At 38.9% G+C, this 1,153,433-nt stretch overlaps 2 protein-coding genes across 2 annotated transcripts; one reads left to right on the plus strand and one right to left on the minus strand.

Annotated features, from left to right (window-relative positions):
• Nucleotides 1–294,426: 294,426 nt before the first annotated feature.
• On the plus strand, nt 294,427–321,684 carry CD180 (CD180 molecule; the record flags this gene model as incomplete). Its single annotated transcript, XM_084234215.1, has 3 exons — nt 294,427–294,516; nt 302,968–303,134; nt 319,956–321,684. 3 exons carry the CDS (start codon nt 294,427–294,429, stop codon nt 321,682–321,684), a joined length of 1,986 nt encoding a protein of 661 aa, XP_084090341.1.
• A 12,069-nt stretch (nt 321,685–333,753) lies between these two features.
• On the minus strand, nt 333,754–883,814 carry MAST4 (microtubule associated serine/threonine kinase family member 4; the record flags this gene model as incomplete). The annotated part of the gene is given in 33 exon segments (XM_084233151.1): nt 333,754–337,616; nt 337,991–338,172; nt 340,340–340,476; nt 349,218–349,340; nt 349,871–350,100; nt 352,348–352,548; nt 356,336–356,571; nt 356,904–357,031; nt 359,135–359,247; nt 359,432–359,554; nt 366,241–366,342; nt 368,148–368,313; nt 369,156–369,288; nt 370,577–370,715; nt 371,944–372,152; nt 378,091–378,176; nt 380,407–380,474; nt 384,559–384,691; nt 387,306–387,407; nt 392,771–392,980; nt 394,855–394,930; nt 396,849–397,006; nt 403,136–403,214; nt 408,496–408,568; nt 408,571–408,634; nt 435,885–435,891; nt 435,893–435,935; nt 441,731–441,819; nt 569,436–569,471; nt 583,047–583,078; nt 695,587–695,711; nt 724,487–724,643; nt 883,464–883,814. Coding segments are annotated over 33 exon segments (7,974 nt in total).
• Nucleotides 883,815–1,153,433: the final 269,619 nt, after the last annotated feature.

Genomic DNA, 1,153,433 nt, shown 5'->3' on the forward strand with positions numbered 1-1,153,433 from the left:
GGTTTAGTTCAATCTATTAATCATTCTAATACAGCCCCAGTATAGCCATGTTGGGTTAAATTTTCTATCTACACACAGCCAATCTGCTGAAGAATGGATTATAAACCAATATTTGAGAAGCAGGGAATGAGTTATTCCACTGATCTCTATATCCTCTGCCTTCCCCTTACACAGTGATGTCCACCAAGGCCAATGGGGCTGTAAGAAAGCGTGTCGCCTCCTTGCTGCTGAGCACACATGTGCTGGGACCCACTTACTTTAAATTTTTCATTATTGTATGTGTGCTGGCAACATATGCAGCTCATCTCCAGGATATAATCCAAACAGAAAAACTATAGAGTTTTCAGACTGGCTCCACATGGAGAGTCTACAAAGGCCTATAGTGCACCTTGGATGACTTTCAAGTTTTTTCAAAGCCATCTGGAGTCTTTTAAAGTTGTCATTGTTTAAAGAACCTGCAGAGAGGGGAAGGGCATTTTAGTCTCAAGAGAAAAAGAAGAAATAAGATTTAAGGTAGCCAACAGATGTTAGAGAAAATCCAGGAACTGTCATCTCCCAGGGCTTTGGCTATTACCTGCCTTTCTTGCACTGACTCAGCTGCCCTCTCCTAGGTGGTTCTTCTTTCAAGAAAACCACCTGCCTTGATGTGGAGCAAAGTGGCAGTCTGCTTTGCCTTGTCTCTAAAAGACTTGGGGTCTTCTCATTCCCTAGAATTTTATCTTGACATTTAAATCTACTCAACAGCTGTTTCTTCTTTATTTTCTTCCTACTGTCATGGGCATAAATTGTCAAACCTAGTCCTAAATTGCAACCAGATAATGTTTGCTCTTCTAAGTCGCTTTTACCAAATCCTGGTACATTAATGGTAACTTTTCCACTTCTCATTTATGACAACTGTGATTTTGATCCCTTCTATGTAAGATCTCTATCTGTACCATATCCTCCATTTTCCATTTCTACACTTTGCAGCATGCACCTCCCATTTTTAATATTTCTCATTCTCTGCATCTTATCTGCTTCAATCATAATGGCAATTTCTGCTTTAACAATATAGGTTATGACTTCTTGTTTTTTCTCTTTTTAGCTTTAACTAATTTTATTCTTTACCTTATTCTTGATATTTGCATGTATTTCAAAAATCCACATTAACAAAATGAAATTTTGGAGATACAAGATTTTATTTTAACTGAGTTGTCCTTGAAAAGTACAAAATGAAAGTATTTCCTCAAATAAAATTCGGAGAAAAATTGACCCAACATGACCCAACAATGTTCCTTGGTAAATTTAGGCACCTGTTCGAGAATATACCCTGACAGTAGCCTGGAAACCCAAGATGTATTGCTCAGGAGTAAAAGGTACACTCAATTCAAATTCATTCCTAGTTAGAAAACATGTTCTTAATCAGCAGATTAAGCAGAGTTAAAAATAGAGATTCCTAGTTCCTGGAAAGGATTGACTCCAATTCTCTTTCTAAGGAATTGGAAATGAAAAGTCAAAGGGTATTTGCCTCCTGGGAATATAAAAAAAATTAAAAACATATTTCCTCTACCCATATTTTCCAAACATAAGAAGGTTAACAAGCACATTTAGGATTTGAAAAGCTTTTCCTATTCAATGTATAACCCAGGGAAGTACACAGTTTCTGCTACAGAATTACTATATTTATGAACATTGAACTCTTACAGAAAAAGTCAGAGTCTGAAGTCAATGAAACACAATCTTCAAAAATGTATAGTTTGAGATGTTAAGAGATGTTACTAGAAGTGTTTAGGTTCTATCTTTCTTTCTATTTGCTCACATGTCCTCATTGACAATGGGTTTTGGGTATTATTTGGATGATTAATCTAGCTACTAGGTCCTAAACTAATGGTCCCAAACACGGTCACCTGCATGAGTAAATCAGTAGCAACAATTTGTAATGTTCTCTTCCTTAGTCTTCAATTGATTTCAATTATCACATATCTGTGATTCTTTGCAGTTTTGTGATAATACAAAAATGAATGTTCTGAATATGCTAGAGTGATGTGAAGAGGTGAATTCAGAATAGTGTTGAAAGTCACTTTAGGTTATTGGCACAATGCTGCCCAAAGATTAAGAAAGCTCACTGAACACTGACTATGCCTTTTCCTTCCTACCCCAGGCCTGAATGAGTCAGACTGACTACCAACAAGGTCTTGTTTTTATTTAACTATTGTAACCATGTACAACTTGAACAGAATTTTTCAGAATACTCAGAGTTGTAAATGAGTGCTATAAAACCAAAACAAATGCTATAAGTCATTCTTCCTTTCTCTACACAATATCCTAATGAAGAAGAATGCATCTTTCTATTATCAAAGCTTAAAAACAATCAATACCTATGATCACAAGGTTCATTAGATTTCCATGAGAATGGGGAGAGGTAGTTTATATTTTTCTATATTGAGTTCTGGGAATCACTTCTGCAAAGTAAATTGAGTCATGAGAAAAATTGATTTAAATCTTCCAGGCTACTCAGGACTAGATTATTGTTAAATTGTCTCTTTTAGGAAATCAATTTATACTTTTCTGTCAATTAACAGCATTTGTTCATTAACTCAAAATACAAATTGAATTTTAAATCAATCTCTGGATATCATAGGGAAAGTATTAGACAAATGAATTATGTTCACCTGTAAGAAAAAAGACTAATAAGGAGATGCTATTTACTATACTATTCATAAAAGACTCATGGAGAGTAAAATATGAAAGCACAGAGAATCATACCTCACCTGTCTTCTCTGCTTTCCTAAGTGGGAGACTATATAATTTGAACAGCTAAAAGCAAGGTGATATCTTTGGCTGGGTTTTTCAAGGACAGAATCACAATACTACAGTGTTAAATATGCAAGCACTTTTCCTATTATACATTGGTACAAATGTCAACATTTTCAAATTATTAACTCAGTATTCATCAGATGAAAAATCATTTCCAACTCAATATTTTTGGCAATTAAAAAAAGTCTTCATAAAATTCTGGATCCTTTTATGTAAAGTTATTTCTTTGGAGTCTTCTACATAATCTCAATATTTATTTTATGAACTATATTTATTGCATTATCATGCAACAAATGTGTTGGTACTTAATATTCACAATGAATATAACATTCTGAAGCTTAAAACTCTTTGGTTATTATCACAGTACTCATTACCCTGAATCACAGGAATCTGTACCAAACTTTTACTGTTACTTTATATTTGCCTTATCTCTTTTCTATGAATTATTTTATTACGAACCTTAACCAAACTGATTTAGAAACTATTTTAGTCATCTTACACCCATTTAAAAAAATATGCAAGTCAAGCATGCCAAGTATTCTTGCTTGGGCATAATTTTGAATACATAAGTGTAAATTATGTCAAATCTTAAAATTTCTATAAAAAATGGGACATAACAAAATCAGCCAAGTACTGAGGTGATTGCTGAAACCATTCCCTCATTTCCATGCTGCTTTCACAACCTTTAAATATTTGATTTTAAAATGTTTCTTTTCTCCCCTTCACATTTAAGTTTTTGTAGAGTCATTGCTTAGTTTATTTTACATGTTTTTTGTATGCAGACATTACACTTTAAAGTTTATTCATTTTTACATTTTCCATATAGCATGAAGCAAATGTTCAATTAATATTATGATCAAAACTCATTTCTAGTACTGCTTATGATTGGTTGCCAGAGATACTTTTTCTAAAATACTCAATCTTAAGAAGGATACTTGGTATGATTCTTTGACTAGAGCCAAAAATGAAATTAAACTTAAATCCCACAGATTGCAAAATGAAGAAACAGATCAGTACTATTTACTTGCTAACTGGTTCCTTCTTTCTTGATCACGTTTAAAAGAATTGTTTTGACCACTTTTAAAAGAATAGCAACATTAACTACTTGTAAATCGAACAGTATCTAATACTGCCTGCCAATCTGCAGTGTTGTGGTCAAGCTAATTCTGTATTATAGAAACAAGTTTGAGGATTCAAATTATTTAAATATTGTGCCTCTTCTAGTTGAGTAAATTTGGTCATATCACCCAATTTTCTGAACTTTGGTTCCTTAATTTCTCAATTATAAGACAAAAATAGCATCTTAAAGACAGTTATTGAATTAACTGAAATAATGAGACATACTTGTTTATTATAAACAGATTAAAGCATACTATATATTATTAAGAGAGGCTGTATGGCACTGTAAAGATAGATCCAATCAGATTTGTATTCAAATCCCCACTTTAACACATTATCAGTGCTATGAACCTGAACAAAACACTTAAACTCTCTGATCCTCATTCTCAAGTCTATAAAACAGAGGAAACACTGGAAAACCTAATATCTGTTGTGAGAAATCAGAATCACTTTTTAATATTTAGTAATACTGAATATGTAGAAGCTGTTCAATAAATATATGTTAACTACATTACTGCTGATTTAACTGGAAATACCCAAGTTTTTTGAGTGAAAAAAACCATTTTCATAAGAAAATATTTTTATCTACAAGCTAGCCAAAGAATGAGATGAATAAAAAGAAAGAAGCGGCAATAGAGAGACAGTGAGCATCCAATAATGTCCTTGTTTACTTTCTAAAACATTTCATTTAATTCAGCTTTCCTAAGTTTTTCCGTAGACTCTTCACTGCTCTTTGGAAGGCAGAAGGTTGTTGTTTAACAAAGATAGAAGCTGTCAAGCATCTTATAAATGCCAAGGATTTCAAAGACACTTTTCTTCACTTGATATTATCTGGTTTTAAGCAAATCATGGAAGATCACGGACTTAAAATGTATACTGACGTCATCTGTTATTTTGCTTTAGCAATTTTCTTGTTCTCAAGTGAGATGCATTAAAATACCCAGAGCGAAACCATTTTGTAGTCATATTATATTCCCAGAAGTCACTCTTCTTTACTGATATGTGACTTGGTATATCTAGGAGACCTAGATTGGTTTTAGAAAAGGAAGGTAGAAGTTCCAGCCCAGAGGGGAGCAGCACCCACCGCTGGGGCAGACGGGGCATGCTGGGGAGCGCGTCCCCGGCACCGGCATTTTGCAGCAGGGACCTTTCATGCTGGAGACTGTGTGAACCCAGCAGAAGTTCTCACCGAGGAGACAGAGCAGGGACCTTTCTTTGCTGGAGACTTGTGAACCCAGCAGAAATTCCCCAGAGGCGCCAGTGGTGAGCTGGGAAGGTCGCCCAAGATGCCGGCCAGTACCAGCAACACAGTGTCACAAGGAATACAGCAAATTAGAAAACAGGCAGTAGGGAGTAGAAAAACCACATGCAACCCAGCAACTCCTCAGCAAAAAAGCACACCGCAAAAAGAAAACCATCTACCAGATTGCAACAACAGTAACTTGGAACAACTTCTGAGCCTTCCAGATAGAGAATTTAAAATTGCTGTGAGTAAAAAACTGACAGAAGTCATAAAGGAAAACAATGATAAGGGGAAAATAATTAATGACCAGAAGAATGAAATTGAGTCCCTAAAGAGGGAAGTAAAAGAAATGCAGGAGATCAAAGAATTAATGGAGACGGTAAAGAACTCTGGGAAAAGCAATGAAAGCAGAATAGATGAAATGGAAGAACGAATAAGTAGTCTTGAAGACACAGAAATAAAAAGAACTAAAACAGAAAAGGAAGGAGAAGTACGAAGGAAAAAGACCGAAGAAAGACTTCGGGAACTATCTGACTCCATGAGGAAAGGAAATATAAGAGTTATAGGAATCCCAGAAGGGGAGGAGAGAGATGTAGGAACAGAGAAAATATTCATGGATATAATTGAAGAGAACTTCCCAAACGCGAAGAAGGAGCTGAAAATTGATATACAAGAAACAAGAAGAACAAACTTCCATGACCAAAGGAAAAATACAGCAAGACACATAATAGTAAAGCTCCCAAGAATCCAAGACAAGGAAAAAATAATGAAACTAACAAGAGGGAAGAAACAGATAACATTCAAAGGGAAACCAATGAGACTGACATCAGACTTCTCTGAAGAAACACTACGGGCAAGGAGAGAGTGCAGGGACATAGTCAACAGACACCAAGAAAACAGATGCCAAACAAGAATACTCTATCCCGCAAAGCTCTCCTTCTGCTTTGAAGAAAGAATAAGGACCTTCCCAGACAAACAGAAACTCTGGAATTTTATTACGACTAAACCCCCACTCCAAAAAATACTACAAGGAGTCCTAAAGCCAGAACCTCAGAGGGATGAATAACAACAAAAGAAGGCCAAAGAAAGTTAATAAAAGAATAAATAAATAAAATCAAAGGAAAGACAAACACAATGGCAAATACAGATGCTAACATATCAATACTAACTCTAAATGTAAATGGACTAAACTCTTCAATAAAAAGACACAGAGTTGCAGGCTGGATTAAGAAACAAAACCCAACCTTTTGCTGTCTCCAGGAAACACATTTAGCTGCAAAAGATAATAATAGACTCAAAGTTAAAGGATGGAAAACAATTCTACAAGCAAATAGACCAAAAAAGAAGGCAGGAACAGCTATACTCATATCAGATAAAACAGATTTCAAACTTAAAATGATAAAAAGAGACCCCAGGGTCATTACATTATGATCAAGGGGACAATACTTCAAGAAGAAATAACACTCATTAACATATATTCACCAAACGAAGGAGCACCAAAATATATCAGACAACTATTGGCATCTCTGGAAACAGACATCAGAGAAAACACATACGTAGTGGGAGACTTCAACACACCACTATCAACAATGGATAGATCAACAAGACGAAAAATAAGTAAAGACACTAAAGCTCTAAATAAGGATCTAGAGTGCTTGGGCTTAACAGACATATATAGAACACTAAACCCAAAAAAAATCTGAGTATACATTTTTCTCAAGCGCACACGGATCATTCTCTAGGATCGATCATATACTGGGGCACAAGACAAACATCAACAGATACACCAAGATTGAAATCATACCAACCATCTTTTCTGACCATGAAGGCATCAAACTAGAAATAAACCATAAAAAGAAGGCAAGGTCCTCTCCTACCTCGTGGAGATTGAAACCCACACTACTGGAAGTCTACTGGACTAACAAGGAGATAAAAGAAGAAATTAAAAAATTCTTTGAATTGAATGACAAGGAGGACACCAATTTCCTAAATGTATGGGATGCAGCAAAAGCAGTAATAAGAGGAAAATATATAGCAATAGATGCTCACATCAAGAAACAAGAAAGAACTCAAAGAAACAACCTAATCTCGAAGCTCAAAGATCTAGAAAAAGAACAACAAAAAACCCCAAAACCAGCAGAAGAAAAGAAATAATAAAAACCAAAGCAGAAATAAATGAAATCGAAACTAAAGAAACAATCCAAAAGATCAATGAAACCAAGAGCTGGTTCTTTGAAAAAATAAATAAAATAGATAAACCCCTAGCCAGGCTCACAAGGGCAAAAAGGGAGAAAGCACAAATAAATAGGATAATAAATGAAAGAGGAGAAATCACAACGGACACAGCAGAAATCAAAAGAATAATTAATAACTACTATGAACAGTTATATGGAAACAAGTTCAACAATCTAGAGGAGATGGACAAATTCCTACAACTCTACAATCACCCAAAGCTAGATAAAGAAGAAATAGAACACCTAAACAGACCAATTACAATTAACGAAATTGAAATGGTAATCAAAAACCTCCCCAAAAACAAAAGCCCAGGACCTGATGGATTTACAAATGAATTCTACGAAACATTCAGAGATGAATTGGTGCCTATCTTTCACAAACTCTTCCAAAAAATTGAGAAGGAAGGTATAATACCTAACACGCTCTATGAAGCCAACATTACACTAATACCAAAACCGAACAAGGACAACACAAAAAAAGAAAACTATAGGCCAATCTCCCTAATGAACACTGATGCAAAAATCCTCAATAAAATTTTAGCTATTAGAATCCAACAGTGTATCCATAAGGTAATTCACCACAACCAAGTAGGATTCATTCCAGGGACACAAAGATGGTTCAACATCCGAAAATCAATCAACGTTATCCAACACATCAACAAAAAGAAATATAAAAACCATATGATAATATCAATAGATGCCGAGAAAGCTTTCGACAAAGTGCAACACCCATTCATGATAAAAGCCCTTGAAATTCTTGGGATACAAGGAACATAACTCAACATCATAAAAGCCATATATGACAAGCCAACAACCAGTATCATTCTTAATGGTGAAAAGCTGAAAGTACTTCCATTAAGATCTGGAACAATACAAGGATGTCCACTCTCACCACTGCTTTTCAATATAATACTGGAAGTCCTAGCCAGAGCAATAAGACAAGAGAAAGACATCCAAGGAATCCAAATAGGAAAAGAAGAAGTCAAACTATCACTATTTGCAGATGATATGATAATATATATAGAGAACCCCAAAAAATCCATAGAAAAACTAACTGAACTCATCAATCAGTTCAGCAAAGTGGCAGGATACAAAATCAACATGCAAAAGTCAGAAGCCTTCCTATACACTAACAATAAATCTGAAGTAGAAAAATGTAAAAAAACATCCCCTTTATTATCGAAACAAAAAAAATCAAATACTTGGGAATAAATCTAACAAAAGAGGTAAAGGACCTTTACAAAGAAAACTATAAAACACTGTTAAAAGAAATAGAAGAAGATACAAAGAAATGGAAAGACATCCCCTGCTCATGGATTGGAAGAATAAACATTATTAAAATGGTCATCCTACCAAAAGCAATATACCGATTCAATGCTATTCCAATAAAAATTTCAATGTTATTCTGCAAAGAAATAGAACAATTATTGATGAAATTCATATGGAATCACCAAAAACCCCGAATAGCCAAAGCGCTACTGAAAAAAAAAGAAGGGAATGGAGGCATCACACTCCCAGATTTCAGGCTATACTACAAAGCCATAATCATCAAAACTGCATGGTATTGGAACAAGAACAGACACACAGACCAATGGAATCGAATGGAAAATCCAGAAATAAACCCACATATTTATGGTCAACTAATCTTTGACAAAGGAGCAAAGAATATGCATTGGAGCAAAGAAAGTCTGTTCAATAAATGGTGCTGAGAAAACTGGGCCGCTACATGCAAAAGAATGAAGCTTGACTACTACCTCACACCATACACAAAAACCAACTCAAAATGGATTAAAGAACTAGACATAAAACCTGAAACCATAAAATACATAGAAGGAAATATAGGCGAAACACTACGTGATTTGCACATCAAAGACATCTTTACAGACACATCACCCAAAGCAGTGATAGTGAAGGCAAAGATAAACAGCTGGGACTACATCAAATTAAAGAGCTTCTGCACAGCAAAAGAGACAATAACAAAAACAAAGAGAAACTCCACCAACTGGGAGAACATTTTTGCACACAACACTAATGATAAAGGACTGATCACAAAAATCTGCAAAGAGCTGATGAGACTCAACAACAACAAAGAAAATAATCCAGTCAAAAAATGGGCAGAAGAGCTAAAAAGAAACTTCTCTGAAGAGGAAATGCAAATGGCCAACAGGCATATGAAAAAATGTTCAACATCACTTGTCATCAGGGAAATGCAAATCAAAACTACCATGAGATACCATCTTACACCAGTGAGAATGGCACATATTAAAAAAGCTAGCAACAACAAATGTTGGCGAGGGTGTGGAGAAAAAGGAACTCTTCTGCACTGTTGGTGGGAGTGCAAACTGGTCCAACCACTATGGAGAGCTGTGTGGAGATTTCTGGACCTACTAAACATAGAGCTTCCATATGATCCAGCAATTCCACTCCTAGGTATTTACCCAAAGGACACAGAAACATCAATTCCAAAGAGCACCTGCACCCCTATGTTTATAGCAGCACTGTTTACAATAGCTAAGCTTTGGAAACAGCCCAGATGTCCAAAAATAGATGACTGGATCATGAAGATGTGGTACATATACACTATGGAATACTACTCATCATTCAAAAAAGATAAACACATGCAATTTGCAGCAACATGGATGGTGCTGGAAAGGATCATGCTCAGCGAAATAAGCCAGAAAGAAAAAGAAAAATACCGGATGGTCTCACTCATAGCAGGAATCTAGAAAACTTAAATAAGGGACCAGGAAAATGAATAACTATAAGAAAGTGAAAATCAAAATCAACAAATATCTATGAACCAGAGACACTTTTGGGGGGGGGGTGGAGGGAGGGGAGGGATTGGGGTCAAAATGGGGGTGTTGAAATTGTATGGGGAATATAAAAATAAAATTTATTATTAAAAAATGAAAAGGAATGTAGAAATAGTAGGTGTTTGGGGTTTGGAATGAATAGTACATGTCAACAAAATAGCCATGGAAAGTGTATTTGCATCCAGTGTGATTAAAAGACATCCCTAATTTCAACCCAGAGCATCTGTTTTATCAGCATCCCAAGTCAAAACCCTTCTCAACCTCCTTGCAAACAACATATCTCGAAAATCCATGAAATAAATTAAATCATCTCTCTTCATAATTCTAAAATTATAATCATATGTTTGATTCTACATGCTGTCCTGTATCTTTCATTCCAAATTAAATTAATTCACAAAAGCAAATCTAAATCAGAGATAGCCATATGCTCTCATCTCTAATAGGTATGCAAAGTTATTTCTAGGATGTTATTTTATTATGTAATCATCAGTGATTCCATTTTTAGGGTTTTCTCTTATACTATACTGACTGCAGAAAAATCTAGGTTAGTAAGCATGACATCATATATAAATCCTGTGCAAATTATATCAGCAACACCTGCAGGTCATATATAAAAACACCAGGACAGAAGCCAGAAAGGGGTCTTGGAGAACAGCCAAGCTCCAGTCTCAGAGGCCACATCTAGCACAAATGAAGCAGCACTGAACTGAGTTTGTCTGTAACAGATGGACCCCGTAAGGCATTGCCACATCATCCATCTTCAACATCGATATTTGGAGGTGTCTCCTGGCATGACAATGGGGGTGAAAGCGAAAGGAGAAACTCCCAAGCTACTGGTCAGCTATTAGTAGCCCTGCTTGTTAAACTAGTGTAATTTCTCCTTTTTAACGCTAAACCATGCACCCCAAATATCACAACTGCTTCTGTAGAGATGTGAGAAAAACTTCTGTCAAGTAGAGGGAAGAAACATAAAGGAGTTCTTTATGATAAGGCAAAATATAAATAGACAGCCAACACTAAGAAGGCAAACCATACTGCCAGGAAGACAAGCAGGACTCAGAGGAGATGTATCGATAACTATTTGGAAAATAAATAGGAGAACCCGTGAGGTGATTACCTGACTGGATTCTAACAAGAATTCCATTCTCAGAGAAGCCAGACCAGTATTTTATCAGACACAATTTTCTAAGCAGTTGTTTTCTGGAAGGATATGACTAGTCTCATTGCCAGAAAAATTAACTTAAAAAAAAAAATAGCTAGGTGTGTACCTTGACTTCCATACCCTTTTAAAACATGTGTAGAGTTGTAGAAAACTCTAATGGATTCTCAGAGGCAACTGTAGCAGATGGGGATGTATTTTCACTGTCTATACTACATTCTCAATTGGAAAGTGAATCTGTCCTACGGAGGAGGGATTTTTAATTCTTTAGCTGATGTTGGGTTGGAAAATTAATGTGGAGCACCTCATTCTAATGATGATTCTACAGAAATAAAAAGAATGTGTAAGTACAAAGTGCTTTCCATTTATCATTATCAGAAAGTATTAAGAAATACAGGTCTGATTCTTAGTAGAATAATCTTAGGATTTTTCATCTCCCAGTGTGCTATATTTATTTTACTTGGACTCTTTTCCACTACAAATCTAAAAAGACATAGGGTAACTTCTTAGCAAATTATTGGTCAGACACCTATAATCAGAAGGGTAAGGAGAATGTCAAAGTCTCAAAAGCTGCTTTCATCCATAAAGCAAGCATCTGAAAGCTGCTTCCACTTGGACCAGACAGAGTTTAAAGGTCTCGCTCTTCCAAGAGTAGGGAGACTTGTAAAAGAACTTCTTTCTATGGAAACAGGGCCCTAAGAACCAATGTTTCCTCAGGTTTAGCATAAATACATAGAGTTGACTCATTAACCATAAGTATTTCTCCCCCCCAAAAAAAAATCCTATAACTACATGTTTTCATTAAAGAATGATATCAATGCTATTCAAGGGAAAAAAAATTCCAATCTTACCCAAATTCTACTAAAGAATGACATAACCTTACTAACAAAACCAAAAATCTAATAAAGGATAGTTTTTCTATCATGATAGAAAAAAGTTGGCTATTAGTCAATCTCTCTCATGAGCACAGATGCATAAAATAAAAAAAATACATAAAAATATAAAGACATAAATGATCAAGCAAAATCTAAAGAGAATAATACATCAGTTCTAAGCTGGTTCTTTTTACAAAACATGGTAAGGCAGAATTTGTTTAATACTCAAAAATCAAAAAATACAAATCACCACTAAATAGAATGAAGAGGGAAATAATTTCATCTCAATAAATGCAGATAAAGTTTGATAAAGTTCAAAATCTGTAATAAAAACTTTCACCAAACTTGAATCCGGTGGCCTATCAGAGTGTTCTGTCACTGTAATCATGCTGTGTAACAGAAAGCTGTGCACCTTGGTGACCAACAGTGATATTTACAACTCATTGAGTAGGTTATGGTGATAGCTACAACAGGCTCAGCTATTGTGGGGTGGACTTAATGGAGGCTGAGTGTTGTATGGAGGTCTGCTCAATGTGTTTTCTCATTCTACTTGAACAAGCAGCTATGCAGGGCATATTTTTCCAGCAGCATATGGTAGAAAATTAAGAGGCTAAGCAAACCATTCAAACAATCACATTTTCTCATATCACATTCATTAACATCATGCAATCATACAAACTAAAAAGCAACATGGTCACATTGCCAAGTTCAACATTAAGGAGTAGAGAAATACAGTTCACCAATATTGAGAAGAACTGAGCATTTCCATGGCAGAAGGTGCAAATGTATGATTCTAACACAGAGTGGAAGCAAAAAATTAGAAACTGTGATCCAACATATCACAGGAGGAAATTTACTTAATCTAATAAAGATAGTTTTAGATATTCTACAGCTAACATCGCGTATAATGGTGAAAAAGCTCAAGTTCTCTTTTTGGTATTAGGAATATATCAAGAATTTCTTCTTATCATCACTTCTATACAGCATTGATCCAGTCCAATGAATTAAGAAATCTTAAAAGGATACATAAATTTGAAAGAAAATAAACTGTAACTATTTGCAGATAAGACTATATAGGAAGTCCAAAAGCATCTACATATAAACCTTAAAATAAATAGGACAATAGCGTGGTGACTGGACACAAATTCAATATGAAAAACTCAATTGCTTTTCTACATCAGGAACAGAAGGCAATATTTTTTTAAAATAATTCATTCATCACAGTGTTGAAAATATCAAGAATCAAGAAGTAAATCTTACCAAAAGTATGTAAGACCTCCAGATGAAAACATACAAAATTTTTTGGGAATTATTAAAACCTAAATGAGATTTGTCATGTTCATATTTGGAAGATTTTGAAAAGATGTTGATTATCCCTAAATTAATTTGCATATTCAATGCAATACTAATAAAATATGAATATGCTTGTGTGTGAATGTTTGCTTTTAACTTGATAAGTTACTTTCAAGCTTTGTTTAGAAATGTATATAATTTGGAAACACAAAGAATAACAATGATACTCTTGAAGGAAAAGAAAAGTGATAGTGGAGGACCTGCTTTACTGAATATCAAAAAAATATTATATAGCTATAATAATAAACTCAGTATATTACTGGGAGAAATAGGCAAATAGAATGAAACAAGAGAGTCTAGAAAAAGACTCAGGAAATATAGGTATGCTTGACTTACAAGAGAAAAGTTAACAAGGGTCAGGATTAGGGGAAATGAACTTCATAATAAATGGTTCCAAGACAAATATCTGTATGAAAGGTATTTAAATAGAATGCTTACCTTATATCATATACAAAGATCAATTTCAGCTGGATAAAGAACTAATTATGAAAGGAAAAGTCTATAAAATTTTAGATGAAACTAAGAGAAATTGCCTTTCAACCTTGGGTTTCATAAATACTTTTATATATAACATTTTTATTAAGATATAAATAATTGGCCTTGCTGTTCTCACAAGGGGTTAATTTGCAGCACTATGAAGCTCTCTGCAGCCACTGCGGCACAAGTTTGATCCATCCAGGAAGTTAACCCACATGGCACAGCAGACCTCTTCTGTCTCAGCTGCTGCTCCCCTCAGCAGTATATTTCAGTCACTCTGCCTGTTCTGTTCCCCATTCTGTCTCTGGTGAATCCTCTCACCCCACGCACCTCTGGCCTGTACCATAGTTCTTGTGTGCATAAATAAATAAATCTTTTTTAAAAAGATATAAATAATATACCATACAAATAATTATTTTTATGTGAGTCAATTATAGTATATTCAAGAGTTGTGCAACCATCATCATTAACCAGTTTTAGAATACTTTCATCTCCCCCCCATTCAAAGAATTCCACTTACCAATTAGCCTTCCCTCCTATTCTCTCCTCCTATCAATCCCAGACCTCCTGTCTCTCTGGATACAAGATTTGATTTTTTATAAATGCCTTCTTTCACTTAGCATGTTTTCTAGGCTGATCCACACTGTAGTATGTATCAGTAATTCATTCTTGCTGTGGTTAACCAATACTCCATTGTCTGTCTATACTACATTTTGTTTATGTATCAGCGGATAGAGATTTGGGTTGTTTACACTTTGAGTTAGAGTTATTATGAATAACACTGCTATGAACATAAAGTTATAATGTTTTGTGTGTGGACACATTTTCACTTCTCTTGTGTCTTCATTACCTAGGAGTAGAATTGTGTCCCATAATGTAGCTATTTTAACATTTGGAAGAACTGCAAACTATTCCACCAGCAGTATATGAGAGTTTCACTTTCTCTACAGATCTGTCAACACCTGTTTTTTCTCTATTTTAACTTCAACCATCTTGGTGATTGTGAGTAGTATCCCATTGTGGTTTTGATTACCATTTTTCTAATGAATAATGATGCCGAGCATCTGTTCATGTACTTACTAGCCAATGAGTATCTTCTTGGGACAAATATCTTAATCAAATTCTTTGCCCATATTTTTAATTGGGTTATTTTTTTCTATATATCTGGATATAAGTTGCTCATGAAACATATTTTGCGAATATATTTTTGTAAATTCTGTGGACTGTCCTTCCACCTTCATAGTGGTTTCCTTTAATGTACAAATGTGTTTTTTTGTTGTTTTTTGGTGCAGTCTAATTTATCCATTTTTTTCTTTTGTCACTTCTGCTTTTGGTGTTACATCTAAAAAGTCACTGCCTAACCTAAGGTCAAAAAGATTCACTGTCCTGCTTTCTTCTGAGAGTATATGATTTTAGCTCTTATACTTAGAACTGTGATCTATTTTGAGTTCACTCATATAGGGTGTGAGGCAGGAATTCAGTTTTATTCTTTTCAATGTTGCTACCCAACATCTTTTGTTAAAAAATTGTTCTTAAGTAATCAGTCCTGACACTGTTGTAAATCAATTGATCATAGATGTAAGGGCTTATTTCTGCACTCATAATTCTATCCCAGTGATCTACATTATCTGTTCTCACAGTACCACACTGTCTCATTACTGTAGTTTTTAGTAGTGAGTTTTGACATTGGGAAGCCTGAGGACTACAAATATCTTCTTCTGTTTCAAGATTGTTGTGCTCTTCTGACTTCCTTGCAAATTTGTAGAAATTTTAGAATAAACTTGTAAATACTGCTAAAAATGCATTTCAGGTTTTGATAGAGATTGCACTGAATATATACGTGGATCATTTTGAAAACTTTTGTTATCTTTTATCAAGGAACATGAAATGTCTGTTCATTTATTTGTCTTATTTAATTTCCTTTAATAAATTGTTTTAGTTATATAACATATCCTTTTGTTAAATCTATTCCTAAGAATTTTATTTATGTATTTTTTCCTTTTGTCTGCTATTGCAAGTAGAATTGTTTTCTTAAGTTCATGTTCAGAATGCCTACCGATAGTGTTAAACAAAAATTGTTTTTAGAGATTGACCTTGCATCCTGCAACATTGCTAAACAAAGTTATTAGTTTTACTAGTATATTCCTTAGGATTTTTTTAGATATAAGATTGTATCATTTATGAATAGAAATCATTTTACTTCTTTACTTCCACTCTGGATGATTTTTACTTATTTTTCTTGCCTAATTTTCCTACCTAGAAGTTTCAGTATAATATTGAATAGGGTAGCAAAAAACACACATCATTATTTTGTCGCTAGTCTTAGGGGGAAAACATTCAGTATTTCACCATTATGTATGAATACTACTATGGATTTTTATAGATGCCTTGTATCAGTTTAAAGAATTTTCCTTTTTTTCCTATTTTGTTGAAGATCTACATAAGATTCGTAAAGTAGACATATCATTTAGTAGGGTAGAATATTGATCAAATTGACGACATTAAAATTAAAACTTTTGTTCATTGACAGACATCATATAAAAGAGAGAAAAGAATAAAGGCATGAGAAATATTTCTAACATATAGTAACTAAAGTATTTTTAGGATATATAAGGAACACCTAGAATTCAACTAGAAATGGGTAAACAACTCAATAGAAAACTGAACAAAATGGCTTGAACAAAAGTAATCCAAGTAACCATAATCCAAAAAAAAGGTGCTAAACATTTGGAAAATGCAGCCTAAAGTCAAGATAAAATGTATCACTACTCATCCATCAGTTAGGAAAAGAAAAAAGTCCGACAATACGTAGTGCAGGCAATGATATAAGCACCAGGAACTATTACACTAGTAGGAATGTGAATTGTCATAGCAATTTTAAAAAACTGTTTGTCATCAACTGGTAAAATGAAATGTATGCAAATACTATATTCCAGAAATTCCACTCTTTCATTTATGCCTCAGAGATATGTTTTTATGTATGCCAAGATTCATCCTTAAAAATGCTCATAGCAACATTAAATTACCTAAATTTAAATTACCAGCTTTTTAAAAGAACCCACATGTCCTCCATTAGAGAATGGATATATAAATGTTTTATGTTTTTACAATGGGATACTACATTGAGATATATTTGAATGAATTACAGTTATGTATATAAACTTACAAATATGTGTCTAGGAAAAAGCAAGACAGAAAACAGATATACATCTTTATTCTATTTACATGTAGCTCAAAAATAGGTAGAACTAATATGTTTTTTAAGGATACATAGACAGATGGTATATATATATTTATATATTATATATATTATATAGTGAAGAATATGTATATATTATACAATACATAATATATATATAGTATGAAGAAAAAAGAAGTATTAGAAAAGCCAGGGTCATAGTTACTTTGAGATGTCATGAATGACTAGTTTATGATGACATAATGAAGACTGAGTGATAAAGGACACAAGGGAAATTGCAAGGTTCCAACAATGTCCTGTTCCCTGACTTGATAGAGTAATATGGGTATTGCTTCACAGACAAATGTTAATATGTGCTTACAACCTTATGCAATTTTCTACCTATCACACATTAATATATTAAAAATATAGAAACCAATAAACATATTGTTTACCCTTGATTAGATTACACCCACCTATGAATTATTAACCTTGTCTCTTATCAGATATAAATGTTTACAAAAATTAAAGGTTTTTGAAATGGGTATCTTATACTGAAACTCAACATGAAAAACCGATACAACCTAACTGCTCAGTGTGAAGTGGGCGATGGGAGACCTGGGTCATGGTTCACTCATTATGCTCCCTTGGAAATCCCTTCCCCCAACACTTCATCGCCTTCATGAAATCCTAGCTCTCTAGGGTATGAAGAGTTTGGAAACCACTGTTAAATATTGTTGGGGCAGGAAAAACCTTTGGATTTCATTTAACTTAAGTTTCTCATTTTATAGAGACTTTATGACATGTCCAAAGTCATCCAGCTAGTTAATAGTGGAGTTGGCTTAAAAGTCAGATCTGATTTTCAGTACTGTATTTATTTTCAAGGCTGATTTTTCGATGAATGTTGCACTGAGAATCACTCATCTGTAGTTTCCCAAATGTCTACCAGAATTTTTCTTATGGTAACTAGTTTTATTAGCAATGCATTAGCAATAAACCAAAGCAGAATGTATACTTCTATGGGGATATATGTATATGCGTTACTAAATATATATCTATACTATATGCAATACATACATCAATAAATATGTATTATTATGTGTGCATGTGTATATATCTTTAAATAAAAGCCCACTCTATAATGTTAAAATCAGTTGGGACAAGAAACATTTATTACAGGGTGGGTGAAAATCAGTTGTTTCTTCTCCACTAAATCAAGTCAAGATGAAATAGATTGAGCAGATCAGGGTGAGAGATTGAAAACATCAGATGAATTTCCTTATATTATGAATATTAAATGTAGAAGGAAAATGGATTCTTAAAGAAAATATTTTAAAACTCTTTTATCTGAAGCTTTGTAAAATGAGATAGGTTTCTATGAGACACATAGCAATTTGGAAGACTGAACTCTTCAGTGATATTTTATGCATAACAATATAAGATTCAGGTTGTTGTGAGGATGTGTCAACAGGGCCAACTTCCCCCTATTCCTAGTTCTGTGTGACAGGTAGCCAGAGAGGTATGCTCTCCTTATCTCCTTTCAAGACAGAACTTGTCAGCCCATTGTGATAGCGTGCTTGAGCTGAGGTCATGCTCTTCCTGAGCAGCCTTTAGCCAATGACTCAGCCAAGAGAGTTACCAGGGCCCCATTCCCAACCCCTCTGTGAGCCATGTCTGTGCCTCAGTGCCCTCTGGGCTGGCCAAGAGTGTCTAGAGCTTTACTGCAGTGTGAAGCCCTTAATGTCTAATCCTCTCTCCCTCTGCTTTCATCAGCAGCAGACCTAAATCATGATCAGGTTTTTATTGCTTATTCTTGCTCCTTCTTCCTTTTATCTTTCACAGGCATTACTCTCCAGTAAACCTCTAGCATTTTGAATTCTATTTTGGTGTCCCAAAGGACCCAAGTGATACCTAGGGTCAGGGAAGAAAGTAAGCTCTGATTACTTCAGTCTGTGCTTCTAAAATACTAGTCTATGAAAACTTACCATGCCCACAAAATATTTTCTTCCCAGAAAAATTAAAAAAGGGCTCCTTTTCATTGCAACTCAGTCATACCTTCCCTCTTCATAAAAGAAATAAAAGTAATAAGAGGGTTAGGAACCAGAAGAATTTCTATGTCCCCCCTCCCCCCATCATATGTTGAGAAGAGGAAACCATGGTCATGGAATGACTTTTGGGAGGTGTTGGAAGACCTCCTTGGGATTTGTTCCTACTGATTTGGCTCTGGCTGCTCCATTGTATCTAGCTGTCACTATTTGTTAATTCCAACATATCCTTGAGAAGTGGCAGACAAGTCCCATTGCTGAAATCATCAAGATTCACTAATGTGCTTTTATTCTTCCTGAGGGAAAGGACCCTATTTATTTTCATCCTACGTGCTATGCTTGATGGTGAATACATTTGAGTTAGACTCACAATACCTCAAGTATGCTTGTCTTCTGGTCTACTATTTTAGTAGCTTTAACATATAGCATGCTGCCTGCGTTGGCATGATAGGCAGACTCTGAGATTAGATTTTGACAAATGAATAGTCATTTACTTCAGTGCATCTGCCTATAAGTCATCAGGATAGGATGAGTGTGGACAAGTCATCTCAATCAACACAATCCAATTCAGACCCTCTATTTTCCTTTGAATAATCCAACTCTGCCTCCACTAATCCAACTCTGGCTCTCACTCTACCTAGAATATGAACAATCTGGGGTTGGCCTCACTCTTTTGCTTCTCTCAACTTTGGTGAGTAAGTGCTTCTCACTTACTTCTATGCATGGGAAACATTTGAAAGTTAAGAAATATTATCCTAGGAGCTGTGATCTTGTGTGTTTATGGTCTACTCACCCATAGTTACTCTAGTTCTACTGGCAGACATCCTAAACTCAGAATTAGCCCCAATTATGGCTCTTCCTCTACTACCATCAAATTTGGGGGAAAAAAAAGAGTCCATGGACAAAATCAATAAATGCAGTAAAAATGTTATTTGGCTTAGGGAAAACACATACAGAATTCTCTAATTATATGAACCTCTGGAATTCCCTAGACTCCTGTGCCCAAAACACATCACACTCACACATACAAGTATGCATATACTCAATCTCACGAACTTGCACACACAAAAAACTTGGGCAACCTTCCCTCCCTCCAAAGTGCCCCATATCCATACCTGAAAGACTCTGTTTTACTGTCTTTTCCTTCATCTTATGTGAATTATAACTGCTTTAAGGGTGGTTATTTTGGTCCTGTTTTCTAACATCTTTTACCCAGTCATTAACTTCAACAGCAGAAACATGGCAGCCATGAAATAACTAAAGGAGAAAGGACAAAAGGGAGAAAGTATAAGCTAGGGTCTATTTAAGTTTAGTATATAACTAGACAAGTAAAAATGGACAAGTAATTTAATGTTTCTAAATCTCGGTATTCTTGTCTGTAAAAGGTGACTATAAAGATGCCTTTAGAATATTTCTTTTCTAGTGTATACAACTCTACATAAAATCTAAAATTATAATTAATCTTAAATCAGAAATAATTTTGTTCAAATTTTCATAAATTTTAAAAGTAAATATTAAATTTATATATATATAAACAGCAATTTATTTAGTCTTAAAAGTTTATGCTGTAAGATTAATGTTCTACCGTGAATTTCATTTAATTCTCACTCTAGTCCTGCAAGTACCTTTTCTCAGATGCAAATCATCATTTACATAATAAATGTTTTCTCTTATGTTTACTATGACAGCTTGAGTTTTCTCATCTATTTGCTCAGGTTGAATTAAAATACATCCCAATATTTTGTGGATGAAGCAATTATACTGCCATTACAAAGGAAGATCTTCCAGAATGAAATTGTTTAGACTTGTATATATGACCTATTGGTTGAAGAATAATTTCTTCTGCCTATAGATTAAATCGAAAATATACTGCCAACACACAGACATGCTGAGCACCATCCAGTAGGTTGACTCACTTGAATTTATAGTTATGATAAAGTCATTTGAAAAACAAACTCAAGCTGTTAACCAGTGAGTACTACGCCCAGATTCAAAATCCAGTTCATGAATGGGGTTGCGACCACTGTGGACGTGAACATTCTATAATGTAAATGTTCCCCTGAAGGCTCTGGGTGACATGCCTGATGGAAAGCAAGGCGGGAGAGTTGGCCTACAATGCTTCTCACCAAATGTAGCAACTAAAGAGAACAAGCAATGCCGTCTGGGACCCAGTGTCTTTGGCAGCTCTCAGGGCAGCTTCTGCCTTTGGTGGCAAAACAAAGTTTGGGTTTTTTTCCCTCATTGTTTTTTGAAAGGGGATGAGTGTAATCATTTTTTAATATTGGCTTCTTTGTGTTACAGTCTGTTAGCACACATTTTCAGATTCACTTTAAAAAAGAAACAAAATACAAGTGTGGATGCATGTTAATTACCCAAAAACATGGTGCTCCAGATGGCCACCAAGGTCTGCTTCTTTCTAGTAGGTAAATAATGCCTTCCAATCTCTTTGTCCCCTCTGAAAACCAAATTTTGAATGACTTTATCATCATTAATAACTATAAATGAAGGAAATAATCAAGGGCTACAGGAAAGTCATATTTATGGGTGGATCACAGGGGAAAAGGCAGACATGTTTGTCTCTTCTTGATAAATTCTACAGAATTAGTGGGTCCAAATGAAATTTTTTAAAATTTCAAAAAATGCCAAAAATCACAGAGCAGGTCTTCAATCAAAGCACAAACACTGGAGAAAATGAGTCTGTTTTCCCAAAGATGTGTTAACATTCAAGGTCTTATATGCCACTTTGACATAGGTGCAACAATTCTGATTTTAAGGTTCTCCTTACTAAGCCGTGTAGTGAGTCCTCTTATGTTACTTATGGAAGATTTTAAAACTCACTCACTAAGTCATATACAGTTATGGTGCATTCTAAGAAAAACAAAATTTGCCATCTTAAAATGCCTTTCTGCTGAGTTGGGTACATATAATAAATTCTGCATGACATTTCATTTATTACATATCACCTCAGTGTGCAGTCTGGTTGAAAGCATTAACTTCTAAAACATGTCTATAAACTTGATGGACAGAGCAGTACATTTGAGATACTGGCCTTCCTTCTCTCATAGTTCTCTATCTCCATCCATCACTAAGTAGGTTAGTGATTTACACTTATCGCTACAAATGAGGAGATATTGGAAGCAAGTGGGAGAGCAAAAATTACCTACAAGTTATTATTAAAATATAAAAACCAAAGGTTATAGGGAACTTAGAGGCTTGGGATATGGGCCAAATAATTAGGAGAAAATGGGAAGAAAGCATAGATCCCAACCCTAGGGGAGGAATTCCCATGTCCTAGCACACCTACAATTAGGGAATATACCAGACATGATATTTTGCATCAGAACTGTGACCTTCTGGTGGGACTAGTAATGATAGGATGATGGATGATCAGAAGCATGCCAGAACATAGACATCACTACTACCATTCCTTTCACATTTAAGGACAAATATCCTTCCTTCCAAGTTTTGGCATCATGTATACTTTACACATTTATTTATTATGACAGAGAAAGAAGTATGGAGAGTGTAGAGAGAGAGAGATCTCCCAATTGATTGAGAGTGTTTCTACCTTCCCTGGCATAGAATAGGGTCTCAAAATATAAATCTGGTTGAATTTGAGGAAAATAAAAAATCATTTTGCATAATTGAGTTTGCTGATTGAGGGACATCCCTCTAATGTTTGTAAAGATAGTATTGAAATTTTGAAGATGATTGGGGAGAACAGAAAGACATTTCCTAAATTAACTTGGGACATTTGAAAATAAATATATATATATATATATATATTTTCTTATATGCCAAGAACTTTGCCTGTATTTAATTATCCACTCCTAATAGCCTTATTAACTTATGAGGATTGCAGGACTGTTATCTATAATTCACAGATTAGGATGATGATGTTTATAGAAGTAAATAATCTGCCTGAGATTCAACAGATCTGGTAGGGGATTAAAGGTCCAGAATGTGGGACATTATCCCCAGGTCTCTTCTGCACCCTGAATGAACAGAAATAATATGGGTAGAAGGGTTTATGTAAAGCTTCCTCCTCTTGCTCCCTCACCCACCTTGGCTCAGAATTCAAGCAGATTCTGAAGCTCAGATTCTTGACTTCAGAACACTATCTAACACTACAAATTCATCATAACACATTTACTTACTCCATTTTCCAGTCCCTCCATGGTGTGTTACATTAGGTTAATTATTTTATTTTCCTATAAAATTAGCATTTTTTAAAACCTTAGTGTGAATGTTAGGTAACTGAATACCATGGCTTAAAATTCAACCCATCTATCCCTTTGGAAAGTTGCCACCTAACTGAAAGAAAGTGTTTGTCATATATATGTGTGTGTGCGTGTGTGTGTGTATAGTATAAAAAAAAACTGATCTGTTTTTTGTGAGATCAGGCAATCATCACTTATTTTATAATATAAGGGAAAAAGAATGTCACTTTTTCTATTTAAAAAATAAGAGAAAATTAGGCAGAGGGTAGTTGTGAAATTATAATACAAAAAAAAAATACTTCTGTTGAAATTATTTTAGTTGGCCAGAACTATGAGTGAACAGAACAAAATTTCCCTTGCATGTTTTTTTTTCTTCACTGATATCAGTAATTATTTTTCCAGTTTATATAGATTGACACAATTTTAAGTAACACCTTTCTATAGATAGAGAATAAGCTCATAAGAAACTTCCACTCATTGGTTCAGTTTTCAGGACAAGCCAAGATTTGATTGAAAATAAAGGAACCAGATAGTTTAGACCTAACTTGTTGCCTCTGTGTCCAAAGGACCTGCTCAAGTCTCCAGCTCAGTTTGTCCAAAGCACACTCAGTAGTTTTCTACTGATGAGAGCCCACAACACCATGCCATATCATTCTTTCAAATATAAACTCCCCTCATCCACTCCAGCAGTTTCCCTCCTGCCTTGCTGGTTGCCCCTTTGAAGCCTCCTTTGCCGATTCATTCTCTTCTCCTTGATCTTTAGTCATTGGAATTCCTCCCAGTTCAACCCTTGACCGTTTTTAATCTAACATTCTCCCTTCAGTTGATCTCAACTCCCCAGTTTTTGTTACCGTCAGAGAGGCAAGGCACACCTCTCAATCAGAACTCTCTCTGAGTTCCAGATCTCTGTCTATTAACAGCTAACATTTATTTATTAGGCATGCACACTTCTCAATTTAATCTTTTATATATTTTCCTACTTCATTCTTTTTTTTTCTAAGTATACATGTACAACATAAACATTCTTAGAAACACTTAAGTGATAAAGATGAAGCGTCATCTCAGTCCTCCTACTGTTCCCTTTCCTACACCGTCTCATCTCATATCCATCCCAAGTATCTACTATTAGTTTGGTGTGTGTCCTTACTTAATTATCACAGCAACTCAGTGGATGTACTGTTACTGTTATTTCCCATATTTTACAATTGGGGAGACTGATGTATAGGACGATTCAAAAACTTACCCAAATTCTTATGGATCATAAGAGGCAGAATGGGAATTACATGTTCAGTTTTATCTCACTTTTTCACTTCCACTGTTCTGTTCTTAATTTACTACTTGACCAGCACTTTTCTCAGAAGCACCTCAAATTCAATGGCCCAAATTTGAACCCACAGTTTTCGGGCTGTAAACCTCCAAATCAACCTACACACCAATGCTGATTTAGATCTTTTAAAAATGTTCATGTTGTAGCATGTCACTCCCCTAATTTAAAACCACTGGTTTTCACATTGCTCTGAGAATGATTTACTAGAATGATTTACAATCTCTCTTCAGTCCAATCCCTACCCATTCCCATGGCCTCCATCCTAGGTATCTGTACTCCCGTCACACTGGTCATCTCTCACTTCCTCAAGTCACAGAACCTTCGCACATGCTGTTCCCTCTACTTTGATCTTTTTCCCTCCTTATGCTACATAGCTGCTGAGTATGCAAGCCTTATGTGGCCCGGAAGAGCCTTTGCTGATCTTCTCATCTATATGTAGTTCTACTCTTACATACCCTCATATCACTCTTTATATTTATCACACTAATCACATAATATTTTTGCCTCCTTGTCACCTGTTAGGGTACCTGTTATGCTTCCACAGCAGTAGGTGCAAAAAGAGAGCAGGGTGGAGAAATCCCCCTGACTTCAATAATGTAAACGATGGGCAACCTTCACTTTTACACTTTTCTCCTCTATCCAGGCTTCTTGAGCGATAGTTAACATCAAAGGTTGTTTGCTTTGTATTTGATTTCCCCATCACCATCCTTTAACTCCCCTTGGCCAATTCCTTCCCTGCTTCCTCTTAGCCTCAGAGCCCTCTTGGTGTATATTGATGTCCACTAATTTTTTTTTAAGTATTTTACTTTATCAAATCATCTGTTACGCAAATGTCCAGTATTTGCTTTTTTCATTCTGACTTGCTTATGGCACATAATTCTCTTAAATGCCTTCCATTTTACTGAACATGGCTAGATTTCAACTTTCCTTATTGCTGAAAAGTATTCCTCAGTGTGGATATGCCACTATATAATAATCGCTATATAACTAATTCATTAATTTAATATGTTTCCTTTACTAGATGGTAGTCCCAGAGGGGCAAGAACTGTGTCTTTGTCATTCTGTTACTGGAACAGTTCCAGGTAGATTCTCTATAAGTTTTTTGATAAGCGTTTTCACCACATAACTAACGAACCAAAAGGCAATTTTGTTATAAAAGATAAAATAACTGGGTGACACAGAAATCACCATTTTTATATTATGTAAATATTAGCCCGCATAATGGTCCATACAGTGACAAGTAGACATAGGGGGGGTCTCAAAATAGTGATTGGCAGCCTATTTATAAATCTTTTGGTAAACTCATATCATTCCTTCCATGTGTTAAAACCAGAAGCTGACCAAGCCAAGACACATATAAAAGAGACAGCTAGTAATTCACAACTGTTATATCATTGTCAATTTTTTTAGCTACTTTAAATACAGCAACTGTTTCTCTAATACCACCTTTGCCAAATTAATCAGGCAATGTTAGAAGTTGGAGGCAAATGAAGAATCAAGCTTCTTCTTTGACCCTCCAAATGGTTACATGATTCCTGAGGAGTGTAAGTATTTAAAAAGGTGATGACTTTTTGCTATTTGATAGTGAAGAACATTATGTACACAGAATTTTTGGAATTTGGCACAGAATGTGGCTTAGATGATTAGGTGAAACACAAGACCTGGGCACCTTGTGGAACATTTTAATGCAGCCCAGCTATGTGCCACTATGAGTTTTATACTTTACATACAATGATAAGAAATAGCAGCATCCCTCATCTGTTTTACTTCCAGGGTAATCTGAAGAGACAAGTGTCTTTTTTTCTTTTATATTATAAAGAACTTAAAGAACTGACATTAAATCCTGGATTCTTAATGATTGATTCTCTTTATTTTTCATGATTTTTTCTATTTTTATGGCAAAATTACCTTATGGCTTGAAAATTATACGGTGAAAATACACTTGTCAAAGAACTTCACAGCAATTCCACCTGGCATGGCCTGAACATAGCAAACTCATAATAACTTATGAAATGAAATTCAGTATAACTCCCGGTAAGCAGTCTACTTAATTGACTCTTGAATTTCTATTCCTGTAAACCAGGGGTGGCAAACTTAGCTTAGAGTCACATTACCTCTTTCAGGCAAATTGGATCCATGCCCAGCAGGCTTGGCTTCTGGTAAGTGTATTTATAGACAGTTTAACTAGTTCAAAGAGTTAAGGACAGGCTCCAGTGGATGTCCCAAGGGAATAGAAATGGGGCACTTGAAATTCTGGTCTTCTTTCCCTCTCCTCTTCAACTTAAGAGTCATCAGAGAAAGTCTAAATATTACAAAGCAAAATTACTGGAAAATCTTTTGCAAATTTGCTCCTTTGCATATTTCCAAACAGTACTACTTTAATTGATTCAAGTTTTCAGAATTGGATTCTAATTTCAAGACAACTCCTCAAACAATTCACCACAGAAGAGAACATTAGAATTATAGTAGGTATAATTAAAATGCCCTTGCATTCTAATATTGTCTCTTCCTCCATTGCTCCCACCCACAACTGGTTTTCTGTACCAACAAAGAAACAGCTGTATGATCAGCAGGCTTCTATATGTAAGTTCCCATCTGTGGTTTCTTTTGCACTTGCACCAAGCAACTCTGCAAAAGCAAAATTCATTCTATTCTTGATCTTATTCTTTTCCATTATTTAATGTGTGGAAAACATTAGCTGAAACATTTTGGGGGGACCTTCCCTACAATTAGTGCTTCTAATAAATTCAGGGTAATGGATGATATGTCTCAGGTCTCCTAATTAATGCTATTGTCAAGATTTCAGAAGCAGCTGAGGAGGAGGTAAGGGACAAGAGCAGCACAATTCTTATCACACACTGTTTGGGGATGAACTGCAAATATTCAGAGTAATGGCATTATTATGACTGTGCCTCATACAGCATAGAGAATGGAATGTGAGAAAATGGAATGTGAGAGAATGGAATATGAGAAAATGAGAGAAACCTAGAACCCCAGAACAGTAGTTTTCAAATTTCATTCCCAATACTTCTTCCCCATCATCAAACTCCCACCAAATATTCGTAAATCAAGTTCATTTCTTGTTACCTTAGCAGACTTCCAAGTCTAGGGTATAGGAAATATCCAGAAAGATGTAGTATTCCAACTGATCACTTGGCTACTCATTTTATCAGCTTCTTGATATTTGTTCTTTGTAGCAACTTTTTTTAGGCCCCTGCTGCCGAAATCTTTATTTTATAATATGCTTTTAAGGAATCGACAGGCAAACTATTATCTATCCTTCAATACTCAGTTCAAGCCTCACCTCTTCAAAAAAGTCTTCCCTAATTTCCTTTTTTTTAATTTATTTCCTTTTTTTAAAGATTTATTTATTTGTTTGTTTGTTTATATAAGCACTTGGTAAGGACAGAAGCACAGGAGGGTGAGAGAATTCACCAGAGACAGAGCAGGGAACAGAGCAGGCAGACCGACAAAATACACTGCTGAGGGAAGCAGCGGGGCAGCAGGAGAGGTCTGCGCGCCATGTGGGACCCTAGCCTGGTGGCCGGGGGATCAAACCGGAGCTGCAGAGGCTGCAGGCAGCTTCGCAACCCAGCACTCAACCATTGCACCACCGGGGAGACCCTTCCTTAATTTCTTCAGGAAAAATTAAGTGCTTGAGTGGTCATTTTAATTTTTTCTTTTTGCTGTATATTTATATCCTTTATATCTCTGATTATAGCGCCATAACTTTCATTTACATGACAGTTCCTTAAGTGACTGATTCAAACTTTTCCTAGTCTTCTTATATCTATAGATTCTAAAAAATGAGTAAGTAATTGAATAAATGAAATTAGCGTCTTGATTTTTTTTATTTCTCAGTGGTACAGCAAAATGTACCAAGCAAGCTAAAACTCCATGAAGTACAGTAGGACAGCCATTGTCCTGAATACTCTCTATAATCCCTGGACAGGTAGAAATTTTGTGGGAGAAGTCAACTACAAAGATAAATTCAAATATAGCCCATTATTTCCATTTTCTGTATGGGTCATATTTTTGCCATTTTTAAATATAAAGATTAAAAAACCAGCTCTAACGTTGTAACTGTGACAATTTACCTTAACCAAACTTAACTAAGTCTTGTAGGGTTAGTGTGAGAATTTCATGGGGTAACATATAGTGCATAAGCAGCACTTTATATTATAGAGTCTAACAGATAGACTAGGGAATAGTACTTAACTGCCATTTTTACTAACAGAACTTAAACATCTCATTTTTATTCATCCCTGCTCTTCCTCTATCCCTGCTCTTAGAAACCTGTTAGTTATAAAGAAATGATTAAAAGACAGGAAATAAGAAGGAAAATGTAAAATAAAAATGACCTAAAACCCCAAAATCTAATAGAGTAATAGTAATAGTATGAAGAGTAATAGTATGTTTTATGTACATCAGCTCCACATGTACTTTTTCTAAAGGAATCTTCATTACCCATATGTCACTTATTCTTTGATAACTAATGGTTTGACATGTGTTTTGGTTCAGAAGACTAATCATCCATATCATGCAAGGGATATGCTTATTGGGTCCACCTGCCAAAAAAGCAGCTCTGCAGATGAACTCTAACTAGCTGCTTTATGACATTAGCACATATATCAAAGGCGTTACAGCATTGATTTCATAATTATAGTAATGTAGTAAAAAATAACACACAAAAGACTAGAATATATCAAAGAATAGCTGCATTTATATTCTGCTTTCCTATCAGTGACTCCAAATGGACCTCTTTGTCTGCTTTATAGTAAAAAAATAATAATAAATATACCGGATAGTAATGTAAGGTCAAATTTTGAACTTAAAATACAAATTTATTCCTAAGATTTTCATCATGCCTACAGGATCTCTCATTTGGTGCTGGGGGTGCCACCCAAGTAGGCATAATCCAATAATCTATCAATAAATACAAATTAAGGTCCTGTGAAAAGCGAGGGTCCTGCTCTTCACTGAGGTTTCTTTCAAGAAAGTTATGCTCCAGTATATAAAATAGGCTATAAGTTATAATTCTCATACTTGTAACAAGTATTATTATGTGGCACTTGTGGAGCCCAGAGTAGATTTCCTGTAAGAAGTGATATAGGCTTAATTTTATAGTGTAAACAGGAGACACTGGTCATAGAAAAAGAAGAGGGGCGAACAGCAGAGGGACTCTGCGTGTGCAATAAAGCCATGGTGGCCAATGGTACAGCCAGTCCAGTGAGCTGCAAAAGGATCACAGTGCTCCTGACTGGGGGAATTTGGGGGCAGTGATATCAAAGGCTCTACTGTATAAACTCTTTCATGAAAGTTATAATAAAGAGCCATTTAAAAAAACAAAAAGCAACAGGGCCTCCCCTGGTGGTGCAGCAGTTGAGCACTGGGCTGCCCGCAGCCTGCAGCCTCTGCAGCTCCAGTTTGATCCTCGGCCACCAGCGAGGGTCCCACATGGTGCACAGACCTTTCCTGCAGCCCGCTGCTCCCCTCTGCAGTGTATTTCATCAGTCTGCCTGTTCTGTTCCCTGCTCTGGCTCTGGTGAATTCTCTCACACTCCCTCACTTCTGACTGTACCCAGTGCTTGCATAAATAAATAAACAAACAAACAAAAAGCAACAAACAGGTTTGCATCACAGGTCCAACCAGTGGGCTTATAGAGAATGCACCCAGTGTGGAGATGGAGCAAACTCTGCCACCCACAGAAGACGCAATTACACAACAGCCTAGCAGTACACACTTAATCACAGAAGGCTAGTTCACAAATCAGCGTTGACTTCCACTGCATGTGATATACTGCTATTCTCTACTCTCTTTCATTATTTGAAATTCTGGTCTGGACCTACTAATTGATTTCACAACCCTCTAATGGGTAGTGACCCAGGGTCTGAAAAATGCTTGATAGGAAGAAACAGTCTGGAGTCAGGAAGATCAGATAGGAGGTTGCTGTAGTAATTCAAGCAATAAGAGATGGTGATCTCAACTAAGGCAATGTAATAAAAAGGGTCTGCTAACTTTGCTTTATTATTAAGACTCTATTCCACTTGCTATAACCTAGTTAAGTAAACTTGGCAGCATTAGTGCACTTCTGAGATAATCATCATCCGAGTGCCTGCCATGTTCACACTGTGCAAAGAGCTGTGGACAAGTAATTCTAACTCTGATTTCAACACTTCAGGGTAGATATTGTTATCTCCATTTTACAGCTAGAAACACCAAAAGCTCAGGGAAATGAGGTAGATTTGCCAAGTGCACATAAATAGAAATTAGCAGATAGATGCACAGCCAATCTATTTAATACTTGTTAATTCACAGTAACTGCTATATTGAATGAATGCATTGCAATACCCCTTGATGATTATCTTGCTTGGTTCCAGCTTTTACCGATTATAAACAATGCTACCATACACATTTTGATGTCTGTTTTTGAGAATTGCTTTCAAGTAGAATTCCTGGATCAAAAGGCATGACTATGTTAGAGCTATATTTTATCCTTATTAAGGAAGATCTAGCAGTTCCATTTTACTGAATGTTTTGAATATTGGTAGTTGGTTTTTTTCCCTCTAGGCCTTTCATATTTCTGTGAAAAAAAGCACATGGCTTTGTAAGATATCTCTATTAGTATCATGGATTTCTAATTTTTTTCTAATATTTATTAATCTATCTCTGCATTACTGGAAGAAATTCCACTTGTTAAAACTAATGAACATACTAATTTAAATTTATTTAAAAAACTGCATCGGTATTTAGAAGATTAATTTTTGTTTCTTTTCTGTGTTAGCACTTGGAATCCATGTAATACCTATTTCATAAAAAAGAAATTGAAATTTTTTTCTTCCTTTGTACATTCTGGAAAAATTTAAATAGCATTATAATAATGATATCATTAAAGGTTTGATTGAATTCTCTCAGGAAACTATTAGGAGATGGTGCTCTTTTGTGGGGCTATCTTTATATACTTTCTCTATTTTTTTTAAGGTAATTATCCTCGGGGGCCAATATCAGTTATTGACTATTATTTCTAAAAACATATCTATTTAATTTAGGCTTTCAAAGGCCTTTCCATAGAGTTGTATAGTCTCTTGAAATTAATTTAAATTTTTGTTTCTCATGGTCAGGTCTATATATTTTTTGAAAAACACAACTGGTTTTATAGCATATTTGTTTTATACTTTATTAACTTATGCTTTTATTCTAATTGATTCCTTTGTTCTGTGTATTTTGACTTATCTTGTTTCAAATTTTTGAGTTGGGATTTTGAATTCTTTATTTTCCATTTTTTTATGATATAGGATTTAATGGCATAAATTTCCAGGTGTTAGAATATTTTATGGATTTATTTGTCATTGATTTTGAGCTTTATTGCACTATGGTAAGTAAATGTCACTGTACTATATATAGTCAGTCCCTGGAATTTATGGAGTTTTTTATAGCTTAAATTAAGGTCAATTTTTGTGAATGTTCTTCATACACTAGAAAAAGTATCTGTTATGTATACTTAGGTAACTATGTATAATCCATTTGATTACTTAGGGAGATATATAGATACATAGTCTATTTGGTGATGCTATTTAGTTTTTTAATGCTGGGATTAGTTGCAAATAACAGTTTGTGCCCCAGCATGTTTTTGTAAATAAATGAATAAAGCTACTTATTTACATATTAGCTCTGGTTGCTTTTTTTTTAAATAATTTTTTAAAAGATTTATTTATTTATTTATACATGCACTGGGTACTGTCAGAAGCGCAGGAGGGTGAGATAATTCACCAGAGCCAGAGCGGGGAACAGAACAGGCAGAATGATGAAGCACACTGCTGAAGGGAGCAGCCGGTGGCAGGAGAGGTCTGCACGCCATGTGGGACCCTCGCCCGGCAGCCGGGGATCAAACCGGTGCTGCAGAGGCTGTGGGCAGCTTCACCATCCAGCGCTCAACCACTGCGCCACCGGGGAGGCCCTCTGGTTGCTTTTGCACTACATCGTCAGAGTTGAGTACTTGCAACAGGAACAGTATGGCCCACAAAATCGAAAATATATACTATCTAACCCTTTACAGAAAATATTTGCTGGCCTTCTTTATTATCAGTAACTTTTAGTCTAATTCATCTGTTTTAGATCTTGAATGTGTATTAAATGTTTTCTAATATTATTAAACTTTTGGTTTTTTTCTGACTCAGTCTCCTGTATTATGAAAGATTCTTTAATGAGTGTGTAAATATAATTAATTCTTAGATTTGCAGGGTGAATTTTAGCCTTTAAACTTTATAAAGTATCTTTATTTCTTTTATTATTTTTTAGTTCAATGTCTACATTATCAGATATCAATATTTTTATCATTGCTTTATTTGCATTTATTTGATATATCTTTAACTCTTTTTTTTTAAGATTTATTTATTTATTTATACAAGCACTGGGTACAGTCAGAAGCGCGGGAGGGTGAGAGAATTCACCAGAGCCAGAGCGCGGAACAGAACAGGCAGACTGACGAAATACACTGCTGAGGGGAGCAGCGGGCGAGACAGGAGAGGTCTGTTGTGCCATGTGTGACCTTCTCCAGCGGCCGGGAATTGAACCGGCGCTGCAGAGGCTGTGGGCAGCTTAGCAGTCCAACGCTCAAATGCTGTGCCACTGGGGAGGGCCATATCTTTAACTCTTTAATAATTATTTTATTCTCAATCATTCTGCATCTCCTCCCATTGAGTGTGTCTCAAATATAATGAGTTGTTCGATACAGTTTTGCTTGCCAATCAGAAAAAAAATTAACAGGTCCATTAACTCAGTTTTATTATAGGATCAATATTTTTACTTCAACTTGTCCATATGGACCTATGTTATCTATTTAGCGCCCTCCCCCTTTCTTGGTTATTTCCTATTTGTCCCTAGTATGAACAGTATCACAATAACCTCTTTTCCCTGAATCGCTCCAGCATCTGGTTTGAAAATAATAATTTCTCCCAAATAATAAGTAATATGAAGTAATCAGTAAGCTTTCTCTTTTCCTTATTCTCCCCTAATGTGTTGGTGTAGTATGTTAACATTTTTAGAGTGTGTAGCCATTACATACACACTATTTCTCTTGGATAACCACCTTTTGGTTCTACATATAAGTACATATTTAGTACTTATCATCAGTACTTATATCATGTTTCTGTCATTATTGTTGCCTGAAGCAAGGACAGATTAACACAACAATTAATTATTATCCCTCCTGGCTAAATAAACATTGTATTATGTGAATTACCCTTTGTGAACTTCTGTGCTAAAATTTAGAAGTTGGCTTTTTAATTTTAAAAGAAAACATAAGCCTACAATTTTGATGAAAATGCGGTTTTCATTGTTTCTCTTTGATATTAAAATAATCTCAAACTTTGGGACTTTCTTTTTATCTTGAATTGATAGCAGATTTAGAAAAATGGTGAGAGAAAGGGGAGAGGAATGATTTCCTTTTGTATCAAGTCTACAGATGTGCAATCCAAACTTGTGTCTGTAAGACGATTTCCAACAATACTGTATTGCTTAGCTTACGCTTCTCTTTTTTCTCCCACTTCTTATAGATAGAACAAAACTAGGTGTAACTCACTGACAGCCAATTAAGAGAATTCCATGCAATATGTTCTCAGAAGAGCCAAAGAAAAAGTGGGGGAGAGGCTTGTAATATATATCTTTTAATGTAGTTTCAGAGGGTAGTGGCAATTCACTTAAAAAGCTAGACATAATTTGAAAACCTTACTCATACACCATTCTTGATATATTTTTTCTTATATTGATAATTCAGTATTCCAGTTCATGCAAATCTCTCTGATGATTCTAATTTAAACATTAAAAAATAATTTATAAAGAAATGACATATATCATATCCATTTTTGTTCAAGAGGAACTATACAGAAACAACCCCAATGGGAGGAATGTAAATATCCTACATTAACAGGTAATGCAGTAAAGAAAATGTGGGTATTTGGATTTTTCAACATCTTCTTTCTACAAGTCACCTCTAATTTTCCCAATTAAGCATTTCATGGAAAAGTGGCTGCTAATTGCTTCACTAAAATAACTTCATTAAATTTTCCCATGCCATTCCTTTAATACAAAATCTATACATTATATGAAGGATTCTAATTATACATTCTTATTGGCAGTAGGATAAAGGGCAAGTCTATAATGGTTTCATAGAGAATATAATTAAATTAACTAAACAAGGGGAAAAATCATAAAGACCAAAGCAGCATCAGAAATAGAAAAAAAAGAGAGGATGTGAAAAAAAAAATAATGAGGCTTCTGAAAATCTATCATGTGAGTTTTTCAGTTGTTGCTTCCCAAAGTGGGTAAAACACATCCATTCTGATCAGGAATAGCCAATTATGTAAATCTGTACTCTTAACATAGAATCCTAACTGAGGCTGTGAGAAAGAATGAGCAGATGGAGAGACCCTAGGGAGAGCTGGTGTAAATAAAAGCTCCTGAGGCAGAAAGGATCCTTTCACTCCAGGGAAAAATCTAAGCATTTCCCGGAAACAATTTTCTCTTTGTGCACTCAGCTTTTTAATAACGGGTGTGCTACAAGTGTGCAATAAGGAGTGGTTTCCAATATTCAACCTTCCAATACGATGTCTAGTTCTGCTATTAGTAAGTTAGTAGGGTTGATCACTTTGCAGAAAACAAGGCTCCCCTTTAGAGGGACATTTTTTACCAACTACATTCATCTCTGAATTAAGAGCTTACTTATTTCAAAGCTAGTAAACCAGAGAGCTCTGCCACTTTCTTGTGGGACTCACCAACCACAGTAGTTGGCAGTAGCATCATGATGCTCTTCTGGACATGATGGTGTCCACTGTCCTCTATGGAGTGGCAGGAAGAAAAGGAGATGTGATTTTAATTTACATGTTGTTTGTTTTTATTTTTTTGGACAGCTTTCATCTTGCAGTGTTTATTCCCCCTTTGCCTTCTCTCTGCCCTTTCCATTTCTACCCTGTAAAACCTCTCTAATACATCCTCATCTTATTTCTCATGAGCAACCACCTGGTAGGTATTCATCCCTACATTTCTCCCTAGTTATTGAGACTACTGGAATGAAATGAAATGAAATAGAAACTTTCTATAAAGATACTGTTAACAAAAGACTATTTTCTTGGCCTGGGAATAGACAAGTAAGTTAGTGGAATTAAAGAGCGTGAAGAGAAATAAATCTTAGTATAACTAGAGTCTAATATATGACTAAGGTGATATTTCAATCAGTGAGAAGAGGTGGTTATAAATGGAGCTTGAACATGTGGAAGAAAATTAACTAAAACCCTTAATTCACACCCAATGCAAAAATAAATTCCAGATGGATTAAAGACTTATGTGTAAAAATTAAAATAATAAAAATCTTTCAAAATGATAAATGTAGAATCCTAAAGGAAGAAGACACTGTTTTAACAATTCCAGGAATCCAAGTACACACAAAAAGAAAGTATTGATATATTTAAATACTTAAAATGAAAACTTTTTTGAAGCAGGGATCACATTGGAAAAATATTTGCAGAATGTATGACAGGTAAATGGTTAACGTCTTTGGTATGCAGATGGCTCATAAATTAACAACAAAAAGGCAAACAACACAATAGGTATTGGGGTAATGGATATAGTCAATTGAAAGCAAAATAACAAAAAGCATTCAACCCTGCTGAAACAACACTGGAGATAATTTATATCCTTCAGATTGTCAAAAATGGAGTTATAATGCCTATTTCTGGCAGGGATTCAGGAAAAACTCTCCTGTATTGATTGTGAAATGTGAGTTGTTAGAGTGCTTTGGAAAATCAATTTGCAATATTTATTAAATTGAAAATTCATATACTGTAATCCACAGTTCCACTCCTATGAATTTATTCTACGGAAATGATAGTACTAATATGTAAAAGGACATATTGACAAAGCATTTAAAGAATTATCTTAGTAAAAAACAGAATTAAAGTGACTTTATCAAATGAGGAACTCTTGAATAAATGTCATTACAACATGTCTATAAAATATATTATTTAGAAGTCTTAAAAAGAGTGCATTAGAGATATATGTCAGTTATCTTGGAAGGATTTCTCCAATGTATGGTTCAGTAAAGCAATCAAGATTCAGAAAAATTTATGTGATGTCTGGTTTTTTTAATGAGAAAAAATGATACTCTGTGTGAATGATTACATCTTTTTTTTCTTTTTGAAAATAGCATCGTTATTGATATAAGTCTCCATTTAGTATACAATTTAGCATGTCATTTATTTTTATATTCATTTTCAACTATCGTGGAAAACTACCTCAGGAATCTTGGACACAAGAAGACTGTCTATTCAAGCAGAAATTACAGAAGCACCAGGGGCTTATCCTAGGAGTACAGGCACAGCTAAAAGATGAAACATTAAACATCTGGGGTAGTCTGCTTGGGGTAGAAGGTCAGAGAATACGGTGTTCAAAATACATTTCAACTGGATCTGCTTGCTGCTTAGTTTGAATAAAGTTCTCCTGAATATTCCCTCATTCCAGGATCAAATTAAATTTTGAAGGCTATGGCTAAGAATTTGATTGACAATTAATTTCAGAAGATTTTCTACCTCCTGGCATCTTCCCTTTTACCTACAGCCCTACTTAGTTGAAGTCATGCCTTCAGAGGCAAGAACAGTTGACAGTGACATGGAGCACAATTCCAGGGAGCACCGACCTCATCACAGGTAGTGTGCAGAGCCCAGCAGTCCCCCATGTAGCAGTCCCAGTCACATGAGGTTTAATACTGAAAACAGTGAAGAAAATATTAAACTAATGGTTTTTATGTTTTCCTCAAATTTCCATCTTATGATAATTTTTCATCATATAAACTAAGCCACAAGAAATGTCGCCCTATGACAGGAGAGGATCAGAATATCACTCAAAGAAAAACTGAGGATTGAAAGAAACAGGATTTGTAAAAAGAGAGGCTTTGCTAAATGCTTTTAGCATGTTAAGAGCAATCCTAGTCAACTTTTTAAAAATAAATTGTTATTTTACTTTTGCATTTATGTATTTATTATCGTGGTAATTCTTAGAACACTCTATACGATTTAGGGGAATAGGTTCACAGCTCAACTGTTATAGTCTAGAGATAGTATAACAAGGACTCATGTTTAAATTTTAACTAGAGCATATAGGAAGCATGAGGCATAGGAAAATCCTGTTCTTTCATCTCTTTCCTGAGGGATGAAAGGAAGACTAGGGGTGACAGACTAGCAATTGGTCATGTGTTTCCTGACTGCACTTCCCTGGGCTTTGTACCCAAGGATGAGAGACATGAAAGACAACATAGAAGTCAAGGGGCAGTCTCTCAGGCTACAAGACACCCACCTGAGCTGATCCCAATGAGACAGGGCATCAAGGTGAGTTCACAGAGAACCTGGAGCTTTGCTCTCAAGTTGATCTCAGCCCTCAGCTGACTCGCAGGCTGAGCTGGAAAAGCAGGCATGCTAGAGACCTCAACAGAATAAGGTTAGGTGACCTTGTGAAGACAGGAGATGGTCAAGGCGGGGGGGGGAGGTGTGTCACAGCCAGTAAGAGCTATTGGTGGGCATGTCCACAAGAAGATGACTGTCACTCAGTAAAAGCCAAAAGGAGTCCCATACTTGCCAGCTGCAGAGTATGAAGTAAGGTCAGCAGCACCAAGGGTGCAAGGGACAGCACCTACGATCAGCAGATGAGGGCTCGGCAGAGGCCAGGGGCGTCCTTCCTCCAAATGACTCGCCAACCCAGAGGTCACTGAAAGGAGAGAGAGGGAGGAAGAGACTCTCTACAGACTAAGCATTTTTATTTGAAAGAGACTTTATTCTACCTGAAGGGGGTGATTAAATGATTGGAGTAGAATGATACCATTAAACTGTGTTGGCCATTAGTTAAATTTTGTTTGTCTGCTAATATCCAGTGACAGCACAGGGAAATGCCAGCTAAATCACAGTAGATTTTTGCCACAAAACCAAGTGGTGTGCAAGCACAGTGCTCCCCATGGCACACCACTGGACCATTTGCTTTCTCTTATGCAACTGGCAGATCTGACCCCAGGGACCACAGGAAACCACTGCCTGAGAAGCCTGCTGACCATTCGCCATCCAGTTTCTGAACTGTCAGGGGCACAAGCAGCTCCAAGGCTTTCAAGACTTCCCCAACTGGGGAAGTTCTTATTAAAGAACTAGTAAAGAACTAGGCAGCTTAAAACAGCATGTAAATAAAAAAACTCTCCTCCAAGCCATTTCACCCTTTTCACTTTGCTGTTTCCAGTCTGTTGGGCACTTCTTAGTTAAGCATTGGGTCTTGGCTAAATCAAAAGGTTCTCTTTGGGTTTTTTTTTCTTTTTCTTTTTTCTTTTCAAACCACAGTAACTCACACAGGAGCCAAGTGCCTTAACTAAAGAATATTTTATGACAGAGCAACTAGCGTTTTGAATAAGATCATTTTGGGAAGGGGGAAATGCCAGGCGGTTTGAAGTTAATTCCCAAGTACAGTACCAGTCACTGGCCTGCTGGGGTTATCATGTTACACAGAGGGCCTGTGCCCAAGCCGGGAACAAAGCTGCCCGACCCTATTCAGCCCTCCATGGTCTCAGCAGAGTCTAAAGAGCAGCAAGGTTCTACTCTGAGTCACTGGTCCTGCTGAGGAACTTATTTTTCACTAGGGGGAGAGTAACTGAAACATACAGGGTTGCCTCCATGAAGACAGGCCATGTTGCTTGGGTAAGTGATCTTAAGCACATTATATGGTTCAGTTAAAGGCTACGTGTCTCAAACCCCATGCAAAAACCTGGACACAACTCCCCTCACATGTTACCTTGTCAGCTAGTCAGACTCAAGGCCAAGGTGTCTGACCCAGATGTAATCACTCCGAGGTGGTAGGCAACCTCTGACAGTAGGCCACAAGGCCATCTGAGAAGAACTGGTGGGTGGGTTTTCCAGATCAACAATATGAGGAGGGTGTCCCTGGAAGCAAAAAGATTCAGCCAGGACTGAAAAACTGTTCCTCCTTTTTCTTTTACAGGGGGAGTTGAAGATGGTTTTTAGAAAATGGCACAATTAAGTAAAGGTTCCCTGGGAGATTGCCAGTTAGTATAGAAATAGCATCTGGGAACAGGCTGGAAGGTGATTAGTTTGGACATCTTCCCACAGAGTGAACTTCTGCTCTGATGTAGAACCCATCTCCTAGGGAGGACCCTCCTCCTCCTGCCTCTTCAGGGTTGCTGACTAGAGAAAGCTGACCGTGCCGGCATGCACAGAGTCACTCACTGGCATGTTCTCCAGAGCATCGTGCTGACAGTCTCCAGAATCCTGTGAGTCGATGGTAAACCTGGATCTGTGCGCTTACAGCCTGGCTACCATCTACAGACAGGCCTCTGTGGGAATTATCCCAGCTGGCAAGAGCGAACAGGCCTGTGAAAACTTGTATGGTGTGGTGAACTGTGGCTCCTTGGCATGGTATGCTGTATGTGATTCAACTATATTAGTGTCACCCCAATCAACTGAACAAATACTTCTGGCAGAACTTCCCAAATGCTTTATTAACACCGTATATTTTGCATTTCAAGAGCCAGCTTTTTCTTGGAAGACTATGAGGTATACCAGTGATCACATACAATTCCCCATATCACATATGCTTTTTATTATGGTTATAACTATATAAGAGCTAATCGCTTTTTCCTAGTTAAAGAAAATTAATTTAATCTACTGATGTTCCATTTACTATCTTCCATTTCAGTGGGGAAATTACAGCAAATGTAGAAAAGAATTTTTTTAAAGAGAATTAATATAGCTATGAAAGTATGTCCTTCTAGACCAGTAATGATAGGCCCCTGTCTGGCTTCAACAGCAGATACTATTTCAAACATTATAGCATTTTGCTGATGAACATGCCCCACTGAATTTCTAACCATTAATTTTCTAAATTGTACTTCTTAAAACCTGACAGGACTTGTTTGGTTACTGGTTCTATCCTCTTCTGAATTTCTTCCTTCTTTTTGGTTTGGGGGTTTTTTAGCCTTAAAGGGATAAAACCTTGTTTTGTACAACTTTTTTAAAAAGTCAAATGTTTTTTCCATTTACTTCACATCCCCTGGATTCCCAATAATCATACCTTACTGATGGCTGGTAAAGGCCAATTTCATAGTCAGAGGGGTAGCCTGTACAATGTACTAGGGAAGGAAAGCCACTGCAATGTCAGACCAGGCTCTGAACTTTGCTCTGGGACCTTATTTTTCTTAAAAAGGGCCAGATCAGATACAAACCCAAGGATCACATAATCATCTTTCTAACAATTGATGGCTTGTACTCGGCAGTCAGGGAAGACCTAAAGATACCAGACTCATGGATACAATTTCTTGTTGGTCTGTATAGGAACATAAGTACAGAGTTACCAACTCCTATACAGAAACTATCTCTCAGGACCAGGAAGAGAAAGTAATTTTGTTTTGGTTTTGTTGGTTTGTTTGTTTTTAATATAGAACTGTATTGCCAACATTTACTGGGATATATGTTATTTTTATTGTCATATTCCAGATGACCACAAATCCCAAAATGTGTTCTGTACTGAGATTTTGGCAGCTATGAAAAATACCACAAATTTGGAAGGGAAAAGTCTCCTTTCATAAAAGTAGGAGAGAGCAACAAGGTAAAGAATGATAATATGCACTAGAGGCCAACAATATATCTATTTATACCAATCTTATTAATATTTAAACTGATCTTTAATATTGAACTTATATTTTTTACCTATGTCTTATATGAAATTTTATTTGATAAATAAAACTATCACTTAACAGAATTGTTGGCTTCTTTATAGTCCATTGTCTTTGCTGAAAACTCTCTCAACTTTCATTAATCCTCAGTCACATTATTCTCCCAGGATTCTTAATCTGGGGTTCACTTGGATAGGAAAAACCAATAGTAATGGTATCTCTGACTTTGCCAACAGCATAAATTAAGATATTGTTATTCTGGGCCTCCATGGTGTTGCAAGGGGTTAAGCACAGCACTGTGTAGCTCTGAAGCATGAGTTTGAGCCCAGGCAGGCCAGGGAGCTACACACATGGTGCAGCAGACCTCTCCTGTCTCACCCTCTGCTCCCCTCAGCAGTGTTTTTCAGTCCGTCTGCCTGTTCTGTTCCTCGCTCTGTCTCTGGTGAATCCTCTCAGTCCCTGCACCTCTGGCCTGTACCCCAGTTCTTGTGTGCATAAATAAATCTTAAAAAATATTGCTATACCATGCTATAACTGTACATAAAGATGAATTATTTTTGTTCATCACTGTTGACATTAATTTTTATAAAACCACACTAATAGATATTGTTTCTAATATATTTACAAAAAGTAGATGTATTACTAAACTAATGATTTTTAAAAACTAATTTGGTAGTTACATGACAAAATCATCCTATTATATCACCAATGCATTTAAGTTTTTCTGAAAAATATAATTTTTAGAAAGAATCCACAGGTATTGCCAGGGCTCGCATACTAAGGAATGGCATACCAAGTCGACATCATTGGTGGTGAGCTCAAGTATGACATGGAGAAGATTACAAAGAACAAGAGAAAAGCGCTGTCCTTGTTATCAATGTCAGCTGTGCATGAGGAGAAGCACAGGCACAAGCACCATGTTTGCTATTACCGCCTCTAACACCTTTATGTTGTTACCAACTCCTATACCTTAGATACATTTACATATTTGGGGGGGGGCAGGAAATTGTGAGATGCAGCATGAGTTAGTCATCCTAAGAAAATACAGATTCCTTTTGAATCCACTAACGACTGTCAAACATTCTATAGGCAACGGTCATGAAGCTAATTATATTGTAAGGATGGTCTTAAAACTCAACGGTGTCAAAGAACAACAATCTGAAACGATTTCTTTCCTTCCATAGAAGTGTTAATTTTTTTGTGAAAAAACTATAATCTAAGGCTTTATATTGAGACTGCCTTACTTTTGGAGGAGCTACTTTCAATCTTGTCACATATTTTTGCAGTTTTGTGCTGGAAAAGGGTGTGGAGATTCTTCAGAAAACTAAAAATGGAAATAACATATGATCTAACAATACCATTTCTAGGTATTTACCCAAAGAACATGAAAACACTAATATGAAAAGATTTATATTCTTCTATATGTTCGCTGTAGCATTATTCACAGTAGACAAGATATGGAACCAACTTAAATGCCCACTGACAGATGACTGAAAAAGAAATTGTGGTAAATATACTCAAATGAATACTATTCTGCTATTTAAAAAGATGAAACGGTGCCTTTTGGGATGAAATAGATGGAGCTTGAGGTGATTATGCTAAGTGAAATAAGTCAGAAGGTGAAAGACAATTACCAGAAATGTAAGGATATCAAATTGAAACATAAATTAAATTAAGATTATAACTGGTCTAGAGGAATGTTATGGGTAAGTCAATTTTTTTTCACTTTCAACTTATTTGAATTTTTTTAATTTATTTAAAAACTCTGATACAACCTTGATCTCTTTTTTCAAATTTATAAATATATTTAAATAGCATATATATCTGAAACATGACTATGAAGAAAACTATCATATTTACTGTGAAACTTTGAAATATTAATATTTTCTTCAATATTTTCTATAATGATCACATATTTATTTTACAATAAAAAGAACAATTTATTAAGAAAGTAAGGAATTTAGTCAAGTACCTTCAAAAGCATATATTCATAACATGCCTGATTTTCATTAAGCAAAGCAAGAGATTCAACAAAAAAATAGTAGTCTAAAATTATTCAATAATGAAGTAGTTAAGTTAGAAAGAAATAACTAAGGTAAGGAAAAGATAAGAAAAGTCCATGGAAAATCCAGGAACAGAATGGCCTCAATGGCTTCAGTGTTGCTGACCTACAGCCTTGCTGACTGGACTGTTTCTTTGAATAATTCAATTAGATTCAGTTAGTTAAAAATATTTAGAAGACTGAAAGAAAATCTTCAGGGTGGCAGACCTGTTTCCATGATTTTTTCATAATTTTCCTGAGGACACTGATGCTTTCATGAGACTCAGATGTCCAAAGCATCTACATCAGAACTAGTTTAGTTTTGCACTCCCAGAAATAATCTAATTTTATCTACTGCATCTTTTATTACTGAAATACTTGAGACAGAATTCTGGCTATTTTATAACCAAGTGGGCAAAAGGAACAAAATTATCCAGTGGTGCAATGGTAAGAAATGTCTGCAATAACTTTCTCATGACACATCCTCAGTTTTTGTACACATTTAGACCTTGATGACATTCAGACTGAAAGAACCAATTTGTTTCTTCTCTAACTTTTTACCCAATATGTGATGAAATGTGGCTAAGAGAAATGGCTTATCTAACCCCTGCATGAATGAAAACTATTTTGTCATGTGGTAATTTGAAAGCTGTTTTAAATTTAGAATACATTTTAGAGAGGGGTAGTTAGAAAAAGCTCTACACACACAATAGACCTTTATCTCATTTCTCTAGATTGGTAGTTTTCAAAATACGGTTTCTGGAGCAGCAGCACTCCTAGTTTTGCAAATTCTTAAGCTCTACTCTACTAGAGAATGAGAAACTCTAGGGTTAGGGGTACTGCAATTGGTTAATAAGTCCTCTAGATGATTTCAATGAATACAAAGTTTGAGAATTAGTTCTGTAAGAGTTGGTCCTTTGATGCAGATTTGTAAAGATCTACTTGGAGAGTAGAATAATATGATGGCTAACATCTATAGAAAAGTTTTTCTCTCGAAGAAATTATGGAAATTTTACACCTTTGTTACCATATATTATCTGTAAAGGCTGAAAACTGAAATTTATTAGACTTCTTATGATGAATAAACAACATGGTGATATTTCAGAAGCAAAAGTATATGTCAATATATTTCCATTTTATATGGAACATGGTAAAACATTGGTCTTGTTTATCTCCCATTTCATGTGGTCATGTACTATCCCTATATACTCTATATATGTTCATTAAGTTAGACCCTTGCTGGGCCTCCCTGGTGGCACTGGGGCTAAAGACACAGCACTATCAAGCTATTTCCAGTCACTGCAACATGAGGTCAATTCCCGGCCAGGAAGATAACCCACATGGCGCAGCAGACCTCTCCTGTCTCACCCACTGCTCCCCTCAGCAGTATATTTCAGTACATCTGTCTGTTCTGCCCCCCACTCTGTCTCTGGTGAATCCTCTCCCCCTCTAAACCTCTGGCCTACACCCAGGTTCTTATATACATAAACAAATAGATCTTTAAAAAAAAAAGTTGGACTCATGCTCATGCCAAGACCTGAAATCTTCACAGCTACTAGCAGTTATATAATAAGGATATTCTCCAATCATTACCAAAAAGCTCAAGATTAGAATTTAAGATGATCTCACTTAGAAACTCAAAAATAATTTAGGGCATAGAAGTGAAGAATTTGGTGGCACACAAAAGCTTTCCAGAAAAGAGAATTAGAGTATATACTTTAGTGGAAAGGAGTGAAATTTGACAAAAGACTCATAAATTTTTAATTATACAGGAAGAATCTATTACCAGAGATGGTAAAAAAAGTTTTTTTTTATTATTTAAATTTTATTTTTATATTCCCCATACAATTACAACCCCCTTATTTTACCCCATCCCTCCTTTCCCCGCCCTCCAACCCCATAGAGTGTCTCTGGTTCATAGTTGTTTGTTTATTTTGATATTTTCTTTATTATAGTTATTCTTTTTCCTGGTCCCTTATTTAAGTTTTCTTGATTCCTGCTATGAGTGAGACCATCCGGTATTTTTCTTTGTCTTTCTGGCTTATTTCGCTGAGCATGATCCCTTCCAGCGCCATCCATGTTGCTGCAAATTGCATGTGTTTATCTTTTTTGAATGTTGAGTAATATTCCATGGTGTATATGTACCACATCTTCTTGATCCAGTCATCTATTTTTGGGCATTTGGGCTGTTTCCAAAGCTTAGCTATTGTAAACAGTGCTGCTATAAACATAGGGGTACAGGTGCTCTTTGGAATTGATGTTTCTGTGTCCTTTGGGTAAATACCTAGGAGTGGAATTGCTGGATCATATGGAAGTTCTATATTTAGTAGGTCAAGAAATCTCCACACAGCTCTCCATTGTGGTTGGACCAGTTTAAAAGTTTTTTTGTTGTTTTTTTTTTAATAGAGGCATGCTTTATTTATTTATTTATTTATTTGTTTGTTTTGTTTATACATGCACTGGGTACAGTCAGAAGTGCGGGAGGGTGAGAGAATTCACCAGAGCCAGAGCGGGGAGCAGAGCAGGCAGAAGGACCGAAGTACACTGCTGAGGGGAGCAGCGGGCGGCAGGAGAGGTCTGCGCGCCATGTGGGACCCTCCTCCAGTGGCTGGGGAGCAGCCAGGGATCGAACCGGCGCCGCAGAGGCTGCGGGCAGCTTCGCAACCCAGTGCTCAACCGCTGCGCCACCGGGGAGGCCCTGTTTTTTTTTTTTTTTTTTTTTTCCGTAGAGTAATCTCTGGGATGTTCAGAAAATATTTCTTTAATCATTAAAGCAGAGATTAAAGTTTTATGTTCTCTATTTGACAATTGCATGTTTGCAATTTGGATAAATCTCTGTGAGGCTAGTTCATCTCTGCCTGTCAAGGCATCAGCTATGATGCCTTGAAACCTGAAGGTTAGAGTTAGTCAAAACTCATTTATTCACATATCTGACCATTGAGCCTAATTGTTGGTTAAGGTTTTAGGTGGGATTGTTAACCAAACACTTATCTGTGTCCTTATGCACCCTGAGCTTCTGAGGGTGAGTGTTGTTAGAGGGATTCAGGTAAAAGCTGCATTACCTTTTGCAGCCCTGTCACCAAGACAAGACTGGCAAGACTTCTCCCACACTCTACTAGTCAAAGTAGACACCATTCTTCCCATGATCAAGGGCAGAGAATGTATCTCCATTATTGATGACCGAGTGCCAAAGTTCTGGAAGAACATGTAGGGCCAGAAACAGAGCGATGGCCTCTTTTGCAGAATATAATATGCCACAGTCCTCTGGCCACAACAACCCATATTCTCTCTCTAGACTCAAGGGTGAGCCAGACTTCAGATGATTTCAACCTTTAACCTTGGAGCTGACCCATGGTACCAAGCTGACCCTTGGTACCATTTGCCAAGCTGCAGATACACAGGCAAGATAAACATTGGTTTGTTTTAAGTCATTATGTTTTGGTTTAGTTTGCTGCACAGGAATAGTTAAGTGGAACATATGTTCTCAGCTTTTTCCCCTGGCTAAACACAGGTAAGAGACACAATGGCACAGAAGAGATTATTCAGCTCAACCAGATTTTTTAAATGGTAGGCTGATCCTCAAGCTTTAACTCATTCTGTTTTTAGAAAGCATTTTGGAATACAAACAAGTAATAGTCGTATCATTATAGTCATAACCCTGGATTCACCTGAATTTATACAAAAATAACATGTTAAAATTTTGGTACCTTACCAATTATAAACACACTTCACAACTAATCACACTCTGACTGTCCTGGATACTCTTGGGGTAAATGGTGCTTCAAAAACTTTAATAATGACCCCAAAATTAACAAATGAATGGCAAAACTTGAATTTAGTTATTTCTGTCTTTCAAGAAGGTTCACCTACAGTAGCTTGCTACTGGAAGGACAAGAGAATGTACAAAAGGAATGGCAAATGGAAATATCAATAAGCAACTTTTCCTGTTCACACTGAGAGGTGATAGAGGAGTCATCAGTCACTCACTTTATCATCAGACACCTAGTCCATTGGGCAAGTTTTTCATAAGTAAAATGACCATATTTCTAATTGGGCCTAGCAGAGTCTCAGGAATTCACATTCTTCCTAAACAAAATATTGAATAATAATGTATGTGTTCATAATATTTGTAAGTAAAGTGTTCTGAAAATATTTTATGGATTTTGGGATGTCTTTTGATGTCCCTGTTCAAATCTCTGGAACAGTTCCTAAGAGAATGGATCTGGATAATGTACTTTACATCCCAACGGATAGTCCCAATCTGGAATAAAGTCATGGGAATCATGTTTGCCCTGAATTCATCATATTACACTCTGTTAACTGTCCTCCTCTTAACAATCTGACTCCCTGCCAGTTATAACACTACATCTGTTGGTTACAACTGGGCAGTAAGTAGAATTTTCACTAAAAGCACTCCATATAGTTTCCCAATGATCTCCACTGCCACTTTTAAATTTGGCTTCTAAGTGCCTTGTAAAATTAATTTGCCTGCTTGAGATTTCATACTTCATTTATTACAGGATGCTGTAGGAAGAAAGTTTTTGCCCAAGTTTCTTTTGTCTGAGGAATACTGCCTTCTCTTTAGCCCAGTCATCTTGCAAAAGAGCCCAAACTATACCACTTCCATTAAAATACCTTACCTAATTGCTTATCAGTCCATCCCCATAATCAAAATATTTTGCTATGCTTTCTAACAGGAACTTAGGTTCTGGTAACTAAGTCATGAGATTTGAAGCTTTTGTTCCATTCATTATAATTTTTCTTGGTCAAGAAACAAACCCTCAAATAGGTTATAATTATGATAAAATGGAAAATCTGAAGTAAGTGGACTAGCATATGTTGTTCTCAAAATGAAACCAAGGTCTTAATTTGAACCTGCAAAAATCTTATAGTTTACACATATGTGAAGGCAGTGGTCCTCACTGCTCTGGAGTAGGTCATAAAGAAAGGATATATCACATGACAGATACAAGCAGAGCCTGATTTCCCTCTGCACCCTGAAAATCCAAAAGCTTAGAAGGTTAATTCTTGTCTCTGAGGTCCAAAACCATCAATTATAAAATGTTTCTCACTTAAGGATGACTTTTATTATCATGAGGCTCCATATACTTGGAAGCACTAAAAATCCATGTTCATAAGATATATGACTCTGACCTGCTCACAGATAGAACAGACTTGCATGTGTGTATGTGTGTATGCATACATGTTTGATAATAATGCTTAACACAATTTCTCAATTTTATGAAACAAAAGCAAGCCATCATTTGCATTCATAAAGAAGTCCTTCTCTCTTTTTCACCAAAACAGGGCTTTTTAGACAAAAGGTACAGCATTCCTCTGTGGCTGACCCCTGCTAGAGAACAGTCATCATTTTAAGAGTGCTGCCAACTAAGGGAGGTGAGTCTAGTTGCCCAAATCAAAAGGACTATATCCCAGAGAACTGCTTTACTGTAACCGGCCTCTTGCACATTACCTAATATTAGTGAAGAGATATAAATTTGGAGTATGTAAGTGACTAAAATGGAAGTAAACTGAATAATTTGGGGTTTAACCACAGATATTGAATAAGCCTGCCAGCTGGTGTGGCCTGCCTGCCTTGTGTTGCCAGGAGCCTATACCTGTTGCAGGTAGATTCACACCTGAACTCTCCCTGCTGTGAACTCTCCCAGTAGGCTACCCGATTGATTCAACACAAAGATGCCTAGGATTCTGTGCCTTTTCCCCTGGCACTACAGCTCTTACCAGCACAGCACATGGTGCCAAGCAGGCAAGAGCCATGAGTATGAGAAAAGTCACAGTGTAGAGGATCTTCCCATGTATCTCGCCAAGAAATCTCACTCCCAGCATTCAAGTATAGGTAGCTTTGAGATGAAATACAAGAATTAAAAATGAAAGAATTTTAACTGGTTTATTTAATTTCCAACTAAAAAGTGAAAGCTGTTGAAAAAAACGAGTATCATGTAGCTAGGCAGAAAGCAAATGAGACATAATTAATGATTTCTTATGTCTCTGACCAATGAGATATCAACTTGACTATGGATAAACACATCTAATTCCTGAGTTTACACAGTGGCTATTCCCCAAAGGTTTAGAACTTCTGCAGTGGGCCTCCTTGGGGACAGAAACCATATAAATTCAATGTTACATCTCTAGAGTTATGCGTATAGTACCTAGCAAAGGTGCTCAGTAAATATCAAAAGAATAAAACACTATAATTTCAGATCAGTGTGTAAACATGCTTTAAGGTCATCCTAATGTTACAAACCTGTTCCTTAACTTTATGTGTATGATTCCCTGAAGTTCATTCAAGTGATAATTATTGAACCAATATTGTTTATTATCATCTGTAAGGAAACAATTAAATGGTCTTCAGACTCCTCCCCCTTTGCCCCCTTCTCAGATCTTTACTGCTTAACTTGTCATTCTTGGTACAACGGTAGAGTTAAAAGTATAGGAAGGGCCTCCCCGGTGGCGCAGTGGTTGAGCGCTGGGTTGCAAAGCTGCCCACGGCCTCTGCAGCGCCGGTTCGATCCCTGGCTGCTCCCAGGCCACTTGAGGAGGGTCCCACATGGCGCGCAGACCTCTCCTGCCTCCTGCTGCTCCCCTCAGCAGTGTACTTCGGTCCTTCTGCCTGCTCTGCTCCCCGCTCTGGCTCTGGTGAATTCTCTCACCCTCCCGTACTTCTGACTGTACCCAGTGCTCGTATAAATAAATAAAAATAAATCTTTAAAAAAAAAGTATAGGAAAATACTTTTCTCTGGGTAGTAAAATTAAAATATAAGTTGTAGTTCTTGTCCAGCGGCTGTGTGGATAAAAGAATGATGTTTAAAGTGAAATAGGACAAACACATTGTTAGAGAGAGCTATTTTTTCCTAGAGCTCATCCTTTTTAGAAGCATTTTACTACAATCCTTCCTTTTTCAAATCACAGTGACAAATAAGTGTCAGTTCCTAGAGGGCAATAAATATTTTAGAATGTAGAAAACTATCCATTATGTAACATGCAATACAGTCTATGCCACTATCTACAATGTGGCTGATGCTAACAAAGAAATCGTCAAAAGGAAGAAGAAGAACACAGCCAATGAGGGTGTCACATCTTGGAGGAGACCTGGGACTTTCTTAAGTGGGACCCAAGAAGCCAGAGCAAAAGCATGGTCAAGGGTAACAAACCGCTAGGGCAGCTTTAGAAGAAAGTACTGGTTAGCAAAGCACAGAAAGGTTAACCCAGCATTGATCACAAAGGATAACATCTATCTTATAGAAACATATATATTTTTCAAACTATCCAAAATAGTGCACACCATTATACAAACATAACAGATGTAAAAAAGGAAAAAGAAGGATATGAAGTGTAATCTAAACAAGAGTAGCTCTAGTAGCTAAGATCGAAAGCATTGACAGGGAAAGCTCCAGCCACTTTAGAGAAGAGACATTAATATTACAAGAAAGTCAGCCCAGTGAGCACTAGATGAAGAAGGATGTCCCAGACCAGGACCAGCACCAAGACAAAGCTGCTCATGACCTGTGGGTTGAGAATTTTACCAATTAATGGAGAGAAATCCAAATTGAAAGGGAATAAATCTTCCTAATATGCCTGTATATGTGCCCATTCATGTATAATCAATATGTATTATTAAAAAAAAAACAAAATCACAAAATGAATATGTGTGTGTGTGTGTGTGTGTATACATGTGCATGCAAGAGCTTTTGCTTCAGGAATACTTAAAAGAAAGAAGTTTATCAATTTGAACTAGTCCCTCAAACACATTCCTCTTCACATGGCAAATCTAGTCACCTTAGTGACAAACCATGATATAACAAGCTCAAGAAATACCCATGGTCTCAGCCATGTCACAAGTTTCACAAGTTCTATTGTCCACTGCCTTTGAAATTGTATAGTACTATTACATATACTGTACTATTCTCAACACCCAGGGGCTTCTCAGATCCATTTATCCACTCTGTTAGGTTTGAGCACAAATGGCAGATAGCTCAGGAGTGATTTAAGAAACACTTTCAATGTATTCAAATCAAATACATTTTATTTAATCAGAAACCTCTATCCATTTCATAGGAAGGTTGGGAATACCCGCTTTCCAGTCTTAAAATACCACTTAATCTACTTACTCCATGCAGGAATTAGTTTTACGTGAAAAGAATGATTTCTGTCAACAATCTCCAGGGTTTTAAATTTCACAATACTGTAAAATTAGAAAAAAGTAATCAGGAAAGCTACATAACTTACTTATTTTGCTAAATAAGCATATTAAACTTTTCTCAATTATTTTCCCTATCTTATTATTTTTCAAAATATGTTAATCCCCCCCAAAGTTAAAGGATATAACCAAATTTACAAACAAGATTAATTTGGAATTATAAAATCTTGCCACATTTTCCCAGTTTTACTTAATTTGATATGTAAGTACATTTAAACCATATGGAGACTCACTGCTTTAAACTGCAATGAGGTTTCCTTCATTGGCGTTGTACAAAAGCACACAGCTAGGAAAGTATGGGTATGGGTAAAGTATTTAATTTCCCTGAAGATTTTGATGAAAAAGATATTAGAATGAGAAACAAACATCAACCAGTCCAGACAATTGAAAGACATGACACAGCTGTGCTTTTTCTGCTGCTTTGTTTACTGACATTTGCATTGGTTTTCAAAACAGCACACAGCATCTATCTTAACCTGCATGTACTAATTTGACCCTGAACTACTTACACAAATATGTACACAAGATAATATTGGAAACCTAACTCCCCCCTACTTTCATTTCCACATTTAAAAAGAGACTCATACTTAATAAATAAACTTTTCAGCTCATTAACAGTTAGCCCTGTTACATTACACAGAGGAGAACATTGTCACATCAGACAGGAGAACATTGTGTTCCTCACAAGACAGTGTCAGTTAAGCACGCAGTGGGATAGAGTTATCACACTGACTTGATTTACTTCTGCTGTCCTGCAGCAATCAAGCCAGATGGGTATAATTAGAAGAAGAAGCCCTTCTCAAGTATTACAAGTGTAATCATGGCTAACCAAATCAAGAAAAAGTGTTTCCTATGTTTGGACAGTTTCTATCAAAGGGGCATCGGAGTAAATACCCCAAGCCCCAAAGCATTAAGTGGAACTTTCAGAGAGATCACTAAGACTTACCTTCAATATTTCCTGAGAAAAAGTGTAAAAGGTATAGACTCCTAAAATAATCTCAAATAGTATTCCAAATTCAGTTACTCATGGTTATAAACTGTTGTCTCTACTGGCGCATTTGCTTACTTCAAGTAAGCTAAAATTCTGTTTCTTTCCAGTTTTTATTATTCTTGATTTCTGAAACAATTTTTTTTTTCTTTTGGTGACATGTGCATGTACAACTAGGGTTTTCCTTTGTTCTTCCCTAGTAGGGAAGAAAATGCAGAAAACTACAATCTGTTAGTCACATTTACAAATCAAGCCCCCTGGATTCTCAGGAACATCCTGGCTCCACCAACAGGGCCTACTAACCTAGTGCCATGAAGGGTAGCCTGATCAACTATTCCATAAGAATACCTGGTCCCCGATGTTCAGGGGATCAGTGACATGAAAGTCAGAACTCTGACATTCACTTTCAGCTCCACCTCCATCCAAAACCTAGCAGAGGAAATTTAGCCAAGATGGAGCAGAAAATTAGCTCTCTGGTACAAACCTTCTGCTCCTGACACATAACAAAAATAGGGAGCTATACATCACCCTCTAAAAAAAAAAAAGATACAGGAAGATTAAAATATAGCTATGTTCTGTTTATGCAAGCATTCAGAAATACTGAATACAAAAATGTGGAAAAGTTCTACTAGACAAATAGCCATTACAGCAAAATAATGGGAAACAAAGCAGAATTCAAGGAAACATCATTTATAAAGATAAGAAGGAATACTTTGTAATAATGAAAGAGTTCTAACAAATGTGAGCTTACTAGCTACTATATAAGTAGAATAAAAATGATATGGCCTCCATGGTGGCACAAGGGGTTAAGCACAGCACTATGAAGCAATCCACAGCCTCTGCAGCATGAGTTCGATCCCCAACCAGCCAGGGAGCAACCCACATGGCGCAGCAGACCTCTCCTGTCTCGCCCGCTGCTCCCCTCAGCTGTTCCCCACTCTGTCTCTGGTGAATTCTCTCACCCCCCGCATCTCGTACCCCAGTTCTTGTATGCATAAATAAATAAATCTTTAAAAGAAATGATAGACTAATAAATTAGAAATTAACCAATCAATGATCTCAAAGTAGGATATTTTAAATAATCCTTATCAGACCAAGAAAAAACTTGGATTATGTAAGATTTAAGTTAAAAAATCAATAATACATAATTATATTCAGAACAATATACTCAAAAAACACATTACCTATTTTCCAATTTGATTGGAAATTTTATAAAAATTGACCACATACTTGACTACAAAGCAAGTCTCCAAAATGTCAAATAGCCTATATAATGAAGACTAAACTTGACAATGCAATTTAGATAAACATCAATAATTAAGAGATAATTTAAAAATATATCCAAAAACCCAAAAAAGCACTCCCAAATAAACCGTTGGCTAAAAGAGGAAATTAAAGCGGAAAAGAATGACAATAAACACTCCAATCAAAACTGCAAGTGAAGTGGTGTGTAGAAGAAATTACTGACCAGATTGTCTTGAGATAAAATTAAATGAAGAACCACAAAATCCATAGATGCTAGACTGAAAATGACAATTTTTTAACCCTTACATTACGCCTGATATCCTACCAGATGTCATTACATCCACTTCGTGGTGTTTCATTACACATTTCTGTGTTTCACTGTAGACAACGAAAGACTTCATGTTAATGAGGTTTACACTTGAAGATTCAGATCAAGAGGAGCCAGAAGGCCTGAGTTTGAATTTCTGCTCTTTCAGCACAATGACTAAGGGTAAGTTATTAACTTTAAAGCCTCAAATTCCTCCTCAAAACAATTTACATATTAATAACCTCTAACATGCAAACTACTTATGATATTAAATGATTTGTGACATTTGAAAGATAGTGTAATACCTAACAATAAGTAAGAGTTCAAAAACTGTGAACAGTATTTTTATGTGAAAATACAACCCTCACTTGGTTACCTATTCTATCATTCCTACATGACTGTATGCTTTTTCAAGAGAGAAATAATACTCTGTTCATCTTTGAATAATAAATAGCACATGCTAATGCCAAATATATAGTTAATGCCAAATAAATTTGTTGTGTTAGTGAATAAAGTTAGTTAAACATACTCAGGCTCCTTTAGTATTATATATCAAAATGATTGTGCTAGAACAACAAAGAAAATTGTTAGTAATTTGTAATTATATTTATGTGTGATGTTACCACTCATTGAAGGCTGACACCTAAAATAGTCAAATCAATTTTGTTCCATCAAGTCTGACATTATCAAATAATCATTAAGAATTAAAACTAGCCAATATTACAATATTAATAATGGGTGAGGTTGGGGTTGGGCCCTGGATTGGTATTCTAATTTTAGGCATATGACATCATGGGAAAACACCACTCACAGATAAGGAATACAAAGAAAGACAAGGAGATAACTGAAGGACATCAAATGGTAAAATATGTTGTTAGAAAAAAATACATTGATGCAGTAATATTCTTTGTATTTTGACAGAAAAAATAAATATTCTACATTTTCCAAAATTGAATGTTTCTATAAAAATTGATGAAGTTAAAATGCCACTTTTTACCCAGATGGAGGCACATTTATTTTCCTTGAATTCATCATTTATACCTAGTTATGCTCTGTGGGTTGGTTTGTTTGGGGGAATATCTGTATACTTTAACTTTTATTATATTTCAGAGAATCTTAATGCGGATGTGCTTGGCTGAGTCCAATAAAAGCAGTACCAGATAAATGAGAATTAATTTACTTTGTTGCTGGTGTGAACACCTCCTGAGCTCTTTTAATATGCTAATGTTGGGGCAGAATGAGCATTTTTTGTTTGTTTGTTTTCTTTTACTGAACCAGTCTTTACCCACTGGAATGGATTACTCAGGAATGAATTTTTTTTCTGGAGATTTTAAAGACAATACAAGAAAAGAGAAATAGGAGAGTGAAGGCAGGAAGATTATTTCAGAATAGTCATGCTGTCCTGACCTACCTGGAGTCAGGACAAGAAGGTGAATGTCATGGGGATGGTCTGTCTTTCCAATCCCTGGACTTAATTTTTTCAAATTATTGAGGCTTGAATTCGAAACAAAAGTCATGCAAACACATATATATACACACATGCAAACACAAAGATGACCTTAAATGACAAACTATAAATATAGCATTAGTTTCCATGACAGCACATCCCAAAAATGGAAATTCATTTTAGCTCAGTATGGAATACAAACATGTCCACGAATTTCATATGCATTTGCTTTAACTCTCGCAAGTATTCTTTCTACTGTCCTGATTCCTCAGTTCTTAAATGTAATAACATCAGTGTCATTTCTGGTAAGTATTTTTAATTTAATTCTCAATGACATGGTTGTGGACTCATTTTCTCCCTTACAAATAACCTACTTTTCCACTTCATAGCTTCTTTTTTTTTTTTTTTTTTTTACTATGTAAGAGTAAAATAACAAAACATTTCTGGTTAGAGCATAGAACCTGCACAATATTCTATGCAAACACCTCTAAAACAAGTGAATTAACTAGTGAGTGTTTTGAAGAGGGGGAGAGGAAAGCATATATTCTTACTTAGGAGATACACCCAACAGTTGTATTTTCAACTGTCCTTGACAGTGACACCTCTCAGAAAAACTTCTTTCACCTACAAAATGGTCCCAAGATTTTAATAGTGTGTATGTGTGGAAGGAAAAAATGAAATCTAACTCTTATCAAGAAAATTTTCAAAAGACATAAATGCTTCTTTTCTAAAATACTGCTGAACCACTAGTAAGTTTAGCAAGGTTGCAGAACATGAAGTCAACACACGAAAATCAATTATATGATTATATATATAATGAGCTGTTGCTACATGTTTATTAGTAATGCTAAAACACATATACTCATAATACCAAGTGCTGACAAGGTTCAGGTCAATTGAAATGCTCACACTGCTCTTGCATTTTGGTATACCCACTCTAAAAGAGTTTAGTGGTTAAACATACACTTCGTATATATAACACAGTAATTCCTCTCATGTATAAAAAAAATGAGAACTCTTGTCACACAAACACCTGTACATGAATGTTCATAGATGCTCTATATGTAATACCCAAAAACTGAAAACAACTCAAATGTCCTTCAGCCAGAGAATGATCCATGAAATAAAACAGTTGACTCTCAAAGATGTTATGCTGGAAAAAAAATTAAAAAACTAGCTTCAATATATTTTATACTGTTTGATTTTATGTATAAAACTACAGTATGAAGATTAGTGGTTTTCAGAGGTTATGGGTGGAGAGGGCATGATGACAAAGGGAAGTTTTATGGGGGGGGAAATGGAACTTTTCAGTATCCTCATTATCATTTTGACAATATAAATCCATACACATGTTAAAAGTAGCCAAAATTTTGCACCAAAATAGCAATTAAGTTGTATGATAATTTTAAAAAATATTTTTTCCCCTATATTTGGCCTTGTAAATTTAGAAAATGTCCCAGTCATTCCTGGAGTTTACAAAGCTACCCTACTATTAATTTTTTTTTAATGATTTACTTATTTATTTATTCATACAAACACTGGGTACAGTCAGAAGCGCGGGAGGGTGAGAGAATTCACCAGAGCCAGAGCAGGGAACAGAACAGGCAGACTGATGAAATACACTGCTGAGAGGAGCAGCGGGTGGCAGGAGAGGTCTGCACGCCATTTGGGGCCCTCCTCCGGTGGCCGGGGAGCAGCCGGGGATCGAACCCGCGTCACGGAGGCTGAGGGCAGCTTCGCAACCCAGCGCTCAACCGCTGTGCCACCGGGGAGGCACTCCCCTACTATTTAAAACCTAGATTGTAAATCTGTAATCCAGGACGGAGGCAGCTCAACTCTACACACTGAGAAAAGGGACCTTTTTTAAGCACCTTGCTTCTTGCAGTTAGCAGTTACCATAGCTGCAGCTACTGCGCAAAGGAGTTTGGGGGCAGTCCTTGTATCAAAAGCCAGACTGGCTACACCAGGAATAACAGAAATGAGGACTGTTATTATTGCCAATGTCAAGAAGATGGATGAGGGCCTCCCCGATGGCACAGCGGTTGAGTGCTGGGCTGCGAAGTTGCCTTCAGCCTCTGCAGCGCAGGTTAGCTCTCCGGCTGCTGGCGAGGTCCCACATGGCGCGCAGACCTCTCCTGCCGCCCGCTGCTCCCCTCAGCAGTGTCCTCCATCGGTCTGCCTGTTCTGCTCCCCGCTCTGGCTCTGGTGAATTCTCTCGCCCTCCCGCACTTCTGACTGCACCCAGTGCTTGCATAAATAAATAAATAAATAAATAAATAAATAAATAAATAAATTTTTTTTTTTTTTTTAAAGATGGATGAAGAGAAACAGTATCATTTGATGAACCAAGAAAATACTCCATAACGCAAAAGTTTGGGGAGGGTTGCCTTAGTCGTAAGGTAGTTTAAAATAAAAGAAAAGAAAAAAGCAGGGCCTTCCTTTGCTCACCTTGGCTCTCAATTCTTCACAAAAGTTTATCTCAATTTTTCCAGATGTTTCTAATATTTCAACATTATCTTTACTCCTTTACCTAATTTTTAAAAACATATTCTATATTCTACTTCTGTGAAAAGAAGACAAGTGATAAACTAATGTCAGATATTTTAAAATAGCTCCTAGGGAGAAGTCCTAGGTTCAGCACAGGTTTGCCTAGGTCCACTTCCCACAACCTCTGCATAATCACTCCTGGGTTTACGTTTTACATTTTACTTTGGAAATTCCTGAAGCCACTCCAGATTCAAATCAGATTAAATCATTTCTGGGATAGCTTTATTGCTAAGAATATTGCATTAAATTCAAATTCATATATGAAAATGCTTAGTTAATCAGAATATTCATTCAACTAAAAGTCAGTCCCACTGGAAATAAATAACCTTTTACAAAATGAGAAAAATCGACTATACTAAACCATAAAGAATATACAATGAAGTCGTCATTACTTTGTCAGTCACATAATTGGGCAAAAAATTTAATGGGCATTTATGAACCACAAAGCAGAAGACTGATGGTTACAATTCTTAATCTTAAGGTCTGATTCTTGCATTCCTCAAAGGACATTTTAAAACACCTCCTAGTTAAAAGACTCAAATGGCTACTACTCCCAACGACCGAGTTACCATTTAATACCCTTTCCTTAAAGATTCTGCATAATGAATGACCTTTATATTTTATCTTCCTATAAATAATTTCTTGATCCTTTAAAGACTTATTTAAAAAATCTGATTTTTTGCTGCAGTTTGTATGCAGAAAGCTATTATTATCACTGAATGAATTAATAAAGGAATGAGTGTAATAATGAGTTACAATGAAGGAAAGCAGGAAAACAATTCCACTTTGCTATGCCCACGGGGATATGAATCACAGACAGCAGGCCACCATGGTATGGTTGGTACAGACCCCACCCTTTCTATACCTATCCTCTGGGATGAAGAGATGAGTTTATGATCTTTAAGCCCACTCCAAAATTCTTATCTTACACTATACCTCTACTCTTTTCCTAATTTAAAGCATTCCTTCTGAAAGGCATCACTCAGTTAAAGAGCTTCAAACCAGATGTGTGGCATGCAGAACATTCTGCCCTGAGCAAACTGCAGTCTTCATCTGGTGACATAAGCACTGGCCTTGGATGTACCCAATTTAGACATCAGAAACTTGTCCATTTGTACTATGCTATTTACCCATTATACTCATTCAATTTTCTCACATACCTTTCCCAATTATCTACCAATTTAATCCATTTAATCTATCTCTACTACAGTAAATATGTTCCCCTTTAGCATTTACTAGCACTTGGGCTCAGACTTTCAAGGGCCTCTAACAGGCTTTGTGATTCATTTATTTTTTCCTCTTCCTGTTCAATTTTGTACTTATGACTCATCACAAAAGTGGATGCTGCTGCTGTAGACAAACTCATTGGCAAGAACCTAACTATACAATTGGTCATTTAGTTCTGAAACTAGATGAAACAGAATAATGGCTGCAAAATTGATCTGGGCCACAAGGTAGAAGCCATACTTACACTTCACTCAACAGAGCATCTGCCACAGAGTTGGGCAGTGAAAAATCGTATCATGATGAGATGCCCCAGGTCTGGGTGCCATTACTGTCCTTTCCATTATTGTTGATAATAGCAGTGCTTTCTAATGGAACAATATTCCTACTGCTGCAGATCAAAAGGATTTAGAAAAATATCTATCATCTTGTCTGAGAGACAATAAAGTAATAATTCAATTTTCTTAGTGTTGCTGGCACCCTGACAACTAAAATTAATTATTATTTTTAGCCATCGGGCACCAGTGAAACTAGTACTTCCAAATTAAATTAAAGTGCATTCGTCTATTTTTGTTTTGTAAGAGAATTAGCACATTCTGATTTTTGGGAAGTCTGGCTCTTCCGACTCATAGACACTTCCCTTGGGTCTTTCAAAGCATACCCAACTTTCTCCTTCAACATCAACAATTTGGCAAAAAGATCCTAAAGACAGATGTTTACTAAGTTTACTTTTGCATCACCCATAATATTTCCCATGCCACCTCTTTATTAGACAGGCTTCTCTGTTTTTGTTTCTTTGCATTTCAAGAAACTATTTCTCTTATGAATTAAGAAAAGTATCTCAGCACTACAAAAGAGACGTATACATGGAATTTCCAGAATTTCAGTATTTGCCATTATGAAAAGGATTATTCTGTCCTGTGGAAAGAGGATCAATTGGTATAACCAAAATGCTGATCAGAGGATTATCAAATACATAAGATCTTTATAAGAAGACAAATCCTTGGGTAATTATGTAATTATGTGTCATCGTCACTAAAACTAGGTCCTTCTTTGATGCGGTCAGTTTGGGAGGTCAAGAGATTTCTGTCCCTAATGGTTAAATGATCAATTTCTCCCACACAACTGTGAAAAAAGGAAAAACAAAACCATCCAGTTGGCAATAGCCACATTAGCCTTCACAAGTCTGAGAAATTCTAAACTATGGATCCTGGCAGTGAATAATGATCACCTCACATGCATCTCCCCCATCCAGATTCCTAAGGGAATCTGATTGTATTCAGGGAGGCAATATACCCAGCTAACATGTTATAATTATTTGGTTTTTCTGTTCAGGGAATTCTGCTAAGTCTACCTCTGACTTACAAATTGATCGAGTAGTGATCTAAGTTGATTAAGCAGATACATACTTTTAATACTGGGTTAGGTGCTCACATTAATATAGGAAAGTTCAAAAAGTCCCTGATAACTTGTTTCTGAAACTTAGGGAAATGAAGCTGGCACTGAATACAATGAAGAGTTAGCACTTCCATCATGAATACACATGAATTCACTTAACACTCAATACTTGTGATGATGCCATTTTCTGTTTCCTCCTTCTTAATAAGACTGAGTGCTTCTGGAAAGGGAAGCTGTGTCTAATCCATAAATTGAATAATCAATAAAAGCATTACAATGTTGATATAATGATGATAATGATAGGTGAGTTTCCCTGGTATTCAACACACCTTGTATGACTAGAGTTGAATGCAGCTTGGTCTACTTGTGTCATGCCCACAACTCACATTCAAGAAGCTCCTGCTTAATGACTTTAGTGCATGAAGTCTGTTAAATGAATTAAACAGAGAGGCCATTAAACTGAGGTGATCTAGTGCTGTGGTGGCCTATGTAAGTGAAGAAAAATATAAGCTTCTAATTCATCTGTTTACAAAATTGAAATCTAAGGACAACCAACCACAAATAGCCAGCAAGGCAGGAAGCTTGGCCAGTCAGTGATTTCCTTACTTACTTGTCTTACTCTGTCCCAGTAAGTCTCTCCTAAGCTCCTGTTTGTAAAATACTTTGCCCACTTTCAGTTTGGGGCTGCCCAATTCAAGTTGATTTTGGCTCAAATAGACTCTTAACATTCTAGATTATTCTTAGCTTATCTTTTTTACTAAGAAAGTTTTTAGTTAGAAGTAAATGAAATGGATCCATATAACCAGCAAAGATCTTCAATATAAAATTTTTAAGTGAAAGAGAGATGAAAATGGGAATCTATTGTCGCAAACCATCAGAGCTAAAGAGTGTAATTTATTTGACTAGATATTAGTATTATATATATTAGTGTCATTTATAAAGTTAAACTTCATATGAATAAAGTCTACAATTTATAATTTAGCAGGCAACACAATGATGTGGGACACAAATATATTTCCACATGTATTTATATATAAATATATATTCCACTATTGTCATTTTTAAAATGACAATATATATATATTCAACTTGAGAAGTCTAATGGCTTTAATTTAGATGAAAAATGAAAATAAACTGTTGACAAGGCTTTCAGGTATACTGTTAGGAAAGAAAATGGGGGAAAATACCCAAAGCTTATTAGAACAGAAATTTAAAATAAGAAAATTCAAATTTAGTAAAGCAGTTTGACTTCAAAGAATTAACTTACAAAACTTATTTGGAGATTGAAAAACTGCTTCTTAGTCATTATTTATCATGATACTTTGATGTACAGAAAATAATTACCAAATAACTGTTTCATTAAACTGGATGTATAGTAAAATCTTTCTTGAGAAAGATGAAAAGAAGAGGGGGAAAAGATGATGCATTTTGGAGAAAACAGGAATAAAATTTAGAGACAGTTAGATTTAAACTAAATCCTAAAAAAAGTTACAGGATTGTGATAATCTTACAAAAGCAAGCACAGACTTGTGAAGGAAACCTCCAAAACTTCCAGCTGCTTCCAATAGAAAAAATACCAAGACTTAAATAAAAAGGTGTTTGAGTCGGCCTGGTATCCACTGCCTCCTTACTAAGCATTACATATCCACCTACTTTATGAGATAGTTAAAGTCCTTCTAAAACAATAATATACTTTGCAAATAGTTACTGATATCATTGCTAATCCATACATACTAATTGTGTATGGAGATCGGGAACCATCCCTTTCCAAATACATAATAACTGTTATCACAACATCTCTGCTATTGAAATAAGTAGAATCCATCCTATAAAGGCACTTAGTATCACATGTTTCAAACATAACCTTTACCCAATTAAACTTGCCTGACCAACCCAAGGGTGAAAGCAAATGATACTACTTTATACTTAGATCTGCTATTTTAATAAGACAACAACAGGTTCAGCAGATGTTGCAATGAGTGAGTAAATATGTTCCAGGCAATAAATCTGCAAACAGACATTCAGGATAGCACTAAAAAAAATGTGCATCACTCTTTCCAATGTAATCACAACAAGTAATAGTTTATGACCAATTACAGATGCATACAAATATTCATGTGTCTCCATGTGGTATGACTTTCAAAGTCCTTACACATCTCATGCATTATTATATAATTAAGAAAACATTTTGACATTGTGTATATGTTGCATTTCATATATCAGACAGTTATGTGAGTTGGTGAAAAAAATATCCCTACCTATTCTGGTGACTGCTGGGTCACAAACTGAATATACCAGCCTGAGAATGTCATTAAGATCTCTCTATGCTGAGTTTCTCCATTTCTAAATTGAATTATATATCTACGCTACCAAACAACTTGATGAAATGAGAGAACAGAGAGTTGGTCTGATGAAGCAAATTTTCTATGTGCATTTCAAGAAAAATAATTTTTACAATACAGTATGGAATTACAGCTACACGAATTTCCCCCAAAGACACTGGAATGAAAATTTAAAGCTGAAGACAAAAACAAAGGCAAAAGCATACACTACATTGAACTCACTTTTAAAGATAAATATTACTCATCTGTCATTCTCACCTTTATCTTCTATTGTGGAAAAATAAAAATCCTTGGGGTCTCCCTGGTGGCACAAGGGGTTAAGCATCGCACTGTGAAGCCATCCGCAGCCTCTGAAGCCATCCGCAGCCTCTGTAGCACGAGTTCGATCCCCAGCCGGCCAGGGAGCAACCCACATGGCGAAGCAGATCTCTCCTGCCTGGCCTGCTGCTCTCCTCAGCAGTGTGTTTCAGTCAGTCTGTCTGTTCTGTTCCCCACTCTGTCTCTGATGAATCCTTTCAGCCCCCACATCTCTGGCCTGTACCCCAGTTCTTGTATGCATAAATACATAAATTAAAAAAAATCATATGATAGGATTGTAACTTATAAGATAGCAATAAAAAAGCAGACATAATTGAGTCGAATATTAAAGATCAGGATTATAAAAATACATGACTAAAGAAAAGTATTTGCTCTAAAACAAAAAAAAAAAATCATTCTGTATACCATGAAAATATTCAAACAAAAGCTATCCACATTTTACTTCACCAAATACCTGTATCTGGATTTAATTCTTCACAGTGATCAAATCAATCCTTTCAATGAGATTATTTGCCTTATAATTGTAAGGTAAAACAATAATTAATTGCATATGGATAGAAAAAGTATATCTTACATAATATTTTAAGTTAATAAATGGAAACAGATTATTCATTTTGAGCACCATTGTTTCCCTAGACCCTAAATCAGTGGTGGCAGATCCTCAATAAATAGTGGTTGAATAAGCAAGAGCACGGGAGTAGGGGGTCCTAACAAGATTAGTTATTAAAAAGTAAACTAATGTGTAGCTTACATTGGCAAACATGCAGCTTATTTTAAAAAGTTAAGTTATTTGCAGGTACCCTAATATAGCGGTATAGTAATGCAGTAATTTTCTTTGTTCCTAACCACCAAAAAACAAGAGAAAAATAAGGTTCACATTCCTGAGCTCAATTTTAACCCGAGAATGGATCCACAAAAGAAACAATTTGTTCACAAAGGGTAAGGGCCCCAACACCATTTTTCTGTGGTTCTACAGGTAATTATACATCTTCCTACACTTCATACACTAGCAATATTGGGCAAAGTTATTATGTGAATTAAGCTGCTTCTCCTTGTGTATTCTACTTTCCTAATATCCAGCCCTGAGTGCTAGTTTTCTCAGGGCTAGCCCATTTTGATTAAGCTTTAAGATAGTTCCACAAATATAAGAACTTAAAACAGTATATTTTTAAGAAATACCTTAAATAATATTTTATAACAATATGTTTAAATAATGTCAAGTCAATATTAGAAAAGAGCATTCTCAGATCATATACAGAAGGTATTCACAGATGCCAAATGGAGCCATGAAGCACTGGGCTTGTGTAATTATGGGCTGGCATCTATCAGAGGAGAGGTTAGGGCAGCTACCCAGCCACTTAGCTGAGTGCACTGAAGTACTCATTACCACAAACCAGCCAATTCTCTTTGTGTTATAGTCTCCATGGTGGCAGGATAGAATCAATAATAATGAGTTCAGTGTAAGAATTATTCACAGTAAAGGAAAAAATAGTGTACCAAGTGTTTTGAGCTCCGGGGAAACTATGTAAATACAGTTTATCATTTGTATTCTGAGACCTTGTCTTGCTGGAATCATCTGGCCCCCAGCACCATGTTGCCTGTGCATTCTTTCCACACGGACAGCATTTTCTGTTTGATGTTTGGTCATGCCAGTCCAAGGTTTCACAATTTCCAGCCAAAAATTTTTTTTTGGCTTAAGACAAAAATTTCCTATACTCATAACCATGCATTTTTCCTTCTCTGTAAAAAAGTGAGGTGGTTGGTTGTCATTTCAATAGCAAATGTTAATGTGGAAGTCAAGAGACAAGTTCCAGATACTGTGTGATCTTTAGATGGCTTTGAATCATTGCTCAGGGTTCAGTTTCCATTACCATCAAAACAAGGATTGCAGACTACACAATTCTGGGATATATTTCTCCAAATGTTCAAGAACATCTGCATCAGAAACATTTGGTGAGAAGGGAGTAGGTATGACCCCAAACCTCACCAAACAGAAATATTTAGCTTGACGAATTTTTAAGGAGCACCCAGCCATAATTATCCATGATCCTCACTCCAAGATCAGCCAATGATGACCTCCTGGCTACAGGGGCTTCTGAGAAGAGATTCAAACTCAGTCATACCTCTTAACTTAATATAGTTAATTATAGAGGACAGAACAACTTGCTTTACTTTTCAGGAGTCTATAAAGCATTTCTGATGCAAACACAACACAAAGATTTTTATTAAAATCTTTCTTTAGAGAATGTCTGATTTTTAACTTTGAATCTTTAGGTAAAGAATGTCCCAAAACATGTCTTTTCCTTATGTCCTGAAAGAATGCACCTTTAAGACTCTCTTCAACCTATCCAAGATTTACAATGAGAAGGGTGGAACATTAGGATATGGTCAAAGTCTTTGTTCAATAGGACCAGACAGAGCAGGTTTTACTATATTTGACAAAGTGACAGGCATAATTTTACTCAATTACAAACCTGTCACCTGTACCTGTAAAGAGTGGGGCTTTCTTTATGCCTCTTCAAAAGTTTCCCAGATATAGTGCAACAATATAAGAATTTGGACTATATCACATGCCAGAGTTTCATCTCCATTTTTTACAATATCAATTAAAGACAAAATAATTCTTATAGTTTTCTCTAGAAACAAAAGGGATAAAGAACAAAAAACGGAAAAGGCCCATGTGGTAAATTCAGTCATATAAAAAGCTAATGGAGGATAATGCAGAGGAATAGTAGGAAAAGGTACCTTTGTAGAAAATATTGAATCTTGGTTGTTGGTTACATGAATTTATATGTGGGATAAAAAAACTGATAAAATTTGAGTAAGAGCTATAGTCAAATGAATTGTATTATGTCAACTGTAATTAGGCCAATATTAATGTCCTGGTTTTGATAATGAAGTCTAGTTATATATTACCATAGGGTTAGGGAGGCAGGTAGTTTGGTAAAGAGCACATAGGAGATCTATTATTTTTTGTAAACTTGGTGAATTTAAAACCAGTTTAATTTTTTTTTCATATGCTTGTTGGCCATTTTCATTTCCTCTTTGGAAAAATGTCTTTTGAGTTCTTCTGCCCATTTCTTGACTGGATTTTTTTTTTTTTTTTTTGAGCCGTGTGAGTTCTTTGTATATCTTTGTGATCAGTCCCTTACCAGTTGGATGGAGTGCAAAGATTTTTTTCCCAATCAGTGGGGTGTCTCTCTTTTGGTTAATGCCTCTTTGGCTGTACAGAAGCTTTTCAGTTTGATGTAATCCCAGGTGTTTATCTTTGCCTTCACTATCACTGCTTTGGGTGATGAGTCTTAAAGATGTTATTGCGATGTGTATCTTGTAGTGTTTTACCTATATTTTCTTCTATATATTTTATGGTTTCAGGTCTTAAGTCCAGTTCTTTTATCCATTTTGAGTTGATTTTTGTGTATGGTGAGAGCTAGTGGTCTAGTTTCATTTTCTCACATATGGAGGCCGTTTTCCCAACACCATTTATTGAACAAACTATCTATGTTCCATTGCATATTCTTTGCTTCTTTGTCAAAGATTAGTTGTTCATATAAGTGTGGCTTTATTTCTGGGCTCTCTATTCGGTTCCATTGGTCTGTGTGTCTGTTTTTGTTCCGATACCAAACTGTTTTAATTATTATGGCTTTGTAGCATCCCTTATCATCGGAAATGCAAAACAAAACCACACACCGAGATACCAACTTACACCAGTAAGAATGGCACATATCAAAAAACAAGCAACAACAAATGTTGGTGAGGATATGGTGAAAAAGGAACACTCCTACTTTGCTGGTGGGAGTGCAAAATGGTCCTACCACTATGGAAAGCTTTCTGGAGGTTCCTCAGTCTACTAAAAATGGAGCTACCATACAACCCGGCAATTCCACTACTAGGGATCTACCCAAAGGACACAAAAACATTGATTCAAAAGAACACCTGTATGCCTATGTTTATTGCAGCACTATTTACAATAGGTAAAACCTGGAAACAACCCAAATGCCCAAAAATAGATGACTGGATCAAGAAGATGTGGTATATATACACAATGGAATATTATTTAGCAGTCAAAAAAGATAAACTCATGTCATTTGCCGCAACATGGATGGAGATAGAAGGAATTTACACTCAGTGAAATAAGCCAGAAGGAAAAAGAAAAATACTGGATGGTTTCACTCATAGCAGGAATATAGGGGAACCAAATAAGACATCAGTGTAAAAAAAAATAGTAACAGTACAAAACACAACAAAGCAAAAACAGACAATTACAAATCAGAGACATCCTGCAGGGGAGGGGGAGGGAGAGGGATCAGAGGGAGGGAGGAGAACAGGAGACTGTGGTGATGGTTCACGGTGCCTTGGGGAAGGAAATTCTATGGTGACTCAACCTGAAGGGGTGGGTGGGGGGGAAATGTTGTTTAAAAAAAACATGAAAAAAATAAAATAAAATACTGTGAAGATAGTAAAAAATAAAGAAATAAAGAAATAAAACCAGTTTAAAATAGAAAGTAAGGTTAAGAGTTCATCCCATTGTTTATTCCTCTTCAAATAAGCTGCCAGTCAATGCTTTATTAGTGCACATATTATCTGTGCAAAATACAATTCACTTCATTTGAAAAATTCATTGGGGATCAGGGTCAGCTTCACTAATCACTCATCACCCTTTAAAATTCAAACTACATTCCTCAGAATGGAAGTAACCCAAAAGTGAAACCTGAGCAAGTGTTTTAGTAGACTGATAAACACAGATTTCTCAGACTTTGAAAAACTGTCAAGGGATTTATTGCCCAGATTTGGGCTACTTGGTCACTTGAAGAAGTTGCCTTTCTTTTAACCCTTCTTGTGCCTACTTGCTTTTCACCTTTACATCTTCCTAGCAACTCTCACCCCTTTACTTGCTAAAATTACAATCAAACTCTTCTTGGAAGCTACTAGATTTTTCTCTAGAAACTGGATCTCAGGCAGTCTTCATCAAACATTCTAAATAGTCTTAAGGATTTAAGATGCACTTTCTTGCAAGTTTCTCCATATATGCTCTGGAGAGCTTGAGAAGCACATGACTTTCTGTTCACTTTCTTCTGAAATGATTGCAAAGAGTATGATTTGAGTTTTCAACTCTTCATTACAATTGGAGGACATTTCAAAAACCCAAATTTTACATTTAATCAGCTACTGACAATGAACCCTGAACAAAAGCAAGATTAGTAACATGGAAGTGTATTTGAGAGCAAGGGTGAAGGCAGGAGAATGCCTGTTTAAACTAATTAGAGATGAGTGGGGAAGGGGGAAACATATATTAAGAGAAGAAACTAGGGTCTCCCCTGGTGGCGCAGCGGTTGAGTGCTGGGCTGCAAGGCTGCCCCCAGCCACCGGTGAGGGTCCCACAAAAAAAAAAAAAAAAGAGAGAGAGAGAGAGAAGAAACTATTGTCATTCTTGGCCTCAGTTTCTTTTTCATACATAAAATGAGAGTTTTGGCTATAAAGGCCAATACAACCCTAATAGAATGTTATTTGGACCACTCTAATAAATTTATCAGACAATCCAAAAGGCAGATAAAACCACTTCTCCAAATGCTGCTTACTCTGTAGATCAAACCCATACATACAGGGAGCAAAGAGATCTCAGAAATAACTTTCCTCCTGATTCCATTCATAATGAAACTATAGCCATCAGAACATACAAGGTTCTATTCCTGTCTTCAATCTCCAGTTTCCTAGAGCATTTTCTGAGTAGAATTGGACAGAACACAGAGAAATAATCTGCTTCTCTTGATCCTCCTTATGCACAACCTGCACCAGGAATTGAAAAAGTTTCATAAACTAAACTGCAGATTCCGGTGCTGCCTTGTCCATTCTACTAGGGAAAGAATGTTTTCCTATCTCGGGATTTATTGCCTGTGGAGGCCTCTGAATCACCCCAGTTCATATAAACAGGAAACACAATTCCAAGTAAAGAAGAAAAGGAAAGAGAAGGCTGGAACAAACTAAGCACTATAGGTACAATGTAAAATGAAAAATTAGCATATTGCCAAATTTCTTTCTCTCAAGATTATGTGATTCTGGCCTTCCAAAGAGCCTGAGATTGTACAGAGTTGATGCAAATCAGGTGCTGCAAAGGAGTCCCAGACCGGAAGTTCATAAGTCCAAAGTTCATTGGGCTGGGGGTGCCCTGCTGCAGACACTGGAAATAAGATTTCAATCTGCTTGGGTCATATCCTCTCATGATAGGTAGGCCCTGTGAATTCTGAAGTGCTAGGGAAATGGAAGTCATCATCTAACATAAGCCAAAATGAACTTAGGTATCTCATTGTAGTTTTGATTTACATTTCCCTGATTGCAAGTGACGTTGAACATTTTTTCATATGCCTGGTGGCCATTTGTATTTCCTCTTCGGAGAAGTTTCCTTTTAGCTCTTCTGCCCATTTTTTGACTGGATTATTTTCTTTGTTTTTGTTGAGTCTCATCAGCCCTTTGTAGATATTTATGATCAGTCCTTTATCGTTAGTGTTGGGTGCAAAAATTTTCTCCCAGTCAGTGGGGTTTCTCTTTGTTTTTGTTATTGTCTCTTTTGCTGTGCAGAAGCTCTTTAATTTGATGTAGTCCCAGCTGTTAATCTTTGCCTTCACAAAATGCAAATCAAAACTACAATGAGATACCATCTCACACCAGTTAGAATGGCACATATTAAAAAAAAACTAGCAACAACAAATGTTGGCGAGAATGTGGAGAGAAAGGAACACTCCTGAACTGTTGGTGGGAGTGTAAACTGGTCCAAACACTATGGAGAGCTGTGTGGAGATTTCTGGACCTACTAAACATAGAGCTTCTATATGATCCAGCATTCCACTCCTAGGTATTTACCCAAAGGACACAGAAACATCAATCCCAAAGAGCACCTGCACCCCTATGTTTATAGCAGCACAATTTACAATAGCTAAGCTTTGGATACAACCCAAATGCCCAAAAATAGATGACTGGATCAAGAAGATGTGGGACATATACACCATGGAATATTACTCAGCATTCAAAAAGGATAAACACATTCAATTTGCAGCAACATGGATGGAGCTAGAAGGGACCATGCTCAGCAAAATAAGTCAGAAAGAAAAAGAAAAATACCGGATGGTCTCACTCATAACAAGAATCTAGAAAAACTAAATATTGACCAGGAAAAAGAATAACTACAAGAAAGAAAAAAAATCAAAATCAATAAACAACTATGAACCAGAGACACCCTTTGCGGGGGGAATGAGGGTTTGGGGTCAAAATCGGTGTTGCAATTGTATGGAGAATATAAAAATAAAAATTAAAAAAAATGAACTTAGGAAGTGAGAAGTTGAATAGAATTTAATAATACAGTACATTGTGCTACTGCTAACGGTTGTACAGCCATGAAATGAAAAGTTGAGCTTAAGCTACCATAGAGAACAATTTCCAAAATAATGAAAACATGTGGTTCAAGTATGACATTATATTTCTATGTATCTATATTGTTTTATTTTATATATATAATGCATAATTGAAAATTTTAATTTACATACTTTCATCATTTCCAAGCTCCAATTTCCTTATATGCTGCTACAATAGATACATCAAGAAGTTATATATCACACCCATATTCTAAAAATACATTAGTGCTAAAATCTACAGAGATGTGACCCTTCAAACTGCTGGGTCTGCCTGTGTACATTTATGTGTTAGTAGCAGTGACAAGATAGTGCTTTCAGATTATGCTTTTACTGGATAAGATTAGAGCTGGTTTCTAGAATCTATATATGGGTAGAAAATGCTATTTATGAAAACTCTGATAAGTGGCTATTGTAGATAGGGCAGGCACAGAGATACTAATGAGTAAGAGAGAAAAAAATCCTTTTAGAGCTGTCCACAGTTTTATAGTGGACAGAAAAATCGGATCTGAAGGTGGTATGGGGGCCTGACATGTTCTGGAAAGTTTAGGACAGGTTTTCCAGAAAAGGGTGATCACAGTCAAAGAGAGAAATGGCAACACAGTAGGTCAGGAAGAAGGAGCAGATTTTACCACTGGAGAGCATGGGACGCAGTGAGGGGAGATAAGGGTATGAAATCACATGGTTGAGTGATAATGCCACAAAGTGCAGAGTGGTCACATCAATATGGGTCTGTGTGCCCTAGTAAGAATTTTGAACTTGAAACTGAAAGTTATAGGACACATGCAAGGGTTTTAAGCAAAGAAGCAATGTGTTCAAATTTGCTTTTTAGACAATCACTGTGCCAGTTACATAATATGAGCAATGTATCACATTGGTTCAGAAACTATCTCAGGGACTCAGATTTAAAAAAGGTAAAATGATAAGGGTCTATACTCAGACAATCACAACAGATTTGAAAGGCAAAGCATGGAATTGGCAGATAATCAGGAGGCAGAATCAAGATATGGGAAAAGAGAGCATTGGTGAGAGAATTAGAGTAAGATACTAATGAAACTGGGAGGTATTTAAATAGAAGAGGCACAGTCTTTAAAGTACTGACAAACCTGTACACAACAGAACATTTGAAAAACTGGAGGCCTCAGTGAACTTGAAGGGAAGGTTTAGGGGGACAAAGAAATAAGATTGATAAACAAATAGATCTATTTCTAGGCATGAGATAACACCTACAATTCCATAAAATAAATTCTCCTAGAATGTTGTCATGAGAGTAAGTTGCTAAAACACAGGCAAAGGTGAATAGGGGTTTAAGAAATCTAGAGGCACAGGTACTAGGAGTGTTTCCATATGGTCACCGGAATGATGAGCAAGACTGTAATTCATGTGCAAAAGTTGAGTTAAGAAATGGATGACAGGGAACTTAAAGGTAAGCACTGTACAGAGGAATGAGTATACGTGGACCTGGAAGTGGGAAAAGGAAAGAAGGAAACTGGTCCAATGGCACGCCTCCTGTGAAAGAGAGCAATTCATCACAGAAGAAAATTGAAGTAAGTGGTATTTTCAGAGTCCAGCCAGGTTTGCATTGTGGCAATAAACTGGAGGAAAGATTCAGGAAAGAAGATACTGGAGAGATGGATCTTGGTGACGGGGAGCACTGGGATGGAAGGCAGTAGATAAAAAGAGAAAGAAAACACCAGATTACAAGATAAGAGTAATAGAAAGGATTTCTGGAGAAGCTGGTATTTTAGATGTCCAATATCAGGTCAGATAACCTTTAATGCAAATAAAACTGTTAACTTCAGTGATGGGAAGGGCTTCCATAGGGAAGTTATCTATCTAATCTGGTGCATTTAGTGATCTGATGGAAAAACAACAATGTAAGGAAATATCGTGAGAACAGTTTGTGGAACAAATTGAGGGGAATTGCCACATTTGGGCTGCCCCACGTAGGACACAAGGTGAGATGGCACTTCCTAAGCCCCCCTGTGTTTCTACGGCACTAGTGCCCCTAACATTCTTGTTTCTTCTCTTTGGATGTTGTGACTCCTGTAGTGATGATGTTTCTTTTCACTGACTCTCAGAAAGCTCAAAAACAAACTTGTTCTTGCTGCTACAAGACTTTAAAGCACACATCTGAGGTAACAACTATGCCCTGTGCTGCACCTTACTAAATGCATCCGTTCCTTTTGCTGATTTTTTCTTCTCATTTTTTTCTTGTTGGTCTTGTGTTTATACGACATATCTGCTCTGTTTAAAATGAGAATGGATATAATTAAAACCTTTTAGTTAGTTTGTGATTCAGTCTTTGAACAAAGGACACAATTAAATACTCAGATATTAGACACTTGAGAAAGCATTTGGTACTGTAGATCTTTCAAGAACATTAATGATCCAGCAAGTCTTCTCTGTAGCCAGGTTTATATCTTGTGTATCTACTATCATGTTGGTATTGACTTTAACATTGCACAGGAAGTGCTCAGGGTCTAAAATCTGACACCTCATTATTAGATTGACCACAAAATAATTAAAATAAGCCCACACACTTTTTAGAGCCATAAGAAGCTCTGCTTATAACTATGCCAGGACAATAAGGATATACTGAGACATGGTCAGCCTCCACATAGACCAATTTTGAAACATGGGCTTAAGTTCTAAATTACCTTCATCCTTTAAGAAAGGTCCTCACCTGTGTTGTATTACTCTTAGCAGTTTTGAAAGGAAAACTATTTCATTCAAAAGTTTGTTCAGTTCTAGAGTTATTTAGAATGTCCACAGGACTCTGCTGACTTTTTTTAATAAATTTTATTTTTATATTCCCCATACAATTACAACCCCCTTATTTTGACCCCAATCCCTCCCCTCCCCGCCCCCTACTCCCCATAGAGTGTCTCTGGTTCATAGTTGTTTGTTGATTTTGATTTTCACTTTCTTACAGTTATTCTTTTTCCTGGTCCCTTATTTAAATTTTCTAGATTCCTGCTATGAGTGAGACCATCCAGTATTTTTCTTTTTCTTTCTGGCTTATTTCGCTGAGCATGATCCCTTCCAGTGCCATCCATGTTGCTGCAAATTGCATGTGTTTATCTTTTTTGAATGCTGAGTAATATTCCATGGTATATATGTACCACATCTTCTTGATCCAGTCATCTATTTTTGGGCATTTGGGTTGTTTCCAAAGCTTAGCTATTGTAAACAGTGCTGCTATAAACGTAGGGGTGCAGGTGCTCTTTGGAATTGATGTTTCTGTGTCCTTTGGGTAAATACCTAGGAGTGGAATTCCTGGATCATATGGAAGCTCTATGTTTAGAAGGTCCAGAAATCTCCACACAGCTCTCCATAGTGGTTGGACCGGTTTGCACTCCCACCAACAGTGCAGGAGAGTTCCTTTTTCTCCACAACCTCACCAACATTTGTTGTTGCTAGTTTTTTTAGTATGTGCCATTCTCACTGGTGTAAGATGATATCTCATGGTAGTTTTGATTTACATTTCCCTGATTACAAGTGATGTTGAACATTTTTTCATATGCCTGTTGGCCATTTGCATTTCCTCTTCAGAGAAGTTTCTTTTTAGCTATTTTGCCCATTTTTGGACTGGATTATTTTCTTTGTTGTTGTTAAGTCTCATCAGATCTTTGCAGATTTTTGTGATCAGTCCTTGTTGTGTGCAAAAATGTTCTCCCAGTTGGTAGGGTTTCTCTTTGTTTTGGTTATTGTCTCTTTTGCTGTGCAGAAGCTCTTTAATTTGATGTAGTCCCAGCTGTTGATCTTTGCCTTCACTATCACTGCTTTGGGTGATGTGTGTCTGTAAAGATGTCTTTGATGTGCATATCATGTAGTGTTTTGCCTATATTTCCTTCTATGTATTTTATGGTTTCAGGTCTTATGTCTAGTTCTTTAATCCATTTTGAGTTGGTTTTTGTGCATGGTGTTAGGTAGTAGTCAAGCTTCATTATTTTGCATGTAGCGACCCAGTTTTCCCAGCACCATTTATTGAACAAACTTTCTTTGCTCCATAGTCTTTGCTCCTTTGTCAAAGATTAGTTGACCATAAATCTGTGGGTTTATTTCTAGATTTTCTATTCAATTCCATTGGTCTGTGTGTCTGTTCTTGTTCCAATACCATGCAGTTTTGATGATTATGGCTTTGTAGTATAGTTTGAAGTCTGGGAGTGTGATGCCTCCATTCCCTTCTCTTTTTTTTCAGGAGAGCTTTGGCTATTTGGGGTTTTTGGTGATTCCATATGAATTTCATCAATAATTGTTCTATTTCTTTGAAGAATGCCATTGAGATTTTGATTGGAATAGCATTGAATCTGTATATTGCTTTTGGTAGGATGGCCATTTTAATAATGGTTATTCTTCCAATCCATGAGCAGGGGATGTCTTTCCATTTCTTTGTGTCTTCTTCTATTTCTTTTAACAGTGTTTTATAGTTTTCTTTGTATAGGTCCTTTACCTCTTTTGTTAGATTTATTCCCAAGTGTTTGATTTTTTTTTGTTTCGATAATAAAAGGGATGGTTTTTTTTATTTCTTCTTCTTCAGCAGATTTATCTGCTGACTTTTGACAAAGAATTATAAAGCTATTAGTCATGATGTTTAGGACTTCTCCTGCCAATCAATCAAGCAACTGGTGAGCTGTTTATGGTGAAAATGCCCAGATGGAAGGATGGAAATGAAGGAGAGTGATTGGATTTAGACAGCTGTTCTGTTACCTTCTCTGCACCACTGAAATTTGTTTCACTTGATTACACCTATTCAACATGAAAATAAGCCCCATGCATTTGAAATACACAGTGTAAAATATCACATGTACCCTGTGGAGCAAATATGAATTGAAATAATTTGTGTTGGATTATGGCTCTATGTGAGGTGTCAGAAAATGATATTCATGATCATTTTGGCAGACAGTTTTTAAGTCTTAAAAGGAACTCTGTTCCTTTAAAAAAAAAAACAAAACACTGGACAGCCGTAAACTCAAGACCACATCTCAGATGGCCCTTTGGTCTCATGCCTGAAATGTTACAGAGAAAAAATGCAGGACATATTTCCAACCAGATGAGAATGAAGAACTGAGGAAATTTCTGATAGAAATATGGACTGACAAATTTTCCATCCCCAAGTGCAGTCCCCAAGACCACCCATGTAGCAGGGTGTGTTGACTCTGAAAAAAAGACCCACCCTGAATCTGAGCATTTATATTAAGTATCTAAAAATAGCATGTGGAGACTGAGTTATTTAAGCTTCCTACTCTAATACATCCGTTTTCCAGATCATTATGAAGCAATGTATCCTTTTGGAAGAGATGGTTCCAGAGGCTCTGTGAATGGTAGGCCTGATTCTGACCATAATTCTGATCTCCCATCTTCTGCTCATGCAGAAACCTCAGGGTTGCAATGATATTTTTACTCCAGTTACAAGTTTATAAAACCCAAAGTGATCCCAAGGATAAACTTGAGGGTAAAGTACAAACCCCAGCTAAAACCTGGAGCTAAAATAAAGAGAGGGATATCAAGAAGTACTATGGCAAAGCAAAGCTTGTGGTAGTTGCCTAGAGAGATTCCTGGAAGGCGAGGCATGCAGACAGGTGCCTTTTATCTGCCCTCTTCTCCTCTTTGGCCATTGGTTCACTTTGGAATTAAGTCAAAATCTGAGATCTTTTTGTATTAACATTTGATGCCCCATGTGGTTGAGACTATATTCATTTGGCTTTTCTTCCCTCTGTATGAAAATTAAAGACTACAAAGAGTGGTCTAATTTTCTGTATATATCTGAAATATGACATACTTTATGTCACTATTTATATAATTAAAATTAAACTTGCAAGATAATTTATTAATGCTGATGAGACCGTGATTAAAGATGTACTAGCTTTTTTTCAAAAGTAAAACATTTCTACATATGAGCAATTTGTTAAACAACTTCAGTGTATTTGCTTGGTAATCTCCACAACTATCCAGCAAGGGAAATTCTGCTATTAAGTCTATTATAAAGATAAACAAAACTGAAAACATAAAGGGAAAAGATAAATAGTTCAGCAATCCACCTAAAGACACATGCATAGTTAGTGACAATGTTACTATTTAAACCAGGTCCTCCTGACTTCAAAACCTTAAACTTTCTAAATTTATTCATGCAATCTCCAAGAGGAATCAATACAAAGAAACTTGTAATTCTATACTGAGTGTGGGACAGATTAGTAATACAGAAGCTCCAACTGAATTTCTTTCCACCTTCTTTCTATCTTCCCAAAGACACTCCAGTAAGCATGTGGTTAATGTTAAGGACCCGGATATTTTGGCATGACATTTACCAGAAAGAAAACTTTTAATATTTTAACACAACTTGTGGTTGTGTTAATGCTGTCAACTATTCTTCAAAGAAATAAAATAGGTTTCGACTGTTCCTATATTAAGGATCATACAGTACATTGAAAGAATGCAAAGTAATACAGTGTTTTTTACACACACAGATAATGTAACAAAGCACCAGTGTTTTTTATTCCAGTTTTGCTTGTTCAAAAATTATGTAAGTGACCAAAATTTTTGCAAGTAAAAACTCTTTGTCATCAAGTAAGTATTCTCAGATGTTATTTACTGAGGATAGAATGAAACATTGATCAAAAAAGAATTTAACCAGAAAAAAAAAACTCTCCTAAGGTGACTTTTTTTGTTGCTGTTATGATCAACAAATGGATCTGGTGCTCTAAACTTAATCAGTCTGAAACTGTTCATGCATCTGGCCTAAATACTTCTCTCTGTTTCTTTCCCCTTGAAAGAGCCCGTTCCTCTCCTCCCTCACCACCAGACTATCCTAGCAGTCCTATAAAACTCCATATGGGAATCAAACATAATCTTCAAAGTTTTATAGACCAAAAATCTGGCATTTCAAAATTATTACATTACAGACTGCAGCTACTCCAGTAAGAACATAAGTAGAGTACCCAACCAAAATCTTGGCTCTCCTTAAATTCCAAGTGTTGAAATAAACAGAATGTTGAAACAGCACTGTTGTTTCACCATCCTACATTTATATCATCGCTTTTGTTTCTCTCTCTCTCTCTCTTTCTCTCATGCTAACTGCTATCCCAAGCTGGAGACTTCTGCCTAGCTCTTATTTTCACCCTTAACTAGAGGAGAAACTTGATTGCATATAAAACAATTTAATTATTTAAGATGCTTTATGATAAAAGGGGAGTGTGGTAAATTACAGTTTGTTCTAGAAAAGGAGATGTCCTTAAGATAGGTTTGAAAAGGACATTGTGTCCCTCCCTAAAAGAGCCAGGTGAAGAGTTTTGACAAGAAAGGACACCAGAAAAGAAATTCATCTCCTCAGATAAACATGGCACCCACTCACAGAAGCTCTCAGTTTCCTCAAAGGTGAATTTCCCTCCTGGTTCCTGATATCCTTGAGGGCAGGATCTGTAGGCTGACAGAGATGTACTCAAATTCTACCTCCATCTATTGTGAACTTAAGCAAGTAACCTAATCTCTCTAAACAGAGACCCAGATATGGAAAATAGGGATAATAAAAATACTGACTACACTGAAGTATCCTGAGAATAAAGTAGGTGACTTGTGTACGTGTTTAACAAAGTGCCTAGCAGGCAGTAAGCACTTCCAAAAGCATTATTTTTGTTACTGTGTTCCACTTGAAAGCTTAGTACTAAGAAATGTTTGTAAAACCTAGTACATTGGGAAAGTTTATTGCAAAACTAATGGTAAGGCCATTTCAAGGTACTCAAAACAAATGTACTGACACTTTATTTAACGATAGGATTTTATTATTTCTACCCGCCACATCTTCTCTGGTTCTGCCTCTTTGATTTTATAAATTTTCTTCTTTGAAGTAAAATTATGCATCCATCCAATTCCATCTGAGCAAAATAATGACGTTCTATAAAACATCTTTGCAAAGGTTTTTGCATAAATAAAACATTTTAAATCCTACCATTTAGCCTAGGTATTATCAGTAAAGGTACCTTTTCCATTTGTTAAAAAGTGAACCCAAAAGAAATTAATGAATTTGAATAAAAGATCCCATGCATTGTCACTGCCATGGATATTACCAAAGTCCCACAGAAAATGTGACAGAAATCAACATGTGGCAATATCAAAACAGTTAGGAGATTTCTGATAGTTCAGGCTGCAGCTATAGTGGGTCAAGAATCACTTAAATTTATCGGAAGAGTTATGTCAAAAACAACATTTCATTCCTTATAGCCATACACACTGTATTGATTCCCCGTTAATGATTTGTACTTGCAAAGTTCAAATACGCAGCCGTTTTTCATTTATGATGTGCCAGATTTTAAAGGTTGTAAACACTTGAGAGAAAGAAATTATTCGGGGTGGTCTTGGTAAGGGGGAAGAGGACATAATTAGAAATGACATAGCAAAGGGAAAGAAAAGCAGACTTTAATCTGAGAACAGAAAGCAATTTTTTTAACTATAGCAAGAGCTAATATGATATTTGCTCAAAGGAAAGTTAAGGAAACCAATGACACAAAATAATCTGATGAGGCCAAATGAAGAATTTTAATTCCACAAAATCTGATATTTAGTTGAAAGCAAGAGCATTGTAAAATAACAACACTTACATATTTATTTTAAACGTGAAAGCAACAGAACAAATAGGAGGGAACATTTCTATTTCAGATGAGGACTTTCACAACAGACTTGAAAAACTCAGCAAACGTGACAGTTCGTAAGCAAACCAGAGCAAGAGCCAGCAAGAATCTGAGAATTTCTCCTGTACCATTCTCTGGCATAGGATAGGGGACACCTTAGCCAAATGAGACCAGGAAACTAGAGAGACCTTTTTCTAGAATTAATATTTTAGATGCAGAGATCATGAATCATTGCAAAACTGGCAGCAGAAGTGTGAAGAATTTGGAAAGGCACAAGGAAAGCTGTGCAGCCAGTGCTGAAGCCTCAAAGACAAGGGAGCAGAGAGGCTGAAGGGCTGCCAAAGGACAGAGGAGAGCAAGGGGAGGGGGAGCCAGTTACTCTGGGAGGAAAGTGCAAGGCAGGATGGAAAAGGGTGCACTGGAAGAGACCAAATACAGGCAGCCAATCCTTGTTTAAAAGATAAAGTTCCTCTATCCTAAAAAGTTGTCAGGTTCATCCTTTCCTTTCAATCTCTTTCCACTTCTCCACGTATAGCTTATTTGGTGCTGGGGGGAAAGATGGTAGGTTTAGAGTTACTGACCTCAATTCTGCTTTGGATATTAAAATTCAACAAATGAGGAAGAGGAGGGAAAGATTGGGAGACAGGGACAGGAGAATATGGGGAAAATCACGGAGTAAGAGGAGGAGAGTAGTTGGGAGTCCACAGGAAATGTAAGGAGAAAACTGGGATGAGAGTGAACTTCAAGGGTATAAGCAAATCACAAGATGACCTACTGGGCTTGTAGATCTTGGGACATTTCCAGACACAAAACATATGGATAAGGAAATAAACTATACCAATTCATATGGCTAAAATGAAAAAGAGTTCTCCATTTCCTGTGGAAAATTGGAGCCCGCTTACAACATTGGTGGTGATTATGTTTGGTTTTCTTTGCAAATGTTCTACTCTAAAATGCAAATCTAATCTTGAAGTTTTAATTGCAGGCTCAGTTAAGATGCAGAAAAACTTCCCCTGTTTCAACTTTAGAATTTTAAATTCTCAGAGTTGTGGCCACAGAAGTCAACTAGGCCAGCTCTTATCTGATCCATGGAAACCATCTCTCTTGATAAGCCAAACACCTCCCATGGGATTCAGTTAAGCAATGTGGACTAAATCCTATGTATTCCCAGTGGGGTGATAACTGGCATGACTGCCTGTGGCCTGGCATTGAGAAATGCAGATTTCACATCCCAGATTTCTGAGTACTTTAATGAGCAATCACATGAAATCTTGGAACTCTCCTGACACTAATAATGATCCTTGCATTCAGATAGCATTTGAGAGTTTGCCAAAGACATTTACATCAATGTTCTCATCTAATTCTCACCATTAACATAAGAGGGTTTATATATGCTACTTTTCAGGTTAGAATATTAGAATTTACAGAATTTATGTCTTTATGTGTGATTTGCCTGATTTCACACAGTTAATGAGGTCTTCCAACAGCAGTCTACTGCAAATGAAAAAAAATTTAATGGAGAACTTTATTTTAAATCATTTGCTTACAGGGCCTCCTCTGGTGGTGCAGCGGTTGAGCACTGGGTTGCTAGGTTGCCCGCAGCCTCTGCAGCACCAGTTCGATCCCCGGCCACTGGCGAGGGTCCCACAAAAAAAAAAAAAAAAAAAAAAAAAAAAAAATCACTTACTTACATAATATTTAAAAAAAAATCATTTACTTGCATAATATTTAAGAATTTTTTTTAAAGATTTATTTATTTATTTATACAAGCACTGGGTACAGTCAGAAGCACGGGAGGGTGAGAGAATTCACCAGAACCAGAGGGGAGAGCAGAAGGCAAATTGACGAAGTACACTGCTGAGGGGAGCAGCGGGCAGCAGGAGAGGTCTATGCGCCACATGGGACAATCGCCCCGGTTGCCAGGGATCAAACCAGTGCTGCAGAGGCTGTGGGAAGCTTTGCAACCCAGCGCTCAACCCCTGCGCCACTGGGGAGGCCCAGTATTTTAGAAAATTTTAAGAAAATATACAATTAAGAGAATACTAACAGAGAATTAAAGTTACTAATTTTAATTTGCAATGCTTTTGGATATATATAATCAAACATCAGTAAATGAGGAAGAGGAGGTGGAATTGGAAAATGTTGTAATTACCAAATTGAATATATTTTGCTCTTCTCAATTGCCATACATAAAAAAACCTATGTATAAATATTTGAAAATCTGCATACAATGTGAATCTACTGCATTTATTACCATATAAGAATTATGCCATTCAAGAGAGCCCAGAAATAAAGCCACACTTATATGGACAACCGATCTTTGACAAAGGATCAAAGAATATGCAATGGAACATGAACAATTTGTTCAATAAATGGTGCTGGGAAAGTTGGACCACCACATGCAAAAAAATGAAACTAGACCACTACTTCTCACTGTGCGCAAAATCAACTCAAAATGGATAAGAGAACTGGACATAAGACCTGAAACCATAGAATATATAGAGAAAATATAGGTAAAACACTACAAGACATACATCACAATAACATCTTTAAAGACTCATCACCCAAAGCAAAGAGAGTCAAGGAAAAGATAAACACCTGGGATTACATCAAACTGAAAAGCTTCTGCACAGCAAGAGACATTAACCAAAACAGAGAGACACCCCACTAATTGGGATAAAATCTTTGCACTCCAGTCAACTGATAAGAGACTGATCACAAAGATATACAAAGAAGTCACAGGACTCAACAAAAACAAAATAAACAATCCAGTCAAGAAATGGCCAGAACTTAAAACACATTTTTCCAAAGAGGAAATGCAAATGGTCAACAGACAGATGAAAAATGTTCAACATCCCTTATCATCAGTGAAATGCAAATCAAAACCACACTGAGATACCACCTTACACCAGTAAGAATGGCACATATCAAAAAAACAAGCAACAACAAATGTTGGTAAGGATGTGGTGAAAAAGGTACTCTCCTACATTGCTGGTTGGAGTGCAAACTGGTCCAACCATTATGGAAGCTGTCTGGTGGCTCCTCAGTCTACTAAAAATGGAGCTACCATATGACCTGGCAATTCCACCACTAGGGATCTACCCAAAGGACACAAAAAATTTGATTCAAAAGAATACCTGTACGCCTATGTTTATTGCAGCACTAGTTACAATAGGTAAAACCTGGAAACAACTCAAATGCGCAAAAAATAGATAACTGGATCAAGGAGATGTGGTATATATACACAATGGAATATTATTCAGCAATCAAAAAAAATAATCTCATGCCATTCGCAGCAATGTGGATGGAGCTAGAAGGAATTATGCTCAGTGAAATAAGCCAGAAGGACAAAGAAAAATATTGGATGATTTCACTTATAGCAGGAATATAGGGGAGCCCAATAAGACATTAGTGTAAAAAAAATAATAAGAGTACAAAACACAACAGAGCAAAAATGACAATTATAAATCAGAGACATCCTGCAGGGGAGGAGGCAGGAGAAGGATCAGAGGGAGGGAGGGAGGAGCACAGGGGACTGAGGTGATAGTGCAGGAGTGCACTGGTGAGGGAAACTCTGTGGGGACTACACCTGAGGGGGTCGGGGCAAGCAAATATTGTTTATAAATGAACAATGATGTAAAAAAATTTTAAAAAATTAATAAAAAAATGCTATTCATAAGCCACTATTTTAGGAAAGAAGTTAATACAGGATTCAAGGTATCCTGAGTGTGAGAAATGCACATATGTTTCATAAATCCAAATCAAAGCCTTGGATTCCTTAATAGAAAAGAACCTTCCTCATAAGAGAAAAACTGGTGTGATGGTTAAGCACATAGACTCTGGAGCCAGTTAGTTTGTTCTTTAACTTAAGACTTTTCCAGTGAGAATGAATTGGACATTTAGTGGAAAATGGCGAAGTAAAATCAAATAACTCTTACTAAAGAGATTGCTTAAATAACATTTTTTGGGAGTGTCTAAACATTACATATTTATAACTAAACACATTGCATATTTACATCAAAACAAGTATGTTAATTGCCAGTAACAAAGGAAATAAAAAATCATCTTTACTATGTTGACTAGTAAATATAAGTTACTACTGATCATGAAAAAAAATGTGATCATGTTCCATCCTGTCTCAATAAAAAAAAAACAGTAACACTAAAATGTATGTATATATTGTACTTTTCAAGGTTACTATACCCCCCCAAAAAAAAAACTTTGAGATTTATCAATGTAGAATCCATATTTTAATATTTATCCAGCAATGGGATAATAAAGCCTAACCCTGTTTCAGGGGCTTCCCTGAATTTGAATGTGACAAAATTTTTAAAGTACCCCATCCAAATTGCTATTCAGCATATAAAAGTTACTATTTTTGGTTCATTTGAGAACTATAAATTAAGTAATCTGGAGAAAGAATTTTGCATTACTGATTTGAGTTGGATGATGGAATGAAACAATTTCATTGGAATATTTCAGAGCTGCAGCTCTAAATAGAAAGTGAAAATAAAATAAGATGCCATGGTATTTATTGCTTCTCCAAGAACTTAAGACAAGTCAGATTTTATACCCTCTGGGGGAATTATGTCCGATTTGGAGCTCATTCCAACATCTTCTAAGAACAAAGTGTGCCCAGGACTAACTTCAAAGGAAATCACATAAGCAAAGCTTCTAAAGCTTTATACCGCAAACATTTCAAATCAGTAGGTATCTTAAACCAATTATGCTGCTATCATGAGCTAAGCAACAAAAGCAAAAACAATCCAGTATTTTCAGGTTCATTATTCCTCCTTTCACAAACTGGAAAAATTAAATCATTATCTGGGATTTTAACTATTGAGATAGGAACCCTTAGAAGTTTTTGGTAAGATTTAAATCATTATTCTTTCATATGGGCCAAAATGGGAGCTGTGGGTAGAAAGGTTCTCTCGAACTGATTCAGTTTAAGTTACTCTCTTTAGAATTTAATTAATGACCTTGTGACATGTTTTGAAAACAGCAATGTGTCTAAGTCCCTTAGCAATGTCAAATCCAGGACTTCCTCCTCACTATAGCCAACATTGCACTTATACCCCAGTAGGAAACAAGCTTTCTGTTACAGTGGCTAGACAATGAATAGTTACCCCAGAAACTAGCTGTGTTGTGATAAAAAAAAAAATATGTAGGTAGAGTGGCATAAGAACTAAATAACAGCAGATTTTTTGAAACCACCCTTATAATGGTCCTTAAATGCCTCATTATGAAAGCTCAGGAATAACAAAACTTAAAAGACAAGACCTTGCAATGGTACATTAACAATGCTAAGAAAAACAGAAAAAAATGGGAAAAGCTCTGCTGGTAAAAAAAAATAATAATTATACAATACATCCACTTTTCTGTTCTATGAAGAATTCTAACATCATTTTCTCAAAAGCATGTCTAATCCATATCCATTTTTAACTTAAAAGAATATACTTTACATCAGACAAATATAAAGTCCGTGCTAAATTACAAACATTCTTTGGGAACATCAGCTTTTAACTTCCAGCTGCATAATTTCACCCTCCTTCCATTCACCATGTTGGCTTGAGTCAAGGCTGCTACTCTGCTTCTATTTTTTTAATTAAATATCTCTGTTTGCAAAACAAGTGTGTGTGTGTGTGTATGTGTATATATATGTATGTGTATATATACACATACATATATATACACACACTCTCCATAATTATTGTCCTTTTCTTTACTTGCTCTTATCTAATTGCTTCAGCAAAATCTCATCTTCTTTTGGTTATATATACAAAACAAAATATTCTTACTGTTTTGGAGTCCCTGAAATATAAAAACATTACACTAGCACAACTACATCAAATCAAAGAAAGTCTTTAAGTTCCAAGTGAAATTAGATATAATAAGCATCTATCTTCAAAGTTCTTAATGGTAGTTAAAAATCTATACTCTATTTTAAAGTTTCTATTTTCTCATCTTCCTTTCCCTAAAGTACAATCACCTAAGAGTTAAGTATAAGAACATTTGCTTTCTTTTTTTCTAATATTGTGATAGTATTATTTTTTCTTTTATTTTATTGCAAATGAGCATATTTAACTATCCCATGGTTTAAACAAACTACGGATTTGTCTGGAAATTTAACTACTCTTTATGACATTATTCCTCCTAAGAAATATGTTGGTATTCCACATACCTGAACTTCAAAATAATTACCAAACAGAATTCATTCAAAACATGCAAAATAGTAACTTTTTAAAACTCTGAATGCACTATCCATTAAGAGCAAACAAAATTGGGAAGCCTCAAGTGGGCTTACTCGCCCATTCATTGTCATCAAGAACTGCACTGAAAGTCAGGTTTTAGAGCTCAACGGACATGGTCAGACTTTAACTCTGCCACATACTAGCTGGGGAATCTTGAAACAAGTCACTTACTCATTAGTGCCTATATTTCTTCATCCCTAGAATAGGTATAATTATAGTGCCTGTGTCACAGAGATGCTATGAAATTTAATTGTTTCCTATAAAGTTCATAGAGCAATCCTTAGTAGATAGTAAGTCTTCAGTAAATGTTTGGGATGATGATGATGATGATATCAGAAACAGAAACTCAAATGGTGCTTAGAAATCTATACTCTATTTTAAAGTTTCTATTTTCTCATCTTCCTTTCCCTTAAAGTACAATCACTTAAGAGTTAAGTATAAAAATGTTTGCTTTCCCGTTTTCTAAAATTGGGATAGAATTATTTTTATGGCATAATGACAACAATATGACAAACTCTTACCAACATTCACATGGAGAAGAGAGCCCAATAGACTATGGTAGAGGACTATGGGTGCCTTGGTGGTGGGTGTGGTATGGTAACTTACATCTGAGGAGGTGTGATCTTAGATCTCGCAATCACATGCAGTGTTATAAATTACTGTCACCTCAATAAAAACTAAAACTAAATTTTAAAAATTCACAAGGAGTAGGTATACCTGGAGTTCAAAAAAGACTTGATGACTGATATGTGACATGTTTGATAAAAACCAAGTAAGTTGGGAGTCAAACAAGGGCAGCAAGATGACTAGCACTATCATCCAGAGCTAACAAGGACTTGAATGAACCCAGTTACTTACACAGAGAATAAACATGGAGATATGACAAACTCTAAAGATCAGAAAGTGAATGTTAGTTACCCCCTTCCCAACACTCCAACAAACACTCCTGAAATAGCACACAAGCTAATCAGTTACGGAAAGAACAAACATTGTTAAGCGATCATCTCTGCTATAGTCCAGGCACTCTGCCTAATTTCTAGAAGCCTCAGGACTCAGTTGTCAAAAGAAGGTGGAATACGTGGTCCGTTACAGTTGTTAGGTAAGGTTAATTATGATCTCAATATCACTGAAGTATTTTCCTTAAAAAAAATCAAGATACCAGTCATGAGATGGGGCAAGGCACTGAGAGTCTCTAGAATATTTTATTTCTTCACAAATGAGAACAATGTGGAAGAGAGTAAAATATTAACTGTGATTAAAAAATTATAGGCAGGAATATGGGTATACTTTTAATAGTTTTAATATTGGATAATTAAATTAACAACTAAAAATATGCAAAACCAATCCAGAATGCCCAGAATCTAGCATGTAGTAAAGACTATAAATATAAATATACTGATATGTCTATAAAATTTCCTATTGTATTTTCTAGTTATTTACCTGCACTTGAGGGTATTTGGATTTAGATAGAAAGGATGAGAAATAAGGCCAGGTAAGGTGGGGTTGTGTGAGGCAAGGGAGGCAGTTTCTATCACTGTCCAAGGAATGGAATCCTGGCTAGAAGTAAAATGAACTGCTCACCAAGTGGTTTTAATTTCTTCCAAAATAAATCTCTTCAAGGTCAGGTTCCAAAAGGCTCCAAGAGTTGGATCAAATAAGGACTCAGTCGTCCATGTCACCTGAGAACCCTTCCCTGACTCCCAGGCCTAGTTAGCAGTCTCCCCTCAGAGCTAAGCATGCCACAACTGCATGACCGCCACACAGGAGGGTACTAAGAAGTTTCAGTCACATGATATTGGGAATCCTTGCTGAAGCAAGGGGTATAAAATAAATCTGCCCCAGATCCTTGGTATTTTCTTTTTCCTCCAGTATTAGGCTGTGAAAGCATTCCATCACCTTATATAATGAACATAAATAAATATGCAGTGATAGTTCATAGTCATTTGGCAATAAACTATTTTATTTTCTCTATGAGATTCTAAGTCCTCAATGTTGGGATGAATGTCAGAATTATTTAGGATAAAAAAACATTAATGTAGAGTTCTAAAATGCCACATCTGACTCACTAGATCAGTCTCCTCTCCTGGGAATCAGCTATCTGTTGTTGAACTAGAAATTGGATCTAGTTTTCCCCAACACCATGATACATCCTAAGTAATTTCATCAAATATCCCTCTGGAAGCTGCAGTAAATGTGTAATGTTGCTGCTTCCATTTATGGAAAATAATTTTGTAGGTGGACTGAAAAAAACAGATTACTCTGAAAGCATACCACTGAACTTTAAAATACCTTTGGTTCCTAGGGTTGGAAAACAGAACTAGAATGGTGTTATATGCATGGGCAGAAATATAGCCGTATCATAGACTCATAAATGTCACAAAAACTCACTCTCACATGTAATGTTGCTTATGTTAAAAAAAAAAAATTATCACATTCTTCTAAAATCCCTGGAGGCTACAGAATGTTGGGCCAATGTCACCAATTTCTCTTTGAGAAGAGAAAGGCAGGATGGTACAAAGTCTTAGAAGCAGAGGAAATATTACCATCGTATTTTCGATAGAACAGACCAGAAGATATTAAGTTGACCCAAGCTTCTCAGTGGCACATGTGGGCAAACTAAACCAGGAGGAATAATCTGTGTCACCCAAGGTCACCCATATGAGCAGGGACACATGTAGGAAGGCAATTTCAATGGCCTATTTCTAGTTTAAAACTGTTTTTACAGTGCTTAGTGGTGCTGCTTTATACTAGAAGGTAAAGTTATTTTCTATAAAGTATTTAAATCAAATGTATATCTTTTTCAAGTGAAAGTAGCTAACTAAATCAGAAGAATCAAGGAATGTTGCTTATAGGCTCCCTTTATAATTTATATTGCCTTTCTTTTTTGTAATGAAGGAAATGAAAATCAAAACCACAATATTTCACTTCCTATAAGTTAGAACAGCCATTATGAAAAAGTTAAGAAATAATAAGTGTTGATAAGGATGGAAGAAAAAAAGAAACCTAATGTACTGTTGATAGGAATGTAAATTTCTACAGCTACTATGTAAAACAATCTATATGTTTCTTAAAAAAATTAAAAATAAAACTACCATAAAATCCAGTAATCTCACTTCTGGGTACTTATTAAGGAAAACAAAAACACTAATTGAAAAAGCTATATATACATCTGCATTCATTGCAGCGCTAGTTTCAATAGCCAAAATATAGAATCAATGCAAGCGCCTGATAAAGATGGATGAATGGATTAAGAAATATGATAAATATATATATAATGGAATATATATAATGGAATACTACTCATTCATAGAAAGTTGAAATCCTACCATTTACAACAACATTGATGGATCTTGTGACAACTAAACTGAAAAAAAATCTGAAGAAGACAGACAAATGTCAGAAAATTTCACTTATTTGTAGGATAAAAAGAAAATAAGCAATGGAACAAGGTAAACCAAAGCAAAAACAAGCCCTTAGATTCTGACAATACACAGTGGTAACCCAAAGGGAAGGAAGGGGGAGGGAGTAGGTACAGGGGCTAATTGATTGGTGGTGGATGATGACTCGACATTAAGTAGTGGAAGTTGTGTGACAAGTACAGTTACTGATGTGTGATACTACACCTGAACTTAGAGTGTTGTTGACTAACATTACCTTTGATTAAAACAAAAAAAGAATTGCAACTATGTTTTTATATATCTTAAATTGATCTCTTTGAAAATGAAAAAAAAAGAAATAGATTGACTAGAATTATCAATCATAGCCAAATATGTCTGGCTGAAGACTCCATATATATGGCTGAAGACTCCATATATTTGAAGCACCAGACTGAAAACCAAATTGTACTGTCACCAGGCTGCACAGATGCATTTCCTCATATATGAAATGGGAAAACAGCATAAAACCTTGGCTAAATAAGTACTTAAAAGAAAAAATATGAATAAATATGCAGATATTTCTTTTACACAAATAAACTGTGTTAAAAACCCAAAATGTTCCCTTTTGCTTTGGTCTCCTAGTTCTCAGATTTAAAAAGCTTTCTTTCTTTCTTAGAAAGAAAAAGAAAAATAAGAGGAGGAAAAAAGAAAAGAGCATTGACCCAGCCTCCCTTGTTTCACTTTACTCTTCTGAAGCTTTTGGCTTGTAGAAACTCTCAGCTTTTCAAAGACTCTTCTTCTCATCTCAAGTGATTTTTGGCTGTTAGAAATAAGTTTTGAAGTATAGTAAGGACAAGGAATGGTTATAACCAATGTTGAAAAGAAAATGAAATAAAATCTTGTTAGAAGTTATGAGAGTGAGAAAACTTTCAGAGCAGGGAAGATAAAATGCGTATTTGAAGACTGTCATAATTCCTTTCCATAATATGTGCCCAGGGAGAAACAGCAGCACAAGTCCAGAATTTGCCTCAGGCTCATTATCAACACAACAGGCAAAACTGTCAGAAACCTGGAGGAAAGACTCCTTTTTCTTTGCAATCTTTCATCAAGAACAGAAATATCAAGGTCTTATAGATCTCCCAATTTTCCTAGTTTTGCCAGCTGTGTCCAAAAGTCTGTTTTCTCTTGGGTTTCCCATTTCCTATTATGGATTAGCTCTAGATTAAGGAGCTCCCTGCCTCTGATGCCCACCTTCCTCAGGGCTGTAGGCAATTGGCTTCAGTATGATTCTCAGCACTTAATAAATTAAATGACTTTACTCTGCTGCAATTGAATCTTTAGAAATATAGTAAAGTTGAAATAAGAAATATTGGCAAAATGCAATTCAAACATATTTTAAGGAGAAAAATGAATACTAAACTACAACAGTAGATATTAACTTTAGGGTATTGCAATTGTGGTAGGTAGTGTTTCATTCCACAAAATTGATCTGTGGATAAAATGCAGCTTCATTTTTTTTCTAATGACATTATTTCTGAGTTGAGCCCTCATTTGTCTGGGAAGTGAAAATAAATGCCAATCATTTCCTGCCATCTTATTCCCCCATTATTCCTTAAGTTGCATTTAAGTTCTAGATCATGTGCAATGGTGTGTCTGTGCAGATATTTAGGAGAGGGGGAGCATTCAGCATTGACAAGACTTGATTAGGACCTTAGGACGTGATCAGCATTTAAGATTTTTTTTCCCTTCTGTTTGCAGGGTTATTTTGACTGACCTTAAGTCAGAGAGCTAAGTCAATAAAGCCTCCCTTGGAAACCGCCTATGTTTCCAACATGGCTCCCTTCAGCTCCATATCCACCCGTCAGGGCAGGGGAGCCTGGGTGGGCTGTGGAAGGGCAGGGACCTTCCTCCTCAGCAGCATGGAGCTTGCATTCCTGCTTGCAAGAGGCAACCAAGTAGGAGGGTCTTTGGGCCCAGGTCCGTGTGCTCTCCCTTTCCTACCAGTTTTCATCCCTCCAAAACTTTTTAAAAGTGGTCTTTCAGATAAATTATATATTATTATGTTATGCTTCCAATGTTTAGATTACTTTAAAAAGAGGTTATTTAGGAATAAGCAGTTTCTTGCTGCCAGGGAGTAGCTGTGCTGGGTCAAATGCTGGTGCTTGATTGGGAACTCTCAAGAACAGATGCTTGAGAGCTTCCTTTAATCTAACATGCTTCAGAGGCATTCTGGGTCTAGGTCAGTGAACCTTCTTCAACTTTCATTCCACTTTGGAAAGAAGGTTTGGTGTAAGTGTTTAGAAAAATATTGTTTTGTCATGTCTTTATTATCTGCTACTTAAGCCATTTCCATATACGAAAATGGGACTACATTGGGATATTTGTTTCTTTTTGGAAATGTGAGAATTGCGGGTAAGCATCAAAAAGGGAAAACATCCATAGAGATAAGAAAGCTTCTAATTTTTTATTTATTTTTAATTTTTATTTGTTTATTTATTTTTTTAATAAGCGGAGGAAAAAAGAAAAGAAGCCTGGTGCGAGACCTTCAAGTTTTCTTCAACTTTATAAAATGTTCACCTTGCACACTGTAAGATTCTATTTTTATAACAGCTATGAAAGAATGAGTTTTTAAGCAGATTAATGGTTGCAGAGCTCTGTGGGGGGAGCACAGAAGGAAGGTGACTGTGACGGAAGAAGGACCTGAGGGATCCTGTGGTGCTGGTTGGAATTGCTAAGGTCTGGACGGAGGTGGTAAACAGACTGACTTACACAGAAAACATCGTTCCCTAAACGTGTTTTAAAGTTTTTTGTGCGTTTAAAGTAGGATTGGAGGGCCTCCCCAGTGGCACGGCGGTTGAGCGCTAGGTGCGAAGCTGCCTGCAGCCTCTGCAGCGCCAGTTCGATCCCCGGCCCACCGGGCGAGGGTCCCACATGGTGCAACAGACCTTTCCTGGCGCGCCTGCTGCTCCCCTCAGCAGTGTATTTCTTCATCAGTCTGCCTGTTCTGTTCCCCGCTCTGAATCTGGTGAATTCTCTCACCTTCCCTCGCTTCTGATTGTACCCAGTGCTTGTATAAATAAATAAATCTTTTAAAAAATAAATAAATAAAATAGGATTGGATATTTGTGGTCAGTTTTGAGATTGTTTAGACTCTGCTTTTTATCACAGAGTTAACTGAGTTTTACTACTTGAAAACTGAAATAGATGCTTGTTAAGAAACATAAATTAAAAATACATGTAAAGACACATCTCAGTTTATGTTTTACCTAATCTTTTATTTTGGAAAAATATTTTAAAAGCAATGATATTGCCCACTATGCAGAAACTTTAATGGAATATTAAGCAACTCCAATTTTGAGACAGTTTTTTTTTTTTTAATTTCATGGAAATACTACTATTTTAAAACCATATACATGAACTTACGGATGAGTTTTTAAGAAAAAAGGTAATAATGGAATGCTCAACTACAAGCAAAACAACAGATAAGATGAAAATAACTATAGGGGCATTCTTAGAGATTGTAGTGATTATATCAATTATATACACAGAGAAATTACTCATTCAGATTAGCAGTCTGTCTCTTTCTGAATTATCTGTCCAGTGAAGATTTACCTTGATGGTTTCATCAACTACTGCTTCTTACATTCAATTAATAACTCAGAATATTACTGTACTTTAGTTTGCCTCCTAGTTTTCCTCTATAACTTTTCTCCTGCATTTCTAATTGTTCTTCTTCTTTTCTCTTTATCTTTATTAGCAGATGAATGCATACATTCATCACTAAAAGCTCCTAGGTTTGTAATAATGAAAGTATATGCTATCAGTATATGCTACCTTAAGGCAGTCTCCATGAAGCTATATGATTTGATCTAGTGATATGGTACATTTATTCCCCTCCCAACTGACCAGAGATTTATTCAACATTTATGTGTAAAGTCATTTCTTATTATCCATGATAATAAAACTTAGAAATAATCTAATTAATCAATCAATAGTAAATGATTGCTAAGTAAATTACAAACAGCACATATACCACATTAAAAATTATTTTTATATGTTCACATATATAAATGCAATTGCATGGAAAAATGATCTATAATGATACATGCAATATATACATTTATTACCTCAGAAGATGGCATATACTGGAGGATTTAATTACCTGAGAATTTTTAAACCCAAATGCCCAAAAATAGATGACTGGATCAAGAAGATGTGGTACATATACACAATGGAATATTACTCAGCAATCAAAAAAGATAAACACATGCAATTTGCAGCAACATGTGTGGAGCTGGAAGGGATCATGCTCAGCGAAATAAGTCAGAAAGAAAAAGAAAAATCCTGGTTGGTCTCACTCATAGCAGGAATCTAGAAAACCTAAATAAGGGGCCAGGAAAAAGAATAACTATAAGAAAGAAAAAATCAAAATCAACAAACAACTATGAACCAGAGACCCACTATGGGAGGGGTGGGGAAAGGAGGGAATGGGGTTAAAATAAGGGGGTTGCAATTGTATAGGGAATATAAAAATAAAATTTAAAAAAAAGAAAATGCATTGGTGCATTACTTGATTTCATTTTAAAAATACTTAAAAACTATTGTTAATGTTCTACAACCCTTACAAAAATAAACAGATCAAGGAAAAATAACACTGAGCAAAAGTACACCCATAAGATGAAGTATCATATACCTATTAAAACTGATGTTTTGAATAAATTTTACTGGTATGGGAAACTACTCCTTATATATTTCTAAGCAGAGAAAGGGGAAGGATAAAATGTTTTGTGTATGTTCATATTTGCAAATATCTGTGTATACCCATAAATGTAAAAATGGGTGAAACACATCAAATTATTAATAGTTGTTATATCTGAGTTGTGAAATGTTCGTGATGTGTTTTCTTTCTACCTTTATTCACTTTCCAGATTTTCCAGATTTTTTTATAATCAAATAAAAATTAGTTTAAAGCCAAGCCACAAATAACTCTCTCCCATTTACTGCACAGTCCATTGCCATCAGTTCCCAGGGGACATAGTATTTCTGTTCTGGATCTTCATCACAGAGACTGTGCATGGTAGATGATACACAGTGATCCCTTAACTAGAAAATAGCAATGGCCAGACACAGGCTAGAAGGTTCTGTCAGTCTTACCAAAAAAAAAAAAAAAAAAAGAAAGGGAAAGAAGACTAGAGAGATTCAAATGGGTTATGAATAACAATCAGTGAAACTAGCAGTGACTACACCTCTTCTTAGCCTTAATAAGCAGGTACCTTAAGAATGCAACTCACATACCATTGTTTTACACCCTGGAGGTTGTGGGTTAGGTAGAAGGAAAATTCTAGTAAAGTGAGGAGAGCTCATCTCAGGAATAGCTCCTTGCCTGTTAGTGACCATTGTTTTGTGGCCTGCAGAAGGCAAGCGGTTGAGCTAAACTGCTCAGATTATTTTCTGCTCTATCAGTAAAGACAGGAAAAAAAATAGCAAAATACTCTGAAACCAAAATGACATATTTTGTAAGTTGGATTTTATGGGCAGTTTTTACCAAAAAGTGACCTGAGGCAGGGACTTTCACTACTGATATTTTAGAAGTTCAAGGTTCTCAAATGATCTCAATGGATGTCATAGAAAACTCTCAAACCAAAATTATTTTTAACTCACTTTAACTTTTTAAAATGCCAAGTAATATACATGCCGTACAGATCTCGTAGGAGACTGTGTATGTGCATATGTGCAGGCAGACTATTCAGTGTGCTCAAATGCACATGCATACTCACATGTGTACACATGCAGGGGTTGTTGAATATTGTAGTGGGCATTTCATCACCATCTGAATCAGATTCTCTATGAATCTAGTAACATTTAAGCATCTAGAAATTTCATTTATGCAGACCACTTCCAAGGCCCTGAGTGACCTCTAGTATTTTATTTAGTTGACCAGGTTTTGATAAAATTTATAAAAGAAACCACTATAAGTTTCTACATAAAGAGATGATGGTATTGTATATGTTTTTGGTTCACAAGCCTGGATCTATCACTGCATAGTTTTAATAAGGCCAATATATGACTGCAAGGAGAAGAGGTGAGAAGAGGGAATGATATAAATATTTACCAAGTGTTAAATACATGTTAGGCGCAAAAAAAGGCATTTTGTACAAACTAATGTTTCAACAAAATCCCAGAGTTTCCATTTTCAGTTTTGACATCTACCCCTTACTTCCTGGTTCAATGTGAACCCAGTTCAACTGAATGATGGGACCCACAAAGGAGGCTGATTCACAACTACTTCTACGGGGGTGAAAGAGAAGGGATATTTATCCCTGCTGCCTTTCTCCCTGTCTTCCACTTCCCTTCCTCCCCTGTTTGATGGTACTGCATTTTATATATCATGCACTCTTTGGTTTTAAAATGTTTTTTTAATATATTTCGTCTGCTCTTACGACCAACCTAGACGACAGACAGTTATTATTAAAGCCACTTTACAGTGAAGAGAACTAAGATATAGAGATGCTGGATGGTACCATATGGGTCAAAAGACAAATAATAGAATGGTTCCTAGAACCCAGACTCTGATTTCTCACCCAATTACCCCCCCCTTTTACTCCATCTCTTGAAGCAGTATAAAGAGGCAAGAGATAAACAGATCTCCTTCAACACTATAATACCAGTCCTGAAAACAATGGCTTTGCACCCATCCCAGGCTAAATCAAAGCCACACACAGCTGCAGGAAATCAGAAGAAGCAAAACCTGACTTACATTGTGAAAGCGCCAACAAACAAGCCAATCCATCTAACCCACAGCCAACACCAAGCACCAAGCCCTGAATCTCTGCCTCTAAAATAAATGCATTGGCCTCAGTCTCTACTGTCACATCCTCCAAATCTTAGTCTTGTCAACTTTCTTCACAAACTTCATCCTCTCCATGCTCTCCCCACTGTCACTTTGGTATTTCTTATAAAGTGCTCTTTTAGGAAATCAGATCTCATTTCATAGCATGTGGAAACCACAAAAGCAGTTCTAATGTCAAAACAGAACCACTCATCATCATCCATTATTATTAAAATGGAGAAAGAAATTGACTGTGAAGATGGCCAAAGAAGGTGACATTGCCAATGAAGTCCCAATTTTCCAGCTACAGGAGATTCTTTTCCTTCCCGATTCAAATGAAAAATCTCTACGACTCAAGTGGAACCAAAAGAATGAAAAAGTAAAGGTAAGAGACATGCAAGATGATTTCCAGAGAACACGGTCAAATTTGTAGAATAAACTGGTTATCATCATTACTTCCATTTCTTCATCACTTGTTTTAGTATAACTGAGCTCTTTGCAATTGGCTTCACTGCTTAGCATTCTACTGAAATGGCACACTATTTTTTTTTGTAGTTAATTAACTTGCTTTGTAGTTAATTAACTTGTTTTTTGTAATTTTTATATACTTTTTACATCATTGTTCATATTTAAACGTTTGCTTCCCCCCCCCCTCAGGTGTAGTCCCCATGGAATTTCCTTTACCAATGCACCTGTGCACCATCACCTCAGTCCCCTGTGCTCCTCCCTCCCTCCCTCTGATTACTCTCCCTCCTCCTCCCCTGCAGGATGTCTCTGATTTATAATTGTTTTTGTTTTTTTTATTTTGTATTGTTATTATTTTTCCCCTGTTATCTTATTTGGTTCCCCTTTATTCCTCCTGTAAGTGAAACCATTTGATATTTTTCTTTTTCCTTCTGGCTTATTTCACTGAACATATTCCTTCTAACTCCATCCATTGCTACAAATGGCATGAGTTTATCTTTTTTGACTGCTGAATAATATTCCATTGGGTATATATTCCACATCTTCTTGATCCAGTCATCTATTTTTGGGCATTTGGGTTGTTTCCAGGTTTTACCTATTGTAAATAGTGCTGCAATAAACATAGGGGTACAGGTGTTCTTTTGAATCAGTGTTTTTGTGCCCTTTGGGTAGATCCCTAGGAGTGGAAATGCTGGGTCATATGGTAGCTCCATTTTTAATAGACTGAGGAACCTCCAGACAGCTTTCCATAATGGTTGGACAAGTTGCACTCTCACTGAAATGGCACATTTTAAAGTCTTTGCTCTCCCCTTCCTGACAAGTCAGATTGATTCTTCTCATTTTCTGTTCTCTGTCTTCTCTAGGAGACCTTTCCTTGTTGACTTCCACTTCTTGAAAATCTTGATGTCATTGGTCTTTATGACATATAAGGGTTTGATTTCGTTCCTGTTTTCTGCACTTGCTACTTTTCTCTTTAATTATCTAGTTCTAGTCATAGGACATTCTTCTAATTGCTGCCCCTCATTCTGGTTTGCTGTTATTTACATTCCCATTTCTACAAAACAACAACAAATTCAAAACTTATGTGTCACTCCTTCTCAATCCATCTGAAAGCTAGGTTAGTTGTTCCTACTTGAATATATAAGGTGTTTTCAGAATTTAACTCAGAAATGATTCTGGAGGAAGGCATGGGATAGGGTGAGTTTTCCTTGGCTTGAGACATATGAAATCTCAAGCTGAATGATGGTTTCCAAAGAATCAGGGGACATTCACAGACCTCTCTGCCAAAGTCTTCCCCAAGGTAGGAGCAAATGGTGCATCTTTTACTTCCATTGTTATAGAGATGCCAAGGACTCAAGGTCCATAGCACAAGGACCACTCATTTAATTTGATTCTCTAATAACCAGAATCTTGTTGCTGATCAATCAAAATCTAAACTGATATGTAATTAAAAGCATCTTTTGCTTGTCAGCATTCTGTGAGAATCAGCACATTTGGCTGACAGGAGGATGATATAATTAAAGATGTTCTGAATAATAGAATTAAGAACTCACAGAGGGATGTGCTTGTCCATAGTGTGTTCTACTAAAACAAGCATCCTGCCACATGCCCAGGAAGAAAAGCAGTGGTCAATGACTAAAAGCTTGATTGATTTGATATGAATGAGATAACATTGTTTGCATTCCCAAAAAACTATCATTAACAAGCAACCTATTTGACTGTTGAATATGAACAGGCACTGTAAGCAATGTAAATGTAAATTAGAAGTATATCCTATGGACAAGAAATTGACAATCTAGTAATATAATTAAGTATGGATTTAAACGGCTGTAAGTGGAAAGTAAGGGATGTCCAGATAAAATACTACAAGTTTAGCTTTTTAAATGTCGGAATAGTGAAATTATTATTAAGTAACATTTGGTTTACAATGCATATCCCAGTTCATTCCTTCATTCAGTAATTACTTACCACTTGCTTACAAAGTTCATGGATGTAGGACATACAAAGTGACAAAAAACACAGTGACCAGGTTCCCATGCCTCTTATAGTCTCCTTGGTAAAGCTCATATAATATATGCAATTGTCAGAGCACTGAGAATCACCAAAAACATGTGCTGGGTCTTGGAATTTGACAATATCCAGGAGGTGTTGCCTCCTTCCCCCATTCTCAAGAAGACATCTTTATGCATCCTATCTCCTAGCTGGGGAAGCCCTGGAATGTGGCTATAGGGATGAAAATATCTACTCATGATACAAAATATCTATTTATGAATCACATGCAATATTGTTTTATCTTCCAAGAACCCCAACTCTTTTGAGAATTAAAATCACTGCAGGTGCTTAGCTGTCCTAAATAGAGCATAGGACTAAATACTAGATAAATTTCCTCAATTTGACATAATCCTATTCACAAAAGTCAGATAAAGCATATTATATCTTAATGCCAAAGCCCTTCAGCTTGGTAGTGAAAATGGCCTTATACTAGACAGTTGAGTCATAGACCCAAGACTAATTATTAATAGCCATGATTGGTAATTCATTCTTTCCTGATATAAAAACAAACTCAACTCATTAATAAATTTATTCTATGGCCTATATAAAATGGAGGCTCCCTTATAAAATATTTATGGTACATTTTATTTTTTAATGAAATTTTATTGATTTTCTGTAGGTTTAAAATGCTATATAAATTTCAGGAGTAATACTTCACACCTCCATATATGTACATTTTTCACTGCACCTACCACCAAAGTTCTAGTGTCATTCCTGTATCAAACTGACCCCTTTACTCTTTTCTCCCACCCCTCTCCTAACTACCATATTTTCAAACATTCTATGAGATGCTTTCATTGTATTTTGTTCATTTGCTTTATTTATATTCCATATGAAAGAATCCACCCAATAGATGTCTTTCACTTTCTGACTTGTTTAGCTTAATCAGTGTTACATTTTCTTTCAAAAAAAAAAAGTCTTGTTCTGAAAGTCTAAATGAACTTTAAGAATTAACAAACTTTATTCAATGATTGATTATTTCTTTTGGTCATATATTCAGAGCACACTCAACATAGTGAACTAGAAACTACACTTGGGAGTTAAAGATGAGTAAAGCATAGTTCCTGCCCTCAAGGTGTCCAAAGAAGAGGGAATACTCAACCCCCAGTGCTAACCACGACTCCAACTGAGATGAATCTTAGAGGAAGACAACAGACATTCCTGGACCCAAAAGGTGGTCATGGGGATGTCAGCCCAAGATAACAGAGGGGAAGAGAAAAGCCTGGAGGTTTATGCAAGAATGATGATGAAATTTTCATGTATATGACTTTCTTACCTGCTAGTTTAACAGGACTTTCTACCCTGAGAGAGTCTTAGAAGAGTCTAATAATAAACACACAGACTACAGGTTTCAAGTTTTTCTCTAAATAAAACTCTCCTAGAATTACCATCTTCAACTTGAGCTTCATCGCTTATTAAAAATTACTGCCTATTAAAAGTTTGTCTTCTCCAGAAAGGTAAACTCTAAATCCTAAAAAGAAATGTTTCATTCCTATATCCCAATATCCTTGACAAGAATCATCTGATGGAATTGATATTATTCCTCAGCTGAAGTCTACTGAGTTTAAGAATATGAGGCAAATATATAAACTCATGATAGCAGAGATGGTGCTGTGTTTAAGGCCAGTGCTCAATCTACCACTCTACTTCCATTCTAGTTTTGAACAACATTTTCAAAAATGAGCTATAAATCAAAAAGGAAATAAACTCTGAGTCACCTCATAACGGATCCAAAGCAACTCAATTCAATGCCCCCACACCCTCTGATTTAGAGTGACCCAGGACCTGGAAATCTCATGGATCCTATATCTTTCATGTTGAAACAGTGGATTTCTGCTTAGGGATGCTGAGAATTCTTCCCCATTTTCCCTATACTTCAAAAGTAGGAAGTACCTTTTCCATCTGCTATATTCTTCGCGGGAGAGAGAAGACTCTTCTTTTACAGACATTAGTTTTTGTCTTTTATCAGCTCACATTGATTTGTTTTTATTGTTAACTATACAGTTTGATGAATTTGACACATTGTATAATTCAGTATAACCACTACCAATGTCAAGAAATAGGATATTTTCATCCTCTGGGAACTTTCCTTAGTGCCACTCCCCAGGCAATTCTTGCAAACAGAGGCAACAGCACTGATTTTTATCTCCATAGACTAGTTTTCCTATAATAGAATTTCATAAAAATGGAGTCATACAATGCGTACATTTTTGTGTGTCTGGCTTCTTTCACTCAGCATGTTTTTGAGATTTATCATTAAGTATATCAGTACTTCGTTCCTTTTATTGTCAAGTAGCAGTATACTGCATGAATATAGCACAATTGTTTATCCATTATTCTGTTGATGGACATTGGGTTGCTTTCAGTTATAGGCTATTCAGAATAAAGCTGCTATAAGTATACCCAAAGAAATCTTGTTTGAGAAAATTACTTTCATTTATCTTGAATAAAAACCAAGAATGATTATGGAGCAGATGCGTTTTAACTTTGTGAAAAAATGTTTTTAATTTGCAAAATCTTTCTCTTTGAAGGTCGCAACATTATACTCTCTCAGCAGCAATGCACTGTTGTCCCACATCTTCAAGAAAAGTTGCTGTGATCAGTCTTTTTACTTTTAGCCAATTAGTAGGTAACAGTGATAATACATTGCAGCTTTCTCTGCATCATCCTGATGACTAATTGCATTGATGATTTTTTTCATATTTATATAGGTCACTCATCTATTTTCCTTTGTGAAATTTCTATTCAAATCTTTTGCCCAATTTTTAATTGGACTATTTTTCTTTTCATTATTAAGTCATAGAAATTACTTATACATTCTTGATACAAGAATTTGCCAGATATGTTTTATTAATATTTTCTGTTTAAGATATTATATAGAGAGGTAGGTTTTCCATGCACAATTTGTTCTAGCACAATTTGATGAAAGCTTTTCATTATGAATTGCTTTGCAACATCTGCCAAAAATCATTTGTACAACTCTGAATCTATTTCAAGACTATTTTATTCCATTGACCTAGTTGACAGTACCAGTCTGTTTTACTATAACTTTACAGTCTACATTGAGATCAGGTAATGTAAGTTCTCTAGCTGTGTTCTTTGTTCTATTATAGGTGCTTTACTTTCCACATAAACACTAATATTTCAGCAAAAACAAAAAACACCTTTGGAATTTTTATTGAGATTGTATTGAACCTATTCATCAATTTACACTTTAAAAATGAGTGCTTATAGCCTGTGTGTTTGCCAAATTCACTTATTCTATTGGTCATTTTAGTTTCCATAGAATTTCCTAAGTACAAATTTCATTCATCTGTTAAGAAAGATTTTTGCAATTTCTTCTTTTCCCATTCACATGATCTTATTCTTCCCTGATGGCGTGTGCTGGTTAGGAACTCCAGCACAATTTTGAAAACAAGTAGTGCGACATTCTTCCCTTGCTCCTGAATTGAAAGGGAAAACATCTAACCTTTCTTTATTAAGTCTGATAATGTAAGTTTTTATGGCTACATTTTATCAGATTGCAGAAGTTTGCTTCAATTACTAGATTTATAAGAGATTTTATGGTGACTAGATAATTTGTCAAATGCTTCAATCTATTGAGATAATTATGTTTTCCCTTTATTAAGTTAGCATGATAAAATACATTGATTTTCCAATAATAAACCAATATACATATATATCTTTTATATATTTATATACTTAATATTTTTGTTTTCTAAAATAATGATTTATGTCAATTAATTTTACTGTAATCACTTGTCCATTTGCATCCCATGCAACTTTTTTTGTTTTGGTTTCTATTATTCAATTTGAAATATTCAAAAATTTCCTTTATGAGTCCTTCTTTGACTAATTTAGAAATGTGCTATTTAATTTCCAAATATTTGGAGAAGTTCGAAATACCACCTAGCTATTGATTTCCAATATAAATCTGTTGTAGTCAGCAACATTTTAATCTTTTGGAAGTCAGCAGTAATTATTTTATGATTCCATATATGATTTGTCTTGATGAATGGTCTTTATTCTATAAGAATATTTATTATGAAACTATTAAGGTATGCATTGTATAAATATTAGTTTGTTTAGGTTGGTTAGTAGTTTTGTCTAAATCATACAAACACTTATATTGTTGGGCAATTATATATTTTACTTATAAAAATTTTGTAAGTGTCATATTTGTTAATATTTTTATTTTGTCAGTTATCTTTAAGAGAAGTTAGAAAGTGAGAAAGAAGTAGTTACATTTACCACACTGTTCTCTCTTTTTGGCATTTTTTTTAGCATTTTACAAGGAATGGTTTAAGAGAGACACCCCACTGATTGGGAAAAAATCTTCTTCGCACTCCAGTCAACTGATAAGGGACTGATCACAAAGATATACAAAGAACTCTCACAACTCAACAAAAACAAAATAAACAAGCCAGTCAAGAAATGGGCAGAAGAACTTAAAAGACATTTCTCCAAAGAGGAAATGCAAATGGCCAACAGGAATATGAAAAAATGCTCAACATCCCTTATAACCAGGGAAATGCAAATCAAAACCACATTGAGATACCACCTTACACCAGTAAGAATGGCACATATCAAAAAAAACAAGCAACAACTAATGCTGGCGAGGATGTGGTGAAAAAGAAACTCTCCTACTTTGCTGGTAGGAGTGCAAACTGGTCCAACCATTATGGAAAGCTGTCCAGAGGTTCCTCAGTCTACTAAAAATGGAGCTCCCATATGACCTGGCAATTCCACTACTAAGGATCTACCCAAAGGACACAAAAACATTTGATTCAAAAGAACACCTGTACCCCTATGTTTATAGCAGCACAATTTACAATAGCTAAGCTTTGGAAACAACCCAAATGCCCAAAAATAGATGACTGGATCAAGAAGATGTGGTATATACACACAATGGAATATTATTCAGCAATCAAAAAAGATAATCTCATGCCATTCGCAGCAACGTGGATGGAGCTAGAAGGAATTACACTCAGTGAAATAAGCCAGAAAGACAAGGAAAAATATTGGATGGTTTCACTTATTGCAGGAATACAGGGGAACCCAATAAGACATCAGTGTAAAAAAAAAAGTACAAAACACAACAAAGCAAAAAACAGACAATTATAAATCAGAGATATACTGCAGGGGAGGAGGAAGGAGAGGAATCAGTGGAAGAGCACAGGGGACTGAGGTGATGGTGCACAGATGCATTGGTGAAGGAAACTCTATGGGGACTACACTTAAGGGGGTGGGGGGAAGCAAATATTGTTTAAAAATGAACAATGATGTAATAAATAAATAAATAAATAAACAAATAAAAATAAAAGGAATGGTTTATTAGGAAAAGAAGAAAGGAAAAGAGAAACACTTGCATAGACACTGGTAGGAAGAGATTCTGCTGCTGCATTACAAAGGGAAAAGGTGTGAGAGAAAAAATGCCTGCATGTCACAGGCAGGAGGGAGAGGCTGCTCTTTTCTGGCATCCTGTATACTTGATGCTAATCTCTGTTTCACCTGATATCACTTACCTTAGGCCTGAAGAACAACCTTTAACATTTTGGGTTAAATGATTGGCTTTGTTTGTTTTTCTTTTCTTTCTTTTTTTTTTTTTTTAAGATTTATTTGTTTATTTATTTATTTATACAAGCACTGGGTACAGTCAGAAGCGTGGGAGGGTGAGAGAATTCACCAGAGCGGGGAGCAGAGCAGGCAGAAGGACCGAAGTACACTGCTGAGAGGAGCAGCGGGCTGCAGGAGAGGTCTGCGCGCACCATGTGGGACCCTCCTCTGGTGGCTGGGGAACAGTTGGGGATCGAACTGGCACCGCAGAGGCCGCGGGCAGCTTCGCAACCCAGCGCTCAACCGCTGCGCCACCGGGGAGGCCCGGTTTTGTTTGTTTTTCAAGTGGCTATTTAACCTTAACTTCTGATGGATATTGTCATTAAATAAAACTTCTAGGCTTTTTTCTTTTAATACTTTAACTATGTCTTCAGGTTTCCACTGTTTTCATGAAAATCAACATTGTTAACACTATTCTCCTTATCCAATGTGTCCTCCTCTTTGGCTTTGAGAACTTGGTTATGTATTATCTTCATGGAATTTCCTTATGTTTATCCTACTTTGGGTTTATAGATATTCACAGATCTGCTGCTTGATGTTTTTCCTCAAATGTGAAATATTTTGCTGATATTTTTAAATATTTTTGATGTCCCAACTACATATAGCTATATTGTTTAATATTGTTCCATAAATAGCTGAGGCTAAGTTCATTTTTTAAGTTTTTTCTTCTTCTTTTTTTTTTTTTTTTTTTTTTTGTGGGACCCTCGCAGGCGGCCAGGGAACGAACCGGCGCTGCAGAGGCTGCAGGCAGCCTCACAGCCCAGTACTCAACCGCTGCGCCACCAGGGGAGGCCCTAAGTTTTTTCTTCTTTATGCTTGTGTGTAGCTCATTTCTAGTGGCTTGTCATAACATTCAATGAATTTTATCCTGCAGTCTCCAATCTTATAATAATGGAGGGAGTAAGTTGGAAATGTAAGCAGCTGGGACCAAGGCAGTCCTCACCCTTGATAACACCCAGAAAACAGGAATTCCACAGGTTGCCGCCCCCAAAATAAACACCTGTATTGACCAAGATTAGCACCACTGGCCTGTAAAGAGCCAGACATCATCCAGCCAAGGAGACCCCAGGCCCAAGTGACAATGAGTAGCCAAAACCAACCAGAGATGAACTGGTCGTGGAGCCCTGCCAATCAAAAAGACAGCCCAGAGCCAGCCCTTCCCTCATTATTGAATAACATATAATCTGTTTCCTACTCCTCAGTGGCTACCCACTCAGGGCCTCTCTCTGTTTAGAAAGCTTTTCCTTTCCTTCTCTTCATCAGTTAATAAACACTTTGATTTTCTGCCTAACTCTAGTGTCAACACTGAATTCTTTGTCACCAAGACAAGGACAGAGGACCAAGCTTTTGGGATCCGGGAGCTGGACCCCAGCTCAATTCAATGATTTCTCAGTCATGGATGGAACTATAAGACCTTTAAAGAGGTACTAAAACTCCTCATGCCCCAAAAAGAGGGAAAAATACACACACACACACACACTCACACACACACTCTTCAATAACTACCTTTCAACAGAAACTCTTAAACATCCAAGACTTTCAAAACCTTATGCTGCTATTACTGATAATGATTAAATTACCTCCCTCTAACCCCCATGCATTTTCTGGTGACAACACTTCTTGCTATATTTGAGAAAGATGTAAAGAAGAAAATAAAACAAACTCTACCTAGAAATGTGGCTTCACATAGCTTGAGATGACAGAAGCTTAACTACCTGGATTGCTGAACTAGTCTAAATTCATTTGTATGCATGATTATCATCTCAGAAATATGAATCTCTGATGACCTTTAAAGTACATTTAGACCAGCATTTAGTCAAATTACAGCTTCTTTGTGAGATCAGAATCTCTTATGGCTAGGATGACCATATAAGTTATTATTCAAACTGGGAAATTTTGACAGTTTTTATAAGTCTACAAGTGTTTGATAATAGTCATACAATGACTGGGATAGAGTCAAAAATGGTCACCTGCATCGAGCTGTGGAAATGAAAAAGGTGGTTCTAATAATTTTTTAAACTGACTACACACACTATATTATAGGAAAGTGTTATTTACTATTTTCCCTTTGAAGAAACAGAAATCTTAGGAGCTTTATAGATTCACTAATTTCAAGTGGTCACGTCTCACTTTCCTTTCCTTTAGTATGCTGCCTGTAGTGTTTTGAAAGAAAACTTTATTCTAAATGCAAAAATTATCATTCTGTGTATGCTGTGCATGTGTATGGGGATAGGAAGAGGGAGCAGGAGAAGAGAGTGAGGAATGTGTTTGCCATTTTTCTTGATAGGCACATTAGTAGCTTTCATCTTTTCTATCAAAAGTTGGAAAATGGAGCTGAAGTCTTATTAAGCTAAATCACATCATTTCTTGTATTGTTTTCATTAAGTACTCTTGTGTGCTGCATCTAAGTAACAATCTTTCTCTATTAAATGCTATTTACCTCATTGTGATTAGTGGGAATACTAATCAGCTGAACAAGGAAACCTCTTGCAAGGACTAAAATAGTTTGTTAAATGGTACAATTTTATCCTCATGCTAGAAAAATATTCTCTCTCTATCTTTTTTAAAAGGCTTGCAGCTTAAAGCATCTCTAATCCTCCTCTCTTGAGTCCCATGATTCTATTTAATAGCAGTTCCAGAACCTTTTACAGGCATTCAACTTGGTTTCCATTGATTTCTTTAACTGTGCTCAGAAAATGTGATCACAAAATGTTCTCATGCCATTCAGGAATCAAGAAGAGAGTATAATAATGTTTTTTTTTTTTTTTTTCAAAAATGAAAGGACTATTTGTCCTATAATCATGGCCAGATAGGAAACATTTTTAAAAGAAAAATGAACAAGTATCTTCTCTATTCTTTCTGCTTAATTAGATGGATTAGATGGATAAGAAATAGGTAATACTGGTATGAGTAATAAATCAAAGATGATGAATAATTGCAGGATTTCTCAGAGTGGCTTGATTGGTCTTATTTCATCCATGCTTAAGAGGGCAAGAGATTCTTAAATAGAACAAAATCCAATGCCAATTGTGTCAGGGGTAGCATTTAATACAGGAACAGTGATGTGTCACAGTAATAAGAACAGGCACTGCTAACATTTCCAGAATACAATGCAGACATTGGTGGCAGTGCAGATATTAAAGAGAGGCCTCCCTAAATTCTAATACTGTGTGGATTTCTGAATACTAATCAGAACATAAATCATATTTGTTAAGAGTTTGTGAAGATTCTGAACTTTAAAGTTTAACTTTCAGAAATTGAAAGGAGTAATATTAAAAAAAAAAAACCCTTCCTATTTACTACTAAGACTAATACAGGAAAGTTATTCATTTGACCTAACTTACCCACAAAATAAGATAAGGTGGAGGGCTCCTCAGAACCAAAAATGAAAGAGGAAAGAAATTTAGCATTAATAATTCCCTTAGACATTGCTAGATAAACTTTTCACATTGTTGAGGAAAAGTGATGTAAAGTACCAGTTATTACTGCAATTAATGGCAATTTCATTCTTGTAGATGCCTAGGCCAAAAACTTTGGAGTCATCATTGACTCTTACATCACATATCTAATCCACCTTGAAATCCTGATGGCCACTTTCAGATATATTTAGAATATGATCAATTTGTACTACTAACACTACCCCTACTCTACCCAAGCAATCATCATCTTTCAACTAGATTACTATATGAGCTTTCTGTTTCCAACCCTTTCTTCCATACAACCTACCTTCAGTATAAGAGCCAGGGGAATCATTTTACAACTAAGCTAGATTTTGTTATTTATACACACAAAACTCTGTAATGACTACTTCTTTCATTGAAACAAACAAAAGTAAAACCAAGAAAACCACTAAAGTTATCATAATGGTATATATGTTCTACATATATAGGTGCAGAGCCACAGGGTAAGTCAATCAAAGATTCAACCCTGCCCTATGGCCGAGGGACCAGGTCCATATTTATGCATGACATAGAATATTACACTTTCAATGTCTAAATGATTTAAATTTATGGAAACAGAAAGTCTCCCTCACTTAAAACCCCTCTTCTTGCTTGTGGTTAACAGAAATTTAAGCAAGGGAATCTTTTTCCTGACCTTTATTCCTGACTTTGATCTTTGTTGAATGACAAATGTATCTTCATAAGGCAAAATCTATGTCTTAGAAATTATATCTATTTAAGGGTGTATGAATTTCTTATACCTGTGGGGTAGTAAATTTTTATAGAAAAACAATGTGGCTGCTATGGTAAAAAGAAAAGGAAATCAAATCAAATTGTACAGAATAAGAAGGCAGAAGATACAGAGCACAATCGTCAGCTCTATTATAATTTTACCAAAAGTAAAAGTGATTCATATTGAAATGTTAATGGCTTAAAAAAATTCACTATTAAAAGTAATAGTACATTCTTATTGTAACATTCATTGCACACAAAAATATTTAAAGAAAAAAATTTTCACCTCCACTTTTAATTCTGTACTCAACACCATCAAGAGACACATTATAACATTTTAGTATATATCTTTCCACTAGACACATTTAAAGTATTCCACTAATGCTAACAGAGCCAAAACTTTTATCATCAGTTTATAACCCATTTCCTTGGTTTAAGATACTTTTCGAAAAAATTATCTCTGCTTCTCATAGACTATTAGGAGGTAATGATTTTATTTTGTTTAAAAAAAAAAAAGAAGAAAGGATTAAAATATAAAAGATCTTTCAGCACAGCTCTAAGTCTGGAAAAACAGTTCATTAAGAAATCTTTTGTCAAGGTTGTGCATCCTTTCAGAAAAAGGAAATAGGACGCAATTTTTTTCCAGCAGAAAATTTATAAAACTATTTCCTTTTTACATTCAAAATACAGTACTATGAATTAATGATAATTATTATGATTATTTGAATCCTTACTCATTGACAGGCAATGAATGCTATGTTCAACAAGCACTCTTCATGACTTAATCTCCTATAAATTCTCAGAACAAGCAAAGAGGTTTATTCTGATTTTACCAATTATAGTTACAAAGTAGAAATTACTCAAGAAATTTCCAAAATCCAAAAAGAGAATATGTTCAGGCTAAGGTTTCTCTAATTTATAGGGAAGTGCCTACATCAGGCAACTTTCAGATTCAATTTCTTTTTCCAGTCTGGTTTTCAAACTTACAAAAATTGTGTTTTAGACTAAAAACATTCCCTTTTTTTCCAAAAACAAAAGGGAAATACTTTTTTGATATGAGAAAATAGAAGAATAAATAAAGTAACTAGTTACTGTATTTAGCATAATTTTTTTATACCCAAGCCCCAGTAAGCCATATCTTTGGTTTCTTGGAATCATTCTGGAATACAATAAAAGAAAGAGAAATCAAAAGAGAACATGGCTAGAACCTGAACTAAAGCACAGTCAGAAGGCAAAACATCAGACTGAGAGAGGTGGCAACTAAATAGACAGAAACAGCAGAGCCATATTTAGAACTGAAAAAAAATTTCATCTCATTTATTCCTTTAAAAACATTAAATCCTGGTTGAAAGGACAAATACGTTTTTATCTCACATATGAATTCCATCTGATTAATAATAGCTGCCTGGGATACTGTGCTGAAAGGACTCAGCTGGAAAGTATTATGAAGATTTTGATAAGCATAATTTGGGCATAAAATAGGAAATGACAACATATATGTTATGTACCTCCCATCTCTTAATTAGGAGACACAGGAGAAGGGAACTGGCCACCACTAAGTACTTGTTTTGTATAAGTGTATATACACATTTTCTTATTACATTTTCATGGACCTAATGAGCTAAACAAATAATCAACATTTTTCACATGAGAATATTCATTTTCTGAGTGAAATATGAAGAAATAGGGAAAGAAACAATGAATTTGCTATAGAGGGAAGAGAAGGGAAGGCAGTACATAAACGACCAGACCTACACAGTAAAAGTCTGTGAGTTGACTACTGTCATTCCAAAAGACCAGGTACACTAACATCTTCCTATCTGATTGTCACCAACACTTCCAACATTTTTTTACTTAAGTATCCCAAATAATCAGCCATCTAAATTGCCTCATTCTTCAAGATGTGCCATTATGCTAATTTCAACTGCTTTATAAATGTTGAATACTTTTTCCTTTTGAAATTATTTTAGAGTTTGAAAGAAACTTTATTCAGACTCTGATAACTACTCCTAAAGCACAAAGAGAATATTTTAGAGCAATCAAAAGGAAAACATGCTAACCCAGGAGTATGAAACTCACCAGCAGTCTTGGCTGCCAAGGAACTCAGCTGCTAATAACTTGATCTGCATCTTGGATTAGTCACTCTCTCCCTCCGGGCCTTAGTTTTCCCAACAGGGTTTGGACCATTTCCTCTAAAGTCTATGGTGACTTCCAAATGTTGTGGTTTCTATGAATTAAAATGCAACTCTTACTAGAATAAGAAAATCTTTAGCATGAATAATAAATGTCAATTATAAATAAAGAGCAAATATTGTCTTAATATATTTTTCAAATCATGTAAAACATTTTTAAGATATATTAGGCATCTACTAGCTTGAAAACATTTTCTAGGCTCAGAGACCCAAGGAGAGTCATTTATTCATTCAATGCCTGTGTGGTGATGACTGGCTCTAAGTAAGGCAATGCAGATGCAAGGGAAATATAAAGTTGTATCAAGCATACATTTGCTCTGAAATTTGTTCTAAAATAATTATAAATAATAAAGATATTAAGCAACTAAAACATATAGTAGAAGGAGTCGTAAGAGTTATACAGGTACGTTGCTGTGAAAGGTAAGAGGAAGGGCATATTACCTCCTGTGGGCCTATGGAAGTAGTAAAAGAAATCTCCATAGATAAAGTTTTCTGAGTAGGACTTCAAAATAAGGAATATTTGGTCACATAGAAAAGAGTATGAAGAGGAAGGCAATCCAGGCAAATGGTCTACAATAAGGAAAAACAAGGTGTTAGGCAGAGCATTAATGGAGGTTAAAATGTTTATTTGGGGGGGGCCTCCCTGGTGGCGCAGGCAGTTGTACGCCACGCAGTGAAGCTGTCCTCAGCCTCTGCAGCACAGGTTCGATCCCCGCTGGCCGGTGAGAATCCCACATGGTGAAGCAGACCTCTCCTGTCTCGCCCGCTGCTCCCCTCAGCAGTGTCTTCGGTCAGTTTGCCTATTCTGTTCCCCGCTTTGTCTCTGGTGAATCCTCTCACCCTCCTGCGTATCTGGCCTGTACCCCGCTTCTTGTATAAAAATGAATAAATATTTTTTAAAAAGTTTATTTTGGGGCCCTCGCTGTGAAGCTGTCTGCAGCCTCTGCAGCCTGGGTTCGATCTGGCTGGCCGGCGAGAATCCCACATGGTGCAGTAGACCTGTCTCGTCCACTGGTTCCCTCAGCAATGTATTTCTGTCAGTCTGCCTGTTCTGTTTCCCACTCTGTCTCTGGTGAATCTCTCACCCTTCTGCGCATCTGGCCTGTACCCTGGTTCTTGTATGCATCAATAAATAAATCTTTTCTAAAAAATTTTTTTAAAAAAGTTTGTCAGGGCTGAAAGGTCTCTGAAAGGGAGTAGTTATAAAAGACAGTAGAAACTAGTATAGAATTTTCAGTGCCAAACAAAAAAGCTAAAGACTTTGTTTTCTAAATTAAATCTTTCTGAGCAGGAGAGTAAAATCTCTGCCATCTGTCAGATTAGTCTGGTAGCAAAAACCAAGGAGAAATAGACTAAGGAGATCCTAGGGATGAGGATTACAACTAACTACTTCAAAGTCTAACCAAGAACTAATAGGTGCCTGGATGAGCACTCAGAGAGGGAGAAAAGAAAAAGGAGAGTGTTAGTACTGTGTACCCTGCGCTGCTCTGAGAATAATTAAATAACTCATTTAATCCTCTCAGCAGTGTTATGAGGTAAATTCCATTATTTCAAATTTACAGATGCAGTGATTGAGGTACAGAAAGGTTAAAAACTGACCTAGTTGAACCATTTTAACCATGAAACCTCTGATTTCAGACCCCTTTTTTCAAATGATTTTGGTACACTACTTTCCTACAGAAATAAGACTGAAATGCCAGGGCCACTGATTGATGATAAGAGGCAATGAAGAAGGAAGATCAAAGTTGATGCTGAGATTCCATGCCTGATTTCCCAGAAGTGGGAGAAGCAATTATCAGAAGATGGAAGAAGAAAGAGATAGGACAAGTTTGAAAGAAAGATTATGAATTTTGGGGATATTACTTTGAAATGGAAGAAGGTAAATATCAATAGCAAATGGACACCAGGAATGAGAGGGAAAAGGTGGGCGCCAGTGAAACAGACTCATGAAAATGAAAGTTGATACCATGACATTCCCCATGCAGAAAGTGTGGTAGGAGGATCTTAAGGTCAGGTTTTGGTGGAATGTTTAAATGGAAAAGAAGAGAAATTGAGCAAGAAAAGGTTTTAAAAACCAAGACAGCCCACAGACAGAGAATAAGCACGGAATACACATGTTATGGAGGATACTAAAGAAAAAGTAGCTCCAAAAGGGAATAAATGAAGATGTCAGTAGAATTAGAAGAGAGAGCAATGTGTGAAGAATTAGAATTAGAAGAGAGAGCAATGTGTGAAGTCATCTAGGAAGACTCTTTCCAGTGAGTTTGATATTTCATAATGACCCCAAGGAAGCAATGCCCTACCTACAGGGCCATAACCTATGACCAAGGATAGGGAGAAACTATGATCTATCATTGTATTAAATCCATGCTAAAGAAACTGAAATGAATAAGCCAATATCTAGATTCTCACTCTTTCAGGAAGCTACTCTTTGTATGTTTAAAAAATAAAAAGGTAGGTAAATACAATATGTAATAAGTAAAATAAATATTCCAAACTTATCTACAACATTTGCTTAAGACAACACTAAATGAGCAAATAAATCAACCAAATGGTAATTTCATGACCATGTTAACTAGATAAAGCACATAGTGAATGTCTCAGCACCACCTGCATTGCAGGCACTGTTGCTCCCCAGATAAAATATGGGAGAAATTCATTCTTGGATTTAGTAAGGGGAAAAAGTTCCCACCCTTGTCCTATTGTGTGATGGCTAGTTTTGTCATGGGAAGGTGTGTGGCTTTATGCCAGGTAAGCCAAGGATATGTACTCAATTGCTGTCTGCTCCCAAGTTTCCCTGACCATTCAAGCTGACTCAGCCCTAGTCCTCTCAGCTTTCGGCCACAAGACCCGACTTAAGTTGAACCAGTGATTAGAAATGATGTGTCCTCAGAAAAGGACACATTACAAGATTCTATTTTAAAGGAATGTAGAACCACATCTGCAATTCCAATTTTCCCTAATTCTCAGAGGTAACCCTGATATTTGCAAGAATATGCAGCAACTACCCCATAACAATCTGTCTGTAGTCCATATTTATGTTGCTACCATAGCATTTTCCTTTTTGTTTGTTTTATGGCTTTTTGTTTGTTTGGCTGTCAATAACAATGGGTAGGAAACAATGACATAAGTGACATGAAATGCTGGAAGTAAGGAGTAATGTCAGTGTTTAAAGATTCATATTTAGAAACTGAAATAAACACCAGTTACATGAGTTCAAAGTATCGGCCCTTGCTTTGGCACAGCCCACCTCAGATGCAGTGCCTCTGCTGCCCTGAAGCCCTTTGTCTGTCTTCAGTGCAAGGAAGAGCATAGTTGCCATTTAATAAATTACATTTAATTCCCATCAGGGAAAATTAGCTGTCTTCACAATACTGCTTTTTATGTAAATATATTGTATATTTAATTTCAAACCACCCACTAATTTGCTTTAAATTGACCCAATAATAATTAATGCTTAAAATTATGGCATGTAATAGCTTCTGCTATCTGAAAAAAGCTCATTTTGACAGCAGGTGCTTTTTATGCCACAGTAATTTTTCCTATAAAGATCATTACCACTTAATTGTAAATGACAGCTGCTTTGAGGGTATTTTGGTTCATGATGATGATTTGATTGATTATTGGAGTTCCAATTCCACTATGCTAAAGAATCTAGTCTACTGGGATTTCCATAAGGCATTATCAAATACTTAATATCAACTCACATTAATTCATTCTGTCACAAACTGTCAGCCAAGAGGTAATTTTTTTTTTATAAAACACAAAGACAATATTTTTTTTCCTTTTTGAGTAAGAAATTTAAAAAGTAAATAAAGCATTTCTGTGTGACTTCAAATAATATGTTTCCTCAGCTTCTTGCTCAACCAGATACGCTTTGAAGAAAACTAATTTAGACAAACTGTTTTTGCTTGAAAGATACTATTATATTTAAAGAGGAACAGAAGTTCTCTAAGTTTTGAGGGGAAAAGATGACAATGGCAATATACCCAAGACTTTTCATGTAGTAAAAAGTAATACCTATTATCTTAGAAACCCAGAGTTTTTATTTCCCCCAGATTATGTGATAAACACAAAAGTGAATAGATATGGTTACTTATCCTTAAAATTTATGCAATCTTTAAGTTAAAGACTCTCTGGGAACATGTTAGTCTACATTTGTTTCCCATCAGGGAGAAAGGTGTTGAATAGCTGAATCTCAGAGACATTTCTTGTCTTGTGGGAACCTACCCCAACAGTAGGAGAACATACATAATTGTCTCTGTCCCAGTTCTACTCCTTTTATAACTGCTTGACAACAAGCAACAGCACAATTTCTGACAAGTCCTTTAATTTCTCTATGCTGTGACTGCCTCACCTACAAAATAGCACTGACACTATGACCTAATTTTATGCAAACCAAAGGATATAACCTATGTTAAATTTTTAGAAGAGTTATTGTCACATGTTAAGCATTCCATTTTATATTCCTTATGAAAGAACTGCAATTTTTTTATTGAACTTCTCAAAATCAGGAACTCTAGTGAGTAAAAGAACGAAATATAACTTCTCTCCCTCTAAGGCCAATCTCAATAAACTGCCTTCAGTGGTAGCATGTTTTTGCTTGACCCCTAAGCTAGGAATCAACTGAAAATTTCAAGGAGTTGCAAAGAAAAAAAAGGAATATATGCAACAGATATTTGTATGGTACTCAAAGTCTAAAATATTTACTATCTCTTTAAAGAACAAATTTGCCAAATCCTGCCCTGGAAAGTCTCTGAATCTAGTGAAGGAAACTCAGGGGTAATATGGTGAGAGCTCCATAAGGGACAGAAATGTCCTGTAAGGGAAGACTAGGCCATTAATCTTGTTGGAGACAGTAGAAAAAAACAGCAGAGAAGGCTTTGCAAATTTCAACTAAGCCTTGTAGATAAGCAGAGGTAATATCTCAACAGCCTAAGAAGGGGAAGGGGTATGCACAAAGAAAAAACATGATTAAAACATGAGGTTGGTTTATTCTAAGTATTGTGGTTAATCTGGTGTGGCTTGATTATAGGGTTCCTATATGTGTAGGAGGTGGGATGGAGAATGGAAAATTAATAGCCTAAAATGAAGTGAAAAGAGCCATAATGTAAAGGATCTTAGATGTTCTACTAAGGCTATAACTTTGACTTATAGGTAAAAAGTTATCACTTAAGATTTGTAAGTGGGGGCCTCCCCTGGTGGCGCGGCAGTTGGGCGGTGGGGCTGCGAGGCTGACTGCAGCCTCTGCAGCACCAGTTCAATCCCCGGCCACCAGCAAGGGCACCACATGGTGCATAGACCTCTTCTGCAGCCCGCTGCTCCCCTCAGCAGTGTACTTTGTAGGTCTGCCTGTTCTGTTCCCTGCTCTGGCTCTGGTGAGTTATCTCACGCTCCCACGCTTCTGACTGTACCCAGTACTTGTATGGATAAATGAATAAATCTTTAAAAAAAAAATGTGTAAGTGGGAAAAATTTAAAAATTGACATAATTACATCGGAGATTCAATACCTAAGATAATAGTATAAAAAGAATTTATGAGAAAACTTTGGCTTTGAAATAATAAGAACCAGATTAATCCTCTTCCTGAAACAATGTTTAAAAACTAGACAAAATATATGAATGTTTTCAGACATTGCAAACAGGCTGTACAAACAAACACTCTTAAGGAGGGGGGGAATTAACTGAGTTCTGATTGCACAGATTCTAGCCTTTAATATAAGAAGGGGAAGACAGCCCAGAAAGAGAAGAAAAATCAACCAACAGAGAGGAAATGGAAAGTATCACATAATTGTTAGACAAGTACATTGAAAGTTATAACCATATTTCAAATGTCAAAGAAGTAGGATAATGTTTGAGCATGTTAAGTGGAGATTTAAAAAACACTTTTTATGCAATGTGTATTGAGAAAAAAGTGTCAATGAATCTAAAAGTACAGTAATAGAAACTGCAAAATGACACAAAGAGAGGAAAACTAAATGGTTCCCAAAACTGAAATGAATATTAGGAAGAACGTCCATGTATTGAGTCCCTGAAGGAATAAAAAAGAGGTTAGGCAAAATGGTCCAAAAAGAAATAAATCAAAATATTTCCAAACTGAATATTTACTATAAACCCAGAGTCAAGGATCCCAATGAATGCCAAGCACAGAAACATGCATGTGATAACACCAAGGTTCATAACATTCTAATTGCTTAAAAATGAGTGATAAATACTAATATAAGCTGGGATGGGATAGGAAATTGGGGGGCAGGATATATAACAGAAGAACAAAGACAAGAACCATAATAGGTTCTTTTCTTGGAAATAATTTAAGAAAGAAATTGAGCAACATCTTTAAAGACTAAAAAGAAGATCAGCAGTCAACTTAGAATTTTATGTCCAGGAAAAATACCCTCACAAGGTCAATATTAAATAAAAAAATTTTCCATAACATACAAAAGCTGAATAATTCATCACCAGCAGATGTGTATTACAAGAAATATTAAAAGGAGGACCTTCAGGCAGAAGGAAAGTGATACCATGTGGAAATTTGGATCTACCAAAAGATTAAAGAGCAATGGAAAGGATTTTGGTTTTAATTTTTAAAAATTATTTAAAATATAATTGACTAAGAGGAAAACAATAACAATGTATTCCAGTGTTCATTTATAGTATATATAGAAGTACAATGTATGAAAACAATAGCAAATTAGAAATAGAAAGCTAGTTCTTCAAACTGGTAAAAGATATTTATGAAAACCCTAAAGTTACATTATATTTAATATTAAAAAACTGATATCAAAAGCAAAACAAAGATGTCCTTTTTCAACTCTTCTGTCCACTATACTGGAGTTTCTAGCAAAAGCAATAAACCAAGATAAAGAAACAAAAGGAATCCTAATTGGAAAGGAAAAAAAATAATTATGGAGAGTGAGAGAAGTCAGAAGATGAAAGAACAGTTCATTTATATAAATTCTGGAAAATGTAGATTGATCAATAGTAACAAAAAGCAGATTGATGACTGCATGGGAATGGAGGTATGTAGGAGAGTGAGGAGGAGAGTACAAAAGTACATGTGATCTTTTGAGGATGAAGGGTGTGCACATCATTTCACTGGTGATGATGGGTTTCAAAACTCCTCCAGTTTAATGCTTTAAATATGTGCAGTTTATTGTCTGACAGTTATGTCTCCATAAATTGGGGGAAAATTATGATGCTGAGGGTTCAGATGTAGAGGCAGGGATTCATTGAAGAGATAATGGCAATAAGTGAGTGAAAAAAATAATTAGGACCAGAACTAAAGAGGTAACACTGGAAATGAAGAAAATAAATGGTTATCAGGTATTCTCCTGAGGTTGAACGGACATTTGGGACATAGGGTGTTGAGTGTAATTATCAACAGCATTAAGGAATAAAAGAGGAACTTATGATTGAAGGGGACAGGTAAGGATTTGAGTTCTAAACATGGCTTATGGCGCATCTAGTCACACATTGAAGAACAACTCCATATACAGTGTTTGATTTCAGAAGAATGATCTTGACTAGTGATACAGATTTTTTAATCATATGTTAGAAACTTGAGGAATTGGGAGAGGGTGAGAATGCCAAGGGAAAGTTCTTAAATGAGAAAATGGAGACTTGGGAATACCAAAGTGATGAACAGCAGGTTTTTAGCCTCAAGGGTCTCAGACTTATTATTATTAACTTACAGTCTAATCTTTATTTTCCAATCAGGTCAAATAAAAATGAACCAGCACGTTCAGTAACCAGATTCATCTCCCTTTAGGAACTGACAAGATGTGTGCTTACAATATCAATATTGGGTGAAAACAAGGATTTTTTTTTCAACGGGTTCTCAAGTGCCATACAAAACACATAGTATTTTAGGGTACACACTATACCTAAATTTTTCTATTCTTAGAGAGACAGCCAAGAACCTGGACATGTAAGAATGGAAAGACGAGAGTATCTTAGAAGACAGGCTTCTTCATCATGACAAATGTATCTCTAGCGCCCATCACAGTGCACATAAATGAGATTTTGATCAATATGAAAATTTTCTATTATACATAACTCTCCTGAAAATAATAGAAGAAATCCATTCTAAATTCCCCTGTGCTTACAAAGGAGGTGGAATTGAATACTCTTCCTTACTGACCAAGCAGATAGAAGTTTTCTTCCTTCAGGTAAACACAACCCCTGGGCTATTACCAAACTTCCTTCCTACCCAAGAAACACTAAATATTGGATGAAAACAAGAATTTTTTCCATCCCTCCCCAGCCCCAGATGGTGTATATACTTAGGAAAAAACAAAACTATCACTAATAGCAAACATTTATATTTTGATTTCTAAGAAAAAGTTCCAAAGAACCAAAGCCTCTTTATTGTTTGCTCGGCTTAAGTAATTCAAACCTTTCATCCCTGGAGGCATCATCTTATTTTGAAAGACAAAATAAGAAGTTATAGCTAAAGGATTCTCTCTAAAATCTCCCATCAAGCAAGGGGACAGCTATACAGCATTTTGACTGTGGAGAGAAATAAGATTGTAGCAGACAAGGCTGCCTCTTGTCCCCTGACATTTAAGTTTATCCTTTATTTTTCACTACCTTTCATATGTAAACCAAATTCAAAATGACTAAACACAGTCATCAAACTCCCATACAGATCTGAAAGTGGTATCTAGTATTAGATAATATTTGAAGTTTTGTTTTTGCTTTATTATTCACACTTTGGACGGCGGACTATTCTTTCTAACTGGTCAATTCAGAATTCTAAGTGTTTCTAGGGTGGGCACAAGCAGAGACAACAATAAAGTTTTAGCTGGAATAGAAAAAAAGTAATTCTAATCTTACCACACAAGAATGTAGAGAGGATTACCACAGCGTCTTCCTTCCTTCAGAAGATAAACTAATGTCTCTCAAGAAATTCTTATGATTGTTGCTGCTGGTTTTATAATAACTGTTGACTGAATTTTCAGGTCTGACAGAAGACACAGGATGATAAAATCATCATCCTCATGAAGGATGTGATACTGGCTAGCTAAGTATGATAAAGTGGATGTTGGCATCATTTGTTTAAATCATCTAAGACACATGGGTATCTAAGAAAAACACTGTATCTAAATTTAACTGAATATATGAGGGCAAAAGTAGATGGAAAAGCAGAACAAGGGCAGTCAGGGTAAAGGGTCCAACTCAAGTGCATGGGGGTGAGTAAGTTAACCCCAAGTCTCTTAAAAACTTGTTGGTCCTAAGCGAGAATGTTCATCAGACCTTTTATCCAAGCAGGATTTTTTGAGTTTTAAAAGTTTTAATAACTCTCACGGTCTCTAGCATTTTTTTTTCTTTCCTATGTATCCTCTTCTTTACTTCTAGCTTTCACCTACTTCAAAAGAATTAACAGTACTTAGACCTCCTACACAAGGATCCTCGAAGAGATTCTGTACTCAGCTTAGTTAAAATTACAATACGAAAGGGAGAGAAATGGAAGTCTAGAATAACTGCTATTTTAAAAATAACAACATGTAATCCAAAAGAATGGAATCACTCAAAAGAGGCAGCCCCCTGAGGAAATATATGACAATAACCCATAAAAAGTAATTAAAACATTCCTGGTATACTCCAAAGTGGCCAGAAGAATTTAATTACAAACTTCATAGTTACATTATGAAGATTTACACCAAGGCTTGAAGCAAGAAATGACCAAGCCAGGAAGGACTTAATCACAGAGCATCTTAATTATGTCTTTCTCAGGGAATCACTGGTCTCTCTTCTCACAGAAGCATTTTTTTCACTATTTCTTAATAATATATACTTTCTTTAATTTTTTATATATTTTTACATCATTTTTTCATTTTTGCACAATGTATGCATTTTCATCTTGGTTTTAGTCCCCATACAATTACCACCACCCTTGTTTTGATCCTACTCCTTTCTCCTCCCACCCCATGTGTATTTCTTTCACTATTTCTGAATAACAGACACTTTTTAAAATATCCTGGGTAAAGCTCACGAATGAAACTGATACTTAATGGCATAGACGTAGTATTCAGATATTACATGAGAAAAATAGAAGTATCCACATCTAGAATGGTCAGCAGTCTTCAAAACACCAAGCAGTGTACATCCAGCAAAATACACCAAGCAGTGTACATCCAGCAAAATACGCCCTGTCTGGTTCCATGAGCAAAGTTGGAAAATCTGAACATAATGACCTCATTTGCCCTAGAATAACTAACCTCCTCTTAATTTAAGAATTCTGCTTACCTCTATAACCAATGCTAAGGTTTGAGTCATTAGAAACAAGAGCAGATTAAACAAGCATGATGGTATTGTTTTCAAAAGGTTTCTCTTGCCTTACAAACAGTACTTAGGAACAAAGGAAATGGGTCTTATCCTATATGAAAAGTCGACATCTGTGAGTCATTATAAACTGAAGCTAGGGAGCCATTATAGAGAAATTGCATTACCATTTGAATTGGGCCAAAGACCTTTGGACTGAGTAAAAACAATTGTTTTCAGACACCATCAGGCAAGCAACTGTTTGGAAACTGTTGATAAGGATAGAATAGAGGATAGAATCCATCACTTCCCTTTTCATCCATTCCAGAGTCAGTAACAAGTTATATATAACTAAAAATACTTTAACCTTGTTAATATTTACAACTCTATCCTTTAACCACTAACCTCACCTTCCTCTTTACTTCCCATTACAAAATTCCTGATTTTGTCCCTCCTTGATGTATATAAGGTTGTCTAATGAATTTGTGTCTGCAAATAGTAATTGTTTGACTCCAAATATGTATACCTTTTTAATGGCCTCCTAAAGGTTTTGGTTAACATCCACTATCCAAGATCATAGTTCTGAAGATGCTATTGACTACAAGAAACAAAGAAACACACATGCAACTGCTTAATCAATTAGAAGATGCATGATCTCACATATAAAGTAATACAAACATAGGCGAGTTTCAGAGATACACTGTGGTATAATAAATGTATTTGGTCTTTGCCCTTTGTTCCTAGCACAGAATTCTTAAAACCTTTAGAATTCCCTGAGTGTGATCGGAGGTGTCTTTTATTATTCATAAAGAATCCCTTTCTACCACATATGAGTTTATGTGAATGGGGTAACTTAGGGGACAGAACACCTAAATAGCCTAATGAAGAGTCTAGTCATCACAAAGTAGAAGTGACTAAATGGTTGAAACTTTTCCTTCTCCCTACCAACCTCCAGAGCAGGATGGGGATCTGGAAATCAAGCTCTACAGAAACTCTTAAATAATGAGATTTGATGAGTTTTTGGAGTGGTGAATACATTAAGAGGCAAGGGCCTCCCTGTGGCGCAGCAGTTGAGCGCTAGGCTGCAAAGTTGCCCGCAGCCTCTGCAGCGCTGGTTCAATCCCTGGCCACTGGGCAAGGGTCCCACATGGCGCGCAGAACTCTCCTGCTATCCGCTGCTCCCCTCAGCAGTGTACTTCGGTGGTCCTTCTGCCTGTTCTGCTCTCTACTCTGGCTCTGGTGAATTCTCTCACCCTCCCGTGCTTCTGACTATACCCAGTGCTTGCATAAATAAATAAATAAATAAATAAATAAATAAATAAATAAATAAATAAATCTTAAAAAAAAAAAAAGAAGAAGCAAGAAGGTGGCACTCCATGAAGAGGAAGGAAGCTCTATGTATTCCAGCTGCCTTACCTTGTTCTGTGCCTCTCTTCTCTTTGGCTGTTCCTGAGTTGTATCCTCTATAATAAACTGGTTATAATAAGTAAAGCAATGCCGTGAATCCCCTGATTTATAACAAGTCAGTCAGAAGTATGGGTGGCCTGGGGCTTAGAACTGACCTCTAATGCGGAGGCAGTCATGTGGGGCTGCATCCTTCACCTGTAACATCTACACTAGTTCCAGGTATTTTAGTGTCAGAATTGAACTGAATCACAGAGCATTCACGTGGAGAGCTGGAGGACTGATAAATTGATTATCAGTCATGTGTGAGGGAAAACAAACCTACACATTTGGTGTCGGAAGTGTTGTGAGTACAAAAAGATCATAATGCATACCAAGCAAGGTTATGGTTCAGGGCTTGGCAACTGCAACATGTAAGTCAAATCTAGCCTAGCTTTTCAATTTCTTTTGGTAAATAAATTTTTATTGGAATACAGCCACAGTAACTCATATACGCATTACCTATGATTGCTTTTGTAGTGCAACAGTAGTGAATAGTTGTGACATAGGTCATATGACCACAAAGACTAAAATATTTTTCATCTATCCCTTTACACAAAACAAGTTTCTGAATCCTGCTCCACTTCTATCTTCTTCAATTCTCTGGGCGATGTTCTTTTTCATGAATTGCTATATGATCAGACTCTGCCTACCCAAAGTCAAAAGGTCGAATGCTCTACCCAAGTATAACAGCATTCCCAGAGAGGAAAAAAAAAAGCCATTTTTTTTGTAAGAACAAAGAGGCTTTTCCTAGAAGCCCACAGAATACTTTGATTCATGAAGCATCAACCTAAAAATCTCACAAGCGAATGACTGACAAGTAAAGGGGATTGCTGGTCATTGACTCTGGCCAATCAGAATCCACTCTCTTGTCCCAGATTAGGCCAGTTTTCACTGAAGCAGATAGATACTCATGAGAATGGGGTGGGTATACAAACCAAGTCTGGACTCTCTTAGGATAGAGGATGATAAAGAGAATGAACATTCTTCTACTAAAGGAATGAGTTACAGGAAATGTCATGGATCTGAGCCTGACCTGATACCCACAAGAGAAAATATTAAAAAATATTCTGAAGAGCATAAAGAGCTTTCCAAAGGGAAACCAGTGAGGGAACACATGCCACCTGTTTTAAAGTTTTCTATTAGTCCTGCCAGTGTGCAAAACAACATATACCACAATAAACATAGACCTTACTATAAAAAATAAAAGTTATTGTCTCACTTGAAACATGGCAAGGAGAGAAGAACCAAGAATACAGTTCTCCTGGAGAAAATACTCTGGTGTAATACTCTAACCATGACACATATATTTGATGTAAGTCATCAATGCAGACCTAAATAATTTCTAAAAATTAGGAAAAGGCTCATAGATATATTTTTCAACTACCTCTACTCACTAAAGAATTGTGATATGCAATATGTTAATATATAAACTGGTAATAGCTTAAATTAGCAGATGCATATGTTTTTACCTCCACAGTAATACTTTTCATATGTTCAATATAGAAAAATAGTTTTCAACATTTCCCTTCTCTGACACTTGAGAGTACATGGCAAATGGTTTCAGTAGAGGCAAGTCTGGGCAGACTACACTATCTTCTTTCAGTTAAATAATTTTACAGGTCTGACCTTCAATGACATGTACATTTGATGCCACCCATTTAGCACTTAGATACTGTTATACCTTATTAATAGTTTCAGTGACTTACAAGTTATTTGGCAAGTTGTATGCTCTGCCCCGGGCAGATATTTTTTTTTTCCTCCTGATATACCTTATTAAAAATAGGTATTCATCATATATTATAAAGAACTATATATATATTTTTTTTTAGCAACCCACCATCCAAAAATTTTGTGTTCCAATATTTTACTTGTAAACTTGAACTCAAAATTAGGTAAAATTCATCCTTTGTAACAAAGACAATAGTTCGGTGGCTAGAGTAGTTATCAAAAGATTCTTTAACAAATTATGTAGCTCATATGGTTTATAACAAGGAGCATAGAAAACACTACTAACAGAAGACTGCAATAATGGCTAGAAACATTTGTGGTTTCAATTCACAAAATGTGCCCTTGAAAAGTAAAAAGCATCCTGAAGTTCTCAAGGCATCAACACACCTTAAATACAGCTGAAGGGGTGTTACTTCCTCCCTAAATTACATGAAGGGTTGTAAACCAATTAACCTCCATTAAATAAATAGGTCACATATTAATGTAAAAAATAAATCTTATAAAATGGGCACACAGCAAGAAAAAATAAAAGCTTTGCAACCAGAGTACACAGATCCTCTTCCAAAATGCCACCCTATTTCACAATCACTAGCATCCAAAAAATCTCTATCAGGCTTTTTGTATGTCAACATGTGCTGAAAAATCACAGCACATTGCTAGCAGTTTTCATCTAAAGAACAGTGACACTAATTCAAATTTATATTTTCATTTTGCTCGATTCATTTGCCAAGAAAAATTTCATATGCTGGTTATACTGGAGACAAGGAAAGATAGCACAAGGAAGAAATGGAACAAAATGAGGATGCTGTCCATTTAAAGTATTGATATACCACTTAAAATTTATCAGTATAAGTACTTGAGTTTTCACTGGTTTTAGGTCTTATTTCTACATATTTGCATTAAAAGGAGTCCATATTAAACATAGAACCATGTCCGATAACCAACCAACGACGAATTTTTCTTTCCTCTGCATAAATACCTCTTATGAGTATAGAAATGACTATAATAGTTCATCCTTTGCGTCTGTCTAGAAACTTTAAACTAATTCTTAGAGTAAAATTCAAGTCATCATCTTCCCTTGCTCCCTACAGCTTATTTTATAATTAGCATAATTAGTCAAAGGTTTCTAAATGAGGAAATCATATCATTTGCTTCCCAGGAACATGCCATGGGATGCCTCACCAGTGTTTTTCCTGAAGGGAGAGAGCAGAGGTTGTGTAAACCTTGCTCCTCAGTTGAACTCAAAGCAGAGAGTTCATTTCCAATATAAAGCATAAGTATAATTACTTATACTTTAAAAGTAGCTCAGCCTGTTAGTCTGTGGCTTTTATACTTTAAAGACAAATTGGCCTGATACTCAAATTTTAGCTCATACTTATTTTCCTTAAACTCTTTAGATAATGTTCAACTGTTTCAGATTGCTTATTGTTGTTCTAGAGAAGGTATTAGGAGTTGGGCACTTAAAATGCATGAATGTCTTACAATTTAAAAACAGAAGACTAACATCCTGAATGTTACCAGGGATCACCAACAGGATCTTATTTGTTAAGTTAATGAGACCTTAAGAATAAGCAATATTTTTTTTACAGGCCTGTCTTCACCAAGTTATTCTTTCAATTGTACAAAAGTATTTATTAAGTAACATCTGTGCTATGCTTGTGTTACAGGTGATGACAGCCTGGCTATTTCAAAGTTATTCCCTTACTTTTAAAATAAAGAGCAGCTCCTTAAGCCATAGGGGTGCACACCAACAAACAGGAACCAGCCCCCGTCACTAGCAACACTGCTGGGGCAACCTGTGGTTAGCCCTTTCAGTCATGCACGTGCAACCTCCCTGTCCAATTCCCATCACTAACTTCCATGCTGTGTAAAAACCTAGGTAAGACACTACAGCCACAGGAATGCATGCTGACAGCTAGGGTCTTTGCAGCTAGTGGTGTGCCTGCCAATGTCCCTAATGAATATAGATGCAATAACTGTCAACACAATAGCAGAAAACAAATTCAACAGCACAATAAAAGGCTTATATGCCAGTATCAAGTGGTATTTATCCCTGAGACTCAAGCATGACTCAATACATACAAATGAAAGATATATCACATTAATAGGAAAGACAAAAATTATAATACTACCTCAATACAAGAAAAATATTTGACTAAATTCCATATCCTTTCATGATAAAAATAAAAAACTCAACAAAGTGAGCATAGAAGGAACATATCTAAACATAATAAAGCCCGTATTTGACAAACCCAGAGAAAACATTATACTCACTCACAGGTGTTAGGAAAAAGACAAGGGGCTCACTCTCACCGCTTCTTTTCAACATAGTGCTAGAAATCCTAGCCAGGCAAGAAAAAGAAACAAAAGGTATTTAAATTAGAAACACAGTAAAAATGTCTGCATTGATATTATTATCTTATATGTAGAAAATACTAACGACTCCATCAAAAACTCTTGAGAACCAACAAATGAATTCAGTGACCATTCAGGATATAGATCAGCATACAAAAATCAGCTGCATTTCTACATATTATCCATGAAATATCTAAAATGAAATAAAATACTAATATTATTTTACAACAGCATTAAACAATAAAATACTCCAGGATAAATTTAATAAAGGAAATGAGTGATTTATATACTGAAAACTATAAAACATTTATGAAAGAAATTGAAGATGACATAAATAGAAAGATAATCCATGTTCATGAATCAAAAGAATTAATATTATTAAAATGTCCACATTACCCCAAACCATATATAGATTCAGTGCTATATCTATTAAAATTTGAAAAGCATTTTTCATAGAAGTAGGAAAGAAATCCTAAAATTTGAATGGAACCACAGCAGATCTTGAAAGCCAAAGGAACTTAAGCAAGAACAAAGCTGAGCCACTACATTTACTGGTTTCAAAGTATATGACAAAGCGAAAGCAAGCAAAATACCATGGTGCTGGCATACAAACAGTCACACAGACCAGTGGAACAGAATTGAGAATCCAGAATCAAACCTACATGTATAATGTCAACAAACATTTGACAAGGGAACCAAGAATGCTCAATAGGAAAAGAGAGTATCTTCAATAAATGGTAATGGGAAAACTGAAAATTCATATACAAAAGAAATGAAATTGGGCTGCTCTCTATTATCACTCACAAAAAAAAAAAATAGCTCAAATAGATTAGGGATTAATTTAAATGAACTATAAAACTCCTTGAAGAAAATATATGGAAAAGCTCCTTGACATACATCTTAAAAATGATTTTTGAATATGATGCCAAAGTACATGCAACATAAACAAAAATTAAAACATGGGACTACATCAAACTGAAGGGTTTTGCAACAACAAATGAAATAATCAACAAAATGGGAAGGTAACCTAGGAAACAGGAGAATATATTTATAAACCATGTATCTGAAAAGTATATATATAAGGATCTCATACAACTCAACAACAAAATTAAAATCACCTATCAGATCTGAATAGACATTTTTCAAAAAAACACAGGGATGACCAAGCACATACATGAAAATCATTCAACATCACTAATCATCAGAGAAATGCAAATCAAAACCAAAATGATATATCATTTCACCCCTGCTAGAATGACTATTAACAAAAACATAAGATATATGATAATTACCATTACTTGCTGTTAAATAAAATTATCTCTTATTAGTTAAAAATCTTGATGAGGGTGTGGAGAAAAAGAAATGCTGATACGTTATGTGTGGGAATGTAAATGAGTACTGTCGCTGTGGACAACAGTATGGAGGTACAACAAATGATTAAAAAAGGAAATGAAATCACTATCTCCAAGAAATATCTATGCTCCCACTATTCATCATAACCATGATATGGAAACAACCCAAGTATTCATAGAAAGAAGAATGGATTAAAAAAATGCAATACATATAACACGCCCACAATGGAATACTTTGCTATACCTGCCTTTTACATATACAGAATGGGATATATACGATGGAATATTATTTGGCAATTCCTACCATTTACATCAACATGTGTGGATGTTATGCTAGGTAAATTAAGTCAGGCAGCATGACAAATACTGTATGATCTTACTTACGTTACAACATCAAATTCATAGAAACAAAGAAATTAGATTGATAATCACCAGGGACTAAGGGATGAGGAATATAGGGACATGTGTGTCATAAGGTATAAACTTTTAGCTCTAAGCAGAATAAATCCCAGGAATCTAATATGTAGCATGGCAACTGTAGTTAACAATATTGTATTATATACCTGAAAGTTGCTGTGAAAGACCGTAAGTGTTCTCACAGCTAATCACGTTATGTGAAGGATGTGTTTACTAACCTTATTTTGGTAAACATTTCACAATACATACACTTATCAAATCATACCTTTGTATACCTTAAACTTACACAATACTATGTGCCAATTATATCTCAATTAAATTGGTGAGATAAATTTAATGGGGGGGAAGGGAGAATAAAAGTTTGGAGGGCAGGGGTGAAGGGAAGGGGGCGAAGAGGGGAAGGAAAGAAGTACCTACTCTGAGCAAAGAAGAAAGCCCAACATGAGCCTAAAGAAGCAGGCAGGGATCAAAATTCCAGTGTCTAGTGCTCCAGCCATGTTAAAAGAGTTTGTGTTTCATCCTAAATGCAATAAGACACTGTTGAAAACTTCCATAAGAAAGCAAAATGCAATCTGAAGTGTAAAAAAGATTACTCTAATGCAATATGGAAAACAGGTTGTAAGAGAACAAAATTCTGGGGTTGGAAGAGCTATCAAGCATGAGGAGCAGTCAGGAACCTCCAGGCAGGGAGCTATGAAAGCACTTCCAGGGGAAAGAAGACTGTTGATTCAAGGTGCAGAGGCAAAGAAAAGAGTAACTTAGGGCCTCCCCTGGTGACGCAGGCGGTTGAGCGCTTCGCTGTGAAACTGTCCACAGTCTCTGTAGCGCGAGTTCCATCCTGGCCAGCTGGTGAGGGTCCCACAAGGTGCAGCAGACTTCTCCTGTCTCGTCCGCTGCTCCCCTCAGCAGTGTTTCGTCAGTCTGCCTGTTCTGTTCCCCGCTCTGTCACTGGTGAATCCCTCTCACCCTCCCACACATTTGGTCCGTACCCTAGATCTTCTATAAGTAAATAAATAAATCTTAAAAAAAAAAAAGAGTAACATAGATTTGAAAGAGAGTCAACAGGATAGGGAGAGCGAAGGAGAGGCAGAACTTAAAGATAATTTGCAATTTCTGAATTGTACAAAAGTGGGTTGGTAGATGTCATTTAGCAAGAAAATGGGAAAAAGATCTCTGGGAAAAAGATTATGCTTGACACGGTATGTCAAAGTAAGTTTTAGAATATCCTTTTGAATATGTGGTTCTGGTGTTCATGTAAGTTTGACATAGAAATTTGGAATATATATAAATAGCATTTAAACCATGGTATAATATAGATTAAAATGTCTAGAGAGTTTAGCATAGGATCAAAAAAGAGCCCAGGACAGAGCCCAGTTGCTCCAACAATTATTGGCCGATAAAAGGAGACACCATCAAAGGAGAATGAGCAATGAAGGAATCAAAAGAATGTGGTATTCCTGTGATTCCACCACACAATTCTCCTGCTTTTGAATGTATATTCAGACCACTAAGATAGCCTGGATTTCTTGAGGATTTGTTTGGTTTGATGGCACAAGGGCTATGAATGATATATACTACAAATATGTGGGGAATAACCTTCTTGGAGCAAGCCATAGTCACATGAGATGGACACATCCCACAGAGAAGGGATGTGGGAATTAATATTCCCACAGAGAACAAAAATAAAACATGAATCATTGATGAAGACATATCTAATAGCTTTCTCCAGGCTCCTTTGACAATAGATGAGTGTGCATATGAGTTAATTGAAGAAAAGTTGGTTGGCAAATTAGAGAGCCTTGACTTTCTCTTTTTTATATAAATTTTATTTTTTTTAAGATTTATTTATTCATGCATACAAGAACTGGGGTACAGGCCAGATGCGCGGGAGGGTGGGAGGATTCACCAGAGACAGAGCAGGGAACAGAACAGACAGACAAACTGAAATGCACTGCTGAGGGGAGCAGCGGGCGAGACAGGAGAGGTCTGCCGCGCCATGTGGGATTCTGACCGGCCGGCCGGGATTGAACCCTCGCTGCAGAGGCTGCGGACAGCCCCACAGTGCTGCGCTCAACCACCTGTGCAATGAGGGGAGGCCCGAGCCTTAACTTTCTTTTCAGTCAAGAAATACTAGAAATCACTGGATCTAAATCAGTGTAAGAAGTACACAGGGTTTTTTGGTTGTGGGATCTGGGGTGGTGATGATAAGGTTTGTTATTACTGTCATTATTTAATATGAAATAAAATGATCTTTTAAAACTAAGTCCAGGTGTAATTGGCATAGCAAAAATGTAGTTACTATTTTCTTTTCAGTGCAGATAAAACTGCTTAAATCTCATTGCACTATTAAAAAGCAGCTGCAAACAGATTCTACTAGTGGAACTCTAAAAATGAAGGATCTAATAACAATGTAAACTAATGTTACCTCAATAAAAAATACATATAAAATAAAAAATTACCAGCCATAAGGAAATATGAAATGTTATTTTCAGCAAAATGGAGGCAGTTTGAAGGAATTAAATAAAGTCAATATGTTGAACCTTTTAAAAATAATTTAAAGGGTAGGATCAAAATGAAAATAAATGCAAAACAAGAGGACCTAATTACAAAATGAAATCTGAAAATAGTGTAAGGGTAAATGTATTTTCTTAAAAAAACAAAACAAGTAGAAGGTTTTGAAATTGGTGGGTAAAATAGGAATTTATTTAAGAGTTTTCAATATCTTGTTTTCTATTATCCACTACACAATTTGTTGAACCCTAATATAAGAGATTCTCTATGCTGACCACTTCCCTTTCTAGAAATGTTAGTTTTCCCATTAAGCAAACACTTATGTGAGTCTAAAATTCTTTCCATATTTCAAAAAGGCTTACTAAGTGGTGTGGTTTAGGGTGTGTGTACATGTGTGTAAAGTGCTTTAACCCCTTGAGATGGTTAGACCTGCAGCAGGTAAGACTGAGAGTCTTTCATGGGATAATTTTCCATGTAGCTCACAGAGGGAGAAGTGGTAATGATGGAAGCCACAAGTTCTTCCATTTCTTTCACTATCCTAAATGAGGTTTACTTTATCCTCAAGACTTTTATCTACAATTTAAAGAAATAAAATTGAATAACTATATATTTTTTGAGGAATGGCAAGTCCTTTTTCCTTTTGCAAAGACAGGAAATCTCATTGTAAACCATTACCAAAAGGATATATTAAAGTAAAATGTTTACTACACTAAGATGGGGTATCAAAAACTAAAATGAGTTTATATCATTTAACTATAGCCAGATTACTTTTTCAAGGAGGTAGGTTATATGCTCATGATGCCAGATCAAATTTACATGCTATTTCTCTCCCAACACCTTCTCAAACTGAAAAAAAAAAAAAATGTATGTAGGGCCATCTGGAGCAGGCAAGTCCAGGGAGCTGGACAAAAAGAAGCGCTGGAGAAAAATCAGCATTGTTTACAAGGAAGAAGGCAGAAATAAGAATACTTCTGACGTAGCTGAAATTTTTTTCAGCCAGTGTCCGCTGGCTGAGCCATGGTATATATGCTCAACACCCATCTCCAGCATGGTCCAGTCCTGGCTGCCTGCCAGGGCTGCTGAGTCATAGATCTGCAGGCCCAGAGATACTCCTTGTCAGTCATTCATCCTGGTTCACTCACACTCACAAGGTACTGTGGGGGTCACTTATCTCTCTAGAGAGCAAAGGTTGTATCTCTAACAATCTACATATTGAGCTTGTCAATGTGCAAATGCCATGCCCTCAGAGAGGTCTTCCCTGAGATCCCATTTAACACTTCAGTCTTCACTTCTCTTCTCTACCTTTACTCTCCTCCTCGTCTCTTTATTCTCTCTCTCATTTATATGATACCTACACATATATGTAAGTCCACATATACATATTTATTATATGTCTGTCTTTTCTCTACTTAAATGTGAGTTCTGTGAGTATGGTCAATTTTTTCCATGTAGTTCACTGCTACATCCCCAAAGCCTACAATTGTGCCTGGCATATAAAGGATCTAGTGTTACAAGGCAGGATGAGGGGCAGCCCATGACCCCCAAACCTGCCTGCTCGAAATAGGTTCTGCCATTCACTGCATAAAGACAAAACATATGTCAATGGAAAAGAACATTAGTACAATCAGTGTGCAATGAAGAGAAGAGAGAGAAAGTAGTTTCCAAATGAAGCACCCAGAATTACCCATCCCCTGCTGGGTAAATGCCCAGCCAACAAGGGTTCCAAAGCAGGGCTACAGAAGCCCAAAAGCTTTCCACAAGATTAAGGTACCTTCTGGGAGGAACCATAGAGAAATGGCAGAAGGGGCCAGGTAAGTCTGGCAGGAAAAGAGCAAAATCAAAATACATGTCAAGATATAGGGTGCCATCAGCAGCCTCCCCATGGGCTTCTCACCCATGTCTCTGTCAAGTGTCTCTTTCCATGACTCCCGGGTACAGGCCCAAGGTCAAGAAGCAAAGGCAGTTTCCTCACATGTCTCTCACTGCTCCAGGTACCTCCTCTTGCTCTCCTCTTAAACTTCCTCTTCCTTCCTTCCCATCTCCTCCCACTTCTATTTGCTGCTCAGCTCCATCCTTCCTGGGCCAGGGAACCTAGAACTTCCCTTTCCTATGGATATCACACTCTTACACTAGTAGTTGCTAAATGAATGTATGAATTATGCTAATATATACTTGGTGCCATCAGAACTGTTTCTTTCATATAACTAAGTGTGCATATGTAGATTGATAATCCTAAACTAATATTCTATGAGGTGAGAGAGCCATGGTCTATTTTCTTAGCAATGACAATTTATTACTTTGAACATATGTATTTTCTTACTAAGTAACTAACTGTCAAACACACAATTATGTCAGAGCCCAAAATGTGAAACTATAGATATTGGGGAGGATTTTGGACAGTATGATTATGCCAGTAAGTTTAGGAGGCATTTGTTTCTAAGTTATCTGCAGATGAATGAATGACATAATTTACAAAATAGTCTCTCAATCAACACTATACAAATTGTTAGCTTTGATAAACTTCTGATAGACTCTACTTCTACATTTAAAGAAGTGACCCACCTTTAAATGTACATCTTATCTCAGTGAGAATCACAACCACAATTGGTAGTCACTAACATTTATGGGGTAATGTGTATGTACTGTGTCTTATTTACCCTTCCCCAGCTACAGCTCTATGAAGTTTCAATTGGAATAATAAATGAAGTAATCCATGTATAGTACTTAGGTTATACCTAGTACTTGCTCTTAAAGCATTTGATGATATTTAGTATTTAAAGATAAGGACATGCAGCTAAGTAGCTCACCCCAGATCACAGAGATGATAAGTGGTAGAACCGGGATCTGAATATGAATCTAGAACTGAATCTCAGCCCAGAGCAGACCTTGTGTACAGTTATGCTTTCCTTGGAGTCTGTAACTCCACCCTTAATCTCATTCCTCCACATGCTAAAGCCCTAAATCTGAATACTAGAACAGGAAGGCATGGTCATTCAAAATTATGTACTCAAAATTCAAGTAACTGAATTCACTGATCTTGTAAGGTTAGCATTAATTTGCAAATGCTTACACAGTGACACTTAACTGTTCATACTCCCTGTCACAGCTCACAGACCTGACTGCAGTTTGAATAAAATCAACACTAAATCATCTCAACTACTTGGAAATATGAAAAATCCATCCCTTCTGTGTTGGGAAACAAGCTATATTTTAATTACATGTGGTAACATGAAGTACCCTCAACCTAATCCTATAAACACAATTCTGAAAATTTGCTTTCAATTTCTATTACAGAAGTTCTTATTTCTATTGGATTTCATATAAATTACATTGTGTCTTCCACTGAGAAAAAATTGGGATCCTAAATGAAATAGTCATGTTTGAGAAAAATGGACATTGTGAAATCACATGAGATTAATATTTTTTAAAGCTACCCATTTGAAATGACAATGGACAAAACATTACTAGTAAATCCATATTCCAAATAAGTCACGAACTTATCACACCATCAGTCATGCTTGCCGTACAACATCCAAAGATGCAGGCAGTCTGCCAGAGTTTGTCTAATCTGCTTTGAGAGGAATTTGAATTGAACAGTATTTCTGTCCTTTTCTATTTCCCTTATGGAATCTTCAAATAATAGCACAAAGATAAAATAAGTAATTCACTTATTTATACATTTCCTACCAAGTATTTTTCTCCCTAATCTACTTTAATGAACAGCTCTTCTAGAAAAAAGAAAGCTGACCATCTGGCAGACACAACACAAATACTTATTTTAGTCAGAGTAATTGAATATGAGGATGTGATGAGGAGAATGAGATTTTGCTGAACAGAGCTGATCTTCATCAACAATTTCTAGCTAATCAGTAGATAATCCCACTTCGGTTGCATGAAGCCCAAGCTAGGAAGAACTCTAAGCTTCTTTTAAGTATCTAAGAGTCACCTTCTAGAAATAATGACTTCATCTAAAAGGCAACCTATGCTTTTTACACCATCCAAACCTCTGGGTCTATAATCTGTGGGTCCAAATGTGGCCTTCTGCTTGGGGGACCCCAGCCATCTTTCCACACCTTTGTATTTGTCTTATGTATCTTCTGCTGCCCTGACTCCTACTTTCCTGCAAACAATACTGCTTTCCACAGAACACATATTTTTTTAAGCTTATTTATACAACAAGTACATAAATTCTTCAAGGACATAGGCTTCATCTAATTCTTCTAAAGCAAATTCTCTTACAGTAAATGCATGCTTGATTGATTTTAAATACAATTGTTTATGTGGGTACTTACTCTGTGCTTATTAAGGCATTTCTATAGTCTGGTTTGAAGTATTTTAAATTTAATCTAAACTTTTGAAAAAGTGCTAGAATCCTCTCTCTTTTTCTCTCTCAATGATAAGGAGCTAAAAAACTACAGTACAATACCATCTTGTTTTTCATGATGAGGACCAAATCCTGTTATCTACTTTCGGTCTTAATTTCTTGCCATAGAAAGTGTGGCACATGGACTGGTTTTTGGCATTGGTACGACTTCGGGTCTTGTTAGACCTGCAGCCACAGAGGCTCCACACCGAAGCTAGTGAATCACAAAGTTCATTTTACCAAGATTTATAGGTGAATTGGATGTACAACAGATCTTAAGAAGAACTGATATGCATCATACTTTTTTAATAACATTTTGTCTTTTGTTTCACTTTATTGGACTTTTTAAAGCACTGTGTCATATTTGATGTAAGAAATCAAACCATATAAAATCGTTAAGTGTAGGAACTTAGTAAGTCACCTATGATATTGATATTAAAAAGTTGGCTTCTAGATCTTTCGTTGAGTTCATCTATACTTTCAAAAAAAATACATAAGCATATAACTGATAGGTCCTGAGTGATGGAACAACAATCTTATTTTCAATCAGCTCCAGACTGTGAACACTGATACAAAGAGGCTGTTAGCCCAAATCAGCATAAGCTGCCTACATCTGCCCAAGCCATTTCTCAGATTCCCTAGGTGCTAATGGGCATTTTCACAGCAATCTGTGCACAAATGCCAACCTCCAAGCAGAAAAGAAAAGATGAATAAAGTGGACAGAAGGAATAAATCCTCAGGTTTCAAAAGCTTAAGCCTTTGTATATATTTCACATGATGGTATGCACTTGGTATGGATAGAACCAAATGTTTATGTAATCAAATCAGTACACTTCTTTCTCCATTTACAGTTGGGCAGCATTGACAGTGATGAAAATTATATGGCTTGATTCAGAGGACAAAGGACACTGAAAGCACTATTTGCGCCTCAGGTCAAATGGTAACAGTACCAAGCCAGAAAATGACTATTATATATTCACAAGTTGTCTCTCCACAACCAACACACATAAATTGTTTAGGCATTTAGGGAAGAAATTATAAACAAAATGAATGAATAGCTATTTTGCCAAAAAAAAAAAAAAAGTGTTACAGCCTATCTTAGGAAAACAGGTAGCTGGACTCATCAAAATAAGGTAGAGCTAAAAGAATAAACAATAATGTTAACAATAATAAAAAAAGGTTTTATATATACCAAATTACTAACTCAACAATTCTTCTGATAAATGACTTCCTTAGTGTAGGATAAGTTTATTTCTTGAGCCACTAACATGCACATGAGATACTCAGATTAGCACATGGCAGTATTTGTAAGTGACCTGAAAACTGGCTGTACTTTTGCTGCTGCAGGTTCTAAATCCTGTATGTTTTTCATAGATAGAAATTTTATGTGTCGATCTGGAATTCCTTCAAGACACAGGTCAGGGCCTCCCTGGTGGCGCAGCGTGTTGAGCACCACTCTATGAAGTTGTCCACAGTCTCTGCAGTGCAGGTTCGATTCCCGGCCAGCCAGGGAAAAACCCAACATAGCGCAGCAGACCTCTCCTGTCTCGCCCACTGCTCCCCTCAGCAGTGCTTTTGGTCATTCTGCCTGTTCTGCTCCCTGCTCTGTCTCTGGTGAATTCTCTTGCCCTTTTGCGCCTCTGGCCTATACCCCAGTTCTTGTATAAACAGATAAATAAATCTTTTTAAAAAAATAAGACACAGGTCACTGAAGAGACTTCCTAGAGGAGTAGTTCCCTCTAATACCTTTCAACACACACACACACACCCCCAATAAGACACAGAGTCTCTCATCAAAATTGGAATCAGTCCTTTTATTTTTTTAATTTTATTTTTATATTCCCCATACAATTGCAACCCCCTTATTTTGACCCCAATCCCGCCTTTCCCCGCCATCCCTCCCTATCATAGAGTGTCTCTGGTTCATAGTTGTTTGTTGATTTTGATTTTTTTCTTTCTTATAGTTATTCTTTTTCCTGGTCCCTTATTTAGGTTTTCTAGATTCCTGCTATGAGTGAGACCATCCGGTACTTTTCTTTTTCTTTCTGGCTTATTTCGCTGAGCATGATCCCTTCCAGCTCCATCCATGTTGCTGCAAATTAAATTACATGTGTTTATCTTTTTTGAATGCTGAGTAATATTCCATGGTGTGTATGCACCACATCTTCTTGATCCAGTCATCTATTTTTGGGTATTTGTGTTGTTTCCAAAGCTTAGCTATTATAAATAGTGCTGCTATATACATAGGGGTGCAGGTACTCAGTCCTTTTAAATCTTGCTTGAGATCTCATCCAAGAGCTTAGCTCTCCAAATATCCAAATCCTAATAGTACAGGGTTTTCAACTTTGACTCAAGTTTTCTGTTCTTGTCTAGACTGGTCTATAGAAACTGGAACAAAACAAAGCCTTAAATAGATGAACAATGACTAGGTGAGCCCTAATGGTATGTAACAGAAGGACAAGTTACTTCAGTTAGTGGATATGTATCCAACCATCCCAGAAACAACTTTATTCCTCCATTCCTGTGAAACCTAGAGTGTGATAATAGAATTCCATCATAAGACGGGAGGCGAGAAAACAACACTGGGGAGGTTTTAGACACATTTCAGGAACAGCGTTGTTTTTAAAAATGATTCCTCATAGGTTACTCTGCCAAGAATATCCAATAGCCAGAATTAAAGCAGGAAACCAAGAAAAGGAGCTAGACATCAATATTACTAAAAGAAGCTAACAATGTACTAGGCACCATGCTAAAATATTTTACCTACATTATCTCATGCAATCATTAAAATGACGCAGTGTGTTAGAAAGTATCATGATCTTACAGAAAAGGAAAGAGAAGCTCAAAAGGTGAAATGGCTGACAGTAGCCACACAACTACAGTGACAGCACAGAGGCTTTTTGCTTGAGGATTTCTCTGCCTCCAGAGCTCACAGTCATTTATGCTTTTCTATGGAGGCTCCAGAGTAAAACATTAATCTACAGGTGGGGAGACGTGAGGGGAAGGGATACAGCTCTAGATTTAGAGTCACAAAATGTGAGTCTAAATGTTGGCTCAGCCACTGGCCATAGACAAGTTCTGTAAGATCTCCGAGTGGCAGAGTCCTCAATTTAACATAAGATGTTCTAAGAATTAAATAGGGTTACATAGAAAATAAAGTGTCTGATATGCAGGAAAACTTTACAAATATTTTGTTCCCCAAAGACATCTTTAACCCCAGCCACTCAGAAGAATTCAAAGTCTTCTCCTTGAGATATATTTTTAGGCCTCATTGAATATTAGACAACGGACAAACAAATGCCATGAAGCACTTAGGTTTCATGTTGGCAGAAAGATAACATCATCCTTAGGTACAATAAAAAACAAGGTTAGAGAGAATGTCCATGGTATTTCACTTTTCCCATTAATGTATAACTTGAAGCATACATTGATATGGATTTTTGTCCTCATAATACCAACCCAATTAATTCAAACAGAATTTGAAATTAACAAAGATTTCAATTCAGGAACATTATTACTTTTTAATTAGTGGTGCATTTCTAGGTTAATATTTATGAAAGACTACTAATCTCATTTAGTAAAAAAAGTCTGCTTCTAAGCTGGGTAATGTGCAGGGCTCTCTAAATCTCATCAGCACAAAAGCCTAAAAAGGTTAATCCCGATTTAGCTGCCTAGACATTAAAAGCTGATCAGCTGTTTGTCTTTTTGTTCTATCCCACCTGCACAAATCCTCAAGGCTCCAACTAACTGCTCCCATGTGCTGGGTGTTAGGAGGGCCCCAGGCTGGTGACATGAAGGAACTTTGCTGGGAATATTCCATCACCACTCCTCTCCCGCACACACATGCCACTGCCAGAGAGCTCAAGCATGGTGTCTGAAACTCAGAGGAGGAAATCTTTCTTCTGTCCCAGCTTTGTATTACGTAGTTCTTACAAGATTTTTTATACTCTCATGATTTTTGCTTAAAAACAAAAAGGAAGAGAAAAGGCAATCAGATTTTTGCAGTGTCAGCGGTTATGGGTTCAGGCTGGTACTTCTGCAAACTGAGAATGTCCACGCGCTATCGTGCTCTGGGTGCCTAAGCCAAGAAGGGCCAAGAGTAGACAAGGCAAGAATGAGAGAGCCCCATAGAGCCCTGCAACCCAGTGGGTCTCTTGCTATTGTCACACAAACAAGCAAGAGAACAAGATAACAAACAGGATGTCATTTGGCACAACATGTGCATTTTTGCTAACTGAAAAAAAAAAATACAGAATGGGGAGAGAGGCGTTGAAGTTTCTTAAAAAAGGGGGGGGGCAGACTTTCCTTTGACCCAATCTCCTCTAATTACTATCTCTTTTCTCTCTTCCTCATAGTGTCTAAGTTCAAATCCCACTACTGTGTGTTTTATTTTACTATCTGTGGCTTCATCACAAGTTGTTCATCCTGTACTATTTCCTCATGTAAGAAGAGGATAATAAGAGTCTATATCTCATGGGAATTGCAAGGATTAACTGAACACCTGGAAAGAGCGTGAGCACTGTGAGACTGTGAGACCCCACAGTTACTCTGTGTCCGCACGTCTGCAGGACACGGTGGCTGCGGCACTTTGTGAATGCCTCGCAGCCACTCAAGGTTCACTGTGAAGCAGAGTTCTAGAGCAGGCACTTAAGGTAAGGGAAACATTTAATCTAGAAGAGGATTTATACACTGTCACTCAAAGTTTTCAAAAATAAAAATCTGAGCAGGCAGGGTAGAAAATATGGAGGAATGAAAGGAACTTTGGCAAGTGTCCACTCCATGGGGAAGAAACACTGGGCTGAGAGAACTGAGAAATGTTTGAAGGGGATGGGGGTAGATACAGGCCAGGAAGTAGCTCACACCCCATAGCAGAGCCAAGAGACTCTGAGAAGCTTGGCAATGTCACTGTGTCAGCTCAGGACCTCTGAGAAGCGGCAACCAAGAGAGGATCAGATATGTGGGAAATTTAGTGGAGAAAACGCCCATGACACAGAGGGCAGGAAGTCCAAGAAGGTAGGGAGACTGTGATGCAGGCCTGAGGCCTGTGAATGACAGAAGGAAGGAAGGTACCAGACCACAGTGCAGTTCGAAGAAAGCCTTGGCCAGGCCAATGGTAAGTCCTCAAGCCAAAGCTACCCCTCAGAGGAGTCCTGCATCTTACAAGGGAAGAGCTTGTATTCATTCCCCACCATGCTCAGCCACTGCCGTGAGAAGCCTGTGGGAGACGTGGCTCCATGGAGGCAGGCCCAGAAGCAGAGAATGTGGGGTAATAAGTGAGTTATGCTCCTATAGCGGGAGAACTGAGAGTTCATTTTCATGGCCACCATGTTTTACCAAGCTGTGCAGATTTATTCTGGACACAGATTTGGGAGCCCTTCTACATGGTTCCTGGTTGACCTTTCTAACCAAAGGAGGTTTGTGAGCTTCACAACCATGGCTGTCCCTCCTCTACTACCCATTCTAAGTTCTTTCCCTTCTACTGTCACTTTCCCTTCTACTGTCCCTTCTACTGTCACCATATCTTGGAGGCTTATCTGGAAATGGGACCCAAATTTTTATTTCTTCTTCTGGAAAATCACACTCTTTTATGCCCAAGTTTGCTGCATGGATCTTTTCACAGTTCCAAAGGGGTAAGGAAGTGTCAGCAGATGCCAAAGTAGATCAAAGTTCCCAGGCACTTACTCCTTACCCCCACTGTAGAGAGGTGGCCATGCTCCCCTACTGGTCAGAATCAGTTACTCCTGCTAGGATGTTACTTCTTGCCTGTTCTTCAATACCTGGACACAAGTTATCCAAAGTGCTTTGGAGCAGAGGCATGTTGGACTTTAACAGGACCTGACTGTGTACTCTGGCAGAAGGTTATCCTCTTCAACCCTGACAGCCCAGAGTTTCAGAGACAAGAAACACAAAATCTCTAGTGGGTCACTAGAGTGACGGAAAGCAGAACCATTCCTGCATCCAACCCTTATTTCCCAGACTCATATTTTTCCTACTGGGGTCATAGTGCCATAGAGATATCTGATTTAGTGTTTATGCTAATCTTGGAGGATGGCACTCCATTCGTTAATAGGGTTGTCCTCATGCTAGCTCCTCAGCCATGCCTTCAGATGGCCAGCCCATGGCTTTTGGAGGTCAGCTCCTTCTGCATGGTGGGCAGTGCAGTATGTGATAAGATTAGTGGATACTATGCTGATGATTCCCATTCTTCCTTTACTGTGAAACTGAATCCCTGGTCACATCCGGTTCAGGCATTCTGTTAGCCCCCTGATAGTGGTGTTGGCTGGGATTCTGCAGATAGGAAAGGAAAACACATGTCCAGAATAGGTATCTCTCCTTGTGATGCTGAAACACTGGCCTTTGCACTAGTCAGCAAGTGCACAGTTAGACTCTTCAAGGAATTTTCTTCCCAAAGTCTTAAAAACCAAATTTAGAATTTATAGGTCTCAAAACTAACAGATTCTTCTGCTTAAAATAGTTAAATAGGGCCTCCCCGGTGGTGCAGTGGTTGCGCGCTGGGCTGCGAGGCTGCCCGCAGCCTCTGCAGTGCTGGTTCACTCCCCGGCCACAGGCATGGGTCCCACATGGCGCACAGACCTCTCATGCCGCCCGCTGCTCCCCTCAGCAGTGTAATTCGTCAGTCTGACTGTTCTGTTCCCCGCTCTGGCTCTGGTGAATTCTCTCACCTTCCCACGCTTCTGACTATACCCAGTGCTTGTATAAATAAATAAATAAATATTTTTTAAAAAAAATAGTTAACCCTTTGCACTCCGCTGTCCCCTCTCAGGGGACATTGGAATTCTAGCATATCACTCGGATGTCCCCTCTCAAGGGACATTGCAATTTATTAGTGATTACGGGGAATTGAGTTAATTCAACACAACTTTTTGAGACATGCATGTTTCCCTGAAGTTTTATCTTGAAATGGCACAAGAAATTAAATCAAAATATTGTAAAATTACTAAGATATATACAAGAAATGTCAGCGGGTTTTGTGTCCGACGAGAACGTGAGATGCGTGCTCACGACAGTCCGAGCACTTTGCAACGCCACTTGAAAAGAGCAATAAGGGGAGTTTGTAGAAGAAAGGTCGGTTTTCAAACATAGCACGCACTGTATAGTGAGATATATAATTACAAATAAACAAGTCTACATCTGGAGGAAAAGATTTTCAAAGCTGAGCTCATTTTGGTTTGAAGCTTCGAGCAGTGCACATAGATCTAACGAGGAGAAAATCAGAAAAGTGATTTCTTTTCTTAGTGAATAAATTGTTTGGTGAAAGCTATTTTGGTAAATATCATCTTGTCAGTTAGTAATAACAATTAGAAATGTTCAACCCATGCATTTATTCATATTTTTTATTAGAACAATGGCAAAGCGTCCAACCACGAATAAGTCTCATGACACAAGTAGTAGTGAAGATGAGCTCCAGACAGACCTCTATACAGACATGTCAAACATGCACTAATCAGTCTGCAATGCATATTGGTGAGTGTTACAAAACTTATCATACTGTACAAAATTATAAACAATAAAATATTGGTTTTTTTGCAAATATACATTCCTCGATGTCACCCAATTCATATAAGTCCAATATCATTATAATACATTACTTGGTTCCAAAATTATACTAAATAATACGAGGGTCTGTAAATGCACATTTCCGCCACAAAGTAGCGTCGAGTACCTGGTAGCCAATGTCCAGAATGGTTCGGAGTGCAAAGGGTTAAATAGCCAAAATAATTTGACTATATTTCAATGAAGAGTAACACATGTCAATCTAGTGCCTTTAATTTAAAAATATCTCTTGTAATCTAAACTTCCAAGGATTTTATATGAAGTTCTTTATTTTCAAACTTTTCTGGATATGAAAGGGAAGAAAATAAGGCTTCTGAACGTTGAAAACTAAACTTCACTAAATTCTAGAGTGTTTAATCAGCGAGTCTTTCTTTGAAAAATTCCATCAGTCCATAACTAATAGCACACAGAGAAGTCAAAATTAGTATAAGGTGTGGCCTCCCTGGTGGCACAAGGGGTTAAGACGCAGCACTACGAACCTATCCTCAGTGACTGTAGCACAAGTTTGATCCCGGGCCAGGCAGGTGACTCACATGGCACAAAGACCTCTCCTGACTCGCCCGTTGCTCCCCTCAGCAGTGTATTTCAGTCAATCCACCTGTTGTTCCCTACTCTGTCTGTGATTAATCCTCTCACCCCCCATACCTCTGAGCTGTACCCCAGCTCTTGTATGCATAAATAAATAAATCTTTAAAAAAATAATATAAAATCAGTTTCTTTCATCAATGTTCCCATGTCTATTTAGTCTTTATGACTTTTCTGAGAGTAAAGATCACTTTCTACAATGACTCAGAAAATGCAAACAGGAAATCAATACCATGTTCACAAATACAAGAGTCACTTTGGGTAAAAATAGTCATTCTTCAAATATTATTGCCTTAATCTTCTTTGGGAATTACTCTTATGTCCTAGAGTTATAGGAAACATGGAATTTCAGTAAGTCTAATGCTAAAATGGCCTTCTTCATAATCTATTCCATATGCTAATTGCTTCACAAACTAATTCATTTCTATAACCATGTGGGTTAAAATCTTTTTGGTCTAGTGTTGATGAAAAGCATATCCCATATGGTATGAATTACATAAATGGCATCGACACAATAGACAGGTATGTTGTTTTCCTTTTGAGAACTCCCTACCTTCCTTTAGAGAACGAACGACTGGCTACAGTCCAAAGCTGGTAATTTTATGTGCTCCATCAATTCCTACCAGATTATTCCTAAACTGGATCTCAGGTTATATGCAATCTTAGTCTGCTATTCTACAAAACCACAAGTTTCTTCTTCATGAACCTCAGTGTCACCTTCCATTATCTTTTGCATCTTTGTACATTTCCTTAGTATTTTTCAGTAAATAAAAGAATAATACTTTGAGCTATATCTGTTATGTTTTACATTTGAATCTGTCTCATACTCTCATCCAATAACAACAACTAGGTCCCAACAAATGTCTACTAGCCCACAACCAGAGTTAAGTGAATATTCCACTGATGAATCCCCCTTCAATTATTGGTTTTGGTCTTAATTATAATAGTATTTTCTCATATAAATATGTGGTTCATTTGGATTATAAAAGTTTGGCTAGTTCAAAATCTGATGGGGGAAATAGAGCAGACTATAGACTCAGTTGAGCTCAAGTGCAAACATAGTCTGCTATAGAACCAGAAAGAACAGATGTTGTGATGAAATGTAAAAACAGTCTGCTGGAGAAATAACTTTCGTTCAGGAAAGGTCACTGCTTTGTTCCATTCAAACCTTCAAATGATTGGATAGGGCAAACCCACAGTAGGGAGAGCAATTTGGTTTATTCAAAGACCACCAATTTAGACATAAATCTCAATTAAAAACATCCTCATAGAAAAACCCACCCAGATAATGCTTGACCAAATATCTGGGCACTGAGGTCCAGATAAGATGATACATAAAATTAATCACCATAAGGTACACAATACCAGGGGTTGAGATTTGTGTCAGGGGTAATAATCCTATAATTCTCTGATTATCTTATTATTACCTTTAGAACTTTAGTACTATCTCTAAACTATATAACCTCTAACATATAATTCTCAAATTTAATAAGCAAGCACACTTATTGACTATTTTTAAGGATTATTGGATTTATCATACTTCTTCCACACCTCCAAGCTTTTAAAAAGATATATTCACAAGTTAAAACTCTATTTTCTTAAGTCAATGTCAATTAAACTGCCTTCCAAGTACCCCCAAGGGAATCTTAAAGAATTTTCATTTGCTTGTAAAATGAGCTTATACATTTGCAAGCCTGAGAACACTGCTTTTCAAAAGTAATATCTAGCTAGTTTAACAAGCTAGATATTATTGTTTGGTGGATAATAAAGTGGAAAATGTATGACCTACACAGATCGTCAAAGTTTTCTGGGTATCTACATGTGCATTTTAATAATGAAATTTCTCAACGTAGATTCTGGAGGAGGATATTCAAATGCCAATACAAGCAAATACTACTGATGTCTACACAGTTTCACGAAGCACTGCCTTCTAGAGTACTACTCTATATCAGGGTATATAATAATCTGAAAACTCTTACAAAAAGATTCTATTGCAAGTCAAAAACTAGGGCAACAATCTCCCAAATTCTTCACTGGCCCAGGAGATAGTCTGCATGAAACATTGTTACACATAAGTTAACCATTACTCCGGGCCTAGAGGTGCATTCATTTTACTTAGCATGCCATTTAATATGAATGGGCAGTAGTGAGTAAATATTATGTACATGTACCCACATAAAGGTCCTTCAGCATCACAGCTGCGGATAGGTTCATAGTGCTTCATAAAGGTCCTGCTTTGTGGAAGAAGCTCACCTTATGTCTGTTGAGTTCATTCTCCACAATCACTACCCCCACCCACCCTTACTTTTTTGGACCATGAATAATATTAGGTCAATGTTTCTTCCTCACTCTTGATGTCCCAGGTGGAGGATCTCCACTGGTGTCACAAACCTGTCTATCTTCCTCCTTTATCTCATTCTACCCCAGGGAAATAAGGGAGTAATGGGAAAAATACACTGTTTCTTTTCTTTTCATGCAAAGACTAAGTCACCACTACACTTGGGCTGGGGAATGTGCTTAGTCTGGGTTCATTTTCAATACATGGAGCAGCAGGTCTAAAACACCAGGTGTAACAGCAAGTGCATTGAGTTCTACTTGGAAATACACATTGAATGAACAAAAATAATTTCCTCAATCAGATTTTTTTTTTTTCATAGAACAATATGGAGCTTACCACTCTTTGGGCGCCAGTCCTCAAAAAACTTAGTTTTGTCCAAATTGTCATACTGCGTGTTTCCTCTTCTCTTTAGCACAAAGCTTTTATTACCTGTTTATCATAACATTTTATGGGCTTCTCAAATTTTCTGTGGAATTTTGTTCATGTGTGTATGTTCTTTTCTTCCAAAATGCCAAAAGATTCAGTTTGGTCTCTTGAAAGACTGAATAAATTCTTAAATTAAGTCAGTCAAATCACACTGCCAGTTCCCAATGTTGGCCAGAGCATCAGAACACACATTTGTGCTTGTGGAAAGTGTCCTGTGGTTATTGGTGAGACCTGCTTAAGATGTTGGCTTAGTTCCTCACAAAGCATCTTAGGAAAGGTTCATATTTTTTCAGAGGGGAAAATTCTGCTCAGAACCATTTATTCTTGAAAAAAGTTATGAATTTTCATTATATTCTGAAAATGACTGATTGCCCTACCTGTTGTAATCCAATTGTAATGAAAGTACACCATAAAGTTGAAACATTTGTCCATCCAAATCTTTTTGAACTTCTGTGTTCAGTGATGAGGATCAACTGACAAAATGGGTGTCTCTGCTCTCTCTCAAGTGTTAAAATCTACTGTAAGAAGACCGATAGATGAAAAGAGAATGAGCATACTTTATAGTAAGTGCTATAATGATACGGGAATACAGCGATGTGAAACCCAAAGGAAGGGAGGGTTTTGAGTTTGTGTGTATATGCTGTTTCTCCTCTATTACTGGCATCTCTTGCAATAAGCCTCATGAGAAGGAGGCAAAACAAAGAAGTTCTGAATCTGCATCTGGAAGTATCACAAAGGGATGAGGGCTTTCCTGTATTGGGATTGAATAAGGTGCTGATTATATAAGTACCATTACCTGCCTGTGTTGAGCTTTGACTATTTCTAGCACATTGCTAAGTACGGAGGCTTCTCAGTGGTGATGCCAAGGAAACTGTTGGAGGTTGCCAGTCATTTTAGAGAAATGCCACAGAACACTGCATGCCAGATGGCTACTGATGAAAGTGATGAAGGTTCACGCTTAGAAATGAAGTCCAATTCCATATTTGGTCCTTCTCTCCTTCTTTCTCTTTTGAATGCAGAAGAGAGTACAAACCCAGCTTTATTCTACTCTTGCCCTACAAAATCCCCATTATCCTTCATCCTTTTAGTAAGGTCCTGGAGAGATGGAGTCAAGTTAAATCTGCTTTATTCCCAAAGGCTCAGAGGCTCCACAGTCCTGTGTCTTGCTGAGCCAGGTCTTTTTCTCTTTTACCTTTTCTTATTCATGACTGCCAGAAAGGACTGTCAATGGGACCCACTCAGGGTCAGCCTGCCAGGGACTAAGTTTCTGTGAGGTACGTTTTTTCCCATCTCAACACCTCATGGAAGGGGAAAAAAGAAATGCCCCCAATGTTTCAGAAAGGTCCTGCTTTGTGGAAAGAGCTCACCTTATGTTTGTTGAGTTCATTCCCCACAATCACTACACCACCCACTCTTACTTTTTTGGACCATGGTCAATGTTTCTTCCCTACTCTTGATGTCCCAGGTGGAGAATCTCCACTGGTGTCACAAACCTGTATATCTTCCTCCTTTATCTCATTTTACCCCAAGGAAGTAAGGGGGAATGGGAAAAATACACTAAGTGTTTCCTTTCTTTTCATGCAAAGACTAAGTCACCACTGCACTTGGGCTGGGGAATGTGCTTAATCTGGGTTCATTTTCAGGAGGTCATATTGCTTAAAGTCAAACAACCATCATCCAGATGAGAGCTTTACCATGATAAGGTGGCATTTTAGTTGTCTCTCTGTTGTTGGGCCCAGTCAAAGACTCCTGGCAGATGAGAAGTAGTGATACGAACTCAAAACTCAAAAATAAGAAAAAAAAAAAAAAAAAACAGCCTTCACTCTTTCTGTGTTGATTCTTCTTGGACAGAGAGCATTACATCACTTTCTGTTTTTAGTCTGTGAGTATAGGACACATCACTCATAGAAAGGGAAATGGTAGCATATATTTCATAATCCATCTTTAGGGCTACATGAAAGTCTTAAGGTAGGCTAGAGCAAGTTAGAAAAACTCTTACATTTTGATGACTTTAACTTGATTTTTATCTTTGTTAGGAAAAAGAAAAGATTCTGACATTTGAATATTCTGGGTACATAACTGCCTTGGATTACCCACTTCCTTCTACCTACCATGCCCTCCATGTCCAAAAATCCTTCCTAAAGGTTTCCAAAAAGTGTTCCCTGGTCTCTGACAGAGTGATGTCTCCCTCCTCTGGTTTCTCACTATATTTGTTCTAAGGCCATCTGAATGAATGATAAAAGAAATGGAATGTCTGTCCCTGGCTTGCCCAGAGACATGGAAACTTCCCTGATCTTAGAGCTACTTTTCCTCTGCCACTTAGAGCCACAATGAAATGTTTCAGGGACTAAAGTTGCCAGAAGCTCTTCATCAAATATAAAGAAATATGAAGAACAAAGTGCCTCAGAACTTTGATTTTCATCACACTGGATTTGCTTTGCATTGTGTAGGACTTTGAGGTCAGCATAAGGCCAGTGACATTTAAAGCTTAGAGTTTTTTCACCTGGTACAGATAGCCAGACTGCCCAGCCTGAGATCTTGTCGCCACCGACACAGGGTGGTGAGGTGGAGGGCAGTGTTCCAGTCAATTTGGAAGAACAGAGAATGAGCTTGGCTAGAAATACCTGAGAAAAGCAATTTTGATGCCTGGATAATCGTCCCCGTTGCTTACAAAGCATGCCAGTGGAAACCTGTCCCAGGGGTTCCAAGCTTAGAAAGTAAAGTGATTGAAGCTCAAACCAGAATGAGGGTAGTAAAGCAATTAAGCAGGGGAACAAGTAGGGCCTTTGCCTGGAGCAATTTCTGTTCCATCAATTGAGAGAATTTACTTGCCCTCAAAGGAAGGTTATTTTAGCACCTGGCACCAGAATTCTCAATATATGAATTTTTCAATCTCCTTTGATCTGCACTCAACTAGTTCCCAAATTATCAGGTAGTAACTAAGGGAAGAATATGTTCTCTAAGTGCAGTTGGCCTGTGTATATAACCAGCTCCAAGGATTGCTGCCGCCACATAGCTAGTCTACTTCATGTGTAGGTTTACTCATCAGAACACCCCGCCAAAAACCCAGATAAATGGAATTTAGTTGCCCTAAGGTCTAAGACTTTATGTTTATCTGTGCTGTGGGTTACTTTCAGCTTCTCACATCTTTCATCTCCTAGACCTTCAACAATGTCCCAGTGATATGGTGCAACCCAAAGAAACTTATGATATTATTTTTCTTTAGAGGGAAAAGGACTTCATGTTCAGCCAGTCCCTGATTTAAACCTCAGTTGTATGATTCAGAAGAGTAAATCTACTTCTCAATTTCATTTAAAAAAAAAAAGGAAATAACAAGATACAATCTCATAGACTTGTAATGAGGACCAAATGAAATATTTTAAGTGAAGGATCAAAGTGGGGAATGGCAAATGTAAATATAAAATAAGTGATCATTCCCTTCCTCAGCATTCTCCCCCAAGCAGGTCCTGTGTGTTCTTCTAGATCAGTGATCTCTTCTGGTTTTGTGTTAGTGAGAGTCAATTGTTACTCTTTCAGGAATGTTGTTAATCAGTTGAAGTAATGCTGGGAGCTTGAAATGGGCCATGTTAAAGTAGTCACATCACAGAAATCAGCAGTTAATCAGGGCTTCCAGCCATCTTCTCAGAAATCAGGTTATTAGCAAACCTCCAGTGGTTATCAAGGTGTGATCACAGGGACACCAGCAACAGTATAGCCTAGGAACCTTTTAGAAATGCAAATTAAATAATCACACCTCAACCCTGGTGAATCACAAACTCTGGAAGGGGGCTCCAGAAATCTTCTGTTTAAACAAACTTTCTTAGTGAAAGTTGTGCCTGATAAATTCAATGACTTGCAGGGAAGTTACCGGGACTGGAGAGAAGTGCATCCCATGATGAAGGAGGAGAATATGGGGGGGGGGGGGGAAGGAAAGTTTAAATCCACCATAAGGATTTTTTTTAAAGATTTATTTATTTATGCATACAAGAACTGGGGTATAGGCTAGAGGTGCGGGGGGTGAGAGGATTCACCAGAGACAAAGCGGGGACCAGAACAGGCAGATTGACTGAAATACACTGCTGAGGGGAGCAGCAGGGGAGACAGGAGAGGTCTGCTTCGCCATGTGGGTCACCTCCCTGGCTGGGGATCAAACTCATGCTGCAGTGGCTGCGGAGAGCTTCATAGGTTGTGTCTTAACCCCTTGCGCCACCAGGGAGGCCCCACTGTAAGGATTTTGATGTGTATTCTGAGTGATAAGGAAACCAGTGTAGGACTTTGAGAAGATTCTATCTTTTACAACTCATTTAAATGGATATCTCTTTTGAATTCATTATTTTTGTGCTCTAATTTGAAAGGAAACCTGCACTCCTATGTTTATAGCAGCATTATTTACAATAGCCAAAGATATGGAAACAACCTAAATGCCAAAACAGATGACTGGACAAGAAGATGTGAAATATATACACACACACACACACACACACAATGGAATACTATTCAGCAATCAAAAAGGATAAACTCATGCCATTTGCAGCAACATGGGTAGAAGTGAAAGAGATTATTCTAAATGAAGTGACTCAGAAGGAGAAAGATATATACTGGATGGTTCCACCTGTACGTGGAATCTAGAGAAACAAAAAAATCAGATGAAGACAAATTGTAAGGATGACCATTGAAAGCAAACCATGGATCTAAGGCACTCAGGAGGGAAGGGAAAAAGGAAGGGAGAGTGGGAGACTAGAGAATGGGTTGGGGGAGAATACTGTGGAGTGTGGTAGATAACTATAGGCACTGTGGTGGTGGGAAAATTATAGTGACTGTCCCTGAAGGAAGAAAACCTGTAATGTGAAAAAACAAACAAGGATGTTTAAAATGTGTGTGTGTGTGTGTGAGTGTGTGTATTTCACAACTGAAATTAACAAATAGCTCTTACTGCTGTTTTGAGACTAGCTCATAGGGGAAAGTGACTTGGGCAAGTGTGATAGAGATATATATGAAAAGGAATAGTTGACTCCCAGATATATTTCTGAGAAAGAGCCAGTAGAGTATGTTGATGATGGTATAGATGTAAAGAATAAGAGAGAGGATCAAGGATAAATGAAAAATCTTTCAGTCTGACCAAATTTAAAAACAGATTTTTCCTAAGATAAAGAAAGGATGAGCTGATAGAAAGTAGAATATTGGTGACTAGGAGATCTGTTCATTTTGGACATAAAGAGTTTAGGACATTTATTAGATATCAAGAAGAAATGCCAAGGAGACCATTAGAAATGAATCTGGAGTTTGGGGAAGAGTTTGGGCTGAAGATCTGACTTCAGAAGCCATCAGCTTCCAGATGGGTCTTGGTGAATTAGAATAGGATAGTCCAGTAAATGAACACACAGAATGAAGTGGGTCCTGGTCCTGGGAAGCACAGGGGTCTGGAACATGGAGAGGAGCGAGCAAAGGATACAGAGAAAGAGCAAACAATGACTATTAGTTCAATACAAATTATGGAAGACTGAGAGAGTGGAAATAATTCATTTTTGTCAGTAGCTATACTTGTTGTGTCCCAGGGCCTCCTACATATCCTTTTAGAACAACTGAGCCATCAGTACATAACACAGTCCTCACTCATGACCATCTAAGTTAAGGGACTGGATTATTAAGGTAGTATTGGGTCACTGTGAAAGGTGACCCATTGAGTCAGTCTGCTTTTCTTCACCCACTAAGATGCTACAGGACTCACCTCTACCTAGAAGAGTACTTGCCACAAGCTTACCATAGCCACACCAGCTCAGAAGACCATGTCTGTGTCTGTGAGTGTTTTTTGCTTTATCAAAAAGAACATATAATTATCTTAAATATATAATTCTCCATTTTTAAATTAAGTTGGAACAGTCATACCTCCTTAAGCCTAGAATATTTTTATAAGGACAGTTTATTCAATTACCTTTTCTAAGCTTTTAAAAGTCTGACTCACTTGAGCAAGTGGAGAAAAAGAAAAACAAAACATTAGTATCTCACTGGAAAAATATTGTGGTTATTGGCATGAAACAAAAATAATGCTATGATAAAGGCATTGTATTCTCCTAATCAAGTGTACTCTCGTTTTTTTTTTTTTTTTTAAGTCTGGTGTCTTGCTATTAATTTATTTTTTTATATTTTATTTTATATAATTCTTACATCATTTTTCATTTTTGCACAATGTATGCATTTTCATCTTGGTTATATTCCCCATACAATTGCACCCCCCCTTATTTTGACCCTAATTCTTCTTCTACCCGCCCCCCCCCCGCCCTCTGGTGTGGCTTATAGTTACTTGTTGATTTTGATTTTCACTTTGTATTAATTAGTCTTTTTCCTGGTCCCTTATTTAGGTTTTCTAAATTCTTGCTATGTGTGAGGCCATCCAGCATTTTTCTTTTTCTTTCTGACACCTACACCGGTATGTTTACAGCAGCACTATTTACAATACCTAAGCTATGGAAACAACCCAAATGCCCAAAAATAGATGACTGGATCAAGAAGATGTGGTACATATACACAGTGGAATATTACTCAGCAATCAAAAAAGATAAACACATGCAGTTTTCAGCAACATGGATGGAACTAGACGGGATCATGCTCTACGAAATAAATCTCACCCATTTCTTAATAAATCTTCCTGTATTGGGGATTTCATGAGTCATGGTTGGTTGAAACCAACACAATAAGACCTTGGACAAGTTCATCTCTCTGATGATTAGTTCCCATCTGGGTGAAATGAAAACAATAATGATGACACAATAATATGTGTGTGGGAAGCACCCAACACAATGTCTGATATTCAGTAACTCCCTTACCAGTGTCCATAAAACAATCATGGACACAAGTAGCTGCAACAACCATTTTATACTTGAAACAACTGCCATTATTGTGTGCTGTCCCTTCCCTACTTCACGGTCCTTTCCAATCTGTAAGGTAATATAACATGTACTTGTGATAATTTTTGCCAAAATAAAACATTTTAAATGGGTTGTTTATTTGCTAAGGATATTAGGAAAGAACCTCATCAAAAAAGTTCTGTACAAAATGTAAAAGGCCATTTTTTAATTAGAAAGTAACTCGCGGATCATGAAAGTGGAAACACGGAAGGGGCGGAGCAACATGGCGGCGAGGAGACGCTGCGAGTAAGATCTCCCATTAAAAAAAGTTAATAGGGAGGAAAAGCGGCAGGTCCCAGTGAGAACTGGGACACAGAAGATAAACGGACGACTCCAGCAAACTGTCCGAAGAAGAAAGTTGCCATAAAAGAGGACCAGAAGGGAGGGAAGCTCAGAACCCTGCTCCCCTCCCCCGCCCACAAAGTCGGCACTCTCCGAAAGGCAGAGAGGAGGGAAACAACAAACCAAAACGGCCAACAAGAAAAACGGACGCAGCAAGTGGGACTGTGAGTGGAAAGGAACTATTTCAGCCACGACACCCCGTGAACGGGAGCTGTGGAGAATCCTGCAGGATCCACCGCGGAGGTGAGCTCCAGGCGCCATTAAAGAGAGCCCCGCCCCCCAGGAGGAGACCAGCACCAGCACACAGCCCCGGCCGCCCGGTAAGCTTGCGCAGAAAGCGGCGCGCTGATCCAGATCGGATCACAGCTGCCCAGGTCCCCGCGCCTGCGACCTAGACTTGCGGGGAGACCGCAGAGGCCCTCCCTGAGTGAGCAGGAACAAGGCGCCCAGGCAGGGAAGTGGGATTCAAAAGGTGCCATTCCCGCGCCACTGATCTGGGCTACAGCCCACGTCCTGGAACTGAGGGCTTTGGAACGGAGACCCGGGGCACGAAAATAGGGGCGTGGGTTCCCCACGACGGTGGGGCACAAGGCAGACACAGCACCCCAAAGCTGTTGAGGTGTACCCTACCATCCCCGCTCTGCTCCCTGTCCCCCGGGGTGGAAAATCAGCTCCCCAAGGGCTCTAGGAGAGATCTCTGGCGCCACCTAGCGTCTTGAAGCCAGCAGAGGCTCCTGAAGGAGCTAGTGGCCAGCTGGGGAGTTAGCCCACACCGGGCCCCTTCCGAACAAGTAGTCTGAGCCCACAGGGAGAGCGAGCACCCACAGCCGGGGCAGACCAAGCGCGCAGAAGAGTGTGCCTGAGACCAGAGGCGCAGGGAGTGTGTCCCACATCACCATTTTAGAACAGGGACATTTCTTCAGTAAAGACTACCTGCAGAAGGCTTCCTCAGGAGCCAGAGGTGAGGGGGGTAAGTTCACCCACGCCAGACCCCCTCTGGCCTGCAGTCCAAGCCCAGAGGGGGAGCAGGAACCCACCGCAGGGGCAGACCAGGCGCACAGGGGAGTGTGTCCCCACATCGGCATTTTAGAACAGGGACCTTTCTCCAGTAAAGACTGCTTGAAACTGACAGATGACTCCTGGAGGAACCAGAGGGTAGCAGAGAAGCCCACCCAAGATGCCGGCCAGTCCCAACAACACAGTGTCCCAACGCATACGGCAAATTAGAAAACAGACAGTAGGGAGGAGAAGAACCACACGCAACCTAGCAACTCTCCAGAGAAAAAGCACACCACAAAAAGAAAACCAGCCCCCAGATTGCAACGACAATAACTTGGAAGAATTTCTGAGCCTTCCAGAAAGAGAATTTAAAATTGCCGTGATTAAAAAACTGACAGAAGTCATAAAGGAAAACAATGATAAGGGAAAAATAATCAACGATCAGAAGAATGCAATTGAGTCCCTAGAGAGGGAAAACAATGGTCAGAAGAAAGAAATTGAGTCCCTAAAGAGGGAAGTAAAAGAAATGCAGGATATCAAAGAATTAATGGAAGAACTAAACAATTCTGGGAAAAGCAATGAAAGCAGAATAGATGAAATGGAAGAACGAATAAGTAATCTTGAAGACACAGAAATAAAAAGAACAAAAACAGAAAAGGAAAGAGAAGTACGAAGGAAAAAGAACGAGGAAAGACTTCGGGAACTATCTGACTCCATGAGGAAAGGAAATATAAGAGTTATAGGAATACCAGAAGGAGAGGAGAGAGATGTAGGAACAGAGAAAATATTCAAAGAGATAATTGAAGAGAACTTCCCAAATGTGAAGAAGGAGCTGAAAATTGATATACAAGAAGCAAGAAGAACACCAAACTTCCACGATGAAAGGAAAAACACAGCAAGACACATAATAGTAAAGCTCCCAAGAATCCAGGACAAGGAAAAAATAATGAAGCTGGCAAGAGGGAAGAAACAGATAACATTCAAAGGAAAACCAATCAGGCTGACATCAGACTTCTCCGAAGAAACACTATGGGCAAGGAGAGAGTGGAGGGACATAGTCAACAGACTCCAAGAAAACAGATGCCAACCAAGAATACTCTATCCCGCAAAGCTCTCCTTCCTCTTTGAAGAAAGAATATGGACCTTCCCAGACAAACAGAAACTCCGGAATTTCATTGCAACTAAACCCCCACTCCAAAAAATACTACAAGGAATCCTAAAGCCAGAACCTCAGAGGGACGAATAACAATGAAAGAAGGCCAAAAATAAAAAAAGGTTATTAAAAGAATAAATAAATAAAATCAAAGGAAAGACAAACACAATGGCAAATACAGATGTTAACATATCAATATTAACTCTAAATGTAAATGGACTAAACTCTTCAATAAAAAGACACAGAGTTGCAGCCTGGATTAAGAAACAAAACCCAACCTTTTGCTGTCTCCAGGAAACACATTTAGCTACAAAAGATAAAAATAGGCTCAAAGTTAAAGGATGGAAAACAATCCTACAAGAAATGGACCAAAAAAGAAAGCAGGAACAGCTATACTTATATCAGATAAAACAGATTTCAAACTCAAAAAGATAAAAAGAGACCCCAATGGTCAGTACATTATGATCAAGGGGACAATACTTCAAGAAGAAATAACACTCATTAACATATACTCACTAAACGAAGGAGCACCAAAATATATCAGACAACTGTTGTCCTCTCTGAAAACAGACATCAGAGAAAACACATACGTAGTGGGAGACTTCAACACACCACTATCAACAATGGATAGATCAACAAGACAAAAAATAAGTAAACCAAAGCTCTAAATAAGGACCTAGAGCACTTGGGCTTAACAGACATCTATAGAACACTAAACCCCAAAAAAACGGAGTACACATTTTTCTCAAGCGCACACGGATCATTCTCCAGGATCGATCACATACTGGGGCACAAAACAAACATCAACAGATACACCAAGATTGAAATCATATCAACCATCTTTTCTGACCATGAAGGCATCAAACTAGAAATAAACCATAAAAAGAAGGCAAGGAACTTTCCTACCTCATGGAGATTAAAAACCACACTACTGGAAGACCATTGGACTAATGAGGAGATCAAAGAAGAAATTAAAAAATTTTTTGAATTGAACGACAAGGAGGACACCAATATCCTAAATGTATGGGATGCAGCAAAAGCAGTAATAAGAGGAAAATATATAGCAATAGAAGCTCACATCAAGAAACAAGAAAGAACGCAAAGAAACAACCTAATCTCGAAGCTCAAAGATCTAGAAAAAGAACAACAAAAAAACCCCAAAACCAGTAGAAGAAAAGAAATAATAAAAACCAAAGCAGAAATAAATGAAATTGAAACTAAAAAAACAATTCAAAAGATCAATGAAACCAAGAGCTGGTTCTTTGAAAAAATCAATAAAATAGACAAACCCCTAGCCAGGTTCACAAAGGAAAAAAGGGAGAAAGCACAAATAAACAGGATCATCAATGAAAGAGGAGAAATCACAACGGACACAGCAGAAATCAAAAGAATAATCAGTAACTACTATGAACAGTTATATGGAAACAAGTTTAACAATCTAGAGGAGATGGACAAATTCCTACAACTCTACAATCACCCAAAGCTAGATAAAGAAGAAATAGAACACCTAAACAGACCAATTACAATTAGCGAAATTGAAATGGTAATCAAAAACCTCCCCAAAAACAAAAGCCCAGGACCTGATGGATTTACAAATGAATTCTACCAAACATTCAGAGACGAATTAGTGCCTATCCTTCACAAACTCTTCCAAAAAATTGAGAAGGAAGGGACAATACCAAACATGTTTTATGAAGCCAACATTACACTAATACCAAAACCGAACAAGGACAACACAAAAAAGGAAAACTACAGGCCAATCTCCCTAATGAACACTGATGCAAAAATCCTCACTAAAATTTTAGCTATCAGAATCCAACAATGTATCCATAAGATAATTCACCACGACCAAGTAGGATTCATTCCAGGGACACAAGGATGGTTTAACATCCGAAAATCAATCAACGTTATCCAACACATCAACAAAAAGAAATATAAAAACCATATGATAATATCAATAGATGCTGAGAAAGCTTCTGACAAAGTGCAACACCCATTCATGATAAAAGCCCTTGAAATTTTTGGGATACAAGGAACATACCTCAACATCATAAAGGCCATCTATGACAAGCCAACAGCCAGTATAATTCTCAATGGTGAAAAGCTGAAAGCAATTCCATTAAGATCTGGAACAAGACAAGGATGTCCACTCTCACCACTGCTTTTCAATATAATACTGGAAGTCTTAGCCAGGGCAATAAGACAAGAGAAAGACATCCAAGGAATGCAAATAGGAAAAGAAGAAGTCAAACTATCACTATTTGTAGACGATATGATATTATACATAGAGAACCCCAAAAACTCCACAGAAAAGCTAATTCAACTCATCAATCAGTTCAGTAAAGTGGCAGGATACAAAATCAACACGCAAAAGTCAGTAGCCTTCCTATACACAAACAATAAATCTGAAGAAGAAGAAATCAAAAAAACCATCCTTTTTGTTATTGAAACAAAAAAAATCAAATATTTGGGAATAAATCTAACAAAAGAGGTAAAGGACCTATACAAAGAAAACTATAAAACACTGTTAAAAGAAATAGAAGAAGACACAAAGAAATGGAGAGACATCCCCTGCTCATGGATTGGAAGAATAAACATTATTAAAATGGCCATCCTTCCAAAAGCAATATACAGATTCAATGCTATTCCAATCAAAATTTCAATGTCATTCTTCAAAGAAATAGAACAATTATTGATGAAATTCATATGGAATCACAAAAAACCCCGAATAGCCAAAGCTCTCCTGAAAAAAAAAGAAGGGAATGGAGGCATCACACTCCCAGACTTCAAACTATACTACAAAGCCATAATCATCAAAACTGCATGGTATTGGAACAAGAACAGACATACAGACCAATGGAATCGAATAGAAAATCCAGAAATAAACCCACAGATTTATGGTCAACTAATCTTTGACAAAGGAGCAAAGAATATGCATTGGAGCAAAGAAAGTTTGTTCAATAAATGGTGCTGGGAAAACTGGGTCGCTACATGCAAAAGAATGAAGCTTGACCACTACCTCACACCATACACAAAAATCAACTCAAAATGGATTAAAGAACTAGACATAAGACCTGAAACCATAAAATATATAGAAGGAAATATAGGCAAAACACTACGTGATTTGCACATCAATGACATCTTTACAGACACATCACCCAAAGCAGTGATAGTGAAGGCAAAGATAAACAGCTGGGACTACATCAAATTAAAGAGCTTTTGCACAGCAAAAGAGACAATAACAAAAACAAAGAGAAACCCCACCGACTGGGAGAACATTTTTGCACCCAACACTAATGATAAAGGACTGATCACAAAAATCTGCAAAGAGCTGATGAGACTCAACAACAACAAAGAAAATAATCCAGTCAAAAATGGGCAGAAGAGCTAAAAAGAAACTTCTCTGAAGAGGAAATGCAAATGGCCAACAGGCATATGAAAAAATGTTCAACATCACTTGTCATCAGGGAAATGCAAATCAAAACTACCATGAGATACCATCTTACACCAGTGAGAATGGCACATATTAAAAAAGCTAGCAACAACAAATGTTGGCGAGGGTGTGGAGAAAAAGGAACTCTCCTGCACTGTTGGTGGGAGTGCAAACTGGTCCAACCACTGTGGAAAGCTGTGTGGAGATTTCTGGACCTACTAAACATAGAGCTTCCATATGATCCAGCAATTCCACTCCTAGGTATTTACCCAAAGGACACAGAAACATCAATTCCAAAGAACACCTGCACCCCTATGTTTATAGCAGCACTGTTTACAATAGCTAAGCTTTGGAAACAACCCAAATGCCAAAAAATAGATGACTGGATCAAGAAGATGTGGTACATATATGCCATGGAATATTACTCAGCATTCAAAAAAGATAAACACATGCAATTTGCAGCAACATGGATGGCGCTGGAAGGGATCATGCTCAGCGAAATAAGCCAAAAAGAAAAAGAAAAATACCGGATGGTCTCACTCATAGCAGGAATCTAGAAAACTTAAATAAGGGACCAGGAAAATGAATATAAGAAAGTGAAAATCAAAATCAACAAAAAACTATGAACCAGAGACACTTTTAGGGGGGCGGGGGCGGGAGGGGAGGGATTGGGGTCAGAATGGGGGGGCTGCAATTGTATGGGGAATATAACAATAAAATTTATAAAAAAAAAGGGGGGGGAGGTGCAATTGTATGGGGAATATAACCAAAATGAAAATGCATACATTGTGCAAAGATGAAAAAAGATGTAAGAATTATATAAAATAAAATATTTAAATTAAAAAAGAAAAAAAATTAAAAAAAAAAAAAGAAAGTAACTCGCAATGCAGTTATCACTATATTATCTTCTACATGCAAATCTGCTTTTCATTCTGTTCTCTACAGTTTTGGGGGACCACCATCTACCTGTTATTCAAGCAGTAACCAAGTCTCAATCTCTCCCACTCCCATTCTCAAAATCTAATCAGAAAGCTTTCTTTAATTAAATAATGAGGTAACATTGATTTACAACACTGTATATGAGTCAGAGGCACAGAGTCATACAACCTCAGATACATGTCACCATACTACACCAAAGCACCCAGAGTCCTCCACCATAGTCCACTGTACCCCTCCTCACCAAATAGGAAATCTTACTAATTCTGGATTCCAAATATTTTGTGGCCCCATCACACCTAAATCAGAGAATCAAGGATTCCAGGGACTGCCCTAATCTGGCCCCAGCCTAGTCCAAATGATTAAATCCACAAAAACTGATGATGGTGTCCTACAAGGAGAGATCAAGAAACCTACCACCTTCTGGTCATAAATAATTTCTCCTTCCAGGAGTAAGTTTTCAGCCCTGTAGTGAATATTGAAAATTTTTAATTTCCCTTGACATTTTATATACTTGTCACCTTCTTGGATTCTTTTTGGGCAGGTAATTAACTCTTGAGAATTCTAGGATTCAGGTATTTTTTTAGGCCAATACCATCATCATCTATTACCTGTGGTGAAGCGTCCATTTTGAGACAGAATGACATTGCAGCCTCATGACTATGACAAGTATATAGGCAGAGATTTCCAGCACAAGGGGCAGATATGGCCTTGGGCCCTGTGAGCCTTGGGAGGACACTGTCACAAAAGGGATGTGTATATAAACCAGGGCAAGCACTTTGGAAAAATGTTATTAGGCATTTCCTAATTCTATTAAGGACCCAGAAGTCTAGTTCCTATTTGAATCACTTGAAGAAATAAAAAGATACCAAACTGAGGGATAAAGAAGAATTGAGAGAAAAGGACACAACATATGTGTATCTCCATCCCAACCAACAACAACAAAGACAATAACAAAAAAAAAAAAAAAAAAGGAAAGGACTGTCAATTCTCTGGAGTTACAGCATGATTTTAGTTTTGAACTGCTCTATAAAATGTAAGAATCTGCTCTAGCTAGGAGTAGAGTGAGGTGAAAACTAGATACAAACACTTACAAAGCAATATTATTAGATCTATTTTCAAAACATACTCCAACCAAGACTAGCACAGACCAAGAGTCAAAGGCTAGAAAGAAAATCCTTACAAACAAATGACAATTTATAAAAAATTAGGAATAGTTCTAACTAAATCATATGAAATATACTTCTAATTAAAAAAGATAAGAGATAATAATGGACATTAAATTATAACTAAGGGTCTAATAAAACAAGAAAAATATAATACATATAGATGTATACACACACACACAAATGATGGAGCACCAAAACATAAAGTAATTATAGAACTGAATTGAAACATTGACAACACCACCACAATATTCCAGGGGATTTTAATACTCTGCTTCAAATTATGGATAGATCAATAAGAGATAATAAGGAAATAATAACTTTAAATGAGAAGCAAGACCAACAGGCCTAAGACAGTTGCAGAACATATAGAACACTCCACCCAAAACCACTATATATATGTATATATATATATATATATATATATATATGTATATGGCTGTATTTTTTTTCCAAGTGCATGTGAAACACTTTCAAGAATATACCACATATTGGAACACAAGTCAATTGTCAATGAAATTATAAAGATTAAAATCATACCAAGTACTCTTTCTATCATAATGCCATTAAGCATGAAATCAACTGAAGAAAAAAAAAAAAAACAGGAAAACTTATCAATATATGGAGACTAAACAATATGCTGTTTAAAGAGAAACCCTATAAACTATAGTGAATGTGATAGGGAATAGTTGGAAGGGGGTTACAAGTAGACATGTGAAATGGACAGAGAACCAGATCTGAAATTAGGTAAATGAGGAATATATTGCCCGAGAAAATGATAACCAACTTGAGACCAGAAGGTGCCTAAGAGTCAGGTTGCAGCAAGAGGAATGTGGATGTGGGTAAAAAGGTTCTGGAAGAAGGAAAAAGAATGAGGAAGACCCAGAGATAAGATGTAACCTGATTCATTTAGATCTCAAAAGAAGTCAGTTCTACTTGTATAGAATTTGGACACAAAGCAAAAAGGAGACCAGAAAGATGTACAAGATGTGGGTTTGTACACTCTTATTAGACTTATGAAAAATGAAGAATTTGATATGCTTTGTGTCTTAGAAATATAACTCGATATGGTAAGGAGGATGGATTATAACAGAACACTGGAAGATTTTGTTGTTGTTTAATTAAAAAGCTATTGCTATAATTTAGATGAGAAATTATTGTGATTTATGTTAGAGGAATAATGATGGCAGCACAAATAAGTGGTGTGCTCAAAAAATATTTAGGAGTTGGAATCAATAAGAATTGATTACATCTGAAAGTTGAGGATAAAGGATTAAGGATGATACTAAGTATCTGATGTCAACAACTATTGTGGGGAATAGCATCTGCTATGGCAGGAAACCAGGGAGAAAAAACAGGTTTGGGGATAGGAATAAATAAAGATAATAAACTAAGTTTCTGATGTGTTAAATTCTACACTTTTGCACTATATTCAAATGGGAGTACATAGTAGTTAATTAAGTATGGAGATGTGAAAGATCCAGACAGGAAATAAAGGTTAGAATCAACAGCAAATTATAGTGAATGTGAGTAGATGAAATCTCCCATGGAGAAAAGTGAGAGCTGAGACTCTTAAAACTTGAGAACATAGGCCCAGAATTTGTTCTTGCCAAAGAGACTGAAAAGATGCCCATGGAGGGAAAGGGAGCACCACTGTGTTCAGAAAGGATCTTTTCGGGAGGGTGGTCACAATAACATGCTGCAAGTATCAAAGATGGAGTCCACATGTGCTCTTATGTGAAGATGTTCAAAATAAATTACTTGAAAAGAGTAGGTTGAAGAAATATATGTGATATGATCTATTGTGATTTTATCATACTGAATCTGAATAGAACATTTCTAAAAGGACACACAAGAGACTGTCAAACAGAGGTCCTTAAGGAAGCTAGGCTGGAGAATCAGAGACAGAAGGAAGAAAACATGAATTGCCACCTAACAACATCCACTGTTGATGCAGTATTTTACTCTGAATGTGCATTCTATTTGTGTGTGGGTGTGGGTGTGATTTTAAGCTAATTTAAAAGGGTGGGAGTGATCAAAAGTATGAATGGTGTGGAGAAATAAAGTCAAAATGAAAAATATTCATTAGCTTTGCAAAAAGGAGATCATTAGTAAGTTCATGGAAGTCTTGTCAATGGAGTGATAAGGCTTCCTTTGTAGGTGATTAAAATGAAATTGGAGGGCCTCCCCCGTGGCACAGCGGTTGAGCACTGGGTTGCAAAGCTGCCCGCAGCCTCTGCAGCGCCAGTTCAATCCCCAGCTGCTCGCCGGCCAGGGGAGGAGGGTTCCACATGGCGCCCAGACCTCTCCTGCCGCCCGCTGCTCCCCTCAGCAGTGTACTTCGGTCCTTCTGCCTGCTCTGCTCCCTGCTCTGGCTCTGGTGAATTCTCTCACCCTCCCACGCTTCTGACTGTACCCAGTGCTTGTATAAATAAACAAATAAATAAATAAATAAATCTTTAAAAAAAATGAAATTGGAGAATAAGTGATAATCCACATAGATAACTCATTCTTAAAGACTGATTATAAAGAGAATAGATCTAGAGCAGTTACTAGGTGAGGTGTGGGGTTAAAGAAAGGGATTTTTTTTTACTTTAGAGAGTTTAGAGCATACTGATCTCTTGATGTAGTTCACCTCACTAAAAAGTGAGATTTTGTAGTAGGAAGGAAAGGGACTTTCCAAAAGGGCAGGAAGGGGTAGAATTCATAGAAAAGGTATAGGAATTAACCTTTGACAGGAGAAAAGACTCATGCAAAAAAAGAATGTGAAAAGGAGAGTCAAGTAAGGTCTCTGGGTTACTAGCAATAGCACTTACATTATCTTAGGTTTTTCAAATTTTTCTCAATGCAATAAAACTACAAGAAAATCCTATGCTGCAGAGTAATTTAAAGTTGAATATTGTAATTCAGAAGTTGAATATTGATGCCGGTAATAAAGAATATTCTCTCTTTAATATCTTTATTAAGCAAAGCAAGCACATGTGATAGTAAATATCTTATGTACACAGTGCTTTTAAAGAAGTTATTTATATATAGGATAAACGATAAACTCTATGAAACAAGTGGTTTCCCCCTTCTTTATTTATACCCAACAAGTCATATAATATGGTGATATTATGTTGTTTTATAAACAGGGCTTTGAGTTTCTTGAAAGCAGGGTCTATCTTTTCTTTGTTTGCATGTACAGGTACTCAATACAGGCATGCAGAGTTACTACCAATTTAATATTTAACGGATAAATGAATGTCATTCTGGGAAAAAAAGCTGATGCTTTAATCTAATACACGTCACCCAAAAATCTTCAATGTATGTATGTACATACATAAATCACTATACAGACTTTATCCTTTAGATAAAGGATAAAGAAAATTCTGAGAGAAGCTAGTGCAATGGTGCTTTCCGAAACAGGGAAGAAAGAAGTGCCAAAAGGTCTTAACAACGAAGATTCACCCATGTGTATTTATCACATACTGCTCACTTTAGGGTTAGTCAAGACTGTAACATAACAGCACAGTTAAAGCATTTTCATACCTCAAAGGAAGGTTACACCTTCATGCCAACCTGCTGTGTATAATTACATGAAAGAAACCACAGGGACTAACCACATGCTAACAAGCTTCCCCCAGAACATCAGAGGATTCTGATCAATACATGCAACTCACCATTGCTGCCCAGTGCAAATTCAATCAGACCTTTGCTGTCGAAATTATGCATCCCGATGGCAGTCTCTTCTAACAGACCAGATTGCTCCAAGGAATTGAAGGAAGTGAAGTTCTGTACATCTAAATAACTGGCTTCATTATTTTTTTTTTCTCCTCCTTGGCTACAATTACAATTCATTGCCATCTGAGGGCTATTTACCAGTCTGTATAAAAGGAGTTAAATATTGAGCTAACAGATTGGAAATCTGTCCATGTAATATGATTTGCTCTCCCCAGTGGCTCTTATAAGGGCAGACGAGAAAAGGGACCAAGAATGTAAAAAACATCACATCTACTTAGCACATCCCTGGGTTGGCCTAGTTCTGATGAGGTTAAGGCAGACTGACCAGAAAAAGTCACTATCCATCTGTACTCGCTGATTTTACTCAGTTGATAGAAGACCCTTCAGAAGTACTAAATTTATTTTTAAAGTAAATTGGAAGGCTGGCCTTCTGCATAGACAACTCCTTGTATAAATTATACAAATTGCCTTATGATAGCCACACACTAAGATGGGCACTGTTTTGTTAAAGCAACCCTTCTGAAATGCCTCGTGCTTCTTTCTCCTCTCTGTCTCACCACACAAGCTAGTACTTTGATACGGTAACCTCCAGAAAAATTTCTTACCTTTACTAGTCCTTTTTTTTTAAAGATTTATTTATTTATGCATACAAGAGCTGGGGTACAGGCCAGAGATGTGGGCGCGGGAGATGAGAGGACTCACCAGAGACAGAGTGGGGACCAGAACAGGCAGACTGACCAAAACTGCTGAGGGGAGCAGCAGGCGAGACAGGAGAGGTCTGCTGCACCATGTGGGTTGCTCCCTGGGTGGCCGGGGATGGAACTCATGCTGCAGAGGTTGCAGATTGCTTCATAGTGAGGTGCTTAACCCCTTGCATCACCAGGGAGGCCCCACTTTTAATAGTCTTAAGAGATTTGAAAGGCAAAAAAGACAAAGAAGAAAGGGTAACGTGATCACGTAAAATTAGAAGCCATCAAAACAAGGTAGAGGTCCCTATGTGGGTATATGTGACATCTTTCTTCTGGGGAATTTGAGAAAAAATCATGCAAACTCACCTTAACTACTAATTATATTCAAGTTTCATCACCTTATAAAAGCAAAGAAATAACACGTTAATAAATTGCCCCAACTTCTAAGTTTTAACTTCCTCACCTACAAAATAAGAGTAGTGCATATATCCTGGGAAGGCATGAGGATGAACTGAAATCACACAGTGATTTGCTTTAACATGGTACCCAGTCCTAGGAAAACAGTCAAACCATCAGGAACATAATGGTAGGAATCTGACTGTTAGACTGCAAGATAAACTACCAAGTCATCTTGATCTATGAGGTACATGACCACAGAGCACTATCAACATCCATTTCAAGAAAAATAAGAGCCTTGGACATTGATTCATAGCATTTACCAAAGGGATCTGGTTACTATTAAGCAGTGTGAATGACTGGTCTATCCTCAAATGCACAGAGGTGCAGCATAGCTGCAAAATACAACCGCATGGGAGGTTCTAGATAGTTTCACTCTACGTTCTTTGCCACAGGCAAGTTTTCCATATAACTACTTCATTGTGAGAACATTTTTCTATAAAAGAGAAAACAACTGGTTAATAGTTTTGGTTCAAGCTTGGTTTCAACACAGTACTATCATTTTTTTTTTTTATATAAATCTTAGTCCTCAAAATGGTCTAAACAATGGCTAGTAACTGTGGTCATCTTAAAATGGTCGATAACAACTATGTAACATATATGAAATTGATAGAAAATGTGACAAAATTTACTGAAGGTGAGAAATAAGAGTATAAAACCAAATTGCATATGATACTAGAAAATAACAGCCTACCAGTTTGCAAATACTTCAGTGAGCCCAGTCATCTCTCCTACCCAGGAAATCAAAAGTTTACTAAGCTGTGACAAATACAAAAGAGGTGGCTAGTAATTCACAAGATAAAACACCTGTTCTCTAAAGCGGTCTTTACCAACTTTTATCATGCAATGTTATAAATTAGAGGGAAAAGAAGAATCAAGTTCTACTTACCCCTCCCTGCCAAAAAAAAAAAGAAATGGTTACATGATTCCTGAAGGGTATAATTTTCTTAGGTGATTTGAAATAGAAGGGCTGGGCATACAGTTGAACATTTCAATGCAGTCCAGATTTGCACTACCAGTAAAATGCATTACATATAGTGATAAGAAGTAGCATCATCCTACATTAGATCCTGAATCCTTAATGACTGACATTGAGAAAGTATTGTCATTTTCAGACATACTGATTTACTAAGTCCTCACTTAACATTATTAATAGGCTTTGAGAAACTGATTGGGTCTTTTTAAATTATCATTATAATGAAACAATGTTGCAAAAAACCTTAAGAATCTATTGTACCTAAATACAAACAAACTGTCAACCTGTTATTTTATCATTTATTGCAAAATTGCCTTATGGTCTATCAGTTAAGTGGCAAAAAATGTTTGCAGTGAAATACTTGTAGCAAAAACTTAGATCAATGGGACACAAGCATGGGTATCATCCATCCCCTTCACAGGCACCATTCTCAGATCACAGGTGGAAATTCTGCCCCCTGAATCAGGACGCGCACCTTAAAAATGGTCCCCTCAAGCACTAAGCAACCCAGGGATTTCCAACTGCATGCACCTATGGCTTTTTGCTTCAAGGCTTTTCCTGGTCCACTGAGCCAGAAAGTGGAACAGGAAGAAGTACTAGGGACTTAATATCCCCTAGAGTAGAGCAGACCTCAACTAATAACCAGTGGCAGTTGGTAGATCACTAGTTCCTTGAGTGGGATAACCTGAGACATTTCTTCACTGTGCCCTAGAATGCCCCTAGAGCACTGAGCTCTGGCTGCATGCTGCAGTAACTGGCTCAGTGATGCTCCCATCTACTTCTATCAATCTACTCTCCCACCCCACCTTTACATTGTTATACCTAGCTCCACTGAAGGCCTACCAGGTGCAGAATGCTGTGGGCTGCTATGGTGTCTTCTCGGTGGACCCAGTCATGAGCACCTCCTGCTACCACTGAGTTGGATCCCGGCCCAGTGATTGCCAGTGTGCCACAAATTCGAAGCCCTCCTTAATGGGACAGTGTCATCTCACATGAGCGGCCTTTTGTTTGGGACTTCTGACACTATGGATACTATCTGGGGTGAGATAGCTGGCCATTTGTGGCCTTAGAATCTGTTTCCCTATTTGTTAAATAAATCCCATTGTTGTTTTCTGAGCCTGAGAGGTCTTACAATTGTGCATGCAGGTAAAGAACCCACAGACAGTGACTGTTCTCCACTGTGGAACTGTCTATGACCCGCTATTGTACTGCTATAGCAAATCCAGGTCCCAGGAAGGTAAATCATCAAACCTAACAGCAATTGAAAGGGAGAGTTGAATTTAAATACATGATGGGGCCTTCCTGGTGGTGCAAGGGGTGAAGATACAACCTATGAGGCTGTCTGCAGCCTCTGCAGCATGAGTTCAATCCCCAGCCAGCCAGGGAGCTACCCACATGGCACAGCAGACCTCTCCTGTCTCCCCCGCTGCTCCCCTCAGCAGTGTATTTCAGTCAGTCTGCCTGTTCTGTTCCCCACTCTGTCTCTGGTGAATCCTCTCACCCACCCCCACCCCCGCATCTCTGGCCTGTACCCTAGCCCTTGTATGCATAAATAAATACATCTTTAAAAATAAATAAATAAATGCATGATGGATTGGCATTAATGTTCATAGAGTTTAATTCCTCATGCTCCTCAGAAAGCCTGCTGAGTTATATTTTATTTGTTTGCTTGTTTTAAAATTTTCAGAAACACAAAGGCAGAGGAGGAAATCAAAACCAGAGAAGGAAGGAAAACAATGAGATTCTCTTTTATCCTACCTCTTGGGAGGTTGTGGGTGGCAGGAGACAGAAGGGGAAAGGCCTCCCCAGCTGAAATCAGAGCCCATAAAAAGTTCAAGCTCAGTCTTCCAGGGAGCAGCAGGTGTTACTGACTCCAAAGTAGAAGAATTCTTGAGATTTAACTAGGTGTTCACAGAGGCCTTTGCACAAGCAAGAACCTCAGTCAATTCTCCTCTTCCCTCAGCCTGGATCACAGCAAACCTCCTCTCATTAAGGGGAGGTGCAGGTCAGCCACTCTAGGAGCCATGCTTCCATTTTACCAAAAGTTCTAAGTGCAAATGTGCTAACTTTCATTCCCCTCCACCCCCACCACAACTGCACACATACTTTGAAAGATTCATTTCCAGAGTTAACAGGACATTGTCGGTTATTTACATGATTACAAACATAGCCATTTTAAGTTTAAAATGTAACGATTGCCCTTTCATGCAACAACCTACCACAGCCAGTACTTGACCAATGAATCAAGATACAGACTTCCCCCACTGTCTGAAAAGAGCGTTCCTAAGAAATCTTTCCTAAGTCAAAATGGTAAAGTAAAGAGGTCCACCAGAAAAGCTTCCCCTTTGCCCTTGATCATTGGCTGACCCTCTGCTCAACATCCCTCAGTGATGCAAGTCTGACCTCAAGAAAGATGTCTTTTATATCATCACAACTCCTTAGTATCCTGAACCTGATTTTTATCTTTCCTAAACCAATTTGAGAACTTGTGTAGTCTTGCTTAGACCTGTAACTGAACAGAAATAGCCAAAAGCTTAGAAAAAGCAACTTTTTCCTGCCCTCTACCCTTTATTCAGATCAAAGTTTCAGAAGTACTGGGGTCAATAAGACCTGAATTAAAACATTGGAGAGCACTGAGAACATTATAGTGCCTCCAGTCCATATGAAGTTCAAAATTAGAGTATTCTCGAACTCTAATATACAAGTATAAAGAGATCCAATTGAGTTCTAATTTTCTGATGATCATGATTCTTTTTTCCAATTTTTCAACTCTAATTTCTCAAAATGTTCATTTTCTTTGGACTCTTCCTTGCTTGTACTCCCGGCCCACTCAGCTTCCTGGGACGCCCAGGACTAGGTCCCATGTCAGAGTCCCACCTACACCTGAGGAGCTTCGTCCCAGAGTCCTGCTAAGATCACAGTTGCCCCTGCATAGACATCCACCAATCTTCCCACAGTAAAATATCATATCTTCTGGGGGTCTCCCTGGTGGTGCAGAGGTTAAATTCTCAGTGCTATCAAGCTATCACCAGCCACTGTGGCTTGAGTTCGATCCCCGGCCAGGGAGCTGACCCACATGGCATAGCAGACCTCTCCTGACTAGCCCTCTGCTCCCCTCAGCAGTGTATTTCAGTCAGTCTGCCTGTTCTGTTTCCCACTCTGTCTCTGGTGAATCTTCTTACCTCCCGCACCTCTGGCCCACACCTTAGTTCTTGTGGACATAAATAAATAAAAATAAATCTTTAAAAAAAAAAAACAGTATCTTCTCCCCAATGTCTTCCCACTGGAGTATTCCTCTGAACAACGGGACTTTTGTACTCAGTAGACAAGGACGAGCTGTCTCCCTCCACTCCTGCCTCCCAATTATTAGAATCAAAGGTAACCCTTCTCTTTAGTTCTGGCCTCTATGTTCTGTACTTTCTCTGGAGCTTAAACCAGCAAATCTGACATGACTCATTTACTCAACTGTTGAACGCCTGTCCTGATTTGAAGAGTGTCCTTCCCGTCCTCCCAATGCACATCCACCTAGAACCTCAGAATATGACCTTATTTGGAAATAGGGTATTTGCAGATAATATTACGATAATATCTTTGCTAATAATATCTTTGCAGCTATTATTAAGATGGGGCCACATGAGGAGTGGGTGGCCCCCAAATGCAACGGCTGATGACCTCACAGGAAGGGGCAGAGTTGCATCTGGGGAAGAAGTCCGTGTGGTGATGGAGGCAGAAACCACATTGAAACAGCTACAAACAAGCCAAGACCCGACTCTAAGGATTTCCAGTAACCACACAGCTAGAAGAGAGGCACAGAAGTGTGCCTTTGAGGCTCCAGAAGAAACCAACACAGCTAACACCTTTCCTTCCGACTTCTGGCTTCCTGAACTATAAGAGGGTAACTTTCTGTTGTTTTATGTTGCTTAGTTTGTGGTAATCGGTGACGTGAGTCACAGGAAGCCAACACCGCTCCTGATATTTTCTAGTTACAGTACCAAGCAGTGAAGGATAGCCACCAGCAAGACAAGTAAGGCCCCTGTTCTCAAGGAGCTGAAATTTTAGTGGAGAAAACAAATAAGCCTGTAACTGAAAAGGAGGATGGCCCCCAAATGCCATTAATTTTATTTTTTATAAAATAAGGAAACAGTTCTATGACAGTGACCGAGATGACAGGTGGGCATGATTGCCTTCGAGGGTGGGATGTTTCCGGGACATTCATAGAGAATTGAGACTATCCACAACTCTCTGCACTGTGGCCAGGCCTCTCCAGGGACCGTGTGCCCTTCCACTTCTGTGTGTTCTCATTCCCACCACAGAATGCTGGCTTCTCTCTCTTCCCAAACTCAGTGCCCTGATGCTCCAAGGGCAGCACTGCTTCTGACACAGCACTCTGTTTTGACCCGCAGAAGTTTTTCTTTCTTCACATGGTCTGCAGCCTGAACATGTATCAAAACTGACAATAATTGCTTGCGCTCCCCCGCCACATCCAGCTTGTACATAATGGATGTCAGTATATTTCCTCACCAGACTAAGAGAACAGATCCAATTTGACTTAATCACCGGCGGAGCTCTGTAAACAGCCGCTAGTTACTGCCGAGCCTTGTGGTTTATGAAGAGAACACCACAAATGACAGGAAGCTGCAGGGGGAAAAATAGTCTGAGCTCCCTTTGGCATGTTCACTTTTGAGTACAGATACTTCCATTCATCAATGGGGGCATTTATGAAATCTGGGCTGTCAAGATGATATTCTAGAAAGGAGCAACAGGAATCCAAACTGTTGTAATTATGAGGCCATCTCTGAGCAGAAGTCTTGACTAGAATGCAAAATGTTCCAGAGAAACCAGAACCAGGCAGACACAGACAACCCACCCAAGTGTAAATCTCAGGGCAGCCCCTACCTCCTCCCCCAACCCCCTCCACTTACCATGGCATGCAGGGGTGAGGGCAGACCCTGAAGCAATTCCTTTAACAAGAATTTCACAAGAGCAAAGTTTCTAGCCAACAAGTGTGTGGTTTTACGAGATGAGAGATGATACACCCCCATCTGATAGACTGAAAACTGCACCGAGAGGCAAGCAAGTAGAGAAGACACTCCTAAACAGGCACACCTGAGCTCTGAGTGGAGTACCCCACAGTTCACCTTGAGCAAAGGTGGCAACATGGGAGGCTCTGTATTTTAAACACTGCTTCTCCAATGTGCGAGTAGGGATCTTATTAAAATGCAGATTGAGTAGGCCTGAGGTAGGGGTCTAGAACTCTATCTGGAACAAGCTCCTGGTGAAGAGGACAGGCTGCCTAGAACCTGGAGAACTGGTACCATGTGAAGATGAACTGGGGTAGTGAGTCCTCTTAGTTCTTGCAAGTGCAATGAGGCCAGGTAACATGCAATGCCCACCTGCTCCTCACAGAATCTCAAAATTGGGGCAATGATATATTTTGTTACCTAATATAGTTTATCACTGTAGGGTAAGGTAAAAATATCAGGCTTTTCTGCCCTCCCGCTATTAGGATAGATGACAGAACCCTGTGGTCCCGAATGCTTGTCTGATGGCGGGCACCTGGAATAGGGTGTGGACATATGTAGATGGGATTCACCTGGGTTGACTGGGCTTTTAAGGGCGGCGTCATGGGGATGCCAGCAGAAAGAAGCAGCAGAAGCCAAGAGAAGAGGAAGCAGAGAAGCAGAAGCAGAGCAGCAGAATGGAGCAGAACCACAAGAGAAGCAGAGAGAAACACCAGAGAACACCAGAGAGCCCAGATAGAGTGAAGACTTGCTGGGGGCTGGGAGGCCTGCTAGCCTCCTGGCCCTCCCGGCAGTCCTGCCTGCTGTGTACCTGGTAAATCCCAATAAAAGCCTGCAAAAGCCACTGAGGGCTCCAGGACTGTCTTCTTACCTCATCTGCTGGAATCTTAGGAAACCTGCTCAGTGCCCCATCCTGCCATTACAATCACCAACAAAAATCATTTATTAATAATTTTGTTGCATGTTATGTGCAATAAAACCTGCAAGACAGGTTCAAAGATACACATAAGGAGTTTTTTCAAGATGACAAAGCAGTACATCCCAAATCAGTCTACACGTGATAATCATCTGGGGAGTCGCTAAACATATCAATGCCTGAGCCCCAACCCTCAGCATGCCAGTCAGGCTCTCTTGGCCCAGTGTGTATACAGCAATCAGGGAGAGGCAAACATCTCTAAAGGGAGAGGAGGAGAGGAGAAAAATTAAAGAAAGAGGAACTGGAGAGAAAAACTAAATCCACACATTTCTCATGTTTGGAGTCACTTTCCAGTTCCACTTCCTCCTCTAGACGCCACTTTCCTTCTCCCCAGTTTTCTTCTAATCAAAATGCATTCCATGGATCAGCTGCATTGGCATCACCTGGGAGCTTATTAAAACAGACCTACTGAATCAAAATCTGCATTTTAACAAGACTCCCAGGTAATCTGGATGCACAGTAAAACCTAAAAGCACTGCTCTGCGTGGACTTGAGCCCAAGCTTTTCTGAACAGACACACGCTAGGTACAAAGGCAATCATTAAGCAGCTCTCAGGCAATGCAAACTGGGATCAGCTGCTGCTTAAACCCAGGCCAGGCAACTGGAGGAGAGGGTGCTGCGAACATGTAATTGATTTACAACATCATCTGGCCGTAACCCAGTGAAAGCCAAGTAGGCCCTTTCTCTGTATTGATATAATTACTGACATGAGGGGAAGCAGGTTCTTTCTTCAGATCAAGTAACCTTGTTATTTATCAGTCTGTGCTAGCGCCACTCTGATTAGCAATTTATTCTGGGTGCTTATTGACTGACCCCACTTGGCTCTCATTATTCATTCTATTACCACCAGCAACAATAATTTAGCTCCTGGAATGATGGAAACATAGATGCAATTATACATATTTGTGCATTCTGTACATTTTCTTCTCTTTTGAGCCGGCCTCTATAGACAGAACATTACTAACGTATCATGATTGCTTTTTTCACTCCTCACAATACCTACTAAAGCAACACATACCAAAAAATGCCAGGGATGCTGCCAGGTGAGGCCAGAAAGCATTCTTTACACTGTTCATCGCGATTCTCCATCACATGACCTAGAAACAAATTTGTCTTAAAGTCACATTGGCCTGCCCTCAGTTCAACATAACTTACTGCCTGACCCTGTGTAGCAATTCAAGGTTGTAAGGCAATCCTAAAAGTACAGGCTGTCACCAATTGAGAAGTTATTTCTTAAGATTTCATTTCATAGTCATTGAAATTTTGAGCATATTATCCCAAAAGAATCTCTTCAATTGCCTCAGTTTTCAGGCTAGACCCCAAGAGTGGGGAGCCACACTCTGACAATACTACTAATCAACTGCAACAATGGTCAATTAAATCCAAATGGGCTTCCATTCAAATTGATGCTGGTGCTTAAAGAGTTTAACTCAGAACACTATTAAGAGGTAGGAAAGGATGTTACAGAGTGTCTTTTCTTTTTAAATGTGTAAGAGTTTTTAAAATGGATACCATTAATTCTTCAGGGGGATTTTTTTTTAATTCAAACTGATTTTCCATTTACTTGTAGAACATATAGGTGTACCTTGATTTTCACTTTTATTTTCTATAAGTATCATCATTTTGTGATTTATAGATGACCTAAGAAGAGGGAGAAGAATGAAAAAGAACTTTTAAAAAGATAAAGAAAAATGAAATTGATTGTAAGTCTAGTAAATCTAGTGTAATAGAAGGGATTAAAAGGTTGGGTATATACAGTAAGTCCTTATTTGACATTACAGGTAGACTTTTGGAAAATGAAACTCTAAGTGAAAAGATATAAATAAACCAATCTGATCGTAAGCTAATAAATGTAACAAGAGTTATGTTCTTGTGACATAACATCACAAAAACATGACCAAACCTCTAAATAAAGACTAAACACTTCTAATATTAATCAATCATTTGTATTCATCCATCCACCCATTTATTCATTTTTCTAATCCCTTATTACATTTAGGGTCTCAAGTCGGGGGAGCCTACCTTGGCAGCTCAAGGCTCAAGCTGAGAAGCAGCCTGACAGCTTGGCACTTGCTGGGGCTAAGGGAAAGGGGAGGACTTTGGATGATGGCCAAGGGGTGCAAGACTTTGTTACAGGGCAGAGAGCATCCTGTTAGTTTCTTTTGGTGGTGATGAAAATGTTCTAAATTGATTGTGGCGATGAATGAACAAATCTATGAATATACTAAAAGGGAGTAGGATCAAAAGGGGTGGTGGGAATTTTACGGGAATGATAACCAAGATGAAAATGCATACATTGTACAAAAATAAAAAATGATATAAAAATATATAAAATAAAAATTTAAAAAAATAAACATGGCAATGACATTCTGGACTGAGAGATTTTTTAAAAAAGCCTTCGAGTTATAGAGAATTGGATTGTAAGTGCATTATTTTCAATAAAGTTGTCATAGAGGGGGCGGAGCAACATGGCAGCGAGGAGAAGCTGCGAGTAAGATCTCCCATTAAAAAAAGTTAATAGGGAGGAAAAGCGGCAGGTCCCAGTGAGAACTGGGACACGGAAGATAAACGGGTGACTCCAGCAAACTACCCGAAGAAGAAAGTGGCCATAAAAGAGGACTAGAAGGGAGGGAAGCGCAGAACCCTGCTCCCCTCCCCCGCCCACAGAGGCGGCACTCTCCAACCGGCAGAGAGGAGGAAAACAACAAACCAAAACGGCCAACTAGAACAAACGACGCAGCAAGCGGGACTGTGAGTGGAAAGGAACTATTGCAGCCACCACACCCCGTGAACGGGAGCTGAGGCGAACCCTGCAGGATTCGCCGCAGCGGTGAGCGAACGGCTCCGGGCGCCATTAGAGAAGAACAAAGACCCCAGGAGATGCGCACACAGCCCGGGCTGCCGGTAAGCTTGCGCGGAAAAGCAGCGCGCTTGGCGCGCTTGAAAAGCAAGTGCAGACCTGGATCGCGGCTGCCCAGGTCCCCGCGCCTACGACCTAGGCTTGCGGGGAGACGCGCGGAGGTCCTCACTGAGGTGAAGGTCCCTCCCTGAGTAAGCAGGAACCAGGCGCCCAGGCACGGGAGCAGTGCAAAAGGCGCCATTCCCGCGCCACTGAACTGGGCTACAGCCCGCGTCCTGGAACTGAGGGCTTTGAACTGAGACCCGGGGCACGAAAATTCGGGGCGTGGGTTCTCCACGACTTTGGGGCACAAGGCAGACACAGCACCCCAAAGCTGTTGAGGTGTACCCTACCATTCCCGCTCTGTTCCCTGTCCCACGGGGTGGGGGGAGGCGAGAAACAGCCCCCCAAGGACAATAGGAGAGATCTCTGGCGCCACCTAGCGACCAGGAAAAAAAAAGTCACTAACACCCCATAGAACAGGAAATTTCTTAAGACTGCTTGAAAAGGGCAGAAGGTTTCTGGAGGACCCAGTGGCCAGCCGGGAAGTTAGCCCACGCCAGGCCCCTTCCGACCAGCAGTCTGAGCCCACAGAGGGAGCAGGCACCCACGTCCGGGGCAGACCGGGTGCGCAGAAGAGTGTGCCTGAAACCGGAGGCGCAGGGACTGCATCCCGCTTCGCCATTTTAGATCAGGGACATTTCTTCAGTAAAAACTGCCTAAAACCAGCAGAAAGCTCCCCCAGAAGACAGAGATGGCTCCTGGAAGAGCCAGAGGGGAGCGGAGAAGTTCACCCAAGATGCCAGTCAGTCCGAGCAACACAGTGTCCCAACGCATACGACAAATTAGAAAACAGACAGTAGGGAGTAGAAGAACCACACGCAACCTAACAACTCCTCAGGAAAGAAGAACACCACAAAAAGAAAACCACTCCGCAGATTGCAACGACAGCAACTTGGAAGAACTTCTGAGCCTTCCAGAAAGAGAATTTAAAATTGCCATGATTAAAAAAGTGATAGATCAGAAGAAGGAAATTGAGTCCCTAAAGAGGGAAGTGAAAGAAACGCAGGGGATCAAAGAATTAATGGAGGAACTAAAGAACTCTGGGAAAAGCAATGAAAGCAGAATAGGTGAAATGGAAGAGCGAATAAGTACTCTTGAAGACACAGAAATAAAAAGAACCAAAACAGAAAAGAAAAGAGAAGTACGAAGGAAAAAGAATGAAGAAAGACTTCGGGAACTATCTGACTCCATGAGGAAAGGAAATATAAGAGTTATAGGAATTCCAGAAGGAGAGGAGAGAGATGTAGGAACAGAGAAAATATTCATGGATATAATTGAAGAGAACTTCCCAAATGTGAAGAAGGAGCTGAAAATTGATATACAAGAAGCAAGAAGAACACCAAACTTCCACGACGAAAGGAAAAACACAGCAAGACACATAATAGTAAAGCTCCCAAGAATCCAGGACAAGGAAAAAATAATGAAGCTGACAAGAGGGAAGAAACAGGTAACATTCAAAGGAAAACCAATCAGGCTGACATCAGACTTCTCTGAAGAAACACTACGGGTAAGGAGAGAGTGGAGGGACATAGTCAACAGACTCCAAGAAAACAGATGCCAACCAAGAATACTCTATCCCACAAAGCTCTCTTTCCTCCATGAAGAAAGAATATGGACCTTCCCAGACAAAGAGAAACTCCGGAATTTCATTAAGACTAAACCCCCACTCCAAGAAATACTACAAGGAATCCTAAAGCCAGAACCTCAGAGGGACGAATAACAACGAAAGAAGACCAAAAAAAAAAAAAAAGTTATTAAAAGAATAAATAAATAAAATCAAAGGAAAGACAAACATAATGGCAAATACAGATGCTAACATATCAATATTAACTCTAAATGTAAATGGACTAAACTCTTCAATAAAAAGACACAGAGTTGCAGGCTGGATTAAGAAACAAAACCCAACCTTTTGCTGTCTCCAGGAAACACATTTAGCTACAAAAGATAAAAATAGGCTCAAAGTCAAAGGATGGAAAACAATCCTACAAGCAAATGGGCCAAAAAAGAAAGCAGGAACAGCTATACTTATATCAGATAAAACAGACTTCAAACTCAAAAAGATAAAAAGAGACCCCAATGGTCACTACATTATGATTAAGGGGACAATACTTCAAGAAGAAATAACACTCATTAACATACACTCACCAAACGAAAGAGCACCAAAATATATCAGACAACTGTTGTCCTCTCTGAAAACAGACATCAGAGAAAACACATACGTAGTGGGAGACTTCAACACACCACTATCAACAATGGATAGATCAACAAGACAAAAAATAAGTAAAGAAACTAAAGCTCTAAATAAGGACCTAGAGCATTTGGGCTTAACAGACATCTATTGAACACTAAACCCAAAAAAAACGGAGTACACATTTTTCTCAAGCGCACACGGATCATTCTCCAAGATCGATCACATACTGGGGCACAAGACAAACATCAACAGATACACCAAGATTGAAATCATACCAACCATCTTTTCTGCCTGCTCTGCTCCCTTCTCTGGCTCTGGTGAATTCTCTCACCCTCCCGCGCTTCTGACTGCACCCAGTGCATGTATAAACAAAACAAACAAACAAATAAATAAAACATGCCTCTATAAAAAAATTTAAAAAAAAATTAAACAAAAAACAGAGAGACACTATAAGAAAGCGGTGAGCTGAGACCCCACACTGGCTGGAAAAGAAAAAGTACTATTAAGAGGAAGGGAGAGCATCTCTCCTGCACCTGTGTCTATGCAGGTGCCTCTCTTTTTCTTTCTCCTTTTCCTAGCAATCCTGTCCTTTTAAAGGGTTAAAATAAGAGGGGGAAAATTCTTTATGGTGAACAAAAAAGAAAAAGGATGTAAAATAATGGTAGTTCAATAAAAATTACATTTTAAAACAAGAATCCCAAGTCTCTCTGATTAGACTCTACTACAGGGTTTTGGCACCTTCAGGTTACTTGAAATCTGAAAGGTCCCCTCCTCTACCCCAAAAAGGGTTTTGAATCAGATGCGATTACAGATAAAGTACAGAAAAATTTCTAATAAACCCAATCAAAAAACATTATTTGATTAACAAACAATGATGATGAATGACCGTCTATTTGTACTGATTCTCAGGCATTTCAACCTGGCTCTAATATAGATTTTATTTAAATAGATTTTAAAATAGAGTATTTATACTTAGCATAGTTGAGTGTAAAACCATGCTATGCTCTTAATTAACTGTGTCTTGGGAGAACCTAGTCACAATTTAGTCACCTAGTAGTATCAAATCAGAACCACATTCAAAGATTCCAGAAGAAAAGGGCAGTGACTGGTGACCTGTGGAAACTTTCAGGTATAAATGAATAACAATACCAGTTTTCTAAAGGGATTGGTAGAATCAAGGAAAACGTCATAGAAAAAAGTGTCATTTCAGATAATGGAGGATTGAACAGATGAAGAGGAGTGAGAATGGGATTTAGGTGAATAAAAGAGATTCTCAGTAGACAAAGCAAAGGCCAACCCCCTACTATGACAGAAAAGACACTCTACTCATTGCCTTTAAAAGAATTTGAAAGAAATGTGTGCCCCAGAGGCTGTGTCTTGAAAGGAGAGCATTTCAGAGTGCTGGTGCTGGGGACAAGTACATTATGGACAACAGCTCTGACATTTCTCCATTTAACTTTATACATAAGCAGAAGCGCTGTGAATATTTTCAGAGCCTAGGGCACAAGAATAAATGGAGTCTACTAATGGAATTATAAATCAAGCAAGCAAACTATTAAATACCTTCTATTCTCTTAACAGAACTATCCTCTCAACAACTTTCATGGCCAGATTCCAAGATAGAATTCTCAGAATTTATATCAGAACATGACATCAGAGTGTGGCATTGGAGAGCCAACCGTATAGTGTTTGACCAGGGACTGTTCCTTTGTCTTCCCAAATCCAGCATTTTCCCACACCTCCATTCACAAATATGTGGACACCCTGGATGCACATCCACACTCAGTCCATGCAGTATCTGACCACCCCGTAGGCCTGGAAGTTTGCATTATCAGTGGCCCAGCCTGCCTCCTGGAGACAGACCTGTAGAGGAGGAGCATGGAGGTCCTGGAAAAGGGTTAAGGGTCATTTGGGCAGAGGATTCCAGATTCCTGGGTAACTGTAGCATCATGAAGGGGTGGCACAGGTTCTAAGTGGGCAAATGGGTAAATACGTTGGAGAAAGGGAAAAGAGGATCTAAAATATAAGACCCTTTTGCCTGGTTGATGTAGAAATTATTATGCCATGGGCATTTCTCTATTTTTGTGTGTTCATTATTTCTACCAACGTAACATTGGTTTATAACAGTGATTATGAATTAGGGGTATGAAATCACACCTACTCAGATGTATGTTACCACACCATGTCTACCACCAAAGCCACCATATACTTTACCATAGTCCATTTGGCCCCCTCTGGTAGGCTCAGTTCTGCAATCAGATGTCTAGGGTTTGTTTTGTTTTAGTTTTATCTGTTTCTTTGTTTCTTTATATTCCACATATAAGTGAAAACACCCAGTATTTGTCTTTCTCCTTCTGACTTTCTCTACTTAGTATAATCCCCTCCAGTTACATGAATTCATGTTTTTGCAAATGGCAAGATTTCACCTATTGGATATTTTGGTTGCTTCTACACATTGACTACTATACTACATAGGAGTGCACTGATTCCTGCGAATTAGTGTTTTTGCATTCTCCAGGTATATACCTAGTAGTGGAATTGCTGGAGTATATAGGACATCTATTTTTAATATTTTGAGAATCCTCCATACTCTTTTCCATAGGGGATGGAGCAGTCCACATTCCCACCAACAGTGTAAGAGGGTTCCTTTTTCTCCACATTCTCACCAACACTTGTTGTTTCTACTCTTTTTGAGCTGGGCCATTCTCACAGGTGTGAAATGTTTATCTCATTGTGGTTTTGATTTGCATTTCCCTGATTATAAGTAAAGGTGAGCATTTTTTAATATGCTGGTTGGCCATCTGTATGTTTCTTTGGAGACATATCTAGTTCTTCTGCCCATTTTTTGATTTGATTTTTGTTATTATTGTGGTTAAGTTGTGTGAGTTCTTTGTAGATCTTGAGTATTAGGCCCTTGTTAGGTGTATGATATGCAAGTATCTTCTCCCATTGGTAGAGTGCCTTTTCATTTTAAAAATTATTCATTTCACTGTGTGGAAGCTTTTTAGTATGATGTAGTCCCATTCATTTATTTTTACTGTTGTTTCCCTTGCTATTGCTATTGTTAAGTCCCCAAAATCATCACTCGGTCAATATTGTTTTGACAATTTATTTTATGCATTTTATAGTTTCAGATCTTACACCCAAGTCTTTAGCCTAATTTGAGTTAATTTTTTGATATGGGATGAGGCAGTGATCTAGCTTTATTTTTTTGTATGTGACTATCCAATTTTCCCAACATCACTTTTTTTTTAAAGATTTATATATTTATTTATACAAGCACTGGGTACAGTCAGAAGCGAAGGAGGGTGAGAGAATTCACCAGAGCCAGAGGGGAGAGCAGAGCAGGCAGAATGGTGAAGTACACTGCTGAGGGGAGCAGCAGGCGGCAGGAGAGGTCTGCATGCCATGTGGGACCCTCGCCCGGCAGCTGGGGATCCAACCAGCGCTGCAAAAGCTGTACACAGCTTCGCAACCCAGAGCTCAACCGCTGCGCCACCGGGGAGGCCCCCAACATCATTTTTTGAAGAAACATTCTTTTCCCCATTGTATATTACACCTGGTTCTTTTGTTACAGATTAAATATCCTCGTAAGCATAGATTTTTTTTCTTAATGGGGTCTCAATTCTATTCCACTGGTCACTATGTCTATTTTTATTCCCTACCATACTTTTTTTATTACTATCATTTTATAGTATGGTTTGAAGTATGGAAGGATGTTACCTCTGTGATTCTTTTTTTGGCCAGAATTACTTTGGCTATTCAGGGGCTTTTGTGATTCCATTTAAATTTCAGTAATATTTGCTTTATTTCTTTGAAAAATGGCACTAAAACTTTAATAGGGATTGTGTTGAATCTTTAAATTCTTTTTATTTAAACAATTCTTTTTTTTAAAGATTTATTTATTTATGCATACAAGAACCTCAGTTCTTGTTACCCAGTAGACAGGCCAGAAGTATGGAGGGTGAGAGGATTCAACAGAGACAAAGTGGGGAACAGAACAGGCAGATTGACTGAAATACACTGCTGAAGAGAGCAGTGGGCGAGAAGAGGTCTGTTGTGCCATGTGGGTCTCCTCCCTGGGGATCGAACTCCTGCTGCAGTGGCTGCTGATAGCTTCATAGGTTGTGTCTTAACCCCTTGTGCCACCAGGGAAGCCCCCTATTTAAACAATTCTTTCTGTACATGAAGAGGAAATATTTTTCTTTGTGTCTTCTATTTCTTTTAGCAATGTCTTACAGTTTTTGGTGTACAGGTTTTTCACGTTTGTTAAGTTTACTCCTAGGTATTTAAAAATGATGCAATTGCAAATGGGAGTTTTTTTTTTTATTTCCTTACTTTCTAGTTTATTGTTTGGGAATAGGGCACAGTAGATTTTTTTAATATTTTATTTTATATAATACTTACATCATTTTTCATCTTTGTACAATGTATGCATTTTCATTTTGGTTATATTCCCCATATAATTGCACCCCCACCTTATTTTTACTCTAGTCCTTCCTCTCCCCACCCCTCCCTAATCCCACCCCCCCAACCCACCCCCCCGTAGTGTGTCTCTGGTTTATAGTTGCTTGTTGATTTTGATTATTACTTTGCATTGATTAGTCTTTTTCCTGGTCTCTTATTTAGGTTTTCTAAATTCCTGCTATGAGTGAGACCATCCGGTATTTTTTCTTTTTCTTTCTGACTTATTTCACTGAGCATGATCCTTTCTAGCTCCATCCATGTTGCTGCAAACTGCATGTGTTTATCTTTTTTGATTGCTGAGTAATATTCCATTGTGTATATGTACCACATCTTCTTGATCCAGTCATCTATTTTTGGGCATTTGGGTTGTTTCCATATCTTAGCTACTGTAAATAGTGCTGCTATAAACATAGGTGTGCAGGAGGGCACAGTAGATTTTTATATATGGATTTTGTAGTCTGACACTTTTCTGTATTCATTTATTATTTCTAAAAGCTTTTAGTGCAGTATTTTGGATTTTTTAATGCATATTACCATATCTTCTGCAAATAGTGATGTTTTATTCTTCCTTTCCCAATGTGGAATCTTTTTATATCTTTCTCTTACCTAATCACACTAGGTAGGACTTAATACTATGTTGAACAGTAATGGTGAAACTGGACAACCATATTTTGCACTTGATCTTAAAGGAAAAGCTTTCAGTTTCTGACCTTTGAATATGATGTTAGCTGTGGGCCTGTCATACATGGCCTTTATTATGTTGAGGTATGTTCCTCCTATCACCACTCTTTGAGAGACTTTATAATGTTAAGCCTTGTTAAATGCTTTCTGTGCAACTACTGATATGATAATATGATCCTTATAACCCAAATATTTTCTCATGCCTCTTAATGTTCCCAAGGAAACAAGTGGGGGAATCAAAGTTTATACTTTTCCCAAACAAACAACATTAGACCTCCTATTGGTTTAGAAGATTTCTATTACATGAACATCTAAAAAAAAAATTACTGAAGGAAGAGGGAATAAATCTTTCTTATAGAATAATTCCAACAACTCCATTCACATATTCTCTAAATGGGGAGTTTAAAACCTCGCCACCTTGAACTTGAGATAAACTCAGCAATTTATATCTAAAGAACAGAATATGGAAAAGGAAAAATAATAACCTTTCATTAAAGAAATCTGGCAAACACCACCTTAACCAAATAATCAAGGTTAACTTTTCATCAGTACGATACTACATTGATATCATGTACCCCTAATAACATGTAGCGGTGATGAGGAGGGAACCTCTCATAGGTATTCTTCCCACAAACCCATAACCTCAGTCTAGCCATGAGAAAAACATCAGAGTCATCCAAAATGAGAAACATCTTCAAAATACCTGGCTGGAACTCCTCAAAACTGTCAGTGTCCTAAAAACCAAACAGTGCCTAGGAGACTGTCACAGAACAGAGATTAAGGAAACATGAAAACTAAATGCATTGTGGTACCCTGGATTGAATCCTGACACACACAAAGGACATTAATGTGGAAACTTGTGAAATACAAATAAAATCTGGAGTTTACTTAATAGTGCTATAACAATATTGGTTTGTTAGTTTTGACAAATGTACTAAGCCGTTAACTGGGAAAACTGGATGACGAGTGTATGGAAACTCTGTTAATTATCTTGGCAACTTTTCTATAAATCTCACATTATTCAAAATAAAAATTTATTCTAAAAAAATGTTCTGCCACAACATCAAAGAATCACAGTATATCTATTATTCTGTCTCCTCATGGTCACATTCACTCCATGGAGCAAGGGGATGGCTTTCCCAATCTGGGATGCTGATTTGGAGTCCTTTCTCTTGAAATCTCAAAGACACCAATTCTTATAGTCAAAGTCAGTGCTCCCAGAGGATCCCTGAGGGCACAAAAGTGACAGCTCTGTCTGTAAGAATTCCACAGAAAATAAAGTTTGGAAGAAGGGAAAAAAGGGAAATTACTTGTGGCATGTTTACAATTTGGAACAGTATAAAACAGAAAACAAATGACATATATAAAGCTCCGGTAATAAATTTGAGGAGGAATCCTAAAACAGACCACAGAGACGGTAGTGTTTGAGTAAACATTCAGCAGTAAAACCTCCCTCCAACAAACACACAGTAGGCATTCTACAAAATTGACTCAAAATAAAATAGTCAACTTTAACATCTGAGTCTACTGTTAAAGATAGTTTGCATTACTGTTGGGAGTTTGCATTAAACTTGCTAATCAATTCATTGTAAGAAAAATATTTGATTTATCATAGGAAAGTAGCACAAGACCTAGATGTTGCCATGTACCAGGTTTCATTCACTCAAAGATTTAGAAAAATACATGTTGAATCCCATACATACAAAAACATACAGGATTTTATAGAGAATAAAACATATGATATTCAAGTATTTTTTGTAGTAAACCTGCTCCTGGCAACAAGTAGCAATGTCTTTAATAGTAATTTGTGTGTCCTTCAGTCAGCACTGCTGTTTTAGGGGAGCAAAATCATGTAAATGCAACATCACTGTTCCAACTGAAAAGAGAGTGTCAAAAAATTCACCAGTCCCTCTTTCAAAAGCCATATTTGACTCTCTTCCTTGGAATTCTTACAGTTGAGAAGTTGTTTTGAAAGTGATTAATTAATTATATGAAACTGCAGGCCTTACAAAATTTGGCAGCAATTTGGAAACACCATTTACATAGGATTAGCTACTTTTGAATAGATGTTTCAACATCCACTCAGGACTTAATCATTAAACTTTCCTTTGTCAATCCACCAAAGCAAGAGAAAGGGAGAACATTTACATTTAGGGAGCATAGTCTAGCTACTGTGAAATAAGTGTGCTTATTTTATTCATTCCTCTCTCCCCCCATTCAGATGAGGCAGGTATTACTCATCTTATGCATGCAAGGAAACCCAGTCTGTGAGAAGTGGAAGTTCTAGATATGGCCACAGTGCTGGGAGTGCTAGAAAAGTGCAGCATTTCCTATCAAAGAGTAAGATTATGCTACAAGCTCATATTGCCCCTAGATACTTCAGGAAGTAGAAGGAGACTAGGTGTGGGTGAGAGACAGAGAGAGACAAAGATAGATTGAGGGAGTGAGAGGTATGGACAAATTCTGATAAACTAAGAATTAAGTTTCAGTTTTTCTGAGCACTTGCTTTGCCCTCCTCTTTCCCTTCCCACATCCAAACTTCCCTGTCTTGGAAACCATCCCTCCAGGTTTACAGTCACTTAATTTGCAATGAACAGAAACTCAAAGTTCAAAGTGGCATAAATAACAGGAAACTTTTAAAAATAATTAGTGTCAATATAGTCCTCTGTCCTGAGTTCAAACAAAAGGCCAGACCCTGTATAGTCTCTAGTTTCTTTTGCCCACATTCTCAGTGTTGCTTCCATTCTCTGAGTGACCTTTCCCAGTGTAGCTCCCACAGGCAAATGCTTCCTGATGAGCATCGACTAAAGCCAGAGGGGTGTGGAAGCCAGACCCCAAATCAGAAAAGATGTAATCATTATGGGAAAGACATAGTAATCAAGTGAATATATGAATAATATCAGGCATATAAGGAGTAAGAATATTAAAGCAGGGTGTTATAAATGTTTGTTTCTTCCCCCCAAAAAATGTCTATGTTGAAGCCCTAATTCTCAGTGTGATGGTATTTGGCATGGGGCCTTTGGGAAATAATTAGATTAGATGAGATCATGAGGCTGGGAACCTCGTGATGGGATTAGTGCCTTTATAAACAGAAAAAGACCACAGAGAGATACTGCATGTATGTGAGTGTGCGCTCTTTCCCCCTCCCCCACTTCCCCATCCCCCAAACCTATGCACAAATTTTCCTGTGAGCACACAGTGAAATGGGAGACATCTGCAAGCCAGAAACAAAGTCCTCACCAGGAATTGAATCTAACAGCATCTTGGAATTGGACTTACAAGAAGTCTCCAGAACTGTAAGAAATAAATGTTTAAACCTCCTGATTTAGGGTATTTTGTTGTAGCAGCCCAAACTAATATAGAGGGTAAGAGACAAAGGGGCAGGGGATCTACAGGTCTTTGGCATTTTCCCCCAATCTTTTATGCTTCTGAACTGGAATCTATTAAGCATGTTGTCTGAAAAGAGACCTGGCAAATTCAAGCAAAATAGGACAATGTTTCTAATATGTGCCATTTCTCAATTAGTAATGGCTCACAGAACAAAGAGATTGAGGGGAGTAGAAGGCCACAGGAAGTTCAGCAGAAAATGGGGGAGTGGATTCAGAAAATCAGTCTTTCTCCAGGTATATAACACTCAGGCTATACTTGGCAAGTTACTTTAATAGTAGGTTACTTCTTTGCCAAAGAGAAGAATCTTAAAAATTAAGATAAAATAGATGTATAATCAGGATAATTCAGGAAAGTCCACACTCTGCCAGGGCCCAGTTAACACTGTGCCTGTTCCTCATCACCACCACCCCCACCCCCATTGGAACTGGAATATGAGACTTCACTTTACCACTTACCAGATGCACATCCCCCACAAAGCAAAGTCCTTGTTGTAGGCTTCAGACTTCAGTTGGGAGCTTCCCCGCTGCCACCAAGTTAAATATAATGAGAACTCCCAAAACTTAAATGTTTCTGTGAAAAGAGGAAAAAGATCCCACCTTTCTGGCAACATAGTGATAGAAAAGGAAGAGAAAAACAGATTCAGAGTCAACTTCTTCTTCTAAACATTATTTACATGGTGGCAGCTACAGAGAACACCATGCCCACATGTGGGACTTGTCTCACTGGCCCTATCAGTGCTCTTAAATCTCTTAAAACCACATCAGTGTTACTCCTCTTGGAAAGCAGTTGGCATTGCTTCCAAAGCCAGGAAATTGTTTCTTCGTAGAAGAAGAGCTCTAGCTTCTTAGGTGGGATGAGTGATACTGCTAGGATAGGAATGGTAATGTGAGCACTGGTTGAGACACTGCTTTGCATCACCATTCCGGAAAAATGTGACCTGAAGTGGGAGACAACCATACTCGATTTAATGAAGCCCATATGAATCTGCAATACAGAATTTATTGAAAAACATTTGTGAGTCTGGGTTTCAACTCAAGTTATTCTGTGCCTAGAAACTACCACCTTTTGGGTGACTCTAAGCAAATCACTTCCTTCACTCTATTTTAGTGTTCTCATTTATACATAGGACAAGGTGGGGTTGGCTGACCCAAAGGTTTTTTTCCAGAGGTCCCAAGTTTTGAAAAGGATGGGCACTTACATATAAACGCATGTTCCAGTATTGTTTGTTAAGAAGAAACACTTATTCATTTACTATCTTTTTCAGCTCAACAAAGAAGACATTGTGCTTTAAAATGATATATATCACCCTGTGTTCAAAAGATCCTGGGTAAATATTTAGTGACAGTATTAATGGGGACACAGTCACTCTCACACAGGGTCCAGTAAAGAAAAAAGATTTTGGTTATTAACTCAGGTATATCCTAAACTAGTGTGAATTAAGAAAAACAGTACAAAAATTAATGTATTTGAATCTACACAAAATTCTAATTATAATCCCTGTCCAACTTAGCTTTTGACTTACCACATAGGTAAAAATGTTCCTTCTTATTCGTTTTATCTTTCTTCAAAGAGTATATTACTCTTTTGCCCACCCCACAGCATAAGTTATGTATTAAATATACTTTTGGCCTGTAGTGATTTTTCCTCTGTTTTTAGTATTTTTTTTAATATATAAAGACACAGTGTTGTAAAATAAGCATGAGCTCAAAAGAACTTGGTTCAGGACCCAGTTCTTCCACATAGTCATTGTGCGAGGTAGACAAGTGACTTCTCTGACATAAAATAATGAGAATATCTAATACATAAGGAGGATGATCACATTTACCTTACAGGAATATTGTGAAAATTATCTTTTACACCTTATGTGCTTTCAAAAAGGAGTCAAGACAGCTGTCATATGTATAAAAGAACATAATATGACATAAGAGTTAGGACTAAGAAGACACAGATAAAAACAAGATTTGGGATATAAACTGAAGTTGGGAATAAAGCTAAAATAGTTCATCTCACAAAGACCTAACTATTTGTTCCAGGTAAGCCTCCAAGCAGACAGCTGTGGACAGTAAGTGACACACCAGACGGAGCTCTGCCTGGGGGCATCAAGCACAGCGTGATTGCTATTTGTTTTTGTGGGGAAAACTTGGGCTTTGAAATCACGCCAATCTCAGTATGACTACTTGCTCTGGGTTTTACTTTCACAGCCTCTCAGAAACTTGAATTTTCATCGCAACAAGAAGAATAAATCCTACTCTGCAGGGCCTGGGGACTAGGAAGTGCCTTGCATGTGGTTGGCTTCAGCAAATGTTAGCTTCCTGTCCCACCTTGAACCCACCCTTGCCTTCAATATCTCCTTTTCACTTACTCACTACTGTGAGAAATGTATTTTGTAGCTCACTAAATTGACCTGTTTATTATTTTATTTATAACAATCATTGACAGCAATATAATATCCAGATCATTCTCATACATCTGTATTTACTAGAAAACTATTTCCTCTCAAGGGGTCAACAATGATCACAAAACAGAAAAATACCTTTACAAACTTGCCCTGAAACCTACAGAGCCATTAATGTCGCATGCAATACAGCAGACTTGATTTCTTGACAGAAGGTTAATTAGTTCTCTCCCATAGGATGGCATTGCCATAATTAAACCAATAACAACAAGGAAAAATACCACCCCTGGGCAATTGAAGACATTCTGACAATAATGAGAAGTGGCAACAGGCACTGTATATCGAGGCTGTTTTCTAGTTATTGTTGTGTAATCATTATTGGCACAAAAGCAAGTCCTCCTGTGCAGAGAATGTCTGTTCCTGAGAAAGCCCAGTTTCAAACAAAAGGCAGGTATTTTGGCTTTATAGGGGGCCTTCCTTTATAATCTTTTGGTAAGTGAAAGCTCCACATGTGGATAACGAATTGTGCTTGTGTTTATGCAGCACCGTATAGCATTTCCCCTAGAGTGAAATGATTAATAGCATCTGTTCTGTGACCTAATTATACCCAAATTCATGCATATTCATGACAGAGAGGGGACAAGAGGGGCCTGTACATATTAGGAGCTATCTGCATGGGTGGGCAGGGTCCCCTAAGGAGAGTACTGTTCTGAGTGCTCACCCACACCGGATGAAATGACTAGAGGGTACATTTTTCTTTCCTTCTTGCAGGTATGGTAGAAGTACAGTTTCCCGAAGGATACTACTTAAAATCCAGAAGGTTCCAGGGAAGTAGTACAAGGCAGCTTAGACTCACTGCACTATCCTTCAAAAAGGTTTTGCAGGTTCAGAATTCAGAGAAAAGCAGTACCATGTGGTCACAGACACCTTACAACACAGCTCCCTAATAGTTGGATATTTGGGGGGATAATAAAGTCTCCCACCCCTGAATTCAAAATTCCATCAGGCTTCAAGGGGGCCATGAGTTTCTTATCTGATCTTGATTCAAACTACCACCTTCGAGGCTCAGTAAAATAATCTGGAGGCTTATGACTTGAAGCAACCAGGAAAAATAGAACCGAACAAATGTGGTGGCTCAGATTTTGTAAAAAACAGCTGAAAAAGTCTTCAGTAAAAATTTCAGAGCACTATCTCTCTGCTGAGCCTTGCCTTTTGGTAAGACTGTAGACGACCACAGGTGTTAACAGCCGCTAGGACCTTTATTCTGGTCCTCCAACCAGAAATTTGGATGCTGACTGTTCAGGATCAAATGAGGACTAGTGGTTCTCAGTTGAAAACTTGGCTTCATGAGAACTTGGATCCCTGTTTTTCTTTCCAGAAGTACTTCTAAACCCTGTCAGTTTCCTGGGCTCAGCCTAGTTTTTCAAGGTAGTTCATGAATCAATGTTTGCCAAGCAAATAAAGGAGTCTGCTGAGAGGAAGCAGGTATGCAGGTGGTAATGACTCCTTCAAAGATGCAGGACATCTGCAGACACAATCAGTAGCATTGTAATCAGAGACTCACAGAAGGTATCTTTAGTTCGACTGAGAAGTAGTAAGAGGAAGCTACTCCCAGATGGTTCTTCACACATGACATTCAAAAAAGTTCACCTGCTTGGAAATAATTTATGAGAATCTTTATTGGGGTGTGATTCAAGGCAAGTTGTCAGAATATTTCTAAGGGTGTCATTAAAACAGATAGAAGCTAATTTACTAGAAATTTCAGTTTTTATGACATTGAGACACAAGAATTATTAAATTTAAAATCCTAAAAGGGATATAACAGAAATTAAGATACGGTTACTGACCTCCAGAAGCTTAAAAACTGGTGGAAAAATGAGTGCTGTAAAATGACTCTAAATATATGAATGTAAAATGATATGAATATATGAATGTGAAATGATGTAAAACGAATAGCCTTCATATGTGATAAATGCCATGGGGTAAGAAAAGGGTGTCAAACAAACAAAACCTAGAAACCTGTTATTCATTCCAAACAATATTAAACTCCTTCTACACACAAAAAAAACCCCATAAATTTTCCTATTCTTCACCTACTGGGTCCTAAACAATACCCATTTCAAATCAATTATTCATTTTGTGGCTAATAGCTAATACTATTTGCTTCTCAAGTAGCCACAGCTATAAATTCACCGTGACAACTAAGCCACTTAAACAGATTGTGTATGAGATGTTCTGGTGACCTCATAAACCCAGAAGACAAATCAAGTCCTCCAGGTGGAAAGTGTTTGATATATTAGAATTTAATCTTGCTATTGTATATTCAACTGATGGAGCTCATGGGAGAAATGCCAGAATCTTAAATGGAAAGTTCATTGATTGACTCTAACCTCAACATTTAAAAATACATAGGATCAACATAAACCCTCAAGTCTGGGCTTAAACCAAAGACCACATAAAACTCAATTAATTAGTAAATATTTATGGGGAACTGAATGAGAGAACAATTTCCTGCCACATCATTTGATATTTTATCATTCATGTTAAATATCACTCCCCAAAATAGTATAGCTCACACAAACGAAGACATTACATATGGGAAGGATGCAGATGCCAGTGTTCTTGACTTAGGTGTATTCCAAGTGCTGCTAAAAGCTGAACACTGGGAATGCATATGTCTTAATACATGGGCTGAGCACTCCCAACTTATCACACCACTTGTGCCATCACAGTTGTAACCAAGTTCAATAAAATCACTACTCTAGAACACTGAAATAGTGCATCCCCTTTCCTTGATTCTGCCACTCTTGGGTTCCCATTTTTGATCTCTGATAATGAAATTCATGGATTTTATCAAGCTGTGTGGATGATTACAGATCTTGTGTAGTTCACTGCCAACTAAGTTGAGATACAAAAATCATATAAAATCATCGGTTATCTTTAAATGTTACAAATGACTTCAATCTCCCTTATACTATGACAAGTCCAGGACCCCAAGAAAAGTGGACTCAGTCCTGGTGATCACATAATGGAAAGAAAAACACAAAGTCAATTTTGACATCCTCCATGATTGCCATTTTTTCTGCTGCTGCCATTGCTGGAATTGTTGCTTGGTGTTGAAAATAAAGTGATCTAGCAGGTCAGCAAGATCCCTCCCTGTCAACCACTGGAACAAGGCAGTGAACTAGGCATGTCCCTCCCTCCCACTGAGATGAGGCATCCCAACAGCTTGATGCAGAATGAAGGAGCTGTGGTTATCTAAGCAGTGCCCACCCGCACCCAACTAAGTCTGCACTGCTCAGGCCTGGGGCCTCAGACATATGCTCTGTACCCCAGTTCCTAGCCAGATGCCCTAGCAATGGTTCAGGATGTTACCCAAATTGGAACAACTGCTGCTGCTGCGGCTGCTGCTGCGGCTGGTACTTTCACCACCACCACAACCAGTGGCCCCCATGCCACAACTAACAACTACACTGGCTGGCTGGAGCAACAGAGGCCCTGACTTCCCCAACTATTTCCCAGAATGGCCAGTTATACACAGAGAAGTGGCGGGGGAGGAGGTTTTGGCTTCTAAAAGATGTCCTCCACCCACAACTGAGGGTCCTTCCAGTTGCACTTGATGTGAAGCTGTGGTCTGCTCAGCAACACCTCCCCTTGTATTTTCTCTTTATTCTCAGACTCACATCTTTTTCTCCTCTTGCTTCCCTGGAATGATGCTTCCTCCATAAAACACAAAAAAGCATATGAGCTTTTCCCTCAGGCTGTTTTCTAGGAAATCTGAGCTAAGATGCTACCTCTGCTGATTAAACTAAAATATCTCAAGTTTGCACTAAATGGAGAAAAATCTCTCTCCGTATATATTACATGCAGTTCTCTTTATTTCACTTCACTGTAGCTTGTACTGCCATTGCTACTACAGTCAGTCACAGTGTAATTTTAGTTCACACATATACACACAGATTCACATCACCACTAAGAAACTATCAAACCTCCACCCCATTGTGAGTAGCTTGGACAGAGGAGTTTCCATCCTTAATCATACTGTGTTCAGAAACCCACACCCCAACTCACCTCATGACACAGCTGTCACCTTGAGAGTACAAGAGAAAGATATCTCCCTCTTTTAGTCTCAAAAGCCATCTATTACCTGCCTTAAAAGAGCTGTAGTTTTGTTTTTTTATTTAGGGAAAATCTCAGCTTATTATGTGAGGTTATGAGGAAATCAGGACTATTCAGAAATCTGTCTCAGCTAAAGTCCTTGGATGATGCTCTACTACCCTGTAGGTCACAGCAGGGCACCACAAGGTGGGACATAAGGAGACATCATCTTCCCTGCATTATCATTTAGCCAGGTCAAGGCCAACTGCGTGGAAGTTATTCAGGTGTCTTCACCACATAATTTGAATGGCAAATAAAGGACTTTCATGCCAAAAGCATTCAATTTCTGACTTCCTAGCATTGCATTCATTTCTTAAGAACCCTGTGCATATAGGAAATGAGACTTGGATAAACCATTTCTGTGGAGAAGAGAGGGTAGAGGATGGTTATATATTAGTCAGTTAGGCTGGTCTACCATCATTGGCAGAAAGCCTAGTCCTATTGTAATTTGATGTCGTTCAACAAGTTTCAGCCACAGTACACTGAGCACTTACTATGTCCAGGCACTGTTCCATGAGTGAGACAGAAACAAGCAAAAATCCCCCTTTCTATGCTGGAGATACACACTAAAAAAATTGTTGGGGCTTGTTTTGTTAGCTTTCTTATCTTTAATTTCAATGTAAAATGTCATGTTTTATAATAAATAAAAAGTGAAACATATAGTATTGTCCATCACTTAGAAAGCATTCTGGAAAGGCATATGGATATATACATGCTGTTTTACAGTCATAATCAATATTTATGAAGTATTTTTTCAGTAAATATTATGTCACACTTATCATACCCTTGCATGAGCCTAAATGTTAGCATTTCAATAACTGTATGCAACAGCAATTTTTACCCTTTCTGTGACAACCTTCTACCAGTGACAATAGTTTTGCTAGAGCAGTGGTTGAGTAACCCCCTCTCCCATGCCCTGGTCTGAGTTTCATTAATATAAAGCATCCTCAGTGATGAGGAACCAGAGTTAACTTAAACATTACTCATCATTTGGGTGACTATATTGGTTGCTACAATCACTGCTATAGAAATTTGTTTGTTGAAAAATACATTTAGCTCAGGCCTCCCCGGTAGCGCAGCGGTTGAACGCTGGGTTGCGAAGCTGCCCGCAGCCTCTGCAGCACCGGTTCGATCCCCGGCTGCTCCCCGGCCACCGGAGGAGGGTCCACATGGCGCGCAGACCTCTCCTGCCGCCCGCTGCTCCCCTCAGCAGTGTACTTCGGTCCTTCTGCCTGCTCTGCTCCCCGCTCTGGCTCTGGTGAATTCTCTCACCCTCCCGTGCTTCTGACTGTACCCAGTGCTTGCACAAATAAATAAATAAATCTTTAAAAAATAATAAAAAAAATACATTTACCTCTTTTTTAATTGTAAATATTTATTGAAGTAAAATTAAACATTTTATTTATTATATAGGGTTCAGCTGTACAACATTATTTAACAACTGTATATAGCACATTAAGAATACCATCAAGGGCCTCCCCAGTGGTGCAGCGGTTAAGTGCTGGGTTGTGAAGTTGCCCGCAGCTTCTGCAACACTGGTTCGATCCCCAGCCGCCAGCGAGGGCCCCACAGGGAACGCAGACCTCTCCTGCCGCCCGCTGCTCCCCTCAGCAGTGTACTTCGTCACTCTGCCTGTTCTACTCTCCGCTCTGGCTCTGGTGAATTCTCTCACCCTACTGTGCTTCTGACTGTACCCAGTGCTTGTGTAAATAAATAAATAAATCTTAAAAAAAAAAGAATACCATCAAAAGACTAGTTTTCATTCTCCACCATACAATTGATCTCCTTCATCCCAATTCCTTCTTATTCACCTTCCTTCCTTTTCCCCTTCTGGTAACCACCATTTTATTTTCAGAATCTGTCTGGTTTTGTTTTTTTTGTTTCTTCCTTTGTTTTGTTTCTTTATCTTCCACAGATGGACTGAATGACATGGTATTTGTCTTTCTTCATCTGATTGATTCACTTAGCATACCATACCCTTCAGATCCATCCATGTTGTCACAAATGGCAACATTTCATATTTTTTATAGCTAAGTAATATCCTACAGTATATATACACTGATTTTTCTTTACTGATCCAACAACGGGCGCTTAGATTCAATCTTGGCTATTGACAATAATGCTGGAATGAACATATAGATATATAAATCTTTGAATTAGAGTTTTCATATTCATGTAAATACCTGTAAGTGGAATAGCTAGATCATATGTTACTTCTATTCTTAACTTGTTGAGGACTCTCCACATTGTTTGCCATAGTAGATGCCCTAGTTTACATTCTCATCAGGGATCCTGTTTCTCCAGGTCTTCAACAGAACTTGCCTGTTTTCTTTTGAAAACAGCAATTCTAACCAACATGAAGTAATTTACATTTCCTTATTTGTAATTTTGATTTGTTTTTCCTTAAAGCTAGGTGATGGAAAATATCTTTTTCATGTTCCTGTTGATCATCTATGTGCCTTCTTTAGAGAAGTATCTATTCAGAACTTCTATCCATTTCTTAACTTGATGGTTTGCTTTTTGTAGAGTTGTATGAGTTCTTCATATACTTTGGACATTAACCCTTTGTTAAATGTATACTTTGCAAATATCTTTTTCTATCCAGTGAAGTATTTTTTCATTTTGATGATAGTTTCTTTTGCTATGCAGAAGCTTTTTAGTTTGAGGTAATAACATTTATTTATTTTTGCTTTTGTCTCCCTTGCCATTAGAGATGAATCAACATTACTAAGGCCTGTCTCAAAGAGCTTATGACCCATGTTTTCACATCTGTGTGTGCGTGTGTGAGTGTGTGTACTAAGTTTTTAATCCATTTTGAGTTCATTTTTGTGTATGATGGGAGATAGGGATCTAGCTTCATTCTTTTGCATGTGGTATCCAGTTTTCCCAACACTGCTTATTAAAAAGACTTTCCTTTCTCCATTTAACTGACTCCTTTGCCATAAGTTGCTATGTGTGTATGTATGGGTTTATGTGTATGGACACTTTTTAGTAAATCATCCTTTATTTCTTCTTGGAGTATATTGTTCAAGAAGTATGTAACTTATTTTACCAGATCACTCCACAAAAACACTAGAACAATAGTCACTAACAAAGAAACTAGTGTGTGTCCCCATAACCTAGTAGATTTAACAAGTTATTTTTTTCTAACTCAAGTTGTTTTTAATTTTATTTCCTCAATTATTTTTAAAGTTATGTATTTAACTAGCTGATGTTTTGCCTACAATCTTTATGTATACCGTCTGTTAAATTCTTTGACACCCAGAAGTGAGTTTTTCTGAGAAACAGGAGGAGGTACAGAGAAAATTAGAACATGGTAAGTCTTAGGGGTTCTAACTAGGGTCCGAAGCATGGGGTCCAGGTCCAAAAAGAAAGTGGACAGGATCAGAGAAATTCTATGTGGGGCCAGCCCTACCTTCTGCAACAGTCATAGACCCGCATCCAAAGAAGGACCTTCCTCAAACTTTGTGCCAGTTCCCAAACGATATAGCAGTCATTCTACGTGAGTTGGCATTTTCAAAGTTCTTTTTAAACATGCCTCACAGCTCCTGAATTAATCTGACCAAGTCTTTGCACCCAATTTGCAAAGAAAGAAGCTGAGTCACAGTGGGTTTGGCTGACTGACTTGGAGGATCAGGGCTTGTTAGTGGGAGAGCTGAAGGCAGGAGGCAAAGCTTCTGAATTCTTGTCCTGGGCACAGGGTAAGGAGGCCACCCTGTCTCTTTATTGTATCCATCAAGAAACAGACAACCAATTGTGACTTCCCCAACTCCCACAAAAGAGCAATTTGCTGCTTTGCCAACAGTGGGACCTTGAAAAAACTGGCCCTTGTGCTGAGAGTGTGCTGAGCCCAATTCTCTGCACCAGGACAAGGGCAGCCCCAGCATGACCGCCAGCCATATCACATGCAGACCCAATGCCTCAGCTGATGGGCAGCCTTCGTGCAGCTATAGATAGCTTGGGTATGAAAGGGAGAGCCAGTAGTTTGACTAGTCCCTCCGATGTTCATGAAGAAAATGAAAATTGCATAAAAGTCAGAATTTTATAAAAGATAAATTAATCATAATTTCTGAATTGACATTCAGATTCATTCACTCTGCAGAAATTTAAGGGCAATATCAAAACACCTGGTAAGTTTAATTGATCCCTGAGCTGTTTAGCCAGCTTTTTGTCTAACATTTGTACAGGCTATAGGATTTCAGTATTTGTACCCAACAGACCAAATGTTTGGCAATGAACAAGTATTTTGTAAAAATGTCAGGGACCCTAAAAACCATTAAATTCTTCACTATACTGATTTTCATATTTCATATCACTGACAAGAAAAGGCAGAACACTCTGCATCTAAATTGACTTTTTACAACACCCTGAGAGGCAACTTGATGCAACTTAAAAAGCCAATCTACTCTCCCATATAAATCCAAATGAAATTCTGTTATCAGAATTTTACTTCCCTTTCTGGCTATTACTGAATAGGCCTATGTTTGTTTAAAGGAAAAAAATAAAAAAAGAGGGTAGTGGCTCATGAAAAGAAGACCAAAGTTTTATGAAACCAACATTCATACACACCCTTGGAAATTCATTACCAAGTATATACAGTAGATATCTTAGGAATGGAGACATCTCTTTAAAAGCCCTCCCTTCAAAGTGCTGTTATCCTAAGCAAATAAATAAAGCAGCATTCACGTTCAGCCACGTTCACAGCCAGCGGCAAGGAATCACAAAGACTGCCAATGCTCCTGGGGTCCCAGGCCAGCTTTTTCTGTCTCCCATTTTCTGCCTGGCTCCCCACTGGCAAACAGATCACACATCTGTTGCTGGCACACACCCAAGCTTTACCTTGACAGGAATGCATTCTATGAGTTTCATTCTCCAGTTGTAGGAACCACCAGGGGAAATGCTTCTGTGTTTTATTAGGGTCCCAACAAAACAGCTCCTGTATCTCGGAAGGGCACGCACAGGCAGTGGCTTGCTTACTGCGAGGCCCAGGGCTGCTCATGCATGGTTCAGCTTCTGTTCTTTGAGCTTCCCCAGCCTTTAGCCCAAGAGGCAATAATTCAGCCAGAATTACTGAGGGCCTACAAGTGCCAGGCTGAGCATTCAGCAATGAATGAAATGACAAGGTTCTTGCCTCACTGCATTTATTTTCTAGAATGGGAAACAGCCAATGAACAATAAAATAACAAATAGAAGTGACCTCTACCAGCATTTTAGGGGCTTGGTGACAATGAAATTCAGTGACTTGAGAGTGAGTGACTGGTGTTACACTGGGTTTCAAGGGCATCCTCTCTGGGGACATGACAATTGAGCTTCTTGCAACTGAATCCATTAAGGCAGAAGGAATAAAACATGCAGAAATGGTCTGAAATAGAAGCATTTGTGGCATTACAGGAAGATCCATGAACTCTGCCAGGCCCACTTCAGGCTGTCAGTCTTACCAGAATAGGTGCCTTGGAAACCAATTCATTACTGAGACACAGCAGAGAGCCAACTGTGGCACTGGGGTCATCACATCCAAAGCTTATTTTAAAGTTAAAGAGCAAAGGTTCAAAAAGCCAAAGGGTGATTTGCCCTTAGTCACATGGCTTCAGATAAGTATGGCAAACTCAGGGGCAGGGAATGGACTAAGAGGAGGTGGTGGTACTCTGAGGTAGAGTATCTTTGTAGAAACTCTAAAATAATAACAGGAAAAGTAGAATCTGAATTCTCATAATAGGTAACTATCTGAAAGGGTCAACTAACTCTAAAATCCTATTGACTAAGCAATGCAGGTTGCCTATATTGGGTCTGCATAAAGGGTCTATTTGTCATAGTTGAGTCTTCATCTTGTGTGTTCCCCAGAGGGAAGGGAGAACACCGGAAGGTCCCACAAGGAGATATTACAGTCCAGAGGTGGGGCTTAGCACCTACTCACAAATCATTAGCCAGACCATCTCAAATGGCTCCTTCCAACCACAAGAATGCTTGCCTATGCAGTTTATACATGTAGCCAGGAAAGAGCAGGACTAGATTTACTTGAAAAAACTGCACTCAGGACTCTGTTGTGTCCTGTACTCCATGCTGCAGCAGCAAATGGAAAAACCTTCCACAGAACCAAACAATAGGTCTTTTATTCCCATCCTAGAAAAGCTGATGCACTACCAGGAATAAAGTATCAGAGAACTGATGAGAAGAGAAACACCAAGAGGCTACCACAAATTGTGGCTGTTAACAGTACAAAGGAGGGGAAAAGAGTGTTTGGCTGAAGAGGAAGAAGGCCACACAAAAAGCTAGTAGTTCCCATGGCTGAGGCTTTGGATCCTGGCTCTAAGAAGTCTTTGTATGCAAAAATAACACACATACATAAAAGGAATAGGAACAGGAAGCCTAAAATGCATCTTCTTATATATAAGTGGAAAGTCTTAATATTATCCTAGAAGACAATTTTAATGGTAAACTGCAGAAAAAAGAACTTATTCTCACACAGAATCTACTCACATCAAATCTTCTAGAGCTATTTTCCTGTCAGGTAAGACTTATTTCAACAGGTATACACAGTCCTACATATCTCCTAAGACTATAAATACCAAAATAAGCCCCACCCACATGTACACACCAACTAGACCCTGCTTTAGAAATAGACCCATAGATTTGCTGTCTGTCTAAATACTCAGGCACCTGTGACCCACCTAATGTTTTTATCTACGGCCTCCTCTGTCCTTAGTGATGTTGTGCAACCTGGCAATCATTGCACTATTGTCATATCTGGTGTGAGACACAGAAAACACCACATGCACGCAACTTCTCAAGTGAGGGCATGATCACCCTTCTCTAGTTCAAAAACTGTGAATATTGAGGAGCAGAAATGTCTTTTGTTCTCCAATGCTCCCACCTAACTGTCTATGAGAGAAATTTAGTACTCTATTCCCAAAGGCCAAAGTGAGATGAGTTTAAATATTCAGCCCAAGGACACATCACTTCAAAGACACTGCACAACAGAATTCTACATGAACCCCAGGAACATGTCAGTTATTTTTAAATTTTCAAAATCTGCCCAGTTTTTCCACAAACATCACTCTCTTAGAACACTCTTTACCAAAGCACCACAGCCACCAGCACCACCACCACCCTCACACACACACACACACACACACACACACACACAAAGTAGAAGCATTTTCAAATCACATAGACTTAATGGCTACAGAATTCTTCACCACTTTTCCATGGAAATTGTGCAAAAAAGCTGGTTTTACAGCAGAATGTGAAAGTGGCCTCAGCCTGGCGGCCTCTCCGTATGAGACACTGGAATCCTTCTTAAGGAAATTCCACCCAACGACCTTTTTCAGCACATAATTAGAGTGTGAGGTTTTCTTAAGCCCTGTGCTAAGATGTTTCTGGTATAAAACCATTGGCAATCTGAAATCTCCTGTGATTACTGGAGATTGCTGTGCCACTTTTCAGAGTTCAAAAGCCAAGCAGGCAAATACCACTGGGCTTTGGGGACACACAGCACTGATGTGTTTGCCAAACTAAAATGCTTTCTCATTAGAACTACACAAAATCTGCAATTACTGGTCTTCTGAGGCTTTTGAGTGAATTTGTATACATTTCTTCACCTCACAAAACATCTGCAGGAGTTCACAGACCACCCCCACCCCCGCCCCTGTTTGGCTCAACTTTGTCAAGGCTTGTTTCAATCGTATTAAAATGTCACATCTGGGGGATAAACTTTTTCATGGGGCCGCACATATGGCCTTTACGAGGGACTTTTAATGCTGATTCATGAGCTGTCTCCTGTTCTGAGTTGAGGTTCTGGTTTGGCTTCTAGCCGACGGCTATCTGCCCCACCACCCCTGCCCTTCTTTTTCCCCTCTACCTCACCCCTTACCACCTTTTCACCATTGGCACTTGTCTACGGTTTCACCGGTCCCACAGCTGAGAAGGAAATTCTCCATCATCCACCGTGCAGCTCACTTCCTCCACTGAGTCACCCAAGAGTACTGTTTTCAACAGCTAAGAAGCTGTTGTTCAAGCATGGCACACTCTTCTCCTCCCGGCAGCCCACCAAAGCTGTCTCTGTAAAAGCTCAACCCCGACCAAAGTGTCCCTATTTGGTGTCACCTTCCCAGGTCAATATGAGAAATGAACCCTCATTAATGTGAAAATCCTTAGTTATGGGTGACTGGTATTGCCTATGACATCACTATCACCATCGTGATGACAGCCAAAGTTTTTGAGGCCTTACTCTCTACGTCAGGCACAAGTCTATTCTCTTCCTGTAACTGCTGATTCAATCCTAAAAAAAAGGCATGAGGGACAAACTATTATCCCCACCTTATGATGAGGGCACTGAGGCTCAGGAAGAATAAGTAACTTGCCCAAGGCATGGGGGCAGCTGGTGATAAAGGCAGGACGAAAGCTCAGACATCTGACCTGGAACTCATTCCTTAAGAGCAGTCTTTCTACACATTCCACAGGAAAACACAAAATGTATTTCCCCAGATAAAGAGGCTTTCTTGACCTGTGACCTACCCATTTTCTGCACTCTTCTTTCCTCCTAAAGAGGAAAGAACTCATTCACCTGGCAAAATGGTGGGGATCTTGGTAAAGAAGAAGACGGTCCAGCCTCGAAACCAGCGCAGACCTGACATCGACCCAGAGTCTGATTTGTTATCAGACTTCTGCCCCGAGTCTGTGTAGAGACCAGACAGCCACAACCCAGCTTTCACAGTCTTGGGCTCCTCTGGGACCCATCAGGGTCTCCAGTTAGCAGCTTTATCACCAGCAATAAAGAACAGCCACCTGTTCCTGTTATATCGATATGAAAAACCAAAGTTCCCTCTCAGAGGCCAGCTCTGCCTCAGTTTTGAAATGGTCTTTAAATAGCGCCAGGACTGAATCCTTGACTGATAGTCAAGAAGTGCGATCCTGGGTAAGTAGCCCAACCATACACTGATGCAGTTACAAGGTGATCAGACAGCCTGAATGGGCCTGCCCTCAGTCTGTGGGTGGAGAGCACAGTGCCCTACACCCAGGCTCATATGTTCGTTTTTTCTCTGGAGATAGGTAAGGTCTTCATATCCCACAGGCTCCTCAGCTCATAACTTATCCTGATTTTGTGACCTTTGACATTCTCTCTGGTTCCACTTTTATTTGTAACCTCACCCCTGCCCTCCACTTCACCTCTCTCGTTCCCAGCACCACATCCACCTTTCTTGATCAAGCCTTGCCTCACAGCCCATGAGTCCACCACAGTTGTACAGGGTGCCTCTAAGGCACCAGGTAAGGCTTACAATGTGTTGGAGCAGCAAACACACGAAGGGTCCCAGGAAAAAGTACTAGGCAGGTGATCTATTTCAGCACACCCACCAAAGTGCCCAGCCCATCTCCTGGCTTGTCTCCTGGACAAATGCTGCCTTCATTCTATACTCAGAGCTTTTGAGCAATATTTTATGGTTCACAGAATTGAGCACAATTCTTGTAGAGCAACACTCCAAACCGCCCTTTTCTCTGCCCAATGATTGGCCTTAATCTTACTACATCTCTCCACTAAAGCCTTGCAACAGCCAAGCAGAAACACTGTCGACCCCTGTGCAGCCACTGACCTTGAGCAAGTCCCTTCATCTTGCAGGAATTCAGTTTCATCTGCATGTTGCAGAAGATCGTGAAAGACCTTCTCTAAAATACTCAATTCTCAGACTTAAGAACAAAGGGGCTTATTTGATAGCAACAGGACTAGACAGTCACAGCACTGTTTAAAAATCTTCATGGGAGTTAATTTTGAGTTCCCATTACCATGAAAAAACTCCCACTTCATTTTGTCTAGTCACCTTCACTTCTCCTTCAGAATGACTTCTAACCCTGGTCCCTGAGTAACTCCTACTCTATGGACAGTTCACTGCGGAATAACAAATATATCCTCTCATTCCTCCCAACTATGCCAAAGACTCATCAGGGTTTGGAATGACCCATTAATAAAAACCTACTAAAACTAAAGTTTGTTACGGTGAGGAAACATTCATGAATGAGATTTTTTGCACTGCACTAACATCAGGAAGTGAATCATTCAACCTCCCACCCACCAGAAATTCCTCCCTTTAAATCTGCAGGATTCACCATCCAACAGTTCTTATATCCAGCGACAGAACAGGAAGGCGGGTCCCCCTATGGTGGGTGTTAAAATAAACAGGCTCTGGGCCTCCCCTGGTGGCGCAGCGGTTGAGCGCTGGGCTGCAAGGCTGCCCGCAGCCTCTGCAGCGCCGGTTCGTTCCCTGGCTGCCGGGAAGGGTCCCACAAAAAAAAAATAAATAAATAATAATAAAAAAAAATAAACAGGCTCTGGCTGCATGAAGAACCTCTTGATCCTATAAGACGAAGCTGAGACAGAGAAAGAAGTGCGTGGACATAATATGCAGGTTTTTAATACACTGCCCTAGTGTGCAAGTGAAACTTAATTTACAGATAACATGAACAATAATATCCACTTCTATATAATGCCACAACCTCCTTTTTGTTGTACAAGAGTTTATGCTGCAATTCTTAACAGGCAAGAAGACAGGAATTGAGAAAAACCAAACATCCTTAAAGTTATAGAGGCTGCACAAACTTCCCAAGTCTGTTTTTATAAGTTACACATATCCTTTGCTCAGAGACAAACAGGTCCTGGCCCTCGCTTAGCCACTTCCAGGAATTACTCTCTTCTTGTTTTATTCTTCATTCCTGGAGGTAGAGCTAAAGGGCACATGAAACCCTTAAAAGAGTATCCGCATTCCTGAATTTATGTCTATAAGTGCATTCTTTTAGGGGAAAAAAACTTGTAAATTTTATCAAACACCAAAATGATTCAGAGACCCAACAAAGATCAGGATTCACCATTCCAATAGTTCTTTGCCCATCTTTTAGGGCAAGGAAGTAGTTGAAATGGATCCCACGTGGGTATCTCTAGATTCCACGGGTTATTTACACCAGGATGGACTCCAAACAGATGTCTGCAATTTGTATGTTCAATGCTCAATCAGGACCCTATGTTATATTCAAATTATCTGGTTTCAATTAAAAAATATTTATTGGACACCTGCTTTTGCCAGGATTGTGCTAAGCATTAGCGATACAATTGGCATATGCCAGTACAGCTGTATGGGCTGTTGAAATACTGAAATTCTTCCATATCGCTTCAACCAAGGCCTCCTCCCTCTAGAAAGCCTGAAATTCCCCCAAATTCCTCAACTAAAAGGTTAACACTGAAATACAAAGGGCTTCCAGGAGCCTACTCAGCATTGCATTCAGTATCTATGTGAATTGATCCCTTCCAGTCTCTGGCATGTGTTAACATTCTGACTGTTACCTTGGATGTAATCATGAGCAGAACTGGACTGGACTGGTCCTTGCTCTCTTGTTACTTATAGGCTCCATTAATCAAAATAATTAATAGAAGCTGCTCTGAGAAAAAACCCAAGTCTAGTCATTTAATACATATAGGTTTATTTCCCCTAGCCCTGTGCAGACTGGCAGTACACATGTCAGGAGGAAGGCTCTGGTGTAGATTACCTCACTCACATGATATCAGATGGGCCAGAATCCAGTCATATGCCAATCTAAGTGCTAGACAGGCTAGAAAATATAGTCTTCCTGTGTGCCCAGAAAATATGAACAAGAAGCATCCAGCCATTACTGGCACCTAGTCTACATTTATAGCCTTATGTGGCACATATATTTATCACATTAGTAAGATCGAATCTAACCTGTGACAAGCTTCTCCCTCCCTCTGTTATTCAGGGGTCACCTGTGTGGTTGGTTCCGTATGCCTCAGAATATATTTCTCAAAGACAGGTGCTTTCAAAACCTGGGAAGTTTGTCAAATCTGGGTTGCCCGATTCCATCCCAGCATTTCTACTGTAATTCAGAAGGTCAGAGGAAGTCCTGAGTGTGTGCTTTCTAAGAAGTGCCCACATGATGCTGATACTCAGACCACATTTGAGTTCTCCTAGATTATTGGACAAGTAATTTTCTCCTTTCCATTGCTTGGCATTTCTGAAGTCCTTCTCTTCTCCATCTGCTTTCATCCACCCCACCCTGGTACCACCTCAAGGAATTTTGCAGATAGCAGGCATCGCTATCTTTCTGACCGAGGGGAGGAGATTCTGAGGTTCTTCAAAGCTAATTACACCCTGTAAATAGCTGCTACTAATATTCTCTCTTTCTTTCTCTCTCTCTCTCTCTCTCCTCCCACCCCTCCCCACCCCGGCGCCCCTCGCCCAACACACACACTCCTGCCCTTGCCTAAAATCAGCTCTCTTCAAAGATAAACAGGACTATGGTGGAGGCCACCATTGGGAGATCTTTTTCAACCACCTTCTACCCTTTCCATATTCCTTCTTTTCCCACTCACAACAAAACCCTTTTTGCAACAACCCTCGCTTTCTTTTAGGTGTTGAGAAACACCTGCCCATTTTTCCTGCTATCTGAAAGTAAGTGTTCCTATGAACACTAAATGGCACAAAACTAAATGGCATAAAAAACAAAACAAAACAAAAAAACACTTACCATTAATTTACATGGAAAATAATTTAGGATTTGTGACCAAAAAATAACATACCAAATTATAACAAGTAACCCTAAAACCTAAAATAACAATAACACAGTAAAAGCAGGACAGACAGATATATATTGGATACATGTATGAAAAGTAGGTCCGGGAAAGGAGCTTGGTGGGTGCTGGCAGTCTCAGTGTTGCTACCTCTAGAATGCTGCTGCAAAACAAACATTGACCACTCATTTTGATTTTCACCTTTTACCATAAAAATGACAATCCTTAGGATTTCTTTTGGTTAGCAAAAGCAGATACTAAAATAGGTCTTTCATAAAAGCAAGGTATTCTAATGCAATTTTCAAAAAGAAGTACATCTGTACTAATAATTGTATTGTAACCAGAAGTTAGCAAATCACATTTCAACTGAAATGTTGACTCTGTGGTTTCTCTTAGACTATTGCATCCCCAGATATCAATGAATACCCTGCCTGCTCTATCTGTTTCGTGTACAGAGATCTTTGCTTTCATATATTCCAGTCAATATAGTGGAGTCAGGTAGATTTGACTGCAAACTTATCTTTGCCAGCTATGTAATGCAGAATCTCAATTCCCTCATTTGTGAAATGGGGATAGCAGAGTTGACCTCAGAAAGCTCTTATGGTGGTGAAATGAATCCTGTGAAAACCCCAGGAATAGATAAGGCTGGACCCCAGTCTGCATCCTGCAGTATATATTTCAGATATCTCATACAAAGAGATTATTAGTCACTCAAGATGCACAACATCAAGTGCTGGCAGCACTGAGCAATGAGTGAGCATACGTGTCTCTAGTGGCACACCATGACCCAACTCTAGCTGTGAGAACACAGACAATTCACTTAACATCACTGTGTGCTAGGTCCATTGCCACCTGTAAGAAGGGAAACCTAGTTACTATTTTTTTTCTCCTCAAGGCATTATGCAAATAAATAAGAAAGATTAAATTCTTCAAGCTCTTTGTACAGCAGGATTCTATAAATTCAAATCTATGACTTTATTAATTCTACAAAATCAAAATACACACTAACTTGACTATTTGATGAAAACTGCTTTTTCTAGCTGAAAGATTTTTCTCCCAAGAAGGAATTATCTACAAATAATACTCACTGTAATTTTTAAGTAGGAGGTTAGGTTTTCACTTGTTTTATCTGTTGTTTTCTGTTTGTATTATTGTAGCTGATTAATACCCAAGTGAGTCTGAACATGGAAGTTATAACCTGAGATCCAATCCCTAAATATTTAGACGTTCTTCTATAGCAACCAGCATATTAAATATCAATACATCATTCAGGAGAAAGCAGACGTCACCCCCGTAACCCAGAGCTGAATTACGTGATGTCCTCTTACTCCCACGACTTTGCGTAGAGCCCCTGGAATACTTAGCATGTGCTCTGATAGTTTCTAGAACCTAGAAATACCCAAAAGCAGCACTGCTGCTGAAAGGAAATTAGGAGGGTTGATGCCATCCATCAGGAAATTGAGTGTTTAGCATAATGTGCTTTTCCAGCTTAAAGAACTCTGTGAATGACATATTTTTCACTGTTAATGACAGGAAATGAATCATTCCCGGCTTCACTTGGTCAGTGAAATTCTATTTTTCCAATCTTAAGGAGTCAGCCTGTAGCAAGATTTTTCTTTTCCTGAGCATAGGACTGGACAGGCCTCCCAACTCTCAGAAATTCAGGACGGGTCTGAATCAGATATGCACATTGGTTTAATTCAGTGTATAAGTAGCACATGTCCCCTGGGTTGGGAATGAAAAACATGGCATCCCTACCCCTTCATGTGCCATAAACTGTAAATAATCAGGGATGTGTTTGTATTGTATGTGTGGTTTGCTCCTTGTTCCTCTGCGCTTGCCACAAACAGAGAAAATAGGACAAGTATCCCAGTATCAATCATGATGCATAATAAAATGAAAAGCAGCCATCATAGAATCTAGCAAATAATATTACATCAAATGATTTTAATGAGATTGAGTCCACATATTTGTAATCTAACTCCCACTCTCCACCACTCCAAGGCTTTCCTTCCACAAGGGAAATCTAAGCAAGTCTTAAGTGTGTGTGGAGGAAAACAAGTTAGGAAGTGATGGAAAGAATGGTTAAGATCACTAGTTAATATCTACATATGCCAAACCCTCTTCCAAGTGCTCATGTGATCTGAACAAATCAGGCCAAGGGCTAATTGCTCCCTACAAACTAATAACTTCTTCCATTCTAGTGCCTTATACTTCCAAGGAGCAGCCTTCATAGAGTGTCACTGAGTTTAGAGAGAAAAATACATACCCATAACACAAAGAAGGATGTGGTCTACCTACACAGTACCAGGAGCCATGGAAGACTGTGCACAAAGACAGAAATTCCCCATCCACAGAGGAAGGCTGTACCTCAGCCCTAGTTAGCACACATTTCATACTAAACACTGTTTCCTAAAATGGTACTATGAAGAATAAACAAGCAGATGGCAAGATGAGGGGCAGGCCTTCTAGGTTTAAAAGACCTGGTAATGCAAGCTTGCAAAATGATTCTAGAACAAATGCAAAGGAACAACGGACTGACTGTTCAACAGCACTGAGAGTAAAGAACTGTTGAGAGATTGCATATAAAAAGAGGGAAGGAGGGGAGGCAGGAGGATAAGAGATAAAAGAGGAGACAAGTGAAGGGGAGTTGAGATAAGTGCAAGAATAAGATCTATAGTAGATGCTATATTTGAAAGGACAAGACCTTTTTTTATTTTTTCCAAACTGAAGGCAGAATAATGGCTAACCCTGATGTTGAAAGTGGATTTGTTATTTTTCTTCCATGATACAGCCCCTTATACCCACACACAAAGCATACAGTTTAGTGGTTTTTAGTCAGAGGTTTGAAATGCCTGGATTCCCTGGAACTACAGGTTCAAATTCTAGCAGAATAATTATAACCCTCCTCCGTTAATGGCTGCTGACTGGGGGTGGAGAAGGGAGATACTCAGTTTACTTTCTTCCTCATGGTCCAAGTGATTTTCCTGTCTCTATCAAGATTGTCTATTATTTATCAGGATAGGACAAAAATGGGTGTATTATTACAAGGGTAAAAGAGAAAATGATGTATACTACATAATGGGAAATCCAATTTGGTGAATTAATGACTCATATCTCTTGTTATTCATCTTCCTGAAGAGTAATCATTTGGTAACTTAAGTGAGTGTGATGAAATATCTTGATTCCAAGCATCAATGAAAGAATGTGTTGATCAGAACTGAGTCTCAGCTAGAATATGCCAGAAGTAGGAAAATCAAACATACTCATATTTGTTCCTGGCCACTAATGATTTTAATTGATATGGAACATCTTCTGTAAAAACAAATGATTAACTGTGACTGCAAGACAAAAACAAGACCACTGTTAGTGGCTCAGCATCTTAGTGGTCAAGATTATTGGCTCAGGAATAAGACAGCCTGGGTTCTCTCACTGCACCATCATTTACAGAGTGGTGTGATTATCTTGGGAAGGTAATCACTTCATCTCTCTCCTTCAGTCTCCTCATTGATAAGTTGGAGAAACAGTAATTCTGTTATAGATATATCTGCACTAAAGGCAAAGAAACATTGAGTCAGTACCATTTTCCACACCCTCACTTACATGCAATCACCTTGGATTATAAACTCCAGCATGCCATGAACCAGATTTCCTGAATGCAGCTAGGAAGGAGTGAAGCAGATATATAAAGAGAGAGAGAGCACAAGGGAGAGGAGGAGACATATCTAGACACTTAGAAATGGGAATGAGATACATGGGAAGGCTGTTCCTGGTCCTTGCAGCCGTTTTTCTTAATCTCATGGTGGCTTATAGGGTACATTTTGAATTTCGGTCTCTTCCTGTGTCTCAATTCTCTGGTATCTGCCTAACTCCTTTCTTATGAAGTGATGCGACTGTGTCTATGTTTCAGGAAGATACCTTTAGCAGCAGCCTGGAGGATGGGTTCAAATGAGTTAGAAGTATGGGGCCTCCCTGGTGGTGCAGCGTTTGAGCGCTGGGCTGCGAAGCTGCCCGCAGCCTCTGCAGCACCAGTTCTATCCCTGGCCACCCGCGAGGGTCCCACATGGCACGCAGACCTCTCCTGCTGTGCCCACTGCTCCCCTCAGCAGTGTACTTCAGTCCTTCTGCCTGTTCTGTTCCCGGCTCTGGCTCTGGTGAATTCTCTCACCCTCCAGCACTTTTGACTGTACCCAGCGCTTGTATAAATAAATAAATAAATCTTTAGGGAAAAAATGAGTTAGAAGTCAGGAGTCAGAATGACCCTAAGACACCATCTTGCAATACCAGCTAGATTCTGGTGGTGCCCATTTTGAAAGATAATGGATTAGAAATAAATGTTCCTATTTTGGTTTTGGTGGGGGTGGGGGGAGATACAAATTTATTTGAACATACTGAGCTTTAGGAATCTGTAAGGTGACCATATGAAGATGTCCATTGGTATTTGGGAAAACAAAGTCTGGAGTTTAGGTAAAAGGAAGAGTCTGAAACACAGACTTAAACATCATTACTGTTCAGGCTATCTCTGAAGATACATCAAGGAGAGTACATGAAATGAAGGAAGGTCAAGGATTGACTCCATGAGCACACAAAGGGAGTGCAGCTGAGGGAGTATCCAGAGAGACAGGAATAAGGTCAGAGCACCTGGTCACACAAAAACTCAGAGTCTAACTTTAGGGTGTCAAGCAAAAACTTTGACTCCTCGAGAGTGGAGGGACATAGTCAACAGACTTCAAGACAACAGATGTCAACCAAGAATACTCTATCCTGCAAAGCTTTCCCTCCTCTATGAAGACAGAATAAGGACCTTCCCAAACACAAACTCTGGAATTTCATTACGACTAAACCCACACTCCTAAGCCAGAACCTCAGAGGGACAAATAGCAATGAAAGAAGGCCCAAAAAAGTTATTAAAAGAATAAATAAAATCAAAGGAAAGACAAACACAATGGCAAATACAGATGCTAACATATCAATATTAACTCTAAATGTAAATGGACTAAACTCTTCAATAAAAAGACACAGAGTCGCAGGCTGGGTTAAGAAACAAAACCCAAACTTTTGCTGTCTCCAGGAAAAACATTTAGCTACAAAAGATAAAAATAGACTCAAAGTTAAATGACAGAAAACAATCCTACAAACAAATGGACCAAAAAAGAAAGCAGGAACAGCTATACTTATATCAGATAAAACAGACTTCAAACTCAAAAAAATAAAAAGAGACCCCAGTGGTCACTACATTATGATCAAGGGGACAATACTTCAAGAAGAAATAACACTCATTAACATATACTCACCTAACGAAGGAGCACCAAAATATATCAGACAACTATTGTCATCTTTGAAAACAGACATCAGAGAAAACACATACATAGTAGGAGACTTCAACACAACACTATCAACAATGGATAGATCAAAGAGACAAAAAATAAGTAAAGACACTAAAGCTCTAAATAAGGATCTAGAGCACTTGGGCTTAACAGACATCTATAGAACACTTAACCCCCAAAAATCTGAGTACACATTTTTCTCAAGCACACACGGATCATTTTCCAGGATCGATCACATACTGGGACCCAAGACAAACATCAACAGATACACCAAGATTGAAATCATACCAAGCATCTTTTCTGACCATGAAGGCATCAAACTAGAAATAAACCATAAAAAGAAGGCAAGGAACTCTCCTACCTCATGGAGATTGAAAACCACTCTACTGGAAGACGACTGGACTAATGAGGAGATCAAAGAAAAATTTAAAAAATTCTTTGAATTGAATGACAAGGAGGACACCAATTTCCTAAATGTATGGGATGCAGCAAAAGCAGTAATAAGAGGAAAATATATAGCAATAGAAGCTCACAACAAGAAACAAGAAAGAATTCAAAGAAACAACCTAATCTCAAAGCTCAAAGATCTAGAAAAAGAACAACAAAAAAAAAAAACCCAAAACCAGTAAAAGAAAAGAAATAATAAAAACAAAAGCAGAAATAAATGAAATTGAAACTAAGAAAACACTCCAAAAGATCAATGAAACCAAGAGCTGGTTCTTTGAAAAAATAAATAAAATAGACAAACCCCTAGCCAGGATCACAAAGGAAAAAAGGGAGAAAGTACAAATAAACAGGATCACGAATGAAAGAGGAGAAATCACAACAGACACAGCAGAAATCAAAAGAATAATCAGTAACTACTATGAACAGTTATATGGAAAGAAGTTCAACAATCTAGAGGAGATGGACAAAATCCTACAACTCTACAATCACCCAAAGCTAGATAAAGAAGAAATAGAACACTTAAACAGACCAATTACAAGCAGCGAAATTGAAATAGTAATCAAAAACCTCCCCAAAAACAAAAGCCCAGGACCTGATGGATTTGCAAATGAATTCTACCAAATGTTTAGAAAGGAATTAGTGCCTACCCTTCACAAACTCTTCCAAAAAATTGAGAAGGAAGGGATAATACCAAACACGTTCTAAGAAGCCATCAATACACTAATACCAAAACCGAACAAGGACAACACAAAAAAAGAAAACTACAGGCCAATCTCGCTAATGAACACTGATGCAAAAATCCTCAATAAAATTTTAGCTATCAGAATCCAACAATGTATCCATAAGATAATTCACCACAAACAAGTAGGATTCATTCCAGGGATACAAGGATGGTTCAACATCTGACAATCAATCAATGTTATCCAACACATCAACAAAAAGAAATATAAAAAACATATGATAATATAAATAGATGCCGAGAAAGCTTTCTACACAGTGCAACACCCATTCCTGATAAGAGCCCTTGAAATTCTTGGGATACAAGGAACATACTTCAACATCATAAAGGCCATCTATGACAAGCCAACAACCAGTATCATTCTCAATGGTGAAAAGCTGAAAGCATTTCCATTAAGATCTGGAACAAGACAAGGATGTCCATTCTCACCACTGCTTTTCAATATAATACTGGAAGTCCTAGCCAGAGCAATAAGACAAGAAAAAGACATACAAGGAATCCAAATAGGAAGAAGATGTCAAATTATCACTATTTGCAGATGATATGATAATATACATAGAGAACCCCAAAAACTCCACAGAAAAACTAATTCAACTAATCAATCAGTTCAGTAAAGTGGCAGGATACAAAATCAACATGTAAAAATCAGTAGCCTTCCTATACACAAACAATAAATCTGAAGAAGAAGAAATTAAAAAAAATCCCTTTTAATATCGAAACAAAAAAATTAAATACTTGGGAATAAATCTAACAAAAGAGGTAAAGGACCTATACAAAGAAAACTATAAAACACTGTTAAAAGAAATAGAAGAAGACACAAAGAAATGGAAAGACATCCCCTGCTCCTGGATCGTAAGAATAAACATTATTAAAATGGCCATCCTGGGCCTCCCCAGTGGCGCAGGGGTTGAGCGCTAGGTTGCGAAGCTGCCCGCAGCCTCTACAGTGCCAGTTCGATCCCCGGTTGCTCCCCGGCAACCAAAGGAGGGTCCCACATGGTGCACAGACCTCTCCTGCCGCCCGCTGCTCCCCTCAGCAGTGTGCTTCGGTCCTTCTGCCTGCTCTGCTCCCTGCTCTGGCTCTGGTGAATTCTCTCACCCTCCCATGCTTCTGACTGTACCCAGTGCTTGTATAAATAAATAAATAAATAAATAAATAAATAAATAAATAAATAAATAAATAAATAAATATCTTAAAAAAAAATAAAATAAAATGGCCATCCTACCAAAAGCAATATACAGATTCAATGCTATTCCAATAAAAATTTCAATGTCATTCTTCAAGGAAATAGAACAATTATTGATGAAATTCATATGGAATCACAAAAAACCCTGAATAGCCAAAGTTCTCCTGAAAAGAAAAGAAGGGAATGGAGGCATCACACTCCCAGACTTCAAACTATACTACAAAGCCATAATCATCAAAACTGCATGGTATTGGAACAAGAACAGACACACAGACCAATGGAATCAAATAGAAAATCCAGAAATAAACCCACAGATTTATGGTCAACCAATCTTTGACAAAGGAGCAAAGAATATGCATTGGAGCAAAGAAAGATTGTTCAATAAACGGTGCTGGGAAAACTGGGTCGCTACATGCAAAATAATGAAGCTTGACTACTACCTAACAACATGCACAAAAACCAACTCAAAATGGATTAAAGAACTAGACATAAGACCTGAAACCATAAAATACATAGAAGGAAATATAGGCAAAACACTACATGATATGCACATCAAAGAAATCTTTACAGACATATCACCCAAAGCAGTTATAGTGAAGGCAAAGACAGACAGCTGGGACTACATCAAATTAAAGAGCTTCTGCACAGCAAAAGAGATAATAACCAAAACAAAGAGAAACCCCACTGACTGGGAGAACATTTTTGCACACAACACTAATGATAAAGGACTGATCACAAAAATCTACAAAGAGCTGATGAGACTCAACAAAAACAAAGAAAATAATCCAGTCAAAAAATGGGCAGAAGAGGGCCTCCCCAGTGACGCAGTGGTTGAGCATTGGGTTGCAAAGCTGCCCGCAGCCTCAGCAGTGCTGGTTCGATCCCCGGCTGCTCCCAGGCCACCGGAGGAGGGTCCCACATGGTGCACAGACCTCTCCTGCCACCCGCTGCTCCCCTCAGCAATGTACTTCAGTCCTTCTGCCTGCTCTGCTCCCCGCTCTGGCTCTGGTGAATTCTCTCACCCTCCCGCACTTCTGATTATACCCAGTGCATGTATAAACAAACAAAACAAACAAACAAACAAATAAATAAATAATACATGCCTCTTAAAAAAAATGGGCAGAAGCGCTAAAAAGAAACTTCTCTGAAGAGGAAATGCAAATGGCCACCAGGCACATGAAAAAAATGTTCAACATCACTTGTAATCAGGGAAATGCAAAAAATGTTCAACATCACTTGTAATCAGGGAAATGCAAATCAAAACTACCATGAGATACCATCCTACACCAGTGAGAATGGCACATATTAAAAAAACTAGCAACAACAAATGTTGGCGAGGTTGTGGGGAAAAAGGAACTCTCCTGCACTGTTGGTGGGAGTGCAAACTGGTCCAACCATTATGGAGAGCTGTGCGGAGATTTCTGGACCCACTAAACATAGAGCTTCCATATGATCCAGCAATTCCACTCCTAGGTATTTACCCAAAGGACACAGAAACATCAATTCCAAAGAGCACCTGCACCCCTATGTTTATAGCAGCACTATTTACAATAGCTAAGCTTTGGAAACAACCCTAATGCCCAAAAAATAGATGACTGGATCAAGAAGATGTGGTACATATACACCATGGAATATTACTCAGCATTCAAAAAAGATAAACACATGCAATTTGCAGCAACATGGATGGCGCTGGAAGGGATCATGCTCAGCGAAATAAGCCAGAAAGACAAAGAAAAATACCGGATGGTCTCACTCATAACAGGAATCTAGAAAACTTAAATAAGGGATCAGGAAAAAGAATAACTATAACAAAGAAAATATCAAAATCAACAAACAACTATGAACCAGAGACACTCTATGGGGGTTGGGGGGGGCGGGGAAAGGAGGGCTTAGGATCAAAATAAGGGGGTTGTGATTGTATGGGGAATATAAAAATAAAATTTAAATAATAAAATAAAATAATGTAAAAAAAAATAAAAAAACTTTGACTTCTCAAGATGAGAAGAGTGCTCACCTCTGCTTAGCTCATGAACAGCTAAGTGAACATCTGTGAAGAATACCGAGCCTGGAAGACAGCCCTGGAAAAGTCACTGATGTGTGACGGGGACACTTTCTATCTTGCTCTTCTTTCGACAGTTTGGTCTCTGGCATGAGACTGCACATGTTCTTTGTACCACCTGTCACTGTTGAAGGATTAGCCTTTTCACCTCCACTTTTCTCCAGAGGCGCCACCCCACTGCTGACTCTGTGCCAGATCACACTGGCTACAAACAGCATTCTTTGCATTCCACATTGCTAAGTGTTAGGCTTTAGTTGGTCCATAAGCTTCTATACTCTACTAAAAGAATCTTGCTTCAACTGCACGTTCATGGTCTGAATGTTTGCAAAAAGCAGAGGACAACTGTCTATTTATCTGTTTTAGAGATATGTGATCATCAAGGTCAGATGAAGCATGGATTGTAATTTTGTCTTGCTTGTTCTTTGCTAGCCACAGGCCATCAGACACTGGCTTTTCGATTGCCAGTTTCCTCATCTGAAAAACAGAGATGATCTTATAATGTGGATGCTATTGTGTGCCAACCCTGCATCCATTCTTCCTTCTTAACAAGACCCAGTGTAGCCAATTATCTGTGCCCCCTCATGCAGACATGAGCCTCAGGGTAGTTAATGCCACCCTTAGCTTCAGGAGTGCATCTAATTGATCTAAGAGTAATTATATTTGTTTTTTCAATGATTGGTTTGAAAACGAACAAGATTCTGAACAATAAAATGTAAAGGAAAATCTGTACAGATATTTGGGAAAATTTCTCACTTCTTAGAAAGAGTCACATGAAGAGATGATCTCACTCTGGACTTTGCTGTGTTTGGCTGTGATGTCTGGAAGTACTGCCACCGCCACCATCTTGCTTTGAGCTTAAGAGTTAAGCCAATGTAGGGGATGACAGATGAGAGAGCGTGAAGCAGGGCTGTACTTGACATTTTGGATTGCTGAATCAACCCGTTCTGCAGACTGCTCTAATTCTGGACTTCCTGTTGTGAGAGAGAAAGAATTTCCTTATCGTTTAAGCCAGGCTTGCTTTTGGGATTTCAAATATTCTAACTGACAAAGTGGTGTTATCCACTCCATGGGCTTGCATGGGAAATTAAATGAAACCCTGTGAAGTGCTTGGAAGGCAGAAGGTACTCAAGTAGCTGCCATTATAGTGCTCTATTCTTTCCACTTCAACTCATTCTCTCTGTCATTTCTTCACAGGGAAGTTCCATCTTGAATGGTTAACTTTGGGAAAATGTCACTCAAATACCGCCTAATTAGTCCATTCTCCAGTCTTGCAGCTGGAGAAGCATGCTGGATATTCATAAATTGAGAACTGTACATATCATGTGCACTGTGCTGAGCACATTTCCTCAGTTATTGAATCCTTACAATCAGCTTGGGTCAAGTGTTCTTTCCACACCCCATTTTGCAGATGATAAAACTGTAGCTAAAGAAATGAAGCTGAACCTAAGCTTACACCTCCAAGCCCAGTATTACACTGTTTTTCTTGTGAATGCTAAAATGATGCATTTCATAGACACTCGTGAAGGAAGGTGTCTCCTGCAGTGCCTCCAGGTGAAAAAAAACACTGGTAAAATGGGGACTCCTGTCTGTGAAGTTCTAGCTGGGGCCTGCTGAGGTACAAAGAAAGAAAGCTATATAGATGAAACTGAAGGGTCACAAAAGCATCCTGAAAGGCGAGCAAGAATGCAAGTGATCCTGAGCTGAGCAGATCAAATTGAACGATGAGTTCATTGGAAAGGAGTGTTGACTCTGGAAATATTGGAAAAATCAGAGGACACTGAGTAAGTTTCTTGAGTTGAGCAAAAAAAAAAAATCCACATATATTCTACTTTTGCCTAAATAATTAATAATAGGCAGGCCTGGGGTTAAGTCTCAGCACCATCACCTCTATGGCCTGAGTTCAATCCCTGGTCAGGGAGCTGACTTACATATGGCACAGCAGACCTCTCCTGTCTCACCCACTGTTCCCCTCAGCAATGTGTTTTAGCCTATTCTACTCCCCACTCTGTCTCTGGTGAATCCTCTCACCCTTGGCATACCTCTGGCCAACATCCCAGTTCTCCTATGCAAAAAAAAAAAAAAAAAAAAAAAAAAAACTACTAATAATAGGAAGGCATAGGGTCCTTTCTAGTCTAAAGTATATGTTATATATACATATGTGTAGTCACAGAAAGGCAACTCAGAAGGCACATAGCAATATCTTCAAAAAGCTTACTCTGCAGAAATTATGAATGTTCTTATCTCCTTTGAGTTTTTTCGTATTTTCCAATTTTCCTAACCAAAAGTATTTCATATGTATGAATTACATAATTAGAAAAATTACGCACATGCATACACACAAATACATTTTATATCACCCCTACATTTGCTGGGTGGGTCAGTCCAGCTTTAGTCAGTTTCTTTGTTCTGCTCTCCTCTCCTGGAACTATTTGCTACCTTTTGGCTTTTTCCCCACTTCTCTTCCCTGGGGAGTGAGTGCCTACTTTGAGGGCAGGGACGCAGTCCAGGGAAGTATGCTGAGCCCCAACCAGTTGTCCAGCTCCAGCAGCCACAGAGCCAGAAGTAGAGATGGACCCTGGGTGAGGGAACTCAAGCATTCTCTACCCAGGGGACACACTGCTCTCAGATACTGGCTCCCCAGACACTGGCTCCCCAGATACTGGCTCCCTAGATACTGGCTGCCCAGGGGCTCCATGTTCCATCTATGTGGGATCTGGGAGGTCAACACTATCAAAAGGTCATTGGGAAAAAAAGAAAGGTTCTCTGAATATTCACTAGCAGTGAACAGGGCAAAATAACATTTCAAGACACCTATTTTTCATGACATTTGAAAACACCTGACCAGTTAATTCAGCACTTATGTTTCTGAACAGGAAGGGAGGGAGAGAGGGAAGAAGGGGAGAGAAGAGGAGAAAAGGAGGACTAACCGCAGCAGCAAAAGGCTTCCCTTCCCTGAAATCAGTGTCAGAGTTTTGTATTGGTTTTGGTTTTTTTTTAAGGATAACATTCAGTTCTAGGATTCTCTTTATGACACTGCCTCTGTGAAAACACCTTAATAAGGTAGAGTGTGAGGCTCTGAGGATAGGAGTTAGCAGGAGACAGGGCAATTATAGTTAGGACAGGAACAGCATGAACTTTTAAGAAAAAGTAAACCAACATTGGACTGGAATGATGTGTGTGCTTTTCAGAAAAGAGAACATGGAAATTCTCTTGTGATTTCCTCAAACCCTCAGTAAAACCTACTAAGCACACACACACACTCAGAGGCCTGCAGAAATAGCAGGAGTTTTATGGAAAACCAAACAGACAGGGTTTTGTCATCATTGGCTTGGGGATGGGACCCAGGCCCCCAAGGATGAGATCCTCTATAAACTGAGGTGACTTGCCAGAAGTGGGAGCCTGGGTCCAGAAATACATGCACCACAGTGACCACGAGGGCTGAGCCCCCAGCGCTGCCATGTCCTATCTCCACATTACAGAGAAGCAAACAAGCTGATCACATGCTCCAAGCACATGCTTTTCTTCACTAAGCTGAACTACTTCTCCTGCAAAGATCAGTCCCCAGAAACTCACCAAATGCTACCAGACTTTCCCTCACACTTGAGGATGGGAATGAGCTTCAAGGCAAGCTGATTCATAGCTGAAGGGGCAGGAGGGACCCCTGATACTTGGATTTAAGTGAGACAACACAGTAATGATGTGTAGTCAGGCAAACACTGGCTTTCTAACTTCTATCTCGGTGACCTTGTAAGTGTTATTTATCTTCTCTAATCCTTGGTCTTCTCATCAATAAAGTAGTAGGTTAGTAAAAAAGACCTACCTCATTAGATCATGTAAGCAATAAATCAGCTAATGAACCTCAAATCCACAGCAGAGGGGCAGGTTATAAGTGTCTGGTAAATGAAATCTTATTTGTTCTCTGCAGTTAAAATATACACTAATACTGAGGGTGCACGCAAACAGCTGGCCCCAGCAGACCTGCTCAGGCTTTGACTGTTAGGTGCATCTTCTGGAAATGGAAAACATCTGGTTTACTTCATATTAGCCACCGGGGTTTTAGTAAAATAAGATAAAACAGGCCTAAAGAAAATTTCAGGAAAATATGTACTCAAAAGGTCACTTCAATGCATGATTGTGTGAACTGAATATTAAAATGGAAAAGAAAATGTTCCTGCTACCATCTGAATATATTATGATTAGTTGCAATCTGGAATTTACATAATAACACTTTTCCAAGGATTAAGGTTTTTTTATTCCAAGTTCAACATTTATGTTAAAAATTTGCTTTCTTTCTCCCACCAGGATTTTTGTAAAGGAGACTGAATTAAGATTTAAACAAATGTATAACAAACGCCTATCACATTTTAGCTAAGAATAAAAAAGCAAGCTGGGATCAGTCCATCCACCTCTGTACGTCCAGCTGGGCTGTAAATGTCAGCTGTTCTGCTTAACCAGAAACAGAGGGCCTGTCTCGTGTCTCTATGGGAGCCAAGTGAGATGAGAAACTGGAGAAAAGAAACCATTGTTTTAAAAACTGCAAGGCTGGGTGTACTTGGAGTTCTCAAAAAGCAGTAATTGCTGAACACCAAATTTTTAGCTATCAAAGGGCCACTGTTAAAGAGTTAAACCTCATCCCACAAGAGGGCTTTGATAACATCTGATGGGAATAGAGATGTTTCTATACATTTTCTTTCTTAAAATATTCTAGAGAAAATATGAAAGCTGGCAAAGAAAGAGAACACTAAGTGAAAGGGAAAAGATTAACTTTTGAAAATGCATCCTGCATAGTGACCTGAACTGCAGGGTCACAGTCATCAAGTTGATATGCACCCGAAACATTCAGGATAAAAAGTTGACATCAAATTAACGAATCTATATCCATAAAATTATCTCTTTTCAAAAAAAAAAAAAAAAACCCTGTCTATTTGATATATCTTTGAGAAGAAATTTTCTTTTTTAAAAAACACAATGTATTCCATGATTTTCAGGATTCCAAATGACTTAAATTGAATTTTTTCTCCTTTGCAAACAAAATTAGAGCTTTCACACGAGCACAAAGGATCGCCTCACTATTGCACCACCCTACTCATGTTTTAGCAACTTTTTCAAAGCAATTCAGGCTAACCTTTAACAGCAGTGCCCTATCAACTTCTCCTCACTTTGCCCTGTGCCTTAGAACTGGATAATCCTAGATGCCATTTCAATGTATTCCATGATTTTCAGGATTCCAAATTGACTTAAATTGAATTTTTCTCCTTTGCAAACAAAATTAGAACTTTCACATGAACAAAAAGGATGGTCTCACTATTGCACCACCCTACTCATGTTTTAGCAACTTTTTCAAAGCGATTCAGGCTAACCTTTAACAGCAGTACCCTATCAAAGTCTCCTCACATTGCCCTGTGCCTTAGAATTGGATAATCCTAGATGCCATTTCAGGGAAACAGTTTCCCATGATTCCAAAGAAAGCTATTAATGGTGTCTAATGAACAGAGAGCTTAGAAATATATGCAGAACAATCTTGGAGGCCAACGGTCTGACAGTCCCACGTCCCTACTCCTATTAAAAGCCCATCTCTGTCCCTGAGTCATGGCATTGCACTGAGAAGGTCACACTCAGGGCAGAAGACACAGTCCTCAGAATATTCAGTAATCCCCTGCTGGGTGGGGCAAAATCCTTGGAACAAGAAATCTAAAGAAACAAAAATCATGTTGAAAGGGTTTTGAAACAGTGAATTTTGTGTTTGTCAAACAGAGAATCACTTGATTTCATTTCATTTGTTTTAAATGCTTGTGGGCAGAATGGTCTGATGGGCTAGTCTGTGGGTGTTTCCCACCAAGGGCACCCAGTATGAAAATCTACCCCAGGAACTCTCCCCTTCTAAAAGAACACATCTCTTCAATGCCAGCTCCTTCTTTATATGCATAGACTAATTATTTAGCAGTAAATGTTCCTTTATTACAGGCAGACAGCATGCTGGCGGTACTAAAATGTTCATCTTCCAACCACAGTCAATTTTAGCTTTTTAACCACAGTCAATTTTTTGAAGAAGAGCGTGTGGAATGGAAGGCATATTTCAATGGGAGTCTTGAGTGAGGGTGAAAGGTATTCATAAGCAAAGGCTCAAGAGCAGAAACCTGCTTTGGACTTCCCAATGGACATGCTGCTGTCCCTCCCGCACCCCAGAGAGGGCTGAAGAGGTACAGTTGGGAATTAGGGAGACTGGAAGGTCTAAAGACTCAATGCTTCTTCTGTACTTCCCCCAAGACAGTCTAGCTGAGACCAGGAACCAAGAGTGGACCACAGCACATATCCCCAACTTCTCAAGAGGTAATGAAAACATGATATAGGGAAAACAACAGCACAGCTCCCATCTCCGAATAAACCGGAATATCCTGAGAATCACAGAGGGCGATGGAAACGCCAAAAGTAATTTTTTTAATAAATTCATTTTTATTTATTGTCTCTCTGCAAGTTTAAATCCTTGAGAGGTACCACATCATGGGTTTGGTGTCCTATGGCCTTAGGAAAAGGTACCTTTAGAATTTGGGGAGCACCATACCACTGTTTCCGCAGACTCACATTGCTTTTATCCTCATGACTTTGGTTTTATTAGGTTTGCCACTGGGAGTGACTGTGCTGTTCTTTGCTCTGGATACAGAAACACATTTTTCCCCTAGGTAGATTCAGTTCATCTAGAGCATAAATGCCTTCAATTTTAAGGACTGTCTGGTCTTCCTGTTTTCAGAGGCCCTGATCATAGCCAGCAAAATAGCCCTTGGTCCATGGCCTTCTAGCCACATCTTAGAAGTCCTATTCCCAGCAGGCCTTAGTTATTTGCACCCAAATTTCAGCAATAGGAGTGTCAGTCCCCATAGATAATTAAGATATTGAGGGGCCTCCCCTGGTGGCGCAGCGGTTGAGTGCTGGGCTGCAAAGCTGCCTGCAGCCTCTGCAGCTCCATTTCAATCCCCGGCCGCCAAGGGTCCCACATGGTATGCAGACCTCTCCCAGCATGCCTGCTGCTCCCCTCACCAGTGTATTTCATCAGTCTGCCTGTTCTGTTCCCCGCTCTGGCTCTGGTGAATTCTCTCACCCTCCTGAGCTTCTGACTGTACCCAGTGCTTGTATAAATAAATAAATAAATCTTTAAAAAAAAATTAAGATATTGAGGGACCCAGTTCAGAAGTTTTCAATATTTGAGGAACCATGGACAACTTTAGGAAACATGATAAAAGCAACAGAACCTCTCTCCAGAAAAATACCCAATGCACAAAGACATAATGCATTATAAACGCTTTTGTAAGGTTCACAAAATCTCTGAAAGTCCTCTGTATTATGAACAAAAGATACATAACCTAGCTATCTCCCACCCACTCCTACCCCATGATAAAATGAGAAAGCAGAGAGTACAATGGGTAAAATAATAACTCTATTATTAATAGTCAAAGTTACAGCAGAGCCAAACCTAGTTCCAATTCCCTCAATTCCTAAAGCAAAATTCTTTTCACTGCTTTGTGAATCATTAAATGAAATTTCTAACTGTTATGTTGATATCTCATCCCAAAGACAACTTGCATAAAAAATTGACATCCTCTGCTGCCACTCAATGGGGCAAAATGTAAGAGATTTAAGCAATTAAATAAGAGCAGCCTTGTTTTTATAGAGTCACTTTTTTTTTTTTTTAATCTGGAAAAATAATGTTGTGATGAGAGCTACCTGGACAACCTTACAGTGAGCTCAGTCTGCTCCTGGATGTGATCGTGATCAAATGTCCACCACAGCACAAGTGTACTCATCTGCTGCTGGCGGGACATCTTCTGGAAGCAGTTTCATCTTATTTTCATTAGTATTCAGCTGAGAATTCTGTCCCCTTTTCCCTCTCTCTATTCAGAACACGGGCTGCCATTCTTTCCAAATCAACCGCGAACCTTCCAAGCTGTCCTGGGGCCAAACCCCCTCCTCCCACCACCTCACACCACTGACTAATGAATCCTCTTGAAATCTAGGCCTGAAATGTAAGCTAGCTTATTGTGAAGGGGCTCTTCAAGCCAAGAATCAGGGTTTTGGGTGGCCTCTTGTATGTAATGTATCTTTATTACTTGGCTGGGGGTGCTAATTGAAAGTTCCTGAGGACCAATACATTTTGGATTCTCTTCTTCCTTCACATCGCAAGAGCAAGAACTAGTCCTCAGAGAGGCAACGATTCTAGGAAAAAGTAGAACATAAGTTGCATAAATTTTTTTTCAACCAAGTATGTAGAATCCTAATCTTTCCAAGATTGGTCATAATCTGAGGTGCTGTTGCCATTGCCTAATGGGAGAGGCAGCGCAGAATAAGAACACAGTCCCTAGGGCACTGGCTGGGCCTGTCCCAAGGAGGGGATGTACTGGTGCCAGGTCAGATCATTCCAGGCCACCAACGGTGACCATCCTGAGCCTTTGCTGTGACTTCTAAACCTTTGACCATTTCATCTGCCCTCTCACCCAAAGAGTTTGCACAGACTGAGGGTCTGAACAGCACAGTTACGCTTTGGGGACCTCCTTGCAGTTAGGTGTTAAACTCCAGAGTCTAATTTGGCTCCAAGGGTCAGTTGAATGAAGGAAGCTATGGTAACTGTGCCCATTCTAGCATCCCAGAGCAGCTGTAAGTCAGAATGGCTGGGCTCATCCCCATTTCTTACATGGGAGAACAAGCACACCATCCTGGTGCTGGGCCATCACTAAGCAAGGGCTAGTGCCATCCTTGGCAAGGTTCCCCAGCAGCAGAGAAAAGAGGTAGTGCAGCTCCTTTGCACACTTGGTGGTGAGCGTTCACATGGCTCCTGGGTGCCCTGGTTCTGTTTAGCTTGCTGGACTTCCCTCTAAGCTGGCAATGACTTCACCAAGGAATACTTCAAGGTCTAATCCTATACTTGTCAACAGTGTGAGCTTCTTCCAAATCAAGCCCTCCCTTCTCACTTCCTCCTCCCTGCCTAGGTGAACACCTCTATCGGCCCCAATTGGTACAGAGTCCTGGATATGTTGATAGAGTAGAAACTGTGGGACCTACTCTCCTCAGGACTTTCCTTTTTTATTTTTAGTTCTGTAGATGAGAGAGAGAGAGAGAGAGAGAGAGAGAGAGAGAGAGAGAGAGAGAGAGATCCATCGATCCCCAAAAGAACTGAAAGCAGGAGTCGACCAGAGTGCGCCCATATTCACTGCACAGCATTATGCACAATAGCCTAAAGGTAAGAAGTAACCCAAATGTCCATGGACAGGTGAACAGATAAGCCAAATGTGATATATACATACCATGGAATAAACACTCAGTCACAAAAAGGAATGGCGTTCTGACAGATGCCCCAACATGGATGAAACTTGAAGCCATTATCCTATGTGAAAAAAGCCCATCATAAAAGGACAAATACTATCTGATTCCACATAGATGAGCTACCTAAAGTCATCAAATTTATAGGCAGAAAGCACAATGGAAGTTGGAAGGTGCTGGTGGGAGGGGATGTGAGGTTATTATATGATGGGTACAAAGTATCGGTTTGGAATGAAAAAAAGACTTGGAGATTGATGGTGCCAATGGGTGTACAGCACTGAGAATGCACTTAATATCACTGAAATATACATTTAAAAATCTTTAAAATGGTGACTTTTGTATGTACATTTTACCACAATTTTTTTTTTAAATTTCAGCCTATTTGAGGCAGCAAACAAATCTAACAAAAATATGCGGTCACTTTTTCAGGGTATATGGCTGAATACACAACTGCAAATGAAGACAGAAGTCACTTCTAAGGCTTCATGTCACTGTTCACTTCCCTGTTGTGTTTTAACAGCTTCCCTCAAGTTGCTGGTGGCTCCAGGAGGCCAGGGACGCAATGACATGTCTCTGGGGGGATGAGCATTCCTGCAGACACAGAAAAATGTCATCATTCCCACGTGTTTCTGCTGAGAAGATAAGTACTCACAGTGTGACATTCTGAGAAAAAATTACATAAAAGCAATTTTCCTCAGAACTATTTCTGGACTTGGTATGAGTCACTCACTGCCTTCTGAAGTGCTTGCATTGCTAATGAGAGCTTTCAATGCACAATACAGCAAGAATCCTTTAAAATTCTATTGGGATGAAGAAGAAAGAAATTGCTGTTTCATTCTTAAGTTTATCCTGATGGAAGAATCAACCAGTTGGCTGTGGTGTCCTATCTACAAAGCTAGTCCCCTGAGAAGTTTTAGCTCCCTGCACCTACAACATCCCCTGCCTCCACCAGGTCAAACAGTTCATTAGAGACACACATAGTTAGTGGCTTATCTTTTTTTTTTTTTCTTCAACACTCTATGCCTTATCTCTAACTGGTATGTAATAATCATTCAATCAATATTTGCTCTAACAAACAAATGCTCTTTGTATCTTACATGGAAACAATCATTCTATTTCTTGTTAAGAGTTGGGTTAGATAGTGAAATACAAACCACCTTTATTAGTATTCACTTGGTCAGCAAATGAGAGGAACAGGTGACTGGGGCTAAAGGTTCTGAGGTTGACTTTAATCTCTGTAGTTCTGAAAGTTACAATTCCTGTCACCTGCACATCTAGGTGTAGTCACATGTGTAGTTCATAGATGGCTCTTGGTCTTGCATGGGTGCCCATATACAACTGTGTGTGGTGTGTATGTGCATGCATATGTGTGTGTGCATGTGTTGGGGAGAGATGAGACAGAGGCAAAACACAATGACTAACTCTTTTCAGGTACGGACAACAGGTGTGAGGGAGAATAAAGGTATGCACAAAGGGCTGAATTCCTATGCCATCAAGTGGCTGGAGGCATCATGTCACACTGCAGATGAAATGAAACTGAAGAAGAGTGAATGCTTGGTTGCTGCTATAAAATTCTGAACCTTATCAATACTCCTTCCCTCTGAGCTAGGAAAAACTGGGCTGCACTTGAGGCTGCCTCTACCTCCCTGAGAGGAGGCTGAGCACAGAACAGGCACCTCCCTTGTGTTGAGAATCACACGGAACAGCAAACAGTCATTAAAAGCTAGAATAACTCAGGGCTGGACTCTCTTTGGGGCCTCAGACTGCTCCCTGGACCAAGGGCGACTGGCTCAACTCAGTCCTGGACTCTGCTGTGTTTCTGAGCAGGGCAGGCTAAAGGATAAGGCTTTGCTTGTCTGCTGAAGTTTTTGCATGTAGCTAATAAGGCTTCTGAGCATTTTCAGAGATCACATGCCATCTGACTGAAAGTGACAGTATGATTTTCAATCTAATTACTGGAAACTGTAACCTATCCAAACCTAAGGGACAAAACTATTTCCTCTCTCTTTCCTTGACAAAGGAAATCAGGGAAGGGTGAGTCCTATTCTCTGCCAAAAGGATGACAAAAGGTTGTGAGCGTCCCTCTCAGCTCCTTTGTAAAAGACAGAATCATTGCAGACAAAGGCAAGGGGGGCTGTTTGTGACCCACTCTCATTTTTTCTTATCCCTATATATTGGTCTTTTATTTGAAGTTGTGGGACCTGAGCTACTCTGAGGCAAGGTAACCAAATCAAAAGCCTTTAAAGGCTGTTCAGGCTTAAAGAAAACAGAAATTACAAACTGTGGTTAAATTCTAACGCAGAATGTTATCCAAAGAACTCATTGTATTTTCAAGTATAGAACTATGTCTGACACATAGATGTTCAAAAGTATTTCTTTCATTTAAAACTTCACAGAGGTAATATATCACAGTAAAAATGAAAGACATCTGAGAAAAGGTTCTCTTCTATGCAGAGAGACAAGAGCAGAGAAATGAACAAGACAAAGCTTTTAAGTGGGCTCTGCCAGGCACACAGTCTGGCTGAAAGCACCAACAGAACCTCAAATGGCCCCACTGGCATGTTGATATTCAGTGTCTTTTCACACTTCAAAATCTAAGTGACAAGCTTATCTCATTGAAACCTCTACAATCCTCAAAACCAACAATACTCTCAGTAATGATGACTAAGAAGGAAGGAGATGTTTTACAACCACACTGAACACGAAAAGGGGGAAGTCAAATGAAAAAAAAGATTGAGCTTGAATTCAAGGTTCTCTGAGGAGTTTGCAACCATTAGTTCATGCCTACATCAGGCTGCTAGGCAAACAAAGGTGACTCCAGAGAGCAGATTAGAAAACTAAGGCCAGGTCTAGAGCTTCTGATCAGATGTCAGACCCCTGTGGCAAGAAGGAGCTCCAAAGCTACTGCCACTTCCAAATTATAAGTGGCATCCTAAGTTGCCAAAGGCCAATGCCATATAGCCCATATGTGAAATCCAGCCTGTTGCCTGTTTTAATATGGCCTACAAGCTGAAAACAGTTTCTACATTTTCAATCAAAAGAAGAATATTTTATCACACGTAAAAATGACATGAAATTCAAATATTTGTGTCCATAAGTAAGGTTTTATTGGAACATGGCCCCATTTATTCATTTACATGTTGTCTGTGCCTGAGTTTTATGCTACAATGGCAGAGTTGTAAACAAAATCTATGCTATTTACTATCTGGTTCTTTACAGAAAAGTTGCTCATCTCTCTCCAAGATGACAAGAAGGTAAGAATAAAGAACAGAAAGCTTTCTAGGTGCCTTGTCCCAGGACCATGAGGAAAGAGTTTTGTTTCCCCACTACAGATATCTTCATCAAGGCAGAGAACCCAGAGGCCGTGTCACTCTTGGATTCTGAGGCTGAGATCAAGTATTCTGTCATGGGATTCTGACCCCTCTGTTCATTTCCAACATTGTACAGTCATTAAAGTAAATGATCTGTGCATTTCTAGCTCCTGTACTCAGTTGTTTGGCCCCCTTATTATCTCATGGTAAATAATAGACTGTAATTACACAAATGTGTAATTACATCAGCTAAACACTGAGGAGGGAAAAAAAGGCAAATGCTCTCCCAGTTTGTGGCAATGGGCTGAGTAATCTGTCAGACATTCCACACCCTTGTGGGGGCAGACTTCTGGATGCCTTGTTGATACAAGGACCTCTCCAAGATGATTACTTGGATTGAAGATTTTAAGCTACCCTGTTTTTAGAATGTTCAGATCAAGTGTCAAGCAAGTCTGGATCTTGGGGTAGTTGGCATTTATCTACTGACTATCCCACATGGCTTTGCACCCAAGCATTTGGTGCTTTGCAAAGCTTGAATAATGCTGCCCCATTTGTGGGGAGAGAGGGAAGACAATGTGGGATTGTTTGCCAACAAGAAGTTTGATTCATCTCTTTGTTAAAATGAATCTGAAAAACTGCTGCATCTGTGTGTGAAGTCAGCACAATTGGCATTGTTTAAAGCCTTATTTGTTGTGGCTGTCCCATGTGCATGGATTTGTAGAGAAGAGAGATTTCCATATTAAAGTGATTCTTCTGAGTGCTTGGTGGCTGGCATCTCCAATTACATAAATCTTTGCCCACCATGCTCTTAAACTTGAAAGTCCAGCCTGGAATGATTCTTGGATAGAGGTAGCTTATAGAGCAGCCTGTGTCATGAGTCTGAGGTTGAACAATCCCCTTGAGATGGAGAGAAAGCAGAAGGAGCACTCCACACAGGACACACATGCTGATAAAGTTCTAGCTTACAGAATGGATTTTTCCAATAAGATGCAAGCATTCTGAAAATCCAATCTGTGCCTTGGAAATGCTGGAATTCTAAATCTCAAAAAAATAAGTTTGGAACTATTAGGAAGGAAGGCAAGAAGCAGACAGGCAGAGAAAGGAAGGAAAAAACAGAAGGACGGGAGAGAGGGAGGGTGTGTTATCTTTTTGATGTGTGAGACAGATTAGACTAAACTACCAGGACACAGGGAGCAAGCAGCCATTTAGCAGCATACACTCACCTTCTACCCACTATTCAAACACTAATGTAGGCACTGCAGTACACCTAGGGATGTGATACTTTTCCGTCAAAAATATGACTCACTAGGACTCACTAGGACCTAATGATTTTGCTATACTCTTCCCACAACTCATCTTAGAATCCCTGTTGTGGGGGCTTCCGTGGGACAGCCAGAGGCACTTGGTCTCACTACTTATCCTGATATTATGTTCACCCAAAGCTATAATCAGATGTAACAATGCCAAGACCTGGCAATGATGGAATGGTCACCAGATCTGGGTTCAACACAAGCATTTCTCTGTTCTCCCCTTTTCCAATATCTGAACATGATAATTAGATATAACCAGGGTATTGTTTTTCAGATTGCATACTCCTTGGTTTACCTACTAGATAAATGATCTGTTGAAAACCCTTTTTCTGTATTTAGTAATCTGGGTACCACCACTCCCACCTGGTCTTGGTACAGTGACAAAGAAGGATATAAATTTGCACGGTGATGGACAAGAGCATCTAATCTTTAACAGCAACTTATTCTGGGATCTCCCAGTTTCCTAGAGATGGATATAGAGGGCCTTTCTGTGGTAGAAGAGAAGTAGGGTTTCTTTAAAGGGGTGTTGAGATAAATAGGAAAGGATGAGAAAAAATATGATTTTTTTTAGCTTCCCCATACAATTATCAGAATCCCCCCTCTGAGGGACGCCTCAGAACCCAGGTGAGCTCCATAAAGCTAGGAACTCCTATGTCTGAATTTGTAAGTTTACATCAGGTACATACATAAAGCAGATCAACAAACTTAGAACACAATTGAGGATGCTTCCCCTTGTTGTTTACTTCAGAAAAGGCCAGGAAGAAGTTGACACATAAGTATGCTTTTAATGATACATACATTTAAAGCCTATGTCAGAGAAGACACACTGTATACAATCCCTATCAAAATCAATTAATCCTGGTTTTCTGTATCAAAGAAAGCACAAGATTGATGCTGATACAATAATCACAGAGAATAATGTTTGTTACTCCTATAGTATCCCCATTTGTTTGGGCATCAATGGGCTAAACCTGAACCCTATTTGTAAGTAAAGCAAGATTTACTTTATGAAAATGATTTCTTTTGTAGAATTATTATCTTTAGCAAAAACTCTTGAGATTAGACTATACAAAAATGTCAATGAAACAAACTTTTGGCTAAGAGTAAAGATTCTCACTTGGATGACAGGTTTCTGGAAAGCAAAGGAAAAAAAGAGAGAGAGAGAGAAGCAAACATTTGAGACAAGGAACTCATTTTGTATTTAACTGAGAAAAGCACCATTATATCAAAGGAGAGAAAAAGAATCCAATCATGTGAATATTATTCCCAAAGTGCAAGAGCATTCTTACCAATTAAAAATACACATGTAAATGAGATTTTCCACAAAATAGAACAAACCATTTCAAAATGTGTATGGAACTACAAAAGATTCCAAATAACCACAGGAATCTTAAAAAAGAATAAAAAATGGAAACATCATGCTCCCTGATTTGAAACTATTATTACAAAGCTACAGTAATCAAACCAGACTGATCTTGCATAAAAACAACCACCTAGCTCTGTGAATAGAGTCCAGAAATAAACCTGCATATGGTCAATTAATTTATAACAAAGGAACCAAGTATATACAACAGGGAAAGGACAGTCTCTTTGATAAATGGTGCTGGGAAACTGAACAGCCACATTCAAAAGAATGAAACTGTACCACATTACACCACATGCAAAAATTCACTCTAAATGGGATTAAAGACTTGAACATAAGACCTGAAATAAAAACCATAAAACTCCTAGAAGAAAACAGAAGTTCCTTGACATCAGTTTTGACAATGATTTTTTATATCTGATTCCAAAGGAAAGGCAAAATATAAATAAACAAACAAATAAGCAAGTGAAACTACATCAAAAAAGCTTCTGCATAGGAAAGGAAATCAACAAAAGGAAAAGGCAACCTATGAAGTGGGAGAAAATAACTACGAATTATACATGTGATAAGGGATTAATATCTAAAATAAATTTAAAATTCATATAACTCAGTATAAAAAACAAGCAAATTCTAAAACAGGCATAGCTGAACAATTTTCAAAGAAAACATAGAAATAGTCAACAAGTACATGAAAAGAAGTACACATCAAAATGACATTGAGATATCTCATACCTATTAAGATGATATTATCAAAAACACAAGAAATAGTAAATGTTGATGAGGATATGGAGAAAGGGGTACCCTTGCACACTGTACTACAATGGGAGTGCATATTGATGCCACCACTATGGAAATTTTAAAAAAAAATTGCAATTGGAACTACCATACAGCCAGCAATTCCATTCTGTTTATTTACCCAAAGAAAATGAAAATACTAATTCCAAAGGTTATAGGCAACCTTATATTCACTGCAGCATTATTTCTAATAGCCAAGATATATAAACAATCTAAGAGTCCACTGATGGATGAAAGTGTAAAATAGTTGTGGTATACACATAATAAAACATCATTCATTCATAAAAAAGTGAAATATTTCTATTTGCAACAACATGGAGGGACTTTGAGGGTACTATGCTAAATAATGTAAGTCAGAGAAAAACAAAATTCATCATTTCACTTAGATGTGAAATTTCAAAAATAAGAAAGCTCAGAGATACAGAGAACAGATTGGTAGTTGCCAAAAGAAAGGGGTAGGGTGGGGACAAAATGGGTAAAGGAAGTTAAAAGGTAGAAACCACCACTCATAAAATAATAGGTCAGGAGTCTGTAATGTATAGCATGGTGGCTACAGTTCATAACACTGTAATGCATATTTTAGAGCTGCTGAGAGTAGATCTTAAAAGTTCTCACCACGAGCAAAAAAAAAAAAAAATACATTTGTAACTATGCATAGTGATAGATATTATCTAGACTGATTATGATAATCTTTTCATAATATGTACAAATTTGACTTATTGTGTTATGGAAACACCATATTTATATGTACACACCCTATGTTTTAGGCTCACCAAAAGAAAAAGTAACATATTCACACAACCAAGTTTTTGAATCTTTGAAGAGTAACAAAACAATATTATTATAGAAATAACCCCTAAGTCTATTAACCTCCATGAGGTTTATGAGCATGCATATAAAACATACATTATATGTATGATTAATATATTTCTGAACCAAAGATTGAGACACAAATGCTGACGCAAAGAATTTGCAAGGGAAGAGAGGACAGTTTCAGGAAATCCTGGACACATGGTTACTTAGTGATACCACATGTAGAACAGCACTAGTTTTTAAAGTTCTTTAGTTCTTCCATATATTCCTTACATTCCACCTCCCTCAGGGACCTAGAAGACTGTAGGCCATGAGGTAGGGCTAACAATGTATGGATGATACATTAAGGTTTATAAAATAATTTTACATGTATTTCATTTATTCATCAAATGTACCTTAGAGTAAATACAAAGAAGCTATTATGATCACACATACTTTATTGGAAGTACTATTAATTTATCCATTTTGTTATTATAGGAAAGGGGATCGATGCCAAAGTTCATATAAATAGCAAGTCACAGAACTGAGACTCATAAGCACTCAGTGACTGATTAATGAATTGATTCAAATGATTGCTCTTTATTACCTCTGTAATTGGAAAGATGAGGACAGAGCCAAACACTTTGTATATAACTTATACCTCAATAAACTTTAATAATGTGGCCAAAAAAAACCAGACTTACAATAAACAAAAATGGACCCAAAATTACAAAGCCCTAATGGTTGGTGTCAGTTTAACACTAGTTTATGTCAATAACAAATAAGAAAAGATAAATATCTGGTTCTTTGTATGATTTTCATCAAACTTACATGTTTCCTTATATTTGGAAGAAAAGCAACTAAATTTACCTATCAAGAAGAAAAAAAAAAAACGTGTATTTATGCCAGATGAGGCAATTTAGGATACAAATTTTTCCCATCAGTCACAGTTGAATGGTAGTCACCAAAAGAGATATGCCCACATCCTAAACCTTGGAACCTCTGAATATGACTTTACACAGCAAAAGAGAAATTAAGCATGGATTTCGAGAGCAGGTGCTTATGCTGGATTATCTGGGTCTGTCCTAAACTCAATTACATGTATCTTTATGTGGGAGGGACATACGGAGGAGAAAGTGATGTAAAGACAGTGGCAGAGATTGGGGAAACACAACCAACTGCCTGAGACTTTGGAATCCACTAGAAGCTCGAAGAAGCAAGGAAAGGATTCTCCTCTAGAGTCCTGATAAGGAGCACAGCCCTGTCAACACCTTAATTTCAGCTCAGTGAAAATGATTTCGGATCTCCCGCCTTAGGAATAGTGAGAGAAACAAATTCTGTTGCCTTAAGCTGCCAAGTTTGAGAGAATTTGCTAATGGCTGCCATAGGAATTCATACATGACATAATAATGGGATGGTAATGAAGGATATGGGCTTACAGGCCTAATATATTAGTCCTGTGTCAACTACACTTGGATTGCTCTGACCAAGGTAGCCTGTTGGTTGGATTTTCCAGTGGTGGGCCTGCCAGAGTCAGAAGTAAAAGGACAATAGAGCTTGCCACCTGCCCACCTATAGCCATTCTCCTTCTTAGTAAAAAACACCTATAGAAGTTATACACTGCAATGCACTCAGCTGAAAACCACATCTCCAAACCTCACTTATAAATACAGGTGGCCAGCAAGACTGATGCAGAAATTATTGAGGAATGATTTAGGAAAAGGTCTTCAAAAGAAATTGATTCAACTGGGATGAAGGTTCCCATACCCATCTCCTTTCCTTCTTCCTGATGTCTGCAAAGCAAAAGTGATGGATGTCTGCAAGGCAGCCATCTCTTGACAGTGACATGACCTTGAACATAGAAGGCAGGCACTAAGAACTGAGAAGCCATAAAGATAAAAAGGAGTCTGGGTTCCCGATGACTATGGAGCTGCTCCACTGCTTCTGGAAAACTTGCTTCTGTTTTACATGAATGGTAAGAAGGGAAAAGACTCATTTTGTTAATGCCACTGTTATGTTGAGTCTCTATTTGTGACAGTCAAAAGCGATCCCTAACCAATTCAAGGATCTAATTATCTTTATAAAATCACACTGAAAATTAGAAAGTCAAAAATGAAAAGTTGATGATAACTTGATTTCCCCCCTGGTTTAGCTTTCAGAGAATAAATTTGCTGTTTTCATAAAAGATTTCTATTATTTCAGATGAGCTTTGCTCTTTTCTTTTTCAGTTAAACTGAAAATTAAGCAAAACACAGCTCTAAGATGCACTATTCTATGTCCCCAGAACCACATGAAAAGAGCACCCAACCCTGTTACTTGTTCCAAGTCATGAAAAACTTACCTTAGGAGCCAAAGTACTAACTTCCGCCATCCTCTTATATTAATACTCAGTGTACTAAAAGATTATCAAAACACTTCCTGACTAAACGATGTAAGTCTGTGTTTTGTAGAGGTTGACTTATTTAGTCTCTCAAAAATTTAGACAATTTTCTCCTGATCACTGAAAACATAGTGAATTATACCAAGCAGGTATCGAGGTGCAAGTTCTAAAAGATTAGAAAAAGAGCAAGAAAGAGAAGTCCCACATGAGGGCAAATAACAGGGAGAATTATTGATAGAAGTGAGTTAAAATAGATTTACAAAGGAATAGCTAGAAGAAAGTATAAAAATTATACTAAGAGAGCCACTTCAGGTTATAAACTGGAAGAGGACCAGCAGCCGGTGTCATTGATTACCCGGCAAACCAAACCTCCTAGGCCTCATTGCTATTTACAAGAGTCCCATTCACACTGCCTCACAGATGCTCCATTCACATCACCTCACAGACTGTCCTGGGGGAGCAATTTGGGGAATGCAAGGACTATAAACTGAGGACATAATAAACAAGATCTCAAGTGCTGCCAGGTACAGGACGTATGGCAGAACAGTTCATCTACACTGACTCCTAATCTAATTTTACCCTCATTTGAGTTTCCTTAAAGTTCCCCATAATGTTTCCTAAAAGGAGGAGTTAAGTCAGTACAGGGGAAATCAAAACTGAAAAGCTTTTGTTGTGTGCTCTTCCAGTTGAAAGGAATCCACTGCACACTCATGAAGGATGAGGCTGCAGGATCCCTGCCTAGAGAACCTCACCCAGGCACATGTCTCAAACTATTGTAAAAATCAATGTGTCTGTTCTGTTATGCCACTGAGCAACAAAATTGAGAGGAACAGGAAATGACTTCAATTTGCAATTTAATTTCTGTTTAGGACTATTCCCTGAGGAAAGTGAAAGATCACTCACATCATGAAGAGAACTAATCTTGGCTTGGTAGGGTAGAAATAACAGAGATTTAGGCATCTTAGTCCTGCGTGTGGACCTGCCACTCTTTTATTACATGACTTTAAGGTAGTTACTTTGTCTCCTTGAGCTCTAGTTCCCTCATTGGGAAAATTAAGTTGTTAATACATGTATCCAAGGATTAAGTGAAAGATAAGGGCCCACTGGTGCCCAGTAACTGCTGATTCATTTCCCCCGTTCTTTAATATATCCCCAATAACCTTAAAGAGGCAGTCTATTGACTAAGTTGACTTATAGATGCTTTTGCTGCAAAATATGTGTGTGTGTTTGTTATAAAGAGTCACAGTTGAAGATTTTTCTAAAACTGCTATGTCAGTGTATCTTGAAAAATAGCACTTGGTCTGTATTGCTCCGTGGCCACATGGCTGATGGAGTGAATTGTTTGGACAGGATGCACGCTATCCAGCTCATCAGCTTCCTAGCCCAGCCACGTTCATTCCCTGGAGTTAACTGTCTGACAATATAGACATTTGAATCTGCCAGCAATCACACAGAGTTATACTCAAACCACCATCTCTGCTTTCCTTTCATTCCTTTATCCAGTACTGAAGCTAAGCATTCATCTCTATTCCTTTTGTGACGTCAGGGAAATGAGTTTGTGGGGATAAACAAAGTATAAATCATGACTTTAATTCTGCAAGCATTAATTAAAGTTTAACTGTATTTCTTTGTTCTAAGATAATTTGAGCCAGCTTACACATGCAATAAACTATTAATTTATTATCCAATAAATAGATAACAGGAAAATAAAACCGTTAGGAAACCACAAAAACACAGGTGCTCTCATAATACATGTGAGAGTACAAAGTGGCACAAACCCTATGAAGGGGAATTTGGAAATAGCTAGTAAAATTCTCACTGCTCAAGTGAGAAATAGAATATGTATAAGAGTATTAGTTAACTATTGCTGCATTACAAACATGGTGACCAACCATCACATTTTGTCAAGTACTATGGAATTTACTGAAGGGCAAAATTTTCAGTTAACACAGGAAACCAGGACAGTTGGTCATTTTAATAACAAATTGCCCTAAAGTTTGGCAGCTTTAAATAATATCCTTTTTTTTTTATTTCGGTTTCCATGAATCAGGAATCCAGGCACAGTTCCCCTCTTTTATAAGAATGTAAAGCATCAGAGCTGGGGTCCCTTCTGAAGGTGCAACTAGGGAAGTCTCTGTTTCCTAGCTCACTCACCGCTGTCAGAGGGATTCAGTTCCTCTGGGGCTGACAGAGGGCTTCGGTTACTTTCTGGCCGTGGGCTGGCAGCCATCCTTCTTGCCTCCCCAACATCACAACTTGCTTCCCCAAAGCCAACAAAAAGGAGAATTTTCTAGCAGACAGACCTCACAGTGGTTTTTTGCAACATAATTACAGAAGTGGCATCACCTCAATATTCCACATTCTATAAGTTAGAAGCAAGCTACACGAGGGGTAATTTTTAACATCAGCACTATTACCTGGGAACACAGCATGCATTCCACCTTTAAGAGACTGCCAGAGTAACAGAGCTGCTGGCAACAGTGGCCATTTTCTCCTACTAAAAGAAAAGGTTTGTGTACTCTCTATCTACCTACCCTAACATAAAAGAGTCTTCAGATTCCTCTTTTTTAAGAAGGAGTTACTATAGCTGAGGGAGTATTCTAATGTCTTGGGGCAAAGGAGGTGCTGCACAGAAAAATATGGATAGAAGAAGTCCAGAACCAGGCTTCATCTTCTGCCTTTGTTTTTCCAAATCAAGCCCTACTTGAAGAGGGAAGCTGATAAGCTTTTCAGTTTGTTTCTTTGTTTGTTTGTTTGTTTGTTTGTTTCTGTGGCAACAACCCAGCTAAATGGTAGGTTTTCCTCTGAGAGCCAGAAACTCAAGTGCTTGGGAGTACTAGGCAGACTGTAAATGGCAGGCACTTTCCACCCTGCCCTTCAGATCAGAGAGTGGGACAGTCTGGCCCAGGGACCTGAAAGTCACCTGTCAAGCCACCTTAGGCTCACCCTGTAGGGGAAATAAGGAAGCATTCTCCTGAACCCCTGGGAACTCCCCTACCCCCCAAGCTGTGCCTGCATGCCTACAACACAGGTCCAGGGTCAACAGGGACCTGTTACCTATAACTGTTCTTCTTCCCCTGAGCCCATAACATCTGATAATTTTCGGCTTCCTCCATGTGCACCCTCTTTTCTTCTCCTAGACCTTCTCACTTGGCTCTATTTCATGTTCCCTGGCCTGGATCTGGAGAAAGCGTAGGGTCTGTATAGACGAAGGGTAGTGTGAAGGTCATGCATTTCTCTAAACTACATCATTTTCCTAGCGAGAGTGTCTCAGTAAAAGTCTCCTGCTCTGATTTGCTCAAAGGATCTCTGACTCTTTCCTCTCCCTTTGAGTTGCATTAAGAAAAATCCTCTTCTGTCCTCTTAGCTTGATGGGTTCCATACGCCAGGGATGGGGGAAGGGCAGGCAAGGAGCTCATCCTGCACATAAATACTTCCAATTCTGCCTTATTTATGCCAAGAAACTGAATATCCATGGAAGTAGGTTCACCCTAAAAGGAAGACCTCTCCTTCTCCCAAGTATGTACGACAGGCAAACTCTCTGTGTCCTATATCAGCGCTCTGCCTTGTCCTCCTCATGGCGAAATCTCCCTTTGTAGCTTGTGGACTTGCACCAGCCCAACAGAGGGAACTTGGTTCTTTTCTGCCTCAGCAAGTCTAATAGGCTTCTTTAATGATTCCAGTGGTGCTTTGGTCCATGGTCCAGAGAGCCAAGAATAGGCTTTGTGGGGGGAGTACAGATGAGCTGGCATCTGGGGCCAAGAAGAGTTGTGCAGTGATTCCTTAATGAATTTGAATTTATTTAAAGGGGAGGATGAAATATAGGGCAAAGTCCGAGGAGACAGGGGGGCGCTGGGGAAAAGAGAGCAGATGTTGTAAAAGATACTCTTTCATGTTTCCTGTGTGCTAGAAATCTGCAGATGTATGTTGGCAGGGCTACAGTCAGAGAACAGAGGGAGGCTGGAGTTTACACATCTGGAAGTCATTTGGCAGGGGCAGAGTTCAAACGCTTTCTGCTTCAGCTGCATTCAGACATACCTTGCTGTGCAGAACTTTGCAGAGTGAGGGGCAACCATTCTCAGGGTCTCTCTGGCCTCACCCTGTGCAAGGCCTACCTAAGCTGGCAGGGTGTCCTCTGTATCAGTTCAGTGACATGGAAAAGTTGAAATGATTATAAAAAGAGAGAAGGGGATGGGGAAAGGAGGGGAGCGAAGAGGAGAATCCACCACAACTGAGTGAAGCCTGGCTGGAAATCAAGAAACAAAATGTACTTGGACCAAATCCAGTGCATGAGTTAACTGGAGAGCAAAGAACACCATTCAGGGGAGAAGGAAAAAAAGAAAAAGGAAAAAAAAGTCTCAGCGCTGCATAGTAACACCCAGGGATCATGCTCATACCACATTTACTTTTCTCAGAAATCCCTGTACATTTTGCCTTCACTGATTTCAGGAATGTAGCAGGCTCTCTGCATCCCAAGGGAATTACTCGCTTTGGAAGGATTTATGGGATTCTACAGGGAGAGAGAGGGAAAGCAGGGTCTCTAAAGGCATGGTCATCACCCCACCGACCCACAGACCCCCACCGCCCTGCGAGACATGATCCTCCCTCCTGCAAGGGGACAAGGTCATCTTGGGTATTTAGCTTCCCTCAGAGGAGAAACACATCTTTGGGATGAAACTGCGCCCTGGCTCAAAGTTCCTGCCATGCTCAACTGTGCAGACCATATTGGTTGCAGCTGTTGGGAGACTCAGCTTGGGGCAGCATGTAGCTGTGTGTGGCAAGGTGAACTTGCAAAGAGTGGAAATCAGTTAAAGACACGGGAACATACCCAGGTTGATTAATATGGTCCACAACCACAGAACACTCAGAGTCCACATGGAGAGAGAACAAAGCACACAAAAAGTAACAAAATAAAAAACAAATATAGTAAATGTCAAGTATGAGAAAAAACACAGACAGATCTCCACATAATCCCCGCCCCCCAAACCTGCATAACTTCCTGTCCCTACTACTTTGAAGGGTGTCTCTGCCAGCCCCACAGTTACCCAGCCAGAAATGCTCGTTTCTTCCCTTTCATCACCCTGTGTGTGTCAATTTGGCCACCGGTCTTGCTGATTCTATGTGCTTCACATCTCGTAAACATGTCCACCCCTGAGTCCCACCACCCACAGTATCTCTAGCCTGGATCACTGTGGTTGCCTCTGATTCGGTCTCCCTGCTGCAAATCTTGTCTGAATCATTTTCTGACTTATCTTTCTGAAGTAAATCTGAGCATTTCATTAGTCTGTATCATTCAGTGGTTCTCCATGGTTTTCAGGAGAGAGTTTAGTCTCCTGAACATGACATACAAAACCTTCATGATCTGGCTCTTGTCCACTTTACTAACCTCATCTTTGACAGTGTACAGGTGAGTGTTCCATGATCACACACACTATGTGTTAACCCTTAGGAACAAGGAACTTCTTCCAACTTCCTGGTCACCTCATGATCTCTCCCTCAACCCTCACATGGGTCTTTTCCTATCTTCTTCTGTCTGCCCAGAAAGACCTATACCTACTCATCTTCAAGACCTTGCTCCTCTAAGAACTAGCACCACAGTCAGCACAGTGAACTGTAAATGGCTACCAAATTGCTTCATTGTAATTGTGTGCTGCAGGAGCCTAGTCTAGGGGGCATCATTGAGAATAGACACTATTTTAATCTTTGTATCCACATTCTTACACACATCCTAGCAAAGGTAGTTTTCAGTAATTGCTGACTTAAAGAACACAAGCAGTGTAATTTTTTATTTACTACTTATACTCTACCCTCGTTAAAAAAAATAAAATAAACTACCTTGCACACAAGTGCTGTAGTGTGAATAAGGCTAAAGACCTTACACAGATATTGGACAGAAATCAGAGTAACCAGAGAAGACTAGAGTTGCCAGATGTAGAAAATTAAAAACAGGATGCCCAGTTAAATTTGAATTTAGATAAACAATGAATAATCTTTTAGTATAACTATGTCCCATGCAATACTTGAGATACACTTTTAGTAAGAAAGTATTATTTATCTAAAATCATCCTTAACTGGGAGTCCTCTATTTTATCTGGCAAGTCTATCTTTCAGGGGCTGCATCTGAGCAGGAACTTGATGGATGAGTCAGATTTGGAGAGGGCAAAGGCAAGGGGACTGGTTCTTTTCACTGAAGGCTGCTGGGAGGGGCAACACATGCTCAGAGAATGGAAACCTGCAAGAAATTTTCAGATCAGTCTGAGAGCTGTGTGCAGAGGATAAGAGGCTGAAAAGGAGAGCACTGAAACTGAGCTGACCAGCGAGAATACCATTGCATTGTTCAATTATTCGAGTTTATAAGTCTTAAATGGGCCCAGAGATGAGTGGAAGAATGGGCAGATTCAAAGAATGTGGGAGATGGGGGAGGGTGTAGAGTCAGTTCCGAAGAGGCAGGCAGAATAGGATGAGCTTCATTCAGACAAAATGACTTTGATGTGAAAGCAGGACACAAGGAGAATTGCACATCTGAGTTGGAGTAGGGGTGCCAGAGACCAGGCCTGCCAGAGATTGTGAAGGGCCCCAAATATACGTGATTGTGATGGTTTGTAATGACTCTCTGCCTCTGACATGCACTAAACATGAGAGGAGAATGGGGTTATCCTTACAAATATCCCAGGCAACAAAACAGAACACTAACATGTTGATGTGTTCAATGACTCCTTCTCATTTCAGGGTCCACCAGGCCACTGGGGAGATGTCTCGCTATTTCAATTCTTGAGGGAATGCTTGACACAGTTATTCATCAGATAGAAAAGAGTTAACTTAGTTGTCTAAATGTTTTATAAAGACCAAATTTAATGTTATCCAAATCTGTGCTTGAACTGAGCAAATTACTTATCTACATGACATTGAGAGGCATAGTCTGCAGAAACAGATATGAAAGCATTCTTAAAATGATACACTACACAATCTAAGAATAATATTATTGACATAAACTGAGTATCTACAAGATAGCCAACATCCAGAATTATGTATGTGTACTGCCAGATAGTGGAAAATTTCAAGACAATTGTCTTGATACTTCCTACCCCCACACCCATTTTTTAAATTGTTTTCTTTTTTAATTGAAGTAACATTGGTTTCTAACTCTCTTTATGATTTAGAGGTACAGAGTACACCTCTTCAGATGTATGTTACCAATCACACCCACCACCAAATCACCCACAGAGCTCCAGCACAATCCACTGGGTTCCCCTCTTTTGTAACCCCACAGCACATACTACTCTCGTAAGCCTCAAACCTACAGTCATATTACTAGGGTTTGTTTTTCATTTATTTCTGACTGTACCTTTGTTTTACTTTTTATTGCACCTATCAATGAAATTATCCAGTATTTGTTTTTAACCTCTTCAACATTTTGCTTAGCATAATCCCTTCCAAATGGCAAAAATAGACTTCATCTATTTTTATTGTTAAGTGGTATTCCATTCTGCATCTATACCATATTTTCTTAGTCACTGGGCACTTTGGATATTTCCATAAATTGGCTATAGTTAATAGTGCTGCAATGAAAATAAAAGTGCATATATCCCTTCCAATCAGTACTTTTTGTATTTTGGGGGTAGATACCTATAAGCAGAATTGCTGGGTCATACAATAAATACATTTTTAATATTTTGAGAAAGCTCTATACCATTTTTCCATAGGGACTAGACCAGACTACAGTGTATGAGGGTTCCTTTTTTCCACACCCTCACCAAAACTAGTTTTTGCTGATCTTGTTAATATGGGTCATTCTCATAAGTGTGAGCTGGCATCTCATTGTGGTTTTGATTTGCAGTTCCCTGATGGTAAGTGATGATGAACACTTTTTCAGATGTGTGTTAGCCATCTGTACATCTTCTTTGGATAAAAAAAGTCTATTTATTTTGCCCACTTTTTAATTACCTTTTTTGTTTTCTTATTGTTGAGTTATATGAGTTCTTTGTAGATCTTGGATATTAGCCACTTGTCAGATGTATAATATGCAAATATCTTCTCCCGTTCAGTGGGGTGCCTATTTGTTTTAATGAGTTTCCTTCACTATGTAGAAGCATTTTAGTTTGATGTAGTCCCATCTGTTTATTTTTACTATTTCCCTTGCCATTAAAGTCAAGTCCCCAGAGACATCACTGAGGCCAATATCATGGAGTGTTTTGCTCAAGTTTTCTTCTATGTATTTTTTGGTTGAAGGTCTTATATTCAAGTTTTTAGTCCATTTTGTGTTAATGTTTGCATAGGGAATAAGATAGTGGTCTAAGTCATAATTTTTCATTTAAGTGTCTAGTTTTCCCACCATCATTCGTCAAAGAGACTTTCTTTTCTCCATTGTTTACTCTTGGCTCCTTTCTTGTAGGTAAACAGACCAATGAAATAGATTTGAGAGCCCACAAATACACCTTTTGTTTTTCTTTTACACAGCATCTACCACCACCTATCATACTTTGTAAGTAACACTTGTGTATTTTTGTGTTTCCTCAACTACTTGAAGAATGTATGAGCCTTGGGCCTCCCCGGTGGCACAGCAGTTGAGCGCTGGGTTGCGAAGCTGCCTGCAGCCTCTGCAGCGCCGGTTCAATCCCCAGCTGCCCCCCAGCCACCAGAGGAGGGTCCCACGTGGCGCGCAGACCTCTCCTGCTGCCTGCTGCTCCCCTTAGCAGTGTACTTTGGTCCTTCTGCCTGTTCTGCTCCCCGCTCTGGCTCTGGTGAATTCTCTCACCTTCCCGCACTTTTGACTATACCCAGTGTTTGTATAAATAAATAAATAAATAAATAAATAAATATAAATCTAAAAAAAAATTAAAAAAAAAAGAATTTATGAGCCTTGAAGGCAAGAATTTATATCTGTTGTGTATACAATACCTCTAATTCCTAATTAATGCTTATTTTAATTGAGTAATTTAACATTAGTTTCAAAGGGATGATTGAACTTGATAAATCTTGATAGCTAGAATGTATTCTGAAAGACAAATATGAAAGAATTTTTTAAAACTATCCATTGTCCTATAACTGGGCATCAGAATATCATGCAAACCTATTAGGAAACAGCATGATTGTCCTTATAATAAGGCATTTGTAGGCCAATGCCTAAGTTTTTCCTAGCAGAGGACACTATAGACATCTCAGGTGATCTGTGAGAATTAATTCCTCTCCCTTAATATGGACCTTGCTATGCTCGGCTGTTTGATATTTCCTCTCATACCATAGACGGCTCAGAGCCTCACATCACCCCTGCCAAGCACTGACTCAACAAAGGCACCAGGTGAACTATGATTTTCCCATCCTCCTGGGATATTGTGTTTGTTACAAATGCCAGAAAAGGGCCACATTTGAATTCAGAATCCAGAGCTCAGCATATCTATTAGAGCCTATGGTTCTTTTTGCACAGTTCATTTCCCTCTTCATGTAGCAATCCTAACTGCCTTAGAGCGTTGACTGGACACCGCCTTGCACATGTTGTTCTGCAGAGCAAATACAAGAGAAAGGATTCCTGCTCAGTCTCCCAGCATGAACTGGCATCCCTAATGTAGACAAAAAATGCGCTGCAGCTGAAGCTCAGATGAGCCTTGAAAGGCATCCAGCTGCACTCTTAAACCCAGCTGGTATGTGTCCTGGTTAAATAATGGAACAGACTGGCAAATCTTGAAGAACCCAGTGCTGAAGTCCAAGAGGCTGTCATGTCTGAGTATTTCTGGCCTCCCTGGGAGAGAGGAAGGTGGTGGAAAAAAAGACTCAGTAGCAGGATATTAAAGAAGATGGAGGATCCTAACTAAGGACACTACTAAATAACTGAACCCTTTTTGGAGTCAAGTTTCAAGGCAATCAATAGAAACTAGCAGTGACACATGGGCTACAAGGCTCACAAGGAGCAACCTCAAGAACCTGAAGAAGTCATGGTAGTAACTCCTGATTTCCAACATATCACTGTGATAGAAAACCTCGAGCTTCTCCCAATACCACCCCCTCCATCAACTATCGTACTTTGTATCCTCTCTTCTATATGCCTGTCATCTCTCAACTGCTGAGCGGCCAAAAAGGAATCTCCCCCTCCCCCACCTTGCTCTAACAGAGAGCTGCCTTCTGCAAGCCCTTCCCTTCTCTGTAAGACTATACAGCTCCTTTGGGTAAATACCTAGGAGTGGAATTGCTGGATCATATGGAAGCTCTATGTTTAGTAGGTCCAGAAATCTCCACACAGCTCTCCACAGTGGTTGGACCAGTTTGCACTCCCACCAACAGTGCAGAAGAGTTCCTTTTTCTCCACACCCTCACCAGCATTTGTTGTTGCTAGTTTTTTTAATATGTGCCATTCTCACTGGTGTAAGATGGTATCTCATGGTAGTTTTGATTTGGACACAGAAACATCAATTCCAAAGAACACCTGCACCCCTATGTTTATAGCAGCACTGTTTACAATAGCTAAGCTTTGGAAACAACCCAAATGCCCAAAAATAGATGACTGGATCAAGAAGATGTGGTACATATATACCATGGAATATTACTCAGCATTCAAAAAAGATAAACACATGCAATTTGCAGCAACATGGATGGCGCTGGAAGGGATCATGCTCAGCGAAATAAGCCAAAAAGAAAAAGAAAAATACCGGATGGTCTCACTCATAGCAGGAATCTAGAAAACTTAAATAAGGGACCAGGAAAATGAATAACTATAAGAAAGTGAAAATCAAAATCAACAAAAAACTATGAACCAGAGACACTTTTAGGGGCGCGGGGGCGGTAGGGGAGGGATTGGGGTCAGAATGGGGGGGCTGCAATTGTATGGGGAATATAACAATAAAATTTATAAAAAAAAAAAAAAAGACTATACAGCTCCACAGAGCCTATCAACTCTTTCTCCTTTCCATTCCAGTCTTCAGTTGATGCATCAAAGTATTCCTGTGGCCTCCTAATTACTGCCAGACATGAAGCTGATGGGCTTAGGTTTATAGACACTATAACTGCCAGATCCTCTTCCCTTCATTGTCTGGAAGTCTGTCTCCATTTAAGTCCTAATCCTTTTTGCCATTTTTGACCTAGTTCCCATTATTTTATATTTTTCCATATTAAGTTAAATAAGCCACTTGTCAGGCAGCACATATCTTATTGGATCCAGCTCTTCTATTATAACACAAATGAATGCCTGATGGAAAATATTCCCTGGCCAATTCCAAGGACTTGTCCACTTTCTTTACATAAAGGACTAGACAGAAAACCCTTCAAAAAAATTCTGGTAATATTCCTTAACTAGGCAAGAAGACACTGTATGTAAGTCATTACCATCCTAATTCCTGCAGTCTTCAGATGGAAGAACATGTTCAAATACATACAAAATTTGAAACAAGGGTGGATAAAGCAGTCCTTACAACTGTTAAATATGCCCAACTCCAGGCTAAAAAACTGTAACAGTTGATGAATGTGTTTGGCAGATAAGAAGGAAAGAGAAGAAATTGAGCAAGAGAAGAAAAGGAATGAGGAATCAAAAGTTGAACAATGCTAATGAGACACTCATCTAAAGCACAATTAATCCTCCCTACTTAACTTAAGCCCCAGATAACTGTTTGTGTGACTGAACAAATGCTTAAGACCACTTTGGAAAATGCTATTTCTTGAAACATGCAAGGCACAACCATATGTCTGAAGACACCTTTGGTGATAAGCAACCTTAAACTGGTCCATCCCCCTTTGGGGGCAAAATTCAGAAGAGCAGTCACGTGAGATGTGTTTACACCACAAACCCTTTTAAGCAGACAAAGTTTTAAAGGCTCTCATTGTAGGTTTTTTTGTTTTTTGTTTTGTGGGACCCTCGCTGGCGACCGGGGAACAAACCAGCCTCGCAGCCCAGCGATCAACCGCTGCGCCACCAGGGGAAGCCCTTTCACTGTAGTTTTAATAGGCTCTAACTTGCTTATTCATCATTTAGGGAAACTTTCGGAGTACTTTGAGGGGAGGTGGCCTCTGGCCTCTTAGCAAATTGATGGCCTCCAAAATCAAGTCTTTTTATAGCTGATCAGTTGACACTGTGGGGTCCATGGAACTTGCAGAGATTACATCCAGAAACAGGAAGATGGAGGTAGTTTTACAATCCCAGCAAAGAGCAGCAACTGCCTTGTCAGAGCTGGTGGCAACATGCATTGTGTAATCCAAAGACAATGTCTGGGACAGGTGAGAAATAAGAAATAAAATCTACTGGTTTTGATGCTCTGAGAGGAGGAACTGATGCTTATTTTTCCCATCCTCACTGAAATGTAGAGTCAATCCATTCTATTTTAAGGGAATATTTTATATCATTGATAAAATTTCCACAATGAAAAATAAATTAAATTAAATGACAAAAATATGCTATATATGTTTTTATGCATTATGTTAACACAATCTTCTATGTGTAGGTGTTATTATGATGCACATTTTATAGGCAGAAATCTGAGATTTCAATAGCTAACCAGTGCCTACCAACCTAAGTTTGTCAGACATTCCCAAGTACATCTGAACCCATAGTTTATGTTTCTAGCTACAGGGCTTGAAAAAATGTTCACAATAGAAATTAGAGACAACTTTGCAAAACTTCTTCTACAAACACACATTGTACCTACACCCACAATTTAATAGCAGAAAAGGGGGGATAGGGACCATGCTTAAGAGACTATTGTATAAACTGTATTTTCGTTTAAAATACACTGAGGGGCCTCCCCTGGTGGCACAGTGGTTGAGCGCTGGGTTGCGGGTAGCGCCAGTTCGATCCCTGGCCACCAGCGATGGTCCCACAAAAAAAAAAAAAATACTCTGTGGAGGTCTTTTTATAAATTCACTGCTACCACACCAAACAGAATGATTGTTAAGTAGCCACAGTTTTCCCTACTCCATAATTAATGTAATAGAACTTTTTTGTGTTTATTTTGGTTATTATGCATAGTGCTCTGATAAATATCCTGACAGCTGAATTCTTATAGATAACTTTATTTCTTTAAGATACATTTCTAGAAACAAGATATATATTTTTCACATGTTGCCAAATTGCCGTGGATAGTGTGCATGAATTTTCATTCCGTTAGTAAAGTGTTAAAGCATCCTCTTCTTCACACCATTACCAACACTGGGTGTTAGCATTTTATCATCTCTGCCAATTTGAAAGGAGAAACAATGAGATCTCACTGTAGTTTTATTTGCTTTTAATTAGTATTGGGGTGGAACATTTTTTAGATGTGTTTTGGTATTTGTATCAGTTCTTTTATAAAATCTCTGCTCACATCCTTAGCTCGCTTTTCCCTTGGGGATCATTATATAGTAGTCGTTTGCCAAAATAATGTGTCAAATATGTTTCTACCAACTTTTTCATTTGTTTTTAATTGTTAAGATTTTTAATGCCCAGAACTTCAAGTTTTCTCCTGCCTTTTATAGTATCTGTCATTGACATCATGTTTAAAAAAGAATCTCTTCTAGTTTTAGGTTATAAAAATTCCTAAATTTTCTTCTTGCATGTCCAAAGTATTTTTTTACATCTGTAGATTAAATTTATCTTGCATTTCTTGGTGTAAAAAATACATTATTTCTTCAATTTATTAATCCAAATACCCCAACACTATTTACTAAATAATTCATACATTCATAACTCATCTTTACTTAAATACAAAACTTATACTGATGTTCATTTCCAGAAGTACTGCTCTATTCCATTTTTATGCCACTGTTACCAATTTAGTTAATATAACTTTGTAAGCTATGTTAATGTCTCAGGGAAATTTTTTCCCTTTAATATTATAAATCACTCATTCATTCATATGTTTAAGGATTATTCTGTCAATTCCTCACCACAAGGAAAGAAGGAAGGAAGAAAGGAAAAAAGAAAGAAAGAAGTGGTATTGTGGTTAGGATTATGTTAGAACATTAAAATAATTTGGAAACAATTTATTGCATTACAATTTAACTGTTCCTTTCAGTAACAAGTCAGGTGTGTCTATTCACATTTTCTTTACTTTCTCTCAATAATGCATTCACTTTCTTCATATATGAATGGAATCCTCTCCTGGTTTACAATTGTGAAATTTAGACTAATAAAATGGAATCCAAATTGTCCTCATGTTTAAGAAGGGTAAAGTTGATGCCCAAAGATAATAATTGTCATTTGAAAGTCACCCAAATCATTTGTCACACTTTTGTATATAGAGGTACCAGCCAGTCCTGAGTACTCTGTGTCAAGGACACCTCCCTGAACAATCCACCTCTCCTCATTGCACCAATACCAGCCTGGTCACAGTACAAGCAACTTTTGCCTAGACTATTAATATTACATCTTCCCAATGGTTCTCCTGATTCCGTATTTCCTTTTTAATCCATTCATTGAATTTCAATAATGAGTAAACCAGGGCCTCCCCTGGTGGCACAGGTGGTTGAGCGCCACTCTGTGAAGCTGTCCACAGCCTTGGCAGCACAGGTTCCATCGCAGCCAGCCAGCAAGGGTCCCACATGGTGTGGCAGACCTCTCCTGTCTCTCCCGCTGCTCCCCTCAGCAGTGTATTTTATCAGTCTGTTCCCCACTCTGTCTCTGGTGAATCCTCTCACCCTCCCACGCATCTGCCCTGTATCCTGATTCTTGTATAAATAAAGAAATCTTAAAAATAATAATAATAATAATAATAATAAATGAGTAAACCAAATCCCTCCCCAGCTTAACGCCTCCCAGGAGCTTCTTAAATGCAGATGTCTCTCTCTGGCCAACAAAGTTCCACATGACCTGGGCACCATGTATCTTTCCAACTACAACTCCTATTCTTTGTTCAGTTCATTCTATCACACCTGCCTGCTTGAGTTCTGCATGTGATCACTTCTTCCTTGAGCCCTTTTTGCAAGCTGATCCTCTGCCTGGGAGCTCTTCTGCCAGATGGTTACTCCTCCTGACTATTCAAAGGTCCCCCGGATGTCACCTACTCAAAAAGATCTTCTCTGACCATCCAATTTAAAGCAGACCCTGTCACTCCTAATCACATCTTCCTGTTTTGTTTTGATAAAAGCATTGCACGGAATTACAATTTATTTTAATTTATTATATATTCCCTCAACCCACCACCCTGTCTCCATCTTGAAGGCAAGGTTTCAGGAAAGTCATAATTTTTGTCTTGAGCACTTACTGAATCACCACAAGTACCTGGCACCCAGCAGATATTCAATAAAAATTTGTGGAATGAATGAATAAATGAACAAACTCAGGTCTTCTGGATCATGGTGAGCACTGGTTAGTGAAAGCATCGCACATTTTATGAACAAGCACACCAGTCTTTGCATCTCAGTCCAATATATAATTTTAGTCTTTGGGGAAAATACTCAAAGTCTTGAGTATGAAAGTTTACTTTTTGTTTCTATGTTGCAACAGGAGAGCTATGGAATTTAGTCCTCAAAGACTCAATATAAGGTTAAATGAGACTTTCACATTAATAACAAAATAGAAAGTTGCTACTATCTGAAATGGGTCTTTGTTCCACTTTGTGTCTGAAGGAATAGGAAATTTAGCATATTATTCCCTACCCTAAATTGGAACATAGGAAGAACAGTCAACAAATCAACAAGAAAAAACACTCACCTTGCTGTAAATCAACACAATTTAAGTAGCTAATCTTAATTCCACACTAAGGGAAAATATTCATTGCTCAGATGCCATGCAGCACATTGGAATTAAAGGGACCTTAAACATATTCCCCTGTGGAGGATCCAAAATTCAAGTTAATTGATAATTATGGTTTCAGAAAGCAATTTCACTCAGTTTCCATGAGACTTCAACATTAGGGGAGAACATAAATTATATAATGTTATAAAATCTGACATAGTAAAAGTGGTTCATTCTGAAAAAGGAAATGGATTCTTTAACCCTGACCAGCATAACACCACCACTGATTTTTTACACTTTCCTTCGGAGTTTACATATGAGAAGTCATTTCATTTTGTTTCCTTTTTATCTATAATTGTGAGGATTAAACCCATGGACACAAATCTTGAGCCTTAGAAACTGCAGTCTGGTCATTGAAAGGGTGATCCCAGTTTGCAACATGTTCCTAATCATGAGTGACCCCACTTTAGATCAGAGTTCATTTAACTTGAAATACTACCGAGAAAGTAATGAGGACAAAATTACATGACACTCACTGTTCTGAAGAGGTTGTCTGAGTCTGAGTCTGATTTTTGATTTTTTGCTTTTGTTGTTTTGTTGGTTTTTTTTGTTTTTGTTTTTTTGTTTGTTTGTTTTTTCTTAACAAGCATATACCATGTGGTTTTCAAGGAGCAGGAGAGAAGAAACCAGGCAGGAAAAGTACCAGCCAAGAACAGGGCCTGAGAAAGGACTCTGTAGCATAGCATTGGTTTTCATCTCAGTTCCACATCTTACTAGTTGTACAGCCTTAGGCAAGTTATCTTACCCTTCTGTGTCTCAGTCTTCTTTTCTATAAAATGAGAATGATAATAAGAGTGTATCTTATAGGGCTGTGATGAGCTCATATTTCTAAACAGTACAGCTTATTAAAGATTTTATTTAACTTAATTATATCTCAAGGGAGTTTTTTGTTGTTGTTCTTTTAATTTGCATCCTCAATGGTAAGGGATAGGATCAACCCCAACCCCAACCTAGTGGAGTGATGGACAAGGACTCATTTCACCTTATCACACAGGTGGAAAAGGTAAAATGAGTCACACAATCACTTTTGTCAGTGAAAATACTGATATTATCTGTGAAATGAATAAAAAATTCAATCAAGCTCTCCTTAAAAATTAAAAGGGAATATAGTAATTGCACCTTGGTTCGTGGGCTCTCAGGTCTCTGTGTGGTCCCTTTATGCAGCTGTTACTACAAATTGTGACCTGTACTCAGGGCACAGATCCTGTAGTTTGGTTCCCACTGCTCAGCAAAATACAGGATATCAAAGTTTCCACCTCAGAGGGCCCCTGCAGAGTCAGAAGTAAAATAATACATCATTCTAAATTACGGTATAGAATGCCTTGGCATGGAGAATTACCTTTCCAACTCTCCAGTGTGTCCATTGGACTGTGTCTGGCTCCGGAACACTCATTGCTTTGCCCACAGGGGCCTGGGAAACCTCTTTGAAATCTGAAAATAATACTTAGCATATTCCATGAGAACAACCCATCTGCTGAGAAGAAATTTAAATGAAACTTCTGAATATTCTCTCTTAATCTCTAGAAAGGGGTGATTTCAAAACTAAGATTTGGGAAGGTGAAGAGAAAGTATGGTTTGTGAATCCAGCCAAGGGTGCCTACCAAACAGGACTGTTCACGAATTTGGGATCAGTCCAGATGAGCTATGGATCTCCCAGCACTTAGGACAGATTCTCTCAATTAGAGAATAATTCTAGAAAGTGAGAACAAACATGGCATCAGCCCATTCATCATCACTGTAATAATGAATAGCCATAATGACAAGGGCAGAAGAAAGCAGAGAAAATAAAATGCTACAAGATGGGGCCTCCCTGGTGGCACAAGGGGTTAAGCACTGCTCTATGAAGCAATCTGTAGCCTCTGCAGTACGAGCTCGATCCCCAGGCCGGCCAGGGAGAAACCCACATGGCTCAGCAGACCTCTCCTGTCTTGCCCGCTGCTCCCCTCAGCAGTGTATTTCAGTCAGTCTGCCTGTTCTGCTCCCCACTGTCCCTGGTAAATCCTCTCGCCCCCCACACCTCTGGCCTGTACCCCCGCTCTTGTATGCATAAATAAATAAATCTTTTTTAAAAATGCTACAAGATGGAGAGGCAATTAAGAAAATGACATACTGATCACTTTCCTTCAAGATACACCATTGAGAAAATTAAGTCTTTAACTTCTGATGGCCTTCTGCGGCTATGCCACAGAAATCTGTGAGATTCAGATCCACGGCAATCTAGTGTCTGGTCTGGCTGAAGAATCATGCTATTATAAGCCTTTGACTTGATTACTACAGGAAACAAAGAATTGTTGCTACAGAGTCATTATACTCATGGTATGCCCAAATGATGCTTTTCTAATCTTAATTTACAAGTCTTCCTCCCCCTTATCTCCAGCAAACAGATGAAGGAGAAACCTCAGGGGATGCTGCTGCATTTTGTTTGATTCTGAGGGTCTTCCCAATGCATTTTGTATTTCTCATGTAGAAAGAAAAATGCAAAATTGAGTGTCTGTGTAATAGACAAGATATATCTGGGATAGCATTATAATATACTGGAATTACAATACTTTTTCTTTAATTGAGGTTACATTGGTTTAGAGCACCGCATGTGATTCAGAGGCACCGGAGCATACCTCGTCGGGTGCATGTCACCAACCATACCCACTACCAAGGCACCCACAGTCCTCTCTTAGGAGGGGGACCCACTGCTCCCCCTCCCTACTTTGTTCCCCCCCACTTCCCTTCACTATCTTGTATCCTCAATTCCACAGTCAGATTTTAGGGTTTGTTATTGATTAAGGGTTTGGCATTCTGGCCCTTTATTTTGTTTCTCTGTATTTCACATATAAGTGAAACCATCCAGTATTTGTCTTTCTCCTTCTGGTTTAATTTGCTTAACATTATCCCTTCCAATTCCATCTATTTTGTCACAAATGGCAAGAGTTCATATTTTTTATAGCTGAGTAATATTTCATTACAACACACCTTATTTAATCACTAGAGTCAGTAAAGATGCTGGAACCACAATTGCTTCTCACAATTATATACCTGTTGCTCTTTATACATGTCCATTGCATATTCTCAGACAGTACTAACGTAGCTTTCCATTTGTTCCTAAAAGCTATCTATTTCACAAAGTAAACCTAGGCCAAGGGTTGGGATCTCAGTGTAGTTTTGTGCTTTTTTCATTCTCCTGCTAGTGGCTGGTGTAAACAACAGGACAAAGCTAGAGGGCTTTCAGAGGATAAAGAGGTAACTAAGATGTAGTCTCAAATTTCCCTTCCTGGTCTCCATTGGAGTAACTTTACTCAGTATTTCTTTAAACCTCCTCCTCTCCTTTATCAGTAAAATATCCACATCAAATATCTCCTCTTCTGGTGACCTTCCCCACCAATCCCAGAACAGAAAAAAAAAATGTTTTCCCCTTCTCCAACCCAAACAACTTCCTTCATACTGAGTTTTTCTCACATTCATCACTTTCAATTACAATGATCTCTGAAACTTTGCCTCCCCCATTTTGCAACTGAAATGCTAGCACAAAGAACCTGGATCTCAGGAAATGTTCTTTGAATAAATGAATGAATGAACAAATTAATCAAAAATATATAATAAGTAAATGGTCTAAAAGTCTCAGGAACATGGATATCTGCTAGGAGTATGATTATCTAAGCAGGTATGCATTTGAGTCTGTAGTTGCAAACAGAGGACTTCCAAAACAACTTGGTGAGTTTTGCTGGACCAAAAGTACCTGTGTTGTTTACATTAGTAAAAGTGAGGCCAATTTGTCCTCAGATCACAGATGATACAAAACCTATCTTTCTTTTTAAGGCTTTTTTCATGGATGCAGCAAAGTTTGACATTTTTCTGCAGGTGATATAACTAGGGTATGCACAGAAGCAACAGACCTTAAGTTGAACCTCAAGTCAGCCAGAACTGAAAACAGAGAACCAAAAAAAGACAGAAGAGGAATATCTGGGCTACATTTAAAAGCAAAAGGTCCATCAGTAAGAATCTGGTTTTGGGAAAAATAATGTCTCCATATATGGACTATGTATTGGATCATGACAAACCAACCAAATTCTGCCAAGTGCATAACTTCCTCATTCACAGCCTTGTTTTTTCTTTCTCCACTTCTATGAAACCAATCTTACACCCTGGGGGAGAGAGATTTCAACATTACCTCCTCTTTACTCACAGATCTCACAATAAAGCTCTTTTCTCAGGAGCCAGCATCACGGTATTGGCAGCCTATGTGTGTGCGTCAGGCCATGAGTCCTTGCTCAGTAACCCTACCTGAGTCTTCTTTTGCATGCATTTTACATGTCCTGCGAGGGTAAAATTTAATAGCCAATATATTTCTAAAATCTATCTGAGAGCACTGTTCAATTCAAGAAAATAATGATGATGATGATAATGGTAACAGAATAACATTAAGGAGCAAAACAGGTGAAAATACCAAAAATGTCAAGTATGAGTTATTTTTCTTGATGTCCTGGTTTGAAAGCTGGGCCACGGGTTGTATGTGTTCATTCTACTACTAAAATTTTTGATCCACATGTATCTTGAACCAAAGATCATGATCAATGATTGATGGAGTTCTGTGCAGCCAGGAGTTAAAAGTAAACCAAAGACACAAATCATCCTATAATGCATAATTGTCGATCTATTATTATAATTGTCTATCTTTGTATAGCACTTCAACTTCATTAAATAGCACTCAGTGTTCTAGTTCCCCTAATGATTTAAAATTTTTTCTCAAGGTTAATAAAACCATTTGTTAATATATACAGTAGTTGGTGGACAACACTCAATATCCATAAGCAAGCTGAATGTGATACTGGGCTTTGATTTATAAGCACATGTTCTGTTTTAGGGGACATTATGGACTTTGGACCTATTTGACTCTGTAGTAAACATTAAAAAAAACAGGGTTCTACTATATTCAGGCACAATGCTTAAAAACTTGTAAAACCAATGCAATCATTATCTTTTCTCATTCATGAGCAATGGCCTTACTTGTCAAAAACTAATACTGGTGAAAGTTCAATTTAGAAAACAGAATTGAATTAACCAATGTTCCAACTAAAATAACAACAATGAAAATAATAATAATAGTGATGACCTAATACTTGCATAATTGCATGAGGCTTTACTGTTTTCATGATTTTAGAACCCATATTTGTTACCAGTGCTAGGATTCACTCAGCATGTAGCCAGCAGAGCCAAGTACCTAGCCTGGGCTGGATAAACAATCATTAGTGACAGTGATTGTTTCAGGAGACATCCACAGTGTTTTGCACCATTCACTCAGGAGTCAGTAGATTATCTGACCATAAATACTTTATTTTATGGCCTACTTAGTACTTACCTACAGAGAACTACACAATTAACAGTAATGAGATTAGAATTTAAGTAGTGGGAGCATTTTACCCTGTGAAGTTATAATGGTATCTTAGAAGAGTCAATTAGCTCCAGGTTGAAGAAAATGACATTCTGTTACATGTTATTTGAGGTATCTCTGGGTCACAATTTAAACCTGGCCTATGAAAGTGTAACTCAGCTGCTTTTGGAGCAATTGCACTTAAGGTGGGTCTCATGGATTGCCAACTTACACAGAGACCTTTTAGGAAACTTCAAAATCTCAGCAAATAGGTTAAGGAAAGTGCTTTATTTTTAGTAGAGGGTTGTATAGCTAGACTTAGCAAGAGTAAAGGAGGCCAAGTCAACCCCTGCCCCCATGGAGAGGTGGCCAGAGAACCCTATTGAACAATAATGGGCACCTAAGCCCTTTTTCCCTATACCTTTTTTAAAGACATGTAGGTAAAAAGTGGCTTTGTTAGAGGAAGTAAAGACAGACTCCTGCTGCTAAATGAGCTGGGTTTAGATACTCTCTGTTTTTCAGAGTTATCCATGAAAATCATTCATCCAGCATCCAGAGATCATGTGACATTGCAGTATCACAGGCCTCCCTGCAAGGGAAAAAAACTACCCATCTTTTGAGAAGTTGAGCTTGGGAATAGCATTCCCCCCTGGCAACAAGAAGCCTGTAGGATCAGCTGAATAATTGTCAAAGCAAGCCAGAGAGGACACGACAGGTCATTTGCAGACACCTGTTTCTTGCATCATAACATGACCCATGAAAGCTTGCAAAAGACTGTGAAATAAAATCATGCTAACCTGAATTGTTTGCTTCCCTGTGTCTTAATTTGGTCCTATTAGAACAATCTTGTTAAAGCTAATATCAAACAAGGCGATCTGTATCTTCTTGTAGGAAGAGGGCATCACTTGCCAGGTTACCTGTTTTTCTTAGAACTAAGTGTACATATTTCTCTACAAAGCAATTATAAATCCTTGGCTTCCTTTTATTTCGTAATCCTAGTACACTAAGAACAATTTGGAGAACAAAAACCAAACTATGGTGTAAATAAGACTTGCCATTGTCAGGGTTCTGCACCTCCACACTGTTGTCTTCTGGTTTTTGGGTAGCTCACCTGGGTCTCAGCATCAGGGTACTAAGCTTCCACTCTGACCCCCTTCCAACCAACAACACATACATGCCTTATCTCTCAATAAATGATGACTTTATATATAGATAAATGAACAATATTCAATTGGCTCACTATCCAGTGTATAGTGAAATGAGTGACTAAGGAGTGATGAAAATTCTAAGCATCAGAGGGAAGGCTTCCGTATTCCTTACTGCTCTCTATGGTACTTTCACACTTGAATTCAACATGGTCTGCAGTCAGAGAGGAGGTTGGACTGTGGTAGCTCATGAGCCCTCATGAAACCATGTAATCGACTTGAAGTCCCTTGGTTAAGTTGGTATCAGCCTTTTATCCTGACCTATTTCTTCCAGGTTCTCAACAGTCTGTTATAACATCCCTTCAGTGTATGTATTTCTGATGCAGACCACTTTGTTTCCATTATGGAATGATGGTTTGTGTAAATAAATGAGTAATAAATGCACTTTTGGGAGTTGGTGCCAACAGTTGCTTTTTGGTTTATGTGAATCTCAAAACTGAAACCATAGTCTCTAGTTCTTGTTGACAAGCTATTAAACACCTGGTCAGCTAATGATAAGTTATTAAGTATTTGGTCAGTCAAAATGGTATACCAGAATTAAAAGCCAAAAATAAAAGTTTAATTCTTGGCCTTGTAGTTTTTTATTTTCCCTAAATTTTCCTTTTTCCTCTGTTATTTCTCCATACTAGGGAAAGATGGGGCCTCATAACAAAAAGTAATGCAAAAGGCATCTTCCACAGGAAATCACCAAGGACTCTGCTATATTCTTGGCAACCCTTCACTCTCAGGGGAAAACTTTCATTTTTAAGAAAAAATGAAATATCATATTGAAATAATTTATTAACTGATTTAATACCAAGATAAGGTATGACTCAAATCTCACTAAAATAAACCAACTGCTAACCAACCCTCCAAACCTCTTTTATGAGACTTTTTAATATTCTAAAACTAAGACCCTTAAAGGTCTCAATTAGATTGCTTGACCTGGAGCCCAAATCCACAACATTCTCCCAAGTATACCCTTCCCCTGCCCCCACACACACAGTAGCCTTCCACCGAGGGCTGGTCAGAGGATGTGGGTGTGACTGGAAGCTCAGAGTGTGCTGTACCACACACAGAGGAATGTCTTCAGCCTTGGAGGATCAAGCAGGTACCTGTCTGTGTTCCCTGTGGTCTCCACCAGCTGGGAACGAGACCAAGTCACACCATGTTTCAACTGCAGCAAATCATTAGCAAAACAGGCAAATGGCAACAGTGCAGTTGCAATAACAAGCAGGTGGCACTTTTTCGACACCAATGATGTTGTCCTAAAAACAGAACTAATGGGTTAGAATATAAACAGCACAACTTTCTCATCAACAAAGAAGTCTTGCAGCTGTCAGTTCATGCAAGCCTTGTGATTCTCTCTCTACAGCAGGCATTTGAGACCACTTCTCAATATATAGAGTGAGTAAGTGAGGAAAGGAATAAATAAATGGTCCTCCTGCCAATGCTTCAGAACTACTAGAGGACATAATTAGAAACTTCAACATAAACCCCAGGTCTTCTGCTTCTGTCAAAATGCTTCTTAGTCGCTCTACTTCTACATTAAAAGTCTTCAGCTGGTTTAAGACTTGTCATCATAAAATGAGATTCTTTCCCTTTTTTAATCCCCAATTAGGGGCTCAACATCTTTGTGATGCATCTCTCTGAGACCAGCAATATTTTTTTTTATTCTCAAATATTCGATTAAATTCTGCTAACGAAAGGACACAGGTGAACTATTCTTAGATTTTTTTAATCATCAAAATATGTGAAGATTTTAAATATGACTATATGATGAACTATCCTAACAGTATTTGATGTTAAAATTCAATATTCTACATGTACAAAAGTACTGTAGATGTCAAAAATAGTCCAGCTACTCCAGAACAACCTAGGCCAACCCCACTTCTTCCATTATGCTCCCTCCACATACACCATCACCCCCCAACACAAATTCTCCTGCCACATAACTTCCCAGATGGACACAGATGCACCACTGTAAAAATAATAAGTCAAAAACTACTTCCCTAAATATAATTCTTTTAGAAATTATAATAAATACACAGTTCTTCCAAATGCTTCAAAATAAAAGTTTTTTTTATATTGCAATAGACTTAGTATCTTAAGTTATTAAGTCTATATCACTATCCTTGGAATTACCCATTCTCATTAACATAACATTTCCCTAAGTAAGAACCTGTTGATTTCGAGACCATGAATTTTATTTTGAGCTGGGTCAATGTCTCTATAGTATGAATTACCTAGGAGCTATTACAACTACAATTTTCATGATTGACTTACACAGCTTTTCGCTACTTATAGCAAAGATTCAGCAGTTTTCCCATGAGTCCTGCTTGATGGATGGTGGAAAATGTTATAGTTATGATGAAACAGTAGTTAATGAAAACTACATTAAAAATGTAAAAATAAATATATACGTGTATGTGTTACTGTCTATATATACCTCATCTGGTTGTGGGAGAAACAAGCATTAGAACAGAGCACGGCTCTTTCCTTTTTCTTTCAAGAAGATTCACATTATCTTACCAGGTTTTATCTAAAATACAAATTGCAAGACAATCTAGCCCTTACTATTTTCACTTCCCAGCATTTTTCTCGCAAACAATTTCTGGGCTCAACTTCTGATTCTACCACAGTTGACAGGTTACTTAACTTCTCAGAGCCTCTCCTTGAGAATGGAGATGAATATTGTGGGATTCAGCGAGTTGCTATGGCGATGAAATAAGGGAGCATCAACCTAAAGTTCTGGGCACTTCTACTCACTCAACATTAGATCACTATCCTCTCCTGGCCTTTCTTCAAGCATAAGATTATCAACACCCCACCATCAATGTACAAACTTGCAAAGTCTCAGCTTTTTAATCTCCTTGCCCTTCAGTAAACGTTATACCCTATGCACATACAAAATACACCAAAATGAAAACGTTCACTTTTAATGACAATGGTACTGACATTGAGGGAATTACATAACAGACAATATGTTTTAAAGTAAGGAATTAGTTTCCAAGTATTAATTTACCAACTTTCCACATGCCAAGTTCCCAAAGCAGTCAAGAAAATCTGAGACCCTGAAGGCTTCATGTTTCTGTTAATGGGGCATTAATTGTTTTCAAATAAATGCACCTTGTGTGCAAGCTCTCTTTGTAGACTGAAAGTGGATTAAGGAATTGTAAACTTAACCCATTATTCCAATGTTTACGATGCCACACTTCAGAAAATTTCAGAAAAGATCTGACTATGAGTAAATATATTGAATTCCAATAAAAAATACTTAGTATTTCAATTATATGGGTATCCACAGCCCTCAAAAAGCAAATGAACAAATAACAATTCTATCACTGTTCTTCAAAACATTTACTTTCCCTCAATTACATCTTCCACACACACATACACACACACACACACACGCTCACGTACTCTATTCTTTTGACACAAAGTATTTTCTATGTGAAAGGTTCTTTAATTTTGTGATTTCAGTTTTTATTTGGGGCTTTTTTTTTTTTAAACGTTAGGGTGTTTTAACAGCACCACCTTGTGGTAATGAGCCATTTCAAATTCATCCACCCACCCATCCCTTCTCTTCCCCCACCTTTTCTTGCTTGTTTTGTGAGCTATTTTTTCAGTTCTATTCATTAATCATTCCTCAACATTAGTGTTACCGAGAAAGATAAGGATTTCAACAAAACAAAATAGGCCATTAAAAACAGCAAAAAAAAAGCAATAATATGAGCCACACAGTACAGTCTGTACACTTAAGACTGCTGTTCTTCACAGGAAAGAGAAGAGGCTGAAGATCAACCTACAGTGTACGGTGTATTAAAAAGAAACAAAAAAGAGGGGACAGAATCCCAACATGGCTTTAAAGGGATAGTTAACTTGATATAAGACATTTTGGCTAGAGTTTTCCTCTTACAGCCACCACATCCCTGCCCTGCCTGAGAGGCAGGCAGCTCGGAACAGCAAATGCTTTCCAGCCACAAACAACAGAATATTAGAGCCATTGATATTCTTCTCACAGCCACAGGAACCATAACCAGGTGCAAAAGGAATTGGATGCTTATGAAGAAATAATCAAATATTCCATCCTTCCTTCCTCCTCCTTTCTGCTGCCTCTTACATAACTACCAGAATCTTTTCCCAGGGGCCAGAATGCTACCTGAGGAAAATAATATTAACAATGTATTATCTTTTTTTCCTAAATCACCTCAACTCTAAGAACTTAGACATTCATTAGAAACTTATGCCCAGCAGCAGGTCTGACCAATTGGGCATCAAAACAGGTAATACATTACTTCCTTCAAGGATTAGATGATTATGGAAAATTTCATTCAGTTTTGAAAGTCCTGACTTTTTCAGCTTTGAAAAAGACCATGAGGTAGATTCACATGGTGAAGAGTAAGAGGGAAAGAGTGCAGAGATTTAAGAATGAGGCTAGAAAATATCAATTCATGAGTTTAACCAGGAGCATCTAAGCGACTGAAGGTCTTTCCCTGAATATAAAGATCCAAAGGGAAGGTGACCTCCTGTATAAGGTCACGTTTATACACACACACACAGAGATAAGCACACAGAGAACACACATGCAAACATGTACACATGAAAACACACCAGAACAATCACCTAGTGCACTGGTCTATTCAATATACACAGGGTTTCATCCAAGCTCCTTACGCTGATCATCTATGGGAAGATATTTATCTTCCAGAAAAGACCTTTGACCTTCTATGGAAGACCATGTCTCTATGGCTTCACACCTGACCTTCTGTGTAGGACATTTGTATTCTAAGGCTTATGTCCCAGAGATGGGGGGGGGGCACTCAAAAATTAAGTTTTGTCAAGTTTTGTGACAGATGAGATTGAGAGAAGAAAATCTTTATCTAAAGGAGATTTTGGTTAATAGCAACAAAAGCTTTGCATGGGCAGATGACAAACATGGGTGAAAGAGGGGGAATTCTATACCTATTTGTGAAGAGGACAAAATAACTGGAATGCCAAAGGAAGTTTTGAGTGGGCCACATAAATCACCAAATCCTAGTACCCTACCCCGTGACCTTTCCATGTCTTGGGGACCCACAGCCAGACTGAAGCCTGTTACTTAGGAGTGAATTCCTGTTCCTTCCCGGTGACCCTGTATTACTTTCCAGTAAGTTCTCCTGTGGTACAATTGTTCCTTTATCTGCACAGGAAGGGAATTTGTGATTCCTTCTGGAAACCAGAGCGTCGTAGGTGCCAAGCTCACACTTCCTGGCTGCTGGCTCAGAGTCTGACCATACACAAACATAGACGGAAGTCCAATCATATATGGGCCATGAAGTACATCCCATTTGTTCACAAGCTGGGGGATAGCTTCCACTCTCTCGTGCTCAGTAGCTTTTTGGTGACAACCAAGCAGAAATTGCCATGACTTCAATGCTATAAAACAGAGGTCAGCAAACTATTTTGAAACACAGCCACTTTTACCCATTTGAGTATCTTTTATGACAGTTTTCACATGACGATGGCAAAGATGAGCAACTGCAATAACAACTGCTGGCCTTCAAAACCTAAATTATTCACTATCTCCTTACTATCTGGACCTTTGCATAAAAAGTTTATCAAACCCTGGCTGAAAAGACAGACTAAGAAAAGGCAGTGTGTTGTACTGCAAAACCCTGAGGAGACTCTAAAGGTCTGGGGAACAGGTCTGGCTCTGTTAGAAACCACCCACTTCCCCAGCTCTGAGTGACCATCAATGTATCTTCTGACTGCAAAAGATACAAAAATTCTGAAAATGCATAGGGTTTCAGGTACCAATTTTACTGCCCAATACTGCCCATTTCATATAAATGTCATCTTTCTATTTGTAATACAGAGTATTATACTTAAAATTAGATTAGAATCCAGACTTTGTGCTTAAAAAGAAACACACACACACACACACACACACATATACACAGAGAGAGAACAGAGCAAGTCATTCAGCCCACTCATATAAGATAAGGTTTAACACCCAAGCTCCTTGCAATGACCTTCTATGGGAAAGGCATGTGTCTTCTAGGGCTTCACCACTTGCTCAGAAAAAGCTGCTGTGTCTAGGCCCTCACCATCTGCAGAGCTGTGATCAAAACATCACTATTCAGTTACCACCTAAGACACAGCTGTAGAATTATGGGGAAGTGTTTCCACAAACCTAAGCAATTGTCTGAGTCTGTCTTCTGACTGAAGGAAAAAGAATGCATAATTCACAAAATATTCCATACTTTGTAACACATGCATACAACGCAATAGATGCAATCCTATTTTCTTGTACTCCATACCATCTTTATTTAGTGCCTACTTCATGAGACTTGCAAATAGTTTCCAAACATCTCTCAGTCTAAAAAAAAAAATAACATAGGGAAGCTGATTGAATTACAGCTTCTGTCTTGGTGTGGGGTTTCTCCAAAATCAGAGCTTAGGATCATTTCTTTTGAAAAGTGATTCCAAGGAGGAGTAGAGAACTACAGTGATTGAAAAGAGAAGTCAATCCATTTACTGAGTGAGTCACAGGTCTGGGTAATTGTGGCTGTTTCCCTAGGGCACAGTGAACTACTTTAGAATGAGTTCTTGATGTGTGTTCTTGAAGAATACAGTGAGAAGGTATTTATTCACCAACTCCTAACATTGCTCCATAGATTTAGTTCATTCCCGCTTCCAGGGTTGCAGGGAGCAGAATGGCCGACCCAGACTCTGCAAGCAACAGCTTCAGAGAAGCCCCAAGTCAGAAAGCAAGAGTTGTGTAGTACAGCTGAAACCAGGAGCCAATAAATTTTCACTGCATATAGTGTCACAAGGATGGCTAGAATCAACAGGCAAACTAAGGACATTAGGAGGAACGCAAAAAGTGAGCTACATAACGTGCAATGCTTAAAGGTCACCACTCCATCCTCCCAGTGTATTATAAATTAGGTTATCGTGATCATTATATCCCTTCATCCAACATCAGAAGCACACTTATCATATGTCAGGTACCTGGAAGAAACATATGGACAGACACTGTTTTCCTCAGAAAATGTCATTTTAAAGGAAAGTATGACTCTGTAATAAGACATTTTAATCCATGCAGATCAACAGAACAGTTAATATGTGAATGTGGACAGATGTTCTTGACTGATGGAGAGCAATAAATGGAAGTCAAAATAAAGGAGGGTCTTCAAAAAAAGGATGACACCTAGAAGATTCAAAGGACCAACGGTTTTCCAGAAAGTAAGCAAGATGGGAGAATAAATCACCTATGAAGTTATGGAAGCTGGAGAAGTAAGAATGTAGGCAGGAAAACAGAAGACTTGAGAATGAGACAAAGATATTGTGTGAGGAAATAGTTAGCTACAAAGAGGTTGCAGGAACCAGACAATAAAACCCTTAATCCTATCCTAAGCACCTTGAAATTCGTTCTATGGACAATAGCAAAATATGGAAAGATTATTAAAAGTAAAACAAGTTAGTTTACTGTTAAGATAACTTTGATAACATCATAGAAGAGACTTTATGTCATCTCAAAGGAATTTCAGAGGTAAATTAAAATCTGTGTATCTGATGATGCCAAGATTAAAATAATCCAGCTCAGAGAAATATTTCAATTCATGGAGCATGCATTAATCTGTTTTTCTGTAAATGTACAGAATATGAGGGCTAAATTTAACACAAGACTAAATGAAATCCATTGCAGGCCTTCATCAAAGCAGAGACTTTTTGAGAGTGCATGTCTGTTATTTAGTGTTCATAGTATTTTACAATGCAGGCCTAAAAATAATTTAAACCACTGGTCATTTCCCTGGCACTTCACTTCTGTGAAGCAATAGGATAATTCAGGACATTTACTGAAGGACTTAGTAAGAAATACAGATTTTTCCCCACCCCTGTTAAGGAAAAAAATCATTCACTTAGGATTTTGTTGAGACTGTGAGCAATGGGGATCCAATGAACAAAATTGACTTTCTCAAATTAAATTTGTTTAAAAAGGCAATTCCAAAGCATCCTTAATTACTTTGTGTGCCAATACAAGAGGCAGAGTTATATCAATGAAAGGTAAAGATTTTGAAAATATGGCACGAGGGAGTGGACACAGAGACAGGAGAAAGACATAAAGGAAGAAAGAAGTTGCCGAGCCTCAATTTCCCCATCACCTAGAATAAACAAATACCCCAATTCTCCCCTTGCCAACTTTTTACATGAGGTTGGTGTTGGGTGGCTAGAAATATGACCCACTTCTAAAGAGGTAATGCAGAGATCACCAGTTTTGTTCAATTCCCCCCTCCCCAACCTTTTTCATTCCCTCCTTTGGTCAAGGCCTTTATCTATTGTGGCACCATGGCCCAATTTGATAGCTTGGTGAGACATGGGAATAAGCAACACCTTTCCTATTTCTGTTTTCCAAAGAAAATCTACTTAAAGGCATAGAATAAAATTATGCTAAATCAGAGCTACCAAAAATATTAAAAACAAATTTTGTGATATACTAATGCAAGTGCTTCTGTATCGGTGCATTGAATAGAAATGTCTCATTGTGACTCTGAAAACTAGCATAATTTCAGTGTTGTGGTGAGCAAGAATGACATTTTGAATATCTGTAAGACTATGCGGTAATATGAAAGTATCAGTAATTTCTATTGGTGACAAACTTACATGAGCTATTAATACTGCTATAGTTGATTGCCTACTAATAATTGATGTATTACAGTTCAGTAAGAGGCTGGTAAAATAAAGCTGTAACTAAGGAATCTCCCTGTAAATCCTTATTGTCACACTTCTGAAGGTGTGGCCTCCATGTTTTAAACCATTTCCTGCAAAAAAAAAAGTAATGCCCATCTCAAAGAAGTCCTCAGATTTCCATTTGATTAGAAGTTATAATTTTTCAATCATTTGATTAAAAATATATATAATAATAAAAAGTTCCATGAGTTTAGAGATACTTAGAAATATTTGAGTTTTATAAATCACCCCTCATCTGCACATATTAGACTAAGAGCAGTGCCCATAGATCCATACATGCAAAATTATATTTATTCAGAGCATTGACAATTCACTAAACATGTGAGAATTTGGAAAGCTGTTTTTTTTTAATAACTGACATCTGTTTTGAAAAGGAATATAAGTCATAGACCTTAATTTCTTTGTGTGACCTTGAACATATTAACTCCATTTTTCCTTCTATAAATGGATATTAAAATTACACTGATTTCAAAAAATTACTGTGAAAACTGAAATGAGCTAAAGAAGTGTTTTTCTAAACAATGGGCTATAAACCACTTATCTGGATACTAAATTCCTCAGCCTCTTTTAAATGAAATAGAATAAAATGGAAAGTAAAGATAAGTACTGATTTGCAAAACTTTTATTGAAATATATATATAAATATATAAAAATATATATATAAAAACTTAGTACTGTCTGGCAACATTATTTTGTTTAAGTATGGTTCATATTTTTTTAATGCTGAAATAATACTTGTGAAGTATATAGAAGACATGGCTCATGCTAGTTACAATTAGTGATTAACAATAAATCATTGGTGTCCCAAGTGCACAGTCACTCCTCTAAAGAGGTTACTTAGAGATCTAGCTGGCTAGGAGTGCATAAGACCAGCATTTTCAATGTATTTTAATCCTGCAGAGAAACAAAAAAAATCTTACCATCGAGAAAGGAGAAAATAAAAATATGACCAGAAAAACAAGATAGTGTTTTATTCACCTTACCTCAAGAGACAGAATATCATCTCTGTTAATTTGCTCATAGAACCGCCTAGAAGGTGGTTTAATTTCTCAGAACCTCAGCGATCTAAAAATGAAGACAATAATAGGAGCAACCTCACAGGATTGTCATGAAGACTAAATTAAACATGAAAAGTGCTTACTATTGAGTAAGCACTCAATAAATGGGAACTTCTGTAGCAGTTGTTGCTACTATTATGACTATACTGAACAGACACACCTACAAGTACTCACCATACTGCTTCCTGGTTAGTTTCAAATGACTTTTATTCTTTTATTGCTACTCCCAAAGCAAAACAAAAGACTTTCTTCAAGCAAATAAAATGATGCAAATAACTTTATCTTTAGGAAATCCTTTATATATGTCCACCTACATTCTGTTTTTCTATGAATTCAAACTTATTTTTCCATGGTTTATTTTTTCTTAATTTCTCTGTCTCATGTGGCTGGCAGATATAAAATTCACATCCTAACCATATGCTGAAATTTCATCAGGAGATTCAAAGGTGCTAAATCCAGTGTTCTGGATTCACTATTTGTTGCTTCCATGTGTAAACTACCGTATGGAATTGATGTGACCCATGCAAAGGGCAATTGAGCTTTTCTATTATTCATAGACATCTTGGCCCCTGGATTAAATTTGGGATTTAATACACCAGAGTCCAATCCCCTGACCATGCCTGCTAAACGCCTGACTGGAAATAGACTTTCTGGATGACTGCTGAGTCTCTAAATCACATTACCCTTTTGTCAAGTCACGCAGCAGGTAAACAGTGGAATAATTTAGAACCTTGACATCAGGGAGAAGCACGCACTCCAGAGAGGAATTAGCCTTTCCAAGGCTGCTTTTCTTCTTTGCCCTCCCCTTGCCCTAGAAGTGTCTTTTTAAAATTGTGAGGCGTCCAACATCCTTTGACTCACACTCCTGTCTATTAGGGTGCACCAGCCAAAAAGGGTTTGGATACCACCCATCTATATCCCTATACTCTGTGTCTCCTTTAAGTCTCCAAATGCAAAACATTTAGATCCAAAGTAAATAGATGGCCTAGGGAGCCAGGCAGACTCTCATGCAAATAAATAACGACCCAAGCCAGAGCCAAAATAAACGGACTGTAGCATAGGGTTTTTCCCAACTTCATAAAATGAAAATTCCTAAGACAAAAGTTGGTAGACTAGTATAACCAGTATCTATATACCAGCCCCCTAGATGTGACATGTGTTTATAGTTTAGCATTTTCTTTGTATGTATGTATCCATTTGATTGTGCTTGTGTGTGTGTATTTGTGCTGGATGAATCATTTGAAAAGATGCAAATATCTTGATATTCCTAAATATTCCAGCATGCGTCTTCTCAGAATAAGGACATTCTCCTACATAATCTTAAAGAAATGATCACCCTAAGCAACATAAGCATAATTAATACAATCTAATATTAGTCCACAATCCAATTCCCCTGCTTATCCCAAGAACAAAGGCATTAGACATGATTGCTGTAACTCTTCAGGCCCTTTTGATATACAGCAATCCTACCAGCACTTATTTCAATGACACTGACTTTTGCTTGTGTCTGGGCCAATTGTCTCCAGAATGTTTCATCCTTAGCACCAGTCAGCTGTGGCTGAAAAGGAGAAAGGTGCACAGCATGGGGTCCATTTCACTCAGCCTGCAGGACAAAGGCTGCTCACCCCTACTCACCACCCCCTCACCCCACATCTTCCCCCTCACATACTTCCATGCAGCTGGCCTCCTTGCTGCTTCCCAATATGCTAACATACCCAGTTCCATGGCTTGGCTCTGATTCTCAGCCTCTCCCACATATCCAAATCAGTGCCCCCCAATTCCTGCAGGTCTTTTCTCACTCAGTGAGACCTTCCTTGAACATTCTACTTAAAATCGCAAACTACCCTTCCCACCTTATTTTTTTTCTTTTCAGTGTATTTTGCCATCTATCTTCTAAGCATTGGAGGGGACGGGAGGGGCTGATGATATCTGTCACCAGCTGAAATATATACTCCTCCAGAACAGCGATTCTGTGTAATGTGTTCACTGCCACATCCCCAGCTCCTATATCAGTACTAGGCTCAAATCAACAACAAATGTTTATTAAGACCCACTCTGTGCTCCAGATACCAGCAGAGCAGCAGGGCAACCCTCAAGGCTGAAGCAACCTGGCTCTCCAGCCCCTGAGGCCCGAGACCAGTGGGACAGCCGCCATCGAAATGGAGATGGCTCCCAGAAACTAGGTCAGTGCCTGGTGCTGCCTACAACTGGTCAACAAGACTGGCATTTGCTTAAGTTAGGGCCAATCAAGCATCTCACTCTGCTGTCCCACTGTCCCCCTAGAGAATCCCACAGTGGCCTGTGAAGGTCTCTAGCAATCCACTTTGGCCTAACTACACATCACTTCTCACGGTGATCCAGTCTGAGTGCCCCTTGCCAACTTGTCCTTCTCTTTCCCCACAAGCCAACTTCGCCACCTCCCACCACCTACCCTCTAACCTGTCCTCCTCAAAATCATTGCACTGATCTTTCCAAGAAGTAGACATGGCCAACTGATTCTCTAAATTCAAAATATTTTGCTGGCACCCCTGCCCTCACAGGATAAAGCATAAGCACCTAGCCAGAAACAGCACGAGACCCTTCTCAATTTGACTACTACTTTCCCACCGCATCTTCTGCCACTCCTAACATCACCTGTGGCAACAGTAACTTGTTTTATTAGTTTCTGGAACATCCATGCACCTCATGCCTTGTACTTGCTCCTCTTGCCTAGGACAAACCTCTGCTCCTACCCCTTCACCTCCAGTTCATGGTCTCTGCAAATCTCATCTCTCCCTTCACGTTTCAACTCAACACCCACCTCCTCTGAAAACCTTTTCTGACTCCTTGGGTGAGCTTGGACACTCCCTTCTGCTATACTCACACAGGCAATTTGGTTAAAAAATACTTTAGCAATGACACCTCACCATTATTAGCTTCTCTGCTTGCCAGTCAGACCTCAGGTGGGTTCTGGAAGGCATATCTTTGAAGGGCCTTGGTTTTCGTATCCTCCTAGGCACAGTCTTTGACAAAATCCCTAAGTATTTAATGAATTTGGACAACTTGGTCTACGGAGCTACCTTGCCCTGGGCAGAGCTATTTGTTAAGGCCTTAGGATCAGAACTAGTGACCCTGATCTTCCCTATCCTGATTTTATGGCTCAGGCCTAGAGTTAATAGCAAATGTCCTCATTGTTTCGGTTTGCTCAAACATTATGTAAACCCAACATCAGGCGACTGTTTGACTGGCGACAAACAATTCTGCATTCCAGAGCATGCTGACCCCGTGGCCAGTTTGTTTTGTTTGCTTTTCACTAACAAAGAGGCTCACATTTAATGCTATGAAAGTCAAACTGCATTCTATATTCTATCTTGCCCTCCCTCATACAAATGAGAGTGTGTGTGTGAGTGTGTGTGTACATGTGTACGTGTGCACGCATGCATGTGCATATGAGAAAGGAAGACAAGAGAAGCCACAGAATTAGCCTGGCTGCTGTGCTTCCAGCTAACACTCACTGTCCCCACCCAAACAGAGGACTGTACTACGCACAAGGGAGATTACACACCAGGTCCACAGAGCCAAGGTGGGCTGGTGCTAGTATTTGCACACCATCTGTTTCAAAATATTAACAAACATGGACAACCATATATTGTTGCCTGAACAGCAAGGAGAGACCATTGTCCTTGCCAATTGTCCACTTCATTTTATTTACCTTCTAGAGAAATTATCTTCTTCACTCATCTCAGTCCATACAGTTAGATGTGCTTAACCATTTTGTCATGGTGGGCACTGAATAAATGGCATCATTATAATCTCTCTAAGCAGCTTAGGCTAATTTTCTACAATCTAAGAATGTTCTATATATTAAAATATGCTTCTGTGATTTCTGCCTGTAATCTGTGGCATGTCCACATGGCTCTATCAAGACTTATAACCATTATTCTCCCCCATGGAAGACCCTGCATTCATACTTTTGTGAACAAGAGAATCCAGAAGGACTCTTAGGCTGTGAGCACACTCATGCTAACAGTTTGCAGAATTTGAGCTGAAGGTGAGTAAGCATTTTTCACAGGGTCTTAAGGCTCCTTCCCCTAGCTGTTAGCATTGTTTTAATTTGCCTGGTTTGAACCAAAGCCAGTTGAATCTCCTCCAAGTTCCAGTTTTGGTCAGATCTCAGGAGACAGCCTGTCTGGTTATTCAAAAAACAAATATCTGCCTGAATACCACCCCAACCTGGAGTCATAGCAAATCACTGATGTCTTGTGACCCCACCATGTCACGCATGGTAGAGGGAAGGGGTAATGACATTAGTGCTGTAATCTCCACATCTGAGGTTGCTGAAACCTAAATAAGAAGTCCTGCAAGCAGACAGTAAGGCTACACAGCCTATTTCTCTCTTATATAATCAGTCTCTCCCACCAGGCATCCATGTCCTCTTCGTTTTTCTCTCTAGTTACTCATGGATGTCGCCTCTCATGGCCGCAAGTCGCTTTTGATTGTCTGCAACTATTTAGACAGCTTGTAACTGGCCTGACCCTGATCAGTTCCCTGAATAACTAAGACAGAACTAGAAGAGGGGCCGCCATCCACAAGGACTTTGTAATCCAGAAGTGAGACAAAAAAATATAACATGAAAAAAGGCACAGAGATGTGTAGTTGTTATACTATACACACACATTAGGGATCTTTTACTCACTAGGATTTTTTCTACAAATGGGTGAATCATCTTGAGAGTTTCATTTAAGATTTGTTCATGAAGGGGGTAGAAGTGGATTGGGATTTGACTCAGGGCTTTTAGTTATCTACTTTTAAAACATTTAGAAACTGAGTGACTGACTTAAAATGTTTTCCATTTATTACTGTCTGACTTTTCAATTTAGTGAAAAGTTCCTTATCAAATTTACCATTTTCAATATATGTTGAAATGTATAAGAATATGTATATTTTATTATCATAGATATTTCTCTTTTTGTCTTTTCTATAAAAACACTCAGAGAAAATTTTAATGCTAGTTCTCATCCCTCAACACTAGTATAATAGAAGCATTTGGTAATTAGTAGTGGAAACAACTAGTAAAAAGTTGGGTGGGCATGGTAGAAAAACTTGAGCATTGGAGAAAGGTGGTATATATTCAAATGTACTACTTTCTCACTGTGTGAACTTGGAAAAGAGTCATAGTTCTTATCTTGTGTTTTTTTTTTTTTTAAATGGGGAAAAGGATTAATGTACACAAAATATCTAGCATGGTGCTACATTTTTTTACACTGCCTGGAATGCTTTGGGGAATTCAGTATAAATCACTAAAGACCATGGTAACTTAATTCTCTGTTTTTAACTTAATAAATATTTGTTAATTATTATAGTATCTTTAAAGTAAAAATTATGCTATCTGGCTTCATATGGAGACTTGTGATAATGAGAGCACCTGTAATGGCACAGCCTCATCAATGTCAGATACGTCCAGCTAGTAATAGGAGTTGTGTGTCTCATGGAGGCTTGGCTTAGGAAGGATATCTTTTGAGAGAGGGAATGAAGAGGACATTCTATAAGAGAAATTCATGAGTGACACTGGAAGGACACAGAAACTATAGAGACAAAAGAAATCAAATCCATTAACTCAAACAGAAACTTTCGCACTCAGAGACAGCATGGTAGAGTGGAATGCTCACAGGCTCAGCAGTCAACCCGGGTCCAGATTCCTAATCAGCCATAGTAGCTGTATGACCCTGGCAAAGCATGTGACCTTTCCAAACCTTCTCTTTATCATGGCAACACAGGGATATCTAATAAGCAGTTTGTCTAACAAACAGTTATCATTAGCTACTGTAATCCCCTAATGCGGAGTGTTATCCATTAGATAACAAACAAATGAATCATCCAACTAAAATAAGAGCAAATACTGATGAGCTAGGAAAAAAACACAGAAAATAAACAATGCAGTGATTTTAAATATTAATAAAATTGGAAAATCTGTAGTAAGATTAATCCAAAATAATTATAAAACACAAGGTATCAATAGAGAATGCAAGAGGGACTATTAGAAGTTATTACAACTATTATTAAAAGGATGTTAGTGGAGCATTATGGGAAAACATGCAAACAAATAAAATTGCCAGTAAAATAGACAAATTTCTGAAAAATACAAACTAGAAAATACAGAAACAAAAAGAAAGTCTAAATGCATCTATTACATTTATTTATTGAATATTTTAATGCATTAATTACCAACTTTATTGAAGAAATAAATTTTTCAACTAAAAAAAATTATCACTAAGAAAGGTGCATGGAAAGTTAACTATTAAAAATTAATTCTATCAAGAGCTACAGGTCTCCTGATATCACACTGAGCCTAAATGCCAATGTAGGGATGTCCTAAAGGAGTTAGTGTATGATAAAAAGTTTGAGTTCATATTTTACTGTCAAGTTCTATGAATATCTCCTGTGCACTTGAAAGTATATTTCTTGCTATCTTTGCTGGGCATAAATTTATATAAAAGAAAAGGCATCCTACCCTATTACTAAAATATATTTGCTTATTTCTTTGTTAGTATTCAATTCTCAGAGGAATATGCTCAAGTCGGCACTACATTTGTTGATTTATTTACTCGACCGTAGTTCTTCAGGTTTTTGTTTTATTTATGTTAAGACTATATTGTTTGGGGAATATAAAAATAAAATTTATTATAAAAAAAGACTATATTGTTGACTGCAAATACGTTCACAACTATGGTATGCCTCTCTATTTATACATATTTTGACTGTGAATTCTATTTTGTCTGAAATTAAATTTACAAACTCTGTTAAAAAAAATTACATCCAAAAATAAAGAAACCGATCTTATGCAACTTCTTCAGAAAATCTGAAATCAGTCTAATTCTAAAATCCTACAGATACCACAATTTACAAAATAATATCATTTATAAGCATAGGCACAAGCCTTTGAATAACAGAAAATAAAAATCAGCCATATATAAATGAGATAATACTTTATGAACAACTAGATGTCATTGTAGGAATGCAAGGTTAATTCAAAGTTTGAAAATCATTCACTGTGATTTCCACATTAACCAAAAAAAAAATTCATATAATCATCTTTTGAAATGCTACAATCCTCTGACAAAATTCCACATCCAGTCATTATAAAAGCTCTCAACAAACCAGGTATAGAAAGGAGATGCCTCATTTGTAAAATATATATATATGCATATATATACATATATATATATGAAAACCTACAGCTAACTTGTTGAAATATTAAACATGTCCCCTCACCCCAAGATCAGAAATCCAGCAAGGATGTTCCCTTGTACCACTTCCAATCAATATTTTTTTCCAGCCAGTACTTTATAACAAGGCTAATTTTAGAAATCACCTCATTCAAGAACTAATGCCTTGACTTCTTGGTCAGTCCAACCTAACTGAAAATGGCGAAAACATCTGAAATTGGGTGACAAATGAAGCCCTGAATGGTCAAGAGGATAGCGATAATAATAAAAATAAATTTAAAATTTCCTTCATGGAAAGATACCCTTATTGTGAGATTTTTTTTTTAATGGCAGGCATCATTTTCCCAGTTAGTTAGACTCATAACTGAGAATCAGAGGGCAAACTAGCTCATTTACGTTCATATAATGACTAGGAAAACAGGAAATCAAACCCAGCTCCCCCCGGCACCATGGTGATGTGCCCTCCATGTCCTTAGCCTCCTGTCTATATTCCAAGAAGCCAATTATACTTAAGGAGTCAAAACTTAGTGGAAAGACTAGAGCCCTCACAATGATGTCAGAAAGTAAAACAGATGTGCCACTTAAGGTTTATTATAATAAATCACTCAAAGTAATGCTATAGAAATTTAACAACAGGATTATCAACAATTCTGTGAGTACTGAAAGACAGGGATAATAATCCTGCTTTCCTGGTGACATTGAAGTTTGTCATATACTTGCCCTGTATTTGTCCAAGAGACCCTGCCTGGGCAGAGAAGTAAGTCATTCTTTTGTCTTGGATCTGGTTGGAAGTCTCATAGAAACAATGTGGGACTGTCACGCCAGTCACATACATGACTAATAAAGCAATATATTAAAATAGAGTACAATGGTTTTTAAACTATATCTTCAATATAGAAATTCAGTAAAATTACAAAAAAGTCTTTTCATAAACCTGTATTTCAGAACTCCCCTCTCACTCTCCTCTATTCTCCCTACCTCCCTCCCTTGCTCAGACATATATATGCACACACACACTCATCCTGTTGTTTTTCTGCTACTCAGAGTCCACAGTAGCTTAAAACATAAAATTTTTAAGCATCAGGCACCAGGAACTACCCAGGGTATATAAGCCCAGACCCACAGAATTAGAGAAAGAATCCTGTCCAATTTCTAGCCCTCATTCCTGAAGCAGAAGGAAGGCAGGAAGGATTTCTTCATTCTGGACCAGAAGCCAGTAGTCCATGATGGTAATGAAGCAGTCGACTAAATGACAACATATTACACTACTGGATTCAGATGATGTGTCCACAGGGAATGAAAGGGGCAATCATTGCTAAATATCAGGAAACCAGAGTTCACTGGCTACTCTATGAGCTTCAGTAAGCACAAGCAGAGCTGTCCAGGTGGAACCAGGCAGAAAAAAAGCTGGGCTACCCCACTAAAATTGTAAACATCACATCAAGATATTCATTAAGTACCTGATGGAATGATACCCTTTCACTGGAAAAGATCAATATAATGGTTTGGGAGGTGGGGTTTTGGTTAGTGGAAGGGGGTATCCAAGTGGAATTAGTCAGGTTTTCTTTCTCCCAGAGTTCCATAATGGCTCACACTAAAATCAAGAACAGGAATTAAGGACTGACTCCTCCAAAAAGACAAGGAAATAAGGAAAACCACAACTGGGATTCACAGCACTCGTTAAGTGTTTTCCTGCAAGAGTTTCACTTCCTGCAGGAGCTGAAGGGTGAGGTCATTTCAGAACGGATATACCCCATTCATGGGCCAGAGATACCAAATCTTGGACAGCAGCACCATCCCACAACACACAGCAAAACAAAGAAGCAAAAACTATAAGCTCCAGAATCATTTCAAGTAGTAACACCATGTCCTAAATTCTACAGAGTATCAATAAATATACCGTTGCACTGATTATACAAGGTCTCCCTGTGCTCTCTAAACAGCTCTATTGTATTTTAAAATGTATATTCTAGCTATGAGAGTTTTAAACATGTATTTGGCTATAATTGTCTTCTTGGAATTCTTAAGAGTTTCCGAGGTAATGCTACAAATAGTCCTAGCTCTCCTAATAAAACCAAACAAATACAAACTCCAACTGGAGAAGTTTGCGCTACTTCCTTCTTACTCTTGCCATATTTGTTAAATTAATTAAAACAGGGAGGCGATTAGACCGAGGTGCTTTAGCAGCTTATATAAGCAAATCTAACCTTGTCTGTAAATACCTCAAAGTTAAGAAATCTAAACCTTGCTTTCCAAAATAAGCAGGCACTAAGGTACTGCCAACTGAATCATTTCATTTCTTTCCTTCCTAGTATAACCCCTACCTCCTATCTACCTCTGGCTTGTTTCTGCCCAATTAGAATCCACGTTTGTTCAAATAAATTTGTAAACATTTTACTATGCCTCAGTTTATCTTTTAGCACTCTCAAACTTTATCATACTAGTATGATTAATACCATAATAGTATGGTATTTATTAGAGAACACATACATGTTTCCTAATATTTGAAAGGAAAAGGTGTTTAGGAAAACATCTGGCCCACCATATCCCAACTCTTACCCCACCACCATTTAAAATAAGGGAACTAAGACACAAAGATGTTGAGGGTTGGCCTCGATCATATTTATGATCATGAATCTATCATTTAGACCTCAGTGAATGCTGACCAAATAATTTTAATAGTACTTAACTATAGTCACATAGGTTACCACTCTTCAGCTTGTGAGTGACCAGTGCTACTCAGCTATGATTGACAGAAAAATTAAAACAAAAACTAAAGTTCCATGTCATGTTTAGTCACATAAGAAATTTATTCTTTTGAAGGTTGCCACAAATGCACTATAATTTGGATATTCATATCAGACCAAATACAATGTAGAAACAAAGAAGTGTTCTTAGTTACATGAAAGTTACAATGACAGCCTTCCAAGTAATTCACATATATAGAGAAACCTTTTTTTAACTAACATTTTATAGGACCGTATTTTTATAACTACTTTAAAAATGTCTCACTAAAATGAATACATCACTAAATTGGCTAACTGTCTGAAATCTGATTACAGCTTCCTGTACTTCTCCTCCCCACTCCAAGTCATCAGTCCACAATGGATTCTGGCCCCACTGCCTGGCAAGAGAGACAAGATCCATCATTTCAATGATGCTCACCTTACTGCCCTCTTCAGAAAATCATTCTGGTCTCTCCCTTTGTCTGTCCGGCACAAATCTGCAGTTCCCTCTTTGGGGTGTAGAGGTCCTTTTGTTTCCCTTGAACACATCTTTCATATCCTCTATAACAACAGCAATTTGATTCCAGATTGTAGGCTCAGCCCTACCCAAATCCACATGAAGAAGTGCACCATCCTTCTACACTGCTACCCACTACAGGTACCAATCTATGAGGAATCTGCATTAAACCAACATTGTTTATTGCCAGTGGACAGAGCATTCCATAGGAAACTTCCCATAACTGGCCAGATGAAAGCCCACTCCTGGCTTCCACCAATATGTATATTTAAAAGCATCCTGTGTGGTAATGCCTTTTCCCCGTGGTTCACTCAGTGAGTTCCATGGCCCAGAGACTGATAAGTCACGGATCTTGGGATCAGCTGACAGCACAGCCAAGGTCAGCAAGGGAGCCAACAAAATGCAGAACCACAGGTCGCAGGGTGTAGCCTTATTTACCAGTAAAAAAGAATTTGTATTATTAACTCAATTTTAAGCACTTATCTATCACTTCTATAAAGTTTTCTGCTTCAGAAAAAAATTTTAAAAAGAATTAGGCACAGCAGTCCTCTCCTGTCTCACCACTGTTCCCCTCGGCAATTTATTTCAGTCAATCCACCTGTTCTGCTCCCCACTTTGTCTCTGGTGAATCTACTCACTGCCTCCTCTTCCCCCACCCCAGCACCTCTGGCCTGCACCCTAGCTCTTGTATGCATAAATAAATAAGAATACTTTTTTTAAAAGAGGAAACTAAGGAAAAATGGGAAATATTTCACTGTTATAAAAAAATCCTTTAAATGCATGTTGAACAAAAATTGACCATACCTGTAGTTTTTCCTCGTCTTAGTAAGTGGGAGTACCCTCCACTACCAAAATCATCTGAGTTGAAAGACAATTTCAATTAAGTCTTGATAAGCTACACTTGTTACGTATAATAAACCTTAATTTTTAAATATAAGCATAGGTATGAAATTTTTTAAGAGAAAGGCAACTTCTTTTACCATCACAAAAGAAAATCCACTTGAAGGAAGCCAAATTATTGCCCTAATCCAATATCCCCCAGGTATATTGACCCCACCCTGACCTCAGCCCCACTTTACTGGCATTTCCACACGAAACATCAGTTCCAGCTCTTCTCATATATCCTGTCCTTTCCATCACAAAATTGCCCCCCACCCTTGCAATTTCCGCTGATGCTTCCCTACTGCAAGAGCAGAAGGTTCCTTTCCTTCCCAAACTGGCTCGCTCCGCAGCTCCCACAAGAGATCTTGGTTTTATCAATCGTTTCCCACTGGCTTCTCCCTCTCCTGGTCTCCACTTAACTCCTCGCCACTGTGTAACACCAAAATGGCGTTGGCGTCTCCGGACCTTAACACACCCATTTCCTTTTCACTCACACCTCGAATGGCAGGACACGAGGGGCAGCTGTGGCAAACTTGGGGAGCAACCCCGCCCGACCCCCCGCAGCCCGGCTAGCGGGACTCCAGGTGACAGGCAGTCCCAGAGAGGCCAGCGCCCTGGGAAGCCAGATTACCGGGGCTTGGAATGTGGAATCGTTACGCGAAATTTAAGATTTAAAAATTAACTGACAGTTCACTTGATTCGTTAAATACTGGAGAACAACAAATACCTCTGCTGGTGGGTCTCAGCCCACGGCGCCTTGTCTGGTGCACTGGCTGTGAGTTCTTTGCCGTAAGTCTTTTCGCCTCGCCAGGTAAGTCACTGCCGTAAGGCAGTATTGTCTTAAACTGTCGTAAATAGTTGGCAGCGTTTGACAGCTTGGTTTCAGCAGACGCAGTCCCCCTATTTGCATATTTTATAAATCTTAGTCCTCTAAAGGTCTGTACGGTGATGAGTAGGGTGGTGGTCTTCAGGTTGTGCATAGTAACAGCTATGTGAATCGACTTGATAGAAAATGCAGCGATAAAAGTTACCAAAAGTTGGAAATAGGAGAATAAAACACCAGATTGCACACTACACTAGAATATAACTATCAGTTGGCAAGTCGTGAGCACGGTCATCTCTACCCCCATCAAAATCAAAGGTTTACCAAATTAGGCAAATATAAAAGAGACAACTAGTAATTCACAACAGTCTTCCAGAGCGTTGTCAATTCTTTAGCTAATTTAGCTACAGAAGCTTTTTTGCTAATGCTGCCTTTACCAAATTTATCATACCGTTGTTAGAAATTGAATACAAAAGAAGAATTTAGTTACTTCTGTTCCCCCAAAACATTACTCATGATGAGTAAAAGTTTCCAAATAAGAGGATGCATTTTGTAACTAACCTTTGTTTTGCTCTGTGAAAGCCTTCTTAAGCTTTGTTTGCTGCAGGCATATTGTCCTGTGTCAGGTGATAGAGCCTTCTAAATTCTATGAAAAGTGTGGGAAAACTCTGTCTTCAATGCCCTAGATCTGTTTCTTCTCCAGTCTAGTTAGTGTGTTTCAAAATAGGAAACCAGCTCTTTGGGCAAATCTGTCAGCTCCTGAAAGCCATCAATTATAATGTTACAATCTGGAAGAAACTTGCAACCAAATTTGAAACCACACTGTCAGCCGCTTACTTTATCTTTTGAAGGTTGCACCTGCTAGATTGAAGCCAGTATTATAAAAAAGCAGGCCTGCTTGTCCTTCAGGCTGCAGAAACCTTGGAATGTAAATGATAAATTCACAGTGGGCGAGTTACAGGTGCTTGCTTTTCTTACTTTCACTTGACATTGGTTCATGTCAGGTGAATTTTAACTGCTATTTCCATTTCTCCTTCCAATTTGAGATGAGAACTATTGCTAGTCAAGAGGACAGCAAGCTCCTTTGTTTCAAGTTAGTTCCCCTCAAAGATGTCTCCTCCTACTCCCACTTCTCCATTCCCTGTGATACCTTGGGCTTGTTCCACTCCAGGACTCAGCACACAGCATGTGATCCACAGAGTTGCCTCAGCCTGTGAACTTTTCATTTTGTTCTCCTCCTCCCTTGGTCAAAAACAATTTAAAGAGAACAAGTGTGGGCCTCCCCGGTGGCGCAGCGGTTGAGCGCTGGGTTGCGAAGCTGCCCGCAGCCTCTGCGGCACCGGTTCGATCCCCAGCTGCTCCCCGGCCACCAGAGGAGGGTCTCACATGGCGCGCAGACCTCTCCTGCCACCCGCTGCTCCCCTCAGCAGTGTGCTCCGGTCCTTCTGCCTGTTCTGCTCCCCGCTCTGGCTCTGGTGAATTCTCTCACCCTCCCGCGCTTCTGACTGTACCCAGTGCTTAAATAAATAAATAAATAAATAAATCTTAAAAAATTAAAAAATAAATAAAAAATAAAAAGAACAAGTGTATTGAATGAAAAATCTCCCTTCCACACCATAGTCCCTCAGTTAAAGACCCCTCAGTCTCCTAGAAGACAACCTATACCATCTTCATGGGTGCCCTCTCAAAAGTTTTCTCTCACAAATATACATATTATTAATACTTTTTATAGAAATAAAAGAATACAATGCACACTCTTATCCTCCTTGGATTTTGTTAACAATATTCAGTAACTTGTAAATCTAAATTGATATATGCCAAGCCGTTATAACAGTGTCTAACTCATAGTAAATGCTGAACAAATGTCCCCTCACAGAAAAATGCACGAGCATAGAAGAGTTTTACCAATTAGACACCAGGAAAACACTATGATTCTCTGGGGCCAGAGCTTAAAGGTGTTTTCTCAAACTTACATTCCCAGAGAAAGACTGGCTGCAGACATGGCTGTCTCCTCACACCCTGGTGTGCCCCAAGTCCACGCTCTTCTAAGTGAAGTCCCCCATGTCTCCTCTGAATCTAAATGACACACAGAAGAGGAAAGCCTTCATATTGGGGTTTACTATGCCCATTTTTGGAAAACTGAGAAAGAAATGCTTTATTGCACTTTAGTTTTTAATTACATTGTTGTAAAAATAGAGTTTCCCAGATATCATAAGCAGTATTGAATCAACACCCCAAACAACTTCACCCAAGCTGGCTCCATTCTGCACTAGGTCACCAGGTGTTTCTAGAAGGTAGTGTGGAGACTTCCTTGCCTTGGCTCCTGTCCCAGCCACTCTGAGGGGGTTCTCTGAGAAGTAACAGGAGATGTAATTAAAAAGTTAATCAGGGCGAGGACAAGGTTGTGTGCCAGTGCCTTTGAGAGGTGACTGGAGAGGTCTCTACTCCTCACAAGCAGTTTTCAGTTAGAAAACACTGACTGCAAGCTCTGAAGAACATGTAGCCTGCTTTCACAATTTTCAGTTCCCTAACCAGGGAGGTGGGCAGAACTCCCTGCCCACCTGTTTTGTTTGCACAACCTGATAAGCATTTCATTTGGGGGACTTAAATTTGCTGCTTATGGCCAACTTACCCAGAATCACCTTGTCAGGCCAGGCAATAATTGGGGGCAGGGTGGGAGGGAGACAGGATGAGAGTTCCTTGAATATTGAGTTCTTTGGGTATCTATGAAATTTGGGGAGCTTGTGACTGCATTTAGGAGGTAAACGGGTCACTTAATATTGACCTTTCTGAACAAATAGTTGAAAGTCTGTTTCAATTCATTCCCCCTAGAAGATTTTTCTTTGCAAATGCACATGGGTTCATGGACTTGAGTGCACGTGCAAACACACACACACACACACAGAGCCAGCTACTGAAAATTGGGAGAAACACTATCACAATGGCATTCCTGATTCTCCTGGAGGCAGAAACATGAGATCCTTGACCCTTTCATGTTACTCTCTGAGAGGCTCATGTGGGGTGAGAGACTGGGTCAAAACAGGGCCTACATAGACAACTGTTCTTCCACTGACTCTCCAAAACATTTCCCAAAGCCCTGCAACAGCCGATGCACATCCACATAACTATATATGAGCCACCTCTCCTAACAGCTGCAGCTTCTTACCCAGTCTGTCACATAGACTAGCACAGAGACCCTGCCAATGAGACAATCCAAGAAGAGGTGAGTGAACAGGGCATGGTTTACCTAAAGGGGCACTTGGCCAAGCCACCTGGGCCAACAGAGATCCAAGGGTCACTGAATGACCTCACTGTTCTGAACCTAAAACAACAGGAAACCTTGGTGAGCAAAACAATAAGCAGACCAGCCTCCTAGAGTCCTAGGTGTGAATGCAAAGCTGAGGATCAGAACAACACCCCCAAATAGTGTGGCAAGGCTCAGAATGAAGTGGAAAGGAAGGTCAAGGACGCTCTGTGTGTCACAGATGGAGTGTGGGCTGTGGGCTGAGCATTGTGCTGAAGGCAAATTGATCAAGTCCCCATGCAGATGTGGAGAGGATGGGGCATGCATTTCGGGAAGGGATCAGACACTCTCCAGGGAAGGATGGATGACAACTCTGTGCAGCTGTCTGGAAAATTCAGGCCTGTTGAATTGTTCCAGTGACTTTAGGGAATTAAGATGTTTGGGTAAGAGTTACAGACAAACCCCTGAAATTAGTCTAGTTTCCAGTTGCTCAGGCTAAAAATCTTGATATCATTCTTGATAGCTCTCTCTCTCTCTCTCTCTCTCTCTCTCTCTCTCTCTCTCTCTCCCCCTCCTTCTCCTCATCCTCCTCCCCCCCCCCACACACACACAATCACACAATCAATAGGAAATCCTGTCGAGGCTATTTTGAAAATCTATTACAAGTCTGTGTATTTCTCACTCTTCTGCCACCACCCTAGTCTAAACCACCAATATCTTTTGTCTGTTACTGAAATAACTTCTCAGGATTTTGTTTCCACCTTTGCTCCCTTACAGCCCACACGACAGTCAGAGAGGTGCTTTAAAATGTAATTCAGACAGTGTCCCTTCTCTGCTGGAAGCATTCTGGTATCTCCCATCTTACTTAAAGGAGATGCCAGCTCTTTCTACTGCTTTACAAAGCCCTATAGTCTGGCCCAGCGTTACTTGGCCCTCCTCTCCCACTGTTCTCGGTCCCACTCACTGGCTCCAGCCACACTGGCCTTCTCATCCTCCTTGAACTGACCAGGCCCACTCCTACCACAGGAACCTCTTCAAATGCAGATCCCCTCACTGGGGAGCTCTTTCCCAGATATGGTCCTGACTCATTCCCTCAGCTCTTTCAAGCATTCTTCAGATATCAACTTCTCAGAAGACTCTACCCCATCTTCAATTGTTGATATGCAAATCCCCTTTGATTTGCCACATTTTTAAAATCAGTTGTCACATTCCAGGGGATTGAGGTTGTACAGGGGGACTGAGACAGTACAGGTCACTGAGTAGTATAGAAAGATTGGTATAGTAGAAAGGACTAGGGTAGTAAAGAAATCCTAGGCAGGAAACAGTTACTCTCCCTGAAGGGTTAATTTGCATAGTCCTTTTTGAGCAAGGGACTATGTATCTATTTTTTTAATTGCGATAACATTGATTTACTACTTTGATAGAAGTCATCTTTCCCTTCACAGTACTGGGCACACGGTATGCTCTTGAGATATGTATTTTGGACGCCAAGCACCTTCTTGCTGTGGGGAAATTATAACTCAGCTCTTATTCTCCAGGCATGATTACCACAGAACAAACATACCAGCAACATAATGCCACATGGAAACTTCAAGCAGGAGGAGGTCTCGGAGCTATCGCGAAAATAGGCAACTAGATTTCAACACTGGAGTGTCCATGTGACATACAAAAATTGGTCACTAGGTGGCAGGATGACATTTGCAAACTAACAACCAGTAGCTGGATACTGTGTAGGAACTAAACTGACACCAGGTGCCAAAATTCCAGACTTCCTGACAGATATAAGAGATTCTTGTGCCAAAGTGACCATCAAGGAGAAGAATAATAAATAAGTGTTTCCTTTGGTTTAATGTGAACTCACTCATCTATGGCTGTTTAGTTTGTTTTTCTCTTGCTTCCAGAATTATGCTGGAACTGTCACCTTCCTTTCCCTATTTTATCTCTGGTGCCAGACTCCCTAGGTCCTTGCTCTATCTCAGCCACATACTTTAAGCAACTTGCTTAGCTTTCTTGTATTTCTTTACCCAGAAATGACTGCTCAGAGTTTATCCATAAAGATTAAATAATGTCTATAAATACTTAATACTGAGAAATAATAAATACTATATGCTAGATATTGTTTTTTTCTCAAGAAAAAAAAAAAGACTTTTTTGTCCAGCCTCTTAAGAAGATGTTAAATAGTTGGCATTCTAAGTCATATTTTTTAAGTGTCCAATCCCAATTTTACATTACAAAGGAATGTCCAATCCCAATTTTACATTATATGCTTTATAAGCATATAAAGACACCCCACAAAAGGAGTGTATTTTTTGGAACTATGAGCAAGGGTCAGGCTATTTTCCTGTAGAATTCTGGAAAGAAGGTGGGCCACATGCTACCCCAGGGAAAATCCAATACTCCAGGTCCCCAGCTCCCTACTCCATCCCCTGGAGGGAAACAGAATGTGAGACCTGGGGGCATAAGACCAGAACAACCTGTCATGGGTCTTGACTGTAGTGACCAGTCAGTCATTCCCCATGTCAGCACACCATATTGCAATCACAGCTGACTTCTCCAAACACCACAGAACTACCTTGTCTTGGGCTGTACATTTTTTTTTTTTTATCAAAAGACACAGCCAGGGATAGTTCAATGTCAATCCCAACAGTGGTTCTGACACTGACTCACCTAAAGCAAACTTTTGTTTTTTTTGTCATTTGTTAGGTTTTCTATTGGTTCTTAGATATTTGATGTAACATTTGTTTCAAAGCTGTAAGTCAGCTTCACTTTACACAGTAGATACATATAGTTAAATTTTTTAAAAATCCTGTCATCAAAAAATGCTGATTTGGTTACAATTTAAAGGAATTCTAGGGCCTCCCCTGGTGGCGCAGCGGTTGAGCACTGGGCTGTGAAGCTGCCTGCAGCCTCTGCAGCGCCAGTTCGATCCCCGGCCAGCACCAGGAAGGGTCCCACATGGCGCAACAGACCTCTCCTGCCACGCCCGCTGCTCTCCTCAGCAGTGTATTTCGTCAGTCTGCCTGTTCCTGTTCCGTCTCACTCTCCCGCACTTCTGACTGTACCAGTGCTAGTATAAATAAATAAATAAATAAATGATTTTTTTTGAAAAAATAAAATAAATAAATAAATAAAAGGAATTCTATGATGGGGTAGTCACAAATAAACTGGGTCCTTTCATAAAATAAGTTGTATAAATCATTTATATAAATGAATAACATAAATAAATTATGTAAATAATTTATATAAATTTTTATATTTATATCAATTACATAAACTTTTTTTTTTTTTTTTTTGGTGGGGCCCTCGCTGGCGGCCGGGGAACAAACCAGCGCTGCAGAGGCTGCAGGCAACCTCGTAGCCCAGCACTCAACTGCTGCGCCACCAGGGGAGGCCCCATAAACTTAAATTTTAATGGCAGATTTCTTTAAAGCAAATTAAACTGTATTTAGAAAGAGAAAGGGGAGTTTTAGAATTTCTTCTTTCTCCTTCTCCTTTACCTTCTCCTTTTTCTTCTTCTGTTTGTTTACTAATAATAAATTACAACAGGAACTATGTTCCAATGAAGAAGACTGTGCTAGAATTAAAGTTACAATTGTAACAATTTCCTCATACTTAGTTATGGTTGCTTTACTCTCTGTGTAAATATTTTTTTTCTCTTACCTTTATATCTATTTATGGCTTGTCTGGCTGCAAGTCACCCCTAATCACAAAATAAGGTATTCCAGCGAAACCTTCCATAAGACAAAGGGCCTGAAATAAAGAAGCAATTACCACTAATTTTTATGTAAATTTTTGAGCATTCCCAGGCCCAAAAAATAACCTACCAAATAACACATGAAATCTAAAATAACACTAACATACTATAAAAGCAGGAATGATAGGAGATGTGCTATCCATATACACATATATATGTAGCCTGTAGAAAGCAGCTGCTAGGAAGGGCTTGGGGGGCCACTCCTGCTGTTCAGGGTAAGAACACGTCCTTTCCTGTGCCAAATTCACAGGAAATCATTTCTGTTTTCTAAACACTCAAAGGTCTGAGTCCCTGATTGCACCTCTGTGTCATAATCTGAGACTTCTACAGAAGATGTCTTGTACAGAACTTGCTGAATTCTCCCAGTCAGTGACTCACTCTCCATGGCCTCTATTGAGGTGGCTGCAAAACAGACACTGAACACAGTTTTGCTTTTTGACTTTTGTTGTAAGAGCAAAAATCCTGTCCAAATTTCTTTCAGTTTATTGAAAACAAATACAAATGTAAGTCTTTTTTTAAAGTGAAGTAGCTTTTGGAAAGCAGGAGATACCTGTCTGTTTATTCAACAACACAAAATGGGGCCTCCCCGGTGGCACAGCGGTTGAGTGCTGGGTTGCGAAGCTGCCCCGGTTCGATCCCCGGCTGCTCCCCGGCCACCAGAGGAGGGTCCCACATGGCGTGCAGACCTCTCCTGCCGCCCGCCGCTCCCCTCAGCAGTGTGCTCCGGTCCTTCTGCCTGCTCCGCTCCCCGCTCTGGCTCTGGTGAATTCTCTCACCCTCCCGCGCTTCTGACTGTACCCAGTGCATGTATAAAAAAAAAAAAACCAAATAAATAAATAAATAAATAAATAAAACATGCCTCTATAAAAAAAAAAAACACAAAATGTATTTTCTCTTCCTCATTGAAAAATCCCAAGACCCACAAATTCATAGCTTCCTATTTTCTTCTCCACAGGCCCCAGATACTAGCATCTCCTTTCAAAAAGAAAACGCCAAAAGCTAAATGTATACCATCTCAGAGGTGAGCTGTCTGTGCTGTTGGTCACCCTTAGGGCTGTGAGCACCCATGTGCCCACTCACTGACTTACTCACTGCAATCCCACTGACCAGGCTCAACTTGGACCCAAAATCAGAGTCAGCTTTCCTCTCTGACCACCAGTTGCTGACCCCTCAGTCATCTGGTAACCCCACAGAGTCTCAGAAAAATGGGCATCTATGAAACAAAAGTTCTAAGAAGAGGAAATGAATGGTGTTGTCTGGACCTTCCAGACACTAAGAAATGTGATGATCTCTTCTACAGAAAAGAAGTTCTGGGGACTCCTTGGTGGCAAAGGCGGTTGAGTGCAGCGCTGTGGAGCTGTCTGCAGCCTCTGCAGCATGGGTTCGATCCCGGCCGGCCAGTGAGGGTCCCATATGGTGAAGCAGACCTTTCCTGTCATGCCCGCTGCTCCCCTCAGCAGTGTATTTCATCAGTCTGCCTGTTCTGTTCCCCGCTCTGTCTCTGGTGAATCCTCTCATCCTCCTGCGCATCTGGCCTATACCCCAGTTCTTGTATAAATAAATAAATCTTTAAAAAAAAATAAAGTCACTGAATTTGGCAGTGCTGGAACCAAACTTCTCCCCCTTTACTTCCCTTTCCCACAGAGATGCACTTGTTTGCCCAAAGCAGAAGTCCTGGTTCTCATAAATGATATTAATAAAGCCTATTTCAAATAGTTGATATTTTTTCTTCTGTGAGGTTGGAACATATTGAAGATTTGGGGGTTTAGGAGAAAGATTTAAAGCTCTGCTTTAAAATGGGCAGAAGTTGGGGCCTCCCTGGCGATGCAGGTGTTAAAGTCTCAATGATATCAAGCTATCACCAGCCACTATGGCATGAGTTCGATTGACCCACATGGCACAGCAGACCTCTCCTGTCTTTCCCGCTGCTCCCCTCAGCAGTGTGTTTCAGTAGATCTGCCTGTTCTGCTTCCCACTTTATCTCTGGTGAATCCTCTCACCCCCCGGTACCTCTGGCCTACACCCTGGTTCTTAGATGCATAAATAAAAATAAGTCTCATAAAATGGGCAGAAGCTGGTCTATGAGAGTCAAATCATCTCTAGAAATACGTTTAGAAAACAAGAGCAAGGATTCAGATTTTACCAAAATAAAAGTCTTTTCTACAGAGCTGCCTCCTTTTACTTTCACCTCCTCAGCTCTTCCCCCAAATCCCTTCGTCTTCCACCCAGGGCACCCATACACATCTGGCTGCTCAAAACTTACATGATTAGAGAGAGCCACCTCACGGGAGGAAGCAGCAGCAAGCATTGATTGGGTATGCAAACCTGGCAAGCCACCTTAATTAGCTTCTTTGTATGTACAAATATTTCCTCTCAGCCTACTTAACAATCAGCAGTCATGGTGTGCCCTAATTACAATGAGAAATTGGACCTGGGGCAGCCCCCTCCTGCTCCATCATTACAGAAGACTATTCACACTGGCCTTTGCAGTGAATCCATCTCCTTAGCCCTGGAAAGTCACTACAGCTCACGGTGGTCACTGGTTGTGAGCAGGGAAGCCCGTGGTGGTCCACAGCTCAGGCACGCAATGGCCCCAGCAGCAGCTCAGAGCTGTAGATCCTGCACAATTATGAAAATACATTCATGTGAAATGAAGATCAGCCCACAGGCCTGGGGACCAAGTCAGCATGTCCTTGGCATTTACTAGGTCCAGATGTCTTTATCTTCTAGGCAGGAAGTCAAAGTCTGTCCAGATGGCATCTTGATTGCTTTGGGCCCGGCTGATTAAATTTCTAAGGCTGACATCTCTTCCAAATACCCACTTTAGCCTATGAAAATGTGGTTGTCAAGTAAGTGCCAGGAAAAATCCTACAGCCCATTGCTAACTGGGAAAGGCCAAAAGCTGCAAACTGGGAAGCTAAGTGCTGAGATGTTCACGCCATGCAAACTGCCTTTCACATGGTTGGAGTTCCAGGAGACTCTGCTACAAGCAAGGGAATTTCCGGAGAGGCAGTGTGGCCAGGGCCAGATCATGGCTCCAGGATCGGACATCACTGTAAAGAACCCCGGCCACTCTGCTTTCTGACCTGTGACCTTTGGCTACCCCAAACCACTCTGGCCTAAATTTACTTACCTTCAAATTTCGAATAGCAATAGCACTGATTTCAACAAATTAACCCTAAAATTCTAAGAGTTAATGCACTTTGAGTGCTTCCAATAGTGACCAGCAGCTCATGAAGATTCCCTGCTTTACATTGTGTAAGCAGTCAGTTATTTTTACCCCAAACTTGACTTTGTCTTCTGAGAAGCTGCTCCTCAAAAATCCATCTGAAGAGGGATGATCCTGTACCTCTGAATACATAGTGATGTAAAACTGCATGTTTTGCAAATAAAATCTAATAAATAAATGAGTTGTACAAAGGCGAGGCAGCAGCTGCTCGCTCCCACAACCTTTACACCAGAAATAATAGATAATTCTTCACAGCCCTTGATGGGTACCCTTCTTTCATAAGCAGTCTTGAAAAGTTAGCAAGGAAATGGTATTTATCTTTAATAGATGTTGAGAGTCTGAGAGGCTCATGACTCGTCCAAGGTTACGTATGTAGCTGGATCTGAAGATGGTGTCCCATAAAGGCTGCTGAACTCCCATTTGCTCTTAATGCTGCTCACATGAAGATGTGAGGACTGCACATGGAGCAGAGGAAGGAATAAAAGCTGCCCTCATATGACCACCATTCTGCCCACAACATATTCTCCAGTTGGACCAATGGGGTGGTCGGATGTTCACTGAAATGAAGAAGGGACACCACGTTGCCATTTATGACATTGACTTCTACCTCTTCACTAGCTCGAGAAATGTTCCCTTCCATTCTCCTCTATAAAGGGATCTAGGAATTCAATCTAATGCTATGCTCAGAGTAAAAGGCCTGACAAGAGACAGAAAGTGAAATATGTTCCAGAAGGGCTAAAAACAATAGTTAAATAATAATATGTTAACCTCAACTCTTACAAATGTCAGGTTTATGTTGTTCTTTTACATTTGTAAAGAAAAAAAAATGGTAGGGTTGTAGTGAATTGTTTTAAAATGTATTTTTAGCTTTAAAATTTCAGATTTTAATGTAGTTCTATTAGGACCACTTTATTTCAGACTTGAGAGTTTATCTCAGAATCCCAATTCCCAGTCCCACACTCTAGTCCCCATACCCTTCTGTCTGTTAATGTCATATTCACTTAAAGCTTGTAAGAAAAACCCTAAGGATACTTTCAACATTACTGCCTTTATAAAATACGCCAGAAAATAGAAGTTAGTGGGTAGCACTGAGCTTAGGGTCATTTAGAAGTTAACTTGACACATATTCTAAAAATGTTACACATATTTCCAGAACCACTTATGTATAACCCAGTGACCACAGATAATAGAGAAATCCAGATTTGAAGAAATATTCCAATGTCAGTTTTTTAAGTCATTATAATACAGACTCACAGGGAGTAGATATTTCTAATATCCATCATCTTGGGAAGAGGTAGAAACTGGGCTGGAAATGCAAACTGACCCTGGATCTAGAAAGGAAAATCTCCCCCTTTCCCTGAGTATAGAAGCCATGAAGGCTTGGACTCTGAGGTGTGAAAAAGCCTGACATATTTTTTGTGATGGAGGGAAGTTGGCGATGTCATGCACTGGGTCTGATTTGAGGGTGGTGGTGTTGGCAGTTGTGCCATCAATAATAAGGGGAAAATTGCATTCTGGAGCAGCAGGATCAAGGATGGTATGTGGGGCCAATAAAACAGCTGAGCTCAAAATCAAGCAGGACATGAGGACAGGGATGTCCCCCGTCCAGGTGGGAGAAGGCCATCAGCTTCACTTGCTGTTCTATCTGGTGACTCCATAAGCACCATCAGTTACAAAGGCAGCAGTGAAGCAACTTGACAAGAATGCCCAGGGCTCTGTTCCAAAGTGCCTACAGGGCATCCCACCCTCAGAGATAGGGGAGGGCCTGAAGAGGAACTTCACTTCTTATTTTTATGGCTCTGAACTTTGTTTGGTAATAATTTGGTAAAATAAATAAATATGGAGAAATATAATGATGAGGAGTAAAACTGACATTAACTATATTAGAATATTCAATTTGAAGTTGAATTTCTTATGCAAGTGGATGTAACCTAATGGGGTGGAGAGGAAGGCAAGCATGACCCAAAAGCAGAACAGAAACTACACATAGAGAAGGGGGGGAAAAGGTGGCCTAACTATGAACTATAACGGAAATTAAACATCTAGTTCTTTACTAAAGTTGGACAAAAGCATGGTTTGTACACTCTGTGAAGAAAGTTAGTTAGCCTCTGGGTTACTGAAAGAAAGAGCTTGAAGAGTCACGCTGGTATCTGAGCACCCAGCGCCACTGCGCAACTGTAATATTTTAATATATAATAATTCCCTGTGGAAACAAAGGGAAATGAGAGCTCTCAGATATGATGAGGACAGTTCTATGGGGTCAACCATGGGGGTCAGCTGCCCTAAGAGATAAAATATTTGGAAACCTGGTGGAATAAAAGACAGAACACAACCAAGAATGGTTAGGATTTTTATGTAAATATCTAATAGGAGAATTTATGAAAATTTCTGGAGTCCACAAATCTGTTATTTCCCCATTAACATGGCAGCTGGTCAGTAAAAATAAATGAGTTTCAGGTGACTTTTCTCATCTTCTTCATCTCTTGCTGTCTGTATCTCTGCAAGGACTAGTTCTTAGAATGAATGGGGCCAGTCCCACCTATTATCAACATTGTAAATGAGTTGGGATTGCAGTGATCATGATGCCTATTGCTTCCAGCAACCCTCTCTATTTATGCTTGCCAACAAGGGGTAAGATCACCTCGAGCAGGAAAGAAAGAGCAATTGCCAACTAAAAGCAAATATAACTCCATGTTATTGTTTCAGGTCAATGGCCATTATATGTGAAATGGAAATCATTGTTTTCAAATAGAGTAATAGGATTTTACATGATGTACTTATAGATAAGGTAGTCAACTCCTCCATTTTACAGATGAGGAAGCTGAGACATAGAAAGTCTGTCCCAGTGACACACAACTAATTAATGGCAAGGTCAGGACTAGTATTCAAGACAGTACTTTTCCTGGGAGATGTGGAAAGTACACAGTTAAAGATTATAATCAACTTGTCACTAAATTGGAGGATTTTCAACCTAGATAGGAAATGATTCAGGAACACAGTAACTATTTTCAAAAGTTATTTGAAAAGGGCTTTAACTTGTTTTATTGGTCCAAGAAAATGAGGGTCATTCTGTGGAAATTGGAAGAAAGATTATTAGTGTTCTAGTACAAGACAAAATCTTGAACAGTCCAAATTTTCCAAAACAACTTGTTGGGGGATAGTAAGTTTCCTGCCACCTGAGACATTTCCAAACAGTCTGGAAGATAATGTATATTTTTGTCTACCGAAAGTGGTGGCCTCAGCGGTATGGAAGAGAGAAGTCAGGCATGAAAATCATGTGAATGGAATGACCTTTAAGAGTATGAGATTCTTTACAACCTGGGACCAAATAAGGGTTCCATTCTTGCCTTCAAACTCTAAAAACTATCTTCCCATCTGTTTGCAATAGTTTAAATTTTAATCTATTTCATATTTCAGGGTATTATGCCCTGAATATTTGATTTGAATGCTGTGGCAGAAGGTCACTCATATTCATTTATTTTCTTTTACTCTTATACACTTACAGTGAGTCTTTTGAATCCATTATGCAAATATATGCAAATCACATGCAAATACCATGGTCTCAGAAAATGACAAAATCTCATGGCCTTAACTGAGCCATCAAACCTTTCTTTAAGAAGGAAAGTAATACACATTTTCAAAGTCTCTAGGGCAGTAGACAATTTCTGAGAGTGGTATTTACATGACATTGGAATTGGTTAGTCAGTGGAGTCTTTGCCACACATTCTTCATATCATGTAGAAATTAAGGTTAAGAAAACATTTTCCTGTATATGATCCTATTTGATCCTCATAATTACCCTTTGAAGTAGGTAAAACAGAAATTGGGATTCTTGTCCTATTTCTCAGATGAGGAAATAGACTCAGAGAAGTGAAATGACTTATCCATGTTCATTCAGTTGACAAAGGGTGGATCTGAGACAGAACAAGACCCTTCCAGTTCAGAATTCTTCCCCTTATACCTTTGGTGCATGCCTTTAAAAAAGATGGTGTGTCATTGGTTTGGGTTTGTTTGTGTTTTGCCAAAAGCATCTTCAGATAGCATTTTAAGGGTGACCAGAAAAGTCTAAATATGTGTAGAGTTCTCGCATAGTGGCAAGTACATAGTTTATTGCTTTTTAGCATCTGCTCTGAAATCTCTAGAGGAAGAACTCTCTTCATCCTACCTACTCTCTTCCTCCTTCTGGAGGTAAAAGTCATTCATAAGCAATGGGGAATAATAGCACAGTCTTTACAGTGAAGAGTGTGGATCTGAAGTCTAATCCACCACTTTTAATTATGTGGCCTTGGAAAGGTCATTTAGGTTGTCTAAGCATCAGCTTCCACATCTGTAAAGACAGGGAAATGATAGCATTTTTTGATAAAATATGTGTTTATATATATGTGTGTGTATATAATATATATATATATATGGCATGGCCCATTATCTGAAATATAGTAAGTGCTCACTAAATGACAGCTGCCAGAATCATTGTTCTAGCAGTGGTAATACAGCATTCTTAATAGTGGTAGTATCTTAAGTCATTGTGAACTCATATACTAAGAAGTATCCCCCATATGCTAAAGGGTTGGGAACAGTCAATGTCTGAGTAGCTGAATTCAGCCTATTAAGAAAAGCTTGAGCTTTATCTTTCTTTAATCAATGCCTCATCTTGCACCATAATGAGTAATTGCTGTCCTTCCTCCAAATTGTTTCTAAGAAAAATGAGGGTTGGCGTCCCTAACTCTGCTCTTTTAGCCAGATTGTTCTGCATATAGCAGCATCACTTGCTTCCAGGGCAGGCTAGAAGGAACCAGAAGGGGATTCCACCCCAGCTGCTTTAGCAGGCCTGGACCACCAGGTCAAGGGATGATTTATGGCCCTCCTGTACCTTGCACTGGTGCCTGGAGCAGCTGAGTTTCCCTTCTAGAGGTGCCACTGTAGGGTTTGGTCCTTCTTTCTGCCCTCTACAGAGTTCTCTGCCCTTCCAACATGCCTCAGCACCTCTCCTGGTCACTCACAACAACTAACCACATGGCCTCCTCTGTGAGGACAGTTTTCTGCTTCCACAGCCTCTCTTGTGAAAAGGGCCTGGAAGCTGTTTTGTTGGCTGAGCGCTTAACACTGGCCTAAAGTCAATGAGAACTGTCACACTGAACGTTTGTGTGACCAAGTCCAAGAGGGCTGCAAACTGATTCATGTTTGCCAGGAAACACACTAGACCATTCTGGGGCTGGGTCCTCTGCTATTTTTGGCAGGGATGGGTGGTATGCAAAAATGGACTTCCCCTTTTTGAAGTGCAGAGGCAACAAAAGCTGAGCAATTCTAACAGAATTTCTTGTTCTGAGGTTACCCCTCTGAGCACCTCTGGCTGCAGAATTGCCAAGACCACCACAGCTCTATTTGAGGACAGCTCCAGGCATCAGATGGGCACACCAGCCTGGGGTGGCAGCTGTCTTGTGATGGCTTCCCATGTCAGTTGCTTCCTTTTGGCACTGCTGTTTTTTGCCAGCTGTAGCATCATCACATCTTTGAATCAGATGTGCACTGAGGTAAGTCCAAACTGTTTGTCTTTATCCAGATTAAACTGCCCAGAAATTTTGAGATTCAGCATGTTAGTCCCATCTGAGCCTAAGCATCTAAATACTCACTTTCCTTGAGAGGACAAAAGGGTGTGTAGAAATTAATTTTGGTTTTGTTATTATTATTGCAGAAAAGGAACAAAAGAGCTCAGTCAGGGAATAATTGTATAGATTCATACAGAAAAAGGTGAGAATTTTTCTCCTTGTCTAACAAATTCCTCCCCCTTCAATCCTAATTTGGACATAAGAAATCCACAGTCTCGGTGCAAAGAATAGACCCCGAACCTGCTTCCTAGTATGGGTGTCCCATACCCCAGTTCATGGCCACTCTCCCAAACAGTCCTTCCATTTCTTGGATTAATTGGAAAATCCTATGCCAGGTTTTAGAGACCAGAAAGATCCCTCTCAATGATTCTGGCTTTCCTCTCAAGTTGGACAGTCCTCCATCTGTTTTACTATCTCATAGGAGTATTATCTGAGAATATAGCCAAATTTCCCTGTTTTCTTTGGACTTTAACAATCTATCTCAGCCTATGGGAAGTTCTTGGAGGGAGTAATGAGAAAGGAGAAGGGCCTCAGTGTCTTGTGATCTCCTACCATGCTTCAACCTTCCCCCACTGAAGTGTGCAGCACCACACTGCCTGCCAGATGAGGGCTGAGCTGAGGAGAACCATCAGTCTTGGTGGCGGGACAGTCTGCTTTCCTGTATTAGAAGAAGAAGGAACAGGAGTAGCAAATGAAGAGATGTAGCTCTTGGGGGCCACAGTGAAGAGCAGGGCAAAGACTTGTCTTGTCTGACAAGGGCAAGAATCACAGCTGGAACTAGAAAAATGCCTAGGAGCAGAAAGGAGCAGAATCTTGCTAGTCTGGTATAAGATGGAATCAAGATGCACAGAGGAGGCCTGGCAGAGGTTAAGGTTGGGCAGGTGCAGTTGTCTCAGGCTGCCATAGCAAAGTACCAGAGGCTTGGGGCTTCAACCACAGAAAATCATTTTCTCACACTTCTGGTGATTCCAAGTCCAAGTTCAAGGTGCCAGCAGAGTTTCTTCTGAGATCTCTCTCATCAACTTACTGTACCTCTCCCCTCTCTGTCTCATATTGTTTATCCTGACTGTGTTAATGTCCAAATTTATACTTCTTGTAAAGACACTAGTCATGTTGGATAAGAACCCCCTCTAATGAATTCAGTTTAATTTAATTACCTCTCTGAAGATCCAGTCTTCAAAGAAACTTGTAATAGGGCAATGGAGTTAATATTATGAATTTGAAGGGGGACACAATTCAGCTCACAACAGAGAGGGGTGAATGAATAACAGGTTTTTACCTGCCCCCAGAAGATTATCCAATTTAACCATAGTAGTTGGAAGGTCACTTCACACAGCCATGTACGTGGCATGATAAGAGGATAGGAGTGGGGCACCTCTTTGGTGACCAGGTAGGTATGCCATCCATCTCCTGGAAACAGCCTCAGATGGGATAATATTTCCATTTAAATTCCAGTTCATTCGGAAGAAGGCTCTATTCAACACCCTGCCTCTTCACTCTCCCAAATCAACTCCTAAACCCCCACATCAGTGCAAAGCCCTTGGCTCTTCTGAAGCCCACAATGGCCATGATACTTTGGGAAGCCCATGAGAATACTGGACCACTCTAACTTCCTACTGAGGACACCAGGTCCCAGCAATGCTGGTTCCATATTGCAAACGTCGTCTGTTTTGGCAAAAAGTAATGGCGAGAGGCGGGGAGAGTGCCCTAGTCCTTTTGCTGCCTGTTTCAGGGCCTCCCATGCTTCTCAGGTCACAGGAGCACTCCTGAGTTTTCCAGCATACTCAGGCCTGGCTCTATGCTGTAATGAGAGCTTTCCTTTTTGGATAAGTCAGGTGAGATGAAACTTTTTAATACAGTACCTCCCCGAAGCCCTTCCCCTGGAAGAACTCTGATTTTAAAAGGTCTTGGGACCTATTAAGTTAACATTGGTTCTAGATTTCCCATTACCTCTTCTTTCATGTATTTCTAGACACCAAGTTTGTAAGGCTATTTACTGAGTCTTGATTTATCTGTGAATACTGGGGAGCAATCCAATGAATACAGCTTGTTCCTGGAAGTAAGGAACTTTTAGGCAGCAAATGAGTGGGATAAAAGTGGGAGTGGCAGGAGACAAAGATTTTGGTTAGGGTTTAGCACCTCTTCAAATGCAAAGCATCACAGTTCACCTCCCCTCCCCTTGCTCTCCTTTCCTCTTTTGTTCTTTCCCTGGAGTTTAAGCACAATCAACTACATACCATATATATGTTCAGGCAACCACAATTCGCTTACTAAGCCTGATCCTGAAAACAAGGTTTCATTCCATTCTGAGCTCAGAAACCTTTTATTGAAGCGAAACACGAATATAGAGAAGTTCACCCATCCTAAGTGTCCTGTTCACTTAAGTCAAAACAATGAGTCTCACCATTTCCATGCCCATGTGACCAGCACACAGATCAAGGAAGCCAGCATTCTCAGCACCTGCACTCCTGTCTCTTCCCAGTCAATCACCCCCAAAAGAATGAGTGCTCTAACTCTCTTCCCGTAGATTGATTTTGCCTACTTTTAAATTATATATATATATATATATATATGGGACCTCTTTTCATGTCTGGCTTCTTTCATTCAACATTCAACATGCAAGATTTACTGATGGTATTGTATGCAGCTCTCATTCATTTGTGCCACTGCTGAATGGTATTCTGTCATATCAGTGACCGCCCTTCACTTATCCATTCTGCGCTTGTGAACATTTGCATTGTTTCCAAATTTTGGGCTATTATGCATGCTGTTACTTTGGACATGCTTATCTATGTCTTTAGTAAACAAAGGAACATATTTTTATCAGGGGTATTCCAGGTAATGGATGTATTTGGTCACAGGGTATACATGTGTTTAACTTTAGTTGATATTGCCAAATATCCTTCCGAAATGTTACTACAAATTTTACTCATCAGCAATGTGTGTGAGTTCTGATTGCTCCTCAACCTCACTACCATTTGCTAGTGTCCTTAAAATGTTATTATCTTTGAATGAACAGAAGTCCTATTTCAGAAATCTTTTACTACCCCAAGGTCATCACAATATAATCCTGTATTATCTTCTAGGAATATTATTCTGTATTTTATCAATTTCTAGGATTCGTGTTTAGATATACAGTTCATCTGGAATTGATTTTTGCATATGGTATAATGTAGCAGTCAAATTTTTATTAAGACTTTTTGTTTGAAAAAAAATTCCAAATATAGATATAAGTTGTAGAAGTATTGCAGTAAATATCCATAAACATTCCACATGGAATCTTCCATTTTGAAATGCTGTATGTTCTCTCTCTCTCTGTCTCTCTCTCTTAACAAATTTGGAACCATGACCAAATCTTTGGAGGTTGTCAAGGCACAGTGGAATTCAGTAATCTGTGATTTGAAATGGAAACATTTTGGATTCACTATCAAATAATTGCTTGGGATTATAGTCATATTTCCACCTTTCAAATGGGCTTATCTTGACTAAAAACCATTGAGAGAAAGAGTCCTAGGAATGAGAACACCAAGTTCATGGATACAGGGCTTCCTGGTACCTCTAGACAATGGCATGATATAATAATGACCCATTTAAATGATACCTCTTCTTGTTCAGTGCTTGACATACATTATTTCACTCCTTCTCAGAGCTGGCCTGCAAAGAAGGTTATTATCCTCAACCTATAATTGAGGAAAAGGAGGTCCAGAGACCACAATTTGGTGCTTGAGAGCTGGGAGGTAAACCCAAACAGTCTGGCTCAAGACCAACAGAAACCAAATCACATATAATTGGAACGGCCTTTGCTTGGAGGAGTCAGATGGACAACAAAGTTTTAGGGCTGTGCCCTTTGGGAGTGGTTTATTTTTCTTCCAGAGCGTAATTGTCACTCTGGGCTTTGGCTTAGTCAAACAGCTAGCTATGGACAGAGCAGTGATGAACAAGAGAGGGTTGGGGTTCAGCGTCTCAGACTCTGAAGGGTACATGGGAAGGGTGCTGCTGCATACGCAGGTCCAGATGAAACATCTGAAAAAATGGGGATCAGCACTTGAGTGAAGCCCAAAGGTCCTAAATAAGAAAGGAGAAAAATATAGTGGGATAGCAGGGAGTTGGAGATACAGCAGAAATGAAGCAAAATAAGATCCTGATAGAAAATATGCAAATGAATACCTGGAGGAAGAGGAATGCAAACACATATGTAGACATGGGAGTTCTGTCTATAAAAGCCACAGCTCTGAGGCAGAGTTGGAGCAAAGTGTTTGGCACAGGTCTCAGGAAGCAGTGAGCACTGAGCAAACATCCTTGAGCTGGGGTAGAGGTGGCCCTGAGGCAGTTGACCTGAATACCATGTGCCTGGCACAGGCCTGCTGGATGCATGGCTTCACATCAAGAAGGGTCCTGTCTGTTATGGGACGGGTCAAAGCAGAAAAGAGAGAAAGTGACTTTAAAAATAAACCTCATAGTGAGTGAGGTCTAGAAAGCTAAGGCTGGATTTCTAGGAAGTGGTCACATGGAGTGCAAAGGAACTCTCAAGTGTGCAGAAGTGGAGACAGATGTCTGCCTGGAAAGGCCACTGAGCACGTGGCTCTGGGAGCAGGCCCAGCCCGGGGCAAACTTGCAGTGGCCAGGCTGTGGGGACCCAGCATTCCTTTCTAGCATCCTGTCCTCTCCTCCTCCCATGCATTCTCACTCTGTGGTCCTGAAGCTGAGCTATGCTTTCAGAAATCCCTCTCAAGAAGTTTTGATATGAAACCTGGCCAGAAGAAAGACACTACCTCATGTTAAAATATTTCTACCAAAAAATGTATAACTGAAATCAAATCCTGAGGATACATACAAACCCCAAATGAGGGACATGCTGCTAAATGTGAGCCTGCATTTTTTTCAAACAAACAAAAGTAAAAATCAATGCCATGTTAGACAATGAAAGGCTGAGGAATTATCTCGGATTATAGGAGACTAAATAGACATGAAGTTCAATGCAATGAGTCACCTGCATTGGAAAGACAAAAATTACTAAAAAGCAACACTGGGACAATTGGCAAATTTTGAATATAGATTATATATTGAATAATAATGTTGTGTCAATATTAAATATCCCAAATTTTATGATGACATTGTGCTTCTTAAGAAATGAAGGAGTAAAGGGTCATGATATCAGCAATTTACTCTCAACAAAGAGAATATGATTGATTGTGTGTGTGTGTATACTTTCTGCTTAGAAAAATACAATAGATTAAAAGGAAGTTAATGTTGATTAGATGATTCCAGAGCATGTGGTGTTTTGGAGTCACCATATGTAATGGTCATTTTGATTATATGGGAGTATGATTACAAAAGCCAATGGGAAGAGCCCAGGACATCTCTAAAATGTCTTTGGTTTTATTAATTCTCCTCTTTGCTACAATTCTCATCATTTGCTTCTTTCTCCTAGGAACTGAGGGCAGCGAGTTCATTGCAGTTTCTACCCTACTGGAGATTAGTTAGTGTTATGGTGATGGTGGTCCTCCCAATACTCCTTGGTAGTGTTAGCCTGGTGCTCAGTTTTCCCTGGGTTGAAAAAGAGCTATTTCATTTCCCTGCCTTATTTCATTTCCCTCAGGCCACTGGCTTAGCTGAGCTCCTCCTTGATTCTCAGCTTTCTGAATCACATTACTGCACACACGAGGATAATGCAGATGTCACATGTACTTATATATTCAGGAGAAGGAGGCCATGATCAGTGTTAAGCCTTTTTCTTTTGGGTCAGAATAGAGCAAGACAGGGCCTCCCCTGGTGGTGCAGGTTGTGAGCGCAGCATTGTGAGGTTGTCCATAGCCTCTGCAGCGCCAGTTCGATCCCGGCCGGCCAGCGAGGGGTCCCACATGGTGGGGCAGACCTCTTCTGTCGCACCCGCTTCTCCCCTCATCAGTGTGTTTCGTCAGTCTGCCTGTTCTGTTCCCCACTCTGGCTCTGGTGAATCCTCTCACCCTCCCGCGCATCTGGCCTGTACCCCGGTTCTTGTATAAATAAATAAACAAATCTTTAAAAAAAAAAAAGACTAGAGCAAGACAAAGGCCCCCTTTCTCCAAGTGCACGTGACATCAGTTATGCCAAAGTAGGCCAGAAAAGAAAGTCTCCTCACAGCTAATCCAAAACTTGTCAGCTAAGGAGCAGCAGCTACAAATCCATCTCTCTGGGTCTTTCATGTTCACTGGCACCAAAGAGAAGTCTAGCAACATATGAGTTTCCCACAGTCAGCTAAATCTAAGTTTTAAAAGTAAAGTGTGCATTTCTGTTTCATTACACAGATTTGTGACAGTGCCTGGCGCACATCAGGTCTACAAAATGAAGAATGAATTACAAGAAAATATAATTATGGCATTTTCATCAGTGACATTCTTAATATTGTTAAAATATGGGGAAAAAAACCTGGCAATTTCCTGTAAATAAGCATGCTCACTGCAGTTATAAAAAGTGGCCCACTAAGCAGAAGTTGGAGGAAAGGGAAATGCAGTTAAAATGGTGATTCTAAAACCTCACACTCCAGAATGAAGGCAGATGTGTGCAACCTTCTGTTTCTAACAAACAGACCTGCTTGCCACTCAGTGTGAGGAAAGCTCCTGATCTAGAATTTGAAGGGGCTTGTCTTGCCCAGACTAGAGTAGTATCAGAGGGTGTCTGGTGAGACTACTATGTGGCCCGGGAGAAGGCAGGGCCTGAAAGGTTGTCTGAGATGAGATGATCTGAGAGCTGGCCCCCAACTATTCCTTGAAGATCATTTTCCTTTCCTGGAAGCCTCCCCATGCAAAATAGCAAACACACCCCACTAACCTTCATCATAAGACAATATTTAGATAAATTATGACCCAAAATGCCATACATTTCTAACCAACTCCTTCGCATTTTTATCTAGGTAGTCTAAGATGCAAAACTTGACTTAGGGCATTTAGCAAGCAGTGACTGGCAGAATTCTAAATACTTGTCTTTCCTGGGTCTAGAGTAAGGAGGTCCTCTGGCCCCACCTGCAGGTCTGTGCCTAATGCTAGCGTCAGCTATTAGTAGCCAGCAGATATTCAAAATTGATTCGGTCGTCAATACTCCAAGTCCACATAACATAAGGTCTGTTCCACACTACTAGGTTTTTAAAAAATATATATTAGGAAAATTTCTAAACAGAGACAAAAATAACTAGTTCCATGGAACCTCCATTATCAATCACTCAGCATTCTACAACCATCAACATCTTGCCTCTTTTACTGTATTTTAAAGCAAAACGCAAACATCAAGTCATATTTACCCTAAATACTTCTTATGCATCTCAAAAAAATTTCTCCTACCTTTGACAAAATTTTCAATTCCTTAATATCCTGTCCTCAAAGTTCCCTGACCATCTATAAAATATCTTCTCTCAAATGCTTGATTTCAATCAGAACTTAAACAAGGGCTACTCTTTATTGGTTGGTTATGTCTTTTCCATCCCTTTTTCTCTTTTAACAAGAACAGTCTCTGTCCTGGCCACATTTCCCTTTTCACTTCCCCCATCACTCACATGTTGATGAAATTAAGTCAGTTCTGTACAATGCCTTGCCCTCTGCATTTGGCTGATTGTGCTGCTGTTGAATTTATCATATCACATGTAGCCTGAAAGTGAAGTTTTAAGATCTTGATTAGATTCAAGTTTAATTTTTTGTTGCTGGGGAAGGGATGGGTAGCCAATAATAGCTCATAGGAGGTACTGTGTACTTCACATTACATCACATCACAAAGTCTTATTGATTATCTCAGTTTGCTGATGCTTATCTAGAGTTGATTCATTTTCAAATGGTAACAAAACATTTCCATGCATCCAAATTCAAGATTATAAGACAAAGTAAATTCAGAAATGTCTCTTTCCATCCCTGTTCCTCTATTTGTTTTTTTCACTTCCCTTAAAAACAGTTTTTGTTTTTTCCCCATTTTTTGAGTTTGTTTACAAATATTAGAAAATATATACCTTTCTTATACAAAAATTAGCATATTATATGCTATATATGTTATATATACACCATGCACCTTGTTTATTAACCTTGCGATATACCTAGTTATCACCCCACCTCAGGGTATGGAGAGCTTACTCATTCCATTTTCAGACACAGAAGTTCCCATTCCAAGAATGTATGCTTTGTCATCTTGTCATATATTGATGGATAATCTGCTAATTGCCAATCTTTTGCTATCACCAAGAGAAAATACTAAAATGAATACTTTAGTGTAAGTTATTTTGGGGTTTTGCAAGTATGTATTTGGTACAGACTCCTAGAAGTGAGATTGCTGTTCAAAGGATAAAACATATAATTTTGCTTAATAGTCACCCAAATTGCAAAGTCTGACATTAATTTACATTGTTTTTCTCATCAGAAAGAAGCCAACATGACATATAACTGTGAAAATCTAGGTCTCAGAGAAATTCCTGACAATCTACCAAACACAACAGAATTTTTGGAATTTGGTTTTAATTTCTTGCCTACAATTCAAAATGCAACTTTCATCAGACTCATAGATCTTGTCTTTTTGGATTTAACCAGGTACGTGTCTGAGTTCCTTATGTGCTTCATGTTTTACTTAAATAAACAATCTAGTGAGTTTGAATTGTTTCCATGACCTTCTTTTGGGGCACAGGAACAATCTGCTTATCCTATCTGTTTACCCTTTCCCCTGAAATATCTGTACACAGATGAAATGTAATTTAATTAAACACCAATCAATGGAGAGGAAAATGGGTTGTTACCCCAATCAATGGAGAGGAAAGTGGATTGTTCTCCAAATAGATTGCGTCAGCAGTGCTGTTCAAGAAGTTCTAAGGAATATTGATAGCAAAACTGGGAACTAGACTGGCACTAAATCAGATGTCATATTCTATTACATTTGGGCATAGCTTTTATTGGTTAATGACATTTTGAGAGAATTTTGCAGGAGGAACACACACACACAAGCTATTAATTTTTTCCCCTACAAACTAGAAAAAGCTTTCCATTCTCTGGTTTTAGAGGAGGAATCAGGAATTTAAAAACTTAACCAGTGTGCTTGAAACAGTGGGCAAAACTATCACAAGAAAATAAAGGAAGAAAACAAAAGGGAATCACAGTGTGTGTGGGGGGGGTAGATAAAAAGGATGATATCTGCATCCCTCACAGTAGCTCCATCTCCTCCCAGTTTAGGCATCTGTAAAATGGGAGCACAGTTACCCCCTACAGTAATTTATAACCACCCTGTGAGGTAGGCATGGCAGATACACCACCCAAACCGCATCTGATGAGGAAGCAGAGGTCCCTGAAGATTTTGTTAGTTTGCTTACAGTCACAGGGAAAGGAGGCCTGGACTCAGCTTTCCTGATTCACAATCCAGTGTCCCTCCAATGACCTCAGGCCATGCTCCAGCCAAGACAACATGTGCTATGATTAGAAACCTTACCTGAGAGAAAACCTTGCCCTTTCAAAGAGAGACAGAAATCCTTCTGCTACCTAGCTATTATGTCCCAAAGAAATTTACTTTCCGCTCCTTTCCTGTGTCTCATTCGCAGGTGGAATGAGTCTGACCACATTCATTTTTAAATAGTGCTTGGGACAGGCTAGTTCTTCTAGTTGGACCACTCTGTTTCTTTGGCCCCTAATTTCACCAAGTGATAAAAATATGACCTCAAACCTTCTAAAATCCTCCCCTCCTCAACTCCTTATATGTTATCTGGTCATGAATTACACACTGCTTTTATTCCTTTATTCAGTATTGCTTCTTTAGCTTTACCAACAGGGTTTCTGTTCTCTTTGCTCATTTTTCCATCTTGCTTTTCATCTTCCTTTCTGGAATAACTTTTCTTTTTTCCAAAGTATGCCTTGAGAAATTTGTTTGATGAGTGAGAATCTGTTAACAGTAAACTCTCTCAGTTTTTGTTTTTCTGAGAGTCTTTACTTAATGCTCATTCTTGAAACACAGTATTTTCTGACATAAGATTCTAGATTAAGAGTTACTTTTTCTTAGCCCTTTTATGCTTTCACTCTAGTCTTCATTGTTGCTGTTAGGCAATGTCCTGTCTAATTGTTCACATCTAAGTAATCCACCCCCTTTTTGTGTGTTTTTATTTATTTTTTTTCAAGTATACTCGTTTATTGAGAATTAGCTAAGAAGATATGATACATGTGAAAGTCATAAAATTTCTATTCTGGCAAGACAGACATCACTTAGAGACTCATTCTTATGAGTAAATTATTCTTATATTTTTAATTAATAATAAATTTTATTTTTATATTCCCCATACAATTTCACCCCCCCATTCTGACCCCAGTCCCTCCCCTCTTGCCCCCCACCGCCCAAAAAGTGTCTCTGGTTCATAGTTTTTTGTTGATTTTGATTTTCACTTTCTTACAGTTATTCATTTTCCTGGTCCCTTATTTAAGTTTTCTAGATTCCTGCTATGAGTGAGACCATCCGGTATTTTTCTTTTTCTTTCTGGCTTATTTCGTTGAGCATGATCCCTTTCAGCACCATCCATGTTGCTGCAAATTGCATGTGTTTATCTTTTTTATTTTTATTTTTATTTTTTTTTTTTAAATAGAACTACTTATTTTTATTTTTTTTTTATTTTTTTTTTAATTTTATTGTTATATTCCCCATACAATTGCAGCCCCCCATTCTGACCCCAATCCCTCCCCTCCCGCCCCCGCCCCCCTAAAAGTGTCTCTGGTTCATAGTTTTTTGTTGATTTTGATTTTCACTTTCTTATAGTTATTCATTTTCCTGGTCCCTTATTTAAGTTTTCTAGATTCCTGCTATGAGTGAGACTATCCGGTATTTTTCTTTTTCTTTTTGGCTTATTTCGCTGAGCATGATCCCTTCCAGCGCCATCCATGTTGCAGCAAATTGCATGTGTTTATCTTTTTTGAATGCTGAGTAATATTCCATGGTATATATGTACCACATCTTCTTGATCCAGTCATCTATTTTTGGACATTTGGGTTGTTTCCAAAGCTTAGCTATTGTAAACAGTGCTGCTATAAACATAGGGGTGCAGGTGTTCTTTGGAATTGATGTTTCTGTGTCCTTTGGGTAAATACCTAGGAGTGGAATTGCTGGGTCATATGGAAGCTCTATGTTTAGTAGGTCCAGAAATCTCCACACAGCTTTCCACAGTGGTTGGACCAGTTTGCACTCCCACCAACAGTGCAGAAGAGTTCCTTTTTCTCCACACCCTCGCCAACATTTGTTGTTGCTAGTTTTTTTAATATGTGCCATTCTCACTGGTGTAAGATGGTATCTCATGGTAGTTTTGATTTGCATTTCCCTGATGACAAGTGATGTTGAACATTTTTTCATATGCCTGTTGGCCATTTGCATTTCCTCTTCAGAGAAGTTTCTTTTAAGCTCTTCTGCCCATTTTTTGACTGGATTATTTTCTTTGTTGTTGTTGAGTCTCATCAGCTCTTTGCAGATTTTTGTGATCAGTCCTTTATCATTAGTGTTGGGTGCAAAAATGTTCTCCCAGTTGGTGGGGTTTCTCTTTGTTTTTGTTATTGTCTCTTTTGCTGTGCAAAAGCTCTTTAATTTGATATAGTCCCAGCTGTTTATCTTTGCCTTCACTATCACTGCTTTGGGTGATGTGTCTGTAAAGATGTCTTTGATGTGCAAATCACGTAGTGTTTCGCCTATATTTCCTTCTATATATTTTATGGTTTCAGGTCTTATGTCTAGTTCTTTAATCCATTTTGAGTTGATTTTTGTGTATGGTGTGAGGTGGTGGTCAAGCTTCATTCTTTTGCATGTAGCGACCCAGTTTTCCCAGCACCATTTATTGAACAAACTTTCTTTGCTCCAATGCATATTCTTTGCTCCTTTGTCAAAGATTAGTTGACCATAAATCTGTGGGTTTATTTCTGGATTTTCTATTCGATTCCATTGGTCTGTATGTCTGTTCTTGTTCCAATACCATGCAGTTTTGATGATTATGGCTTTGTAGTATAGTTTGAAGTCTGGAAGTCTGATGCCTCCATTCCCTTCTTTTTTTTTCAGGAGAGCTTTGGCTATTCGGGGTTTTTTGTGATTCCATATGAATTTCATCAATAATTGTTCTATTTCTTTGAAGAATGACATTGAAATTTTGATTGGAATAGCATTGAATCTGTATATTGCTTTTGGAAGGATGGCCATTTTAATAATGTTTATTCTTCCAATCCATGAGCAGGGGATGTCTCTCCATTTCTTTGTGTCTTCTTCTATTTCTTTTAACAGTGTTTTATAGTTTTCTTTGTATAGGTCCTTTACCTCTTTTGTTAGATTTATTCCCAAATATTTGATTTTTTTTGTTTCAATAACAAAAGGGATGGTCTTTTTGATTTCTTCTTCTTCAGATTTATTGTTTGTGTATAGGAAGGCTACTGACTTTTGCGTGTTGATTTTGTATCCTGCCACTTTACTGAACTGATTGATGAGTTGAATTAGCTTTTCTGTGGAGTTTTTGGGGTTCTCTATGTATAATATCATATCGTCTGCAAATAGTGATAGTTTGACTTCTTCTTTTCCTATTTGGATTCCTTGGATGTCTTTCTCTTGTCTTATTGCCCTGGCTAGGACTTCCAGTATTATATTGAAAAGCAATGGTGAGAGTGGACATCCTTGTCTTGTTCCAGATCTTAATGGAATTGCTTTCAGCTTTTCACCATTGAGAATGATACTGGCTGTTGGCTTGTCATAGATGGCCTTTATGATGTTGAGGTATGTTCCTTGTATCCCAAGAATTTCAAGGGCTTTTATCATGAATGGGTGTTGCACTTTGTCGAAAGCTTTCTCAGCATCTATTGATATTATCATATGGTTTTTATATTTCTTTTTGTTGATGTGTTGGATAACGTTGATTGATTTTCGGATGTTAAACCATCCTTGTGCCCCTGGAATGAATCCAACTTGGTCGTGGTGAATTATCTTATGGATACATTGTTGGATTCTGATAGCTAAAATTTTATTGAGGATTTTTGCATCAGTGTTCATTAGGGAGATTGGCCTGTAGTTTTCCTTTTTTGTGTTGTCCTTGTTCGGTTTTGGTATTAGTGTAATGTTGGCTTCATAGAACGTGTTTGGTATTGTCCCTTCCTTCTCAATTTTTTGGAAGAGTTTGTGAAGGATAGGCACTAATTCGTCTCTGAATGTTTGGTAGAATTCATTTGTAAATCCATCAGGTCCTGGGCTTTTGTTTTTGGGGAGGTTTTTGATTACCATTTCAATTTCGCTAATTGTAATTGGTCTGTTTAGGTGTTCTATTTCTTCTTTATCTAGCTTTGGGTGATTGTAGAGCTGTAGGAATTTGTCCATCTCCTCTAGATTGTTAAACTTGTTTCCATATAACTGTTCATAGTAGTTACTGATTATTCTTTTGATTTCTGCTGTGTCCGTTGTGATTTCTCCTCTTTCATTGATGATCCTGTTTATTTGTGCTTTCTCCCTTTTTTCCTTTGTGAGCCTGGCTAGGGGTTTGTCTATTTTATTGATTTTTTCAAAGAACCAGCTCTTGGTTTCATTGATCTTTTGGATTGTTTTTTTAGTTTCAATTTCATTTATTTCTGCTTTGGTTTTTATTATTTCTTTTCTTCTACTGGTTTTGGGGTTTTTTTGTTGTTCTTTTTCTAGATCTTTGAGCTTCGAGATTAGGTTGTTTCTTTGCGTTCTTTCTTGTTTCTTGATGTGAGCTTCTATTGCTATATATTTTCCTCTTATTACTGCTTTTGCTGCATCCCATACATTTAGGATATTGGTGTCCTCCTTGTCGTTCAATTCAAAAAATTTTTTAATTTCTTCTTTGATCTCCTCATTAGTCCAATGGTCTTCCAGTAGTGTGGTTTTTAATCTCCATGAGGTAGGAAAGTTCCTTGCCTTCTTTTTATGGTTTATTTCTAGTTTGATGCCTTCATGGTCAGAAAAGATGGTTGCTATGATTTCAATCTTGGTGTATCTGTTGATGTTTGTCTTGTGCCCCAGTATGTGATCGATCCTGGAGAATGATCCGTGTGCGCTTGAGAAAAATGTGTACTCCGTTTTTTTGGGGTTTAGTGTTCTATAGATGTCTGTTAAGCCCAATTGCTCTAGGTCTTTATTTAGAGCTTTGGTTTCTTTACTTATTTTTTGTCTTGTTGATCTATCCATTGTTGATAGTGGTGTGTTGAAGTCTCCCACTACGTATGTGTTTTCTCTGATGTCTGTTTTCAGAGAGGACAACAGTTGTCTGATATATTTTGGTGCTCCTTCGTTTGGTGAGTATATGTTAATGAGTGTTATTTCTTCTTGAAGTATTGTCCCCTTGATCATAATGTAGTGACCATTGGGGTCTCTTTTTATCTTTTTGAGTTTGAAATCTGTTTTATCTGATATAAGTATAGCTGTTCCTGCTTTCTTTTTTGGTCCATTTGCTTGGAGGATTGTTTTCCATCCTTTAACTTTGAGCCTATTTTTATCTTTTGTAGCTAAATGTGTTTCCTGGAGACAGCAAAAGGTTGGGTTTTGTTTCTTAATCCAGGCTGCAACTCTGTGTCTTTTTATTGAAGAGTTTAGTCCATTTACATTTAGAGTTAATATTGATATGTTAACATCTGTATTTGCCATTGTGTTTGTCTTTCCTTTGATTTTATTTATTTATTCTTTTAATAACTTTTTTTTTTTTTTGGCCTTCTTTCATTGTTATTCGTCGCTCTGAGGTTCTGGCTTTAGGACTCCTTGTAGTATTTTTTGGAGTGGGGGTTTAGTTGCAATGAAATTCTGGAGTTTCTGTTTGTCTGGGAAGGTCCATATTCTTTCTTCAAAGAGGAAGGAGAGCTTTGCGGGATAGAGTATTCTTGGTTGGCATCTGTTTTCTTGGAGTCTGTTGACTATGTCCCTCCACTCTCTCCTTGCCCGTAGTGTTTCTTCGGAGAAGTCTGATGTCAGCCTGATTGGTTTTCCTTTGAATGTTATCTGTTTCTTCCCTCTTGCCAGCTTCATTATTTTTTCCTTGTCCTGGATTCTTGGGAGCTTTACTATTATGTGTCTTGCTGTATTTTTCCTTTCGTCGTGGAAGTTTGGTGTTCTTCTTGCTTCTTGTATATCAATTTTCAGCTCCTTCTTCACATTTGGGAAGTTCTCTTCAATTATCTCTTTGAATATTTTCTCTGTTCCTACATCTCTCTCCTCTCCTTCTGGTATTCCTATAACTCTTATATTTCCTTTCCTCATGGAGTCAGATAGTTCCCGAAGTCTTTCTTCGTTCTTTTTCCTTCGTACTTCTCTTTCCTTTTCTGTTTTGGTTCTTTTTATTTCTGTGTCTTCAAGATTACTTATTCGTTCTTCCATTTCATCTATTCTGCTTTCATTGCTTTTCCCAGAATTCTTTAGTTCTTCCATTAATTCTTTGATCTCCTGCATTTCTTTTACTTCCCTCTTTAGGGACTCAATTTCTTTCTTCTGACCATTGTTTTCCCTCTCTAGGGACTCAATTGCATTCTTCTGATCGTTGATTATTTTTCCCTTATCATTGTTTTCCTTTATGACTTCTGTCAGTTTTTTAATCACGGCAATTTTAAATTCTCTTTCTGGAAGGCTCAGAAATTCTTCCAAGTTATTGTCGTTGCAATCTGGGGGCTGGCTTTCTTTTTGTGGTGTGCTTTTTCTCTGGAGAGTTGCTAGGTTGCGTGTGGTTCTTCTCCTCCCTACTGTCTGTTTTCTAATTTGCCGTATGCGTTGGGACACTGTGTTGTTGGGACTGGCCGGCATCTTGGGTGGGCTTCTCTGTTCCCCTCTGGTTCTTCCAGGAGTCATCTGTCAGTTTCAAGCAGCCTTTACTGGAGAAAGGTCCCTGTTCTAAAATGCCGATGTGGGGACACACTCCCCTGTGCGCCTGGTCTGCCCCGGCGGTGGGTTCCTGCTCCCCTCTGGGCTTGGACTGCAGGCCAGAGGGGGTCTGGCGTGGGCGAACTTCCCCCGCTCACCTCTGGCTCCTGAGGAAGCCTTCTGCAGGTAGTCTTTATTGAAGAAATGTCCCTTTTCTAAAATGGTGATGTGGGACACACTCCCTGCGCTTCTGGTCTCAGGCACACTCTTCTGCGTGCCTGGTCTGCCCCGGCTGTGGGTGCTCGCTCTCCCTGTGGGCTCAGACTACTTGTTCGGAAGGGGCCCGGTGTGGGCTAACTCCCCAGCTGGCCACTAGCTCCTTCAGTAGCCTGTGCTGGGGTCAAGTCGCTAGGTGGCGCCAGAGATTTCTCCTAGAGCCCTTGGGGAGCTGATTTTCCACCCCGTGGGACAGGGAGCAGAGCGGGGATGGTAGGGTACACCTCAACGGCTTTGGGGTGCTGTGTCTGCCTTGTGCCCCACCGTCGTGGGGAACCCACGCCCCTAATTTCGTGCCCCGGTCTCAGTTCCAAAGCCCTCAGTTCCAGGACGCGGGCTGTAGCCCAGATCAGTGGCGCGGGAATGGCGCCTTTTGAATCCCGCTCCCCTGCCTGGGCGCCTTGTTCCTGCTCACTCAGGGAGGGCCTCCGCCCGGGTCTCAGTTCCAAAGTGCTCAGTTCCAGGACGCGGGCTGTAGCCCAGATCAGTGGCGCGGGAATGGCGCCTTTTGAATCCCGCTCCCCTGCCTGGGCGCCTTGTTCCTGCTCACTCAGGGAGGGCCTCCGCCCGGGTCTCAGTTCCAAAGCCCTCAGTTCCAGGACGCTGTAGCCCAGATCAGTGGCGCGGGAATGGCGCCTTTTGAATCCCGCTCCCCTGCCTGGGCACCTTGTTCCTGCTCACTCAGGGAGGGCCTCCGCCGTCTCCCCGCAAGCCTAGGTCGCAGGCGCAGGGCCCTGGGCAGCTGCAATCCGAGCGCAGCTTTCGCGCAAGCTTACCGGGCGGCCGGGGCTGTGTGCTGGTGCTGGTCTCCTCCTGGGGGGCGGGGCTCTCTCTTTAATGGCGCCTGGAGCTCACCTCTGCGGCGGATCCTGCAGGGTTCGTCTCAGCTCCCGTTCACGGGGTGTGGTGGCTGCAATAGTTCCTTTCCACTCACAGTCCCACTTGCTGCGTCCGTTTTTCTTGTTGGCCGTTTTCGTTTGTTGTTTCCCTCGTCTCGCCGGTCGGAGAGTGCCGCCTCTGTGGGCGGGGGAGGGGAGCAGGGTTCTGCGCTTCCCTCCCTTCTCGTCCTCTTTTATGGCAACTTTCTTCTTCGGGCAGTTTGCTGGAGTCGTCCGTTTATCTTCCGTGTCCCATTTCTCACTGGGACCTGCCGCTTTTCCTCCCTATTAACTTTTTTTAATGGGAGATCTTACTCGCAGCGTCTCCTCGCCGCCATGTTGCTCCGCCCCTCTCCGTGTTTATCTTTTTTAAATGCTGAGTAATATTCCATGGTATATATGTACCACATCTTCTTGATCCAGTCATCTACTTTTGGGCATCTGGGCTGTTTCCAAAGCTTAGCTATTGTAAATAGTGCTGCTATAAACATAGGGGTGCAGGTGCTCTTTGGAATTGATGTTTCTGTGTCCTTTGGGTAAATACCTAGGAGTGGAATTGCTGGATCATATGGAAGCTCTATGTTTAGTAGGTCAAGAAATGTCCACACAGCTCTCCATAGTGGTTGGACCAGTTTGCACTCCCACCAACAGTGCAGAAGAGTTCCTTTTTCTCCACACCCTCGCCAGCATTTGTTGTTGCTAGTTTTTTTAATATGTGCCATTCTCACTGGTGTAAGATGGTATCTCATGGTAGTTTTGATTTGCATTTCCCTGATTACAAGTGATGTTGAACATTTTTTCATATGCCTGTTGGCCATTTGCATTTCCTCTTCAGAGAAGTTTCTTTTTAGCTCTTCTGCCCATTTTTTGACTGGATTATTTTCTTTGCGGTTGTTGAGTCTCATCAGCTCTTTGCAGATTTTTGTGATCAGTCCTTTATCATTAGTGTTGTGTGCAAAAATGTTTTCCCAGTTGGTGGGGTTTCTCTTTGTTTTTGTTATTGTCTCTTTTGCTGTGCAGAAGCTCTTTAATTTGATGTAGTCCCAGCTGTTTATCTTTGCCTTCACTATCACTGCTTTGGGTGATGTGTCTGTAAAGATGTCTTTGATGTGCAAATCACGTAGTGTTTCTCCTATATTTCCTTCTATGTATTTTATGGTTTCAGGCCTTATGTCTAGTTCTTTAATCCATTTTGAGTTGATTTTTGTGTATGGTGTGAGGTAGTGGTCAAGCTTCATTCTTTTGCATGTAGCGACCCAGTTTTCCCAGCACCATTTATTGAACAACTTTCTTTGCTCCAATGCATATTCTTTGCTCCTTTGTCAAAGATTAGTTGATCATAAATCTGTGGGTTTATTTCTGGATTTTCTATTTGATTAAATTGGTCTGTATGTCTGTTCTTGTTCCAATACCATGCAGTTTTGATAATTATGGCTTTGTAGTATAGTTTGAAGTCTGGAAGTGTGATGCCTCCATTCCCTTCTTTTTGTTTCAGGAGAGCTTTGGCTATTCGGGGTTTTTTGTGATTCCATATGAATTTCATCAATAATTGTTCTATTTCTTTGAAGAATGATATTGAAATTTTGATTGTAATAGCATTGAATCTGTATATTGCTTTTGGTAGGATGGCCATTTTAATAATGTTTATTCTTCCAATCCATGAACAGGGGATGTCTTTCCATTTCTTTGTGTCTTCTTCTATTTCTTTTAACAGTGTTTTATAGTTTTCTTTGTATAGGTAATTTACCTCTTTTGTTAGATTTATGCCCAAATATTGGATTTTTTTTGTTTTGATAATAAAAGGGATGGTTTTTTTTTTTATTTCTTCTTCTTCTTCAGATTTATTGTTTGTGTATAGGAAGGCTACTGACTTTTGCGTGTTGATTTTGTATCCTGCCACTTTACTGAACTGATTGATGAGTTGAATTAGTTTTTCTGTGGAGTTTTTGGGGTTCTCTATGTATATTATCATATCATCTGCAAATAGTGATAGTTTGACTTCTTCTTTTCCTATTTGGATTCCTTGGAAGTCTTTCTCTTGTCTTATTGCTCTGGCTAGGACTTCCAGTATTATATTGAAAAGCAGTGGTGAGAGTGGACATCCTTGTCTTGTTCCAGATCTTAATGGAATTGCTTTCATCTTTTCACCATTGAGAATGATACTGGCTGTTGGCTTGTCATAGTTGGCCTTTATGATGTTGAGGTATGTTCTTTGTATCCCAAGAATTTCAAGGGCTTTTATCATGAATGGGTGTTGCACTTTGTCGAAAGCTTTCTCAGCATCTACTGATATTATCATATGGTTTTTATATTTCTTTTTGTTGATGTGTTGGATAACATTGATTGATTTTCAGATGTTAAACTATCCTTGTGTCCCTGGAATGAATCCTACTTGGTCGTGGTGAATTATCTTATGGATACATTGTTGGTTTCTGATAGCTAAAATTTTGTTGAGGATTTTTGCATCAGTGTTCATTAGGGAGATTGGCCTGTATTTTTCCTTTTTTGTGTTGTCCTTGTTTGGTTTTGGTATTAGTGTAATGTTGGCTTCATAGAATGTGTTTGGTATTGTCTCTTCCTTCTCAATTTTTTGGAAGAGTTTGTGAAGGATAGGCACTAATTCATCTCTGAATGTTTGGTAGAATTCATTTGTAAATCCATCAGGTCCTGGGCTTTTGTTTTTGGGGAGGTTTTTGATTACCATTTCAATTTCGCTGCTTGTAATTGGTCTGTTTAGGTGTTCTATTTCTTCTTTATCTAGCTTTGGGTGATTGTAGAGTTGTAGGAATTTGTCCATCTCCTCTAGATTGTTGAACTTGTTTCCATATAACTCTTCGTAGTAGTTACTGATTATTCTTTTGATTTCTGCTGTGTCCGTTGTGATTTCTCCTCTTTCATTTCTGATCCTGTTTATTTGTGTTTTTTCCCTTTTTTCCTTTGTGAGCCTGGCTAGGGGTTTGTCTATTTTATTGATTTTTTCGAAGAAACAGCTCTTGGTTTCATTAATCTTTTGGATTGTTTTTTTAGTTTCAATTTCATTTATTTCTGCTTTGGTTTTTATTATTTCTTTTCTTCTACTGGTTTTGGGGTTTTTTTGTTGTTCTTTTTCTAGATCTTTGAGCTTCGAGATTAGGTTGTTTCTTTGAGTTCTTTCTTGTTTCTTGATGTGAGCTTCTATTGCTATATATTTTCCTCTTATTACTGCTTTTGTTGCGTCCCATACATTAGGATATTGGTGTCCTCCTTGTCATTCAATTCAAAGAATTTTTTAATTTCCTCTTGGATCTCCTAATTAGTCCAGTGGTCTTCCAGTAGTGTGGTCTTTAGTCTCCATGAGGTAGGAAAGTTCCTTGCCTTCTTTTTATGGTTTATTTCTAGCTTGATGCCTTCATGGTCAGAAAAGATGCTTGGTATGATTTCAATCTTGGTGTATCTGTTGATGTTTGTCTTGTGCCCCAGTATGTGATCAATCCTGGAGAATGATCCGTGTGCGCTTGAGAAAAATGTGTACTCCGTTTTTTGGGGGTTTAGTGTTCTATAGATGTCTGTTAAGCCCAAATGCTCTAGGTCCTTATTTAGAGCTTTAGTTTCTTTACTTATTTTTTGTCTTGTTGATCTATCCATTGTTGATAGTGGTGTGTTGAAGTCTCCCACTACGTATGTGTTTTCTCTGATGTCTGTTTTCAGGGAGGACAACAGTTGTCTGATATATTTTGGTGCTCCTTCGTTAGGTGAGTATATGTTAATGAGTGTTATTTCTTCTTGAAGTATTGTCCCCTTGATCATAATGTAGTGACCATTGGGGTCTTTTTTTATTTTTTTGAGTTTGAAGTCTGTTTTATCTGATATAAGTATAGCTGTTCCTGCTTTCTTTTTTGGTCCATTTGCTTGTAGGATTGTTTTCCATCCTTTAACTTTGAGTCTATTTTTATCTTTTGTAGCTAAATGTGTTTCCTGGAGACAGCAAAAGGTTGGGTTTTGTTTCTTAATCGAGGCTGCAACTCTGTGTCTTTTTATTGAAGAGTTTAGTCCATTTACATTTAGGGTTAATATTGATATGTTAGCATCTGTATTTGCCATTGTGTTTTTTCTTTCCTTTGATTTTATTTATTCTTTTAATAACTTTTTTTTTCTTGCCTTCTTTCGTTGTTATTCGTCCCTCTGAGGTTCTGGCTTTAGGACTCCTTGTAGTATTTTTTGGAGTGGGGGTTTAGTCGTAATGAAATTCCGGAGTTTCTGTTTGTCTGGGAAGGTCCTTATTCTTTCTTCATAGAGGAAGGAGTGCTTTGCGGGATAGAGTATTCTTGGTTGACATCTGTTTTCTTGGAGTCTGTTGACTATGTCCCTCCACTCTCTTCTTGCCCGTAGTGTTTCTTCAGAGAAGTCTGATGTCAGCCTGATTGGTTTTCCTTTGAATGTTATCTGTTTCTTCCCTCTTGTCAGCTTCATTATTTTTTCCTTGTCCTGGATTCTTGGGAGCTTCACTATTATGTGTCTTGCTGTATTTTTCCTTTCGTCATGGAAGTTTGGTGTGCTTCTTGCTTCTTGTATATCAATTTTCAGTTCCTTCTTCGCATTTGGGAAGTTCTCTTCAATTATCTCCTGGAATATTTTCTCTGTTCCTACATCTCTCTCCTCTCCTTCTGGTATTCCTATAACTCTTATATTTCCTTTCCTCATGGAGTCAGATAGTTCCCGAAGTCTTTCTTCGTTCTTTTTCCTTCGTACTTCTCTTTCCTTTTCTGTTTTGGTTCTTTTTATTTCTGTGTCTTCAAGAGTACTTATTCGTTCTTCCATTTCATCTATTCTGCTTTCATTGCTTTTCCCAGAGTTCTTTAATTCCTCCATTAATTCTTTGATCCCCTGCGTTTCTTTCACTTCCCTCTTTAAGGACTCAATTTCTTTCTTCTGAGCATTGTTTTCCCTCTTTAGGGACTCAATTTCCTTCATGAGTTCTGTCATTTTTTTAATCATGGCAAATTTAAATTCTCTTTCTGGAAGGCTCAGAAGTTCTTCCAAGTTACTGTCGTTACAATCTGGGATGTGGTTTTCTTTCTGTGGTGTGCTTTTTTCCTGAGGGGTTGTTAGGTTGCGTGTGGTTCTTCTACTCTCTACTGTCTGTTTTCTAATTTGTCGTATGTATTGGGATACTGTTTTGCTGGGACTGGCTGGCATCTTGGGTGAGCTTCTCTGCTCCCCTCTGGCTTCTCTAGGAGCCATCTGTCGGTTTCAAGCAGTCTTTACTGAAGAAGGGTCCCTGTTCTAAAATGCCGATGTGGGGACACACTCCTCTGTGTGCTTGGTCTGCCCCGGCGGTGGGTTCCCGTTCCCCCTCTGGGTTTGGACTGCAGGCCAGACGGGGCCTGGCGTGGGCGAGCTTCCCCGCTCACCTTTGCCTCCTGAGGGAGCCTTCTGCAGTCTTTACTGAAGAAATGTCCCTGTTCTAAAATGGTGATGCGGGACGCACTCCCTGCGCGTCCGGTCTCAGGCATACTCTTCTGCGCGCCCGGTGTTCCCTGGCCGTGGGTGCCTGCTCCCCCTGTGGGCTCAGACTGCTGGTCTGAAGGGGCCTGGGGTGGGCTAACTTCCCAGCTGGCCATGGGCTCCGCCTTCTACCTGTCAAGTGGTCTTTTCTGAAGAAAGGTGTTAGTGACTTTTTTTCTGGTCGCTAGGTGGCGCCAGAGATCTCACCTAGTGCGCTTGGGGAGCTGTGTTTTTCACCCCGTGTGGCAGGGAACAGAGTGGGAATGGTAAGGAAAACCTCAACGGCTTTGGGGTGCTGTGTCTGCCTTGTGCCCCACCATCATGGAGAGCCCACGCCCCGAATTTCGTGCCCCGGGTCTCAGTTCCAAAGCCCTCAGGTCCAGGACGCGGGCTGTAGCCCAGTTCAGTGGCCGCAGCAATGGCAACTTTTGCACCCCGCTCCCGTGTCTGGGCGCCTGGTTTCTGATTACTCAGTGAGGGACTTTCACTTCACTTCAGTGAGGGACCCCACGCGTCTCCCCGCAAGCCTAGGTCTCAGGCGCGGGGACCTGGGCAGCAGCGATCCCGTTCCGCATTTGCTTTTCCAGCGCACCGCTTTTCCGCGCAAGCTTACCGGCTGGCCTGGGCTGTGTGCGGGTCTCCCGCCGTCTCTGCTGTTCTCTAATGGCGCCTAGAGCTCACCGCTGTGCGAATCCTGCAGGGTTCTCCACAGCTCCCGTTCACGGGGTGTGGTGGCTGCAATAGTTACTTTCCACTCCCAGTCCCGCTTGCTGCGTAGTTTGTTCTTGTTGGTCATTTTAGTTTGTTTTTTTCCTCCTCTCTGTTGGTTGGAGAGCGCTGACTCTGTGGGTGGGGGAGGGGAGCAGGGTTCTGCGCTTTCCTCCCTTCTAGTGCTCTTTTATGGCCACTTTCTTCTTCAGGTAGTTTGCTGGAGTCACCCGTTTATCTTCCGTGTCCCAGTTCTCACTGGGACCTGCCGCTTTTCCTCCCTATTAACTTTTTTTAATGGGAGATCTTACTCGCAGTGTCTCCTCGCCGCCATGTTGCTCTTTGTGTGTTTTTAATAGCTTCTATTTGGCTTCGGCATTCTGTAATATCACACTGCTACATTGTGTAGATTGTTGGGATCTCTGAAATTTTCAACTCTAAGATCCTCTAATAACTATCTGAACTTGTCTTGCCCTTTTACTCCTTTACTCCTTCTGGATCTCTGTTTAGCTTAGACTGCATCTTCTCATCAATCCTTCAAGCATTTTCGTATCTTTGTTGTTTTCCATCTTTGCTGTTTTTTAGACTGTATTCTAGGTAATTTTCTCCTCTCTACTTCTAGTCTATTAATATTTTTTTCAGCTGAGTCTGAAAAAACTTAAACTTTCTTCTATCATTTGTTACTTTTCCTATTTCAAAAAGTTTTACTGATTTTCATTTTTTAAATATATTTCTATTTTAATATATTTATACATAGTATCCTTTTGGTTCTTAATATTTCCTTTAAACATATCAAACATGTCTGATGAAAACATATTTATGGTATATTCTGATAATACATGCTACATATATGATATATTAGTTGTATCATATATTTTTTACATATTATATGAGAGATATCTGATAATTCTTGTATCTGCTTTCTTTTTCAATCTGATCCTCTAGGACATTTTGTTGTTGTTGTTGCTAACTGGCTAATGTGTTTCACTGGGTACATACTGAAATATGTATAGGGTATCTAGAATTTGCTTAAATTCAGGAGATAGATGTACATGTAGATAAAGCAAAGAAGCATTTATAGGAAAATCTTGAGGATTATTGTGTCTGTGAGATATGACAGTTCATTGTACTATTCTCTTTACTTTTATGCAAATTCAGATGTTTTTCTTTCAAAAACATAATTAAGTATATTTTTATTTGTTCCTACCTGTTACCTAAAGTTACTACTATCTTGGAACCAATTTAAATTTTCCACTTGAATTTTTTGGAAAGTTGGCAAGACAGCATAAATGTAGGCCACAGTCCTCATGAGTGGCAGCTGATGGTTAGGGAATCTCAGTGGATTTTTACTGTGTTTGTTTTTGTTCTCATTGCACCTAGAACCAAGCCAAACACATAGCCCCAAGGCCTCCCTCTGTGAGCTAGCTTTCTTTTTTTAAGTCACCCATTGAAAGGATTATTAATATTAATATTAAACAGGATAGGTAGTTCTCTCAAAAATCTATAATCAACTAACCAGTGCCTCCTGCCACTGTTACCTGGGGCTTGTTAAACCCCAGGCTATATGGACTCAAGCTCCCTTTTCACAATCCATTTGTAAGAAATTATTCTATTGATCTCCAGGGAAGGGGTATGTGTGTGTTTAGGGAAGGGGTTTTAGTCACTATTTTGGGGTGCAATTCAGAATGTTTTTCTCTGAACTTCCAGAGTTCCACATTGCTATGCAGTATTCTCATATATTTCATTTGATTCACAACCATTCTACAAAGTACTCATTATTTCTATAGGTTATAGATGAAAAACCAGGTTATATGTAGATGATTATAGATGAGAGATTATAGACGAACTATCTTTCAACCAGAGATTGATATTCAACTGTGACTTGCCCAGGATGATACAGATTCATGTGCTAATTATCATGTTATTTATTATATATGACCCATTCTATATTACTTAAAATATTATAGTTTGATTTTGTAGTTTCCAAACACAAACCTCTTAGAATTTGACATAAAGGGACAAAGATATCTGGAAAAAATTTTAAGTCAGAGGCTAGTCATTCAGTACAATAGCCCATCTGTGAGTACCAAAGAAAGAATGTTTATCTTTGAATAACATACACTGTTTTTACTGTATACAAAAGATGACACTATTAATATCAATCACTGTGACAGTTTTGTTTCCTAATTAATTATTGCTAAGTACTGTTATACTTTTAAGGTGCCAGATTAATTGGATACATGAAGACACTTTTCAAAGACATCATCAATTGAACACTCTTGTGTTGACTGGAAACCCCCTCATCTTCATGGCAGAAACATCACTTAATGGACCCATGTCACTGAAGCATCTTTTCTTAACCCAAACAGGAATAACTAATCTTGAGTTTATTCCAGTGCACAATCTGGAAAACTTAGAAAGTTTGCACCTAGGAGGCAACCATCTTTCCTCCATTAAGTTCCCTGAAAATTTCCCAACACAGAATCTGAAAGTACTGGATTTTCAGAATAATGCTATACACTACATTTCCAGTGAGGACATGGGTCCTCTGAAGCAGGCCACCAACCTGAGCCTTAACTTCAATGGCAATGACATTAAGGGCATTGAGCCTGGGGCTTTCCATTCCAAAATTTTCCAAAGCCTGAAATTTGGAGGGTCTCTTAACTTGTCTGTTATATTAACTGGTCTGAAGAACTCTACTGCCCAATCTCTCTGGCTAGGGACATTTGAGGACATTATTAATGAAGATATTACTTCAGCCATGTTTGAGGGACTTTGTGACATGTCTGTTGAGAGTATCAACCTGCAGAAGCACCATTTCTCTGACTTCTCACCTGCCACATTTCGGTGCTTCAATCGGCTTCAGGAATTGGATCTGACACAAACTCACTTGAAAAAGTTACCCTCTGGGATTAAGGGTATGAACTCTCTCAAGAAATTAGTTCTCAATGTAAATGATTTTGACGAATTGTGTCAAATCAGTGCTGCCAGTTTCCCTTCCCTTACTGACCTCTACATCAAAGGCAACTCGAAGAAACTTGACCTTGGTGTTAGTTGTTTAGAAAAACTAGAAGATCTGCAGAAACTTGACTTAAGTCACAGTAACATAGAGGCTTCTGATTGCTGCCATCTGCAGCTCAAAAACCTGCTCCACCTGCAATACCTAAACCTGAGCTATAACGAGCCAGTTGGTCTCCAGAGTAAGGCGTTCAAAGAGTGTCCTCGCCTAGAAGTCCTGGATTTGGCATTTACTCACTTGCATGTTAATGCTCCACAAAGTCCTTTCCAAAACCTTGACCATCTGCACGTTCTGAATCTCTCTCACTGCCTCCTTGATACTAGTAATCAGCACCTGCTAGCAGGCCTGCGGGATCTCCGCCATCTAAACTTCCAGGGCAATCGCTTTCCAGATGGGAGCATCCCAAACACCAATATATTTCAGACAGTGGGCACCTTGGAGATTCTCATTTTATCCTTCTGTGATCTCCTCTCCATAGACCAGCAAGCATTCCAGAGCCTTCAAAAAATAAGCCATTTAGACTTAAGCCACAACAGCCTGACAGGCATGAGCATCGAGGCGCTCAGCCCCTTGAAGGGGATCTACCTCAATCTGGGTGCCAACAGCTTGAGCATCGTCCCTTCCCATCTCCTCCACATCTTGTCGCAGCAAAGCACCATCAATTTAAGTCACAATCCCTTGGATTGCACTTGCTTAAATATTCATTTCATAACATGGTATAAAGAAAACCTGCAAAAACTGGAGGGCTCTGAGGAGACCGTGTGTGCAAACCCCCCATCTTTAAGGGGAACTAAGCTGTCTGATGTAGAACTGTCCTGTGCCATTACACCCACGGGCATTTTCTTTCTTGTGATGTTTTTATTCTTGTTCATATTTCTTCTCACTTGCTCAATTAAAATCCTCCTCAGGAAGAGATACCATCACATTTAGAGCTAAAGGTTTGTAGAGATGGAAAATAAATGTGTTTAGCAAAATTGCCCTGAGAAACTGTCATCTGTTAGTGATCAGACTTTTCAGATTGGTTGCTGGAGCTGGGTGGGGATTCACTGTGCCTGTCTGAGTCCAGCAGACCTCCCTGGCAGGTAAAATGATGAGGGCCAGACTCTCCCACAGCTCAGGTGTCTTACTTGAGACTGAGCTCTCAAAATGTAGCCACGTGGGAAACTTATAGGCAACAAAGTTTCTATGCTTATTTTAAATGAAAAATCAATGAATTTAAAAGAAAAGACTGGGCAAATAATCTTGCCATGAAATCAACTTCAGTAATATCTTTCATTCTTAGATCTCTTTAAAGCACCTAGGGTGTACCACATTGAGAAGATGTGGGACATATACATAATGGAATATTACTCAGCAATCAAAAAAGATAAACACATGCAGTGTGCAGCAACATGGATGGAGCTAGAAGGGATCATGCTCAGCGAAATAAATCAGAAAGAAAAAGAAAAATACCAGATGGTCTCACTCATAGCAGGAATTTAGAAAACCTAAATAAGGGACCAGGAAAAAGACTAATTAATACAAAGTAAAAATCAAAATCAGCAAGCAACTATAAACCAGAGACACACTACAGGGGGGCGGGATGGGGAGAGGAAGGATTAGGGTGAAAATAAGGGGGGGGGTGCAATTGTATGGGGAATATAACCAAAATGAAAATGCATACATTGTGCAAAAATGAAAAATGCTATAAGAATTATATAAAATAAAATATTAAAAAAATAAAGCTCCTAGGGTGTAAATAATTACAAATAAATAAATAACCAATCAACCTACCCCATTGCACACTCCTCCCTCCCCCCCAAGGCTTAGGACTTTTCTCCTACATTGGCCACCTTCCATCTTTGGGCCTATCTGACTGCTGGTGGTCTCACTCTTACATTTTGGATCCTCACTTACAGTTGGGCTGTGGCCCAAATGCTCTTCTCATTTGGGTGTCTGGTCCTTCGAAGCTTCTTTCCCACAGAAACCATGAGATAATGGTCGATTGGTTCCCAGGCCAGCTCTCAAAAGCCTATTCATGTGGGACAGAAATTGAGATGGCACATTTGCAATGAAAATGAGTAGGATGAATCATCTCTATATGCTTGCTCTCAGGAACACAATAAGCTGATTTAGTGAGTAGTAGTTTCTGTGGCACTAGGTGTGTCAGCAAAGGTTTTAACAGACTGACAGGGGATGGGCCATCGAATGCAGATAAAGAATGTGGACAGGAAATCTGGTTGTGTGATGATTTAGCCTTCACCAGACCCAAAGACTCATGCTGGGCTCACCTGAGGTCTGCTTTGCTGGAAAAGAGAGCACATGCTCTCAAACACAGGTCTGCATTTATAAAACCTCGGTAAGTAGTATAAATAAATTTAGGCTAGGGATGGTAATTATAGTTATGAAACTCTGATTTGATTTCAAAGTAAACATTGATTAGTTTTATTTTTTTATTTATTTTTATTTATTTATTTGTTTGTTTGTTTGTTTATACAAGCACTGGGTATAGTCAGAAGCGCGGGAGGGTGAGAGAATTCACCAGAGCCAGAGCGGGGAGCAGAGCAGGCAGAAGGACCGAAGCACACTGCTGAGGGGAGCAGCGGGCGCCAGGAGAGGTCTGCGCGCCATGTGGGACCCTCCTCTGGTGGCCGGGGAGCAGCCGGGGATCGAACCGGCACAGCAGAGGCCGCGGGCAGCTTTGCAACCCAGCGCTCAACCACTGCGCCACTGGGGAAGCCCAACATTGATTAGTTTTAATATTCAATCAGAATGTATTACCTCTTAGACTGAGGGCATAAATGTGGCACATAATAATAAAGTGGAACCTTGGGGACCACTCACCTTTACCTTTGTAAACCCAGGACAAGTAAGACAACAAATAGTGAAGTGAATCCACAAACCTTCACTGCAAATGCCATACTAGTCTCAGGGAATTTTTGTGTGGTGCCAGATGGGAAGCCAAGTATTCCCAGATGAACTCATGAAGGATGCAAGATGGAGACTAGAATAGGAGACAGGGGCACTCAGTTTGAGCCAAAAATTTAAGGGAGAACCAAAACAGTCAGTCCTCAGGATAATGAAACACATTGTAAACACTTAAAATTCATTCCCAAAAAATTCAGGCTAAATGTAAAAGAAGTCCAGCCACGACAGGATCCATAGCAGTGCTGTACTGAACCATATGAGAGCCTGAGGCAAAAGGAAAAATCTGCCTTTGTTGAACAGTTTGATATTTTGTTCATCATGGATATTTTGCATTAGTTTGTATTTTTAAAATATTTATTTTCATTACTGAGTTTTTTGGCACCCCTTAGGTTTAGCATGCAAAATGGGCTCCTTGCTTAATCACCCTGAAGACTGATGAGAAGAGGGGATTTCTAGCTAACTCCCAGGTTTACTGAGGGTCTCTTAGCAGGTACATTATCTCAGTTTTACTCAAAAGTAAAAAAAAAAATAGTTCTCATCTGCTTCCCCTGGAATTTCTGGAAGCAGAGAGAAGTGTTCAAGATCTTAAACACTCTTGTTCCCCCATCAGCTAGCTCCTGACTCCTGAGTTAAAAGGCATCCTCCCTTCAAAGCCCAGAGGGATGACCCAGACAAATGGGCACTGAAACCCTCTGTACCAGCCTGGGCGTGGCTAGATGGGGGAAGCAGAAAACCACTCTAAGGAAATGAGACCTTACACAATCAATGGCTTTGATTAACATGAATGCCAGCAACACGCCTGAGCAGGGAGCTGTCCTGGTGGAACACCCCAGAGAAGCATGGAAGGGCAATGTTAAAGGAGAAAGCAAGTGCCTGGAGATCTTAGGACACTGGGACACAGGCACACCCTCAGCGTTGATTCCTACCAGGGCTGAGAAGGGTGGGGCATCATTCTGTAGAGGCCGAGCCTGGCCACTAAAGGGTTGGTAATGGCTGTGAGTCTAGCAGTGACTAAAGCCTCTTACTCATTTTGGGGTCAGATGGGACCTATGGCAGGAGTAGGCATGGTGGTCTTGGCCATGCTCGCTACGTGGGCAGAGCAGAATCCTCTCCAGGCAGCTTCCCAACTGTAGCCGCAGGAAACCCCTCCCCTTTTTTAGGGACCTGAAGCTCACTTTGGCTTGGAAGGGTCAGGCCAACCCTCCCGAGTTAGAAAAAGCCCTTCATCCCAACACCTTCCACCTCGATGCCCCTGCCCCTCCTGCCAAGGACCATTCACCTTTGTGACAACTGCCTGCTGCCTGGCCGGAATGCAACAGGACTCAAAGCTCTCTCTTTGTTAATTTTGCTCATTTGTTCATAGCAAATTAGATGATTGCTCTGGAAACTGAGAAATCTTCCTAACGGGGACTGTAAAGATGTCCATGTGTGCTCACTGGTCCCTCCCTCCCTCTGCCTTTTCGTTTCCTGGCTGCTTCTTCCCTTTCTTCTCTCCTCCCCTTCTCCCACTCTGCTTTCCTCCTTTGTTACCTCTTTTTTCCCTTCCTTCTTTTAAATAACACACAGCGTGCACCCACTGCCAGGCACTGAGCCAGTGGAAGGACATGCAGGACCCAGACCTACGATGACATGGGGTTCTCCTGCCTCCAGGATTTGAAGCACTGCTCTGAGGCAGGTAGGCCATCACACGAGGCTTGGGGAGCTGAGGAAGAGTGGCTCCCACCCCACCAGCACCCTGAAATCAGTCTAGCTCCCCAGTCTCACCACCTTTCCCATCTGTCCTCATCTTTCTGTTCTCAGCCTCAGGGTCAATTCTTCCCACAGGAGTCAAAGTGATTTTTTTTCCCCCAAAACACATTCATGCCTAAAAGCCTTCAGTGATTTCCTACCACAGGGAAATCCAAGCCCCCTCACCCCATGTCTAAAGTGGGTCCTATCAAGCCGCCAGTCTGGAGCCAGAGGGTTTCTCTGTCTCTCAACACACTGCAGGCACATGCCCTTTCTTCTCTTCCTTGGATATCAGTAAAAACAAGTAAACTTTGATTTTCAATCATAATGTGCAAGCCCTTAGGTTGAGGGATTTATTTGAGGTACTTAATATTAGAGTAGAAGATTGGAGGCCAATCCTTATTACCTCTGTACCCCAGGAAAGGCCCATTTCCACCACCAAATGGCTGTTTCCCACAGACCCCTGAGATCTCAGCATTTATGTCTTCTCTGAAGGAAGCTCTTCCCTGACCCACCCAACCCACAGGAACAAGGATGCCACACCCAGTTTTCTCTCTCTGCACTCTGTTTCATTGTCAGTTTAGAATTATTTTGTATTTTAATTTATTATCTCCTCCCATGAGATAAGCTCCATGAGAGAGAACTCTTTTTCCAGTGGTATCCCAAAACAAGCTTGGAACTGATTTATTTTTGTTTAAAAACTGCTGATGTTTTCTGATTGCTAATCAAGTCCTAATTATGCCCCCACACCCATTCTCACTGCCTTTAGACTTAACCCACTGTATTTTGAGTTTTCGCCATGCTTATCACCAGAGTCACCCAAGAGACCTTTAATAAATGGATTTCTGGACTCTTCTCCCCAAATACTGGCATTCTGTTGTATTGGGGTCAGTCCTGGATTCTCAGCCAAACAATTCCATATAAAGCTCTTCCCTCTTTTTAATAATTTTTTTCTTCTTCAAATTTTCATCAGAAATGATCACTTAATATGATTTGGAAATTCACACCCTATGAATCTAATACAGTGCCAACCCACGGAACTCCCTGTGTATTCTAGCAAGTTCAAGCTCTACTTTGCTTTAAGGTTTCAAGCTGAAGATAGGAAATCCTAATTGCTGACTTACCACCCCATACCCATAACTGTCTTCCATTACATTTAATGTGTAGCTGGAAAGACAAAATAATTCAGTAGAATATCTCATCACACTAAAAACAGCAGGGTCCCAAGCCCGAGCCCATCTTGCCTTCATTTCTCAGGCATGCATGTGCATCTTCTATGCAAGACAACCTGCTACCCCATAACTGCACACTGATCTAAGGCTTTGTGACAGCTCCTCTGTTTCAAGCAACAGTAAATTCACCCTACAAAGTCAGAAAGGGAGCTTTTTGATGGCTGCTGTCAATTTTATTGCTTTATCCTGGATACTAGGATAGAATCTGTAGACATGGTGTGTTTATTGGTTTTATGTATCTCTTGTTGTTGCTGCTCTGACAAGCTATTCCTATAAAAATGCGTTATTATTGCACGTTGTAGCTCAGTGAGCTGACCCTGCATTTCAAAGTGAACTGGAGCAAACAGCATTGAAGTCCATAAAAGCTGACTGGCCTCCATTACAGAGGACTCTCTGCATAAGTTGCAACTCCCACAACCTGGCACAAATTATACCTTTCTCTGGTGCTGGCAGACATCACTGTTAACTGAACACAGCATGGACTCAAATGCAGGGGTATCTGGAAAAATGTAAGACAGAGAGTTGTCATATCATTCCTAATTATCCAATTCCCCAAGAAGTGTCTTTAGCAAGTTTTGAAGTTTATGAAAGTATGAAATAAATGGATTTTTAAAGGGTTTCATATATCAGTCTAGGATGCAAGAGAATTGGCTGATGTTATTTTCCATCTGTCCCAAGTATTAAAGAGAAAATAAATTTGAATTATAGCTAGGGAGGATGTGGTTATTCCCAAGCAAGTCACAACTGGGTCCTGAGTGTTGTCTAGATTCAAATGCCTGATATCTAAGAGTTAGAATGTCTGACATCATGGCCCTCCCCGGTGGCACAGCGGTTGAGCCCTGGGCTGTGAAGCTGCCGACAGCCTCTGCAGTGCCTGTTTGATCCCCGGCCACCGGGTGAGGGTCCCACGTGGCGCGCAGACCTCTCCTGCCGCCCGCTGCTCCCCTCAGCAGTGTACTTCGGTCCTTCTGCCTGCTCTGCTCCCCGCTCTGGCTCTGGTGATTGTATAAATAAATAAAAAAATAAATAAATCTTTAAAAAAAAAAGAATGTCTGACATCGGGGGAGTTGGCATTAAGGCTGCAGAGGAATGCATCATCCCAATATGATGCCCAGAGCCCCCAGGATGTTGGTTTTTCAACAGACTTATGTGGGGGCAACTACAAAACAGATTCCTAAGTGCCACCCATAGTTTGAGTGGATTTAGTCCTAGAATCTCAAATGATTTCATGTAAAGTCCTACCTTAATCTTTTTTAAATCAAACAATAGCAGAAAAGTGAGTCGAGTGAATTGAAGTACCGTTCCATATCCTCAAAGGGAATTTCCAAGAAAAATGGGACAAAAGGAATAAGATGTCCTCACATCAAAGGGTAAGAACTATTGGTAGGCAGCTTGTTAGTGTCTTATGCCATCACTACAGGTCACAATGCTGCTCCTAAACTACTATCCTATCCTCCCACTTAAGCCTACCCACTCCCACGCCATTCTAACTGTTCACAATTGGAGATCATTTACTGACTACTGTGGGTCTTGAAAAAAGGAATCTACAGACGATTTTTTTTATGTTTTTTGTTTTTTTTTAAAGATTTAATTTATTTATTTATACAAGCACTGGGTACAGTCAGAAGCGCGGGAGGGTGAGAGAATTCACCAGAGCCAGAGCGGGGAGCAGAACAGGCAGAAGGACCGAAGCACACTGCTGAGGGGAGCAGCGGGCGCCAGGAGAGGTCTGCGCGCCATGTGGGACCCTCCTCTGGTGGCCGGGGAGCAGCCGGGGATCGAACCGGCGCTGCAGAGGCTGCGGGCAGCTTCGCAACACAGCGCTCAACCGCTGCGCCACCAGGGAGGCCCTACGGATGATTTCTAAAAGTTATTATTGCTAATGAAAGATTAAGCAGTGAACTTCATTGAACAACTTCCTCTTTTCTTGCCAGTTGAAGATAATAATCTCTAAGCATTTTACCTGTTTAAGATATGAAAGATGATCCTGTAAAGGTAAGCAGAGGACAGGTGGTCACCAGGGCATCCACCCATCTCCTCCCCTCCTATTGGCTTAAGGGTTGTCTAAATACCTTGGGTCTCCCTCTTTCTCTTTATGCTGTTCTCAGAAACAAACTAAACACCCAACAATAGGCAAATTATTAAACTAGCAGGTGATCTGAGTAAGTGGGGAGACATTCCATGTCCTTAGGTGGGATAGCAACATTATAGATATTTTGACTCTACTAGCAATCAGTGAGATACAAGTTAAAATAAGATCATTTATTAATCTGCCAAAAAAGGGAACCAGAAAAATGGTATAGGTGGGATTATAGGAGCTCCATGTGTTACTTATGGAAGTAAGGACAGGGGCAACTATTCTGGGGTCTTATGGCAATAATCATTGATCCACAAATTCTGTTCTCATATGTATCCCAAAAAATCTTGCAATATTTACCTATAACATTACTTATGGAGTGGGGGAATGCTAGGGAAATGGATGCAATGTGTAAGGCACTCACCAGGCCATACTAAATAATAGTTAGCAGCAATAGCTTAGATACAGCTATAGGAATGTAGTTGAGTCTAAAACATACAAACGTATGGGTTGCTCTTTCCTTTTCCTTGAGGACTGAAGGGCCTGGGTTGCTCCAAGCATCCCTACTTGAACCGGGTAGTAAATGGAGACACATGGGCTGCTCTAACCACAGAGTGGCTCTGCATCAACAGATGTGGGTTGGGTGTCCACAGAAAGTGCCTCCTGTCCTCAAAGTGGACAGGTCTCCAGTCTGGAAGGTTACTTCAGCAAGCACTGTTCAACACATGGTATGTATTCTAAAGTGCCAGAACTTTCAGACAAAGGAATTTTATATAGGCAGGTTAGAGCTGGAGGATATGGTGATGCCAGCCTGACAGATGAAGACTTGGTTGCTGCAACATCCTTGCTTCAGGCCTTACAAACATCTTCATTCTTCATCTCCTGACTGCTGACAGCCATTTCCTGGCTGTGCTTGGTGAAACAGCAAGTGAATATTGGTTAGAGGCTTTCAACTTTACAATATTAACAGATTTTTGGGTGAAGCCGTGGATAACGGCTAGTAACCATATGCATGAGATTGTTCTTTTTCCCACACCTGAACAGACTGGGCTGGCATGCCACAGAGAGTATAGGGGACTTCAGTCTTGGGAGCAGATTCCTGTTTTGAAGTGCTTACCTGCATCCAGTATTGGGATCGATAGTCCCACCGACAGCCTGTGATCTTGTAAGATGTGACAATTTTTTTTTGAGAGTGAACAATCCCCCAAACCAGTGAGAAGCTGTTGCATGTTGTTTTTTTTTTTTTTTTCTTTTTAATGAGGACTGATCCTAGTGATTTCACTTTGGGGGTCTGAGCCACCTGACCTGCCAGTCAGACCTTGAGCCTGGGCCAGAATGGTTAATTTTTAATATGCAAAAGGTACTGAACAACATTCAACAAAGCTGTGGTCTCTTCTAGCTTACAGTAGCAAAGAGAATCAAGCCAGGACTCCGGCCCTTTTTATCTTATAACCTAGAGCATAGTAGCAGAGGAGGCAGGAGGCAACTCTAGTCTGATTGGTTGAGGGTCAAGATGTAGTTTCTTCAGTCAGATTGCTTGTGTTCAAGCCTCAGTCTGCCAATCACCAGAGTAAATCACTTCATTGCCTTCTGAGTCTTGGTTTCATAATTCATAAGATGAGGCAAGACATGGTTCAAGGGGTATGGCGATCACATGGGAAAATGTACATAAAGTATACAGTGTTGTGCTTGGATCCTGGTAAACATGCCACGTATAGTAACCACTACTAACATTTCCTTGCTTGTTCAATTCAGTTCAGCAAATATATAATGATATCTCCAATGTACTTGCTTCTGGAAGTAAAAACACACAAAAGACACTGAGGGAATTTGGATCTAATAAAGATACACACATAGAAACACATGATTGTAAAATAATAAAGTAAGTCCCACAAGGGAATGCAGAGGATGGGCCCATGGGCCAGTCCAGGTCTTCACAAAAGGCTCCCTCCACATGCAGCAAGAAGGCTGAGCTGGAGATGGCTGGGCCAGCAAGGGTGAGCTGGCCTTTATCCTAAAGTATGTGGGAGCTATTTAAAGATTTAAAGCAATAGTAACAGGGATTGATTTGCATTTGAGAAACATCTCTCTGGGGTCATTGTGAAGAACAGAGCAGAAAGGGTAAGAGTGGAGAAAGGGAAACTAATTATAAGGCTATTGAAGTCATCTGGGAAAGAGACTGATTGAGAGTAAATGAACTGGCTGGTAGTGAACTAGCAAGGAGGGATGGAGGGCACTTAAGAGTATTTTGTGAAATCAATGGAACTTGATTATTCAGATGTGAAGGGAAAAATAGGAGTTTAGATAGAGGGATAGAATCGAAAGGTGGGAAAGAAAGTGTGGGTTGAGGGAGAGAGGCACAGGAAGAAACTGAGTAGAGGGAAAAGCCAACAAACTGAGAATAAAGTCTGGGAAACACCAGTATTTGAGGGGACAAATACAATGAGCGATCCGTGCCATTTAAAGAACCAGTAGCCACAAAACCCATACTTTCCATTTGAGTTATATTCAATAACATTTTGGAGGATGCATGTATGTGGGAATAAAACTTATTACTCATTATCTTTTCATGCTAAATTTTTATTTCAATGTTATGCAACTGCATAAGTATAAATATTTGTTCAATATACAACAATTATGACATCCATAGGGAATTTCTTAGAGAAAATAAGACTGCAAACACTTTATTGCACAGATCCTAACAAACTTTTAAGCTGGTAAATCTACAGCTGGGAGTACTACCGAGGAGCACATCTTACAATCACAGGAGACCGACCAAATAGAACACAGGAGACTTTCTACCAGCTGATTGGAGAGGTTTACAACAACAAACAGGTACTACATGAATGCAACCTTAAGCACTCTTTACTCAACCAGAATGCAAAAACATATTTGGCAAAAATGATAATACACTATACAAAATATACATAAAAATATCATTTGTAAACAAGCAGCTAGTTGTGCTTTAAAGGAAACTGGACAGTTAAAAAGCAAAGGCTGTAAACCATGAACTACCTCCCTGTAGACCAGTCTGGAGGTCTGAGTGCACACAGACTGGGCTATGACAACTGCCAGACACAGATATTAATTATAAATGTTGAGACCGTTTTTGAAACTCATTTAAGTTTTTGTTAAGTATTTTTTTCTCCTACACTTTCACAACATAATGATAGGGAATGGCTGAAACCACATGGGAAAAAAATTAGGGGCAAGGAGGAGACTTTTTTGTCATTGCCAACTCATTTTACAATGAAGGACAACCAAGCAGTTAAGTTACGCCTTTGTTTTTGAAGCGGAGTTTACAGCTTCGCTAAATGATTTACAATCCACAGGGCTGTTAAGATGATGCTGTGCTTGGATGAATAATTTTATAGCTTGAAGATATTTAACCATCCCTGAGGGGGTTGGGTGCTGGATTAGTATTTATTGGTAATTTTTTTCTCTTACAAAACAGAACAAAAATTCTGCTATGGATCCCAAGCATCTTATAAATACTTATCTGTGTATTTTCTCTTAGTGCCTTAGTACTTATGTCAGCAAGTGCCATCTTACAGTACACCAGTAAAACTGGAACAAAAAAAAACAAACAAACAGAAACCCCTCAGCACTAAAATGATTTGACAAATTCTACATATTCATGGTATACAAAATTTAAATAAGGCTTCGCAAAAGTAAAAAGGACAGTCACATTCAAGCACCAAATAGCTCCAACAAGTCGTTGTGTTACAAAAATGTTCCTCTTTATTAATATAGTAATTTTTGCATATAAATAAAGAGGACATATTATGAAATGTGTGGAGCTACTCAATGCATCAGAAATGAATGTGAAAACCAAGAGCTTGCTAAAAACAGCAAGCTTCATCTACAACATAAGGCCCCAGCTATGTATTAAAATGTATCTGATGTCCTGATTATTCCTTAATATATATGCTATGATGCCAAAATCCACCCCCCCCTTCTTGTCCTCAAAAAAGCAAATTTAAAACCTCTTCCAATGCCTGATGCTCATTACTCAACCTAAGTACTAGCAGATTCGTGTGTGTCCAGCAATTTTCCTTTTATGTCAGAAGCAGGGCTGGTTCAGGACTACTAGGAAATGTGTGCTTCTTGGACAAGCCACTCACAGCATAAAGGCCTGAGTTTAAGAGCAGGAAAAGAAGGAAAAGCAAGAGAACAGAAATAAAGGTGACGTGTGTTCACAGCCCCCGCTCTACCTATGGTGAAGACTGACATACACACCCACAGACAAGGACAACTGGCCTGACAGACAGTTGGACCCAGGATCACAATGTCCATTAAGATGACTGTGAAATGAAATGGCTAACTCCATCTGTTCTGGCCATTTCTAATGGAGGAGGATTCCAAAAGCAGTGATTAGAGGAGTTCTTGCTTTAATCTGGAAATATAGGTAGCCAGATACAGTACTATCAAAATTTCTGCTTAAAAATACACATAAAAACTCACAATCTACTGTATTTAGGGCTTGCTTTCTTCTTTAACTCTATGTAGAATGTTTGAACTTGTAAAAACGCAGCCTTGAAATATTCTCTTCAATCACAGACATCAAAACGTGTGTGGATGTGTATATACACAAATGGGGGTGCATCTATACTTTTACACACACCCAGTTTTAACCATTTCTCTTCATTACTACATTATGGTGAGTGGTAAAGCAAAAAATCTAATTGAAAAAAACCCAAACAAAGCTGAAGTAAACAATGCGATCAGCAGCAAGGTGTAGACTCTACATCCAAAACCAAACACATCGCTAGATATTTACAGAGAAAATCTTTCTCCTCAACAACCCTCAACTGTAAAGGTAGTGATTTTTTGTACAAACACTATCTGGTAACAGTTTTACCGGTTACAACTGGGAAGGCATTTGGAAGAAGGTCCTTTCTCGCTTTCCAAATTCTCTTTCTCTTTCTCCTTCTTCAGTGAGGCTCCCGGCTCTGCCTGGCGGACATTCCCACACAGTGCTGGTTTCAAAGGTAGTCAAGACACAGTAACACATTCAGGTTGGGTGACCCCAGTCCTGCCCTGGGGCCAGCCCCATCACGAGGCCTTTTTGTGAGGACTGCTACGCAAACTCTCTTTCCCCCGCCTCTGCCGTACCACAAAGTCCTTCTCAGAAGAAAGGGAGATGGGGCGGTCAGCGCTTGGTGCTGGGGACGGCTTGGTTACTTCTCTGCCCACATTCTGTTTCCTAGTCTGAGGAGGCTGGGCAGGGGCAGGTTCTTTCCCTTTGGTTTCTCCTACGGGGGCAGTGACTGAGAGCGCTCTGTCCCGGTGGCCAGCTCCCCCAGCCACACTTGAGTTGGGGTGGTGTGACTCCAGAGTGACAGTAGAGCTCCGAAAGGATGGCATAGAGTCGCTCTTTGTCATTTGGGTTCTGCCATCCCCCGCGGGCAGGGACTTCCTTTGGTCCCTGTTAATGGAGGCCGTGGCCTCAGTCCCATAGGCCTTGACAGAAGAGGGGTTGTTGCTGGCTGTGGAGGCATCTCGAACTCCTGACCTGGTGTCAGGAAAGCTGGAGGAGCAGCTAAGAGACTTCTCTGGGAGGGTAGCTGATCGAAAAGAACTCTGCCCAGTGGCCGAGGGTGAGCGTTTCATGCCACTGGGCTTGCCTGCTTCAGTCAATGGCTTCTGGGGACTGAGGCCTTTTCCCTTAGCCTCTGTGAATCCCTTCCCCGCTGCTGCTGCTGCAGGCTTCTCAGCTTTTAGCCTCGAATCACTGTGTGTCAGGGAAAGGCTGGCCTCCAGCTTTCCGCTGTCTGCTGGAACATAAAGTGCTTCTGTGCATTTCTTCCCTTCAGACTTCCGGTCTATGGTGGTGGCCAGAAGGCTGGGGCTCTTGTCTGTCTGTTTGCACAGAGAGGGGAAATCTTTCACAGTGGATGGTTTTGGGTGCTTTGGAGACAGGTTCTGCTTTTCACTGACAATGGGAACATTCTGATCTACCAACTCACTAACCCCTGGGTGTCCTTGCCTTGGCAGATGCACAGGCTTCTCCAGAATCTCCAGGGGATGCCCACCACTGGCAGGTTTCAGCTTGGGGTCTAGAGGCCCCTTTTCAGTGTGTAGTGGGACCAAGGGCCCACTTCCTCCCTGGAAAATTGTATCACTGGCTGCTTTCTGGGAACTTGGGGTGTCAGGGAAGGAGTCCAGCACACTTTTACTGCTTTCCTTTCCTTCTTGACTAGGGCCACCAAGAGGCAGAGCGCCAGACTCTCTGCCCACTGCAGCCCCCACGCTCAGCTTCTGGGAGGAGAGGAGCCTGTCTAGATGCTTCAACTTTGCAGGGCCTGCATCAGGGCCAGGCCTCAGCTTGTGGCTGCTACTTTCACTGTGCACAGCAGTGGACTTGGGAGGGTCCTGGAGGCCTGGGCTGGGATCAGTAGCATAGGGCTTATTTCCTGGCTCTTTGCCTGAAGAGTGGCTGGGTGACCCGCAATGCTGGCGAACAGCATTGCTGGGTGGCTCTTTGGTGATGGGTGGGGGCTGAGAGCTACTGCTGAAATGCTTTTGAAGAGGCTGTTCTTTCCTTTCCAGTTCCTTGGGGACATCTTTCTGCAAAGATGGAAAACCAGGGAGCTTCTCACTCTTCCCACCCTCAGGTGTGGGTGTCTGCAGAGACCTCTTGGCAGGGAGGGCTTCTGGGTTAGGTTCCAGGCTACTTTTTCCCTTGCCCAGCTCTCTTTCAGGAGTCACCCCTGAAAACAAAGAGGAGTCCTCTCTGGGCAGGGACCTCACCTCATCGTGACCATCTTTATGGTTTGTTTTCCCAGAAGGCCCCCATACTTTCTCCAAGGTCTGGATCTGTGTGTAGGAATCTGGGTGGGTCCTTCCCGCAGAGGGGAGATTTTTGGCTTTGTCACTGGTTTTAGCACTTTCTGGAGGACAGAGCTCCACAGAATGGTCCCTGAGGACCCTGGCCTTTGTAGCAGTCCACTCACTCCTGGCTGTGGAAGGGCCCCTTTGGGATGATTCCTTCAGACCCGGCTTCTCCCTCAAGGGAGTAGCTTCAGGTGGTAGTGGCCCCCGTGGCCTGGCTGTGTCGGCACCCTGGAGGTTCGGCCCCAGGAAAGGATGGACCTTAGGGTCAAGGCTGTTGTCTAGGTGTTTGCTGGCACCGCCCTCTCTCCGTTGCGGGTCGCTTTCCACGACAGTCCCGGCATTTCTGGAAGCATGGGAAACCTTCCTGTCTCGCTTTAGCACCGGGTCAGGCAGGACTGCTACAGCTGAATTCTGCATACCCCGGCCAGGTGGTGGGAACCGAGGCTCCAGCAGGTAGGATTTATTCACCTTGAAGCTGGCAGAGGAAGACTCCCTCTGACCCACAGTTTCACCCTTTTTCCCCCCGCTGCTGAGGAGGGGGAGTGAAGGTGCCACATCACTGCCTGGGCTGGGGCTCTGGGTGGGCTCTGGTGAAGGCAGCTCTGCTTTGGAAGCTTGAGGTCCAGAAAGGAGAGCGATGTCCAAAGTGCCCTCAATTGGCTTCAGGCATGACACAGACCTACCTTCCAGCTTATACTCAGAAGGGCTTTTCCGGACAGGTGACTCGGGAGCAACCAAGCTTGTCTTCTCTGCTCCACTGTCCACCCGGCCAGTCAAGGCCTTCAGAGGAACAAAAGAGACAGCGCTAATCTGGGCACTATTGATGAACGCTCGACTCTCAGAGGCAGGGGGAGCCTCCTGCAGCCCACCCAGGGCCCTGGCTGGGCTCCCGGGCAGGCATTCATGGGCACCAGATGTCATTTTGGGCTTCAGCACTGGACAGAAACTGTCGTCTTTGTCTTCAAGTGACATCTTCTTTCGGAGGTAATCAATGTTGGCCATCTTGCTGTCTAACTTCTCACAGCGGAGATACTCCTTGGACTGGGGAGTCTTCTCTGTGTTTTCACCCTTCCTGAAAGTGGTCCTGTCGGTGGAAGTGCAGAGACCGTCTTGCAGAGTGCTGGGTGCAGAGGACCGTTTAAAGTCACAGGTACCCTGGCCATGCTCTACGGGCACTGCCCCCTCCGAGACCACCCCTTCACTGGCCCGTGCACTGGCCTGCTTGTGAAGAGCATCTTTCAATAAGCTGCCCAGGGACTGGGCTTCTTGCAGGGACGCTTTATTTTCAAAATGGCTTGACCTTTCTAGAGCCTTCGGATATATTTTCTTCTCTCTCTCCTCTAGCCTAAAGGAAGGGAGGTTTTCCAAATCACTACCAAGTCCATGGGATTTCTGGTGGGACTCCTGTTTTTCTGGGAAGCCCTCTGGTTTCTTCACGACCACCTTGGCCTTCAGCTTATCTCGGTCCAGGTCATCCACGGATTCCTGCCTCCCTAGCTTGCGGGAGACTGGGCGCTTCAGGCAGCCCTGTTCCACTGGCCTGGCCCGGCTCAGGGAAGGCGCATCACACATGTTCTCCTCCAGGCTCTGCAAGGTCACCTCCCGCTGGGGCTGCTCCCGCTGCACCTCCTCCTGTGTCACCTCCAGGCTGTGCTTGCGGGAACACAGGTGCTTCTTGTCACTGCCGTAGGAGGGAGAGAGCTTTTCCTCTGACTGCACACGCTTGAGCAGCGGGGAACGCGGGGGCTCTGCGCTCTTAGGCCTCACAATGTGTCTGACGATGGTGGGAGGGGAGTGCATTTTGTTGGGAAAGGCTTGAGCGATCTTGGAATTGCCAAGTGAATGTCCCAGGAGAGGTGATGGTGACCGCTGTGGGGAGGTGGGCTGTGGAGTTGGAGAGGGTGTCCTGGCCAAGGGGGAGAGCGGGATACTCCCAGCTGACTTCCGCCTTCCAGAGCGGTACCGCTGCCCACTCAGTTTGGGGGCCAGACCGTGCAGAGTACTGGGCCGGATGTGTCCTGACCCTGCTGGAGAATTGGGGGCACTAGAACTGGGTGAGCTGCTTTGGGAGGAGTTGGTACCTGTGGGTGGAAACAGAATGTGATGAGCATCTATGGCCATGTCCCATTTTCTGCCCACTCTCCCAGCCCCAACTATTTTAGGTCAGGTCAGGTAAAGGTCAGGAAACTGTCTCAGCATCTAACTCCAATGAGTGGATGCTTTTCAGATAAACCTCCCATACACCCGCAGATCACCCAACACTCTCTGTCTTATTTTAGTGGTCCAAATAACTGTATCTTATGGCCCTCTTCTAAATCTTATTCTCTTTCTTGTATAGAATCAAAACATCCTTAATCTTTTCTCCTTCAGAGGAAATAAGCTTTACGTCTTTCAGAATCTCAGATGGTGACTCTGACCTCTCAGGTCTCCCTTGATCTCCAGGCCATTCACTCACCAGATGGGAAGTCGGGGGTGGAGCGATAGCTGGGCGTAGGAGACCGGGGAGATAAGCTGTGAGTGGGGGACCCTGGAAGGCTTTCCCCTGATGACAGGGATCTGTTTAAGCAGGAGAAACTTCGGCTGGTATGGAGTAAAGGAGAAGGCTGCTTGGCTAGTTTTTTGAAAAGGGATCTCCTCCTAGAGTGAAAACAGGAGAAAAACGGTCAGAGTCAATGTCCTCCCCACAATACCAGTGTATTTAGCTCACACTTGGTGCCAGAGACAGTGATGTGATGGCTGATTCTGCAAAGCAGCAGGATCCCACTTTATGTTAGAAAGCTTTTTATGACTTCAAAAGGCACCGTCTTTAATAGCACACAGTGGAGGTTTTCTTCTTTTCTAAACACTTTAAAAGGAGCTGGGAAAATAGGAAACATTTAACATATTTAAATATATATCCATTTATTTACTTGTCAGGGTGTTTTTTTTGCCTGAAAGCTTCTGAATACATATCCCCAGAAAAACTGACACAATTTAATTAAGAGATAATACAAAGTAAATCTCTGGAAGAAAAAGCAGCATTTGGTAAATCGGCACCATTCCTTCACAGTGAAAAACAGGGCAGAGGCTTTTCTGTGAGGGGCTAGTTGCTGTGCATATTCCATTGTGAGCTCTTGATTTTTCTTTTTTCTTTTTCTAAATTCTTTTATTTATTTTTTTAATTTAAACTTTATTTTTATATTCCCCATACAATTATAACCCCCTTATTTTGACCCCAATCCCTCCTTTCCAATGTAGGCTGTACATTTTCTAAGAAAACTTGGGAAAGGTGAATTGAAGCTTATCATAGCAGCAGGGCAGCAGATTCTGTGCAACCACGGAAGCAAATGTGTATTTAGAGTTCAATGAACAATTCTTAAAGCAAAGGGCACAGCTGCAGATGGTTGTAAGTGCAGGTGGCTCTATGAAGTTCTCTTACTGTGCTGCGAGCCTGACTCACTCCTGGTGAGCACGAAAACTAAGGTTTAAATGCCGGTCCCCCTTGAAACAGTGCATTCTGTATGATTTAAAGCTCAGTCAAAAAACATAAAGCCCAACCTAACAACAATCTCAGAATATGTGTGTGTGTGTGCGTGCGCGCATGCACATGTGTGTTTAGTTTTAATCTAAGTAGCAAGTGTACTTGGGTTGAAAAGTCAAGTAGTTTCATAAACATTCAATAAAAAATAGCAACTTCCCTATTCTGCTTTTTGCTCACTGTGCAGAGAAACCAAGTTCCACTGTTTTACCCATTTCTTCTCCCAGTTGTCTATAGTGCTAAATCATGTTGCATACACTGCTGTTTTTCAGTTTCAGGTATTATCTGCTGATTTCCTGCCATAGAAGGTGAGAATTAAGCTCTTATCAACCCCCTTCCACCTTCTGACCAAAATGCACTTCCCCTTTTCTATTTCCCACAGTAGAGCTAAACCAAACTACTTTATTAGAAAAAAAAGCTGCCATTTCATTCACTTTACATTATAAATGTTGTTCATAGTTGGGCCATAAAAAGGATAATTTTATTTCCCTTCTTATATAACTATCTTTTCTGGTGTTAATAAAAATTCTGTTTCACTTGCTTGTGTTTCTGTATTCCTGTCATCATAAATCCTCTTATTACGTTTAGAGCCAAGTGGGTATGGCAGGAGTGTGGTAGAAGGTGCAGGGAGCACCTTTAGACAGTTCCCTGGCGAGAAATGTTCCTACACAAAACACACCCACACATGCACACATGCGCACACACACATGTGCATGCAACACACAACTTGCCAGGGTCTGCTGACAGCACAAAAAGCTGCCCATGGTGTTTCTCAGACTGCAAAGGTGGCTGAATAACCTAGTTAAATTTTCAGTTAGTATAACAAAGCCCTGTCACTTGCAGGCATATTGGGATGCTTAAAAGACATAATTATTTTAGAATATCTGTCATTAAAAAAAAAACACCAGCGATTTGTTCTTAGATAAAGGACATTAAATGTAGATTTTAACTTAAAAGCTATCTGAAGGCCTAGTTCCTTAAATGCAATTCCACTGGAATGTAGCGAGGCTCAGATAGCAGGAAGGGGCTTTCATGGTGCTCATGCATGGAGAAAAGCAGACTGTCTTATCACAATGTGTGTAAATCCTGCCACTGTGAGAAATAGGGTTAGTAGGGATATGAGCTTTAATGTGTAATGCATAATGAGGAATATACATGAACCACAGCATAACATTTCTCACAGAGAAATGAAACTTTCTTACATGTAACCATTTCCATTAAGTAAGGAGTAACTTTCCTGCAACATGAGTACACTCCAAACTCACAAAGAAGACTGCTTTAACCAACCTTTCTAGACTTTCTTTCTTCTTAGATTTCTTGCTCCGCCTCACCATCCGGCTCTTGTAGCTGTTTCTCCTGGCTGGTCCTGTTTTGATTGATGTGTTTTCAAACGGGGTGGTAGTGATTGACACCTTATTTCCACTCTATAAAAAAAAGTGAGTGGAATTAGAGGGAAAAAGCTATGATAAAGCAAGATCAGAACAGACACAGGAGATAAAAAGACAAAGATGCCTAAAAACATACATACAAAAGATCTTCATTTCATAAACCTTCAAGTGGTGATGTCCTGACAGAATACAAACCAGTGGACAGAAATTGTGAAGTTCCCTTAAGATGGTGGCCTCTGGACTCCACAGACCTGAGTTCAAATCTGGGCTCTGTGACCTTGGGAGGTTGCTCCACCTCCCTCTTACTCAATTTCTTATACATGGAAGTTGACAACAGAATCACACCTATCTCGTCAAGGCTCATCTGAGGATTAAATGGGATAGAGTTTGTAAAGCCTTTAGTGCCGGGTGTGACATAGGGAAAGGCTTCTATAAATAACAGCTATCTTCATCCATATTCATTAAGCATAAATGTGCCCAGGGACTGTCTGCTCTTAGTTGATTTATTTTTCTTTTTTCCTCCTTTTTTTGTGTTTTTCTTTTGACCTAGAAATCATGGAGTAGCAAAACTGAATGAGACTTTTATTTTTAATTATTGTAAAAGGTTACTTTTCTATCACCATAAAACCTGTCAGCTTGCAGAGTTGGAAGTTTACGCCAGCAAGTATGAAACGGTCTCTTTAACCCAGGTCACGAATGCTAAGTAAATGGTTGGTGTCTGTTGCCCTTTCACTCAATCCTGGGGTATGGGGCTGGCTGGGCAGGCCCTAGGGCTGATTTGAAAACAGTTTCCAGGCAGGTTGTGGGGCATCTGGGACAGGCGGGTAGGACTAATCTCCCTCACTCTCGCATCAATTACCTCTGCTTGAATTTCTGAACAACCAGGGGAGAAACATGTCCTTTCACAGTCACAGATGGCCCTGCATGCCTTGAAAAAGCCAGACAGACAAGGAGAAGGTATTTTTAAAAGGTTCATATCTAGAAGACACTTAGTGACTACAAAGTGATGGGGAGTTAAGTCTGAGGGGGACTGAACCAACAAGGAATGAGTGCTATAATGTGAACATCTACTCCCTCACTCCCCAATTTTGGAAGTAATTTATGCCATTATAAAAAGAAAACGGTAAAGTAGAAATAAAAAAGTAAAAATCACTGAGAAGCCTATCACCCAGCTTGCACTGGTAATGTTTCAGTATACTTCCTGCTGGTCTTTTTTTAGCCACATATAAATGTGCACATATGTTGATATGTAAATAGCTTTAATCTTACAACATTTATAGTTTTATGTATTTTTTAAACTTCACATTATGTAACATCGACAGACTTGTCTTTTATTATTAAAAAGTCTTTAAGAACACAATTTTTATTGGCTCTACAATACAGTCCATCAAGCAGATAAATCAAAACTTACTTAACTATTTCCCTACTACTATTATTTGCTTTTTAAAATTATTATAAAATTTAAAGTAAATATACTTTATACTATGCCATTTTTCTTAGATTTTTGTAATTAGATTCACTATACTGAATCAAGGATGTACCTGAGCTTCTTAAAGACACTAGGTCTAGATTGCTATACTCTATTCCCAAAAGTGTGCATTTATACTTTTGACAGCACTGCAGGAGTACCTACCTTACCCAGGCTTGTCAGAACTGAATATGAACATTAAACACATTATAATTTTATAGGAACACATACATATCAACTTTCAATCTTCATGTTTTAACAGCTCAGAGTCTGGACATTATATAATTTATTTTGGCCAGCTGTATTATCTTCAGGGAAAGATTTGTTAATGTCTTTATATATCCAATTTACTATCAGGATTTAGTATTTTATTATTGTATTTAAAGTTCTTCAAATATTTAAGAACATAGAATCCCATACCTGTCATAACTGTAAAGAAAATAATTTTAGGAGAATGGAATTGGAACTTGAATGAGAGAAAAAAAAATCATTCTCAAGTAATAAGTGACATGTTCTATATGTAAGTGTCAAAACTTTAAAAATAAATCTCTGTCTAATAGTAGAGACTGATAGAAAATTCAACTTTTAAGAAAAATCTCCCAAAGAAGGTTATTTGGAATGGTGTCTTTGCTTTACAAATAGAGTAAAGCCAGGTGAAAATTTTAGTTTCTCCTATATGCCTTAGCTTAGGTGAAGGAAAGAGGCACAAAGGAGGTTAGGGTTCACCTTTCATTAAATTTCTTTCAATCATTTTTCACATTCAAACTGAGTGGAAACAGAGAGAGTGTGTGTGCATGTATGAGATCTTTGTGGCTGTTCTATCACATGGGCCGAGGGAGTCTAAACGCACTTCTACCCATTTCTGACATGGGCATTGGCCTTTATAGCTTTAGCTATAAAAGGGCAACATGCCATCTGGCATCTTAAAAGCACATTTTGAATATTAAAGCATTTTCCACATATAGTCTCTTTATCTCTCACAACCAAATCATAAGGTTTTTGGTTTTCCTTTTTCTCCCTATGAGTAGGAAGGGATTATTACCCTGGCAACATAGATAAGAAAAATAAATTCAGAGACACTGCGATTCTTCTCTCTCAAGGTCACAGAGCCAGGGCTCTCTGTCCACATCCTCACCAGTGCCCACTCCTTGTGGGCAGACCATGCCTGATGCCCTCTGTGTCTGCTGTGCCCAAAACAGCACTTGGCTGGTACTTGATAAATGGTCATGCGGGAACGAGGCAGTAAATAGACAGGGGAAACAATCCAAGCATCAGAATGTCAAGAATGTAGAGATATACAAATCTCATAAACACTGTATAAAATAAATACAAAAGAAATCCAGAGATAAATTCTGGACAGATCTCATCAGAAAAGTTGTAAGCATGGCTTTCCAAATCAGAGCACATCACTAAGTTCTAAACAAATGTTCTCTTCTACAAGCTAACCCCAGTGTTTACCCCTTCTTATTTCTACACATGGCAGTTCCAGGGACAGATCACCTGACTTATGGAAATACACCAAGAGATAATGCCCAAAGAGGAAATACAGACACAGAAGATGAGAGGTGCAAATACTTGGTTGGAAACATTACTGATTATAAAAATGGTAAATGACTGGAAAAATAACCTTACAGAGACTAGGTGAGAACTGTGAAGCCTGCCACCTAGTGGATCCATTAGTTACAGCAAATGTTGCCTGGTTTAGTGGGTCCCTTTATCTTCAATACATTCTTTTGAAGACTGGAGACCTCTAATCAAAGAAATTCTGTGGCACTTGTTTAAAAATAGCAACAGACGGGACCAGCAGACTGTTAAATGTTCAGTTAGTTCACTTTTACTTTAAGTTACTTGTGTAATCAGTGCACGGTGGGAGGGAAATTATTTAAGCTGGCTGAACTGAACACACTAAAGCAGGAGTCAGGCTGGTTTGATGTCTTCTCTCAGTCTGGCTCCCAGTGAGCCTATCAGTTAGCCTCGGGGACTCACTGAACTACATGTTTTACATTTCTTTCTCTGCAAAATCACATGTGAGGAATGGTGGAGCTCTTCCTTCACACTTGGGTCCCTGCCCTGACTCACTGCCTCCAGGATCCAGTCCCAACCACCTTGCACACATCTGTGCACCAACCAGCCCAGTTCTGCGGGTTCATTCCTGCACTTCCAACACTTTGAGCTCTCCTGCCCTTTTGCTTTTTTGCACATTGTTTTGGTAAGAGCACCCACCTCCCCTTTCCAGGCACGAAAGCCCCAAGCATCGTTACAGACCTGCACAGATACCCCAACTCTTCATCCCCGTCCATGTTGGTGGAGAGCCATCTCCCCTTCAGAACTTTGTTCACGTTTAGTCTGTTCCATATATATATATAGTATTTGATTGTATCTTGGTATTGCCACTGCCTTCTCCTGTGAACCCTGGACTCTGAGTTATTGGCCATCAGAGAACCTCCAGTGTGGCACTCATTCTGTGGTGTCCTAGCAGGAAGCATGGGCTCTGGAGTCTGAGGTGCAAATCCTATTCTGCTCCTTTCTACAGAGAAGCTTAGGCTGTGTTGCTAACTTTCTCTGCTTTAATTTCTTCATCCTGTAAGTGGGGACATTTATAACAGCTACCTCACAGGGATGAGGATGACTTGAGTTTCTTAGGTGATGCACTCTCTATTACCTGTCATTTTTATCTGCCTTTTGTCATGTGGCCCATTGGTAGCTAGAATAAAGCTCCACACATTGTGGGGACTCAGCAGACATGTGAGATGGTAATAAAGATGCTATCTGATATCCCCAATTTTAGTAACTATGACAGAGCATACCACGGCTTCTAAGGGCATAAAAGGTACTGCATTATGGGATGTTCATGCAACTTCAGACACACATTGACTAGGTCTTAGAATGAGGACACTTCAGAACCAGGTAAGGGCAAAATTTAGTATCACCATTTTTTTTTCCCCAGAGTTCAAGGAAAGGAAAATTTTAAATCAGAGGCTGATGAAGTTGGAGGGCTTTTCTTTTTGCATTAGCGATTTAAAATAATACTGTCCTGAAAAAACAAAAACAGAAACAAAAACAAAGTGGTTGAAGAGAAGTTAAGCTGGGCAGGTTATCACATAAGCAGGGCAAATCTCAGAGCCAATGTGGCTTTACCACCACTGTAGAGCACGAAGAAAGATACCTCAGTCCTTCCACTAAGCTCTTCTAGAAAGATTGATGCTGGCTGAAAGCTGAATAGAGGTATTTAGCCCCTTATGGCAGGAGAGTTTTGAGGCAAAGCTAAAGGAGCATTTTTTAAGGGATTCACACAGTCAATGGGAGTTGAGCTGGAAAACAGTAAACTTCTGTCACTCCATGGACCTCGGACACTGAATGACTCTGGACAGGTTTTCCTGTGCAGGCAAGTTAGTGCTTCCATGGCAAGTTCCCTTTGAAGTTGTGAGGGTACAAATAAGACAAAATGTGAAGCCATGGGATGGAAGATGCTCTCTGTGTTCACAAAACAAAAGATGAAAAGTGCAACACATTTCAAAACACCTGCACACAGCCTGGGACAGCTCTGCTACCTAAGGTGCTCATGAGAGTTTACAAGTAGCTTGCAAGTTGAAACCCATGTATAAAGCACATCCGAGAACACCAAAAGACAGCTGCTACCCTGACATTGCCCCAGCAGTTGCATATACCGGCCCAGTGCCGGTACCAGTCACTTCTGCTTTGTTCAAAACCACTAGTTAGCTTTGGAAGCTGTGTGATTATTACACAGCTCACTAGAAAGATAATTAAGTCCCTCATATCCTCTTTGTTTCATTACACTGGTTACTCCCCTTGAGTGCTTCCTTTATGAAGCAGTGGCAGGATCCTCTGCTGGGATCTGTGACAGAGCACACCATGGCTTCTACATGTGCCAAAGACGCTGCATTACTGCATGTTCACACAACTTCAGACATACATTGACTAGGTCGTGCAATGAGGACACTTTGGAACCAGAAGAGGGCAACATGTAATAGTGGGATTATTTGATTCTACCAGGAAGCCTTGCCAGACACCTTCAGGAGAAATATACAATATGCATTCACATTTCACAGAAGAGAGGATTCAAAATGCAGAAGCAAATTAAAGGACTTTATAAAATAAATCATAAAGGAGGTCAATTATGTCTTGGCAAAATAAACAAATGCATGTTTTCTAAAGATGTATGTTTCAGTTTATTGTTTCTTCTAATTTTATGAGCAGACATATGAAATGAAGCAAAAGATATGCTGTGATATAGGTTGTGTATACCACAACACTATTACCAAAAATTGTACATGTCTGAACATATGTTGTCATTTAAAATCCCTTGTCCTTCTATTAATTGCTGATGCCAAGATTTAGAAAAGCTTGAGTAGAATGAATAACGACCATGAGAAGCTCACCAACAAATCACACACTTGAAACCAAAGGTCAAGATGAGCTCTTAGACAGGCTCAAGGAGCATTTTACAGATAGATAGCACCTCAGCCTGGCTACCCTGTGGTCCCTAATCAACTGGAAAGGTTATATGCTGGATGTGAGAGACAGAGGAAAAAGCAAAACCTGAAACAATTTCCCTGGCCCCTTACTCACAAAGGATAGATCCGTGAGGCAGTAACAGGGCATCCTTGGATCAATGATCAGTACAGTAAGAAAAGCAGCTAGTTAGCCTCACCAGTCTTTGTATGTCTTCCTGAATTTTGCTTGAGAAGTCTGAGGTAATTTCAGGTGATTTTCACAGGTAAGGGATCACAGTCAAAAATCCTGCTCTACTTCCCACTTATTGGACACACTCTGAGAGAGTTATTCCATGTCACTTAGACAAAGACCATCATTGCAGATAGATGGTGAGTGAAATTAAAGTGCTCAGGTCTTATGCAAGCAATTGTCAGGAGCAGCTACTTAGTAGCCTGTTACAAAGTGCAGATTAGCAGTTTGTGTCCTTTGAGACTGCCGGCTTGTGTTTATGAAGGTGTAGCTCTTTCCTTTTTTTCCTTTCCTCAATAAACTTACCATGTGCTGGAAAACAAACAAGCCAACCAAAAACAAAGTACAGGTTAACTGTGGTCATCTGAGGAGCTTTACCACCAACTGAATGGCATATATGTTAAGATACGAGTGAAACACATCAGAAGTCATTGGGTGGTGCTTGGTTCTTCACAAGGTAACTTTCAGATAGGACACAAAGGAGAACCCATTGATACACTAAGTTTCACAAACATGTATCTAATACCCATTATACCAAGCCCTGGGTATATGCTCAGAGTATGTGGGCAGCTTGCACAGTAATTCCAGCTCTCTCCTATAGGCTGTGGTCAGCATGACCACACCTGATATCCAACAAAGCCCATAGCTCTGTAATCTCTGTGTTCAGTTTGACCCTCCAGGGAGCACCAGCAGGAATCTGTGAGAAAGTTGGCTGAAGAGTTAGGGAAATATCCTCTGTATATGGATGACAACAAAGCCAACCCGGGACCCCACAGGAACTGAACCCAAGAGTCAAATCTCATTAATACTGTGAATTAATCAACAGGAGTAACTATTCTACAACCTGCTACTACATACCGGACCTTGCATTCTCTTACTACTTCCAGAATCTAGACCAGACCCTGGATCTTTTACAGAATACAATTATGAATGCCAGTTGAATGACAGAAAAGGAAAAAGTCATTTAACTACATTTATTTTTGAAAGGTTTTGTACCTTCCAAATTCCTAAATTCTTTCAGGTTCCAGTTCAATGTCACTTGTCCATGATGTCTCACCCCACTCACAGAATGTTCTCTCCAAAAGCATGACGTTTCTTCCTCCACTATAGTATTACATTCCATTCTATTTGATTATACATCTCCTTTATTTTCTATCTTTCTGGAGGGCAAGGGCCCTCTATCTTAATTACCATATTGCCAACATCTATTGTGGTAGCTGCCTCAGAGCAGCGCTCTCGAAACAGTCTGAATGCACATTCCATAAGTGACCTGTACACGTTCATGCTGCTAAGTATTTATGCTTCGTCTCCCTAAACAGATTGTAGGTTCTTAGAAGTGATGACTTACATTTCTTTCTGGTAGGTCTTTCCATTGCCCATGAAGAGAGAAGTGAGCCAAAAATCTATTGATTTGTAACATATTCCTACAACTAGAGTCTGTGTTTCTGACCACGGATGAATCAATCTTCTTTTGTTGAAAAATTTAAAGTCAAACTCAAATTTATCCTATTTGCTTTAACCAGATCTATATTTGGAGCTGTAACTTTATATTCTAGAGACAGCAGGGGAGAAAGAAATAAAAGAACTGAAATGATCAGGGCACATTCACACTCTCTGCTCTCATATTCATGCTTTCTGTGATCTTCTTATTCCATAGCTTTATTCAGCTTATATTTTAAATAGCAATTGATCTCCATTCAAATTCACCTGTGTGATGGGAAGGCGGTCTTGTGATTGTTAGATCCCCTTTTTCATCACCATGTATTTCTATAATTCATAGTGCGTGTGTATATATAGAAATATATATATACACACACACAATACACACACATATGTCTGTGTGTATATATATATGTATATATACATTTTATTTTTCATGAAATCCAACTCTTAGGCTAAGCTTTTAGGTCAGACCCCACAGCTAAATATCATGTTGTCTTCTGTTGTACTAAAATAAAACCTCCTGACTGTTGTCAGATTTCAGATAGGTGGTTTCCAAACAGACTTTACTATGTGTGATACAATAAAACAAAGACAACACTTACCATTTCTAATTTGGAAAAAGAAGCTAAATTAGGGCCTCCCTTGTGGCCTAGGGATTGGGTCTTAGTGCTATCACTGCAATGGCCTGAGTTCAATCTCCAGGCAGGGAGATGAAACACATGGTGCAGCAGACCTTTCCTGTCTCACCAGCTGCTCCCCTCAGCAGTGTATTTCAGTAACTCTGCCTGTTTTGCTCCCCATTCTGTCTCTGATGAATCCTCTCATCCCCCCTGTCCTGTACCTCTGTCCTATATCCCAGTTCTTGTATGCATAAATAAATACTTAAAAAAACCCACAAAAGTAAATTAGGAAGTGATTGTGCAGCTCTAGGCACTTTATTTTTTCATGATAGAAAGCCAAAGAATCCATGGCATCTTTCTTGGACTTGACATAAACTTAAACCAACGAATAAACTTTTAATAATGAGACTGAATGTGTATGAGTTGGTCACAGAAATGGACTCTAGAACTCAAGTATAAAATCCTTGGTACTGGCTCTTTCTGTAGCTGCTGCATCCATATGGTACAACATAATAAAAAAAAAAAAAAAAAAAAAACAATACCTTCAGCAAGAGCTCTATAACTTCTGTGTGGACAAGTCCATGCACCGGCTCTCCATTGATGTGTGTAATGAGGTCGCCAGCTTTCAGTCCTGCCTGGCATGCTGCACTTCCTTCTTCTACATTCTAAAGTCCAAGAAGAGAATATACATTGGTAAGCAAACAAACAGGCCTTAATGCATAGATTTGTCTGGCAGAGTATTCTGAAATAATTAGCAAATGATTCTAAGTTCCTAAGAGAAAATTAGGAAATCAAAAGGCATGTTTATGATTCCCATTTTGTCATCCTAAACATTGATAATTCTGATAGTTCTTTAAAAAATTTCAGGTGATTTGAGAAGGGAGTTTGAAAAAAAAAACTAAGAAAAAAAAAAAAGAATGAAAGTAAGATGATAATAGGATTGTCTTAGATTGTTTCTACTACCAGTTTGGTAGGCAATCAAATATGAAAACTGGACAAAATCATGAGAATGAATTAGTTTTTCCTCAATTCAATTCCATCACATAAGACAAAGGAGCATTAAAAGGAAAATGAAACAGGCCCCAAAAGCCAGTTTAACAGAAAGTACATTTATTGTTAACTATGCCTTAATTTGTGGATTCTCCAGTTTGGCTCTGAGTGAAAACAAATGAGGAAGAGAGAGTGCTGGTCTCACCCAGACGATGTGATGCACAGTGTAGATGTCACTGTCACCTACATACACCCGGATGGCTCGGATGGTGAAGCCATAGTTCTTCCCGGAACTGTGGATGACGATGGGCTGGTGTGGACTGGCAGAAGCCGCTGAAGAATCTCGGCTGGGTGAGGAATCCCGTGAAGATGAAGGGTCAGAAGACAGGGAATGGGGAGACATTGGGCTTCCCAGTGGAGAAACAGCAAACATATCTGTAAAAAGCAACCAGGTGTCAAAACTGATGCCGGCCACGAGACGCCCAAGCAGCTAGCTCTTACCACGTTAGCTCTGCCAGGGTAGGGGCACTGTCCCTAAATGAATCCATTCATTTTTACTAGCAAAGTAAAGAAGAAATAATATAAAAATATTTATACTGGCGACTAGCATGGATTTCAAAATAGACTCCTACCAAGGAAACTTCAGAAGTGTCTCCATTTTAACAAGTTTTTTCAATTAATACTCGTTATATTTTCATATAGACACACTAAGACACACAAGGTTTAGCTATTATCTGTGAATTTTTATTTAATATATTTTAGTTAAACAAATCACAGATGCATGGATTTCAAGAACCCCCTCATAGACTATCGGATTCCCTAAGAGATTTCCAGGCTCCCAATCTTGTAGTAAAGCCCCTTTAACACAGCCCTTCTAAACACAAATGGCTGAGAAAGCAATGTATCAATTCACCAGCTGCTTTTTGCAATTATTATTGAACTAGTACTGATTAAAGAATCCTGATCAAGAAAACAATGAGGTTGTCTATAAGAATTACTCCTTGTCATAGTTATAACTGATTCTCTTCCTATCTTACCTGCAATTCTAACAAGGATTCTGAAAGGATAATGCAAGTGAAATAAGAGAAATTTCACGAGAGACTCAGTTCATGTTCCACAATGCCAATTCTATTTTCCCTATTTTTAAGTAAATACACTTATAATTTATAATTCAGAGCGCTGCTCCATCTATGTAAATCTAAACAGATCTTAACTGCTTATGTGAAATTGTGTGCCTGTTTATGAGAAAACAATCAACAAAAGATGCTGAGGCTCAAAAGTGAACTCAGTTAGAGTCAGATTGCAAACTGTCAGGGCTACTCAGGACTGAGGAGGCATGGTGAGTACTCCAGGGCTGCAGGAAGCTGACAGGATGCATACTAACTACCATTTGTTCCAATTCTTATGCGTGTCCAGAGCAAAGCAACTAGCTGGAAGTATCACTTTCCATTCTCCTTCACTCTCTGAGTTCATGTGGCCCCTCAGTGCCCTTTTCCTGGCTAAGCTAAGGTCAGGTGAAAGGCACACACTGGTGGTAGGTAGCTTCAAAACATGCAAGCAGGCAAAGTAGACACACACGATCCAAACTGCTGAAAAGCCAGTTTCCCAATCTTTTAGGTGAACATCTGCCCCACCTTACAAGGTGCAGGCTTTCTCACCAGCTTTCAGAATTAGACTACATCACACTTACCTTCCCGACAGCAGCTGTGTGGGGGCCGCTGCCATCACTTTATAATAGTCATTCAAGCTAGGGAGTGTTTGATGGTGCTAAAAGGAACTTCTCCCCCACCCTGATATGGAATATGGTAGAGAGAGTACTATCTCCAAGAGAACCTTTGTTTATCGCTAAGGTCCTTCTGCACAAATACTAAATTTCAAAACTGGCAACAGCCCCTTTTCTAGATGTCAGTAAGCACGTCTGCACTGTAAGCCATCTGCAATGTAACTCCACTGCAACTGTCCACTCTTCTGTCATTTGAGTGGCAAGTCACAAGCACCAGGGTGTACATTTCCTCTCTGCCTGTGGAATCACCACTGACTTTGTGATTTGCTGAAGTAAAATCAAGTTGTGGAAAAATACTGCAATGCAACAAAATCATAATTAAACCCAGTTTTCCAATATAGGCAGCAAATGATTTCACTACCAGTAGGAGGAAGCATAGCTCAACAGACAGGGTCGGGAAACATAATTTCAGAGCTGTCTGTGACTCTCTGCAACCCCAGAAATGAAAAACTTACATTTTCTGTAGCTACTTCCTCATTAATTAGATGAAAAAAAAAAAAAACCCTATACTTCGCTTTCCAACAGAGATGCTGAAAACAGCTCTGTAAAGTGTATAAATGATGCATAGTCAAGGGAAGGAAAACTATTCAGAGAAGGGAAATTTATCACAACTTGGGGGGGAAAGGGAAGAAAGCCAATACAAGAAGTTAGCCTTTGTGGGAAGGAAGCTGCCCCTTCTCCTGAGGCAGAGAGAAGGGAGAGTAGCCGCACATGCCCTCTGCACATGCCCTCGGGAGGAGCTCGAGGTCCTGCAGGGAGTGGCTCTGGAGAGCTGTGCCAGGTACTGCCCCCCTCACTGCTTCAAGCAATCTGTGTCTCAGTCTGCAATACAAGCTGGGGGAGGGGAAGGGAACCACATGCACAAATCACACAAGTTCATGCAGTAGATGTCTCTCTACCTCCTGGGATCATGAGGGACAGGGCACTGGCAGAGAGGGACTTTGTGACTTTCCCCGAGATTTTCTTTTTTTCTGTGCTTTCTAATCGCTGCCGAGCCATGTGAGAAGCGGGTTCACTGGATGGCTTTGAGGAATTATCTGTACTGTCCACACACTCGCTTCGTCCATTTATCTGATCCAAGTGCTCTGAAAAACTGCCAACTGCACAAAGAAGAAGGGATAAACATGTTCAGGAAAATCTGGGCTAGGAGAGGTAGGGAGAGGCGAAGAGAGAGAGAAGGAAGGACAGACACTGGGAAACATACTCCCACATGATTAGCAAGTCCATCTGGTGTCAGGCACACATTTAAAACACATGACTGGTTTGAAAAAGACGAGGAAGAGAGGAAGGACGTGTCCATTCAGGTTTTATTCTACTCGTACACAAGTTTGCTCATTCTCAGTCAATGAGTCCATCTAACTAGGAAAAGAATGAAGCTAAATTTTATAACCCTTGTAGTGATAACTCTTTCCCCTTACCATGAAAGGCCACGTATGAACCAAGCATCACCTCATGGATCTCATGAACACCAGTTTTATACTACAATAATCTCTTGACGCTAACCATCATCGTTAGTAATGCTGTTAATAATTTTTTTGAATCATTTGATCACCCCATGTAGGCTTTTGCCAGTGTCAGCTCATGGGAAACACATCACACTAGACTCAGATGTGCACCTTACAAAAGTACCTGAAGAGTCTCCTTTGACTTCCACACATATGGCCTCCTGCACTGTAAGCTCCTCGGAAAGTTCACAGAACAAGACTAAGGACATTCTGGATAGGGAGACGATTGTCTCTCTAAGCCAGATTTTCTTTATTTTTAATTTAATAAATCATTAGTCAACTAAAGTGGGTTTTCCTGAGTTAAAAAAGGTGAATGCTTCCCTCAGCAGAGGTGGGTCAGAAGAAAATATATCCATAAAAGAGGATGCAGAAATGGGAAAGCACTGATGTCACTCTGGCCAAGAGAACTAAAGTTCCTGAGAAGAAGTGACATGTCAGCATTCCAGAGAAAAGTTGAGTGGCTGCCCCTTTTGGTTTCTCCTATTCTTTTTTCACAAGCTATCAGTTTTCTTTTTGTTTAAATCACTGATAACACATCATTCTTCGAAAAAAAAGAGAAAACGCTTCTCTCATTTTCACTGCTAAATGCCATTTAAAAAATGCTTCTCTCATTTTATTTCTAAGATATACATTAAGCCCCTGATGCTTTAAAAATCATCATCATCATCATCTTAATATATACAATTCCTACAGAGAATTTAATTGCATTATGAATGATTCTTTGAAAGGCCAGCCAGCCAGCACATTTTAAAGTGTGGACCCTATGGTACTGTTTGCCTAGGAGAGGGTTAGGTTTAATTAGACTTAACGAACATTTCTGTCACACCGTTGAGGTTTGGTGCTACTTCACCAGAGGTGGCATAGACCCAAAGTCGGTGTCCATGCTAAGGGAAGCCCGTGACTCAGGAGAGCAGGCTGGAGCCCAGCACAAGCAGTGCCCCTCTCTGCACTGCAGGCACAGAAGATGATTCACGAACTTCCATGTGACACTCAAATGACCTATGAAGGAAGACAACCCTAGTGCAAATATCAACAATCTTTCTACTTTTGTATGCCAGACACAGACTCACTGAGCAGTATAACTATTCCATTCACTCTAAATAAAGAAATCAATTGCTGACAGACTTGATAAAAACTGCATTCAAATAAAAAAATCTCATCTCAAAAATTTAAGTTTACTCGGTAAATGTAAATTACTCGGTAATTTACATACTCCCTTCAACTCTTTCTATTGATAGTTTGGCTAGGATGGGATCACTGATGAATATAAAATGTAATTCCTTGGATGCATTTCAGTGTTACATCTAAAACTAAGACTTTTTACTTTTCACCTATTCAAATAGAATGCGGTCATGAAAAATGAGAAACAGGTATACGGTTTTATGTCCCTAAATACCAGAGTGTGAATATACAAAGTTCTCTTTTCTCATCCCTCCCTCCTGCCTCACCCTTCTTCAAAGCACTGTACATAAGCGTGTGTTTCCTTTCTACCAATGGTGGATAATGTCACCTTAATGTTTTATAAATGTCAAGGGTTCTTTCTTTTTGATGGTGGAGCAATATAAAAATCAACAAATTTAATTTTACTACAGTCACGGTTTTCAGATTCCCTAATTACCCTTGGCTATGAGCAAAGCAGCTCATCTCTCTATTCTATACAGCCCCCAAGGTCTTTGATTATTTTTAGTGTGTATATGTGGGAGACAGAGAGAAAGGTGGTTTGAATTCATTAATCAAAATACATGGCAGGACCTAGGCAGATTTTTTTTTTTAATTATGAAAGTAATCAATCAAATGCTTGGACACCTTCCTCCCCACCTTTACCGCCTACCTTTCTGATAGTGAGTGGGCTGGAGAGACTGAGAGATTACAAACACTTCACCACAATAAGAATAAACTTTAACTGGAGACAAATATTTCCTATTCTGAGTAAGATAATAACCTAAAAAAACAGAGAACGATCTCAGTAATCAGAAATTTTAAATACTGAGATAGCGATACTTGATTTGACTACCAGGATAAAATAAAAGTAGTCAGGAATCTTAGACTACTAGACAGTTTCTATACTACTTCTACATTCTATTTTCTGGGCGTTGTAGAATTAGGGAAAGTAGAAATATCCTCCATGGAAGCAGGACCGAGGTGAAAAAGAGAGAAAAAAAATCCAATATTATTTTTTCTTCGTGAAAACTGCAAGTACATTGGAAGTTGCACAAAACTAAACATTTAGTGAAATAAACCTAGCCAGTACAATCTGTTCTTGAGATGGTTTTTAAAAGGCTATGAATATTCAGTTAGTGGCGGGGGGGGGGGGGAAAGTTCATGATAAAGCATGAAATCATTCATGGTTATCAATATAGCATATGGTTAATGAAAACATTTATTACAGCAACCGCAAGCCATAGCCATGTCTTATTTTTTAAGAAAACCTAAATGCACATTACCCCTGTAGAAGGGGAGGTAGTGCATAAAATTTTTATAAGCCAAATAATATTTTAAATGCACCAAAAGCACTTGCTCTGAGGGAGGTACAGGTTTGGTTAACTAATGAGGACACCGCCACAGTTAAGGGCCGGCAAGTATCCCCAACGCATCAAGTGTTTGCTAGGAAGGTTACTTCCCACACAAGTCACATTAGAAAGTGCTTTGCAAAAAAGGGCCAAGTCCCTCGACTGCCTCCCAAACAGTGATACATGTCCCACAAGTTTCTTCCTCCAGACTGGGAAGGTCATCTCTGTCTGCCATGGAGCTATCTCCTGTATGCGTGAAAAGCACGCTGAGCTGTGCTGGGCTTTCTGACCTCCTCTCCCTGCTTCATCCACGATGCACAGAAGGCACCTGTGCAGTTCACAGTGGAAGCACCTTGCTACACTGAGCCTAGTGTGGGCCCTTAACAAAAACCAGCTCCAATAGACAAACAACCAAACTTTCCAATACTAGAGAGAAAACTGTCCTAACACTGCACCTGGCGGGGCATGTGAAACACCTCTGAGGGTAATTTTGACCAGCTGAGTTGTGATATCGTCCCTTACCCCTAACTTTGAGGAGATGCAATATCACAAGACATGCCTTTGCATCAATAACCAAAAATAGGTTCCCTTAGTGTGCTCTGACTGCCACCAATGTATCCCCCAGAAACCTGGCTGTGAAAACCAAGGGTGCCTCCTAGAGTCAGAGGGCGGCTAGCCCGCTGTGCACTAAGGAGTAACCTGAGCCATCTGAGCTAGTAGTTAGGAATTCATCCCCAAGCCCAAGAAGGGGGGGTCACAGAGGGAGTCTAACAGCACGAAGCACCCGTCACAGCCGCCTTGCACTCTGAGCACGCAGTCCATTCTCAGCATGATGGATGACGTCTGATGGTGGCACCAGGCCTTAGGCTTACCTGACAGGGTGGAGCTGCTGATGGTGCTGGCTGGGGTGGTGACCTCGGGCTCCTCCTGAGCACACTCTGCAGGAGGAAGAACTGGCTTCTCTGGCTCCTCATGGGGGTCTCTGGAACAGGGAGCGGCTTCATCTTGTTCTGCCTCTGTTGAAATAGCCAGTTTGGGGAGCAGACCAGAGCTGAGTTTATGTCTGTTGCTGTCAGTATCTGAAGAGTTGGAGGTGGATAACTGTTGCCTTAATTAAAAACAAAGAACAAAGTCACGTATACACACCAGGAGACTGTGTTCCAAGAGAATTTTGGAAGAAACTTGGAACTTGGATGAGCCAAGTGCAGGGTTTTGTGAAGTGCTTTACCATGACAAGTATCACCTGGGAACTTGTGGGTTCTCAGTCCCATCCCCGACCCCTTCCCAGGTCTACTGGATCAGAGACATGGGGAATGGGCCCAGCAATCTGCACTCACAAGCTCACAAGCCCTCCAGGTGGTTGTGAGGCATCCTAAAGATTAAGACACACTGCTCTAGTGGCCACTGCCAATGATATTTCTTAACAGGCATTTCACATACATTTCAGAATATTCTGAGCTCCAGCTTAAGGTCTCCGTGGACGGCAGAGTTGTACTTTTGGTTTTGTCCCCAGGGTCTTCCTTCTCTTCTCCTGAAGTCTGAGTTATTCGATCAATACTGCTGAAAACCTGGAAGGCAAGTAGTCAGTGCTTATTAATGTCTTCTTGAAAGAGTTTGTCAGAAAAATACCCCAAATCTTGGGGAAAAAAACCTGAGAGTAAGACATGACTACAGTTAAAATTGGGACCGTGGATTGAGAAAGTACTTTCCAATTTTTTCTCCTCAAGTTCTGGGATGAAGGGTTAATGTATAATTTCCTTTTCTTTTGGAGTGGGGAGCTATGAATTCATCACCCTCTCAGCATAGCTTGTGATAGATATCTTGGGGTTTCCTGGCCTGGGATCAATGCACACACACATTACATTTCTTTTTAACCATAAAGTCAATCAAAAACCAAAAATCACAGAGAAAAAGATTTACTAGCCACAAGTCAGGATTGGGAAGGAGAAAAATGAATTGGAATTGGGTGCAAAGAGAATAAATTAACTGTTTCAAGATTTGCGTGCCTGGGGTATGTCGGTGAGACGCATATTTGGTTATGAATCAGATATTTGTTTGGCTGATAAATCACATTTACAGATAGGCAGCTTCTTACGCTGGTGCAGGGATTTCGGAAGAAGATCTGAGCTTGGGCAAACCCAAGATCTCAGCCTACCTCTGACCTCTGCTGTACCACAGGAAAGATGGAAGGTACAACAGAGGCTGAGAGTCCAGTAATGGAAATATTTCCTACTCCCTGACTCAGCACTGGCTGTTCTCATGGGAATGGCTCTGTGACCTCCTAGAATCCACTGAGTTTAGAGAAAGATGGCTAAAGAACAGAAGCCAATGGGAAGGAAAGAGTCTTTAAGGGTGGCTGTGGTGGGTCAGAGAATAGGTAGGGACTAGTCCTGCACTCTGCTCTCCTGGCTCTAGGACAGACTTCCTACCACTCCCTGCAAGGGACTTACCTGTCCCTGTCATTCCTAAGAACAAGGAGGGCAGTGCTGGCCAAGTTGCAGATGCAGTCTAAGTAGTTACTTAGAAAAATGGCACAGAACACTGTAAATTCACCACATGCTACAGAAAAGCTAAACAGCAAGCATGCAAGGTGCCGCAGCCACAGGGAATGCTCAGTTCTGAGAGCAACAGAAGGAAGAAAGGAAACCCTGGGTGTTCATTTCACTTTTTCAGAGCCCTACATTCACTCAGGACTATCAGGTTTCTTTGTTTTGTTTGTGTTTTATCTTAACAGAAAAAAGGCATCTTTCTTCAGCATCAATTTTATGACCATGTTCTATTTCCCAAATTCTAGGCTGCCTTCCTATTCTCTCTTTAACACAGTTTACAGATTCTGTTATTGGTTATGTGACTTGCTCAGGCCACGGTTAACAGACCCCAAGTGTCTCTGCTTATGTCAAGAACTGAACTTCTCCTTTGTGTTTTAGTCTCTGTAAAATGAGGAGAGGGCTCCTTACACAATGAGCTCAATGCTCCTTATTAGGAGATGAAAGAAATGGTGGGCGGGGAAGGGAGAACCCAGCCTGGCATACAAGGCAAGGTTAGCATGCAAATGGCTATCAGTACTCCAAAAACATGACTAAGCGCAAATCTGCACCTCTAAGAAAAACGAGATAATAACCACGGGAGAGTGAAATATAGAAATGTACTCCTGGAGGGGGGCAGGGGCTGTGGATTATCAAGATGATGGTGTGGTGACTTTTCCTAAACAAAAAGGAATTTTAGGGACTCCCCGGTGGCACAGCGGTTGAGCCCTGGGTTGTGAAGCTGCCCACAGCCTCTACAGCGCCGGTTCAATCCCCGGCTGCTCCCCGGCCACCAGAGGAGGGTCCCACATGGTGCGCAGACCTCTCCTGCCACCCGCTGCTCCCCTCAGCAGTGTGCTTCATCACTCTGTCTGTTCTACTGTCCGCTCTGGCTCTGGTGAATTCTTTCACCCTCCCATGCCTCTGACTGTACCCAGTGCTTGTATACATTTAAAAAAATAAATAAATAAATCTTAAAAAAAATTAAATTAATTAAAATTAAAAAAAAAAAGGAATTTTAAGTACAGGAGAATCCCCCACTCCGCGAACAGAGTAGGTGTTTTTTCTAATCCTCTCCTGCTGTTGAGGAGTCACTGGGAGATCATCCTAGAGCAAGCCCATTGTTTTAAATCATATTGCACTTACTTTTGAAAATCTATGTGAACATGAGGAAAACTGCCTTATTTCTACGTTAAAGTCTTCATCATTTGTGTCATCTTCTTCCTCAGTCTCCATGTGGTGATACTTCTCTGACCGAGCTGCAGAAAAATGTTTGGGAATAATTCCAATTACTGAGAATTCAGCTTTTAATTTAGATATAGTATGAGTTTCTACATCCACATAGCATTATGTTTAAGAACCCTCTGGTTCTAGCAGAAACGGAGAGATAATTTTCTACAAAGTAAAGGCCAAATAATGATTTATGTCAGATAGTGTACGTACTATCAAAATAACTTGTGTCATCTTCGGATTCCAGTTGGGGAATAAATTCTGCCTTCTGTCTCAGCAAACTGTTCCAGTCTAAAGAACGGAAGAATCGATGCTGTTTGACTTCATATGCACCACCTGGGGGTGAAAGAAGAGGGAAAGGACAGAGGGGAAAGTGTTAAACTATCTGAGCAAACATAAATATAAAACAACAACTACAACAACAAAGAAACAGTCAAAAAGACGTATTAACAGAGAAATGAAGAATGCATGGAAAGCTTGCTTTTTCAGTTAAACAACCAAAACCTCCCAAAATCTTCCCCATAATTTGTCAGCAGGAGATCTGAGTTTGTTAACAGCAGTTGCCATGGCACAGTTTTTCTTTGTTAATTTTTCCATGACGCCCTCCATTTTTCAAAGGTTAATGATGCGGCCACTTAAAATCACATTACGCTGAACCGAGGGATGTGGACTCACGTTGGCCCAAAGCAGCCTTGCTCATTATCAGCCCACAGAAATTCTAACAAGGCACAAAATGTGTTCACTGCAACATTTTCTTTAGAGGTAAGGTTAATAAAGATGAATTTTTCCTAAATAAGATACAATGGCTACCATTCAATACTATTGGCTTGTTGATTACCATAGGTAGGAATTAGATTACATAGAGTCATAAGAAAACAGCAAACCTGTTTGGCAAATTTGTAATGCAGGTGATGAAAACCAACCGTAATTCCTAAGCTTTATACTTCTTTTTGTTGAGTTAGCAGGATAGCACGATTCAATGAAATTATGTTTTTAATTTAGTTTTTAATTATGTTTTTAATTTCATGATTTTAAAGAGTAATTTTGAAGGGCAGGTCCTATCCAAATACTTTTACACTCCAACCCAGGTAAGGAGAGGATACACAAGTTCTAATAGCACAAGATCAGGCCCCTGCCCTGCCACCAGCACAAGTTGATGAAGGAGATGAGGAGGAATTGAATCTGAGAAAACTCCAGGAAGAGAGATTTTTCACAAGACTAAGACTAGAGTCTAATAAACCTCCCCAGTAGGAAATGCCCCTCTAGGTGTGATACAAGTGCCTCTTTAGTGCAGCTATCACCCCTCCTTTTCATCTTGGCCACAGTGGAGTGCAGAAGGACCAGGATGAGAAATGCAGCTGAAAGGAAAATTGGGCTTGGCTCTTGGGTGCGGAAGCTGCCTGTGTGGTAAAACGATGTGGTTCTGTCCCCACAGGCCCCACAAAGCACAGGTCGGCTGGGGTTAGAAACTCTGTTGGGGGAAACCAGTGCTCTAAAAACAACGGGTAAGAGAGAAAAGAGCAAAGTGGAAAATCACACCCTAAAAAAGGGAGAATGGATTTTTTACAAAAAATATTTGATAAGCTTTTATCCAAGAGTCTCCATGCTCACAGCAGAGTACTGATGTCTGCTGCTGACCACAACAGCAATAGCACTGGCAGGTAGGATCTGAGGGCTGACTTTGTAAATATTCTACTAGATGCAAAGAGCTTCTAGATCACTTCAGTGGAACCACTGAATACAATCCCACCACGCAGGCATTACCAGCTTCATTTTGGGATGGGGACGCTAAGGATAAGACATGAGTTAAGGATCAGCTGAACAGAGTTCTGTCTAACAACACCTACTCCACGTTTGGTGCCATGGTGCCATAACCCACGTGAGGGGAAGGCATGTTTAGTTTGTGTCCTACCCTGACATCTCTCTTCACTGATTTGCAAATGGATTCCCAATTGCGACTACTGGGGAACGGAGCCTAACAGCCAAATTCTGAGGCTGCCCTCATGACGCCTCTGCATAGTTCAACCCCAGTCTTCCATATGTCCTGGCTATCAAGTAGTCCAATTAATATCTCCAAATGCAACTGCCACTGACATTTTCCCCTAGGCCTCTTTTTTTTTGGAGCAGCTAAAGGGTTGAAATGTTGATCTCTCATGCTGCTGAGTCGAGTCACTTCATGTCTGTGTACTGTACTGCAAGGATTATGGCTTCAGCCGCTGCTCATGGGTCACACCAAATGACAGTTTTGATACCAGGTCACACACTTTTACCCAGAAAAGCATAGTTCTCCAGAGTCACAGGCTGCAATGGCACTGCTAGACCACATCCCGTGTGAAGTTTTTCTCTTCCCTGCCTGCCAGCCTTTGGGACCCAAGTTAGTGGAAATGTTTGCTTTATCTCTATGGATGGTGACAAAGGGGTCCTTCCCAAGGAATCACAGCCCACTGCTAACCCTGCTCACAAATCGCACCCTTTGGCTTTTGTGCCCCACTGAGAAGAGGTTGCTTAACAATGGGTTCTGTTTCTTGTGTATTTTTGCAGAGATGGGTAACAAAAGAATTAAAGGGAACTGTGGGGTGGAGGAAATAACCCTCGGGTTAAACTTTCAGTGCAATATGAATGACAGTATTATGAACCAAACACTAATCATCAGTCAGCAGACCTCACACAAATGACAACATTCACTGTCAGAAGTCCTTTGAAGGGAGTGGAAGGAAACCGATCATTTCCTAACCTCATCTTATGTATCAGATCAATGTACTAGATCTCTTCAAGTACATGTTTGCATTTAGTCCTAACCATTATTTTGAGTGAGGTGAATTCCATGTCCATTTTCAGAGCATTGAAGAAACTACTCAAGACCTTCCAGTTGGCACATGGCTGGGAGTTAGTCACATGTGACCAGCTCTGAAGTCAGATGAACTGGGCTGCCACTCAGTTCTCTACAAGTATAAGGGTCTAGTTCAAAGGAAAGTCTCTCCAATAAATGCTGCTGGGAAAACTGGACTGCCACATGCAAAAGAATGAAACTAGACCACTACCTCATAACCATGCACAAAACTCAATTCGCAATGTAAACAACTTAAAATATCAAAAAAGAACACAGGCAAAACACTCTGACACAAATATCAGAAATACCTTTGAGAACTCATCTCCAGAAGCAAGGAAAACAAAGGAGAATATATAAATACCTGAAACTATATCAAACTAAAAAGCTTCTGAACAGCAAGAGACAATAACCAAAATGAAGAGCTGCCCCCACTAAGTGGGAGAAAATATTTGTACATAATACATCTGATAAGGGACTGATAACAAAGATCTACAAAGAGCTCATACAACTCAACAAAAACAAACAACCCAATCAAAAAATGGGAAGAAGAGCTAAATAGACATTTAACCAAAAAAAGAAATACAAATGGCCAACAGATATATGAAAAAATGTTCATCATCACTTGTTATCAGGAAAATTCAAAAGAAAACCACAAGGAGATACCACCTTACACCTATGAGAATGGTCCATATTAAACAATCAGAAAAAAGTGCTGGCAAGGATGTGGAGAAAAAGGAACCATCTTACACTGCTGGTGGGAAAGTAAACTAGTCCAGTCACTATGGAAATCTGTGTGGAGGTTCCTCAAAACACCGGAACCCAACTATCCCAATCCTAGGAATCTACCCAAAGAACACAATAATACTAATTTGAAAGGAAACCCGCACTCCTGTTTATAGCAGCACTATTTAGAATAGCCAAGATATGGAAACAACCTAACTGCCCCCAAACAGATGACTGGATCAAGAAGATATGGTATATACACACAATGGAGTATCACTCAGTGATCAAAAAATACATACTCATGCCATTTGAGGCAACATGAATGGAGGTGGAAGGGATTATGTTAAATGAAATAAGTCAGGAGAAAAATAAATATTGGATGGTTTCACTCACATGTGGAATATAGTGAACCCAAACAGAGGGTCAGACAAAGACAAACCTTGAAATCTGACCATAGATTTGAGACATCCATGAGAGGAGGGGGAGTGAGTAGGGAGGAGTGAAAATGGGGGTGAGGGGGTGAAGAGCACAAGGGAATATGGTGATGGACTACGGATGCTCTGGTGATAGGAGAAATACCATGATCACATCTGGGGGCAGAAATCATATATTGTCCACAAATTAAAATTAAAAAAAAAATCTAGTTCAAGTACAACAAGTTCCCAAATTGCAAGTTATGCTTTGGCACTAATGTTCTCCCTTGAGTTTTTCTCTCCTTTCATGGAAGTTTCTTAAACATCCATTATGTTCTTCACACTCCTTTTCTCAGCCCCTCTAGTCTCTCGGGCAAATGTGCATTCGCACATTTTCACGGTGCATTATTTTGCCCGCTAAATATGCATTAAATCCAAAATGCTGTCATTGGAAGCAGCATGGCAGGCCTGCGGGAGTCTCAGTCTCATTCTCTGGGTCCTACTGGGACTGTCACATTGGACCTGCCTGTTTGGCAAGCACTTCTTGACAATGCTAAGAGCTTGGGCAGGGTCTTTAAATGTCTCTTTTGAGCTTCTGCTAGGAGATTTGTTTCTTAAACTGTCAAGCCCTGAAAAGACCAGAAGTAGCAGTCAAGGAGAAAATGTGCTGAGCGATAATGCAGAACATATCAAATATAAGGACTGCTGACCATCATCACGGCCCTGTCTGCTACGTCAAGTATAATCAAGAATCCAGTACTCTCAGAGAAATGGCAGAGAGGAAACTCTCATGACTGACACATGGATACTGAAGGGAAGGGACTCCTCAGGAGGGTGTGGCCATTTTAATACATTATTAGTCATACCTTAGGACAACACTTGTCTGGGACAGTTTATTAGGACGGACAAAGAGATAGTTGTATTGTTGCTACTCGTATTTGGCTCAAGTGAGTACAAATCATTGCTCAATACTTAGGCTCATACAGAAGCTTGACACCAATTCTTTGACAACCACTCAGATCTCTTGAACCATAAAGTAAATCTGACTGCAGGTCACAGAGGGTGGGAAAGAACAAGTTTGCTAGTCACTTCAGACAAGAGGAAAACCAAACAGGGTGGAAAGAAAGCAAAGTACAGTAAGTCCTCACTTAACATCTTTGATAGGTTCTTGGAAACTGCAACTTGAAGCAAAATGACAGTATAATGAAAACCATATCCTTAAAGAACATTGTTTTGCACAACATCAGCCAAGATTGTTTTTTCTCATCAAAGTTATCCTGAAGTGATATTGAATGAAATGACTTATTCAAGGATCTGCTGTACTCAAAGAGTTCAACCACTCAAAGGTAGGGGCACTAGCACCATTTCTATATCTCATGTTCAAAGGAGAAAGGATGAGAGTATATATGCAGAATACTAAAAACAATAGTGCCAGCAGCAGTGTCACACCTTGTTTTAAGATAAGCCTTATATGGATGCCTCTTTTAATCCTCACAAGAATCTTGTGAGGCGCAGTACTACAAGATCCATTTTATAGACAAAAAAGTGAAGTACAGAAAGGACAACAACATGCCCATAGTCACACAGCCATATTTTATACTCAGGTAATCTAACTCTGGAGTTTATGCCCTTAATTTCCACTTATACAGCCTTCCTTAGTTATAGATCCCATTCATCCACTGAAAAAGGGAAAAAGAACATAGTACTCCAATAACAGGTTCAACTCAAAATGTTTGCCAACGTTAAACTCAAAACATGAGCCTTGATGTTAAACCTTCTAGAATTTTCTAATCAGGGTCTGCAAGATTTTTCTGTAAAGGGATAGAAAGGGTAAGTATTTTAGGCTTTGTCCCACATAGTTTGTCAGAATCATTCAACTCTACCACTGTAATATGAAAGCTGCCATACACAATACATGAACTAATGTCATGACTGTATTCAATAAAACTTTATTTATAAAAAAAAAACACACTTGGGCCATGGGCTCTAATGCATCATCGTAAACTCTAGTTAACAGCAGTCCATACTTCAGCAAGAACAAGAGCCCTGCAACTGGGGCAGCTACGGGCAAAAGTGGAGAAAAAAATAAGTATTTGGAGCTGTTACAAATGATTTTTGTCTTAGGAAAAAGGGGGAAGAAAATCATTTAATGTATCCTTTTATTTCTATTAAAATGGGGAAGAATAAACTAGCTCAGAGTAAGTAACCTATTTAGCCAACAATTTTTATTCATGAAAATTATGGATACTATCTGCAGTGTGTGTGTGTGTGTGTCTGTGTGTGTGTGTGTGTGTGTGTCTATATTTAATATTTAGTAACCTCCAGATAAATTCACATACTGGGGCAGGCTGGGACTCTATTTTGGGATCTGTTAAGTTTGTCAATTCAGAATGTAAAGAAGAAAAGGAAAGAGGGGCAGAAACAGAAAACTGGTAGCATATCTGTCAGGAAAAATAATTAGCAAGAAACAAATCTAAGACAGCCTTAATCTTGAAAGTTAATGTTTTTTAATCCTCTTTGTCAGACCATGGTGCTGACTGCATAGGGAAGGGGGAAGACAGCATAAGTCAACCCCAGGCACTCAACCTCTGATAACCAGTTTCAGAGCCTGTGGATAGAAACATGCTGGGTCAAATGCTTAGAGAATGTATAGAAAGCTGTCCTCCCCTCCCCCGCCAAAAAAGATCCACGTCTCTAATCCTTGGTTTCAAATTATTTAAGATGCAAGCTTTTCAAAACAGAAGAGTTAACATGTGCCCTTGAGGTTTTCTTCTAGACAAGTTCTATGTACTGAAACAAACTGAGAATAATTTGTTTTGTAAAAAATAACAAAACACAAAGACAGCAAAAAACAACCCTCCTAACGTATACACAGCTCTGAATCAGAGAAAAAAAAAATACAGAACATTATTGTTATACTGTGTTGTAGTCATGTTCTACATCAACTAACAGATGTTTCCCTGAAAAAAACAAACAAAACACAAACAAAAACCTCAGAGTGCTCCACATAGACACTATTTCTTGCATATTAGCAAAATAATAACATGTGCTCTAACCTGTTCCCAGTCTCTCCAGGGGATTCTGCCTGAGAAGCAAAGTTATCAGATCCTGGGCATCGGGTGGTGGCGCCTCATCCTTTTCAGGCCAATTGATTTCATCTGGAAGGAAGAAATGTCACTTACAACTTTATTGCTCAAAAGGTGGCCCATGTCCCAAAGTATGGACACCACTGGGAATATGATAAAAACACAGGAGTTTAATTCCTGCCCCTGACCTACTGATGCAGAATCTCTTACTTAACAAGACATTCAATTGATTTCTAGGTATAATCAAGTTTGGGGAGCTTTACAAGATAGGACCAGCACTGATTTTCATAGGGAGGGAGAGAAATTTCAGTGAACGGTATCCTTCATATGCTTTTATGGTTCATCTTTGTTTCACAGAATTAGGTTCCAACAAATTGTTCCTTGTAGTTATCAAGAGAACTTACCATAGTGGAAACCCTAACACCTGTGCTTCAGGTGGCTGCCCATCCAGAGAAATTTTCTCTCCTATAATCGCCAAGTAGGAATTTGGCCACAACCATAGAGTTTTTCACATTTGAGAAGAAAAATATAATTCTTAAAAAATATAACACTTTCCAGAGACAAAGGAAAGGTTAGAAAATACTATGACTGAAGAAGAAAAAAAATGCAAAGTAATCATAGTAATGGAAGTATTTAAAATCTGTCATAAATATTAGAATACATTCTACATTCTAAAGGAGTTTGCCTGGAGATAGGTGTGTGTGCTTGTGCGTATGGAAATGCAATAAAAACATGAGTTATTTCTGTGTGTGCCTGCCTCTAGCTTCCTCTGCTGCAGTTTAAATCTGATTTGGAAAATAAAACATGAATATGCATCTGAGCCGTAAGGCATCGAGAACAAAGCCAGCATTTGCTGCTTGTGTTAATTAAACAGTTGATTCCTCTTGCCATTCAGGCCTTGGTATATCAGAAAACAGCCTAGTTATAAATCCATAAACAGCTCAGATATTGTATAAAAGGGTTATACACTGCAGGCAACTTACAAATCTACTTTGTTAAAGTTTATAAATATGCCTGGCTTGCAGAGTCAATGATAGAAAATAATGCTGTGATTAAGGGACTCCTCATATCATTCTGGATTGTAAGCTTAGTCCAGAATGGACCACTGATGGCTGGTGAAGATGCCAGTGATGACTGACAAAATTTAGGAAGAGAGGCCTTTTTGATCTATGCAGGGAGAAACTTATAAAAACAGCAGGTAGGGTAGTAATAGAGCCGATTTAATTATCATTTAGTTTTGCCACAAGCCACATAACAATAGTTAGGGTCAGTGTACAGGTTAAGATCTAAAGGTTATTGAATTTTAAATGAAAGATGAACAGCTGTTACAGAAATAACATTACACCATAACAACTACCAACAAAATCATTAACAATCTGTGGATTAAATTTGCTTCCTTCCCATTCTCATTATTTATTATTTGCTAGACATTTGTTGTAGGGTTATTACATTTTTGTTAATTTCTTCATTGTGCCATTAGTGATTTTTCCCATTTACGTAAATGTTACCCACATTAACCTTTTCTTCCCTGCTACAACTCTCCTATTCTGGAAAGGAAGACTGGACTTAGAAATCATTTGCAACTCCCACACCAATTTCTTTTGCAGAAAAAGCACACCATACAAGTTGGTTACATTGCTAGTACAGTTCCAAATTCCATATTAACAAAACTTCCTCTGATCAATTTTCAGCACAAATTGTTCTCTTGAGATACCGAAAGTAAGTTATGTGCTATGATGACTGAATTCTTTTAATTTGTTGACTAAACTGTTTGAAAAGGTTAACATTTTAGTCGTAAAAACCATGATACTCGACAAAATTACATTATATAGAGGCTTCCCAATAGTGGCTTAAAGAGAACTCCTGATGATATTTACCACTGATGACTTGTCCAAATAGCTCTTCTGGAGTGTCCCCAAAGAATGGCACGCATCCAACCAAAAATTCATAGAGGATAATCCCCATGGCCCACCAGTCTACCGGCTTTCCATAGCCCTGCCTCAGAATCACTTCTGGTGCAATGTATTCAGGTGTGCCACAGACCTAAAGATGATTGCAGTATTACAATAATTGGAATATTAGACATGAATTACAATGAGCAAGATGACTAAACACCAATTATTTTGCCCGGAGTGCACCTGCTCAACCACACAAAACCCCACAGACAAAGAATGAAGAACTCTAAGTTGGTATCTCTAGCATCAAACACGAAAACAGGGAAATTTAAAATTTTGCTCCAATATTAAACAATGTGAAATACATAATTTCCAACAGAATTCGATCCTGTTTTGTAGTTTTACTTACAATATTAAAAACGCCTGCAATCTTCAATTTAAAACAATATTTTTTATCTATCACTCTCAGAAATAGTTTTAATATTTATATGACCGAAATATAGTCTCACCCCGGTTACTTCATAAAAGCCTGACAGTTGAGATGTGTTTACCTTAAGTAACTTTACAATGAACAGATTGTGGGCACATGGTAATGAGGCATGCTCAAAGAGAAATGGGCCATGGCTCGAATTCTAGCACCCGTGATTGTATGATGCATTGTGAGTTTCACGAGTACTCTACTGAGACTCCTGAATTCCTTACAAAAACAGTTTTCCATTTGTCTCTCTCACACTCTCACTTGTGTGCAATTAGATCGTTCGTCTTGCTAATAGACCATAATGCTGGGGGAGGAATGTGGATGAGCGGACAGTTCAAAGAGGCCCAGGGAGAAAAATGGAAGCAATTTGCACTTTATTAAATGTAAGGCTGATACAGACATCTAAACCCTCAGCCCTAATGTGAAGATGGCCTACACAAACGGATGCTGAATTTCATTGACAATATCGTTCTTTGTATTTCTCTATAGAACTGAACAGCATGCAAGCTTACCTGTTTGTCCAGGAATTCTCGAGCATCCTTTTCAATATGACCCTCATAAAGATTGGTAGTCATGCTCATTAGTCCCACCTTGGATAATCCAAAATCTGTCAGCTTTATATGCCCCATGGAGGTGACCAATAAACTAAGGAGCAGAAGGATATACATTATAAAACTCACTTTGAAGCGTGCTTTTTTTTTTCTTCAGCTTTCTGCCTCCTGTCAGTTTGTAAGAATGTTTACTATATTGGTATTAAACTTACTACAAAGGCTAACCTAGGAAGACAGAGCTTCATAAGAATTTGTCAAACACTTGCATCCCTGGTGGCTGAAAATAATTCACAAAGCAGGGATGGAGACCAGGCACAGGTCCTCTCTGCTATAGTATCCACACAGTATCATTTACAACCTCAAATCCTTAGAAAAATTCAAGTATGAAACTGTGATATCCTCCCATTTTCGGAAGAAGAAAAAGAAGAGAAAGGGATATCAATAATCCCACATTGCACAGCAGGAACTAAGAACCCATCTGCAATTCAGATGAGAACTAAGGTAACAGATTAATATAGCATTGTTTGAGATTTCAACTTATGGCTCAAATTTAAATTTCTACTCATTAAGTATCAAATCTACATTTCTTATCAATTTGTATCTTTATAACTTTTCACTTGAAGGGGAAAAGAATAAAATTGTAATCAATTAAATAATTGAAGGCTAATAGAGATGTCAAAAAATATATACACCAAAATTCTAATAGTTGTCATTGTTTAGGTAATATATGAGTAAAGTTTTTTAATATTTTTTGTATTTTCCAATTCTTTTGGAATGAACATGAGTTAATTTTATTGTAACATTTCCCGCACATTTGAAACCTTCACACAATCTGTAATGCTTGAGAGACATTTCATATTAGGGGAGAATACATGAAAAATTTAATAAATTGTGTCAAGACGAATAGCTAGTCATTTGGGGAAAGATAGTCTATATTTCAAATCAAACACCAAAATGAACTCCACATTGATTAAAAATTAAATAAAAAATTAAATTGTGAGTAAAATAGACTATAATATCACATATATTACCTTGGAATAAGAATTATCTAAGTTTAATACCAAATATACAAACTATCCAGGGGACAATGTAACAGCATTCTACATAATTCAAAAGTTTACACAATTATAAAAAGTAAAAATAACTAACCATGGCTTTATAATAATCATCTCTTTTCTTTTGTTTCTTATAAACATGATTGCCTGTAAAGGATTATATATTTAAAAAAATCTATATGCATACTCTTAAAATAACTCATTTGGAGGCATGATGGAGAATTTTTTACTGTGCCAAATCAACTTAAGAGAAAGCATTTTTTATGTACATAAGACAACTTTCTGAGTGGTGTGGAAAAACAAAAGATGTTTCATCAGTGTACATACTTGTCTGGTTTCAAGTCCCTGTGTACAATTCCATAATTATGTAGATACTCCAAGGCCAGGACAGTTTCAGCAAAGTACATCCTAGCCATATCGACAGGGAGAGGACCCATGTTCTTCATTAAAGTAGCACAGTCACCCCCTATAAAACATAAGAGAAGATGTAGCAGGAGCAGTTATCAGTCAGGATTAAGGAAGATTCTGAGTTTCAATTATAGAATTTCAAAGTGGAATGGCCACTACCACAGATGTGGCATATCATAGTCATAGTTGGAAACTGAGTTAAATGATCACATTTCTAATTAATTTAGAATAATTCCATCATAATTTCAGGAACATGGTAACAATTTAACACAAGCATAAAGTATAAAATGTGAATTCTGGAATCAGGTTGCCTGAGTTCAAATCTTAGCTTTGACTCTTGCCGGCAGAGAGATCTTAGGCAACCTAGTCTTGTTATTTTCATTTGTGATATCAAGACAGTAATAGTGTCATCCCTTTTAGAGTACTGTGAAGATTAAATGAGGTAATCTACATAAAAAATTTAGGCTATTGCCAACACATATTAAACATGTGATAAATGCTAGTTACTGTAAAAACAACCACAACAAAGGTTAATGCAATGTGTTGATGTAGTGAAAATAACAATGGGTGGGAATCAGGCTAACCAGGTTTGCATCTTACATCCACCACCAGTAGTAACTCTCTATTCACCGGTAAAATGAAAAGGTCAAGCTAAACAATATTTAATATTTCTTCAAGTTTTACAGTTTTGGGATTCTGTTAGAACAACTACAAGAGCTTAAATCAGAGGCTTTGAAAATGATTTTGTCTTTTATCTATTTTCACTAACTTGTTTATGTCAATAGGTCATGGAAACTGAAACACAGAAACAATGCAAAATTGATGGAAAGATGATTACTTGGAGCATTTAAAATGCCAAATTTCTTGAAAATATCTCCTGTAACCTAACTCATTTTTAATTTCATACCATAAACCAAAAAGGATATATTTTTAACTCATTCTTTAAGAAGATGAATGGTAATGAAGTTTTTATGATATGTGATAAAAACAAGTAGGAAAAAATTCCATCACTTATATTATAACTTTAATGACCAACTGAAGGAAGGCAGTTAGTATTAAGAGTTATTAAAGAGAAAAACAACCTTTTCCAAATAGCTCTAATTTCCCCTTTGTTATAGCAGAACAGGCACTTTACAAGCAATTATCAGAAGATAATGACTGGGAATACAGCCATCTCATTGCCTGGCTTCAGTTCCTAGGTGGATACAACCATTATGTGGCATGAATACAGAAAAGTGAGGGCTTATGGGTACTGGTGTCATTTTCTGTGTCACAGACTGACTTACCTTCCACATACTCCATGACCATGCACAAGTGGCGCCTTGTTTCAAAGGAGCAGTACATGCTGACCACAAAAGGATTCTCTGCAAAAGTGAGGATATCCCGTTCCACAAAGGCCTGCTGGATCTGGTTTCGGAGGATGAGGTTCTGTTTATTAATCTTCTTCATGGCAAACCTCTGTCGGGATTCCTTATGCCGAACAAAGTAGACTGCCCTGAAAAGGAGCACAAGAGTTGGGGGTCACAGGAAGAGAGGATGCTTCTGGGTAGATTAAACGTAGGATCACCAAGTTTTTTATGTTCACATGTCAGCCAGGATTCAGCTCTAACTAACGACACAGACAGGTACAAATACGTCATTCCTAACCAAAGTCCTAGATTGATTTCTTTTTTTATTCTTTCAATAAAGGTCACAGGTCATTTTCAGGCATCAAATTCAGGCATCACAAGCAAAGGAAGAGAATGGACAGTCTCCAGAGGGAGGTATTTTCCAAGAGTTAGTTTATGTTTTCAGTAGTTCCACAGACAGAACAAAATTCCATGTGTAAGTAAGAACAAGAAAGAACTAACAAAAGTACATACATATAATGAGCCAGAACATTTCTAGCATTAGATAAATTAGGTTGTTTTTCTGGTGACTGAAACAATAGTTTTCTTTTCTTTTCTTTTCTTTTTTTTTTTGTTGTCAGTGTTACAATTTTTACTTATTTATTTATTTTTAATATTTTATTTTATATAATTCTTGCATCATTTTTCATTTTTGCACAATATATGCATTTTCATTTTGGTTATATTCCCCATACAATTGCACCCCCCTTATTTTGACCCTAATCTTTCCTCTCCACCCCTCCCCCATAGTGTGTCTCTGGTGTATAGTTGCTTGTTGATTTTGATTTTTACTTTGTATTAATTAGTCTTTTTCCTGGTCCCTTATTCAGGTTTTTTAAATTCCTGCTATAAGTGAGACCATCCGGTATTTTTCTTTTTCTTTCTGACTTATTTCGCTGAGCATGATCCCTTCTAGCTCCATCCATGTGAAACAATAGTTTTCTATATGATATCCTTCGGGTCTGCAAAAAAATCATGGCTTCTTATAGAAATTGGTTACCAACTTGACAGTAATTTACTTTCCCTGAAATTTCCAGATATATGGGAAGTATGTAATAGGTGACCTCTTGCAATGAAGGGTGTATATTCCCTCACTCCAGAATTCCTCTGCCTACATCTATGCCTCTTTCAATAGGAAATGCATTTCTCAACATAAAAGGGGCCAATGATAGAGTATATTTCTGCTCCATTCAATTCACAGCCAAGGCATGGGCACCTTAATTGTACAACGAACTAGCTGCACTGAATCTGCCAAAAGTCTTACGCAAGTACTCTTTAAGAGTCTATTATGGTGGGATAATGACAATAGGTACCTTGAAGCTTCAAGTGATGTGGAGAAAAGAAGTAATCATTTACTTCTTCAAACTCCACCTGGAAAGCAACAAGAAAAATGTCTTTGATGGGCTTCTTTTCTGATAAGTTACTCCTTGTCATTATCATGGGAGAACAGGTTTGAACTCTCAGGTTAGGCAATGCTTAAATAAGTAATAATTACAAAAAAAAAACCCATCAATCATTAGAAGTGTATAATAGGTTAAATGAGGCTGTCCTGCAACAAATGCAATGATCAAATAAGTAATAATTTACTGAAGAAGCAATCAATCACAGTAAAGTCTATCCAATAGCCTGCCTCCTAAATGGAATGCTTTGGAAAGTATTGATAAATGTGAGTGTAAAATTTCTATTGATATAATATGGTTGAGTTTTGCAAAAATTGAGGAAATAATAAAAATCTAGATTCCTATAGTTAGATTGCTTCAAGCTCTTCCTTCACTTTTAGAAAAATTAAAAGTGGAAAGCAGAATAAAACAAATTTTAAGTATGACATATATTGGCTTTCCTAAAATAGTCTTACATTAAAGACTAGGTAAACTTAAAAATATTTAGGGTAAATTACAATGTCAAAAGTATACAGCATTTCTTATAATTCCCTTCTTTGATCAACTTTTAAATTAACCAACCAACCACTCATCTTTGTGAATCAGATTAAAGGCTTTGACAAAATTTTTCTTTTTCTAATTACTGATTGGACAAAATCAAAACCAAAGACTTGAGCATCTCTTAAACAGATACTGCTAACAGGACAGATAACAAAGGGAATGCAGAAAAGAACCTGGCCTCTCCTTTAACATAAGATAAACATTGGTAAATAATGTCATGAAGTCAAATTTTTAAAACAGACTCATTTTTTTAAAAGAAATTTAGAATTTAAAGGTTAAACACACAAAAAAAATCAGTATCTATATAAAGTCAATTGGAATACAGCTTACTTTACATCTTCTTTTAAAATTTAATATTCAGCAAGTTTTGTACTGAGGTCCTTCAGTCAAACAATATTACGAACTTCACTTTTAGACTGTCAGAGGTTTGCATACTGATTTTTGATAAAGCATCACCATTTCTTGCATAAATAGTTATTTAGTATGCTTGAGGTCAATAAGAAATAAAGGAAGAATAGAATTATATGTGATTTTATTTAAGAACAAAAGAGAACGATGCCTCCAGTTGAATTTGACCAATATCTGAGCCAGGTTTCTCTGTGTCATTCTGTAAAAAATGACTTCAACCTTTACTTTCAGATTTTTAGTTCAGTCAATTTAATTCGACTTTCTCTTTTCCCTTGCCAAAATGTACTTAATCAGTTAAACCTTAGGGAAAGGTACCTAAACCATTGACAATTAATCCTATACATAGCTTAAGATATCACTGCCTCAGGACACATATCTTGATCAAGTTGCAAACGTCAACTACACTTCTTAATTAGAATTTGCTATAGCTGGATTTTTGTTTGTTTTGTTTTATGTTCTCCATTTTTCACATTTCTGTTCAGTTTTGGGGATATTATACTGAAATTTGTTTACTTAGTGATAATTGTTGTCTTTCACATACATCTTTCTTCCTTTCCTGAAAGTCAATGTTCAGAACTGAACTGAGTAAGAAGGAAGGGAGAGGGAAAGAGAGCAAAACAAAAGAGAGACAGACAAACAGCAGCCAACAGACAGACACTTAACACTGTTAACCAGAGTTGTAAATCTCCTCAGGTTATAAAATTGGATGTAATAGATTCAGCCTCACATTTCTCTGCTTTCTGGCTCTAAGGGTTGCTTTCTTTGAAAAGGCTGATTCTGTCTCTTTTTTTTCTTACACTGGCCTCCCTGTGAAATAGGAAAAAAACTCAAGGGTGAGAGGTGATGCAAGGGGAAGGGCAACTGGAGACCCATGTTCTCTCTGAGCCAAGCTTCACTCCACCCATGCAGAACTGAGATGTGTGCCACGGGGCAGGGCAAGAGTGGGGAAGAGAAATGGCATCAGAAACTGACAGGATCTAGAGCAGAATGAATCAGTCCCATCACGAGGAGTATGAATGTCTAATGCGTATAAAATTATGCATGAGTCTGAGAGTGCAATACATGAATCCGTGTGAGTAAATCTGCATGTGGGAATGAGAGTGCACGTATGTGTTAGCAGAAAGCTGAGAGAAAAGGCAATCTAGAGAGAAAGCCTGTGGGGGTGGGGCGTCTGTCAGCTTGCACACATGGGTGTCTCAGGTAAATGACCACATCCTTTTCTAGGTAAAAGAAGACAACAGGGCTGGAAAGTAAAGCAAAGTTGGGGGAAAACATGTGCCTGTCAAATTTAGTTTTTTTCTGTTTTCTGTTTTGTTTTTTTTTTTTACTTTTTAAAAATCTTAAATCAATTTAATTCTTTTCCTTGAAAATGTTCAAAACTGTAGTTAAAAAATCCAGGTGGAAGTGCTAGGGAAGAAGGACCCTGTACCTCAATTAAAAGGGCTGAACGTTCTAACAACAGAACACTTTGAGGGAAGAATTCTGCTTGGAACCAGAGTATCTGCGGACACGCCTCCGAGCCTCTTTCTTCGCGTCTAGGTGGAAGTCTTATCACTATCACACAGGGTTTCCGTGAGAAGTAAACATAAGAAACCGGTGTGGTGCCTGGCACATAATGAGTGTCAGCCTTCTACAAAGTGCTAAATTGGCATGAAGGGGCCTGGGTCAGGGACCTGAGACTTGCTGGAAACAGGAAGAAGTTGGGTGTGCATCAAATCAGCAAATTGACTTTATAACATGAACTGTTGCAAAGTACAATGTTGAGAAAACTATGACATCTTACAGCTCTTCCAATGAGCAGGTTAGTTCCCAGCGTCTTCACCCATTTTCGAGAAATCACAGATTTGGGCACTAAAGTCACTGAAATGAGCAGCAGACTCTGCCACAGATGCCTATGAAAGCCTCTTTCGACCCACAGAGGGGTCCATTCCTGCAGCACATTCATACGAACCTGCAATCAGCATCTTGACTGAGTGGACCAAAAGCTGTAGCTTCATTCAAATTTCAAATTAAAAATAATTAAAACATAGAGGAAATCTGCCACAAATGTAATGAGAGATTAAATCTGAGAAAAGCAAAAGAGAAAAAAAGTTTTGGCTGATTGGCAAAGGCTCCCGCAGGCAGCTTGTGAGCCCATTAATGACTTGGCCTGCGTCCTGGGTGTTTACTGATTCACAGCTTGTTTAACTTCTTGTATATTCCCAAGCATTCCCCAAAGTGTGATATACCTCGTCTACTCTACAGTGGTTTAATTGCACTACAAATGAGTTTACTCAACCAATTAGAACTCCAAACACTGCGAAGATATATGCTCAAGTTTTATAAAAGTGATACTTCACAGATAATCCTATTCCAGAATTCCGTCCCTAATAAAATGTAGCAATGCTCTAAGGCATAAAACCATTAAAGTCAAAATTCAGTCTTCGCCCTAATGAAGAAATTCTCAGATGAACTCCAAAACTAAAAGAAACCAATAGGTAAATAAACAAATCCTGCAAACAACTGAATGCTAAAACAATTTTACTAGGCAGAAAAGTTTCAGTGAGGTCCTTAAAGGAAATAAAATGTTGCCAAAATAAAACATCAGAAAACATTTATAACCCATACCAAGTAATATGCCATTTGACATAATCCTGAAAACAAATCAGTGAAGCATAGAAAGGACTCACAAATATTTAAGTTCTTCACTAAGTTAATGGTGTGGAAAATATTAAAGGTTAAAAAAAATTGTAAGGAGAGCCCTCCCTTGTGGCACAACAAAAACCGCTTTTCCTTCATCTGCTCGTGTGTGTGATAAATGGCAATAAATGTCGACGGGATTGTTTATTGCTCTTCACAGACAGATGGAACTGGGATTAATACTTAATTAAACCAGAGTTTTTGGGCTGTCTAAACTAGATCAGGACAAAGTTTGTATATTAATTATCCTTCCAAAGTTTTATTAGTAACTTTAGAAGGATCCTGTCACTGTTCAACCCTCTGCCCTGACAAAGAAATCACGTGTCTATAAAAATGGGTCATGAAAGACATACCACTAATGTGAGCAGATAGAGCATGGAGTGCAACTGTAAAACAATCCTGCTGTAACATAAAGACCAAGAGAAATGTATTGCTCTAAATTTCAATTACCCTGGTTAAGTATACTCTATAAGGTTGACTGCCAGTTAGAGGTCTGACAGGAGGTACTATTTCTTAAGTAGTAAAACTGCATGTGAATGCATATACTTTCATATGTATTCAAATACATTCAGATGCCCACACATGGGTATGTATATTTCAGATACATACACATGTGTATACATATTTATGTAAGTATGTATATCTATAGGGGGGTGTGTGTGTGTGTACACCCAAACAACATATCCAGATGTGAGCGTGTAGGGTGGAGGATGGAGTGGGGTTGTCGACCAAGAGTCAGGTACTTTTGAACCCAAAACAGCAGAATAATAGGAAGCAGAAATTTTTCCTTCACTTTACAGAGTATTCTTCTCTCACCCTTTGATAACTCTCAGGCCACTACGTAGTTTCTTGATAGAGTAGCCAATGAAAAATGATTGTGGCTGTAACTTATACCCATCAACGAAGGAACAGTTATTTGAAAACTAAAGGCCTGATACACCATCTATTTGGCATCACAGGTGAAGAATATATTACTCAGGTGTGTTAAAATTCAATAGAGTTCTCTTAAATTACTCACCCATAGGCTCCATTGCTAATCAGTTTAATCGTTTCAAAATCACTTTCCCGAGGTTTCCTTCGAAGTTTCAGGGAAGCATTAGAGCTCTTGGAAACAAAATTTGGGAGTTAACAAATGGTTGAAAATTCAAGAAAATGATTTTAGCAGCAAAATAAAAATATTCAGATTATATGCTCTGTTGTTTAATGTGAAATGCAGTATTCCAGACAAAGGAATCCAAGGGACAGTTTTACAGATCAATTTTCCACAGCAGCGCTGAGAAACTACTTCTCACATCATGGTCCCAGTTTCATGTAAGTGAACCCATAGTTCCAGAAGATAAAGACACCAAGTTTTGGAAAATTCCCAACTGTAATCTACCGCTGTAAACTATCAGGTGAGCTTCATGTTAGCTTTTTAAAGTTTTGAGACCTAAATCCAAAATATCAAAAGTTCTGGTTTCACTTAGTCAGAAAAGAATGGGCTGCAGTGACTACTCAAAGGCTGGTGAATGATGTGGCTTCTCATTCCCTGGCCAGAGTGTGTCTGTCGGTTCCTGCGGCAACCTCTCTTGTTTGGAAAAGGCAATCAGCAATGAATGGGACACCCAAGATTAGAAAGCTGGCCATTCATTACTTCCACGTTTTACCATGGCTTCTATTCTAACTTTCGAAAAGTTTAAAGGGTAAGAAGAAACAAAATGTCTTGTAAGAAATATTCTCTCATACCCCATATGTATCTCAGACCTGAGTAACAGCCTCTGATCTCTGCATAGGCTTCTTGTGATTTTGGAAGAAACCCCTTGACTCTGAGGTGTGTGTCATCCTCCCCAATTCAGTGCTGTCATCTCCTGACCTGGTGTATAACTCAACTTTGAAGATTTGAGTACCAGCATTGTCCCACCTTTCTCTCTGTCCAAATTCTCTCACCATCCTGGGTGACTTCAGTGTCTATAGAGATAACTCGCCCAACACCTTGGCCCCTGTGTTACTGGACCTCCCAACTCAAGCAACCATCTCTCTCCTCTGTTAACCCTTGGGCTCTCACCACAGGACCTGGATCTAATCATTATCTGCCAACACCCCAAGACTGGGACCACTTGTTTAACCAACCTCAACTTCCACCTGCAAAGCCCTATACAAGGCCTTTTGGTCTCACTAATAATAATAGTATGCCAAGGGATGACTCCTAAGTCATTCAGATCCTCACCAAAAACTCCTCCTCCGAGTGCCAGAAGATACCATATGTTATACACAACTGCAGGTTTAATGGCTCTTTCTGGTATCTTGGAAGAACTTTAGTCTCAACATATTTAAAATTACAACAGTAATGATAATAAAATGAATAAAAGCAGCTATCATTTATTACCATTTACCATGTGGTGTTCTCCTAACCACATTACACAGACTATGTCATTTAATCTTTTATAAACTTTTAAAATATTATTAATGAGGAAACTGAGGCCCAGAGAGATTTTCTACAGCTTGGAAGAGGTGGAACCAGGTTTCAAACTCCAGATTTCTGACTCTAGAGCCTGATTCTTTGCTCCCAGGCTACATACCTCTTTTCTGCCCACCCTCAAATGGTTTCATCTTGGTTCCTCTTCTGGCTCACAATTAGGGAGACTGGCACCAGCACCCAGGAATGAGTTTCCCCTGTGCTACTGCAGCAACCTCTTTACTGGTTTCCTGTGGTCACCCTTGCCTGCTCCCATCACCCGATCTACTTTTGACATTGCAATCAGTATGACTGTTTTCAAGATAATTCTGACTGGCCCATCTCACTGCCCATGCTCCCTCCACGCCACATATACATCCTTCAACGCTCAATAGCGTCACATTATAATTTAAAAAAATTACAGAGGTGAAAAACAAGGACCCCTGTGCCCAGTTTCCACATTCCCTACATTCTCAGGTGCTTCTTGCCCTCAGATGCACCCTGCTCCCTGTATCACAGTCTTTGCCCATGATATCCCCTTGGCCTGGAAGGCTCCTCCACCCATCTCATCCTAGTAACTTTCACACCTCAGCTCAAGTGTCATGTCCTTGGCAGAGTTTTGGACTGGCAAGACGGAGGTGGATCTCTGTATGCTGTTACATTCTTATAGCATATGACCTTTTTTCTTCACAGAGCTTTATTCAAGTTTGTCATTTTTATTTTTGTGCATGAGTTCTTTTTATTAATTTGCTTCTCCCTGAAGGGAGGGGCTAAAATTGTATGCCCAGCACACAGAAGCACAATAAATATTTGCTGAATAAAGTAATTAACAGAGCCCAAATCTGCACATGCTAATAAACAGAAAAACCAACATCATATTTCATCAAGAAATATACTTACACTCATGGATTCATCTGTTTCTGGTGTTTCTGCTGTCCCACTATCATAGTTTCCCAACTGAGCCATTTCTACATTAAAAAAAAATAACAACAATATGACAATTATAATTAGATAGTAACATTATGCTGATGCAAAATAAAAATATTTTCTCCACTAGTAAAAAAGGAAACTCTCTGCAATAGATCCTCCATGTCTGTGGGTTCTATCAAACAAGAATTGAAACTACACACAAAGCTATGTATGATGTGCATGTTTGCAAAGAATGTGTGTAGATATTTTCCTAGTCACTAATTCCCTTAACACTACACATCACACATATTTACAAAGCATTCACATTGCATTAGGTATTATAAGTAATGTAGAGTATTGTAATGTAATTTACAGTATATGGGAGGATGTGTGTAGGGTGTGTGCAAATACTAGTTATGGGTAGGACATTCTAGAATCATTCCCTGGTGGACACCAGGGGGAAAGCTGTAAGCTGGTCATAAGAACCAGCAACTAACTATGAAATTGTTCATTATACACCTTTCCCTGGGACTGTGTTTCTCAGCAACATGAAGACACAGTACTTTAGAGACTGGACCAGTGTTCCAGTGAGCAGGGGTCATAGCTCATGCAACCATCACAGCTTGAAAAAGGTTTTGGGATTCAACATTTGTGCTTATAATCAAATATACAAGAAGGGCAAGTCTCCCCAGGCTCTGACAGTCATGAAACATGCACCAATATAGAAAAAGAATACAATATGAGCTCATGTATACATGCAATTAAAAAAAAAAAACAACAGCTCATAGATACAGAGAATAGATGGATAGATGGGTGGTTGCCAGATGCATGGGGTGAGGGGAGGGCCGATTATCTGTGACAGGGTCAACAGGCATAAACTTTTGGTAATAAATAAGTCACAGGGATATAAAGTAAAGCATGGTAATAATACTATGGTGTATATTTTAAAGATGCAAAGAGTAAGTTTTAAAAGTTCTCATTTCAGGAAAAAAATTTTTCTCACTATGTGTGGTAATGAATGTTAACTATACTTTTGTGGTCATTTCCCAGTGTATACAGATATTTAATCCTTATGTTGCACACTTGAAACCAGTGTTATATGCCAATTACATCTCCATTAAAATCTTGATTCACTGACCATAGCTCTGAAATGATTCTCATTGTGTGTAACCATTTTTTCTTCCATTCCTTCCCTGCCTAGTACACCAAGAACTTAAAATATACCAAAAAGGAAGTAATAGCAGTGGTGAAGAGGAGTTCAGAGATGAAAACACTTGGGCTACTACCTCTACCAGCACTTACTAATGAACTTTTAACCTCAGGTTTTCCGTCTGTAAGTTGGAACAATATTTATTTTATCTCTTAGCGAATTTAATGAGTATGATATATAACAATGCATGTAAAGCTCTTAGCATGTTTACTAACAGAAATTAAGTGCTCAATGAATAATGACTCTTATTTATTATTATTATTTATCTCATGTCAAGTAGTCAGCCTTGGGCTGGATGCCACATGCTTGACACCAGCTTAAGTACTGCTCTGATGGTCTGGTTATGAGAGACAAAGGCATTTAATTGCTCAAATCACATAGAACCATCCCTGAGTCCACTTACATAAATCAGAAAACCTAATTAGTAGTACTATTCATTGAAAAGAACCAGAAAGAATTATTTTCAAAACTTTGACAGAGATTATCTCTGAGTGGTGGGATCATGGTAATTTGAATTTGTTAATTTTTCAAAATTGAACATGCATAACAAAAATTTACAGTTTTTAGTTATATTTTTAATGTGCACCTAAAATTATTTCTTAGGCTCTTGTTTCATGTATTCATCTTCCTATAAATATAGCCATCTTTTCAGGGGAGATTATACATAAAAGACACAAAGCAAAACAACACTGGAGTGCTGCCTTTAGATAAAAATTAATGAACTCCAGATTCTATAACTAGAGATTGACATAAACTTCCCCAGTGGACCTATAGGAAAATATACAAAATAAGGAGGAGTTCAGTAAAAATTGTGTGTTTTCTTCGTGTTGTACAAATGATGTCAGTATCCTCTGTGATGAGCACTTTAGATTTACAGATTAGGATGTGATTAAATGTATTCAGTGGGTGATGTCTCAAAGACAGAGGCTATTTTAATATTGTTTAAATAAAGTAGTGCCAGCTGCTATCATTTATTAAGTGTTATGAGGTTTTGGGTAAAGAGATATACTCATATATTCCTGAAAACAACCCTGAGGTTAGGTACCATTATTACCCATTTTTATGGAATGAACACTAAGGCACAGGAGGCTCAGCACAGGTGGGAAAGTTCCCATAGCTTGTAATACTGGTGTCCAGAGTGCAGTTCTGACCTATCCCCTGCCATCTCTTCACCAGTAACCTTCAAACCTCAGGCTGTAAGCAGGTCAGTGTAATGTTGACAAGAAAGGGGAAAAATGTAGATCAGGGTTTGTGATAGTCATATTTTAGCTAATAACAGATCTGAATCAAGAAAATTGTGTCAAGAGTCACAAACACAACTCCCAGTGATGAATTTGTATTATTGAACTTGAAATTTGTCAAAGACCATGATGAATTTTTTAAAGACCCTCTAAATATACATAAATGGGCTGTGTTCAGCCTACAGTGATATTTACTGCCAGGTAAGAAAACTGAAGAGCTCACTCAGTCTCCAGTTCAAGGGCTGACACAACTTGAACTACACTGGCGTGAAGACTCACTATAATACACTTTGACAGCGTCCCCCGCTCCAATTATTTTCATAAAAAAAACAAATTAAAAGATGGTTCTGTTTTAAATAGAATTTCTGCTAAATAACTATTATCTGGGAAATACATATTATTTGTAAGCAGTGGGTAGTAATGGAATGGAACCAAGAGTCAGCTTTTGAAGCAGGAAGCTAAGGCATCATTTTGTAATGCCTGAAGAGATTTTTAAAACTCATCTAAATACCATTAAACATCTGCCCTTTTTATTTCATTGATTTAAACCATTTCTGAAGACTCATGATTCAAAAAGGTAAAGATGGTAATTTAAAAGCCATGGGGAAAAATCTCTCCCCAGGGAACTTTTCAGAAAAGCATCTACCAGTCTCTGATAAGTGATGAATCTGTTGTGGTATTGCTTTCAGAACAGTATAAATTTATCTGGCATTATCTCCCAGTAATGCATGCATCATTTCACTGGAAACAAAGATAGGACAGCCATAAGTGCAAACAAAGCGGGGAAGTAGGAGAGCAGGGCAGAGAGAGCAGCAGGTTCCCTGGCTTTAGATGGGAAAGTATCTGGGCCAGCATTTACTATCATTACAAACAATTTAGCAAGATAAACACCGTTTGCAAATTCAATTTAATGAACCAGGAAGACAATTCTGAATGAAGGAGTCTGTGATTGTTTCTGAGTCTTTGTAAGCAATGTATCACCTAAGTGCTTCAAATGACAATCTTAAAGCAAGATTGAAAAAGAGAAGGCTACGGGAAAGGAGTACTTTACCAACACGGGATTTTTTTAAAAGCCACTAATAGGGTGCTTCCTTGTCTCTGTATTTAATAGCAATGGATCATTTGTTTTTTACTGAATCAAGCATTTTTTTTATAAACTTCTCCCACCACCCCCATTGGCTCTCTTGTACATTACTCTTATTCATGGTGGTTTTTTTTGACAAGAATAAAATATGTTTACTAACATAATATCTATTTCAAAGTAATCTATCATCAGTTATATTACTCCCAAATTACCTTAAATGTAAATGTCACCTCTAAATTAATAACTACGTTGGCAACATTTTCAAAATTTAAAGTGTTCTTGAGAAGGACCTCACTGACTTTTGCAAGAGAAAAAGGACTCGGAGAAGATTGAAATCTAAACCCTTCTGGGACAGTCTGACATTATCCGGTTGACAGGCCTCTAGGATTTCAAGGTTGCCCCAAATTTTAGGTAAACATAAAATGGATTCTGTTCACTTGTTCCTCAGCACTCAATTATAGCTATTTACTTCAAATCACAACTGCCCCCCGCCAAATTTAGACTTTTCAATAAATACAAAACATGAAGATAAATAAAGACTTGCTACATAGCTCTGTGAGACCATGGCACGTAGACAAGTGAAACATCAGCCCAACCAAGGTACTCACCTTCCAAAGGGTCCTTATTGAGCCCCAGCTGGCTAATGATGTACCTGGGAATGTCAGTTTTAATACCCTGTCCTTCTTTTGCATGACCTTCTGCTGCTTCCAATAGGTAGTAAAATTCTTCAGGATCAAATTCCTAGCAGTAGACAAACACAGATGGATACTTCTTTTAGCCAAATTGTCTGAGGTTTTATTACATAAATCCCATTCACAATAAAATTGCTGCATATGTATGCTGTGTGTTATTTATGCAGAAAGAAGTCAAATGGCTTTTAAAAATATATAATTCTGATTTCATATAGGAAGTCTATTCGTAGTCCAAGGAAAAACACATATTACTTATTAACTCAAAGATTGTGACGATTTCCAACTTCCTGGCCACACTGAAGGTACTACGCTCCACTTAAGGTACGTATCTTATGGAAAGTGAACAGGTATGAATTTTTAATATTGCCTTTTCTAGCAAAGTTTTAAAATTTGGAATCACAACTGAAAGAACCAGTTTCTCTCTCTGCAATAATAGCTACTGAAGGAGTAAAGTTAGAATACATTTTATCAAAGGCTTTGCCGGAAACTTAGTACAGGGGTATCCAACAATATTAGAAAGAAAAATCTCACCATATTAATGAACTCTAAGTTATTAATCTTCACATAATGTGAAGATTAAAAGAGAAAACTGCAAAATTAATGCTACCAATCACCTCTATATTAAAATTTTAGTAGCACATTTCCCCTATGTATTTTACTTTTTTGGCTGTCTATTGTGTGTAATAGTTAATAAAATTCTTTAGAACCACATCACCCCAAATCGATATTGTAGATTTATGTATTATAAGCAATTATGCTTACAGATTTAAAGCACAGTTGCTATTTTTAGCTATAGTTCCTAGATTTTTTTCCCCCAAGGACTTTTCCCATTTTGATCAATGCTCTGAATAGGGAAATTTGGAATTTTACCATTGCACCTGAGAAATACTCAAGAGATTCTGAATACCAATAAAAAAGCTTGCTGCGAATGGAGTAAAGGCAAATCAGTGTTCACAGTTAGTGTCTTTTACACACCTACAATGAGAGTGAGGGCAAACTACTGGCATGTGAACAATGGTTGGGGAACAAGGGTCCTAAAACTCTGAAAATCCAGCTTCCCTAGGGTCAAAATAAGCAGGGCGTGCAATTGTATGGGGAATATAACCAAAATGAAAATGCATACATTGTGCAAAAATGAACAATGATGTAAGAATTATATAAAATAAAATATTAAAAAAAATTTTTTAAAGGACAGTTTTATTAGGAAAAAGAGAAAGGAAAACAAGAGGTATCTGCATATACACAGGTGGGCAGAAAGCAGCTGCTGCTTTTGAAAGGAAAAAGTTTATTAAAAAAGACACCTGCATAGACACAAACAGTCAGTCTTGGGACACGAACTGCTGAAACTCCAGTTTCACCTGAGCTTTTGACAGTGCTGGAAACAGTAACTTTCAGATCTCCTTGGAAGTTCACTTGTTTCTCTCTTGGAAAGGCGATACTTTTAATTTTTCTCTTCTGATTAGGAATGATTACTGTAAAAAATTCATTTCCTCTTTGAAGGCGAGATCTTCTCTTAGGCTATTTGCTGCCAAGTTTTAATGCTAAATGGTATTCTCCCCCAGATTAAACCACAGGAAGTACAGCGTGTGTTGCATAACTTAAGAGGTGCAATGGAGAAGAAGCACAAATCAAGTCTTCCTTCTGCCTACATTCGTCATTCACACTGTTCTTCTTTACAGAGATATCCAGAGCTTTCCCCGCCTTTGTCCCTCCAGAGACACTCAAGACCAAATGGTGCTTTTGATTCTGTGATTCTAAGTATCTTGCCCATTGATGGAAAATCCCACCCCATCACATCCCTGCCTTTCTCCTCATGATTTCCCCTCTACCATGTCTTTCTACATATATTTATTGGCATGAACATTTTATTGTTATAAAAAAACTATGAATATTAATTTAAAAAGAGTGAAACTGTAGCCATATGAACTATATATGAATATATATGTGTAAAATTCTAAAAAAAAAATCTAAAAACTGTATTGTATGCTAGATTACAAAGACATAATGACTAGTGAAAAATAAGTTTTGATACTATATTAAGTCCCTTATTCTTATTTTCAAAGGTTTATATTTGTTCAAAATGTTGGCCTAACACAATCAAAAATCACATCAATAAAACAAAAATTTTAAAATTGGATAAATGATCACTGATCTAAGTAACATAGCTGACAAAATGAACAAATCTCTAAAAGTCTTGCTCCTTCTGGTCTGGATGAGACCTTATTATATTATCCGAAATGGATTGGTGATTAGCACTTAGTTCTGACATGCCATATTATAGAAACAAGTAATAATTAGAACCACAGTTCACCATATATCACATCTCTGATTTCCCTCTCTCTGCATCTTTGCAACTCCAAAAAAGTCAGGCACTCAAGTGTTTTAAATTAGCTGTAACACAGTAATTATGCTGAGATAAGGCCAATTACCTTATTCCATAATCATCTTTCAAGTTTGAACAGAATGTGATATGACTATCACTTAATATAGCACAAGTTCCAGATAAGTATGCCATCATAAACATTTACAAGTTGTAGTTAGTTCCTCTTCACTCTTTCCATTTAGCTCTGGTCTTTTAAGCCAAATGAAACCAGAGCTTCCTGAGGACAACTGCTTCCCACAGTTAACAATAAATAATGGAACCACATCCAGGAACCACTCACCAGGCACTCTAATAACCGAGCAGGGCGGGCAATGACAATTAGAATTTTTCGAACTAGTTGTTTAATAAATGCCAACTCCCCACTTTCCGAACGATCATGAGCCTATGAAAGAGAAATGAAAAGAATGATGATACCAAGTTGCTCTATTAAGGAGAAAAGAAAATCAGCAAAGCATGCTAATTAGATAACTGCAAATATTTCAAAAATTAAGTAATTTAGAAAATGCTTTTAAAATATTGATAAGCACATTTTCTGTACATAAATGGACACGATTAAAATCTAGATCTACAAAATGACTATTAGCTAAATTTTAATTGCAAAACTTTGATATATTCTCTGTGTAAAAATCAAATGTTAGAGCTCTTAATGTGAACCATGAATGAAGGAGACACTGAAAGTTTATCACACATTAAATACATGGTACAAGTAGGAGTGGGCAACTGACGAGGAATCTAGCTTTCTGGATGTAACATCTTCAGTGTATAAAATAGCTAATGCAGTGACTGTTCTTGTCTTCCTGGAACTCCTGGGCATCCATAGTCATAAAATTATTATATATATATATAGTACCAATAGCATAAATTAGTAGTTCACATCATTAGGACCTGTGCAGTGCTTATTTCAAATGTTAGGTGGATAATGTTTACACTTGGGCATATGTGTGTATATATATGTATATGAATTCAGTATTACATGTTAAATAAATAGCTAGGTACTCAACTCAGTAAGATTTAACGGACTCAAAATCTTTAAAGTTCATTTTACATGTTGCCTACATGTAAAATACAACTATAAAAACATCGAGAGAATGAAGCTCACTTTGTTATAGTCATTTCAGTTTTAAATGATATTTTCTTGAGGAAATGAGGCTACTCTGTATGAAAGCAGACATAAACCAAAAGTTTTAGAAGTTTAAACTATGGTGTTCACTTTCAGGCTTTCTTAATTAAAATTTTATCATTTAATTTCCAAGATTACATTAAAAAAACATATCAAGGCAATGTTGGTACAATATAAATTCACAGACATAGTAATTAATAAACATTTAAAATCATTCTTGAAGGTGCTTTATCCTGACAAGAAGCAGTGTCTCCATGAAAAAAAAATTGGCAGTATAAAAAATGACTAGTAGTCATATGTTCATTGGATTTAAGCCATCAGATCAAAGACAACATCCCAAAGTAAGGTACAAGCAGATGTGGGTGAAGACAAAAGATACTTTGCTAATATTTCATAGGGAAAATGATGATTGGTGAGTAATTATGGAACAGAATATGTTCAAAGAAAACCAACTAATAAATGGGTAATTATAGGTCCCAGTAAGTAGTAAGACTACTATAATTACATAAAGTAAATATTAAAAGTATCCTAAGGGCCTCCCTGGTGGCGCAGGTGGTTAAGCACAGTGCTGTGAAGCTGTCCACAGCCTCTGCAACGTGGATTTGATCCCAGCCAGCCAGGAAGAGACCCACATGCCGCGGCAGACCTCTCCTGTCTCACCCGCTGCTCCCCTTAGCAGTGTATTTCAGTCAGTCTGCCTGTTCTGTTCCCTGATCTGTCTCTGGTGAATCCTCTCATCCTCCTACACATCTTTCCTATGCCCTGGTTCTTGTATTTAAAAAAAAAAAAAAAAAAAAAGCTGTGCTAAAATTTTCTTTTCAATTTTTGCTTTGCAACAAAATAGATTTGGAAACTATAATGAGTGCCAAGAAATATGTTCTTACCTGTTCTTTATAGTTTATCCTTAATTGCAACTAAACAGAAAATCTTAAAACCAAAAAACACCTAGTTTTTGACTGACAATTTTTTGCTGGATCCTGAAATTTTCTTACTACCATAAGAGTATAAGTTCAAGAATAGGAATAACCTCTAAAAGCCTGACATGTTTTAGTGATCTCCTCAAAAGGAAATAAGAACTCTGTATCTTAAATACTTTAAAAATAGATTACATAAATCCTGTTTCAAAAATTGTAAAAAGTAAGCAATTCATTCCCACTTCTTACATTTAGGAATTATCAGCCACAACCAATGCCAAAATGCACCATGAGCATATTATCTCAGATTATACTGTATCTTCTAACATTATTGGGGGCAGGGAGACTGTTAAAACAGAAGCAAACACAACCATGTACTTAGCAAGAGAAAAGATTCTCCTGGTGACCAGCAGCAAATTCCAACACTGATGGATACCGTGTTTGTTATTTTCAATGTTTGACTATAAAAATCACAGAGACCCAGATTTGAGAATAGGTTATAGCTTTCCTAGGTATTTATTTTCTTTGGCTAAATACACCTTAGTGAAAAAAAAAAAAAAAAAAAGAAAGGAGACATAAAAGCATTCATTGGAATTGACCTAGGCCTCTGGACTTTAAAAAGTTAAATCAAGCTGTTCAAATCTCAGGGGGAGCTTGCCTGGGTATGCAAAAGACTGACAATGGGAAAAGGGGCTGGGAGGCAGGAGGCAGCAGGCACACAATGTCACAGCTGGGGACAGACAACAATTGCATCATAGGGAAAACAAAGCAAGTTCCCACAATTCCATTCTACCTAAAAGGGGCAAGTTCCCCTGTGGCCATTTAGCTCCAAACTCTGAAAGGACATTGTAAATGTGATTCTGAAGATAGTGTTAATTTTCACAAAAGGACTGATGAAAACGTTTATCTGTGCAGAAAAGCAACATCCTTATTCACATCCAACAATGCTTTTTAGGCTCCAAGTATATGTGCCTTTTTGCTACAGAGAAATTTCTTTAAAAATCAACTTTCTCATCTATTACATGACCTATTCAGATGATCTTTGAAACCCCAAGACTTTTTAATTGCCACCCAGCAATCTGCCAAGTCTACCACATAGAAAACAAAATTAAGTGGAGGATTTCAAAGTAAATAGATTGGATACCGACTTTATCGTTTTTTTTTTTTAGGGAATGCCTGTGAAGGACTGTAAAATGCAGAACTGAAATGCTAATTATGGTAATATCCTGGGGAAGAAATGTGGAATTAGGAAGGATAACTCACAGAGGCTGACTACAGAGTCCCTCTCTCATCTGCCTCTTCTGTTTAAAATTTAACAAATATAATTTTCAAGTTATATTCATAAAACATAACATGCAAGGTGTTTTCAGCAATTTCTGGAAGCTGACATGATTAAAAGGAAAGAGATTATCTGATGGTAAGTCCTAACAGATGAAATATTTTTGCAAGCATATGCATGCCTTTTCTTTCTCTCTTCTTCACCTGCTTCCTCCTTCCCATAGTTACCGAGGAACAAATAAAATACCAGTAACAGTGTTAGGCCCCAGGGAGTCAGAGATGGTCTGGATATCATCTTTGTCCTTCAAAGAGCCCACTGTAGGCTGGTGAAGTGAGACTCCAGAACTGATCACTACAAAGTACTGTGGTTAAATAAATACACTGAGATGTAGGGCTCAGCCATGGGCCATGTTATGGTCTTATTTGTAGACAGAATGGAGTCCCTGAAGCATGTTAGATAGATGTTCTTGCAGCTGCATGGTCTATGAATTTGAGGGGTGAGTACTAAAGAGAAGCAAACCAATAAGGATGAGGGCTAAGCTAGGTAGTGGGCACAGACTCAAGGGGAAGAGTCAGAGAAAAAAAGTAAACTGTGAGAGTCCAGTGGTTGCTGGGTAGTAGAGAAGAAGGGACCTAATACAACGCAGTGTTCTTTTAGGTACCAAGATGGAGGCCAAAAACATGGGAGGGCAGGTTTGGTCAGTAAATGCCAAGATTAGTTTGGCTAGGCTAGGTCTGCTGGTTCAGTGGGATGTCCAGGTAAAAAGATATTCCCTATGCAGGCAGAAACAGGAATCTGAAATCTGAGAGAGAGGCTGGTCTGAGATATTAGACAGGTCTTTCTTCCAACACAGCCAACCAGATCATGAGGAATGAGAGATAGGAAATGGGAGAAACTTTTCAGATCCTGGAAAACTTTTAGGACAGGAGCCCTTGGAAGATGAAGAGAAGAAACGAGAGTGTCAAGAATAAGACATTATCTTTAGAAGGGGAAAGAGTGGACGAAAGGGAGAAAAAAGTAGGACTCGCATTGGATGCAATAACATCCCAGTAAATAGGCCAACTCCAGCAGAATGTCCGTGAGTTTAGCGAGACACTGATGAGTTTAGCGAGAAGGGGTTGGAAGTTGTTCACTGAAAAATTATTTACTGAGTCCTTCCCTGTGCACACACCATCCTAGGCAAACAGAACGGACACTATCACTGCCCACACAGACACTGTGCTATGGAGAGAGCCACTCTAAGTGTGGCCTGAAGATTAGTGCCAGTCTAGGAGCTGCTACTGTGTGTGATGACCCACGGTACACAACTATTGTAAGCATTTAGCAACTCTTATGGCAATTTTACATGATCCTTTCTATAAATTAATTTTCATTTTAATTTATCAGAGAATTGGTCCATGACAAATTAGAAATTAACAACAAAATCCCCCCAAAAATGTGTTCCTCCCTGAAGAGAGTGAGAAACAGTGTCTTATTGCCTGCAAAAGGTTGAAATGTGAAGAATGGGGACAGGGTATAAAAAACTCTGCTGGGAATTTCAGATAGGAAAGGGGAGAAAAATAGTGGCTGTGAGTCTTCTCATCTCATTAGAAATAAATTCAGTTAGCAGCAAGGACAGATGGATTTCCAGAAAACGAGGATGCTGATATTTTCCTTCAGTACCATGCAATTATTTACATATTCATGTTTAGAGAAACCACCTAGTATTATGTTTACATGAGAATAATTTATGCCCTACTAGATACAGAAATACAATATATCCAAATATATAGGCTGAATAGGTTTTATTTGTAGGCTGTGGCTGATCAATTTCAATCAGAATAGCAATATTACGCACTAATTCCATTCTACCATACACATTCCCTCCCGTCCTGAGTGTTATCAGGAGTGAGGCATGCAAACGTTAGGGCTAGCCAGGTCCTGTGTTTATCTGTCATTTTGGAAATTGGATATTTTGTTAGAAGAAGAAATGACACTAATGAAAATATAAGTTGCCAACACCACATGCAGGTTAATTAATAGGACACAGGGCCTGGATGAAGCCAGCAATTTTCCATTTAGCTTTTCCAGATATTAGAAGTAGATAGCATCATCAAATAATGCATATACACTCAGGCAATTTATAACTTTATGGTTGGGGGTAGGGAAAATCACTGCTCAAAATCCTTCACAATCCACTTATCCCAGAGTCATAGATTGTTGGGTCCCAAGGTTCCTGTAAAGGTTATTACATTAACTTTCTATTACTATAAATGATGACCAGAATCAATTTATAGCAAGTAGCAATCAGTTTTTCTTTTTCTTTGCTTCCCTGGAATGTGAACTACATCATATGGTTAAAGTACATAAGCAAATACTCTTGCGAAATTTTTCTTTTTTTCAAGGGAAAAGCAAAACAAATCAGAAAACTTTATATGGTATATGGTTCATACCTCCTGTAGCAATTTATCTAATTTGTGCTGTAATTCAAGGAAGTATCGGGAGGTGATGAGACCCTGGTGGGATTTATCCAAGCAATCTCGAGCCAGTTCAATAATCTGATGGTGAGTGAAACTAAGCACTCCATCTGCCAGGGGAAGAACGTGGTCAGGAGAGTAGCTGGTGATAATTTCCTTTAGACGTTCTTCCATCTGAGCGGTAGCCTATTTAGAAAAGACACACACACACACACACACACAGATGTAATACATGGAAACATGCAGGTGAACAATTCAATCATCACATTTATCTAGTATTTTCAGGACTTCCATACGTTATTAAATAGAATTCTAGAAATCAAATTTAAAGAAATCTTGTCTCTATATGAACTTTAGAGGGGCACGTACATCATTGTATCTATGAATCTATTGACAGTTATGCATAAATACATATAAAAAATCCACAGACTGTACACGAGGAGTGAACCCTAATGAAAACTGTAGACTCTGGGTGATATGATGTGTCAATATAGGTACATTAGTTGCAACAGACGTACCACTTGGGTGTGAGATATTGATGGGAGGGGCCTGTACATGCATGAAGTCGGGGGGGATGGGAATTCTCTACTTTTTGTTCCATTTTGCAGTGAACCTAAAACTGCCCTAAAAAATAAAGCTTATTTAAAAAGAAAAAGATACCTCACCATGTGGAAGAAAAATGTGAGGTATATATGGGAAACTGAGTATCCCAAGGTGATAATTACTTTTTCTCTATGTCCTATCAAATGTAAAATAGTCTATGTGAACTTCTGCAAATTACTCAAATAGTATCTGTGAATTGTTATGCTTTCATTTCAGATCTTGGGGCTCTTTCAGTTAGATTGTCAAAAATAACAAATAGTTATGTTTTTACCTACTCAAAAATCAGAACTGTCACTAGAATTCCATAGGGTGTGCCAAGAGCTTGTTTTTCTACTAGATTTTAACACACCGGGAACAAACATCTTAAACCATCTTTATCCTTTTCTCAAGAAGCTCTATCATTGCAAAAGGTGAAAAGGAGTCCCTTGGTAAAATAAATCTAAAACTTCCTTTCAACTTGCATTTCGTTCTTTGTGATCCCCTATGGCTTAATCAATATTTCTTGCTTACATTAATGTTCATAAGCAGGGAGATGCTCTCTGTCTCCTGCTACCCTCTAAATTCCTGGCCAGCATTAACTTCATAGAATCAGGATCTGTTTCCCTGGTGAACAAGTGACATGTGATAAATAGCTAAAAAGACTTTAATCAATGATATCAATGTTGGGTTCATTACAAATAATAAGTACTCTACCCCTGATTTATGAAACCAAAGATTTCCTTTTGTTCTCTTGCCTAGAGCTACAATGTAGTGAGGGAGAAATAGGAACAAAATGGAGCGATTGCCTTCTCCCAAATGTGTAGAAACACTTTGGTGGAAATGATGTGGAAATGAGGTGACAGGGATTATCAGACAGCAGGTCCCTGCAGTCAGAGGGTTGGGCAATAACCCTTCACTAAGTCCTCTTTGGGTCCATTCTAGTGTCTTTTGCCACTCAAAGGGGGAATCCTGCAACTGTACCTCCCCTTCTAAGTTAACAGGGCTAGACATATAATTGCTAAAGAGACAGAAAGTCACAGAGAAGAAAAATGAGTTAAGAAAAAAAAAATATTTGCCTAGTATACTATTTAGAGGCTTCTGAAGGGGAAAAAAAGAAAAAAAAAAGAAAGAAAAGAAAGAAAAGAAAAGGTCTGTGCTTGACAATGCAAAGCAAGCCCAGCACAGGGTCTAAGGCCTCTCAAAGCCCACCACCACGCAGCGCACCTGGGCCAACCAGGTGTGTGGCACCTCCAGCAGGATTCACTCTAGAGCCAGTTCAGCACACAGAGACTGCAGCTAGTTCTCAGCAGCTTTTAAAAATGTTCAGTGATTTTATCTTTCTAAGGAGCTAGGGTGCTGTGTTATGCAAGTCATTACTGAGCTGGACCATTACTTCCCATAACAAAACCACCTTCTAGACGCTAAACCTATGTTGCCTGTTCGTTTGGATGCTAGGCCTCTTCGATTTAATTCATTACCTTTGGGAACCTTTCTTTGTAGACATGGTTCATCATAATTATTTCATGGTCACAGCAGGCGGGAGAACGTCCAGGGCTGCAAGCAAAGCAAATTACCCTTTTAAACTTGCCACAGCATGAAATGAAAATAAGCTTTTTATTTATAAACAATTGGTTGCATCAAATGTATTATGAACCTTTGTAAGAAAAGTATATTAGGTAATAAACTACAAAATCAGTCATTAGTACACATGGGCACATACATACCCCCAAGCAGAGACACCATGAATTGGATTCAAAAAGAAAGCTCGGAAACTGGAATGCCATGAAATAATTACAACTACAATATAAGATTAGTTCAGAAAAGGCTCTTAAATGGAGATTACATTCTATAGGTAGCTGGCACTTACATAGTCCTGGAAACCAATTAATGGATTGCAATAGGAAACAAAATACAGTGACTACAAACAGCATCACCCAGGACATGAGAACAGTGTAATTTCACACTTTTACCATACACCTGCGCTCTGCCACATACCACAGAAGAGGTTAAAGAGTCTTCTATGGCACAGGTGTCACCATTGAAATCCATTTTCTAGCCTAGCAAATATTTATTTGGGATGCTGAGGTAGGCGTTACACACAATACGAAGCATTGGCATATAACTACATTTATTTTTCTTTATTTCAGCAGTAGGTTCAGGTTCCTTCCCAGTGGTATACAGCTGGCCAATGTCAGTGGGAAGACTTTAGCTCCTGGGAGCATATGGACTGCACTAGATATCCAAGGAACTCCTTTCACAAAACCAAAAAGGGCACCAGTGTGGTAAAATGATGTGACTTCTAAATGAAGTCATAAAATTGATCTTTTATTCCCGCTCTCAAAATAATCATATACATTCTTTAATTACCTGATATGGCCATATTTACCCTCACCTGTTTATGACCCTCAATAAGAACAGTACAAAGGGAAAACCCTTCTCAGTAAGCTTTGATATTAAATTGAACACCTGACAAGCTATTTTTTAATAAAAACTGACTACACAAAAGTACATCAATTCTGTGCCATCAAAGTTTCATATGGTAGGGCCCAGAACGGGACTGTCCTGATCCCACTGCAAAGAAGGAACTTGGCACCTGCTGCTGGCACTGCACAAGTCTGCCGCTGCCAGCACCTTCAGGGACCGCACTAGATGCAGAAAATCACCTCACCCAAGGTCATGTCCTTTCTAGCATGACACATCCAAGGACAGGAGGACATAAAAAGAAAAATTTATTTGGTCCTAAGGGGCACATTATCCTGGCCCCTGGGGTCAGCTATTTCAAAGCTAGATTCCTCTTTCTCACAATCCTGCTTCCCTCCTTCCTTCCACAGCTGTCATTCCCAAAGACACTCCCAGATAAACATTCAGCACTTGAACCTGTCTTAGATTCTGCTTCCTGAAGAACCAAATTGTGGTACGTATTATTTTTGGAAATAAAGGTCAAAATAAACTGATCCTACTGACAAATGGATATTTGATGCACATTTGGTGTCCACAAAATTTAAGGGACACAAACTCCTAACAACATTCATAATTCTGGAGACAGTAACACTTATTATGGGAAGAAAGGATGAAAGACTGTAGATATGAATCTACAATGTAGAATTGAAAAAAATGATCCTCCTATTTTTGTTTTATTTCTTTTAGCCAGGCTTTCCCCTCTTAATTTAAGGCTAATAATAGCTTTTGCATCACAGATTGCCTTGAAATTTCAATGGCTGAAGTTTATACAGGTGTCCCCTACATTACTGCTGCTAGAGCAATTAGCAAATGAAAAGAATTTAAAAGAAAAGTAGTGATGTCTTTCAATGGTAATTAACTATATCATTTGTGGGTGGAAAATATCCTTTGATTTACAGTAGCTCAGAGACCAATGAACATACATATGAATTAAAGGAGCAAAAGTTTTCCCTTGCAATGGTTTAAAACAGATAATCCAAGCAAGTAACACTTTTCAATCAGGTGCACACACCTCAGACTTCGGGAACGGGGGCGCATTGGTGTGTTTCTGCATCTGTTCTCAGTAGCGATACTTTCTGTGGTACAAAAATGTTTCGATAGGAAGTGTAATTCATCTGGTGTTGGTTGGTATGGTAACTGGTGCAACTTCTCTTGGGATGAACAGGACGACTAGAACAAAACAAAGTGAGGTTATACAATGACCTCAAAAAGAAATTCTTCTAATGAATTTGTGATCAAAGCACTGAACTGGGGTGATGCCACCATTTTATATTGTTTCTTTTCATGTTATAATTACAATAACCAGTGCCTAAATGAATACCTCAATGCTTTCTCTGGGTGTTCAATATACCTTTTATATTTAAATCACCTCATCTTTATAAGACAATCTCCCCAAAGATATCTTCCTCTCTGGAGAAAACCCAGGCTCTGAAAATGACTAGGACCCAGTCAAAACTAAAGCAAGGAAGTGACAATTGAAGTGAGAATTTGGATGCATTAAAAAACAGGTTAGTTCTCAACTGAATACAGTACCCTCACTTCCACAACTCACAATCAAACACTGTAACTTTTAGGTAACATAAAATGAAAGTGATGTATATGTACATAAATAAGGCAAGGAGATTTCTTTCTACAATTCATGCTGTCTCTGATGATGAAAAAGATACTTTTCTCAAAAAATACCATTATTTTAAAAACTGGAATTTTCCCCTTTTCTTCTTTGTGACTGAGATGTTAGCTATCTTTTATTTTTTTTTAACCAGCTTTAGTGGTGGTAAATTTTATTCCCTCTATATAACTTTGCTTTTTGAAAACTGTCACTCAATCTTTGGAGCAATATTAAGGTAAAGAGAGTGAATGACTATTTAAATAAAATTTAAATAAAATTTCATTAAAAAATAACTGTACCCAATGTAACAAAATGTTGGTGTGTGTCCACTATAAGAGGAAAATCTGAGAGCTATAACAATAAAGCAAAGAGACTGTGGTTTTTGTTTTTATTGGGAGTTGAACCCTCTAATGAACTATAACAAAGGAGACTGAGAAATATTAAGTAATGGAAGCATGATTAGAGTAACCAAATTCTGAAAAATAAGTCAATTGAAAATTCAACAGGTTCTTAATTTGAAAAAAATCTTTTGTGAAATTAAGAGCATACTTCATAAGTACTAGAATAATAAAGTCCCCAAATGTAATACCGTTAATAATATAGCTTAAAAATATCCTTCTACCTTGAAATTACAAAACACCTAACTATGCACATACTAGACAAAGAGGGATTTTTATAAGGTGATTGAGATTATTTGATAAACCCTTTAAATCAGAACACTATTGGAAAGATTTATGAGATAAACCAAAGTTTTTTGCAGAAGGTACCAGTACAAGCTCAAATACTTTCACCAGGAAATCAATCCAAGATACCAGGAAATAATAAAATCAATGTAAGCAGAACTGAATTAGCAAACAGAATTAAGAATCTGTGCATGCATTTCACAGGTCAGTCATTGAAAACAATTCTGCATATAAGATTTCAAAACCCCAAATCCAGAAGTTTATCCATAAATTTAAAATAATCCCTTCTGGTGGCAAAGCATGAACAGAACGGACAGGGAACTATTTAAAATATGTATTTAATCCACTTAACGTGAATGTTGACTCAGGTAGCTGTGGAAATATTAATATGTTTGATTATAAGCAGCTGACCCAGTTGCTGCTGGGTGTTATTTACAGCACAGAAATCAGGTTACCTTTCTAAAATGTGAAAATTAATTCCAAAACACACCAGGTTTGAGTTTCACGTAGCTATTATGAGCTTGTTGTTACATGGGAATGAGAGCAAGTGACTTCAGGAAGGTGGCAGGGTGGCAGGGGACTTAGTGATATCTTTAACATTTGAGTTATTTTTAAAGAAAATAAAATATTATTAAAAAATAATTGTACCCAATGTAACAAAATGTTGGTGGGTGTCCACTGCAAGAGGAAAATCTTATGGTTCTACCCCCTATATACAAACATCAACCAAATTGTAAGGAATAGGTTGGCTGATGAGAAATCTTGAAACTGAACGATATAGGGAGGGGTATGAGTGACTATTAGAATTTTTTTTTTTTGAGTGAGTATAAGAATTTAATAGTAGGCCTCCCCGGTGGTGCAGCGGTTGGGCGCTGGGTTGCGAAGCTGCCCGCAGCCTCTGCAGCGCCGGTTTGATCCCCGGCTGCTCCCTGGCCACCGGAGGAGGGTCCCACATGGCGCGCAGACCTCTCCTGCCGCCCGCTGCTCCCCTCAGCAGTGTACTTCGGTCCTTCTGCCTGCTCTGCTCCCCGCTCTGGCTCTGGTGAATTCTCTCACCCTCCCGCACTTCTGACTGTACCCAGTGCTTGTATAAATAAATAAATGAAGATCTTAAAAAAATAATAATAATAATAATTTAAAAAATAGTAATAAAAAAAAGAATTTAATAGTAGTAAGAATCAAGGAGACAGGGAGCCTATCTGAGGAGAGAGGGTTCACATCAGTTGGAACAAACAAGGCATAGGTGGGAATGGGGTGCTACCTAACTCAAGTGACATCAGGATGGTTCTGGAGCACTGAGAACAACTATAGGCTGGCAAAGTAGTGTGGGGATACAGAGGGTACCAAATGGTACTCCCAAAGAGAGGCAATGTTGGACAATAGAGAAGCCCAAGGTTCAATTTCAGCAGAAATCAGGGGCTGAGAGGAGACCTTGCAAAGCCAAGGAAGACAGAGAGCCATGAGAATAGCAGGGGTAGACACCAGCTACTCCCAAGACCTCCGACACTTAATGAAAAGATACTTCTACTTGTAATGCCACTTTCACAAGTTTCAAGACTTAGTTTGGTAGTTTCCCAGTAAATGAAATCTCATTACTTTATTTCCTGCATGTTCTCTAAGTGTTGTATCAGTGACTCTCATTACCCGATTAATTTGCACACGATTTTTGACTAAAGACATTTGACTAAATCACAAATCAAATCCATTCTCAAAGAATATTTACCAAAAAAAAAAACCTGAAAAAAAAAACAAAAAACAAAAAAACCCATGTTGCTACTTCTCAAGGTAATTGAAGCGTTCCAAGACAAAAAAAAACCTAACAAGTTCTGAGTAATGATATCATTTAGTTTCTCAAGATAACCATTTTGCAAAGGATTATAGACCATGCACACATCATTCCCACTTGTTATTTATTAAAAGTAATATAACTTTACAGCCATACCTCATATTTATAGGTACTTATATTCTTATTCCCATTACTTTCCCAAGAGTAAACAATTTCTCTGGTAAGAAATATATGGAGGGTTCCTGCTGTTGCAATTCTGTATTATTTACTTTAAAAGAAAAAAATTATGATATGAATATTATCTTGGAAAAGCTCCATGAGTTAATTTTAACTGCAAAATTTGAAGTTTAAAGAAATTGCAATTCTAAATATTCTTTAGAAGGATTGATTAGCTTCATATGACCAAATCTTCCCCATTTCAGAACAGAGGATTTTTAATACTTCTTAATTTTGCAATTTCGAAAATATCAAAAGGATAAAGACATGATGTTTACATTTCAGCAAAAGCAGTTCTGGGATTCAGCTAACAACGCAATTACCAACAAAGCATATGCTATATTTTTCAAGTATTTGTAATAGCATGTGTCTATAGCCCATATTTTTATTTTAAAAAATAACTAAAATTAAAATGATTGGCTCATCGAGTAACAGTTAATCCAGAAAATGAGACTCTAAGAGTGTTTCGGTGACTCTAAGAAAATGAGACTCTAAGAGTGCTTATATTTAGAGAAGAAAAAAATTCAACTACTAAGCTTTGTGTCCTAATATTTAAAGGACAAAAACACAAAGAAAGTGAGGTAGAACAGAAGTAGCATTTCAAATTCTTACTCATTTTTATCACTAACAAAGAGGGAGAAAAAATAACTGAACTCCATGCAATGGCATCTCTATTCCAAAAGGCAGAGATGTTTTGTGGAGTCTTGGCAAAAAAGAGAAATTACAAAAGTGAAAATTTCATTTTGAAGGCAAAAACCAGGGATGTGAGATCAAGATTTATATCATATCGCCTTCTTCAATAAAATAAACACTTAAAAGTTCCTCTTACCTCTTCAAAAGCCACTAGAAACACAGATAATGTATGTATAACTAAATATTATCTCAGGAGGCTTTATGTGAACGTCAGGGAGCGCAATGACTCCATTAAGACAGATGGCCTGGTTAGGTTTATTAATTACAAGGTTTATTTTAAGAAATATAATGCAAATTCCTTAAGAAGAGTCAGGAGTCTGGGGTCTAGATCCCTTACTGTATCTTCACTGATAAAATAAGGGGTAAATAACCCCTCGGTTCAATTTTCACTGTTGATACAAAAAAAAAAAAAAAAAAGAAAAAAGTGGTAACAACAACAATAGGATCTGTTTCTAGGACTTAAGGAATGAATCCATTGTAAGTAGTTGGAGTAGGGCTAGCACATAAGAAGTATTTATAAAACAAATACTTTTAAAATTATTTGCATCCAAAAATGTCAAACGCTATATAGCTCACCTTTTCTTTAGATTTGCATTAAAAATTGGTGGATCATTTACCAGTTAGAGATGGAAAGCAAGACCCTGCACTGTCCCTTTCCCGTATTTTTCTTGCAAAAAAGAAAAACGTAGTAACTCAATAAAACTTGAGTAAAGGGCAAAGCAAAGTGAAACCGCTGAAATAAAGAATTTGGAGTCAAGAGACATAATCTAAATTTTAAGCATGGAGAGGATTAAATGACACTATGTATGGGAGACTATGGGAGAGGCACTTGAACAAGCGCCAAGTACTTAGTGTGTCTATTGGTGGCTGGGGAAGAATGCCATTTACAATTTAGAAAATTACTCTTTTTTGCTTTTTGGTCCATGAATTTGAGCACTCATTTTCACATTGCGGTTATCCATGTTCTTAACATCTAAAATATGGGCCAATAACCAATGATGGTTACTGACACAATGACTAAGGGTGACTTTACTAGTATATAGTGTCAGTTTTACCCACTGAAGCCATTCAGGAGTTAAGCACCCTTTCCTGATGACAACCAGGCTGTCAGGATGTTAACTCTGGGTAGTCAGGATGTACAAAAATGACCTAAATGGACAATAAACTCACATAATACAACAAAATGAAATAATGAATAGTCAAATAAATTGCCTCTCATTGGTACAATACGACAAGAGATGGTAAAAATAATCCAAATCCACATTACATTGCACCTGGAATTCCGGAAACACATAAGGCAATGGTGACACCGGGTAGAGTCTATGCATTTAATTGTAGGTTTTTTTTAATTAGTTAAGTATCATTGAGTGACTGAATCACTGCTTAACAGCACAGAGCCTGGGTCTGTGGGGGAAAAACAACAACAACAGATGGATGACCCTACACAATAAGCCTGATTTTGACAAAATGAACTTGGAAATGAATCCAAAGGAGCTCTAAAATCAGGCACACATTTCTGGCTGGCAGAAGAGCATTCAGACCCCATCATTAGTATTTATTGAATACCTGCAACATAGTGGGTCTTTCTAAAGCTCTGGTTAGACAGATACCCCACAGCATTACTGACTGAGAAAGCATACATCTAACCTACTGAATTGTTTCAGTAATTGCTAGTCCTCTTGTTGAAATATTATAGTTTGGGGCAATAGTATCCTTCTTCCCCATGCTATTTTCATGGTTTCATCTTGTCTCTTTATTTATCTTAACTTACTACTAAGTTCTTTTCATCTCTCCTTAAAAGAAAGTTCTTACCTACTGGGCACAGACAAATTTAAGGCTTGTCGTTTTTTTTTTTTTCCCTTGAAGGAAAACAAACAAACTAACCCCAAAACCCCAATAAATCATACAAACAAAACCCTACTTCTGAGCAACACAAGACACAGTGATACCCAGCCCATCAAAATGTAATGGCATTTTCAGTACTAATATGAGTGGCACAGAACCAAAGCAATAAAACCAGATTGTGCCCCCCGTCCCCTTAAATTACACTAAGTGGTATTAAAGTAAAATTTTAATCACTTCCAAACTTTTACATATTGGGACTGAATTTGCACGCCATAGTTTTAAATCTTGCAGCAAAGTTGATCCTTTTTATGTCTGTCAGTCCTTCCATTTGCTGCGTAACCGATTCAGAGTGGCAGATGTACAGAATTTATCTTCTCCCTCCCACCAGGAAATACCCCAAGAAAACACTGCCTATAAAAAAACAGCTTCGTGGTTGTGAGGGATAGGGAACAAGGGCAGGCACTTACAGAGACGGTGGAGCTGGGCGTGTTTGTCCCATAGCCAGAGGAAGGGAGAGAAGCCAGGGACCAGCGGCGTCCATCAGTCCTATTGAAAAAGTGAGTTTAGCTTAGGCCAGCACCAGAGTACTAGTACACAGGAACCCGAAAGAAACCAAATATTTTTAGTCAAATGACACAAACACAGTCAGTGAGGATGTGGAAATGTTCGGGGTAAACAAACATTATACAGCAGGTTGACTTTTATTTAAGCTGAATCAATACACCCAAACAAGTAGAAAGTGAATGGGGTGATCCATAATATTGATCTCTCGCTAATACACTTTGACAAAATGAATACCAGGGATAATTACAATGGTCAGACTCAGCAGATTCAAATGGAAAAAAAAAAAAAAACCCACAAAAACAGAAAGGGTGGAGGTTTATCTGGAAACTGATAAGCGGGGCTGTGGTCTTTAGAAGGGTCTGAATTCCAGGGTGGCACAAGAGCCTGTGGAGACTTTGCATCCTAAAGACTTGCTGCTTATTATTTGCAAGGGAACAGTCTACTCATCACACCAAGGGAAAAAGGGATCAGTGGGTTCATGGCTGGCTCAAGCCTTACGGGGCAAATAACTTAAGGACTAAGAAAGTGACTGACCTTATGCTCAGAATCTCTGAAGAGTTATTGCCTTCTAACATGACCTGGCTTCATAAAATGCTATAGCAAGTGTCTCCTGCAGAATTTATGAGTGTGTAGACCTGCTCTGGCCAGTGACAGTGGGGGCAGAATGAAAATTCTCCACCAGTGAAAGAACTAATGCAAAGAGCAGAGCTGTCTGCTTGTTACAGAGGCAAAGCTATCAGGAGTCTAGAGAATGAATTTTATCTTCAAATGGTGAGAGGCTGCAGAGCGTCTGGGTTGGACTCTGGTTATGAATGAGGATAATTACACGGGCTCACAGGAACTAAGGAAGTGATAGAGACAATACCAGAAAGCAAATTTTCTGTACACCTTGGCATTCTAGAGCCCTGCTTTATTAGCCATTTTGAATAAGAATGTTACTCAAAATAACGTCACACTGTAAACACACACACATACACATTTGCCAAGAGGGAAACATACTTTCTAAAGAGCTATAGCACATTCAAGGATGAAGTACAAACTCCAGACTTTTTATAATTGATGATCATATTAATTTACCAAGTGAGAGTCATGAGTGGACCAAATTTAGCACAGACACAGTCACAGTAAGTTGAAGTTGGGGAATTCAACAGCATTACACTTGAATTTGAGGAATGTTACAACTAGATGTTCATGTTAAAAACTGACGGTTTAACCTAAATAGCATTCAAGGTAAAAATATAATCATAGGCTACCACGGATGTTGCCTCCAATAAATACAAATGGTCCACAAAAATGAAATGGAGAAATTCAAGTGGACAAATCACAGAAGTACTAAAATGTTACGAGTTTAGGAAAATTTACCTGTCATTTCTGTGACCGTGATTGAAGTACAATTGAATCAAGTATGTTTTTAGGAAAAGAAGCAAAATAAGATTGTAAATACACCAGATTCAAGGAATGAGAAGAATTAAATCATGTTTCTTTTAAAAAACAACTGAAACTGTTAAAGAAGAAAAGATCATAATACATGCTTATAATTATATAGGGCTATCAATTAAATGGACACAGGTAGGCCTTATTTTATTAGGCACCTATATTAAACTTAAAAAGCCATGCCTATACTTTATATTTTAAACACCTCCAATTTTCAGAAGTTAGAAAGGATATGAATTTAAAAGAATTATTCAGTTCATTTAATAGCAATTATCAGCAACTAGTCTCTGGAAAGAGTGAGGGACACAATTTCCCCTTCCACGACTTTGTTTTGTGATTCATTAACTCCCCTTTCCCTCAGGTATCAATGAACATATTTCAGATGAATGAACAATTCCAAGAGGAGACATGTTCTTATTAGTTCTGAAGCATAAATTACATTTGCTTACTCTGGAAAATACACAACTAGCAAGATGTTTAAACAAGAATGTGCTCAGTACTCTGTGCAGCCATGGACCAGAAATAATTTATGTCTCATAAAGTTCCCTAAGTTATCCGTGTGTGTTTATTCAAATGGAGCACAAAGGACCATTGCGCTTTCATTACCACAACAACCGTGCATCCCAGGTGACTATAGATGCTATATACTGTACTTAAGAGAAAGCATGCCCTTTTTTTCAAGAAAGCTATCACACAAGTACAATTTGGATCCTACTAACAGTGTCTTCTCTTTGCCATAACTACGAATAAAACGTTATTTGAAGACAAAACTATATTCTTGCCAAAGCAACGTGGGTTTTTTGAAGAGTGTTTTCTTTGTGGGTGGAAAGCTCAATGTTACACTAAATGAAAAATAAGAAGGGAAAAACATTTGATGGGAACACAGGATACAAAGAGATTGGGGGAAAACACTGTTGCAACACTATTCACAAATATAGATGAATGTGGTGTACAACAGAAGGAATGAGAAATCCTAACACCAACCTGGTTATTATAGCTGTATGAAGAGGAAGCAGATTTTATTATTTGCCTATTTGTTACAGTCACATGGTCTGGTACATTTACATTCTAGCTGATGTTGGAACAAGTTGAACTATGCCAATATAATACCACCTCAACTCCACTCCAAAAGGGATTCTGAAAGAGTAAGTAGGATACTGCTCTGCCCACCTACGCTCAACCAGTGTCAGATAACCCCAACTTAGAGGGCAAGTCTGTTCTAGTAATTTGCCTGTGGAAATATATTCTGAGATTTAATCTGGTGAATAACAACCGGGCAACTAAGAGCCACCCATGGTATTTATTCAGGGGTCTGTATTTCCAATGAAAGTGAAAGCATTTTATAACCAGTAAACCTCTGCCATTTCCGGGAAAGGCAGAACATTTCTAGCTCTCTCTTACCAGTAAGGAAAACGAGTCAACCCCATTGTCAGATGGACTGTTAATTGTATCACAGTAAAGAAAAATGTTTCTTTTCTCCGGATAAAATCTGCCATGCTCATTTTCATCCTTTAATTTTAGCCAATTGCTTAAAAAATGAATTTGATAATTTTGCTGACAAATACATACTACATAATATGGAAGGCAAGTTTGTACTTTATTTTCTAGGCTAAAATTAAACTGTTATAAGAGATGTCCACAGGGGAGTATTATCACATGGTATAAGACCAGAAAATTAATAAGCCTGATCTTTTATCCTTTTACCTAGGAATAATTTTAAAATAAGGCAATCTCTCCTTAGTTGGATTAAATATGCAAAATAATAAGATGTGGGCTCAAAATGACATTGCTTCTTCAAGGCTCAGAATTGCTTACCAAATAAGAGAGGATTGAAACCCAGGAGTGGAGTTGCCATTTTTCCTGAGTGAAAATCAAGTTTAAGATTGAAGAGACAGACCCCAGATGTTAAATAAAGATATGCCAATTTGAATTTTTCTCACAAACACAGGGTCCTGTTTATTTGAATGGAAGTTTAAAAAGATGATCACTCATATCCCAATCTAAATTAATACTTTCTGAAGAGTGTGGAGGGAGTTCCATATGGAAATTCATGCAAAATGAACTAGAGGTCTCCTGTGATAATCTTCTGTCACGGTTTATGGTTTATTTGTCAAAAATTAACATGCCTGGAGGTTTGTGTATCTTTTATAGCATAGAAAGCAGATTCATCTGTCCTCCAGTCACCCACTTAATTATTAGATTCCCTTCATTTTTAAAAACCTGGCAGGATTAAGAAACTATGATTTCTGTCATGTTTAAATGCACCCTGTAATGAAATTTGCATTTTCCTTATTATTTAAAGTCATTAAATACATTCCCTTTTTTTTAAAAGATGTATTATAAAGACTATGGTGGGTTTTTGTTTATCAATAAGATTTTTTTTCCACTGGCAATTGTAGCACCACTGTGAATAAATATCCACTAGGCACACGCGGGCTTTGAGAGATTGGTTAATTTTTATATGTTCTTTACAGCACTTAAAACGAGTAGCTTAAAGAATAAAAGTTGCAATTGGGGAAAATCATAGCGTTTGAGTCTCAAGAAGGTCCTTAGAGATCACATCTTAATTACTCATGTTTCTTCCCGCTGGTGCAGGGCTAGTACCTTACACACATGGGCATTTAACACATGGTGGGGAATGCAGGAGGTTTACAAGGGAATCTTAATTATACCGGATTCTGAAAACACGGCAAACAGACCCTGTTCTCTGGATTTAGCAATATAAAATGCAGTACACGATGATAAATAGCTGTGAGGACAGTGCAAGCTCTGCTGATGAGAACATGTGCTGAAACGTCTTTTTTTTTTTTTTACCTACTTACATATCTTTACTAAATACTACTTTAGTGCACTTGAGAGAACAGGCTTCTGAGGAAAATGAAGCAAATATAGCATATAACCTTAGTGTATCTTGATCATTCAGAGACCTGGCAGAAGGCCATTTTGTTTCCTTCCTGCATGCAACAGCACAGGGTATGTGTATGGGAAGGGGAATGAAGACCAGGAAGGAGAGGTGTGAGTTGGACATGGTGAAGGACATCTAGTTCCACATGTAAAACAGAGACAATGGGGAAGTGCGGGGCACAGACTTCTCTGATGTGGGGAAATCACAGTGGAAGATACAAGCTGAAAAGGTCTGATAAGAGAGCATGTGTCCACTGTCTTCAGAGTAACAGCAACTCTCTTTTGACTCACTGCCCCAAATGTGACACATGTAACATTATTATCAGGTGGTGTCCCATTCTCACTTAGATAGGATGAGGATACCCTGTGGTTTACACAAGGTTTCTCTCAGAGGACCACTGAATTGCTGGTTTGATGCTCTTAAGTAAAGGAACACCTTAGAGCTTAAGCCTTTTGAGCCCAAGAAAAGTCATTTCTATCAAAAGAAAAATTATTTCAATAATACAAAAATCATACCAAGACACAATGATTCACTAAGTCCTTATAATATAAGCTCAGATAGATCAGTAAAAATACGTTGCGCATCCCCCACATACAAGGCACTGCACTAGGGATGGGTGGAAACACGCAAACAGTCATTTGCTGCCTACACTGGGAGACCCCCATCTACTGCAGCACCAAAAGAGGAACATATAACTCTAACCTGAGGCAAAGCTCATTGTGACAACTGAAAGCAGAAGTGTTAGCGTAAAATTCTGTAGTGGCCTAAACTTATCTTTGGTGGGGGAGCTTCAGAGACGGCAAGGAGCAGATCTCACGATGCAGAAGGTAGGGGTGTAGGAGATGAGGGGGTGTGGAGGGGGAGGAGTGGGCTATGCGATTCTCTACATAACTTTCTATTATTCCACTTACAAGAAATTCTTACCTCCGTGCAAATGAGAAATGGGCTGAGGCACTGGGGGAGAAATTTCTTGGACTATCTTGAGGGCTATTTCCTGCAGAGAGAAAGAAGAAAACAATTTACAACGTGATTTTGTTTTTACATCATTATTCACATCCAGAATCTTCTCATTAGTTATAAGTTCCTGTACACTTTTGCAAAATGTTCATCCCCCTAATGATGTTTTAGTTTTACCTGGAGCAATGATGGGGTGGGGATAAGGGGCTGGAGCGCTAGCACAGTTTTCCAGGTGTACAAGATACATGAACTTATCTGTATCACCAGCCAGCAGTCTTCCCCATACTTAACCATCTAAAAGTTTCAGTCCTATAGAACAATGAATACACAAATGTCTTCGCCATACCCTTCCAGGTGCTAACCTTTCAAAAGACAGAATGAATGGGGGGGGGGACAGGTGTGCTTGAATTGGGGTGCTGCGGGTTTTCTATTTCAGGGAGGTGGCCTTAACATTTTTTATCTATGGGAAACAATGAAAGTCTTGAGTTCTTGGAGATAAATCCTCATATCCCAAAATACATAATTTAAAGGTGAATTGTCAGAACTTGTCAGAAAATATTGGGAGGAAGCCAGAAGTCCAGGTCTATTTCTCAAACAACTCAAATCTATTTCAGCACGTCCCTCTGCTCCTCAGCAGCTGGGCTGTGACTGACCAGGAAGACTTTAAAAGTCACAGCCACACAAAGACTGGCAGAGGGTGTTCTCCCCAAGTCCTTTCAAGGGGGGTGGCATGCAGACAGCTCACTGTAAGGAGGGCAGCTCCTCCGGGGCTTGTTACTTTCTCCGGTTGAACACTCAACCTGCTGCTGATCATTGAGAAAGCTTGGCAGGCAGCTGCTGAGGGGAAGTTCAGGACACTCCAGACCACTCTGCCTCCCCCTGCATGCTTAATTAGATTGGCAGAGCTGTCTGAGGCCTGGGTGGGACTGCAGCTGGATGAGGAGGTGAGGAATGGATGCAAACTAAAGCAGTGCATTCTTGAAGCAGGAAAAATAAATCAAAAACTGTGTTTAATCCTTAACAGCAAGCCAGTTGCCACATTACTGACTTCATAATGGAAGTGACAATTGTAATTAGGTATAAGGAATACAAGATTGCAGGTTCAAATCAGTACCTTGCTGTAAAGGTAAACAATTTATTATCCTGTGAGCACATTAAAGAGGGTAAGTTTAGTGTTACCTTGAGGACTTCTGGCCTGGCTATACTTCCCCTGAAATTTTTCAATTAACGTAAGGTTGCAAGTTTTATAGTGATGTTTTCAACAGATGCCATTAGCTTTATGACAGACAGCACCATTAAAGCTACTTTACTGGGAAGCGCTGAAAAGTCCATTTCTTTATGGATAGAGAATCAAGAAGCATTTTTCTCCCTGCTGCAATGAAATTTATCATGCCTTTGCATCTGTTGTTCCTTGGGCCCCAAGAGAAAGGATTTTGTTTTTGCTATTCAGTAATTCAGGACTCCTTTTGTCAATTTATCTACACAGCTAAATTAAGCTCTTTCAACTTCTCTCAACTGCCTTCATTCCCCCAGCTCCTCTCAACTTGGCTTGTACATCACTCTTCATATTTCTTAAAAGGTCTCTGTAATTTCAAGATGTTTACAAATTTTGTTTCCTAAAGGAAAACAAACATAAGACCAGAAATCTTCATGTAAATGTTGTTTTTCACTTGGAAAAAAATGTTCACTTTGCTCAGCCTGCATAGAGAGCAAACTACCAGTAAATTAGTAGGAGAAACAAAAGGATTAGTTTGAAGTCAAAGCATTTTGAGAATAATTCCTGCTACCTATTCACCTAGAATAAATAATCAGGCCAATGACACTTGGTACTGAATTCTTAACCCTGTGGTCTCTGCAAAGAGAACACTGTATCTGAAGATTATAATGAGATCAATTAGAACAACTAGAGAGAACTTATTAAATATTTTGATTCTGAAGAAGGGAGAAACATAGAATTAACCAAAAACTATTCATTTTTAAAAATTTTAATGAGTGGTCTCCAGCAAGTCACGTAACATCTTATAATACAAGGTGATATATCAGTTTGAAGATGAATAGAAGGAGATAGAAATAGAAGTAGATAGAATTAGCATAGAAGTAGATTAAGATAACTATGCTCTTAAAAGAAAAAGCAAGGTTATGTTAACCATTTTTAATTTCTGGGTTTGCATTCCAAATATGTGCTACCTTTCCAGTCATTTAAAATGTTCATTTTCTTCTCGTGTCGCATACATTGCTATAAATTTAAACCCAAATTCCTACATCTTTAAGACTATAAACTCATCTGCATTATCTTATTAACCATAGATCTTTCTTATTTAATGTTTGAAAAGTTAGGTTGAGAAACAAATACAACACACACACTCATACACACCACATTATTACAAAAGCTTTTAAGGGTAGTGAGACATTAAAGAAAATGAAGGCGAACTAAAATGCCTGATAATTTCTTAAGGATATGAGATAGAGCTTCATTTGGGGGTAGTACTGTGAGCTCAGGATAAGAGAAGAAATTTGAAGGGGGGCTTCAGAAAGTAGACAGAAACAACCCAAACACAATAGAGGAATGGAATACAGATAGGCTTTTTGGCACCAGGCTATACAGATTGGTAAGGCAGTGACTTGTGAACTATATTTACTGGTATGAGCTAGTGTGAGGCCCTTCTAGATGTTCAAAGGCAAGTGTGAGATACCAGACATGGGAATGTGGCATGAATGTGTTGGTTAGACCAGAGAGGGACTGAGGAGGAGGAGCTAGGGTAGTGTGTGGTGGATAAGTAGGCACTTTCATTTGGTAGGCAAATCAAACATGATTGTCAATGGATTAGAAGATTACAGACCCATAGTGGCTGACAGTTCCAATGTGGTAGACTGGATGAATGACTACCCCATTTTGAGTGAGAAGTAGGGTGGGTGATGATTATAGATGAAAAGGATGGGTATGCTGTAGACTTGTGTCATTTATTATAGAAAATTCCTCAATTTTCCTTAGGGAGAAATTACAAGATTAGTAGATTAGATAGGAAGAAGTCAATCTTTGAAGTCTTTGTTCTTCCTTGAAATAAAAATTGATTTATTTGTCACTACTTGGTCTCTGAAGACTTCAAGGATGCTATCTTATTATACAATGAAAAAATACTGCTAGTTTAAAACAGATCAAATTATAAAGCATGCCTTATGTATTCTTCACTCAGAGACGAGAGGACCAGACTCCCATGGACATGCACAGCACTTCCCCAGGATGAGAGAGCAAGATGGATTGTAATCAGAGTCCTACACATGACCTTCACTCCTCACAGCACTGCTCTCTGAATTCATCCACCCATCTGCAAAGCAATACCTGAGAGACTCTCAGATGAAAACTGGTGCCAGTTAATTCTCTGCCCATATGTGCAGCACTTGCTTATAACTCAAATCCTGCTGCTCCCAGGGATTTGCTGGCTCTTGGATGTTTGAGTGCTCGGACACTTTATAGACTGCTGGTATTGCAGCTGATGTTTCTGACCTGGTAAAGGAAACCTTAAATGGTGGTCAGGCACTAGGTAAGTAATTAACTCTAAGATCCCCAGGGGGAGCTAGCATAGCTAATACACAAGCACTATATCAAAACACTACTTCACCTAACTGCTCTGCACAGGGTGCCTCATTTTAGAGGCAGTTATTGTTAAGAAAGTGATTTCCAGATTAATTAAATTGTTTGATTGCTTTGTAATTAGGTTGGAGAAGTCCTGTGTCTTCACCACAGAGAAACAATCCGCAAATCTTTTTAAAAGGCATATGTTATACCCACTATAGATTATTAATGTACTTTTAATAGCTGTCTGTTCACAAAGTGACAGTTTCGGGTTGCCTTGATTTTCTATCAGTACAGAGGGAATCCAAGAATTAATGATAACTGCCATTTGAAACTCCTGGTGGATTAAAGAGTAAGCCCCCATCTGAATCCTGTGTCATTACTTGATGATCTGCTTAAATGAGTTGTGACATTTTATACCATAATAATCAGTGCTGTGATTCTTATTTTGTGGGGGATTCTCAGGAACAAATTGGTAGTGCTTAAACATCTTAAGACCAAACTTCACAGAATGAAACCCAGGATCTTCTTGCAAGATGAATGCCAGCAGATAAACTGAGTCATAGAACAGTTATGCAGGATTCACAAGCTGGGTGACTTACAAAATAACAGTTCAAATCATCCAAGAAATCTGAGCCTATACCTCCATATGCAACTGACACAAGGTGAGAGTATTCTCCCATTCATTTAGACACTTGTCTCAGAAACTGGCACCTCTCCAGATGTAATTGTAGAATGTTAATTAAACCTGGGCAGCTGCTTCAAATCTAAGTGACCACAGAAAAACCTTGATTGGCCTTCAGTGGAACTGTCTCTGGTAACTGTGAAGTGTTGACAGCAGGCCAATGAAGTAGACTCACAAGCCTGTATTTTCAAGTATAGAGCATTATACACAATAAACCAAGGCTTCCTTAAAATCTGGGCTCTCTGAACCAATTTTGGTTTCTCCCGTGTCTGTCTTATTGATCCTTCTGTAGCCAGCACCACTACATTCTGTCATCTAATTCATTTAACAGTTATTTATTAATCCTCTACTACATGCAGAGGAGTGGTGTCGTTTGATTTAGATTTAGAAAGATCCCTCTAGCAGTCTGTGGCCAGTGGGCCCCACGCAGGCAAGAGTGGAAGCAGGGAGATCAGTTAGGAGGTTACCCACATAGGCACAGTAGGAAATAACAGTGGACTGGTCAGGATGAATATGCATCTCAGGCATGTTCCAGTAGTAGAGTCAACAGGATTTGCTAAAAAATTTGACTGTGAATAATGGTGGAGTAAGACAGGAAACAAAGATGACTGCAAAATGTTAAGGCTAAGCAAATGGGTTGATGGTGGCATTAATTGATATGGGGAAGAATGAGGGAAGACAGAGTTTGGGGGTGTGAGAGAAATTTAAGAGAGAAACCTGAAAATCTTCATAGGCTTTAAGCTCCTTTACTTTTGGAGGCACTACCTCAAATAATTTCAAATATATTAAAATGCCAACATATCAAATATATTAAAGTCTATTAAAAACTCATTCCCCATTATATGAAATTCTATATTACACTTAGTTGCAGCTTCCACATACATTTCTATTAACTAAATATATAAAATTCTGTTTTCTTTTTTGTTGTACTTTAGAGCAACAAAATAGATTTAATAGCATGATTAGTTTCAGATACTCAAACCAGTCAATAGTATTAGTAAAAGATTTGTAGAAAAGGAAAAACCTGTAGGTTAAATCCCGACACAGAGGTAATGGTAACTTCAACCAATTTGTCTCCTGTCATCATAGGTAAAGTGAAATGAAATCTAAGGACATGTATACTATATCCCATTTCTCTATTCCTCTTACTAACTTACAATTCTAAAGTGCTTGATGAGAGAGAAATTCTGGTTATTCATAGAGACACACAAAAAGTGTATTATGAATTCTCAATGCCTAAACTAGTCCTCGTTGTATAGTAAACTAGATACATACCGTTTTTTTCCTAACTCAATAAGTATGTATTAAGTTCTTTTTAATAGAAAAAAGGTTTGACCTTCTGTTATAACTAAATAGGGAAACAAGACAAAATTTGCTAAGAATCTACTGAGAGGATCAAATTTATTCTTTTGCCAACCCTAAATTCATCATAAGAAACCAATTCTAGATTTCTACTTATGTGAAAGGAAATTTTCTTATATCAAAGCCCCCAAGTATATCAAAAATTCTTACTAAGAAATAACTTTTAATGAAGGTACCTTATCAAAAACATACTGTCAGAATAGACTCTTGCTAAATGTACATATAATGCTTTCTATGGAATGAATGATGAGGTTATAGGGAAGAAAACATGTAGGGAGTAGAAGGGAGATCCAATAACAAGTCAATTTCTCTGTCACAAGGTTCTCGCTGATGCCTGTTGTCTCCATCTCATGAAGCTGTTCCTCTGGAATTTGTGTGTTGTATCTGAAACGCTGTGGCATTGACACGAATCCCTCAGAGATGTGCTATAATGGGTTCCTGAGAATGTTTTAGCTTTTCATTGACCCTTTCTTATTACTCTGAATTGATGTCACATCTCAAGGTGATCCTGAGTAAAGACTGGTGAATGTCAAGAGTGATGAAGAAAGTTGATTTTTAGTTCTCTGTTTTCCTCCCATCTACAGTAATTTATCTTCCCAGCAATAGAGAAGAGATTACTTTTAGCCTTTGTTTAAAGTTACTGAGTAGCATGTGTAAGGTCAAGGAAGGTGAGGTAAGAACACAACCACAGTTATAGACATTCCTAAATATCATGCAGTTTTATGAAATTTGGTGCATTTTTTTAATCTTGGATAATTAATCAATCTCTGAATCTGTATAAAAGTCTAAGTTAATGAATGTAACCTAAGGTGTGCATATTATTTTTTTCTATCTTACCTGAAAGGAGTTGGATTCTTTAATACAATTAGATACAAAGTATCTTTCTTTTCACCTAGAATAGGGGAAACTATCAGGAAATCGGTTCAGCTCAGACTACTTCACATGCTAAGCAACTTCTTGCCTCAAGAGGTAGTATTCAAATTAAATGTTGCATATCTCTACACCTTGCTAAACAGTCTAAATGTATTCTCTATTACAAACATTCTCCTATCAGGAACTCCTAGTTAAAAAATAAACACTAGATTTAAGGTTGTCCCACTTAAATACTAAATGTTCCTTTGGCCTATGGTACACAGAATTCCATGTGGAAGAAACAAAAATTAGGTGTATATATTTATCTTTTAAATACTCAACCATTTTTAAGTTTCTAACTCCAAAAGTAGGTTCAGACTTGAAAGAATCAAAGGCGTTAAATTATAGTGCTTCATAATAAAATACATGATAAAATAACTGACAAATTAGAATTCTGACTTTTAGTTTCCATAAATCATACAGATCTTAGAAATCCCCAAGCCCTGAAACTTTTTCTCCTCTAATAGTTCTCTCTCACTCTCCTCTTCCATTTCCTTGTATCAATAAACAATTCTCAATTTAGGGTGCACAGGAGAACCAACTGGGAAGCATTAAAATGCTGAAGTACAAGCCAAGCTCACTGCTTTTAAAGTAAAGAGACTCTACTATTCTGCGAGGATTCAGATTCTTCAAATTTTCCTGTACACTGTGAGTCAAACCCAAAACTTCCACTTGCCCTTTACAGCTCTTAGCCAGGCAGTCTTGGATAATTTTTTTTCACTTCTCTATTTCCTCCTATAATTCAACTTTCCTCTTGCTTGTCTCAGGTAAACTAGTTCAATGTCCCTTTTATACATTCACCTCAGTGACCTCCAAGTATTCTCAAAACAGGGCTATGAAATGAAATCTCTACCCTATCAATCCAAACAAATAGCATCCTACCATGTCAACACTCTGGAAACCCCAATTGACCTTAGGGGTTCTCTTAGGTTAGTAAAGTAAGTTACTACCCTTCTCCTTCCAGGTCCTGTTACTATTCTCTTCCAAATGCACCCAATTATTCCCACAATTTTCACTTCTTCTAAAACAGGTATACCCCTTAAGCTAAGCTGTGTATCATTTCTATGAGTTAAGATTAAAGTATATAAAAGGGAAATGCAAGAAAGAAAATACTCATTAACCATAATCTTATGTATATTTTTACTATCAACTTTAATGACTGGCTCATTCAACACTGAGGCACCAGTTTTCATTTTAATCAAAGCCTAATAGTACAGGAATGAAATATTTTACTGAAGACTACATATTTTGTATTTTCACTTTTTTCCTGGGCAGAATGCCTACTAGTTCGTCCATATAATGAGTACATTTACAATTATTAGGACAGGTAAAATCAAGTTGTGGAGTTTCAATTTAATAAGCACATTTTTATGTTTTAATTTTTATTTCAACAACAATTTTATGTGCATGATTTAAAAATTCAAGTAGTATAAAAAGGTATAAAATAAAGAATCAAAATCTCTCCCAACCTCTACTCCAATATATCAGATCCATTCAAATACTTAAATAACAAGCTTTAGACCAATCTCCATCCCCTCACCCCCAGTTCGACTCTTCATTTTTTCTTTTGTTAGAATGTGGATTTATTCACAAATTCATAAATACATATAAGTATGTATTATGTTTATTATGTATGAAAAATTGTGACGTAACATCAGGCACATAAAATCTGTATATGTACAACTGTGTGTGTCTATACACACACACACATATGAATGTACACAGTTCTATACTTGCTGGTCCTTAATAATCTATTCATAACTTTCTATATACAGATCTAAATCTGTGTTCAACATCTTTAACATCAAATACAATTCCATTATGTCTCATACCATAATTCACTGTCTTTTACAAAAGGGTATTTAGACTGATTTAAGTGTTTTGGTGATTTCAATGAATATCATCTGAGTACTTAAGTGATTCTACCCAAGAGCTAAATTCCTAGAAACAGAATAATTGGGACAAAAATGGATTTGTTTTCCACTTTGGTTCATGAAACATTACTCTCCAAACACTACTGCTTTATACCATCATTCTGGCACCTGCGGGGAGAGAGCGTTCCTCAATTCTACCAGTGCTGATTTTTATTTTTATTTTGGTGGCCTTGCAATGTTTAGCTATAGCTCTCTTTAGAATATGAATGAAGCCAAGCATCTTTCAATATATTAACCAACCGTTTGTGTACAAACTATGTGGTTCACACTGTTTCTGTGAGTTGCTTAATTAGCTTTCTTTTTGTTATTAATTTGTTCTATTGGGGTTTTTTTGGGTACATTGAGGCAATTTTCTCAGTACAGTGACGATGTTTCTGCCATTTGTGCTTATCTCTTAAAGGTCTTTCAAGTAACTTTTCTGCAGAAAAATTTTATTTAATAAAATTTACTAACCATTTTCCTTTGTGGATTTTAGGTTATGTATCTTATTTGGAAAGACCATCACCATTCCCAAATTATTTTCTAAACACAACCATATTGTGATACTCGTATGGTTATTTTAAATTTAATTTCTTCCTATATCTGATTGGGATTTGTTTGGTGTAAAAAGTAATAGTCCAGGATAATTCTTTAGTAGTGGCTAATCAAATGGCCCAAAATCATTTGTTAGCTTTGAATAATCTATATTTTCTCCAATGATTTAAGCAAGGCACATATAAGGATGCTAAGTTAGCAAGATGCCATGGAGAGGAAGAGTAAGGTAGTAAATGATGAGGAGCACAGAGGATGGGATGAAAAACCAGAACAGAATGAGGGCCAGTTAGAAATATCTTTTTTTCCCTTTTTTTTTTTTAAAGATTTATTTATTTATGCATTCAAGAACTGGGGTACAGACCAAAGGTGCAGGGGGTGAGATGACCCACCAGAGATAGAGAACGTAATAGGACAGGCAGATCTACTGAAATACACTGCTGAGGGGAGCAGCAGGCAAGCCAGGAGAGGTCTGCTGTGCCATGCGGGTAGCTCCCTGGCTGGGGATTGAACCCATGCTGCAGCGGCTGAGGATAGCTTCACAATGCTGCGCCTTAACCCCTTGTGCCACAGGGAGGCCGCCAGTTGGAAATATCTTTAGAGCAGGCTCCCAGGGGATGGGGATGGGATGGGTATCAATTATTTTTAAATCTTCCCAAGTGATTCCAATATGCATTCAAGACTGAGAAATACCACTTTAAATTTTGCAAAAGAAAGTGAATATTACAGATTGAGTTGTTCTCTACCCTTACTGTGTACGAAAATCCTGTGGGAATCTTTTTGAAAGATACACAGCAGGCCCTCAATTAAGGTCGACTCATTTCATGTTGTTTCGTTATGAAGTTGATGAGAAAAGCAAAATCCTGGCCCACTTTGACAAAATGACCTTATTAAAGGACCTGGTTTCATTATTGCTTAAAGCTGCAGTTTCCATGAAACTATCTTGGATCTTAAATGAGGAGTTACTACTGTAGAATGATGTCAGGCCAGGCACCTAAACTTTCTGGTATAAATAATCTCGGGGCCCAGGTAGTTGTTTTCACTCCACATGTGATTCTAATATGCAGCTAGGCTTCAGTACCTATGGTGCAATATTTCTCAAATCAGAGTGGATCCGAGTCATCCTGAGGATTTGTTAGATCACAGATGCCGGTTATCATCCCCCACAGTTCTTTAACTAGTAGGTCTGGGTTGGAGTCAGAGTTTGTAGCTAACTAGTCTCCTGGTGTTACTGTTTGTCTGGGGATTGCTATGATCAAAGCATGAAATGTTTTTCTTTAATTGAATGATGTAATTAAAGATAATGATTTTTAACACTCCAATGTAAATGAATGAGAGATTTGATGGAAGGGACACAAGTAGTGGGAATACACAGAAAGAGGAGCCCCAATCTCAGTTTACTGAAATGGTCCTGAATCTGGGGAAACAGCAAAGTGCAAAACACATTTCAGAGAGAAAGTAAGACTTAACAGGGAGAGTATAACAAAAGACAGTGCTAATTTGGGTGACTGTGTAGATGACATTGCTAGTAACAGAATTTGTAATATTAATCTTGGTGTTGGGTAACAGTGGACTTATAGACAGGGAGAAAGCTCCAGGTGAAGATAAACTTGGCATCTGTGCTCAGAAGAAACGTACAGGCCAAGATAGAGCTGTGTGAAAAACCAACACACTCATGAAGCAGAAGGCCTTGGTCAAAGAGAGCCTGTCATAAGTGAAAGGGTGACAGAGGGTGTAACCTAAGGGATCCTGGTAGTTGTAACCTAAGGGATCCTGGTAGAGAAAAAAAAAAAAAAAACAAAAACAAGGCAAAAAGAATGAAAGTACAGAAGAAAATATCATAGGAGGCAAGGGAAGAAATATGTTTAAGAAGCAGTTTCCTCATGAGAACTACACCTGAGGAGAGAAATCAGATACTGTCCCAAAATAAACTAAGATATAAGAAAAAAAAATGATGATGGTATTAAAAAAATAAAAGAGCAGGTTCCTGGTATCACCTGCAGGGTGTTCTGGTGAAATAATAGTATTTTAGAAGGAAGTTGCTCGATTCGACCACCGGTCATCACAGCTTTGGTGGAGCAGTAGGGAGTGGTAGGGAGCAGTAGGGAGTAATATACGAGAATGTCATCCCACACTCATGGCCTATGCAGGCCTGAATTAGCTTCCTAAGGCCCCAAAAGGAGGAACTGCTAACTTGTTTTACTAAAACATACAATAAACATCATAAATAACGTCTATATTTGGTTATTAATTTGATCAAGCTATAATTTTAAAAGATATTACAAATGTTATAATGGTTAATAATTTCACAGAATGTTTGAAAAACCTATATTAAAAATGTGCTTTCAGGCGGAAAATGGATAGGATAATGGCTGAGTGGCTAAAACAAGCTGCTACCTTATAGGATATGAAGCTACAGCAAAACAAAATTTTGGTGCTTCCCCTATAGGCTAGAGTCTGATTTACAATTTTCGAATCTTAGCGCTGAACAATTTTACTTAGGGCATTCTAAATTAACAACAGCATTTTTACTAAAAAAAAAAAGGAAAAAGTTCTGCTATATAGTTTCATACAGTCTTTTGACAGCAATCAAAAGCAGACCAAAAAAAGGACATTTTATTCAGCAATATGTCATAGAAACACGGCAATCTCCACTTGCATCTCCACCCCATCCACAGACATGCGCCTTCTAGGTGGATGTTAGGTAGCAGAAAGCAGCAAATGCCCATCCCCCCATGGGGCTGAGGAAGGATAAATTAGACTGAGGGGATAACTTTAGTACTGCTACTAATATTGGAAAACGCTAAACATAAAACTCTTTAACTGCTTTAAACTGGAGGCAGATGGTGAGAATGGAAGCAATATGCACATGGGATTTTGCTGCTGAAACGTTTAAAATCCACAGAAAAGGAACTGCTCACTTTTAAAATAACTTTTAAAAGTCTGATTCTAAAGGTAACATATGTTCCTGGTGGAGGACTTGGAAAACACCATTACCTTATATAAATGAAATTGGTAATCCTAATAGTCACTACTAGTGCAGTGTCCCAGTCTATTATTGATAGTATGTACAGGCATATAGAACATACTTTCAAATAGGATCATGAACAATATTCAGTGTTTGAATCATGCTTTTTGTAATTAGGCTGCAATTATAATATATTCCTAGGCCATGAGACATTTTTTAAAATGCCATGACTTTTAAAGGCTGCAAATAAATCCATCATAAACATGGCCTACAATCTAGCCGTCAGTCTTCTCACTATTTAATGTTTAGGTTTTGCTATTATAGAGTTATAAATAATGCTGCAATTAATATCCTAAAATAGGTGTGTCTGAGTGCTTTTCTGATGATTTCCTAAAATTATATGTCATGAAGTACAAAGGATAGTTCAAGTGATATGAACTATTCTCAGGGTTCCTGACAAAATATCACGCTGCTTTCTAAAAAGATGAAATTGGCATTAATGTACTGAGAATGCCCACCTTCATCATGCCATCATGAGAAATGATGTTTGCTTTTTAATATTTGCAAATCACGTGAAAAATGGTTGTTATTTTAATTTGCATTTATTTGATTAGTGTGAGGTTGAACTTTGATTTGTATATTCGTTTCTATGTCTTCTTTTTGAGCTGTTCATGTCCTTTGTATTTTTATTTAGTGGATCATTAGAATTTCTCTTACATTCATTTAAAAGAAAGCCTTATAACGGAACAATGTTAAACTTCTGCCCATTATATTTGCCACAAATATTTCTCAGTTGTTAGTATTTTAATTCTTTTCATTTTGCAGAATTTCAAAATCTTTTTTTAAAGACTTATTTATTTATGCATAGAAGAACTGAGGTACAGGCCAGAGGTGTGGGGTGGTGAGAGGATTCACCACAGACAGAGCAGGGAACAGAAAAGGCAGATTGAAACACACTGCTGAGGGGAGCAGCAGGCAAATTGGGAGAGGTCTACTAAGACATGTGGGTTGCTCCCTGGCCAGGGATCAAACTCATATTGCAGAGGTTGCAGATAGCTTCATAGGTCAAGTCCTAACCCCTTGCACCACCAGGGAGGCCCCAGAATTTAATTTTTTTTTTAAGATTATTTATTTATACAAGCACTGGGTACAGTCAGAAGCAGGGGAGGGTGAGAGATTTCACCAGAGCCAGAGCAGGGAACGGAACAGGCAGACTGACGAAACACACTTCTGAGGGGAGCAGCGGGCACGGCAGGAGAGGTCTGTGCACCATGTGGGACTCTCGCCCGGAGGCCGGGGATCGAACCAGCGCAGCAGAGACTACGGGCAGCTTCACAGCCCAGCACTCAACCGCTGCACCCCCAGTGGAGGCCCATAGAATTTCAAAATCTTAATAAACTCATATTATCAACCTTTCCCTTAGTGATTTCCTCCATTTATTGTATGCTCAGAACTCATTTTCCTATCCTAACCATATTAAGTAATCCAACTACACATTAATTTTACATTTTAGGGGCTAATTTTAAATCCATATGAAAATACTTTGAGTATATAGTGTGAAAGAACGCTCACCTCACGTTATTTTCAGATAGATCCCCAGCTTCCCAGTATCACTGTTGATTAAATGATCTCTTTCTTGGTAGTTTGTGATGTTTCCCTTTTCACATCATCATCAATCCTTGTCAATTTTTATTTCGTGTGAGAATGACTGTTGCACTGTTGTTACTTTATGATGCATGTAAGCTCAGGTAGGGAAACCTGACTCACTGAATTTACTTCATCAATTGTATTTACTCAGTCTTCCAGATGTACCCTAGAGTCCTGATGTCAAGTGACTGTTGTGGGTATCTGTCATCTTTATGGCCACCCAGTATCTTTTGAGCAGTTTCCCTGTAGAAGAGGAACTTCCATTATCATGAGAACTGCCTCACAAGGGGACACCCACTGTTCCAGCCTCCCCTACAATTCATATAAACATAAGGTTATTCCAATCAAGTCTAAACTCAGCTTTGATTTGAAAGAGGCACTAGACTTGGTGGGAGCAATTCAAAGCAATCATTTTTGGTGGCAAGAGAGTGCCAGGATCCCTTTTGGGGAGAAATGCTGTCAGAATTTTTGGAACCTAGGGATCAAATATAGCAGTGGCTAGGACCTGCTGTGACACAGGGATGTTGTCTGGGTGTTTTCCAGGCTATGTGGCTTCCAAGGTGCACCCTGTGACTATACTGAAATTTCTCTAGCCACCTAGTTCACTTTAATAAGATCCTCCTCTGCTTAAACTAGATAGACTGAATGTGAAGGAATGTTAGACACACACACACACACACAGAGAAGATGCTGATTGGAAATGCTTTAGAACTATAATTTAATGTGGGTAAATGATAATATTGGCCTTTTCTCTAATGAACATGATATATGTTTCCATAATTATTTAGCATTCAAATGAAGTTTTATTGTTTCTTTATAGCAATCTCCTTTTTTCTTTCTGGTTAATTCAAGACAAAGCATTTTATGCCCCTTGCATATGGGGGGATATGGGAAAAGAGTATGGGATGCTATCATGAATTAATTCCTTTCATTATCATTTCTGATTATAGTTGGTGAAATATAACATCAATTTCTATATATTCATCTTTCATACAATCTACTTAGTGAATGCTTTTATCAATTTTAATATTTACTCACTTAATGCTCCTGAATATTTTAGGTTATTTATAGCATTTGACTACAGCAAATTTTTACCACCTTTGAGTTATAGATTTTACTCTAGTTTTATGTGTGGCTTGACTGAAAAGAATCCTGAGAATAAAGTTAAATATTAGTGAGAAGAGATTTTAGTAGAAGACCTCTCATATTTTGCTAAAGTAAGATAGTGGCCAATAGTCTAAATAAGATATATCTTACTATGTTATGGAATTCTCCATTCACTCTCATTTCCTAAAGAATTTTTAGCAGAAATGGATGTTTGATTTTCTAAACTGCTCATTCCACATCCATTTAGATGGAACATTTGAGTCGCTGCTATGATGTATTAGTAGTGTGCATGATGTTAATTCAATTGACATCCTTGGAATAGACCAGCGTAGTTTATAGTAAGTAATCCTTAGTGTTCCATTAAATTTTAACAATTATATTTCAAAGTGAAGTGTATTAGCAGTTTCCTTAGTCTGTACTGTATGAATATGTCCTTTTTATTTTTTTCTGTGATAGAAAAGGAAATCATTGCTTTTATGCTAATACACTATCTTTAAATGTTTAAAAATTATACCTAGATGCATATTTGACTCATTAATTAATTGTAAAGCCCTACTCCCCACAGTCAGTCAAGGGATTTACCATGTGCTTATCTCTAACTCACCTATCACATCTTTTTTTTTTTTTAATTAATTAATTAATTAATTAATTAATTATACAAGCACTGGGTACAGTCAGAAGCGTGGGAGGGTGAGAGAATTCACCAGAGCCAGAGCAGGGAGCAGAACATACTGATGAAATGCACTGCTGAGGGGAGAAGCGGGCGGCAGGAGAGGTCTGCGCGCCATGTGGGACCCTCGCCCGGTGGCCGGGGATTGAACCGGTGCTGCAGAGGCTGCAGGCAGCTTTGCAACCCAGCGTTCAACCACTGTACCACTGGGGAGGCCCCACCTATCACATCTTAAAGAATATTTACAACTTCTGTTTTTCTATCAATGCTTACCATAGAAACTTTTATACTCCACAATTTCAGGTCTACAGTTCATTTTAATTTTTTTACAGGATTGATTTATTGGTCATAATACATATCACTTAATATCTTTTCAGTTTTTTATATCATTCCCATTGAGATAAATATGATATTTTGTGGCACATACACGATTTTTAAAAACATAACCAAACACCTCAGCCAGGGATGTCTCAGCCTTAGCTGACAGCAGGCCTTGCACTAATGAGGTTGAAGCCTCAAACCCATGATGTGCTTGCTCTCATCTTCTGTATATTTTTAAGTGAGTTTCTCAGAAAAGACGTGGGAAGTATACCACATGAGATGTCAAATGAAGGATTATGCATTTTTCTATATATCTATATGTATACCTATATATAATTTTAGCAAGCAGAGTTTTTTGACAGTAACATCATTACCTAGAAATTAATAGAAAAGACCTCTGAAGAACTTTACTCTTTTAGAAGGAATTAGTTTTGTTTCTGTTCAGATGTTCATAGACGGTTTTCATCCATTGTTTGAAAACTACAAAGTCATAGGCCTGTAGCTAGGGCAGTTTTGTTTCTTTGTTTTCATTATTTGTGGCTATTTTACTAAATTTTGTTCTTTTTCAACTTGGAAAAGTTTTCATTAACATTACCTTTGATGCTTTTGTTCCATTTATCTGGCCCCCCAACAAAAAGATATATTGTCACAGATGAATGAGCCCCCAATTTATCTGACGTGAATGCTTACTACAAGAAAATATAGTTTCTGACATATAAGAAAGATCAGGTTGCTGCAAGGGCAATGAACGTCTGAGCAGCTTATAAAGAAGCTGTTGTGGTGGGAGATGGTTACATATGTTTTGGTTGTTGGCACACTAACTCTGATGTCAGGTATGCAGCAAAGGAGGTGGAATCTACCTTTGGTCTTCTGCCTTCTGGAATATCATACTCTTCCTGAGATCTAGTCATGAGTTGACTATTTTAAATCATGAGAATGTGTGCTGTACTTAGAGAAAATTCCTCCTAAGGAGCAATCATTGTTACATTCTTAATACCCAGTATTACTGCCATTTTACAAACCAGGGACAGATGTCAGATATTTAATGAAAAGCATGATTAGCTAGCTACCAAACACACAACCCCTAGTCAGCTGCTACTCTGAGGTATGGTAATGTCACCGAGTTCAACTTTGCTATTCTAACGTCTATCTTGCTAGTATAGACAACTTTAGGAAACAATATGGTAAGTAGGATTCAGGTGAGATAGGCACATATTCATGACAGGAATTGGTTAAGCCTTCACTTCACCAAGGGAAATGAACATTCATTGCTGATGTCAACAGAGAAGCAGGATGGGGGATGTGTGTGTGAGATATAAAAACATCTTCACAGATCTATTGACAAAGCAGAAGGCTATGGCTTATATGACATTTGTTAGGGGGGTAGGAGAAGTATCTATATCTCTTGGTGTTAATTCCGCCTGGGTCTTTAGGAGTGGGAGAAGAATCTGCATTAGGCCTTTCTTTTTTGAAAATCTAAACTGTCAAATGAAAAGACTAAGACTAGTGATAAGCTTAGAATTCCCATTTTCTACTGAAATAATGGCACAAAATTGGGGCCTCCCTGGTGGTGGAAGGAGTTAAGTCTCAGCACTATGAAGGAATCACAGCCACTGCAGCATGAGTTTAATCCCCTGCCAGGGAACTAACCCCCATGGCATAGCAGACCTCATCTAGACTGTCTCATCTGCCTCTCCCCTCAGCAGTGTATTTTAGTCAATCCCCCTCTTAGGCTCCCCACTCTGTCTCTGGTGAATCCTCTCAACTCCCCCCTCCCCACAACTCTGGCCTACACCTCAGTTCTTGTATGCACAAATAAATAAACCTTTAAAAAAATAATAGCACAAAATTACCAAATGTGAACCAACTCACATATTGTTTTTCTTTGAATTTCAAGGTTATTAGAATATTTTTATTCCCAAACCAAGTTACTAATTCCACAAGGAAGTGGGTTTTTTAACCAATTAAGAAACTTACTTCATTATGCATTTGGCATATTTTAAATGTTTTGCATCTCTAAACAATGAAGTGGGCATGTACTTTGTCCCGGGATCTCTTCCTCTCTCTCTCTCTCACCCACACACACACACTGCTGTCCCTCCTCCCAAATGTTTTTAAAATCTTCAAAACTAAACTCTCCCCTTTAATGACTGGCTGGTCATTTTGGTAACTATTATATGTTCTGGAACATTCCCATATGTGCAAAAGGAAGCTTTTATACCAAAATTGCTCCATTTTATAAATATTCTACCACAAATTAAGATGTATTGCTACTCCAGATGAACAAAGAGATGACTTCAAAGTGTGCCTGTGAGGCTCACACACCAGGACAGCCAGTTTTCCCATCACAAGTCCTTCCAAAGGGAACAGGCATCCTTGGGTGTGAATGAAATGAGCAAGTGACCACCCCACACATGCCATGGTCACTCCCCATCTTACTCCAACTTGCTGTTCTGCCCTCTTTTCCTTAATATTGTAGATGCTGAGAGATCATTTTTCATCAAATGCTTAACTACAAAGAACATGTCACCAAGGCAGAATATAGGCCAGTATTATAAGTTCTGAAAACACAGGGTTAAAAAATTTTCCTTTAAAACAAAAGAGCAAGAAATGTAGAATTATAGCCTTAGAAGGAAAATTCTAAAGGAATTATTAGAAAGAAAATATATGTATCCCACTTTCCTCTTTTAACAGAAAAAGAAACTAAGGCCAAGTGAAGATAAGAGAATTATTCAAAGCCACCCTTGCTTGAGAGCAACCATGTAACTAAGAAATTTAATCTGGAAAACAGCTTCTTTGTAGCCAAAAAAAATGGCGACCACTGCCCATGTGATTAAATGCTGTTTTTTTTTTTTTTTTTGTTCAACCTCTGATATCTTAATAGATGGACCACTTTAGAATGTGTATGCTTTGGGGAATCCTCAAGTGTACCCATATCACAGCTTCTCCACCAGTGAGGAAGAGGGCTGCAGGAGGCTCAGCAGCAGTACAGGGGATGCCTGGTTTTCATGAAAATAGCTAACAATTTTCTCTCTCCGGCCACTGTTAACTGGGTAGGTGCCTTTTCCTACCAACCATCTTTGACTGTGACTAGGTCACATGGGGAATGTTAGTATTCTATCACTTTGCTTATGTTCTCACTAACAATTATTCTTTTCATGTATCACAGCAACAGAATTCATTCCCAAAATAACACAGGAATTTTTCTCTCTTCTTAAATACAACATAAGTGCAAATTATAACAATAAAATTTTTGTAAACGCTTGTGTTTCTTTTTAAAAAAGTGGGAAGACAAGTTCTTTAACAGAGCAAGGTCAGAAACAAACAAACAAACAAACAAACAAACAAACAAACATAAAAGAAAACCATTGATCTCGATGTATCAAGCTCCAGAGAGAAGAGTGACTCAAAACTCATCTCTGGAAATGTCCCAGGTCTCCCTGATCCCTGCAAACAGCATCTTCAGGGCCAGATTCCAGGGTCTTTGCTGGGAAGAGTGTAAGAAGCAAAGAACAGGAAGCAGGGTTCTAGATCTTGTTCTACACTAACAAGCCATGGGATTCTCATTCCTTAGCATACCAGGTCTCAGTTTCCTTAGTTTTCAAGTGTGTATGCATGCATGTGCACACGCTAGATCTTTAGCTAAAACTAAACATTATTCTCCCGACCAAAATGTGCCAAAGGTGGATCTTTACTGGCTAAAGCAAAAGTGGAGTGAGAGAGCTGCAAACCCCACTTTCAAATCACCTCTTCCTGCACCCTACCCCTAAGTTAGCAGCCCCTCTGGAACTGGTGTGGTTCTGATCTACTGGAGTTGACTCTTTAAAAAATGCATTCATTTCCCAAATCAGCTCTAAGCCAAAGTAAGTACACCAGCTGAGGGACCTCTAAAGGCTGGCAATGCCAAAATGAAAATATCACAGACGACTACAAATGCATCCCAGCAGAGACTGTTACAAGGATGCCACATTCCATTGTCAGCAACCCATTTGGAGATTCCAACCAGCTTGTGTTCTAATTTGCTTCCTGTTTAACACTATGGTGCCCTATCACTTTAACTACTTTAATGCTTGCTGCAAAATAATTTCATAACTATGAAATTAGATTGGTTACAATACTTCAATAGTTTTTAAAGCCTCACACTGTCACAGCACTTTAAAATATCCCAAATACTAACATTTAAGCAATCACATGAGGTTGCAAGCGCAAGTTCTATTGTTTCCATTTTCTAAAAAAGGAGGTAAAAAACTTTGGAGAGATTTGCCAAAACAAAAACAAAACAAAACAAAAAAAACACTGCTGATAAGTGGTAGAATTAAGCCAAAATCCAGATGTACCTGGAGATCCAGTTTTTATTATACACACCATTTAATACTTTATCAGTTATTAAAGTTCTCAAATTTAAAAGGGTCTAGTAGCAGGATTACACAGTAGCTGGAGGTTTCTATAGCACAGTCTAGCCCTTCATGCCAAAGAAACAGGAACACATGTGAGGTGTGGACAGCTCTGTCTCTGCACACAACAGCACCTTCACTTGCCCCCACTGACCAACACTCAGTCATCACGCTGTCACTGGCAACAAAGATCCTAGACACTTAATAGATGTAGTTATTGTTTCACCTCAGGAGAACACGCTTGATGTACTTAGATATGTGTAAAGCTATTTCGGTGCCTACACAACACATTCTTGATGCTTATTAAATGTCATTTGCAGCAAGCATTAAAGAACATTTCCTGTGGACACAACCTCTGACTCTTAAGGCCTCAAAAACTAAAGTCAGATAGCAATTGACAGCCCAACACCGCAAATATAAGACCAGAGAAGGTCACAGTTTAAACAAAACCTTCCTTGGGGCTTCCCTGGTGTGCTAGGGGTTGAGTCTCAGCACTATCACCTCTACAGCCTGAGTTCCATACCAGCCAGGGAGCTAACCCACATGGTGCAGCAGACCTCCTCTGTCTCTCCCGCTGCTCCCATCAGCAGTTTATTTCAGTCAATCTGTCTGCTCTGCTCCCTACTCTGTCTCTGGTGAATCCTCTTACCAACCCTCCCCCCGCAACCTGTACCTCTGGCTTATACCCCAGTGCTTCTACACAAAAAAAAAAAAAAGAAAGAAAACTTGCCCAGATGAGGCTAACAAACTAATTAAAGTTGATCATGTTGATTTATGTTCTTCTAAGAACAACAATCTGGAACCATCAAAATATTCATCAGGGGAGGTAGCTATAGTACATTCACAAGATAGAATATTTTGTATTCCTTAAAACCAAGTTTTGAAAAAAAAAAGATTTAATGGTATGTCAAAATGTAGTACCAAAATAAAATGATCTGGGCACAAAATTATGTCTATAAAACCATACTTATATATGTGCATATAAATGTACAATTTTTATGCACAATTTAAGTATGCATATTATAAAATTATAGTAGACTTAGATACATAAAACACACGTATTTAGACAAATACCCAAATGTTAAGTAGTTAATTCTGAGTGGCAAATAAGAACACAAATGACTTTTATATTCTTCTTTATAGTTTCTTGCATTTTCCAAATTTTCTAAAATAACTATGCACAACTTTTGTAAATAGGAAAAAGGTAATTTTAAAGACATTTTTAAAAAAAATCTAAACTGTTTCCATTTTATTGAAGCATAGATCATTTCTTTTTTCTAAAACTCAATGACTTGTCTTGAATGTATGCTCTTCTAAATTTTCTACACCTCTCTCCCATAAGCCCAGAGAAATCAAATCTATTATCAACATCAATACAGGAATGTTGAAGGATGCCTCTTATCCATAGCTGAAATGTCTAAACTCGCGATGGTTACCACAGTACCTGCATCTTAGCATTTCAAGAGAAGCTCTGTAATTACACACTGTTACTCCTAACATAAAAGCTTAGAACTTAAAAAGGCTGCAATTTGCATGGGTTTGTAGAAAAATACTCACATATTGCTGCAGTAAACACAAAAATCTGCATTAAAGCCTCATTAAAGCTGAAATTATAATTATGCCAGGGCGAGTAAGTTCAAAGATAGAGATGGCATTACTGTACATGATCCTTAAGAAAATGCTCTTTAGCATATGCACTTGAATTTAAAATACACTTTCAAACCTCCTTTACAGGTCACCCAATAGGTACAAGCTTATTTGGGTTGAGTTAAACGGTGGGCAATTAATGAAGACAGCTGCTGCTCCCCACACTAATGGGGCCCCCGCCTCAAGTTCTTATCTTTATGGAACAGTTTAGTCTCCCTGTGACTCTAATCCACACAACTCTTACAAGCTAATGGGCTGAAGAAGACAGACTGTGTTTACCTGTGGCTGAGGATGTCTAACTCAAATTCATAGATAATTTGTGGGTTAGCTGGTAAAGTGTATCAGAAGCAAAACAGTACCAGAAAAACAGAAGTCCCTGTGGCAGTCCCTGAAGCTGTCCAGTGAGCCCACCAAGTTCTGAAAACCTCAAGGGTGAGGAGACAAGCAAGTTAGCAAGGATTTTAAATCTATCTTTTTGCTTTGTGGGTGATCATTTATCATGTATCTTTTAAAAAAGGGCAACCTTAAACATAAGACAATCTCCTTTATTTCAATTAGGAGATAAAGAGAGTGAGTGAGTGAGAGAGAGTGTGTGTGTGTGTGTGTGTGTGTGTGTGGCCAATTCGAAAAAAACTTTCAGGGACTAAGGGAACATAATAATACATGTCATTTATGTTTTTGGACAATGAAATGTATAATTATCATACTATATGAGATTTAAATGTGAAAATGTCTAATCCTTAAGTAGACAATGTTGACAAACCAGTTGTTTTAGTTCCTATTTCTAATATTTTACAGAATTTGAAATGAAAGAATCTCCTATCTCACTAACTTTCAAGAAAAATGACTATTTTGAGATTTTTCATTTCTTGGTAATTCTTTCCCTTCAGAATTTGTAAGAATCTCTTTACACACACACACACACACACACACACACACACACTTAAGAATTAATTCCCAATGTCTATTTTCTATCAAAAAGAACAGCTCACATTTCCCTAATTTCAGTGAAACACTGTCCTGTGCACCTGGGAGGAGGATTAGCACCTTAGCAACTAACCAATTTAGGAGAATGAAAGGCAATGGCTGTTTCAGCTTTTAGTTATCGGTGAAACATTATATTATGTGCAAGCTAAATGAAAGACTGGTTAAAATTACTTTCAAAATAAACTTATTATGACAATACACTGTGATATGTGGGGCTTTGTAAGTATTCAGATATTTAAGAGGATTCTCTGATGGGGTGGGGGCAACAAAACTGGCCTTTGCTTCTAGAGCTTCTTTATTAACAGTTGCTTACTCTTTTTACAAATATTTGTTAAGTGCCTGATAGGTATTACCAACTTGATAAAATTCACCACTCCCTATTTCTGGGAATCCTATCTTCTGGAAGTTTCTGAGACATTACATTCTTCTCTTTCCCCTCAAGTAGCTGCTTCTCAGTTTCTTGTTCTCTCAGATCCTCTAAATGGCGGATTGTAGTCTCAGACAAGCTATGCTTTTTTCTTATTCTAAAACTCCATCTTTCAATGATTTTGTCCTTTTCCAAGCTCATAATTATTTAGTAATGAATGGCTTCTAAACTGTTATCACCTGCACAGACTCAACCTCTGAGTTGCCATCCACACAGCTGTTTATTTATGTCAGATGTCTAATGGGCATCTCAAACCCAGTATCTTGTCTCCTTGTCTCCTCAATCTTGGGAAATGCCCCTTCTACCCATCCTACTCATCTGGAAGGCACCTTTGATTCTCTCTCTCTTCCTACATCCAGTCTATTACCGAATAGAGCCAATTCTAACTTGAACAATATGAACCTAAGACCTAACTGGTACTCTTGTAACCAAATATTCCCCTCCAAAACCACAGCTAATGCATAAACACAAAAATGTTGCAAGATCTTAATTAAAAAATAATGAAGAGTCCTTCTTAGTGTAAGAACAAAGAAACAGACACTAGTACCACTTGTTAACACAAGGGAACTCTAAAATTAAATTTAGGAGTCAGTCTTCAAAAGTTTCAATTTAAAATGAAGGAGAGAATAAAAGGCCAAATCAAAGGCTATTGAGATTAAAATCTCCTGTATTGAGAGATTAGGGAAATATGAAAGATGTCAGTCATTAAATTATTATTAGGAAGAGATTACATGTAAATACTGCAGTCTTCTCAAAGGAAAAACTGATAAAATAAGGTCATGGATCTGCATGAAGGAATTAAATACTCATGATACTGGTGTATACCCCTGACTAGTGAGTCAACACAAAGCTATACCCAAAATTAGGAAAACACACTGACTGACGTCAGTCCATCTGATTTTATCATTCTTTTCCTTAAGCAGGAAGGGCAAGATGTGTCATTACTCAAGCCAACAATTGGCAGTTACACAAAGGCTAAAGATTAAAAAATAAAATTGTGAGGGCAGCATGGAATATTAAAGATAGCATTCTATATAGCTCAGAAAATAACTTATGAAATACTGGACGTCAGAGACAGATGCACTGTGACATCACAAAACTTGGATATACACACTACATTAAGAAATCTGATCTTGGACCCATTGATGGTTTTTTAAAAAACAGGTGATTCCAACATGATGCTCAAGGGGGACTAAGGTTATCTATATGATTTACTGCTTTTAACCAACACAAAATGAAACTATGAGGATGCTGAGCATGAAGTTTTAAAAGTTTAAGTTGATTTTGCTGACATCTGCTTTTAATTATAGCAAAATGACACTAAGTAATTATATTGTAGATTCCTCTTGGGTTAAAAAATTTTCTATTATTTTAAAGAAAGAGTGGTTTATTAGGCCATCAGGAAACATAATTTCTATTGAGGCGAACAATCAATTTGCTATGACTCAGTGGGCACATAATCTTATTTTGTCCTATTCCCCAAAAAACAAAGCAGCATAGAAACCATTTGTCTTGTGCCATCATGCCCCTGAGGCCAAAGGAGGTCACCCCCTTGCTGAATGGGTATTTTTACAAAGATCTACAAAGCAGAATTAAACAGTTTGGCAAATATTTTGAACATGGAAAACCAGCTAAAGGGTTTTTTAATGAATGTCACAAAATAAATGAAACAAAGACACTATTGCACTTGGGACTGTGTCCCTAGCCTCACCTCTTCTCTAAGGAGAACTCTTTCACTGACACCTAAAGATCATTCCTCTCTATTGACTTAAGTTGTTCCCATCAGCAAACTAAAATCCACAAGTAACACTTTTCCCTGTGTGCTGCATATGACCATGCTGGCACTGCAAATATCTGAACAGGAATAGGTAAGTGCTTAACTGCTCTGGTGGTCTAGGGAGTTGAGAGATAATGCTTTAACACCCCCTTTTTTTTTTTTTTTTTGGTTTGCAATCTTCCTTCCTTTTTAGGCTAGTCTATAAAGTTTAGGAAGGATTCAGAACTCTTGTTGCTCAAAAGTTCTTTTACTGCTTGGGAAAAATTACCCTAGGTGGACAGACTAAGGGTGTGAGAAGGTAAAGAAATCAGTTACAGATACTAAACTTATCAAGCATGAAGTGAGCAGGGGAAATGGTGAGCCTGGAACAAGCGATTCATACAACAAGACCATGCGTGTTAAGAAAATAAAAACCTGCAGCATCTAACCAAAATTCAAAGGAAAGAAATTAAACTGAGATACTAGTTCATAAAAAAAATAAAAATAGAAATAAGAAAACCTTATATTAGCTAAAAAAAAAAACACTATAGAAATAATAAATACCAAAGCTTAAGAGAGATTATTGGTGTGAGTACAAAATTTAATATTTATCTCTTGGAGCCTCCCTGGTGGCGCAAGGGGTTAAGCACTGCGCTATGAAGCAATCTTCAAAGTGAGCTGGCCAGGGTGCAATCCACATAGCAAAGCAGACCTCTCCTGTCTCTTCCACTGCTCCCCTCAGCAGTGTATGTCAGTCAGTCTGCCAGTTCTGCTCTCTGTCTCTGGTGAATCCTCTCACCCCACCCCACCCCCACATCTCTGGCCTTTACCCCAACTCTTGTAAGCATAAATAAATAAATCTTTAAATTTTTTTTTAAAATGTATCTATTTCTTACAAATCAAAAGGGAAAAATAAAACAAAATAAAGGGAACATGGATATTAATAGCAAAAGAAAAGATACAAAACTCTAAGTCCCATGTTAATACAACTTGCACATTAAAAATAAAAGATACTATGATTGGGCCTCCCATGGTGGCGCAGGGGTTGAGTGCTGGGTTGTGAGGCTGCCCGCAGCCTCTGCAGCGCCGGTTCATTCCCTGGCCACCCGCGAGGGTCCCCAAAAAAAAAAAAAAAAGATACTATGATTGGTTTATACTGATGGGAACTAAAAGGCTCTAACATTAGTGTTGGCAAGGTGGAGTAAAATAAAAAGTTACAACATATGCATTTTAGTCACATATATAGATGGGCAGACACACATACATACATGTGAAAAAAAAAAAGAAGAGCTACATTATAATGTTAACAGGAGTTAGCGCTGGGTAGTGGATTTCTAGGGAATTCATAATTTCCAGGTAATTTCTCATATTTTCTATAAACTACAGCTTTATTGTGACAATAAGAAAAACCACTCTTCAATTTTTAACCAAACCAGTCATGGGAACACAGCCTGCAGAATTTCTTGTAAGATTTTACCACATCCTTAAAATGACACAGAGTCTTAAGGATGTTTGTAAATATGCTAAGGTCTTGGCAGTGAGGACTAAAATTTCAGGTTTTACTGAACTCCTTATTTCCCAGCTACATATGACCAAGCTTGTAACTCACCTTCTCAAGGCAAAAGGTTATTATGAAGTTCCTTGATGACATCAGAGATGTTGCCAGGTATGTCCTGGCTCACTGGAAAGTTTACAAACCCTTTTCTATCTCAGAATGTCTCCTCTGAAATCATTAGTCCATCTTGCTCATTTCCCCTTCTCTCTACTTCACTGCCAGACTATTAACTTTCAATTCTTTGTATCAGCATGCCTGTAAAATCACTCCCTTCCACCCTATCCAACTCAATGTCTCCTGATGAGTGAGAACGGGTGATACCACTCACGAGCAAGGAGGGTGGGTTGCAAAGCGGTGGGGAGAACAATTATGGGTACCTCCCTCACAGTTTTTTTTAAATAATCTAAACTTCATTGAAAAAAAATGTACATGGTACTTACAGCTTCTACTTGAAACCTACCTTAATTTTTAAGCAGATGGAAGAAGGGGATAGAATCTGCATCAAAATGTCCATTGGGATTTGAATTGGAAAGTGAGATTTGGGGTGTTTTTTTTGGTTTTCCATTCCCCGAATACCTACCCTAATACTTTTGGGGGCTTTTACAAGTTTCTACTTGGAATTGCATTGCTTGCATACATATTCTTCAGGTTTCTCAGTTTTAATTCCGTGGACTTCCTTTAGCTCAGTTGCAGTTCTGAAGACAGGCTTGATGAATAGTGCAGTATCAAATACAGCAGTGACAAATTCCTTGGAAATGAGGGGTGTGCATGTGTGTGTGTGTGTAAAAATTTATTAAGTGTTTTTCTAACCAGACACTAACCTAAATAGTTTACATGGACTTAGAGGTTTAGGGGTAATTCCTGTCTAATGCCTCCAACAAATGAAGCTCCTTTCCAACTTTCCTTCCAGAAAACCTCTTATAAATGAATCTAAGAAGTTGCTTGCAAATTCCCATAAGACAGTTTTTTAAAAACACAAAAAGTTAGATATTTTGGCCAACAGGGTCACATTTTCTATTTTAGGACCTTAAAATCCTGAAGTTACTAGGTCTTAGTTATTTATCTAGATCTAGTCTTTGGTTTATCCTTTATAATTATTACTCTTAGAGCTCATACTTTCATCATCTGAATCAAAATATAATATGGAGGTGATGACGTGGTAGGCAGAATTCTAAAGATTTCTGTTCCCTCATTATTCCATTAATTACTAATCTAGCTGCAAAGGGATCTTTGCAGATGTGATTAAAGTCCTGTCATCTGACTTTAATATACACAAATTATTTGAGTGGGCCTGACCCAATCAATAAAGCATTTAAAAGAAAGAATGTTTACATAATAAACAAAAAGAATTTTCTCTGGCATATGGCAGGAAAAATTAGAGATCTGTAGCATGAGAATGACTGCATGTGTCACTGCAGACTGGAAGATGGAGACCTCAGTCTTACAATCACCACAAATGGAATCTGCCCATAGAGCATGAGTTTGAAGTGGATTCTTGCCCAGCTCCAGAGAAAAGCCCAGCCCACTGACAATTTCATTTTGCCTATGATACTGTGAGTGGAGAACCAAGCCAAATCTACCTTGATTTCTGCCCTGTAGAACTAGCAGATTAAACATGGATATTATTTCAAGTCACTGAATTTTTGGAAATTTGTTATATAGCAATATAAAAAAAAATGCAGATACTATGTTGTTTTCTTTACTGGCCTTATTTTTGCTATAAACCTACTTCATAATTTCTTTACCTTCCTATTCCCCAAAGACAAACACTAAGTTTCTCCATCATCTTTTTTTTTTAAAGATTTATTTATTTATATAAGAACCAGGGTACAGGCCAGATGTGTGGGAGGGTGAGAGAACTCACCAGAGACAGAGCGTGGAACAGAACAGGCAGACTGACGAAATACACTGCTGAGAGGAGCAGCAGGCACAACAGGAGAGGTCTGATGCGCCATGTGGAACCTTCGCCAGCTGGGATCAAACCGGCACTGCAGAGGCTGTGGAGAGCTTCACAGCATGGTGCTCAACTGCCTGTGCCACCAGGGAGGCCCTCTCTATTATCTTTTAAAAAATTCCCTATAAATATGTGCAAATATGCAAATATGTCTATATATGAATAAATACTCTCAAACACATACCCCCCCACACATAATTACCAAGGTATTTTTTTATTTGACAATATACCTTGGGCATCTTCCTAATATCAGAATATAAAAGTTCACCTCATTCTTTATGAAAACCGGCAGTGCTGGATTATATACCTAAATGATTATTTTCTAAACTAGTTCCCTATGGAAGGATATGTTAAATAATAAAGGTTAATAATTCACCTTTCCATTTGCTAGTTATGAACAATGTTATACTTATGATTTTGTTATTCTGTGAAAATATCAGTAAGATAAACTCCAAGAGAGAGATTTTGCTGATTCAAAAGTTAAATGCAGTGGAAAATTTAAAACTGCAAAAACCAAAATGGTTGTACCAATTCACATGTCACACCATGTGAGAGGGACTGCTTTCCTTTGCTACAACCTTGAACCACTGGATTCCATCAATTTTTTTTTCAAATTTCTGAAAGTGTTTGAAATGTTTCACCATTCTGAAAGTGTTTGCTAGGTTACTGATACGATCTCATTTTCCTTGTTCAAATTTCTCTTATGATTGCAATGAATCATCATTTCATATACTTTTGTTGGCCATATAAATTTCTGTTTGAGTAACAGTCTGTTTACACATTTACCCATGTCTCTCCTGGTGGTTGACCATTTTCATATCAATGTACATAAGCTCTTTGTACATTAAAGTAATCAGATGTTTGTTAGTTGTGGGCATAAAAATATTTTTCATACTTTGCTTTTGATTTTGTTTATTGCACAGAAATTTTCCTTTTAAGAAAGACATACTCATCTTTACTTTGGGGCTTCTGAATTAAATTTCACGCTCAGAATCTTCCTGGAACTAGGAGCCTGTGGTTTTTTTCTTTCTTTTTTAATAGGACAGTTCTATTCACTTTCTGGAATCCCTGGTTGTCCACAAATCGTACTTCATTTGTAAAGATAAATGTGCTTGAACACTCTGCCACAATTTCTCTCTCCTCAGAGGACTGCCGACACATCTACCAAGATGTAAGTTAGTATTCTCATCTCTAGCGATCATTTGATAGATTTAAATTCAAGTCAGTGATAAGTAGTCTGACTCACACAACCACTAAGAAAAACTAAAGTGTGTCTTTCATCTTTTGGGTCAACGTGCACTGAGAAACAGCAGTGTTCTCTCTCTTGCTTTACAGGGAGACACCTAGGACCCCTCACCTGACATTCTGTGTATCAAATACACCATGGAGAATGGAGCACAAGCAGGAAAATATAAGAAGCATGGTGAGGGCCTCCCTGGTGGCATAAGCAGTTAAGACACAACCTGTGAAGCTATCCATAGCCACAGCAGCACGGGTTCGATACCCAGCCAGGGAGATACCCACACGGTGCAGCAGACCTCTCCTGACTTGCCCGCTGCTCCCCTCAGCAGTGTAGACCTCTCCTGACTTGCCCGCTGCTCCCCTCAGCAGTGTATTTCAGTCAATCTGCCTGTTCCGTTCCCCACTCTGTCTCTGGTGAATCCTTTCACCCCCAGACCTCTGGACTGTGCCCCAGTTCTTGTACACATAAATAAATAAATCTTAAAAAAAAAAAGTTGACGAAACTAAATTTAAAAAAAAAAGCATAGTGAATGGAAAGGCATTTCACAATATCAAGACATGAGGATTGGTTCTCCACTTAATTATATTTTCTACTTTTTTTTTTTTTACACAGAAACAGGACTCTATCAGACTTTGCTAAATGCTACTTCTCACAAAAGTCTGTCAGACTTTCACTGTTTCTGAGCAAATAACAACCTGTTGACTCTATAACATAAGGGAAAATATTCTCTTAAAGACAAGCTTTTCTCTGCCCACTCCTCTCATTAAATACTAAAATCACAGTTGAAGGGAAAAGAATTCAAGTCAAGTATACACAGAGAAAGGGAAAAATAATTAAAAGAATCATTAAAGTCTTAACATTTTGTCTAATCTCAATATTAGAAACTAAAGAAATCACAATAAAAGACTAATCAACAGGCCCATAAAGTATGATGCAATTACTACAAACATACACAAAGAGCATTAAATTTAAAATTTAAATAGTAACTAACTACTGAATTATATGTAAGAATATAATTCTTACATAATATGTAAGAATATCATTCACCTAGGCCCTAGAATACTATGTGGCACTATGGTTGAGAAACCTGAAGATAAAAAGACATAATCCCAGTCCCTCACCAAGGTATTTGGTCTTGTGACTTTCTGTCAACTTTTACTATAATGATGTAATGCAAATCTTCAAAATATAAATGCAAAGAGTATAAAGAGTTGTGAGCTCATCATGCAGTTTGGAAATACAGATCATTAACAGCTTCCTTGTCTCCCCAAGTACACTAGCTATCGCCTCAGAGGTAACTAGTATCACAAAATTGGTCTTTAAAATTACTATTTTCTTTTAGACTCTTACTACAGAAGTATACATACACATTTCCACACCTGTGTGTGTGATCCCAAAACAAAACATCCTACGTAGCCTCTGATATGAATGGTTTAAGAAATACTGTCTTACAACAGTGCTCATTCTGTTGCCCAACATTCTCCTTGAATTGCACCCATGTAGATATGAGAACTACTAGGTCATTTGTTTTCTGTGAGCACAGCATGCTGTGGGTGACTAACCACAATTCAATGGTCCATTTTGCAACTGGTAGGTATCTATTATAGGTGGCTTCCTGTGTTCAGCTATCACAAGGCTGCCACAGACAGTTTAGAACATGCCTTCTCATATCTGTGTAAGACTTTTTCCAAAATTACACTTGGGAGTCGTATATCGAGATTTTAGTGGTCTTACCACAATACCATAATTTTATCAACTTACCTTACACCTTTTTTACTTTACCATATTTTAAGTGTAACCACGGGGAAAATAAAATTACACTCCAAAGCGGTAAAAACCCCTCTCCCTTCTTGTCCACAAACATGTAACACATCAATTTGAGAGTTCCCTGAGTTCAAGCACTGTCTTCTGGAGAAGACTGACAGCACATTTTGAAACATGAAATCAACACCATCTGAAAGTCCATCAATGTTAAATTAGTTTTCACAAGAGCACAACAGAACTAGGGTTTAACAGCTCATTTCTTCAACTCCTTACCAGTCACAATATTAAAAACATCTTCCTATAACAATCTTCCTCAACATCCCTGTAAGTCAAAATTCCTTCTATTCTCTGTCATTTCTCTTTTTGGCCTTTATGTTCCCTATACAATCAAGCCTATACATCCCATACTGTGGCCAAATACTGGAAATCCCCTTTTCTTACTCCATTTCCACTTTCCAAAGTCTTGTTCATCTTTCAAGATCTTGAGCAAGTAACTCCTTCAAATTCTCCCAGACTTTCCTGATTAGAATTATCTTTCTTTTCTTTGCCCCAATTTGGATAGAATGTAAAAAACAAAGCAAAACAAAACACAGAACACACAAACAAGCCTTCTTTGTGCAGTTTTGAAATATGGCTATAGTTTCCTTATAATTAGTACCTAAGGGCAAATGCCTCATCTCTAATTTTTCATCATCCCTACGAAGGTTATTGAAGTAATAGATGAGTTATACAGGCCATGGCCAGAAAAACATCAGAGACACTCTTGTACATAAGAAACATGCTCTAGAGTGTGGGAGCAGCCTCGTTTCTAACAGGTGTTTATGTATAAAATAAAATGTATATATAATAGAATATACAAATATATAATATTATGTATATATAACAGATAAGTTCAATTCTAGGGAGAAAATGCTAAATAATTTTCAAGGAGTTTAGGATATGCTAAGTATGGTTCCTTTGGCATACTGAAGATGTTTACCCGAGGAATTTGAGAACTGACTGGCACAGGAGGGCCCTTTTGACTTTCCCCCTGAAGCAGGTCATAAAACCCTCATGTGAGAGATGGACTCCCTAAAGCCAGACGGAGCATCTCCAAAGACAAGGGGTGCAAATGAAGTCTGAATGAACAGGTCTTGCTGAGTTTTCTCCAGTTTCCTACACCCAATTCATCTTTGTCCTATCACATCTTTGCACAACTTTCCACACTCTATCACCTCTAGTATAAAGCCCTCAGGTTTACCATTTGCTTTGGGTCTTCATTTTTTTTATGAAGGCTCCTGTGTCACTATGTGAAAGTTTATATTCAATACATTTGTATGTTTTTCTCTTCTTAATCTAGCTTTTGTTACAGTGATCCCAGTGGAGAACTTAGAGAGATAAGAAGGAAAAAAGAGAATGTTTCATCCCCAATAGTTCTTAACACTAATCCTCTTCAAGTGAACAATAGGGTCTGCATTTCCCAAAAACAATCCTAAATGGAAATGTATTTTGCATCTGCCACAAATTTTAAAATGGAGAAAAAAATAAATGAGCTTTTAAAATAATATACAGGTAATGTTCTTAATTGTAGAGGAATTCTTGATTTCAAGCACTCAAAGATAATATGGGTGTGGATTAATTTATCAGAAAGAACAAGTTAATGATAAAACAGCAGGAAAACCAACATAGCACAATATGAAGATACGTCTAAATTTCAAACTGTCCATATTATTTAATAAACTATCAAAAAAAGAAGTTAGTTAAAATTCAAGAAAGGGTGATTACCTGCATGAGCAGAAAGAGGTGAGTGTGGGCGAGGCAATGCTGGTGACTGCCCATTGCCTATCAAGCTCTTCCGGTTACTTGTTCGGCAACTGTCAGAAGGAAAGTAAAAACAGTTTGAGAACACAACATCAATAATGTTCCAATATGTGCAACCCAGCATAGACGAGTTTGGACAACCTACCTGCTCATGCAATTGCTAAAATTTTTTCAAGTTAATATGCAGTCACTAATGGTTTAGGGTGCTTGCTTGTTGAATATTAGAAAACATAATATATTCACATAGTATAACACCATCAATATTCCTCACCACCAGTGAAGCTATAATCAAATGAATTCTTTCAGCTCTTGGTTATAAATATGTGACATGACACACATACAAGTGATAAATTAAGAATTCAAATCAGCTAACCACAGGTAGCATCTTTGTTGACATGAAATTTCTAATACAAAATTACATGCAACGAAGCGCAATGACATTAATCTTACAACGATGCACTAATTAAAAATCTAATTATTAAGACACATTTCCTATTTGTGCCTTTTGTCAATAGAACAGTTGATGCCTAAGATAAATGTATTTCACTACTCATTCATTTTTCATTTTGTATTCTGCTTTCAATTCTTCATTAAGGTAAATATTTTGGCATCAGAGAAGCAGATTCCAGTTTGTAACAAAATAATAGCAAAGGTTCTCTTTCACAGGCATGCTACCTATAGGTTTTATGGAGGTATTCAGGAGGAGAAATAATCGCTACATAAGGGCACAGGGCAACTATTTACTTTTCCTGTCTCTGCCAGTAGAAAGCTGCAAAATGGTAAATTTGACTCTACAGTAACTTTCACAAGCCTCAAAGGCTGAGACCCATACTGATGATGAAGTAGACTATCTTATTCTCATATACTTTTCTTCAGTACAGATTGTCACTTCATTCTCCATTGCCATATAGTTGTTAGAACAGGATAATAAAAACCAGCAGGTTACCTCATTGAGTTCACTTATAATAACAGTCAGGGCACTGTGACTCCATCCTCCTATAGAGGGGCAGCCTATAACCACTCAAAAGGACCTACTGTAATGTCTTAATTCAGAATATACCTCTTCATAGCAGGTTCTTGAAATAGGAATTTTCACCTGACTTCTAAAGTAGATAGATATATTTGAGTTTGTATAAAATATTTGAAAGGAATACTTCTAAATAATCAAATAACACATTTCAAAATCAAACCCAATTTCTTTCAGTCAAGCCTCTCTCTTAGATATTTGCTACTTATTATCATTCATCAATATTCTCATATTTATAATTTCTTAAGGTCGGGCTGCATCATTTTATTTTCCTTACTGGAACAATCAACATCCCCTAACATTATCTGTGAGTTTAATTAAGATCATGTTTACTCAGCCTTAAATAAGTTGTTGAATAAGAACAGACCCTTGATACTTAATTATGAAGGTGGATTATGGTATTGTCAACTCATCTATCAAGAGTAGTATGCAACCTATTAAATTCATAATCATTAAATCAGCCAGTCTGATTACTTTAAAAAGATACCCTATAATGTATTTAATATTAATATGAATTAATATCTTCTTTCATCTCAGCATACGATTGTTAAATATACCAACTTGCTGATGTTAATAACGAAAATTAGAAATGACAGATTTAAACCCCAGAAACCTTAGCTAATGTATTTGTTAATTTTACCAAATTAACTGAAATATAGGTTAACTATCACAAAAAGGTTATTTGCATTATCTTTTACATTTAGTGTTTGATCTCAATCATTCTGAAGATTTTCTCAACAGTTAATTATTAATGTTTATATATGTAAACCAAATGAATAAGAAATGTGCGTTGATAAAAACAGAGCTCTAAACATTTCTTAAAGGAAGCTTAAATAATTTAATTTTGCTAAGAAACACATAGAATGACCAACACACTATATAACAAGCAAAATAATAGCCAATAATTTAGATTTAAAATAAAGAAAAATATAAATAAAACACTCTTTCACAATATCATGATTTAAAATCTACCTACAATGGGCCTCCCCCAGTGGTGCAGAGGCTGAGCGCTGGGCTGCCAGGCTGCCCGCAACCTCTGCAGCGCCAGTTCGTTCCCAGGCCGCCAGGCGAGGGTCCCACAAAAAAAATAAAATAAATAAAATAAAATCTACCTAAGGTAGTACTTTAAAAATTACTGATTTGAAATACATGATTTAAAATTTTTCAAAAAAAGAAATGCCTAAAATGGAATATCCTTGCTTGGTTAATATAAGGAATCTTGCATTATACTCATCCTGTGCTTGTCTACTCTCTACAATGATTTGTAATCTTTACAACTGGATGATTATGAATGCAATTTAGAGTGAATGAACACATAGGCGACTTCACCCATGACTACATAACAAGTAAAAATTAGTTAAAAACACTGTTCAGAATTTGAAGAGTTTTCATTTTAATGGTAAGTATATTGCATAAATCCTTAAATAACTGGAGGCTTTTCTTATTGACAAATGCTAGATCAAAGTTCAGTAGGTAACTGAAAGTGTCTTCTCTAACCTTTATATGGACCTTCAGCTTGAAGGTAGAAATAGTATTAAAATCTAACAAACTTGGAACTTTTTTCAATCTCAACAACCAAACAGGCAGCTATTAGAAGCAAAATGCACCTCAGTATGACAAAATCAGACTTTATAAAATACAGGCAAAGACAAAGGAATTTTACAGGTATATACAACAAAACTTGAATGTACATTCACCAAGTAAGGTTTTGGCCTCACAAATGAATTTATTTGTTGCTAACATTCCTAAGGATAAAGGGGAATTTATACCAGATTTAAACCCCCGAAACCTGTATCTTGATCTATATCCTGGGACCTCACTAAGACAGTCTGTAGGTAACTTTCCAGAGTGGGATGCCGGTTCCATTTCTGCTCAGTACTACCTGTTTCTGGTATCTTTGAGATTTACCTGATCTTACTGATGTAGGCATTTGGTTCCCCACAAATGAATTAAAATCCACATTTAATTCCACAATAACAAAGCTCCTAGTGAGTAGGACCTGAGTGTATTTCACTACCTAAACTACTTGAGACCTGGCACTACCCACACTAATGACGACACTGGAACAAATTGCTGAGCTGACCTCTTTTGCCATTCATACAGGTATCACACACTTTTGTACAAATAAAAGAAGCTTATGGCATTCAACTATGAGGCAGGGTCTATAGATGATGGTGATGACCACCACCCAAATGCACTGAACCCATGAAGTGATGAAATAGTAGACACATCTTGACTTAGACAAATTCAAGGTCCCTTCTTTTTTCACCAGTAGGACTCAGTTGATTCAGCCTCATTTTTTTCTCAAGCATTGTCACTAATTAAAAGGACAGCTGACATGGTACCAGGAGAAACAGGAACATCACTTCTACTATAGCAGAAATCCCATGTTTAAAATTAATCTTCATATAAGCATTTGAACTCATCGTGAGTTATCTCTAATTTTCAGCCTTAGGGACACAGGTACGTGATTGCAAAAATGAATCTGAAGAATAGTTATGAACTTGAGTTCCTGCTATTCAATTCCCAAATGTGTTGTTTCACTCTTTAGCAAGAAATGGAAACCATTCGCCCTGTCTGGGATCCAGTCTAGAAGCCAAACAGGATTATCCATTTCCCACAAAGCACATCCTCTTCCTCAGTTCTCCAGGCAAAACACATGGAGAACTTTGTGGATAATGTGCTCAGTTTGTTCTCTGAATTTGACACAATGGCAGAGTTAAGATTTTCTACTTGCAAAACCTGAATTTCACCTGAGAAGACAGACATATACAACCTGAGACAAAGGTGAGACAAACAATGGATTAGGACAGAGGCTGATGATGCCAACTGAACAGGTCATTTTACCTCATTCTTTTGGTTGCTTACTGGAAAGATCCACTCAAGGACAACTAACAGGTAGAGAAAGATAGCTCTTGTGCTACACACACACACACACACACACACACACACCCTACCACCACCACCACCAAAACAAATACTATTGACTCTGGGGATCCTGGATGGGAGAAGAATGGAAAAGACAATGACAGTAAATTTGAGTGAGTAGGACTGGCTGTCCCCTGGAGGCTGGGAGGCTAGACAGGCAGGGACAGAACACTGAGTAAGAACCTCACAGCTGGCTGGGCACTTGGGTGGGGATGCTTAGAGTGACATGAGACTACCACAGGAAGTATTTTATTTGTCTGCCTGTTTTCTTGGCTCAGGCAGGTGATGTGAAGATTTAACAGGGACCCATACCTGCTCCCTGAGCTCACTGTTCCCACTCTCCAAAACAGGTTTACAAGGAGCTTCTCAATTGCTTGATTAGTGCCCAGAGTACCTTCCATTTGCTAGGAAAATAGAGACCAATCATGAATTTCATCATCTATGTCCAGCCTGACTCGGTGTGAGGGACAAAGAGGAATGAACTACTAAGATGAAGGAGGGGAACTGGGGTACCTCTGTTGTCTGAAACACCAATATTTCCCTTCTGCCTACGTGGTCCATATGTTCAGGGCTCCATATACAGGACTTGGTGGTAAATGTCTCACATCTGGATCTGTCACATCTTTCCAGGCAGAAGAATCTGTTAATTATCCTGGAACAGGCCTGTAGAAACTGTGAGAACCACTAGGCTCTGGTCTTTTACAACTGTCTAAGTAGGTGAAATCTAGATCAGTTTTAAATTACATCATTTTGAGACATGAATACAGATGATGTCTGATGGTGACAAGATAAGCTGACGAGGGGAAACCCCAACAGTGAGGTAGTTTCTTACACAGCTGACTTGAAAGGTCAACACTCAGTGTGATACACGACAGACCACCATGGAGGGAAAGTGATGAGAATATACAGAGCTTCCTAAGAGCTCCAGATTTTGAAAAATTTGGGTTATAATTTATTGATTCATCTGCATGAAAAATCTGACAAATTCTCACAAAAGACCAATTAAAAAGCAAGGCCTTCTGGATGTAAACATCTGCTAATTATTTATTAATACTTTAATAGAGTCTGGGTATCTGAATATATCCTAAACAAGGAGAAAGACTGAAGTGGTCATTTAGAAATGACCAGGAGGCAGAAATTTTTTAGCTAATGGGATATTGCAAATAAATGTCATAAAAGCCCTCTGTTTCCTTATCTTTAAAATGAAGGGGTTCAATCAAATGAGAGAAATAGTCACACTTTTTTTTCAGTCTTAGAAATTTAAAAAGGATGGAAAGATAACCCACAATTCCCACCCTCTGGAATAAGCGGTATCACTTTGTCATATTTGTTCCCAATCTTAAAAAAAAAAAGAGAGATATTTATTAGAGATATGGAGAAAGGTAGCCTCTCTCATCCAAACTAATAACCATTTTCCACTCCCACTCAGCCAACCACTAAGACTTGTAGTTTGCAGTTTGTCCACCTATTTTGCATACTTTAGCATACAAATATGTATATACCTATGAACAATATTTGTGTATTTTTACATTTTCACTATGGTATCACGTATCAGGAAAAACTGATGAAGACTTGGAATTGAGCAAGAGAAATGAATGGCTTTCCTTTCAATGGCTTGTTAGTCTGAATACAGTGGACTTCCCAGGTGGTTATCTGGTTCTATACGGGTATATCTTTTACTGCTTATTGACTATGTGTTTTCAAAGCTCTACAGGGGTGGAAGTTAAATAATAGAAAACTGGTAGTAATACAAATGAGTCTTGTCCACAACAATGTAAATGAATCCTGTCTGAACCAGATTCACTTGATAAATACTTTACAGAAAAAAAGAGGCCAAACATTTAATATCATTGCCTTGTAAGATATTAACCAGTTTTGCATCGCCAAGCAGATTTGTTATTTGGAATTGAAAAAAATAAATATACTCACACATACATATCTCATTTTCAAAATCTCTTTGAATCTATTTTAATAAGTTGCCACTGCCCTTACTAATTGATAACTTAAATAATACCTTTGACACATGCTCATTTTATATTTGTATGACAGTCATGTTGTTTGACTTTTGGATAAATGGTACTTTGGCACGCTATATGTTATAGATGTTCTGCAACTTACTTTTTTTCAGTCAACATTATACTTTTGAGATTTAACCATGGCAACATAAATATGGGTCTTTTATTTTCCTTTTTTAGAATATTCATTTGAAGCAAAGTTTAGAAATCTTAAATGCACTAAAATTATATGTATCATGTACATTTCTTTTCCCTTTCTGTAACATTAAATATCTAGGTCTCTGTATATCCAAATCTGATTGCAAAAAATCTTGAAAGATATCCTTATGGTTGTATTTGAAAGAATAAGTATATCATGCAACATAAAGCAAGTCTTCCTTAAAATCTCCTTAGGACATCTCTGTCTCACATTATTGGTCTTTACCCAGAAATAACATTTTTTCTTTCTAATGTAAATCACTCTAGCCTTCTTTGGATTTCATCAAGTCTACAGCTCTACCCCTTTCTCAGGACAGCCACATTGATATAGTTACTAATATTTCTTAGAAGGCAGTAGAGAGCCACACATTAATATTTCTGTTGCTGATGTACATTGCTTAGTGAAGTTAAGCCAGTGTTTTCCTTAAGACCCAGGAAATCAAGGTTCTATCCAGTTATCAATATTTCATCCAATGAATTACCTTGATTCCCTAATATATGCTGAATATTATTCTGAACAAGAAAACACACTGCTGCCCTCAGGGAACTTACATTCTGAGGGAATGCAGGAATGAGGAATGAGGAAGTAGATAAAAAGCCCAATAAAGCAAGCAAAACATACAGCAAGAATGATGTCATTTATAGTATGAGAGATATAAATGGAGTAAAGTAATGCAGAAGGTAGGATAGGGAGTGCAGACGGGGAAAGCCACTATTTTAAGTCCTGGTCAAGAAAGGCCTCAAGTGGGAGGTGATAGTGGAAGAAAAAAGGGATGAGGGAGTGAGTATTCATTAAGGCCCTGAGGCAACAGAGCGCTAAGAATGCAAACAGGCCAGTGTCCAGAGAAGCTAGAGGTCAGCAACAAAAAAGGTAGGTGGAGAGATGACAGGGACTAGTCAATAGCAACTTTAAGGTCACAGTGAGGAGACAGGTTTTCTGTATGGGTGAAAAGAGAAGCCTCTGGAAGGTTTTTCAGTATATCTGACTTTTGATTTAAGAGAATCATCCTGGTTGCTAGACTAGAAAAACCAAGGGAGAACAGTTAGGAGGTTAAGTGGAAGTGAATCTCTAATATACTTTCATCTCTTGTGACTTTACTATAAAATATGGTATTTTATTATAAAATTAATTCATGCAAAAAATGGCCCCAAGATTCAATGCAGCATTTTACCAGTATGTTCTCTTCCGTACAGCATCCAAATCCCTGGAAAAATGGCCAGTGCTGATACCATGGCACCTACCAAGCCTGTGTGCTTGGCCCATGTACATTTGAATCACTGTAATAACCTAGTTCATGGTCATCCCAGATATGTAATTATGAATCCTATTACTGATGTTATCGACTTGATACTTGAACTTAGCTTTTCCATTAGGAGAAAGAGCTGCTTTCTAAAGGTGTTACTGATTAGATAAGTGAATGGTTGTCTATACTGTTTTAACCTATGAGCAAAATCTTTAGGTTAATTACATACCTAGAGGTAAGAATAGTCTCAAAGGCTTTGAAATTTGAGGATAATCAATAGGAAAATATACATATTACTTTATACAGTTTTTCTTGCAATATATCTAATCTAAGAAGATAAATCCAAAGTGAGATCTGGCCCAATTTTCTGTCTTCATGGATGAAGAGAGAGACAGTTGAACAAACAAATATTAGCAAGACATAATTCAATATGTTAGATATTTATGGAATGTCTAATCCTATGTATGAAGTACTATGGGAGATAATAAAATGAAACAAACATCTCAAGGTGTTTAACATATAAAAGAGATAAGACTGCACAGATAACTGTATTCTAAGCAGAGAGGTGCATGCAAAAATATGTTGCTATCTAAAATGTGAGATAAAATCTCAATCAGCTCTGAATCACATTTTCATAAATTTTATGGGATATACTACCCATGAAAAATTGTCTTTCCATTTCATACGTCTTTCCTAAATAATCCCTTAATATCATTCATCTGTCTGACACACAAATCTTTTAAACCACTTCTTATAAGCTATTCTATTATATGTCTATTTTAAAGGTAGACATACTCAGTTCTATCTATGCAGCAGATACGGTGAACGCTGATGTTCTATGTAGCATGTGACTGGTGGGTGACTGCCATTTGCCACATTGTACCACAGTTATCAGGGAAAGCAGCATATCATTTCTATAGCCAGGGCCTCCCTGGTGGCCTAGGGGTTAAGTTTCAGTGCTGTCACTGCTACACCCTGAGTTCGATTTCTGGCCAGTGAGCTAACCCACATGGCACAACAAACCTCTCCTGTCTCACCTGCTGCTCCCCTTAGCAGTATATTTCAGAAGATCCACCTGTTCTGCTTCCCACTCTGTCTCTGGTGGATCGTCTTACTTCCCATACCACTGGCCTAACCCCAGTTCTTCTCGCAAAAAATAAAAATAAAAGATTTTAAAAAAAGGTCTGTGACCATTCCCAGTGCTATCTGGGAATGACACATAGCACTTACTGAGAAGAGAGATGAGTTCCTGGAGGAAAAAGATTATATTTTATACAATAATGGCTCTCTTTGGATACCCAGAAAAACATAGAACTTAAAAATGTCAGAGATTTTCAGTAATTTTGTTTGAATGACTAAAATGTTTCGGCCTTTGACATGTTTACCATTTAATTTGGAGGCCACTCATACTCTAATTTATAAAACTAAACTGATCCAAGATGATAACACACTCTGACACTATCAGGCTGATTGAGGTCATCCATAAGTGAGACAACACAAAGAGCTGACAGGTTTGCACTGCTGGAGAGTGTGAACATCTCATGGGAAAAACCCACATGAGGTAATTCAGAATAAAATTACAATGGGATAATCACTGGAATTAAAAGAGGAGGCATAACATAATGGTCAAAGTCAAGTAGAAGTTGAAATAATACAGGGTTTATAACAGAGTAAGTTCAACTGCTGAAAATGTCAGAAGTAAAAAGTTATCAATGTGAGAAGGTCCTATGTCTTGGTACTTGTGAATTTCTTCTAGTGCACTTTATCTGCAATGCCAATCATAGGGATCTAAACTGCATGCCCACCCCAAGAGTCCTAAGACATCAGGGCAGGTCATCTATTTGAATGAGGACACTTAGGACTGGGAGGATCACAGATGAGATGACTTCTGGGCTATGATTATTCATTCAGAGTACAATAGTTCAAACGTTACATCAGAGGCGCGTAAAGACTGTTCCTATTTGGGACGAGGGTGGGAAGAGTGTGCTGGGAAAGCAAGGTAATTAATTTGATCTAAGACTTGAATGTGCTGTATCTTGGGAAAGAGCTCCCAGGACTCACCTGGCTAAACCAATGTAGGAAGTCTCACTAAATTCTGGCCTAACCTGTCAGCTGACTGGGCCTATATGGCTGGGCTATTGAAATGTCTAATGGCAGACAGCTGGGGGAGGGGTGGAGGGGGTGGCTCCAATTTTATCTTAGGAGAAAGGGTCAAATGCCTATGAGACTGATACACCTTTGGCTGCTGTCAGGGCCGCTGCAGTTAGGGACCAACGATAAACCTACACACATATGAGGGAGTTAAGGAAATTCAAACAAATATAAACTACTGTCTTTCTAAACCTCTATTTTGCAAGTGTGTGTGACTGGGTTGGGATGAGGTAGGAGGATACGTGTGACATAAAACAATTTTTTAAAAATCCCTGTATTTCATATGAATATGGATAAAACTCACAACTCGATTCATTTTTTATGTAGCACAAAACAGAGTCCAAGCTCCAACTATATAAATTACTTTCAATCAACTTAATTTAACAACATCAGATCATTCTCAGTTAGCCAATGATAAGGAAATAAATCTTTAAAATGTCTTCGAAAGTAGTTTGATTTGGCAGGAACAAATCAGAGCAAATCCAACAGTCAAAATCTATTTTCTAATCCGCCCTTCTGCAAATAACCATAATGAAATTTTACCATTTTCTTTTCTCCCCTGTACCTACTATCACCTACTTTCACAGCTCTTAAGAAATGGTGAACAACAAAAAACAAACTCCAAAACAACAGCAAAGAAATAGTCAACAACTTCAGCAAGTTGGATTGCAGATTTTCTTATATATAAATTTTATTTGGACAGATATATAAGAGTTGAACTAATACAATACTGTTTTACCTAGCCTTCTCTATGTAGAAATTAAATCTATTTAACTTGTTACACATAGAAATACTGAATTTGGTGGGTGTTTTACTCTTGTAAGATCATTAAGCTACACAGTTGAACAGTATTCAGAAAAATCAAAAGCTGTTCCTTCTTTCTGGTTTAGAGACTCTACGCAGCTCCTTTCAGACCCACAAAGGGAGGGGAGTTTACTTCCGTAACCACCGGATCTCCTTTTATGACACGCAACAGAAATTTATGTCAAGCTCAGAATGAACAGCATGACTATTTAACACCCTTCCAACTCTAAAGCATTTTGCATTTACAGCAATTTGGCATAAGGCGCTGCCCACAAGTGAACTGTCCCTGATTCCATGTGCCTCCACAGTGAGAACACAAACATACACACGTAAAGCCCACATCAGAGCCTCCACTTTGTTCTCTTCTGTGAGGAAAGCCACATGGCAAAAAGCCAGTATCTTCCTGTTCAGTATGTTTTGTTGCTCACTGCATCTAATTCAGTATCTTGCAAAATGACATTCTGCTAATGACATGAATGTCAAAGCTGTGATAATGGGCAGAAGTAGAAGAAAATGTTTCCTAAATGGAGAAACAACCGGAAAACTGCCAAATGGATATTAAAATTAGTTGTGTGTCGAATCCATACTTAAGCACTCAGTCCCCTGTTATTTGTTTCCAACATGAAAGGGAAGTAGCCTTCCAAGGAAGCAAGAAAAGCCCACCTTGGTGAAAAGCAGAGAAAAAGACAAGAGGTCAATGGAATATTTTCCCTTAATTAACTTGACAGATGTCTTTTATTTTTTCTCATTTGCATCCACTGATGTTTGTGTAGTTGGTCTCTCATTTTGCAAAGATGAAATTGGCCACAAGGAACCAATTCTGTTGTAAAGACAGGAGGGATGGGGAGATACCAGAAGATGCTGGCCCCAAGTTGCTCAGTATTCAGTCTGGGTAATGAATGCTCCTTGCTGGTGCCATATGTAGACTAAGTGATAGAATTTTAGGTCTAGAAGACAAAGCAGGGTTGTGGAGGCAGCAACACTAACGAGTGGTAAGCAGGGCCCAGAGGGAGGGAGGTCATGTGGCTCTCACAACCAGGGGTTCTTTCAGAGATAGAAATGGGCATTAAACAGAGAGAGGTTTACTTTTTAAGAGAAAGAAAACTTAATAATAATTCTTTTCTCCAAAATAAGAGAGAGTTCTGTGTTAAACAGACTAACCAGGAAAGTGGGGTTATAAAATACAAGGACATACCATTAGATCTGATTTCAAATTCTAGCCTCCCTAAGTCTTAATTTACCAACCTGGTGAATGGGAATAAGAATATGTACTACTTCAAGAGGGCCATGCAGAGATTAAATAAGGCATAAAAAATACCATAATACCTGGCACACAGCAAGTATTTCATAAATATTAGCTGTCAAAATAAAACACTGTGTTGTTTCTCCTTTTCATACATTCTCTCCTACATATGTTTTCATGCTCAAAATGTTACACTGAGGCTTTCCTTCAAGGATCTTGGAACAAGAAGCCGAAGCTCACTCATAGAACTAACTTCTACAATCAATACAATGAATTATGCAAGAACTAAGTAAAGAAACTGGTTCTAAGGCAGTAAGACTTGACAGTAAAGGCAAATATTAGCACAGTGATAGAAAGAATGTAAAAATAAGAAGGGTGAATGGTTGCCTTTAGAAACACAGAAAAACAAAAGTTGCAGAACCACAAGTTCTTGAAGAACCATTCAAGCACTGGCCAAAGGCAAACTGGCTATGCCAAGGTGAAGGGACATAGAAGGGTCTGTATTGAAGAGACTTGAGTATTTCTGACCAGTTGTCAAGATCATGCACATCAGTCCACCTTAGTCCCATGCCCTTAATCATTTACGCCATCAAACATGCCTAGCTCTGCTACCAATCTCCCTCCTAAGCAACCTTCTGATTTGCTTCATGGAGAGCTTTGTCCAAACATAATTAACAAGAGTAATAATAACAGCCAACTTTAATACACACTAATTAGTGCTTTAATTTTTAGGATGAACCATTTTGCTAATATTCTAATATTTTAATAGTCTAATATTCCAAAAGGCAGAGAACAAGAACTTTGGGAAGTATAAATCTAGTATCAATTGTATTTATCCTTGCAAATTATTATCTCAGGATTTTGAAGTATCATATAAATTTAATAAACTTGGTAACTATGGCTCCCTGCCTACGGTGAAGCTGATACCAATTGAACCAGATTTTTGAGCCTACAGTATAAGGGTCAAATTAGATTGTGAGATTTTTCTGGAACAGCAAACCTGACCCCAGTAGACAGAACCCCATGTCACCCAGTGAGGCATGCTTTATACCCCAGGATAGCATGGTACACAGTTTTCAGCTGGTGGTACACAGTCAGGAGAGATGTCCATGGACATTCCCACCTCCACAGTGTGTTCTCCATGATCTAAAGGCAGATACATGGATTATCCATGGCTGTAGGCACTTCTTCCTTATCCCAAACTAGCTGGTCTAGCCAAACAAAACTAGAGAATTGTATTTAAGCACGTATGAATCAGATTTTTCGGATACTATTTCTTAATGGATTTCAAAATCAAATCCAAATTTCTGGGTTATACCCCCTTTAATGCCTTTGCATATATTGATATAGATGTACATATACAAATATATATTTGCTTCTCTATTTCCAGATATCTGACTATAAGTATTAGAGGAAAGAGAAGTCAGATTTGTGATATAAAGCATCTTTGTAAGCACTGGACTTGAGAAAAAGGACTAATTGTTCACATTGTAACATGGATTAGGAAGTGAATTTGGCCAGCAGAATATCTACACCATACAACAAGCTAGAAAGACTGTATTATTGGGACAAGTTTTTTAAAAAATGTTACATATTCACAAATGATACATCTCAAAAGAAAACAAACTCAACACTACAAAAGCAACATATTTATAGCTTTTAGAAGCCTGTGATCTCATATCTTGGAGTCTTATGAACATTCTTTAAAGATGTCATGCTTTTAGTCTTGCATCTCCCTCCGTATTTTCCCCCCAAATCTCCAAGACCCTAAGAGTTGATGTATGACAATTTGTGTGCAGAGAGGTGTCGCTAAACTGCATTATTTACATCAAAATTATGACAGTTTAGGCAAGTTCAAGTGCCTTCAAAGAGTGAGTTACAGAGGAAAATTTTAACGTTGACTTTGTTCACCTTCAATCACTGGCTTGTTCTTCTGGGCATGGCTACCTATTTCTCAAAGGTCCAGCCTTCTGTTTAAAGAGGTGACCTCATTCATCCTGAGCCTGGGGTTTGGTCCTTATTAGTAAGTACCCTTAGCTCCAGAATAACATCAACTCCGCCTCTTCACCATATTCACCAGATATCCAGCCTAAACTCATTCTGCATCCCCTGCAGTGACTCAGAGAGTTCCTGTTCATTGTGTTCCTGGATTCCTGTTTATTAAAGTCATGGAATCCCTGACCTTAACATGAAAATATTTCTATTCAATGGTATAGAGAGATGGCACCCTGCTGTGTAAAGATTCCATATTGAAAAGGATCCTAAGTAACCTGTCTAACATGAAATTAAATTACACATCAAGACTATAATTAGGATACTTCAATCTACTGAAAACAAATCATTGACACTGGAAGAAATGAAGGTGAAATCATTTGCTAGGCTACTTTTGCTTGTTATTTTTCTAAACAGACCCTAAATCCTATTGAAAGAGCAAAATATACATGAAAATAACAATGTAGCTAAACCATCTTGAAAATTAAATCTGTCAATAGCTACCAAGTGAGTCATTTAGCTTTGTTCACATCACATATTCATTCAATATAATCATAAAAGTGAAGGGCTCACTTATATAATGAAGTGTTTTTCTGTCTGGGTCTTCAGATACTAGATATTTTGGCTGTTGTTTATTATAGTAGGTAACAAAGTTTCTAAACTCACACAATTATATAGTAAGGAGCAAAACCACTTTGTGTTATTAGCTAAACTGCTTCATGGACAATAACGAAAAATGTAATGCTATGTTGTTTAAATGTCAAGAACTCATTTCTCATTTTACTAAAAAAATAAATAAAAGCAAGAACCATATAAACACCTTAGTTATTAATCTTTGCATCTGAAAGTTTCAATATTTTAAAATAATGTAAAAGAAGGATGAGTGCTAATTAATGGGTTCTAATGGGTCCTACTACCTTCTGCAAATTTGGAGACAAGCACCTGGCAATAAACAGTTTCACAAGATAAAATTATCTTTTGCTCCCACCCCCACCAATACAACCTGGGTTTCTTGTTTTAACTCAACTTGTTTATGTGCAGTTCTACTACTCCACCAGCCCTCCCCACGCCAAGATTTTTGAACAAGAGTGCCTCAGCCCCAGGCTGAGAGAACTTTGGTACCAGGACCCAAGAGATGTGCTTGTGAGTTTGGAATCAGGAAATCTGGGGAGGGAGACATTTCCCTGAATTTAAAATAGCTTCATTGTTTAGTTAGGCAACATTGTGTAATTGGGAGGACAAAAAGAAATATCTGCCTACACAAAGTTTGACAGAAACTAGGCAATCCTGTTTTTAAAAGACGACAAGAAAACTAAAGATCAAAATAAAATAAAATGAAATATATAAAAAAATCATCTAAATTAGAAATACAACTGTTAAAGAAAGCTTTCAATATCCAGGTAAACAAAATGTCCCTATCTTGCCAGATTAGGGCATTTTCATGTAAATTCTATAGAAAGTAGGGACATTTAACAAGGGAATAATTTTATCACTGAGAAATACGAAATAGGAAATGAGTGAGTTAGGGCCAAGCCCTGGAAGATCATTTAATGTGCCCATAGCACATCATTACACTAAAACAATGTATCATAGACTTCATTTATAAAACACATATTACAGCAAATACCTGTAGCAATAGCACTTGTGTTCTAGCTGGGGGGGGGGGGGAACACTGGCAATGAATCCAGTACTGCTCTAGTTAGAATTAATGGCATATTAATTATAAATAACTCTATCCTCCAAATTCTCCTGGCCTTCATTGTCAGAGCCTTGCTTTAGAGATTAGTCATTTCTCAACTGTTAAAACTTTCTCTTAGAGAAAGGACTTTCATTAGTTTTTAACCTTCTTCTCTAAATTACAATTTTACCTCACAAAGATTAATCTCTAACTCATCCATGAAAGCTAATCAATTTGTAGAGAAATGAGGAAAACTACTTCCCTAATCTTTTAAAAATTGATGAGATTCAGGAATAGAAATAGGATTGACAACTTTTCTCAGGATAGACTCCATATACTCTTTATAAGGTACTGCATGGAAAATATATTCTTAAAAACCTTCTCCACAACAAAGACCTAGTGGTGCCTCAGTAACACTAGCCTGAAATCAAAGGAGGAGAATGTCCAGAATTGAGGGGAAGGTGGTCCAACGAGGCACAAGGACTGAGGCTGAGAGAGACCACTTTCCCTCTGACATTGGAGAAAATGGAGAAGCTGTAACTTTTAACAGACCCCCTCCAAGTTTGTCCACTCTTCTTTTTTCTTATGGCTCCTCAATAACCACCTATAATTAACTGCCTCTTTTCTGTGGAAGTTTCCTTTGTTTTTAATCAAGCCAATCTACCAATTACCTTTCTATTCACCTCTAGCATCTAGCCTACCCTACACCCACTCCTTTTATGATGATTTTCGGAGATGGCAGAACTCAAAGGATGAATGCAGAACAAATGATCAGTCTTGTTTTCCCCTAAAATTGCAAATGAAGTAGCTCTACAAATTAAATAAGCTCTACAAATTAAATAAGTTCTGCTACAATCAAAGAGGAGGTATTATTGCAAAAATGTTTACAAAGTCATAGATGAAAAGTGTAGAATCCAAAGTCTGACATCAAACATGTTAAGAATATATAGAACACAAAGGAAAGGGATTGGAAGGAAATGTGTGTAAGTAACAATAGTGCTTAATTCTCTGTGGTAAGGATATGGGAGAATAAATGTGTATGTGCTGTTTTGGTTTAAGAAGTTTTAATCATGAATCCTGTATCCTTTTTAGACCAAATATGTGTTTTACAAAGAAAAGCTATTATCTTTTAAAAACATTGCTAGCTACAATTCCCAAGAGGCATTGAGGGCAGTGGATAGTGACAATAAATACATCCTGGAACAGGATATCTCCATTTACTGAGATTAATTCGTACTCAATTTATTGAGATATTAATTTGTACTACTCTTTTTACTGGAAGAGTATGGCAAGTATGTTTCCTGTCCACAATTTAGAAGTCTCTGTGTTATAGTCTGGATCCTAGGTTTGAGGGTCTGTAATAGGTTTTGGTTTCAGGGTCTGTAATAGGTTTTGGTTTCAGGAACAAAGGCAGAAGTTAAGAGGCAGTTGGCAGGCAAGTCACCAAGAAGGCTCTCCTCTAAGGACATAAGAGCTGTGCTCCTACTGAGAATGAAATGGAGGTAGTTGCGCAATTCTATAAGACCAGGTGGAAGATGGAAGATGGCAGAGATGTCTGATTGTGTATCTGACTGAGTAACCAGGACCCATGTCCACCTGTCCAATGCACAGCTCCATGAGGTACAATACAACAGGCTTGTAGGGGAGGGGGTGTGTATGAATGTGGCTGAGAGATAAAGGTGAGCAGGATAGAGTTAAGAAAAGGAACCATATTTCCTTTGAAAGTGTCAGTTACAGGTGTTCTGCTCATGGTGGACATTCTGCATACCACTTCCTAGCATAGAGTGGGCCTCACCATACCCCTTGGGGTTGGTCTATAGGCAATTCAGATGAGTAGGAGGCGAACTGACCCAATGAGAAAAGGCTACATCACAGGGTTATTGCATGGCATAAATTGTGGTGAGGACTCATGGGTGTATACTTATCTCCAAACTCACTGAGTCAAATATATTAAATATACAGCACTCTGGTGTGGAAGATCTTCAAACTACTAAAAATGGAGCTATCATATCACCCAGTAATTCCACTCCTAGGAATCTACCCAAAGGTCATAAAAACATTAATTCAAAAGGAAACCTGCATCCCTATATTTATTACAGCACTATTTACAATAGCTAAGATATGGAAACAACCTAAATGCCCAAAAGCAGATGACTGGATCAAAAAGATATGGTATACATAAACAATGGAATACTATTCAGCAATCAAAAAAGATCATCTCATGCCATTTGCGGCAACATGGATGGAGGTGGAAGGAAGTGTGTTCAGTGAAATAAGTCAGAAGGAAAAAGAAAAATATTGCATGGTTTCACTTATAGAAAGAATATAGGGGAACCATACAAGGGATCAGGAAAAAAAAGACAAAACTAGCAGAAAAACAACAAATCAGAGACATACAGCAGACAAGGGGGAGGACACGGGAGCAAAACAGGGGAGAGAAGAACACAGGAGACTATGGTGATGGTTCACCAGTGCCTTGGTGGTGGTAATTTTATGGGGATTACACCTGAGAGGAGAAATCAAACAATTTACAAAAATGAGCAACAATGTAAAAAATATATAAATAAAAATTTAAAAATATATACACATATATACACATACATACATACTCACTCACACACACACACACACACAGAGCATTTTCAATGACAACCATACTTCAATAAAGCAATGAGAAGACAAGGGCAATTATAATAGAAGAAACTACTAGATGCCCCTGGTTGTATCAGTCATTTCTAACTCACAACAATGCAGAATACCAGTGAACTGCTTCTCTCAGGAGATCAGTAAACAAAGTCATGTTATTATTTTAGCAAAAGGCCATCCTTCTTCAGAACATGATTTAAAACATGAAGGCAAGAACAAAGCAGAGTGTTGACCATACAGTTTGCTAATGGAAAGACATTCTATGCCCCTTTAATTACAATCCAATGGCTACTGTAGTCACAGAGGTGATAATCACAGCCAGATCAGGTCCAATTCCAATAGTTATTAATGATGTGGAGAGACACTGCTAGACATTGGCAGGCTTGGTCAAGCAGAAATAGCAAAGCCAGATGGATAAAGGTCTCCTTGACATGAAATGCCAATAAAAACTACACAACTCTGGAGTTGCAGAGGTTTGAAAGTGAAAGTGGGTAGTGCCACTGGTTTGCTATAAAATAACAGTCCTTCAGGGGACCCTTTTTGTTTTTTACATTAACCCCTACAGTTACATGAGCACATTCATAAATGACCAGTGTTCTCTTAGAATAGCCAGACGAAGCATGCTTTTTCTATTTTGGTAGACAAAACCAACTATGCTAAGGTAATCAAGAACTCTATACATATCATACTTTCCCAGTATTTATTGTTAAATATATATTTGCTTATTTTGTAATTTTAATTACTAAATTTATATTCAGGTGGTAATTACAATATTGCACTGGGACATAAAGTGTCTCACATTCAATTTGCAGAAAGCTTTCAAAGTTGAAGCTGCAACGCTGAATCTAACTGGAATCATACTGTCACGTGTTAAGAAAGTAGAAAGCTCCCAGTATTGGGTTAGTGATATGGAGTGAATCATCTGTTATTACTTAGCCTGAGACTTCAGGAAGGTCACTTGGTCTGCGCTACACAACTTGTGGGTATAGAAATAACAGGGAGAAGGCACAAATTAAGAATTTAGCACCACAGGGAGACTGGAAGGCCTTGTGGTTTTGGAACCCTTGCTATGCACCACCTCTACCCAAAGGCCTGCAAGTGTCACTTGGTATGGCCCTCATCCATTTGCCTCCTGAGCTTTTTCCAAAAATTGGAGAAACGCCATGCTTTTGTGGTGACAGAGAGCATTTCAATCATGCTAGAAAGAAAACGTCCCTTTTCACCGCCTTACATAATTGCAGCTTAGCAGAAACACCTGAATAACCTAGAAGGAACAACTCTAAAATCTCTAGGTGTGGTTTGTGATGACACCACAACAAAAGATACAAACCTTTTAGGGTAATTGTTTTAAGTGAAGAGATTGCACATAAGCCAGATAAGACAGTTTATACTTGTCACTGGCCAACTGGCTTCATGCTGTAATCTCCTATTTGAAATGTGGTCTGGTATGATGAATAGCTGCTATGAAGGGCCTCTTTCTTCAGAAACAAATAGATAAACAGGGTTATACCTATAATGAAATGTAATACAGTGTAAAAACCTGCTGTTAGAAATAGTTGCTTAAGTGCATCACTAGCAAGGAGGTGCAGATTCACAAAGCCATGTTACTTGACAATTAACTCATAATTTCTTTTGAAAAGTAAACTTTGCTTATCATAAAAAGTGGTTGAGAAAGCAAAGATAAAGGTGACAACTGTAATAAGAAAATGAATAAAGGCAATCTTCAGAAGCAAGAGTCAAAGTTAATTCATTTATCTTAGTGTAAAATCTAGATCATTCTAAAGAGACTAATTCAGAGTAGCAAATAGCATTACTTCTACTTTGTAACTGTCTAACCAGCTCTCAGTTACTGTAGAATTGGCTGCTTTGCACATCACTTTGACCAGAAGTTTCTGTCTCTTGTTTGAAAAGCACAGAACATTTTCCAGCATATAAATCATTCTTAGGTTGCAACATATCATGACAAACTGGCTCAGCTGATCCTGAATTTTTTAAACTAAAGTCTTCCCCACAAGGTATCTGTAACAATCTGAAAAAAGTACCAAAAATTAAGATAAAGTATGCTCAACAACTCTGTTTAGCAAAGACAAATCCACTTTGCTATTTTAATGTTAATAGCTGCCTGCTGCCTTTTAAAAAGTGCTATTAAGTCAGCAAGAATTTTTTCCCCCTAAAGGGTGAGTTCTTCACAGTAAGAACTAATTAACTGCCAAGAATGCTACAGATTTCAAAAGTAATACTATTCCACTCATCAATTGTTGTTCCCATTCCATTTAAATCTTCCATACAGGGCCTCCCTGGTGGTGCAGGGGTTGAGCACCACACTGTTGTCTGCAGCCTCTGCAGCACGGGTTCAATTCTGGCCAGCCAGCAACAATCGACATGGTGAAGCAGACCTTTCCCGCCTTGCCCGCTGCTCCCCTCAGCAGTGTATTTCTTCAGTCTGCCTGTTCTGTTCCCAGCTCTGTTTCTGGTGAATTCTTTCACCCTCCTGCGTATCTGGCCTGTACCTCAGTTCAGTTCTTGTATAAATAAATAAATCCTTAAAAAAATAAATCTTTCATACATTTACTTGAAGATCTCATGCCTAAGCTCCAAGTACATAAATATGGCTAGAACAGAGGAAAAAAATTCTATATGTTATTCTAAAATATAAAATTTATATAATGCTGAATCAAACATTTTCTTTCCTTATTTAATGTGTAAATATGAGGTATCCTTTCTAATACTTTGAAGCCCATACAATATTGGACACACAAAAAGCATAATCTACTCTTATCATTTTTAAGCTACTATATGTGTGTATATTTGTGCCCAGTAAAATTCATAATATACACTTCCTTCTTCTGGAAGGTAGAATTCTGTAATTCTAAAAAATACTGTCACCATTTGCACAAAGCTCTGTGGTAAATAACCATTTTCATACCAGGATATATGACCATGTGAAATAGGTAATCTAGAGAGCCAAGATAAAGAGAATCTAGACAGTCAAGAGAGACAAGATTGATATCAAGATTAATAGAGTGAGGTAAAAAGTAATCATTATTTTGGTCTTGGTATGGAACATTCTGCACTTCCCACAGGTTAAAAAGATGTTTAAAATTAGTCTTACTCCTTTAGCCCTACTAGAGATTGTAAGCTCTTCACAGATAAGTATTTTATTCTTTCTGTGCCTAGTGCAATACCTGACACAGAAGCACACTTTTTAAAGCCTTGTTGAATATACAAATAATCTCCAATAATAAACCAATAAAGCTGAGAGAGAAGAAAAAGAAGTTTTGCTGAAAATGAGAGAGGGGGACATTTGATCATCATAAATCCTAACCTAATATACCTTCCTTCTTAAATTACTGTTACCATTTTACAATTTCTCCTAAAAACCCTAGAATCTTCATTGGAAAATAGTGTTTGTAGGTCAGGATGTGCTGAGAGCTATACAAAGTCATACTCGGTTCCTGGACTCCAGGGGCTCAATCTAAAATAGATTACACATAGAACAGAATAATTGATGGACTGATCTAAGTAACTGTAAACATTCTAAAAATAACCTAAAGGATAAGGGGTTAAAGTAACAATGGAGCAAGAGTTTTTGGAAGGGGAACAGATGGCTTTTGACAAATAAGCACACCTTCAATCCAAGTGACAGAAGTAGGTCATGATGAGTAAGTAAATTTTCCACTGACTCATTTCCACATGTATCATGGGCAGCAAAGGCTCCCCGTGATCTGAGTCTCCACCTGGAAGACTGTACAAATTAGTTCTCTAATGAAAGAAGCCGGAATTAAAACTGACTCAGCACGGTAAACTACTGTCTGACCTACAATAGGTCAATAGGCAGTAAGGTCAATAGGTCTAACAAATAATATGCAATGAGTAAAAATCCTCGTGCATTTAGAAAACCTAAAAACTTATATGGAAGATAGATGAGAACACCTTTCTCCAGCCAACAGATTGATGTAATCATGTTTAATGGGTTTTCACCAATTAACACATATTCAACAAATCTTCAGTAAATCTGCATGCAATTTTTCAGTTTTTAACTTTGAATGCAAATAACCTCTATTTCAAATGTGATGGGGAAAAATTGGTAAATTATTTTTAAATACAAATTCATTTATTTTAGTGGAAATGGAGCATACCATTGTAAATGTCAAATAGTCACCATCCATTTATGATAATAGGGTCCAGCCAATCTTACCAGCTTATTCAAAGTTCACTGCATGAATGATCAGAGCCCTCAATCCACAGATAGAACTTAAAATATGTCCTTATTAAAAAATTCAAAGGCAATAAATCAGGTTAAAGAGGTGACAAGAGATGACCCTCCTCTGCCATCTACTTGGGGATATGCCCAGGGTTTCTTGCTGAAGCAGCTGGTGAGCTGACAGCTTCCCTGCCTGTGCAGAGGACACAAGGATGGGGCAGTGCTATGGAGATGGATGGTTTTCATATATCAAGAACTTACATTAAAATAAGTCTGTTGAAATAATGCATAATTTCACTCTAGTGGGAGAGCATCTACAAATGAAAGTAAATGCTGTCCTTCATACAGGAAAAAATATCCCCATTTGGAAATATCCACCCAATGGACAATAGTTTTATTTTTTACAGAACAACCAATGAGTTAGGCAGCCTGTCCATACTGTGAACAAAAGTAATAAGATATTACCAGACAGTTCTGAAGCACCAGATGAAGTTATAGGAAAAATAATTTTCACTGTAAAAGTTGAGTGGCATCAAATCAACACCTATGATCTTTGCCACTTTAGCACAATGCTCTACTGGACCAAGAGACTAACTTAAAATATATTATGATACACAAGGCTCTAAAAACTGGGGCACTGTAAGAGAGTTATGCAAACACTCAAGATTGGAAAGTATTGAGGTAAAAGAAACATTCAGAAGCCATGAGGTGCTCCAAATGGATAATGCTCATATGGTTTCAATGTTTGAAAGGAAAGTCACTTGAAACTAAAAAACACAACAGAGGGATTTAACACCATGATTTCATTACTATATAAAAATGTCACCACAAGGGACTCTGACCAATTTGCCTTAGGATTGTCCTAGAATGATGATTTACAGAAAAGAAAAGATACCTTTTTTCTCCTGAGTTAAAAATGTCACTCTGATAATCTACTTCTGCCACTAGGATTATAGTTACCTCTTCGAAAACCAAACTGATGAACATGTCATTTTACAACAGTTATTCAATAACTGTAAAGTGATTACCCCAGAGAGTCCACACATAACTAACCTGTGTCAAAACAAAGTTTAACAGGGAAACAACCTCACCTGCCAAATATTATCTCTGAGACAGTGGAAACATGGCATAGAGGTATCATGTCATGGAATTTCTAAATTATTTGTGCTACTCTTGTTTAATTTAGAATTTGGATATAATTCTTTAAATATTCCTAAATATACATTCCACATTAAATCACATGAAATGTGGGCCTCCCCAGTGGCACAGTGGGTTGAACACAGCACCGTGAAGCTGTTCGCAGTCTCTGCAGCGCAGGCTCAATTCCCAGCCAGCCAGGGAGATACCCACATGGCGTGGCAGAACTCTCCAGTCTCGCCTGCTGCTCCCCTCAGCAGTGTTTTCAGTCTGTCTGCCTGTTCTGCAACCCACTCTGTTTCTGGTGAATCCTCTCACCCTTCTATACCCCAACTCTTGTATAAAAAAATAAATCTTCAAAAAAAAAAATCACATGAAATGTGATATATTTCAACTTTAAAACTGTCTACATTTTTTTTATTTAAATGAAAAAATTTCATTGAATGACATTTTGCAGTAATTCACAGAAGTACAAAATGTATAAAAATAATGTGTGACCATACACAAAAACCAACTCAAAATGGACTAAAGAACTAGACATAAGACCTGAAACCATATAATATAAAGAAGGAAATAAAGGCGAAACACTGTATGACATGCACCTCAAAAACATCTTTATAGACACATCAACCAAAGCAGTGATAGTGAAGGCAAAGATAAACAGCTGGGACTACATCAAATTTAAAAGCTTCTGCATAGCAAAAGAGACAATAACCAAAACAAAGGGAAACCCCACTGACTGGGAGAAAATTTTTGCCCACAACACTAATGGTAAAGGACTGATCACAAAAATCTACAAAGAGCTGATGAGACTCAACAAAAACAAACAGCCCAGTCAAAAACTGGGTAGAAGAGCTAAAAAGAAACTTCTTCAAAGAGGAAATGCAAATGGTCAACAGGCATATGAAAAAATGTTTAACATCACTTGTCATCATGGAAATGCAAATCAAAACTACAATGAGATACCTTCTTACACCAGTGAGAATGGCACATATTAAAAAAACTAGCAACAACAAATGTTGGTGAGGATGTGGAGAAAAAGGAACTCTTCAACACTGCTGGTGGGAGTGCAAAATGGTCCAAGCACTATGGAGAGGTGTGTGGAGATTCCTCAACCTACTAAAGATAGAGCTTCCATATGATCCAGCAATTCCACTCCTAGGTATTTATCCAAAGGACACAGAAACAATTCAAAAGGGCAGCTGCACCCCTATGTTTATAGCAGCACTATTTACAATAGCTAAGCTATGGAAACAACCCAAGTGCCCATAAATAGATGACTGGATCAAGAAGATGTGGCATATATACACAATGGAATATTACTCAGCATTCAAAAAAGATAAACACATGCAATTTGCAGCAACATGGATGGAGCTGGAAGGGATCATGCTCCAGGAAATAAGCCAGAAAGAAAAAGAAAAATACTAGATGGTCTCACTCATAGCAGGAATTTAGAAAACCTAAATAAGGGACCAAGAAAAAGACTAATTATAATAAAGAAAAAATAAAAATCAACATGCAACTATAAACCAGGACACACTACTGGGGCAGGGAGGGAGGAAAAGAGGGATTAGGGCCAAATAAGGGGGGGTGGGAATTGTATGGGGAATATAACCAAAATGAAAATGTATACATTGTGCAAAAATGAAAAATGATGTAGGAATTATATATAATAAAATATATTAAAAAATAAAATAATATTTTTAAGTTTTATTTTCACATTAATTAGGACCATCTCTGCACAGACCTGGACACAGCACAAAGTTTTCAAGGTCACAGATGGCCATTTCAGTGGTGTAGTTAACACCAGATTATAAACTCAACAAAGATGAACTTACATTTTCTTCTCTCCTATGCATTTTTCCCTTTATGAGGAAAGGTACTTTCCTTCTAAAATGCCTACCATTTTGTCTACCTCATGTTTTCTCTATGAGGACCCAGAAATCATGCTGCCAACAGAAGACTTCCAATAGAAAATGCTTTTTGTTCTTGATAAGGAAAATTGAGTTAAAACACAAAACAAAACCTAACAATTAAAAAACTCTATTACTGCACCATAGAATTTTACAATTCCCTATTCAATTCCTATCACATCCATCCATTTTATTTTCCATTTTTATTTTCCTAAAGATGAAATATACAGGGTGGTGAGACTCCCAATATACCCTTAATAATAAGAAAAATGTTAGCAGTACCTTTAAACAAATAGCTATGGGATCCTATTTTGGTCAAAGATACTTAAATCCCAAACACTACTCCAAAGTCAAAGGAAATACACCTGGTTATGGAATAGGGAATGTTACAGTTCTGTAGCTTGTCCTGTCTAGAAAACAATACTTGAAGAATCACATTGCAAATCATCTCCCTATTCTCGCTCCATTTCACTTGGACACAAGAGAGCTCAAAAAACAACAAAATGAACTCTTATTTTTCTTTCTTTTACATGGAACTCCAGGGATCTCCTGGATTTAGGCAGCACTAAATACTTGGGATTCCTGCTAGAGAAACAGTGAACACTAATCACCTTTCATTAATCTATATGTAGATGTCTTTAAATACTCAACCCTCAACCTGGACCTCTCTTCTATGCTCCAGACCCTTGTATTCAACGATCAGGGGAACATCCCCATTGAGGCATGCACAGAAGCTCAAAATCATTGAGTCGCCAAACTGAAATTATAGGCTTTTATCCAGTATGTCCTGCTTCCTGTGTCCCCAGTTTCAGTGACTGACACCATGATCCAACACACTACAGCATAAATAAAGGCACGATTTTTTTTTTACCCTTCCTTACACAAACCATCCAGTCCTATCCAGCCCCATGGGTTCCACTGCCTGAATGTCTCTGCTCCCCTCACAGCCACCAAGCTACTTGTGGTATCACCACCACCTCTGGCCTGGAAGCCTCTTGAAGCCTGCTCTAAGCAGAATCCTAGTCACCTCCTTGCCCAATTCCAGTTCATCCTCCACTGCCAGAAAGCTTTCCAATGAGCAAATCTGATTTTATCACTGCCCTGTGTAAAATACTTCAGTGGTTCCTCTTACTTCAGTAAATTCCAGGCCTCTGTTATCACTCTAATGGAATTTCTGCTCAACTCTCACTCACTCCAAGATCTCTGCACAATTTTGTCTCTTTGCCTGGAATGTTCTCTTCCACCTTTCACTGATTCTTCTTTTATCTACCAACCTGGTTTGGCTTCTGGACAGCTGACATTTTTGTAATGTGTCTCTGGGGTGTTCTCAATATCCTCCTTATCCCCCTCCCCCACCACAGCATGGCTAAGAGTTACTATAAGAACAGCTATATAATCACAATGTTGTAGATTCTTGTTAATTCTTTGTGTCTTCTTTCCTTACCCAAGAAAAGTCCCCATGAAACCGCAAACTTTCAAGGGGGCAAGACTGATCTATCTCCCTCACCTCTGTATCCCCAGCACAATGCTTGGTGTCAGGTACTCAACTAAAATTTACTGAATTCCTGAAAAAATACAGTCCCTCTTATTTGCTTCTCATGATTTCAGTTATCCATGGTCAACTGTGACCTATAGTCTGAAAATATTATGTATAATAAGATATTCAGAGAGATTATATTCATATATTTTCATTACAGTATATTAGTCTATTACTTATTGTTAATCTGTTACTGTGCCTAATTTATAAAGTAAACTTTATCATAGGTATGTATACATAGAAAAAAAAACATAACATACATATAGGATTTGCACTATCTGAGGTTTCAGACGCCTGCTGGGGGTGTCTTAGAACACCTTCTCCTTGAATGGGGTGGGGAACTACAGGAAATGCAGAGAATGAAGAGCAGATGGCACCCAGCTCTACCAATACGAAGCCCCCTCTCCCAAGTGAAAGCTCCCCTGCCTTCAGCATGTCTTCTGAAACTGAGAGGTGGCCTTAACAACAGCTCCTGCCCTAAGTGGTGACCCCCAGAAAGTTAGAATGCTCCATAATAAGGCCGTCTTCATGAAACACTCTTGTCATCGACAAACCACAAGCCATTTTTATACTGAAAAACTCTCAAGGGGAAAGGTTTACCATTCTTAGAGAAGTAAGAGCCTTTTCTTTTCATTCTGACAGGGAAGTCTTTATTTGGAATGATCTAAAGACAAGAAGAAAGACTCTCCCCCATCTTTCATGCAGTTGCATGGGGTAGAGGCAACTATGCATCCAGGTGTCACGTCTGATCCCCCATCACTAATAGGGGTTCCTTTATGGAGTTGTACTATGGGGTCCCATTAGCCTGACCAATCCTTTTATACATGACACACTAACGTCCATCTGTGAGTGTGGACAGGGACATGGTAAACAGAGTTGACTTTGCTTTTATGACATAGTTGGGATTCTGATGAGAATCAGAGCAAATCTGTATAAGCCACTGGTCAAGATAAGTATATTTTACTTTGTTTTTGTAATAACTATATATTTCAATGAGTTCTCTATTAGAAATTAATGTGAACAGTAGTCAAACCATCTATCTCAGTACAACGTTAAAATAAAAAACTGCTGTCTTCTACGCTAATTATCTGAATTGTATCATTAAATATGTAGATAATAAAGATCCTTACATATTTTCGAGTAATAAGTCTGATAATTTACAGTAATTACATAAACATGCCTTCCTGATGAAGATAACTTTTAATAATCTTATGCAGAAACATTAAAATAGGATATATTATAGTCATTCTACCTTCCATATTTAACGTGATATATTTGAATTTTCACAAATAAAGTTAACTAGCTAATTTAAGCCTGATTTCCTTTCATAAGAGTGTCATTTGCATTCATAATTAAAATGTAAGGTGAAGGCCAAAGATGAGGAAGGAAGGAGTCCTCGCATGCACATCTGTGTCAGCTCTGGAGTCACCAGAAAATGATGGATTGTCTTTTTCATCTCTTTTGAACAGGATTCTGTGATTTCAAGTATTACAGGATGGAAAAATGTGCCTAAGGGGCTATGATTTACAATTATTCTGTTTCATGCTGATTAGCATAAACAACCATGATAGAAAATTGCATGCAAACCCCAGAAAAGTCAATAAAAGATATTGATCCATAGCAACAACTAAAGGAGGAAAAATTGCTTACAGTCTGTGCTTCAAGCTTCCTATCTAATATGGTAGAAGATCTTTTAAACTAGAAATTATTCCTGTTTACAAAAGTATTCTTGTGGTTGTAGAAATTGTTTTAATAAGGAGATGGACAAGTCAAGTCTCAACACTTCCTGCCACACCCCAATCTATAAGGGTAAGAGTTTGTACCAGATTAATACAGAGTCATTTATAAAGCAAATGGAAGGCCAAAAAGAGTCCCACTCTCCAATGGAAACTAATATTGTGACATGATATTGAAATAGGCAAGCAGCATGACATTTAAACGCATTTGTAGCTTTTTCTCTTCCAAAAGAAGTAATTTTCTCTCCCAAATGCAAATTTGAAGGTGGTAGGCAGGTAACGAGAAGAAATGGCTTCAATTTTGTGAAAGGATTAGGATAAATTTTACTTGCCACTCCTCTTACTCAGAAGAACATACTTAGAGCTTGACTATTAAGACACTTAATAAACTCTAGGAAAGAAAATGAGTTTAAAATGAGTAAATGAGAAATAGTTTATCAGTCTAATTCCTTAACTTTTTGAAATTTCAAAGGTCTGACTTTCCATTTGGGCGATATGATTCAAGCCTGGCAAGTTAGGCAGATACAGCACATGATTCTTGTTCATTCATGATCCTATTTAAGTGGGGAGAGTGAGAGGTTATGACAAAGAGGTGGTAACACCCTGATGGTAAGATGCTGACTCCTCTGGTACAAAAAAGGACACTACTTACTACACATAGAGCAAGGGACACAGTCACCTTCCCACAAGTGAGGACTCTGTGTCCCTTCCAGAGTAAATGACCATGCGGACGACTGCCTCTACTGCTCTCTTACTGTCTTGTTGCTTATTTTAATAAATATTCCTGTGCTTTCCATATATGCTATGCATAAGTAATTGATGAAAATCTAGCACTTTTCTGACTGCTTACTTCCCATCCAGGTGAATCAAAGGTTACTTTTCTAGCATAACATCATCTCCTTAATTACACCAGGCCCCAAGTCAGTGCTATGATAAACTTGAATCTGTGTCAGCTCTTCTCTGGATTACTACAGTGTCTGGGCTGCCAGGGATGTCAGAGAGCTTGTGATTCAGCTGTCCCTAACCTGGAGCCCATGGGCTTCTAAGGGTCTATGAAGAGAAGTTACTGAGTCTATAAATTAACATTATTTATAAAATTCTTTATTTTCAATAACCAACAACTGAAATGTATCATTTTCTTCATGTACATTCACAATACTGGCAATCCCTTTGTTTTGTCACCTATAGAAATCACATATATTTTTATATTCTATTAGAGTTGCTGCAAATATATCAAAATACCTTTTTTTTTTTAAATTTATTTATACAAGCACTGGGTACAGTCAGAAGCACGGGAGGGTGAGAAAATTCATCAGAGCCAGAGCAGGGAACAGAACAGGCAGACTGACGAAATACACTGCAGAGGGGAGCAGCGGGCGGCAGAAGAGGTCTGCACGCCATGTGGGACCCTCGCCCGGTGGCCGGGGATCGAACCGGCGCTGCAGACGCTGTGGGCAGCTTGGCAACCCAGTACTCAACCGCTGTGCCACCGGGGAGACCCTATATCAAAATATCTTTTCTACTCATTATCACTTCAAAATTATGGTAGTTATCAAACAGGCCTCTCGCAATCTAACATTCCAATAAAGACCCTCATATATCAGAAATTTTTAAATATTTTGATGACTATTTCAATATAACTGCTTTCCTTTATAATTCTATGCATTTTATATATTTTAAAACATTCTTCCAAAAAGGCATTTTATACAGTTTAAAATATTTTTCTGAAAAAGTATTTCAGATGTTTCACCATATTGCCAATGGAATCCTTGGTTTAAGAAAAAAAATAAGTAGTGGAGGACCCAGAAAGTCTTGCCAAGAGCACACTAGTGGCAGAAATGTGAGTAGAAACTAGAAACCTCAGGGCTTTTTTCATTGTACTTTATGGCTTTAGCTGACTTCAACTAAAAAACAAGACAGAGGATTGCTCAAAGAAAGGGCATGCAACATGCTGCAGGCACTGTCTGAAGCACTGGGCTTCCAAATCCATCTTCCCTTCCTTTCCCCATTCACTCATTACCGTCAGTACACATGAAACCAGATTTTCAGCTTGCAAGGTATGCAACTGCCAGTTGACATGCTGAAAAAGGTGCCACAGAATTTAAAAATCTAAGAAACCGAAAACCAGCTTGCCTATTTACCATCAAAAGAAGATTATTCTCATCTCATTTTATATGCTTTCTAGGAAATATATTTAAAAGTCTTCACAGTGGTCACAGGAAGGAAAGATAAAACATGAGTGCAAATAAATGGTTTACCCCCTTCTGAAGTGGCTACTATTAAAAACACAGAAAACATTAAGTACGGGCAAGGAGTTGAAGAAACTTGGAACCCTTACACATTACTGGTAAGAATGTAAATGCCCTTGGAAAACTGCCTTGGCATATCTTCAAAAAAAAAAAAAAAGTAGAATTGTCATATGACCCAATAATGTACCTTATGGATATATAAGTGAAAAAAATGAAAGCAGGGACAAAGAAATATGTGCATACCCATGTTCATAGCACCGCTACTCACAATAGCTAAGAGGTAGAAGCAATCCAAGTGCATGTGGACAAATGAACAGATTAACAAGATGTGATATATATATACACACACACACGAATATTATTTTGCCTTGTAGGTATTTCTGACATGCCACAACATGGGTGAATCTTGAGTACATCACCCTAATTGAAATAATCCAGTTATAAAAAAAAAAGACTATGATTTCACTTGTAAGGTATCAAAAGTACTCAATTCACAGAGCCATAAGTAGAATGGTGGTTTCCAGAAGCTAGAGAAGGGGGAAATGATTTGTTTAGTGGGTACAGAGTTTCAGTTTTGCAAGGTGAAAGAGTTGTGGAGACTAGTTGCACAACAATATGAATTATTTAACACTATTAAAATGAACATTTAAAAATGGTGAAAAAGGTAAATTTTTTGTTGTGTGCATTTTGCCAGTTAAAGTTTTTTTTGAAAAAATTCTAAAAAGCCCCAAAGGTTTAAATGGAATGGCGAGGACATGAACCAAACAGACAAAAAGGACTGAATGCAGAATATAAGTAAGTTAAAGAGACATATTTATGCTATATTTCTAAATGGTCTTTTAAACTATCACCAGTCATAATAATTCTACCATCCACTGTAAGTCTCTAAATAACTCAGAATGAAATTACTTTTATCTCAAATGTATTAAAATAAAGCTATTTGGGTCAGGAGGACCTATCCTTAGAATTCCATATGAAGGAGATGCATTTTGGCTCTATCTGAATAATAGGGCCCAGGTTCATGAAAGACATTCTCACTTCAATTCTCCACTGATTGATTCCTGTCTAGAAGGGCTATAAGTAACAGGAGTCGGAAATGCTGACTTCACTGCTCACTGAATTCTTTTCAGCTGTGGCTGAGTGACCAAAGTGTGGTCAAAAGTCAACATGTCATTGCTGGCTTCTCAAAGATTCTCCTGAAAAATGGCTGACTAGGTCAAGGCTCACAGACTTCTGCGTGCTGGGAAAGATGAGCCGAGAAAGATCTTCTCTCTAAAACCCATATCTACCATGTAGAAAACTGAAGTTGAGGCTCAGAATACGAATTAAGCTCAGGTGGAAAAAGTAAAAACAATGCAACATACAACACAGAACACTCATAAACTCTTTAGAATGTCTGTTGAACCGTTCTAGTCACTAAAATCCTGTCTCCACATAAGATATCTCAATTGAACAAAGCCCTTCCTCTCTCAGCTGAGACCCCACAGACTTTACATGGCACCCATAAAGTGGCATTTAGGTGACTCTATGTGTTCATCATTAGCATACCTATATGAAAGGTAGGTATGGCTAATTATCATTGGTAATTTGTGAGCTTGCTAAGTGCTAGATGAGGAATGGAAAAACATTAAATTAAAAAAAAAAAGCTACTGCTGCCCAAGGTCACAGCATTGAGGCTCAAACATATCTCACACTCACAAATCAGATCAGTTAAAGATGGAAAGTCGTAACACATTAGACAAGCAGTTCGAAACCTTGATAAAAGCAGACCTTGGAATGTGCATCAACAGCAATTTGCATTTATTAATGTTTCATATTTGAACATTTAATGCATTGGGGGGGAAAAGCAAATAAAAAAATCCAATTACTTTCTTGAAATACAGATAACAGTACAGTTAAAGTTCAGAGTAGGAATAAATATCCAGTTGTTATTTGTCCCACAACAATCTTTGTCCTATAACTTGCCCCTGCTGCCTCCCTCCCTCTATTTGCCATGTTCCAGAGGAGGGATTTTTATTCCTTACAAAACTCTTCATCCCAAAGCATATGCAATGTTCATTTCAGACTTAAATCTGGCAATGATGTAGCCTTCTGTCATTTTTTTTTTTTTTTTGCTAGAGAAAATATGGAACACCAGACTGCCAATCTAGCAATAATGTACCATGCAATATGAGAGTCACAAACTTGGAAAGAACCTCAAGTAGACATAAAAGCTACTTGGCATTGTGTATCAAGATTCATAAACATATTCACATCGCAATCTCTATTCTGGGAATTTATCCTAAGGAAATAGTTCCAAAAGACAGAAAAAGCTATATGCATGAATATGCTCACTGTGGAGTGCTTTCATTCAATAAACCTTTATTAAGTGTCTATTATGTGCCAGGCACTATGCTGGCATAAAGTTTCTGTCTCAAGGCATTCACAATCAGCTGGGAATTCAGATAAGTATACACAATTACAACATGTTGGGACAAATGCGAACAGGCCCGTACAAACCAATAGAGACAATATAATAGAGGGCAAAGACAAAGAGTCAAGGAGGGCTTTATAGAATTTTAGGTAATGTTCTTATAATTTCTTCACAGTATTTTTTAAAGAAACATGGACAATGCTAAAAGTTAAAAAAAAAATCCCTTTGTTGTTTTGAAAAAAAAAATCCTCAACACATCTAAAAAAATAAGATGTAACATACAAGCCTAATTGCTCTTAACAGTTCTTAGAAATCTCCCATCTTTCTTGTCACTATGGGAGGGAACTGTAGTCTGGCCACCAATCACAAAGTCTTCTGGTACCTTCCACCAGTTTATTCTGGGTCTTCGGTTTCTACTAGATACCAGGGGGTCTTTAATCAAAACTGCTGAGGAACTCTGAGTTCATTTTACCTAACATACAAACCAAAATTAGCCAAAAGCATGTATCACTCCTTTGAGAAATTTCTTTTTCAAGTGGTCCAGCGTTGCTTCAGAAAACTACTGCTTTATGATTTCAGAAGGTCCTTGGCTAAATAAAGTGTAATCTATCTCAGTGTATTTAGAAATGACAAATTCCACAGTTTTGGGGATGTGTTGGGAAGCTTTTGAAGAAGGACAGATTGAACACACCTACTAATAAATAGTGAGAAATACTTTAAATTGGGACGTGTTGTAATCTTAATAGTTTGCCTGTATTTACAGTAGGATTAGAGAAAATTCTATTACTGTAACAAGCACAACACCCAATTCAAGTCAGGACATGCTAACTTCTCAAGGTGTGGGAGCCATGGAGACAGCACTCTCAACATGTTCTGGTCTGTGTCATGGCTCAAGGCTTTGCCATACTCCAGAGGGGGAGGGGCTTCAGAGGGATTACTAACAAAGGTCACACCTACACTACCTTTCTTTTAAAGAGTATCTAAATAGAAAGATCAAACTTGAAATAATCAATGAGAAGAAGGTAAAATTAACATATATTAAATGTTATATTTGCTAGGCATTGCCCTAGGGCCAGGGTTGGTAAAGACTGTAAAGGACCAGATATTTTTGACTTTGCAGGCCAGAGTCTCATGTTAGAATACTAGATTATGCTATTGTAGCACAAGCAACTATAGACAAGACCTAAGTGAATTGGTGTGGCTGTGTTCTAATAAAGGTCAATGTATAAAAATTTGTGATACGCCAGATTTGGCCAGCAGGTTGTAGTCTGCCAAGCCCTGCTCTAAGTACTTCACAATTTATCTTATTTAAGGAACAAAAGAAGGTTTGGTACTTATTTTTCCTACATAAAGATAAGAAAATCAATGATCAGCAGGAAGGTCACCTGCTTAGGTCACATACTTAGTTTACTGCAGCAATTCCCACCAAGGCTGGCCTGAAGCCAAAGTCCCAACTCTCCACTAAAATGAAAAGGGTCTCCTCAGTGGAATACAGGTGAAGAAAAGCCAACACTAGGGTGAAAGGAAAAAATTAGCAAGTCTAAATCCCTCCTCTCATTTAACATTAACTGCTCTATGCCCACCTATGACCACACATGGAGGATATCGAAAACTCTGATGAACAGGATTATCATTGAAACACCCTTCTCAAAAGAAGCTTCTGGAATATTCAGTATGAACTACTTCACACCATAAGGGAAAAGGCCCCAATTGTGTATTGCAATATGTCAGATTATGTGGTCCATACAATTCCAACACTTTCTGAGAGGATTTGTAAAACAATCCCACTGATACTTAATTATTCAGTAACTCATTCATCTGATGCCCAGACAGTACATTTTATAAATGCTTTAAAAAGGGAGGTGGTACTTGTCCTTCAGGAATTTTAACAGAGTTGGAGACGACAAACATACTGTAATACATAGTTAATTATCTGTTGATCAACTTGCCACTTTAATAAAAAGAAACACACAAGCGATGTGTACAATTCAGTGTATGAAATTAAAGGGAGAATGGGTAATAAGTATGAGTGTACTTCTCCTTGTTGAACTTTATTCAAGGTTCTCACTCCTTTTATTCCCCTTGAGAGATCAAAGATTCTATTTTCATAGTTGTCCTAATTTGAAATCTTAACACCAAGCTCAGAAGTCTATCCAGGTTTCAAGTTGCTTACCAGCTTGAGCCTCTGGTACCTCAACATTAATTTCGTCATCTTACAAAGAGGAGGTTTAACTAGATGTTCCTGAAATTCTCTTCCAAGGGAAGCCTTCTATGAATCCATTGTTTAAAACACATGATCCCGAATGTCGAACGTTCCCCCCAATAAATCCTGGATGAAACATAGATGATCACATACTTAATCCATGGCACTGAGTTTTAAAAATGCTTATAATAAGAAAAAGTTTCAGTTACTGAAACCATCTCCCTTAAAAATCACAAAGTATCACTTAGCAAGTTGCACAATTTATTTCTGAAAATTGAATGATTATTTTCCCCAAAGGACAGAGGGTAAAGGAAGATGTGAAGCAGATGGATTCATTGTGCCCCTATGGAGAAAAAACATTTCCACACCTTGCAAAAATATATTAATTGGCCTGCCATCTGGCAAGCCTGCTCACATACGTAAGGGATAAAGTTTAGATTGTGAGGTTTAACATTTAAGCCTGTGGGAGATAGTAATTGTGATCTTTCTGAGTTAGCATTAGTATTTTTAAAGGGAACCTTTCAAAAGAGATCTAAATACAGGTGGAGAAATATGGAACCTAAAGTGTGAGACCATCCAAGGTACATCATTGGTGTCCCTGGCCTCGCCCAGACCCTTCAGCACCAGGGAGCCGGCTCAGGCACATCCCCATCAGAAGAGGGCCATCCATACACTTTCAGAGGGCACTTCGGATGCCAGCCCACAGCTGTGTAAGTTATACATTGCACGTTATGGATATTTCTCAAAATATCTACATTATAAAACTGGTATTTAAAATAATCTCATTAAGGGATAAAAAGCAGCTCATAAAGTAGGAGGTGTAATAAAATGAAAAAGCTTTGAAGGACAGCCCTTAAATTTTAATAGTAATTATGTTTGAGTATTAGAATTATGTTTGAGTATTAGATTTTCTTCTTTATGATTGTTTCTATTTTTCTCTATCCTCTGTCTTGACCAGGTCTTAAGTTTCATTTTAAAATTTATATCCATTACACTGAAGTCTAAATACAGTAAAAATGGTGGAAAGACATAAGGTATTTTATAAAGGAAAAATGCTAACCTTGAATTTATCGTTTGTAAAATGCATGTTTTGTTCTGTCTTCACTTGCATAGAAAATCCCCAGATTCCTCTTCATCTCTGTATTTTACAACAACCATAACCTATTCTTAAGCTACATACCTTCCAAACTCACCAACTCATAACTCTGTTTCCTAATCAACAACTCGAAAACATTTAACCATTTCCTGTTAGTCAAATTTGCTTTTTTCTTACAACTTTTCAATCTATGTTACACCAAAGGTGCTACTAATACTGAGCCGCACATTTTATTCTGTGCTTCTCTGTCAAGTATCTCATTCTGATTCATTTTCCTGTTGCTTACATTACCAACCATGTAATCAAACTTTGTATTAATCATCTTCCTCACAAAAATGATTTTTGAAAAAATGGACACTAAGTAACATGGTATCCTTGCTAGAACCCTGTAACAGAAAAGGGACATTAGAAAAAACTAGTGAAATCTCAACAAAATAGAGAATTTTAAAATGGAGAAGAGAGGGAAGAACAAAACAAAATGTCTTATTCTAACAATATAATAGCAGTATTGAATTATTTAAAAACATCTAAAGCATTTTGCAATGACTGAAATAGTCTGTATCTTCATTGTGGGGATAGTTATATGACTAACTAAAAAGGATGATTTCACTCTGTGTAAATTCTAGCTCAGTAAACCATATTAAATAACAAACAACAAGAACAACGAAAACTTAATGCAGCAAACAAGCACACCTACCCATCTGGGTATTTTGTCTCTAGAGTCAGAAACCCTGTGTCAGTAGGAATCTGAGGAAGTCTTGGATCTGGATTAGTAACCATGAAAAACACCTCCAATATTAAAAAAAAAAATACCTGAAAAGGAGACCTCTTTTACTTCATCTTAATGAAGGCACAACCCTTCCTCCAAAGCAATTCACCCCTTGTGCCACTGAGAGAGAAGAGATGGCCATGGAAGAGAATATTGGACATATTATTTGTGTCTTTTGCGTGTCCTAAAGCATATATACCTTACTCATATACAAATATTTTATACAAGATATATACAACATATACAACAAAGCAGGCACTTCTCTTTTCTAAACACAATGATTTTCCCAAAAGATAAGATGCATTTAGGTGAGTGCCACTGAGCTAGCTTCTTAAAAACATAGTGTTAGCATATTCAAGAGAAAATGTATTTTTTATGGGGGATGGAGAAATTGTTGTCAGTCATCTCTAAAACTTTCAACAGATCATTTGTGGCAATCACACTGTTTTGTCATTTAAGGTGTGAGAATTTGTATGAAGTCAACTATATGCAGTATTATAAGATCAGTAAAGATTCCGAGATGTGTCCATAACATATAGTGAATGCACATGGTTTATAGAGGGAAATCTCAGAAAAAATAAACAAGGGCTCAGTAGTTGCTACTCATTCAAAAGGTCTGTAAGATAGCAGGCTTTTAGAACTGTACAGTAAAATCTCAATTTAAAAGCAAAAGCCCACTCAGATATCATTATGAACTGTGATACTTTAGGATGAGGAAATTATAGAAGAAATCAGCAGGTGGCAATTTTAAAACAAAGCAAAACCTTTCTCTACCTCACTCGGCAGGTGGTATTTCTATAGCTAAGATCAAAACTCTCAGAGCACTAAATTGCACAGATACTTTTGAACCATTACGAGACTGCTGTGCTATAAAAACTAAGATACTAAAGTCTTATTGTATAAATACTATTTTCAATAATTAGAATATTGTTGAAGATAGATTTCCTGGAACAGGATGGTATAAAGCTTTTGTCTGGATTTACCACTTACTGCTGGTGAGACTTAGGGACAGTTAATTAATTTCCCTGAGCCTCAATTTTTTCATCAGTATAATAGTTATTATAGATTGACTTACATGAGACAACATGTACCAAATTGCCTCAACAGATACTCCTCCCTTCTCCCTGCTGAGGTGGGTACATCTCCTATTGGTACTACATGATACTGTAATTACCTGTCAAACATCGCTTTCCAACTCAACTAGATTAAGCCACTTGAAAGAAAACATCATGCTATACATATCCTTTTCTTCTAGGTGAAAATCATATTCCTGGTCATATAAAAGGTACTGGATAAATACTTGGTAGATAAATGAATAGTAAATAAGGTAATGTGATAAATCCCCAGACTTTGTCCACAGAAGTCAAACAGTCAAACTAGCTTATTAGATTATAAAGCAGCAGAAGGTGAGTCAGGCTCATCCATAAGCTCCCAAAGGAAGAAAAGGGTCGTGCAGAGATGCATACTCATATATAACCCCTCCAAGTATTTTTAAATGTCACCAACTTCCCAAGTTTCAGGGTTCAATTCTCTAGCATTTAGCCTCTGGTTTCTCTATCTTTTGACCCAGTTAACAATCATCTGACTCCTCTTTAGTGCTTCTAAGGCAGTCAAGGAAAAGGATTTGAAAGAGCAGCTGCATGCCCTTCAGGATTGTGGGCTACCCCTTCCCAATCCAATCCCTAATACATCTTAAGAAATTCTATTTATGACTAGAAGGCAAAAACAAAACAAGCAAAGCATAATCAAATCACTTCAGTCTAATAGGCCTTAACAAAGAGTTTAAGATATATACACACCTGGAACTTTCCAACAAAATCCATAAATGTTGGGCCATGAATCCCCTCCAAACATGTTAGTTTCTTATTAAATAGATATGAAATCAAACCTGTTAAGAGGGTGAAGGAACAGCTACAAGTCACTGCCTGCAGAACACACCTAAAAATGGAAGGTTTAAAAATCGAAGATTGTTTCCTCAGTTCCAGGCTGGGCATTTACTTACATGGGAACCAGAAAACTGGCTTAAAATGAGAACTATAATCTTGCTGGAACAATAGGTAATGACGAGCTTCCTCAATGCCAAAGTAAGTGTTTAGAGGTGACTACTGCTAAGTAAAAGAAAGTGTAAAGGGCATATATATTTACTCTGGCTTGAATTCAACATTTCTGAATATGCTTATCAATGCCAAGAGTCGGAACCCTTTCTTCATAGTTCTTAATAATGGACCCCACTCCACAGAATGTTCGTATTTCTTAGGAATGGCATCCAAAAGTGCATCATTTTAATATTTGAACCTGTTTAATTCTGAACCTTTCAACCTCAAAACAACCCTAGTTCTGGTGCCAGAAGGTACACTTATTTTAAATTTCAAAAGGTAAGACAAATCACAGTTATTCTTGTTTAAATAGTTTCTTTTAAGAAGCCATCATAATAAGTAATCACAATTTCAAAAAAGAAAAAACAAAAACAAAAAAACCCCTGAAGACAACCTATTAAGAGGGCTTATCTAAGCAATAGGGTTGGTGATTTTGATAACATAAAAAATACTAAGAGCCAAGAACTAGACTGAAGAGAAAGCACATCTCTGATCTTGAGCCTGTATTCCCATGTTTAAATGAAAACCACATTGATCTTTCACCTTAAAAATCTCAGATTTCAAAGGCTAACTTATCTGAACTTGATAGAAGAGAAAACATTTATTGCAAAAGAATTCTACATACAAATTTTACAAGTCCCACAGTAAAAATATGGCAACATTTATTCCTTACTAAATCTGTGGTCCAAACATCTAACCCCAGACAATCAAATCCCACAACATATCGGCATGTAATGTTTCATAAGCATAGAAGCTCATTTTGCAGAATTGGATAACAGGAACTGTGACTTAAAGCACCCTTCAACTATCCTATATTCCATGTGTCCTGCTGACCACTATGGCTATTTGAGATCAAAGACAAAAAGTTCCTTTGCTGAGAGATCTATCATTTATGGAAAATGTATATCCATCATCATGACACTCAAGCGAGTATGTACATCACTGTTTCACCACCTGCCTACCCTTTGGAGTGGTTGAGTAAATGCATGCTGCCTTTAAAATGAACCAGTTTTTGGAGGAGCAAATAATTTGTGACTATCTGGATGGGTACTAGAATAGAGCAAACAAAGTAGATAAAATTAACCCTCACATGGCTTCAAATTCGCCAATACTCAGTGTCTGATCTAGGTAAACTACTTGGAAGTCTTTAATATGCATCAAAAATCTTGAAATTAGCTAAGTAAAACGAATACTTCGACAGGAATCCTATCTCAAATGCCAAGATCAGCAAGTCATTCCAAATCAGACTTAAAAACAAAAAAACATTACATAATAGCCACTTACTGGCTATTGTTTTACAGTAACAAAGACTGCATTTACCATATTTCCTAGAGTGCTTAATGCAGTTGGCAGTTTTTCCCATGACAAATTTACCTCCCCCCTCCTTACTTCTTCACACAGCTATAAAATCAAACATTTAATAATAATTAGAGTTTCTAATCTGAAGATACCATTAATATAGCAGTTCAAAGGCTATGAATATTAAAGGGACATATCTGACTTTCATGCCGGCTATGGGGTCACTGATTTTCTTCAGATTTAGTAGCTAAGAAGTCTGGCAGTGATCTGATAGTGTTCTAACGGAGACTCTTAAGAGAAATCACATAAGGTCCAAAGTCACAGATTTGAGACATCAATAGGCAATGAATGTTTAAGATTAGACAGAATAAAGCACAGTAAAGATGGCTTCAGTAAATACTCATGTGACAAACTGTACCATCAGTTTTCTTCCCTCTCTGATTCTATGACCCAAGGAGACTTCAGAAAGTTTCGCTTGTTGCTCATTCCTCCACCCTGGTGATTCACTTAGAACCTAAAACATTGCCTGTTAAAAGATACCTTCAATTTGACCTTCCATGTCAGGTCAGGGATTTTCCAGGGACACAGAGATAATCTTACCTTTGAGGAGCTGAAAACTTACTCAAGAACTTTACAATACAAATGGCGGGTGACCTGCCACGTCAAGATCTGGATTTCGCCTGCACTTTTTAGGGTCTTTTTCTAAAAGACCCTAAACTAACAAATTCAGATAATTTGATAAGTGTAAGACCACAGAGTTAGCAAAATGTACAAAGTCCTGGGGTTTTATAAAAAGTCAGCAATAAGATGAGAGATGAATTATTAATGGCTGTCTATTCCTTTCACCAATCTATATCACCTTCAAGTCCTGATCAAAGCCTAAATTCTCTGCTGAGGCCTCTTTCCTTTAAAACAAAACAACATGATGTTTCAGTTTGATATTGGTATAATTACCTTCTCTAATAAGCATGTCCAACAGCCATTAGTGTAGCTAAGCTCCCACAGGTCCTCTCATTCTATTAATAAGGTTTAAAGCCAACATTTTCAGAATTTACAGCCAAGTTCACAAGGGAACTTTTTTAATTACCAAGATAGAGGAAAAGAAAGTACCAGGACAAGGGATATTAACAACCATGTGAAATACAGAGCTCTCTCCAGTTATAAACTGCTCCACCTTACCCCAAAACCACACTTGCTACTACAGAGTCAAGCCTTCTACTGATAGAGACTGGCTTTGCTTTTAATCAAGGTCTTACACACACCCTTTGCTACTTTCATCCAGGTAGCCCCAGGACCATGTTTAATATCTTGGCTCGATTATTGAATTTTCAAAGGGATGACTCAGTCACCATGATGTCACTCCTAAATGACAAGGTTTCATGTAGTAAAGACAGCTCAGATTAAAATAGCTTTGTGCAAGCTCATTCACATAACTGGGTGTGTACCGAGGAGTGAGGTAGGGGTTCAAGGCCCTGGGCCTTAATCTCCCTGAGAAACAAGCCTATTTCCCATTTCGACCAACACAAGGTGGAATCTCCCTGATTATTTAAAAGGAACCCTCTTCCAAGCTTTTTCCTCCACAGGCTATCTCCACACAAGGGCTCAAATGATTCCTCAAACCCAACATCTGTTAGTTTTTATCCCAGAAGGCAGATGGTCTCTATTTTACAGCTTATGAGTCCTCTGTTTTAAAGCCCTAATGTAGGCTCTGATAACAGGACATATGCGTAAAGAAAAAAAAGCAAAGCCATAAAACCATATAATATTCTACCCCCTCACTGCAAATTTATCGACACACATGCACCCCTCCCAGCAGGGAGCGATTATGGCAGACAAGAGCCCAAGCCTCCCTCTGGGACAGATGCTCCATAATCTAATGGCTTACTTTGAATGAACTACTCCTGAAATCTACTTTTTGCACTTACACCTCTGTCTCACTACTTTCTTCCCCCTCCCTCTTTTCCTTTTCCCTCACAAAAGACCTAAATATTCAAGGGGCCAAACAATCTATTATAAGCTAACACTAGAGGCTAAAAGCAGCATTTTCAAAATGTGCCTTTTCCTGCTTGCATCCTCTGAGTTGGGCACACTTTAGTAGGGTACATGATGCACACAGAGTCTAGGAGAACACATTGCTCTGGTGTGGGGTGGCCAGGTTCTCCCCAGAAATCCCTTAGACTGGCGCAGGTCCTGGTCTGGGGTCTCAGCTGTGTCCTCACCTCTGGGTTCCCTCAGCAGGCTGGGGGGAGGGAGGCCCCCTAGCCTATCAGCCACTGTCAGAGCTAGTGGGCAGGAGGGAAGGAGTGAAGGCGAGCCCGCAGTGATAGCCAGGCCCATCCCACATGGAGAAAACAGTCTAGGGCATGAAGAAAGGAGAAGGATGAAAGGAAGCGGTTATGAAACAGGCCTGGGCAAAGCAAGGAGTGGGAGGAAATGGGCACGGAGACTCAGGGAGGAGCAGAGCCTTCAGGTCAGGCATGGAGAGGATGCCAGGAGGCTTCAGCCACCTGCAGGGTGGGCTGGAGGGGAAAGGCAGCGCTGTCTGCTGCCTGGTCTTAGGAGACATACTGGTGGGTGGGGTGGAGCCAGGACTTCAAAGAAAAAGAAACTGCAATTGTAAACATGAGACACTCAGAAGGCTATGGAAACAAGTTGAACTTTGAGAGAGGAGGTGAAAAGGAAACTGTCACTACCTATTTAGGCGCTGAAGCAGACGAATGAGCAACAGTGAGTAAGGGGATATGAGTAAGAGGACTGACAGGCCAGCCATGAATGTGGAGAGGCAAGACACAATGATGTGTTGCTGCTTTATTGAGCTACCCACAGAGAGTAGGCACCACACGTGGTCTCCAGTTCTTCACTTCACTGCTGTGTTCTGGCTCATCACCCCTCACCCCAGCCCCCCACCACTCGCTGCTGCTGCTACTGTTCAGGCTGAAGTAAATGCTGACCTCCAGCATCAGACACAACACCTGTTCCTTTCCTCTCTCTGGGGGACACGTGTCGATGGAGCCCCTCTTGAGATCTCTGTGAGGCCACCCTGCTGGCTTCCTTCCTTCTGTGAGACTTTCCTCCAAGTTGCCTTTCCTGTAGTGCATTGCTGCCCATTCCTCAAATGGGACTTCTTCAGCCCTCCGGCAGGTTAATCTACAGAATCCACAGAGGGTTCTAGTGGTGACTCCCAAGCCCACTACTTCTGGCCCAGCCTCCCTGAGTGTCCTAGACCAACACACCCAACCACCTAGGGCTTTTTTTCTGCCCCAAAGCAACTGCTGCTCACAGATGTCTGCTCCTAAATTCCTCCATCCTTTAGATCTCCCCTTAAATATTACCTTCTCAAAAAACCTCCCCTGACTGCATTCTCTAAAGAGTCTCCCGCACTGTTACTCTCTTCACAGTTTTTGCTTTTAGTCTTCTAAACAAAGACTGCTGTTTGACAACTGACTTATTTTATTTAGCTACTTGTTTATTTGTGAAGCCCAAGCACGCTGTCTCGTTTACCACTCTATCCATTTCCTAGCACTCTGCACAAAATAGATATTCAATAAATGTGAATTTCACTGCGTTTTCAGGGATAAGAGGGGTGAATACAATGAAATGCTTTTGTGCCTTCCTCTCCCTAGCTCTTCTTCTTACTCTCCAATAAAAAACCCCAGGGTCACTGTGGAATCTCTCTTGATACCTCATCATCAATTTTATCAATTTTATAACCTTAATATCTCTCAGAGGGATAATCTCACCATATTCTTTGTTGAGGCCTGCACCACATTTCAAATAGGCTACAGTGATAATATTCTCATTGCTTTCTAGGTCTCATCTGCCAATCCCAGACCTCAACTTTTAGCCTCATAGCCTACAACTCATCCCCCTGGTGTAGTGAGAGCAACAATATTAATAGTTAGGGTTTATTATGAGTTTTTATGTGCCAAACATGCATTTTACGCATGTGGACCCATTTTAATCTTTTAACAATCCTGTGCAATAAGAAATTTACTTGTCCCTCTTTTACAGATAGGGCAATTGAATTCCCAAGAAGTTAACTTTTCTAACATCATACAGTTAAGATATGAACCCAGGTGAACTAGCTTCAGATCAATGGTCCTGACCACTGTCCTATACCAGCTCTTCAAACTTCATGCTCCAGCAATACTGAGGCAAGTACACTGTTCCTTGAACTTTGCATTGCCAGGGACATCATGACTTTGCATATACCATTTCTTTAGCTCCTTGGGAAGGCTCTGCCCTTCTGTGCATAAATACCAATAGCTCCCTGAGGTGTTACCATTTTACTGGGTACCTGTCCTGGTTCCCTGGGACCAAAGTCTCTTTCCCAATGACCACTCCTACAGCTTATCCGCACCCTGCAATACTTCTCTCTTGTGCAGGTTTACAATGATTCATTTGCACAATTTCACTGAAGACATGCCTATGGCTTTCATGTTTGGATCACAGTGCTCTGGATACAGTAGGAGCTTAGTAAATGTGAATTTGAATGACTTTGATAAAAAGGGGTGGGTATAAACTCACAAATACTGGACAGGCCAGGACAGGAGAGAAGTGAATGCTTCTAAAAGACATTTATCTCCATATTTTTTAAAAACATATATTCACGAACAAAACAAAAAGAAGAACTTACCAAGGGAAGGGAAGATGGACTGTACATAAAAATTCAATACATTCTGACAACGGCAGCAGTTACTTTAAGATTCCTGGAGGTAGCTACTGTTCCTAGCAACTGCTGATTATTGTGAATTCATCACAAAACAAACCAGAAGCAAAAACACTTTATCTCATGGGTTCTTAGAGAAATACATTTGGAACCTTGCTCTGCTCAAAGTGATGAACTTAGTCTCAAATGCCCACTGACATTGGTAAAGGTTTTATTGATTTAGGGGTCACTGAGATTTGGAGATGGTCACCTGAGTCCAATGAACACATGACAAATTGCTAGCAATTACATTAAAAATCAAGAATCTTCTAGGTTCTTTAGGCTGCCCATCAGCAAACCTAAAGGTGTACCACCAAACTGCAGCAACATTTAGAAATTCAGTGTAGGCCTTTCTCCACAGTGTGATATGGAAGAGAGGCAAGGGAAGAGAAACTCAATCCCTTCCTCCCCAAAGTTTTAATGCAAAGGGGAGAGTATTATAAACATGAGTGGTAACATTAAGCAGGCAAACTAATTTCCACTTTAAATTACAAGGGGATAATCAAATGAGTGAAATATCCACAGATTTCTGAAATCTACAGTCTCTAAAGTAGGTTAATTATTACTTCAGTATACATCAAATTCTGATTGAAACAATGTATCTAGATTTTCAGATCTGAAATAATCTAGCCCAGATTTCTACCTCGCAAAGCATCAGGTGACTGGCCTTTAAGAAATAAGAGAGCGGAAAGAAGGGCAAACCCATTAAAAAAACGGAACTGTTTCCAATGGAACATGTGAGCCTCACAGCCAAGCAGCAAAGTCAATATGCATCCAGAAAACCCAATGTCTGCCACACAGTCAAGATCAAAAAGAATCAAGGGGACTGGGTATGGTCTTTGGGGCTCAGTCCAAAGAAAACAGACTTTCAGCTCATCAGTACTATGTACGAGTCCAGGCCTGACCATGAATTGGTAGGCTCCTTTCCCTAAGAACATGGGAGTTAGAGACCCAGGTAAGGCTCTGAGTTGATAGACAAACCTTACAAACTTTTCTGTGATAGTACAAACCAACAAACCAGCACCCTGCCAGCCTGGCAAGGCAGATGTGATGCAGCAGACCCAAAGATGTCCATGCTGACAATGTCTTCCATGAACAGACTTAAGGGAGGAGTCTGAAACCACTCAACCTCTTTCTGTCTAAGTGGCACAATAATCCTATTAGTAAGATTTCTGAGATGCTCATGGACAGGTTCAAAACCAGATTTTAAGCTGTGGTAGACACAGGAAGCAATATTAAAGGAAAGGTTAAGATGAAGTCCTTTGGATTACGATGTGAATTGGAATAAACAGCTAGACAAAATGAATGATCAGACAAAGTCAGCTGTGTAGAAAACTGTGTAGAAAAGAAACTAGGCTTGAGCAGGAGAGATATTCCAAGGGCTAAGACAGGTCCCACAGGGGACAAGGGCCAGGCATCCTTACCTGGGCACTGACACTGAGCTGAGGGAAGGGAAGGACAACTGGGGAATGGAGAATGTCAGAAAAGGCAGATTTACAGAACTTGATTGGTTGGATAAGACACAGGGAGGAAAAGACAGGCTTTAAAGCAGTTAAGGGAGGTTACAGAAAGGGAAGAGTCACACCAAAGTCAGAAGCCGCATGTCCTCAAGGAAGGACACAGAGGAGGAATTGATCACTACAGAATAAGAGAATGCAACAGCCACAGACACTGCCCCTAAGGAGGAGAACACCTGCCCTTAATCTTTGGAAATATGCATAATAGATACAAAGCAGTGCTGGTCCTTTGAGACAATAAATAGATATAGGTAAGGATAATCTCCAGGACATATATTTCCAAACTTCAGGAATCCTAGAAATCCCCAGTAATAGGCTATAGCAACCTCTAGTCTTTTAAAGGAGGGGGAAAAAAAATCTACTTGTTTCACCAGAGAATATGAGCCCACGACATGGGGAATAGAGACAGCTTTCCCACAATCTCCCATTTTGCAGGGAAGAACCCAGGTCACTTAGGAGTCTAGGCTCTCTGCCAGTGTGAACTGTCTGCACTAGAGTATCTGAGCTGAAGAGACACTTTCCTCAAGTCAGGGTCAGGTTAGAGAAGGCTTCATACACTTAACTGTCTCAAAAATACTATCGGCAGGTTGGTGGGGGAAGGAAAGTTCCAACTACTTTTCAGGTTCAGACACATGGGTGTGATACCTTATCTCCCCAAGAACTGACTCCAGATAACAGTAGACTGTATCACCACTGAGAAACATTTTAGGCTCCTGACAAACTGAAAAGTTTCAGAATTACAGGAATTCCCACCATGAGGCAGGTGGCCTTGCTAGTGTACAGCAAGGGTCTCTTCAACTAATCAGCTGTTTTGGAGGGCTGGCACATGAATGACAGCTTGAGCCAACATGGCCAATACCAAAAGAGTATCTCTGAACACATTGCAGAATAAGAAAGGCACAGTCACCTATTTAAAAGGCACAGCCTTAAAATCTAACATGGTTTAGTGCTATCACCACTGTTCAAGTCACATTTATAGCTATCACACTCATGTGTTTCATGTATATGTGTACATGAAACACTGGAGAGACTGTGGGTTCAGATCCAGATACCACAATACAGTGAACACAGCAACAAAGCAAATCACATGAAATTTTTATTTCCCAAAGCATAGAAGTTACACTACACTATAATCTCTTAAGTATGAGGCAATATGTGTTTAAAAAGCATACATACCTTAATTTAAAAATACTTTATTGACAAAAAATACTAATACCATCTGAGCCTTTTTGATGGTGGAGGGTCTTGTAAAAAACACATTATCTGTGAACCATAGTAAAACAAGGCACGAGAAAAGTAGGCATGCCTGCCTAAACAGTGTTTTAAGAGTATTTCAGGATACTTCTGAAATGCAACAAATGCCAGGGGAATGTCAAAAGGTTAGACTAAGTTTTCCAAAGCATCACATATCTGCATTTATGCTACAAAAATTACAGGTAAAACCACACAGAACAAACCATTTCCTTGGTTCTTTAAATATTGAAGCATGGAGAGTCTGAAACTCAGAATCTGACAGCCTGCAACCAGTTTATGTGACTACACCATTGCTCTCATTCATGCCCATGAGTGTGTGCAAGGCAAGTTTTAAAGAAAAACAAAGAATCTGTATTTACACAACTCAGAGGGTGTGTCATTTAAAACCACAGTAATACCACCTCTCAGTGCTGGACACCACTTTTAAAATCCTGTTCTCCCAACCCACCCAAGAGCCAGCAAGTAACTCTGAACTGCCTTTCACTTGTGGCATGAGTTTCATCTCAATTTTAAATTTCTCTTGCCCTCCCCCGATCTTTTCTGTCAAATATATGTTACAAGATGAAAAGGCCAGTCCTGTATTAGAAATAAATGTCAGGAAACCAGCAAAAAAACAAAATGGCAAAGTTATGCAGACCTGTCTCTTTAAGCAGACAATACCAAACAGGAGAACTTGAGCTATCTTTGCTTTGTACATCTGCATCTTATAAAGGTCAAATATTAAATAGAGGAGAACATGGGAAAGGCTCTACAAAGAGAAGCAGAGTCTTGATGTCTAAGTGAATGAAATGGATAAACACCATCAGATCAAAGAAACAGGCTTTCACAACTTATCTCCTCCCCCTTCCTTTTTCTCTCCCCACCATTCACAATTCAATGTCTTATTATCCACATCTCAAAAAGAGAACTCAGAGAGGCACATTCATCAGGATTACTCAGGAAATCCACAGGAGAAGGGAATACCTGAAACAGGGCTGCCCTGGCGTGGTACAAACTTTTCAAACTGTCACCCAATAAGCAAAACCCCAGCTGCGCAGGGGCTCACACAGTCAGACCCCACCGAAGCCAAAGCACTCCCTCTCCAGGCAAAGGATCCCCGAGTTCGGTTTTTTTTTTTTTTTTTTTTTTGTTTTTTTTTTTACCTTTGTGTTCTCCGAAGCCTGTTCCCACTCCTTAAATGAGGCAAAGTAAAGTTTGAAAGCACAGTCCAAAAATTGGGGTCAGACATATCCATTTCTTTCTCTCTTCAATTCACTGCGGGTTGAAGGCCATAAGACCAAAATGGGCAGAGGGGAAAAGAAAAAGAAAAAAAAAAAAAGAAAAAGACAAAAAAGATCCCAATTATCTACTCACTCCCTGAAGAGGAAACGTGATGTGAAGTGATCTCAAGAACAACTTGGTGCATGTCTGAAAAGTCCCCGTCCCAGTCTTTAATTAACACACAGCCATTTCTCCAAGGTTCGGGAAACTTATTTCCTCCTGGGTTTGCCCTCTCCTGGTCAGCCCCGGCCAGCTATAAACAGTAATTACAAGAGTTGGGCCGTACGTTCTGCTCAAAATGCTGTCTGTGTGTGATTCAGTCCAAGGTACTTTGTCATCTGTTTGGCAGATACCATTTGCGGCTCCTGCGGGGGGTGGGGTGGGGGAGGAAGGACTATTTTAAGTCTTTGGTTCCGGGAGACTGTTGCTTACCAGCATAACCACTCAACATCCGAACATGCCCAGTGCAGAGTTTCCTTTTGGTACCTAATATAGGAGGAAGAATTTAAGCAGAAAAAGCTTCTCTTCTCCCCTTCTCAAAAAATTAAAAAAAAAAAAAAAGGAAAACTTAAGAGCACTTTTAGAAAATCAATCGGCCTGTTGGTGTGCTTCAGCCAGACACCTCCCTGCAGCCCCCGGCCTCGCGCAGGAAGGGCAGGCTGCAGGCACCGGGGGCAGGAGGAGCTGCGGGGCCTCATGGGAGAAGGCAGCGTGAGTCCAGGAGAAGCCAGGACACCCGAGCATCTTCCGCATCCACCGCACCCCCCGGGCCCAGCCCCAAATGGATCATTCCCCCAAAATAAATAAATAAGTCAAGCCGCAGCTCCGGAAAGGGGCGAAGTGTGCGCAGCACACACCTGAAGGCTGAGCTGTGATTCACCGCTGAATGGAAACACTCCAAGGAAGTCAGTAATTACTTTGCAAAGACGCTGTTTGTTGTGGAGGAAAAGAACGCCACTGGGATGCAGGAGTCACCTAAAACCTTAGTAAACGCAATTTATGAGTTTGCGTTCATTTGATGAATTACTACAACGCACACCTGTTTGACTTCACGTAGTGCAATGACATAGCTAGGGGATGGCCAACCACTACCTGCCAAGGCGTTACCTGACATTTACATAACAAATGCGGATTATTTTCTTTCAAGTGTGTTAGCAAGGTAAGAAGGTCAGAGGCTGAATCAATGCTATTGTTATTTATGCTCAAAAAAGGTACTCAACTCCCCAAAGCCACAAATGCTTGTATAAATGGATATAAAGAAAAAAATGGAATTTAAATTAGCTGCCTTAAAGCTGGTGTATTATGGCAAGAGATATTAAATTGTAAAAAAGTTTTAAGCAAATATAACTTGTGAAAAATGGTTCAGTTTATCCAATAAATATTGGGAAAAAACTTGCTTACAGAAATAGGAAGATGAAGAGAAGGGAATGGGGAGAGCTGACAAGAGGTTGGGGAACAAAGAAGAGAAGTCTACCATGGGATCCTCAACTGAATTCTTGTAATCAACAGAAATATTTTCACCCCAAGGACTCAGAGTTTCTGGTAATAATTCTTGTATGGGGCTTTCTTATGATTATCTCCTCCCATTCTCACAGCCCCTTTCAGATCCTTGAAAAGCACGAAAGGTAGACCAGTAAAGCAATATCGTCTCACTTTACAAGTGGCAATTTTTTTTTGTCCCATACTAAGTCATTCATTCTTTTCAAAACATTTAAGTTACCGCCTCTATCTGAAATCAGAACATTCCTCTGATACCTTTAGCAAGGCTAAATGACATAAAGCAAAGTAACTGAATGCCAATTTTGCTTTTCATGGTAAAAGCATAAATCCTCTTCAGATTTTCTTTTTATTAGAGAAAACAGATAAAAATGTAAATCTTTGGTAAAAGTAAAGTGGCAGTATTCTAATTTCCACAAAGTTGGAAATATCTGTATTTAGGTATTTTTTTTTATAATAAATTTTATTGTTATATTCCCCATACAATTGCAGCCCCCCCATTCTGACCCCAATCCCTCCCCTCCCGCCCCCGCCCCCCTAAAAGTGTCTCTGGTTCATAGTTTTTTGTTGATTTTGATTTTCACATTCTTATAGTTATTCATTTTCCTGGTCCCTTATTTAAGTTTTCTAGATTCCTGCTATGAGTGAGACCATCCGGTATTTTTCTTTTTCTTTTTGGCTTATTTCGCTGAGCATGATCCCTTCCAGCGCCATCCATGTTGCTGCAAATTGCATGTGTTTATCTTTTTTGAATGCTGAGTAATATTCCATGGTGTATATGTACCACATCTTCTTGATCCAGTCATCTATTTTTGGGCATTTGGGTTGTTTCCAAAGCTTAGCTATTGTAAACAGTGCTGCTATAAACATAGGGGTGCAGGTGTTCTTTGGAATTGATGTTTCTGTGTCCTTTGGGTAAATACCTAGGAGTGGAATTGCTGGATCATATGGAAGCTCTATGTTTAGTAGGTCCAGAAATCTCCACACAGCTTTCCACAGTGGTTGGACCAGTTTGCACTCCCACCAACAGTGCAGAAGAGTTCCTTTTTCTCCACACCCTCGCCAGCATTTGTTGTTGCTAGTTTTTTTAATATGTGCCATTCTCACTGGTGTAAGATGGTATCTCATGGTAGTTTTGATTTGCATTTCCCTGATGGCAAGTGATGTTGAACATTTTTTCATATGCCTGTTGGCCATTTGCATTTCCTCTTCAGAGAAGTTTCTTTTTAGCTCTTCTGCCCATTTTTTGACTGGATTATTTTCTTTGTTGTTGTTGAGTCTCAGCAGCTCTTTGCAGATTTTTGTGATCAGTCCTTTATCATTAGTGTTGGGTGCAAAAATGTTCTCCCAGTTGATGGGGTTTCTCTTTGTTTTTGTTATTGTCTCTTTTGCTGTGCAGAAGCTCTTTAATTTGATGTAGTCCCAGCTGTTTATCTTTGCCTTCACTATCACTGCTTTGGGTGATGTGTCTGTCAAGATGTCTTTGATGTGCAAATCACGTAGTGTTTCGCCTATATTTCCTTCTATATATTTTATGGTTTCAGGTCTTATGTCTAGTTCTTTAATCCATTTTGAGTTGATTTTTGTGTATGGTGTGAGGTAGTGGTCAAGCTTCATTCTTTTGCATGTAGTGACCCAGTTTTCCCAGCACCATTTATTGAACAAACTTTCTTTGCTCCAATGCATAGTCTTTGCTCCTTTGTCAAAGATTAGTTGACCATAAATCTGTGGGTTTATTTCTGGATTTTCTATTCGATTCCATTGGTCTGTATGTCTGTTCTTGTTCCAATACCATGCAGTTTTGATGATTATGGCTTTGTAGTATAGTTTGAAGTCTGGAGTGTAATGCCTCCATTCCCTTCTTTTTTTTTTCAGGAGAGCTTTGGCTATTCGGGGTTTTTTGTGATTCCATATGAATTTCATCAATATTTATTTAGGTATTTTTTAAAGGTAAACACTTACTACCATGCTCCAGAGCAGTTTCTGAACCTCAGCCCTATTACCACTGTAGGGCTGGATGCCCTTTGATTTGTGCACTAGTTTGCATACAGGACAATGTTAAGTGGGCATCCCTGTCCTCTATACCTCATAGCCAGCTGTGACAATCAAAAATGCCTGCAGATGTTGGCAAATATTTCTTAGGCAAAATCACTCCTGATGGAGACCACTGCTGTAGATAAAGGCTCCATTTGAGAAAAATGATATATAGCGTATTAGTTGAGAACAAAATAGATTGGGTTTGAATTCTTGATTTAATACTAACTGTGACTATAGATAAGTCACTTAATCTCTTCCCATTTCCCCCATTTTATGGGGTCTACCTCTAAGAGACTGACATATATAAACAAAATGATATACATAAACCCCCTCATGTAGTGTCTAGTACATACTGCATACAAAATGTTGGCAGTATGCGCAAGCTAAATGAATACCAGGCCAAGGGACATAAGACTAGAGCAGAGGGTACCTCAAACTGTGCCCTCTATATACAATGATACTTCTAACATGACTCTAGTGAGGAGATGGTCACACTGTGTTGTAACTATTTACTGGTGTCTTAGCTATTAGTCTGTGACTTCCTTGAGGCTAAATCCACATTTTATTGATCCCGCTAGTTCTAAAATCTGATCAGTTCCTGATTTATATAAGCATTTAATAATGCTTTTTGAATGGGAGACTTCAGAAGCCCAGGTATTTATTCTTTCTTATGATTTCTATGCCCACTCTCACAGACCCTCTGAAGATCCTTGAAAAGCACAAAAGGTAGACAGACAAACAAGGTACTATCTTCTTATCATCTTTCTTCTAAGATGTCCTGAAATCAGTATTAATTAGTCAATTGATTTTGTCAATACTGAATTCTGAATAACCTCCATTTACTCATTTTACCTACATTCTACAGCCACAAACAGAAATGCTAATATTCCTCAGACTCTAAGAAATATCGTAATCAAATTCAAGAGGAATTTTCTCAAGTTTTACCTCCTCCATTCCCAAAGATAAGCACAAGGAATAACTTCTGTGTTCACTTTTAGGTATTTGAATTTAAGAAGGAAAATTACATATAAAAGCTGCCCAGAGAAGATTAAGATGCTAAGAGAGGACTTGAAAGCGTGCCTATAAATTATGGGTTGAAGAAACTCTGTTCTGAAAGTAGAGAAGAGAAAATTTAGGGAACAAGTAATAGCTGCTCTTGAATACTGAAATAACTACAATGTAGCATAGTCTTTAAACCCAAAGATGAGAAAGGCTGAAACACAGGGAGGACATTCTACAGTGGTATGTGAGAGGAGGTAACTGGAAGGAGAGGCAGTGATCTGGACATGAGCTCCAGATAATTTCAAGACCTGATGACTATACCTCCCAGCAGATGACTATATTTTCCTATGGTCCTTCTAGAAAAGTCTGGATTTTAGCAACACCCATGAAGATGATAACCAAAATGGATAAATTAATGGCATAAATACTTATTTCTTCTCATGATTAAATGATATGCTAATCTGTTAGTATCTCCATTCTGTACATTTTGGAATATCCACCATGCAAATTCTCAAAAGGATAGGTAAAGACATGAATACCTTTAACTAGGTACACTTTATAATAAGTGTTTTTTGCCCTTTAAAGGAATGGAAGAATTTGGGTTATATCCAAAGTGAAAAAAAAAAAATAGTTGTAGAGGGCCTCCCCCGGTGGCGCAGGCGGTTGAGTGCCATGCTGTGAAGCTGTCCACAGCCTCTGCAGTGCTGGTTCGATCCCCGCCGGCCTCAAAGCAACGCACATGGCGAGCAGACCTCTCCTGTCTTGCCCGCGGCTCCCCTCAGCATTGTATTTCTTCAGTCTGCCTGTTCTGCTCCCTGCTCTGTCTCTGGTGAATCCTCTCACCCTCCCGCGAATCTGCCCTGTACCCTGGTTCTTGTATGTATAAATAAATAAATAAATAAATCTTTAAAAAAAATAGTTGAAGAGCATGAGGAGCCAGAAATGAACTAGTTAATATAGTGAAAGTGGCTGATATATTCCCACACTCATATAAGATAAGAGTAGGTGTGACACTGAAGTGTAACTTGTCTTCTAACCTGTTTGACTTGATTTGGGAACCTATGATTCAGAAGGTAATGCACTCAGTAAACACAAGAATTAAAATTGTCAGAACTCTTGACATTTTCCACAAACAAAATAATTACACAGTTCAAAAATAGATATAGTTTAGTTAGTTACAACTGTTATAAATCTCTGACTACAGAAAAAAGAGGGAATTGAGATTACTGAGAATTCTTAAAACTATACTTAGTCTAGGTCAACACACACATATTTAACAAGATTTTCTACCCATTGCACAACATCTAAACCTACACATCAATGGACAAGCTTTATGATTCAAAATGCTCACTTTTTTAATCAGCATGATACTATCAGTCATTGCTTTTAATGAGAAAGATAAAATGAAATTGAAAAATAAGCTTGCCATGCTACTGAAACGGTAGCTTAGGACAAAATGAGTATTTAAAGAAAAGGATCAAATCATACATCTGACTCTCTCTTCATATAAAAAATTCCAGGTCCTTTCCACTGACTTAAATTCTCCTGTCTATGCCCACCCTCTGTCTCATGCCATTCAGTAGGGTTCCCTCTCCCCTCCCCTTTATAGAATACTGTTAATATACCCAGAGCATTGCCTTGAACAAAGACATGATGGAAGACTAAATTTTTTAGTGTAGATGGAAGGTCAGGGAATCTGTTATCTTCTGGCACTGACATTCTGGCCACAGGCCATGATGTCCATGAGAAGATACTAAGGAAAATGGGGTTAATTATGAATTCCCAGATGCAATCTAACTGGTGTTGACCTACTCTGGGAATTTTGCTATAAACTAACTTTGGCCTCTGACTTCAGAGCACCTCCTGAAGGCAATGAAATATATAAGACATTGTTAAATGAAATAGAGAAAGACAACAAAATCTAAACATATCCCTTGCTTATATATTGGCAGGATTAACATCATTGAAATGACGATCTTTTCCCAAAGAGATAAACAGATTCAGTGTAATCCCTATCGAAGTTTCAGTCGCATTCCTCAAACATCATTGATTGAAATTTATATGGAATCAAAAAAGGCCCCAAACAGACAAAGCAATCCTGGCAAAAAAAGAAAAAAAGGAAAAATGGACAATGGACAAATGAAGGTACCATACTTCAAACAATACTACAGAACTAGAACAATCAAAAAAATATGGTACTAAGATAAAAATAAACACAAAGACCAGTGGAATAAAACCGAAAGTGCAGAAATAAATGCACACTTTCATGGATAGTTAATCTATGGCAAAGGAGCCAAGAGTTTATCTTGGAGAAATGAAAGTCTCAACAAATAGTGCTGGGAAAACTGGACAGCCATATTCAAAAGAATAAAACTATACCTCTATCTCATTTATTAAACCAATATGGATTTAATATTTGGATATAGGGCTTGAAATTTTAAATTCACAGAAGAAAACACAGAAAAAAACCCCACAGCATTGGCTTCTCGGATGTCTTTGGGGACATGACTATAACAGCAAGGAAAACAAAAACAAAAATAAGCAAGTGGCACTATCTCAGACTCAAATGTTTCTGCACAGTGAAAGAACTATCATTAAAATGAAAAGACACCTTACTGAATGGGAGAAAATATTTGCACATCATATATGTGACCAGGGGCTAATATCCAAGATCTACAAAGAACTTACAGGTCTTAATAAAACACACACACATACAAACACACAATAAACAAATAAATAGGCAGAAGAGAGAGTGAAGCAGATTCTTTTCCAAAGAAGACACGGAGATGACTAACAAGCGCATGAAAAAATGCTATCACTTATCATCAGGAAAATACAAATCAAAACTATGGGATACCATTTCACTCTATAAGAAAGACTCATATCAAAAATACCAGTAACAACTAGAATTGATGAATGTGTGGGGGAAAAAGGAACCACAGTATATTGCTGGTGGGAATGTAGGCTGGTTTAGCACCTATGGAAAACAGTATGGGGGTTTCTCAAAATAATAAAAATTGAGCTATCATGTGACTCAGCAATTTCTCTCTTTGGTATTTACCTGCAAACAAAGAAACAAAGAAACAAAAACGCCACTAATTTGTGTGTGCTCCAATGTTCACTGTAGCACTATTTACAATGGTCCTATTATGGAAACAGCTTTCAGGCCTAATGACAAATAAATGGAATATAGATACAACAGAATACTATGAAGCTAAAAAACAAGGATGAATTTTTGACATTTGTGACATCGCTTCATGAATCTAGCAGGAAGGGATTACATTATATGCAGAAAGGCAAATACTGGATGGTTTCACCCATATGTGGAATATAGAGGAACATTTTGTTTCAGACAAAACCATAACCAAAAAAGTAAAATTGAGGGTACTGGATGGGTAGAGAAAAGGTGGAAAACAAAGCTGGGAGGGGACTCACTGGACTGTGGTAGAGGATTATAGGTGCTTTGGTGGTGGACATGGTGTGGTAACATATATCTCTAGAGGTGTGACCTTATACCTCTGAATCGTAAACAGTGTTGTGAACCAATGCTACCTCATAAAAAAGAAGAAGAAATAAAGCTTCAAGACTGAGCTACAAATAGAAAGAAAGTTACACCAATGGAGGCCAGGTTGAAAAATGCCCATCTAGCATTATTAGATAATTTTCTCCCTTACTTGACTATGAAGGCTGTTAAAATGATCAATGAAAATTAATTTTTAGGGACAGATCTGAATACTGGAAACTTAAAGATGGATAGATAATAAGGAGGGTTACATTACCCTGGGAAAGTAAAACTTTTTTTTTTTTTAACAATATCACAAGATAATAGAGATTCAGATTTCTTAAGGAAATAGATAAAAGAAATAAAATAAAAATTGATTTATTTTTCTTAGTAGGTTGCATAGAGAGCTATATAATGCCATAAGGCAAGTTGAAGGATAATGTTCCACATGAGAAAGAACAGGTGGAGACTGGCCAAAATGGTGAGAGCATATAACATTTTCTCAGGTATTCTCTGGATCCCAAGAGAATCAGAGATCAGAAATTGTAGCCAATAACCAAAACTTTGCAAAATCCAAGAGAAAATAAACATATATGGGAAATTGGGCCTCCCCTGGTGGCGCAGCGGTTGAGCGCTGGGCTGTGAAGCTGCCTGCAGCCTCTGTAGCACCGGTTCGATCCCCGGCCACTGGCGAGGGTCCCACATGGTGCGCAGACCTCTCCTGCCATGCCCACTGCTCCCCTCAGCAGTATGTTTCGTCAGTCTGCCTCTTCTGTCCCCTGCTCTGGCTCTGGTGAATTTTCTCACCTTCCTGCACTTTTGACTGTACCCAGTGCTTATATAAATAAATAAATAAATCTTAAAAAAAAAAATAGATGGGAAATTAATTAAGCACTTTCCCCCCAACATAGTGACTCTTTGATTTAATTACAGGTAGAACATGCATGATGGCAGCCTAGCATGTAGGATTGGAGACGGTTTCAGAATCACCACTTGTAAGCACATTATCCTAGTACTCTACCCTCTGTCTTTCAAGCAGATAGGGTCTTGGAGAAGCACCAAAGCTTAGTCTGACAGAGCTCCGTACCTGGGAGAGGAGTCTGACAGACTGCCAGGAAAGGTATGTCGTCCTTGCAGGGCTGGATGACATCATTCTGTAGGAAGAAGATTACTGGGAGAGAGCCAGAGGTAAGTGTATCTCTCCATTCTAAATCAACAGCCTAGAAGCCCAAAAAACTACACAAAACACTGATTTTTAAGAGTTAAGCATTCCAATTATGGAGTGAAGAGCAGTACCTAAATATTACTGCTCCATCTTACAAACAGGAAAGCTAACTCCTCTCTTGCTTTAAGACCGAACTTCCTTGCCACTTCTTCTAGAAAGCTGACCTGTAAGATTTCATTTCCTCACTGGGTTAGGTATCCCTCAACTGTTGTTCTACTTTGGAAAGCTAATACAGGAAAAATGTCCTCCCAGTGTTTCAAAATCAAAATCTGTTTGTTTGCATATCAGTTCCCCTCAGAGTAAGCACTCCTTGAGGGCAAGAGTTGTATTTCTTTCATCTTTAAATCCTCAAAACATTCATTAAGATGGATGTTAAGGCAAGGGAGAAAAGGAAGGAAGATTTGCTCTGGACTAGAAAGATTCTTGATAGCAGTTAGGTCTAGAATCCTGATACTTTGAAGACTAACCCTGAATATGTTTTTGTCAAGTTTTTTTCTATTTCTCTTTTAGTTTCAGAAAGCCATTCCATTATCTACATATGCTGTACCTGTTAGGAAGGTCTAACTACCTCAGATTTCAGAATCTTGGAATACAAAAGGCCACGCTTAGGTAGCTGTATGTACTTATATATGCATACATATAGAACTAGTTTTGTGTGAAATGCTAAATGCCTTTTGACGGTTAACAGTGATACTCTGTTACTAATCATTACATTAAACTCTCAATCTAGTATTAACTTCAAGGAGGTGGTGTTTCTTGATTCAAAAGTTTTGATCTAAGGTACATCATTTCTCATCCAGCTCCTCAGCATGAATTAGAGCGCAATTATAAAAGTGTCAATTTAGTCTAAATGGGTTAATATAGTTATATTTAGCCCTTTTGCATCTACACTAAGAGCTTTCTGTAATATAAGATTAAGATTAATTTATCAGTTCTTGTTTTCTTGAGTATTTTTCCAGGTCAGACACCTAGAGTTATGGAAAAGTAACCTATAAAGAAGTAAGAGTTTCCATCAAAGTATCACAGAAGGATCATATATTAACAGATATGGAAACCCTGTGCTTATGTAACAATTATAGAATGCTATTCCCATGGTAAAGTTGATTCAAATTATTCCAGAAATCAGAGGATAAGATGTCATTGAAGACATACATTTTTTTAAATACTTTTTTTTTTTATTTATAGAGGCATGTTTTTATTTTTATTTATTTATTTGTTTGTTTGTTTTGTTTATACATGCACTGGGTACAGTCAGAAGCGGGGGAGGGTGAGAGAATTCACCAGAGCCAGAGCGGGGAGCAGAACAGGCAGAAGGACCGAAGTACACTGCTGAGGGGAGCAGTGGGCGGCAGGAGAGGTCTGCACGCCATGTGGGACCCTCCTCCAGTGGCCAGGGAGCAGCCGGGGATCGAACCGCTGCGCCGCAGAGGTTGCCGGCAGCTTCGCAACCCAGCGCTCAACCGCTGCGCCACCAGGGAGGCCCGAAGACATACATTTTTTAGCCAAGGAGTTCGCAAGCAAGATTGAATATCTATTCTGTATGCCATTTATAGTAACAGAAAATTTAAAAGAAATATTCACAGAAGAATAAATATGTTAGACAAAAAAGTATTCACTATAATTATCATAGAAATACAATTAAGACCTCAATCAAATATTTTTACTTGGTTAACTGGCAAAGATTAAAAAAGATAATATTGAATGCTGATGAAAGTGCTAGGAGAAAAAGACTACCATATTTCTATAAAGCAAACTAAAGAATGAAAATGCATACAACCTATCATAGGCATATAAATATACATATACACATGTATCTCTATGTAAACACATGCACACATATAAATACATATTATGTATATACACATACACACATACATATTTGAACTCTATGTCCACATACTAAAGTTATACAAATATTATCAGGTATATGCACAAAGATCAAAACATATGGGAATTAATCTCAGATACATTATAAAAGCTTAATATTGAGGAGACACCCAAAGATACAAGGGCAATTGTTAATAGATACTGAAACAGCCCCACATGAAGTATTGTAAAAATCACTGTGGTAGATAGAATAAATGTTCAAATGCTTGGAGCCTGTGACTAAGTTACCTAATCTATGAACAGGAATTTTGTAGATGTGATTAAATTAAGGATCTTGGAATGGCGGTGGTAGGATGGGAGAGATCTGACTACAGAAGATGGTGATGTGACAATGAAGCAATATACTATGCTGCTGGTTTTGAGAATGAAGGAAGGGGTCATGAGTAAAGGAACACAAGAAATCAGCCTAGTGACTGGAAAAGAAGAAAACATATACTATCCTAGTGTTTTTAGAGTTTAGCACTGTGGACACCTTGATTTTAGCCTAGTGAAACAATTTCAAAATTTGGAAATATAGAACTCTGAGAGAATAAATATATGTTGCTTTAAGCTACTTTGTTATAATTTGTTACAGTAGTCATAAGAAACAAGAGGTGCATTGAAAAAAACCCCACAAAAGTGGGAAATGCAGAAATACATGCGAACAACCAAAAAAAGGGGAAATTTTATGATCGAAATTGATTGTATATGTGAATGGGTATGAATGAAAAAAGATAGAAACAAAGTCTTTTTATTGGACATCCATGAGTATAGAATTATGGATGATTTTATTCCTTTTATGGTTTTCATATATTTTTAATGAGTCTGATTATTTTTAATTAGGGAAATACTTTAATTTCCAAACACTTGACAGTCTTGATACCATGGCCTAGAATTCTTGTTCAAGTTCCTGAGCTTTTAGAATACTTTGAGGAGTTTACACACTGCAGAATATACACTTTTACTAGGACATTTTTCAAAAAATTGATCTTTTTGACAAACAAAATAAAATGCATATGTATAAGCCTTACAAGTTTTAGAAATAAATACTAAAATTACTGTAAAAAAAGTTTCTGTACTCCTAGGGGTTTTATAGTACAAAATGAAAAATATATGTTTTCGAGACATAAATCCTTACCTGTCTATGGCAACTGGGCATTTTTCAATGCTGACTGGGTTATAAATCTATATGGTGCTTTGGTTTTGGTTGAATATATATGTTATTGTTTGCACACTGGTCAGGTTGTACATTTTATGTGAACAGCTTTGAATTCTAGACCTGCTTCCCTCCACTGTACTATATGTGACAGCTTTCTTCTTCCATTGCTCACAAGTCACATACTCTTGAAAAGTAAGCTCAATTTTAATATTAGCCAAAATGCACATAATAAAAACGATGTTCTTAATTTCAAATAATTATATCAGTTATAATTTAGAATTATTTCACTTCTCTCCCCAACATAAGCAGACATTAATTTTTATGTGGCTAGATAGCTCAGACTTTATTGTCTACTCAGCTAGCTCATGAGAAATGAAAGACAAAGGCTTAATTTCTGGTACTAATCATGGAAATACTCTTTGTACCAATGTATTATCATACTTGTCATAGGAAACATTAAAGTTCACAGTTATCAAAAAACCTTCAAAAGGAAGTTATTTCAGTTAATAAGAGCTATAACAACAGCCAATCATACCATGAGACAGTGACAAATGGGTGATGAGTGAATATCTCTCAATGTGAGAGAACTTTCTCTATCAGTGGCTTAGAAAAAGGCAGAGTAAGCTGTTGCTTAAAGCTGTCCATTGGTTCTTGGAAACCATGACTTGAAACGAAGTATAGGGAAACAGGTCCTTGAACAATGTCCTTTCAACATCAGCCAAGACTTTATTTTTCATCAACATTTTAACAAAAGTACCTGATTCATAGATACACATGCTGTACATACAGAATCATAAAGAATGCTAATACACCAAGGATAAAACAAAAAACAAGGCCAGATGACCGATACAAAGCAGAAAACTGAAGTGAAAGCACAAATCATACTTTATAATGACAGAAAAATACACTAGATTGGATATTCAGAAAGTAGGAGAAAAGTAAAGTTTTCATGTATATAAAATGATAAAAAAAAAAAAACAAAACAGCATATTTCCAGATTTCCTCCCTATTGATCACATTCTGGTTGTGGCTTCCATTACCTCTTACCTGGATTAAAGCAATTCCTTTCCTGCTCCCCACCCCAATCTATGCTTCCAAGCTGCCCAGCTCCCTATGTATACAAATATTTATTAGTAACTCTCCCTAAAAACAAAATTCAGTAGCTGCTGATTGCTCCAGGATTCTTTCAATAGTTTCTGTCCTATCATCATTGAATTACCTGGAGTGTTTGTTAGAAATACAGGTTTGGGGCCTCCCCAGGGTCGCAGCGGTTGAGCGCTGGGTTGCGAAGCTGCCCGCAGCCTCTGCAGCGCTGGCTCAATCCCCGGCTGCTCCCCGGCCACCAGAGAAGGGTCCCACATGGCGCTCAGACCTCTCCTGCCGCCCGCTGCTCCCCTTAGCAGTGTACTTCGGTCCTTCTGCCTGCTCTGCTCCCTGCTCTGGCTCTGGTGGATTCTCTCACCCTCCCGCACTTGACTGTACCCAGTGCTTGTATAAATAAATAAATAAACAAATAAACAAACAAACAAACAAATAAATAAATATTAAAAAAAGAAAGAAAGAAAGCCCCAATCTTCCCAAAGCCCAGGCTAAAGCAAAAGCTTTGAAGGGCAGGAAAGCAGGACTGAAAGGCATCCACAGGCACAAGAAAAAGGAGATCTGCATGTCATCTAACTTCTGAGATATAGGACATTGAGACTCCAAATGCAACTCAAATATCCTCAAGAAAGTTTCATCATGAAAAACAAGCTGGATCACCAGTCCTCACCTTCTCTCTGACCACCGAGTTAGCTGTGAAGAAGACAGGAGACAACAACACACTTGTGTTTATGGTGGATGCTAAAACCAACCAGCACCAGATCAGACAGGCTGTGATGAAGCTCTATGACACTGACGCCCAAGTCAGCACCCTGATCATGCCTGATGCAGAGAAGGTGTATGTTTGACTGGCTCCTGACTACGATGCCTTGAATGTCACCAACAAAATTGGGATCATCTAAACTGAGTCAAATTGGCTACTTGTAAATACAATTCTTTTTTTTTTTAAGGATTTATTTATTTATTTATACAAGCACTGGGTACAGTCAGAAGCGCAGGAGGGTGAGAAAATTCACCAGAGCCAGAGCGGGGAATAGAACAGGCAGACCGATGAAATACACTGCTGAGGGGAGCAGTGGGCAGCAGGAGAATTCTGTGCGCCATGTGGGACCCTCGCCAATGGCCAGGGATAGAACCGGCGCTGTAGAGGCTGCGGGCAGCTTCGCAACCCAGCGCTCAACTGCTGCGCCACCGGGGAGGACCATGTAAATACAATTCTTTTTCACCATTAAAAAAATGAAGATTTGGAGAGGCTATTCCACAAACATTGCTTCAGGATTTCTCGCAGCAAAGCCCAGGAATCTGCATTCTACCAAAGCAACCACAGTATTCTTATGCACATTAAAATTTGAGAGGCACTTCATAGGAAAATCAAAACCTCTTTAAATGGAATAATTTACAATGCATTCTTGTGTCATTTCTCCTGCTTCATCCTTTGACACATGTCTATCCCCTTGTGGTTTATGCTCCAATAATAGTAAAATATGTACTTGTCAGAAATATTGAATTACCTTAAGCTCCCCAGACACAGTAGCTCTGCCACACCTCATTGCCTTTGCACATCCTATTGCTGGTTCCTAGAATTTCCACTTCTGTCTAGAAAACTTTTTTTTTTTAAAGATTTATTTATTTATTCATACATGCACTGGGTACAGTCAGAAGTGCGGGAGGGTGAGAGAATTCACCAGAGCCAGAGCAGGGAGCAGAACAGGTAGAAGGACCGAAGTACACTGCTGAGGGGAGCAGCGGGCGGCAGGAGAGGTCTGCACGCCATGTGGGACGACCCTCGTCGGTGGCGGGAGATGGAACCGGCACTGCAGAGGCTGCGGGCAGTTTTGCAGCCCAGCGCTCAACCGCTGCGCCACCAGAGGAGGCCCTGTCTAGAAAACTTTTGTTCATATTTCACATTGAGCTGTAAGGTCACATTTTCACTGAGTTTGCCTGGCTTTCTCTTGCAAATGTGTATTTTTCCCCATATCTTCAATAAATTTTTATGAAAATGCTTCTTTTATAGCAAGCAATCCCTTTACTGCAGCACGATTTTGTATTTACAGGTCAGATTTCCCCACTAGCCTTTAAAGATCTCCAAGTACAAGGACAGTTTCTATTCATCTGTGTATATCTCAAAGCACATGATGGATATTTAGCACAATGCGTGGATGTACACACATTATTTTCTTAGGTTAGCTAAAAAAAAAAAAAAGAAAAAACACAATTTTTTCCCTCTATTTCTTCAACTTCTACATTCAGGCCTTAGGGGGTTGCTTCCAAAATCATGTAGCATTTTTGTCAATTGCTTGGATGATTTTTCTTTTAAGGACTGTCATCAGCAACAATCTTCATGATGATTAAGAAAAAGAAAAAATTAACCCTATGATTTTTTAGCAAATACTAATGGTTCATTGAGAACCATTAAAGAACCCAAAAAAGGAAAGACAATCAGTTCTTTACTTTCCTTCAAAAGTGTGGCCAAAATAGTGTGATTGTCTTCCCTGAAAAGGTGGCTGAAAACAGTATCTTGAGCAGGATGACCTCCTTCTGGGGTTAGAAACAGTCCTATTAGAACATGATCAACACGCACACCTCACTACAGGGAACTGATGAGAACTGAGGGTACCACAGCAGTGGAGCTCAAGTTTTTAATATGCTGGCTACTACCGCCTATCCTGGGGCTCCTGGCTGAGAAATGTCAACTTCTACAGCAAAATCTCCCAGTGAATATGTGAGGAGTTGCAAAGATAAACAGACACAGCCAATCTGAGTGACATCTGACTGCCAGCCTCCTCTGTCTCCTCTCCCAGAATTTCTTTCTCTTTGGTAAATGCCTATTCCCAAATCTTAATCATGACCATTTTTCATAGACAACCAAGAACTTGATGTTGTTGAAAATGTGACTATCCATCTGGATATACATTTTAGAGAGGATTAAAGTTTCAGAGAAAAGCACAAAGAGTAGCTGTTGGGTAATATCCACCCATTACTATATTAGTCAAAGTTTAGGGGATGACGACCAGAATCCAATCCTCCACTCCTTTTCAGTAGAGAAAAAATAGATGATGTAAGCCTTATATTGAAAGTGTTATCAGTCCCTGATGTATATACTACTGTCTCTTATTTTCCACACAGATATCCAGGGTAGGTGACATTCAGTAATTACGCAGTCACCAAAAATGATCATCATAGACCATATAACAGTGTGGCAATATGCTATATAGGAATAACAATAGAGAAAGTCTAACTATAGTATGATTACAATAACAGAATCATGCATGCATGTAGAAAAGGATTGGTAGGCATTATGGCAAAATGAAGAGTTTACCCCAAGTGGTTTATTTTGGTATTTTATGCTTGATATTCTTGTTTCAATATGAACTAAAACCCATTATATATTTAAATTTATTTCCTGGTCTTTCATAACTTGTTCCACTATTTTATTAGTTTGCCTTACTGTCAGCTCAACTTCCCTGGAACAACTCGATTACCTTTAAAAATCACTCCCTGGGCCTCCCCGGTGGCGCAGTGGTTGAGCGCTGGGTTGCGAAGCTGCCCGCAGCCTCTGCGGCGCCGGTTCGATCCCCGGCTGCTCCCCGGCCACCGGAGGAGGGTCCCGCATGGCCCGCAGACCTCTCCTGCCGCCCGCTGCTCCCCTCAGCAGTGTACTTCGGTCCTTCTGCCTGCTCTGCTCCCCGCTCTGGCTCTGGTGAATTCTCTCACCCTCCTGCGCTTCTGACTGTACCCAGTGCATGTATAAACAAAACAAACAAACAAATAAAATAAATAAATAAAACATGCCTCTATTAAAAAAAAAAAAGATCAAAATTACTAAAAAAAAAAATAAAATAAAATAAAAATCACTCCCCCTGATGCAAAGACATACAGAAAAAGTCAGAGGAATCAGGCGGTTTCTGGTGGGGGCTCAGGGAGGAGCAACTTTCAATTGTTCATAAACACCAAACTATAAATTCTAGGGTTGTTCAATCATTTATTGAACATCGTGAGTGGCATTTGACACAATCAAAGTCCATTCTCTCCCCTTTAAGATACTCATTTCTCCTATTTATTCTTTATTAGTATCTAAACACAGTATCACTGCAGAGTTCATGGCTCAGAAAGATCTCTCCAGTCATCTAGTGAGTCTGTTCCAGAAACAGGATTAGATAAAATTCCATGAGCTGCCAGGTATCTGGAGAGTACATAAAACTTGAAGGTAATTTGTTTATTACTTTTAGTTTTATTGGGGAGCAAAGTCCTCAAATCACAAAGGCTATTTCATTGTGTACTTCTAAAATATTAAGGCAATAGAAGTTCTAGATGGTTTAACACTCATCTGTCATCATGTGATCCAAGGATTAGCCCCATCAGTTAACAGTAAGTACCCAGTCATGGACAATTTTAAAGGTGGGTGGGGAAGAAGTCTTGTGGTGTCTCAGAAATATGAGCCATATCATAATTTACTATTTTTTTCAATGTGCTACTTCCACAGGAAACAAATGAAAGAAATGGGAAACAATGGACAGAGGAATAGATCAGAGTATGTAAAACAGTCCGTATATTTTATAAATATAAAATGAGTAGAAGAATATCTCACACCTAGAGTCTGTAACATTCCCTTTTCCCACCCCACTAGCTACCTCACAGTCAATTAGGGCATAATTGCTTTCTTGAGTGAAGTAGAAATTTAAGGTTTTACATTTTAGAGTCATTATGTCTTGAGAAGTTTTCACAGCAATGATTTCAAATTTTGCTTTTTTTTCTTTATTTTCCACCTAAAAATCAGCATTTCAGGCAGGAATAACTGAAGTCATAGCATGCTGTTATTCTCCTACAAAGATCCCAGTAAATAAATTAAAAACATCTGTTTCCCCAATGAAATCACATGCAATCTACTTCTTAGATTTCAGGAAACTCTAGGATAGATTTATAACTATAACATTCCAAAACTAGGTAAATAACTTAAAAAAAACCCTCATGATGAAATAAATTTATCATCAACTAAGAGCTGAATATAGAATAGCTGTTTAGATTTGAAATATGAAAACTGACTATAAACAGAATAAACTTCTAATTAAAATTTATTAATGATTTCAAAACAAAAGTAATAGTTTCAAAGGCTAAATAAAATTATTTTTATTTTTTTATAAAAGAAAATAAGTAAAACCTGATTAATAGAAATTGATTGATAATCCATAAAGTTCACTTTTGAGTATACTTAGGCTTCTTGCCAAACTAAACCTTCCATAGGAAGCTCCGTTTCCACAGAGCTGTCAACAGCTGGCAAAATCTATCTGAACCTTACCTTTTTTCAATCTCCCTATTAAATCTGTGCAGGCTTGTTGGAGAGCAGAGCAGTAGTTTACCTTATAAAGTAGTATGTTCACCTGCTTGCTAATTTGAGTTCTAACCAGTGCCACATACTGGCATCGCTATTGCGCATCCTTTTTCTAATGCTACAATTGCCCAACTTGCTTGAATAATTCTGGTCTGCCACATGCTTCAACAGATAGGGAGAACCTCAACTGACCACCGCCTGGGCAAAATTACTCTGAAGAACAGCAGTTCTCTCTACAGGTTATATACTGTCACTATTTCTCAAGTCTTGATGAGAATAACTAGCTTCTTAAAGGGAAAATAAGTAGCCTTCCCAGATTATGCAAAAGGGGGTGAGGAGAGGCAGACACGGTAAAATGGTGCTTCTGAAACTCTAAGAGGCAGAATTCAGGGTCTTATATAAATGTCAAGGTCCTAGGAACTCCTACCTTTGGAAATTCCACCTGACATACTAACTGACATATTTAAACATATCCATATCCCACTGTAAATCTTCTTTTCCTATGAAACATGTTGGGACCACTTTACATTTTTGCCTCATATCTAAGCAAACTTTAAACATTTGGGAATTCTTATGAAGTGCAAAGAGTAGAAATAGAAATTGTTTTCAAATATTAAATTTTTGTGATTGTTAAATTTGACAATTAATGAAATTGATATATTTTAAACATCTTATTTCCTTTAATAAATCTGTAAGCTACAACCTGACTTCAGATATGTTAAAATGTGAAAAAAAAGTAGGCCATCATAGATAAAATAAGGTATAAATTTTGATTCTGCAGTTTTACTTTTGTGTTGTTGAACCAAAATATCTTTCCCCTTTGCAGATTCAACCATGTCATAATTTTAGGAATGCCTTTTTTTGCTTGGGAAATTGGTGGCATATGGAGAGAGAGTATCCCAGAGTAGTTGAAAACATGGATTCTGAAACCATTGTCCAAGTTCATAATTATAGCATTAATACTTGCTAGTTATATGATCTTGGCTAAGTTATTTAATCTCTAATGTGCTTGATTTTCTATTCTGTAGAAAAAGAATAGTTATCTCACTGAACTCTTGCTAGAATTATGTCAGTATTTTTAAGAACTGAGAACAGTACCTGGTATTCTAGAAGTACTATTTATGTCATTGTTATTTCAAATATCATGCATAAAATGATTATGGAAGAATCACAGCAGAGCCACTCATCCATGTGGGCGCCATCTTGAAGGAACTGGATGGATCCCAAATTTTTTTTTTTTTAAAGATTTATTTATTTATTTACATAAGCACTGGGTACAGTCAGAAGCATAGGAGGGTGAGAGAATTCACCAGAGCCAGAGCAGGGAACAGAACAGGCACTCTGACGAAATACACTGCTAAGGGGAGCAGCGGGTGCTGCAGGAGAGGTCTGTGCACATGTAGGACCCTCGCCTGCAGCGGCACTGCAGAGGCTGTGGGCAGCTTCGCAGCCCAGCACTCAACTGCTGTACAACCAGGGGAGGCCTGGCTCTCAAATTTCAAGCAGACATATCCATTTTCCAAGTCCTAGACCAATGTCTTTAATTCTGCCTTTTCTTTCTCAGAGGTTCTGCTCTAGGATAGAAGCAAGTGTGACATCGATAAGGATAACATAACCCTTTCTGGGATAAGTGTCAATGAGATTAAACACCTTTTCTCCTCAGAATACTAGTCACTTCCCTCTAGTAGCTGAGATAAACTGTTATGACTCTCCCGGCCAACTGCAATTCTTTAGTCTGTTGTAATGAAATAATTCAGAGGATGGTAAAGTTAAGTGAAAAGTTCATTTTTAGCCAGTGGGGAACAGGCACAGAATAAAACAAAACATTTTTTTAATAAAGCAATATTAAACATTGGCACAGTGTCAAAAATTATCCTTAGCATCACCAAGAGAACAGCTTTGATGAACTGTAACCTCACTGTATTTAGTACCTACTTCAGTGCCCTCTAAGTACAGTCAGTATAATCCACATGATAAATAGCTTTTTCTATCCCTAAGTTTTTTTTTAATGGATTGGGCTCATTAGTTTACATAATCATCCCTAAAACTAGGACAGAGCTCTCAGTGTTGCTCTGTAGTAAAATATTAATCCTACCAAACCAAATATTTGACATGATCTGTTGGCCTTGGAGTGATTTCCTTAAGCCATTAACTTTTCAGGTGTATGGGGAGACACATTTAAAAAAGAAAGAGAGAGAAAAAAAGACAGTTTTCACTACAGTTTCTTTGTGGCTTAAGAAATATATAATAAAGGAAAGTGGATTTTCTTTAAGAGTATTGACATTTTTCTTTACCAGATTATACCCTAACAAGCATTCAGCTTGTTTGAAAAGTTCTGATTTTTAAAACATTACACATGATTCATCAGCATACAATATCTGCCATATACTTATGAAGGAAGATTACACAAAGTAAACTATAAAAGTGTCACTCATTTTTCATTTATAAATTCACCTAAGAAGGCTATAAAACATCACCTGCAGGAGACAAATCTTCCTGAAACAATGCTCTCTTGTTTCTTTCATATAAACTCTATTTACACATACACATGCATTTGACCTAAGAAAACCTCTCATCTGAAATATACCTGTTAGAGAGTGTATTTCATTCTTTCAAACAACAAGAGATATTTTCTCCAGTACATCAAGGACCATGAAGAATTTAATAAGTCTATGTAATTTCATACTCACTTAAGATATTGAGAGGGGCATAAGAGTACATACATATACAGACACATTTGTTTGAAACAAAATACAGTGTTGAAGAGGGATGGATATGAGTATTTGGCATTTGTACTTCATATGGTAACAATTCATCTTAGGGCGATGCTCTCTCAGGATTTGGACATAGGACTACAAATAAGCAGGGGAGAAGAGAGACTCATGCATAATTTACAAATTCTTTTTCTATAATAAAGAACAGTTATTTCTCTGTTTAAAAACTGAAATGATCCCTACAAAACCATACTCTTAGCATATGATCCTGTAATACTCCTTGGAATTTACCCTAAGGAGCTAAAAACTTACATCCACACAAAAACCTGCACACAGATGTTTATAGCAACTTAATCAATAATTGCTAAAACTTGGAAGCAACCAAGATGTCACTGAGTAAGTGAATGGGTAAACTGTGGGATAGTCATACAATAGACTATTATTCAATGCTGGAACAGAGATGAGCTATATGTAAGAGAAGACATGGAGCAACTTTATAACAGTATTAAGTTAAAGAAACCAATCTGAAAAGGCTGCATTCCGTATGATTCCAACCATGTGACATGCTGGAAAAGGTTAAGTCTATGGAGACAGTACAAAGATGATTGCTGTAAGAGCTTGGGGAGGGAGGAAAAGGTAGGGCACAGAGGATTTTTAGGGTAGTGAAGACATCCTATGTGATACCATAATGACAGATATATAGCATCATGCATTTGTTCAAACCCATAGAATATACACCAAAAGTGAAGGCTAATGTAAACTCTGTGTATTGGGTGATCACAACATGTCAATGAAGGTTCATGGTGGTAACAGACACACCACTCTAGTGGGGATCCGGATGGGGAAGCTATGCATGCATGGGAGCAAGAAATACAAAGCAAATGGGAATATCTGTAACTTCCCTGCAAGTTTGTTGTGGACCTAAATCTGCTTAAAAACATTAAAGATTTCCTTGAAATTTTTTTAAAAACCCTGTATTTTAGTCCAAAATATAACTGTGATCACTCAGAGATTATTCTTATAAAACAGAAAGTGTCTTAAGATCTCAACTGCCTGCAAACATAAAACCCAGCTTGGTTTCAGTCTCCTGCTCCAGCCTCAGCACTTAACACTTCTCCCACCTTTTCTGTCCCCACCACTGGTCCCATCAGGAAGCAGGACTCCTGAGCTGAAACCACAACAGGAGCTCATAGCTCTGCCCAGTCTGTCCTGCCAAGTCCTCTGCCCAGGATGGGCTCCCTGCTAGCTCCTCTTCTCTGCCTGATTGACATCTTTTCATCTTTTTACAGCCAGATAGGATCTCCTCTGGGAGCTTCTGTTGAAAGTGAATCAGACAGAATTAATCCTCTCTTCCCTTGTCTGTTATTATGTTACAGTTAACTGTTTTCCCCCTGAGGGAAGGTCATGGTGGTCCATCTTGGCATCTCAACCTCTCTTGTGAGGTCATTATTGGCAATCAAAACAAGCTTGTGGGATGAAGGAATGGTTCCACTGTGTGTGTCTACATGTAGGTGGCTTCAAATCTTCTTTAGAAATAGGTGGGATGCAAGCAGTAAGGGGTGCCAGGCTTCTAGTGTTGCTGTGCTAGGCATTAGAGTTTTCTCTGTCCTGTTAAATACATTGTTAACTGTTACTTCTAACTACATTATTTCTGTCCCCAGACCATCTTCTCCATCCTTATGGTTCTTACTCAAATCTTATTCTTGGGCCTCCCCTGGTGGTGCTGCGGTTGAGCGCTGGGCTGCGGAGCTGCCCACAGCCTCTGCAGTGCCAGTTTGATCCCTGGCCACTGGCAAGGGTCCCACATGGCGCGCAGACCTCTCCTGCAGCCCACTGCTCCCTTCAGCAATGTATTTCGTCAGTCTGCCTGCTCTGTTCCCCACTCTGGCTCTGGTGAATTCTCTCACCCTCCCGCACTTCTGACTGTACCCAGTGCTTGTATAAATAAATAAATCGTTAAAAAAAAAGATTTACAAATCTTATTCTTACTCCAGTCTTGCCTCCTCTATCCTACCTATTTTAAAGACTGTTTGTTCAACTACACAGATATACAGAGGCTGAAGACAGGCTGAAGGAAAAGAGACAGGATGAGTTATAACATCACTATACTCCATCTCTCCAGCTCATATATGTCTGGCACTGAAGACAAACCTGATTTGGTAACAGACACACGATTCAAAATGGATAGTTCGCAGATATCTTACAATGACCAAGGATCATGATTTTCCCAAGGATCCTTTAAGCTGCTAGTGTCATACGGGCTTTTGATCTTTGTCAAGAATTTCTTCTACCACCTGCATTCTACCACATACTCTATCCACCTTCCCCTCTTGATTCCTTGGCCTACACACAGATGAGCCCTGTCTTCCAGTTTCACAGGGGACTCCTCCAGCTCCTTGGCTTGACCTCTGTAACCATGGTGTCACAGGTATCTGCCCTAGAGTCACTTCTCTCTAGTTGAACTCATCCAATTTGATCTCCTTAAGCACCAACTACTTACCTAGATGTTCTAAATGTGCTTGTCCAAACCTAACCCTTCTTTGGATTTCTAGATTATACCTGGGTATCATATAGGCATCCCAAATTTAACATGAGCAAAAACAAACACCTGATTTCCTCTCACAAGTTTTCCTCCAAAAGACTTGCACAACTTGGTAACTAGACCTGGCATCACCTTTGTTACTACAGCCACCAATCTAGAAGCTTTCCTTGACTTTGACTAGTCTCTCAACACCCCCTCTTCCGAATACCCTGACTAGCCCTCTCCATCCTGCCTTCAGAGTACCCTGACTGCAACTATTTCTCTTCAACTTCACCTTTTACCCCCTTGTCTAGACACCAGTATCTCTCATCTAGACTACGTCCTCAGCCTCTAAATTGAGCTCAATCCACCCCCTACACAGATCCCAGAGGAAACTTTAAAAACACAAATCAGATTATATTATGCCCTTATTTCAAAACCTCAAGCGACACCCATTTCACTTAGAGTAAAAGCCAAACCCTATTTCTGACCTAAGAGCTATTTAGGCCTGTCTCCTTCCTCATCCACACTACCTCCCCTTGCTCGTGACACCCTTATTTAAGTTGCTCTTGCTCTAGTGGTTTCTGCACTTGGAATACCTTTGCTTCAGTATTCTCAAAGCTGTCTTCTTCTGGTCATTTAAGTCCAGTTCACAAGTTACTCCCTCAGTGAGAAAGAAAACAGCAGTCCACCCTTTTTCATTTCTCTGCAAGTCACTTTCTACTCTCTGGTGCTGTTTCTCTCAGTACCTTTATCCCACTAGGATTTGAGCTCCACAAGAACAGAGATCTTCTCTATGCTATTCACTTCTATATCCTCAGAGTCTTGAATGTGCCTAGTCAGTAACTGATGCTCAAAATGAACTTGCTTGTCCAAACCTAATAACCAGTTGGATAAATGAAGGTCAAGTCTAAAGTCTGTCTCTTCACTAAACATTTTGAGATACAAGGCCTAGGATCTTTCCGTCCTCTTGCTGCTTCTATGAATGATATTCTATATTCTAAGCTCCATAGTCTCAAGTACACATCTTTGTACTTCGCCAGGATTTCTATCTCTAATATGACATCACAGAAGGCATGCCACTAGACTAGACCCTCTAATGAGTCGCAACATGACATAAGGAAAAAAAAAAAAAAACTTTAAGCCCTCTTCCTTATCAGCTTCATAATCATTTAGTAATCATTTCCTTTGTACCTGGTCCACAATCATCCTTAACACTGAAAGATATACCTTAACTCCCCCATTCTATGGACAAGGAAACTGGGGCTCAGAGATATTATATAAAAAAACTCCAAGCCTTTAAAGCAAGTGACAAAGTCATACATACCTTGCAAATGGTGGACTACAACATCTCAAAGGAAAGTCTAGATATACTGAATTGAGTAACTGTCTAGTCACTTAAACCAAACAATCTATCCACTCTAAAGAAACATCCAAAGTCCCAGCTTCTGTCAAAATCATGGGAATGATCAGATCCAGAGTCATACATTCAGATTTCTGGAACAAAGCTAACTGGTGGCCATCTGTGTTCATGGAGAAACAGCACCACTGAGATAAGTAGCAGCAACTAATGCATCCAGAACTAATCCTAGATGCTGACTTTACTTGGTGTCTTACCCATAAACACTACCTTGTAGCAGAAACTGACCACCAATGACACTTCACATTCTTCTAATGAAGAAGCTTACCTGTGGGTATCAAGAGAACAAGAACAGTTCAATGGCAGCAAAGGATTAGAATAGTAAACTATGTATCCATCCTTATGAAATGAAATCAGCTACATGGTCAAAGCAATAGTGACCACTGAGTGTCCTAAATAAAAAATGCTATGTGCTAACAACAACAAATGTTGGCGAGGATGTGGTGAAAAAGGAACTCTCTGACATTGCTGGTGGGAGGGCAAACTGGTCCAACCACTATGGAAAGCTGTCTGGAGGTTCCTCAGTCTACTAAAAATGGAGCTATCATATGACCCGGCAATTCCACTCCTAGTGATCAATCCAAAGGACACAAAAACATTGATTCAAAAGAACACCTGTACACCTATGTTTATTGCAGCCCTATTTACAATAGGTAAAACCTGGAAACAACCCAGATGCCCAAAAAATAGATGACTGGATCAAGAAGATGTGGTACATATACACCATGGAATATTACTCAGCATTCAAAAAAGATAAACACATGCCATTCACAGTAATGTGGATAGAGCTAGAAGGAATTATGCTCAGTGAAATAAACCAGAAGGAAAAAGAAAAATATCAGATGGTTTCACTTACAGCAGGAATATAGGGGAACCAAATGAGACATCAGTGTAAAAAAATAGTAACAGTACAAAACACAACAAAGCAAAAACAGACAATTATAAATCAGAGACATCCTGCAGGGGAGGAGGCATGAGAGGGGTCAGAGGAAGGGATGGAGGAGCACAGGGGACTGAGGTGATGGTGCACAGGTGCATTGGTGAGGGAAACTCTATGGGGACTACACCTGAGGGGGTGGGGGGAAGCAAATATTGTTTAAAAATGAACAATGATGTTAAAAAATTAAAAAATAATTTAAAAAAATAAATGCCATATGCTAAGTCATAGATGTAACTCTTATCAGTGGAGTAACATTCCTTGATATGTTTTTTAAGTGTATTTTAGATTGATGTTAACCTAAATCTAACTAGACAATGAACCCAATGGAGTTGGGTAAATTAATCACCAGCAAAAGGACATCGTATTCCAATAGTGGTTGCGGGTTGGCAACCTCCTTTGGACAAGTTGCAGATAGGCACTTTAATGAGGGAGAAAATATGAGCTAACATAACTGTAGTCAAATTGGTTCCTACAGGAGGGAAAGCACATTAACTGATGTGCTGATATCCGCCGCCAAAATATCAGCTAGGGAGAACAAAAGGCTGTCAAAGCAAGATGCTGTTACTAAGTTAAGACAGCCCAGGCTTTGGGCTTAAGCTGCAATATGACATTCTCAAGGGGAACATGAGTTCTGTTTCTAATGTCAGCTTTTTAAGTGATTTTTATTGATGCCATTTTTCAGGATTCACTGTTTTTCCCTGACTACCAACAGGAGATTCCAATAGATTGTCATGATGTCTTCAGACATAGACACTTTGATAAATAATAAAAATTTCCTGTCATCCTTAAATACTCTTTTATGACAGTTCCCCCACCTATGCAGATGATGGTGTCCAGACACATTCACAACACTCAATTATATCTCTGAGTGACCATCCATACCAAGAGAGTCACTTTACCAAACCCTTATTAGAACCACTTCAGTCTCTGTAAGAAAACTGTGACATTAAAGAAAGAATGTGCATGTGTGCATTCTCTGCACCTCCCCTACACACCCCCGCCCCTCACATGCCTGGGTTCAGAATGGGGTATAGCCAGCGATGTTGAGAGCTAAGAACATTTTACCTTTAGAAAGCTGAGATGTGCAAAGACATCATACAGGAAGAAAACAAGTTCTGACCTTACCATTCTCAGTTTATGAGACTCTGGACAAGTCATTTACTCCCTGTCAATCCTGATTGTCTCACCTATAAAATGGGAATAACACTGAATAATCACCTGCTTTACCTACTCATACAACGTGGAGACCTCAAATCATTTGAGGTCGCTTCAAATACTATGAAAAAATAAATGATGAGATAAAGTTCAAATAAATAAACAGTAAGAATGACCTCATTGGGCTTTTATGAGGAACCAATTAGTCTGTGTGTGAGAAATGTCTGTAAACTGGAGAGCACTTTACAATTACTGAGCCAAATTGATCTTGGCAGAAATGCTGAGTTTTTAATGCTACTTCAGAAGCAATACCACCACACATCCCTCAGAATCAAAATGGGTCAGAGAGTCTCTTGAAAAATGAAATCCCAAAATTAAATGGGGCAAAAATAAGGCTGATCCCAGCCTTCCTTATCTCTCAACAACCAAAATCAATTTATACCATGACGAAACGCATGTTCCCCAAGCACAGCAAACTAGAATTTTTTTTTTTTTCAGAAGCATCTGAAGCTTCTGGCAAATTTCTGTTGAAATAAATTCAGTGTAACTATGCCCCAGAACACAACTCCCATTGGCAGATCTATAGCATAGGTGCATATCCAGCCCTCATACCCTCATCCACAGTATTACCAAAGCAAAGACTGGTGACTGATGGTGTGATTTGCAGCCTCTGAGCCCCACACAGAGCCTCAGAACCCTTCTCGACACTGAATTCTGAGAGTATCTTACAAACGAGCAGTTAAGAAGAAATACCCAATGTGAACAGTGATCCTGAAAACAGAAATATGATCTATTGACCTGCAGTCAATTATCTTTCCAAAACAAAAATTTCAACTTTGGACTGATAATTTCCAAAAAATACAAATATGGACATTAAATAAGTCCATTCATCAAACCCAGCCAACCATGGCTCCTAGACAGTGCTGCAGGTTCCAGAAGGGTAACAGGTAAAGGATGGATAAAACCAAAGTACATCATAATCATCACACACAAAATATCTAGGTCTACACTGAGGATGCTAGCCATCCAGATCCTGCCAGATGCTTTACCTGGAGTGCACGCGCTGGTTCCCAGATAAGGCTGTAGCCCTGCCTCTATTAAATATAGCACTTTGTCCTGCATCTGTCTGGGTGGAGGAAGCAGCAGGGATTACCATCTCCCTAGTATTGCTATTACTTATAATACACAAAATTTACTTGTGTACTTTCCATACAGTCTGAGAGCTCCCTGAAGGGAGGAATGAAACCCCATTTATCTTCATCTCCCCAGCATCTTGCCTCGCTTACAGAAGCAAAACGACTTTTGAATAAATTAGGGCACATAACTGGGGTTTAGCAGTACAGGCCAACAGAATTTAATGGTGCCAGGGAGTATAAGCAAGCATTTTCCAGAAGGCTTAGGCATGGAGGGCTTGAACTGCTATTCATTCTGGGGCTTTTATCTGGAGCCTTGTAACATTTAACAAGCCAGGAGGCCATGACACACACGGAAACTGAGGAGACAAACATTCCACAAGATGGGGCTAAAATGTATAGTCAGCTAGGTGGTAAGGGATTCTCTCCTCCACACACAGCATATACAGACATAAGAGCACATGCAAAATAAAGGTCTTTCAATTCTGGAAAGTTGAAGCAGTATCTGAAGGAGAATAAGTCATCTGGACTGTGGGACACTTTAAATACCATTATCCTTTAAGAATGTCCTTAGGGCACCACCTCTCAGAAGCCTGTTCGGCACTATTTTTATGAGTTGTCTGTGCTGCTCCCTGGTTCTGGTTAGGAGGAGGCAGGGTATGAAGGGAACACTGGGTAAGAATCAGAGTAGATCTGGTCCAAGTCACAGGACTCCTTAGGGCCTAGCTCCTCCTCCTATAAAATGGAGGTAAAAGTGCTCACACAATTCTCTCAGCATCAGTGGATGGTCAAAATAAAAGTGAGGGAATGTGCATTTTACTATCATATTTGATTCTTAAAACTGCTGTAACAAATTCCCTAAGTCCAAAATGAGTATTAATAGGCCACAATTCCTGCTCCCTCTGGAGGCCGTAAAGGAGAATGTTTTCCTTGCTTCTGCCTCTCTCTTAAAGGATGCTTCTGATGGGATTTAGGACTGCAAGGATCCAGCATAAGCACCTCACTTCAAAATCCTTAAATTAATCACATCTGCAAAGAAGCAATCACCTCTTACTTTCCCAAGTAAGGCAACAGTTACAGGTTCCAGACATTAGGACTTGGTATCCTTAGGGCCCAATTTAGTCCACTATACCCATCAACCACCTTAACTGTTAAATACAATTCCAGACCCACATTCTTACTTCTCATCATCATTTCAGTTAAAACAGAAATTATGGACAGGAACAATATTATACTTTTAAAATTTTGAAGGCTTTTAAGATATTATTTACAGAATAATTATTTGTTCATTTATTCTTATTCTACTCAGTGCCTAGAACCCACAATTACATACTATGTAAAATGTCTAATGTGTGTGACAAGTGTTTCATTTTTCATTTCTAAAATAGCCCAGGTGACCTCCATCACAGACACCGTACTGTCATTGCCAAGCCACCGGCAGTGAGTCTTCTCTGTGATGCATTGTCAGTAATGGTTCCGACTATCATCAGAATCCAAAGGTAGAACAACTAGAAGTAAAATTGCAATGAAATCCACACAAATGAATGTGAACCCCTGCTACCTGATTCATCTCAGAATTAAATGAAAAAGCAGCAGCTCCTCTAAAAGAGCTCGATGCACATACACTGTGGGGGTAAATTCATTCAACCTTTTTTTCCAACAAGTATTTGTTGAGGACATATTGTGTGGCAGACACTAGGGACCAGTGGGGGAGAAAATAAGCAACTCCCTGCCCATTGGCGTTTTCATTAGAGATGGGTAAGATACTCAACAGTCAGACAGGTGAATGTCTTGTGGACCAGGGATGGGCAGCACAGGAAACATGAAGCAGGTTTAAAGGAGGGTTGTGGGGTGTTTTTTAGAGAGTGGGAAGACCCTTCTGTTGCAGTAACGTTTAGCACAGACATTGAGGAAGCGAAGAAGTGAAGCATTTGAGGTTCAGGAGGAAGAGTACGCCTCTAACTGTTCCGCACAGCTAGAACATTTTGTTGTGCCAGAAAAGAAGTGCTCAGAAATTAATAAGGTCATGTCAAAAGGACCCAGGAAGAACTGGCTCAAAAGGACTTCCTGATGTGAAATGTTAGAACAACCCAACCAATGAAAAGAGGAATGGCTGTTGGATTACCACACATGAAATATGTATTTGTTTCTTATAGTATTCTTCAGAAAATGCATGTCAGTACTGTTAATCCTGAAATATTAGGGGGAAGTGGAAGAAAAATTCTTTAACTGAATGAAGGACATGAGTTAATAACAGATTTGGAAAAGTGTCATCTGGTAAGCAGCAATCTAACAACTGATTCAAGAAGGTCACCAATGCAAACAAAAAATACTGGATCAAAGTTTGCTGGGAAAGAACATTCACGTGTTCTCGAAATGTCACTCCAGAAATTACTTCATAAAGCAAAAGGGTTATCACTTCAAGGAAAAATCTGGGTGACACCACTCATTCCTGATGGGATTCTATGAGAATACTACCTATTTTGCCAAGTATGTATTTTGTTTGCTTGTGTTTTTTTTTTTTTTTGCTCCAGTATGTTTAACATGAATCTGATGATGAAGAAGACATCAGATAAGTTGACTCTCTGGAATAGTCAACAAAGCAGTTGTCTTGAATGGTGGAAAAATGTCAACTCTATGAAAAGACAAAAAAAAGAAAATAGTAAGACTGTTCTAAATTAAAGGAAACAACTAAATGGAATACATGACATTTAATTGGATCTTGGATTAAAAAATTGTAAAAAACCTTGTGGGGGATATTTAATGAAATTTGATAGCCTGCTTAGTAATAATCCTGCAACTGTGTTCACTTTGGGAGCATGATGGCAGCATACTCGTAGGGCGATGGGGCATGTATTTATTCTTAGGAGATACACATGGAAGTATTAAGAGGTGAAGTGTGTGAATGCCTGCAAATTACTCTCAAATGTTCAGCAAAAGTACTTTAAAAACATACATAGTGGTTAAGAGGGAAGGAGGCTAGCAGGTAAGGCGGATTTGGCAAGTATTCACTGGTGAGACTAGGTGAACATGGGTGTTGACTCTACTATTCTTCCCTCTTTTTTGGGTAGCTTTGGAAATTTTTTTAAAGATGAAAGCATAGGGGGAGAATATCAGGAACAGGAGAAAATAAGCCCTGACATGAACTTGCTTGGAATGGACAAGATAAAAAACAGAACCTACTATGGCCAAAAGGAAATGAGTGAGAGAGGCAGGAAGCAGGTGATGGGGTAGGAAGGCAGGCAAGGGGCGGTTGTGAGCAGAGCAGTGACTGACACCAGGAAGAGCCCTAGAAAGCTGGATGGAAAATGAACCCCAAGGGGCAAAGGCTGCTGAAGCAACAGGACAATTTAGGAGGCTACTAGGAGGCAGAATGAGAGTGGTTCAAACTAAAATGGTATATAGAGGTGGCAGGATCACAAAGGCAGAATACATAGGATTTCCTGGTGGATGATCCACACATCTGCAACCATACGCCCACACTGTAAAAAACAGGGCCAGAGGAGAATTAAAAATGACTTTTGACTCAGGACTTGATAAAGATTAAGGCAAATCTGTATTTTATATAAAGAGGTATGGAAAAACAATTGCAATACCACCACAGGAAAATAAATGTTTCTCTCACTTCGGAGTAGCTCCATAATATTTTATCAACTAGATCCAGTAATAATTCAGCTAAGCAAATTGTCATGGGAAAAGTAGTAGAAAAGCGTAAGAATCCATGAAATTTAGCTCATCTCCTTTTCACCCGGGACCATTAGTACAGCTATCCCAGTTTCATAATATATCATCATTCCCTGTCACATTCAATTAGAATATGCAACATTCTTAATACAAAGGTGGGGTTTTATAGTTCATTTTGAGTTCTGGGTTTCCAAGAACACTATGAAGCTAATAATAATACAACAGAACACTCATCTTGGAACTTTTCACAAATGTTACCTAATTAATTCTTATAACACCTCCAAGCGGTATTATTATCCCCAAGTTGCTGCTAGAGAAACTTGAGAATTTTTTTTTAAATCCTGCATTTGTATCACTCCTCTTACTGAGACACCTCTTTGTTTCACATCAGCATTACCAGCTTATGCTTTCAAAGAATATCACAACTTAATTCTTTTATCAACAGGGTGGGTGTTAATGGCTGTAGTCACATTTTAAGTGTAGGAAATAGTTTTTTTTTTTTTTTTAAGTGATGGGAAATTTTTTCCTTCTCCTCTCAAAGAAATGCAGTAACAAACTGGGACATAGGGCACAACCTCCTCCCAATACATACACAGAGCAAAGCAAGTTTTTCATTTTTCCCAAGAATATCCAGTAAGTAAAAGATAACTGCTAAAGCTCTATATTTCAATACATTCTAAAGTCAAAATTCATGAAGTCTGGTAAGTCATCATAAGATGTGGTTTAGAAAGACCTTGTACTAATGGACCCTTGTGAGGGAATAGGGCCAGATGCAGATTTAAGGGTGGATGCTAAAAAGGAAGAGTCCTGGCTCCTTGCACATGGAGTGGGGTGCTTTCTGCAGGCCCCAACAGGATTGTCTCCTAAGAGGGCTCACAGGGCCCTGCCACCATCACAGCAAAGTCAAAGCCTGTGACCCCTAGATCACCAGCAGCCCTGGCTGGTGGAATAGGATAGGCTCAGGTGAGCGCACAGGCAGCTATCCAAACCCCTGGGGCCCATAGCCTGATTTCCAAAATGAAGTCAATTTAACTCTCATTACCTCATCTATGCTCTGTTTAAAATAATAAAACAAAATGAAATGAAATAAAGGTCTCACAAGTCAGCTTTAATTGTGTTCCCCATTCCCCTAACCATTCCTAAAGGACTGAAAAATGTATACGTAGAATGAGCATGCAGAGAAACCCCAGACAGCAACAAGATCACCTCCTTTATCAATGAGATGACTTTTTTTTTCCCCTGGAGGCAAATTTAAAATGATTGTGAGCAGAAGTATGTTGAAGGAAAACAGTGCACTTAGTACCACAGAACAAGAGTGTGCAATCTCTCCACATGCTTGAATTTGAACCCAATTCAAGTTGCTTTCTAGGTATTATAAGTAGGTAGAATTTGTTTCCCAAATTTGGCAAGTTTGAAACTGAAAGTGGGCCCTTTCATAATCACACTGGGACAACAGGCATAAATGGAACTGAGTCTGGGGAAACTGAAACAAGCGGTCACCATGGCTGTGTTGTTTCTCTGTGCCTGGGCTCTATGCCCACAAACCCCAAACACCAGGCTTGCCCCCCAGGCACAGTATGAAGGCATTATGAGCTAATGTATGCAGAGGGCCAAGGGCAGCAATGAGCAGGCAGCAGGCCCTGTTGGAAACTAACCTGTTGCACAAGCAAATATCTATGTCAGTCATTGTGGCTTCTCTCCCAAGTCAGTAGACCAAGTTAAAAGGTCACTATGAAAGGGCAAACATTTATCAAAACACTGAGAATCTTCATGATGAACACCTCGCCTCCAGAACAGCTCTCACAGCCAGGCACACACTGGCCCCTATGCCTACAGGAGCCAGGGCTCCCAAAGGACTCCCTGAAAGCTCTAATTGCCCTTGAAGCTCCAAAGTGGCATCCCTTTGAGCCAATGACCTCATAATAGGTAAGTTTATGATATCAGTTCATAAAAATTATGTGCTCCAGAAAATTCAAAGAGAACTACCCAAGAATCTTTCTGCAGGAAGGTTATTCTACTCACCCTTCCCCTTTACTGCACTAGTCCTCTCCCAGGCCACACCAGAAAGCACCACAGGCACTTCATCTTTCTGTCTCCTTTGGATTCTTCCAAACAACAGAGCCCCCAGGTGGTGGCACAGGAAGAAACGGATGGTGCATAGGGACATGCTAACTGGCCCATCCACACTTTCCCTGTGGTCCAGCCAGCCAGGGTATGAGACCCCATCTTCCCCATCTACCTCAGCACCACACCCACAGAACAAGTACAGCACTCCTAATCCAGTCTGTGTCTTTCTAGCAGGGCTATCCTTGGAGTGACTGCACTGAACAGATTCATTCCTCTATAAGGATTCAGAAATAAAACTCAGGGATGCATAAGGCAATTCATTAAAGCACCACATTCACAAAGGCACAGGAACTGGTGTCTGTAGAGTACCAAGAAAATGCCATCTGGTACCAGCTTCTTCAGTTTTTTCAATGTTGTCCACAAAACAAATGGGGGAAAATAGAATGAAAAAGAGACCAATGGTAATGCTCATCCTACAAAGTAAATGAAACTAAAGGGGCTTAGCTGTCAGGTGACTTCCCCACCCGTACAGGTTCCCGTGGAAAGAAGACACAAAATCACAGCTGACTGCCATGTATTTGGTAAATGCTATTATGTCTGCCCCTCACCATGGCAACAAGTGAAGTGAGGCGGATTCAGGGATTCAGACAGCAGTGGATACCCAGTATGCTTTCCAGCAGCAACAGGACAAATGGACAAGATCCTGGCAAAATTAGATTATGTGACAACTGTCCTTGATGCCTTTTGTTAAGGTATCACCTGTCCATCCATCCCACTCCCCGTAGGGTTACCACATGCCCCATTCTGCTAATATACAGTATTAATATGAAATGCCTATGAAGCTGCTATTTTATATTGTCTGTTAAGCAAACAGGAGATTCACAGATGAGGACGATGAAGGTGCACAAGTTCATGGCTTGCCCAAGGTCACAAAGGTGTCAGATAGGGACCAAGATTTAGGCATCATGATTCCTGGTTTATCAGGGTCCCAAACTCAATTCCTTTGGGGCCTGTCCTGTAAGGTGAATGAAGTTCACAGCCAAGTGGGCTCTGGAGTACCCAAGACTGACCCACCTCTAGACTCTGGGGTTCACCGTTCTTTAGTAATTTTCATCCTTCAACCTTATTTATAATTGATGTCTGGTCAGATGTTACACTTTGACATCTATAATTTAGTATTTATGGAAGAATCAAAACACATTTCCTACCTCTCAAGGTATCAGCAGTATTCTCAAGTGGTCGTACTACATAAGGGTACATCATGTCTTGAGCACAGATAAAAGTATCACAACAGGTTTGAATCCCAGAAAAGAAGAGTCATTTATTCCACCAACATATATTAATGGACCCTCCACTATGTATGTCAGATGTTGCTTTAGCCTTTATGGATATATGTACAAAAGAAATGGAAAAAGTCATTGTCCTTGTGGAGTCTATGGTGATATTCTCCTCTGAAAGCAATACTGAATCCTACCAGCAATGGGTATGTGTGTTTTTGGTCACAGATGAAACACAGAGAGGGGGGATTTGGAAGCTGTAAGGAGAAGAAATGGGAGATCTATTCTACCGCCAGATCAGGCATAGCTAATGGTGTGTCTACTCTCTGGGGATCCTAGGAGCTAAATGGAGTGGTGACTCAAAGGAGGGAAGACATGAAATAGAAGTGCCAGAAGTGCAACCAATACATAATGGATGCTATCCACTCAGAAGCTGGGGCATAAGGAAATGCAAAAGGAAGTCACTGTGTCAGAGCAGAAATAAGTTTCCTGGGCAGTGGTGGGCAGCCTGCGGCACCTTCCTGGGCTCCTACTGAGTACAAGCAGGCGAGGTGCCAAAAAGATACTGAGAACAGAAATGAAGTAGTTTCCTCTGGAATCTGGTTATCTAGTCACAGTCCAGATTTCAAGATGGCACAGGTGACATCCACATTACCCTTAAGGCATTGATGTCATCATTATATGAACAGACATCAAATTGTAGTCAATTTATTAAGTGCTAGGGATCATGGGAATTCTGAGTGGCCTCAGAAGGGAGAGAGATGAGGAATACATACATTTTCAAGATGTTCTCTGTCACACTGGTACTGATAAACTAGTATTCTGATCTTTTTTTTAAGATTGTAGACAAATTGTGCGTTTTATCTCTCTCCAGTCTTGCTGAAAGACAAGGGTGTCAGAATTTCAGGATGGAAGGAGCGTGGGGAGTAATGTAGTCTTAATTTGTTCCATGTAGGAATGCCCTCTGTATTAGGCTTCCTGGGAGACTTCCACTGGCATGAAGCTGACAGTCTGACGAGGTAGCCCATTCAAGATTCAGGAAGGTTTATTGGAAAATTTTCTGAGCCAAAATTTGCCTGCTCTGAACTCTATGCAGCAGTGCAAGGTTTCATTCCCAAGACATACCAAGCCCCACCTCAATTTTATTTAGCCACAGAGCTGCCCTGGAAGCAGCAGATCTCCTATTTCAGGGCTACCGTCCAGAAGGCAGAGCTGGAGAAGCCCACGGTGTCCTGCGTGGACTTCTCAGAGCAGCCTACCTCTGGGGCTTTACTTTGAAAGGAACCAAATCTTCCATTGCTGTATTTAGAAACTATGTGTCAGCACCTCAAAAGGGCACAGACATTGTTAATGCTCAACACCATTACTCTCTCCCAAACCTTCTAACATGACTGATAAAAAAGGAACAAAGAAGAAATCTGATCCATTACAATCAAGGGAAGGTAAACAAATCTGTGCAGAAACAGTAAATGTGCTCTCTCACCTCTCTCTCTTTCTCTCTGTCTCTCTCTCTCGCTCACTCGCTCGCTATGTGTGTGTAAATATTTAGTATATCCACAATTTATAATATTAGATCATCACTTGGAGGCACACTATCAGAGATACCTAATTCTAAGCAGATATCCCTACATAAAGGTGTCTTCATATGTTCAAATCTAGACTTGTCATTATGACATTTACCTCCCTCTCTAATGCTGCTCTCTTGGGTTCCATTCAATTAATGCTGGAAATTTGAGAATCAATGGTTCATTCAAAATTAACCACCGAGGGTCTCCACAGTGGCGCAGCAGTTGAGCGCTGGGTTGTGAAGCTGCCTGCAGCCTCTGTAGTGCCGGTTCGATCCCTGGCTGCTCCGCGGCCACCGAAGGAGGGTCCCACATGGCGTGCAGACCTCTCCTGCCGCCCGCTGCTCCCCTCAGCAGTGTACTTTGGTCCTTCTGCCTGCTCTGCTCCCCGCTCTGGCTCTGGTGAATTCTCTCACCCTCCCGTGCTTCTGACTGTACCCAGTGCTTGTATAAATAAAAAATAAATAAAATCTTTAAAAAAGAAAAAAAAATAACCACTGAGCATCTTTTATGGACACTTTTCTTTCAACAACTTCTGTGACAAAGATTGTCAGCTATTGCCAAATTCATTTTCTAGGTTTCCTGAACACAAGTAAGCAGTAACGGTAAGTCTTTCTGGCCCCTAGAGTGTAGTCAGATTACTAAGGTAGGCAACGGGAGTAAGTGGACGTGATATGTCCATCATCCCCATGCTGTCACCCTGCCCATCAGCTGAGCTTTCATTCCAGATGTTTAAGCTTGAAGGCCACATGTTAAAGGGCCACCTACATCCCTAAATAACCATGTGGGGCAGATCCTCTCCCACACTCCTGCTCTGTGAGTGAGAAATAAAATTTAATTATATTTGAGCCACTGTATATTTATCTGGTGGATGATTTGTGAAACAGCGGTGTAATTAACACATCTTCTATTTCCAATTCATTCATTTATTCATTCTTTAATGCACATTTTTCAAATGCTTGTTATATCCCAGGCATTGAGAAAGGGGTTGGGGAAATAAAAATGACTAAAAGAGGTCACAAGTTCCACCTAAACCAATAATTAAATCTCAACATAAAAGATCTTGTAGCAAAGTCTAAGTCTTAAGTTAGTCACAATGGATTCATTTAGAATCCTGGGCTAGTTAAACTATTTCATTTCTGTGCATTAGCATCTTCATCTGTAAACAGAAGCCACATTCCTTCCTGACTTATAATAATAGTACAGGTGGATTAAATCAAATGTGAAAATATATAGGAGCACATTTGGTCAAACATAAGGTACTTCCCAAATGTCAATTTAATTCATTGCAATTTCCTAATCCAGGACCTGTTACTCAGGAAATACCAAATCAGCACTCTTGCTGGAGTTTCTGTCTAACCCCAGGCTATCATTTACGCTAGTAAGAGTACTGCTCAGTCTGAGCAATGATAGTCATTTCCTTACTCAAAAAATCTTCTAATGCATGCATGCTTATAAAACAAAATGCAAACTTTTAAACTTAGTATTCAAGGACCTCCACAGCATGGTATCAATTTTTTTAAACCTTTATCAATCTCTGTACAACTCCATGCTTTTCTTCTACTCTACCAAACATATAAACTAGCTATACACATCATTACTAGACTGTGTCACACTTGCTCACCACCTTGCCTTACTTGTATTCTGTCTTGTTTTGTCCTTTGCCTCTTCCCCTACCCACTGAAATTTCAAGAATTTTCACAGCCAATTCTAACACCTCTAGCTCCAAATAAAAACTTCCTTCAAAACACTTTCTGGACTTTTTGAACCTTCTGCACTACCCCAGCAGCTAGCCATATATTCTCTTTTCTTCTCCACTGGTTATAGCATCTTCGTTTTGAATAGCCTATTTTCTTTAGGAAGGAATAAGAAAGGGAAATGTAAGCATTTAATGAAGACATGTTATGTGCAAGAATAAAGTTCAGAAGACAGTCTAATTTCCTGTGGTTACATCATCAGAAATAGACAAATTACAAGTACATGGAATTTCTTTAGTTTATCAGAAAACTATTCCTATCCTTTAGGATCTACTATATTCAGAGGGTGCTTTATAAATGCTGTTACATGGAACTTTCATGTTGAAAGTCAAATCCTATCAGCAGAAGAGTAGAACCAAAGTTCATAGTCATTAACTCACTTTCCCTGTCAATTCTTCCCAGATTTTGGTTCAGTCTTATTTTAGAAAAATGAGAGAAACAAATTTGTTACATTATCTTACTGACATCATCTAAACATAAAACTAGTAAGTTAGCATTTTTAACAAATATGTCAAGGGTGGCAAATTTTTTATTCATCTGCATATTTGAAATTAAAGGTACTTATAAATAAAAACCATGTTAAGTCACTTTTTCCATCAACTGAGTGTTTGATTCTACTTTTCCTCTTAGGATTAAAAAGTGACAGTGGGGAAACGCTGGGGACTCTGTATATTTTCTGATTAGATATGGGGAGACCTCCAAGATTCACATATATTGAATTCTTGAAAATTCTTGTAAACATAGTACTATACACACACTATACTAATAATATTTCCTATCATGAATTCTTGCTAAAATGCAAGAAGAGTTTCTTGGAGACATTTCTCGAGAGAAAAGAGAAGAATGAATTTATATCAGCCTATAAGTGAGAGGGTGGGGATATGTGACCGGGAATTCTAAAGAAGATTGAAAAAATATTCATCTTTTTAGACAATTTAAATGTTTCATCCTATAAATAACAGGATATAAAAGAACCTGTAGCAACATATATTATGACATTCTATCATAAATTTGGAAATTTTTTTTAGAATTGTAGTAAACTGTACCATTATAAGAGATAGGTTGAAATTTGTGGAATTTAGTGTTATCTCCTAAGAAAGCACCATGAAAAACTGTACTAGACACACAGAAGTCAAACAACTAAGTGAAATATTAGTAAGATATAGTAAATGGAATAAGCACAGTACATTTTCTCAGTGCTCCTGCAAGTTATCACATAAACAACTCAACCAATTTCCTTATTCTATATGTTAACACTAGGACACTGTAGAAAATCTGTTTATTACACATTGCAGAGTCCCAAGTGTTTAAACTCTTGTGGTGGCAACTAGGGAAAGGGAAGGCACACACCAACTAGCCCTGGGCAGACACTGGAGCATGCTTACCTCCAAAAGTGGAAGGCGAAGAGAGGACTACAGGGACTGCCTGGGCTGGATGGGGTTGGACTCAGGCTCCGTGGAGTGAGACTGAAAGTTAAAATAACGTCATTCCAAGTGGAAGAAATGATGGCAGTAAAAATAGCATAGCTCACTTAAGGACTGTGTTCTCTTTAGACCAGAATCACTAGGGCATGCCTATCAACACCACTAGGCAATCATCTAATCACTTGCCCCTTTTCAGCTCTAAAATTGAGAACAAGTGCAATGCTTCCTGCTGAAAAGTACATTCTCAAAACCACTGCTGCCATTTTTATTTGTGCCTTTCCTTTGTCACAAAGCAAGTTGGCAGATAGCTTTGACATGTGATTTTTGCAAGAAAATCGAGTGTTGTTTTGTACCGAGTATATTATATTGATTAAGAATCAATGGGATATCTGTAGCAGAAATAAAAGGAAATAGTTATCAGGCAGTACAAATGAAAATCCAGGTTAAAATACTATTGTTTTTTAAATAAAGCAACAAACCTTTCCATAAGGAAGGTATGTTTTTAAGCACTTTGCAAGAAAAAGTATCCAACAAAAGCTTCCTAGTCTTTGGGGCAATGGTAAAAAGTATGGTTGTGCTTATATTCACAATAAATAATTTCAGGATTTTTTACATATAGCTATTAATTATTTTACTTTCAGAAAGGTTTTTTCAAACTCATGTCTCAGGGGAACATTTTAATTCCTTCCCCCACCAACACATCCAACCTCCCCTCCCAAAGTACATTCACCAGCCAATCTCAAATATTCATTACCAAGTGAGATTACACTCCATCTTTTTGCTTTTGGCCTCATATGTCTTCTTCTTTTTTTTTTTTTTAGGGAAGAAATAAACTTAAATTTGATGTCTTACATGAATTTTGCAAGCACATCTATCAAAATTTGTAGTTAATGCTAGTCAATTTCCAATTATGTTGCATGGCAAAATCAGAATAAGAATTAGCTAGGTGAATTCCGGGATCAGTTCTTGGGCTCCAGTGAGCACTAGAAAAAACCATGGCTTCAATGAGTTTCTCAAAGCACATTCTTCTACCTCTTCATCATATTGTGCCGTCCAACCTGAAAGGAGTCTTGGGATGGAGCTGGATATAGGCTCATTTAAGTTTACTGTGTCCTTCCTTGACTAGAGAGGCAACAGTGGTTAAAATCAGATCTAAACTTATCAACACTTTAATGTCATCATTGTTTCCCATTGTATGGATAGTTGAGACTTGGCTGTATCTGTCTTAAACTGAGATATAAAACTACTTCTTAAAAAATTCTCCAATTTATTCAATATAGTGTTCCAACGGATGAAGTTTTATACCTTCTAACACCATAGCTCATTTGATTAATACTTAGTAAACTAAGGAGTCAGTTTCCTTAGATGTTCAGAGCACATTCAAAAGTTGCTGCTCTCAAACATTCTGTATTCCAACTTAGCAGCTCATTGGAAAACTTTCAGGAATGTCCACTGATATGGCCATCATTTTCTCTAAGTACAGTCTTATCTGCCCGTTCCAGTCCTAAAATAGGCATTCATAAGCACTGACGCCACTCCATATCTCCAAACTGAGACATAAAGCATCTCTGAGCCTAATTCTACACTTAAACTGGAAAAAAAGGAAGAGAAAACAATCTGCTTTCTCAGAAAATGGAAAGTCACATATAGATTATTTACAAGTCATAAATTTCTGAATAAATTACTGAGTATTTCTGAAATACTCATATATTTAATCTCACATCTAGGATTTCAGTTTCTAAAAAGGAAACAGAAACTGCCTCACATTATTGATAAGGTAGGAAGTTCTGAATTGTATCTACAGTATGAATGTACTAGTGTAATAATCTGTAGCAGTACAGTACCCATGGAATAAACTCTGCTTAGGTAAAAACAGTAATATACTGATTTTTAATGAAACATACCTGAGAGTTATATAATGTTATATTGTGATGCTATTTCAATAAAATATTTTTAAAAACAAAAAAATATTTTTAAAAGGAAAAAACCCTCATTAAAAAAATAACACCTTCTGAGAGTATATCTAAAAACTATTCTACACATTTGGTCTATTATAAGTCCCAAAATAATTAAAAGTATATATATATTTTAAGGTATATATATATTTAAAAGTATACACATACATTTATATTTAAAGTGTATATACATTTATATTTAAATGTATATATATACACATTTAATATAATTGATGCTGTCTTTTCTTTTTAACATTTCTACAATGATTAGAAATTGAATTTATTCAAATACTGCAGAATTAACTTTGTCTATGAGTGAACGTAAATTTATCTATTTGTAACTAAAAGTTTACATTTCAAGGTAAATAAAATGATCAAAGTAAATTTCATTGTAGCACTACAGAAATAATTGATTCATTATTCTTCTGGCTCAATCTCCTCTGACAGAGGAGTAATCTATTTTAAATGTACAGTAATATTTACCAGGTAGAGGCCAAAGAGACAAAGGGGGTGTGCCTGAGGCCAAAACAATATCCACGGAGCCCCCATGGTTAGCTGACCCAGATGTCCTGTGTCATCATTGGCAAAGTCATAAAACTTGTGGCATACCTAAGTCCTTCAAATTATCAATGGATATTTGATACAACTGAGTTTGTATTTAAGAATTTACATTTCAGTGTCTCTTTTTATCATGGACAAGATACTAAATGATAAAAGAAAAAAAAAGGCTTGAAAGTGAGATGATACATACTAAGTTCAAAGAAATCAACAAGGAAGCAGCATAAGTGAAAATGGAAGTGAAAGCAAAGTTGGGGGTTAATGTCCTGTCTTGAACACAAAGCTATGGGCATCTCAGCTATGAACTTCCAGAAGGCTAGGGGAAGAAGGTTAAGTAGAAGAAAAAATGCATGTTTTTAAATTAGACCACAGAGACGGTAAGGGCTGAATGTTAGGTTGGAGAGAGAGACAGGGAGAAAACATTAGGGTGATGTGTGAAACAGTATCTCTATTATGAAAAATGCCACATCTAGCAAGAGTCCTCTAACTTTTACGAAAGTGAACACTCATTAGTATACAATTAGTGTACAATTTTATAGCAAGGACTGATCAGAAAAGTATTCAAATATTTTCAGAAATGTCTTATTATTAATTTAAATTAAGGAAATAATTTCCCTGGTATGACGCATCTGCGGAATTCAAGAGGAATAATTAACACACAGAACTGGGCACAGTTATCTTCCTGCAGTCTCTTCCTGGAAATAGTCCAGTGTGAGATGTTTGGGACTACAGAAGATTTCAATAAAAATGTAATATTTTATCTGTATTATCAATTAGAAGAAGGGATATTTATGTATTTCTACCAGAATTATTTTGCTGCTTATTATTTAAGTGTGCCAGCACTGACTAACTCACAGTTTTTGCATCTTTACTAACAGATTTAAAATAAAAATTTGCTGACACTTCCTGCATCACAGATGTTTAACTTCTGCGCCACGAATTAGATGTGGACATATTCACGTGGCTACATCAAATCTGAAGGCAGTCATATGAGTTAATGGGTTAAAAAAAAAAACAAACAGCTAAGCAAACAGAGCCCAACTAGGTAAACACACTGCATGCAGTGGCTGGAGACTCTGCAGAGAAGACCCAAAATGTACTACAGTTCATTAATATTCTGTTGCACAGATAAAACATGGATCACATCTAATGAATGTCACAAATAACCCTTCTCTTGCACTCTCATCCATTGTAATGTTTTCTATTATTCAATGCAGACAGAGGCCTTTCTTTAGAAAAAGGCAGCATGGGGATAAACAAACAGTAAGAGAGAAGGAGAAAAAGACAGACACACCATGGCCTGCTGATACATTCTTTCACAATGAGCTGTTAAGATGTTTCCAGCACTGAGGTTTAGTAACTTTAAAAATGCAGCAGGATTTTTCCTCTGACTGCAACGCAAATTGCCAGGTCCAGGTCTCCACATTAGCTGAAACCAAATGCCATGCATTTAAGACATGTTCCTCCACCTCACACTGCAGAGCTCTGAGGCTGTCAGTGCAAACAAATGCTAAAGAGCTATTGGTTGCAGGAAAGCGAGTGCCATGCAGAAAGCATTAAAATATTAAAGACAGACAATACTTACTCCAAGGTCAGCCCCGGAATCTGCAGCCTTTCCCGCTGGGCTTTCATGGTTGTTATATGTTACCACACTCTATTGTAACCATGACACACAGCCCCTGCCAGCGTCCCGATGATGACAGAGAGCCAAAACGAACCTCTATGAAGGACTGGACTAACAATCTCTCGAGGGGGAGGGGGATCCTGCAAGTTTGGGTCCTTCCACCTCTAGCCGTAATCAAGAGATGTCAGCCGCTTTCCTCAGGTTAACAGCAGTGCACACTGCACTGATTTTGTTAAGGGAATGAGGCTTTCAGCTGTGCATATCAAGTAATTGGTTTCTGATTTTTTTTTTTTTTGTTTGAGAAAGTCGCTCCACTCGCAGACCCAGTTTTCACCTCAGTGAAATGAAAAGTCCTTTTCACCATGCAGACTGGAAAAAAAATAAAGCAACAGTATCATACTTGTAAAGGAGTTTATCTCAGCAAACCTCAACTATTCCCCACCTCCCAGTGATATTCTCAAATAGAATTCGGCCACCCTTAGGAAGTTCCGCTTACATGTTGTTGATGGAGTTAATAAAATCATTCATGTTCCCCAAGAAAGAGACGGAGAATGGTGCCCAATGAAAATAATTAAATTCTTTTCTATATATGGCAATCATCAGAAAGAGGAATAAACTAAGTGCATTAATTTGGGGGAAGTTGAACTCTCTTGCGAGCCAAAGACTTGTGTGAACAGGCAAAACCCTGCAACGGGAAAATACCAACTGGAAGCTCAGTTTTTATTTTCAAAAGCAGAATTTTAAGAACATTATAGTGCTCACACTTGATAAAAGTAATCAAAGAGGAATAATGGAGAACAAATAGTTGGGAAGGCAGAAAGTTTCTTACTGTATTTATTCATGGACTGTATCAATTCACAGTATTTATAACTTCGAATTATGTGGGCTTCTATTACTGTGGATGAAGAACCCATATGACTCATTTCCTCTAATGTATTTGAAATTTTTTTTTTTTTCAAAAAAAATATGACAACCATTGGTTTGTTGAGAAGCAACACTAGAATGAATTAGAATTTTTATTTTATCAAGATTTCTAGTTCTCAAGCACTGTAAGTCTACACACACATACACAGAGTCAAGCTGTGGTGCAAGAACTGAGTTTAAGTACTTACACTGGAAAGGTTATGATGTCAAACTCCAACTTTTCAGACATGAAGAGGCTGAGGGCACACAGATGGCAGCAGTGCTAGGATTTGATTCTGCTGTGTTACAGAGACCTGTCAGGCAGGAATGCCTTGTACAGTTGTTAGGGTTGTACCCTGCACGAGGGTGTTTGGCAAGGAGGGAAATAAGGTCTGAAATCCAAACAACTTCCCACTTTGCCAAGCCTGCCACCATGACTCTGGACTACTTTCTCTCTGCTTTATTCTCATTTTCACAAAATCATCCTCAGCACTGCACTCATTCAGAGGGCTACCTGTTTCCAGTTCCATGTGGGGTAGGGGAAGTTTATATAATATTCCTATAACATTTCTCTAAAATCTAACATACCAACTTGCACTAGGGCATTTGTTAAATGTTAACTCAGTACCAACTTCTCTTTCTGTACGGACTCACAGAACTAATCAACCTTTTACCTTTAGATGCAACAATCTACACGGGAGTACAGTCACTGATTGGTCAGTGACCAGGGAAGCCCACAGAAATTTAAACAGCTAATTACAATTAATATAAAAGGTTTATCTATAAGAAATAATTAAGACAAAATGGAACACAAAGGAGGATCCTATATGCTCCCCAATCAAAGCCCCTCCCCAATAAGCTGCATTGCAGCTTGTAAAGTATCAAGAATCTCACCTTTCTTTACACCTAGACCACCATGTCTTGGATAAATTATTATGATTTCCTTCTAGCTGACCTCTGCTACTTCCTTTGTGGTATCATCTACACTGTTAGCCACTTTAAAGTGATCTTTTCTAAAATATATTACTCTTGTGTTCAAAACTCTCCAACTGCTTACCTCTCATTCCAAGTAAAAGACAAAAACCTAGCAAATGTGTCCAAAAAATAGATACTCAAGCATCAGGAATAGCAGTAATATGTTAAAATATATTAAATGTTTAAAACTATGAGTTCAAGCATGTAAAAAGGAAGAGAAATTAAGAGAGCAAAGGTCACCACTGGGGGAAGCTAAGGAATTACCCCATCACTTGTGAAAACTGGTAACAGGGAAAAAAAATCAAGTGTTTATCATGATTACCTGATGGATTGCATATCATAAGCGTAAAGTAATTCTCTATAAAGAAGTATTCCAACTAATAAAGATAGAACAACAAAATATCATTTTTTCAAACCCTAGAAAATGAACAGATCTAGGTCTTGATCATCTATGACTGCTGACACCACAGACTGCTGGGAATTATATGCAACAGTATGAAGGAGTCTTATCAAAAGCCACATCACCCCTGGATACAACCAAGCCTCTGTATCAAAATATCGATTTACAGGCAATAGAGGAAAAAAGAAACGTGTTAAAAATATCACAGAGATGTGAACAGCAAAAGCTAACTTGTGAAAACCAGAGCACATGACCTGTTTTTTAAAGAAACATTTTCAAAATAGAAGATGAACCTGAAAATTAAAAAAAGATTTAAGAGACATTATCAACTAATTGTAAAGTGAACTTTTGGCATCCTATTATCAAACAAACTGTAAAACAAACACATAATTGACCATTTAGAAAATAGTAGTATATATATGTAAATACATACATTACATACACACACCAGTCTTGAATATATATTAAATATATGCATACATGCATATTTATTCTCTCTTATTTTCTCCCTCTACTTCAATAACTGATAATAATCTTTGGTAGCGGATACTAAATTATTTTTATATTTTAAACATAATATTGGCAGTAGAGTCACTTTCCATTTCCTACGTTTTAGTGATACATGTAAGAGTACTCACAAATAAAATACTCTCTACCATTTACTTTACAATAATCTGGGGATGGAAAGTAAATTATGTCATATATGAAAGAAAACTGTCCATGTGTTACTATTTATTAAACCTGGGTGATGGGTAGAAGGAGTTCCTATTCTCTCTAGTTCATGTTTGGAATATTGCATAATAAGAAATTGAAAATAAATTGTTACAGTGCTCCACCTGCCCTCATTCCCTGCCACTCCTCCTATCAGCACAGTCCTACCTCATAGCTTTGTACCTGCTGCTCCCTCTGCCTGGAACTTTTTCCTTAAGATCCAACTGTTCTTTCTACACCTCCCCACACCTGTTTCCTTCTCCTTCTCCTGATAATTAGAGTTCTCCAGAGTTTGATAACTAACTGTATCAGAAAACTGACCTCAGGGAGTGGGCTCCAAGAACCTGGATAATTAGGACATGCTCAGATACCGTCTAAAGGCCCACAAAGGGCCTTTGGCTGGACAGCACACACCAAGATTAGCTACAACATGTACAAAGAAGGAACCTAAGGTTACACTAAAGTAGTGTGTTATATTTAAACTGCTTTGGCATGACTGAGAAGGCATATATACAAGGCTTAAGTTAAACAGACTTTTATTCTTACAGAAAAGGAAAACCACTGTCACATTCATTAATGGTGGCAATATGGGGCTCGGACAAACCCAGCTGCATGGCTGAAGACTGGGCTCTTCCACATATCCTTTAGTGATTCTCAACGACAGCTGGCCATGTCTGGAGACATTTCTGGTTGTCACAACTGGGGAGGAGTTGTTGCTTCTACTATCTAGTGGGGAGAGGCTAAGGATTTTGTTGAATTGCCTACAATGCACAGGACAGTTTTCCAAGGCTAGGAATTATCTAACCCAAAATCAATAGTACTGCACTAGAATCTCTGCTCAAAAACAAGGGTCAATTTCTACAGCACCCTTAGCATCACTAACCAGTTTTAAACATTTGTTCTGATTTTACTGCACTCAGCTTAGTGGGAAAAGGAACAGTCTTAGTATTTCTCATTGCGTATTTCTCTCCCAGCAATAATACCAATCTAAGCACATACCTATGCTCTGTCCTGTTTTCAGGGGCAATGGCTTTTAATAGTCAAAGCCCCAGAAGTGTCTCTAAGTCACAGAAACCTAATTACTAGGGTGCCCATGCCATCCCTGAAGCAGCCTAGATAGGAAATTCTGCAGAGTGAGATGATCCAAACTACATACAAATAAGCTCCACAGCTGTTTCAAGGTCATAAAGGGCTCACAAGTCAAGTGAGGTACAAGAATCTGAAGGACACTGGCAGAAGAAATTTAAACCCAATAATTCTGACTACTCATGAAATTGAAGGAGGAAGATCACCCAATCCAATATTTCTCATTTTTCCCTTCTTTAAAGTCTCCCACAAGGAACATACAAGTAAGGATATAGCCTCTGCTCGTACCCCATTAGACCTATGTCATACCTCTGAAAAGTTACACAATGAATGCAATTTGCCTTAAGGTTCTAAGTCTGTGGAATTTGTCCCAGTGCAATTGGAAACTAATATGTACCTAATGAAAATAACATGGATACTGAATATTGATTAAATAAAAAATCATACTACGATGGTGCTGGGTAAGTATTTTAAAAAGTGGGGGCAAGTAAAAAGGAAGTGTAAGAGGTAAAATAAGTTAAGTTCTTTTGTTACATATAGGAAATGAACACATAATTTACACAACTGATAAAAAAGTAACAAAATGTGTACTGTGAAATATAGAGAACACTACTGAAAGAAGGAGCTCAGAGTTGAAACAGTTTTCTTAAGGAAGCAGGACTGGAAGTGGGGGTGGGTTAGACAGTCTCTATAATTTCTCATACTACCGGTAGCACAATTTAACTTTTAAAACTATGCATATATGGTATTTTGATAAGAATAAAATTAATTTCAAAAGAAAAGATTAGTTGCCAGAGATACCAGTAATTCCTTGCTCAATCTCAGGATTTTCCTGTATTCACTTTTATGGAAACAATGCTGATTTCCACATGCCTCTTATCTACTGTATTCAACATGACAAATTGACATTTTTAAAAAGGGAAAGAGGAGAACATTTTCTGTCTCTTAAGATTTAGTGACTTTCTTCTTCACAGCAGTATTTTCTTTGCAATCTATATGAATTAAAAGCTTTGTAAACCGAAATGGAAAACACAATACAAAGGAATGTGCCCAGTAGTACCTGCAAATGAAGGCTGCATTAAAGTTGCCCACACTCCTCTTCGTTTAATATAGTCCCCAAGACACTGCCATACAGTTTACGACACTTCCCCAGTATGAACACGGGCAGCCTTTCTATCTCAAGATCCAAATTGGTATTAAAGTTGATCCTTGGTTTCAATTTACACAAGTGAGACTTGACATCAGGCTTGCAATTAACTTATTTTTTCTCTTCCAGCTGACGGCCAACAACATTAGCAGCTATGTATTAAGTTGGTGCAAGATTCTGCAAGTTACTCCCCAAACTCAAGAGCATGGCACCTTCTCTCCATACTTATATCAATAGCAGTCTGGTTTTGTTTTGGGAATACCACACCTCACATCCACTCACTGACTTTGGTGAAACTGACCCCATTCACAAACTCTTGGCTATTTCAGACAACATGTTCCATTCCCTGGTACAAGGAACAGGGCTTAGGGATATGCATCTAACTCAAGTCAGGCTAGTGACAGAATACCAAGGATTCTTTGCTGAGGTTATGAAGCTGGGAGATGACATACACATCTTTGGTTGTCATGTGACTACAAGGACACATACGGCAGCTGAAAGGTCCTTAAAGGAACTGACATTAACAAGAGCAGAGCTGTGTGTCAATGAAATTGTTTGATCCATGGATCAAACCATACTTGAAACTGGATACCTCAAGTCTTCAGTAATGTTATCTATCAAGTCCCTCTCATAGACCAACCTGGGTTGGAAATCCAGATGCTTGTGATACTAAAGATGACCAAGTGATGTAACCAGAAAGTTTTATGAAAAATTAATAGAGCTATACAAATAATTCTTGTAACGTAACCAATTTCCTTTCAAAAAATAGGAAAATAAGACAAGTAAACCAAGCTACAGAGCCTTGGGACCTAATTGCAAAATATGCTGCATTGGAAGTACTACTTAAAATGGCTAAAAAATTAGAAATTACCCAAATGCCCATCAGTAAAATAAAAAAATGAATTGTAGCCCATTTATGAAACAGAAAGCTGCAAAGCAATGACAGTGAATGACCTACAACTATATAGTCAGTCAGCTGAATGTCATAAACACACTGAATAAAAATTGTGGGAATGTAAAGTGGTGCTGCCACTGTGGAAAATGGTATGGTAGTTTCTTCAAAAGAATTAGCATGTATTCCAGCACATCCTGCTTCTGGGTTTAAAGCCCAAAGAAATGAAAGCAGACATATAAAAAGATAATTGCATAACTACCTTCATACCAGCACCGACCGAAAGGCGGAAGCAACCAAGGAGTCCACCAATAGGTGAAATAAAAAAATAAAAATAAAATAAACAAGATAGACACATACAATAGAATGTTATTCAGCCTTAAATGGGAAACTTGGACATGTGCTATTACATAGATGAACTTAGCAGTTATTATGCTAAGTGAAATAAACCTACCACTAATGGACAGACACTGCATGATTCCACTTACGTGAGGTACTTAGAGTAAGCAAATTCAGAGAGAGAAAGTGAAAGGTGGCTGTGAGGGGAGGAAGAAGACAGAGTTACTGTTTAATGGGGGTGCAGAGCTTTAGTTTAGGAAGGTGAAAAGGTCCTGTGGATGAATGGTAGCGAGGGCTATACAACGGTACAATTAAAAATGGATAAAATGGTTGGATTTTATATGATGTACATTTTACCACAATTTTAAAATAAGAAAGTATACTATCTTACGACGCTGTTTATATGAACTTCAAACTCAGGCAAAACCAATCTATACTATATGAAGTCATGATAGTGGCTGTGGGGAAGGGTTGGGGTCGTAAGAGTGGCAGTGACAGGTACAAAGAAAGAAAAGGACTTTTTTGAGGGGTTATTTCTGAGATTGGAATAATGTTCTGTTTCTTGAACAAAGTGCTGTTTATACATATACATGTATATACATATATACATATATACATATATATCTATATATGCTGAGTTTGGAAAATTCCTCGGCTTGTGAAATTGGGAATTCCTCAAAGTCTCAAGCTATATCTCTCATAAAAGTAAAGACTTTATTTTGGAGGTTTTACAGCTTTCTCACACACTTCTCGCATATGTACTCCCTCTTTCTGAAGAATAATTTATACTCTCTATCATTCTATGCAGGATTTCAGGCAATAAATAAGAACATATGCAAACACTACTTGGTAACTATTTGTTATATTAACAAATGAAGAAAATAGAGAAGTAAAAGTAAATTAAATCAGAGCCAGCAAAAAGTGAAAATAGAATAAAATGAAAATTCCACAGAAAAGTATGAACTCTAATGAACAGAAAACACAGAATCCTAAGGTAAATGGATCAATTTTACAAAGCTATTTGGGACCAAGATAATTAATTATTTGCCCAATATTATATAGTTAGTGACTGAATAAAATCAGATGTTCTGACCCCAACTACTTCATTCTGTTTATTCCAATACAATTCACTTTTCCAGATCATGGAGTGCAGACACTGAATTATTTGACAAAAATATTTCAGGAGCATTTTTCTAGATAAAATATTTAACACATATAATTCACACCAAAAATTGATTTTCAACAATATTTTGGAAAACATACTGCATAAAGTCAGACACAGTTGGATATGTAACCTAAAGGGCAAACTGGAGGTACTTATTAAAAAACCCTTAATGTCAAAAATGGTCAATGGACAAAAATATTAAAGGACATAGGACTTGCGAAAAAGTTGCACTAACCACAAAGCACTCTCTAGAAGGGTAACTATAAAAAAAGCTCTCTAATTTTTATGCTCAGCAACACCATGGTTATTTCCTATTCTGACAAATTACCAGGGGTATGGAATATTGTACTATCCTTACATCCTCCAATTCGGCTAGCTGCTTACCTACATGTGACCTGACCCATTACCAGCCACACCAACTTCCTTCAAGAGCTCACCCACACTATAGCAGAGCTCCTCAGTGGAGAAGGCCCTCCCTCTTTAATAGGCTACCCTAGTGATGTCTGATTTAACATTTTTTAATCTCAAGTTTATGTAGACAACTAAGAAATTTTACACAGCTGAATTTCTGTGGGAATTTAATACATAATAGGTGCAAAATATCTCTACTGGCAGGACCCTGGCTGAACTGTGGCAGCAGATGTGTCCCCCTCCATGCTCCAGTGGAGTGTGTCCTGCACAGCTGACTCATATCCTCACCCTAACAGACATCTGTAGTGTGTATTAGGAATGAGAGGTGGCCATTCTCCCCTTCATGAGAAAAAGGAGATTATTTCTGAGGTTAAGGAAAGAAAACAATTCTTTACTGATCCCAAGTAGTTTCTTAAGAGTAAGTGAGAAAAGACTTTTTTTTTTTTTAAATCTACAACTAGGAGCAGTCAGTTGATAGAGAGAACTAAGTGAAGGAATGTGAAGATTCGGAAATACAAGAAATATCTGACCTTTTGGAGGGAAACAATGGTATATTTAAAGAAGATGGATGAGAGAAGGAAAACTTCAGATGCTCATCAGCGAATATCAAGTATAAAAGGGCATATGCAATAGATAAGCTTTTTCAGGGACATGCTATCATCAACATGTATGCACAGCAGATTTTGAAATATGGGGAAGACAATTTATAAAGCAGGAACACACATTTACATCATCATTAAATGTATATATCCATTTAAAAGTGCTCATCTTTCTAAAATGTCTCCTAATATTTCTTGGAAAAGTCCAAGTTAGGTATACCCTTTAAGTTACGATGAAATGCTGAAAATCCATAATAGATGACCCTTTATATGTTTCTCTGCTGATGGAAGTTACTGTAACAAAATACCAGAATTATGTGCCTTAGAACATATCATGAGGTGGAGACTTGCAGAGTGATGAAAAAGCAAAGGACATAATTCATCACATAGCTACTATCTGCAAAATAATGGAAATAATAAGGAAAATTAATACTTCTGAGTTTAATGTACAATATTCTCTTTGTGGAAAAGGTTCCATAGGCAATATTATTTCAGGTGAAGAAGGGGAGGGAAGGAGAAAGAGAGAGCCCAAGTATATTTGCCTCAATAACAATATTTATTTTGATTCTCTGTCACACAGTACTTACTCAAAGTTTGCTATCTGAAGGCAAACCTTTTTGTTTCACAAAATAAGTAATCTCATCATTCTCCAGGGGTACATTTGTTTCTCCACCCCACCATTTCCATTCTCAATCATGTGCCACGATATTTATTGTCACCAATATTCTTTCCCTTAATGTATATCATTATTTATAAGCACTGTAGACATTTTTAATTATTCTTATGTGCTCTTTGGTAACTTCTAAACTTGATCATTGCTATGAGATCACTATAAAATTTAACTATATATAAAGGATCCATGATTACAACTGCTTGAAGAATGCTAAGATAAAACAGAACCACCCCCAAATGTTATCTTAGAACAAATGTCTTTTTTCCACTTTACCAAATTAAAAGATTTACCTTGACTTAAATATCAGTTGCTCAAAGAACTCTCCCCCCTGACTTCCTGATCAAAATTAGATCCACAATTATCCTCACCTAGAATATTCTGCTCATTTTTTTTCAGGACATTGATGATATCAGGATCAATTTTAAATCATATAAACCCCATGAGGGCAGGAATTAGCAGAACACTCACTCATAGGAGATATTCAATCAATGCTTGCCAGAGCAAAGAGCTAATTAACAGTTAACAAAGACCATTTAAAGAATAGTCATGGGGTGAAGGTATTAAATGACACTAGGAGATTACTTCTAAAGACTTAGTTACCATTCTTGACTAAAAAAATCAGAATCACTGGGCTCTTTCTTGAGAAGTTCAATAGCCATGTTTACTCAACTCCATCTAAGCCTGTGACACAGACCACATTGTATATGAATAGAAGTAACACTCACCTAGCTTGGAAACTGTTTTGGAGCTTAGCCAAGAACTGACTTGAGAGAGAGGCTAAAGCAATTTGCTGTGAATTGAACCAGAAGTGGGGAAGGGACACAAAAAGGCTTGGGGTATCAGGAGGTGGGAAAGAAGAAATGTAATCCCCCAAATTTGGGTAATTCTGCCAAATACTACAGAACTACTCAAGGGAAATTTCTGGTGACATTGAATTGAGAGTTCTATGTGATGAGCAATAATACCTTACCCCTTCTCAGATAACCTAAAACCTGGTTGAGATCTCTTATTGTAATCTCTTTTTTTTTTAAATAATAAATTTTATTTTTATATTCCCCCATACAATTGCAAATGCCCCATTCTGACCCCAATCCTTCTATTACCCCATTCCAAGAGAAGTGTCTATGACAAATAATCCAATTCAGCCATCCAACAGGAGTTCTCATTCTCACCTTCACCTTTCCTTTTCTATCTGTTCAATCCACTTGGGAATTGAGTCTTTGAGCATGTTTCAGTCCTGGTTCCTTCATACACACCCCCTTCTTTACAAATGTGTCACTCAGAGGGGGATGGTCTCTGAGACACTTGCCTTGTGAGTAAGACGACAATCACTTACAGACAAGTCTGTCTTCTAGACACTCAATTTCCCTCTTTATCTTGCAGGGAAAAGACAGTTTCTTAAAAAGTCACTAGACTCATATAATTAAATAAATGTTTCCACATCACAGCTATTGCCTCTAAAAGAGCAGAATTCATGAGACTCAAATTTAAGATGTGAAATGCACCTATTTCAAATTTAAATTAAAGCCCAATTTTCCTTTCCTGTGAGGTCTGGGTCTTGCTGCCCAACCAGGCTTTGCTAACATGTACAAGTTTTAAGGGTTATTCTGTCTCCTGCTATAGAAAATGCTTTGCAGAATGGGTAAGGATTATGGCAGGGGAAAGACTATTCTGTGGGAATTTCACTATAATTACTCTGCTAGAAAGAAGAGACTATAGGGAAAGTGGTGTTGAGTAGTAAAGTGACTGGGAAACTAGCTTCCAAAATCTAGGTGGTGAAATGGAAAGCTTAAAATACTTGAAATCACTAAGTAGTCAGAGAGTAATGTTAACCCACTCTCTTGTGATTTCCTTAAAAGTACAGACTTGAAATTTGATGTGCTTTTTGGAAAAAGACAGAATAAAGAAATATTCATACATGTTTTCCTTGTGAAGATGGATCCAGCATAGGAATAAAAAAGAAAAGCTGTGTTCCTTTATTTCAATGTTCTTTTGACAGGTCAGGACCAGGCAGAAACTCAGGTCTAGTCCAAACCCTACAGGAATCATAAAAGTCATCCAGAAAAAAAATATATCCATTTTCCAGGGTCCTACTTCTTCCAGGGCAGAAACAACAATAAAGAATTCAGAGGTGAAAAGAATTAGTACATCATAAAAAATAGCAAAGAAAAATAAAATACTCTCACGTTGACTGTCCCTAAGAGAATTTACTCACATACTTAAATTTATGCAGCAAGTTATCAGGAGCCTCATAAATACTAGACCCATAATCAAGCTGTAATCATTCATTTTATTTACATTTCATTAGGGGGCACTAAGGTAATGATCTTCGAAAGATTTCACTGCAGCCAGTAAGAAAGGAAGTGGACATCCTAAAGTAGGAGGAAATAAAAAGGCAAGGGTGTTTGTCTCAAAGGCACAGAATTATTAAAAACAATCTGTTCCAAAGTTAGTATGTTTTTTTGCATTTCCCATTCATAATTCATTTAAAATTATTTTTACTTTGCACATTATATATGAGGTAAGACCAGAATCTGATGAAAGAATTTAGAATGAACTTTGAGCATTACATGGGAAATATACTTCTGTGAAATCAAGGCTGCAGCAATAATATCCTATATACCTAGAACAGACACCATATACATTATTAGCGCTTGTCATTTACTGTTGGCAAAATCCATGACAACCTTTCAGCCACTTCCATAGCAATTTGAATAGCTGTACCAGAGAGCAGAACAGCAATGCACTGAATAAAACATCCATTGCCTGCATCACTCCTTTGAAGGCTGTCAGCCATACATTTTGAATAACCTGAAATGAAGATCAAAAGGGTATGAATTCATTTATTTATTTTATCTGAGGCAGTGAATGAAAAGAAAGTAAAATTTATGGTCAAAAAACCCCCTTAAATTTAGGCAAACACCAATATTCTGTTCCTATGATTCATTAAGAAGTTTGATCATTGCATCTACATCACAAAGCAAGATACAGAGGCATTAAAATGAGGTCAATGAAATGAACAGAGATAATGGAAAATACAACCAGCTCTTCCTTTCTTGCACTTTCCCCCTTCACCTACTATGTGACCTTGCAATGTCCCTGTTCCTCCTGTATTCCAGTCAGGCAGGAGCTTCCCCTCAACAGTTTCAGCCTGAAAGTGGCTCCTCCTTCCTGTGGGGATTCTCTGGGAAGGCTCACATTTTTCCCTCTTTCCATAAGCATGTTTTAAAGACACGAAGATGATGGAACTCAAGGTGGGAGGAAGGGGAAAAACAGAAGCTGTGTTATATTGAAACTATTCTATCCAATATCAAGATATTAGCTTGATATCAGTCTCATAAGTGATCCCTATTCAGAATTTTAAGAAACACTACTTTAAAAACCTGGTATCACCAGGTGGCTAACTCCATAGAAAAGGTAATCTAGGTAATAAGATTCTGTGCATGGGGCATCATAAACTGAAAGTGATCCCACTTCTGTGATGCTGGAAGGCATCCCTTAGCCAAGGGTAACATCTGCTTCTATCCGGGGTACTGAGCCTGGGGACTTTCAGCTCTGAGGACTGGACCACACCAGATAGCACAGCAGCTACACAGGGAAGATGGGGCTCAACAGCATCCACGGGGCTCTGGGATGGGAACAGAGAGGTTCTGAATAACCCTGAGGAAAATTTTTCTGAGAGCACATTATGTTGGATTGTGTGGCGCGATCTGCAAAACCACCCACCACTTACAGCAGAGTCAAATGTATTTCTAAGTTTTAAAACAACCAGTATGAATATGAACTTTAAAAAAAGCTCATTTGAAAATCTGTTAATATTTGTAAAAGAAACAAAAAACCAACCAAAACCAAGATAGTCATGCACTTGGAGATGTTGCTGCCAAGGTTTTGGTGATAGTGTCCTTTGACACAGCTATCAAAATAAAGTCATTGCATATCATATAGATCATTCAGAGCCAATTTTGTCTACTAATTGGAAAATAAACATATTAGTTTAGAGAAAGATACAATACATCCTACATGGCAATGTATAACGCAATTGACTACACATTCAGAATAAAGTACAAATTGTGGACTAATTTTTTAAATAGCATAATCAGAAAATAACCCCCTAATGTTTAAAAATTGTAATTGTACACATCAATTCCAACATACTCCAAGTAAAAAAGTGGAGAGAGGATTACCTATATTTTAAAATGGCTTGACATCCATACAGGATATATAATATTCAGGTTATGAGAATATCAAAGTTCCTCAAAAACTGAAATTATTTCATAAAAAATAACCAGGGAAAGCAGAATATATCTTCGCTATTTTGAAACTATTCTGGCACTTTAACCATTTATCATGCTCTAACTTTGATCATTTAGAAAAAGTACGTTCATCAAACATAGCCTCAAAACATTTCTGAATACAAACACAGGTGAAAGGCAATACTTTTTTTCTGTAAGCACATATTTCTCACCATTATAACTGACAGCCCAATATTCCAGGAGATAGAATGGAAACATTCAAATAAATACTAGTAAGTTTTAAGTACCATTCGGAGTCACTTTTATTTAAAGACAAAACTTGACAAAGTGATTTCTCCATGCTATTCCATTAAAAAAAAAAATAAGCCTCTTAGAAGTCACAATCTTAAGTTTATATAAATAGATTTCTATGGTTGTGTTATAGATTACATGAGATAATGACCAAGAAAGCTACTTAAATACCTGAAACTTTTCAGTCACTGCTTACTTTTTATAAGCAACTTTAGGTAACAGGGAAAGGTCTTTACTCCTTGATCTCAGAGTATGAATGCTGCATTTTTATGTTTCGTAGATTTTTATTCAACATTTGGTACCTTACCCAGTACGTAAATAGACATGATTTACTATAAATGATAACCAAAGCTTCCATTTTTAAGTGCTTGCTTTTCACTAGCACTCATCATGCATTATCACATTTAATTCTATGAGGTAGATATTATCATGAATCTCATTTCATTGGTAATGAAATTAAGACCTAGAAGTGTTTTTTACCTAGTCCAAGGTTAAGTGGAGTGATAAAGTGGTAAAATTAGGATGGTCAGCCTCCAAAATCAAAATAAGTAAACCTTAGGTAAGATTATCTTTCATGACATAATTACCCTTAATGAAACATTAGAGGTATGTTATCTATCACAGTTATTTTATCATGAGAGAAATCAATGGAATTTTTTGTGACAAATTTAAATGACTATGAACGACATACTCTCAGGCTCACTTTCATAGAGAATCAACAGTGTGATACTTCATACTGCCTGTAAACAACTTGCTAGTTAATTCAACCTAAATAAATGCTTATTTTCAAATGGGGTAATGGGTATATTAATTTTAATGCATAATGTGGAAATAACCAATCTAAGACTAAGAAGACAATCATGAAGAAACTTAACTGAGAGCCTATGGTATCTACAACAAGCTAAATTACCAGGGTAATTACAAGATACAGACACACAAATGAATATACTAGTGCAGTATAGAAAATAGTGACTGTATTCTTATAAATTTAATTTTGAATCATATTGTGAAAGCTAATTTTTATAATCTACATAGTCAGCCATGTATTATAATTCTCATTATACAAATTCAGATTTTTGTACAAAATAGTATGTTAATCACAAATGCTTTATAATATTGATCTAGAATATATGCTTGTAATGGAAATAATAAAAGGTTTTTTCTCATTTGCAAAAAATTGTATAAACTGATAAGAAAAGCACTAATGACCCCAGAGACATAACTGGAAATATATGAATAGATAATGGAAAAGAGCAACTAAGTAGCAAAATAAAATCAAAAGATGCTAAAATGTTGTTATTGAGTGAAATGCAAATTAAAATAAAAAGATATCTTTATATTTAAATTAGAAAAATATACATTTTAAAATACTTGTTTGCTAGCAGGGATATGGAAAACAGTGGTTTTTCTCTAATTATTAGCTAGTTGGAATGCATACATGTATTATTTCTTCTCTCTGATTCTGTTTGCAAATTTTCTATTAACCCATCTTTCATGTTATTAATTCTGTCTTCTGCTGTGTCTAATTGTTCTGAAATGTATACATAGAGTTCTTAATTTCAGGAATATTTATATTTATAAAATATATTTATACAATTTTCTGTTTGCTAAATTTTCTACAAATTTTAGTTTCTAGTGGAAATTTCCAATTTCTCATCTTTTTTTTTTCAACATATTAGTCATGTTTTTTTTTTAAAGGTCCTACATTGTAACTTCAATCTCTAGAGCAAAATTTTGACTACAAATTCTTTTTTTTTCCTTTTGCATTTTCTTCATATGCTCCTGTATCTTAGTGTATATCTATTATTTTTGGAATTCAGGTGTTGTATACAGAAAGTTAAAGAGGCTCCAAGTCAGTGTTTCCCTACCTGCCTGTGACGTTTTAAAAATACAGATACTTTGTGTGTTTCTTTATATACTGTAGGCTTTTGAAGGGCCACAAACCATTGTAATATTTTATAGTTTTTAACCTCTCAAGAACCAACTTTTACACCCTTGGAAAAATATATTTACTCTCCTTGAAAATACATGCTTAATAGGAATACATGTGCTAAGTGATTTCATCTACAAGAGAGGGTTATTCTTCCTCCTCTAGGTCGAGAATTAATCAAGTTAATTCAATGAGAGGCATGGGCTCTTGTCTACCACCTCCAATTAGTGAAAGTTTATTGTAATTTGTCATTTGCAGAATGATTAGAGAGAAAGAACACAAAGAAGGGAATTCATTGAAGAGACATAGAAATAACATATTTTTTATATATATGAGGAGAGGGAGGGGGACTGGGTAAAAGGGACTGAGTAAGAGATTAATTCAAGGTCTGTTAGGGTTTTATAGGATTTAGCATACCTCCTACTTGACCCTGTTCCTAGAGTTCAGGGTCTATGCTATTCACCTGATAGGATGATTGGAATTTGCCCAAATCCTCTTTTAACTCATGACAGGACATTGAATTTGCATTCTCATTGTAGAATCAACCAAGACAGTGTTATTCTAATTAAAGGGCACAGGTCTATTAAATACGCACAATTCATTCTTGAAGCCATTTTCTCCTCCAGGATGGCAAGAAACTCCCAATTAAATACGAGAGCAAGTCACAAGGGACAAAATTACTGTGCAACTTTTTTTTAAAAAAAGTTTAGTTTTATGGTCCTTCTAATTTTGGTATTTTTTATATTTTATACTAGCATTTATCTTAAGGTATTAGAAGCATTCCAGGGATAAAAAGGACCTGCAATTAAGGATAATACCATGATTATATAGGAACAGGGTACAGTAAAATATGATAGTTAAAAAGATATAAAAATAGTGGACATCAAAATTGTTATTGGTATATTATATAGGTTTATATCTGGAAAATGAAACAGAATCAACTGAAAAGCTAATGGAGTTATTAGTAAGAGCTAAATAACCTTGCTGATGTTAAATAAGAATAATATAAAAGTTAACAGTTTTGCTTCCAGTAATAAAAAGAAATTGTGATCTATAAAACACCCTATTTACATAAAGAAAAATCAAACATTCAAAGATATCTTAATGAGAAAAGTGTATAATTGATAAGGAAAAATAAACATTTTGGAGAGGGAAACTTACACCAGTGCCATTAAACTGAACATACTAAATGTTCCCCGAAGGAAAAAGGTACTGTTAAGAAGACATTTTCTTTTAAATGAAAAATGTACTTTTAATATTCTACTTAGGGAAATGTGACATAGAGGTTGAACTTCAAATGTGATGCAAACATTTATGCAGGAGAAAACCAACAGATGAAAATAAAAGAGTTCTCTATTACCTAACAACTTGAAACAAAGAACATGTATGAAAATATATAGCTGTTTAAAATGGTATTCCATGAGTTTAAAGAAATATAGATCACAAAGTTTGTTTATGTATGATTGAATATTACTCAGTTATAAAAAGACAAAGTTTTATATTTGCAACAATATCCATGGACCTTGAGAGTATTATGCTTAGTGCCATATGTCAGACAGAAAGAAAAACATGATAATTCACTCATCAGTGGTACATACAGAAATAAAACAAATGGACTGAATAAACAAAAATAAAATTTTAGAATCTAAGATCAAATGAGTGGTTATCAAAAGGGGAGGGGGAAGGGAGTAGATCAATCAGGAAAAAAGGTCAATTTTATGGAAAAGGATAAAAGTAGACTTTTAGAAGTGAAATTAACATAGTGTATATACATGTTGATTTATAACACTGCACATCTGAAACTCATAATGTTATAATGCAATGTTACGTCACTTTTGTTAAAAAATATAGATCATGGAAATGAAAGAGAGCATAAAGGACAGATATTAAATATAATGAAGAACAACAAATCAGTGGGGACAACATTATTCAGTCATGGGAGAAGGGAGTAACTGGTTAGCAAAATGGGAAGAAAATTATATCTTACTATGTACCAAAATAAATTAAAAATCCAATTGAGGTAGACACATTTATTTAATGTCCACTAGGTAGCAACACAGGTATAACGATATAAGTATGACAAGACTAGTAGTATAATACTGAAGTGGTATGTGTGAAAGTTGGCTGAAGTTCTCCTAATCCCTCCTAACAGGAAATATTTGTTATTTTAATTCAAATAAGCATTTATGGAACTTAGAAAGTGAATGAAGTGTGTCTCCTATTAGTTATACCTCCAAAATGCCTTCACACTGAAATGAACAGGGCCTGACACACAGTGGGTGTTCAAATACTGGTGGAATAATTAATTACAGTAGGTGATTTAAAGCAACATTTCTGCTTTGTGTGTGTGTTGGGGGGGGGGTGAGGGGCAGCTCCCATAGAAAGACATGGGCTCTTGTACTGTAATTTCTCATTTGCAGAATGATTAAAGGGAAAGAAATCAAGAGAGAGAATTTATTGAAGAGATATAAAATTATGTATTTTTCATGTATTTCACTTTATGCCAAACACTTAATTCTGTGGATTAGGAAGAGACCCTGGGAAAAGGGACTGAGTGAGAAATGAATGAGAGTCATTCTGGGTAGCAAGAAGTTACTATTGAAGATTAAGAACATAAGACCATGGGGCAAACACCAGTTTTTTGACTTTTTGAAAGCAAAGATTGACAGAATAGGAGCGCTGAGATAAATATTAAAAGACAGTCTTTACTTGGAAAAGAAATTTTAAAAAGTTGTTTCACTGACTTTTTTTTTTTAATAGAGGCATGTTTTATTATTTATTTGTTTGTTTGTTTTGGTTTTTTTTTTTTTTGGTTGTTGTTTATAGATGCACTGGGTATAGTCAGAAGCGCAGGAGGGGGAGAGAATTCACCAGAGCCAGAGCGGGAAGCAGAGCAGGCAGAAGGACCGAAGTACACTGCTGAGGGGAGCAGCGGGCGGCAGGAGAGGTCTGCGTGCCATGTGGGACCCTCCTCCGATGGCCGGGGAACAGCTGGGGATCGAACCGGGCCGCGGGCAGCTTTGCAATCCAGCGCTCAGCCACTGCGCCACCGGGGAGGCCCTGTTTCACTGACTTTCATTATTAACCCATTTTATTGTATTTAACACAGTGGTGCAGCGGTTGAGCACTGGGTTGCGAGGCTGCCCACAGCCTCTGCAGCGCCAGTTCGATCCCTGGCCACCGTCAAGGGTCCCACAAAAAACAAAAACAAAAACAAAAAAAAACTACCCATTGCCAGGTACTATTCAAGTTGCTTCTATAAATACGGTATCATTTAACCTTTATAATAACGCTTGACATAGGGGCCATTTTGACAATGTCTATCATAAAAATAATGAAACTGAGGGCCAGAGATGTTAAGGAACTACCTAATATCATATAGCTATTAAGTTTTAAGACCAGGAGTAAATTCAAGCTGTTATAATTATATTTCATAGACACCATTCATCCCAAACACATGAGCCCCAAATTACACTTTCTTCCTTTTGTTAGGGGGAAAAGGATGTCCTAAAGCTAATTCCATACAGGCTTTGTGGACTCCACCCCCACCCCAGGCCAAAGCCAAAGACACTGAGAACTCCAAATCCCATCACCACCAAAGGGAAGGTGGCTGGAACCTGAGGATGGGGTTAAGCAGCCAGGTTGGTATAAAGCCAGACACGTGGGCTTTGGAGGGGTCCCCTATTTTGACTCTCCGCCAGCTCGCAGCATCCGGCCACCTCCGAGAGTGCCTTTGGGTTTCCAGGTTGGCAGATCGGGTAGGACACATTAAAGACTTTATTTCCCTATTTTCTCCCTACATTGTACATTTCCTCATTTCCCTTTCCTTTGTAAATAAACCTTTTATTAACCTTTTGTGTATGCCTGTAGTGGAGTATTAATAAGTCCCTTGTAAGCACGTGGGTGAGGACCCACAGCCAGGAACCCGTTCAATATCGGGGCTGCCCTATAACACTTTTAAAATGAGAATAACATAATAATAATAAAGGGAGAAGTCAAAGAAGTGATGAAAACCTGAGTTTGAATCCTCTTTTGATCAATTATTTGCTGAAAGACGAGAAGTTAAAAACACCTTGCTGGGCCTTGGTTTTCACATCAGGTTAGTGGACATAACCTTACCTAGTTGAGAATTAGGGACTGAAAGGAAAATGCTGATGGAGAAGCATGTGGCTACTAAGAAGCATAAAGCTTGAATATGGTAGCAAATGTAGCTGCAGCTGCATCAATACTGGCAAAGCTTTTCTTGGGGTCCCCCAGGACAGAGGGGAAGAAAGGACATAACTGGAAAGATCGCTCGTAGAATTTAAAGGAGTTGAGAGATAACCACATTGGAAAGGGCAAAAGGGCAGATTCAGTGGGTAGCCAGGAGGTGGCAAGGTTACAATATAATTGGCCTCCACAGGCACCTCGGAAGAGCTAGTAATAATAATCATGCATTAACTTCTATGCTAAAAACATCACTTGACATAGTATAAAATTCTAATGACTAAGTTGAGAAATGGGGAAGCCTCTTCTCATACCTTTATTTGTCTGCTCTATATGAAAAATGAATAAAAAATCAGATACTTTCAAAATTGCTCTTACAGTACTAGTAATATTATTAGGAATCAGCAAACATTTATTGGTGCCTAGCAAATGCCAGCCACTCTGAAGAGCATTTTTGATGCACCATTTCACTGAACCCTTATAATGGTCCTATTTCCATCATTCCCATTTTTTATAGAAGCAAAGTCACATAGTTACAAAGTGGCAGAATGAACTGGAAGACAGCCTTACCTCCTGTGAAGAAGCTTATTCATCTTAATGAATACAGTAGTTATTGCCTTCAATTACAGGTATTTTGGGAAATGACTTCAGTGAAAGCATGGAATCACCATGTAAAGGGCATCACCCTTCCACGTATGGAACACACACCCACTACCTTCCACTCATAACACATGTTTGCCTACAGTTTTCCCCATCTGCTCTTTGGAGCCTTCCTTTGCTGTCAGGTTAGTCACCTGTAGTAGGTTGAGACTGTTATAAATAAGACTGAATTTAGGATGAGAGACAAGCAAAGCCAATACCAAAAAGGAAAAGCTAAGTTACAAATGATTATTTCAGTAAAGACCAAGATGACATAGATAATTAAGTACAGACTTTCCCATTTCAAATTTAAATACTAAGTCAACATACTTAAAATCCAGTCATATACAGCTAATGCAATAAAAGCTATTTGGACCTGTTTTGACCATTCCTATATTCTAAGCCAACATTTCTCTAATTGGGGTCTAAAAATGGTTCTGAGGGAACTGTGAATATTGAATACACTTAAAATGATTTTGTTGACATTTCCTCAATAATCTTAAAAAATATGCACTGTACAATAACTACCCTTTAATTTCAGGTGTTATGATTCTGGTGCCATAGACTCATTTGTGTTCATGATCAAGTTGGCCATGTATTATTATTATTATTCCAAATGCCCCAAGTTAACAAGAAAAAATCAAAAGCCTTAAATACACACAAAAAAGTAAGGGACAAATGATATTAAGGAGCACTACAGAACCATTTCCGAAAACTTTTTATTAGAAAAGTAAGAGGAGAACCTAGCTGCACATGGCATGTGGCAAATATGCCAACTCAACAAACAAATGAAACCACCTGTGCAGTGGCAGTCAAGATTAGTGCATACTGTAAGACACGACCTCATCTCAGCAAGTATCCCCCTTAGTGTGTAGAATTATGTTGACATTGTTATTTCAAACATTATGCTTTTGCTTTTCAGTTTTGTCAAATTTGTATTAGCTGTTGGGGTAAAACCAGCCAACCTAAGAAGTTTGTACCTTTTTCATTTGAACATAAATAGGTAACATTAAAATAGATTTGAGTCAACATCGTAGGCATGAAAAAAAATCCTCTTAAAGAAGAGAAATGCCTCCAAAAGTAAGGACTTAAGTACATGGGTTTGGGAAGACTGAGTTAGCCTGCAATCTCCACATGTTGCCTGCCCTTTGTCATAAAAATGTGAGGTAAAGCACCTTATGCCACAAAATGATGAAAGTTAGGTAGAGAGAAAAGGTAACTTGAGGGCAAAAAAAAATTAGCCCTGTTAACTTTTGGTAGTCAAGGAAACCTTTGAGAATCAGATGAAGGCTACGAAAACGTGCACACACACACACGCACACACATACACTTGTTTACATATACAATTTCAGGAGTTCACGGATTCTAGACAGCTGCCCAGAGATCCCAGGATAAGAACACCTAAATACTTAGAAAATAAGAAAAGTTTATAAAATATTTCCTACTTTTATAAAAAATGTTTATCATTTTATATAAAACAGCCAACAAAACTAAGTACTGATGCACTTGTTCCTTAGCTAATTTATGAATCTTGTACAAAAATGCAGCATAGAAGAAAAAGTTGTTCTAACCTGCCCACAATAAAAAATGCAAAAAAGAGAACAGTTTATATCAGGTGAATTAAACTACTTAATAAATGGAAAAAAGATAATCACATGCAACCACAAAATAAGGAAGACCAAAATATTGAAAATAACTGGCTAGATGAGTGGAAGAATTAGGAAGAACTATTAGCAGATTTGGTATGAAAATTTCACTCATATACATGTACAAACAATTTCAAATCCTCTGACTTTACTTTTAAGGGGTCAAATTACAAAAATACAACATCTTAACTGAAATATTTTTCTTCAAAATTGTTCTGCAGAAAAGGGGCACAAAAGTACAATGTACACAAACACAGTTATCAGAAATGCAAGCCCTTAATGTATAGGAGATATGGACATAATCTGTGAATGGTTAAATGTGGTAATACCTGCAAATAAACTTAAGATATGCAATAGGTTACTCACACCATACTTTAAAGATTCAAAGAGATCTGACTTCCAGTAAATGAGTTTCAAAACATGATTCTTTAGACGAAACTTAAAGAATATAACTATCAGATTAGAAATAATTATGAAGAGTTACAGTCACTGATCACAAAAGAAACACTAAATAGTATTTCAAAACCTGCAATGCAATACTTTGTTGAAATTTGTTTTAATCAAGTACAGACTTTGACTTTGAATAAATAAAAAGATTTAATTGCTAAATTTCATGGTTTATCATAAAGAAAATATCAAATTTCACTCTACCAAAGATTAATAGAAAAATCCTAATAACTATGCAAATTATTTACATAGCTTAAATAGATATCAAAGATTGCAGACATGCTCTGAGGAACAGAACTAATCATCAACCCATGATCCACACATGGCTAATTATCAGCACCAGAATGGAACAAACTTTTGTCACCTATTCAGTTTACACTGCAGCTTCCACATCAAGGTCTCACCATTTCTAGTCTTAAATAAGAACCATCCATGTAGAGCATTTAATTCTAAGTGCAAACACAATTTCAACACAAATTTGTTTCTTCTCTTTTTTTCCCATCCATTTTCCCTCTTTATTTTCATAAGATAACATACCATGTTATTTCTTGAAATACACAAACTGTTGGTGGCTGAAAACTCTCTTAGTCACCTCCACTTCTGAAATCATTCTCCCCAACTAGTAAAAGAGCAAAATGGAAGTCTTCTATGGGACAGGCATGTTTTGAAATTATTTGAATAACCAAATTATAGCTTAAGAAAAGACATGTATTTCTAGGATTCAACCACCCTCTCCATGCCCAAGAATTCCAAGTGAAGAGGCCAAACTTCTAAAACTCACGAGGTTTTAGCATCTTTCTCAGGAAAGGTGACAGAGCTTTTTCTGATGAAGACTTATGTACTTATCTCCAGAAACCTATCAAATAACAGAAATTCAAGTCTAACAAACAGAGGTACCTAAGAAAAGCCCTCACTGATGAAGATTGTGTGCATGGCAATTCAGAAAGGATAGTAAATTGTGGGAAGTCAATGTTATATTTTTACCATACGTTACTATTTGAAGACACATCTACCCTCCATTATCCCTGAAGAGAGAATGCTCAATACTAAACTCTTTTCACAGTGTTTCCCTAATCTCTAAGGTGCCTCAGGACTCCTACCCAGTGCTTTGGAAACTAGCGATACCATCTGACAGGATCACCAAGGGTCAGTATTCCTGTACTGGTTGGAATTTCAGTGGGAAACTTTTTGACAGTTCTGCATTTGAGAAATTGGATGCTGTGCCCCCTTTTTTTTCTTAAAAGTATCTTCATATATGCCTTCTTAGCAATGACAATACCTTCATATAGTCTAAATATTTTTGGCAAGGGAGGTCAGGGATAGTATGGATAAACAAATAATTTCTAAGTTTTCTAGATTGCTGCTATTAACAAGTAGAAATCAGTAAATGAAATCCAATGTAATGTCATCCTGTTTATCAACAAGTGACAACAATAAATTTAGGCATATATATTAAGAAAATGGTTTGAATCATAGTTTGCTGGGTCCCTTTTACCAAACTTACCACTGCCCCCCACCTTACAGATGAAGGAAAGATGACATTTACTTAAAACCAGTGTACAAATTCCCCTCACTGCAAAGAATTAGGATTCAGATAAGTGCCAGGAAAAGCAAACACACAACTGATGGAATCAATAGCTTGGGGGAAAAACAGGGCATCGGAACTAAGGTTAGTGGGTGAATCATTAAATGCCCTGGTAAATATTTGAAACCCTATAAAAATAAGGAAAAAGCACATTAAGGGAGAAACTATGACGTTTTTATTCTTTACATGTAAATGAGTAGCATTAACTGCCTTAAAAGTTCCGTAAGCAGCACATACTTTTTAGGTTCTCACATCATTGTGACTTTAAATGAGACACTTAAAAATACCTTTGCTTGTTATAGATAAAATAAGTTCTAAGAAGCCATGTTTCTCCTAAATCTGGGCCTCCATGAAAATGTTCATCTCTAGGGGCTTGCTGTGAATTCAGAGATGCAGAGAAACATGAATAATTCAAGCTGGATAAAGAAAGCTTTGGGATAACCTTTATTTATCCTACATAGCCGTGTGGAGTGTATCTCCTCCACAAAACCAAGTATATAACCTTAGATCTGCCACAACAATTTCATAAATCTCTGCTGTTCCTTCCTCACAGGTCCACACTGCACAGACCTAAAGCAGGCACACTGGCCCATGTTTCCTCCCAATTTACTACATTCTATCAGGCAATCAGTTGCCAAAATGACAGTGGACCCACATATGAGAGCAATTCTCTACCTTCCTACTTTATACATTCCTGAGAATACATCAACAAGTTAAATAAATTATCAGGGAATTTTATATTCCTTGAGAGACAGAAAATTTCCAACTTTCTAATAATTCCTCATATGCACCTCATCAATACACCTCTGCTCTGTCCACATCCTTTAATTCTGTCCTTGTCATTCATCAGCAATGGTGCATACTACTGGTTGAAGTACAATGAATGTCTGATTGAAGCTAAATATTAGTCCTTTTGGGAAACTAAATAATTTCCCTCTCATGTCAGCTGCATTAACTTTGTGAGAACTACACTTCTCACCCCTGACAGTAGCATGTTCTTTTCTGTGTTCTATTCAACTTGGAGAAACAATGGCAAAAAGCAATGAAGTACTCAAAACAATGTTTTACTGCCAAGAGAGTGGTGACACTGAAACTAAATGTTAGCTGGCAGAAAACTGTAATGACTGTCTATGGTATGAGGAAGCAGAGTTTGGAATAAATAAGAGAGCACTTAACACAGACAATTTCAGAGTATTGTCTTTCAGCTCACAGCTGGAAAAGTGTCATGGAGCACAGCATAGTTCCTTGAGGTCTTAGGAATGAATTCTCTTCATTCTCCTCAGACCAATTTTTCCTTTCTGCTATACTGTATACTCTAAAGGATAGTGACTTGGGTTTCCGTGGAGAGGTTCTCTGTGTCAGTTAGGATTAGGTGTAGCTACATGAAACTGGTAACCCAAATATGTGGCTTAAATAAAGTAGTTCACTACTTTCTTTTTGTTAAGATTTATTTACTTATACAAGAACCAGGGTACAGGCCACATGGGTGGGAGGGTGAGAGGATTCACCAGAGACAGAGCAGGGAACAGAATAGACAGACTGAAATACACTGCTGAGGGGAGCAGCGGGAGAGACAGGAGAGGTCTGCCGCACCATGTGGGTTGCTCCGCAGCCAGCAGGGATCGAACCAGCACTGCAGAGGCTGAGGACAGCTTCACAGCACTGCACTCAACTACCTGTGCCACCAGGGAGTTCCACACTCACTACTTTCTTAAAGTAAGTTCAGAAGCAGGAGAGCAGGGTAGGTGGGATGACTTCCAACTCAGCAGAAAGCTCCATCTACCTTTTAGTTCTGTCATCCTTAACAAGAAAGTCTATTTTCATGTTCACCTCATGGACCAAAATGGCTGCTGAACTCTAGCCAGCACAAATGCAGTCCACCCAGAAGGCGGAAGTAGAACCAAAGCAGCAATATTCCCCCATCAGCTTTTAGCTGAGCATATTACTACATGGAGAAAAATGAGTTTTAACAGTAAAACAGAAGGGAGTCATGGATACTGTGTATACAGCTAGATATCTATGCCAACATATCAGCTAGTTTTAGTTTAGGGCATAAACCCAGTCTCAGGAAAAACCTGGAGACATCTGAAGGTCTAGGCTTGCTCACCAGAGATAATACCACCGAGTGGGAGACAACCTTCTAGCATGGAAGAGTACACTTGCTCAGAGCTTCCTTTTGCATCCTTCCCAAGCACCCTGAAGTGGGAGGGAGATGCTGCATAACCCACAGTCCTGGTCAACTCCACTTCTCCAGTTCGTCTCAGCAACATGCTAGACTGAGCTCTGAGGGAGCATCTTTAAGTTTAAGACATCAGACCAAAGTCTTGGGGAAAAACTACATTACAAATAGTGGGGGTGGACTGGTGGGGGGGGGGGCTCCTGGTTTATCCACAAAGGCCTATTTCACAGGTAATGTAGTAGAAATAGTATTCATTAGCCATCATCTAAAGTGAAATTGATTGAATTTCAATCGATTAGTTTTTGCTCTAATGAGGTGTGCAGAAGAGCCTGGATGGAAGGAAAAAGAAACAGTAGCGGGAACAACTCATCTTTTTTCTTGACTTTGTGCTCTAGCAAAGCATCTTTCAATTGCTCGCTCCCTAACAAGTAACTCATCTTCTTGCATTTTCCCATAGTCCTGTCATGCTCTTGGCAGTGCTGTGGAGCTCATTCAGAGGAATTAGTGAGAAAAAGAGGGGTCATTCTACACACCTCAATAAACTCCAGCTGGAGAACTGAGCAGTGGAATGAGAGGGAGGAAAAGTATGGGTTAAACTTTGTTCTCCAAAATATGAAGGGTTCTTAACCTTCAGTCCCTGTGAATGTGACCTTATTGGAAAAATGGGGTTTTTGCAGATGATCAAGTTCAGATGAAGTCATTAGGGTTGGCCCTAATCCAACATGACTCTGTTCTCATGAAAGAAGGAAATTTGGACCTAGAAAGAGCTATGCACACAGGAGACATACCATGTAAAGATGAAGGCAGAGATCAAGGTGATGCTTGTAGAGCCAAGGAATGTCAGAGATTGCCAGCCCTCCCCCAGAAGCTGAGAGAGAGACCTGTATCAGATTCCTGTTCATCAAACTCATACAGAACCAACCCAGCCAATACCTTGCACTTGCACTTCTAGCCTCTAAAACTGGGAGATGGTTCTGCTGTTGAAGTTGTGCAGTTTGTGGTATCTGTTGGGGCAGCTCTAGCCAACTCACACAGAGAATGATTGCAGCATGATCTCCCACCTCCTGGGGCAACACAATGCTTCCTTTCTCTCAAGTGTCTACATCCTGTGTGTGTGTGTCTCAGGTTACTTCTCAAGATCCATAATTTTCAGCCACAATCATTTATGTATTTGAGGCTCTGGCCTCGCAGGTTCAGGGTTGGCTGCATGAATATTCAATGACAGCCAGGGGAGTGTGCTGGGGGAGCCACAGCACCTTCCTTTCTAACAAGGATCATCCTCTCCTATGACCAAGATAATGAGAAGTCAGATGCTGCTAAACTAGGTACCTGTTTGAAAGCCTGCACATGTGATGTAACTGTACTGATATGTTACTGCCAAAAGGGCTCTGTAGAACTAGTGGGGGAAAAAGGAGTAAATGAGTATGCACTGGGAAGGACTGTAATCACTCACTTCTGATTACACAAGCAGCTCAAATATCTAAATGTATTCAATTTGTTAATGTCTCTTAAATGTGTTTCTCTGCTTCCGTAACTCCCCTCCTTCCTTTCCTTCTGATCATTTTGTCACAGGAGCTGTCTGGAAGACAATGGAAAAGGCTAGTAAAAAAGTTAAACCTTTTAATGATAAAAATGAACTGGAGGGAAGCTTACATCTATCCATATCCACTCTTTGTCTTTTTTTTTTTAAATAAAAATATCTAAGAAGGGAAAAATGAACTCCTACCAAAAGATCAACTACTCAGGTTGATAAATCAAACATAAACACTGCTGAAGCCCCAGCAGCCCTCTCTGATCTCAGTTTCCTCATCTGTCCCCAGAGGTAACCACTAACATGATATTGGTACTTATTATTCTCACACATGTCTTTATACTTTTACTACAAAGACAACCCACCTAAACCAATGATGCTCTATGTATTTGTCCCATTGTTGCTATTTTTCCCTTTTTCTCATTTAGCAAAAGAATAATGATGGGATAAATGTATTCAAGCCATGGGAGTAATAACTGAAAATAGTTTAATTTTATTTCTATCAATCAATATCTATTTTTTTAATCAATATCTATTTTTGCTTATGTTACCTGTCTCTTCACCTTAATAAAGCTGTGACATGGGGAAATCAAGCCAGGTCAATGGAAAATATACTTTGAATAGGTATCTATTACTGGCAGTCCTCAATTCAGATCAGTAAATGGACGCCTACCTCACCTGTGATTTAAAATGTTCCAAGACCAAAAAACAAAACAGATAACTTAGAATTCAGGATAATATTAAAATCAAAGTACACTCCTTTACAGAGGACTGGAACAACATTAAAACAATAATCAATAATGAATTTATAACTCTTATTTATTTCATACATACTCCCAAATAAACTGCACAGGATTCAAATACATTAAGTGGAGGACCTGACATCCATTATTAAGTCTTGTGCACATCAACTTATCAAAAGTTGGAACAACTTAAAGTAGACATTAAAAAACTAAGTGTTCCATCAATTAACCAATGTGCTAATCCAAGCAAGAGTTAAGCAATAAGGGAGACGTGACTTTAAAACGCAAGCAAAAATATTCCATAAAAATTTATAGAACCCCTGATACATGACAGACATGGCATTAGGCATGGAGGATCCAGCAGGCAAGAAAACTCCCCGACCCTCAGAGGCTTGCATTCCAGCAGGATGGTTTGTAGGAGGTTACACTAATGACATGTCCTGTGGGACTCCACGAAATCCTCACTAATCAATAAGTCACTCCACAAATCACAACTTGGCTAAGAATGGCTGCAGTGCTAGTTTTGGGGGAAATCTTATAAAGCCCCAAGTTAGCAAAACAAAGAAAATCTAATCTATTCTCTAAATGAATATAGCATCGCATTGTTGACCATGGGAATATGTTAAAATGTGTTCCTCAGGGTGATTTCCTACACATAAAAAGTAAAGGCTTCCCTGAACCTAAACAAACATTGCTAACAGTTGTAGAAAAAAAAATGTTAACATCTGGAATTATTAAAATACTATAATCCTCATTCCTCAAAAAAATAGATCACACTGATAGGGATATACATATAAATTTATTCTCCAAATACATCCTTAGAAATGCCTCCAGGTTTGAATTACTTCTGTCTTTGAAAGGATCCATAGGAGTTCAAGGGGGGGTCAAACTGTACAAACTCTTCTGAAATTAGCTATTTCAACAGGAAACAGGTGCCTGGTCCTTCCAGGCCACTACTCCACAAGCAAATCAGCTCCAGATCTGATACTCTGTTAGAGATGGCAATAGGGAGAAAATGGACTAGCAAGATGGTAGGGTCCATAAACTATCATAATGCCCACACTGCTGGATTTAAAGTGTTTCTTGATGATGGGAAGGCAACTTAATGCAGGACCGGCTACATCTTTTATGACAGGTTTTTAAAACCCATCTGAAGATAAGCTTTTCTTCCTCCTGCTCCAAACTCCACTTCCCAATAATCAAATGGTAGGTTATGAAACCAGGGAACAATTTGCTACATTTCTGAATCCTTCTACCGACAAGACCAAGTTTCATCGTTTCCTCTTCCTAACCAACTTGAAATATATGACTGTGTTCTTAGGTTAAGGTTCAGTGCTCAGGGATACAAACACAGGCAGAATGATTTCTTCACTGGCAACCAAAATGCAAGAGTTACAGCATCCTCGATAAAGTCATTTATACCCTGTAGAGAAGAAAGTTGCCCTGAGGTGTGAAGCTAAGGCACACCTCTGGGTTTTCAGGAGAATTCAGATCTAGCACCACCATAAAAAAGGAACCAAGAAAGTGAGAATAAGTTGAAGTGTGTGAGCCACAACCTCGCAAAGTACTCACAACCCTCCAAGCACTTCTTTTACCCTCCAGCTCATTTATTTCCAAAGTCAGTTCTCCCGATGGCTGGCTAGAGATTTTTTTTTTCCTTTTCAGCCTTTATATACAAGGATCCTGCTGCAAACATCTGTCACAATTGTCACTGGCTGACCCCTAAAGATGGCAGACTGAGATTGCCCTAGTATTAACGTAACCCAAGAGAACAATTCTTTCTGCCAGGCTTGCATTGGGTACGAAAGCCTTCAACTACCTGGCATTTCTTTTAATCAGTTGTACTGCTTTTGGGCTCATTTCACAAAGCCATCTGGCTTTGCAAACATCAATGCAAGGACTATGAAAAACCCCACTTTTTATCGTGGCCCCGCAATGGGGCGCAATCCACTTCAAAGTGCGTTAAGCTCCCAGGGTTCTGGTGTAGAAATAGCTCGCTCAGATTCGTCATTGTTCAGACATCCAAGGAACCTAGCCATCCTGGAGATAAAAGGACCCTTCCGAAAGCACCATGTTAAAGAAAATATTTGTTCAGTCACAGTGTCCCTACAAATGTGAACTTATGCTCCAAGGCTGGGTGTCTAAGAAGATGAAAACGAAGGGGCCTTAACAGATGTTGTGGAGACCTGGTTAGATGAATTGAAGGCTGGGCAACATGTGCCGCTCTAAATTGCAGAACTGAGGCACCCTCTGTCCTGTGAATATTCTACTCATTCTTACAAAACGTTCAAAATGGCATTAAGGAGAAACGCTTTATACACCTGCAATTATATTTAAAATACTATCAATTTGACAGGTTTGCTTTTGAAATTCTCTATTCATACACTTCAAACTAACCCCTTTCTAAGAGACAGCAAGCTGGCCTTTAACAAATTCAATGCAAGAAGGGACCTATGACTTTTACATACCTCATTTTTGCAAATATTTATTTCATTTACTAGAATTTGAATATTAGAAAGGACAACAGAAAACTCATGAAGACTGATACTTAAATATTTAGATTTACAAAAAATTCATGAGAATTAATACCTAGTGGTTAAATTCAATATGTCATTTGAAAAGGTAGTTTTTTGACATCACTTAACCCGGCAGTTAAATGGGACATGTCACCAGCCCACAGTAGGTTTCTCCGAAGAGGCAGCTATTCCTCTTTAAGACACAGAGAATAATAAGAGTCGTGGACTACTGACCCAGTGGCTTTATCTGAATAAATGTAGCACACAGCTCAATGGTATGAAGACCTGACAGCTGAAAAGACAAGTACTGAGGTCGAGACTACAGCTGATTTATAATTTCCACTAGGCGCCCAGGCACAGGAGGGTCTTCACTCCAGGCCAACTACATCTTCTCTGGGTACAAGTACTGGGTGGAAGCAGGAGGTAACTATGCATTACCTTCTTTAGAAGAGAGCATAAAAACTGTATTTATACTTCATTTACAAATGGCTTTAAATCAAATAGAAGGCTTAAATGTAACTCTGACTTTACTAAGTCTTTTTTTGTTCTTCATATAAAAATTTAATATCCCCTGTGGGGTGCAGTATGGTAAAATACATCTGAAGAGGTGTGAATCTATAACTCTGAATCATATCCAGTGTTGTAAACCAATGTTATTTCAATAAAATATTAATCCATTAAAAAATCAATTAATTTCCTCCATTTTCTAAATTATCATCTTTAATATTTATAGACATGTCAAAACTATAGGAGTATATCAATTTTAAAAGTATGTTATTAAATAATAATCACAATGTAATAATTATTTTACTATTTCATTCTTGGCTATATAGCACACTGTTTTTTTCTAATTAACCAAGTAAACATGGGTATAATCTACATGGCACTGTACCTTTATTTTTATAAGCAAAATACAGGTCTGAAGTTCATTTGTATCTGTGTTCATTTGTAAGACAATGTTACTATTTTTAATCCTAAGCAGCATTAGTGTTTAGCTCCAATATTTCAAATGCTTTTAGAAAAACATAAAGGTATTTATTACTTTAACAACAACTCAAGTGTCCAAAAAGCAATTAAGAATACTGGTAAATATAATTAAGTTAATATCATATTAAATTTAAAGTCAAAAACTTGTCAAAAATACATTAAAACATTGGACTTAACCCAAAGTTTCAAAAGTGACAATTTCCAAGTCCATATAATTTTTGACAATGTTTAAGGTTTAGAAGAACTAAATCAGGAAAAATGCCAAAATACCTGGCTTATTATGTACTTCAGTTGTAGTCGTAGTTTGTAAATTTTATTTACAAAACCTTCAACCACTCCACAGACATGTATACACTTTATAGTTTGATATATAAACAAATAAGCCATTGAAAATCTTAATAACTTTAACTTTAATTTTTGAACTGAATGAAGTATGCCATGTCTGTATCCCTATTTTGCATTTGGAATAATTGTAGAATTATCACAAAGACAAAGTAAAATCACATCTAAAGAATTAAAATTCATTGAAAAAATAACCCTTTCTCAGTTTACTAAGGAAATTTTACAATTAGTAACATCAAGTAGAGATTCCCACACTAAGAAATACTACACCTTTTTCTCTATTTACCAGAGTTCCATGAACTTTCATATTCAAAACAAGGTAACATTTCATAAATTTATGTTTTAAAATTTAATTTTACCCAAACAACGTGAAAATAACAGATGGCTAAAAACAACCATGGAAAATATGGAAGGCCAGAAAAGCACTTACCAGACACTACAACCCACCAGAAAGCCACTGCATTGACCACAGTGTGCTGATGGCACAGAAATAGACATGGGGATCAGAACATGGTCCAGAAATAAGATGTAGATAGAGATGGCATCCTTGCAAATGAGATGGGTAATACTTCAATAGCATAAAAAATAAAGGTTCCTGTAATAAAACTGGAACTTAAGTAACTGGTTATCTATTTAGAAATAGATAATAGGGATGATAGACTCCTACTTCACATCATGCACAAAACCTAAAATTAGAGTAAGATTTTAGTGTTTCAAAAAAATGGAGAGAAAATTTCACAAAGTATTTGCATGACCTTGGCTGGACAAACACCATCTTGAATAAGACACATAACGCATAAACAATAGAGAAAAAGACAAACACATTTAATTAAATAATAATTAAAAATCTTCATTTGGCAAAAGACATCATAAACAGAGAGAAAAACTGTAAAGATACATTTGCATACATATTAAGGAAGGATTAACATATCTAAAACATAACAGCTCCCAGAAAATGTGAAAACCACAACCAAAAAGAAAAACGAGAAGTGAAAGTGAATATGAAATGGAAAAAGAAATTCAAATGGACAATAAACATGAAAACATACTTAACATCAATGGCAGTGGAAGAAATGCAAATTAAAGTAATGCTCATAGTTAATAAGACTGGCAAGAATTAAAAAGAGCAGTGGCATTCAATGGTGGTGAGAATGTAGGAAATGGGCACTCTGATGTGCAAAGGTGATTTAGTGTTCCTTTGGGGGAAATAATCTAGCAATATCTATTAAAATTAAAAATACACATACCGTTTGACCAAGCAATTCCACTTCTGGGAATCTATCCTATAGGAAAAAAAAGGACCAGCATGTAAGGATGTAGTTACAAAGATATTTATTGCAGCATTGCTCATTGTGGGGTAGAGGAGGAGGGGGACTGGAAATCACATGAATGTCTATAATAGGGTAAATGGTTAAAAAAATTATCTGTAATATAAATTTGAATATAATTATTTAAATGAATGAGATAAATCTTACATGCTGACTTAGAAGATTGAGAAGAAAAACAAATCGAAGAATGAGTGTTCTAGCTTCACTCTTAAAACAGCAATAACAAATGCAATGAAACAAGGTATGTAAATCCATTTCCATGTGCAAGGAATGGAGGGATATGGATCAACCTCACAATGGCTACCAAGGGGTGTGAGTGGAGATAAGGATTGGAAGGAATGGGGTTTATTCGCTTAATCTTAGGATATTTTTATGCCATTTCACTAGTTAATAGCATCATATTAATTTTTTAATATTCAAAAATCACTTAAGAAAAAGTTATTCACTTTTATTAGTGGTAGTAGAATAACAGGAGTTCCAAAAATTCAAAAAATATTAGCAAATAAGTAAATATTCCCTTCTTTGCTTATGGCCAGTCACTGCAATGTTCAATTTTGATTGCTTGCCCAATATCCTTATCATTTCTCTCCTGATAGGTATATAAGCCACCATAAACCTATGGAGGTTGGGTGGAACTGATCCCACTCCACTTCCAGGAGCTCCTGAATGATCTGAGCCTAATTTGTCCACCAGAAATACAATATGGAAATTTAATATGGAAATATTACAATACAATATGGAATACAATATGGAGCATTACAATCAGTTTAAATTTTCTAGAAGTCACATTACAGAATTTTTAAAGAAAGAGATACAAGTATTTTAATAATATATTTTAATCTAACCTAATATATCTTAAAATAATACCAATTCAGCATATAAACTACATTAATGACACATTTCACATTCCTTTTTCATATTACAATTTTGATGTAATATAGCCACATTTTAAGAGTTTTGTAGCCAATACTGGACACCACAGAAATAAACTGAGAGGAATGTTATAAATATTACCATATCCATATATGGACACATGAATTTGAAAGAGAAATCCATAATAGCAGGAGAAGAAAAACGCTCTCCTCATGAGACTGAATGAGAATAAAGTAATAACCCTGGAAATTTTGGCAGCCATTTACAAGTGAGAAAGGGAGCCTGCAGTAGGGCAGAGGAGAAACTAGGTTCTTATTGTCAACACTGTGTTTCTGGAATGACACCTGCATTAAAGCCTGGATTTGTTAATTATATGACCTGGTAAATTTTTCTTAATTTTTCAGCTGCTCTCAGTTAGTAATACTATCACTTGCAATCAAAAGTATTCTGATTGGTAAACTCAGATATGGGCAATTCCATGTCCAAACAATCATTTTCTTCCTAAGTTAATGAATTCAAATGTTTCACTTTTCATGCATTTATGTGAGCCAAGACATTATCTTGTCAAACTAGCCTTATTTGATAACATTTTTAGGCATCTTCTGGAAACAAGCCCAAAGATTTCCATAGAACCCCAGATTCCTGAACATCCAGTGTAATTTCCCATAGTTACTACACAAAGAGTTTATGTCCTCCAGACAATGCATATATAGTTTCAGAGCAACAAATGAGTCTTGCTCTCATTCCATCCTCTTTTCCAGTCCTCCCTTTCTAGAACAAGATTCTTCAACTTCAGCACTCCTGACTTTGTTGGTGGATGAACTGTTGTCCTGTATACTCTAGGATGGTTAGTAGTATCCCTGGCTTGTATCCATGATACAGAACAAAACACACCCCAACCAGTAGTTGTGACAATAAAAGTATCTCTAGAGATTCTCAAATATTCTCTTACGAAGAAAATCATCCCTAGTTCGACATCTAGACCAACAATCAACTCAAATGTACAAATGACACTCACTGTTTCAGAGAACTATATCACTGCAGCAACTAGCAATTATTAAAGCATGAGGCCATCCTGTGCAATTGCTCCCTGCATCACAACCTTTCCAGGCCTTGTGCTCTCTTCTCTGTTCATTACACATGAACACCATGAGGCGTTAGAAGTGGTCCTTTTCTGTTCATGTTGTCCCTCCTCTACTCCCTGATTATGGTGAGCTTGAGCCACTGGCCTTTGCAGTTCTTTCCCAGAAGAAGTGGTCTAATTCCCTCTGACTTAAGCTTGAAATTACTGCTCCCAGAACCACCCATGCAACCATTTGGGGGGTGGGGGGTTTGAGAGAATTTTTCTGACAAAGTATATGTTCATCTATGGTCATTCATTCCCTGACTCTGCCTTCGAGGCAAGGCCACCTCTCCTTCATCATACCTCTTGGGAGACAATTTTACCCCAGTCTCTGCACATTGCACAACTCACACCTTATTCTCCTTAATCCATTTCTAAGACAATAATTTCATTATAACCACTGAAAAATTCTTCCTATCTCCTTAAATTGACCTGTAGATTTAATAAAACTCCAGTTAAACAAAATCTCAACAGGATTTCTTGGTAGAAACTGATAAACTGATTTCAAAATTGAAGAATCTAGAAGAGTCTATAAAAAACTTTGAAAAGAATAAACAAAGTTGAAGGACTAACATTATCTGATAACCAGACTTACAAAACTACAGTAATCCAGGCAGTTTGGTACTAACATAAAGACAGAATAGGTTAATGGAACAAAATAGAAAGTCTGCAAATACACACAGAGACAACTGATTTTCAACAAAGTAATTCAGTGGAAAAAAAGATAGTCTTTCAACAAAAAACAATTATTTAACCATAAGCAAAAATATGAACTTTAATCAATACATGAGCCCATATATGAAATTAACTCAAAATCAATCACAGATCTAAATGTAAAATATAAAACAATGAATCTTGTGACCCTGGATTATACAAAGCATATTTAAACACAACAGCAAAGCATAACCATATAAAGAACAAATTGATAATTAGACTTGCTCAAAATTAAAAACTTCAATAAATGTTATAAAGAGACAAAAAATGCATGCTACAAGCTGGGAGAAAATTTACAGATGATTTATAATGGCTTTATTTATAGTGGCCAGAAACTATTAAACAACCCAAACAACTATTAAACAAGTGAATGGATAATCAAACTGGTGTATCTATTAAATAGGCTTAGAATCAAAACAAGGGGGGTGAGAATTATATGGGGACTATAACCAAGATGAAAACGCATACATTGTGCAAAAATGAAAAATGATGTAAAAAACATATAAAGTGAAAAATGAAAAAAGAAACAAACTATTAACATATGCTTTAATGATAAATCACAAAATAATTATGCTGAAAAACCAGACTAATAAAAATGGTATAATAGTATCGTTGCACTCATTTAAAACTGTAGAACATGCAAACTAATTTTTAGGAATATAAAGTATTTTTTGCCTGATGGGTGCCGTGGAGGTGGAAGAAGGGTTAACCTAGAGGAAACTTTGGGCTGACAAGGACATTTCACTACCTTGATTGTAAGGGTGCTTTCGCAGATATATACATGTCAAAAATTATGAAATTGTGCATCTTAAATCAAGTGTAATTTATTGTATGTCAATTACATATCTCAATAAATATGCTTTAAAAGGGGGGGTTGTTTTAAACAGGGGGGTTGTTTTAAACAGAGGGGTTGCACATTGTTAGCTACTGGAAAAAACCTTAACTACAAGACCAGTTAGGGTCATACTGCTCTTAGAAACAGGTGAAAGTGGTTCATGGTATATGAAATTTCACGAGAAGCTGTCATTTTAGATTGTTTTATTGTTTTAAATTGTGCTGTGGCTAAAACAAACAGAATTCACAATACCTGGGTAAACTTAGCATAATACAGCCTAGGTGATGTTAAATAGTAGATAAAAGGTGTATATTGTGTAGGGAAAGGATAGAGTTTGAAGAAGTACCAGCTTGAACTATCTTTGCTTTAATTCTCTTTTTAAATATCTCCCAAGATAGTGATTACCATCACCACTCCTACTGTGACCATATAGATGTATTCAACCAAAATCTTCCAGAGAAAATGTTGAAATAAAGCTTACATGTCCAGAATCCTCAAAGACGATATGTAAGTAACATGCTTCCAACCAGATGTTTCATGACAATATTTTTCCTTATGATGCTATCAGATCAACTGCATTTACATACAAATTGGTAATACCTTGTTGTTCCCCTAAAATAGTCCCTGTTGTTCCCCTAAGACATGAAACCCATGTACTGAACTATTAATAATTTCATTTCAGTATATGATGTCAAGTGCATTTTAAAAATATACTCCACTGCTTCCAAGTGCGTCTTTAATCCATAAGGACTTGTGTCAGCGTTTAAACTAATTTATCCTAGACATAAAAAACCTTCTGCTTATTCTCCCAGATAATTGATTCTTGATTTGCTAAGATACTAAACACTATGCTTTATACCCTGAAACACAAAACCCCTGGTGAATTCATTCATGTGTCCATGCAGAGCAAACACTGTCTAGTGCCTCAGCAGAGAGGTCAAGAGAAGTTGGCAGAAGGAGCAGGAAGCTCTCGCTGTCCTTTTGTCCTGCTGCCAGCCCATAGAGAAGGTCCCCACTGTCCCTGTGGTAAACATTTCCATTTGTTCCACAGCAGCTACATGAGGATGTCAAATAATGCAACCATCTCCAAGCAAATACCCTCCTCCAGTTTTTAAAAAATGAAAATAAATCCATAAATAACCTCTACTTCAAAGCTGACTTTCCAGAGTAAAAGCACATACCACCACCACCAACAACAAAAGACCGCACCGGAAAATCAGCAGTGAGGAAGGGCCCAGCCCTCGGTGTTCATGTCACCACAGTGGCATCCCATCAAGCTCAACACACCAAGAGTTAGAAATGATTTTTCCTGCACTGTAAAATTAGTATTTTCTAATTTTCTAGTAAAATTAGTATTTTCTAAGCATCTACAAAATATACAAACATTTCTTGAAAGATTACTTTGTATTTCTATAATACTGGCCTTGAAATATGTCCCTCAATATAATATAGTGACTTGAATTTATTATTATTAGAATTTTCTTTAAAAAAAAATCAAAATTTTCCCTTCTGTGCTAGGTCAAATCCATACCTCCTGTGTCCACATGCAAATAAAATTCATAAATATACTTAAAATGTTTTCCTCTCTACTGTGCTTACAGAAGTATCTACATAGAATATCCTCATGTTCTAAAGCAAAGTTAATGTGGGTTACACATGTGGTCGGGCAGAGTCAGAAGGCAAAGTCAGAAGGAAGAGCAGCGTCGGGAGCATCCACGGGCATATCAGTGCTCACCTGTCAAGAAACAACCTGCCAGAATTCTCAGAGGTCGAGGTCCTTCTTGCAAATAAAAAAGGCAAAGAAAACTCCAAAATTATTTTTTTTTCCAGCTTCTTAGGTTTGACAGTTGCTGGCACAAAGAGCAGAAGAGAAGGTGTTTCAGGAGTCAGATGGCAGAGGATATGGTACAGGTACCAAGGAAAAGTTCCAAGTCACATGTGAAACCTTCCAGTGAAACCTTCCAGCTGACCCCCACCTCTCAATGGTCCCCTCCGAGAGTCAGGGGGCCCAACTTGCTAGAGCACAACAACGCAAAGAGAACAATGCTGAATTCAACTGCTCCACTCACATATGTCATTGGATAATGGAGACATTTTGGGATTGCCAGAGGTTGCAGCTGGGACTGCCACACCCCACCAGTGTAGCTATCAGTAGTTTCTTTATTAGCCTGAGTTAACTTAGCATCTTGGTAGTGCTGGTACATGACTGCAGTTGTGCTAGTTTTTAAGGACAACACGAGGTTGTGCTTTCCAACACACGGTTGTGCTTTCCAACACACTCAGGCATGGTGAAGTCAAGCAGAGTCTGTGGAGTCTTCCCTTTACTGGGACCACATAGTGGACTGTCACCATCAAAGAACTACCTGAGCACAAGCAAATCTCCAGTCCTCTCTGAGTTGTTAGTTTCTCACTTATCAAAGGTATTTTTAACCAGATTTCTGGGAAGGTTTCTTCGAGCTCTGAGATCCTACGATTAAAAATTTCATACGGGTATCTATAATACCACACTCCACCCTCCCCAATTTCCATCTGCTCCAAAACATAATTTTGAGAAGTGGCCTATATGCCATGCTGAGAAAAACTAGAGTACATAGAGCGTGTCTAAACAGACAATTGTTCAGGAAGAGCTAGCATGGAGCACCCAGAGTCCCTCTGACACCTCTCCATTGTTAGAAGTGCTGATCCACAACACAGGTCCTTAAAAATGCCACTTAAATAACCTGGCTCAAAGGGTACGTCAGCCTTGTCTAACTGCATAGGACACAAATCAGTAGCAATGGAAGGGGGTGTCTTAAATCCCAGTATATTGCATGTATTTAAACATATGAACTGCATGCCAGGCTGTTATAAATACTTCAGAAATGTGAACTAGTTTAATCCTCAAACCTTTACTCCAGGTCAGAATAGCATCCTCATTTTATAGGTGAGGAAACTAAGACACACAAAAGTTAAATAGCTTTTTGAAATCACACAGCTGGTTAATGGCAGAGACAGGACTGGGGCCCAGGCAGAGCAGCTCTTGAATCCATGCTCTGAAATGCCTATTGAAAAGCAGACCTGTGAAGATGGCTAAATTGAGAAAAAACAGGTACCCTTGTGTCTTAGTACAAGGCTGCCTGAAAGAACTCCTCACTGAGAAACTCTTCCCAAATTCCTGATTAATTCAGAATTACTAAAATATTATTCTAGCAAATATAAAATAGAGCACTTACCCCTCATGCCCTGGGGCATCCAAAACACTGACACTGTCCTAAGAACAGCAGTTCTCAAGTGTGAGTGGCATTATAAATTCATCTGGAGGACTGGCTAAAAGTTCACAAGGTTCTGGCTTCCCCAGCCCAAACACACACACACACACACACACACACACATACACATACACACAGTGAGTGTCTGTCTGTCTCTCTCTCTCTTTCCTCTCTCTCTCTCTCTGAAATGTACTCCCAAGTGTGTTCGGAAATGAACACGCATTTTGACAAACCGCCCCAGGTAACCTAACCCTCTTCCCCTGGAGCAAAACTAAGGTCATCCTATAATTTTCAAAGGTAAGAAGATCAATTCTACATTGTTGCTAACTCCGTGTCTTTCCTCCCCACTTCACTGAAGATGAAGGCAGCATGATAAGGGATGCTGCAAATACATACCAAATACCACACTGGCTATTCGATGAATATATAAATGCAATTGACATTCTTTCACAGTCTGAAATCCTCTCTTTACTCTCAGGATATATTACACCATTCTCTTTTTATATAAACATGCCACTTTAAATGCTAATTCAGATCCAACACTCAATTTTTTTCTTCGTTTTGTTTTTGAGTTTCTAACATTCAAAATGACGCTGGACTTCCATTTGGTTTCGACAATACATATTTTGAATTCTTGCTTCAATGTTTGTGCAGGGGAGAGGGAGAAAATACTAAGAAAAACTAAATTTATTTGAAAACTTATCCAAATATGGTTTATATGTCCTGCATTTTGCTTGAATTAGGCCCTTTCCTTCCCTTTCAGGAAATGTTACTTTCACTTTGCTGAAAATCTCATAAATCTAATTCAACTCAGTTGTAAAACCAAGGTGATTCCCTCTCCTTGAATTCTAGAAATAACCTCATCTTACTGAAAATACTTTTCCATACCGCATGTAAAGGCATTATGTTCTGGTTGAAACACAAACAGCCAGAATATGTCTTCTTTGTAAAAAAAAAAATACACAGACATATATATGCAATTATATCGATCCATGTCTAGTCAATTACATGGAAGGATACTTCCTATCTTGACTCAAATTGAGTAATTCCAACCTCAGAAATACCCTAATCCGGGGCATTCAGTTCAGTTATCCCCAGTGAGACCAGACCAATTCTATCTCATGTGCCCAGATGGCCCAGTTCCAGCCAGAAATTTCCACTAGCCTCCAAGTTCCCCTGCCTCTATAGTCCTAAGCCCTCCTTGACCACTCTCTCTCCTCTGCCACTCAATCTTCTCTTCAATCCCATCCCCTGGACATCCTTTCCTGCCCCTCTCTAAGAGACAAAATTAGAACTAAAGTTTATCATCCTTTTCATACATTTATTAATACATGTGGCAAAATGCTTCTAGATCTAATGGCCTATCACTACCACCACACCAGAAACTTTCCATAATAAATCATCTTCTGCTTTGCTAAATGCAGTTCAGTAACACTGTGTCCAAAGTTACAAACATTTCAATGAGACACTGAAAAGAAATCATCAAGATCCACTGGAATAATTTCTAACACTGGGATACCTGATACCATGGGAGTTATGTTCAAGTTGCCTGTCTTCTCTGTGTATAGGGAAGCTGTCTTCCTCAGGGACCTCAAACTACTGACACCTATCCTAATTGTCCATGGCTAGCCCTTTGAGACTTCAACCACTTTTACAATAATGATGAAGGGGCTGTCTGAATGGAGAAGGAACACAAAAATTCTATTGGGAGGAAAAGTGGTTTTGTTAGATCAAGAAACTAAAATAAACCAAGATGACTTCCAGATTGCCTTTTAGAAGATATTCCTCAGCAGGTAAAAACACATTTCCAGGACTTCTGTGCATACCAAGAACTGCTTCTGCTTTGGCTTTCTGCTACTGGGTATCCTTTGAAATGTGTGTGGCCAAAGAACATAAAGCCAAGAAACTGACCAGGTTTGAGTCAATGTGTCCACTAAGCTAACGTGATGATTACACATAGTTTAATGGATCTCAGACCTACGGGGCTCCACAAAACAATGCACTCATGCTCATGATTAAAAGACACAGAAGACAGGCCACTTTAAATAGCAGAGAGAATCCACTTGCTACGAACAGACAGTACAGTTTCCTTCTCTGTGTGGAGAAATCTGAGAGATCATAAAAAGCAAGTTTGCAGGAGTCAAGTGAGCTGGTCTCCTGCTCCTCTCCCCATGGAGTATCATGAAAAAGAAGCTCACTCAGTCCTGGAGAGCTGTTTATTTGGGCAATTAACAAAACTCAAAGGGGTCTCTTAAAAGTAAGTGGTAGCTGCCAGGGACACCTTGGTTTTCCTCCTAACCATCCATTAACTCACTCTTTGGTCTTTGATTCTTTTTCCACTTTGTCTGAAAACAATGCTTCCCACAGTTTTTCCACTTAGAAATGTCATTTCAGGACTCAAGTTCGAAATATGAGTGACAATTACATAGGGGACTCACATTATTAGCATTTTATAAGTATGGATAGTTTTGATTAGATGTTATTAGAAAAATCAAAATAATGTTTACATGCTCTATACTAAATTTAAACCAAGAAGGACCTGGCATGAGCCATCAGCCATGGAATCACTACCTGGCCTTGTGCAGCAAACACTGATAGGAACAAGAGAATGCAGGGCAGGGTCTTAGCTCACATGCTCACAGAAGAGCTGGAGAGACAGACCAGTCCCACCTATAAACATTCACGCTGTGGACTTTATTCCACAGTGCACTACATGGAACAGAAAGGATAGTCAGTAACTTCTCTTAAAGAGGCTGAAAATTCAAAATATCCATCTACTTCTACCACTGAATGTCATAATGCACCATCTAAATGTTAACATCTCCTTAGCTTCATTTCTTTACCTCCAGGTTAGCAGATCATAAAGCACTTCAAAGATACCAAATTCTATCATCATAATTTCCCCTATGATGCTCTGATATTAGCTAATAGTATAGCTTCCACAGCAGATATTCCAATTATTGTAAAATGGCACTTGCTTAGGTCAATCTGCAAAATGAGACAAAATCCAAAAAACCCAGCTAAGGCTTAAACTTTTTTTCAAAATAAAGTCATAATTTTTTCTTCAAATTATTTTTAAGTCTTCACAAGTATTTGATTAAAACAGTTTGATTCTACCTTCATGCACTTACTGAGCATTTTAAAGAAATTATTTCAAAAGTATCAAAATGCAGACGGTATATTATAAACACCCATGTATACACCACCACCTCAATAATATACATGGAACTCCCTGTTGAGCCTACTCAAATCCCATTTCTTTCATTCTCTTCTCTCCACTGATAAGTGTTATTGTAAATTTGCTTCCCATGCATGTTTTTTATATTTTTACTGTAAATGTCTGTTTTCAAAAAGAACATATCTCATTCTGCATATTTTTACATTTTACAATTCAAATACTATCTTATATCTGGAATTTACTTGTAGATTTTCCTAAGCGTTATTTCTCATAATTATACGCTAGTAAATCCATTATATGTAGTCATGGTATGACTACATCATGATTTATTCAAAGGCTATATAGCCTTGGACAGGTAGCTGAGAGGAGAGGAAGCAGAGAATTGTAGCATCTGTAGTTCCTAGGATATAGACAAGGGAAAGTGCTGGAAGGAACTGGGATCAAGAGCCCAATGGCAAACTGCTACTCTTTGAAAGGAAGAAGAGAGACAGCTAAAATCCAGCTACCAAGGGAACAGGAGTAGAATGGGGTGTGAGGTCTTGAAGTGGACAAAGAGCTAGAAAAGCCTCTTGAAAATGTTTAATGTATCTGGGGTTGCTTGGTCATATAGTAACATCTTGCCTGGAAAGCCGTTCCCTTGACTTCTCTGGCCTGTTGCCCTTTGCACCAAAAAATAAAGGTCACAAGTATTGCCTTTAAAAAATCTATGTGAAACGACATAGTCTTCCAGTTCGTTCTTGAGGGACTGATCAAAAATTATAATTTTAGTTGGTCTCTGAGTTACTTTATTCTAGTACAGCTTGCTTTTTTAAACATTTAATTAATAAGATGAAAATGTGTTATTTGTGTTTTTATTTGCAAAAGCTTTAAACTTTATACACACACATACACACATATATATCACATAATTCCAGACATAGAACTCATCTTTAAGCTTAAACAATACTAATTTTTTAATCTTAAAAACTCACTTAAGTATTATCCTTTACAATATATAAATCAGAAATAGCAGATGTAACAAAATCAGGTGCCTTTTTCTAAAAACCTAGCACTTCTGAAGGGACACATTGTCTGATAATCTCAGTGGCATTGCTGTGTAACCAAAGACAGTGAAGAATATATCACACTGTGCAGTTACTCACTATCAGTGTGGAAAAAAAGACACAACAGAACAGCAGGATCAAATTTGCAATCTTTCAGGAAGATGGCAGTAAAAGAATCAAAAGCATTTATGCAGGAAATAAACTGAGGCTATGTTAACAGGTTTAATAGTCAGGTACCATTATGTTGGTTATCACCAATAGCTAATAAAGACACACTTGTGCCCTTCTCTACAAGATTTGTATTAAAATCACTCTAGCATTTATCTTTAAAAGTATTTTCTTCTTCTCAAAGTCATAAAAGAGCTTTGCACGAGGAGAGTAATCACTGGCATTCTGTGTTCCCTGAAAATGCTGAGTAGAGTTAACTCCCAGACCACCTATATCATCCATCATTAATTCTTTTGGGAATATTTGTGTTTAATAGAAAATATAAAATAGCATGTTTATTTTTGGTTTGTTTCAACTGGAAAGCATTAATTTTTCCAGAATTCACTTTTTAAGAAGGTAGATTTATATTAACATCTATACTGTTTTATTCCTATAATGATTGACAGACCTATTGATTTTTATGAGGAAGGGGATTTTAAATGGCTTAAATAAAATTCCATTATTCTCTTATAGACTACTCAAACAGTATGGACTCCAAACAAAGATCTGTCATCATCTTTTTTCTTTAAATTAAATATTCCAGGCTTTCCGTAGAGAAATTTAAGTTTTCTTTATATTTTCCCCTTCAACTCGTGACAAACATTAACAGAATTGAGACTTACACAGTGCAAAAAGGGATCTAAGCTTCTACTTAATACCACCTTAATAATAATTTATAGGAAGCATACTAACTCAAAAACAAAGTGGGAAAAAAAAAGCAAGTGTAATCTATTTAAAAGGCTGAAATGAATATCTGAAGTTCCAAAGTCCTAAGTTAACTATAAAGGACAAATCTAGGATATTTTAAGCATTAAGTACACAAGAGAATTTCTCAATAAAGATATTTCATGTAGCTTTATTTTTTGTTGCCACTTCTTATTTCTCATCATGATGGAAATATCAAAAATTTCAATCTTTCCAAGTTCAGATGAAAGATTTCAAATCATGATACAATAAAAGGGAAGCTTTTTGATCCTAAGGGTATTTCTTATGGCAAACTATTAGACCATTAGCCTCTAGTTCACAGAGATTAAGTTACAACTAGTAAAATTTTATCTAGACACCTTCCCCAAGAATAATGAACAGGTCTCCTTCTAGAAGTCTAAATTTGATTAAAAAAAAAAAAAGAGGGGGGAGAGAAGGGGATTAAAATGGATAGTAACACAATGTTTCTGGCTGATGAAGTTTTAGTTCCTAGATACAAAAGCTGGATTTTTTCAAATTTTAGTCAACAGTGTTAATTCTATTTTTCAACAGTCAGCATATATACATATTTCTAATCCTCCAAATTGAGATTTGCATAAACTTAAGGTTTATACTTAGTTTCTTTAAGAACACTATCCTGGGCCTCCCCTGGTGGCGCAGTGGTTGAGCGCTGGGCTGTGACGCTGCCCGCAGCCTCTGCAGCGCCGGTTTGATCCCCGGCCACCAGGCAAGGGTCCTACATGGCACGCAGATCTCTCCTGCCACACCCGCTGCTCCCCTTACCAGTATATTTCATCAGTCTGCCTGTTCTGTTCCCCGCTCTGTCTCTGGTGAATTCTCTTACCCTCCTGCATTTCTGACTGTACCCAGTGCTTGTATAAATAAATAAATAAATCTTTAAAAAAAAAAAAAAACACTATCCCATTCACTAAATTCTTCAATATAAATCAGATACCAAATCAAATATTTATAGACCAGCATTTCCACAATAGTTGAAAACAAATCCACCCTGAATTTAGTGGACTATGAAAGGCAATTAATTTCATTCTGCAACTTGCTAGTGGGGAAAAAACTATGACCTGCAAATATATTATTAGCCTTAAAAATAAAAGGTCAAAACACACTATAAAGAAGTTAAGTCAAGGTTCATAAATCTGATATTTTAATAGACGAGCCTTACATGAATCAATCTAGTAAGAATTGAGTTCTAGTAGTAGAAAGTTTAACTCAGTGTTCATCAATTCTAATGAAAAGTATATAATTTATTTTGTATACTATCCATAGTATAAAGAATAATCACAAGTCTCCAAATTCTTGAGTAATATTAATGACTGCAGACCAAATAATGTTTTTGCTTGATAACAGAATAGAACTTTTGAAAACAAGATTCCGCCTGGAATAAATAGGGAACAAACCCTGGAAACTTTCTTCAAGTTACCTTGAAATCATTCACACTTGATATGTATACATAAATGCAAATTTCTTTCTTTCTTAATTCAGTTGACTATCATTAATCGCCCCTTTTCCACTAAAAACTCAACAAGTCAGAGAATAATCATATTACAAACTGTGTCCAAAATAGTTAACAAAATAGTGCTACTTACAAGCTTCCTCTTCTGGGGAGACTCAGCTCCTTCTGTGAAAGGAAAAAAAAAAAATCAAATGAATTACTGCATTAACCTTAGACTATAAAGATACCACAAGGAAAATATAAAATGTATCATCCTTTATTATGCTTGATTTGCCATTTTCCATACTAAGGAGATTTTAACAACATAATATTGAGTTTAAGGTATAAACACAGTCTATCAAAGTTCTGTTGGATAAAAGACATCAACCCTCCCAAACCCACCATAGTCAAGTTCCACGGCTTTATGAAGCAAAAGGAAAATCAAAAGAATCAAAGGACATATACAAAGATCAAACATATATAAATAGAGAAATGAAATATTGTAGGATTATAATTTAATGAGACATAAAATGAAAATAACAGTAAAATCAGAAATAAACTCATGCAGATCACTGTGTATAGTAAAGATTATACTTAAACTAAAAAGTGAAACAAAAGGTTTCCTTCTGGTTCCACTTCTTAACACAAGTATGATTTATCACTTAGGATAGTTAAAATTAGGTTAATGAACCTCTAAAACGGTAACCAAACAGCAACAAAAATTAATAGGGAGCTTTATAGTTTTGAAAGAGTGACTCTCATACTCGTTTCAAAGTAGGTTCATTATCTACCCAACCACAGAGAGTCTACAAAAACCAACAACAATAAAACAAAAATAAAAACCAACCAACTAACTAAAGAGTCAACCAAACAAAAAGGCATTCAGCAATACTTCCAGTCACTAATGAAGTTTTCTGAAGCCTGAGTAGTCAAGAATGACTATTTGATAATAGTAATTAAGAAATAGGAAGCAAGGAGTCATCTGGCTGTTTTAACTCAAAAAGAGTACACTATAAATTCCAAAGACTCAACTAAATTTGCCTTTTTTGTTCCATAATTATCTTTTATTATTATCATTATTTTGCCTTCAAGGAGCTTGAGGATCACCTCTCCATAGGTATTTTCCTATTAGCTCTGGTCCCCTATTTTTTACTGGCTCCTTAAATGTTTGTCAGAGACAGTGGTCTCAGTTCTTACTTCTAAACTGTACAATTTACTCCAGCACAGTTTACTGAGCAGAAAATGGTCTTGAGACTATGAGACTGGAGGGGAAGGTTCTGCCTTAAATATATAATGCCTTACATATTAATATACTCATGTATATTTTTATAGTTACAAAATTCTATCACTGTTTAATTGAAAGAACAATCAGCAATTTTCAGAACAGAATGTCTTCTTTCTCCTGATACCTAATCTTTTCTTTTCAAGGGTTTTAGGGTTCAGTGGTGAAATGCTTCCCTTTTTTGTTTTGTTTTGCTTTTTTTCTTTAATCTTTCAGTGCCCCCCAGAATTACAGTGTTTACGAAACTTGGCTCCTTGATTCTGAAACATAAACATACCCTCCTTTACAAAGGCCCTGATGACAAATGTCTCTGCACAAGACAGATATTCCTTGGGATTTGAAATGTAAATAGAAAGCCAATGAATAATTTTCTGTATATGTATCTTTGGTCTTGACAAGCTCTGAGATATTAACTTTGTAGTCAAGCTTAAAAAAGAAAAAAAAGGGGGCCTTCCTGGTGGTACAAGGGGTTAAGACGCAACCTATGAAGCTGTCCGCAGACTCTGCAGCACGAGTTTGATCCCCCGGCTGGCCAGAAAGCTACCCACATGGTGCAGCAGACCTCTCCTGACTTGCCCGCTGCTCCCCTTAGCAGTGTACTTCGTTCAGTCTTCCTGTTCTGTTTCCTACTCTGTCTCTGGTGAATCCTCTCACCCCCCACAGCTCTGGCCTGTACCCCAGCTCTTGTATGCACGAATGAACAAATCTTTAAAAAAAGAAAAAAAAAGAACTCCCAGAAGCCATCATTCACCAAATTGTTTCTTTTTAGAAAAGTGTTATTGAGACCCATTGCATACCAAAAGGCCAAATGCTTAAATAAGTAAAAAACTGCTCTGTCCAGTAAGTTGATTTGAAAGCAGTATAAAAAAGAAAAGGAGGAGTACTTAAGTAACTATCATTAATAACAGGGGAAAAATAAGTCAGGTGTTATTTTAACTCTATATGCAAAGAGATCATTCAAGAGATATGAGGCAAAGGGCCAAATGAATGATCCCCAATAGTTCAAATCAATCATATTTTACCAGATGACCTGACCATAAGCTGGCTGCTTTGCTCTGAGAAAAAGCTGCTGAAATAGCAAGATAAGGGATAAAAACCAACTCTGTTTTTAATCATAAGTCTTTCTAAGAGGTGTAGAGTTATGAGTTCTAAACAAGTAGAAAGGTTACAGTGGGTAACCCAGCACTGCTACTCCACGGGACAGCTGCCAAGGTTCCAAGATGAGGAGCAGAGGACGTTAATAGGCCACTGTCAACTGACCTGCAGCTTCCACGCTAACCAAGCTGAAGGAGCTAATCCACCTGACGGCTTGAATGTCAGGCTTGAGACTGGAAACTCAATTTGGTAGCAAATTGGAATCAGATGTGATGGTAATAAAGTGAGAGAAATGAATGTGCTGTGGCCAAGACCTTGTGAACAGTAGCTGCAAAAGTCTGCAAATACCAGGAGGGCTAAGCAATTGCAACTTGAGCAAGGAGTGACTGCTGCTCTGATGCGTGGGGACTGCATGTGGATAAATCTGCAGGATTAGACATAAATAAGCAGCATCAAGGCATTTACTGCCCGAGCCACTGTGGCTCTTTGTGTGCCCTCATTTCGTTTTTTTAATGTCAGGATAAGGTCACTAACACATACTTAGATAATTAGATAAGATGAGGGCTATTGGTCCAAGTCGTAAACAAAAGTGTGTGCTTAGTATATTTGGAAAATGTGTTAAAAATTTAATGTCAGGTAAGAGTTAAAGGAGGCAAGAAGTAGGGAAAAGAACGGAAAAGCACAAGCAGCATCAATCTGAACAAAACAGTATGTAGTTACTCATCATCACAAGTTCTAAAGAATGTTTAAGAGAGTTAACATTTTGCATTGATATCTATTGTACAGTGACTTCTAATTTTTTAAAGAATTATGCTATCATTTTTTTACTTGATATTTTATCTTTTACTCTTCTTTCAAAAAGTGCTAACTAGCAAATACATAGATTGAAAATTAAACTAAAATAAAGTTAATCTTGTCTGGGAACTTTGTTTTCTTCTTGTGATCCTTGATAAGACTGAAGACACAGGGTTTTGCATATCAGGACAAAAGTTTGTAGAGTCCCTTCTAGGGGAAAACAAATGATTCTGCCTCTTCCTCCCTGGCTGATCTTGGCCTCTTAAGGGGAAAACAGCTTGTTTCATTCAAGAAGACAACACCAACAAAAAACCTATGTTTGATATATACAAGCAATTTCCACAATGGTAATTTTAGAAATACTTACATATTTAAGGACTATACATTCCCAGAACTATCTGGCTACATATGCCACATGTATCTTTCACAATTCTAATAAGCTGATGGGCTAGTTTGTAGGCTTGGTGATTCAATTCCAAAATAGGAAAGGAAAAGGGAAAAACAGTAACTGTGCAGGTAAAGAAACCTGACAAACACTATCCTAACCAAGTGAACACAATTACCACCACTAATGACAAGTCATGTTGATAAAATATGCTATCATCGGATATCCTGATAAGAAAGGACTTCACTTCTATGGTGTTCTTCCTAAAAAAACTTAACTCCAGTCTCATCATGAAAAAATACCAGGCAAAACCAAACTAAGTGTTATTTCACAAATTCTAACTGTCAAGTGTGTGAATAACAAAGAAAAACTGAGAAATGGTTACAGATCAAAGGAAACTAAGGCAAAATGATGACTAAATCCCATGTAAGAAAAGGGATTGAATTCTGAATCAGAATTCAGACATTAGTGGAGAAGCTGGTAATGTCTGAATAAAGTTAATAGGGATGTACCAATATTAATTCCATAGCTTTGACAAATGTATTCAGGTTATATGAGATGTTACCACTAGAGGAAACTGATGGGAGAGTATAGAGAAATTCTCTGAACTTCCTTGCAACTTTTCTATCAATCTAAAATTATATCCAAAACTTACTGTCAGTGGGGGCTGAGGGTTGGGTAGATAATGGAAAAGACAAACAAAAATGTTCCAAAAAAACCTCAGGAATAAGCAAGCTTTCTCTGTAAAGGACCAGATAGCAAATTTTGTGGCTCTGTAGTCCATGTTGCCTTTGTCACAACTATTCAACTCTGCCATAATGCTAAGGTGGTCACAGACAATATGTAAATAAAGGACATAGCTCTATTCCAATAAACCTTTACTTACAAAAATAAATAAATAATAATCAAAATAGTCTAAGCTTATTTGAAAGCAATATGCAATCCCACTTTAGGAGGCTAGTGAAGTGGTCTAAGTGAGAGAAGACTGTGGCTAAGACCAGCAGTGAAGACGGTGAGATGCTGTCAAATACAAGGTGTGCTTTCATCACATTTACAAAAGAATGGATGTGGATTGTGAAAAAGACAAGAAAGAATCAAAAGTTTGGGGCCTGAGCAAACTGTGTGAGGGAAGAACATATCTGTTTGGACATGTTGTATTCATGTAAGAATTCCAAATCAAAATTTCCAAACAGCTGAATAGACATAATAAGTTCCTGGGTCCAGGAGAGAGGTGGGGACTGGAAATAGACTTGGGAATTATGAGCGTGTAAGATGGCACGTGAACTCATGGGACAGACTGAAATAGGAGGAAAGAGAACTGATGATAAATGAGAAGTGGTACCTTAGCAGGGCGGGACACAGCAGCACTGAATATCTTGAAGTCAGGGGAATTGTGGTAAGGTTGTTATGTGGTGTGGTGCACCATGTGGCAGTAAGTTCTTAAAAACCAGACAAACAGATGAAACTCTTAGGTAAAAAATTATCCCTGGGGTAAATACTAATTCCCAAACAGTTGACAGGATGATTGGAAAAACAAGGTGAGAAAACAGGTGGGAGCAGGGAATTAAACCCCAGAGAGCAGGTCATACCTAGGGGACAGCCCCGTCAAGGCCCCTCTACAGCTGAATGCTCACCTTCCAGGAAGCAACTCACTGTGCACCCACTTTCACCAATCCTTTCCTGGCAAACACCCATTCCTGGTGAGCAGCAGCAGCGTCATCAAGGGAGCAGGAAAAGGAATACTGCTCCCCTCACTAATGTGCCCTCAGGTGAGACCACACCTACCAAGAGTTCCATGCTGGGAGGTCCTCAGAGAAAAGATGATTTGCAAGTTTGGCAATCGATCCTCTGGTCAAAAGACTCAGACAAAGAGAATGACAATGTCTGGCACACCGCCCTTTCCCATTATTTTCCAGAAACCATTTGCTATAACGTTTACATGTTTCCCCATCATCATCATTTCTTAATTAGTCATCGGTGGCCTCACCCTATCTTCCAGGGTTACAAAAGCTACTCTACACTGACAGACCATTAATTCAGGGAGAGAGTTCGAAGACCTGAGGTGAGCAAGGTGGCTTATCAGGTGCTGTTAGGAATCCAGAAGGAGGCAATGAAATAAAGCAGATTTAAAAGGTAGTTGGGAGAACACACACACACAGACACACACATACAAAAGAGCTATCACCAGGTGCAATATTATGTAGTGTAACTTGATATGTAAATACTAACAGTGGAGAGAAAGTAAAAAGCAGATGAGGTAATTCAGCTCAAACAGTGGTTTTGAATACAGTCTGGCTACGCATTAATGTCACCCAGGGAGCCTTTAAAAATACCAGTGCCTGGACCCCAGCCCTGGAGACCTAGAGCGAGAGTTGTTTGTGTAAGTTGTTTAGTAGAGGCTAGTGCTCTTAAGTCCCCCGAAGGACTATCAGTTTGCACAACCGTTTGCCTTTGAATGGTTTCTCTTCAAGGAGTTATACTTTTCTAGGCTGTTATATAGTAGCGTTCTTAGGTTTTTAGTTATTTCTATTACAAGTGGGAAGCATTGTAGAGCAAGGAAGAGACCCCAAATGTAACCCCCGACCAGAGAGTGTAAAATTGATTAGGGGCATAGGCTCATCTGGGGAGTGGTCCTCCTAAAGAAGTACTTTCGGTTCCATTGTGCTGGCCTCCACTTCTGAATCACTTTTGAAGGCAGAGGACAGAAAAGCTCATGCCACAAAATCAGGTCTTAATGAAGGCTTGATTCTGAATCAGAGAAGCAGGCAAAAGGCTCACACTCATGCAACCCTTGAAAAAGCCAGTAAACTTCCCATAAAACACATGGTTTCCTGCATAAAAACCTATAGAGCAAAGTTGTAAGAGCAGGAGGCAGAGTTCCAGAGAACTGCTTGGACATTCAAAACATTCAACCTATAAAATGCCACCAACAGCCCTCGTGGGAAATGGACAGGTAAGCAGAGAATCCTGAAGTATTGTCCCTTTTTGAAGATTTTATTTCATTACATTTTAGTATCTGTAACCATAATGCACTTCAATGTATTTATCTGTCATAGTAAATTTCAACAAAATGAACAAAATGTGAGACCTGAGAACATAAAACATATAGAAGAAAACAGGCAAAGCACTCCACGACATTGGCTTCAGTGATGTCTTTGTGGATTTGTCTCCAACAGCAGGAGAAACAAAAGAGAATATAAGCAACTGGGACTACGACAAATGGGAACGTTTCCACACAGCAAAAGAAACTATCATTAAAACAAAAAGATACCCTACTGCATGGGAGAAAATATTTGCACATCATATATCTCACAAGAGGGATAATATCAAAGATCTATATAAAACTCATACAACTCAACAAAAAGAAAACAATGAACACAATAAAAAATGGGCAGAAGAGCTAAATAGGCACTTTTCCAAGATAACACACAGGTGGCCAACAGATACATGAAAAAATGTTCAATGTCACTTATTATCAGGAAAATGCAAATAAAAATCACAATGAGATGCCACCACACATCTGTGAGAATATACATGCATACACACACACACACACACAGAGTCCTCAAAATAATAAATGCTGGTGTGGGTGTGGAGAAAAGGGAATGCAGTCAGGTCCATCCCCTATGGAAAACAGTATGGGGATTCCTCAAAATATTCCTCAAAATAAATCTAACATAAGATGCACCAATTCCACTCCTAGGTATCTATTTGAAGAACATGAAACACTAATTTGAAAGGATATATGCATCCCTGCATTCACTGCAGCGCTATATACAATAACTAAATGAAGGAAATCACTCAAATGCCCAAGGGCAGATGAATAGATTAGAAGGTGATATAGACACACAATAGAATACTACTCGGCTATTAAAAATGGTGAACTTTTGCCATTTCTGACAACAAGGATGAAAATGGAGGAATAATGCTAAACAAGTTAGACGGAGAAAGACAAATGCCAGATGGTTGCACTTACATGTGGAATACAGAAACAAAACAACAGGTCAGATAAAACCAAACCACTTCCAAACCCTAGAAATCTGACTATAGAACTGAGGTTATGGAATGGGGAGGCGAGCAAAACGAGGAGGGAGCCCAATGGACCACTCAGGTGGACTGAGGTGTCTTGGTGGTGGGTGTGGTGTGGCGACAAGCACCTGAAGTGGTGTGATACTATACCTTTGAGTTATATACAATGTTGTAGACTAATGTTACCTCAGTGAGAAAAAAAATAACAATAATTAACATAAGGAAAAAAGGGTGCACACAAAATCCTTACTGGGTTTTCACATCTATTTTACTTAACCAAAACCATATACTTTCTTTGAAAAACAGAAGTAGTTATCTTCTTCCTTTCTTTTCAAATTCACCTTTCCTGCCTTTAGCCTAAACAGCTATGATCCTTAAGACTTAATCTCCTAAGTCTTCCATAGATAATGTTTTTCAGTCATAATATGGGTATCCGCCTAAGATCTCATCAAAAACTGAGTCTATAAATTTTATAATAAAATGCAACGGACTGTCTGGCAGGACACTCAAGCCTTCTCATGGAAAACTCACAGGAGATTAGCAATTGCCCAGGATCACACAGAGAGGAGATGGTGAAAGCCAAGTTTCAACCTATATTGTCCAGGCCCAGATTTTTCCCCTACACCCCACGTGAAAATACCAGCGTGCACAGGGAAGCAGCATTAGCAACTGAGAGGGGGTTTGCAGAAATCATATGTAGAAGGCTGGCACTACTAATTTTCCTAAAAGGAAGCCTTTCTTCTAAAGAAAAAGAAGGGTACTGGTATAAACTGGAACCTCTTAAGTAAGAGCAAAGTAAAATTGATGCAATGTACTTGGAGTTCTATAATTTCAGGGAAACAGAAGGCAAAAATCTCCTGCCAAGGGTGACAGCATGACAGCAAGGGGCACGTTTGGGGATTAAAGCAAGTGAAACAGGTTTCCTTAATTCCTTCATAGCCTTTTTCGTCAAGGATAATGTGGCAGGCACTGTGCCAAGCAATGAAGATAAAGGACTTCACTCACTGCAAAATACCACGTAAGAAGGCCTGGATAGGGTCTTTCAAAGTATGCGATCATAACGAAGGGGAGATAACAGTTTTCTTTGTCAATGGTCAGGACTGTTTCTTACCTAGTGATGTTCCCCATTATCCATAAGACAAAACCTGGCAGAAGTGACACAATTCTCAACCTCAAGGCTAAGCTCAAGTTAAGCTACACTAATGGCAAAGCTCATTGCCTGGGTCAGAGTAATTGGTTCAAATATGGCAAGTAATTCAATCTCGGAAAACAAGACGCAAAACAATGTTTGCTCAGGGCTCCTGGAAAGAATGATTTCCCTTTTCCAGGAAGCTAATGGTGGCCAGCAGGGCAAACATCAAAAGTATTATAGAAGACAGAAACTGGGTCTTAAGTGATATCATTGAAACAATGGATCTAGCCTTACCTATACATTGATTTCTCAGTTATATGAGCCAGTAGAGTCCCTTTCTTGTTTAAACCAGTTTAACTTGCGTGATTTGTTCCCTGCAATTCAAATGTTCCCAAGTGACACAATACTTAAGCTTGGTATTTCTTCAACACCATTAGGGAGTTGGTTACCCAGCCTCAGGAATGGGAGAGGAAGGGGGAATTCCAAAAGAGGAAACAGATGTAGCAAATTAGGGTGGAGCTCACAGCTCTTAGGAGACTTGGAATATCTGGAACAGAGGGTATATGTGAGTTTGGAAGCAAACCATAGCAGGTTTTTGGAAGCATGTGCCTTTGTCATGAGGGCAATGGGGAGCTCATGAAACCTGTTAAATAGGAGAATAAGATGGTTAAAAGAGTCCCTCTGGCATCATGGTGTCAACTAGCACACAAAAGACAATGTGGAAAGTTATCAGGCTTACTCAACTGTAACAAAGGAAGCATGGCTGAGTGCCTCGACCAAGTGCCTCAACCAAGGAAGAGGTGGAGAGGTAGAAGAGAGGAGATTCAAGAGAGAAATATGTGTACAGGATGGCAGGAGTTAAAACCAAATGCCAAACTTCTGGGACAGTTTAGGACCTTATTTGCTAAGGGCCATTTGCCATCCAGAGATCAGGAATAAAGGCCTCCCAAAGCTATGGAGACCTTTTAGAAGTCAATTAATGGAAATCTGAAAATGGGTGAGGGGATGGCAAAACCTTTTAAGTTAAACCAGAGGGCCCCTGGTGGGCAGAAACATGGGATGAAGATGCAAGTAAGATATGAATAAATGCCAGCAACTCAGGTCTTTTTCTTAGATGAAAGTTTAAAACTCAATCATCACAAACCCCTTCTGTCTGAAAACTTTTACACAAACAGTAAGAATTATTTTGCTTTAGTAAGCCTAACATTATCTGACATGTATTTGTGATGATGCACATTATCCCACTTATTTTTACTATTATTTCCATTTTATAGATGAGAGAACTGAAGCACAGGTAAGAAATATAGAAAACGTCACAGAGTTGGTACATAGCTTGTCTTGTCTGTGACGCCACCTCTGCTAGAGTCCAGAGCAGTGTAATTATTTGTCATCACTGGGGGAGCCTTGGTGTATTTGCACCATGGACTACGTGTGTACAGGCTTCAAGTGCTGTCGTTGTCGATAAATTATTTTTATATACTCTGATTTTATTTGAAGCAAAGCCTTGCAAATATGTTACCTTAACACAGACCTTTCAAAGTAGAAAAAGCGTTAACAAGTCAAATAATCAGCTAACTCCAAGTAAGTGCACAACTGAAACAAGTTTTCTTTCCAACCAATTACTGTGATTTTGGATAATTCCTGTAAAACCCTTGATGTACAAAAAAAATCAAGTTTGGGAATCTGATAGCTATATAGATACTACCTTCTATTGTATAGATATAGTGTAATAGTAACAAATTCCAATTGCATATTGGAAATCTGTCTCCCAAGAAACTCTCCATTCTTCTCTTCAGGGTTTGCTGAGTGCTAACTAGGACCTATATTAATAGCATCTTTTCATTGAATGTTTACTACATACTAGGTGAAGTGTGTTTATCTCCTCCAGGTTAATAGCATTCAGTCATACTGTATTTTATGTGCTCATGTTACTCTCAAAGAACAAACCAACCTCTGCCAGTTTTGAAATTCAAGAAATTATTTTTTATCAAATTAGAGCATTGTCCTTCACAACAAACAAAACTAAATAAGAAAACAAATACTAAATCAACCGAACTTTAAGAAAAGACCTTCTTTAAGTCAAACTGGATACCTCATAGCGTTAAATGATCAAGACCTAGGTTTAACTATGCCTATGTTCTAATCTAATGATAAGTATTTTCAAAAACTTTCTTAACTCCTCTATGAACTCAGTTTTCTAAATTAGAAAATGAAGCTATTACTGTTTGTCATAAGGTGCTATGATTAATGAGAACACCCGCCCTGCATTTAGCACAGTTCCCACACCAGAGCACACCCTAGTATGAGCCATTACTACCCGTGTGTGCTTCTCACATCGGATGAAGCAGCTCGGACACAAGCTCTGACAGAGAGAGGAAAGGGTAAAATTAAAGAGCAAGTATGCAGAACCCCCACTTCTTCCCCTTGGAATAGGTACCTGGGCACAGTTCTGTGAAACAATTGGAAGATTTGAAGTAAATCAGGCTTCACATGCCCTGCTAGTCATCAGCAAGAAAATTCCTTTAACAGAAGGAGATCAAACACTAACGCTAGATAATTTAGAATTGTAATTGCCTTTAAGACAGTACCAGTTTAGGGGGTCCTTCAGGACTATAAAATGAAGGTCATGCTGGACAAGTTTAGGGATCTTTTTTCCCTTAGACGGGGCTTATGAAGGCTCTTGATAAATACGCGTATCAGCCCTGCCACTTAACTATGTTTCTTGTTACTCGGGAAAGCCTGTGAACTACAGTGAGCTTAGATAAAAACGCAACACCACACAGCTGTGCCCCACAAGGCTATGCAATTTTTTCAGTTCTTCCATCCATTACCAGCAAATTACAGTAAATTCAAAATATTGATCTGCACACCCCTATATGGGAAAAAAGTTACCATCGACTTTTATTGCTTATTGTTGGGTACAATTCCCTGGAATCGATAAAAGCTACAATGTTCATAAGCTTCTAAAAAGCTCGTTAATATACTGGATATGAGACACCTCTTAGGATCACTATAAATCTGTGAGATTCCTCAGCAGCAAAGAGGCACATATCTTCAATGTTCAAAAGACTTCTTTGATTTTAAAATTTTCCCATTACCCAGGAAAATACTCTGGAAAGCAAGTGAATATTAATGACTAGGAATAAAAATTAAGTAACTAGAGAGAATTCTGCTTAGATTTTGCTTTTGCCTTTTAGTATTTCCACATTGACATCCAGAGTTGGACATTAAGAGTCGTGATCATTTTTTTCCAACTATTTCTTAACACAGATTTAGCATGATTTCTTGACAGAGGTTTCCAGTTTCATCAAAGGAGACCGGTTTGCCCACAAACAACATTTCAACCACCCCAATTTAAAGAATCAATATCCTTTTATGAACCAATTTTTAAAAATCAGATAATTCAAAGGTTCCATTAAAATTATAGACAACCTTAATACAAAAGAGAAAAGGGCTTTTTATAGAATCAGGAAGCAGAATTAGATGAGACTATTCGACCAGGGATAGTGAATTTATTCAGTAGAAATTAATCATTTTTATTTACTAAGAAAAACTCATAGTTTATCTAGCAGTCACCCTTCTGAAAGCTCATTTTAGTGTAGAAATTTACTAGCAAATCAGCTCCAGGGAGCTCTTGAAGTGCTATATGAAGCTAATACCACAAGTCTACTCTCTACTGACCACTCCTCTCTATCTAAATGCAAAAGACGATGTTTAAAATGTACATATAAAATGTATGAGGGCAATAGAAGATTAATGATACCCATATTCAAATAATCAATAATGTGACTTAAGCTTTTAATAGTACTGAAATTTATTATAAAGAGGTCACAGAATAAACAATTGGCTTATAGAGGATATATTTTACATAGTAAGTAATGGTCTTATTTGTTAAATGTTATAGCATCCAACTTTAAAGTATTTTTTCCAATGTGCTATTTTCAAATAACATCAACTGAAGGTATGCCAAGAGTGCTAACTCCAGGACTGCAGAACATGGCTTAAGGCAGCATCCCCTACCTCCTCCGTCACTATGAAAACTGGTGCTGCCAGGGCTACTGCCACTGTGTGAGACTCAGCTGTGCTTTAGTAAAGGCCAGGCACTGAGCTGCATTTTCTCATAAGGGTTTCACTTAGCCTTACTCCTACACCCTGCTGTTGCAGGAAAGTTTACACCATTTTTTTTCCTGATGGTGAAACTGTATATGGGATAAGTTAAGCCAAGTCAAAGGCATCCCATTAAGGACAGCAGAGCTAAGACCAAAGTAGTTTCAGAGCCATTGGTTCCACATGGCATCCGCCATGGACATTCAACCAACAAACATTTTCATGTGAGAAATAATAAATTTTTACGTATTTAAGCTGCTAGTACTTGAGTTCTCTATTATATGCAGGTAAATAATTCCTTAGCTGATACCTCCCAACAGCATTGAACACTTTTAAGTCATCTTTGGAGCTGAGATTCCAACCCCCCACGAGACATCAAGACAACCCTGGCAACATCAACTTGGCATTAGGAGGTCTAGGGCTTGCTAGCTGAAGAAAATGACCGAATGTTTCTTAAATTAGGAAAAGTTTGTATGAGAAACAAAACCTTTGGAAATGCTGATTATAGGTCTGCCAACATGGTTCCTTTTTCCAAATTTTATTTGGGAGGAGGGCTGCACAGTATGTGTTAATGACTTTGAAGTTAACCAAAACTTCAAACTTAATGACATCACATTTCTGACAGTTAATTAGAAGAAAATATTACAATGCAATGAAGTTTTGCCTTTTGTTAAATTCTTGAAAGCAATAAAAGGCTTTGGGATTTTAACTGCTTCTTTGCAAAGATTGAATTCTGTTCTCCTTGGAGAGAATCCTTCTTTTAAAGTCAAAAATGATTCCTTGCAAATTTTTTGGATCACAAAGACTACAGCGCATATACATTTAAATTGAAAACCTAAGAAAGTTTTCATAAACTGATCTCTTGTTTTTGTTAACTGAAAAATTAGCTTCTAAGCACGTAGATTTTCCCCTTATATATTAATGCTACCATTTATAATTTAGAGATGAGCTACTATACTATCAGTTTCTACTATACTATTTAGGTTAATAATTTTTATTTGAAAAATAAAAAGCATACTTGATCTTGTAATACTGACATGCCAACTATAATACTTAGAAGATATGTGTTCTTAGACTGAATTATACTGGACTAGCTTGAAAACCTGAAATAGTCAATTCTAGAATCACTTTCTATAGACTAGAAGTAAAAACAACAGTTAAAGCTGATAATGCTATAAAATAGAATGAACAAAGGGGAAATGAACTTTAGAACACTGAAGAATACAAAGTTATATAGGCAGCCTAAAGGATGATTCAAAACCACATTACTTAGATAAGCTGATGAATTTGCACTGATTTAAAATGGTTTTGTCATGTGAAAAGCTAGTTTAAAAAAGAACAGTAAACTGAGTTACACTGAATCGAATTGTATATTTAAAAAAAAGAATAAAAAGCTAAGTAAAACAGAACTATTAAAGAGTATCTCTTTTACTCAGTTATAATTCACAAGCAACATTCTATAAGTTTAATAGATACTGATTTGTTACATTTATATTGCAATATGGTTGCTATTGTAGCTTTAGCTAACATCTCTTTTGTGCCATGTGATTATAATTTTGTCTAGAGGTAGGAACAACTAAGACCTAGTCTCTTAGCCACTTTAATGTTTATAATAGTTTTGTTGTCTGTAATCACTGTACTGTGTATTAGGTCACCATTCCCTACTTACATACTAGTTGCAGGTATGCACCCTTAAACATCTCTCTCATGCCCCCACCTGCCAGTAACTACTATTTCATTCTATTTTTGAGTTTATTTTTTCCAGTTCCACATATGAGATTATATCTCTCTTTTAAAGCAGTAATCTAAATATAAAAAACCCTGTAGTTAATGCTACATGCTCATTGAATTAAGTTGCTAACCTGGCATCCATAGGCCACCAGAATGAACATGTTGTGGTGGCAGAGCCTCAGGGAGGCAGCCAGGCAGAGGGGCTAAAAAGACTGAACAGTACATTTTGGGTAGATTACTTGCCTTCTCTGTGGCTTTTTTCCCCTCACTGGAAATTATACATAATAAGAGCTTGTGATAATAAGAGCATTGTTGTGAGGATTAGATAAAATAACACACGTAAAATAATACACCTGGAAAAGCGACTGGCACACATAGAACATGCTAATATTAGGCTATTATTCTATCTTAAATATTCATGCATAAATCTGACATTGCAACCCTAAGGTTTTTCAATTTGAAAGTATAAAGTGTTCATCTACATAATAGGTAGTTATACTGATATATCTTCTGTGCACCGAAGGACAGATGAAAACTAGTAATAAATTCCAACATTCTCCAAACCTACTTGAAGGAATGCTTAGAGAATCTACCCTTGAATTTCTAAAAGAACTCTGCTACTTTAAATCTAAGTCAAAAATAGATTACCTGGGCAGTTGTAATTGTCCTTTATCAAGTACAAAGTCCATTTCAATGAAAAACAAATGTCTCAAAAATTCAGATGCCTTTTCATCTACACAATGCTAAACAAATTGTCATATGTTCCAAGCATTCTTCTAGCACATGTTTTCAGTAGATTTTAAATCCCATGTAGCTTTCATTTTTATTACAAAAGAAATAGTATTTCTTGCTATGATGAGGAATTTGTTGTCTACTCTTTGCATTCTGTATTTTTCTCAGTCTACCTTTCATCAATAAATAACAGTGTTGCTTTAACTAAAAAGTGTGGAAAATTCTGATTGAATTTTCCACTTCAAAGTACACAAAATCATTTCATCTAACATGCTGTGTTAGAAAATCTATGCTCCATTCTGACCTCCTGTTGCAGTCTATTTCAAGTATTGGTGATGCACCGTATCACACTGCATGGCTGGTGAAGTAGAGTAAACATATTGACTGAGAACTGTTTTGAAAAACCCCTATTCCACATAGAGCCCAGCTACTGTCAGAAATCACAAACATGTTTGCATTCTGTCTGTGCAAGAGCATGACAGAACTCTAGGAGAAATTCCCACAATAAATAAAACCAGTTACTTGCATAACTCTCCATCTAAGGCCGACTGTGCAGGGCTTGGGGCTATAAGAAGGGGGGGAGCAAGATTTAACCCAAATAATATGCTCAGAGGTGTAGGAGGAAAGATGTTATTAACTGTGCCCTTCCTTTAACCTATTTGCAAGGTTAAAATAAAATTTAGCAGAAGAGATTACCACCACTAGTGAGAAGGCACAACTCAGCCGGCAGGCATGAAACACATGGAAGGAAAGGTAATATATTGATTGACCTTTCTTTCCAATTGCAGTCTAGGCAGCTAGCTGTCTTTTTTCATTTGGGGGGTTGGGGTATGACAGCTGACCTAGCTTATTTTCCAGAACTAGCAAACCAGGACAGTCCTTGGCCCAGTAAGACGGCCAGAGCAGTATACCCCTATGATGGCATCTCACCACAACATTAATACTAGTGTTAAGCAGACCAAAGCCATAGTATTGTAATCACATGGGCTCCTGGGTTAGAGTTCATCCTTCCTACAAAAATGCAAATTTTTTTTGTCAAAATTACTAGGGAAGACATATTCTGGGTGCACAGAATGACAGCCATTATGAATGATTCAAATTTCTTGAAATAAGGAACAATCAGATCTACTTAACAAAACATTTCCAAAGAACTTTATTAATGGATATTACTTAACAAGAGAAACTTAAAGTGCCAAGGAAAATGAAAGCAAAAAGATAATGAATAAGACTACATCAAGCTAAAAAGCTTTTACCGGGCCTCCTTGGTGACACAGTGGTTGAGCACTGGGCTACAAAGCTGCCCACAGCCTCTGTAGTGCCGGTTTGATCCCTGGCCACCGGGCAAGAGTCCCACATGGTGCGCAGACCTCTCCTGCTGCCCACTGTTCCCCTCAGCACTGCATTTCATCAGTCTGTTCTGCTCCCTGCTCTGGCTCTGGTGAATTCTCTCACCCTCCCGTGCTTCTGACTGTGCCCAGTGCTTGTATAAATAAATAAATAAACCAAATAAATAAATAAAAAGCTTTTATTCAGCAAAAGAACTACCATTAAAATAAAAAGACACTCTACGAATGGAAGAAAATATACATCTGACAAGGGGCTAATGCCCAAGATCTATAAAGAACTCAAACAGCTCAACCTAAAAGAAAATAAAGAACCCAATCAAAAAATGTGCAGAAGAGTTAAACAGACACTTTTTCAAAGAAGACATACATATGACAACAGGCTCATGAAAAAAAGATTCAACCTTACTTGTCACAGAAATGCAAATCAAAACTGCAATGGGATACCATCTCACTCCAGTAAGAATGGGTCAAATAAAAAAAAAAAAATGTAAACAACAAAATGGTGAGGGCATGACAGAAAAGAAACACTTGTACACTGGTGGTGGGAATGTAGACTGGTCCAGTCCCTGTGGAAAAGAGCATGGAAGTTCCTCGATATATTAAAAATAGACCTACAATACAATCCAGCAATCTCATGCCTAGGATCTACCCAAAGAACACAAAATCACTAATTTGAAGGTTATGTGCACTCCTGTGTTATTGCAGCACTATTTACAAGAATCAAGTTTTGGCAACAACCCAAGTACCCAATGACAGAAGAGTGGACTAAGAAGATACAGTATATGTACATGGTGGAATACTACTCAGCAATGAAAAATAATGAACTCTTGCCATTGATGACAACATAGATGGAACTGGAGGGGATTATGCTAAGTGAAAAAAACAGAAGGAAAAAGACAAATGTTGGATGATTTCACTCATGTGTATAATATAGAGAAACAAAAGGAACTGGCAAAGTTAAACCAAAACAAACCCTAGAATTATGACTGTAGAATTGAGGCTGCTAGATGGGCAGAAATGGCAGGGGTGGGAATAAAAGGAGAAGGATACCCAATGGTCTAGAGTAAAGGACTGTGGGTGCTAATGGTGGGAGTGGTGTGGTGATATACACCTGAGGAATTGTGAACCCATCCTTCTAAATAATATACAGTTTTATGAACTAATATTGCTTCCATAAAAATAATAGAAAGTGAGTACTTCCTTAACAGAAAATAGAAAAAAAAACTTAAAGTTCCTCAGCAAAATGTTCTGTATTCAAATAAGTTTGAGAAGCACCTAATTAAATAAAACTCAGAGCATTGAATTTGGATTTATCACAGTTTTACAGTTATTAATTCAGAGGGATTATTTAAGATTTTTCCAATTATTAGCATTTCATTTTCTAAGAGGACGAAGCATGATTTTCAGCGATCCCCCAATTACTGTAACACATTAGGCAAACACCTCTCAGACACATACATGGCATATGCTCTGAGAATGGGGGTTTAACTGAACCATCATTTTAGCACAATGGTAGGCTAACCACAAGGAAAAGAGACAACAAATGACTGCCATGTGGTAAATTAGTCACTGCACTTCTCAATCCTATAGCTCAGTTCTGTATTGTGCTATAATGCAAGCTATAAGTGCCTTATGATGTAATTCAATAAAGTGTTCCCTTCCAAGACTGGAGTTACATAAACCAATCTCTTGTGCACTACAGCAATCAACTCTTCAAAGACATAAATACAAAGCATAAAACATAACTACCATACCACAGGGGTCTACAGCTCATGTGAAAGATATACCCAGTAAATAAATACTGTTACCACATGCATGTGTTTATAACAGTGACAGAATAACAGAACTAGGTCTCTTATGAATGGCCAATGCTTATCTTTGTTCTTTTGCCATACTGGCAAATCTCCTAGGACAAATTTCCGATTTCTGAGACTTTCACTTCCACTTAGGATGTAGGCAATCACAAGAGACCATTATTATCAAGAACTTGAATGAATATTTGAAGAAAAGCAAGAAATGAAAAGCATACATTTATCTGGTTCCTCCTCCTCCAGTTGTACTATGGTAAAGAGTCAGCCATGGGCCTCTTGCTTCCTTTCTGAAGTTTTTCACCTTCTGGAATGTACTTTTATTTTAGGTTTACTTTAAAAAACCCTCAGCTTTCTAAATTTGTTAACATGATTTTGTAGCTTTCCAAGTTTGTTTTCATCATTAAGATGACAGTAATGATCTCTTGTCATCATCTACATCCTAACTGGAAAGGAAGTTTCAGAAATAGGGTATTTTGCTTCTTCACTCTATCTGTACTATTGAGTAACTGCCAAATCTTTTGAATAAAAGAACATTAGAATATGAAGTAAATGGTATTCAGTTCCAGAAAAGGTATGTCTCCTCTAAGTCATGCCACTTGCATAAGGATACAAGTCATTCTGCTCTCTAGCGAATGTGATTCATGTGATTCATGGTCAAGAAAAGTATCAAGCAACACAAACAGATGCAGTGATAGCCAAGACCTAGATATTATTGGACAAAGACTCAAACATGACTTGCTAAAGGATACCATGACAAACATGTAGCAGAACATGGATAAAGAACATGCAGACTTTCAGTAGAGATATAAACTTAACCTTAAACAAAAGTGGGTGGAAGCTAAACTGAAAGATACAACAACAGAAAGAAAAGGGTTTCCCAGCTGACTGAGCAAAGAAAAGGATAAACAAAGTTTAAGTCAAGATGACAGAAATGATCTAAAATTAATCACCAAAAGAATAAAGCAAAAACAAGCAAAACGAAGTCCCCAAAGAGTGTCTACAATCAGTGGGCAATAGGAAGCAGCCTAGCACAGACAGAAATGGAGCCACCTTCCAGAAAAAAATGTTATCACAGTCTGCGCAGTGGGGAGCAGTTGGGGGACGGAGGGCTTCAGATTAGTCTTCTCACGTCCTGCTAGGAAACAAACTTCTTCCAAAACCCTCCCATAACCCACACAATGTCTGTTGCCTGCTAACTATCTAACTTACTTTTTTTTAAGAGTTGCCATTTTTATTTTTTCATTTGGCTTGAGGAGTAGGTAGAGGGACATAGAGGCAAACAGGATACAGAGGGGCTTGAAGGCAAAGGGACGATTTCATGATTCTTCATAAATCTAGAGCCAAATTGGGTAACCTGTACCTAACCCATTCTGTGATCTTTTCACCTCTAAATTAAAAAGATTTCCTACACCCTCCCTCCAAATAAATTGCTAATCTTCTTTTAGTCAATGGTCTGGGAACACAAGTCTTGGCAAGCAAGATGCCGATGACTCTGAGGAAAGTCAACAAATGTAATACGCCAGGTTTTCATAGACCTTGGGAGAGTGGGGGACGCACCTAAGGACAGAGATGTTGGGCTGTTAACAATTCACCTATGCATATTAACTTTTGCCAGATGGGGAAAAAGAGGAGAATAATAACTGCTGCAAAAATTTATTTTAGGAAAAAAAGGGGGCCAAACTAAATAATTTTCCTTCCTTAGTCTTCCTGGTTACAACATTCAAAGAGACTTAAAATATAAATTTCAGCAAATGAGATAGTAAAAGCGATAGTGACTTTGGTCTTTATCCTTGTTCTCTACCCATATTTTGCAACTCAAAAACAAAGAAAAAAAATTATCATTTTACTAATAACCAAATTAGCATGCTGGAAAGCAAATCAGGAAAGACATAAGACTTTGAAAACAAAACTACAGAAGTTGAAAACATTCTTTTTTAAAATTTTTTTAATTTTTATTTTTTTAGATTTATTTATTTATGCGTACAAGAACTGGGGTACAGGCCAGATGTGCGGGAGGGTGAGAGGATTCACCAGAGACAGAGTGGGGAACAGAACAGGCAGACCGACAGAAATACACTGCTCAGGCAAGACAGGAGAGGTCTGCTGCGCCATGTAGGATTCTCACTGGCCAGCAGGGATCAAACCCGCACTGCAGAGGCTGCGGACAGCTTCACAGTGCTGTGCTCAACTGCCTTTGCCACCAGGGGAGGCCCAGAAGTTGAAAGCTGATAATGCTCTCAATTTTTCACTTGGTGCTAGTACTCCGGGATGAGTCAGTGTATGAAAGTTCACTGACAGTTTTATATCTTTGCATATGTTACTCTTATGGAAAATGAATCAGTGTTTAAGATTTGTGGAAAAATATCATACTTATAATATCTATCTTTCTGTATATTACATCTCAATAAAAATGGTGTTTTGAAAAAGATTAGGGGGTGATTCCTTAAAAGGCAGCTAAGAAGAAGGGTGTGGGAGATAGGCAATGTGAATAAAAGATGAATAAAAGGGCACTGAAGGATAGGACTTCCCACGGTGAACTCAATGTAGTTTATATAGGTGTTAATTTACAGTGTTGCACACCTGAAACTTACATAATGTTAAAATGCAGTGTTACTACAATAACAAATATAAACAAACAAAAAAAGCACTTGAATATACTAACCTTCAAGTCTAGGCACCCAGGACTGAGCACAGTGCCTGACCACAAAGTGAATGCTTAGTGTGTAATAGCAGAATTGAAGTCCAAAGGCAATTTTGAGTGCTATAATCCACCCACCGTATTTCCCTGAGCAACTTCTCAACTATCTATACCCACAATACCCCCAGATAACAACAAGACTGACATAACAATAATACTGTAAGTATTACATACAAGTCCTCAGAGAGAAACCACTTCATTCATGTTAGTGGAGTGGCTCATAGAGCAGACTATGTCTGATTTAACTAAATACTGCCAATTTACTCCCCCAAACAACCAGATCACTCTATGGAATAACTGCTCCAGCTTATTTAACTGAAGTAATATTTTCAGTGAGGTAGCAAGTGTTTTTCCCCTGCCAGATATATAGGTAAAGAGACACATTCCCCAGGCCACATAGCTAGTACATAAAATCTGCAACTAGGTTTGCATGGATGAAAGCCTACACATGTCCCACTGCAGAGGACCATCACTTTCCTCTTGCCATCAGGTCACACTCCTGCCACCTCATGCTAGAATATGTTTTTACTATGTGCGCTCAAACCCATGAGCTTCAGGAAGGCTTTTCTGAATCCTGCCTCAAAGATCTCCCTTGTGTCAGAAATCAACTCTGCACCAATACTGTCTACTACACAATTTATTATCATCTCTATTGTACTGCTTTGCCAATTATATTACATTCTTGAAGGCAAGAACCAAATCCTGGAAGTGATATTCTTCATGCTTAAAACACTGCTGAGCGCATGCTAGGCATTCAAAATATAAGTAGGATAGAAGAGATTTTTCTTTCTGAAAAAAATCATCTTATTTTACAGAAGAGGAAAAACCCCTTGCAAAGTTCAATATCTATTTTCTACTAATCGTGATTATAGTCATTATAATTTAAAGGATAGCTACAATCTATCCAGTACTCATTAAATGCCTGTTTATCTTGTTTCATCCTCAGAGTTGGGTATTATTTTGTTTCCTTTTTTTTTTTTTTTTTTAAGATGAGGAAACAGGTTTTCTCAGAGTGATTAACTGGCCCAAAGTCACAGCCATCAAGTTTCATATATGAGATCCATGCCCCAGATTTTAGCTGGGACCAAAGGTAATTTGTAGATAACTGGTATAAAAGCATAAACCACAGCTATCTCAAACATTTCTACTAGAAATGTACCAGGTACCACCCCTAACAATCTTTGTAACAAAGCTCACATAGTGCAGTACTTGATAAGCCTAAACTACTCCTGGAATAATCATGACCATCAGTCTTCCCAACCCTTCCCCTTCTTTCTTCACTCTTAAATGTAGGGACAAGTATTGCATCCTCCCAAAACAAGAAATTATTCCTTAATACTTGAAATTCCTAGGGCTAGGGTGTTGTTAATTAACATCCAGAAACTCAATGCAAAATAAGTATGCTCAAAAATACAGATATTTCAGTCTATCCCCTCAGCGCTTTAAAAAAAAAAATAATTGACCTATTTCCTTTTGTTATTACAGACAGAGCTACTATTCCATGATTTCCACCACTTTTTTTTTCTTTTTTTTTTTTTACATCATCTATGCAACCAGGAATTCTGGTCAGTGAAGCTTCTTATCCCCTCTGAGCACTTTTAAAGAGTTTTTAAGGTCTCAAAGACATTTACTCTTCATAGGTAAAAATGAAAAAAGGATCAATCCTAAAAGGTTTATAGTAGTGAGAAAAGAAGACCATCTGCTCTGAGATAGCTCTGGGCTGATTCTCCCAGCAGGGGAGCCCAAGCTTTATAAACCTTGTTCTCATTAAGAAAAGGTAGAGAAATCGCTGAGAATTAGTATAAAGGATTTTCAAAGCATACAGCAGATTGAAAAGATGACTCTTAGAATTATATGCAGGTTTTCGGTAATTGGACTATCTGTATTTTGGGGTAGTTTGCTTTGTTTTTTAAAAAAGGATAGAATGTTACAACACTTTCTGGTTTTGAAATTTATTAGATGCTATGCCTACTACCATTTACTCTCACATGCTTAAAATTTCAATATAATCTTTACGAACCTATTTATTCTGGATCAGCAAAGCCTCCAGCGGAAAATGACAGCTCATCTAGAATAAATCTTCATCATCCTTTTGTGCTAAAATGCCAGGAGATTTGAAAACTAATCCTCTGTACACTCTCATGTTCGTTTCTGTCCACCTCCTGTCTTCCTAGATCCTGTCCCCCTGGTGCTCCCAAATCAAATTGATTTCTATTTAACAGAGGCCTTTTCCAGCCCCACAAATGACTACTCTGTGGTCCTTGAACTATTATTGCTATTGCCTGTTTTGCTGCACTCTTTGTTCATTTACTGTGTAGCAGCATACATACTAGAGGAGAGACAGGTGAGCAAAATCTCAAAGTGAAAGATATTTTAAAAATCCCCAATGGACAAGCTTAGCCAATCACAGGTAAACTACTTACCTTTATTGTTCTCAAACCTTTTACTCTTATTCAAATAAAACAGACTTAAAAGCTTATTTTCCTATACTTTCTAAAATTAAGGCTTTCTAAAACTAAGAGAAAAAAATTCCAGGTTTAAAAAAAAAAAAGTCAACTCCTTGATCAGCAAATGACTCCTTTAGTTTTGGTTCACATTTTTCTCCATAAGCTTTAGTGTAATTCTGTTTTAAAAATTAGCTTCCACTAAAGACACTGATAGAAGACTTCTATTATCAATGCTTTGCAAGTAAAAAGGAACAATGTCATTTGCAGAGGGATTTTAGGATTGCAAAATGTCACCTGGAAGCCTCAAATTGAATGGCAAAAGTACCTAGTTATAGGGGCCTCCCTGGTGGCGAAAGGGGTCAAGCTCTGCACTATGAAGCGATGCGCAGCCTCTGCAGTATGAGTTCGATCCCTGGCCGGCCAGGGAGTATCCCACATGGCACAGCAGACCTCTCCTGTCTCGCCCTCTGCTCCCCTCAGTGGTGTATTTCAGTCAGTCTGCCTGTTCTGTTCCCCCACGCTGGCTATGGTGAATCCTCTCACCCCCCGCATCTCTGGCCTATACCCCAGCTCTTGTATGCATAAATAAATAAATATTTTTTTTAAAAAGTACCTAGCTATAAATAGCCTTGACAGAAATGAAAAATGATTACATAGTTTTATTAAAGGACTATTTCATATACTCTCCTCATTATATAGGCAAGAAAACCTAGAGAAATGGGTATTCAGCATTCAATGGCTACCCAAAGTCACAGAGCCCAATGTGTAGACTGGTCTGGTATATTCTTTTTACCACCCTGTATTGCTCCTAGGAGTCTAAACATTTCTATCTGATCACACTTCTTCCAAGATGACACAATGCCAACTCTCAACAACATAATGTTCTTAAAAGATCTGGCAGTCAGTTTACCATAAACTGTTACTGACCCCCAGAGCATAGGCACCTATAATTTTCAAGAGTTCTTTACTACAACTCAGGTGATTGAGTTGAAAATGACACAGTAGGGATTCGGAACCAATGTGCTTATAATGAAAGGTCACTGGCTACACCGATGCTCGTTTCCATTTGCTATTTATTGTCCACATGACATAGCTGCACAGCAAACAGTAGCTTCCCACATCACTTCTTAATCTTAGGAAAGATTTTTAGGACCTTCTCAAATCTCTGGTAGTGCAGTATTTTGAGAGGAGGTAGTGCAGTATTTTTAAAAGATCTGACCTTTAAAACCTATTTGGTGACACAGTGAACCTATTCACATAGCACATTAAGGCACAAGACATCTTCTTTATAGCAGTTTAATGACCTTCTCAGAGTTTGTACAGAAAAAGCCATGGTTCTCACTCAAAACAAAACAGAGTCACTACCAATAGAAGAAAATCAGCTAATTTATACTGTGATATATAACACAGTGCATGGTAAGCACAATATTGCTGAAATGCCAAGGCAGAGTGAAATGAGTCCTGGAAAAAAGAAAGCAGAAAGAAAAGCAAGTGCTGAGCTGAGTCCTTACAACACCACTGACCAAGAGCCACATGCTGTGTAATTGTGAATGTGCTTCATTTAGTGCCTCATCAGTTAAAAACTCTTAGATGGGGTCTGAGAGGAACCTGTTGTATTTGAATAGTGCTTTGCTTTAGCAAAATTCATACTTCCATAATGGAATCATCCAATATATTCAACTTTATTTTCCCCCCTAATACCAACAGAATTTCTGTGACTTCATCACAAGATTCCTGGGGCAAAGTGAACTGTCTGGAGCCCAGAAAGTGGGGTGTACTGTGCACTTAATAGATGAAACAAAGAGTCATGATGTTTGCAGGCCCTTTTCATAGCCTTCAGCTCAAACAATGCAATACAAGTTGGTGAAAATTATATCCCACATACTTGGTGGTCTTGATCAGAATTTACTCCTGCATGGTAGTCTGTTGCATCTGGCAACACCACACTGACAAAGACATGGGAGTCGTGGAGCAGGCTACATAATGCAGGAGCTGCTTGAGAGCAAGATTCTGGCCGTTTTTATTGATACACTAATCATACAGAATCAGCTACGTGGGGTAGGAGGACAAGGAGAAAGGACGGGTGAAACTCAGGAATGTCATCTAGGGCTTGAGGGGACATGAGTCTGCTGACCATGTTATTAGCTTGATGACCAAGTGTTGTAATGGAAAGTGGACCCCAGCCCCCTGGCCTTGGTGCTAATCTTATCAACAAGGCATTCCACTGGTCAGCTTCTGGGGTCCCTTGTCATACATCAACCCTCGGCCCCCTGGGCATTCCTGGTCATACCTCTTGATGCATACCCTTCCCAGAGTAATCAAGCTTCTTCTCTTGATTGATATGAAAGGCACCTTGTAAGGTTTGGCTCCTATGGCTGACTGACCAGTTCTGAAGGGCAGTTCTGACCTTGTATAGGAATGCAGAACTGCAGGTAACCATAATGGCAGCTGAACAGGCTGCTTAAGTTTAGCAGACCCACAGTAGTCAATTAGCATTATATCATAGGTATCTGTACCACCATCAACACCAGAGATTTTGCTAACAAGCATACTGAAGTGGGTGTTCATTGCTCAAATCAAAATCACTGGATTTCTAATCAGAATAATGGATATTAGAAATAGATTTTTATTGTTGAAACCAGTGGTATTCAAGGTAAGTGGACAAGCAAAAATGTTTTGTCTGCCCATGCATGGATAGGCCCTAAGTACCTAGGGAGGCCTGTAACTTCTCTCCTAAGAACTGGCACCTGAGATCCAACTACTCATTGACCTCATGTCTAGTTACTGAGTCACAGGAGCCTGTTGTTTGAGGCCCACTGTAAAGATGAGACAATCCTGCCTCTGAAGAGTTGTCAGGTCATCAACCTCAAGTGGAATTCACCAAAAAGATGTGATTGAACAACTAAAAAGCCAGACAACAGGGATTTCACTGAGCTTGTAGGACAGGCTGCAAGAATGCTTTATGTCTGTTTACTAATAAATGTTTATTTAATAAAAGTCTGTGTGCAGCAGAATTGACTTGCAATTGACTTGAGCTGTATGGGATTAGCAAATTCTCGTCCAAAACCTCAGTCACTTTTCTGTGACTGCTGCTATTTGTCAAACAGAACATAAGAGTTAGACATGTCTGAAATGGCTTAAGACTACTCTCAGCAAATATGTAATATGTACAAACTGCACCAGAGCCAACCCATACACCTTCATAAATTTTCAGGAATTTTATAAACTAGACATTAAACACAGTCACTACAGTAAATTACAAATATCTACACTTTCAATTAAGCATTTTATATTGAAAACAAAGGTAATACTCAGAACTGATTTACTTGCTAGGTAATTTGCTCTACTTTACTTGGGAATAAAGTAGAATTATGTGAATTATGTGAATTATGTCTACATGGTGGAAAACTACATAGCAGTTTTTAGGGCAACTCTTTGCAGTTCTAACTTCAGTTTGGTCACACAGTTACTGGAAATGAGCTACGGTTGGCAGTATCTACACCACACAAACCAGCAAATTCCAACTATCAGGGTTTGGCTTGTCTCTGGGCTGGTTATTAAACACCTGATCTTGACTTCCTAGAGAAAACTTCACACTTCTAGAGTCTTCAAAGAGAGCAGCATAAATCTCCTCCCCCACAACCCATCTTCTGCAGAGGGACCACAAAGCCATGCACACCCATGGGCACCATGGGATACACTCACTTTTGAAGCAGCGGGGTCCACTAGTCTCTGGCGATGTCGGGCTGAGTTGAAATGGCTCTTCGGAGGCTGCCCTTCCTGACAGTGAATGGACGGTGGGGAATGAACGAGAGAAGTGGGAAGGGAGAAGGCAGGCCATGGGATGATGGGAAATGGTCAGAGAAGGGAGAGGGAGAGTATTTAACGGCACTGCACTTATCTGTTTTAGTTAAAATCTAATAAAAACACATGACACATTTTTCCCCACAAAAGCGCATGCCACGTGCAAGTCAATTTTGCTAAAAACAGCCTCATACACATGTCTGTAATAAATTCATCAACAAAGCCCAATAAAGAGACATTTCCATCAAGCCTTCACTTTCCTAGTGCACGAAATTGTTTCTACATTTCATAGATACTAAGGAGAACTGGAACACAATTTCCCTGAACATGAAGTCAACTGTCCTATGATAACACAAGCATTAAGGTACATTCTTAGAGTTGGACTTGCCATTCTTTTGTTTATTACCAAAAGGATATGGAAATCACAGTCATCCTCAAAATCATGATAATCTCTAGCTATGAAAGCTCCTTACACCATCATCCTGGCAGAATCCATAGTGTCTGACAGTGACCCAAATCTCTGCTCCTAAATGCAATTAAGATGTAAGAATTTAAGTACTGGATTTATAGCTAAGATCTACATAAATCATAAATTGATTCTATGTGATTCTTAGATCAACCCTATCAATGTCCTTGAATATATGAATAGGACAAATGAATCAGAGAAAGACGCAATACCTCCCCATTCCATGCCCCCTCCCCACTGCCCACATAAGGAACTGTATTTTATTTTATTTTTTCAATTTTATTTAAATTTTATTTTTATATTCCCTATACAGTTACAACCCCCTTTTTTTGACCCCAAGCCCTCCTTTCACCACCCCCCACCCCCCATAGAGTGTCTCTGGTTCGGAGTTGTTTGTTGATTTTGATATTTTTTTTCTTATAGTTATTCTTTTTCCTGGTCTCTTATTTAAGTTTTCTAGATTCCTGCTATGAGTGAGACCATCTGGTATTTTTCTTTTTCTTTCTGGCTTATTTCACTGAGCATGATCCCTTCCAGCTCCATCCATGTTGCTGCAAATTGGATGTGTTTATCTTTTTTGAATGCTGAGTAATATTCCATGATGTATATGTACCACATAGAGCTTCCATATGATCCAGCACTTCAACTACTAGGTATTTACCCAAAGGACACAGAAACATCAATTCCAAAGGGCACCTGCACCCCTATGTTTATAGGAACTGTATTTTAAAGGGGAAGTTTGGAATAGGTATCTCCATACACGGTTTCTAATTTTACATCTCCATCTTTCAAAGTTCATCAATAATGAAGAATTTAAGGACCATATACTACCCACCATGAAGACTGACTCCAGAGATGGGAAAATGAAAGAAAGAGAGCTGGTCTCAGAAAACCCCTAGGTACAAAGCCCCTGGTCTAAGCAAGACACTATTTAGAGAATGTAACGCCCCTCAGAGGAGGGCTAGCATTTGCTTAGCTCTGTTGACACAAGAAAATGAAAAGACTTTCTCTACTTAGGTAAAAGTGTAATGTCTCTATTCTAGTACTTAGTAATTCTTTTTATTCTTCTAAGAATAACAACTCTATTACTTTTAAGACATGGATCAATCATACCCACTTGAATTGCCAGCAATCACTGCTTCAGTGTCCAAAGTATAATGCTTACCTTTCAAAAAGGAAATGTCATAAGTAGCAGATTGTAAATCAGGATTATGTTTTTCCCTAGTAACTGACCTGCCAACATGCATTCTTTCCCTACTCTATTCTGGAAAAAAAAAATGCAAGAAAAAAAGTCTTGAAACTCAGCTGGCCTAGAAAATGTACCAATGCTCTTACAGAAGAGATAATATTAATTCACTATCTGGCAAAAGACAAACAAACAAACAAACATAAACCAAGAATAATGCCACATTCAATAGAATCAATAGTTTTCACATGAGAAATTATTGTTTTTTTAAAATCACAGATTATTTAGCTTGATTTGAAAATCCTCCTTTAAATTGAATGGCTTATCAGAAAGTGGTTTTAATATTTTTTTCAGTTCTAAAAACAAATTATCAGATGTAAATAAAATATTATCCTCATTGATATGAGAAATATTTGCCCTTATTAACCTCCTATGAAATGCTTCAAACCAAGCTGAGTTACAGTGCAGAGCATCAGGCTCCCACTCATCAGGAAAAAAATTAATCTTGGTGTTAAATATACAATTAACAGTCAATGTGCCGATTAACTAAACCCTGGACCTGTGCTTTACTGCTCATTTTCTGACTGCAAGGTGAAAATGTTATATTTTAATCAGCTAATTGCATCATGAAAGCAGCAGGGGGCAGATGTTGATATTAAACTTAGAATTGGAAACTTAAATTCCCAGTTTATGGAAGGTTTAAAGAAAGCAAACACATCCTCTAAGGAGTATGAGGGGGGGAGTGGAGGGGGGGCTAAAACCTGGTCTCCACTTTATCTCATTTATTATCAAGTACAATGAATTTGTAACAATAGTCTGCCTGTGATGAACAAATAGGTCTATGAAATGATCAATATATTTACACAGATCCCAGTAATACATCTTAATAGAAACCGAAGAACAGCCTGGAGGATTAATGCCATTTTAATGAATTGCATATGGAATGAAAATACAGGAATTGTGAACAGCTCATAGGAAGTTTTTCTCCATATGATTCATTTTAAATCGAAATTAATCTTAATTTCAACAAAACAGTCACATTATATGCTATTATTAAAAAGAAAAGTTGGTGATACCTAGTTGCTCACATAGTCTAGAGTTAATCTGATGATACTGAAACTTTGAGCAAAGGTGGACATAGATAGGAATCTTCAAGAGAAATTTAATTCATTAGTTGTAAGACCACCTGCTTCTTCACTTCACTTAATTTAAAAGCTTTCTCTTTCCCTTTTTCTAGTCTTATTACAAGGCCAGATTCCCTGACACATCTAGGGAAGGTATAAACAATGCATCTTTGAGCAAAACCAGCAATATGGGTTCAATTATCACAAACAGGTTTTCACAAGTGGTATCAAAAGAAACCAACATCCCTTTATAACAAATTTGTATGTGTGTTTTCCATGTTCCAGGAAAACAATGGATTCTTTTTTTTTCAACTTTTTATTTTTATTCATTTTTATTGACATTCCCCTGGTTTATAACAATGTGTATGTTGAGTGGAATAGGTTGACACCTCCTCAGATGCATGTCACAACCCCACACCCACCACCAAAGCACCCACAGTCCTTTATCCTAGATCACTGAGCCCACTCCCCTGCTTGCCCCAAACTCAACTGGCCTTCCCTTTTAGTAGTCTAAACTCTGCAGTCATATTTTAGGGTTTGAAAAACATTAAATTCTATTACTCAGGCCAACAGTAAAGACAAAATTTGTGACTTCATTTTCTTTTCCCAAATTCTTAGTCCCAAGAATCCATTTCTCCTAATTGACAGCTTACAGACTGTGGTATCTATCATTCCAGACTGAGACATCCATCTCCTGGTACCGTTTACCTCCTGGCTAATGCCACCAACATGAGCAAAATAACAGATTGGACCTGGGTGGGTCCCACAGGGCTCTCAACTGAATGGCTTATTTACATATGTAAATAAAGGTTCTTCCCTGCAGGGGAGGAGAGACCAGGGGGTAGGTTGGACCTTTAGTTTTGTAGAAATAGAAGCACATTATACTGCTTAGGTCAACTTAACCAAGATCATTTTGCTCTGATAAACACCACTAATAAAAGTAGCAGCCCTTAGTTATGTAAATAAACTATTAAAAGATGACAAAAGAAGTGTTGACATGTGCATAATCTAGAAACTTAATGAGACATATTTCATCTCCATGCTAAATGCTTTCATCAAGCCTTCTCCTGTTAAATAAGTCATTTTAGAAATTATTAACATCCCTTAACACGGCAGATCATACTTTTTAAAGAAATTATTGTTCCCTAAACATTACAGATCTGATAGCATAGTACTTTAGCCTAATTTGCATTACATAAACATATTTACAAGAATGCTCTGTGGAAAACAATATATCAGGCATGAAATAATGGGTGCCAAATGAATTTAGTAGCTGACATCAGATTATTTAACTGCCTACTTCTTTAAATCAGGTATAAGTTACTCTATCTCAAACTTAGGGCCACATGGAAAATTTAAGTGTATCCATAATTTTGGAATTAGTCCCATAATTTAAAAAAGAAAAAACCTATTGCTAGATATTTATTACTAGTGTAGAAAATTTAACATAAAAAAATGGAAAAATCACATAATAGTTCCAAGGGCTCCTAGACTCCTTAAAAGTCCATTCAGAAACAGCTGCAATTCTGCAAAGTATCACAGTCATTCCTAGGTAAGAATAAACTTTTTCATTCAATTCTGAGAAATCCTTTGTCTTTGACAAATATATTTCACCCCCTAATTGAAGCACTTATAAATAAACAATATACTTAAATACAACAGAGCTGTTGCAAATAGGCACTGGTAAAGGAGCCCCTACACATGAAGAAAGCGACTAGACCAGGCAAAGTCAAAATACTTAACAGAGTAAATTGAAAGGATCTGCAAGCTGAGAGATTTAACAATTATCAAGATTATCAATTTAGAGATCAGAAGCCCAAAGGAACATCCAATCCAAGAAATGTCCTAATTAGAAGCTATAGCACATTTTCAATAATGACATCATAACCTTCTAAAACCCATGGAAAAAAATCATACCATAATTTATGAAAACCTCCATAAATAATAATCTTGGAAAGATGAAAGTAAACTATTTTTTCTTCTCTCCTTTCAAAACCATGTTTTCCAACTTGGCTTAAGAGGTGAGTCACTCAGATGGGGTAAGAGAGAGGAAACCCCCTCACCTCTGAAAGCAGACCTTACAATAATGGCTTGCTTTTTCCACTATAATAGGAAACATTTTACATCAAGAAATAATACCAGCAATGTACTCTGTATTATAATATAGTCTCATTCCTTTCAAAATAAAGGCTGGGCTATTTACAATAGCAAATGAATTCTAGGGCAAGTTAGGGATAATTAGGCAGCCTCAAGGACAAAGCAGGGACTTCAGGAGAGTAAGGAAGGCTCCAGAGATAAGGAATACAAATTCCAAAGGGGACTAACCAAACACCCCAGGACTAAGGTCAATAAGGCATTCCAAATTGAAGACAATAAAGAAAAAAAAAATAAGGGCTGAGACACAGAGACTTAGTTTCGGGCACAGAGAATTTAGGTAGTGAGTGAGACCACTGAGAACTAACCAATTACAAAGAGACTGGTGGAGCTTTAGAATAATTAGGGGAAAGAAGGTCTATATTCCCCCGAGGCCCAATTCCACTTCAGCTTCCTTGCCCCTCCCTGGCCTGGTTCCATGACCTGGGAGTCCCATTTTATTTCTGTTCCTTTTCTCTTCAATAAACTTTTTCTTTTCTAAACATATCTGCCTCTTCTCATTTGGTTGCCTGAGCATCTGCGAAGTTCCTGCTGCGGCTTCATGAGACAGCAGCCCGTGGTGGTCTAGTGGCTGGGGCTCAGCACTGCCTCTGCATCCTGGGATCCATTCCTGGCTGGGAGACCAGGCCTGAAAACCTACAATCCAGGCATCACTAAGATATGGAAACAAACTAAATGTCCAAAAACAGATGACTGGATCAAGTAGATGTGATATATATCCAGAAGGGAATATTACTCAGCTATCAAAAAAGATAAATACATGCCACTTGCAACAATATGGATGGAGCTGGAAGGGATTACGCTCAGTGAAAGAAGTCAGAAGGAAAAAGAAAAATATCAGATGATTTGACTTACAAGCGGTATATAGGGAAACCAAACAAGAGGTAGGGAAAGAAAAAAAAGGGAGAGAGACAAAACTGGCAGGCAAACTACAAATCAGAGACATACAGCATGGGAGGGGAGGGAGAAGAATCAAAACAGGGGAGGGAAGAGCACAAGAGACTATGGTGACAGTTCACGGGCGACTTGGTGGTGGGAATTATACTACACCTGAGAGGAGAAATCAAACATTGTACAAAAATGAACAATAATTTAAAATATATATATTTAAATAAACATATTTAATTAATATATATATATAAAGTAAAAAATAAAATAAGGGTGGTCTCTACTTACTAAATTAATAATATGACCTGAAGTTTAAAAACACACCAAGAGAGTGGCTCTAAAACTGTGATGACATAGACGTCAGCTACAGAGCATTCCTCACAAGTGCTCTGGGCTGTGTCCCAAACATCAGATGACTCGTCTTTGCTCCCCATCCATGCACCGTGGGCAATTGTAAGTACTACAAATACTATTCTTAACCTTTTTATTTAAAAAAGGTCATTTGCTTTTTTAAAAACACAAATACTTCCATTTCTAATTAGGGCGAAAGTAACTGAAATCATGGTTTTATTGAGTTAGTTTCACTTTTTTCCTATTACATATTAAGATAAATAACACAAAATTAAAAAATCTGTGTAATAGTACATAATTGATAAAGTATTAATATTTCAGATATATAAAGGCACAATTCAACAACAAAAAATAACACAATTATGGACAGCAGATCTGAAAAGACAATTCACCAAAGAGGAACTCCAAAAGGCCAAGGACATATGAAGAATTATTCATCATCACTTCTGATAAGAGAGATACAGGTGAAAGCCATAATAAGATACCATCTCACACTCAGGAGAATAACATATTAAATAGACCTCCCAAAAAGCATAGAGAGAATTCAGAGAAAAAGGAGCCTCATGACACTGCTGGTGGCAATATGAGCTGATGAACCATTACAGGAAACACTCTGGGTTTACCTTAAAAAACAAAAATGTAATATTGCACAACTTGGCAAGCCCATTCTTGGACAGAATATGAAACCATCAACAAAAAAACCCTGTGTTCCACAATGTTCATCGCAGCATTATTTATAATGCTAGGATATGGAAGCAGCCTAACTGTCTAAATATGAATATCTGGATCAAAAAGATGTTATATCCACACCATGGAGTATCAGACAGCCATAGGAAAGGATGACATGCAGCTATTTTCAACAAAATGGAAGCAATCTAAGAAAATTATATGCAGCAAAGTAAGTCAGAATGATAAAAAAAAAGATATTGGACATTTACATAGCAGGCAATTTGATAATTGGATTGCAAATTTCTCATGTTTAAGACCTAATTTTTAACCTTTGACCCTCCCCGCCCTCCCCCAACTCTGTCCTCAATGTTCTTTGTCTTCAGAAAGAAGCTCCTACGTCCAACAATGACATAGGAGCCAATCCTTCAGTAATCTCTACCCTCCCAACTCTGAGGCATCATCAATTCCTACTGGTTTTAACTTCATAATATATTCAAATTCAACCCTCTCTTACTTTTACTATTATCAACCCCATCAAGTTAATCATTCATATTTGTTTGCTACAAGTGCCATAACAAAGTACCATAAACTGGGTGGCTTAAACAACAGAAATTCTCATCTCAGTTCTGGAGGCCAGAAGGTCAAAATCAAAGTGTCGGCAGGCTTCAATTCTTACGTGGGTTTTGAGGGAAGGGCCCATTCCAGGCAGCTTTCCTTGGCTTCTGGATGACTGTCTTCTCCCTGAACTGCACTAGATCAGAAAGTAGAGTGCCTTTCTGCACATACTGGCAATTATTGCTTCTGATGTGTCCATCCTCCTTCCTCCATGCATGTTTGTCTCTGTTTCTAAATCTGTCCTTGTTAGAAACACAAGTCATACTGGATTAGAAACTCCCTATTAAGTTGATTACCTCTACAAAGACCTATCTCAAATAAGGTCACATACTGAAGCACTCAGAGTTAGGATTTCAATATACTTTGTGTGGAAACCCTTAAGGCATCCACCACTCCATTCAGACTTCAGCAATAGCCTCACATCTCTATTTTGTTAGGTTTGCTCTCCATAATCTGTTCTCCAACAGCATACAAAGTCACCAAAACAAAATATAAATTGCATCAAACCACCAGTATCTTTCTCTTCCACTCACCCAGAGTCCTTCCAGGGCCTGCAGAGCCTGGAACAATCCAGTCCTGGATATTTTCCTGGATTCTTTTATTCCTCCCTGATCCACATCTTCACACTTGTCTGTGTGCTATTCCTAGAGTTCTTCAAGCATAGTCTCAGCTCAGTGTTGTTGTAACTGTCTTCACTAGAAAATGCTCCTGTTAAGTGTCTCTGCAAAGCATGCCTATTCAATCCATTCACAAGTGTACAGATGCCCTCTCCCCTAGTGAGGAACCCTGTCATCATTCCCTTTTCCCTGTCCTCCTGTAATTCTTAACAGCTATGACTACCTAAAATGATGCATGTATGTGTTTTTCTCTCTTTCCTTAAGCCCCACAATACCAGCAACTTTGCCTCATCTGTTCTCTATCTGTTTTTTATTATAGCAGGTCATCAAGTGAAAGTGGCCCTTCCCACACAGAAATCCATCTTTCTAGGACACAGCCTTGAGAAAGGAAGGGACTGTTGAGACCATCTGGATGGTCTACACAACTGAGTCCCATTAAGACCACCAAACGAACTTGCACATCTCTGGCAACTGGGTGTGGAGATCTATTCCCTTTGAGGCCACCCAAGACAAACTTCAGAGGTAAGTTTCCCTGCTTGTTAAAGCTGCCACCTGCCAATCTAGAACGGTCAGCTTCTTTCTTCCATCTCTCTTTGCCTTCCATGAACAGTGATCAATTTGTGAAACCACACCTTGGTGGATGAGGAATAAGCAATCATCAAACCAACAATGAAGCAAGTCTGTAGATGAGGGGCACAGTTATACCAGCTCATCCATACCTAGTGTTCCGGTCAGGGACCCTGAAGGGCACAGACGGCACACCCAGACTGGGCAGTCTCAGAAAAAGTGGACAGACATATTATTTAAAAAGGACATGGGTTCCTTCAATAGCCCCATTCCAGAAGAGGCAAAGGGAGGAGGAGAGAGGGGGAAGAAGAAATGAAGGGAGAGGGGAACTTTGTGTGCCAAGTGATTTGGTCAGAGAAGATGGCAGGTGTACACAGGATCTCTGAGCAAAAGTTAGCAATAACAATCACAGGGACCATGTCTCTTCTCTGTGTCCAGTTTCTTTTTTTGTTGTTGTTGGTTTTTTTTTAAGATTTATTTATTTATGCATACAAGAACTGGAGTACAGGCCAGAGGTGGGGTGGGGGGTGGAGTGAGAGGATTCACCAGAGGCAGATTGGGGAACAAAACAGGCAGATTTTTTTTTTTAAGAGGCATGCTTATTTATTTATTTATTTGTTTGTTTGTTTGTTTTTGTTTATACATGCACTGGGTACAGTCAGAAGCACGGGAAGGTGAGAGAATTCACCAGAGCCAGAGCGGGGAGCAGAGCAGGCAGAAGGACCGAAGTACACTGCTGAGGGGAGCAGCGGGCGGCAGGAGAGGTCTGCGCGCCATGTGGGACCCTCCTCCGGTGGCCGGGGAGCAGCCGGGGGATCGAACCGGCGCCGCAGATGCTGCGGGCAGCTTCGCAACCCAGCGCTCAACTGCTGCACCACCGGGGAGGCCCCAGAACAGGCAGATTGATTGAAGTACACTGCTGAGGGGAGCAGCGGGTGAGTGAGGAGAGGTCTGCTGTGCCATGTGGGTATCTCCCTGCCCGGGGATCGAACTCATGCTGCAGCGGCTGTGGACAGGTTAATAGGTTGTGTCTTGACCCCTTGCACCACCAGGGAGGCCCCGTGTCCAGTTTCTTGAACAGCATATGTTGTTGGACCTTCAAAATTGTTTTTGCCATACTAGGACCCCTGGCACACCCACTGTGTGTGCTGGAAGGAGAGGCAAACAATTTGAGCAGAGATGCCACAATGTACTTTTCTTTCTGGGCTCTGGCTTCCCAGAAATGCTGAATGGGAGAACTGCATATTATCTGTGGACCACCGCGTATCTAATGACGGGATTTTTTCTTTTGTCAAGGTTACACATTAATGTAATTTTGGTAGGTCTGCAGTCTCAAGTCAAAAGAAATCCTGGGATTGGATTCCTGATGAAATTCTTACTTTGAATTCAAATTTAGTTCCCAATTCTGATATACTTCAATTTGCCTTATCAGGAAAGTAGAAATATCAAGGAAGTAGAAAGCTAGCGTGCAAAAGCTGGCTCAGAGTCCCTGCGGAAGGGCATTCCATCACTGTCTAAGTGTGACAGCAAAAGAACAACTCTGTGAGGGTCACTCATTTCCACCACCCACACCCACCGGAAGTCTGAAACTCAGAATTCTGAAACCCTCTCAAAAAGTGAGGCTCTAGATTATAAAGACCAAAACCATCCTGACTGAAAATGAGAAAATTCAATTATTGAGCTCATGTCATAGTTCAATTTCTTACAGGCCACATAAATAAGTGTGTGTTTTGGGAACTACATACAGTATTGACTTGCTATGGAGGAGATGTTTACGTTTACTGCTGCTCATCGAGAAATGCTTAGGCCTCGCACTCTATCATACCCATCAGTCAATGATCCTTTGTTAGAGCATTTCAGAGCATTATATATTGATTCAAATTAATGAATTTTATGTCAAAGACCAGTTAGCATATTTTACCACAGACAATAAGTTTATGGCTATAATTACTGACTTGAGCTCCAAAAACACAGCACAATTATATTGCAGCACATATGTCAACCCACTTAAGTCACTTCAATTTAGAAAAAAATCTAATGATATCACATGCCACACGGTTTTAATGAGAAAAATTACAAGATACCTAAATTAAGAGAACCAATTTTCCACAGGGAAATCTGGGGGGAAAATTTAAAGGTAAACCAATTTTCTGAAGGCAAAATATAGTTTTCAACATAGTGCTGAGTTGTACCCAAAGCAAATTCTTGCCAGCAAGTAATATGGCTCTGATAATTAGACTTGATTGGGGTTTAAATTAAGCAGGAGGACACAGTAGGCTCCACAGGGCTGTCTTGATTTGTTTCATCTGCTCCAGCAGACGTGGGGAGAATGGCCAGGGACCCAGAAAGGGGGAAGAAGCTGATTTTGCAGACTGGAGAGAGCTGATGTTTAACTGACCTGTGTTCATCTTGCCTTGCTTCTCACAGAGATTCGTATGGATGTGAAACTGATGAAGGGTCGACATGTGCAGCTCAGTCACATCTACAGCACTGGACACTTGAAGCAGCATGACTTGCCCACCTCACAGTGACAACCACAAGCAGAATCACTACCAAGTTGGCAGTGAGATACACACATACAAAATCATCTTGTCCCTGGGTCTCATGAATAAGGTCCTGGATGCTTGGAAGACACGAACTTAAGGAGGCACAAATGAAATCACCCTCGTGTTTAGGTCACATTGTTGTAATTCCATTATCCACTCTTTATCCCAAGCCTATTTTTGACTGGAGACAAAAAAATGTTTGGCTTCTCCACAGTGGTTCCTGTCAGTCCTTGCCTTCAGGGGAACACACAGCACATGCAGGAGGCAGTCTCACACAGCGGGAAAGGTCCACAAGACCCACCAATGTTTGCATCTGTACACTGGGGACAAGCAGCTCCCACAGGGTTGTGAGATAAGAGAGTGGACAGTCCATGGTCAGCACATGCCTGTCAGGAGTAAATGCTAAATCAGCAACTATAGAGATTGTTCTCGGTCACTGCTTGTTTATTGTGCTTCCAACATTGTGGCCCTATATACTTCTAAATTCCACATGCCTCACTCTGTGAGGATATTGAGTGTTTCCTACACTTGTGAATGAACACAGCCTAGACCCACCTGGGGGTTCCAGGCTTTATGGGCATCACCGATGGCTCAGATGCCCAAATAGTGAAATCATGTGGCAAAAGCATACAATTATATCCTCTAACAACAGTTAGAAGGCAAAGCCTGGGTTAACTGCTCAGAAATAACTGAGCCATGACGACAAACTAGAAGCAGATAACTCATCACCTTGAGAGCACCAGACTCAGACACCCTTCCTGTCAGCCCGTCGGTCATGTCTTCTGACCGCATTAAAAAAAGCACCATCCTCTGCAGTGACACGGTGACTTTCCCAGGCTGGCAGCACACTTCCACTCAGATTGTCCCAGACGCCCAGGGGAATGCAAAGTAGGAAGGAAACATGTGAAACAATCAATGAACAAAGTGTGTTATTTTTTTAAGTCAGAGGATGGGAAATGGTGGGAGGGAAGTGCTGAGGCATGGGGAATAGAATGAGGACAGATGACAGAAAGATAGAAGCAGAGGAAGCGTTTGGGAAGAAAAACAAGAAAGGCTGCTGACGAAAAAATACTCCAGCAAAAAAAGGAAAAGGTGTTCTTTGCCAAGAAAAATGTGCTAATCTTATGCAGCTAAAACAGATATTTAAAGAAACATTTTAAGACTTTGTCTTTAACTCCTTCGTACTAAATCCTGAGGGAACAGATAACCCTAGAGCACTCCTCAAGGAATAGGGTATTCCACAAACTCAGCTAAGAGCAACACAACTCTAAATGTGCACCTCCCTCTTGTGCAAAAATAAAAAACCAGGATAGCAGATTTCAGTACCTTCACCAAATCTCAAAGCCCTTTGAAGAGTGAATATTCTTGTGAATATATGAGTGTTTAAATACTTAACAGTTGTCTGCAGCCCTTACCTTGTGCTAGACTCTGTTATGCATTACATGTATTAACCATTTTCATCTTCATAGCAGCTCTGTGAAATAGGTCACACATTTCACAGATGAAAAAGTTGAAGAAATGCTGTTTTAAAATGTGCCTGAGATCACAGTGTTGGTAAGATGGGGAACTGAGGTTCAAATTCAGGCAGATTGGCCACAGAGTCTGTGGTCATTACTGATTAATAAGACCTACTGAACCACTTATCCAAGGTAGCAATGATTTATCAGTAAGGCTTTTTAAGTTCAGTGACCTTAAGTATGCTGAGATGTCTCATAAAAGACATGAAAATGCATACTGAAGCCAAAAACTTATTGCTTTATTAAGAATTCTAAGAGATTCATAAACAGTGTGACCTACCATCTCAGTCACAGCCTGGTTTCCAGGAGAAAGAGCCTTTACAAAGCACACTACTCCTCCTGACAGAGCTGCTGTCACTCAGACCTCAAGACTGACATGCTCACAGTCCGTGCCTTCCCCATTAGATATTCTTTTCCTTGTATTTAAATCACTGAGTGATATTGCACAATTCTTCACCTGATTTTCTCAAACCACTGCTTACCTATAATGCATTTTTGGGTTGTCATTGCTTTCCAATTATCTTTGAAAGTGATTAAAAACTGATCATTAGATAAAGATGTGCCTTGGAAAACATAGTCTAACGATACCATGAATAAAAGAGTGAGCCAAGAGAAAGTTCTCTGATTAGGTCCTATTGTTGGTGGAGAAGGAGGATTTATACGGAAAGAACCAAGTTTAAGGAAATGGGGAGATAAGTAGACAAAGAAGGACAAGGAGGCTGGAGTTGGAGAGAGATCTAACAGCTAGGAAGACACTGTCCTGTATCTTAAATAAAGCTACACCAACATTAGTTTCAGTATTATGGTGCTTAAATGAAGCACAGTTTTAGAACTAACAAAAACAGAATGGCAATCACCAACATGGAGGGAAGAATAAGAAATTTTACTGTATGTCTAAAAGAGATTAAAGAGGAAAGGTATAGAGACAATAAGAGGCATATGTAATGCACATATACAAAATGCACAGCAATAAGAATTGTCACAAATTTCTATGCTTATACAGTATACTCATTCTTGTCAATGCCATAAGAGAAGGACCGAACAAGAAAATAATTGGGAAGCTAGTCTATTTGTAGCTGACAGAATACCTCTGCTAAAATATGAGGTTCTATGTTCATTTTTGAATGCCTAAAAGGGTTTGAGGTTTTAGATAGAAAATCAATATACAAAAATAAGCATTATTTGACAGTAGCAATAATAATTAGATAATATGAAAGGGAAGAAAAAGATAGCAATGAAAGCCTTTGGGCACCTAGGAATAAATAAATCTTTAGGAAGAACAATTGACCAGCAGTACATGAAAAGGTGCTCAACATCTCTGTCATCACGGAAATGCATATCAAAATCATAGTGAGACATCACCACACAGGTGTCAGAAGAGCTGTTATCAAAAAGACAAGAAGAGTTGGTGCGAACAGAGAGAAAAGGGGATCCTCAGGTAATGTTGGTGAGGGTGGAAACTGGAGCCGCCACTCATGGAAAACAGTATGGCAAGTTCTTAACATGAATTTGAACAGAACTCTCATGATCTGGCAATTTCACTTCTGAGTCTATATCCAAAGAAAATGAAAACACTATGTGACCGAGATCTCAGCACTTCCATGTTCTCGGGAGCATTACACAATTGCCAAGATACGGAAACAACCTAAGTGTCCATAGTCAGATGAATAGATAAAGAAAATGAGGTACGTATAATAAAATATTATTCAGTCATAAAAAGAAGGAAATCCTGTCATTTGTGTGGAAACTAAAAAAAACCCATACTTATAGATAAAAAAAGAACAGATTGGTGGTATGCAGAGGTTGGGAGTGAGGAGAATGGGTGAAGGTGGTCAAGAGGTAAAAATTTACAGTTTTAAGTTTAACAAGTTCTGTGGGTGTAAGACACAGCATGGTGACTGAAGCTAACAATACTGTATTGTAAATGTGTTGCATAGTTCTCAACACAAGAAAAAATGTGTGTGTAACCATGTGAGGAGTGTGTAACTTACTGTGGTGATCATTTTGCTATATATATGATACATAAAGAATGAAGAAGATGGATATAGGGACATTAATAGAACAGTTTTACAGGAACAAATGAATACCAGCATACCAGAACTAGTGAATACACATATGCCATGCATAAATGGGAAAATTCAAATACCCCCAAATTAATTCAAAGAGTATTAGAATTCTAATTTCAAGGAGATTTGTTAAATAATTTTCAAAATCCACTCAGAAATATAAAAAGGCAACTATATACCCAAATAAGTCCTGAAGAAAAGAGACAAAAATCGGGGACTTTCTTACAAAAGTCAAGGTATACTGTAAAATTGCAGTAATGTAACCATGTCATGTTGACTAAAGATTAAACAGATTGGAACTACAGAACTCCAAAACAGACCCTTACACAGATGGGAATGTAGTAAAAAGAAGAGATAAAATAACAAACATGAAAATACACTAATTTAGTAAATGAAAATTCACTTTCCACCTGGAAAAATAAATTTAATCCATATCACCCACCATACCCAAAAATTCAGATGTATGAAAAAATGTCAAAACACAACATTAAGAATTTTAGAAGAAAAAATGAAGTGTGGGATATTTTATCACTTATGAATAGGGACATCTTGCCTAACTGCTATGAAAAGCAAAACAAAAATTATAAAAATACACAGAGATATGACCCAACAAATTAGAGAAGTTAGAACCCAAACTGCAACTAAAGATATTAAAGGATACAAAATATAATTTATATAAATGTATGCTAAATCAAGGCCTCCTTGGTGGTGCAAGGGGTTAAGACGAAACCTGTGAAGCTATCCGCAGCCACTGCAGCACGAGTTCTATACCCGGCCCGGGAGATATCCACATGGCACAGCAAACCTCTCCTCTATCACCCACTGCTCCCCTCAGCAGTGTATTTCAGTCAGTCTGTCTGTTCTGTTCCCTGTTCTGTCTCTGGTGAATCCTTTTACACCCCCCACACACACACACATACACCCTTCTGGCCTGTACCCCAGTTCTTGCATGCATAAAATAAATAAATCTTAAAAAAATAAATTTAATTGTATGCTAAATTAATTATAATTCTACAAAAATAATCACTTTACACACATTATAATAGCAAAAATCAAAAACGTCTCAAAATACCAGGTTCTGACAAATATTAAATAGCAACCCACCAGTAGAAATGTACTTTGGTTCAAACATTTTGACAAACTTTAACAATATCTATTAAAGGTGAACACATGTATACCACAGAAACCAGCAATTCTGCTTCTTTGCACATATCCTATAATAAGCCTTACTTATGAGCAACAAGAAATCCATACGGGGATGTCCGCTGAAGCATTCTTGGAATAGTAAAAAATCAGAAACAACTGAAATATCTGTTGCCAGGGGAAAGGATAAAGGAAATTGTGATATGTTCATAAGACAAAATACTAGTCATGATTTTAAATGAAGAAGCTAGATCTATATAATTGAATACAGGTATAACTTTAAAAAAATTCTGAGTAAAAAAAGCTGCAAAACATATGAGAGATTATAAACACAGGCCCAAAATATACACACCAAACTTACAAGTTTTTGCTTCTGGGAGGCAGGGTGGATAACTGCACAAGGGAGTTTTCAGTAACATAATATTTCTTTTATGGATTAAGCCTTTCCCCTCACCCCCTCGTTTAAACATTCAATGACTCACTGAAAATACTATCTGAAGATAAGTGGCAAAATGCAGACATTTCTGAATTCTATTTGTTATACATAGCGGTGTTATTCTGTATGTTTTTTAGTATTTTATAGACTTTTCAGATTTTAAAGAATTTAAACATTTTTTAAAAGACTAAACCATAGGACATGTAACTATAATTCCAGTCTAGGTCAATATATATAAAGAAGGACATTCCAGTTTCATATAGAGTGTAATCAAAAGATCTTCCTACAGTAATAAGGGCATAGGGCTGTCTTTGTACAAATGCACAGTATTTGATTCAAAATCAGATAAGAAGAAAATCAGATTTAAAATCAGGAAGGCAATCAGTCAGTAGGTGTCTTCCTGATAAAGACAACACACAGGAATATCTAATCTTTTCCTCCAGACAGATTGACATTGACGGGCACATGTGAGAGTAATTAATAACTCTTCAAAACTGAGATCAATATCTTCCCTTTTGTTCAAGTGGAAATAGTAAAATAATATAGCTTAAGTCTTCCAGAAACTACTGTACAAAAGGATGTATCCATTTAAATTCTAGGTAAGGCCAAACAAATCTTTGCTCTCTCCTCCATCCTGGGCATACCTCCCTGCCATCAGGCCTCAGTCCTAGACTGAAGGTGTAGCTCACACCACAGTGATCTGTACCTCATTCCTTTGGGTTCCTCACATCCCCTGCATTATCAGCCTCAGTGGGGACACAGAGTAAGCTCATATTAACCTGGTGCTGACAACGTCCCACCTCAAATACACACACTATGCCTTCCTTCTCTATTTCTGCCCCAGGCCTTCTCCAAACGCTAGGAGTGGGCCAGACTTGAAGTGAGAAGGCCTGAATTCTTCTGGGGCAATTTTGAACTAATAGGGACAGTGATGGATAAATGTCCCAGGTAGCTGTAGGAACCTTCAAATGGGTAACTCTGGAGGGTTTTTTTTCCACATGTGTCTCTAAAAGTGCTGGTGAAGTGACCTTCCCAGTGCCCATGACAGCAACCCTATATTAATGGCTTTCTTTTCATATTACTCCTTATTTGCCCTCAGATCCTTGTCTTCCATTCTGCTATCAGGAGAAGGCAAATTAAAAGAACACCATCCAGGCCAGCTCTGAATGCATCTTTTCTAATTCATGGGCTCTACCCTTTTTTAAGTATTTAAATGCCAAAAAAAATACATGTGCTGCAGACACAAAAATAAACAGGATAAGATTTCTGTCATCAAGGAACTCACCATTTTATAGGGAGAAGTCTCTCTCTTTGTACCCCTCGCCCCACACACATATATACTTTTCTCTCTCTAAATGTGACAGGAATGAACATCAAGGCCTGTACGAGACAACATCACATGAAGTGGGGATGATTGTTGTGCCTGTGGAGATTCACCATCTGTCCTGTCCCTGTTCCAACTCTTGAAGGGAGTGTCTAAAATGGCCCCCAGTGATCCTGGTCTCCTGGTATTGACTCTCTTATGTAACCTCCTCCCCTTAAGTGAGGACCCTCATGATAAACTTCTAAAGACTAGAATACAACAATGGTGATGAGATGTCACTTCTGAGATCAGGTTACAGAAAATATGACTTTTGTCTTCCTTGCCTCTCTCACTCTCTCACTTGCTCACCCCAGTGGAAGTTAACTGGCATCTTGTGGGCTGCCCTACTGGGAGGCCAATGTAACCAAAACAAAAGAGGAACTTCAGACAACATCCAACAAAAAAAGGGAGGCCCTCATCCTGACGACATGCAAGGAGATGAATCCCACCAACCACCAGTTGAGTGGCCATGGAAGCAATTCCTCCCCGTCCAGAGGTGACTGCCTTGGGTATAGACCATGTGCCAGTGCTGCCCCACAGAAACTGTGATGTAGTAAATGTTTGTGGTTTGAAGCAGTTACATTTGGGGTTAGTATATGGATGCATATACTAACCATGATTGAAAGTCACCACCTATATGGATATAATCTAGACAGAGCATGTCTGATGTGTAATTCTTGTTCTTTCATGTACTCATTCAATAAGTATTTACTATGTTCTAGACAATATGGACACAAAAGCTTAAATTTAAAGAGTCACTATTCCTGCCGTCTTGGAAAAGGCAAGCTTGTAAACCTACTGCATAGAAAACCTATTTATGCAACTTCACTTATTTTAATCTATGACTTGTGATAAATGTTTAATTTCTGCTGATTCTATAGTTCATTAAATATATAATTAAATGTCTGCCATATTAATGCACTTTGTATTGAATGCAAGATGAAAGTTTGTTCCATCTGCTCAAAACAGGGGCTATATATTTAGAAAAGAATTCAAGTTTTCTACACAAAAATTCTTACAGGAATTAGGCCTTTTCCTTCCATTCATTCAAAAAACTATTCCCACAGGCAGAAAATTCATGAAGCAGTAAACTGGAAAGCTTTAGGTCCAAAGATTCTGTAATATTTTCCAAATCAACTACTTGAAGTCTATATTCTCCTCTTACCCTGTGCTGGGACTCAGTGCAAACCCAAGATAAATATCTATGCATTATTGAACAACATTACTTACATGAAACTGCCATCTTTTGTGACAAAACTTTTCCCATTCATATAATACTAACTGGAAAGAACAAACTGATAAAAACAGGAACACTCATTTATTCATAAAATGCTTCATTAGTCCTATTTAATTTTTAAAAATACCATCACCCTTCCCACAGCCCCACAAACAGCTCTGGGAATACTTAAATGAGATATGACCATTTGGAATAAATAAAAAAGAAAGATAAGGAGAAATGATTTTTCAGTGAAGAATTTAAATACACACAGATACACTCAGACTATCAAATCCATATTATAGAATAATTAAACTTTTATCAAGTACACCTTTTAGAAAGTTAACTAAATTACCACCCTAGATATACAGCCTTTTGAACTTGCCCTGTGACTTTCCATTCATACACTTCTCTGTAACCAATCTGGCTTAAGCAAATGTTAACTTGGGTTAGAAGTAAAATCCTGACTCTCCAACTTTAGGGCACAAACCCAGTGTGCAAACCAGAACAGAGAGGCAGGATGGGAAGGGGGTGGCAATCACAAAAGAACTGAAGATTTATTAACCACCCTCTCCTGGATTCACTGTGGGCTTCAGCCAGGGGTATGTCATCCCAGTTTGCTCTCCCATTTCAGCTGAGATGAGACTACACTCGTCATCCTCATATTTCTTGCATACCCCTTTCCTTAGTCATCAAAAGAACTGTCGTGGGAATTCTATTTAATAGGAAACACAAGTTACACTTTATCAGGATGTTCATTAAAGAATACTAATATATACACACACACATATATATAACTAATATATGCACATACACATACAACAATTGTAAACTCATTAAACACAAATCAAGATTTATAAATTTGCACTGCAATGATATGATCTAGAAGATTTACCTGTGTTTCTCATTTTGGATAAAAATGGATTTCTCACTTTGGCAAAGTGAAACTTCTTTTGACCCAACCAACCCCCTCCCAAAACACTTTAGAGCAAGAAAGGACCAGACCTCGTTAAAGGGGAAGGTATCAATTGTGAAGTCAATGAAATACAGGTTTGTATCCACATCCATAAGCCTTATGATGTCCTGGCAATTTGTTGAGTATCTCTGAGCTTCAGTTTTCTCTTCTAAAACTGGAGGATAATAATGCTTAACTAGGACACTTGAAGGTTAGAGTAGCAAACATGAAGTGCCTAGCGTAGTAGCTACTACTTAGTAGGCATCCATTACAGTATGGAAAGTTAATACTACGTATTTTTAAAATATTTCACTGCCCTGAGCCCAATACTATAACTGGTCATAGAAAATAAGTATTTATTAAAAATAACAGGCATGTAGCCACTGTCAGATAGCCTCACTAGGCTATGCAATAAGAAGATCAGACTAGAGGATCTCCCAGGACTTCTCCAGTTCTAAAATAAATAATGCAAACAAGCCTGCAAACAGTCAAAAGGAAGGATACAGACAGAAGCTGTGCTTAGTAAGAACTATTCCACAACTCATTAAAGCTCACCTTCAGAAGGAATTCTGCACCAAGATAATGTTGATACAAAGAGACTCCATAGAGGGGGGCACAAATACTGTAATAACCCAGTGATATGTGGCGCTAATAAAAACAAAAAAGCATTTAGATATGTTGCACAGGTTTTTAAAACATTAAGAAGAGGGTGACTCTAAAGAGTCATTTCCGAAGAAATGAAAGAGACAGCAAGCTAGAACAGTAGCTCAGACAAATTAAACTGTCCTTTAAAAGAGCAACGGCCGGCACAAAAAATGATGCACCCGAGGCTTCCTGTTGCATCCTCCTGGATCTTGCCATGTGTGTTAAATTTTGGCTCTTGCCATGTGTGTTAAATTTTGCATAACAGAAATTTGTAACTAATGGGTTGGTTCAAATTACCTAGCTGCCTAATCAATTAGTGGCTGCCCTGGTCCATTCTCCTATTAAACCCCACTTAAGGCAGTGCTCTACTGGATTCTATTTGTTATTCAAGCCTTTCTGCTGAATTTTTATGTAGATACATATAAATAGAGAGTGGTAAATAGATGATGCGAGGGTCCTTACCCACACAAAATGGCCAAGATGTAAGATTGCACTAAAATCTCATTTCTTTTCAGAATGATTTTTAACTACTCTAAATTATAAAAGACTGAAAGTACCAACTACGGAGAAATGTTCAGTACACACCAAGTATAAATACTTCCTAAGCAGCCCAGACTAACAAGAAAATATATCTCCTTGTTCTAAGATAAGAATCTTCCCACTTGCATGTAATTCTGCTATTAAAAAAAAAAAACTTAAAATGGGTTATTTTTAAATATTTTTGAGCCCCTAGATTTGAAGAAAACCAAAATGCAAAGTTAGTTCTGGCCTACAGATATGTTCTGTAGGTTTAGGGTTTATAAACGGAAATGGAATCTGAACGCCTTGGATAGAGTCTATACTCTAGTTTAACTACAAGTCTCAGCACTCTCTATTGTGCCCCTCAGAAGCGTTGCACATGATTTATATGTCTAGCCTCTGAGAATACTGTTTGCCTTCACTCTGCTAAAATATAAAATTAAACATATATTTATTCAAAATCTAGAAAATAGGGTGGGGCAACAACTTGGGACAAGTTTATGCAATTAAGTAGAATCAGAAAACTCATTCAAGGACATTAATAAATTTTCCAAAATGTGATCATTTCTGGGAAGCAAGGACTTTTTTCTTATTTAAAAAAATATTATCTAGAAGTTCATTGTAGCCACAAAAAAAGAATACCAGCATCTGCTATGCTTAGGACAGCAGAGTGAATAGTCTCTGAAAAAAACATCTTGATCTGACCTTTGCTCTTTTACAAACTTGTGTTGAGTCACTGAAACTCAGTATTCTTAGCTGAAAGATGATGTAATTAAGCTACATTAAAGCTAAGATTTCTCTCTTGGACTTATAATTCTACTATTCTGTAATTCTAAGCACTTCATGCATTAGCTATTGAAGAAATGGGCCCTTTTATTTTTTTTTAACAGAAAAGCTCTAAACCCAAACCCTAGAGGAATTATAGAGGCAGTGACAGGCAAATCAAGCAAATTATTTACCTGGGATCCTGCAATGACTCAGAGGATGTGCAGAGACAAGAATCCAGCATTTGTCATCTTTATTCTGGCTGATGTAACCACTATAAATAATTGCCTCATGCCTGTGAGGTAATATCTTTTTGCCAAGGATTCCATTAACATCTGAACAAACCTTGAGATACTCTCTCCTTTACTTCATACATAGTTTTTATAAAATTATATTTCTTTTTAAACCCAGATTTGATCATAAAAATAACAAACATAGATTCTGACTAGAATGGCTCAAAAATACAAAGAGGATTAAAATTACCAAAACCTAATCCTTGAAAGTATTAAGGCTGATAGTTTACCACATATTTGACCATGTATTGGAGACCCTACAGGAGGTGATGCAATTAATCTCAAGAAGTATACAGATTCTTGGGGTAGCGAGAGACAAAAAGAAGTGCCACTTATGATGGCATCTGACCAGAACTGAGCTAGGTGACAGGACACGTTACCCAGACGTGGGGCCTTAGGATGAGAAATTGCTTCTCTGGGGGAAAAAAATGCAAGTAAATTCAAGACAAAGGAGGAGGTTAAAATAAATGAAAGAATACAGGGGAAGAAGGGCAAAGGGTCAAGAAAGAGAGAGGCTAAGAACAGAGAAGAGAGGGAGGGAAGGGGAAGGCTAAAGGAGGAGCCTGGTAGCAAAGGGTTGGGTTAGGGAGAGGCAGACAGCGCCAGGCAGAGGGCAGGGTGCTGCCTTGGTGAAGATTTGATACAAATTCCTCCACCTTCCAGTGGGGTGTGGGGTATGAAGCAGAGTAGACCTGGTCAATGTTAGAAACCCCAAGATCTCCATCAACACTGCAAAAAACACTTCAATGTCAATTTCCACATCATATCTGCCTACATCGTAATTCAAAGATGCCCAAAAGAAACATATAATCCAAAACGAGGACACCTCTAGTTATCTCATTTACCTTCACTGGGTCAAATAGGTTTCCTATGCTGCAGAGCCTGCAACCCTGACCAAAACTCCACCACATCAATTCATGATGTGCAAAAGCACATGAAGTTGGGGTGGGCAACAAACACCCACCATCACAGCTGCTTACACCAGGCATATAAATGCTGCAGCTACAGACATACATGTGGTTTGGCAAGGCAGTCTATGAAACTGGATCTTCTATGGTGATCACAACAGACCACAAATCTGAGAACATTTCCCAAAGTCAGTACACTGAAGAAAAAAGGAAAACTGGAAAGAAAAGACGGAAAAGAAATGGAAGGTAAAATCAATATAGTCAGGAATTCCTGTTCCACATATCCAAATCAGCACACAACTGTTTCCAGTAACTGACAGATGTGAACAATTATTTAAAGGAGCACTGATAAAAGGCAATAAAGATATAAAGCTTTATGCTGACTTGACACATTAACTATTTATCACTGTCAAATCATTTAGGATAAAAATTATAATAACTTAGGCTAAATGATCATTGGTGAAGTCATACCTAATAAATCTTTACTTGCCAACCAAAATATCTGCCTGCTTTTAAGAGATTAGCAGAGAAAGAGCAGAAACATACTAATCCTCCAAAGAAGAAAATATTTTATTATTTGTATTGTAAATGTCACTGAAATCAATGTTCATTCCTAAAGTATTGTCTTTTTGTGCTTCCTGTAACTTCATCATAAACAAATTATTCATGTATTAAAACATTTACACTATAAAAATAACCAAAGAAGATTTATCTTTATAGAAAAGAAACACAAGTATTGGGGAGGGCAGTGCACCAAATTACATTGGAAATGTAGCTATCTTAAGCAAAAAAATAACTAAATAAAAACCACAAAACAGTGGGGATGCTTTTTCCTACAAGTAACAAAATATCCAATTCAAAGCAGCTTAAACAATAAAAAGTATTTACCCACTGGTGTAAGTGAAAAGTCTAATGAGAGGTTTTGCTTCAGATAAGCAGCCTTACATATTTAAGGGCTGGTTTCTTTGCATCTCCTAGGCCAACTTTCACAGCATTGCCATTTTCCTATAGAAAACTCTCTTTGTATACCCAAAATAATTTTAAGTTACTACTGAGGCTATTTCCTAATTAACGATGAGCAAGAAAGAGTTTTCCCAATAAACATACACAAGTTCACTCTCCTAGACTGCCTAGTTTGCTGCCATCCCAGTATTACTGTGGTCCCTGGGACAGTATATGCTTATCAGTCCAGTCTATACCACATCCTCCCTTAGATCTGGACTCAAGCAAGTTTTTCCAAAATTGAATGCAAACCAAGGACACCTAGGACGGAGCAAGGGGGGAAAAGATACCAAGGAGGTTCAGCCTTAGAGTACTTCTCTTCTTGTAACTCAGTACGACTTCGATGTGGCTATGTCATACAAAGTTACAGATTGCAAGTCAAAATTACTTTCTGTAATAGCTATTCCTAGACATCTTTTATCTCCATGAGCCACTTGCAAGTCTTTCATTCAGTCTTCCAAAAGGTAAAATTATCTTCACTATCAAGCAAAATTGAAAATCTTTCATCTTTTTACCTTATTCACTTCTCCCTATTTACCAGGATAGCGCCTTATAGACCAACTAATTAATGAAATCTTTCCAGGCATCAAGGGTATGCTCCAAGGATCTTAAAGCTGGTTATACCTCTTCTGATAGAATCACATCACTTGTAATTAACAATAATGGATTTGCTCTATTATCTCAAGGACCCAAGTCATTAATCTCTAGAAACAAACTATCAGTAGGGCCCCTTCCATAGACTAGGACTCATGACTCCGAGGACAGTGGATATTACTTCACATTGCCATCTATGGATAAAATATCCAGAACTGTCGTATAAGTCTATACTTATAAATAGGTTTGGTTCCTCAAGGCTATTAGAGAAGCATGAAGGAGTGGGACTTAATGACCCAGCTTAACTGCTACACAGACACCCTCCCACACTCATTGCTAGGCTTCCATGTTATCCTCAGTACAACTTCTGCAGTTGTCATAGCAGATAATTATCAGCTGTGTCAACTTGCTGCCCTGCCCTGACAGAGAAGCCAAAAAAAAAAAAAAAAAAAAATCCTAAAAACATTAAGAGCTTGGGTCAAACTATCTGGATTTGAATCTAGGTCTATGTTTGAAGCCAGGCTCTACCACTTATCAACTGTACAAACTTTGAGATACAGGGAGGTTAAAGGTTAAGTTAACTCCCCAGTGTTTGCTTCTGAAAACTGAGGATAGCAGTACCTGTGTCAGGGAATTCTTTTTTTTAATTAATTAATTAATTTATATATATATATATTTTTTTTGAGCTGACTTAGAATAATGCCTGCTACTGAGAACTTCTATAAATGTTACCTTTATGACCATGACCACGGCTATTCTAAGAACAATATTGAAGTCCTAGCACAGAGTAGGAACAAATAAATACTGCTGAATGGATAAAGCTCTTTCTTTTTTAAATTAATTAGGTTCTTAGTGAAGTGTTTTTAAAGATGAGTGACTCTAGTGGATCAGGGTTATTTTCCAGGTCTTATTTTTTTTCCACTGCTGACATGCTTTTCTTTTTTTTAATTTATTAAATTAATAATGATTTATAGCATTGTAGATGTTTTAGAGGTAGAGATTCGCAACTCTACAAAAGTTATCACACCACGAAAACATTGATAATCTCACCATCTGCTTCCAAGCCCTTCTGTCTCCCCTTTTGGTAGCCTCAGTTCTGCAGTCAGGTTTGTAGGGTTTTTCTTGATTTAAGTTTTGTATCCTCCTTTGCTTTGTCTTTATATTCCATATATGAGTGAAATCATCTGCTATTTGTCTTCCTCCTTTTTAGCATAATCCCCTCAAGTATAATTCATATTATTGCAAATGGCAAGATTTCATTTTAATAGCTGATTGATGTTCCATCAACCAAACCCTTTCCTAGAATATGAAAATATACCCCAAGAATATGAAAACACTAATTCAAAGGAAAATAAAGCCCCCCACATTCACTGCAGCATTATTTTTAATAGCCAACTTATGGAAACAACCTTAACACCCAACAACATATGAGTGCATGCCTCACATTGTCACTGGATGATTTCATCCATTCCCATAGATTCAGTCAACAGTCCTATGATAAAATCAGCCAGATCTCTATCACCAGGATATTTTGCCTTTGTCTCTCCAACTCATACATCTCTTTCTTGTCTATTAGACACTTTGCTCTTGAATTTCCTGAAATTTAACATGAGCAGAACAGAAATCAGCTGCCAATTTCCATCACTGGTGTCATGCTTCAGCTAACCCCATTGCTGCATTAAGTGCCCTATAATGTGCTTCCACAACAGCCAATACACTTACTCTATTCAATCCTCTTCATCCAGCCAACCAGCCAGCGAGCACAGGGTTGTCATTGTAACGTAATTCTGCATTTAATTGTCTAGTTACTCATCTACTTTCTCCACTACTGGGTGATAAGCACCCAGAATATGACAAAATAAATCTTATTTGTCCTTTTATACCTACCTTTGCACAAAGTGAAAACACACAATGGCTGTATCTATGGGGTAAGTGAAAAATGTTCCTGTGAGATCAGTTCAATAATGAAGAGTTAAATCACTTCCCAATGATTCCAAGTTAATGGCAGGTGGTGAAGGTGCTAGAGGAGAAGGTACTAGAAGAATGTGGTCAATCACTATTTTCAGCAGAGATATGAAATCCAGAGATGCACCCTCAAATCAATAATCATATACTATTCAAAGCAATACTGTTTTTAATAAAGAGGAAAGAATAGTAAATAGATACGGGTCTGATGGTTCAAAAGATCACAGACCACAACTCAGGAGAAGTTTGGGGTGGGGACTTCACACACAAAGGAGTAACTGGATCCGGTCATGAAAGATGAATGCCAGACTTCACACTAGTTTTCAGTTGGGAATGACTTAAGGAAAGCATCTGACAATGACGGGAAGGACTATTATAATGAAAGACACCCTCCTAGTGTGAGGAGGCAGGAAATGGTGCAGCCCCTGCTCACCACCACTTTCCAGCAAGGCATAAAAGGCTGAAAAGTCAGATAACTCATTAAAGAGACATAGTGAGTCAAAGCACAATAATCTGTGCAAATCCCTTTTGCTCTAAGCATGGGCATAGTATACCTTGCTTCAATTCTCTATCAGAATTCCCATGAACAACTGTTACTTTCCCAGAACAAGTACATTCTTATTTGGATATCAGAGAACCTTCAAAAGTGCAAAGAGAACACTGATAAACCCCATTTCCATTTCCCAGAAAGTGAAAGGAAGTGTAATTCAACTCATCACCAAAATTCCTTAGGAGGACACAAAGATTTCACTGAAGTGTTGTGTTCTTCCTTCAAAAAAAAAAATGCTGTAAAGTCAGTGTCTCACAAATTGAAGACTGTACCAGAAAATGTTAGTGCCAGCACGAGAGGCAAAAGGCAGGAAGCAGGGTGGGGAGGTTTTGGATCTGGCTAGGGAAATGACTCTTCCTTCTGTTCTAAGTGAAGTGACCACAGCTTAGGAGAAAAGGGATTCTTGAAGGCATTAATTGTTCCAGGAAGGCTATGGCATGAAGCAGATCAAGTGACAGAGGAATTGCCTTGCTGACACACAGTATCTTTTAAAGTACTTGACAAATGACAAGTGGTAGATGGGCTGCCTTGAAAATACAGGTGCATGTACAGTACAGGAAGAGCATCCTGTTTCAGGACCACTAACATGACAGTGATCAAACAAAGAAAAAGTGCTTTGACATCAAGGCTCTATCACATGGAAACCTTATAAGCACCGCATACTACAGATTCAGGTTTTCCTGGGCCAAAACATAAGGAGGTTTTGAATTCTTAGCCATTTTGCACACAGTAGTTTTAAATAGAAATAACTGTAGATAAAGCAATGACATAGGTGTATATGTAAGTGCATGCACACAGACACAGAAGAACTCGTTTAAGTGCTGCATTTCAAATTATGTTAATTGGTTAAAGTTGTCTAGGCTAGTGTGGCATTAGAGATGCAAAGTTTCATTCATGAAATTTTAAATAATGGTGATAAGATTTATCTAGACATACAAGCAGAGCCTAAATATAAAGCACATGAATAATAGAATGTGCATGAATTTTGAATGCTTATTTTTCAGACGAAAACAAAGAACCAAATGTGTGAATTCTTGGAGTCTCTAAGTGTCTGTATTTGCATTTCAATAGCTTGCAAGGTAAGCTCTGTGAAATTGGTCAAATGTATACACTCTCATCTCGCCTCCACCCCAAATCAGTCAATTAGCTTCTAGAGAAAGTGGCATGCAGAAGTTAATATTCAGCATCTTAAAACCCATTCCGGCTGATACAGATCAAAATAATTTCAAAGAAGCAAGTATGAAGAAGACACAGGTTTGCTATGGAACAAACTCTAGGTAGAAAACACACTATCAGGGGCTAAAAGCTAATGTAGCCTGTGATCACACATGTGGAAAAAAAAAACAGACAAGGCAGTACATGAGATTCGTACAAAATAGAGGGATAGGCAAAAATAAGGCTACTGAGAGCCAACACATCAAAGCCTTTTTCCAGCAGGTAAAAAGGTGAATATGGCAATTTTTGTCCACTTAAGACAAAGACATTTTAGAAGTCACCTCTGCTAGACTAATTAATATAGACATGCTATAAATATGAAACCCCTGTGATTCCTCACTTCACCCCAATCCATATAAGCTAATAATGCTAAATCTCTCCAAATTAGCATTTTTCAATCATCCTATCAAAAGCATTTATTGACTTCACATTAGCTACTCTTTGCCCTTTATTAATTCCCATATTGCAAGGGAGTTGCCTTTTAATGCCTCATAAAAGGAAAAAAATAAAATACACAAGTATTACATGTTTCAAAGACATTATCACTATTTCATACCTTTCCAATTGTGGCACTTTTGTTCTTTTATTTTTCTGCCTTTCGATAAAAATGGGACATTACAAACCCAGAGGTAAATCAAAAGTGTAATGTTTTATGCTTGGTTCATAAATAGTCACTCAAAAATTGAAAATGGACGTCTGAGCTTTAAGAAATGAGTAAGTGAAGGAATGAGGAATATAAGTGAATATAATAATAAAGATACTTTTACTAGGTACCCACTGACCTAGTTGTGATTAGTGCTGTGAAGTAAATGTCTGCATATTCCTGCTCTCAATTCATATGTTGAAGCCCTAGCCCCCCAATGTTATTATATATATATTTTTAAAGATTTATTTATTTATTTATACAAGCACTGGGTACAGTCAGAAGCACAGGAGGGTGAGAGAATTCACCAGAGCCAGAGCGAGGAGCAGAGCAGGCAGAAGGACCGAAATACACTACTGAGGGGAGCAGCGGGTGGCAGGAGAGGTCTGTGCGCCATGTGGGACCCTCCTCCAGTGGCCTGGGAGCAGCAGGGGATCGAACCGGTGCTGCAGAGGCTGCGGGCAGCTTCGCAACCCAGCGCTCAACCGCTGTGCCACCGGGGAGGCCCTGTTATTATATTTTGTGGTGGGACTTCTATGAGATAATTGGGGTGCTTCCAGATCATGAAAGTGGGGCCATCATGACGAACCAATGCCCTTATAAAAAGAGGAAGAGAGCCTCCCCGGTGGTGCAACGGTTGAATGCTGGGCTGTGAAACTGCCGGTAGCCTCTGCAGCGCCAGTTCAATCCCCTGCCTCCAGGCGAGGCCCGCAGACCTCTCCTGCCGTGCCTGCTGCTCCTCTCAGCAATGTACTTCGGTCCTTCTGCCTGTTTTGCTCCCTACTCTGGCTCTGGTGAATTCTCTCACCCTCCCACGCTTCTGACTGTACCCAGAGCTTATATAAATAAATAAATAAATCTTAAAAAAATAAATAAATAAAAATAAAAAGAGGAAGAAACGTGGCATCTGTCTCTACCATATGAGAGAGTGGCTCTTACCTGCTGGGCCTTTGACTTGGACTTCCCAACCTCTAGGACATCTAGATAAATAAGCATGCAAAATTCATGCACTTTCTATTATTCATGTGCTTTTAAGTCACCCCTTCTATGTTATTTTGCTACTAACAGCCTGAACTAAGACACGTACATATTTGCCAGTCTTTTCTGTAGTTCTTATAATGATCTTGCCAGCTAAGTTAGCATCCTCATTTCACAGAAAATGAAACAAAGCTTCAGTAAAATTTTAGCCTCTTCCAATCACACGGCTCTAGTGTGACAAAGCCACGTGATGCAACAGAAGAGGAAAAGTTCAAATGTCCAGAAATACAGTACCAATGGTCACAATGCCTGGGTAATATGATCAGAGAATCTGCTGGACACTGTTCAAAGCACTTCACAAATAGAGATCATACTCATTTTTTCAGCAACCCTGGGATGTACTTAGCATTTCCATTTTAGTGATGGCAAAACTAATTTTTAAAAGAGAGCAGCATGCCCAAGGTAATAAATTCATTAGGTGTTAGATCAACACTCAAATGAAGTCTGGCAGAAGCCAATGACACTGCTCCTTACCACAGTACACTGGCCGAGCAAATCACACAGCAAAAGATCAAAATCCAGTATGTGTGTGAAGGGAGAGGAGAGGACCTCTACCCATCAAGAGGCTAAGGGACCAAGAGACCTGGGCAAGAAGATGAATGTACAATTCTGTTACAGGGGAGTGGAAAATTAAGAATTGAATTCATCACACTATCCAAATTTGGCTTGCATTCACTATAATGTCTCTTGGTTAGATTGCTAAAAAATTAGCAGAAAAGGAGTCTTAAGCTTAACATTTTATAGGTGGAATAAAGTTTTAATAGAAAAGTACAACTAGTCAGATCAGTGATATCATTCCATCTTCACCCTCACAAGAATGCTACAACTGAGAGAACAGCCAATTAGAAAATATAAAATCATCAATACTTCATTATGAAAAATATCATTATGGTGAAAAATCATGTAAGATGAAATATTTCTAGACTTAGCTGATATCTTACTTTGAGCACTAACCTAAAAAATCCATTAAGAATATTTAATGGTTTCTACAATCACATCGAGGCTGTTATAATACATTTTACTTCTAACTCCCTAGCACTTTTCTGAGGATTTGCATGTCCACAACACACTAAATTACTAGACAGAAGTCAGAAAGTGCTGCAGCTAATAAAGTTAAGCTTAGATCCTCATTTGTTGCATACACACACACACACACACACACACAGACACACACACACACACCCCACCAAAAAAAAAAAAAAAGCCAAACAAACCCAGAGGGCTATTGTTTTCTTATCACCATCATTTGAAGTCTGTGTGTGTACACATAAACAAATTGGAAACAGTGTATCAGAAAACTGATACAATTGTACAAATGTCATGTGTCTTTCTCTGTTGAACCCCCTATCTTCAATTACAGATATTCCACTCAAATGGAACAAAAATCTTGGCTGAATTTGATGTAATCTCACTCAGGTTTTAAATTCACTCACAGTTTCAAGCAATATGGTACCAACCTCATCATCTTCATTTAAGAATGAATTGCTTTTCCCATTACAGACTCTAGTATGAGATGTTTCATTTTGTCTTTTCAAAACTGTAATGGAACGAGACTTGTATGCAAGTTGTCAAAGTTGGAAGTAATTTGCAAACACACACACACACAAATCACACATCCTTATCTTCAAAATTGGATACATTATTTTCAAGGCTTGACACACAACTGTTATAAAACTACTTTTCTCTCTATGCAATTTTAACAAGTCCTGCAAAATAAGTGTTAAAATACATAGTATGATCATTCTTGAAAATTATTCCAACAGAAATCTATTAGTATGGGAGAAATTTTAATTGTATGCTCTCTTAATTGACAGTCCAGTTCAATTAGTTATTTAAAGTGGAAGACTTCAGGGTCCCCAATATTCAACTATGTAACATGTCTCCCTGAAAGGTTTCCATGGGTCCATCAAATTCAAGGAGCACAGCACCAAATAATCATCTTCTCACTATCCAAATCATTTTTATTTCTTGTTCTTATTTGTTTCTTAATCATAATGCCCAAATCCAGGGAGTCACCTCCTTTCCCATCTCTTCTCAATAGGTCACCAAATCCTGTTAATTCTGACTTATGTTGCAGGGTCCTTGTACAGAAGCAGCATCTTACCCCTCACTTCTAACTTCCTACTTGATCATTCTTGCAGTCTGCCTAGGCATTCTTTATTAATAGTGGACAGAAAAGTTGACAGTTGGTAAAATATTCTGATGCTTTGCTTAAAATTGGTCCATGGCTTCCTATAAAATGCAAATCTCTCAACACAGCCCAGTGTCTGGAACTCTGCTCACCACTTCCTGCCTGTCACGTGCACCATATGCATCTCCTTAAAAAGGGTGTACCCTGTCCGGCCACCACACCTTCATACATGTTGCTGTTTCTCTGCCTTCAACACCCTGCTTGCTTAATTAGCTCCTGTTCATCCTTCACCATCTGCTAGCAATATCCCCACTCCACAAAGCCTTTCTGGCCTCCTGTAACACAGCTGGCCACCATCACAGTGCCCTTGCACTTTAGCTGACATGGGCTTCAGCACTTGCTGTTGGAGAATTGCTGTCTGTTTTCTTCACCATAATTTAAACTCCTCACAGGTCAGTAACATATGCCACTGGTTTTTGTACTGCTAAAGCCTGGGATAAAAGTGCAATTGTGTATATTTAATACAGAATAGGTAGTCCTCTATGAAACAAATATGGTCAATATATGCTGCCATTGCTGTTGTTATTGTTGTTCAACATTTCTAGAAAGAAAGGTAAAGAATAGAATTCTGTCCTTGAATGTCCGAATTAAAAGCATTCATTCACAAGTAACACAGCAAATATTTTGAGAACCAAGCATGCACAATATTGAAAAGTATCTATGATAAGGGTTCCATTATCTCCAGCACTAGGAAAATGCTTCAAGTGGAAAAGCAACTATCTTATCATGCCCTTAAGGTGGCTTTCTGCTGTGTATCAAGGAACATGTGCAGCAATTTAAAAAATGTAAAACTGCACCTAGATATTACCAGTGCATCCTATGTCCTTTGGGGATAAGGGACTAGGGCTGCCTTCTGTCATATGATTGTAATAATTGCCCCCAACTTAGTTGGGTGATAGGTTAAGCTCTCTATACAGTGGAGATAGAGAACTGGTATGTTCCATGGCTTGCAGTTCCCTGGAGACATAGTCCCCTAGGAGCTGCACACCACAGAGATGCTAATTTAGTGGATATGGACTGCACTGGGGTCTTTGGCTGAAACCAGGAGGTTCAAAAAGGGTAGCTTGGTTGATCCAGGGCCCTAAGGTTTGAAAACCAAGCATCACTTTAGAACTAATTTACCTTTCTCAAATCCAAATCCATGCACAAAATACAGTCTTCAAGAACTTTCATTGATGGCAATGAGTAATACCAAAAGTTTTTCTTAGACAAGTTAGTATAAAAATTTTAAAGCCACTATTTGATCAAAAAAGTAATACGTTACTATACAATAGTTTGAAGAAAATAATTTCTATGATTCCACCATCAAGATATAATGGGAAATAACATTATGGTGCATCTTCTTCCTATCATTTAGTTGTAATAATGAAAACAAAAATGGATTATTAACACATGATAGATATTGTGTATATTTGTAGCCTTTCTATACCCCATTTTATCTTATGATTCTGCAAGTAAGTATATTTATGGCGAGGAATTCACTAGCTTGACCAACATCATAGAGCTAACAGTCAGAGATCACTGTAAGCATTCCAGAGCTCAAGCATGCTCTTTCCTTCCCTCCCACAGGGTTATCCTACACACACACACACACACACACACACACACACACACACACACACACACACACTTTACAGAATTGCATATACATGAATTCTACGGTTTAGCGATCTGTTCTTTTTTTGTACTTGACACTATTGTCAGCTTTCCCCCATATTATTAAATATTTGTCAAAAGCTTGATTTTAATGCCAACATTGTCTTCTAACAAGGATGTCTCATGAATCATTTGCCAATCTCCATGCTTCTGGTTGCTTCCAAGACAGATACATGATTTCTAAGATACTTTAAAAAAACAACTCTATTGTAACTCATAATTTATTTGAAATCTAAGTTTCGAGTAAAATCAAACACTTATTTTATTTCATTTGACTTAAATGCCAACAATAAAGTGATTGGTTGCTGCATGCATATTGATCTTTTAAGTCCATGTAATTCACAAATTTTATAGTTTATCTAGTTTATTGATTAAGCTCGTCTTTTAATCCCCTTTTGTCTTCTTTTAAATAATTTCTCTGCTTTAAATGCAAGATTATTACATTTTTAGGGCTTATCTACTTTGAGAAATCTTCTCAGGCAACTTAAGATTTTAAAAAGAGAAACAGAAAGACCACATAACTAAAAACTTAAACAGTGAAGAAGTTGTGACTAATTTTATCTAGAAAGTTATTGAAACTGTGAACCTCTGTTCTGATCAGCTAAGACAAAAGTGGAAAGACATAGGCAGCTCTCATTATCTGATTAAAAGAAGCACATCACTTCATCTAGGAAGAAGGAAACACTTTGAGCACTGAACTCTAAGTTAATTTATCATGTGGGCCTAATAGAAGAGACAATGCACAATGTAATGGATAAGGGCTTCAAGGGGAGTTTTAACAAAAAGTATAAAGATGTTCTCCCACAATCATTTCTTCTAGCAACCCTCAATAAAAGTCAAGGACATAATGTGAAGTTGTAATTCTGTAAAGGGATTTTGTGGGAGCAGAGATGGACGGTCTAAGTGTGATAAGACCTGCTATAGGGCAGACCTCAGGGAATCGGGAGATGAATGGTAAGAGGTCTCTCGGGATATTCTTCTCACACATCACTTCTCTGAGCTAGGATCTGCAGAGCAGAGCAATTCAAAACTGAGATTGCTTGCAGGACCTGAAGTGCAGGTATTCTGCATTATTGATTCCAAGGAGACCCAGGTGCTTCACACATTAAAGCGGAAGGGGAGATACTAACATTTTCCCATGAGGATTAAGAGCCTGATTGGACACACATCATTACACAAGAGTGGGAAATGGTTGGGGGCCATGACTTTCCACAAAAGGCATCTTGAATCAGTTCGAATGCTTTAACTTAGTTCAGGCTCCAGAGATTTGCAGTAGGAAATCTGCACAATGATTTTGGCAGGCAAAATGCTACAAGCAAGGTGCAGTACAACAGTGTTCATCATCAACCATGCTGTGTGTACTTCAGTTGCTCAGCCAGGTCTACTACTCTCCACCTTTCACTGAGCCCTGCGTGGTCTGCCTGCATGAAGATATTCGTGTGCTCCTTCTGCCTCTGGCCTCTGGTTGGGTTCTGTGAGTGAGGAACATCAGCAGGAGTTGAGGAAAACTCAAGGAAATAAGCTTGAGCTGTGTCCTTGGCACCTCTTGGCAGTCACCGTGAGCAGGCTGTATCCCTTTACCTAAGGTAATACCAGTTTTGCGGTCTGTCTTTGGGTTCTGGAACCATTCCCTCCCTGACTCCTTTGGACCTAGAGACTTTAATGGATTCCTGTTGCCAAGTCTCTAGTACTGCCCACCTCTTTAACTCTCCCTACACCCTGTCCACATTTCTTAAATGATCCCTCTTATTAAACTCTCCCCAGATTATCTAATTCATGCACGCCATTGATTTATTGCCTGGACCTTGCCCAATACCCATATTTAATTACTTAAAATCACACTATACAAGTGTCTGTAGCAATACAGAAGGAAGTGAATTAAGGTTAACTGAATAAATACTATGTGCCAGATACTGTACCAAAAGATTTAAAATCTCCTTCAATCCTGATTCACCGCATTTAACTTTCCTATTGTATTGATATATGAAAACTGCCTAAGTTTCAGGGCTCTTTGTTGTCACTGAACACATTTCCAACTGTAAAACCATGAATCCTCAATGCGTTCATAGTTTCAATGTTAGATTCTCAAAAAATAAATAGTTTTCAAAGAATGCATTGTGCAACAGGATTAAATACACACAACAGACAATGGCTAACATGAAGCTTATAATGGAATGCAGTAATTGTGGAAATTTTCATTAAAGAATTAGAATTTACATTGGTTTCTGATGAGCTGAAATAATTTGGGTAAAACAAGGAAAGGACATTGTAGACAAAGGGGATACAAGAAGTCTGAAGAGGTGAAGGTACAGTTGTGGAAGGCAGAGTTTGAAGATGAGAATAGGAAGTTAAAATAGGTTAATTGGAGTCATGTGTGTTTTTACTTTAACCTGAGGTGGTAGATAATGGAAAGATACTTGGGGATTTTAAACCAGGGGATCTGGGCTAACAAGCAGAATGGATTAGAGAAGGGCATGGGCAGAAGTCTGAAATTTCAGCACTCAGAAAAGATGGCAGGCCTAGGCTCTGGACACACTTTTGTGGTAGAATTGATAGTTTTTTGAAAGTGGGCAAGAGAGACAGAAATCAAAGATGGGAACCAGGAAGACTCAGAGTTGATGTGTCATTGATATCAATACAGAGGTGCAACACATCCAATTTTTTGGTCTGTTAATAACTACTGATATATGAGAGAATGAAAAGGTGCAAAAGAGGAGCTAATAGTAAAATCTGTTCATTTTACGCTGCTTTTTATAAAGAGTTGCTAAGAAAAACAATTCCTAGGTTGAAAAACAGAATTTTTTAAATATAATTTACTCATTTGTATATATTTTACATCATTGTTCATTTTTTGTACAATGTTTGCTTTCTCCTCTCAGGTGTAGTCCCTGTAAAATTCTCACCACCAAGTCACCCGTGTACCATCGCCATAGTCCCTTGTGTTCTCCCTCTGCTACAAATCAGAAATTTGGGCAGAATATAAGGTTTTGGGGGCACCTCATCCTTATTGCCTGTGGAATAGGAAAGTGAAACTATAGGATTTTATCTCTTTCTCACAGGCAGAACTTGAATTCCTTCAAAGGATAATAAATACCACTCAGACATGGCTGAAACTTGTCTAATTAACCCCTAACTGCTATCTTGATTCTTCTTGTCCTAAAGAAGTCTCTATGCCTTTCTGGAAGCTATGAAGGAAAAAAGTAGCTATTTCCAAAGAGGAATTAGAGGAATTATCATTATTGCAAGTGTTTTTATTATAACCCTCTAACTAGACTTCTCTATAATCACCCAGTCTTCAAATGAATAGGGACAGAGCAATACTCCCACATAATGATCCTGCTATTAAAGTTTAGGTAAAGTATAAACACATCCAAAAACACATTAAAGTTGACCTGCAAAAAACATTGAGACATTATGACTTGAGTGACCTGTAAAACTTTCGCAAAACAGAGGCAGTTTGCTACCGAGTTGGAAGGTAAGAGTCTACCAGCTTCTGGGTTTTCCAAAACTAGATCCCAGACCAAGGTCAATGAAAACCAGAGCTAGGGCCAACGTAAAAAATGGTAGCACTTGTTGTTTCAAATACAGCTGGGGAATGAGGTCAGGTACAGAAGAAAGAAGCAAGCAAACAAGCACAACACAAGTCTAGGAGTCTAAATTATAAAGATTTAGATGTTCTTTTTTACTACATTATGTAGTATATTTAGAAAATATTTTTTTTAACACTCTGACTGCATGTGGCCACTGAGAAGTGGAATGAAATGATAGCATTTAGCTGGGGAGGAGAGACACCAGCAGAAGATGGTGCAATCAAAGCCAAGCATGGCAGGAAGGCCTCCAAAGCAGGTCCCTCTGGGATACCACAGCTTCTTTGTGTCTCCTTCAGCCAATGATGCCGGTTGTCTCCTTGTGTCCAGTCATAAGGACCAGTCATAGGGACACTTTCTTGAAAACAAATAAAAGGGAAACATAATGGAAATCACTGAAACAATTAATTTCACTGACAGTTAAAAAATATGATCCAGGTATGAGGGATATTAGGCCTGAAAGGAGTCAGTTATCCTTTGACGAATTAGACCTGTCTAGAAATTTAAATTGCACCAGGTCCAAGGTCTGCCCAAGCCCATCCATCCGTCAGAATTTCCCATGTTTTGAGATGCAATCTGAAGTTTCCCAGATTCTAGGTGGAAGCCATCGGGGCCGCTTTCTCTCATTCTCCTTTCAAAGGCAGTGATTGAAGTGCTATCAGTACTACTGGAAATATTAATACAGCCCACAGAAAAGAAGGAAAAGTGCAGTCACTTAAGATGAACAGCTCAGTTGTGTTGCCATTTTATGAGGTAGTCATGCCTTGAGTAATGACAGGTTCTGACTAAAAGAAAATTTTCAAAGTTTAAATTTTAAAAACACAACTAGGATGCCTATGTTTTCAGGGCTAAAGATACTGATATACTAAAACCAGGTTCTAAGCAAATGCTTATTTTATATTAAATACATACTTCATTAGGATAAACTTAAATTTTAAAGAACCAGAGTATCTGCGTGGTACAGATTTTCGACAATGAGTTTTAAGTTATTTAAAGAACAGGCTGACTGCACACGCTCCACATCTACTCAAGTGTGGCAGACCAACGGACTCTTATTATTTTATAAAATCATAGCCTGTCAGAAGGATCCCTGTAACAAATGCTTACTTTCTTTACTGATTACTCTTGTAGCTTAAAAACAAATTCAAACAATGAACACAAACTAAAAATATAACTATTTCATCTCACTATAAATGACATAAAATAGTATAAAAAGTATATATCTGCCCTTGCTTTTCAACATTACTTACTGTATACCTACTGTGTACCAGTGTATTTATATGTAGTCTTCAAATTAAACTCAGTTATGCCTGTTTCCTACTTAAACACTCAAAAGTCCTATGTAATGTGGATTTTACAGAATAAACAGACACGTTGCTAGAGCATGCCCAGTAACAGAGGGTTAGAATCAGCAATAAAATGTGTATTTCAACCTAGCCTCACTACTACTGGCACACCTGATTTGCACATTGAAATGTTTCACATCATATACATTTATGAGTTAACTTAATTTTTAAATTCACTAGGTGGCGTTATTCTGATGAACTTTATAGTGACCTTTTTTTGTAGCACAAATATTTAGATTTTGCGTTTTGTAAAAAGTTTCCTTGTATTGAAATTTCTTAAAATAGCTACTCTGTATGTGATGTCTTTAAAAAAAATATCAGATTTATTAAGAGTAGATGAAAAATAGGCTTTCTTCGAGCAAAGTAAAGTTGTAAGTCTGAAGTGGCAACTTTTAAACACTTTTTATTGTTTCTCACAGCATGAAGACTTTTATTTCATTCTTAATAGAAAACAGACATTCTTTATCCATGATATAGTAGATTATGGCAGGTGTAGTAAAAGTATGTTAAATGCAATGAAGATCTACCACTCCAAGGATTACATTGAGGAGTAGTGATTCCTTTGTTTTGTTACAAGCCTTTTAGATAGAAAATACCTCCATTATTTAAAAAAAAAAAAACAGAATCATGATTTCCTTATTTCTAACATGAAAAAGGTCTATGAAATCTATACCCCTCAAAAGCACCATGTTTCAACTCTGGAGTTGTGATAATGTATGTTACAGAAATAACCATAAAAGGAGTTTCTCAAAAATAAATATAAAATGATTTTAAATGAATTTAAAGGAAAGAGAAAACTCTCTACAGAATTACCATCCATTAATTAATAATCTGAGCCATTAGGAGTTTAAAAGAGTTTATCTTTTTAACAAAGAGCCTTTCTGTATTTAACCAGTGACCCCAAAGAGGACGTGGACCCACACAAACAGCTGTGCATTAACAGAACTTTATAGATGTGATGAAACAAAGAAAAGGAAATCCACAGCAGTGACTAACCACACTGTACATTCAAAACAATGACCACACTGAAAATCATTAAAGAGGCTGTCTGTTTACTTAGGTTTGGAACAATAGATGACATTTAACCCCAACTTTTCAGTCCTTCTTTTGTTTGCCTGGAAATAATCCTTTATTTTACGTATAATATCATACTATTAGAATAATGCAAATATTATTAATATTAGCAACTGGCACATAAAAAGTATACAGCTAGAGCAGCTGTGAGTCAAAGATTATTAAGAAGTATCTAGAAGCATTTCTAAGTGAGCCATACATTCTATATTCTCAAGCACACATTTTTTTAAAAAAAATCAGAAATAATAAGTTTAACAGTGGCTAAAGAAGAGATTTTTTTACTAAGAAAAATATCACTTATATACAGGAAAAAGAGTTATCAAGGAGTTAAATATACTAATTTTGAACATACTTATGTTTTGGCTTCCTTAAACTTACAAGCTGCCAAGCAGATGTTTGTGTGTGTGTTTTTTTTTTTTTTAAGTTTTCCGATTTGCCAAGTTTTAACTTGGAATTCATTTGTACACTGAAGTCAGGGTAATTTAATTACAGAAACTTGGGCACCAAAAGCAAAGCAGTAAGATACATATCTTTCCTCATCGCAACATAAACAAATTACAGTGAACTTTGATTAAGCTGCCAGCAGAAACTTTCATCTTACTGACAGGAGGAAAACTCTCAGCAGCTGCACACATCTGCAAGGCAATGAGGCAGATGCTGCTGCCGCACACAGGTTGATCCCCACACAAAACTGAGTCCTGTGTTCTCAGAACTGAACGGAGTTGCTCCCCTCGACAGACTTCCCAGACACTTGACAGAATGCCAAATCAGCTCATCAGCTGTCACTGCCAGCCACGATTTAACTATTCTCGTACAACCAGCAGCAAAACAAACAACCGACAAAGTATCAAACTAGAAGTCATCTCTATTGTTTCTGATAATCTTTCTCATTGAACCCTGGGAAGTGTCACTGAACCCTGTAACTCGAGAGTCGGCATATCGCATTGCCAAGTGGAGACTAAGAACTGTGCACATATCTGTGCCCAGCAAAGGAATGACAAGGGAACTTTGAAATCCTCAATGGCTGGCCACTGACAATGCTATGTTTCAAGAACAGAAGGATCTCCTACCTGGAGCCCTCTTCGTCTTAGAATGCTGGACTCATCCATCTCCCTCTCTGCTTTCTCTGAGCCTCTCACAACAGTCTAGCCATGCTGTACTACCTCTATACTTCGGCACGCTAATTCAGAGCCGGCAGCTGCTAAACACTTACATCACGCTCTAGCTGATTGGAGCCCAGAGTCAGCTGGTCCCGTTTAGTTATTCACTCCAGCAACTTCGGAGATCACGGATGCTTGCAGTTCGGTGGGAGAGCGCAGCAAGTGGGCTCAGACACCTAATGCATTTATCCGGGCAGAGGAGGCTCCTGCTATTAGACAGGAAGCCGTGGGATCCCTGTCTTTCCTCCTCCAAAATGCTGGCCCTGGCATTCCAGATGACCAGTAAATGGCTTTCGGCAGTGGCTGTGGGTCGAGCCCCTTCTGAAGCAACTATAAGGTCAAAGTGGCTAAGTAAATCAGCGATGACAGACACCTCTGTAAAAGGCAGCCGCTGATTGGGACAATGAAAAACTAGGGCACAGCTGGCCAGCCAAGCAGCACCACCTTGCCTGGTGCTCATCTTTTCCGGAGGCATCAAAGGAAAAATGTAGCAGAATACACACACTGCCTGAAAATCCGAAAAGGAAGGGCTGCAAAGACTGCTCTCCAGTCACAGGGGAACACTTCACACCTTCCAGCGTGAAAACCAGTTCATTTACATAAATACCTCCCTCGCCAGTCAATTCCTAGCCCAAAGATAGAAACATTTGAGATTTTAATTTCCCTCATGATAATAACTTAGATCTGTTGACACCTGACCAAATGTAAAAAGAAAAAAAAAATTCTTTGAGCCATCATTACTTGGAATATTAACCTATTTATAGTCTATAAGCAGCTTTAAAAAAAAAAAAAGATTCCCATCATGTGCAATTTCACAGTCTGTTTCAGCTTGTTTACTCTGCTCTTCCTCATCTTATTTCAATTCGAAGCAACCAAGAGATGAATATTAAGTTTTCATTACTGGCCTGGCACAAGAGTAACAAAATACAATACGACCAGTTTATAATAAATTATTCCCCCTTGATTTCTATTCAAAAGATACTGAAATTGAGAGAATAGTTGGGTTCTGAGATGCAGATCCTAGGACTAGCTGCCACTTGTCTGAGAACCACGTCCTCCTTTACTCTCTCCAACACACAAAGTCTCTTTCTCCAGCAAACATTTTAATTAAAAACCAGTAATTCCTTCATATTACCTAAGCCAGATTATCAGGTGGTTTCTAAATGGGGGGCAGAGAAGGAAGTGTCCAGTGTTTCCTTATCTGTTCACCTGCTATTCCACTAGCTTTCTGTCTTTTTCTGGCTGTCAACACACTATTAGGCTTGCTATCAATTGATTAGATTATGTCATTAAAAACAGCAGAGGGATTTATGAATCTAACCACTGAGGAAAATTGATTGCATTTTATGTTCCCAAACGGTCTTTGCATACATCTCCAGACATACAAAGAGAGACCTTGTCAAGACTGCCACCACTAGCTGAGGCTTTCGCAGGGAAGGGCGTTCAGGGAGTTTTTCCACTTACGTGCACTCATCTGATGCCACATAAGGAAGAAAAGCTCCGAGAGTTTTTAGTTCCCCCTCCTGTGCTGAGGACTGATGCCATCTCTAAAAACAAAGAAGCAGCACAAAACTGGTGGAAACTCACACCAAACACACCCACAAATTCTAGTACAACTTTTAAAAGATTTTTGAAAACTACACAGTTTTGTTTAAATTGAAGAACAAAAAAAAGGTCAAAAAACTGCAAAGAAGAGAGAGAGCAACCTGCTTTCTGTGGTGATCTGAGAAGCTAGTATTGTTTCTACACCTCTACTTTAAGGTTTTCCTGCAAAAGGAAGATCTTATTCTCAAACGAAAACAAACAAAAATAATAATAATAATAACTGTCGTTGCCCTTTCTCCCTCAAGCTGCACTCCCTGAAAGACAAACCTGCAAGCAGTTCCCTCAAATTCCAGTATCACCTTAGACAAAGTGCCTGGGCAACAGGTCAGGACACACCTGCCAAGTTAGAGTATCCTTGTTAACTGTCCACACTGGCAAAAGGAAGGCGTTACTTTAGAAAAAATTCTTGACCCAAGAAGCTGAACTTTTAAAAGCAAAAGCCAAGCATGGTGTCCTTAGACACACTTATGCTCAGGACTGTGGTCCTCACCGAGCTGGTCCTTCTAGAAAAAGGGCGGGGAGTGAGGGAGGTTTCATGGAGGGCACCCAGCTCTCACTAGAGAGAAGAAAGGGTAAGTCTTTTCCCCTAGAAATAAAAATTATAGATTGCCAGGAATGACAACAACAGAAACAACTAGAGCACACAAGTATCTTTTCTGTGACCAATCCAGTAAGCTAGTTGGAAGTGCTATCAGAAAACATTTTGAGGACACACTGACAAAAGTCAGATGATGCGTATCCCAGATAAGTGGGCTGTATGTATCTTAGTCACTTGGCAGCTAATCTTGTTTGGGGGATGGGATTGATAAAAAGAAATTTGGCTAAAGGTGAAACGTATGATTCATCACAAAGGAATATTTTGAGATAAAAATCCAGGTTAGTATTCAACCATTAACTAAGTCTATGATGAGGATTATGACCATTGCACCCTCAAATCTAGTATGAAAAAAATATCGATTACCTGTCAAAATGTATCACTTTGAGAAGTGATACACATACATTTTAAAGAAATAAAACCAGCCAGAGGCAAAAACATTTGGGACAAAAATGAAAGGCTGCTGAAAAATAACATCAAGCAATAATGGCTTAGCAGAGGGAATAGTAAAAGGAAAATTGCTACATTTACCCTTTGCTATATATTTTCTCATCAAGATAAGCCATGTGTTAAAATGCAATAAAAACTTCAGATGACACTATTCACAGGTAGTAATTAGGATCTAGCCTAATTTCCATTAATAAACTCATTTTCCTGAGATTTTATACCTTCCTGGAATATGTTCACAATATTGTGAGTCAACTCACAAAGTACCATCCTCAAAGCGTACTGCTTTTACACGTATAGTCAAATAAAATATGGTAAGCTTTGACATTATAATCTGAAGCCAGGAAATTCACAGTACTTAATTTTTTTTTAATTTATTTGTATGGATAAACCACATGCACACTCTTGTAGGAGTAATTTACTTCAGAGAGTACTCAAAATCCATGAGCACTGTGATAAAGGTCAAATTTAAATTTTATTAATTATTACACTAAATGACTCACAGAAACACAAACAATTCCAAATTCCAACTGGGAAAAAAATCAAGGAAGGGTGAGAAACATTTGGTTGCACACATTTTCGCCAAGGGGTAAGGGAAAGTTCTGTGGTCACTACCCACACTGGTCAGAGGATACAGGCTTGTCACCTGATTTACTGGGCAGACATTTTTCAAAAACTTAGAAACAAGTTACCTCTCTTCATTACTTTCACACTGGTTACCCCAAAGTAAACATCCCTTTGACTGAACCCTCTCTGGAGCAACTGAATGTTCATTGAGGACCTGCTGTGAGGAAAATTGCAAAGTGTTTTTTTTAAAGTGCAGATGTGAGAAATTTCCAAATTTAACCTTGTCCACTTCTTCCACAGGTCTAATCCACTCCCAGTCTTTGGCTCCTGAAGTGCTGCTCAGAAGCCAAGGCTGCTGATGGCAGAGGGGAGCAAGAAGGTCTGTTCCTGGTGGTAGAGAGAGGGGGTTCTACCTGCACATCAGCAGTGGGAGAAGCGTGCAAGAGCACTGCTGTTACCTTGTCTCTCACCCCAACATCGGAGGTGTATGGGCACTGGGAATGTGATCCCTACTCCCATCACCACAGTGTGGGGTGGGACAGTCTGTTCCGGTTCTCTTGTGTGTGAGTGTGGCAGTGATCACTACACAGCAAGGTAGACAAATCACCCCAAAACACACTAAACATCATAACCTACCCAACATTTCTTGGCAAGAGATCATAGTGTTGTATGTCTCTATCAATGTTCATTAATGATATATGTCAATACAGCCAAGTGGATAAATCTCTCCATCAATCCATTCATTCATTCAGTACCTTTTCCACTGACAAGATAAATGCCAGGGAATTTTATTTTTAAAAGGTAATGTGAAAGGTTATAAAATGTTACAAAGGAGAAATGTCATTGGCAAAAGTACATTTAAGTATCCATTATTGTGAATATAATCATACCCCCGTGTCAATCTGAGTAGTAATGAAAACCCCAAATGCCAGTGGCAAATGGAACTGTGATATTTGTTCAAAACATAATTTTCAGTGTTTATATTTAAATTCCTTCTTAATTTTTGCATTTTATTTCCCCTTTCATTACTTCTAACTATTAATAGCCAACATTTCTTGATTACATATGCCAATCACTGCTCTAAACACATTAGCCAAATCATCTCCCAACAGCCCTATGAATTAAGTTCAAATATTACCCCCATATTTACAGAGAAACAAACAGACTCAGAAAGGTTAAGTAACTTCCTGAGATTACACAGCAAAGGAAAGACAAAACTGGGATACCCAACTGGACAGGCTGAGTTCTGAGTCTGGGTTCCTAAGTGCCCTACTGCCACTTGGAATTTAAAGGAGGAAAAAATACTTTCAAGGTGAAATGAACATATGTCAAGTGTCAGATTTTTTTTAGCTCCTAAGGGAAAAATGAACACATTGTAAGCTGTCAGTGGTCAGAACCTACCAAAAAGAGCATTGGAATTCCAGATTCCACTGCATGAGTTCTGTGACAGAAAAGGAGCAGGGGTTCAGCTGCATTAGGGTAGAAGCTAGAAAGACCCTGAGCAACAGCAGGTTGGGGAGGAGGGCTGGCCAGAGACATTCTTAAATGTCTGTAGGGCTCCAGGGTCTCCACACTGAGTTTGAATAATCACTCTTCTGGCTTCATAATTACAGTTCCTTATCTCACTTACTTATGTGCATCTGGATTCCACAAAACCCAGGACACCCTTTCAGTGGTCATGCCAGGCGTGATACACACCCCTATCACCTGTGGGCTCTGCACAGTTCTTTTTTAGTCTAAGACTCTGCCGTTTCTGGAATTTGCCATTGAAGGTACTCCTTACACCACTTTTTCCTTTTAGTCTAAATGACTCAGGGCAGTGTTGCTCACCCAGTTCTGAGCAGGGCTATGAAGAAAGAGGGGGAAATTCCAACCCTGACTTCTTTCATTTTCTGAAGTCATGATTCTTTAACAGCCTTAGAAGGAAGACAGACTGAGAGTCACTTCCTGTTCAGGCTCTGCCTGTGAGAAATCTGCTGGCCTGAGGCAAGTCCCTTAACTTCCTTGAATTTTAGTTTCTCTTGCATAAAGTAAAGATAGGGCGGGGGGATTAGGATCAGAAAGGTGAGAAAAAGGAAGAGGCCACCTGCTGAGAAATTGGGTAACTGGTCCCACTGGCAAAAGGTCAGAGCTCTGCCAGTACCTCCCTCTGGACACCTGGTCGCCCTCTACTGGCCTGACAGTCTCCAAACTCTCCTCCTGTTCCTCTGGGCTTTTATCATCTGCCTGAGTATTTGCTTCACTAACTCAAGCTATTGTAACGTCCTCACTTCCAGACTTCATCATGCTGCCCAGGAACAGGTGGGAGGCCGAGGACTGAACTGAGCTTCTCAGCGGCCCCGACCCATCACCTGTCTCCAGCTCTAAAACCCGAATACCCACTACAGTATTCATGTTAGCTCTGAGAACACTCATCATCATTCCTGATACTAACACTGTGATATTACAACATTACTATACAATGTTGGCACACTAATCTTTAGAAATTACTTATTTATTAATGTAACATATAAGTGAACCAGGTATCTATCACCAGTATTCCAAACATCTCAGTACTCGAGAGGAGAAAAGACACCTGCAACAGGTTCCATTCTATTAAGTCCCAGGACATATACTCCGGAATAAACACTGAAACCATGGATTACCTTGTCCTATATTTTAGAATAGTCATTTGAAATTTAGAATTGAGTTCTAATATCTAAAGTCAACAAAAGTAAAAGAAATAAAATAGCAGTGTGCACTGTATGTCCTTTTGTCCCAAAGAACAAATTTTAAAACCATCAGGAAGGAGACTGAAACAAAGGATAGGCCACCTTCTAGGGAAAGAAGGAATTTTTCTCACTTAAAAGAACAAAGACGACCTAACACCTTCCCACTGACAATACACCAAAGTCTAAAATTATCCAAAGAGTAGCATTCTCTAAACACATTTCATGTAGTAAAAATTGCAGGTGGGGTCAGTAGCAAGCATATGCCCATGAAATATGCTGCATCCCACGCTCCTGCATTTAGCTCCATTTTCCATCCTGCCAGTTATCCTGGAGACTTTTTAAATGTATGCAATTGGTGATTTCTACAATGTAACATGCATGATTTCATGTAACACTTTTCACAAGAAAGCTCTATTGTCTTGACGTTTGCATCACCTTTTTTTATCTAATTATTTCTGGCATATTAGCCATCAAATCACTACTGACACTATGACAGGAATCATGGTATTGAAAAAATTACATCCTAGGAGAAAATAATAAAATATAAATCACATACATAATTTTCTTTTGAACATTTTAACAATGACACCCTCATATACATATGAAATATAGCAGACTATCCTCATAAATGCCCCAGCATCAATCATGGCAGGAAAATATTCTCTACTTTGCGAACACACGGATCTAACAAAATATAGCATTTCTAATAAAACTGGGTAATACAACTTCATTTTTTTCATATGAGAACACTTATGAAGACCTGACAATTGGAAATAGCTCCAATATATTTTTTTCGATTATGTTCCTTCATCTCTAAATGATACATGGCTAACAGTGGGACCATGAACTAATAATTAGCTAACTCCTGTATTTCATATTAACATATAGACTAAGGTAGGAGTAGACACTGACAGTGATGCCTCTCTAGGATGGCCACCCCTGCATGAGCTCTAGAATTAAGTGTGCTAGTGTATGCATGTGTGTGTGTGAGAACATACCCCTGGCACACACTAATATCTTATGAGGTTCTGAAACAGAGATATTTATGAAATTATTCAGAAAGTGATGAAAAATGCCTAGAGATTAAGGTCAGGAAAGATTTTATTTTAACTTTGAACACTAGCCTCTTTATTCCAAGAACAGTCACTGTCTTGGAGACTATAAAAGCGTTTTCATTATCAGGCTACAAACAAATTAAATTTTTCTTTTAACCCTATAATGACAAAAAGTTAAGTTCTAGAGTAAACTTCTCTAAAAATAAATACCAGGTGAAAAATATCTGGAAAACCTTATAAAGAGAAAATCCCTTTGGATTTGAAAACTTGTGGAAGTTCCTCAAAATGCTAATAATGGATCTGCCATACAACCCAGCAATTCCACTCCTAGGAATCTATCCAAAGGACACAAAAACACTAATTTATTTTTTTAATTTTTTTTATAGAGGCATGTTTTATTTTATTTTATTTATTTATTTGTTTTTTGTTTATACATACACTGGGTACAGACAGAAGCACGGGAGGGGGAGAGAATTCACACAAAAACACTAATTTAAAAGGAAACCTGAACTCCTATGTTTACTGCAGCACTATTTACAATAACCAAGATATGGAAACAACCTAAATGCCCCAAACAGATGACTGGATCAAGAAGATGCGGTATATACATACAATAGAATACTACTCAGCAATCAAAAAAGAGAAACTCATGCTACTTGAGACAACATGGATGAAGCTGGAAGGGATTATGCTCATTAAAATAAGTCAGAAGGAGAAAAGTGGACTGTTTCACTCATATATGGAAAATAGAGAAACCAAATAAAAGATCAAAGACAGGGCCTCCCAGGTGGCACAGAGGGTTGCACGCAGTGCTGTGAAGCTGTCTGCAGCCTCAGCAGCGCTGATTCGATTCCCGGCCGGCCAGGGAACAACCCACATGGCTCAGCAGACCTCTCCTGTCTCACCCGCTGCTCCCCTCAGCAGTGTATTTCAGTAGATCTACCTGTTCTGCTCCACATTTTCTCTGGTGAATCCTCTCACCCCCAACACCTCTGGCTTGTACCCCAGTTCTTGTATAAATAAAAAAATCTTTAAAAAATAAAAATAAATAAAAAAGATCAAAGACAAATCTTGAAAGCTGATCACAGATCTGAAATAACCTGGAAGGAAGGGGGGAGGAGAGAAAAGGTGAAAGGGATGAAAACAGAATGGGCATGAGCATACTGAGCTATGACTAAGGCTTCCAGAAGGGGAATGTGGTGCAGTAGGGGCAAAGGGAAGGGAGGGTGTCCAAAAGACAATTACTGGGGCTTTGGTGGTAGGTATGGTGAAAAAATATGTTTGTAGAGATATAAACCTATATCCCTAAGATATATACTATGTTATACATCAACATTCCCTCAACAAATATAAATTTAAAACAGTTAAAAAAAACTAAAAACTTAACTGACTGAAGATAATATACTTAAAAAAAGTAGGCTGGCACTCCACACATGGAGTAGTTGAGCGTGCTCTCACTCTCCCTATGGCTAGGAGTTTATACTGACAGCCTGTATAGTACAATACGGACCTGAAGAGTCTTGTGCAAGAGAACTATTTTAAACCCTAACTAGGGCCTTATGCTACCTTGAGGCGTCAGGTCAAATTAATTCTGAGGTGTAGACTAGGAATATCATTGTGAACTTGCCTATTATGTACATAACAAAGCACTTCTGGGGTTGTTATACAAATACTGAGCAGCAAAATAGGTATGAGGGGTGTGTGTGTGTGTGTGTGTGTGTGTGTTTCTTTCAGGGAAGAATTCGGGGGTTCAGATATTCCCCCTGAATGATGTCTGTCATCTCGCTACTCCACACATTTGATTTGCCTTTCTTCCCATCCTCCTGCACTAGCAAGACATTCAATTCAGAAGTGAACAGAAATGGGGCTGGTGCCTGCCACTCCTGTTTGGCTGATGGAGAGTAAGCCCTGCCTGAGACTGTATCGTGTAACAGTAAGCCATGTGTATCCCCCTTCTCTACCATATTAACTCATCTTCTAGCTTCCCTTAAATGTGCTCTTCAGAGAAACACAATATGTGCTCTAGATTCTACCTCATTAATCCTCATCAGTTTCTTGTGAAGTAGAAAGGAAAGAGACTGGCCCAATTTACCAACGAGGCAAATAAGGCAATGAGGTTAAAAGAAGAGTCCAAGGTCATGAAAACTCTGAAAAGGCAGATGTAACAAAATAACTCAGGCTTCCCAGGAGAGGGTCTCAAGGCCCTGACTTAACCCCTCCTTTTCTCTTCCACGTCCTGCAAAACTTACAAACAGACATACAAAAAACAAATGTGTTGTGCCCACACACATGCCTAGAGAGGGTAAAACAGAAACATTAAATGAAGGTCAGACAAGGAAATACATGTATAAAGACCTGATGACAAGTATTACTTGCATCTGTTCAGATGAGCAAGAAGACACTAAAAACAGTGTTTAAATTTTAAGTGCACAGACCATAGATAAATTTGTTTTGTTTTTGTCTTTCACTGGCAAAGTTTCTCCCTACACTCTGAGAACATACAGTCCTACATTAATACTCAAAATGATCCTTAGGGTCATGTTATGTATGTAGTCCATGACTTTTCCCTAAAGTCTCTTTTTTCCCTTTGTCTTTTAACTCAAAAAAACAAAAACAAAAACAGAAACATGTGTCCAACTTTCTTAGTAATATTTAAAAATTATAAATATAATAGATGTCTAGTGTAGAACTTCTGGAATATAAAAGGACACTAAAAGTCACCTCTAATTTTAATGAATAGTTATTTATATGTATTTTTAAATGCTAAAAGAGACAAACTTTTATATACACAGGACCTGGACGTTTCTATGAGAAGCTGTCTTTAAAATAGTTCTTAAAGTAAAATTAATGGGTGGCCTTCGCTGAAATCAATGTATCACAATCTTTCCCCACAAAGACAGTAAATATTTAAGAATTTTCATCCTTTTGGTAGCTGGTTTCATTTCTTAGATTTAGTTTCTCTCTAATCTATATAAAAATGCAGCAGGAACTTTGACAAATTATCCTTTATCTATCTCAAGTTTTACAGAGTGATATAAAGTCACTCTGTTCTGTTTGAAACCCCCAGCTCATTCATTTATATTCATTAATCTTAATGATATCATTAATGCACAATGTGTTTCATGAAACTAATTGTATTTTGCCAGAATCAAACATTAACAATTATGTCTCCCATTATCACCTAATAAAATAAAATAAAATTTAAAAAGTCTCAGGCACGTCAGAGAGTATTTTGGTAACAGGAACTGATTTACATTTTTAATGCTACAATAAATTGACCATATTATCATCAATTAGAGAAATTAATATTCTTTAAGTAAGGCGACAGGGAATTATTCCATTAGAAATCGACCACTCTTTACACTTACTTCCTTGAGCTTTATTGAATATAGGCTTAGACCTTCTTCTGTCCCCTTATCTAAAGCTGGCTTTTGTGACTCAAGCTAATACCACACAACAGAACACATTCCCCTTTAATTTTATATACTTATCATTGCTTTAAGGAAAGACAGGAGATTACAAAACCTCTGTTCTTCAAATAAAAGAGAAATATCTACCTGGGCAAATAAATGTCCTCAGTCAGAAGTGCATGAAGTGATTTGTTTAAGTCATTGTATGAATAGATATGTTTATCCCCTTGATTCAAAAACCAATTGCTAAGCATCTGCTATGAGGCAGGCACTAAGATGAATACTGAGAATACAAAGAAAAAAAAAATGACTCAGTCCCACCAGTGAGTCGTCATGGGATCCTAAGACACATGAATAAGTAAACAAAATACAGGGAGATAAGTGGAGACACAAGACACACACTCAAGTGCTAGTGCTGCAGAAGTACCCAGAAAAGATGACCTGCGAAGGGTAGATGGAGAATAAGGTTGCCAAATAGTGGCTCCCACATTTATCTGCACTTTGTAATCACTGGACGATCTCATTTAAATTCTAAAAACTAAGGCCACCCCCAGGTGAATTAAATGACAATTTCCAGGGGTAGTCCCCAGGTGCTTGCACCCAGCAGAGATGTTTGCAACTGCTGGTCTAAAGGGCAAAGGAATACTAAGTGGGGTGGCGTGGAGACCTTCTGACGACCTAGATCCTGTAATCTTCCCAGTAAGTGATTATAAAGCATGAGAAAAGGGCAGGGGGAGAGAGGTGATGGGAACTAGCAAGGAAAAGGAAGGACTGATTCCTATGGCCATAAAAAAGAATTTAAGTTTAATCTCTTTTCACCGAAGACTAGCATTTTCATGGAAAGACAAGACACTTTTTGTACCATCTTCCCTTAAAATTGAAGTTCAGTGAACTGGGTTAGTCCTATCTATCTCTCAGCCTTACTAAACACATTACATGACTTAATTATTAAAAGCAAATAGGATCCTTCGTCTTTTCCTTTTTCAGATTTCTCCAATGCCACCGAGCTCTGGTGATGATTTCATACCTCACCTGACAACCTTGAATGCCTGTCACAGCTCTCCTCTGAGACAGCAGGAAAGGGCATTTGTGAGGAGCCCATTAATTGTATTCTTTGCTGTCCTCTAAAGAGAAATAGATACAATAGGATGTGTGTATCCTATTTTACCTACGCACAGTAGCCATAGATTAAACCTGATTCCATTTTATAAACAATACATAGAGATTTCTTACCCTAAACCATGAGGAAAAATACAGATTTTCCTGGGGGGGGGGAGGGGAAATAATGAAAATCTAATATTTTATTGGAATGCAAAATTTTTTAAATCCTTTCTTGCCTTCTGAAACACATGTTTTAGAGATATGTTATCAATTTCACTACTAAGTTTTTAGAGAGAATATTTTAAGAAGTAAAAATGTTGGTTTATTTGTGTGATTCTAAAGAGGCATTTTTAACCTTGAATATGAAAAGCAAAACCAGTACACTTTTCACACAGAGTTGCTAGTTTAGCTGTGGGGGTTAATTGCACATGCAATTAGAATTACTAATAATGCATTCCAGCAACATGAAGTCTATTTCTTCAAGAAGGTACACCTAACATGTTTCACAAAATTTTTTTTAAAAAGTTGTTGGAAGGAATTTGTCCAGCCCAGGTATTCACTATTTTGTGAACATAATTCAAATACATAAACCTAGGCTATATTTGCCACACATTTTTGTCTAAAACTCAAAATGCTGTCAAGATTAACATTGTTCCCTTGCTTGCAGGAGTGATCTGCCACCCAAATCTTATGGGAAAAATCTCCATGTGACATGATAAAGCATTTTAATTTCAACTAGATGTTAGCTTTCAAAAAGTTCTTCCTGACTTTTTTTTAAATAAGATAATTAGTTCTAAGTACTGCAACTATTTTTCTTCCATTTCACTTAGTAAACCACCTTGCACACAGGGAACATTTTTCTCACGTATTATCAATACAACGTTTTAAAAATCCTAAACGTACTACTTCTATCAGTTGCAAATGAGACTAGTTGATGCGCCACCTACTGGACAAAATACCATTTGCATCAGAGGACTTCACCTTGTATCTTCCAGCTTTTAAAACTTGATTCTTAACCTACTAAACATAGAGCTTCCATATGATCCAGCAATTCCACTTCTAGGTATTTACCCAAAGGACACAGAAACATCAATTCCAAAGAGCACCTGCACCCCTATGTTTATAGCAGCACTATTTACAATAGCTAAGCTTTGGAAACAGCCCAAATGCCCAAAAATAGATGACTGGATCAAGAAGATGTGGTACATATACACCATGGAATATTACTCAGCATTCAAAAAAGATAAACACATGCAATTTGCAGCAACATGGATGGAGCTGGAAGGGATCATGCTCAGCGAAATAAGCCAGAAAGAAAAAGAAAAATACCGGCTAGCCTCACTCATAGCAGGAATCTACAAAACTTAAATAAGGGACCAGGAAAATGAATAACTATAAGAAAGTGAAAATCAAAATCAACAAAAAACTATGAACCAGAGACACTCTATGGGGGGTGGGGGGCGGGGAGGGGAGGGATTGGGGTCAAAATAGGGGGGTTGCAATTGTATGGGGAATATAAAAATAAAATTTATTAAAAAAAAAACTTGATTCTCAGTTAATGGAGATCAAGATCAATGAAACTATTTTTTTTTTAGGAGGCTGATATAGCAAGAACACAGAAGTTATCTGTCCCATCAAAGATGCTCAAGGTGGTGATGTTTTCAATGATCGTAATGGGAAAGCACTGGCCTGTTATCCATTGAGGGCTGCTCCTCATGTTCCATTGGGCACAAGGTCGGCAACCAAAGGTCATGAGAGTCCCAGGAGAGAATGATGCTTACTTGAGACCAGAATGAATGTGTTCACCTCCCTCTCCAGCTGATGACCCAACACCAATTCAGAACTCACCCAGCACTGACCACACAGAGTAAAGGACTCTAGGATTTTACAAGTGCCATCTTGTGAATGAAAAGTGCACCAGTCATAAACAGGTATTTTTCTTCTCACAATTTTTCATGAGGACAGGTAACATCACAAAACTCTGAAAAAAACCTGGGCCCTCTCCTTCCCCGTGGCTCCAAAGGATGTGAGGTGGGAAAAGGTACCAGCCACTTGCTCATTAAAGCCCCTCTGGAGACCCAGCTCTCCTCTGAGCCTGGGAGCAGGTGGACTACAGAGACTGCTTAGCTTCTCAGTTTGCAGGAGTCCTAGACAAAGAGTAATTAAAAGCTTTCCTAGACTCCACCTACTCTTCACAATACCCTTTCAAGGAGATCATCTGTTCATAAAACAATATTAAAAATGTCAAGTGCCATTCTGATTTTGTTTCCCCTTCAGACTATGATTGGTAGCAAACATTCCCCCCTTTGCTGCTAAACTCCATTTATCAGGGATACCTTTATTTTGAGATGTCAAAAGTGGAGATTCTAGGTTCAGAACTAGAAAGCCCCCACCCCATGTCTTCTTAGTGGATGAAATTAGCAGTTTTATGAAATTAGCAGTTGGATGAAAATCGCTTTTTGCCCACTCAGGTAATTTGTAAGTAAATACACAGTTACTCTGCCACACTTGGATGTACTGTTCTGAAGCAGAACCTGGAGAAAACTCCTCTTGCATCTGACTCTCCTTTAGGGAGAAGATCTGGCTTAAAAAGCATATGGGAATCTATTCCAGGTTCTTCCACTTAACTCCTGATTGCCCTTAGAGAAAGTCACCTCATAAATGGGTCCTTTAATTTGTCTTAGTTTTCTTAAGGGAGGAGAAAACACAGCTGCCTATATTTACCCTCCATTACTTTATTTGGAAATTTTTCAAACCTACAGAAAAGTTAAGGAATACAACAATAAATAAGCACACTTATACCCTTCACCTTAATTCACCAATTATAAACATCTCTTTTTTATTTGCTAAATATGCGTGGAAATAAAATGTAGACAATTTTTTTAACTTAATAGACTATCTCAAGATAAAGACTTCTCCCCCGCCCCCCAAAGGTGGTAAATGGTCAATAATTGTACAATGAGCAAGATTTCCCAAGAACACTTTTGGCAAAAACTAAATTTCTTTAAAAACTCTCAGCATTGTAAAAACAGTTCTCATTAATATTTTCTGGGAAATGCTTCAATAAGGCTGGTAAGTCTTGGTTGAACTCTAACATCATTCCATTTCATGGCTGGAAGTCATCCATTTCAAATTCCTCATTTTTGAAATGTAAAAACTGAGATCCGGGGGCACTGCTCCTTGTTATCATCATGTCCCTTATAGCCACTATAAATAATATGCTTCATTAAAAGAGAGGTGTGGACTTCAGGAGAAAAAAAGAGAGAACTTGGAAGACAGTAACATAAGGGAGTAGGAGGAGGTAGCCAGGCATGGCATGGTCAAGGGCAGCAGCTCCCCAAATTAACTGACATTCACCCTCAGAAGAGAGTATTCTATGCTTCAAGGGCAAAGCAGGGGAGCACATCAGAACCCTCTACTGCGAAGCTCTCACAATTCCCTTTCCCACCCTTAGCCTTATATCCCTACTACAGAGGACTGACCTGCTTCCTACATGGAAACTATTTCTGTTTTTCCTCTTTGTAGGTTATGCCCTTAATGTCTCTTCTGACTGCCTCGACTGCCTATTCAATGCAGGTTCTTAGCAAATAAAAGTCTGGACCATGGCAATGAAGGATCACCGCATGTACCTCTGCAGGATACCCACCCCTCTGAGCAAACACAGGCAGGGGCCCTCCTAGGTACATACAGTGTAAGATGCATGTTTCTGGGGACACATTGCAAAGTTCTGTATTAGAGATGACATGTTCTCAGTAGTTTTTGGTCTTGTGTTCAAGACACACACATTCTCTTTTGAATGTGTTGATGAAATTATCTAAGTCTACTTTCAAAATCCCTAAATCAATGAAAAATAAGTCAGCAACAGAATATTAATTTCCAGTAATACATCTTCCATCGATCATTTCCTGGGTACACTTCCTGGTCTGAGATAGCGCTACGGTCAGCTTGGCACACACTGGTAATTTCATAATGATACTTATTGATGCTGCTCTGATGCATAAGATCACACCATCATCCAGTGGGTCTGCTCTGGCTTTTTGTTCTGACTCAAATATAGACCAGTGCTGTGGATAAACAGCTGTTTACGGTCAGCCATCAATTGCTTCATTTGTTAAATTAGGGCACTCCTGAATTCCTTTGTAAAATACTTTGAGGTGCTTTGATAAATTATAGCACAGGTACACAATTACAGTATTGATTTCTAAAATCACCAGGTTCTCTGTCAGTCCCTGTTGCTTTTGCAGCTATCTTTTTAATATCACCTCTCCTTTCTCAGAAAAGTGTCCAAAAACCTGACAGGTCCCATTATTTAAGGAATGCACAGTGCCTTCATCACTTGAGAGTAACAGACGAGGTCTTCTTTGTTCCTTTTAATGTGTCCATTTGCCTCCTTCACAAACTACTGCACTAGCACCCAGCACATCACTAAATCAAGATGTTGACCAGATTACACTCTGACATGACTCACTACTAAAATGTTTAAGATAACGGATGTTAACATACCCAGAATGTACGAGACATCAGACATCCTCGGAAGCTTCCCCAAGCTCTGACATGCAGCCCACTTTCTCGGGTAAACACAAGAAAAAGGGACAAAGGAGAGGGCTGGGTAGAGGGACAAAGCACCTATTTTCCAACATTTCCTGGATCATTTTCTCAGTTAAAGTTCAAACATGTCTAGGCCAGTCTGTCTTTTAAGTATTTGCTTCTCACATTGAAAATATAGCCAAACACCAAGAACACAATTGCTTCTCATTTTCCTTCCCTGCTAAAATGGTGTCATTTAAAAAATAACACCACAGAGTGTTGATCTAGAATAATATATAACCCTCGCTAATGCTCCCATGCTTGGGCTGCACGTGGTCCTAGTGGTTTTCTCCCTCTGGAGCCGGCTGGGATTCCCGGGCAGCAGGGCCCAGAGCAGTGGAGCATTACTGACATCTCTCTCCAGCTCCCAGGGACCAACTGTCAGGGAGCAGCCTGGAGGCGGCTCAGAGAGGCCAACATGAGCCACTTGTGCCTTGCAGATTCTCCGGCCTCTGCCCAGCTCGCACACATGCTTGGCCCTCTTCTACTCCAGAAGTCATCACCTGGAAAGCCTCCAGTACTGGCTTTCCTGCAAATAGTTTCACTTAGAACAACAGAGCACGTGAACACACAGTTGTTGCGCAAAGCAAAGGCAGCGTCCCCACAACTTCTGCTTTCACAGGAAGGTCCTTGGGAGACTCAGCAAATGCCTTCCCATCCTATCTTGAAAACTCCTTTTTCTTCCTAAGTTCAGTCACACATTTGGATTAAGATCTTTGCACACAGCTAATACCCCATCACAGTCATGAAAGGCTCTAAGGTTGGCAGGAGCAAAGGCAGAAAGAATTGTAAAGCAGAAGGGAAAGCATCCTTTCTGGAATCACTAGCCAGCAGACTCAATACCAGGAATGTCAAAGGAGAAGAGAGGCAGCCAGATGCACCATTTCAGGTGACAAGTGACACTGGGGCTGCACTCCCATTCATTTGCATGGCCATGTTAATTGGCTGTTTACTTGTTCATCAAACATTTCCTTCTGTTTCTAGAGGTGCCGCTAGCATTCATTTCCCAGTCTCCCTTGCAGGTAGGTGTGGTCACAAGACTGAGTTTCAAACAACAAATTCTGGGGTGCATGGGTGCCCCTCTTCAACATCTGGTCCATTAACACTTTGCATGCAATCCTTCCTCCACACTCTCACCATCTCAGTGTCAACATCCAAAGGGACCTTGGCAGTGACATCAAGATGGCAAGACTCTGTCAATTGAGTCACAGAATGAGTGCATGGAAGTGAGCACATCTCTGCTATCTCATCCAGTAAGTGGGGAAGAAATAAACTACTGTGTACCAGTGCAAACTCTGAGTGTATCTGTTATGACAGCTACCATTCCTTTACTACAACACAATGCACTCTAAGTCATTTTGATTAAACACTGGGAGTAAAGTTACCTCACCAACAACTACAAATCATCCTGCAACTAAAAATAATGGTGTGCAAACATTCTCTCAGCATATGTCATGGAGTCAGAGCTGCGGGGCTTTCAACTTGTTTGAGAGTCCACTCCCTGGGGTCTGGCTGGGTCATTTATCTGATGATGGATTCATACAATGAAATGCTGTGCTGCCATTATAAGCGACACAGAGCTGTGGCTATGAGGGATCTTCATTAAGTTATTAATTATTAAGTTAAAAAGTGAAGTTCTAGCAGTATATAAAATTTTTTAAATTGTATATATTTAAGGAGACATACACTTTTTTCTGCAACAATTAATTAGACACAATTAGCAATGATTAACAGGAGTAAGAACAGAAGTAAAACAGTTTTTATTTAATACCTATTTGTCCTTAGAATTTTCTAATATTGTATATTAAGATGTTTTATAAGAATGTCAACAGTGGAAGCAACACCGTGGGCTATTTTTTGTTTCTATATATCTCTGTCTTTAAAAAAAAAAAAAAAGTGACTCTGAAAATGTAAATCAGCAGCAATGAAGAAAGGATCACATCAGTAGAATGAATGAGCTTTTCCCCTTCCTCCCAGGCAGACTATCCCACAATGAGATCCTTGCTGATGGACTGTCAATCTTAACTACACAGTTCTGAATTTGTATTGTTGTCATGCAAGGCTCCCCTACTTGTTTATTTGTAACTTAGGGCTCCCCTCCTTGTTTATTAGAAAAGTAACATGTAGCAAGAACATTTCCAATTAGTGATCACTGACAGAAATGTCTGAAGACTCAGCTCCTTTTAAGTCCTCTCCAGATGAATTAATAGGCCTTTCCCTCAGCATCTACAGCTATTTGGGGACAGGGATGGAGAACACACTTGACCTTCAAACTCTGGAGAAAGTCACCAACAAAGAAAAATGCAGGGTAAGCTGGTGCACAGCATGCATCTCTATAGTTAGGAATGATCTCTCCTTTTTTTTTTTTTTTTTTTTTTGTGGGACCCTCGCCAGTGACAGGGGATCGAACTGGTACTGCAGCAGCTGCGGGCAGCCTCGCAACCCAGCGCTCAACCGCTGCACCACCAGGGGAGGCCCAGGAATGATCTCTCCTAATGAAAGGAGAGGTTCCAAGTCTCATTTAAAATTTATCCTTCAGAAAAGGACTACCTCCTCAACCTGCACATTCCCCAGCAAAGACAGAACTGCATCTTCTGATTCAGAGTCTGGGTCATCCTCTTCACTTGAGTTTAATATCCCCTGGCAAAGAGAAGGCTGACGTGGGACATGAGCACCACTTGCCATACAACACAGGCACTAGCTGACCTATTTGATATTTGGCCTAAATCAACTGAACATATTTCCACCAGAACATAGATGTTATGGCAGAGAGAATGTATGTTTAAGCAATCTGAGATAAATGATTTGTGCTATGGAAATCAGGCACCAAGACTAAATATAGGTCAAAGAGAAGCTGTCAAGGGGAAGGAGGTTTCTGGAGCACTTTCTGGGTCCTAACTTTGATCTAGAACAATGAAGGACACAGAGACTCCTTGCTAGGCTCCCAAGAGTCCAAAGTTTCATGGGAAGCCAGGTGGGTAAATTATAAGCCAAGTATTTCAACATAGTAACAAGCACTGTTTTTTTTTTTTTAACAAAATTAAATATTCCAGCTCTTGCTTTCAAACTCTACAATATTGTTATCTTAAAAACATTCCGAATCAGGAAACAATTTATTTGGTTTTGAGCCGTACCTTTGACATCAGGGCTAAACTGAGATGCTCAACAATGAACTTGGAGCATCACAAATCACAGAGTGGGCCTCCCTGGTGGCGCAAGGGGTTAAGACGCAACCCATGCAGCTGTCCACAGCCACTGCAGCACAAGTTCGATCCCCAACTGGCCAGGGAGCAACCCACATGGTGCAGCAGACCTCTCCTAACTCACTGTTGCTCCCCTCAGCAGTGTATTTCAGTCTATCTGTCTGTTGTGTTCCCCATTCTGTCTCTGGTGAATCTTCTCACCACCATCCCCCCACAACTTTGGCCTGTACCCCAATTCTTGTATGTATAAATAAATCTCTTTAAAAAAACAAACAAGACCAGCACCAGCACACAGCCCCGGCCGCCCGCTAAGGTTGCGTGCGGAAAGCGGCGCGGATCCGGACCGGATCGCAGCTGCCCAGGTCCCCGCGCCTGCGATCTAGGCTTGCGGGGAGACGGCGGAGGCCCTCCCTGAGTGAGCAGGAACAAGGCGCCCAGGCAGGGGAGCGGGATTCAAAAGGCGCCATTCCCGCGCCACTGATCTGGGCTACAGCCCGCGTCCTGGAACTGAGGGCTTTGGAACTGAGACCCGGGGCACGAAATTAGGGGGAGACTGCGGAGGCCCTCCCTGAGTGAGCAGGAACAAGGCGCCCAGGCAAGGGAGCTGGATTCAAAAGGCGCCATTCCCGCGCCACTGATCTGGGCTACAGCCTGCGTCCTGGAACTGAGGGCTTTGGAACTGAGACCCGGGGCACGAAATTAGGGGAAGACTGCGGAGGCCCTCCCTGAGTGAGCAGGAACAAGGCGCCCAGGCAAGGGAGCTGGACTCAAAAGGCGCCATTCCCGCGCCACTGATCTGGGCTACAGCCCACATCCTGGAACTGAGGGCTTTGGAACTGAGACCCGGGCACGAAATTAGGGGGAGACAGCGGAGGCCCATCCTGAGTGAGCAGGAACAAGGCGCCCAGGCAGGGGAGCAGGATTCAAAAGGCGCCATTCCCGCCCCACTGATCTGGGCTACAGCCCGCGTCCTGGAACTGAGGGCTTTGGAACAGAGACCCGGGGCACGAAATTAGGGGCGTGGGTTCCCCACGACGGTGGGGCACAAGGCAGACACAGCACCCCAAAGCCGTTGAGGTGTACCCTACCATCCCCGCTCTGCTCCCTGTCCCACGGGGTGGAAAATCAGCTCCCCAAGGGCTCTAGGAGAGATCTCTGGCACCACCTAGCGACTTGAAGCCAGCAGAGGCTCCTGAAGGAGCTAGTGGCCAGCTGGGGAGTTTGCCCACACCGGGCCCCTTCCGAACAAGTAGTCTGAGCCCACAGGGAGAGCGAGCACCCACAGCCGGGGCAGACCAGGTGCGCAGAAGAGTGTGCCTGAGACCAGACACGCAGGGAGTGTGTCCCACATCACCATTTTAGAACAGGGACATTTCTTCAGTAAAGACTACCTGCAGAAGGCTTCCTCAGGAGCCAGAGGTGAGCGGGGGAAGTTCGCCCACGCCAGACCCCCTCTGGCCTGCAGTCCAAGCCCAGAGGGGAGCAGGAACCCACCGCCGGGGCAGACCAGGCGCACAGGGGAGTGTGTCCCTACATCGGCATTTTAGAACAGGGACCTTTCTCCAGTAAAGACTGCTTGAAACTGACAGATGACTCCTGGAAGAACCAGAGGGGAACAGAGAAGCCCACCCAAGATGCCGGCCAGTCCCAACAACACACTGTCCCAACGCATACGGCAAATTAGAAAACAGACAGTAGGGAAGAGAAGAACCACACGCAACCTAGCAACTCTCCAGAGAAAAAGCACACCACAAAAAGAAAGCCAGCCCCCATATTGCAAAGACAATAACTTGGAAGAATTTCTGAGCCTTCCAGAAAGAGAATTTAAAATTGCCGTGATTAAAAAACTAACAGAAGTCATAAAGGAAAACAATGATAAGGGAAAAATAATCAACGATCAGAAGAATGCAATTGAGTCCCTAGAGAGGGAAAACAATGGTCAGAAGAAAGAAATTGAGTCCCTAAAGAGGGAAGTAAAAGAAATGCAGGAGATCAAAGAATTAATGGAAGAACTAAAGAATTCTGGGAAAAGCAATGAAAGCAGAATAGATGAAATGGAAGAACGAATAAGTAATCTTGAAGACATAGAAATAAAAAGAACCAAAACAGAAAAGGAAAGAGAAGTACGAAGGAAAAAGAACGAAGAAAGACTTCGGGAACTATCTGACTCCATGAGGAAAGGAAATATAAGAGTTATAGGAATACCAGAAGGAGAGGAGAGAGATGTAGGAACAGAGAAAATATTCAAAGAGATAATTGAAGAGAACTTCCCAAATGTGAAGAAGGAGCTGAAAATTGATATACAAGAAGCAAGAAGAACACCAAACTTCCACGACGAAAGGAAAAATACAGCAAGACACATAATAGTAAAGCTCCCAAGAATCCAGGACAAGGAAAAAATAATGAAGCTGGCAAGAGGGAAGAAACAGATAACATTCAAAGGAAAACCAATCAGGCTGACATCAGACTTCTCCGAAGAAACACTACGGGCAAGGAGAGAGTGGAGGGACATAGTCAACAGACTCCAAGAAAACAGATGCCAACCAAGAATACTCTATCCCGCAAAGCTCTCCTTCCTCTTTGAAGAAAGAATATGGACCTTTCCAGACAAACAGAAACTCCGGAATTTCATTGCAACTAAACCCCCACTCCAAAAAATACTACAAAGAGTCCTAAAGCCAGAACCTCAGAGGGACGAATAACAATGAAAGAAGGCCAAAAAAAAAAGTTATTAAAAGAATAAATAAATAAAATCAAAGGAAAGACAAACACAATGGCAAATACAGATGTTAACATATCAATAATAACTCTGAATGTAAATGGACTAAACTCTTCAATAAAAAGACACAGAGTTGCAGCCTGGATTAAGAAACAAAACCCAACCTTTTGCTGTCTCCAGGAAACACATTTAGCTACAAAAGATAAAAATAGGCTCAAAGTTAAAGGATGGAAAACAATCCTACAAGCAAATGGACCAAAAAAGAAAGCAGGAACAGCTATACTTATATCAGATAAAACAGATTTCAAACTCAAAAAGATAAAAAGAGACCCCAAGGGTCACTACATTATGATCAAGGGGACAATACTTCAAGAAGAAATAACACTCATTAACATATACTCACCAAACGAAGGAGCACCAAAATATATCAGACAACTGTTGTCCTCTCTGAAAACAGACATCAGAGAAAACACATACGTAATGGGAGACTTCAACACACCACTATCAACAATGGATAGATCAACAAGACAAAAAATAAGTAAAGAAACTAAAGCTCTAAATAAGGACCTAGAGCATTTGGGCTTAACAGACATCTATAGAACACTAAACCCCAAAAAAACGGAGTACACATTTTTCTCAAGCGCACACGGATCATTCTCCAGGATCGATCACATACTGGGGCACAAGACAAACATCAACAGATACACCAAGATTGAAATCATATCAACCATCTTTTCTGACCATGAAGGCATCAAACTAGAAATAAACCATAAAAAGAAGGCAAGGAACTTTCCTACCTCATGGAGATTAAAAACCACACTACTGGAAGACCATTGGACTAATGAGGAGATCAAAGAAGAAATTAAAAAATTTTTTGAATTGAACGACAAGGAGGACACCAATATCCTAAATGTATGGGATGCAGCAAAAGCAGTAATAAGAGGAAAATATATAGCAATAGAAGCTCACATCAAGAAACAAGAAAGAACGCAAAGAAACAACCTAATCTCGAAGCTCAAAGATCTAGAAAAAGAACAACAAAAAAACCCCAAAACCAGTAGAAGAAAAGAAATAATAAAAACCAAAGCAGAAATAAATGAAATTGAAACTAAAAAAACAATCCAAAAGATCAATGAAACCAAGAGCTGGTTCTTTGAAAAAATCAATAAAATAGACAAACCCCTAGCCAGGCTCACAAAGGAAAAAAGGGAGAAAGCACAAATAAACAGGATCATCAATGAAAGAGGAGAAATCACAACGGACACAGCAGAAATCAAAAGAATAATCAGTAACTACTATGAACAGTTATATGGAAACAAGTTCAACAATCTAGAGGAGATGGACAAATTCCTACAACTCTACAATCACCCAAAGCTAGATAAAGAAGAAATAGAACACCTAAACAGACCAATTACAATTAGCGAAATTGAAATGGTAATAAAAAACCTCCCCAAAAACAAAAGCCCAGGACCTGATGGATTTACAAATGAATTCTACCAAACATTCAGAGACGAATTAGTGCCTATCCTTCACAAACTCTTCCAAAAAATTGAGAAGGAAGGGACAATACCAAACACGTTTTATGAAGCCAACATTACACTAATACCAAAACCGAACAAGGACAACACAAAAAAGGAAAACTACAGGCCAATCTCCCTAATGAACACTGATGCAAAAATCCTCAATAAAATTTTAGCTATCAGAATCCAACAATGTATCCATAAGATAATTCACCACGACCAAGTTGGATTCATTCCAGGGGCACAAGGATGGTTTAACATCCGAAAATCAATCAACGTTATCCAACACATCAACAAAAAGAAATATAAAAACCATATGATAATATCAATAGATGCTGAGAAAGCTTTCGACAAAGTGCAACACCCATTCATGATAAAAGCCCTTGAAATTCTTGGGATACAAGGAACATACCTCAACATCATAAAGGCCATCTATGACAAGCCAACAGCCAGTATCATTCTCAATGGTGAAAAGCTGAAAGCAATTCCATTAAGATCTGGAACAAGACAAGGATGTCCACTCTCACCATTGCTTTTCAATATAATACTGGAAGTCCTAGCCAGGGCAATAAGACAAGAGAAAGACATCCAAGGAATCCAAATAGGAAAAGAAGAAGTCAAACTATCACTATTTGCAGACGATATGATATTATATATAGAGAACCCCAAAAACTCCACAGAAAAGCTAATTCAACTCATCAATCAGTTCAGTAAAGTGGCAGGATACAAAATCAACACGCAAAAGTCAGTAGCCTTCCTATACACAAACAATAAATCTGAAGAAGAAGAAATCAAAAAGACCATCCCTTTTGTTATTGAAACAAAAAAAATCAAATATTTGGGAATAAATCTAACAAAAGAGGTAAAGGACCTATACAAAGAAAACTATAAAACACTGTTAAAAGAAATAGAAGAAGACACAAAGAAATGGAGAGACATCCCCTGCTCATGGATTGGAAGAATAAACATTATTAAAATGGCCATCCTTCCAAAAGCAATATACAGATTCAATGCTATTCCAATCAAAATTTCAATGTCATTCTTCAAAGAAATAGAACAATTATTGATGAAATTCATATGGAATCACAAAAAACCCCGAATAGCCAAAGCTCTCCTGAAAAAAAAAGAAGGGAATGGAGGCATCAGACTCCCAGACTTCAAACTATACTACAAAGCCATAATCATCAAAACTGCATGGTATTGGAACAAGAACAGACATACAGACCAATGGAATCGAATAGAAAATCCAGAAATAAACCCACAGATTTATGGTCAACTAATCTTTGACAAAGGAGCAAAGAATATGCATTGGAGCAAAGAAAGTTTGTTCAATAAATGGTGCTGGGAAAACTGGGTCGCTACATGCAAAAGAATGAAGCTTGACCACCACCTCACACCATACACAAAAATCAACTCAAAATGGATTAAAGAACTAGACATAAGACCTGAAACCATAAAATATATAGAAGGAAATATAGGCGAAACACTACGTGATTTGCACATCAAAGACATCTTTACAGACACATCACCCAAAGCAGTGATAGTGAAGGCAAAGATAAACAGCTGGGACTACATCAAATTAAAGAGCTTTTGCACAGCAAAAGAGACAATAACAAAAACAAAGAGAAACCCCACCAACTGGGAGAACATTTTTGCACCCAACACTAATGATAAAGGACTGATCACAAAAATCTGCAAAGAGCTGATGAGACTCAACAACAACAAAGAAAATAATCCAGTCAAAAAATGGGCAGAAGAGCTTAAAAGAAACTTCTCTGAAGAGGAAATGCAAATGGCCAACAGGCATATGAAAAAATGTTCAACATCACTTGTCATCAGGGAAATGCAAATCAAAACTACCATGAGATACCATCTTACACCAGTGAGAATGGCACATATTAAAAAAACTAGCAACAACAAATGTTGGCGAGGGTGTGGAGAAAAAGGAACTCTTCTGCACTGTTGGTGGGAGTGCAAACTGGTCCAACCACTGTGGAAAGCTTTGTGGAGATTTCTGGACCTACTAAACATAGAGCTTCCATATGATCCAGCAATTCCACTCCTAGGTATTTACCCAAAGGACACAGAAACATCAATTCCAAAGAACACCTGCACCCCTATGTTTATAGCAGCACTGTTTACAATAGCTAAGCTTTGGAAACAACCCAAATGCCCAAAAATAGATGACTGGATCAAGAAGATGTGGTACATATATACCATGGAATATTACTCAGCATTCAAAAAAGATAAACACATGCAATTTGCAGCAACATGGATGGCGCTGGAAGGGATCATGCTCAGCGAAATAAGCCAAAAAGAAAAAGAAAAATACCGGATGGTCTCACTCATAGCAGGAATCTAGAAAACTTAAATAAGGGACCAGGAAAATGAATAACTATAAGATAGTGAAAATCAAAATCAACAAAAAACTATGAACCAGAGACACTTTTAGGGGGGCGGGAGGGGAGGGATTGGGGTCAGAATGGGGGGGCTGCAATTGTATGGGGAATATAACAATAAAATTTATTAAAAAAAAAAAATAAATAAAAAAAAAATAATAAAAAAACAAACAAAAAACACAGAGCCTGCCAAGAGCCGGAAGTCCAGGTCCCAGCACTGAGCATTTCTGCTCCTCACCATTCCAACAGCAAGACCCATGAGACCTCCAAAGCATTCCTTAAGAACATCACTAACAAAAAACCTCAGGCTACATTTTAAAGCAATGCTCCTTGCAGCAGAATTCTACCAGGACAGGCCAGGACTGAATAATTTGATTCATGACTCTGACATGGCCCACTGGAGACTATTAAAGAACCCTGGAAAAGGAGCTACTGTATATTTCCAAGTCATGGTAGTCTGCAGAGTCTAAGACATGGTCGGAAAAAAAGGGCAAAGGAGAGACCCACACTGTAAAGACCAGGGTGACACAGTAATCATCATCCTCAGGGCTGCAGTCAACTGTTCTGTTCTGCTCTAGCCTCAAGGCAGAGGGAGGTGGATGCTGCCATCTAGAGATATCTGGGGATATCAGCTTTGACAGCAATACAGTCAACACAAAAGGGCTGCTGGCTGTGCAAGGGGGCACTTCACAGTCTCAGGGAAGCAGCAGCCTGAGGTACTGAGTCTTCCAGGAATCAGCCCCCATCCTCACTTGTCCTGTTTAAGGAGAGGGCTTGCAAGAAGGAAATGCCTGACCAGACAGAGCTCCTTCAGCCCCACCATCCCAAGAGCAGAATAACAAAAACTCTTTTGTGAAGGTAAAGTGGGGCAGGGGGAATTAGAAAAACGAAAGGGAAGATCACATGAATAAAAGATGGGTAGTGATTGTCAGCCCTGGCACCAGGGACAAAGGGCTAGCACCTGCTGAGACAGGAGACCCTGAGTGTTTCATTGCCAGAGTTATGAACTACAGAAAAGGAAAAGTGACAGAAAAGAAAACCAAAGTAAAGAAAAGCACATCACACAGGTAATCAGCCCAAGACTGGCATCCTAGGGAAAACAAGAGAAGGGAGCAATGAACAGCGCAGATGTGCTTAAGGCAACTGAAACTAAAGTAATGCTGTGTGTCAACTTGCCTTCCAGAAAGGGTAAAATCAGAATAAAGTATAACAATTAAAGAAATAAAATTAACCAAAAAAGTGCATATGAGCTACCACAAATGACAGATAAACCTAAAGAAAATTTATGTTTTGAGAAAAGATGTTAAGAATGGCTATATATGAATTTTATCATGAATATAAATGTATCTATGTTAAATGTTAAATGTATCTATATATGAATTTTAGCATGAATTTTATCACTGCCTTTTAAGAAAATGGTCTGTGGGAAGATATCATCTTATGGTAGAAAATACAGTTTACTTTTTAAAATAAGTAAGGAACATAGTAGTAGATCCCATATTTACCAAGTGATCAACTGGCTCTACAGCCCTTATTTAACTAAGAAAATTCTGATCAAAGATGTATTCTCATTTGCCCCGGTAGCAGATTCCCAGTCTCCCCCTCTTAATGAAGAGCTTTCAGCACTGACAGGCCCAGATGATGGTCATAAATCAGGGGCAAGTTTGTCACATCTTTCAGCCTGGTGGGACAGGTTATAAGTTTAGGTTTTGAGTAAGAATTGTTGCCATTACTAACATTAGCTGCAACTAGTTAGTTCATATCAAATTCAGATTTGTTTAAAATGCCAAACAAGTGGGGACCATTCAGTCCTACTTGAGTCTCTCTCTGCTCTGACAAGGTGAGGAATCCAAGGGTTGTCAGGCTTGATGGATGAGGGGAATTATCCCCTTGAGCTGTCAGTGCCCATCCCCCTGAGTGCAGCCAACTCATCAGTGCAAGAGGCAGAAGATGTTCTGAATACCCCAGAATAGAGACGCTATGGGAAAACAGTTCATACCAGCAAAGTGGTATGGTCATTAACTTTTCACTTCTCTTTTTGTTGGCTCTTATAGATACTGCAGCAAGAGAGAGTTTCTTTAACAGAGAACTTTTCTGAAACTAACATGACAGTTGAAGGCATTTATAATTTCACAGTTGCCAGCTATAAGGAAGCTTGGTTGCTACCATCAAACAGTCAAAGCAGAAATAAGCCCCTAAGATTGGCCAAGGAGGAGAATCTAAAAGTAGAGAGGGAGGGTTAGAGCTAACAATCTCACCTCTTGACTCTCAAAATATCCCCTACCTTTGGAAACCTGCTATCAGCAAGCTTCTGTGTGTTAGTCTGGGGGCAACAGTCATCAGGGAGTCCTGCCCAGAGAGCAGCCAGGCCTAGGCTTTGCAGCACAGCCCCACAAAAATGATTCCCCTTGGCCTCTGGGAGTGGTGCTTGACTGCAGAGAGCACTAGTCAGGAGGCTGGACATGGAAACCTGACGAGGGAAGAAATAACTTCTCCTTATACTGATGACCCAAGAGAACTGTGATTGTATATAAGCAGCAGATATTTAATATTTTCACAAAGGAATTTTTTTAGCAGCTTATTTCCAGAGATAGGAAAATTTTCAAATAAGGGCAAGATTTTAAAATATAACTAAAAATAAATTTAAATATAAGAGTTATGAGGTGCCCCATTAGTCCTACTGGTTGTTAAAAATAGCATCAAACTACAGGAATTAGATTGTATGATATAAATACAGGAAGACAAATCAAAAGAACAAAAGTGTCAAGAAAGAGACCCAAAATGTATCTGGAAACTTAGTATACATTAAAAAGTGTTAGACCAGTGGGAAAGAGAAATTGTTCAATAATGGTGTTGAAATATCTTGGAAAAAAAATACGTTGAATAAGTCTTATACTCCAGAAAAAATTTGAAATAGAGATTTAAACATTATAAATTAACCCATAAAGAGAGAAAATATAGTAATATTGTCAGATCTGAGAAGAAAAAATACCTTTGTAAGCATACCATGAAATCCCAAATCCATTTAAAATGAATAGATAAACATCTAATGAAATCAGTGAAGAAAAAAGCAAGAGAAGACACAACTAAACATTAAGATGGGAAAGGAAACAAAATTACAAATACCACATGGAATAAACAACTGAAAATTATTAAATTTGTTACTTAGTTTTCAAAATTATAACTAAATTCATGCAAAATTACAAAATACCAAATTGACCTAAAAAGAAATAAAAATCCAAACTATTAAAACCATTAAAAATTGGATCCATCCAAAGCACCTTAACAAAGAAACTATCAGGTCTATATGATTTTTATAGATAGCATTCAGATAGTAAGGAGCCTAATCCATTCTGACATTCAATCTTCCAGAGATCAGATAAAGAAGGAACTTTCCCATTGGTAGATAAAATTATTTTCTGGCAAATGCCCCCTCCCTCCCATTTTCTACCTCACTGTTGTGACATTTAGCCATGTGACTTAAGAGGAACTATGTCAGTTCTAAGCCTCATTCATAAGAAGTCCTGTTTGTGCAAACCTTCTAGAAGTTCCCTAACTGCAGCACAAGAAAAAGGTAACACAGATGCAGCTTGAGTTCCAGACAAACAGCAGACACCAATTTGACCCACAGTCTGAATGTAAGCGATGCTAAGACAAAGATCCAAATCCAAAGCAGCTGCCCCATCTAGCCCACAGACCCACAGACAGAGAGCAAGAAACACTTAGTCACTGAGATATTGAAGTTTACTATGCTGCATTATTGTAGTAATAACCAACAGATACATTGCTAATTCACTTTGCCCGGCTCACATAATTTAACAAAGAAAAGCATATATTAAAATACTTATAAAACCTAGATGGCAAAAATTCTTAACATACTAGGAAACTAATGAAATGGATGAAGTGCATGGTGAAAGATGGAATTAGACTTATAGTGCTGTGTACCTGAAATTTATAGAATATTATAATGTAATGTTACTTCAACAAAAATATTAAAAATAGAAAGTTATTTTTCAGGATGTTGTAATTTTCTAAAAATGTAAGATTAATAAACATCCACAAATGTAGAAAAAACATTTGATAATTAAAAACAATTTTAAACAGTGATTCTTCACCTGATACAGAGCTTTCCCCCCAACCAAAAAAAAAAAAAAAAAAAGCACTACAACATTCATCAAAGGTAATACAAAATATTCAAAATATTATCTTTATCTTCAATTAGGAATAAGACAAGAATTTATGGCATCACCACATCTATTGACTGAACAAAATTCTGTAAGTCCTAGTTAGTAAACATAAGAAAATAAAAGCTATAAAGACTTGAAAAGGAAGAAAGTTGTTTTCTGCAGATCATCATTGTCTATACTATCTACAAAATAATCTCCCAAATTTATAGAAAAGAGTCAGTAAGAATTAGCAAGGTTAATTTGAAAATATTATGGAAAAGCCAATTGACTTTCCATACATTAGCAAAGAATGTTTATTTTTAAAGAATGTTGTTTAAAGTTCCTAAGAATAAATGTAACAAAGGGTATACAAATTCTCTAGACAATAAGCTTATTTTAAAGAAACAATAAAACCTCCATAAGGAAATGGAGCGATATACTATATTCTAAAACAGTATAACTCAACATAATAAAAATGTCAATTTCACCAAATTGATCTCTGGAGTTAATTTAATTCTAATCAAAATCTCAATCAGCTTGCGGAATTTCACAAGTGAATGTGTACAGATAAACATATCAAAAACAACCAATACTCTTTAAAAACAATGACATAAGGGAACTTTCTTGACTGGTTATTAATAAGACTTGTAAATTTATAGATATTGACACTAGAATAGACAAATTGATTTACTGCAGGAGAGAGATCATAGAACCAGACATATGTGTATAGACAAATATGCAAAGAATGTGCAGTATTTAGTTAGCTCTGATATGAGTGTGTTCTTTAATTGTTACGTTAATGCTATAAGGATTAACCATTCTGATTTTACTAATGCACACACAGTGCTCAGTGAGGTTAAGTGACAATTATGCAAAATTACTGAGCCAAAAAATATCAGTACTAGAATTCAATCTGAAGTTTCCCCACCCAAAACATGCCAGTCTTTTTTCATCATCTGCTGTTGTGTTTGAAAGAGCAGCTAGTAAATAAAGCAAGACAAAGGTCTTCCATATGCTTCTAATGACAGGAGTCCCATAATTGCTGAATACAAGTATTAGCAGAAAAACAGGCAGAAAATGGTATCTGCCAACAGAACTGCACAGTATTCATTAAGAGAGGTTGAGAGCTGTCTTCCCTTATGAACACATGTTGGAGACAGGCTAGGAGCCAGCTTAATTGAGCAAGGTATAGTACAAGTCTTAGAGAATAAAAGTACTAACAGTGTTGAGATGATTTGTGTGGGTCAGAATTGAAGAAAATAAAAAATAAATGGAGATTTTTTTTTTAAAAAACTCACATGTGCTCAGATCTGAGGTGGGACACTCACATCAAAACTCTCAATAGAGAAAAATATATACTCAAAACTCTATTAAAAAGAACTATAGAGAACAAAACTTCTTTCACAAGATATGGCCCCAAAATCATCAGAGGTATATTTAACACTCTACATAAACAAGTAGTAGTAGGAATTTAAAATCAACAGTAGAAATGCTGTTCTTTAAGGAACTATAAGAGAGAATAAATTAGGAATGCCATGCCCATAAGTTTGCTTCCAAAGAATCATAATTCTCTGGTTGGGCTCTCAAATAGTTTAGTTATGTGAAATTTCTATTAAAATGTTTTATGTTCTCAGCTCACTTAAAAGCTTGATTTTTCTAGTAGTTTGTTTATGCCTAGCTTCCATGAATACAGAGAGAACCATGCTTTAAATAAAAATGAAATACAAGAAAAATGGCATTTTAAAGAATGGAAATCAAATTAAAATCTAAATTGCAAATCATCTAACATGTATAAGAGAGCTAAATTAGAACTCCAAGAAATGCTGAAAGGGAATACATTTTTAAGGGTCATAAACCAAACGATAATATTAATTGCAATAAGAAGGCTTATTTAAATGAAAAGCCCAAAACTAAGGATTTCATAAGCAATGCTCCTAATTTATATGCTTTCCATGCTAACATTTGTTTCTGTCTTTTACATAGCTAACCAATTAGAGTGTATTTCTAAAGAAGCAATTTTATTTGCTGGCAATTATTTGTTATCTTAGCTATAATTCTGCAGCCTTTCAAGCAACAAACATATGAATGTCCTACATCTGGAGAGGAAAACCGAAAAAGTAATGGTATGATGTTTGAATACATGCAATTACTGGTATGTTACATTCTAACTAACATAATTAGCTATGAAACAGTTCTCACAATAACTGTCAACATTTGTGTCAATTTAGTAGCAGTTAATGACATATGTAGCAAAGATCTGCGATTTCTTCCACTTAAAAGTAAAATAAAATAAACGTTTCCAAAGAAAAAAGAAAAAAGCCTCAATAAATATTCAAAGCTCTTTTTAATCAATAAAGTTCTACTCTGGAAGGTTTAAAAGGCAGACTTTGTAGCTAATTCCAATGATCTACAAATTAGAATATGGTTATACCCCAGGGGTACACAATATAATCAAATGGGATTTAGGGGAAAATAGAATTTTGGTTTCTCTTTTTTTATGTCTCCTCTTTTTGTTGTTATTTTTTATACAGTTCATAAGTTAATACTCAGTTTGATACTTAGCTGATATGCACTAGTTCTGATAACTAAAAATATCTTTCCAGACTGGCAAATAGTCATTGCTTTAAGGGATCCAATATACTCCATCTCCCTCATCACCTACCCCTCCTCTAGACCTCTCTAAGGTGTGATATGGGGGGGGAGGTGCAAGTAAAATGATTAACGCCTGGCAAACTGAGGTGCCTCCAGACCCCTGCTGAAATCATATAGTAAAGGCTCTCTCTTATGGTTTCCTAGTAGAGATCCACAGGTGTTAAAATAGTTTTAATATCCCCTCTAAGTATATGTCAATCAATTAAAAATACATTTATATATCAGAGACATTCAAAACTGTTCCACTGATGGGATTAGCCAGTAAAAGTGCTGTAGAGACCCATCAGGCATTCTCTTACTTTGTTACCCCTGGACAAATCATAGCGAAATTTGGCTAAGGAAAAAAAAGGGGGGGCATATTAATAATATTTTCAATAAAAGAGATATTAGTATTCTAAAGAGCAAAATATGGTGGTATGTGGTATAAGAAACATCACTTCAAAAGAAATCAAGATTTCTGAAGAGGTTATATTTTTGATATAAAAGCAAGACTCATGAAGACCAGGACCCTAGAAAGTCTTGTGCAATTCAGTGAAACGGTGCTTGGGTTTCTTTCTGGTTGCCTTTTTATGCTTTGTGTAGTGACAAAGCCCTGAAAGTTCATTCACATGTTGAAAATGCCACATAATCCTTTACCCTGTAACTTTTAACTTCTGACCTGCAGTTTGTCTGAAAAATAAAGAGAAGCTTATCTTGACAAGGTCAGGTTCATTGATTCTACAAACCAAAAGTTAAGTTTCCTGGTTTAATAAATTAACACATCAGCTTATTACACTTGAACATGATACCAGCAGGAGTTCAAATTACTATGCTTTCTTCCTGTGTATTCCAAGGGTTTATAAGCACCATCTCACATGATTTTATATTAAAAAAAAACTGGTAGCATTATATTCCCATTTTACAGTGAGGCACAGCAAAGTTATGTTCCTTGGTCAAGGCCACACAGCTAGTCAGTGGTAAGTTCAGATTCCAACCAAGTAGCCTGGCTCTGCAGCCCATTCTCTTCAACAATCAATCTAAACTGCCCACAAAAACTAAATTCTAAATTAGGTGCTTGTGAAAAAGATGACAATTTAGATAAAGGTGAGTGCCGCGCACAATCTCTGTAGACAGGGCAGAAGGATGACCTAAGTTCTGTTTGTTATACCCATAAAATTCTCTAATTCCAGCAATCATTTTTAAAAGTGAGGCTCTCAAAAGCCCAGCAAAGTATATAGAGGTGCTCTGGGCACAACCTAATAGAAGCCTGTGATATTTCATCAGCATCATCTTCAAGAATCCATCCATTGAAATATTCTAGGCTCACATTGTTATCAACTACAGCTCATTTTCCCGTACTCCTTAGGAGAATCAGACCATTTGAAGTTAAGGAGGGAAGTGGAAGAAAGCAAAGAGATCCTTTGTTTTTGGTGTTTGTGATGAATGCTTTGGTTCAGAGGGGCACAATTTAAAGGTAGATCATATACCCCAGGTTGTGGTGTGGGTAAAGAGGGATGTCAGGGAGGGCTTCTTGGAAGGGGAAGTACTTTAGCTAGAGTACAGAGCAGCACTGGCCAGGCAAAAAGAAGGGAGTTGCATAGAGAGGTATTTTCTTTTCAGAACTAAAAAGGACATGAGATGAGGAAACTGAAGCCTTTTGGGGAATGATAGGTGGCTCACTTCTGCCAAAGATACAGTCATGCCTTATTTAATAACATTTGGGTCAATGATGGACAGCATATATGTCAGTGAATCCGAAAGGCTCTACAATATAGCTCAGGTGTACAGTAGGCCATGCCATTTAAGTTTTTGTACTTACACTCTACAATAGTCACACAACCACAAAAAAGCCCAACAATATTTCTCAGAAAGTACCCCAAATGTTAAGCAACACATGGTTATGTTTTGCTAAACATTAGAGGCATTTAAAGTCTAGAAATTCTTGACCCTACGTTAAGTGAATATATCAAAGGGATGGATATTTTTCAGAAAATGTGAAAGGATAAAAGTTCCTTAAAATAGAATTAATGACTTTTTAGAGAACTCTGTTAAAGGCAGGGGTGGTGTGGTGGGGACAAAATGATATCACTTATTCAGACAATCCATCAAGCTAAAACTTATTACCCCTTGTGTCTAGTATTCAAAAAAACTGACACTTAGGCAAACAAACAAGGAAAGAAATTAACATATTTAACTGAGCAAGGGACATCTATAATGAGAGAAAAGTAGGTTTCATGTCATGAAGAGATATTTCACAGGAGTTCTAGAAGCATAAACTTTTGCAAAAATAGTAACAAAATTACATATGAACCCAGGATATATAGCCCAATTATTATAAGTTGTACAGAATTCTACAATGAAAATAGTAATAGTGTTTTGTATTCTCAGAGTGTTAGGATAGACACTATCTGGAGAACAATTTGAGTTTTAGTGATGCAGCATTCTGAACCTAAAGAGAGAAACAAAGAAAATTAGGTAAAAGAGAGAAAGAACAGAAGTTAGGACTCTGAAGAAGAAAACTTGCAGAAGAACTAAAACTTGGAATTATGATCAGTACTAGTATGACATCAGAATTATAAGAACTTGAGCAAGGGCCATATACCCTGCACATTATTCGTAAAACTGCTCTCTGCTACTTAGCACCCATTGTTGAACTTTTTTTTAATGGAGGTTGATGTGCCCTGAACAGTAAAACAAAGGTAGATCACAAATAACTAAGTTGGATGCTGCTATACTGCTCCATTCTTACCTAAAAACAAATTAACATAGTGTCACATTACAAAAATATTTGATAACCCAACAAACCATTATTAACATCTGGTCACTGAAGCTAACAAAAATACATGATTCCTTTTAGTTAAAATACACCAAGATATCAGGTCTCTATCTAGGGGATGTTCCAAGTTAAAAGGATGGGTTTTTGAAAGCTTCCCATCCACCTCATACAGATATACTTTTTACTAAGAGAGAGATGGTAGCTGTGGTTCTGTAGAGTTCAGATTAAGTCAGAAATCATCCTATCACTGGTGCCAATGAACCTGAAATTTCATATAGTTCTTTAGCTCCCTAGCTATTTTAGAAACATCATGTTCAGAAGAAACATTATCCATACCACACTGTCCATCTTTATCTACCACACCCACCCCATTCCACTCTGTACATAGTTTCATGTGCCTTGAAACTGGCCTAACCAAAACTTTCCAGAATCTTGCAGCTTTTATCAATCTACCACATCCATAAATTCTCAAGGTTGCAAACTTTCCAGTATGTTATTCTACTTTATTCTCTGATTTCTCAGAAGTCTTATTTTCACCAATTTAACTTAAAAAGCAATATCATGTGTCATATCTCATGTATGTTTTAATACTAGCTGTTTAGTAGGGACTCTATCAATAGCCAATTAACTAATAAATGAGTGTAATAAAGAATACACTTATTCAGAATTCAACACTCGATCAAGACTTTGGGTGCCAACAAACAAGGAATAAGCATAATTGTCAATTCTACACTAACCACTGAAGTAAATCTAGAATGATAATATATAAAACATATCAATATACACTGACTTTTCTAGAGCCACAATAACCAGATATTTCTAAGAAATCTAGAAATTAAACTGATAATTTTCACTCTCATCAGAAAGGAAATACTACATCCCAGTACTTCCCCTCTCACAAACCACTTTCTAATTAGTACTGTAAAAGGTCCTAGAGGTTTCTTCTGAGCTGCAGGATCCTTTTGACAATAAGGTAGCACATAGTCAAGTGCTGATATCTTCCCAAGGGGCAAAAGGGCAGTCTATGTCACATCAGGAATCTACCACAGGGTGCCTGTCCACCAATATAGCAAACACTCCAAGATGGCAGCCATGATCACAATGCCACCTGTATCTCAAACATCTTCCCAGACACAGAACCCAATTAAGTCCTCGATAACCCAACCCTTCAACGAGTTTGGCCTCTAAGAAGCAGAATGGCAGGAGCCTTACAAAACCAAAACTTGAAATTTAAAAACTTTTCAAAATTTGTAAATAAACATTCTTTAAGTACTAAATACATGCCAGGAACTGGTGCTAAAGTTACAGCAAGGAATATGACAGTGAAGGTGAGAGTACTTCCACACTTCCAGTCTACAGAGCATTTCATAATACCTTGTGAACAAACTGGACAGCCCCTAAGTAAGGATACCAGTTAGATAAGTGGGTAATAAATGAGCACTACACTTTAACACACACACACAGATAGACAGATATATACAACAGAGATACAGATATGGAGAACTGTAGATATGTGGACACACATATATATGGCACAGCTATTATAAAGTCATTTTGTTTTCTCTACAATGGTAACCAGTTTAAAAAGGGTATGCACTTCTAATCTTTAAATTCCAGAGAGTATTTATGGATACCACTCATGTCACTGACTTTCAAGTGCCTTTGATAAAGTCAGTCCATACTTTCCAGTCTTGTCTAGACACGTTCACTCGCAGTTCACTGTCCTTCCCAGGAAGGACTACATGTTTGTAAAGATAATGGGTGCTCTGGAATCTTTGAAAAATGTAAGGAAGAGAAAACTGAGGGTAAAAGTTGTAAATGACAACTTGTAGGTTTAATTACACTCTAGAAAAAAAAAAAAATCTCTCCACCAAAATAATCTTCATTCATTCACAGACTGAATCACAGCACCCTTCCCATGTCTCCTGCTAATTATCATCAAAGCATCAAGCATGTCTAGACACATTTAGAGTAACACTTCAAAGAGGCAGTAGTGGGTTAGAGTAAAGATCTTATTGTTAGTTTTTAAGCTGATATTTGATTTACAGTCTCATGGTAAACCAGCTACTCTGTGGATGGGTCCAGGTAAGCCTATAATGAGATTTATCTTCATGGATTAAGCCTGACCTATAATAATCTGCTCAGGGCTTCCTATTGCTATTTCAGAACTGAGTTATGAAAATTCATCCCTTCACTATAAACAGAATCTAGCTCAGAGGGTAATAACCAGGTGATGTATTACTCCTGGAATACAAGCACTCCTGAGACTCTGATTATAATGTCCACTGCTGAAGGCACTATTTCACAATTGAGATTACTACTTTCCAGATGGAAAAAATCCTGAACTGTGGAATAATGCCTTCAGCTACATACATTGTAATCACACTCAGCAGTTCTTGTATCCCAAGAGTAATACAGGTTACCAAGAGTTGGTCCAATAAGCTGATTTAGGGAATGGAAGGAAGAAGTTACAGGAGGAAGCATGGATAACCCTGATTTCATATTTTCTTTATCTGGGGGCTTTAGTGTAAGAGAGTTCAATGTGTCCAATAACCATATCAACTTCACTCAAGATCAAACTTAAAAGAGTAAATGCTTTACTCCTAATAAAAACTATCAAAACTGTCTTCTTAGACACAGAATGTAGTTAAGATGAGCTTTTCGGATAAATGGAAATATAAATTTGTACAGCATTCCTGGAAACAATTTAGCAAAATTATGAGATCCTAAATAATGCTATTGCTCTTTGCCACTGTAATCCAAGAATTTACATGGAAAATGTAGAGAGAGGTGCTGATCAACATTATATGCAATAGGAAAACTTAAAAATAACCTAAAGGAGAAAGTGGTTTAATAAATTGTAATAAATCCATACTTTGGAATATTATGTAGCCTTTAAATTGAGTCATAATGGTTAAGAAGAAATGCTAATTCATAGCTGTATCTTAGAACTTTTGTTAAGCAATTTATCCAAGGGCATTCAAATTGTTCCTACATCAATATTTAACAGATACTCTTTCAGAGTTAACTAATTGGACTTCGGCTCTGGTTTTTGTTTTTGAGCTATAAGGCTAATGAAGTATTGATATAATATTAAATGACTGCAAATAAAGTCTGTCCCCTAAATAAATGCTGACATTATGTCAGTACATTCCGAATGAATTAAAAAGGAAAAATGCACTTTTGCATATGTTTAGTGAATTTTCCCTGACTCTTCATAATGCATTTTTGCAAATGGAAAAGATGAATATTCATCAAGGCTCTTTGAATATATTACAGTTTAAATAGTTTGGCTTTAATATTTATAGTGCATCATGAAATATAATTTTTCCATTAAAAGAAATGGATACAATGTCAAAAGAGAGCCACTGAAGAAACATACAATTATACCACTTAACCTAATGTTGAAAGTTGAAAGGCACTTCCCCCTAAAATAAAGTTAAGTATTCTAGAAAGATATCTCCCGGTTCGATCTTCCATTTTGAGGGGCTGATGGCTTTTGAGTGAAAAAGAGAAAAAAAGAAACAACAAATTGGTCCACTGTCATGCAAGAGGACAAAAAGGTTACGTTACTTCCATAAATCAACCTGACAGAAAAGAGCTTATTCTCTTACTTGTAATACCAACTCAGCTAAACCTACCTGCCAATCCCAAGAACATAGATGCCAGCAAGTCTTGAATGACAGGCACCATACAAAGTACCAAACAAGAATTCACTCACTGAATCTTCACAACATCCTCCTGAGGTCACAACAACTATTAGCTCCACTTCACAGATGAAGAAACTGAGGCTCATCTAGCTACGATATGGCAGAACCTGGAGTTGATCTCATAAGCACTCTGCTTTTCCCTCTCACTCCCATTTCCAACTGAACAATTATAGTTTAAATCCTGAATACACTTTTCAGGGTTAAGTGCTCTCTGGTGGAAGAACATCTACTTAATTAGGCTAAGTAATATAAGCCTAAAAAATTAATCACAGATTAAAAACAAAAAACAAACAAGGCTCCATTCTGGGCCACTGAAAATGTGCACAGGCAATATATTCACCTATGGTTTGAACAAATCTTCACTGAGCACCTACTATGTGCCAGGCAGTATTCTAGGCACTGGGAAAACAGAATATCTCTGCCGACAAGAACTTTACATTAGAGTAATATGAGATTAATAGTAAATTAAGAAAGTAGGTTACATTGGAAGAAGATAAAGCTCTAGCAAGAGTGGGTGAAGAACCTTGGGTGTTAGCAAGTAGAGAAGCAGTGTGGGGAACCACTTCAAACAGGATAATCAAGAAATATCTCAATATGAAAGAAGGTAACAAAGATATTCACACAGCAGAACAGATGAGGCACAGGACTGAAACCAAACAGCAACTTGGAGAAAAATACAGTAGAAGAATTTTTACTGTGCTTCTGCCACCCATCTATTACTCCAAAGTACAAAAGAAGCAAATATTTCTTACGATGGCCATATATATACCATTTCTAAACTTTAATCATGAAGGCTTACAACCTTATTTTCCTACAGAAAAATAAGTTACCACTGGTCCTGTTGCCACCTCCTGAAATTTCCATCTTTCTTGCCAGCAAGCAGCATCTGAATAAATTCCCCTGCATTTGACGACTATGACTTCTTTGATAAACTACCCATGTGTGTGGGGAGGGACAGAAAGATGGAGGAAGCAAATGGGGAAATGAGTTTTCCCCTCCTCAGATTAATGTATATGAAGTATACATCTGACACTTCATCAGCACTCCCGGCTGGTGTCCCAGCAGGCGGACACTGGCTGAACATGTATTCTGCCAGCTACCAGGCTACTTAGGATGAATTGGCAACATGCCATTTATCTGAAATGCCCAACATGTCTGGGAAAGGGAACACAACTACATTTAGCAATGCCAAGGAAAACTAGATACTTCAGGCTAGGAATTAATCTCCTCCTTGAGAAGGTAGTTAGCAATACCTTCAAGCTTGCCTATGGCATTTAAATCACTATAGGTCATGCATTTAGTAAACTTCATACCTACCAAACCACAGGGCCTTCATTTATATCTTACTAACTCATGAATGCCTCTCAGGTTAAGGGTCTATACTTCTCTGAAATGTATGTTGTTGTGCTGAACATGACATTCTGTTGCAGCAAGTCTAACACTGTTATTTGAACATCAGCCACTTTGATTCCTTTCTTTCTAGTTTTTCCACACCAGAACACATATCACTTCAATGTGCTCAATGAGTCAACAAAATATTTAACTGATGTGGTTACATGACTGCTTAAAGGCAGATTAATGAAATTTCCTTGTATGAGCACAATGATAATCTCTTCATAATTCTGCCCCCATGTTTCTTGAGTGGCTGATGTGGAACTAAATGGGATTTGGCCCATTACATGGACTTTAAGTCTTATCGCAAATGTAAGATGCACACTGAACAGCAAAACCAAAAAGGTTTTAGATGGATGGTCTTATTAGGCCACCCATTACAGAATACAGAGTCACACCATTACTCTCGCCTAGCAACCAAAGTCATCTGTCACATTCCATGAGTAATTACTCGTTCCATCAACATTATTTATTGAATGCCTCCTACAGGCAAGATGCTGTGCAAGCAGCAGTGAGGAGTAGATGGATCAGACAGGAATTCTGTCCTCAAGGAGCTTTCAGTCTAGCAGGGGGGTATTGGGCATAACCACACAGGTAAAAAAAAAAAAAAAAGGTGCACCGTGATAGATACTAAGGAGAACCAGGAAAACAGCCCAGTACTGCTCTAAAACAGAGGCAGTACAGGTGAAGAAAGTGGCCAGGAATTACACTGAATTCTGTTCTACTGCATAAGCAATATCAGCTTGTTTATAAGACAAAAAAAAAAAAAAAAAAAGAAACAACCAAGTTTTTGTAGGTATATACTTCTACTTCTTCATTACCACTCACTATTAAAAATGCTAGTTGTAATCTGCAGAGGTAACTTATATGTAATCCAATCCAAACACAGTAAGTAGAAACATGTAATAGATTATAACTTAATACAACATTAGCATGGAAAAGCCACTCACACGAACTGAGTGACAAACTGAAATAATCGAAATAATAAACCCACAGAAATCTGGGTACATCACAGCAGAACAATTGAGAATATCAAGATAGCACTCAGCTAGCAGTCCTTTGCCACCTACTACTGCTCTTAACACTGCAGAAGGTTAGGGACGGAAGGTGTGGTTGAAGAGCCTGAATATGTTTTTTTCTGTAGACTACAAGTAGGAAGTAATGAAACTGCTGAAGGGAAGATAAGAAAGGGTTACATATGAAAGCTTTACTGCTCAGTAGTAAATGGTTAATCACATTCTGGCTTCTGTACCCAAATTTACCCGCAATAAAATGACAGAAGTATTCATATGGCTAATATTCATGACTGATTTGCCCCTTTTTTAGGTACTATTTATTTTAGGTAATAATTTATTTTAGGTACTAATATTGAAATACTAATATTTCAATTTATTTTAGATACTAGTTTTGCTCTTAAGCAGACAGTAGAAACATAAAAACTTGCAAGGTTAATAAGCTTATAATTTAACTGACTCTTGGATAAGAATGTCACCTGACAGATTTTGAGTAGTATTCTTCTTTTATTTTCCATTAGTATTTCCTAATTTTTGTATCCAATTCCCAAATATCGAAGGTCACCCAACCTGTGTTTTATCAATGAATAAATCAGTTTCTGCATCTGGATATATGACTACTAATATCAGACAGTAAGATATATTGCTTTGTGACAATGTTATTTTAATCAGAATGATTTACTTTCCAATCCACATGCAGGATTTCTACTTAAGTGTTAAGAATAATAGTGCAGTAGCTCAAATAGGACTTTTGTTTTAAGTCACTAATTTTCTTTTACTTTAATTACTAATTGTAATTAAAAGTCATTAATTCCTCTTTTGTGAATAAGTGAATGTTTACAGTAAAATAAATTTTTAATAAAATTCTCCAAGAAAAAAACATCACTCTGGACTTTGAGATGGGACAGAGGAAAACCTTAACTACTATCACTTTACCTGTACCTTTAAAACTAAGTCCCAATATTTCATGAAAAAAAACAGATGAATTTTGGTTTAAAGATGCTAGTCAATTATAAAGTCATAAAATATCCTGAAAAAAAAATTTGAGGGATATTTATTCAATACATTCAGAATCTTCATTGTTCTGGAAACAGAATCAGGGAATTCCAAAGTTGAATACTGTTTAAAACCTCTTTATATTCTTGCAGATAAGGTGATAAAATCTGAAAAATTAAGTGACTTGCCTAAGTTATACAGCTGCCTATCTAATGGCAAAAGCAGGGCTAGAAGTTAGATCTAAATCAGATCGCTATGTCTTCCAATATGATTTCCAAATATCCAACATAATTTATCACTCATAGTCTAAGAGAAAGAAGATAATGTACTGATTATATATTATTTGCATCATCATCAGTAAAAAATGTTTAAAGACAGTACCATACAACCCTATCTACCACCAAAGCAAAAATAACCTGTACAGACTTCTAGACTGTGCCAAGGGTTAAAGTAGATAAGTAATGACCCCCAAACAAAATTCTAATAAGCAACATAATTGAAAAAAATAATGCAGGACCTCCTGCTGCTAACAAATATACCAATATTTATGTTCTGTGCCAACTGGTCAACATGGAACGGAGTTAAAATAATGTTTGGAATTAAAATTATAACTATTTTCAATTATTATAAAAATGAAGGGTCAGGGCAAAAACCTCTAATGGATTTGAAATCTAGGAGGAAATTTTGATGAAGAGAAACATGTATGCATGGTCTGAAATTATCTTTCCACAGACTGCTTACTGATTGCAAGAGAAAAAAATCATAAATACAGTGGAGAACTCAGACAACACCTTGACTGGGTGAAAACAATTAACATGGCTAATAGGAGCAGAGGATATCATGCAGAAGGTCTGCTCTGAGAAGACAGGACATCACCAATGTCATATTCTGATCTGAATACAAAAACCTCAATTTCACCATAAGGAAAACATTGTAGGCATATTAGACTATGCAATATGAGAAGTTTTCCATTAAAAAACTGGGGGAGGGGAGGAAGAATGTGGTCTTCAAAAATGTCAGTGTCATAGAAGTCAAAGAAATGGCTCCAGATTAAGAGAAACTAAAGAGATGTGACAATTAAATGCACTACATGACCCTATCCTGGATCCTATACTCGAGTTGGGAAAAATCCTATTAAAAACATTATTGTGTCAGCTGGCAAAATTCAGATGACATAGCAGATAATCACTTTATTTGATAACTGTGATAACAAAGCGTCATAATATATACAACTTATTCTCATCTCTATTTGTACATACATACACACAGAGAGAAAGCAAATGACAAATCAAATTGGACAAGAGGTTAGTTCAATCTTGATAATGGATTAACTGGTATTCTATGAAATACTGTTATTCTTACAACTTTTCTGTTAAGCCTGAAACCATTTCCAAGTAAGTTGTTTACAAAACTCAGAAACATTTCATTTCCTTAGAGGAAGCATGGACTGAAATACTCCAAATTATGTAAAGGGGGAGTTAAGAGGAGGGGAGGGGGGAAATTGAGAAAGAATTAGTACACTCTAAGCCAGGAATTTCCAAATCTGTTCTTAATGTTAATGGGTAAGTTGAAATTTAGTTAAACATCATAAACTTGAAATAGTCCCTAGGGAAGTGGTGGTCTAGAGCCAGCTCCAGCCACTGCACACATAACCAGAGGGCACTCACCAGGCTGGCAGTGAGGGAGGGAGCCGACTGACCCAGGGCTTGGCTGCGCATGCGCACAAGGTTTGATGTCTCTGCAGAGGCTGGCCAGGCCTGGCCCGCTACCGGGTTTGGTAGGAGGTACCTCCCTGTTGGGATTAAAAAGAAGACAATGTAAGTATCATGCAAAACTGCAGGACTTCGGTGGTAATGGCACAGCCCTTCTTGGCCATCTTCTATACTTCTGCTGTCCTTCTTAATTACATTTATTAACAGCAACCAGAGAAAAACTGTTTTAATTAAGCCAGGGGCTCTAGTCACAAGTGCTGTCACTGACTTCCCATATAAAATCAAGTAAACCTCTTCATTCCAACCTTCTGTCAGGGAAGGATGAAGTGTCCTGCTACTTCTGGACCAACTCCTTGGGAATGTTCTGAAGGTATATACAATTCACAAAGCAGTTTCAGCATCATAGAAACAATCGTGTGCATTTACTAAGGGATGTTCACAGTGTTTAATAATGGAAAGTGATCTAGAAAGCAATTAGACAAGTGTCTACAAAGTGAAGAGAGAGCATGCCCAAAGGGAAGAGATGGGGTTCGTTCAAGGTGAAATGGGGTTGGTGCCTCACATGCCCAGTTTCTTTCTCTGAAGTGCTGTTGATCATCCAACCATGTCCACAGGATACATAATGGTAGCCATTTGCATTAATCAGGATATCAATGTCAACCTAGGTTCACTGAACAATTTACATCAACCTTGAACTCTAATATAAATGTGCATGCCTTTAAATGTCAAACAGCTGAACTAATTCACACTGTGTTATTGCATTTAGTATATGGACTAGACTAGCTATCACATTGCAAACAATAAGGCTTTTGACTTCAAGAAATTAGGATGGACATGCATATTTACATAGAAATGAAGCTCAGTCAAAGCAAAGACCAGTTTGAATTTCACATGCTTTGCCCCACTACTGATACAATAACTGGCATAGTAGGTGCTCAGTAAATTTGTGGTGAATTTAAAGAACAAGAGGGTACTTCTTTCCCTGAAAAGACATAGGGACAATGAAAGGGCAACCAACCATAGGATCTTATCCTAGGGCCTTGTGGGGACTTCAGCTTCAAACATCTCTAGAATCTAACAGATTGCAGCATATATGGCTGGTGAACCTGCAGCAGAGGTAAACATCTGTTCTCTAGTTTTTCCCCAGCAGAGCAGTTCCTTATCAAAGTCCCCCACTCTCATGTCTCAGGCATGCACTGCACAAGCATATCCTACTGAGTATTAACTATTGTAATATAGTAATTAGTTTACCATGATTCTTAATGATAACTACTAGTACTACCAAAGGATAGAAACTAGATAGAGGTAGCTCTCGTCAACTGCCCATGTTAATGGTATAATGCTTTAAGTGTTTTCAGAAAAAAAAGAGGAGTATTTTTGTTGGTTTTGCTTTTGGTTTTGTTTCTGCCACAACTGCTCTTTTACTCTCTTATTACACAGAGAAAATACAAACTTCAGAAAAAACTAGATCTGCTTTTCAGATCTTGACCTCAGCTGAATGACATACAAGAAGTTAGTTAATTTCTCTTGAACCTGGTTTATCCGTCTCTAAAATGGAGATGATAGGATCGACTATGTAAAGTTGATGAGAGAATTAGAGGCTATTTTAAGTAAAGCACTCAGAAAGGACTAAGTAGTTAGCCATACAGTACTAAAAATGAAAATTATCTCTTTTTTTTGGGGGGGGGGCAGCTTTTGTTTCACAAGTAGGAAATATACACACATTATCCCAATACCAATATTTCAGTGATTTTATGCCAGACTTTCTTTCTATAACCTATATTTTCTTGCAAAAATAGGATCATACTGATTTTTGTCACCTCCTCCTCCCCTAAGCGAAATAATAGGTTATGACATTTTCCAAGCAAATAAATATAGCAAATACCAATTAATTGAAGCATAAACCCTATCATTGAAAATTCAAATATAACTACCCTCCATGGCTCTGTCACCAATTTAAAAACATTTGGATATATTTGTGTGTAGGGTATGTTACATTAAAAGTTGAGAATTTTTCTCCTTGTCTCATTTCGAAACATGAACTAAAAGCTAGACTAAGAGGGTTTCTGAAAAATCTGTTAGACTCAAAAGAAGATCATTAATGAGAAAGGGAAGGAAAACTGGAGATAGCATTTAGTAATGTTAATATCAGTATTATAGGAGTGAATTTTCTATTTAACACCAAATTGACTTTCAAAGAACATCATTTGTTAAGGATACGCCAACCTGTAGTAGTTAGAACCCACAGACTTTTTTTAATCCTCTTGTCACTTGCCTGTTTTGTGTCTTATATTTCCTTTGTTCATGTTGAAGAGAGAGGCTGACAGGAGACTTAAAGCCCATATGTGAAGGTTTATATGATGGAGAGAATCCACTCTGGCCTTACAACCATTCTGCCCCACATTCTTTGTGTTAAAGAAAACTAAGGCATATAGGAATATACAAAATCACTTTGAGAATTTAATCTTGGAAAAATCTGAAGGGCAAACTTTTTAGTTTACTGAAGAATTCTATAGACCAGCCTTCTTTTTTAGTAGAAAATAACAAATAGACTATCTCCCTATAACACCCTAAGATATTTGTTTGCAAGTATTTATTTCAGTATCCCCAGTATCTGGCACAAATATCTCACCATTAGTAAGTACTCAATAAATGTTTGTTGCCTGAAACACAATTAAACTACAGTTCCTGATCAACACTTGATTAACTCTAAACAGGAAGACTACAAGCAAACAGATTTCGTTAATTTTATTAAGAGTAATAACTAGAATATGTTGAGGCCTACATATACCAGGCACTGCAACTTCCTAATAATCCTATGAGGTCCTAGATTACTTCCACTTTCAAGCCCAGAGACATTGCATAAACAAGGGCATACAGCTAGTCAGTGGGCAAAACTAGGATTCTTACTCTGAAGCCAGAACCCTATCCCAGGAAAATATTCATGTTCAGCTAAAAATATGCTTATGCTTAGGCTAAAAAAAATTCTACATGATAGGATGGTTCTATGTTTATAAGAAATAATATCTTTAAAGAGAGGAAATCATCTGAGAAGATGGGAAATGGTAGTAGCTAGAATTAAATGAGATAATGCACTCATATCTCCCAACCTGGAAGTGGAAGGCAGTCAATATGCTATCACTACTCACATTATCATGGGAACTTCATAGCTCCATGAATAAATCCCCCACCACCCCCACAGCAACAAAATAAAACATGGTAATGGGTTCTTAGGTCAGATCACAAAAGAAAGAAACATATTGAACAGTATTACCATAAAGAGTAATACTTCTTTGTGGAAAGGATAAATAGCAAATTGAGAATTAAAGTTATCGCTGGACGGGAAAATGGGGTCAGCAAAAAGTATGCTGTAATACTTTATTATTTTAAAAATTATCTGCAGGGAAAACTGGGTTCTGATATTGGAAAATTAAAGAATTACGTTTTCACTTATGGTTTTAGTAAATCTAATATTAAATATTTTAAATATACCCAACTAAGCTTTGATAAAGCTTGCTGGAAGGACTATGAGATTATATTGAATTATTCTGCTAATTCTCATACATAATATTATGTAATATTGGTTGCAATGATTCTTTATTGAAAAAAGTGCCCCATAGTCTAACATGGCAAACCAGGTGGCCAGGAGCACATTATTCTCCATCCACTTAAAATGCAGTTTCAAAGGCCATGTCAAGGAGGGGTCTGAATGATGGGGGCTCTCCATGGGGTCTGGGTGGGGAACAAAGAAGCCAGGTGAGAGGCTGGATGGAGAATTGCATAAAAATGAAGCATGTAGACTCTCGTCATGGTCCTAGTGTGAAAATCACAGCAGTTGTAACTGGGAAAGGCCCCCTTTCTGCCAGTGGGAGGGATTGTTCCTGAATAAATCTCAGTTCAGGAAATTCATATGTTAGCATCTGCTGAATGAGACTGGCATGTTTCAGGTGGGAAGGCAGACTCTGGACAGAATCCAGGCAAGCACCAGGGCACAAAGAATCAGAGCCACCTCCCTCCTCTCTGTCCACTCCGAAGCCCACTTTGGACACCAGCTGTGTTAGCGCTCACAGGGCACTTTAAAGTAAGCAGAGACCACTGCTAACGGGACACACATGCCATCTGCTCCGCTGAAATCACTCACGCTAACATTTCCACATTTTACTTATTGCTATCTCCCAGTCTTGGGAACAAGACCAAAGGTGTGCCTGTCAAAGGTAAACAAATTTTAAGTAACCGGACACTAATTAAAGTGGTCAGGATGAATCTTAATCAGTAGTACTACTGCAATAGGATAGAGTTCAGCATGAACTAAATTCACCCTTTGATGTGCGCAGAAGTAACTGGGTGCTTTACAGGGAGATGAGGGAGTCAGGCAGGGAACAAGTGGGGAGTCGGGCAAGTGAAAAATTACAAGGGTTAAGTCAGTGTAAACTCAATTAGGCCAGTGGTGTCTACTAGCTGGCAATTACTTAAGTCTCTATCCTCCCACAGTCACTGGGAGACAGAAGCCTTTCTGTTCTGTTGGCAGAACAACGTGTTTGGGGAGCAGCCTTGAGTTTGTATAGGCAGCTGCTCTGAGAAGGGTCGGGGTCACCCTAAGGATGTGGCCTTGCAATTTTAGAAACTGTGCTAATATTTGTTCAGATCTTTACTGACCAAGGTCAAGAGAGGGCTGTAGGGTAAGTGAATTAATCAGGCTTTTTACGCTGTTAGCCTCTGTAGCTATCACCTATGGCCTTGACCATGCTAATGCAGAAGGCCTTGGGAGTGTGGGTGCGGTGGCATGAGTGCCTCATTGTGGACACCTGGAGCATGGGTGAAAGCATGTGTAAGTGTGCACACCTGAGACTAGAGGCTGGGCTAAAGCTGTGGCTATGGCTCTGAGAGGACTAGCAACATGACAGAGGAGGCAAGATCACAAGTTGACGCAATAGAGAGAATGCCAGAGATTGCCAAGAGAAAGAACGTAGAGATTTGCTAGGGGCTAGGGGGCTTGCCAGCCTCCTGGCTCCCTGGTCCCCCTGCCTTGCCAGCCTGCCTGCTTGCCTCAACAAGGGCCCAGAGAGCCTGTCTAGGACTTGAGCAAGGACACAGTCTTTGTCAATCTCAAATTCTTTTGTTACCTCAACAGAGTTTAACCCAAAAAGAGAGATTCTAACATTCAGTAATGGATCACTTTTTGAACTGAGTTTAAACTAAATTTTTGAACTTAGCACATATACTCTTCTTAACACTGTCTTTCAACCCATCAAAACATAAAGGTCTTTGTAAGTATTACTAAGAATTAACTACTCTATTGGGGTTGACCCTAGAGTCAGACTGCTAAGTTCCAAGTCTGACCCCCAAAACTTTTTATTGTTCACAGTCTTCTTCAAGCCTTAGGTTGCTTAGCTGTAAGATAGGGGCCAACTTATGGAGTAGTTGTAAAATCTAAAAAGAACATACATTATACAATAAACACTCAAGAAGTGTCATCCTAAAAATAAACATAGAAAGTTGTCCAATACAAGATAGGTAATGAAGTAAGCGTGAAATAAAATTTTGTAAAGACACTGGAAAAATAATTACATGAGAAAGCATGTAGACATATATTCACTGAAATGTTTATAATCCTGTGAAGAGTTAGATTTTAGATACCATTATTCTTGCAGGAAACTTATCCTTAGGAATTGTAAGAATTTGGATGGTCTTTTAGCACAACACATGGGATGTTTTATTCCTGCCTAGACCCCCATTGGTGTTAATAGGGAAAAGAAGACAACAGATGGATTTAAGGCAGTCATTAGAGACACTAACATCGTGCCATAGTTGGTAGTGATTACATCAAACTTTATATAAATTTGCTTTTTGATGACTACCAAGAGCCTCTAAAAAGTGTGTTGCTGTTGTATTCATGCATCATTTGCTGCCTACAATTTAAGGAAATTAGCATCTGTCAACTGCATTATTCAGCTGCACGGGGTAGAAATTAATGGAGAATACCATTCCTAATTTGTTGTATAAGAGGTGAGCTTGCCTAGCAATCTGGTTGCTATATTTTAATACCAAACCAAGCTTGTTGTTACAACTGGAAATGTGATCACCTCTGTGTCCTTCAGAAACAGATTTACAAAATGCCAGTACTGTTACTAAAAATTATTTTCTACATAAATAAAAATTTGGAGGCAAGAAACAGAGGTCCACATTAAAACTGAAATCAGCTGGCAGATTGATTCTAGAACTTGTCAGACTTCAACTATGGTAACGGTTATTTGAATCGACTTTACACATTTTTACACCAATTACTTTTATTGTTTTGGTCATGGGCCCCCTACTTAACAGAGAAAACAGGAAGGTCTGTAGCTTTTTAAGATTATATAGTAAATATATAAATTAGTTACTAAGCCTCAGTCTGTGCCTTGGCTCTATCTATACTATGTGTATGTTCATGCCTAGAATGTGTTTGTTTCTATCCTGAATTCCAAGGAACAAGGATAAATGTTTGCCTTCAAATATGAGACACATGCTTTCTAAGTACCCCAAAGCTTGAAGTATCTCTTTGTGGTAGAAACATATCAGGTCAGCAATAATTCTAGCAGAATGGCTATATAAAGAACTAAATATAGGCTCCAGAATAATTTTAAAACTTCCAATAAGAAAGTTCCCCACCACCTGAATGTAGCACAACATGTATTTAGCAGTCAGTCCATAGTCTTACACTTTGGGTTATTTCTTTTGAACTATAAACAGGACAACAAAGAGAAATAAGAACCAGTAACTTTGTAACAAAGCTGTCCTTAGAAATGGCTTCTGGTGCTCAATTATAGGTAAGAGCCTGACTGTTTGTCCCTCTCAGCTACCAGGAACAAAGGAAAGCTGAGGTAGCAGGTATGTTGCTCTGGAGGATCCTGGAGAGGTGGGGAGATATATAGGGGGTTGGAGGAAAATGGGAGGGGGTAGGCATTGCAGAGGTAAGGGCTGGGGACACAAAGAACACTGAGAGGGTAGCACTCTCTTGGGGCCATGCAGAGTCAGATGGGGCACATGCTCACATCCCTTATCCTCCGTCTTCGCCTTCTGCTACCAGACTGCTGCTTACCTGAGCATCCACTGGAGCTCTCACAGTAGCTCCCAGAGTGTTCACATCTACCACCAAAGTGGGAAGAGGGACATTCCAGTTGTCTTGCCCTCCCCACTGCCTACTAAAGCCTCTTTCGCTTAACTCCACCTATGGGTATTTACACAAAGGGATTGAAAGCAGGGACTTGAACAGATATTTGCACACCATGTTCACAACAGCACTATTCACAATAGCCAAAGGTGGCAGCAACTCAAATGCCCTTCAGGGTGAAGGGTGAATGAGCAAAATGTGGTACCGAGTATTATTCAGCTTTAAGAAAGAGAATGAAATTCATACATGCTACAATGTGAGTGACATTTGAAGACATTGTGCCAGACTAGATAAAGCAAATGCAAAAGGATATATATTGTCTATTCTATTTCTATGAAGTTCTGGGAATTGTCAAATTTATTGAGACAGAAAGTGTAACGGTGCTAACTAAGGATTGGGGAGAGTGGAAAATTGAGAGTTGGTGCTTAATGTGTTCAGAGTTTTAGTTTGGGGTAAAGAAAAAGTTCTGGAGAGGGACAGAGGTGATGGATGTACAGGATGTACTGAATGTCACTGTATCGTGTATTTTAAAATGGTAAAGTTTGTTATGTATATTTTACCTCTGCTCCCACCACAAACATAGGAAACTACCCTCGCTCACTTAGCCAAAACCACTATACCTTTCAGAGGGAAAATAAGAGGGCCCTTTTTGTTGTCCAAAAGGAGGTCTGCACATTAAATGACATCAATACCTGCTTTTGCAGATTATATTTAGTTACTAAGCCCTTCAAGTCATTACCAAGTCAGAGGAATGGAGTTTTTCAAGAAAGCTCCAGACTTTAGAAATGGAGAAAAGGCAGAGACCACAAAGATAAGTCACCAGCTGAATCTGGAAGGATCCATGAGTCAGCAGTCACCACCCTCAAGTGTATTCCATCATCAAGATATTCTTCTTCTATGCCCCATTGCTCACTCCTAAACACCACTTCCCTCTCGTCGTGACTGCTGTACTCACCGGCAATTACAGCCCCCCTTTATTCATCTTCAGCTGTGCTACCACAACATAGAGACATGGTTCCTTTCATCTTCCCTCTCACATGGGTGACTGCCTTCCAATTTCTTGTTCCTGCTGCAAAAGAATAGCTACACCTAGACAGCATCGACAATACTGCTAAATCAGTCTTCTTAATGGCATAAATAAATGCAATTTGAGAAACCAACAGACCTGTGACCAGATAGTGCTCAAGTTCACTGACTCCTATACAGAGGTTGCCATTCCAGACTTAAAAATAAAAAGTGTGGTGTGTATTTACTCACAAGAGAGAAGTACAAAAGCTTGACCCTCAGCCCTTGAAGGCACCACTGCCTTCTGCCCAGTGATCGCCAACTGACGATGAAATTGAAAGCTGAAGCAAGAGCACATGCGTGCCTTTTGCAAGGGTGATAGAGCACAGAATGCCAATGGGGCAACAGAGTCTGAGTCAAGTTAACAGTTTCTAAATGGCTGTTTTGCTACAAGACTCAATCTACCAGAGATGCCCAAGCTCACTTCTCTGAACATGATCTCTAGCACTCTATATTTAACATCTACTAGCAAGACAACATGACTAACCACAGGGCCTGGTGACAAAGTTAGGGGGATGCAGGAAAAGGAAGCACGTAGCAAGCAGAGCAGGTATCAGAAGCTGACAATCCAGGGCAGGCCCAGACAGAGTGGGTGCATGACATGTGTTTAAGGGGCTACTAAAGGCCAATGCCATACCATGAGAGCAAGGGATGAGAAAGAACAGAAGACAGTCTACCATACAGCAATCCATGGTTCTGGCCAAACCACAAGTCTATAGAGCAGCAGTCTAAGCTGCTGCTGCCACTATCAACTACAGCTATGGTTTTACATCAAAAGTAACTTTTGGTGTGGATAATAAGGCAAGATGACTCAAAAGTAGTCTTTTCATCCTCCATCACAGAGTCACCTGGTTATTCTTGTCATGTTGTAAGGGGGCAGAAAATGCCAACACATGGCATATTTCAAGTCTTTTTACATGGGAAAAAAATTCTAATCCATACTTAACATAGAAATACGTTTGGCCTTTCCATTCTTTTGTTTTTCCTCAACTTGTTCCTAAAGAAGAACTACTCCTTCACATCCACCAAGATTACTGATTTTTAATTAATTCATCTGAATTGACTGGGATATTTATTAGGATCAAGTGAGTCAATACATGAAATGGAGCCTGATGAGCTGCAATAGTCCTGTTAGCACCAGCACGCGTGGAGCTGCTGGACCAGCACTCCGCAAATTGTCCTTTCTCTGGGCCAGCACTCAGCAAATTGTCCTGTTCTGCAAGGAGGCCCAGCTCTGGCCAGCAACTCCTGGTTGCACCGAGACCACCAAGGTGATTACCCTTCTGATGATAATTGTCTGGATTTAAATTTCTTATGAACAACATCCAACCATGCAGCTCTAAGCTGCAGTGCATAGACTAAAGGCTCGGGTGACAACTTAAAATTGATTTTTAAGGAAGTATTACATAGCGCCTACTCTAATGAGAACATCTTAGCAAGAATCTGCTTGGAGCGTCTGAGTGGGGGCACTCAGCTGCTGGGTGTGGTGTGAAAGCAACGCTGGGTCCAGGTCAGAGTTAACATCGGCAATCTGGCCTCCTTCCATCCGTGTATTGAAATATAATTCAGGAGAATGAATTGCTAGACATGTCTAACCCCCCTGGGAAATGACAGATATTGATGAATGCTGTTGGGAAGATATATGGAAGGAAACGGCAAATAAATAGAACCATTTTTTCTCAGTCAGTTGTGGATATGTGGAGCAGCTGTTAGACTACTTGTCAGCTCCTGCTCTCTCCTCCTCCTTCCTCTCCCCCATCTGCCTCCTCTGCACCTCTCTAAACCCCCTCCCCACCCCAGGAAGAACTAGAATCATGTCTTCAAAATAATAATCAAACCAAAAAGCGACGTCTCTCCCTCCCCTCCCATCATACTCTGACTTCTCCACCCAGCCAGCGCAATCCTCTCCAAAATCTCATTCCACCTACATGTGTTCGCTGCCCCCTATGGAACCTGGAGAAACATTCAGATCCATGGAATGAAACTGTTGAATTTAAGTCCGTTGCCATTTGGCCCCAATCACAACATTCAAATCCAAAACTCAGTGGTCGGCTCTCTAAATCTTCTAAGCCTCAGTTTCCCATAAACATTCTATAAAATGGAGATGTCAGCCTCGTGGGATGATCGTGAGGACTGATTTAGAATGTGAAGCGAAAGCCTCTCATAGCACCTGGCAAGTACTAGACCCAAAATGAACAATGACATTAACCCTCTGCTTTCCACTGTTAACACTTCCTGCAGGAGCACGAGTTCTCATTCTCAGACACATCGCATGGTCAGGGGTCCAGACACCTCGTAGGTCAGGGGTCACTGGTTCTGATTTCATCCAACAAGAGATTTGGGAGATGAGTGGTAAACCAGTCAGACATGGGCTTGCTTCCCAATTTTACCAGTGATTATCTAGGGAGCCCCAGCTAAGTCGCTTTTCCTCTCTGAGCTTCCATTTCCACACGTCCAGCGGCAATGACAGCAGATAACATGTTAAGTGCCCAGCATAGACGCGAGTACAGTTGGTGTTCAGTGGTGGTTCAAAACCCCCTCCAGGAAACTTAACCCATCTTGGGATCACTGGCATTGAACCCACAACCAGAGCACTACTAGCTTTTCCTTCCCCCGTTATACCATCTGTTTCTGGTGGCTCCCTGTGCACAGAGCGCCATTTATTCTATACACAATATGCTCTATTACACTATAAACTGTGTCAACTGGCACGGGATCTCATCTGTCTTTGTAGCCTCACATCACACCCAGCACACAAAACCTCGCTGAACTCTTACAGAGTCACATATCTGGGTATGTATTTTTAACTCCCCATTCCCTCTCCAATTTATATTTCTCCCTGGGATCATATTTTTCCATTATTGTTTAGTTCCACATTGCCTAGAAGAATATTCAAATTTGTTCAATTGTTTGTTTTATAGCAATAACAAGAAAGATTCAATAGCACAGAAAAGATCGCATCTCCTGGCTTTGATTTTTCTCTTTTAAAATCTGTCTCCATAAGAGTCCACCACCTCCACCAATACACTGTACAATTTCAAAATAAGCTGATATGTCTCAACACACTAAAGGATAATTTGTACTTATATCTTACTTTTTGGAGAAATTATGAGTCCTACTCAATAACATTCCTTTGCACACTAAGATGTTTTGATGGACACACCCAAATGTCACTGGCATCTCTGAGATGCTAAACATTTCTGACAACTGTCCTACATCAAAATAGCTATGACAGAGACCACAGAAGAGTGGGGGACTGGGAGCTTTTCAAGAGAAACAAAAGGAACAAAAGCTGTCTCAGAGGAGATATAATAAACTCCCTATCACAATCTAAACAGAAATTTTTAGACAAATCTGAATTTCCTAGCTAGTTCTCCTTTTTAAAAGAAATTTCTATACATATTCTAACTCACATATTAGTGTATATCCAGACATATTTCTTTGGAACAGTTTCCAGTTTCATGCTGGTTTCTATTCAAAAAATATTTCAAACTCTTTCTCTTTAATAACAAAGTCTATCTATGCTCACTAAAGAATCTAATATTTTTATCTTAAGAAATATTGATTAATGAATAGCAGGCATCTAGCAAGTAATCACAAAATATTTCTTCAGAAATACTGCACAGATCTCTTCTGGACACCTCCAAGTAGCAATTTGTTAAAGACCCATACTTGGGGGATAGGAGACCTCCACCAGGGACTACAAATAGGGTCTCCTTCGTCCATTACTAGGAAAGTGAAAGTTCACTCTATTTGGTTTAAAAGTCACAGGATTTAGTTATCCAAACTGCAACTTATACCCTGAACTAAATCCTAACAAATGACTGTGTTTTATAAAACAGAACATAACATAGACCTTATTTTTAAGAAGAGAAAAATCAAAGCCAAGATTAGCATCATGATTGTCTCAGCACTGCTTGTAAATTAATGACTGGAATTAGGGTTGGAATTTTAGCCTTTCCATTTGTGGTCTGTTATTTAGCCACTGACTTTTTCTGAAAGCTCAGATGACATTAAGTAGCCCTGAACTCTAGGTCATGTCTATGTTTTAAAGTAACAGTATCACTAGACTATTTAGCATTCCCTTAAAGAAAATTCAGCCATGTTTATGGGGGAAATCAGTGTGCTGAGGTGAGGAAAGAGAAAAATTTGGTTGTTTCATTCACCCTCCAAAATGGGCCTCTCTCCAGACTAAGGATCTTATCATTTTCTTTTAACCACTCCACTAAAATACATTTAACCTCCTACTATTTGAATCCAGAGACCACTGTGACTATTTAAACCATGACATTGGGGCAGGCACACACAGACATTCCCATATCAAAGGTTATATTAGATAATGGATCTTCTTGGGATCATCCACAAAGACGGTCCTTTCTCCAAGATGAATTATCAGTAGAGAGGGAGGAGAACCAAAAGGATATTCTATTGATGTCTATTTGTAAGGTCTCTAGGCCTATGCCTTTCATATCACGCATATACCTATGAGAGAACATGATGTCCAGTTATAGAACCAACCCAGTAGTTATGGATAGTTACCAGATTTCACAAATAAGAATGCAGCACACCAAAACACATTTGAACCTACATAAGTTTGAATACACACATTTACCATTACACTGGACATAGGTTTACTAAAAACAGTATTAGTGGTTTAATCTCAGTCTGAAAATGTAGTTGGGCGTCATGTGTTTTATATAGCAATGCTATTTACTGAGCACTTTGCAGTGGAATGTAGGGGGCTTTGTTTCAAGGAAGCACGGAAAAGATCCTCAAGGAATTTAAAAACTAGCAAAAGAGATGACAGGTTCACAAACAGTGTAAAGTAAAAGTGATACTCCCTGTAAGAAGAGAACAATATAGGTAGTATCAGGGGTGAAAGGGAAGGAGAGTAACAGAGGGAAACTGTGACCACTGAAAAACAGCAAAAGAGATCTGAATGTGTTTAGAATGGAATTTGAATGTAACAAATGCTATGAGATCATGAGCTTCATTTTCCTGTTTCATATACGTAAGGTAAGTCTCATCCCTCTGGGTTTGTATGTGTTATTATTTTCCCCTTTTTTATGTTCTCTGGTAAAATGAAACACAAACAAAATGCTTTTGCATGGAGATTCCTGGCAACTAAGGCAAAGACAGAAAGAGCAGATTAGCCAGCTCTTGTTATGTAACAAAAGAAAGAATTCATATTTATTAGACATTGCCATTTAACACTTTTCCTTGTTCTGACCTCAGAGAAACTTGTTTCAGAGGTTTTAATGAAAGGGCAACATCGTACATAATGGTTACTGTCCTTTAGTAAAATTTAGGGCAAAATGAAGACCCATCCTGGTCTGTAACTAAAAACCAAATGCACAATAACTAAAAACCATGTGTACACGCATGTAGGTAAACATGTAACAAATGTGCATGCCTCTCATTTACTGGGACGTGGAAGCTGGACTGGAAAATCATTCTTCAAGTTGATGGTGCTGTGTTAATTATTTAAGGTAGTCATGAATGCACACCTGTTCTCATTCAGCAAGAGAAACTATTTAAAAGACACTGTTCTCTTTCTAATGAAAGTTTTAGTCCCCAGAGAGCAAGTCAGCAATGAGTTAAAAACAAAGAGAGAAGTGCTCTTAGCTCTTCCTTCAAACCCTGGTGTGAAGCAGGAGCATGAGACAGGAGTGCCAAAGAACAGAGAAATTATCTGGCTAGGCAGACACAAGAAAATAAATTTAGCCCTGACAATATGAGTTGATTAAGTACTTGAATGACAATGGAACATGACAATGACAAATGCAGGCTACCACCACTGGAGTCATTAATATATCAGAAACACTAATTTTTATAAATCTTTAAACTTCCCAGTTGGTGGCATTTGCATTTCTTTGCCTACTCCTTTTCCTGTGGAGATGACATAAAGTCAGCTTCATTTTCAGCTTCCATCCAGGAAGTTAAAGAAACTTCTATGCTCCTGATCTTTGATTTGTCACTAAAAATAAGTTTTTTTTTTTTCTCAAATATGGTTTTTTTTTTTTTATAAATTTTATTGTTATATTCCCCATACAATTGCAGCCCCCCATTCTGACCCCAATCCCTCCCCTCCCGCCCCCGCCCCCCTAAAAGTGTCTCTGGTTCATAGTTTTTTGTTGATTTTGATTTTCACTTTCTTATAGTTATTCATTTTCCTGGTCCCTTATTTAAGTTTTCTAGATTCCTGCTATGAGTGAGACCATCCGGTATTTTTCTTTTTCTTTTTGGCTTATTTCGCTGAGCATGATCCCTTCCAGCGCCATCCATGTTGCAGCAAATTGCATGTGTTTATCTTTTTTGAATGCTGAGTAATATTCCATGGTATATATGTACCACATCTTCTTGATCCAGTCATCTATTTTTGGGCATTTGGGTTGTTTCCAAAGCTTAGCTATTGTAAACAGTGCTGCTATAAACATAGGGGTGCAGGTGTTCTTTGGAATTGATGTTTCTGTGTCCTTTGGGTAAATACCTAGGAGTGGAATTGCTGGATCATATGGAAGCTCTATGTTTAGTAGGTCCAAAAATCTCCACAAAGCTTTCCACAGTGGTTGGACCAGTTTGCACTCCCACCAACAGTGCAGAAGAGTTCCTTTTTCTCCACACCCTCGCCAACATTTGTTGTTGCTAGTTTTTTTAATATGTGCCATTCTCACTGGTGTAAGATGGTATCTCATGGTAGTTTTGATTTGCATTTCCCTGATGACAAGTGATGTTGAACATTTTTTCATATGCCTGTTGGCCATTTGCATTTCCTCTTCAGAGAAGTTTCTTTTAAGCTCTTCTGCCCATTTTTTGACTGGATTATTTTCTTTGTTGTTGTTGAGTCTCATCAGCTCTTTGCAGATTTTTGTGATCAGTCCTTTATCATTAGTGTTGGGTGCAAAAATGTTCTCCCAGTTGGTGGGGTTTCTCTTTGTTTTTGTTATTGTCTCTTTTGCTGTGCAAAAGCTCTTTAATTTGATGTAGTCCCAGCTGTTTATCTTTGCCTTCACTATCACTGCTTTGGGTGATGTGTCTGTAAAGATGTCTTTGATGTGCAAATCACGTAGTGTTTCGCCTATATTTCCTTCTATATATTTTATGGTTTCAGGTCTTATGTCTAGTTCTTTAATCCATTTTGAGTTGATTTTTGTGTATGGTGTGAGGTGGTGGTCAAGCTTCATTCTTTTGCATGTAGCGACCCAGTTTTCCCAGCACCATTTATTGAACAAACTTTCTTTGCTCCAATGCATATTCTTTGCTCCTTTGTCAAAGATTAGTTGACCATAAATCTGTGGGTTTATTTCTGGATTTTCTATTCGATTCCATTGGTCTGTATGTCTGTTCTTGTTCTAATACCATGCAGTTTTGATGATTATGGCTTTGTAGTATAGTTTGAAGTCTGGGAGTCTGATGCCTCCATTCCCTTCTTTTTTTTTCAGGAGAGCTTTGGCTATTCGGGGTTTTTTGTGATTCCATATGAATTTCATCAATAATTGTTCTATTTCTTTGAAGAATGACATTGAAATTTTGATTGGAATAGCATTGAATCTGTATATTGCTTTTGGAAGGATGGCCATTTTAATAATGTTTATTCTTCCAATCCATGAGCAGGGGATGTCTCTCCATTTCTTTGTGTCTTCTTCTATTTCTTTTAACAGTGTTTTATAGTTTTCTTTGTATAGGTCCTTTACCTCTTTTGTTAGATTTATTCCCAAATATTTGATTTTTTTTGTTTCAATAACAAAAGGGATGGTCTTTTTGATTTCTTCTTCTTCAGATTTATTGTTTGTGTATAGGAAGGCTACTGACTTTTGCGTGTTGATTTTGTATCCTGCCACTTTACTGAACTGATTGATGAGTTGAATTAGCTTTTCTGTGGAGTTTTTGGGGTTCTCTATGTATAATATCATATCGTCTGCAAATAGTGATAGTTTGACTTCTTCTTTTCCTATTTGGATTCCTTGGATGTCTTTCTCTTGTCTTATTGCCCTGGCTAGGACTTCCAGTATTATATTGAAAAGCAATGGTGAGAGTGGACATCCTTGTCTTGTTCCAGATCTTAATGGAATTGCTTTCAGCTTTTCACCATTGAGAATGATACTGGCTGTTGGCTTGTCATAGATGGCCTTTATGATGTTGAGGTATGTTCCTTGTATCCCAAGAATTTCAAGGGCTTTTATCATGAATGGGTGTTGCACTTTGTCGAAAGCTTTCTCAGCATCTATTGATATTATCATATGGTTTTTATATTTCTTTTTGTTGATGTGTTGGATAACGTTGATTGATTTTCGGATGTTAAACCATCCTTGTGCCCCTGGAATGAATCCAACTTGGTCGTGGTGAATTATCTTATGGATACATTGTTGGATTCTGATAGCTAAAATTTTATTGAGGATTTTTGCATCAGTGTTCATTAGGGAGATTGGCCTGTAGTTTTCCTTTTTTGTGTTGTCCTTGTTCGGTTTTGGTATTAGTGTAATGTTGGCTTCATAGAACGTGTTTGGTATTGTCCCTTCCTTCTCAATTTTTTGGAAGAGTTTGTGAAGGATAGGCACTAATTCGTCTCTGAATGTTTGGTAGAATTCATTTGTAAATCCATCAGGTCCTGGGCTTTTGTTTTTGGGGAGGTTTTTGATTAAGAGATGGATGGCCTGGTGTGCTCAGTTCCAGGGGACAATGATAGGATATCACTGGCATACATCTCCAGAGGAGAAGGCTTCCTGGTTCAGCAATGGAGGAAATTTGTATGTGTGTGAACCTTGGGGGTGGAGAGAATGGGAAAAGCAATCCAGAAAATGAAAGAAAACCGACAACTGCAAAGATTCTGTCTCATCCTGATAATCTGAAAGTGCTTACTACTCAAGTTCATAAGGATCTTGAGAGAATGTGTTCCAACCCATTCAAGATTACCAGAAGAGGAAATTGAGAGCCAGAAACAAAGGCATGATTACTTAGAGGCTGACTTGAGGCAGGAACCTGGACCTCAGTGCCCCATTTTATGACATTACACAGTGGTGTAGGAGATGGCAAGGTGCTGTCTCCCCTGGCCAAGCCACTTGCTTTCTGTCTTTCTATCCCATTCAGTTAGTCATGTATCCCATTCTGCTGGTCGGGTGTCACCTAGCCCACACTCTGTGTTATCCAGAGGATTTACATACAGTCCAATTTAGCAATTCCAGCCCAAAAGCATTTGGCATTCACATGCATGTGGGCATGGCTTGAGTGTGCATGGTAAGAAAAGGTCTGCAGAAGCACAGGTCCAGCAGGGTACACAGTTTCCAGTGTGGCGTGAAAAGGGAGCATACACCATCTTTCTTGCTTTTCCCAACCTTATCTCTCCATTGCCCATAACTCGAAAGTAATGTGGGGTATTAAATAATTAATACTGTTTCTGTATCAAAATTTATATTCCAGGGACCTCCTTAGTGGTGTAAGGGGTTAAGCATAGCACGATGAAGCTATCCACAGCCTCTGCAGCATGAGTTCAATCCCCAGCCAGCCAGGGAGCAACCCATATGGCGCAGCAGACCTCTCCTATTATGACCACTTCTCCCCTCAGCAGGGTATTTCGGCCTGTCTGCCTGTTCTGTTCCCCACTCTGTCTCTGGTGAATCCTCTCACTCCCTGCACCTCTGGCACAGGCATAAATAAATAAATCTTTTTAAAAAATTATATTCCATGCTTCTGACTGTAATGACATCTGTCCAACTTTGGTGGCTTCCTCATATATACTGAAGGCTCACATGGAGTTAAAACCACTTTATCTCTTACTGACTATACATATAAGAAACTGAAAAGATTAGCTTGGAATCTGCACAGTTTTCAGAACCTGCAAGTACACAATGTATGAAGGATAAGAAAACCAAGTCCAACCATCAGACCCAGGCTTTAGTCCATCTTATCAGAATAAAACAGATTTTCAGGAAGTACTAAAAAAACAACTAGGGGAGAAAAAACAAAAAGAAACATGATCATGCCTGTTCAAAAAAAAAAAAATCAAAGTCTTGATAAAATGCTTAAAAAAATCAATTTCCTAGAGTAAAGTGAATTTTAAAAACAAACAACTTGAGTTGCTAATATATGGATTTAATAAATTCATTTTTCTCTCAGGAATAACCAAACTCCATTATTTATAGAATCAAACTAGAAAACCACAAATATGGGGGTGGAGGAGCAAAAGGAGAGAGAGCGAGAGAGAGAGAATGAGAATAATTGGGAGGGAAAGAAGAATGTCTAGTGCTTGATAGATGCAAATATTCATATATCTTTGCTTTGTTTCTGTTAAGTTTCTTCACTAGTCCAATTAGTATAGAGAACCTCTTTATATATTCAGACATAAAACTTTTCAAAATATGCCAGCAGAAAATAAACATTTGACTCTCTTTGGTGTATCTGGAAGGATTTCAGTTACTGCATTAGATTTTCCACATTCAATGTACCCAGTCAAAGGTGAAGAAGGTCAACTTGTTCTGGAAGTGATAATGGTTTGGCTACATCTCAGCATCCAATTTATTTCCTCCTCTATCTTGAAACTCCACATCATTGATGATTTAAGGCCCAAGTTACCTTATGCTCTGCAGGAGGCACTTCAAGAAACTTAAGAGAAATCGGTCCTTCTAGCAACATCATCTTCTTAATTAACACTGAGGAATAATTTTTAAATCCTTCAAACCCTATCTGATGTAGAATTGTGAAAAAGATTTCTGAAGAGCCTGACCTGCTGATCCAGCATGGCTTCCAGATCACCCTGGAGCGCGCATACATCAAAGCTCAACCGCACATCTGACTCTCAGTAGATGAGAAACGCATTCAATTCTTCAAGTCCTCATTTAGACAGTTGCCTTAATTCTCCCATCATGTCTGACATCATCACCTCTTGGGAAGGATGCATTGGTGCCAAATGCCTGAAGGACAGATTTGCACTTCCAGCAAGACTCTGCGGCCTGGCTCTAAGCAAGGTGGCAACTTGGCAGTCTGCAAGCAACCAGTGACCATGGGGCTGAGCACCACCACGTGGTCGCTGTGTTGGAGGAGCAATGACTCATCAGCAGGCCATGTGCACATGAGATGAGCTACAGCAGAAGGCCCCCTGGCCCAGAGCTCCAGGGAGGCAGCATCTGCTCAAGGAACTATGGAACAGCTGCATCCCCTATTAAGGCAGTCTCTTGAGCTCTCTACTCAGACAAGGAGAAACTGCAAACACAAAAAATACCCCAAAAGAGTCATCTTCTAATTGGAACACCTTGATAGCAAACAAAATATCCAGACATTCACTGATATAGAAGTGGCGAAAACAGCAAATGGGTTTGAAAGTTTCGTAAAATCATACCTAATGACCAAGAAGATGGTGACTCAGAAGAACCGGGAGAGACATTCTCCAGCTTCATAACTATTGCTGATGAAGTACACAATTTTACCATTTCTAAAACAAAATGCTAAATCAACTTGAAAGAATTCCTGCTCCAGTTAAATGCCTTCAGTGTGGAAATTTTATCAGTATCAGGGAAAAAAAAATCAAATCAGTGTCTTTTTAAGCCAGTAAAAGTTTAAGCATGAACTATCTGTGAATCTGAGTTAATTTTTTTTCTTGGCCAGGAGTCAAGAACCCAAATTGAGAACGTTTATAAGCATTATAAAAGTCTTTGCTCTTTGAAAGTTTCAACATTTGCCCAATTCAAAATGTATTGACATTTCAGTCATCCTGCAGGAGCTGGTTAAGTCAAACAGCCCACCTACTGCTCAGACCCCAACGCCATCACACAAGTCCCCGCTTCCAGTTTTCTCTACGAGCTCCAGTGGGCTTTTACCATGAGAAATCCCACCATAAACACCCAAGTCCCTTTATCTTACAGCTCTCAGCTCCACCCTCCCCACCATTTTGAAAGACCCACGAGCAGGCAGCTCTACTTCTGTGTAACTAATGTCCCCAGTACATAAATTTTTCTGTGCTTTGTCCACTTTCTGTAACATGTAGACCGGCTTCACTTTCAATTCATGATCTCAGACTTTAAATAGACTGGTAATGTTTCTAAGAAGTCCTACTGCATTTCTAGCTCCTCTCCTGTGCTCCAAAACATGTTCAGACTTCTCAGCTCAATTCCCAAATAAAGTTCCAGACTCCCTACCCAAAAGTCTCATAATGCATAGAGAAAAGTGAGGCCACCAAATCTGTTAAACTACCTACTTTACCAAAAGCAAATTTATTAAAGGTAGTGATCTAAAAGGGGGACATTTTAAAAACAAAACTTATTTTTTCTTAGATTACTCTAGAAACTCACACAATTTTAAGAAATAACATAGATGTTAAAAGAAATAGAAGAAGACACAAAGAAATGGAGAGACATCCCCTGCTCATGGATTGGAAGAATAAACATTATTAAAATGGCCATCCTTCCAAAAGCAATATACAGATTCAATGCTATTCCAATCAAAATTTCAATGTCATTCTTCAAAGAAATAGAACAATTATTGATGAAATTCATATGGAATCACAAAAAAACCCCGAATAGCCAAAGCTCTCCTGAAAAAAAAAAAGAAGGGAATGGAGGCATCACACTCCCAGACTTCAAACTATACTACAAAGCCATAATCATCAAAACTGCATGGTATTGGAACAAGAACAGACATACAGACCAATGGAATCGAATAGAAAATCCAGAAATAAACCCACAGATTTATGGTCAACTAATCTTTGACAAAGGAGCAAAGAATACGCATTGGAGCAAAGAAAGTTTGTTCAATAAATGGTGCTGGGAAAACTGGGTCGCTACATGCAAAAGAATGAAGCTTGACCACTACCTCACACCATACACAAAAATCAACTCAAAATAGATTAAAGAACTAGACATAAGACCTGAAACCATAAAATATATAGAAGGAAATATAGGCAAAACACTACGTGATTTGCACATCAAAGACATCTTTACAGACACATCACCCAAAGCAGTGATAGTGAAGGCAAAGATAAACAGCTGGGACTACATCAAATTAAAGAGCTTTTGCACAGCAAAAGAGACAATAACAAAAACAAAGAGAAACCCCACCAACTGGGAGAACATTTTTGCACCCAACACTAATGATAAAGGACTGATCACAAAAATCTGCAAAGAGCTGATGAGACTCAACAACAACAAAGAAAATAATCCAGTCAAAAAATGGGCAGAAGAGCTAAAAAGAAACTTCTCTGAAGAGGAAATGCAAATGGCCAACAGGCATATGAAAAAATGTTCAACATCACTTGTCATCAGGGAAATGCAAATCAAAACTACCATGAGATACCATCTTACACCAGTGAGAATGGCACATATTAAAAAAACTAGCAACAACAAATGTTGGCGAGGGTGTGGAGAAAAAGGAACTCTTCTGCACTGTTGGTGGGAGTGCAAACTGGCCCAACCACTGTGGAAAGCTGTGTGGAGATTTCTGGACCTACTAAACATAGAGCTTCCATATGATCCAGCAATTCCACTCCTAGGTATTTACCCAAAGGACACAGAAACATCAATTCCAAAGAGCACCTGCACCCCTATGTTTATAGCAGCACTGTTTACAATAGCTAAGCTTTGGAAACAACCCAAATGCCCAAAAATAGATGACTGGATCAAGAAGCTGTGGTACATATATACCATGGAATATTACTCAGCATTCAAAAAAGATAAACACATGCAATTTGCTGCAACATGGATGGCGCTGGAAGGGATCATGCTCAGCGAAATAAGCCAAAAAGAAAAAGAAAAATACCGAATGGCCTCACTCATAGCAGGAATCTAGAAAACTTAAATAAGGGACCAGGAAAATGAATAACTATAAGAAAGTGAAAATCAAAATCAACAAAAAACTATGAACCAGAGACACTTTTAGAGGGGCGGGGACGGGAGGGGAGGGATTGGGGTCAGAATGGGGGGGCTGCAATTGTATGGGGAATATAACAATAAAATTTATAAAAAAAAAAAAAATAAAGAACTCACTGCTTAAAAAAAAAAAAGAAAAGAAAAGAAATAACATAGAGATCCCAGGTATTCTTAGTTTCCCTCAATGGTCACATCTAGCAAAACCATAGCATAATATCACAACCAGAATATGGACATTGATAAAGTCAAGTTACAGAACATTTCCATCACCCCAAAATGTGACCCACTTATAGTCACATCTACTTCTTTCTCATCATCTTCCTAAAGCTCTAGCAGCAACTAATCAGTTCACTACAACTGTGTCATTTCAAGAATATTATATACAAATGGAATTATACAATACATAATCTTTTGGAATAGACTACTTTTTGCTTAACATTCTCTGGAGATTCACCTAGATTGTTGACTATATCGATAAATTTTCTCCTTTTTTATGGCTTAGTAGAATATGATAGTAATGATGTACCTAACAACCTGCTTCTGCATCCATTTTCTCTTCCCTCGTCCCATTACAAGGGAGGAAGTTTCCCTTTTCCTGTTAAAATCTAACCCTTTTACATGTGCTCTGGAGACTGTGACTTTTTCTCCAAAAGCATGTCACTTCTTTGGCTATAATCCCTCTTTTCCAAACCTTTCTCCGCACCTTACAAATGCTCTAGAGTAGCTGCCCCAATAAGGCTCCCTCTGAACCCTCATGTCCTTCAGACTTGTACCCTATTTCTCCAGTCTTTTTCATGACACAACTTCTCAAATGAATTATCTATGTTACACATTAGCTACCTCTGATTCCTTAGTTGCTCTTTGCTCTTAAACCCCTCCACCTTAGCCTCCATTGACACTTCACCTCTCTCCCCAAGGTTGCCACTCATGATAGTGTTAAGTGCAATGACTATCTCTCATCCTCATCATACTCTATCAGATGGAGCCAAGCCTCTCCTTCTTAAAACAATTCGCTCCTGTGCTGTGATTCCACAGTTCCGTCATACTTATGAGCATGTCTCATAGTTATCTCAAATTTAACATACTGAAAATGAAATTATAATCAGTCTATTTCTTTATTAAACCTATTTCTCAGTTTCCCTTAGTCAGTGCCACATTAGCTCTGCCTCTTGTACAAGTGAACTGAGAGGCAACAGCAAAGCAGGGACTAGTCTTCAGAGTGCCCCCTACACTAACGTGGCTGTACTACAACATGGTTGTACCAAAAGCATGGGAATAAAAATAAAGTGTGTCTCTTCCAGGTAGGGAGTCAGAAATGTTTTTTTCTCTCTCTACTTATACCTGGTGGAAGCAGAGTACCTTGAGGCCATTAATAAAAAAAGAGCAAAACAGGAAGATGGAAAGAGGTGAGTCCCTGAATCACCATGAGGGAGAGAACTGCCTGCTGGACATTTACATGAGCGAGAGATCAACTACTATTGTGCTAAGCTTTTTTATTTTTTTTTTGGTTTACTTGCTCTAGTACATAGCATTACCCTTAAATATACCATGTCTACATAGGCATTCTTTAGATCATATTACAAAAGTGAGAAATTCAGAGTGTATAAGATTCTATCTAGGTATAATACTTACTAAATATCAAGGTTATCCATAAAGAGTCTTATTTCATGTAAATTTGCTTTAATCTGAATTCATTCAGACTTGCCAACTAAGATAAGCAGGTTACTTTAGAATGAAAAATCTATTAGCTCTCAAAGACAGTAGTTTCAAGGTTAATTTTCAAGGAAGTATCTTCTAGGACTGTGTTTGTGTTTGCCTCCCCTCTTGAAGCAAAACTCACTCTGATTCCCTTTTTTTAAATTTTCAGATTAAAATTAATTTCTGAACTGATTTCCATAGTTCAAGAAAGAACAATCTCAATCATTTCCCCACGATAAAACACCATGTTTCTAAGTTTTGCAAGTACTAATTTATACTGTCTACAAAGTTGATTTCTTATTATTAATGCAAGTTACACATGCATTCTTTGTTTTATATTCCAAACAAGTCAAGGGTGTTTTGATGAGCACAACTCTCTGATAAGGAAAAGATGCCTTCCTTTTCTATTAGGACTGCAACCCACACCATAGCTGTGGAGTGCTAGATTGGGAATAGGGCATTCATTTGCATATCAAGAAGCCTTTACTCAAGACTCTGAAATTCTGCCCTTCATTCCACAGCTTTCATGCTGTGAACTGTCAGGCATATTACCACATATCCATGTCCAGACCTAAGGGTCTGTATAATGATTAAATATGCTCCTCTTCCTCATCAGGGGGCTCCAAAGCTCAGTCAATGTTTACATGATGCTTCCTGGTGCCTATTTAGCAAGCTGTGGGACATGGAGATAGAAAACATCATCAGCCTCTAAAAACATTCTACACAGCTATAGGCAAAGTGATCTCTTGGTCTATTGCATAAATGCCAGCCCTGCAAAGAAAGGTTCTGGTTGCATTTTCCTTTAATCTAATATTCTTAGTGAGTCACAACTTTAGCTAAGGAAGAAATGTTAAAAGCTCATCCATGGTATCTCTGCATGGTGGAATTACAGACTTGTAGCTTTTTACTTAAGTTCTCTGTATTTTCTAAATTGTCCACATGGGCTATATAGTAATGTTATAATTAAAAGACAGGTTATATAAACATTTTTGTTGTAAAAGACTGTTTTTAAAAAGCGAGGGTAATTCTAATAAGTGGTCCCAATATTTCACTCCCCTCTACTAGCTTGCATGTCTGTATCCATGCCATGGTGTGTCATGGTGTGTCATGGTGGCTGGCACATGCTTCTGCCCCTTGACCTGACTGTGTGACTTGCTTTGCCCAACAGAAAGTCAGTAGGCATGATGCAGCAGAGACTTGAAACATGCCTACTCATGTGGATGTATGATCTCATCATGGCTTTTACCAAGACAACAGGATGCCTTGGGTGGCTGCTGATCTGAGGAAGAAGAGAGAAATATGAGACACAGCAGATCTGGACTCAAGATGCATCCTAGAATGAACACTAGAGGTGTCCAGTTTGAATCACCCAAAACACAGCTGATTTGCAGCCATGTGAGCAAAAAAAAGAAATACTTACTGTTGTCTGCCACTGCCACTTTGTGATTATACATTATTATGGCCAAATGATATACCACCAAGTGCTACCAAAAAAATCTCAGAGGCAAAAAAGTGTCTCGTGGATTAAATTGCAGGGTATGAAAAAAGGCCATAGCATCTTCACATGCACATTTATAAAGGGAACCCAATTACCCATTACTTCAGAAGTATTTGAGAAAATCCCTTAGCATATAAGAATTATTTCCCTCCCTCACATTAAAAACACAAGTATTGCATTGTAATTATAGTAAGTCCTATAAAGAAGGAGATACTATGGGTCCACTCAACAATGGGCTTTCACATTAAAATCTATTGTGAACCTCCTTCAATGTTAAAACATATTCCCTTACAACATGACAATGCTTACAGCTGTTTTCCAATTTACTTGTATACCATGATATTTGATCAATATTATACTACTATTCAGATGATATGCAATTTTAATTATGAACAGTGCTGTTCTAAGTATATTTCTCTGTATATTCATGATTATTTCTTTGTAATAAATCCTAAGAAACACAATGGCTGGGTTAACAAATATATGAATTTTAAGGTTTATAATGTGCATTAACTCTCAAGTTTTAATTTCCTTTTGTAATTAAGGGATCAGGTGCAGATGGAGTTAGTCCCAGATTCCAACTGAGCAAAGACTTTGCCACCTAGGATTCACTCCAATTAATTCTGCTGGAATTTACTGAAAACCTGTTGGGTAACTACTGTGCTAGGAACACTGTAAGATTTTAAGCATGGACTCTGGGGTCACAATACCTGGGTTCAAATCTTGGCCTAAATTATTTGTGCCTAAGTGTTCTCATCTGTAAAACAAGAATGTCTCTTTCATATACATTGAGAATGTTTTAAGGATTAAATAAGACAAAAAATGTAATTCCCTAAAACACCATCTGCAACATAGTAAGCTCCTAATATTACATGTCATTATGATGAGGGGTAGGCAGATGAAAAGATGACAGATCTTTCTCTCAAAGATACAGGGATTTGGTGAAACTTCTCAAGGATAATTGGGTGGCAAAAATTTCAAAATATAAACTAAGGATTCACAAGTCATTGTTTTAAGGAAAACAGTAGAAAACTGCCAAAGAAAATTCCTTGGATTCCAACAAAGCAATAGGAAAGGGGCTGGTTTTCAGGTTATGGCATGTATCAAGCACAGATTTCTAATGGCTAAACCAGATTGATTTCAGTTTAGCAACAGGGTATATCTTTCTTCATTATGTGCTTACTTATTGTTACCTAAAACTAGTGGTAATCATGTTTCTTAAAGAACAGAAATGATGCTTTCTTCTTTTTGCTTGATACAAAGTAAAAAGTCAGTCAATAAAGGTTTCAAACTGCTGAGGACAAGCCCAAGTTCTCCACCTATGGCAAATACCCCATACTCAGTTGGTTATGTACATAATATTCATTGCTACCCATCATTGGGTTGATTGCTTTGCATATATTTAATTATATCCTTAGCTAAGTTATCTAACCAATCAAGAATGTTTTCTTCATATTCCAATAAAACTTTCAACCAACTTTTTTTTTTGAATCAAGCTGATGTTCAAGAAATTCTGTTAAGCTCTCCTATGGACAATTAAACATATTTTTTAATTATCTGGTCAAAGATTTAATTGCCAAAAATAATTGTACAACAATCTAAACTGTTCAAGGATAGAATTACTTGAGTTGTTGAGATAATGAAATGGAAAACAAGACCAATTATTTTTTTTAAAGCTAAAGACGAAATTTGATGTTTCAGGTTCTATCTCTACATCAAAAGCTGCATCCAAGCATTATTTTCAAGCTGAAATTGAAGTGTTTTAGGAATCTAGAGTCATTACTATCCTTCCTATTGGTCAAAAACAGCTTAAACAAGATAAGTAAACTTCCTAAGTGAACTTAATGAGCAAGGGGGAAGTCTTACAACCTTTAATATTTCACTTTCCTGCTTATAAAATAAGAGTTAGACTTAATAAACTTTAGGATCTCTCACTTAAAAAAAAAGCAAATGGTCTGCATCTATAAAAGGAAGGCAAACATGCATGTGAACAACATCAGTATAAATCAAGTGTGAACATTTGCCATAAACTTAGTAAAGTAAAGCAATTTTTTGATGAATTTCTCCGCCTTGGCCTGAGGTCAGTTTTATCCTCCATCCTAGGAGTATCCCACACTGGGCCAAATGTTCTAGACTCTACTAGTCATGTGGAAAAACAGAGCATTTCTATTCCCAGAACTTTCATCTCCAAACAGTCAAAATTCACAGTTCTCAAGAAAAATGTGAATAACTTAACTCATTTTGCAGACCACTTATGAACAGCAAACAAGAGAAAAGTGTTTCAAGGTTTAAAAAACAATAATGCTTTTTCAAAAAATATGGATCATTAAAGTACTCAGAGTGAAATAACACAAACCTAATCTTTTCTTGATTTTAAGTTAAATTTAATAACATGAAAATTTTCATGGTGATTATTTTTTTAAAAAACACTTTAAGTTATCTTAATCTGGCTTTCAAATTAAGAAGAGTGACTTGTGGGTTTTCTAGGTTTGAAAATTTTGAAAACAAACATGATTAAAAAATGAGTGAAAGGAAATTTAACATGATTAAAAAATGAGTGAAAGGAAAGAATGAGTAAAAAATTTGAAAAGGCACTCCACAAAAGATATATTAATGTCCAATACACACATGAAAAGATGTTTGACATCATTTAGTCATCAAGAAAATGCAAATTAAAATCACAATCTGATACAACTATCTGCCCATTAAAACAGCTAGAATTCAAAGGACTGGCAATGCCAAAGGTTGGCAATGATGTAGAACAATTAGATTGCTCATCTGCAACTGATGGCAATGTAAAATGGCCCGATTATGGAAACAGTCTGGCTGTTTCTTTTTTTTTTTTAAGATTTATTTATTTATGCATACAAGAGCTGGGGCACAGGCCAGAGATGCAGGGGTGTGTGGGGGGTGTGAGAGGATTCACTGGAGACAGAGTGGGGAACAGAACAGGCAGAATGACCAAAGTACACTGCTGAGGGGTGCAGTGGGGGAGATAGGAGAGGTCTGCTGTGCCATGTAGGTTGCTCCCTGGCTGGCCGGGGATTGAACTCGTGCTGCAGAGGCTGCAGATTGCTTCATAGTACGTTGCTTAACCCCTTGCGCTACCAGGGAGGCCCATGTTTCTTATGAAGTTGAAAGTATACTACCAATATGTAACATGAATGAGACTTAGAATCATTAAAATGGGTGAAAGAAGTCAGAAACAGAAGAGCATGTAATGTATAATTCCATTAATATGCAAATCTTATTATAGATCCAAAATGCTGACCTGCTGCCTGGAGCCCAAGGTTAGGGTATGGGAGTGGGAAAAACTGGGAAGGGGCACAGATAACATTTTATATCTTGGTTGTGGTTACAGTGGTGGGTAAATTTGTCAAAACCCATCTACATGGACACTTCGAATGGATACATTTTCTAGAATGTAAATTATACTTCAGTAATAAAACCCTCAATTTATTCTCCAGATAGAATTAGATATAACAAGTGGTCTGCAGCAGGGGCAGGCCCATGCTTAAGGGGGCTTATTTTCTCCCATGGAACTCCATGGTTGTTCAGGACCCTCTGCTGCATAAAGGCACCCCAACTCACCAGTCAGTGCTCCTCCCAGGCTCCCCCGTCGCAGCTGCCGTCCATCCTCACCGCTCAGCTGCCTTTTAAACTTCAGTGACTTACCAAGGCCAGAAGCCACATCTGGGTTGCTGCACTTCCGAAACGGCATGGGTGGAGGCGACAATATGTGGTCAAGCTGCAGAGGAGGACAGTGGTATCACTGCTGAGACACTCTCAACACAGTCAGAACCAGAGACCAACCTGTCACACTTTCTTGGTTTCCTTTCTTTTCTAGACACCCTCTCACCCAATCCTGTGTAAATGTAGTTAGCTTGGAGAGTTCAGAATTTCATCTGACAATCTGTCTTGCCACAAAATCTCAATAAGAGTGTTTTTCCATCTGTAAATTGCAACACATTAACGAGTCCAGAAATCAAATTTAGTAGATTGTGACCAGTATTTTTTTAAGGGAATACAATAGAAGTGATGAGTCCAGTGAGGGAAGGAAAGTGTTATTTAATGAATTGTCTGACTAATTTACGTGTGTGTGCACGCGCACATGCGTCTCCTGAGTTACCAAGTAACTTGTGCCTCTTTCTGTGAATCATGAGTCCCCTGAAAACTGAAGCATACTGCTCTAGAGAGAATAGAGAATTTTTTCAGTTGTCCAACCAACGAAAATTCACACTTTTGGTGCTCATACACATACATAGGAAAGAGGAAAAAATCTAAGTGCCACTGTCCTTAATGGAAATCAATACATCCCTGTATCACTGTATAGCTCTTTTAAAGGAAAGCTGTCTCAAGAATCAGACAAACCAGAACCACTTCAACAGACAGCTTTCTACGGAAGAATCCAGGGTGTCACAACACTAATTTCAAGAGCTGCCCTGCTTTTACAAGAAAATCTTTCAGATCTGAATAGGGCCAGATCTTCACCCGCAAGCGTGTATGCACATAATTGTGCATAGTTATTAAAGATGTAAATAGTCCTGTGCTAACTATATATCCAGATAGTTTTACCAAGAACTAAAAAGAAGTACAAAAGATATTCATGAAAGTTCCAACTGCCACAGAAAATAGTCAACTTTGCACACATTTGAAAACAGAGAAGATCAGGGTAGCACTACTCAGAGCCAGACATTTGCAGGGATGCCTCATTGAGGTTTGCTTTGTTTTGCTTATCTGGGTAGAAAAATAGTCATCTGCTTATATTTTAGATTACAATTATCATGAATATATTCATAGTTGAACAAATTCAGGGACAAAAAATCACTCATTTGCCTTGCATGTGCATGGCAATATATTCAAAACCAAGGCATAAAAAGAAATCTGACCCTGCCTACCTATGAGCATCTCCTCCCAAGCTAGTTCAAATGGAACAGACCCCATCCACTGGGCTATTAGAAGACTGTCAACTCCCTCCCAAGCTGCACTGTATTCATTAGTAACAAGGAACAGCTGGATTGCAAGCACTTGTCAATAAGTATCATCTCAAATTCATTCCCAGTCAGTATTTTACTGTATTTCATTGCCACTTAGTATTTAGTGAGAAGCCCTCAAAAAACTAGCAGTGCATCTACTTCAAGATTAAGCCAGATCAGTAGGGAAAAGGGATTCCAGATTGTACTTGTAAAAGAAACAGCTCTTTCAATCAAAAAGTCCTACCTATTGGCAGTATTTGTTGAGACTGCTTTTCATTACTTCAGTGCCCTACTTAGGAGGGCCTCCAAGGAAGAACTACTGCCTAGTTGCAGACATGTTGTCCCTAACCCTAAGGACAACGAAGTGTAATAAGAGAACCCGAAACACTAGCAAACCTATTACAAAAATGTAGGACCCTGTTAGTGGTCCAAATGTAGCCAGATCTCTACACAATGTAGAGATTATTTTTGTCTCCTTAGCTCCATTTTACGTCCTTAATTATTTTTTTTCTGCCTTTTTTTTTTAAATTTCAAAAGAAAGTTGCAGAGAAAAGTTGTAAGCATGGTACAACAAGCACCCACATTTCCTTTGCCAACAGTCGATTGTTAACCTTTTGCCTACTTGTTTTCATTCTCTCCTCTCTCTCCAGAGCTAACTGCAGACATTATGGATTTGCAGCCCCTCAACACCTCTGCATGCCTCATCTAAAAACAAGGACATTCTCTCTGATTCTCGCACCCGATATTCTATGTATTCTTATAAGGTATTTGAACTCTTTTGTTATCAAGATTAAGTATATGTACTAGAAGAAAGTAAGATTGTATCATGCAATTTTAACATTAAAAATGTGTTCTTTCCCATGAAAAGGAAAGCATGCAGCCACAAGGTGGCAATGTGCCACAGACATTCAGCAAAATGCTCCCTAACAGAGTCCAGTCCTGAAAATCCATCAAGCCCTCAGAGCAATCAAGCGAGTTAGGGTCCATTCTACTTAGTTATTTTCTCTTAATTACTAGTGGCAGCTGCATAAAACACAAATATTTATTGTGAAGGTTCATCAACTTTCGCCACTTATTTTTCACCTAAAGTTAAATTGTTCAGCTTTCAGAATTACAATTAATTACTCTAGGGAAGATTGTTATATCACAAATTAACAGAGGGTGGAAACATAAGCAGAGGAAAGGAGATAATTCCTAAATAGGAATTATGTGATTTCCTTACATAGTTCCAACAAAGCCAATAAAACATATGAAACAAATGTAGAAGAAAGAGGAAGAAATCAAGGAAGAAGTACAGGAAAACAAAGAAAAAAAATCTATTTCATCACATATCTAGGCAAAAGCAATTAGTCCATACATCAGAATTTAATCAGAATCACAACTCCGAGAGCATTATTTTAAATCTGGGAATATGGAGGCAGTGAATATGAGGGCTGCGAATGTTTCAAACACCATATAAGCAAAAAAAAAAAAAAAAAAAAAAAAAACAAAAAACAAAAACCTATAAGCATAGTGTATTGTTCCAGGATCCCACTTTCTTCTTCACATCAAATCAAACTCCCAACAGGGCTCTCTCTAAATAATCATTTTTCCAAATTTGCTGTGTTGTCAGTGACTCTACTTTTCTTTTTACATTAGTCAAAGCTTCTCAAAATGGTCCACTGCAGCCCTGCGATTTATTTTTCATTTTTTTTGTCCTGTATCAAATACTCATGATTGCTTTAAAAACATTTCATCAAACCCTAGCGTTTATGTTAGACATCAAACATATCACTGAGGACATTGCCCTTTAAATTATTCAGTTTAATATTTTCCAACTTTTCCAAACTCCCAAAATCTTCATACTACATGGAGCTCAACTAAAGACTGAAATTGTCTTTCAGCTTTCGCTGATGTTCAAGGGCATCTAAGCCTGGGCTTGTCACACTTGCTTCAAATACTTCTCATTTTCCTCACTAAGTCAGTAACCCCTTGAGAACCAGACCCTACTCCCTCACCACAGATATACCTAACACACTGCTAATGACAAAATATCCTGGATGGAAACACATTCTCTGGAAACATGTCCTTATTTCATTTACCAGTAGCAAATACTGATCCATGGAGAATTAGATTAGCTCAAAACTTCCTATGGTGTTTTCTTAACCCCCAATAGTCTCAAGACACCCAATAAAGTTTAAAAGTATATCTGCATTTTAGAAGTCAGATATATTTAGGGACCTAACATATCACTTATGCAAGTGCTCGTACTGTTGAGCACAGCTTATCACAGGAAACATGTAAACAGGCATCTTAGAAAACAAAAGATAAATAGCTACATTAAGTCTGATGCAGATCAAGAGGGATTTCTAAAATTATCAATATGTAAAAGCGATAATCACCAGAATTCTACATCTTTATTTTCTACATTTATCACCTCCATCCATTGTTCACTGTTTTTCAACTTAACAGGCTGAGAAAGGCAAAAGAATCCACCATGATGACACCGTGGCTTCTGCCATCAATGAAGAACTAAAAGTACATAATGTAAACGCAAATCATTTACAAGGTTGGACTGTGTTGCATTTTGTGCCTCAGCCATCTCCAAACACCAACTGTGGGTTTCTTCTGTGGTTTCAGACACTAGTACTACTATCATCCCTGTCTTTCAAAAAAGGCATATTATAACTTTCAACAAATATTTGCAGCCTTCTTAAACTGACAATTTTCTCTAGCTTCCTCTCTAGACATACACATGCCCACACAATATGAGTGCTCTAATGTATAGTTTCTAATATTAACAAGGATCATAGGGACATAAGGAGAAAGATGTTTGTTTCGTATACAAAAACTCCTTTTTTCTAGCTTCTCATATCATAAACCTTAGTTATTCTGAACTTCCCTTCTTACTCTACATCCAAACAGGAAATACCCTAACTCAATCCTCAAAAATATCCAGAAACCAATCACTCCATCTTTTCTGCTGTTCCCACTCTTGTCCCTGCCATTTGGATCGCTCTTACAAAGGCCTCCCAATGGATCTCATTACTTCCCCACAGCCCCACAGCCAGTGAAAGTGCACAGCCAGTGAAAGTGCAGAGGCTCCAAGTCCTCTGCTGGAATCCTCCCTTGACTCAGAAGAAAACCCAAAATCTTGGCAATGTCTTCAAGGCTTCACCACCTCTCAGATCCCAGCTACTACTCCATTCACTCCAGACCTCAGAGGTCCCATCATATTCCCACCCAGAACCTTTGTATTTCACATTCCTCCTGTCCCAGACACTTCCCTCAAAATCAGCTACCAGGCTCCAGGGTTCTAGTCAAATGTCACTCTTTTGGGAGGTCTCAACTGTCCCATATAAACCAGCACCATGCCCCCCACCCTTTATTCCCTTTTCTCTTTTCCTTCATAGCATCTCTCCTACATGACATGTTAGAACGTTTATATTTGTTTATTGTCCTCTGCCAGAATGCAAGTTACATGAAATTATGTATTAGTCTATTCTGTCCACTGTTCTATTTGACCACTGCTTGACACAAAAGGTTCCCTGTAAATATTTGTTGAAAGAATAAAAGATCTGTAAATCTCTGGTGCCTGAAAACGTAAGAATAACAAAACATAAAAAACACAAGCAATGAAGGTTTTTCACTGTTGGGGAGAAAAACAATTATCCAAGGTGAAAATGCTACAGTGAATCTCTAATATTTTGACAAAATCGAAAACCTCATCTGTTAATATATTTTAAAAAAAAAGACCTTTGGGTTAGAGCAAACTACAACTTTTCAAAGAAATTTTCCTATACACAAAACATATGCTAATTTTTGAACACTGTTACCTCTGAAGGTGATTCCTAAATAATGAATTATTCAACCTTTTAACTATATCTTAACTAGGAATTCACTTTTGTCTGTCAATCCCAGCTCCTTCCTACCCACAACCCTCTTTTCTGTAATTCCTCATTCATTCCCAAGATGCACCACATACATTTTAAAAACCCATTCAGAATGCATGTGCCCTAAGGCCAAAGTTCATTAGTTCAAAGGGATCACCAATGTCATCCGCATAATAATGGGGGCTCACCAGTAAAATCTTCTTTATGCTAAAAAATGAGGAAGACAGATGAGTAACACACTGACTATGACCACAATGTTCAGTTATTCTGTTTCTTGATATTAAATATTCTATGAAACCAGAGATATGAAAATATATGAAGGACTATAAAACTGCATAGACTATGCTTATAATCTTAACTGTTCTATCACCTCCATCCATAAAGGAATCAAACTGGCAACATGAAATGACTTTACTCCAAAATTGGATTTTATTTACTGTAAACCAAAGCCTGAAAGCATTTTAAAATCTCAGAGTACTTACTGTTCTACAGTTAAGGACATTCAAATTTGAATTCACATTAATTCCACAGTGTGAGGAACACCAATACTATTTAACTCCACGCATCTTTTCTCATGCACAAAAAGGAAGTAACGACCCTACCTTTATCTCCAGAGGTTGTTGTGAATATTAAAACAATTCAAGTATGTAAAACACTGAAGGGGTATGTAGAATGTAGTAGGTGGACAATAAATAGTTTCCAAGGACATTAAACTGATTGCTGTTTTACTGGACCATGTTTGTTTGTTTTTTTCTCTATGGTTAAAATAAGAACTTGGTTTGAATTGCTTGAACATAATTTCAGGTTGTAACTCTTGTGCCCTACTCTACAGCACAAATGCCTGAGGCTTTGTTACCCACTGCTATGGGGTTTTCAGTGAATGTGATGAAGTGCAGAGATGTGGAGCCTAGTCCAGTTGTGAACTGTCAGGGACAGAATCTCCATACTATATCTTGGGCAAGGCTATTAAATCCTCTCTCCAGACCTCAGAGGGGGTGAAGACAGCGAGGAATGATGAATGGAAATGGCTTGACTCAGTGTTTGGCACATATAAGCATTGTTGTTGTTAGTGTTTGGCACAACCAACAACATTGTTGATCACTGCTACTGTAGCTCATTCATTTCCCCTACCCTTCTAATCGGCTGACTGATTAAAACATATGGTTCCTTATTTACCTGGTCCTTCCAAGTGGCACCTCTCAGTCATTCTCATCTCTACTACACTACTCAAAGACAAGAATTTAATAATCTCAGCACTGGCTCAAAGAATATGAAACCTGCCCTCTCCCAACATCCTAAAAACGAACTATAGATTGAGTCAATCACAGGAACACAGAGAGCTACTATGATCCTGGACCACGTTGTACTGAGGTATGTTTAATTGATTTTGCTGGCATTCATTCTGGATTATGCCACCCAAAGTGCATGCTTCCATTGAAGGACACTTAGAAACAGACCTATAAATCCTGGCATGGTATTATATAAGAGGACCTATATTAAACTATATCTTCCTTGTCAAAACTCATCTTACCATAAAAATACTTAGCAAGCAGCTTTATGCCTGGTTTGCTCTGGGCACTACTGTAGACAAAACAGACATAAATCCCTGTCTGCCAGGAGCTTCATTCTATTTGGGGGGATAGCAACCTGGAGAAAATGCTGCCAGTTCTCTGCACTAGAAGTAGTTATTCTTCTTCTTGGTCATGGGCTGTCTTTATCCTGGGAATCACATGTAACATTAAGCATGTTTCTGCAATTCAGCCACTATAAACCACAGGGCAGAGGCATGCAGTACATTACCAGCAAGTGTACCATGTCCTGTCTCCATCAAGACGTCATGGAGCTAGTTGCTGCGCTCACTCACTCTCAGTTTCACCTTACCATTTGCTACAGAATGAATGTTAGAGTCCCCTGCCCACATTCACGTATGGAACCCTGGCAACCAATGTGATAGTATCTATAGGTGGGATCTTTGGGAGTGATGAGGCTACAAGGGCTTTGTCCTCAAAAATGGGACTAATATCCTCATAGAAGTGATCCCACAAAGCTCCCTGTCCCTTCCACCACGGGCATCCGTGAAACAGGATATGAGGCTTCATTATACACCAAATCTACCAGTTTACTTGACCCTGGACATCCCAACAACACTCGTGTTAAGAAGCTTTTGTACATTTGCTTTTTTTTTTTCTATCTTCACCTATTTTTAGCTTATTCATCTTGTGGAACTATTTATCATTATAACTCATCTTAAAACCATATGAGAACAAGAAGGAGGGCAGAGGGAAATGATAGATATAATCTTAGCAAAAACTATTCATGTCAACAAGATTTGTTAAGCATATAATTTCCTGAGCCACATTAATTTACTCAACCTATTTAGCTGTTTATTGCAATTCACTTTCTCGATGAATATCCACATTTTGAAAAATAATACATCAATAGAATGCATTTAAACTGGAAGATGTACTAGATACCAATATCACTTTCCATCTTCAGTTTTGTAATTAATTCTTTGAACCACAAACTTCAATGAGCAATATAAAAATGTTTCAGAAACATCATAAAACACATTGTTAGATCAAACTACACTGGCATCCACCTAAACAGAGCAGCACCACTTAGTTTCATCTCTTAAGAGAATTGATTATCTTTCTTTCTTTCCCAGAGAAATATGTAAATTAGCACTTTGATATCACTATCTCACTTTTGTCTGTCAATTCAACTTCAAGAAAGCCAATTCTTTTGCTTATGAACATCTCTGCATATGCGCACACACACACACAGACACACACTCCATCAGCAACACAGTGCTCTCACAATCACAGGGCCAGAGCACCACAAGTTTAACTATTTCTGTAATGTGTACATTAAGTCATAAATCCAATAGCCTACAGATAAAAAAAAATAGAGCTAATATAATTTTTAAAACATTACAGTTTTTAAAAACATTGCACTTTTCCAAGTTTAATTTAGGAACAATGACAGTCGGGATAGCTCAGGGAACACACTGATTTGACTTTGCATATGTATCCCCTGTTTCCTATCACTTCAATATTCTAGATGTCTCCCTGACCTTTATTCAGGGATCTGATCTATGCCTGAGGTTGTTTATTGATCTAAAGTCATTAAATTCCCCTGGTAACATCATGTCCCCACCACCTACATAGCTGGAGTCTACCATGGTCAACAAAGTGGGATGAGGCCATGTTCCTCTCTAGTCATGTGCTTTTGGTTAAAATCAGTGACTCCATATCTCCATAAAGGTTGATAGTACCTACCGGCGTCCCCCTCTGGCAGCAAGACCAGACCTCCAGGTAGGTACTGTATTATTAGTCCTACCTGACAAGTGAGGAAACAGATTCAGAAAGACGAACACCTTCAAAGTGAACAGCTCCACTGATACAATAGGAATCAAACCACAATTCCTAACTCCAAACTCCACACAGTCTTTCCACTGTTTCAAAGTGTCTCCTATGTGAGGCACACAGTGGTGAAGCACAGGACCCCATGCAGTTAACTTCAGTTTCCTCAACCAAATCCAATCTGGAAAGACTCCCCAGAGATGCTGGTCTCAGGCAACCTGAATGGTCCAGTTCCACCCTTACTGACAGCCTACACAGCAGTTTCAATGGCTTCTATCTGTGTTTGAAATCCCTAAGTCTGAACTACAGAACCATGAAATATTATTAGTGGTAAGGATCTAAAATTCATCTATAGCCAGTTTCCAGCTTTTTGGAAGACTGAGGCCCAGACAAATCTACAGCCCAGGTTTACAAAAACAGCTGGAAGATGAATCCAGACCAGAACCCGCATTGTCAAATCTGCCTATCACACCTTGCTCCCTTAATTCCTGCAATCCACTGGTATCACCATGCTATTAAAATGAACTTGTGTGGTTCTTTTATTCATGCATGCTCTACCAACCCAGCTTTGTTTTAAAAAGTTTATAACCAAGCATATACTATGCACTAGACATTGTGCTAAAGACTAAAGACAGAGAACAGAGCCAACATAATTCTTTTCCTTGGGGTACTTCTACACAGATACAGACACACACACACACATGCACACCCCACACAAAAACAAAGCAATAAGGTAAACATAGGGTCAGAGTTAGGTAGGAGGAATTGTAGTCAAGCACAGTTAAGGTCCAGCACCTAATTCATTTATTTTCCTTACCTTGTTGGCTGAGCAATGCCATTATAAATATCTGACGTATAGGAGGGAAATGACTTGCACAATATTCCTAAAGTGTGGTCTTCTTAGGTACCTAGAAGTCAGTCCAGGTAGGACAACAGAGTGGGGTGCAAACACCTGCTCATTTTCCTTGGAGCACCATGTCCTGAGGTGTAAGAGGGACAGAGCAGTTTCTCCCACTGCTGGCACCACACAGCAGGACCAGGACCTAAAGGATTATTCTTTAGGCACCAATTGTCCCGCCATGGGCCAGAAGTTCTCGGAGTCACATATCCAAGATGGTATGATCTTAGAGCATCACACCCTGTATCCCCAGGAACCAAACAACAGTGAATGGGGAAGCCACCATCAAGATCACATTCAGGGCCTCCCCGGTGGCGCAGCGGTTGAGCGCTGGGTTGCGAAGCTGCCCGCAGCCCCTCTACAGCGCCGGTTCGATCCCCGGCTGCTCCCCGGCCACAGGAGGAGGGTCCCACATGGCGCGCAGACCTCTCCTGCCGCCCGCTGCTCCCCTCAGCAGTGTACTTCGGTCCTTCTGTCTGCTCTGCTCCCCGCTCTGGCTCTGGTGAATTCTCTCACCCTCCCGTGCTTCTGACTGTACCCAGTGCTTGTATAAATAAATAAATAAATAAATAATAAATCTAAAAAAAAAAATCACATTCAGCCACTTATTAGCCATATAGAGGGGACAAATTATAATCTTTTTGATAAAATAAGCACAACTATATACTCTCAGGTTTCTTGTAAATTAAGTTAACCAATCAACATAAAGCTCCTCAAAGAAAGAAACTCAAAAGTTTATTCTCTACCCCTTCCCAGCCCAACTCATTTTATCAGGACTACAGAAGAAAATAACCAAGAGCCGGAATTTCTGTTCAATAACAACCAGCAAAGCCAAAAATAAACTTTATACAAGTTCCTGAGAAAAACTTCAAAATACTCTCTTCTTGTAAGATAGTGTTTAAGTTCTTTAAATAGAAAAGCATATAAATTAATATTCATTTCATGATTTAACATTAAGAGGAAAAACAGTAAGTCTGCCATGGATCACAAGTAGCAAACTAAACTTGACCTAAGACAAAATAAACATTCCCAAGAAAAGCATTCCTCAGAATCAAGAGTCACAAGTTCTCAGTAGTCGGAAGGCCTCACCTGGTTAAAATGGAAATAACTGAGAGAGATGGGAAAAAAAATCACCAAAAAATTGGCAAATAGTAAGAGAAATAAAAGGAAGATTCCAATAAGACAACAGTGTAAAAAATAATAACAGTACAAAACACAACAGAGCAAAAATGAACAATTATAAATCAGAGACATCCTGCAGGGGAGGAGGAGGGAGAGGGAGGGATCAGAGGGAGGGAGGGAGGAGCACAGGGGACTGTGGTGATGGTGCACGGGTGCATTGGTGAAGGACACTCTATGGGGACTACACCTGAGGGGGTGGGGGGAAGCAAATATTGTTTAAAAATGAACAATGATGTAAAAAAATTAAAAATTAATATAAAAAATAATAATTCCCAGGGGCATTGTGTGCTACTGTCCTTAGAAATATGGACTGGGAAACACATCAGGTACAGAATTTGTATTCAGCTCACCTCAGTGATTTACATAACCTATGATTTGCATCTTCATTTGATTTTTGCATCTTTTTATTTGTATATTATTCATTCTGTTTTGTGCAGGGATTGTGCATGTCTTTGACTGTTTCCAATTGTCTTTGAAACTTTTTCAAAATGATCACTGTATTCTATGGGCTTACTTGAAAGAAAAAAAATATTAAAGGCATACAGGTCTTATGAAAATAAATAAATAAATAAAAGGAAGATTCCAAGGATGGAGGGTGGGGCAGGAACCTACAAACTAATTTTATCAGCTTTATTTCCTAAAGAGAATGTGCAGAGAATGGAGGAGAGAGAGAAGAAAAGGACCGAGGGAAGAAGAGGAGGAGAGGGGGAGGGAAAGTAAGAGAAAGTAATTGCGGAAAAGGTGTCAGGAGAATGAATGCCCAGCTGGGCTCTGAGTCCCCACGCCTCCCATCCTTCCACTCTGGTCATGTCCAATCATAAATAAGACTGATCTCTTTCAGAAAAAATAATAATTATCATGTGTTAAGTAAAATATTATGTATCCTATAATATAAATAAACGGCAAGACCTTAAGTCAGTAGCTCCTTAGCTCAGCACCAAATCCATCTCACTCCTGGGTTTCTAACTGACCCAGTTCCTGCCCAGACATCAGCCCTTCCTCTCTGGGCTGAGTCTCTACTTCTCCATTACTCTTCTCCCTGGCTTGTGTGTCTAGAACACAAGGTCTGGGGATGGTCTCTGCCCAGTCTTTCACTGACTGACTCTTACCTCGGAAAGGCATCCTGCTGCGAACCATAAGCACAATGCTGCAATGCCCAGTGATCGGCCACAGGTGAGCCCTGCCTCTGCCTAAAGCCACACTCGGGACTTAGGGCCTGCTTTGAAACTTTATTTTTTTTTTCTTAGTGGATCTATGTTCTTTTTTTTTTCTTCTCTTTTTTATTTTTTATTTTTTTATTTTTTGAAGAATTTATTTATACAAGCACTGGGTACAGTCAGAAGCGCGAGAGGGTGAGAGAATTCACTAGAACCAGAGGGGAGAGCAGCAGAGGCAGACTGACAAAGTACACTGCTGAGGGGAGCAGCGGGCGGCAGGAGGGGTCTGCACGCCATGTGGGACCCTCAGCCGGCAGCCAGGGATCGAACCGGCACTGCAGAGGCTGCTGGCAGCTCCGCAACACAGCACTCAACCGCTGTGCCACCAGGGAGGCCCTCTTCTCTTTAATTTTTTTTTTAATTTTTTACATCATTGTTCATTTTCAAACAATATTTGCTTCCCCCCATCTCCTCAGGTGGAGTCCCCATAGAGTTTCCTTCACCAATGCACCCAGGCACCATCACCTCAGTCCCCTGTGCTCCTCCCCACATACCTCTGCTCCCTTGCCCTCCTCCTCCCCTGCAGGATGTCTCTGATTTATAATTGTTCGTTTTTGCTTTGTTGTGTTTTGTACTGTTATTATTTTTTTAACTGATGTCTTATTAGGTTCCCCTATATTCCTGCTATAAGTGAGACCATCCGATATTTTTCTTTTTCCTTCTGGCTTATTTCACTAAGCATAACTTCTTCTAGTTCCATCCACGTTGCTGTGAATGGCATGAGTTTATCTTTTTTGATTGCTGAATAATATTCCATTGTGTATATATGCCACATCTTCTTGATCCAGTCATCTATTTTTGGGCATTTGGGTTGTTTCCAGGTTTTACCTATTGTAAATAGACTGCAACAAACATAGGTGTACAGGTGCTCTTTTGAATCAATGTTTTTGTGTCCTTTGGGTAGATCCCTATGAGTGGAATTGCCGGGTCATGTGGTCGCTCCATTTTTAGTAGACTGATGATGGTGATGATGTCCAGCTTCCCTTGTCCAGTTCACACCACCCTGGAACTGAATTCTAAGTCAATATCCACCACCTGGCCACCCGGTCCCCAGAGCCACGCCAGAGCTAACTTGCCTCCCCACCTCAGGAAACTGAACTAGAGAAACAGAGGAAGGAAAAAATAACACAGACATACAAGCAGAAGAAGGAGGAGGTAGAAAATGTAATGAAAGGGACAGAAGAAAAAGAGAAAGGAGATAGATTCTACAGCAAAATGAATTCATTCCCCTTAACTTTTTTTTATTTATTTATTTTTAAAGATTGATTGATTGATTTATTTATACAAGCACTGGGTACAGTCAGAAGCGCAGGAGGGTGAGAGAATTCACCAGAGCCAGAGTGGGGAACAAAACAGGCAGAATGACGAAGTACACTGCTGAGGGGAGCAGCGGGCGGCAGGAGAGGTCTGCACGCCATGTGGGACCCTCGCCGGCTGGCCAGGGATCGAACTGGCGCTGCAGAGGCTGCAGGCAGCTTCGCAGCCTGGCGCTCAACCGCTAGGCCCCCAGGGAAAGCTCTTAACTTTTTTTTTAAATGCGACCATTCACTTGGGTCATGAGCAAGGGAGTAACTTAGTCACCATGAGCCTCTGATTACTGATTACACTCTCTTCTGGAAGCCTGACTGGCTAACCAACCATTACTGATGCCACCTAACCATGTGCTTATGTACTTTTCCTGAAAACATCCTGCTCCAAACAGGAGGCCCTTGCAAAGACCCCCTGACTTGCCAGGGAAAAAGTAAAAAATCATCTCCACATTACAAAAACAAAGCACCAATCAAGACATTTATGGTAAATAAACAAAGTCAGATAAGGAAAAACATTTGCCTTTGGCTACAGGTTTCTACAGCTTAAAAGTATCCACCAGAATCCACCATGTAATAAAAATAGACAGAAGGCAACCCACTGTCAAGAATACTTTGATTTCACAAAGCAGTTCCTAAAAATTAAGTAGAGCTGCATAAATAAGACTGACAGAGAGCTGAAGCAGCACATTTTACTGAGTTTTTCTCTGTTTTCATGTCATTAAACAGCAATTCTAGAACATTTATTAAAATTGTGCCTAACTTGAACCCATAAGAAGGAGCTATTAAGTTTGCCTTCCACCTAAAGAAAAAAGACAAAACTAATCAATATACCCCAGGGCCACCTGGCCAGGAAGATGACCACCAGCCTCACCTCAAGAAGCATGGACATGCTGATCAGCTTATGACTCAGGCAGGTGACCCAGAAAAGCAACTTTATAGTCAGCATCTGATGCTTCTCCATTTACCACACCGCAGGTCCTTAATCTCCCGTTCTGGCCTGCAGCTCACTGGTGGAAGCAAGGGCTCTGCACCAAATAGGTGTGGTTCTAAAGGGTGGAATCTAGAGATACATAATGTTGCAAGTTTCAAGACTAACCTGCCTGAGAGCAGAGCACTCCACTCTGTGATACAGTTTTCCTTTCAATAAATCTAGGGCATCTGAACCTACAGATCGACATCAATTAGATTTTTTCTCCTTAGATGGGGATTTTAAACTATGAATTACTCTGCCATGTTAGTATTTATATAAAATATTAATATGTTTAATTATATAGTGTTTATATAAAGATTATAAAGACTAACAAAAAACAGTTCATGACAGCATAGCTCCCATCTACAAGGTCATGCTCACTGGACGATCTGGCTGGTGAAGCACAAGTCTCCCTATCCAAGTGCGTCATCACAGAATCCAGGCTGGCTCTTGACCAGGCTAGGGATTTTCTTTGTCTTCCAATTCCACTTATTCCTTTAATGGTTCCAGTCCTTTGATTCCTCAAACGTCCCATTCCCACTCAGCTCCAAGTCCACCCCTGACCTTCATGGCTAAATGATATTCCAGGGATCAGCAAACAACAGTCCCCAGCAAATAAAGTTTTATTGGCCCACAGACATGTACTTCTTTTATATACTGTCCACTCTGCCAACAAGAACAGAGTTGAGTAGTGGCCACTGAGACTGCAAAGCCTAAAATAGTTACAATCTTGTCATCTACCAAATAAGTGGGTAGATGATTTCTGAATAAATTCAGAAATCCTGATTCAGAAAATTCAGAAAACCTAATTTCTTGAATAAATTCACTTATTATCTATTTGCCAAGCATTGTCTGGCCACTGTGGAGTGAGCAGGAGTAAAGCAAAGTGCCTTTCGTCATGTAGTGATAAGCTCTGTGAAGCAACAAGATATGGGACAGGGAAGGAGGGCCCCTCTATTATGTGGATGGCTAGAAAATCTCTGTAAGGGGGCCCTCTGTACAGAGTCTTAAAGGAAGGTAGAGTGTAAGCTGAGCAGGGGAAAAGGCTTCCAGGTCAAGGGAGGGGCAAGTTCTTAGGGCATTGAAGTGAGAGTCCAACATGTCTGAAAAAAACAGGTAAGGTGGTAGGCAAGGTCTCCTTACCCCATGGTCTCAGTTCACTGGTTCCTCCCCTGGCTAGGTACAGAATCATAAGAAAACTGAGACTTAGAGAGAATATGTGACTTGCCCAAGGAATCAAAGCTAGTGATCAATAAAGACTGGCACACATGGCAAGCTGTCAGAGCCATGCTCTTCCTCTATTATTTCCCATCCTATCTTGGTGTGGGCAGCACCAGCACTGCCACCCAGCTACAGACCAACAGATTGATGCGACTGCTGGAGCCAGCCCAAGTTGCAGGCACTTAGACAGGTGGAAGAGGCTTCAAAGAAGGACTGCCTTCCTTTTCCACTCTCCAGCATTTGACCATATTCTCACTGAACTTCTCTCCTTCCTCCATCCCTACCATTAGCATCTTAAGAAAATCCTAAGAAGTCACCAAGCTATACAAGACTCACTCATGGAGGGAGACAGCTTGCAGAAGACGAAAATATAAATGAAACTAATATTTACAGGAGGCCTTCTATGTTCCAGGCACTGGTGGAAGCACAATTGACTTCGGGAAGATCATGCTTAGTGAGCATATCGAAACAGAAAATTATGACATCTTCCATGTGGATTTCTGCATTCCAAGAATTGGGAGCTGCTTGAGGAGTCTCCATAGCAGAAAAGACATAAATTTAAGCGACAACATGTACTACTGCAGTGTTCCTCAAAATCAACCATTAGCCAAAATACGCAGACGAGAAATACAGCAACTTCCTATTCTTTCCTACTTCATACCCTGTTCTCTGATGCCCCTTTAAGAATTTATATCCACTTTGATGTTTTGCTTACATGTATTAAGATGCTGTCCTGAGCAAAACTGACTAGTTCTAAAGCAGCCATCTACCCTTCATTCTTTCCGGAGGTAGCGGAGCTCTCAGGCAGGTAGGACTTTTTGTTGACTTACCACCATCTCAATAACCCAAGCATTTCCAAGACAGGTATGTGGATCAATTCCCCAGTGCAGCCCTCAATATATACTACTATTAAGAAACCTAGAGGTCATTCATAAGAAATTTCCAAAACAACACTTAGTAGAGAGCAAAGAGTACACCCCAATAAGTGCAACCTATGAAAACAAAAAGGAAAAATAGCAAGAGTAATAGATAAGAACTATCCCTCTTCAGAGGAAGATAAATTACAAAAAAAGCTCTGCTGATTCCACTATTTTAGCATTTACACGGGAAAATATAATCCATCACTGGCTAATATTTCAGCTGCCTGCTGTGAATCCTAATCTCTTATCTGTACCTCCCAAAATTTAGCAAAAGGCCTGACAAATCAACACTTTGTAGATGTGCTGCATGAATAAATGTCTACTTATGCTTGAGGGTATTATTAGAAGAACCCTAAGGAGTTAAGAGATGCACCTTTGAGAGGGAATGAAAAGAACACTAAAATAAGTTTGCCTCCACACATGTAAAGCAAGAAGAGTATTCGCTATGTGAAAAGTTCCCTGAAGAGGGGCTTAACGTGACCTCATCAGTCTTACACTCTATGCAATTTCTTTCTAACTAAGGTAAACAATCAGTTTTGCCCAGGATTTTTCTCTCTCCAAGAATTCCTACCATGAGTGGAAGAAAGGTCAAGGAAAAATAAAGAACAACTAGAGAAATAATGGCAATCAGGTGGGTGTCCTTGCTTGGGAAGGGAGGTGTTAATAGCAGGGCTATCTGGAATCATAAAATAATTTCACATTTTATGTGACATGAATGATACTTCACTTCACTTCAAGGAAGGCACTGTGTGCCATCTCCTCATGTCCATGATCAGTAAGAAAAGAGGAAAAAGTAAGAAAATCAACTCTAAGGAAAACTTAGATATGACTTCACACAAATCACAATTAAATGTCAACTTTTTTTATGTTCACTGTAGCTAATTAAAACCTAGAAAAATGACATACAAGAAAATGACAATGAGGGTATTAGAAATTAAGACTTCAAGAGAGGGAAGGAAACTACCTAAAACCTTTTAAGAATTTCATTTCAGAACCTTAAGTACCCACAATATCTCATAACCACAATGTATCTATCAACAATGGACATCATCTAGCTAGGAAAAGAGGCCAAAGGTAAAAGACGAAAGTTAGATGAAAGAAATCTGTGAATAGCCTATGAGTATGGTATGGTTAAGGTAACATACAAAAGGTCCAGCACAGGTTGCATGTTTACCACAACGAAAAATTAGCAAGGCAGACCTGAGTAACAGCATTTTCAAACTGAAAGAAGGCATCATGGCCACCTATTCTTGCCTCCCCCAAATACGGCCAGACTATAGAAACACCTACCCCTCCACACACACCAAACACACACACACTCACTCACTCTTTCACCCTCTGGCTTTATTTCCCTCCATAGCACCCTTTATTTAACACACAGCATATTTCACTGGGTTGTCTATTGTGTCCCTCCCCCATTAGAACACACGCTTCAGGGAGGGATTGGTGAGGGTCTGTTTTGGTCCCTGGTGAATATCCAGGGGCTAGCAGAGTGGCTGGCACCTGGTAAGGTGGCCATGAGTGCTGCATAGACTACTCAGACTCCCTTGCTTCTATGCACATAGTATTGACTTTCTGCCCCTTTGTGTTTGGTTAGGGCACATGACACGGTCTGACCAGTGACTGAAGGGATAAGGATGAGTGTCTTGTCCTGGTTAAAGCATTTGATTGTGGTTGTGAGAGCCTCCAGAGCTCTCTTCTGCCACTTGCTTCAGATGGAGCTGCTCTGTCAGCCTGTCTCCTACTGGGAGCAATACCAAATAGCACCCCTAGAAAACCCCCAACCGAAATTAGGCATGAGCAAGAAATGAACCTGTGTGCTTTAAGCTACTGAAGGCTGAGGGTTATGAGCTCTCCTGATAGGAGGGGTACAAAAATTTGTGGGTGACTGTATCTGCTCCCTCATACAACATAGTGACTTCTGAGGAAACCTGTGTACTCACAATGTAGCTCATTCTAATTTGAAACAATGCACAGGTTTTTCCTGTTACTAAGTCAGAGCTGGATTCTTCAGGACAAGCATATTGATATTACTAATGTTATGTGTCAGCTCTGCCTGGGCGCTGTTTCTCTGGAGTCTGACTAACACAAATGCAGACCGCAGGACATCATAGATGGCAGGACGGGCTATTACTCTCTTCACCCCCTACTTTCCATCGCTCTCTCAAGTATCCCTGAAGAGTCCTGAGACTGAACAAAGTCAGAGAGAGTGACTTAGAACATGCTTAAGAAACAACCAAAATTAGCAAGAGAAAGATGTGGTTTGTAGATATTGCACTCAGAAGCCTCTGAAGAACTCAACATTCCTTCCCGTAAAACATAGAACCTCAAGGATGACATAATCCCTCCAGGATGGCACCTAAGTCTGGAGAAGGCCAGACGCAGGAGAAGACCTAAGAAAGCAAGTAAATGGAAAAACACCAAAAAGAGACGCTACCTGGGGGGCTCCCCTGGTGGCGCAGCGGTTGAGTGCTGGGCTGTGAGGCTGCCCACAGCCTCTGCAGCGCCAGTTCATTAACCTGCCGCCAGCGAGGGTCCCACCAAAAAAAAAAAAAGAGAGAGAGACTCTACCTGCCCAGACTGGTAGTTTTATAGTATGTCCACGAACTCTGTGGCACCCCTACTTTCAAGAGGCAGATCTTGCTAACTCTCTCTTCAGTGCAGACTACGTTTAGTGACTTCCAAGACAACAGCAGAAACTGCACTGCCCCAACGTGCCAAAAGTGTGAGGGAACATCTTGGAAGTGGATCCTCCAGCTCCATTCAAGCCTTTAAAGGACTAATCTTGGCTACTGCCTCAAAAATGACCATGAGCCAGAACCACACAGTTAAACTGATCCTTAACTACTCATTCAAAAGCTGTTAGGGTAATACCTTGTTGGGTTTTATTTGTTTCTAAAGGTGCTAAATTTGAGAGATAAATTCTTACACAGGAAAAGATAACTGATCTATCAATAGTCCTCTGGTCTGGGTGTGTGCAGGTGTCTGTTATACAAGTGACAAGTTGACAGAGACTTTATGGAATGAAGCAGGGACCCAGATATACAACTGAGGGGATACAAATATGTGTGACCACGCACAACAATCCTCAATCCTCACTGCCCTATTTTCTTGTTTGTCATATTTAAGTATAGAATAGTAATTTATTTCATTGCTATTTTGATCTTTTGAAAACACATTTCCATGAATCACATGTGAAACCAGATTTATTTTATAACATCATGCTACCTATGATAGGCATTTTATACCTCAGCATGACTCAGAAAACTCTTGAAGTATCCCACAACAGTAAAGAAAGGACTAGACCACTGATAAATAGTGGGATGACTATGTGAATCTTTTTTATCCATAATTTCTCTATTTTTCCCCAAAATGTCTTATAGAATTTTGCAGGATAACCCTAGTTGCATTCCTTCCCCCAACACTAACTTCTTGCCATCTTTACCAAGTAAAGAGTGCATGCCACTCTTACTTTTCAGAATTTACTTGATGCTCTGGGAAATTTATTATTTTATTAAACTGTAATTCAGTGACTTATACCTTCTGTCTCTTTCCTAGTAGGGGGCATAAGGGATAACAGATAAAATTATCAAATAGTCCAGACTTACCTTCTGAAAAAAAGGGTAATGGAGTCACTAAGCACCCTAGATGAGGACTGTGAAAGCTGGGACAATGGCCTGAGAGTCAGGTAGGACGATGGTGCTGAGGTTTCCTGTGGAATCACCTTTAACAGAAACCACGTGGGGAAAAATTGGAAAATTAACTTCTCCAGATCCCCCAAATCCTTAGCTATTTCCTCTGGGATCAAATGTTCCCTATCACCATTACCAGATAGATAATGGAAACCTAACACTGGAAGCATTGACAAAACAAAGGTCATTATAGATTCCTTTCTCCTAGATAACAGAAAGGCTGTGCATCACCTATGAAAGAAATGGCTTCTAACTCCATTTCAAGAGTATTTGTCCAATGCTTACTTTCCCTGAAGGCACAATTCCAGTAATGGGGGGGGGGGTATGATGTTACAAGTCATGGGGAATATCTCAATCTAAGAAGTAACTATTAGCCTTTGATGATCTTAGATCCATTTGTGAATTCTATAAAATTATGGCTCCCTTGCCCTAATAAACACATATACAATAAATATAGTATTTTGCTAATAATTTCAAGCTATCCATAAATTCTCAAGGTCCTTATCGCCTAAGGAATTTCTTGATATATTAGCAGAAAACATATGAAAAATTTTATTTGATAAGTGTGTTATATAATAAGTAATACTAGATATCAACCTAGCTCTCTTCTGAGCAGCTAGAAACACCACCTTCAATCTTATCAAATATTAGATAACACAGAAGACAAAATACATTCATGTAAAAGTAACATTTACTTAACAGAAATATTTTCTAATATTCCTGGCAACACTTCTTACAGATGTTAGTAATTGATCTAAAATGAAATTTGCATGAAACCTAAATTTGGAAAATCTATACTTTAATCCTCATTTTTACACTAAGTATAGTTATTCTGTATGATCAATTTTGAATATAAATATCCCTATAGCTGCAAAAGAGAACAATCTCAGCATATCTCAAATAGTTTCAATGTTTTAATTAATTTTGGGCTGCAATATTGGCAGCCAAAAAAATTTTACTTGAATTTTTTACCTTTTAAAAAAGTTCACTTCCTCTATACAAACTATGTTATCGAAAAGAAAATATGAATAACCAGTGGGCTAGACACCTAGGATTTTGCTTTCAACTTTTCTTACAGCTTCCAAGTTCTGTGATCTCAGATCCAATGCAGAGGGCACTCCTAGGTCGGGGCCTGGAATTCTAACAGATTGCGTTGAGTAGAAGGATGGAGGACTAACTAGAATAAAAAGAATGACCCTATAGGCGGTGGGGAGAGTGAGCACACAGCTAAAAGTACAAAGAAATGAGAACTGAAGCACTTCCAAACTTTCAGGGCTGCACAGTCCAATATAGCAGCCACTAACCATTTAACAACTTAAATTTAAATAAATTTAAATGACAAATCTAGTTCCTCAATTGCCCAGTCTCATTTCAAGAGCTTAAAAGCCACATGTGGTTAATAGCTAACACACTGGACATTGCAGAATTCAGAACATTTATATCATCTCAGAAGTTATCTTGGACAGCACAATTTCATAAAGTGAAAATCCAGAAAGCATAGAGAATCTAATTAGTCTGAAATGGAAACAACATGGATTTAGAGATGAACTATTTTCAACTAAGTTCTTCTATTTATAAAGGAGTGTAAATTGATACAAAGGAGGTAGAAAACTGTTGACAATTTTGAATGCACTGGAGAAATCGCCCTGCATTAAACAGTGCACCCTGTATTAATTACCCTGGCCTCTACAATCCAAGTGACCAAGGAGCCACCAAACCACTGGAACATCTGTGGATTATTCCTCCCTACCAAACAATAACATTTACTCAGTTGCTCATATCTAATATGTCCTGCAGAGAAACAGTAAACAGTGCTAAGATAACAAACATGTTTTAGCCTTTGGAAATTTAGGGAGTATATATAGCTAGAGATTTATACATATATATCTATATGTGTGACTTATTTATATTTACAGTACACATATTCTCCATGGCTACATTTCAGAATCACACTGCATTTAACTATAAATACTGAGGGAAAGTTTAACATTATTACTGAGAAATAACCTTGATTTTCATTCAAGTATCTTTCCCAGAGACTCATTTGCAAAACATGCTTCCTAATTCCTTTTGGCTCAGCATTGGAGTTTATATCTATTTGAAAATAGGACCTTTGTGGAAAGTCTCAATTTCTTCACATGAAAAAAATTAAGGAATTAGATAAATTATCTTTGCTTATTTTTTGTTTTGGTTCTTTAAGGTCTATGAGTCAATTTGTTGCTCCCCATGCTCTAAAAAATCCAACGGTTTGTTTTTTGAGGAACTGAGAAGTTTAAAAGACACACATGGGCCTCCCCTGGTGGTGCAGCGGTTGAGTGCTGGGCTGCGAAGCTGCCCGCAGCCTCTGCAGCACCGGTTCGATCCCCGGCCACCGGGCAAGAGTCCCACATGGCGCGCAGACCTCTCTTGCCATGCCCGCTGCTCCCCTCAGCAGTGTATTTCATCTGTCTGCCTGTTCTGTTCCCAGCTCTGTCTCTGGTGAATTCTCTCACCCTCCTACGCTTCTGACTGTATCCAGTGGCTTGTATAAATAAATAAATAAATAAAAGACACACATACAGGTACTATGAAAGAATTACAAAATGTGATAAATACAAAGTAACAACTGTTTATTAAAAATGCTAAGATGAAGGCCTCCCTGGTGGCGCAGCGGTTGAGCGCTGGTTTGCAAAGCTGCCCACAGCCTCTGCAGCACTGGTTCGATCCCCGGCTGCTCCCTGGCCACAGGAGGAGGGTCCCACATGGTGCGCAGACCTCTCCTGCCACCCGCTGCTCCCCTCAGCAGTGTACTTTGGTCCTTCTGCCTGCTCTGCTCCTGGCTCTGGTGAATTCTCTCACCCCCCCGCGCTTCTGACTGTACCCAGTGCTTGTATAAATAAATAAATAAATCTTAAAAAAAAAATGCTAAGATGACACAGTATAGAAGTGAGAAAATCTAAGTTTGAGCCGAGATTTAAAACATCTGATAAAGAATAAGCCAACAGCAATGCTTGTATAATGGCGTTATAAATCAGTTTATTCATCACAAAAAAAGTTATAAGTTTAATATTGAAGAAAATGTTTTGTACTATTACGTCATAACTTTCAAAATTATTGAACCCCACATATACAGAGGCTGTGCCATCTGCAGCTAGAGTATGCACCTAATCAACATTTCATTCAATCAATCAAATGTTGCCTACCTACCACCCACCAGGCACCAGATGCACAAAGTTCATAAAGCATAGCCCTTGCCTCTAAGGATGACAGCAAAATGTCAGCTTCCTACATAAGTAACTTCAACACAAAGTGACAGGTGCTAGGGTGGAGAGGTATACAGAGGGTATAGGAACAAAGAAGACTCGGGGAAGTGTTCTGCCTGGGTCAGCAATGGCCTCCAGGAAGAAGAGGTGATGTAAGAAACTTTTGTTTTTGTTTTTCAATCATTAGCCAACAGTGTATGCAATGTAGGGAAGCCTAAAAGTGCCTGTTGTGTAGAAGAAAAAGAACCAGAATATCAGTTTAGAGAGAGACTGAGAGGGAGCAAACTACTGCTAGGAAGGGGGAGAGGGGCACCTGTTTGTGAAGGGTCTTGCACACAGGAAATCAGACATTTTAAAGCCAAGCAATAGAGCAAATTAGGCACATAATTTAGAAAAAAATACACGAGCAATGTCTAAAAGGTGAACTGGATGATGGAAGCCAGAAAAAGAGGACAGTGAGGAAGACTATTGGAAAGAAGGGCTTCAATAAGAGAAATGTCAGCAGGAAGAGGGAAGAGCCAGGGGAATGGGGGAAGATGTTTTGAAAGTGAAGTGACAATTCTTTGTGGCTGGCTGGGCAGATGACAAAGGAGAACACAAAGTCACAGACCTCCATGGGTTTATTTAGGAATGGAGCTGAAGGTGCTTAGGGTTGAAGAGGAAAAGTAAGACAATTGTTCTCAAAAAAAGAGCTGAATTGATGTTGTCTCTGCAACACTGGAATGGTTATGCCAAGAAAGCAGGTGAAAATCCAGCTGTGAAAAGAGAAGTCAGGCAGCAGCAATCAATTTAGGAATAAGCAACACCAAAGTAAGCGAAGTGAAAGTACAGAAGTACAAAGAGTCCACTAGCAGTTGGGAGGGAGGAGGGCTAGATGATGATAAACCACAAGGTGACTTTTCTTAAAAAGAAAACTTGGAAGAAAAGTAGGACAGAGTAGTTAAAAAGAACAAGGTTCAATGTCATAGGGAAATGAAATCAAATGATGTGCACCCTCTTTTTCTTTTTCCTTGTTTTCGAAGTATGTTTTAGAAATGAGCAGATAAAACCTAACCAAACCACAACAGAAGAGAAGGCTGTGAAAGAACCACCGATAGGTTACCATCTCACTGGATGCTCCTGAACTGGAAATCAAGCAAACTCCCAAGAAAGGTGATGTGATTAAGCTATCACGACACATTAACAGAAACACCTTGTTCTATATGCAAACATCTGACAGATACACCCCAGTGGTTCTGCAGATAACAGCTGCTTTTTGATCTTTGGATACTGCAAAGCTGCACCCAGTGCTGCTTCATCATAAAGCATACCACGATGAACTGAAGTACGCCATTGCGCATCTCCTCAGCAGCTCCAAAACGGCTCTGAACTACAATTACTCATGCGGGGCACATCCATGATGTTTCTCCATTGAGGAAAACACAACCACTTCAATAATTTTAAAGGTGGGCTAATGCCTATTTTAAGTACTATGTGTAACTAGGTCACACATACTTGATTAAAGTCACATTACCTACATAGGTTATCATTTGAAATCTGTTTTTGTTGTCGGCATCTTGAAAATTTCCAAAGTCAACATGCTGTACTAATTCCAGTTTTCCTTCTCTAAAGTGTGTTTTAAAATGCCTTTATCCCTTTTTGAGGGTAACTATGATCATATGAAAGAAAATAGCACATTCTTTTCTAATAATTTGATTAGAGGAAAAAGCACAGTAGATAAGAATAAGGTGTATGTACATTGACATGATCGCCAGTTTCCAAAATCTATATTTTAGAGACTTTGAAAGATATTTGTAATTTAAGCTATCTTGATCTTAACTGATTAATGTGAGGAAAATGTTCTAACTTAACTACTGCTCAGAATCCCTTTAAATTACCGCTCATCGGCAATCTGTCATCAGCAAATATGCTTATGTCAAATGCCCTTATAATGAGCTATCACATTTTCAAATATTTTCCTCCATTACCTAACCAGGAGATTAACACAATGCGTACAACCTACTGAGAGGAGAGGAAATGAAATATTGGATCTTGGTTTAAATGAACAGTGGGGGGGAGGGAGGATGTATAAATTGAGAAAAGAATTACCTATTCATCTTCATCAATAGTAGACACCATCATCATTTGGCCTCTAAAAAAAAAGGATGTTTTAATTTGCTGGGAAGAATGCAGCTCTTCAGGGAGGAGATTTGGGGATTTGACCATGAATAATAATGAAGTGAGCAGAGTTTTCTTCATACACAAAATCTAGCTCTAGTCTTTCAACCCAAATGAGATTCTAAGTTGCAGGTGGAGGTCAGGGGATTTGATTTATTTATTCAAGTCCATGTAAGCATAGCTTCATCCTCATCAACCAGATCTACATTTCCTCTCACTCAAATTAACATTAAGACAAAAGGAAAAAATTGAAACATTTCCATTTGTAATGGCAGCTGGTAGCAACAACCCTAGGTCCAAAGAACAACTTCTGCTTACCAGGCTGCCAGGGTCCTGCCTGCAATGCTCCCCTTGCAGAAAACCCAGGCACCACTGACAGTTCTCTGGTCGTTACCCCACTCCTCTGGTAGATGCAAAATATTCTCTTGGCATCAGCAGCTTGCAATAAATCATTCAGGCTCATGCCAAAGCTAGAAACTCAGCATTTATTAATTTTAAATAACTTCGGATACCATATCAGTTATGGACAATGACAATATTCTCTGAGCGTATTATTTGTTCTGTGGGCCTCAGAAAGCTGAAAAAAAGCAACAGTACGCTGACCTTTTATGGCTTCCTAATCATGACTGCTTTCCCACAGGAAAAAAAAAATTAAGAGAGTCCCAAAACATTATGCGAGTCAGGTAGAGAGAATGAGAATGCAAGTAAAGCAGAGACAGAATAAGAGGCCCTCAAAATGCAGCACTGAAGTGATGTATAAATCAATAGAGAATGATTAAAACACTGCTTTATGAAGGGTCTCCATAGTTAATATACATTTCATTATGGGGGAAAAAAATGCCAGACCAAATGCTTTCATTGGAAGTGTAACAGAAACTAAATATGTACCAAACTTTAAATATAAGGAAGTCCCAGTACTAGAGTTAATTAACACCATGATTTCTTGAAATTCATACAAAGCGCCTTCAAATATTTCACTTGTAATTTAAATATCCACATTCACACACACCCTAAAACACCTGATTCTGAAATATTCCATCATTTAACAGATACCACCCTCCGTTCAAAGCTCTGCATCAGTAAAAAACTATTTTTACTCAGATTGCAGGGCACATCCATAACTAAATACCCCAAATTACATTATCATTGTAATGACTGGAATAAAACACACTTATCCTTTTTAAATAAGTCAGTTAAATGTGACTTTATTTCTTTTGTTTTTCCATATATATATACACACACACACAAACACACCCACATACACACACACATATACACACAAACATATATGCTAAATATTATGTTTTTGCTTCAATTAACTTTATGAGAAATATAGTATTATATTTACAAAATAGAGCAAGACTACCAAAAAGCTAATAGTACTCAAGGAAACCCAGCTACCATGAGCACCTACCCTCTCCCTTCTTCCCTCCACTGGACCCAATTACCAGAGTACTTCCAGTGGTATTTCTATAGAAAGTTATATTTAGTGCCTACCCCTGCAAAGAAAGCCATCATGAAGCATTTGACAACTCCTTTCAAAAGAAAAATTGGTTCCGTCATCCTTTTTTCTACAATTTACTTAAAGGGAAAATCACTGGTATTGTGTACCAATCAGTCTCTTCTACTAGGCAAATGGATTTTATCTATATCTTTAAAATCTTTACTCAAATGCCATCTTCTCAGTGAATTGTCCCTACCCATCTTACCTAAATTGTCAACCTATCAGTATCACTCTCCTAACCACCTTCACTAGTTTAATTTTTTAACTGTGTGTGTATACACATATGTATTCATTGTGTGTGTACATATAAAATGACAGTTTATATATAAATATTTTTAAATTTAGTATCTTATTTAGCCACAATCTTGAATGCCGGGTCAGTTTTTTGTGTTTATTACTGCTATACTCCAGTGCCTGGTATATAAGAGGCACTCAATAAATACATATATAACAAAAAAAAATGAGTGAACGGCATCAAAATCAGGAATTCAACTAATTGAATTTTTTATAGTATTTTTTTTATTTTTTTATTTTATTTTATATATTTTTACATTTTTCATTTTTGTACAATGTAAGCATTTTCATCTTGATTATATTCCCCATACAATTCCCACCCCACTTATTTTGACCCTAATCCCTCCTCCACTCCCCAATGCCCCTCAGTGTGTCTCTTGTTTATAGTTGCTTGTTGATTTTGATTTTTACTTTATTATAATTAGTCTTTTTCCTGGTTTCTTATTTAGGTCTCTTATTTAGAATTTCTAAATTCCTGCTGTAAGTGAGACCCTCTGGTATTGTTCTTTTTCTTTCATTCTTATTTGGCTGAGAATGATCCTTTCCAGCTCCATCCATGTTGCTACAAATTGCATGAGTTTATCTTTTTTGATTTCTGAGTAATATTCCATTGTGTATATGAACCACATCTTCTTGATCCAATCATCTATTTTGGGGCATTTGGATTGTTTCCATAGCTTACATATTATAAATAGTGCTGCTATAAACATAGGGGTGCAGGTGCCCTTTTGAATTAATGTGTCCTTTGTGTAAATACCTAGGAGAGGAATTCCTGGATCATATGGAAGCTCCATCTTTAGCAGGTTGAGGAATCTCCACACACCTTTACATAGTGGTTGGACCACTTTGCACTCCCATCAGCAGTGCAGAAGAGTTCCTTTTTCTTCGTATCCTCGCCAACATTTGTTGTTGCTATTTTTTTTTTAATATGTGCCATTCTCACTGGTGTCAGATGGTATCTCATTATAGTTTTGATTTGCGTTTCCCTGATTACAAGTGATGCTGAACATTTTTTCATATGCCTGTTGGCCATTTGCATTTCTTCTTCGGAGATGTTTCTTATTAGCTTTTCTGCCCATTTTTTGACTGGACTATTTTCTTTGTTTTTGTTGAGTCTCTTCAGCTCTTTGTAGATTTTTGTCATCAGTCCTTTATCATTAGTGCTGTGTGCAAGAATTTTCTCCCAGTTGGTGGGGTGTCTCTTTGTTTTGGTTACTGTCTCTTTTGCTGTACAGAAACTCTTTAATTTGATGTAGTCCCAGCTGTTTATCTTTGCCTTCACTATCACTGCTTTGGGTGATAAGTCTTTAAAGATGTTGCTGAGGTAAATGTCACGTAGTGTTTCATCTATTATTTCCTTCTATATATTTTATGGTTTCAGGTCTTATGTCTAGTTCTTTAATCCATTTTGAGTTGGTTTTTGTGCATGGTGTAAGGAAGTAGTCAAGCTTCATTCTTTTGCATGTAGCGACCCAGTTTTCCCAGCACCATTTATTGAACAAGCTTTCTTTGCTCCATTGCATATTCTTTGCTCCTTTGTCAAAGATTTCAACTAATTGAATTTTGAGTCTCTAGCACATACTGTACTTGCTGCATAGCTGTTATATGTTTTTTAGAATAAAAATAGAAACCGACATATAACACTTTCAAATTTTTGCTTCATATTCTGCATTTAGTGGTCCAAGGATAAAAAGAAATAAAATACTAGACATATTAACTACTTGACTAACATGAAAGTAGAAATTATGGACTAATACCATATTGGGATATGAGCAGGCCATTTAAGGAAATATTAGGGATCTGCTGTCTTTGGGAAGTGACACTATATTAAAAATACCCTAACTTGCAGCAAAGATATAAAGATTAAGAGCTTTCACTATCCTTATTTTCAGCATTCATATTTGTTGATAATGAAACCATTAAAGCTGTGAAGGCAACTGAAGCAAATGAATCATCAAGCATCTTATTCTTTGGGGGAAAAAAGCTCTTACTTGGTAATAAGTCATGGGCACATTTAATATTTATAATCATTTTAAAAATCAGATTAACAATGTAAGGAGAATGATAAAATATGCATATGTTCTTGAAGCTTAAAACTAAATCTCACACATGTAATCTACCAATTTTTGCTAAAACATAAAATTGTGAACAGTACTTGAAACTGTAAAACAAATGTAAAGTCATATAAAAATATTACTTCTGATCAAATAAATATAGCTGTTCTAATAAAAACCTTTTATCACTTTAACTTTAAGATATAAATTAAAGCTGTCAGGAACTTTAAAAGAGAAAAAAGTATAAAATCGTAGGACTCCAAGAGTAGCATTATTTCCTTAAAATTATATCCTTTGTTAGGGACAAGGCAGCTTTGGTGAAAAATAAAGAAAAAATCACTTGTGGGTGTTCTCAATAAAGAATAAAGGAAACACTGAATTATAAATGCATGATGATAGTTTACACAGGGACCTTTTAAGGTAACACTGTTTGAAAAGATTCCACATTCCCTAATACATAAATATACTCTCAGTTACTAATTTGAGTATGACCCAAACCTGACATGTTTACTGTATTTGAGTTTCAAGTTTAAAACTTGCTCTGTGCTATCATGGTTAACCAAGGAGACCGTTCAATACACAGAACACTGCCCTGTGTTTCTTTGTGCTCTGTGCCTTATAAATGTATTTTTTTAAAGATTTATTTATTTATTTATACAAGAACCGCAGTACAGGCCAGATGTGCAGAGGGTGAGAGGATTCATCAGAGACAGAGTGGGGAACAAAACAGGCAGATGGACAAAATACACTGCTGAGGGGAGCAGCGGGCAAGTCAGGAGAGGTCTGCCATGCCATGTGGGTTTCTCCCCGGCCAGCCGGGAACCAAACCTGCGCTGAAGAGACTGTGGACAGCTTCACAGTGCTACGCTCAACCGCCTGCACCACCAGGGGAGGCCCTATACATATATTTTTAATTCAACAACTTACAACCAAAACATGAAGAATTAAATATTGAGCACACCTGAAACATAATGTTATAAACCAATGTTACATCACTGTGATAAAGATTCATTCTTAAAAAATTAAAAATTAATATAACTGTTGTGAAAGAAGAAAGGAACAAACAGAACTATCCTCTGCCGGGAAGAAAATTAATACTTTGCTTAGTAAGGTGAGACAATGTGCAATCAGTATGCTTGCTTGGAAATAAATAATTGTACAAAAAGTGACGATTTCATTTTTTATGTCCCTGAGTCAAACTTTCAGAATGCCTTCCTTATCATTCTTCAGCCCACCATCCCCAGAAATATCCTGACAATGTACCTACCAAAGGAAAAAGGAGTGTGAGCTGCTTCAACAATTGTCTGAGGAAGAATATGCCTGGTATAAATTTCACCAGCACCAAATGTTCTTTCTAAAATATTGTGGTGTTTTTAAATAGCAACACATTAAGAAGTTCGCTTCACAAAGCACAATGTTTTCATAAAAATATTATTTGGTTATAAGTACTTTGGTCTTTCCTCTTCAATGACCTGGTTAAGTGAGGGAAATATTAGGTAATGACCTCTGATTAAAAAGAAACAATCACTTTGAAACCACTCCTGGAAAAAGCACACAAGTACCATCTCTGAAGAATCCTGTTTTCCTACAGCCACACAGGCACTCCTTTTTCATAAAGGAGTAATTTATCAAATTCTTTATACCTTTCTGTATTACCAATAGTGAAAAATCATTAGTATGGTCCTTACCATTAAGGTGCTACACCATTTCTTTTTTTTTAATTATAATTAGTTTATATTTTATTTTATTTATTTTTATTTTTTTAAGATTTATTTATTTTTTTATACAAGAACTGGGTACAATCAGAAGCACAGGAGGATGAGAGAATTCATCAGCCAGAGCAGGGAGTAGAACAGGCAGACTGACGGAATACACAGCTGAGGGGAGCAACGGGCGGCAGGAGAGGTCTGCACACCATGTGGGACCCTCGCCCGGTGGCCAGGGATCGAACCAGTGCTGCAGAGGCTGCGGCCAGCTTCGCAGCCCAGAGCTCAACTGCTGCGCCACCGGGGGAGGCCCACGGTGCTACACCATTTCTAAGGAACCACAGAGAGATGTCCCCTGAAAAGACTGTCAACAGTGCCATAGAGAGACCACATAACATTGTGGCCTGCAGCACTGCTATTTCTACAGAAGAGAAACTACTTGACTTTTTCTTTTAAAAAAAAAAAAAGATTTATTTATTTATACAAGAACTGGGGAACAGGTCAGAGGTGTGAGAGGATGAGAGAATTCACCAGAGAGAATGGGGAGCGGAACAGGCAGACTGACTGAAATACACTGCTGAGGGGAGCAGCAGGCAAGGTCGGAGAGGTCTGCCACGTCATGTGGGTTTCTCCCTGGCCAGCTGGGAATCGAACCCGTGCTGCAGAGGCTGCGGACAGCTTCACAGAGCAGGGCTCAACCTGCTGCGCCACCAGGGAGGCCCCAAACTTGACTTTTTCTAAGATCACTTAGTAAGGCAGGCTTAGTAGGAGAACCAAAGTCAAAAATTCGAAAATGGTTTTTAATGTGTTAAAGAAGAATCATTTGAATCCCCCAATAGAAAGAAGAATCTTACGGGTCAACACTCTGGATAAATGCTCCAACGAACTCACATCTTCAGAGAAAAACAGACTTGTGATTTAAAAGGTGTCCATTTAATTTCCCAGTGCTGCATACCCCAACTTCTCACTAAAACATCAATGAAAATTTAGCAAGGAGGGAATATTGACATTACTTCCAAAACCAAGCCAGCTGAAAACTGCCACTAGTGTCTTGAAAGCAACTGCAGTGAAAACAAGACTGAAGTATACCCACGCTTCCACTCAGTACACCTGCACTTCACTTCATTAATAGATTTTTTGTTAAGGTAGAAATTTACTTCGTAATTTTTCTACCACTTTCCTGATTTAGGAAAATCCCATTTCATCTAAAATATTTAGCAGCTGTCTCATTCTCCATATCGATAAGGATGTGGGAAGTAAGGAGAATAGTGTCTCCCCAAATAGTCCTTCCTCCGTACTCCAACTATGACTGTCTCCCTAACTGGTCATCACTCTCCTCCATTCAGAAAGAGCCCAAGAATCCCAGAAAACTATTTAGAAACAAGGGACAATGCGTATGTTGAGCCTAAAACTTATAACCTCCAGCTAGTATTTCTCATACCAAAATCACAGACTTCATTCCATGCATTTGACATATCCTCACTGAACTTCTTCTGTGTGCCTGTTCTGTGTGCTTGGAACCTGTAATTTCAATACAGTGAAAAAAAAAGTGAAAAACAAAGAAACCTGTTCTGGAATTTACATTCTAATGAGGGAGGCAGACAATAAACAAATCCATCAAGTTATATAATTTGTAGACCATTACAAACAGTCTACAAACAAAGCAATTTAGAGCAAGGTTAATGGGGTTGTGAGTTGAGAAAAGGGACTGTAGTTTTAAATAGGGTGGTCAGTGTAAGCCTCATGGAGAAGATGACATCTGGTGGGGACTTAAAGGGGTTGAAGGAATTAGCATCCTGGTTACCTAGAAGCAGAATTTCTAGACAGAGGCTTTAAAACAGAGCAGAATCTCTGACGCAGCAACATGTCTGAAACATCCAAAAGACAAACACCAGATGGTGTGACACTTATCTGTGGAATATAGAGAAATCAAACATAAGGTCAGATAGAACCAAACCAAAACAAACCATAGAAATATGACTGTAGAACTGAGGCTACGCAAGGAAAGGAGAAAGTGGAGAGCCACGTGTGGAGGTGGCCCAGTGGACTATGGTAGAGGATTATGGGCCTTGATGGTGGGTGTGGCAGGGAACATACACCTGAGAAGGGATGATCCTGTACCCATGAATCTCATATAGTATTATAAACAAATGTTACCACAATTAAAGAAAAAATAGTAAAGAAAAAAAAAGGAACAGCAAGAAACCATAAGGTTGGAGGGGAGACACGGAGGGAAAGTAGAAATTGATAATGTCTGAGGAACAACAGGACCAAGTTATGAGTTTTCATAAGTGTGGAACAACTACAAGGCTTTGAGTAGAAAAATGAGTAGACACAGCTGCATTTTGTTTATGGGGTTTTTTAATTAATTAATTTTTTTCTTATATTATTGCAGTCCCCATAATTGCATTTTGAAAGGCTCACTCTGGCTGCTCAAGTTAATCAGACCATCAGGAGGCAGTGATGGAAGCAGAGAGACCACAGGAGACACAGTGATGACTCCTGTGGCAGTAAAGAATGTGAGAGGTGACCAGATTCTGCCTATGTTTTAGGTAAAACTAAGAGTATTACCCAATGGCCCAGGCAGAGCATAAAAGAATGAACAGCCAAAGATGATTTCAACACAACTGGGGCCACTGGAAAAACAAAAGGGTCATTTACTGAGTTGGAGACTTGTGGCACAGGACTGGGAAGTAGATGAAAAGTTCAGTTTGGGACAAATTAAGTTGGAGATGCCTGATTAGACCTTCAAGGAGAGATACTGAATAAAACAGTTGGATATCGTCATGTAGAGTTTGGGAGAGAGTTCAGGGCTTAGAGAAATAAATTTGTGGTCATGAATATATTAATAGTCATCAGTGTACCAGATAACATCGCATAGGATACTGTCAAAATAAACAAGAGAGGGAGACTTAGGAATACATTCAGAGAGACATTTTAACATTAAGAGATCATGAAAGAAAGGAGCCACCAGTACAATAACCAAGAGTTTGAGATGTCCTGTTTGTCCTGAGTGTACTCAAACTAAGATTTTGAGGAAGCAGGGACCATAATTGATAAAGGAGTGTGTTTTGTAAGATGAAGTTTGAAAACTGACCGTTGTAGCTCAATGACTAAAGTAGGTCAATTAGAACACTGACAAGAGTAGTTTCCATGGAGTGAGAGGTGTGAGTCTTACAGTTGGGTCAAAGTATACTGAGGGATGAAGAATCTCATTGAGACAGTGAGCAGAAAGAATTCTTTGGATGAGTTTTCACAACAGCACAATGAAATCATGGCCATACAGTGGGAAAGCAAGTGTAAGAGAAGGTTTATGGAGGAAGCAGCTATACAGAATGTTGTGTCAAAGCAAGCAAGAACTAGGAGAGGTAAATCTGAGGTATAAGATAGAAGGTGAACTGCTGGGAAGATATTTCCTTTTTGCTAAATTAAGATATAACTGGCCTAACACTGTTTAAGTTTACGAGTGAAATATGTTCGTTAGGTACACATTTACATATTGCAGTATGATTACTACCTTAGTGTTAGCTAACCCCCTTACATAATTATTTCTTTTGTGTGGTGAGAACAACTTTGAAGCTTGCAATGCAATATTGTTGACCATAACCATTATGCTATGCACTCAATCTCAAGAACTTTGTTATCTACTAGATACAAGTATGTACCTTAAGCATCTCTCCAATTCCTTCACACGTACATACATACACCTCCCCAACCCCCATTGGGTAGTTTCTTTTGACTAAGCTAAAGAGACAGGATGGGAGAATTTGTGGTGGGAATGGCTTTAGATAGGTGCATGAGTACTTACCTATAACTAGTTTCTAACCGGCATGAATTGTTACCTGTGGAAACAAGCAGGAAAAGAAGCGATAGAAGTGGAGATCCCTGCTGGGGAGAAGGTGAAGAAGTCTCTGAAAACTCTTTCCTGTGTCAGTTTTCTCACTGATGTAGGAATAAAGTTCATCAGCTAAGTGTGAAGGTGAAAGAAAAGATGTTTAAATTGTGAGGTGAGAGGAGAAGGTGAGAGAAGTTCACCTAAAGAAAGGTTTTTTCATTATTAAACAAGAATATATTATTCAACTCAACAACCTGAAAAAAAAAACACAATCAAAAAAACCAAAGGGAAGCAAAAGAAATAATCATTAAAAAGATAAAAGCAGAAATTAAAGGATTAGAATATAAACAGTAGAACAGCTGGCTCTTTGAAAAGATCAATAAAATACACAAACCTTGTGCAAAACTCATCAAGAATGAAGAAAATACAATCACACAACATCGGAAATAAGAAAAGAGATATTGCCAAAGAGACAAAGGAGATTTAATATAAGTAAAAGGGAACACATACAATTTTATGCTCAAATTTGGAACACTGGATGAAAGAATGATTCCCAAGAAAATATAAATTATCAAAATAGATTCAAGAAGCAGACAATGAACAATTCAAAAACTATATGGGAATAGACAAGTTGGCAATGACTTTACAAGGGAACACTATCACAGCTCTAAGAGAATTTTCATGTCATTTAAAATGTCACATGGCATAGAAAATAGAAAAGGAAAGGTTCCCAATTCTTTTTATTTTTTTTTAAAGATTTGTTTATACAAGAACTTGGGTACAGTCAGAGGCACGGGAGAGTGAGAGAATTTACCAGAGGTAGAGCAGGGAGCAGAACAGGCAGAAGGACTGAAGACACTGCTGAGGGGAACAGCAGGTGAGGCAGCAGAGGTCTGCCGCGCCATGTGGGTTTCCCCCTGGCTGGGGATTGAACTTGTGCTGCAGTGGCTACAGACAGCTTCACAGCGCTGTGCTCAATCCACTGCGCCACCGGGGAGGCCCTCCCAAATCATTTTATAAAACCAAGCATAGGGCCTCCCCGGTGGCGCAGCGGTTGAGAGCTGGGTTGCAAAGCTATCCACAGCCTCTGCAGCGCCGGTTCGAGCCCCAGCCACCGGATGAGGCTCGACATGGCGTGCATACCTCTCCTGCCGCCCGCTGCTCCCCTCAGCAGTGTACTTTGTCAGTCTGCCTGCTCTGCTCTCCGCTCTGACTCTGGTGAATTCTCTCACCCTCCTGCACTTCTGATTGTGCCCAGTGCTTGTATAAATAAATAAATAAATCTTTAAAAAAAAAAAAAAAGCATAAACTTGACATCAAAGCTTCAAAAAATAGTACAGGAAATATAAATCCAAGTATCTTATAAGTATAAATTAAAAATCTCAAATAACAAAGAATCATAATGTGATTATTAATTGATGATGCTGATTAATTGTTCTAAATGATTCCTGATACATATTCCTGATACATATTAACACTAACCAACATCCAGCACTTTACAATGAACCCTCAAAGGCCTTCTCATTAACCTCAGAAACACATGAGTATCCAATAAATGTTAGCTACTTTACTCCTGTATGAAAACAATATCTGCTCCTACCATTGATATTTAACAATTCTATAAAATAACTCTTCCTTATTCTCAAGGACAGTACCTGATAATTGTCCAAGAATATGGGCAATACTTAAAAACACTTGAGCATAAATTTCAGGCAGGTTGAGCAGAAAGCTTTCTGATATATAACACAAAACAACTGCTAAGGAATAAAGTTTGTTTTAATTGTAGTTTTCTTTCGCAACTAAGTATATCTTGGTGTTTTCCCAAATTTCAATGAATTAAGAAAAGTAAATCTATGAAACCGTAAACAGTATAGCATGAATAGTTTTACTTCACCTCATTTTGTAAACAATCTAGGATAATGTACAACCCATTAAACATTTGGTCTTAATGTTTATTCATCTGACAGTTTACAAATAAGAAACCATTCAGTTTAAGGAGGAAAAGAAAACTTTAAAAACACTTGCTTATCCTTCCCAGCTTTATTTCACTGGTTTTCCACTGGGAAGAAGGTTCGCCAGGAATTGAATTAAATTCCCCCCCCCCCAAAAAAAAAAGGGCTACATCCTCACTTGCAACTCTGAGAAAGCTTTTAAAATCAAGGCAAAGGAAGTGAGTAAGCCTTTGGTAGAGTGAGCCCTAGTGCAAGGAACCCTCATGCCATCACACAGTTGCATTCTCAGCTTCCTCAAAGAAAATAGTTCTCCCACACATGCAGTTCACTTCCATAAGTCACTTCAACCACCCTGTATTTTAAAGGTCCACTGCTCTCCTACAGAGAATTCTGAAAATGGGATGTTTGTTAGAAAATGCTAGGATCTAACTGCACTCGGTATTAAAGACCAAAAGAAGAGAAAATTCTAAGTCAGACAATTGAATATGAATATACAAAACTATTATTGAGATAATACAAGATCACTCTTTGAAAATGCAAAGCTTTATTCTAGTTGGCTGGATGTGAAGCAAGAGACACTGAATAGCATGGGGAGTTACCAAGAGGGAAGAAGACTCACATGCTGGGTACATCTGAGGATGAAGATGAAACGAGGACATAAAGCATTATAGTAACAAGACCCATTCAGGTAAATTTGAGGAATGAGTGAAAACTCAAACATTGTTATTTCTGTAAACAACTGAACTGCATTATTTTCAACCACACACAACAACTCTGTAGTTGGTAGCTTTAGAGCTGTCTACCATGACTCTTGGCCCTACTCCCTGAAAATAGCCACGTGGGAGGCAGGGCAGCCATGTGGGTACCACATGACTTTGCATGAGTCAGTAGCACTGAGCTAGCAGTCTCTGCACACTGAGTCGACGGCAGCCTCTTCCAGACCCCTGAACAGGCCCCCTCAGAGGCCTTCAGCATCAGGAGATACCAAAGAGTCTTCACTAAGCAAAGTTCCAGTTAAACTAACAAAATACCAGCACCGGGAAGAGACCACGTGTCTGATTTAATGAGGAAGAGGATGTTATCATGTAATAGCTTATACTTATATACAAACTTTCAAAATCCTTATAAAAAATAGCTTCACTTCGCTTATGCTTTATTTCCTTAGCAAAGCTAACAAAACATCGGCTTTAAATATACACATTCTGTCACACCATATAAAACCCATAGCCACCGAAGAGAGTCTTCAAAAGGACATTTTTAAAGCATACAGGATGTGAGCCACAGTGCAATGGCCAAGAGCAACAAAACACTGTCACGGTTGAAATGTAGTCCCTCATGTACCAGGGAGAGGTCAGGGAGGGAGGAAGGTTAACAGCTGTGCGGAGGTGTGGGAACCAGGCTTGGCCCTCGCTGTCACATGGCCTCCACCCCTGTCTCTTCCTCTGTCAGTTATCAGGGCTGTGCCTAACTGGCTAAGACTGAGGCAACTAATACCTGATGACTATCCCAATGAGAACACGAAGAGATAATCATCTAAAAACATTTTATAAATATGAACATAAAGAAGATTAGATGCCGCCTCCACAACACATATCTGAGGCCAAGGGGGAAAAAAACACCAAAGACTGAAATGCTTGGAAGAATTTTCCTAACATGGAGATCTATTAAATGCCTAGCAACCTCCCCAGGGAAATCGTAGCAAAGTCACTCAGAGTGGAGCGAAAAATTCATTTCTGAAAGCCGCCTTTCCAACTTGGGAAATTTAACTCTATGCCTTTGTAATCCCCAGGGAAGGCCAGGCTGAGGCTGCACTGGGTGTAACCATATGTCAAAATTAATACATTGGATATGCTATTCACCCACAATTTGCTAGAAAATAGTCAAAACTCAAAGAACCAAAGGAATCTTTTCTTTATATATAAAAGCATAAGCTATGACTTTATAATATTAAAAATACTACGTCTTTAGTGTAGATAAAACATATATACATATAAAGAAACCCTTAAAATGCCATAGAAATAGGCATTTATGGGAGGGGGGAGGAATGAAAGACAGAAAGAGACAAGTTGGCTATATACCTTAAATGCAGCTTGATTTATTTATTTTTTGCCAGCAGTGAATCCTTCCCCTCCATCTCCCTCACCTGGTCCAATTCTGGGTCCTCATCCTGCAGCACTCGGTTAGGATGCAGCCCAAGCTCCTTTTGGAAACCCTCCTGTTAGGGTGCAAAGCACCATGGAAACTCTGCTTCCCTCTCAGCTTGGTGCTCATCACCTAGGCTCAGCTGGCCAGTCTCTCCCTGTAGATGAAGCTCCTAAGGACAATCTCTGCTCTCCCTCTGAGACCTATTTGAGCACACTACAAGGCCTGTGGTTACTGAATGTCAATTACTGGGGCCTCAGTCAAAACAACAGGGAAAGATGTCACTAACAAAGGTGACAATCAGTGTAAGTTATAGGACTTTACTGCAGTGATTAATGTGGCAAGGTGATAGACCAAAAAAAGAGAGTCCTAGTTGTGAAGGTCAAGTTCCTTGGCAAAGCTTTTGCTTCCAAATTAGTAGAATTTTGAAAAATGATATACATTCTAATTCAAAGTTTAAATTCAAAGATTTAAACTTCTTCAAACTTGTTATATGGCAGAATAGAATCTACTCCTGGCATTTTGTAAACACTGACATTTCAAAATGAAACAGCTTTTATTCAAGCATTTAAATATATCCATTGTTACATAAATATCATTGTGATTTGAAACCTATAATTCATATAAAAATACATGAATAACCTTTTCTTTTGCTCACATATATTTATAGTTATTTTAAACTTGTTCCTTCATTCCATTTATCCCACATAATTTTATCCTCATAGAGTACTACGTAAGCTTTAGATTTTTAATTGGTTTACTTAAATTTCCAAGCAAAAAAGTTACAAAAATTAAATTTTTTTTCTGTGATCAAATGATTCTTACTGTTAAAAATTTCATCTAGATTCAATTATTATTACAACTATTGACAGAATGTACTGCAAAAAAGCAAATGTCTATTTTATAGTGATTAAGAATTAAAGTATGCATAAAATTTTATTGGGAATGCATTTCTCAATGAGATGAATGGCAATGGTTTATTATTTTCCAAGCAATTAATGTACCATAAGCAAGTATTTTTTGTTGCTAGAATAAGAATAGTTTCAACAACATTCTATTCCTTTTTTTGTGTTATATTAAAAATTCTTGATCGTGATGGGAATGGAAAATTCATTTTACCAGTGGCACTTAATTCTTTGATCTCTAAGATTTATGCCTCCTAAATCATAGATAATTAAACATAATTTTATATGATAATCATTATTCCCTGACAAACTATTTAGGGTCATCTTTAATTTTGTTAAAAAAAAAAAAAGAAGCCACTTGATTTGCAAAAGGATTAAAGATTCATTTCCAAGTCATTAGATTCATTCTCTTCCTCAACACCAAGTCAATACTCTATTTGTCTCTATCTGGCACATGGGGGTAGGGATGACTATTTTCTGTGACAAGACGCCATCAGATTTGTCAGAGGTGAAGTAAGGTAAGGTTAGCACCATCAGTACAGGTGTGTTCCTGGGTACATTAGAGAAGCTGAAGATCTAAAATAGTTTCCTTACTCTGCCTGGATGCACTATCTCTTAGGAAATCTGCATGCCCCCAGAGAGAACACATACCCAAGTCTGTCGATTTCAAGGATCAGTGTGCCTGAGGCCTGTCCCTAGGTAGAGAAAACAGGTTAACACAACAGTGGAAGGGGAGGATATAGAACAGGAAGGCAAGCTCTGTTTTGGAACAAACTCAGCAGAGATGCAGGTAGAAACCCCACCCAAAGTACAGCAGACAAACCAGAGTGCTGCTCCAGTGACCACACACTGGCAGGGGCTCCCACCTAGGGTGTGGCAAAGCAAAGCAAAAACGTACCATCTGAAATGTCAGATCTCTTCAACAACAGAACAGTACGAGGGGCAAAAGCAGGATGTGCAGGGCATTATATTTACATAGTGGAGTTCAGACAATAGAGAAGTCAGAAATCACTTTCCATGGAGAAATTTGATTTGCCACCAGAATGCAATACCCCACCTGCCAAAGACAAGGACCAAGGCAAGATGCAATCAGGAAGAGAGATGAGACTGTGACTCTAAACGTTGTGCTACAGGTTTAACCCAGACCTGGGATAAGCACAAGCACATCCCTAGAATGGTCCTTAGGCGTTAAGTGAGAGGTCTGTTCTCTGTTCCTGAATTTTAATGTGAGAGAAGTCCATTCTTCTGTTCTCTAGTAACAGACAGCTCCAATCATTTGGTCAAGGTACAAAGGCAGAACCTGCCCTCTTGTGGTGTCTCCTAGGTCAACAGGGTCAATCTGTTCTACCACCCTCCTCAGGCCTGATATTTGAATCCTCTGCTTAAAAGGAGTAGTTAAGACTGAGACCACAGGAAAGGACAGTTAAAAGAACAGGGTCAGCTGTGTAGCCAGAAAGAGGCAGTCTAGTGCAAGAATTAGGAACATGGACTCTGTATATGAATCTGGCTCCTTTTCCTGGAAGATCTTAAGGCTCTATGCCTCAAATTTTGTAACTGTAATATGTAGATAACCAAAGCACTTTCCTCATGGGATTATCATATGGATTAATGAAAAACAAGTACATATGTACATATATACACACACATATATATGTCTATCCTCCTAAAGCTCTTAAGATTGTATGTGTTTGTGGTTCTACCATTTCTCAACCAATCTAACCATCCCACCCTATTTGTTTGTTCTTTTACTAACAGTGGAACTTTCAAGGCATTTAGTGCAGAGCTGAGGGGCTTTTGGCTGAAATAAAATGCAAGTGTTTAAAATATATAATGAACAGGCCTCTATCACTTAATGACAGGGATTTGTTCTGAAATGAGTTGTCAGGTAATTTCATTGTTCAAAAAGTCATAGCATGTGATTATATAAGTCTAGATGGTATAGCCCATTACACACCTAGGTTACATGGGTGGTCCTTCTGGGATAACCATAGTATATGTGTAGTTAGTTGTTGATGGAAACATTAAGACTCATAACTGTTTGTTTCATATATTACATATGCCTATATAAATATACATGCCACATACACATATATGTACATATATACACACACATATATGGCATTTACAAGCACATCGGGCACATGGAAATGAATTTAGCTATCGTGATTACTGTCCACCATGAGAGAACTAGGCCACAGCACGTGATTTAAGAGACCATATGGTTCAGATGTTTCTAAGTATTTAGATTTAAAACTGAGGACGGGCCTCCCCGGTGGCGCAGCAGTTGAGCGTTGGGTTGCGAAGCTGCCCGCGGCCTCTGCAGCGCCGGTTCGATCCCCGGCTGTTCCCCGGCCACCAGAGGAGGGTCCCACATGGCACGCAGACCTCTCCTGCCGCCCGCTGCTCCCCTCAGCAGTGTACTTCGGTCCTTCTGCCTGTTCTGTTCCCTGCTCTGGCTCTGGTGAATTCTCTCACCCTCCTGCACTTCTGACTGTACCCAGTGCATGTATAAACAAAACAAATAAATAAATAAAAACATGCCTCTATAAAAAAAAATTAAAAAAATAAAACTGAGGACACCAATTTCAGATTAGAACCTCAGTTCTAATTCTCCACTGGCCTTACCTGCCAAGGTAGGGAGAAATACAGACAGCCAATATGCTAATAACAGTATCACAACATTCTCCTAAGGGCCATGATTATGAAAAGTTTACAATATTGACTTAAATAAGAGATCTCAGTTTCTGGACTTCTAATATCAGATAACTCCAATTTTGTGGTCTCTAAGGAGAAACAAATTCCTGTTTGATGAAACAGACAGGGTCCTGTCTTTTTTGATGGTACAAGATGTCAATTTTTTCCAACTTGGTGCAAAAACTAAAACACACAAAAAATAGTTCTCATTAAGGTCTTGAACCAACTGAAGAGGAAATACAAAGGAAATTAAAGGGCATGAGCAACTAAGGCCAAACTTTACAATATAAGCCATTATTTAAGCAAAGTATTCCTTGTTTTCTTCTGATGTCTAACTCGATACTCAGTACGCCCCAAGGCAGGAGGGATAAAGGAATTGGGAAATATTGCTCAAGGGTATACATACAAGTTACTTTAACTCTCAAACTAAATTTTAGCCACAATGAGTGTTTCTCCTATTTATTCTCCCTGGCCCCATCAGTCCTGTCCCTCCTTCTCCACCATACCAATACCAGGAATTTAATGTGCAACTCAGGAATCATTTCCTCAAGCAGGAGTGTTGGTGGTTTCTGGGTGGGGTATTTGCCACAGAGTGGGGTTCAAGGAAAGCCGTTGAACAGTAAAACTAGAATTCAAAATGAGAGCAAAAACAAACAAGAAGGAAGACAAATCTTTTATAGGCTAATGTGGAAAAAAATAAGTAGAGGCAGCAGAAGTGTGAAATGATCCAGATGGAGAAAAAGCATATCAGGGCAAAACTTTTGAGTGAATCCCACCAATACTATGCCCAGTTATGAGAAATTTATTTTTTTATATTGCATTCCTTAGTACGGAATTGAAGATCACAGTAATGCAAGCTGATTTCCCCAAAAGTATATTCTAAAGGAAAACTAAATACCAGCAAATTCACCTATTATCTGATGATTTTTAATTCTCCATAAACAGGTATTCATTTTATGGAGCGAATACTCAAAGATACAGCTAATGTTAAATGTTCTAAAAACAGACTGCAACAACTTCCCATTACTTTTTCAACAAATGCCATCCTGACTCAATATTGTCAAGATGTCAGTTGTTTCCAACTTGATCTATAGTTTCAATGCAACCCCAATCAAGAAATTTTGTAGATACTGACAGATTCTAAAATTTATATAGAAAGGCAAAAGACCCTGAGTAGCCAACACAATTTAAAGAAAAGAACAAAGAACTGGACAACTGACATTACCCAATTTTGAGACTTGCTATAAAGCTAGAGTAATGAAGACAATGTTGTATTTGCAAAATAACTTATAAATAGATCAATGACAGAACAGAGTCCAGAAATAGAACCACACAAAATATAGTTAACTGATCTTTAAGAAAGGAGTGAAGACAAAACAATGGAGCAAAGATAATCTTTTCAACAAATGCTGGATAGCTACATACCAAAAATAAATAAATAAATCTAGACAGGAATACAGTTCACAAATGGCAAACTCAAAATGGGTCCTAGTCATAATGTAAAACACAAAACTTAAACTCTTAGAACATAAGAGAAAACCTAGGTGACCTTGGATATAGCAATGGCTTTTTAAATGCATGAGCTATGAAATAAATGATAAGCTGAACTTCATTAAAATTATAAACTTCTGTTCTGCAAAAAAAGAGTCAGTAATAAGCCAATGAAAAGCTAAGCCATAAGCAGGGAGAAAGTACTTGCAAAACACTTATCTGATAAAGGACTATTATTCAAAATATACAAAGAACTCTCAAAGCTCATCAATAACAACATAAGCAACCCAATTTTAAAAATGTGCCAAAGACTTGAACAGATACCTCACATGAGAATATATACACATAGCAAATAAGCATATCAGAAGGTGTTCCACATCATGTCATCAGGGAAATGTAAATTAAAACAATGCCATGAGTCTATACATCTATTAGAATAGTCAAGATACAAATCACTGACACCACCAAATGTTGACAGGGATATAGGGCAATAGGAAATCTCATTTACTGTTAATGGGAATGCAAAATAACCACTTTGGCAGGTAATTTGGCCATTTAGTTTATAAAATTAAACATACTTTTACTGTATGATCCAGTATTCTTTCTCCTTGGATTTTATGCAGAAGAGTTGAAAACAAGTCCACAACAAGACTTGCACATGGATGTTTATAACAGTTTTATTCAAAATTGCCAAATCTTTGAAGCAACCAGATGCCCTTCAGTAGATGAATGGGTAAATAAATTATGGTACATCCAAATGATGGGTAATTATTCAGCACTAGAAAGAAATGAACTACCAAACCATGAAAAGACATGGCAGAATATTAAATGCACATTACTATGTGAAATAAACTAATCAGAAAAATCTAAATACTGTTTGATTCCAATTCTGTGACATTCATGGGGAAGCAAAACTATGGAGAAAGCAAATATATCAGTGGCTGTCACAGGCTAGGAGAAAAGGATAAAAATGTACACAGAAGACAGTGAAAATACTCTGTAAAATACTGTAATGATGGACAAATGTCATTAGACATTATCCAAACCTGCAGAATGTACTACATAAGAATCATCATGTAAGTCTTGGACTTTGGTGATTACATGTCAGTGCAGGTTCATCACTTGTAACCAATGCACCACACTGGTGGGGGGTTCTGATAACAGAGGGGACAATGCATGAGTGGAGGCAAGGAGTACAGGGGAGAACTCTGCACCTTCCTCTCAATTTCTCTATGTATAACTGCTCTTTAAAAAAAAAAAGTCTTTTAAAAATGATCCAAAATTAGCATCATTCAAGAAATTTCAACGGCTATTCTTTGGAACTCATCTTCTTTGAGACCTCAATAAAGGGAAACTAAGTCAAAGTAAATTCATTTGGGAAATGAATTGAAACAAAGATAAAACTAAGAAGGCTTCAAACCTGTAACATGTTCATTTGAAAAGTGAAATCTTCCAGCAGGATCCAGTAGATCTTCCACTCACATGATAAAAGAAGCATTTTCTCCTATAGTATCTCTTATCCTCTGTTCATACAAATACACTTTGGGAAATCCTGGATTATATATACAATATTGTATATATATAATATATACATTGGTTACAAGCGATGAACCTACACTGACATGTAATCACCAAAGTCCAAGACTTACATGATGATTCTTATATAGTACATTCTGCAGGCTTGGATAATGTCTATATATGTAATATATACAATATGTACAATATTATATATATATATATATATATATATATATATATATATATATATATGGGGGCTACCAATGGACCAAATTCTGCAGCAAAGCTGCCATATTCAAACTGTGCTCAATTCTTATAGAAAATATCATTTTTATACACTGCTAGGAGGGGTATACATTGGTACAACCACTTTGGAAAATTGTTTGGCACTGCCTCCTAAGGTTAAACTTACACTTACTATATGATGAGCCCTCATGGCAGCATGATTTACAATGGTGCTAAACTGAGAAAAATATAAATGTCTATCAATGATAGATTGGAGAGTGAATGACAGTATCTTCACATGATGGATGTGGTAGTCAGAATAATGCTCCCTCTCAGAACAGCCACATCCCGATCCCCAGAACCTGTGAACATTACCTTAATGGCAAACAGGACTTTTCAGATGTGATTAAATTAAGGATCTTATGGTATAGAAATTATTTAGTGAGCCCTAAATGTAATCACAAGTATTCTTGTAAGAGGGAGATTAGATGACAGAGGATGTAATATGAGGAAGTAGATACTGAAATGATAAATTTTAAAGATGCAGAAAGCAGCCACTAGCCAAAGAATACAAGTAACCACAAAAGTTGGAAAAGACAGAGAAACAGGTTATTCCCTTGGAGCTTACAAAAGAATGAGCCTTGACAACATCTTAACTTTAACCCAGTCAAACCGATGTTAGAGACTGACCTGCAGAACAGTAGGAGAACTAAGTTGCGTTATTTTAAACCACTAATTTTGTGATAATTTGTTACAACAGTAAGAAATACAAGGGAAACACACAGAAATGAGAAAGAATGAACTACTATTACAGATAACAAGGAGAATTCTCAGTGACTTGGCACTAGGTGAGTGAAGCAAGACACAATGGGACATAAATATGTAAGACCATTTAATAAAGATCAAAAAAGGTTAAACTATCTCTGGGAAGTGGCAATGACTTGAAGGGAGGAGAGGGGATGTCTGGAATAATACTCACTCTCTTAATATGGATATGAGTTAAATGGGTGTATGTACTCTGAGAATATTCACCAAATTACACACAGATAACATGTTTACCTCTCCAAATACTATACATCAAGTTTCGGTCTTTTCTGCCTACATGTTATTTTTTTCCTTTCAGTCATCAGATCCAAATGACTCATAAAATAAATCCCTCTGGGAATGCACTGTTTGGGAGTAATCCCAGAGTTTGGCTGTTCTCACACAGTGAGAGAAATCAAAAAGATAAGGCAGCCACTGACTGGACCCAGTCAATAATAAAACAGGAAGAAAAAGGTCTCTGGCAAACAAAAATAAAACAATACTTCTAGTAGAAGGCAGAATGATATGTTTTTACAAGTGAAAAGACTCCCTACCTACAATTCCTTCTTTTCCAAAAACTCAATCTATTATGTTATTCTAACTAAAGTAGAGAAAAATTTTAGTAGAGAAGTGCCAGTGAATCCACTAGGCTAAGGAAGATGCAGGTAGACTCACTTGTAAGAAAGATGAAGGAGAAAGACAATCATCTGTGAAAAAGGGCCTACTACCTATCCAGGTCAAGATGCTACTACTACAATATCCTCCTCTTTTGTTCTTTTATCAAGAGAAAGAAGAATAAAGGTATTAATGCTTTGACCCTGTCATGGCATGCAATATTATAAAACCTAGTACTACCAGCTACCATTGGTAGAGTTTAAAACAAATAAAATATTTCTCTGTCTTAAAAAAATTAACCATCTGGAAAATCAGATCAGAATGAATTTGAAAGATAAGTCACATTACTTCTATAAGTTAGTAAGTATGAAGAAAGGTAGAAGATGCTAAATTCGAAGCACTATAAGTGGGACCAAAATAGAGAAGGGTCATTCCAATTCCATAGATAGTAAGTCCTGACTTCAGAAAAATAAGGAGTAAGCAGCAGAGACCAGCACTTTTTCTTTCTTTCATATTATTATATCCAAAGGTATCAAGCGATATAGAGGACAACTAGAAAAAGCAAGTTTGAAAAGGCCCAGGTTAGTCCTAAAATTGAAACAGTTCACAGTCTACAGGTCATGAGGCACATTTATCAGGAACACTTCATTTTTTTTTTTTCCAAAGGCCTAGGATTTACCTCAGGAACACTTCATTTTTGAAGCTTAAGATCACCTTACTCAACACCACATGTGCCAAAGGAGGCTCAGAAATATTAGGAATCACAATGCTAGTAAATCCCAAAATGGGGATTCAAACACTCTGGAGATTTGTCTTTCCTACATTTGACTTCTGGTGAAGTAGTATTGGTGTGAAAATACAAATAAGGGATCAGGCTTATTATTACACTCAAACATCAAATTCTGATGTAAAATGTACATTGCACAACTGAATTTCATTTATTTTTTTGAATTCACTGAGTTTTTACTAAATTCATAAAATTGGATATAAGTTTTAAAATAAAATTGAAGGTAACATAGCTAAAAGCCAAAATATACATTCTTTGATGTCTGTAAGGTAGGCCAGTGAAGAATTTTTAAGCTTCAGAAAACTAAGAGTTAAAAAAAATCTGAAAGCAAAATGTCAACAGTAGCTAAATCTGTGTGATGCCTGTTATATTCTGGGTGCTTTTCTGGAAATGTGGAATAATTAATAATTTTAACAAAAGAAGAGAAAATTAACAAATTTCACTGAAAACTGGATGTTTTTGGAAAAAATAACAAAAATGGAAAAAAAAAAGGAGAACCTTAACTTTGAAAAACAGTTAATGTCCTAGTAAAGAAAAATTATATGCTTTCTGCCTGCACAATCCTTATATTCATTCTTATTAAGTCCTATCCCATTTTCTTATTTTAAAAGTTTAGTTTTTTAATGTTGCTTGGTTTACATTTGATGTAAACATTTACATGTAAAATGGTTTATATTTTCCTAAACACTACCTCTGCTGAAAGAAATATATTCACTTATGGGCAAAGGGACTGCATGGAAACTGAAACTTGACTTTTTTGGACATTATTTAAATGATTAATGGCTAATAAATGGGTTTGCAGCAGAGAGCCAAATGTATAGCTCACTATCACCAGGGGAAAACGAATGTTTCCCACTCATAAACAGAAAGCCAACTTTAGACAAAGCAGAAAGCCAACAGTAAAGTGGATTCTGATAAGGAGGTCAGAGCAGCCCACACTGGCTCTCACACAGAAGTCACCAACTTCCCTTACATGGAAAAGGCAACTTCAAGGAGCTCAGCTCACCTGCGAGGGCCAGGTGTCATGTGTTCCTACATCAGATTCTTAATGTAATTCTTCACTTCTGCCCTTGCCAACAAAATTCAACATGACTGAGAGTTTGCTGAGATTGTGAGAGCTCATTCACACTCTCACGTAATCCTTAAACCTTCAGGTGATACAGATACTAACAGTATACAACTTCATGGGCCAAGAAACTGCAGTTCACAGAGATACATTTGTCCCAAGCAGGTCACACTTTGGTGGTTAAAGTGGCCAAAGGGAATGCATGGAAACCAAGTCTTAAGCCAAGACTCTAATCTTGGCTCCCAAACCCAGTTCTTGCACTCTTCCCACAAATTATAAAGGCAAGTGTGCTGCAGGGGCTACACAATATTGTAACAAGAGGACAGGCAGACTTTACAGAGCTCGGCTTGAATCCCACTTACTAGTTGTATGAATTCAGGAAAGTGGTTTAAATCCTTGAAATTTCAGTATAATGAATTCACTGGTATCATTTTCTTCCCCAGGAAAGACTAAAAGCTGATGTTCAATGGGTCTAGTGCATATGGGCACTCAAATAGTAGCTCTAACTACGGTCAATGAGAATAGAGGTTATAACCTCACATAACTCCTTCATAAAGTATGCTACTAAATGAACACATTTTATGAAATCAGCATAAAAGGGTTGTACTGCTTAAAATAATTTTCTTTACCACAGATTATGCCCTTGGTCTCCATCACTACAGGATCTAACAGTGTTTCATTGTTATGACTTGAAATGTACTGCCACAAATCCATCTAATGACGTCCTAACTTCCAGTTCCTCAGAATGTGTCTGTATTTGGAGACATGGTCTTTAAAGATGCAATTAAGCTTAAATGGGGTCATTAAGGTAGGCCTTAATCTAGTATGATTGGTGTTCTTAGAAGATGAGATTAAAACACAGACAGGCACAGAGGAAAGACCAGGTGAAGACAAAGGAAGACAGAGACATCAAGGACAGAGGTCTCAGAAGAGACCAAATCTGCAAGCACCTTCATCTTACACTTCCAAGAAATGTGAAAAAATAAATGTCTATTGTTTAAGTTGCCCAGTCTGTGGCTGGTAGCCCTGGCAAGCTAATACACCCATGAGGGGCCATCTTCCCATTACAGCCCAACTCAGATATGAGGAACACACAGCTGTGAGTCTACCGTTATTGAGTAAGGAGCTGGAAAGCTGATTGAGCTCACAAATATGTGATCAGGTAGAGCCTGTTCAGTCCTAGTCATTCTGATATTTCCAGTCCAAGAGAAGACTAACCTTTTCTAGCATTTTCTCCTTAAGTAGCTACTTCATAGACTCCATGAGAGGGAGAGACACTGGGGACTAGAATTCAGAAGTAGGAGAGCCTTCTCCTCTTACTGGTAGCTTCTTTGGACAGACCAGGCTCTCTGTAGGTGGAGGACCTCTCCCTCCGGTAGAGAAGCAAGGGAAGACAGAAAATGAAGCCTCACTGTCTGATTATCTAGTAATACCACAAACCTTTCAGAATTATGGTGGGTATAATCACAAGTAAAAAATTCAGTAACTTTGAAAATGTAAATATTGCATTATAGTTTCTTGACTTACATCAGATTACAAAGAAATTTTATTATTATTACTATTACCACCACTATCACTGATCAGGTGTTAGTGAGGAAGGGAAGGGCACCATACCTAGTATAGGAATATGCACATACACACCTAGCATAGGCTGCATGTACACACTACATGACTAACAATCTGTTTCCTTTAAAATTCTTGTTTTAAAACTGAGATCCTGCCCCAATGATGCCCAACTGAGTGCCAGGCATTGACCCCATTAGATGTACCAAGAAACTGGTAACAAACTCTGGGGGTTGAATATGATGAATACCAAGATCATTAACTATGACAGGCTGCACTGATAAACTGTTTCACTATGATGGGCTATTTGATTATGAGTAACTGTTTTTGTTTAATTCATTATAAAAAGGCCAGCTTGAGATGAGATGGCAGAACGGTCCTTCCATAATCACAGATCAATGGCCAGTGATCTGAAAAATAAAAGTGCTGTAGATTCAATTCCTGTCTCTGCTTATTGGCTTTTTGGTAGTGACAGGTAGCAGAACCTTATTCCCAGTAACATCACTACCACCACCACACCAATATACATTCAAATGAGGTCAAAAAGCCAAGTTTTTGTGTTCAAAACATTTACTAGACAGAGAATAATTCAGCTATAGCTATTTATAAATCTAAGTCAAACTCTGTTATGTCATCCCCAAAGAGTTAAATCCCCTTCATCCATAATGGTAATTATTCAAAATGTTTGGTCTAAAGAATGAAAAGGACTAACCAAAGATGAAGAATATTTATGAGTCATTAGTTTGAGGGTTTTATCTGATTATTTTAAAGAACAAAAAATTACTATTTCTCTCTTTTATCATTACTTAGATAGAACACACATTTTCCTAGAAAATTCCATATTCCTGCAAGATATCACTCAGTGAAAGGATGCTATGGACAACATTCACTATGAGAAGTAATAAACATTCCTTAAAAGAACTTATAGCATAATCTGACTATTAAGCTCAAACTGCTTCCTTTTATCACAAATTTAAATTAAGTTTTGAATTATAAATTGCCCTTCCATTTCACATGGTATTATGAACAAGGGATGGGTTTGGAATTGGCTGTATCCTTCAACTCACCTTGTGAGATTTACTGAGTACTCTCTGCCCCAGGCATAGATTACAGCCATATAGTCACATGAATGGATCAGATCACAGAAGGTCTGTGGTTCCCTAAAGTCCTTTGTTGAGAATGAAAAAGGCTTTGAGGCCAGCCAAACAATATTTCTCAGGGAAGTCCCTGGATCAACTCACACAGGTATCCCTGATGAAAGCCAGTTAAAAACGCAGATTTCAGGGTTACAGTTAAATTTACTAACAACCTTAGGGCAGTGCCAAGATATCTTCATATTGACACAACTCACCAATTGATTCTTATACTGAGTGGAGTTAAAGAGCTAAAGCAGCACAAAGGATGTGTTAATGCCACAAATTTTGGAATCTGACACTGCCATTTAAAGCACATGTCACCAGGAGAAAGTGATTTCAACTTCCTAAGCCTGATTTACTACATATATTCTAAACATCAACAGAACATACCTACAGGAGGAACTGCAGGATAACACAAAATCATCTCATAAAACCTTCAACACACTGCCCAATCCATAGCAAATATTCAGAAATGTTAGCTATTATTGTGACAGGCAAAAGGACTTTGAATTGATTAATTTTGGCTGAGTGGTTGATTAAACCCTTCATAACAGCAAGTGAATATTCTAAAGAAATCATGGAAACACGTCTTCTGAGTAAAAAAAAAAAATCAAAGCTTTGGGTACTCAGATCTTAAATAATGTTTACTGGCAAAGGCCAGGGATGAGGCTATAAGAACACATTCTGAAAGTGCAGTTCTATGTCAACTAGGATTTCATTTCACAGCATCTCAAATGGAGGTGTCAGAGCAGACTTGGGGGAACCTTAAACTATTCTTGTGAAATATTATTTGACTTTACTGTCCAAAATTGCACCACAGAATTCAGCTATATAATTATGTGTTTGGCTCTGTTTTATATACATATTGTTTATATCTTCTGTATTTATCTTTAAAAAAATATCCCTATATACTAGTAATGCAGAGATTAGAAACACACCTGGGACTTTTGTAGAACTGAAGTAGCACATGTATTTAATTATAGTGAGGTTTCTGGCATTATCATTCTAAACATGCTCATGCTATACCCATTAAAAAAGGAAAAAAGGAAGCTACAGGGAAATGCAGACAGCACACAGTAAGTTTAATCTTTAGATGATCTCAAATGGATTTGTGCAAGCAGAATTCCAAATTACTATACATAAATAAATAGTATGAAAGCTACCCTCCAATATCTGTTCTCTAGAGATGATTTCTGGCGCATTTCTGGAATGGATCCCCATCTGAGAACAAGGTGTCCCCAGAGGATCCAAGACAACAGTGGTAGGGCAGAGCCTGAGCTTGGTGGGCATCATTCATACTGTGATCCCAGACCAAGAAGCTCCAGAACCCTGAGACTGGGTTAAGAGACTTCTCTTTCAGTGTACCTAGTGCCCTAAAATATTTGAAACTGCTATATCCCTGGGAGACAGTGAGCATGAGATGCTAATGTATGAGAAGAGAAGACACAAGCCATGAAAGAAACAGAGAATTGGCAATAATGGTGATTAGTAGCAGGATTTTAAGAGAGGAAGAGGAGAGCAGCCAGCACCAGGGAGGGGCAAAGGCTAGAACAGCAGCAAAGGGTATACAAGGTCTAATCTGTAGCTCAAAAGTGGGGCCTGATACTACAGACAGGGGTTACAGTTATTAATTAAAGTAATAGCCATTTTGGACAGTTATTTCTGTACAGCTGTGTTCTGTAGACATTATCTACATTAGTCTTTATAAGAACCCATGTGGATCCCCTTTTCACAGATGAGGAAACTGAGGGTGAACACTTATTAAGTACTCAATACATAATAGTTACTTTTGTGAATAACAAATGATTTGGCCAAAGTAAGCGTTCTTTCAAAAGGACAACTTTGACACTCCAGACATAACATAATGAATATTAGTGGTTACAGGAAAACAATCAGATATTCAGTAAGTATGTATTAAATATTAACTCTAAAGCATAGTAGCCTAGGAACAAAATTATAATGATGAAAATTAGTCCATTTGATCCTTCTGACCTCTTCCACCTTGGCAATCACTAAAAACATACCAACTAACCTCGTCCTGCAACATTCTTGCACTTCACATAAAATATGGATAAGCTGATGATATTCAGATATGTTAATGCTATAGTTTGCTATAAAAAGTTTAGACTCAAAATATCTTAGTTTCAAGAGAGTCCACATTTTGCCTAAAGAATTTAAATTGGAGCATAAACACAATTTTTTCCCCAATTTCATCTTTTATATTCAAAATGAATGGCTATTTCTGAACTTTGGACATTGCTAAGAAAGCTACCAAAACCACTCCATGAGATGAATGGAAAGTGAATGACTGCTGATGGATATAAAATATCTCTGGGAAAATAACTAAAATTAGATTATGGTGATGGGGGCAGCACTATGTATACATACCAAAAAATCACTGAATTATTATATACTTAAAATGGGTTAATTTTATAGTAGATGAACTATAAGTCAATCAAACTGTTAAAAAAACACCACTCCAGTGCTACATGCCTGTAGAGTTCATCATGAAATAGCAGGGTCACTGGCTGAGAAAAAAGGGTTCTGAGCTTGCTGCTCCTATTCCATACCCCTACATCAATCTCATCACTGGTCCAACTAGTACCTCTAGATACTACTCCAAAAGTAGCGCAATTTTCATGGGAATGATGATACTTTTTTTCACATACCACATAACACCTTCAATATTATCATGACTTTTTAAAATGAGTTTTTAAAACTATCATTTTTAAGGTTGCTTATGCCATAAATGTTATGCAAAGTGAGCTTAAAATTAAGAACTCATCATGTCAGTGTCATCTTCTTTCTGAATCTGTTTCTAGGGAATTGAGCCTTCCTCAAAGCAATTCTTGAAAGGTTAAGAAGTTACTCACCTCTCCTTCACCCACCCATGACCATCCATGAGAAATACAAATGAGTCGATGAGTGTTATGCCAACCACCTTGTCAGGAGGGGGTAGCTGCAATGATGCACTTCCAATCCAGAATGAATCCTGATAAATCTACCCTCTGAATTCATCCAGATTCTAGTCACATGTTTCTTCTTCCTGGCCAATACCAGGATACTCTGCCTTTGCAACTGCTACCAAAATTATCTTCACTGATCTCCCTGCTGCCTATCCATCCTCCCTGAAATGTATTCTCAACCCAGCAGTCAGAGTTCCTTCTAAATATATATCATTCCTCTGATCAAAACTCTCCAGTTGATTCCCAGCGACTCAATATAAAAACCCAAGTCCTGACAATACTTTCAAGACTCTATCTCATTTGGTCCCTGATCTCTAATCCCCTTTCTGTCATCTTGGCCCTCCTTGTTGACGCCGTTCAATCCACATTAACCTCCTTCTCTTCACACACATCAAAGTTCCACCTCTAGGATTTTGTTCTTACAGTTCCCTGCCTGGATGGCTCACCCTGCAGATATCCTAAAAGCTGGTTCACTCACGTCTTTCTGGTCTCTACTCGAATGCCACCATACCTGATAGGGTTCTCTGACCAATTTATCTAAAATATAACCCCCACATACATACTCCTAGGGTCTGTCCTCCCTGTCTACCCTGCCTGTTTTTATCTTGGTTTTTACACCACCTAAACACCAACATATGTAACTACTGTGTGTCTTCTCTCCTTTACAGTCTCTATAACTGAACATCAACACCAGGCCAGGAGACACTATCCCCAGACCCTGGAATGGAGCCTGATCCACAAGAGATTTTTAATAGTCAAGTGGCAGTGAGAGATTTAAAAAAAAAAAGAGGGAAAGTTTATTAGAAAGGTGAGAAACTACTGATATGAAGGTGCTCTCTCCGCATAACAGTTGTTACACTCTCTCAGCAGGTATAGCAGCTAGATGCTCCTGTTTTCTTTTTTTAAGATTTATTTATTTATACAAGCACTGGGTACAGTCAGAAGCACGGGAGATGTGAGAGAATTCACCAGAGCCAGAGCAGGGAGCAGAACAGGCAGAAGGACTGAAGTACACTGCTGAGGGGAGCAGTGGGAGGCAGGAGAGGTCTGTGGCCATGTGGGACCCTCGCTGGCAGCCGGGGATCGAACTGGTGCTGCAGAGGCTGCAGGCCGCTTCGCAACCCAGAGCTCAACTGCTGCACCACCAGGGAGGCCCGATGCTCCTGTTTTCTTAAACAAGAAAAAAAAAATGGCCAACAAACAAGCCAACATCTGGAACTTTTAAATCATGATGGCCCAAAGACTGCTCGTTCAGAACCTACAGTTATCTGGGTAGAAAGGAACTCCTCTAAAACATTTCCAAGATAAGACATACTTATTCAGTGAAAGAAAAAAAATACATAAAAATAAAAGTGACTTTAAAAGCAAGTAAAAATAAAAGTGAATACAATGTCTGGTATACATTGAAATACGTAAATTTAATTTTGAAGTTTTAAACTTGAACAGTTCATTCATGTATTTGGTAAAGCGGGTTAGTTTTCAAATGTGAAAACTAACATTCATAGGGTACTTTACTTTTTAACCAGCCTAAGAGGTAGGTATGATCACATTTCCATTTGATAAAAGCGCATATAGAGGTCAGAGATTAAACAATTTGCCCATGAAATTCCAGCATCAGGTCTTGACCTTATTCCTTCTATTTCAAATCCACTTATTTTTCCATGATGTATATTGTGTTTATCAAAAACCAAGTTCTATGAACTTAGAAGTAAAGACCTAACTAGAGAAACATCTAAATTTGGATAGTGGTGGCCATAAGTCCTTAGAAACTCAGCAGTGCTGGCTAAGACCATCAAGATTTAACTTTCCACAAGAAACTAGAAGTCAGCATGAGATATGAGATACAGACCACTAGAACAATCATTAAGTGAAACAGAAAATTAGAGCTAAGAGGTACAGACTTCTGCAAGGAGAGACACAAGGATGTACCTTACTAATTATCACAAGGGACAGAGGCAAAATGCCATGAAAGAAAACACAGCTAGGTACTACAAAATGTCAACATCAGAATCATGACAAGTCAGATCTATTTAGGAAAATGTAGAGAAAAACAAGTTGCCTAATTTATTGCAAAGGTCATGAGATGCACATCCAACCTTGAAGAAATAGCTGAATTTTACTCTGTAAATAAAATTTAAACATCAGTTGTTCAAATATGTTTAAAATATACCACAGTACTATGTTCAATATTAGTTATTAGTGACTAATGATTAATTATGCTAATACTTTATCAATGATTTATATAACTTTAATATATATAAATAATTAATGAAAACAGCACTTACAATACAACACAAATGATTAAAAACATTTGCTAATCATAGTCTTTAATCATTCCCAAGTTCTATTCAGTATAGTAATATTTAAAGACCTAGGAGGCCATAAACTAAGCAATCCATTTTTAGAAAATGAAGAACATTTGAACATGTTATCTAGAAATTTTAACACAGTGATGTATATTTTTTCCTTCTTCTTAAAATTTCACAGTCTCATATCCATAGAGGCATAGCATTTGCTCACAGTGCATTTTGTTTCATATCACAACAGATGACTATTCAGAGGCAAGGGCTACATGAAGAAGCCAAACTTTCACGCAAGAGAACCTTTCATTTAGGATGAAACAACTGGACAGGCATACTGATAAATGGTCTAAATTGCCAAACAGTCTATACAAGAAATGCATTGAGAAGTGTCTGTTTTTTTAAATAAAGCAACCAATATTTCAATTGTTGATAAGCCCTTCCAATAAGCAATTTTTTTAGCTTCTGCATGATTTTTTAGCTTATCAAATTCTGATAGACTGCACATTTTAACAAGTTCCAACAGGACTAACACAAAATACAAAACATGTATGCATATCACATCAAAATCTAAGGCTTAGAGAATTGTAATAAGAGTAAAAAACAATTTGAAAACAAACACAAAAACAGAAACAGAACCAAGAATGGCATGGGTTTAAGATGGAGAGAAAGAAACTATCCGAACTTTCCATTATAAAATAGCAGCAAATTTCTAGAAAATATCTCGGTGTTAAGAAATGTAAAAGTAATATAATTCTGCTTTTCAAAATATATTTGTTCTCTTGGATCTCAATAGAACAAATAGAAAGTCAACGGTTTTCATTTTTCCCTAACACCCAGATGCAAGAGGGAAGGAAAGGGAACAAAATTGTTGTAAGGCCATGGGGTAACAGGAAAGCAGGGTACAGGTAATACCCAAAATGATAGTGATGATGCAGGGCACCCGTCACAAACAGTTAGTTCCATAACCACAGCTGCATTGCCAATTAGTTTTTTCATTCAAAAGTAGGTGTTAGGGCCTCCCGGGTGGCACAGCGTTTGAGCGCTGGGTTGCGAAGCTGCCCGCAGCCTCTGTGGGGCCGGTTCGATCCCCGGCTGCTCCCCGGCCACCAGAGGAGGGTCCCGCATGGCACGCAGACCTCTCCTGCCACCCACGGCTCCCCTCAGCAGTGTGCTTTGTCACTCTGCTTGCTCTGCTCCCCGCTCTGGCTCTGGTGAATTCTCTCACCCTCCCGCGCTTCTGACTGTATCCAGTACTTGTATAAATAAATAAACAAATAAATCTTAAAAAAAAAAAAAGTAGGTGTTAGGCATCACTAGACAAGAACTAGTGATGAAGCATGATCAAGACAAAATGCCCTTGGAACTTGCGCTCAAAAAAAAAAAAAAAAAAGACATATGTCAACAAAAATAGCTCTATCTCAGAGGATATGGGATTCTTTGAAGAAAATAAAATAGGGCAGTATGCTAAAGAATGCCAAGGTTTGGGTTGGGGAAAAAGAAGCTACTATAGCTATGGCAATTAAAAAATTTTACTGAGGAAGACAACATTTGACCAAGGATTAAGTGATGAGGATATATAACCAAAGATGTCAGGCAGACAGCATTTAAGGGAGATCTAACTGCACATTCAGACCCTGAGCTGAGAGCTGGGTATTAAAGAGGGAGATGACAGCCACTGTGGCTGGGTCAGACTGGGAGAAGGGGGCTGGAACACACAGGGTCTGGAGATGGCAGAAAGCAACCTGTTATCCTAATTGCATTGCAATGCCATTGGTAGACTTTACGCAGATGAGTGATGTGACTCAATTGACTCTTTCAACAAGACACAAGCAGATAAAAGCAAAATGGACAACAGGAAGGAAGAAGTGCAAGTAGGGTGAGCAGCAAAGGTCCATGTGAGAAAGGTGGCATCTGGACAAGGCTTATGACATTGGAGGTATTGGGAAGGGAGCACTTAAAGGTAGAGTCCATAGAACTTATGGAATTGGAGAGCGGTGTGTAGAATACAGGGGAATGAAGACTAATTCACAATATGGGCACTGAGAGTACATGATGATCCCATTTATGAGAGAAAAAACAAGAACTCCACACTGTGCTTATTACAATGCCTGCTAGATAGGTTTTTCTAGTAAAAGGATTAGCTAGATCACTTATAGCAAATGTCTAGGCGAAATGGAAAGTGAAGGACAAAGCCTAAATTACCCCCAAGCCAGGTAGATGGGTAGAGAAGAGCGACTCTTTAAAACAACAGAAGAGCAGCCATTAAAGATGAGAATTCAAGACTGTGTACAGTCACAGAAGCCTGAAGAGGAGGGGTAGATGGGTAAGGGTGAGATAGGCAGTAGAGCGTAGAAGGTAAGAGAAGAGGGGAGCAGGGGTGTGATCTCAGGGAATGGTGTGGCGATGAAGAGCAGAGCTGAAGTTACTCAGTTAGCTTGGTTGTGTGAATGTCTCCCAAATACTCAGGCACAGGGCAGACTGCTTGGATTTTACAATGTCAGGGATTTTACAATGTGAAGATGAGTCCACTAAGAGAGGGGGATTGGAGAAGGATTTGCTGACCGCATCCCCTTGAGCTGTGCCAAGAGGGCCTTGAGAGGGGTGACGTATAGTCAAATAGCAGCAAAGCCAGTGAACTGGAAATTCCCAAGGAGAAATGAAGCCATACATGAGAGGAAGGAAAGGAAGTGGTAGTTGGATATGAAATACTTGAAACTGAAATTCTGGAGATGATAGGGTTATTAGTGTTGACTTGGTCTAAGATAGCAGTTCTTAAACATTTGATCTCAGGTCCATTTTATATTCTGAAAAGTTACTGAGTGTCATATTCATTATAAAGTACTGGGGTTACACTATTGATATTGACCACATTAGAAATTAAAGATGTTCAAAATATCATTTATTAAAACATAGTAATAAACCCATTAAATGTTTACATAGTCTTTTGAATATTTTTTCCCAAAAAATGAAAAGTAGCATTGTTTTATGTTTCTGCAAGTCTCTTTGATAGGACAACAACAACATTCTTCTATCTGCTTCTGCATTCCATCTGTTGCAATATGTTGATTTATTTGAAGTACAACAAGAAAATTTGGCCCCACACAGATATATGTAGTTGAAAGATGAAGTATTACAATGGCCTTTCAGATAATTGGACAATATTACAGTAAAACATAGTAAGTGCTAGTTTCATAAAGACTAGTTGCTATAGGAATTTAAAATCACATCTATGAACGTTTTGTGCTCTAATATTAAATAAATTCATTGGTCTATCTTGATATGTAGGTTTTACCCAAGTTTGATTTGTAACATTATTTATCAGTCATTTGGGAAATACTGATTCCCTGAATTATATAGATGTTCTAAAAACTAATCAGAGAATTCTTTAAGCAGTGAGGAACTTTCAAGTACAGGATAATGGATACATTTTACAAAATTCTCATTTCTATTTGAAGCTTTAAATTCATCACTGGAAACAAATTCAATGTTATTTCCTGAGGTGATATGCTAACTACTTTTTTTCAAGGAACTATCTGCCGAATACCCAAACCCGATCACTGTAGTTTGCCTGCCAGTCATTGTTTCCAATAAAACTGGTGTTCCACAGATGATAAAAAAAATGGTAGATTGAGCTCCCAGTTCAACCAACTGCACAAGTGTTTTTTTTCCTTAAAACAATTACCGTGTTTCACAATATAGAAATGTTTCATGCATCCCTCCCATTTCATAACACAAAATATTGAAAAGAAGTACAATCAAGAATTGAGATATAATAAAAATGATTTTACTGTTTCATCAAGGACATTCTTAAGAAAAAGTGGCATTCTTTACCACAAGTGAGAGAAGGTGAAACAAACACTACTGGTACTGGTTGTTTGGAGTTAAGATGCTAGCAGTTTTACTCATCATGGTTTTTGTTCATCAGTGTAAATGTTGACATAGTAAAAATGTCTTACACCTATGAAAACAACCCGTGGTAGGATCAGGTGGATCCCAGGGAGTCCACAGAGCAAATTTTGAGAACATTAGCCTAGGGCATGGCATGAATGTGTGCATGGCTGAAGTCACAGTAAGAAAAGAAGGTGAACGGAGGCAGACAAGGACCTGATTGGTGTGAGTGCTGACTCAACCATCATGTGGATACTAATGTTACTGAGCATGACAGGCATTTCAGTGGAAAGATGAAAAATACTCATGAAGGTAAAGACATGAATGAGTAGGTGTGACTAGGGAGATGCTACACCCTTTTAGGTGGTGCTAAAGCCTAATGACTTGTGCTTCGATGAAGTAGAACATTTAAAAGAAAAAAGATTGGAGGCTTTGTGGAGACAAGATTAAATTCAAAATGGACATTTCTACACCTGCCCGTGGTTTTCAATACGAACAAAGCATCAGAATCACCAGAGTGATGACTGAAAGAATAAAATACTCAGAGCCCACTCCAGACTTACTGAATGTGAATTTCTTGGAGTGGAGCCCCAGGATTGAATGTTTCTTATAAACTTCCCATATGCACATCAAAAATTTAAGTTCCAAAATAAGACTTTTCCTGAAAGGGGATAGATATGTTACTAAAATAATATTAAAAAATGAATAACACAGTCTTTATTTATAGCTTTCATTACTTGTAAAATATTCATATACTGTAAAGTATTCTAATCTCAGGTTATTTTTTAGATGTATTGTAGTTGTGAAGCTATAAAAGCTTTACAAATGCTGACTACATCTATTTCATATGGCAACAATATTGATCTTTCAAGATTTGATGAAAGCAAAGCAAAGCATAAGACAAGAATCATTACGGAGGTGCCTGGGGAGGGTATGTGGTAACTCCACAATAGAGACTGTTAAACTTTCAGGCCCCAAAACTTGCTAAGTGGAAGAGACACATATGATCCCTAGAAAGAAAATCTGTGAAACCTTGTAACCTTGGTACTACTGGAGCTAGTTCATCTGGGAGCTTCTAACTGCAGCCAAAAACAATAAAATTTACAATTAAGAAACACATGCCTGTGTTCCAGGTGGGCTTTTTTATTTTTTCTTTTCAGGCTAACAGCGACCACTGACCTACTTCAGAGCACACTGGGAAAACTATTGAAAAATGGTTGGGGGATCAAGAGTATTGAAGAAAATGCCAACAAGTTGATTGTTTTACATATTAGATTTAGGGCAAAAGGTTTAATGAATCTATTCCCTGGCAGCAGTCAGTAAAAGACCACTCAAGTGTTTGGAGGTGGAATTTCTATCACCTCTGATACGTAAAGGAACACCTCCCAGAGATGAAAGAAAAACATGAGTTATTCTGCAAAGGTATTTCTAGCCTATGTGATTAAGACAGCACTAAAATAAACCAAACAAGAGACCCATGAAAGGAGAGGTGGATTTGAACAAAGACTGAAACCACGGTCTTGGAATATGGAAAATATGGAATACGGAAAAGAATATGGAAAATCAATGATAAGAGTAAATGTGTCTGAGTCTCTAGTTTAGTTACAGTAATGAGAATTATGGTTAAATTATCTTATAACCCTTTAAGAATTGTCTATTTTTTTCCTTTTTTAATTTTTATTTTATTTATGTATCCAAGAACTACTGTCTCTTATTGTGGGTTGAGTTTTCAATAGAAAAAAATGAAAGAGAAAATCATCTTCTACACAAGATACCTATAGTTGTGATGTAGCATGCCCTAACTTTCAAGGGCACACAAAAATGTAACTTTCACTAGTCACAGCGTGTGAATGCAATGGTGCACACACATACCTTCCCCTGATGTGAATCAAAATCAAATTGGGCACAATTAATTGTCCATTATCAATAAATCCTCAAACTGGAACACTGTCAAACATGATTATAAAGAGCTAAGAGATGGTCACTACCTGAGATGGTCACTATCTATGCCTTATATGCACCCTCTATTTATTGTAATCTACCTACTCTGATCAAATATTTTATTTAATTTCACCTTTGTATATTAAAAAATGGTTTTTGGCATAGGCAAAAACCCTGAAAGAGTTAAGATACTTGGAAAAGCAATAATTTAAAATTAAACCATACTAACCAATAGTACAAAAAGGTAATGATTTCTTAATAAAGAATTCCTCGGCAGAGGGATCTTAATTCTGCAAGAAAATTTCTCTTACTGGAAACTTCTTAGTATACAAGATTTTTGAGAAGAGGAAACCAATCCAATTCTAGCATGTAACAACAAAAATAATTACACTTTTTACCATTTACCTAGCTTTGAAACCCCAGGCAAGGTACTAACTGAGGTTACTTTCTAAGTTACTGACACTCTAAATGAGTTATTGGAAGACAGAATAAAGTTCAATAAGTTACTTAGCATGAACACACGAACAGTCACACAATCAGAATATTTAAATAAAAATGTCCTATTCCTATCACCACTGAAAGCAGATGTCAATATCCCACTTCAGGGTATCCCACGGCCTGCTAATGCTGGAGAAAGTGTAGCCACACTACATAAAGATACATCAGCAGTATCAACAGTGGACATATTCACACTTCTGGAATGATGGAACTACAGGAACAAAGTAGACACAACATCTTCACCAAAAGTTCTACTGTTCTGAGTCAATGGAATGAAACTGTATTAAGTGATTTTTGTGCTATAAAGTTATTTCAATAAACATTTGCAAAATCCAAAAAAAAAAAGTTCTACTGCTCTGGCTCTCTTAAAGTCACCTCCCCACACTCTCAACAATGCTAGATAAGAGGTTCTTTTCATAACTGTTTGCTTTTTCATGTCCTTGTTCAAGTACACAAAGAAGGCCCATACAGTATCAACTGCTAGAACAAAGTAGTTATCATTAAGACAAGAAGTTATCTTCTAGAACACTCCAACATCTAAAGAAAAGGGGCCTTAAAAATCTTCTGAAAGTTGATAGCTAATGGCATGAGAAGTCTTAGATCAAGGTTAGGAAGCTCAAATCTCAGAACTAAAGAACAGCAAGTTCTTTCTAATCCTGAACAATGAAAACAAACTTACATGATTTCTTAATAAGGGCTATGTGGTTTCTAAAATAATATGAGAGAAACACAAACATTAATCTCCTTCCCAGATTTCAGTACTATAAATTAATACTTATTAAGTAGCAGCACTAAATACCTTATACTGACAAAATATTTCAAGGATCTTAAAATGCTTCTTAATTCATTATTTAATCCCTCATATTAACAATCCTGTGAAGTAGACAAAGCAGTTATGGTGGTTCTCATTTTACAAATGAGGGAATAAAGTCATTAAAAGCTAAATTACTTGTCCAAGGTCACATGCCAAGTGGGGACTAGTGTTTCCCTACTCAGAGCTTTTCCATCACCCAACAGATTAATTATTACTTATGATTAATGCAACTGCAAAAACTAACTGCTCCAAAAAGTTTCCACATCATGTGCCTGTAATACACTTAAAGCCTTCTGAAAGAGGAGGTCAAATCTAGGTGTACCCAAGTCACGTGATAAACCTGAAAGAGCTATGTCACTTCACAGTAGGTACTAGAGAACGCAATACTTCAATGCTTTCCAAGCAGAAAGCACTGCACAATATGCAAACCTACCAGGCACTGTACATTTGAATGATTGTTAAAATAAAAAGTAAACTGTTGGATCAGAAACACAAACTTAAAGTTAAATAGTCACTAGAGATGTTATTCATCAACTTCAGAGATAAACAGCTGCATGCACCAGGCAAGGGTAGGCTGAGATCTCCCTGACTTTGATGCCATTGGACTTTTAGATCAAGGGAGGTCAAATAAGCAAGAAGATATGCAGCTCAAGTTTTACAGGGAAGATTGAACAGTGCTATGCTTAGGATGAAAGTGAAGTAAAAGAAAGGAAGCCACTGAGATGGAAAAAGCTCAGCTACAAATGATAAAAAGAGACAGTGTCAGGAGTGACAAGTGTAGACAAAGAACCAACTCATTACTGGGGACTCAGTAAATGAGAGGATTCAAGGTGTCCATCTCCCCTCTCCTTGCGATGGCGATAACTCTGGTTAGGATAGTGTATAGGCTGAAATTTGACCCTAGTCTCTTTTCTAAGAGCTCATAAGATGTTTCAGAGGAGGCCCAAGATAAAATGATAAGGCAACATGAGATCAGATAGCCTGAAGAAAAGAATATTAAGTAGCAGCAATTAATGGTTTTCACAAACATGAAGAATTTTTTAAAAGATTAAGGTAACCAACTTTTTTTATTTTCAATGAAAATGGTAATATGAGAAACTGTTTAAGCAGAGCAGTTACTAACTCTGAGACACTGTTACTAAGAGACCCAGCCATCCTTCTTTATTTTTTTTCCCCCAAGGAGAGGATGAAATGCCTGAAATAAAGTACCAGAACATCTGGAAGGAGTCCTTTTGTGGTTCCATTCTGATGAAAAGAGAGGTGAGAGACATAAAGTTAAATGTTAAGTCTTTTAACGTTTGCCACATGCTCCTCTACAGCTAACTACATCTCTAATCCCCACATACTAGACCGGCTGCCACGAGAAGGTCCTCCATGGGTCTGTACTGATGAACTTCATGGCCAGTCTTGTTCCAGGAGAGGTCCTGCCCCATCTCTCCCACAGCCTAGGTAAGAGTTCAGAAAGTCATCCGAGTTCTCAGCCCCAAAGGGAATCATTTTTCTGTAAGTGAATTTTGTACAATAGAGAAATCATGGCTTCTTTTTGTGTGTCATTCTTTAAGTCCCAGGAAAGAGACCTCTTATCATCAGCCAGCCCACGGGAGTCTGTGGAAAGACTGGTGCTTTTCTTGTATGAGAATATAAAAGTTGTAAAAAGCCAGTAATCCCTTGTCATCCTTACCCACTCTCCACAGCACAGGGTCCTGGGCATCCTTCTGGGTTGGGTTCACCTGCTGCAGAATTCAGTCCTACAAAGTGGTTCTTGTGGGAATTAGTCTGGCCAGCAAGGCTCAGCACATCCAAGCTTGATCTGCAACCGTGAATAGAAGTGGTTCCAAGACAGTCCTTCAGGAGGTATGACTGCCAGAACATTCCTGAGGTTACCTCACACCTGCTTGAGTGGGCGTGTCAAAGCTGTAGGCACCCCTGCAGATGTGCCTAGTGTCATGATGTGGAGCAGTCTTCGAAATAGATCATCCCTTTGGACTACTTGGTATGGATGTGCTCCGGTACAGAGGCACCTGAACCTTGTAGGAATTGAACTAAAAAACTAAATTGAAGCTACATGACCTTCAATGCACAGTGCGTCATGCTACATTAAAAGTCCAAATCAATCAAAGTTTCACCCAACAGCAGTAACATTTGACAATGCTCATGATGTAAGGTTTAGCCATAAGGACAATCCAACTACTTACACAATATAATCTCAAACTATTATTTTGTTACATATATGCACCTGGAAAATTGCTTGAGCATCCCCTAGTTGGGCAGAACATATTGATAGAATTGAGGATGAACGTCATTTTTAAAATCAACATATTTAAAATCTTCAGCTAGTTTACTCTTAAAAAAAAGTAGCTGCTATAAAATAAAGTTAGGAAACCAAACAACTTCAGGTAGACAACTGAAGTTGGAAATTTCACCTGTCTGCTAAAAACCTGGAGAAGGTATTTTCAACTCTAAAACGGCAACCAATTCAAAACCTCTCAAAAAGATAGAAAAAGCTTAGCTGAATAGGGCTAAAATATGATGGCTATACTTTTACATTTTAAATGTTGTATAAATGCTTTTCATAGATAAGGTGCCAACTAAGCAACATCAAAAATGATACATGCTATAATCCCTGCTCTCAGAGCTGATCAACTCTTAGAGGGCAGAGGTGGGGGAGTGGAGGGTTAGAAATGGAGTGGGGAAAAACTGAACATACACTTTTATTAAAGAACACAAAATGTAGGGGTGGGAATAAGGAAGAAGCACAGGGAAAGAGCTGATCATCGGCTAATGAGGAAGCAATCTAACTTGAAGCATTCAGTGGGATCTTTGACATTGTGAAATGGAGTGCTTTGAAGTTCCATTCTGGCAGCAATATTAATAGAGGAAAATATTGTTTCAACATGGGATAACAGAAATATAAATGAAGTCATAAGGAGAAATTTCTCTTTTTATAATATCTGTATGAGGTGATGGATGTAAACTAAACTTATTGCAGTAATTTCACAATATTTGTAAGTCAAACCTTTATGCTCTATACTTTAAATGCACATACTGATGTGTCTTAAGTATATCTCAATAAAACGAGGAAAACAGCAGGAGATCTGCCCTTAAGTAATATAGCTTCACTTCCAGGAAAACTGATTTTTAAATCCCCAAACTGGTAAATTCATTAGGAATCTTCAGTTACTCAGAAAAATACATTTCTATGATTTTCATATACTTTTAAAGTAAACATAGTGATAACAACAGTAGTGGTAACTACTAGTAATCAATACTTGTTGGATGCAGATTTTTGTACTGGGTAGAACTTAACTACATTAACTTAAGTACATTAACTCAGTTAACATTATAAGTTCTAAGAACTTAAGTACATTAACTCAGTTAACATTATAACCACCCTATGGGGTTAAACATGCTATTATTCCAGTTTTATTGTTATGAAAACAGAGGCTTAAAGAAGTTAATACTACCCTAAGGTCATAAAATATGGTCAGGGCCAAAATTTTCACTTAGGTGACCTGACTCTAGAGCCTACATTTTTAAACTCTGTGCTATGATGGTATCAAGCATTACTCTTTCCTCTAAGCAGACTTCAGTAGAATATAAATTCTTTTTCTGGACTAGTGGACACAGTGATAAGAGATTTCCCCTAAACATGATTCCCTAATGATGAAAGGAAGGACAAAATGATGATGAATCGAGTCATTTCTACGAAACACCTATTGAACTCAGGATGGGGTGGGGGGTGGAATTCCTGTACCCTATCCCCCAAAATCTACTCCCTTATTTTGTCAATGATTTCTCTTAGAGAAAATTCTCTAGAAAGCAAGAAAAGTAAGTGGTCACTATGGTTGTGTCCATTAACACAACGAAGAAATGTTTATTTCTTAATGTTTATAGCCTGCTTCCTGCTCTATTTTCTCTCCCTGATATTTTAGAATTTACCAGATTCTCTGGGTAGAGTCATTTGACCGTGTGTATAGTTATTATTTTGTGAAGAACATGTACCCAAGCACATACCCATCTGTTCCTGTTCTTATACTGTAAGAACCACTTGAATCCTGGAGGCCAGCCTCATACCTTTTGCCTCCCATGAGAGCTGAGCAGGTGCTGACTGAACCCCAACAAATGCTGGCTCTCTGTAGCATTTCTAAACTATTGAGAAAAATAACCTTTCTTTAAAACCCTTCCTCACTCTAGTGTAAGCCCTCAGAAATTACTAGCCCTTGCTCTTTCCAGGAACACAGGGATGAAAATGAAAACCCCTTCAGCTGATAACTGACATAGCAATTGTTGCAGTTTACATGAGTGACTAATTAGACATGTGACTGGCAATGGGCCCTTTAGGCAATTTTGCAAGCTTGATTTTTAGCCAAATGTATATGTATAAAACACACACATGCACCTACACCCACAGTCACATGCATATATATAAATATTCAAATTCCTTCCAGAGCAATTTATGCACCTGATTTCCAAACACATTTAATTGAACCTACTGTCGCTTCAAATGAAATTTTCACTTAATTGGTAACTGCATGTGAATTATTAACTGGTACTCTTTGAGAATAGAACATGAAAAAAGAGAAAGCGCTCCTGGTGCAGCTGGAAGATTCAAGAAACCAGCAGATTTTCCCCTTGATGGTTGTACAATGGCCTCCTGCCCTTTCCTCCAGTTCCACTGTCAACATACAAGTGCTGTGGGCAGGCTCTCCTAGATGACTGTGCAACAAGAGAAGCACTCAGATCTGTGCCCTATTTGGAAATACACTGAAACAGGCACTTCAGAACAAGCACTGCCTTGGCATTAGTCAGAAGTAGAACCCACTGACCTCCCTTAAATCTTCTCTCATGCTACCCTGTCTTTTAAAATAGGCTGGCACATTAGCACATAAAGCAGAGAAGTCTTTTCCCTAAAACCTAAGTGATTAAGGTGAAAAACCCATCAGACTCATGTATTCTAATACTGTGATTCTAAGGCACAACAGTCTTTCCAGCACAAACCCTTGCCCTCTGTCCAATTTTTCTTTCATCATGAAAAGCAAGCTTGACCAGGTCAGTGGGAATGCCAGTTTGGGCCCTGTAAGTCAGTCCATGCACAGTGCCAAGGGGACACTGATGTTTAACCTTGACCCAGTGGCATCTCCAAGCTGGAAAAGGGACTTGGCGGATGAGTGCCAGAGGCCTATCTTACCTTGGGTCAAGTCAAACTCCAGTCTCAGGCATTCCTCTAAGGATACACAACTCCAATGAGCCCAAGGCAGACCATGTGTGTATATTTTGGTACTTAGTTTACAAATATGTGCAACTGAGCAAGGCAATCTGCTCCAGAGGGACGCCTGCCAACTATACCAAATTTCGGGACACGTTTCTTCCATTATTTGTGGTGACCCATCAGCCATGGTCCTAGCTTAGGGATGTGAAGGCCAGCCCACTAAAAGAGCAGAACATGTAAAAACAGCAGTTTGAAGACATGATCACTACATCAGGGCAAACACTGGATGCCAGGTTAACCTGACGAACACCACCACATGTACTTTTAAAAATAAGTGGCCAAATGCCAGCAGAAAGCGTCATTGTCCCAAGAATAATGGTCAAAATAAATGAACAGTAAAGGACATCCAAATGCTGGTTCTTATCTTGATGGCATTCTTACTTCAACCTAAATGAGTCCACAGGGCTAAGTACCACAGGGCCAAATTATGACTTCAAGCTTTTCTGAGGTCCTGGAGAAAGAAGAACTTATATTTTCAGAAAGTGAGGCAGCAGAAGTTAAAAACCCCTTTCTAAAACTCAGTATCTTATTTTCTAATGGAGGTGAGCCCTGAGGACTAGGACTCCACCATTCCTTCCCTTGACTTCCACTGCATCCAAGGCTCCGTCATACCACCAGCCAAGAGAACAAAGAACCATTTGGAATACAACCAAAACCTCTTTTAAGTTTTTCTTTGAGAAAGTAAAAGCCAGATAGTTTTCTTAGTTTACTTATGCAATTATTTATCTCCATCCCCCTCCACATCTTCAAATAGATTATTACCAATGACTGGCTGGTGTTCACTCTCTCACATTCTGTCCACAATAAAAACACGTAACATTTACTCTCACATCACCTTCTGCCGGAGCTACACAAATGTTTTATGTATTAGGTGATTTAATAACTCTGACAGGCCCTACGATTGCCCTCTTTTTCCTGTTATAATGCTGGTCAAACAGTAGGTCTAGAAAGCAGACTAGGCCTGACTGCAGAGCCCTAATAGAACTGACTCCACCCTTAGTTTCAGCTTCTTTCTTGATGCTCAGTATCAGCACACACACAACATCTTTCATGTATGAAAATATTTACCACTTAGATGATACCTCAAGTTGTCCTTCAGGGATTCACAAGAATGTGAAGGCATTTTAACTGGAACTGGGACTAATGTACACACTAATGAAATTAACTCAGTGTCTCCATAACTTAGGCACCAGGTACTTCAGGCTAGATGTGTCCTGACACTTCTAATCCATTTCAGGAGTGAGCCCATCCACAGTTGCTTTTGGCCCTGATGTAAGGCACCACCTCCTCACTCCTGTCCATGAGGAAGTTTCACCACAGGGAGTGGCAGCAGATCTGTCGATCTGGATGCTTTTAAACAACTGAAGCAATAAATACGTTTATGATCTGAAATAAACTCAGGGCACCTGTCTACACATCAAAGCAGTTTACTCATATACACACACTCACTCACTCATGATGCATGACCCAACTGTCCTATCCGCCCACATTCTCCCCAGTTACCAGTCATCTTAACTGTTGTTTCAACCATCCTCTCCCAAGCCCCAAAACAATCCTAAATTGAGCAGTTTATAATAGCAAAAGTACTTGGGGGGGGGGGGAAATGCCAGCAAGAGAAAAGATGTGCAGAAAATCTGTGACAGTTGTAAATAAAATTGTTGTTGCTATTTAATGAGGAGGCCGTCTGGAAGAAGAAATGATGGATGTACAGGTGGGCCAGTGTTAAGTAACCATTCTGTCACCACCACAGTCCATTTCTGTAACCTTCAGACCCTCCCTGTACTTCCCTCTTGTCAGCCAAGCTGTGCCCTGTAGTGTGGGAAGCACAAATATAAAGCAAGTAGGGCCAAAACAAGTAGATTTAGGCTTAATTCTGTAGTTAAACAAAGGTAGGATGGAGTCAAAGTTAAATCTTGAAGACTTCGGTCAGCAGTTTTCAATCCTCTCTGTGGTGAGAATGACCTGGGAGGTTTATTTTAAATATAGGTTGCCGAGTTCCACCCTCCTGGACACTGATTCTGTCATCCAGAGTGGGACCTGGAAGTCTACATTCTCAACAATCCCCGGGTGATACAGTATGGGTGGCTGGACCCACACGGGGCTGAACCCTAAATCAAGTCATTCACAGCCAGAGGCTGGGAAGTGATTCTGGAGGAAGGGGGGCAGTCTGGAACTTGATCCCTCTCAATCTCTATTTCTGTGAAATGAGGAGACTGCAAATGATCTCGACAGGTCCCTCCTAGCTCTGACATACTGTGACTGTGAAAAGTGCTTTTAATAATAAACTTGGCAGCCCAACACATTGCTTTGCTTCATGAACTCTCAAAGTTAGCATCTTCACTGGGCATATTTATGGGCCTGGGGAAGCAGAAGGTAGAACTGAATTGTGCTAATACTTTGTGGGATCAAATACATACTCCCCTGTGGTCCCTCTTGTGGCCAAAGGCATGCACCTCACGACTGGGAGTTTCAAGGTGCCAGAAAGATGTCAACAAGTGACTCAGATGACACTAAACATCTTGCTTCCACGGGCGCTTGCTCCAAGTTAAGGGGACTCCTTCTCTGGAGAAGGCGCCTCAAAGATTTTTCCATTGGAAAAAAATTTTGTCAAAACCACCACTTTGCCAGTCTTGATTTCCTCTCGAGATCTGAGTGGGGAGGAGGAGACAGCAGCACCACCAAGAATGGCGGAGAATCTCTCAGGCTTCAGCACGAGGATAACTGCACAAAGAGCTTTTCCCCGAGAAGTAGAGCTCTCATTCACTATTCTCTGTGAAATCACAGCTTGTTTGTTCAGTAAATAAAGCATCTGAATTAATAGGGGATTTAAAGAAGCTAGAGGGGAAAGGCCCGGCCCTAAAATAAGATCTGTGGTTAGCGCCAACTCTCAGTAAGAAGTTGAACTGACATCCTCATGCCTTCTTTAATTACTAAGGGAGGGGGCGCTGGCAGCAGGCGCGAGGGGACTGTCAATGAGGTTAGAAGGTACCCTGGAGGACAGTGACTGACAGCACAGATTCAGGTCTAGCAACTGCTCCCTGGCTCTTCCCTTATTTTCTTCTAAGACAACCAAATAAATTAGATTACAGACCAGTGTATCCTATAAAAAGAAAGTCAACAGAACTCTGCCTCAATTTAGTGTATCTCCCTAGCATGAAAGCAGTCAGAAAGGAATACGTTGAAAGGCACCCAAGTCCCCGTGGCAAGAACCCTATGTTGATGTTTAAAATGGCATCTCTGGACACTCCATTCCCCCTCCCCTACCTTCAAACCTCTACAGGTGCTACTCTGATGTCTCCACTGGAGTGATTCTTCCTTAAATGTGCTGGAGACTTGCTACCCACCTTTCCAGAAGAAACTTTGACATCACTTCCTTAGAACATTTTCCCCAGCATACACCCTCCTTCTGTGTGTTTCCAGCTCCCTTGTCATTGCAGATAGAATAGAAAGACTGCACTGCCTTCTCTCTCCTCCTAGCCTCAGAGCCGCAGGAGAGATTTGTGTTTTAAATCACCACTGCTGTTCAGACACATAGTAGGCACTCAGTAAAGACTGCTGACTATCTGCTGAATAAAACAGCAAATGCATAAACTTTGAGCAAATTCAAAATGGATAGCTGGCAGTGTTTACCCTCAGATGATCTTTCATTATCCCAGAAAAATAAATCTAAAAAGAGGTTTGGTTACAGAGTGGGGAGCAGCAATCCCAAAGGAGTGAAATTAGTCAGGACAGACTTTTACAATGCAGTTTCTGGTGATTGCACATTTCTAGCTCTTGTAACTTGGGGCTCCTTTACAAGGCTGTAATTTTGAAATCATGCTGCAAGATAACTACTTTTATGCTAATCTTTCTCAATAAATAGTTACTGGAGAAGACACATGCTTCTTAAAGGCCCCAAACCATGAAAGCACCACTTTCAAAATTTTTTACTGTCATTCTGGATATCCGGCCCAAGTGCCCTCAGCTGTGGAATGATTGAGGGGGACACTCAATAAATGTCCAGCGAGGAGAAGGTAATAACACAGGGTGCACATACACAAAACCAGAAAAGCTGCTCCTCCATAAATGACCTTCAAAAGGGAGATGTTTTCTAACAAATACTCTTTAGCCCAACTCCTAATACTGGATGATGAATCAATATGTAATTTTCTTGACAGATCCACTATTTTGCAACTTGTTTATATTTTTTAAGGTATGAAAAAGAGACTCTTTTAGGTCTCTGACAAGTTAAACTCCTTAACAATTACCTGTAGAACTTACTTCATCAGCCAGGCAATTCTAACACACAGGCATCTTAAGGATGAAGATAATTTTAAAGTAAAACACCTTTCATGTGAAAACTACACGCTTCCTGAAGAGCAGCCACTAGCATTATGGAAGCCTGGTCTAACAGGGAAAAAAATTCCTTCTCAGCAAGTGCTATGCTGATGGGTTTAGGATTTCATCTTTTTCAAATTAAGTGTTTATCATCTCATGTTGCTCTTTATGGTCAGACTTTCTCTTCTACTTGTATGATGAATTAATATTCCCAGATCTGAAAGCCGATTCATTCACTAACCTCATGCAGATATTAAATTTTTCAATAGCCTTATGAGAAAAGAGTTTTGGGAACTTCAATTGTGGAATCTTAAGATCTGTGAGATTAATGTGGACAAATGATGCTCATGAAATACCAGAATTCCCCCAACAGCCCCAATGGTCACAATTAGTAGTCACAAGTGACGTGCCACTTACTACTGCAGCCATTTCTTAGTGTTACAAACATCCTTCTTTGCAATGTCATTGACTAGTTTCAGCCCTGCCCTCAATGGTCCTATCAGCTTCTCCTACTTCCAGATACCTGCCTGCATTTGTAGATGGCAATGGTTTCGCCCAGGTTTTGCGAGTAACAACTCATCCCTTTAACTGTCCTTTATGTGCCACGTTTTTAAACCACTTGAATTTTGGTCACTCTGCCCAAAAGGATTCCTGAGTGTGGCCACAATCAATGAATACTTTATACATCATCTGACCTACACAGAAACAAACAGGGAAAGTCTCCTGCTTGTTATGGATACTATTTCTACTAACTGACTGTGAGTTCACCTTAGGGGTTTTACTTTCCTAAAACCAAGACAAACTACTGAGTCAAACTGTGCTTTCAGTCAACCAAAATGATAAATGCATTTCACATGTGATGCAGTCCATCAGCGTCATCTTCATTGCAGATATGCATCAGGCCTTCTGAACATCAGAATGAGATGTAATATTTATTCCCTTTTAAATTTCCTTATGTTAGCTTCAGCTCTTTGTTCCAACATACTCACTAGCCCTGCCCCCGTAACTTCAAAAGCAGATCTGATGAGCATCCCCTGACATTCTCAGCCAAGTCATTAAGGAGCCCAGGCACTCCCCTCTTGAGATGCTTCGCGGCATTGCTCAATTACTCAACACTCTTTGGGATCAGATGTCCAATCCGTTACGACTTGTATCTGAGATTATTGTCAAGGAGTTTGGTAAAGAGCTTTCTAAAATTCAAACGAATCAGTTCATACCACTCTGAGGAATCTCATGAAAAGGATGCGGCTCATCTGATATGAATGGTTCACAGTGAACCACACCGGCTCCCAGCAGTGATCTCTGGTCCTATGACTACTTTCGTGAACAACTGCGATTCCTGTTGGCTCCACAATTTGCCAACTTCCTTCCTATGGATGAGGGTGCTGCCAGTGAGAGAGAGACTTGGTGAGGATGGAGAAGCCTCACCTTCTTCTAAGGAGAAGTCTCACCTTCTTCTAAAAGGAAGTTAAATATACATGTGGTCGCCCACAAACTCACCTAAGCACAGCCAAGAGGACTCTGAGTTTGGAGTACATGGCACAGGGCCGCGCAGAGTGCATACTAGTGGCAGAATCAAGAGCACCAGCTGGCTGTGTTCTAAGTTGTCTAGCTCAGTCCCACGTGCCATTTTCTGAGACTGCTGCCCTTCTCTTGCACTCACAATATTTAATAACCTTTAATAAGAACCATTTGTATTTAAATTATTCACAATGGGTTTCTGTAATTCGTGACCAAGGAATCTTGACAGGTAACAACCCCATAAGAATTAGAATTCTGCCTGCAGTCCACACCAATGTAGCAGAATCCATCTCTCACCCCTTCTAAAAACTAGATCCCGCTCTCTCCACTTGTGTTACTGCTCTCACTCCCCATGAGCTCTGAAAGATGATGAGCTATAAGTTCAGCAATTTCATCGACAGGTTCTCTGGGGACACTGAGATATAATTCATATGAAATAGAGACTGAATTCATTTAGATCAAAAAGTGCTTTTGTCCAATCTTCTCACTGGTCTTAGTTTTCTGATTCCTCTTATGAAGGTTCCTTTTTACCCAGTCCAACCATCTTATTCTTTTTAGTAAGAAAGACAAAGCAAAACAACAGAAATTTAGTATTTTTCCTTCTCCGTAGTCCATCTAAGTACTTAAAAGGAAATCTTCTATCTCTGGTTTTTTCTTTGAAAAGCTCAGTGGTCCTTGTCCACAGGGCAGAGAAACTCTTAGGCTGACTGAGCAGGTGGCTGGCCTCGGGATACTCTCCCAAGACCTATTATTTCTCTCCTTTCAGAAACAAAAATAATTAGTCATTACATTTTGCTCTAACATAGGTCAAAAAAATATTTTGTTCCCAAATCATCCTCCCCAAGTTTAGACTCCCAAAATTCCCATGTAGTATATTTATTCTTATTTTTAAGGAAACATTAGATTCCATGACTCAGTGATTAGCCACATTCTTGTCAACATTTAATGTTCACATTATATAGCCAAGTTCTTTTCTGGGGAAACAAAGCTGAATAAATACAATTTTCTTTCTCAAGACTTTTTCAGACTTTGAATAATCTGAGAGCCTTATATTTTATAAGGCTGTTTCTAAATTTTTAACTAAACATTAAAATGCAATGTACAGTTTCATGCAGATGACCACTCTGTTACTCTGATGAAAGATGAAGGCTCAAAAGCCATGACAACAGCTAATATTTTCAACTTATATTCCAATTAGGTTTAACTCTGCTTACAGATCTTTAAAAATCTAGGTTATTATTGTTATAACAGATAAAATTAAAGCAATTTGTGTTTCAGAAAGACACAGTGATTTCATAAGATACTAAGTAAAAATGTTTCTGCAAAATATACAGTAAAGGTTTTTGTAACATCTAACACCAAGAAAAGAAATGAGCCAAGCTGGTGGCCTAGAAATCTATAAAAACAAACAAAAATGATGACTATGAACACATCAAAATTGAGAATTTCTGTCTGAAGAAAGGCTCATGTATAAAGTTAATATCTGAGAAAACATAAGGAGATATTTGAAGTATACAAATCTTCAAAGGATTCATTTCTACAACATGCAATAAACCGCTACAAATTAATAAAAGAAAGTTAACTCTGGGGCCTCCCTGGTGGCGCAGCGGTTGAGCGCTGGGATGCGAAGCTGCCCGCAGCCTCTGCAACACTGGTTCGATCCCCGGAGGAGGGTCCCACATGGCGCACAGACCTCTCCTGCCGCCCGCTGCTCCCCTCAGCAGTGTACTCCGGTCCTTCTGCCTGCTCTGCTCCCCGCTCTGGCTCTGGTGAATTATCTCACCTTCCTGCACTTCTGACTGTACCCAGTGCTTGTATAAATAAATAAATAAATCTTTTTTTAAAAAAAAAAAGTTAACTCTAAGAGAAAAATGAGCAAAGCATGTGAATGAGGAGTTTACTGGAGAGAAACACAATCAATGCACATTTGATGCACATTTATTGGTAATAAGAAAAAAAGTTTATTAAAACAAGGAATTACTACTTTACTCCAATCAGTTTGGGCAGTAAGAGGAAGTCAGAGGTTACCAACTGCAGACAGGGAGGTAGGGACGTTGGAAACCTTAGGAGGAAACTGCTGGGGGAATTGTATCTGAGAATATTGTATCTGATACAATCTGGGTGCACTAGAGAGAGCACCCAGGCACTACTGAGGTAAAATCATGGTTATGGCTTCCCCATGACTCAACAGCAGTGCTCCTGCAGATATGTCCCACTGAAATTCACACACAGCTCCTTAAGGCATCAAGAACAAAAATGTTCACTTGAGCAGTCTGTGGTATGGATGAGCTGGGCATCTAAGAAAAGTCAATCACTGCCAAAACTGGCCCCTGAGAGTACTTGCCTTGCTGACAAAGGCATTCCTCCAGAGGTGGAATGAGCAAAAAGTAAAAAGCTGTGAGGGTGTGGCAAGGGCACATGAAGAGACCATCAAGGCATTGAAGGTCTACAAAAAGGAGGGAAGTACTTGACCATGGTCATGAGATAAACTAAGGACCATCAAGGAAAGAAAAGAAACAGGCAGCAGTTAGAGAGACACAAACTACAAGTATACAAGGCAACATGGAACTGATCTTAGAACACTGTGGATGGGGGAAAAGCCGGAAATATTTGTATTGTATGCATTTTAACCTGTTATGTATCCTTTCTCTTTCCTACTTGCTTTCATCATCTTTGGGGATACATAATATTTCAAAATGCAAATAACATAAATACAGTGATACAAAGCAATGCATACATATATACAAACAAAACACACCTATTTTGTGATAGCTCTTTCAAATAGAAAGGTGCACATTTAGGTGATTTTATAGGAATGGAAGAAAATTAAAACTGACTATGGAATGAAATACAGAGGGGGAAGAGGAAGGAGATATCATCTAATAAAACTTTCAACTTACGTAAAGATAATATTTCCCAGGCATCAACAGTTGGCAATGGGAGAGGAAGGTAAGGAAGACTATGCACATATGCATACATGGCCTGGTAAACCTAACAAGCCAAAACCCCAGGTATGTATGTGTAAGTCAATTAGGTTTCATCACTTGTATTCAACATTGATTCAACGCAGTTCGAATTCAGAGCAGCACCAGCTACCACATAAAATACGACAGCATGCTTACATTCAACAAAATTAAGGCACTCACAAGGATTTGAAAGAATTAGAATATTCATGCACATCTTGTGAGTTTCTAGCTCAGCGAAAAATCAAATTAAAGTCGGTTTTTGCCAATGTAAGATATTTGACATTAGAAGATGCTCTTAAAAATTAAGCAGCATTTTTTCCTAATTTCTAATGACATTAAGTACGTTGCAGAACTGGTCATGCTTAACACATTCTAAGCTAATGAAACACACACTCTTGAAACAGTTGGTGGATCACTTAGCTTTATTTTCAGAATTAAATTAGGGAAAAAATTTAAGTTGGATGTTGTGTAAGACCCACAGCACCTCATCCAAAGGAGCTCAGCTGAGCCTCTCAATTCTTGCTCAGCCAGGAAGGCTGCAGGGTTTGGTAGTGGGGAGGCATTGGCTAACTCGTGGAAAAATTTATTATTCCCCAAACCATACTTGTACATCAAACAAGAGAGTATTCTACAGCTGTGACAGACTTTGTGGACTAGCATCCAAAAAGCTGCTCAAAATCCTTCTTCTGTGTCATCTATGACACAGAATTTGAAAAGTCTCAAGAACTCGCACAGCAAGGGGTTAGCACAGGACCCCCTCTGACCAGGGAGACAGGCACAGAGGATGTCAGTTGGGTCTTAGGGGAAATTTTCTATGAAGGGACAGACTTAGCTGTCAGGGCCTCTTTTGCTCTGGTCCTTCCCCCTATATTCCCATTGGGATATAGAGGATGCAAACTGTTCAGACAGCAGACTGGGAAGACAGGGCTCCATCCTTGGTAACATCCTTGAGTAGTCACACCAGCCCTAGGCCTTCTATTTCCAGATTTCTTGCTAAGTGAAATAAACAAACTCATATTGTGTGAGTCATTATTGAGTTTTAGCTAAATGCACTCCTAACTGATACAGCAGCAATGAAAAAATGCAGAAGTCGTGCAGCAATGTAGAAAAATATTTGTAAGAGGACACTAAAAGGATTATGAAATAGCACATATATCATTACAGCAACTATATTTTAAAAACTCATGCATTTGATCCAAACCTAAGTAGCAACATAGAAAGTAAAGGTTGTGTCGGGGAGGTAGGCCTACGCATGGGTAAAGTGATGAAATAATTATCTTTCCAAATGCGGACATTTTCAGAGTGAAGATGCGGTGCTACTAATAATCATGCAGAGACAGGTAGAAGTGGAGGCAGTCCCAGGCTAGCTTCAATACATGAATGATGTTTTAAGTTTTTTCAATAATTTTTCACAAATAAATCTTTATCACCCTTTCAATTACAATAGAGTAAAAAATGCATGCTTAATTCTCTAAAGGACTTCCTCCTAATCCTAGTCCATCATCTTCCCTGTAACAAATCTGGTGCTTGTCCTTATAAAGAAGTCAGCATGAAATAGTTCTAGTGAAGTATATTACCTGGAATCCTCAGTGAAAATAAAATCTCTTAATATTTTTCTATATATCTCAGATTAAAAACAGCTTCTTTCTGAGAATTTCTACAGCAAGAAACTTCCTTATAAATAAGCATATTTTAGCCAAAGTGTATAACACAGCTCCTCTTCATCAGGTAACCTAATCTAATGGCTTCCAGAATCTTAACTTAGAACAACTCTGGAAGAACTGACCCACCCAGGAGAAAAGTAAATTAAAATGAGGTTGGTAAATTGCTACAAAACAGTATGGCCATAATGAAAATTAAGATATATTTTATTTATGTGCTTGTTAAAACAGACCACACACAATCAAACAATGGTAATTTTAAAAGAATCTACAGAGCTATGACTAATTCAAAGAAACAGTAACTAAGAGCCATTTATATTTGACCTTGAGCATCTGTTCTTATATTTCCTTTTGAATAAGATCAGGACACACAGGACTGTCAACTTCCGTAATAGTCTCACAAAAATTATAACCACATAGTGCAAAAGGTTAATTGCCACAATTTCACTGGGAATCACCCCAGATCTTCGGTATAAACTACCAGATCCTGAGCAAAGCATTACCACGCCCTGCATGTCCCAGCAGAAACTTGGCTTCTTCAGGCTCAGCTCCTATCACTGTTGCCTACTTCATGAATGCTAGGCAGACATACACGTTCCCACTTTGGAGATAAGCTCTGTCCTCCAATTCTGCTCTGTTGCCTTTTCTCTCAACAGATTTCTGTTCTTGGTCCAAGGTGCAACACAAGTGTCACCTCCTTTCATATGCCAAGACCCCTGACCCAGTGTTGTTCTTTCTTCCATGCTCCCCACCATATTAACTCACTCATTCTAGAAAGTTTCCCTTGTCACCAACAGAGCTCTCCAAGCCCGCAACAATTTCTTTTTCTCTAATTGGGCACTGTGGAGAGTCACTTTAAATACTCTTCACTCAGTAGTTTCAAGTTCATACTCCCCTAGCCTATGCATTTTCCAGCCCAGTGAGCTGCCAGACTTGGCTCTCTCCAGTTTTCCAGTCTTTGCTCTCCCTCTTTCACCCCAACTGCTGAATTCAGGAGAGAGAAACTCCAAAGTACTCCAACCTTCCCCAGTCCTTCCTATGTGATCTTTACCTGCCCCCTTCTACAGCCACCATTCCCACCTCAGATCTTACCCCAAACAGGACTGGACAAACTGTTGCCAGGCAGTCTTACAAAGAAACAGAGCTATTTGAAAACTGACACTTTTCACTACACCAGTTGATCTCTTTTATTGTAAATCAATAATAATCAGCATGCCCCCCTTCCTGGCAGCAGCACCCTATCTATAGAGGCTATACATGAGCCTATGTAGTGGTATCCCAGCCATGAGTGCACCAGGCTAGACTTCATTTGGGCAGACTATCCTCTAAGTCTAGCTTCTCTGAGAACTAAGCCTCAGATGTGGTAGATGCTGAATGAGAGGAAAGTTTTTTCATGCTGGTTCTACAGTTTTCTTCTAAATGAACTCTTACACGAGCACTAGACAGAGATTTAAGAAAAGGAACACGTACTACAGCTGCTGTATTCTCACTATACCCACTAAGCTCTTGATTCTTAGAGCTTTAGATACTTCCCTAGTTCTGTTTTTCTCAGTAAGTCTAGGGTAGCTTTCAGATTTCTCTCCCACTGGATTTCCCTACTCTCTGCCAGAACAGCTCTGGTCCGTTCCACTAGTTTGTCTCAGAGCAACCAGCAGCTGGAGATCAAATTCAGCCAAGCTAAGTTTCCTTGCACCCCAGGCTTCTTTTTTTCTCCTACCTCTTAACATTAAGCAAGTCACATTTTATAAGCATGGACCATTTTCTAAGAATATTAAGTCTAATGTCCTGAAGAGTCTCTTAAAATTAAACCAAACCAATAACAGTTAACATTTCTATGCTTACTATGTGCCCCACACTCTTCTACACATTTTTATGAATTAACATTTAGATCTCACATCTACTTTGTGGGATGTGTGCATTTACCATTCCCATTTTACAGAGGAAATTCTTTCTCTTGGGATAACCTAACCATGATGGTGATAGAGCTGCTTAGTTCCCCTTAAGCTCTTCCACCCTCAGCATCTCCGACAGACAAGACCAGCCCTTTGTCAAATGGGTGGAAATTTCCCACCTAAGCAGAAAAGTCATCTTTTGGATCCTTTTTAACAAGATTGGAAAAAAGCTTGGAGAATGGGCTTCAAATCTCTCTCTTGCTACAATGGTAAGAGAACTAAAATGTCAAAGCAGGTAATTTAGCAAATAATACCAGTATTTGAAAGGGCTACAAAGGAAACTTTCTCAGGGGTAAAAATCTCTACATAAAATCTTCTCAAGAATTAAGAGTTGGGCCTCCCCTGGTGGCACAGTGGTTGAGCGCTGGGGTGCGAAGCTGCCCGCAGCCTCTGCAGCGCTAGTTGATCCCCGGCCGCCGGCGAGGGTCCCACATGGCGCGACAGACCTCTCCTGCCATGCCCGCTGCTCCCCTCAGCAGTGTATTTCATCGCTTAGCCTATTCTGTTCCCTGCTCTGCCTCTGGTGAATTCTCTCACCTTCCCGTGCTTCTGACTGCAGCCAGTGCTTGTATAAATAAATAAATAAATCTTAAAAAAAAAATTTAAAAATTAAAAAAAAGAATTAAGAGTTAACTACCGTAAGTTTGAATATAGGTTATGATGTCTAATTACAGATACAAAGCTAAAGATAAAAATTTCAACTCATGTTCTCTCTTTGCCCCTCAAATTGTATCATCACAAAATGAAACTGCACCAAATAACACAACTTCATATTATAATCTGGCATTTGGTGCACAACCATGGGCCAATTCACTGATCCTACAGTCACTAACCCCTCCTTTGAATTCAAGTGGAACATTTTCCTTCATGTATAGTAAATAGTATGTGATTTAATCAATTAAGCAATCTAAAGTTCAATGCATGAGGAAAAAATTAAGTCATCAACACTTAAAGCAAACTCCAAAATATAATTCTTCAAATGTCAGTTTCACTGTTGATAAATAGTGGACCTGGACCTTAATATATTTCAGATTACAGTGAATAGGTGAAATGAATTCCATTTTGACAACATCATACCAAATTCAATCAACACTTGCTAGAGAACAAAAATTCAATTCTCTTTTATTGGAAATGTTATTAGCAGCAGCAGCCCCATTCCACAGACCCAAGTATTGAGCAAACAGGTAATGTGCCCAAAATTTCAGTCTGTGGGCAATAAAATGAGAATAAAATTTATCAGTAGTGATCAGTGAAGGAGATGAACTCAGAATCAACATGGACAGAAAAAACTAAGTTGAGAATTTGAGATAAAGAATGCATTCGGGTCTGCTCACTGGGTATCTCTATTTTTGGATAATGTTTCCAGCATCATTTAAAATCTAATCCAAGCCACATATGAAGATGAGAGAATAGGGGCCAACAGAAACATGGTCAGAAGCCAAGGTCATCATATACCCTACAACAGGACAGGATTTCATTAAAAGAATTAAAGAAAACTAGAGCAAGAAATATTTTCCCCAGAGAAACAAGACACTGTAGTATTACAGAACATATTTACAATATTTCCCACTAATTTTTTTAAACGGGTTAGCTAGGTATGAATGATAAGCCTCTGAAAGGAGAATAATGCATCAAACTCCTATACATTTCCATATATTTCTTTGAATATTGTCCAAATCTGCTCATTTCTGTGGATAAAAAGGAAAGCTATTAGTAACTACCTGTATAAGCAGGTAGGCTGAAACTTCCCATGGGCAAAGTTCCATAGCCCCCACTCTTCACCTTAGCACAGAAAGTGGCCCTCTCCTCTGTCAGAGTCATGCCCCTTTCCACCAGGCTGCTCCTTCTCACCCAGAAGCTGACCTGGTAGACTCTATCTCCCTCCAGGTGTTGCTCCCTCCATCTCCATAGATCCTAATGAACTGCCCTGCCAATTGCTTCCCAGCATCCCAGGAATTTGCTAGACTTTGTTTACAAGTATCTGTTTACTCATCTGGCCCCTTTATTAGCTACAACAAAAGTTTATTCCTAAATTTCATTTGCATGCTGTGATTTTAAAATGGCCTCATATTTATCATAAGTTCTATTAATTTATGAGGAGATAATTTTTTAAATTATGATGTTATAGTCACATGAATTATAGTGGCTTCTGTATCAGTCTGTGGGCTTGTAAATTTTGTGGGAAAAAACAGCACTCCTTGAAGAGACACTAAAAGTGGTTTCATGTTTATTTCTATTAGAGGAGACACTCCAGCCAATTTCTCTACTAAATTAGCTTTCCTTGTCATAATGGAGTCAATGTGATAACAATCGTCCCAAAGGCTATACATTTCAAGTCACATAAAAAGTGAATGTACCAGAATGAATATTCCATTTCACTTTTGGCATGCTGAGCAATTCATTTGGTGTGATTTGTGCTTTTTCTCCTAAGACTATAGAGTAACATACAGGAGAATCATACAGCAGAGTTCACATTACCAAACATGACACAGGAAACCATACGTACTTTTTCTAACTGCATAGGGGTCTGCAGATTTGAACATTCCCACACAGATATTTTAAAAGTCATCCAGAATAAAAATGTGAACCAAGTTTTAAAGGCTCAACCAAAAGCACTTTTGTAAAGAGCGTCTTGGCAAACTTAAACTTACTACAAAGCTTCTTGAGGGCAGGGAAATGCTGAATGACTGTGCAAACTAGCTACAAATTAAGTGTTTTTGTTTTTAATATGGTACAAATGGCTTAGGGATCTGATCCTTAACTACTAAGAACTGCAAGGGGTTAAAACCTAGGCTTTTAAAAGCCCCCATGGAGCTGTAACACACAACCAGTGAAATCTATTATTCCACTTTCAATAGATTTCCCCAGAATCAGAGCAATAGCAAGAAACAGCTGAGTATTTTCTGCATGGTAGGTAGGCACTATCGTTCTAGAAATGTGCATGCAGTAGTTAAATACTTGTAACAACCCCATAAATAGTTACTAATAAACCAACCCATGACATTTTACCAGTAAGGAAAGTGAAACTCATGAGAAAGAGTTTGTGTCATTTTCCACATTTAATAAAAAATCAGTATGTCTCCCTAATTTAATGCAGTGTGGCTTTAATACTGTTACCAAAGAACATCCCCAGGAGTCCAGAGTAGGTAACTCCTCATCTAAGTGGACTTAGAGAACAGGAGTTAGAAGTCTACCAAATGAGGCATGAGAAGGATTTGACTTCAACACAGTCATACATCTTTTTTTTAAAAGATTATTTATTTATGCATACAAAAACTGGGGCACAGGCCAGATGTGTGGAGGGTGAGAGGATTCACCAGAGACAGAGTGGGGAGCAGAAAAGGTAGACGGACCAAAATACACTGCTGAGGGGAGCAGCAGGCAAGACAGAAGAGGTCTGCTGCACCATACGGGTTGCTCACTGGCTGCCGGGGATCGAACTTGTGCTGCAGAGGTGCAGATTGCTTCATAGTGCAGGGTTCAACCCCTTGTGCCACCAGGGAGGCCCTATAGTCATACATCTTTAAACTAGGGGGATATATATTCTGAGAAATGCTTAGATGATTTCACCATTATGCACGGACCCCATAGCGTCATCACACAAACGTGGTGACTATACAGCCTACTCCATGTGCAGGTGCTAGGGTCCAGCCATCATATATGCCGACCACCACGGAAGAGAAATGCAGTTGAGTGACACATGGCTGTAAGCTGTGAATACTAGAGCACATCAATGACAATGAGAATTAGACTATACAAATACATCTACGTTCCTAATTACGTAAGTTAAAGCCAAATAAGGATTTGGGACAATTATGCAGAAATGTTAGTATTATTCTTGCCACTGGATCCCAGCCAATTTTATCTTCTAAGTTACACAGCACAAGCAATGGTCCCTACACCCTGGACCAATTGTCACTCTCCCAAATCATTCCTATCAGCATGAAAACTCAGTCTAATGTCAAACAGACAACACTTGCTTGTCCCCATGCCCCATTAGCCATCACACAAAACTCCTCTAATGAATTCTCTTTCTATACTAATCATATTTTTCCCCAATCCTTCTTTATCAGTTTTGAAAATTATCACCTACTATTGCTTCAAAAATTGCTCTATTTTCCCTTTTCTCTCTTTTGGTTCCCGGCCACATGCATCTTAGACCTTTCCACCCTATCCACATATATATAGCTCTTCCATTCTTTTCTGCACTTTAAGATGTTCATTTGTCTTACAGTTAACTTTTTTTTTTATATATAGGACTGGTCCTGCATTTCTTTTTTAGAGACTATTTTTTTAGAGTAGTTTTAGGTTCACAGCAAAATTGGGAGGCGGCACAGAAATTTTTGTCATACCACCTACCCCCATACATACATAGACCCTTCCATTATCAATATCCTCCACCAGAGAGGTGCATCTGTTACAAGTGAACCTACATTGAAGCATCGTAAAAACCCAATATTCCATTTACTGATAAACATTAGGGTTCACTCTTGGTAAGCCTGGGCTTTCTATGGTACCATCTAGAGTTTCACTGCCCTAAAACTTCTCTCTGCACTGCCTACTAATCCCTAGTTTTCCACTGCTCCTGGAAACTACTGATCTTGCTGTTTCCATAATTTTTTATTTGCCAGAATGTCACATAGTATAAATCATACAGTATAGTATGTATGTAACATTTTCAGATGGTTTCTTTCATGCAATAATATGCATTTAAGTTCCCTCTGTGTCTTTTCAAGGCTTGGTAGCTTGTTTCTTTTCAGCTCATTTCACTGTCTGGATGTACCAGAGTTTATTTACCCGTCACCTACTAAAGGACATCTTGGTTGCTCCCAAGTTTTGGCAATTATGAATAAAGCTGCAATAAACATCCATGTGCAGGTTTTTATGTGGCTATAAATTTTCAATTCCTTTGGGTAAATACCAAGGGGTGGGACTGCTGGATCATATACAGGAGTATATTTCATTATGCATGCATACATACATACATACATACATATATATATATTTATAAAATATGTCTGATCTTTGATAACACCCATCCATTAAGTTCTTTATTTTGATTATTTTCCAGTTATAATATTTTTGTTTCTTCTTATACTTTTCAGTTCTGATAAAATTCTGTCTCTTTTTTTAATTTCTTGAACATACTGAGGACTATTTTAAAACTTGTGTTCATTTTCTGAATTCCCTGTGAATGTTTCTATTCTGGAGTTTTTTCCTCTTTGTTTTAGAATAAGTCTTCTTGTTCTTCTTCTCTCGTCTATGTATACTCAACTGACTTCATGACCTCATCCAGTCCCATGATTTTAAATACCTACTACATGCTTATAAGTCATAAATTAATACGTTTAGCCCTGACCTTTCCTCTTAACCTCAAATTGTTATATCCCATTGCCTGCTAGTTACCTACACTTGACTGTCTCATAAACTTATCCTGAAGCAGTATGACCAAAACCAAACTCATTTTTTTAAATCACCTCTGCCTCTAGCAATCTTCTACGTCTACTTAAATGACAATTGTTTTCTCACTCCTTGAACCAGAAACTTTGGAAGCATTCTTATCTCCTTTCTTGTTTATACTCTATATCTAGTCTATACTTAGATAGGCCTTCAGAACATCCCCTGAATGTAACCACACTTGCTTTTGTGACCACCCTGGCCCAAGCACTGTCTCTTGCATCTACATTAGTGCAATAACTTCCCATTTGTCTGTCCTGCTTCTACAACTTGGCTCCTATGATCTATTTGTAGCACAGGAGCCAGCTCAATCTTTTAATTCACTCTTTTGCCCAAAACTTTCCACTGCAGACAAAAGCTAAACCAAAACAAACAAATTTGACTGTAGAACTGAGACTACCCAGAGAGAGTAGAAGGGTAGCAAAGGAAAGAGGGATCCAATGGACTGTGGTAGAGAACTATGGGTGCCTTGATGATAGGTATGCTGTGGTAACATACATCTGAAGAGGTGTGAAACTTTACCCCTGAATCATACAAACCAATGTTTTACCTCAATACCAAAAAAAAAAAAAAAAAGGAAAAAAAAAAAAAAACAACTTCCATTGACCTTTCTCTCAACTAATTTAAAAACAAAGTTCTTAAAACAATCCAGAGAACCCTTATGTGATCTTCTCATGTTATCTGAGGTCATCTCCTAATTCCTTGTCACTTGCTCAGTCCACTTCAGTCACTGGCCTCCTTACTGTTCTTCAACAAGTCAGAGGCAGACATGCTTTCATTTTAGGACCTGGCATTTTCCTTGCCCTCTCTCTTGTACAACTTATTCCCTGAAAGCTCTGTAATATACTCCCTCACTTCCTTTAGGTTTTCACTCAAATGTCACCAACTCTCAAGGAGACTTCATGTAACTGCCCAGTAAATACAACTACTCCTCTGGTCCCTTATCCTACTTTCTCAATCTCCACAGCAGTTATCATCATATAGCATTAATTATGTTTCATTAATTTTGTCTGTCTCCCCACTCTAGACTTCAAGCTCTGTGGAATCAGAATTTTCTGTTTCATTCTGGCGAGTGGTAGATATTCAATAACTGCTGGAGGAAGAAAGGAAAGAATAAAACTAGTTAACTTATTTGCACCTACTTGACTTATAGGAACTGATGGAGACCTTCCCTACAAAGGTGTATCTTTCTTAGGGTTTTGATTTATGTTAATACTAAAAAGTGCACAACACCCAAAGCAGATTACAACACAAGCAAACATATACAATATTGAGGGCTCAGCAATGAAAGGTGAAAATTAGTCAAGAATCCATAATTGAGTAATTATCTTTAGGAGAGCACTCAAATATTTCATTTTAAAAAGCATATTCTGTAGCTAACAATCTACAGCCTCCTAGAAGATTTGTCTAATCTCTTCCTTTCATTATCTTTAAACAGATGGAAGCCATAAAAGGCACCCAGCATGCTCAGTGTTCTAATTACTTGACTCTAGCTCTCTTAAAATATTACTGTCCCTTTAACTTTAAAATAAACTGCTTACATGCCCTAAGTTCAGAATATTAAGTGATCATCAACACATTAAGAAGTGCCTAAAGAACTGAAATTCTTGACTGTATTACAATATTTAATTAGCAAAAGAAAAGGATTCTGTAATTAAGGTACTTTACATGATAGAAATGTGAAATGAGGAGCTTAAAATGAAATGAATGATTTGACAGACTCTAAAGGGAAGTCTTTCTGCTCAAACTTTTGATTGCTTCTGTTTTGCCTATTAAATTGAAATGTATATAGCTCAATTAATTGACCATTATATCTAGCATATAACCAACACAAGTTTCAAAGAGAGAAAAGCAAAATGGAAGGGCAATATAAAAAAAAAACATTGAGAGTATTAAAAAAAATAGCCAATTATTAGATTATAAAGAGGTCACTTAACACTCTAGATTGCAAGTTCTCTGAGGGCAGGCATTTTTGTCCATTCTCTTTACTGTGGTGTCCCCAGAACCTAAAATAATGCCCATGAGAGATCAGGTACTCATACAGTTTGAAGGGTTGGCTAGTACCTTGAATATTTGGTACAGTGAAAGGCAAATCGACCTGTTCTGATACCCAGCACCACTGGGAAAAAAAACACCTGTAATGTATGGCTCCCTTTGGTTTGGTTAGCATCTAAAAGTGTATTTTAAGGAAAAAGTAAAAACCAAAACCCAAACTTATAACAGAAAATTGTTATATTCTGATGTCTATTTAAAAAAAAAATTTAGGTAGACCTAAAGTTGACCTACAGATCTTGGGATTTCATTTCACTAAATATTTGAGAATACATCCTTCAGATAAAAACACTAATTCTTTTTGTAGCCTATTTCCCAATTTATTAGTTAAATGAAGTTGTCCACTTCAACTTCCCCCTGCAACAGTGAGAAACCTGGCTCTCACCATCAGCCATCCATTTACTTAATTTTATATACATCTGCCCTCTTGCTGGAAGGACTGTGAATTCCACATCCAAAGGCGAATTGCATTACCTTTGCAACTGCAAGGAAGATGCAGGATCTTGACAGATATAGCTGAAGATCCTGATGTGGGTAAGGAGACACATACTATAGCTGCCTACCAAATATTCTTCTCACCTCCTTTCTCACTAGAAGAGTCCACATTTATTTCAGAACTGCAACATACTCATCTAAAGGCAAAGAGAAAGAAACCTACATCCCCTGGACTCCTCTGCTAGTAGGAATGACCACATAACCATTCTAGACAGGAGATGAAAGTTAACGGGGGTGGGGCCAGGGGCTGGGTGGGCCAACAGCAGTAGAAGTGTCCCCTTCATCCTGTCTGGAATGGATATGTAATATTAGAAGCAGAGCAGTCACCTTCAGACCATGAGGGGACAGACACACACGAAGAATCGCTAACAGCAGGAAAGAATGATCAGGTTACCTGCAGGGACACTGGTGCCACCAGATCAGCCAGTACACTTCCTCCCTCATACACCTCCCATCACTTTTTCCTTTGATGAGAAAAATACAACCTACAGTAGGATAAAAGCCACTGTTTTTTGGCTGCAGTCCTCAATGCTGATTGAACTCTCACTGACACAGATATTAACGGTGACTAGAGAATGAGAGAAAATAATAGTTTTTGGAGTATTTTCCCTAAACATTTTACCTCAGTATTATATATTTTAAAAAAAACAAAACAGCTCACACTAATATCTGATCTTCACATTTTAGCAAGGCAATATTATTGACAGACTAATTGTAGTTGTCTGGTAAAAAGGGAAATTAAACTTTTTTACATAAGCAATATGCATTACTTTATTAAATATTTTTTAAAAAAATTCATACAGGCTGGGCAAACCAAGAACCACTAATGAAAAGTCTGAGTTATGGAATTTAATTGTGTTCCTTTTATCTTAGTAATTAACAAGATAATTATTTATATATAATGTTTGCACAATTTTGCTACCACCAAAACACAGCTGAATCTCAGAAATTAAAATTGCTACCAAAGTTTGCAAAAAGTGATTGACTTACAATGTAAGGATGTTTGCCACACCATGGTCAGCAACTCAGATTGGTCTTATTGTAGTGATCACAAATTTCGAGTTACTTCAAACACCACAATGAAGTTTTAATAAACATGAATGTTCTTCCAATAAGAACACTGTTCACTGTCAGGCTGGAGATGATGTGAGGCTTGACATTCACCATCCCTCAGCCCCCTCGTTCAGAGAATAGAGTGGTTACTGCTCTTGAACGTCATTCTGCAGAGATCCCAAACCCTGTGCAATTCACAGAGGTGAAATGAGCAAAAGGTGGCTGCTTTGCTTCTAGTGTTACATCTCGGTCTGCACATGTCATAAGCCAGGGAAATCCTTTCCCACCTAGCAAACTCATACTGACTGTAGAAGGCCCATAATCAAGACCATGTCCTCTCTGCAAAGGTCACCCCCTCATTACTTTATTCACACCTTTATTAGCATTCCCTGCACAGCATTATAGTGATCTCCTTATAGATCCCTTCTTTCTTATTTGGCTATAAACTGCTCACAAAGACCATGCTTTTGTCACCTTCACATCCCTAGAGTCTACATTTATTAAAAATTAATCAATATTTGCTGAATGACTAAATGATACAATGAATACATAACAGCATCCACTGTTGCCAACATCGCAGGAAAAGGCTTCAAAATTAAGTTATGACTTATAGGGAATACATAAAGCTAAGCTGACCTTAAGCTGCAATTTTTTAAAGAAAGCAAAGGGCTGTTTTGGTTGCCATCTGGCCTAGAAACTTAATCCTGGACATCAAGTCCACCTTACATCTGAAAAGTATTTCAAAATGAATTTGTTCATATACTGTCTGATCAAACTACAACATCCAAATATTGTGTGGGATATGGTATATCAAAGGTAACAGATTAGAAATTGGATGACTTGAGTTCAAGTCCCAGTTACTAGACAGTAGATACTTCCCCCAATACCTTGCAAAGTGCTGTTAGCATTAAGTGTCTTATTGATACAGCTCCTCTGGCACCTAAGGGGAAAGCAATGTCACAGAATAAATGGAGCCAAGAAGCCACAGTGTCTGGATTCAAAGACCAGGTCTTTGTCCACTACAACTGCAGATGCACAATGCTTCTTTACAAAATACCACTTTATTACAAATTCAGTTTGAAAGTACCAGTTACTGGTTCTCTTCTCAGTACAACGTTTTTCTTGAAAGACCATATGCCAGTTGTTGCCTTGACAATTCCACTCACTTAGGTTTAATTTGATATTGATTTAAAAGGAGGAGGGACCCATAACCATTCTACAATTAACAGTTAAGCTTACATAAAACTCAGTTGGAAATAGGCAGGTCTTTGTAGCACTTCGTTTTCTCTAGAATGGAACTACATTGCTTTTTAGTCCAGACAGGTAACTTAAAAATGTTTTGTTGGAGATGTAGGGTAAGTTCATAATTACACCTAAAAACCAACAGCTTACCTGATATATATTCTTGATGCAAGTTAAAAAGTAGAATGATGTAGCCTGTTTTTACCTTTCATATGGACACACTAACCATGTTCTTATGAATGCATCTCTTCAGAGGTGATCAGCTGGTTCTAAAGTGGTAGCACCAATAGCACCTTACACTAGGAAATACAAACTGATGGTCCAAATCTTACAGCTATCTATAAAGTAAATGCTTATCAGGCAGATACACTCATTCTTTGTATAATTTAACATACTCTGCCCCTGAAAATAGGGCACTATAGGGGAGACTGTAATACGGTAGGTCTCAATTTTTTGTATCCTCCTTTATTTTCTGTTTTGCTGCCTTCTATGTGGGTGGGTTCCATTTTCAACTATTTCTATGTTTTATCAAAGTCCTGTTAGAACAGAACTAAGGAGCCTGTCCTTAGAACAGAACTAAGGAGCCTACATACCCATCAGTAACCAAGGCACATTTTCCAGTCATCTTCATGGTTAACAAGGGAAATGACAGCAAAGTAGGAAGAGAGGGCTTATAGAAATAAGCAGAACTCAAACTGAATAAAAATTAAACTTCCCTTGCGAGAGTACTCACATATGCATGTTTCCTTCAGGACCATACATTTACAAAAGCAAAATTCGATTAACTGGAAATGTATATAGGGAATTATACTACAAATACTGATTTCACTTTGTTATAAAATGCCAAAGAAAAATACTGCTACTGAATCATGGGGGGAATGGGATATTAGCACATTAATATAGGAATATGTTATATCTTCTCCAAGCAATATTAGGATAAAATTATATTTATTTTATGAAGATAGAATTAGAATGCTGAGGGAACTCTGGGCCATGTCTAACTGTGATCAGTTTGCACACCGCTAACCTATTAGAAACTCTGAAGATATTCTCCTTGTTGATAAGAGAGTGTCCTCTGTTAAAACAATGATAATTTTTATCTGTGCTGTCACCCAGTAAACTAGATAGGCTATTGATTTAGGCTGGACAACCAAATACCCAAACAATAAATGCTAAATAAATTCAATCATTAATAGAAAGCAAAGACAGATCACCTTTATGTAGCTAATCAGCAATCAGTCTGTGAAGCAAAAATAATTTATAAAACCTCTGGAATGGACATTTTTCTTTTAACTTTGCCTTATTCAATCTTCCCAGAAATATGGGGAGTAACTTTTATTCTACAGCTACAAAAATATATAAGAGATATTGGACACTACTGTGCAAAGTAAGACACATGGGCTCTCAAGACAATTTTGCTTGGGAAAAATGCAACCGATACAACCAATATTTGAACTCACACGCATTATATACCCAAGAATTATGTCCCATAGGTTTAAACAAAGGTATTTTTCCTTCTACAGCACAAGAGAAGGCAAACATTTCATTTAGTAATTTATAAAACACATGTGAGCCTAACACCTCAGAGTACTTTAAAAGTAGGAGGCATTCTTTTTTCATGAAGTCAAGTCACATCAGCAAGAAGATGCACTTGCAATGCAAAAGGCATTCTTTTAGCCAATAATGCAGGCTATCTTAGAATTGTCTCTCCATTACATGGAAAAACCAGTGAACCTAATCAAGTGAGGTTATCAGAGTTTCTTTAATCGAATCTAGAGTCCCACCCACATTGTCTTCTCATCAATATTCCTCAAAGCTTTCTTTTCCCCAATTACAAAGGACCAGATAACCCTGTGACTGATGGGTGATACACACAAGCTTATTTTCTACTGTTAAACAGAGTTAACATGCCCAGAGAAGCTATTTCAATCACTGAATAAATGGAAAAGGGTTAAATGTAGAATTTAATGAACAGGATTTAACAACGTTTCTAACCTCATCAGCAAGCAAACAGGCAATTTTCTGGGAAAATATGCTAGAGAGACAAACCTTATGAAAGACACCATACAGACAAGGTTGTTGGGGGGGGGGGCGGGGAACCAATGCTGAGTATCAATTAATATGCAGTGGCCCATTATTATGGGCCAAGCAGGGTTCCTCGCAGAGTTGCCTTGCCTCCTGACCTTGGCCTAGGCGCAGCCACTCCACCAGGTCTGCCTTGCCTGCATGCTCTGATAAGTCAGGGGCACCAATTTCATCTTTACCGGGTTCTTGGTCCACCTCCTTCAAGCTTGGGATGCCATTCCCAAGCCTCGTATGGCAGGACTCAACTATTAAAGTCATTACATTTCTAAGGGTGTAAATGTTTGACAAATAATTTCCAAGTAAAAAAAGGAACTTACTTTATTATAATTAGTCTTTTTCCCCTTGTCTCTTATTTGGGCTTTCGAAATTCCTGCTTTGACTGAGACCATCCGGCATTTTCCTTTTTCTTTCTGGCTTATTTTGCTGAGCATGATCCCTTCCAGCTCCATCCATGTTACTGCAAATGGCATGAGTTTATCTTTTTTGATTGCTGAGTAATATTCCATTGTGTATATGTACCACATCTTCTAATAAAGTGAAAATCAAAATCAACAACCAACTATAAACCAGAGACACACTACGGGTGGAGGGAGAGGAGTAGGATAAAAATAAGCAGGGTGGGAATTGTATAGGGAATATAACCAAGATGAAAATGCATACATTGAGCAAAAATGAAAAATGATGTAAAAAATATATATAATTAAAAAACTTTTTAAAAGGAACTTACTGCTATTAGTTTGTAGATGTTTTTGTTTTTGTTTTAAACAGTGAAAGTTCTGAACCATGCCATTCTTTGTACTCATACTAGGTAGCACAGCACTTCAGCGGGGGGGCCTGCTTATTATGCACCAATTTTCACAGTGCGAATGTTAACACACAGGCATTTTACACTGCATTCTAACGCATGAATGAGTGTAGAAAAATCACAAAGTGATGCATCTTGTTCCCTAAATGGGGGTGTAAACTCCCTGAGAGAGAAACTATTCAGAGTACTTTCTTTATGTTCCTTCGGAGCACCCTAGTGCTGGAGCAGGTGCTGCAGGGCAGGCTGGACCCATTCAAGGGTTAGTTTCCTGAAAAAATACTGGGGACAAAAGAAGCCTCAGCATCAGGATTATTCATCTTTGGGAAATTCACTTTTAAAATTGAGATCTCTTAACATCCAAATTACTGACTGACCTTACTAGTAACTTCTACACCTTCTAAAATTGCCTGTTTGCTGACTGGAAACTGGATACCTGGGCTCTGGTTCCAGTTCTGCCACCACTGGCTTCGGGACCAATCACTTTGCTTCTCTGTCCTGAAGCTCCTTCAGTTACAAAACACTTAAGCCTATTCTTCTATGAAAGTTCCATGATTCTAAATTTAAAACTTTTTTTTCAAATGTAGCAATCCTCTAACAAAAGCTTATACCCTGATACTAAAAACAGTTTTGAAGACTCCAAGCACAATGCCACATGTCAGAGCTGAGTGGATGTGCTGAAAGCAGCGCCCACCTCAAGGCAGCTGCTTGTAACGAATGTAAAGCATTAAGCTCGATGCCCGGCGTTCAGTAAACACTCAATAAATATTGGCTTTTATTAATATTGAAACAAATATAATTGGCATTAGTACCACAGATGTTCATTAAAACTCACAATGTGATGTAGGTTCACAAAACTGAGTCTGTTTAGAAATTCCTTTTTAAAAATATCAATCATGATACATTCACTTGATGGCTACTAGCCAATACATAAATCAAGAGAAAGCACATCCCACAATCCAGAATTTCCATATTTAATTTTGTGTGATTTTCTCCTTTCTGTGCTGAATCTTATATCCTGCTGTAAAATAATCTGAATATAATCATTAATAAAGCCACCAATAAGGTAAAAGTGTGTTTGTTCTACAAAAATGGTATATTGATGGCAGTGACACTTCTTCCCTCTGAACTTTGTTTCTACATTTACAAGTCAACTTGTGATGAGAAAAGACTTCAATAACAGCTCACCTATAATTTAAAATTAAACAATTATAGCAAAAACAATCATATTCAAATTCATTAACTATTTCACTATATTTTACTACTATGTGTGCTTTTGAGCACATACAGTATTATATCTGCATGATTAAAAACACCATACAATGGTGTGCTGCTCTATGCAGCATTTCCCAGTGATGTCACATTGGAAGCTTGAAGTCAGTCATGACAGAAGTATATACAACCCCAGAAATGGGCACATAGTACACATCAGGGCTTATCTTTTCTTTCAGAGAGCTGGCTAGGTTTCTATTACCATGTGACGGGCATCTTAGCAGTCTCTGCTCAGCCTAGAGTCCTGGGAAGAACACATATGCAGCCAACCTGAGCACAGCCCTCAATGAGGAGATGAGTCCAGCCAGATCACAGCTGAAATGAGAGCCACCAGCAGAGCCCAGTCCAGCTCAGCCCATCCACAGTCAACCAGCAGAACCCTCAGTCTGAGAATGAAGGAGCTAATTTAGGGGGAGAGTTATTTAACATCACTGTGGCAATGGCTGACAGAGACACATGGCAAACTGGGGTCTGGTCAATTGGTCTACCTGAAGAAGCGTGACTGCCATTTAAGAAGAAACAAACTGTACTGGTACAAGCCCCCAAAATAAGGAGACAATGGCAACCACAGAGAGAATGATAAAAGTGTCATGCTCAAAAGAGGAATAAAACAGCAGTACCAAGGATTAATTGTGATGCTAAAGGAAGATGGCCTGAGATGGGAATTCAGCAAGAATTTATTTAACCCCACCATGCAGCAGACACAATACCAGACACCATGAATTTAGCAGCAAAATGAGAGATGCAGTCAATATGCTTATAGCCTAATGGGAAAATGAGATAAATGTGGAGGCCATTCTAATCCAGGGTGCTGAAAGGATCAGGCAGGTATCATAGAAGTACAGAGGCATCTGCACCAATTCATGGAATCCCTGGGAAGATGCCCAGTGTAAGTGACCTGTGAATTGCGAATACTACAACAGTTCAACCAGAGATAACTAAAGGCCAAGTAATGAAATAGGTTGCAAGGATGAAATAAAATACTTTGCCAGGAAAATGGTCAGCATTTGATAAGTGATTACATCAAAGTGCATCACAGCTGGCTTTGGAACTCTGACTGGGTGAGGACACAGCCCATTTCTCTTCCCCTGACAACAGGTGGGACTGTTCTTAGGAAGAGGATCGCCTCCTCCAAGCAACCCCAGGGATAAGTAGAGACTCTGGCCCAGCATTTGTGCTCACACAATGATTACTACAATTGTTCTCATCTCTCACTTGAAGCTTTATTCATTTACTTGGCAGGCAACCCTCAACTTGTCCCAGAAACAAAACTCAACAACTCACATTCAGCATTTCATAACAACATTTGTACACAAGTACCATCTACACAGTAGTATGACAACCAAGCAGATTAATTTAGCATTTTGGCCACTGCATCTGGAAACTTTGCAACAGCAAAGCAGGAACACACTGTACTCACAACCAAGGGAGAGAATGCACACATTGAGAGAACACCTCATTCTAAACGTTTTATTTATACTTACGAAGTGTGTTCCAACCATCCCATTAAAACAAGCAATTTTAGGTAAAAGAACAAAATTTAAAGATATTTTAAAATTTAATCTTTTTTAAACAGTCCCAGTTCATAATGGATGATTACAATCAGAAACAAGTCTCATTATAAGATTTTGCTTCAAGAATTAAAGTCTACAAGTATGACTCCTCTGGAAATGCTGTAAAAATCACTTCATTTTTACCCCCACTGGTAATCAAATATACTAAAGCCATTCCACTAGATGACAATTCAAATATTGAAACACAGAAGAAAAAATAAAATATTTGACAGGGCTTTCATTTATAAATATCTCAGCATACAGTTTAATCCAGCACCAATCCCTTCTGAGATTGTTAGCCTGCAATGAAATTTTAAAATTAATAGGGCTATTTTCTATGGTGACTTGGATTAAAAAACTCAATAGGAATGCCATAATCAACATAGACTCATTTAAAAAAAAAAAAAGTTATATCACCAAACCATTACTGTCTTTCACTGCTAGCATTAAATATACACTTAAGTTATTTCCAGTATAAAAACCAAAAAATAAACGGACGAGACATAACACAGGCACCCTGTTTTATTTTCCTGCTTCTGCTAGACTTTACTTTTGAGCATCCTGTGCATTTCTTTTTTCACCAAATATTTTTTTCAGCTTGGCTACATCTCCTCCATGCCAAGTTAAATTTTCCCAAATCTTCTTGTTCTAATCATATTATAAAGCAAACCCTGAAAGAAAAACTTAGTAAGTTCCCTTAAAATGACTAAGATCTGTAACAAAAAGAACCTTCAGAATAAATGGGGTTTTTTCATTTTGTTTTTTTTATGTTTTGGTCAAAGTTATGTTGCCACAAAACCTGATAGAACATGAAAAACCAAATGCAGTTCACACACATACAGATGGATGACATGAACTACTTGGAGTTAGGAATTCCCTCAAATTATAAACATCAATATGTAAATTATCTGTCAGATGTAATTAAAGTGTAGATTATTGGAGTTAGGACTAATTTCTAATTTGACCCCTATATTTCTAAGGTGCAACTCAAAAATCCAACTCAAAAGTTAGTCTTTTCCCCCATATATATACATTACAGTGAAGGAAGACGCATAATGGGCCTTTACTTTCTTCATTGCATTCAGGAGCCTGAAACCCATCACCTCCACGCCACAGGAATTTTGTTTGATTTTACAGACATGACATCTTCAATTAAACACAAAAACACTTAGGCCACTGCTACATTATTTAGGACATTTTAACTTCTGGGAGAATTTTGCTTATTTGAAATAATCCAGATAATTCTAGGTGATTTTTTTTTTCAGAATTAGTCCATCTACGCAAAACATTGAATGATAACTTTCAACATTCAGTATACACACTTAGCTTTTACTCCTATTGATTTTTTATTTGATAGCCAAGTAATCTGGTTAAAACCTCTTATTAGCTATTATGAAATTATTTAGATACTGGACTCAAGGACACGGTGCACCCTCTCAGGAGTGGGAGAGGCGGGTGAGTCAGAGGTCTACAGGACTAGTTTTGGAGAGAGCTCTTCCTGATTCACCATTTGTTTAAAGATTCCAAGATTTGTTATTACAAGTACAAAATATGTATATGATGCCCCAATCAGCAAAACTAGAGCTGTACTTTTGAAAAACATCCCAGTTTTCAGAAAATGGGGACACATGTTATGAAGAGGCAGCTTACTTGGCCAGGGTTGCAGTTAATGAAGATTATATTATTTAGACATTTGTTTATGAAGCACTGACATTCATAATCTCAAATCCTAGTGCCAAGATGCAGTTAAGTGCACTGGAAAAAACAATCAACATCATATTACATTGGCAGAAGAGGGCAAATCTCCAAGTCTGAAATTAAGAGGAATTACTTAGACACACAGCTATATTGGACACCTTACTTAAAGGTCATTTTAAAAGTCATTCAAATTTTCAATCACATTGATAACCATAAGCTTTTAAAAGTTTTATGCTTGAAGCCTGGGTATAACAAAGAAACATGGCATCAATCTGGAGTCTGGCATTTGCTTCTGTCAGCCAGTGTGGCTGCTCAGGGCTATAGAGTTCTTGAGTTATTTGGTCTGTTCTTACAGTCATGATAAATGGTTTCATAAAGTGTTTGTGGCACATCTTACGTCATCCATAGAAGCTGAAGAATGAGTGAAACAGGAATTAAAGCTAAATGAAAAAGAAAAGGTATAATGATTTTCTCTACTTGGCATTAAAACAGATTAAGAAATTAATAATATCTCTGAACACAGACAATGAATCCTGTATTTTTCCCTAATATTACTAGCTTTCTAGAAAAAATTATATTAAATTTATACTTTATCACCATGTTTTTGTTATTCCTAAAAATGACAAGTTAAGTAGCAACAAAAATGTCACTTTTGTTAAAGCTAGCAATTGAAGAGAATTTTTAGCACTTAAGAGAAGCTCAAGGCTTCAGCAAGAAGTAAAGGATGAAGATCAGAGTCTATAATTCAGATATAAAATATATGTTGCCGTCACAATTCAATTTCTGATGTCTGCCTATAACCAGCAGCATCCCTTATAAATGGCAGATTCTAAAAACAATCAAAATGATTTATCGCAAAACATTTTTAAAAGTATGTCCTTTATCAATGATTAATGACCAAAAAGTTCTCTCATTCAAGGTATCTGATTGAATGGCCAAAGACAGGTTTATAAGATTTATCCATTACATGCTCCAGAGGGAATGAATGTGAAATAATTAGGGTGTGGGGGAAAAGATAAAAACAACAACAACAAAAGTACAAGGTTTCAATTGTTAGCAAATGCCCTGTAATTAACTATGTTAGCAGACTCAACTCTGGAAAATTTTTACCTGTTATAGTAAAAATCATAGCATTAGTAATATGGAACAAAAGATACAACTATTTTAAGTCTTCTGTAAATATAAAAATAGTTCTCTGTAAAACATTTTAAACTAATGATGGGAAAAATGTCAAATCTTGGAGGTATGTCCTTTGCCAAAGGAGAAGCAAAGGGGAAGAAAGGTAGATGAACTAGAATTTGAAGGGTGAAAATTAAAGTTTTCAACATTTGAAAACTGAAAACTCAAAGTAAAATTACAAATGCTGCCATGGAGTTCCCAGCAATTCAAATTGGGTTGTCACTATAAAAACACTTAACTCTAGACCTAATTTGCCTTTTTAACTTTTTAACAGCAAAAGAGCACTTAAGCAAATACTGTAAGTGTTTAAGACATTTAGCAACTTGATTGAACTATACTACCTTAAAGTAGTCCTAACAGACATTTTCTAAGTTAGTTAAAGCATAAAACAGCTTCTCAAACCATGTTTCACTGGTTGGAAATAGTGAACATACGTAGTTGAAAGTATTATAAAACCTAAATAACCCCAGACTAACCCTAGACTGCCCAATACCGTTACCACCACTCCAAGGCCCCAGCTCTGTTTTTATCATATTAAAGCAGCTTTGACGACAAACATTAAAACCAAACCTTGAAAGCTGACCACAGGTCTGAGGCATCCAGACAGGAAAGAACTAGAAGGGGAGCAGAGAAGAGCATGGTGGACTATGTTAGAGGCCTATGGGTGGTGCTTTGGTGGTAGGAGAGCTATGGTGATAACACTGGAGTGGAGAAATCCTGTATTGTGAAAATATTAACAAGAATGTAGAATAACAGTACTTCATTAATGAATGAATGAATGATAAAAATAACACAGCTTTGACCTGGATATGGTCTTGCTTGTCATTCTGAGATACTAACTGGAATAACTTCTTTTCACTCCACTTCACAATCTGAAAGAACTACAGTTAGGATGTTGCATTTTAGAGAATGGTCTATAAGGTCAGTATACCTATAAAACCAATAGACAAAGAGGAATGGAAACTTAAATCCTAATCTAGATATTTCTGATGACTCAGAAAAGTGACTTGAAACATGGCTCCTTATCATTCTGGCCTTCAGTTTCATTATCTGCCACATCAAAGAACTGGGTTTTTAGTGATTCTAATCTTTCCTAGTCACGAGGCACTGTGACATTTGGATAAAATCATTAGAATTTCCTTTGCAAAAAAAACCCCAAAAAACAGATACACACTGAACACTTAATATTATGTGACTATAGCAGGCAGACCACATCTCTGTCCCTGCCACTCGCCATCAAATCCCTATTCTCCAGGATTGCTAAGGTCCCCCCTAGTTCTCATGCTGTCATCAGGGCATGACCCCTTAATAAACTTCCTCCCAAAAAAGGAGAGGTGAAAGTCCACATGGTCAAGTACATTGCAAAGAACTAAGATAAGTACTTAGGTGATACTTTAATTTCAATTTTTAAAAGATCACTATTTCAGATGTAGCTCTCCCAAGTAAAGAATAGGGCCATGCCCTTCTGGTCATCTCTCCAGACCCATACTTGGAAGACTGTATAGTGTTGGTTTGGGTCCCACTTGTAGCTCTTGGAAGCCAATTCTATAAGAGGAAATATCCCCACTCCAGAACAGTAATAATTCACAAGGTTGAATCTCAAGCAGATTTGTAATGTAACCTGATCTGAGCCAATAAGGTTCTCTCTCAATAATCTGAATTACTGACTTAAGATGGTGAAATGTATAAACAAAGATTACCCAAACTGCAGACTTTTAATGACGTAACTGTTCCATAATTACTATTTTCTCCTTTTCTCTGCCCAAATGCAAAGTGGCAATAAAGCCAATACTTTCCCAGATATCCGTCAAATATGACCCCTAGAGAAATGAAGATTTGGTCAATATGTCTCTATTACATAAAGCTATTGCTACTATTTCAATAATTTAAGCTCTATTGTTATTATTCATACATATATTAAATAGACTCTTACTTTTTAAATATGAAAAAAGAAAAACTAATGTAAACTTAACTTTTCCCCAACAGCTTCGTAACTACCAAATTACAATAGGTACTAAAAATCAAAGAGCATGGCATTTTTTTCTTCAAAGGCTTATAAATGTGCCCTTATATAAAGGACTCTAGAACAAGCAACAGTAACTCACATAGCAAATAATGATTATTACAACGCGTGGTCAAAATTCATTTTCTACTCTGAAAGCTATTTGGGTCACTTGAATATGATAAAAATCAAACCATGTTCTTCTTTCCTTCCCAATAAATCCCTTAGAAACATCAGCGACAATTTAGTAATATAAATGGATTTTCCATTTGCATTTTTACTTAATGATGACTTAAACAGAAGGAATACAGCTAAGCTTTTTGGAGGCAAACTGAACCCAGAGGAATATGCTGTTTCTAAAAAGGAAAAACCCTTTTGACCAAGAAAACATGTCAAACAGGAAAGTCTCATATAAAAAAAGCTGAAGAAATTTTAAAATACAGCCTGATGCCTGGTTTGATGATAATGGGACATGAATGCCTATCCTCTGCATAATGATAATTAAACACTATTTCTTACTAAAACCCCTAAAAAACATTTTGTTTTACACTCTCCTTGTAATTTCTTTTGCTACCTTTAACTTTACACATGATTGTAATAAAAATATTTGATGTGGAAATCAAATATTTTTTAAATAGAAGATATATGTGATTATCGCAATAGACCATCTCACATTCAAAGGACTACATCAATTGCTTCAACACATACAATCTCAATAAGGAAGTTCTCCTCAGACTTCCTCAAGTCAGCACTCCTGTAAGTCCAAATAGTCCCTTCTTCCAAAAAAAAGTGCTTCCCCTGGCACTTTATGGGAAGCAAACAAAAATATGTCAAAAATATGTCATGAATTTTTTCCAAATACCTCCTCAAATACTTTTACTTATGTTAGATTATTATCCCACTGAAAAACCATTTCTCCATTTCTCTCATAGAATACAGATCTGAGCAAAAGCCCTTATCAACTATATGTTTATATATATTTAAACACATATTTTTATGCATTTGTATATAAACACCCATTCCAGGAAGAAAGATATTAAATGGCACAGGTTCCAAAGTTCAAATTTTAAATTATGATTTATGCTCAAAAGCTAAGGACTCAATTTTAGGTTAAGGGCATGATGCCCCTTTCCAGTTTTCTAGCTACATAAGCAATATGTAACTAGTACATATAGCAACAAAGAAATGACAGTAAATGACATTCCAAAATATTATCAATGACCAACTACACATTGTAAGAAAAAAATAGCAGAACAATTCAGAACTAGTATTTGACAAAGTGCTCAGCCATTGATTAATTCTGAATATTCTCAGAATTGAATCATCACTGCATGTATAATTGTGGGTATTATCTAGTGATTCTCATGGGCATAAGAATAGATTAATTTTAAAAAGAAATAAAGAATTTCAAACCTATACATAAGTTTAAAATCTGGCTTCTATTATCAATTCTGGTCATTCCTGATTCCTCTGTCTTTGTTGTTGATTAGTATCAACAATCTCATCATTGTTAACTTCCCCAATTTTCTCAAAATGTTTAGTTTAGTTTGAACTGAGATGCTACTAACATTCATACACTGCAATTGATGGGCATATTTCAAGCAATCTTTTGTTTCCTATACCATGTTCTCATTCATAGCAGAGTTGAAGAAACTGATTTGTCCTGCACACTTTCCCATGATTCAGATTTTGCTGACTGCACCTGCATGGTGTCATTTAACACGTTCCTCTTGCCCAGTATGACTTGTAAACAGGCTGTTAGAGCCAAAGACTTGAACAGAATCAAGTTTCTTTTTCATTTAGGGGGTAAAAAGTTAGAATATATCCTAAATGTTGTCGTCCACTTCCATTAAGAGGTACATTATTTTTAGTTGTTTGTGTGCTAATAGTAGTAATTAACAATCAATGCCTGAATTTATCATTTTATTAGAACTGGCGAAGTGGAAGTAATATAAATCTATCAACTTATCACTTATTAGCTAAAATACTTCTATCAGAAGAAAGTTCTCATCAATTATCTGGTTATCTTTAGGTATAACTGGAAATTGAAAAGGCATGATTTTTTTTCTCTTTCAATTTTTAAGGATTTGCATTGTGATGGATAAGAATATTTAATGTGAGACATCCCTTTAAGAGAATAATATGTATTGTTAACATAAATACAGATTTTTATATGAATTAAAATTTATTTTTACCTGTTTTAATGTGTTCATTTTCTAATTGAGGTAATGTTGGCTTTTATTATTGTTGGTATTTTAGAGGCATAGAATTCCCCCCATAGGTATAGCCACCAAATTTAATTGTTTTGTAACTATGTAAACCATTTACTTAGTTCCAAAGCCACAAAACAAGGTGTATGTGTCATCTGCCTTGCCTCGCTCACCACTCTCTCTGTGAAATACTTTTCCTCCCTTGGTTTCTATGACCGGAAACCCTCCAGGTTTTCTTCATGACTCTTGATTTTCCTTCTTACTCTAAATGTTCCCTTCTCCCCAAACTCTACCATTGAAGCTCCTCAGGGTTCAAGCCAGAAACTCTTCTCTCTACACCTTCTCCCTAAATTATCTATTCCTGTGCCATTAAATATCATCTATATGCTAATGACTGCAAATTAGTATCTGCAGCCTAAAGCTCTCCTCTGGGCTCCAGACTCAATTACCCAATTATCTACTAAACTTTGGTACTTGGTTTTATAATAAGTGTCCCAGTGTTAACATGTATAAAAACCCCAAACCACTACTATTCCCCTAAAAATGTTCCTCCTCATGTCATCCAATTACTCAAAACAAAAAGCCCAATCATTCTTGATTTTACATCTGCCTCATACTACCTCCCTACCCTGTTGTCAATAAACCCTGTTTCTCCTACTTGCAAGACCTCCTTCTTCATCTCCTATGCTACACCCCACCTTTCCCCAGGCACCTTCAATGGCCTCACAGGCCTCCAAGCCTCCTGCTTCCCTCCACACAAACTAGTCACCGAGCATCAAGAATCATCATTACAAAAACTAATTTGAACATGCCACCCTAAAGAATAAGATGTATCAGTGACTTTCTTTTGTACATTAAATGAAGCTAACATCCCTTCCAAGGCCTATGAGGTTCTGCATGATCTTCCCTGCTTTCCTCTCAAACTCTTTCTTTCAATTCCATCCTCCCTTACCTCCCTCCCCCATGCTGGACCAGTGACCTCCTCTCTTTCCTCAAAATATGCCAAAACTCTTCCTCTACTCCATAACTTCAGCATGTGTGGTCCTGTTGGCCTACAAACTCTTCACTGCTGTCTCCTTCTCTTTGCATGGCTGGTTCCTCCTCATCCTTTTTGACCTCTGCTCAAGTTTCAGCTTCAAGAAGCCCTCCCTAGCCATCACAACTATCCCATTAGCTCTGCCTCCCTCACTTCAACTCTTATCTCTATACACTATCCAGCATACTCTCTAGGACAAAGGCCTCTGTCCTGCTTCCAGCATGGGCTAACATCATGCTCTCTATTGTAGCACAATACTCAATGAGTATCAGCAGAACTCATGCCAGTCTCTGAATGTTTCTTGGCTATTTCTGGATCCCTTGAAATTTTTTAGTCCTTCTAATTCTCTACCCAACAACTAGAGAACACCAAGTTCAACTCTTGGCATTAACCATGTGATAAACAAGTAGACTTTAAATTGGTGGTTATGATGACTATTCCATTCAGAAAAAATTCTTTTGGTAGGGGAACCTGAAGCAATCCAAAGGTAGAATTCAGCGGGCCAATAACTAACACGAGAAAACTTTGTGTTTTTATATCAACCTTTTTAATGTAGCATTTCCATTCATTATGAAGGTGGCCTTTGTACAAACTACAGTACTAGCAGCTACACCTGTGACACTGTCACCAATAGAAACCTTCAGATGCTTTTATATCTCATAATTATGGTATCCTGAAATATTTATCCTCATTACTACTTTAAAATTGCAATTATTCTTTTTTTAATGATATATTACTTTGTCAGTATTTCTTTTTTTTAGATTTTATTTATACAAAAACTGGGGTACAGGTCAGAGGCACAGGAGGGTGAGAGAATTCATCAGAGACAGAGCAGGGAGCAGAACAGGCAGACAGACCGAGGACACTGCTGAGGGGAGCAGCAGGCAAGTCAGAGAGGTCTGCCATGCCATGTGGGTTTCCTCCTGGCTGGCTGGGAATCAAACCCTCGCTGCAGACTGCAGACAGCTTCACAGCACAGCGCTCAACCCGCTGCACTACCGGGGAGGCCCTAAAATTGCAATTATTAAGCCCATTGCTACACCTTGTCAGTCAAGGCTTTAATGAAGAAACAAATCTTTTTCTGTATCACACATTTCTTAATATGTTTAATAACTATTTTTCAATATAATCAGTTTCCTTAGCAATTCTTGTGTTTTATACATTTTAAATTCTGCATTAGTTCACACATTAACGATACAATGAAAAGGGGGAGAGAAAGAGGAGGTATATTCTAGAGAGGAGAAGCCATCCACCTTGATGGACTCACAATTGCCCGCAGATGGTAACAAAGAAAAGGAGACCAACATTTTGTGAGTTTTAGTATTGTTTGTAAATTTTTCCTAGGACTCACATCTCCATTTTGCTGCACCAAGTGGTCTGCTCCTACTAACACCCCCTTCTCTGGCACACAACTGCTCAAACACCACAGGCTTCCCCGGAGTGCAAGAAGGGATTCCTCATTCACAGAAGGTTAAAGAATCCCTGAATTTCCACACAGTGTAAGGAAGACTTAAAAATTCACAGAAGTGACTGGGTAGCTAATTTAAAATCTTTGATACAGAAAATTTTAAATGTAGTAAAAAAAAACCAAGATAAATCAATAGATATGGAAGAAAGTTTTAAAATAAAAGCAGATCTTTCAGGCTACAACAATAGATAGTACCCACTCCCCAATAATATATCATTAAAGTTGACAGGAAAGGGTGAGTACTATGAAAATATATGAAACTCTTACACATCAGTAAGCAAAAGACTGATTGCCCAATAGAAAAATGTCAAAGGACACAAATTAGAAAGAGAAAAAAACCAACTGCCTACAAACATGACAATTGTCAACTTCAAGTGTAATCAAAGAAATGCAAATTGAAACAATGGGGAATAATTTCATCAGATTAACAAATTTTAAGAAAAGTTAATAATACTTGATCTAAGCATGAGAAAAACACATTACTTTTCTAAAGGACAATGTAGCATGCGAGTATCTATCTATCTATAGATAGCTATCCAGCATTTTAAAAACATATCAGCTCTTTGACCACTACCTCACACCATACACAAAAATCAACTCAAAATGGATTAAAGAACTAGACATATGACCTGAAACCATAAAATATATAGAAGGAAATATAGGCGAAACACTACGTGATCTGCACATCAAAGACATCTTTACAGACACATCACCCAAAGCAGTGATAGTGAAGGCAAAGATAAACAGCTGGGACTACATCAAATTAAAGAGCTTCTGCACAGCAAAAGAGACAATAACCAAAACAAAGAGAAACCCCACCAACTGGGAGAACATTTTTGCACCCAACACTAATGATAAAGGACTGATCACAAAAATCTGCAAAGAGCTGATGAGACTCAACAACAACAAAGAAAATAATCCAGTCAAAAAATGGGCAGAAGAGCTAAAAAGAAACTTCTCTGAAGAGGAAATGCAAATGGCCAACAGGCATATGAAAAAATGTTCAACATCACTTGCCATCAGGGAAATGCAAATCAAAACTACCATGAGATACCATCTTACACCAGTGAGAATGGCACATATTAAAAAAACTAGTAACAACAAATGCTGGCGAGGGTGTGGAGAAAAAGGAACTCTTCTGCACTGTTGGTGGGAGTGCAAACTGGTCCAACCACTGTGGAGAGCTGTGTGGAGATTTCTGGACCTACTAAACATAGAGCTTCCATATGATCCAGCAATTCCACTCCTAGGTATTTACCCAAAGGACACAGAAACATCAATTCCAAAGAACACCTGCACCCCTATGTTTATAGCAGCACTGTTTACAATAGCTAAGCTTTGGAAACAACCCAAATGCCCAAAAATAGATGACTGGATCAAGAAGATGTGGTTCAGTAAAGTGGCAGGATACAAAATCAACACGCAAAAGTCAGTAGCCTTCCTATACACAAACAATAAATCTGAAGAAGAAGAAATCAAAAAGACCATCCCTTTTGTTATTGAAACAAAAAAAATCAAATATTTGGGAATAAATCTAACAAAAGAGGTAAAGGACCTATACAAAGAAAACTATAAAACACTGTTAAAAGAAATAGAAGAAGACACAAAGAAATGGAGAGACATCCCCTGCTCATGGATTGGAAGAATAAACATTATTAAAATGGCCATCCTTCCAAAAGCAATATACAGATTCAATGCCATTCCAATCAAAATTTCAATGTCATTCTTCAAAGAAATAGAACAATTATTGATGAAATTCATATGGAATCACAAAAAACCCCGAATAGCCAAAGCTCTCCTGAAAAAAAAAGAAGGGAATGGAGGCATCAGACTCCCAGACTTCAAACTATACTACAAAGCCATAATCATCAAAACTGCATGGTATTGGAACAAGAACAGACATACAGACCAATGGAATCGAATAGAAAATCCAGAAATAAACCCACAGATTTATGGTCAACTAATCTTTGACAAAGGAGCAAAGAATATGCATTGGAGCAAAGAAAGTTTGTTCAATAAATGGTGCTGGGAAAACTGGGTCGCTACATGCAAAAGAATGAAGCTTGACCACCACCTCACACCATACACAAAAATCAACTCAAAATGGATTAAAGAACTAGACATAAGACCTGAAACCATAAAATATATAGAAGGAAATATAGGCAAAACACTACATGATTTGCACATCAAAGACATCTTTACAGACACATCACCCAAAGCAGTGATAGTGAAGGCAAAGATAAACAGCTGGGACTACATCAAATTAAAGAGCTTTTGCACAGCAAAAGAGACAATAACAAAAACAAAGAGAAACCCCACCAACTGGGAGAACATTTTTGCACCCAACACTAATGATAAAGGACTGATCACAAAAATCTGCAAAGAGCTGATGAGACTCAACAACAACAAAGAAAATAATCCAGTCAAAAAATGGGCAGAAGAGCTTAAAAGAAACTTCTCTGAAGAGGAAATGCAAATGGCCAACAGGCATATGAAAAAATGTTCAACATCACTTGTCATCAGGGAAATGCAAATCAAAACTACCATGAGATACCATCTTACACCAGTGAGAATGGCACATATTAAAAAAACTAGCAACAACAAATGTTGGCGAGGGTGTGGAGAAAAAGGAACTCTTCTGCACTGTTGGTGGGAGTGCAAACTGGTCCAACCACTGTGGAAAGCTGTGTGGAGATTTCTGGATCTACTAAACATAGAGCTTCCATATGATCCAGCAATTCCACTCCTAGGTATTTACCCAAAGGACACAGAAACATCAATTCCAAAGAACACCTGCACCCCTATGTTTATAGCAGCACTGTTTACAATAGCTAAGCTTTGGAAACAACCCAAATGCCCAAAAATAGATGACTGGATCAAGAAGATGTGGTACATATATACCATGGAATATTACTCAGCATTCAAAAAAGATAAACACATGCAATTTGCAGCAACATGGATGGCGCTGGAAGGGATCATGCTCAGCGAAATAAGCCAAAAAGAAAAAGAAAAATACCGGATGGTCTCACTCATAGCAGGAATCTAGAAAACTTAAATAAGGGACCAGGAAAATGAATAACTATAAGATAGTGAAAATCAAAATCAACAAAAAACTATGAACCAGAGACACTTTTAGGGGGGCGGGAGGGGAGGGATTGGGGTCAGAATGGGGGGGGCTGCAATTGTATGGGGAATATAACAATAAAATTTATTTAAAAAAGAAAAAAAAAAAAAAAAAAAAAAAAAAGAAAAAGAGATGAAAACTATGATTAAAAAAAAATGGGCAATTGCACGAATCCATAACTCTCAAAGGTAATACAACTGGTTAATAAGCCCATGAAAAAAAATCAAATTTAATTAAAACATTGAAATGTTCTTTAAACAATTAGATTGGCAAAGATTAAAAATAAATGAACATCTGAAAGTTGGTAAGAATATGCTTTCATAGAGAGCTGAAAAGAATCTAAGATGAAACTTTCTAAGATCTTAAAAAGGATTTTACTTGAACCAGTAATCCTCCTGTCAGAAATCCTTCTTAAATTTTTCATCAAAAATTATTTATTATGACCAATGAACAAACTAAAATTATGTCACCAATACCAGGAGGAAGAATACATGAATTATTATGTAACCGTGGGATGGGATATAAAAAAAAAAAAAAAAAAAAAAAAAGAAGATGTGGTACATATATACCATGGAATATTACTCAGCATTCAAAAAAGATAAACACATGCAATTTGCAGCAACATGGATGGCGCTGGAAGGGATCATGCTCAACGAAATAAGCCAAAAAGAAAAAGAAAAATACCGGATGGTCTCACTCATAGCAGGAATCTAGAAAACTTAAATAAGGGACCAGGGAAATGAATAACTATAAGAAAGTGAAAATCAAAATCAACAAAAAACTATGAACCAGAGACACTTTTAGGGGGGCGGGGGCGGGAGGGGAGGGATTGGGGTCAGAATGGGGGGGCTGCAATTGTATGGGGAATATAACAATAAAATTTATTAAAAAAAAAATACCTAACACAATATAAAAAAAAAAATTATATCAGCTCTTTGTCTCAGCTCTTTGTCTCAACTTTTAGAAATTTATCCTGAGAGGATGATCAGGTAAGTATGCGAAGATTAATGTCAAAGTGTATGATCAGAACATGGTTTACAGCTACAATTTAAAAAAAAATTAATAGAAATAATTCACATATCCACCAGAAAAAGATCAAATATAGTACATGCATATATTGTGAAATAATTTTTTAAAAGCCTGGTTTTTCTGACAGAAAAATGTTTAAGAGATACTATGCAGAAAAACCAAATTACTAACTCATTTGTCTTTAATGAGTCATATCTTGTTTTCTTTAAATCAAAAGTCTAGAAGACTACAAACATTTCCACAGTAGTGTCACCTTTAAGCCATATGCAAATATTTTTTTTAATTTTCTGACATCTTTAACAATAATTACATATTACTTTTATAACTTTAAAGTATCTCTAAAAATGTTAGTTTCAAGCTTAAAAATGTTCTAGGACATAAAATAAGATGGTAAGGAAGCATCCTTTAATGCAAGATGATTTCTAAAGACAGTCTCAGCATCTCTCCCAGATATACCTCCAGCTCATCTCCAAGGCAAGATGGCACACCCTTCTCTAGGATATATCCTGGACATATGCACCTCACTAAATATCAAAATGGGAAACTATATCCCACATAGTATTAGTAATTACAATCTCAATTTCATTACCACCAGATACTTATCATGTTAGGTGAAAGTAAACCAAGATTATTGATTATGGATTGAATGATATGGTATCCATCTTTTCTTCTTTATTCTGCATCTGTTGAAGTTCAGGACAACAGAGAAGCAGTAGGGCTTCAGATTTTATTATCCCAACCACCATCACTGGTGTTCAAACATACCACTCTGGTCCCTCATAGATTTGCTCATACTGTGTTAGTTTCCATGGAATTCTATTGGCCTATATTGGGGAGTGCGCTAGTAAATATACCTGTCCTAAAATCATCCCTGGTCAATTCTTTGTCTATCTTTAACATCAGAAGTCTATATTGTGTCTTACAACAGTGGTTTTCAACCTGGGGTGAGATTTGGTCACAAATACTTGACACTCAGCTGATAGGTGTGACTCCTCTCTCCATACATATACACACACACACTACACTGCACAGGATTTCAGGGAGTTCCAAGACATCCCCCCTGTCACCTGGTTAAGAATCCCCAATCTTATGAACCAAGTTTCCCTCTCACAAATACCTTTTCACATAGGCTGCTTATTCAATTTTCAGCTTAATGCAACCCTAAAACAAATATAGAGTCCACTTTGGTATCCATTTTGCAACAGTCACAATCCAGTTCACATCCCTGTATTAATTTCCACCCCAAACTTCTATCTTTTGGCTGAAGTTCACACATTCTGGCAAACTGATTCTTTGGGAACCAAAGCAGCAAGGAGACTATAAACAAAAGGTTATGCTAACTCTAAAACCTTTTGTTACAGTCATTAATGTGACTAGCCATACACTTCCAGTCCTGCCCTTTTCCAGGCACAAACACCATCGTGTTTCCTGACTGTAAGCTATGTAGCAAGTTCTAACAAGTGAGTTATGAGCAGAAGTAACATGTATTACTTCCAGACAAGCTCACTTAACTGCTGATGGAAACCCCCAGAGTTCTAATCCTCTGGAACTGTTACCAGCAAGGTAAGAAATGGACGAATGCTCAGAGAATCTGGGTCCCCAAGGGGTCAGGACACCCCTGGGGGCCTGCAGCAGACCTGACCCGATGCTGTTTTAAGCCAGGATGATTTGGTGACCCTTGAATCTGCAGCATAACCCCGCCTCGTGGACTGAAGTACGAAAACGAGAGGCAAGACATTCCCTCGCCTGTGAACTCAGACCCCAAATTTTTCAAAGAAACACTAGGATGGCAGGGATTGCAATCTGGAAGTAGACTCAGGTTCTCAGCACATCTTATTTGGAGCACGGAGAGGGCAGTACCCCCCCCCAGGGGAGCACTAACCTTAGAATGGGTTTCACTGTGGGCGTCACTGGGTTGACTGGGGTGATGGGCAATGCCTGCTTTCATCACCCGGACCTATCCCCTAACCCGTAACATAGGGTTAAGCAGCAGCAACCAAGGAGCAAATGACCTCCACAGAGCACTGTTGAGCAGATGGCAATGAATATGCTCCTGATGATAGTGAGTATCCCATATGATTTCTTGTTTCCGGGGTTCTGTCCCAAAGAGCATTTAAGCCACCTCACAAAATGTGTGTATTTTTTTCTACAAGGGAAGAAATCAGAGTCAAGGTATAAAAGAATTTTTGTTTAATTTTACAAAGAGGGGCCAAGACTGAATTTAATTTTTTTAAAAAACACCAATGGGGCCTCTATGGTGGTGCAAGGGGTTAAGCGTCAGCTGCTAAGAAGCAATCTGCATCTATTGCAGCACGTGTTCAATCCCCGGCCAGGGAGGTGACCCACATGGCGCAGCAGATCTCTCCTAACTCACCCACTACTCCCCTCAGCAGTGTATTTCAGTCAATCCACCTGTTCTGCTCCTCGCTCTGTCTCTGGTGAATCCTCTCACACACCCCCACCTCTGGCCTACACCCCAGCTCTTGTATGCATAAATAAATAAATCTTTAAAAAATAAATTAAAAAACACCAATGATTTGAAGTTGTATGTACTATAGATTGCTGGGTCATGTATTGGGCTCTTCAGCATGTTCAAGGCAGAGGAAGAAGCAGGATCAGTTACATGAAAAACAATGTTCCCAAGAACAAGCAAACCAGTTACTCTAGGGCAGCACCATTCCTCCCAGTCCACAGACCAGGGAGAAATTTCTCCCCTATGTCCTCATAATGGGGCTATTGTGTAACAAAACCATCACTGCAAACACAGGTTTCAAGAGGGTAGTTCTCAAGAGTGTGCATTGGCCTGTGCTGATGGCGTCCACCATTCAAAATAACCAACTGCAAGATTTCAGGAACTCAGCCTTCTGCTGAGTTGAAATGATCCAGCAACAAATTTTAGACCATCTAAAATAATTATATATACCTATATTAAAAAAATAAATCAAACAAAGGCAGACATACCAGTTTGGGAGCGGGGGAAGCCAACCAATCTAGCCTCTGATAAACACTTTAAGTCCCTGAATTCTATGAAACTATAATTAGAAGTTTTAATTACTAAATTTTTATAGTCTCACCATCAGAATCCAATAGGATGCCACAGGGATCTTTGGAAGCATCTGAGACTGATAAACAATTGGGTGTATAATAAACTGGACAAAATGATGTGCAAGTAAGGCATGGTAATAACAAAGTATTTTTAATTAAAAAAAAACTTGGATTGACTGCATATTCTTCAAGTAATGCTTCACAACTACCATGTTCCCAATCTAGCATTAGACAGTTGGTTATGAATTACTGGTTTCACTCCCCATAAAACACCTGGTAAAAAAATAAGCATTTGAAATACAAAAGTACAAAACCAAAACTTTGATGTGTCAACCAAGCTGGAGGTGGTAGCATGAAGGAACCTATTTCTGAACAGAAGGCATCCTTGCTTTGCAGAAGTCAGTTGAGGAAACAGCTAAAAGTATGTCCAGATTTCACTGAGAAAAATAACTTGGGAATCTACACTATGACAAATAGGCAACCAGGGCCCCAGAATTAGGCTTCACAAAGGAAGTAATTTTACTCCAAACAGTAGCGATAGGTGACATGAATATGTAAGCCACAGGATGAACAGAGGATATCTGCCTAATGCATCCTTTTATAGTGATAAGGAATCATTTTAAATCAAGTATTACACAGGTGATAGAATGCAAGATGAGATGTGTTTCTTACAGTAAAAACAGACTTCAAAAAAATTCTGCTGTTTTGCCAAATCCCCAGTATTCATCACCTGTAATTCAAAATATCTAATAGACAGACCATAAGGAAAATTAATATAAACTGTGGGTTAATAAACAAAGAAAAAATTCAAACTCATTTGTACTAAAAAAAAAAATGTTTAATGCCTTTCATTTTATACTTACCAATTCTTAACATTGCTAAGTTAAGAAACTCTTCCTCAACTTGAGGCCAGAATAATTTTTAGCTTCAAAAATATTTTATAATGAGTATCATACCATACCAAGCACCTATCTCAGCCATAGTACACATATACCCCAGTTCACCAAGTTAAGCATTATAACTTTTTTTTTATAAATAATAAATTTTATTTTTATATCCCCCATACAATTGCAACCCCCCCATTCTGACCCCAATCCCTCCCCTCCCGCCCCCCACCCCCCAAAAAATGTCTTTGGTTCATAGTTTTTTGTTGATTTTGATTTTCACTTTCTTATAGTTATTCATTTTCCTGGTCCCTTATTTAAGTTTTCTAGATTCCTGCTATGAGTGAGACCATCCGGTATTTTTCTTTTTCTTTTTGGCTTATTTCGCTGAGCATGATCCCTTCCAGCGCCATCCATGTTGCTGCAAATTGCATGTGTTTATCTTTTTTTTTTTGAATGCTGAGTAATATTCCATGGTATATATGTACCACATCTTCTTGATCCAGTCATCTATTTTTGGGCATTTGGGTTGTTTCCAAAGCTTAGCTATTGTAAACAGTGCTGCTATAAACATAGGGGTGCAGGTGTTCTTTGGAATTGATGTTTCTGTGTCCTTTGGGTAAATACCTAGGAGTGGAATTGCTGGATCATATGGAAGCTCTATGTTTAGTAGGTCCAGAAATCTCCACACAGTTCTCCATAGTGGTTGGACCAGTTTGCACTCCCACCAACAGTGCAGGAGAGTTCCTTTTTCTCCACACCCTCGCCAACATTTGTTGTTGCTAGTTTTTTTAATATGTGCCATTCTCACTGGTGTAAGATGGTATTTCATGGTAGTTTTGATTTGCATTTCCCTGATGACAAGTGATGTTGAACATTTTTTCATATGCCTGTTGGCCATTTGCACTTCCTCTTCAGAGAAGTTTCTTTTTAGTTCTTCTGCCCATTTTGTGACTGGATTTTCTTTGTTGTTGTTGAGTCTCATCAGCTCTTTGCAGATTTTTGTGATCAGTCCTTTATCATTAGTGTTGTGTGCAAAAAAGCTGCATGGTATTGGAACAAGAACAGACATACAGACCAATGGAATCGAATAGAAAATCCAGAAATAAACCCACAGATTTATGGTCAACTAATCTTTGACAAAGGAGCAAAGACTATGCATTGGAGCAAAGAAAGTTTGTTCAATAAATGGTGCTGGGAAAACTGGGTCGCTACATGCAAAAGAATGAAGCTTGACCACTACCTCACACCATACACAAAAATCAACTCAAAATGAATTAAAGAACTAGACATAAGACCTGAAACCATAAAATACATACAAGGAAATACAGGCGAAACACTACGTGATTTGCACATCAAAGACATCTTTACAGACACATCACCCAAAGCAGTGATAGTGAAGGCAAAGATAAACAGCTGGGACTACATCAAATTAAAGAGCTTCTGCACAGCAGAAGAGACAATAACAAAAACAAAGATAAGCATTATAACTTACTAATGAACTATCTAGGCAAACTGCTTTGAGGAGAAATTGCTAGGTAACAATGTGCATAGGTGTGCTAGGCAAAGAGATGCCAGAGAGATAGAAAAAAGGTGATGGCTCACAACCTTCATTTACCAAAGAAATACCATTTGAGAAGGTATTCTCAACCCCACTTTAAATGGGGATTTGAAACTTGGTCTGGTTGCTCCAAAACCCATATTCAACTACATTGTGTCCCCAACATTATTTCCATCATCTGTACAATAATATGAATGACATCATTAGGATGGGTATTTTAAAAATACTCCCAACATCTCAACCATGCCACTAGAGCTACTTTACAGAATAATAAATGGAAAACATTAAGGAAATAGTTCTACATCTCTTCCAACAGCTTTGTGCAGATGGGGGTGAATGGTAGAATTATAAATAGCAGCACAGTTTTACCACAAAACTGCCTGCTCCTTAACATGAACTAAGAAGCCACGTTCACAACTAAAGCAATGATTAAAGCAATGATTCTGCTTCCACTAGTAAAGTAAGAATTCCAATCAGGAAGGAACAGAACAGTAAATCTCCCCAGGGTAGAAGAAGTCAGTGAACTGCTGTCACTGTTGACTCTGTCTACGTGGGTTCTGTACGAGAAATGAAGGATGGAAATTGAAAATCAAACTGTAAGATACATATCCAATCAGACAAAGCATGACACCTTTCTAGAAGGAGTAACCATCATGAAAATCACATCCACCCCCAGAGTGATTCTGAAGACTGAGAGTTGGGGAGGAGAGTTGTGGAAATGTTTACTTTAAAGATGTTCTCCGTGTGTACTTCTTCAAAGTGATTTGTCCACCGGGAGATTCAAAGCCACCATGTCCTTCCCAAGGCCAGATTTTAGAGGACAGCCCCTTGGCTGGATTCCTTCCTACCGCTTTCCTGACTTGCAGCATGCCAGAGGTCAATATTCAACTCCCTACATAGAACATGCAGAAACTGTGTGCCCTCTGGACAGAAATGATAATTATTGCCTTGGGGAAAGGGATTCGTAAGTCTCCTAGGACAAGTCTGCAATCTTATAAGATAAATGTCAAACTATTAAGTAATAAATAGTAGCCTACAAAAAAATGTAAATATTGATTAGCAAAGAAAAAAACTGAATTTTATATATATCAATATATATACACACATACATATAAATATGTATATATACACACACAATATATATATACACACATACATATAAATACTGAAAAATTACATTCATTTTATATTATAAATTACTCATTGCTGGCAAGTTACAGTAAAACAGTCATGGTCAAACTTGGACAGGTTTTATATATTCCTCTTTAGAAAATCAGTTTGAAAACAGCCATCAGAGTCATGAAAATGCTAAGAGTATCACAATGAAAGAGCAGTATAATTCTAAAATCACATATAAAGCTCTCCAGGGTCTAGGCTCACTTCAGGGACAGGTTTTGGAGATTACAGAGGGACCTATATATTTCCGATCCTTTGGGCAACCTTTCTACACATCATTCTCCTACTTTCATCAGGATTACATTGGTTACAAAAATTCAAATTTATATGAGCCTTCTTAAAATGAATTTAATAAAAGCAAATAGCATTATCTCCCTAAGTCTAGATGCAATAAGAGCAACTCATCATCAAGTAAAATTCAAAACAAAAATTGTACACCATCAAGGACCAAGACATCAGCTCTAACATTGTCTTGCATACTCTGGAGTCATTTGTCTCTACATATCCCACTTCTGCTTCATTCTTCTCTATCACGAAGTCTGACTTCTCTGTTCATTTACCTGCTGTTGCAGGGGACCCTACTGTGGCTACTCCCAAATGGTGGCCTTAATCCCTATGTTCTCATGACCTTCCAACTCAGCTCCCCAGTAACTCTCCCTATCTCAATTCCAAATAACCTGAGGAGCCACTCTAATCACTCTTTCTGGGCTCTGTTGCTCAGTCTGGTCCAATTAACTATAAGATCACAAGGCAAAGAAACCTACCTCTGGCAAACCATGGAAAGGGACAGCAATCCAGGAGAAGGCGTGGGCCAGAAGGAAATGACAGGCATTTCAGCTGTAGTTTGAGTTTCTGAGGAAGATCAAACAGCTGGGATTTTAGGGTAACTCATCTAGGAGAGTCCCCCCACCCAAGTCTGCATTTGTCTCCTACAGTTGATATAATAAAGGACCACAAAATAATGCCTTAAACAACAGAAATGTGTATCACAATTCTGGAGTCTCAAAGTCTGAGGTGCAGGTGTCAACATGAAGGAACTAGTGAAGGATCTGTCCCACAGATCGGTCCTCTCATCCAGTCAGTCCTTGGCAACATTAATCCCAATCTTCACATGCTGTTTTTACCCTATGTCTGTGTCCAAATTTCCCCTTTTTATAAGGACATTCATCATATTGATTTGAGTGCCCACCTCAGTATGACCTCAGCCTGTTATATCAGCAATTACACATTCTAGCAAATGACACATATCAGCACATTCTGAGGTACTGAGGGTTAAGACATCAATATGTGAATTTTAGGAATAATTCAACCCAACACCTAGAATTCTACTTGTGGAATTTGGGGAGGAAAAAAACACAAAATAGAAAACTTTTATGCAGGGAAAGGTTCAGTACATTGTTCTTTACAATGAAACTCGGGAAGGAGTAGCTGGTAGACAGAAACCCTCAAGCATCCGTTAAGGCAGTAGAGCAGAGCTCATGAAAGCCCCAGGTCACAAGTCAAACTTCAAGATTCAGTTCAATTCCCCAACTCTTCCAATTATTAAAGGTGTGACTCTGCTTCAGTTTTCTCATCCATGTAGTAGGGATGGCCATTCTACCTACCTCTCAGGTTGTTTCAACCACTAAATATATTAAAATCTCATCACAACACTATCAGAAAGGCCCCAAATATGTAAAATACAAAATCTTGTTAATGTGAAGTTATGTCTAGGGCAAGCTTTTACCATTAGCCTGGCTCTATCATACTCAACAGTAACAATCATCAAGAACTTTATCTGAAGTCATCAGTTTAGAGCATGTTGGGGGGGGGGGCTCATTGTACACATGAAAGGTGCTCAGAGCATGGCACACCACAAGAAAGGCACTGAGGGCCTCCCAGATGGCACAGCGGATTGAGCGCAGAGCTGTGAAGCTGTCCGCAGCCTTTGCATCGCGGATTCGATACCCGACTGGCCAAAAAGATACCATATGGTGCAGCAGGCCTCTCCTATCTCGCCCACTGCTCCCCTCAGCAGTGTTTTCAGTCATCTGCCTGCTTTGCTCCCTGCTCTGTCTCTGGTGAATTCTCTCACCCTCCTATGGCTCTGGCCTGTACCCCAGTTCTTGTATAAATAAATAAATCTTTTTTTAAAAAAAGAAAGGCACTTAATCAATCTTCACATTCACTCTGCTAACACACAGCACACTGTGACACTTGGTCCTATGTGGTCTCTTCCTGTGTTATGTGTGTCTCTCCTCCATATCAAGATCCCACACTAAAATATAGAATTCAGACACAAACAACATACATAATATAAGAAAATTCAAAATTCCAGAGTATCATTCATTTAAGGCCCCACTTTGCTGCTTCTTTAATGTAGTAACTCCTTATCCCCCATTTTAGATGTTACCCATCCAGCTTACCACAAGTAAACCAAAAAAAGCCTTTAAGTCCATTCATTGTAATTCATAAATTTCATTCTTTAAAAAAGGCCTTTAAGTCCTTTCTTTCTTGATTCACTATCTTAATTTGATAACTTTGTTCCTGAGTCCATGGCAGATTAAAAGAAATAAATTTGAAAGTAAAAATGGGAGCTATTATTAAAAAAAAAAAAAGCAGTCTAAAAAATAAGACAGAATCCAAAGCACAACACTCCAAAGGCACTTAGTGAAAACACAAATGGCCCCACGCACCTTCCCAGCTGCTCCTGCACACAGCGCCTTGACAGCCCAGAGTGGTCACCAGGTTTGCAATGCTTGCTCCAAGTCAGTATGAAAAAATGTACTTATCTTTAGAAGTCTGTAGACTGACTACTTTAGAACCACTATTTTATTAAGTTCTCCTTTTTTTTTTTCTTTTTAAGCTTTCTTCTGGAGTAAACTCTGAATTATGTGAGAGAACAGATACTAGAACAATATTAAACAGTTCAAGGAGTCCACAGTTTACACAAACTGAGATAAAATCTAGTTAGTGAGATTTGCCAGGTAGAGGCTTACAGAACATTTAGAGAAAACGACCTATGAGTCAATAGATGAACAGTTTGAATTCAATATTCTTCTAAATTGCTTATAAATTCATTTTATCACCTATATTAAACTCTCCTTATGACCTTGTTTCTGCTGCTTATGCTATAACAAAGCCTCTTTTTTCAAGGTAGAAGAGGCATAAACCTCAATTCTAAACATTATCCAAACCAACTTCCAAAATAACAAAATCCAAATTACTACTAATACCAACAATATTTGTAGAGTTGTTGTATTTTCAAAAGCACATATGTAAGCTTAATGCAGGTAAATCTGAGAAATTTAGAAAACAAAAATTATTATTATGGAGGCTCCATCAACTCTTTATAATCACTGACGGTTTGATGTTGCTTTATTCTGATGGCTAGAATTTGTGACATCTCTGAGTAGCTGTCCTCAGCCCTGGCTGCACCTTACATGAACTTGAGCATTACTTGGACTCCATCCCTGAGAGGAGAACTTAGTTGGTCTAGGGTGGAGTCAGGGATTGCCTGCCCCAAGTTCACTGACAACCAGGAATGGAACCACTGTTAATAGAACACCACCAAGTATCTCACTAGGCAATATGGACCCAGGTTAACAGAAGAGCCCCTAAAATGGTCTTCTCTCATAAATAAAGAAAATACCTAATGGGTGGTCAACCTTCCATTGCATTCTGAAAAAGTACACCATTCCATTCCTGTTTACTTGCAAGTCAATGAAAAATTAACTATTTCAAAGTTTCAATTCCACATTCCCATTGCAAGGTATTAACAATTCATAAACATTCTTCATACTTGATTAAAATTAGTATTAGCTTGCTAGTAACTTGTCTAAATATAAGTCCACAAATTCTCAGTCATTATTGCACCAACCCCAAGCAAAAAGGGGGCAGATGAGGAGACAATTCTTAGTAGTCTGACACTTTAGGGTAATTCAGTAAATATTGACTTATGCCAAAGGAAGTGAACAAGAGAAGGCAGACAGTTGCTGTATCTGATGTAAAACACACTGAAACTTTATTTGAAATTCTTTCAGAGGTAAATGGAGATAGGCATTGGCCGAAAAGAAATGGTTCATAAAGCTAAATATGAAATGCACTGAGTAGTGTGCTAAAACATGAAGGGAGTAAGACAGCTGGAGTTGGAAAGAAGAAGTCCTTACAAAAGGCAAGGTCAATCCACAGGTGGGTGCGTGAGTGGGTGACCTGCCACGCTTATCACAGCGCTAACCACACATATACAAGATGCAGACCCCCCTTGGAAATGTGTTTCATCCAACCCTCACCTTTCCAGTTTTCACTGAAGATATCACTGTCAAAACACAAATTTATACTGGGTTTTAAGGAAACTGGGGAGTATACAGAGCACGTTTTTAGATGCCAAGTGTGCTTTTCCTTATCTAAAGTGATTCCAGAATCTAAAGTGATTCCAGAAAGAAAGAAGCACAGCCCTCCTTTACCTCCCCTCCCAATGTGGGCAAAAAGTCCCACTGGGATTCTTAATATCCTAAAGAAGTCTTCAGCTTGCACTGCATTCACTCAACTGTCAAAACACATGGTGGTGACTTGAACTGACAACATTGATTATGAACAGTGTAGGTTTTCTCCAGAAAAATAATGGCACTGCTTGGGTTGCTAATGCAATCAAGCTTTTAACATCCTTCAATGTAAGATGCAATTCCAGGTAATTTTGGAATATCTAATGTAGGGACATTGTACACTCATTATTCAGCATTTCCTATAGTGAGGGAAAATTTTCAATAACAGAAAATAATCTACTTTACCCAAGTGACTGTTTGTTTTGCCTTAAGAACAATGAATCACATAACAAACATGTTTCCTTTTTAGCATAGGCTGTGTAACTCTATGAAATTCAAAATCTAGTTTTGTAGATTTGTATCCCTTCCAACAACTATATAGGCCCTGCTTTCAAATATTCGTGTATAGGGCCTCCCCCGTGGCGCAGCGGTTGAGCACTGGGTTGCGAAGCTGCCCGCGGCCTCTGCAGTGCTGGTTTGATTCCCAGCTGCTCCCCGGCCACTGGAGGAGGGTCCCACATGGTGCACAGACCTCTCCTGCCGCCCGCTGCTCCCCTCAGCAGTATACTTCGGTCCTTCTGTCTGCTCTGCTCCCCGCTCTGGCTCTGGTGAATTCTCTCACCCTCCCGCACTTCTGACTGTACCCAGTGCTTGTATAAATAAATAAATAAATCTTAAAAAAAAAAAAATTCGTGTATATTAACATCATCGTGATTTTTTTCCCCTTTCTAGTTTTTCTTTTGCTACGATTTCCTGATCTATTTTATTCTCTAAGGCAAGTAAAATTTGACCCACAAGCTATATGAGGAAATTCAGTCCTGACCATGTATAAATTAATTGTACCTAATCAACATGGCGTTGGCTAAAGAGATGGGCAACAATTTCCCCTATATGTTTAATTTACTGAATAAGACCCTCTTTGGGGCCGCCCCTGTTGGCGCAGCAGTTAAGCGAGGTTAACTCGCTTGCGAGGTTGCCCACAACCTCTGCAGCACCCGTTCGATCCCCGGCCACGGGCGAGGGACCCACAAAAAAAAAAAAAGATCCTCTTTGTTTCATAATTTTGATCTGTGTTTTGTTTTGTTTTTTAAGGGTACATATGACTTGTGCCCAAGAGGGTCTGAGTGGTATTTGATAAATTTGGTCAAATTTCCTGTGAATCTAAAAAAGCATGGTGTGAAGTCACTGAAACTGTATTGACAACAAACAAGATCCTAAAGTCACACAGCATAATAAGGAAAAAAGATCAATGAAAACTTTGCAAAAGTCTTACGCCTTCCTATTTCAGCTTTTTTTTTAAATGAATAAGCTCTATGTTTTAATGTAGGAATTTTTTTCTTCACCTAATAAAGGAAAAATGAAGTGAAGAAATGATCAAACTGGTTAGAAGGAAAATAGCAAAGATTAACACAAGTCACAGCTGTGAGTTTATAACTTATAGGCATTGATCTGGACCTTCTCCCATGCACACACCCAGGTATCCAAACTGCTCTAGCCCTGGTCATCAATGACTTCCTGCCCTTAAGTCTCACTTCTCAATCTCAGCTACTGGACCTTCAGCAGCACTGGGATGGTTGAATACATCCTCTGACTCAAAGCACCCTTTTTCCTTGGCTTCCAGGACACCACTGGTTTTCCTCTTAAATCTGTCTGAGCCATTCATCCCAGTCTCCTTTGCTAGTTGCTCCTTATCAACCTGACCTATCAGCTCCTGAGTACCCTAGGGTTTGAATCTCTACTCTCTTTGCTAACTCCCCCAATAACCTCATAGGTTTCACAGTTCTATCTACTAGAAATGACTCCCTAGATGTATTAGCCCAGTCTAGATGTATTTTCTCACCCCAGATTCAGAGTCATCTATCCAAATACTTCCTTCCAATTCCCAACTAGCTGTCTAAGAAAATCCTCAACCCCAACCCCAGTCTCTTGAAAGGATTTAATTAGTAATTTCTATACCAACCAATACAGTATTCTAAGCTCTAGTGACATACAACAACTCCCCAAATAAAAGGCAGGACAAGAGCACCTGTCTCCTTGGAGATAAGAAAGAGCACTCACAGTCTTCAAATCATTATCGTGCTTTAACAGTTATAAATTTGACAATGCATTCAGGAAACAATCTGCAGATGTTTTAGCAGATAATTTACAGAACACATCAAGCAGGCATGACTGTCCTAAAATGTTTATTGGTACTGAATTTTACTTATTATTTACATGCATAGTAACAGTGGAACAGGGAAGCAGCACAGCAAGAAGCAGCAACAGTGTGTATAATCAGTGATTCTTTTATAAGAATTCACCAAGATGTCAGTTCATATGCACCTGGTGTTAAAGGTGTCACCTGGTGATCCACTGGCTATCAGGGTTTCTTTTGAAAATTTTATGGATTGGATTAAGAGGGATTTCCTAAAAGGATTTTTATGTGGAATCATCACCTGCTTAAGAGCTCAGGATTCCCAGGGACTAGCACCTAAGTCACATATTGAAGGCTGTGAGCAAAGCCCAGCATATAAAGCCACAGACTGTAGCTTTAGTAACTGGGCACTTGGAGTCACTAGGGTACACAAAAATACAAGATATGACATAACCATGATTAGCCTTGACTCTCAAGACATATGCTTCATGGGGACAAGGGCTCTGTGCCCTGAGATGGCCTGGGCTGTCTTCCCATCCTTCCCACTCAAAAAGCACCTCATTATTCCAGATTACACCTGGCCAAACACTTTGTCGATATCTTTGACACTTCCAGTTCTCACATCCCTCATCTACTCTGTGAGCAAATCATCCCTGTCAAGTCTCTGGCCAATGCACATCTAGAATTTGATTGCTTCTCACCACCTCCAGTACTATGAGCCACCTCCAAGCATCATCTCTCCCTTGATTACCCCAATAACCTCTTAACTGGTTCTCCTGATTTCTACTCCAACTTCCTACAGTCCATTATCCCATAGAAGCCCATGATTCAGTTAACTTAGTTATTCCATTCTTTTAGTCCAGTTACTATGCAACTTACAAATTTTTAAAACATCTAAGTGGTGTGATAACATACATCTGAAACAGGGTGAAGCTATACCTCTAATCACATATAGTGTTGTACACATATAATGTTGTGCACACATAGTGGTGTACATTAATATTACCTTAATAAAAAATTCATTTTAAAAAAGGTAATAAGGAAAATGAAGGAAAAAGGGGGAGATTAACTATATGAATACTAATAAGTTTTATAACACAAGATTTTGAATTACAATTAAGGCAGTTATTTCAGCTTTAAACCATATTGCATAACACTAAATGTCTTCCAAATTGCCTTTAAGAAATAGTCTTTCTCATTGGAGAAAATACTTATGTGGTTGGAGATATCAACACCCCACTATCACCAATGGACAGCCAGCAAGACAAAAAATAAAGATACAACAGCCCTAAACAAAGACCTAGAACACATGGGCCAAATAGACATCAAAAGGACACTACACCCCCCCAAAAAAAAAACACTGAATACATATTCTTCTCAAGCGCACATCGATCACTCTCCTAGAGAGATCATGTACTAGGACACAAGACAAACATATGCAAATCAATGAAGATCAAAATCATACCAACCATCTTCTTTAACCATAAAGTCATCAAACTAGAAGTCAACTATGAAAAGAGAGCAAGGCGATCCCTCATCGCCTGGAGAATGAAGAATGTGCTACAGAAAGTCCACTGGATCAATGAATAAAGCAAAGAAGAAATTAAGAAGTACATTGAGACAAATGACAAAGAGGACAACTTTCCAGAACATATGGGACACAGCAAAAGCAGTAATAAGAGCAAAGTATATAGCAGTACAGTCCCACATCAAGAAAAAAGAAATAATCCAGAAAAACAACCTAATCTCTCATCTGAAAGAACTAGAAAAAGAACAAAAATGACCCAACAATCAGTAGAAGGAAATAATAAAAGTTCAAGTAGAAATAAATGAAATAGAAATAAAAAGGACAATCCAAAAGACTGATGAAACCAAAAGCTGCTTTTTTGAAAAAATAAACAAAATAGACAAACCTCTAGCTAGGCTCACAAAGAAAAAAAGAGGGAAAACTCAAATAAATAGAATCACAAATGAAAGGAGAAATTACAACAGACACAGCAGAAATCTACAGGATAATCAGAGATTCTACAAATAGTTATATGCAAACAAGTTCAACAATCTAGATGAGGTGGAAAATTCTTAAAACTATATAACTATCCAAAGCCAAATAAAAAAGAGATAGTAAACCCAAACAAACCAATTACAAGTAATGAAATCAAAACAGTAATCAAATCCCTCCCCAAAACAAAAATCCAGGTCCAGAGGGTTTCAAAAATGAGTTCTATCAAATGTTCAAAGATGAACTGGCGCCGAGCCTACAAAAACTCTTCCAAAAAACTGAGAAAGAAGGAATACTACCAAGTATGTTTTACTAAGTCAACATTACACTAATACCAAAATCAAACAAAGACAGCACAAAAAAATAAAATGACAGGCCAATCTCCCTAATGAACACAAAATGCAAAATTACTCAACAAAATCCTAGCAGGCCAAATACCAACAATGCATCAAAAGGATAATATATCATGATCAAGTGGGATTTACACCAGGGACACAAGGATGTTTCAGCAACTGAAAATCAATTAATGTAATTCACCACATCAACAAAAAGAAAAACCACATGATGATATCAATAGATGCTGAAAAGCATTTGATAAAGTCCAACATCCATTTATGATGAACACCCTTGAAATTCTTGCAATAGAAGGAACATACCTCAATACAATAGAAGTTATATTGACAAACCTACAGTCAGTATCATTCTTAATGGTAAGAAACTAAAAGACTTCCCTTTAAGATCTCAAACAAGATAAGGATGTCTACTCTCACCACGGCTTTTCAATATAATACTGGAAGTCATAGTTAGAGCAATTAGACAAAAGAAAGATATACAAGGAATCCAAATAGGGTAAGAAGTAAAACTATCATTATTCATGGATGATATGATAATATATAGAGAACCCTAAAAACTCCACAGAAAAACTAATTAATACAATAAACCAGTTTAGTAAAGTAGCAGGTTACAAAATCAATTCACAAGAATCAGTAGCTTTCCAATATGCAAGTAATATACCTAAAGAAAAAAAAAATCAAGAAAACCACCCCATTCACAATTGTACCAAAAAAAAAAAAAAAAAAACCTGGGGATAAACCTCACAAAGGAGGTAAAAGACCTATGCAAAGAAAACTACAAAACACTGATGTAAGAAATAGAAGAAGAGACAAAGAAATGGTAAGACATTTCTGGCTCCTGGATCAGCAGAATTAACATTATCAAAATGGCCATTCTATCAAAAGAAATTTACAGATTCAATGCAATTCCAATAGAAATCTCAATGGCATTCTTCAAAGATATAGAACAAATATTGATGAAATTCATATGGAGCCACAAAAAAACCTCAAATAGCCAAAGCACTCCTGACTAGAAAAAGGAATAATGGAGGTATTATGTTCTCAAATGTCAAACTATATTACAAAGCCATAATAATTAAAACAGCATGGTACTGGAACAAAAACAGAGACACAGACCAATGGAATGGAATTGAAAACCCAGACATAAAGCCACACATATAAGGACATCTAATCTATGACAAAGGAGCAAAGAATATGCACTGGAACGAGGACATTCTCTTCAATAAATGGTGCTACATGCAAAAGAAGGAAACTAGATTACTGCCTCACACCACACACAAAGATCAACTCAAAATGCATCAGGACCTGAATGTAAGACCAGAAACCATACAATACATTAGAAGAAAACATAGGCAAAACAATCCATGACATAGATCTCAGAAACATCTTTAAAGACCCATCCCCTGGAACAAAGAAAATGAAGGGAAAGATAAACAGTTGGGATTACATCAAACTAAAAAACTTATGTATAGCAAAAGAGATATTAACCAGGATGAAGAGATACCCTACTGACTGGAAGAAAATACTTGCACTCCACAAAAGTGATAAGGGACTGATATCAAAGATCTACAAAGAGCTTATACAACTCAACAAAAACGAAGAATCCAGTCAAAAAATGAGCAGGAAAGCTAAAAAGACACTTCTCCAATGAGGAAATGCAGATGGCCAACAGGCACCTGAAAAAATGCTCAACATCACTTATAATCAGGGAAATGCAAATCGAAACCACAATGAGATATCACCTTACACCAGTAAGAATGGCCCACATTAAAAAAATAACTAACAACAATAAATGCTGGTGAGGATGTGGAGAAAAAGGAACCCTCTTACATTGCTGGTGGAAATGCAAACGGGTCCAACCACTATGGAAAGCCATGTGGAGGATCCTCAAATTACTAAAATAGATCTACTATATGACCCAGCAATTCCACTCCTAGGAATCTATCCAAAGTATACAAAAATATTAAATCAAAAAGACACTTGCCAAAAGAGACATTAACCAAAACAGAGAGACACCCTACTGATTGGGAAAAAAAATCTTTGCATGCCATCCAACTGATAGGGGACTGATCACAATGATATACAAAGAACTCACACAGCTCAACAAACACAAAATAAACAATCCAGTCAAGAAATGGGCAGAACTCAAAAGACATTTCTCCAAAGAGGAAATGCAAATGGCCAATAGGCATATGAAAAAATGTTCAACATCCCTGATAATCAGGGAAATGCAAATCAAAACCACACTGAGATACCACCATACACCAGTAAGAATGGCACATATCAAAAAAACAAGCAACAACAAATGTTGGCGAGGATGTGGTAAAAAAGGAACTCTCCTACATTGCTGGTAGGAGTGCAAACTAGTCCAACCATTGTGGAAAGCTGTCTGGAGGTTCCTCAGTCTACTAAAAATGGAGCTACCATATGATCCAGCAATTCCACTCCTAGGGATCTACCCAAAGGACACAAAAACAGTGATTCAAAAGAGCACCTGTACACCTATGTTTATTGCAGCACTATTTACAATAGGTAAAACCTGGAAACAACGCAAATGCCCAAAAATAGATGATTGGATCAAGAAAACGTGGCATATATACACAATGGAATATTATTTAGCAATCAAAAAAGATAAACTCATGCCATCCACAGCAACGTGGATAGAGCTAGAAGGAATTATGCTCAGTGAAATAAGCCAGAAGGAAAAAGAAAAATATTGGATGGTTTCACTTACAGCAGGAATATAGGGGAACCAAATAAGACATCAGTGTAAAAAAATAATAATAACAGTACAAAACACAGCAAAGCAAAAACAGACAATTATAAACCAGAGACATCCTGCAGGGGTGGAGGAGGGAGAGAGGTGAGAGGGAGGGAGGGAGGAGCACAGGGGACTGTGGTGATGGTGCATGGGTGCCTTGGGGATGGAAATTCTATGGAGACTCAATCTGAGGGGGTGGGGGGAAGCAAATATTATCTAAAAAATGTAAAAAATGAAAAATGTTAAAATAAAATCTGAAAAAAAAAGCAAAAAGGCACTTGCACTCCCATGTTCACTGCAGCACTACTGACAATAGCTAAAATCTAAAAGCCCAAAAACAGATGACTGGATCAAGAAGACACAGTATATATACAAAATGAAAAACTACTCAGCAACCAAAAATGATTAACTCATGCCATTTACAGCAATACGGATGGAGCTGAAAGGGATTATGCCCAGTAAAATAAGTCAGAAAACTCTCAGATGGTTCCCTTATGGGAGAAACATAGGGAAACCAAACCATAGGGCCAAGGGGAAAACCACCTGAGAGGAGAAATCAAACATTGTACAAAAATGAACAATGATGTAAAAATATATAAATAAAAAGAAATAGTTTTCAAAAAACAAGTCTTATAAGGTAACAAGATGTGACCTTGTCTCTCATCTCCAGAGGTCATCGGACCACTCCTCCCCTCCTCACTCTGCTACATTACCCTGAATTCCTGACCATTACGTGAATTCTCCGGATAAAAGGTACCTCATAGCCTTTGCATTTACTGTTCCCTCTGCACAGATCATTCTTCTTCCAGAATGTCCACAGAGCTGAACACATACATTTTATTTCAGACATTTATGTCAGTCACCTTCTCAGTGAGGCCTCCTCTGGCCACTATTGAACAATATCTCTGGCCCCGTCACTCTAGTACTCTATATTCCCTTTTACTTTCTTTTCCTTATAGGGTAAACTACCATCTAAAATAGGGATCTGGGCCTCCCCTGGTGGTGCAGGTGGTTGTGTGCTGCACTGTGAAGCTGTCCACAGCCTCTGCAGCACCAGTTTGATCCCAGCTGGCCAGGGAGCTACCCACATGGCACAGCAGACCTCTCCTGTCTCACCTGCTGCTCCCCTCAGCAGTGTATTTCAATCTGCCTGTTCTGCATCCAGTTTTGTCTCTGGTGAATCCTCTCACTCTTCCGCACATCTTCTTGTATAAATAAATCTTTTAAAATTTAGTAAAAATAAATAAAATAGGGGTCTGCAAACTATGGGCTGCAGGCCAAATCCAGCCTAACACCTGATTCTGTAAATAGTATTTTTGTTGGAACACACCCACACCCATTCATGTACGTATGGTCCATGGCTGTTTTGACAACACAACGACAGAGTTCAGTAGCTGCAACAGAAACCACCTGGCCCACAAAGCCTTGGCTATTTACCATCTGGCCTCTTAATGAAAAACTTGGCCAACTACCTGCTCTAACATATCATTAAACACATTGTCTCTCTCCCCTCCATAGAGTGAGATCAGGAACTTTTACCTGTTCTGTTCTTAGTGCCAATAACAGTGTCTGGTATGTAGTAGTTGCTCAAATATCTGTTGAGTAGATGGAGAAATAAATGAATAATGAACTGGTAACAGTTGAGCTGGAAGGATAGATTGGCATTTTAAGCATTTGCATTTCTGAATGTATAGAAAGATACCTAAAAACATAAAAGTATAGTGTAATAAATACTTATGAAGACTTTCATAGCCACCATCCAAGTAAGATAAGTAGAATAAGGCTTGATTATCTTTTAAATCAAAACACTTTCTCTAAAATTAACTAAAATGCCAAGTAGAACTGTAACCGACATAAAGACTTTATTCCCCTAATAGCAAAATGCCAATTTTCCCTGCAAGTCCTGGTCCTACGCTCTACTCGAGCATTTTCTCACTTCTCATATAATGGCACACCTCAAGACAAAAGAAAAGGGAAAATTATGGACCCTCACTATAAAGGCAATACATTAAGGCTCATGCCATTTAAGTTAAAGTGCCTAGGACTTTGGTCATGCTTAAAATTTGGTCATATTTATTATTTTTAATATAACCATCCTTCTTATGTGAGTTCCAGAATCCAATTCCACACTACAGCGAACCCTATACCACTGAGGTTTCCATGTATTTATTTATGACTCTGACTTCATTTTTCCTAAGCATTTGTAATCCCTCAGAGCAAAAAATTAAGAGAGTCATTCTCAACTTCTTTTCTTTGTATTTTTCTTCCATTTATTAACAAGACACTGCTGCTGGTGACCAGAAAATTTAGAAAGAAAAAAAAAACAATCTATTTAGAAACAATTCTGACTTAACTACTATGTCAATTCCTATCCTTGTCTCCCTTCCTCTGAATGAGGGGGGACATTTGCATTAAAACAGTATCTCTCTCACTTAGACTGCACCTGCTGAGGCTGATTAAGTCCCAACTGCAGTCATAATCCCCCACTTTTGAGATCACTCCCCTTCTAGCAAACTGTAGTTATATCACTTCTGGTGAGACATGAGAAAAAAATCAGGACCTGTAAAAAACAGAATTGTCTTCTGATGAAGTGGGAGGAAAAGAAGGACAGATGAAGAGGCAGAGGAGAAAAGGACATAAGAACTTAGTGCCAGCAAATATTTTCTCATAAAAATGTTAAGTCACTATTTATAAATAATTAACATTCCACCGGTCATGTTATTGCCCATGGAACTAAATGCTTCAAAACAACCAGAAATGCAACATATTGTTTTCCTAAAAGCCATCTAGGGCTGACCCCATACCAGAAAGTATTGCTGACAATCTGCCCGTCTAAATTCACACGGCAATGTCTTGTTCATTAGAAGTCCTACATAAGTTTATTCAAGATTCAAACTTATACTGGGTTTTTTCAAAACAAAGGAAATTACAGGCATAGCTCCATGTAGTTTTAGGTTAAGGAAAAGTAACACTGTGGAGTGAACTTTCCCCATTCACAAGCACACACACACACACTACAGCGTAATCACTTTATGATGAAAGTGAAAAAGACAAGCAATCACTCTATATGACATTAAGGTACCCTAGGCAAAATGGGAGGTGTTTTTCCCTACAGAATATTTTGGAAATGGTGTACTATAATTACCAGAAAAGTTATTGTGTTGCCCTTAACTGATCAAAGGGAAAAAAAAACAAAACCTAAATCTTTCATCAAGACCTATATTTAAAATACACATTAGGCTAACATCAGTCTTTCCTCCTTAAGTGTACAAGAACATAGAATGTTGGCTAAGAATTTACAAGTCTGTTGTTTCTAACACAAAGGTGAACTTGCTACAAATTATTAATCACACAAAAAACTAAATCTAATAATTTATTTCTTTGCACATGTAAGCAAAGCATCCTTGTGGTGACAAACTAGTGTACTGAAAATGTATCTGCTAAAATATATACAATATATACAAGGTTAATGACATTTAAAATACTTGCCAGAATAGAAGCTTCTGGAAAATACATAGAAATTTCTTAGTCATACAGAACCTGTGGGGGGGGGGGAGAAATTAGTTTCTTTCTCTCAGCAAATCTACTTTGGCATATACACGAGCATCCTATATAGAGTCACAAGCACACAGTTGTATCCGTGTAGATGAGAAGAATGATATATCTATTAGGAGAAAGGGTATAAGCAGCTCAACAAAATTCCACAGGATCCTGCAGGCACTGATATTACAACATGAATTTTTATGAGTTTTCAGGGAGAAAAAAAAAATTCTAAGGAAAGGCTAATAAGACCTGACAGCTCCAACTACGTGAGATACACACACCCTCAGGCTCTCGGGATGTTCCTGCCACACAGGTGGCTGTAACTGTACCCAGGGAGCCCCAGTGCATTCGGGGATTCAAAGCTCAGGAGCAGGAACCCCTCCAAAAGCAAACGTAAAGTCACCTACTGCAGTCCCTCCTCACAATCTTGCTCTGCCACCCTGGTCACTCTAACGAAATGTGATGAAAGTCTGCCCAACAAGCGCCGGTCTCCTCTTGGCCTGCTTTCTTGCTATTATAAATATCCATATGGACCTCGCGGGGGTCATAGGCCTGCCTTGGGATGACAGGCTGGCATTCTGAACACTGACAGGAGAGAATGGTAATTCTGTAAATGGCACTGTGGTTGGACAACATCCTTTGGCTGGGTTTGCTGGGCTCAAGACCAAGTGAGAGGCAGGCTTCCTTCTCCATTTCATCACTCTTCACCTTCCCAAATATCCATCAGTTCAGCTAAATTAAGTCAGAAAAACAGTCCTTCTGTTTTTGTTCCATGTGCTCTAGTAATTCTCAGCCTACTGAAGGAAATGAAAAGCACAGTACTCATGGGAATGCCACCTTAATAGCTGCCTCACTGCTTAAGGATCTACTCAAAAATAAGCAGGGTAAGCATCACAAGTCACATCCACTTAATTTGAGGTCTTTTAAACTAGTGCATCTACAGTCCCTTGAAAGAGTAAAAAGGGTTTTATTCTGTAACAAGACTTTAATATTTGTGCAAAAGTTAGGTTGTAGTGAGTACATAAATTGTAAATAACTATATTTTCAAACAAGCACACACAAAAAACTTGGTGTCTTCAACAAGGTACAAAATACTCATGAACACCACAAAAAATTTGAGCCAACTGTACACAATTGTTACTCTGAGGACACAAGTCATTGTCCTTTACTTACAAAAGCCCACAACTGAAAGCCGAAGGTCATTTTGAGTTCAAATTGTATCCCTGCCACTCACGAGAAGACCAGGTACCAACTGCATGAGTCCTCTGAAATGCCTGTTTCCTCACCTATAAAATCAGGATGAAAAGGATGCATGCAGTGTTTTTTTTTTTAATTTCTTTTTAATATTTTATTCTATATAATTATTACATCATTTTTCATTTTTGCACAATGTATGCATTTTCATTTTGGTTATATTCCCCATACAATTGCACCCCCCCTTATTTTGACCCTAATCCTTCCTCTTCCCCACTCCTCACCCCGCAGTAAAAAAAGAGAAACCACTACAGATCTACATTCCTCCTCATTCCCCATGAAAAGAAAAATCTTAGATAATTCAACAAAAAGTAACTGTTTTCAGGTACTAGATAATAGACAATGCATCAAGATAGTGTCCGAGAAAAGAAAATAAAACTATGTGAATCCTACAAAAAAAAGAAAAGAAAAGAAAGAAAAGGATGCATGCAAAGCACCAAACACAGCTCCTGCTCATACCAGGCCCTGGTCAGTGCTACTGGGGAGTAAGAGCACCTTCCTTCCAAAGCCACTGGCGCGAGGCCAACGTGTCTACAACCTGCTCACAGAACCACCTTTGCAGACTTCAACAGACACAGCCACGCAGAATCAGGATCTCCCAGGCTGAACCTGGCCTGTCGAAGCTCCAAAGGGGAATCAAATGTACTCAAAGCCAAGACTGAAGTTAATGTCATTTCACCAATTTCCCTATTGAATCAAGCGGCAGGAAAGGCAGCCTCTATGCTTTGCTTACTGTGCCCTCCTTTCCTGAGCACTGTCTTCCTCTCTTTATTAATTGGTGCCAGTGTTTTATTTTCTTTATGTAAATAATGTTTATGTTATTACATAGTTAAGTATAGGGGATAAGATTTCCCCTGTAGAGTTTCTTGGTAATGATGCACCATAATGAACAACTGCCCTCACATTTGTGTTTTATCTGACAGGCACTCTCCAGGTGATACTGTGGGGGACAGGGCACATTGTGTGGGGAGGGGGCATTCACAGCAAGAGAACTATAAGGACTAAGAGCACATGAGCTAGTTATTGTTGTGTCACATTCAATCCCCAAACTTACCTGCTTAAAACCACCATTTCATTTGACCTCACAATTGAGTGAGCCAGGAATGCAGGCAGGATTGAGCAATTCTGCTCTACATATTTTTCATATTAATTTTTAAGTTAACTTTCAGCATGAATTGCTAAATCCTCTCATGCGCCAACTTCCACAAGGAAAAAAAAAAGGAGATACTCGCTGTTTGCTGAGCCCTTACAGGAAAGAGCACTGGTTTCAAGTCAGACAAACTGTGACCAAGTTGTTTAATCCCTGGGCTTCACATTCCTTAACTGTAAAATGAGATATTGCACACCTTCCTTGCAAGATCACAGGTAGAATTAAAAACTATAATGTAAGCAAAAAAATTTTTTTAAAGATTTATTCATGCATACAAGAACCTGGGTACAGGCCAGATGTGCGGGAGGGTGAGAGGATCCACCAGAATCAGAGTGGGGAACAGAACAGGCAGACTGACTGAAATACACGGCTTAGGGGAGCAGTCGAGGAGACAGGAGAGGTCTGCCGCACCATGTGGGATTCTCGCCGGCCCACCAGGGATGGAACCGCGCTGCAGAGGCTGCAGACAGCCTCACAGTGCTGCGCTCAACCACCTGCGCCACGAGGGGAGGTCCATGTAAGCAAAATTCTAATACAGTGCAAGCACATGGTAGGCCTTCAATAAGGCTTATGCTAAAATGCATTATCAACTTTTTCAAAAGCTAGAGAGCCAAAGAGAATCACTTCCAAGTAACAGTATCAGAAAACTCAAATATTTTAATGAGATACTCCTTCAGTTGCATCTAAAGATGATGTAAGCACTTCATACTCAATTTTAATATTTTCTCTTAGCTTTTAGGAAGAAATCAAGTCAGTTAAATCATAAATGACAGACTTAATGTTCTTCTTTCACTCCAGATGCGAATGTGCAAGGTGTCTATTTTCAAGGTCTAGTCACTTTGGTTAAAATCATTTTTTCCTCTGGCTTTATGTTTTTATAGCGTGTTATTACACAGATAATTGAGCAGTGCAATTCAGCAACCAATTGTGGAGAAGTGCCGCCAGCACTGCTGTCAGGGAAATTAATTAGTAAAAGGGAAGAACGGAGCAATACTTACCAACTATTTACATAAGGAAGTCTTGGTAGTCCTTCCAGAATTTGCTTTTGCAAACATTTTTAGATATTTGCCCATTGAGAGGATGAGGAGCTGCAGGGGCCTCAAGGCCAAGGGGGTTGAGAAATCCTAGCCTTGGCTTCCCCAGGTCCCCAGATAGACAAGAGTCCTTTGCTTTCAAACAAGTACGCCTTGGGCTCTAGGCCTTCCTTGACCAGGATGCTCAGGAGTCCTGGGTCCTGGGAAGAGATTCAGGAGCCACATGAGGTCTGACAGGGATGTCCAACCTGCCTAAACTGGTATCATTCCAGGCTTCATTGGTAACAAGTGACCAGTCAACAGTGCCAGATTTCTAAAAATCAATTCTTAATTCAACTTGAACATGTAATACTCAAAAAAAAAAAAGAAGAAGAAGAAGAAGAAACCACGTTTTTTTAACCATCTCTTCTTTGAGTCCAACTCTGACTTGCTCACTTTGACAGGGGGATACTAAATGTGGAAAACTCACATGTTACACCCACCCATGCCCTTATAGGGTAAAGTGAGGGGACACTCCTAGAGTTCTTTTTGATTCATCTGTCAGAACTAGCACTCATTCCAGGACTCCAACTTCCCTTACGATGGAGTTTTAAGAGCAAAATTTTCTTCATGCATTTATTTATTCAGCTAAGATTAACTACATGCTGGGAGGTAGCTGTGGTGGCTACAAAGGTAAGTGAGTCAAGGTCTCTGCTCTTGTGTGGCTCACATCCTGTGAGAGGAAAAGGCATCACAGCAGAATGAGGTCAGTGCATTAGCAGACCTGTGGGTGATGCCCAATGCAAGAAGCCAGCTTGCTGAGGGCAGACAAAGGGGAAGCGCTGAGACCTTTGAACTTAGAGAAACTGCGCTCTTGGTGCCTGCTTCTGATTTGTCTGGGTCACCACACTTACTCATTAGTAAAATAACACAGAAAGGCAAGACCAAGATTTTAAGTTCACAAGACTAGAGCATTTCATCAAGACCTTTTTAACCCTTTGCACTCCGCTGTCCCCTCTCAGAGGACATCGGAATTCTAGCATATCACTCGCATGTCCCCTCTCAGGGGACATTGCAATTAGTGATTACGGGGAATTGAGTTATTTCAACGCAACTTTTTGAGACATGCATGTTTCCCTGAAATTTTAACTTGAAATGGCACAAGAAATTAAATCAAAATATCATAAAATAACTAAGATATAGACAAGAAATGTCAGCGGGTTTTGTGGCGGACAAGAACGTGAGATGCGTGCTCACGACGGTCCGAGCACTTCGCGACGCCACTTGAAAAGAGCGATAAAGGGGAGTCAGTAGAAGAAAGGTCGGTTTTCGAACATAGTGCGCACTGTATAGTGAGATATATAATTACAAATAAACAAGTCTACATCTGGAGGAAAAGATTTTCAAAGCTGAGCTCATTTTGGTTTGAAGCTTCGAGCAGTGCACATAGATCTAACGAGGAGAAAATCAGAAAGGTGATTCTTTTCTTAGTGAATAAATTGTTTGGTGAAAGCTATTTTGGTAAATATCATCTTGTCAGTTAGTAATAACAATTAGAAATTTTCAACCCATGCATTTATTCATATTTTTTATTAGAACAATGGCAAAACGTCCAACCACAAATGAGTCTCATGACACAAGTAGTAGTGAAGATGAGCTCCAGACAGACCTCTATACAGACATGTCAAACATGCACTAATCAGCCTGCAATGCGTATTGGGGAGTGTTACAAAACTTATCATACTGTACAAAATTATAAACAATAAAATGTTGGTTTTTTTGCACATATACATTCCTCGATGTCACCCAATTCATATAAGTCCAATATCATTATAATATGTTTCTTGGGGGCCTCCCCGGTGGCGCAGCGGTTGAGCGCTGGGTTGCGAAGCTGCCCGCGGCCTCTGCCGCGCCGGTTCGATCCCCGGCTGCTCCCCGGCCACTGGAGGAGGGTCCCACATGGTGCGCAGACCTCTCCTGCCGCCCGCTGCTCCCCTCAGCAGTGTACTTCTGTCCTTCTGCCTGCTCTGCTCCCCACTCTGGCTCTGGTGAATTCTCTCGCCCTCCCGTGCTTCTGACTGTACCCAGTGCATGTATAAACAAAACAAACGGACAAATAAATAAATAAATAAAACATGCCTCTATTAAAAATATATATATATATATGTTTCTTGGTTCCAAAAATATACTAAATAATACTAGGGTCTGTAAATGCACGTTTCTGCCGCAAAGTAGCGTCGAGTACCTGGTAGCCAATGTCCAGAATGGTTCGGAGTGCAAAGGGTTAAGAACCCAAGTTTTGATCTTAGTGTAACAGACATGAAATTGCAATTCACAAAGTCAGATGTCAAAAAAAACCACTCCTTTCTTGCAATCTAATTCTGATTGTGAAAGAAACATCCCACAGAGTTGTTCCTAGGATTTCAAACCAGAAAAAGCATAGCAAGATTATGGAAATGCTTCCAGTCAACCAGCCCCAAGAGCCCCAAAATCTGTGCTGCCACATGTGGCACCAGACTCTTTCCCCAAGTAGGAAGCCCAGGTTTCTAAAATCCAGACTTGCCAGGTCTGCCACATGACCAGTGACCTCTTTTCTGGCCACCATTTCAGGGCTTCCGCTGACATAATCACTGAATCCCAACCCCTATACCCTCAGACTCATCAACCTTGACCTCTTTCCTAGTCTAGGAGAAACAGCTTTCTCTCCCTGCTCTCAGAAGAAAACCGCCCTTTATCCCAGGGCACATAACATTCTTTCTTCCATACATTTAGACTTTTGTAAAAAGAGTAGAACCTCTACTTCAAACCACTTCAGTTTTCTGCCAGGCGAACATCCCTGAGGCAAGGAATTGCCACCATCCCAGTTCTACTTGAAATGCCAGAGAAGAGAAAAAGCAAAAGAGAAGACATTGGCTTAATCACTTCAAAAAGATTATTCTGCTACCTGTTCTCTCCCCTCATAAAAAAAAAAAAAAAAAAAAAAAAAAAAAGCATCAGAAAGGATAACTGATCTTTAGTGGCAAGTAAACACACAGTCATAGAAGCCCCCCCACCATCCTCAACTGGAGGGCCCTAGATCTCAGGCTGCCTGTGGATCAAGAGGTCCCTGCTCTACCCAAACCACCATCCTGGCAACCCTTCATGCTGGGTGCAAAGCACCATGACTCTTTAGGCACAGTGGAAATTCGCCAGCTTCAAGAACAAGAGGAACATGTTCCCCCACAGAATGAGGAAAAAGACCTTTGAACGCTCTTTTCTCTAACATGGAAAACCTGCAGTAAGATGAACCACTTTGAAAACCAAGGTTGTGATCTCATCACCCTCCTCAGGAGTCAAAGGACCCTAAAGGCTCCAAGTGTCAATTCAGTAAGAGCTAAAGGACTCCTTGACTTCACATACCAGCAGACGCAAGTCTTAAGGAATGGTTGCTTCTCTCCCCATCACTTCATGCATTAAACCAGGCTGTCTGCAAGCTCTATGTGGAGAGAATAACTAGTTTTCAGAGCTAAGATGAAAATCATAGCTGTAACTGTAAATTTCCAATGTCCAGAATATACACTGTGGTTATAATAAAAATAACTGGGACAGAGAATCTTTGAAGAAGTAGGCGAGCCGGCCAAACACTCATCTGGGGCCTCACCAACTGTTTGCTCAGTTATTCTGCCTGAGAGAAGAGCGAAGGTTAAGATGTGCTGGGGTAGGGAAGAGAACTTCCGATGAAAGAAGTTCATTGGAGGCCTTAATATCAATTATAAAAGTAAAACTGCTCTCATCGTGCAACCTTGGACATTTAAAAGTGGCATTACTCCTATTAGTTTCCCATTCATGTATAAACTCATTCTCCAATCTCCCTGCTGCCTTGCTTTGAGACCATGTGTTCCTTTTGGAAGTAGCACCTCACCATGCCCATGCGTGACCCATGCCTAGTAGACCATGACTGCCAGTCACTGACTTTTTGATGAGGAAAGCCCCACCCCAGCCCACTGTGCTTGCAGGCTCCTGAAGGAGACAAAGTCCAAAGAGATCTTGAGATAGTAGGTCTCCACAGTAGGCTCACTTCCCTCCCTACCAGCAAAACTGCTATTCTGGCAGGCTGGAAGCCAGAGAAAATGACCTGATAAAATCACAGTTTGCCCATGACACCAGCTAGTCTGCAGATGCCAAGGTTTCAAGCTAGTCTACCCAAGAAAGCTTCCAGGCCTGGGGCACCAGGGCTCAGGGCCAGGCCTCGGCTACATGGGTGTTGCAGCCAATGAAGGCTAAGGTTTCTGCCAAAGATCCAGAGAATGAGAGATTCTTGAAGTTTTTCAAGGGTCCGCCCTTTCTGGAGAAGAAGGAAAAAAAGATTGAGGGAATATTTGAAATTCCTGCAGGGCCAAAAACAACATTGCTCTAAACTTGGCAAATTTCAAGTAATGGGTAACCAAAGGGTAACTCAAAGCCAGAAAAAGAAAGTGCTAGCTCAAGAAATAGTGTCAAAATGGCTTACCTGGTAAATTCTTCCCAGATGGACTTTCTTCCTGAACTTCACCCCCATAACAAAGTTCCTTAAGATAGTGACTAAAAAATATTCATTGTCCTTACCTATCTAAGGAAATATAAATCCTGAAAAAAAAAAAAAAAACACAACTCTTTGATTAGAAAGTTATGGGGCTATAAATAAGTCAGTGTTAGAAAAAAACTACAGTTCTCATAGTATACATTGTACCTGTAATTTTAAATTACAAGGGCACAAACACACAACCATAATACAGAAAAACCAACCTGCCAATTACTACCCCTTCTATATGTTACTTTTAAAGAGAAAAATAGAAGACTTTTCAAATGCCACAGTTACATCAAGTGAACATATGTAATAGGGCAAATCATTTAATCTGTACAACCTCCTCCTTTCCAATGCTGAAATCTTTAAGGAACGAAGAAAACCAACTTCTAGATAAATGCCATCAGGTCAATGATTCTGAGCCTGGTTCTGAACCCACACCCACACCTCCAGTGTGAATCCCATGTTCACGTGTTGCTCATGCACTGTGCACAGTCAGGCCACCCCCACTCTGTGCTGTCTCCTGACCACTGTGTGCTGCTGCAGGTACCGACCAGACTTGTTATTTCTTCTGCATCTTCCTTCCCTTCTCCTGCTAATTCTTATGGAGCTTTGCAAGCAGCATAGTCAAAAAAATACCTGTTGACAAAGCCCATGTGCACTTGCACAGTATCCCGACTCCACAGGTGCTGCCTGGGTACCAGGAAGAGTCCTGCACCTCACTTCCAACAGGGACACCCTCACAGAGCCCATTTGCAGATACTGTGCTAAGATAACCCCCAGACTTGGCAGGTTCACCCATCTAGTACCCTAGTATTTCCTCCCTGTGCTTCAAAAGTGAAATAAATCATAAAGTGAAAGACAGATATCGGACGCTTTCACCTATTTGTGGAAATCAGTAACCAAAACACATCTACTGGCTAAGAACAGGGAGAAAAAAAATCAGATTTAGTGAAAAATATACTCACTATAGGAGAGGGAAGAGGAGCAGGAGAGGGAAGTGCCATGGTGCGGGAGACTTGGTAGAAGGTGAGGGAGGCATGTGCACTGATGGAGGAGCAAAATATAAGCCCAAAGTTACACAGACACATAAATCATGGACAAATTTTATAACAGAATTTTTAAAGTTCAAGCCAATAGAAAAGGGGAAGAAAGAAAATCCTGCAAAAAGGGGCCTCCCTGGTGGTGCAAGGGGTTAACATACAACCTATGAAGCTGTCTGCAGCCTCTGCAGCACAAGTTCAATCCCCAGGCAGAGAGTTACCCACATGGTGCAGCAGACCTCTCCTGACTCGCTCGCTGCTCCCCTCAGCAGTGTATTTCAGTCGATCTGCCTGTTCTGCTCCCCTTTCTGTCTCTGGTGAATCCTCTCACCCCCCCACACCTCTGGCCTGTACTTCAGTTCTTGTATGCATAAATAAATAAATCTTTAAAAAGAAAATATTACAAAAAGAAAGACAAGAAGTTGTGACCCTGGGTGGACTCGCTTGGACTCCTGTACTACAGCACCACCAGGGCACAGACAGCAGCTCCCACCTGCAAGTTTAGGCTCAAAAGATAATCGCCTAGTGAAGAACCACTTTAACACAAACTGACAGATACCTCCTTAACAATGAAATTAGTTTCACTTCCCAGCACCTTAACATAATATTCTGAAAGTATTAATTCATATTACAAACTTGTAATACAAAATTTTGGATACTTGTGAAACTTCCAAAAAATCATTTCTTAGTGGTAATTTTGTGATATAATCTGCCACTTTTTATACAAGTCCACAGAGAAAGCAGTGACAGTAATTAAATTTACATCCTTAGATGTCCTAAAGTGTCAAAATAAATTTCTAAAAACTGCAGGTAACGGTATCCGAACAATTCCAAGCAGTGCCCATCTGATTACAGGTCTTTCAGGAGTACAAAGCTAACACGCCCTGATGCTGCTCGGCAAGGCTTACACCAATCATCATAAAATCTCTTGATAAACCTGCATTTGTCATTTCTAAAATCCTGTGTTTCACTTTCCTTTTAATTACCGCAGACAATCTCTACAAGGACATAGAGGCTCGGAGGGAGCCATCCTCATGGGTACAATGCAGTTAAAAACTATTTTTGATGGGACCTTTGCCATCTCTTTAAAAGAACAAATTGCACTCATTCTGCAGCTCAGCCTGAGCCCTCCTGCGGGAGGAGGGAAGGGAAATGGGGGCTGGGGGGAGGGGTGGAGAAGAGAAAAAACTAGCAGTTCAGCGATAAAGAATAAAAAACAACTTTAGTCAGTGCGATGTAACCTTCTACTTCAAACTCTGTGGATGGGGCTCAGGAAAGAGAAGGCCCCCAAAAAGGCACACTTCAGTATAAGCTCCCCAAATGGATGAGGACATGTGGCAGTTATTTAAAGCCTCATCCATACTATCTACCCTATCATCTGAGTCAAACTAAAAGAAAAAGCAGAGAAGAATTTAATGTCCGCTCAGGAGGAAGAGACCATGCAAATCGCATCACTTGTTCTACAAGAAATGTTACTACACGAAGAGAGACCATTTTGGACAAATGACGCCTGGTTTTAATTATTTCTCTTAGTAGCACTTGGCTTATTTTATTTTATTTTTTTTTTTAAATAGAGGCATGTTTCATTTATTTATTTATTTGTTTGTTTGTTTATACATGCACTGGGTACAGTCAGAAGCGCGGGAGGGTGAGAGAATTCACCAGAGGCAGAGCGGGGAGCAGAGCAGGCAGAAGGACCGAAGTACACTGCTGAGGGGAGCAGCGGGCGGCAGGAGAGGTCTGCGCGCCATGTGGGACCCTCCTCTGGTGGCCGGGGAGCAGCCGGGGATCGAACCTGGGTCGCAGAGGCCGCGGGCAGCTTCGCAACCCAGCGCTCAACCGCTGCGCCACCGGGGAGGCCCAGCACTTGGCTTATTTTAAAAGGGATTCTGGTGTGTTTTCTGACATGATCCCTTTCTACCTTAAATGCTGAGCCTTCACAGGTCTCCCCAAATTAGACTTGAACTAAAAAGTGGCAGGAGACATTTTGTTTTGGATTAAAATGGATTTGCCTCATATGTGAAGGAGTCTTGGTCACTGCTATCTCCAGTAGGATCCCCAGAGCCATTACATGGCTGGAGCAGAGGTTGAACATGTAGATTCCCTTTCCCCTGCCCCAACCAGATTACCTGTTCCCTAACTCAGAACCCCGGGATGGCAGGGGCCCTACTCATCCAGGTGTGCAAATGTTGAGAATTAACAGCAAATAATACCAGTCATTCCAGAAGCTTCTATATTGCTCCCTCCCAATGCTATAGAGAATGATTTACCACCAGAACCCCAAATGGAACCTCATTAGAAACACAGCAGCGCCATCCTGGATGGCCAGATCTGCTGCCAGAGTCAGAAGGCCTGGGCTCCAATTCCCATTCTGGCCAAGGCACACCCTGTTTTCCTCCCTGGGGAAAATGGGTGTAGGGTAAATGGAATCAATCAGGTTTTCTGTGCCCTCCCGCCATTAGCATCAATGATTGACACCTGTGGTCTTACACGTGCGCCTAATGGCGGCACCTGGAGTGTGGTATGGGCACACCAGAGCCGAGACTGAGCATATAAGCATAGTGACAGGGGACCATGCGGCGCAGTACAGTGGAGAGCGTCAGACAACAGCTAAGAGAGCAAAGAGGATATACATATTTGCAGGAGGGCCCAAGTTGCTGTCTCCCTGCTGGTTTGTCTCCCCTAACTTGTGAGGATGATGCCAAGAGCTCCAAGATTCTCTTTCAAGCTGCCTGAACCCATGTTGAACCTACCTGGCCTGGAATGGTTGCAGAAAAACAAGGCACAGCTGCCTGTCACTTTTCTGATCCAAAGTTGTACTGTCTTTACCACTTCTAGCATCATTATCCCATTTCTGAAACTTTGTCACCCATTCTGGGGCTTAATCAGGCTTTGCAGACTAATCTGAAAATCAAATCATCATTTTAAAACTACATCTCTATTGGACTTCACACCACAACTTTGAGACTACTGACTTTCAAACAAATTTATGAAACAATGCTCATAGCTCAGGTTAATACATAAAGCTGGAGGTGCCAGCCTCTGATTAAGAACAATAGTTTTAAAAAACCTCAGAGTACTAGTAGAAACCAACTGCAACTGATAGATTCTGATTTAATTTCACAAAACAACTTTGGTTCACTTCAAAGACTGGGCATCTAGTATCCAGAGCCATACAAGATGGACTCTGGCTGCCTGGGAGAACAGAGATCACACAAACCTTCTAAATCAAACACTGATTTTTAACAGTCAGAGGTTATTAGTCTAGGACATGGCAATGACAGGCTTGGGATATGTGACACAAAGAGTAATTCAGGTGGCAAGCAAATCACAAACACAAGTCTTTTCTACTTGCCATCAGTCTAAGGATTTGCAGCTGGCTCTAAGGGAGAAATGACCCAATTCTGCAGTCAGTGTCTAGAAGCTACTGCCAAAAGGCCATCCTTTATGGTTTCAACTCAAACAATAATTTATGTTTTTAAATTATTTTATTTTGAAGATGACTCTGCAGATAACCACACCATGGCATTTTCTGCAAGAACAGCCCTAGCTCATATAGTTGAGACCTAATGCACAGGCTCTAAAATTGCTCTATATTGGCCTCCTTGGTGGTGCAAGGAGTTAAGCACAGCACTAAGAAGCTATCCTCAGCCTCTGTAGCACGAGTTTGATCCCCAGCTGGCCAGGAAGCTACCCTCGTGGCGCAGCACACCTCTCCTGTCTCGCCCGCTGCTCCCCTCACCAGTGTACTTCAGTCAGTCTGCCTGTTCTTTTCCCCACTGTGTCTCTGGTGAATCTTCTCACCGCCCCCACCCCACACCTCTGGCCTGTACCCTAGTTCTTGTATACATAAATAAATAAATCTTTTTTAAAAAATTGCCTTGTATGGTGAATAGGGCTCATGTTCTACACCCTCTTTACTCTGATATCCAAGACAATTTTCTATTACAAAACATATTCTATAACTGAATCTTCATGCTAACGTGACTATTTAAAGAATTGAAGTATTTCTAACAACCCGCTGAAGCCTGGGGACTTGAGTGGATGAGATAAGACAACAGGATGCTATAGCATCAAGAGAAATGCAAAACTAGCCTTGTTATCCTGAGCTAAGCTCCTTTGCAGGGATTGGAGGTAAGAGATAGTACCTTCAACATTTAAATTTGAAAGATGAATAAAAGTGGAACATATAAGTAAACCTCTTTTTTCTGTGTGTTCAAGTCAGCATATCTCAAAATAAGAATGTGAGAGTTTCCTGGTGACAATTCTTTTCAAGAATATGAGCCTATTCACAAACTTTAGGACCACAATCAATTACATTTGTCAAAAGAGAAATGTACATCAACAGTTCCATAACAAATTATACACTGATGACAATTTTAAAATTTGAAATTTATATTTGTATATTAAGAGAGAAACAAAATAATAGAGCTGGAGCTGAAAAGGCCCTCTATTTTCTATTCAAGTAATGTTTCATTACAATGATACATATGTTTCGGGTCAGGATAAGTCAATGTCTGTGTATACTGCATAAAGTTGACCACTGAATGTCCAAGTCTGTCCTTCACCATACACTGACTCCTTGAAAAGAAGCTGTAATTTCATCACAGATGAGGATCATTCTTAGCAATGAGCCAAGGCAAAGTTCACACCCCCAACTCCCATGCTGGTATTCATTCACTACTGACAAAAGTGCCCCATTTCTGCAACCCATTTGCGCCAAGAGCAGCTTTATCCCAAGCACTAATGAGTATAACCCAGTATCACCATTAATATTTTAAGTTTAGTTGTCAATATTTCATTAGAAGTTAAAATAATTACTTTAAACACATGCCAAAAGTGACTGGCATGTGTCAGTTTGATTATTTTTTAAATAATCAAATCTTAGCTTGTCAGAATAGTTTCCCTGTAGTCAACAGGTAAATAAGAATTTGAAGATAGCCAAACCTTTTCATTTACAGGAACACACTCAGCCCATTCATAGAGAAACTAAAACCTAGGATCATAGCTTTCATTCTCAGCTCTGATCTTTACAAAAGTCCTGTAGACAGACACTTAAACACTTAATACCAAAGGCACCAGGGATACTAAGAGGTTTTTATGCATTCAACATTTATTCATTCGACCAATATTTACTGCATGCCCCATCAGATAAAGCTCTATGCTAGGCTCTGGATTACAGAGATACAGACAGACTGGAACTTAAAGAATGCAGTGTTATTCAATGGCTTACATAAACCTGCACCCCTCCCAACCTCTTCACACGCTCTCCTTTGTATATCACTGATCGGGTCACTTAGCTATACAATGGCAGTTTAGACAGACTGAATTATCAGGTATATTTAAAAGACTTCTGTACAAGTTAAATGAGTAAAATGTATGTAAAGCACTCAGAATGGTGTCTTGACACACAACAGACCTCAGCTATAATTCTGTGCAATGTGTGATTATACATTCTATGCCATACACTCTTCTATTTCAGGGATTTGAGTTGATATGACATTGTTCCTACACTGAGGAGCTCACAATCTAGTAAGGAAGAGACATATACTACCCAACAAGAAATGTATGCATGTGAATGAGAAAACCATTGAAGTAATGCCAGAAAAGATTGGACAACAAAATCTGGTACAAATATTAACAATATATTCAAGAAGTGGCTTAACCCAGGAACAAACAAAGCTTCAGAAAAAAAAACAGCTTATCTTGTTTGCTATCTTCAACTTTCAAAGTTAAAGAAAAAAAATCAAGGTTTCTACTTTCATTAATAGCACATGCAATGTTACTCTCTACCTCTTCTTAGACACGTTCACATCTTCAATACTTTTCAAAGATGATTGATACCCAAAGTGAGAGCCCTACAGCACTACTAGATGTCCAACCATTAAAAAAAAAGAATCTAGCTTGTTCAGCACAGAATAATAAGGTAGGAAAATCACACCATGACATTATAGGGGAAAAAAGGTAAGCAACAAAGTGAGAACAAAAAAGAATTTTCAAATGACTTATTTTAGAAAATTTAGTCATCAAAAAAGGCTCCCCTCCAACATTCTAACAAAGCTTTTTACTAAATCTTCCAAGTACAATGGTTTGTCATGCTCTTCATAAAAACCTGATGGCCAAGCTACAGTGAGGAAGGGGGAAGAAAGAAACAGAGATGAATGTTAAGGGATGACAGGTACCCTAATCACAGAAAGTCATGATTCAGAAATAATTTTAAAGGAATTTAAAACAGTAAGATTCTAGCAGGTGACAGCATTATGCTGGTGCTCGGCAGAGTAAGTCTCCCAGCCAGTCTTATCTGTGATTTTAAAACTGTTGAGTAGAAACGTTTTAATTTCAAAAGTGGAATACTTGAAAACAAAATATATAAGAAATACTTTATATAGTAAATAATAAAATAATAAAGAACATCAAGAGACTCACAACTGTCATTTCCATTCTATCCCTTTTCCTCCTAGTAGAGAATTTGCATCACAGCTAGCACCCATTCATCACCTTGGATTCAAACTAGTCCTAAAAGATCATCAAAGATCATCCTGTCAACATGGGGCAAGAAACTGGGGGTAGATTATTCGGGTAACTTAATGGATCCCCAATGAACAACAACAACAAAGCCAAAAAAGAAACACCCAGGAAATAAAGAGGTGCATTAAAGTTTACAAAGGTAACATTTCAAATAGATAAATACTTCAAAGTACCAAAATGTTGGGCAAAAAGAAGACAGCCTCCTCTACTTCACAAGCAGTTTCCCTTTGCTCTCTCATGCTCACACACTCGCTCTTTCAACTAAGGCTCAACCGACCTCCTAAGGCGCACTGCAACTTACTAGTCTGAGAAGAGCCATAAGGACTGGAAAATCAGCATTTTCTTGGCTCTTCCTGACATATACTGTCCTCGTTTGATAAGAGTCTTCAGTTCTCATCCTGTAAAACTTTCCAGTGCCCCTCTGTCTCCCATCCAGCATCCGGGGTGGTCCCTTTCTCTGGATCTTTCCTCCCCTCTTCCTCTTGTGTGAGCTTCCCAGAGCAGCAGTTTACAAAGACACAGGTGGTTGAGGGCGGCAATAAAGCCTCAGGTGATTTCAATTAAACCACAGGTGCATTCAAGTCAGCGCTGTGGCTAAAACTAAAGAGCTGACAAAGCAAATTTTGTGAGTTTCTGTTATGCATACATAGGAGTTAGACATATCGTTGGAACCAATTATTCATAAAGAACCTAGTTGTGAAAATAATCATTTCATCTCTATACACAAAATAAATTTCATCACAACTGCTGTCCACTTCAATATGTTAATGTAATTTAGCTACCAATGATTGCCTGAGAAACAAATTGAAATCTGAGTTTTGAGCATATGTGTCATTGACAGTGTATGGCGACATAAGATTTTAATCTCCAATTCTAACTTAACTCCACTTTATTTCCTAACCACCCATAAGGTTCCAGGGTCCTTTCCATATTGCAGAAGGTTCATCCATCTCTGCACAAAGAGATGCCTGAAGAGGCAAGTATTAACACCAGAAGTTAAGAAATAATGGTATTTTCAAACAAACACAGAGGCACAAAATCACTGGCCAAGAGTGAAACACACACCTAACTTCTGAGCTTACTAAAAAGTAGCTGCCCAAGTTCGAAGGCAGAAATGTGGGGGAGCAAAGTGCCCACATCTGAAGGGAGTTTGTTAATGTACATGCCATGATCCAAACTAAATTAGGTATACCTGTGAGCCTGCCAGCCACTGAAATAATCGCTAAACTACAAACATTTTATTAAATGTTCATTTCTTTTTTTCTCTCAATTTTTATTTATTTATTTTTTACATAATTCTTCATTTTTAAACAATATTTGCTTCCCCCCACCCCCTCAGGTGTAGTCCCCATAGAGTTTCCCTCCCCAGTGCACCCGTGCACCATCACCACAGTCCCCTGTGCTCCTCCCTCCCTCCCTCTGATCCCTCTCCCTCCTCCTCCCCCGCAGTATGTCTCTGATTTATAATTGTCTGTTTTTGCTTTGTTGTGTTTTGTACTGTTACTATTTTTTTTACACTGATGTCTCATTTGGTTCCCCTATATTCCTGCTATAAGTGAAACCATCCGATATTTTTCTTTTTCCTTCTGGCTTATTTCACTGAGCATAATTCCTGCTAGCTCCATCCACGTTGCTTGGCATGGCATGAGTTTATGTTTTTTGAATGCTGAATAATATTCCATTGTGTATATATACCACATCTTCTTGATCCAGTCATCTATTTTTGGGCATATGGGTTGTTTCCAGGTTTTACCTATTGTAAGTAGTGCTGCAATAAACATAGAGGTACAGGTGTTCTTTTGAATCAATGTTTTTGTGTCCTTTGGGTAGATCCCTAGTAGTAGAATTGCCAGGTTGTATGGTACCTCCATTTTTAGTAGACTGAGGAACCTCCAGACAGCTTTCCATAGTGGATGGACCAGTTTGCACTCCCACCAGCAATGTAGGAGAGTTCCTTTTTCACCACATCCTCACCAACATTTGTTGTTGCTTGTTTTTTTTTATTTGTGCCATTCTTATTGGTGTAAGGTGGTGTCTCAGTGTGGTTTTAATTTGCATTTCCCTGATTATAAGGGATGTTGATCTTAAATGTTCATTTTCTACACGAGAGTCTATGAAATTAGTTATGAAAAGAAAGCCCACTCTTTTGTCTTTGTATTTCCATTCTCCCTCCCACCTCCCCAATATCTCCCCACCCCCAATAGCAGTATGAAGCATTTCAGCTGAAAGGTTCAGTGAAAATAAGTACCATAATCAAAATTATATTGACTATGTCCAAGAGAGGAACTGATGGGCCAGCAAACGAATATAGGCTTTGGGTACAAATTTATAGGCTGCCTCACAGGCATGTGTCTAGTTATGAATTCAAAGTACTAATTAAGCAGTGAATGTTTTTCATGAAGAGAAGTTGAAGGAGCCACCGAAATTTTCACACAAATTCTATACATTTAAACAGGGCTTTCATTGTGTGTACCGCTGACCACGGTCCTGAACCATTTTCAAGCTCAGGCAGGGCCGGAGTCTTTCCTAACCCTGGAAGTACTGGTTTCCTGTGTTACTGTACTACTGCCCAGTCCCTCCCCAGGAATTCTGCACCAGGTGAGCTCACTCTGAGTGAGGACAGCAAAGAGGAAATGAAAGAGTGCACAGAAAGAATTCTGCTTAATCATACTTTGTTATATTTTAACTCAAAATAACATTACTAGACAAGAAATGAGAAAAAATATCAGAGACATAAAAGATAACAAGAATCTTTGAACAAAGACGCAAAGTTGTGTAAATGCCAACCTGAACAGGTGCACTGGGCGGAGGACCAGGTGGATGGAGGGGAGACAAGCTGCAGTCGTATTTGAGTTCTATCAGAAGTGCTCTGGATTATTTGCATTTTGCCTCAAAAATTAAAAGGTTTATACTGTCCCAAAGGGATGAAACAGAATTTCTGTTGGGCAATTTACATATATGAGCTCTTGCATTTTTTAATTTTCTATCATATTCCCAGCAGATCTCCCCTCCAGGAAGTTGGGGTAGCCCCTAGAACACTTGCCTCAACCCCCTCCCCCACAGGAACCAAAGGTAGCTTCCAGTTAATCACCAAATTCCTTGTTACTCCTGCCACAGGCCCCAATCCTCACCTAGGAAGATGACCTAGTCATCTCACCAGCTTCACCAACATGCTGTACTCTGACTAAATCCCTGGGAGCAGCTATGAATTTACATGCTGATAGTTTTTTTTTTAATATTATCGAATAAAAATGACCACTAAGAGCAGGTTCAACAAGAAAAGAGAAAGTATCTTCATAGAAAGGTTAATGAACCACACAGCAAAAAGCTTTACTGTTAGTACAGCCTAAGGAATGCTCTGTCCATGAAATTAAATGATAACTATGTTCCATATCTACCTGCTCATGAAGGGAAGGGACCGCCATGACTACCAGCACCTGTTGGTAGCATTACTCCTCAAGGAAGGGACTCTGAGCCTCCAGATTATTCCTGGCCATGGCACTAATGTTCTGCATAAACCAGCTTTTCCATACTCAGTTATAGTAGCAAACACCATTATGGGATGCTTACTATGTGCTAGGCTGGGACATAGTATAATCAGTCATCTCTATAATCAGTCATCTCAATTATTCTCATAGTGACCTTCTGCAAAGAATATTGGCAAGTCCATTTTACAGACAAGGAAAGAGTCTCCGGTTTCAGTATTAATGGCCTTGACAAAGTTACATGGCCTCTAAATGGCTGAACCAGGATCAGCAGTCAGCACCCTTAAGTGTGACAGAACCTGACCCTCAAAGGATCAGAAGGCTGCTGGCTCAGAAGGGATGAGAAAGGGGCACAGGCCCTTTCCAGGCAAATTAGAGAATGTGAGAATGTGATTAAAATGGGGTATCTTCCGAAAGTACAATCATCCCTAAGATGTGCAAGAGAAAACCTTCAGTTTTCTCTAATGTCAGACCACCCAGAAACTTCCCACTGTGAGAAATGTACCACCAGGATTCTTTCCATCGTTTTTTGGTTTGTACTTTAAGGTAATACTGTTCCACACACTGTATATGACACAGAAGTACAGGATCATACTGATGCATGTCTCCCCCACCCCACCCCCAGCCAGCACCAAGGCAAACCTAGTCCTCTGCCATAGTCCGGGTCTTTCCATAGTTTAACAACTCTGCAGGCTGCACTGTAGTATTTCCATGCCTTCCTCAGAAAGACAAACTGTAAAACAAGCGGACTCATATCTGCTAAGTGTAAGGGGACAGAGAGCCTTTGTCACTCACTCTTAAACACTGCCAAAATAAAAATATTTGACATTTCCTAGAATACATCTGACCAGAGCTGCAAAGGGTCAAAGCCTTTGTGACAAGCTGGATGAGCTCTCACAAACACCACATTTTGTGTCACCAGGGAACCTCAGTAGATCCCAGAGCAATTTCCCCCTAGTATTCACCTCAGGTAAAGGTTTCCCTGCAACATTTTTTTGCTATGGGAATAAGCATTTGCATGGTCCACTATTCATGTTAGTAAAGTTTTCCCTTCAAGAAAATACTAGGCTCGGATTGAGCACAGCGCTGTGAAGCTGTCCGCAGCCTCTGCAGTGCCGGTTCGATTCCTGGCCAGTGAGGGTCCCACATGGCGTGGTTGACCTCTCCTGCCTCGCCCGCTGCTCCCCTCAGCAGTGTACTTTGGTCCTTCTACCTGTTCTGCTCCTTGCTCTGTCTCTGGTGAATTCTCTCACCCTCCCATGCCTCTGGCCTGTACCCCAGTGCTTGCATAAATAACTAAAAATCTTTTTAAAAAAAGAAAGAAAGAAAGAAAAAGAAAAGAAAATACTAGGCTTCAGGCACTAGCACAGTGAAAAAGTAGCATTACTATTCCAAATAAGATAGTCTCTTGTGTTTATTTGAATTACCAGGAATGAATCCCTTTTAATGAACCCCTGTTCCATTCACACACCATTAGAGAGGCCACCTTCTAAGGTTATCAGGTCTGAACCTGGAGCATTTAAACAGGCCACACCAGAAATTGCCCACAGTCCTCCAAAATACAATTCTGATCATGTCACTTCCTTGATTTAACTCCTTCGGTGGCTCCCAGTGCCTTAGAAAAACATGCAGAGGCTCTCCATGACCCAGCTGTTTCTTCTCTCTCAAGTATCACCCAATGAAGCCACACTCTTCCCTCCTCCCAGCCATGCAACTAAGACACCTTCAGAGCCACAGACCCAACATGCCACCACGTTCTCTTCTGATTTGGGCCACCTGGTACCTGTGTCATCACTCTTAGCCCACTTCCCTTCTCCCAACTAGCTCCTGCTCCTCCATTAGGTCGCAGGTCAAACATCACTTCTCAGTGAGACATTCTTACTTCTGGACTAGATGAGTTACACAACATGGTCACACACACAGCCTATCCCCCATAGTCATTTAATATCTTTGAAACTGGGCCTCCCCTGGTGGCATAGCGGTTGAGCGCTGGGATGCGAGGCTGCCCAAAGCCTCTGCAGTGCCAGTTCCATCCCCAGCCGCCAGCGAGGGTCCCACATGGCCTGCAGACCTCTCCTGCCAAGCCCGCTGCTCCCCTCAGCAGTGTATTTCGTCGGTCTGCCTGTTCTGTCCCCCACTCTGGCTCTGGTGAATTCTCTCACCCTCCGCGCTTCTGACTGTACCCAGTGCTTATATAAATAAAAATAAATAAATCTTAAATATATATATATATATATCTTTGAAACTAATTAATAAGCATGTGTTTAGTGACTATCTCTCCCACTAACCAGAAGTTTGGTGAAGTCAAAACTATCTCTTTCTTGCCTACCTTGGTGTCCTCAGTGCTCAGGATAAGACTTCACATAGTCAGACTCAGTATATATTATTTCACTGATTTTCTGAACTCGTGGCTCTTATTGAAGTAGTGAGACAAAAGCAGACTAAATAAATAATAAATGTGCCAAGATTTATGCACTACTTTTCATTTCAAATTATGTAGCTGCTGTGATTAATAAAATACAAATTCACTGAAAGCTTTACTGAATTCATGCTTACACTTTGCTATTTATTCTCTTAACCAATGAAATCATTATGCGGGGTCCCACCCCCAACACATACACACCCAAAGTGGTATTAAAAGCAGTCCTTGAACTCACACATCATTTAACAGAACAGTTAAAGACCTTCCATAATCGCACCTATTGTTAATAAGGGAAAATGTTTGCCAACTTATGCCAATAAAACAAATTCTTTTAATGTAGCACAGTATAAATGAGCTGCTTCATATTGCACTGAAAATCCTTTTAACTACTAAGCCTTTTTTCTGCCATTCTAAGAATCCCTGAAAGTTTCCATTTAATAGACACAGTGAAAAGCAGAGTTAATACATGAGTCCCTTCAAAGACATTCTAAATGGGTTATCAGTGATAGAACTTTGCTCAAAATTTACCTGGAAAAATTGTTCATAACATTTTCACATCATGATTCACAACAGACAAAACAAATGAAATCATAGAGTCACCCTTCAATCAATCCCTATTTTCAATCCCTATTTTTTTTGCCCCTCATTCATCCCATATATATTTACTGATCCCCCACTGAGACAGGGGAGGCACTGTGCTAGGCATACAAAGACAAAAGGCCTGTCCTCAAGGAATTGAGACCACACAGCGAATACCACCCAGTTCTCTCTTACACGAGGTGCTTTGGGAAGGGAAAAAGCAGAGGGGCTCAAGACAAATCTCAGAAACGTCTGAAAACAGACCCCCCAATCTGGATTGCCTAAACTATGTACAGACCCACAAATCCAGAGACGCAGGGAAGAAACAATAAAGTCAGATGCAGTTTACTTAAACTTAAAACCATGCATCATCTCTAAGTCACATGTGTTGGGCAGTACATGGAAACTAAAATCACAGTCATGTTAAAGTGTTGTTTTTAAAACAACAAAAGCTTAAAGGGAAGATTTAAGTCAGTAAGATTTTATACATTTTAGGACAAATAGCAACAGTAAGTAAAACAAATTGTGAAATTGGCTGGACACTATTGATATTACTAGATATATTCAAAACAAGGTTGCCCCAAAATGTAACAATGAAAACATATATTACAAACTGAATTTTGCTGCTTTTCAAAATTGCTGCACAAATTTACTGTCAAAAAAAAAAAATAAACAAAACTTTGGAAAATCACTCTCCCAAGCTAAACATAACAATCTTAAACTCTAAATGAACCTCTATGCATTTTCTGGGTTGCACTTGAGCCTTTTAAGGCTTTATATTCAGTGTCCTGCTACAATATAACTAACACTACACTAACAGTGCCTTGACATAATACAACCGGATACAAATAAAAACTATTTCCCAGCACATACTAATAAATTGGGAACTAAATTAAATAGATACAGCCGCGGGTTCTTTGACAGTAGGTAGCAGATTAATTATGAATAAATGAATAACAAGTCAGATCAAGCTTATACTTTCCTTTGCTATTATTTCAATTTAAGAGGTGAAAATGGGGCCTACATTAGTTGAATGGTCCACAACCCCACATTTAGGTAAGGCGGCAGAGGCTGGGAATCAAACCTTGGTCCTTTCACTAAACTGAGTATTTATAATCCTGAGTTCCAGAATGAACCTTTTCGAAGGTATTTGTAGTCTCTGTGTTTTCTGAGGATAGGATGAGCGACACTGGTCACATTTAAAGAGGCCCACAATAACACAACCCCCCCCCAACACACAAACTACACACACACAAACACGAAAAAGTTAAGAGCCAATGCAACACACCATCACCAGTGTAATAGTGCCCAGAAAATGGGCACTGGACCCCAATCTCTTCACCAAGACTATTACTTCTTGACTCCTTGGGGGAAGGACAAAACCTCCATGGTTTTAGTTTAGCTGCAAAATTCTCAGAGCTAGTCAATTCCACTCCTGGACAACTTTAGCATCCCCTGCCACAGGTTAACTTACATAATAAATTATAATGCTGTATCTGTTTAGACCCAATTCTAAGATTTTACGAATACTGACCAACGCTATTTAGTCATTCCGCTTTCCAAAATGTACTTCAATCAACCAAGCCTCAACACATTGCCTGTGAAATAAGCTATCATTGTATCCATTTCCGAGAAAATCTGTCACCCTGAGGCCAGGCAATAAATCACCTACAGAACCAGGATCAAAAGTGAGAAGTTCCCATCTCCCCCACCTCCGATCTTCAAAACCTTGTCATTTGCCACAAAGTACCCTCCCAGCTACACAGAAAACAAAGGGCAGTGAGCTCTAACTATCTTCTCTATTAACGCCCGCAGCTGCCCAGTGACAAAAGTACTTGTCTCTGCAATCTGAGGCAAGGTGAACACCTGGGCTATGTCTGGCATCTTCAAAAAGAGGTATAACAAGTGAAGAATATGGGTTTAGGCCAGGATGTGATCATGTTGCTCTGTGGCAGGTGTGACATCTAGCTTAATGCCTGCCATCCTGTTGCTAGGATCAATTTGAACTTTGGATCCATCTAAATTCCTGATCTGAAAAAGGGAGTCTTCATGTGAAAATGAACTTAAACTTGAAGTTCATTAGTTCAAACCCCTCATTCTACGGATTACTGAACTGGACCTCAGAGGAATGGAAGGGATGAACCAAGTTCCCACAGCTCAGAATATCGCCTTCTAGAAAGCTGGAGATCAGCTTATCTGGGACAGTTGTCCCAGATCTTTGTAATCCTCCCAGGGACTGGGGACTGGATCATGGTTACTGTCAGAGGTTTGGCCCACCAAAACTAAATAAAGTTTGCTCTATCTTGACAGGTTAGGATTTGACTTCTCTCACCTGGTGCCAGCCTTTGCCCCAGGTTGGTGTCCCAGGGGGTGACTGTAAGAGCAGTGGCCTCTCTTGCATCTTCTGAGGGCCAAAGACTTTTACTTACTAAATCTAATCCCAGTGGATAAAAGGAAAATACTCTGGCACTGAGGAATAGACTTTATAAGGAGGCTAAGTTAAGGTTGTGTTTTATGTATGGTCCTGCCTCATTCCTCATCGTGATGATTTCCCCACAAGAAAGAGTCAAAGCAATCTTATGAAGAACCTATGTCTTTAACAGAGCTCCGAAGACTGAAAACGGCTAGAGAAAGCAAGCAAAGGGCTACCAAAGTGATACATTCAATGTTAGGACATAAGCCACAAGTTTTGATCTTCGATCCTTCCAGAAAACCCAGATGGACAAAGTCTCCTCAAGAAGGTGGGACGCTCCCTATCCAGTTTGGCGATGAGCACCCATCTGCACGCTCTAGAACAAGACCCAAAGGGAGTCTCAGGTGCGCTGGCCAAGAGCCGGGAATCCTCTAGCAGAGGGCCTTTTCTGAGACTAGCCAAAACCACCCTCCAGCGATCCCAAGAGAACAGCGCACTGGAAGCCCCAGCAGTGCAACTCAAAGGTGTAAGGCTCCCCCCAACCCCCACCCCGTTCCCCCACGTCCAACACACCTTCGCTCTCCTCACACCTTTCCGTTCACCACACCCCCCTCCGCCCAGCGCCGTGGTGGGAAGCAACGCCCACTTCTGAGAATGAGACCCTAGTTGTAGGAACAAGACAAGAGTCCAGATCACATCCATGCACAGATTACCCGAAGCAGACACAGGCATTAAGGAGTTTGCTGCCTTGACATTTGAAAAGCACACTACCAGGCAACGCATGCACACGCGCGCGCGCACACACGTAACAGTTATGGGCAAGTCAAGGACCCACAGGGAGGCTCCTGTCATCACCCCGGGCTCAAGGGAGAGCACCTGGAGTCCCTCCCGGGCCCTGGCGCGCCCTGTCCATCGCCCCCGTGAGGGTTAGAGAGCTGGAACCGCCCGGCAGCCGGACCCCGGAGGGTGCAAGGTGGGGGGAAAGGCGGGGCCCACCTCCTCGTCCTGCTCCTCCTGGGACGCACTGCTGTCCAGAGGCGCGGGCGGCGCGGCTCCTCCAGGGAGCGGCAGCGGCGGCGCGGGGACTCCAAGCTCTAGCACCACGCGCACCGGAGCCCACGCGGCGGATGACCGGGCGCCCTGGGCGCCGCCCGGCGGCGGCGGCTGCTCGCGGGAGAAGCCGCCGGGCTCCCCTTCCTCCGACAGAGTTTCTGAGCCCGAAGAAGACTCGGCCGAGGAAGCGCCCGGTGAAGACGTTGCAGCCGCCGCAGAGGCGGGAGTCCGGCCGCCGTGGCCGCTGCAGCCTCGGGGAAGCGGTTCCCGCACCTCCGAAACTTTCTCCCCCATTTTCCTCTTGGCCCCAAAGTGCGCCCCGAGGGGCCACGCGGGCGAGGCGCGCACTCAGCACCTCTGGAGGAGAAGCCGCGAGCTGCGCGGCTCCGGCTAGCTCTCGCTGCTGCTCCCGGGCTGCGGGGAGCCCCGCCGGCGACTACATGGGCGCAGCGCGGTCACCGGAGCCGGCCGCCAAGTTAGCAGCCGTCCAGGCTGGGCGGCTGACCGGCGCTCCCGCGCGCGGGGACATGCCAGCTCGGATTCGCGCTCTGCGCTCCACAGAGCTCCCGCGCTGCGCCCGAGCCGCCGGGACTGCGGCTTCTCCAGCAAAATCTGCCTCCGGGACAGATCGGGGCCGGCAGAGGAGACGGGCAGCCGGGGGAGCCAATGGCAGGGCAGGCGCGCCGGTGGGCGGAGGCTGCGGCACCCCCGGCCGCTCCGGCGTCAGGTAGGGAAGGCGGGGCGGAGGAGTAGGTTACTAGGGGACCCCGGCGAGATTCTGGTTCCCTGGAGTGTGGGAGTGGAGGCCGGAATCTGAGCCAACTCCGTCCCCAGCGGGGATTCTGAACTTAGTGGAAGAGGAGTGACTGCCACCCCTGGAACGCCAGGGAGAGATGGCCGAAGGGGCAGTGAAACCCTGGAGAAGAAGTGGACTTTGTTTCGGAACAGTGGAGTCGAGGAAAGTGGCCAGAAGAAGAAACAGAGCTTTAGAGGTAAAAGAAAACACAAACATAGTCGCGCGCGCGCGCACGCACAGTGCCGTGCAGGAGGGAAAAGCGGAACTTGGTGCTGTGGCTGGTAGATCCAAACGAAGCTCGTCTGCAATCCCCAGCTGTCCATTTAGGCTCCTTGGGTCTCAGTTTTCCAATGGAAATGGAGACGTTAACACCTATCTTCTCTGATTATGGGCAGAAATAGGGCAAATATATATAAAGCTTCAGCAGATTGCTTCACTTAGACACATGGAGAGTTTCCCAAAGACTATTTTCTGGTTTTACTTCTATTTGTAAACTTAAAAGTTAAGTCAAAGACTTGTAGCTTTTGAAAAGGAAAAATATAACAAATCAGGTCCCTCTATTTAACTTGGATCCAGAATTTGTGTGCCAGATCTAAGACAAAGCTGAATTAGAAAGAGTTCTGTGACTCTAACCATTGGCCGTGTCTCCACGTCAGCTTAGCAGAGGTGGAAAAGAGTTCATATTTCCAGTGTACTTCCTCCCAGCACTGGATTGTAAACCAGAAAGATACAGAACCTTATGCTTCATTTTCCTTTATGTCTAAGAACAGAGGAACCAATAGGATTAGCTTAAGGCCCTCCCTGAAGTCTGGTAGAGGCAGCTTTCAGGATGAGGGGGTGACTTGAATTTCTAGGAAACCAACACTCAAGTCAGCGGTAGGAATTAAATGATTCTTTACTCTACTTCAACTCCAATTCTACTCTGAGCTCTGGCATTATGACCAGAAATATAGATTCAACCAGATTCAACTCCACAGATGTTGATTGAGATGTGGGTCAGGTATTTGCAGGGGATACAGAGATGAATAAGGTAGGTCCCTGCCCCTGAGGAGTTTGTGGTCAGACAAAAGATTGATACTGCATAATATAGCCCCATTATTAATTTTTTAAACTGCAATAGTGCCACAGGAAACAATGTGCCATGGGGAAAATGGGGAGAAATACAGAAAAACAGCAGCTCCTCAAGCTCAGGAGTCCTCAAGAATCTTAGGTTTCTCTTTATCAGAATATTTTGCCAAAGACCCTTAAGAACTGAAGGACTCTAGTTGAAAGCCCCTTCAGCTAATGAGCCCTATTATGCTACCATGTATTTACAAGTAATACATCATACAGAGTGCTTCATCACATTGGACAGCAAGCTTTGTCCTGATCAGTTTCCTCCCCCAACATGAAGGGAAAGGAAATATGACATGACCTTATTGCCACAGACAGCCATAGTGCAAAATGGACTCCAGCTGTCAGGCTCGCATTGTGACACTTCAGAATTATCTGCAGGGATGTGACCTGCTGAGGCAAAAGGACAATTCTGGTGACTTGGCTAAGTTGTGAGAGCAAGGCTGAAGAGAAAGCACAGTGGGGTGGTATGAATCCAACCCTGAGCCTCACAATTGCTTTTTCACTCAGGAATATTGGTCTTTATCTGAGCCCCTATGTGGCTGATTCGCCACAGCCTAAAGGAGATGAGGACTTAAGCCAGCCATTCACATGAAAGAGGAGAAGGGGGTGCTTTTCAGCACATTGAGAAAGAAGCAGCATCAGCAGGATCCGAATCACTAACATTAAGGAATGTTACACTAAGGAATAATGGCTATTATTCCTTGAGCCCTAAGCATCATCTATAGATGGTCTCATTAAATGCTGACAATCACCTGATGAGACAGATTCTATTAGTCCCACTTTGTAGATTAAGAAACTGAGGGTCCTTGATGTCAAGTAGCTTGCCAAAGGTAACACAGCAAGCCAGCAGCAGAAAAGCAACTTGAACCCAACAGTCTGTTTCCAGGGCATTCTTTCTTAAACATTTTAGTGTAATGCTACTCAGAACAAATAACTTTTCAAGTCCATGGTATATACTAGGTTATGAATGTCCATAGAGCAGGGACTTTGTTTATAAAAAGATAATTGTTTACAAAAGGATTTCTTGATACATGGATAGAGCTGGAGGAAGTATTGCTAAATGAAATGTCAGAAGGGAAAAGGCAAAAACCAGGTGGTGTCACTTATATGTGGCATATAGAGAAATGAAAGAAAGGGTCAAGTAAAACCAAACCAAAACCAAACTAGAAAACTAGTCATAACTCCTGGGAAGCTGACTGCAGAATGGAGTCTACAGGATGGGAGGGGGAGGCACAGCAGGAGCAGGAGGCCCAGTGGATTTTGGTGGAGGTGGCGTGGTATGGGTGTGGTGAGGTGACTGGCACCTGAGGAGGTGTGAGCCCTTGCCTCTGAATCACATACAGTGCTATAAACCAACATTGCCTTAATCATGACAATTTTTTTCTAAAACGATATCTCAGAAAAACTGTTATAAAAAAGGATACTTGTGGATTTGTTTTTCCCCCACAAACATGAATTAGGCACTTACTATGCCAGGCAAGGTTTTAAGTATTTCACAAATGTAAATTTTCTTAATCCTCATATCAGCCCTATGAGATAGTGACTACAATTTTAATTACATATTTAAAATATCTGAAAACTATGGCACAAAGAAGTTAAGTAACTTGTCCAAGCACACAGCTGGCAAGTGATGGGGCCAAGATTCAAATGAACAATTTTGCCCCAGATCATACCGTTGATTTCTATAGATCTAAGCCAAGTACCTAAATAATATTTCTTGAACTTTTCAACCTAACTCCAACTACGAAATGTACTTTACATTACAACTCATGACACATATACCTACGTACAAATTACAAATAAATCTCTATGAGACAATATTATCTTTCCTATTAGCAATATGGTTTGAAATTTTATTATATTTTATTGAAGATAAATGAGTCTAAAATAGAAGGTGACCAGAAGGGCAGAATAGTTCCCCAAAGTATACCAGTTACACCTCAGACAAATAACTGGTGTATGGCCAAACGGTGGACCACATCATTTTTGATTTATCTAAATCCTACAGTTTACCTCTCTTATCATATTAATTATATTATAAACATCTTCCTCAGTGGCCAAGAAAGTGCCCCTCCAAGAGAACGCCTCATAAATATCCCTAAGTTTAGAGATTTTGTACCAGAGATGGTACAAAAGTATAGCTACTTTTTTTTTTCCTGCAGTGTCACCTTAGGCAAGAGCCCCAAAAATAAAAATGACTTAGTCATGACTCCTGGGAAGCTGATGGTATAGCTTCACATGCCAGAACCAGACTAACCTACAGAAAAGGAAGGACAAGGTCAGCCTACGCCAAGGTAATCAGACTCCATGAGAGCTGTCAGATCAGCATCCAAGTATTTGGTTCAGAGACAAGCACCTCTGGGCACTAAGTAAATGTTCACTGTGTTTCATGATTGAATACTTCCTCGGCTTCCTGTGTCATGCTCCTAAGTGATGGGAGACATTCCTTCTGGGAATCTCTGCTGTCTCCCAGTCTCTGCTGTGTGGGTGGGCCCACACGTGAATGTTAAGCTCTTGTCTGCAGATTAAGGATGTCCGAGGACAAGCCATCACACCCCTAGTCTTGACTAAGCGTCATGACTTTTCTCCCCAGGAATAGATTTTGGATTTAATAAAACTGAAATCAACTTACTTACTGAAATCAACTGTCTTTCCTATATACATGAAGTCAGAACATCATAAACACAGAATGAAGAGTTTTGCAAAATTACAAGTTCTTGCTATTTAGTATATAATTTTTTAAGTTTTATATTAACTTTGGATTATGAAGATGATATTATCTACCTTTGGTGGTTTTTTAAATTATCATTAATGATGATTTGCCTGCTCTCCTGTGACTAATGATGATAAATTTGGAGACAAAGTAAATATTGATAAAAAGCTGATAGCTGAGGTGCTTGAGATTGGGGGTTCTGACTAACGCCAGGGGGTGTAGCATGATATAGGCCATGGCAGTTTCTGAGCAGCCAGCCAAGAGACGAGCCTGTCAGCCTCTAAAGTGTTACTTAAACTGTAGGAAAGGATGAGTTATAGTACAGGTTCCAGAAGATAAGTAGAAGAATTTTTAAATGATGATTAAAAAGGACAGGGGAGATTGAGTAATAAGGTGAACTGCCACTGTTGGAGCCTGTGACCCAGAGCTTGAGAGGGATGGGAAACTAAATGTGTTAGCAAATTAAAATATGCCTACAATGAACCAAAGGACAGGTGCTGCTGATCTGACCTCTTAGGTCAATGTTTCCTGGAGCACTTAGGTTAGATCACCAGGAAGCAAGCTGGGGAGCAAGGGGTATTGGTTCCCTGGCACCCAAAGGTCTGGAAAACTGAATTTTTTTAAGCACCAAACACCAAAGCTTGAGGATTACTGAAGATTTTCCGGGTGTGGAAATCAAAATGCCATTTTTATGGTGCCAATGTGTATGGCTCTATAATAGCTGATTAGAGTGATCTTGACTGACTGCATTTTGTGTCTCTTTGGACCTCTTTGTTCTTATTCTCCTGGAGAACATCTACCTTGGGGAGACCAAGGCAGCTTAGCAGCTGGACAGGAATATGCAAGTTCTGAAAACAGTTGGAAAAACTGAGCTAATACAGAAAGAGAACTGAGGCTAATGTTCCCTCAAGGATTCTGTTTAAACAAAATTCAAAATGGTGACCTATTTCCCACAGAAGAATCCAATCTTTTGCATTTGTCTTTGCAAGATGGATATTCACATCTGGGATTTTTTTGTTATGTTTTCAGCATGAAATGTTCTTTTATTATCACTCTTCATTTTTCAAAAAGATTTATTCGGTACTCTTTTGCCTGTATAGGAAATAGAAGACAAGCAAATACATTTACTCATTTTTATTCATTGCAGTGGCTTGCTTTCAGAGTCAAATGGTTCCATTTTACACTTTCAATTCTTAGAGCAATATTCTTAATTCTGTCTACACTGCATGGAAAATAGTTCCTGCCACTACTCACCCCAATTAATTAGAAAATAAAATGACGCTGAACCTAACAAGTAGTGACTTTTTTCCACAACCACCAACCAGTGTGCAATCATTAGGGGTAATTTTTAAGGTGCTTTGTACTTGAAGAAATAGTGCCTTCTAGTCCCTTTCCCCTCAAAGTGTGGTGTGTCACCAAGCTGACATGGGTGCTTGTTAGAAATGCAGAATCTCATTCAGACCTACTCAATCAGAATCTTAAGCTTCCTGGGAGCTTCATAGCTTCATTAAAGTTAAAAAAAGCCACAGCTCCAGTTTGATTCTCAAATTTAGCTATATATCAGAATCACCTACGGAACTTGAAAAATTAGTGACCCCATAGGTCTCACCTCCAAAATCTGGTTTTAATTGAGTTGGGGTTAGGAGTTGAGGATTTAACAAGTTCCCTATTGGGAAATGACTGGTGTTAGGGCTCAGACAGGGAAGTACAAGATGAGCCTAGAACAACTCTTAGTGCCACAACTAATGAAAAGCTTGAAAACTATAGGACCTTGTTCAAAGAGCACAGATGACAGTCTCAAGGAGCTCCCCATGGCCAAAGCTAGAAAAATCTGAACAACAAAACCAATCATAATGTCATTGCATACTAAAGCATACAACTGAATAAACATCCAAGAATCCAAACATATGTAAGTAATGAAATGAAAATAAATGGAGCAGAGATAGTTTTCCCTCACAATAGAATTCCAATTAATAAAGATAGAAAGAAGGAAATAGAGAATCATCATTAGGCAAACTCACAGGAGTAATTGCTACTGACAAAGACCCAAAATGTATGTTCATATTAGCGAGCAAATGTCTGAGGAAAATGAAGATTTGTATAGACTCAAAGTACTTTGTTTCTGGGCCTCCCTGGTGGCGCAGGCGGTTGAGCACTGCTCTGTGAAACTGTCCACAGCCTCTGCAGCGCGGTTTTGATCCCGGCCGGCTGGTGAGAATCCCACATGGTGAAGCAGACCTCTCCTGTCTCACCCGCTGCTCCCCTCAGCAGTGTATTTTGTCCATCTGCCTGTTCTGTTCCCTGCTCTGTCTCTGGTGAATCCAGTGGAGAAACCCAGAGATATCAACTTAACCAAATAATCATCACTGGTAATAAAACATACCAACTTCCTGAGCCCCTTACTGTGATACACATCATCATTTTTGTGGTATTCTTAACAAAATGCACACCTACATTTTGTCACAAGAAAATATCACAAACTCAAATTGTGCAGAATTACCAATTTGTGCTCTTCAATACTATCAGGTAGTGAAGGATAAAGAAAACTTGAGGCACTGTTAGACAAACTAAGAGTAACAAATAAAACATGGGATACTGAATAGCGTCCTGGAGCCCCCCCAAAAAAGGACAAGGATGGGGAACATCAGGAAATTTTAATCAAGACTGTAGTTTAATAATATCTCACCAGTATTAATGCAGGTTCTCAGTAATTATACTATTGTTATACAAGGCATTGTCATTAGGGAAAGCAGAGTAATAAATTCTGGGGAATCCTAAAAGAAGTTTCTTGCCAATTATTTGCTTTCCTAAAAAGCAAATATTGTTGTATTAATGCAACTTTTTTATAAACATAAAATTATTTCAGAATAAAAAGTTAGGTAAATCTAATGGCAGCAGAGGTTAAGAACTATTACTCAACCCTCAAAGGTCCAACTTTTCCCTCCTTCTTTCCTCCTAACCAAGGAAAATTATTTTTTCCTATCTAACCCTCACCAAGAGGCTAATTTGAGGTGGTTGGGTAGGGGGCAATTCTGTAATAACATCAGATTGTCCATGGTGGGTGCCACGGGGACTGTATACTTGGAGCATAAACACAGTGGTTGATGTGTTTGATGTCTGGCTGCCCTATATCCTTTTTGGTAAGAGCATTAAAATTTCTTCTTAAGGAATCACCTGTTACCTTTTCAGCAGTCTTGATGGCCTTGTCATCTCCAATATCTTTGAACTTTAAATTTTGAGAATGCTAACACAAGGACAGTGCTTTCTGGAAAAACTATCAATTAGCTCCCATTAACTAAATCCTAAGGAGACTCTGGCTCCATCAATTTTCCACGTGTTATTCTCCAGCTTTTTCTTTGATTGTCTGAGCTACCAGTAAAACTTCCTTGTGATTGAATTTGCTAAAATCAGGTATTAGTGTCACGATGGGACTCTTAAGAAATACAAGTGTGCTGAGCTGAATCCACTGGTCACCTTGGCCAGGTGGAAGAAGCCATCTGAATACCATCCAAAGACTATTAGTGATACTAAAGATGTGGTCCTGAAACATTATGGTTGCTGCTTCTATCAAATTTTGTGAAACCATTAGTTTTCAGGTTTAAAAGGGGATCTCTATTACTGGAGGTTAAAATAGTTGAGGAAAGGAATGCACTGTCAGGAAGAAAACAAACAAACAAAAAAACAACTCTTTCCAGGAATAGCAGAAACAAATCCTAATACCAGACTTTGTTGGAATTTTCTGTCCTCCTTCTAGGTTCTAAGAGCCCTGAGGGCAAAACATACCGTGTTTTATTTATCTAACACCTAGTACAATGTCTGACATAGAATAGTTTCTGACTAATACGTATTGAATGAAAGGATGAGGCAATTGCTTCCAGGGGACTTTAAACCAGCTTTACTAAAATTCTGTGATTATCTAAAGTTTGCTCATTCTAAGATTTGCATAAGTTGACTGAAAGGACCCAAACAATTTTAGGAAAGAAAAAAAAAATCTGTTTCTGCAATAAGGCAGCCTCTTTTGTGAGGAGCCCCTCATTTTGAGAAAAGTAACAATCACTAGAAATCTTCAGTGCAAATCACTATTACACCTTCATGCACCCAGAAGTTTCTTGCCAATTATTTGCTTTCCTAAAACAGCCAAACCAATGGGAATTGCCTTCATGTGATGTGAATGAGATGGAAGGAACATCTTGAGGAGCCCTTGGGACTATTTACTGGTACTTCCTGTCTGTTAGCATGGCAGGACAGGCTATTGTAAGCTAGAGGAACCTCCCTGCAGGCAGCCAAGGACACCACAAGGACCCCACAGGATGGAAGAGCCTGTGCCTAAAAGACTCATTCTTATGGGAACTCCTTTCTTATGCAAGAATATTTGGACCCTTTATTAAACTTAGTCATTCTGCGAAATTAATGCAAGAAATTGTTGTGAGACAGAGAAACATAAAGATGAAATGAAATGGTTTCATATTTTAGCACTGAAAACCAGGTGCTTAGCTGCCAACCACAGGATCTACTCTGTCTAGTTTAAGTAGAAAGTGGTTTATTAGAAGATATTAGACTGCTCACATTCACAGTCTTTGGAAGAATGGAAGAAACAGGCTCTGGAGCAAGCTTCCAAGAACAATCCCCAGAATCTCAGTGCAGGAGTGACTGGGAAAGGAATTGCTACTCTAATGATTCCAGAACCACATTGCCTCTCCCACCATCTGTGCCTGCAAAATGGATGCCCTGCGTCCCACCTGCTTCCTCACATAAATCATTTCTGTGTCTATATTTCTGCTTGTGTGTCTGACTACCAGAAACGAAGTCACATGACTGTACCCTGGAGGCAAAGGAAACTGAGAAACGTGGGAGCTTTGCATGCTGTCTTGGGAAGATGGGATTCACACCATGGGGAAGCATCATAATGTAGGAGGAATGTCAAAAGATTTGGCCAGCAGGGTAAACTAGAATTATTTAGACTTTAGAAGGCTCCAGCCCTTGATTAATTGTACTAATCTGGCCCCTGGCATAATTTTTGCAGCCATCAGGTAGAAGAAGGTCTGAATATCGCTTCAGGATGCCTGCTTCAAATTCAGGTATTTCCCTGCTAAATATGTCATAAGGGGGAAAAAAAATATCATGAACTGAGCGCATTCTGTATGTCAGACACTGGGCTAAATGCCTTATATGCACTATATATTTAATTTCAATAACCCCAATTCAAGGGTATGGTTCCCATTTTATATCTAAAGAAAATACTGAGAAATTATATCATTTTTATTAAAGTCACTGTAAAGTGGGCCTAGAATTTAATTCAAGGCCTCTCTCTGGAGCTATGCTCTTTCTACTGTATTGAATTCTTACACAGGGCACACATAGCCCACTGCACAAGGCACTAGCTTCAGAAACCCTGGTAACTGTGGATGTGTGTCTTTCTGGGAAGTCCATCTGTAGTTTTTTATCACATTTTCAAAAGAACCGATGACCCCTAAATAGTAATGAACCACTGCACTACCCAAGATTGTGGTGCAGGTTTTGATCATGAAGCTATTGCTGGGGGGAGCGGGTCATATACTCCATCTTATTTTTTTTTAATCTTAACCTTTACTGATTATCATTTTGCAATGTAAGATTCAAATTTATAATTTGAGTCAGTAGTCCTTACTCTTGGGAGGAAATACTTATGTGTGTAGGAATGAGCCAGGGGTTAAAACGGATGAGAAAGGTTCTCTCTGGAAGCTGAAAAAGGGCTGAGCAAAACTGGCACATATTTTTCATTTAACTAGTGAAGTCCTAGCTGTACATCAGAAGGCCTAGCATCTATTTGTGACTTTGTCACCCACGCCATTTATCAGGGCCTCCATCACCTGTATGATGGGGGTAATATAAAACCTGCCATCATTTCCTCCATCACAATGTTATGAGATTGTTTTGAGAGTACTTTCATTTCCCAACAGAAAGGCATTATAGGTCTCTCTATATATACCTGTTATGACTTCTTTGGGGAAAAGAAAAACACCTTGGAGAAGACTTGGCCTACAACTTCAGGACTGTGTGATTTCTGAGGCTCACAGGCATCCATGCTTGGATGTTTATATTATGAAGAATGACTTGCTTATTTCTTAGTTTTTCATTTCTAGTGGATTGCTTCTCCCCCCCTTTTGATTAGTTGTGTGTGTGTGTGTGTGTTTTAATTCCAATATAAATAAGCCTCTCAAATTGTGTTAAGTAGCTGGAATGTTGCTTTAGATGGCTCATTATTTATGTTGTGCTGTCAAGTGCACATTATTTTTACAGAACACAAATGCTTTACTCTAGTAACAAGAAAGAAATTATTTCAAAAAATAGAAAAAATGCAAAGAAGCCCCAAAGAGTTAGCCTGACCCACTAGTAGAAGTAGCAGTATATCCCATAAATATAGGAGAACCTCTAAATGTAGCATTTTACGAACACGGTCAGCCAACTGAGTGTGAAATGTCCCCTTCTTTGCTGTCTAGTCCCCAAGCAATCAGTTTTTTAAATGGCATTTTGGAAAGGCAATGAATATCTACTAACACTGGATGTAAACTTCATTTCAAAGCGGTGGAGTAGGCCATAAATAAAAACATTAAGAGATCTCCATAGTCCTGCCCATATGTATTATCAACATAGGAAGCTGATTTCCATTATCAATAGAAACATGGATTATCAATAAGGGAAGTCAAGAGCTGTTTTCAAATAGGGCAAAATTCCATATAGCATGAAATTCAATTGCTGGTTGTTGCTGTTATTGCTTTCTTTCTTGAGTGGTTTTCAGAGAGAAAAATATGAAGAAATTCACAATTATGGTGGTATCTAATATAAAGATCCAGCATATGGATTAAGCAGATGGGAAAAGAGACAAAGGAAACACAAAAACTTTCCAAAAAAACTTTCCCTTGATATATTCAACTATTATAGCTCCTAATTTCAAACCATAATTTTACATATTATATTGCTTGGATGATGATTAATTTTACTTATTCCGTAGAATTTTTCAGATTGCCACTGCCACAGGAAACCTGAGCCACATTGTTTTGCCTCCATAGGAAGCAGACAACACTCCAGCTCTCATGTTCCTTCCATAGTCAATCGGTCATCAAGTCTTGCTGATTTTCCCTTCACATAAATCTTCCTTTCATCCCTTCTTTTCCAAGTTAAATTCTGATTCCCTGACTCGGGTCCCCTTTACCTCTAGGATTATTGCAATAGGCTCTAAGTGATTTCCTAGCTTATAGCCCAGTCATCTAATTTTTTTCCCATCCCTGTGCCAGAACAATCTTCCAGACATAATCTTTAGATCATGCCACTCTATGTTTCAATAAGATAAAGGCCAAAAATCTTAGTCTGGCATGCAAGACCCACTGTCTTCAGGTTCTCCTCCCAAGCCTGCCTCTGCAAACCTTACACTCACACAACTGGATAATTCATTGTTTGTGACTCAGACTCTACTTCAGTCTTGTCCCCCATAAATTTTTATGCACCTAAAAGTCCTTCTTAGCTTTTTTGCCCACCTACTCAAATCCGAGAACTATTCAAATTCTATATACCTGCCAAAATTCAACTAAAATCCAGTCACTTTAGCAGTGTACTGCAATTCTTTGACATTTCTCCCACCGATTTGAGTAAATCACAAGATTTACAGTCTGGTTGAGATGGAAAAGAAAACACGTAATTATAGCACACTTTGTCTGTAATACCCAGTGCCCATTTCCACTGATGGTAGATAGAGTCTTGAATATCACATGTGATTCAGTTCCTTCTATTTTAAAATACATTTTTTTGAGGGGAGCTATGTGTTCAATCTCTTCATTTCCCTTTGTCTTCCCTTCTTGGAATGGTCCTGGAAGGGGACCTATTTCCTTAGGTGACCACAGCGCATGTTGGACTCTGATCATCTTTCCAGATCTCAAGTAGCAACCTCCATCTGCACTGTACCCATTGCTAGTATCTAAATCCCCAACATGGCCTGTAGTTGGTGGCCACACCACATGAATCATCTCTGTTCTCTCTCAGGTCGGCGAGTCACTCCTTGCTTGCCTTCCTCTTACCTGCTTCCCCTGTCCTCCACTATGGTGGGCAGGGTCTTGGGGCATTTCTCTCATTCATTCCTACTTTACCATCCAGGGACCATATTGGACAAAGAGCGTCTATAGAGTTCACGGTGTAAATTCTCTAAATTTATACCAAAAAGAGAAAAAAGCTGTTATCTATTTATCATGTCACAACACTAATTTGGGGCATGGATCTCCTACAAAGAGTCACGTTTTCAAAATCTCTCCCAAAACCTATTCTCACTTAAGAGCCTTAAGGATTCTTGAAAATCAAAATGTTTTGGCTTTCAGACTACTTTCTCTGCTCTATACTTTAATTACTTTCTTGAAAGTGAAAATCTGCTTTATTCTATACTGTATTCACCTGTTCTTGACCAATAAATGTCATGGATTGGAGAAAAAAAAATGGAGCAACTAAGATTTTTTCCAGGAACAAAAGAATGTATCATATGATACTTCAAAAGCACTAATCAACTATATTGGTTATGCATATAGTAAGTGATCAAATCATGTATTTTAAAATATTTGCAGATTTTGGTGTGAGAAAGGCAACTTAGTTGGCCTAATATTTCCTATCATTTGGTAAATTTGGATTTCTCCATGGAATACAAGATAGACACAGAAATACATACAGTGTAAACTAATAAAAAATTTTTGAATAAAAATAAATTTGGGTCTCTAAGGTCAATCCTTAAAGGACTCACTATTCCATCACTAGGACTTAAATTATAAACATTGAAATTATAAATAGTATGAGCTCTCATAGTGTTATTTGTGTATACTGCTTTCTGAACCCCCCCATTTTCTTCTGTAATTATGCTCCTTTATATGAAAATAAAACTCTTTGTTAAAGCAGACAAGCACAAATATTATTAATATTACTAATTGCTCTGTTTAAATGGGACATATAATTGAGATACAATGTTCTTGATGCAATTATATTCTCTTTCCTCATAATCTTTGTTGTTAGTCAATGCTTAATTTAATCCTGGGCTTATTCTGAGTTTCAATAAAATTAACTTACCCTTTACCTTTCTAAGAATCAAACCTCAAATTTTGGTACCACTTTCTCCAATTGACATACCTTTGGCTATTTCTGCTTAAGGAATATTCTGTAACTGCTTATTTTTCCAAGCTACAACTAACATAATCTTCCACAAATTCTATTTTTCTTCTTTTTAGAACTTATTCTTTTTTCTTCTTTCGGAAGTCTTAGTGGAAATCAAGAGAATGAATATATATATATATATATGTAGAAGTGGAATGGTATTTCTGCAATCAAAGCATGCCTGCACTGCAACAATCTCTTCCCTAAACTACCAAAAAACTTCTCCATCTTACTTACTACCTCTCCAACTTTCTTCTGTTGAAGAAATCTGACCCTCTCCAATATAGCAATCAATTCTGAATTATGACTTCATATGTAAAACTGCTAGCAAAATGGACTAGGTTTACAAAACAAAATTTATTAAAAGTTACCTTTCCTAGTTAAAAGTTAATTTTTTAATAAAGAGATAATAATGTCACCTTAGTTGAAATGACTTTCCACTAGCAGAAAATCACAGCAATAATTTTAGGGGTGAACATATACCCTTTACAGTGTTTTGTTCTTGTAAGTATGAGAAGGTGGAGAAATTGATAAGAAGGTAAGAGCTATAAAATTTTAGGTGGGTGCCTGAAAATGCAACAAGTTGGAAAAAATCAAGTTGTCTAAAATTGAAAGAATGATGGTAGGAATACATTTTTGTATTATTGGGGCTATTTTCTTGGTGCCCACAGTTCCTGCTGGTCAAGCGAAATGTACAGTTAGGCAGGGGGCCACTCACCAGGGCAAAAGTCCTGGTATGAGGAACATACTGGAAAACCAGTATCTGCTGAAAACAGCCAGCAGATAATATGTAGCATAATAGAAATAACATGCTTTGACAAGTGTGAACAATGGCAGTAGCCCCTGGTCACTCCACCCTAGCTTCCATCCCCAGTAACTCATCCTTCCGCATGTCCCCCAAGCATGTACACTCCCTGTATGTACACTCACCACGTGCTTGCCCCACCTTTGTATTTGATTCTAATAAATACTTCTTTTGAATCAGGGCTGTACACTACATCCTGGTGTAGCACCTCTAGGTTTCTCATTGCTTCATATGGACCTTGAGTAATCTTTCCCTCATCCTGTGCCTCTTCCTACACTGCTGCCCCATGAGCCAACACATTTTTTTAAGTTACTGAAGATAATGAAAGAATGAAAAAGAAAAGTTTGAATCTTAATGGTTTCAAAGAAAAATTGAAGTGCTTGTAGCAGTGAGGGAAGAAAGGAGAAATGGATGATTTAAAAACCAGAAATAATATACTTGGGTTGTTTCCATAACTTGGCTAATATAAAGGACAGATGATTGGATTAAGATGTGGTGTATATATACACAAGGGAAGACTACTCATGGATTGAAAAAAAATGAATTATTGCTATTTGTGACAATATGGATGGGATTAAAGGGGATAATGCTAAATGAAATAAGTTGAAAGGAGAAAGACAATCCTGATGGTGTCACTTTCATGTGGAATAGAGAGAAACAAAACAAATAGTCAAAAACAAACCAATAACAAGCCATATAAATCTTGGTAAAATTAAACCTACCGGAGGGGTGGGCAAAGGTGGAGAGCAGAGCAGGGAGTGGCCCAAGGGACTATGGTGGACTATGGGTGCCCTGGTGGTAGGTGTGATGTGGTGACATACATCTAGAGCACTTTGATACTGTACCTCTAAATCACAGTGCTGTAAAACAAAATTACCTCAATAAAGCAAAATAATAAAAACAAAAACAGAATTAAGGAAATATTTGACTTTTGATTGGAAAAATAATTTTGTCGCAACATGTATGGGGAGTGAAAGGAATCAAAGCAAAGCCAAATATCCTATCTGGTCTTCTGTGAGTAATTAACAGAGACTGGGTTGATAATAGAAGTATAGAAGTATATATTTAAAACAGAAAGAAAGAAAAAACTAAAGAGGGAGGTTCTTGGGGGAAGCTGCCATGTGTGGATGGGAAGGTGCTGACAATTTTCTGTGCAGAGATAATACAGCTGGGTTATGAGAAGGGTAGTGTCTATTACTGATACCTGAGCTATGGCACACTTAAATATTTTAGGGATATGTTGATAGCTTTAGTCTCCCCCAAAGGACTGAAAGTGGGTGGGTATACAGCAAACCACACTCTAAAAAGCCTCTTACTAACTTTCTAGAGAATCATACTGAACAATTTTTCTCCTCATTATGAACCATGCCTTCACTCTTCTTCTTCCTAGTCTGAGTGCTAAAAGCATAAAATGAAATTACAGAAAATTTTATACAATTTCTAAAGTAAATATGTCTTCTAGTTATTTTCAATGTTCTGACTTTACCATTTATGGAGATTCAGAGGTGATTTTGTTTACTTAGAAAGGACATTTACTTTCTCTATTTCAAATAATTTTTGGCTAGATAATCCAAATGATGACTCCTTTCCCTCCTCCTCAGGCAATCAAGCATAACCTAGAATTTACTAAGATAAGTACAATGTGTTCACCTGAAAACCGTATTTTTCAACAAGGTGGTTTCTACTTTTTGTGAGTCTTCTAATACATTGTCTAATAAATTAAGTTACAATTTTCAGGTATGTGCAATAAAGACACTGTAATGTTATCTGTATCAACTGAACATTTTTCTATTGTGCTTTATGAAAAATGTCTTGGGCTATTTGCTTTAAAATAATCCACTGGGGAGTGGCAATTTGAAGGTTATAGACAAAGCAAAATTAGCCATGTGCTGTTAGTTGTTGAAGCTGGGTAACAGAATGAGGAAATTCATTATTGAAATCTGTTTTCTTAACTAAATAAAACATGTATAAAAGGACATATATTTCAGTGGCGATAACACCAACAAAAGTAGAAATAACTGAATTATATAATAATAGAGACTGACTAGCTAATAATAAATTATGGCATATTCAAGAAGCTAATTATTGGGCCTCCCCAGTTGTGAAGCAGGTTGAGCACAGGGCTGTGAAGCTGTCCACAGCCTCCGCAGTGTGGATTCGATCCCGGCTGGGCGGCGAGGACCTCACATGGCAAGGCAGACCTCTCCTGTTGTGCCTGCTGCTCCCTTCAGCAGTGTATTTCTGTCTGTTCTGCTCCCTGCTCTGCCTCTGGTGCATCCTCTCACCTTCCCGTGCTTCTGGCCCGTACCCCAGCTCTTGTATAAAAATAAATAAATCTTTAAAAAAAAAGCTAATTATCATATGACCACTAAGGAAAAATCGTTTTCAATGACTATTTAATGGAATGGAATAATGCTTATATTTGCTAAGTGAAAAATCTGGATACCAATCTATATGTATAGTATAATGTCAATAGTTTTTCAATATAAATGTTTGGGATTAGAAATTCCTCAGGATGACCTAATTATAATTTTTATCCTAAGAAAATAATCAAAAATACATAAGAGATTTAGGTATACAGGTGTTCATTATAGAGTTTACTATAATTTTAAAAATAGGAGACAGTTTAAGAATTATTAAATTTAATATGTCTATTTTGTGGAAAACTATTGTAGGGTAAGGAAAAAGTATCGGCTTTTCTGCCCTCCCGCCGTTAGGTCAGATGAGGGAAACCTGTAGTCCTGATGGCGGGCACCTGATGTGGGTACACCTGGGCTGAGAGACTTGAGTTTATAAGGGCGGCATCACGGGAACGCCAGCAGAAGCCAAGAACAAATGGAAGCTGAGAGAAGAAGAAAAGAAGCAGAGAGAAAGCCAGAGAGCCCAGAAAGAGTGAAGACTTGCTGGGGGCTGGGAGGCCTGCCAACCTCCTGGCCCCACGGCACCCCTACCTGCCATGTACCCAGTAAATCCCAATAAAAACCTGCAAAAACCACTGAGGACACTCGAGGACTCCTTCTTTACCTGGTCTACTGAATCAGAAAACCTGCACCATCCGTTCCTGCCCTTATACTAACCTACCAAACATCATAACTTAGACTAGCCTAACTTAAGCATGCTCAGAACACTTACACGAGACTACAGTTGGGGAATATCATCTCACACAAATCCTGTTCTATAATAAAGAGTTGAACAGCTCGTGTGATGATTGACTGCTATAAGGAAGTGGAAGACAGACATGATGGAATGTAAAAATACAAAATACAATATCCCCAAAATGCTGACAACACAATACTCTGTAGATTATGGGTCGTTCACTTTCATAAACCTTCTGTTCCCCTTGTGATCATCTGGTTGCCCAGACACAACAGGAGACAGTATTGTACCACATATCGCTGAAAAAAAAACAACAAAAAATTGAGAAAAAACCAAATTTTGAGAAAAAAAAAACAAAATTCAAATTTTGAAATATGGTATCTCTTGAATGTGTATCACTTTTACACCATTATAAAGTTTAGAAAGTGTCAATTGAACCATCCTAAGTCAGGAACTATCTGTATCCACTACTTTCCAGAGTCCCCCAGCTGCTCCTCCCAGGTGAGGCACCTTTCTCTATCAGGAGAGACGCATAGACCAGGCCCTGGGACTTAACACCCACAGCTCTTCTACATTCAGGAATGGGGACACTCTCAGGTGGACATTTTTCCCCGATTGCTCACTCTTTTACAGACATTGCTCAGCAATCATGCTCATTAAATAACTTTCCATTCTCATCTACAGTAAGGTACGGTGACAGTAAACACACAATCCAAGTAATATGATACATCCAGAGGGCAAGCCTTTCCTAAAATCAGCCCTTCTCAGGCACACATCAAATAACCCATTATATAAAAGTAGATCTTGAAAAGCAATACCAAAACAAGCCACCTACCAGAATGGCAGAATGTACAAAGAGAGACGATGTTGGCAGGGATGAGGAAAAACTGGAACAGTATATGGTGCTGGTAGGAATCAAAACCAGTATACGGTCACTTTGAAAACAGTTTGACAATTTTTTAAAGGCAGACACACACTTACCATAAAACCCAGTCACCCTACTCCTTGATATTTACCTGATAAAAATATTATGTTCACACAAAAGCCTGAATGCAAATGTTTACAATAATTTCATTCATAATCACCAAAAGCTTTAAACAGTCCAAGTGGTGAATGGATAAACAAGTTGTGATACACATTCACCTAGTGTAATTCTACTTAGCAATAAAAGGCAGAAAACTATGCATAAATGCAAAGGCATGGATGACTCTCAAAAGCATTATGCTAAGTGAAATAAGCCAGATTCAGAAGGCTACATATTTTGATCCTTTTTATGTGAAATCCAGGAAATGACAAAGCTGTAGAGACAGAAATCAGGGCCATGGTAGCCAGGGCTTAGCAGAATAGGGAGGAGATTGGCTTAAAGGATTATAAAGAAACACTTGGAGGGTCAGAAAACTATGCTTTCTTGATTTCAGTATTGGCCTTAACTTACATAATTTGTCAAATTGCATGGACTTACATGCACCTAAAAAGTATGAATTTCTGTGTAGGTAAATTATACTGCAAGAAACCTCAAAAATCAAAACAAAAACCACCTCAGAAATGATCCACTATTTTAGGCAGAGATCTACCCAAAAAGAAAAAAAATCAACACAAAAAATCTTAAACTCCAAAGGAAAAATAGGTAAAGGACTCAAAGAGATTACACTAAAAAAGAACCCAAAAGGCTAATACATGTATGAAAGAATATTCAGTCTCTCTGATAACTCATGAAACATCAGTTAAAACAATAAAATAAGTTGCTTGCCTAGCAATTTGGTGGTGGTGTTTTTTTTTTATTTTTTAAAGCTTTTTAAAATTTTTTTTTTATTAAGGCATGTTTTATTTATTTATTTATTTGTTTGTTTGTTTTTTTATACATGCACTGGGTACAGTCAGAAGTGCGGGAGGGTGAGAGAATTCACCAGAGCCAGAGCGGGGAGCAGAGCAGGCAGAAGGACCAAAGTACACTGCTGAGGGGAGCAGCGGGCGGCAGGAGAGGTCTGCGCGCCATGTGGGACCCTCCTCTGGTGGCCGGGGAGCAGCTGGGGATCAAACCGGCACCGCAGAGGCCGCGGGCAGCTTCGCAACCCAGCGCTCAACCGCTGCGCCACCGGGGAGGACCGGTGGTGGTGTTTTTTTTTAACATGATGATACTCAATTCCAGCAGGATAAAGGCATTGGAGGCGCTGTTGTGTCCGGGATCTGGGGGTGGAGGAGGACAGCCTTTTTGGAAAACAGTGCAGCAGTAAATATCAAGACCCTCGAAGGTTTTTGTTTTGTTTGTTTAATTTAGTAATTTAATTTCTAGGAATATGATAAAAGAAACAGCAGCAATGTCAAAAATTTAAGTATAAGCTTTCTCAATGCAGTATTTATAATGGCAAGGAAGCAGATAAAAATCTAGCTGTCTAATGATAAAAGACAAATTGTGATTTGCTTACAATTAAGCATATTAATATTAAGTACCCATAAAAGCAGCCACTTACTGGATAACCTCTGCAGGTTCTTTAACTCTCTGCTTGGTTCTTCTAGGAAGTCTTCCCCAAACACTCTACATTTTCTGTTCCCATCTTGTAAAACTTACCTCATTCAAGTCTAGTTGCTACTTTATTGCCTTTCTTCCCATTTGACCACAGACTCCAAGAGGGCAAGGGATATAATTATTTTCTTCTTAGATAAATCCCCAGTGCCTGAAAAAAAAAATACTTGACACATAGTAATCACTCAATAAATAGTTCCTAAATAACAATTAAATGATTTGAGGAAATTATCATAAAACTCTAGGTAAATAAAACAGGATACAAATGTATGTACAAAACCTAACCCAGGGTCTCCCTGGTGGCGCAGGCAGTTGAGCCCAACACTGTGAAGCTGTCCACAGCCTCTTCAGTGCTGGTTCGATCCCCGCCGGCCTCGGAGCCACCAACATGGCAAGCAGACCTTTCTTGTCTCACCCACTGCTCCCCTCAGCAGTGTATTTCGTCAGTATGCCTGCTTTGTTCCCGGCTCTATCTCTGGTGAATCCTGTCACCCTCCCATGCATCTGGCCTGTACCCCGGTTTTTGTATAAATAAAATAAATCTTAAAAAAAATCTAAATGTCATCCAATAAAAGTTTAAAAAAAAACCTAACCCAAACTTAGAAAAAGATAAAAAGAGAAAATTACATATGTAAAATATATAATATATAAACATAAATATGTAATTTCCATATATTTCTAATTTTCCAATTTTTCTATTCTAAAATTTTGTATCTTTTTATTTTGAAAAAAAGAAGAAAAAGTTCTATTATTAACATGACTTTAGAAAATAAATGCAATGTGAATAATTTACTTTTTCTAGATAGACTCCTGGGTGGTTTTGGAAATGCATCCTGCAAATCCTGTGAGCTAACAGTCTTCCATCATGCCTTTCAGTGTGAATTCAAAAGTGGACAGGTAGTTGTCCTAGTTACTCTGGTTTCTAAAAGGCACCAAAACAACAATTTATGAGGAGAATGAAAGTTTTGAAATTGCAATCACAAAATATTCATGTTTATTATTTGGAAATGACACAGACTACTTGCCCCCTAAAATGTGCAGGTATAGATGATTTGAATTTTAATTTCCTACTTTTATAGATACTGTTAGCTGTGATTTTTGAAACTATTAAGTGTGTCTTATTTATTCCAGTATTTATATACAACACCAAACTCTTGTTCAGGTGCCACAAATGACAATCGGGGCTTTGAAAAGTCAAAAAGAACTTCAAGGAAAAAGAAAATGATGGAACAAGACAAAGAGAGATGTATTTCAGGATAAACAGGGAGTGGACATTTAGATAAAAGAACACTATTCTGACCCATTAACAGTTTGGGTCTTCCCAGAGAGAAGTCACTAACTCAGTCTTTCTTATTACATCACTGAGGGACAGCTCTCCACCTTCCTTCTCACCAGGGGAATTGCAACCTGGTCTTCCTTCAGGCTTCACCAACTTCCCAAACTCTGCAGGCCTATAGGTATCCTCAGAGATTAATCAATAGAGTGACATGGAGGTTTTGTATCATTTGTCAACAGGAGCCTTGCATGTCCCAGGAAGCACAAGGAAGAATCCTTCTTCTCACCTAAGAGCTCAACCTGGAACAGCTGGAACTGTGCGGCTCTTTGGTCTGTAAAATGAATCAGCCCCCTGCGATAATATCTGGCTCCACTCCATGGGCCCCTTGTGCATATGACTGCTTCTGGATTGGCTACTGCCATCTTCAGTAATATGGTCTCTACAACCAAGATTTAAAATATCATGAAGTAGAAGAGTAGTTCTACTCTTCACTCAGAATAGGTACCTTAACAACTTTATTGTGCTTTCTATGTCACTCTCTTCAAGAATGATTAAGTATACTGTTAACACCTTTTTTAAGACAATATTAAAACTCTTATAGTAAAACAAAAAATTATATTTTGACCTAGCAAGTGCTTTTCTTAAAAAAACAATTCTAAAAAGACAATCAGTGTATAAATATTTCTGTGCAGGGCTATTCATCAAAGTGTTGTTTATAATACCATAACATGAGAAATAACCCATGAAGTTTGAGTAAATAAATGATGTTATGCTCAATAAAATATTGTTTATCCATTAAACACTACAAAGCAGTCTTATTTATTATTATGTTAGAAAGAGATTTAGCTTTTTTAAGTGAAAGAATTTGGCTAAAAACAGGGTACTTGATATGATCCTATTAAATGTAAACATATTCATAGAAAAGAACCTATAAGGTAACATACCAAAATATTAGTAATACTTATTTCTCAAGTGCTATGGGTAAATATCACTTCTTTGTATCTTTCACCAACTGAATCAAGCATAAAATAAAACAAAAAAGAATCTATCCTTGCCTTCTAGGCAAGAAGATTTTTATTGGAATGATAATATATGTAGCCTAATATCCTATAGTTCTGCGTAACATTTTTTGTGTCTGCTCTGATCTACATTAAGGTGCTATGCTTAAGTTTGAACCAAACAATAGTTGCATAGATATGACATACTTTATTCTCTAACGTAGTGATTCTGGTATGTCAGGAAATCATTCTGACTAGAAGTTCAATAAAATCAGTGCAAATAGCATTAGCATCTTAGCTCTGTGGTGTCAGAATATGACCAAAATCTTCCCACTGCAATCTGGCAGCCTCATGAATGTAGAGTTCTGTTCATCAGAAGATTCTTATTCAGGGATTAAAAATACACAGCATAGCTACCACCACTACCTCCTTTCACAACCATGGCAGACATCATTAATCACACTTTGTCCTGTGAACTCAAATGTGGCCTTAAAATCCTTCCAACACAGCTGTGCTCCAGGCAGCCCCTATCAATCATTTATTTCAACTCAAGTTCAAACCTATTAGCCATATCTGCTGTTATTACCCTGGCTGAAGCATTATTATTCCTTTCTCTGGTTCCCCGGACTATGGAGTTGAGAAGCATGACCACTTTCTTTCTATAATGATCTCTCCTCCCCTTTAAATGTTTAAAACTTATGAAGATGTTGTTGACATAAGGTTAATTCTCCAAGTGGCATGTTTTAAAAACCCTTTGCCTCTAGTCCTGAGCCACAAAAAAGAACTCTTTTCAGGATCTTCATGATTTGCAGCATGAAAATCTTAGCCCTCTCCTCCCTATGATAACTATATTTATATTCTGATAAAATAAGAGCATATTAAGAACAATCACAAATACTAACAGAAAGTAGAGCCCCCAAAGGGATGTAGCAGACTAATAAATAATAGGTGGACCCACATGAAATCAGAGCAGTAAAGGAATAATTTTTATATTCTACATACATAAAATCATACTTCTACCAAAAGTTTGTCTGAGGAAGGGATCGTGAAATCCCAAACAGGGAAGCTCAAGTGTAAAACAGGCAGAATCCAGCCTTATAGAAATGGGGACCTGGATCAGAATATAGCAGGTTAGTCATCTTTTAACTCCCAGCCTCAAAATCCCAACACACACACACACACACACAGAGAGAGAGAGAGAGAGAGAGAGAGAGAGAGAGAGAGAGAGAGATTCAGCCCTGGGAAAGTAGTAATATATTATTGAAAATCCAGAAATTTTGAAGAAATCCTGAAAAAACAAAGCTGATGTGATTCCAGTGGTAAAGGAAACTGCAGCCAAAATAATGCAGAAATAATAATACCAAAGAGTGGGAATGGTTTAAGAGGAACTCCAGAATAGAACATTAAAAGTGAAAGAGGCAGAAACAAATAAGAAAATTCCCAGAACTGAACAATGACATGTTTTCAGATTAAAAAGACCTTCAGAATGCTAAGGAAGTTAGAATAGATACATCTTAATGAAATATCAGAATACCAAGGATAAAGAGAAAGTTACCATAAAGAGACAGAATAAGATCACTTTTTTCCCTTCTCTGTTTCTTTACAAATTTATTAAGCAATAATTATATATTTTTATTTTACATTTTTTATATCATTTTTCATTTTGTGCATTGTATGCATTTTCATCTTGGTTATAGTCCCTATAAAACTCCCACCACCCTTGTTTTGATCCTACTCCCTTCTCCCCACTGTAGCATGTCTCTGGTTTATAGTTGCCTGTTTATTTTGATTTTTACTTTAGAATAGATTACTTTGAATGAGAATCAAGTTGACTCTTGACTTCTCATACGAAATACTGGATACTAGGAAACTTCCTCAAACTTTTAAGGAGAAAGTATTTTGAATGAACATTTCATGTCTAGAAAAAGTAATATTCAAGTTTAAACAATAAAATGACAATTTAAATGTGAAAAACTTGTGTTGCATTAAATAATTAAGGTGATTAAAGTTTTAAAATGTGCAGACAGCTCAGAGATTGTATTTTAGTTTGAGAGAAAGAAGGGTTGCTTTTGAAATAACTCTCAAGAAAATATTCAACAAAGTTGCTAAAGATGTACATCTTTAAAAGAAAACAAATGGAGCAAAGATGGTGTTCAAAACAAATGGTGCTGGCTGATCTCTTATGTTTATGTAGAAAATGGCAAAACTTGAAAGAGAGACAACCCTGTCAATCGGAGTCAATAAATGTTTTATTGATTAAAAAAAATGGTGCTGGAATAACTAAACATCCACAGGCACGAAAATGAATTTAGACACAGATCTTACATCTTCACAAAAATTTAACACAAAATGGATCACAGACCCAAATGTAAAGTGCAAACTGTAACTTTCTCCTAGATCATAGGAGAAAAAGCAAATGGCCTTGGGTATGGCAGTGACACTTAGTTACAATGCCAAAGGCACAATTCATGAAAAAAAAAAAAAAAAGCTGAGCTAGACTCCATTAAAAATTTCTGCCCATGGGGCTTCCCCTGGTGGTGCAGCTGTTAAGCCCTGGGCTGCAGAGGCTGCGGGTAGCACCAGTTCGTTCCCTGGCTGGCTGCCGGCGAGGGTGCCACCAAAAAAAAAAAAAAACCAAAACTGTCTGTGAATAAACAAATAAATAAATAAAAATTTCTGCCCATGAAAGAAAATTTCAAGAGGCTAAAAAGACATGGCAAAGATTTGAAGTAAATGTTTGCAAAAAACACATCTGATAAAGGGCTGTTATCTGAAATATACTGAAATATACAATGAATTCTTAAAACTCAATAATAACGAAAGCAAATAACCAGACTTACCAGTGAGTCAAAGATCTGAACAGACATCAAAGAAGGAATACAGATGGCAAATAAGCTTATGGAAAGATGCTTTGTATCATATGTCAACAGGGAAATGCAAATTAAAACAACAATGAGATATCACCACATATCTCTTAGAAGGACAGAAGTCCAGGACACTAATGACACCATATGCTGGCGAGGATGCGAAGCAAGAGAAACTCAAACATTGTTGGGAGAACGTGAAAAGGAAGATATTTTGAAAATGGAAACTGTCTTTGAAAGGCAGGTTGGTGGTTTCTTACAAAACTACACATATTCTCACCATATGATCTAGCAATTGTGCACCTTGATATTCACCCAAAGGAATAATAACTTATGTCCACATAAAGATCTATACACAGATGTTTATAGCAACTTTATTCATAATTAGAAGCAACTAAGTGAATGGATAAATAAGCTATGGTATAATCAGACAACAGAATATTGTGATATTAAGAACTGAACTATGAAGTCATGAAAAGTCATGGAAAACTCTTCAATGCATATTACTAAGTAACAGAGTCAATCTCAAAAGGCTACACACTGGATGATCCCAACCTAATGATATTCTGGAAAGGCAAAACTATGGAGACATAAAAAGTCAGTGGGAATGACTAGGTAGTGCGCAAGTTTATTTAGGGCAAAGAAGATAGTCGGTAAAATATTATAATAATGGACATATGTCATTGCATATTTGCCCAGACCCATAGAATGTACAACACCAAGAATAAACCCTACTGTAAACTATGAGCACTGGGTGATTATGATGTGTCAGTGCAGGTTCATCAATTGTAATGTGTATCACTCCTTTGTGGTGTGTTGACAAAGGGGGAGACTATGCATGTATGTGGGCAGGGGGTATGGAAGATGATGACTGTATCTTTAAAATTTTTCTGTGAACATAAAACTGCTCTAAATACTCTAAGTCTTAACAACAAACAAAGAATAATCCAAAAAGGGGGAAGAGGGAAAAGTAAAAGGGAGAAGGAAGAGGAGAAAGAAGGAGAAAAATTGTTAGGGGAAATGGATGTCCTGAGCAAACTCCATACAGGCTTTGTGGACTCCACCCCCAGGACACTGGGAACTACAAATCCCATGATCACCAAAGGGAAGGTTGCGAGCATCCGAGGGCGGAGTTTAGCAACTATGTTCTCTGTTTGAGCATTTAACTGGCCATGTGCCCAGGGGTCTCCCTCTTGGCTCCACGGCACTCTCAGTTTTTGCCAGCTCGGCGGGTCATTGGGATTCCAGGTCAGCGGAACAGGTAGGAGGCATTTACGAACTTATCTCCCTCTTTTTCTCCATGAGTTTTCCATTTCCTCATTTCCCCTTCCCTTGTGAATAAACCTTTTATCAACCTTTTGTGTATGTCTGCAGTTTCGCATTAATAAGCCCCCTTTAAGTGCACGGGTGAGGACCCGCAGTCAGGCAACCCGTTTTATATGGGGGTTTGCCCTGTAACAAGATGAGGAGGAGAGGGCGGGGAGGAGGGAGGAGGAGAGGGAGGTAAGGAATGTAAAGTTTGAAGAAAAGTAATTCAGCAGCTCATTTAGGGGTGCAGCAACAAGTTATTGCCCTCTGGTATCTATTTAGTGGCTTATATTAAATGAGTCCATTTGAAGTTTAATTTGCTATATTTGGAATTTTGGTTTATAACTTCAGCAAATATGTCGGGTGTTCAGCCCTTGTCCCCCTTTTCCATGGAAAGGGCAAAGAGCAAACAAACAGAACTACTACCCTGCCAATTACTCACTGTCACCAGAAGAGCTGGCTTCCTCTGAGGCATCACGAGGGCCTCTTTTACTTGTAGAATTAAGTAAGGAACAGCAAAAGGCATTGTTTGACCTACACAGTAGTAGAGTATTAATTTCCTCGAATAACCAGAGTTTATGATCTGTCACCCTTACCCTGGTGTTTGTAGAGTGTATAACTCAGTCATTCATTTACAGTATTTTCCTGACCCTGAGATTTGTAAACAGGAAAATGATTCAAAGGAAACATGAAGTAATCATAAAAATAGTAAAGCTAGCTTTGTGTCCAAAATGCTTTCACATAATTCTGATGCAAGCCTCACAAATAACTCTATGAAGTTTGAAAGACAAATGCAATTATTATCTATTATTTTACAGAAGAATAATCTGAGGCTCAGAACATTTAATGACAAAGAACATTCAACAAGTCAGTCAATCAGTGTGTCTTAGTAAGTGCCTCCTGTGTGTCAGCACTTAGTGTATGAACAAGGTCCAAGGGTGGTGAGTCCCTCAACAGGGAACTTTGGGGCCAGCAAAGAGCTTTGGCATGCATATTTTACTCCGTTCGGGCTAAAATAGACTGGGTGACTTATAAACAGCAGAAATTGATCTCTCGCAGTTGTGGAGACTAGACATTTCATATAAGTGGAATCGTACAACGTATGAACTTTTTGTCTGCCTTCTTTCACTTGGCAGCAAGTTTTTCAGTTTCTGGAACATGTGTTAGTAATTTGTTCTTTTCATTTGCTGAATGGTGTTCCATTCTGGATACACTATTTACCTCTTTATGTATATGCAGTTTGTTCCAGTGTTTTGTTGCTATGAATGATGCTGCAATGAACAGTTACATGCAAGTTTTTGTGTACACTTATATTTTCACCCCTCTTACATAAATACCTAGAGGTGAAATTACTAGGTTGTATGGTAGTTTTATGATTAACATTTTGATAAACTGTCAAAATGTTTTCCAAAGTGGTTTCACCATTTTTTCATTCTGACTTATTATGTATGAGGGTTCTTATTTCCCACCATGTTCATGGACATTTGTTTTTGTGTGCTTTTTTACAATAGTCATTCTAGTGAATGTCAAATTGTATCTTGCTGTGGCCTTTTTTTACATTTCCCGAATAACCGATAATGTTGAGCATCTTTTCATGTCCATATTGTCCATGGAAAAGTTTTAAGCAAGGGAGTGAGAGGCTAATGATTTATGCTTTATAGCTCAATGTGGTTGCTAATTGGTGACTAAAAAAGAGGCAGGAGATAAGTCAGGAGATGTTGGGCGTAATCCAGAGTAATGATCATGTCTTGGATTTGGGTTGTAACAATGGCATGTGGGTTAAATAAGAATATGTTACAGAGATAGAACCAACAAAGTTTGCTGATGGATTGAATGTGGGGTGTATGTGAGAAGGAGATGTAGTTAGCTGAACAAGTAGGAGTGGTGCCTTACTGCCATTAGGGAGTCTTATAGGAGAGCAAATATGGGAATTTTGCCAGAGATTGGTAATTAATACTTATTTTGGTACCATTACATTTTGTGGTGCTTATTAAACTTTCAAGAGGAAATGTTGAATATGTGTTGGGTAGGGTGGAGAAATAAATTTGACAGTAATAAGCAAATGGCTAGTATTTAAAACCTTGGGAACCAAGTAGTGAATGTGGAGAAAAAGAGTAAAGTGGGGAATGAACCCTGAAGGGCATGTCAATAAAGTTGCTTATAGTCACATAGAGTAAGGCTGACAATTTGAAAGTTAAGATTAGGGGAAGGATCTAAAAATATGGTCAGTTAACTAGTAAATCTCTACCTGTGTAGGCACTAGACACACATGGCTAATAAGCTCCTCAGATATAGCTCATCAAATTAAAATGTGCCTAAGTATAAAATACACATTGGGTTTCAAAACATTAATGCAAAAAAGAACATAAATTCTCACTGGGAATTTTTATATTGATTACATGTTGAAATGAAAATAAATGGATAGATTGGGTTAAATAAAACTCTTAGTAAAATTAATTGCACCTGCATTTTTGTACTTTTTAAATGTGGCTGCTAGGAAATTTTAAACTATATATGTGGCTCATCTTCTATTTTGAATTTTGTTAGGCTGGTCTTTAACATTTTCCCTACAGCCTCACCCAGTTTTTCTAAGTCTTATTGTAGCATATTCAGGTAACCTTGAATCTATATGAGAATTCCTACATATTTGCTACAATTCTATATTAAAGTGTAGGTCATCACTACCCATGTCTTGGGTATATTGGGTACTAGACAGGTAGACAGTATTTTAGGAAAGAGAGTGCCATATAGATCATTTGGTCCTTGTTAAACTGGGAAACTGTTAAAATGGAGGTATATCCTTGATATTTAAGACTTCATATGTCCTTGCTGACTGTGAAAAAGTTATATCAAATAAATCCCTTCTTCCATCTGGTGAAATACAACTTGATTAAATGAAAAGAAATTTAATTATTTAATAAGGTCATGATATGAGTATGTCATGACGATTTTTTCTTTATAATCTGTGAGATTCTTAACATACCTTAAAAATCAGTTATATCAAATTCTCTTCCAATTCCTATTATGGCAAGAGGTTCCCTGTAGAAACAAAAAAGTTCTCTTTCATGAGAGGTTCTATAGATAAATTGTGCAGAGACAGTTCGATGAATGTTCCCTACTTCTGTCCCTGGTCCACTGGGGAGGGTTATTTGAGCAAGGTAATTCCCTCAAAGAGGGAGAGCTATACAGTTTCTTATATTTTATAAGATGGGTAACTGGTAGATTTTGTGACAACTTTTGTCATCTCAATATAGAGCTTTCCAATATGCTTATGATTAAAATATCCAATCCAGAGGAACAGTAATAGCTCATTCATCTAGTTCATTAAAATGTTGGTTGGCTGGTTCATACAGATGAATTTCCTTAGCTTTGCTTACGTTGCTTCTTGTACCACGGTTTTTCTTTCTAAAATATGTGGTGCCTTAGCTCGCCTGGCTACAATGGTAGAACGCACTGGACAGAATTTCATCATGGACAGCTGGATAGCTCAGAGAAGCTACTTGCAGTAGAAAGACAATTGAAATGATCTAGAGATTAGGAGTCTTTTCCTGCTCTGCCATGAATATGCATGTGATTTAGGGTATGAAATCTAACCTTTGAGCTTTAGCATCTTCACCTGCAGAATGAAGGCATCACTCCAGATCAGTACTTCTTGAATAAATTTCAGCATGCATCAGCTGAAACACATGAAAACATAGTGCCCAGCCTTACCCTCAGAGTTTCTAATCCAGTCTGTTGAGCTGGACCCTGAGAATTTACATTTCTGCTCAGTTCCAAGGTGGTGCTGATAGTGCTGGTTTGGGACAGTCTAGAACCACTGATCATCCTGGCCATGTCCCTTGTAACTCATTCTTCTCTGATTTTATAAATGTTAAGCAGATGTTCATTGGGTTGCTCACTTTATGCAGAAATTCCCTAAAGATATCAGACAGTGTGATAACTCTAAAATAGGCTTTCACAAAGCAAACCAGTCATCAGAAATTCAGGCATCTCTAATTTTGATAAATGGAAACTGGATTATTTTATTAGCATTCTCAGATAGTATATAAAAATACACTTTGCAGTTTGGAGAGAAGATAAGTCAGTATTAATTTCTTTTCTCAATGTACCAATTACTGCTTATCCATCTAACCATTACATTTCAGCTGAAATATAAATTTGGGAGAACATGCAGCACAGACTGCTTAATCACTCCCTGAACGAAATTCTCTAACATGAAAGGTTTTCTCCTTGGGTCCCTTTAACATTATACAATCATGTTTTATTTTTCATTTCTGTTGCAGTAAAGTTGAGGATCAAAAAAATCATTTAATAGGGTGCCATAAAATTATCCTTATTAATTCAAATATTTACAATGGGAATTAGCCAGGTAATGTGTTTTAGTGTTTTAGCAATAAGCCAAAGATTATACCTTTCCTATGTTTGATGGAGAACCTAGTTTTTCAAATAACATAGATATTTTGAATTGTCTTTACTCAGGAGTGTAAACTTCAGGAAGTAAATACTAATTGTAACCCTGCTAGCTGTCACTGATGAAGTCTCTTACTCTCATTTTATTTCTGTTTTTCTATTTGGAAATGGAAATAGCAGTTTTCCTTGTACACAGTGTTTATTGAAAACATATTTAATTTTAAGCAACAATTTCCCACAGTTATTGACTGAAAAATGCTGGATTTCTTCTAGACTAGATTGTTTTCTTTCACCAGAAATGTAGCTTCCAAAGGAGCAGGTGCCTGTGGAATTATAGGACAGGTGTCACCAGCCCAGCCAAGCCTGAGATGAGTGTGGCAGCCAGACCATCTCACATTCAATTACTAAGCAATCATGATCACCAGCATCAGAAATAGTCAAGAAGTACCTCTTTGAAAGAATCTGAAACAGGATTCAGTGCTGGCCAGGACCCAGTGTTAATAGGAATGAAAGCTGATACATCATTTCTGGAAAGCATTTTGGCAGGAATCATGACAATCTGTAGAAAAGTACTTCCTTTAACTTAGTAATCCCCTTTCTAAGAATCCATTCCCAGGAAATGTCAGAGATCCTGACAAGGATTTGTATGCCTAGAGAGTTACTGCAGTGCCATATGTAACACAGAAAAAACAGAAAACATCCTAAGTTACCAATCATAAAGAGGTGGTTAAATAAATGACTCATCAAAATTTCTTCTAAATTAGTTTGGAAGATTATTTCATGATATAGGAAAATGCTCTTGCTATAATGTTAAATGAGGGGGAACCTGTAAAACCATATAATCCTCTGTTGGAATGTGCTGTGTTGACTTGGTTTAGCTGGGACATATATATGTCCCAGAACTGTGAATTAATTTTGTTCCCTACACAGGCTAGAGATGACTAGAAGAGAAGCTGCCCTTGTTTTCTGAAAGCTTTTCTGGTCAAATGTAGTAAAGTGTTGGTTGAGAGGTATCAAGTGGGCCCCAGCTCTTCCCCACTCTGCGTGCAGTGCTTCTTGTCTTGGCCTTGCTTGCCATCAGCAGTGGTCACAGATCCAGCAGAAGATGCTTGTCTGCAGGTCCCAGAAGCTGAAACTACAGAGGAAATAGCTCTTAATGGACTTTTTCAGAAGCCTCCTCTTAGTGGTTGTACTTGGTGGCAATTGTTTCTTCCTGCTCCTGTAATGAATTACCACAAACTTAGTTTGTGGCTTAAAGTGACACAAATTTACTTTCTTGCAGTTCTGCAGACCAGATGTCTGAAATCAGTTCCACAAAGCTAAAGCCAACATGTCAGTAGGACAGATTCCTTCTGGAAACTCTAGGGGAAGAGCTGTTTCCTTGCCTTTTCTACTTTCTGGAGGTCACCTGAATTCCTTGGCAAGTGATCTCTTCTGCACATCGCTCCAACCATCATCCCACTTTGCACACTGTGGGCAACTCTTCTTCTGCCTCCCTCTTACAAGGAGACTCATTATTATACTGTGTCCACCTGTGGAATCCAGCGCGTGTGTTTGGCTTCTTAGTTGATGAGTTAATGAGTCCTCTCTCCCTTCATCATCCCCAACTTGGATGTTCATTTCTCTCCTTACAATTGTTCAATTCCTATAATTACGTAGTGACTTTGCTCCTTTATTTGTACACCAACTAAAAAAAATCACAATGATGTATAAAGTGCATGTTTCTGTGCGTAAAAAAAGATTGAGAGGAAATATATCAACATGTTAATGGTGCTAATCTCCTAATAGGAATATAATTATAGGGGAAGAGGACATGGATGCAGGCATGATGGGATGCACCGAGGAACTGGATCAGAACTCGCTTAGCTAGGAGGAGGGACACTGTAATAGAAGGAAACAGGAAAAGACATGTGTAGACTTGGTGGCAGAAAATTAAGGAATTTCCCTCCTGTGGCTCCTATTTCTCTGTGAATTGGAAGCTAAGTTCATATGTCAAGATGTGGGGAAGTGACTGGGTTTGGAGTTTGAGAAGCAAGAAGAACATCTGGAATGGTCCTTATGCAGAACTGTTGATAGATGAGCTGCTAGAGGGGCACAGAGGTGTATGTGCCATTGAGAGCTTGACTGAGCAGCTCCTTGACTGGGGGTTTTCCTGCTCACAGTCAATAGCCTGGGTTTATGGAAGAGAAGGCAGAGACTGGGGCCATCCAGAGTCTGGGGTTTCCAAGCAAATGGAAGGAATGACAGTAGGTCAAGGGAGCTGATGAACTCTAATGCAATTTCACCCCTACTCCCCCATGCTTTAGAGGAGCAATGGAAGCTCAGGAAGATACCCAAAACCACAGAACTGGTAGGAATCTGAACTAGAACTAAGACCCAATTCTCTTGACAGAAAAACAGAACTGATGAACTCTTGCAATTTGCGGCAATTTGGATGGTGCTGGAAGGGATTATAGTAAGTGAAATAAGCCGGAAGGAGAAAAATACCCAATGGTGTCACTTATATGTGGAATATAGAGAACCAAAGGTTCAGAAAAAGACAAACTTAAAAACCAACTTTTGAAAGCTGACCTTAGAATTGAGGCATCCAGAGGGGAAGTGCTGGGAGATGAGAACAGTATGAAGAGGGAGCACAATGGACTATGGGGGGGACCATGGGTACCTTGACGGTGAGTATACTATAGAGATTATACCTGAAGGGGGAGATCCTGTACTTCCAAAATACTAGCAATGATGTAAGCCAATGGTAATGCAAATAAATAAACAAACAAACAAACAAACAAACAAACAAACAAACAAACAAATAAATAAATAAATAAATAAATAAATAAATAAATAGAAGAACAGAACTGGCAGAGAGCAGGTTGCTCTGACTGTGGGCTCTTCACCAAGTCAGAGTCACCTGGGGGGAAAGACAAAGCCTATTGGATAAAATGCAGGCTCCTAGGCTCTGGCCTAGATCTTCCACGTCATAAACGATAGACGAGTGGCCCAGAAATTTAACAGAAATCCCCAGAGATTCTGAATCACAGTGAGGTTTCAGAATTGTTGGAAAAGGATAGAATCACTTTCCTGTGGATGAAATACTACAGAAGAATTATAATAGGGAGAACTAGGGAAGTAAAGGGCAGACACAGTTCAGTGTTGTCAGCATGACAAGAAATTCTGAGTAAAACAGGTGGGGGCATAATGAAGGTCAGCAGATACCTGATGCTGGGAAGTGTGCAGGGGTGGAAGGGCTTATGTTAACACAGGGCCAGACTTGGAAGAAAACCAAAGACAACCCCCATTCTTTTTGCCAGAGCATTTTCTTTGTTCTCTTGCTGATGGTTCAACAATATTCATAATCCAAGTGATACCTGTGCTTCCAAGTAAGACTTCAAGAAATTCAATCTCCTCTTAGTTTTCCTGTTGACTAAATTTCAAAAGCAAGTGGAACTACCAGAAGCTCAACAGACTCTAACTGCAGACCTGGAGTTAGGACAGGCAGGGGTCCTTGACTCTGATATTACCTGAAATGAAATTCTGTGTATTCCCAGCTGGCAGGAACACTAATTATTTCACAAGACTCTGAATCCAAAACCCGCACCAACTGACAGAAGAACAAATATACCTCCCTAAGGGTACTAAATCTCATGAGATCTGCATTGTCAGATTTAAGACAGAAGTTGGTTTCACATTGCAGAGATTTGACAGAAAAGCTGTCTTGTCTTCATAGCACTTTTGTAACATTTATCCACAATTCATTTCTGCCAATAAATCATCCCTTGGCCAAGAAAAAAAATTTTTTCTATTTGTTTCTGTTTATTTTGATCAACACCTGATTGAAAAAAACACTAGCATTGGCAGTTTTAAGATACTGAACATATAATGAATGTATCTAATCTTGCCTGCCCATGATGTGCTAGCATCAAAGACTTGTATCTCTTACAAAGTTGGGTGCTTAAGGAAGATGAGGAGAAAATCATAAAATGATTTTTTAATTTCAGATTGAATCTCAGTGACTCCAAGCCCTGGTTTTATGATGCTCTGGGTCTCTCAAGTTACCTTCACAGAAAGCACAAAATGTCACCTGGCACTTTACAGTAAGTGACAGGCTGCTGCCACACTGAACATGATGCAAAGATAACCATTTATTATTTTGATATATAAATACAATGTATCTTGGTTCCCTGAGTATTTTGCAGTAATCAACTTTAACAATAGTGTTGTATTTCAAATTTATAAATGTTTTTCCCTTTGATATGGAATGATGCATGTACAGATTACCACTTAAAACATTTTTCATACCAGCAAAAGACTGGGAACAATCCAAGTGTCCATAGCAGGGAATTGATTTAATAAACGATGGAACATCCATACCATGAAATATGATGTGGCTGTAAATAGAAAACTAAGGAAGCTACTGTCTGTATTGATATGGAAAGTTATGCAGGAGCTACTACTGGTATACAAAAAAAAAAAAAAAAAAAGCAGAAGATAAAGGTAAAGAACACCAAATAAACACTTCCACAAAAATGCTACTACTTTTGGTGGAAGAAAAGGGTAATATGTATTTTTGTTTACTGACATCTATGTAAAGACCCTGGAAGGATATATAAGAAGCAAGTAGATAGGAGGGAGTAAGACTGTTCAGTGCATACCTACTTAAGGTTTTTAAACGTTTGACCATATAAATGCATTAACTTGCTCAAAATAAATACTGTAATTTTGAGAATGGTGTAACAAATCAAATATTGAAAATATTGAAAAGTAATATTTAAAATAAGGTATTGATAATGAAGGAGAAAATACAGGTTTATTTTGTTCTTATAATTTTTTTTCCTTCCTCCAAGAATGATCAGGATTTCCCCACTGCCCTCATCCATTCATAAATCAATCACCAAATCCAGGCCACATCCAGTCCATTATTTCTTTCTCTTCTCCATGGCCCTTGCCTAAATGCAGGCCATCACCTTCCCTTTCCTGGTTTATTGTAACAGCCTCCCTTTGGTCTTCCTGCCTCCAGCCTTATCTTTCAATTCATCTACAGCCAGAATGTTCTATTTAAAATAAAAAAATCTGACCTTGTCTCACTCCTGTTCAAAGACCTTTATTATCTCCCCTTCCTGGCCTTTCATTGCCTTCAAGATAAAAGTCTACACTTCAGCACTAAGGCTCTCCACGTTTACACTGCTGCTTGCCTTTCTAGCCTCATTCCCTCCCAGGCCAAGGATCCTCTCCCCAATGCCAGATGGGAGCACCCACCTAACTTTTCCCACCTACCACCTCTTGTCTCCCAGGCAGAGCTGTTTCCTCTGAAAACAAACAAACTAAAACAACCTCCACCTCTCCCTTTCTTAGTTTTATCTGGTTTATTGTCATTTATTCCTTAAGCTCCAGCTAAGGTAGGGTTTTTGTGGAAAGTCTTCCTTGACCACCCCTAATATAACTCACATTTTAAGAGTTACTATAATTTAAGAATAACAGGATGCTACCTTGACAAATATAGTACAAGATTTGCCAGTTTATATATTAATATAGAAATACAAAATCTTGCCAAAATTTCCCAGGTTGTTTTGGAGAGGTCAATTTTAGCATTTTAATGCATTCAGCCTATCTGGGTTAAATAACCTTTCTCTTGCACCCCATAGCACCCCACCTCTGCCCACCATCAGCACCATTTGTGCAAACCTCTATGATAGCTCTTGCCATACAACTTTATAATGGTTTGACTTCCTCACCAGACTGAGCTCCTTGGAGACAGGAATACTGTCCTTTCTTTGTTGAATCTCTAGAGCCTAGCACAGTGTTGGCTGTAAGCAACTTGATATTGAGTAACAAGTGATTAAAGGGCAACACCCCTGAACTACTCCGAACTTACTCCTTCTACCTGGGATGGGTTTTAAATGGTGTTGCCCAACAATTGTCACGGAGTCCCTATTTCTGAGTGATGACAAATACCTTTAACAGTTAGATCTCCAAGAAGGAAATGACTCCTTTGTTTCAAAGGGTTTTTTTCATGCTCCACCCAAAATAAGAGCTTGAAAATCCCTCGGAGAGCATTTAGAGAGCTTTCTTAAACCAGACCTAGAGCAGAGCATCACAAGGTTAAGAGAAGTCTGAGAACTCCCTGAGCTGGTAATAGGAGGCTTGCAGCAATGGGGGCATCTTCAAATCCTTCCCGAGAAGAAACCACATGGACACAAAACTAAATCGAAACATAATAATCCAAATAGGGGCCAGAACTTTCCTCACTCTTGTAATAGTTAAAGAAGGAGTACCAATTTCTTTGGTGAGGAGAAATTATAGGCTTATACAGACTCACTTTTTAGAGCCTTTATTCCATAGTATCTTTCTATGGATACTACAAGATGATTTAGTAAATATACATTGCTCATTTATGGCTTCAGTTATTCTCAACAAAACTTTGTGTTAAACAAGCTCTAGCCATCATTATTATAGACCCAGGTGTCCCACCAGATAATTAGAATCAAAATTCTCAGCTTCTGTGGCATATGTACACAATGGAATAATACTCAGTGATCAAAAAAGATAAACTTATGCCATTTGTGGAGCCACAGATGGTGTTAGAAGGGTTGAAGCTAAGTGAAATAAGTCAGCAGGAAAAAGGTAGATCCCAGATGGTTTCATTTATATGTGGAATACAGGAAAATCAAACAAAGGGTCAAACAAAATAAACCTTGAAAGCTGATCATAAATGTGAGACATCCATGGGGGAGGAAGGAGATGGGGAGGAAATGGGAAGGGCTGAAAACAGGGGTTTGAGGGAAAAGCACAAGGGAATACAGAGATGGACTATGGATACTTTGGTGCTGGGAGAACTATGGTGATCACACCTGAAGGGAGAAATGATATTGCCTAAAAATTAAATTAAAAAAAATTCTCATCTGAGAGCAAAACCAGGTAAGTGCCTCCCTATCCTCCTGGCCTCCGGTGCACCCTCCCAGCCCCACATCCCTTACATATTGGGGCATTTTAGGGTTAATTTTTATCTCTGTGTGCACCATGAAACTGTAATTGATGCTCAAAAGTTGTTGAATCAATGAATGAATGAATAAATAAAGTTGACATGCCACCTGCCAATATTTCAGGTTCTACATCTTAACATTTTACACCTTGTACTGCTTTCTCCATCACAAGCATAAATCTTATAAATGGATTTCATGTACTTCTGTTCTATTATATTAACTGCTAGATGTAGCTCTCATGCCAAAGACTGTATTTTCTTCTACCATTAATCTTTCTCCAGCTTGTGAGCTGGAAAAGTCATAATGATGAGAGTTGTCATAATGAACCCAAACAGTAATTGTAATAAGAAAATGGAGGAAGAAAATTGAAAAAGAAAATGTCTCACCTATAGCACCACAGATAAATGACCCTATTCTTTCCTGATTCCAAATCCACACAGTTGTATTTGTTCTTGTCAAGATCATTAGGTACCAAAAGACCATTTGACATTAGTGGGAATGATATTTTTAATAGGAGTAATACATTGATGAAAAAAAAAAAGCATACCTCTTCTTTCTATAGCTTCCTGTCTAATTTACAAAAGTTTAAGTTAAAATGCATCTAGAATACTTAATATAAAGTTTATATGAGACATGAAAGTGAGTAACCTGCCTTAGTCAATCTCCTTAAGCCAAGATAAGCAATTACTTCTAATAAAGCAATCAAGGGTTTGAATGAGAACAGGTTAGTACTAACTTAGTTAGATATTAATTTGGGGATTTAAGACTCTTTCCACATGTCTTTTATCCTCTTTAAAAAAAAAGGTATTTTCAAAGTCATTCCCAGTCATTTTGGTAAGTTACATCTTCCTGTCATTCTGAAGCATTTAACACACAATGAGAATTACTAGCGAATATAGAGAAATTTATAAGACTGCTAAATCATTCTGACATCCTCTGGGTCCTGATTAATTTAGTAATGAGTTCCACAATGAGATACTAGACAAATTAAGTAATTAAGTGCTTGATCCAGAGGAAAACGTGTGGCCTTCTCCTGAAGAACCAAGAACTTATTTTGGAATGATTGTTCTAACCATGCTGACCACGTAGCAGTGATGCTGTAAGAAGGCGTTACTTGTGTTAAAATGATATTATTTCTATTTAATCTCCCCCATACCACCCAAATCCTTGCCCTGATGCTCAATCTCCCTTCAGCCAAGCTAGTGACAAAGAACCCTGATCCTTTCCCAAGATTTATGCTTTATTCTAAGAATGTGAAATATACATTTTTAAATAAGAGAAATTTTTCTTCCAATCTCCTTACTTTTGCTAACTTCCTTAAAGTGTCTATATTACATTAGACCTAACTTTCAGGCAAAAAACATGAATTCAGAGAAGTACTGAGTTGAGTCCAGAGTCTCAATCTTCACTGCACATTGGAGTCTCCTGGTGAGCCCTTAAAACAGCCCCTCCCACCACAACCAATTATGTCAGAATATCTGGGACTGAATGCAGGTATGTTTCTCCAAGACATTCTCCAGGTTCTCCAAGACATTCCAATGTGTGACTGGTTTGGGGAATTTTTTGGAGAGTTGAGGTAAGTTGACAAGGTGCTTTAAGTCTTCAAAAAATAGTTTTAATATCCCTGCCCAGGTACAGCACTGGGCCAGGAAGATGTGAGTCTATAGCAACCTATGACATAAAAGAACCTGAAGAGTAATTTTACCTAGGAAATTACCTATGGGAAGACATTCACTTGGCTTAATACAAGAGATTTCTTAAATGCACAGGCCTAATGCTAATGTAAGGACCATCAGCGAGGTAACATACCAGGAGGAGAAGAGTAAATAAAAAAAAGAAAGCATTGCTATATATCCAAGGTTCCCAGCACCAACTTTTTCATCAAGTTATTTTCTCTCTGCAGAAGGCTCTACAGAAACCTAGCTAACTTCAAAAGATAGTTAATGCAAAGAACACAAGAACTGCCTGGGAAAATTAAGCCAATCTGGTATTGAAGAGGGAAGAAGAGAGAAGAAAAATCATACTCAAAAGAGATGGTGTTTCCAACACTAATGATAAAGGACTGATCACAAAAATCTACAAAGAGCTGATGAGACTCAACAAAAACAAAGAAAATAATCCAGTCAAAAAATGGGCAGAAGAGCTAAAAAGAAACTTCTCTGAAGAGGAAATACAAATGGCCAACAGGCATATGAAAAAATGTTCAACATCACTTGTAATCAGGGAAATGCAAATCAAAACCACCATGAGATACCATCTTACACCAGTGAGAATGGCACATATTAAAAAAACTAACAACAACAAATGTTTGCGAGGTTGTGGAGAAAAAGGAACTCTCCTGCACTGTTGGTGGGAGTGCAAACTGGTCCAACCACTATGGAGAGCTGTGTGGAGATTTCTGGACCTACTAAACATAGAGCTTCCAATTCCACTCCTAGGTATTTACCCAAAGGACACAGAAACTTCAATTCCAAAGAACACCTGCACCCCTATGTTTATAGCAGCACTGTTTACAATAGCTAAGCTTTGGAAACAACCCAAATGCCCAAAAATAGATGACTGGATCAAGAAGCTGTGGTACATATACACCATGGAATATTACTCAACATTCAAAAAGGATAAACACATTCAATTTGCAGCAACATGGATGGCGCTGGAAGGGATCATGCTCAGCGAAATAAGTCAGAAAGAAAAAGAAAAATACTGGATGGTCTCACTCATAGCAGGAATCTAGAAAACTTAAATAAGGGACCAGGAAAAAGAATAACTATAAGAAAGTAAAAATCAAAATCAACAAACAACTATGAACCAGAGACACTCTATGAGGAGTGGGGTGGGGGGGGAGGGATTGGGATCAAAATAAGGGGGTCGCAATTGTATGGGGAATATAAAAATAAAATTTATAATAAAAAAAAGGAGATGGTGTTTCACAGCTACATCACCCAAGGCCACTGGCCAGTGTGACTTTACTGATGCCATGGTATTTCAGGGTAGAGGGCAGGTGGGTGTGTCAGAGGGTCAGAAGCAAGACAGTGCTCTCAGGTAACCAGATGTTATTTCATGGAGGGTCTCCTAATCGGCTTTTTCAAGGACTCTACACTGAAGTGTAACTACTAAATTGATGGGTCCAGTGCCCACTGGGCCAAATGCATGGCTTAAGGCTACATCTGAAGGTCAGGCTGTATCTGCTCTTGCCAGCAATGCCAGCAGAAGGTCAACTTGATTCTTTCAGGTTCCAACTTCAAGAAAGTTTGCTATGTCCCTATGGAAAACAGTACGGAGTGTCCTCAAATTTTAAAAATAGATGTTTCAGCAATTCTACTCCTTGGCATTTAACCAAAGAATGTAAAAACACTAATTTGAAAGGATATTTGCACTTCCATATTCATTGCAGCACTATTTTCAATAGCCAAGTTATGGAGACAACCTAGGTTGTTATGAAAATAACCTATGACAAATGCATGGATAAGAAGATGTGGTATATGTACAGAACAGAATACTACCAGCTATAAAAAAAAAAAGAGGGAAGAAATAGAGAAGAAAATCTTGCCATAAGGAACAACATGGATTAAAATAAAGGAGATTATGCCAAATGAAATTAAGTCAAAGGGAGAAAGACAAATACTGGATGATTTCACTCATGTGGAATAAAAAGAAATAAAACAAAGGAGTTGACAATACTAGACTAAAACAAACCCTAGAAATATGACTATAGAATTGAGGCTACTAGAAAGGGAAGGTGGGGAGCAGGGAACAAAGTAGGAGGGGGGGCCAATGGATTGTGGCAGAGGATTACAGATGTTTTGGTGGTGGGTGTGGTGTGTAACATACATCTGAAGAGGTATGAACCTATACCCCTAAATGGTACACTGTGTTATTAACTAATGTTACTGCAATGGGGGGGGGAGGGGAAAGAAAAAGAAAAAACATTGCTGGGGGGAAAACATTGAGAGCTTGCTAGACCCCATGTAAAGCTCATGGAAATGAGCAAAATTTCTCCACATTACATTAATAATATTATTACTATTATAAAAGCAAACTCTTTGAGGATAGGGACTTTGCTTTCAAGTTCTCTACTAGGTGAAACAACAAAATTCCCTTTGGGGTTGGGAGAGCTTGTCTCTCTTCCTCTATTAATTTAATGGCATCTGCTTTGGATTCTAAATTTTTCAGTTTTGCTATGAACCAATACTTTTGGCCAGTAATTTATTTTTAATGAAAATACCCAGAGTTATCAGATTATAAATCCATGATTTGTACAGACCTTCTAAAAGATAATTTTTGCAATCCTGATTTAGTAACTCTTAAAATATGCATATCCTTTATCCCAGAATGTATGCTTCTAGAAAAGTGTCCAAAGGAAAAAATATATAAATAAGGATATGTGCTAAGAATTATCAACAGGGGCCTCCCTGGTGGCTCAGTGGTTGAGTGCTGGGCTGCACAGCCTCTGCAGCGCTGGTTCAATCCCCGGCCACTGGCGAGGGTCCCACATGGCACGCAGTCCTCTCCTGTTGCGCCCACTGCTCCCCTCAGCAGTGTACTTCGCCAGTCTGCCTGTTCTGCTCCCTGCTTTGGCTCTGGTGAATTTTCTCACCTTCCCGTGCTTCTGACTGTAGCCAGTGCTTGTATAAACAAATAAATAAATCTTTGAAAAAAAAATTAGCAACAAAGATGTTCAGTATGGTGTTCTTTTTAACAGGAGGCCTTTGGACATAAGAGAGATAGGTTAATTATATTATGGAACATCTATAATGACCCGTGGCTTCACTAAGTTCTTTGGTGGTGACTCAGTGGCCACTGGTGAAGGATGTAGAAGGAAAAAAGCCAAATGGGACTGACTGGGTGAGGCCCTCATCACACATTCCTGCTTCAACCTCAAAAGCTTTAATTTTATCTGTTTCTTGTAGGGTGGTTCCTTTTGGGAAATTAGTTGTGCTGCCAAGATTAGTTAGAAACAGACTGAATATAATTAAAATAGAAAGATGTTTATAATACTTTGTGAAGTGGAAAAAGAAACTGCAAAATTACTTCAGGGTTCATCTCATTTTTGTTTCTATATATGTAAATGTATATTTATACATAAAAAAGAGTTTACATAGCAATGAAAGTGTTATTCAAGGAAATAGGAAAGAAATTATTTTTAACTTTAAAAGTGTTTTCTACATAGTTCTTAATATTATTTCAAGGTTTCAACCATTATGGTAGCTAAACCAAATCAACAGTTCACTAACAATTCTTTGTCTCAAGACTGTGACACCCATGTGAAAATCTTGAAACTAACTCTTGTCTATCATTTTAGAAGTAGAGCAACTAAGGAATAAAATGACACTGTAAATTACTGCAAAATTGAGAAATTCTTGTGGCTTCCATATACATTTTCCTATTCAAGTTTTATTACAAGTTCTACCAAAGGGCACTTCAGTTGTTCAAAGTTGGATGAATTAGTAAATAGAGAAATGACATTATTTGCTTCCTCAGTAAAACATTATTCTTATATAGTGTGAATTCACTGAAACTATGAAACAAAGAGATGGTAATGAAAAGTTAATATTAAGTTAAGTTAATATCACCAGACACAAATGGCCAGGTAGAAAGAATCTGGCCGCAGGATAAGGTGTGGCTGTTAGGAAAGCCTGGGAGCTTCATCAGCATGCCTTGTGCACTGGAGGCACTTAATTCAAGTCTAAGATGATGGTAGTGGTGGTAGTAGTGGTGGTGGTGGTGGTGGTGGTAACTCTAACAATTATTGAGCATTTATGGCATGCCACGGATTGTCCTAAGTACTTTACTTCTCTGAACTCTTCATCCTTACACCACCCTTAAGGGTTGGAACTGTTAAAAGTACCACTGTCCTGATGAGGAAACTGAGGAACAGAGAGAATACACAGGGTGTTGATGCCAGAATTTTAGGTGCTTTATTATTTTTTATTAACACTATGGATCTAAAAATACAAATGAGACAAGTTTCATTTACTGGAATTTAAAAAAAGATTTTTTTTTTAACAGAGAAGCATAATTCCAAAAGGCTTCTGTTGCTAACAGAACACGGATCAGATTCTGGATCTGCTACTTTCCCCCTCAGAGTCTTGGCTTCCTTATTTGAAAAGGAAAATAATAATACTCTACCAGGTGCTATGAATGAGACTTTATATAGAAAGCCCTGTCCCAGAGTGTGCTGCTATGGGTGGAAAATAAAGGGATGCTAACACTGTTATTAAGGCAAGAAATGAAGCAAATGAAGGAACTTAATTGTACAACACTTTAAATTATTTTACTACTTAAAAAAACTCTTGAGTAAATGGACCTAGGAGTAAGAATGTTCCTGTGGTGATTATATAGTCTATTACCTAAAACAGATGACTTTCAAGAAGAAATTATTCTGGGATAACAGGCATAGACATACTCTATCACAGGTAAACTGGGACAGCAGTGACCTCCTTGTAAGCAATGGTTCTGAGCCCAGAGCCATGGGACTTTTATTTGGGTCTTTGCCTGTCAACCCTGGCTTCAAGTTGCTCATCAAGCTGGAGAGGAAGGAACATCAAAGAGGAAACTCATCATCTGTGCATTAGCAAAATGTAGGATTGTGAGTCTGGATTGCCTCCTGCTTAGATGAACTCTGCTCTTAAAAATTATCTAGAAAAACCAATCCTCATCTAGAACATATGATCTAGCATGACATCTTTTTTTTTTTAAGATTTATTTATTTTTATACAAGAGCTGGGGTACAGGCCAGAGGCACGGGAGGGTGAGAGGATTCACCAGAGACAGAGTGGGGAGCAGAACAGGCAGATGGATAGAAATACACTGCTGAGGGGAGCAGCGGGCAAGACAGGAGAGGTCTGTCCCACGATGTAGATTTCTCCCTGGCCGGCCAGAAATCAAACTGGTGCTGCAGAGGCTGCGGACAGCTTCACAGCGCTGCGCTCAACCCACTGCGCCACTGGGAAGGGCCTAGCATAACATCTTAACCTACGTTATCCACCCTCTGTGCCCTTTGAAGGCAAAGAGTCTATAAGCTTGTAGGTAGGAATTTAAAATCAAACCCCAAATGCATGCCCTCATTGAAGAGGCTTTGCTGCCCCAATGGCTGTGATGACACGGCATCAGCGAGGTGCTTTCTGAGAGTCATGTATTTCTTGCAATGACATGGTACTTGGCTGGCAAACAGCACTTCTCATTCACAGGATTACAGCTCTCAGAGCTTGCAGGGTTTTTTACTCCGACCCCTTCATTTCAGGCCCAGAGAATCTGAGTGACATAATTTAGCCAAGGCCACACACCTAGCTAACTGAAGAGGACAGAACCCAGGACTGCACTCCTAGCATGCTGTTCTTTCCATTATTTTACAGCTGCTTCCCTGAAAAACAGCCCTGCCGGCTTAAAGTACAATATAGTAATTCCAAAAATAACACATGATTTCAGACTTGTTGGAGTTATTAGCAGGAATTGAATATTTTCCCATTGTAGTCTATAGCATCCTTATAATTAGACATATTTTTCAGTGCTTATTGGAAGAAAATTAAAATTAGATTTATGTTGACACTTTTAATTCTCCACATTGGCCAGGTAATAAGGAGGCTAAATAACACTTGTATAAGGAAGGTCAGATGATAAACATAGCCTCCAAATCGAGACATTTATTTCCCAACACTGATATTTCTATCTCAATCACAAACACGAGCATGCGTGCGCACACGCGCACACGCGCACACACACTCACACACATACACACACACACACACACAAGCAATGATCGAATACCCCAAGCTGGGTTGAGCAGGTTGAAGAAGTGATTGTTGCTAATCTGGTGGTTTGGGTGCCAGTCCAGGTATATAAATGTTAAGCAACCCCAAATTCATTTGATTCTATTGTTTAAATTTTGCATTTTCTGACCCTCTGTATCTAATATGGTGGTTTAGAATAAAATAGGAAGACAGGAGATTGGGAATGAAAGAGAACTGGGCAGATACTTGTTCTGGGACATTGGGTTATATCTAAGAATACACTTTTTAAAAGAAAAACATAAAAGCAATCTGCCTCAAGTCTACCTTTTCCCTAAATGGGGGATGAGAGGAGACATGGTTTAATTGGGGAATGAGGAATAAAGAACTCCAACAAATACATTCACTTGCAAGAGACTTGTTTCCTAGACATTCTTGGCCTTGCCCTCCTTGATCTTCTCCTCTTTTGATAAAAGAAATTCTAAATTCTCCTAATTCTTCTTAAATTTAAATTGGGTTTAAATTTCTAGTTACCCAGTGCAATTAGGAAAGAAAAATAAGTAAAGGCATCTAGATTGGAAAGGAAGAAGTAGGTCTATGTTTCTATTTGCAAATGACATATTCTTTCAAATAGAGAATCCTGAAGAATCCACCAAAAATGCTGTTAGAACTGATAATCATGTTCAACAAAGTAGCAACAGTCAAGATCAATTTTTAAAAATCAATTGTGTTTCTATCCGCCAGCAGTGAACAACCCAATTAAGATCACAATTACAGCTAAAATAGTGTCAAAACAAATAAAATTCTTAGGAATAAAGTTTACAAAAGAACTGCAAGATTTTTACACTGAAAATTATAAAACAATGTTGAAAATTAAGGCAGATATAAATAAATGAAAAGCTATCTCATTTTCTTGAAACTAAAGTCATAAATTTAATATGACAATCCACCCAAACTGATTTACAGATGCAATGTAAATTCCTACCAAAATCCCAACTGACTTTTTTGCATAATTGACAAGCTGATCATAAAATACATGCAGCAATACAAGGAACCCAAAGTAATCAAATCAATCTTGAAAAAGAAAGACAAAATTGTAGGACTCACACGTCTCAATTTAAAAACTCACTGTAAAGCTATAATAATTAAGACAGTGTGGTAGTGGCATAGGGAGAGGCATATGGTTCAGAGGAATGAATGTAAATTCCACTTATGGTCAATTTACTTTTTTATAACTAAACAACTGGATATTGTAAGAATGAAGCTAAACTCCCATTTCATGACATGTATAAAAATTAACTGGAAATGGGTCAAAGATCTAAATGTAAGAGCTGAAACTGTCCAGCTCTTAGAAGAAAATACAGAAGTATTTTTTATGACCTCAGATTAGGCAACAGTTGTTAGATATGATGCCAAAAAGACAAGGAAATAAAGAAAAAAAGAAGTAAATGAGGATTCATCAAATTTTTTATTTAACTTTTGTGTTTTCCTAACTGAGAAATCAAAAAGATAACCCACTGAGTCAGAGAAAATATTTACAAATCATGTATCTGATAGTGGACTTGTATCCAAAAGATAGAGTTTTTATAACTAAAGTATGAAAAGACAAAAAAAAAAGAAACAACCCTTAAACTTGGGCATATGATTTGAAAAGATATAGCTTCCAAGAATACAGAAAAATGGCAGTAAACATATGAGAAGATGTTCTACCACTGGGAAAATATTAGCTATTAGGAAAACAAAAATCAAACTAAAAGCAGTCAGTAGTATGGTATTAAAAAAAGCTATGATGATAGCAGGAATTTAGAAAACCTAAATAAGGGACCAGGAAAAAGACTAATTGCAATAAAGTAAAAATCAAAATCAACAAGCAACTATAGACCAGAGACACACTACAGTGAGGAGCGGGGGGAGGAGGAGAAGAGGGATTAGGGTCAGAAAAAGGAGGTAGGAATTGTTTGGGGAATATAACCAAAATGAAAATGAATACATTATGCAAAAATGAAAAATGATGTAAGAATTATATAAAATAAAATAATTCATAAAAAAAGGAATATAGAGAAAACTAATCAACAGATTAACTAAATAAAACAAAAATAAATTTCTGGACTATAAAAAAAATATAAAAAGAAAAAAAGCTCTGATGAAGGGAGGAGTACAGCAGTATGTTATTGTTAATGGGTAGTTTCTGTTTGGGATGATGAAAAAGTTCTTGAAGGGGATATTGTTAGAGGTTGCCCACATTGTGAATGGACTTAATGTCAGTTAATGTGCACTTTAAAATGGTCAAAATTAAACCCAACCCTTGAAAGCTGACCATAGATATGATGCATCCAGAAGGTGGGGATGGAGAACAGAATCCAGAAGGTGGGGGGAGGAGAACAAAGGTGGAGCAGAAAGTACGGTGGTGGGCCTCCCCAGTGGCGCAGTGGTTGAGCGCTGGGTTGCGAAGCTGCCCGCGGCCTCTGTGGCGCCAGTTCGATCCCCGGCTGCTCCCCGGCCACCAGAGGAGGGTCCCACATGGCGCGCAGACCTCTCCTGCCGCCCGCTGCTCCCCTCAGCAGTGTACCTCGGTCCTTCTGCCTGCTCTGCTCCCCGCTCTGGCTCTGGTGAATTCTCTCACCCTCCCGCGCTTCTGACTGTACCCAGTGCTTGTATAAACAAAACAAACAAACAAAGAAATAAATAAAACATGCCTCTCCATAAAAAAAAAAAGAAAATACGGTGGACTATGGTGGAGGACTATGGGTGCTTTGTTGGTGGGGAAACGATGGTGACCACACTTGAGGGAAGCAGTCCTATAGTGTGAAAAAAACAAACAAGGATGAATAATAATGGCATGTCCTTAAAAAATAAGTAAATAAATTGCATAGCCACCCTTCCAAAAAGAAGGTTAAAATGAAAATTTTTATAATATATATTTAGCCATGATAAAATTAAAATTCATAATGAGATGCTACTTCGCATCTACTAGATGGTTATAATCAAAAAGAAAAGTAGTAGATGTTGGTGAAGATGTGGAAAAACAGGAATCCTTATATATTGTTGGTGGAAATGTAAAATGCTGTAGTATCTTGGAAAAACAGTACAACAATTTCTCAAATGGTGAAGCATAGTTACCATATGACCCAACAATACCAGGATTAAAAATAGATTTCCACATAAAAATTGAAAGTAAAATGTTCATTGATGCATTATTCATAGTAGTCCCGAAGTGGAAACAACCCAGATATCTATCAACTGATGAAATGATGAAAAGATAAACGAATGTGACATATCCATACAATGGAATATTATTTATCCATGAAGACATGCAGTACTGATAAATGCTGCAACATGGATGAAACCTGAAAACATTATTCTAAGAAGCCAGTCATAAAAGACCGATTGTGTATGATTCCATTTCTGTGAACTAACGGTTAGGAAACTCCAGAGACAAATAATAGATTAGTGGTTTCCGGGGGCAGGAGGAGGTGGGAATGCAAAACGGCAGCTAGTGGCAGAGTTTATCAGATATGAAAACATGCTGATATTAGATAGTGGTGAAGGTAGCACGCCTTGTGAATATGTAAATTATATCTCAATAAAGCTGTTATTTTTTTTCAAATGATCATCAAATGGAGTGTTGAGTAGGCAAGCCACTGCCAAGATTTTAACACCCTATAATTATAACTCTACTAAGTGCAATGAAAGCAAATATTTTAGGGTTGGAAAAACCACACAACTGACATACCCCTTTCTCTGCCTGAGGCTTATTGTTCATCATTTCCAAGTGATTCACATCCCTTTGCTCTGATCTGTTCTGTGAAAGAAGGATCAGCTAAAAGAATGGAAACATAGCGTCTGTGGGTTCTCTTGAAAAGGTGGAGAAAACAATGACGATCATGCATATGACTCACTGCTTCAGTCATCCGGGGTTTTAGTGAGGGCCAAGAACCACATACTTGCGGAAATGAAACCAAACAAGACACAGTCAGGGATAATCCCACTTTGGTCAGAGAGAAGCAGCGTACACTAGCACTTCAGATGGTGCATGCGCTGTCAGCATCCTCAGCACTAACTACGGAGAACTTCTGACAAATGGGCTCCCAATAGAAATGCAGACAATTCTAGAGAGAATTAAATGGTTAGCAATACCTTGCTCAGCCTTCCTGGCACACCAAGGTGTATACTGCTGACAATAAACCCCACCTAATGAGAAGGAATGAAGGTCCTCTGCCACTTGGGTAGAATTTGTGATGTCTTTAAAACGTTCAGTATGCTTCCTTAATAGTGTAAATAAATAAAACTTAAAAGTGGTTTCAGGTTAGTGAAGAGAAGTCATTAATGTACTGGTTCAAGAGTTTAAAAACCTCTGGTCCCTCTAGCTATAAGTTTGGGCAAACTGCCTGAGACCCCTAAGTCTGTTTCCGTATTTATAACTTGAGGATAACAATGGTACTGATATCATAGGATTACTGAGGAGATTAAGGAAGGTACAGTGTAGGTAAAGTGCTTAGCACAGAGTCTGACACTCAATTGATAAATGAGCTCCAGAGACAATTCTCTCACCGAAGCAGAGAATCTGAGTGTTAGAGAGGGGGCTCCTCCAGTGTTTCTTGGCTCCAGGAACCTCAGTCTCCACCATATTCTGATCTCTTCCTCTAGATGTAATGTGTTGGGCTTACAGGACCTACCATCTATTCTTCCCACAAATCACTATCTCTTTCAAATCTCACCATTTCTCTCAATGGCAGCCTCATTGTTCCTCAGAGTTAGATTTGAAATCTTGAAGTGATCTTTGACTTTCTCTCCACTCTTATATCCAAAAAAACTTTAAAATTCTTGTCAACTCTTCTTTCAATGTCTCTTAGCTCTCTGATGTTCACTGGACTGCTACTGCTATCCTTGTAATCTAGGCCTCTTGTTTTTGAGGGTTTTTTTTTTTAAGATTTATCCCTTTATACAAGAGTTGGGGTATTGGCCAGAGGCACAGGTCAGTGAGAGGATTCACCAGAGCCAGAATGGGGAGCAAAACAGGCATATAGACCAAAGACACTGCTGAGGGGAGCAGCGGGAGAGGCAGGAGAGGCAGGAGAGGTCTGCTGGGCTATGTGGGTTTCTCTCTGGCCAGCTGGGGATCAAACCCACGGCTGCAGATGCTGCGGACAGCTTCACAGTGTGGCGTTCAACCCGCTGAACCACCAGGGAGGCCCTAAGCCTCTTGTTTTTGATTGATCGCAACTCTACGTTTTTCAGGGATGTGCTGGATAAGAGGTAAGTATCCATCCCGACATTAGGTCCAGTCATTTTGTCTGTTCAGTTTTATCTTCTGCCATTTCCCAATGTAAATTATTGGCTTAATTTTTTTAAAATTATATTACTCATGTAAAAAAGCTTAATCTCTTTTATCATCAAAATAATTTCTTTACTCTCTGCCACAAATACCAGGTTTTGGCCCTGGTTGTTTTTTAAGTAAACTTTATTTTTAATATTATCATACACTAAGATTTATTTTTTCTGTGGTTGTGTAACAGATGAATAGATTCATGAAACTGCCATCATAATGAAGACACAGAACAGTTCCATCATCACAGAAAGCTGCCTCTACTGTGTTGTTCCTTTACATTACCCTTTCCTTCCACCATATCCCCTGAAAACCTATTTCTTTCTTCTTGTTGCTCTCACTTCCTAGTCTGTTCACATTTCTCCTCTCTTCCAAGTCACATAGTAATCATCTTTCAAGACTGCATATAAATTCCATGTCTTTGTGAAACTTTCACTTATTATTCCCATTTTCTATCTGATCTATCAGCTATTCATCTATTTATTCATGAATTCAGGTAACATTTATTAAGCACTTATTTTGTAACAGATATATTACATACAAAGAATACAAAACAAAGATGGTCAGAGTAGCTTCCTACTCAGCAGAAGTCCACAGAGGAAAGTAATTAGTGATTTTTTTTATCAGTGTGCTATATGCAACTAGGAATGGTACATGTATGAGTACAGTGACCGTCCAGGAAAGAGGCTGTAGTGTTGTCCAAGGCACAAAGTTTGAACTGAGTCTTCAGAGAACATGAGCATCCTATGAAAAGTGAACTTAATGGGTGCCACAGGGGCGGATTCAGTTTATGGGGTCAGAACCTAAAGCCACTTGGAGTCCTTGATTAAAAAAGAATGCAAATATACGAATATAAAGTTGGGTGACATATACATTTTCAAATGCTGATAAATACCACAACCATCACAAATCCCAGAAGAGCAACATATTAGTATTATTGCTCCTCTTATTATTAGTGAATTAGCTGCCACCTCTATGAAACTTCACACACACACACACACACACACACACACAAACACACACACACACATCTTGGCTACCCTTTAATTCATTTTGTAATATTTTCTGTATATAGACTGGGAAGACAATTCAGTCTTTTCCCAGGCATGAGTGAAAGAAATCTGTTTCGTTACGGATGGTTTAAGAAGTTTTCTTTTGGTTTCACAACTTTGTTATCGGTCACACCTTACTTCTGCAGCTTCTGTCTTGGGCAGAGGAAAGGCTAAGAGAGTCCTCATGTCCTGCTAGTGGCCCTGGGTTGGAGGTGGGAATATGAGGTGGCTATGCAGCCTGAGTCACAATGGCCCCAAGCAGGAGCAGAGCTTCTAGTTCAGATCTTAACAGAGTCAAAGCCAGGATCTGGAAGCTCAGTTAGGTTTCTGAGGCAGATTACCACTGAGGTCTGTGCAGATGAGGAGGTAGTGCTGGCAGCCTGCTGGCCCAGTCTGTAGCTCAGGGTGTGACAGTGCTCCTCGGTTCAGGCTGAGCTAGGCTACCACGTACTGAAACCTGAAGATAAGGCAAGCCTGGGGAGGTGCACATGCCCGCAGTTGTCCCTGAAGCATAAGTCTCATATCATCGATGCGAACCTGCCTCTGTGCAAAAAACAAGGCTGTTTGGAATAGCAAGGCATATTCGGGGAATTGCAAATCATCTTTTAGTGTTGCTAGAGGAATACTGAGAAATTTGAACTTGAATCTTCAGGCAAAGGAAAGTCAAAGATTTCAGCATGTAGAAGGGGTCAGAGTTGCCTCTACAAGAGGTGATCTGATGAAAATTGCAGGATGAGTTAAGGGGAAAAGTCTTGAGAAGGTGATTATAATAGTTGAGGAAAAGAGTGTCAAGGGTCTGAACAAAAGCAGTCAGAGTTAGAAATGTAATAATGAAAACAATATTCTGAACACCATAGAAACTAACATTTAATGAGTACTGTGCCAAGTGCTTATAGGTATCTGAAGTTATTTAATCCTCACAGATTCTAGGGGAAAAGATGAGGAAACTGAGACTCTCAGAAGTTAAGTAACTTATACAAGTACCATAAGTGACCAGAACGGAAAGTCAAAACATCTGTTTCCAGAGTTATACAAAATGGTGGCAGGTTAGACGCGGTAGAAAAGGACGAAAAAAGATAGAAATAGAAGAATTTATGGAAAATACAATACTATAAACCAAATCAGGAAATATTTTTCCCTTTTCTTATTCACACAGCAATTAACTCATGTAATTCTCTAGATGTTTCTCAGGTGAATGCATTGTCTTTCCATCCTGACCACAAACTACCTGAGTAAGCATGTTTTATGCTGTGTATCATATTCTCAAGCAACAATTACTGGACTTCCATGGTGAGCCGCACCCTGGGCTAGACTCCTGTGATACATAGATGAAATAGACAAGATACCATCCCTGACCTTTGTGATTAATAGCCCAGGGGGTGTGATAAAGGATTTCAATGGAATGTTACAGAGCAGTCTGAGAGCTAGAAACACTATGATCTCAGAGCACAGGGTGAGAGCTCAGCTGGGCCCACCTGAGGTCATGAAAGGAATCAGCAGCAGTCACATGTCAGCTCAGGATCAGCATACACACAGGAGTTTGTTAGATGAATATTATAGATGGGTCTTCCAACCTGATGAAACAGCATGTGCAGAGGCCAGAGATGTTAGGAGGTTTTGGTAAAAGATAAGAACAACTTAGGTTAAGTGGACACTTAGTGGTGTGTGGTTAGGGAATAATAGCAAGTAATTCTGAAATTTACCAATTAGCGGCCAGTCTATACTTACTTGGCTTCCTGGAATCCAAGCTCTCATTTAGTGCTCTCAGATCATTGATGTGAGGAGTGGTTAAACCAAGGTGTTGAAAGCAGTAGCAGTAAGATGTGGCTGACTGTGGTAGATTTCAATTCCATATATGTAAGGCCATTTCAATGTGACACTGCTATTCTTCCCATCAAGAGTTGGGTCTATTTATTACTTGGACTTGGGCATGGTCATGCAACTAGCTTTGGCAACTGGGTCACTGAGCATCTTTGATGTAAGCTGAACCTTGAAAACTGATTACCTATTGGAGTTGATATCTCTTGCTGTTCTCTGGAAAATCTTCCATCACAGGTGAACAAGCTTGGTCTAGCTTTCTGGAGAATGAGATACGTAATGGATAGAGGCTCTACCCTAGCCATTCCTAAATCTTACAGACATCTGAATGACATCAATCTAAATCATCCAGCTTTGGCTAAGCTGGCCTGAATAAAAAATGCCCATAAAACTCACAGAATAGTGAAAAAATGTCACTATTTATTGCTTTTGCTATTAATTTTGGGGTGGTTTTACATAGAAAAAGCTAACTGGTACATTTCTTACTTTCTTCATCACAATCACAGTGAGAATTATTAATATTAAGAAGCAATTACTCACTTGGATTCTTTCCTTGGACATTGAGAGAGCACAACAAGAAGAAAATAAACCTCCTGAACCAAGATCCCTAATTTCTTACTATCTGACTCTAGTATTCTCAAGCCCTTATAATTTATAAGTAGGTGAAAGGCTTTGATGGACCACTCATCAGCTCTCTCATCTCTCTAACTACACTTTTTTGGGGATGATGAGTTGATTTCAGACTCAGATGTGTAGTAACAATAAGGGGGCTTCATGTTTTATGAGGAGGATCAAGTCTTGCTCCCCTCTCCATTTTATTGAAAAAATTGTGGAGAGGCACTGAGGGGTGGATTTTTCCACCTCAAAAGGAAAAAGTCTTGGTGATTTTTGGTCCCTATGCCTATACTGCAGTGACTCTGGTCCAGATCCCTACAGAGTAAAATTTAAACAATTCTATTTTGAAGAGCTAAATAGTCATTTGACCAAAGGAGATATACAGATGGCCAGCAGACAGATGAAAAAATACTTATCATCACCTATTAGAAGGAAAATGCAAATCAAAATCATAAAGATACTTCTTATACCCATGGGAATCACCCATATCCAAAAAGAAGCAACAAGTATTGGTAAGATTATGGAGAAAAAGGAACCCTCTTACACTGTTGGTGGGAATGTGGACTGGTCCAGCTTCTATAAAACGCAGCATGGAGGTTTCTCAAAACATTAAAAATTGATCTACATATGATCTAGCACCCCCTGCTATCCAAAGAATACAAAAACACTAATTTGAAAGGATATATATATATATATATATATATATATATATATATCTGTGTTCATTGCAGCACTATTTACAATAGCCAAGCTATGGAAACAATCTAAGTGCCCATTTCAAATAAGAGGATGAAAAAGATGTGGTATATATACACAAGGGAATACTATTAGAAGGTGAGGTGGGCAGTGAAGGGGGGCCAGGGGAAAGAGAGACCCTAATGGACTATGATGGAAGATTTCTGGGCCTCTGGTGGTGGATGTGCTATGAAAATATACATTTGTAAACATATACCTGTAAAGCGTACAGTGTTGTAAATCAACATTATCTCAAGAAATACTTTTTTTAAAAAATTCTGTTTTGTTTTCTACACAGTTTAGTTCATCTGTTACCTTTATTAGTAAATCAGAAATATTTTGGGAAAGTATTGGAAAGGGTTTCACAGCAAGTGATTCTCCTGGAAGATAAAGTCAGAAACTCAGCTGGTATAAAATAAATAAGAAATATGCCATTTTCTGTCCATTCCATTCCCCATCTCACCTTCTGAGAATTGAGTAGAGATAAAGATGAAATACAGTAGTAATTTTTGACAGTTAATCTTTCCTATAATGAAGATGACTTGGGGCTAAAAATATAAAGGTATTTCTTAACTTTATTTGTTTAAACACAGATGATGAAAGCAGTGAGGATTATAGTAGGGACCTAACCTACATATCTCAGAATATGAGACCTCAGACAGACCACCAGGAGACTAATTTGCTTGAGAACCAGAAATACCAAGATGAAATCTCTGAAACAGGTAAGAGGAAGCAAAGGTAAATATTCCAATACTCTCTCACAATGCAGTTTCCCAATTTAAGCACTGGGAAGGTCATTCATATTTCCAAACTCAACTTTAACATCACCTCTTCTAAAAGTTTTTCTACTAAGAGAGTTCATAATTAAGTTGTACTGCTATTTCTGCACATATTAGCCTGCTTTATATGAATTTTCTCACATACATGTTTCTTCCACTCAACTGAAAATGGTTTCAGATTGCAAGGAATTAGGGTGGACTTAGGGACTAGGTCTCTCAAATAGAAAAGAAGTTAATGCACAAGAAATATAAAGTAAACATTTGTTGAATCAATGAATGAATGAATGAGACACCAGTTAAAAGACAGTAAATAAGAGTGAGGGTAGAGCAACTCAAGTATCCTTTGATACAGATACTAAGACACTTACTCCAAATTTCTCCCTAGAGGGAATGAACAGAAGGCACCCAGTAATCTAAGTCCTTGCCACTCAAAGTGCGTTCCACAAATCAGCAGCATTGGAATGATCTGGAAGTTTGTTTTAAAGGAGAATCCTAAGTCCCACTTCAAACTTACTGAATCATACTCTTGAGTTTAACAAGATCCTCAGGTGATTCACATCACATGAAAACTAATAATCACTGTTCTAAGATAGTGATTTTTGTAGTTGGTGGTATATTGAAGCATCTGAAAGGCTTCACAAACTATTGATGTGTGGGTCCGGCTGCTTTGAGCAATCATGGACTGCTTTCTGGCCAAAACGGGATAAGAGAGACCTTATTTATCTCTTGCCTTAAATAACAGAATGAAAACATATAGCATAGGTGAAACAGTAATTTTCAAACTATATTTGTTTTCTATTTCTGAGAAATAGAAATCTTGTCATTTTAGAACAACACTTTTATCATCTTAAGAGTTTTTGCGGCTTAGGAATCCAGGCACGGTTTAGCTATTATGAAATTATCACCAAGTGTCCATAGCAAAGTGAAACTCCAGCTCAGTCTCTCCCAAGCCTGCAATTTTTATGTTGGCCATTGCCATGGTCTCATCTGAATGCCTGACTAGGGAAGAATCCACTTCTAAGCTCACTCATGTGGTTGTTGCCAAGATTCAATTCCTTATGGACAGTTGAACTGAGAGCCTCCATGACTTTCTGGCTGTCGGCCAGAGGCTACTCTTAGTTCCTTGCCACCATGGCCTCTCTGATGAAGCAGTTTGATTCATCAAAGCAAATGAGACCAGTCTACCAGCAAAGTGGAAGTCAGAGTCTTCTGTAATCAGAGGAGTGATATCCTATCATACTTGTCATATCCTATTGGGATACAGCCCATACTTGAGGAGAGGGTTACACAAAATATGAATACCAGAAAGCAGGGGTCATGAGGTCTTCCACACAGGCATTGAGCAACAGATATCAAGGGAGTATGACCTCTAAAGGGAACAGCCAAAGTTGGTTGAACAATTGTACCAACTTCTCGAGTTCTAAGCTACAGTGCATGAAAGAGAAAATCAGAGTCCAGTGGTCTCCATAAGATGAAGGTACAGAGAGTTCAAGAAGACCAAAGTGGTAAAAAAATTATTGGTCAGGGTACTGTACTAACTACACAGAGAAAAAGCAGGAAAATCTAACAAGGGGTCCCTTTGAGTCTTTGAATACAAATCTCGGGCCTCTCCGGTGGCGCAGCAGTTGAGCGCTGGGTTGTGAAGCTGCCCGCGGCCTCTGATGCGCCGGCTCGATCCCCAGCTGCTCCCCGGCCACCAGAGGAGGGTCCCACATGGCGCGCAGACCTCTCCTGCCGCCCGCTGCTCCCCTCAGCAGTGTACTTCGGTCCTTCTGTCTGCTCTGCTCCCCACTCTGGCTCTGGTGAATTCTCTCACCCTCCCGCGCTTCTGACTATACCCAGTGCTAGTATAAACAAAACAAGCAAACAAATAAATAAATAAATAAAACATGCCTCTATAAAAAAATAATAATAAAATTAAAAAAATGAATACAAATCTCTGAATCATCTGGAAGAAATTACCTAAAACAAGGAAATCAGTATTGAGGAGCAAGCAGAACAGCTCCAGAGTTCATGTGGGGCATAAGTGGAAGGTGATCATAACCCATAGGACATACAATAGAATACTCAGATATTCTTTAGTTTATACTAAAGGCTTCTCTGGACTTGTCATAACAAAACTTAAAGGGAAGTTTTTAAGGGTTTCAGCTAATTCCAAGTAAATTAATTGTGTATCAGAACAAAATCCAACACTGTTTAAAGGAATTTCAAAGATCCAGCAATCAACAATGCGAGATTCACAACATCAAACATCCAATAATAAATTGGTAGGCACACAAAGAAGTAAGAAAATCATAACTAAAACCAGGAGAAAATTTAATCAGTAGAAAAAACTTCACAAATGAGAGTGGAAGAAACACACATGAATCTATACAAATATTACAACAGAATTATAAATATGCTCTACATGCTTAAGATGGTATAGGAAAACATGGTCATGATCTGGGGGGAAATGTATGTAAACAGGACCCAAATGAACTGCTAAAGAAAAAAATTCAACATCCACAATGAAAACTACATTGTATGGGATTAATAGAAGTCTACATAGTGAAAAGTCAATGAACAATAATAAAATTTCCAAAATGAAACACAAAAATAACGAAAAAAAGAAGAGTAGCAGTGACCGTAGGATACTCTCAGGTAGGTTAATATATGTCTAATTGGAGTTTCTGAAAAAAGAGGGGAAGTGAACAAAAAAAAAATTTAAGAAATAGTGTAAAAAATTACTCTATTTGCTGAAATCTATAAACTCAGATTCAAGAAGCTAAATTAATTTTGAACAGAAATACATAAAGAAAGGCATATTACAATTAAATTACAAAATCCAGTGATAAAGAGAAAACAATTTAAAGCAGTCAGATAAAAAGATATTGTATATACAGAGGTGAAAATACAGGGACCATATCCATCTTTTCATCAGAAACCATACAAAGCAAAGATGACAATGGAAAGTCAACGTGGATGGAGCTAGAAGGTATCATGCTCAGCGAAGTAAGTCAGAAAGAAAAAGGAAAATACCGGATGGTCTCACTCATAGCAGGAATTTAGAAAACTTAAATAAGAGACCAGGAAAAAGACTAATCAATACAAAGGAAAAATCAAAATCAACAAGCAACTATAAACCAGAGACACACTACGGGGGTAAGGGGGAGGGGATAGAAGAGGAAGGACTAGAGTCAAAATAAGGGGTGGGGGTTGCAATTGTATGGGGAATATAACCATAATGAAAATGCATACATTGTGCAAAGATGAAAAATGATGTAAGAATTAAATAAAATATTAGAAAAAAATAAAGTATGAAAAAACAATACGGCAATCTAAAAAAATTTTACTCTCAAAAACCCCTTTCAAATATGAAGGCAAACTAAAGATATTTCAGATGAACAAAATTCATAGCCAGTCAATACGAATCATAAACAATATTAAAGGGAGTTCTTCAGGCAGAAGGAAAATGACACCAGATGGAAATACAGAAAGGAATAATGAGATTCAGAAATGGTAATATGTGGATAAATATATATATATATGTATATATATATTCTCTTTTAAAATACTTTTTTAAAGGTAGTTGGTTAAAATAAAAACAACATATTCTGAATATGCAAAGTAAAGCATATAAAGAAATTCATAACAACATCATGAAAGATGAGCGTGCAGAAATGAAAGCATCAGTTGTTAGGCTCTTGCACTAGATTGCTGATCTAAGTAAATTTTGTGAAGAGAGACCTCCTCTTCATCCTGTTCTATTAAAACTAGAGGGATGATGAAAAAAACAAAAACTGCTGTCAAGGGATCTGAGCCATACAAAATCTATTATAAGAGGGCAAGTTATAGCCTGTAGACTCTAGGGCCCTACAGCCTAAGTAACCAGCAGAGCAGTGGAGGATTAAGGTGAAGGACACTACAATTGTTATCTATATCTTCATTTTCCCATAGATGTACCCTGGAACAACAGGTTTCTAAAAATTAAAAAATAATTATTTGTATCACATACTCATGAAAGGTTTAACTTTTATTTTTGTAAAACTTACATAAATCAGACTGAATGCCAAATGAACATCAACCAAATTTGCATTCATCAATGAAACTAAGATTAATTTTACTTAATCATAAAATGAATCAGTTTGTACAAATCTAATGGTTTCTTTGAATTCTTATATAGGTTTCCCCTCCTATGCTAAAGTTGAGTTACTGCATAAAGCCTTCCATAAGCAGAAATGGTATCAGACAAAGACATAATTACCATCAATTTATTTGGGAAAAATTTAAGTATTCCCAGACCCCCAAAATAACCCACCAAATAATACATGAAACTTAAAACAACACAGTAAAAACAAGGATGATCTGATACAAACGCGACAAAGTGGCACCTGGGAAGTAGCTGTGCAGTGCTACTCTGAACACCTCTGGCAGAGCGGCTGCAAAACAGATACTGAACATGCTTTCACTTTTTGACTTTTGCCAGAAAAGTAAAAATCCTCTTCAGATTTCTCCTAATTAGCACAATCAAGCACTAAAGTAGGTATGTGGTAAAAGCAAAGGGGCATAGCATGAGCCTGAGAAAAGTGGGGGAGACCTGTAGTATTTAAAACAAACCTTACAACGTCAATATATTCCTCTGACCTGATCATCTCTAACTGTGATACTTGCCACTTCACAGCATGGAAACTTAACAGAACCAGGATGGACATCCAAGTGCCACAGGATTAGGAGCCATCACCACTCAGGATGCAGCAGATGAAGGCATATCAGTTAGGAATCGGGGTTCTGTTTTAATCTGGGCTTTAAAAGAAAGGCCAGTGGAGGGGGCTGGGGGAATAGGGTTTAGTGGACAGTTATGAACAAATTAGGGCAAAAGGAATAGGATGTATGAGGGAAGGTTTGGAAAAAAGATGGGAGGTAATTTTCCGTGAAAAATAAAAAGATAGAGTGACTAGCAGTCTTCAAACAAATTAGGAGTAATTACCAATAGATAATTAACAGTTTTGCACATTCCCACTCTACAAGATAGAAACAAGAAAGGAGTTTAAATTGCAACAGTTAAGTCTGGTCACTGAAAGTAGAATTTATTGACCAGAAGAGTGATTAAGCACAAGGAAAAATCAAGGGTCCTAAAACCTTTTAAGTGAAGCTGTGTATTCCTGACAGCAAAACATCTGGTGATAATGAAAATTTCATCCAGCAGAAATTTTAAGTCTTAGAGATAAAATATCTGTAAGATAAGTAGATTTTTTTAATGGATTAATTGAACAAGGAAATGTTTTGTTGCTTTTGGGAAATTTCACCTAAATAATGAGAGCAAAGGAGTCATTCTGTCTGATCTCATTTTGGAATGATCTGTATTATATAATTAGAGTCACAATCTCTACCTGACAGTGGATCCTTTCTGTGAGCTCACGCAGCAGACAGAGCTCCACCTTAGTCCAGCCTTTACTCTGAGATTTACTTAAATTACTCAGCTTCTTGACACCCCAATGAATCACTGCTCTCTATATCCTATAAACCAAGTTGTCCCAGAGCTTTTAAAAACCCTAAACCAATGGGAAATTTTATTTTTTTTTTAGAACAGAGAATAAAGGCACTGAATATTCTCATCAAACTTGTTGTCTTCTTGGATTCAGACAAGAAAGGTCTTTATTGACTAAGGTTTAGGGCATGTGGAAACCAAGATGAAATGAAATTGGAGGTGTGTCAAACATTCATAAACTGTTTTTCCAGAAAGCTAGTCACCAAATGATTAAGGCAGTGATTCTCCAAGTGTATTTTCCAGACCAGCCTCAACATCACCTGGGAATTTGTTGGAAATGCAAGTTCTTGGGCCCCACCCAAGATGTAGTAAATCAGAAACACTGCAGGTGGAGCCCAGCAATCTGTCCAGGTGATTCTAATGCACACACTAATAGTTGATACTAAGGGTTGATTTGTAATAATTCCCAGCTGAGCCCAAGCTGGGTCTCAGCATCTGGCTGCTTGTTTGACTGGTGATCCTTATGAGTCTTTCTCCATGAACTGAGCTGCACTAGAACCTCAAGTTTTCTGGATGAAGGAAAGGAGCATGGAAGATGGCTGTATGGCAAAATATCTGAATACAAAATTTGGTGTTTTCTCAGTATCTAATGGTTGAAAAAAATAGAAGTTTTACACTGTAGGGGCAGGATGACCACAGTGCAGGTTTTCTATGATCCAGCAGACCAGGTAAAGGAGGAGTCAGAGTCCTCAGTGGCTTTTGCAGGTCTTTCATTTAGATTTACCAGGCACATGGCAGGCAGGGGTGCTGGGGGGCCAGGAGGCTGGCAGTCCTCTCAGCCCCCAGCAAATCCTCACTCTATCTGGGCTCTCTCTGGCGTTCTCTCGGCTTCCATTCATTCTTGGCTTCTTCTGGAGTCCCTGTGATGCCACCCTTATAAACTCAGTCTCTCAGCCCAGGTGTACCCACTTCAGGTGCCCGCCATCAGGCATGCATTCAGGACTACAGGGTTCCCTCATCTATCCTAATGGCGGGAGGGCAGAAAAGCCTGATACTTTTTCTTTACCCTACATACACATAGCAGAATCCATAAGTATTTCATTGATATTTAATTTAAAGACCTTTCTTGCCCGTGTTTGGATCCCCAAAGGAGCAAGGAGCACTAGAATCTGTTCATTGAAACTAAACAAGACAAGATGAAATGTGTAATGAGATTCAGAGTATGAGAGTGAAGTAACAATATTAAACAGAAATGAAAGAGGTGTCACAAAGGTAGAAAAGTGGAGGTCAGCCTCCGACCACCCTGAAGTCAGGACATTCCCAGGACTTAGAACAACTCTAGAGAAGCCAGCTGTGCCCAGTTTGAGAATGTTCTCATATAAGGCAGCAGCACCAGAGACCTAAAGGGACAGATCTATAGCCGATGTGATCTGAATATCAATAAGACCTCGTCTGTTAATTAATAGTAACTATTACCTTATCTATTAACTAGTAGGAGGTAAGACTTGGGATAATCAGGTTACAAATACAACATAAAACAACACTAAACTCAATTGGGAGAAGTGAAAAGGTATGTTACCCAAATTAATTTCAGGGAATTACAGGAAATAATTTAAACCTTTGGTAAACTGGGTCTAGAGTCTTTCAGATTCAGAACAGGACTGTGATTGTCAGGCTTAATCACTAGCTATCTGTTAATGCTGATGGAAAGTATGCACCCCAGAAAAATCAATTTCTATACAGTTTTTTAAATGGAGGAAGCTGCAGTCACTTCAATTTGATCAGGGCAGAGAACATTGAAGCTAAGAGGTCAGGTCTATCTTGAGCAAGTGGTGAACATGTATGTATTCTTTGATAATGTGTGAGTCATTAATTCATTCTAGAAACACTTCTTGAGTGTCTTCTATGTGTCATGAATAGTGCTGATCACTGTGGGTTGTCGGAATCAGACAGAATGTTTAGGTGCTCTGCAGTGTCAGTTCAATATGGTAGCCACTAGCCTCGGGCAGCTATTGAAATTCAGTTGCTAAGTCACAATAACCAGCCACATGTGGATACCAGCTACCATCTTGGAGAACACGGATTCAGGACACAAGGAAACAGCAGAGAGCCTCTAGCTGTCCTCCCAAGTCTTACTACTTGGCTTTTCCTTTCCTACCTCTGTCTTTGCCAGAGCCTTCTGCCGTCTTTGAAGGTTAGTGTTGTTATGAGTATCCTGGACCATGGTACTGGCAGAAAGTGTCTATGTGGATCTTTTTGACCAGGTTTCAGAAAAATCTTGAGGCTGATGGAAGTTCCTTCGGCTAGATGGACTATTGCCAATATGCCACTTTCTCTTGCTAGTGCCACAGCTATGCTATGAATCCTGGGTATGGTATAAAGCCCTCAGACTTCCCCTTTAGATTCTCAAAACTCTGTTTTGGAAGTTAAGGGGGAAAAAGAAACCTGAAACTTTAAACAGTTGCGTACTTTTTCTCTTGCTCCAGTTTTTCTCCCTGAGGCAGTATAGATGCTTCTGCCTGAGAGGGGGAAAGTCAATTGCAAGAACAAGAGGAAAACAAAAGCACAAAGATTAATATCTCAAGATATTATCTTGCTATATCAGAAAAGTAGAAAACGTGATTCTTGCCTCCAAGCTGTCTATATAACCAGGAAAAGATGAAAAATGGGGAAATTCATAAAAAGTTAATAATCATAAAGGGTGAAGTAACAATATTAAACAGAAATGAAAGAGGTGTTACATGATTAGTAGCCAAAGGCTGGTAGAAAGCCTAAGTGTGGTTTTTTACAGAAAGGTACATAGATATAAATGAATAGAAGGAGAAGAGGGGTCATCTCAGGTGGTGGACTTTGAGAAGTAGAAGTGTGAATGTGGAGTGCAAGTGTTGTTTAAGGTACAAAGAAGTTCAGTGTTTGAATGTCCCTGGGGTGAGGGGAACTAAAGCTACAAGAGTCGGTTGAGGAGATGCCATGGAGGACCTTGAATGTCAGGGTTAATGGTTTGGTCCTTATCCTGTATTGGGATGAGGGACACCACTGAATGATTCTATCTATAGCTAAAGCCATGTTGTGACAAAGAATCTGACATTGAACCCTAGAAGCAATATTGGGGTGGACTGAAGCTGCAGCGGGCTAAAGAGAAGAGGGTGATTAGGAGGTGACACAGCCCTGGAACAGTGTAGGGGGACAAGGTAATGAAAAGGGAGCAGCAAGTGTGAGTAGTATGTTGAAAAAAATCAACAGGGCTTTGATTCTTTGGAGCTGAGGGAGAGAGAAAAGTCGAATATACTATTAACTTGGGCAAATTACTTAGCATCAATAAAATAGTGATAATAGCTATGTTTTACAGGTTTGCCATATGAATTAATAAAAAGCCCTTTGTAAAATACAAGAAGTCCCTGCATACAAATGCAACTTAAATTGGTTGTTTGGAACTCAGGTGACCCAGGGGTGTCTCCCTCCCCCTTTTTCAGCAGTCAGGGCCCCAGAAAGCACATCCAGCTGGAAGGACAGGACAAACATGCCGCCTTTCCTTATCGTCTGGGAGATAGTAAACAATTCCAAACACTTCTTGCTCAGACAGAGTTTGTATCCTCTTACTCCAACCCTCAGTGATGGTCTTACGCCAGAACCCACTGGAACATACTAGAAGTTGCCAGAGTTTACTGGGGCCCAGTACTCTATTTTCAATCACATACCAGGTTTCAAGTCTCTCAAAAATTTCCAAGGCTCCTCCTATGACAAATAAAGAACCACAGTTCAAAAGCCTAAAGCGCTGTGTCTTTTATTTCTCAAAAATCTAGTCTCATTCTATAAACCACCTTACCATCTGCTTTTCCTGTTTCTAATCATTTCTAATAAAATGCTGCTTACATTTCCATGTAGTCCACTAAACCTTATTTAACACATATTACTACATATGCCTTAGGTTTACAAGAAAAATTTGAAAAGGGTGCTGCTACAATGCTAGTTATTATCAAAAAATGGAGAATGAGTAGAAAATCATTTTTTCTATTTATGTTGAATACCAGTGCTTGAGGAAAAGTGGGTTAAATTCATGAGGGAAGAGGGCAGATAAAGATTTCTGCACAAATTCTGAAGGAAATCTTCTGAGCACTTTCAAATTTCTAGAAGTTGATGGTTCTCAGTCCTTATATGTTTTATCTAACTTCATTAACGTTAAATCTCTGCCTCTTCTTTTTACTTGAAACAGGTATATATGAGCAGGCCGTGAGGACACTGCAGTAGATATGTGCATAGGTGTGTGTACACATATGAAAACACATATTTGTGAGTACATTCTCAGACAAGGAATACAGGAAGGTAAAGTGAGGATAATGTGGCATAAGAAAGTTTTTTTTTCCTGAAGTAACCATGAATAAGGGGGAAAGGGTAAAGAAGTTAAAAAGAGCAGGCATGTATAGAAGGAATGATGAATTGATCTGTGAGTAGCAAAACAGGAGGGAAAAAAGAAAAAAAGACAAACCGTTCAGTCTGCCACCAGGAGCTGTCTGGTGGGGGTCTAAGAAATGAGACCCAGAGGCAGGAGCTGGGCAGGGGTGCAGTGGCAAGAGGAAAATCAGTGTGAATAATCTCATGAGTGTTCACCATCTAAGTGAGCAACATGCAGAGTGTTTCTATTCTGAAACCTAAAGAAGAGTCAACACACACCGCTAGTTGGATGATATATGAATAATTGGTGACTCTCTTCCAGGGACCCTATGCCCTTTACGTACAGCTGACAGAGAGTGTCCCTTGGGCACTCACTAAGGCACCAGTCCCAGACTTACTGCCATGGTCCCATCAAAATATTCCTTATCTGCTGTCCTCTAATTTCAGAACATTCTCCTAAGTCATGGTTTGGTATACTTACCCAAATCAATGAGTTCATTTACACTAACACTTGTTTTTAAAGATATTTTTCTAGTAATAATCATTTAGATCCCAAAGATATCTTGGCCAAAGTGATAGCTCAGCAGGGAAAACAAGTCTGGGTAGGGGAGATCCTTTGACAAGACTTCGTATGTCACAGCATGTGGAACTTTGATGCAGCTGGAGTAGGGGAGGCAGAATGGGGACCTTCTCCTCATCCTCTACAGCATTGCCTGGGGCCTGGCCCGAAGATAGCAAGAGGTCCAGGGAACTGGGACTACTTTGTCTTTTTCTTTTTTTAAGATTTCATTTATACAAGAACCAGGGTACAGGCCAGATGTGCGGGAAGGTGAGAGGATTCACCAGAGACAGAGCGGGGAACAGAACAGGCAGAATGACCAAAATACACTGCTGATGGGAGCAGCAGGCGAGACAGGAGAGGTCTGCCGCGCCATGTGGGTTGCTCCGCAGCCAGCCGGGATCGAACCGACACTGCAGAGGCTGCGGACATCTTAACAGTGCTGCGCTCAACCACCTGCACCACCAGGGAGGCCCCTGCTTTGTCCTTTTTCAATTTAATTCTCAGAGAATCTAATCAAGACTGGTAGCAGCTCTTGGGTAAGGGTGACCAACTGTCCCAGTTTGCACAGGAGTGAGAAGCTCCAGAGACATGGCACTTAAATTATTAAAACCAGGAGAGTCCTAGCAAACTCAGAGAGCTGGTCACTCTAATATTCTGTCTCACTAAGTCAGGCCTTGACTTGAGTAAATAACACCAGAAAGGATACTGACTGCCATCAGTACCCTGCTAGCTCTTTAATAAAGAAAGAACTAGAGTTCAATACAGGCCCTCACCACACCAGCACCCTGCACCCAGGCATTTCTGTAATATTATCAAAGGAGAGTTCTATTGTTTGGTAGCAACAGTCCTAGTCAAACAGGAGAGTGAGAAACTATAAAAAGCCACAACACATCTCTTACATTTGAGCGCAGAATCTCTGGTCACTACAGGTTTTCAAGTCTTTGTGGTTAGTTTTAGCACCAAAGCTCAGGTTTGCAAAGTCCAAGACTAGCCCTGAGCAAAATTATAATATGCCTACCTCAGGTATCCTGAGTCTATCACTATCTTCTCTCTAACAGTGCTTCCCGCCCCTGCTTCCTCATAGTAAAACCTGTGCCCAGGGAAATATCTAATACCAGCAATTTACTCATTAGTGTGAATGAAGTGGTATCTCCCCCAGGCTAATTTAAATTGTTAAGTCTTATCTTTAATTATATTCTTTCATTCTTTCTGCTAATAAATATTCACTGGGAGACTTCCATGATGAAGTTGGAATACAGTAAGTGAAAGACACGCAGAGCCTGCCTCCAAGGAACTTACCAGAATTGGCCTCCGCTAATTGCAGGCAGGGCTAGGGAGTAAGAAAGTAGTTTAAGTGGGAATGGATTTCCCAACTACTCCTGAAGCAGGAGCTCTTCGGCTGACCCTGAGAGAATTTGTTGTGTCAGGTGAGAAGGTTATGAACTCACTGCAGGAATTAATATAAATATTAAAGCTTAAAGTTTCAGATTCTTATTTCTCTTTTACATTTGTTCTGAATTGAAAGATGTTAAAAGCAAAGGGGAGAGGGCTGGGTGAAGTGGTTCCACAAACCCTAAACCAGGATTAAAACTAAAAAAGAGGAAATTCAAAACAGAGTAATATAAAATCCTGATATTGGGTCCAAAAGTCATCTGATTTTAAAGGCTATATTAAAATATCCTCAAAGAAAAAAATTTATATACAATAATAGAATAACCTCAATGGTTGAGTAAATATGGTGCATCTTACCAATGAATTTACTGAAGCTATTATAAAGTATAATCATAAGAAATAATGTAGAAACTTGGGAAAATATTGTTAGCCTTTATGTTAGCCTTTAAAGTCAGTATATGAATAATTATCTAGGTTATAATGAAAACTATGTAAAATTTATATAAGTTTGTGAGTAATGACTAGAACTATTGAAAACTGCTGATGTAGCCATAGTGAGAGTCTGGGTCAGTTATTTTATTTTTACCTATCTTTTTTTTTTTTAATTTTTTTAAGGTTTATATTTATTTATTTAATTTATTTATACAAGCACTGGGTACAGTCAGAAGCGCGGGAGGGTGAGAGAATTCACCAGAGCCAGAGCAGGGAGCAGAGCAGGCAGATGGACCGAAGTACACTGCTGAGGGGAGCAGTGGGCGGCAGGAGAGGTCTGCGCACCATTTGGGACCCTCTTCCGGTGGCCGGGGAGCAGACGGGGATTGAACCGGCGCTGCAGAGGCTACAGGCAGCTTCGCAACCCAGCGCTCAACCGCTGCACCACCGGGGAGGCCCATATTTTTACCTATCTTTTATAATATTTCCACAACAAATATTATAATAAATCAACTGCACAGGCAAGGACAGAGGAAGACATGCTTGCTACAAAGCACCTGAGGACTTGATTGGCTCCAGATTCAAAATTAGCCAAATGACAGTATTACACAGTTACCTGTCTGAGAACTGATGATTTGAGACTTCATCAATGAAAATATAGTCCAGATCTAACAGAAGTAAAAGGCCCAGAAGACTTTGTATTAATCCAACCACATCTGTTTAGCTTTGGGTGACCTATTTTGGGGGGAACATGATAAACTACAGCACAGTAAAAGGACAACTAGAAGATTTGGAACCATCAGAAAAGAACTAGCAGATAACAAATGGTTGAAGAAACTTTAGAATTCTAACTTGGAAAACACAGTGGGTGCATCTATAAGACAGGTATAGGAAAATAGTACTAGGTTTGTGAAAGTTTAGATGACAGAATTAGAATGAGAAGACAGAAATTTTAGGGATGTGCTTTTCCATCCAAAAATGAGGAACTTTCTAATAAGAACCAGGCAACAATTCAAAATGCAGTGAATTTCTCACTGTGGAACGTGTTTAGCCAATGAGAGGTAGACACTGACATTTGTTGGAAGGTTGTTCTGGATGGCACCTAGACCCATTGCATCCTTAGATGATGTGTTCATGTTAAGTTTAAAAATGAGAGAAATTTAACTTGGTTTCTAAAATTCTTCAGGTACAGGCATAAAACAGATCAAGTCTTTCCTTGTACAATCTCATTCAATTCAGGAACATAAAATGCAGCTAGACTGAAGCCAGATGAGAAGAAATGGATTTTGTCAGTTACCATTGGATTGCGTGGGTATATCCTGAGTTTATTTTAAAATTCCTTTGCTCAACATCCATTTGCTTTATTTCAAGCTGCTTACTTTTGGCCACACTGTAATTATATTTTTGTCTTTTTTAGTCACTAAGGTAAGAGGTAAAAACAATAACTTTTATGAAGCATCCTCTATACACCAAATACATGCTAAGCATAGCATATACCTAATTTAACTTAGCCCCCCAGGTCTCTGAGGGAAGAATAATCTTCCCTGTTTTTTAACAGAGATTTGGTTATAATTAAGCAAAGACATCCAAGTTCCTATAGCAAGTGCCAGAACTGGATTTCAAATCCTGAGTCTGGTTTATTTTGAAGCTCTGCTTGGCCATGTGCTGCTGTGGCTTTCCCAAACCAAACCATTGTGAGGCTGAAATTAACCCAGAGATGACTCTAATCCAATCTCTATGCAAAACCCTGCCCATGTATTTTATTAGTTTTGATTTTGGAAACTGAGCTCACTCTCACAAGGGGACCTAAAGCTATTTATTCTTTGAATGACAGTCTAAGCCAGCAACTTGCTTCTGGGATCACTACCTTCACAGCTACAGTAGAAAAAATAATGGCCCCCAAAGATATCCACATGACATGGCAAAAGAGACTTTTCAGATGTGGTTTAGTCAAACTAAGGAAATTGAGATGGGATGGGGAGAGTATACTGAATTTTCTGAATAGAACCAAAGTAACCACAAAGGTTTTTACACGAAGGAGGCAGGAGGTTCAGAGGAGTTAAGATGTGATGACAGAAGCGGAAGTGTCTGTGTGTGTGTATGTGTGCGCATGCATGAAAGAGAAAGAGAGACAGAGAGACTTGAACACGCTACACTATTGGTTTTGAAGATTCATGAAGGGACCATGAGCCAAAGACTGCAGGTGGCTTCTAAAAGTTGTAGAGCCAAGAGAATGCATTCTCCAGAAGGAACTCATTTCCATTGATACCTTTGATTTTTAGGACTTCTTTACTTTCAGAAATAAGAAGATAAACGTGTTGTTCTAAGCTACTGAATTTGTGGTAATTCGTTATGGTAGCAATAGGAAACCACAGTCATAAATATTCTTTATTTACACAGAGAAATTACCAGATTTGAGGAAATCTTGACAGCTGTGCTAGTGTCCAGGACCTTCTTGCAGTCCTGCCTGCTGGTGAGAATACTAAGCAATGACTGAGTTTCCCCAGCAGGCTTAAGACCCAGGCAGGAGAGAAACGAATGGGGAATGCAGGCAAGGAGGGAGGGAAGAGGAGGAAACAAGGAAGAATGTGTGATCAAGAGAAAAGGGTAGATAGAAGAATGACTGCAGAGGGGAGAAAAAGTAATGCATAGCTAGTGATAAGCAGCACCTTCTCCCCTTCTCACTAGCATCTGCTCCTCTAAGAAGGAAAAGATATGTGTCTAAGTAGTTTATTCCCACCTGAAAGAACTTATGATGTCAAAGTTAACGTCTCCATAATATTACTATTATTAACTTGATTCAGATCATTGGAACAGAGGTTTTAATTTGTTTCTACATCTCTTGGATTCACTCCAGTGTTATTTTCTATCTGGGCACAGCCTGAGAGGACAGGGAGGGGTCAGAAGACATCCTCTGGGCCATGGGGACTGTGAGCGCTGAGCAGCAAAGGGGAGCACTACCCGGAGTTCAGAGCCCACTCAGGCAAAGAGCACAGCATCTCTGCCCAGCTCCCTCTCAAGGGGTGGCACTCAAACTGTCAGCCTGGAAGCAAGGCCTGATTCTATCCCTGCTCAGATTTTCAAAGGAGAGTGCAAAGAGCAGGCCTGAAAGAACACCCTGCTAGGGTGATTATTCCTGTACTCACAGGCCTTGGCAACTCTAATTCCACTGGAACAGATGGTGCCTATACTTAGGTGCGCTGTAAAAGCAGACACTTTTGTCTTCCCATAAGGTTTGCCTCACTTATCTAAACCCGGGTAGAGCCTGTTGGACCAAACAGAAGCTGTTCTAAATGCTGTGCATGATTTTACATGACTGCTGACTGTAAAACTAGCTAAGAAACTTTGGGGACTCTGAGAAACCATTCATGCTTAAAGAGGTGGGTCGAAATTTGTTTTTAAGTAAATACCTCTTAAAGATTATTTGCTATCTGTATTGACTTGAAGTGAGTGCAGACATTTAGTTGTGTGACTTTAGGGGCTTATTTGATTATTTTTAATTGACATAATATTGGCTTAAACACTGTATATGATTTAGGGGATATAGGCTCACACCTCTTCAGATGTGTGTTACCACACCACATTCACCAAGAAAAGAGCCCTAATCCTCCACCAAAGCACATTGGGCCCCTCCCCCATTTGTCCCTTACCCCCACAACTCCTCTGCTTGTAATAACTGAGCATCTTTGAATTTAAATTATATCATCACTCTGTACCCTGTTTTCTCACTTGGAGTCCAGATTGCGTCAGGAATCTATGAGTCTAAGCAAATGCAAAAGTGCTCTATCCCCTATTTACATTTCAGTTGGATTCTCCAGAGCCCCTCTTATCAGGTGGTACATTTTTCTAAGTCATTTGGTATGAGAACTTCTCTCTAATGCCAGGAAATATATCTTCTCTAATATATAAAATTCAGCTGATTTTTCTCTGCTCTCCTTTATCTGCTCTCCATTTGAAATGGGCTCGTCATGTCTCTAAGCCTAAAAGTGACCCATTGTGATCTTTTACTTGGTCACTAGAAGAATAGGGGAAAAAACATAACAGAGTATCTGGAGCATCAGCCCTAGGAATCGATAATAACAAAAATACATGTCTATGGAACTCCTCCTACAGGCATTAGCTCTTTCTTTCAATAAATATTGAGCACCTCCTTTGTGCCAGGTCCCTTTCAATAAATATTGAGCACCTCCTTTGTGCCAGGTCCCTTTCTAGGCACTTGGGATGCAGGAACAAACAAAACAGAAAAAGTTCCTTCTTGTAGGACATTACATTCGGGTGGGGGAAGACACACCCTAAGCAATAAGCACAAATCAGGAAAATGATGCTGAGTAAAGGAATATAGTGAGGGATGAGGTAGGTGGAGGTGGGGTGCATTGTGCTGAGGTGGGAGATGTGAGTAATGGCAGAAATAATAATACACCACCCTGTGTTAAAAATTTTACCCTTTAGAAGAAGAGCCTAAACACCATGGGTTAACAAGATAGTTTATATATTCAAGCTAAATTTAAAAAGGATTTGGGATATGCTGGGAAATTTTTAAGAAGTTAAAAATTGCTGGGAAAAACCAGGAACAGTGTTCCCACCAGAAAAAAAAAAAGTGTCTACTTTTACAGCACACCTTAGATCCACTGTGAAATGCAAAGAGGGGGTGCACTGAAATAAAGCAGCTACCCCCGTGATGGCTGCACAGGTGCAGGAGGCCCACAATGGACTCAGGAGCCTGCATTACTTCTAAACTGGGGCCAACACCTCCGAGTCAAGTTCCTAAGAAAAAAGGTCTGATATCTACTTCTCTTCCCTAACAGGCCTGACCCCCATCTCTCCAAAAACTCCCTGGGGAGGACTGATGAGGTAATGTCTCTAAAGAGGTTAGCGCTCCACTGACTCTTTTGGTAAAATGCAAATTATAACCAGGTGAAGTCACACACTCTAGAATAGAAATCCTGGAGTTCAAATATTCTAAACATAACACGGAATACATAATCTCTCCCTAAACAGTTCAGGGTACATATGATGTGGCAGGTTTTCCTGTCTTTCCTTACTCTGTAACACTCTAACCTTTGGCCAGTACTATGTGGGTTTTGGGATGCAATGTGGAAAAAGTACAACTGATGTTTTGTGAGCCATGGGATAACGTTCCAAAGTAAATCAGGACACACATATATCAGGCATGCTCATTTCCTTGGCTCTGTGTTTGGCTAGATGAAGTCAATACTTAGTTTGCTATAGCTCTAGTTCCAGCTGGCAAGTCATGTCTGCACACATTATAGGACTGAAAGAAGCAACGTGAACCAGAAGATGAAGTACAGGACAGTGAGGTAGAAAAACTCACTTTTAATCGACTCGACAAATCAGCTTATTCTAAAATTTCAATTTATCATCTAAATGAATGCCTTTTATAGAGCTGTGGGGAATCTTCTTTAGTAGATGCTTTCAAAATACAGCTGAGAGATGAAGTTCTATGGCAATATCTAACGGCTATCAAATTATGCCCTTTAACTCTCCTTTCTAAAGATTATGCCTTATGAATCTGACATCTTGTGTTGGGGTTGAAAGTAATAGGCGTTTAAGCAACTAACCAAATATGGAAAACTAACCAAATACGTGTGTGTGTGTTTGTGTCTGTGTCTGTTATCCTTTGCTTATGGTGTATATTTATTTTTAAAAATTTAGAATATGCAAAATATATATTTAAAAGTAAATTATTATCATCCATAATCCAACTGAGATACTCATTAAAACAGCTTGGTAAGTTGCCCTCATGTTTTTTTTAATTTTTTAAAAAGATTTATTTATTTATTTATTTACACAAGCACTGGGTACAGTCAGAAGCGTGGGAGAGTAAGAGAATTCACCAGAGTCAGAGCAGGGAACAGAACAGGCAGACTGACGAAGTACACTGCTGAGGGGCGCAGCGGGCATGGCAGGAGAGGTCTGCGCGCCATGTGGGACCCTCACTGGTGGCCGGGGATCGAACTGGCGCTGCAGAGGCTGAGGGCAGCTTAGCAGCCCAGTGCTTAACCGCTGCACCACCAGGGGAGGCCCTGCCCTCACGTTTTTGAAGGCACATATATTTTTAGAAAACTTAATATTAGGCTTTTTAATGTTTTATAACTGGCTTTTTTTGTAATTCTGAATCAGAATAGAAACTATAAGTGACGTGACTGATTCCACGAAAAAGGAGTTCAAAGTTCAGCCTCATAAAGTATGTTTTCAAATGCTAACTTCATGAATGCATAGGAGAGACAATGAAAGCCCTGACAAAAGACTTTACACAGGTAGTGCCAATAATTTCAGCATTATTTTTACATGTAATATAGGCTGCACTGTTGGTGTGAGGGAAGTCAACCAGTCCTTCTGTTTATTCCTGTGGTATTTCAGTGAGGTTTTCATAGCATCTGCTTCTTTCATAAACTGACCAGACTTTTCTACTTGGGCTTATAGAACTCAAATAAGACACAGGTCCCTGACTGAAGAACACTATAACCTACACATGGGCATTTCTTCCTAAAGTGTTCCTGCTCTAAATAATAAATCTTCTCTAGTTTTTCCTTCCCTGACTTTAATTCCTATGATATATTTGTTTTTAAGAGTTCATCACTGAAGGCATGAACTTTTTAAAGTTCATCACTTTAAGACCCTTCACTGAAGGCATAATGTACTTCTAATGTTGGCCTATGTATAATTGGAGTGAGGACTAGGATATAGGAAAAATAAGCTTTCTTTTTATAGCCCTATTTCCTGTTTCCCCCTCTATCTTTTTTTCTCTATCATATCTTCTAGTGGGCCAGTTACTATGTGATGTATCTATAACTGAACTCTTTTTTTTTAATCATTTGATTTTTTTAAAAGATTTATTTATTCATGCATGCAAGAACCGGGTACAAGCCAGATGCATGGGAGGGTGAGAGAATTCACCAGAGACAGAGCGGGGAACAGAACAGGCAGATTAACTGAAATACACTGCTGGGGGGAGCAGCGGGCAAAACAGGAGAGGTCTGCCATGCCATGGGTATCTTCCTGGCCACCGGGGAATCTAGCCAGCGCTGCAGAGGCAGCAGCTTCACAGCACTGCACTCAACCGCCAGCACCACCAGGGGAGGCCCTACAACTGAACTCTTAACCCAACCAGAAAGCACAATGGGAATTTTTCCCTGGGTCCCTCTTTGATACTTAGAAAGGCATCCAAAAGTTATTCCTGGTGAACCCTGCAATTCAAATCATGGTCTGAAGATTTGCAGTGTTAGCCACACATGAGAACTTGTCAGAAATGTAGAATCTTGGGTTTGCCTCTTAACTACAGAATGTGAATCCACATTTTAACTAGATTATCAACTGGAAAAGTTCCTATCTAGTAAATTTCATCCAGTCTCAAAGATCCGATGTAAACTAAGCCAGGTACAACACTGAGTTCTCTGTAAAGGGCAAGTCATGCATCCTACTCCTCTACTCCTTGCTATCACCTACAATGCTTCCATGGACATCTGCATGTGTTTCCCTTTCTGATTCAGTGTGAGAGGTATTCTGGTTTATATCTAGGAATGGCATCACAGGAGTTGTAGGATAAGCGCACACTTCATTTCATTGAATACCTTCAGATGGCTTTCCACAGTGCCTCCCATGAACAGTGCTTGGAGGAGTTCTACTTCCCTACCTCCTTTTTATTTTCTGACTTCTGAATTTTTGCCAATCTTGTAGATACAGAATGTTATCTCACACAGACTGGCAATTGCCTACTTTTCTCTTTTGATGCTTTTCTATGGGATTCTGCTTTTTTTCATATCCATTTGTAAGCGTTTTCTCACTCATTTATTTAACAAATTGTATTAAACATTTACTAGATGTCAGACACTAAATGCTAAGATAATAAAGTAAACAAACAAACAAACCAAAAAAAAGACAAAAAGCCCTGGCCTTATATAACAGAATTCATTGGGGGACAAGAACAATGAACAAATGAACATATAATGGGTTTTGATAGGTACTAAGAGAAAAATGAAGTATGTTAAGAGGGTTAGATAGTAAGGAGAGGTTAATATTTGGGATAGAAAGTTAGGAAAGTCCTCTCTAATGTATTAATATTTGAGAAAAGACCTGAATAAGAAATTACTTGTATATGTTGTGTCCATTGTGCATCTTTTGTCTATTTTACATGTTGTAAGTATCTTTTCCCAGATGCTTACCTGCCTATTAACTTTATCCATGATTCCATTTGTTATCTAGAAATCTTTAGTACTGATGCAATCAAACTTATCCATTCTTCCTTTTAAGGTTTGTGCCTTTCTGGAATCTTACTAACAAAATTCTTATTCATGGTCACAAAGATATTCTCCGTGTCCTTCCATTAACTTTATAATTTTACCTTTTACATTTAGAGCTTTACTGTACTTAACATGGAATGCGGCAGCCTCTGCCGCTGAATGCCAGTGAACTTACTGGAAAGAGGGAGGCTTTCACTCAGACACATCAGAGTGAGTAAGACCCCCTTCCCCTGTGCGCTGGACTGGACAGTCAATGACGGGTAAGATCGGGGGCAGACTAAAGAAGGCACTGGCCAACCTCATGTCTGTGACTCCTGACAACCTAAGACAGGCGCAGTCCCCGAGGGGCTTCATCATGATAAACTTTGGCATTCAGATCAAACAAGGTCTACATGCCTATAAGCCTAATTTAGGCACCAAGCCCGCAGTAATTAACCCCTCCTTTGATGGAAACAAGGCTGCTAAGAACGTCACCTGCAAACAAGCCTGATGGAATTACCTACAAAGCAGTTTTACCATTAATCAGATAGCCATTGTTTCAGAATAAGTAGCAACCTAGCAACCTGTCTATAATCATACTACTTTTTCACTTACTTTGCTTTTTCCTTATATGTGTACAATCAGTTTCAGGAAATGCATGATAAAGAAAATAGTGTGTGGCAATAGTAGTTTTATAATAATCATAATACTTCTCACATGAGACAACACCATAAAAATCAAAATGCTTACGTAGAGAATATATTGCTCGTGATCACTAAAATAGAAGGTGCCAGTAGGTAAATATCAATGTTTTTGATCATTGTGGTTTTGGGATACGAATCAAGAAAAGCTAGCTTAAAGAATGCTGTTCGGTGTAGGCAAAAATGATTGTGTAGATTCAGTACCTGGAGATTGTTTACTGTGCCATGTCATGGAACAGCGATCACATGCACATGAATAATGAAGTAGATGTCTTATGCCTTACAAAGTATTTTATGATGAGAAAGAATTAAATTGTATGAAATCATCCATTGTTAAAATAGGTATAAAAGTGTATGATGATTTTGAGCAAATTACATTCAGATCTTCACTCTTGAAGTGTGTCTGTTTGTCATTTATGCGCCGATTCCTTGAGCATCCTCACAGTTTCTCAAATCCTGAGACAGTCCTGCAAGTCTACCGCTGCGTTAGTCCGCGGCAATGGAAGATCATTTTTATTTTTTCATACAGAAAACTATTTGTTCCAGCATGATTTTTTTTTAAGATTTATTTATTTTTATACAAGAATTGGGGTACAGGCCAGAGATGTGGGGGGTAAGAGGATTCACCAGAGACAGGGAACAGAACAGGCAGCCAGACCAAAGTACACTGAGAAGGGGAGCAGTGGGCGAGACAGGAGAGGTCTGTCCCACCATGTGCGTTTCTCCCTGGCCAGGCGGTAATCGAACTCATGCTGCAGTGGTTGCAGATTGCTTCATAGGTTGCATCTTAACCCCTGTACCACCAGGGAGGCCCTCCAGCATGATTTATTAACTAATCCTTTCTTTCAACATTGATTTTGAAGTCACCTCATTATATATCTAATTTTCACATATACATGGGTCTTTTAATGGGCTTTATTTTATGTTTCATTGGACCATTTGCCTATTTCTAACACTTGTCTTGCTGTACTGTAACTTTGTAATATGTACCTTGATATAAGGTAGGCATCTGCTTTGAATAATATGTAATTGTAAATTCCTGAAAAAACCTTAAGTTGTTTAAAGGAAAGCCTATGACTCACTTACTTTTGTGTCCTCTGTAGAATTTAGCACATAGTCTTACAGCCTGGTGTTTTTTAAATTATACAGAGATAGACAGTGCTCCTCAGATCTTATTATTCACTTAGGCTGTGACCATGACAAACAGTTATTAGTAATTGTCCTTTCCACTTATAGTGTTGAATTTAGCTTCTTGGGGTCAGGAAACTGATTTTCTGCTTCTGTCTTCAGACACAGAAGTTCATTTTGAATGATAGGCTTACTTTGTCATGTCAGAATATTTTAAATGTGTGGTCTACTGAGGATAATACAGAATTTAGAGTTTATTTTATAAATCTTAAGGTAAATACTTTGAGAATAGAACTCTTGCTTCTGTTACTGTTGGACTGGTTAATGCAGAACAACCTTCTAATTGGGGAACATTGAAAACATCACGAAACTAATAAGGCAGCAAAGAGCTGTGAAGCAAAGATACAGGAGAAGAAAGAAAGACCAGAAAGTTAAATTCAGGAAAGAAGTAAAAAAAAAATTCCAAAAACCACCACTAGGGAGGATCCTTGCTGAAGTCCCAGTTTTGCAATGGATATACTTTAAGAATGAAAATTGAACAGAATGACTAGAATGGTATGGCCCATAGTTGTACTGAAAACTAGTTTTAAATAATCCTAATCCTTACATTAATATTTACGTGATCTGGGATAGCCATGTCCCATATTGCCTACCAAAAATAAATGTAAAACCTTTTTGCTTCAAATTAACTCAGATTTCTTTTTAAATGTTGTGAATAGTAAATGAATGGTAATTAAAAAAAGATCAAGCACATGAGCAGATGAAATATTGTAACTTAAAGCCAAGAGAAATAACACACATTATAAGTAGACCCAAAGAGTCATATGATCTTCAAAAAAGCATCAATTAGATTGACATCACACTTCTCCCAGAAACAATGGAAGTGTACCAGGTTCTTGTATAAATAAATAAATCTTTTTTTAAAAAGATGATAAAATGATATCTTCAAAGAAAATGCCTGTAAGACAGAATTAGATATTCAGAAAAAAATTCCTTCAAAAATTAAGATAAAACACAAACATTTTCATATCAAAAATCAGAGACTGTCACCAGCAGACACATATTATAGGAAACACTAAAGAACACAAAATAAAAATAATCCCAGTTAGAAGCTCAAAGATATAGGAAAGAGTGAAAAACATCCAAAGAGTAAATATGTGGCAAATATAGATGAAAATGGACTCAATATAACAGTGACAAAAATCTGGTATGACTTAAAGTAAATGTAGAACTAAAGCACGAGACAACAATTACATATATGTGAAAATGGATTGGTCAGGAAGAGATGAAAGTATTCATTTCTAAGAGATAATAAGTCAGTATAATTGTCTTCATCTCTGGCTGTCTAAGCAGTAAAACAAACAAACTAAATAGTAAAGAAATTCATAACTGTATATAGTGTATAATCTCTGATAGATTGTATTTTCCAAAGATGGCCACAGTAACAGCTATCTTACTACATATATCCTGACAATGTAACACTGTCTCTTCCTTGAAATGAGATAGATTCTATTTCTCTACTCCCTTCAATCTGGGTGGGCCCTATGATGACATTGAAGAGTAGGCTATTACAGAAATGATGCCGTGTCAGTTCCAGGAAAGTTGTGAACTAGTCTGATAGCTTTCGCTTCTGCCTCTTAGAAGCCTGCCTTCATGTATGAGTGTGATTATTGTGAACAATTGTGCAGTGAGAAGTGCAAGCAAAATAGAGAGACTACAGTAAGACGCTATGTGGGGGGCGGGAGGTGGAGAGAGAGTAAGGACAAGAAGCACCATGGCATCAGATATGAGTAAAGAAGTCATCTTAGATCCTATAAACATGCCATGAGAATCAGAAACGAGTAGCCCATGAGTATGACATTAAAATACACGAAGTACATAAAGCAAAAATTTTAAGCACTTCAAGATGAGTCCACACTCAAACTGAGAGTCTTTGAAATATTTTGAGAATACATAAGTTCACTCACTTATTCATTTAATTTCTTTCTGTAACCTCTTTCAACAAGAGCTGTGCTAGATGATTGCTATGGGTGGAATACATTTTCTATTGAAGAAATTTTTGTAAGTGATGATTCACCATTCTCTCTGTTCAAGCCAAAGAAATTAAGGTGGGGCCCAAGTTTAATCTGAAATCTTAAGGTTCTCACTCATCCTCTGACTAAATGTTATCAACGGAGAGATATTTAGAGACACTGGGCAAGAACATTGTCTAGAGTGTCAGGGAGATAATTTTCCACATAAACTTACTTATGAATGTATGGCACTATCTCTGCAAAAATATTTTTTCCTAATATGTTTTTAGCGGGAATGAAGAACTATGTTAAAATGACATAGCCAACAGGACAGAAATTAGATTAGAAACCAAGACATAGCTAACTAGTCCATAAAACAGAATCTTAATCTTCTGTGGCTCAGTTTCTTGGGTACCCCATGATGATAATAATTTACTTCCCAACTATAATCACTATATAATTTAAATAAATATTCAATTATAAATATTCGATTATTTTAAGTCTACTAAATTAAAATTTTAATTAAAATTAAAAACAGCCCATTTTTCTTTATTGTACTTATTGTACCATTGATAGAACAGTTCAGCTGTATTTTGAGTCATCTGCTTCATCACCATTGTTCCAAAAACTTTGGCTCTGTTTACAATATTCAGTTCCTTAGGAATTGAGGATTATTTTACCACTGACTACAGTATAGGCCATCAGGAATATGAGCCCATTCTCATCTTGATCAGAAAGCACTTTTTTGTGGCTTAACCAAAAAATGTAACATTCAGAAAACTTCAATATTATAGTCTTTGGCAATCTTTTCACTTTTCCAGGTATGGGTATCACTCATACAGCATGAACAGTACAGTTCATTTTGAGCATTGTTTAAAATGTTCCAGTACTGAGATGAATATAGACTCCTGGCAGCTAGACAGAGTACTGGCAGTCTATCACCCTCCATCTCATGCAGGTCTCTAAATAGAGTCTGGACAAATCTGTGCACTTGCTCCTGCCAAGTCTTTCTACCATGGCTGTTACCATCACTCCATGGTCCTGATTTTCAGCCAACAATACATTTATTTAAGTCCACTAAATTAAAATTGAGGAACATGATTTTTGCTTATCTGCCAGATAAGCAGCAAGATTGCCCACTGAAGCACAGTCAGAGGAAATCTCCCTACAAAATACCTGCCAATGGGAAATAGATCCTGTTCAGGGAGAATAGTTCCTCTGAAAAAGAATGCTGAAATCTATCCTCTAAAATCTCCACCTAAACTCTCTAGGACACCCTTTTTTTTTTTAAGATTTATTTATTTATTTATACAAGAATCGGGGTAAAGACTAGATGTGCAGGAGGGTGAGAGGATTCACCAGAGACAGTGGAGAACAAAACAGTCAGACTGACGAAATACACTGCTGAGGGGAGCAGCGGGCACCCTCACTGGCCGGCCGGGATCGAACCGGCGCAGCAGAGGTTGAGAACAGCTTCACAGCATTGCACTCAACAGCCTGCGCCACAAGGGGAGGCCCTCTGGGACACCTTTAAGAAAGCTAATTTACCTTTTCCTCAGTTTCTAAGCCCAATCTATGGCTAAGTGTATCGGCTTTGCTCAGTTTGGTTACCTTTTCTGGAAAGCCAGCCTGATCTCCATAGAGAAGCGAAATGTCTATTTCACTCTATTAAGTAGGATGTGTCTCCCCTGATGATACTTAATACTCTTCACTAGGCAAGGTCTTGTCTTTGATCTGCTGACACAATTGATCTTGAATTTCTATTGGTTCTGATGCATCGTGTGTTGAGATTTCTCTCACAGGCTTTGTTCCATTCTCTTTTGCCTGTCGTTTTATGTCTGGCCTTTGACACCCTCCCCCCACCTCCCAGGGGTTTGATTTCCCTCTCCCATCCCCTTTTCACGCTGAGTTAGCAAGATCTTCATGTCAAAGATGTTAGAAAAAAATGTGTGGTAGGGAGAAAGACACATTAGTAAAGAAGCAGTGGTGTATTCACAACTTGGTACATCTTAAAATATGTATCACATCCTCAGGAATCTTTAGAGTGCTACTGTTTAGGGTATTTGTATATTTTCTACACATTAAGAACAAGCAAACTAAACAGTCAGTTAATGTTGTAGTTTAGTTCTGCTGCCATTATTGTAGCTGCCCAAGATTCAAAGAAATCTGCTGTCCATGCATGGTGCTACCAAAATTTCAGTTCTACAGAGTAAAAAATGCATTATGATACACTGAAATTTGGAACTTACATAGGCATTCACATGATTTTCAACACAATTGCATATTATGCATATTGGCAGGAACAGAGACAGAAACAAGGCCCAGAGAGTTTCACAGGAGGCTCTCCAGGAGAACAAGCCCTCAATTTTGTTTCCTTTCTCAGCAGAGATGGATGGTAAGTTGTTGCCTTTGCCTAAAAGAATCTGAGGTCAAAGGAAATGAAGACGCCAAAGTGAAAAGATGCCAGCCTGGAGCACTGTATGCTGTCTTCAGCTTATAAAGTACCTTTCCCTAATGGGGAGCAGAAGGTGAGCCACCTCCCTTGCTTCAGTGCACAGATAATGAAGAGGAGGAGGCTGTTAAATATACATTTGCAGGACCTTGATGGGTAATTAGCCAAGTGACTATCATTAAGGTTAATGGACTTCCCTTGGTTAAATTCCCTCTATTATATGCCATTGGAAATAGATCCTTTGGTCAATGAAGCTATTTTAGGATCTCTGCTATTATCTAAAAGAAACAATCCCATAGCCCACCCCTGGCTTGACCTAACCAACAATCAGAGAAGCTTCTAAATTGTTCATGGATAGAGTCCATTTCCTGGACCAGCACATGCAGATCAGCACTAAGAGAAGTTTATAAACTAGCCAAGTAGATAGCCTGAAAGTGCTACCACAAGGTGGTGCCAATAAGAGCAGTTTCTGGCAACAGCAGGTAGGGATATGGAACCAGCCATGGGGGGTGGACAAACCAACTATGAAGGTGCCATGAAAAATCACCTGTCTACTAAAATTACAGCAAAGCAGCATGCTGGTGGATTTGAGGAAGATTTTTATGCAGATGGGGATTTACTTTTTTTGCACCTGCTGTCAGTAAGCATTAGACCATAAACATCAGCAAACATTGATTAAGCATATTGCCTTGATGAAACTTCAGGCGAAAGAAGAAAGTGGTTCAGCAGCTCCAAAGCCCAGAAGACAAATTACTCTTGGTATAGCAATTAGAATGGGGAAAATTGCTGCTACTTTTTGAAAAAGCACTCTGAGCTTGGTTCTGTAGACAATCTAATAATAGCTGATATGACATTAGAGAAAGCACTAGCACTCCTATTACAGTTCAAATTTTTTTTAAAAGTACTTCAGGTATATAAAATATTGCATCACCAAAACTATAAAGGTGAGTCTATTTCTAAGATATACCTCAGACTGGATGCTTTAAACAAGTTTGCTTCAAGAAATATGTGTTATATTAAATGAAATAAGAAAGACTTTAGGGACCAGAATTCCCGTACTTTCTGTAGTAATGTCCATCCTGAGCTAGATTTTCTGTCAATTTCCCTCCAGTAGGTCGATAACATGAATGTTTCACAAACAACTTGAAAATGCATTAGTCATTTTGGGATTCATTTCTCCCATGTTCTTGCTGCTCCTTTTGATCATGTATGTGCAGTTAGGCTCTGAGTATAAAATAATAACATTTTCAGTTGAGAGGACCTTCACATGTTGGGTAGCAGTGCTTCCAAGGAACACAAGTAAATTCTAGTTTGCTCCTAGTTTAAACACAAGTTGAATGTAAGTGTGAATAAAGGTAAAGTTGCATGAGTTTATGTGTGTGTGTGATAGGTGTGTTTTGTGCACTTAGCCAAACTTGCGTATGTTTTATTTATAGTTTTATATTGCTTCTTTCCTTCAAGTGGAAGGAAAATAAATATCCTATTTATACTGGTCCTCATCACAGCATCCTAGTGCTTAAGAATGTGGCCTCTGCAGTCAGGCAACCTGGGTTGATCTCCTAGCTCTGCTGTTGCTGTGTAACTAATATCAGACAAATAGATGATCTCCCTAAGCTTCTGTGTTCTCACCTGTGCAATATAGATACTAATATAACTTATTACATAGGATTATATTGGGATGATTCAACATGGTATGTAAAGTGCTTAGTACATGGTAACACTCAATAAATGGAAGACAATAATATTTCATTTAGTATGGTAGCAATCCATGAGATACAATTTAGCCCCATTTTACAGATGTGATATCAGAAGCAAAGGAAAATGAATGAACTTCCCACAATTTCAAAAGTAGTAATGATCTGTGAAAAAAATATCAAGTGAATTTTCAAATGAATGAACAACTGTTTATATAGGGGAATGGTAGCTGCTGCAACAAACAGACCTCAAATTTTCACACTTTCAGACACAACAGCTCATGTCTCCCATAAAACATTCATGGTGAGTGTTCCTACTTAACAAATGACTCTCCTCCCTGCTGTGACTCAGCCATCCAGGTTTCTTCCATCTGGGAGTTCTGCCTCTCCCAGTGTCATGAAGGCCTTTAAATCTAGCTAGCACAAGAACACGGAAAAGGCATAATGACTCTGACAACACTTGACTCAGAATAACACCCATCATTCTCTGGGCATTCCAGTGGTAATAACAAGTCATATGGCGATGCCTAGAAGCAGAGAGTGCTAGGAAATACAATCCCTGACTAGGCAGCTGCTTCTCAGTGACCTTTCTATTCTGTATAAGGGGGACTACAACACAATACAGAGTTCATTCCCAGTTGATTGTAGGTCAAATGACAGTGTCTTTAAACATGGTGGGCATTATTTGATTTAGCATATTTATTTTATTTCACCTCTTATTTCATAAAACTTCTCCAAATTAAAACTCCATTCCTGATCTATTGTTGTCCCTTATTTCTTGCCAAAGGACAGTGAGATCAATCTATTTCAAAATCTTAACTATCTTCATGTGTCAAGGTAATTGTGCCATGCTAAGTCTAATGGAGAAGAGCAGAAGAAATCTAGCCAATTCAATTTATAGCCTGAAGCTTGTAGTTTTATTAAGTGCAAACTTTCTTGGGCTTCAAATATTGATAAGGGCCATCAAATTAGTCCATCTTTTAAATAAAAATCAAAGCCCTGTACTAATTGTGAACTGGGGCTGGGGGGGAGAGGGCAATTTGCATTGAATAGCTAATATTAACCCACAGAGAAATATACCAAATGCCTAGAAGTAGAGTTCAGTGAAATGAATAATTAAGCAAGACCACACACATAACATATAATCAATGGCCCCTACTTCTGTTACCTATTGCTACGTAAGAAACTACTTCAAAACTGTGGTTTTAAACAAAAGCCATTTTATTATCCTTATGATTCAGTGGGTTTATTGGGCTCATCTGAGCAATTCTGCTGTATATAATGTCAGCTGGGGCTTCAGGCATCTGGGGCCTTGATTGAACTAGATCATCCAAGTTGGCTCTCTTATATAACTGGTGCCGTGGTGCAGCCAGCTGGAAGATTCGATCAGCTGGGACACTGGGACAGTTGGGTACACGCTCTCTCCCCATGTAATCTCGGGGCCTCCCCCTTTCCATATGGCTCCTCTATGAGATCTCTCCATGGGTCCATGCTGCAAGGTAGCTACACTTTTAATGTGGCAGATAAGGAGTCCCAAAAGCACAGAAGTGGAAACTGCCCAAATTTTCCTAAAACTTAGTACTAAGACTTAAGATTAGAAAGGGTCATTTTGTTAAATTCTTTTCATTCAGTTTAGGTATAGGCCCAGTCCAGTTTCTACAGACTGGAAACATAAAAGGACATGTATATGAGGCAAGGTCCCTAGGTACCCCCTAAGGGCAAGTTACCACATCCCTAGATCAACGATGAGAATAAACAACATGCCAGTCAGGGTCCAGAAAAGTCAGCATGACCTGATAAGAAATTTGATGTACAAGGCCTTTCATCTTTTTCTTTCAGTTTACTCTTTCCTAGGAGTCAGTCTTACAGGGAAGTGCTGCAACTCCACAGCATTCCTACTCTCGGGGTGAGAAAAGGTTAGCATGTTAAGCTAAGTGGTGATAATTCAACTTAATTCCATTTATTTATAGATGGTTCTCTCAGTGTTCTACTTTTAGATAACTAAAAAGGCAGCATTAACAGAAGGACTACAGGATTTAGTTTTCCAACAATCCTGGGAGCTACACAATATCTCTTTGATAATCTACATTTCTGCTCCAGTTGATTTCTGTGACTTGCAACTTAGATCCCTGACCAGCTCACACTCTGAAACCAAGAAAAGGGACTGGGAATTCATTAAGAGAAAAGATGGAGGTAGAAGCCACAGGGGCAAAAGAAATTGTCCAGGAAAAGAGTGTGAGGTGAAAAGAGAGGTGGGTTAAGAACACGCCACTGGGAAATAGTCACATTTAAAGGATGAGCAGAACAGTATGCCAATACTGTTCTTCTAAGGGCAATCACTTCAAGAGTTATTTTCCTGTGACTCCATCTCAGTGAAATAATCTAGACCATAAGGAGAATCCTGCCTACTACACCATATGATCAGATCATTTATGATGGCTGCTATGAGTATTTTGGTATTAAAGGAACACGCAGACTTCTGAGTCTACTGAAAAACAAGGCAGAATGAATTAATTTGCCCTGATATACAAACATACAAAACATAACAGAAAAAGAGATGAACCTAAAAATTCCCAAGAATACAGCATAGAGAAATAAAACAATGGAAAATTGAAACTAAAGATAAATAGATATAAAAGATAGGATAAGAAATCCATGTATGTCTAGTAGAAGTTCCAGAATGAAAATCTAGAACAGATATTGGTAATTTTTTTCTCTAAATAAATAAAGTATTTAAATTTTTGTGGGCTGGCCATCTGTCACAAGTGCTTAACTCTTCAGTTGTAGTGCAAAAGCAGCAGTAAATAGTATATAAGCAAATGCAAATGCATATGGTTGTGTTCTAATAAAACATTATTTACAAAAATGGGCAAAGATCAGATTTAGATCATGGGCCATAATTTACTGATTCCTGGACCACAGATAAAGAATGAAAGACAACATCTGAATGAAGGACAACATTTGAGAAAAGGGTAGGGGATTTTCCTTATTTTTTATTTTATTTTTTTTTAAATAATAAATTTTATTTTTATATTCCCCCATACAATTGCAAACGCCCCATTCTGACCCCAATCCTTCCCCTCCTGTCCCCCACCCCCCAAAAACTATCTCTGGTTCATAGTTTTCTGTTGATTTTGATTTTCACTTTCTTATATTCATTTTCCTGGTCCCTTATTTAAGTTCTCTAGATTCCTGCTATGAGTGAGACCATCCGGGATTTTTCTTTTTCTTTTTGGCTTATTTCGCTGAGCATGATCCCTTCCAGCGCCATCCATGTTGCTGCAAATTGCATGTGTTTATCTTTTTTGAATGCTGAGTAATATTCCATGGTATATATGTACCACATCTTCTTGATCCAGTCATCTATTTTTGGGCATTTGGGTTGTTTCCAAAGCTTAGCTATTGTAAACAGTGCTGCTATAAACATAGGGGTGCAGGTGCTCTTTGGAATTGATGTTTCTGTGTCCTTTGGGTAAATACCTAGGAGTGGAATTGCTGGATCATATGGAAGCTCTATGTTTAGTAGGTCCAGAAATCTCCACACAGCTCTCCATAGTGGTTGGACCAGTTTGCACTCCCACCAACAGTGCAGAAGAGTTCCTTTTTCTCCACACCCTCGCCAACATTTGTTGTTGCTAGTTTTTTTAATATGTGCCATTCTCACTGGTGTGAGATGGTATCTCATGGTAGTTTTGATTTGCATTTCCCTGATGACAAGTGATGTTGAACATTTTTTCATATGTCTGTTGGCCATTTGCATTTCCTCTTCAGAGAAGTTTCTTTTTAGCTCTTCTGCCCATTTTTTGACTGGATTATTTTCTTTGTTGTTGCTGAGTCTCATCAGCTCTTTGCAGATTTTTGTGATCAGTCCTTTATCATTAGTGTTGGGTGCAAAAATGTTCTCCCAGTTGGTGGGGTTTCTCTTTGTTTTTGTTATTGTCTCTTTTGCTGTGCAGAAGCTCTTTAATTTGATGTAGTCCCAGCTGTTTATCTTTGTCTTCACTATCACTGCTTTGGGTGATGTGTCTGTCAAGATGTCTTTGATGTGCAAATCACGTAGTGTTTCGCCTATATTTCCTTCTATGTATTTTATGGTTTCAGGTCTTATGTCTAGTTCTTTAATCCATTTTGAGTTGATTTTTGTGTATGGTGTGAGGTAGTGGTCAAGCTTCATTCTTTTGCATGTAGCGACCCAGTTTTCCCAGCACCATTTATTGAACAAACTTTCTTTGCTCCAATGCATAGTCTTTGCTCCTTTGTCAAAGATTAGTTGACCATAAATCTGTGGGTTTATTTCTGGATTTTCTATTCGATTCCATTGGTCTGTATGTCTGTTCTTGTTCCAATACCATGCAGTTTTGATAATTATGGCTTTGTAGTATAGTTTGAAGTCTGGGAGTGTGATGCCTCCATTTCCTTCTTTTTTTTTCAGTAGAGCTTTGGCTATTCGGGGTTTTTGGTGATTCCATATGAATTTCATCAATAATTGTTCTATTTCTTTGAAGAATGCCATTGAGATTTTGATTGGAATAGCATTGAATCTGTATATTGCTTTTGGTAGGATGGCCATTTTATTTTTATTTTTTTTTTTTTTTTTTTTTAAATAAATTTTATTGTTATATTCCCCATACAATTACAGCCCCCCCATTCTGACCCCGATCCCTCCCCTCCCGCCCCCCTAAAAGTGTCTCTGGTTCATAGTTTTTTGTTGATTTTGATTTTCACTATCTTATAGTTATTCATTTTCCTGGTCCCTTATTTAAGTTTTCTAGATTCCTGCTATGAGTGAGACCATCCGGTATTTTTCTTTTTCTTTTTGGCTTATTTCGCTGAGCATGATCCCTTCCAGCGCCATCCATGTTGCTGCAAATTGCATGTGTTTATCTTTTTTGAATGCTGAGTAATATTCCATGGTATATATGTACCACATCTTCTTGATCCAGTCATCTATTTTTGGGCATTTGGGTTGTTTCCAAAGCTTAGCTATTGTAAACAGTGCTGCTATAAACATAGGGGTGCAGGTGTTCTTTGGAATTGATGTTTCTGTGTCCTTTGGGTAAATACCTAGGAGTGGAATTGCTGGATCATATGGAAGCTCTATGTTTAGTAGGTCCAGAAATCTCCACACAGCTTTCCACAGTGGTTGGACCAGTTTGCACTCCCACCAACAGTGCAGAAGAGTTCCTTTTTCTCCACACCCTCGCCAACATTTGTTGTTGCTAGTTTTTTTAATATGTGCCATTCTCACTGGTGTAAGATGGTATCTCATGGTAGTTTTGATTTGCATTTCCCTGATGACAAGTGATGTTGAACATTTTTTCATATGCCTGTTAGCCATTTGCATTTCCTCTTCAGAGAAGTTTCTTTTAAGCTCTTCTGCCCATTTTTTGACTGGATTATTTTCTTTGTTGTTGTTGAGTCTCATCAGCTCTTTGCAGATTTTTGTGATCAGTCCTTTATCATTAGTGTTGGGTGCAAAAATGTTCTCCCAGTTGGTGGGGTTTCTCTTTGTTTTTGTTATTGTCTCTTTTGCTGTGCAAAAGCTCTTTAATTTGATGTAGTCCCAGCTGTTTATCTTTGAGGATGGCCATTTTAATAATGTTTATTCTTCCAATCCATGAGCAGGGGATGTCTTTCCATTTCTTTGTGTCTTCTTCTATTTCTTTTAACAGTGTTTTATAGTTTTCTTTGTATAGGTCCTTTACCTCTTTTGTTAGATTTATTCCCATATATTTGATTTTTTTTGCTTCGATAATAAAAGGGATGGTTTTTTTGATTTCTTCTTCTTCAGATTTATTGTTTGTGTATAGGAAGGCTACTGACTTTTGCGTGTTGATTTTGTATCCTGCCACTTTACTGAATTGATTGATGAGTTGAATTAGTTTTTCTGTGGAGATTTTGGCGTTCTCTATGTATATTATCATATCATCTGCAAATAGTGATAGTTTGACTTCTTCTTTTCCTATTTGGATTCCTTGGATGTCTTTCTCTTGTCTTATTGCTCTGGCTAGGACTTCCAGTATTATATTGAAAAGCAGTGGTGAGAGTGGACATCCTTGTCTTGTTCCAGATCTTAATGGAATTGCTTTCAGCTTTTCACCATTGAGAATGATACTGGCTGTTGGCTTGTTATACATGGCCTTTATGATGTTGAGGTATGTTCCTTGTATCCCAAGAATTTCAAGGGCTTTTATCATGAATGGGTGTTGCACTTTGTCGAAAGCTTTCTCAGCATCTATTGATATTATCATATGGTTTTTATATTTCTTTTTGTTGATGTGTTGGATAATGTTGATTGATTTTCGGATGTTAAACCATCCTTGTGCCCCTGGAATGAACCCAATTTTATAGAGGATTTTTGCATCAGTGTTCATTAGGGAGATTAGCCTATAGTTTTCCTTTTTTGTGTTGTCCTTATTCGGTTTTGGTATTAGTGTAATATTGGCTTCATAGAACGTGTTTGGTATTGTCCCTTTCTTCTAAATTTTTTGGAAGAGTTTGTGAAGGATGGGCACTAATTCATCTCTGAATGTTTGGTAGAATTCATTTGTAAATCCATCAGGTCCTGGGCTTTTGTTTTTGGGGAGGTTTTTGATTACCATTTCAATTTCGCTGCTTGTAATTGGTCTGTTTATGTGTTCTATTTCTTCTTTATCTAGCTTTGGGTGATTGTAGAGTTGTAGGAATTTGTCCATCTCCTCTAGATTGTTGAACTTGTTTCCATATAACTGTTCATAGTAGTTACTGATTATTCTTTTGATTTCTGCTGTGTCCGTTGTGATTTCTCCTCTTTCATTTATGATCCTGTGTATTTGTGCTTTCTCCCTTTTTTCCTTTGTGAGCCTGGCTAGGGGTTTGTCTATTTTATTTATTTTTTCAAAGAACCAGCTCTTGGTTTCATTGATCTTTTGGATTGTTTTTTTAGTTTCAATTTCATTTATTTCTGCTTTGGTTTTTATTATTTCTTTTCTTCTACTGGTTTTGGGGTTTTTTTGTTGTTCTTTTTCTAGATCTTTGAGCTTCGAGATTAGGTTGTTTCTTTGAGTTCTTTCTTGTTTTTTGATGTGAGCTTCTATTGCTATATATTTTCCTCTTATTACTGCTTTTGCTGCATCCCATACATTTAGGATATTGGTGTCCTCCTTGTCATTCAATTCAAAGAATTTTTTAATTTCTTCTTTGATCTCCTCGTTAGTCCAGTGGTCTTCCAGTAGTGTGGCTTTTAATCTCCATGAGGTAGGATAGTTCATTGCCTTCTTTTTATGATTTATTTCTAGTTTGATGCCTTCGTGGTCAGAAAAGATGGTTGGTATGATTTCAATCTTGGTGTATCTGTTGATGTTTGTCTTGTGCCCCAGTATGTGATCGATCCTGGAGAATGATCCGTGTGCGCTTGAGAAAAATGTGTACTCCGTTTTTTTTGGGTTTAGTGTTCTATAGATGTCTGTTAAGCCCAATTGCTCTAGGTCCTTATTTAGAGCTTTAGTTTCTTTACTTATTTTTTGTCTTGTTGATCTATCCATTGTTGATAGTGGTGTGTTGAAGTCTCCCACTACATATGTGTTTTCTCTGATGTCTGTTTTCAGAGAGGACAACAGTTGTCTGATATATTTTGGTGCTCTTTCGTTTGGTGAGTATATGTTAATGAGTGTTATTTCTTCTTGAAGTATTGTCCCCTTAATCATAATGTAGTGACCATTGGGGTCTCTTTTTATTTTTTTTGAGTTTGAAGTCTGTTTTATCTGATATAAGTATAGCTGTTCCTGCTTTCTTTTATGGCCCATTTGCTTGTAGGATTGTTTTCCGTCCTTTGACTTTGAGCCTATTTTTATCTTTTGTAGCTAAATGTGTTTCCTGGAGACAGCAAAAGGTTGGGTTTTGTTTCTTAATCCAGGCTGCAACTCTGTGTCTTTTTATTGAAGAGTTTAGTCCATTTACATTTAGAGTTAATATTGATATGTTAGCATCTGTATTTGCCATTATGTTTGTCTTTCCTTTGATTTTATTTATTTATTCTTTTAATAACTTTTTTTTTTAATTTGGTCTTCTTTCGTTGTTATTCATCCCTCTGAGGTTCTGGCTTTAGGATTCCTTGTAGTATTTTTTGGAGTGGGAGTTTAGTCGCAATGAAATTCCGGAGTTTCTCTTTGTCTGGGAAGGTCCATATTCTTTCTTCATGGAGGAAAGACAGCTTTGGGGGATAGAGTATTCTTGGTTGGCATCTGTTTTCTTGGAGTCTGTTGACTATGTCCCTCCACTCTCTCCTTGCCCGTAGTGTTTCTTCAGAGAAGTCTGATGTCAGCCTGATTGGTTTTCCTTTGAATGTTATCTGTTTCTTCCCTCTTGTCAGCTTCATTATTTTTTCCTTGTCCTGGATTCTTGGGAGCTTTACTATTATGTGTCTTGCTGTGTTTTTCCTTTTGTCGTGGAAGTTTGGTGTTCTTCTTGCTTCTTGTATATCAATTTTCAGCTCCTTCTTCGCATTTGGGAAGTTCTCTTCAATTATCTCTTTGAATATTTTCTCTGTTCCTACATCTCTCTCCTCTCCTTCTGGAATTCCTATAACTCTTATATTTCCTTTCCTCATGGAGTCAGATAGTTCCCGAAGTCTTTCTTCATTCTTTTTCCTTCGTACTTCTCTTTCCTTTTCTGTTTTTGTTCTTTTTATTTCTGTGTCTTCAAGATTACTTATTCGTTCTTCCATTTCATCTATTCTGCTTTCATTGCTTTTCCCAGAGTTCTTTAGTTCCTCCATTAATTCTTTGATCTCCTGCATTTCTCTTACTTCCCTCTTTAGGGACTCAATTTCCTTCTTCTGATCTATCACTTTTTTAATCATGGCAATTTTAAATTCTCTTTCTGGAAGGCTCAGAAGTTCTTCCAAGTTGCTGTCGTTGCAATCTGGGGAGTGGTTTTCTTTTTGTGGTGTGCTTCTTTCCTGAGGAGTTGTTAGGTTGCGTGTGGTTCTTCTACTCCCTACTGTCTGTTTTCTAATTTGTCGTATGCGTTGGGACACTGTGTTGCTCGGACTGACTGGCATCTTGGGTGAACTTCTCCGCTCCCCTCTGGCTCTTCCAGGAGCCATCTCTGTCTTCTGGGGGAGCTTTCTGCTGGTTTTAGGCAGTTTTTACTGAAGAAATGTCCCTGTTCTAAAATGGCAAAGCGGGATGCAGTCCCTGCGCCTCCGGTTTCAGGCACACTCTTCTGCGCACCCGGTCTGCCCCAGACGTGGGTGCCTGCTCCCTCTGTGGGCTCAGACTGCTGGTCGGAAGGGGCCTGGCATGGGCTAACTTCCCGGCTGGCCACTGGGTCCTCCAGAAGCCTTCTGCCCTTTTCAAGCAGTCTTAAGAAATTTCCTGTTCTATGGGGTGTTAGTGACTGTTTTTTCCTGGTGGCTAGGTGGCGCCAGAGATCTCTCCTATTGTCCTTGGGGGGCTGTTTTTCGCCTCCCCCCACCCTGTGGGACAGGGAACAGAGCGGGAATGGTAGGGTACACCTCAACAGCTTTGGGGTGCTGTGTCTGCCCTGTGCCCCACCGGCGTGGAGAGCCCACGCCCCGAATTTCGTGCCCCGGGTCTCAGTTCAAAGCCCTCAGTTCCAGGACGCGGGCTGTAGCCCAGTTCAGTGGCGCGGGAATGGCGCCTTTTGCACCGCTCCCGTGCCTGGGCGCCTGGTTCCTGCTTACTCAGGGAGGGACCTTCACCTCAGTGAGGACCTCCAAGCGTCTCCCCGCAAGCCTAGGTCGCAGGCGTGGGTACCTGGGCAGCAGCGATCTAGGTCTGCATTTGCTTTTCAAGGGCGCCAAACGCACCGCTTTTCAGCGCAAGCTTACCAGCAGCCTGGGCTGTGTGCGCGTCTCCCGGGGTCTTTGTTCTTCTCTAATGGCGCCCGGAGCCGTTCGCTCACCGCTGCGGCGAATCCTGCAGGGTTCGCCTCAGCTCCCGTTCACGGGATGTGGTGGCTGCAATAGTTCCTTTCCACTCACAGTACCGCTTGCTGCGTCGTTTGTTCTTGTTGGCCGTTTTGGTTTGTTGTTTTCCTCCTCTCTACAGGTCGGAGAGTGCCGCCTCTGTGGGCGGGGGAGGGGAGCAGGGTTCTGCGCTTCCCTCCCTTCTAGTCCTCTTTTATGGCCACTTACTTCTTCGGGTAGTTTGCTGGAGTCACCCGTTTATCTTCCGTGTCCCAGTTCTCACTGGGACCTGCTGCTTTTCCTCCCTATTAACTTTTTTTAATGGGAGATCTTACTCGCAGCGTCTCCTCGCCGCCATGTTGCTCTGCCCTCCCCCCTTTTCCTTATTTTTTAAATGTTTGCTGTTCAGATTGAAGAAGCATACTAGTCTCAAGGCAGATAAAGATAAACAAAGTACTTCCAGTCACGTTGCAATGAAACTCTAAAATGCATGGATCAAGAAAAAAATTATAAAATACAGAAAGAACAGAGTGCTCCAAAAGAAAGGCTGACAGCACATTTCTCATTACCAACAAATAAAATGTAACAAATAATAATAACCAAATCTTTACAGGGTTAAGAGAAAATAACTGGTATATACCCTGAAAAATTATTGTTCAAGGGCCTCCCTGGTGGTGCAGGCGGTGGAGCGCCGCGCTATGAAGCTGTCCGCAGGCTCTGCAGCACCAGTTTGATCCCCACCGGTCACGGAGCAACCCACATGGCATGGCAGACCTCTCCTATCTCGCCCACTGCTCCCCTCAGCAGTGTATTTCATCAATCTGCCTGTTCTGTTCCCTGCTCTGTCTCTGGTGAATCCTCTCACCCTCCCACACATCTCGCCTGTACCCGGTTCTTGTATAAAAAAAAATTGTTGTTGAAGAGTGAAGCCAAAGTAAAGACATTTTGAAACAAATATTGAAAGAATTTACAACTCACATACCCTCATTAAAAGGAGCAATGTAATGCATACTTCAGAAGGAAGGAAACTGACCCAAAATGAAGAAGCAATCCTGAGCAAAGCGACCTATTTTCTGTGGGTAACTTAAATATTCTTTAATAATAATAATTAATGTTAAAGATATTAAAAATAAGATGGAACTACAATACTGGGCAAGCATAATTCAGATGTTACGTAAAGTGTGCATGTTAAAATTTTTAAAGAAAAAAGCCCTAGAGAATATAAATGAAATGTTTAAATTCAAAAGACATCAAAAGGATTAAAAGTTAATTTTTTAAAACTTAAATCCAATAGGGGTCAGAAAAGGAAACAAAAGAAAAAACAAAAGAATGACACATGAAAAATAACAACATAAATGGCAGAAATTAATTCATATATATCAGAAATTACACCAAATGTAGATGGAGTAAACTTCCCTATTTAAAAGACAGGAACCTCAGGTTATATATTTTTAATATAACAATTAAATCTAATTATAAATTATTCAAATGAGTCACACCTAGAGCTTAACACAACAGAAAGTAAAGGAATGGAAATGATATATCAAGTAAATATTAATTAAAAACATTTGTCACAGTACTGTCAAACTAAATAAAGTAAATGATATTTGTGAGAAAACAGGCCATTATGTTGTGATAAAAGGAATCAGTTTAACAAAATGTGTAAAAATTTTTGAACTAATATGCTTCTAACAATACAGTCTCAACATTGACAAAACAAATTTAGACACAATTGCCAGATGGTGCTATGGACAATATTTCAGTCCCCCGTCCCCAATTCATGTTGAAACCCTAACCCTCAATGTGATGGTGTTTGAAGGTGGGGTCTTTAGAAGGTAACTAGATTTAGATGAGCTAATGAGGATAGTTGCTTCATGCTGGGTTTAGTGTCCTTACCAGAAACCAGAGAGCTAACTCTCTGTCCATCATGTGACAACACAGCATGAAGGCACCCATCTGCAAACCAAGAGGAAGGCTTTCACTAGCTACAGAATCTGCTGGCACCTCAATCTTGGATCTCCCATACTTTAGAACTTTGAAAAATAAAAATCTGTTGCTTATGTCTCCAAGTCTAATAGCAGCCTGAATTAGGGCCTCCCTCGTGGTGTAGAGGTTAAGTCTTAGTGCTATCAAGCTATTGCCAGCCACCGCAGCATGAGTTCGACCCCCAGACAGGGAGCTGACCCACACAGCACAGCAGACCTCTCCTGTTTTGCCTGCTGCTCCTCTCAGCAGTGTATTTCAGTAGATCCGCCTGTTCTGCTCCCCACTCTGTCTCTGGTGAATCCTCTCATCCACCATACCTCTGGACTATACCCCAGTCCTTATATGCATAAATAAATAAATCTTAAAGAAAAAATAGCAGCTTGATCTCAGACAGATGGGAAGAGCTAATTATTTCAAAGACTTTACCAGCTGATAGTGTCTTGTGGGAGCACTGATAGAACTCAATTTTCTTCATGTTTAACTAATAATGCAAAAACACAATGAAAAGTATGAATGATATGTACACAGGTGTGTTTGTTATAATGTGATCACCTCCCATAGTCACCTATGTTTTTCAGTATACCACCACCCAAAGCCTGAGTTGTATAAGGCCTTCCTCAACATTTGGCCATATTTATATGCAAATGATATAAATAGAGATAATCAATAGAGAAGGCAATCATTAAAATTCCATGAGAAGTCAGGAGATCATAGGAAATGTCTCAGATAACAAAATTAGCCTTAAACAGATAGGTGAACAACTTCTCCCCTGAAAGGTAAGGAAGGATATAAATTGATAAAGACACATCTGTTTATGAATGGGGTGAGGTAATTAGTTGAGGTGGTGCCCACATATCAACCTGTATTTGCTTGCAAATTATCTAGAGAATATAAACTCTAAAAAGGCCTATATTTTTCCACTTGTCACCATTGTATCTTCAACACCTAAAACAGGGCAGTTACATGGAAATACAACAATTATTTGTGAATATATGAATGAGCTGTTAACATAAGAAAGGATCAAGTTAGTACTCAGAGGGGAGGCTTTGCAAATGAATAGTACACAAAGCATTTCTCAATCCAACTCTGGTGTCAAGGTTAGGGTGACAGAGCAGTTGCATACAAGAGGAATGACAATCTGGAATAAGAAATGCTAGAAGGCACTTTCAAGACACTTTGAGAAACAACATCTTAGAACTTCATGGGGAAGAAGCAGCACTTTCCTGAGGGTAGAACTACTTTAACCAGCAGCTAATGTCATTTTATAAAGTCAATGAAACGTGGAGCAGTGAGGCATGATGTCTGGAGCAGTTTGTCAAGTCAGTCACTGCAGTCTAGAATTTCAGTATCTTGATCCATGTACAGGCCTGGATTCATTCAACAATCTTCCTTTTGAAATTTTTTGTATTTACTCATTCAGATTCGTCCTTAGGCTTCCTTGTTTGCAAGATTATATCTGCAGACTACAGTAGCTGGTCTTAAGATGATGGCTTTCTTTTAAGGAAGTCACATAAAACCCCTTTCTAAATGCTAGGAAATGTCCTTGTCTTAGCAGTATTGCACTAACAAATCATTTCATAGGTGGACTAACTCCTGGATGATCTTCCCAGTTGTCTACTAGTATGCATCTTTAATGAACAATATCAAAGGCTGATGTTCTTTTACATTATCAGAGTGAAGTATGTTATTTTGGGCTGAAGTTTAGGATCTAAAAAAAATCTTCATTTTCACTTTTCCCCATACCCTGAGAAATCCAAATCAGTGTTACTACTAAACGGTCATGTTTAATTTCTTTCCTCTAATGCTCATATTTTTACAAAATTTAGATATCACTCTGATAGAATACCCTATCACTTTATCAGAACAAGGTCATATGGAACTTGATAAGAGATGTTGCTATTTTTGACTCACATACAGGATTTCAATTGGTCTCTTGTTAAGAAATCTTGAGTAAACAGTATTGGGACCATCCCTAGCAGAAATAAATGTTTTTATTCTTCAAAAAAAAAAAAAACACATTAGTTTTTCAATAGTAGCTGAATACCTTTCATAGGCAGTATCAGTTTTAGCATTAGGGCAATTTGGGCAACTTATATTAAACTAATCAAAATACCAGTCAATAGCAAATAGCAGGGACCCAAATCAAAATAACCCAAGGAAACAAAAAAAGAATATCTTTTCCGTGTGTATCTTAAATGTCCTCAAATTATATTACATTGGCTTCATCCTCAGTCAGTCTTTCTCCACATGGTAGGAAAGATGTCTCTGATAGCTCCAACTTTATAACATCTTTTGGCTTCCAATCCCAGTCAGAAGAAAGAGAATGCCTCTCCCCCAGCATCCATATCAGCTCAGAATATTCTGGCCACCTTGGTTCACATGCTCCCCCAGAAAATTCACTAACCCCAGGGCTGTTGAGTCATGTGATTGACCAGCCTGCGTCTTGTCATTCACTCCCCACATCCATGATGGGAATTGCTGGGCTACATGATTGATAGTCCATTTCCAAAGGCCAAAGATTCAAGCAGACCCCAAAAAATGTAATAAATCATCATCTCATTCTTTCCAGAGACATTTCAATGCAAGGGGTTATAATCAGGTAAACCTGCAATGTTAACTAGCTTGGGCAAGTTCTCTAACCTCTTTAGGTCTCATTTTTTTTCTTTTGTATTGAATGTGCAGAGTTGTTAGACTGATCATCTATATAAAGCACTCTTCAGTTATTTCCCTACCCTTCTTATGTCTATCTTTGTTCCTGGCCAATAATCAGATACCCAAGTGGTTTTCCTTACAACCTCAACTCTTAGAGCTGCCCCTTAGCTGCCTGGAAATCTCCCCTAATGTGCCCTCATAGCCTTTCTTGCCCTCATTAAGTTGTGCAGACTTCCCTACCTCATTCCTGGTATCAATACACTTGAATTCTAACAAAATATCACAGATTGGGCCATTTACAAACAAATCCAAAAAATATTTCTTATCGTTCTGGAAGCTATAAGTCCAAGATCAGAGTGCCAGGATGACCTGTTGTCCCGACCCGCGGGGTTCAGAGGCACGGGAAGAGAAGGGCTGAGGATTGAAATGAGGGGCTTGACGACTTGACGCTAGCATTTGCTTCTTTATTTTTCCTTTTTCCTTTTACTATATTTACATGTCTTTCCTTTATCCTGACTTTCTTACTTCCCTGGCCTTCTCTCTGCTCCTCTCGCAGTAACCCTTGCCGTATCTCCTTACAGTTTCCTCGCAGTCCTCTCTCGCAGTCCCTCCTCGCAGTCCCCTCTCTCGCTCTCGTGGTTCCCTTCTTATACCCCGGTCGCTCCTCCCATCATACCTCTCAGTCTCGCATGATTTACAGGAGAACGCAGGGGTTTCTCCGAAGGCGAAACAGTAGATCGAAACCCAATTCATCGAGCGCATGTGCAACATGGTGCATGCTCCAGGCGGCTCCGGACACCTGTTTGGGCAAAGAACATCTTCTGGATTTTAGACTACTGTTGTATCATCACATGGAAGGAATGGTGACTTCTGTAGGCTACTCAGTTGAGTATGGATCTTTCTCAGTCAACATCTGGAGAACACCCCAAGAGGAGTTTGATCTAGGCTAAAATCTCTTGGGCCCCTTTTGAAGGGCATTACTATCATTCAAGAAGGCTCCTCTCTACCTAATCATATCCCAAAGACCCACCTCCTAATACCATCACATTGGAGGTTAGAATGTCAACATATGAGTTTTGGCAGGGAGACACAAACATTCAGATCATAGCACTTAATCACTGACTCCACCCCTGTTTACATAAGATCTCTCTCTATATGAGGGAGCTGACAAATGTTGAGAACGAGTTGGGAATATAAAAGGCTTGCTGGGAAGTAACACCTATGAAAAGAAAGGGAGGAAGCAAAGTTGGGCAAAGGGAATTCTCAGACTGTGAAGCAGATACAAGTTAGCTGTCATTCCAGTGGGAGCTACTCCCCACTAGAGGAATGCAACATTAGCAGATACAGCTAGGTGCTGGCTTCATCACTGTCCTTGGTCATTGTCTGGGGGATACCAAGAAGAGCATGATATTGACTCAAAGGCTGAGGAAGGAACAATTAGAGGCTGCAGCTAATCACACTCCTCAAAGCTGTGCAATGAGCAGTGAGTCCTCTTTGAAGGAGGATCGACATGGTGTCTTGTCATATCTGCTATTATATAAGTTCCTGCATAAGAGAAAATTTTTAGGAAATTAATGTGTTACCCCAAAGGTGGCATCCTGATTATGGTAGGAAGATGGAAAAGAGTAGGACATGGGAATTTCCTAAATTTCATTATGTAGACACTGTCTACTCAGCTGTCAGAGCCAGCCCTACCCATAACCACCTCAGTTATCTTTCGGACCTGTAAAACCAGGGATCTTTCCACCTTCAGTCAAGTATCCTTCTATCCTTTCTGTGCTCCTTCCAGGTATTGGCATTTTCCCGTATAATGTCTACCTAATACAGGCCGGTGGCTGAAGAGAAGGAGTAATTACTATGTAGAAAAATTAACCAATACTGGGCCTCCCTGGTGGCCTAGGGGCTAAGTCTCAGAACTATCACCACCAGGGCCTGAGTTCAATCCCTGGCCAGGGAACTAACCCACATATGGCACAGCAGACCTCTTCTGTGTCACCTGCTGCTCCCCTCAGCAGTGTATTTCAGTCAATCTGCCTGTTTTGCTCCCCGCTCTGTCTCTGATGAATCCTCTCACCCCCCACACCTCTGGCCTACACCCTGTTTCTTCTATGCAAAAAATAAATAAATGACCAATACTAAATGATATAATCCAAACATGCTCATTTTACAAATAAAGCAACTGAGATTCAGTAAAGCTATTAAGGAAGGATATTCAATTAGTAAATGGGACTATGGGTATTCTAGCTTTTGGTGCCTCTAAAGTCTGCTTTCTCTCTATTGCTGATTCAGGAAAGTACATAAGACAATTTCCAGGAAGTTTTTTACCCAAGATGGCTTTAAAAAATATTTTGTGTTTAATTAGATGAATTTATGGCTAGTCAGAATACTTGACTATCTGGAATGACCCAATCCAAAAGGATAGAAAAGGTTGAGATTTTACTCTCCCACAAATTCCATGTAAGAGTTCAGCATGCAAACTATTTAAAGTGAGCTCTTTTTTTATAAAAATAACTAGTATATGCTAGTTAATTCTCACTGGCTAAATCTCTGAACTTTGAAGATTTTTTATTCTCTTCTTCCACTGCCAAGTGGATGACAGTTCAACTGACCTCGGCTGTGACACTGAACAGTGTTCATTTGTGAAGGCCCTGCTGACCTAAAATATCTGATCCTTGATTTATTTTATTCATGCTATATCCTCCCTGTCTTTGTTGGAGGAGTTAATATACATGCAGGGACAGCAAGGTCCAAACCTTACTCATTAAAACAAACAAGCCACAATTACCACAGGGACCAGTATCAAAAGCAACACACACAAAAATAGTCCTACTTTTACTTACTTATTTTTAAGAGAGCCTGACAGCCTCCTTTAAGGGAAAGCACTCTTCAAGACAAGCTGCCTCCACCAGAGCGAGGGGAGGGGTAGACAGAGAGGCAAAGCCCTCGGCTGATAAGGACAGAGACATCTGCATTAGCTGTGTGAAGAAGACAAAGGGAGTGGAGAACATATTTGTTTAATCACCTTACTTACTGCTTTATGATTATTCCTGCTTAATGTCTGGCTACACTCGTGTACATCCAAAGCTGGTATCCACAGTTTGAGATGCTTAACTCCTTACTACAAAACAAATATAAGCGACTGTCTGAAGAACTGGGAAATGTGATCTGAAACTCAATCCCAGACCTACACGGCACATAGGTTACTGGTAAGAGAGAAAGACATAGTATTTTTGTACATGTGCTTGTTTTTTTCCTCTGCCCTAAACCCGCATGGATCCCCACCTTAAAAGGCAAACTGAAGAGTTAATGACTATACTTTAAGTAAAGGTACTAAAATTAAGTAACGCAGCCAAAGTGGGATGCGATGATCTGAGGCTTTCTGGTCAGGAGACATGGGGTCGTGGGTATTGTTTGTTTCTTAGTCATTTTTTTTTAAAGATTTATTTATTTATACATACAAACACTGGGTACAGTCAGAAGCGCGGGAGGGTGAGAGAATTCACCAGAGCCAGAGCAGGGAGCAGAGCAGGCAGAAGGACCAAAGTACACTGCTGAGGGGAGCAGCGGGCGGCAGGAGAGGTCTGCGCGCCATGTGGGACCCTCCTCTGGTGGCCGGGGAGCAGCTGGGGATCGAACCGGCGCTGCAGAGGCTGCGGGCAGCTTCGCAACCCAGTGCTCAACCACTGCGCCACTGGGGAGGCCCAGTCATTTGTTTTTTGATAAAATTTGTTGCTTTGGGAGAGGGGAACCTACAAGCCATGGCAATGTAGGCTGTACCTTTAGTTCCAAGCGGAGCCACCAGCAGCCAGGTCAAGGCAGATATGCTCTCACCTGCAGTGCCCTGCATTTTCTGTCAGCATCCCCTCTGGTTCAGTTAAGATGGCACTGAGCTTGAAGCCAGGAGATCTCTTCCAAATATAGACTCCACTCAGAAACATGAGTTCACTCTTGGAAAAGCATCACTCATTTAGTTTTTTAAACTTTATACAGAAAACCTCACAAGACAGATGAATGGCTTAATGAAGGTAAATACCCTTATCACTACCTGTCAGGTTACTAAACAGAATTTTGCCAGCAGATTTGTGTTTTTGCACAATCATGTGCCCAGGTCATAAGCCCTTCCCTTCCTCGCAAAGTAATTATCTTTCAGATTTTTATACAAGTTTTTGTTGTATTCCTTTGTAGACTCACTCAAGTGATTAAAAATAATAGGTTTTCACAATGAGGTACCACCTCACACCTGTGAGAATGGTCCATCTCAGAAAGATTAGAAACCACAAGTGTTGGCAAGGATGTGGAAGAACAGGAACGTGTACACTGTTTGTGGGAATGTGACTAATCCAGCCTTTATAGATGATAGTATGGAGGTTTCTCAAAATATTAAAAATAGATCTATCATACAATCCAGGATTCCACTCCTAGGTACATACCAGGAGAATGCAAAAACACAAATTTGAAGAGATACCTATGTTGACTGCAGCCTGATTTATAGTAACCAAATTATATGCCCAAGAACCTAAGTGCCCAGCGACAGAGGAGTGGATTAGAAAAATGGTGGCACTAAACACAATAGCATAGTATTCAGTTATAAAAACAAGATATACTCGTGTCATTTGTGACAACATGGATGGAACCAGGGAGGATCATGCTAAGAAAATATGTCAGAAAGAGAAGAGACAAGTACCAGATGGTGTCACGTACATGTGGAATATAGAGAAACAAATTTAAGGACACACTAAAGCTAACCCAATAACAAATCTTAGGCACCTGACTGCAAAACTGAGGCAACCAGAAGGAAAGGGTGGCAGGGTGGGATCTGGACAGGGAGAGGATCCAGTAGAGCGTTGTAAGGGCAGGAATGGATACAGTGCAGGTTTTCTGATCCCATGCAGACCGGGTAAAGGAGGAGTCAGAGTCCTTAGTGGGTTTTTTGCAGGTCTTTTATTGGGGTTCACCAGGCATATGGCAGGCAGGGGTGCTGGGTGAAAGTCTTCACTCTATCTAGGCTCCCTAGCGTTCGTTCTGCTGCTTCTCAGCTTCTCTTTCGGCTTTGGCTTCTACTGCTGCCACTGGCGTCCCCGTGATGCCGCCCTTAAAAGCAGAGTCTTAGCTCAGCTGAATCCCATCTACCTATGCCCACACCCTATTCCAGGTGCCCGCCATCAGGTGTGTATTCAGGACAAGGATCCATCATCTATCCTGATGGTGGAAGGGCAGAAAAGCCTGATATTTTCTTTACCCTACTGTCCACCCCCTCAGGGTTTTCTGCCATACAGTCTATACATATATATATATACAATTTTCTAAGCAAACAAACAATGCAGCCATGGCCCACAAAAGCAAATACATCAAATATAACAAAATACAATATAACAAAATACAACCGAACACAAATAAGTCCAGGCAGGGCACCAACCTAGTGCAAAAGACAATTATTGGTACCAGCAGATGAGCCACCAAATCTGCTGCCAAAGGCACTGCTCATACGAGGGAGGGGAATCACTCACGACATCTATTGAAACACGCCAGGAGCCGTCAGGCTTCCTGGCCTTCTCTGGCTGTAGTCTCGGCTATAAGCCACACACAGCATCCACCCCCAGGATGCACTAGCTCTGGGATTGGCAATTTTATTCTGTTGGGGGTAATCGCCAATCCTCAGGGTTTCTGTCTGCAGTCGCTCCAACACTCGGCCTTTATGGCCACCAATGTGACTCGCAGACCCCTGCACTCAAGCCAACCCACTGCACAAGCACACGGGTCGGGGATCCAAACGCTACATTCGACTTGGGCTCCACCCAAGCCACGTTCCCCACCCGTCCCCCAAGGACGGGTTCCTCAGCTCCTCACCCTCACTCAAGAATGAGCAGGGCATCACCCACAGGTGATTTTACGAGACTCACAGGGCTTCAGCATACTCAGGCTGCTTAACAGCCGCTTAAGGCTTCTCACCTTAGCATCAGCACCAGCTTTTGCTTTCTTAGTTGGCTTTTCTCCTCCACCTGGCTGCTGGGCATAACAGGCTGCTTTTGGCCATCAAGGCCTACTGGCCACCCCCAGATTCCCATCTCCTGGGGTTTACAAACAAAACTGTTCCACCCCCAGGGTCCCAAAACATATCAACCTGCAAGGTCCTCCGCCTTCTGGTGGGATTGTCAGTCCAAGTCCATCAGTCCATCAGTTCAAGTCCATTGGCCTCTCCCTGCTTCAGCAATGGCCTGCTGCCTCAGGGGTCATTGGCTGGTCCTTTCCGATGTCGTTGGCTGGTCCTTTCCGGTGTCGTTGGCTGGTCCTCTCGGACGTCTCCTTCACGCCAGGTCTCATCCTGTAGCTCATGGACGTTGTCCACCTTCTGTGCGACCATGGCACCTCCAGTGTCATCACAGGCAAACAGTCTGTTCTCCTTAGTCCCTCCAGGTCTTCGGAGGGCTCCAATACCCGTCTGCATGGATCTTGCCGACTTACGCCAATTGTAAGGGCAAGAATGGATACAGTGCAGGTTTTCTGATCCCATGCAGACCGGGTAAAGGAGGAGTCAGAGTCCTTAGTGGGTTTTTTGCAGGTCTTTTATTGGGGTTCACCAGGCATATGGCAGGCAGGGGTGCTGGGTGGGGGGCTGGGAGGCTGCCAGCAAATCTTCACTCTATCTGAGCTCTCTGGAGTTTGTTCTGCTGCTTCTCGGCTTCTCTTTCGGCTTCGGCTTCGGCTTCTACTGCTGCTGCTGGTGTCCCCGTGATGCCGCCCTTAAAAGCACAGTCTTAGCTCAGCTGAATCCCATCTACCTATGCCCACACCCTATTCCAGGTGCCCGCCATCAGGCGTGTATTCAGGACAAGGATCCATCATCTATCCTGATGGCAGAAGGGCAGAAAAGCCTGATATTTTCTTTACCCTACAAGCGTGGTGGATTATTGGGGCTTTTGGGGGTGGGCATGGTGTGAAAACACGTATTTGAAGAGATCAGAACCTATAACCCCTAAAACAAATACAGTGTTATAAACCAATATTATCTCAATAAACATACTTGGAAAACAAATAAAAGCCACAGTTTGTTGTAATAAACACCTGAATTCCTGTCACTTCCCCATCCCCCAGGGGTCACACACAGGTGCTCTCCCGAAGGACCTTCTTTCTTTTGCTGTTTGGCTCTTTTCTTAACCAAGTCTTTTTGTTTCAAAATGCACAGCAAATTTTCCTGCCTTCAATTGTATCTTCTTGGTGGTTTTTTTTTTTTTTAGGAGTTCAAATATATTTTTTATTAAAACAGGAAGAATAACACTGTAGGGTAGGTAAAAGTATCAGGCTTTTCTGCCCTCCCGCCATTAGGATAGATGACGGAACCCTGCGCTCCCGAATGCATGCCTGATGGCGGGCACCTGGAGTAGGGTGTGGGCATGCATAGGTGGGTACACCTGGGCTGAGAGACGGGTTTATAAGGGTGGCGCAGCAGAGTGCGGTGTGGTGGTGCGGTGTCGAGGGAAGAGGAGCGCAGTGGAGAGTATGGAGGAGACCGGCGACTACAAACAACGGCTAAGAGCACGTGGCTGCTAGAACTGTTAATAAACCTACCTGGAATGGGTTGATTGCGTTACAAACATTAAGCAACTAAAACTTATATTTGAAAAGAGATTTAAATATGCATTTGTCAAACAAGAGAAGTGGCAGCCAGTTTCCAACAGAGTCCCCTGTGGTCCTACCTCCTGGTAGTCACATCTTGGGTAATCATTTCCTTCCCACATTGACTGGAGCTGACTGGTATTGTTACAGGGCAGCCCCGATACAAAACGGGGTGCCTGACTGTGGGTCCTCACCCGCGTGCTTAAAGGGACTTATCAATGCTCTACTGCAGGCACACACAAAAGGTTAATAAAAGGTTTATTCACAAGGGAAGGGGAAATGAGGAAATGTACAACTCAGGGAGAAAAGTGGGAGATAAAGTCTTAAATGTGTCCTACCTGTTCCGCCGATCAGGAATCCCAATGGCACTCTGAGAGCTGGCCGCGAGCCAGGAGCCGTGAAGCCAGGAGGTGAGAGAGAGACCCCAAGGCCCACGTGTCTGGTTTTATACCAAACTTGGCTGCTTAACTCCACCCTCAGGTCCCAGCAACCTTCCCTTTGGTGGTGATGGGATTTGTCTTTCCCAATGTCTTGATGGCTTTGGTCTGGAGTGGGGGTGGTATCCACAAAGCCTGTATGGAAATAGCTCAGGACTTCCTTTCCCCCTAACAGTATAACCAGCAGGATGTTGAGAAAATGATGGTTTGTGACTTTCTAAAACTTGATTATAAAAGATAGTGTGGCTTCTAGCTTTCTTTCTATTGGGGAAGATCTCTCAGTCTGGGAAAAGCCAGCTGCCACGTCATGGAGGAGGTCAAGGGGTGAGGAACTGTGTCTCTCCTCTTCTTAAGAAGGATCTTGATCCTCATATGATCTGAAGTTGGCTTGGAAGTTACCCTGCATCCAAACAGGGTAACAGAACCTTATCCCACCCCCACCTGCCTGGTAACTCAGCACTTCAGCAGCATTGAAGTGTAATGCCACCTTGCTTCACTCATATCATTAACCAGGACAACAAATAACATTGGCTATATGAGCCTCAAATTACCCCTGTCCTCAAGCAGAGATGGGCAAACTGTGATGGATATATCCTCTCATAAAGTTAAACTCTCATTAAACTCTCTCTCACCTTTCAAATCTGGTTTCAAAATCACTCCACAAGAACTTTCCCTGATTAACTTGACCCAATTCTCTTAATTCCTCTACTCAATGAGCCTTCATTAATTATGTACCTAGAGATTTTCCTCTATTCATAAGCTCTTGCTATATTATTCTTTGAACATGCTTTTCATTTCTTTTCATATGCAGTTTCTTGAGAGGAAGATCTGATCCTGCAATTCTTTTGGACTCTCCACCGTGTCAGTACAATTTCTGCAAAGAAGACTGAGCCAATAAACGTCATGTCTGACAAAATATGTGACTATAAATGTACCTGCCCCTTGTAATGTTCTAGTACAAGAACTGAAAGAGCTGAGAAAAAGATGCTAAAATTTCTAGTCTCTCTAAAGAACATTTTATCTAAAATATTTTGTTTTTCCTAAATGGTATTTATATTTTTCCCCAATAATCTCCTGAAATGTGCTAACCTGACAATCTTAAACTCCTTAAATAAAGATTTATTGATCAAGTTTGACTTTTGGAAAAAAGGGTTTTGGAAACCACTTTGAAGTATGATAATTTGAACTTTGCTATAGTTATATTGTGTTCATTGTAAATAAATACTATTGAATCAGTTTTTTTTTTTAATCAACCTGTAGCATTTTCACAAATGCTTCCCACAGTCACCTCAGTTGCCTATGATAGAGCGATAGTCTCTCTGACACAGCAAGCCCTGGTAATAATGTTGTGGGTCAAACTTGAATTGCTTAAGGGTTTGTGGGTTCCTCCCCTCTAGGCTTTCCTTGGCTCTTCCCAGGCTTTGTCAGCTCTGGCAAGCTTTTCTAGGGGTCCTGGGCATGACTGGCCATTTAATTTTCTTCAGACATCACCTTCTCTGTTGTAACCACCTAACAGAATTATTTACCTTTGTATTCTGTTTTACTTTCTAAAAGAAAGTAACTTTCAGGTCTTAGACTGAGCGATCTATGGTAGTTTAGAGTAAATGTTCATACTATTCTGAAGACAAAAGGCATTTGGACAAATTTGAACTAAAGAAACTTGCTATTTCTTCGAGAGAAAATAAGCCCTAGAAGAGTCAGGACTTCTATTTCTTTACCCAAAGATTTATAAAAAACAAAACCATGAAGCAACACAGGCTCGTGTGCGTGTGTGCGTGTGTGTGTGTGTGTGTGTGTGTGAGAGAGAGAGAGAGAGAGAGAGAGAGAGAGAATGTGTTTAAGTTGCATAATGCAGGTTAGGGCCCCTTATTACCAAGCTGAGGGGAAGCCATCATGCAGTCTAGAGAAATGACAGGAAGTTCCTTGGGATCTTTGCTCATATTTTTTCAGTCAATAAAGGAAGGATTTAGAGAATTTACAGAAAATGTGTAAGTTAAGATTATCAGTGTATATGCACACATGTGCCATTGTTCCTGTCCTAGTGTTCATATCACTAATTAGTAAATGCATATTAGACTTCACCTATTAATTTTAAAAAGAATTGCAGCCTTGATTATGCTAACCAACGAGAAAACGCATTTCACTTACTTGTGGTAATTTATTTAAATTAGAAGATATTACTTAAATGAGGCAGTTAATTTTGATAAAATGAATAGAAGAATCAAGTTCACATTATTTTTAGTGTGATCTCTCAGTAAGCTGGATTCTCATGACACTGGGCAGCCATAACCCAACCCTCTCAGTCATCCTGACAAGTTATCTAAACGCTTCCCTCTCTCCCTTTTCCCTCCCTCCTTCTTCTTCCAAAAACAGCTGATACTTCTTCTTTTCTTATTTTAGCTGCTACCACAGCCTCTTGGATTATTTTGTTCCTCAAAACTATATTCTTCTTTCCACTCTCCCTAGTATAATCTGTCAGGCCTTTGTCGTTCTGGGTTCTTATATGAGTCCCTAAAAGACAGTATGACAGGTTCAGAAAATCCTAAAAAGTTATTTATAACTTATTTGAACCAGAAACACAGTTTCTTTCTAGATCTGACTTGTCCAATGAGATAGCCACTAGCCACATGTGGTTATTTAAATATAAATTTAAATGAAATAAAAATTCTTTTTCCTTGGTCTCACTAGCTGTAAGGGCAGGACTTGGACACGGTGCAGGTTTTCTGATCCCATGCAGACCGGGTAAAGGAGGAGTCAGAGTCCTCAGTAGTTTTGCAGGTTTTTTATTTGGGGCTCACCAGGCATATGGCAGGCAAGGGTGCTGGCTGGGAGGCTGGCAGGCCTCCCAGCCCCCAGCAAGTCTTCACTCTATCTGGGCTCTCTGGCGTTCTCTGCTTCTGCTTCGGCTTCTCTTTCAGATTCTGCTGCTGCTGCTACTGCTGCTGCTGGCTGGGGCTGCTAGCGTCCCCCCGTGACGCCGCCCTTAAAAAAGCACAGTCTTAACTCAGCTGAATCCCATCTACCTATGCCCACACCCTACTCCAGGTGCCCGCCATCAGGCATGCATTCAGGACAAGGATCCATCATCTATCCTGATGGCGGAAGGGCAGAAAAGCCTGACATTTTCTTTACCCTACAGTCCACCCCCTCAGGGTTTTCTGCCATACAGTCTATATACATATATACAATTTTCTAAGCAAACAATGCAGCCATGGCCCACAAAAGCAAATACATCAAATATAACAAAATACAACAGAACACAAATAAGTCCAGTCAGGGCACCAACCAAGTGCAAAAGACAATTATTGGTACCAGCAGATAAGCCACCAAATCTGCTGCCGAAGGCACTGCTCATACAAGGGAGGGGAAATCACATCTACTATATCACACCAGGAGCCGTCAGGCTTCCTGGCCTTCTCTGGCTGTAGTCTCGGCTATAAGCCACACACAGCATCCACCCCCAGGATGCACTAGCTCTGGGATTGGCAATTTTATTCTGTTGGGGGTAATCGCCAATCCTCAGGGTTTCTGTCTGCAGTCGCTCCAACACTCGGCCTTCATGGCCACCCATGCGACTCGCAGACCCCTGCACTCAAGCCAACCCACTGCACAAGCACGTGGGTTGGGGACCAAAACTCTACATTTGGCTTGGGCTCCACCCCAAGCCACGTTCCCCACCCGTCCCCCAAGGACAGGTTCCTCAGCTCCTCACCCTCACTCAAGAATGAGCAGGGCATCACCCACAGGTGATTTTACGAGACTCACAGGGCTTCAGCATACTCAGGCTGCTTAACAGCCGCTTAGGGCTTCTCAACTTAGCACCAGTACCAGCTTTTGCCTTCTCAGTGGCTTTTCTCCTCCACCTGGCTGCTGGGCATGCACAGGCTGCTTTTGGCCATCTAGGCCCACTGGCCACCCCCAGATTCCCATCTCTTGGGGTTTACAAACCAAACTGTTCCACCCCCAGGGTCCCAAAACATATCAACCTGCAAGATCCTCCACCTTCTGGCGGGAATGTCAGTCCATCAGTTCAAGTCCATTGGCCTCTCCCTGCGTCAGCAATGGCCTGCTGCCTCAGGGGTCATTGGCTGGTCCTTTCCGGTGTCGTTGGCTGGTCCTCTTGGGCGTCTCCTTCATGCCAGGTCCCGTCCTGCAGCTCCCGGACCGTATCCATCTTCTGTGCCGCCCTGGCGCCTCCAGCGTCGTCACAGGCAAACACTTACTCCTTAGTCCCTTCCAGGTCTTCGGAGGGCTCCAATACCCGTCTGCATGGATCCTGCCGACTTACGCCAATTGTAAGGGCAGGACTTGGACACGGTGCAGGTTTTCTGATCCCATGCAGACCGGGTAAAGGAGGAGTCAGAGTCCTCAGTAGTTTTGCAGGTTTTTTATTTGGGGTTCACCAGGCATATGGCAGGCAAGGGTGCTGGCTGGGAGGCTGGCAGGCCTCCCAGCCCCCAGCAAGTCTTCACTCTATCTGGGCTCTCTGGCGTTCTCTGCTTCTGCTTCGGCTTCTCTTTCAGATTCTGCTGCTGCTGCTACTGCTGCTGCTGGCTGGGGCTGCTAGCGTCCCCCCGTGACACCGCCCTTAAAAAGCACAGTCTTAACTCAGCTGAATCCCATCTACCTATGCCCACACCCTATTCCAGGTGCCCGCCATCAGGCATGCATTCAGGACAAGGATCCATCATCTATCCTGATGGCGGAAGGGCAGAAAAGCCTGACATTTTCTTTACCCTACACTAGCCATATTTCAAGTACTCGACAGCCATAGCAAAGGTACTAGATGACACAGAAAGTTCTATTGGAATCTATGCGAGACTCCCTTCTCTGAAGGAGAGGTTTTTATCCTATCACATTTTACTTTCAGCAATATCCTCCCTCTCTTGTTAGGAGGTATTCCTCCTTCAGATGTCACTAGACTCCTCTGTGTTTAGCAGATTATCCTATTTCTGAATCACATAGTTCATTATGTCTCAGTGTGAGATACATTGTAACTGCTCCATATAAATGAATCTTAGGGTTATCCTAGTACCCAGAGAAATGCAAGGAACTCGGCAAGGCTAACGGAACTTGGCCTTCTGCCAGAAGATAAGTAACAAAGCAAGGAAGGAAAAGTGAAGCAATTCTGGGAACAAGTTTAAAATTCGAAGATAAAATACTCTCTTATTAGAAGAAATTCAGAATTGCCTAGATAACTCACTTTATGCAACATTTAATGGTGTGTAAACAAATAGGTGGGGGAAAAAAAACAAAAGCTCATAATTAAAAGAAATCTACAGTGAAAATATCACAAATTTAAGAGTCCTTTTCAAGTGTCAATTGCCATCATTTAAAGGATAGAGGTGTCCAGAAAGGAATGGGGCACACCTGTAACCAGAGCCTCAGGGAGCTTGCTGGAAGCATCTTATTAACCCAAATTACTTTTCAATCTCTCTGACCATACTGCACACAGTCCTTGCAGGTAGGCATAACTCCATTGCCTTACCATCTTCAGCCTGGGATAGAGCTGGACACAACACAGGAGCCCACTAAAATTTTGTGGAATAGATTTTTTATAGATACATTTATATCTCTGGTACCTCACCTCTATGTCATCCCCCCATCATCGGTGAATCACAGTTTTTTTCTATTTTAATTAATATGAAGTCGTATATGATTAATGGTTGTATAAATATTGTGTATTGCTGAACTAAGTCATGTATATGATTCCTTTCATTGACCTCATTTGCCCATTTTCTATTTTCCCAATTTTTACTTAACTTACCCAGTTTCTTCCTATACATCTACAGTTCTGCTGAACCACCCTCCAGATTGTCTTCATAAGGTCAGACACACCACATCTATTATTTCCATTTCTTTGTGGGAAACTCCTTCTAGATATCCCTGTCCTACTCCATCCCTAGTTAGCTGCTTCAGTCGACCTCTGTGGGATTCACCAGACCTTAGTAGACTTCGTAGACCTTTGTAGACTTCTAGACCTTCACACCTCTATATACCTTCACAGGCCACTGCACCTGCCTCCAACCCAGCATCTGATATCACCTGCAAAGAGCACCTGCAGGGTCAGCCCAACATTACAAAGAGCTAACCACAGCCTCCAGTTCTCCAGTACCACCTCCTGGTGCTGTTGAGTCCATCACTGTCTGGGCTAGCATCTGGTCCAGCCACCAAGCCACTTCAGTGGCTTATATCATCTCATTTCCATCAGTCTTTGCTTGGGACTTCTGAACACTGCAGACATCTGGGGTGATGGCCAGACACATTTGGCTTCAAAATACTTTCCTTTTCCCAAACTCCTGTTTGTTAAATAAACCCTGTTGTTGTTGGACCCTGAGTGGCCTTGCAATTGTGCATATGGGTGAAAACCCACTGACAGTGACCTGTCCCCTACTCAGGCACTGTCCTTTAGCACTCTTAGACATTTGAGCCCTGTTGAGCACTCTTTTTAAGATGCACCTGCACTGTTTCCCTACAAGTCTTGAGGCTGTTGGAGTTTCTCAGGTGATAAACTTGGTTCTCTGTGGGCTCCAAAGTTGAAGCCTGCTGTTTGATCAGTTACCCCCATCCATCTGCCTTAAACCACATAGCAATTTGTTACTATCATGCATTCTTTGTTGTCTTTATACCTTTACTTTGGCTTTATGGGTTGAAAGCATTTTACTCCCTTATAGTCATTTTGGTTGGATTTATAGAAGAAGAGATGACATAATGTATCAATTTACAATCATATCCCAGAGGTCCAGGTTTTCTTAGTACATGATTAATAACTAGGATTGTGAAATTTATAATGCAAACCAGGATGTCATTGAGAGTGAAATACTAAAAATAATTATATTTTTCAAACTTCAAAAAATTGACAAATTGGTATATTAGTATATCTACAAGTGTCCTATTCAAATTATTTTCAGATATAAAAAGTTCCTAGATAAGTTGGTGTGTCCATAAATAAAATTGCATATCCATGTGCACTAAAGTAAAATTTTCCAAAATTCCTTATATTGATTATTTGAATATCAAAAAATTAAATGATTCCTAGAACATAGCAATGTTCTTTGATCAGTTTTTAATTATATTTGTTTATAATAACATGTCACTTTTCTAAACAACATACTTGTTAAAATATAATTTAGAATAACTATTCTTAATTTTTCATAAACTATACTGTAATATCTCCAACATTGCAACTTAATAGTTATAAAATTTGAAACTGCTGACATCTTCACTCAACTTTTCTTTGTAGAGTATAGCATTTTAGATGAGAAATACACCCTACATTGGGATCTCAGAGAAAATTCTACAAAGGAAAAATAGTCTCAGTTCTACCCTTTAAAATTAAAATGTATAAATATTTGAGTCCAATATGTTCATAGTACTGCCTTTATAACTAAATTCATAATTTTCTATTACAACTTCATCAGATAAAATTTGTCCATATAGTTTCTGTTTGCTACTAAGTACTATTTTCTGAACAAAATGCAGTCAACATTCAAATAATTCACTTACAAAAGAATGCAACACCATCGTAGGTCACTTGGACTCATTCTCCAAAGCAACATTTTCAAAACGCCAACTGATAATGGACAAAGAAGAGAAAAACAGGGCCTCCCCTGGTGGCGCAGCGGTTGAGCACTGGGCTGCCAAGCTGCCCGCAGCCTCTACAGCACCGGTTTGATCCCCGGCCGCTGGCGAGGGTCCCACATGGCGCGCAGACCTCTCCTGCAGCCCGCTGCTCCCCTCAGCAGTGTATTTCGTCAGCCTGCCTGTTCTGTTCCCCGCTCTGGCTCTGGTGAATTCTCTCACCCTCCCGCGCTTCTGACTGTACCCAGTGCTTGTATAAATAAATAAATAAATCTTTTAAAAAAAGAGAGAGAGAGAGAAAAACATACACCCAGGCTGAAATCTTTGAATTCAGCATCAGTTTGTCACAAAAATTTTGTAGGTCTGTTACTCTATGTATATATAAAAATATTTGCAAAAACTAAACTTGCAAATCTTAACTACAACTGCTATTTTTATTGGTAGGGTACTGCAGATTGTTTGAGCACTCAATTATGAATTATGTGTTGACACAACCAATTCCAAATTCATTAATGTTCCATAGTTTCCTAATTTAATAACAACACAGTTATTGCTATAATGCTATGCCTTACCATAATTTGTATATGTCTTATGGCTACCAAAACAAATCATTTTATCTTCAACATTAAACTTTTGAACTGTATTTACAGTGAAATTCACTATGTCAGGTATTACAAATTCAACACAATGACCTTTCAAAAGCATACTTTGACTCCATTAATTTAATGATATAAACAAACCATTATTAGTATTAATTTGACTGATTTCTGTCTCATGTCTCTGATGTCACAGTTATAAAATAGGCAACAGTAATCCATTTGCAAATTCTTCCTTTGTTAATGATGACAACACACTGACACTTCAATTTTTTTTTACATACATGCACAAAAGAACTTGGAATTAATAGTGAGGGAAATTAATTTAGAAGTCATTTTATTTTTAAAAAGTTATATTTGGAGGCCTCTCCTGGTGGCGCAGTGGTTGAGCGCTGGACTGCAAGGCTGCCCACAGCCTCTGCAGTGCCTGTTAGTTCCCCGGCCGCCAGCAAGGGTCCCACACACACAAAAAAAAAAAATAATAATAATAATAATAACAGTCATATTCGGAGCTTGAAAGGATCATGCTCAGTGTAATAAGACAGAAGGAAAAAGAAAAATACTGAATGGTTTCACTTATAGGAGGAATATAGGGGAACCAAATTAAAGATCAGGGGAAAAAACAACAACAATAATAATGATAGTAAAAAAACAACAAAACCAGCAGGCAACCATAAATAAGAAAGATTCTGTGAGGGAGGAGGAGAAAAAGGGATTAAAACAGAGAAGAGAAGAGCACAAGGGACTATGGTGATGGTTCAATGGTGAACTGGTAGTGGGAATTTTACAGGGACTACACAACAATGTAAAAGATATAAATAAAAAAATAAACTGCAAAAAAATCATATTTCACAAGTTGATGTATTCTACAACTATACACATTAAATTGTCTTTAAACACAGTTATTCTTAAAATACCAACTTTTCAAGTGTATGTTGATAGTTATTTAGCAAATTCATTTCTCCTGTTTTCAAGTGGTCTGCAATCTCACAAATGATTCCATGGTGAATGAAAAACTGAAATATATTTTTATTCATATTATATATTCACCATCGGTTCTTTTGAGAAGTTAAAAGTCAGTTCTTAATTTTTCATTAAACATATGCTTTTACAGAGTTCATGCTGAGAAAAAAGAGAGGGATCATGAACTCCAAAAGAACACTCTTTCATAAAAGCAAGGAAAAAACTGACAAGAACAATAGGAATCAACTTTTTTGAACTTTGGAAACTCACCAAAAGCTTGCAGCAAACTGGGGAGTGCTTTCAAGAAAAATAGCTTAATCTTAGAAAGAACAGAGAACTTTATGGTATCATAAGTAACTATGGTCCAATTCTCCATTCCCCAACTCAACAGTAACCTTGAAAATAACATCCTGCATTCCTGGTATAAGTAGAGGAGATGGTTGAGTAGATATCATTTGCAAATTGTTCTTATTTGACTTGTCTGGTGACAAATTGGAAAAGCTTCTCAAAAGACTTTTCTTTATCTCATTTGACTGAAACTTTCATTTTATCCTAAGCATGATATGAGAACAGGGACTCTGTTGAAAACATACAAAGACAAATGTTTTAGTCCCTACTACCTGATTCAACAAATAACAGTTGGAACAAACAATAAAGGGACTCAAATGCTTGGGAAGAAAGTCTTGGCATAAGAAGCTTTAGAAAAGAAAGGCTTATAAAAGCTCTGACATATTCCTGGGAATTTAGAAATTCACACAATGCCCAAATTCATGTTCAGGTTCAACTCAGCTCATGCTCAGGAAAGTCCTAAGTAGACCCTAAGCTCTACTCTGGTTGACTTTGAGCTTCTGCAAAAACAGGAAGTGAAGGTTAAGGCAGGATTGGAAACTTCCTGGCTGTTGAAGCTCATTTGCAAAGACTGGGAGTGTAGTTTATTTCCAAGCATTGAAGGATATCTCTATCCAATTAATTAGCTGAACATGAAGCTAAAATAATTCAGGGACCTTGAGGAGTCTAAACAATCATGAAAAGAACAAAGCTAGAGGACACACATGTCGTGATTTCAAAACTTACTACAAATCTGCAGTAATCAAAACAGTATAGTACTGCCATAAGGATAGACACATAGAACAATAGAATAGAATTGAATTTCCAGCAATAAACTCATATAGCCACGATCAATTGATTTTCCAAAAGGATGCCAAGAGCATTCATTGGGGATATGATAGTCTTTTCAACCAATGGTGCTACAACAACTGGATTTCCACATGCAAAGAACATGAAATTCTTACCTCACCGTATATACAAAAAGTAACACAAAATTAATGAAAGATCTAAAATGCAAGAGTTAAAAAAATAATACTTAGAAGGATGTACATACATAGGTGTAAGACTTCATGGCCTCATTATTAAGTAATGGCTTCTTAAATAGGATACCAAATTCACAAACAACCAAAGGAAAACATATACGGGACTTACTAAAAACCTAAAAGCATTTGTTTTTTGTTTTACTTTGCTTCTTATTTTTTTAAATTTTATATATATTTTACTTCGTTCTTATACAATGTATGCTTTCTCCTCTCAGATATAGTCCCTGTGGATTTTCCACCACCAATTCACCCATGTCCCATCACCATAGTCCCTCGTGCTCTTCCCACCCCTCTTTTGATCCTACACCCTCCTCCTCCCCTGCAGAATGTCTCTAATTTATGTTCGCCTGTCAATTTTGATTTTAATTTATATGATTACTTTTTCCTCTGATCCCTTGTTTCCTCTACATTCCTCCTATAAATGAAACCATCTGATATCTTTCTTTTTCCTTCTGACTGATTTCTCTGAGCATAATCCTTTCCAGCTCCATCCAGGTTGCTGTGAATGGTATGAGTTTATCTTTTTTGATTGCTGAATAATATTCCATAATGTATATATACCACATCTTCTTGATCCAGTCATTTATTTTTGGGCATTTGGGTTGTTTCCATAGCTTACCTACTGTAAAGAGTACTGCAATAAACATAGGGGTGCAGGTGTCCTTTTGAATTAATGTTTTTGTGTCCTTTGGGTAGAATCCTAAGAGTGGAATTGCTGGATCATATGGAAGCTCCATTTTTTAAAACCAAAAGCATATGTGCAACAAAGGACAAAAAAAAGAGAACTCAGACAATCCACATGATGGGAGAAAATATTTGTAATATCTGTTAAGATTTAATGTCCAAACGTAATGAACACTATAACTCAATCATAAAAAGAAAACAATCTACCCATTAAAAATGGGCAAGGGGTTTGAATCCACATCTCCCAAAAAAAGATATGCAAATGGCCAATATGCATGTGAAAAAGATTATCAACATCATCAGTCTTTAGGCAAATGCAAATCAAAACCAAAATGAAATTCCACTTCACACCCATTAGGGTGGTTATAATAAAAGAGCAAGCAATAGCAAATGTTGGTAAGAGTGTAGAAAAGCTCATACATTCCTGGTAGGAATGTAAGTAGTGTAGATACTTTGGAAAACAGTTTGGCAGTTCCTCAGAAAGTTACCATATGATCCAACGATTCCACTCCTAGGTATATATATCCAAGAGAACAGAAATATGTACACATAAATACTTGTATGTATGCATATATTCATAGCTGCATTATTTATAATAACCAAAAAGTGACAACACAAATGTCCATTAACTGACACATGGATAAACAAAATATGGTATAAACTCATGGAATATTATTCAACTTAAAAGGGAATGCTAGGGCCTCTCTGGTGGCGCAGCGGTTGAGCGCTGGGTTGCGAAGCTGCCCGGCCTCTGCAATGCCGGTTTGATCCCCGGCTGCTCCCTGGCCACCGGAGGGTCCCGCATGGCGCGCAGACCTCTCCTGCCGCCCACTGCTCCCCTCGGCAGTGTACTTCGGTCCTTCTGCCTGCTCTGCTCCCTGCTCTGGCTCTGGTGAATTCTCTCACCCTCCCGTGCTTCTGACTGTACCCAGTGCTTGTATAGATAGATAGATAGATAGATAGATAGATAGATAGATAGATAGATAGATAGATAGATAGATAGATACTTAAAAAAAAGGGAATGCTATATTGATACATTTTACAATAGGGAGGAACCTGAAAAATCATGCTAAGTGAAAAAAATAAAGACAAATGCTACACATTCTCCATTTATGTAAAATAGCCAGAATCGGCAAATTCATGGAGACAGAAAAGAGATCATTGGTTGTTAGAGAATATAGAAGGAAGTTGAGGGTGCCTACTAACAGGTACAGGTTTTCTTTTTTGGCATGATATAAATGTTCTGGTATTAGACATTAGTCATTTTTGCATCACATTATGAATGTACTAAAAACCACTGAATTAGACAGTCCAAGTTGGTGATTCTTGTGTCATGTGGATTTTATCTCAGTAAGAATTAAAGTTCATGCTGAAACCAGTTTATTTTCTTTTCACAAAATAAAAAGTGTTGCCAAGCAATAAAATAAATCAATGATGGTTTTCACCATATGATAAATGAGAGAACTATTGCAACAAAAGCATTCCAACAATCTTGTCTCTACATACTATAGCAGGACTGCTCAGGCTCTGTTTTCTGGAAACACTCCATGTTCAACCTGTAATACCCCAATTTCCACAGACCCTCCTGCCAAGTGGCCTGGACACCTTGCCTCTCGCTCTCAGAGGACTAGCAAGAGTGGCTAGTACACTCAGGTCCAGCTAGAGTGACAGTGTCAGTCATTTCCATTAGAATGAGTAAGCTGTCCTTTGCTACTTATGTTCCCATGCACTTGTTTTGCAACTGAATGTCTCGCGAATTGTCCTTGAAAAGGAAATGTTAGTTGACATTGTATCTTTAAAACGTCAAAAAAAAAAAGGAAGCTTCCTGCTGATCATTTATAATTTAAGTTTGTGTTAAAGTGAGAACTCTGTTCAGAGCAACTATCTCACATGCTATCAGATGAGACTGTGTCAGAGGATAGACACAACGTTGAAGTGTAAAATACCCATCCTGTTTTATCTTAATGTTATTATTAATAATGAGACTTAAATAAAAGCTAAGACAACAAATCTGGGACAAATGTTTAATAAGGAAGAATGCCTGAAAAAAGGTTAATCTCAACTTCTCAGTCAAATCAGGCCTGATGTCATGTTAGCTGTAACGCAAGTCAGCCACTGCAGGGTGAGTGTCCAATGCCTGGCACAGAATTAAGTTCAAGAAGTCAGAGGTAGAGAGCACATCTGGCCTCATAAAGGCCTGTGCTTTGTGCTATAATATTATGTAATATTAACAGATAATATTATGCAATATTAACAGAAAAGACAATCTGGGAGGAAAGGAAAACAAGCAAAAAAGCACATGGTGCATTGGGAAGGGAACAGAAGTTTCCCATGGATTCATCTGTTAATGAGTATTCACATAAGTCATGTTTTAATTTGATTGCCTATATTTTTCATATTTCAGGCTGCCTACATACAAATTATGCCTAGATATTGCTCACATTCTCTAACTTCTGTCACAGTGCCTGTTTTTCAAAATGATAAGGAAAAGGACATTAAAAAAAAAAAAAAAAAGAATCAAGGGCTTGCAAAAGCAGGGGCATTTTCTCTCTCTCTCTCAGTAAACATGTAAAATCCTCCAAAAGGATTTCATGAACAGCCATCATTAGTAGGGACATGCTTTATAACTCCTGTTAAAACAGAGGTTAATTTCTTTTATAGAATTCTTCCCATTAGATTTATCAGATTTATCACCAGATGGAGCACAAGATGCAAGTAGATCCAACTGAGTATATTTCATGTGTTTTTCAGACCAGTCCCCAAATGATAGCTGCTACTAGCTTTCTAAACTACCTCAGGGCCACAACTGTATCCCAGAAAGCACAAGCGCCCAGGGCCTTTCATCCCCTTTTCTACAGATTTCTCCAGAGCCTTTGCTGTCACAAAGACAAATTGTTGTTATGTTTACCAAGTACATTTGACTGTGTTTGCAGGATACACTGTGAAAGTCCTAACTGCTGGAATTTGGCACCACCAAAGTTTTGCCAGAAATGTACGCTGTTAAACAATCATTTTCTTTTAATTTGATAGATACAATTCTGTTTCCAATATACAAAATAAGAAGGGCGCTATGTCAGAGGTAAAAGTTTTAACAATTACCACATAGAAGGGATAAGAAAACAACTCTGGAATAAAAATGTGGTTTGTTATTATTCTAGTTAGTTGAGTGTGGTCTCTATGGCAGGGAATTACTATGGATTCAACACCTACATTTTTATTTATTATTCAGCTGATGGGTTTTCATGGACTTGATGGATTTCAAGATTAAATTTAATCTTGGAAGATTAAATTTAAAATATAGGATGAGTTCATAATTTAAAACTCTGAGCTGAAATCAGTATTTAAAAATGTATCAGGCCCCAATATGAGTTTTTACCTATGAAGAGTGGAAGAATTATATGTGATATCGATAAATCTGGATATGCCCACTTATTTATGCCTTTTGTAAGGGAAAAGAAAAATTATATTAAATCAGTTGCTGTTTCCTTAAATCAAAACATGAAATATAGGGGCCTCCCCCGAGGTGCAAGGGATTAAGTTTCAGCACAATGAAGCTATTGGCAGCCATTTCAGCATGGGCTCAATCCCACTCCCCCAACGCCCCCACCCCACACCCACCCCCATCCCACCAGAGAGTTGACACTTATGGCGCAGCAGACCTCTCCTGTCTTGTCCACTGCTCTCCTCAGCAGTGTATCTCAGATCTGCCTGTCCTGCTCCCTACTCTGTCTCTGGTGAATCCTCTCATCCCACCCCACCCCTGTATCTCTGGCCTACACCCCAGCTCTTGTATGCATAGATAAATAAATCTTAAAAAACAACATGAGATATAGACTCCTGTCCCAGCAAATAGATAGGGCTCGGGATTTTAGTGTCACGACAATTCAGATGTGTCAGTGATGGAGCTAAAGAATGAAAGGACAAATATTCCTTTTAAAAGTTAGAAGCAATCTATAAAAAATGGTTTAGTAACTGTAAAGTGAGAAACAAAGTCCTTTAAGCCCTGACTCGGTGGATGTGGTGTCAGACTTCAGCCCCAGGGACTGGCAGGAGGCTGACCAAGGGAAAGCAGGAAATCTGTCAGCTCAGAGAGCAACTTCTTTAGGAAAAAAAAAATTTTCCAGAAAAATTTAATTTGAAAATGAGACTTGAGAAAGGATCATAAAAAGCTGAACAGTTTCTTAAAGTAGACAGAATGGTTATGTGTAAGAACAGGACTTGTAATCCTCAAGGACATAACCTGAAATTGTACAGATGGTCAAGGCTGCAGCCTCGGAGGGCTGCGTTACTAAGCTCTCAGAGTCAGGGTCGAACTGAGTGTGAAGCACCTGGACGCTGCCAGGGACGAGAGTCCTTGCCTCAGAAAATTGAGAGAAGGACCGTGCAAAAGTGCTGTTTCCTGAAAGAGGGAGGTGATATGTTTCCCTGTAGTGAAATTCGGAGGAAAGAGTATCCTCTCTTATCTCAGAGTTCTACCAAGAGTCCTCTTTGAGTGTATGTCTCCTGGTTTCCTACTCTGTGAGCTTTTAGGAGCAGAGCAAAAGGTCCAGAAATTGAATGTTTGCCTGGGAGTTAAGACTGTCTAAGGGACTGGCACACCCCCAACAGAAGGGAGAAGAAATGCTCTGGCCCCTCTTTTTTATGAGTCACCAATGAAAGGCAGATTCTCCCCAACAGAAGGGAGAAGAAATGCTCTGGCCCCTCTTTTTTATGAGTCACCAATGAAAGGCAGATTCATTTGATGTCACCAGCTTTCAAGGGGCAGTTTAGTTCTCTTCTCTTAAAGACAAATAATATTGAACCGCCTTTGGTATGGTGATTCAGACCTAAAGAAAATAATAATCCCATCTTTTGTCCTTTGCCAAAGCTTGGTTTTCAGTTTTGCATTAGAAATGAGGATAATTTAAGTCTCAATTAAAGCTCTGAAGCACTTTTGCACTCAACACTTCAAGTCCAACTTCTGATCAAAGCCGCTAGATTTAATGCCATCCTATTCCTGGATGAACTGGAGCCAGAAAAATACCTGCAGCAAGTCCCTGTATTCACACTGAACACTTCTTCCTCCCAGAAACAGGCCAGGAAGATTCTCATTCTCTCCTTGAGCAATCGCTCCACATTGACACCCAGAACAGCCCATCTTGAGAAAGGCATAGCACTTTGAAAAGGTGAGATTACATAGGCATAAACGCAAATTAGTGCCATATGCTGAAGAGCCTTTGTTATTTATGCCTGAACCAGATGCTTCTATCCCCTACATTATATTTGCAATCAATCACTTTTTAGCTCTTTTTACCGATGCAATGTCAATTTAATAAAAGAATCGTGCTTCCTTTTTTCTTCAGGACTATGAAAGCTCTCATGACCAAATAACCTCACTATTTCATCTCAGAAAGGTTCCCCTTGGAATTAATTACTTTAAAATCAAAGTGTTCCTGAACTCACAGCTCCTTTTTAAAACATCATTGGCACTTCTTCCCAACAGATTATCTTCCATAATTGAATCAAATTTTCAGCATGATGTCCCAGAGAAGAGTCAGAGCAATAAAAATACATGGTGAACCATTACAAGATAACCTAGACAATGAGTCCATACAGTTTTCAAAGGATATTCTTTCTTATTTTTATTATTACTTGACATTGTAAAATGGATCTTAAAATGTCCTGCTGTGGCATTAAGCCTGAAGTTTAAATATGGACATATGGGATCCATGAAATTCTACCTTAAGTGCAATGTACATCATCAACGTTATGCAAATGTATTGCTTCTCATTAAAAAAAAAAAACACTAATTGAAGTAAATACATATATTGCGCTTTTTAAATTCAGAAAGAGCCAATTCTCAAATACAGTGATTCTCAAATAATAAAACTGTCAGAGAAAAAGTGAGGAGGAAACTCTGAGCCAGACCTGAATGGATTCCACCTCCCTGACAGCTTTCAGAACTCTATCCCTATCACCACACAGGTAAGATCTGAGGTTCCAAGCATTACAAATCCCAGCCAGCCATTCAGACTTCCTAAATGGGGGACTGCTGGGAAGTAGGGACAGAGCTAAACAGTCGTGCTGGGCTTAAAAGACTGACCATGTGCGTGTTTATGCATATCTGTAAGTAGACATGTATGTACTGCTTATCCATCCATCCATCAATGAATACTAGATTTGTTTCTACCTCTTAGCTAGTGTAAATAAAGCTGCTATGAGAATGAGAATATAAGTATCTGTTTTAGTCTCTGCTTTCATTTCTTTTGAATACATACCCAGAAGTGGAATTCTTAAGTCATATAATTCTGTTTTTAATTTTCTGCTATATCCCTGGATATGGGGCTATTAGATGTGGGGCTCTTAGTGGTGTAGGGCTGGCTTAGGAACAATGGGATTCGGGATCAAATAATTCACTGTAGCTGATTTTTACCATCCTTGGATGAGCTTTCCAATAAACTGGCTTAATGCTCAAAATCCAAGTTGACCCCTAACAGCTTCAGCTTTCTCTCAGTGGTGGTTGAACGAATACAGCAGCTAAAAACCTCTCAGGTAGACAAAAGAATGACAGTATCTTCAGGTAGCAGGAGCTGCAAGAATATTTCTGGAAAGTTCTCTTAAAAGTCTGAAGTTCCCTCTGTTAAGACCAGGTTAGACAACAGGCATCTCTTGAGTCAATCATCATGGTCAGGGGAATGTGATGTGGTAACTGACTTAAAGTATAAATCATAATTCTACCACTAAATCTTGGGGTAAAGAATGCCCCGTATTGTATAGATCCAGTACAGAGGTTGGATTGCCTATATCCAAAGTTAGAAACTATAATTAGAAAAAGAATTGATCTGGGGAGGGAAGTGACCATGGTCTTTCTATCAAGTTGCAACGGGAGTTTCTTGCCTTAGCACCTAGCACAGGGCTTGACATAAAGTAGGCTGTTTAATGAAAAAAAGAAATGTGAGGTACATAAATGTCACTGCATCCTCAGTATTTTCATTCCTTACTCCAGTCCAACAAAAAGGCATCTGAGGAATTCTTAGCTGACATTGACAGAGTATTCCTTTAACCACATGCTCTTCATTTTTTATATAACTGAACTCTGTCTGAGAAAGTGAGCCAGTTGAGTTACTCAGGAACAATTCAATTGTTCATAAAGAAATCAGAAGCAATTGAGTTGCCTGTTGAGATCTTTAGGGGCAACTGAATCATGTCTGATAAAGTTGAGAGCAACTCAATTGCATTGGAAAATTTTCTTCTCAACATTCAATTGGGCTTAAAAGTTATCATGGCTTAATTCCATAGCATATCACAGTGGCAACAATTGCTCTCAGCATAAAAGTTGGCCTAGGGTGACTAACTTAAAGGAGGCTAACTTTTAAGAAGTTTTTAATGAGTAATATTCATCTATTTTCTATTCATCCAGAACAAATAAATCTGTATGTTCTCATGACTATAAGAAAGGTAGAGGAAAACAGAAATTTCATGTGATTCAGTTATCCCATATCCACATATTTACCCGCCCAAATACAAAAAGACTAATTCAAAGAGGAATATGTACTCCTATGTTCATCATATCATTATTACCATAGCCAAGAATTAGAAACAATATAAGTGCCTATTGACTGACAAATGGATAAAGAAGATGTGGTATATATACACAATGGAATACTACTCAGCTAAAAAAAATGACATCCTGCTATTTGCAACAACATGGGTGGACCTAGATGGTATTGTGGTTAGTGAAATAAGTCAGACAAACCAACTGAACAAACAAACTAAATAAAAATAAGCTTTTGGGGTTCCCTGGTGGCGTAGGCAGTTGAGCACAGCACTGTGAAGCTGTCCACAGCCTCTGCAGTGCAGATTTGATCCCGGCCGGCCGGGGAGAAACCCACATGGTGCAGCAGACCTCTCCTGGCTCGCCCACTGCTCCGCTCAGCAGTGTATTTCATCAGTCTGCCTGTTCTGTTTCCTGCTCTGTCTCTGGTGAATCCTCTCACCCTCCCACACATCTGGCCTGTACCCCGGTTCTTGTATGAATAAATAAATCATTTTTAAAAAAATAAGCTTTTGACCAAAAGACTAAATTAGTAGTTACCAAAAGGGGACAGGGAGAGGTAAATTAAAAAAAAGTACTCAATTGTATGTAAAGAATAGAATTGGGGGACCTCCCTGGTGGCACCGGGGGTTGAGCACTGCACTATGAAGCAATGCATAGCCCCTGAAGCATGAGTTTGATCCCCAGCCGGCAGGGGGCAACCCACATGATGCAGCAGACCTCTCCTGTCTCACCTGCTGCTCTCCTCACCAGTGTATTTCAGTAAGCCTGCCTGTTCTGTTCCCCACTCTGTCTCTGGTGAATCTTCTCACCCCCTGCATCTCTGTCCTGTACCCCAGTTCTTGTACGTATAAATAAATAAATCTTTAAAAAACAAAAAAATGAATTGGGCCTCCCTTGGTGGCGCAGGCGGTTGAGCGCAGCGCTCTGAAGCTGTCCGCAGCTTTTGCAGTGCTGGTTCGATCCTAACCGGCAATGGTCCCACATGGCGCGCAGACCCCTCCTGCCGCGCCCGCTGCTCCCCTCAGCAGTGTATTTCGTCAGTCTGCCTGTTCTATTCCCCGTCTGTCTCTGGTGAATCCTCTCACCCTCCCACAAATCTGGCCTGTACCCCCATTCTTGTATAAACAAATAAATATATTTAAAAAATAATAAAAAATTAAAAAAAAATAGAATTGGACTTCTAGTCATGAACTCAATGCAGAATACACAGATTTGCTTTATTAAGCACACCTGAAACTTATATAATATTATAATGCAATGTTACTGCATTAAAAATATATAAAATAAAATTTATAAGAAAACTTTTTTTTTAAGCTAGAGAGTTTTTTTAAACATAACGCTATTTTAATAGGTAGAAGCCCAAAGCATAAATCTGATGGAATATGCAAATTTCAATCCTAAAGCTGGAGAAAGAGGCTTTCCAACAGAGGAATGAGGAACATTCGGAAGACTTGAGAGTTCTTTCCTATGGACCTAGTAAAACAAAGAATATTCTATTCAGGATCTCTTCCCAAACACAACTCAATTCATAGAATTCTATTTTTATTTGTTGTGAGGTAGAGAATGAATTTGATATAACATGGGGTACCCGAATTAGGTAAATTCACAGAAGCGGATCTCTAATTCTTTGGTCTCATCTGACTCTGAAGGTCTCAGGGGCTTCACCCTGGCTTTGTTCCTGATATTATTTCTGACCCCTTCAAGTTTTACAACAAATAACTGCATACAAATAAAGAACATACTTTGGGTAGGGAGAAGATCTTATTACCTGATTTAGTTGTCATAATAGCCTGTTAATAAAACTAACTTTCAGTCAGTTTGTTTCTGACAGTTAAGGTCAGCATCCTCAACCATGTGTCTCAGAACCAACCATCCCTTGGGTACATTTTCATCTTCAACTGCCCGGTGACCCATGCTTTTCCTCCCCACACTTACTAAATTACGTCCTTAAATCTTTCAAACACACTTAGCTATCTATATATAATGGATGATGACTTAAAATGCTAGCCATCTTGTATATTTGAACTATGGTAAGTGTCAGAACCTTAAAGTTATTAAGCATAAGCAATAGAATTTCAGATCCAGCCAAGGAGGAGGCAAGGCTCTGATGTAATGCTGTGTTTCTTCATCTGGGTGTTGGTTGCATGGGTGTGTTCAGTTGTACGCAACAATGATATGTGGACTTTTCTCTTTGTATATCGTAATTTAATAATTTTTTTTAAATACAAATGAGAGATTGCAGGGCAGGTTTTCTAGGTTCCAGCAGACTGGGTAAAGGAGGAGTCAGAGTCCTCAGTGGTTTTGGCAGGTCTTTTATTAGGATTACCAGGTACACAGCAGGCAGGGGTGCTGGGAGGCTGGCAGGCCTCCCAGCCCCCAGCAAGTCTTCACTCTATCTGGGCTCTCCGGCATTCTCTGCTTCTCTCTCGGCTTCTGTTCATTCTCAGCTTCTCGGCTTCCGCTGGCATCCCCATGATGCTGACCTTAAAAGCCCAGTCTTAGCCCAGGTGAATCCCATCTACCTAGGCCCACACCCTACTCCAGGTGCCCGCCATCAGGCATGCATTCAGGACCGCAAGGATCCATCATCTATCCTGATGGCGGGGAGGGCAGAAAAGCCTGACATTTTTCCTTACCCTACAGAGATAATGATGTCTGCATTAATATGGAGGTAGAGAGGAGTCTGTAGGGGCAGGATAGGCCACTGCAGGTTTTCTGATCCAGCAGACTGGGTAAAGGAGGAGTTCAGGAGCCCTCAGGGGTTTTGCAGTTCTTTTATTTAGATTCACCAGGCATATGGCAGGCAGGGGTGCTGGGGGGCCGGGAGGCTGGCTGTCCTCCCAGCCCCCAGCAAATCCTCACTCTATCTGGGCTCTCTGGCATTCTCTCTGCTTTTTTTCTTCTCTTGGCTTCCATTCGTTCTTGGCTTCTGCTGGTGTCCCCGTGATGCCACCCTTAGAAGCCCAGTCTTAGCCCAGGTGAATCCCATCTACATATGCCCACACCCTACTCCAGGTGCCCGCCATCAGGCATGCAATTTAGGACCACAGGGTTCTGTCATCTATCCTTATGGCGGGAGGGCAAAAAAGCCTGATATTTTTTACCTTACCCTACAAATCAAATATGAGATATTTCAGTGGTTAAAGGAATAGGACTTGATAATTAACAGAATGTGACCAAAGGAGACAAAAGTCATAATGTTGGGGATGCCAGGTTGCTAACTTTGGCATTAATCAAGACAGTGTTTAAGCAGGAAGAGTATTGGAGGAAAGACAGATTTGCAAGGGGATGGAGGGGAGATAATGGGACATACTGAGTTTAAGCTATTGAGGCAACAGACAGCTTAAAATAAGGTTAAGTATCATGGAGGGAAAAAGAATCTAGAAGTAGGTACAGATCACTAGGCTATCCATGGTCAATGAAGTGATATGAGAGACAGTTATCCAGAAGAATGTATTGGAATATATTCTTAAGAGGAGAAGTAGACTGAAGTTGGACCCTTGGGGAACATCGTTGTATTATATATGGAACCTGCAGAGATAGATATATGTGTGTCTACTGAATATGTCATCATATATCTATGCCTGTCTATCACCTATATACAAAGAAAGGAAAGGGGAGAGGAAGTAAAGCCACACAGAAGATCAGAGAGGGGTGATCAATAAAACTGGTTATAGTAGTTTTATAGAAGTCAGCCATTTTGGCAATATCTCAAGAGGCTCTGATGGCATACCACATGTAAAAAATATCTCTCTTCTCTACCTAGAGAGTGAAGGAAATGAATTAAATCTGACATAGAATCAAAATTTTTAACAATATAGCACAAAAATTCAGCAGAATGGGTCATCAACCAATCAAGAGGGATACCAGGACATAAACACCTTGCAAAGTCACACCTGTGCTTGCTAGCTGAGCATGCACCTCCAAAGACCTTCACTGACCACCACTGAGGGGCATATAAGGTAGAGGCTAAGAGAATGGTTTTAGACCAGTCCTCCTGGGTTTTATTCCTGATGTTTTAGCTGTGTGGTTACTAAACTTGGGGTGGTTACAAACTTTTCTGTGTCTGTCTCCTTATCTATAGAATATGAAGATGATAATAGTCATGAAACACATATGTTTAAAATTTTAAAAAGTTTTTGGAATAATGGTTGGCATGCAGAGAATACTAACAGATGCTAGTTGTTAATATATTTCTGAAGAATGGCCTAGACCTCAGGAAAATCTGCCTTCCTATAAACACAAAACTGAGTCTCACTCCTTCCAAAGTGTTGAATTCATATGGGTAGGCAATGATGCATTCATGCAACCATGATCTCCTCCTGGAAAGACTCCTATATTCAATTAGCATCCTCAGTTCAACTAAACAAACTATGGAAAAAATTCCAACTGCTTCACATACTTTATTTACATGATTTCAGTGAGGGAGGAAAAATCCCTTTGAAATGAAACCAAAAACTCACAACAGACACATTTCATGATTGAAACTACAAAAATTTCAAAGGTGTTTGCTTTTTTTGGGCCAAGGTTTGGGGGATTTGACTAAAAATGCTATTTGAGAAGTGGGATTTGGAAGGAAGAGACACTTTATTTGTGGTGTAACTGTTTCATCTCCACATCCTGAAATGGACTTTTGCCTGAGTGTTTGATTATGGTCTGTTTACAATGACATTATTTTGTAGGAAAATAAGAGGTTCTGAAATCACCAATGAAAGAAAAATTGCAAGCATTTTTGAATTAACAAGAGATCATGAAATATTTTCTGTAGCTTACAGAAATATCTATTCATCTATACTGTCTTTCACAACTTGTAAAAACTCAGAGAAATTAGACCCTGGAAGACTGTGTGGTGGGCTACCTTAGGAGTCTTTTCTTGTAAATGATAAGGATAGTGTAGGGTAGGTGTAGGGTAAAGAAAATATCAGGCTTTTCTGCCCTTCCGCCATCAGGATAGATGATGGATCCTTGTCCTGAATGCATGCCTGATGGCGGGCACCTGGAATAGGGTGTGGGCATAGGTAAATGGGATTCACCTGGGCTAAGACTGTGCTTTTAAGGGCGGCGTCACGGGGACGCCAGCAGCAGCAGCAGAAGCTGAAGCAGAAGCCAAAAGAGAAGCTGAGAAGCAGCAGAACGAACTCCAGAGCGCTCAGATAGAGTGAAGACTTGCTGGGGGCTGGGAGCCTCCCAGCCCCCCAGCCAACACCCCTGCCTGCCATATGCCTGGTGAACCCCAATAAAAAACCTGCAAAACCACTGAGGGCTCTGACTCCTCCTTTACCCGGTCTGCATGGGATCAGAAAACCTGCATCGTGTCTGGTCCTGCCTTTACAGTAGGGTAAAAGTATCAGGCTTTTCTGCCCTCCTGCCATTAGGATAGGTGACAGAACCCTGTGGTCCCAAATGCATGCCTGATGGCGGGCACCTGGAATAGGGTGTGGGCATATGTAGATGGGATTCACCTGGGTTAACACTGGGCTTTTAAGGGTGGCATCACAGGGACACTGGGGTGCCCCCAGCATTCTGCCTGCCATGTACCTGGTAAATCCCAATAAAAGCCTGCAAAAGCCACTGAGGGCTCTAGGACTCACTATCCCTCCTTTACCCCGTCTGCTTGGGTCATAGAACTCCTGCTCTGTGCCCTTTCCTGCCACTACAATTGGCATAAGTCGGCAAGATAATCCATGCAGACGGGTATGGAGACCTCCAAAGACCTGGAGGGACTGAGGAGTAACAGACTGTGTTTGCCTGTGACAATGCAGGAGGCGTCATGGCAGCACAGGAGATGGACAAGGTCTGGGAGCTGTGGGATGAGACCTTGCCTGGAGGAGAAGATGCCCAAGAGGACCAGCCAACGACCCCTGAGGCAGCAGAATCGTCAGGGAAGAAAGGACCACGATTCGGAGCTCTCCAGTACTGATACAGGGAGAGGCCTAATGGACTTGGACTGATGGGCTTGGACTATCCCGCCAGAAGGCGGAGGAACCTTAGCAGGTTGTTACATTTTGGGGACCCTGGGTGGATGGTATCGTTTAAAATCAAGGCATGGCCTGTGGGCCTTGGTATAAGAGCCCCCCAGTTGGCTGAAGAAGGAAGCCCTCGCCAAGTTCTCTGCAGCCAGGCAGAGAAAAAAGCCAAATGAGAAAGCAAAAGCTGGTACTGAGACTGAGAAGCCCTGAGCGGCGGTTAAGCACTAAGTAAGCTAAAGAAGGCCAGTGAGTTTCTTAAAATCACCTGTGGGTGATGCCCTGCTCACGGTTGAGTGAGGGTGAGGAGCTGAGGGGGACGGGTGGGGAACGTGGCTTGTGGTGGAGGCCACAGCCAAAGAGGGGACCCAAGAGAGGCCACATGTGGAGCTTGCATCCACGGATTCCCGACCCATGTGCTTGTGCAGTGGGCTGGCCTGAGTGCAGGGGCCTCTGTGTTGCATTGGTGGCTATGAAAGCCGAGTGTTGGAGTGACCGCAGACAGAAAACCCTGAGGGTTGGCGATTACCCCCAACAGTATAGAATCGCCAATCCCAGAGCTAGTGCATCCTGGGGGTGGATGCGGTGTGTGGCTTGTAGCCAAGACTACAGCCAGAGAAGGCCAGGAAGCCTGACGGCTCCTGGCATGTGACGGCAGACGCTGTGAGTGGTTCCCCCCTCGTATGAGCAGTGCCTTTGGCAGCAGATTTGGTGGATCATCTGCTGGTACCAATAATTGTCTTTTGCCACTAGGTTGGTGCCCTGCCTGGACTAACTTGTGTTCTGTTGTATTTTGTTGTTATATTGTGATGTATACTATTTACTTTTGTGGGCCATGGCTTCAGTGTTCATATTGCCAAGAGAAACGTATATCATTTGTATAGACTGTCTGGAAGAAAACCCTGAGGGGGTGGATTGTAGGATAAGGTAAAAATATCAGGCTTTTCTGCCCTCCTGCCATTAGGATAGATGACAGAACCCTGTGGTCCCGAATGCATGCCTGATGGTGGGCACCTGGAATAAGGTGTGGGCATATGTAAATGGGATTCACCTGGGCTTATAAGGTCAGCGTCACGGGGACGACAGCAGAAGCAGAACCTTGAGAGAAGAGAGAGAACGCAAGAGAAGGCCGGAGAGCCCAGAAAGAGTAAAGACTTGCTGGGGGCCGGGAGGCCTGCCAGCCTCCTGGCCCCCCAGCACCTTTGCCTGCCATGTACCTGGTAAATCCCAATAAAAGCCTGCAAAAGACACTGGGAGCTCTAGGACTCACTCTCCCTCCTTACCCACGTCTGCTTGGGTCATAAAGATCCTGCTCCATGTTCTCCTGCCCCTTACAGCTATTATTTCTAGGTTTCTTCCAGAACAGGGTGGGTGAACAGAGCGGAAGAGAGGAGGACAGTGGGTTCGCCACACTGTAAAGGCAAGGGACTGCAATGTTACCTTTGCAGATTGGCTTGCCCTGGCCACTCAGTATCAAATGATCCCCTTCATTGTTCTCCAACCCCTTGCTTTCTTTCATCTTTAGAACTGCAACACTACTTTTGACAGAGATTTATAAGTGTCCTTGTGGTACACCTATTCAAGAATTTTCTTATCTAATGGGTTACTTCCACAGCTATAACTAATAGAAAAACACACAATATGTTAAATGGCAGAACAATTAAGTCATTGAGGCAAAATGGTTGACCAAGATAAGTCAAATTAAATAAAGGATTTAGTGATTATGGAGCAATTGACCTGCATTGTGGTCAGTATATTGGCCACTGAATCACCTGATTTGGAGTTTAGCTCAAGACATTAGACCACACTCTCTGCATCCTTACTTTAAATGACCAAGAGGAACTTTGTAGAGTTCACAGGCGCTGAATTATAATGTTTGAGAAGCCTATAGCTACCATTCATTTGTTTAGGAAAAGAAACCTTAAGACAAGATAGAAGGAAAGAGGGGAGAGACGGAAGGGGGCAGACTGACAAGCAGTAAACTACATGCACACACGCGAGCATGCGCACACACGACCCCCATCTAAAACAAATCAAAACAAAGCAAAACTCAATTCCCTAAAATCCAAATCACTTAAGTGAAAATGAAACAGTGCCTTTAAAATATATTCAAGAAACATGTCAGAGGGACCACAGCAGCATCCTGAGTGTTTTTATTAGGAAGAAACAAACTTTCCAGCAACTGGCTGCATGGTTGGAGAGTTTTCTCAAAACTGTTTTTTTACCAATGCACTGCATTAGATAAGTGAGAGAAGGTCTTGTAAAAAATGTAAACTATTTTGTCTGCTTGACGTCAGCTCTCTGTGGTTGTAAATGTACAAAAGGAGCAGACCAAAGCCAGGTCAACAAAGCCCCTCCCAAAAGCCGTGAGGGACCTTTCGTTTCTGTCATACAGTGATGGTTATGATTCTTCACTGGCAGAAAAAAATTTTGTTGAGTAAGAGAGATTTTCTTGCAGAGCCTAGGCTGTATTGGGGTAGTATGAGTTCCATCCAGTTTACTGGAAAAGATCAGCAGCCCAGGCCAAAAATAAAAGTTGGGGAAGGGAGAATAGATTTTTGAATTGACTGGTTCAAGTAATTCAGTATAGAGTGATGAAAGATGGGGCGAGGATAAAGGGAAGGTACTTTTATGTCAGAAATAGAGTACCTTTCTACGCTTTGCAGGTATTTAATGGCTGAAAGAATAAATCAATTATCATTTTAACACTATATGCCAGACTCTGCACCAAACATTTTACATAAATTGCTTCATTTTAGCTTTACAGCAATCCACGTAGCACATACTATCATTCTTGTTTTACGGAGAAGGATTTTTTTTTTTGTGGGCCCCTCACCGGTGGCCGGGGATCGAGCTGGCGCTGCGGAGGCCGCAGGCAACCTCACAGCCCAGCGCTCAACCGCTGCGCCACCAGGGGAGGCCCCCGATAGGCATATTAAGCTCAAGCTCCAACAGTCATGAAGACACGGAGCCTGCTGGAGCTGAAACCCCTGCTCCCAGGTGGTAACCAGCAACAGAAGAAAACTTCAGAAAGGGTCAGGTCCTGGCCTGCCTCCAAGGACGGGCCATCCCAAATGTTGAGAAAACCACTTCCCCTTCATCCTTAATGGTCTTGCTCCCTAGAGAGGTGTAAGGGGCAGGATGACACAGGGCAGGTTCTCTGTGATTCCAAGCAGACGAGTCAAGGAGGGAGTCCTGGAGCCCTCAGTGGCTTTTGCAGGCTTTTATTGGGATTTACTGGGTACACAGCAGGCAGGGATGCTGGGGCCCTCCCAGCCCCCAGCAAGTCTTCACTCTTTCTAGGCTCTCCGGCGTTCTCTCTGCTTCTCTTCCACTCTGCTGGTGTCCCCGTGATGCCGCCCTTATAAGCCCAGTCTCAGCCCAGGTGAATCCCATCGACATATACCCACACCCTATTCCAGGTGCCCGTCATCAGGCATGCATTTGGGACCACAGGGTTCCGTCATCTATCCTAATGGTGGGAGGGCAGAAAAGCCTGATACTTTTTACCTTACCCTACAGGAGGGCAAGGCGAGGATAGGTAGGAGACAGCACAGACCAACCTAGGCAGAACCAGAACACAATGAGTGCCAGTGATCCAGGCGCACATTACAAGGGAGCCTGGTTCCTTCCCAGCAGCACCCATAGGCATGGTTTCACACTTTAGGCACTACGATGGATTTTCTTTTCCACTAATGAAAAATCATAATAATCATTATTGTGATGATATGAACAAAAGAGTCATTTGATGAGATTAACTGGAGGGAAACAAGTAAAGTGGTAAGGAAAATGAGAAGCTGTCCCAAGTACAGACTATGGACCTGGAAGGGAAAAAAAAGAAGAAAGTGGGGAGGAAAGGGAACAGCAGGAGCCTAGAGGAGGAGGCATAACCAAAACTGCAAATAGAAAGGATAGAAAGGTGGGCCACAGTAACTGACCCCACGGAGACAGACTCTGTGAGGAGTGACTAATTAGCCTGAGGGGCATATGGAGAACTGTGGACTCCATCGACCACCTCATCTCCTACACAAAAATGTAAGGTAATTTGTTGGGCAGGAAACAAACAAACCCTCTAGGTCTCTAGTGCACTTGGATTTGTGCAGCCCTGCCCCAGTTGATTATAAATAATTTCTGAGTCCTCAACCTTGTCACCAGCAATGTGAACCCCTAGCTTCATATTGCATGCAGCAGGGGAACAAATGAAAATCAAATGGGAAAAGGCAGGAGAACTCCATGCTGTGTATCAAGAGACAGGGGAAGCAAAAACATAACCTTGTAATGAAGTGATTGAAAGATTGTTAAGACATCCCATGTACAAGATAAATCATCGTCTCAACAACGTGATTGCCTGATTCCCTGGCAGACAATACACCAGGTGAACTCCTTCTCCGAATGAAGCAATCTTGCCCTGAGACAAGAACAATTTCCCTGTATATTGCAGAGGAAGTGAGAAGTGGCACTTTGGATAAGGGATGGAGAGTGCCTGTCAGACATGTTCCTTCAGCGCCCCCCTCCAGCCTTCCGGTCTGTATACCTGCCTAGAGAATTCTCTTGCTGCTCCGTCTAATCCTGACCCCCAGACTAGCGATGGGAACATGAACCTAGCTGGAGCTCACCAAAGGACAAAGAAAAGATGTGAGTTCCTTTGCAGTTTGTCTGCAGAAAGTGTGGCCAGTGAAGTTGTCAAATTTTTTACTATTTCCGTACAGAAGCCCAGCCACACGCTGCTCCAGACTGAGTTGATGATGTGGAATTCTCTCTCTACAAAAGCAGTGTCTCGGCACTTAAGTGGAGTTTGACTGATGGTGAAATTGAGTGTGAATTTCAAGCAGGCCATTTCCTTTGACTACTTCAGGGAAATGCTATAACGAGAGGATTTTTAAAACCAAAGAGAAGGCGAATTGGTCATTAACCCTAAAGAGTGACTGCCGTGGAAGACATTCACAGACATTCACATTTGGCCATAATTATATTATTATTTATACATAGCTATAATAAGGACTTATTTCCAAAAGAGCTCAAATTGTTTTATAAGTGCAAGTTCCTTAATTTTTTGGAGTACCCCTAAGCTACAGGCTGGAGATTAGTTTTATTAACTCCATTTAGAGATAGAGAAAACGAAGGCTTAGAAAGGTTAGTGTCTAGCTTCCGGTCACTGAGCAAATGAAGATGTAAATTGGTCATGGACTCATGCCCCTGCCTTCAATCCTTGGCTGTTTCTATTCCATTAGTACAAATGAGACATACACAAAAATGTCTTACTGCAGCTGTACGATGGATTTTAGAATATAAGTGTAGGGTAAGGAAAAATGTCAGGCTTTTCTGCCCTCCCGCCATCAGGACAGATGATGGATCCTTGCGGTCCTGAATGCATGCCTGATGGCGGGCACCTGGAGTAGGGTGGGGGGGGAGGCATGGGTAGATGGGATTCACCTGGGCTAAGACTGGGCTTTTAAGGGCGGCGTCACAGGGACACCAGCAGAAGCCAAGAAGCCGAGAACACCAGAGAGCCCAGATAGAGTGAGGATTTGCTGGGGGCTGGGAGGACTGCCAGCCTCCTGGCCCCCCAGCACCCCTGCCTGCCATATGCCTGGTGAACTCCAATAAAAAACCTGCAAAAAACCACTGATGACTCTGACTCCTCCTTTACCCGTTCTGCATGGGATCCTAGAAAACCTGCCCTGTGTCCATTCCTGACCTTACAATAAGGATGGAGCCAGGAGAGGGATGGAGGGTGTAAAGCTACAACTTGGAGCAGCATGCCTATTACATTCTTGCTGATGCACACCCTGACCTCCAAGGAAGGTGTTAGTTATGTGGCGGTGGATGCAAGGCCTTTTCTGCAGCCTGGAATTAAGTGTCACAATGAAACTTCTGGAAATTCCTTTCTCTGTCCCTCTCCAGTGTTAACAGGGAGAGATGGGTTGCAAGACAGGTAGTGGGACTCGAAGCATGCTGCTCGGAGCCAGGTTTCCAGGCCCTGGGCTCTTAGGCAAATCATTTACCTCTTACCTGGAGGTGGCCAGGAGTCTGGAGCAGCCCATCTGCACCAACAGCACCGGGAAGCTGTTAGAAATACAGAAAACCAGGTCCTGTTATAGAGCAACCCCGATATTAAACGGGTTCCTGGCTGTGGGTCCTCACCCGCGCGCTTTAAAGGGACTTATGAATACTCTACTACAGACACACACAAAAGGGTTAATAAAAGGTTTATTTACAAGAGAAAAGGAAATAAGGAAAATGTACAACTCAGGGAGAAAATAGGGAAATAAAGTCTTTAATGCGTCCTACCCGATCCGACGACCTGGAAACCCAAAGTCACTCTCAGAGCTGGCCGCACGCTGCGAGCTGGAGGAGAGCCAAAATGGGGGACCCCCAAAGCCCATGTGTCTGCCTTTTATATCCACCTGGCTGCTTAACCCCACCCTCAGGTCCCAGCCACCTTCCTTTGGTGATGATGGGATTTGGAGTTCCCAGTGTCTTTGACTTTGACCTAGGGTGGGGGTGGAGTCCACAAAGCCTATATGGAATTAGCTTTGGGACATCCTTTTCCCCCTAACAGTCCCACTTCAGACCAGTGGAATCATTTTACTGCTATTAACAAGCATTCCAGGTGATTGGTATGCACATTCAAATTTGGGGAGAGACACAATCTCAGAGCTGTTAAGTGCAGAGCATGGATTTATAGCACCTGAATTAGAATCCCTGGCTTTCTACTTAAACCACCTGTGTGACCCTAGGCCCGTTCCTTAAGCTCCATTCACTCATCTTTGAAATAAGGGATAATTGCACTGTCAACATCAGGGGATTCTTTTAAAGATTAAATGAGAGAATCTATTGAATTAAGGACTCTCAGAAACGACTCACAATATATTATCAACAATGCCTAGTATACCCAGGATGTGTCAATCCATGTACCTTCAGTCCCTACTTGTAATACATTCTACTGTGACTTAACCTGGCAAAATATTTGGAGGGATAACAGTGATTTGCTCTGGGGCCCCCATTTCTTTAGCAATACCCTCTCTTTCATAACCCATATTTCTTCTTGGATCTTTCCTCCATCCAAAACCCCACCAACACAACCCCGACTCCCCCCCCCGCAACTCCCAAAATTGTTTGCAGGAAGCAATTTCCTTGTGGGAGATGCCCACAGGGGCACAAGATCCTCTAAGAACTCCAGTCAGTCCCTGCCTCATTACTTCATCCACCCCAGGCTCCACCAGCATCCCGAATGCTCTTCAGGAAAATGACTAAATAGTAGAGTGGGACAGCCCTGCCTCCCTGAGCTCCGCAGAACAGCCACCTTCAAAGGCATATTTTCAGGAAGGTTTGGAAGCTAAACTGCTTTGTAGCAAGACATGAACATAATAGGATGAAAGTGGCTGCCTACTGATCCACTGACCTTTATTTAGCACACAGATTTTGTATAAAAATACATACACCACCAGAATGAATTCCGCCAACCAGATAAAGGCCAACACACATTGGTTATTGACAAAAGATTGCCCTTTCTTTAACAACTGGAGGGAGGGTTATAGCAAGAGGTCCCCTTCCATCCATAAACCCAGAATTTACTTTACACAGGCTGTCATCGGGCATCGATTAAGCAAAAAAAAGTCCATTTTGTCACTGGAACCCCAGCACCCATGCCTCCCTTCCAGCCAGAGAACTACACCTCAAATTTTAGTTAATTTTTCAATGAAATATGTACTCTGAACCCCTTGATCAGTGTTTTTGAACATAATATCTAAGTATTTTCCCCCTTCCCTTTACCTCCCATCAGAGCAGGGGAAAAGAACAGATTTCAGGGTTCAGGTCTGAAATCAGCTGGTGTTCATAAAAAGATAAACAGACTTTATCAAGCAGTTAACCATCTGCTTACCAGAGCACCAGCTGGAAATACAACACTTTAGAGTTAACAGATATATCATTTAAACAGAAGATTCACAAGCATTGTGATTTCTCCCCCAGATCACAAACCACTCCATTATGGAGATGCTGCTGATGCAAATTCAGGTCCTTCTCTCCTCCCCCTCCATTCTTCAGCATCCCCTCTACTCAGCAGGCTCTGACTATTTACCCTGCTGTTTGCTCCATAAACACACGGATAATGTAAACAATGAGTGGACGGGATCAAGTACTGCTGTGGAAGGACCGCCCTCACCCCAGGCTCTTCTTAGAATATGGCCAACCTCCTGGCTTCCAGGTGTGGACTCTGCAAATGCTACTTGTCATTAGTGGGCGCACACATTTATGGCAGGGATAGGATGTAACAGGAAGAGATAGGCTTCCCGCTGTTCTCCTGACATTTGCTCAATTGGAGTGGGGTGCATGTTTATATCAATGTAAAACAGCTGTCACATAAACACAGCCTGCCATAAAGAAGAAAAACAAGAACCAAGTGACGAAGGGAGGGGGAAATGCCTGAGACTGAAATATTTACTAGGTGAACAACACGTACACACACAGAGAAGCAGAGAATTTGTTACTTTAGTTATTAAACATTTAATCTGGTGAAGTTCTCATAATAAAAGATATGAATCATATAAATGGTTGGGCTTTTTTTTCTCAAGTAAAATCGGAGCTGGCAAAAGTGCTGTGTTGACAGCTTTGCAGGTAGAAATATGCAAAAAGCAGCTGGTTTGGGGGTCTCGGCACGATTTCTACTAACTGAATCACAGTTCATGGCTCATCATGGGTGTGCTGACATCTCTATTTTCATTTATGAAAAATCTTGGTACCACTTAAACCTTGGCAAAGCCATAGGGAGCCAAAGAGAAAGCATCTAACAGCATCTTCTTATTGCTCTGGGTTTCTAACAGCATCCCAACTAATGCAGGTGCTGCTGGTACCGAGATCACACTTTGAAAATGTCTATATTATGGAAACTAGGGGTGGGGGGAATGGAGCCAGGGACATTCTCTGATAGTCCTGCTATGTCTTCAATATTTAAGTTCAAACTGTCTTTGATATCCTGTGGGAAATGGAAAGTGCAGATTGAGACAGGCCTTTTCCTTTAAGAGAAGCATCTTGGTCTTGATGCCTGCACTGTGGGAACATATTTGTCATCACACCAACCTGGAACATCTGACTAAGTCCCATAAGCCAGATTCCCTCTTGCCTGACTGGACCTGCAGGGAAGTCACATCATGAGACACTCTGTGCAATCCTTCCCTGTATTTTTTCCCTGAATGGCAAAATTTCATAAAGGATCCTTTCCCCTTCCTCATAACCAGTGCTGCTCAAATTACTTAGGGCAAAACATCAAGGGGAACTGCGGACTACAGAGGAACAAGCAAGGAATACTGTTGTTCTTGAACATTTCCCCCAAACATCCCTGTGGTAGGTCATTTTTGACACATCACAAATCTGCATCACCACTGAACTGAACATGTCACATTATCTGAAATTTCCTATTTTTAATAGGAACTTTCACTTTCTGAGTTATCTTAGTTATCTACCTTTTTGCTCATCACCAAGCATTAACTACTTTTCATACTGACACCAAAAAAGTGTATATATCACAAGAATCACTGTGTATTCCACAAGTGTAGAATTCCAAAGTCTGTTTGAGATATGCATAGTTACTCGCTAGCCCACAAGTTAGACTTACAGCATGCTTATCATCAAAATTATAAATAATAGCACATCATGGGACTTTAAGGTTGAAATAATTGGACTGGGCTGACCCACATTCTGGGTGCCAAGCCAGACTCTACATTCACTGGCCATGCACTCTTGCCAAGATCATTTAATCTTTCTAGACTCCATCTTCCTTATCTGTGTTCTAGCAGTTTCCTTGACCAACCAGCAGAAGACCACTGTTCTGCAAGGCAGTGGATTCCACTGTTGGCCAACTCCATTCCAATGTCGAAAGGTTCTTCTTTAATTTATGTCTAAGTCTGATGCCCTTATCTCCTACTCACTTTCCCTACTTGTGCCCTCGGAAAAACATAATAAGCCACCTCCCTCTTCACACACTTGAAAAAAGCTGTCATGTCCCTTTTAAATCTTCCCTTTTGGCGAAAAATATCGGATGGTTTCACTTATAGGAGAAATATAGGAGAACCAAGTAAGACATCAGAGGAAAAGAATAATAATACATAACAAAACAAAAACAAACAATTATAAATCAGAGACATACAGAAGGGGAGGAGGTGGGAGAGGGATCAGAGGGAGGGAGGGAGGAGCACAGGGGACTGAGGTGATGGTGCACGGGTATAGTGGGGAAGGAAATTCTATGGGGACTACACTTGGGTTGGGCGGAGGGAAGAAAACATTGCTTAAAAATGAACAATGATATAAAATACATATAAATAAAAAAATAACAATAAAAAAATAAATCTTCTCTTTTGGTGGAACATCTGAAGTTCCCTCAGCAATTTCTAGAGCAGATTACCCCAAATCATATACCACTCTGGGAAAATAGGAGACATTCAATAAATGTAGTTTGAATGAATGAATGAATGAATGAATGATGGATAAGGGTACTGGTGAACACAGGTAGTGAATTTCCCTCCCACTCATGTCAGTCAGCCACACTCTTTATGTAAGGATCCAGACCTGGAATCAGTACAGTTGACTTTTGACAATCACCAAGGTAACATTTGTAGTTTTAAGTATTCTCAGGTAACTCTGAAAGCTTTTTCCTTGTCCTGACTTATTTTGGTTATGGCAACAATATATCTGAATTGACGGCAACAGTTTGGTGTGACAATTAAGTCATGTAAGTTGTTTAGCTAGTGAGAGAGCTTCACCGATGCTCCAACATCCACGTCACAATTTTACTTTTATTATATATGTATTTTAAAGTGCATAACATTCCCCTGTGATAATAAGAATTCTGGGAATTTGCAAAGATCAAAGATCATTTTCCTCTCAAAAAGTGAAGGTGAAAGATTTTCCATATGGACAAAAAAATCCATTGGGCGAATGATTTTTTTGTGATCTGGTCCCTGTGGTAATTGTGGACGTTGAGTTTTCATCAGCTTTCTGTTCTTAGTTGAGTCACACCATCAATCACACACACAGGATTTTTCATGTGAACTGCTATTCAGCATGCTCTCCTTTTCGCTTGGTTTATGTTTATCACATTTAAGAAGAGGAGACTCATCTGTCCAAGAAAGAGATGGGATGGCCTCTCTACTGACCTCACAGGAAGATGGGACCTACATAGACAGTACTCCTCAGGTTTTGGGGGGTTTTTTTTAAGATTTTTTTTTTTAATTTTATTTCTATACAAAAACCAGGGTACAGGCCAGATCATGGGAGGGTGAGAGGATTCACCCCAGAGACAGAGTGAGGAACAGAACAGGCAGAGTGAAAAAACACACTGCTGAGGGGAGCAGCGGGCGAGCCAGGAGAGGTCTGCCGCACCATGTGGGATTCTCGCCAGCTGGCTGGGATCGAACCCCCACTGCAGAGGCTGTGGACAGCTTCATAGTGTGGCACTCAACTGCCTGAGCCACCAGGGAGGCCCCTCAGTTTTATGTGTCAATTTGAAAAAATAAATAAATAAATCCTCTGTTGTATCATAGAATTGTTGTTCAGGTTTTTGGACCTGATTCACATTAGTCTAACCCCTGAAAGACTGATATATAAACTGAAATCCCTTTTTAAATTTTCTAACGGAGCTATCATTTTACAATGACTGCAGTCATATGCAAGGGATGTGTTGTAAAAACTCAAGGAAGCCTAATTAGTAATTAAAAATTTGCTTAATTAAGCACAGAATCTGAAGAAAGAGAACTGCATGTTTTCAAGTCATAAAGTACTCTTTGCCTAGAACTAATATAGGTTTCCCTATATGCCTTCAGTTCAGGCAAACACTGACCTGGCAGTTTCCTAGACCAACCAGCAAAAGACTACTGTTTTGCAAGGCAGTAGATTCCACTGTTGGCCAACTACTGCCCAATTTTTCTTTGTCTGAACTCTAAGACCACTCCCCCCTATAAATCTATTCTTTTTCTAGACAGAAGAAACTACAGTGACTTAGATTATAACTCTCTTAAACTATCTTCCCAGACTTGAAGATATTCTCCCAGCTATTGTGAATATAGTTTTTCAGTTCTACCTCAGCTATACATTTATAAATTCTCTAATGAATGACCTTTCATCTATTTCAGTGTTTCAGTCACTTAATATTTTTGGAACAGGAAATGCATGTACATGGTAAAAGAAAAATTATTTCAAAACATATCCAAAAATAAGCATGAAGGGAAAGTTCTTGATTCCCATCTCCTTCACTGCGGTCAGTCTCTTCTCCGCCCAAAGACAACCTACACATTTTCTCTTCTGCATCAATAAATGGCAGTATACTGTGGGCATTACTTTGCTTGTAGAATTACATTGTTCTTGTTAACAGCTTCCTAGAATTCCGTTGTATGGGTGTATGATATTTATTGAACTAGTCCCAGTAACAATACAAATTTGGATTGTTTCCAGTCTTTGTCATTGCAAATGATGCTGCAATAAATAGGATTGCTTAATTAACATTTCACACCTGTGCAAGTATATCTTCAGATGTATTTCTAGATGTGGAATTACATTTTCACTGTAATAGATATTACATAATATGTTTCCACAGCACTAATCCAGTTACTATTCCTACCAGCAATTTATGAGAGTGCCTATTCCCACACACCACAGAGTGAGTTCATTAGTTATCTATTGCTCTGTAACAAATTACCACAACACTTAATAGTGATGTGATACCTCACAGTTGCTGTGAGACAGGAATTTGAGAAGGGTGTAGCTGGGTGGTTCTGCCTCAGGAAGCTGGTCAATGCTGCTGTCAGCCAAAACTTTAACTGGGGCTGGGTGATCACTTCCAAAATGTCTGCTGGCAGAAAACCTCAGTTCCCTGCTGACAGCTGGCAGGTTGCCTCAGTTTCTTGCCATGTGGGCTTCTCCACAGGGCACCTTGAGTATCTTCGTGACAAAGCAATTGACTCTCCCCAGAACAAATGATCTGAGAGCAAACATGAAGGAAACAGCAACACCGTTCACGATTTCACATGGCCTTTCAGGAGTCACAAACCAGCCTGTCTATGTTTTTCATTAGAAGCAAGTCACTAAGTCCAGCACACACTCAGGGAAGAAAATTATTTTCCCTCTCTTAAAGAGGAGTATCAAAGAATTTGGGATTATTTTAAAACCACTATAGTGAGTTGTCAAGCTTTTTGAAAAAAATTTTTACCAATCTGGGGCCTCCCCAATGGTGGCACAGCAGTTGAGCGCTGGGCTGAGAAGCTGCCTGCAGCCTCTGCAGCACCGGTTCGATCCCACATGGCACGCAGACCTCTCCTACCGCGCCTGCAGCTCCCCTAAGCAGTATATTTCATCAGTCTGCCTGTTTTCTGCTCCCCACTCTGGCTCTGGTGAATTCTCTCATCCTCCCACGCTTCTGACTGTACCCAGTCCTTGTATAAATAAGTAAATAAATAAATAAATAGATAAATAAATAGATAAAAAATAAATAAATAAAAATGTTAACAATCTGATAGTAGGAAACGGTATCATTAGTAGTTTTACATGCAATTTCTTATTATGAAGTGAGGACTGAGTATTTTTAAGAGCATCACTGAAGTAGAATTGATACACACACACATTTAATGTATATAATGAATATGAACATATGCTAACATCCAGGATGTCATTACCACAATCAAGGTGATAGACACATCCAATACCTTCCAAAAGAAGCATAATTGACAAAATTTAGATAGGATAACAAGGAAAACTGAGAGAAAAAATTCAATGAAAGCAGAAATGAAAGAGAAGACAACTGATATCACAAATAATAAATTATGACACTCAGAACAATTACACTCCAACAAATTGGACAATTTAAAAGAAATGGATACTTAGATCCATATTACCTACCAATATTGCATCAATAAGAAACAGAAAATCTCAACAGACCAATAAGGAATAAGAAAACTGAATCAATAATCAAAATCCTCCCAGCGCAAGAAAAACTAGGACTAGATGGCTTCGCTAGGGAATTCTGATTTTTTTCTAAAAAAAAAAAAGAATCTTCATATATTCTTGTAGCAAACTTTGTGTCTATGACTCCTGTTAATTTTTCAATTGAGAATTTTGGTATTTGTCGATTTGCATTGCAAATATTTTCCCTATTTGTCTGTTAATTTCCTTCATGTTGGAACATTTTTTTGTGTCATCCCAACAGTTTTAAGGAATTAAAATTTTCTAATGATTTTCTCTGGAACATCTTAAATAGTTCCTCTGAAGTTATTTTTTTAATCCCCTATGCTTCTTTCTTTTTTAATGGTTTAATTTCTTTTACATTCAATTCTTAGGTTCATCTAAAATTTATCTTGTGGCCTCCCCGGTGGTGCAGTGGTTGAGCGCTGGATTGGAAAGCTGCCCGCAGCCTCTGCAGTGCTGGTTCAATCCCCGGCCGCCGGGCAAGAGTCCCACATGGCACGCAGACCTCTCTTGCCTCTGGCTGCTCCCCTTAGCAGTGTACTTCGTCAGTCTGCCTGCTCTGCTCTCCATTCTGACTCTGGTGAATTCTCTTACCCTCCCACACTTCTGACTGTACCCAGTGCTTGTATAAATGAATAAATAAATAAATAAATAAATAAATAAATAAATAGATCTTTAAAAAAAATATCTTGGTATAAGGTATAATACAGGGAATCAAACCTTTTTTTTTTTTTTTTTTACAGAGGTTGACTACTGAGATTCACCAATATCACTTATTGAATAATTATTTTCTCTTTGTATCATTTAGTGCCCTGTCAGGAAATCTGAAAGCACTCTAGATATTTCAAGCAAAGGCAAATTTAATGCAAAGAATTAGTGAGAAAGACATTGGATGAGCTACAGAAGCAAAGGGAGAGGGACTTCACTAAGTGATGACCAAACTGTCCATGGCCCTTGGCTGGAAGCCACCTGTCGGTGCTCACTGCTCACCTGCTGGGAGCATGACTGTTGCCTTTTTTGGAACTTCACTTTGGACACTGAGTAGGAACCAGAAGCTCAAACTTGAAGATGCTGCTGAAACCACTACCATTCTCACTATTGGTGGTGGAGCTCAACTTGGCCTGACATTAATGTTACTACTACTGCCAGTAGAGGCTCCAGAAGCATTAAAAATGGTTCTTTAACCCATATCCCCTACTCTCAATCAGTGCATCCCACCCCCAGAACCAGACCACAGGAAGCTGCTGAGGGAATCTGGAAATGTAGCACACCGATTTCCAGCTAGCACTTCTGTGTCTAATATGAGTATGGGTAGTTAAGAATGAAGCTGAGTGTTAACAAATAATCAGCCACCCAGTGATTTTGAGAAAAGCCATGTAAATCACATAGTAAATTCCTCAATGCTAGAGGGTCTATTTCTAGACATTCTATTTTTTTTCCCCTATCAATCTATTTAAAGTCCATGTCACATTGTTTTGAATATTATGTTTTATAGCTAGCAGAGATAATCCCTTGTCATTATTTTTCCTTTTTGGAATTTCCTAAGCTTTCCTGGATTGTTTATTTTTCCATATAAATTTTAAAATTAACTTGCTTGGTTCCAAAAAAAATCCAGTTTGCATTTTATTGGAAGTATATTATAATTCTGGCTTACTTAGGGTACTAGGTAGGGAGATAGGGAGATCCCTATCTACTACTTCAGTGGACAGTTCATTTGCTCAAGTCTCCTTCTGTAATCCTTACTGGTATTTAAAGCTTTCTTCCTATAGATCTCGCATTTTTCATTACATTATTCAGAAGTATTTCATGTATTTTTGTATTTGCTCTTGGGGTCTCTTGTGATTGATTATAGTTTTCATAGATGAAGGCCATTGATCTCCACATATGATCTTTGTTCAGTTATCTTACTTTTTCCTGAATGTCCTGACAATAACAGTACTGCAGATTATTCTCTCTTCAATTTTTGAGGCAAATAATTATGTTATCTGCTAATAATTAAAATGTGTGTCCTTCTATTTTAACTTTTAAACCATTTCTTTCTTTCTTTTTTTCTAATTGTGTTAAATACCACCAGACCATGATATATAATAGCAGTTACAGGCTGTCCTCTCCTTGTTCCTGATTTTAACAGGAATGCTTCATTCTTCCCTTATTATGCAAAACGCAGGGCTTTGCATAATAGAGTAACATCTATTAATTCTCATTTTATTAAAATGAAGAATAGGTATTGAATTTTCTCAAAAGCCTTTACAACATTCATAGAAATGATCGTGATTTTTCCATTTATATCCATTAATACGAAATATATTAATAATATACAAATATTGAAACATCCTTGCATTCGTGGAACTAAGTCCTTTGGTCATGTAATATTAATCTTTTAATATGCAATCTGTTTGCACATTTTGTTTCAGGTTTTGCATTGAGTTTGGCCAGCAGGTTTGAGTGTCTGTGTGGATACATGTCTGCTCTTTGTCCTCATCTCTTTTAAATTGATTTTTACTAGCTTCACTCTCAGATAGTGACCTCGATACCCATTTCCTCAGGACTCCTTACTGTGGCCTCCTATGTGCTCAGACAATGAAACTGATCTTTTAAACATAAATATTGAATTTGATGTTTATTTGTGATAATTTCATCTTAGAGTTTTCTTTTATTGCAGCTCTCTACCAATAAAGATCTTTTTGATTCCTAACTCCCATCCATATATTCTACTCCGCAATATGAACAAACAGTTGGCAGATGGGTCAAAAGCCAGTAGATAGAATGGCCTATAACCTCCCCCTTACCTGTGAAGAAATACAGAAGGAATGAGTATCAGATAATGAGTCTCCATCCCATCAAGGAAGAAAACTCAAAAAATGCCAACTAGAGGCATGTCAGGTGAAGACCCGCCCATCAAAGCCACCTGCAGCCAATCAGGAGGAGGCAGTGGGGCCAGGGAGTTCAGAAACTCTCTACGGTCACCGCCTTGGTTTCCAGAGGTATCTTTTTCATTAAGTTGGTAGTCAGAACGCACCCTGCAAGCTGGGACTGAGGGTAATAAGGAGAGTATTGTTGTTCATGTGTGAGGTCATTTATGATTACTTGCTCCAGGCCTGAATTACAGCTTCAAACACTCATAACTTTTAGGGTCAGAAATCAGGAGCCAGCCTGTCAGAAGCCATTTGCCATATTTGCTCAAGAATTTTACCCAGTGTGATGGCAAAAGAATACACACTTCCAAGGCGAGTTTCACTGATGGAAAGCAACTAGGAGTTTCCTTTTGGAAGTTATTACAGGATACAATAAACTCGACTTTATTTCTGATAAAGACTACATTCACTATTTTAGGCTCTACCTACAATGTCAAAATTGTTTTAAAAAAATAAAACTAACCAACTTGTTATTTTGCCAACTACAACAAATCCTGAATGCACATTTTGAATTGCATTCTTGGTGAATGGATACTTTTGCCATTATATAATGCCCCTTTATTGTTGGTGATATTCCTGTTCTCAAGTCTACCTTGCCTGATATTACTATAGTCACCCCAGTTTTCCTTTATTTATTGTAAGATAAATCTTTTTCTTTTCACTTCTATCTCTTTAAATTTAAAGTTTCTTCATTGGATTAGATAATTTACATTTTAATTATTAATATGGTTGGATTTAGATCTATTATTTATTGTTTTTTTTCTACTGAGCCTATCTGTTTTGTTCCTCCTTTCATCTCTCCTTTCAGATTACTTACATATTTTTAGTATGCCACTTTAATTGACCTATTGGCTTTTTGGAAATACAGTTTTTCTAAATGTTTTACAGTTTTGTATGTGACATTTATATTTATTACCCATTTTGAGTTATATGTAAGATATGAGCCAGAGTTTTTTATTTTTTCTGTTTTTATCTAAAAATAGCTAATTTCCAGTGTCATTTTGAAAAGGCTATATTTTCTTCATTAAATTACTCTTGAAAGTTGTATCAAAGGTCAGTTGAACATATTTATGAGAGTCTATTTCTGGGTTTTCCATTCTGGTATCAAGATCTATGGGTCTATCCTTCCACTGAAACCACAATCTTGATTACTGTGTTATAACTGGCATTGAGATCATTTATGTTTAATATAATTACTCATATGTTAGAGGTAATTCTGCCTCATTTTTTTTCTGTTTTCTTTTTCTGGGCTTCCTGTGGGTTACTTGAACACTTTTTAGAATTCTGTTTTTATTTAATTAATTTTTAGAGTGTTTTTAGAATATATCCTTGTATAGTTTTTCCAGCAGCTAAATAGTATTCCTGTATGTGTGTGTGTCCATTTTCTATGTCCATTCATCCATTGATGGACAGGTAGATTGTTTCATTGTATTGACTATTATAAGTAATGCTGCAATAAACATGGGAGTGTAGATATTTCTTTGGTATGGCAATTTTTATGTCTTTGGCAATTCCAGATTTGGAATTGCTAGATCATATGGTGGTTCTATTTTTAATTTATTGAGGAACCTCCATACTGTCTTCCATATTGGCTGTACCAATTTACATTCCCACCAATAGTGTGCACAAGGGTTTCCTTTTCTCCACATCTTTGCCAGCACTTGTTATTTCCTGTCTTCTTGATGATAGCCATTCTAGCAGGTATGAGGTGAGAACTCATTATGATCTCATATTTCCCTAGTGATATTTGTCCAGTAATTATTATTGTGCTTACGAGTGGAATACAGAAAAGTTTTGCCTACTCCATCTTCCTGAAAATGGAAGTCTTTGTTTTGGTATTTTTAGTTTGGATTTTATTTGGCTTATTTTGTATTTTGCATAATTATCTAAACATTTTTGCCATTTTTTGGATAGGCAAAGACTTAATGAAACTTCCTGGCGATAATTTCCATGTGCTGCCACTTTTTTGTACATGATTTTAAGTCCTTGAACAAAGGATCCGATTGACCAGCTGAGATCTCAGCTCACCCACCTGAGTCTACCAGAGTCATGAGAAAAAGAAATTAATTCCCCTAGCTTCTATTATAGGGGGGGAATAATTGGGTTTGCCTTCTAACCAAGGATACATGAACAAAAGGGTTAATTCTCCAGAAGGGAACCAGGATGCTAAAGGAATGGCAAATGCAGTCAAAGGGAAAAAAAAAGAAGGAAGAAGGGAAAGAGGGTGGGAGGAGACAAAAGTCCACGGCAACAGCTAAGCAGAGAGCCATGCATGGGGAAGACTAAGCTAGTCCCAGAGTAAGAACAGGATGTTTAAAAGCGAGACCAATGTGTGCAAAGTCTGGACAAGAGGAAGCACGGTGCATTTAGACCACTAACATAGCTCATAAATGCTAGTAAAGAGAGGATGTGGAGTGGGAATAAAGAAGCCAGGAATGGGAAAGGATGATGTTAGACAGAAAACCAAGAAAAGGGTGACATTCGTCTTCATTCCTGAGAGTAAGGGAGATATTAAAGTAATTTATATAGTGTTAAGACATTTTTATTTTTGAGAAATGGCTTTGGCCATCACAATAACTTTCGAGAGATGGAAGTAACTTCAATTGGGATGGTGCTAAGTGGATGGAGCAATGTGATTATCCATGGATAATAACCCCATATACAGAGAAAGGTAATTAGGGTGTGGGTGAGTTCAATGTTGGACATACAGGGTTTGAAGTAGATTGCTGGCTATGTGGTTTTGAAATTGTGCAAAGAGATTTGGGCAAAAGATTTAGATTAGGTATTCATCCTTACATAGAAGCCAAAGCATGAGGAGAAATATTCCAGGAATAATATAAATGAGTGAGAAGAGACAAGATGCTAGGATGGAGCTCTCACTTAAGAAGAGAAGCACCCCAAAAAGAATCACCAGGATGACCAGAGAGTAAGAGGGAAAGCAAGGTGCTGTCAAGGTTCAAGGTCACTTGGCATGAGGACATGGCTAATGGTGTCAAATGTTGAGTTAAAAAAAAAAACGAGTAAGTCTTGTCTGGATTTGTCCACCAGGAGAGGGGTGGTGGGACACAGCCAGAGGGCTTGGGCCAAGCAGCAGGGAGGTGCACGGACATGTAACCCTTCCCCACCCTGGCCGGGTGCTCAGCCTGCTGCACATCAGAGTGGCTTGCAGGGCTGGGAAAGCTCCCTGCTGCCTGGACCCATGTCTCCAAGTTCATATTTAACCTGATTGGAGTAAATTTACACAAAGTATCCATTTCCTCTTGCTGCTGCAATACATGGCCACAGATTTAGTGGCTTAACACAACACAAATTTATTATCTCACAGTTCTACAGTTCTAGGGCCAGACATGGGTAAAATTCAAAGTGTCAGCCGAGCTCTGTTCCTCTCCAGAGGGCTCTAGGGGTGAACTGTTTTCTCCCCTTCCCCAGGGTCTAGAGACACGGTGTTGTCACGTTGATTCTGTTTTCCTCTCTTCTATAGGTACATCTGCTTCTGACTCTCTTCTGCTTCCATTTTCTACTGTTAAGTGATTATATTTAGGGTCCACATGGATAACCCAGGACAATCTCCACAACCACAAGACCCTCAATTTAATCTCATGAGAAGTAACAAGTCCTGAGGGTCAGGTCAGGGACATCTTCTGGAGGCATTATTCTGACTACCACACATGAGTAAATGTTATCCACCACAAGGAATTCTTCTGAGCAGCCAGAATCAAGCAATTCTAAAAGGAGAAAGAAGATGCTAATGGAACTGATAGAGCTTTTTGTTTTTGTTTTTTAAAATGGAGTGTTTCTGGAGTAGCAATAAAGAAGACAATCATTTCAATCCCTAGCTCTTTTTGTTGGTAGCATCTTAATAGTGAAATTATGTTTGAGAAGAATCATTTCTATTTGACACTTTTTAAAGTCTGCCTTGAGCAGAACTAACTCTTTCCCCCTTCTTCCCTTACTCAAAATATGACATATTGTATGAGGCTTCCAAACCCATAGTTATAATTAAAAAGACAAGTAAAAGATATGCAGTCTCATGCTCAAGGTGAGCCTGAAGATATCCAAACCTAGATTTATAGAAAATGAGCTTTTCAGAGATAGAAACTGAAGAGGCTAATCTGAAATGAAACTCAATTTTCTCCAACACAGCAGCCCGAGGTTACTTGAGACCCGTCTTTTGTCGGCACTGGGGACTCAGAAATGAAAGAGCGTGGAGATGATCAAATGCCAAGATTGCCATATTGTGCAGGGAAGGCGAGCATGTGTTTTGGTTGGAAGGGGGAAGAGTGTTCAATTAATCCTGAAATGTTTGCAAAAACAAATGATGGGCAAAAAGAAAACTCAACATGAAAGGGGTTTGATTCCTTATGAAAGAACCATCTCCACCCGTCTGGCAGCCACAAAATAAACACGTCAGCCAAGCAGACCCGAGCAGGTAATTAGGAGGGAGCAGCAGCACATGGACAGTTTTCATTAAGACCAAGGAGGCACAGCAGATGGGCAGGCCTTGGTGGCCGGACACCTAGGGCTGGGGGGAGGCTGAGCCATGTCTCCCCTGGTCTTCCTGGGGTCCAGGGACTAACCACTCCCCTTTGACAGAGCAGGCAGAACAGGAAGACTGTGCGAGCATCTGTCCATGCCTCAGTCCCCGGCCAGCACACAGAAACACAGGAGCAGAGTAATTAAGGCCCTGAGGGGATCCCACAGGCCTGTCAAAGTGAGGTGATTCCTCCCTATTCTTCAGACACTTTCCTTGTTCTGGGCACTCCCAGCATTATAAAATATTTGAGGCTTGCCTTGTCCTTGACCCCTTAAATACAGAGGAAAAAGGGACGGACATACACACACACACACACACACACACACACAATTATTCTGTTTAAGCAATGGCATCATTGTTTTATAAAATGAGTATTTACATAATTCAGTTAGGGCACAGTGCTGATCTATGCAGAAAAGAGGCCAGTGTTCACAAGGCGCCACCTTCACTGTCCTCATAGTCGAGTCTGGGCCATGAAATAACCATGCCTTTGTGACCAGACTTGTGCCTGCTTGACAGGAAAACACCAGTCTGATGACAGTGATACATCCAATTCCCCAAGGCGGGCCTCTTAATGACTGCTCTGCATCGACCCAATAGAATATTTGATTTGTCTTGCTATAAAAGGTGCTGTCGACTGACAGATTGAAGTGAACGTGTTGGAACTGACATAGTCAAATAGAAGAGGGGCTGGGATATTCTGAGGCTGCCACAACCTGTCCCACCTCCCTGCTTCCCGTGTCCTCTCCTGAGGAGTACTCTCAGGCCGGGATCTGATACACTGACAGTGCTGGGAGTGTATGCCACAGTAGATCCCGCCCTCTCAACACCATCCCTCCCAACTTCTGCTGTTCTCCCAGCTTCTGTTCTCCCAGCTTCTGCTCCCATAAAATCACTTCCCACCTCTCAGCACAGCCACCTTCCCTTCCTGATTTTGGCCTTGCCAACATCGCTGCTATGCTCTTGCTGAGGCAGAGGATCAAAGAGACAAGGTGTCAATGACCCACTTTGACTGGAGAGACCCATCCCCACTCACCATTTCTTCATTGCTGATGCATCTGGCTGCCCAGAGCTGCACCTACTCTTGGTGCTCCATGGGGTCCTCTCTTCAAGTAACTGTAGGATGAGGGGTTGTCTGGAATTCTCCACACCCTGCTGAGAGATGCAGACCATATTTTGCTTGCCCCAGTAGTCTAAGCAAACCCAACTTAAAAAAAATAGACAGACTTGAGACCATCATCTCTAGGAAATGAGAGAGAAGAAGATCCAAAGGTAACTGGGCAACTGTGTGCACAGTTGGTCAGTAGTTGATCTAAACACAACCTGGAAAGGAAAAGGATGAAATCACTTTTGCAAAGTTGAGTTGGAGAAGCCCGAGGGAATCCTCAAGAGAGGTAAAAAACATGAAATTTGAGAATCATGTGAATTTACTTTAAATTCAAGTGAGTCTGAAATCCCAGCTTCCTTTTGAGTAGTTTATGCCTGGCACCACCCCCCATATTTTAGTCTTTGTTTCAGTGCGGCTCTGTGTGCCATATAACTCATATTTTTTAAATTCCAATCAGATCATCTATCTTTTAATACATCAATTTAATCTTTTTATATTTATTCTTGCAACTGATATCTTTTTTGGGGTTATTTCTGCGACTACATTTTGTTTTTCTGCTTAACATTGTTTATCTGTACTTCTTTTTATCTCCTTTACTGCTTTCTGTTAGATTGATAGTATTTTTCTGTTTTTCCCTTGCTTTGCTGGCTTGCAAACTATAAATTGTGCTTATCTTCTTTTGGTAGTTATCTTTAAATTTTTAACGTAAGCATTTAACCATAAATTTTTCACAAAGCCTAAATTTGTTCAGTATATCTTTCCTCCTCCAACATATAAAAGGACTTAGTAAACTTTAGCTAAACATTGACTACCTCCTTCCCTCATCATACTATTTATACTTTTTTACCCTGAAAGTTTCCACACAAAAAAATTAATTATTTTATATTTTTTTAATTATTTTTTAAACAAATTCTTAAATTTGCCAATTGGAAAAAAAATTTTGTGGATGTACATGCTCACAATTGTTTCTTGTAGTCCATTCTTCTCTCTGGGTTTACTTCACTTTTCGGGAGTTTTTTTAATGATTTATTTTTGAGGGCAGTAAACTCTTTTAGAATCTGTGCCCCTAATAATTTCAAAATTTTTCTCTCATTCTTGTTAGTGTAAATAGCTATAAAATCCTAAGTTGCCTATGACTTTTTGCCAGTATTTTGAAGGAACACCTATTGGCATCTGTTGCTGCCAATGAGCTTTTTTACTGTTTGGTTTGTTTTTTTTTACTGGATTCTCTTTGTAGACAAACTGTTTTTTCATTCTGTAGCTTTAAAATTGTTTTGCTTTGCTCTTGGTATTTTTGTAGTTTCATCACAATGTGTCTCAGTATTTACTTATCCTGCTTATTTTTCAGGGAGCATTTCCAATCAAAAGAGTCATCTTTCAATTCAGGAAAATACTTAGCTATTATGTTTTGAAATATTGTTCTTCTGTTATTCCCTTCATTTTCTTCTGGAATCACTATTTGTATTTCTCCTAGAATGTCTCAATTTACCCAAAGTCCGTGCTTCTTTCCTTCCTTCCTCACTTGTTTTCTTACAATCTCTTTACTTTCTATGTTGTACATGGAATATTGTCTGGGTTTTTTGTTGTTTTTGCTGATCTGACAAGAAAAACTTCATCTTCTTGTTTTGATTGCATTGCTCTGATCATTAGTGGGAGTGAGCATCTTTACAAGTATTTATATACTTATTACTCAAACATGAATAATGAGATTGAGTGATTTCTAAAATCGTGTGCAGCGATAAAATTTGACTTATGTGATATAAGCCCTGGCAAGAAGTGAAGTTACAACAATGCAGTCTGAAGTCAGAGTGACTTTGTGGGTTATGTGATTATTAAATTGTATTTCAAGTACTGGAACAGACCTCCATCCTCCCTAATATTCTCTCATAGGATGCCTACCAATAGCACCACATTCCTTAATATTTAGCCTAAGGAAAATGCCCATACTCCTCCAAGATGCATAAGTTAGCACAACCAGGGAGTTAAGAGCAAATTCTGACTGAAAGTAGAAAACTGATATTGAGAGAGCAAGAAGTCACAGAAAAGAGAACCTGGAAGAACGAAGGACAGAAGTAACCTACTTTTCATTTTTACCTAAAGGCAACTGGTTCCAGGAGGAGTAATAGCGTAGTATGGAATACCCTGAAAATAGAAAAATAGAGGTAGGAGAATTAGGATCCAGTCCTGACTCAGACACTCACCTGCGGTCTTGGGTTCTTTCCATATCTCATTTTTTTGGTCTATTAAGTGCTAATCTTACTTATTATATCAATTTTTATTATGAAGTACAACTAAAGGAAAAGATTGAGATGAAATGAAAAAAAAGTAATTTAGTCTACCTAAAAGTCAGTGCTACTGGTTCTTCTCTCCATATCCAGTGGTCAGACAAGCAGCATAACCTGGCCAGCAGTCCAGATGGAAGTGCCTGGCAACTTCACTCCTCCACTTGGCCAGAATCCCAAATCAGCTCTTTTTAGACGTTCACGGATTAGATGAATCACATGCCATCCATGCTTCTCTCAGTCTATCATTCAGCAAACTTGGGTTCCAATACCTCCTCTAGGCCTTTTTTCATCTCCTAAAAAGAATAAGACAATAATTTAGGGACCCTGACGGGTTTTGTCTATGTTTCACTTATTTCTCAGTTAACTTATTCTGCTGTGTTTTCCTCTGTTCTAATTATTTTCCAAGCTCTTCCACATTTCCTTGTAAATCAAATTTAGTGGTGGATAAACTTGGAAGACAGCTGGTGGGTTGGCTTTAGTTGTGTGCCAGAGATAGTTAGCTATCCACCCAGAGTCCATAGCATACAATCCATAATTTAAAATCATGATGGGAAGCACCTGGAAATTACATCTTCCAGCCCTTTAACATCTAGATGTGACCATATGACTGACTTTCATCACGGACTGTGAGTTGGAATCATGAGTCACTTCCTGACATTCTCTTTTATCCAGCAGGTTGTGGATAATGATATGGACTTAGAGAATGGCTGAAAAATACTATGGAAGTAGTCTTAGTTCCTAAACAACCAAACTGGGAAAATTGATTTGCCCTCTCATTTAAGGGAGAAATAAAATTCTATCATTTAATTTTAAAAACATTTGTTCCAGAAACTACCATCATGTTACTATTCTGCCTGAAAACATTTCACCAACATGACCATTTTAATAAATTTTAACATTAGCAAACCTCCCAACAGATATCCACATTAGAGTCTAGAAATTTCCTCAAACAGAATTTCATTAATTTACCTTCATGTCATAGGACAATTTGATTCTGCTATATACAGCAGTTCTTGACTTGTGTTTAGAAAAGCTCTGAAGCATAAGAAACATGTTTTACAAAGAAAAGTCAAATATGTTGCTTGTATGTTGCTGAAAATTATCAGGAAATAGGAAAGTTCAAAGAAACAGTATAGGAGTAACATCAGTTGTGTCCAGGACCTCTAAATAGGAAGGCAATCTACATATATAAATAACTCTAATTCATGACTGCCTGGATGCACCAGGAACAGGTATTCTAATTATTTTTTTTAAAGGATGAGATCATTTTTATTTGCATACAATTGGATAAAGCTTCGTGGAGGAAATGGGATTTGAGCCATGGCTTACAAGTTGGGTAGAATTAAGTGATACAATCATATATAGAGACCAATAAAAATTTACACTGGCAAGTGAAGTTATTATCAAATGCTCACTATCTAGGAGGTCTTGAATGCGAGTTCAAATAATTTGGATATATTATAAAAGCAGCAAGGAACTGGCAATTTGAGATTCCCCTTAAGTCCTGGCATATGACACACCCATAGCAAAAACTATAATAGATTCTGTTCTTTTCAGAGGTATATTCTCAGCCTCCTTTATTTTCCTATGACCTGAATTTATTATATTTCCTAAATTTCAGTGAGGCCTGAAATATCAAATGCCACCTTCAAATTTTTATTCTATCCTTAGGTATCACTTGTACACATTTTTGTACCTCTTGTACAAATATTTAATATTTTTCTTAAAGTCTACTTTTAATTGACTCATGCAAAAATTGTGAAATTTCAGGGAAGATAGATAATATATGCTAAGTAAAAGTTTTTCTAAAAAAAGGTCAAATAAATGCATGCCTATTAAAATTTTTAAAGTATTCTTCTATTTGCCACTTACATATACTCAGTTCTCATTAGTGGTTTAGGGATCACACTTGGAAAAACATGGTCCTAGTCGGAACTATCATACACAACTTCTCTCCTGGATTCCCAACTCAATTAGCTTTCCATATTTACTTCCCTGCATTGTTTTGTCTACTTTTTGATGTAGTTACTGATGAGTAAGTAATTTCACCATGGACAATTCTGAAATCTTAGTGGTTCAACAAAAGTTTAGTTCTTGCTCAGGATACAAGTGTGACAGCCCTCTTCCATCTTACCAATAAATCATCTGGAACACAATGCCAGGTCTGGAACACAGACACAAGTCTCCAGGGTGGAGAGAAAGAGTAGCTGATGATCAGATCATTAGGGCTTACTGCAGATCCAGGCATAGGCGCATGTCACTATTGCCCATATTCCACTGGCTACATCATCTGAACCCAGCTTTAAGGGAGGCTGAGAAACAGAGCTGACCCCAGAGATACTGGTAAGTGCATTGGTCTCCATCGTGGTAAACTAGGTACTACTGTCCTAGAGATGCTCTGGGTTGTTGTTTCAAAACCACCTATAAGGAAGGGTTGGATGTCTCAGAATTAAAATATCAGATGCATCTGCTTTACTGGACAGGTGGATTTATCAAAATGGTCATGAGGAATTCAAGCAGTCAAGTCTAACATTCATTCTCTCCATCTAGCCTTCATTATTATAAAGATCAGAGTTCTATAGTATTTCTCTACTGGTACTCTCTGTACTAATCTTCCCCCACTTATTTCCACCCCCATTTGTAGTGGATTTTGAAAATGGAGGCTGTATTAGTATCCCATTGCTGTTATAATAAAATACCACATAGCTTAACAGCATAAATGTATAAGTTGTAGGTAAGAAGTCTGAAATGGTTCTTATTGGGCTAAAATCAAGGTGTCAACAGGGCTGATTACATTTCTGGAGATTCTAGAGGAGAATCAGTTTCCATACCCTTTCCAATTTCCAGAGGCTGCCCAAGTTCCTTGCCTCATGAACACATTGTCAAAGACAGCAATGTTACACCAATTCTTTCTCAAATCTTTATCACTTTTACACTGACCTACCTGCCTTCCCTGACTACTTTTAAGGACGCTTGTGATTATATCAGGCCCACCAGCATAATCCAAGATAATTCTCCATCTCAAGTTCAGCTGATTAGGAACTTAATACCATCTACAACCTTTGCCACATAGCATAATAGAGTCACCTTTTTTGCCACCTTCTTTGCCACATAGCATAACATATTCACAGTCCTGGGAATTAGGACAGAGATATCTTTGGGGGCTTGGGAAGCTGTTATTTTGCTCATCACAGAGGCCCACATATTAAATTCAGATGAAGGACATGTGTGTTTTATTTTTCTTTCCTCTTTTAAAAAATATTTTTTATTTAAGTGAAATGTTTTTAAATTGGGAGAGTTCATAGATTTTTAATAGCTTTTTTAATGGTGATCTAGAAAAAACTCCTGGAATTGCTTGATAGCACTGTATTCAACCCCTGTGCCCCCAGGGAGGCCCCCAGATGTTTGGCAGTGATTTAGAAACTATTTTCCAGAAATGGAGGACTATTTTTTGCCACACTGGACAATACCTGAACACTGACTGTAGTTTTTCTTCCAATCTGGAACCCTAAAAAATTATCATCTGAGGCTGCACGCCAGCATGTGATCTTCCTCACGATAGAACTGGTGACAAAAAGTGAAAGGGGGGAATTATTAGTGGGAAAGGTTGTCCTCAACAAATGCCACAAATAGGCTTCATGGGCACTGCCCCCACCCTAGACCAAAGAGATCCAAGACCCCAAGGACTGTAAATCCCTCTGAAGCGAGGGTTGCTGGGAACCGGGGGTGGAGTTAAGCAGCCAGGTTTGCTATATAATCAGATATGTAGGTCTTGGGGGGTCTCTGGGTTTTCGCCAGCTCTCAGCCTGCTATTGGGGCTTCAGCTCAGGGGAACTGGTTGGACACATTCACCAATTTTTCTCATTCTTTATCCCTGAGTTGTTCATTTCTTCATTTCCCCTTATGTTGTAAATTAAAAAAAAAAAAAAAGATAATATAATAGGTGGTGCCAAGAAAGAGTTGCCCTCTTTAAATGGGATATAGGTCCCCTAGGCTGCCAGGGCCTCTACCAATTCCTATTGCTGGTCCCCCTCAAATTATATGACCTTCCTTGCTACCTTCAAATTTGCAAATCTTGTGCCAGGTGTCTTACTAAAATCTTCATCCTAAACTACTATTAAACTATTTCTCACTGGATTCTTGAGCGCTTCATCCTTTGTTGCGACTATTTCTCTCGTTTAGAATTCTATCTTCTGCACAGCCCTTTCTTCTGATTGTAGGCCCATGGTTTGCGAGGGGGTACATGGGGTATACATGGTGCGGCTGGGCAATCACGGGCATTCTCAAGACCCTCTCAGGCACCTGTGTCATATGTCTCCTTGAGAACAGGGACCTAAGTGAATCCTGAAGCAAGGGATGAAGTTTTAATTTGCTGTTGCTCAATCAGCCCCATGGTATGAGATCTCTTTTAATGAATTTCTTTACTCTGACAACAGTCCCTTTTTGGCTCCCATCCAAGCTGCAAGCTGGCTTTCATTGTCCTCGTGGGCTTAAGTGAAGGGCATCTCACTTTGTTTCACTTGCAGATGCTCACAGATCCGGCACTGGCATTAATAACACCACAGGCCTGGACATTCCATCTTCATCAGTGGCCGAGCATCACACGCTGCACTGCGGATGATAAGCTGCCTCAGCTGCCAGGGAGATGAACTCTTCATTACCCTAGTCGGGCTGTGGGCCTCCACACCAAATACCTGAAAATCACATTAGCCAGGCAAAATTTCTCCTGTCACACTGACAGCTGATGGAAGAAAGAGACCTTAAAGATCTAAATTATACTAAAACTCTTGCAAAGGTCATGGGAGCAAGAGACAAAGGTGGGGGCCATGCACTTGAACCTGACACTTCCTTGGCTTCCGTCATCTCTGCTCCACATTTATGATTTTTGCCATTTCTGCATAATACCTGTAATTTCACTCATTTCATATTTTCTTTGAATCAACTATATATTGATTCAGTTTTATTTAAGCCCATCGTAGGCAATAATAACTGTAATATGAGGGTTTAAACATGCTAGTTATATCTTTTTACCATACATGTTACTGTGGGATAATTATTTACTAATTAATTTAGGATATTGAGACTAAAATAAGAAATATTAAGCTACGTACCTAAGATTATAAAATGTAACTTTTCATTGGAGGCAAATCATACCACATTTTGGAAAAACACAGGTCTACTTTATACTCAGGATAGAATTACACCTGAACTAAATGACACAGTTGCTCTTGTACCATTCTCAAGCATTCTCTGTGGGTAGAGTATCCTAAATTCTGAGCATACTGATGCCTATAGGTATACCTGTATCACTGAAAAATTCCTTCTTACATCTCACTTAAATCTCTCCACTAACTCTATGTCTGTTTCCTCATCTTTTGATCTCTATTTGATTGTGGCAGAACCAAGAATTCTAGGCAGCTCAGCAAATGGTTCAAGTCAATTCCTGGTTCCAGCTTGGAGCTGAAGACTCCAAGTTCACAGATGGACATGGCCCATATTTTAGAGAGGAGGAGTAATAAGGAAAAGAGCAAATTCAGAAGAAAACAAAAAGCATGAGTGGCAGAACAAACAGGCATATTCCAGAGCAAAGACTGGCAAACTTTTCTCTGAAAATAGTTAGAAGGTAAAATTTTAGTCTCTGCAAGACAGAAACGTCTCTGCCATGACTATTTATCTCTATCTTTACAGGATGAAGACCACCATTGACAGTATATTAAAAAATGGGTATGGCTGTGTTCCAGTAAAATTTTATTAGCAAAAAATATGGCAAAAGCCATAGTTTGCCAAACCCTGTTATAGACTGTATTGATTGATAAATGTCAGTCAAGATAAATGGAAGCCTCTCCTGATGTGCTAGGGTTCTCTGGGACAATAGGACCAATAGAAGAGAATCAATACATACAAAGAATTGACCCACACAATTATGGAAATAGTAAATCTAAAAATCCACAGGGGTGAGTCAGCAAGCTGGAGACCCAGAACCAATGATTTAGTTCCCTTAGTGTCCAAAGGTCTGAGCACCAGAGAAATGAATGGCATAGGTCTACCAAAGACTGACAGGCTTGAGATCCATGTAGCCAATATCTTAATTGAAGGCTGAAGGCACTTTGGCAAGAATTCTCTTACCAAATGTTGGGTCGTCTTTTTGTTCTATTCAGGCTTTCAACTAATTGGGTGAGGTCCACCCATACCTTGAGGACAGTCTCACTGTATAGGAGATCAGCTGTGTAAACTCAAAAGGCACTCTGCAACTCTGAAACTTGGGGCCTGTACAACGGAAGACGTTAGGCCTCCATTGTCCACTGCAGTTGAAATATGAATATTCCAGGATTCTGGGGGCATCTGTAGACCCCACAATACCTAACACATGCCAACATTCAAGAGGGCTGGTTATTGTTTCTGCCCATGAAACATATATTGATATTTTCACGAGTACTTGACTTTCTTAATTAAATTGGTAGGAGAAGAAGATTCAAGAATGGGTCAGGCTAAGATGGAGTTGACACTGCATCAGGCCTTCTGAGGTTAGGGCCCATATCCCCAAGTAACTGTTCCCCAAGAACTAAAGCCTGCTCTCTCCCATGAAGGACCAGCAGTATGCAGCGAGTCCCTGATGGTACTGAGAGAAAGGAAGAAAGAAGAGTCATGGAAGATTCACCACGGCAAGGAAAGGAGATCCAGGGATATACTGAGGAAATCATGGAAAAGTTTTTTGTTGTTTGGAATTCTAGGGGAGTGTAGAGAACCAGGTACTAGAGAGTAAGGGTGTTACAATTCCTCCCTGGAAAAGGACTGTCAACATTCCAGGTGCTCTGTTTCAAAAGTGCCCATTTAATGACCATCAATGAGACTATTCTGAACATTCCATCTGTCGCTTACCTTTTGCAAATATTTAATTCTGCTCACATTCTATTCACAAGGGAAATGGTGACACAGTGCTGTTTGCCCACCACAAGTCTGTCCAACTGAATGATTAATGAATCCTAAATGTCAGGCACATAAAGATGGCTGGGACTGTGGGGACACCTGGGGAACCCACCCTCTCAGAGAAGCCTCTTGTGAAGAACTACAGCTTTTTCTTCCTCTCCTTTAGCTCTTCATCAAATGTGGGTGATGGCACTGCACCTCTCCCTTGGAGGCGTCCGCACTGACACAGTCTCAGGGAAGAGAGAAAGGCTGCTCTCCACCAGCCTGCGAGCCCAGGGCCTTTGTCTCCTGACTTGCCATAGCCCCTCCCTGTCCTCTTCCCCACTTCCATTTCTAAATTTTCAACTCCCTTCTGCTTTTCTCAGACCTTTTCCTGCCTCCTCCAAGGAGAAACAAGGACAATACAGGGCAGCAGCTCCAAAACCTCTCTGACTCATGATTTAAGCCTCTGCTTACCTGGTCATGTTCTAAGCATTAAAACTTTTAACTGAAAATAAACACAGATGGTCTATTAAGAAGACAATTTGTCTTTCAGACTCACATGTGGGCATAATGTACACAGTCAGGGTTTCTTACCTGGCACATGTTTTCTAATAATTTTGAGGAAGAAATATTTTCTTATATTTTTTTTTGTTTCCTCCGTAAATTTTCCCATCTTAACCATTATTATGCAAAGAGTAGCCTTGTATTCATACTTCAGTTCTTGAATTTTCTCACTTAACAATGGATGCTGGAACTAGTCTATGTTAGGTCTACAGAAGGAGATCTATAGTTCTATTTCGGTGCTGTTAATAGAGTGTTCCTGGGTTAGAATATATTCTGTCAGCTCCATATACATGGATATTTGGGTTGTTTCCAGACTTCTGTTATTTGACACAATGCTATGATAGATAGATAGATAGATAGATAGATAGATAGATAGATAGATAGATAGATAGATAGATAGATAGATCTTTTACCATACATTCAAGTAATTCATACGGATAAATTCCTAAGCGTGGAATTACTAGGTTAAAGGGTATAGACATTTAACATCTTTGTAGAGAACATCACTAGGAGAGTGTAAATTATAAATATAAATCTTATTAATAACTTACAGAACTAAACTCTAGCAATTAACAAATTAAAGTTAATCCGTTAAGGGAAAATATATACACTCCTCAAATCTATTAACTGTCCCTAGATGTTTCAGTTTATAAGATGCTTGTATTCTAGGTGGCCCCTGTTTGGGGGGTTGAATAGAATTTTCTTGGAATGTTTGAGGTTGGAAAGATAGCAGACTAATAAAAAGATGATCGATCCTTGGGAGATCAGGTTCTTCCTAGTTATTCCTAGTTATTTTCTTACTCACTCAATCTGTATCTGGTTTGTTATAGACACTCAAAAAATATTTGATGAATGAATGAAAGCACAAATAAAGGAATAATATATCTGTGAAGACTTGCTCAAGAATTCAAGATCAATGTTTTAGGTTTTGCCTTACTTATCTTCTTTTAATAGCACCCTGGTGAATCAGTCCTCTTTAAACCTATTAGACTCTGCTTTGCCACTTTATATGTGGATCTATAGACTTCTGGTTTTCATTTCAAAAATCAATTATATGTTGACAGTCCCAGTAGCCAAGAATGATAGGCTAATATCCATATGCTGGTGCATTTTGGAGTCTGGTTGAAATCACTGAGTTGCTAAATGCTACATGATCTAGCAGGAAGGAGTGTGGAAACTGGAAAGGTTCTGAAAATAAGTTCTAGTTTGCTCTGCCACCCAACACTGAGCAAGGAAACCGTGGCTGTGGCAACTACCTACTCCTTCTTCTCTTGGACAGCAGCAAATTGAGACCAAAACCTAAATTTAGTTAAAAATAGAAATAGTAAGTATGAACATTTAAACATCTATGTGATTTCAAAGTTACCAAACTACTCCATGCTTTGGTTTTATCTGTGAAGTAGGGATTAAAATCTCCATGTCTTTCTTGGTAAGGCCAACTCAGGCATTATATTCATATCAGCAAAGCAAATTTAACTAATATTCTTTTTTTTTTTTAAAGAATACACTTTTTTTTTTATAGAGGCATGTTTTATTTATTTATTTGTTTGTTTGTTTTGTTTATACATGCACCGGGTACAGTCAGAAGCGCGGGAGGGTGAGAGAATTCACCAGCGCCAGAGCGGGGGCAGAGCAGGCAGAAGTACACTGCTGAGGGGAGCAGCGGGTGGCAGGAGAGGTCTGCGCACCATGTGGGACCCTCCTCTGGTGGCCGGTGAGCAGCCGGGGATCGAACCGGCGCCGCAGAGGCCGCGGGCGGCTTCACAACCCAGCGCTCAACCGCTGCGCCACCGGGGAGGACCTATTCTTTTGTTCTATATCTGATCAGATCCTTAACAACCTTCATTGACAATTGGGTAGTAAAGGCGAAAAAAATCAAACATAGTCCGATCCAGAGGCAATCAGCCCAATTAAACACTTAGAGCAATTTCATCAGTTAATTTAGTCTCTTTCAGATTAACACCCAAACTTGCAGCATCTTAGTTCCTCCTTTTCTCTTCCCCATGGTGACAGCTGGCCTTTGGGGAGCTTTCTGAGGAGGTACGCTCCCCCTGGGTCCCTGGACTATCTGCTGGCTTCTCTGGTCTTCCTTCTTTGTCTGGTTGTGAGGTGACCTGCTGCCACACAAATGGGATCTGTCAATCATGTCGTTCTTGGCTAACTCAGGGATTGGTAGATCGTCTCTGCTGAATTGGCCTCAGCTGGGCTTTCACAGGGAACTGTGAAGCCCTGAAATCTGGCTATGACTCCTATTCAATCCTCAGAACAGGCAACTAGCCTTGTAGTCCTTAACAGCAGTGTGATTTCATCCCAACCACTGTGAGAATCTACTTTCTCACTTCCACCTGCTCCCACCAACTCTCCAGCTTGGCTCTAATTCTAAATATCATTTAGGATAAACTTTTTCGCATTTAAAAAAAATGTCTAGAGATAGACAGTCCAAATTTGTAGTTCCATGATGGCATCATCATGTTCTTTGTTGGGAATGTGGAGTATTTCCCTATTAGGTTGGTTCCTTTGAGGAGCCACCCCAGAAGTTCCAGTTAAACTTTTGCTTACATTTCATTGTCCATAATTTACATCTATGGTCTATCTATTGAATAGCTGCAATATATTCTTTCAACTGATTGGATTTTTCCCCCAAATTGGGATTCTGTTACTTGGGAAGATAAAGGGATGAACAGTAGGGAGATACTCGGTCATCACTGCTGACCTACAGGGACTTCTGCATCCATTCATCCCATTCAGAGTTCTGAGTCAGGCTCTCTCACTCTCTCTGCCTTGTACCCTGCCAGCGCTGGATTATGGTTCATTTCCCAGGATATCCCACTTCATGAGTCCCAAACAGGACATCTCACCAAGACCTCTTCTGCTACCAAGTTGTACTTCAGCCTAACAGTGTTCCCTGACCCCACCACATACACAATTCACACATCTGGACTCCAGCCAGCGGAAGCAAGGTCAGGACCCATATTTTGCTACCACCTCTTTCCCCCATTTCATCCCTTTTTTCTTGCCACAACTATCAGGGAGAAAAGGGATATTGCTTCCACTTCCTCTTCCTTTCTAGCCTTGACCTTCCCATGTCACATCCACAATGCTCTCCCCTTTCCAAACTATAATGGGGGAGAGAAAGAATACTAGGTACTAAGGGGGAGAAAAATTAAAGTGTACTGGCTTAATATTTTGAAAATATTATCCCTGTGACATCTATGTTCTTTTTTCGATATTGAGCACATGGCAAGCACTATACTTAGGCTTTTTAATGAATAATAGGGCTGTGGTTGGAATCGAAATCAGACAATACATGAAAATATTTTGCCACAATGTCTGTCGTACTGAATATGCTTAGTAAATGTTAGCCATTTCTGTTATTATTATTTGAATAATACTACACAGTCTGCCTGAGTCTCCTTCTGTCCTTTCATCTCCCCCCAAACAAACACGTGGCAAGCCTGCTTCCTTCTCAGACAATCCATGGTGTTCATCATAGCATTTTCTGTTCGCTCTGTTCTAAACCCCATTTTCTGGAAACAGGAGGAATTTTTTCCTAAGGAAAGAGGAACTACTTAGAGACCTAACTCATAATTAACTTTGTTACTAGATGCCGTGTAACTGTGAGCAAGTCACTATTCTTTAGGGAAGGGGGCTAATTGGAAGAGAAAAGATTGATGAAGGTCAGTGTGGATGGCGACATAGAATTATGGCTGGAGGCTGGGTCAGCTGAAGTCAGGCATTTCCAAACGGCACCTCATCATAAGACTCTAAATTATTTTGTACCCCTGGTGACCCCCTACACTTTGTGTTGTTTGTGTAACAGCAGCTCACGAGCGCATATGAGTTAAATAAGGCAAGATGAGAATTGATCTATTGACAGTCAATCAGAGGGTTGGCTCAGCATGTCTGAGAGGAACTGCTAGAGGCTCTGGACTGGAATTGCACTTAAATAGATTTGAAAAAGATTTAGGAGGAAAGTGCGGATATACATTCCATTTACTGAGGTGCATTTGAACCTCAAAATCCACTAGGTGCATAAGATTTTTTAGGGCTGAGCAGGAAATCCCCAGAGATTTGGAGTTCTGAATAAGTAGATCATTTTAATGTAGGGAAAATATGCATAGGTCCATTTGTGAAGAATTCTAGTTCAGTTACTTTCAAGTACAACACATAGATATCCAGCAAAAATATAAACAAGTACTTTAAAATGTCTTAGAAAATGTCATCATAAATTTCTCAGACCCTTGGGGAGGACAGGGTGGTTTTTGTGGGGTTCAGTGTCAGCCTGGGAATGGGGTTATCTGAGGAATATTTAGGGAAATGAACTCCATTTCCTCTATTCTCCCACACAAAGTGGCTCTATAGTGTGTAGTCAGTCAAATCTGGGAAGACTTGGCTTTATTTTACATTCCCCCAGGAGGGCAGTGTTCCTGGTGGGGAAGGACTCTCATAGTAATACACAAAATCATCTATTTTTACAGAAAAGACAAAAGTGTGAATGTTGGTGGAACTAGGACCAAAACTAAGGAGAGATAAGGAATGGATTTGGGAAATATCAGATGAAGGACTTGGTTTCCTAATTGATGTTTATTAATAATTATTTATTAATAGCTCCATAGAATGACCAATTATATGTATCACTTCATTTAATTCACACAGCAAACATGTGAAGCAGGTAATATTACTTCCATCCAGCAGATAAGAAAATTGAGCCACACAGAGGTTAAGGAATTTGGAAAAAATCACAGATTTTTATGTGGTAAAGTACCCAAGGAGTCTGACTTAAAAGACCTAGGTTATCGCAGGAATATATGTCATAAAGTCAATATTTGTTGTAACAAAAATCCCAACAGTAAAATTTATAAGTCAAGGAACTGAATCTTTTAACATTAATTGTAAAGTATTAAATTAACATAAATTTCCATAAGGTAATTTTCAGTTAATTACAATACAGAATTTTCAGTTGCACTCAGAGCTGTCCTTCAATAAATGAGTTCACTTTTTTAAATAATTGCCTCTGAGTTGTGTCTTATAGCTCAGATTTGTCTTTTCATTTTTAAAAGTCAGTATTCAGGAAATAAGACCAATGGAAGAGAGCTGAGGGACCCTGAAGTTGCAGTTTGAGCTCCAGTTGTGTTTTGAGATTTCCCCCGATAGCCCAGAGACCACAAGAGTGTCTAACCCAGAGCTGGGTACCTGGTCATTAACTATGTGTTAAAATATTGAATAGAGGGCCTCCCCTGGTGGTGCAGGCAGTTGGGAGCTACGCTGTGAAGCTGTCCACAGCCTCTGCAGCACCAGTCCAGTCCCTGCCAGCCGGCAAAGGGTCCCACATGGCAAAGCAGACCTCTCCTGACTCGCCCACTGCTCCCCTCAGCAGTGTGTTTCGTCAGTCTGCCTGTTCTGTTCCCCACTCTGTCTCTGGTGAGTCCTCTCACCCTCCAGCAAATCTGGCCTGTACCCCAGTTCTTGTATAAATAAATAGATAAATCTTTTAAAAAATATATTGAATAGAATCTGGGGGAATTTTAGACCCACATTTCTACTCACTGACTCTGAGAAGTGCATTCTAGTAGCTGTCATTTTCTCTAAGAAATTTTAGCTTTATTGCTGGAAATAAAAATAGTCTAAGCTATTTTGTGTTCATATTTTACAACACGTTTTGAGAATTAATATTTTATAAGAAAATTATTTTGATTCAAAATGTGACTTTTAAAAGGTTTATGGTATTCTTAAGTGTAACTTTTATTATGCCTCAGGGCCAGCAGCTTTTCTAGAGGAATACACTGTAGTTATTGATGTATTATACCCCTTGTGAATTTCCCTTCATGTTCTAAGGCTGAAACAAGAGAAATTATTTTTGGTACATAATTCACTCCTTTCTTCCTACTTTTATCCCTCCTTTTCCCTGGGTGCCTTTTTTTCTTTCAGTGCAAAATAAATAAAAATAACAACCATTACCAGTATAAGAAATTTTTCTTTAAAACACAGGTCATGTTTTAACCAAGCCAAAGTTAAATTAAAAGAATGGGCAGCTACTCATCAAGACCTGGGAACTAGATGTGAAAAACTGTACTCTTAGTTCTACCCCAGACTAATAATTTTCCCTCCTGGCCATTGTTTTCTTCTGTCTTCCATGATGGGTGTTATAATGATTAATCTCCTTTTCCATCTTTGACATGATGGAGAGGCAGGCATTGATCTTCACCTGAAGAAGCTGCCTGATGCTCTGTCCTAGAGGATCTAGAAAGCTAATTATTCTAAATTAAAAGTGGAAATATTGAAATCCCTCTATTAGTTAATTAGCTATACATTTAAAAAACACCAAAATATAATGGCTTAAAACAAAAACTATTGGTTATTTCTCATGGTCAATGGTTAGTTGGGTGGGGAGGTTGACTCTGAATCAATATGGCTGATGTTACCTGGGTGCTGTCGTTCCTCTGTGGTCAGTTAGTGAGCCAGCCACTCTACCTGACCTTGTATGGGGCAGCTCTGCTCTCCACCATATGTCTGTCACACCCTTCCTGCAGCTTAACCTGGCATGTCCTCCTGGTGATGGCAGGGGTCCACAGGAAATGCACATGTGCTTTTCAAGCTTCTGCTTTTGCATCAGATTTGTTAATATTCCTTTGGTCAACCCACATCACATAGCTAAGGCTGAAATTAAAGTAGGAAGGGCCCAAGAGTTACAGGACAGAGAGACTGATTCTGGAAGACCAATATGAAGACCTTTAATGTGATCAGTCCATCATGGTTCCCAAATTAAAACTTGAAACTGGGCCAAAAGGGGCATTTTGAAAGTAAAGCAGAGTCAATCCTCAATGTTTACAGATTCCATAATTATGAATTCTTCTACTTATGAAAATTTACTTACAACTTTAAGTTAAAAACTTGGATACTTTTTCAGTCATTCCTATGCATCCACAGAAGAGTGAAAAGTTTGAATCTCCTAACACGCATTCTGAGCTGATATCCTTTTCATGGTATGTTGAGTGCCACATTTTTGCATTTTTATGCTTTTTCTTGGTGGTTTCATTGTTTAAAAGGGGTTCCCAGTACAATGCTAAAGTGCTATTTGGTGCTTCTAAAAACAAGAAGGCTGTGATATGCCTTAAGGAGAAAACCATGTGTTAGATAAGGTTGGTTCAGGCCTGAGTTATTCTGCTGCTGGCCATGAGTTCAATGTTAATGAATCAATAACATATATTAAATAAGCTGTCTTTAAACAGATATACACCTAAAACAAGGTTATCTATCGACCAGTTGATGAAAATGCTGTAACCAGAGGCTCCAAGGATCCTAACCCCCTATGCTTCCCAGGAGCAATGATTTAATATTCACATCCCACTGTTTGCAGTGACTTGATAGAACATAACTACCACAAATAATGAGAATCAACTGTGCTTCCCTATGTTTTAAACATTATCTTTTAAAAAGGCTTTTCAAAAATAAAATCTATGTTTTTGTCTCCATATATAATCACTTTTAAAAAGCATAACAAAAACAATTCTCTTATTTAAATACTGTAGGGTAAAAGGTTTTCAGGCTTTTCTGCCCTCCCACCATTAGGACTGCCTGGCCTGATGGGGCACCTGCATTTGGTACATTGTTATAAGTTGTGTTGTTTACTTCTGTGGGCCATGGCTGGAGTGTTGAGATATTGGCTGAGAGGAGCAGAGGCAGAGAAGAGGCAGGAGAGAGAAGGGGAGAAAGAAGCCCAAAGTAAAGACTTGCTGGGGGCTTGGAGGCCTGCTGGCCTCCTGGCCCCCGGCACCCCTGCCTGCCATGTACCTTGTTGCTGCATTACATGTAAAAGCTCAATAAAAGCCTGAGAAAGCCACTGAGGGCACCAAGACTCTCCTTTACCCGGTCTGCATAGGATCATAGAAACCCTGCTCCATGCCCTTCCTACCACTACAATACCAACCTGACCTTATATAAAAAATTATTTTGTTGGGCTTCCCTTGGGGGTGCAGGTGGTTGAGGGTCGTGCTGTGAAGCGGTCCACAGCCTCTACAGCGCTGGTTTGATCCCAGCTGGCCGGCAAGGGTCCCACATGGCGCTGCAGACCTCTCTCCTGCCTTGTCCACTGCTCCCCTCAGCAGTGTATTTCGTCAGTCTGCCTGTTCTGTTCCCCGCTCTGTCTCTGGTGAATTCTCTCACCCTCCCGTGCATCTGGCCTATACTCCGGGTTCTTGTACAAATAAATAAATAAATAAATAAATAAATAAATAAATAAATAAATCTTTAAAAAAAATTATTTTGCTATAAGCAAAGTATTTTAGGAATGCACTAATTGGTGAAGGGACACATATAGTGAAAGACGTGGTGACACTCAACAAGTGGTTATGGAGCTCCTCTAAGAGTATGCTAGCTGGGTCTTAATTATATGGTAATGATGAACACCCCAAAAGAATAATAAAGATTCCAGAGTCAAACAGGATTCAAAGGTGTTTGACTTTCAGTGAAAATACTGAGCAAGAAAGGCACAACAATAAAATTATGCATATAATGAAAGCTAAGGAAAAACAGGATTCAACATGATTACAATTTTCAGGAATGCACCTAATACATGTAGAAGTTCAAAGGCATTTTTTCTCTTTAGAGCTTTGAACTTTGATATTAGGTGCGGTGAAGAGGCTAAGATTGTATCGTGTTTAAAAGCTCACTCTCTACAATAGCCAGACCAAGATCTAGGTCCTGGCTCTACTTCACTGGCTGGGTGACAGAGAAAAAGACACCCCCTCAGTGGGCCCCTGTTTCTTCATTTATCAAGGGGGAGTAATATGAGTAATCTCTATGAATGTAATCATTCATTTTATGAGTGCTGACTCATGAGGTCCTTGGCACCCTTTTGGGAGTTTTCCACACATTACCTCATTTAATCCTCACATGAGGATTATGGGGTGGGTGCTATCACTAGTCCCATCTTAACATGATAAAATAGAGACAGAGAGAAGTTAAATGATCTTGCCAAGAATTAGTCATAATTTGATCCTAGGCATCTGACTCCAACTACCTCATCGTGTTGTTTGTGAAAATTTAGTGAGATAATGCATACAAAATGCTCAGCATAGTGCCAGGTGTGTAGTAAGTGCACATTATAAATATTTTTTTTTTTTTAAAGATTTATACAAGAACCGGGGTACAGGCCAGATGCGTGGGAGGGTAAGAGGATTCACCAGAGACAGAGCGGGGAACAGAACAGGCAGACTGAAGAAATACACTGCTGAGGGGAGCTGCAGGCAAGACAGGAGAGGTCTGCTTCGCCATGTGGGATTCTCACCGGCCGGCCGGGATCGAACCCGTGCTGCAGAGGCTGCGGACAGCTTCACAGTGCGGTGCTCAACCACCTGCACCACCTGGGAGGCCCTATAAATTTTTTAAAAGATCCTTTTAAATAACAGTCCCCACCATTCCCCTGCACCTGCTACAACCAACAGATCTGCAATATATGCAGGCTATATCGAGGATTTGTTCTGGGGTTCTATGTTGAATCAGACTCGGTTGAAAGCCACAATGTCTTCCTCGTGTGATGGCTCTGCTGTCCCCAAGTAGGGGGAAGGACAGAAACTGAGGAGAGGCATGTCCTCAGGGCAGAAGAAAAGCAATCTGTCCAGGTTCTGAGAAGTTGGTCCCCATACTGACATTTGTGGCTGTCTCTGATAACTATCCTCCTGAACAGACTTGTCCCTTTCACATAATAGCATAAAGAATGCAAAATGGAACCTATGATAGGTCCTAACCAGTAAAAAACAAGAATAACCAAGTACTGAGCAACTTTTTTTTTAATATTCAGGAAAAGAATCACTTCATAAAAGAGAAGAAGTTTCATATACCTAACTATTTTCAAAGAAAGAAACTTAGTCTCTTTGGAGAAAGAGAAGAGAATCAAAGAGTAGAGTAGAAAACCGCAAGAAAAAGAAATACATAAACTGAATAGCAGTGGCAGAAATTTAAGATAATAATAAAAACAGAGGAATGAAAATCACATGTTGGACAACAGTGTGGTAAAGATAGAATTTTCAATGAACCTAAGACTTAGGACTCACCTTATCCATGTTCTCACAAATAAATTGCAGCAGAACAAAGTCAACAATCTCTGAAAGAAAAATAAGATGCCTACAGTACACATCAGGACCAAAGCTTCAGTGGATAAGGGTGAGAAAAGTTCTAACTGAATTCTGTTTACTGTGATATCAGAGCAGCACAAGCCACAAGAAGCAAGGCTGCTGCGACAAGAAACCCCTTGAGTTGTTAACTGTGGGGCACATGGCCACACTGGGGACTTTTAGACCAGCACTATATTGGACAGGGGGGCACACAGAGTTGGCATGCAGGACAGAGGGTGCAGCCTAGAAAAACTACAGGAACAGGGTACAGAGTGACGGTGCATAGCCTGCGTCTGAAATTCCCACTATAGAACGACTGATGTTGACTAGCAGGGACAATAGGGTTGGATCATCTGTGTCTCTGACTTGAATCAGATAATGGAATATTCAAGAACACTCGACCATTTCTCCAACCCCCAGCTAAAATCTAACAAATGAAAATACTTCAGTTAACCAAATTTAAGTACCTATTCACAATAGGAGCAAATACTCCAGGATACAGACCTGTACTAAAAAGGAAAAGAGAATAACTGCCAGCTTATAACCCTGAATCAACAATAATGGGTGTGCAGTGCTGCACACAGTGCTCAAATATAGAACAGAGGGCACGCTGACACCAGACTATAGGACACACTTAGACTAAGGAGCTGGCCTAGAGGGGTCACTGTGGATCCCCACTACATACCTCTAGTACCCACAGCACAGAAGGAAGCTTCAATCCCTAACAGTCACTGAAGGTGACACTTCCATGACCTACTGCCCCATTCCTTTCCACCTATTACCCCTTGTCAGTACCAGTTCTCTGATGTCCCTGACAGGTGCTAAGGCAGCAGTCTGAAATCCTACCCCTATTATAAGTCATAAAACCTAGGAAGAGACAGAACATACCACAAATACTGGAGCAACAAAACCCCAGGAGAGGTCTCAATCCAGCATAATGTAGAATATGCCTAAAAAAGTTTAAGGTAACAATTACAACAATGCTCACTGAACTCAAAAAAATAAATGGATGATATAAAATAGGAACAGAAGAAACACAAGAAAATATGGGACAGTTACAATTAAAATTAACAGATCTAGAAAATACCATAACTGAATTGAAAAATATAATTCAATAGAGGACTCCAATAGCAGACAAATTCAAGCAATGGAGAGAATGAATGAGCTTGAAAGCACAATGTCAGAGAACACACAAACAGAACAACAGAGAGAAAAAAGATATTAAAAAGTGAAAATAGTGTAAGAGCACTTTGGGATAACCAAAAGAGCAATAACATTCATATAATGGAAGTCCCAAAAGACGAGAAAGAGATAGGTACAGAAAATTTATTTAAAGAAATAATTGCTGAAAATCATCTCAATCAGAGAAATAAAACAGATCATGATCTACAAGGCCCAAAGGGTTCCAAATAAAAGAGGAACAGATACACACCAAGGCACATTATAATAAAATATTCGAGAATCAATGACAAGAGCAGAATACTAAAAATATCAAAAGGGTAACCTAACGGGACAAATTAGATTGTCAGCAGACTGTTCAACAGAAACACTATAAACAAGGGAATGGCAGAAGATATTTAAAGTACTAGAAGAAAAGGATTCCCAGTCAAGAATCCCTTACTCTGCAAGATTAACATTCAAGAAAGAAGGAAGGGGAAGGAGCTTCACTGAAAAGCAAAATCTAGAAGAATTTCTTAACATCAAGTCATACATGATAGAAGTCTCAAAGAATTTTGGTTCAAAGTAAAATGCAGCCTCAAATTTAAGCAATATCTAAGTGAGGATCCTGAAATTCAAGAATCAAAAAGAATCCTATGGTTATTTAGTAATTTAAAGCATGTTCACCAAAAGGAGAAAATGATAATCTTCAACCACATTACGTGCAAGATGTTGATAATATCTATAGCGTTCTGATGAAGGAAATGTGAGATCCAAGAAATACAGACTTGTATATAGATAACTAAAAGATTGTTTTAAAAATGCAAAGATCTGGGCCTCCCTGGTGGCTCAGGGGTTAAAGACAGCGCTGTCAAGCTATCACCACCAGCCACTGCAGCATGAGTTTGATCCCCAGCCAGCCATGGAGCAACACACATGGCGCAGCAGACCTCTCCTGCCTCAACTGCTGCTCCCCTCAAAAATGTATTTCAGTGGATCTGCCTGTTCTGCTCCCCACTGTCTCTGGTGGGTCCTCTCACTCCCTGCACCTCTGGTGTGCACCCAGTTCTTTTATGCATAAATAAATAAATCTTTAAAAAAATAAAAATGCAAAGATCTTCATAATATAACACTTACGAGTCCTTCCAAAATAAAAAAAAAAAAACCACATAACAAAATCCAGTCAACCAAAAGATAGGTGGAAAATGTTAGAAATCATGTCATACAAATGAAAGTCAAAGATAAAAGGACTCTTGGTGACCACTGGGTATATAATTATGTTTCTAGAGTTCAGTCTTGTATAAATCTTGATAAATCAAAAAAATAATAAGATGTGAAATGAGGGATAGAAGCTGAAAAGAGCTATGAAATAAAAATTTTCTTCTTCTCTCATGATGAAGTGTGAAACTATCCACCATTGATAAAACACAAAATAGAGGACTAACTACATCAAAGTTTCAAATGTTATTATTAGAAGTGGGAGAAGACAAAGCAAAACAAGCCAAAAAATAATAATGCAACAATATAAACAGAAAATATAAATATAAGCAAGAAAATAGTATGGAAAATGCATTAGATGTAAATGAGCTATAACTACATAACCTTTTGTAATCATAATCTTTGCAAAGATTATCAGTCTGGATTAACGAAACATATTTTTCATGCTAATAGTGAAAACTTGAGGACTTGAATTAAAAAATTATGTTAGATTCATAAAATAGAATAACTGACAGTCATTAAGAAAGAATTAGAAATGTAACAAATGATGTGGAAAGAAGTCCAATATAAATTAATAGAAAAATATTTTAGAAAAATGCATAACATTATTCCATGTTTTCCTATTTAATTTTCCATGGATATATGTTGTACACATACATATTTATACATCTGCCTGCATGTATGTGGTTACACATGTGAATGTGAATGTGTGTATGTATGTGTGTGTGTGTGTGTGTGTGTGTTAAAGCAATGGTGTAGGTGGGCTGGTAAGAGTGGTCCACCCCATAGGGAGGAGTATTTTATCCCTGACATAGTTCAGAATTGCTTGTGTATAGTACTAATAAAAAACAGGCTGACTTTCAGGAAGTTTTATTATTTTTTATGATTCTCCTCTAACAATGCACCTCCTTATTCCCTGCACCTGAGTGGACGACCACAAATTCCTTGCCTTTGTGTGCCAGTGTGTGTGTATGTGTGTGTGTTTCATGGCTGGAATGATATACAATGCAGTTTATAGTGGTCACATCTAGGAGTGAAATTGGTGAATAGGTGAAGAGCAGGGAATTTATAAACTTTTCTGCACTATAGGAAAATTTTTAAATAAGAACATATCTCTTTATAATATAGTGTGATCAATAACAAAAATGAGAAGAGTATAAAATAGTTGTACCTGGAAAGAAGTAATCAATGCACTTGAATGTTCAATTTCACTTGGTGCTCCTGCCAGATATAGCAAAATTGAATATAGCTTGGTTTATATAGTACTTATATCCAACAAAAGAATACACACTAGTTCCCCCACGTTCAAGTACTAAGCCCAGTGTGTGGCACATAATAAACATTCAATAAAGTTTTGTTAGGAGAATTAATAAATTAATCTGGTCAAAAAAGCTTTTTCCTAGCAATGAATTTCAGGAAATGTTACAAGAATTGTGTAACAAGTGATATATTCAAAAATAGGCAAGCAAAAGACACAACAACACTTGCAAAATGACCTTTTGTTATATCAGCTCTCAGGACAGTCAAAAGTGTAACACTCAGTCTTCATTCCCACTATACCATTCCTTAGGGAGCTGGAAAACATTAGTACACTGTTTCCTGGAAGCCTGATTTAATATTTGGATGGTGCTTAGTGGATGTAGTGAAAGTGATGTGGAGCATGTCCCTTACATTGTCTCTTTCAAGTGACAGATGACTCAGTGGCCTTTAGCAATTGCTAGGTTGCAGACAACTTCCCGTTGAGTCACTCACAATATATGAAGTACAGGTTGTTGTTGCTGTTGTTTAGAGTCATTCATCTTCTTTAGACACCTGTGAGCTGGTAGCAGAGTCAATGTTGCATTCACCTGTTTAAGGACTAATTTACTTATTACTGTAGTCAAAATAAATTGGTTCTTTTTACCCTAAGGAACCAAACTCACAATGTACATAAAACCCAAAACAGCTTTCATTCTGCCACCCATTCTCCCCAAACCCAATGGAGAAGAAAAGGAAAGGTCCCTGAATGAAGTGGGGGAGTTCAGGGTTATAATTTCTTACCACTTTGGGCATAATCCTGCTCCTACAGATGGTAGAAAAGAATAGTGATACCATCTCAACATTTTATAGCACCCGGGCAAGGAGAAGAGCAGTGGCAGGGACCCATGACAATTCTTGTTTCTTAGACTGTCCGTAAGGGCTGGGTACTGGATTTCTCCTCAAATGGGACCAGCCAACCCTGGCCCTGACTTTCACTGGATGACACTATGAAATACATACTTATAAAACATGCATATAGCTAGAAGACAATCACATAGTACTGTTTCCATCAAAGTACCGACAGATTCAAACTGCAGCATTCCAAAGGTTACTCAAAGACAGGCAGGTACAGGATCTTAGAAAGGAGATCCAGCAACAAAGAGAGTTCTTCACCAAAGAAACTGAAGATGTTAAAAAAAAAAAAAAAAGGACACAAAAAGAGACTCTGAATGAGATGAAAAAAATACAAAAAGTGTTTTTAACAAAATTAAACTGGCAGAGGAATTTCAGAAATAGAAGATTCACAGGTACATATCACCCACTTAGAAAACGAGAAACAAGACTTAGGAAAAATGAGAAAACTCAACAAGAAATATCAGACTCAATTAGAAGAAATATAAGGGTAATAAGTATTCCACAAGGTGAAGCGAAAGATGGGAAGAGAGACCCTATGCAAAGAAATAATAGCTGAGAATTTTCCAAACCAAAGAAATGAAACAAGCATGAAATTCCAGGAAGCAGAGAGAACACCAAATTTATAAATGTAGAATGACCTACATCAAGACACATCATTATTAAATTATCAAAAATCAAATGTAAAGAAAAGAGTTTACAGGAAAAAGAAGGTAATTTACAAAGGTATCCAAATTAGGCTCTCCTCAGATTTTACCTCAGCCACCGTCCAGGTAAGAAGAAAGTAGAATGAAATATTCACAGTCCTAAAAGACAAGAAATACCAGCCAAGAGTACTCTATCCTGCAAAATTATCATTCAAATATGAAGGTGAGGGCCTCCCTGGTGACGCAAGGGGTTAAGACGCAACCTATGAAGCTATTCACAGCTACTGCAGCATGAGTTTGATCCCCGGGCAGGGAATTACCCACATGGTACAGCAGACCTCTTCTGACTCACCTGCTGCTCCCCTCAGCAGTGTATTTCAGTCGATCTGCCTGTTCTGTTCCCCACTCTGTCTCCGGTGAATCCTCTCACCCCCTGCACCTCTGGCCTGTGCCCCAGTTCTTGTATGCATGAATAAACAAATCTTAAAAAAAAAATATGAAGGTGAAAAGAACCTTTCCAGAAAAACAGAAGCTAATAGTTTATCACCACTGTCTTACAAAAAAATGTTGAATTCTATAAGACAAAACACAAAACCCTGAGCAAGTGACAGTGGGAATACAAAACCAGGAGCTTGAACAAGAATATCATGAGTCAACAACAAAACACAAAAGAGAAGGAAGAAAAATAAAGAACCTGTATATTTGACCATGGGAGCACTGACACCAACTCGTAAAGTACATTTTTTAGACATAGTAAGTTTGCATCACCCACATGGCAACCACTATCCAAAAATCTAGAATAGAGACACACAGAAGAAAGGAAGAAAAAGAACCACTAGGGAAAGTCATCTAAATGACTGAGTTCCCAACCCTGGAAAAAAGCAGTCCTCATGACTAAGCATGGCACTGCTGTTCTCAGGTTAATAGTTTGAGAAAGCAAAATGCTAACGACTGAACTGTGATGTCAAAGTGAAGTCAGGATCAAGACCAAGAGCACAGGGTAGAATTTTATAGGAATCCCAGTACCAGGTTGGACTCTGGGGGTAGATCAGAATGGCTGGAAGTTCTGGGATCTAGGGCATCATTAGAAAACTCATACCTAATACCTGTCACTCAGTGGGGATCTATGTTTCTGCCACATGCCAGGTGCCATTCTAGGAAAACCAGATGCCAGGCGGCTCCTGGCACATAAACTGTCATATCTATGTTAAGAAAATCTGCTACCCAATAAATGTCAAACAGACTCAAAATGGTAGGAGAAATCCCTTGAGGATGCTCAAATGCAGGAGGTAGAGGGAAGCAGTGGCTGGGAGAACCACAGTGGCAGAGGCGATAGACTGAACGCAGAGATGAAAGAGGAGAATGTCCAGCACAAGAGAGACTCATTCAAACTGGGGACCACAACCCTCATTATGGAGGAACACCAGTGTCCAGATCTCCAGGAGTTCTGACTGCACACCTGCTGAGATGTTGATCACCATCCTCCATTGCCAGTGACCTTCACAATCCAGCCTCACTCTGGCTCTGATCCTCAAACCTGGGGAATCCTAATTAATACACCAGGGACCCAGAGGGAGCAAGGTTGTGGGGCAAACCAGGTAACTCTGGTCAGTTGTCACAGTTGGGCCATGGGGGTGAGGAAAGCAAGCATCCAGGATGCTGCTGATACTGTTAAGAACTTGTTCCAATGAATGATTAAGGCAGGTGGCCACAAGTGGAAAAGCAGGGAATTCCTAGAAAGGAGAATGGGTTTGAGCATCAGCTTCAAGGAAGACTTTAACAACCACAAACAAGTAATGAATTGTGATAACACCTCTCCTAAAGCTGATCTCAGATGCAGTGGACTCTAAAAGCCTCCGAGACCTTCCTCCTTGGCTTGGCCAGGTACCAACCCTGGGCACACATCTAGCATCATCTTTTCCTTTAATTGGCCACAACATGTTGGTATTGCCACCTTATGCTAATCTCTCCTTGGAAAGACAGAGACTATGTCTAGTTCACCTGAGTATTTCTAAGAGAAAGAGAGAGACAGACAGACAGACAGACAGACAGAAACAGAGACAGAGACAGAGACAGAGGATGAAAGTAAATGAACCTGAACAGAAGAAGCAAAGTTCTGCCTCAGTCAAATCACCTGGCGATCCCAAGGGGCATGTTCTCACTGGGCTGCAACTACATCTCAAAAATGAGCTCATGCTTGCTGATGCTTTGGGAGTAACTGAAGGGACAGGAAGGGTGCCTCTGTTGAATCCAGTTTCAGTGTTATCCCCTCACTGTAGCGGTATGACACTTGGTTCCCTTTCCACAAAGCCCAATCCTCCTCCTCTTTGGCACCATTGTCTGCTTGACATGAAAAACGTCCTCTAGGAAATGCAATCGCTAATTACATCAATGAAAAAAATTTCAATCCTCAGATGCAGAATGATTAACTATAGAAAAATAATTTTTCAATAATAATTTTCCAGTCCTTTATTTTCAGCTACCATTGGTTTTCTGCATATGCAGTGGATTTTCCCAGTCCTTTAAGGCTTCACCCACTTTCAACTCAAAATAAAAATCCTCTTGCAGTGTTGGTGCTCTTTGTTAGAAAAAGTTTGAACTACAGGTCACCTAACTGAATTGCTCTCCTTGGTTTCTCTTCCAGCACAACCTCAAACACCATTGATTTAACCTTCTGACTTTTCCTCCTGCCTAAACCTTCCCCAGATTTTCCTCACACCCCTCCCTCCTGAGCCGATTCCTGAGTTTCCATCAGCCATTTTTTTACATGCCCAGCTACAAATTAGTTCATGGGCCAGACCCCATGCTTCATGCCTTGCACCATGCTACGTTCTCAGGACTCCTCCAGCTCTCGCAGAGAACATCCTCCAGAACTTGCCATTTACCCTCCTCCAGAACTTCTCCCCAGACAGCCGGTAGCCCCCGCTGAGTGCCCTGTCCTACACTGAGAAAGAGGAGTAACGACCAAGCAGATGTGGGCTGCTAAGCCTCTGGGTCTCCACTCAGCAGATGTCTTTTCATTCAAGCCCCAGATCCACTGTCCCCTCCTGTGTAAGGGTGTTCCTGGCTAGAACCTTCCTGTTTGACCCCACAGCCTTCTGTTCATATTTCTGCCACAGTGCTTCTCCTGAGTGAGGACCTAAGAAAACAAAGGAAGGTGTCGACAGACAAAATGTCATGAAGTCAGACATATTCTTTAAGGCTGCAAGAAAGATGTGATTTCACCAAAACTTTGAAACATAGCTCAGTGGCAAAGGAGCAGGATGCCTTCAAACAGGGAGAGGCTGACAGCACCACCAGCCTTTCCCACCTCATCCTAGCCCCGATCGTTCCTTTTCTGTTTGTTTACTCAAGCCCCATCTGGGTGTCCATGTGTGAATTTCCAGACACCGTGTGTCCTGCTGAATGGTGCTGTTAGTGGTCCAGCAGTTAAGCACAGCTGCAATAGACACCCGTGATCCCGTGAGACCATCTGAGGCCACGTGTTGTGTAGGGTGCTGTGGGCTGCAAGTAACAGAAGACAAAACTCAAAGTGGCTTAAACATGTATTTTCCACAGAACAAAGATGCATAGGTAGATGGTTCCAGCATTGTTTCAGCAGCTCATCTATGTCACCATTTTTCAATTCTTCCATGCTCAGCATTTACTACAAGCATGTTCTCTTGTGGTCACAAGCTCTAAATAACGGTATCTCACATAATGAAATTTAGAGCAGGAAGAAAGGGATAGAGAGTTATGAGAGGATACACACATCTCCCTCCTTTAATCAGAGAGGAAATTCTTTCGAACAGACTTCCCCTAACATCTCTGGGACTCTGTTCTAGGGTGACCTCAGCAGCAGAGGAGTCTGGAAAGGGAACTTCTGGCATTTTCAGACTCTGCTGTGGGAGGACAGCTTTGCCAGTATGAAAGAGCAAGACAGAATGTCTGTAAGGTGGAAAATTAACAATGTTGGTTCCCCTCCTGCCTGGATGACTATTGGGCGCCTCTGGACCCCCACCTGCCTTGATTTGGGACCTGAACCAGCTGACTGCCTGTGGAGTGGTCCTTTGTGTCTATATCAAGTACCAGATTCAATCCCTTGCTCCCTGTCGTGGCTCCATGTCCCAGATGACAGGCTCAGCCTGTCATATTACCCACCCAGTACTCAGCCCATGCTCATCCTGAGCGACCAGGACACGGCTGAGAGAGAGAGACAGGCCTGTGACTGGGGAAGAAGAAGTGACTGAACAGGATGAGAGCAGCAGTGGCACTTGTGTCCATTCCCCCAGGACAGCCCTCATCCCAGCAACTTTTGAAGGTCTACCTTATTGAGCATCAAAAGGCAAGGTAGTATAGTTGAAACACCATGAGTGTTGGTATTACAGACATGACTTTGAACCACAACTCTGCTGCTTGTTAACTGTGTGATGTTGGACAAGTGGTTTAACCCAAGTCTGTTCCCTAAGCTACAAAATGAGTTACAGATGCATCTAACTGCTAGCCTCATGAAGAGTCTCATTAAGCAACTAACACAGTGCTTGGCACAGACACAAAGATCAATAAAGAGCAAAGATGACCATTGCCATCATGTGTCTGCATGTTCTATTGCATGATGATTTAGAACTTGCACTCAATAAGAGTAAAGGCCCTGGAGCCAGACTGCCAGGTTTGACCCAGGTTTGACCTCTGTGGCCCAGGACTAGACACTTAAGCTCTCTGTGCCTCAGTTTCACAATTTTTTTAAAAAAAAATGATCAACCCCAGTGTCAGTCTCATTGGTTGGTCAGAGAATGAAATGCAACAATGCAAGAAGAGCACTTAAAACACACCTGGCCCATGGCACACAGTCAGACTAAATACTTTAGACTACAAACAGTAATGTCCCTTTTTTGCACACTGTTTAAGAACAGAGAAAAAGTGATATTTATGTAAAGACTGCATCATATGCTAACAAAAGTTTAGATCCTTACACAGTAAAGCTTCTTATATCGAGAAAATGCCCCATGTTAGTTTCACTTCACCCATAGCAGAGAGCAACTTCATTCTCACACCAGCTTTCTGAGAAGGTGTCTATGAGAGTATGGTTAGGTCAGCGACCAGGGGCAGATCAGCTAGGTTCCGGGCCTGGTTGCATTCACACAAGTTAATGAACTTCCTCTTTGCTGTAAAATGGAAATAATAAAACCCACCTCTGAGGGTTGCTGTGAAGAACAGCCCCAACACCTCACTCTCAGAATAATGCTATCAATTATTGCTATTAGGAGCTTAATTAACTGATGATGATTTAATTGGGGTTGTTATTGTTGTTCCTGTTTTACACACAAGTGAAGCAAGGTAGCCAGTTGTTACGGGACTTGCTTCTGGAGCTCAGTTTCTATTTTACTGCTTATTCCATTAAATTCCACTCTGAATGCAGGATTGATTTTTGGTGTGTGGGTACCATTCGTGTGTGATTTTATTTCCCCCTGGTGCATTTTAAAAACAAGGAGGTTGGTATTCCTTGCCAACTCACCTACCATTTCAGACTTGCTAGACTCCTTTCAGCTTCCTGTGTAAAAATAAAAGTGTGGTGCTCAGAATAGAAAGACACATTGGAAAACTTCCCCAACAAAGTGAGGCCTAATTGTGGGAAACAGGAGCAGACCTTCAAGTTGGCACCTACTCGCCTGACAGAGAGAAAATGGTGATGTCGCTGCCTGCCCACTCCACACTGGCCCTTCTGAACTTAGCTGGTAAGGACAAGAGCAAAGAGGGGAGCAAGACCCTGCTGTTATATTACGGTAACTGGAGGCTTGACCAGTGTTTACAAAGCAACTCAATGCTTGACACCAAAAGGAACTCCTGCCAGGAAAATACATCCCTTGAAATCCTACATAGTCTAGAATATTCCTGACTATCTCTGCTGCTTCTGGACCTTGAAGTGAAGATCAGATCATCTTCTGGTAACTTCCAGAAGATTTCGCGTTCCATCAGGAGAACTTTTTTGTCCTTCTGTCAGAGCACAGCACCAGGATCATGACTCCTTCAGGCTGGTATGTGGGTGTCAAGCCTGGGGTGACCATGTTCTTGGCGTGCCTGGTTAGAAACACTGACCATGGATCTCATGTCCACTTTTCCAGAGTAAGTAAAAGTTCAACTTGCAGAACCCAACTGCACCAATAGCCAAGTGTGGATCTCAAACCTGGCAGCGTCTACGGCCATACTACCCTGAACATGCCTGAACTCGTCCAAAACTAGACAGCACTGAAGGTCCCTCCTTCAAAGCTCTCAGAAATCAAGTTCTGAAGGGTTCAGAGAAGCTAAAGAAAGCACAGTAATAATAAAAGCAGCCATTTATAGTGCACTTACTTAAGCAGCAGGAGGCATGCTAAGTGCTTTATATACATTATCTAATTTACACTCAGTCTCAGCCTGTGAAATAGTTTCCCAGCTATGTCTGAGAGAGCTAAAGCTGATAGCTAGGGCTTATAGTCACTTGCGTGCAGTGGCACAGCTAGCAAATGGCAGGCCCAGGGTCTGAAGAAGGGGTTGCTCTGCCTGCAAAGCCCATGATTTAACCACTATGTTGTAACTCCTAAGACATGTCACTTACCATAGATTTTGCATATTCTCTCAGGAAGCTAGCTGGACAATCACTGATTCAACAGATATGTTATTGACCATTTACAATATGGCAGACACTATGCTGAATAGGGAGGGTACAAAAGTGACCAGGAGGCTTATTGCCTACTAGTCAATCAACAGGGCAGCCTGTGAAAACACACAACAGAATTCTCAATAGGTTTCAGGAAATCCAGAATAAAATAAGTTGGTACTGACTTTTCACTTGGAGCTTTGGGACATTGGCAAATAATACAGATAAACCCACAGAGGACCAAAGTCACCAGGCCAGGGTCCTGTAGATCCTAGGTTCCAGGGAAAGAGCTGGATAAATTTTATAGACACAAAGACATGATCCAGGACCTTAGCTCATAAATGTTCAAGATATCTTTCTCTCACAAGATACTGGTATCAGGCCTCCCTGGTGGCGCAAAGGGTTAAGACACAAACTATGAGGCAGTCCCCAGCCACTGCGGCACAAGTTCAATCCCCGGCCAGGAAGCCGACCCACATGGCGCAGCAGACCTCTCCTGACTTGCCCACTGCTCCCCTCAGCAGTGTATTTTGTCAGTCTGCCTGTTCTGTTCCCCTCTCTGTCTCTGGTGAATCCTCTCACCCCCCTCCACCCCCGCACCTCTGAACTGTACTCCAGTTCTTGTGTGCATAAATAAATAAATCTTTTTTTTAAAAAAAAGATACTGGTATCATCTTGATGTTCAACATCTTATTTTGATACTCCAAAGTGAATATGGCATTCTTCTTTCTCTTTGCATTCCTGGTATAATATCCCAATCAATGCTGACGCAATGGATGTCCCTGAGAACATGTTCATGGAAATTATCTAGTAAGAGAATGCCTTTCCTAGTGCCCTGCCCAGCTCCCTGCTGTAAACAATGAGGTGGGAGGTCACAGAGGTGAGTGGGAGAGGGGCAAAAGAAGGTTTTCAAAGCATTACCAGGAAAAAAAATGTAAAAGAATTAAATTTGAAACTCTCAGCCAATGTTTTTTCTTGTTGCCTCTGCCCCATGCCTTTCTTCCTCTCCCTTCCCACACCCAAACTGTCAACAGCATTCACTCATTGCTCTCAACAGCATGTTTTTAAACCTAACTTGGTGAAAGGAGAAGAGAAAATTAAATTGTGCTTCTAAGTAGATTTTTTAAAATTCATGGTAGACTTAGTGGTTCCAACAGTCAACAATCAACTCTCTTGATTTGCAAGCACCTGACAAGAGTAAGAAGTAACAGAATTCCAACAAAATGTGTTCATCTCAGGGAAGTCACTGGATGGAGAAGCTGATGATTCCCAGGAAGCAGAAATCCACTCCCTAGGGCCATAAGGATATAGATAATCCCCAGAACTTAGAGCATCATGGCTGGAAAGAAAAGGGGAAAAAGGAAGGATAAAAATCCTAAAAGAATAAAAAACACACTGAGGTGAGCATCTTCCTCTTAAATCGTCAAGAAGCCAGACAATCTAGTCTCTGGATAAATGCCCACTACCCAGAAAAAGAGGGACTTGAAGGTTAAATTATTATAGAAAGAAAAGGTTTTAAGTTACATTTCTGCATCATTGTAGGGTAAGGTAAAAAGTATCAAAAGACTAATCAATGCAAAGTAATAATCAAAATCAACAAGCAACTATAAACCAGAGACACACTGGGGGGGGGGGGGAGTAGGGAGGGGAAGAACTAGAGTCAAAATAAGAGGGGGGGGGGCAATTGTATGGGGAATATAACCAAAATGAAAATGCATACATTGTACAAACATGACAAATGATGTAAGAATTATATAAAATAAAATATTAAAAACAAAAAGTATCAGGCTTGGGCCTCCCGGTGGCACAGCGGTAGAGTGCTGGGCTGTGAAGCTGCCCGCAGCCTCTGCAGTGCCAGTTCGATCCCTGACCAGCCAGCGAGGGTCCCACATGGTGTGCAGACCTCTTCTGCCGCCCGCTGCTTCCCTCAGCAGTGTAATTCATCAATCTGCCTGTTCTATTCCCCTCTCTGGCTCTGGTGAATTCTCTCACCCTCCCCCGCTTCTGACTGTACCCAGTGCTCAAGTAAATAAATAAATCTTTAAAAAAAAAAAATCAAGCTTTTCTGCACTCCCGCCACTAGGATAGATGACAGAAACCTGCATGCCTGATGGCGGGCACCTGGAGTAGGGTGTGGGTATATATAGATGGGATTCACCTGGGCTAAGACTGGGCTTTTAAGGGCCGCGTCTTGGGGATGCCAGCAGAAGCCAAAAGAAGAAGCAGAGAAGCATGAAGAACCACGAGACCAGCAGAGAACTCCAGAGAGCCCAGAAAGAGTGAAGACTTGCTGGGGGTTGGGAGGCCTGCCAGCCTCTCGCCCCCCAGCACCCTTGCCTGCTGTATACCCAGTAAATCCCAATAAAAGCCTGCAAAAGCCACTGAGGGCTCCAGGACTCCTCCTTTACCCGGTCTGCTGGATCAGAAAACCTGCTCTGAGGCGTGTCCTGCCCCTCCAACCATACTTGAGGTTTGACTCAAACCCACTATATCTTTTAAAAGTTTCCCTCCCTAGGACTCCCTGGTGGCGCAAGGGGTTAAGCACTGTGCTGTGAAGCTATCTGCAGCCTCTGTAGCACAAATTCAATCCCTGATCCCTGGCCAACCAGGGAGCTACCCACATGGCGTGACAGACCTCTCCTGTCTTGCCTGCTGCTCCCCTTAGCAGTGTATTTCAGTCGGTCTGCCTGTTCTGCTCCCCACTCTGTCTCTGGTGAATCCTCTCATCCCTCTCACACCTCTGGCCTGTACCCCAGTTCTTGTATGCATAAATAAATCTTTAAAAAAAGTTCCCTCCCAATTTCATGTTTGCACTCATTATTCACAGCATATCCCTACCTGTTGCTTCCCCCACCCTCAGCGACCTCTTATTCTACTTAAAATCCCAACTCCTTGCTATGATTTAGAAATTAGCCATGATGTGGCTTCTACATTGCTGCTTAGGTGGCCTCTGCTCCCTGAATGGATGATCTCTAGCTTCCTGCATCACATGGTCTCCAGCTCCCTCTCCAGCTGTGCCTTGTGCCTTTTCCCCCTTAGCTCACCATTCTCTAACCACATTAGCCTTCTTTTAATCCCAGGCTTGCCAAAACCTTTCCTACCTCAGACTTTCCAACACTCTGTCCTATCATCTGCTTAGACACTTCATCAGGCTGCTCCTCCTACAGAGCTGAAATGGCACTTCCTCTTAGAAACATCTTTGACTCTCAAGAGGTCTGTCCCTGGCCCCAGCTCCATGATCCTCTGTCTCAGCAGTGACCATATTTCCTATCTAGATTTCCACTATCGATAACTAGTGCATTTGTTTGTTGTTGACTTTCACCTCAGTTAAGTGTAAACTCCATGAAAGCAATGATATCTTATATCCAGGGACTAGCCCAGTGCCTTAATATCTTATATCCAGGGACTAGCCCAGTGCCTGGCACTCAGTGAGTATTTGTTAAATAAAGGAATGAAAGCACCTCAGCTAATTACCAAGGTAATTTCTATGATGGAGCAAGAAGAGCTAAGTTTTCTGTTGATGTGGGTAATGCCTCCACAGCATCTGTTTATGGCACCTTAGGGAGCATTTTGCTTTAACAAGCCCAAGAATTTACATCTCGAAGAAACTCATGTGGTTACTAGTGACATTAAACTAGTGGTGAGCAGCCTTTTCTGCTTGAGAGTCAACTCAGGAAAATACAAATGTTTATGATCAGCATTTTAAAAATTAAAATGAAAGGAACTTTACTGTATTCATGGGGTGGGAAGAGTGGGCGTATTTTTACCATTAAGATGATGTGCTTTATTGATCAAGCAAATACCAATGGGCAACAAGCATTAATTTTCATCCACTAAAATGCTAATATAAATAGCAATCCAAATATGTCTGTCATAGAATAAGAAATATATACTTGAGGGGCCTCCCTGGTGGTGCAGCGGTTGAGCGCTGGGTTGCAAAGCTGCCCAGAGCCTCTGCAGCGCCGGCGCCGGTTCGTTCCTTGGCTGGGCGAGGGTCCCATATGGTGCTCAGACCTCTCCTGCCACCCGCTGCTCCCCTCAGCAGTGTACTTCATCAGTCTGCCTGTTCTGCTCCCCGTTCTGGCTCTGGTGAATTCTCTCACCCTCCCGAGCTTCTGACCGTACCCAGTGCTTGTATAAATCAATCAATCAATCAATCAATCTTTTAAAAAAAAGAAAAGGAAGAAATATATACTTGGTGTCGGTCTGGTTCCTTTAAAGCTTCAAAAACCCTTGGTATTTCCTGAATGATAGTGGTACTAGGAAAACCTGTTGTTATTCGTAACAAGCCCCTTTCTACCATCCCTGAGTTTATGCTAATAGAATGACTCTAGGTTGGTCTCTACATAGCTTCTGGCTACCCAAGGAACCAACCACTGATTACAGAGTTGGAACTTTCAGTACCCTAGCCGCCATCTGCAAGGAGGTAAAAGGGCACAGAGACTGAGTCAGTCACCAGTGGAAAATGAAATAATGGATCATGCCTGCACTGTGAAATCTCCCTAAGACCCCCTACGCATCAGGGTAGGAGAACTTCCAGTTGGTTAACATATCAAAGTGATGAGAAGGGGGCATAACTAGCAGGCCTGGAAGTCCTCTCTCTTTCCCCAAACCTTTCCTGTGCACCTCTTCTACTTAGATGTTCCCTGGTTGTATCCTATATAATGTATCCTATATAATGAAGTAGTAATAGTAAATAATTCCTTTCCTGAGTTCTATGAGTCATTCTATAAAATTATTGACCTGAAGAAGGAATTGGAGGAACTCCTTGAATTTAGAGCTGGTTGGTCACAATTACCAGTGACAATCTAAGACTTGCAACTGGCATCTGAAGCAGAGGACCGTCTTGGGGAATCTATCCTGGACTGGTAAGCTCCGATGCTAACTCCAGGTAGATCGTGTCAGAGCTGAATGGAATTACAGGATAGCCAACCCGTCAGAGAGCTTTAGTGGTGTTTAGTGTTGTGAATAAAGCAGTTCAACATCTTACCTCTTCCTCCTTAAGTGTACATCAAACTTTAAAATCATGGTTCCAAAGTAAGGTAAACACATCCTAGTAGCGAGCACAAATATTATTTGGGTTACAGGAAGAACATATTAGAACTTCTATTTACTTTTGAATCATCCATTAAAAAATATTTATTATGTAAATGTGTACAGAACGTGTATGTCAGTGGCTAGACTTGAGGAATAAGGAGTCTGCTGGATAAGGTCAGATAAGTGGGTAGTTGGATAGGGGTGGGCAGCAGGGCAGATCACGCAGGTAGCTATTTAGGACATAAAGCTTTGAAGTATCATCTGACTGCTATTTTGAGAATATACAGTTGGGACTGGAGTCAGAAGAACAGGAGATCAATTAGGGAGTACAAGAGAAAAGATCAAGAACTGACCAGAAGCAGGCACCAAAAGCTAGAGAAGAAACAGGTCTATCCACAATTTCTAGAGATATGGGGGAGGTCACTGGATTTCCCACGAAGGAAATGGAAGCTCACGTCAATCGGAAGTGTGGCCTCCCAAGCTCTGGAGAAACTAAAGTTACTCAGGCAGTCAACATCTGGGTTACAAGTCTTTGAAGTCTCATCAGTCTAGCCTAAGTGCAAAGATAAACCCGGGAAAGGTGGAAAACAGGTACAGAAAAGAGGTTGTTTCTTGTATTCTCCTGTTCAGGTGTCAGAAAGTTCTGCCAGACAGCTGGGTATGTTTTCACACTGAAAGGCAGGATGATACAGCCCAAATAGATTCAGGAGCCAAGTCAAGTCATCCTTTCTCCAGATCAAGTCAGAGGATGAAGCAATTTCCCAGAAATTTGGATTTTTAAAAAAGCACCTTGGCCTAAATTATAGGGTAACTGCCCTACCTGTCTGTTTCACCTGTAGATTCATGCTACAGAATAATTCCCCAAATCCAGTTCTAAGCTCCTCATCTAACATGAGTCAGGGAATATTTGATATATTGTAGCATTTTTTGTTTTGTATGAAAAATATCTCAGTGACTTGAAGACCTTAATATATGAAACAGTAAAGTAGCAGGTGTGGCTTACCACAATTCCATGAGGCCTGTTGGCTAACCTGGGAGTGTCAAGGACCCACTTCCATGTACTAGAGGTAAAAGCTGAATTTGGCAGCCCTGCCCTCCATGGGTCCCCAGTCCTCTGCAGGAGACTCTCAGAGAGTAACTCACCCACCGTACACACATGATATGCAGAAGAGCTTGGAAGAGGAGGTGAAACCACTAACCCCAACCCGATCCCTACTACCATGCCCCTGTCATAGCTGTGTAGACTGACCCATTCCTGACGGGCTGTGCAGATTGCCAGCTAACACGGCACTTTTTCTCTCGCTATGCGATGAGTAGAAGTTAAGAAGCACAGGTGGTTTCTCTTCCCCAGGTTCCCAGAGCTTCTTTTTTTAGCCCATCTCATCTTCTCCTGGTTTTGTTCAATTTTCTGCAAGCTTTTCTATCTGACTCACTTATCTTCCTTTATCCCACAGAACTATCTCCTGTAATTCCATTGACTGGCAGGGACATTTCTCTGTCAGCGAGCAGAGCTCAGCCCCTCCTCTGCTCTCAGCCCCTCTGACCCTTGTGGACCCACTGCCTGGCTTCTTAGGTCAGTGGGGGCTTCCCAGACAGTACCTCTTTTTCCTTTAGCGTTTAAATTTATAGCTGCTGGGCTTTCTTTTCTTAATTATGTATGAAATGACACTGCACACAACAAAAGCCAGCCTAGTTTTCAGGTGAGTTGAGATTCTGTGGGGGAATCCCACCATTTCTGTTCCCTCATCAAAGCAGTGCTAAATTTAATCCACTGTAAATATGAGACTGAGAAGGACTGATGAATGAGGTTCATGGAAGAGACACTAAAGTAGGTGCCAGGAGACAGGGCACAGGGCCAGGCGCCACCACTTATTCTGTCACATCACCTTAGCAAGCCACCTAATGTCTCTGACTACAAAATATTATACTTCTTAGTCCATTACCAGCTAGTAGGAATAAAAATACCTAAAGCACCACTATGTCTTTCCTGAATTTGCAACTATGAATTGAGCCTTTGTGTGAAAAGAAAGAATATTGAATCAAATCAAATATTTGTCTGCCTATAGGTCAACAGTAAAACTTCTGATCAGCTATGACCTCACAGAAATTGTTCATTGAGGTAAGACAAGGTTACTATAGCAACATCTTACCTTTTTATAGTGCCTTATAGTTTACCAAACATTTTCAAAGACCTGATCTTATTCTTATCTTCAAAATATCATGAAGGTAGATAGTGAATAAAAGGTATTCCCATTTTCCAGTTGGGGTTCCCAGGAATATTCCACCAGAAAGCTTACACCAAATCACTAGGCCAGTAAGTGGCAGAGCTGAAGACTTGGAAATGGTTCTCTTGACTCCTTGGGCCTTTTACCCACTAGTGAGGACAGTAATGAGGGCATGCCCAGTGTAAGCTGAAAGCCTCTGTAGCCAACAAAACCAATATGATTTCATCTTTATTTTACTAGAATTACTTGTATCCTGGAATCCCTGGAGAACAGTTAGTCTTCTTGTTTGAAGAGATAAAATATCCTTTTCAAGTAAAATATACAATTGGTAAATAAACACAAATGAACACTATTTGACTTCATTAGCAGTCAATTGCAAACAGTAACAATGATAAGCCATTTCCCCCTATCAAGTTAGAAACAGTAGAATGGATGCTGATAAGGAGGCTATAAAACTGGTGTTTATGTTTAAAGCTGGTGGCCTCATATACACTTACAACAGAATCTATTTGACCATCCACACCAGGAACCATGAAATCGTTCACACTCTCTGAACCAGTAACTTTCATCTGGGAATCCTAAAGAAAGAACTTGAAAAAAATAAAATTATATATATATATATATATATATATATATATATATATATCTCCCTAAGACCTATTTGTTGGTTCTCCCTTGTGTAGCAATGAGATCTCACGGTATCCTTTCAATGAATATGTCATCTTTGTTCAAGCTGGCTCATGTTAGTTCCTATTACCTGGCATCAGAATAGTAATTATTATAAAAACACTCACATATAAGATAGCTAATATAAATATTAATATTCTCCTCTCCCATACTTCACGACTAATCTCAATTGACCTTCCCAACCTCACTGCCTGGTACCCTGCCACTCTACCCAACCTCCACCCCATCAAACTCAAGCTCCGGTCAAGTCAAACTTCTCACAGTTCACAAGAGGGTCATGAATACACATATTCTTAACTTTCATGAACAGAAAGCTGTTTAAGGCCCAGTCTGCTGACAAAACCATCTCTTGCCCACTTTCTGACTCAGCAGGTTCTGTGTGCAGCCTGAGAAGGTGCATCTCTGACAATTCCAGGTGCTGTTGATGCTGCTGGTAGGAGGCCACACTTTGAGAATCACTGGTTGAAGCTGTGGTCAGCCTCACATGACTTCCCTCCTCCTGGCAAAATTTCCTCAGTCCTTCAAGTCCAACTCCTCCCTGCTTTTTATAGCCATCTCAATCCCACTGAACTACACTAATCACTTGTTCCCTATGCGGCTTTCAGGGGAGAATAGTGCCTATTCCACTGTTTAATGAGAGTATCTAATCAATGCCAGCTCCTGCTAATTGTGAGTGTCTGGAGGGCCAACCCACAGCTTCAGCACCTCTACAGCCCCAGTACTAACACAAAGCTTGGCGCACAGTGGCCACAAACATATGAGAGCGAGCTACTCCTGGCTACCTCCCTCTGTAGGAAGTTACAATTCACCCTTGTTCCCACAGGATATATTAGCATATCGAATGGCTATCTTTTTTTAAACGATTAGCCATGATAGCAAAAGAAGAAACATGAGCAGAGGTTATTAGTTTGCCAGGCTAGTAAATATCATCTTGCTTTGCTCTCTAAACTCCCTAATGAAGATAGCAGCTCTCAGCCAAATAAATAAAACATTAGGTTGACAACACACAGCACATCACAAGCACAGTTCCCTAATTTGCTCATTGCTGAAGGACATTAGCTGCCTTCGGGATAATCTCCATAAACACACTGTCCAGTCTCCCTTCCTCCTAGATAAATAGTCCCTAGCTAAGGTTTTAACATTTTTCAATGTCTTATATGTACTTATTTCAATAGCTGTCTTTTAATAGCAAGATACCCGTCTTAATCAAATGAAAGCTATTTTTCAGTAATTGTCCTAAAAGCCAATTCCTTCTCTGGAAAAAACATCCTTTTGAATCACAAGTGGCTGGGCTAAACAGTGTTCTCAGAATATTAATGTGAGCTTAAGCTATTAAAATGTCACAGTTAACCTTTTTAAAACCTAATTAAATTAAAATAATAATATATGGAACAATTTTACTGGAAGGAAAGGCTCCTTTTCAAAGAATCTGTTCCAAGTCTCAGAACTAAGACCTTGAAGCCTTGGTGGGAAAGAGATTTTTGCATGCAGACAAAGAGACCTGGCTTTGCACGTGCTGTGATTAACTTTTAGTTGTTAGTATTAGAGTTAATTATTGTAGTATGCTGGAGGGCAGGGACAATTTACTTGCCCGATCACACCTAATAAGATATATTTGCAGATGCCAGCATCTCCTGGACTTAATCAACAAACCACCAAGAGAATCAATGCTGTTAGGCCCCATGTCCTTGTGATATTTTTTCCAAATAAAAAAGATAAAAATCCAAGGACAGAGTGCTAAGGATGTAGGCAAGCTGCTGGAAGGCTTCCTCTAACTAGATAGCATCCGGCTTATCTCCCTCCCTGCAATGGCTAGAGTCAGCATCAGGAATGTTGATTCACCCTAAGGCCTGCTTCTACTGAGAGCAAAGTTTAAGCCAGGCTCTATCACTTCCAAGAAAATTAACATATCAAAACTTCTGCATTTGGTATCCAGGCCCTAGAAGGCTTCAAACTTCAAATGGGGCCCCACCTACTTTATCTTGTGTGGGGAAATGTTGCTAACCCCAAGACATTGTGCTCTTACTGCACAAGGAATGAGTTTGTTTCTCTATTTGATAATCTACTCTTGGGTCCAGAGAATAAATTTTTAAACAAACTGGCCATGGTAGAAAAGTCTGGCAAATTCCACAAAAGAGCAAGCCTTCATTTCAATCCTGTTTCTTTATAGGTCCTGAAAACATGAGGGGGTAGTACAGAGTGTAGGCATTGTGCATGAACACACATTCATGGAGGGGGCCATCATGACCAAGCCAGAGGGTGTAAAATGAGGAGGTTCAGAGGACAGCAGCCATCAGCCTATGGGCCACTCAGCTGAACAAAGATGGTCTTAGGCTCGTAAATTGTCAGTCCCACATAATAAAGAGGACCACGAACACCAAGATATTTATATATTTTCTAGGCATTTATTTACTCGGCACACACACACACATACATATTTGTTGAGCACCTACTGTGTGCCAGGCATTGTGCGGATCATTTTCCTGGTTTCACTAACAGTGACCTGCAGCACTTTGAGCTCTTGGTAATTTGCACCAGGCCCATCTTGGGCAAAACTGCTTATATGACAAAGTTGGGAATCTCTGTTGACCTCTTGGCTTCCAAAAGAGATCAGAACCTCAAAAGTGACATGGATCACTTCCATTCCTATTCCATCAGTGAGAATTTGTCCTATGTCCACACCGATCCGCCAGGGAGACTGAGAAACTGAATCTTCATTCTACAGCCAGCTAAAATTCAGAGGTTCTATTACCAGTTGAAAGAAGAAGAAAACCAACATTAGTACATCTGCTATCATAAAGCGTTTTTTTTCTTTTTTTTAAAACAAAGGTATCAGTATCCCAATCAAACTGATGAGGCAAAAATTTGGAGCACCCCCATAAACTACATAAAGAGGTGGAGGAATGGCAAGGAGCCAAGCATCAAAATAGGCAGAGTTCTTAAGTGGGATCTGGTCTAATTCAGGGTCATGACTTCAGAGTTCGGTGCAGGTCACAGGTCCCTAGAGGACTGACAGGTGAGCCATGTAGACATCAGCATTCAGGCAAACTTCAGAAAAGGTGGTGTTCTGTCCTTTCCAGGCATATGTGGAAATAAAGGCACACACTGCAAAACTGTCCTTGATTTATATTTTTCCAATACAACCTTTCTTGATGTCAGGAAGGAAAATCTCATAGTCTACCCTCTTAGGTTCAGTTTTTGAGAACTGCAAATTAGGCTAACACAAGGTTCCTGTTGGCAAGAGGAAAGACAATGTCTGTTCAATTCTGTATGTGGGAGCTCACAAAGAAAGTGGTTCAAAGAGGTGGTTAGAATTTGAGGCTTATAGTCCATCTGAACATGAGCAGGAGCTTAGGATTTCCAGGGACAATAGCCAGTAGGAAATGACTGAGAAATACATGAGAAAACTAATGGAAGGTATCTTTGTTGTACTAAGGTCTCTGTACTTCCACTGCTGACTCCTCATCTCCAGTAACAGTAGTTGCTCTTTCCTTTGGGGAAGCTTCCCTTAAAGCTGAATTTATGACATCTGAATTCTTTTAGAAGGAACTGCTTTTCAAAGAAAATGAAGGAAAAGATAAACAGCTGGGATTACATCAAACTAAAAAGCTTCTGCACAGCAAAAGAGACACTAACCAAAACAAAGAGACACCCGACTAATTGGAAGAAATTTTTTGCACACAATACAATTGATAAGGGACTGATCACAAAGATCTACAAAGAGCTCAGAAGACTCAACAAAAACAAAGTAAATGATCCAATCAAAACCTGGGCAGAAGAGCTAAAAAGACACTTCTCCAAAGAGGAAATGCCAACAGGTATATGAAAAAATGTTCAACATCCCTTACAATCAGGGAAATGCATATCAAAATCACAATGGCATACCACCTCACACCAGTAAGAATGGCACACATAAAAAAACAGGAAACAACAAATGTTGGCAAGGATGTACAGAAAAAGGAACTCTTCTACACTGTTGTAGGAATGCAAACTGGTCCAATCACTATGAAAAGCTGCATGGAGTTTGCTGAAACTACTAAAAATGGAGCTTCCATATGACCCAGCAGTTCCACTCCTAGGAATCTACCCAAAGGACACAAAAACATTAATTCAAAAAGATACCTGCACCCCTATGTTTATTGCAGCACTATTTACCAGAGGCAAGATATGGAAATAACCCAAATGCCCTAAAATAGATGACTGGATTAAGAAGATGTGTTATATATACATAATGGAATACTATTCAGCAATCAAAAAGGATAAACGCATGCCATTTGCAGCAACATGGATGGAGCTGGAAGGGATTAAGCTCAGTGAAATAAGCCAGAAGGAAAAAGAAAAATATCAGATGGCTTCATTTAGAGGAGGAATATAGGGTAACCAAATAAGGGATTAGGGGGAAATAATAATAAATTTTAAAAAACAAAATTATCAGGCAACCATAAATCAGAGACATTCTGTGAGAGAGAGGGAGGAAAAGGGATCAGAACAGGGGAGAGAAGACCACAAGGTACTGTGGTGATGGTTCATGGGTGGCTTGGTGGTGGGAATTTTACGAGGAATACATCTAAAAGGAGAAAGCCTATAAGCAAACACTGTACAAAAGTGAACAATGATGTCAAATATATAAATAAAAAATAAAAATATTTTTTAGAAGAAGGATCTGCTTTGGGGAAGACAGGAAAAATGCAGAGACAGCCCCTTTCATTATTTGTTGCTTTTTATATGCCTGTTAGGGGGAAAAGGATGTCCCAAAGCTAATTCCATATAGGCTTTGTGGACCCCACCCCCACCCCAGGTCAAAGCCAAAGACACTGGGAACTCCAAATCCCATCACCACCAAAGGGAAGGTGGCTGGGACCTGAGGGTGTGGTTAAGCAGCCAGGTGGATATAAAAGGCAGACACGTGGGCTTTGGGGAATCCCTCATTTTTGGCTCTCAACCAGCTCGCAGCGTCCGGCCAGCTCTGAGAGTGACTTTGGGTTTCCAGGTCGTCGGATCGGGTAGGACGCATTAAAGACTTTATTTCCCTATTTTCTCCCTGGGTTGTACATTTTCCTTACTTCCTTTTCCCTTGTAAATAAACCTTTTATTAACCCTTTTGCGTGTGTCTGTAGTAGAGTATTCATAAGTCCCTTTAAAGCGCGCGGGTGAGGACCCACAGCCAGGAACCCGTTTAATATCGGGGTTGCTCTATAACACCTTCAGTTCAAAATAATTCTCATGCCACAGTGGTTTATTCCGGACCCCTTCAATGATCATACCCAAACTCTAAAGAATCAATGCTTTGAAAGACAGAAGGAAGGGGGAGAGAGAGAGGTGGGAGAGGGAAGGAGGGAGGCAGGCAGGCAGGCAAAGAGGAGGCACTAGCTATGATAAAATGTTTCTCAGGTAATGCAGGAATTTTAGAAAAACAAATTACATTATGATCCCCAAAACTCAATGCATAATTTTTAACAAGAAAATATATAGGAAAAGACTTAAAATTACATTCCAAATTCAATTAGCAAGATTTCGCCTCAGTGTGAGTCATTCTTTAACTGTTACGTCTTGCCCTGACCATTTTCCGAAGACTTAGTGAATTTACCTTGATTTTCGCTTAGTGTTGCACAAGTCCCCCCAAATTTGAGAAAATGTTGGAGAAAAACTTGGAGAAGAAAGTGAAGCCAGAGAGGAAAACCATCCCTTCTCTTTCAGGCAAGGCAAATGCATATTTTTGGCCCCAATGGTGCAATGAAACATCATCCTATATGGATTTACCATAAGCAAGTGCAAGAACGCGCCTGGCTGCAGACCACCGCGCTCTCCCACCCTGCAAAGAGCACAGGCCCTAGACAAGAAGAGAGGGCCCTTCCCTCCAATGAGGCCATTTCCCAGCCTTGGCTTGCCTAAGCTCCTTGAAACTTACCTTGCATGTGAGCTAAGGGATATTTTAAGGTGAGCTAAGACAAAATTTTGATTACATACTTTTTCAGTCTCCATGTTGACTTTGGAACACACCCCTTGCTAAAAAGGAGGCATCCACCTCCATCAATTTAGCACTAAGAATGTTCTAATCAAATAAGAAGTCTCTAAGACTTCCTGAGAGCTGGTCTTTACTTTGAAAAGCCAAAATTACCTGTAAACTCAGCCTGAAGAGGGGCATTAAGTCTCCCAGTATGGAAATAACAAAAGAGGGGTCTGTGATATGCTCCCTGAGCCATCACCCCTTTCCTCCCTCATGCCCTCCCAAGGTAAAATCTTCATCCTCTCTGCCTAAAATAAGGCTAAAACGAGCTCACCAATCCTGAGACTCGCCACATGGAAGCTACAGCGGGCAGGCACAGAGCTCCAGAGCTTGAAAAATTGATGTTCTTGGCTCACAGTCCCACAAGCCCAGTTCCTCTTTCAAAGCTCAGGCAGGTATGTTCTCCCCACTGGGTTTAATTTCAAAATCCAGCACAATCACTGAAAAAATGAGAATGATTTGCACTTTCAGCTATGCACAATTTTCATCAGCAGTCTCTGGTGGCTACAATTTCGGGCCGCCGTTGAGCCCCTTGTCCTCACCCTTCGTACAGGCACACATTCCCAGGAGCAGTGTTTCTAATGCCTGAGGATGCTGACTGTGTTCTGAGGCATTGTCTGAGCACCAACTCTAGGAGACAGAATTCTCTTCCCCCAGTTCAGACATTTATAGAGAGCTGGGATATCGGATTTCACCCTGCTTCTGTCTTCCTTTTTATGCCTGCAATCTGATCATCCCCTTTTGTCTTTCAACCACAATTATATATTAAGAGATAAACTTGGAGATGCAACAGTGTCCACGGACATATGTAACTGGTTCTCAGCAAGTGGTAAATAGAAGGTATAATGACAGCTGAAAGGCAGCACCTTTAGCAGGAAAGAAAAGAATAAGAGAAATGTTCTTAATAGAATGTTCCTGTATTTTCAGCTTGGTCGGCGCTCACATCTCATTTTCTAACACACTAGGATACATGTACAGGCCATGTACACACAAAAACACTCATCTTTTCACACATACACGAAACAGCATTTTAGAGACACTTAGTCTTTGATTCAGTTCTTTTCAGCAAATGAATTATTAGCCTCAATAGTCAAATAAACAATCAAAAGAGCAGTTTCTCCCCCTTCCTCTGTTGCTGCTAAATATGGGAACAGAGATGAGTAAAACAGCATGCAGCCTGAAGCAGCTCACGCAGAAGGACTCTAGAGAACAGGCTCTTCCAAACGGAAACTCCAGTTAGCTACAGTGTTCTCAGAGTCTCCCTGCTTAAACTGTTATTCCAAAGAGGAACTCCCCTCTGCCCAGCAGTCAATTGTCCACATTATTTATGTAAAAACCTGTCCTGCTGAATATTCTGGACACAGAAGTGACAGTTTCAAAATGAGATTGCCAGCGCAATCCTCTTTTCCCTAAACAGGAAGAATCAGCAGAATATCCCCAAGTCCTCTTGATTATTCTTCATATAATCCAGTGGGGTGCCAGGCTGCACAAAGGTGGTAACCTAATCCCTTCCGAAGAGAGACAAGAGTATGTACCTGAGCTCAAATTAGTGAACGAACTTAAGAGACTCAGGATCACAGTTCCACAAGGTGAGACCAGCTCAAAGTCCCAAAGAGCCAGGCCTAATGGAGTGACCAGGCTGTGGCACCTGGGAGGTGACAACGTGTCAAGGCAAGGCTTTGGGGTAGACTATCTGTCCACGGTGGAGCATGTGTGTTAAGTACAGGGAAGAGGGAAACTTGCTTTAGAAAGCAGAAAGATTTTTTTTATATAAATTCTACAGAGTTGGCCAAGCCCACCCTTGTAGTCTCCCACAGGCTCCCAGAGGCTTTTGATTAAGCGAAAAATGAGGCCTCCGCCACACAAGTGTCACCTAGAATACTGTTTACCTCCTATGCCCCTCCCACCTGTGCGAGTGAGGGTGGAAGCATGGCCTCCATGAAAAACTATCTCCACACTTAGGTCTGCACATGCTCTTTTCTTTCTTTCCTAGAGATATGACAACGCCTTCTACTGGGGGAGGGGCCCTCTGCAAGCTAAAAGGGGTCAGAGTGAAACCCAGGGGAAGAGAACAGAGATGGCTGATCCTGACCTGCTCTGACCAAGTCTTCAAGAAAAGAGAGGTGAACCAGCTGCTTAGTATTCTACATTGTCAGCCAACTCCCTGGCTGGAGACATAAGATTTCGGCAGAGGACCACCCAGGTGAATGTATTTGGTAGGAAGGAGCTAGTGCCTACGAGAGGCAAAAATATATGCAAATCAAGCCCCAGCCAGGGAACCCCTAATGTCATTGGGGCCCCAGAATCCATGATGCTCCTAGCATACACAGAGGCCATCTTCTTTTAGCGTGCTCCAAAATGGAAATAATGTGCAGTCAGCCAAGTGCTCCCTGCAAGCTGAAGCCCCTAATTCTCTCTAGTTTCATCTCTGACTGCGTCAGCTCTCACATACCCTGAGAGACAGAGCAAGCTCGCTGGGTACAAGATCCTGCAAATGACACCAAAGTGAACAAGACACAATTGTGCTCTCCAAGGCCAGGTGATGAAAGGAAAAAGCGTTGGACGTGAAGTGATTTTGACCTTGGTTCTGTGATTCAAAACTGTGTGGCCTTTAGCCAAATCACTTTGTGTCTCCAGTAAACAGAGGTAAAAATAATAACCACTAAATAATTCTGAACGGATTTGAGATAATGCATATGAAACCTTCTGCCTGCGGCATGGTAGACCTAGATAAACTTGACCAGCATTATTTGTTGTGGAGAACCTGAGGCCTGTTAACTAACAATGGAGAAGGGTACAAGACCTAATAAGCATGGAGGATCCAAAAGTAAAAGGATCCAAAGTCAAAGTGTGCTTAATGCCAAGGGGCCAGGGACAGAGTGAAAAGGGATGCAGCACAGAGGAGCTGCTCTGCTGTTCTCAAAGCAGGAACAGGCACTGCCTCCCGCCAGGTCCACCCACATGGTGTGTGTGGCCTGAATGGGTGCACAGGACCCACACGGAAAAGACACTGGGTTTAGAGTAGTGCTCTGTCATCCTGTCGCATTTCAATCACTGTCCTGAAATTCTTAATCTTTAAACACCGAGCCCTGCATTTCCATTTTGAACTAGACTCTGCAAACTTTGTGGCCAGCCCTGCTCCTACACATTGACACTGATGGGGTTTTAAAGCCGTGCACTCTTCTCAGAGGCCTGAGCTGGTCACACGCCAGATGCCCCTCTGATATGCTGACTTCTGGGCACACTGGACACATGAGGTTCTCCTTCCCCACTCCAGACTTCCGAATCCACCCCAACCTCTCCATGGGCAACTGAGTGGGTATTGTACCTGCACCAGCTCATCACTCTCTGTATGCAAAGATATGCTCCCCTCCATGAAAACCTTCCCCAGGATTCAAGAATCCCACCCGGCAAAAACCATCGCTGTGTCTGGTCCACCTTCCATTGACCCAACACTAACTGAGCACCTGCTATGCTCCAGTGTTCAGCTAGGCTGAACTGAACCCTGACTTCCTGACCACCTAGAACTGAAAGGGACTTGACTAAGGGAACAGTGTTGCCCAGGACTTAGAATAAGATCAATCTTCAGACAACTTGGTCTGGGAATTTTTTGCCTAGAAGAAAGAGCAAATTCTGGGAGCAAAGGCCATGTTCCTCTGACCCTCATAGCTGGTGCCAGGCTGCTGGATGAGAAGCAGCAAACACTGCCATGTTTCCTGCCTGCTGTGGACTGCACTAGTGCCTAGTGGCCTCGTCTTCGAGGATGTCAGGACTGTGCTGTGGCAGGAGCTCTGCCCCTTTGGCCTGGACTCACTTTCCCTGAGGGGCAGGGATTGGACAGCCCAAGAGCTGGTGGCATTTGCAGGCAGCAAGAATTTGATAACTTGAGATGGTAGACTGCAGACAGTGGGGAGAAGCACGGGGGTGAGATTCAGGTTCTACTAACTGACCTCTCCTGTCTTCGAGTCCCTCCCTCTGTGAACAGCCAAAGACTCAAAGGAGAAAAGGTTCTGGAAGTTGATCTATAGGATATGCCAAGAAAAGATTCTCCATTCATCAGAATCAGTGAACTGTAAGCCACAAGCCATGAGAGTAAAAATAGCTATATCCATCTCAAGAGGAAGGGAGAACAGAAATAGTGAGGGAAGGGCCCACTCCATCCAACTCAGCTCTAAGCCAGGGGTTCTTGGCATTTTTTAAATACAAGCCTCCTCGTGATAAAAGTGAAATCTTTCTTTTAGAGTTATATAAATTTCGAGAATATTAAGTATATCTACTTCAACTAAGTAAAAGGAATAATGGATCTAAGCATATAATTTGGGGGGTTTGTTTTATCATTTATTTTTTTATTGATGTTGTGTTGGATGACAACACTGTATGTGTTTTAGGGGTACAGGACCATACCTTTTGTTTTTTTAAAAAAAGATTTATTTATTTACTTATACAAGAACTGGGGTACAGGCCAGATGCGCGGGAGGGTGAGAGGATTCACCAGAGACAGAGCGGGGAGAAGAACAGGCAGACTGACGAGATACACTGCTGAGGGGAGCAGCGGGCGTGACAGGAGAGGTTTGCCGTGCCATGTGGGACCCTCGCCAGCTGGCTGGGAGAGAACCGGCGCTGGAGAGGCTGCAGACAGCTTCACAGCGTGGTGCTCAACCACCTGCACCACCAGGGGAGGCCCAGGATCATACCTTTTCAAGTGAATGTTACCACACCACACCTACGCCCAAAACACCAGTAATTCTCCATCCTTTGCCCCACACCCTCATCCTTCCCTCTGGTAGCCTCATTTCTGTAGTCAGATTCCAAGGGTTTGTTTTGATTTTGTTTTGTTTATTCCCTTACACATGTATTTGTGTTTCCCTAATAATAAGTGATGATGAGCATTTTTCTCATGTGCCGGCCATCTGTATGTCTTCTTTGGAAAAGTGCCTATTTAGCTCTTCTACCCAGTTTTGATTTTCTTGTTGTTGAGTTGTATGAGTTCTTTGTATATCTTGGATATTAGCCCCTTTTCAGATGTAGGATGTGCAGACATTTTCTCCCACTCAGTAGGCTGTCATTTCATTTTAATGATAGTTTCTTTCACTATATAGAATCTTTTTAGTTTGATGTAGTCCCAGTTGTTTATTTTTGCTTTTGCTTCCCTTGCTGTTGAAGTAAAGTTCCCAAAAACATCATTGAAGCCAGTGTCAAGAAGTGTTTTGCCCATGGTTTCTTCTATTTTTGGTCTCAGGTCTTATATTCAAGCCTTTACTCTGTTTTGAATTAATTTCTATGCATAATAGAAATTATTTGCATGCTGCTGTCCAGTTACACTTGGTGAACTACGTTTGCTTTTCCCCCTACCTCTTAATTTTCCTACTCCTACCTCCAGCCCACTGCCTACTATTCCAGTATGTCTTTAAATGGAGATGCTCCCTTTTGTACCCCGCCTCCCAAATTCAATCTGTTCATTATAAACTTACTTTATTTTTTTGTATTTTTATATTCCCCATACAATTATACCCCCCTTATTTTGACCCCAGTCTCTCCTTTCCCCACCCCACCCCCCATAGTGTGTCTCTGGTTTCTAGTTTTTGTTGATTTTGATTTTTTCTTTCTTATAGTTATTCTTTTTCCTGGTCCCTTATTTGGGTTTTCTAGATTCCTGCTATGAGTGAGACCATCCAGTATTTTTCTTTTTCTTTCTGGCTTATTTTGCAGACCATGATCCCTTCCAGCTCCTTCCATGTTGTTGCAAATGGCATGAGTTTATCTTTTTTGATTGCTGAGTAATATTCCATGGTGTATATGTACCACATCTTCTTGATCCAGTCAACTATTTTTGGGCATTTGGGTTTTTTCCAAAGCTTAGCTATTGTAAATAGTGCTGCTATAAACATAGGGGTGCAGGTGCCCTTTTGAATTAATGTTTCTGTGTCCTTTGGGTAAATACCTAGGAGTGGAATTGCTGGATCATATGGAAGTGCTATCGTTAGCAAGTTGAGGAATCTCCACACAGCTTTCCATAGTGGTTGGACCAGTATAAACTTACTTTAAATTGAGATCCTTTTGAGGTTCTGTCTTAATCTTCTTGGATCTCTCATATCTCCTTTGAGTCTCTAAGTGCTCACAGAGAGGCAGTGCTCAGGTAGAGAAGAGCCATGGTGAGTCAGCAGGAACTCACCGTCTCACGGGCGCTATCCCATGGCTGTGACGGAGTTGTGCTCACTTACACTGATAAAGGACAGCATGTTTGCATGGATGGACGGATGAAAGCAAGAGATGCTAAATCATTATGTCCTCTTCTTTAAGGCCAAAGTTAATTCTGTGGTGTGACATTGGACCTTAGGAGACCACAGACGGGTAGCAAGTGAGACGTGTACCCCATTCTGGGAAGTAGGTTGAGCCTCAAAGAGGACAGGCAAGCCTTTAACAACCTAGTCTTTCCATACTTGCTGTGACCATCCAGCTTCCAGGCCTCAGTATTCCCACCTGGACAAAGCCCCCATCTTTGTACAGCCACAGATGGGCACAGCACAGATGGGCACAGCCAACAGCATGCAAAAAGATGATTCAGAGAGGCCTAACCTCCACATGCAGGAATGTGCATGTTGTGAGTCTCCTGCTCTGCAGAACTAAACAGGCCAGAATTCATACTGACAAACAAGGGAGCATTTAGGGAAACAGAAAGGAGACTAGAGTTATGTTACATGTGCTCTATGCTTGAATGTACATAAAGCAGTTTGAGAAAAAGAAAACACTTGGAAGGGGAAGATTAAGGTGGCCCCTAAGAGTAAAGGTCTCTGAGAATCTGAAGACAATATACTGAAAGTCAAGACATTTCAACATTTAGATCAAGAGAACAAATGATGGTCAAGAGAAGTACATTCACTTTCATGCAAGGAAGCAGTCACTAACAGTTCAGGGTGTCCCACAATGGAATGTTCAAGTGTATCATTAAAAGGCGTGGTAAGTTTCCTTTTAATGGGAGAGTTGAAACAGAAGCTCTAAGATCATCTGTCTGAACTGTCATGTGAGGAACTTCTGTGGTAGAAGGTGGGGTTAGTTGATGTAAGATCTTTTCCATGACTCATTTGTCCAGAGGAGGCGCCCATGCCATCCTCACCCTTCAGCCCACCTACGACTCTGAAATAAAACTTTAATTCAACGGTTTGACTATGAATCCAATTCCCCATGTACAATTTATGGATCTTTAAACTTGTAGGTTAATTGCTAGAAAATTCTGCTCTCCTCAGGAATATGTAGATTTGAATGGAGGTTAGCCTCTTTTTCCCTAAAAGAGAGACTGTTATGTGAAGAGTATCCTGTAAGACTTCCAAAGTCCTCCCAGTTGTCCACTGGCTCCAAGTCAGGCTGATGACCAGCTAAGTGCATATTCGAAGAACTTGGCACCTCAAAATGTCTTTATGGTTCAGTAAGTCAAAAACTTTATGGGCACACAGTATACCAGACTGATATAATCACCTGGAACACCCCCAAGTCGTATTACCATGGTATATTAAAGTAAGTGTGGCAAATTGATTGGCTGAGTCATCCCTGACCTTATGTTGACTATCTAGTAAGCTACACAGAAACACAACTATTTCCATTTTATCACTGGCTGTCTTCTAAGCTTTGTCTGTTGTAAAATAGAAGTAAAATAATGCACAGCAACAAAACCAAAGATTATCAGAGTAGGAAGGGAGCTCGTTGCTCATTAACTCAGTTCCCTACTTCACTTCACAAAGAAGTAAACTAGAAGCAGAGTTGAAACAAGAATTCAGACACACATAATTTTTTAGGAAGTATTCCTCAGGAAAAGTCTAGTGAAGCAGTATAGGAAATAGCAATGTGCTGAGCAAGGAAGTGACCTCGGGAAAAGTCTAGTATTAGTCTAAAGGGCTTCTGGGTGTGAACCCCCTGGGGTGGAGGACTGCCTGTCTGATCAGCGATGGGTAATGCTAGAGAATGGAACATGACGAGCTGTTAGCAGGCGGTGCTCACTGCAGCTGTGGGATGGGCACTCTAGCCCAGTAATGGGAATCTGGGCTGATCACAGTTTCTACTCCTGTGCCACCTTGGCCAAAGCTGACTCTACCAGGAGTAGGAATCAGATCCAAGAATAAGCAATTCAAAGACTACCTCCATCCCCTGCCCCTGCCCCCTCCTTGTATGGCCTTCTGCATAAATGGTGAGCTGGGCAAATAAAATTTCTCAGAAATACAAGCTAGTGAGGCATTGGTGAAAGGATGGTGAATGGGCTGGATAGATAAGACAGATAAATAGATTTCTATGTCTTTATGTCTATATCTAGAGAGAGAGGGCTAAAAGGGGCCATGAAGACACTGACATTATAGGGAAGCTCACATTACATGGCATGGGGGCTCTTGGTAGACAACACTATTGAGTGGAGGATGAGGGGTCTAAGCCACTGGAGAGGCAAGCAGACACAGAGAGTATCTGTGAGTTGTGTTCATGGCAAAGCTCTACAATTAAGGTCTTCCTATGAAGTTAGAATTCCATGAGGAGACCAAGGAGTTGGTAAGCGAGAGAACATATTGTCCCCGAGAGACAGGCAGACAAGGCTTGGATGTAGCTACGGGCAGGAGCAAGAAGCCCAGCAGTTGCAGAGAGAGGGCAGAGAATGTGAGGGCTGACAAAGGGTGGTGAACACAGAATTACAGCCCTGGTAATAATGAGTGGGGACCCGCCAAGTGCACCGGGAAGATGGGGACAGACTGCACAGGTGAGTCAGGACAGCCTAAGGAAATCAAAAGTCAGGAGTCATGACAACGGGCATGATGCCAGTCATAGGGGCACTAGGCAGGTGCGCAGTCCTGGCCTAGTAAAGGGGGGGCCAAGGAGAAGTGTGGAAAAGGGATGACAGGAGAAAGACTGGAAGCTCAAGGAAACACCAAGACTAGCAGCAGACTGCCTGGATGAGGGCCTCTTCTTGGCCAAGGTTCATTTACCCCTTCTCATTTGTCCCAGATGGGCATCTGAGCCTGCAGATGGCAGAGTGGTGAGGGACTAGAAAAGGGAGGGCTCCATGAAGCCACTGAGGGCAGAGGACAGGTCTCAGAACAGTCTGGGATAAAAGCCTAGTCAGGGAACCCAGTTTTGTAGGCCTTGGAAGACTCTGGGTGGGAGTTTGTACCTGAATCTCTAGAGGTCCAGGCAGCACCTCTTACAGTTTGCTGAATGTGCAAATATTCACGAGTATGGATCTTAAAAATGATTAAAAAGAGCAAAGCTCCTATAGGGAAAACACACTATTAATCTTGAAAGTTCCCTTCCACTGCTTTTTTATGACTGCGCTTCTCCAATAAAACATGACATTGTGGTTTTTGTTTATTTTAGCATATTACAGTTTGATAAAGCCCTAAATCCTTACATCAAATATATTCTTCAATGTCAAAAGGGCATACAAAGAAATGTTTCCTAAAGAAAGATTTATCTTTTATCTGACGGTGATGATTTAGCTAGTGCTGATCTCTTCATCCTCTTTTCCATTTAAAAAAAAAAAAAAAAGAAGTTGAACAAAATTACCTTTCTTGGAATAACAGCCTCTTTTAAAACCTGACTGCTTTGTCATTACCTCTGTAATCGCCTTTGGAGATCATGGGCTATTCATTTTCTCCCTGACTCCAATTTGCCTTTTGATATTTTTCTTTGGTCTGTTCAAACAGTCCCCCGATTGCCCGGCTCATCAGAGTGAGGCCTTAGTGCAGCGAGAGCCACTGACACCGTGTCACCCACAGCCTGTCACCCAGCACTCCGCCAGCTCTGGGGCCCCTCCTTGCACTGCAGAGGAGCTTTGAAAAGGGTCTAAGCTCTTCTCGTTAAAGTTTTCTCTAGCTCTTATCCCTGTGACATCTTTTATCTACATAACATGTCAGAGGCTGCAGCTTCATGTTAAAAAAAAAAAAAAGTAGCTACTGAGCCTTTAAATAAAAAAGAAAAAAGGTTGGAGAAAAGGTTGGAAATATGACATAATTACCTGTGGGTCCTCGGGCCCCATGTACAGCTATGAGCAGGGCTCCCTGATTGAAGTGGCCTGGCTGGGGGGTGAGGGGCCTGATATTCACCCATAGAGCTGTGTGTGCCAGAGAGGGTGCCTTCCCCACACTGCACCAAAGCGCCATTTGTGTGGGCAGCCCCTCTGGCTTCCTAGCGGGGATTTCTTCTGCACGTGGTGTTGGGCCAGTTGGTGGCTATATTGTCACTGTGTTTTTCTTTCATTTGGCCCATGTGACTTCACCTGCGCTGTGCCCTGGTTCAGGCTGGGCAGTCCTTGCACAGCCCTGGCTCAGAGGAAGCAGCGCACGCAGCAGAGATCCCACACACCTCTCTCTCCCTCTCCTCTTGCATATCCCCTCACAAAGAAATTTCTTTTGAACTGTGTTTAATCAGCAATGTGGATCCAAGTGCACCAACTTAGTCCCTAACTAGATTTTGAATGCGCAACCACATCCCAGCTCATTAGTGACAAGAGAGCTGCGCCGCCAAGCGTGGCTTCCACTCCAGGGGAGGGGCCTGTCCCAGAGCAAGGCCCAGGATCCAATTCACAGCGCTGAATTGGCTTTTTCTTTTCTTTTAAGCTTTATTGATCTCAGGAAGAAGTGAAGGCTGATGGAAAAAAAAAAAAGGTGGGAATCAGTCTAACATACTAATTTATGTATTATTTATAAACTTAAAGGAAGTATAGACTCCCAGAAATAAAGAAAAATGAATTTGTGCAAGAATCTGTCACTGTATACAGTTCTAACAGGAGGAGCAGGTCCCACAGGCAAGCAAAATCTCCTTGGGGGAAGACTGGGGCTTTCACTGGAAGCAATGCAGAGTTTTACATCAGACAGCATCACCTCTACATGGGGCCTGGAGCAGTTCCAAGACCTCTCCAGTTTTCTCACCTCTAAAATGGAGAGAAATATCAACTCTCAGGGTTGTTGTGCTAATTAAATGGGAAAAGTAATGGATGAATTTCAAAGTGGTTACAAATGACTGTTGTAGGTATCCTGTGTGGGAAGGGGCATGTTTCCAGCTCCTGGACTCCTTGCCACAGAGCTGTTGTCTTTCCTGACCCCAGGCCCCTGGGAAGAGGCAGCCCAGACAGCAGGGCTCTCCATCTTTTTTCCAGTAAGACAGAAGAAGAAAGATCTGGTCCACTAATTCAGGGCACATCTCTCACTCTCTTTTCTGAAAAACAGAAAACTGGCTCAGTCCCCCACCTACCATAGAGCAAGATGCTGTTTCTTCTCTAATACCATGTCAGTGGAAGTGACAACAGTCAAAGCCACACTGCCTTCCTTTCCTGTCTGCTCTTATTTGTCCCAAGTACTGAGTTCAGAGATGGCTCTCCCTTGGCATTGTGTACCCAGACCCCAGGTGCAGAGCCAGGTACCTGACCTAATGCTCAGGAAAAGGGCAGCCAGCACAGGGGACTGGTCTCTGAGCCAGAGGAGACTTGCTAAGCCTGGGAATTACAAAACAAGGAGAACTGTGGACTAAGATCACGAGCGTATCCCTGGCCTTGACACTAGCATTTCCTCTGGGGCAGCATGGCATGCACGCCTGCCATGGACCCTGTGGGGTGCGTCATACCTCTGGGCTGTGCTCCACAAGACCTGACAAATGCTGCTCACTAGAACCCCTGTCTCAGTCTGACTGAGAAGGGCACTCCTGATCTTAAGAGCATGCTCAACCAGCATCAGGGAAAGCTTGGAGCCAGGGAGTTTACACCCCGACCAGTGATGGATGAGTGTTGGTGAATCAGCTCCAACACCTGCGCGCGCATACACACACACATGCGCGCACACACACACAGGCATGTCCCATCCTTGCTGTTGGAATAACTCTGGAGAACTCCTATCTGACTCCCACAGGTGCCTTCAGTGGTGAGGGTCTTGCACATATCCCTCACCACTTCCTTCCCTTCCAGGTCTCTCCCCCACTCCTCTACAGGAGATTCCTGGAGTGACCTCCCAGATAAATATGTGCACTCAGATTTTTGTGTTGGGATCTGACGCGGAAGCATTACTTTGAATACTTAATTTTACACTGAAGTCTCCTGTGTTGTATTTACCCTCTTGACTAGTTTGGGGCTGCTTTACCACAATTCATTCTTGAATGTCATCCCATATTTTGTGCTATGCCTGGGAGCATATACAGGTCTGTGATACATAAGACAACACAGATGTAGATTCTGGAGACATTGCAGCAAAGAAAAACTGACAAAAACAGAGCTCTTGGTAAAGAGTCATACTATCATCTTTAAAATAAACTTAACCTTGCTCATTTTCTATCAAGTCAGTTTTACATTGGCTCTTGCCAATGAGTCATCAATGATCAATCATTGAGCACTTGTATGTGTAGAATATACTGCTAGACACTGTAGATGATACAAAGAACAAGACACAGTTCCTCCCCAAGAAGTCTAAAAGTGAACTGAGGAAATAAAACCTGTGTACCTAAAAATAGCTCAGAACGCACAGTGGCATGCAAAAATATTAAATGGACACCGTGTGACTTTACATTTCAAGGAACAGTAGAATAAATTTAATTTCTGGACAGCTCATCAAAGAGTTCTGAGTTTTATTCCCTTTGCTAACTACAAAGAAAATGGTTTTCCATCAGAGGAGTCCTAGGCCAGCTCTGCAATGCAAGGGGAAGCATCATCACCAAAGCTTCTTCAGATGAAATATACAATTGCCTCTAACATACTTCTCTCAGAGACAACAAAAAATACCTTCGCAATCTGTCAAATTGTCCCTAGATGGTATTTAACTTCTGAATCTCCACCAATAGAGTTAACTTCTTTGCAAGCAGTATGTATCATCTGGCTGGAGATCTCCTCTTTATATACAAACATGTTTTCTAGGGGTAAACCAAATTCCAGGCACAGGCATCAATGATCCCCAAAAACTTGAATCTCAGAGCTAGAAGGAACATTCCAGAACATCCAGACTAACACTGTCTCCCACAGGTGGGCACTCTAGCTTGACCACCTCCAGAGACCTAAAACCTTACTGGAGTAAAGGTTGTGTTAGAGTCCTGAAGAAAGGCACTGTGGGGGCCTGTTTAGTCCCCAAGGACACTGGGATGATAATACTATTACAAAGAGAGAAGAAGACCCTTTAAATACCCAGGAAGGCAGAGAATTCATCCCTAGGTAGGTGAAGGTAAAGGCTGTGTGCCCTTATCCCAGGCACACATAAGCACTGGAGGACAGTTTTGAGAACGTATCCCTCAAATCTTCCCAGGAAATTCTTAGTCCTCAATTTTGGTGATTTATGTAGTTCTGTTGGGCCCAAACAACCCAAAAATACTTGAAGCCTGATGTTCTGGGGCCAGCTAAGGGAGCTCTAATCACTCTGAAGTGTATTAGAGCAGGGACCTCCCGGAAGGCAGATCAAGGAAGACAAAGCCAAGAATAACACAAGCAACCTTGTTCAGAGGGGTTAAAATTCCCAGGAAGAAAGCTGATGAGCAGCCAGAGTCAAAGCTGCACCTAAAAATAGAGTACCTGCTATGAGCATAATACAGTGATGAGATCTCTCAGTCCTTGCCCTAACATTCTCCATCTATGTGCCCCTCACCCAAGTCTTGGCCTCTGGACAGTTCTACTTAGTCCAAAGTTGTGACTTGTGTTTCGTTTAAGACTTCGTTTTTTTAACATACAAAAAAATAATACTTTAAAAGAACATATTCCCACAATGCAGAATTAACGATTTGGTTTGCTGTGTCACTTTGCGAACCTCATCCACCCACCATCTTTACTCTCCCAACCTTCACTACCATGAGTTGAGAGATGCCTTTCGGTCCATTTTATTCCCTATAATTTTACACTCATAAGCCTTTATTTTCCATTCCTGTTTTAAAAGTTTCATTTCTATTTCTATTCTTTCAGCTGTCACTCTTTGTAAGTTAAAATACATTCTTAACATATCTTTGCAACTAAATGTATTGCTATTTGCCACCTGTAGTCCAACTCCCAAACTTTAGCTGTTTTATTTTTCTTTCAAAGATTTATTTATTTATGCATACAAAACTGGGATATAGGCCAGAGGTGCAGGGGTGAGAAGATTCACCAAAGACCAAGTGGAGCGCAGAACAGGTGGATCTACTGAAATACACTGCTAAGGGGAGCAGCAGGGGAGACAAGAGAGGTTTGCTCTTCCATGTGGGTTAACTCCCTGGCCAGGGAACAAACTTCAGCTGCAGTGGCTAGGGACAGCTTGATAGCACTGAGACTTTAATCCCTGTGCCACCAGGGAGGCCCAAACTTTGCTGTTTTAACTTCCCTCCCAAACTAGTTCTATCTCAAACTCTTTTTGTTTTTATGACAAGGATTTCAGTTTTAAACAAAATTACTCTTTTATTCATGCATTCCTTACCTTCCTTCCAGGTTCATCTGCATTCTTTCAGGACATCCTTTATTAATTCTTTCTCTATAAATGGTAAATGATCCAACTTCTTATGTATAAAAATGTTCTTATTTTTGCCCTCACTCTTAAAAATATCATTTGACTGGTTTTATATAGTCTTTAATATGCTTTAAAAATTTTCAGCAGAGATAGTATGATATTTATCTATGAATGAATACTGGTTTTAATCTATGATCTTGGTTGGCTAAGACTGAAGTACCCTAATCAATAATAAACTCTCCAAGAGTCATTAATTAGAATTTGAAAGACCTCATTCAAGACAACTCCCCAGAGGCAACTTTTCCTAGCCCTATAAATACTACTATCTAAAACCACATAAGGAGCATATTAATTAGGTAATTTTATAGAAGTATTTTCTTATTGTTGAAATAATTGGAAGTCAAACTATTTGGATTCATTAGAAGTACTATACAGACACCTGGTCTGATCCCACATGAATAGGGGAAAAAACTGGCCAACACAACAGTTTTCCTGTCTGGGAGAAAATAGAAGACCCTGTCACTTGATCCAAAAGCATACACTAGTTTTAGAGTAGTGTTATATCTGCCTCTAGGGAATATTTTATGCAAGACATAGGTAGAAATTCTTAAAAGATGGAGAACTAGAATTTCCCTGACTTTATAAGAACTGGTATGAATGTTATTTGTGCCTACTTGCCCAAATTGTTTGTGAGTATGGCAGAATTTAATCTAAGACTTGCTTTTACCCTACCTAGTGGCAAGATTATATGAAGGGTCCTCACTCACTACACATTGGAGGCTGCCAAAATTTATCAAAAGAATAATTAAATAAGAATGATTAAATAGACTTAAGTTAATTCTGAATAGTTGGAAATGAAGTTTCTGGGTTCACATTTTTTCAGAGTAGTAGTCATTGTCTTTCAACATCTATTAATGAGAAGACTGCTGTCAATCCAATGGCCATTGCCTTATAAGTAATTCTGATGGATTTTAGGATTTTACATTCTGTCATTCTACCACGATAAAATCTACTGAAGAAAATTTTTTTTCTTTCTTTTGGCATTCTGACCGCTTTCTAGAAACTTGTATCATCATATTTTTAAAATCTCATTGCTTCTTGGAAACGTGGTTCTCTATCTTTATCTTTATTCTTTGTTTCTGGAGTTCCTATTACATGTAAGTAGGAGTTTCTCAACTCATGCACATGTCCCCTAGTTTCTGTCATATTTCCATCTCTTGATCTCTCTGCACTACCTAGAAAAATCTATATCGTTGCCACCTTCCAAATGCCTAATTCTCTCTTTATCTATATCTAAAATAGTCTATAATCCATCTATCATACTTTTTATTTCAATGATTCTGCTTCTCATTTTTTAAAGATTTCTACTTGGTTCTTTTTTAGTTGACTTGGAATGGGTTTTTTTTCTGGCATTTCTATGTGTTTGGTGTGGGAATATGGCCTCTTAGCATGTGTTCAATTTGATGCTTTGACTGAAAAGACATTATATTAGTTCTTTGGTATAACTGGGTATTGGATTCAAGACAATTTTATTTTTGAAAAGTATGATGGTAGAAATGTAAGGAAGGCACCCAGATTAGTGTTAGTGTTAGAAAGTCCAGAACCAGAATAAAGACAATAGCCTAGCAGGAATCTGAAAGATTTCTTCTGCATGGAGAAACCATTTTACAGCTACTTTACGATTACTTGTGCTCTCTAATAACAGGTTTTCAACATCACGGGTAGAGCTTGGCTTTGTAATGCCAAACTCCTGAGTGAAAACCAGGCCAAAAAAGCAGGGATGTTTGATCCTGTGAGAGATAGTTATTAATGGGCCATTTGATGCAAATAAATCAGCAAACACTAAGCAGCTGGATACCTGATACCAAGGCAAGCTTAGAGAGATTCAGAGGCCAGCAGGCAGGGAAACCGCTAATTAGAAATCGACAATCATGGGGTTTTTCAGCAGACCAGTGACATCATGCTGCTACTTCATTTTTCTTTCTTTTTTCTGCTTTGTGACAATTGAAGATACAACAGAACTTTTGTTTGACTAGGAAAACCAGAAAGTTAAATCACGATATCCCTTTCATGATAAACAGCCTATACAGCCTATACAGAAAAATGCTTATGAAGAAACAGTAGAAGGATGCAGGAATAGAAGTCTTGCAAATGAAAACTATATATATACTACAAATACTAAGATTTACTAACACTCTCAAGACAAACAGGATTAAGGCTAAAAATAATTACACCTCGATGCTGACTCATCAAAATCCTCTGGAGCAACTGCCATCTGGACATTCCATCCAGTGGTGGATTGGGGCCCAAGAACATGCATGCTAATAAGCACCCCAGATGATTCTGCTATGAATGGGCCAAAAAAAGCACACTTTGAGAAACACTGGATTGCATTATGGTACAAACTATATCTAAGAGAGGGTATACATCTCAATTTAATGCTAAAATGTAATTGAATTTTTTTGAAAAAATGGTTACTGATTTGTGGATATTTGTATTTAGCTATTTGGATAAAGTTTCTTTCACTGAAACAAACAAACAAACAAAAAAATAGAATGGATAACTATACTAACTAGGATTCTCAGTTACCTATACCTGTGAGAAATACATCCTATACACAGTTCACCCAGTTCAGATGCTCTAACACAGTCGTTCTCAGGCCCTGACTGTACATTAGAATTATCTGGGTGCTGGGCCACCCCGGTGGCTCAGGCAGTTGAGCGCTGTGCTGTAAAGCTGTCCACAGCCTCAGCAGTGAGGGTTTGATCCCAGCCGGCAGGCAAGAATCCCACATGGCATAGCAGTCCTCTCTTGCCACGCCCGCTGCTCCCCTCAGCAGTGTATTTCTGTCGTTTGCCTGTTCTGCTCCCTGCTCTGTCTCTGGAGAATCCTCTCACTGCCCCATGCTTCTGGCCTGTACCCCAGCTCTTGTATAAAAATAAATAAATCTTAAAAAAAAAAAAATTACCCGGGTGCTTATTAAAAACAACAGTGCTCAGACACCCCCCCCCCAATCAATTAAATCTGAACATCTGAGGGTGGAGCTGAGTATCTGCAATTTTAAAAAGTCACAAAGCAATTAAAAGAGCAGTCAAGGTCATGAACCACTGGCTCTAATGAGAACTGAGGGGCTAGTCTTGCGAAACCAACCCTGGAAGGCTAAGGCAAACATTACTGCCTGTTTCTTAAATGGCACTCTGGTTGGACCTGAGAAATAATTAAGCATCTGGTAGAACAGACCATTCTTTTAGAATGTACTCTGACAAGAGAACTGCTTTGAATTCAAAAATATGGATTTTGCAGGCAGGACCTCTTTCAGAAATAACACCAGGCAGGTGCCTCTAGTTTCAACATCCCATGGCTTAGCAGTAGGAAATTTCAGTTCTATTCTCAAAGATCAGCTGCAGTTGAAAACTAGCTTAGTCGTCATCATTGATTAAGCAGTATTTTTCAAAGTCTCTATTCATCAGGAAAGAGATCCTACTCAGCAGATTAACAGATTATTTTAGTAATTAGCTAGTGTTTTCCATCAGGTTAGCAAAATGCTTTGCAGAGGTAGTTCAGTCAAGCAGTGCCCATGATATTGACAAAAGAAGTCTCCCAGAACCTCTTTCCCACCCACCTCAACCCATACCATTGGGGAAGGCAGGAAACTCATCCCACAGACCTCTGGTATCCTTATTCCCCTTGTCTCTGTTCACTCCATCCTTTCCACCTCCTCTTACAGGCCAAGGCGAAGGTAAGTTCCAATTTTTACTTAACAAGTATATTCAAATTATCCTCAATTTTGTTTTTCTAAATGAAATAAACTCCTCATCTCAAATCCTTTTTTCCCCAAATAAGCCTGTAATTGTGGAGGTATTTTTATGGACTTCCCTACAGGGGAGGTGGGCGGTTGTCAGCAGACAAACCAGGAACTCCTCTTCTTTCCCTAAGTTCTCCAGCACTAAGTGTCTCGTTCTTTGCCAGTTTTGTGGAAGCAACTTGGGTAGAGAAGTTCATTTATTGTCCCTAATAATTCCACTGTAAGAAGCATCTTGGCATAGAGGCAGGGTACACTGGAGCCTAGGGATCCAGAGATGCAGGTGAGGGTTACAGCCCCAACTTTTATCTGGGTGACCTTGGACAAGCCACTTAACCTCTCTGAGCATCTGTTTCTTCTTCTGTGGAGCAGAAATAAAAACATCATCCTGCCTTTCCTAATGTCTTGTTGTGAGAATAAAATGAAGTGATAGATGTGAACGTGCTCTATAAATTGTAAAGCTGATAGAACTCCAAAGTTTTGTCATGAGCCTGTGTGATCCATGCACCCCTGAATTCCATTCTTCATGACAAAGAAAACCATCAACATCAAATGCACAATTGAAGAGTCCCTCTGGGACACACGACAAGTTCCCCTTCCTACTGTCTGAATTGCTGATGGGGATAGATATTCCCAAGGCATAGAAAATTCTGCTGGCCTTGGTCCCCTGAGTGCTGTCACAGAAAATATGACAAGGAAGCCTAGAGAAAGATAAAAGGATTAAGGGGCATCAAAGAAAGGGGTTTTGTTTTAGCAAAGACCTTTTCTATAGAGGTCTTTAAACCAGAACAGGCTTTTCACTTGCCCCAGATGGTTTACGTGGTGGCCCTATCTGAGGGCCGCAGATGGCTGCAGTGATCTCTATGACAGCACCACACTTTATGAGGACCCCAAAACCTAAGTAAGGTGATCAGGCTTCCAGTTTTTCACATTGCACAGGGTCAGCCAAAACCTATCAGAAAACCAGTATTCCACCAATGTCAAATACAGAATCATGTACATTTTCATCACACTATTTTAACAGCAAATGAATTCTGAATTCACCTGCCACATAGAGGATGGCCTAGAAGAGTTATCCCTATCTAAAGAATAAGCTGGTTTACAGTCAAATAGGATGAAGCTACGCCCCCAGGAATGAATGTCACATTAGACATAAAAGATTCAGAAAAAATAGTGATGTGGAAAATGTATGCAGCACAAATACAGTTTTAAAATATTAATAGAATGAGGGGAGCAGTGGTTGTTAAATCCTCCAATTGTTCTAAGAAGCTTGATATTTAGTGACATCTAGTGGTATCAGGTATGAAAGCCTCCGTGAGTATTATTTTTAGCATGGCAACACAAGGAATTCACCAAACTTGACTATTGGTAGCAAGGTAGTGTGTTTGCTTGCTTGTTTGCTTGCAATTTTTGTTTTCACATGCCTATTTCTCCAGGACCAGAACCTGAGATAAAGCACCCAATGGCAGAATATGGTAATAGCAGTAGTATAAAAAAAAAAATAGACCATCTTCGTGTCTGTTATATTTTTTATTTAAATTGGCACTTAATATAAGCCTACTTCCTTAAAATGTAGTAGATGGTTGTAGCAGCAGAAAAATGGCAGAAAAGTAGGCCACTAATCCAAGACTTATTACTTGATACAGACCTGGTTTAACAGGCAGTTTAAGAGACTAAGGAACCAGAAAATAATAGCATTCAAGGAATAAACAGCATGTTCCCTTTTAGAATAAGATTTTAAAATATGATTTTTGTCCAAAAATAGTAGCCACTCTCCCTTTTACCCAACATACTTACTGATCTTTTATATTATATAATCCAAGCCTGAATGATATAAACTCCATCCATGATTCTTGCATATTCCACAGCAATGAGGCTTCACCATTGCAAAACATTATCATTCCAATGTGTCTGTGAAAACTCAGTGTTCAAATGCCCACGAACCTCTGCTTCTGATAGAGACCCTATCCTATGAAGCCTTTATTATCAAGAAGCTGGTGCATCATAAATCAGCAGTGACAGGAGCAAGGGTCATTTCAAGTAGACAGAGAATAACACTCAGATGGGACTTGCCTTGAGATAGGAAATCTGAAATTGCTTGACTTCTCATTCTCACCTCTTTTTTAAAATTCTCCTGTGATTCTGCATAAGTGCTCATTAATTCCTTCGTTCACTCAACAAATAATTCAATGCCGACATCAGAAGAGAAATGAGAACTTTATGCCATTTTCTTGTCTCAGTCATTAAATTTATTGGATGAGGCGCCTCTGAGCCCAAATTGAATGTATGATTTGAGCTTGGATAAGCTGTATTCAATCCCTTACATCTCACTCCTTCAATCCCTTGCATCACATATCCACAAGAAACCATTCTCGGAAGATACCTTGCCCTAGATGTCACCCAGGCTAATTTGGGTTTACAGGAAAGCACCCTAGTGTTCATGGGCAGTATCTGCCCCAAGTGGAGTGACTGGCTAGAGGGAGACTACAGCCAAACCCTGGGGAAGACCTGGAGTCAGAGGAGTCAGACAGGAAGAGGATGCTTAGCTGAAGGCTAGGGAATTGCAGTCTCCAGCACATCCAACAGCAGAACCAGCAGCCTCACCGGAGTTCACAGAGGGGCAGATTGCTGCCCTCAGACCCACAGGACAAGAGGATGCCTTTACCTGTCAGTGAGCATCTTTCCCCGGCTGTGGTTCCTTCCCATCGCTTTATAGCTATTAGGAAAAGTGGCCTGGAGAATGGCCCTCTGCCGGTGTGAAATACTGGCTTGGCTTGCTCTGTGATCTCATTCAAGTATCCAAATGTTTCCTCTTCCAAGACGCCTTTCCGAAACATCTACCTGCTCAGCGCCCTCTCCTGATCTTCAGTTCCATATTCCTGACTGCCAAGGCACCTGCCACTTAGATGTGCCATAGGCATTTCATCCCCAGTATATCCCAAAGCAGAACTTGTCTTCCCCGCAGACCTGCTTCTCCTCCTTCCGTGCTCCTCATCTCAACTGCAGACACTATCCCCTGGACGCTCCAGCAGCTATTCTGGCTTCATCTCATCTCTGATCACTTTTCTCTCTCCTCCCTCCCTACCCACTTCCTCCTTTCTCCCCGCTCCAGACAGTCACCAGGATATATTGATTCTTCTTTTTAAATCTCCCTCTGATTTGTCCTTCTGCTCCAGTCCCTCTGTCCCTGCCTTAGTTCAAGCTGTCTTAGCCCTTTTTTTTTCTCATTTGATTATTAAGACAACCTCCCTGCTGCGGGCTTGCCTCTTCCAACCATTCTCCACACCAAAGTCAGAGCGGTGCAGTTCTACCCCACGACACACCTACTGACTAAATTTCCTGAGTACCTGTCATCTACAGGCTAAAGTTCAAGTCTCTCCATGACCTACATCCTGGGGCCTCACCCCTCACCACCCCCGCTCTGAGCCTCATTTCTTCTCCCACGTGAGGATCCACATGCTGTGACGTGGCGGTGCACAAAATTGCGTGAGAGATAAAGGAAAATGTAGTTGTATAGAGACAAGGCAAAGTTTTATAAAAATTCAAAAGAAGGCGCAACTTATCTATGAGGATAGAGATAGGGAGGTGAGTGGGAGTCTGGGAAGTGGGGGAGGGCACCCCAGTCAGGGAGATCAACCTATGCATTGTCACAGAGGCAGGGGCGAGAGTAGAACATTCTGAAATTATGACAACCTGTGTGTGAATGAAACATGGTGAACTCGTGGGGGAGCCACAGAGAGGTGAGTAAGAAATACAGTGACTAACAGAACTAAGACACAGGAAGCATACCCAGGATCGCCTGTGATGGCCGTACTACAGAGGAGCAGGCCTGAGCCCCAGCCATCAGCCCTGCACAAATCCTCTGTGTTCCTCACAGTATCTGCCACCAGTGGCCGATTCCTTTTCCCAATTCTGGCACATGTCTCTTGGTCCATTTAATAATTCTTTCATGTGTCTTGCTCTTTTTCTCTGCCTCTGAAATCAGAACCTGACAAATAAAGGACTGGGAAACCGCCTTGCTCTGCTGTGGGTTTAACCCGGTCAGTAACAACAGACCCACTCACTCCTGTTGGTTGATAATTATTTTCAGAGCTGTTACAAATGAAGCTGATATGAACAGTTGTGTACCTGTCTGTGTAGACATATGTTTTCGTGTCCTTGGGTACTTAGGAATGAAAGGACTATGTCACGTGCTAGGTGCATGATTCACTTCTTACAAATCTGCCAAACTATTTTTGAAAGTGATTGTGTGGCATTCACACTGCTGCCAGCAGGGCTTGAGTTCCATCTGCGCCACACACTTGCCAATGCTGGTATGGCCAGTGGCTTATTGCTGTTATTTTATTTGGATTTTCTCTGTTCAGGTGTGGTGCAGTGCTATTCCATTATGGTCTGTTTTGAATTTGCTTACTGGCTAATGATGTTGAGCATATTTTTATGTATTTATTGGCATTTCATATATCTCCTGTGACATGTTCAGATCTTTTGCCCATCATTTTATTGGGTTGTCTTCTTATTGATATTTATAAAATTCTTTCTATATTTGGATCAAGACTGCACATTCCTGAGAGACCTGACAGAGGTAGGGGACCTGCAGATAGAGTCTCCAGCCTGATGCTGTAGGGGACTCTGTCCAGAATGGGGTGCAGTCCTCTGCCTCTGTGCAATAAGGAGGATGTAACTCAGCAGCACCACTGGGAAGGCGGCTCCACATGGGCTGCAGGAATGTGTGTAATGACAGAAAGACTCCCTGCTGCAGGTCACTCAGATCCTATGGTACGGTCTCCCCAGTCATGGGTGGGACCTTCTTCCTAACCCTGCCCCCAAGGCCACAGAGAGGGCATTGTCCTGCCTCAGCATTCCAGGACCTGGGTCTGGCGGGAAGCTCACAAATGGCTTTGTGCTTATGTGGGATTCAAAGTGTGGTGCTAAAGGCTCTGCACAGCTAGAGAGGACTGTCCAGCTGCCTTGTGTGTATGACCACCCAGAGGTCTTCTTAGAAATACAACTTCTGCTTCGGTGGCTGTAGGTTGAGACCCAAGAATCTGCATTTCTAACAAGCTCCCACCCCAAGTGATGCACTTGCCTCTGGCTCTGGCACTATATGCTGGGTAGTGAGGTGTAGAGCAGGGGCCTCAAAGCATGGTCCACCCATCAGCAGCATCAGCACCCCTACAAACTAGCTGGAAATGCAAATTCTTGGGCTTGGCCCCAAGAAACAGGAGCTTTAGAAGAGGGCCCATCAGTCTGCTGAACAAGCCCTCAGGAGACTCGGATGCCACGGATGCCACGAGCACTGGAGCGCAGCTCTGCTGTCGCCCCTCCTGCATGCGGGTGAGTGCTCAGCTCGGGAAGTAGTATTTGATCTTTTGAATCCCCATATCTCCGTGCCAGAGAAAATCTATATAAATTGTGAGGGTTCACATTTTAAAAGGAAAAAAACCATGTTCACTCCCCTGCTTGCTCCTGAACTCTTTTTCCTGCCTTCCACTACACCCCTTCCTGGGTGTAGATTAGCAAATAGGACCTTATGTCCCTGACAAAACAGGCCCCTCACTTCCAGGCCTCTGCTGAAATGCTCCTCTTTCCAACCTCCTCAAGTCCCCACACGAGATGCAGCATTGACCACCGTCTTTCAGATCTCAGCCTGCATGATACTTTCCCCCAGACTGTAACCATCTGCTTATTTGAATCCCTCCTCCTATCTGTTGGTCACCTTTGGGGGTGCGGGGGCAGAAACAGGGACTATCTTGCCCACGGTGCTCTACGTAACACCCAAAGGTACATAATGTTCATTGAATGACTAAATGGGAAATAATAGCCAAGGGTGAGGAAGAAAGGGGGAATTGAGCTCAGGCTGACTAGTTCAACCCCTTCATTCCCAGATAAGAAAACACAGGGCAGCCAGTATTGCACAGCCACCCCATCCCCCTTCTTCCCACTGCCCCCAAGATGCAAAAGTTCTAGAAAGCCTGACAATAGGCACTCGTCCTTTGGCAAATTAATGCCAAGCCTCATCCTTTTTGCTTTTGTTAAGTTATGCCCAAGCTAAAGCTGTGAAATGTATCCCAGATGTGGACACACTCAGGGAACACAGAGGCACCAGGGACAGAGGACAGACAACTCAGTCCATGGGGGCGTGAGCAGGCGGCAGCCCCTCGTGCCCCCGTAAAGGGGCTGCTCAGGCACATTTGTCTGTAGTCCTCTAAATTCCCTCCCAACCTGCAAATGCAAACATCTCTACATGCTGTCTACATTTATAACTTGTTTCGCATGTTTTTAGAGAACCATTTATATAATATCAAAATCCTCAATACAACAAATTGACTAGCATTTACCAGGCAGCATTCACAAAACCCCTGAAATGCGGGAACTCTAAAGTGGAAGAAATGATCCAAGACTGGCATCTCAGTGCTTATATACACTTTGACAAGAGACCATTTCTTACCTTGACTTTCACATGATTCATTGGTCACCTAATTCTGATGTCCATCCAGGCGTTAAATGGATTTTAGGCCTTTTAACCTAAAACCTTCTGCCACCTCATTCATTATACCTAGAAACCAAATGCAGAGTGAAGCTTAGTAAATATTTGTCACAGATGATAATAACTTTAGTCTGAACACACAGGGGATTGCTGAGATAATTACGTAGCGCTAGGTCTCTGCTGCGCTGCCCTGCCCCATGACTCCTGGCCCCTCATGTGGTAAGAGAAGCTCAGGGCAGGCACCAGTCAGTGGCTCCTGTGTTCTAGCTATCATTGTCTGCTGCCCTTGGCATTGGAAAATGATGTGTCTGGAACTGTTCTTGCATATGTAAGAGACAGATCATTTTTCTCTTATTTAAGTTTCCGTTTAATGTCTCGAAAGAGTTAATATGTGATCTAATATGTTCCAGAAAACTCATTTCTTCATTCACTCAGTCAATAAATATGAGTTGATTGCTTACTGTATAATAAACATTTAGATGTGCCTGCCTAGAGGTCTACTTCTCTGGCTCTCAGGAGGGAATGAAAGAGTTGCAGTTATTGTGTATGTCATCAGCATCACAGACCCAGGTCAGTGAAGAAAATGAATTGAAAACAAAAATAAATCTGCACCCACTTAGTTATGGAAAGACTACTCAGATAGTGTTTTGCCTTTGCCACTACCAGATAGCAGTCAGCAGCAGCGGGAGAGAGATCAAAAGTTCTGCCTGAAGCTCCCCTTTCCAGGTCCTGGAGATGGGGGGCGGGGGGATAGCTGGAGAAGAGAGGCAAGGATAAGGAACAGGCCAGGTTGAGGACAGCCGCCTAGAACAGAGGAAGGCCCGAACCCACTCCCTACCACCTCTCCACACCCTGTTCCTGGTCTCTCCTTCTTTGCTTGGCAGCAAAGAAACCCTCACTGCACCCCCATCCCTGCCTCCAAATCTGTGAGTGATAGAAATGGTGGGAACCTTCGAGGATGTGGCCTGACAGGTCATTTCTTAATAGAAATTAATGTGTCTGCTGCAAACCTTACTAAAATAATTATTTCTTCAGCTACTTTGACTCAACCCCCTTGGAAATTAATCTATTTATTTATAATCAAGATAAATCTAAAGAAACTTTCAAAAACTCCAAGACATGGAGCACCACAGAAGGCTGATTAGCAGGCACCTCTTTATATGACAGGCTCTACGAGTTTGTTCAACTTTCCTGGGTAAGGATAGGGAAGAGGCTGATATTTTGTGAGTAAAAGCTATATACTTCTTTCTTTATGACCAAAGTAAGGGATTTATTATGTGTTCCAAACATCACAATTCATCTTATATTGGAACTGTCTATCATTTTGTAAGTTTTCCTTTAAAACTGCTTGAGTTGGTCCCACAAAATCACAAAGGATGGAGTCCCTCATATTCATTCTTCCCAACTTTTGTTCACATTATCCATACATAGAAAATTATACTATATATACAGTATGGCGTGCTGGGGGGAAATTTGGAAATAGTGCTTTGCAGATTGGTATAAAACTTCATATTTTCTTTATTTTATATATAATTATGATAAAATAAAAATATAAACTATTAGAGAAAAGATGCTAAGTATAAGCCTAAAATAACACATCCAAAAATTCTTTTTATATTTTTCAATGAAAATCTTGAGATCACTACCTGCAGGTAACAAACCTAACTTTTGTATGTCAGATTTTAAGACTGAAATGACTACGCAATTCCTGATCAAGAGATTTTAATATAACCTGTCAAATCACATCCATGAGAAAAGTAGTTCACACATAGTTAGTAAACAAAATTTAAAACCACTTTTATTTATAACCACTGAAAAAGTCACAATAGTGAAAACTGTATTTAAAAAAATCCACTCATTGCTTTTCACTGGCCAATATAACGGTGAAATGGTAATGATGGGAACAGATTTTTAATCCAATGAATTTTTCACAGGAAGTAATTCAAAATAATGATCCCACTGAGTGGGAGGACATGCCGAGCATCCTGCAGGGCCAATCACCCACAAAACAGATGGAGCAGCCTGACCTGGACACTGGCTGAACCCTGGCCCCCGGAGATGTCTGTGTTGCAGCCCCAGCACCTGGAAACATGAAACTTCGTTTGGAAAAAGGGCATTTGAAAATGTGGTTGTGTTCAGGGTACTGAGATAGAAGGGTGGTTCTATTGTCTGTGCATACTCCCAGTAATCCCAAGGGTCCTTGTAGGGAAACACGGGAAGCAGGAGAGTCAGAGAGAAGATGTAATGCCAGAAAGTGAAGACAGTGAGTGTGAGGCTCAAAGGTGCTACGCTGTTGACTATGAAGATGGAAGAACTGTGATGAGATAAAGAATGCAGGGCCTCCCCCGGTGGCGCAGTGGTTGAGCGCTAGGCTGCGAGGCTGCCCACAGCCTCTAGAGTGCTGGTTCGTTCCCCGGCCACCGGCGAGGGTCCCACTAAAAAAAAAGAAAAGAAAGCAAGCAGACAGCCTCCAACAAGTATATGAAAAAATGTTCAATATCACTTGTAATCAGGGAAATGCAAATCAAAACTACAATGAGATACCATCTAGCACCAGAGATAATGGCACATATTAAAAAAAACTAGCAATTACAAATGTTGGCAAGGATGTGGAGAAAAAGGAACTCTCCTGCACTGCTGGTGGGAGTGCAAAATGGTTCAACCACTACGGAAAGCTGTGTGGAGATTCCTCAACCTGCTAAAGATGGAGCTTCCATATGATCCAGCAATTCCACTCATAGGTATTTACCCAAAGGACACAGAAACATCAATTTATAAGGGCACCTGTACCCCTATGTTTATAGCAGCACTATTTACAATAGCTAAGCTATGAAAACAACCCAAATGCCCAAGAATAGATGACTGGATCAAGAAGACGTGGTACATATACACAACGGAATATTACTCAGCAATCAAAAAACATAAACTCATGCAATTTGCAGCAACATGGATGGAGCTGGAAGGGATCATGCTCAGCGAAATAAGTCAGAAAGAAAAAGAAAAATGCCGGATGGTCTCACTCATAGCAGGAACTTAGAAAACCTAAATAAGGGACCAGGAAAAAGACTTATTGCAATAAAGTAAAAATCGAAATCGACAAGCAACTATAGACCAGAGACATACTACAGTGGGGAGCGGGGGGAGAAGAAGAGGGATTAGTGTCAGAAAAAGGGGATGGCAATTGTATGGGGAATATAACCAAAATTAAAATGCATACATTATGCAAAAATGAAAAATGATGTAAGAATTACATAAAATAAAATAATTCATAAAAAAAAAAAGAATGCAGACGGCCTCTGGATGCCAGAGAAGCTTAGGAAGCAGATTCTCCCCTACAGCCTACAGAAGGAATGCCACACTGCCCACATCTTGATATTGGCCCAGTGGAACCCATCTCAGACTTCTGATTTCTAGAACTGTAAGATAATAAATCTGTGTTATTTTAAGCCACTAACTTTGTGGTAATGTGTTAGAGCATGAATAGAAAAAGAATACATAAATTAGCCCACTGCTGGAGATAAGCCCACAAGGAACCCTATACGACCTCCCCGACCTCTTAAGTATCCCTGGGCACAAAAAGCACAAATTCTCCCAGAGCTCCCTGGGTCCTTGCCCACAACAGGCAGCAGCAGTGAACTCTTCCACCAGCCACAAAGACTCGGGGTAGTAGAGCACCCTGACTCCACTCAGCATGGCAACCTGGAGCCTTAAGTGCTCAGTGTTCTCTTCCTACTTGCTACCCATGGGACCTCAGAGCAGCTTGCTCAAGTTGGACTGCCCCCAAAGAACCCAGACAAGGTTGCTTGGGAGCTGCTGCTTCTCAGGCCTTCCCTGCCTTCCTAAGTGCTGAGAGGAATAATATCCCGCAGCACACATGTACCCACAGGTGACACCTCAGTGGACTGGTGACAAACCATGGGAAGTTTCTGACTTCTGTGGCCATTGTTACCAAGACTGGTAACCGAGCAATACATCATGATACGTGTACTTCCAATTTCTCAGATGAAGTTGATCTAGACTTCAGGCATCATCAGCAGGCAGGTCACAGAGCTGGTGCAATCTGCATTTGCACCATATATCTTGCCCCATACAGAAATACTTAATAGAAACAGTTCAGTGCCTTACACTTCCATGTTAAGTGTACTGTTTATTTCAATAAGAAGCATGAATGTGGACTTTAGTTATGTAAGGAGTTCTGAGTTAAGGGGTATAATTATTTCCCTTTGATTCCAGTAATGGTTTGGGGTTTTTTTTTGTTTTGTTTTGTTTTGTTTTGTTTTTAAGATTTATTGATTTCTTTATACAAGCACTGGGTATAGCCAGAAGTGTGGAAGGGTGAGAGAACTCACCAGAGCCAAAGCAGGGAGCAGAACAGGCAGACAGACAGAGGACACCGCTGAGGGGAACAGTGGGCACAGCAGGAGAGGTCCGCTGTGCGCCATGTGGGACCCTCACCCCGTGGCCGGGGATCGAACCATCGCTGCAAAGGCTGTGGGCAGCCTCGCAGCCCAGCGTTCAACCACTGCACCACTGGGAAGGCCCCCAGTAATGATTTTTTAGTTCCCTGTATAGCCAATTGGCTTGGCATGCCTAATCCCTAATCTGTTCCTGATGAGAGAGATAGAGACAGAGAAAGAGAGACAGACAGAGATAGACAGAGAGAAAGACAGAGAGAGAACCAACTTTATTCCTGTTGGGAAGGATCAGCTGAAAGACATTCTGAAGTTTACAAGGTCAGCCTGTGTCTCGCTACCCTAGGACTGGCGCTCAGCTGGCACGCTCTGACACAGCAGTGCCAGTTGCACACATCTGCTGATTCATTGGGGTTCCATTCTAACTGGTTGGTGCCTGTATTGCCAGTTGTTAAATAGCTTTAATATAACCCTGTTGTATCATTTGCCTGAGTGTTTGACTGTGTGATAACACAAGGGAACCAATTTTTCAAGGTCTCTGACATGTACATTAAGAAAGGAGAGATGGCCAAAGAAATTCTGTTGTGAATTTGACTATGTCTGCAAGAAGAGATTAGATATACCAAGTCATATTCCTAATGATCACCTAAAGTGTTATTTAAAAATCCTTAGACCTATTTCTCCTTCTGAGAATTAGTAATTTCTATACCCCAATGACAGTCCTTTGTGGTCCTTCCAAAACTTGTCAAAGTCAGTCCTCTGCAAGCTCTACAATGGCTGCTTTTATATGCCTTTTTTCCCACTTCCTCAAAAGATAAGGAAAGTTTGTAGAAGAGTGTGGCCCCACCTATCTCCTTTCTCAGTTGTGTCCTTCTCACAGCCCTCTCTTTGAAGATTTCCAAAGCCCCTTTGAACAATCTATATAGGTTATGCATTAGCAACTGAACTCAGATAACGAAACTCCTTACCTGTGACAAGCGTGATAAACCCAATAGGCATCAAGGAAGAGCACAGCACCCCCCTCAACCAGAGCCCCCCAATACACACACACATACATACCCTTTCCTTTAGTGCTGGAGTGAGGCTGGGCCTCTAAGTCTGGGCAGCACCAATTTCACTCCTCGCAACACTGGCATGAATTATGCCACAGGTAAGTCTCTCGAGTGCTCCAACCTGGTTTCTGTTTTACCCTAGATCCCAGTCACTGCCCAATGTGACAGTCCAGGCCTGAATGATCTGTACTGAATGATCTACAAAGGAATGAAATGCTTCTGCTTTTACAGCAGCAGGTATAACATCTTCAGCCTAAATTAAAACTTCTCCCTGTCTCCTTGTGACAGGAGTACCCTCCTTGTCACCACACCCCATCATGTAGACACCACTGTCCACAAAACAGGCAGGCACTCACCTAGGAGAGGATAGATGATTCTGTGCTGAAATTTGAATAATTTCTTGACAAGTTAGATATTATTGGAGCCCTTAGCTCAAAATGAAGAAAATGGGGTATATAATGAAAATCTTCACAGATTTTGTTAAAATATGTCTACTTTATCTTTTCAAAAAGTGAATTGCTTAACATGGGCAAATTACTTGTACTTCCAGACTAAATGACTATGTTAATCTGCCTTGAAAACAACAAGACACCAAAGAGTGAACAAGATTATAGTTTCCATTCTTTTCTTTTTTTTTCCTTTTTTTTTTACTTTTTTTTTATAGAGGCATGTTTTTATTTATTTATTTGTTTGTTTGTTTGTTTTGTTTATACAAGCACTGGGTACAGTCAGAAGCGCGGGAGGGTGAGAGAATCCACCAGAGCCAGAGCGGGGAGCAGAGCAGGCAGAAGGACCGAAGTACACTGCTGAGGGGAGCAGCGGGCGGCAGGAGAGGTCTGCGCGCCATATGGGACCCTCCTCCGGTGGCCGGGGAGCAGCCGGGGATCGAACCGGCGCCGCAGAGGCTGCGGGCAGCTTCGCAACCCAGCGCTCAACCACTGCACCACTGGGGAGGCCCTGTAGTTTCCATTCTTATCACGAAAGAGAGAGCACAAATGTAACACAGGGCAAATATTGTATTAAAAAAATGTGACAGGGCCTCCCTGGCGGCACAAGGGGTTAAGTCTCAGCACTGTGAGACTATCTGCAGCCACTGCAGCACAAGTTCGATCCCCAGCCAGGAAGCTGACCCACATATGGTGCAGCAGACCTCTCCTGTGTCTCCTACTATTCCCCTCAGCAGTGTATTTCAGTGGGTCCACCTGTTCTGCTCCCCAATCTGTCTCTGGTGAATCCTCTCACTCCCCTGAACCTTTGGTCTGCACTCCAGCTCTTGTATATATAAATAAATGAATCTTTTTTTTTTTTTAAGAAAGATGACATTTGCTTACCTTGATAGGACAAAAATCCCAGTCTGATACGGTACTTATGAGTTGGTTTGAGGTCTAATTTAAAGTAGATTAAAGGCATATAGATGATAAACTACAAATATATACCACTTGAGGAAAAAAATGCAACAAATATTTACTATTAGCGTAAATGTGGCACAATGTCAGTTCTGCTAATTATTAGATAAATGTGGCAATTAAAAAAACAAATTAGTATGATGTTTCAAAATAGTGGGAACCGGGGAACCGGCCAGATGTGCAGGAGGGTGAGAGGATTCACCAGAGACATAGTGGGGAACAGAACAGGCAGATGGATGAAATACACTGTTGAGGGGAGCAGCAGGCCACACAGAAGAGGTCTGCCACATGGGTTTCTCCCCGGCTGGCTGGAATTGAACCCGCACTGCAGAGGCTGTGGACAGCTTCACAATGCGGCGCTCAACCACCTGCATCACCAGGGAGACCCCTCAAAATAGTGTTTTACAGATACAAAAACTAACTCAAAATGAATTAAGGATTTGATTTAAGGCTGGAAACCATAAATGCATAGCAGTAAACACACAAAATACCTCATGACATTGGTTTCAGGGATGACTTTGGGAACTCAACTCCAACAGCAAGGACAACGAATGGGATTACATCAAGCCAAAAGCTTTTGCACAGCAAAAGAAACAATCATTAAAACAAAAAGACACGGGACCTCCTTAGTGGGGCAAGGGTTAAAGTCTCAGCACTATCAAGCTATCACCAGCCACTGTGGCCTGAGTTCAATCCCCAGCCAGGAAGCTACCACACACAGCGCAGCAGACCTCTCCTGTCTCACCCACTGCTCCCCTCAGCAGTGTATTTCAGTAGATCTGCCTGTTCTGCTCCCCACTCTGTCTCTGGTGAATCCCCCACCTCTGGTCTATCCCCCAGCTCTTATATGCATAAATAAATAAAAACAAATCTAAAAAAAAAAGATGCCCTACTGAATGGGAGACAATATTTGCACACCATACATCTGTCCAGGGAATAATATCAATGATCTACAAAGAACTCCTACAACTCACCAAAAAGAAAAATGAATAAATGAGTTAAACAGAGACTTCTCCAAAGACACACAGATGTCCAATAGGCACATGATAAAATGTTTAACATCACTTATCTTCAGGGAAATGCAAATCAAAACTACAGTGAGATACTACCTTACACCAGTAAGAATAGCCTACACCAAAAAACCAGAAACAACAATTGTTGGTAACAGTAAAGATCACTCGTACACTGTTGGTGGGATGTAGAATGGTCCAGCCCCATGTAAAACAGTATGGAGATTCCTCACATAATAAAAACAAATATATCATGTAACCCTGCAATTCCATTCCTAGATATCTACCCGAAGAATACAGAACCACTGCTCTGAGGAAACATATGCTAAACTCCTATGTTCATTCAGCACTATTTACAACAGCTAGGCTGTGGAGAGAACCATACAGTCCCCAGTCTATCGACAGAGCAGTGGATTAAGATGTGGTTTATACCCACAATGGAATACTACTGAGCTATAAAAAAAAAAAACTCTAGCCTTTTGTAACAACATGGATGCTAAGTGAAATAAACCAGAAGAAGAAAGACAAATACTAGATGATTTCACTCATATAACGAATATAGAGGGGCGGAGGGGCTGGGCGGGGAACAAATGAAGTGACAAACTAAACTAAAATAATCCCTGGAATTATGAAGGCAGAACTGAGGCTACTAGGTGGGAAAGAAGGAAGGGATGGTAACAAAGGGATGAGGGAGTTCAATGGTCTAGGGTAAAGGACTCTGGGGGTAGGGGTGATGTGGTAACATACATCTGAGGAGGAGGGAACCTTCCCGTAAATCATGTACAGAGTTATAAACCAATGTTACCTCAATAAAGAAAAAGGAAAAATAGGGCAGTTTTTAAATGTGTCAGTTTTTAGATGTGGGTTTGAAATACTGGTGTATACCAAGAATTCTATTTTTTGCTAGTTTTTCTGCCTTAAACTGAGTCCCTTGACTAAGCTAATGGTGATGGTAGATCAATGGTCTTAAGAGAAAGGCTGCTTACCCCTGTGATTTAGCAAAGTAAATCTTGGGCTAATCCTTTAGAAATCCAACCTATTATTCTATAGGCATATCATATATATTTTTCACCAAATATAAATTTTATTGCAAATGAAGCATTGACACTATATTTCAAAAGTTGTGTCAACTTTAAATAGATAAAAATTCCTATTTTAAATAGATACAAACACTGTATTTAAAATAAATGATGGAGGGCCTCCCTGGTGGCGCAAGGGGTTAAGACTCAACCTATGAAGCAATCCACAGCCACTGCAGCACGAGTTCGATCCCCAGCCAGCCAGGGAGCAACCCACATAGCGCAGCAGACCTCTTCTGTCTCGCCCGCTGCTCCCCTCAGCAGTGTATTTCATCAGTCTGTCTCTTCTGTTCCCCACCCTGTCTCTGGTGAATTCTCTCACTCCCCGCATCTCTAGCCTGTACCCCAGCTCTTGTCTGCATAAATAAATCTTAAAAAAAATAAATAAAATAAATGATGGAGTGGTATATCTTGGAAAGGAGTATTTCATCATTTACGTTTAGAATTACTGGTGCTGATGCCAGTAAAAAGCTCGTTGGCTTTTAGTCAGTTTTAGTATTGATCTTAAACTTCCCCGGGGTGGACAATTCCCTGCCTTAGCCTTAGTAAGTACCTCAGTTCCATTGCCACAAGGCAAATCAAAATGAATGTATGTAACTATATTTAGGGACTCAATATACCTAGAAAATAATTTTAGAAAACTCAGAACACCATTATCTGTAGAATATTTTATTAAAACCATTCTAATAAATCGACAACGATTATCAATCATTGCTTAATCCTCTTTCCATTTCTCTATTTTGGCTTTAGAAAGATGTAGTTAACTCATTTCTCAATCAAGATTGATAGTCCCTGTTTGTTAGAATTTTGGCAAAGTTCCATTGCTGTCTTTGCAAAGAAGGAAAGACTAATACCCTTGTGGGATATTGTCCCAGCCCTTCCCTCAGCAGACTCTGACTGCAAACTCCTGTGTAATCTTTTTGAATCCAGAGAAGAGAAGAATTTCTTACTAAACTCATAACCTTTATCAAAAATTGAAATGCAGATGTAAGGGCCCAGACAGGTATTGCAACTAAGTAAACCAATCAGGGAATGGTGGGACCAAACTGGAAACATGGAGAGAAGGTGTGTTTGACAAAGTTCTTGTGCTAATGATGGACATTGGAGCACTAGGATATCACGTTGGTGGTGGCGGGGTGTTGTTTCATTGTTTTTTGGAGGCTTGGTTTTTGTTTGATTGCATGATTTGTTTTGCTTCATTGTTTTGTTTTTTGCTTTTGTTTTAGAGATTGAGTTTTGTCTCTTTTTTTGCATTAAAGAAGCAATTTTCTTAATGGGGGGTGACAAACTGTGTCATAGTATATTTAGAAGATATATTTAGAGATTTCAAAAAGCCCTTTCCTATAAGAAATTGTCTTTAAGTCATTTTAAGATTGTGGTTCCATGATTTCCTGGGTGGAATATGCTAGGGATATGAGACACTGGGACGATGCTTAATTACTCTATCTTTCTTGCCATTTTTATTTGCACTTGAACTAGAGAGTTATTTAGGAAAAAGTATTTTTATGCATTCTATTAGCGGTTGGAGTTTCAGTTGTATTAATTTATTGTTTTTGAAAAATGTATTTACTTTTCTCTAAGATCTTTTTTAGATACTTTTAATATTTCAAAAAAAAGGGGGTGTATATATTCTTTTTTTTTTTCACAAAGCAAATTTTACATATATGTAAAAGGAAACTTTATAACTGATGTTCAGATTCTCTTTGTAATTTCAACAGTATTTGCTCTGTATACTTTATTTTTTTAAAAGATTTTATTTATTTATGCATACAAGAGCTGGGGTGCAGGCCAGAGGTATGGAGGATGAGAGGATTCACTAGAGACAGAGTGGGGAGCAGAACAAACAGATTGACTGAGTGGAGCAGCAGGTGAGACAGGAGAGGTCTGCTGCACCACGTGGGTCAGCAACCTGGCCGGGGATCGAACTCATGCTGCAGTGGCTGTGAATTGCTTCATAGTGCTGAGACTTAATCTCTTGCATCACCAAGGAGGTGCTCTGTATATTTTGAAGTAATATTTATTTCTAAGAGTTCAAAAGAGTTATATAGTTGAACAACTATTTCTCTAATTTATCAATAGAAAATGTCACATAATTTCATTTATTTCTTGAATTCTTCATTAGCATACTTATATTAATCCTGCCCTTCTTTTTCATTATCATGATATACTTACACTTATCCTTTTGCTTTTAAACATTTGCTTTACTTTTTTTAGATTTATCTCTTTTCATCAGCATGCTATTTGACTCAGTATTAGACTCTACTGAACTTTTAATAAGAATATTTCATCTCATTTATATACATTATTATAAATGATCAGTTGTTCTTATTTTTATAAATGTATTGTAAGCTTTCTTGATGCTAATTTAATGTTGTGTCTTTTACTATCTGCACTCCTCTTTTTTCATTGTTTTGTACTTACATGGTTGGTTTTGGTTGATAATCTCTAGGATTCTAGAAACTAGTTTAATTCCACCAAATAATTAAAACCTCTGGAACTAAATTCTTTATACTATATTTCCTTATCAGAATATTATATATTTTTCAGTTGCCCCTTTTGAGCTAAGCAACTAAGTAACTAACCTCTTCTATCCACTTCCAGTTTTTTTGAAGCCATTTGGTTAATATAATTTAGATTTTAAAATCCAGATCATTATTAATTTCATATTATACATTCTCCTTACAGATGTAGGAAATTTTCTTTTTTTTCACCTCACTTCTGCTTTTGCTGCGTTAACTCTCCAACCGCATCCTAGCTATAAATAATCTTCTTTCAGCTCCCCTAACTCCCTTTTTATCTTTTTTTCAGCTATGTTCTGTTTCAGCTTTTTTTTTTCCTTGTGGCTTTCCTGACTCACAGAGGTCAAGTCTTCTTGAACTATTTTAAGAATGTCAAACGTTTCATGAAATTTTCTTCTGGATTCTGTCAGACATGGCTTTTAAAGGTACGCTTGTCCTCTGAGTTGTGCTGATAATATATCTTTTCCTTTGTTCTGTATAATTTTCTCACATGCCCCATGTTGTTTTCTCTTCCTGGAGTGAAGCATCTCTCCAGCTCATTGTTCTCAATGATGCATCTCATTGCTCATCACAGACAGTGCGATATGCCAGCCCCCCAGGCCAGTCCTCAGTTTTGTAAGACTTTTCATCTAATGAGCTCTGATTTGCACAGAGGTTTCTGCTCACACCTCTTCTTCCTTGAACCAATGGAGTATGTGAGACTGGAATTCCCAGCATGCACTGCTGCCCAGGACTTCCTGTCTCTGCTCCTGAACAGTGCTTTGCTCATTAGACTACATCTTCCAGAACATACAGTAAATTCTGACTTAGGTCATCAAGCTTCTTGGAAACTGACTTTAAGAGAAAGTACTGCTGATCCTCGGACAACACTGGGGTTCAGGGCACTGACTCCGGCAGACAAAAATCTAAGTATAACTTTTGACTCCCCCAAAACTTAAGTGTTAATAACCTGTTTACCCAAAACCTTACCAATAATGTTTATTATAAGCAATATACTTCTCCTGACTGCAAATGACACCAAGTAAGAGTTTATTTGTATAAGTTTTGATCAATTTTAACCTTTCATAACAGATTTGTGTATATTCTATGGTAGTAAATGATAGACTGTTATCTATATATATTTATGACATACCTAAATTTTCCTTAATTTTTCAGTATTTCTAGTCTGGACATTCTCAGAGTTTTTTCAAATTGTTACAACCTCCAAAAAATTTCAGATGCATGAAGCATGTGATCCTATTCCTCTATATCATATGTAGTATTATAAACCAATGTTACCTCAATAAAAATAAATTTTTTTAAAAACAAGACATGCATGTGTGCATGTTCTCTCTCTCTCTCTCTCTCTCTCTCTCTCTCTCTCTCTCTCACACACACACACACACACACACATCACACTCAGATAATTGAGATTTTGAGTTTGTGCCTAGATATAGTAAGTTGGTAAGAGAGGTACTGAGAAAAAGAAAGTACACCACCAGCCTCAAAGGAGGGGCCGGTATAATTGATCATTTTCAAGTTACATAGGACCTATGTTTTCCTAGAGGGAGGACAAAGGGTGAAGAGATGTGCAATGTCTCGACTTTTTTTCCAGGCAGTGTGCTTTGGAAAAACATCTAAGGCTTGAGTTCTTATTAGTCCAAGCCCATCTGCCCGATAACTATTGCCAGTGCCTCTGAGATCCTGTCATTGGGTTGTCTAGTTGTGTGTGGTAGTGTGAACAGTCATATCATACTGGATCTTTATGCTTATTTTAGGAAGAAATAAATCAGAAGTTTCTTTAATTATTTATAGGCCTTCCCAAAAACATTCTCCAGAAAGGCTATAGGGCTCTCTTCCTTTCAATATCATGATTCCATGCTTTACATAGACATATACACACCATTGATGCCAGAATGTTTAAGATTAGTTTCCATCTAATTTTGATGTCAGTGATGTGAAAAATCTCTGTAAATCAATCACAGAAGCTCCTGCCAAAAAAATCTCTGGAAGTCAGTCCAAGAAGTACTGCCATCAAATGCTTCAATTTTTGCACAGACCACAGTGGCCATGCATGTGCTGGTAAGTTCACAGGGTGATATCTGGCTTTTGAACTCAGATCCTAAGTTTATAGGCCAAGGAAATATAACCACTTAAGCTTGTCTACTGTGTACCACCCTGCTCCCTCCCCCCACCTGGGAAGTAGAGGCTGGCAGATGGCCTTTCCCATAGGCCAAATCATGGTTTTGGTATAATAAAAACTCATCCCCACGCTCCTCCCCATGGGGATAGTAAGCTGTCACCAAATTCCGTGTGCTCCAGAGCATGATGCCACATGGTTTCCACTATAGCCAGAGGCTCGTATATGTTGCTAAAATCCAGACAGTTAAAAGAGATGCTTTTGATTGCTGCTGAGCCCTTAATCTTGCCAAAAATCACTGCCTCCCTTTTAAAGCCCAGAGAACAATGGCAAATTCAGCAAAGGAGTGCAGCTGCATCAGCTGCCCTTCTGATTGCCAAAGGAACGGGTGATCTGAGGAGCCCAACAGGGTCAAAACTCACCCACAACATGGAAACGGAGGTTCAGATAACCCTGAGGTCTGCATGAGCAGGAAAAGACAAATTTGGTAAAGCCTGAGCAGACCTCACCTCCACATTCTCCCTGCAACCCACCTAAGATCTCATGAGTCCTTCACTCAGGGTGTGTGGTCATGTCCTAGGCTTAAGAGCACTCTGGCTCTGCTCTGGGCCCTAAGTTTGCCCGCCTTACTCTCAAGCAGCAGGCGGTAACAGTGCCTCCATCACTGAAACTTTGTCTTCCACCTCCCTTCTTTCCTTGCATTCATTTATTCATTCATTCATTTTGGGAAAAGATGTCACGTTGTTTGGCCACCTAAGCAATCTGAATTGCTGTAGATCTTTAAATACTGCTAATAAAACAGAATCCAAACAATTACAGCCTCCATTATGACAAGCATAATTTAACTGCCTAGGTATGATTCATCTCTATTATATCAGAGTTCAAAAAAATATTAAACCATCACCTTTATCACCATAAGAGAGAGAGAGAGAGAGAGACTCCTTGCATATTGAAGACAACACTCCTGCTCAGAGAGAAATATTAACATGGTTAACAATCAATAAGCTAAGCATGATCAGAATATTTGGGAAGGAGTTGATATTTGTGTCTGAAAAGACAATATACATTAATGTGTTCAATAAATCTAGAAATCACTACTACCTGACCAAACATCTAAAGTGACATGTGGAAACTGACGTTAAGAAATTCCTCTGAGGTCATGAGCGCACAGGAGAGCTCCTGTGTCTGGACAGGGTGAGGCTTCAGTGACGAACATGCAGGGGAGGGAGTGCAAGTTCTATGAGAAACACTGTCTCCGGCTTTGCTTACACAGTGGGGTGGGGTGTGCAGGCTTTCCAGCAAGTGCTCTTGGCAGGGGGGCCAATGCTCCTAAGGCTTCGTGGTCAGTTCTTGGGGTCGTTGCAATTCTCCTTTCTGATATGCTTTCTAGAATAAGGGAAAAGGCTGGAGCAGAATCGATCCTCAAACAATTTCAAGAAATTCAGGGTTCTACTAAAGAGGCTGTTTCCTTCATCTATTATAAATTAGGGAAGAGAAATACCTTGCTTATTTGGAAGTTCTCACTATCCTTTCCCTCACCCCCATCATCCCACATCCCCAACACTCATAACCCATCTTGGTGAGAGAGAGAGAGAGAGCACACAAGCACCCAAGGGTCAGAGAGATCCCTCCCTTTTTCCTTGTTTTCAGGTATGTATGATATCAGACATACTCAGTGTACGTGACATTTCATATGAAAGCAATTAGAACACTTGACATTTCAAGAGTATTTTGGATTGGGTTGCTTCATAAGATGTTTTCATTATGATTTTATTAGCAATTCATTTCTAATTTCTTAGTCATTCTGGCATATAGATTTCACAAGACATAGCTGAACAAAAATTACTCTATTACAATTGACACAATTTAGATACACATTGTATTATTAATGTTATTGCTATTATTTTCAGAACTCAAGTGGCATACCTTCATTTGGATTTCAAAGAGCTCTTGGTAACAAAAGTAAGTAAACCATTTGTTCAGGTATGTGACCAAAGGTCAAAGGTGGTTTAAGAAAATGTGTGGGGTACTAGACATGCTTCAGATTCCAACACCTTGATGACTGTTGCACTAATTATTCAAAAGGGTGATCTTGAGCCATTAGGATAACTTGCATAGCCCACATTTCATAAGTTGGTTCAATGTACTAAGATCCAGAAAGGTAAGCTTGAGCTGAGGAATTTTAAACTCAGGCAAGCTGGCTCCCTTTCTGAAACAGATATTGGCAATAGGTAGAGTTTTAAGTGTCACTCTGAGTTAGTTCAAACCATTAATCTTGGTAAATTTATTTTCCCTTCCTTATTGTGCAGTTAAACTCATCTCGGATCCCACAATAGGGTTAGCCCATAAGTTAATCCCATACCAAAAGTCTAATGTATACAGATACTCCCTTGATATACATAACAGTTTTATTTTTCAATGCTCTTTTCCACTGACCATGCTTAGTACAGTATTCTACATTAGAAATACATCTGGAGATGCTGAGTTAAATGGATGTCCATCTTTTTGGCTACTTTCCTAGTATAACAGAAAAGGCCTTGTCCTGGAAATCAAAAGACCTAGTTCCACTCTTAGCTCTGCCACTGCATCGTTAGTTATGAGACCCTGGATGCGTTATTTCGATTTCATGGGCGTTGTTCTCTCATTAGCGATACTCAAACTGTGGGAACTTGATGAAGTCTATAGGCCCTCTTCCCAGAGAAATGCTCATGAACATAGAACTCTGAATTTAAGAACCACAGATCTGGAACCTGGATAAGATCTCCTGGCCTCTTCCCGCTCTAATATGCCTCTAAACTTGGTAAAGCTAAGAGCAGGAGACAATGCTGAAGAATTTAGGAGAAAGGGAGGGAAGGAAGAAGAGGAGGAAAGGGAAAGAAAAAGAAAATGAAGAAGAAAAAGAGAAATTTTGTTTTCAGTAAGTCAAATACTTTAAAATTTAGTCTTTAGAGGAACACTTACGTGAATTAAATGCAATATAATTAAATTTCCTGTTATAAAAGAAAATGTGATATAACATTTTAATTCATTTAAAGTAATATCCTCTTGGGAACAATAAAATAATTCATATTCAATAAAATAAAGAAAATGGAAGCAAAAAAGCATTTACCCATAACTAAACAATTATCTCAAAATGTGATTAAATACTTGGAATTCTATAATAATCAAATTAATCTTTACATTTTTTAATCATCTGGTTTCTGTGACTTGACTCTTAAATCTTTGGGGAAAACAAACCTAGTCTACACATTTTTAGTTCTATAAGAACACATCAGTACCCCCATTTTTTTAAATGCAATTTTTGCAACTCAGTCTAAGTATTCAATCTGAAAGATTTAATTAACTTTAGATGAATGTCTCTTACAAACATGTGAATGCTGAGCCAGAGAAGCCATGAGCTCACAGAGACTACTGGGCTTCCATCCTCAAACTGAGTACTAAGTAACTCCCTCCCCTACCTGGGACTCAGTATTTCCCTCTGCAAAATAAAGGTGCAGAGCCTGGCAATCTCTAAGCTACTCTCCTGCTCTACTTGAACATCAAGTCTCTCTTTATCACGATCCCCGGGGCACATAATTAACACAAGAGACCTGAAGCAGTTTTATTCCAAACAGCTTCTTGTGCATTTGTGACCCTAAATATATACAAGGTACAAATTTGGAGCAGGGGAAGCAAAAGTAAAATAAAATCTAACTTATAACAATTCACCAAGTATGCTAACCGCTGTAGGTTTTGCCAGCAAGTAAAGAAAAGATCAGGGCAGGGAAGAGGATCCAAGTTTGCATACTTGAATATTATCAACTAATAATTAATAATTGCTAATTTTCCCATAACATTCTATTATAAGAAAATAAGAACTTATAACCTAAAATGAGCAACAGCAATCTAAGCAGCCATACATACACTTATTTTGACAAAATTTGTAGCAGAGTTTGCACACCCAAGAGCAGCCAGACTGGTGTTGTAAAAGTGTAAGGTAAATTATGTCTGAAGAACAGGGAGCAGTGAGGACTGTGGAACACTAGTATATTTTGTGAGCCAAAACAGGTTTGCAGGTGAAAACTGATGCACAGCCCAGATCCAGATGCAACTCTGACTTAGAGGGTCAGAGAATTGTTTCTTGAGTTTATCCAGCTAGTTAAAGGCAAAACAAGAACTCACTTGGGCTTTTTACTTCTCAGACCAGTGTTTGCTACACTATACCATGGTCGTCTTTTGTCAAAGGTCAGAGAAAATTCCCTTCATAATAGATGCTGGTGTCATCCTCTCTTATCACTCTCACTGCTGCTCCTCAGATCATGTTCCACACACATCATCATCAGACTCTTTCTCTAAAACACCACTTTTCTAATGTTCCCTCCCTGCTCAAGAAGTAAGCGAGGCAGGAGCCTCCCTGGTGGCTCAAGGGGTTAGGACGCAGCACTATGAAGCTATCCATAGCCACTGCAGTACCAGTTCGATCCCTGGCCAGGGAGCTACCCACATGGTGCAGCAGACCTCTCCTGAGTCACCTGCTGCTCCCTGCAGCAGTGTATTTCTGTCATTACACCTGTTCTATTCCCCACTCTGTCTCTGGTGAATCCTCTCTCTCACACACACCCCACACCTGTGGTTTGTACCCCAGTTCTTGTATGCATAAATAATCTTTAAAAAAAAAAAAGTAACTGAGGCTCCACCACCTCCTCATACTGTGGAGGCCTCTCTCATCAACTGAACCCTTAAGTCCAAACCCAGTGCCTTCCACCAGAAGAGGGAGACATCTGGTGCTCACTTAGCCTCATGAACAACCTTTCCCCATTATTCACCATATTGCTCCCTTCTAGAAAGTTTTCCCCACTCAATCTCTAACTTCTTGGCAAACAATGAAGCCTATGTCACTCTCAGTTCTTCACTTTAATAGGAGAAACATGCAAATAAGCTTCTTCACACCCTTCCCACTTTGTCTTCTTGCCAGGGACGATATACCCTTGAGGAGACTCTTCCTTTCATATGCCAGTACTTCTTACCATTCCCTAAATGACTTAATGACAGAGTAGCAAACCTAGAGAGGGAGGGATGCAAGCCTAGAGAGGGACGTTGTTGATAAGCAGGGAGAAGCTGCTCATGCAGGACATGGGAGCCCATTTCTGTGACTCATGGAGCAACGTTCTCTGGCAGAAAGTGATAGCAACCACAAATGATTCTCAAAGAAAAAGTAAAATCAGGTAACTTGGTTAATGGTTGAAGTGCCTTCCCATCATCAAAATCTGGGGCCTCGTCGTGAGTGCAGAGAGAAGGGGCAAGGGAGAGAACGCAAAGATGCTGAATGAGAAGTGACATCCGGTGTCATTTTTCAAAAAGCCACTGAAGCACACTTGACATGCTTCATGCTTTAACATCCAGAACATTGCAGAGCTGTTAATGCTCAAGCTTTATTCTCTTTTTTACTGCTTATATTTTATGGTATTTAATTTCTCTAATTTTCAGGCTGGCTCAGGTGCAATAATGAAATTCTAGGTCAGGGGTAATTTTTACACTTGATTAACAAGCTTAAAGAACAGTACTTTTCCAAAAAATGAATTGTTCACCTGAAGTAATGAGCCAGTGGTTCCTTGTTTCTAAATATTCTCATTACAATCTATCTCCTCCTGCCAAAACAGGACTTGCTCTGGAATTTGGACCTTCACATGGGCACGGTTCCCATTTGCGGGGCTGGAATGAACAGAGGTGCTGCGGCGTTTCATCTGCCATGAATGAGATTTAGGCGTTGGACTGAGGCTTTCATCCGTGAGTCCTGCTGGAAACCTTTCTGTGCGAGAGCGAGCCTGCCAAACACTCATATCAAAAATCCACAGGCTTTATTTAACTCTCCCTGGAAGGAGGTATAAAGGTTACAAAATAATGAGGAAGAGCTCTGTTGAGCAGGAGCCCAAGAGTCACAACCTCTTTGTTAAAACTGACAAAAGAGGAAGGAGATAAACTCTGTGAGCTACAGAATCGGGGCTATTTAACCTGCCGAAGGGGAAGCTGGAAGGGAACAAAATCACAGGATTCATACATATGAAGGGATAGTATAATAGGGGCTGCTGAGCAGCTGTTCCTGATTCCTTTGAGGATGGGTAAGGCAAGGGCTTTAGTAGCAGCAAAAGAGCTTGCAGGCTCAGTGTGCTGGAAAGAACAGACATTAAGATTTAGAAAATCTAAATACTGACGCCTATTCCTCCCTTAACGAGTTGACTGGACAGGGTTCCTGTCTTCCTGGAAATCAGCATAGCATAGCCACCTCCCTACCTAGGGCAACAAGATTATATGAGAATAAAAAGCAATAGCGGGCACAAAATGGCATTTTCAAAATAAAGAGTATTAGCAAATTTAAAGAATTAGTATCTCAGGTTTGGCAAACAATTTAGATGAGGGATTTGGTGACATTTTTAACAGCACTGAACTAACTTACCTGTGACCTCATGGGAGAGAATGTGCCTACCCTGCACTTATGTTTCTTTCTCCAAAGCAAAACAACGGAGTATGCATGTTGTGTGTGTGTCTGCGTATGTGTGACTTGTGTGTATTTGTAGACAAAAGTCTGCCTGATAATGTCACTTCTTTCATTCTCTTTTAGAGACTAATTTAGGCTTAAAATCAAAGTGACATTACAATAAACATTTAAGTATATGAGAGGATAACATGGTTTATAGGTCTTAATTTTGAATATTAATATCCAGAATTTTATTTTCTTTTTGTTTAAGATTTATTTATTTATGCATACATGAGCTGGGGTAGAGGCCAGAGATGTGGGGATGAGAGGATTCACCAGAGACAGAGTGGGGAACAGAACAGGCGGATCTACTGAAATACACTGCTGAGGGGAAAAGCAGGCGAGACAGGAGAGGTCTGCCTCACCATGTGGGTTGCTCCCTGGCCGGCCGGGAATCAAACTTGTGCTGCAGAGGCTGTGGATCGCTTCATAGTGCGGTGCTTAACCCCTTGTGCCATCAGGGAGGCCCCAGAATTTTATTTTCATGGAATTTTCACAGTCCTTGTCAAAGCCACCAAAAGATGCTATTATTTTATATCTGAAAAACCAAAAGAAGCCGTGGAAACACTACTATAAAAAAGAAAATAGCAAATCATAAAACTAATATAGGGGCCTCCCTGGGGGAGCAAGGGATTAAGTCTCAGCACTATGAAGCTATCTGCAGCCATGTAGCACGAGCTCAATCCCCAGCTAGAGAGACGCCCCACATGGCACAGGAGACCTCTCCTGTCTCACCCGCTGCTCCCCTCAGTCAATCTGCCTGTTCTGCTCCCCACTCTGTCTCTGGTGAATCATTTCACCCCTCCGCACCTCTGGCCTGCACCCTCGTTCTTGTATGCATAAATCTTTCTTAAAAATTAATATACAAAAATGAGTACATCTTATATGTACAAACAAAAACCAGTTAGGATGGAAGAGAATGCCCCATTCATTGTATTAAATATGAAATAAAATACCTAGGTACAAACGTAATAAGAAATACCCAAAACCTACATGAGGAAAACTATAAAGCATCTCCTTAAGTACCAAAGATAAACTTGAAAAGATAAAAAGATATACCTTATTTTGGCCTATCAGTTCTCATGAAGGCAACATAAATTTAATACATTCCAATATAAAATAACAACAGAATTTTTTTCTGGAACAAAGCCAACTAACTACAGAGTTCATTTGGAAGAACAAATAAGCAAGAATAGCCAGGGGGGGCTCTAATAATAGAACAACAATGTGGGGACTACAGAGAACAGCTGATGTAAAATAAAGTCTCTAATTAAAAACAGTGTGCTATTGGCACATGACTAGAGAAACCAATGAAACAAAATAGAAAATTCAAACATAGACCTAATTGCACATGGAAATTTAGTATACAATAAAGGAGGTATCTCAAATCAATGAAGAAAGACAATAAGTGCTGATAACTGGTTAGCTACATTAAAAAATTAAATTGGATTCATTTCTCACATCACACACTATGTTAAAATCCAGTGGATTACAGATTTAAATATAAAACCTAAGGCTATAAAAACACCATAAGAAAACATAGGTAAATTGATGTAAAATTAGAGAGGGGAAATTTTTCTAACTATGGATTAAAATCCAGAAGTAAGAAGATTAATAAATTTGGTAACAAAATAATCAAAAACTTTTGAATGGGTCAAAACACAGTGAACAAAGTAAAATACTAAGTGATTGACTGGACAAAACTGATAATGTCCCTAATATAGAAAGAACTTCCAAGAATAAAAAATAAAGGCCCAATAATCCTTTGAAGCAGGATAGGTGACATGAGGGAAAATGTCAGGGCAAGAAACTACAAAAGCCTACTCCTCCATAAAACCAGCAAAAACACTGGCAAAATCTGTCAGAGTCAATTTTTTTTGTGACTCTAGAAACAAACTAAAGACTGGCATAACTTTGGGAGTGGCTAATCAATAGAAAGGGCTAAGTCTCAGTAAGAACACTGAGCTTTGTGACAATGTGATTTGCACTATTGTCATCACCTATCCCTTAGCTTTAATGGTAAACTTAAATAGCAGCCTGCATTCTCTGTCCTAGTACTGATAGCAGAGAGACCCTATTGGCAAAGAACTGTCCTTAGTTGATCTGTCTGGTGACTCCATTTAAAACCAGTTCACTCACTGGAATTCACCCAGCACCACAACCACTCCCAAAGGGGCATTTGCCAAAAACATTTAGTTCCTGTTGTCTGCTGCAACCTAACAACTTCGACAAACAATAGACTAACAAGAAGCTTGAAAGAAAGGCTGGGAAATAATATGCTTTGGGGAATAAGGGCTGTGAAATGGTCCAACATATTCCTGGCAATCTAGAAGGTTACACACATAAACAAGACTGTGCACATATTCAGGAAAGACCAGAGAAGACCTTAAACTCTCACTTCAGGCTGACCTTAACTCCCTAAATAGGCAGAAAGTAAAGGTTAAGGCAGAGTTGTAAACTACCTGTCTAAGGTTAAAGGTGAACTCTAACACACACAAAAATAAACTTTTGTAGGGCCTCCCCGGTGGCGCAGCGGTTGAACGCTGGGTTGTGAAGCTGCCCGCAGCCTCTGCAGTGCTGGTTCGATCCCTGGCTGCTCCCTGGCCACAGGAGGAGGGTCCCACATGGCGTGCAGACCTCTCCTGCCGCCCGCTGCTCCCCTCAGCAGTGTACTTCGGTCCTTCTGCCTGTTCTGCTCCCCGCTCTGGCTCTGGTGAATTCTCTCACCCTCCCGCGCTTCTGACTGTACCCAGTGCATGTATAAATAAATAAATAAATCTTTAAAAAAAAAAAGTCAATATTAAAAAAAAAAACTTTTGTATATCGTATATTTCCAAACATTTGAGGAAATTTATATCTCATAATTAAGTAACCACTAAGTTAACAGAACAGAAACTTCAGTGATCACAAATGACAAAAATTAAGACTTAAAATTTGGTTCAAAAGGTCACTATAACAAAACAAAACAATTGCTACAACAAGCAGAAACAAATCCTAGAGAAGACAGAGAATCTTATTTCCAGAGTCACGCATTATTAAATTCAAAATGTCCAGTTTTTATCAAAAAAAATTATGAGATCTATATAGAAACAAGAAAGCATGGTTTAAACACAGGATAAAATGCAATCAATAGAAACTACCCCTGAAATAGGAAACTGGAGTTACTAGAAAAAGATTTTGAATCAGTGATTTTAAATATTTCAAAGAGCTAAAGGAAACAATGCCTAGAGAAAGGAAAATCATGAGAAAAATGCTCTCACCAAATTGAGAATTTCAACAAATAGAAAAATTATTTAAAGAAACCAAATAGAAATTTCTGTAGTTAGAAAATATAACTAAAATAAAAATTTTACTTCAGGGTTTCAAAATAGCAGTCCTGCAAACAGAAGAGTCAGCAAACCTGAACCTAATTCAACTGAAATTATCCAATCTGAGGAATAGTGAGAAAAATTTTTAAAAAATGAATAGTCTAAGAGATCTCTTGGACACCATCAAGATTACCAACATATGCATAATGGGAATCCCCAAAGGAGAAGAGAGAGAAAAAGGGAAAGAAAAAAAATTTAAAGACATAGTGACCAAAATTTCCCAAATTTGATTTAAAAAAATAAATCTTTTCATTCAATAAGCTAACAAAGGCCAAAACAGGATTAACTCAAAAAGAACCAAAGGCCTCCCTGGTGGCTCAAGGGGTTGAGCACTGCACTGTGAGGCTGCCCGCAGCCTCTGAAGCACTAGTTCGATACCTGGCCATCCAGGGAGCTACCCACATGGCACAGCAAACCTCTCATGTCTCGCCCACTGCCCTTCAGCAGTGTATTTCAGTCAGTCTGCCTGTTCTGATCCCCACTCTGTCTCTGGTGAGTTCTTTAACCCCCCACCACCTCTGGCCTATACCCCAGTTCTTATATGCATAAATGAATGGATTTAAAAAAAAAATAAACAAGATACACAGCCACAGCTCAAACACATTATAGCTGAAAGTCAAAGACAAGAGAATATCTTAAAGCACAAAGAACAAAGCAACAAACATCATATACCAGATATCTTCAGTAGGGTTAGTGCCTGAATTCTCATTAGATGATGGAGGACAGAAAGCAATGAGATTAATAGTGCAAGTGTGGGGGGAAGAAGAATTCAGCCAAGAATTCTGGCAAAACTATCCTTCAAATTTAAAGCAGAAATGAAGACATTTCCAGATACACAAAAGCTGAAAAGAGTTTGCTGTTTGAGACCGCCCCTAAAAGAAATAATAAAGGATGAAAAGAAAAAATACTACACAGTAACTGAAATCTATATGAAGAAATAAAGAAAAACAAGAGAGGAAATGACATAGTTAAATATAAAAGACGATTTTAACGTATTTTTTATTTATAACTTTGTTTTTTTGTCTGATGTAAAGATGTCCCAGAGTAACCATAAAGAAAATAACTCAGGGCCTCCCAGGTGGCACAAGGGGTTAAGACAAAGCACTATGAAGCTATCTGCAGTCACTGCAGCATGAGTTCGATCCCAAGCAAGGGAAGTGACCCACATGCACAGCAGACATCTCCTGTCTCACCCACTGCTCCCTTTAGCAGTATATTTAGTCAATCCACCTGTTCTGTTCCCCACTCTGTTTCTGGTGAATCCTTCATCCTCCACACCTCTGGCCTGTGCCCCACTTCTTGTATGCATAAATAAATCTTAAAAAATAAATCTTTTTTTTAAAAAAAAAGAGGAGCCTCCCCAGTTGCGCAGCAGGTTGAGCGCAGTGCTATGAAGCTGCTCGCAGCCTCTGCAGCATGGGTTTGATTCCCAGCCAGCCAGGGAGATGCCCATGGACCCGCAGACCTCGCCTATCTCGCCTGCTACTCCCTTCAGCAGTGCTTTCGGTCTGTTTGCCTGTTCTGCTCCCAACTCTGTCTCTGGTTAATTCTCTCACCCTCCCACACCACTGGCCTGTACCCCAGCTCTTGTATAAATAAATAAATCTTTTTAAAAAAAAGAAAATAACTCAAAATCTTATAGTAGAAGGAAATTCAAGTGGTACACTATAAAATATTAACTTAATACCAAATAAAGACAGGAACAAAAATATTTAAGTCAGATAGAAAGCAAATAACAAAACAAATGAAGGAAATCTTCATTTTCTTATCAGTAAGGACATTAAATGCAAATGCCTTAACTCTTCAATTAAAGGGCAAAGATTGGCAGAATGGACAATAGAAAACATTGATCCACCTGTCTGCTTTATAGAAGAAACTCACTCTAGACTTATGGCACAAATACATCCAAAGTAAAGGATAGGAAAGCATGTTCCATGCAAACAGTGCTCAACCAGAGCTCAAATGACTATATTAGTAAGTATCAGACAAAAAATAAACTGAGAACAAACATGCCACAAGAGCCAAAGGACATTCATTATACAATAACATGACAATTAATGCAGCAATAAAATACTTACAATATCAATATAATACTTATATATGCATGTAATAGTGCCCCAGAAAGCATGAAAAAAAGACAGATTTAAAGGAAGAGATACTTCAACAGTAAGAGTTGAAGATGTTTTAAGTCAATATTCAATAACAAATAGAATAACTCGACCTAAGGTCAAAAAGGAAATAACCATAGTGACACAAAAAAACCTAAACCACAGACACAATATCTTTTCTGAATGCAAATGCAAAAATCCTTAACAAAATAATTAAAATCTGAATCCAACAACATACTGAAAGGATTATAACCATCATTAAGTGGAATTTATCCCAGGAATGCAACATTGGTTCAACTTTCAAAAATCAATTAATGTCATATCATCACAGGATAAAAAGCAAAAATTATACTCAACAAACTTTCATAATAAAAACATTTGACAAACTAGGATAAATGAGAACTTCTTCAGCTTGATAATGAACATCGATGAAAAACATATTCCTGCATCACACATAATGGTAAAAATTTCCTCCTGAGATCAGGAACAAGATAAGGATACCCATTCTGGTCACTTCCTTTTAATATTGTACTGGATGTTCTAACCAAGGCAGTTAGGCAAAAAGAAAGATAGAAAAAATAATCTTATATAAAATCATCTTATATAGAAAATGCTGAAGAGTGCACCAAAACCGAAAAAATATTAAAGCTAATAACTGGTAATAAATGAGCACAGGATAATTAAAAGATACAAGATGAATAATTAATTTCTATACATTAATGTGAAATTGAAAGTAGGTAAACCATCCCATTTAAAAAAGCATCAAAAAGAACAGAATACTTAGGAATACATTTAACCAAAGAAGTATAAGATTTGTACACTGAAAACTATAAAACATTTTTAAAAGAAAATTAAAGAAGACCTAAATAAGTAGAAGGAAATTCCATGTTTAGGGATTGGAAGATTTAACATCATTAAAATGGCAATATTTGTGAATAGATATGCAAATTCAAGACAGTACCAATCAAAATTTGAGCTGCCTTTTTGACAGAATAAGCAAGTTAATCCTGAAATTCACACAAAAATTATCTCAAAATGGATGAGACACTTAAACTTAAGAACTGAACCATAAACTCTTAAAAGGAAACATAAATGTAAATCTTCATGACTTTGACTTAAGCAATGATTGCTTAGCCAAAAAAATAGATGAGCAAGATGTCACCAAAATTAAAAGCTTTTGTACATCAAGAAAGGGAAAGATATTTGAAAACCATGTATCAGATAAAGTTCTAATATCTAAAATATATAAAGAACACTTAGAAGCATCAATAAATGCGCTGGTGAAGGAAATTCTATGGGGACTACACCTGGGGTGGGGGGGAAGCAAACATTGTTTAAAAATAAACAATGATGTAAAAAATATATAAATAAAATATTTTAAAAAGAAATCAGAGTAAAATGAAGATATTCCCAAACAAAAGACAAAAAATAAACCCCAATTAATAAATAGGCAAAATATTTGTGTAACCTTTCTTCAAAGAAGAAAAACAACTGGCCAATACATACATGAAAATGTTCTCAATATGGTTAGAGAAAAACAAAGCAAAACCACAAAATACCATTTCATACTCACTAGGATGGCTATCATTTTTTTAAGGGAAATTGTAAATATTGGCAAGCATATAGAGAAACTGGAACCTTTGAGTATTGCTGTTGTTAATATAAATTGGTGCAGCGGTTCCTCAAAAAGTTAAAAATAGTTACCACTTGTCCACACAAAACTTGTACATGAATTTTCACAGTAGCATTGTTTATAATAGCTAAAAGATGAAAAAAACTGGGCCTCCCCAGTGGCGCAGCTGTTGAGCGCTGGGCTGCAAATCTGCCCACAGCCTCTGCAGGGCCAGTTCGATCCCTGGCCACCAGTGAGGGTCCCACATGGTACGCAGACCTCTCCTGCCGCGCTCGCTGCTCCCCTCAGCAGTGTATTTCATCATTCTGCCTGTTCTACTCTCTGCTCTGGCTCTGGTGAATTCTCTCACCCTCCCGTGCCTCTGACTGTACCCAGTGCTTGTATAAATAAATAAATAAATCTGTAAAAAATAAATAAAATAAAATAAAAAATTTAAAAAAAGATTTAAAAAAAACAAATGCCCACCAACAAATGGGTGAATTTAAAAATTGTGGTGGAATATTATTCAGCTGTAAAAAAGAAATACAGTTCTGATATAAGGTATAACATGGATAAACTGAACTATAAATTGAAGCCAGACATAAAAGTTCACATATTGCATGATTTAATTTATTTGCAATGTCTAGAATAAGAAAATCCATAAAGACATAGGGAAGATTGGTGATGGCCAAGGGGTAGGGGAAGAGAAATTAAGAGTTGCAGTGTTTCTTTTTGAGGGTGATATAAATGTTCACAAATGGGATAGTAGCAATAGTTGCACAACATCATGAATATACTTTAAAAAATAATCAGTCTACACTTTAAAATGGTAAAATTGTGGATTTTGTGTAGATAAGTTTTATTCAATTTTGGGCCTCCCCTGGTGGCACAGTGGTTGAGCGCTGGGCTGCGAGGCTGCCCACAGCCTCTATAGCGCCAGTTCATTGCCCTGTCACCAGCGAGGGTCCCACCAAAAAAAAAAAAAAAAAAGTTTTATTCAATTTTGTGTAGATAAGTTTATTCAATTTTTTTAAAAAAAGAAAAACAGGCTGGAGCTATGAGGATAGTTCATAGGAAAATGAATATAAAATGACTCTTAAATTATCAGAAAAAAACATTCTATTTATTCATAATAGAAATGTAAAAGTTTTAGCAAAAAAAAATCTGGAAAGAAGGCAGTTACAACACCATAGTTTTTTAGAATTTTCTTTAATAGCCTTATAAAAATCATTCAAAGCAAAAGGAACAACAACACAAAATGCTGTGTTTAGCAAACAAAGCGGAAAAGGATTCCGCCAGACACTAAACAAGGAAATCACAAAGAGATACAGTTTGATGGTGCTTGTACACTCTGAGTTCTATAACTCTCAGAAATGACAAACCAAAACTTCCTTCCAAGACAAAGCCCTGCTCTGAGGAGAATCTTCTGGAAGAATCCAAATCCAGTCCAAACCTGGGAGAGTAGAACAGTGATGGAATAGCAGGGAAAGTCCATTTAAGGTAAGGGAAGGCCAATCCAGGCAATGTTTTTTATCATTTTGCATAAACAACACAAGGGGGCGCTCCAAAGCCATGATTATAGAGATACTATACTGGCTCACCACTTCCCTCTTGCACAATAGTACAAGAAACCTCTTTTCACCTAAAAAATAAGCAAACCAATAGGATTACAGTAGAGACTGTTCAAAGATATCTTAAGAACAACAAAGAACAGACTAACACTTTATGCAGTGAAAATTAGTTATAACGTACTGTCATAGAAATTAAAAGAAAGAATATAATAGAAGCTATCAAATGACAGCTTAGACCAGAATCAGAAAAACTGGCAAATTTGGTAATTAGAAAAGAAGAATAGTTAAAACAAAATAAAATTTTATTTCAGAAATGAAGACTAAACTATGAGGAACACAAAAGCAAATTAAAAGAAATAGAGAAGGTAGGAATCAAAAAAAATACAAAGAATTTTGGGAAAATTGACAAAGAGAAGAGGCAAAGAAGACCCAACATTTGTGTAAGTTCTTTTTTCTTAAGATTTATTTATTTATACAATAATGGGGTACAGGTCAGAGGTGCGGGAGGGAGAGAGAATTCACCAGAGACAGAGCGGGGAGCAGAACAGGCAGACACCGAAGACACTGCTGAGGGGAGCAGCAGGCAAGGCAAGAGAGGTCTGCCATGCCATATGGGTTTCTCCCTGGCTGGCTGGGACTCAAACCTGCGCTGCAGAGGGTGTGACCAGCTTCACAGCGCAGTGATCAACCCGCTGTGCCACCAGGGAGGCCCATTTGTGTAAGTTCTTGACAAAGAAAACTAAAGCAATAAAACAAAAGCAATCCTAAAAACTACAATTCATTAAATCTTTCTGAAACAAAATTACAAAAAAAAAAAAAACTCTTGAAACTACACAACTATATATATATATATATATATATATATATATATATATATATATATATATATATTTTGGTGGGACCCTCGCCGGTGGCCAGGGAACGAACTGGTGCTGCAGAGGCTGTGGGCAGCCCAGTGCTCAACTGCTGCGCCACCAGGGGAGGCCCTACACAACTATATTTTGAGGGGCCACACCACATAGTGAAAAAAGTAGCCAAGAACAACCAACAATAAATCATATTTCTGGGCCTCCCCGGAGGCACAGCAGTTGAGCGCTGGGTTGCGAAGCTGCCCACAGCCTCTGCAGGACCTGTTCCATACCCGGCCACCAGCGAGGGTCCCACATGGCGTGCAGACCTCTCCTGCCACCCGCTGCTCCCCTCAGCAGTGTACTTCGTCGGTCTGCCTGTTCTGTTCCCTCCTCTGGTGAATTCTCTCACCCTCCCGCGCTTCTGACTGTACCCAGTGCTTGTATAATAAATAAATAAATCTTTAAAAAATAACTAAATAAAAAATAAATCATATTCCAGCTAAATTGTACTTTCGAAAGTAAGAGTAGTTTTATGTATCCAGAAAAAAACACCAAGTCACTTATAAAGGAAAGAAATCAACATGTCAAGCCTCACTGGTGACCTCAGGGGTTAAGTCTCAGTGCTATCACCCCTGCAGCCTGAGTTCCATCCCCAGCCAGGATGCTGACCCACATATGGCACAGCAGACTCTCCTGTCTCACCTGCTGCTCCCTTTAGCAGTGTATTTTAGTCAATCCACCTATTCTGCTCCCTGCTCTGTCTCTGGTGAATTTTCTCATCCCCTGCACCTCTGGCCTACACCCCAGTTCTTGTATGCATAAATGAATTAAAATAAATTTTTAAAAATAAAGAAATCAACAATCAGACTTTTGCAAACAATACTTTATGTCAGAAAGTAGTTGAGTAACATATTTAAGTAACTCAAGGAAAGTAAGCATCATGATTTTATATCCAGTTATGGATTTTATACCCAGTGAAACTGAATTTCATATGAACATGCAAGCACTCACAGAATCTTGTTACATTAAACCCTTCCAAAGGTATCTACTAAATATATGAAGAGTCAACATAAGGATTAGACAAATTAAAAAATGACAATTATATGAGACATACAGTGCATAATGGCTACATTCTCTGACAAATAATATGCATCTCTCAATGTGGAGTGAGAATGAGGATCATGTACGAAAAATAAAATCAATTCTAATTACATTATAGATATTAGCTAGAAGTAAAAGGACATTACTTCAGATCAGAAGCTGGGAATATGAGAAAGAAGAGGCTACTATCTAATCTCAACATCACTCTTTTTTTTTTTTTTTTTAAGCTCCACATATTTCTTTATTCTTCACATGGTACTGAAACATCCCTATAAGTAGTATTTCTTTTTTTTTTTTTTATAAATTTTATTGTTATATTCCCCATACAATTGCAGCCCCCCCATTCTGACCCCAATCCCTCCCCTCCCGCCCCCGCCCCCCTAAAAGTGTCTCTGGTTCATAGTTTTTTGTTGATTTTGATTTTCACTTTCTTATAGTTATTCATTTTCCTGGTCCCTTATTTAAGTTTTCTAGATTCCTGCTATGAGTGAGACCATCCGGTATTTTTCTTTTTCTTTCTGGCTTATTTCGCTGAGCATGATCCCTTCCAGCGCCATCCATGTTGCTGCAAATTGCATGTGTTTATCTTTTTTGAATGCTGAGTAATATTCCATGGTATATATGTACCACATCTTCTTGATCCAGTCATCTATTTTTGGGCATTTGGGTTGTTTCCAAAGCTTAGCTATTGTAAACAGTGCTGCTATAAACATAGGGGTGCAGGTGTTCTTTGGAATTGATGTTTCTGTGTCCTTTGGGTAAATACCTAGGAGTGGAATTGCTGGATCATATGGAAGCTCTATGTTTAGTAGGTCCAGAAATCTCCACACAGCTCTCCACAGTGGTTGGACCAGTTTGCACTCCCACCAACAGTGCAGAAGAGTTCCTTTTTCTCCACACCCTCGCCAGCATTTGTTGTTGCTAGTTTTTTTAATATGTGCCATTCTCACTGGTGTAAGATGGTATCTCATGGTAGTTTTGATTTGCATTTCCCTGATGGCAAGTGATTCAACATCACTCTTAATAGCAAACCAAGAGACAATAGGCAAGCAAGCAGCAAGACCTAAATGAGGAGCATTCTTATGTATTCAGCAATGACAACAACAAAATACCAAGGAAATAAATAAAAGTATGGGTGGTAACCTACACATTAAAAGCTTTTTAAAACACGTATCCAACAATGTAGATCCTTAGACAAACAAACTTGAAAAAATGTATAAGCCTGACAGGTATTTGATGATATTAAGGAATTATAACTGATTTTGAGAGGCGATGATGATGTGGTGGATTTATTTTATCTAATAGTCCCTGACTTTCAGAGACCCACAGAAATATATCCAGTTGAAGAGGGCTGAATAGTGCCCTGTGTCCCCCCACCAAATTCATATTCATCCTAGATCCTTAGAATGTGACCATATTTGGAAAGAAAGCAATTGTAGATACAGTTAATTGATTGAAATGAGGTCAAACAAGAGTAGGGTGCCTTCTAGTGCAATATGGCAGGTGCCTCATAAGGAAAGAAGAGAAACAGAGACAAAGATCCAGCTAAAATTCTGTATGAAGATGGAGGTAGAGGTCGTGAGGTCGTGAGGCATCTATACACCAAGGAACGTCAAGGATTGCCACCCACCACCAGAATCCAGGAGAGAGGAATGGAACAAATTTTCAGTGCTCCCAAAAGGAACACAGCCTGCTGACACCTTGATTTCTGGTTTCTGGTCTCCAGAACTGTGAGAGAATAAATTTCTATTGTTTTTTAAGCCACTCAGTTTGTGCAAATTGTGAAATTGCTTCATGACATGTAATAAGCTATGAAGACAAAGAACTGTAATAAGGCTGAAATTGGATATAGGTTTGTATATGAGTTCAAACAGATTGACAAAGTCTCACCACCCAAAATCTCTTAGCAACAAAGTATTTTCATTAAATGCACTTTATTCCTTAAAGAGATTAACAGTAACTATTTCTTCATGGTTAGGAAAAGTCTGGTTAAGAAGTCAACAAAGAATGACTGCTTTGCAAAAACCTCACTGGAACCTAAGCTTTTCTTCTGGAGATAAGGGTAGAATCACTGCCAACAGCTCATTAAGCTGCTTCCTTTGACATCATCCTCTGTTCTTGCTGATAAGAAAAACTTTCATCATAACCCAAACTGATGTTGGAAAATACCACCAGGAGGATTCAATTCTCATCAGAGCAAGTGTTCTTAGATGATCACCAGAGCAGAATTCCAACAGAAAGACAGACACCAAACCACAGACTATATCAAAACCAAACAAACAGATGAAAACATCCCTCCATGAAAGCTTGGGGGTGGGGGAGTTTCACTGTATTACTTTTTCCTTCTTCTCAGTGGAGAGAGCTGGTGAGGATTTGGTGTCATGTAGGTATAGCCAGAGTATGTATTTATTAAGTATCTCATCTCAGGTGCAAATACCCTCTCTCATTTCTCAAAAAAAAATCAGTACAAGGAAACCTGGCATCGCTTCATGATCAAAGAGCTACCAGAGTTAGAACAACAGTGGGAGAGCAAAGCAGCAGATACTACTGTGTCAAGAGTAGCTTTGCTGCTTCACAGTCTCCCCCTTCTGTGTCCCCTTTCTGTGTCTGCAGAAGGCCTTCTTCCAGACGCAAGGAAATTGGCTCCCTGTCTGGTCTTCTCTACTTTGAAAGAGTTCCTGAGACTTCATTAGCAACCACAAATCTTTCTAACCCTTTCAATTCATCACTGTAAAAACCATTTCTCCAAAAACATGGTCGATTTTTGCCAGAAACACAGCAGATATGTGTAAATTAAAGGTCACTTAAGCTGAACATCCTTTTCCATTTCAAAGGAACACTGTTTTATATCACTGCCTTTTTATTTTTTTCCCTTTAAAACAATTATTTGTTCCTTTTCTAAAATGTGACTGACTCTGGAATTGGGTGAGGATGCAAGTATATAACCAGGTGAGGTGTAATCACAACTGGCTGCTGAGAGTACTCCCCACATATGATGCTTCCCTGCATCACCAGGCCATTATATGAAACAGTAATTGTCTATTTACTTGTCTAGCTAGGTGAATATAGGTGAATATGGGCAGCTAAATCTGTCTGTGCCTCAGTTTTCTAATCTGCAAAGTGGGAGAAAAATAATAGTATTTATCTCATGGTACTGTAAATGACACATAATAAGCATCCTCTAAATAGGTTCTGCTATTATTATACCTGGACTATGAATACCCTGAACAGGCAGATTGAGTAAAATTCTCCATGCCATGGTACCTAGGACAAAGTAGGTGCTCAAAAATTATGGGGTGAGTATTTGAACGTATGGCTAAATGGACAACTATTTAAATGACTAGCCAGCTATGAGAACACCAAGAATGCAACCCACTGGTACTAATAGTACTAGTTGGTGTAGAGATTGGGAACTTGCAAGCTCTTTCTGGATTATGGCATTCATTGGTGCTTGTTTATCCAGTGCAAAAAGTGTTTATGAATGGAAATGGAGAGTGATGGTGGAACTCCATGCTTATTTGTTAATGTGGTGGTAATAAGAATGAACTTATTTGGGTATTTATGCCAAAAGAATGATAATATCAGCCCAACTACAGAGATCTGGAACCTGTTGGAGAACTCTGGGCTCACAGGGAAGATCCTTGAAATGCTGAAGAAATTTTCTGGTAGAAATAACTACTGAGAGTTACAGGTGTTATTACTGAAGCAACTGCTAATAATCATGTGCTCTTTGGAGGAGTTTCCTCAGAAAGATGCCAAAAAATACTGGTAGCCAGGGGAGAACTGAGCTGTCACTGGGACATCCTTTTCAAGAGCCAGTATGGACACTACAATGAGCCACACACCTGTGACAGGTACTTCAGTCTCCTTGCCTCTCTACCTTGCCACCTAACTTTCTGATAGAGGGTAAAGAATGTGGGTGCTTCAGTGTCTTCCTCCTAAGCAGAGAGAATGGTAAGGATTTGGGGCAACCCAGTCACAGAGATATCAGATTCTTTTGAAGAATGTAGGCCCTGTGCCCACTATCTCCATCTGCTCCACTGTAGGTGAGGAAAATGTCCTGATTACCAATCACTGTTGAAACCCATTTTTGTGGATTAAAGAACTAGACATAAGACCTGAAACCATAAAATATATAGAAGGAAATATAGGCGAAACACTACGGGATTTGCACATCAAAGACATCTTTACAGACACATCACCCAAAGCAGTGATAGTGAAGGCAAAGATAAACAGCTGGGACTACATCAAATTAAAGAGCTTCTGCACAGCAAAAGAGACAATAACAAAAACAAAGAGAAACCCCACCAACTGGGAGAACATTTTTTCACACAACACTAATGATAAAGGATTGATCACAAAAATCTGCAAAGAGCTCATGAGACTCAACAACAGCAAAGAAAATAATCCAGTCAAAAAATGGGCAGAAGAGCTAAAAAGAAACTTCTCTGAAGAGGAAATGCAAATGGCCAACAGGCATATGAAAAAATGTTCAACATCACTTGTAATCAGGGAAATGCAAATCAAAACTACCATGAGATACCATCTTACACCAGTGAGAATGGCACATATTAAAAAAAACTAGCAACAACAAATGTTGGCAAGGGTGTGGAGAAAAAGGAATTCTTCTGCACTGTTGGTGGGAGTGCAAACTGGTCCAACCACTATGGAGAGCTGTGTGGAGATTTCTGGACCTACTAAACATAGAGCTTCCATATGATCCAGCAATTCCACTCCTAGGTATCTACCCAAAGGACACAGAAACATCAATTCCAAAGAACACCTGCACCCCTATGGTTTATAGCAGCACTATTTACAATAGCTAAGCTTTGGAAACAGCCCAAATGCCCAAAAATAGATGACTGGATCAAGAAGATGTGGTACATATACACCATGGAATATTACTCAGCATTCAAAAAAGATAAACACATGCAATTTGCAGCAACATGGATGGCGCTGGAAGGGATCATGCTCAGCGAAATAAGCCAGAAAGAAAAAGAAAAATACCGGATGGTCTCACTCATAGCAGGAATCTAGAAAACTTAAATAAAGGACCAGGAAAATGAATAACTATAAGAAAGTGAAAATCAGAATCAACAAAAAACTATGAAACAGAGACACTTTTGGGGGGGTGGGGAGCGGGAGGGGAGGGATTGGGATCAGAAAGGGGGGGTTGCAACTGTATGGGGAATATAAAAATAAAATTTATTATTAAAAAAAGATAAGAAAAAAAAAGAAACCCATTTTTGCTTGCTTTTTTATTTTCCTTAGGAATTAAAATAATGATGTTACTTTAAAGCACACATCATGGATATTTGCCGTATTTATTCCTTTTTTGCTAGAAGCTCATTCTGCAAGCCTGGGCAAGTTATTGAACTTGGCCTTCTTCTAAAGTGGTTTTGCCAACCATGAACTCAGACTCCTTTTCCATTAAATATGGATAGTGTTGATCTCTACCTGCTGACTCTCCCTTTTGTGCTAGTATTTTATATTCATGGAAGCTCAGCAAGGAACAAAATATAGAATTCGGTGCAGAGCTTCTATCCATTGGGTTTTCATTCAAAATTCAACAGGTAGACAGAACTCCTGCCTGAGAAAACGATGAGGTGACTCAGGGGAGGCAAGTCATCCTGTACAATAATGACGCTTGGGATAAGGGCTGCCAAAGCTCTGAGGGCCAAAAGATAATTTTTTGTTAACTGAGTCTGGGGATGTGAACAGTGCATGCCAAGGTGATGCTGAGTGAGTTTTGCAACCCCCAAAGTCAGTGGAGTCTGAGCTATGCAAACACAATAAATTCCTATCTGCCTGAAAACAGATTTGTAATTTTGTGTTCATTTTATGGGGACAAAAGAATATTATACAACTGCATGAGTAATTTATCCAAAAATCAAGTAAACCATCAGCATGATATCAAGTACTTCATGTGAAGATGCTGAAGTGGTCAGAAGGTGCAAGTTTACTAGCAAGCTCCCTTGGCCTTACAGAGCTGACCATATTGTTAGTGAAACAGATTCGAAAAAAAAAAAAAAAGAGATGTTGGAGTACTGACTGAATCTTAGAGTTGGGTAGAATTTATGTCAGTCTAGAAGAAGAGGAAAAAGCAACGGTGTACAGAGGCCAGCTCACCCTATCTCATGAGAATGAGTGACTATTACATTTTGGAGACTATTGTATTAAATGCAAGCCAGTGCTAAAAATTAAATTATAAAAACTTACAATAAATTATATTTTAAAAGGTAATCAATTCTCAGAACTCATCACTTTCTAATTATTTTACTGCATTTTACTGTTATCCGGCTCGAGATTATTTCCATCTATTGTACCTGTATGGTAGAAATGTCAAATAATGTGCTGTAGCACATCTCTTCCTAACTCCTTCTTTGGGAAATTTACATAGCACAAATCTGCAAATGCTATGGATCAGGTTTGATTTATTGTCCTGTTGATTGTTTAGACTTAAAGAAATGGAAAAACATCAGTAAGGCAGATTAGACTTTAAAACATAGCAAGTTGGTACTTGTTACATTGTGAATGACACCTAAACATTAAAGAAATCTTCTTCTATCATGTTAAACAATCGTTATCCAATTCTGCCAAGAAGCTCACCTCACATCCCTCCCAATATATTCATTAATGTAAATAAAAATATTAAGCAACATTCATGTCAGAACTAAGACAACAAAGTTTGTTATTAAACATTTACCTGTACCCCACTGAGAAGGCCACATCCTAAGGAAATAACAGCATGTGGAAGATGGCAGAGGCTGAAGTGCTCACACTGAAGGGTCTAGTGTGGAGTAGTGGGAATGGTATGGGCTGTGTCAAATTCTGCTAGTGACTAACTCTGCACACTTAGGGGAGCTGGCTAAAATTACTGAGAATGGCCTTTCTCATGTGCAAGGCAGATAATAAAGACAATCAACAGTGTTTTCACAAAAACTAGAAAGAATATAATAGTAAATGCTTACACCAGTGTCTATCTAAAGAATGCAAAAACAGTGTGCTCCTGGCAGCATTACGTATAACAGCCAAGCTATGGAAACAAACTAAGTACTTGACAAAGGAGTAGATTAAGAAGATGTGGTATTTCTAAACAATGGAATATTATTGTTATAGCAAAAAAAAAAAAGATGAACTCTTTTTATTTGTCACAACATGGATGAAACTGGAGGAGATTAAGACAAATTAAGTCAAAAGGAGAAAGACAAATACCAGATGGTTTCACTCATGTGGAAGATAGAGAAACATAAAATACAGTGTCAGACAAAAATAAACTCTAGAAATCTCACTGTAAAATTGAGGCTACCAGAGTGGGAAGGGAAGGGGAAAGGCAGAAAACAAAGTGGGGAGGAGGCTCAGTAGACATTGGTAAAGGAATATGGGTGCCATGTTGGTGGGTATGATGTGGTAACATACCTCTGAAGATGTGTGAATCGTATACAGTGTTATAAGCCAGTGTTACCTCAGTAAATAAATAAATGAAATTTATACTGTGTGTCTGTAAACTCCAATAATGCTCAACTAAGAATACTACTTATCCTGGATATTCTCCCTGTGCAGCATGCTTTCATTGACTTCATCATTGAGACATGTAATTCTAGTTCCTTAATATCTCTTGCCCCCGCCTCCTGGTGGCCTAGGGTTTAAGTCTCAGCACTACCACCACCACAGCCTGAGTTCCATCCCCAGCCACGAAGCTAACCTACACATGGTGCAGCAGAACTCTCCTATCCCACCCACTGATCACCTTACCAGTGTTTTTCAGTAGATCCACCTGTTCTGCTCCCCGACTCAGTCTCTGGTGAACATCTTATACACATACACACACATACACACCCCTCTGGCCTAACCCCAGTTCTTCTATGAGTAAATAAACCTTAAAAAAAAAAAAAAAGAATTAACATTTTAAAAAATATATATCTTTTTTTTTTTAAGATTTATTTAATTATTCATACAAGCACTGGGCACAGTCAGAAGCATGGGAGGGTGAGAGAATTCACCAGAGCGGGGAACAGAACAGGCAGACTGACAAAGTACACTGCTGAGGGGAGCAGTGGGCGCGGCAAGAGAGGTCTGCATGCCATGTGGGACCCTCGCCGGCAGCCGGGGATGGAACTGGCACTGCAGAGGCTGTGGGCAGCTTCGCAGCCCAGCACTCAAACACTGCGCCACCAGGGAGGCCCTAAAAAATATATATCTTGACCCTCTCTGCCACCAACTTTCCCATTTCCCTGCTAATTTAGGCTATGGCTCATTGACTTTAACTCACATTGAAACCACCTATCAGGAAGGGGAGAAGATGGTGGACAGACAGACACCTAGAGTCATGGCTTATCTCACGAACACTGAGGATAAGCACCTGGAAGGAGCTGCTACATCTAGAACAGAGCTGGGGAAGTGAGGCTCAGTATCTGGGCAAGAAGAGCCAGAAACCATCCAGGAAACACTGAGGCAGGAACAGTGCCAGTCCACTGGAAGGGCTGTCAGTCCTCCCCCTAAGCCCCCCACCATTATGGGAAAGGAACAGAGCCTGTGCCACAGTTCAGCAAGGAGCACCTAGGTGAAGAGACTTGGTTTGGCAGTGGAAAGAACCACTGAGTCATTGGGACATGGTCTCTGTGCCCCCAGTAGTGTCTGTGACCACGGTGGGGAACCCCAGAAGTCACTCCACTCCCCTCCCCCACACTACCTCTAATCTGCACTTACTGGGAGGTTCCAGGAGGTCACAGAGAACTGGCTTCTGGCTTGGTAGCTTGTTAGGGCCATCATGTGGCATAGCCCATAGACTTTTCCACGATGGGTTTCTAGACACATGCTTCCCAGAGGCTAGGGATGCACCCATCACTGCCCCTCCCACCTCACAACCTGTGCTCACAAAGAAATTGGGGCAAGTGAGCCTGTGAAGGCCCAGGGCAGAAGTAAGTCCATCCATACTGCCCCCACAGACTTTTCAGCTGGGGGCTTCTAGACATCAGGTTTCAGATACACTGACAACATTCCTACTCCACCCCCTCTTCCCAGAACTCTGGACCTGTATCCAGAGTCCAGGTCTTCTCTGATGACAAGATTGGGGCACCACTGAAACTCCCTGGGCACACATGATCCAACCAGAAGAACTGCAGGGGAGGTAAGTCTTCTGGGATCACTTGTGGAGAAAGTTTCCCTTTCCATCTCAGATGCTTCACATTTCATACAGTCCTCAGAAGGCCCAGCAGATTGAAAGACAACAATTTGCACAATATCCATCTCCACAAGCATCTTTATGTGTTTTTCCCTGTTTTTCCTCCTGTGCCCTGTCTTACTACTGTTCTCTTGGACTCATTTCTAAATAAACTACCAACACACATGTACTTTTCTTGGTCCCCATTTTTAGGGAATCTCAAAAAAAGATCCTCAAACGCTAAAAAAAAAAAAAAAAAAAAAATGGCCATGTCCTATCATCTAATTTTTGTTTATCTTTAGATCTTTTCCAATGAAATGTCAGCTTCTTGAAGTCAGGAATATTATCTTACTCATTTCTTATGCCCTCAATCAACCACTGTGGCTGATACGTATTGGTCCTTCAGTAATGTTGAGTGATTATGCAGTGATCTTTTCTTAGCATAGGAAAGGGAAATGAAAGGAAGGATCCTTCTGTAAATGTCAAGTTAGAACACTAACTCACATTTGACACCAAAATAAAATCAATATGAATTAAAGACTAAAATGTAAAAAAAATTGTTTTTAAAATACTAAGAAAATAGGGCCTCCCTGGTGTCACAAGGGGTTAAGCACAGCACTTTGAAGCAATCCACAGCCTCTGCAGCAGGAGTTCGATCCCAGGCCAGCCAAAGAGAAACCCACATGGCGCGGCAGACTCTCCTGTCTCACCCGCTGCTCCCCTCAGCAGTGTGTTTTGGTCAGTCTGCCTGTTCTGTTCCCCACTCTGTCTCTGGTGGATCCTCACACACACACACACACACACGCACGCACACACACACACACACCCTGCATCTCTGGCCTGTACCCCAGCTCTTGTAGGCACAAATAAATAAATCTTTAAAAAAATACTAAGAAAATAGTTTATAGTCTAGTTGTGGAGGCACTTATATAAGCCATGAGGGCTCCATTAGGAGAATCTTCTAAGTCCTCAGTTGGAAAAAGACAAGTAGAAATAAGCCAGAAGTGCTGCTGAAAGGGACATTGCAGGCATAGGGAAGAGCCTGTGCAAAGGCACAGAGGTGAGAGTGTCAACGGAAGAAACAAAAGTAACTGTTTAGAAGTTCTCCGTGCAGATACTACCCAACCCACAAAGATTAAAACAGCCTGGCTTTGAGGAAGGGTTGTCAAGTCTCATCAGAATGGATGCTGTTTTCTTGGGGCAAGAACTCAGAGTTAGACTTGAAGTCTATGCTGTCTTCTTGGGAGTAGACTAGGATTTTTGTGTGGAGTCAAATTGTTATTGAATCCCTGGGGTGACTATAGTCTTAGACTGAAAACTGGCATCAGATTTGACAAGAACATATAAAAACTGGTCTGAGCCACACCTGATTTCAGGGTTCAATGCTGCACCACATCTACATTTACAAACACTGTCCATTCTCTTTTGATGGCTTCTGAAAAGTTACCTTGTGTGTCAGCCCACTGTGACCAGGGCCTGTTTGAATTGCTACAACCCAGAGTGGCAGAGAAATGGAGTCCACCTCAGGATCAGAGAACATGGAATAAAGCAGGTTTGCTCTTTATTTTTCAGTCTAGATTTAAGTTAATTGGCCACTATAGGTGGTAAATTGTATGGTCTGTGACTATCAAAATTTTTTCCCATACAAAAAATCCTACACTTACATCATGTTTCCCTAAAGAATTGTTCTCCATAATAAAAGGATGGGTTCTTTGCAATTTAAATGGATACCTTAATATAACTTTAAATTTTCTCCTGTTCCAAGATTTGAGCACACTAAATCAATATACTTCATTTTATAACTATGCACTATTTCACAATATGTGAAATATTGTCTCTAAAATCCACTTAGAGTAATAAAGTATGCAATCTGCTGTGAAATCCTTCAAATCAAGAGAAGTGACAAAACACTATGATATTGTAAAGAGGACTAACCAGTATATTCCATTGCCACTTCAAGAACTATAGTGACTTGAATATGATTCCTGATAAAAGTTTTATGAGAGGCTCATTGTCATTTATAATAATGAGGAAAAGTCACTTGGCTTCAGGGCCTCCCCGGTGGCGCAGTGGTTGAGCGTTGGGTTGCGAAGCTGGCCGCAGCCTCTGCAGCCCCAGTTCGATCCCCAGCCACCGGGCGAGGGTCCCACATGGCGCACAGACCTCTCCTGCCACCCGCTGCTCCCCTCAGCAGTGTACTTCGTCAGTCTGCCTGTTCTGCTCCCCGCTCTGGCTTTGGTGAATCCTCTCACCCTCCAGCGCCTCTGACTGTACTCAGTGCTTGTATAAATAAATAAATAAATCTTTAAAAAAAAAAAAAAAAAAAAAAGTCACTTGGCTTCAGAAACTTGGTCTGTCACCAGAGGGTAAGCATTAAAACTCCCATAGTTTTTAAATCGTCCATTAAAAACACCTGTCTTTGGTCACTTACCTACTTTTTTCAGACATCGGATGGGATAAATTGGAAGAAACTGATCAAATAAGATCACCGGTCACATACCCAAAGAATTTCTATAGTCATGTATTTCCCAAGTTACAACTGTGTTATTTATGACCCTTGTCAAAAATGCCTTGGGGCTTTTACTCCTCTATTCCATAACAGTTTATTTTCCCAAAATTGTGCCCATGTGTCACAGCAAGATCCACAGCAATAAAGCAAGAAATCAGAAAAATCAGCATTTGATATCAACAGTTCAGCATTTTCTGCTACCTGGGACAATCCAGAGGAGATCACAGAAAGGGTCTCTGTGACCTTGCAGCAGCTGCAAATCACTGTGATCTGAATTATAATAGTCTCCTCTTCAATAATATATTACAGACTCAGTACTCTTAGCTATCCTCAGGATTTCTCAGTAGGAACTAAAATTATTCCAGCACACACCACATTTTTCTTACCATACTGCTTCCATCAGTACATTTATGATCTCTTTAAAGCACACAATGGAGGGCACACCTATGCATGGTGCCCACATTTATCCACAAGTACTCAGATAGATACATAAGCCAATAAATTCTAAATAACGAAATAAAAGAACTAATGAAAATTCTTATCCAAGAGGTAAATGCATGGCTGCTCACGTTCAGAATCGTCCCTAATAGAAACTGAGTGAGAAACCAGACAAAAGCAAGCTAGTGGAGGTCAGATGTAAAGGTCAGGGAGAGAAAGTGACTGCTGTGGTGGACAACGCCAAAAGGAGGCCCACCGAGACCCTTGGCATTAGCTAAGGAAGAGTCACTGAGAGTCCCCATATTCAAGTAAGTCTCTACAGGATAGGAGGCCCTAATTAAAAATATAAAAGGCAGTAAAATACAAAGGAAACATAGTGTCCCTTTACACCCAAAAAAAGAAGAAAGTCACACCGAACTAGCAATGCCTATTGCTGGAATTCCTGGTGGGGACCTAGCCAGACTGCAGAGCCCCCAGAATACCTGCACGCGCTTCTCCCCAGCTTCCTCATGAGCTAAATGACTCACAAACAGCAAGGATATTTCAATTGTATCCCTCAGTATAACAAATCACTAGATGCCATAACTGTAAGTAATGACTGATACATGTGAAGCACCAACTGGGTGCCAGACATGGCGTTAATTGTTGTCTATTTATGATCTCAATCTTCACCTCAAATGAATGAGGAAATACTACTATTGCCCCTCATTTTATAAACGACAATCCTAAATTTGGTGAATTAGACACGTTAACAATTATCTGTCCAATTCACAAGCATTTATCATCTCCTTGAATTCCTTCAGCTTCACCCCACAATCCACAGAGGTTTCACAGGAAACAAGTTTGTACCACCTGATTCTGCATCCTGAACCATTCACCGTTCCAAAGCAGAATAGCGAGCTAGAGAGACTGAAAATTGGAGGAACAGCCAAATAAATGCCTCTGAAAGTATCGGAGGGCCACAGTGCCTTTGTGGAAAAGAAGCTAATAGAAAGGATCACCATATATAACCTGTGAAAAGGCATTTATTCAGTTGGCTAAAGTGGATCCAGCTGGCCCACTGTTTGATAAAAGGGAGCTAGTCATTCTCCTCATTGGAAGGAAAAGCAAAGTTATACCTCAACTCCAGAGCAGCACATCCTGGCTGCCGGCTGTAGAAACACCTCATGTGGTCACGGCCCAAGATTAGAGCTGACTGCTCTGACGTGTGCGGAGGCCCCAGGTCATCAGCCCGGACTGACAGCACAAGGAGACTTTCGGCTTCTCAATCCTCCTATCGATGAGATTCATTCTTCTTTGCCAGAATGACAGATTGCCTCCTGTCATACTGGGGGAAGCACAGGCAAGTGCGCACACACTCAGGTGATGTCTGGAAGGAGCCAGCCTCACTCGATGAGCACCAGGTAATATCAGTTAAAGAACTCAGCTTAAATGAGGGGTTTTTTTTAATTCACTGGTTTTATTTTTGTTTTTTATACATTTTTTACATCATTTTTCATTTTTGAACAATATGCATTTTCATGTTGGTTATAGAGCTCATACAGTTCCCACCCCCCTTGTTTTGATCCTACTCCCTTCTCCTCCCCCTGCCCACCGTAGTGTGTCTTTGATTTGTAGTTGCTTGTTGATTTCAATTTTTACTTCAGTATAATTAGTCTTTTTCCTGGTCCCTTATTTAGGTTTTCTAAATTCCTGCTATGAGTGAAACCATCCAGTATTTTTCTTTTTCTTTCTGGCTTATTTCGCTGAGCATGAATCCTTCTAGCTCCATCCATGTTGCTGCAAATGGCATGAGTTTATCTTTTTTGATTGCTCAGTAATATTCTATTGTGTATATGGACCATATCTTCTTGATCCAGTCATTTATTTTTGGGCATTTGGATTGTTTCCATAGCTTAGCTGTTGTAATAGTGCTGCTATAAACATAGGGGTGCAGGGCCTCCCTTGGTGGCGCAGCGGTTGAGCACTGGGTTGTGAGGCTGCCGGCAGCCTCTGCTGCACTAGTTCGTTCCCTGGCCGTCATTGTAGTTTTGATTTGCATTTCCCTGATGACAAGTGATATTGAACATTTTGCATATGTCTGTTGGCCATTTGCATTTCCTCTTTGAAGAAGTTTCTTTTTAGCTCTTCTGCCCATTTTTTGACTGGATTATTTTCTTTGTTTTTATTGAGTCTCATCAGCTCTTTGTAGGTTTTTGTGATCAGTCCTTTATTACTAGTGTTGGGTGCAAAAATTTTCTCCCATTCAGTGGGTTGTCTCTTTGTTTTAATTACTGTCTCTTTTGCTATACAGAAGCTCTTTAATTTGATGTAGTTCCAGCTGTTTATCTTTGCCTTCACTATCACTGCTTTGGGTAATGTGTCTTTAAAGATGTTACTGAGGTATATGTCAT

This window comes from Talpa europaea, assembly GCF_964194135.1.
Source record: "Talpa europaea genome assembly, chromosome: 5".
NCBI lineage: Eukaryota > Metazoa > Chordata > Mammalia > Eulipotyphla > Talpidae > Talpa > Talpa europaea.